The sequence below is a fragment of the Microcebus murinus genome, chromosome 10, assembly GCF_040939455.1.
Source record: "Microcebus murinus isolate Inina chromosome 10, M.murinus_Inina_mat1.0, whole genome shotgun sequence".
NCBI classification, from domain to species: domain Eukaryota; kingdom Metazoa; phylum Chordata; class Mammalia; order Primates; family Cheirogaleidae; genus Microcebus; species Microcebus murinus.
Window position 1 is genome coordinate 35,357,762 of NC_134113.1, and position 1,000,682 is coordinate 36,358,443.

Genomic DNA, 1,000,682 nt, shown 5'->3' on the forward strand with positions numbered 1-1,000,682 from the left:
TAGATTAAAGACATAAGTATAAGACCTGAAACCATGAAACTACTATAAGAAAACATTGGGGAAACGCTTCAGGACATTGGTTCAAACAAGGACTTCTTGAGTAATATCCTGAAAGCACAAGCAACCAAAGCAAAATTGGATATTTTGTCTAGAATGCAATTTAAATCTGATGTTTCTCTATTGATTTTCTGTGTGGATGATTTGTTAATTAATGAAAGTAGGGTATAGAAGTCTCCAGCTACTTTTGTATGGCAATCTATTTCTCCTTTCAGATGTATTAACATTTGCTTTGTCTATTTAGGTGCTTCGATATTAGGTGTATGTATATTTGTAATTGTTATATCTTCTTGCTGAATCAACTCCTTTATCATATATAATTATCTTCTTTGTCTAATTTTATAGTTTTTGACTCAAAGTTTATTTTTGCTTTGTGGTTATCATGAAGCTTATTCAATTATTATATAGTTATAATAATTAATTTTAAGCTGATGACAGTTATGATTGCAAAAAACCAAAAACCTCTACATTTTACTCTCTCCATATTTTTAATCTTTGAGATCACAATTTACATCTTTCTATAATGTGTATCTCTTAACAAATTATTGCAGCTAGTATTATTTTGAATAGTTTTGTCTTTTAACCTTCATACTAGCGATATAAGTGTTTACAAATAACCATTATTATATTAAACTATTCTAAATTTGACTGTATTTACTTTTACCAGTAAGATATTTTTCTTTCAGATGTTTTCTTTTTACTCAATAGCATACTTTTCTTTCAGCCTGAAGCACTCTATTTAACATTTCTTTTAAGACAAGTCTGGTTATACTGAATAGCCTTAGCTATTATTTTGTCTGGAAAAGTATCTCTCCTTCATTTCTGAAAGACATTTTTTTCTGAGAGTCTTTTTCCTTCATAACTTTATATGTATCATCTTCTTTTCTCCTGGCCTATAAGGTTTCTGCTGAGAAATCTGATACTAGTTGTATTGGAACTCCCATATATGTTACACTTTATATTTTCTCTCATTGCTTTCAGAATTCTTTTTAACTTTGATTTTTGATAAATTGATTATAATATGTCTTGGGATAGTCTTATTTGTATTGATTCTGATTAGAGACCTGTGCTCTTCCTAAATCTGAATATTTATACCTTTTTCCTGGTTTGGAAAATTTTATGCCATTATTTCTTTAAAGAAGCCTCTTATCCTTTTATCTTTTTTTCTCCTTCTAAAACACCTATGATTAGTACAGTTGCTCTTTTTTTTTATATCTCATAAATCCTGTAAGATTTCTTAAATTCCTTTTCATTCCTTTTTGTTTTTTCTCCTCTGACTCTATATTTTCAAATAACCTGTCATCAAGTTCACAGATTTTTTATCTGCTTGATCTATTCTGCTATTGAATCAATACTCTTCCATTTTTTATTTTTCTTATTGCATTTTTTACCTCCAGATTTTCTATTTATTATTATTTCAATATCTCTCTTAAATTTCTTCTTCTAGTCATTTATTGTTTCTCTCCTTTCATTGAATTGTTCTATGTATTTTCTTGAAGTTCACTGAGCTTCCTTAAAACAGTTATTTTGAATTCGTTGTCAGGCATTTCAGACCAGTCACTGGCACTTTATTTTGTCCCTTTGGTGATGTTTCCCCGTTTGTTCTTGATCCTTGTGTCTGTGTGTTGGTGTCCACACATTTGAAGAAGTAGGTACCTTGTAAGAAGATCAGCTTTGATGATTGCATACCTTGCAGAATGGCTTTGTCTAGAAAAGCCCTTAAACAGTCAGCCCATCAAGAGATTCTGAGCAGGCTGTCTGTCTTGCTGCTGCAATTCCTGGGCTGGCTGGTCTGGTGCAGGTGGATTAGGTTTTTTATTTTCCCCACAAATTCAGTAACAATCAAAGATGTGATCTTGACTAAATTATCCCTATGGCATAACTCAATTTTATTGTATGATTTCATCCCTATTCAGAAGTAGTTAACTGCTAGGTAGGGGACTATAAACTGAAGACATTATTAAATAGATTGATGATTAGATCTAATAAAGAATAAGATTTTTGATTTGCATAGTAAGTGTTTGTAAGGTCTGAAAATGTGAGACAGATAAAATATAAGCCATATATTTCCTGTTATTTATTTATTTTTTGTCTGAGCCTTAATGCTGTGAAAGTTTGTTTATGAAGTCTATTTACTATTAATTCAAATGGATCTCAGCTGCTATTTTGGTGGAGCACTTTCCTTTGTAGCTATTATAATAGGGGATTTTACATTTTTGGTTACCTGAACTTTTATGCCAGATAAAAGTCTTATCATGATTGAGTATACTCACTAGTGAAAAGAAATGTGTTTTTAAAGAAACTGATTGAAACTCAAAGGTAAATGTGTACAAATCTAAGAGGTTGGCCCCTTTAGCATTGTTGACAATTGCTGTTTGCTATTGGAATACATTTTTAAATAAATGTGGTTATGTTTACATCATTTTAATGCCATTTTCTCGCTTTGTTTTTTTTACTAATTACTAATTACTTGCTACTTATTTTAAACCATGGTAATGATGTTAGACAGAAAGCAAATTTCAGTGCTTTTCGTATTAGAGTTCAAAATGAGTTGCAAAACAGTAGAGCCAACTCGCAACATCAACAATGCATTTGGCCCAGGAACTACTGGTGAACATACAGTGCAGTGGTGATTTAAGAAGTTTTGCAAAGGAGACAAGAGCCTTGAAGATGAGGATTGCAGTGGCCTGGCCATTGGAAGCTGACAATGACCAATTGAGAGCAATCATCAAAGCTGATCTTCTTACAACTACAAGAGAAGTTGTCGTTTGAAGCAAACTGGAAAGGTGAAAAAGCTTGATAAGTGCTTTTCACGGGCTGACTGAAAATCAAAAATCGTTTTGAAGTGTTGTTTTCTCTCCTTGTATGCAACAAAAATGAACCATTTCTTGATTGGATTGTGACGTGGGATGAAAAGTGGATTGTATACAACTGGCAGTGACCAGCTCAGTGGTTGGACTGAGAATAACTTCGAAAGCACTTCCCTAAGCCAAACTTGCACCAGAAAAAGGTCAAGATCCCTGTTCGGTGGTCTGCTCCAGGTCTGATCCACTACAGTTTTCTGAATCCCAATGAAACTATTACATCTAAAAAGTGTGCTCAGCACATCCATACGACGCACTGAAAATTGCAATGCCTGAGGCCAGCACCGGTCAACAGAAAGGGCCCAGTTCTTCTCCACGACAATGCCTAACTGCACGTTGCACAACCGATGCTTCAAGAGTTGAATGAATTGGGCTACCAAGTTTTGCCTCATCTGCAGGATGCAAAAAGTGCTTTCCAAGAGTTCACCAAATCTCAAAGCATGGATTTTTACATTAAAGGAATAAGCAAACTTATTTTTCATTGGCAAAAATGTTTTGACTCTAATGGTTCCTATTTTGATTAATAATGATATATTTGAGCCTAGTTATAATGTTTTAAAATTCATGGTCCAAGGCTGCAGTTACTTTTGCACCAACCTTAATATAATTGAATAGTCAGTTCAATTATAAATTTGTCCAAATCATAAATAGTTTGCAACCAGGGGTTGGAGTTATAGCAAGGAGTCATTACAGATGCAGAAAGATATATTAAGTATAAAATTTTGTAAGTATTATATTTAAGAAAAATAAATGTTTGTTAAAAATCCAAAACTTTAATCCAGCAAAAAGGAAAGAAACTCCTAGGAAAATAAAGAACAAAGGCATACATGACAATCTATAGCCCCAATGAGCTGGATCATATTTTGTAGGTTTTAGGTGAATACTGTTTACATCATGCAGTCATCTTCTTGATCTGAAGCTCTTGGTTTGCAGATATTTTCTAACAATGATCTGCTCCTGAAGGATTCTTAAGAGTCCTTTAGTTTAAATCTTTCAGTGGAATGGCGTTATGGGTGTTGAAGTGTGAACCTTTGTGTTTTTTTTTAGCCAGGACATGAATCCAAAGGTTTACACCATGGAGTTACACTATTGTGCTAGTGGTTAGAAGTACATGACACAGTTGTTTCCAACATAGTTCCAGATATTTTCCATCTTATTTCTTTATCAGAAGATAAAGTCTCTGGGTTTTGTCATGTAGAATTTGTTTAGAAGATTGTGAAGAAAAGGCAACTTGTGCATGTGTTGATGAAGACTAAGTATATTGCAGGAGTTTTTAGAAGTGCTTTGCCATGTCTCAGTATCTGACTGAAGTAAGTTAGAATCCAAAATCAGGAAAGAAATACCCAGCCACCTTTGGCGATGTGATAATTTTATATGATGACAATTAATGGGTCTCAGACAGTGAGGATCTTATGGTATGAGGACCTTCTTAGCCAAAAAGCCAAAGAGTGATGGTTAGTTTTGCTCATTTAAATTTAAACATGATGTTGCCTCTTGTTGCTTTTCTGAGGATTGAAGATGATTTAGACAAAAAAAAAAAAAAAAGACAAACTTTTTTTAATTACATAGCAAAGATTTTAAAGTTATGTAACAACAGTCCCAGGAAAATGAATATATTTATCACTGGTGAGTTAGTTTGGAATTCCCTATGCTGGAAATATAAAAATCCCTGTGCTAGTGTCTGAGCTATAGCTCTTGGCAAAGAACAGCTTCATTTCATCCCAAGGATAATCATTAATCTGGACATATTAAAAACTTGTATCATGTATAAAATACGTCTGGAGATGATCAAAGGGGCTAGGAGACTAGGGTTCTTAACCTTGTCTCACTAAACCATGAGATAGACAGGTACCAGAGATACACCATAAATGCTAGTGAAATTCTCCTCCTGCCCTCCAACCAAGCACTGATGGGGAGTACAAAGGCCAATCTGTCTTTGATGTTGTAGATAGTTTTGTTTAAAATTTTCCAAGGTTCCACTTGAAAGTTTCTGGTACCACCAAGGAGTAATCTTTTTTTTTTTTTTTTTAATTTCAGCATAAGAAGGGGTACAAATGTTAAGGTTACAAACATTGCTATTACCTTCCCTTCCCCCTCGAGTCAGAGCTTCAAGCATGTCCATGCCCCTGACAATGCACAATGCACTTATAATGTATATATATATAAACCCATCCCCTCGCCTCCACCTGCCTGACACCTGATAAATGTTTTTTGGTTTTTTTTAAATAACATTTTCATTAGATTTTATAATTTTGCCTTTATTTAGCTAAGGTTAGAGATATGCCTTCCCCTCTACACTGTTCGCCGCCTCTTTCAGATGTAGGTCTATTCCCCACCCCCAAATCTCTGGTGAACACCACCACCCTTTGAGCACCATATTGAAAATCAGTCAGTATCAATGTGACAGCGAGTACATATGGAGCCCATTTTTCTGATCTTGTGTCATCTCACTTTGGATAATGGTCTTAAGCTCAATCTAGGATAATATAAGTGGTGTTAGCTCACTGTCACATCTTAGAATTGAGTAATATTCCATTGTAAACATATACCAAATTTTAATTATCCAGTCATGAATTGATGGACACTTGAGTCATTTCCACATCCTTGCAATAGTGAATTGTGCTGCCAAAAACATTCAGGTGCAGATGTCTTTATAATAGAATGTCTTATGCTCTTTGGTGTAGATGTCTAATAATGCTATTGCTGGGTCGAATGATATTTCTATTTTTAGCTGTTTGAGGTATCTCCAAACTCTTTTCCACAAAGGTTGCACCAATTTGCAGTCCCACAAGCAGTGTAAGAGTGTTCCTGTCTCTCTGCATCCTCGCCAACATTTATTGCTTTAGGATTTCTTGATACAGGTTAATCTCACTGGGGTTAGATGATATCTCATTGTGGTTTTGATTTGCATTTCTCTAATGATTATAGATGTTGAGCTTTTTTTTTTTTTTATATGTTTGCTGGCCATTATTCTGTCTTCTTTGGAAAAGTTTCTGTTCATTTCTTGTTCAACATATGCAAGTCTATAAATGCAATTCGCCTTATAAATAAGAACAAGAACAAAGACCATATGATTCTCTCAATAGATGCAGAAAAAGCATTTGACAAAGTCCAGCACACCTTTATGATAAAAACTATGAACAAAATAGGCATAGGCATTTCTTATCTTAATATTATCAAATCCATTTATGACAAACCCACGGCCAGTATCACACTGGATGGGGAAAAATTGAAACCATTCCCACTTTGAACCAGAACTGGACAAGGATGCTCACTATCTCCTCTTCTATTTAACATATTGCTTGAAGTCCTAGCTATAGCAATCAGGCAACAGAAGGATATTAATAACATCCAAGTGGGTGCAGATGAGATCAAACTCACTTTTCGCAGATGATATGATATTATACCTAGAAAACCCCATAGATTCCTCCAAGAGACTCCTAGATTTTATAAATGAATTCTGTAAAGTTTCAGGTTACAAAATCAATATACACAAATCAGAGTCATTTATATATGCCAAGAACCATCAAGCCGAAGCTCAAATCAAAAATGCAATTCCTTTTACTATGGCCCCAAAGAAAATTAAATATCTAGGAATATATCTAATGAAATATATGAAAGACTTATATAAGGAGAACTACGAAACGCTAAAAGAAATTGTAGAAGATGTAAACAGATGGAAAAATGTACCTTGTTCGTGGATTGGTAGAATCAATATCATTAAAATGTTAGTATTACCTAAAGTCATCTACAGAATTAATGCACTCCCCATCAAAATACCACCATCATTCTTCACAGATCTAGAAAAAATAATTCTTCGCATTGTATGGAACCAGAAAAAAATATGCGTATAGCCAAAGCAATCTTAAGTAAAAAGAACAAACTGGGAGGCATCGGTCTTCCTGACTTCAAGTTGTACTATAAAGCAATAATAATTAAATCAGCATGATACGGGCATACGAACGGAAGCATTGATGTTTGGAATTGGTCTGAGATTCTAGAGATGAAACCATCTGCATATGGTAACCTAATCTTTGATAAAGCAGACAAAAATACACATTGGGGAAAAGAATCTATCTTCAGTAAATGGTGCTGGGAAAACTGAATATCTACATGCAGAAGAATGAATCAGGATCCCTATTTTTCACCTCTCACAAAAATCCACTCAAGATGGATAGCAGACTTAAACCTAAGGCATGAAACCCTAAGAATCCTAGAAGAAGATATTGGGAAGACCCTCTTAGACATTGACCTAGGCAAAGAATTCTTGAAGAAGACCCCCAAAGCAGTCACCGCAGCAACAAATATAAACAAATGGGATCTGATCAAACTAGGAAGCTTCTGCTCAGCCAAAGAAACTATCATTAAGCAAATAGACAACCTACAGAATGGGAGAAAATATTTGCTCTCTACTCTTCCGATAAAGGTCTGATAACAAGAATCTAGAACTCAAAAGATTTAACAAGAAAAAATCAAACATCTCCATCAAGAAATGGGAAATGGAAATAAGGAGTAATCTTGAAAGCACTAGAGAGTATCCTCATGTACTTTGCAAACCGATTCGTTTCAATAACCCTTTGTCATTAAGCATATGATATATATATAATATATATAATATATATTATATATATAATATATATGACATATATAATTTTTTGTTTGGTGAGGAATTTTTACTTTGGAATAAATCTTGCAAGTAGCAATGAACTTTAAAAGTGCATGTATAATGAAAACTTATGATTTGATCATCTGTTTTTCAAAACAGTTGATAAAGAACATTTAAACTATATAAAATATTTGCTGACATTTTTCATGGAGGCTATACTTACATCTCTTACTACATGAAAACCAGAAAATCTAAATATGCTAAAAAACATAAATCATTACTTGTTTCAAATTTTATTAGATACCTGAAGCTGCAGAATTCAAATTTAGATGAAAAAATTGTTCTTTTCAATTAATTTTTTTTCAATTAATTTTTTTCATTTTTAATCCCAGGTTTTCTTTTTTGTGTATGGAAAAAGAAACTTTAGATGTGAATATATTGGATCTATTAGCAGAAGAATTTTACAAACAGTTAAATGATGCTAGTTTCACATAAACCTCATTAGATGCTTAAAATAGTAAGTTAAACTAATTTCCATAAAGATTCATTTTTAAAAAAACTTTATGGAATAAAAGTATATCATTTGGAAGCTCATTTTATCAAAATTGATGTTTAACATTATTATATTTCTATTGTAAATTTAGTTTAAAAGTTCAAAACTACATTTAAAATTGTTTTTGCAGTGATAATGTAACTAAAATCTTTTATTTAGAATACAGTATTGTTATAGTAAGACTTATAATCAAATTAAGAAATCAACAAAGTGTAATTGTACTTGGAATTCATTATGGTACACATTTATTGATCAAAATTTGATGAGTATTTTTATGTATACACAGTAAAAAATTAAAAATTTCTGTGACAAAATTGATGTTGAGTACAACTAGCTACTTTAGCATGACAATGAGTTATTTTTTCTCCTGGTTGCTTAGCATTGTTCAGACTTTAGAAATGTTTGAGTCTTTGAAAACCTACCTTGTCATTCAACTTAAGTATCCTACCATAGTATCAAATTTTATATAAGTGACATTCCTAAACCTTAGTTGCATGTCAGTGAAAAGACCTGAATCAAATATTCAACAAATGGAACGGCAAGGGTCTCCATCTTTTGGAGAATTACAGTTATTGAAAACAAAGCTTATAAGTAGAAAGGCTTGGAAATGTATCAATATAAAAGTAAAAGACATTAGAAACTAAGAAGGGGAAAGAAGGAGGGGAGGGAAGAATAAAAAATTACCTATTTGGTAAAATGTACACTATTCTGGTGACAGAAACACTAAAAACCTTGACTTAAGCATTGTACAATTCATCCATGTAACAAAAAATGCTTGTATCCCATAAATCTATTGAAATGAAAAAATTTTTAAAGAAAATAAAAAGCAAAAGAATAAGTGAACAAGTTATTTGCGAGAAGTTCAAACAGTATATAAAAATTAGTTTGAAATTCTAGAATTGCTTTTGCAATAAATTGATTTTGATGGAACTCCCATTTTTCATTTATGAATTTAGATTCTGTACAAGAATAGAATGAAGGTTGAGAAGGCCTATAATTTTGCAAGATCTAAATTTTGCAAAACATCTAAAATAATTATAAATAGAGAAGACTTGATCAGTTTTTCATGTGAAATATTTGTCAAAGACAAATTCTCTGAAGGTAAAAAGGTATTCTTCTGAGAATATTTATGATGAACTATGTACTAATTTAAATACAAAATATTAGAACAAAGAATACCCTCTATTTTGCAGAATTTTCTCTGAGCTTATTAGTTGCCCCAGCCCTGTAGAAGGAATATTTTCTTAATGAAAAGTATTGTGATTACAGAAAAGATTCTATTGAAAATATCAATAATTTCAAATGTATTCATATTATATTTGGTTTTGAAGAAGACTGAAGATAATTTAATGAAAACAATTAAATAAGATAATTAAAATGCAGTATTGAGAAAACACCAGTGACTTGGTTTGGGGATAGATACAACTAAGAAATTGATTAAAAGTACATGTATATGTACCAATACTATTTACACTACCTGTGTTATTTAATATTCTGATAGTCAAGATAAAGACGTTTTCCCCTGTATTACACACATGTATATGTTATCTTTACTGTCTAAATAGCATTTTAGTTTGAAAGTAGTTTTTAAAGAGAATATTTTGTAGGTCTACTAGTATAATAAAGCCAGACTTTTAGCACATAAATATTATTTCAAGTATTTATATTAGTTTAATTATTTTAGAGACCTATGTTTACTCTTAGACTTCAGTTTGGATAATAAATGATGTTATCTCTCCAACAAATGGTGGCTAATAAAAGGGAAAACAAGTTAAAGAGAGAGGCAGGAGCCAAATTATGAAGGTCAATGAAGGTATGGGTAAGGAGTTTGGATTATATGGAAGAGACAGACAAGAGAAGGGTTTCTTCTCTCATAATTTGAGGTGTAGAAAATTGAGCCACAACTGAGTTTACTTTATGCCCTAAATATTCTATTAACATAATAAGGTTCTATTTTGAATGTGAAAATAACAACAATAATCCCAATCTTCTAAATTCTTCTAATACTTTTAATGAATGAGATTTTTATTAAGAATAAGCTTTATCTAAAAGCTTACTGTGTATTATAAGCTTAGTGTATCACAATGTTGAACTGCCAGTACCTCATCCGTGGAATAATTATAATCTCATACAATGGCTTTGCAGTCTGGCAAAAGAACTTTCAATATGCTTACCCAAAGCAAATGAATTCAGTTCATCATTCTCCCTTCTTCCAGTATTTGTTTCATTGGACTTAAGGTGTTTTGAAAATTCTTTTCCCTTGTACTTTCTTAGCATAACCCTTCTTATTCATGTATTTATCTCTTCATCTCTATTCAGTTTTGGAATGTCCTGAACATAAATGTGATGCTCATTCTTATCCAGTAATCATTCAGCCAGACTTCTGGCTTAATTTTGGCTTTATTGATTCATAAGAAATTATCCATTTTTGAGCTGCAAAACAGCAATTTAAAATAGGTGAATTTCAGCCTATTGCTTCTGGTCCCACTTCTTACCTTCCTTGCCACTGATATCTACACTGCCAATCTCTTTTTCCCTTTCTTATTCACCCAAATATAGGCAGTCCTATAGTATCCTTTAATACAAACAATTCTTATGACTTTAATATACTAGATTTTTCTTAATTGGCTTCATGTTATATTAAATTATTAATTCATAATATTATTGAGCACCCTGTATATGCCAGATTATTTTTTATGAGCTTTGCAGTTGTTAACTCATTTACTCCTGTAAATAACCCTATGAAGTAGATGCTATTACTATCCTTATTTTACAGATAAGGAAACAATTACCAATTGTTTAAGTGATTTCCCCATAGCCACAAAGATAGTAAAGGTCCAAGTCAGAATTTGAGCCCATTCACTGATATACCATACTACTTTTTTTAATTTAACAAAGGTAAAGAAACGCTGAGACAAAAGGGAATGGGAAATTAACAGGATATGGGATAAAATAGGGCAGAAGCATCAATCCTAATAAAGGGGCTAATAATCAGTTATTTGATTTACAGAAGGATGTGTTCAACTTTCTGGCAAATACAGATGTCCTAAGAAGGTTTCAAAATGGTGTAGAACTTTGAGGACCAAGTTTCTGAAGTACACTGTGCAGGTTTTAGAAGTATAATATTGGAAAGAACTCCAACCTGAGATAGATATTTTGAAAGCTAGGAGTGGATGATTGGGACAGGTCCAGTCCCTAAGCAATAGAACTAAGAGAAAGAAGGAAAGAAAATATGTACCATTCAGTAATTTGACCTGCCTGTCAGGGTGTTCCTTGCTCAAGGTACCCATGATCTGGAGGATAAGGGTTGGGGAAGCTCTGAAATAACAAGGGCTCATGTAGAAGGAGCTCATATAGATGGCCTGACTTCTTCACAGAGACATTCTGAAAAAACTACTACTTATTACCTATGTTCAATATTTGATGGTAGAGCAGGCGATTTCTAGATCATTGTTGCTGATTGTATGTTCATTATAATCAACTGGGATAAGGTTGTGATTGTGATAATTATGACAATACTAAGAAAATTTTATCACACATCCAAAATAATCATATTCCAGGCATCTCAAATTTATGTTATATTTTGTTAATATAAGATTGTAAAAATCTAAGAAAAAGCAAACGTCTCTAGTAGATAATTGTGTATACTTATATATGTATACACATATGTATATACACAATTATCTACGCTAGAAAACAGATTTGATATAAATACTGACTCTTTGAATATAGAGTTTTCAGTAGGGTAAATTGAATATGTATGGTAACTAAGTGTGTAAAAATTTCATTCCTGGCCTTACAAAATATAAATCAATTATAATCTCTTTGAATATATTTTCAGCTCATATATAATAGAATAAATGAAAGAAAAGTAAGATTAAAGGAGCCTCAAAATAAAAAAAATTCCTTATAATCCAATTACATAAAAAGGATTTGCTTTACAATAAGAAATTCCACTTTTAGCCTGTTAAGAGCTTAAAATCTTGGCAATAATAGTTGTGGTGCATCAAATAATACTAACCAAGGCATTTTTGCTATTTGAGCAAGATCAAGAGAAGGGGAATCATCAAGTTATGTAGGCTTCTAAGTTCTTTGGAAATTTTGGGTGCTTTTATAGGCAAAGTTTATATTCATGGATTTTAAGTTACATATTTTTTCATTGTCTAAGACAAGTAATATTCACAATATGTGTGTTAAAATGGGCTTATTTGGTACTTTTATATATATTGCACATATGTATATATTATCTATTACAAAAAAGGTAGATATATAATAGGAAGAATGCATATTATTAGATTATAAACATTATTAGTATCATTACAGCTTATAAATACATAGCATTATAAATTAAGATCTTTCCAAAAACATTTTTTACTAGTGATATGTCCTGGCCAGCTTTGGAACACAGTATATGTAGACAGGAACATTTTCCTTCAGGTGAAATGAGCTAATAAAAAGATAAATCTTCTGTCCTTGCAGAGTAAAAGAATGTGAGATACCATTTTTCACCTATCTGATTGCAGAGACTAAAACTTTTAGTGATGTCCAGTATTGGCAAGGATACCTGGGTGAAAATACACTCATCTAGTCTTGTGGACAAAATTGGATCGGTGCAATTTGTTGAAGAGGCATTTGGCAATGGATTAAGCATGTAGGAATATTTTGACTGCAAGTAACAGTAAATTTGACTTAGAGTGGCTTGAACAAATAAAGTTTATTTTACTTACATTTCAAGCAACATGAAGTTAATTGCTGGCTCAACAGATTGATAATAATCACCACCAGATCTTCTGTGATTCCATTAGCAGACTGCTCACGCATGTCACCTTGTGGGCCCCAAATGACTGTTGTTGATTCAGACACCTTCTCTGTTGCCAAAGAAGATAAAAGGATAAAGAGAGAGGGCTATGTCAGCCTTGATGAAAACAAAGGTATCTCTGGGCATTTCCCCCAGAAGACTTTTGCTTATGTTTCAAGGGCCTGGTTAGGGTTCTATGGCCATTCCTAAATCCAAGAGAGCTTGTGAAAGCATTTGATTTCCAGTTGCTTTAGTGGGAGGTGACTAAGAAGAAGTAGGTTGAGGATAGCTTTGCAATGGCCAATTAACAATGTCTATCAAATTATAAAGACTATTTTAAGACGTATATTCCCTTTGATGCAGCAACTTCATATTCATGAATGTATCCTTCAGATATATATTCCAACGTATATAGTACAAAATGTTCAATGAATATTTTTCTCATAGTTTGGAATTTTATAAAGTTACAAATACGAAGACAATAAGCAATAACTACTTGAAGGAATACCATTCTTTGTCCAACAGACATACTCAACAGTGCTTAAAATGTTGTTCCTCTGACTCTTGCTGTAGATGGATTTTCCTTCCCGTCCGAGGGAAGAGAACTCAAAAAGATCCGCTTGTAGTGATAGATGTGACAGTCAAATTATAGCCAAACAAGATCATACTTCATAGCAGGATGCTTGATGAATTGCAGAATTTGTAGACCTATGCTAGTTCTTATAGAAAAAAAAAAACTAGGGGATTAGTAACTATTGACTTGTAATGTTTGGGGCTAAGGATGGTGGTGAATGGTGTCATAATAGAAACAACAGTCTCCTTTATGCATAGAATTCTGAAACCTGGAATTTGGCAGAGTATATATGGAGAGATTATTATCCTTTCTTCTTATATTTCAATGTAGAAAGCATTAATCTAAATCTTCACTGTCCAATATAGTAGCCAGTAGCCACATACCTCTAGTGAGTATTGGAAAAGTGGCTAGTTCTAACTGAAATGTGCTACACACATTTATGATGTATATGTGATATTTTTATATAGGCACACAATGTGTAATGACCACATCAGGACAATTGGGATATCCATCACCTCAAGCATTTGTTATTCCTTTGTATTTGGAACCTTTGGATCTCTCTTCCTTCTCTGAAATGCTAATACCTAGAAGAGGAGTTGGGAAAAAGGAAAAACCATCTTTTAGGTGATTTTTGCTATTGTAATCCAGCCATCAAGATCCTTTATGAGGTAAGCACCCATATGTGGATTGTTTGGAAGACCTCCACAGGCATCTCTAATGTGCATAGTTCTGTGACGGGGTAGTTCACTCTCTGGCTGATCTTTTATGACTTCTCCCTCCCAACAGCCACCATCTCCTGGCTGTATACCCTCTGCCCTTGGCAGTCTATTGCAAAGCTTCTTGTTGCTGGAATTCTCTTGCCCCCAAAATTTATCCTTTTGATCAATATTAGGTTGAAATGGCTTAAACTGAGTTACCTTCCACAGCAATAAATTGGCAGTAAACTCATATATCTGTGACATGCTGATCGTGGAGAGTACAGACTGTTTCTCTGCTTTTTTTCTTTGCCAGCTGTTAGGGTTTAAGAGGCCCTGATTTCCTTATCTGAAATCAAATCAAACTGAGATAGATATAGGAGTCAAAAAGATAAAGATGGAGATTAAGCATTAGTATTAGTATTATTGAGAAAAGCTTGTGTTCAGGAAATAGCTTAGATCTGTGCCAGTAGCACTTGCTAATACAAGTGTATCACCTGCAAATTAGAATTACCTACCTACTCCTAGGCATAGCTGGAAAACTGTAGTACAACCATTGTGTAGCCATTAAAGTAAAGTAAAATAAATAAAATAAAATAAAAACAAGGCATTGAATAGATTGCGAAATTTCATTTTCTTTTTTTTCTTTTTTATGTGGAAATTGAATTTTCTATGTAAACTCTATGGGATGTTTAAATGCCAGAAAGCAAGTAGTGAAATTGGATACGACAAGAAAGCTAAGGGATTTTCCTGAGGTATTCTTGAGGAATAGGAATGAGAGGGGTGTTAGACCAATGATTATTAAACATAAGTATGCAGCAGAAGCATTTGGAGGGCTTGTTAAAACAGAGATTGCTGGTCCCACTCCCAGCGTTTCTGATTCATTAGGGCTTGGGGAAGGGTTTTGGGGGTGTAATAATTTGCATTTCTAAGTTTCAAGGTGATATGGATATTGATGTTGCTAGTCCAGGGACCACACTTTGGGAACCATTGTGAAAGGCAGTACTAAAACAATGACAAAACAATCTTTCTGTTTGCATCCATTAAGTTCAGTCCATTCAGTAAATCAGTTTGAAAGACAAAGATATGTGTATAAGAAATGTTTATTGTAGCTTTTTTTTTTATAAAAGCAAAACATACCCACAAATATGGGATTGGATGAATTATGGTATACTCATAAAATGGAATACTATACAGTTATTATAATGATATAGAAATATATCTAATACATATTTTCAATTTATAAGAAGAAAGTAGCTAAGCAATGTGCATAGTATGATCATATCTTTGTAAAAAGCACACTTGTATGTGAATTAAAATAGGAGAATACATAAAATTGGTTAATGGTGGTTACATCTTGATCTAAAGTCAGATGATAGACAGTAGACAGAGTTTGACTTTGAGATTTATATTATTCTGAATATTTGATCAAATATTTATATCAAAGAAAGAGGAGTAGTTTTAATAAGTCTGTGTCTTTGCATATGCTAGTCCTTCCAAGCTTGATGTTCTTCTACCTCTTCTTTGTTTGAAAAATAATACCTGCTTCAGTATCTCATCTCCTTTTTGAAATGTTCTCCAAGTTATTCCTTACTCAGTAACCTCACAGTTACGAGGTGAACTGTGTCCTCTCCAATTCTTACACCGAAGTCCTAGCTCCCAGTAACTCAGAGTGTTACTGTTTTGAAAGAGGCAAGTAAGGTAGAATGAGATTATGTCGGTGGGCCCTAATCCTACATGACTGGTGTCCTTTTAAGAAGAGACCATTAGGACACCGACATGTGCATGCTCAGAAGAAAGACCGTGTGAGGACATTAAAAGGTGGCCATCTGAAAGCCAAAAAGAGTGGCCTCAGAAGAAATCAAGCCTGCTCACACTTTGATCTTGGACTTTGGACTTCTTGGACTTTATTATGTGGAAATAAATTTCTATTATTTAAGCCATCCAATTTGTGGTATTTTGTTATTGCAGCCCTAAGAAACTAAACACCCATAGTATTTTGCTCATATCACTCTTAAGCACTTGACACATTACATTTTAATGTGTTTATTGTTAACAACTAGATGATAGCCCCATTGTATTAGTTTTCTATTGCTATAACGACAAGTTACTACAAAGTCGGTGGCTTAAAGCAACACTAACATATTATCCTGGAGGTGTTCTGTAGATCAGAAGTCTGGTACTGATCTCACTGAGCTGAAATCAGGGTGTGGGTATATATCTGGAGGCCCTAGAGGAGAAGCCATTTCCTTGCTCATTCAGGTGCTGGCAGAATTCAGTTCTGTGTGGCTATAGGACTTCAGTCTCTCTTTCTTTCCTGACTGTCAGCCGGAAACTGCCTTTAGCACCTAGAGACTCCTACATCTCAGAAAGAACAACAGAGCAGTGACTCCTTATGCTGCCATTTTTTGGATTCTTTGCTATAACGTTTCTCTCTAACTGCAGCCCCAAGGTTTTCCACCAGTGAGAATTCACAGGATTAGATTGGGTCCACCAGATAACCTGGGGTAATATCTCTCTCTCCTGGTTTATTTTTTTAAATCACATTTGCCAAGTCTCTTTTCCCATGTATAGTAACATATTTACAGGCTACAAGTATTGGGACATGGGAACCCCTAAATTTAAGAACAAATTTTATTCATTTTTTTGTGTCCTTAACATTTATTAGGGCCTGATGAATAGATTTTTAACCACATTTTTAAACTGAAACATGGGGCTATCTTTGAATAAAATGCAAAAGTCATACTCAGTGGCAGATAATTACCAGAGTGGGTTGGTTCACAGAACATCTAAGAAAACATCATATCTTTGATGAAAACACTGCAAGATTTCTCAGCATGTCAGGGATTATGGTCATAAAGTGGTTTTCTTGGCAGTTTTAGATTTTCTTCAACTATCTTAATGGTTGTAGATCTCCTTAGCAGGGTTGTTGTAATTGCATAGGTTTTTCTGTCAATTGTTTTTTTTATGACAGACAATCTAAAAACTTTCACTTAAAACTCAGCTCTGTAGCTACATATTTATTGGTAAGCTCTTTTTTTTTAAATCTAAGAGAAACAGGTTCTTTCAGTTAATATTTCAATTCCAAACACACTACATCAGTACACCTGAAGTGCTTTGCTGCTATGGTAACTCACAATTCTGAAGTGCATAGATGATATTTATCATGCTCTATTTCTCACTTTGTGTACAGAAGTGTGCTCTGTGCAGCCTCCTAAGAGCAAAGGCAGTGGGGTTGGACCAGAGGTGGGAATAGAAGGACTTGGGATACATTGTCTGATTTTCCATTTCTTTAGTTCTCACCCCTCCTCCAAATTGTCTAATGTCTGATTGGAAGTGTTTTTCTTAATACTATGAAGATGAATCTCAATTATCTATGATAATTGATTTCAGTGTAAGAAAAAATGAAATCCACTACTAATCAAAAATACTAATTTAATTACAAGTTCCAATTTCCTCTCCTAACAATATTTAACAAATTGGTTGCAAAGAAACTAAATGGAATTTTCATTTTAATCTCACTGTCACCCCTTCCCTTTTTCTGGTTTCTGATAAATGTGCCAAAAAATAATAAGAAAAAGGGAGGAGCTTTTAGGATAATTTCCAAATTGGATAATCACTTCTGAACTGCCTAGATTGAAAGCAAGATAAATAAATTCTCTATAACAAAAGAAATATGCATCATATGGTAATTTATTTTAGTATTATACCTTCCTGTCATAAACATTGTTTTTTGTATTATACATTATGTTCTCATCAGTTTGGGTGGGAGGCAGGTGTGTGAGTCAGTGGGGTATAAATGGTGATTAGTACATAATATGACATGACACAGTGTGACTCTTCATGACTTAACACTCATATCATTTCTTTGCTCTTAAATTTTTTATGTGGATGAAATATCCTTGATATTTTTATAGTAACAAAGAATGAAAAGAATTGTGATTTTCCATTGCAGTTTTGTTGCTGATTTCATGTGTCATGTTCTGTTATGACTCCAATATTTAGTCTGGTTTCTCTGTGATTTGTGGGCCTACCATTAAATTATTATCTTTTGTATCTTTCTGATTTTATATTTAATACAAGATATAAGAAACAGGCAATAAACTCCATGTCATAAGTGTTGGCTGAGAAAAATTATTTTATTATTTTGTTCAATTCTTTTTAAAACTATATTTATTTAAAACTATATTATTTTTTAAAACTATATTTATTATCATTCCTAGAAGTGTCATTTTTATAATTGCAAAATAAAACCACATATATAAACTCTATATTTCTTATAGAATTCTTGATAACATGTTTTTCAAAACATCTCTGGAGAGTTAAATTGTTACTTTAGAACTTATTTGTCCCTGGGAAGTAGAATTTCATTTTTAAAACTTTCCCTTATAACAATGGTTTTGGTACTTCGAAGAGAGTGCCACATGGCACTCCTTCAATGCAGGCACTCCTTCCTGCAGTAAGGAAAATTTTCCTTATTGCAGTGTTTCCATTATGTACCAGAATTTGCAAACAAAACAAAAATTTGCTCATATTTTTTATATGCTCATTCTTTTAAAAAAATATTTGTTTATTGATTGATGTGAGAAAATTAATCATACATAAATCCTGTTCTGAAATAAATGATACATGAGGGCCATATGCAATGCACGTAAATAACTAATGTATTATCACGTAGAAAGTAATAGAAACAGAGGATGTAGACAAAATGCCATGAAAATTTAAAGAAAGAAGAACTTATTTGAACATAGAGATTAGAAGATATTTTTAGGAAGGAGATTCATTAATCAAAGCACCTACTACATATCATAGAAGACAGATACAATTCTTTTTCTTGCAATTTGATGGAAATTAGCAGTTGAGTTAGGCTTTGAATATAAAGTGGAATCTAGAAGTGTGAAGACAAAGAAAATGGTAGTTGCTTGACCTGTGGTTCACTCTCATCTATCTCTCACTTCTAAATTTGGACTGCCTCCACTTGGAATTGCAATTTAATTTTTTGAATATTTTAAAAAATAGCAACTCAAAATGATGAGTACAAAAGTCCCTCATCTCTCTTCTTACACTTATGGATTTGTGATCCATCTTTGCCAGAGTCACAGTGATTTCAAGAAATCCTTTTCCCACCAAGCATTTGTTGTTTAATTTCTAACTCCTGGTGGAAGGCTTGATCTGTAAGGTTTCCTTCTGTCCTGCATTTGTGGAGAAGTCATATATCGTGGAGCCCAGGACCAACTGCTTGCCACCTTGTCTTCCCCGACATTAACTACCGCTAGTATTTTAGTAGGGGAAAATATGTTTCTTTCACCTGACCCTTAACCTGAATGTATGCTAACATAAAACAAAATATAAATGGGTGCTTCATGAAGAAGCAATGCTATCAGTGTTGCTTTAGTCACATTGTGATGAAATTGACTTTTGTCAAGTAGACGCAAACTTAAAGCATTACTTCTCTGGGCAAAGAAATAAAGGGCATCCAAATTGGAAAGGATGAAGTTAAATTGTCCTTGTTTGCAGATGATATGATTTTATATTTAGAAAAACCTAATGATTTGGCAAAAAAAAAACCCCAAAATTTTACAATTGATAAATGAATTCAGTAAATTTGCAAGATATAAAATCAACATACAAAATCAGTAGCAAACCATGAACAATCTGAAAAAGAAATCAAGAAATTAATCCTATTCACAATAGCTATAAAATTAGATACCTAGAAATAAACTTAACCAAATAAGTGAAATCTCTACAGTGAAAACTATAAAACACTGATAAAAGAAATTGAAGAGGACATAAACAAATGGAAAGATATCTCATGTTCCTGGATTGGAAGAATTAATATTGTTCAAATACCATACTAACCAAAACAATCTACAGATTCAATGTAGTCCCTACCAAAATGCCAATGACATACTTCACAGAAATGAAAAAAAAAATCCGAAAATTTGTATGGAACCATAAAAGACCCCAAATTAACAGCAATACTGAGCAAAAAGAACAAAGCTGGAAGCATCATATTACCTGACTTCAAAATATACTACAAACTGTGGTAACCAAAACAACATGGTCCTGAAAAAACAAACAAACAAACAAACAACCCAGATAGAGCAATGGATCTGAATAGAGAACCCAGATATAAATCCATACACAGATATAAATCCATCCATAAATCCATACATCATTTTTGTCAAGACATCAAGAACATACAATGGGGAAAGACAGTCTCTTCAAAAAATAGTTCTGGGAATGTTCACATGCAGAAGAATGAAACTAGACCCCTATGTCTTACTATAAAATCAAATTCAAAATGGATTTAAGACTTAAATGTAAAAACTGAAACCATGAAAGTGCTAGAAGAAAACACTGGAGAAATGCTTTAGGTCATTGGTTTGGGCAAAGATTGCTTGAGTAAGACCTCAAAAGTACAAGTAACTAAAGCAAAAATTGACAAATGGGATTTTATCAAATTAAAATGTTTCTGCTGAGCATAGGAAACAAACAAAAGTGAAGAGATAGCCTAGAGAATAGGACAAAATATTTGCAAACTATTTATTCCACAAGGGATTAAGATCTGCAATCTATAAGGAAGACAAAAATCTAATCTGTTTATAAAATGGGCAAATATCTGACTAGACTTTACTCAAAAGAAGGCATACAAATGGCTGATATATTATGAAAAAAATGCTCAACATCATTAATCATCAGGGAAGTCTAAATTAAAATCACAATGAAATATGATGTTACCCCAATTAAGGGGTAAGCTATTACAAAAAAACAAAAAAACAAAAAAGCAACAACAAAAAAACCCAACCTGACAAACAATAAAAAATGCTGGCAAGGATGTGGAGAAAAGGGAACATGCATACATTCTTTGTAGGTCTGTAATTAGTATGGCCACTGTGGAAAACAATATGAAGCTTTCTCACAAGACTAAAAATAAAACCAGCATACAACCCAGCAATCCCACTGCTGCTTATATATCTAAAAGAAAGGAAATTGGTATATTAAATAGATATCTGTATTCTCATGTTATTGCAGCACTATTCACAATAGCTCAAATATGGAATTAACCTAAGTGTCCATCATTGGATAAATGGATATAGAAAATTTGGTATATATACATAATAGAATATTATTCAGCCATAAAAGAGAATGAAATCCTCTCATTGGCAGCAATGAGGACATTATGTTAAGTGAAATAAGCCAGGCACAAAAAGATAAATATAACATGTTCTCATTCATATGTGGGAGGTAAAAAAAATCGGCCTCATGGAGATAGTGTAGTGAATGGTGGTTACCAGCATTTAGGAAGGGTTTTGAGGTAGGATGAAGGGAGGTTGGTTAATGGGTACAAAATACAGTTAGATAGAAGAAATAACATCTAGTGTTAATAGCACAATACAGTGACTGTAGTTAACAGTAATTTACTGTATATTTCAAAATAGCTAAAAAAGAAGATTTGGAATCCCAACACAGAGTAATGAGAAATGTTTGAGGTGATGGATGTCTCAATTACTCAAATTTGATCATCATACATTTTATGTTTTATCAAAATATCATGTGTACCTCATAAATATATACAATTATTATATATTCATAAATCAAAATACATTTTAAAAAATAAAATTTCAAATAATTATGTTATGTACAAACTTCTAGAAAATAGTTATAGTAATAAATGGAGGGCTGCACATATTTATCAAGAAAATATTATGCTTTGGTAAACTTACTTGGACGGTATTTTGCTTAGAATAAACCTTGAACAACAGTAAAATGTCTAAATATAAACCATGAGCATCTTCGTTTAGCCTTGCAAAAAACTTATATTCAATAGGTAAGGAAGACAATGTCAGTTTTTTGTTGTTGTAGTTGTTTTAGCAGCATTAAGGTTGTTGTAGCAGTTTTTAAAATTTCTGCTATGTATAATTCAATATATTTCTATTTATTGAGGCTCACACAAACTATAAAGAATGCATAATATGTGCAGAATGTGTTTATAATTTCTTCCTTTAGGATGATTATTTTCATCAATTATTAAAAGCTTATAATCAATGTTGGTTATCTAAAAATGGAAATAAGAAACCTAGGAACTTGGTAGATACATATGCATTTCATGTACTGAGGGAGATTATTATAAATTAAGGAGGAATTTAAAAGATTTTAAAAAGTCTTTGAGGCTTATCTATAATTTTAGTAAGCCTTTGATGTTTGGGATGGAGATGTGGTCAGAACACGCTGTGGATAGAAATGGGGAGTCATGTGAGCTGGACTATTAGTGAGTGGCAAATTAATATTTGAGCTAGTATAGCCAGATTTATTAGTGAGACCAGAAAGAATAAAATGACCAAAATCACCATGAACCATGTGGGGATATGGCTAAGCGTGGGGTTCTAGAAGACGCAGATGATTAAGACTGATTTAGCCTTGAGGATGTTTGTGGAAACAAAGCTGGAGCATAAGAGTATGAGGGAAACTATATCAAATATAAGGTAGTGTCAAATATGAATGTGGAGTGAGCAAAACGAGGCAGTGTTGCAAGAGCAACACAACAGCAACAGCAATAGTAGAAATCAAAAGAGCTGCAATTGAAAAAAGAATACTAGTAGGGGCTAGGAACAAAAAATTGGCTGCCTAAAGCTAAAAGAAAAAGTTATCAAACACAGTGTAAGATATATCATAAACATTCAACAAATAATATATGAAGGTGAATCTGAAGCTCGGAGGGATTCTAGCAATTTGTAGCCTCCAACTTGTGAGGACTGCTGTCATAGTAAATAAAGAGAAAATATGTGATACTACTAAAGGAACAGGAAGGAGACTTCCCAGTTTCTAGTGACAACTACCTGTAAGGTCTAGAGTTTTATGAGAATAGCAACATGTTAAATGGCATTTGGTGTACCTTTAATACACAAAAATTTACCATTTGCCACCAAAATTTACACTATTTACACCTGTAAATTAAGATTTTTGTGATGAATTACTATGTAATATTGCATATAAAATATTTGATCCTGTATCTCTATTGTTTTTCTTTTGAAACAATTATTACTTGACAACAAAGGCTACCTTTTTGAATTTATAATAATTATATATATTTATGGGGTACATATAATAATTTGATACATGCATACAATGTGTAATGATCAAATTAGGGTATCCATGACCTCAAACATTTATTATTTCTTTGTGTTGGGAAGATTCCAACTCTTCTAGCCATTTTGAAACATACAATAAATTATTGTTAAATATGATAATCCCACTGTGCTGTTGAACACTAGAACTTATTCGTTTTTATCTAACTCTATGTTTACTAACCATGAACCAACCTCTCTTCATACTCCCCATCTCTTCTCATTCCAACCTCTGGTAACAATCATTCTACTCTCTACCTTCCTGAGACCAACTTTTTTAGTTTCCACATATGAATGAGAACATGTGATATTTGTCTTTCTATGCCTGGCTTATTTCACTTAACATAATGTCCTCCAGTTACATCCATGTTGCTGCAAATAATAGGGCTTCATTCTTTTTAGTGTCTGTATAGTATTTCATTGTGTGTGTGTATATATATATACACACAGAAGAAAAAGAAAATATATATATATATATACATATATATATATATATATATATATCACATTTTCTTTTTCTATTTATCCACTGATAGATATTAGGTTGATTCCATCTCTGGGCCATCTTGAACAGTGCTGCAATAAACACAGGGGTGCAGGTATCCCTTTGACATGTTGATTTCCTTTCCTTGGGATAAATACCCAGGAGTGGGATTGTTGAATCATATGGTAGTTCTATTTTTGTTTTTTTGAGAAATCTCCTTACTGTTTTCCATAATGGCTGTACTAATTTATTATCTCATGAACAGAGTATAAGAATTCCCTTTTCTCTGCATCTGTGTCAGCATTTGTTTTTTGTCTTTTTGCCATTCTAACTAAGATGAAGTAATATTTAATTGTGGTTTTAATTTGCATTTCCTTAATGATTAGTAATGTTGAGCATTTTTTTAATACATACCGGCCATTTGTATGTCCTCGTTTAAGAAATGTCTATTCATATCCTTTGACTACTTTTTAATGGAATTATTTATTTTCTGTTAAATTGTTTGAGTTCCTTGCATATTTTGAATTTTAGTCTCTTACTGGATGAATAGTTTGCAAATATGTTCTTCAGTTCTATAGGTTGTCTCTTCACTCTGTTGTTTTTTTTCCTATGCTTTTTAGTTTGGTATAGTCCCATTTGTCTATTTTTGTTTTGTTGCCCATGCTTTTGACTTCTTAGCTATAAAATATTTGCCTAGACCAATGTTCTAAAGTATTTACACAATATTTTCTTCAGGTAGCTTTTTTATAGTTTTGGGACTTAGAGTTAGGCCTTTAATCCATTGTGAGCTAATTTTTGTATATGATTAGAAATAGGGGTCTAGTTTCATTCTTTTATATATGGCTATCTAGTATTCCCAGCATCATTTTCTGAAGAGACTGTCTTTTCCCCAATGTATAGTCTTGGCACTTTTGTTGAAAATTTGACAGTTATAAATATGTGAGCATATTAGATGCTGGGTTCTGTATTCTGTATAATTAATCTATATATCTCTTTTTATACCAGTAAAATGTTGTTTTGGTTACTATATAATTGTAGTATATTTTGAAGTCAGGTAGATTATGTTTCCAGCTTTGTTCTTTTTTGCCCAATATTGCTTTGGCTATTTGGGGTCTTTTGTGGTCTCATACAAATTTTAGGATTGTTTTGTCTATTTAAGTGAAGCAGGCATTCTCAAAGTACGGCCCGCAGGCCACATGTGGGTGTTTTTGCAAGTTTGTTTTTTTACTGCAAAATAAGATATGTGCAGTGTACATAGGAATTTGTTCATAGTTTTATTTAAACTATAGTCTGGCCCTCCAACAGTCTGAGGGACAGTGAACTGGTCCCCTGTTTAAAGTTTGAGGACCCCTGAAGTGAAGAATGGCATTGATATTTTGATAGAGATTACATTGAATCTGTAGATTGCTTTGGGTACTATGATCATTTTAACATATTACTTTACAGATGAAAATTATTTTAATAATTAATTTTACCCAATATATCAAAAATGTTTTTCAAGATGTAATTAATATAAAAATATTAGTGATGTTTTACATTCTTCTTTTTGGTGTACTGAGTATTTGAAGTCTGGTATGTATTTTAAATGTAGAATATATGTCAACTTGGACTAGCCATATTTTAAGTCCTCAGTAGCCATGTGTGGCTAGTGACCATGGTATTGGAAAACACAGGTCTATCTATTGTCTAACACATTAGATCTATCTATTGTTAATTGTTCATCAGCATCTATGTTAACACTCATTTTTGTCTGTGGCTTCTGCAATTGCTGAAATAAAGTTAACGTGTATTTTGAAAAAAATATTAATTTTTCTGATCCATGAGCAATTTTTAAAGAATATCTTAAGGAAGGAAGTTGCAGATGATATAAATGAATGAAAAAACATATGATGTTCATGGATTGGCAGAATCAACATTGTTAAATGTCCATACTACCCAAAGCTATTTAAAGATTCAGTGCAATCTCCATCAAAATACCACCATCATTATTCACAGATCTAGAAAAATAATTCTATGCTTTGTCTGGAACTAAAAAAAGAGTCTTAATAGACAAAGCAACCTTAAGGAAAAGGAAAAAAATCTGGAGACATCACTTTACCAGACTTTAAGGTATACTACAAGGCTATAGTAAATAAGACAGCATGCCAATTGTGCAAAAATAGAGAGATAAATCAAGGGAACAGAATGGAAAACCCAGATATAAAACCATCCACATATTGCCATCTGATTTTTGACAAAGCAGACAGCAATATATACTGGGAAAATATCTATTCAATAAATGGTGCTGGGAAAATTGGATAGCAACATGTAGAAGATTGAAACAGGATCCATATATCTCACCACTTGCAAAAATTAATTCAAGATGGATAAAAGACTTAAACCTAAGACATGAAACCATAAGAATCTAGAAGAAAATGTTGAAATAACACTTCTAGATATTGGCGTAGGCAAAGACTTTATGGAGAAGACCCCAAAGGCAATCATAGCAACAACAAAAATAAGTAAATAAATAAATAAATGAGACTTGATTAAATTAAAGTTTTTGCACAGCCAAGTAAACAATCAACAGAGCATATAGACAACCTACAGAATAGGAGCAAATATTCACATGGTATACATCTGATAAATGGCTAATAACCAGAATCTACAAAAAACTCAAGAATATCAGCAACAAAAAAAATCAATCCAATTAAAAAAGGGGCAACAAACATGAACAGAAGGTTTTTAAAAGAAGATAGACTAATGGCCAATAAATGTAATTTTTTTTCTTTTTTTCCCCAATAAATGTATTAAAAAAAGTTCGATGTCACTAGTCATCAGGGAAATGCAAATCAAAACCATAATGAGATATCACATAATCTTAATAAGAATGGCTTTTATCAAAAAGTCTCCAAACAATAGATACTAGGAGTGGATATGGAGAGAAAGGAATACTTCCAAGCTGTTGGTGGGATTGTAAACTAGTATAACCTCTATGGAAAATAGTATGGGGATTCCTCAAAGAACTAACAGTTCACTTACCATTTGATCCAGCAATTCCACTACTGAGATTTACCCAAATGAAAAAAGAGTCATTTTATCAAAAAGACATTTGTACCAGAATATTTATTGCAGTACGATTCACAATCACAAAGATGTGGAATCAACCCAAGTGCTGATCAATTCACGAGTGGATTAATGAAACTAGATATATGTACACCATGAAGTACTATTCAGCCATAAAAAATGAAATAATATCTTTTGTAACAACCTGGATGGAACTGGAGATCATTCTCCTAAGTGAAATATGGTAAGAATAGAAAAACAAACATTACATGTACTCATTATTAAATTGAAACTAACTGATTAGTAATCATGTGCATAGATAGAAATAAAATGCAGTGGAAATCAAGCAGGTGGGAGGAGGGAGGATTGGATGGGTGAAATCCTACATAACAGATACAATGTGATGGGTATACTTATAACTTTGACTGAAGCAGTACAACAGCAATCCATGTAACTAAAACATTTGTACCCCTGCATTATTCTGAAAATTTTAAAAAGACAATATTTTGAAAAGAATTAATGTTATTTCATAATTATAAGTTTAGTAGAATACAACAGTAAAGCCATCCAGTTTTCAATTATTCTTCATTGGGAATGAATAGTCTTTAAATAGTCTTTAATGATCCTTAGTATTTCTGTGGTATCAGTTGTAATGTTCTTTTTTGTTTCTACTTTTGTTTCTCTTCTTTTATTCTTGGTTGATCTAGCAAGTGGGTTATCAATTTTTTATCTTTTCATAAAAACTTAGTTTTACTTATTCTTTGCATTTTTTAGTCTCAATTTAATTTGGTTTTGCTCTCTTGTTTACTATTTCTTTCCTCATACTAGTTTTTTTCCTTGCATTTTTAGTTCCTTGAGGTGCATAGTTAGATTGTTTATTTGAAGTCTTTCTACATTTTTTTGATGTAGACATTTATTACTATAAACTTCTCTTTTAGTACTGCTTTTTCTCTATTTCATAGGTTTTGATATATTGTGTTTCTATGTTCATTTGTGTCAAGAAATTGTCTTTATTTCCTTCTTAATTTCTTCATTGACACATGGTTTTTCAGAAGTATGTTGTTTAATTCCCATTGCTTTTTGGTTTTATTCCAATGAGGTCAGAAAAGATACTTGATATAATTTTTAATTTTTTGAATTTATTCAGACTTGTTCTGTGGCCTTAGATATGGTTTATCATGGATGTTTCATGTTCTGAGGAGAAGAATGTCAATTCTGTAGTTGTTGGACAAAATGTTCTATAAATATTTGGTAGGTCCATTTGGTCTGAAATGTAGTTTAGATCCTATATTTCTTTGTTGATTTTCTATGTAGATGATCTATCCAAAACTGAGAATTGAGTATTGAAGTCCCCAATATTACTGTATTGGAGTCTAACTCTCCTTTAGATATAATAATATTTTCTTTATATACCTGGGTGCTCTGGTGTTGGGTGCATATGTATTTATAATTGTTATATCCTCTGGCTGAATTGATCCATTTCTCATTATACAATGACCTTCATTATCTAATTTTATAGTTTTTGACTTAAAATCTGTTTTATATTATATATGTATAGCTAATCCTGCTTGGTTTCAGTTTCCATTTGTGTGTTATATCTTATTCCATCTCTTTACCTTTAGTCCATATGTGTCTTTACAGATGAAGTGAATTTCTTCTAGGCAGTAGTTGGGTCATGTTTTCTATCCATTCAAACAATTGATACCTTTTTAGTGGGGATTTTAATTTATTTGCTTTCTAGGTTATTATTGATAGATATGAAGTTATCCTTGTCATTTTGTTAATTGTTTTGCAGTTGTTTTGCATATCCTTTGCTCTTTTCCTCTCTTATCATTGATCATTGTGGTTTGGTAGTTTTCTGTAGTGTTGTCATTTGCCTTTCATCTTTCTTTGTGTATCTTCTTTACTAGTGAGTTTTATAATTTTGTGTGTCTTTATGATGGTATATATTGTCTTTTCACTTTCAGATTGATGAGTCCCTAAAGCATTTCTTGTAGGGCTAAGTTAGTGGTGATGAATTACATCAACTTTTGCTTATCTGGGAAATATTTAACTTCATTTTTGAAGGATAGCTTTGCAGGCTATCACATTCTTCACTGAAATTTTTTTGCTTTCAGTACTTTGAACACAACATCCCATCCTCTCCTGTCTTGTAAGATTTGCTGAGAAATTTGCTATTCATCTAATGGAGATCCTCTTATATGTGATTTGATTTTTTTCTCTTGATGTTTTTAAAATTACCTCTTTGTCTTTGACTTTTGATAGTTTGACTGTAATGTGCCTTGGAGGAGAACTTTTTTAGGTTGCATCTATGTAGCAATCCTCAACCTTCCTGTATGTGGATGTCTTTGTTTCTTGTAAGACTTGTGAAGTTTTTAGCTATTATTTTCTTATATAAGGTTTTGAATAACTTTATGCATCTCTTCTTCTGAAACTTCCAGAATTCAAAAATTTGATCACTTTATGGTGTCCCATATGTCACACAAGATTTAATTCTTTTTTTATTCTTTTTCCTTTTTTATCTGACTAGCTTATCTCAAAATCATGTCTTCAAGTTTATAAATTCTTGTTTCTGCTTTATTTAGTCTATTATTGAAGCTCTCACTTGTATTTGGTATCTTGCTCATTGAATTCTTCATTTCTAGAATTTCAGTTTGGTTTCCTTTTATGATATTTTTGTCTTTGTTAAATTTATCATTCAGATAATTGTTTTCCTGATTTCTTTACATTTTTATATGTATTCTCTACTATTTCACTGAGTTTCTTTAAATAATTGTTTTGAATTATTTTTCAAGTATTTAATAAATTTTCTTTTTTATCATCTGTTATTGGAGAATTACTGTTTTGATTTAAAGGTATAATGTTTTTTCCTTTATCATGTGCCATGTGTCCTTACTTTGATATTAATATTTGCACATTTGGTATAATAGTCACTTCTTCCAATTTTATGGATTGGCTTTTGTAGGGAAGGATTTTTTTCTATAGATGTATCTGTAGTATTGGTTGTATGGGGTACTTTAGTTTTGATTCCATGTGGGCACAGTAGTGTAGTCTCCATATGATTTTTTCAGCTGTAATCAGTGTTAGTGGTATCATTGAAGTTCCTCAGTGGCTTAGACTGCACTTGTTAGTGGAGGCTGTGGTGAGACTTTGGTGGAGGTGGGGATACCACATGGGATGGTCCTCAGGCACCAATGGTGACAATGCCCCAAATGGTGTGTGCAGGCAGTGGTGGGCAGTGAAGATTGATCCCCAGGCCCCTGGTGGCACTCAGGTATTGGTAGTAGTGGGTGGGGCATCTGTTGCTTTCTTCTTAAACCAATTCTTTCTATAGTTTCCAAAGTCTACTTTAAATAATGCTATATGTGTTGAGAATCACATTCTCTTAAAAAAGATGTATTGAACTATTGATTGATTGATTGATTAATTCACTTATTCAGTGTTTATTTACTAAGTGCCTTTTAAGTGTCATCATAAAACTTGTCTCTGTCTGGACTTGTTTACAGAGAGAGTGACTCAGAAACAAATAACTGACAGTATACTCTGAAAGCTATGGAAGCATGGAAGAAGCAACTAACCATCCTTTGAGGAGATGTTTCACACATATGTTGGAATTTGCAAGGTAAAGATCCTGGAGGAAGAACATTCCAGAACACAAGAGGATTACTTTACAAGAGAAGTGGAGATATAAAAGAGTCTGATGTGCTTGAGGAAAAGGTAAGAAAAAAAAATGGTGTGTTGGGAGGCTAGTTGCTGTGAAAACAAGATTCATCAGTATCAGATGATGAAGCCTCTGAGTGGTTATGCTAAGAAGTTTGGGTCTAATTCTTTAGACCCAAACCAACAGATGTTTTGAAAGACAAAGTGACTTGATCTGAATTGTGCTCGAAAATGTTAACTTTAGCAGCAACCAGAAGATGGATTGGTAGGAGGAAAGACTAGATATATAAGTGGGAGAAAACAGTGGCAGTTACTGCAATTTTCCAAGAATAAGTGTTTGAATGTAAGGGCAATGAAGATGGAAAAGATAAGTTAGATTCAAAGGTATTTCTTAAGTAAAATTGATGAAATTTTTTTGTCTGATCAGACATGGGAGGTGAGGGAGAAGAGGTAATTTAGAATGGTTTGGAAATAGCTACTCTGAGAAACTAATTCAATGGTGATATAAACAAAGATTAAGCATAGAAGAGTTTGCTCAAGGTGGGAGGGAAATAACACTCTGGATTGGCCATGTTAGGCCCCTAATTAAGTAGAAAACCATTTTAATGCAACTAGCATCCAAATGGGGACCAACATTCACAGGGTATTGCTTGGTAACCCAGACTTAAGCATAAAATAAAAATCACACATAAGAGATATGTTAAACTGCTTATGCTTTGGCACCGGTGGCAAGCAATTTTCTTATGCAGTGGTATGAGCAATGGCAGCATTTCTTGTTTCTACATTTTTTTCTTTAATGTTTTCCCATGCATGGCAAGTTTTCCATATGCTATGCTGGTTAGATTCTTGTTGCCATATGGCAGCATATGAGACAAAAATCATGAAGAAAATGTTTATAATTGTCTAAAGGAATTGCTCCTGGAAAATCATTATTCCATGCTGAATTGCAGAACTATTTATATTAGGCAGAATGTCTGGATTAAGAAGTTGGCCAATGCAGGAGCCACTAAGGTAAGGATGCTGAGAATCTGGCAAGTTTCCTATTTTTCTTGAAAACAAACAAATTGAACACAAAATCCAAGCAAAATTGAGCACGTTGATGCTCTTTGAGGGAATAATTTTACTCTTACCATAGGGGAAAGGTAGTAAAAGAGGTAAAGTAGCTACTTTTACTAACTTATCTCCTGGAAAATCAAGTATCTGTCTACTCTAAATTCAACTCAGCAAACATTTTAATGACTATGTGGGCAAAGAGGAATGGCCTTAGAACACTGTGTGAGTGGCACTGTAGTTATTGTGTCAGACAAGTCATTTTATTGAAACCCTGGCTTAGTGGCTTTGTATTATCAGGGAGATATCACTTCATACTTCCTCCAGCTTTAGTATCTTAAATTCTAAAATGGAAATAATGTCTACTCTGCAAAGCTTGTGAGAATATTAGAAATATACACAAAAAAGTATGAAGATATCTCAAAGAACTAAAAGTAGAACTACCATTTAATCCAGCGATGCCACTACTGAGTATTTGAGTATTTACCCAAGGGGAAAAAAGACATTCTATAAAAAAGACACCTGTACTCGAATGTTTATAGCAGCATAATTCACAATTGCAAAGATGTGGAAACAACCCAAGTGCCCATCAATACATGAATAAATTGATAGAATGTGGTACATGTATACCATAGAGTGCTACTCAGCCATAAAAAATTGGTGAGCTAATATCTATTGTATTAACCTGGATGGAAATGGAGAGCATTCTTCTAAGTGAAGTATCAGAGGAATGGAAAAACAAACACCACATGTACTCACCATTAAACTGGAACTAATTGATCAACACTTATGTGAACATATGGAAATAACATTAATTGGAAATCAAGCAGGTGGGAGGGGAGGAAATGGGATAGGTAAATTCACACTGAAAGAGTACAATGCACACTAACTGGGGGATAGGCACACATACAACTTTGACTCAAACAAAAAGAATTTATGTAACCAAAACGTTTATACCCCCCAAGATTCTGAAATTAAAAAAATAAATTCCAATGTTATAATATCTTTCATACTAAATAAAAAAAACTCAACATCAAAAAGGAAATCTATATACAATGCCTGTGGAGCTACCTGTCACAGAAAATGGAAGCCACTGTTATTTAGCTTATATTCTATACATACACCAAACCTGATAATTAACTTATATGCTAAACAACTCCCATATTTTGATTTTATTCTTTTGTTTTCTATGTATTTAACAAGTACATTTAATGTAAATTAAGAAAGTTCCAAGGTGTTATATTTATTATGTGATATTTATTTACTTACTGATGTTTACTATAAACTAAGTAGTTTACAACATGAACATTCTGTGATCATTCAAAATATATTTCTTATCTTTCAAAATGATATGATTTGGAATAATTGTATGGTGGTAAATGAGTTTTATTTTATTAAAGGTAGAACAAATGAAGGGCTTATAAAGGAGATACTCACTTGCTTTTAAAAATGAATATTCAGATTCCAAAAAAATATAAACACACCAAACAATTGTCATTCCTCATTTTTTCTTTCATTGAGATAATGCTAGTAATAAACCACCACAAGCATTTCTTTTTTTTTTTTTTAATTTTTTTTTTTTTATTATGGGGGTACAGATTTTAAGGTTTCAATAAATGCCCATTTCCCCCTCTCCCCCCAAAAGTCTGAGTCTCCATCATGACCATCCCCCAGATGGTGCACATCTCACTCATTATGTATGTATATACCCACCCCCCTCCCCCCTCCCCCCTCCCACCTGCCCAATACCCTATTACTGTAGTACCTATGTGTCCACTTAGGTGCTAGTCAGTTAATACCAGTTTGCTGGAGAATATATCTGGTGCTTGTTTTTCCATTCTTGGGATACTTCACTTAGTAGTATGGGTTCCAGCTCTAACCAGGAAAATATAAGATGTGCTATATCACCATTGTTTCTTAGAGCTGAATAGTACTCCATGGTGTACATATACCACATTTTATTAATCCATTCTTGGATTGATGGGCACTTGGGCTGTTTCCACAGCCTTGCAATTATGAATTGTGCTGCTATAAACATTCGAGTGCAGGTGTCTTTTTTGTAGAGTGTCACTGGATCATTTGGGTAGATGCCCAGCAATGGGATTGCAGGATCAAATGGTAGATTCAGTTGTATCGCTTTAAGGTATCTCCATATTGCTTTCCACAGAGGTTGAACTAGTTTGCAGTCCCACCAGCAGTGTAGGAGTGTTCCTCTCTCTCCGCAACCACGCCAGCATTTATTCTTTGGAGATTTTTTGATAAAGGCCATTCTCACTGGGGTTAAGTGATATCTCATTGTGGTTTTGATTTGCATTTCCCTGATGATTAGAGATGTTGAGCATTTCTTCATATGTTTGTTGGCCATTCTTCTGTCTTCTTTAGAAAAATTTCTGTTCAAGTCTTTTGCCCACTTTTTAATGGGGTTATTTGATTTTTTCTTCCTAATTTTCGTGAGTTCTAAGTATATTCTAGTTATCAGTCCCTTATCGGATGCATAGAATGCAAAAATTTTCTCCCATTCTGTAGGTTGTCTGTTTACTTTCATGACTATTTCTTTGGCTGTGCAGAAGCTTTGTAGCTTGATCATGTCCCATTTATTTATTTTTGTTGCTGCTGTGATTGCCTTTGGGGACTTCTTCATAAACTCTTTGCCCAGGCCGATGTCTAGGAGAGTGTTTCCAACTTTTTCCTCTAGAGTTCTAATAGTTTCATATCTTAGGTTTAAGTCTGTTATCCAGCGTGAGTTGGTTTTTGTGAGAGGTGAAAGGTGTGGGTCCTGTTTTAGCCTTCTACAGGTGGCTATCCAGTTTTCCCAGCACCATTTATTGAAGAGGGATTCTTTTCCCCAGCGTATGTTTTTGTCTGCTTTGTCAAAGATGAGATGGCTATATGAGGATGGTTTTATATCAGGATTCTCACATCTGTTCCACTGGTCAATATTCCTGTTTTTGTGCCAATACCATATTGTTTTAATTACTACAGCTTTGTAGTATAGTTTAATATCTGGCATATTAATGCCTCCCATTTTGTTTTTGTTGCCTAGAATTGCTCTTGATATTCGGGGTCTTCTTTGGTTCCATACGAAGCGTAAAATTATTTTTTCTATATCTGTGAAGAATGCTGATGGGATTTTAATAGGTATTGCATTGAATCTGTAGATCAGTTTGGGTAGTATAGACATTTTGATGATATTGAGTCTGCCGATCCACGAGCATGGTATGGATTTCCATCTGTTTACATCCTCTGCTATTTCCTTCCTCAGTGTTTCATAGTTCTCCCTGTAGAGGTCTTTTACCTCTTTGGTTAAATATATTCCTAGGTACTTTAATTTCTTTGTTGCTACTGTGAAGGGAATTGAGTCTTTGATTTGGTTCTCAATTAGATTGTTGTTGGCGTATATGAATGCTTCTGATTTCTGTGTATTGATTTTGTATCCTGAGACTTTACTAAATTCATTAATCAGTTCCAGGAGTTTCTTGGTTGAATTCTTGGGGTTTTCTAGATACAATATCATATCATCAGCAAACAGTGAAAGTTTGATCTCTTCTGCCCCTATTTGGATACCTTTGATTCCATTTTCCTGTCTGATTGCTGTAGCCAAGACTTCCAGCACTATGTTGAACAGAAGTGGAGATAGTGGGCAGCCTTGTCTGGTTCCAGTTCTAAGTGGGAATGATTTCAATCTTTCCCCATTCAGTATGATGTTGGCTATGGGTCTGTCATATATGGCTTGTATCATTTTTAGGTATGTCCCTTCTATGCCTATTTTCTTAAGTGTTCGTATCATGAAAGGGTGTTGAATTTTGTCAAAAGCTTTTTCTGCATCTATTGAAAGAATCATGTGGTCTTTGTTTTTGCTTCTGTTTATGTGGTGAATTGCATTTATAGATTTACGTATGTTGAACCATCCCTGCATCCCTGGGATGAAGCCCACTTGGTCGTGGTGGATTATTTTTTTGATAAGTGTCTGGATTCGGTTAGCTAAGATTTTGTTGAAAATTTTTGCATCTATATTCATTAGGGATATTGGTCTGTAGTTTTCTTTTTTTATTGCATCCTTTCCTGGTTTTGGTATCAGAGTAATATTCGCTTCATAAAAGGTGTCGGGGAGGTTTCCGTCCTTCTCGATGTTGTGGAATAGTTTCTGCAAGATAGGTACTAGTTCTTCTTTGTAAGTATGGTAAAATTCAGGTGTGAAGCCATCTGGACCGGGACTTTTCTTTTTAGGGAGATTTTTAATTGCTGTTTCTATTTCAGCTGTTGAGATTGGTCTGTTCAGGGAATCTATTTCTTCCTGGTTGAGCCTAGGGAGGCTGTGTGTTTCTAGAAATTTGTCCATTTCCTCCACATTTTCCAGTTTGTGTGCATAAAGATTTTTGTAGTATTCGTAAATTGTGTCTTGTATCTCTTTGGGATCAGTTGTGATATCTCCTTTTTTATTCCTGATGGAGCTTATTAGAGATTTCTCTTTTCTGCTTTTCGTTAGCTTAGCCAATGGTGTGTCAATTTTGTTTATTTTTTCAAAGAACCAACTTTTTGTTTTATTAATCTCCTGAATAGCTTTCCTGTTTTCAATTTCGTTTAGTTCTGATTTGATCTTGTTGATTTCACTTCTTCTGCTGGGTTTGGGGTTGGTCTGTTCTTCTTTTTCCAGCTCTTTGAGTCGTTTCATTAAATTGTCTATTTGTGATCTTCTTGTCTTTTGGTTATAGGCATTTATGGAGATAAACTTTCCTCTCAGAACTGCTTTAGCTGTGTCCCAGAGGAGTTGATACCTTGTCTCTCCATTGTCGTTTTCTTCATAGAAGTTTTTTATTTCTGTCTTGATTTCTTCATTTACGAAGTAATCATTTAGTAGGAGGTTGTTTAATTTCCACATTTTTGTGTAGAAATGTGAGTTTCTGTTAGGGTTGATTTCTAGTTTTATTCCACTGTGATCTGAGAAGGTACATGGTATGATTTCTATTTTTTTAAATTTCTTGAGATTTTCTTTGTGTCCTAGGATATGGTCAATCTTAGAGAATGTCCCGTGAGCTGATGAGAAGAACGTATATTCAGTGGATTTTGGGTAGAATGTTCTGTAGATGTCTGTCAGACCCAATTGTTCTAGAGTTTTGTTTAAGTCCAATATTTCTTTATTAATTTTCTGTTTGGAGGATCTGTCTCGTGCCGTCAGTGGGGTGTTGAAATCTCCGGCGATTATGGAGTTGCTATTAATCCATTTGCTTAGCTCCAGTAAGGTTTGCTTTATGAATCTGGGTGCACCTAAGTTGGGTGCATATATATTTAAAATTGTTATCTCTTCTTGTTGGACTGTGCCCTTCACCATTATATAATGACCCTCTTTGTCTTTTACTACTTTTGTTGGTTTAAAAACTAAATCGTCTGAAATTAGAACTGCCACACCAGCCTTCTTTTGGCTTCTATTTGCTTGGAATATTGATCTCCACCCTTTCATTTTTAGTCTATATGCATCCTTGCAGGTTAGATGTGTTTCCTGAAGACAGCATATACTTGGCCTGTATTTTCTTATCCATTCAGCCAGCCTATGTCTCTTGAGTGGAGAGTTTAAGCCATTCACATTTATTGAGAGAACTGATAGGTAAGGTAGATTACTGATCATTCTGTTGGGTTGGATGTTGTTGCTATGATTTCTGTCTTGAGCCATTGTAATATCTGGCCTTTAATATCTTTGGGTTTTGGTTGTTTTTATATTCGTGGGTTATTTTTATGATGTTCCGTGCATAACGCTGTTTTAAGTACTTCTTGTAGGGCTGGTCTTGTCTTGGTGAATTCTCTGAGCCTTTGCTTGTCTGAGAATGTTTTTATTTCTCCTTCATATACGAAGCTTAGTTTTGCAGGGAATAATATTCTAGGCTGGGCATTGTTTTGTTTCAAAAGAGTGAGAATGGGGCCCCAGTCTCTCCTTGCTTGTAAAGTCTCATTAGAGAAGTCTGATGTTATTCGAATTGGCTTTCCCTTGTATGTTACTTGCTTCTTTTGTCTTACAGCTTTTAGAAGGGCCTCTTTAGTTGATACTTTGGTTAGTCTGATGACTGCATGTCGTGACGTCTTCCTGTTTGCGTTGAATCTCCCAGGGGTCCTCTGAGCTTCTTGAACTTGTATATCAAGATTTTGAGCAAGGCCTGGGAAATTTTCCTCTATTATATCTTCAAACAGCTTGTCCAACCCTTGAGTGTTGTCTTCTTCCCCTTCCTGTAACCCTATGACCCTCACATTAGGTTTCTTCACATAATCCCACAGCTCTTGTAGGCTTTGCTCTTTTCTCTTGTTTCTCTGCTCTATTTCTGTGACTGATTTATTTAATTGGAGGGTGTTATCTTCAAGCTCTGAGATTCTTTCTTCTGCTTCATCTACCCTGTTCTTGAGACTTTCCACTGTATTTTGTAGTTCCTTGAATTGATTCTTCATTTCCAGGAGTTCGGTTACACTTTTCTTCAATGTGTCTATTTCTTTTCTCATATCCTGGAGATTTTTTGTGGTTTCTTGGTGCTGGTTGTTGAGTTGTTGTTGCAGCTGGGTGAGTGTTCTTATGTTCCACATACGAAATTCCTCTTCTGTCATATTGGTTGCCTGGTTTTGGTCGGTGTCCGTTTCTAGGGGGCTGGTGCTCCTCTTTGGGGGTGTGTTTTCCGTTTGGTTCTTCATATTTCCTGAGTTCTTTCGCTGATTTCTTCCCATGTCGATCAGTTGTTGTTTCTTTCCTTAGGTTATTGTTTGGGTATTCACACACCTTGTTTAGTTTCTGAGGCGTTAGGTGGTGCCTGTGGGTGAAATTGGACCACTCCCTGTATATTGAGTCAGTGGGTGCCGTGGAAAGGCTGTGCAAGATGCCGTCCCTGTCAGTAGGTGGCGTTTGCTTGGAGGAACAGGCTATGGTGTTGATTTTGAGTCCTGTTATCAGCTCTTGTTCTGGGCGGAGCTGGGTTGGGTAAGCCTGCCCTCAGGCCGTTAGCAGGGGTCAAAGTTCTGTTCTCTGCTGTCAGGGCGGGGCTGGAATGGTCCGGCTCAGCCAGAAAGTCTGGGTGTGGGGGTGGGGCTGTCTGAGACCCGCAGTCTGTAGCAGGCCTCGCTTCTTTCCACCCTCCCCAACTCCACAGCTACTCCTGGGCCTCTGCCAGCAGGCCAGACCACAAGCTACCAGGCCTCCCCGGACTGTGATGCCGGCGGGGAGGTTCCCTGCACAGGAACGCCACCTGGGTTGGGCGCACAGCCTCCTCCTGGGAGGAGGGTTGCCCTCTAGGACACCGATCAGCCCCTGGAGGCACACAGACCTCAGTAGGCTGTTCACGTATAACCCTTCTGTGCCCTGGGCACTGCTAGCCCTCGGTGCAGGGGATCTGGTCTGCAGGTCCGACCTCTGGGTCCCAGAGTTCAAACTGTATTCCCACCAGGGAGAGGATTTCCGGTCCTAATTCACCCACAGGGAGCCCAAGCTTGGTCTATGTCTCTCAGCCTCTGAGTCGGCACCATTTTCCTGGGATCACGGTGCCAGCAGCACCTGCGAGGGCGGGCGGGGTCCCAAACGGGAAGGTCCCGTTCCCTGGAGGTGCCTCCGGCTGGTGGCTGTATTGTCTCTCTGGGCAGCCCCGGGTAGGGTCGGCGGAGGGGGGGGAGGAGGCAATATGGCGCCTGCCGCGCGGCTCGGGTCTGTGTACACGGAGGTGCCCGGAGGAAGTTGGGAACCTGGTGCCACGTCTGCTACAGGCTCACCGTTGGCAGGCGGCGGCAGTCTCTGGGCTGGTGTCCGCAGGTCTCTCCACCCGCTGGGGAGCCCACCAGCAGTCCCGAATGCAGGGGAGGGGAAACAGCGAATCCACCTACCCTTGCCGCTGGTCTCCGGGCTGCTCCGGTGGTCTCAGCCTCCAGTTCTCCGCAGCCTCCTCCCGTGGAGTCTCCCGGGGTCTCAGGTACCCCTCTTTCCGGCTCTTGTCCGCTGTATGCTCGTCTTCTTGCTTCTTTCCTCTAGTTTCTGCTAGAATCTGTCTTTTTTGCAGAGACCCTCTGTCTGGCGGTGTTATTCGTCCGCCATCTTGCTCCGCCCCCCCACAAGCATTTCTATAGCTTCCAACAGTAAACATTTATTTTTCTCATTCATAGGTCTCTGGGTCAACTGTTTTTGACTCATCTTGGCTGGGTTTTTCTGTGCTTAGGCTAGCCTAGGCTGTACTCCTGGCTTCGGTTTGGATTTAGGTCTTCTCCACATGCTCCATATCTGCATTCAGGCTGAAGGGGATATGGCTACAGGGGGCACATTTTTCTCATGGGAAAGGTTGAAAATGCTGGGAGGCTAAGACAAATTACACAATCACCTTTGTAGTCAATCTTTCATAGCATGTGATGTGTCTATTTACAATTGTATCCCATTTGCCCAGGCAGGTCAAACAGCTGAGCCAAACTTCAGTGGGATAGGGAATATATGTACCACATCAAAGGGAGGTACTGCAAAATCATATTCTCAAAAATATGAACGTAATTCTATTAATACTACAAGGCAATACTGAAGAATTGGGAACGATGACCCAATATGCCACAAGATTATACTGATTGAAAAGAAATAATGTTGACTTAAATATCTATTAAATCAAGTAAGCTTTAAAGTATTCTGTTTAGAAAAAAAGGTAGCATAAAAATTTTAATAATTTCTGCCATTTTGTGTGATGATCATGTTGTTTTTATTTAATTTAATAGATATTTACTGAAGACATACTCTTAGAACTCCTTCATAAGTGGGTGCAAGTTGTGCTCTAGGTTGCTATGTGAATGGAAGCCCCTGAAGTTATGCCACACAAATGCTCTGACTTGTGATGTTAGATAGAATACAAAGAACTGAGAAAGACACAACCTAGCATACTACAGATGCTATTCCTGGTCCACATGGAACTAGCATTAGAATTCAGGTGTCACAGATCAAATGTCTGGAGGAGATAGTAATGTCTGCCTGATAGTAACTTAAATGGAAAAGCAGATTGGGTATTGTACAATAGGTATAGTAGCTGTTTATATTAATATTAAGAACATTTACATCTGCCTAGTATTTGCCTTTTAAAACATTGAATTGAACCAAACATTCCTATCAAAGACCAGTTCATCAAATTTGTCTAAGAGAATAGACAGGCATTAAAATAATTATGTGAATTATCATGTAATTAATTATGATGTCTACTACCAAGTGAAAGTGAATAATGGATTCTCATCTAGCCTGGAAAAACTTATTCAGGTAGAAGCAAAACCGAAGCAAACTCATAAGGTGCAAAGGGATGTGGAGCTCTGATAGAACTAAAGTAAGAATGGTAGCAAGAGTATTGTTGTTTTCTCATGGTGAACCATGATTTCAATGTTAAAAGCAGCACGTATAGATGTTGGCTAATTGTCATTACAAATTTTAATGTAGTGATAGTATATAAAGCATTCTGTAAATGCAGTGTCTATAGGGAAATGAACTAGGTAGTAGGGACACAAAGTAGGAGGAAAAGTTATTATTTTTTAAATTAATAAACTTTCTTTTATGGAGCAGTTTTGGTTTACAGAAAAATAGATTAGATAGTATACCTAAATCCAAGATGCCACTCATTGCCCAGCAGTTTCCCCTATTACTAACATCTTGCATTAGTATGGTACATTTGTTACGACTGATGAGCCAATATTGGTAAATTATTATTAGCTACATTCTATAATTTACACAGTGTTCACTCTTAGTTTTGTATATTCTATGGGTTTTGACAGATATATAATGACATGTATCTATTATTATTGTATCATACAGAATAATTATACTACTCTAAATATTCCCTGTGTTCTACCTTTTAATCTCTCCCTCCTTGCCCCCCAATAGGAAGTTACTTTTTATCATATATTTTTTGTCCATTTTAAACTTTGTAGCCTGGGCATATAAAATTTAATTCAAACAATAATTAAAATTTTTATTCCTAAGGCTTCTGATAATAATAGTATGGAAACTTCATAAATGGGTAACAGAGAATTATACCTCAGATCAAGACAGGTGCTGGAAAGGGTAAAGGGTCAGATATATGATATCATAAAAGAGCACATATAGGCCATTGATCAGACTTAGAGATGGTAGGTGAAAAGTCAGAATGCAAAAGCAGTGTATCAATTTTACAAAAGGATGGAAACTGGAGAATTAAAAGTATGGGCCCAGAGTGTAGACATCAGCTAGTTAGGGCAATGACAAAGGTTGTTGAACACTGTATGTCAGAGAAGCTGCATCTCATCTTATAGGATCCATGATTACTGCACTCAAGGAAGATGAATTAAACCAATACTATCATGCCCTGTGCAAGTGTGTGTTATGTGTTAGAGTTGTATCTGGGGTGCTACAGGACCACAGAAGAGGACGTATGGTTAGATAAAGTACGTCCCTGTGACAGAACATCATGAAGCATTGGACTCTGTTGACAATTACAAATACCCAGTAAACCAGGAGATGTTGAGTTCTGCAGTATTATAAATAGAAAACAATGAAAGAGCTTTCAACTATTAGAATATTTTACTCATTTTTACTTGATAGTATGAATAAGTAATTTCTTTTTTTTATTTCATCATATTATGGGGATACAAATGTTGTTAAGGTTACATATATTGCCCTTGCCTCCCTTCCCCCCTTGAGTCAGAGCTTCAAGTGTGTCCATCCCCCAGTTGGTGTGCATTACACTCATTATGTAAGTATATACCTATCCCTAATCTTCTATTGCTAATAATTGAATTTTATTTTGTTTAGAGACACAAGTACCGGTATCAACCAAACTGATTCTCAACCCTTATATTTTATAGCATGTCTATATTTTTTGGTATATTTGTAGCAAAATTAATGTTTTAGTTATTTTCCAAATGCATGGAAAAAAGGACTAAGTTATAACGAGATGACATAATGTTATAAATTATCAAAGAAAGATGACATGAAATGAAGAGAAACTTAATCTATTCATTTTGGGCTAATAGACCAGTAGAAATATCAGCCTGTGTCTAACTATGTGATTCCCCTCACTTTATTTGGTAGAACATATGCAAATCATATCAGCCAAAAAATGCATGTAGATTGAAATTACTCCATCTGTCATCCACTTTTGTGGAACAAGTAACAAGTTGTCGTGCAAGTAAAATGTTCTACTCTTACACATCTGACCCCTTGCCAAAGATAATTTATTTTAGTTCACAGCATTTTGAAAATCCAGCTTTTGATCTCCATTTCTACAGTTTATTCTTTGTCTAACTCTAGTAATTTCAAGCATAAAGTCTCCTACCATTGAGTGACCTTTAAAAATGCATATATTTTTGAGACGTTTATGTTCTTGTCTTTTGCCCATTTTTTAATAGTTTGTTTGATTTTTTCTTGTTGATTTTCCTGAGTTCCATATAGATTCTAGTTATCAGCCCTTTATCAGATATATAGCGTGTAAATATTTTCTCCCATTCTGTAGGTTGTCTATTTGCTCTAGTGATAGTGTCTTTGGCTATGTAGAAGTTTTTTAATTTGATTAGATCCAATTAATTTATTTTTGTTGATGCTGTGATTGCTTCTGGGGTCTTCCTCATAAATTCTCTGCCTAGGCCAATGCCTATAAGAGTTTTTCCAACACTTTCTTTTAGAATTCTTATGGTTTCATACCTTAGGTCTGTTACCCATCATGAGTTGATTTTTGTGAGAGGTGAGAGGTGCGGATCCTGTTTCAGTCTTCTACATGTGGTTATCCAATTTTCCCAGCACCATTTATTGGATAAGGATTCTTTTGCACAGTGTATGTTTTTGTCTGCTATGTCAAAGATTAGATGGCTATATGAGGATGGTTTTATATCTGTGTTCTCAGTTCTGTTCCATTGGTCTATGTCTCTGTTCTTGTGCCAGTACCACACTATTTTGATTACTATAACCTAGTAGTATAGCTTGATGTCTGGTAAATTGATGACTCCCAGTTTGTTCTTTTTGATTAAGGTTGCTTTAGCTAAGTGGGATCTTCTCTGGTTCTATACAAAGCATACAATTGTTTTTTGGTTTTTTTTCAGATTTGCAAAAAATTATGTTGGCATTTTAATAGGTATTGCACTGAATCTGTACTACCACTTTGGGTAGTATAGACATTTTAACAATGTTGATTCTACCGAGCCCTGAGCATGGTATGGTTTCCATCTGTTTACGTCCTCTGCAATTTCCTTCCTCAGTGTTTCATAGTTCTCCCTGTAGAGGTCATTCACCTCCTTAGTTAAGTATATTCCTAAATATTTTATTTTCTTTGTTGCTATTGTGAAACATATTGAGTCATTGATTTGATTCTCAGTTTGGCTGTTGTTGGCGTATACAAATGCTAATGATTTTTGTACATTGATTTTGAAACCTGAGACTTTACTGAATTTATTTATCAATTTCAGTAGCCTCTTGGCAGAATCTTTGAGGTTTTTTAGATATACAATTATATCGTCAGGAAAGAGTAGTAGTTTGACCTCTTCTGTCCCCCTTTGGATGCTCTTGATTTCCTTCTCTTGTCTGATTGCTCTGGCTAGGACTTCCAGCACTGTGTTGAGTAGAAGCAGTGATAGATGGCACCCTTGTCTTCTCTCAGTTCTAAGCGAGAATGCTTTCAATTTTTCCCTGTTCAGCATGATGTTGGCTGTAAGTTCCTCCAATATGCCTTTTATTACTTTGAGATAAGTCCTATCTATGCCTATTTTGTTACACATTCTTATCATAAAAGTGTGCTGAGTTTTGTCAAATGCTTTTTCTGCACCTGCTGGTGGGACTACAAACTAGTACAACCTCTATGGAAAAGTAGTATGATGATACCTCAAAGAACTAAAAGTAGAACTGCCATTTGATCCAGAAATCCCACTACTGGATATCTCCCCAAAGGAAAAAAATACATTCTATAAAAAAAGACATCTACACTAGAATGTTTTTTAGCAGCACAATTCACAATTGCAAAGATGTGGAAATAACCCAAGTGCCCATCAATACATTAGTGGATTAATAAAATTTGGTAAATGTATACTAGGAAGTACTGCTTAGCCATAGAAAATGAGGAACTACCTATTGTGTCATCTTGATGGAGTTGGAGCCCGTTCTTCTGGGTGAAGTATCACAAGAATAGAAAAACAAACACCATGTGTACTCACCATTAAATTGATACTAATTGATCAACACTAATGTGCACATATGGGAAACAACATTCATAGGGTGTTGGGCAGGTAAGAGATAGGAGGAAGGCATGGATAAATCCACTCCTAAATGGATGTGGTGCTTGCTGTCTGGGAATTGGGTGATACAATGGCAATTTATATAAAGCAATGCGTTTATACTCCCATAATACTCTGAAATTTAAAAAATGCAAATGTTATCACGTCTTCTGCTTGGTTAAAATCCCTTAATGACTTCTCATTGCTCTTGTAATAAAGTAAAGAATCCTCTCCATAGTCTCAAGGACCCTTATTCTCTGACCCCGGTCCACCTCACTTACCCCATCTGCCCTACTTGTTCTCTCACCTGCCCAGGCTGCTCAAGCTGCAGTGTACACTTTTATGCCCACCAGAAATCTCTTGTTTACTCTTTCCACTTTTTTACTTGGTTGTAAACAACAAAATTTGACTCTGACTAAGTTAAGGAGAAAAAACTATTAAAAGATTTTAGGAGGCTCATAGAATTATTAGGAGATCTCTACAGAACAAAGCTTGTGGCCATAAGTCCAGGAACCATGTCCCTACTCACTCCAGACTTGGAGCAGTACAGACAACATTGTCCTCAACACTGAGCCCTATAGGTGACTGTTTATCCTGCTCAGTCTGTTGCTCAAGGAACTCATTATTGCTGTGTCAGCTAATGCTTATAGAAAACATCTCATCCAGTCCCTATTCATTTTGTGGCATTTCCTCCGAATTCATTCTTTTATGGTTATGCCTTCATGGCAGAGCCTCTGTAAATATGGCCACATTCTAACCATAAGAAATATTGGGGGAATGAGTATCTAGCATTTTTAGCGTCTGTTGGCTGGGGTAGACTGTGACCGCTATAAAAAACTTATCAAATAAATAAAATGATTTAAATGCTGTCTGGCCAAATGACAATAGTAATTAATTCCTACTCACTCTTCAGGAGGGTGACTTAGCTGAAATATAACTCTGTCAAAGATAACTCTATGAATCACCTTCTCCTTTCAGTTCAGGTCAGGTCTCTTTGTCATACACTTTCACAATACTCTCTACTTATCTTCCATAGCATTAACACTCTTGTTGTGAAATGACAAATTTTGTAATTATTTGTTTAATATCTGCCTCTCACTGCTATAATATAAAATTTATGAAGACAATAACTATGTCTATCTTAGTCAAACCTTTATAGCTGTACATTAGGTGCATAATAGATGCCTAATAAATACATTGTCAATTAATAAATGATGTTTTAAATGCCACATCCTTCTATGTAATGCTTTCCAAACAATATTTTCTTCAATTTAAGGGAATATCCTACTTGATGGCAATTTACAAGGTGCCGATTTCTCTTGGTGAAAAGTTAAAGATGTGAGGAAAAATGCTGAATGTATTAAATTTGCACTGACAATGAAGGGTAAGAAGATTCTAACTCAGTATGAGTATAAAGGAACTTAATACTTTGTTCTGGCTAGTTTCTTCTACTTTTATTATTCTAAAGTTTTCAATCTAGACCTAATTTATACAGATTTCCCACATTTTCAAGCTATGTTTCCCAAGTTTCATATCTCTTCCTTATGTTCCCAAATTACCTACTGTATCTATCCTTTTCTTGGTCATCCCTTTGTCTAGGCTTCTGAAGAGTTTTACACTACTTTATGATTGATAACTTGTATTCATATCCATAGGCAGGTCTTGCTATTCTTCTCAGAAAATACATGGTCGGACTGTGTTTTAATATAAATTATAGTTATCTGGATCACAGGTCATGATTTTTATAGAAGCAATGCCGTAATTGTGGGTTTAATTTGTGACCAAGGACTAAATAACATATATGATAGGTAATCCTAATAATATATGGCAACTATAAACTTTTGTAATCATACAAGTAGGAAAATTATGCCCCAAGTCCTATAAAAATAATTTGAATTAAATAAGGGGCTCCAATATATAGTAAAAATGGTAAAGAGTTTACTATTGAACTTTTTGAAATTTAAAACTATCTACTAGCTATTGGATTGGATTGACAGTTTTATAAGTATGAATAGGTCAATGAATGTGGTTTTCTTGTTCATCCTGTTTGCCCTTATTTCTCTTCCATGCCTCCACTCCTTTCTCAACTAGAGAATTATCCTTGGAGAAGGCTGGATTATTCAACAAGTATTTATTGATCCACTCTGTACAAGGTGCTGAAATACAGTGTTAGGCAAACTGTATCCTTCATTTTCCCCCGTGGAGTTTATGGTCCAAAAAACTCAGGACTATTAAACTTTTGGCAGATCTTTATTAAAAAATAACACTGGCATACAATTATTATCTCCAGTCATACACTTATGTAATGACTATTATGTAATGACTATATGGAAGACAAATATGTAGATGATGAAAGCATTTATCAGTGTTTTTATATCTAGTCTGGGGAGTTTAGGGAAGGCTCCCTTGGACAGTGTTTAAGTAGGCAAAAATGGATACAGCAATTGGGGTTGATGGGGTACAGTGAATGTGACAAGATGGAGTTATTGGCACTTACTGATGTTGAAAGGCATCTGTGAACTGAATGAATATGGCCTGGGATGTGTGGGTATTTGCATGCGTGAATGTGTTTAACTACTTCCTTTTTCACCACTTCTCCAATTGTCTACCTTTTTTTTTGGTTCATTGCCAATAGCTTATAATTGTGAGGCAAAAATTGCCAAACAGTGAGTAAAGTTGGCACTGTGTAAAAGATAGGCATGTCATAGAATAAGATGAATAAGTGGAAAAGTGAAATACAAAGTAGCTAACTGTACTCCAGAGCTGTACATCAGTGTTGTGATGTCTCCCATTTGCCTAGTCATTATTTATGTTTCTCTTAACAAGATAAGTGCAGATTTTTAGTAAACTAAACTCCTTGATCCATTAATCACACATCTGCCTCTAATCCATTTTTCACACCATGTTCTGTGCCTAGAATGCTCTCCTGGCCTGATTATCAAGCTTTTTCCTTCCTATCAAATAGTATTTGAAATCTATCAAATTCAGGTCTTTTTGCTTCAAAGATCATGATTTTTCAACCCTAGCACGAGGTTGAGTCTCCTGATTATTGTCTGTTGTACTATAAACTCTAAACTGCTTGTGTTCCTTTGCATAAATTATAACCACTTATATTTCTGTTTAAATTGTTTGGGGTCCACAATCCCTTTGTCACTGGTACTGTAAGCTATTAGAGAAAACTACTGTTAACGATTTAATTTGCTTGTGTGGGTTTGCATGCCTCAGGCTGCTGCCAAATGTGACCAGGAACATTAGCAATTTGCATTGAAATTAGAACAATCAATAGACTTAGTGCTTCCCTCCATATTACACATTACATATAAAATAGCATGTTAGTGCACAACTTTGTATTTCTATTCTTTATTTTTTGTTGACATAATCATGAGTTATGACAAAGTATGGTGAAAAGAGAATTGAGTAATAAATCTAGTCCTGTTTCTATATAAGTCCAGTCTTCTGACCTGGATCAAAATACCCACTTACTATGAATATCAGCTTTCCCAGATGTAAAACAGGATAATCATACCTGTCCTGATAGGGTTATTAAGCAGATGTGAAAATTCTTTAGAAATGCAAAATTTAAGGTGTGATAATGGTTACTGATATCAATAAAATAGCCACAGATGTGCATAGAATATGTTTAAAATGGTTTTGTTGTTGCATACATTTCCAGCAAGTGGATGAAATCATCTTTACAAGAGGGAAAAAACTGAAGCTGGCTTGGCTGTGTAGTTTTCTTTTTGGCAGGTGTTGCTATGTGATATGCATTGTTCCACTGGGAAAGCCTCAGAAAATTACACGTTCATTTTAGTTTTAGTTGTGTGAGACACAAGGGAAAAGATTAGCCTTATGCAGGAAATATGGTGAACATTATATCAAACCTGTGAATGTACTGAATCTATCATATCTAATTTCCAGAACCTTTGATTTATAGTTGCTAAAATTTACATGATATTGTAACAAAAATAAACATTCAAGTAAATATAGTTTGTGGAAATTAGCATTGATTTCATTACATTGCATTCAAGATTTCCCTTAAGAAGTTTTCTTTACCAATGAAAAAATAAACTAAACAATTGTTTTACAACTATTTAAAAAACAACAACTGATTTTCAAAGATGGAAAATCTGGTTGGCAAAATTTCAAAGTAATTTTTACAAAAGGTATTAATATGGATGAATAAATTAATTTATCCTCTTACCACTAGTGAACTCAAAGTTATAAAATATATAATCCCAATTTTCTCCATAAGAATATTAAAGTGGAAAGGTTATTATATGCTGCAGGCCATTCTGAAAATCAATGTCTGAACAGGAAAAAAAAATCGCTTAGGCATTTTGGCTCCTGAAAATTAAATAAAGTCACTTATACTTATTTTTCTTTCTACTTAGGGTGTCTAGTGGTCTATCTTAGATTGACTTCAGGTGTTATCTGCATTCTCACCTGCTCAAACTACTTAATTTCCTCCAAAATAATATTTAACATAGGAATAACACCTTCATCTACATGTGGCATCATGCATATAGGTTACTTAATACATAGTATTTGATTGAGTTATGAATAGTATAATACAAGAGAATAGGTGGATTCTTTCCTCCTAAATGAGGATGTTTTGAATTTGCTATTTCTCTTTACTTGGTAGGCCATAGGGATACTGACTTCCTAAAAGATATCTGGTGACCGTTTGTGTTTTGCTTGTTTAATACTATTTTCCTCACACAGGCTGCTGTTTCATTCGATTTTAGGCAATGATGTCTGTGTTTTAGTGCAGTGAGTAGGTGGAGCTCGTGTTGCATCTGTTAGATTATCACCTGGTGTGCCTGGTTTCAGAGTTGGCTTTATTCCCAAAAGGCAGTTGGGAAGTTGATCACACAGCTGCTCTACATGGATAACAATAGAGTCTGCTACATTCTATGTCATCTTGCTCAGCTTTTTCAGGATTATTACATGTTTTATATGCTGTTGTATGTATCCATCAGAAAATGTGCTTCAGTGAATTATGAAAATCTATTTATTCCATTTTATATGATAATTGGTTCTTAATTGAACATAGTTTATAATAGTGTTGCCCATCCTTACCCTGAATATGTATGTATTTTATTATTCAAACATTTAATTTTATAAATTGGGCAATAACACATAACATTGGGTAAATGTTCCTTACTGGTTTAATTATCTGAAAACATAGGTGATAAGAGGGAATGGTTTATTTTCTTAACAGGATTGGACATACCAGCTAGTCTCTAGATTTATATTATTACAAGCAAGACAAAAAAGGCAATAAAAATAAATGAAAGCTGAAAATGAAAGCTTACTTGTAGGTCAAATGAGGTGAGAAGAAAAATTTTTATTATGTTTCAGTCCATTAAGTAAACAATCTCTCTATTAGTGCATGGTGAGCGGAATCTGGGCCATCAAAACTGGCTTTAGAGAGAAACAGATTGATTCATAAAGGAAGGAAATAAGGAAATTTTCATGACCACACTAACCAGTTCATTTAAATCTCAAGAGACGGCATTTCATATACGAGAAGGGATGTGGAAAGAATAAAGAGGAGCAAGGAACTATTAAAAGGACTGAAAATGAAAGCTTAGAGCAAATGGATTTAGATTTGAAAAAGAAAATGGAATGTGAACAGGAAATAATTTCGAGTTCTTCAGGAACTATTGGGAAAGAATATTGTCAATAGCTTTGTGACCCTTTACCCCAAACAATACATAATGGTACTAACTTCAGTAGATGATTTTGATCATATAAAAGAATTAACTTCTACTTTGGACCCTTGAACATGTCTTAAGAAGACTCATTAAATAGAGCTTAATCCTTTGATTTGGTGATTATTGGTTATTATAGCTACTTAAGTAATAATGCTATGATACTGAGGCCGTGATGGTGTTACATTTAGTCCTGAGGCGGACTAAACATGTCTGTAGCATGTATTTTTTTAAAACAGTTTACAAAATGTTATTATGCTTATTATACAAATTATGTTTATTGTCAAAAATTAGAATAAGCAGAGAAATAAAGAGAAAAATGTTTCTGGTCTCCATTCTTAGATATTCAATATTAATATTTTATATTATATATTCCTAAACTTTCATCTTTCATATGCAAATACATATTCACACATACACACACTTTTGACAATATTATACATGATTTAATAGCAATTATTTTCAGTTATATTAAACATCTTTCAGCATCTGAACATATTTCTGTTCTAAGTACTAATCTTAAGGAATTAATTTAACCTCTCTCTAACTTAATTTTGTCAACCTTATTCATTGTTTGTGCAAAATTTACTGAGCACCTACTATGCTCCAGGTAATAAGTAACACAAACTAAGTCTCTGTTTCATAAAGCTTACATTGTAGACAGATAGCGAGCAAGTAAAAACCATTTCCAACAAAAACAAGATTATATCAACTCAGAGATTTTGCTAAGAAGGAAATAAAAGAAGATAATGTGGTAAAAAGTAATGTGGTCACTAGTATAAGAGGGGTGTTGAAATAGTATTTATTAATATCTAGAGCTGTTGTGGGAATTATATGTACGCAATAATTAGTAGGATGCTTGGTATGTGGCAAGTACTCAATAAATATTTAAAATATTAATAATGATAGTGAGAGTGATATACTATGGTAGTACCTACAATGGAATATTATGTAGTTATTATACTCATGCTTCAGCAACTTGCTGTGCCTGCTCCAGTTAGCCATATGCCAATAGATTCTTTCCCTTTTTATAGCCACTGTAGAGGCATCAGCAGGCAGCAGCAGTAGAGATTCCTACAGTTTTGACAGTGACAGGAGACATCACCACAGTATGTCAGAGCAGAAAGGGAGAAATATATAAAATGCCTCAGGCTTGCTAAGAAGAGTAGTCCATAAAGCATAGACAAGCTATCCTGTGGGGATTCCAAAATCTATTTGGGAAGCATATTAATGCTGGTGGTAGTAGCAGTGTTGGTAGACATGGTAGGAGAGTCATTAAGATTCCAGAAGGTAGGTTTGGAAACACTGTGTTTTTTTGTAACTATTATTGTGATCTATTCTTATTTTACTGCTAGGATGAGGTGATTTGGTTATAAGGATTGTAATTAAAATAGATAATTGCCCTTATCCAAAGTTAGCTTGAAGCAAATGAGTTCTTCTTACTATCAAGTACTCCACAGCTCTGAAGTCCTTGCCCTTTTGGTGTGAACTGGTTTATTTTCAAGTACCTCAGATATCCATGTCTATGTGCATTTGTTTTGTAGGTCTTTGGAGTTTGTTATGAGGTCTATACTGAGATTTCAATGTTGAATATTAAATATATTTAAGGCAGGATCTGGAAGATATTTTTCATTTTGGTGTTCAACACTATAATGGATCATACTTGCTTTTTTTTGGCCTAATCACTAGAAAGAGAAACCTCAGGTGACATTTTACTTGTATAATTTCTCTAAAGCATCGTTAATATTTGAAGTCCCTTGGGGTAAGATTCTTTTACTTCATTTGTCTGATTATGATTTGAAAATCACCCCACGGTAGAGGGGTGCAGGATAGTGCAGAGGTGCAAAATAACTTGTGTTATTTTGTCTAAGGGGTCCCTGACCTTGATTTCTGGCCCAGTGGTTTGATAGTCTAAGCCTGAACTTGGGGATAGTCTACCTTCCGGTAAATTGCTCAATTTGTATTAATGCAGTCTTGCTGGCTGAAAAATAGTTGCATAGTCAGCAACCATTTTCTTTTTTTTCTTTAGTGAAATTGAATAGAACTATTTCATAAGAGAATTTTGATGATATAAAACTGTCACAAAATCTAGGAATCATCTTCAGTTCTAACTTTTCCATCTCCTTCCATCTCACCACTTACTACCACTCACTATTAATTAGTTATCTATTACTACTCATTCTAATTTTGTAATGGAGTTCAATTTTCTTCCTGCTACCAGTCTCTGCTATATAGAACAGTCTCTCGTCATCTCTTATTTGTGTTATTGCAATAAACTCCTAAACTATGTCTTCACTTCCAATGTCTCCTCTCTTCAGTTTATAACAGAGAGTCATCAAATTGTATTCCTAAGAAAAATATTCAGTATTTAATATTTATAATTTCATGAAGGATATAGTCCAAATTCCTCAGTGTGAAATTTAAAGCCTTTAATAATTGGACCCAATTAAAATTTTTAATATTATTTTTCACACTCTCCTTCCTTTCATTACCCTTTAAACACTACAACTTTTTATAGTTACCTTTGTCTTCCCCAAATACAGTGAAAATAATCTTCTCTTTTGAATCACAGGACCTTTGATACGTATGTTAATGACCTATGTATCTTTTAAGGGCCAGCAGAAATAATCTGCCACATAAGAATTGCTCCTCTGGTAGCTATTATTTAGCTATTATTATCTTCTTTTATACCACAGGACTCCTTGTTTTAGATGCTAAGGGCTAGAGTTACGCAGGCTGCTTCCTCTGTCTGTCCCATTAGATGGTGAATCCTTAGAGGTAGAAACAATATCTTATGTGTTTCGTATATACCCACCATGCCTAACACGGTTCTCAGTAAATACTTATGGAGTAAAGTAATTGTTTTGATTTAAATCACATTTCCATTTGAAGTTTATCAAAAGACATGGTAATAGTTTAAGTCTTTAAGTATTGTAATCTGTAAAGGCATTTCTTCACCCTTGTTTAAATTTCCACAGAGGAAACTGCAAAGCAAGATGCAATTCTAAAGTCATGGATTAACAACTTAATAGGTTTAATTTTCTCTCTCTCTATATATATATGTATATATATGTGTGTGTGTATATATATGTATATATATGTGTGTGTATATATATATATGTGTATGTATATATATATATTTTTTTAACTCTGTCTCTGAGCTAGAGTACAGTGGCATCATCATAGCTCACTGCAACTTCAAACTCCTGGGCTCAAGTGATCCTCCTGCCTCATTCTTCTAAGTAGCTGGGACTATAGGCATGTGCCACCACACCTAATTCAATAATTTTGCAATTTAAAAATTTGAAATGCTATAGACTTAATTATGCAACAAACATGTATTGAGAACCTAGTATGTATCAGACATTGGGACAGATAACAGAGATTTGATAATGAATAATCTAATTTCTTTGCTCAATAGCTCACAATATAGTAGATGAGAGAGTTAATTAAGTTCAGTCTAACAAAAATGTGTTGAGCACCCGCTGTTAGGTGACATAAAAATAGAAAAGTTTTTCTGCTCTCAAAAAAACAAAAACATATAATGAGAAGAAGACAAATGCACAAATAAATGGTTACAATACAGTACCTAAGTGTTAGGAGGAAAGAATCCACAAAGGGGCTTTGAGAGACAGAAGAGGATTGATGGCTCAACCCAATTTGCAGTGTTATTGATGGCTTCTTATATAGATGTGTAAACTCATACATTATTTAAATACGGTCTCATTTATGGAAGATTTGTGTACAATATGCTATGCACAGAGTCAGGCTAAGTTTCAAAGAGTCAAGGTGGACGTCAAGCTGGGAGCTCAAAATGAGTAGTATTCAGCAAGAGAAGGGAAAATGACATCTAAGAAGAGAGAACAGAAAGTACAAATGCGTGGAGGTATGAAAGTATATGATTTGTTTTAGAGAATAGTACTTAAAATTCTGTGATGGTAGGGAGAGAGAAATGACAGAATGTGAGGCTAGGAATACAAAATGGTGTGGAGCATTGCCCTGTGTGTCAAGCTAAATAATTTACATAATGTTTGTGGGGGGAACAGGAAGCTCTTGAACAATTTTTTTTCACGTTTCACTTTTAATTAAAGTATGATATACTACAGTAAATAGCATATATAGTAAGTGCATGGCATGATGAATTTTTACAAACTCAATGTAAAACCAGCAACCAGATCAAAAGAGCATTCCAGAAACTCAGAAACTCCCCACTTCCCTCCTTCCTATTAGTACTCCAAGGAGAGCCATTATCATGATAGCATTGATTAATTTGATTTCTAATAGCATTGATTAATTTGATTTGATTATATATTCTAGATATGGAATCATATAGTATTTTTTGTGTATCTGGCTTCTTTTGGTATGTTTGTAATATCATTTATATTTGTGTAGGTGGTTGCAGATTATTTTAATCTCTGTAGAATATTCCATTGTTTGAAAATACCACATTTTATTAATTCTTTTGGTGATGGACATTTGGAATGTTTGCAGTTTGGGGCTGTTTTGAATAGTGTTGCTCTGAGCATTCTGGTACATGTATTTTTGGTGAACATATGTGTGCATTTCTGTTGGGTACGTGCCTCTGAGTGGAATGGTTGATGTTTGCAAATACTGTCACACAGTTTTTCAAAGTGGTTGTACTAATTTAGACTTGATGAGTGTTCTGAGTGTTCTTGTTGCTCCACTCCCTCAACAACACACAATAAAGATGTTTAAGGCAGGAAAAAAATATTTACTAATCAATGATTATAATCTTTTTACACCATTATTGGGATGGTGGAGTAGGTATCATTACATCTTTATTTTCATGTTATTAACAAGGAAACTAATGAAAATTAAGAAAGTAGGCCAAAGTCTCATAATGTAAATAATAACTGACATTTATTGGAACTTATTATGAGCTAGGGTTCTGTGGTAGACTGAATAATGCACCCCCCCCCAGATGTTCATGCCTAATCCCTAGAACCTGTGACTATTATGTTATATGGAAAATAATTTGGTAATGTAGTTAATTTAAGGATCTTGAGATGGGTAGATTATCTTGGATTATTTAGAGAGAGAGGCATTAAATGCAGTCAATCACAAACATTCTTGTAAGAAAGAGGCAGAGGAAGATTTCAGAAGAAAAAAAGGCTATGTGACCACACAGAGAAAAATTGGAATGATGCAGGCACAAACCAAGGAATGAAAGCAGCCACCAGAAGCTGGAAGAAGGAAGGAATGCGTTCTCTCCTGGAGCCTCCAGAGGGAACATGGTCTACCTGACAACTTGATTTTGGCCCAGAGTTTGGATTTCTGGCCTCCAGATTTGTAAGATAATAAAATTCTATTGTTTTAAGACACCAAGTCTGTGATAATTTGTTACAGAAACCAAAGGTAACTCCAATAGGTGCTTAGCAATGAGCCCAGAACTTTTCATACTTTATGATACGGAATACCATGAGGTAGGTATGATTAGTGTCATTTTACAGAGAAGGAAAGTAAGCTTTAAATAACTTTCTTAAGGACACAGAGCTAGCAAGAATCAGGGACAGGATTTGGAAAACAGTGACTATATGACTCCAAAGATAGCACTGATGACCAATGCACTAATTAGAAGAATCAGCCCCTCTGATCTAGGTTTCCCTGACCTCCAAAGTCATAATTTTTCTATAACATGTCATGTAATAGATTTATGCTTTAAAAAAATCATCAGGGAACACAATAAAGGATATATTAGAAAGAGAGGGGAGACAGGGGGAACAGTCAGGACACCAATTGAATTATTTAGGCCAGAAATGTTGAAAAACTGGACCAAGTATATATGAAAACCTGAACCAGTGATTTAATTGAATAGTTTTTCAGCCATAGAATCACCCCTGTTGAGGACTGAAGGTAGATTATTTTAAGTCCATAAATCAATAACTGAATAAGTCAATGAATGAATGCTTTCTCAGAAACATTGCTCTTTAAATTACATCAAACCATGTAGGAGAAGTTTTCTAGCCTGAGAGTAGAATTGTATAAAAAATAGATTCAAGGCTTTGGAATTCAAATGTGTTTTTAGTATCAGTTCAGAACTATGGATGAAGGAGAAATTTGGATGCAAAATAGGTGGTTTAGCCCATCCTATAAAATCTAATGGTTTCAATATATATGCATATGTGAAATGATACTGCAATCAAGCTAATTAACTTATCTGTCAGCTCTACATAGTTACCACTGTGTGCGTGTTAGGTATATATGTTGAGAAGATTAAATTTAAGATCTGTCCTCTAAGCAAATTTCAGGTATATAACACAGTACTGATAACTATTTTCACCATACTGTATATTAGGTTTCCATTTTCAGAAATTATTCATCTTACATGATTGAAACTTTGTACCCTTTACCAACATCACCACATTTTCCCTATCCTTAACCCTGGCAACTATCATACTATGCTCTGAATATACATATATCAAAATATCAGTTGTATACATTATATACACACACATACACACAATTTTTGCATGTCAATAATATCTCAAAGCTTCTCTTTCAAAAATAGAGTGGTCCCCAATTGCTTATGCAGAAAATGTGCTAGAAATCACTTTAGAAAGGAAAATCTAAAATTCATAATATAAGTGATTCTGAGGAAACGACATATGTTTCTTGTGAGGTAATTGCTTTTTAACCCATATGGCTTGAAAAATTCTGGTCATAATTATGCTCATTTTCAAGATTTTGGAAATCAAAGTATAAAAGAGATAATACATAATATTCACCAACCTACCACTCAGAAATATTACAGCCAACATTTTGAGTTTTTCCTGCTAGTCTCTTCGGTATGTATGTGTGTTAACATATTTGGGATCATAGTGTATCTCAGTCCTGATTTTTTTTCACCTGTTATTTTCCTGAAAAGAATTTTCAATGTCTTTAAATATTTTTCAAATGTTTAAAAACCAATTAATTACTTTATGTATTCAATGAACATTAATTGACCATCTATTACATGCCAAGTATTGCATGTTTAATGCTCAGGATCTGCTGGCAAATAGCACATGAGATCACCCTCTCAAAGATTATTCATCTAGTGGAAGAGATGGGAATTTAACAGGCAATTTTTTCATGCTAAGTCTCTCAGAGTTTTTGTGTATAGACACCTGGATCATAGGCTGCCTGAATTTTACAAATTAACATCTGGGAACCATTTTATAATTTTCTCCTATAGCTCATTCTTGGGGATTTTCTTTGAGTAGCTGAGAGGGCCATGCCTCAGGAATTATTCTGTTCTTCAAATAGTGTCTTTCACCTAAGGGCTCTAACTTCAAGAGAGATAAATTGGGAGATGGGGGGCAGGGAAGAGAGAGATCTCTGCTTTATCATTATTCATCATATTTATTTAAAAAACCTTTAATATGCCAGTATGTAGTTGATTTTCAATAGATGTGACTGCTTCAAATACAAAAATGTTACTTCATCACAGTGGTTGTACACCAGTAATAAACAGGATTACATTTCACTTTCTCTGTCTTATCTATGAGTAATCTTTAATTCACTGTGGATATGTATGGCCACAGGCCAGGCTGCTGCAATGCTGCTGCTGCTTTTAGTTATCTGAGGACTTCTGTGATCTAGATTTGTGTTATGTGTGCATGTACCTATATGCTTTGAATTGGCAATATTGTGAAATGTAATGTTTGTCTAAGGCCCATAAAATGTATGCTTTAAAATTACAGAATGTCAACTACTACCCCTAATGAAAAATTAAAATGTCACACCAAACCCTAGTTGACCATATTTAACTTAAAGAAAAGAAAAACATCTGCTTTATTCTTTTACTACTGCAAACATTTTCCGCTGTTGGGCTCTAATATCTTGCCATACTTTGCCATTATCGCTAGAAAAATGACACCAAAAAAATAAAAAAGGAAATATGATTTTTTAAGTCTTCTGGCTCTGGCTTCAGCTCCCTTGCTTGTTCTTAAATGTCTAACAATCCAACAAGGACTTTTTTTTTTTTTTTTTTTTTTTTGAGACAGAGTCTCGCTTTGTTGCCCAGGCTAGTGTGAGTGCCGTGGCGTCAGCCTAGCTCACAGCAACCTCAAACTCCTGGGCTCGAGCGATCCTTCTGCCTCAGCCTCCCGAGTAGCTGGGACTACAGGCATGCGCCACTATGCCCAGCTAATTTTATATATATATATCAGTTGGCCAATTAATTTCTTTCTATTTATAGTAGAGACGGGGTCTCGCTCTTGCTCAGGCTGGTTTTGAACTCCTGACCTTGAGCAATCCGCCCGCCTCGGCCTCCCAAGAGCTAGGATTACAGGCGTGAGCCACAGCGCCCGGCCCAACAAGGACTTTTATAAGACAGTTTTGATATTTTGAAGACCAGGAAGAGGAACATTTGAAAATCCCCGATCTTTATTGTATTCTTTTCAATAAAGATCTTGGGTAAAGATCTTCAATAAAAATCTTTTTTGCCCCAGGCTAAGATCTCCTCTTTGGGCTCCTTTGGTGTTATATGAAGTTCCTCTGTTGCAGCATTTTTTCATTGATATATTAGTTTCTCATTGCTGCTCTAACAAATCACCACGCATTTAGTGGCTTGAACAATCTAAATTTATTGTCTTACAGTTGTGTAGGATAGAAGGCCAACCCTGATCTCAATGGGCTAAAATCAAGTTGTCAGCAGCACTGTGTGGGATTCTGGAGGCTCTAAGGGAAAAAATCTGTTTCCATGTCCTTTTCAGCTTCTAGAGGTCATCCAACTCTTGGATTCAGGCCCCTTTCCACCATCTTTGCATCTTTCCATGCCTCACATCTTCCTCTGACCGATTCTTGTCTACAGCCTCCTTCTCCCACTTTTAAGGGCCCTTGTGATTACATTGGGCCCACCGGTATAATCTAGGCTAATCTTCCTATTTTAAAGTCAGTTTATTAGCAAACTTAGTCCCATTTGCAACTTTAATTTTTATTTGGCATGTAAGTTAATATATTCACACATTCCAGATATTAGGATGTAGATGTCTTTGGGGAGCCTTTATTCTGCTTGCCACAGTTAGGTATTATACTCGTCTATTAACTTAACTTTATCTTCCATGACAATATGAAGTCTTTGGAAGCAGGGCCTGTGTTCTCCTCATTTTCTCATCTCAGCCCCAAGCGTTGTACCAGTATTTGTCAGTGAATGTTGTTGAGTAACATGAATTGTTATCTTCTAAAGAAAAAAAATGTGAATATGTAAAGGGCAGCACAGGATTTGACAATGGAGGTGTTAGATATATGTAATCTTGTAATAAGTGTGACATTATTCTAGTTTCATGTTAGCTTTTTTTAAAGTTTAGATTTATAAAATAGATGAGTGTAAATTAAATGTTACAAACTCTGGGAAGTATTCCATAATATATCATTTCAGAAAGAAAATCAATATATGCTTAGCTTATTATAACTACTAAATAGGTAATCCAACAAAAGCAATTTCCTAACCTTTAATGAGGAGAAAAAGTGATTAAGGAAATAGATTTTATATTTAAAAGTTACTTGCCGTGTGTGGCCTTTAAGGTTATTCTCCTTTGTCACTCTGCCAGGTTCAGAAATCTTATCCTTGCAGATTTCAGGGAATGGGAAAAGATTTCTGCATGTTTATATTAAGATTTCAAAATGTTCGAGGTGGGGGAAATTAAAACAATGACTGTAGCTCTTAGAATAGTTAAATCTTGAGTTTGTCAAATATATGAATGTACTCTAGAATATTCAAAGAGGAAAGATGAAAAGGGAAAAACAAAAACTCTAGGAAATTCAAACAATGTGAACCTGGCTACACTTAAAATTATTTACAAGAAAGAGAAGGAGATATTTTACATTTCAATGTTTGCTTCCCCCATAATAGTAGTATTTATGGTATCCAAAAATTTTAACATTTGTCTTCCCATTATAAATGGAGGAGTCAGCCATATTTGGACACCCAAGATGGGTTTCATCAAGTGCTATCCTCTAGGTTAGACCCTGTTTGCTCAGGCAGAGAATGTGGCTGTAGAGGCAGACTGCCTGTGATCTACTTTTTATTATGTCATTTTTAATTTGTGTGACCTTTGGCAAGCCTATTTTCATTTGTTTTTCTGAACTTTTTTATCTTTATAGTGAGAATAATAGCATCTTCCTGATGGCGTTGTTTTGAGGACTAAATGTGCTAATACATGTAAAGTGTAGAAGAATACCTCATTCAAGACATGCTGTCTATTATTATCTGAAAGACTGGCTAGTAGAGTCAAGAGACAAATATGAATATGTCAACTCTGTACCCTGCACTCAGGCAAAATATCACCATACCTAAATACTATAGCTTAGGTTGCTTGGTAACACTCTGTAATGCAATATGACACCATAGTAAGATCACTCAATCACTTATATTCTTCATGTAAAGGAGTTTAACAGCCTAATATATTATTTACCTTAAAAATATTCATTTTAAGGATACAATTGATTTATACCAAATAATTATATGAATGCACAATCTAAATTCACTAATGTCAAATATGAACCTAAATTAAAATCCAATATGCTTGCCTTATTAAAAAATTTCCCTTAACATTAAAAGAAATGCAAAAAGACTTGCAATTTATATGACATTTGAAATTGCAGTTGGCTATAAGCTCCTAATGCCACTTCTTCCTTCTTAATAAAAACCTATGAAGACAGAAATAAAAAATGAAAATCTATAATACTATAAACAAAATAACTATAGCCAAGTGACAATCTACAGATATCCCGAGGTAGATGAAATTGGTTTACCAAAAGCTATTAGTTTTACTACTAGGCACACATAGGAAAAAGGGGGAAAGAATAATATGTACTTTGAATAAATATGTATGAGTAAATATTTCATGTATATATTTACTACACAGTACACAAATACACATATACAGTACGATGTATACAAGAGGTAGTTTTTTAAACATTTGAAAAGCCAGTACAATTGATTTTACCCTATTCCAAATAACATTGGAAAAATTCAGTAGTGTGTTTGCCATTCATAGTTTTTCACTTGTGACTTTTTTAGTTGCACTGGATTGCAGTGGCATCATCATAGTTCACTGTAACCTCAAACTCCTGGGGGCAAGAGATCCTCCTACCTCAGCCTTCCGAGTAGCTCAGACTATAGGTGTGCACCATCACACCCTGCCAATTTTTCTATCTTTTTGTAGAGAAGTCTTGCTATGTTGCTCAGGCTGGTTTCTATTTAAGGTGAGGTTATGTCCTGATAGACCTACTATAAGTTGAAGATATCTTAAGTTGAAAATGTATTTAATGCACCTAACTTACCAAACATCATAGGTTAGTCTAGCCTGCCTTAAAAATGCTCAGAACATTTAATATTAGCTTACAGTTAGGCAAAACCATTGAACGCAAAGCCTATTTTATAATAAAGTGTTGACAATTATACACAGATAAGTATTTTGTAGACATCATGGGATGCAAAAACATAAAACACAATATCCAAAAAATACTGGAAACACCACACACTATAGATTATACTTTAATCATCCTCATGATTGTTTGGCTAACTGTAAGCTGTAAGTGCCTCACTGCCACTGCCCATTCCAGAAAAAGATCAACATTCAAAATTTGGAGTAAAGTTCCTCTGAAGATATCACTTTTGAACTATTGTAAAGTTGAAAAATCTTAAGTCCGGGACCATTTGTAGTTAGTCAGTGTGCTTGAATGTTTAACAACAAGCTCTCCAATAAATAAATATTAATAGCCCTGATTTGTGGGGTTTGCTGATTTCCATACTCCCACCATGGTAAATTTCAAATCACCAAAGTGACATTGCTGAACTTCAACCTCCATGATTTGAAGGATGAAGTCTTCAGATGTTTCAGCTTCCAATCTTTGAACCACCCCAGCTGATGTCAAGTGGAGCCAGACTTTAGCAAATTCTGCCAAGTTTGCAAATTTGTAATTCAAGTAAATATCATTGTTTTGAGACAGTAAGTTTTGCAGTACATTTGTTTTATAGCTTCAGGTAACCAGAATATTTGCTATCACCCTGCTTTTAAGTCTAAATGGTCACTGTGGAACCATTTCTTACTCATATTTGTAACCCCCCAGTACTTGGCACAAAGCTTGTCCCAAGGTTGATATTTAATTAATATTTCTTAATATAACAGAAAGGAAAGACAAAGTTCCCCTAATTTATAAAGAAATAAATATAAAAAGTTTTATAATCTTATATAAGAATTTTAAGATATTTTGACTAAAAATGTGAGACACATCTCAGGAGTCAATAGTAGGAATATATATATTCAACACACATAGGAAGAAATATATATAGAAAATTATTTTAAGAACAACTTTGTTAATCATGTCATTATTGTGTTTTATCAGAGTTATGTACTTAGAATTAATAACATCCCAATGATGTGGTGATAGAAAACCTGTTTTGGCTTTTTGTCTTTGGTGGCTGAGAAAGAAATTGATATAGCATTCCTTGTTAGAATTTTTTAGTTGGTTGAGTTTGATGGTAATTTTTGCCCTCAATGCAAGGGTTTAAAGAAAAATGGGTAAATTAGGGTGAAAAGTATGGTTTTGTTAGTTCCAAAAGGGAGGGTAAAGCATGAGTTACTTTTAGGATCTTCTTACTTACTGACACTCTGTTAAAGTAGCTCATCAAATTTCTTTCACCAGCCCTCTGATATGGGTGTTCTCATTTCCTGGCTGCTCATTTCCCAGCTTACAATGTGTTGAGCATTAGTTTTAGAGTCTTAGTCCTGTTACCTCAAGTCATCTGATGACAAATTACTCCCTTCTGGATTACAAATGTATGGAATCTATAAAACTGTCTTTTGACCCTTGGCTTCTCCACCTAGAACTGATTCAGTTTCAGTTCAATGGGAAATTTTGCATGTTGCCCAGACTTGTCATCTTTAACGATGCCTCTGTACCCTGTGTGCTGTCTTTAAGTGCCTTCTGGGATCCATGGCACTTCCTCTGCCACTCTCTTGTACTGTCATTTGGTGAAAACATTTGGGTGTCAGATTCTGTTTTTTAGTTTTTGGCAAAAATTTATGTTAACAAAGATTCATAAAAACCCCACACTTCAAATTTTTGAAATGATATCAGAATCAGTTTGTACAAATTTGGTAAAATTTCTAAAAAATGTCAAAGGTAAATGTTAAGTTGAAATTTAGGAGTAATTTAAGAAAGTGCAATTGCCATGACCTACTGATGTGAATTCTGGCAACCTTGGGCTCCTCCTTCTTTCCTGTTCTTTGTGTACATAATCCGTTATGTCTTATGTACCTTTTTGTTGTTTTCCACCACCCCAATCCAGGCTCCTCAAGCCTGAATTATAATATCATTTGATCAGCATTTCAAGATCACAATATTCCATCTTTTCCTACTTATAGATGACAAATTAATCTTTATGTTATACTGTTTCTTCATATTATTCTTGTTAAAAAATATTCTAGTGTTCTCCATTGTTTGCAGAAGAAAGTCCAAAGTCTTCAGTGAAACTTAAGAGCCCTGTGATATGGAAAAATGGATCTTTAAATCTCATTTCTCACAGTCCTCCACTCTTTTGGGTTTGGTTTTCTCTCTGATAAACTAAATATGTCTTGCTTGTGGTATGTCTCTTGTTTTCTTCTTCTTTCCATTTTTTTCCATCTTCATTTTTCAATGAGACTCAAGTCAAATAGCTAACTTCAACTTCAACTTTTAACTCCTTCATTTTAGGATTAACATTTTTAGTAAATGTTTAGTAAGCCATTGATGCCTTATCCATATCTCCTTTGCACTTATTATTCCAGTATATGCCTACTGCATTTTAGTTCAAGTGCCTTTGTCTGAGGCCTCTCTGTCAGTCCTGGGTCAGGAAAGGAGTCCTGGGAGAGGTGGTGGTTAATATTCTCAGCACCCTTAGCCAATGACAGATGGAAGTTGGAGGGTAGACATTTAATCTCTCTTACCTTTCAGATGGAATAATTCCGAGTTATACTGTAGCCTCTCTCAGAGCTCCCCAATTGCTCACAGTGGTAACCTGCTATGGGAACATAGTAGACAACATACCCATGTTGGCTTCCCTCTTTTCCCATCTCATTTTTCTGCCACCTTAGCAGCACTTCTTGTGATCATTGCCCAAAGAAACTTGTACTCAAATCTTAGTCTATATTAGGAGAATATAGGAGAATGTTAGAAGAAAGCATAGAAGGATCTCCTTTTCTTCCAAACTGCTACATAATTTATTCTTTGTATCAATCCTTTAATATGTAATTGTTTCCATGAATATTTGTCAACAATGTGTCTGGTGCTGTTCTAGGTGCTAGGGATACTTGCTCACTAGGTGAGCAAATACTCTCCTTACATTTCTAGCAGTGGAAGATGGGGATATAAACTAATAAACTACAATAAATATCAATATGCACTGTCATACAGCTTGCATCATGTGCTGCCTGGTATTGAGATGATTTGTTATAACTCTAATCAAAGTACCATATGGCAGAGTAAACACTAGTCTTTCTGTTTTCTTCCTCATTGAGAGCCAATGTCTCATGTTATGCTTGCCACAGTTTGATTGTCTCTTCTAATCCATTTGGTTTGTTTATTCTACTATGTTCTTTCAAACAAGCTTTTAATTCAATACACATTTATTAAGCTAGTGTTCTAGGCCTAACTGGCTCTATTATTAGAACAATTCTAAAACATACTGAAAAGATAAAGATACAAGTCAGTAAAACCATTATCTGTTGATTGTAGGATCAGTTACACTGCCAGGCATATATCTCGATGGGGACGAGATAATAATCACTCTATAGAGAGCTGAATTAATGCTGTCATTCCTGGAACACCCTGAACCTTTTGCTGACAGTTGTATACCTCTGGTGTTCCTTAAATTTTAGATTGCTATCTGTCCAACTAGATTTTAGTTTAAGGGATTACATAGTATCTTTATACTTTATTTTTCCACCACAATATCTGGCATAGTCTTTCTCACATAGGCCTGATGTAGGTACTCATTAAATATTTTAGAAAAAATCGATAGATACGTAATATTTATATAATAAGTATCTGAGTTGTATAGTTGAATTACATTAGGGTAATTTTAATTGATAGATCACATTCCCTCTATGTTTATGGAATGATACAATGCTTAATATAGTTCCTTAAAAATGTATATTATTTTTTATTTCAACTCATCTACTTTCAATTGATTTAGACGTGGAAAGCACAGTTTTAAATTATGTTAAGTTCGATAACAGAATAACAAAAAGAAGAGACAAGCTTTGAGAAACATAAGGAGTTTATGTCACCAGATTTCTTATATGACCTCATTACTACTGCTGGGCATACACTTTGATTTAGTTTTCTGGAAGCTAAGGTAAAAAAAAAAAAAAAAAAAAAAGAAACATAATGAGCTAAGTAATATTCCCGTCTAATATAAGATGCATAAAAATTCCCCCTGCAAGGGCAAATTATTTCTTAAAAATAAATCTCATAAGACATATGTTATGGAGATCTATGTATAAAGGGACAGCCTGTACAATTGATAATGTTTTCATTTTTGTTTGTACAAAGGAAAAAACACTGTTCAAATTTAGAATTTTTTTTGACCTCTTATGAAAGTTGATGGCAGAGCATTGAATCGTATCATTAAATTGTACTCAAAGCATCTCTCTGGGGCCTTGAATAATATGGCTGTTCTTATGAATAACTTCCCATGACCCATGTTTAATTTATTATAAAAATAGAATTTACCAAATATGGATGAGTGGATACTTACTACCTCATGAAACTGTAATTTTTATATATCCATATTTAAGGTAGTCTTTGACAAGTGCCCTCAACAACTTTAGCCATCAGATGTGACAAGATGATGTTGTCATTCTTCTATAACTCTAAAACCTGACTTCTTACTCCTATTTGAACAAAGGGCCAACTTGCTTTGACATGGATGTGATGTGCATTGCAGGCATATCTATAAAGCCAATTTTCCTCTACAAAACAACTTTGCACATTCTTATTGACTCTCAAGAGCTCTGACTCTTATCACATGAAAGAAAGAATGTGGATTGGAAATATGTTGAGAGAGTATATCATTGACTGACTTCAATAGTTCCAAGAACTTAAGGGTGACCCCTATAGAACAATTTGGTTTTCAAATGAATTGCCTCTAGACTCAAATCTGCCAACTTTCTAGTAGGCAAATAATAATAATGTACCTTTGGGTTACTGAATAAATTAATTTTTCCTTTGTTCATTTAATCCTACACTGGTTTAAAATGAGCAAAGGAAAAATTAATTTATTCAATAACCCAAAGGTACATTATTATCCCTAATTTTTCATTTCAATTTTTTTATCTGGATATATCTGACCAATAAAATAAATCCAACTAATTTGACAACTGTTTATTCAACAAATATTTACTGAGCTTCCAGTTTCTAGTGCTGAGTATGTAGCAGTGAACTAGAGAGCCCATTGCTGTGCTCATGGAGCTACAACCAAACAAGGAAAGTACAGACTCAACAGTAATTATACTTTCATTTCCAGCAAAATGGTGCATCAAATGCTTAGAGAAATCATCTTCATGTATAAGCTAAAATTTATGAATAAAATATTTTTAAAAATGTAAACCAGAGGGTGATTTACACTAAAGTTAATTAAAGCTTAAGTTTCAAGGCCCCTTCTAAAGCCCTAGCAAAATTTTATTTATCATTTTGTATTTTTTTCTTAAAGAGCCTCCCCCAAAGTACATAGATTTAGATCCTACAAAAATGATTCTTGGCCGGGCGCGGTGGCTCACGCCTGTAATCCTAGCTCTTGGGAGGCCGAGGCGGGCGGATTGCTCAAGGTCAGGAGTTCAAAACCAGCCTGAGGAAGGGTGAGACCCCGTCTCTACTATAAATAGAAAGAAATTAATTGGCCAACTGATATATATATGTAAAAAATTAGCTGGGCATGGTGGCGCATGCCTGTAGTCCCAGCTACTCGGGAGGCTGAGGCAGAAGGATCGCTGGAGCCCAGGAGTTTGAGGTTGCTGTGAGCTAGGCTGACGCCATGGCACTCACTCTAGCCTGGGCAACAAAGCGAGACTCTGTCTCAAAAAAAAAAAAAAAAAAAAAAAAAATGATTCTTCCCTGAATAAATTCATAAACAATGAAGGAGAAAGTAAGAGGAAAAATTGCAGAGATTATATATAAGAATAAGATGTGAAATTGGAAAGTAAGGTATCACTTAAATATAATTCATTCTGGAAACGTCTGTTTATCCTCTGTAACCTGGGTGTGGAGAGAAACACAGGCATACCTTTGGAAGGGGTTAGACAGGTAAAACCTTTCCTAAAGCCAGGATATCCAAAGGTGATACCTTCCTTGGGTGAACCACAAAAAACAAAAACACGTCACAAAAAGGTGCACTTACAATAGTTGCCTGTCTTGAATTTGTTCTGGTGGAGTATAAAAAACTGCGTCTTAAGAATTCTTAACCACAAGTGTGGCATGAGGAGGATGTGGGGCCAGAATTCGTTCTATTTGTGCAGCTTTCAAAATCCCTTGCCCAAACTGTAGTTAAAATAGTACACTACATTCTGCTTGTACAATCAAGCTAAATCCTCAAGTTTATTAGGACCATTTTATATATTAGAGTTATTGTAGGCAATGGTTTTGCCAATAGTTATGCTTGCTATTGCAGAATGCTTTCAGTCTCTAGCATTGGTTCCTTTTGGCTCTTTCAGCTACCACAGTCGTCTTCTTGTCTTTGCAGTGTCTGCCCACTGCCCAGTCTCAAAACTAATGTCACATGTTCTGTTTTGTCCCCATATCCAGTACTGAATTTTATACCAGTAATCTATTGCTTCATACAAAAAAGTTCAAAACCTGGTAGTTTAAAATAGTAATTTATTATTTTTGATGATCCTGTGGTTTATTTGAATGGTTCTTCTACTGGTTTCTTGTTGACTCAGTCATGTAGGTATGTTCACCTTGAGGATTGATTCAAGGCTACTCCTCTCTATATGGTAGAGGCAGCATTCCAAGACGAGAAGCTCCAGGCACAAGCACTTAGTAAGCCTCTGCTTGTTCCACATTTGCCAATATCCCATAGGCCAGAGCAAGTTATATGTCCATAGCCAGAGTCAATGTGGGAGGGGACAAAAGTAGGTCATGAATTTTGGAAAGTGTAACACATTTGGTGTTGGCTGGTATAAAAATCTACCACAATGAAAAAGAAGCTGAGCTGCTGCTTTTGTATGGACACATAGCCAAATAGTTTCAACTTCTTCTTAAAACTATTCCTACCCAGAGAATATAAGGTTAATCAAAATAAATAATTAAGTGAATAGTTGGATCTATCATATATAATAAATGATGAACATTTTGATAGCAATTAATACTCTTTGAAAAAATTTATCAATAGTGACTGGTAATATATTCTACCATAGCTGACTTTGAAAAATAAAAGCTCTTGAATTTAAAATATGATTCCGCAGTGGATATAGCTGATTTTTTGGTAGCTAGTAGCTATGTGAGCTTCATTCCATTTACTACATTTTCAAACTAGAATGTAAAATGTTTGTTATTATTTCTCTTGCAGTGGCCATGCTGAGAAAGTGTCTCCTCCAAATGGAGTTCATTTTCCCAACGACAAATCCACAATACCTTATTGTAATATATTCTGACCCCATTGTGCCTTTGATGTCTTTATTTGATTTTTCCCCTCCCTCCCTCCCTCCCTCCCTCCCTCCCTTCTTTCCCTCCTTCCTTCCCTCCTTCCTTCCTTCCTTCCTTCCTTCCTTCCTTCCTTCCTTCCTTCCTTCCTTCCTTCCTTCCTTCCTTCCTTCCTTCCTTCCTTCCTTCCTTCCTTCCTTTTCATGATAGCAGAATATACATATAAGAACATTGTTTATTAAAACAATAGTTATCAGATTGGCCAATTCTGTTGTTTGCCAGGCAAAGGACAGTCATTGATGGCTTCAAAATTTATACTAATAATAGTACGTAAATAGAGGAAAACATTTCAGATAAAATATGAAAAGTGTAATCTCAAAGTTCTTAGATTTTCAAACTCTTTTTTTAGAAACTTCACTACTCAATTATTTTTGGGATGGGTTAAAATAAATAATGCTGATTATCAAAATAATATAAAGACCAAAATGCTTAATTTCTAAGATGAAAATCTAATATATAATATTTATTGACAGGTTACCATATATCTGACACTATGTTTAGTTCTTTATATGAATATTTTTTTGATTCTTAAAAACAAACCTAAAATTACCACTTACAGGTGTTTTTTAAAGAATATGCAAACAGGCTTAGGTTAAATAAAATACTGAAGGATACATAGCTGGTAAGAGGTAATAACTCAAATCACTCATTACATCTAAATTTAAGCCTATTAACTTCACCTTATTTTCATGGAGCGATCACATAACTTTCCAAAGGTCATGCAACTTATCTGTGGCAAAGCTAGGATTTTAATTTTTCTGATTCTCTATAAGGCCAGGCTTGACAGAATTGTACTCTTTCATTAATTCTACTTTTTCTTCCTTTTTCCTGAAAAAATGCTGACTGATCTTTCATTAATTATAAGATGCACATTGTTTCCACATTTTAATATCTAAAAGTTGTATGGTGTCTTACAATTTATAATTTATAGCCATTTTTTATTTCGTTGTGGAATATAAAGTTGATGGTGCTGTAGAAATCAATGGTATTTTCAACTCAATAAAATGCAGTAGCAGGTAGCCTTATGCAAATATTCTCATGCTAATAGTAAATAATCTGCCATACTCCATGCCTGGTTTGCCGCTCTTTACTTTCTAATCATAATCCATTTTCTTCAGTACATTTAACTCACTTTCATGATATTTTCACAAACATTTTGATACAAGCTTAATGTTCCTTGTTGTAGACCCCAGCATTGGTATGAGGGATTGTTGATTACCATCCATTTACAGATATTATTTAAAGTGATTTTATTATAAAAGGAGCTCTATTTTTTTATGAGCCTATTACAACATGCTCACTTTCCAGATAGAGAAATTTAAAGTTGGAGAAATTATTTGTTCAAAGTCATGTAGCTAAAATAAGTGACAAAACTAGGTCTTAATCTTTAGTTGATTGATTCTTTGAGCCCTTTCTAATTTTTAATCCTTTCTGCATCAAAATGCTGAAACTTATATGTATGTTAGTCTCTGCAGAAAGAGTCTTTAAGAAAAAAATCTTCTTAAAATTGTCACTATTGGCTGGGTGTGGTGGCTCACGCCTGTAATCCTAGCACTCTGGGAGGCCGAGGTAGGTAGATTGCTCAAGGTCAGGAGTTCGAAAACAGCCTGAGCGAGACCCTGTCTCTACTAAAAATAGAAAGAAATTAATTGACCAACTAAAAATATATATACAAAAAATTAGCTGGGCATAGTGGCGCATGCCTGTAGTCCCAGCTACTCGGGAGGCTGAGGCAGTAGGATTGCTTGAGCCCAGGAGATTGAGGTTGCTGTGAGCTAGGCTGATGTCATGGCACTCACTCTAGCCTGGGCAACAGAGTGAGACTCTGTCTCAAAAAAAAAAGTATTATTATTTGTAGATATAGAAAAGCTTGTTAAAATTTTATGAAATGCAAAGAACTAGAATAGTTAATACTATTTTGAGAAACAAGAATAAAGTTGGTAGAATTTCACTACCTGATTTGAAGACTTACTATGAAGCTATACTAATTAAGACAATGTAGTATTGGTGTAGGAATAAACATATAAAGTAATGAAACAGAATAGAAATTTGAGAAATATAATCATGCATGTACAACTTCTTTTTGATTAAGGAGCCAAATCAATTCAAGAAAAGCATAGTCTTTCACCAAGAGATGCTGGAATAATGGGACATCAACAGCAAAATATTAACTTCAACTTAGACCTTATCCTTTGTAAAAAAAATGAACTCTAATTGAATCAAGGTAAATGAATAATTATAAGACTTTTAGAAGAGAACACATCTAAGAAATCATCATATTTTTTTCTAAGTAGAAAATTATTAGTTTCCAATTTTAATTCCCATGTTTCTGTTTACCATATATTTTAAAATTATTTTCTTAATGATTTCCCTGAACATTATGATTAGCATCTTAACTTAAAACAATTCAATCAACATTAATACCAACTTAATTTTAATTAAATAGTATATACAAATTTTGCTCTAAAATAGTGCTTTACCTCATCTCACTTCTTTGTGCTATTCTTGTCATACAAATTACTTTATATACACTATAATTCAATCAACACAATTTTATAATTATGGCTTTTTGCAGTTAGCTTTTAAATCAAATAGCATAACAAAAGAGTTGCAAACAATAATACATTTGTACTATATTTTGTATTTACCACTGTAGTTATTTTTACTGGTGCTCTTTATTTCTTTGTATGGATTTGAGTTACTGTCTATTGTCCTTTTATTTTAGCCTACAGTACTCTCTTTAGTTCTTCTTATAGGGCATTTCTGCTAGTGATGAATTCTCTCAGTTTTTGTTTATCTAGGAATATCTTAATTTTGTCTTTATTTTGAAGGATATTTTTGTTACAGATTTCTGGGTTGACAATTCTTTTTCTTTTAATGCTTTGAGTATGTCATCTCATTGCATTCTGACCTCCATGGTTTTTGATTAGAAGTCAGCTGTTCATCTTATCGAGAATCCCTTTTATCTTGGGAGAGATCTTGCTGCTGTTAAGATTCTCCTTCTATATTTAACAGTTTGATTGTGATAAGTCTAGGTGTGGATGTCATTTAATTTTTCCTACTTGGAGTTTGTTGAGCTTATTGTATGTTTGTCATAAAATTTGAAAAGTTTTAACCATTTTTTACAATTACTTTCTGCCGTTGCTCTCTCCTCTCCTTCTGAGACTCTCATTATATGTATTATTGTAGTACCCTTAACTGTATTCTAGAGGTCTGAAGCTCTGTTCATTTTGTTCATTATTTTAAAATTTCTGTTCTGTAGCCTCAATTATGTCAAATGATCTTCTTCAAATGTTCTCATTATTTTTTTCTCCCAATTCCAACCTGCTGTTGAGTCCTCTAGTGAATTTCCATTTCATTTATTGAGCTTTTAAACTCTAGATTATCCATTTGGTTCTTTTTTATGATTACTACCTTTTTGCTGACACTCTATTTGGTGAGATAGCACTCTCCTGTTTTCCTTTAATTCTTAGACATTGTTTCTTTGAGTCCTTTGACTATGTTTATAACAGCTGATTTAAAGCTCGTGCCCAGTACATTCAACATTTGGGTTTCCTCAGGGACAATCTCTATTAATTTTGCTTTTAGTATATGGTTTATACATTTCTGTTTCTTTGCATGTCTAATTGTTTTTATGAAAATTAGACATTTTAAATAATATAATGTGGCAACTCTGGAAATCAGATGTCTTGCTCCATGGTTTGTTGTTGTTTATTTAGTGACTTTACTGCATTAATTCTGTAAATAAAAATATAAAATTCTATAAAGTCTGTGTTCTTTATTGATTGCGGCACTGAAGTCTGTGCTTGGATAGCTTAGTGGTCAGCTAATGATGAAATAGAGATTTCCTTAAGTGCCTTGAATTAATAAACCTCCACACTTTAGCAAGTGGCTCTATACATGTGTTGGCACTTTCAATGCTATGTTAGTTTCTAACTGTACATTTTATCTCTGGCATGTGTAGACCTCAAGGACAGCCAGAACAGAGAGATTAGGTTTTTCTTAGATCTTTTTTAAGCCAATGTATGTGGTCTTCTAGATTCCCAGAAATGTGTTGGAGCTTTTCAAAGCACAAAACAGACAACTAATTTCTAAGATTTTTCTTTTAAAATATTTATTGCCAAATATGGGTGGTGGCTAGTATTTTATCACTGCTCCTGCTCAATTCACTTATTCTAATTTGGACTTCAAAAGTAAAAATAAAAAATAAAACCCCAAAACAAAACAATTAGTTTTGAACATCCAAAAGAAAAAATATATCTTCAACTGGACATCTCATATTATGCGTCACTCAGTAACTCCATTTTTATTTAGAAATGGGTCTATTATTCTGGTTTCTCAAATGATGAATTACTCCTACCTATCCTTGAAATGTATGTAATTGTAATTGTTGTAAACATATACATTGTACAGTTACATTGTACAAGAACAGAGAATATTATATATACTATATAATACGTATGTAATTAGATAATATTTTAAATTCAATCATATAATATTATAAAGCATATTTCATTGCTTTTAAATTCTTTTAAAATTCTTTGAAATAAATTTCTTCTCTTAGCTTAATTTTATTGCTCTCTAGTATTCCATTGGCTACATTTATTAAAATTTATCCTTTCTACTGTTGATGAATATTTACATTGTTTTAAAATTGGTGCTCTTAAAAATAGTCCTGTCATTAACATACTTATACATGTCTCTGGATATACATAAATGTGAATTTCTTTTGAGTATATATTTAGCAGTGGAATAGCAGCATCATAGAGTATGCCTATGTTCAACTTTAGTACATACTGCCAAATAGTTTTCCAAAATGATTGTATCAAAATACACTCTTACCAGCAGTGTGCAAAAGTTCCTCTTGCTTTATCACTTTGCCAATATATGTTATTGTTGGGCTTTACCATTTTACTCATACCAGCATTTGTGTAGTTGTATCTCATTTAATTTTTTATTTGCATTGACCTGATGACTACTTTAATAGTTTGTAGAAGTTCATTATATATTGTAGATGCAAAACCTTTAGTCATTTGTGACACAAAACTTTTTTGTCATAGTTAATGCCCTGCCCATTTAAAAAGACTTTTCCTACCTCTGTCTTTAAAAGTATTCACTTTTATTTTTTTCTAGAGAATTTATTGTTTGATCTTTCACAAGTATACTTTACTTGAAATTAATTTTTGTGTATCTGACAGGTAAGGAAAGATTAAGTATTATCTTTTATTTATTCAATTGGACTGGCATGATTTTATAAATTAAATTTTTCAGTAGAATTTATTTTATAGAGCAGTTTTAGGTTCATAGAAACATGGAGCAGAAAGTACAGAGAGTGCTCTTGTACCTCTTATCCCTACACAGGCAAAGCCTCTCCCACTATTAAAATGTTTCACCAGAGTGATACATTTGTTATAATCAATAAATCTACACTGACACATCATCACCAAAAGTCCATAATTTAATTCAAGGTTCAATCTTGGTGTTTTACATTCTATGGGTATATTTGATTTTTGATGCTGATGTAAGTAGTATTATTAAAAAATTATTTTGTAAAGTTTGATGATGGCACAAAGAAACACAATTACTTTTTTAATGATCTTGTGTCCTGCATCTTGCTAAATTTACCTACTAATTTTAAAAATCTTCTGTAGATTCTGATGGAATTTCCAAAACCACAATCACGTTATCTGTACATGTTAAGTTCCTTTTTCACTTTTTGGGTTTCTTTTTTTCTTTTTTTTCTTTTTTCATATTCTTTATATCTTGTGTTTACTTTTCTTACCTTAGTGCACTGGCTACGTCTACTCATATAATGTTGAATAAAAATCATCATATATTTTGTTTTTACAAAAATTATTTGTGAGTAAGCTTTAATTTCTAAAAATTATTTTTTGAAGGGTGAAGGGAGAGGTCACTAAATGGTACTTTCTTCCTCCAGCAATTTGATTTATTTAAGCAACAGTTTGTTTTGTCTCTCTGGATCGAGAGTCATTTTCTAGTTTCTTGGTCTTAGGTCAAATAATCTCAGTGATTTCAACTTCACTGATTGTTTTAATGAGAGGCATAGGGGTTTCTGCCATCATGAGCTAGTGGTTCACTAGCAAGCAATTTGTTTTCTGTCTGTTCTCTCATTTTCTCAAAAGTTAGTACTCTTCCAGCTTCAATAATAAAGAGAACTCAACTTGTCTATCTGGCTTATCCTCAGTTCTTTGGGAAAATGAGTTTGCCCTCCAAGGAACAAACATTGCCATGACTAGGTGAAGCCCTCTTTAGTCCAGGCTCTCTTTAGATTCACGTGTTGGCTTTGACTCTCAGTTCATTCTCTACTGCTCTGAACTTGGCTCTTGTCCTCGCTTTTTCCTTCAGGATCCCATCAGTGTGCAAGGCTTTACTCACCTTCTCCAGGCCCTAGAACATGCTGGGTCGAAGTACAGAGTTGATAGTTGGTGGACAGGGCCTATAAAGATTCTAACAGACATCTTGTCTTTCATTTAGAAAGAACCATGCCTAATTTCAATTTCTTTGTGTAAATGGATAGTGAATACTCTCTATTAAGTTGTCTACCTGCTTTATCTTACTTTCAGATGTTCTGAAAGAAAGGAAATTTTACACATTGTAATAGGAGAGGAGAAAAAAACTAATTTAAGTAATGTCCTTTTCAGAAAGTTAAGTATTGCAATTCTTTGAAAGAGGATATTAAAAACATCTCATTAGAATGCTGAATAGTGGACATGAATGATTATTTATAATGAAGGCCATGTCTAGTTACTTCCTTGAATTTTTTTGAAAGGCAATGTTGCTAGAATTCTTATTAGGAATGTGCTTTCTGTGAGAATTTAATAGACATTCTATTTTTATCTGGAAAGAAATGAATCTCACAATACTGATTTTCTTGGTTTGTGGGGTTTCTTCTCCTAAATAAGCCCAATTCTCTAATTTGGGATGGGTAGCAGCTTGCTTTAGCCTATGTAGGAAAGTGTACTTGCATTATATATAGGAAAAAATTAAAGTAAGATATGATTTTAACCTCTCTTTAGGAATGGAGAAAATCTATTGCTAATTTTTTTCAATGCCTCATTTTGAATGTTGTCTTTGCAAAATCAAGACTTTTAAATTATGCATGAAGTATTTTCTAGGATCTGTAACTTGATGGGAAAGAACATAGATTTTAAAAAGCACATTAGAAAACACAAACAAGGGATATGTTTTCGTTGATTCAATAAGTACTTCCTCATACGCTTACTGTGTGCTAGACACTTGTCTAATCACTAGAAAAACTGTCGTGAGCAAGACAGATGAAGTACCAGCCTTCAGTCAGCTTAAATTTGCATATATGGGAAAACAATGAATAAATTAATATATACATATATAATATGAGATAATGACAAATATAATGAAGGAAAAAAATGCAGGGAAAAGGATAGAAGTAAGTCCCATTTTAGACAGGATCTTGTCAACTTGGGTAAAGATTTTATATATGTAGATATTTTTTTCAAGGAAATCATCAATTTTAATTTGAAATTTATTGTCATATATTTACATAAAATATTGAGTCATAATTTTATCTTTTTATCTGTGATTGTGTGTTTCCTCTGTTATTCCTGTACTTATATATTTTTGCTCTCTCTCATTTTTAACAATTGATTGATCTATTTTATTGAACTTCTCAAAAACAGGACACTCTTCATTTTAATTTATCCTCTCTCTATTTTTTGTTTTCTATTTTCTTAATTCCAACCTTTATCCTCATTATCTCTTATATCTCTTTCCATTTCTTCAAATTTTTCAAAATAAATATTAAGTTTTCTGCTCTAGAATTTATTCTTGATAATTACTTCACTGAAGTCTATAGATTTCCCTTTGAATAGTATGATGGACATACTCTCCTAAATCCATTTCAGAAGTGGCTGTGGAAGATAATAAACAAGGAAGAACCCCAGGGTACTAGGCAGACAGCCATGGAGAACAATGTTAAGGAATTTTTTTTCAAAGAGTAGAACCAAGGAATGCCAGATTACCTTTCCAAGAAATTATTCCATAGCTATGTGTGAAGTGTGCAATTTTTGAAGAGCAGGAATTGATAACTACCATGGACCAAAAACTGTTGGCATTTTCCATGCTCTCTTTTCCAAATGGGAGCTTGCATTATTGTTATCTTGTTCCAACTTCACTATTGTATATTAATTATCTAGATGGGAGAGTAGGTAGATAACCTTGACAATATAGTTCATTGGACCATGAGATGGGGTGGAGAAAACTAAGCATGAAACAGACAGTCTGGACTTTGTGATAGGTCCACTAAATGTATTTAATTTTAGGAGTTACCTGCTTGGAATGAGGCAAGTATGTTGTGTGCTGAAATCAGGATTCACAGACATTTTGCTTACCAAAGGAGTGGACTGTTAAAAAGAGTACTCATTGACTCTTGATATTCTTTTATCACATAACTGCATAGTAGTAGAATTTTCAGATAGATAAATCCTTCATCATCACATGAAGATTTTATTTGTTGACATTTTTGTGGGTAAGTGTGGCATTGACAAAGGGCTAGTCAATGATTAGATATCAATAGAAATAGTCTAATCATATCATATGCTAAAATGGAAGTGTGTCTTCCCCATGTTCTTCTTTCCTTTCTGTTAGTAGAAGCATATATAATGGTTTGATCTAGAGCCCCACTTTGGACAGGTAGATGGAAACTAAGAACAGCAGAGCAATACAAGAAAAGGCGCATAGTTCCCTGTTGATATTGGAGATATATACTGACCATGGACTCTCTACCTGAACATTTATGTGAAAGAGAATTTAAATACCTATTTTGCTTAAGACATTGTTAATTTGAGGTCTTTATTGCAGTAGTTGAAACTGCATCCTAAGTAAAACATTACTTGGGGGAAGCATTTCTAGGGACAGAAACAAAAGTATTAAGGCCTTGGGACAGAAATATGCTTTGTGTTTTGAGGAAGAGTTATAAATACTGTTTGGTTGGAGCACATTGTTCCAGACCTCTGCCTAGAAAATAACACCCTGGCCTTTTCAAGAACTGACTGAATTCAAACCACCAATGTTACCCTTAGCACTGATGTTGCCATTCTCAGGTTGCATCTCAGACAATTTAGAAAGCTTTCAAGTTAGTACAGCTAGTAAATGGCAAAGTCTGAATCCCATCTTAAGAAGTCTGGATCTAAAGTCTTATCACTAGGATATAACTGATGCTATGGCCAGAACCAAGGGAGATAAGGTACAGTCATTATCTCAATACTAGGAACATCTTCTCTGATTGCCATCATTCAGTCCAGTGAATTTTAAACTTGACTTCACAGTGGAATCAACCAGAAAACTTCCTAAACCCCAGCCTTTCAGATTGTGATTTAGTATATCTGGAGTAGGTCTTTTGTCTGAATTTTAATTAAAATTTCCATTTTATTCTTTTAAAGCAAGTTAGTATCAGGACTGTACCTAGGCCTCTGGGAACCAGTAATCTAAATATCTACCTTTAGAGGTGAGAAAATTGAGACCTCAAGAGTTAAATGACCATTGGGCATTTTGACTATGACAGTTATGCTGCCTTTTTAAAAATTTTAGGATTCTCCAAAATAATAAGATGTTTTGATGTAGTGTAGCCTAAAATAGCTAATGCCCATGCAATATCTTACATTTTAATAGAAAATAGTAAAAAGATAGCTTGAAATTATAAGTATTATCTTTCATATTTTCACCCTGGAAAATGAAAGAAAAGTAGATTTCTAACAATATTAATAATATTACTCTGTAGCTTAATAGGATTTTAATGTATAACATTTTTTGATTTTTAAAATTAGTGAAGAAAATTAAGACAACTAGTATTGAGTACTTTATATGTACTAGACATTATTATGAACATTTAAATCTGTTATCTCATCTCATGACCATAGCAATTCTGTGAAGGAAGTACTATGATTCTTCTCATTTTATAGATGACATAAATGAATCTCAGAGAAGGAAATAGCTCACCTTAGGCCCCATGGCTAATAGATGGCAGATCTGGGATTGGAATTCCATGTCTTTCCTTCTAGTCTTTCTATTGTAGTTTACTTCCATGAAGGTGAGTCATAAAAATATGTAAAAACATTATAAAGGCTTATTCTACCACCAAGTTTAACTTTTATGCATTTTTCCATAAATTCTGAGAGACTTGCATTATACACAGGTAAACCTATGTTTGTACTCTATATAGAATTTACCTGGAGGTTAATTATATCTAGTTAGCAAATATTTACTGAGCAGCCATCATTAAGTTGCTAGATTATTGTGCTAATGCTAAGTTAATAAGCTAAGGCGGGGGATAGAGAGAAATAATAAAAACTGCTAGATTTCTAGCCTTCCTTTAAACCCTAAACTCATTGCTTGTGTGAATTCAATCTTTTCTAAAATAATTGAGCTTGGTCACAACATATTGTATATATGGGGATAGACTAAATTTTTACCTTACAGTAAATGTGCAAACTAATTTGGACATGATATTCTCTAAGATAGAGACTTAGAGTTAGTGAGTGGTAGAGCTGTGAGAGAAGCCTTAAAACTCATTTAGTCCAGTAATTTTCAAACTTGACTGCACAACAGAATCAACCAGAAAACTCCTAAACCTTAGCCTTAGAGGAGGTCTTTGAGTTTGAATTTGTAGTCAAAATTTCCAATTGATTCTTTTAAAGCAAGTCAGTAACAAGAATGCATCTAACCCTTTGGCAACCATCAACCTAAACATTTATATTTAAGGGTGAAAAAATTGAGACCCCGAGAGAAGTGACTCAGCTAGGTGCTGCATATATTAATATTTCAGGTAGTTGGAAGTAACTTAATGTTTTGTCAAATATTCTGTGATGAGACCATCTCAAGTAACTGCATATAACTGTCAACTCTATGGAATTTAAATGAAAGATGTAGCAATTTGTTTGATTTTTGCATCATTATAATGAGAATAATATAAAAACATTTCAAAACATTAGGTTCAAAGCTTGATAGTTCTTAGCTAAGGGAAAGGTTATTTAATGTTCACATTTTATCATATAGCACTGATCAATTTCAGATATATGCAAAGTTCATAGAGAAAAGGGTGTCATTTTGCAGGAGATCTGAATTTATCTTGTAATAGAAACTTTTAAATGGTTGATAATTGTATTACTTTGATTAATTTCTATGCAAGCCATTGCATGTGATAAATCAGATATACTGATTCTAATATTTTATCACTAAATTTAAGGGCAATGAGATTAAAAAGTGTTAATATTATTATCTTCAAAGTACACTGTCTCCCCTCAACCATTTCCTATTCTAAGATAAAAATATTATGTCATATTTAGTATTTTGATGTGCTTGTGTTTGTAGTGAATATTTACAGGGTTAAAAATCAATATTGATAGATAATTACATACATATTCTAATGAGTATTATTTTTATTTTTTAACTATTATGATCCCTTACTGAAGTGTGTGGTTTGTTTTATGGTAGAGGCTTGTGCCTTTAGATTTAGTAAGGGGTAAGCAGGTTATTCTGAAAATGAATATCCCCAGAGAATACTGTTACAGTTATTGCAATTCATATGAACACACATACACATTTCGAACCACTTGTTATCCTTTTGGTCAGTAATGCTTATCAGCTACAATTATCACTGTTGGTTCTTCAGTATCTATCATTCAGTTACTCATACATTCACTCATTTCACAAATGTGTATTGAGTATATACTACGCGTGGGGCATCAAAGGTGTTCACTGGAGCTTTTAGCAGCTTTACAGAGATATTGATACATATATTAAAGTCCCAGACATACTTACACACACATTAGAAATTCTTAAGGCTGCACTGTAGATGTTAGGATCAAGTAGAAGCAGAGAGGTCCTTTCAGGGAAATTGAGCTTAGCTTTTAATTATGTTAATCTCTGAAGTTAGGTTAAAGTGCTGCTTCTATGCCAGTGTCCTGGAAGAGTAGAAGTAGTGCACTTAAATCCTCACTGAAGAAAGATGACATAATTTTAGGATCCAAATTATAATGGCAATTTTCAAAATACAATGTCTAGCACAATAAAACCTAAATAAGAGGAACCAATGTGTAAAAATAATACAGTAAAAACAATTGTATTAGTCAGGCTGTGTAATATTAAGAGGATAAATATTGGGAAAAAGTGTTCTGTTGAATCTATGGGAAGCCCCAGTTGGAGAATCCCAATACGGGTTCCTAGAGTTATGTAAATCTGCATTTGATAATTGTGTGCCTTTGAAAGATAATTTCTGGAATATGTTTTAGCCCTGATAAGAGTAGAATATCTGACCATAAGACATCAAGTAATCATTTATCTAGAACTGTCCAAGAGACATATGAGATATACTAAGTCACAAAGTCAGGCAAGACAAGTCCAAAGATAGCAGAAGATGGAAAGGCTATATCCAGATTGAGCATGAGCAGGACCAGATGACATAAGCAGGCTGCATGAGCAGGTAGTCCAGACCCCCACATCATCCACCACTGTTGTCCAATCCTCTTTCTCAGCTCACATCTATCGTTTTTGGGGGATATGTTACAAGCTGCTACTAGAAAAGAATAATTCCTGAGCATGATTTAAATATGGTTTTGCTTAATATCTGGGGCCGAGTAAAAATTAGATGGATGTACAGTAGTCTCATTCAGGGGTACCTTTGATAGGCAGTGACAAGGGAAAATCCTCCCAACTGGTCGAGCTTTGCACGGCACACATGTATGTGGCCCAGGACAAAAATATCTACAGACTCATTAGAAATAGCTAATGACCTGGACAGGAGATCAGGGGCCTGAAAGGAGTCAGATAAGATCAGAGACACAAAAGGACTGGATTAGAAGCACAACCATGGATATATGGGAGTTGTGGGGAAAAGTAAGAAAACATTTCTATCACATGTTATCCCTGTAAGAGACCATCTGCTGCTGATGAGACACTAAACAAGTAGGCCAAACCAAAGTAGACAAAATGACTTGGCCAGTTGGTATAAGCAAACCTCGGTTACTGGTTAACTCCAGTGTTGTACCATAGACACATAAATATAAAAGTATGAATGAGTAGAATTTGCAGAGCCTTAACCAATATCTGAGGGTTTATGAAGCATTTGAATTCCGACATGGGATCCCACATAACATTGCATCAGACAACAGGCCATACTTCATTGCAAAAGAGGACCATAACCATGGGACCCACTAGTTGTTTCACATACTGCACAAATAAGAACCTTTCAGAGCATGTGAATGGACTGAGGGAAGTATACCTGAAGCATCAGGTCAGAGTTGATACCTTTTGAGGATAGGATAGTATCCTCTAGGGATGTACATACCATGAATCAAAGATCTTTATGTGCCAATAACTTTACTTAACCCTAACTACCAGTGGCATATTTGGAAAATGTGTGCTGCTTATACACACTACTATGAGCTCTGCATGAGTCCTGGTCTCTAAGGAGGGGACAGTTTCATCAGGGGCCACAGCAAGGGAGGCATTGAACTCTAAGCTAAGGCTGCCATTTGACACTGTAGCATTTTTGTGTCCAAGGACCAGGAAGCAAGAAGAGAAGCTATTAATATAATCTTTCGTGGGTTATTGACTCTGACTACCAAAAAGAGGTAGGCTGCTGTTAGTAGTGGCAGAGAAGAACATGTTTGGCACCCAGGTAATCCAGTTAGGTGCCTCTTGTTACTCTCTTGCCTCTTATGATGGTAAATGAACAAGTTCAGCATCCCCAACCAGAGAAAGGCTTGATGACTAGGGGCTCAGACCTCTTACTATGACAGTCAGGTTTGGATTGTGTCATCATGTAAACCAATCAGACCTGCAGAGGTAGTAAATAAAGGTAAAGGGAATCTAGAATGGTTATGGAGGCAAGTAGGTAGCAGGTGGTGTCATGAGACCAGCTTTAGTGGTGTAATCTGTAGTTCCTCTTACTACCTTCCCCTTCTGTATTCCCTCAGGAAGAGAGCCTCCCCAGAATCCTGGAGCATTTGCTCCCAAACATTTGTGAGTTGATACAAGAACACAAGAGTTCACTGTGTTTAGGGTTTACAGATAAAATACAGAAAAGCAAGTTGAATTTGAGTTTCAGATGAGCAAGAAGTTTTAGTATAAGTACTTCCTATGCAATATTTATATCAAAAATTATTTTTTGTTTATCTGAAATTAAAATTTAACTAGGTGTCCTGAATTAATTTGCTAAAAATAATAACCTAACTGTGGCAGACATGAGATATGCCTAGATGTGCCTCCAAGATCTCTTTTCAAGAAAGTACCCAGTGCTGAGAATGCTGTCAGCAGACACTGTCAGCTGTTCGCCCTTTCAGGGATTGCCTCAGCTGTAGAGTCGACCCATCTAAGGTCACACTCTTCAGGGGATACCCAAATCCCATGCCTTATTGGAGCAGAAATATAAAAATCTGGCCACTTGGACCCACTAGGAGACAACTCTGATGATATTTGAGCTTGAGAGGTCCCTGTGGAGTAAGTGATGCTGTCAGGCCAGCACTGCATTCAAATTCTCCAGATGCTCAATCCTCCTCCCTCCTTTTCTCTCAGGTGTAGATTTCAAAGGCACTCCTCAGTAAATACCTGGCACACCAAACTCTGTCTCAGAGTCTGCTTTGTGAAGAAATCAAACTGCTACATTCTATTACCTTGGACTCTCTTATATAAGAGAGAGAGGGAAAAAATATCTTTCCTTAAAAACAATTTTGTATACATTAAGACATGATGTACATGCAGTGAAATTAAGATATCCCAGATGCGTATAATTCAATGTCTTGACAAATTCATACACTCTTGTAACCCACACCAGTATCAAGACACAGAACTTTTCCCAGCAAACACAAAAGTTTCCTCTTGATCTTTCCTGGCCAATTCCCCCACCTCCACAGAAGAAACCACCGATTTGATATTTAACACCAGAGATCAATTTTACCCATTCTAGGTCTTAGTGTGAATATAGTCATGTACAATGTATTCTTTTGTGTCTGACATCTTTCACTTACCATAATGCTTTTGAGATCTATCCATGCTGTTAAATGTATCAACATTAGGCTTCTTACCATTGCTGAGTTATTATTGCAGGAAACCAGAACTAGTTAGCTAGTTTCCTATTAATGGACACTTTCCAGGTTTGGGCTCTTCTAAGTTATTATGGATATTTTGTCCAAAGATTTATGTAGATGCATGCTTTTGTTTCTGTTAGGTAAATATGTAGGAGTGAAAAGTACTGGCTCATAGGGTAAACACATCTTTAATTTTTAAAGAACTCACTGAATAGTTTTCCAAGTTGGTTGTACCATTTTGCATTTTCATCAGCAATATTGGGGATTCTAGTGGTTTTCCAACTTTTGGTACTGCTAATATTTTTTATTTTAACTACGCTAATGGAAGTATATTGATATTTTTTGTGGTTTTGAGTTGCATATACCTGATATATAATAATGTTGAACACTTTTCATGTGGTTATTGACCATTTGTGTATGGTCCTTTTCGAAATTTCTTCTCAAATCTTTTGCTCATTTTAAAAATTAGAATTTTGTTCTTAATATTTTTAAAGAAAAACAATCTAATTTTTAAAAGGGTCAAAGATCTATATCTCTATCCACATCTATATCTATGTCTGTATATCTATATTCTGGAAACAAATCATTTGTTAGCTATAGGTGTTATAAATATTCCTCCCAGTGATTCATCTGTTTATTTTCTTAATGATAAAGTTTGATGAGCAGAAGTTTTAAAGTTTTGTTGGTGTCCAATTTACCATTTTTTTCTTTTATGGTTATGCTTTCTGTGTTTTTTAAACAGCACTTTTATTTTGTATTTTCTGTCATAAGCAACTAAAATTAATTCTAGCTGATATACTTTTTTATGGTAAGAAAATTTTCTAAAAGTCTGTCAATTTTCAGTTTAAAATAAATACAGTTGTTATTTAAATGTGAATTTCTTTGATTTTCTTAACTTTTTAAAGGAATCTATTAATAAATGATAGATGTAAATTTTAATTTTAATCATATTTCATACCTTCAAAAAAACCCAGATTTTTAAGTCTCATAAAATTTGTCCAGCATGTTTAATTAACTGAACAATGTACTCTACTGCTAGTATAAATATTTAAATGTTGTCTACATAGTTAATGTTCTGGAAATTTTTATGTATTATATACTCTATTATATTAATAATCTTTCCCTATAATATAAATGCTATAAATAGATTTTCAACATTATACTTCTGTCATAGTGGGGGAGGGTGTTTGTGTGTATGATGTGGATAAATCCACTGTAGAGGAACTTTTCAAGTAATGAATATATTTTTTTACACAATGGAAGAAAAGAAATGACTGTCTAAAAATATGTTCTTTAAACAAGAAAAGTAAGAAACTTGTGTTCAGTTTAACATTATGCAGAACAAGGTTGTTTATATACTAAAAATAGAAGCCATGATATTTAGCAGGATAATATTTCCATTGATTTAATATTCAACACTTATGTTGGTGCTGAAATGGGAGGCACTTACTTATAACAGCACTAAGATGCCTCTAATAAAGCACCAAAGTATGTTAGTAATAAACTAGTAAATATATTTCAAAAGGAAACACTTAAAATTATATTCTTTAATAATTTATCTAACCACAAATTTTATAATTTTCAGTTAATATACAATGTGACATCAATGGCTGATTTTGAGAACATACATAAAATACCTTCTCCCTATGTTTCAATTTTTACAATGCATTTTTTTCAGAGTTTTAAAAATATATTTTTATAGTGGATAGTTTATGTAATTTCTTTTCTGCTTTTTTTTGGTCATTATTAGTTAATCTTAAACTTATTTGTTATCTGTCTTTTGTGGCTTTACTACATATCAGCTATGTGCATATAGACACTTACTATATGATAGTGATATAATAATACTATATAGCTTATAAAATTATTGGGAAAATATAATTATGTATGTAACTAGCTTAAAATAAAACCTAGGACATTTAGTGAACATTAAATAAGTGTTTTAGCATTGTTACTAGTATTACATGTATGCATAAACATCTTTATAACATATTTGTAAGTTATATTTATTTTAAGGAAGGGGTCCATATGTACAAATATGTATATATGTATGTAGATATGTAAATACAAGCAGAATTCAGAAATATTGTGGGTTTGGTTCCAGACTACCACAATAAAGCCAATAGTAGAATAAAGTACATGTAAAAGTTATGTTTACACTATACTATAGTCTATTAAGTGTGTAATACACTATGTCCAAAAAAGTATATACCTTAGTTAAAAAATACATTATTGCTGAAAAATACTGGTGATCATCTGAGCCTTCAGGTGAGTTGTGATCGTTCTGCTCATGGAAGGTGATGCCTTGATGTTGATGGCTGCCGACTGGTAAGGATGGTAGTAGCTGAAGATTGGGGTGACTGTGGCAATTTCTTAAAATTAGGTAACAGTGAAATTTGCCACATTGATTGACTCTTTTATTCATGAAAGGTTTCTCAGTAGCATATGATACTGTTTCATAACATTTTACCCACAGTACAACTTCTCTCAAAATTAGAATCAATCCCCTCAAACCCTACTGCTGCCTTATCAACTAAGTATGTAATATTCTAAATACTTTGTGGTCATTTCAACAATGTTCATAACATCTTCACTAGAATTAGATTCCATCTCAAGAAACCACTTTCTTTGCTTATCCATAAGAAGCAATTCTTCATCCATTCAAGTTTTATCATGAGTTTTTGCAGTAATTAAGTCACATCTTCAGTCTCCACTTCTAATTCTAGTTCTCTTGTTATTTCTAACACATCTTCAGGTACTTCCTCCACCAAAATCTTGAATCCCCTCAAAGTCAACCATGGGGGTTGGAATCAACTTCTTCCAAACTTCTGTTAATATTGATATTTTGACCTCCTCCCATGAATCACAAATGTTCTTAACGGCATCTAAAATAGTGAATCCTTTCCAAAAGGTTTTCAATTTATTTTTCCCAGACTCATCAAAGAAATCAATATTTATGGCACCTACAGCTTTATGAAATATATTTCTTAAGTAAGAAAGTTAAAAAGATTTAAAAGTTGAAATGACTCTTTGATCCATGGGCTACAGAAGTGATGTTGTGTTAGCAGGCTTGGAAACAACATTAATATATGTGTACATCTCCATCAGAGTGCTCAGGTGACCAGGAGATCTGGTCAGTGGGCAGTAAGATTTTGAAAGGAATCTTTTTTTCTGACCAGTAGGTCTCAATAGTGGGCATAAAATATTTAGTAAACCATTGCTGTAAATCATTTGCTGTCATGTAGGTTTTGTTGCTCCATTTATAGAAAACAGGTGGACATAATTCTTGAGGGCCCTAGGATTTTTTGATGGTAAATGAGCATTGGCTTCTACCTAAAGCCATTCTCTATCAAGTATGGAGAGAAAATGGCTGACTAAATGTGTCCAACTACTTTTCACAGGTTCATAGAGAGATGCAATGATAGTGGAGCTGCCACATATAAATAAGCATTAAGAATGTAAAGAAGAGTCCTAACATTTGAGCTATTCTTGTTCTCACTAGTTTATGTAATGAACCCATGGATTACTGATGTTGTGGTTGTACCTCATGAGGGAAAACAAGCAGCTACCAAGACAGTCCTGCTTCTACCTTCCTGAGGCCATTACCCCTATACAAATCACTGTTCCCTTGGATATTTTTGTGGGACCACCAATGAACAGTATAATCTTATTGCCATAAGTCTCTGAAATTGGGCAAAAAAAGGTCTAATATTAAATTAACATTTAGGTCACATTTGTACAAACACTGAAAATTCATTTCCATGTCTATTTACCTTCTCAGATTGTTTCCAGACATGTTGTTACAACATAGATTATTGGCAGCTCATGATAACATCAAATGACAAAACTAAACTATGCAAATAATGGAGTGTCAACATAGAGATGTCCCAAATTTCAACATGAACTCCTCTCACATTATCAATCACTGGGGAGTAATTGACATTCAAAGAAGTTAAATCCTCTTGCGGATTAAAGTGCCAAACATAAAAGTGCAAAGAAATTGTAGTCTAATATCAAATACTCTTGTTTCTGGTTGTTCAATTTCAAAGAATTAAAATCCAAAATATAATCTTCTCTCTTTCTCTTTTGCATCTCAGCTAGTGGGATTTTCTGTGCTTGAAGTGATTTAGGATTTCTTCAAGAGCTGCGCCCTGGGGGAACTGAGAAGTTGAACTAATTGAATGCCAAGCCTCTAATGTGACTACTTTTCAAAAAAGTCCAAATGTCTTTTGTAACATATGTACATGTAGCTGTGCTCCCAAGCCCACTGAATTTAGAAAACCAGCCATTTCCCATTAAACAGAAATTATTCCAGTAAAATTACATTGCCAAAAACATTAGGAACAACTCAGTTATTTGAGTGAAAGGGGGTAGAATAGAGAAACTTCTACCCCCAAGGCCTCGTCTGACTAGAATGCTAGTTAGTTTATACCCTTGGTCTGGAATTTATGACTGAATCTGAACACAATAAGGAGAACCCACACATTAGAAAGTAAATTTTGATGTCATATGATTATCATACCTGGGGAAATATACTCATACAGGATGAGAGATGTGTCAGATGGGGTGCCTACGCTGTATAAAACTATCCCACCATCTCAGTGGCTTGAAAAATTCTTTCCTTCCTTCCTTCCTTCCTTCCTTCCTTCCTTCCTTCCTTCCTTCCTTCCTTCCTTCCTTCCTTCCTTCCTTCCTTCCTTCCTTCCTTCCTTCCTTCCTTTCTTTCTTTCGAAAGCTACTGGTCACTTTAGATCACTGATGGGTCTGTTCTACACCTCTTTATTCTAGGATCCAAGCTGAAGAATCTTTTCTTACTCATAATGATTCCTTTCATAATAAGCAGAAATAAGTTAAAGACTCAATTTTGAGGCTGTGACTAGAGATCAGTTAGTTCTCTTTCTTGAACAATCAACCAAGTCCACACCCTCAACTGCTTTCCTTGTTGGGTCTTCACACTCTAGACCATTATACACCTACCCTAATCACCCGAGGGCCAGGTACCAGAGAACCAGGGAGAGCCCTGATGCCTCAGACATCAATAACATTACTCAAATTACCCAATTCCAACCTTAATCCTTCCTCTCAAAAACCATAACGGAGGAACTTACCCATAGTTCTCCTTTCTTCCTCCACCTCATGACTGACCCTGGTGATGCTTCTTCTGAGTGGCCCTGTATGGTATAAAATTGTAAAATTCTTTTCAGTTTGTCTCCTTTGTTCTATGTCTAGCTTCACCATACCTCATCCAAAGGAATATAGTTAAAACTGTTATATACTCTATTTTTATGCTTTTAGTTGTTGCACTTTGAAATTTTATCATGCATATATTACAGACTTTCAAGTGAGTCAATATATTAAGCCATCCACTCTCCTGGCCACAGAACCCCACCTCTACCAATATTTCATGGGACTTAGAAAACATTAACACACTAATCTTTCCTCCTGGTATACATACTAATATCTAGTAATTAAATTCTATTAATTTTTAGACTCCTAAATAAAGCTAAAGAAAAAAAAAAAGCCCAAAACTATTTTTTTATTGTTCAGGATTCCTTCTTACATCTCAGAGCTTTATTCTGAAATCATTTTCTTTCTCCCCAAACGATGTATGTCTTTAGAAGTTATTTTAGGGGAAATTTGTTGGTGGTAAGCTATCTCAAATTTATTTATGTGAAAATGTTTTAATTTTATTGTCATTCTAGGGAGATAATTTTACTGGATACAAATTTTCTGATTGGCATTTCTTCTTAAAACTTTAAAGCTACTTGTGTATAGCAATCTCTGTAAGTTAGTCATGTCTATCTTCCAGTATACTAATTTCCCATTTAGCTGTGTTTAATCTGCTATTCAGTCTATCCATTAAAGATTTAAAAAAATTTAATTGTTATCATTTTTATTTCTGGAAGTTCTGGTTCTTTTTGATAGTATTACTTCATTCATTTTTTATAATTCTATATTTTATTTTATTAATCTTTTCTTGCATATTTATTTTTATTCTTGTGGTAGACTATATTTTCCAAAGATGGCTACCACAATCAATATAGCCCATTCTACATGCCCTTTGCAGTATACTTTACCACTTACTCCTCAGGAAGTGTCAGTCTCTCCATTCCTTAAATCTTGGTGGACTGTGGCTGCTTGACTGATATTCTACAGTAGAAATGACACTATTTCAATCAATGACCTTACCTGGCCCAAAAGTCTTCAACATGCTACATTTTCAAAGTAGTGCTGCTAATAATTTTTTAGTGTACGTCAGTCCTGGGCAATATTTGAAACATTTTATACTAAAAAAAAAATCTTTATTTTCTGAAATTCAAATTTAAGTTAGTGTCCTGTATTTTTATTTGCTGAATCTAGCAACCCTACTTGGAAGCCAACTGCTGTAATAGAAGTGTGATTTCCTTGAAACGGCCATGCTATCAGAAGCTCATGCTGAGTGGGATGGCCTTAGAGGGTGAGGCACCATGTGAAGAAAGAGAAAAGCCAAGGAATACTGAGGCACCAGCCACAGGGGTGAAAAAGTCATCTTATAAGTAGCTCCTCCAGCCCAGCAGTACCATTGGTCTCAAGTGGATCAGAGAGGAGCAAATTAGCTGACATTTTCCCAAATTCCTAAGCCACAAAAGTTCTGAACAAATTAAAATGATTTATTAATATTTTTAAACCACAAATTGTAGGGTGGTTTGTTATATAACAATTGATAATTCAAATAAATCTATATTTGAAAAAACAAAACACCACTGATGTCTTATTAGGTCTAAATTTGCTTTCATCGTTCTTTTGTTGGTATTCCTGCTGATTTCTTCTGATTTTGGTCATTTTGGTTATAAACTCATATCTGATTGATTTTAATGTTTGGGAATCTCAATTACCAGAACTGAAGATACTCTCCTGAGGAGAAAGAGAAATTGCATTTTGTTCTGCTGGAACCAGGTCACAGACTTAATGCAGGAATCTCAATTTCAGCTCCCTTATCTCACCAGAGACTCAAAGTTGCTCTGGCCTGGGTAATTATATAGGCAATCTCACCTTTCACCTTCACTTTCCATCATCATTCGCTAGTCAGGTTTCAGCTCATGAGTTGCTTTCATTCTGCACAGAGGAATGGTGACTTGGAGATTTTCTCAGTTTCTACAAATTTAATAATGTATTAAAAAGTATGTTTTATATAAAAGTGTTTGTTTTTTAATGGAGAGTCTGCAAGCTATCTATCAGCCAAACTGTATAATTTTCTTGTTATTTCTTTGGAAATTTTGAAGTGAGAGATATGAGAGTTAAAAATTCTTGCTCTGAGGTCCTAAAGGAGCTACCCTATTTCCTTTGAAGACCCCCAATCTGTGGCTGTGGAGGAACCCCAATTCCATAGAACTAAAATAATCTTCTCTAAAACCAAATATAAGATGTTTGGAAAAAATTATATTTCTTTAGAACTTTTACTTACAAAAAGGATGAGAAAGTTTAATTTGAAGCATGAACTCATTTGGATTTTGAGGTCTTCAATTTGTAACAGGATTTAATCTTTGTATTTTAATTCTTTCCATGTAATGTAAAAATGAGAAGAAATTTATTTCATATTTGAAAATCCTGTGCTGACATGTTATGATTGGACTATCCTAATTTGATGTTTGATTTTACTTGCAGAATCTTAGATAGCTTATGTTGGACAATGTTAGTGGATATAATTTGAGATGGGAAGTAGAAGTAAGAATGCCCTGTTGTCTTTAGGGACAGAGTGGCCTTGGAATCATTTCCTATTGGACCAGGAAAGATCAACACATTCATGGTAATTAGTTTGTAAATATAGAGAAAATAATCAGATGCAACTTGTGATGGTCCTTTGCCTTTAGTTTGGACAGTACACAGTTTTATACAGTTATGTAAATAACTCAAAGTTTTACAATTTCATTTGTCACATGAATTATTGGACTGTTAAAAGTATTTTCCAACATAAATCATTTCTCTCTGATTAAGTTTAAAAAAGAGTAGTTGTTTAGCTAAATAGCTCATGAACTGAAATTCTGCAAGTACATTTTTCAAACTCTAACTTGATTTGCATGTTTTCCTGTGGGATGCTTAGACAAATCCTCTGAGTTAAGTTTAAACAAATTCTGGCACTAAGAATAAAGATTTTTTGTCATGAAAAGCAATCTGTAAATAGCCCTGTACATTTTATAATTATTAATGTTAGCCCTAAACTTTTCCTTTTGGAAAGATCAGTCATAATTCTGAAAATTTTCTCAACCAATTTAATTACTTGGCAATCTAAATCTTTTTAGAAACTTAAAAACCCAAAATCCACACTGTCCACCAATGGTCTGAGGAAGGTACTAAAACAAGGAAAGGTTGGTAAGAGGGGCGGTGGCCTCATGAAAGAGGGAACCAAACTGTTATGATTCTCTTGTAATTTACATCAAAGGGGACAGATGAACCCTATTTAACCATAGGCTTAATGTTTAAAGTCAATGAATTAATAGAACCAATAGTTAAAAAGATTACTAGGGAGATACTTCTTCTCTGTTGTTAATATTTCCTTTAATCCGGAGGGAGTTCCAATTGTGTAACCCTCCTAATTTCTCTCCTATTCCCCCTCACTCACCTCTCCTCACAAATGGGGAGTGAGTTATTTTATTGAGGAGTTTGAAAAGAGAAAATGTGCATGCATAGTTTAGCTCCCTTCTCTCTCTCTCTCTTTCTCTCTCTCTCTGCACCTAAGAATGCAGGTGATTTTTAACCGTCAGTGTCAGTCCAAATTCCCTTGAGTTGCTCTTAAAATAGATCGCTGGGACCCCTCCCCAGAGATTGGATTCAGTAAATCTAGAGTAGGCCCATAAATTTGCATTTTTAACACATTCTTAAGTGATGCTGATGCTGCTGGTCAGATGTCACACTCGGAGAACCACTGTTGCAGTCCAATTCTGCCCAAAGAGAACACTTTCTGCTCTGCTTCCCCATACTCATAGCGCTGCAGTGGCAGCTTCTAGCCCTGTGGCGAGGCCAGCATGAAGGCTACCTTTAATGAGGTTCATAAGTCTGTCTAATTCCAGGTCAACATAAGGATGCCTACTTGCTCACAAATAGCTTTTGTCTGAGCAAAACAAAATTTTTTGTTTTGGTTTTCTATCTGCCTTACATCTTACATGTGTTTTAATGGGTCAGAATTTGAGTGGGGAAGAGGGGTGCTAAAAATCCTTAAAACCTGTCTTTAAAACCTCAAAATGAACATATATGCTCTCATATTGTCAATTAACATATATGTCACCTTACCTGCCTCGACTGTAGGGAATTTAGAGAGAAGGACCGTATGTTCACTAACACTGTGAAGTCAGTATGCAGTCTAGTGCTGCCTTTTGTGCCCTTAAACCCATTGCTGATTAAATTAAATATAGCTTATTGGTACCGCCTAGCCAATACAATATTTCATTGTTAGCCATAATTTAAGAAGTTACTTCAAATAAACAAAATTCCTGCTCTGTAGGGTGGAGTATCAGCAGTCTGTCTTAAAGGGGCGATGCTGCTGAAATCATTATGGGATTCTCAGGAATGATGTCGAGTGCTCAGTGAGTAAGCCATCCTGATATATGCTATCTCAGGAAGTTAATGTTTCAAGTTTGATTAATCATCCACTTTATTTCTTCAAGGTTTTATATCTCATGCTGGGTGGATTACAGTCTGGTGACTACTACTAGCAGCTCGCCAGCTGGTGATAATTGCTGTTAATTTCCTGATATTTGGCAACCAATTGTTCCTTGACAACTGGAGGGGATAACATAAAAAAGTGTCAGAAGGGAATTGCAAAAAGAACATTTATTGTTTTTGCTTGATTATAAAAAGTGATACATGTTTATTTTTGAAAGATTCAAAAATATAAAAAATACAAAGTTAAAAGTAAGAATTTAAGCATAATCCTTTTATTCAGAGAAATCACTGCATAATCTTAGTGAATTTCAGATCATCTATCTATCCTTGTCTTAGTCCGTTTGTGGTGCTGTAACAAACGACTTGGGATTGGGAAATTTATAAAGAAAAGAATTAATTTTCTCACCGTTCTGGAGACTGGAAGTTCAAGATCAAGGTGCCAGCAGGTTTGATGTTTGGTGAGATCCTGGTCTCCTGTTTCCAAGATGGCGCCTCGTTGCTGTGTCCTCCCAAGGTAGAAGGTGGAAGCTAAAAGGGCACTTAGCTTGTTTCTTCTTGCCCTTTTATGAAAGCACCAATCCATTCATGAGAGCTGCATCCTCATGACCTAATCACAACCCAAAGGCCACACCTCTCAATAATGTTGTATTGTGATTAAATTTTAATATTTACATTTGAGGGGACATAAGGCATAGCAATCCTTATATATTCTATATCCTGATACACACACACACACACACACACACACACACACACACACACACACCCCATCACCACCACTACCACCACTTCCATTAACAAACACTTGGTATCATTCTATTTATCTAGTTTTGTATTTTAATTTTTCTATTTAAAAATCTATTTTTGGCATTTCCCATCTTCAGAGAGTTTCCAAAACGATTATTTTTCATGACACTACAGTATTCTGTCACATGGCTGTGGAGTGTATTGGTTTAATAATTAAACAGGAACAAGAAGTCCACCAAATCAGAAATTTATCCTGGAATTCATTGTAGAATCTAGGAGGAGTGATTCTCAAAAACAGTTATGATGTAATTTTACTTGATAACCCTAGCTCAGTGAAGGCCTAGGTAGCCAAAAACAAGTCTAGTGTTGTAGGACGTATGCTATGTTTGTATCATATATATTAATGAGCCAAAAACTAAGAAATGAGGAAATGAAGATTTCTATATTTTTTATTTTTTTTAATAACCAAATCTAAGTCTTACTCCTATCTTTCTGGGCTATGAATAAACTCTTTCCCAATCATTACTGGGGCACCCTCTTTTCCCAGGTATACAGTGTTTTCATAGTCCACTGCAACATCAAGCTTTGTCTACCTATACATGCTGACTGAGATACAATGTTCATTGTTCCAGCTATAAGGGCTCCTCTAATGCTTAAAAAGTAATCTTAAAGATTGGAATTCCTTGGTAATACTGAAAGTTCATTGGTGCCAAAGTTTTGTAGATTGTTAAGAATGAAATGTCCCATTTCCTTAAGTACTAAGTTTGACACTTGATGTCTTTAACACTTCACTTTGACATTTCATTTGTTTTTATTGCGAAGGTACATCCTCAGTCTTTCAAACACATGTTGTGGCTTGTGATTTTCTTTCGAATTTTATTTTTAGAACAATTTTTGTGAAACCATGGATAAGTAAAAAATGTGTGTTATTTTCAAATATGAGTTCTGTCATGGAACCAGTGCAGGGAAGACAGCTTGAAATATCAACACAGTGTTTGGGAAGGATGTAGCTAATGAATGCACAGTATGTCAATGGTTTGAGAAGTTTGGTTCTGGCGATTTTAGTCTTGAAAATGAGCCATGTGGGTGTCTCAGGCAAGACCCAGGTGTATAATGATGAGGTGAAAACTCTAGTGGAAGTGAGTCCATCTCAACCTACATGTGAATTAGCAGCAAGTTCGACATTACAATTCCAACAATATTGAACCATTTCAAACAAATCAGCAAGGTAAAGAAGCTGGATAGATGGGTTCCGCATGAATTAAATGATTGTCAGAAGTGATATCATCTGGAAGCCTGCCTCTTTTTGGTGTCATGACATAAAGGCAAACGTTTTTTTCTTACCATATTGTTATGTGTGATGAAAAATCAATTCTTTATGACAATCTCAAGCATTCAGCTAAATGGTTGGATAAAGATGAAGTGAAGAAACAACACAGACTAAAACTGAATTCATCAAAAAAAAACCTAATGGTGTCTGTTGGTGGTCCATCACTGGCATTATCCACTACAGCTTCATGAAACCTGGTCAGTTGATTACAGCAGGTGTGTACTGCAACCAATTGGGCAAAATGATGAGGATGCTTGCAATTAAGTAACCCAGACTGGTCAATACAGACAGGCCAATCGTCTTGCAAGACAATGCTAGACCCCCACATGTCGCACAAGAAAAGCTGCTCAAACCACAGAAGCTGAACTTGGAAACTCTCTGTCATCCACCATATTCACCAGACCTTGCACCAATAGACTACCACTTCTCCCAGGCTTTGGACCACTCCTTACAAGGAAAATATTCAATTCTCAACAAGCTGTGGAAAACACCTTTCATGATTTCATCACCACTTGCTCTCCAGGCTTCTTCACTGCTGGCATAAACGAGCTACCATTAACATGGCAAAACTGTATTGATAGTTTAGTACATACTTTGATTAATCTTGATGCTTCTTGTTTGAGATAGAATAAACTATACTTTTGATTTGAAATTGGACATTTCCTATTTAATGACCTCTAAGTATTTCCTCAGAGTTTTACCAACCTCCCCAGCCTCTTGATCTAAGATACATAGGGTTGGAATTCACCCTCTGGTCTCCAATTTTATTTTAATTTGTGGGAAATGTATTCTGTTATTTTTATCCTATTTGAGAACACAATAGTTTTAATGGAATGGGCTATTAATTAAAATAAGAAAAACACTGTTTTCCAATAGTTTATGTTTCAATGTACAAAAATTTCTAAGAGAAGAAGGTATCAAGATCCCGAATACCTGCTTAGACTGGAGTGAAAAAAATTGTATAAGTTTTATATATATTTTCGAATACATGAATGTATGAATGAATGAAATACCAAGGATTTCTGTAGTATCACATGCATTGTCATATTCCACCTCACAAAACCTCTGACATACAGCATTCATTATTCCCATTTTATAGAGGAGAAATATATGCACACAAATCACTGTGACTTGCCCAGGGCTACATTTGTAGAAAATATCAGGTCTATGTAGTTTTGATCCTAGGGTGTTTTCTACCAAACATGACTGCTCTCATACAATGGGGTAACCACTAGAGAAAAAGGAGATAGTGTAAAAGTCTAAGGGTATTTAATATATAAAAATCTGTATCAAGCATTCAGAGAATGGAGATGGATGACTCAGGAATGAAAATGAGAAACACTGTAGCTTTTGCATATGAGGCTCGTTGCATCAATGGTGTCATGCAAGGGAAAATGATCAATGAAATAAGGATAAGAAATATTTGGAATTCAAAACAAGCACAGAGAGAGTTTAAAAAAGTGATATGAGTAGAAAGTAAAGGGATAAACTGCTCTACTGAAGCTCTGAAATCAATAAGCATGTCTTATTATAGACAATCTCGATTTCTAGGGACAACAATGACATAGTGTAATAAATCCCCTGAATTCTAAAGCTTCTAGGAATCTAGTATTGGTCCTGAAAAGAAATGAATATTGGTTGCTGACTCCCTACTGAGGGCTATAGGCCTAATGTGATCCACTGGAAGACATAGTCATTTAATATGGATGTAATGACCTGCTGCTATTCAATCTAATCTGCTGGATGCTATTTGTTGCTGCCAATTTGTAAATAAGTAACTGATATTTCTAGAAGAAGGCTTCCCAAAATCTTAGAGAACTGTGCAATGTAGCTTTGAACAGAAAACTGAAGTGCTGCAAGGGAACAGCAAGAGATCAAGTAAATTCAAATATTACAGGTGGCACTCAAAAGGGTCATTTGGATCTGAGTCATACTATCATGAGCTCAAATATTTGACTAAGAACTTAGCCCACCTTACAAGAACCAAGAAGAATGTGTTTGACATTTCCCTGAAGACTTCATGACTTGTCCAAGAATACATTAAAATGAATATGGAGATATCCAAATTCTGACAAAAAATAACAAAATTGAATACTTGAGAAATTCCATGAAGAATAGAAGTACTGGCTATTAATAAACATTATTTAGGAGTGGCTAACAAATAAAACTTAGGATCTCAGATGTCTATCATATGCCAATTTTTCAGCATATGGATAATAAATAAACATGAGATTATTGCATAAGAAAGTAAAACAATATCATTTCTGTGTTGCTGGAATGAATTCAAAAATGGAAATAAGCAATTAGAACTAGTGAAAAAGTAGTAATTAACATCAGGAAAACATATGTTAGCATATGCTGGATTCCTGAATAGACAGTAGCTGTAATTGATACGTAGAGGTGAGTATGCCCTCCTCCTAATATCAGTATATTTTTTATATCCATTAATCTTCCATTAATCTTCATGGCATTAGCAGCTTCTTATGGAAAACAATGTTAATAAAACAAAGACAAAACAAATTATAACAAAATAAGTCCTGACTTTCTTAGTACTTAGTCTATAGATTTGGCTAGATAGATATCATAGGTAAATTGAGCCAGTGGGAAGGATCAGAGGCCAAATTGTAATGGGGGAGGGGGTGGATGGGGTAGACTGGCACTGGAGAACAAAACCTTTTATAAGAAAATATTCTGAGCTTCCAAGGAAAGCTTTGATTATAATTGGAAGCTGGAAGAAGAGTGAGTACATAACTCAGTTTCTCCTATCTCCCGCAGGGCAGGCAATTTTGACTAGCACACGCCTCCTTGTGACAATACTGATAGAATTTACCAGCTGGAAAGTAAATGAACATCTTCCCCAAGCTACTCTATACTGACAAGGTATTATTTTATCAGAGAAATTCTGTTTTGCTAGGACTTATAAATAAACCTAAATTTTATGGATTTATGAGACATAGCTGTACTATAGAGAATAGAAGTAGCTACATGATTAGTAAAGTATAAAATCTGATACAACCCCAGACTAAGTAGCTACCCTATAAAATTTGTAACAGACATAGTTAGTTAGTGCTAGTCTCTTTAACTCAAAATGCATTCAAGAGTGAAAGAGCTTTCAGAAAGCTGAATGTGATCAGGTCAGTACATCCCAGATTTTGATTTTGTATTGATTGTGGTTCTTTTGTGGTGTTCTTTGTGAGTCAGTAGTAAAGCTTGGTGCTGAGTAAGACTTGCTTTATGTGAGTCTGATTGAAAATTAAGGACCTTGGAAGAAAGCAGTTGCTATTACTTGGACTAAACTGACCTGTGCACTCTGGCTGGACAGACAATGTGTAGAAGTAATGGCATTATGTCTCTATATTAATTTTTCTGTTGCTGTGCAACAAATTACCACAAACTTAGTAGTTTAAAGCAACATCAATTTATTAATTCACAGTTCTATGGGTCAGAAGTGCAGCATGTCATGACCGGGTTTGCTCTTCTGGGTTTTACAGACTGAAATCAGGTTGAGTTCTTGTCTGAAGGCTCCGGAAAAAAATATACTTTTAAGCTCATTCTTTTCTAAAGTCTTTGTTTTCATTTTTTTTTGTGTGGTTTAAAGAACTGAGGTTCCTATTTCTTGCTAGCTGTCAGCCAGGGGCCACTCTCAGCTCCATGAGACCTGCCCTTCCAACTTCTTTGGCATGTTGCCAAGGAACAAAATTTCTCATGCATTGAATCTTTGTCTCTTGAAATTTCTTTGACTTTCCCTTCTCCAGTGAGCTAAAGGAAACTCTCTGCCTTTATAGGGTTCATGCAATTAGGCCAGGCCCACCTAGACCTAATCTGCTTCTTTTAAGATTAGAGTGCTTAATTATTTCTACAAAATCCCTTCATTGTAGTACCTAAATTACTCCCCGAAGCAGTATGTCTTCTGTGGGTTAATGTCAATATCTTGAAGTCTATATTACCAACTCATGTACTTTACTGAACTAGATGAAGCATTTTCAAGTAGACAAAACTTAAACAACCATTTTGGAAAAGTGTGGACAAATAGAACGGGCAGAGATGACACCAACAACCCAGCTTCCCATTCCTCACCCTTGCTTCTTAGGTAGATGGGAGGTTATCACAAATCCAGGCGTACTTCTCCTTTGGAATAACTGTAGCTCCAAGAACCCAATGTAAATGACTCCTTCTAAATTGTAGCTCAGCTGATTGAATCCCCATTTTTTCTATTGTGGGGAGAGCTAGAGAAATATGGTTTGCTTTTGAGAAGGCATTTGAGTAGGATGGATACAATGCAGGATGTATTTTCCCTATTCCATAACAAAGGCTTAGTCCTTTTTTGCATGTTTCTTTACTCTTCCTCAGCAAAATGGATCCAGCTTTTACCTGCCATATTCCCTGAAGCTGTTATATCAGGAGAGATATGGGAAGGGGTGTGGTGTTGATAGGCAGTACCATATATTTTTTTTAATAACTAGGCAGAGGAAAGATCTCACTGCTGTTGTCCAGCAATTATATTTTACTTAGTTTAACCAGTAAACAATTATATTTTACTTATTTTACTTAGTTTCATTAAACTTTTGTTTAATGAAAAAGAATATTCTGGGCCAGATGCTAATGAGAGTTGACTTTTGATTCATGATATATTTTGAGCTGGTGTATACTCACACTGTGAACACTGGTAATTAGTATGATTTGATTTTTATATTTTCAGCAAGGATAAAGAACTATATAGGAAAATTCCTCCACATAGGCTAAAATCTTATTCCCTTTTTTAGTTGCAGTACTCAAGGTTAGCAATCATAAGCAACTATAAAAGTCCTTCTATACTCCCTAAGCCATGTAATCACTTTTTTTGTGGATTCCTATAATGGAGCAGAATACAGAGGAGGAGGATATTTCTCTGTAGACTAATAGTAGACTAATACTGTCCAATAGAACTCACTGCAATTAAGTGGAAGTGCTCCTCTGTCCAATACAGTAACCACTGGCCATGTGAAAGTTGAGTAATTGAAATGTGGTTAGTACAACTGAGGAAGTGAATTTTTAATTTTAATTTATCTTAATTTAAAATTAATACTACAAGTGTCCATTGGCTACTATATTAGACTATAGACTATTCTATGCTATATACTACTACATTATCTATAGGTTTTGCAGAAAAGGTGGTCAAGCTGAGGAGAGCCTTGTGAAGTGCTCTGGGAAAAGTAACTGAGCAGAATGACAGAGAATCAGGCAGTCTGAATGGAGAGTCAATAGTGGTAGTTGAAAGTAAAGTCAAAGCATCGTGATCAGTTGTAATTAGGACAGATTCCTGAATGAGTTAGAGAGATGCTTGAGTCATCTTAGAAATATTAGGGAAAACAAAGTTAGTCCTACACAAGGAACTGAGGTTGTACAGCCATGCATGTGGGCTTAGCAAATACTAAGTCTCTATAACAAAATTAAAATGACTTCAGATTCTCAAAATACTAGCAAACTGAATTTAACAGCACATTAAAAGGATCGTTCATCATCTTCCAGTAGGATTTATCCTTGGGGTACAAGGATGGTTCAACATACACAAATCAATAAATGTGATACGTCACAAAAACAGAATGAAGGGCAAACACCATATAATTTCAATAAATGCAAAAAAAATCATGTAATAAAATTCAACATCCTTCCATGATAAAATATTTCAAAAAATTAGGCATGGAGGGAATGTATCTTAAGATAATAAAGGCCATATATGAAAGTCCCATAGCTAACGTAATACTCAAGGATGGAAAGTTTAAGAAAAATTAAAAAGAAAGGAAGAAAGAAAGAAAAATACCAGACTTACAGAGACTGGGTAATTTATAAATAAGAGAAATTTATTTTTCACAGTTCTGGAGACTATAAAGTCCAAGGTCAAGGGACCAGCAGGTTTGGTGTCTGGCAAGGACCTGGTCTGTTCTTCCAAGACAGTGCTTTGGCAGCAGAAAGACAAAAGAGGCTTTGGGGGTGAGGGGGCATGGGCAATATACATAACCTTAACATTTGTACCCCCATAATATGCTGAAATTAAAAAAAAAGAGGCCTTTCTAGTTACCCCAAGTCCTTTTATAAGGTACTAATCCCATTTAAAAGGATAGAGCCCTCATGCCCTAATCACTGCCCAAAGGTCTAACCTCTTAATACTGTTGTATTAGGGACATATGTTTCAACATGAATTTTAGAGGGGATACAAACATTCAGACCATAGCAAGGTACACATAAATATGAGTAGGGAATTTAAATGATGCATGGATCTCTAGAACTCCAGTGATTAAAATAGAGTCAAGAAGTTCCTGATACAAAAAAGTCCTATATGGGGTTTTTTTTTAGGCCCACCAACCATAGGAAATTATAAAGGCATGGCCTGGCAGTCCTCATGAAAGAATCTGCCCTCCCCACCCTAAACAATGCACAGCCAATGCATTGAAGTCTCCGAAGGAAGTTGCAGTCAAGGACTCCGGCCCCATGTCACCTAGGCTTTTATGCATATCTACATTCCTAGCCTAGGAGGCTTCATTCAGAGTTTTCTTTATCTGGAGCTTTCTGCTGGCTGAGGCCTTCCTCAGGAGACTCAATAGAGACCTCCTTATTTGAAGAAAAGTGTAATCTTGAAGACACTTTCCTCTGCACTAACTAGAAGCATGCCTTGTTTTTTTTTATTGTACTTCACTTTATTGCATTTTGCAGATAATCATGTTTTTCACAAATTAAAGCTTTATGACAGCCCTGCATGCTATTTTTTTAAATTTCAGCATAATATGGGGGTACAAATGTCTTTTTGTCAGCATTTTTTAACAATAAAGTATTTTTTAATTACAGTATGTACATTTTTAAACATAATGCTATTGCACACTTAATATTTGGCTACAATATTGTGTAAATATAACTTTTACATACACTGGGAAATCAAAAAAAGAAAAAGAAAGAAAAGTTTAAGGCTTTTTCTCTAAGATCAAAAACAAGACAAAGATGTCCATTCTAGCCACTTCTATTTAACATATTACTGAAAGTCCTAGTAGAGCAATTAGGCAAGAGAAAGAAATAAAAGATATCCACATCAGAAAGGAAGTTAAATTGTCTGTGTTTGCAGACATAATCTTACATATAGAAAGCTCTAAAGACTCCACTAAAAAATTATTAGAATTAACAAATTCAGTAATATTACAGGATACAAAATCAACATACACAAATCAGTAGCATTTATATACAACAAAAATAAACTATCTGAAGAAGAAATCAAGAAAACAATCTCATTTTCAATTGCCACAAAAAAATACTTGGGAATGAATTTAACCAAGGAAGTGAAAATCTGTATGTTAAAAACTACAAAACTTTGATAAAAGAAATTGAAGAAAGTACAATGTTCAAGGAATAGAAGAATTAATATTTTTAAAATGTCCATACTACCCCAAGCAATCTGCAGATTCAATGCAATTCCTATGGAAATTCTAATGACGTTTTTTAGAAATAGAAAAAGTAATCCTAAAATTCATATACAACAACAACAACAAAAAAAAAAACAACCCTGAATAACATAGAAATCTTGAGCAAAAAGAACAAAGCTGAAGGTATCATACTACCTGATTTCAAAATCTACTGCAGAGCTATATAATCAAAACAAACACATTGGCCAATGGAACAAGCTATAGAAATAAATTCACACATTTAGTGTAAATTGACTTTTGAAGTAGGGGCCAAGGACATACAATGGGAAAAGGATGATTCCTTCAATAAAGAGTGTTGGGAAAACTGGAGAGCTACACACTAAAGAATGAAATTAGATCTTAATCTCACACCACATATAAAAATCAACTCAAAATGGATTAAAGATTTAAATGTTAGACATGAAATTGTAAAATTACTATAAGAAAACACATGGTAAAAAATTATTGATAATTTTTTTGAATATGACTTCAAAAGCACAGCTAACAAAAGCAAAAATAGACATATGAAAATATATCAAAATATAAAGCTTCTGCATAGCAAAGGAAATAACAGAGTAAATAGACAACATATGGAATGAGAAAATGTTTACAAGCCATATATCTGATAAGGGGTTAATATCCAAAATTTATGAAGAACTTGATTAAATCAATAGCAAGATAAGAAATGAAATAAATCTAACAAAATAGAACCTGATTTAAAAATGGGCAAAGGACCTGAATAGATATTTCTCAAAAGAAGACATACAAATGACCAATAGGTTTATGAAAAAACACCCAATATTCCTAATCATCAGGGAAATATGAATTAAACCATAATGAGATATTACTACATACCTGTTAGAATATCTATTATCAAAAAAATAATAATAAGTGTTGGGAAGGATGTAGAGAAAAGGAAACCCTTGTACACTGTTGATTGGAATGTAAATTAGTACAGCCGTTATGGAAAACAGTATAAAGGTTCCTCAAACAACTAAAAATAGAAGTACAATATGATCCAGCAAACCCATTTCTGGATATAGAGCCTAAAGGAAATAAAAAGTATCTTAAAGAGATACCTTCACTCTGATGTCCAATGCAATGTTATTTGTAATAACCAAGATATGGAATCAAACTAAGTGTCCATCAACAGATGAATAAAGAAAATGTGTTCTATATACATAATAGAATACTATTATATTTATCATTAAAGAAGAAGGAATCCTGTCATTTGCAACAACATGGATGAACCTAGAGGGCTTTATGTTAAGTGAAATAAGCCAGACACAGAAAGACAAATACCACATGATGACACTTATATATGAAATCTAAAAAAATTGAACTCATAAAAGCAGAGAGTAGAATGGTGGTTACGCCAGCAGCTGGAGAGTGGAGGGACTGGGGAGATGTTGGTCAATGGTTGCAAAACTTTATTTAGACAGGAAGAATAATTTCAAGAGATCTATTATTCATTACAATGATTATAGTTAATAACAATGTCTTGTATATAGTACTGAAAAATTGCTGAGAGCAGATTTTAAGTGTTCTTACCACACACAAAAAATGATAACTTTGTCAGGTGATACATATGTTAATTAGCTTGATTTAACCACTCCACAATGCATACTTACATCAAAACATTATGTTGTACACCATAAATAAATATATGTATTTAAACATGACTTCAAAGGGAACATTTATGAGAGTGTAAAAAGAGGCACTGAAGTAACATTACTACCAACTCAAAGACAAATACATAAATGCTGCTTATTTATAATTTTTAAATTTGAAGGTGACAGACTAACAGATGGAGGGAATGGATGATGTGTTCCTGACACAAACTACAGAACTGGCACGGAGGCAAAATGAGAGGCTTTCTGGACATCTGCTGGAAGTCTCGGTTGGCTAAAATCAGAGTATCCGACAAGTTCTGGACTTGCCTTGCTGATTACTTCATCCCACAAGAGACAGAAAGAACAAATACAGAAACTGCTGTTCTAATTTTGACCCTCTCTTCAAAAGAATTTGTACATAGAAGAGATGGAAAGCTTTGAGGAAAGGAAACTATGCCATTTTGGAAGCCACAGTAGCTATGAAGGTAGGCTGGCCAGGATGGACATACAATTTAGGTATTGTGAAGGCCAACTTCATAAAAATAAGGGGAAAGATAGACTCACTTTCATGAGATAGGGCTCTAAAAAGGGAAGAGAGTTGTGAGTGTATTAATTTTATATTGCTGCTATAACAAATTACTACATAATTAGTGGCTTAAAACAATACCCACTTATTATCTCATAATTTTGTGGATCAGAAGTCTGGGCACAGTGTGGTTAAGCTAGATTCTCTGCTCAAGGCCTCACAAGGCCAAAATTAATGTTTTAGCTGGGCTGAGATATTATCTGGTTCTTATTCAAGTTGTTGACCAAATTCATTTCCTTGAGGTTGTAGAACTAAGGTCCTGATTTTCTTTGCCAGCTGTCTGCCGGGCAGGTCTTTGTTCCTGGATTTTGCATTTGTTCCTTCGCATGCTTTCCATATGGCTCCCTTGAGTAACAGCAGATCGAGTCCCTTTCCTCATTTGAAATCTGACTTCTCTTTTTGCTGCTTCTCTGTCCAGGGGAAAATCTTCTTCTTTTAAGTGCTCCTGAGATTAGATTTAGCACACATGGATCACCCAGGGTAATTGCCTATTTAAGGTCTGTAACTTTAATTGTATCTGTCAATTCCCTTTTGCCATGTAAAAGGGCAGGGATTAGTTAGTGCATGAACATCTTCAGGGGGGCATTCTGCAACCACAGTGAGGATTTTCTTGATAAGATTTGAACTATACAAAAAACCCAAGTAAGTCATGAAAGGACAGATGAAATTTCTCTTGAGCTCAAATTTTTAAAGATATGTATAAAAAGTTTTAACAACTTAAATTTTAAGAACAGCATCAGGAAGACTAACACCTTAAATGAGCTGATGCTTCTAAAAATGTTCAGAAAAACTGAAAGGACCATTATATTTATATTTGCAGTAAGAAGATAAAGGGAGATTTAGGCCTGGGGATGGCTGAGAAAAAGAGTATGAATGAATATCACAGAGATAAGGGAAGTTTTCTCTTAGGATAACTGATCTTCAAGCTGGAAAAATATCCTCCCAGAAAATGTGAGAACTGATTATTTCAGCTGCTCAAATGAATTGTGTCTTGGCCTTCCCTCGCTGAATTTTATGTTAGGGCAATAAGAAGATTTAAGGAAGAAGGCACCAGATATGATCTTTGAGGAATCATGTTGAATTGGAAAGATTGAAGAAATACAAAGCATAAAAGTATCAACTCTATGGTTTTTTTATTTTTTTTATTTTTTGGTAATTTAGACAATGAATTTGATAAAAAGTAGAAATTCATGCCCTAAACTTGTATGATAGCAGGTCTTTGAGAGGTTTTAGTGGGAGCTTTTATGTTGCTTTTATTAAGATTCTAGCCTAGACACCTGTTTTGTTAGGAATCTAGGAATCTTTCAATTGTAAATGTAAGAATACAAGCTAGCTTATTCAGGAAAGCGGGATTTAGAGATAGGATACAACATTGTTTCATTGAAAACAAGAAATACAGGTTACAGAAAAGCCATAGAATCAGATACTGGCAGATAGTTATTTATTACTCAGGCCATCTCTCTCTATCTTCCCCCACCCCCTCTTTTTCATCCATTAAAAATTATTGGAAAAGAGTCATATTGGATCAATTTATTTAATCTAGGGTATATTTACATTATACAAAACGGATTCTAAAAGATCTTCTGTTTAAGTAGGAAAAAATTAAGGGAGAGTTAATTATAATTTTGAGAGATTTAGAATTAATTTTAGGTGCCATCTAAGCTGCCTAACCAGTCCCAATTCCCAAGTACTGGGCTTATGTAACAAGTCATATTTGGTGATAGATGTTGACAGAAAGTATACAGACCTACCCAGAGAACATAAAAGTTAGAAGGTAGAAACACATTTTAAATTATGAGGCATGAAAACTAAGAGAAGAATGGCTAATCTGTGATCATAAATTTCATTGTAAAAACCAGACTATAAATCAGTAATGCTATTTCATCCTACAAGTTGTGGTGGAGTGGTACCCTTATTTTCTATATTTAAAAAAATTACCTTGATGTTCAGGTAACATCAAGGTTCCCAAAGGCTCTACCTCCTAATACCATCACATTGGGGAGTTAGGATTTTAATATATAAATTTGAGGGAGACACAAACATTCAGTCCATAAGAATGATTAAAGGGATTAAATGATTAATTTTATACTGGATGGGATCTTAGAGGAGAAAAAGGAAATTAGGTAATAACTAAGAATATCTGAATAAAGTGTAGATTTAATTAATAATAATGTATCATTATTGGTTCATTAATTATAACAATTGTACCATACTGAATTCAGAGTGTATGAGAGCTTGCTGGACCACCTTTATAATTTTTTTGTAAATCTAAAACTATTCTAGGAAAAAGCACCATCTTCTTTAAATGGTGGATTCTGGAATACATTTTTTATACATACATATGCATACAAAGCTAGATTATACTCTATTATATAGATTATATTACATATTATAATATAAAGTTGGATAATGGAGAGTTTATTAATATAAGGGAATTATCCTATTACTTAGGATTCAACTTCTTAGGAAAAGTACCTGTATTCTATTTTATTATGCTGCTAGGGTGGATCTTGGAAGCTTGGGGAAAATTATGGTGCATATGAGATAGAAATGTTATATCTACCTTATTAGAGGATTAAGGAAATAGAAGTAGGTACTATAAGATCTCAGTACTCACCAAATGATACGCTTTTTAGGACAGCTCAGCAGACACTTCCTTAATGATTGATTAAGTAATGAATGTGTCATAGAAGAGAACACCAGCAACATTGAGGAGCTCTGAGGAGGCTGTCCTGTGTTGCACAGGGTTGATTGTAGGAAATACTGTTGAAAAGCAGATTTCTCATGTCAGTAATATGGTATCATTCCAGAAGAGCAGGAACCAGGGACAACACCTAAACATTAGGGACAAGGTGGATAATATTATCATAATGGGCAGTAGACCAAATTCGCTCCAAGGAGACACAGATATGCAGGGATCTATGGGAATGGCTGAACAACCTGGTGTGTCTAGGGTCCAGATAGATTAAAAGCAGATGAGCAGGAGGCTAACATCACCCAATGCAATGGGAAATTACAATTGTTCATTCCATTTCCAAATGTGAGCCATTTATTACCCTTAGAACCCATCAGCTAAAGAACATGCCAAGTCCTCCTAAAGAAGGACTTCACCACAAGACAAATGTGTGTGGTTGTTATTCCCTCAGTAGTTCTCCCCCACTCCAAATTCTACTGTCATTTACCAGAGTAACTGCACACTAGAGAAAGGTAATTTCCAAACCTTTTGGAAGCTAAAGGGTTCCAATTTACATTGATATCAGAAGTTCAAAATTGCCATCATGAAGCCTTGTTTGATTGGGGGCTTATGGCAGCCAGATGATAGCTTGAATATCTATCTGTCTCTCTGGGGCTTTAAGTGGTCCCAGGCTCACTTGTGGTAGTTATTTCAAAATTTCCTGAGTGTATAATAAGAATATATTTAGCATCTGGAAGCACACTGTTTCTGTATGAAGGAGAGCTGGGTGCCCTTAAAACTATACCACCCTGACAATGTAATAAATCAGAAGCTATACTGCATCTGAGATCCAATAATGGCAGAGTTTAGTTCCACCCTCAAAGATCAATGAATGAGTATAGGAGGAGTGATCCTCATTATAAGTTTTTATAATTTATTAAGCTGGCCCCTTCACGGTTGGTAGATTGTGGGGAATACTGCAAACTTGCTCAAATGGCAATGCCAATAGCAGCTGCTGTGCCAGATGTGATATCTTTGCTAGAATATATCAACAAAGACTTTGGTGCTTGATTTTGAAATATTACTTTGGCAAATCCATACTTTTCAATACCCTTTCATAAGAATAATTAAAAATAATTTGCTTTTACTTGATCTGGACAACCCTACAGGTTCTCAATTAACCTAGTTCAGAGTTAACTCTCCTTCCCTCTTTTACAATGTAGTTTGAAAAGACCTTGGTCATCTAGATATTCCACAGTATATGATAAGCCCACTTGTCTACTATATTGCTAACTTCTAGTTAATTGGACCCGTGAACAGGATGCCCTGTAAGACATATGCCTTCCAGAGGTTGAGATATAAATGTTATTAAAACTCAGGGACCTACCATGTGGGTAAAGTTTTTAGGAGTTCAGTGATTTGGGGAATGCACAGACATCCCCTTCAAAGATAATTGCCCCTTGCAACCTTGCATTTTTCACTACTAAAAAAAAAGAGTCTTTGAAAGATTGTTTTTAGATTTTAAGCACAGTATATGCCACACTTGGAAATACTGTTCTAATCCTGTTACTAAGTGACTCAGAAAGCCTACAATTTTGAATGGGGCCTAGAGCTAGAGAAGCCTCTGCAGTCAGCCTAGACTGTGGTACAAGTGTCCCTGCCATTTAGTTTATATGACTCTGGCATGAATGTGGAACCATTCAATGGCTCTGGTGGTATATGTAGCACAGAAAGACACTGATTAGAGTCTCTGGCAAGTCTTATGGGAGAGTAGAAGCACAGACCACTAGGAGTGAGACAGGAAGTAGAGAATGATACACCATCCAGACACCAGCTCGTTGTATGTGTTTAGGCCCTGGTATTTACTGCAGATAATATCCTCCTGCAGATATTTGAAGAACTTGTGTGCTCATTTTCTTTAAGTCTTTTTTGATGCTACTTTCTTAGATCTTAACCTTGAGTCATTCACTAAATCCTATATCCCTTTTCTGTTTTTTTAATTCTCCTTATCACTTGACACTCTCTAACATGTTATATATTTAACTTATCACATGTATCTGATCCCCCCATCTTAGTCTATGTTCTTTTGAAAAAGTTCTGTTTATATCTTTTGCCCACTTTTTAATGAGGCTGTTTGATTTTTCTTGCTAATTTGAGTTCTTTATAGATCCTGGTTATTGGCTGTTTATCAGATGTATGGCATGCAAATATTTTCTCCCATTCTGTAGGTTATCTAGAGAACCCAGATATAGAACCATGCTCATATCACTATCTACTCTTTGACAAAGCAGACAAAAACACACACCAGGGAAAACAATCACTCTTCAGTAAATGGGGGGCTGGGAAAATGGGATAGCCACATACAGAAGACTCAAACAGGATCTGTATCTCTCACTAGTCATAAAAATTAATTCACTATGGAAAACAGACTTAAATCCAACACATGAAATTATAAGAATTCTAGAAGAAAATGTTGGAAAAACTCTTCTAGATATTGGCCTCCACAAAGAATTTATGAAGAAGACCCTAAAGGCAATCATAGCAACAATAAAAATTAACAAATGGGACTTGATTCACCTAAAAAGCTTCTGTATAGCCAATGAAACACTTTAAATATATTTCCAAAATGGCATTTAAAATGGCCAAAAAACACATGAAAAAATCCTCAATATCACTAATCATCAGGTAAATGCAAATTAAAACCACAGTGGGATAGCACCTTACCCCTGTTAGAGTGGATTTTATTAAAAAGTCCAAAAATAATAGATGCTGCTGTAGATGCAGAGAGAAAAGGAACACTTAAACATTGTTTGTGGGACTGTAAATTATATTAGTACAACCTCTATAAAAAATGGTATGGAGGCTCCTTAAATAAATAAATGTAGTCCTACCATTCAATCCAGCAATCCCACTACTGGGTATTTTTACCCAAAGGAAAAAAAGTCATTTCATCCAAAAGCCATCTGCACTCCAATGTTCACTGTAGCATAATTTACAACTGCAAAGATGTGGAATCAACCCCAATAACCATCAATTCATAAGTGGATTAACAAAATGTGATATATATATATAGTACTCCATGGTGTGTGTGTGTATATATATATACACACACACCATGGAGTACTATTCAGCCATAAAAAATGATGAATTAGTGCTTCTTGCAGCAATTTGGATGGGACTGAAGGGTATTATCTATCCTAAGTGAAGTATCACAAGAATGGAAAAACAAACACCACATGTACTCTCTAATACATTGGAAGTAACCGAGAGACACACAATTGTACAGAGAGAAATAAAAGTCATTGGAAATCAAGTAGGGGAAATGGGGGTTAAGGGAAGGTGCAAAAACCTACCTAACAGGTACAGTGAACACTATTTGGGTAATGGGCACACTTATAGCCCTGACTCAAGAATTACAAAAGCTATACAAGTAACAAAAATATTTGTACCCCCTTAATATTTTGAAATAAAAGACAATTAAAAAATAAAATTTTTTAGAACATTGGTTGGTTAATATGTCTATTCCCCCATTAATTGTGAAATTGTTAAGGGTAAGATTTGTCTCCTGCACATAGATGTGTAGTTTAGCGAAAGATAATTTATTTTCAAGCCAGATATGCTGGGGTTTGGAATCTTACAGGGCCATATATACCACTGCCTTTTTGATGTCTTCATTTAGATATCTGAAAGCTGCTCAAATTTAAACTACATCATACTGAACTGATGATGTCTTCCTGAAAACTGATCCTCCTCCTGTGTTCATATCTAAATGAATAATATCACAGTCCAACCAAATATGCAAACCATAAATCTAGGAATTTCCCCAACACATTCCTTTCATCCCCATCTCCCATGTAGTACATTAACAAATCTTGCCCAAATATATCTCAATTCTATTCTTTTTCTCTCCATATCTATTATGACAGCTGTACTCTAGCATCATTCATCTGTTACCTGATTTACTGCCAATAGCCTTTTAATCATCCTCCCTGAGCATGCTCTTTTCTGAGTGTAGTCTGTTTTGTAATCTGAAGACACAGTCATCTTTTAAAAACACAAATCTGATCATGTCACTTTCTTGCTTAAGCACCTCCAATGGCCTCCCATTGATCTTTGGATATAGTCTCAACTATTTAATATGACCCCAAGTCCTTGTCTGCCCTCACCACTGTTCATCTGCCAAAGTCACTCTCCCTCTCACCCCTTGCCTTTCAAGTACACTGGCCTTTCCACTGCTGTTTCTTGGACATTACATATATGGTTCCCTTTTTTCTCCTCTTTCCTGAGTAAAATCCAACTCACTTGTTATCTCTCAGCTTAAATATCATTCAGGGACCTGTACTCCAGCAGATATCAGAAAATTCTAATGCCCACAATTGTTTTCCTTCTTATCACATGTAGCAGGTTATAATTCTACTTTGAAGAGAATATCTGTCTCCATCCAGAACACACCTGGATGTACAGAACTCTGGAGAAATATTTTAGTTTTGGAAAATGTTTTAGTTCGTAAGTCCTGTATCTATATAAGGAATTTGGTTAAAAATATATTACAAGATTCTTGGGCATATTTGAGACATAAAGATTTATCAGTGAAGACTAAGATTGATGGGTAGAAAAAAAAAGGTACTTATTTATTATCATCAAATCTCAGTACAAGTGGGGATCTTCTGTGGTAGTCAGGCACTGTCTTTTCCTGTTCTTAATTTTTGCCATGTGAATAAGGTAGCAACACTGTCATTACTCACAATGCAATGGCTGGTCAGAATCTGAAACAACATAGATCTCCTTACCTCTGCAATTTCCTAATGCCATTTATTTAATGCTAGATATATCATTACTTAATACTTTGTATATATTGTACTCCCATGAATATTGGCTTTCAATGACCCCTTCAGGAGTTGTCATAGCAGCACTCTGTTAATGACAGAAGTCTTACCTAGAGTGTGTACAAAATGTAAATGATAATTTGTTTTCTGATAACATTAAATTAGGAATCTTAGACCATAAAGGTATGACAACACATCTTCTAACCATGTCTTTTCAAACTCTTTAGGCTAATTTAAGCCTGGAATGTGATTTTCTTCCAGTGTTGAGTATAGTCCTGCCTTTCATACATTGCCAACAACAGGAAGACTAGAAGAGGGGCCAGAGATAGAATGAGAAGAGTGGTTCCATTTGAGCAAAGTCCTCTCTTCAGCATGGTTAAGACTGACCTGGGAAAACATGACATCACACATCATCACATCTGTGAGAGGCAAAAGAGGGCATTGATCAGAAGGGCTCTAAGGTTTTGTGGAGCAACAGTCTAAAAATCCTTTGGATGATACAGGTACAATACCCTACAGTGCTCCCTCACATATGCCATTGAGCCTACGTGGGGTGCTGGTACTAGGGGACTCATAGAGGAAAACATGTCTGTCACCACCCTCAGATGCTAAAGACTAGAGGCAGCACTGTGTTGAGAACATGGATATAGGAAATCTGACATGATTTCAATATGAGAGCCAATACATGAGCTCAAGCCAGATGGTAAGCAGTGCACCAGTGGTAGCCCAGAATCCTGAACTCACCTTGTACCTGATCAGAGTGAGCATCTCATACGATCAGCTTATCCTGGATATTTTGGAGGCCTGATTTCATGTAATTGTGAAAGAGATAAGACACTGGCTTAAAGGGAGCAATTTTCTCTCCAGGTCAGCCTTCAAGAAGCAAGGCCCAGCCCAGAGGCCAGGGGATGACATCAGAGTCATGAATCTTGGATTTTTGTGGAGCCTCTGGACTCATGCCTATTACTGAAATTTGGAAAGTGCCTGGAAAAGAGACATAGAGAACAGGGGCCACAGGGTCCTAGTCTGGGCCTGAGACTTGTCCCCGTACAGTACTACTGGCTTCAGTTAAGCCCATGCACAGGAGGGAGACTTGGATAATTTTGAGGAAGATCCTTCAATGCCTAGGGCACTTTGAAGAGCAGAGACTGCATGAATCCAAGCGAGTTACTGTTCTCCAGTATGAGCTCCGAGAGGGCAGGAATGACTCTGTTTTCCTCATTGTTTTCTCACTACCAAATAATAAATACCTGAAGCATGAACGGATTGGAACTTGACTGCCATGTATATGGACAATTAGTTAATATGACCAAAATTTAAGTTTCGGGGTTCCCTAATCCTTAAATATAAAGTACATTGATGGTCTACAACTTACAATGGTTCCACTTAAGGTTTTTAGACTTTACAAGGGTGCGAGAGGGATACACATTCAGTAGAAACCATACTTCGCATTTTGAATTTTGATCTTTTCCTGGGCTAGCGATATGTAGTACAATCTCTCACAATGTTGGGCAGCAGGAAGCTGCAGGTCCCAGTCAGCCATGCAACCCTGAGGGCTAGCAAACTATATCCTACAGAGGTGTGATTTTGCCCAACTGTAGGCTAAGGTAAGTGTTCTGAGTATGTTTAAGGCAGGCAAGGCTAAGCTATGACATTCCACAGGTTAGATGTATTAAATGCATTTTTAACCTACAATATTTTCAACTAATTCCTAATTATGATATTTTTATCATAAGTCAAGGAGCATCTGTATACCATATTTTTCTCATAAGATTTTTTAAAAGCATTAATGTGATGAATTATATTAAGTGCTTAGAAGAGTGTCTGGCACAGACATGCACTGAATATGTATTTATTGAGGAAATGAATTAATTACTTAATGGACCCATGAATAAAAAATATTTTTTAGTTTTTCCACTTGTACAATTTCAGTTTATTATTTAATTCCATGGTTTCTGACACTATCATTACTTAAAAAGTTAGTTTTAGAAATGGTAGATCCTAGCCCTGATTTACCCTACTTGGTCTGCTGGAGAATATATAGATTTTATCTCTTGCACTTTTTTCTTTTTGTCTTTCTTTCTTCCCTGTAGAATGGTACCTCTGGGATTCCAGGCACCAGTACTTAGCTTAGTGTCTATATACAGTAGGTACTTAATAAACTTGTATAGAACTTGATTGATTTTACTGAAATAGTCAAACTGACTGTATTGGTGGTAGCCTGGCCTTGGAGCTTGCCAAGGTCTGGATAGGAGTTTTTAGGATTTTCTATCTTCTCTAACTATGTAGAGGCCTTGAATTCTGACAAAAATCTGGGTTCTCACTAAAATACCTAAACAGTTAATTTAGAGGGGTTAATTTCTTTGTAGTTGTTTCTATTTCTTTCATTTGCTTAAAAAAAGCACTTTCTCAGGCTCAAAGATTAGAGAAAGCATAACGAATGTTTTGAAACATGTAGATAAATGGCCTTTTTTCTTTTATTCTGAAGTTATGTACATTGTATAACAAGCAGAAAAATGTTAGATATTTAATTCATTTGTAGGACTCTCTAATTCATATTAATAAAAAATATACTGAGACTTATTCATACCATAGCTTCCCTTGGAAAACCTTTGAGGGCTAAGATTATGCTTTTCTACATACATAAAATCCTCAGTCTCTGGCATATTTTATCTTATAATAACAACTACTATTTGAGGGAAAAATATATAATTCCCTGTTAGCTAAAAGGTAGAAATATCTCTACAGAGATTTGACATATTCCAAAGGAGAATAAAATCAAGCCCATATAGTCTTATTTGAACTGGAGGTTAAAATGATCAATATGTGTACTTTTAAATTTTCTTTTACATTTTTTTGGTATTTAAAATGTCATGCATATGTAAAAGAACACCACTGAGATCTCAAAACTCTGGATACATGCTCTCATCTTGCATATTACTGCATTAGGATGGCAGCTGTCCGTATGATCTGAGATAAATTCAGGAATCTCATTATCTCCACTGTAGTCCCAGCTACCCATGAAGATGGTGTTAACTTCAATAACAAGTACAAAACTTCCTCCTTCCAGCTGAATGTCTCCTCCAGAGGAGGTCATTATTTCCTTTAATGTATCACCATGATTCAACCTGAAAATTCACATCATGCTAACTGACATAGTATGGTGGTTATTAGAACATCTATTTTGTTTCCTTCTCTAAGGAAAAAGGCAAAATAAATAAATGTGTTGCAACATGAAGGATGCATAGGTGGATGACAGCTATAATTTCCTTGATTGCTGAAGACTAGTAGTATAGCAATTCCTGGTCTACTAATTTAAAACCACTATTTAAACAATAAAGTTTTTTAAAAAGAGATATCTCCTAAAGCTTTCATTACTTAGAAATCTTGAAGCAGTGACAATGCCCTGTATTGGCTGTTTGATCTTGGGCAAGCAACTAACCTCATTACAATTCAGTTTTTTCATCTGTGCAAGTGGGGATAATAATACTACCTGTGGAGTTGTCCATGATGATTTGGGGGTTTGTTGGATAAATGGTCAGCACAGTGAAACATTGGTATAACGGACACTGCAATAGTGTAAATTTGGAAAGAATGTGATTAGCAATTGGCTCCCATCCTCTGCAGCAGCCTTACCCCCGTCCTTTAGGTAATGTCATATATCGTAACTTCACATACTACAGGTTAGTCATCTATTTATTTTGGATCTAATATAGCATTATGGTGGAGTTTCACTGTACTTGCTGTATTTGAACTCTTGCTACTATTTTATTTCTCCTGCCACTAGGCTTCCAGCTTTTGTTTCTATACTTGCCTTTGAGGACATCTGTTCTTACCTCTTATGTAGGCATCACCTGCCTGAATTGCCACCAAATTGTTACTGTTTGACTACTATACCAGCCGGACTATGCTTCCGACTGCTACTTGTAATAGGTTTGCCCTGTTTCACTGAATATTTCTAATTCCTTTCCTGGTTTATTCCATACCTGGAATAAAACATGAGTCCTTAAGATTCACCATCTGCTGCAAAGAATTTTAGATCATTATGTTTACTGGAGTGATAAAATTAGTTTACTCCAGTTACTCAGCAATGTATGTCTTCAAAGTCTGTATGTCATTCAATGTCTAATGCAATACTTAACTGTCAATAAAACTCTTTGTTGCCATGTGCAAGAAATTATAGGCACGGGTATAGTAAATATGGAAAGTGTTATAGTACATTAGTTAAGTCTGTTGCCTCTGGAGTCATATTGATGAGCCTGAATATCAACATCACTATTTACTAGGTCTGTGCTTTTTACCTCACTTCTTTCATCTGTAAAATTGGAATAAGTAAACCTATGGGGAAAATTCAGTGAAATCATTTATTGAATAATTATGTGTACAAATGCTCTACAAATTTTCTTCTTTAATACCTACAACAACCATCTATGTTAGGTATTATTATTATTATTTCCATTTTATAGAGATGTTATGTTTCAACCAGAATAGTCTCTGCCATTCTTTCTATACTTGCTTTCTATTTTCTTTTAAAATATTTTGTATTACATGGACGTTCAGATGTTATTTATGAATCTTTTTGACAGGGAGAGTGTGTTATGTATGCTTTGGCCCATGCTTAAAACCAGTTCTTACTCTTACTAATTTAATAAAATAATACATGTTTTCTGAATAAGTAAATTAATATAGCTCCCCAAAGTGATTTTATAATAAAGCTATATCATATGGAAACCTGTCATGGCAATTAGATATAATTACATTTTCTCACTTTTCTAATAGAGCACTGAAATTTGGGAAAGTGTAAGAATCCTATAAATGAGAAATATGACAGCAAAAGACACTGCCAAAGATCATTGTTTTCAATAGGTAATTTGGGGCTTTTTTTTTTCTAGAAAGAAATTTGCATAGTTTTTTTAAAAAGGTCATTAGTGGGTTGACACATCTAATATTGAATTTTGTCTTATTTTTAAAAAATGACTTAATAGAAGTCCTTTATAAAAACACAACCATAATACAAATGCTACATGTTAGAAAAAAGCAACAATCTAATTGGCATCAGAACGATATGCTATTTGGGCTGAGAAAAAACTTGAGCAGTCATTCCATCAAAACCCCTCAATGAATAGGCAAGGAAATCGAGTTCTGGCTATATCATATGTCTTGCTCAAAACATAGAGCTTCAGAGCTAGGGTTAGAATCTTGGGCCTATGTCCTTAAAAAATATGTACTATTGGTAGATGTTGAAAATAATACCTCTTAAAATTTATATATTTTGTATAGAAATATTCTACTGTAACAATGATATCAGGATTGCTTTATCTAACTTTCCCCACCATAAATGTAACTAAATACATCTACTATCTCTGTCACAGTCTCTCAGGTCAGTTCTACACTGAACCTGCTTCATTGAAATACTCATGCTATGAAAAGACTTTGTTTGCTATCAGTTGTATTCATTGAATGCATGAATGAATAATGTTATGTAAAGATAATTTCACTTTGAATTTGTTTAGAATAAAACCTAATCCCAAGAGAACCTGTCATGACAAGTAGAACCTGTAACTTCTATCTTTTCTCTTGAGACGATGGTGTTACTCTAAGAATTGGTAGTCAGGTTACGTGTAGGGAAGACCATACTTTCTATTAATGCTCACTTTCTTCCTTCCTTCCTTCCTTCCTTCCTTCCTTCCTTCCTTCCTTCCTTCCTTCCTTCCTTCCTTCCTTCCTTCCTTCCTTCCTTCCTTCCTTCCTTCCTTCCTTCCTTCCTTCCTTCCTTCCTTCCTTTCTTTCCTTTCTTTCCTTTCTTTCCTTTCTTTCCTTTCCCAGGCTTAGTGAGTACCGTGGCATCAGCCTAGCTCACAGCAACCTCAAACTCCTGGGCTCAAGCAATCCTGCTGCCTCAGCCTCCCGAGTAGCTGGGACTACAGGCATGCGCCACCATGCCCGGCTAATTTTTTTAGATATATTAGTTGGCCAATTAATTTCTTTCTATTTATAGTAGAGACGGGGTCTCGCTCTTGCTCAGGCTGGTTTCGAACTCCTGACCTTGAGCAATCCGCCCGCCTCAGCCTCCCAGAGTGCTAGGATTACAGGCGTGAGCCACCGCGCCCAGCTTCACTTTCTTTATTAATTTCAAAATATTAACAGGGTATGTGTGTTTTTGTTACATGGAAACCTTGTATAATGCTTAAGTCAGCCTTTTTTGGTGTGCCTGTTACCAGAATAGTGTTCATTGTATCCAATAGACAAGTTTTTATCCCTCACTTCCCTCCCACCTTCCCCCCTTCTTGATGTCTCACATCCTGTATATCACTTTGTGCCTGTGTGTACCCGTTGTTTAGCTCCCACTTGTTAGTGAGAACATGTGGTGTTTGATTTTCCATTTTTGAGATACCACATATAGGATAATAGTCTCCAGTTCTATCCAAGTTGCTGAAAATGACATTATTTCATTACTTTGTATGGCTGAGTAGTACTCCTTGATGTATGTGTATTTTTTTTTCTTTATCTACTCGAGAATTGAGGGGCACTTAGGTTGATTCCACATCTTTGTGATTGTGAATTGTTCTGTGATAAACATTTGAGTGTAGCTGTCATTTTGATAAAATGACTTCTTTTCCTTTGGTAGATACCCTAAAGTGGTATTGTTGGATTAAATGATAGCTCTACTTTAATTTCTTCGAGAAATCTCCATACTGTTTTCCATAGAGGTTGTATTAATTTGCAGTCCCACCCACAGTGTGTAAGTGTGTTCCTTTCTCTCTGCATTCACCCCTACTACTGTTTTTTGAATTTTTTATTATTAAAAATAATAAAATGGCCATTCTGATAGGTGTAGGGTGTTATCTCATTGTAGTTTTAATTTGCATTTCCCTGATGATTAGTGGCATTGAGCATTTTTTCATGTTTTTTGACCATTTGTCTGTCTTCTTTGGAAAAACACTTCTGTTCATGTCTTTTCCCCACTTTTTGACAAAGTTGTTTTTTTTCTTGCTGATTTGTTTGAGTTCTTTGTAGATTCTGGATATTAGTCCTTTTTCAATATATAGTTTGTGAATATTTTATCCCCTTCTGCCTGCTGGCAGAGGCCTGGGAGAAACTGCAAAATAAGGGAGGATGGAAAGTAGAGGCTCACTGCAGACTGCAGGTCTCAGACAGCCCCAGTCCCACACACAGACCTTTCAGCTGAGTGGGGCCATTTCAGCCCCTCCCTGACAGCTTTGCCCAGAAGCAGAGAACAGACCTGTGACCCCTGCTAACAGCATTTGTGGTGCTTGAGGGCAGGCTCACCCAACCCAGCTCTGCCCAGACTCACTGCCCTACCTAGCTCCACTGAGGTGGAGAATAAGGACATACCTGGAAGTCCCAGGGCCCCACCCATCACCTGAGGCACTACAGTGCCTCTCCAGAGGAACAAGAGCTGGCTACAGGACCCTAAAACAACACTGTAGCCTGCTCCTCCCAGTAAGTGCCACCTACTGACAGAGAGGTCATTCTCCACACCATTTTAGTGCATCTACTGACTCATAATACAGGATGTGGTTGAATCTCACCCACAAACACCACCTACTGGCTCAGAGACTAAACAGGGTGTGCCATTATTCAAATGAAAATCTAAAGGTAAGAAGCAATAGCCCATCCAGATGGGAGGGAATCAGTGAAAGAACTCTGAAAGTATGAAGAATCAAACAAAAAACACACCGGCTCTCTAGCAGTGGACATCAACCAAATTCAGAACACTAATGTGACAGAAGAATTTCAAACATGGATTGTAAGAAAACCTCAATGATATTCAAGAAAAAATGGATAACCAACACAAAGAAACCACAAAAGAAATCCAGGACTTGGCAGAAAAATTCACTAAAGAAATTGAAATATTAAATAAAAATCAAACAGAACTTCTGGAAATGTAGATTGGCTATTCACTCTCTTGATTACTTCCTTTGCTATGAAGAAGATTTTTAATTTAATTAAATTCCATTTATTTTTGTTGTTGCTGTATTTGCCTTTGGGGTCTTACTCATAAATTCTTTGCCAAGGCTGATATCTAGAAGAGTTCTTCTTAAGTTTTCTTCTAGAATATATTTTATGGTTTCATGCCTTATATTTAAGTCTATCTTGAATTAATTTTAATAATTTCCTCATATAGGTTTGCCATGCATTTTGCTTCTCCTTTTTCCTCCAGGATAGCTATGATTCATATAATAGCTTATTTCCCATAGTCCCATATTTCTCTGAGTCTTTATTCATTTTTCTTCTTTTTTTTTTGTCTGGATCTTTAACTGACTGGTTAGTTGAAGCCTTGTCCTAAAGCTATGAGATTCTTTTTTCTGCTAGGTCTAGACTGTTTTTGAAGCTTTGTGCTATATTTTGTAGATTTCTAAACAGCTATATCAATTCTTTAAGTTTTGTTTATCTTATGTTGTCAATTTCTTTAGCAAGTTTTGCATATTTTTCATTCATGTTCTGAAATATTTTTTTGGTTTCTGTGTGTTGGTTTTCAATTTTCTCTTTCATTCCATTAATCTTGGATCTTCCATCTATAATCTACATCCATTTCTGACATTTTGAAAACTTCCTTTTGGTTGGTATCTATTGCTGCAGATCTATTATGACCCTTTGGGGTCAAACTAGCTTGTTTTTTCATGTTGCCAGAATTTTTTTGCTGATTTCTTCTCATCTGTAACTTCTCTCAGCTCAGAGCTGATAGGTTTGCAGTACACCTGTTCTTCTTTGCTGGGAACTCTCCTACTTAGTGAGAAGGAGGAGAGGTTCCTAGATAATACTTATGTGTCCTACTCCAGAGGATTGACCTGGTGAGGTGGATGCCCTAATAGCCTATAACTCAGCTGTTCTCCTGCATCATCTCAATCCCATGTGGTTGTCACAGTCTAAGCCAGTGCTGGGTAATATTCATTTGGATTGGTGGGTTGGTTCCCAGGCCACTGTTGGATGCTTGGGCAGGGGCTGGCTGCACAATTCTTTCTCCAAGAAGGTGAGTGACATGACCTTGGTTGGTCCCTGGGTGGGTCATGAGAGCTTCTTGGGCACCTGGACATATCATGGGACTGCAGTTGGCGCAGTGTGACTTGCAGGACTTTGACTAGTGCCTGAGTGTGTCATGGGACCTTGACCAATGCTAGGGGACCTTTGTATGGATTTTTGGTCCTGAGGCTGTTGTTGGAAGCTTGGGTAGGGAGTAGATGAGTCCCTCTCCACTGAGTCGGACATTTCAGGAGATTGCTATGTCCAAGTCATGCACTGGTGGTAGTAGCTGTTTGGTGAGGCTTTCTAGGCAGTGGGCACCGGTGCCAGGGCTTCAGGCATTAGCACCATTCAGGCTTAGGTGTAATGGCAGTATGCAGTGGGGGATGGCTTGGGGCTAGCAGGTTCATTGTGGAGAGCTGAACTACAGGCATGGCATTGCTCATTGACATGGGTGCATGTCCCATTCTTTGACATGCAAAGGCAAGGGGTGTGGCCTGCCATCTAGCACACAAGTCCAGGAGCATTGGCCTGCTACACAGTGTGTGAGTCTATAGGGTGCTGCCTGACATGTGGCACACAGGCAGAAGGTGTGGCCTGCTAGCTGGTGTATAGTGCCAGGGAATGTGATCTGCCACAGGGCCTGTGGCTCTATGGGTTTGTAGACCTTTGCTCACCGCCAGGGTCCATGGGCCCATGGGCCTCGGAATGGTGGCACATGGGGCTAGGAGGCTTTGTTCCACTGGTTGGTGCATGGTGCCATGGGTGCCGGGATGCTGAATGGCTGTGGTTCACTGCTAACACTAGTTCCCCTGAGGCTTCTACTGTGGACCTCTTGAGCTCTACTTGGGTTCCCTGGTAGGGGGTGGGTCACTTGGCTCCTAGTCATGGGCATGCAAGAGCATCTTCTCTCCCTGCTCTATCCCCAGTCTGGCAAGGAGAGATGTTGGGGCAATTGCAGCAAAGCTGATCCCTTCTAGACCAGGTATTCTGGACCTGAGAGCTCAGAGTAGTGTTAGCTGCAGCAATCTGGGTCCCTGCTGCATCTTCTATCCAGAGCAACTTCATAATACAATCTCCAAGCAGTTCCCCGATTAGCACAGTGGCCCCTCACAGTTCAAGTTGCAGTGTCCACATACAGAATGTGGGGCCCTGGGACCCTCTCCTTTGTCATTTCCCAACATGTAGTAGTCTCTACCAGGTACCTTCCAATCGTGGCAAGTGGAACCCTCGTCCCCATCTCCTTCATTCTGAGTGTCTCCCATTAGTTCTCTGATTATTTATGCTCTTTTCCAAGAGGATCCATCTGTAAATGGACATCTACTTGCAGTTTTCAGTCGTCTCCTAGAGAGCGGTATGTGCAGGCTGCTTCTAGTACACCATCTTGCCCTCCCCCTCTACTGCTCATTTTCTTATTATCCTTAAGACCACCACACAAAGACATTTCAGTATATCAGATTTTCCTGAAAATGTGGGGAGACAATAGGGGTTTAATATTATACCAGTGAAAATAGCTTGGAATTAATTATTAAACACTCCCTGTTCTAAAACATTTTCTTTAGGCAGTAGGCCACAGGACATTTCTCAACTGGTTACCTTGTTGACATGTTCTTTCTATCTCTATCTCTCTTTCTTTGTCTCTCTCTCTTCTTTTATCCCCTCTCCCTACCCTCTCCCCTCCTTTTTCCCCCCTTCTTCTTCTTCTCCCCCTTCTGCTCTGCTCTTCCACCATGAAATTTTCATTGATTTATTATGCAGTACAGTTTTGCTATGCCTTTTGTTTGCTTCATTATTGTATAACCAAGATTCAGCTTCCTTGTTAATAAAGTTCCATTCCTTTAGCAAATTTGGAAACAAGGAATTTTTCCTTATGTCTGCTGCTGAATCAGTTCCATACTGCAGTTGCTAATCTTACCATCTAGCCCTCTTCTTCTAAGTGATGTATCAGGTAGATATTGTCCTACACTAAAATGCTTCCTTTTTTATAAGCTTCTAGGGTGACTGTGTTATAATAATATTTTTTCTCTTGATAGACTTCATTTATAATCCTACCTGTGTCACTATTTGACTTTGATATTATACCATTCAATGCTTTCTCGTTTATATACTGAAGCAGGAAGTGTCTGATTCTTATTCTATTGTATTTCCATACCATCATAGTAGGTGGTATTTAATATGCATTTATATTTCTTTTTAAAGAAAAGGACAGATGATTTGTTATATGCTCCTGTTAATTTTTCCTCCTAAACTTTGGTGTTTGGCAAAAGGCTTCAGCATTTACCAATTATGAAAAAAAAAATTAACCATAAAAAGAAAATGGGTCCTTTGCTAATAATTACTAAAAGTATGTCTAATTTTACATTTTTACTTCAATTATAAAATTACATTACATCTGTAACATTTTTTGAAAGGGAAAGACTGAGATCTGAAACAACTTTGAGGTTATAACCTACAGATTTGTCAAACTCATATCCAGAAACCAAATCATCATTTCCCATCACAGATTGTTTTCGTCCTTGCCATATCTGTCCACTTGACTAATCATAGCACATGGGAATCATCATTAACTGCTCTTTGTTTCACTTCATAAATCTTAATCTTTGCTAATGTCTGTCTATGGTAACTGTAACCATTAAATATCACTCAAATCTTTCCTTTTCAGTCTACCTCTACTGCTAGCACCTTGCAACAGCCTTCTAACTATTTTTTCTGTTTCTAATCTTGATTCTGTTCACTCTATTCTTATTGCAGAAGTACTGATATTCCTAACATGAAGATCTGAGTGAGTTCTTCCTTTGCTCAATTCAGTGGCTCCTCATTACTGTTATGCTACAATCTAAAGTTATATACCAAATACACCTGTCCTGTTGCCACACATTCGTTTTCCTTTTCCATTACCAGGAGTCCCTGGTTTCTATTGGCTCCCATGGTTTTAAGGAAGCTGATTCCACCTGGGCTGCAGGGGTTGAGCAGGAGACCAATCCATTTCCTGGTTTTCATGTGTTCTAAGTTGAGCCAATCAAAATAAATCTCAGGCCGGGCGCTGTGGCTCACGCCTGTAATCCTAGCTCTTGGGAGGCCGAGGCGGGCGGATTGCTCAAGGTCAGGAGTTCAAAACCAGCCTGAGCAAGAGCGAGACCCTGTCTCTACTATAAATAGAAAGAAATTAATTGGCCAACTGATATATATATAAAAAATTAGCCGGGCATGGTGGCGCATGCCTGTAGTCCCAGCTACCCGGGAGGCTGAGGCAGAAGGATCACTCGAGCCCAGGAGTTTGAGGTTGCTGTGAGCTAGGCTGATGCCACGGCACTCACTCTAGCCTGGGCAACAAAGCGAGACTCTGTCTCCAAAAAAAAAAAAAAAAAAAAAAAAAAAAAAAAAAAAAAATATATATATATATATATATATCTCAGTATTTTTTCTATAAATAGAAATCATCTTCCATTTTTTTATGCTGAATATGAAGGTAAAGGAAGTAAGTCTAAAAGCTTTTGACAGTTACTTTGAAACTGCCACTGTGGAGATTGGGGGACCAAATATGAAATCAGGAGCAAGGAATCAGATCTGAGAAAAGGAAAAAATATACTGGGTCTTTCCTTGTCTGATGTTTACACAGCCAGATCAGGATTTAGAGGTGATTTTTCTCTTGCTTGGTGCTGAAAGCATCTTCTGAAAACATCTTCACTGATACCCCTCCCCTCATTTTTAACTCTACAGTAAAATTATATAGAATTTCTTTCACGCCATTCTTTCTCTCATCCTTGGGCCTTTGCACATAAAGTTTCCCTGATGTTGAACAATTTCCACCCCTTTCTGCCCACCTCTTAAAAACTTGGTTAATTTCCAAAAATCTTTCAGGTCTGAGTTTCAATTTCAGAAAACTGTCCTTCAATTCCAGAATTAGTCGCAGATGCTTTTTTCTTCTCTCTCACAGTACTTAAGATATTGGTCTTGTAATTTTTTGTTTACCTGTCCATACCTTCAGTAGCAATAGGCTCTGTCATGATAGAGACTCATTCTATATTGTTCATACTGTATCTTTAGCACTTAGTTCATGGCACATGAACACCATTCATTTATTCATTCAGGAAATGTTTATAGCACCTAGTATGGAACTGAGAGTCTTCTAAGATCTGGGTATAAAACAGTGTATACTACAGAGAGAGAGAGAGAGAGTCCTGTTGTGGAGTTCATATTCTAGTGGGTGGATATAGACAATACATCAACAAAACATAAAATATGTAATAGGTTAGGTACTGGTAACTGCTATGAAGATAAGTAAATTAGGGGAAAGCAGAGTAAATGAATGAATCAACTTCAAGAACTTGGGCTTTTGTTTTGGGTTTATACTATCACAAATGAGTCTTAATTGTGCTGGTGATTTAAACTGTTTCTAGCAAATTATTTTGTAAAGACATTGCTTTCGTTTTTTAAAATAAATTGTTGCAAGGCTTTGTTTATCACCTATGAATGTTTCTCTTAAATCTCCCTCTACTCTGCTGTTTTTAATACAATAAGATCGCAAAGTACTATTTCTGAAAATCAGTTAACTATTCTCTTAGCTTTCTATTCATTGTGTTTGAATAGTTCAGATTATTATTAAAGTGTAGGTTATTATAATTTAAAATAATAAAGCATAGAGAAAATTTATGAATATTTAAATTCCTCAATCATATCTTTGAACAATTGTCAGTTTAAAATTGCCTTTAAAATGATTTCTAAAAGTCACTTTCTCATTTTCTTGCCAGAATCATGAATTATAAATTATAGTATAGAAATACCTATGAGACAAGACTGAAAAAGAGGTAGCTCATGACATATTTGAAGTGGTTTTGAATTACTCTAATTTCAGTTTTTGAGTCCTGATATAATTTTCATTGAAACTAGATACATATACTATAATAAAAGCAATAGGTTTTTGTTGTTATACTTACTAACTGACCTTTAAAAAAGATGCAAAAAACTCTCATTTCTTCTTCAAATTATAGTTATTTGGAAATCCAAGTTTCCAGTCTGGCAGAAACATTTTGCTTCTCTTGTATGTGCTTATTTTAAAATTATGTATATACTTATGGATTTTTAGTTTTCTTTAACATCTGCTGACCTTTGCAATATTAACACAATATTTAATATATCACAGTATTTTCTTTTCTCCTTTTATATACAAAGTAGTAGAAAAAAGTATATTTAATCAGTAAATATTTATAATACTTCCTATGTACCAATCACTGTATAAATATTACTTTCAATTATTTGAACCAGAATATAATATGATATTATGTAAAAACATGAACTAGAGTTACATCAAATTGTCATTGAAATGAAATTCCATGAATTGTTTTGGAAATCTCTCTATACAACTGAAATTAATTCTGTAGCTCAGAGACATTAAGAGGTAGTGATGGGAAAGATGTTTCTTCTAGAGGATAATTTTGACTAAACTGGAAAGTCCTCAAGAGTATTTAGACTTAAAAAGACATAAGACAATATAAGAAGTTTGCCTATTTCAGATTATTAGGAGCCATGTTGGAGGCTGGCTACCAAACAAATACAGCCATTTCACACCTGGTGAAACTGAACCCTGCTGGTCCCAGTGGCTCAGACAAGGTGTGCTGAGCAAGAAGGAAATTTTAGAGGCATAGATTTTATGCTAACCTAAGATTATAAAGCAAGAGATATTTGAAACCTTCACTGTTGCAAGGTTGAAAAAGTGGAACACCACAAAATGGCAATTTAGCACCAAGCTCCTCACATGTTACCAACTGAGTAAATATTTAAGCTAAATGCTTATACTGTATCATGCCTGTTTAAGTCTAGATACTCTTGGGGTTCTCCAGTTTAGTCATATTCATACCCTGTTGTAGTCCCATCTCATGTTGTGCCAGGGTTGCCTGCGTGATCAATACCAAATGGCAGAAGTGATGGTATGTCACTTCCAAGAGTAGGTTGTAAAAGACTGCAGCTTCTGTGTTGGATCCCTCTGTCTCTCCTGAATCACTTGCTTTAGTGAAAGTCATCATGGTGTGTGGGTAGCCCTTCAGAGAGGCCCAGGTAGTGAAGAATTGAAGCTTCCATCAGCAGTCAGTGAACTTGGAAGTGTCTTCTCAGCCTTTTCAGACTACTACAGCCCTGAGGGCTTGACTGTAACTCATGTGAGATCCTGAGCTAGAATCACACAGCTAAGCCCCTCCTGAATGCCTGACCCTCATAAATTGTGTTGTGAGATAATGAATGTTTGTCAATTTAAGGTGCTAAATTTGAGGTTATTTGGCTATAAGCCACAGATAATTAAGACACCTGCAAATGATTCAATTTTGTCTTTTGGCTTTATAGACTAGGCCAAGGATTCAGCACAATGAATTATCAATAACTGACATCTATTCTTAGGGTGAACTCAGGCAAGCTAACATTGAATTGCCATTTTTCTGTGAAGTAGACAATACTTGTCATCGTGTTTCTTCTGCCTTGCCTTCTATTAAACCCATAGATATGTCTTTAAGGAAGAAAGGGAAGAAGAGAGGAAATGAAAGAAGGATTGTGAGAGAATGTATTGGGTGTTTGCTATATTCCAGGCCTTGAGATAGATAGTTTAAATATAGTGACTCATTTAATCTTGTTTACAATGTCAACAAATCTTGGCAAACCCTTTTTTGCTTACAGAACATTAGGTGACATTAATGCAATTAAAACATTTTGCAACCAGCATTCAAATTTGGGTCTGCTAGACTCCAATAACTATGATATAATCTACAAAGGGGCTAAATGAAAACATCAGACTTAAGTCCATAATGTAGGGATACTAGTTTTTTCCAGTTCAATTGGAGCCTCTGATAAAATGTTTGTGGAATCCATTCTAAATCGATAAAAATATCTGTATTGACAGATTTGATGTGAGGATAAAATGAGAAAGCAAGAGAAAACAAAGCTTTCAAACTGTAAAGCACCATGTAAATACAATACTTGATCTGATTTTTATAGATCTTGCGGTGGATGCTCAATACATATTTGCTCAAAAATAAGGCTGCTGAACAGCAGTGGAGTTTATCCTTGTGTATGCAAAATGAGTTTTAATACACATTTGTTTAATAGTTTGCATGCTTCTACAAGATAACATGGATTTAAAAATAATTCTATACAGTATATCTGATCATTGTGGACTACATGTTTGTGTTCCTCTCAAATTCATATGTTGAAGCCCTAATTCCCAATGGGGTGATATTAGGAGATGAGACCTTTGGAAGATAATATGATACTACTGTGTGTTGAGCTCCCTTAATGAAATCAGTGTCCATGTAAAAGGAAGAGAGCTACCTCTTGATCTCCTCTCCTCATGTAGGTGTACAAGGAGAAGACAGCCATTTGCTGTATCTGCTGGCACTGCCACATTAGGCTTCTCAGCCTCTAGAGCTATGAGAAATACATGTTTGTTGTTTAATCCATTCAGGGTATGGTGTATTTGTTACATCATCCCAAACTGACAAAGACACTGAGACATACTCATTTCTTGTGTTGAGAATCTATTTTTGAAAAAATTTCTATATAAATTTTGTGAAAGAAAAATAACCAAATCATATTGTATTTCCACTGTGCATCATTTGAAGTACAAGAATGTGGGTGAAGCAGTTATTTTAAAATGCTGAAAACATGTGTTAATGTTAATTTTGGTTATTTTATTTTATCTTATATATCAATTTATTTTTAAATGTGAATATCATTCTCTGAATGCTCAATGTTAGCTGAGGCATTACCAATATGCATTTCTGTTAATGGTTTGCTTCAATTAATATTATAATTATTTTGCTTCAATTGATATCAGAGTGGATTTGTAATTGTTTCTTTTAACTGATTATATTACTGGTGGCATGTTTACACTTTTGTCCTACTGCTCTAAAACGTCAGCTCTCAAAGCAGCTAAATTTACTGACAAAATTTAATAACTTATGTTTATAGCTAAGTGAGTGAACTATTAAATAATTCTACTTCCAACCTATTGGTTACTCACAAGGAAATGGAGTCAAGTAAAAAGCCTGAGAGTAGAGGTTTGGTGACTGGCCCTCAATACTCACATGTGAAATATTAATGAGCCACAGATTAAATCTCAGTAACCTTATATGTAATAGAAATATTTACAAAATAAGAATAAATATTTTTGAAATTATTTTGAGTTACATGATATAGCAGATAAGAAACATATTTATTTTTGTTGTTTTCTATGCATAATTCAAAAAATATTTTTATTTCAGCATATTATGGGGGTACAAATGTTTAGGTTACATATATTGCCTTTGTCCCACTCTAGTCAGAGCTTCAAGCACGTCCATCCCCCAGATGGTGCACACCGCACCTATTAGGTGTGTATATGCCCATCCCCTCCCCCTCCCATCTACCCAACACCTGATGAATGTTATTACTACTATATTTTCACTTAAGTGTTGACCAGTTAATATCAATTTGATGGAGAGTAAATGTGGTGCTTGTTTTTCCATTCTTGTGATACTTCACTTAGTAAAATGGGCACCAGCTCTATCCAGGATAATACAAGAGGTGCTGGATCACCATTGTTTTTTGTGGCTGAGTATAAATCCATGGTATACATATACCACATTTAATTAATCCACTTATGGATTGATAGGCACTTGGGTGGTTTCTACATCCTTGCAATTGTGAATTGTGTTGCTATAAACATTTTAGTGCAGATGTCTTTTTTATAGAATGTCTTTTGTTCTTTTGGGTAGATGCCCAGTAATGGGATTGTTGGATCAAATGTGTAGTCCTACTTGTAGCTCTTTGAAATATCTCCATATTACTTTCCACAGAGGTTGTATTAGTTGCAGTCACACCAGCAGTGTATGAGTGTTCCTATCTCTCTGCATTCACGTAAGTGGGTTAGGATTAGAGCCTGATCAGGTGACTGCTGGAGGTTTCTAACATGAGATCAAGAGCAAGGTTCATACTTGTGGCCATTCAAAGAGTGGAAAATTTTAATAAAAAGAAAACTACACAGAGGCAAAATTATGGTGGCCCATATTTACCAGATCCTTAATAAATGGATAATGAATGAATAGATCATCTTTAAAATAATACATGAATTAATGAGATAATCACTGTGCTCATTGTTCAGGTTATAATAAAACTTTTGAACTTGATCATAACAGAATTGGAGAGCCACTAAGAGATTTTAAAGAGGAAATGAATTGATGAGCTCCAAAGTATAGAAAGACAGTCTGATGGCAAATGGATTAAACTGGAGGCAGTAAGTGATCAGAAAGCCAATGCAGGCAAGAGATGCTGGTTTGTTAACATGAACAGTTGACATATTAATTAGGAAGGCATTTGGCTATGAGTAGTAGAAAATCCAACTTGCAGTGGTAAATTAATAGAGTTTTTTGCTTTTTCACATAACAAAAATTCTGGAAGTAGATGGTAGCTGAAGTTGGTTCTACCAAGTTGTAAGGACTAGTAGTGCCTTTGTAGTCCTTTGGGAAGTCTCTTGCTTATTCCCTCTTGAATAAATGGCTGAAAGCAAAAGGATCCCCAGGTACTTATATACTTTTTTATTAGGAAAGCAAAATCTTTAACAGAAATGCCTTCAGCATACTTCCCCTTAAGTCTCGTTGGCCAGAGCCAGTTCCCATGGACACTGCAGCTGCAAGGGAATTTGGGATATTAGAGAAAGGAATGGTCATGATTGATTATCACAATCTATCAATAGGATGTCACATTGTTTCCCTAATTAAAATCCTGGTTCTGTTTGCATAGAACAAGTAGAGAGTGGATATTGGAAGGGAATTAGCAGTATCTTCCACAGTTGGCCATTTTAGCCCAAATAACACAATGTAATAGGTTGCTATAATTCTCTGTACTTAAGTATAAATATGCTGTTTCATTGCTTACTCATGTCCACGATTGTTTCTGATAATCTTAATTAATGAATATGTAACCTAAAGGGATATGAAAGTTAAATTAAAAAATGAAGTGGTTCAAGCAATTTAATTTTCCTTATCTTTAATTTTTATTTAGTAATATCCACAAACACAACCTGCAGCAACCAAATCATGTCTCCCCTTCAGCCTGGCTGCTGCAGTTTTTTTGTTCCATGCCAATAAAATGCATGGGAAGGAATTGAAATAGAGGCTTTAGACTAGAATGTCAAGAAATATCATACCATGATATGAATTTAAAATTTGTCATTCTCTAGATATTCTATTATAATATATATATATTTTTTAAATCAAGGCAGTTGATTGTTATTGTAGCAGCAGTTCCTCGATAGGAGTGAAATCATATGATTATGCAGTCTTGCACAATCTGCTTCAGCTCTTTGGCAACAACTGCTGAAAGGACATTAACTCCAGGGAGCCTTCATCAGGTTTGAAGAGCTCTGGCATCTGGCACGCTAATCAGGGATTTTTATAAAGTCAGTGAAAACAAAATATCTCCTATGTGGTTTTAATTAGTTTAAGAAAATTGAATACCATGGACTTTTAAATGTTATCAATTTAGCAATTTAATGACAGTAGTTAAGCTCTTTGTCTATAGAAATGAGCTTATTATTTATCCAATTCCCTAAGATCTATAGAAAAGATCTTGATTCCTGCTACTATGCAATAAATGCCACTTAATTCATCTTTAAGGTAAAATTGAATACCTTGAGCAGTTTTGTTATGGAGCAGTATTTTAGATAGAAACTGTAGAATATACACCTAAAAGATATAATCAGAAAAAAAAGGAAAATTATGTTCGTTGATGCAACTCAATTTATGGCATGTTCTACTATTTTCTACTATTGTATGTTCTACTTTTTATATTAACATTTTATATTTTATTGTTATATGCCATAAATAAAACTAAAGTACAAATAAATATGTCCTATTTCATAGAGTGCTTATATGTTGATTATAGGATAAATGAAAATATACTACTCTTCTGAAAAAAAAATTCACATTCTAATTCTTAGAGTCATTGAAGTTTAGTTTACAGAGATGGTCTGAGAGATCAACTTCCTAAACCTACTTATTTTGGAGATGAAGAAATACAATACCCAGCTCATTAAGTTACCTGCTTAAGATCTCACAGCTTACTAGGGATAGTCAGTACTAGGATCATAATTCTCTACTATTCGGTGTTTTTTTTTGTTTTTTTTTTTTATCAATCCCAGATTCATTTTCCTTAAAATCTAGATATAGTCATTACTCAAACCGGGAAGTCCTTCAACTGTATCTAACATCATATAGATGAGATTGGTCTAATAAGCACTAAAGAGCACCTTAAAGAGTTACTCTTTGAACCTCAATTTGTAGAAGGGTGAGATCTATGGAAAAGCGGGAGGTAGTTGACTAGACACCACTAGGGTTCTATTTCATTCATTCATTTATATGATAGATATTTATGGAGTATTTGCCAAGTACAGGGTACTACTTGAATACTGAAGGTTTAGTAGTGAACACGGTTTAAAATTCTTGTTCTCATGACACTTATATTTAGAGAAGACGTGTAGAGAGTAAGCAGACAACGGAATAAAGAAGAAATGTGTTTACTTGAAAATGTTCATTCTAAACACCTTGCTACAGTACAATTTTTCCACTTGGAGAGAATCTAAACATTATCTGAAGTAGATGAAAATTCTGTTATACTTTAGAATGTTTTAAAGGCTTGTAGAAATTTTTTCAGCAAGGAAATTATTGAATTTTCTTCTACTATTGCATACTAGGAAAGTCATGAGCTTTGGAATAATACACACATGAACTACAATCTACATTCAAGCATATATTATCTCTGTTACTTAAACTTCCATGAGCCTGTTTCCTCACCTGTAACATAGGCATAACACTATGCCTAGCACATATTAGATACTCAATAAATGCTAGTTTCCATTACTCTCATTATTCTTAATATTAGAACTAAACTGAGGAATATAAATTTTATATCTCAGATAGGCTTGAATAAGTCTCCTATCTAAGGAGTCTCTATCCAGAATCTAATTCTGTTAAAAGTATAGAGTGAGTAGTCACTAAAAGTTGGTAAGAATAGCAGTGTCTTGACATATTGTCTTCTAGTTAGGGACATAATTGAGTCTTTATTTGGTCTTCCACTGTTTTATGGGTAGTAAGACCAATAAATCTCATGGGCTTTAGCCCTTTGACTATGTCTTTTGTCATTTGTTTTATAGAAGTAGTATTGTATGGGATAAAATATTGGTGAATTAGTAGTAGCATTTGGTAGTCCACAGATGGTGGTTCTGATAGAAGCAGGATAAGTAAGGAAAGAAAATTTAAAAGCACAGTGAGTGTCTATTTCCCTGAGAATGTTTTATTGCCTTCTTCCTGATGAAAGGTGTCTAATGTAGTCAATCCGCTATTGTCTATCTGACTGACTTAATTGAAGAACGATAACATTGTGGAACTACAGCTACTGCTTCTGAAAAATTGGGTGACAGAGGTGGTAGGCAAATCAGCCTTAATGAAGGAAATTCCATGGCATTATGCCCATGCATATTATCTGTCCATGCCACCACAGCTGCTCACCTCGCTTATGTACCCAGTGAACAAACACTAGATTTCTGGGGAAAAGGCTAATCTACATTGAGAGTGGGTGCATGTATCCATCAGATTATTAGCGATCCATTCCACAGTGGAAGTATTTTGTTGAGTAGTTCTTCCCCAGTGTTCTTAGTTATAAGCCTTTAATCTTACTTCTAAGTCCCTTCTCATTAACCATAGCCCAATCATTGGTATAGCTCCTTACCTCAGGCTGTCTATCTTTCCAGGCAAAGTACACAATGAGATACAGAACTAATATGCTGCCTGGTGAAAGAATTTTCTTTAGTCCCTGACCTTCAGAGTCTTCCATAATAGCACTAAAATGTCCACTTTTAAATTTGTGTCTGTGTTTTAGACTATTACATTTGTCTATATCATACTGTTTTGATTATATTTACTTGATGGCAAATTTAAATATCTGATTGTATATACTTCCTCTCAGCATTTTTCTTTAAAAAAGTTACTGGAATTCCTTGCATATTTCTTCTTCCATGTGATCTTTAAAGTAATTTTCCTATTTCATGCAGAAATCTTGTTAGGTTCTGTTTAGAATTTCTTTAAATTCATATATTAAGTTGGGAATATTTAATATTTTTATTCTGTAAATCACCAGTACCTCAGGACCTTTAGATTTTTAATAAAACTGAGTATAAATACTTTGATCAGTTTTGAAGGCTTTCCATAGTAAAACCTCACCCAAACTATGTAACTATTCCTCAATTATTAGTCAGACTCTTTTCTTTAAAGTTACTCACACAGCTATTTAAATCTAATACCAACAAAATATTATGGGCCTACTATGTGCTAGTTGCCAAGTAATTAGCAGATTTGCTCAAAATATGGTTCTTTTCTCCTAGAAGTGTGTAAAATAGTAGAGGGAATTTTAATTCTCAAATAACAATGTTGTAAGATAGTCTGTAATAAATAGTCCATAATAAATGTGTGAATGAAGTATAAATTCAACCTGCCCATCCCATCTCTATCACTTTTCCAATGTTTATCCACCTTCAAAGCCCAGATACAATACTACTTTCTACATGAGATCTTTTCTCATGACCATAATTGAGAGTGATCCTGTCCATTCCACTATCTCATAATATTAACTACCATTCAATGAAATTTCGATTTTGTGCCGGATATTATATTATATGCTTAAAAATTATTCCTCAAATTCTTCATAAAAGAATGTATTGTTATCACTTCCCTTTCTTGATGAAAGAACAGAGGGTCAAAGAACTTCCTTCCTCCAAAGTAATGTAGTCAATAACTGATAGAATTTTAATTTTATTCTAGATTTGTTTGGCTTCAATGTGCAAGCTTTTTGGAATATATTACTTCTTCACTCAGATATACACTAATTTATATGCCACATTTTTTAGTATCCCATTGAACCTTGTACATTATTTTATTTCCTCAATGTCCATTTGACACTAACATTCTGTTGACACATTGGCTGTATTAACTCAGCGTCATAAACAGTTGTTTCTATATTTAACAAATGTTGTGACCCATTTTTCCTAAAAAATAAAGCCTCCCCTTTAACCTTAAGAAGTTTTCAACATATATCTTTTCATTTTATTATTGGGAAGTTATTCATACATTTTATAGTTTAAAATCTAATGAGGATCACGTTTTCACTAGCTATACACATCCTTTAATCTTGGCTAAAATATTTATTTCTTCATTTCTTTGTGTGTGGGAGTCTTTGTCTAATTGTTAACTATCTATTTTGCTATCTCTCCACTAGGCTAGGGATAAAGTGGTAGGTAGGACCAAGTGGGGATGGGATGAGAGCTTATAGGCATCTGTTCTAGTTTTCAGTATACCTGAAGAGTGTGACACTTAAGCTGAGATCTGATGGATAAAGGAGTTAGCTAGACAAAATAGAGAAAGAGCATTTTAAACAATGGAAAAAGTATATGTAGAAGCTCAGGAGTTTGAAGAGCATGAATTACTGAAGAATAGAATATATGTGTTGGTGTGGAGTGGGACTTTCTGAGTGTGAGAGGAAATGGAGGAAGAAAAGAGGAATGGGTACTCAGCTTTAGAAAAAGTCTAGAGTCTGTTTTAAAGTCAGTGGACATTTTTTCTTGCTGATTTTACTGAGTTCTATATAGATTCTAGTTATCAGCCCTTTGTCAGATGTATAGCATGCAAATATTTCCTCCCATTCTATAGGTTGTCTGTTCACTCTAATGATAGTTTCTTTGGCTGTGCAGAAGCTTCTTAATTTGATCAAGTCCCACTTATTTATTTTTATTGATGCTGTGATTGCTTTTGGGGTCTTCTTCATCAATTCTTTGCCTAGGCCAAAGTCTATAAGAGTGTTTCCACCATTTAATTCTAGTATTTTTATGGTTTCATGCCTTAGGTTTAAGTCTGTTATTCATCATGAGTTGATTTTTGTGAGAAGTAAGAGGTGTGGATCCTGTTTCAGTCTTCTACATGTGCCTATCCAATTTTCCCAGCAGAATTTATTAAATAAGGATTCCTTTCCTCAGTGTATGTTTTTGAGTGCTTTGTCAAAGATCAGATGGCTATATGAAGATGGCTTTTTATGTCTGGATTCTCAGTCCTGTTCCACTGATCTATGTCCCTATTCTTGTGCCATTCCCGTGGTGTTTTGGTTATTATACCCTTATAGTATAGCTTGAAGTCTGGTAAAGTGATGCCTCCCAATTTTTTTTTTTGCTTAAGATTGTTTTGGCTATATGGGGTCTTCTCTGGTTCCACACAGAGCACAGAATTGTTTTTTCTAGATCTGTGAAAAATGATGATGGTATTTTAATAGTGATTGCATTGAATATATAGGTCATTTGGGGTAGCATAGATATTTTAACAATGTTGATTCTGCCAATCCATAAGTGAGAATGGCTTTTATCAAAAAGTCCCAAAACAACAAATATTGGTATGGATCTGGAGAGATAGGAACATTTATACACTGCTTGTGGGACTGCAAACTAGTACAATTTTTGTGGAAAGTAATATGTAGATATCTCAAAGAACTAAAAGTAGAACTGCCATTGGATCCAGCAATCCCATTACTGGGCACCTACCCAAAGGAAAAAAGACATTCTATAATAAAGACATCTGCACTCAGATGTTTGTAGCAGCACAATTCACAATTGCAAAGATGTGGAAACAACCCAAGTGCCCAGCAATAGATGAGTGGATTAATAAAACATGGTATATGAACACCATGGAGTATACTCAGCCACAAGAAACACAGGTGAACTAGCACCTCCTTTATTATCCTGGATGGTGCTGGAGCCCATTCTTCTAAGTGAAATAACACAAGAATGGGAAAACAAGTACCTATACTCGCCATCAAATTGGTACTAATTCATCAATACTTAGGTACACATGTCATTCACTGGGTGTTGGGCAGGTAGGAGGGGGAAGGAAGGAATGGGTATGTTCACACTTAATGGGTGTGGTGTGCACTCTCTGGAGGATGAGAATGCTCTGACTCAGGTGATGCAAAGGCAATATATGCAACCTAAACATTTGTACCCCCGTAATGTTCTGAGAAAAAAAATATAAAACAAAGTCATTGGGCAACTGCTAGGAAACTGTAATGTGGAATGAGATACTCAGATGTGGGTAGTTGAAAGATTATTTTGCTCTAGCCATACTTTTGAGGAGGCATTGGTGTTGGGGGAGGTGATAAAAGTAAAAGCAGAGAGCCAGTTAAGTGGATGGACAGAAACATACTGGAGGTGAAACTAGCAAGACCTTATGACTGAATGAATGCAGAGGTTCAGGAGTGCAGCATACTAAAAACAGGGGATCAGTCCATGGAATCTGAAGCTACAATTTTTTGAGGAAAATATTGAAGCATAATAAATGCAAAGATGATTATAATTATAGTTATTTCCCAATGCTATATAGTAGAAATGAAATATTTTATAAACAGTATTTAAGGATAATTTCTAGACAACCACATCAAACATTAAGGTAGCCTTCAAATATAATCAACATGTAAAGGCTGTTTGAGAATTTTGAAGTGCCATAATTTGCTTCATGCCTGGTTTTATTTACTAGTAATATTTACTTAGGCAAAGATTCTCAGGAAAACAGCAGTCTTCCATTCCACACAGTGGGCTAGGCTAGTTCAAGCCTAATTAACTGCTTATATTAATATTTACCTGAGTAGAATGTGATGCAATATTTTTAAAGATATGTATTTCATCACTATTATGTGTTCTTATTGATATAAGACATTAGTACCACCCATAATCCCTTTATCTTATTTTTTGCTTCTTCATTGCTACCAAACCTTGGCTTTTACTAAATTGTTGCACTAACATTTTCTTTTCCTTTCAGAATCTTCTGCCATCCTCATAGGTAAAATGTATAAGAGCAACACAAAAATAAATTACACATAACATAATCAAAACATGATTTCACTGTAATGCCATACATATTCACTAATGAATGGAAATCTCTTGTCTTGTATACACTAATTCCTAACAAATGAAAGTAAAGATAGAAGCATCACTAATACGAAAAATGGGAAATGAATGAACTAATTGCAATGAGTGGATGAATGACTAATTTAGGGATATTTTTATGTTATTTAATTATAGTACACTCTTGTGGTAATAATATTCCTCAGTTATTTAAACTGTTTGGTTATTTGAAGTAATACTTATTCAAGGGGACAATAGAAGGTAAATATTAGTGATACAGTAATATTAATTAGAATTTTTACATCATCTTGGTGGGTTAATATTTTGATGTTTTATTTCTATTTTACGTAGCTCTAAGAGTATCTGGGTGTTGTATTTTACCAAACACTTTTATATTCTTTATCTTTTCTAATTCTCCCAAAATTTTTCTTAGAAATTCATTTTTATATTCCTTTTATATGAGAGAAAATTGATACTTAGGTTAAGTGACTTTTCTGACACTATCACACTGATAAATATCAGATCTTGCACTGAAACTTGGACGTTCTGACTCTAAATCTCATCCTTTTTCCTATATCATGATCTTCCTTAAAAAGGGTAATGAGATGAGCTGTAATTGATCAATTTCACTAACATTCATTGAAAGCTACTTATGTGCAGCACTGCACAGGGTGCTGAGGCTAACAGAAGAAGCTCATTGTCTCAGATATGGATAACTTCAATATATTATGAAATATGCTATCTAATACATATTTTTGGAATTAGTATATCCTTCTTTAAAAATGTTTCTCTTTATATTAAGTTTATAAAAGCAAAAAAAAAATATCATTTATTGTGAAAAGTGGGCAGAAGCAAATTCCAATCCAGATTATTTCTCTACAATTCAGATTATTTCTCTACATACTTCTGGTAGGATAGGAGATAACAGTCTAAATTGGTAAGGAGTCTATACACACATGTTCTCCACCCCCTACCCTTGGTACTGAAGGAAAGAGTGCAATTAATTTAATAAGCATTAATACTCAGCATAGCTTGCTATCATTTTTCTGATTTAGCCCAGCTTTCTTTAGCCAAACAACATGGTACATCTCATTGTCATATATCACATGAACTAATGGGATATTACTACTATAGTAGTAACCTCTATTTAAATGATGGAAACCTATCTTTTTGGCTGGTTTGAGAGATGAAATGCTAGTAGCTTTTGGCAAATAAGGAAAAACAGATATATATATTTGTAACTGATTTCTGTATAGTTTGGGGATGAAGTGATTTCTGAACTAAGAGTGGCACTTTTTCTGTTCTCCAACAGTAGTCCTAAAAGAAACAATGACTTTAAAACTACCTTTTGGATTTTTTTAATAGGGGATTAGCTTTGAATTTAAATTTCTTACACATAAAAAAATGTTAAGGCTGGGCATGGTGGCTACACCTCTAGTCCTAACACTTTGGGAGGCCAATGCAGGAGGATCGCTTGAACCCAGGAGTTCAAGACAAGTGTGGGCAACATAGTGAGACAGCCTCTGCATAAAAAAATTAAAAATTGGCTAGGCATGGTGATACATGCCTGTAGCCCTAGCTGCACAGGAAGCTGAGGCAGAAAGATTGCTTAAACCCGGGAGTTCAAGGCTGCAGTGAGCTATGATCTTGTCACTGCAGTCCAGCCTGGGCAACAAAGCAAGATTCTGTAAATAAATAAATAAGTAACAAAGCAAGAGTCTATAATAAATAAGTAAGTAAATAAGTAGGATTGGCACTAATTCTTTTTTTTTTTAGCATATTATGGGGGTACAAGTGTTAAGGTTACATATATTGCCCATGCCCCCCTCCCCCCTTGAGTAAGAGCTTCAAGCATGTCCATCCTCCAAACGTTGCACATCTTACTCTTTGTGGTTGTATATACACTAATTCTTCTTTAAGTGTGTTTGGTAGAATTCACCACCTAAGTTATCTGGTTATCTGGTTCTGGGCTTTTTATTACTGGGAGGTTTTTGATTACTGATTTAATCAGTTTAGTCATTATTTGTCTATTCATATTTCTGTTTCTTCATGGTACTGTCTTGATAATTGATATGTTTCTAGAATTTATCCATTTCTCCTAGATTATCAAATTTGTTGATGAATAAATGTTTATAGTATTTTTTGTAATCTTTGTATTTCTCTGTTATCAGTTGTAATGCCTCCTCTTTCATTTCTAATTTCATTTATGTGAGTCTTCTTTCTTTTTTCTAAAAAAAGGATTGTCAATTTTGTTTATCTTTTCAAAGAATCCACTTAGTTTTGTTGATCTTTTCTGTTGCTTTTTTAGTCTCTATTTCATTTATTTCTGCTCTAATCTTTATCATTTCCTTCTCCTTTTTTTTTTTTTTTACCAACTTGGGACTTAGTTTGTTGTTCTTTTTCTATTTCCTTAAAGAATATAGTTAAGTTGTTTATTTGAGATATTTTCTTCTTTATTAATATAAGCATTTATGGCTATAAACTTCCCTACTAGTAAGCATCCTATCAATTTTGTTATTTTGTGTTTTCATTTTAATTTGTCTCAAGATTTTTTTAAATTTTCCTTTTGATTTCTTCTTTACTCCTTGGTTACTCATAAGTGTGTTAATTTCCACATATGTGTGAATTCTTAAATTTTCCTCCTGTTACTGATTTCTAGTTTGATACAATGTGGCTAGACCCAAAAAATTGAAATCAGGATATTAAAGAGATATCTGCACTCCCTTGTTCATTGGAGGAATAATATTCACAGTAGCCACAATATCCATTTACGAATGTCCATTTATAGATGAATGGATAAAGATGTGTTATATACTGACAATGGGATATTATTCAGCTTTATACAAGAAAGAAATTCTGTCATTTGTGACAACGTGAATGAATCTGGAGGATATTGTACTAAGTAAAATAGGCCAGTCAAAGAAGAACCAATACTGCATAACTCCACTTATAGGAGGTATCTAACATAGTCAAATTCATAGAAGTAGAGACTAGAATGGTGGTTGCTGTGGGGAAGGAGGAGGAGAAAGAGATAATTTTTTTCAATGAGTATACAGTTTCTGTTATGCAAATGAATAAGTTCTAGAGATCTGGTATACAGCATTGTATATTTTTAAATATTTTAAGAGTGTATCATCTCATGTTGTGTTATTACCAAAAACAAAAACAAAAATGAAACACAGAAAAGAACACAAGAAAATTTTTGGATGTGATGGATATTATGGTTTCATGTCTGTATGCATAGGTCCAAATTCATCAAGATGTATACTTTAAATGTGTGCAATATTTATATATCAATTATACCTCAATAGATAAAAGAAATATGAAACATTTTCCAATTATATAAGCTTAAGCTGTGAGTTTAGATAATGTTTTCAATTACAGAAAATGATTTGTTAGGGATTTGTTAGGAATTAAATGATTGCCAATACCCTCAGCTTGCTGCAAGTTGATTATTAGATTAATAAGCTATAAATAGAAATCCTCAGAGGTAGGTGGTCAAATACAAATTATAATTTCTAATGAAATTATCTTGGGGAAAATGCGAATAATTTTATAAAGCTTATTATTTTTATTTATAGCATTTTTTAAGGCTGCTTTTGTTCATAGTCAGAGAAAGAGAAAAAAAAAAACGTGATTGTTGATCTTTGGACCTTAGCTATCACTGTCCTTTGCTGAGGTTCTGCTAGAAAAAATTTAAAGCTTAAAGAATACTGAAGACCTTTATTTTCTGTATGAGCATGAGTTTTTGAAGCATAAACAACCTTCAAAAAATGAATACATAAAATCCAAATTATTGTTCTAAGGCAGGAAACTCCAATTATTATATCTTGAGTATATTTTCTGTATTTTTATAAGGAATTTTTAAAGAATTGAATCCTGCTAAATTCCAGTGTGTTTACTTTTCTTTTAGATATCTACAAATGCCCTGTATTAGGCTGATGGAAGATTTGGAAGCTTTAACAAGTTGGGAACAACTTGCTATATGCTTGTAATTTTTATTCATAGCATTTTTTTAGCCTATTTTGTTCATAGCCAGAGGGAGAGAAAACATGTGCTTGTTGATCTTTGGACCTTAGTTATTGCTGTCCTTTGTTGAGATTCTCGTAGAACCAATTCAAAGCTTAAAGAATACTGAAGACCTTTACTTCAATGAAAGAGATCTTGTGTTCTTGGTGATAGCTGAGTGGAATGTGGTTACAAAGGAGACTATGACTGAGAAAATACAAATAAATGAATCTTAATCATATTTATTTTTTTGGTAAAAAAATCCAAAAATAGAGTGACCATTGATCCAAGATTGATAGAGCAATTCTGTTATGACTATTGTACAATCGTATAGTTCTGTAAAAGTTAGAGGCCTCATGGAAGTACTTCATGAAATTGGCCAAAAAGTCTTTTCTTTTATAATTTATTAGTCATCTAATGCCCAAGTGACTGCAAGGAAAACTAAAGACTAACAAAATTTTCCATGGAAATATGGTTTTTAATTTGCATGGAAGATATATTTTAGAAAAGTTTTGTGTTCCACTGTTTCTTGACTCTGATGAACTAAATTTTTCTGTTGTCTTTGCATTTTGATATAAATAATAGGAAGTTATTATTCTTATCATTGGATCTGAAAATAAATTATCAATATATTTTATTTTTATTCTTCTGATAGGTGAAAGGATATCATTTGTACTGATTATGCTTTTGTTCTATAATAGTGTTCAAATGCAACGATTTTATCATGAATTCTTTGAAGCTAGAAAAGTATACCTACAATAATATAAAAGCATGTTTTTCAAATGAATAAAATTTGTAAGATTATCAGAAGATTTAAGCATACCTAAAATTGACTTTAAATGGTTTATGGTGAGACAGGCATGGGTTTTAGGATTAGAAAATTCTGTGTTTGAATCATAAATCCCTTGCTTATAAATGGTGTTACATTTTATAGGTAACACCTTTCATTTCATTTTCCTTCCACATAACATTGGGTGATAGCAGCAACTCCAAGGCAAGTCATGTCAGAGGGTGAGAGAGGCCAGAGTAACTTTGATTTTCTGAGGGTTCTAAGATATTATAATGTGAACCAAACAACCAATATATAATTACTAAAATTATAATGTATTTTAAATATTTATTTTTAAACCATGGATACTGGGGACCTTTTTGTGTAAGCATGAGTTCTTTGGAGTATAAACAAACTGCAAGAAATGACATATGAGAGGTATGATTCTATTTATAATCTCATATGGTGGTACTATCAAAATTTAAATTTTGAGACTCTTCATCAAAGCAAGTTCCTGGCTAAAGATGTGTCCTGGTTCCTTCTGGCCATTCTAGAAGCTTAAATGCCCAAGTGATAGTAGAGTATTTGTGAGGACTAAATAAATACCTCACAAAGTATTTTGAAAAGTGCCCAGGAAATGTTTATTATATCCTTTCTTGTCCTTTCCCTGCCTCTGAGGAAAAATACATGTAACTTTTGGATAAAATGCATTATGATATCATAGAATGAAATTTGGATTAGTCCTTCTCCTCTCTTTCAGAGCCTTCATTGTTCACATGTTAATATAATACCTCTTCTGTTGATGCTTGATTAAAGATCACATTAGCAGTTTCTAAACTTCTTTGACAGTGATCTACACAATCAAATATATACACACAAACATACACAGAGGCATCTGTTATTACTTGGATCTAGTCCATTCTTTAAACATGCTTAAGATAAAAATTTTAATATAGCAGGGAGCTTAATTTTAGATATATTAAAATATTATAGTGATTTCTCAGTCAGAAAAATCCCCTCAAATTTTTCCAAATGTTATTAAAAAAACTCAAATATGTAAAATCTACTGAGTTTATATATAATATAAAGCATTTAAGACATCAATTAAATCATTATTTAACATTTAATGAAGTCATATGCAGGTATATTTCGGGGAAAAAAATCAATGATACTATATCGTAGTAGGTACAAATTACATTATCTTCTTTCATGCAAGGGATATATAATGTGATGTAAATAAAAATTAATGAAATAATACTTTAAAGATTCATAGTGAAGACAAATCCATTTAGCAAAATAAGATTTTTTTTCTTTTTTTTTTTTTTATTTCGGCATATTATGGGGGTACAGATTTTAAGGTTTCAATAAATGCCCATTTCCCCCCCTCCTCCCACAAGTCTGAGTCTCCATCATGACCATCTCCCAGATGGTGCACATCTCACTCATAATGTATGTATATACCCGCCCCCCTCCCCCTTTCCACCTGCCCAATATCCTATTACTGTAGTACCTATGTGACCACTTAGGTGCTGTTCAGTTAATACCAATTTGCTGGTGAGTATATGTGGTGCTTGTTTTTCCATTCTTGGGATACTTCGCTTAGTAGTATGGGTTCCAGCTCTAACCAGGAAAATATAAGATGTGCTATGTCACCATTGTTACTTAGAGCTGAATAGTACTCCATGGTATACATATACCACATTTTATTAATCCATTCTTGGATTGATGGACACTTGGGCTGTTTCCACAGCCTTGCAATTATGAATTGTGCTGCTATAAACATTCGAGTGCAGGTGTCTTTTTTGTAGAGTGTCATTGGATCTTTTGTGTAGATGCCCAGCAATGGGATTGCTGGATCAAATGGTAGATTCACTTGTATCGCTTTAAGGTATCTCCATATTGCTTTCCACAGAGGTTGAACTAGTTTGCAGTCCCACCAGCAGTGTAGGAGTGTTCCTCTCTCTCCAAACCACGCCAGCATTTATTGTTCGGAGATTTTTTGATAAAGGCCATTCTCACTGGGGTTAAGTGATATCTCATTGTGGTTTTGATTTGCATTTCCCTGATGATTAGAGATGTTGAGCATTTTTTCATATGTTTGTTGGCCATTCTTCTTCTGTCTTCTTTAGAAAAGTTTCTGTTCAAGTCCTTTGCCCACTTTTTAATGGGGTTATTTGATTTTTTCTTCCTGATTTTCGTGAGTTCTAAGTATATTCTAGTTATCAGTCCCTTATTGGATGCATAGGATGCAAAAATATTCTCCCATTCTGTAGGTTGTCTGTTTACTTTCATGACTATTTTTTTGACTGTGCAGAAGCTTTGTAGTTTCATCATGTCCCATTTATTTATTTTTGTTGCTGCTGTGATTGCCTTTGGGGCCTTCTTCATAAACTCTTTGCCCAGGCCGATGTCTAGGAGAGTGTTTCCAACTTTTTCCTCTAGAGTTCTAATAGTTTCATACCTTAGGTTTAAGTCTGTTATCCAGCGTGAGTTGGTTTTTGTGAGAGGTGAAAGATATGGGTCCTGTTTTAGCCTTCTACAGGTGGCTATCCAGTTTTCCCAGCACCATTTATTGAAAAGGGATTCTTTTCCTCAGCGTATGTTTTTGTCTGCTTTGTCAAAGATTAGATGGCTATATGAGGATGGTTTTATATCAGGATTCTCACATCTGTTCCACTGGTCAATATTCCTGTTTTTGTGCCAATACCATATTGTTTTAATTACTACAGCTTTGTAGTATAGTTTGATATCTGGCATATTAATGCCTGCCATTTTGTTTTTGTTGCCTAGAATTGCTCTTGATATTCGGGGTCTTCTTTGGTTCCATACGAAGCGTAAAATTATTTTTTCTATATCTGTGAAGACTGCTGATAGGATTTTAATAGGTATTGCATTGAATCTGTAGATCAGTTTGGGTAGTATAGACATTTTGATGATATTGAGTCTGCCGATCCACGAGCATGGTATGGATTTCCATCTGTTTACATCCTCTGCTATTTCCTTCCTCAGTGTTTCATAGTTCTCCCTGTAGAGGTCTTTTACGTCCTTGGTTAAGTATATGCCTAGGTACTTTAATTTCTTTGTTGCTATTGTGAAGGGAATTGAGTCTTTGATTTGGTTCTCAATTAGATTGTTGTTGGCGTATATGAATGCCTCTGATTTCTATGTATTGATTTTGTATCCTGAGACTTTACTAAATTCATTAATCAGTTCCAGGAGTTTCTTGGTTGAATCCTTGGGGTTTTCTAGATACAATATCATATCATCAGCAAACAGTGAAAGTTTGATCTCTTCTGCCCCTATTTGGATACCTTTGATTCCATTTTCCTGTCTGATTGCTGTAGCCAAGACTTCCAGCACTATGTTGAACAAAAGTGGAGATAGTGGGCAGCCTTGTCTGGTTCCAGTTTTAAGTGGGAATGATTTCAATTTTTCCCCATTCAGTATGATGTTGGCTATGGGTCTGTCATATATGGCTTGTATCATTTTGAGGTGTGTCCCTTCTATGCCTATTTTCTTAAGTGTTCATATCAAGAAAGGGTGTTGAATTTTGTCAAAAGCTTTTTCTGCATCTATTGAAAGAATCATGTGGTCTTTGTTTTTGCTTCTGTTTATGTGGTGAATTGCTTTTATAGATTTACGTATGTTGAACCATCCCTGCATCCCTGGGATGAAGCCCACTTGGTCGTGGTGGATTATTTTTTCGATAAGTGTCTGGATTTGGGTAGCTAAGATTTTGTTGAAAATTTTTGCATCTATATTCATTAGGGATATTGGTCTGTAGTTTTCTTTTTTTTGTTGCATCCTTTCCTGGTTTTGATATCAAAGTAATATTCACTTCATAAAAGGTGTCGGGGTGGTTTCCGTTCTTCTCGATGTTGTGGAATAGTTTCTGCAAGATAGGTACTAGTTCTTCTTTGTAAGCATGGTAAAATTCAGGTGTGAAGCCATCTGGACCAGAACTTTTCTTTTTAGGGAGATTTTTAATTGCTGTTTCTATTTCAGCTGTTGAAATTGGTCTGTTCAGGGAATCTATTTCTTCCTGGTTGAGCCTAGGGAGGCTGTGTGTTTCTAGAAATTTGTCCGTTTCCTCCACATTTTCTAGTTTGTGTGCATAAAGATTTTTGTAGTATTCATAAATTGTATCTTGTATCTCTTTGGGATCAGTTGTGATATCTCCTTTTTTTTTCCTGATGGAGCTTATTAGAGATTTCTCTTTTCTGCTTTTCGTTAGCTTAGCCAATGGTGTGTCAATTTTGTTTATTTTTTCAAAGAACCAACTTTTTGTTTTATTAATCTCCTGAATAGCTTCCCTGTTTTCAATTTCATTTAGTTCTGATTTGATCTTGTTGATTTCACTTCTTCTGCTGGGTTTGGGGTTGGTCTGTTCTTCTTTTTCCAGCTCTTTGAGTCGTTTCATTAGATTGTCTATTTGTGATCTTCTTGTCTTTTGGTTATGGGCATTTATGGAGATAAACTTTCCTCTCAGAACTGCTTTAGCTGTGTCCCAGAGGAGTTGATAACTTGTCTCTCCATTGTCGTTTTCTTCGTAGAACTTTTTTATTTCCGTCTTGATTTCTTCATTTACGAAGTAATCATTTAGTAGGAGGTTATTTAATTTCCACGTTTTTGTGTAGAAATGTGAGTTTCTGTTAGGGTTGATTTCTACTTTTATTCCACTGTGATCTGAGAAGGTACATGGTATGATTTCTATTTTTTTAAATTTCTTGAGATTTTCTTTGTATCCTAGGATATGGTCAATCTTAGAGAATGTCCCGTGAGCTGATGAGAAGAACGTATATTCAGTGGATTTTGGGTAGAATGTTCTGTAGATGTCTGTCAGACCCAATTGTTCTAGAGTTTTGTTTAAGTCCAATATTTCTTTATTAATTTTCTGTTTGGAGGATCTGTCTCGTGCCGTCAGTGGGGTGTTGAAATCTCCGGTGATTATGGAGTTGCTATTAATCCATTTGCTTAGCTCCAGTAAGGTTTGCTTTATGAATCTGGGTGCACCTAAGTTGGGTGCATATATATTTAAAATTGTTATCTCTTCTTGTTGGACTGTGCCCTTCACCATTATATAATGACCTTCTTTGTCTTTCACTACTTTTGTTGATTTAAAAACTAAATTGTCTGAAATTAGAACTGCCACAGCAGCCTTCTTTTGGCTTCTATTTGCTTGGAATATTGATCTCCACCCTTTTATTTTTAGTCTATATGCATCCTTGCAGGTTAGATGTGTTTCCTGAAGACAGCATATACTTGGCCTGTATTTTCTTATCCATTCAGCCAGCCTATGTCTCTTGAGTGGGGAGTTTAAGCCATTCACATTTATTGAGAGAACTGATAGGTAAGGTAGATTACTGATCATCCTGTTGGGTTGGATGTTGTTGCTATGATTTCTGTCTTGAGCCATTGTAATATCTGGCCTTTAATATCTTTGGGTTTTGGTTGTTTTTATATTCGTGGGTTATTATTATGATGTTCCGTGCAGAACGCTGTTTTAAGTACTTCTTGTAGGGCTGGTCTTGTGTTGGTGAATTCTCTGAGCCTTTGCTTGTCTGAGAATGTTTTTATTTCTCCTTCATATACGAAGCTTAGTTTTGCAGGGAAGAATATTCTAGGCTGGGCATTGTTTTGTTTCAAAAGAGTGAGAATGGGGCCCCAGTCTCTCCTTGCTTGTAAAGTCTCCTTAGAGAAGTCTGATGTTATTCAAATTGGCTTTCCCTTGTATGTTACTTGCTTCTTTTGTCTTACAGCTCTTAGAAGGGCCTCTTTAGTTGATACTTTGGTCAGTCTGATGACTGCATGTCGTGACGTCTTCCTGTTTGCGTTGAATCTCCAAGGGGTCCTCTGAGCTTCTTGAACTTGTATATCAAGATTTTGAGCATGGCCTGGGAAATTTTCCTCTATTATATCTTCAAACAGCTTGTCCAACCCTTGAGTGTTGTCTTCTTCCTTTTCTTGTAACCCTATGACCCTCACATTAGGTTTCTTCACATAATCCGACAGCTCTTGTAGGCTTTGCTCTTTTCTCTTGTTTCTCTGCTCTATTTCTTTGACTGATTTATTTAATTGGAAGGTGTTATCTTCAAGCTCTGAGATTGTTTCTTCAGTTTGATCTACCCTGTTCTTGAGACTTTCCACTGTATTTTGTAGTTCCTTGAATTGATTCTTCATTTCCAGGAGTTCGGTTACACTTTTCTTCATTGTGTCTATTTCGTTTCCCATATCCTCAGGCTTTTTGTGGTTTCTTTGTGTTGGTCATTGAGTTGTTGTTGCAGCTGGGTGAGTGTTCTTATGATCCACATACGAAATTCCTCTTTTGTCATATTGGTTGCCTGATTTTGGTTGGTGTCCGTTTCTAGGGGGCTGGTGCTCCTCTTTGGGGGTGTGTTTTCCGTTTGGTTCTTCATATTTCCTGAGTTCTTTCGCTGATTTCTTCCCATGTCGATCAGTTGTTGTTTCTTTCCTTAAGTTATTGTTTGGGTATTCACACACCTTGTTTAGTTTCTGAGGCGTTAGGTGGTGTCTGTGGGTGAAATTGGACCACTCCCTGTATATTGAGTCAGTGGGTGCCATGGAAAGGCTGTGCAAGATGCTGTCCCTGTCAGTAGGTGGCGTTTGCTTGGAGGGACAGGCTATACTGATGATTTTGTGTCCTGTTAACAGCTCTTGTTCTGGGCGGAGCTGGGTTGGGTAAGCCTGCCCTCAGGCCATTAGCAGGGGTCAAAGTTCTGTACCCTGCTTCCAGGGAAAGCTGTCAGATGGGGCTGGAATGGTCCCACTCAGCCAGAAAGTCTGTGTGTGGGGGTGGGGCTGTCTGAGACCCGCAGTCTGGAGCGGGCCTCCCTTCTTTGCACCCTCTCCAACTCCGCAGCTACTCCTGTGCCTCTGCCAGCAGACCAGACCACAAGCCACTAGGCCTCCCCGGACTGTGATGCCGGCGGGGATGTTCCCTGCACAGGAACACCACCTGGGTTGGGTGCACGGCCTCCTCCTGGGAGGAGGGTTGCCCTCTAGGACGCCGATCTGCCCCTGGAGGCACACACACCTCAGTAGGCTGTTCACGTATAACCCTTCTGTGCCCCGGGCAATGCTAGCCCTCGGTGCAGGGGATCTGGTCTGCAGGTCCGACCTCTGGGTCACAGAGTTTAAACTGTATCCCCACCAGGGAGAGGATTTCCGGTCCCAATTCACCCACAGGGAGCCCAAGCTGGGTCCATGTTTCTCAGCCTCTGAGTCGGCACCGTTCTCCTGGGAACACTGTGCCAGCAGCACCTGGGAGAGCTGGCGGGTAGGGAGCTCACAGTCTGAGTTCCCCTGAGTCAGCTGTAGGGTCCGAAAAGGGATGGTCCCGTTCCCTGGAGGTGCCTCTGGCTGGTGGCTGTATTGTCTATCTGGGCAGCCTGGGTAGGGTCGGTGGAGGGGAAGAGGAGGCAATATGGCGCCTGCCGCGCTGCTGGGGTCTGTGCACACGGAGGTGCCCGGAGGAAGTTGGGAACCTGGTGCCACCTCTGCTACAGGCTCACCACTAGCTGGCGGCGGCCGTCTCTGGGCTGGTGTCTGCAGGTCTCTCCACCCGCTGGGGAGCCCACCAGCAGTCCCAAATGCAGGGGAGGGGAAACAGCAAATCCACCTACCCTTACCGCTGTTCTCCGGGCTGCTCCAGTGGTCTCATCCTCCAGTTCTCCTCCGCAGCCTCCTCCCGTGGAGTCTCCCGGGGTCTCAGGTACCCCTCCTTCCGGCCCTTGTCCGCTGTATGCTCGTATTCTTGCTTCTTTCCTCTAATTTCTGCTAGAATCTGTCTTTTCTGCAGAGACACTCTTTCTGGCAGTGTTTCTCGTCCGCCATCTTGCTCCGAATCCTGCAAAATAAGATTTTTAGAAGACTAATTAAAATTATAGCTAATTAATTGAGGAGAGGTATTAACTGATGGTGAGAGGATGGACATAGAATTATAGTCACTGCTGCTGATGAGTGGTGAGCAAGAATGAGCCAGTAAAGGAGCAAGTAGATAGTAAATGCCTAAGTTTTACTCATGTCTAAATTTAGAGATCTGGTGGACAGTTTTTTCTTCCTGGACCTAAAGATTCTTTTAAGAGAATGTTTATGAATCAGCCATCATCTTAAGCCTTAGACAAAACAGTTGTGATGAAAAACAGTTTAAGTGAAGTATCACAAGAATAGAAAAACAAGTGCCACATCTACTCACCATCAAATTGGTATTAATTGATCACCACTTATGTGCACATATGGTAGTAACATTCATCAGGTGTCAGGCAGGTGGCAGGGGGGAGGAGGGGGTGCTATATTCACACCTAATGGGTGTGGTGCACACTGCCTGGGAGATGGAAATTCTTGTAGCTCAGACTCAGGCAGAGCAAAGGCAATATATGTAACCTAAACATTTGTACCCACATAATATTCTGAAAGAAAAATAAATAAATAAAATGAAATAAATGTCTTTTTAAGACCCATTGGATGCAGGTCCTGGTAAACCAAATATATTTGTAATTGCATTTTCGAAAATAAACTTTCAGCTTATGTCATGATCATTGAATTTTTTTTTGTTTTCTTTAGAGACAGAGTCTTGCTCTGTTACTGGGCTAGAGTGCCAGGGCATCAGCCTGGCTCAGGGCAACTTCAAACTCCTGGGCTATGCAATCCTTATGCATTAGCCTTCCAAGTAGCTGGGACTACAGACATGTGCCACCGTGCCTGGCTAATTTTTTCTGTATATTTTTAGTTATCCAGCTAATTTCTTTCTATTTTTTTTAGTAGAGACAGAGTCTTACTCTTGCTTAGGCTGGTCTCAAACTCCTATCCTCTAGCGATCCTTCTGCCTCAGCTTCCCAGAGTGTTACGATTACAGGTGTGAGCCACTCCACCTGGCCAGATCATTGCATTTTAAATGATTTCATCTTTATAATTTTTTTCCTTTAAGGTTTGATGTCAAATATTCCTGAGTCTTCTTTAGATCAACAGTGAAAATTAAGATGACTGCATATCTTAGTAACATTAAAATTTGCTTTACACTGTAATTAATTTATCAAAGGATTACTGCAATCCGTTGGGAAAATTCCTCCTGCCTCACTGTCTGTGGAAGACACTTCACCTGTGATATTCAAATTAAACAGATTTGCACATTTCTTAGGTCATTTGATCACTCCAGATCCAGTATTTCCTTTGAAACCTAACTCCTTCATCAATTCAACTCCCTTCCTCATTTTCTTATTCCTGAGATTTTTAAAACATGTTCCACATATTCTGTTGTATCAAAATGATGCTTCCTGGCATTCTGTGTTAATTGTAGCCATTAATCTATGGCACAAAGTATTCTCCAGTTATTTTAAAAAAGATTATCTTGTACTCTGGTAAAATGGCAAAGCTTTTCAGAATCAGATGCACTTCCATTATTTTTGTTTATTTTCTTACACGTGTATGTCCAGGCTTACACTTTCATGTGCTCATGTGCTTATCTCTCTCTATATGTTTATAATTTCTAAAACTTTTCTTCTAACACAAAAGCTTTTTTGGAGCTTTTAGGTTCAATTACCTTCTTCAAAACATTTTACCCTTTTTTGAAGTCATTTTTTACTTAATATTGTGGGGAAGATAATAACCATACATACAATATACTTAAATGGTATGAGCAGAAAACATGACACTGTTGAGAGAATGGCTGATATATGATGACAAGTTAATTTTACATTTTCTTCCCAGAATCACAGCAATTTAAATGGTTTCGTTTCCACATACGTATAAATTCATTGTCATGCTTTTTGATTGGGATGCAATCTTTTGAGTACACAATTACACTCAAATGAAGCGCATCTTCAGATAGAAAGACTTTAGCTGTGGGAGATGTGGCAGACCACATTCTTGTTGCAACTATTCGCTCCCTCCCCAGTAATGGAATTACACGTCCACACTCACTGCCAGGTATCTTTGCAGTGCCCTCTGCTATTGGAAAGACTTTACTCCTCCCATCCCTTGGCTCTTGGTTTAAGTAGCACCTTACTTTGGCTAGATATTAGCAAGTGTAATATAAACAGAGGTTTGAAAAGCAATTGTGTGATTGGGCCTTCTTTCTTGTGTCTCTACATTGACATGAGAAGAACATACCAGGCCAGCACTTTGGTCTGGTCCCAGGAGGAGGATACCAGATGTGTGGAATAGAGCCAACCTAGCTGGGTTTACTACAGATCAGCCAACCCTCCAACTGGTAAATAAGCCCAGTTGAGATCAGCAGAGGAAAAGAGCCTAGTTGAGACTCAGCTAAGTGTAGAATACACAAATGCTAGCCTGTTCATGAGCAAATTAAAATCTTATCGTCGATGTTGCTGAGATTCAGTGTTTCATTGTTTTCTCTCTCTCTCTTTTTTTTTAAAGCAGCATTATTTTGGCTATACATGCATATAAATACATGCTGTGGCCATACATATAAATATCCCTCTGATAACTGAAATAATAATATGTTTCACAAAATATCTATTTTTGTGTTAGGTTTATTAAATATTATGCACTCTGATTTTTTTCTGTAATTATACTAGTCTATTCTAATTTTCCCTCTTTTTTGGTTTCCATTTCATTATTTAAAGGTGAGGATGGTAAGCAATTGACAGAGAGTATGTAACCACTAAAGGATCTCCATACAACCCATCTTAATTTTTTTGTTTTTTTAGTTTTCCTGGACTCCTCCATGTGTTCCATGATATCTCAAGTAGCATACTCAATGTGCAGACCCTGTTACTGTCAAGCAAACATATAAGATAGACAAGCTCAAAGCCCAGGCCTGATTTATTTGGTAAAGATACAAGGAGCCATTTTCAAATTTAAATGGTTTGTTATTTATATAATCAGTGAAAAGAAGATTAAGACAATGGAACTAGTTCCTTGTCCCACACATTGAAGAGGATAATATGAAAACAACAGGAGCCACATGACTACAATGCAATCCGTGAGATATACCACTGCAGAGGAATCAAATATAGACTGCACCTAAGTGGTTTTATACTCTGATACTCTAAGGGGGAGTGGAGCAGAAAGCTTCATAATTCATCAAAACACAGAAATGGTGAGAAACTGCCTCCTAAGAGCCTCCCAGGAGAGAAAGGAGATAAGTAGGAGACAGCCTCATATTAGCTCTTTGTGGGCATCCCATGCCCTCCCATTGTAAGGTTATCATAAGATGTTCTGCCAAGACTCAAATAAGTTGTGGTTCAAGTCATTGCCTACAGGGATATGTGCGAGATAATCAGGGCATCTTGAAGGAACTATTCTCCTACAGTTAGCACCTTCTCTGTGTTTGCTGCAGCAAATACTCAAAGTTCACAGACTTTATAGAAGTGTGACATGCCTCCAATAGTCTGTGCAAAAATAGTAATTGCTTTACTTATCTCAAATGGCTGAGCAATACATTAGCATCTTTCTTATAAGAGCACTTAGTAACTATTTTTCCACCTCTGACATAATTATTTTCTCCCCAGTGGTCAGCATTATGCAGTCACTGATGATTAAAGGGTTATTTAAACCTTTTTTGGTAGGAAGAGTAATTTTCTGCTTACATTTGGAGCTAAATATGAACATATATTGCACAGTGCCATGAGATTTCTTATGTAACACTAATAATTTTCATCTAGAAGCAATTGCTCAGAAACCTTAATATATAATCATTTTATGCTTCAAATCTTCCAGACTATAAAACAGCATATAACCTGGAAAATGCTATTATGATTTTAAAGATGCTTAATTCCTTTCTTAGAAATAATGCATTATAATAAATAATACAAATTCCATAACTGGTATAGAGAAAATTTTGGTTTTGCTTTGGATTTTTTTTTTAATTAGTGATTTCTAGTAGATTCTAGTTATCAGCTCTTTATCAGATGTGTAGGATGCAAAAATTTTCTTCCATTCTGTAGGTTGTATGTTTACTTTCATGACTATTTCTTTGGCTGTGCAGAAGCTTTTTAGTTTGATCAGGTCCCATTTATTTATTTTGTTGCTGCTGTGCTTGCCTTTGGGGTTTTCTTCATAAATTCTTTGCCTAGTCCAATGTCTAGGAGAGTGTTTCCAACATTTTCTTCTAGAATTCTAGTAGTTTCATACCTTAGGTTTAAGTCTGTTACCCAGCGTGAGTTGATTTTTGTGAAAGGTGAAAGGCGTGGATCCTGCTTCAGCCTTCTACAAGTGGCTATCAGTTTTCCCAGCACCACTTATTGAATAGGGATTCTTTTCCCCAGTGTATGTTTTTGTCTGTTTTGTTGAAGATTAGATGGCTATATGAGGATGGTTTTATATCAGGGTTCTCAGAGCTGTTCCACTGGTCACTGGTCAATATTCCTATTTTTGTGCCAATACCAAATTGATTTAATTACTACAGCTTTGTAGTATAGTTTGAAATCTGGCATATTGATAAATCTCTCATTTTATTTTTATTGCCTAGAATTGCTTTTGATATAAGGGGTCTTCTCTGGTTCCAAATGAAGTGTAAAATTATTTTTTCTATATCTGTGAAAAATGATGTTGGGATTTTAATAGTGATTGCATTGAATCTTTAGATCAGTTTGGGTAGTATAGACATTTTAACAATGTTGAGTCTGCTGACCCATGAGCATGGTATGGATTTCTATCTGTTTACATCCTCTGCTATTTCCTTCCTCAGCATTTCATAGTTCTCCCTGTAGAGGTCTTTTACCTCCTTAGTTAAGCATATTCCTAGGTACTTTATTTTCTTTGTTACTATTGTGAAGGGTATTGAGTCTTTGATTTGGTTCTCAATTTGATTGTTGTTGGCGTATATGAATGCCTTTGATTTGTGTGTATTGATTTTGTATCCTGAGACTTTACTAAATTGATTTATCAATTCCAGGAGTCTCTTGGATGAATTCTTGGGATTTTCTAAATATAATATCATATCATCAGCAAACAGTGAAACTCACGAAAATCAGCAAGAAAAAATCAAACAATCGCATTAAAAAGTGGGCAAAGGACATGAACAGAAACTTTACAAAAGAAGACAGAATAATGGCTAACAAACATATGACAAAATGCTCAACATCTCTAATCATCAGGGAAATATAAATTGAAACCACAATGAGGTATCACTATCTCCAGTAAGAATGGCCTTTATCAAAACGTCCCCAAACAATAGATGTTGGTGTTTATGCAGAGAGAGAGGAACACTCCTACACTGCTGGTGGGACTGCAAACTAGTTCAACCTCTGTGGAAAGCAATATGGAGATACCTTAAAGCGATACAAGTAGATCTACCATTTGATCCAGCAGTCCCATTACTGGACATCTATCCAAAAGAACAAAGGACAATCTGCAAAAAAGACACCTGCACGCGAATGTTTATAGCAGCACAATCCACAATTGCAAAGCTGTGGAAACAACCCAAGTTCCCATCAATTCATGAGTGGATTAAAAAAATATGGTATATATATACCATGGAGTACTATTCAGCTCTAAGAAACAATGGTGATATAGCAAATCTTGTATTTTCCTGGATAGAGCTGGAACCCATACTACTAAGTGAAGTATCCCAAGAATGGAAAAACAAGCACCAGATATACTCACCAGCAAATTGGCATTAACTGATCAACACCTAAGTGGACACATAGGAATTACATTTATTGGGTATTGGGCAGGTGGGAGGGGGGAGGGGGCAGGTATATACATACATAATGAGTGAGATGTGCACTGTCTGGGGGATGGTCACACTTGAAGCTCAGACTTGTGGGGGGGCAAGGACATTATTCAAAACCTTAAAATTTGTACCCCCATAATATGGTGAAATAAAAAAATAGTGATATTTACAGTCTTATGTTATATATTATAATTTTTAAACAATAATCAATATTTTTTCATTTGTAAGTACTATTGAAAAGTTAATACAATTCAAGTCCAAGAAGTTATGCTGAGCAACGTATTTAATGATTTTTTAAAGTAGAAATAAGTCGACACCAACTTTCTCAGTGAAATTAGAAATTCTAGACAAAAATAAAGAAGGAAATCTACTTTACTGATATGGAAACAGAGACACAGACAAATACACAGATTTAAAGACATTGGAGAGGAACTGATGCATTTGACAATTCAAAATCAGAGGCTGAGATGCTTATCCCTAAGCAGCAGCTAGGAGAATGAGAAACTATTAGCAAGTGCAATATAGGGTTAGGTTATTAAGTATGAAATGTTCAATTTCCTTAAGTACTATGTTTGACATTTGATATCTCTTACACTTCACTTTGACACTTCTTGTTTTATTTTTATTGTGACAGTACATCCTTAATCTTTCAAACACATGTTGTAGCTTGTGATTATCTTTCACATTTTTTAGAGCAATTTTGTGAAACCATGGATAAGTAAAAATTCATGTTATTTTTTAAAATGTGTTCTGTCATGGAACAAATGCAGTGCATACATCTTGAAATATCAACGAAGTTTTTGGGAAGGATGTGGCTAATAAAGGCACCATACGCTGATGGTTTGAGAAGTTCCCTTCTGGTGATTTTAATATTGGAAATGAGCCATGTAGGTAACCTGAGACCAAGGTGCATAATGATGAGCTGAAGGCTCTAGTGGAAGTGAATCCATTTCGATCTACACAACAAGGTTTGATGTTACTATTTCAACAATATTGGGCCATTTGAAATAAATCAGCCAGGTAAAAAAGCTGGATAGATGGGTACCACATGAATTAAAGGAGTGTCAGGAGAGAAATAGTCTCGAAGCTTGCCTTTCTTTGCTGTCACGACATAAATGCGAAGCATTTCTACATCGTATTGTTACATGTGATGAAAAATGAATTCTTTTTGGCAATTGCAAGTATTGAGCATAATTGTTAGATAAAGATGAAGTGCAAAAACACAGTCCAAAACTGAATATTCATAAAAAAAAAACTAATGGTGTCTGTTTGGTGGTCCAATGGTCGTATTATTCACTACAGCCTCATGAAACCTGGTTGGTGGACTACAACGGATGTCTACAGCAACCAATTGGATTAAATGATAAGTATGCTTGCAATTAAGCAGCCAAGATTGGTCATTAGAGACAGGCCAGTCCTCTAGCAAGACAACGCTAGACGACATGTTGCTCAAACAACGCTGCTCAAACTACAACAGCTGGACTTCGAAACTCTCTGTCAGCCACCATATTCACCAGACCTTACACCAACTGACTACTACTTCTTCCAGGCTTTGGACCACTCTTTGCAAAGAAAAATATTCAATTCTCAACAAGCTGTGGAAAACGCCTTTCATGATTTCATTGCCACTCACTCTTCAGTCTTCTTAACTAGTGGCATAAACAAGCTACTATTAATTAAGGTGGCAAAACTGTGTTGATAGTTGAGGTGCATACTTTGATTAACTATACTGCTTCTTGTTTGAGATATAATCTACACTTTTGATTCAAAATCAGACATTTCATATTTAATGACCTACAATTTAGATTTTTCTTTTTTTCTTCCAAAGGCCTTCAGTCTAGGGGAAAACATGAACTGGAAATTAACAAGCCCTGCAAAGATTAAAGTCTAATTTCAAATTGACTCAATTCATGATTGGTTTAGGATGATCCACCTTATCTTAGTTTAATTATAAAAGCAGAGATTGATACAAAAACTTAGATGCAAATAGTTTATTTGGGACATTATTCTGGAAGCAGAAAGAGAGAGAATGGGGATAAAATATCAGAGGAGGATGGAAAAATAAATGATCTGATTACTACTAAAGGCAATTGGGTCTCAAACCAACAGGGTGTCTTCTGAGGAACCATTAATAATTTACTTTAGAATTATCCCCAGCTATTGTTTTTTGTGCTAAGTAGTACTCCATGGTATACATATACCACATTTCATTAATCCCTCATGTATTGATGGGGACTTGGATTGTTTCCACATCTTTGCAATTGTGAATTGTGCTGCTATAAACATTCTAGTGCAGATATCTTTTTCATAAAATGTGTTTTTTTGGTTTGGGTAGATGCCCATTAATGGGATTGCTGGATCCAATGGTAGTTCTACTTGTATCTCTTTGAGGTATCTCTATATTACTTTCCACAGAAGTTGTACTAGTTTGCAGTCCCATCAATAGTGTATGAGTATTCTGATCTCTCCGCATCTATACCAACATTTATTGTTTTGGGACTTTTGGGATAAAAGCCATTCCCACTAGAGTTAAGTGATAATCTCATTGTGGTTTCAATTTGCATTTCCCTGATGATTACTGATGTTGAGCATTTTTTTCATGTTTGTTGGCCATTAGTCTGTCTTCTTTTAAAAAGTTTCTGTTCATATCCTTTGCCCACTTTTTAATGGGGTTAATTTTTTATTGCTGATTTTCCTGAGTTCTGTATGATCTAGCACCTCTTATATTATCCTGGATAGAATTGGAGTCCATTCTAAGTGAAGTAATCACAAGAATGGAAAAACAAGCATCATATATATTCACCATCAAATTGGTATTATTGATCAACACTTATGTGCACATATGGTAGTAACTTTCATTGGGTGTTGGGCAGGTGGAGGGGGAGGAGAGTATGGGTATAGTCATACCTAATGGGTATGGTTTGCACTGTATGGGAGATGGACATGCTTGAAGCTCTGACTCAGGTGGGGCAAGAGCAATATATGTAAGCTAAACATTTGTACCCCAATAATATACTTAAATAAAAATAAAAATAATTATCCCCAACTGAAGGATGAGCAGGCTGAGGATTTATTTACTGACTCCTATCCATTGTTGGCTGAATATTGTTCCCAAAAGCATTTGCCTCCCCTCCAATTCAAGAGTAGGCCTCAGAATTGTTCTGGAGCAGGTATCTAGATAATTAGAGAAATATTTTAGACAAAGAGGCACTGAAGTGCTGATGTTCACACTTGACGTGAATGCTGGCATCATATATGTAATTGCACACCTCAGCTGTGCTGAAGTGGTCCAAGGGAATGTGGCACAAGGCATCTCAAATATCTGCTATGCTAAGTGCCCGCCAAAAGCAAAGATAAAACTTCTCTGGAAGATGATAACATCATTGAAAATTTGAAACTATTTCTACAATTTTAATGTTAGAATTTAGTGAAATATAACTTATTATAAGACAATAAAATTTGAATGAAAATCAAGAGAATAGGTAAAAAACAGATACAGAGAAGAATTAGATATTAGTATTAACCAACATAGAGTTTAAAATAACTGTGTATAGATGACAACATGCCAATTTAATCCAATGAAGGAAAATGAAAATATAAAACTTTTAGAAATAAAAATATAATAATTGAAATTTAGAAGTTAATGGATAGATTTCACAGAAGTTCAGACATAGCCGAAGAGTAAGTTAATGAACTAAAATGTATAAGAATATATTTAAACTAAAGCACTGACACAAAAAAGATGTAAGTACAGAAGAGAAGTTAAGATATATAACAAATACATTAGAAAATGCTTGAATGTAGACTACCAGAATGAGAGAAGAGACAGAATGGAAGTAGATATATCATTTAAAGTGGGAATTAAAAATGTTTAATGGAATACTACTCAATTCTAAGAAATGACAGTGAGCTAGCATCCTTTATGCTATCCTGCATTAAACTTAAGCCCATTATCCAAAGTGAGGTGACACAAGATCAAGAAAATGGGCTCCACATCTATTCGTCATCAAATTGGTACTGACTGATTAAAACTATGGTGCTCAAATGGGGATAGTGCCCACCAGGGTTTGGGGGAGGGGGAGATACACATCTTAGGGTTGTGGCGAGCATTGTGGGGGGTAGGGAGGGAATACCTCTAACCCTTTGTAGGGAAAGGCAAAGATATATACAATGTAACCCAAAGGTCAAAAAAAGTAAAAACAAACAAACTTTTATCGGGTGGTGGGCAGATGGGAGGGGGGAGGAAGGGAAGAATTTATACTTACAAAATAGGTGTGATGCGCACCACCTGGGGTTAGGTGTTTTGGTAAGGCAGGGGGCGGGGAGAGGAATGGCAGGGGCAATATATGTAACCCTAATAATATTTGTACCCCCATAATATGATAAAATAAAATAAAATAAATTAAAAAAATGTTTCCAAACATTTGGGATCATTTGCTATCTTGATGAATATTAAGCCATAGATTCAAAAAGCAGTATTAACCAACCAGAAACACAGTATATAAAAATAAAACCACAACCAGCCATATTGTGGTAAAATTTCTGAAAAACATATACAAAGAAATAATTTTAAAAGGAGCCAATGAAAAAGATTGCTTTTAACACATTGACTGCCATGTAAGTTTTATTTAACTCAGGCTATTTTTGAGCCTTGTGAAACAAAACCCTGCAGTTTGTTTGTGAAAATCTTACTTAATGTTCTTGTTACAATTAATATTGACAATTTAATTTTAAAAACATGGATTGCATTGCATATAGTTCACAGACAGAAAAGAATAAAAAATAACAAATTAGAAAAAATTGTTTTGCTTTAATAAAACACCATGGCACCAGGAGAAAAAAATGTTTTTCTAGTGTGGCAGTCAATGTGTTAAATGAGAAACAAATAGAAATTTAGCTGATTTCTCAGCAGTAACACTGGAGGCCAAATGAGACTGGGATCATATTTTTAAAGTGCTTAAAGCAAATAACCATCAACTTAGAATATTATAAAGTGAGAATATCCTTACAAAAAAAGATGAAATAAAGATGTTACAAATAAATAAATACTGAAGAAATTTGTCAGTAACTTTCAAGTAATATCTTTGAGATTAAAAACATGTAGAGAATTAAAATATATGACAGGAAAAAAAGTCAGAAGAGGTAAGTAGAGTTAAGAACTTCTAAGTTTCTAATATTTCTTACCCATCTTCCCTATATCTGATTGATTATAACTTAGGCCACGTGTTGAGAATTGTAGTCTGTATTCTGAGTGATTATGTGAAGAAGAAGAAAAGCTCTTGTTGCTATTGCAATTGTATTTACTTGAGTTTTAAAACTATGTACCTGTATTAATTAGTTTTTAAATTCTTTATTAAAATAAAAAGAATAAGCAGCTGTTCTTTGATTCCTTGAAAAGAGAATACTTTAAAAATCTAGCTAAAAATGAAATGATATGAACTTTTCTCATTTTATATTAATAATTATTCTACCATTACTATGCTAGAGAAAGATACTATTTAAATAAATAAGAGTTTGGAAATTGTATTTCAAATAGTACTGTTAGATGTGAGTTATTCATGACCAAACTTTTTAGAAGATGTAAAAAATATTACAGCTAAACCATTATGTTCTACCTATTAGGAAGCAGTTTATTTCAAAGTAAATTTCATTTCCTTACTAGTTTAGAAAAATATGAATTATATCATTCCATTTTCTGTACAATCAGAAGATAATATATTTTTTCAACATTGGCATAATTATAAAATTATTATTAATAAAATGATTTCATCAAGTTTTTCATGAGCATACATAGTTTGAATGTTCTGAGAGAGATGAAGCAATTAATTTTGCACACAGCTTTTGCAAAATACTTATGCTATTTATGAAAATAGCAATTTATATCTAAGTTGCTTTTTATAGAACATAGGTGAAAGTGAAAATATCCCTCAATATTAGCGCTAACTGTAATGATTTAAAATAGCTATCCTTGAAGAAACTTTGCATGACAAGGTTAAAATTAGGTTAATGGTTGATGCAAATATGTTAAAAATAAAAGACAAGAAAAAGTGTGTTCCTTTTAATATACATATTCAACGGTTTTCACACTTTATAAAAAGAAGGTTATTTCACAACTTTCCTGGAAATTGCACTGGAAACCACTGTTATTTTTTTGTTTTCTTTCTCCTCTAAATAAAATTGTGTTCTGCATTCTGAGATCCCCGGCTGCCTTGAACCACAAACTTCCATTATAACCTTGTGATATGTCACTTGCATTTATACTTAACATACTTTGACTCATTCATGTCAGATTAAAAAAATTGGTATTGGGATCCTAATATAGCTTTCTGCTTTGGAAAACTATATACTGTAAAATAATCTAGAATGGAGAATACTCATTTTGGCAAAGGGCACTAGTGCTAATCTTGTTCTGGCAGGTCATCAATGAACAGGGTGTTTTCCAACCCTACCTCAGTACAAAGTGCTGCTAATGCCAAAATCAAAAATGCTCCCTTAACATTCATACATAATTCAACACATGTCTTCTGATTCCTGATTGTGCCTTCTGTAGCTAAAGAAAAAAATTTCATTGAAACAGAAAATACCTGTGATGAGGCAAAACAAATAGCTCTGTATAGGAAAGGAAATATTTTTATAACCATCACTTTACTGAATTGCTACTAGAAGTTCAAATAAGAAACTCTAACATAAAGGATGATACAATAAAAATTAAGCCATTGCATAACCACAATGTCCCCTTTCTCAGGTAATTATGATGAACAGATTTTTGTATCTTTCCTGAAATGTTCTATGTGTTTACAAGTGTGTGTGTGTGTATATATACACATATCTCTAAAGGAATATATTTTAAAGCAAAATATGGGTCTACTTTGAGGTTAACTTATTTATTTTAGAGACAAGTTCTCGCTCTGTTGCCCAGGCTGAAGTGCAGTGTAGCTCACTGTAGCTTTGAACTCCTGGGCTCAAGCAATTCTCCCACCTCAGCCTCCCGAGTAGCTGGGGCTACAGGCACGTGCCAATGCACCCAGCTCTTTCCCCAGAGATGGAGCCTCACTATATTGCCCAGACTGGTCTCGAACTCCTGGTCTCAAGCGATCCTCCCACTTTGGCCTCTGAAAGTGCTGTGATTATGGGCATGAGTCACAGCACCTAACTGAGAATTATTTTAAAAATAATATGCTATATATAGATGTTGTACTAGTTGACATATTTCCTATGGATACATTTAAAATATTTTACTATTATTAGCTAGTTTCTCCCTATAATCAATTTACTAAGAATAGTTTAACATTTAACTGTAGTTTATTTTAATATTTTACTAGATTCCTACAGGGGACATATTATTCAAATAAAATATTCTTAACATGAGTCATAACAATAATGAATAAAGTTAATTGAGTTCTTACTGTGTACTATAAGCCCTCTTCTAAATGAATTGTATATATTAACATATTTAATAATTACAAAAATTATAAAAGTTATAACCTAATTTTATCCCGTTTTATAAAGAAACTAAAATTGCAGAAAGATAAGTAGCCTGTGAAAGTTCACACAGCATATTACTAGCAAAAGCTGGGTTTGATTCCAGATAATATGACTTTATAGTTCATGCTCTCCATATTCTGCTATAATGGCTATCAAGATTTAATAAAGACTACTTTTATGCTATTAGTTTGAAAATGTTATCTTTAAATACATCATATAGTTCTAAAGAAGGTTCATGTTATGACATAATATTCCCTTTACTTTTTGTGTATGTTCCAATCACTAATGACAGAGAAGTCTCTTTTTTCCCCTCCTTATAATATACCCTATCAATCACTCTCCACATTCTACATTGCAGCCATTCCTAACTCTTCCAATAGAGCTCTCAGAAAAGTAGTTTCTATGGATCCATCTTGACAGCTGCACCGAGTACAGGATTCATCTTACATATCTGAGGTTATGGCATCAAGCTTCCTGCCTCATGCAGATCCTTATGGAAATTGACTTCATGTCTCTCTTGGCATTATGTGTCTCAGCTGTGTGACAGATAGTTATTGGGTTCTTCTTCTTGGCTTCTCTCCTACCCTGCCTGTCACTTCCATCAAAACAAAAATCCTTTAGTAATACATTAACTCTTCTTGGACTAAACCTTCTTTTAAAGAAGTAATTATGTTTTTACAAAAATGTCTTCATAAATGTTGTGGAAGTGTTGACCCACATTATCTTCCTCAATAACAACATTCTTCTAACCTTGTCTGAGTGCAGCTGTGCATGACTGAAATAATTCCATATACAGTTTTCATTTGTCCTTACATAGCAAAAGCTAAGCAGCATTGCTGAAAGAAAAAATAACTAAGATTTTGAAAGTTTTGCAGGAAGATCTCAGCTTCTTCCTGAAATCAGTTCTTATCACTGTGACTAAACATTTCTTTTTAAATCCTATATCTAAAATTATGAAACCATTATATTATTTCTAATGAGGAATTTTAAGAATCATCTGAGAGCAAAAGAAAAAAATAGGGGTGCAGGGTAAGGGAGAATGTTTCTAAAAATTTTCAAAGAAAAGTATTTGCCTGGATACCGAATTTAGTCTTTCTCACCTGACTGGGAAGTCCCTGTATATTGCATTTTGCATTTAGCCTTATATAAGGAACAATATTCATTCTTTGAGAATCATGAGCTCTGGGGTAGGCCTATATGGTGCTAACTTCCAGATTTTTCAGAGATTGCAAGCCATGAGATGGTGTTATAGATTTTTAACTGCTTAGCTGAATTAAGCCTTTTCCATTCTTAAAGAGTTATATATGTATATTTATTTTTGAAGATTTTTTTTCTTATTTAATTGGCTTATTTTATTATCATTTTGTTGTGGTCATTAGGACTATTCACAAACATTCTCCTTCTCCTTCATTGCTTTGGCTGACAAACTGAGAACAGATGTGGTTTGTATTATATAAGTTCCAAGTGTTATCATGCAGGATGGAGAATCTACCAGCCTGGGTCCTTGAGTGATTTCAATGAACACCCACTCTGAAGACTTGCAATGGACATCTATTGTGAAGGAGAAATAAACCTTTATTGTGTTATGTACTGAAATTTGAAGACTGTTACCACAGCATAATCTAGATAATCTTGCCTATCCTAACACATATTATTTCTCTCTTCATAATGTATTCCTATAGACCTTGTCTCAGTCTGTTTAGGTTGTTATAATAGAGTGCCATAGACTGGGTGATTTATACACAACAGATATGTATTTCTCATGGTTCTGGAGGCTGGGAAATTCAAAATCAAACCACCAACAGATTCAGTGTCTGGTGAGGGCCTGCTTCCTTATAGCAATCCTTTCACTGTAAGCTCACATGGTGAAGCAATACAGGATCTCTCTGGGTTCCCTTTTATAAAGGAATTAATTCTATTTATGAGGTTTCTGTCCTAATGACCTCATTACCTCACACAGGCCCCAACTCCTAATATCATAATACTATCACCTTTGGTGTTAGGGTTTCAACATATGGATATTGGGAGGACACAGACATTCAAATCGGGCAATGCTGAATGATTTATAATTTGTTAAAATTTCTATCAATATATATTATTGGAGCACATTAATTTTGTTATTACAATTGTTATATGTTGTTATATCAGTATATTATCAGTAAATTACATCCCTATAATTCTCATACCTTCTACTACTCTTAGGAGAAATCTTACCTATACCTAATTCTTAATGCCACCACTTTCCTCTTTCAGATAACATTCATGTCTTCTCTGACTTTATTTATTGTGTTAGCTGTAATGCTTTCATACAACCTTATGAATTAACATTGAAGGGAACCTCCATATTTTGAAGACTTAAAATAATAAGCTTCTTGCATATATCGGTGGATCTGATACCCAGTTATATCCCTGCCTGTGATACATGGTCTTTTGAGAAGCTACTCTGATCTCACATTCTGGGAAAAAGAGCTTTTCCCTCTTAGTCTTTTTTGTGCTGTTATAACAAGACTGGGTAATTTGTAAAGAATATAACATTTTTTCTTATAGTTCTAGAGACTGTGAAGTCCAAGATCAAGGTGGTGATATCTAGCAAGGAACAAAGGCATCACATGGCAGAAGGACAGAGAGAGAGAGAGCTAGCACAAGAGAGCAGGAAGCCACTGCCACAATAATGAACACAATCTCTTGATAACAGCATTAGTTCATTCATGAAGGTAGAGCCTTCATGACTTAAACACCTCTTAAAGGTCTCACTTTTTAATGCTGTTACAATGGCAATTAAATTTCAACATGAGTTTTGGAGTGGGTAAACACTGAAACCACATCACCCTCCCTCCATGTATATGGAAGAAGACTTTCTATTTCGTTTCAGTTGGCAACACTGGCTAGATATTTAATATATTCTTTGGGGGTAGGTGTTAATCTACAGAGTCATATAGAGTTTTAATACCACTTAAAAATAATATCCAGAAATAATCTAACTATAAGTCAGTTTTTAATTCAACAGCAAAGATTTAAATTAAGATAAAATTGGGGAACACAATTTTTATATCAATCATCTTCTTCATTAGAATCTATAATATTATTGATGGCATTCATTTCTTGAGAATTTTAACTCCCCTTTTAACTCCCTCTGTTGTGACTTAATATTGAGCATTTTAAATACACATGTAGAAAATGTTTCCAACCCCCTAGTGTCTCTATCTTTGACTTCCTCTCCTCCATTGATCTTGCCCTCCATCCTACCTCAGCCATTCAATTCCATGGGAATACCCTGGGGATTGTCATTACCGTGATTACAGCCCCTCCAAATTCTAATGCAACATGTCTCACTTTAAATTCATTTTGAATACTTCATTGGCAAATGTAATCATTAGCAAACTTTCATAGAAAACCACTACATCTACCATCTACCAAATAGTAGCACATTTATACCAAAATGCTCACTACCATTTATGAATTATTAATGTTTCTTTTTAAAGTCAGCCCATCTACTCAAGAACTAAATTCCATCTCCTGTCACCTATTCCATTTCATTTTCCTAGGAACCTCCCCTCTCCAACTTCATTCTTTCTTTTTTTATACTTGCTACTGAATCAGTATACAAATATTGTGTTATTTATTCCATCAGAAAACATTTCTTTCCCATTAGTTCCCATGCCATGTTTTTCCTCCTTTGCAGGAAAACTCATAAAAAATTTGTCTATATTTGCTGTCTCCAATTTACTTGTTCTCCTTAAATCACTCCAATCAAGTTACTCCTAAACATTCTACTCTTTTCTAGTTGACTAATGACCACATTGAAAGTCCAGTAGTCTGTTCTCATTCCTCATTTGTTTGACCTATTATCAGCATTTAACACAATTTATTACTCTCTTCTCATTATACTTTCTTCTGTTAGCTTGCCAACAGCACACTTTATTGGTTTTCCTCTAATTCCACTAATCTCCTTCTTATCCCCTTTGCCATTTCTTACTCTGCTTCAACTCTTCATATTGCACAGTTCAGTTCTAATTTTCTTCCCTCTTCTATCTGCACACATTGCATTGGATATCACAGTCAGTCCCATGGCTTTAAATACCATCTTTCATTCAGGTTTTTCTCTTCATTTTCCTTTTATTGACTTTGATGTATTCATTCTTTTTCCCCCTTTTAAAAAATTAAATAGATTTAGGGCATTATAAGTATTGTGTGTGTTTGTGTATTTTGTTGTTGTTATATGGCTGGGTTGCATAGTGAAGTCTAGGCTTTTAATATACCCATCAGCTAAATAGAGTACATTGTACCCAATAAGGTAATTTTTCACCCTGTACCTCCATCCCACCTTCCCACTTCTGAGTCTCTAATGTCCATCAAGTCACTTTATATGACCATGCATACCCACTGCTTAGCTCCCACTTTTAAGTGAGACTATGTGGTATTTGATTCTTTGTTTCTGGGTTCTTTACTTAGAATAATGACCTCCAGTTCCATCCAAGTTGCTGCAAAGGACATTATTTCATTCTTTTGGATGGCTGAATGATATTCTATGATATATATGCCACATTTTCTTTATCTACTCGTTGGTTGGTGGGCACTTAGTTTGGTTCCATGTCTTTGCAGTTGGGAATTGTGCTGTGATAAACGTGGGTGCAGGTGTGTTTTTTATACAATGGTTTTCTTTCTTTGGGTAGATCCTCAATAGTAGAATTGCTGGACTGAATGGTAGGTCTACTTTTAGTTTGTTGAGAAATCTCTGTACTGTTTTCCATAGAGGTTGTACTCATGTACATTCCCAGCAACAGTATACAAGCATTCCTTCTTCACCCCATCCCATCTGCACCAGGATCTCTTATTTTTTGGCTTCATAGCAATGCTCATTCTAAAAGGGATAAGGTGGTATTTCATTGTGTTTTAATTTGCCTGATAATGAGTTATGATGAGCAATTTTTCATATTGTTTTTGGAAATTTGTTTCTTTTTTTTTGAAAAATATCTGTTCATGTCTTTAGTCTACTTTTTAGTGGAGTTATTTGTTTTTTACATGTTGACTTGTTTGAGTTCCTTATAGACTCTGAATATTAGGCATTTGTCACATATATAGTTTGAGAATTTTTTCTCCCATTCTGTAAGTTGTCTATTTAGTCTGTTGATTATATCTTTTGCTGTGCAGAAGCTTTTTGGTTTAATTAAGTCCCATTTATTTATTTTTCTTGTTGCTGCATTTGTTTTTGGGGTCTTAGTCATGAATTCTTTACTAGGTCAATGTTGAGGATAATTTTTTTTAGGTTTTATTCTAATATTTTTATCTTTTAAGGTCTAAAATTTAAGTGTTTAATCCATCCTGAGTTAATTTTTATATATGAGGAGGGATAAGGATTGATTTTCATTCTTCTGTGTGAGGCTAACCAGTTTCCCCAGCACAATTTATTGAATAGAGTGTCCTTTCCCCAGTGCATGTTTTTGCCTGCTTTTAAAAAGATCATTTGGTTGTAGGTATTTGGCTTTGTTTCTGGGCTCTCTATTTTGTTCCTTTAGTCTACGTGTCTGCTTTTATATCAATACCATGCTATTTTGGTTACTATTGCATTGCAGTATAATTTCAAGTTGGATAGTGTAATGTCTCCAGATTTGTTCTTTTGCTTATGATTGATTTGGCTATTTAAGCTCTTTTTTTGGTTCCATATGTATTTCAGGGTTGTTTTTTTCTAAATTTGTGAAAAATGACTGCGATTGCATTGACTTTGTAGATTACTTTGGGCAATATGGACATTTTAGCAATACTGATTCTTCCAATCCATGAGCATGGGATACTTTTCCATTTGTGTGTCACATCTAATTTTTTTCATCATCATTTTATAGTTCTCTTTGTAGAGGCCTTTCATCTCCTTGGTTAAGTACATTATGAGGGTTTTTATTGGGTTTGGGTGGGGGTTTTTTGCTGCTAGTGTAAATAAGATTGAGTTTTTGATTTGATTCATAAGTTGGTTGTTATTCATATATATAGAAACATTACTAACTTTTATATGTTAATTTTATAACTTGAGACTTTACTGAATGTATTTATCAATTCTAGGAGTCTTTTGGAAGAGTCTTTACAGTTTGTTAGATATATGATAATATCATTGGCAAACAGAGATAGTTTGACCTTCTCTTTCTTGATTTGGATATCCTTTATTTCTTTCTCTTGCCTGATTGCTCTAGCTAGTACTTCCAGTATGATAGTGAATAGAAGTGATGAAAGTGGGCATCTTTGTTTAGTTTCAGTTTTTAGGGAGAATGCTTTATGCTTTACCCCATTCAGTATGATGTTGGCTGTGTATATTAGAAGTATTCATTGTATCTTTATTTTTTAGAAGTTAACTAGAATTTTTAATAGGCACATTTGTCTTAAAATATTTTAATTTAATCAACATTGTTATCCTCTTCCCAAACAAGAAAGTGATTTTAGAGTGCTTTAACTCTGACATGTCATTCCAAACTTATTATGCTATTTTTTATTTAATTTCATTTTAACTCTTAAAGTTAGATATTATGATGATTATTTTTCGCAGAATGTCCAAATCGTACCTACCACTATAATTTATGAATGCTACTTATTCAGACTTTTTCCTTTCTTTCTGAAGTTTATCCTCTGCAAATTACTTAAGTTAAAGATTATTGGTCGTGATTTCTCTCAGTTTTGTTTGTTTGCTTGTCTGGAAGTATCTTTTGTTTTTTATATTATTTTATCTTGAAAAATATGACATTAATATCAGAAGTGATATTTAGATCAATTTAAGTCTAACAAAATATCATATACTCTACAGAATATTAGGTATGTGAGTAAAACAGACCTGGTGCCTGCTCTCATTATGTTTAAAATAGCTTTATATTTACTATTTCAAATTAATTACTTTTATAATATTATATAATATTTCCCAGGTTTGGCCATACATTTATATATTTTTAATATCTAGTTATTTTTTTTTAAAAAAATTACATATAGTTTTCTTATAAACACCCTATTTTATACTTTAATTTCATATTGAAAAACTAATTACTATTCCATGAGGTTTGGTACACTTGATGTTGCCAATGTACCTGGTAAAAAAAAATTTACTCTTCAAGGAGTACCTTTGTTAAGACACCATAAATGTATTTTATTCTGATTGTTATTTCTGTCCTCACATGTCCTTTTTTATATGCTATAATGTGCTCTAGATTCATCTGTATATTTATTCAAGAATTTTGTTAAATACAAAAAAGTTGATCTTAAGAAGTACTATAAATGGTACAGATTATTCTATAGGGAGGAAATATCTCATTTAAGTCATGTGCCTGCTTATTCTATATATAATTCAAAGATATCTTTGCGCAGCTCAAAAATAGAGTCTTGCTAACTCACAAACTAAAAGTGGAAATGGTAAGAAAATAACAGAATGGGCAATTCCTGCAAAATGATAATGGTAGGTTATGGAAAAGTTTATTTGAAATTTTTGTCTGATTTTCTCTATGGATTATATTAGATGTGCTTTTTGCAGCATTTAGTTTATAAAATTGGCACCATGATTATAGTTACATTTGCTTCTAATTATTAGAAATATATATATATTCACCCAGAAAATGCACTAAGATGCTTTGGTTTTATTCAGTTATAATTTATAAAATTATAAATTATTTTCTATATATTTATGTAAGTGATGACAATTTAAAATATATTTGAGCACATTTTTGACATTGTTTTTAGATTCTAGTTTATAAGCCATAATGTAATTAGCCTGATAAAACTGAACTCTAATTCATTCCATTTCACTGGATTTTACATATCATATGTATTAAGAAGATCATGAATATCATATACATATATTTTAAATATATATATTCAGTCTTCTAGTAAATGTTTGTAACACCCAATTGTAAGCATCATCAGACTTCTTCTGCAATTACATATGATTTTATTATCCTGATATTTTTCCATTCCTGGGGAGGCAATTAGATGCAAAGATGAGATCCTAAGACTTTTTACTATTTTTCTTTCTTTCTTTCTTTTTTTTTTTGAGACAGAGTCTCAACTTTGTTCCCCAGGCTAGAGTGAGTGCAGTGCATCAGCCTAGCTCACAGGGCTCAAGCAGACTCCTGAGCTCAAGCAATCCTACTGCCTCAGCCTCCTGAGTAGCTGGGACTACAGGCATGCACCACCATGCCCAACTAATTTTTTCTCTCTCTATATATATTAGTTGGCCAATTAATTTCTTTTTATTTATAGTAGAGACGGGGTCTTGCTCCTGCTCAGGCTGATTTCGAACTCCTGACTTTGAGCAATCCTCCCACCTCAGCCTCCCAGAGTGCTAGGATTACAGGCGTGAGCCACTGTGCCCGGCCCTAAGACTTGTTAAATGGAAATAAAATAGCTATATTAAATGAGTTTTGTCTTTAAAAATAAACACTATTGATAATATGAATATGTAAATGATGGTGTAATTTAAAATATTTTACAATGTTGTGTTTTTCCTTGGTGTGCAGAAACTTTTTAATTTAATTAAGTCCCATTTATTTATTTTTGTTTTTGCTGTATTTGCCATTTGGGTCTTAGTCATAAATTCTTTGCCTATGCTGGTGTGTAGGAGAAGTTTTCCTAAGTTTTCTTCTAGAATTTTTATAGTTTCAGGTCTTACATTTATGTCTTTAAACCATCTTGAGTTAATTTTTGTATATGGTGAAAGATAGGAATCCTGTTTCATTCTTCTGCATGTGGCTATCCAATTTTCCCAGCACCATTTATTGCATAGGGTGTTATTTGCCCATGTATGCTTTTATCTGCTTTATCATTTGTACTCCCTTAATATTTTGGAATAAAAAAATTAGAATACCTTTTTGAAACTGTTTTTGATGGCCAAATTTATGAGTGATTAAAGAATTATCTTGTTGTTAGACTTCATATATAATGAACATGTAATTAAAATGGTGACCACATTTTTAGCATCAAAATAGCACTATGAAATATTAGTCTGGTGACTTTAGGCTGCATATCAACTTAAACTGAAAAAAAACTTACAATATGAAAAATTTAAAAAGAAGAAAGAAAAAAGTTTCATTTCATATATTAAATTTCCCACAAATTTCTCCTAATTTGTGCTGTACATTGCTAGGGGAAAACTTATTAGGAAACACTGTCACACATGCATGAATTACCTGACATAATATAAATAAAACCCAGATCGGAATCCACCCATCATTTGTACCTTCGGTTTTTATAATCGACCATAGGTCTGAAAGACATAAATTAACTATAGGCATTATCTATTGATTTCCCTTGTCTAGAAAGAAAGTAGAACATTTCAATGGAGCCATATCACCGATCCTGAACCTATTTTTTGACAATTTAGAAAACCAATTAAAGTAAGATATGAAATCAGTTGGTGATCTCTTTCTGTTATAGTAAAGTCAATACCGTAACATGGCCCCTTTTGTTTTTTTCTGATATTTTTATTTTGTTTCTGTGACAGAATACTATAGAATATGCTGGGTTTTTTCTATATTTTATCTCCATCCTAGATTCATTGGATCTGGTAAGCAGGAAATAAGGAGTGACCAAATGATTAGTAAAACATATGAGTGCCAGAAAATGAGAGAGAAACTCCTTTATGAAATTTAGAAGATGGCCACATCTGTCTTGATCCCAGGGGCTGAGAAATCTAGGGCATGCCAGGGTACAGATTACTATGTTGTGTACAACTCATTCATGAACAAAGAGGCTCAACGCCTCTTTGGATTTTGGTGGTAATATAGGCCACATTTCTGGGTGCTGCTTTGACCCATTTGTTGAGTAATGCATAAGCTTTGAAGGGGCTCTGCAGGAGTGGGCTCTGTGGCAGGTGTATGCTGTGGTACCCACTGTCTTGCCCCTCAGGCCTTATGATCCAGAAGATCCAATCATATAATTGAATAGTTGTGGCAGATATTACCTCATTAATAAAATTTTTATATCTTGCATTTGCATAACTATGTGAGTTAAAATAAAAATAAACAACAAAAATATTGATTGAGAACAGAATATAAATAAGAAATTGGAACCCTTTTACACTGTTAATGGGAATGTAAAATGGTGCAACCACGAAATGAAATCAGGACCTTAAAGAAATATCTGCACTCCCATGTTTATTATAGCATTATTCACAATAACCAAGATATGAGGACAAACCCAAATGTTCATTCACAGATGAGTAAAGAAAATGTGATACACACACACACACAAAATGGAATATTGTTCAGCCTTAAAAAAGAAGGAAATCTTACCATTTGCAACAACATGAATGAATCTGGAGGACATTATACTAAGTTCAATAAGCCAGAGAAGGATAAATTCTGCATAATTCCACTTATAGAATGTATCTAAAATGTTCAAATTCAGAAGCAGAAAATAGACTGGTAGTTTCAGGAGCTGGGGGAACGGTGAAATAGATCTCATATTAAGTATTCCTAGTCCCCCAAAAAGACCACACACAAAAAACCTCACAAAAGAATGCAGGGATACTCTTGTAGGTGATGGATATGTTTAATACTTTGTGGTAGTGGTATCTCAGGTATATACATATGTCCAAATTCATGTGCAGTTTTTTTACATATCAGTTATGCCTCAATAAAATAAGTTTTTAGAAAATTAAAAAATAGACTAAAACTGGAAATGGATTTGCTTTTTTAAAATGAGGCTATCGATCAAATTGGTACTGATTGATTAAAGCTATGGTACTCAGATGGTGGTAGTGCTCACCAGGATTTGTGGGAGGGGGAGATACACATCTTAGGGTTGTGGTGAGCATTGTGGGGAGGGAGGGAATATCTCTAACCCTTCTAGGGAAAGGCAAAGATATACAATGTAACCCAAAGGTCAAAAAAAGGGAAAAAAAGTTTTATCGGGTGGTGGGCAGATGGGAGGGGGGAAGAGGGGAAGGATATATAGTTACAAAATAAGTGCTGTGAGCACCACCTGGGAGTAGGACACCCTTGATGTTTGGGTAAGGCGGGGGACAGGGGGAGGAATGGCAGGGGCAATATATGTAACCCTAACAATATTTGTACCCCCATAATATTATGAAATAAAAGGAAAAAAAAAGAATTCAAATGGGTGGGGGAGGGGGATCTGTTGACATGAGGATATCGCATTAATCCCAGGGACATTTATAACAGCAGAATTTGGAAACAAAAAATAAAATAAAATAAAATGAGGCTATCATCAGGCATAAGAGACAGATCCATGAAGAATAAAACTCAAAACTTCCAATTACAGTCATGCACTGCATAATGATTTCTCAGTCAATGATGGTGGTCCCATAAGATTATAAAGGAACTGAAAAATTTCTATTGCATAGTGATATCATAGCCATTTTAACATCATAGTGCAATTACTTTATTTTTTATAATTTAATGTAGTGTAAATGTACAATGTTTATGAAGTCTACTGTAGAGTACAGTGATGTCCTAGGCCTTCAAATTCACTCATAAATTACTCACTGTCTCACCCAGAGAAACTTCTTGTCCTGCAAGCTCCATTCATGACAAGCACCCTATACAGGTGTGCCAATTTTTAAATATTTTACAGCATATTTTCACTATATGTTTTCTCTGTTTAGATATACAAATAATTACCATTGTGCTACAATTACCTACAGTATTCAGTACAGTAACATGATGTACATGTTTGTAGCCTAGGAATAATAGGGTATATCACATACCCTAGGTGTGTAGTAACCATCTAGGTTTGTGTAAGTATACTCTACACTCTATGATGTTCTCACAGTGACAAAATCACCTAAAAGATGAATTTCTCAGAATATTTCCCTGTCATTAAGTGATGCATGACTGCAGTTTTTTAGTTCATAGGTCACTAAACAAATGGTTGAATGTTAGTCAATTTTAAGTTAAAACTCATTCACAAGTTGTTTAAGCAGTAAATGTTAATAAAGATGAAAAACTGTGTCAGAGATTTAAAATATTGACAGTTTTTACACTTTTTCTCATGCTAGTGAACTCTTTTTGTTGTAATTTTCATTATGAGCTTTGAGGTATGGTATAACAGTTAAGAATTTAGGCTTTTTAGTTAAACTGTGTAAATTCAAATGCTAACTGAATGTTAATGATAAAACTTGGCTAATGATAAGTTTTATGGCCTTCGGTATAAAGAAGGCCTTCGGCCTTCTTAAGTTCTCTGAACCTTAGTTTCCCTCTATGTAAAGTGGGGATAATAATGGCATTAGATCAGAAGTTGGTGTAAGGTTTAAATGAGATAGAACATGTTAAGTAGTAGCCACAGAGAAAGCCTTCAGTAAATATTAAGTATTAATATTCAGAAAATTATGTCAGTATTCTCAATTATAAAATCATAACTTCTTTCCATCTTAAAACAGTATATTTCTGTTATTGTAGGCCATATCTATATAAAGTAGAGATTTAATCAGTTATTTTGTTAACAGGAAAAGAACCACTATATAATCAAGGTTTATGAACAAATCATAAGAACTGATTGTATATTAATGGCCCAATAAGTAAATACTTTTTAAATGCTATCTTAAAAGCATTTAATCATGCCACAGTTCTAGTTATATTATGTTAAATTGTGCACAGTTGTGTCTTAGCTCCCAGCTACCTCATCCTTTTTTCCAAATTACATTTTTTATTTCATGTGTTTCCCTAACACTAATAATTTTGCAGTTTAAACAAATAATTTATGCAATTAACAACTTAATTTAGGTTGAAATATTTTCATCTGTGTTTGCTGAAAAGATACAACATTTTCTTTTTAAAAACACCTTAATTTTCTTCATATTAATTCTGTCAAAGTAAATATTTGTTAAATGTAGTAATACTAATAGAAGTATGGATTCACTTTCTCTTCCAACAGAACAGAACAAAGCAAAACAAAATAAAAACCCAAAAACGTTTTTGCCATTTGCAATTACAGATGATCTCACAGCAGAAAATAACTGGGTAATTGTTTTGTCAGTTTGGAGATCACACACAGAATTATAGCACTTGGTTCATTTCACTCTATGTCTTGAATTGATAGAATAAGCTGTTTGGGGAAGATTTTGGTTTCAAAATACACTGTAAAATTCCATCAGAATCAATATTTTCAAAAAACCAATATCTCCAAAAATATGTGTATGATGAATGGAATTCTGTGCCTTTAATGATAACCTCCACAGTTCTCAACTATTTCTCACTGTGAAAGACAAAGTAGTTATCATAAAATAAACTTGCATCAGGTTTTTCATTGTTTTCTTCAAATTGTGGATTGATTTCTCACATTTGGATTTCACTGACTGCTTGACCTGAAATTGGTTCATTGATTATGATATATCTTTTTGTGCTTCTTTTAGTAATTGTTTGACAGAGAATGTGACTTAAAAGTTAAGTGCTAAATAATTTGTTTGGGATCAGAAGACATCGGTAATAAGCCCAAGAATCAAATACATATTAATAGTATATAGTGAAATACTGATAATCTTCAAGAAATAAATAGCACTGTGACTAGAAATATCCATTAAAACCCTTATAGTTAAAAAGGGCCTTATTGTCCAGACATTCATAATTCTAATATTTTTAAAAAATTGTTATCCAAACTATGGAGAATATGAATGTGCTTATTAAGGATGAAAAAAGCATTATAAATACTCTGTTGTTGGAAGATCAGCTTTAAATGAGACAGCAAAAGGAAGACTTGTGATCTCTCCTCCCCAACTTTTCTGCCACTCCTAAATTTAAATCCAAAGCTCACAAACTTAAATGCCTGAAAAAAATTCTACTGTTATTACCATATATGGGTAAACAGAGAAGGATATTAGGCAGCAAATATGTTAATGAACGCCATGCATAGCATCTGCCTACTTTTACTGCTGTTTATAACAAACAACCCCAACAGATCGCACCTTGGCTTAAGAATAGTTTGCACAACTTAGTTTAGACCAGATCTTCTTTTTGTCTAACATGTAGCATATACAGTCTCTCCCTTCCATCACCAATAATGCCAGCACATCCTGCACACCTCTATGTTGATCTTTTAAATAATTAAGCTGATTACATTATTTTTCCTGTTTAAAATGTTCTTTCTCTCCTTTTTGTTACTTGATGAGAACACATCACTTCCAGCGCAGTCTTCTACCTCTTGCTTTGCTTCAACAGCCTGTGCTTTCTCCATACCGAATGTCTCACTGTGACTTTTCCATGTCTCCAAATTTCTCAAGACCAACATCTATCTTGTAAGTCTTCACTTCCCTCAATTTACATATTTGTGAGTTCTTCCTTTAAAATTAGCTATTTTTCATGCAGGATTTTTTCTCTGTATACCCATACCATTTCTCATATTGTACTGCAATTTGCAACGTATGTGTGTTTCTGCTAATTGACTTTCAGACCAAAGAAAATTGCATATTTATCTCTACATCAAACCTACTAAGAAATCTAGTACCCAAGAGGCTTTCAACTATTGTGCCTATGTGTGTGTGGTGTGTGTGTGTGTGTATGTTTAATTGTAGAAATGAATGAATAAACTAGCTATGTGGTAACATTATAATTCTTATATGTGCATTTTAAAGCATAATAAATGTTTCCTACAATTTTTCAGATAGTGAAAAGTTTTTCAACAAATGTAAAAATATAGATGAAAGTAACAAATGTACTGGAAATTTTCAAAAGAAATGCTTCCTCTAATTTTATACTTATTGAAATTATTCTGTGTACAATCCATATATTTACCATTGTTTCTTAGCCTTGACAGAAGTGCCTTCAATATCTGTGGTTCTCTTTTGATTTGCTGGCTTTCTGTAGAGCTTTCATTTGCTTTTCATTCAAGCAACAGAGTAACTGTCCTTGAAATTTGAATGTTTTTAAAGCAACTGAGAGCATTTAGTTGTCTGCTTCTGAGATAACATATTTTCTATGACATTGTGCACCTGGGTCTCAATTAGACCTCATAAGACAAAATGAAAAAAATCATACTATACTTCCATTTGGTGTGTGCACATTTGTGTGTGTGTGTGTGTGTATGTTTAAATAGCAGGGGATGCATCTAATGATTTGAAAATTAAAGATGTGTTCTATTCTAGAGCATATATTATTATCTGTGTCTCCATAAAAATTTCTATTTTCCTTTACTAGAATTAGAATATTGCTAGTGCCAGTGTATGTGATGATTCTGTTCTAGTCTATTAATATTCTTTTAATTAGCTTCCATTAAAATTGATTTCAAAAACTATTGACAAAGCATAGTCATTACCTACTTTTTTGAATAAAGGCAATTGTGGGTATGTAGGGTGTAGTTGAAGGCTTTATTTTTTATGAGTTTTGGTATGTGTTTCTGGTTTCTTTAAAAGCATTACTTTTGTTAAACCATACTTTTTTACTAAGAAATATTTGTAATTCTTATTATTTAAATAGTTCAATATTTCTCTGTCCTCTTCCTTTTTTTTTTTTTGTAGTTTACTATAAAGTTCTAAAACTGTTCTCTTACTTTAGTGTTCATCTGAGAGTTCAGGTTATAAATTCAGGCTTTGATGTCAGATATAGTTTAAATAAGACTTCTGCCAATTATATCTATCTTAATTAAGATACTTAACCTTTCTGAGCCACAGAGAAAATAGGAATAATACTAAGATCTGTATTATAGAGTTGGAAGGTTTAAATAGGATAATGCATGTAAAACAAGTTATAAATTTTCCAGACTATAATAAGTATTCAATAAATGTTAGGTATTATGATGATGATGATGCTACTTCTTGGTGTCCACTTACACTGTAATATTTTCAATCTAGCTTCCCTTTATGTTGTTTCACACTGTAACAATTGCTCTCTGCAATGATACTCATTCATTAATGCATTTGATAAGATCTTCTGGAACGTACCAGGCACTGTTCTAGTGGATGAAGATACAGTATTATATAAACAAAAATCCCAGTCCTTTTGAAGCCTACATTTGATTTGGGGTAAGGGGGAGATAATACACAAATAAATATGTAAATTATGTTGTATGTTAAGTGATCATGCGTACCGTGGAGAAAAAGCAGACACGAAGTACAGATAACTGGAAAGCAATGGTGTTTTAAATAGCATGGCCAGGGAAGCGCTTACTAAAAAGGTGATATCTTATTTCAGACAAGAAGAGGTGATAAGCACTTAAGCCAATGTCTTAGGAAAGAGATTTCAGGTATAGGACAAATGCTTACTAAGTGTGGCAATTAGAATAAAGACAGGTGTTAGAGAGTGGCTAGAGATCAGTTCCATTATAATAATATAGATCCTTATCATATTTTGCTTTTCTTAAAGTTAGTGGAGATCTTGAGCCTTTCTATAATCATATCTTTTCCATTTTAGAATTGCCGTATATATCTGTTCATAGTAACAATTGGGCAAATATGCAGCAGAAGGCACTCAAGTAGAACACCTGACTCACACACTTATTGCTCCTTGTCTTCATTCTGTAAAAGCAGCTCTGCCTCCTGCTGATTGCAGTCATCAGTCTTGTCAGGATAGTGAACTCCTCTGCTTCCTGGTTGGTCCCGTGTATGGTCTCCTAACAAGAGTGTTTTCCCTCTGGACATTGGAATCTCCAGCAATAAAGGGCCCAGAGGGATGGGGTCAGGAAGCACAAGATCATCCATTGGGCCTTTGGAAGGGTTGATAAGTGGGGTCACTCCTGCTTCCACCCTTTAATGGAAGGGCCTGTGTAACTTTCCTACTGTGGATACAGCACTATACCATGATCACTGATTTAATGAAGACATTATGTCCTGAAGGATAATGCTTGGTCTTTTCAGAGTGCTTCCTTCAGTTATACCTTTAAAAGACATACACATATGCTTTAAAAGACAGCACTGTATGAGGCTAGTTGCTTCTGGATGGTGTGGTGTAAGATTTGACCAGTGGATCCTATGGACATGGGTTCACCCTCGTGCCTCCTTCACTGTGAAGTGAGTCCCTGTTCAGATGTTATGCAGTGTAGGATTCTATGCCCATGCATTAGTTGCTTCATAAGTCCTTCTGTGGTGGTGTTGGTTGATGCTCTGCAAAGAGGAAAAGAAAACCCACCCCACAAGTTGTATCTTTCTCTGTGAGGACAAACTACTGGCCCTTTCAGGACTGAAGGAGGCTGATCTGGGGCTCAGTATTGCTTTGTTGTTCACAATTTGGACAATCAAATGTATAAGTAAATAGATATACCTTGATAAGTAGAGTCCATAATCTTGGTGTTCCCATGTACTCTTTGTGTCTGCCATTGTGGCCCAGCCTGGACTTGATCCCAGATGTGTTTTTTCCATCTTTTGATGGACAGCTGATAGGCGTGTCTAATAACTTTATGACCTGTCAGATCTGAAAATAGCCAACTTATAATGAGTAGTTCTGGACATATATTCACTTGGAGTCACATTGTTGAAACATTTCATTTCTATCATTTCCCAATAACATGCCATGAGTAGCTTCTCAATTTACCAAGACATATAATTATCTCCTTTAGATACTTGGCTTTGCTCCAGAATTCCAGTAACCTGCCTCTGATTCTTATGAGCTTGCCATAAGCTTCACATTGCATGTTTCCCCATCACTGACATCTCTGATACCATAATGTCTGCCAGAATGCATAATGCAAGCTGCAACACTAACTTCACCAAGACATGCACCTACTACAGCATTCTTTCCTGCTCCAGGCCCGACCCAATGTTGGCAGCCTTATTTTCACCCAGTATATGGGCAAAATTCCTAGCTGTGAATTACATTGGCTCCAGAACCTAAAGAAACTTACCAAACACTATGCCTCATTCTTTGTGGTAAGGAATGCAATGGTTTTATTATTTGTGGGGAAATTCAGCATTTCTCTAACCACTAGACTCCTGAAAATTTCACTGGAGTGAAGCTTCCCTGAAACTTCCTAGTTGTTTTTTTTTTTTCTTTCTTATACTCCGGGTACATGTGTCTTATGACAGCTTCTATCATACTAGCCATCTCTTGCTCATCCAGTCCAATCAACATGATGTCCATCAATATAATAGTTTAGTGAAATGTTTGAAGAATATTCAAGTGATATAGGTCTCTTCACTCTATATTATGACAGAGAGTGGGAGAATTAACATAGCCCTGAGGCAAAAGCATAAATGAAAATTGTTTTCCCTTCTATATGAATGCCAACTATTTCTTATCCTTTTTCCTAATTGGAATGATAAGAACATGTTTTACCAAGTTAATGGCCACAAATCATATACCTGAGGCTTTAATAACTTGCTCTAGCAATGACACTGTGTCCAGAACAGCAGCTGCTATCAGTGCTATGACTTTATTAAATCTGATTTAGTCTACAGCCATTCTGTGATACCATCCTGTTCCTTCAGGGGCCAGACTGGCAAATTAAATAGAGATATAAGATATAACATGGAGCATCACCCTTGTATCCTTTGTCTTTAATAGTAACACTAATATCTGCCATAACCCCTGTGATATGATGTTGGTTTTTATTTACTATCTTAGTTTAAGGTGAATGAGTGGAGAATGAACAGTTTCAGAGGTTTCCATGTCATCTGTCCTGATATAATAGCTCTTACTCTACAAACTATAAAATCATATGGCCCAAGTATACCAAATATAAATATTCCCTCAGGGATCGGGGAAATGACCACTGGGTTGGGTTCTTGGTCCCAGTAGCCACACTGTGAGTAGGAATTTAGCCAGGAGTCTATTCTTTACTTGCTTACCATAGATTCCTACTCTAACAAGGGGGCTGTGATAAAACTTTGGGCCTCCAGATAGCAATATAAGTTCAGAACTTTTATCTAATAGTCATCAAAAAGTTTGGATATTTCCTTTAATAAGGATACCTGTGCAAATGATCATAGATTGGTCCTTTTGGAGAGTTATTAATTTATATCTTTACTTTGGTATTGCAGTTCATTCTCCCTAGAGACTTGAACATTTTTTCAACCATTGGACTCCAGATCTGAAAATGGGTTCAGATCTGAGAACTGAACAGTGATAGTAATTTTTATTGTGACAACTGCTGCTTCTTTCAGCCTTCCCATTGTTTCTTCATTCTTGCTCCATTTGTTTTTTTTTTTTTTTCCACTTTTTTTGGTTTCCATTGTCTATTTTGCTTCTAGGGACATCATAGTCTGTTAATGATCTTCACAATTTCCTGCAGGTCAAGTTCCCTCCTCTGCTCCTCCAACCTTAGTGGTAGTGTGTTATAGTAAGTGCTGCCTTTTGGTTTCTTGCAATTAAAGACTGCCTCTGACATCTATTATTCTAAACCCCATCATCCTAAGAATGTGAAGGACAGCAGGTCTCTGACCTTCTCTACTATCAGCTTCCCTAGACTGCAAAGGAGATCCACCAAGGAATTTGTTAGTGATGTTGGTGCCCCTCTCAGTAGCAAATTCCTTAAGGACTTGAATGGCATATTTTCTGGGCTTTCTTGTAGGTCTTCTGACCTTACATAATATATCCATTCCAACATGCCCACTTTTTTCAGCCTCTTAATTCCTTCCTTTACTCTCTTCCAGAGTAACTCAGGCATTTCTACTTCACTAAGAGTTGACTATCATTTATCAACTCCACCACCAAGCTTCTAATAGCCACTCCAGCAATAATTTTGGTCCATCCAATGGTATCCTTAGTTGAGTGTTAAATCTGATGTCCAAAGAAAATGCCCTACCTCAGCAAATCAATGGATTCTTGCTTATTTGGGCCTCAATTCTGACACTAATGATCAAACACTCTTAAAATCCAGTCTCAGGAGAGCTCCCCTGGCTCCTGTTCATAAATGTCAACTAGTTCTTGGAATTCCTTCTTGTATGCAGTCTTTATTCTCCCTTAATAGACTCAGCGCATCTTCACGTGGGTTATGTTGAGATTTGACACGAGTCAACAACTTGGCAGCCAGGAGAGGAGGTAGAAGGTCACGTGATGCTTCAGGAGAGCATCGGGAGCTCCTATGGCATATTCCAGCATAGTGAAGTGATAGCTCTTACCAAGGAAGAGTGGGTCCCTCCTTTGCTAGCCTAGAGAGTTTGAGCATCTCAGGAATCTCCATCCAGATGTACCCAACTCCTATTTAGTGTTTCCAGTTTTTTCTACCAGGGCACTGATCTTTATATAACAAACACATTGATTTAGCATTCAAACACCTCTGAAGCTCTGTGACTTCAGCAATTAGATCTTCAGCTAGATAATCCACTGTGTCTGTTCTTCCACTGCAGGTCATAAGGACCTCTATCACAAAGGTTCAGTCTCTCTCACTTACCCATTAACTGGTTATTAATAGTCCTCCTCAATATCTCATTATCTCTCTGCAGGGCATCAATACAATTTGGCAGTATCTAGCCAACACCACTATTTTTAAGGTCTTTCCCCCAATATTTTTCAAATGCCTACATAATTTCATCTGCCAAGGCACACCTCTTCATTGGGACTATCTTTCTTTATTTTTTCCTTCCCTTTTCCCTTTTCCTTTTCCCCTTTACCTTTCCTTTCCTGTCATTACAGGTAAAATTTTTAGCAGTTATGCTACCATTCTGTGGCAGGGACTATCCATTTCCCATTTATCAAGCAGCATGAAATGTTCTTCACCTGATGAGTGGTGAGTCAGTCCCAATCCCCATTTTTCTGCCTGTTTTCTCAGATCACCCTATTTCTTGTACCACTTATATTAGTCGAGGTGAGGTTTAACAACTGGTAGATGTTAAGATGGGCTTAGCCAAGGCTTTTATTATGCAAAATGCCTTTGTGACAGAAATGGAGAGGAGCTGGGGAGAGCTGAGGCATGTAAAGGAAGTTTGGAAGAAAGCATACACAGTTTGCCCTGCAATCTCAGAGGGCTCAGCAAGATCATCAGGGAGTCCCAGAACCAAAGCTGGCCACCAGAATAGTCTTACATCCTTCAGGCATAAGCCCATTTCAGGATCCCTGTGTGCTCAGTCATGGGCTAAGAGCAGCCAACGAGCATGATCTTGGTGAAGACATGGTAGATTCAGAGTGCAGCAACTGATACCTTTGGCCAGTTAAGTTCCCTAGAGTTGGAGGTCTCTTAGGTGCATCCCCATGTATGCCACATTAGGCAAATAAAAATTAGTACGTTGGTTCCAGGGTTGGAGAAAGCCAGGATATAAACTCAAATAACTATAAGAGGTGAGGCAGGTAATATCAACCATCAGAGGAGGAAGCCTGGCTGATGGAAAGAAGAACTGCTCAAGCTTGAAAATAACTTAGCCTCAGTGTTGGAAAAAAGACAGGGGTTGGTGCTATTGAGGGAATGATTTTACATAAAAAATCAGAGTCTAGCATTGCCACATCTTCTGATTTTTTTTTAAGAAGCCAGAAATGTAGATGTTTATATAATGTATAAATTTTAAATAATGAGCTAATTTTTAAAAACCTATTGAACTACAACACAATAGGATGCACAAGTCACTTTGGGCCTAAATAATTGAGTTTGTGCATCTCCATTTAACTGTCTTAGTAGAAGATCCACTCTTCTCAGCTTCCTCTTTGCCTACATATCACATGGAAAATGCTAGGACCCATCTAATTCACTCTGTACTTCTGAATGTGAGATCTGACAACTCCATCCCCTATACTTTCTTGTCTGTGCCTCCTAGTAGTTGAATTCTTAGCATTGCTGCGCAAAGGCAAAGGATTAAGATAACCAGTCGAGGAAAATTGTCATGGCCATTGCTAAGGATGCCTCAAACCCTTCTCTACTAGATGCCTTTGATACACTTGCCAACATCCTTACCAGACCTACTGCTGCCACTGCCTTTCAATCACCATTTCAACTCTAAAACTAATAGTGTCACTATACTATTTTCTTTAGACAGAATATCTTCCACAAATGGGCACCTGCCACTTGCCAGCTCTCTTTTTATTTTGTAGGGTGGCAAACTAAGAAAATTAAAGTTCCTGAAATTATTTTTTTCTTGCTATAGAACCTCAGCATCAGCATTTTTCTAAAACCAGAGTGGGCTGAAAGCTGAGGTTTGCTGCACTTTCCCAGTGAAAGGGTTCATAGTTTTCATCTAAATCTGAAAAGAGTCCTTGACCCAGATAACATATATTCAAATTTGTGTTCTTTGTTATTTGTGTTTTTTTTTTCTGATTCAGAACCTCTTCTATGAAGGGAGTGTAGTTGGCTCCAAGCACCCATAGAGCACTTTTCTATGCTATTTCAGAGCTGAGACTTTCCCATGCACTAATAATAGAGACTTAAGGAAGTACATCTTCTCTCCCACACACCCCTCCACACTGTGACCATTCCTCCCTTAGAATTAGTCCAGCTAAATATGTTATTACATCATCCTACCACTTTGCTAAAGTGTTCATCCTAGTAAAAAGCATTTCAAGAGATTGGGGCCTATTCATGGACATTATTTTCAACCTCTTACAACCCCCAATCTACACTACTTATTCATTCTCAATGCTAAAAGCAGTTTAAAGTAAGAAGAAAAGTTATTTTTGTAGCATGTGTAGATATGGAAGACTTATTCATCCATTTCCTTTTAAAAATAATACCATGAAGCCTACACTTACCCTAAGAATGTTACTGAGGATGTCATTCAGCACATTAAAGAGGGTCTTTTATGAAGGTCACAAGATAAATTTTGTTCTGGTTTCAGATGTAGGAAGAGTTATTGCTCCCTTTGAGAAAGTAATTATTTTTTACCATAAGATACCAAGAATTATGTAACTGAATAAATGCCATTCTTCTGGAAAGCTTGGAGTCGATCTTTGAACCCTCCACAAAGGTTAATGGTATTTATTTTAAATACCATTTAAAATATTAAATACCATTAAAATACCATTAAAATATTTAAAAATTTGTGTTAAGCTCATACTGGCTCTATTTTACTTCCCCATCTTTATTTTCTCTTTACCTTTTTTTTCTTCATCTTTTTAAGAAATTTAGTCTTACCTTGCATATGTCTTTTACTGCATACCTTCTTAAAAGTCCTTTCTGGACGAAAGCAACACATAAACAAATTGTACAAAAAAGTCAGCACTCTTCCAACCAGCAAGTTACAAATTTCATGGAATGGCCACATCTGAGACTTAAATATTGTATAAGATTTCATGGGCACCTTTAGTCTGTTCAACTCAAAGACATATTATCACAGGTAGGATTAATTTCAGAGCTGTTTCCTGAGTGTAGGGTGACATTTATTGAAAGCACATTGCAGAATGGAGGTATGATTGTGTCTATCAGCTGAAAACTTGATAAGTGTGGCTGCAGACATTGATATTCTCAAATCTCTGTGTCTCAACCCCACCAACATAGTTCTGTGGTATTTGACTTCCTAAAAAAAATAATTTGACATTTTTCCAAATCTAGACATTTCTAAAGTAGACAATAATTTGCTGCTCTTCCATCAAGTAGAGGTAAAGAGAAGAATGTCATGAGCAGGGAAAGGCTTCATTTTACTATGAGGCTTACAGCCTTTTTCAGATAAATAATTTCTCAAAAGAAAATCCAAAAATCCTACTCTAGTTGATATTGTCTTTAACATTTTTTTGCATACAATAAAATGATTATTGAATTCTTCATTATATCTTCTGCAAACTCTATGCTACTTTATTTCAATAATGTAGAAATTTATTCTTGTTGTTTGTGCACTGTAATTTAAAATATTGTTCATGTAACTTAAGTTTAGTCAGACTGCTAAAGGGTTAGACTGCCATGGGGAAATTCCCTATTTCAAAATGGTGACTATATCATCTCCATTGCCTAGAACCTCCAATAGCTTCCCACTGAACTTAGAATAAACTCAAACTCTGTATCATGGCTTGTAATTCTCTCTTCGTTTGATGCCTGCTTTTTCCTCTGACCTCACCTCTAACCACTCTCCCCAGGATTATCAGGGTCCAATAATATGGTTCTTCTTTCCATTGTTCTAATAATCAATATAGTTAGACATTTGCTCTTACACCTCCCTTTCATGAAACATTGCCCCTGAGTCCTCCAATGACTAGTTTCTTCTCTTTATTCAAGTTTGGCTCAAATACACCTCTTAAGAGGCTTCCTCTGAATATTCAGTCTATACCAGACTACTTTCCTGTGCCCCTACCAATCACTCCCCATCATGGCATTCTTTTATTTATTTGATACAGCTGATTACACTAACTAGTTTGTTTATTTCTTACTTTACTTATTGACTGTTTCCTCTGATTGAATGTAAGCTCCTTGAAGGAATGAACTAATTTGTCTTGCTAATTACCTTGTCCTATTTCTATGACAGAGCTGGTACAGCGTAGGCTCTTAATCAACACATTTTATTTTAATGAATGGCATAAAAAAACAAAGTGCACTGACTTATAGAAACAATGTCCGGTATTAACCTCAGTGGTGCTTTACCACATTGGTGAGTGGCCATCCAAGAGGTCTTCTTCCTCTGCTCTCCAGTGGCTGGCATGAGAAGGCCTGAGAGCACCACAACTTCTTTCCTCAGTGAGGTATTTTCTTCCTTGGAAAATTTGGATCCTGGAAATATCTCTATTAGCTTAAGAAAGCTCAAATGTATAGCACAATAGAGAATTCTGTAAGATATATATTTTTCAATTTTCCAAATCTCAGTGGTTACACTTGAAAATCCTCTGTACTTTCTACTTTAGTCTCTTACTTGAAAATTATATAGATTTTGCTTGTCTGCATTATTTTAATGTTAGTCTCAAAACCATGAAACCCTGAAGGTTGGACTACATGATGTTATTTTATAAACCAGAAAATTATTAGAACAAAATTGCCTTCCAAACTCAATGTTATTCAGTCTTTTTTCTTGTTTTGCCACATATTCCACATATTTTATTGTTAAAACTACCTCATGATTTAATCTCATATTTTATTCAAAATCTATGAGATATAATTTGTGAAAAACCACAATGAGAAAAATAATAATGTGAGTTGAGTACATATCATGTGTCAGGCACTTTTCTAAGCACATGCATGCATTACCTGACTTAATCCTAAAACAAACTACTCCGTCAGTACTGTTATAGGTTTATTTTACAAATGAGGGGACTAATGCAAAGAGCTCAGAGACAGTATGAAAGGAGGATTTGGGTCCAGGTAATATGATGAATGGCCTTTGTGGATTTTAGAAGAGGGAAAGAAGAATGTTTTCTAACCTTTCAGCAGAGGAACCATGTGGACACTGCTGTACCTGCTGTTTGCCTGGATCACAGTCAGGAGTATGACCTCTTTTGCTCTGTGGGTGTCCTCTAAGATCTTCCTTCCCTTCACCTAAAATTCTCTTGCTCTTACTGTCTTTGGACATGCCATTTAATCTTTCTCAAAACATTTCCATTTTGCTTGAATAATTGTTTCTTTTCATCCAGTTTCTTATATCTTTCTTTTATAATTAGATACTTTGTGTTGACACCTCCCTATGTGTTTTTTCAGGTTTTCCTAGAAGCAGATGCCAAAATGGGATGAGATATTCAGGAGATTTATTGATGGTAATGTCTGTGCTGGGAGAGACAGAGGAGAAAGTTTGAGGAAATAGGGAAAATCTGGAGATCATGTGCAGGTCTGATTCCAGTAAAGGAGAGCAGGAAGGAAAAAAAGATTGGATAGGAAGAATCTCAAGCTGTAAGGTAGTTCTGAAAGAATCAGTGCAGTGAGGGATCAAGACACAGAAGCTGGGTCTGGACATCAATTTTGCTCTGTGTGGTTTATTATCAAGGTCGCCAAGATCCACTCATTGTGTAATACACATCTCTATTTCTACACGCACATCGAGGAGCAGCTCCTCCATGGTTCTTGTGGGCCTTTCATTCTGAGGAGAAATAGAGGGAAATTGGTAGTATGAACTACAAAAGCCTGTGTTCTTGCTGTTGATATAGAGGGAATAACTGGTCATCTTCTCCCTTTTCACTATTCATTCTTAATTCCCTTCATCCTCAGCTATCACCTGTTCAGGCCTTAGTGGTTTACTAGATTGTTTGACTCAAACTTTCATTTTGGAGGGCTCTGAATCCTAGATAATTATACCCTCCCCAGGATGGGGTTGCTTTACATGTTGGTTCACAGTTTCATTGGGGTTAGGGAATATCAGAGACATTCAAATGGATAATCTGGGTTCCATATGTATTCCTCTCTGTCTTGATTGTGTAATAGCATCCCTACCTCCTCCTGCTGAACACAGTAAATGATCCTTGCTGTAGTGATGACTTTTCTTATTTGCTTGTTTCCGGACCAAGAAATTCATAGTTCCTTGGTAGCAGACATAAATTATAGTTCAATAAAACTTTTGTTGTGTCCTTTGGCAAGAATATTCCCTTTTGTGGACTAGAAAAGCCAACACAACAGATTTTAGAGTTGACTTGGACAGGAATAAAAATTCTCCAATGGGTCATTGGGAGTAATGATTAAGAGTGATAGTAAGATGGGCCACTCATCTTTTTACCCCTTGGTTCCCAGACCCATGCAATCTTCCTATTAGGGATGCAGCATTATATAGAGTTCTCTGATTTTATACATATACTACATTATGAAGGATGGTCCCCTGTCTTCTTTAAGTGTTGCCTCCAAGCTAGAACTTCAGTCTTCCCATTGTTCTATGAGGCTGGTGATTGCCAGATGATGAGGTATGTGGTGTTATGACTAGTAAATCCCATGGGCATGGTCCTACTTCCATATATTTTTCCTGTGAAGTGAGTCTGCTGGTTGGATGCTGTATTGTAGGAATTGCATGTCTGTGGACCAGGCATTCTGGAGGCCTCAGGATTGTGGTAGCCACTGAGCCTCAGCAATCAGGAAAGGCAAACCCACATCCTGAGTAGGTTTCTATCCCTATGAGGATGAACCACTACACCTCTCAGGATAGAAGAGACCCAATGTAATTGATTTCTACCAAGTAGTCAGTTGGTCTCTCAAGGAATAGTGCCACAATGGGGGTTTCTGGAGCTGTTATAGACTAAATTTTTCCTTTTCAAAATTCATATATTGAAGCCCTAACCCTCGATGTGATCACATTTGGAGCCTTTAAGAAGGTAATTAAAAAGTTCATAAGGGTGAGGCCCTAATATCAAAAGACTAGTGTCTTTATAAGCCAAGGAGGAGACACCAGAGTTCTCCTTCTTCCTCTTTTCCCTCCCCCCACCACCCCACATGTGCCAAAGAGAAAGGGCCATGTGAGGACATAGTAAGAAAGTTCTGTCTACAAATGGATGAGAGAGGCCTCACCAGAAACAGACCCAGCTGACACCTTGATTCTGAACTTTCAGGTTCTAGAATTGTGAGATAAATTTCTGCTGTTTAAACTACCCAGTCTCCTGTATGTTGTTATGGCAGCACAAGCAGACTAATATAGTTACTGAAAGGGTAGAAATTCAGAGACGCAGCAGCTAGGTGTGCACATTAATCATACTCTCTGCAGCAGAGGATTTGAATAAATGATACATTTTCAAGGCCACACCTTACTTTATTCAATTGGTAGGCAATTTTGAAGAGTTGGAATTGTTTTAAATATAAGAATTAACTATAAAATTTTAATAAAACACATTCTCCATTCAAATTGTTATTGAGCACCTGAATATTTAAGTTAAGGCTGCTAGGGAAGAGATGACTAATACAGTATTTCAGCCCTTAGAGCTTCCAGTAAAGTGTGATAAATGCAAATAATATGGTATTTTTGCAAGAAGATATCTTTTGCCTTACAAAGAGCATTTTATTGAGATTTCCAAAGATAGAAAATAGACTTGTCTTGAATATCCTTTTATGTTCCATTCATTAAATCATTAGTATGAATAAATGTGAATCTGCTGTTTTTTAAATCTCAAAATAAATACATAAAAAATATTTTCTACTTATTTGGAGTTGACATCTCTGAACCAGTACATATATTACATATGCTGCATTATTTAGCAATGTAGGTACTGGCTCAGAGATGTCAAATAAGTAGAAAATAATTTTTTATGTATCAGAGCTTCACTTAAGACGTTAAGATCAAAATTTTGTTACCTCTTTTTTTTTTTTTTTTTTTTTTTTTTTTTTTTTTTTTTTTTTTGGATTCTTTTTTTTTTTTTTTTTTTTTTTTTATTTTGGCATATTATGGGGGTACAGATTTTAAGGTTTCAATAAATGCCCATTTCCCCCCCCCCCAAAAGTCTGAGTCTCCATCATGACCATCCCCCAGATGGTGCACATCTCACTCACTATGTATGTATATACCCGCCCCCCTCCCCCCTCCCACCTGCCCAATACCCTATCACTGTAGCACCTATGTGTCTACTTAGGTGCTACTCAGTTAATACCAGTTTGCTGGAGAATATATCTGGTGCTTGTTTTTCCATTCTTGGGATACTTCACTTAGTAGTATGGGTTCCAGCTCTAACCAGGAAAATATAAGGTGTGCTATATCACCATTGTTTCTTAGAGCTGAATAGTACTCCATGGTGTACATATACCACATTTTATTAATCCATTCTTTGATTGATGGGCACTTGGGCTGTTTCCACAGCCTTGCAATTATGAATTGTGCTGCTATAAACATTCGAGTGCAGGTGTCTTTTTTGTAGAGTGTCACTGGATCATTTGGGTAGATGCCCAGCAATGGGATTGCTGGATCAAATGGTAGATTCAGTTGTATCGCTTTAAGGTATCTCCATATTGCTTTCCACAGAGGTTGAACTAGTTTGCAGTCCCACCAGCAGTGTAAGAGTGTTCCTCTCTCTCCGCAACCACGCCAGCATTTATTGTTTGGAGATTTTTTGATAAAGGCCATTCTCACTGGGGTTAAGTGATATCTCATTGTGGTTTTGATTTGCATTTCCCTGATGATTAGAGATGTTGAGCATTTCTTCATATGTTTGTTGGCCATTCTTCTGTCTTCTTTAGAAAAATTTCTGTTCAAGTCCTTTGCCCACTTTTTAATGGGGTTATTTGATTTTTTCTTCCTAATTTTCGTGAGTTCTAAGTATATTCTAGTTATCAGTCCCTTATCGGATGCATAGGATGCAAAAATTTTCTCCCATTCTGTAGGCTGTCTGTTTACTTTCATGACTATTTCTTTGGCTGTGCAGAAGCTTTGTAGTTTGATCATGTCCCATTTATTTATTTTTGTTGCTGCTGTGATTGCCTTTGGGGACTTCTTCATAAACTCTTTGCCCAGGCCGATGTCTAGGAGAGTGTTTCCAACTTTTTCCTCTAGAGTTCTAATAGTTTCATATCTTAGGTTTAAGTCTGTTATCCAGCGTGAGTTGGTTTTTGTGAGAGGTGAAAGGTGTGGGTCCTGTTTTAGCCTTCTACAGGTGGCTATCCAGTTTTCCCAGCACCATTTATTGAAGAGGGATTCTTTTCCCCAGCGTATGTTTTTGTCTGCTTTGTCAAAGATGAGATGGCTATATGAGGATGGTTTTATATCAGGATTCTCACATCTGTTCCACTGGTCAATATTCCTGTTTTTGTGCCAATACCATATTGTTTTAATTACTACAGCTTTGTAGTATAGTTTGATATCTGGCATATTAATGCCTCCCATTTTGTTTTTGTTGCCTAGAATTGCTCTTGATATTCGGGGTCTTCTTTGGTTCCATACGAAGCGCAAAATTATTTTTTCTATATCTGTGAAGAATGCTGATGGGATTTTAATAGGTATTGCATTGAATCTGTAGATCAGTTTGGGTAGTATAGACATTTTGATGATATTGAGTCTGCCGATCCACGAGCATGGTATGGATTTCCATCTGTTTACATCCTCTGCTATTTCCTTCCTCAGTGTTTCATAGTTCTCCCTGTAGAGGTCTTTTACCTCTTTGGTTAAATATATTCCTAGGTACTTTAATTTCTTTGTTGCTTTTGTGAAGGGAATTGAGTCTTTGATTTGGTTCTCAATTAGATTGTTGTTGGCGTATATGAATGCCTCTGATTTCTGTGTATTAATTTTGTATCCTGAGACTTTACTAAATTCATTGATCAGTTCCAGGAGTTTCTTGGTTGAATCCTTGGGGTTTTCTAGATACAATATCATATCATCAGCAAACAGTGAAAGTTTGATCTCTTCTGCCCCTATTTGGATACCTTTGATTCCATTTTCCTGTCTGATTGCTGTAGCCAAGACTTCCAGCACTATGTTGAACAGAAGTGGAGATAGTGGGCAGCCTTGTCTGGTTCCAGTTCTAAGTGGGAATGATTTCAATCTTTCCCCATTCAGTATGATGTTGGCTATGGGTCTGTCATATATGGCTTGTATCATTTTTAGGTATGTCCCTTCTATGCCTATTTTCTTAAGTGTTCGTATCATGAAAGGGTGTTGAATTTTGTCAAAAGCTTTTTCTGCATCTATTGAAAGGATCATGTGGTCTTTGTTTTTGCTTCTGTTTATGTGGTGAATTGCATTTATAGATTTACGTATGTTGAACCATCCCTGCATCCCTGGGATGAAGCCCACTTGGTCGTGGTGGATTATTTTTTTGATAAGTGTCTGTATTCGGTTAGCTAAGATTTTGTTGAAAATTTTTGCATCTATATTCATTAGGGATATTGGTCTGTAGTTTTCTTTTTTTGTTGCATCCTTTCCTGGTTTTGGTATCAGAGTAATATTCGCTTCATAAAAGGTGTCGGGGAGGTTTCCGTTCTTCTCGATGTTGTGGAATAGTTTCTGCAAGATAGGTACTAGTTCTTCTTTGTAAGTATGGTAAAATTCAGGTGTGAAGCCATCTGGACCGGGACTTTTCTTTTTAGGGAGATTTTTAATTGCTGTTTCTATTTCAGCTGTTGAGATTGGTCTGTTCAGGGAATCTATTTCTTCCTGGTTGAGCCTAGGGAGGCTGTGTGTTTCTAGAAATTTGTCCATTTCCTCCACATTTTCCAGTTTGTGTGCATAAAGATTTTTGTAGTATTCATAAATTGTATCTTGTATCTCTTTGGGATCAGTTGTGATATCTCCTTTTTTATTCCTGATGGAGCTTATTAGAGATTTCTCTTTTCTGCTTTTCGTTAGCTTAGCCAACGGCGTGTCAATCTTGTTTATTTTTTCAAAGAACCAACTTTTTGTTTTATTAATCTCCTGAATAGCTTTCCTGTTTTCAATTTCGTTTAGTTCTGATTTGATCTTGTTGATTTCACTTCTTCTGCTGGGTTTGGGGTTGGTCTGTTCTTCTTTTTCCAGCTCTTTGAGTCGTTTCATTAGATTGTCTATTTGTGATCTTCTTGCCTTTTGGTTATAGGCATTTATGGAGATAAACTTTCCTCTCAGAACTGCTTTAGCTGTGTCCCAGAGGAGTTGATAACTTGTCTCTCCATTGTCGTTTTCTTCATAGAAGTTTTTTATTTCCGTCTTGATTTCTTCATTTACGAAGTAATCATTTAGTAGGAGGTTGTTTAATTTCCACGTTTTTGTGTAGAAATGTGAGTTTCTGTTAGGGTTGATTTCTAGTTTTATTCCACTGTGATCTGAGAAGGTACATGGTATGATTTCTATTTTTTTAAATTTCTTGAGATTTTCTTTGTGTCCTAGGATATGGTCAATCTTAGAGAATGTCCCATGAGCTGATGAGAAGAACGTATATTCAGTGGATTTTGGGTAGAATGTTCTGTAGATGTCTGTCAGACCCAATTGTTCTAGAGTTTTGTTTAAGTCCATTATTTCTTTATTAATTTTCTGTTTGGAGGATCTGTCTCGTGCCGTCAGTGGGGTGTTGAAATCCCCGGCAATTATGGAGTTGCTATTAATCCATTTGCTTAGCTCCAGTAAGGTTTGCTTTATGAATCTGGGTGCACCTAAGTTGGGTGCATATATATTTAAAATTGTTATCTCTTCTTGTTGGACTGTGCCCTTCACCATTATATAATGACCCTCTTTGTCTTTTACTACTTTTGTTGGCTTAAAAACTAAATCGTCTGAAATTAGAACTGCCACACCAGCCTTCTTTTGGCTTCTGTTTGCTTGGAATATTGATCTCCACCCTTTTATTTTTAGTCTATGTGCATCCTTGCAGGTTAAATGTGTTTCCTGAAGACAGCATATACTTGGCCTGTATTTTCTTATCCATTCAGCCAGCCTATGTCTCTTGAGTGGAGAGTTTAAGCCATTCACATTTATTGAGAGAACTGATAGGTAAGGTAGATTACTGATCATTCTGTTGGGTTGGATGTTGTTGCTATGATTTGTGTCTTGAGCCATTGTAATATCTGGCCTTTAATATCTTTGGGTTTTGGTTGTTTTTATATCCGTGGATTATTATTATGATGTTCCGTGCATAACGCTGTTTTAAGTACTTCTTGTAGGGCTGGTCTTGTTTTGGTGAATTCTCTGAGCCTTTGCTTGTCTGCGAATGTTTTTATTTCTCCTTCATATATGAAGCTTAGTTTTGCAGGGAATAATATTCTAGGCTGGGCATTGTTTTGTTTCAAAAGAGTGAGAATGGGGCCCCAGTCTCTCCTTGCTTGTAAAGTCTCATTAGAGAAGTCTGATGTTATTCGAATTGGCTTTCCCTTGTATGTCACTTGCTTCTTTTGTCTTACAGCTCTTAGAAGGGCCTCTTTAGTTGATACTTTGGTCAGTCTGATGACTGCATGACGTGACGTCTTCCTGTTTGCATTGAATCTCCCAGGGGTCCTCTGGGCTTCTTGAACTTGTATATCGAGATTTTGAGCAAGACCTGGGAAATTTTCCTCTATTATATCTTCAAAAAGCTTGTCCAGCCCTTGAGTGTTGTCTTCCTCCCCTTCGGCTAAACCTATGACCCTCACGTTAGGTTTTTTCACATAATCCCACAGCTCTTGTAGACTTTGGTCTTTTCTCTTGTTTCTCTGCTGTATTTCTGTGACTGATTTATTTAATTGGAAGGTGTTATCTTCAAGCTCTGAGATTCTTTCTTCTGCTTGATCTACCCTGTTCTTGAGACTTTCCACAGTATTTTGTAGTTCTCTGAGTTGATTCTTCATCTCCAGGACTTCGGTTAAAGTTTTCTTCACTGTGTCAATCTCTTTGTTGAACCTTTGTTCCATTTCTTGGAGGTTTTTTGTGTTTTCTTGGTGTTGGTTATTGAGTTGTTGTTGCAGCTGGGTGAGTGTTCTTATGATCCACATACGAAATTCCTTTTCTGTCATATTGGTTGCCTGATTTTGGTCGGTGTCCGTTTCTAGGGGGCTGGTGCTCCTCCTTGGGGGTGTGTTTTCCGTTTGGTTCTTCATATTTCCTGAGTTCTTTCGCTGATTTCTTCCCATGTCGATCAGTTGTTGTTTCTTTCCTTAGGTTATTGTTTGGGTATTCACACACCTTGTTTAGTTTCTGAGGCGTTAGGTGGTGCCTGTGGGTGAAATTGGACCACTCCCTGTATATTGAGTCAGTGGGTGCCGTGGAAAGGCTGTGCAAGATGCTGTCCCTGTCAGTAGGTGGCGTTTGCTTGGAGGAACAGTGTTGATTTTGAGTCCTGTTATCAGCTCTCGTTCTGGGCGGAGCTGGGTTGGGTAAGCCTGCCCTCAGGCCGTTAGCAGGGGTCAAAGTTCTGTTCTCTGCTGTCAGGGCGGGGCTGGAATGGTCCCGCTCAGCCAGAAAGTCTGGGTGTGGGGGTGGGGCTGTCTGAGACCCACAGTCTGCAGCAGGCCTCGCTTCTTTCCACCCTCCCCAACTCCGCAGCTACTCCTGAGCCTCTGCCAGCAGGCCAGACCACAAGCCACCAGGCCTCCCCGGACTGTGATGCCGGCGGGGAGGTTCCCTGCACAGGAACGCCACCTGGGTTGGGCGCACAGCCTCCTCCTGGGACGCCGTTCTGCCCGATCCGCCCCTGGAGGCACACAGACCTCAGTAGGCTGTTCACGTATAATCCTTCTGTGCCCCGGGCAATGCTAGCCCTGGGTGCAGGGGATCTGGTCTGCAGGTCCGACCTCTGGGTCCCAGAGTTCAAACTGTATTCCCACCAGGGAGAGCGTTTCCGGTCCTAATTCACCCACAGGGAGCCCAAGCTGGGTCTATGTCTCTCAGCCTCTGAGTCGGCACCGTTTTCCTGGGAACACGGTGCCAGCAGCACCTGGGAGGGCGGGCGGGGTCCCAAACGGGAAGGTCCCGTTCCCTGGAGGTGCCTCCGGCTGGTGGCTGTATTGTCTCTCTGGGCAGCCGCGGGTAGGGTCGGCGGAGGGGGGGAGGAGGCAATATGGTGCCTGCCGCGCGGCTCTCCGTGCACACGGAGGTACCCGGAGGAAGTTGGGAACGTGGTGCCACGTCTGCTACAGGCTCACCGTTGGCAGGCGGCGGCAGTCTCTGGGCTGATGTCCGCAGGTCTCTCCACCCGCTGGGGAGCCCACCAGCAGTCCCGAATGCAGGGGAGGGGAAACAGCGAATCCACCTACCCTTGCCGCTGGTCTCCGGGCTGCTCCGGTGGTCTCAGCCTCCAGTTCTCCTCCGCAGCCTCCTCCCGTGGAGTCTCCCGGGGTCTCAGGTACCCCTCCTTCCGGCCCTTGTCCGCTGTATGCTCGTCTTCTTGCTTCTTTCCTCTAGTTTCTGCTAGAATCGGTCTTTTCTGCAGAGACCCTCTGTCTGGCGGTGTTATTCGTCCGCCATCTTGCTCCGCCCTTCCTGTTACCTCTTTTGATGCAGTTTTTAAGGCCTATGCATCTCCCTTAACTCCATTACCATCTGTATGTTGAAGAAGTATAGCATAGAGAGAGGAAAAACTGGGCAGAATATCTGTCATTTTATACAGCTGATACACACTGTGAAGATAAATGTTTCTAATACAGTAAACAAGAATGAGCATTGTCATGCAGTGTATAGCAAGCTGGAAGCAAAATTGTAAAAGCAAACAAAGGAAACCCAGTCCACATAACAAACCTGGTGCAAACCAAATTCATGATCTGCAGAAATGGGACCTGGATAATCTTTCTAATTATTTGATATTATTATTGCTATTTTTTTAAGTTATATGTTACGGACCATTTTTATGATGTGTTCTGATGTTACATGTAATCTATAAAATAATAAATAATTTCCAGTGATGAAATTATTTTCTTCATTAGTTATCAAAGTTTTGTTTGTTTTGTTTTGTTTTGTTTTGTTTTAGAGGTGGGATCTCACTCCCAGGTTGCAGTGCAGTGGCACAATGATAGCTCACTGCAGCCTTGAACTCCTGCCCTCAAATAATCCTCCCACCTCACTTTCTGAGTAGTTGAGACTACAAGATGTGACATCATGCCCAGCTGATTTTTTCATTTATTTAGAGATAGGAGTCTCATTGTGTTGCCTGGGTTGGTTTTGAACTCCTGGTCTCAAGCTATCCTCCATCTCAGCCTCAGATTTTTTTTTTAATATTTTAAGTCATTGCTATTATTTTTGCACTGACCAAAATTCTTTTGTGGAAAACTACTGGTGTATTGTGCATGTGTCTTTCTGTGTATGTGTATGAATCTATGTATGCACTGTTGGGTATAACTCTTATATTTCTCCCTATATAATTTAGTTCCTATTTTAACATTATACACATTCTGGGGTTTATGCTAAATTATTGTTCTATATTAAATGATTAACCCTTATGAGAAAATGTCTTTACATTCCCTAAATAAATTTAATATAGTCATATTAATGTTTATTCTCAAGACTTTTAGCTAAATATAATAAATATGTCCAAGTAAGAGCATGTATTATTTTTCATAACATCAAAGTCAAGGACAATATCACGGGACAACTTTACAGCACTCTATAAAATTAAATGCATATAACTCTTTTGTTGCAGTTACCTAGGAACACATTGTGTTTGAAAATGTTTCCAAGAAACACAGTAAGTTTGTAAGAGTAGAATTGAGCCAAGCAGCAGATTTTGCTTTATGAATATAATTTATACTAGACTTATTTCAAGAAATATACCCTGAGATGTGGTGGTAAATTTGTGTCTGAGTTAAATAGGAAAAAGACTATCTCATAATTACTCATATTTGCTAAAAATACTGAAAATTGTTACATTTTTCTCACATGATTTGGTTGTTAGGCTCTATAGTTAATGCTGTGTAATTTATAAGGTGTAACTACTCCTTTAGTAACTTGATGAGAACTTTCAGTTTACTTATTCCTCCTTACAATTTAGGTTCAATTTTGAATGTGATTCCAGTGGCTAAAGGTTTATGAATAAAAATAGTCTTTTCTGTATCACTTTGTTTTCTGAGTGAGGAAATATTTGGGTCTAGTAGCAGCAAAAGCCAAAGAATACCCAATGTTAGAGGATCCTATTAAGTATTCAGATTACTGGTGTAAAAAGCAATCTGCATATGACTTTAACATAATTAAAGCATTACATAATTATATAATTAGAGTTCTGATTGGTTCTATTTGATTTGAACAGGCAGTGATCCACATCTCAAAGACGCAGGAAGCAAAACTCATTCCTGCACCAAACATATTATTGCCTGACTTTTATGTCTATAATAGATAATACATGATGGCTTATATTTGTTCTACATAACTATCTAAAGAGGCAGTTAAGAAATTCTGCAGACGAAATAACCTGAAACATCAATCTCATTTATATTACAAATTGAGCATTCTTAATCCACAAATCCAAAATCTGAAATGCTCCAAAATCCAAAACTATTTGAATGCCAACATGATGCCATAAGTGAAAATTCCACACCTGACCTCATGTGATAGGTCGCAGTCAGAACTTTGTTTCATGCACAAAATGATTTAACATAATGCATAATATTACTTTCAGGCTATGTGTTATATATAAGATGTATATAAAATATAAATGAATTTTAAGTTTAGAGTTGGGTGCCATCATCAATGGCATCTCATTATGATATCTCATAATGATATGTCATTATGTATATACAAATATTCCAAATCTCAAAAAAAATATATGAAATCCTAAACACTTCTGGTCTCCAGCATTTCATCAAGATAAGGCATATTCAACCTACATGTCAATAAACCAGACATTTTCTTTTTTTAGGTAGAGATTCTTGCTCCTTCGAAATTAGTGAAGATAGGTATAAACCTCCAATGCCATGACCTGTGGAAACCTAAGTACTTTCTCCAAGTGTTACAGGAATATACTGGGGCATCTGTGGTTGTAATTACTCCATACCTTTGGACTCATGCTTTTGTACATGCTGTGTTTCACCCCATACAACTCAGAAGTAAAACGTATCCTCATTCATGAGATTTAGGGGGAAATATCCTATAAGAAAACACTCACAATTGAGGTAGTTCCATGTAAGACTGATTGGTAAGGACATTATAAAAGGTGCTGGAGCTGGGAAAGATGACGCTTTACACTGAAACAAATAACTAGAAAGGAAATGATTTCTACTGGATGCCTCCTACACGCATTCCTGTCGCACACCATCATTCTGGTTCTTCTGACTCTCACTATTCTTTCTTTGTGTCCATACACTTCTCTCTCAAGAGCAGAACAAATTCCCGTTCTTGTTTCTCTGAGAAAAGTTTCGTCACAATTCTTTGTACCTTGACTTTTCCTGATTCTAATGTCCATAAGACTCAACTTCTCCAGGAAGTATCTTAGCAGAATAATTACCCCAAGACATTTTCTTTCCTAAGATAAGTGCTCATTCTGTCTTGTCCATATGACTTTTGTGAAGGAAATCATCTCATGTGAATGAAGCAGAAACACAATCTTTTAATTTAACATTCTCAGTTTAGAACTGCAGGGGTGTCTTGAGGTTGATAGGTTGTCCTGGCTCCTCACAGAGTGATGGTCACATCTGTTGCCAGGTTCACCTTGTGATACAGCTACCTCTGCAAACGCAGAGCAGCATTGTCATAGGCAAAACGTAAAGAGCCTCTTCCTCTGGTTTCAAAGGGCCAGACTTACTACTTACAACTTTATATGGAAAGTGAATCTTCTCCTTTGATTTAAGAAGTGATAAATACATTCCTGCCCTTTGCAGTATTAACAAAAGCCTACATTTATTATGTAATAAATTACTAGATTTTTAATGCTGTACCTTCATAACAAATTACATTAATGATGCAATAATTCCTAAATTGGAATATATGTTATCAAGCCCATTGATAGCTCCTTGTAATATTTTTTCAGAAATATTATCTGTAAAATAGCCTATTTCCAGAGCACAGTTATTGACCAGAACATCTGAATTGTTATCTATTTAGAAGTGCTTCAAGAGTTATAGCAAAGAAACCAAAAATATTCAGAAAAAATGTTATGTCTTGGCACACTAACAGGGCTAAAGCAGAACTGAAAAAATTAAAATTAACCCAATGCTGGTTGAGATTTTGCTTTCTATTAAATATTCAATCATCCACTTTCTCTGAATATACTGGCTAGCATACATATATAATCATTTTTGAAAGAGAATATAGAAAATAATTATTTTGTAATATGGACTGAATCAACAAAAATGTCAAACATATTACCATAGGCTTATACTTTAGACATGTCTCTATATTTAAGAATTGTTTTACAGTGTTGCTTAGCAACAATCTGGTCATTTTATTCAAAAGCTATTTTTGAACTACAAAGCCGTTTGTGAAAAATAAATCAAATAATATGATATTTTTTCATGACAGGAAAAAAGGCAGAGGTATTCTGTTTTGCATAAAGGAACTATAGTATTAAAATCTGGAAAAACAACATTCTCATTAAATTATTTGCTGTACTATTTATTTTAAGTCTTTTTATTTAAGACAATAATAATGAAGTCAATTATTCTTTACTCTGTTTATTCAGTTATTCAGTTATTGGTTAATGTGGCATCCAATTTACATCCAAGAGCTTAAGTACCTATGGAAAATGAATCTTTTAAGAAAAGCCAGATACAAATGTCATCCTTTGGTTTTGTTTTTGTATTGCCTGAAGAAGAAAGGATTAAGTAGGGAGTTAATATTTAAAAGGCAAAAACATATATTATAACTATAGTACTTATATTTCTGTTATAAAAACTTGCTACATTCTACCTGGTATTAGAGTTTTATACGTATTTCATCCCTCATACTATCCATTCTTCTTTTAATCAAATGGTTTTTCTTTTTCACCTTTTAGTTTTCTGTAACCTGGTAGTGACTTATATATAACAGATTCTTCATAAATATGTTTCAGGTTGAATATATTAATAATAGTAATAATAATGACATTTTTGAGTAGTTGTTTATATGTCATGTATTTTACCAAATAATCTATTTTAATAGTAGGAACCATTAAATCATAATTATGATCATTTTTTGTGTGTTTCTATCAGGGAGAGAGTAGAAGGAAATCTTAAATTATAGCAACTGTAAGGATTGAGAAACACTAGAATAGGCGACCAAGAATTTGCAGTCTTCTACATTGTTATAAGCTAAAACTAAATGCTTAGCCAGAAAATAAACCTCCTCTTGTGTGATTGCAAAAAACAAAACAAAAAAAAACCCAAAAAACTAAATGCTTATATTTTTAAGTATTGATGGGTTTGACAACTGTTTTTTCCACAAACTTAGATATCAGGCTATAGCAAAAATAATTGGTTATATCTGTTGACTTGTGCAGCATCTATTGTCTATTCTGATAGCAACACACTGTTTTTAGTGTGTGTGTATGTGTGTGTCTGTGTGTGTATGTTTACCTTGGAAATTTCCTCTCCTCCATTTTCAGTTCATGTGACGATAGTGGCACATCCCTTAATTTTAGGATGGGAACATAATCAAGGCCTGGTCTGTGACACTGGCCTTCCCATTGACTATGGTAATCAATATAGCAATAAATACGTTACCCAAGAATAGGAAACGATTGGTAGCACAAAGTGCTTTACTGCAACTAGGGAAAGAGGTATGCTCTTTTTATTGAGATTACTGAGCTGGTTGAACTTAATTCTAGAGATACTTGTAGTCAGTGTTTCTTCAGCAGTGTTTTTTGAAAATTAATCTAATGCAGAAAAAACTGTTGCCAAGGCAAACATCTCAGAATAATTGTTGCAGTCAATATCCACCAACAGATGCTAAAATCACTGGGAGAAACTTTGAAGAGAAAAATGATATTAGCATAGTCTCAAAGTGTCTCCCCCAAGTTATTTGTCAATTACAAAGGGGAAAATTAACTTTATAATGGAGAACCCTAATAGAAAAACCTCAACCAAGTAATAAAGATTAACATCATGAGAAATAAGATATATTGACATTGTGTTCTCTCAATATTATGTCCTTAGAAGGGGGAAAAAAATCATTACATCTGTTATTCCTGCCAAAAGTGCAAAACTTCAATATAACTGTGAAGAAACTTGAAATTCCAGTAGAGACACATCTACAAAATAAAAAAATCAGTAGTTATCAAAACCATCAAGATAATGGAAAGACTGGACAAGGAAAGACTGTGGAATTGTTGCAAATGAAAAGTGACTGAAGAGACAAAATAACTGAATGTAAGGTGGCAGCCTGACTCAATATTAGAAAAGAAAAAAACTGGAGAAAAACAAACCCCTGGTGAAATGCTAATAAAATCTATAGTTTAATAGTAGTATCATACCAATGTTAATTTCCTAGTTTATAAAATTTTATTTTGGCTACCAACTGTTAACGTTAGAGAAAATAGATATAAAGGATATATGTGAACTGTTTGTAATATTTTCCCAACATTTTTGTAAGTTTAAAATTATTTCAAAATAAAAAAAGTTAAAAAAAAAAAAAAACTAAGAAAGAAAGAAACTGAGGTTAACAAAAACAGAGTCCTGGCAATTCTGTGTACTTCTGTCCAGCCATTTTGAACACAAACCTACTACTGGACTTTTCAGGTCCCTGAGTCAAAAAAATTCTTTAATGATTTTGGTTGGGTATCTCCTCTTTACAATAAGCAAAAGAGTTATGGAAAATATATGTTTTTTCCCAATGAGTTTATTGTGGCCTGTCTAGAAAATGCCTCATTATCATTATCAGTGAGGTGTTTCACCTATGAGAATTTTTCAGATAACTTCTATACTCAAGGCAATACTTTTTCATTTTAATAATTTTGCATGGAGGCTTTTCTATAATGTACTGTAAACTTTCCTGTCTTTGCTGTGAAGTATATGGACGATGATTTTTTCATTCAGTCAATGACTTTAGTCATCACTCTGAACATAAACCATCTTATATAACAGCATGTGATGGCATCATGATCATATGAAGTATATAAAGGTATGTTTTTATATTAATTGGCCTCTGATTGATAAGATTTATTTTAATTATTCTTACAGTTTTTATGAATCCCTCTTAGCTTGTATGGTTTTATATATATTTTCTGCTGTTAGACTATTTATAGCAGCTCCTCCCTATAGAACTTGCTGCTATCTATATATCTGCTATTGGAGAACACAGTCTTATTGAAATCACATCTAAAATAAAAGCCATACTCTGAATTAAGATCTCTCATATCATGAAAATTCCTGAATTTTATGATATTTATTTTGGCCAAATAGTGTTCATTTTATTTTCTTCATTCCCGTAAGTATGAACTATGACCTATATAGGTGAATTTATTGAATGTAATAAATTGGGATATGATAGTTTGACTCTATTAGAAATTAAAGTTTACAGCTTACAATTTTATTGATATTTTCCAACATTTGTTTTCTTAATAAGTTAGCAGCATCCTGTTCACTATGATACCTTTCCCAAAATGTCCTATGAAAAATGAACATCACATATGACAAGAACTAAGGCTAACTCCCTTGGGCAGATTAAATGTTTCTCCATGTGCCAGGGCCTGTGATTACTTTGATGACTTCTTCCTGCTTACATAACTATTCATGACATTTCTCTCATGACAGGTCTTTTGTCCTTGTGTTGTGAATGTAGAGGCTTTTCTTTGGTCTTCTTCTTCTTTTTTTCTTTTGCTTAAATGTGCTGTCAATTCCCTCCAGCCACCTTAAATGCCAATCCCCTTTTATCTTGGTCTCCTTCAAAATTTGTTGCTTGCACACGTATTGGACTTATAATTAATCTGAGCTGATTGCACATTTCTTCACTGCCTATATGCATCTATTATTATCCATTCCTTTTTTTTTTTCTTTCTTCAAGTCAGTAGCAGCTATACTGTGCTGTCATTTCCTTGGCTTGGAATCAATTCTCTTTTCCTGCCAAGTGCCACAGATCCTATAAAGTGTTTCTGTTGCAGTAGTAATTTTGTTACCTAATATAAATGAACAGCACAGCTTCAAAGTCTTTACTATAAATAGCATGGAGCTTCTCAAAAGTCTCCCACTGATGGTTCAGCAGACTGATTTAATCTCTACTAATAGTCTTAATTCATAAATTGACATTTTAGCAGTCCTTTCTGAATTTTTTCCCACCACAGTGACAATTAATTTTTCTCATTGTATATATAGTATTAGCTCTTCATTTTTTGTTCATTTTAGAACACGTATATGTAAATATGTCTAATCTTAGAGAAAAGGGGAAAAGAAATTAATAAGAAGATTCAGAATTTTCCATTATTTCTTTCCATTAATTCTTATAAACTATTTTCCCCTCAACCCTCTGAACAGAATATAATTTGGAGGGCCTCTTTTGGTACATTTTGTCAATTAGGATCATCAGTTGGTAAGCAAATTTATCATTCCCTGACTGTGCTCAGAATATAATATTCAGTGAAAGGGAAATGATGTAATGATGTAATGGAGAAAAGCCTGGGCAGAGAGCCAGAAGAGGTGGGTTTTAGTCCCAACTATGTCAATATACTTCTGTGTGCTATTGTGAGTTTGCTGTGACCTGTCTAGAAAATTCCATCTTCTGAAAATAATTACGTATGACCACATAAACTTAAATTGCTTTCATCTCTAACAGTTTGAGTCTAGAGTACTGTGTTCCTTTAGGAATTCACAATTTAATTGAGATGGAGAGTAACAGTGTCATTGTCTACATTCCTATGAGAGTTTTAAAGCACAGGAACCATGTCTTATCCTCTCAATTGTCCCAATTCCACACATAGTCTGAAACAGAGGTTCTAGTTTTCTTCCACTAACACACAAATGACAGATGGCATTCATATTCACAACATATGCTCATAGGTCTATGTCATATTATGAGCTGTTCCATGACCAAATGGTATTATAAGTTTCACCCTTTTTCTGTCATATTAAAATCCAACCATATTATTAAATCTGCTTTTATTTGTTCATGTATTTAAAAATCTTTTTCTAGGTATAATGGATACACAATAAACTACATACATTTAAAGTATAGAATTTAATAAGTGTTGGCTTATATATATATATATACAACATATATATATATACACATATATATACACTTATATATACAAAATTATCACCACAATCAAGATAATTAATACATCTATCATTTCCTCCTGCTTCTTCATAATCCCTCTTGTCTGCTCCTCCATCATCTTTCTCCATCCATACGTAACTACTTATCTTATTTCTGTCACTAGAGATTATTTTGTGTTTTCTAGAATTTTAAACAAATTGAATCAAGGAACAAGATACTATTGGAAGGGAAGTCTTGCTTTTGTACTGCATAATTGTTTTGATTTTCACTTACCTTTGGGCAAATACCAAGGAGTGTAATTGCTGGATTATATGTTAAGACTACATTTTGTAGAAAATCACCAAACTCTCTTTTATGAGTGTATAAATAGTTCATTACGTTTTTTAAAAACTTTTCCTTCAATATTGTGTGGGCTATTCTGGGATTTTTGTTTTTCCATATAAACTTTAGAATCAGTTTGTTATTATCCACAAAATAACTTTCTGAGGATTTATCGGAATGGTGTTGAATCTATGTACCAAATTGGGAAAAACAGACATCTTGAAAATATCAAGTCTCTTAATCCATGAATATGGAATATCTCTCCATTTATATAGTTCTCTGATTTCTTTCATCAGAGTTTTGTGAATTTCCTCAAATAGATCTTAAATATATTTTGTCAGATTTATACCTAAGTATTACACTTTTGGGGGGTGCTAATGTAAATTATATTGTATTTTTAATTTCAAGTTCCACTTGTTCATTGCTAGTACAGTTGTCCCCACAGTATGCCTGGGGAATTTGCCCCACTACCCCTCACAGACAACAAAAACTTCAAATGCTCAAGTCCCTCATAAAAAATACTATGCTATTTACATGTAATCTCCATATACCCTCTTGTATACTTCAAATCATCTCTAGTTTACTTATAATACTTAATACAATGAAATGTTATATAAATAGTTGTTATATTATTTAGGAAATAAGGATAAGAAATAAAATTCTGTACATATTCAGCACAGACACAACCATCCATTTTTTCCCACATATTTTTGATCTACAATTGGTTAAACCCATGGATGTGAAATCCATGGATAGGAAACCCACAAATATGAAAGGCCAACTATATATAAGAAAGTGATTGACTTTTATTTAGTAACATTAACATTGCACCTTCAACCTTGCTATAATCTATTATTTGTTCCAGTAGGTTTTTTTTTTTAATTCTCTTTGGGTTTCTACATGTACTATCATGTCATCTGCAAACAAAGACAGTTTTATTTCTTCCTTCCCAATACATACACATTTTATTTCCTTTTCTTGTCTTATTGTATTAGGTAGGACTTACAGTACAATGTTGAAAAGCAATGGCAAGAGGGAATATCCTTGTCTTGTTCCTGATCTTAGTGGGAAAGCTTTGAGTTTCTTAACATTAGATATGATGTAGGTCTTTTGTTGATATTCTTTATCAAGTTGACAAATAAAAATTGTGTATATTTATATTGTACAAGGTGATATTTTGACATATAATATATACATACATTGTGAAGTAATTAAATCAAGCCAATTAATATATCCATCACCTCACCTACTTATCAGTTTTTTTTGTGACAAGAATATTTAAGATCTACTCTCTTAGCAAACTTCAAGTTTACAATACATTATTATTAACCATGATCACTATGATGTGTTATAGATCTCTAGAATTTATTCACCATTTCACTGATACTTTATGCACTTTTATTGACATCTCTGTATTCCCCTCTAATCCTTAGCTCTTGACAACCACCGAAATCATTTATCTTTCTGTGCCTAGCTTATTTCACTTAGCGTAATGTCCTCTATCCATGTGTCACACCAACAAGATTTCCTCCTTTTCAAGGCTGAATGGTATTCCATCACATGTGTGTGTGTGTGTGTGTGTGTGTGTGTAAGTGTATACCACATTTTCTTCATCCATTCATCCATCGATGGACACTTAGCTTGAATCTATATATTGTCTATTGTGAACAATGCTGCAGTTAACATGGGAGTGCAGATAACTCTTTGACATACTCATTTCATTTCCTTTGAATATATTTCCAGAAATGGAATGGCTAGATCATGTGGCTATTCTATTTTTAATTGTTTGAGGATCATACTGTTTTCCATAATGGCTGTACTAATTTATATTTTTGGATTTCTTTGTTATAGTATTTTAGCTTGTGCTCTAATTAATAAAGTCAAGATTATTAAGGAAGAGAAGACATCATGAATCTCTAAAGAGATATGAAAGACAAGTGTAAATGTTTCATATATTTTAATTTTTTCTGAGTTTGATATTGTATGGACAACTTTTTACTATACAAATTTGGACCATTTCCTCAAAACAAACTACATATATTTTGACATTACAGGAGTATTCAAAGGACTCATCCACCAAATGACTTTCTATATATAAACTGTGTAAAGTTGGGTGTACCTGATCTGCCTTTGGACAGCAATTGACATGGTAACCCATCAAAAATAGATACATTAATTCCAAAAGCTTTAGGAAGTTAATTAAATCTTTATTTGTTTGTATAGAAACAGAGTCAAAGTAGTCACTATAATAAACACCAGGAAAAAAATTTCTAATAACTGTCTCACCCAACTAATCTACCAAGTATCCCTTTTATGAGCACACTCAGACAACATACCACTTCTCTCTTTTCTTGTCTATTGCCTTCAAAAGCTTTCATTTCTTAACTGAGTTAATCTGCAACCCTTAAAATTTATACTATCTTACTGCTTTCTCTCAGTTACTTGGTTTCTACAAGTCTATCCATTGTCCCAATCAGCACAACAAAAGCCTAAGTTTAAGTTTTGGAGTTTACAAAATAGGCAAATAAAAAGAAATTCCAGATAAAGGGACTAGTATGTGAAAGGTACAAAAGTGAGAAATGTCATAAAACATTTGGGGTAATTCCGTGTTTTTGCCTTGAACTGGAAAGTGGAATATAGAGATGAGAGACTGGCAGGAGATAAAGGCAGAAAAAGGTATGGTAAAATTATTCAGGACTCTAGATGGAGAAATAAATGAAGGAAGGAGTTACTTAACATGGAGTTTCACAGTGTATAATATATTAAGGAGAATACTGAAAGGTTATTAACAAGGAGGGTAAGAAATCATATTTTCATATTGGAAAAATAATTCATATTAAAGTATACAGGTTGGATAAAAAAGTGAAGGCTGGAGTTTAGAAGAATAATTGGGATCCATTTGCAATAACTAAAGGGGTGAGGTAGTAAAGGTTTTAAGTAACTAAGCAGCTGAGAAGGAGAAAAAAATGGGATATATTCAAGAAATATAGTGTGAAGATAAAATTAATAGAGTTTGATGATCAGTTAAGGAGAATGAGAGAGAAAGAAAATAAAGGATGATATTTTCTTTCTAACATGGATGAATGAAATTGTGGATATCAAAGAAAAGGTGATTTGATAAAATTGACTGATTTTTTTTCATTCTTTTTTTAAATTCAGCATTTTATGGAGGTACAAATTTTAAGGTTTCATATAATGCCCTTGCCCCCTTTTTTAAAATTGTAATTTCAATTTGGATATAGTCAGTCCTAAGGTTACAGATGACCTGACTTGTGACCTTCTTTACTTACGAATGGGCTCCCAAGGCTCCCCATAAAGATAAGGATAATTTATAATTAGATAATTAAATTAATAATTTGGGAACTACTTTCTTTTGCATATGTAAACAAATCTGCATGGCATAAGCAGTTAATTGGTGCAGCATCTTTACACTAGCAGCTGGTCTCCTTGTTTATGGGGTTGCTTATGCACAGTATCACCTTCATCTTAACTTTTTTTCATTCAATTTTGTGGGTCTATGTTTACCCTCATGACCTTTCACCTCCAAAGCAAAAGTCCACTGCAAGTCCAGGTGAGCCTGCATGGAAGAGAAAAGTGATTACAATGGAAACAAAAGTAGAAATAATTAAGCATTTGGAGAAAGGCCAGGTGCCATCATTCATTGAGAAAGCATTAAGTTTCAGTAGCTCAACTATTGGAAAAATTATAAAGAATAAAGTGAGAATAATGGATCATGCGAAAGGCAGTGCTCCAATGAAAGCATCAATTATTACTAAGCAATATAGTGGGTTAATTATTGAAATGGAAAGATTATTATTGATTTAGTTAGAAGATCAAAATAAGCATAACATTCCTACTAGCCTATCAATATTAGGTGAGTGTTAGTTAACCTTTAATATAATTTTTTGAAATTTCTCCTACCTAAAGTTTTTGTATGCAATTGTTTTTAATGTTCTATTTGTTTAAATTAAAAGAAAGAACACAATAGTTTCTGTAACTTGTATAGGAGTATTATTATTATTATAGTATTTCATTATATTATTATTATTGTTATTAGCACATATGAGCCATTATAGCATTGCTATTATTATTATTACTATATATCCACTGTTTGTAAGGGATCCAAATTACATACAAATCCCACCCTAAAGACATCCTCAGAAGTGTATTTTCATCTATAACATGGGGACTGCCTGTACTCTTATAAGAAAATGACATTTCTTAGTGTAAGCAGACAAATAAAAGAGTGTCTTAATTTAAACCACATTAATAGCTCCCTCCCTCCCTCCCTCTCTTTCTTTCTCTCTCTGTCCCTAAATATGGGGCATATGGTTCAAAATGGTATATGATTATTATTTTGGTAATAAGTGATTAAATTTTATTGAGTGATTATAATTTTTCTATCACCAATCTTATTATTTAATCCTTAAAGCAAACTGTTGAGCAAAATAATTATACTTATTTTATCAAAAAGAATATCAAGATAGAGAATTTAAGTAATGTAACTAAAAATACACAGCCAGTGTCTTAATCAGTTCAGGCTGATATAACAAATTACCATGGACTCAAACAACAGAAATTTATTTCTCATAGTTCTGGAGGCTGGAAAATCCAAGATCAAGGCACTAGCATATTTGGCCAACTGCAAACTACATGTGTTTGATTTGCAGGTGCCCAACTTCTTTTGTAGCCTCACATGGTGAAGGGCAGAAAGAGGAAGCAAACTGTGTCTCTTCTCATAAAGGCACCACCCTCATGACCTATTATCTCCCAATGTCCCCACCTCCTGATACCATCACATTATGGATTAGAATTTCAACATACAAATTTTAGGAGGACACAAGCATTCAGTGCATAGCAGCCATAATTGTAAGAGCTTGGAAGTAATCATATAATATATGAATGCCTAAAATTACTATTCCTGAGCCCACCTTCCTCTTTAATTAATTTAGCAAACATTTAGTAATTATCTAATTCATTCTGCATACCTACTCAAGTCACAAATTCATGGATGGAAATGTTTATAGTTCTAGTGGAAAGAGCAGATGAAGGATGTTTGAATATAAAAGGGGATTTAGCTTTGTTCCAGCTGCAAAGGTAACATCTCTGGATTTTTTTTTTTTTTTTTTAATCTGTGATGAGAAGACATTGTAGAACTTGAGGAAGGAAATGTCATGGTCTGATTCATGTTTTTTAGAAATGGTTCAGAATGCCATGTAGAATAGATTCTAGAGGGGAGTAAGAGTAGAAGCATGAGAAACTATTAAAAGGCTATTGTAATAGGGCTGTTCAGAGATCATGGTGGCTACATCTGGGTGGTAAAAGTGGAGGTAGACAGAAGTGGTAAGATTTGTGATATATTTTAAGCAGAGTTTGGTAAAACCTCCTAATGGATTGAATTTAGGGTTTAATCAAAAGAGAAAACTGAGTATTACTCCTAGGTTTTTGACCCAACCAATTTAGTGAATGATACCATCATTTACTGCGATGGGAAACACTGGGGCAGGTGTAGGATTCTACGGGGAATCAAGAAAGCTGTTTGAGATATGTTAAATTTGACATGCCTTGTGGGCACCCAAATGAGATTCTTCAGTAGGTATATAGATTTGTGCAAGAGATTGGGGCTAGAGATTTAAATTTTGAAGTCATCAGCATTATAGATAGTATTTATTCCAATTCATGTACTTTCTCACCTCTGACCATTGTTAAATATTTTCCTTTTTTGAGTAGATGAGCCCTAAGCTTGCTTTGTGCAATCCAACTGTGGTTGTCTATGTTGCTCTTATTAAGTGGTCTATTTTGTTAACATACTTTGGTACGTCAGTCTTGCAATGTTGTGGTAACCTCCGCTGGGGTTCATGAGTTTGCAGTACTATGGTGTGTCACATAGTTCAAATACATTGTGTATAAAGTAGAAGAGAATTTGTTGTGGAATCCTTTTAGAAATACTGCACACAAGGTATATGGTTAGGCACTAGTTGGTTAATAAGTAGAGTATGCACCCCTTTTATACTGGCTGACTGTAAGGACCATGAATTGAGAAATAATGAAGTTCATATCCTGGTTGCTCTGAAATTATTGCAGTTGTAGCAGCCTGCTTCTTAGATAGCTTTTGCTGATCTTGAAGTCCAATTGTGGCCAACAGGAGAAGGTAGTGGGAATAGAATTAGAAGTCAATACCCTTTAATTCCAGCACTCTTGCTTCCTCATTTTTAGCCCTTCAATTATTCCTCTGTTTCTTCTCAAAGTATTTTGGTTACATCTACCTTTAGCACCTAATATTTTTTGGTCTACATTATAGCTTTGTCGGATATACTTTGTTTTTACTAGATTTTAAACTCTTTGTATGAGTTGGGTCATAATTTTATTTTTTTCTTTCAAATGTGGTTCTTTCCCAACATTATCAGCAATGAGCTTTGATACAGAGATGGGGGAGGGAGGAAGGCACATGGGAAAAAAGAAAAAAACCCAGCCAATTGCACAAAGCCTTTTCCTGGAAAAGCCTAGGTTCTAGTGTGGTCAGAGTACATGGCTGCCTGCCTCCCACCCTGGAGCTCTGGCTTTGACTACTGAGGCACAGATAGGGAGATGTGAAAGAGTATCTGGGAGAGGAAGAATGGCTGTATGTGTGTGTGTATATATATGCATATATATATACATATATATGTAATATAGCCTATATATGTATATATAGGCTATATTAGAAAATTCTCTCCATGTATAAATATAAAACACTGGTATCCAAACATGACACCAATGGCTAACTAAACTGCTTGACAGTAGTTGGGCATGTGTGTGCACAGGTAAAATTATTCATCCTGAGTGTCCAAGATGGAAAGGGGCTCTGGGTAAACAAAACAATAGTATGGTGGGCCTCCTTGGGAGCAGTGGAAGAAAGTGTACACTGGCCAACCTGGTCCACCAAGGATAGTCAAGCCACTCAGGTTTCTTTGGCCCATGGCTGTCTGGAATGTGAGGTCCTACTGACATTTAGCATTTTTTTCATATGTTTATTGTCCATTTGTCTATCTTCTTTTTATAAGCTGCTGTTGATGTCTTTTGCCCCCCTTTATGGGGTTGTTTGATTTTTTTTCTTGCTGATTGTCTCTAGTTCTTTGTAGATTCTCATTAAAACATCCAAAAACAATTGATGCTGGCATTGATGCAAAAAAGAAAGGAATGCTTATATACTGTTCGTGGGACTGTAAATTAGTGCAACCTCTATGGAAAACAGTGTGGAGATTCCTCAAAGATCTAAAAGTTAACCTACTATTTGATCCAGCAATGTCACTACTGGGTATTTACCCAAAAGAAAAGAAGTCATTTTATCAAAAAGGCACCTGTTGGCCGGGCGCGGTGGCTCACGCCTGTAATCCTAGCACTTTGGGAGGCCGAGGCGGGCGGATTGCTCAAGGTCAGGAGTTCAAAACCAGCCTGAGCGAGACTCCGTCTCTACCAAAAATAGAAAGAAATTAATTGACCAACTAAAAATATATATACAAAAAAAAAATTAGCCGGGCATGGTGGTGCATGCCTGTAGTCCCAGCTACTCGGGAGGCTGAGGCAGGAGGATGACTTGAGCCCAGGAGTTTGAGGTTGCTGTGAGCCAGGCTGACGCCACGGCACTCACTCTAGCCTGGGCAACAAAGTGAGACTCTGTCTCAAAAAAAAAAAAAAAAAAAAAGGCACCTGTATTTGTATGTTTACTGTGGCACACTGAACAATTGCAAGGATGTGGAATCAACCAAAATGCTCATCAATTTATGAGTGGATTTATAAACTGTGGTATATGTATACCATGGAATACTACTCAGCCATGAAGAAGCATGACCTAATGCCTTTTACAACAATCTTGAAGGACTGGAGACTGTACTAAGTGAAGCATCCAAAGAATGGAAAAACAAACACCACATGTACTCACTATTTGGACATAGTTGATAAACACACATGTGCATAGAGAGTAAAACTCAATGGAAATCAGGTGTTGGTTGGGGGAGAAGGGAAGACAGGATGGGCAAAAAAACTACCTGATGGGTATAGTGAACACTATCATGGTGACAGGCACACTTATATCCATGACTCAAGCATTATAAAAGTGATCCATGTAACCAGACAGATTTGTATCACCATAATGCTGTTAAATTCTTAAAAAATGAACAAAAAAAAGAACATTTTCAGTCAGTTTTCAGCTATTATAAATAAAACTGCTGTGAATATTTTAAAAATAGATAAATTTTGGGGAGCATACAACCTTCCAAGTTTGAATCAGCAAGAAACAGAAATTCTGAACAGATCAACAATGAGTAGTGAGATTGAAACAGTAATGTCAAATCACTCAAAAAAAAAAAAGCCAGGGAACAAAGGGATTCATAGCAGAATGTACAAAGAAGAACTAACTGGCACCTATCCCAATGAAACTATTTCTTAATATTGAGAAGGAGGAAATCCTCCCTAACTCATTCGATAAAGCCAGTATCACCCTGACACCAAAGCCAGGAAAAGATACAACAAAATAGAAAACTACAGTCCTTCATGAACATAGATATAAAAATCGTCAACAAAATGCTAGGAAACCGAATCCAACAGCACATCAGAATGATAATACACCACAGTCAAGTGGGTTTCATCCAGGGATGTAAGGATGGGTCAACATATGCAAATCAATGTATGTGATTTATCACATAAACCAAATTAAAACCAAAAACCATATGAAAATCTTAACAAATTCAGGAAAAGCATTCAATATCCCTGTACCCCTGTATGATAAAGCACTCAACAAACTAGGTATAGAAGGAACATACCAAAAAATCATAAAAGCTATATATGATGAACCCACAGCCAACATCATACTGAATGGGGGAAAATAGATAGCATTTACTCTAAGAACTGAACAAGACAAGGATGCTAACTATCACCACTTCTATTCAACATATATGAAAAGTCCTATCCAAAGCAATGAGGCAAGAGAAATTAATAAAGGGCATCCAAATTAGGAAAGAAGAGGTCAAACTATTCCTATTTGCCAATGGTATGATCTTATATCTAAGAAACTGTAAACATGCTTCCAATAGATTCCTAGAATTGATAAATGAATTCAGTAAAGTCTTAGGTTTCAAAATTAATGTACATGAATCAGTAGCATTTTTATACACTAATAACAGTCAAGTTGAGAGTCAAATCAAGAACTCAATACCATTTACAATAGCTGTAAAGAAAAAATACCTAGGAGTGTGAGGTGCAGCATCTGGAGGATGGTCAGGCTTGAAGCTCTCAAGGGGGCCGCAGCAAGAGCAATATACATAACCTTAACATTTGTACCCCCATAATATGCTGAAATAATAATAAAAAAAGGAAAAAGTATCTAGGAATACACCTAACTAAGGAGGTGAAAGATCTCTATAAGAATAACTACAAAACAATGCTTAAAGAAATCATAGATGACACAAACAAATGGAAAACCCTCCCATGCTCATGGATTGAAAGAATCAATATCTTAAATGTCCATACTACCTGAAGTGATTTACATATTCAGTGCAATTCCCATCAAAGTATCCATGTTCTTTTTACAAAAAGTAGAAAAAAGAATCCTAAATTTCACATGGAATCAAAAAGAGCCCAAATATCCTAAGCAATCTTAATCAAAAACAACAAATCTGGAGGCATCATGTTGACTGACTTCAAATTACACTACAAGGATATAGTAACCTAAATAGCATAAAAACAGACACATAGATCAATGGAACAGAAGAAAAAATTCATATACCTACAGCCAACAGATCTTTGACAAAACAGACCAAGACATACACAAGGGCATGAACAGAAGTTGTTCAAAAGAAGCTAGGGAAATGGCCTACAAACATATTAGAAAATGATCAATATCACTAAATATCAGAGAAATGCAAATTAAATTCATAATCAGATACCACCTCACCCCTATCTGAATGGCCATTATTAAAAAGTCTAAAAACAATAGATACCGATTTGGATGCAGTCAAAAGTAAACATTTATACACTGTTGAAGGGAATGTAAATTAGTACAACCTCTATGTTGTCCTAAACGTATAAAGATTCCTCAAAGAAGTAAAAGTAGACCTACCATTTGATTCAACAATCCCACTACTGGGTATCTACTCAAAGTCAAAGAAGTCATTATATTAAAAAAGACACCTGTACCTGAATGTTATTGAATTGTAGCATAATTTACAATTGCAAAGATAGGGAATCAACCTAAGTGTCCATCATCTGATGAGTGGATTACAGAAAATATGGCATAAATATACCATGGAATACTACTCATCCATAAAAAGGAATGAAATAATATCTTTTAGCAACTTGGATGGAATTAGAGACCATAATCCAAAATGAATTATCTCAAGAATGCAAAAACAAATACCATATGCTCTCCCTTGTAAGTGGTAGCTAAACAGTGGGTATATATGGTTATCAAGGGTGATATAATGGACACTGGAAGCTAAGAAGAGGAGAGGGTGGGAGGGGAGTGAGGGATCAAAATTACCTATTGGGTACAATGTATGCTATTCAGGTGACAGATACACTGAGGGCTCTGACTTTACCACTGTATAATTCATCTATGTAACACCTGTATCCACTAAATCTATTGAAATACAATTTCAAAAATAAAAAATAAAAGATCCATCATAAAAAAGTTCAAGTATAGTTTAACTAAAGTAAGAAACATAAATTGAAGGTAACATGCAGCAGAAACCATATTTGGCAGTGGAAGAAATAATGTTATTTAGCCTAACAACGATTTTTTTTCTCTTTTATTTTAGAATATTATGGGGGTACAATCGTTAAGGTTACATACATTGCCCTTGTTTCCCCTCCCTCCTCGAGGCAGAGCTTCAAACGTGTCCGTCCCCTAGATGGTGTGTATCACACTCACTATGTATGTATATACCCAACCCCTCCTCCCCCTCCCACCTACCCTACACCCAACAAATGTTGTTTTTCTTTTTTCTTAACATTTTGGTTACATTTTATATCATTGCCTCTCCCTAGCAAGGGTTAGAGGTATGTCCTTTCCTGCTACAATGTTCACCCCATCCCACAGATGTGGGACTATCACTCCAACCCCTAAATCCCTGGCGAACACCACCATCCTTTGAGCACCATAGTGTTAATCAGTCAGTACCAATTTGATGGTGAGTAAACAATGATTTTTTTTAGAAGTCAATTTAAAATCTAGTGGATACTCTGCTAGAATGGTAAATAAGATATTTGGTCTTATGATTACAAACTATTGCCTAATTACATATATTGTGGTTACTACCTTCCTAAAGAATTTGCTGACACATCCTAATACACATATATGCATGGACACACACACACAAACACGCACACCACACATGTAAATGAAAATAATCATGGTTAAAACTGAAACCTCAATATTTAGGAATTTTATAAATCTCTCTTCTGATTATATTAATAGACCCAGGACTTTGTACCTTTTCCAAAGTCTGGAATCTTCTGGTTGGGCTTTGATGGCAAATTTAAGCCTTAAGGTATTAATAGCAAGTGGGAGCTGTGGGAGCTTTTGACATTGATGGTTTTCAGCAGCCTATGTATTTCCTGAAGTTAGAATTTCCTGTTTTCCAGTCCACCTTTTACCATAAAGCCTGGGGAGATCATTTCAAACTTTGACTTTTATAAGGGCTAGCCAAATAGGCTATGAATTTGCCAGGTTACCACACTTTATGAAGACTTTAATTACAGGCTTGTGGCAATTTTTATTTAGGTGAGTGACTTTTATGCAAGAAAGTGGCTATTTTTATTTGTGTAGAACTATAACAGCCGCCTTAGCAAATGCAGGTGGACAGTACTGCCCTTAGCAATCTGGCATCATGGAAGCCAGGAATCAATTATAGAGAAGAAGAGAGTATATCAGTTTTATATTTCTGTGTAACACATTTCCACAACCTTAGTAGCTTAAAACAATATAAATTTACTGTCTTACAGTTTCCATGGGTCAATAGTCTGGGCATGGATTGGCTGGATTTTCTGCTCAGTTTTCACAAAGCTGAAATCAAAGTGTTAGCAATAAAAGTGTTAGCTGGGGCTGCATTCTAAACGAAATGAACCTCTTCCAATTCATTTAGTTTGTTGGCAGAATTCATTTCTTTTTAGCTTTACAACTCAGGACAGCTTCAATTTTCTTCTAGACTAGCAGGAGAACATGTCTCTCAGACTTTACCTTATTTGTTTTTAAATAAATTTCATTATGTATATTTGAGGTTAACAACATGAGATTATACAATACATATAGGTAGTAAGATGGTTACTATAGTGAAATAGATTATCATATCTGTCATCTCATATAGCTACATTTTAATGACAAGAGCAGCTAAAAGTATATTTATTTGATAAAAATACCTAATGTAATATAATTTTATTAATTTTAGTCTTCAGATTGTAAGTTAGACCTCTAGATTTGTTCATCTTGCATGTCTTCTATTTTGTATCCTTTGATCTACATCTCCCCATTTCCTTCTCGATGGCCTGCCCATGGTAGTCCCTACTTCATTCTCTGCCTCTGTATCTGTGTATTTGAGCTCTTTTGAAAAAATATTCCACATTTAAGTGAGATCATGCAATATTTTTCTTTCTGAACCTGGCTTATTTCATTTAGTGTAGTATCCTCAAGTAGGCTCTCCTTCTGTTTTAAGGCTGAGTAATATCCACTCTGCGTGCATGTTTGTGTGTGTGTGTGTGTGTGTGTGTGTGTGTGTATGTGTGTGTGTGTGCCACATTTTCTTTATCCATTCATCCATCAATGGGCATTTAGGTTATTTCCCTATCTAGGTTATTGTGAATAATGCTGCAATGAACATGGGAGTATAGATATCTTTTCAAGGTAGTAATTTCATCTCTTTTCGGGATATACCTGCAAAGAAGGGGGGGATTGCTGGATCATATAGCAGTTCTATTTTTAATTTCTTTAGGAATATCCATACTGTTATACATAATGACTGTACTTCACCTTATCTTATTTTTTATGTATTTATTTACTTAGTTGTGGCATTGAACATGAGATCTACCCACACAACAAATATTTAAGTGTACAATATAATATTATTAATTATAGGTATGATGTTTAATGGCAGATTTCCATAACTTATTTATCTTTTATATCTTAACTATATATTCACTGAATGGCAATTCCCTATTTCCCCCTTCCTTATCCTCTGGAAATTACCATTCTACTCTTTGTCTCTATGAGTTTGACTATGTTAGGTACTTCATATAAGTGGAAACATGTAGTATTTTTCATTCTGTGACTGACTTATTTCACTTAGCATGTTCTCTAAGTTCATCTGTGTTGTCACATGGTGTTGGGAAAAGTAGATATACACATGCAAAAGAATGAAATTGGACCCTTACCTTACATTATACCCCCAAATGAATTCAAAGTAGGTTAAAGACTTAAATGTAAGACTTGAAACTATGAAACCCCTAAAAAAACACACAGACAGAGGAAATTTTCATGATGTTGACCTTGGCAATGATTTCTTGGATATGAACCCAAAATCACAACCAACAAAAGTAAATCAGACAAGTGGAAATACAATGGACTAAGAACTTTCTGTACAATAAAGGAAACAATCAATAGAGTAAGAAGGGAACCTATGGAATTGGTAAATTATTTGCGAACCACATGTCTGGAAAGGGGTTAATATCCAAAATAGATAAGAAACTCCTATAATGCAATTTCAAGAACAAAACAACCAACCAAATGAACAAACAGGCAAAAACCCCACTTAATTAAAAAAATAAACAAAGGACTTGAATAGAGAGTTTTTCAAAGAAGACATACAAATGGCAAACAGCTATATGACAAGATGCTCAACATAACTAATTATCAGGAACATGCAAATAAAACCACAATGAAATATGACTTCACTTGTTAGAGTGGTTATTAGCAAAAAATAAAAGATAAGTGTTGGGAAGGATATGGTGAAATTGGAAGCCTTATATACAGTGTTTGTAAGAATGAACACTTTCTCCCCAAGGTCAGGAACCAAAGATGTCCCACCTCATCTCTTTGATTTAACACTGTATTAGAGGTTCCAGCCCAGACAATTAGGCAAGAAAAAGGATTAAAAGGCATTTAACTTGGAAAGGAAGAAGTAAAACTATATCTATTTGCAAATTACATGATCCTGTATATAGAAACGCCTAAGGATTATACTAAAAATTTATTAAAACTAATAAACCAGTTGAGCAAAGTTGCAAGATATAAGATCAATTTATAAAATTCAATTATTTCTGTAAGTTAGCAATGAAAATATGCATATAAAATTAAAAGAAACATTTTCAATGATGATGGCATAAAAATAACAAAATAATTAAGTATAATTTAACAAAAAGGAATATAAGACTTGTACCCTAAAAATTCCAAAGTGTTGTTGAAAGACATTTAAAAGTGCTTAAGTAAATAGAAAGGCATCTCATTTTCATGATTGGATGACCATATTTTGAGGTGACAATACTTCATATATTGATCTAAAGATTCAGTGCAATCCCTATCAAAATCCTTGCTGGCTTTTTGGAAGAAATTGACAAGTTGAAGTTAAAATTCATGAGGAAATGCAAAGGACTCAGAATAGCCAAATGCGGCTCATACCACATTTGAATCATTCCTGATTTCAACCCTTACTGCGAATCTACAGTAATCAAGACTGTGTGGTACTGGCATAATTACAAACATATGGTCAATTTATTTTTGACAAATGTACCAAGAAAATTTAATGGTGAAAAAATAGTCATTTCAACAAATGCTGCTGGGGAAACTGAATGACCACATGCAAACGAATAAAGTTGGAACCTTACCTCAAATCATATGCAAATCATAAAACAAACAAATAAAAACAAAGAAACAAATAAAAAATCAAAACCCCCCACAGTTATCCAAAATGTATCATAGACCTAAATGTAAAGTCTAAAACTCTAATATTCATGGAAGAAAATATAGAAGTAAATCTTAATGGTCGTCGTTAGGAAATAGTATCTTAGGTACTACATCAAAAGCATAAAAGAAAGGAAAAAAGAAATAAACTGGACTACAACATTTAAAAACTTTTGTGCTGCAAATCATATCATCAAGACAACAAAAACACAGAATGAGAGAGAAAATATTTGTAAATCATGTATCTGAAAAAGAACTTGTATCCAGATATTGAAATAAGTCTAATCATTAAATAATAAAAAGATAATAACTGAATTTTAAAATGGTCAAAGGATTTGGATGGGAATTTTGTTTAAGATAAACGTGACCAATCAGCACATGAAAAGTTGCTCAACATTATTTGTGGAAATCAAAATCACAATGAGATGTCACTATGCACTTACTTTGATGGTTGTAATGAAAAAGGCAAGCAATAATAAATTTAACAAAGATATGGAGAAATTGGAAATTTCATACATTGCTGAGAGGAATATAAAATGGTGCATCACTTTGAAAAACAGCTTGGCAGTTCCTCAAAAGTTAAACATAGTGTTACCATATGACCCACAATTTCATTCCAATGTATATATCCAAATGAAAAGAAATTATACGTCCATACAAAAACTTATTTATGAACATTCATAACAGCATTATTCATAATAGCCCAACAATAGAAATAACTCAAATGTCTGTCAAATGATGACTGCATAAATAAAATTTAGTATATCCATACAATGGAATATTACTTGACAATAAAAAGAAATGAAGTATTGATTCATGCTATTACACCGATGACCTCTGAAAACATTATGCTAAGTTAAAGAGGCCAGTCATAAAAGAACACATATGAGATGATTTCATCTATAGTAAATGGCCAGAATAATAAAATGTAATGAGACAGAAAGTATTTTAATAGTTGCCTAGTACCAGAGTAAAATGGGGGCAAATAGAGATTGTTAACAAGAGAGTTCTTTTAGGGGAGCTGAAAACTTGATTGTGGTAATGCTTATACAATTCAACAAATAGAAAAATGTTGAAATGTACACTTTAACTGGATGCATTGTATGGTATGTGAATTATATCTTAACAAAACTATTTGAAACAAACAAAAATAACAACAAAAAGCGAAGACCTGGAACTTTTAAAAGCTAAGCAAGACAATGTACTGAGATATGTATTGATAAAAGTTGCTCTATTTTAGGCTTCCAGGGTCACAAACTACAGGAAACAACCAAAGCAATTTTACCTTAGAAATATGTTGAAAGTGATTCTCCAGTTGAAATAAATGAGAGAACTAGGGAAAATCTTTCCTATGCCACAGATTTAAACAATTTCTAAGCTTACCCTTACTAAATGACTAAACTAAAGCAAGAACTAAAATGCTTGCTCACAAGAAAGTGTGAAAGCTCAGAGCTCAAAAGATAAATAAAATGAGGAAGGATTAAATTAAATTTAGAGGCTAAGTAGAGAGGGAGTAAAATAGCATATGGTGACTAGAGCTGCTAACAGTGTAAATTTCTAGACTTTGCAAGAAGGCAGCAGTAGCTCAAATGGCAGCATGAGACAACAGTGACTAGGTGGATTTCCCCCCAAAATTAAAAGCACTTATTGAAAAATGTTAAACCCTCCATGAGCACTTTCTCCCAATTGTGTTTCACATAAGCGTTTAAATACACACTGTCACTGAATCCCTGACAAACCACTATGGCTAAATTAAAGATTTTCCCCAATTCTTCTTCCTTTAAATACCATTGAATTTCTGCTATGGCCTATGGTAGAGATTTTTAACTCTGCCTGGACATTAAAATACCCTGGGCCAAGATGCTCCTAAATAGGTGAAAGGATAAACAAACTATGGTTCTTTCATACATTGGAATATTATTTAGTAGTAAAAAAAAAATGAGCTCTCAAGCTATGAAAATACATGGAGGAACCTGAAATGCATAGTGCTAAGTGAAAGAGCCAATCTGAAAAGGATACACACTGTGTGATTCCAACTAGGGAATTCATCTGGAAAAGGCAAAACTATGGACACACATACACACACACACAAATCACAAAATTAGTGGTTGCCAGGAGTTCTAGTGGAGGGGAAAAAGGGTGAATACTTGGAGCACAGAGGATTTTACATCAGTGAAACTCTTCTGTATAATACTATAATAGTGGATATATGTCATTATATATTTAATGACCCATAGAATAGGCCATTAAAACCCATAGAATGTACAATACAAAGAGTGAACTCTAATGTAAACTATGAATTATACTTAATAATTATGTATATCATATCATAAAAATCATGTCATCGTTGTAGCAAATGTACCACACCAATGTATGATGTTAATAATAGGGAGAAATGATGCATGTGGAAGGGGAGCGATGAGAAAGTACAGGGGAACTCCCAGTACTTTCCAGTCAATTGTTCTGTAAACTTAAAACATTCAAAAACAAAGTCTATATAAAAACAAAACAACAAAACTCTTAGGAGCTTTTAAAAATGCATCTGCACAAATTCCTCATTCAGAGATGCTAATTTATATTCTGGTGTGAGATATATTTTTTAAAAAGTATACATGATAATTATAATATATATCTAGGAATGAGAAATACTGGTTAATGCCAACATTAAGCATGTTATTGTAACAAAATTTTATCAGGAAATGTCTAGATGTTGGTGTTTGGCTGATTATCTAAATTTGTCAGGAATGGTCCAGAGCTGTGATAATATAGTATGTCCTGTTAATTTTTTTTCCATTAAAGCCTTTGGCTGAGATAAATTCAACTTTATTGGTAATATGGGATTTATAACTTTTACAACAGACTAAAACTGACACTACAGCTGCAAGTATTAAGACTTCTTGCATGTGGTGGCTCACACCTGTAATCCCAGCACTATGGGGAGGCTGAGGTGGAATGATCACAGGAGGTCAGGAGTTTGAGCATATCCTGAGCAACATAGCAATATCCCATCTCTACAAAAATTGTTTTCAAAATTGGTATTAACTGAGCAGCACCTAAGTGGACACATAGGTACTACAGTAATAGGGTATTGGGCAGGGGGGAGGGGGGCGGGTATATACATACATAATGAGTGAGATGTGCACCATCTGGGGGATGATCATGCTGGAAACTCAGACTTGTGGGGGGAGGGGGAAAGGGCATTTATTGAAACCTTAAAATCTGTACCCCCATAATATGCCGAAATAAAAAAAAAAAAAAAAGAAAAACAATTGGCCGAGTGTGGTAGTGGATGACTGTAATCCACCACTATAGTTCTGGTTATTCAGGAGGCTCAGGCAGGAAGATCATAGCTCACTTGATCCTAGCCTAAGAGTTCTAGGTTACAGTGAGCTATGATCATGCAACTGCATTGAAGTGCCCAGGTGACAGAGTGAAATTGTCTCTCTTAAAAAAAAAAAATACTTCTTGCACAGATTGAATGAAATAATAAATTGGGAAGAACTTTAAGTTTGTTAGGCTTTAAATTCTTTTACTTGAGTAAAATATTTTTATTTTAAATATAAAATTTCTTTGATAATTTTTATTATATCTTCTCATAAAATTCATAAAGAAGGGATTTGTATTAAAACATAGAGCATATCTTAAATGTTAGTTTATCATGGGTATATCTTAAAGTTATTTAATCTTATTGTAGAAACTTTGATGAGCTGTAATGAATATAGGTTGACATAATTTTAGTTGGAAAATAGTAAAAAGTATAATTTGGATTGAGGAAACCTTGGAATTAATTTGTTTGTTTTGATGAGTTACAGAGCTTTCTGTGGGGTATACCTAACCAATCATGGGATCACGGTAGTCCAAAAGAAGCTGTTGATATTTTGGTTGGGGCTTTTTGGGTATGAAAGCAAAATAGTCCTGACAAAAATGCTGATATGCTTACCTGAGAGGGACAATCACAACCCAGGGTGACCAGAAGTGAAATGATCAAGTCCATTAGGCAACTGTGCACAAGGCTTGGAAGGTTGATGATGGCCACTCCTTTCTCTAGCAAGTTTTCCCTAGGAGGGAGATTCTCATGATTGACTGCACATTAGAAGTACTTTGGGAACTTTCAAAAGTCCCAATGTCCAGGTGACACTCCAACTGAATAAATAAGAATGTCTGGGATCACAAAGGAGGGATAACTTATTGTTTGCTGATTTGGAAGAAGGCACTTGCATGTGTGTAGATCACCCATTCCTTTCTGTCCTCACTTTGAAACTTACCTAACTGCAGAGAGATATATTATCTTTGCCTTTATGCTGTGATTTTTATGGGGATGGGCCCTCATGGGTGAGAACTGAAATATTCCTTCTGGGTTTGTGACTGGTAGTTAAATCTGACAAAGTTAAGGTGAGTTATTAGCAGCTTGCCCTTCTCTAACTTAGCTTTCATCAGGAATTAAAGCTGACAATTTTGTCTCTTTCATGCTTCTGAATATGTCTCTCAGTTCGTTCCAAAACAAGGACCTAATTTACTAGCCATGTACAATCCTTAACAGATATTATGTCTGTGCAATACTTACAAAGCCGAGAAATCTCAAGGAAGCCAAGTGTTGGAAATATAGCTGAATTCATGTATATTGGAAGGTTAACAAGCAGCCTCTGTACTGTCCTCTTATCCTCGCTCTTTCTTACACTCTAGTTCTCTCTAACTCTAGCTCTTTCTCTAGGGTTGTATGTTGTACATTCAGCTTCATTCTCTTTTCCTTCAGATAGCCCTATCTTGAGTCTCTTGATGATTCATGGTGACTCTAGGTTTCTATCACACTGGTTCTAAGAACAATTGAACAATACCTTATAACTCTAAGAATCAATGCCAACAAGCTTAGTCCCTCAATCTCAATACATACATTTCCAAGAGAGGAAAATAAGATTATCTTATCCTGAATAAGATTATCTTATCCTGAAATATATGTGCTCACTTCTATTTTCATCAACTTTGCTTCCAGGGAAGTCACAAGTTGCACGAGAGGGCTGCCCACCCCCTCTTCAGAGTGTGGGTATGAAGATGTTTCTCAGAGAGGTGTTGGCTGGAAGGGCATCCCACAATATATCTACTAAATCACTAGCTTTCTTCTGTTTTTATATGTATTCCGTGTCTTCTAAGTAACCATCAAAAGTCCCTTGAAATCTTTTATCCCTTAATTGTAAAATCACCAAAACTACGATTGTAAGAATATATGAAGTAATTGTATGTACCATTCCAAGAATTTCAGAAAAAGTTGAATTCATGGTATTTTTAGGTAGTTCAAATATATTTATTAAAATTCAGGTGAAAGAAAAGTAGTTTACACTTCAAAAGTTGTTACTATATTTTTAAGCATAAAATGATTACTAGAGTTTATACTACCTTGGGAAAGAGAAGAATTGCATTCGTTTTATTTCTATAATGTTTCTCTTTTAGACACTAATTATGGGTCTACAACATTTGTTTAAAAAAAAAACTCTTTAAAGTATTTTAACCCTACTCTTGAATATTTAATTTTGTTTAAAAATGGTCTCAATTGAATTTTACCTCTCTCGTGAACTATCTAAAATTTGATTTTTGCTTTTCAAGAAAGCATTGAAAATGTAGCTTATTAAGGAAATATTCTGTTTCATTTTGCTTTTTGCTTTATGTTCTCTTGTATTTTAGTTGTTTAGATTCCTTTCATTTATTTTTACTTTAATGTTGTAGGATTTGGAAATTTCCTAGGGAGACAGAAGTGCTCATTTTTGTTTCCCCTTCTATTAATCAATTATTCATTGTAGGTAACACTATTTTTAAGATGCAATAACATGAGTCAGAGTTTTAGAAGACATGTATTTGATTCTATCTCTCTAATGAATTGTATCATCTTGGGCTGGTGGCAATATTTCTGAACTTCAGTTTTCTTTTCAGTGACAGAAGGAAAATAGAATATTATTTCAAAAATTCCCATTCTAGCTCTGATGTATTATTCTATGATTGGCTTTGTGGCATGATTCTTGGTTCATGGTCATTATGGTAAACTATTACATCACCACAGAATTATATTTAAAAATTTCTATAAAACACTATCAGATGTTCACTTCTTGTACCACAAGAACAAGGAATCCTAAAAAAGGTGCTGATATAACTTGATTTGTTCACATTCTTAGCATTTTCTCCTGTCCAAATGGTCACTCAGTTTGCCTGAAGAATGAGGGTGCTGTGACAATAAAGGCAGGGAGTGATGTCTACTCAGAAATAAAGGATACGAGATTTGAAACTTGTGCAAACAGTAGGGTCTTTTCTGAGGATCCTGAAAATAAGTCCCACAAAATTTATGAAAGCTTCATGCTTGAAGATCATTCCAGGCTTGTTTCTTGGTCTTGTTATCTCTTACACTTGCTTTGAGTGGTGGGGATATGGGAGAAGGAAGGCACACAAGACGGTGGCCTGGAGCATTCCTCGCATTGGTCAAAGTAAGCCACAAGACAAAGCCTGTGAGGAAATAGCTTCCTTTTCTTGATAGGAGAGCTGCAAAGTATTGAGGTCATTTTTGAAATCTATCACATCCTCACTTGACAAATAATATACACATTACAGAGTTTTCATGAATATTGTGTAAAATTCAGTGTCTGTTTCAGCACCTGGTATAGAGTAGCCACTCAATAGGTGATATCTGCTTATCACCTACATAGTTGTTACAAAATCATACCTGGGTTTAGGTCACCAGGTTGACTAAATATTTTTGCTTCTGTTCCTATTTTTAAAAATGTATTCCTTCTTCTCTACTTCTGCTGCTACTGCTTTGATTGTGACCCTCACACACTTCATGCCATGATTATTGAAATAGACTCCTGATTGGTTTCCTTGATTAAATAAGCAATCGACAATCTGTCTTTTTTGAGAAACTATAAACTCCATGAGGGCAAGGACCCTGGTTTTATTATTTACTGTTGCATTTTCATTTCCTGCACATTTCTTAAAGTAGAAGCTCCTTAAATATTTGTTCAATGTATATAAATAGATTAAACTCTGCATATAAAGAAAATTTTAGAAAATGCAAATCTTTTTACTCTACTTCCTTACATTCCTCCAGTGGCTTCCCATAGTGTGAAAATCAAATGTGAGCTTCTTACTTTAACCTACAAGGCTCTCCAGGATCTGACCCCTGCCTCTGTATCTTCCTCATGCACTCCTCTTGTACATGTAACCTATTTTCCGTCAGTTTCCTGAATGTATCATGCCTTACTTGAAGGTGTCCTTTTCTCTATAATGTCCTGAGCTCCCTTCTTTATCTGGCCTAACTCCTACATGTTTTAAGACTTCAATCAATAATTTCCTCCTCTGAGATTATTATCATTATTATTCGTAGATTTTGCTAGATGGTTTTTTGTTTTTTTTTTTTGTTTGTTTGTTTTTTGAGGCAGAGTCTCACTCTGTTGCCTGGACTAGAGTGCCGTGGCGTCAGCCTAGCTCACAGCAACCTCAGACTCCTGGGCTCAAGCGATCTTTCTGCCTCAGCCTCCCAGGTAGCTGAGACTATAGGCACGCACCACCGTGTCTGGCTAATTTTTTCTATTTTTAGTTGTTTGGCTAATTTCTTTCTTTTTATAGTAGAGTCAGAGTCTCACTCTTGCTCAGAGCTTGTCTCGAACTCCTGAGCTCAAACAGTCCTCCTGCCTTGGCCTCCCAGAGTGCTAGGATTACAGGTGTAATCCTGGCCTTGGCTAGATGTTATTCATCTTGTCTCTTTGTACTTCATACATAACTTTACCACAACAATTTTCAGACTTACAGAGCAGGTGCTACATGTTTCATCTCCACATGACCAGCAAGCACCTGGCACGTGGTAGATGCTTATTAATTATGTGAATGAATGGAGGCAGGATAGCTGGAGTGGAAAAAGGTAGCTTTAAAATTCATTGCCTGGTATTTGATGGAGTACCCCACTTAAGCCTAAGGACATTTATTTCTTCCATTATTAAAGGCTCATTAGAATGTTCTTACACTAAATGGTCTAAATTGCATTTCATTGTTCTTAAAATAATTCTCAGTAGTGAGCTTGGTGTTGCTCTATTACCAAATGACTATTGTCCTAACCTTTATTTGCACTGAAGCTTGACTTCATTTCTCTTTGATTGCTTTTGTTGATTGAGCAGGGGGCTTATATTTTATTTCAGAACAATCCTGAAAGACTCAAACTAGTCCTAGTAAAAGCTATGTTTTTAAAATGCTAAACTGTTCTTTTGGTGGTGACTGAATTATTTTGGCATCTTGAGCACAGAGCCAGTCTTAGCTCCTTCCACAATAATAATGATATTGTGCTAGTATAATTGCCTTCAGGAAAGAAGAGAAATCCAGCATCGATTTGACAAGAGTAATGTTAAAGTAGATCCTGCCGCATCTGCTTTTGAGTAGAAAAAGAAAAGTGATAGCGATACAAAGCACCCTGTGAATCCTGGGTATGCCATTGATGCATAAGTTAAAGTAGCCCCAGGTAACTTTTTTAGTTACTCTTCTTTGATTTACTATCTTTCCTAAAATAGAACACAAATGCATTCTAAACAATTTTAGGTCACCGAATGCTTTTCTTTATTTCCCAACTATAGCCCAATTCTCTAAATTCTTAACTATTTAGAGAAAAAGTAACCAAAAGACACATAATTTGGTAAAGGAAAATACAGCAGAAAGAACATCACAAGCTATAATCTATGAATAACCACAATTTCCTGTTTGTTAAGAATAAACTGGAGTAACCCTTCCATAAATATATCGGATAATTTTGGAGAATGAATAGACTTCTTTTTGGAAATAAATGAATCCTTCATTTTTCATCATAATATTGCCTAAGGTTAGGCCTGTACTTTCATTATGTATCAAGTAATTCCTCTCTTGACTGCACTAAATAATAACTAACACTCTTAAAATGCAATTTAGCTTGAATTGGGGATTGCTTAATGAAAGTCAACATACTTTTTATACAAGTGAGAAAACTGAGGCCCAGGGAAGGCGGGTTATTAGGACAAGGTTATACAGCTATCTAATACAAAAACTAAACCAGAGATTAAGACTTTAGTTTCTTCCCTTTATATGACTTCTACTGCATTTCTATTATTTTCATACTATTTGTTCTTTTGATGTTATCCTTCTGAATGAACACTTATTTGTAATAAATTGTTTTAAAGGTAGTTATATAAAATGACAGGTTCTCAAATAACATTGATTCACTGAATTTTTTTTTTATAACATTGATGAGAAAAAAAAATTATGGCAGGGGGAGCCACTCTCCGTGTGGGGTTTGCATGTTCTCCCCAGGTCTGTGTGGATTTCCTCCAGTTACTCCTGTTTCCTCCAACGTCCCAAAGAGGTGCACATTCAGTTAATTGGTGTGTCTAAATTGTCCCAGTCTGAGTAGGTGTGAGTGTGTGTGTGGTTGTGCCCTGCAATGGAACGGCATCCTGTCCATGGTGGGTTCCTGCCTTGTGCCCTGAGCTTCAGGGATAGGCTCCGTGACTAGAACTATGCCATAGGAATCTAACTCTTGCTTACATCAATAACCTATGAAAAAATTGGTTTTGTTATATGGCCTTTCACTTAAGTTGTGGTTTCCAAGAACCTATCCGCAATGTTAAGTGAGGACTTACTATACATTTAAAAAGGATTAGCTTAATGAAATTGGTTTTAAGAAGAATTTATTTGCAGATGGCAAGACAATTATTATCCTGTTCTAATTTCATAATGCTGTCTTTTTTCTAAAGTATTTTGCATAAACAAAAAAGAAATTCATATTTAATTAATATTGCTGTGAAGATTGCAAGTCTTATCTAGGTTATTTTGGGCTGCATGCTATAGGCAAGATATATGTAGAGGTAAAATGTATTGTATATATTTAATCTGTATTGAATTTTAATTTTTAATTGATGCCCTAGGACTTGCTTGTGGGTATTCTAAAACATTGTTTTGGACCTGCTTATATCTTATTAAGTTACACTCAGTGTTTAATATAAATCTATATACAGAAATATGGGTATATTTATGACCAGTCCAACTTTGTATTTCAGGCTAGATTAATACTTATGCACTCAAAATACAAATAATATCTGGATAGTATTGAAGAATTGGCTAGGTTCATTTTTTTCTTTAAACTAAATTGTTTGTACACATGTCAAGGTGCTATAATGTATATGAATTCCATATAGTTCGCTGTGTTGATAAACATACAAAAAATTTGCAGTTTTATTTACAAATTTATGGTCTATATGAATAAGAATACAAGTATTTCTGTCTGTATATGCCAAGATAAAAATGACATATATGCATTGAAGATATTTCAGATCTTGTTCATTTAATAATGTCTAATTTTCCTTCACTTTATAACATGTATCTATCTCTTCTAAGATCTTACTGTCAAAGAACAGTTTCTCATTTTCAAAGCATTTCACAGCTCTTACAACACTATGAGGGACATATATCATAATTTTTATTAAGAAAGAAATATAAAGACATATATATATTTTAATGGGTTTTTCCAGCTAATTTTTTTTCAGGTTTTTTTGGAGTTCTTGTTTTACTAGAGGTCATGCTGAAAGTTATCTTTCTCTAGAGAAAACAGAGGTCTGTGTTTGGATTAACTCTGTTAACTACACACTCTAAAGTTAATAGTTTATTAAGATTGACATGATTATTAAAACTTTGCACTCATTTTGGATGGGATGTGTGTGTGTCGATTTTGGAAAGGAGGAGGATGACAATGGGGACGCTGAGAATTTTTTTGAAGGAGGATAAGAGTGTTTTGTGAGGTTAATATTAGACTAACTTTGGGAGAAAAGGAGAGAGGTGACCAAGAAAAGACTGGTGAACAAATGGAAAGAGCAAACATTGTGGAAGAAACCCACTGGAAAAAAAATCCCTTTATCAATAGAACATGCTTTTGGTTGCAAGTCATAGAAATCCAGCTCAACCTGGCTTAAGCCAGAATTCTTATTATAGATCATCCTACAGCAGACTTAGTTTCAGGCCAGGTAAACCCAGGGCTTTGACACTTTTGATATTATCAAGATTTTTTTCTCTCTTCATCTCTCAGCTCTCTTTTCTGTAGTATTTTACAAGCCTACAACTTAGGAGTGAAATATGTAAGAGAGTTATAGATTTAGGAGTCATCATCAGATAGCTGTTAACTGTATATCTTAGGAAAGGGTGGATTCACCCAGGGAGGGTCCAAGAGTGAGAAGAGAACAGGACCTTTAGGAGAATCTTGACAAACATTAGCAGTTAAGGTAAAGGAAGAAGAGCCCAAAAGAGACTGAGAAGGAACCACCTGAAAATGAAGACTACCAGAAACACAGAGCAAGTGAGAAAGGCTGAGTATACCAAAGATATACATTTGTCTGGCTAGCTGATTTATAACAAATGCCTCTTTTCCAGAAATGGCCTCTATACTCAGGAATGGCCATCTGGATCATAGGACTCCTGGTCATAGCCATATGTTTCAGGTGGATCCAATTAAGCCAAGCTGCCCACCCACCCCCATCAGATTTTCATTTCTAAAAAATTTAAAATTTAGAGCAGAGAGACACAGAAACCATATCTGACAGTCAAAGAAAACAAATAAAATATGCTAAATAAAAAATAGAGCCATGGACAAGTCAGGAAGTAGGGAAGTTTAAATATTCTCAGCAACAGAAGGAAGGGAAAGACAGTATCTGTAGGGGAGTGGGAACAAGAGGGACTGGGAATAATTTTACTTTGTTTTGTTTTGTTTTTAAGGTCTCAAAGATTTGAGTATTTGCCTCCCCATTGTCATCGGATGAGCTTGCTTTCTAATTTACACAGAAAATAGAACTCATTAGAGAGAAAATTTCTCAATTCCTTGCCACTAAAGCTACAAATTAGCAGCATGTATGTTCATTCCTTTTCCTTCTTTGCATTGTGTCACAATAGAGAAAGATGCCTCTCTGGTAAAATACCCCACTGTATTGTTATAAATAGGATGCAAAAATTAAATAACCTAATATGTGGGGTTACTTTATTGCAATACCGATGAAATGAGGTCTGATCCTGCACAGGTACCCATCTTAAATTCCAGGGGTCTGTCTGCTGTGTTTGACTCCAGCTCATTCTGGCTGCATTTTGGTACCATCTAACAGTGGCTCTCAATTTTGGTGTAAACATGTGTAGAGATGATTCCATGATTCTGGCTGTGACTTCCAGGACAGTATTTGTAATTCCAGGGCTATTCCTGGTTATTTTGCCCTTCTGATATTGGGACTGGAACATACCCATAACACAGAAATCTCTTCCAGTGCCTGCAGTTTTCCTGCCTGACTCCAGCTCCCTTTTATATACTCCATCATTCCAGAAAACAAAAGCTTTAATCTGTTCCAGTTCAAGAATGGGAGCTAAAATAGAGGCCAGGGGCCCATTGCCCTGTATGTTATACTGTATGCCAAGTTTCTCCTGTCATCTCAAACATGTTTTCTCAGCAATGCCTAGCATGTTGCTGAGTACATAGTAGGATATCAATACAATTTTATAGACTGTGTAAATGGATAGATAAATAAATGAACAGATGGATAATTTGTACAACTTGGAAGAGGCCAGAATCCAGAGTACAAGAGGAAGGACAAATTTTAGGAAGGAGGAATTTATTTTTCTATCGACACCTCTCTATTCTTCAGGGAAGGGAACAATATGGATTAACATGGATCGGAGTATACCTCACATGCAACCATGAAAAGAGAAAATCAGATAATAGATATTTACTGTTCTGTTTTAAAAGTAGATTTTATTTTTATGGCAGTTTTAGGTACACAACAATATTGAATATAAGGTACAGAGATTTCCCACACACCCCTGCCCCACACGTGCATCGTCTCCATTAATAACATCCTCCAGCAGTGTGATGTCTTTGTTATAGTTGATCAACCTACATTGTTGATGTTCTTTTGAATTTTCATAATGGTATCCTGTGTGAATAAAGAATTATAATAATTGAAAATATGTTTAATTGTTTGCTTCCAGTTTTCATTTCCATGTGAATTAATTGAAGTAGTTTAATACAATTTTCTTATTTTGGAACAACCAGCATTATTAAAGTAAGTTATCATGGATTGAACAGCTGCAAGTTTTAAACTAAGCATGACTATTAAAGCAATGTATCTTGGGCTTAAAAACATAGTGCTATATTTACAGTGTTATTATTAAAATATGTGGCTCTGTTTGATTAAAATCTTTAGTTTTTCATTTTTTTTGTTTATTTGTTTGTTTGTTTTAGAGAAGGCATATATATAAATGCTTTTAAAATGTCAGTCTTTGACTTTCTGCATCTTTCTTTTTTAAAAGAGGCAGCAAACAATTCATATTCCCCAGTTCTTTTGGAAACCCAGAAGCAGCTATCTGGAATGGTCTTTTATTATATTGCATTTTATTATATTGCATAGGTCACCTTGGTCCTAAATTATTTTATGCTGTCTGGTTTGCTTCCTTATTATTTAAAAAATATCCTGGAAGTCTGTTACTGTTTCATAGGTCCTTTATGATGAATGAAAAATATCATATCTCCTTGAAATTTCTTTTCAGATTATAAAGGGTTGGAGATACATTAATATATGGGCAAGTTGATAAATATAAGTATAGCTTTGTTACTTTAATTGTACTAGACTTCCATACTTCAAGCCCAAGCCAAAATTTTCCTAGCTTTTGTGGGGCATCTGTCAGGAGTAGTTTATCTTTATCTTTCTTAGAGAAAAAAGATGGAGATAAGGAAAGAAGTTTGCAATAAAAAATATTGATAGTATTTCATATGTTTTTGTGGGTCTTTATTGTTCTAAAATTGGGTTAGGATACTATGATGACATTTACCAATATTTCTGGTTCTCTTGTTTCTTTATATAGCATAGGGTTACATCTCTCAGCCTTTTTGAAGATAGGCATGGCCATGTACATTCTTTGGCAAATAAAGTCTGAGCAGAAATGACATGTGTCATCTGAGAGTGAAAGCCTTTGGGGCTGATACATAACTTTTCATGTTTTTTTATTCCTATGGTGGCAAACCATACCATTTCAGGAGATGGAATCTCCAACAGCCTACAACTGTAAAAGAGAATAGAGAAAAATGCCCTTTTGACCCAACATGGATGTGTAATGCATGTTAAAAATAAACTTTTGCTTTAAATTACTCTGATTGAGCTTTAAAAAAAATCTCATTTTTACAAATAGAGGAATTGGTAAGCAGAAGGATGGCGCTTCTATACAAACTAAAAAAGTAATATACGGCATTCACTTAGGAGCTGGTGGGTGGATAGAAGGCAATCCACATTATGTGGTAACAGTCCATGTTATACTGAAGCAAAATATTTGGCAAATTTGTCTCCTGTGGTAACAAGAGACTCATCACATACATGATGATCTCTTAGCTTTAGGGGAAGAAGTTGGAAAATAGATTGCTAAGGTGTATATTGTTTGTTGTTCATTGCATTTGTCCAGGAATTATAGAAAGCAATGAAATCCAAAAAGAACTTGCTAGGTTTGCAAGCAAGAATTAATAGAACTAGATACTCCAGAAACTTGGGGCTGTGAAATGTTGGCAGAGACAACTAATTTTAGAACCTAAGGGGTGGAGATAACATTGAGAAATGCTGAGTAATAAAGACTAATTAAGACTCAGTCTTACCACTACACATCTATTAGAATGGCAAAAATCCAAAACATTGACAACACCAAATGCTGGTGAGGTTGTGGAGCAATAGAAGCTCTTATTCATTGCTAGTAGAAATGCAAAATGTATAGCCACTTTGGAATAGAGTTTAGCAGTTTTTTACAAAGCTAAATATAGTCTTACCAGCAATCCTGCTTCTATGTATTTCCTCAAATGAGTTGAAAATTTATGTCCACATAAAAACCTGCACATGAATGTTTATGGCAATTTTATTCATAATTGCCAAAGATTGGAAGCAATGAAGATACTCTTCACTAGATAACTGGATAAACAAACTGTGGTGCATCCACACTATGCAATATTATTCAGTCATGAAAATAAATGAATTATCAAGCTATGAAAAGACATGGAGAAACACTTAAATGTATTAATATCTTGTTAAGTGAAAGAAGCCAAGCTAAAATGACTAAAACATAGTGTATTTCAGTTACATGACATACTGGAAAATACAAAACTATAGAGACAGTAAAAAGATCAGTGGTGGCTGGGATTCAGCAAATACACACACACCTAAAAACATCTAGATACTAAGATTTTAAACCAGTATAAGCAATAATTTCAGTTTTGACTGGAATTTTCTCTTGCTATTTGAGTAGCCTTACAGAAAGGTAAGGCTCAGAAATTAGCTTGTTCCTTATTCTCAGCAAGGTCAAGGGAAAACTAGTTGAAATAAGAATGAGAATGTAAGACTGTTGCACAAATAATTTGCATAATTATGATTACTGATTCCATATAAACTTTGGGGATCTTTAGGTAAATATTTCCCTTCTTATTACTGTATTATTTTTGAAAAAATATTTACCCTTTGGAGCATCTGTGTGAGTATGTGAGTGTATGTGTTGGGAGGTGTATATTTATGCATATTTGGTTCAGAGTGCACAATTGTAAAAACAAAGAGAAATCTGTGCAAATCACACTGGAGGGAGACCTGGAAGAAAACCAGGCTTTGATTGCCTAAGTATAAGTAGATTTTGTACTATGGTGGGAAAAACCTGGGCTTTGAAGTCAGGTAGATTTGGGTCTAATTCAAGCTTTGCTACTATGAGCCCCTGAAGAAATTTTGTTAACCCCTACGAATCTTGATTTACTCAACTGCAAAGTGAGATCAATAATTTATAATATGTAGGATTACTGTGATGATTAAATGAGATGATGTAGGCAAGGGTCTTGCCTTCTAGAAAAGCTCAATAAATGTTAGCTAGTTTGATTCTATTATTTAGCAACCATTGAATTGCTGGAATAAACAGTGGGGCAAGTAAGAAACTAGACCGAGAGAAACACTACTTTGCTCAGGGTACCATGCAGATATTTGTCCAAGCGCCATATGAATTCTTAGGTATAAATAAATACCATTTTCTTTATATTTAGTCTTCATTGGTATATATTTACTAAACAGCTTTTTGATGTTCAAACTAGACTAAGGCATACACATTCAAAACTTACAATTCTTTTCCTTAAGATGTTTAGAAGAGAATTAGAGTGATTATTCATATATCTAACAGATATATGATATGTAACAAACAGTGCCAAAAAAGAGTGCTAATTGGCAAGTAAAGCCAGATTGCTATGATGTGGGGATGTTGGCAAAATCCAAGTGGGGAATGAAAGATTTTATCTGGGTTTGAAAAGAGGAAAGTTGCTTAGATAAATGAGAATGTGGAATCAGGACACAGCAGAGGAGTAGGTGACTGATATTTGTTGAGTGACTGCCATGTTTCAGGCACTATCTGCAAATATCAACATATATAAATAAGTCCTGATATGGTGTTTGCATCCAAACAGATGGATGGGTGGATTGTATTGCTTTATCAAAAATAGAATCTGGAAATTTTTCATTTTAACAAGTTTAAATTTGTTTAGATTATGAGGATTTTCTTTTTTCTCTGGATGTCATGTGTTATATAACATTTACAATACAATTTTATCACTGTATACTGTATAATGTTGAGGAACACCAGTTTGCACAGGAATCATTAAAATGAGAAATTTCCGTTTTTTCTGTCATATATCTATTGGAATATTACCAAGGTTAGGAAAAATATTCTTACAGTGCTTTATGTCACTGTAAAATATTCTGTGTAAAATATTCTTACACGCTTAATGTCACTCCTTTCTGTATTCTTTAATGAGACATCTTCAAAAAGTGAGTATATACAGATAGAGAAATGAAGTTTTTCACGTTCTACATCATGAGTGAGTTATTTTGTCAATTTTATATACAGAGTTTGCTTCTACACAGTTGTTTAACACTGGCTATCAACACCATCATAAAAAATACTGTTGGTATATCTTTCATTCTCTTGAAGGAAGCTTTTTGCAATAGTCAAATTAATTTTCTACAAGATGTTGTGTGACATAGTCATTGTCTTTCACACAAGGCTGACATGAAAGTTTCTTAGATCATCAGTGGAGTTTTCTTTAATTAGCTTAGCATATTATTTTTTATGTGATCTTATTTGGTTAAGTTTGTAGTTAAAAAATGTATCTGTCTATTATTAGATTTTCCTAGCAGTTGGCCAGCAGTCTGATGTCATATGTATTAAAATTTTAAACTAGTCACAATATTTACTGTCTGTTGGTGTTTTATGTGAAAATTATAAAACATCTCCACTGTATATGTTTATAATATGGGAACATATTAAGAAGAAATGAGTCACTCACAATTGTGTGACTCAGGGATAACTACCATTAATTTTTAGATGCATTTTAAGAAATAGAAAGAGAGAGAAAAAAGAGATATATAGATGCAAACATTATACTAAGAAGTTTAATTTTCTTGGCAAAATTACATTCAGGAACTCTTACTGGGGTAGACATTAAAAGTTTAGCCTTACAGCTGGATATACCATTGTCAACTGAAAAATGACATAACAGGCACTAGAAGAATCCAAATTGAAAAAAAAAAAAACTATTTAAATCTCAGTTAGTTTATCTCTAATACGGGAATAATGACAAAAACTCCTATCATAGAGGTTATATATATATATATATACATATATATACATACATACATACACTGGGTGAAGAGATTTTTTCAGGGTTTCTTTTATTATTTTTTTAATTTTTATGTTTTTAATTTCAGAAGATTATGAGGGTACAATTGTTTAAGTTACATATATTGCCTTTGTCTCACCCGAGTCAGAGCTTCAAGCATGTCCATTCCCCAGATAGTGCACTAGGTACCCATTAGGTGTGAATATACCCATCACCTCCCCTGCTACCTGCCTGACACCTGAAGAATGTTATTGCTGTATGTGCACATAAGTGTTGTTCAATTAGTACCAATTTGAGAGGGAGTACATGTGGTGCTTGTTTTTCCATTCTTGTGATACTTCACTTAATAGAATGGGCTCCAGCTCCATTCAGGATAATATAAGAGGTGCTAGTTCACCATTGTTTATTTGTGGCTGAATATTCCATGTTATACATATACCATATTTTATTAATCCATTCATGTATTGATGGACACTTCGGTTGTTTCCACATCTTTGCAATTGTGAATTGTACCTAGGGACAGGGACAACTAGGCCTGATTGGCTTTGGCTGTGGGCCAGTTTGGTGGCGAGTGAGCAAGGATTTCCTGGACCACGCTGGGGGATTGCTCCATTTAACTCAGATTGTGCTTTTGGTATTATAACTAAAATCTTCCTGGGAGGCAAGGTGGCAGATGAGAAATGTTCCATAGAGTTAGGAGTGTAGAATGAGATAGTATAATCAAATCACTTAGAAAAATCTCAGACGTTTTAAAGTATACTCTAATTATTGATTATAGTTAGACAAATCATAAGTAATTTATAAATATTGATCTCTATTCTTTTTGTACTATAATGATTTTGATAAAGTATTGCTTATAATTTTTTATCTCTACATCTCAATCTATCTTAATATATAATAATTTCACTAAGCTTTTCCCCTAGGATGGCCCATAAAATGGTTACAATTTCCAGATATTGAAAGACCAGTTCTTCTTTGGAACACATTCATTGGATAACTCAATTCCCTAGGTAGGCTGAACACACTAAGTCTTTGAAATTATTATGTAACTGTGATTGTTATCTAGATAATGTCCAAAAAAATCTATAATCAAGGAAGAAAACAATAAGGTACTCATATCCTCCCCCAATAAACTTTTGGTCATTTTAGTCAAAATTTTGGTTTATTGACCAAAAATATTTAATGAACACCTATTGTGTTTCAGGAACTGTTTTACAGGCTGGTTAGCAGTAAGGAAAATGAATAAAATCCCTATTTTTCATAGAGGCTGCATTCAATAAGATTTTACAGGCCATTGTAAGGACTTTGGCTTCTCCACAGGAAGAGAGATGTGTGTGGAAGCAGAATTGACAGCATGCCCTGCTTCCATAATGAATAAATGTGCACATCATGTATCTCTGTTATAAATAAAATAAACTCTTTGCACTCTGGGATAAACAGACAAACAATGAAACAAAAATTAGGTCACGCTTTCTGGTTCTGATCCTCCAAATAAATGAAATATTGTGTTTTCCCATAAGTTACAAAATCCTTAGGAAAAAGAATTTTATCCCTGACTTGCATTGCTAATGTCCAAACATATGTGATCGTTTTGTTGTATAATCCCTGCATGTTTGAAAACTGTTTTACTACCTTGAACAGATTAATATAAACTTGGTAAACTTAGTTAACTTTCATTTTTCATTAAATCCTTTTTGTTTGTTTGTTTGTATTTAATTAAAATTGGATGATGAAGAGAAAGAAAAATTGATGTAACAACGTCCTTGAGTAAGTGGGAAAGTATTAGGATATGTGCTGGTACGTAAGAACAACCAGCTCTCTGAGGAAAATCCTTGATTTGTAGCACTTGCCAATTTTTGTGGTGTAAATACTCCCTCCAACTTGGTATTGTTTTGTTCAATTTAACAGTGATCACAGATGGGAGGTGTAAATACATCTACATAAAAGTTGTCATTTATCCAGAATTAATTCTTTCCCAGCATTTTTAGGAACATATAAACATGTCTATCATCAAATTCCTGGAACAATACCAATGGAAGAAATACCCATGCTCTGATTCATTTTACGTTACAGTAACTTTCTTCTTTTTCCATTCAAGTATGAATAAGAGAAATATAATAACAAAGCCATTTTATTCATAATAAAGGCACTAAGAGAATTGAATGAAATAGTGTCATTAAATTCAGAGTCATTTCCACTGTAGCAGACCAGAATCTAAATTGATTGAAACAAAGCATCACAAGCTAATTTGGGAAATCTTGTCTATAAGATATTGGTCATTTCTAATGTGGGCAAAAATTCATTCAATTGTCTTCCCTCAGAATGAAATGAACATTATGCTTTATGTTTTATAAAGCAATAATATAATTGTAATGAATTTAGATGCTGATCAAAACATTTCTGATTTCTATTTTTATAGAGATTTTAACTATTGGCGGTAACCAACTCTATTGCCTTACATTCATTTACTTATATTAATTTATTGAACACATTATATTCTTGATGCTTATGTGTCCTTGAGATAAAATTGTAAACCACATAGAGTTTCAGCATTAGAATACACTGGGGAGTTAAAATATTACTGTTTCATAATAGGTTTTAAAATAATACACATAAAATATTATTCATGTGTGCTTTAGGAAGATAAGTAAAGAGAATGTTGAGGCACATCACAGCTCCCCAAAAGGGAGATTTGAGGAGGAGGGATCTGCATTCAAAGTTTATTAAGGAGTATTTCCATACCTGTAGAAGGAAGACAAGAAAGGGGGATTGGCCAAAATAAGATTTGCAGTCTCAAGAAAGGCCTCAGCAAACCCCAGAAGCAATACTAAAGGTGATATAATCCTTCAGGATTTTCCTGAGTTGGAACAAGACTGTCAGGCTTGAATAGACCCTCATGAACATTAAATGCGCAGTGCTCTGAGAAGGGGCTGTGACCACAGGTTAGAGGATTCTCTTCATCTGTGGCAATTCTCAAAGAAGACTATGTGATAGTCAGTTTTATGTAGCAACTTGATTATGTTACAGTCCCCAGTTATGTAAACACTAATAAAAAGGTTGCTGTGAAGGTAAATTCAGTTGTATTTAAGTGAGAGTGATTATCCTGGATAATCTGTTTGAGCCTAATTCAGTAAACTGAAAGGCCTTGAGAACAGAGCTGAGGCTTCCCAGAGGAATAAGAAATTCCACCTGTGGATAGCAGCTTTAGCTTTTGCCCAGAATGTCAGGGCCCTTCTTGGTGGCCTGTCCTACAGATTTCAGACTTTCCATGACATTCAACACCTTGTAGTAAATCTCTTCATATATATCTCCTACTGATTCTGTTTCTCTGGTTGAATCCTGACTGCTACTGAAAATTGTCAATAGCAGACAGCTGAGAATTGTCTACTAACAGAATTCCCAGTAGCTGATTGATTAACCCTCAGTCCACAAGGAGTACCTGAGTTGGACATCACAGTGCTTACTACAGGGGAGTTAAATTTTGTCTTGTTTTCTACCTTTCGCATTCAAATTTATACTTCCTACCACTTGCCATACAAAGATGAAGGAAGACTGGGAATAGCTACTATGCTATTATTCTAGGTATGACTCTTATATTGAAGTTGCAGAAACTCAATTCAAGCAGACTTCAACTCACATAAATTGAAAATCTAACCGCAATTCAGGTGCTGCTGAACCTAGGGACTCAAATAAAATGATGGATTTTTAGATTCCCATCCTTCATCTTTCTTCTCTGCTTCACTCTGGGTTAACAACACTCTCACCATGTGTTGGCTCCTCCACCACTCAGACCTTCAGCAGCCTCACACTAGCAAGTCCAATGCAAACAACAGAAAAAAATTAGTGTATCAGGTATCCTGATTTTGGAACTAGAATTAGATTTTATTCCTCATGTTTAGAGGACAAGATTACTCTAAACCAATCACTCTGAGCAAAGAAGACAGAATACACTGATTGGCTATCAAAGTCTGGGTCATTTGCCTGCCATTGATGACAGAAATTTAAAATTTCATATAAGGGACATAGCTGGAACCTTGATGGGCAGGAGATAGTAAGATACCTGTCTACAACTGGGAACAGTCATTAGAAACTACAACATCCACTCCAACAGAAGAAGCTGTCAGAGAAATTTGTCTGTCTCAGTCTGGATTATGGGAAGAAAAATTCTCTCTCCTGAGGTCCTCTATTTACAATAAATATTATTCAAATTAAGCCTATTCAAATCCTGGGTGAAGCCAGGAAATTAATATTAAGAGTGATCTCAGGGCACCCAGGCAAAGCAAAAATAAGATTTATCAATGGCGTATTTCAAGTTGCTCAGGATTTCAAATATGAAACCCAAATGAATCAGAATTCACTATTCGAAATTATAAAACCTAAGAAAAAACAATTACATATGAGTGAAAGTCAACCTAACAAATAACAGAATTACATATAGTTTCAGATAACAGAATTATCAGATATTTATTATTAAATAAGTATGTTTAAAATAAAGACAAAATTAAAAACCAAATGATAAGTAGTGATAATTCTATGAAAAATAGGTGGATTTTAAAAAGAACAAAATAAAACTTGTAGAATTAAACTATATAGTCATTGAAATTAAAAGCCCGGTAGATGGGTTAAATACTCATTTTTGCACAAAAAAAGGTAGAATTAGTAAAATGAAAAAGAGCTAGGAGGAAATTACATAAAATAAGACACTGAGAATTAATGAGATTATCTAAGAAATTAATGTAGAGGGAGGTTTCAACATATATTGAGTAGAAATTACATAAATAGAAACTAAAAAGAATGAGAAGCAATAATATTTGGAAGAATAAAGGCAAATATTTCCTAGTATTCATAAAGGACATAGTCAAGAATCAACATGGATTCCTGAGGAGAAAAATTAAAAAAAATAAGTTGCATCTAGATACATTGTAGTAAAAATGAAGAACACCAAAAAAGAGAAGATCTTAAAATCAGAGGGAAGTCAGATCACTTATAAATTAATAGTAATTTCTGGATAGTAGACTTTTCTTTTCAAAATCAAAAATCAAAAGAATGTTTAAAAATTAGCATTAATGTTCAGAAAAATGTCGACTATTCAGTGGTGTGCTGGAGCCAGCTCCTACTGGCTTAAAAAAATTGTTAAATATATAAGATTTTTACAAGTTAATTGGAAAACCAGCTTCAAATTTGAGCCACAAAATAGCAAAGGAAATTCCCAGAGGCAAAAAAACAAATTTATTCCCAGTAGCATTATCTAAGAATTTTCCTGAATTGACAAAAGACTATTTCAGATTCCAGAAACTCAACATAAATTAAATAGGAAAAACAAAAAGAAACATACTTTCAGATATGCTTGAGTGAAAATTCAGAACACCAAAAGCAAAGACAAGATCATAAATTCAGCTAAAGAAAAAAAAAATAGAAAAAGTAATTTTACTCAGTTTAACAGACTTTTTAGCATCACTAATGGAAGCCATGCGACAGTGAAATATCTTCAAATTGATACAATTTAGAACTGTATGGAAGTTATATATTTGTATTTTAGATAATTGAGAAATACTATGTTTTAATTTGAAGTAAGAGCTAAGCATTGGGCTGGGTGTGGTGGCTCACACCTGTAATCTAGCACTCTGGGAGGCTGAGACGGGACGAGCCATCGCTTGTGGTGAGTTGGAGACCAGCCTGATCAAGAAGAAAGCCCCGTTTCTACTAAAAATAGAAAAAAATAGAAGTTGAGCGACTAAAAATGGAAAAAAAAAAATAGCCAGAGATGGTGGCACGTGCCTGTGGTCCCAGCTACTCAAGAGGCTAAGGCAAGAGTATCGTTTCAGCCCAGGAGTTGAGGTTGCAATGAGCTAGGCTGATGCCAGGGCACTCTGCCTACCCTGGGTGACAAAGCAAGACTCTGTCTTAGAAACAAAAACAAAAACAAAAACAAAAAACAGTTAAGCGTTTTATGCTTTTCTCTAAAAATAGGGATATGTAATATATGATTATCTTTTGATGTTACACTAAGCCTAGGGTGGAAGTTGCATTGCAAAAATAATTTCTCCCTTTATAAAATATATTGTGGCTTATTTTGTTTCATTTACCTTCTAATTTAATTATATAAAATATATAAAAGTATATGTGGCATATATAAGTATATATCATATTAATATAATATATAAGCATATATTATATGTGTATAATATATATATTTAAGAGTTTTACCTCTAAAAGATCATTGAGTAAGAAACCTATAGTTATGTTCTCAGTTTTCTCTGATGTCTTATAAATGACCACTACATAATTAGACTTTCAATAGAGGGAAGTAAAGGAGGTGCAAAGGGAATGATAAAAAGCTCAGTTTATCTTTCTTGTCAAATCTTTGGATCATGGGGAAAGGCAAAAGCAGTCTGAGGTTGCTGGTAAGAAAACATATTTATTGTTTGAAGGAATTTGGCCTATTTGAATTCCTCACTCTTTCTGGAAGTTTTTGTATTTATACAGTCTTTAATCAAAATTGGTCAACCTGGTAATTGGACTCATTCATTCCATAGAGTAAATTCTGATGGGTATTAAAAACAACTCTGAGCTGTCTTCTCTCCATATCCTATTTCTTTCTTTAGTTCCAAACTTCACTTTTCATTATAAACTCCTTTTGTAAAGAGATTACTCATGTGTATTTTATGATTGGCTTTGACCAATCCTTTGGGTAAATTTTTAAATAAAAGGAATTCCATGAGCATAAGACCATTGTACTCCATTCATATTTCTATTCCTCTTACCTTGTAAAATCTAGAATATGAGATCTATCTTCAGTGTTTATCTAACCTTAGTTATTTAAACATTTCAAAATCAATTTTTGGAAGGATAGGTAAGATGAATTCCAGCTATTAAAACTTGAAGTAGGATTTTTGTCCCATCCTAGGCTTAGCATAACATGAAAAATAATAATACCATATAATTTATTGATATCTTTTAAGAAAATTACAAAATGCCTAATTTTTAATTAAATTTAAAACACTATTTCTTAAATAGGCTCAGCTGAAATACAAACTTACATTAGAAGCATTGACAAATGTCAATGAATATATAAAAGTGGTATTAGGATAAGGAACATTTCAGAGGCTTTATTTTACATGAAAAATGTTCAAAAAGAAGTGAAGATATTTAGTGTAGAGGAGAAATAATGAAAAATAGACATAATAGCTATCTTCAAAGATTTGAGAACTTTCATATGAAAAAGAAATTAGTATGTATTACGAGAAGACAAATTTTAAATTACTTTATGGAAGAATCTTTTTAATAACCAGTCCATTCAACATTGGAATCAGCTACCTTAAAATGAATAGTTTACATGATGGCTAGATATTGAAGGCTCAATATAAAAAGATTATATGAGGTCTAGAATTAGAGTGTAGCAAGTATAGCAAGTGTTTACAGTTTTTGCTCTACCTGAAAAAAATAGAAATGATGAAGAAAGATAATGTGGGGAAAAAGAAATTTGTTTTTTAGTATCTAAGAAAACAGCATGATTGTATGTTAAGAAAGAAGATAATCTAGGAAAAAAGGGAAATAAATATGATAGAGAGTGTGTGATAGAGAGAGAGAGACTATGAAAAAGCAGATGAGATGATGCAGGACACAGGTGGCAGAAAAATCTTTAATAGAAGTGCAAGTAGTTCATTTTTGTAATAGAAGGTAAGGCAGAGAATATGAGTTAATGTAGTAGATAGGAGAAGGCATACTATGGTGAGAGAAGAAGGATTTCTAATGGTACCTGTATATGTTCTATCTACTTCCTCTTCCCTGAAAATTCTGAAAAAGTCTGATATTTGAACTTTCCTTGTTTTATGAGAGAGGAATAAAAAAATACCAGAAAGGATGTCAGTATTTACAGAATGTATTATTTTCCAGGTACTCATAGGAAACTTTACTTACATTATCACATTTATCCTCATAGAACTTCTGAAATAAAGGCAATACTGTATTGTTTATATACTAAACTAAGAATCGTAGAGATTAAACTCTTTGCCTAAAATAATACACTGCCAGAAGTGACAACGTAAGGATTTAAAACAAAGGTCTAGCTGACTTTAGCTTAGATGTTCTTTCCACAACTCATCACTGCCCAAATAATTGAAAACCACACGCAAGTGATATCAAATTCATTTTAATAAAAACCTAATACTAATATGTTTTAAAATTTTTTCATAGAGTATAAGTTTTATGATAATGGCTTGAAGAAATTATTATGAGTTCTCCTTATTTTTAGTTTTCAAGAATTTTAGACCACATTGGCATTCTGGTAGTATGGAAGAGAAAATTCCTAAGAGAAGGAATGTAGACGTTAATGTGCAGTCCACAATCTTCTTGGCACAAGGGACCGTTTTCATGGAAGACATTTCAACGGACTGGGATGGAGGGCGGATGGTTTGGGGATGATTTAAGCACATTACATTTATTGTGCACTTTATTTCTATTATTATTACATTGTAATATATAATGAAATAATTATGCAACTCACCATAGGTTGGGGACCCCTGAGCTAATGTGTATTTTTATAGTTCAAAATTTGTCTTAATTTACTAACTTCATCGTTTTGTCATATAATTGTGATGCCTAGTATTTAATAGTTATTTATGATCTTTGAAATTGCCAATATAATTTATGTTTAATGTCAAATACTCAGCACTAACTCCACAACGTTTTTTAAAAAAATTATTATGGGTACATAATAGTTGTATGTCTTTATAGGATATATGCGATGTTTTGATATAAAGTTTTGAATTTCAGGTAAAATATCTTGCATTCTAAAACAGTGAAGTGTGAAGCCATTCCATCCTGAGCTTTTCTTTAGTGGGAATATTTTTATTATTAATTCAATCTCTTTACTGCTTATTGGTGTGTTCAAATTTTCCATCTCTTCATGATTCAGTATTTTAAAGCTAACTTATTTCTTTCATCAATGGCAAGAGTTAAGATTGTTATAATATCCATACTACCCAAAGCAATCCACAGATTCAACACAATCCCTGTCAAAATTTCAATGTCATTTTTCACAAAAATAGAAAAAAAAACTCTTAAAATTCGTATGGAACCAAAAAGCTCTCTGAACAGCCAAGGCAATCAAACAAAAAGAAGAAAGCTGTAGGCATTACACTACCTGCCTTTAAACTATATTACAAAGGTATAGTAATTAAAACAGCATAGGATTGGCATATAAATAGACACATAGGCCAATGGAACAGAATAGACAATCTAGAAAAAAAATCCCATCATTTGAAGCCAACTGATTTTTGACAAAGATACCATGAACACCCAACAGGGAAAGGTCAGTCTCTTAAATAAATGGTGTTGGAGCAATTGACTATCCACATGAAAAAGGATAAAATTGGAGCCTTATCTCATACCACATAGAAAATGTTGACAAGGATATGGAGAAAAGTGAGCCCTTGTATATTGTTGGTGGAGATATAAATTAGTACAGCCATTATGGCAGATATGAAGCATCCTCAAAAAACTAAAAATAGAGCTATTATATGATCTGGAAATTCCACTTCTGGGTATATATCCAAAGGAAAGGTAATTAGTGTGTGGAAGAGATGTCTGTATGCCCATGTTTACTGCAACATTATTCACAGTAGCCTGTGGAATCAACCTAAGTGATCATCAACTGATAAATAAGAAAAATGTTGTGTATATACACAATGAAATACTATGTAGCCTTACAAAAGAGGGAAATCCTGTCATTTGTGACAACATGGATGAATCTGGAGGCCATCATGCTAAGTGAAATAAACCAGGCACAGAAAGACAAATATTGCATGTTCTCACTTATACATGAAATCTAAAACAATCAAACTCATAGAAGCAGAAAGCAGAATGGTGTTTACCAGAGGCCAGGGGTTAGAGGAAGATCTTGGTCAAAGGGCATAATGTTTCAGTTAGACAGGAAGAAAAAATGACTAGTATATGAGGTGACAGATATGTTAATCAAATTGATTCAATCATTCCACACTGTACACATATATTATAGCATCACTTTGTACCTTATAAATATATACAATTTATAATTTGTCAATATCCAATACAAAATTTAAAAAAAAATACTTCACATCCTTCTTACCTCTACCACCATTATTTTTAAGTCAAGGAAAATAGATCGAAACAAGCGATCAAGGTCATGGAATTTATCGTGTATGTTTGGAAATTTTATCCATGCAAATTTATGAAAAGACAATGAAGATACTGGTGAAGCTATACTTCACAATCTTTGAAGAGAAAAGATTAAAACAGGCCTTATTTAAAAATGTAATGTAAATTCCCTCAGTTGTCCAAGACAGGAACTTGAACTCAGTTCATATGTAACGTGATATGATACATACTGTGCCAGGCAGGAAACAGATAGCATGCTTAAAGCAATTATCTGATGAAAGTTTAATGACAGGACTATGTATAGGTGTGAGTGAAGAGTGAAGAAAACCAAACAATGGTAAAGCCTAAGGAGCTTGTGGGGGCCATTATCACCCCACCTAAAGGGACAAGGGCAGGAAATGGAACAGTGTTACTGGAACCTATGACAGCTAGAGCCCTGGGAATGGGCCACTGGTGAGGAGCCAGGGCTGTGGAGACAATGCACATGCAGGAGAGACATCATCTTTTCATCACCAGCTGGGTCCTCCATTAGTGCGGCCCACCTGGAAGTTAGAGTCAAAAGAGTCTGCAATCTACAGACTCCAGGCTGCAGGAACATAAAACTGAGCAAAGGCAGTCAGAGAGCAAAGAAATCAGGGGTGAAGAGATGCGCAATAGAGAAAATTATTAACCTAAATGTTTATTCCACTAAAAAATCTGGTTCTGATTTGGAAAAAATTCAGGTAATATAAATGGAAATTTTATAAGGTTCCCAGGGGGTTCGTAGTATGGACAATATCTGTAAAATTTCTGTTTCGTAACTTAGAAATTGTCTATTGCCTCAAGTGAAATTACTCATGTTATAACAATATCCAATCACTATCTTTGTATTTTAGAGCATATTAATATATGTCTTTATGTCGTGCTTTCACTTCTATTTATAAAAATTTTAATAGCATTTTTACATCCATTTTTCATAGTTATAGTCACTTGAAAGACAAATTGCCTGAAGTTAAAATCATTTTTAATTCAGAGGATAATGTATAGAATTCTATGATTAAGGTATCCATAAAAGATGTACCTAATTTTTAAAAAAATATCATGGATGTAGCAGGAATTTAAAGAAAGAAGATTGGAAACTATATCTGGAAATCTATATGAACCCAAATCATACTTGTTCATTTAATTTCAAAACTATAGTGAGATGGTAAGAGACCAATGAATTTGGTCAGGAACTTGTTGAGCATCACAGTCTCATTAAATTTTGTGTCTACATTGCTTACCTGAGTGAATAAAAGCTACATTACAAGTGAGGGTTGAATCTCTGTCCAACTCAACCAAGTATTTGTATAGTTTTTACTGTGTTAAAGAAAAATTGCACCAGACCAGTTAAACAGGCAACAAAGACTTTATACAAGACTTTACAATAGGGGAGAGAGACTACTGCAATACAAGAGAAAGACTGAACTAAACTCCACTGAAACAAAAGGTAGAAGAGTGGAAAATTACCCAAGGACTTGGAAGAGAGGGGGTTGGTCAGTGTGATAAGGCCATCTGTATATGCTAATTAGTACTTAGGCTTCTGCCCTCCCTGGGAGACTGGGAAATGGGGGCCCTATCTTTCTTGCAGATTACCTTTCAAAAGGATGATCCCCAGGTGCTTGAGAAAGACATTCCTGGGTTGTAAAGATTTACATCTCAAAGGGACAGATAAGTGCAAGTTTTCCTAAAGCAAACATTCTAAAGAAGGGAGGTCAGAGGCCTATAGCCATGAAGAAAACAGTCTAAAACAGGCAAAAACTATGGCTTGCGGGCCACATAGGGGTGTTTTTGTCCATTTGTTTTTTTACTTAAAAATAAGATATGTGCAGTGTGCATAGGAATTTGTTCACAGTCTTCTTTAAACTATAGTCTGGCCCTCCAATGGTCTGAGGGACAGTGAACTGGCCCCCTGTTAAAAAAGTTTGAGGACCCCTGGTAAAGTTTAGTGGAGCTGAGGGGAATGGTAAGGAAAGGCCATTTTATCAACTATGTGTCCGTATTCTAAGTATTATGCCTGAAATGAAGATTTCACAGAATAATGCTATACTTTGTAATGGATGCTCTTAAGATTTTTAGGGACAAGTTTCGTGTTATTATCTCAAAGTTAACCTTCTGTTTAATCTCTAGAGAATTTGGTCCATTTTATATTTTGTTTTACTTCAAAAATTATGCTCCCATACAACCAAGGCTTCCATATAACTGGAAAAATGCTTTGAGGGCTCTGTCTCAAGGTGATTAAACAGCCAATCTGTTGTCACAGTTAATGATGTACAATGAGCAGCCTAAATGTTGAAAAAAGTAATACACTTGTCTATGGACTAGAAAGGGACTCTATATATTAGGTAATTTTTTTGTGGGAGGGTTGGGATAGCCATAAATTATTGTAAACTAAGGCATAAGTACCCATTGCATGACAAAAACTTCTTTCAGGCAATTTAGTAAAGAAAATCTACCAACAAATTTTTCTCTTTCTTCATTTCTGATTGATATTCAATTTACATTCCAAAAGACTAACCTTTTTTTTTCCCTTTGGCTTAAAACTTTATTCCTGCTGCTTCTTGAACTGACTAGTTTTTCATGCTGGGTGGGATACATGGGGGAATTTCTAGGTAGAGCACTTAAAGGAGAATTAGGTCTGTAAAATCTCTTGGAAAAGATAAGCAGAGAAAAATGAGTGATATTTTTGAACAACAAAAGGACAAAATTATCTTTTCTCGGATATGACCAAAATACTGGAATTGAAGACATTTGGAATAAATATGCTTTTATAAAACAAAAAAATATGGGCTATTTAGATACAGAAAGAATGTCTGCAAATGTCTGAGAGGAAAAAAAGAAGAAAATCAACAAAGGATTATCATGAAAAGTTGTGGAAATGGAGGCAAAGCTATTTTCTGTAAATACTGAAAACATATTTACTGAAAATCCACATATCATGACTAGCCTTAACTTTTCACTTGATAAAATTAAAGAGCAAAATCTGACCTAAAATACCCATCTCAATGAGGAGAAATGGGATATTAATACCAGAACTAGTCTATAGGTATAGCCTCATATTATTTAGAGTTTTTGTAGCAATTTATGCTTAAGATATTTAGAACATTATTTATAGTTTATTCTAGTATGAGGTCACAAATTTTAAAAAGTGTGTGTGTGCACATGTGCACGCTCTCATACATATGAACCTTTTCAAGTTCATTCTTCTCTATCTGCTACTAAATTTGAAGCTATTTAAAGCCAAGACATCTTCAAAGCTTGATCCAATTCCACTCCTCTCTTCTCACTCTATCCACACTCTCAACCCTATGACTGTGGTCTATTTATTGCAGGAAGGAACATTACTACATGATCCACAGATTTATATATATGATCCAGGCCTGCTTTCTAAGCACCAATGCAAATATTCACAGTTTAGCTGGTTTCTTCTCCTGGGAAGTACCTCAACACATCAGAAGCTGAATTAAAGACAAACATGACCCTTTCCCAGTGCCACCTATCTTGTGACAGGCAGCCTCCATATCCAGTGCTTTACCAAAATATTCCTGTTACTTCTTGCTACAGCTAGAATGATCTTTCTGGTATGCAGATCTAATAATCATATCAACCTCCTCTTTCAACTTTTCAATGGTTTCCCTTTGCCTTTGGAATAAAACAGAATTCCTCCACAAGACCTGCAAGGCCCTGCTTTGTCTGGCTCCCACCTGTCTCATCCCATTCCAGGCTCCCCCTTATTCTATCTCAACAGTTCTATTAGTTTTCTTTACTCCTTCACCGCCTCACTAACATCCTATCAATCATGTTCCCACCTGGAGATTTATGATTGCTAGTTCTTCAGCTTAAAATATTTTTCTCCCCAGATTGTCATATAGCCTCCTCCTTCAGTTCTTTGCTCAAATATCACTGCTTGAGGGAGACCTTTCCTGATCACTCTATTTAAAACTATAGTCCCCCTTCTGTATTCCCTAGTCTCTTCTCTATTCTTTTGGCTTCCTAGTTTTTCTCCATAACCCTTAACATCTTGTTGCATACTGTGTATCTTACTTATTTTGTTTATTTTCTTCATTGCCCTGTTAGAATGTAAACTTCCCGCCTGCAGGAATTTTTCCCTGTTTACTGGTAATATTGCAGAGCCCCCAAACAAACAAGGAACATAGTGCTAGATATTCTCTCCTTGGTGTGCCTGCTCTGCTCCAAGCTCTCTCCCTGCCTGCCCTGTGCTTGGGCAGCCTCTGCGGATGGCACATCTGAACTCTCCTGCACTCTGGCTTTCCACGTTCTGAAGTTTGCCAGCAGGAGGCACTTTCAGAGGATTAAGGAGAAAGGAAATTTAAGTTGGGTATTGTTTTCCTTTGTACACCTCTGTAGTGGCTGTGTTTGTCTAATGAGGGCCATAGCTGTCACATGACACGTTTTCAAAAGTTGTGGGATCTCCAGGCTCTGGTAACTGTTCCCTTGCTTTCTGCTCTGGTCCTTTAGGAGTAAGTCTTTCATTTTGATGCCTAGGCTCTCATCCTCTTGCTTTGATTCTTTCAATCCTTCCTATGCCCTTTATTTTGTTCTTCACAAAAATCTCCTCATTTACTCATCTGAGTACGCGATCTATTTCCTGTTGGGACTGCTATATAGTCAGAAATCAATAGTAAAACAAAAAAGTAGTGTTTATAATACTTCCTTCTAGGAAAATGAAGTATGTAAAACTCAGTATATTTTTGAACACTTAGTAAGTGCTTGATAAATGCTACTAATTATTATTTAGCCAATATTTATTCTCAATATTGACATCTTAATAGAATTCCATATGACATTTTATATATAGTATATAGCATTTTGCCAAATAACCATAGCACATAATATGGCAGTTTACTATATCCATCTGCTCTTTTTCAGGTTTAACTATTTCATCAACTAGGAAGTAGTGTAGTAATAACTTTGTTAAGATGTGGTTCTTTATGATTAATTTATTGTCATTTCATAAAAATTCAAGTGCATCCTCAAAAACTGCTGCAGTAGCAAAAATACCTTTACTTCGTTTTATGTTAACTGGGTGACTCCTCTGTGTGCAATAGTGTAGTTCAAATACAGCTTAATTTATGATGCAAGCAAGAAGATGATAAATCATAGAACAAGGATTCTAAAAATAGCCAATGATTACTTGTCAGCTCCTTGAGTTTCAGACTGCTAGAGTAAATGGCTCGCTTCTACTTAATGCCGACAATGGCCACAAAATCCAAGTGGCCAAAGAAAGCTGTGGGGTGTTCAACAACTAATTTAAAGGTAGGCTTTAAATTCTGTGTTGTTCTAATTAATGCTTTTGCATATAGTTTTAAGAGGGTAAATAATGATGCTACTAATGACTTTTAAAAAATTCTCTGCTAGTAAAAACCAGCATTGCAGCCTTCTGTTTGGGATTCCTCTTAAACTCACACCTGAGCATATTGCAGTCTTTATGATGACCACATGGGATCCCAGCAGATCATTAATGAGCTGAAGCAAAATTATTGGGAAAAGAATTATGCTAATGTCTAGAGGGAGTCTTGCAAGCTCTTCATTGCCAAGAAGATAAAATTCAAAAGAGTAAAGAACATAGCCTTTGTTCAAGATGTAAACTTGAAAAGAAAACTAAGAATTATTATTTTTATAGGCACATTATATAATTTACCTCATACCATAATTATAATTTTACTACTATTTTTATTATTGCATGATTAGTAATTTTAGCTTAGTAGCTTAGTATAGTGATTTACTTTATTATCAGTACAAAACAAATGAGACCAAATAAACCTGATGGTGTTAAAGGCCAAATGTCATTTGGGACATATCAAATAAATTCATATGGAATCTATTTTTCTGTCATTCTTATCCACCATGACTATGAAAGTTGAAAAAGCTTACATCTTCCATGAATTCCCTTAATTCAAAATTTTCTGTGTCAACTACCTATGATATCTGTCTTCCAGATTTACATTTAAGTATTTTCTCATGCATCTCTGCACTCCTGGCATATTGTATCTAATCAGCTATTTTCAGTTTTTATGCCTTCCAAGCTTTCTGACTCAGTGACAATATCTCACTTAGAAAGATCCATAGATCCATATCTACATTGCACAATAGCAGGACCTGTTTAGTGTTCCCCTAGAATTGTGCAATGCAGAAGTGGGATGTCCCTGTGGATAGGAAAAAAACATAACTTTAAAACCCTACATAAAAGGTTTGCTAAGAACACCTCTAATGCCAATGTGAAATTAATATATCTTACAACTATAAAGAAGACCAAATGGATACCCATAATATCACACCACAAAAGAACACTTCTGAGAATGAAAAGCTATTGTAGTCCCCCAGTCCAATGATAAAAATGACCAAAAGTACAATTTCTTTGCAGATCATTTAGGATAAGGAAATGCTTCATTATGTGTCAGTGAGTCCAATTAAGAGAACATTTTCCACTCTAAAGTAAAATAATGAATGCTATACTGTTATATGTGTTCATATTAATTTGTCTAATCTACATTTTTAAAGACCTAAATATTAGGTCTTAAATCTAAGTTCAATGAAAATCTATGGAAGATTTTACATTGAGGTTATTTAAAATTGTTGATATTTAAAATAGCGGTTGTAAAAATGTAGCAAGCATTTCAAAAGAAAATATAACTTGTTTATTAATTCAGTAACACTTTATTAATCAGATCATTTGTGGGTTTTTTTGTTTCTTTTTTTCCCCCTTACAGAACTAAGATTCCCTACTTTGGCTATCCTAACTGGCAAATGATAGATGAGTTCATGAGATGGCAGTTAGGCATCTCCCTTCTGTTGTGCTGTAACATCTTCATGCCTCTGAATCTTTGTGTTAGAAAGGGAATGATAGAGGGATTGGAAAGAGCAAAGAAAAATGAGCAGACGATCTTTATGGTGCTTTCCAGCTCCAAGAGTCCAGGTCCTGAGATTACAAACTAAATTACTAATTTAAACCCATTTCTATCTGGGCTGTACTCTTTACATATATATCCAGCCATCACAATAAAATTAAGTGTTGGGATGATTGCTGCATCAGGCATATTGTAACATTTCATTCCAGATATTTTTACTGGATTCATAGACTGTTGCATTTTTCTCTCCAGTAATTAGTCTATTTCCCTCATTTTTGCTTTTATATAAAAATATTTATCAAGGTCATATGGACGGACAGTTAAAAAATACATATTGAATATCCTACTCTTTGCTGCTAATCCCCATGTCAACCACTTCTTGCTCTTTTAGTTGTCTGTTATGATATTTACTTACATATTTTATGTAATATGCTAATGCCATTATTTAATTTACAACTGTATAATATGTATTAACAGATAAGGACATTCCTGTTCTTTTATTCAATATGGAAATCATAATTTTTGTTTACTAATTAGTGTTTAGATTATCATGGCTATGTAAATGTTATTTGTTATTGAGTACAATATGATTTATATTTCTTTTTAAAAATATGTTTTCAAGAAGCTAACAGATTTTTCCCTTTTGCTTACAAAATTTTTTGTTAACCTTGCTGGCAAAGTTTATACTTGCCAAGATGATAGGGGACTAGGAAGACAATCACTGAAGAAGACACATTAATGGAAAATTTAAAATGTGGAGAGTCCATGATTTTATAAGTTACTAGTATTAGATTTAATTACACATCCCCACTCAATCAGATATTCTCCCAATATACATAGCCTAGGAAAGTTTTGAGAAGAAAAATTGTCTATCATCTATATTATTACTTATTTGAAATAGCAATTCATTTTACAAACAAAGGTTTCTCTAAGTTAAATATTATTTTTTTATATAAAGGGATACAAGAGGTCAAATATAAAGAGAGCATGAACTTTCAATGACTGGAATGGAAGCAGAGGGAAAGAAATTAATTGTAAATTTTTTATCCTTATCCTGCTGCCTCTTACTCATCAGAGTTCACTTTGTAAAAATTTTTCTACCTTATACATCCCTAGACCTGTGCTGTACCATGTGGGTGCCACTAGCTACTTATGGCTCTTTAAATTTAAATTAGTTAAAATAATATACAATTAAAAATTCAATTTCTTGGTTACACTAGCTATTCTAGTACTCATTGAGCACATGTAGTTATTCTTTTGTACTGTACAAATATAGAACATTTTTATTGTTACAGAATGTTCAATGGAACAGCACTGCCCTAGACAAATAATATAGAATTATTAGTCATGAACAAATATATTGCTCCTGTCTTGTGAGAAGATTAAAGCATGAGTTTGATTTACAAAGGCTGCCTGATTCTTTTCCATTAATAAAAGCTGTTTGAGCTCTAAAACAAAACTTGAAAGAAATCTTGCCTTTAAAACACTTTATTTGGACTTTCTGGTTTTTATAACTTAACCTATGATTTAACCTATAATAAAGGCCAAGACATGAGAGAAACATAGAACATTAGAGAAAGAGCAATGTGTTTCATATTTGGGAATATGGCACATGAATGGAGAATTTTAACATATCAGGGGCAAGTGAAGGATTAGGATCTGAAGGCATATGTAAAATATGTTTAGAAATTAATATTAATCCCAAGGATAGTAGAAAAGACATTCAAATATTTTAAACAGGGAGAGAGCATAAACATTATATTAGAAGCAGCTCTTGGTTTTATAAAGAAGGAAACCTAGAAAGATGAGTCACTCTTACCTATATTCATGTTATTTTTCCATCTGTCACAATCTGCATGGCATCATGCAAGTCCCTTTAGTTCTGTGTATCTCAGATTTTATTTACAAAATGGAATTAATAATACTTCATAAAGTTGTTAAGATAAATGAATGGATGCTTGGAATTTAATAGGAATTTTATAATTTGCTAGCCCATAATCTTTTCCTTACTCATATATGTTTATATTGAAACTATGAAGAGACAAAAAACAGAAATTGTTCAAGTTTATGTTGTATTTGATCCCCTTGTTCAAGATAATTTTTACATGATTTAATTGCTGGGAAGAACAAGGAGTTTGAGATCTGGAAATAGCTTGTCAATCACCCAGTGACAGCTCTGAGTACAGCAATATCAGAATGGAAATGAAAACCTAGTAATCAACTGGGAGCAGACATAGCACAGACATATTGACCACCTAACTTACCAGCTACTCTGACACCCATCAATACAGCATTAGGTGTGACCATAATAAATGCAATGGAGAAGTTAGTTTTCATCATATTGAAAACATTTTTCAATTAGTGTCATGGGTCAATGGGATACTACACATGTTCACAGTGGTGCTGCCAGTCTTTAAGAGATGTGTATAATTTATATGTTCTACGACTGAGCATAGCTATTATGAAGACACTTATTTGAACACTTGTATGGCTGGAAAGCTTTCCTCTCAGAGAGTCAGATAACTTACTTTTTTACTTTATTCAGGTATCTCCTTATCTGTCACCTCTTGCAACAGGGCCTCCTTGACCATGCCATTTAAATAGCCATTTTCCAAAGTTCTCAGTTTTACTTGAAGAATGAAATTTAATCTTTGGCAGCAAATGCTGTCAGATGTTTTCTTGAAGTGACAGGCTCACTCCATTCATTTTCAAATAAATGTTTGCCAAGTACCTAAGTCTGTGTAATGGTAGTTTACCTGCCAGTTGTTCCTTCAAGTGAAAATGTTGTTTTATGAAAAGGGCAACTAGTTCAGTTCTCAACTCAAATTAATTGTACAAGTTCTTTTCCTTGACACAACCATTGCACTTTAGGTATGCAGCAAACATACTTTATACATACTCCCCATTACATCATGTAGAATATTAGGAAGATGCACATTCAAAGGTTGAGATTTAATAAAACAAATCATTTTTACTGCTTCATTACAGATAGTCTTAAATGAAACTGATTTTTTTTTCTGCAAGTACATGGCAGTAAAAAATTCAGAGATTAGTAGTACAGTTTGGTGCCACTGCCTTGATTTCATACTAAGGTGTGGTCCCCAACGTTTCTGGCACCAGGGACTGTTTTCGTGGAAGACAATTTATCCACGGACCAGGGTAGGGGGATGGTTTCGGGATGATTCAGGCACATTACATTTATTGTGCACTTTATTTTTATTATTATTACATTATAATATATGATGAAATAATTATACAACTTGCCATAATGCAGAGTCAGTGGGAGCCCTGAGTTTGTTTTCCTGCAAATAGATGGTCCCATATAGGCTGATGGGTGACGGTGATTGATCTAACAGGAGGCAGAACTCAGGTGGGGATGCAAGCAATGGGGAGTGGCTATAAATACAGATGGAGGTTTGCTCACCAGCACGCTGCTCACCTCCTCTGTGCGGCCTGGTTCTTAACAGGCCACAGACAGGTACCAGTCCACATCCCCGGGGGTTGGGGACGATAGTACTAAGGCACCAATAATTTTACCTATTGTTTCTTTCTCACTATTTAAATTTCCCACAATAGTTAATTAGCATACAAAATAATGTTAAAATAAATTATAAAATGAATAGTTTTACTTATAAATTATAAAAGATGCCAGCGTAGATGCAGAGAGAAAGGAATGCCTATGCATTTAGTACAACCTATATGGAAAACAATATGGAGATTCCTCAAAGAAATAAATGCAGACTTCCTATTCAACGCAGCAATCCCCCTACTGGGTATCTTCTCAATGGAAAAGAAGTTATTTTATCAAAAAGACAGCTGCACTTGAATGTTTATTGTAGCACAATTCCTAATCACAAAGGTCTAATCAACCTAAGTGCCCATCAATTCATGAATGGATTAAGAAAACATGATATATATTTTATTTATACACACACACACACACACACACACACACACACACACACACACACACACAATAATGCCTTTCGCATCAACTTGGAATGAACTGGAGACCATTATCCTAAGTGAAATATCTCAGGAATGGATGAACAAACGTCACATGCACTCACCATTAAATAGGAACTAATTGATCAATACTTATGTGCACATATGGAAATAACATTCATTGGAAATTAAGCAGGAGGGAGGGAGGAGGAGGGGATAGGTAAACTCCCACCTGACGGGTACAATGCACACTATCTGGGGGATGGGCACACTTATAACTTTGACTCAAACTGTACAAAAGTAATTTATGGAACTAAAATGTTTGTACCCCCATAATATTCTGAAATAAAAATATAAATAAGTAAATAAATAAAATTAAAACAGTAAAAAGAGGAGTCAGGAACTAAAGCAAAACAAGCGAAAGTAATGTCAAAATGGGGAAATAAGTACTTCTAGTATACTGCTGTTGGGGAATTTAAATTGAGAGAAATTTCCCAAAGAAAATGTTTTGTGTATCAAAAAGTTTTCAATATGCCCATACAAATGCCCAGAAATTCAGTTTACCATATTTTATCCTGAAGCAATGATGAAACACATTGTATAATACATACAAGTTTATATGTATTGAAGTACTTCATGATAGTAGAAATTCAGAATGTCAATGTATATAAATTAGGAGCTTTGTTTAAAATTGTTACATTTGGATATTCTGCACTTTGAAAAAATAATGTATATTCTTATTTACTGACCTAAAGCAATGTCAATATATGTATGTATATCTCTAAAGATTAATCTGAAAGTTTCTACATATGAGGTATTCATCTTTACCTTTAAAATTTTCTTCATTAACTTATTTCCATATTTTTATCAAGAGATTTTATTTATTTTTATACAGAAAAAATTAAATGGTATTTTAAAACACTGAAAGAGAAAGGTTAATTTGTGAGGATTACACCTACGTTTATTACTGACAAGAGACATTGTCACTGATAATTAAACTGGTATAGACTCATAAGAATATTACATAACACTGATTAAACATTTTTCATTTCCAATTAAAATATAGATATATAATTTGAGAAAGGTGAACATAACCTATAACCATTCAAGCAGACGCTGGGAGAATTGATAATTCAGATCATTGTCAAATGTGCCTCTGTAAGCTTTTTTTTTTAATGTTACTTACCTACTGTTTTAAAATTTCTGTAGCAAAAGCCTCTTTTTCTTAGTTTTTTCCATTTCAAACAAACTTCGAACATTTCCATTCTCCTTTAATTTCTTATAACAACTCAAATTTCTTATCCTTAAATAGCTAAAAATAATTGGGTATGGTGAGAATCAGATTCTTAACTTGAAGCCTTCACCTGGCAGTATTTTGAACCCCAAGGACACATTGGATTAGGACTTAGAGCATGTCCTCTCAGAAGATATGTTTGACACAATTTATGCCATAGAAGCTGTAAAATGGATGCCCACTTGTCACATCCTGCCTGGAAACATGTTTTCTTTGGCTCACACAAAGCTCCAAAAGTACTGAATTATTTAAGAACAATTTAGAAATGTCTGAATTTGTACAAAACTCTGAAAGTTGGGATTCTAGGATTTATTTTTGCCATCCCGCATGGCAGAGTATTCAGGGATAGAGTAGCTGCAGGGTCCCCAAAATGAGGCTTTCACACTCAAGTTTGCAACACAAGATCTGCATTGCTCACATAGATTACTTGCCCAACTCCTTTAAAAAATTTACTTGCCACTAAATTGATACTAACTGATCAACACTAAAGTAATCATATGGAGGTAATACTAATCAGGTGTCAGACAGGTGTGAGGAGCATGATGGGGGTGGGTAAACTCACAACTAATGGGAGTGGAGCACACTTTATGGAGGAAGGGCATGCTTATAGCTCTGGCTTGGGTGAGACAAAGGCTTATATGTAACCAAAATGTTTGTATCCCCATAATATTCTGAAATTTAAAAAAATACAATAAAAAACAAAATTAAAAAAATTAGAAACAAAAAACTACAAATAGAGGTACCATATGATATATTAATACCATTACTGAAAATTTTTCTGAAGGAAAAGAAGTCAGTATATAGAAGAGACATCTAGATGTCTGCATCCCCATGTTTATTGTAGCACTATTCACAGTAGCCAAAATATAAAATCGACCTAGGTGTCTAATGACAGATGAATGGATAAAAAAATGTGGTATAAATACACAATGGAATACTAGTCAGCCATAAAGAATAACAAAATCCTGTCATTTACAGCAATATGGATGGAATTGGAGGATATTATGTTACATGAAATAAGCCAGCCACAACAAGTTACTGCATTGCATGTTCTCATTGATATGTAGAAATCAAAAAAATGTTGATCTCATTGAAAAGTACAACAGAGGATACTAGAGGCTGGGAATGGTAAGGAGAAGGGAGGGATAGGCAGAGATTTGTTGAAGGATACAAAATTACAGCTAGACCAGAGGGATAAATTCTAGTGTTCTATATTAATGTAGGATGACTATTGGTAACAATAATGTATATAATAACTTCAAATAGCTAGAAGGAGAATATTGAATGTTTCCAACACAAAGAAATGATAAATGTTTGAGATGATAGGTATACTAATTATATTATATGTATCACTGTATATGTATCAAAACATGGCTATGCATTTCATGAATATGTACATTTATTATTTGTCAATTTAAAAAATAAATTAAAAATATTCTGGTGATTCACTGATTCACCTTAAAACATAAAAAAACTATTTGAATTTAGAATCACTTTTTAAGGCTATGTCCGAAGTCTTACCTGACACAAAATGATTTCTCAATTTGCCTGCTATGCTATGAAATTCCTATAAATAAAAACTTTTTTTGGTTGATAAAACCCTACAATATTTGTAGGCAGAGAGCAGATGTGTATCATGGGAGAAATTAATGATTTCATTATATTAACAAAGATTGGGTATAGAATAGGGTTCTGAGTAAAGGTGATACATAGGATATATAAGTGTTCATGGAAGATGCAATCAGAAGCAATAGGTACCAAACTTTTATGAAATGATGACGTTGTGAAGAGGAAAGTCAAAATGGACAGTCCATAGAAAGCAATAGTTAATTTACTTTGGAAGTTAATGTGTAAAATTTTACCTACCTGAAACAAACACATAATAGCAGTTTAAAGAGCTGCTCACATTGGGTTTTGAACAATTCTGAGTCTGTTATAGACTTTTCAATATATACTCACATATGCATCTTCTTTTAAAGAAAGAGATAAACATGTACTATGTATAATATTGTATCATAGCTTAATCTCAGAAATGCTTTATAATTCTCATGCTTTTCTTGCTTTTCATTAAAAATAATTTTGAAATTTGTTGTTATCTCTTCAAGACACATGTAATTAGTCTATTTTTGGCATTGTACCAAGGACAAACATGACTAAACTTGTAATGGAATCATTCATTCAACCCTTAATATAATGTGAATTAAATCCGTATTTTAAAACTCCACACAATCCTTTCTATAAATCTATTCAACTTGTTGAATTTTGTCTCAATTTTGGAGTTGAGTTTTACCACACTCAGCACTTATCTGAATGGTTTACTGCCCACAGGGATGACATTAAATAAAAACTGGGTCAGAGAATTTAGGTCTCTTTTGGAGAAAGAAAATATGTCTCCTTTTAGTCATTCAAAAACATTTATGTTATTTACACTAGTCGTTGCTGGGGATATACATTGGAGGAGACTTGGTTAATCCTATAGGGAGCTGGCAGCTTAGGCAGGCAGAAGGCAGCTAACAGGTACAACATGATATCTGCACAAGTGATCTGAGGCAACTGCAAAGGAAGCACAGTGGAAGGATCGATAAATATTGCTGTGAAAATCAGACAAGTTTCAAAGAAAAAAAAAAAAGAAAAGAGGTAACAGTGAACTGGACTTTGAAAGAGGAAAATAACTGTCATGTAGCAAACGGATATATGAAAGCACATGGCAGGTTCAGGGGGCTATAAGGAAACTCACAATATTGGAAAATAACTTTGATGAGAGATAAAGCTGCCAAAAGGTCTTGGGACCAGATGTGAAGCGTTTACATGGAGACATTGTTCAGGGAAAGTCAAAGGCAGTTGAGCAATGTATATCAAGAGTCCTGGAAGTTATATACATTGAATAATCTCATGTATAGGCCCCTCTTCTAAGAAAATAATGTGTAACATGCAATACACTATGGTAGCAAGGATGTTCCTCACTGCATCATCGAGAATACAAAAAATTGGAAACATCTGAAATGAGTAAGGATAAGAGACTAAAATAAAAGTACACAGACCTTTAGAATTACCTATGTTTTGATCTGTAAGGATAAGCTTTTATGGTTATAAAAAAGTGATTTAGATAAAGATCAACTTCTAATATCTCGAATTCTCTCAAGACTAATGCTATTTTCATATCCTCAGCCATAATCTTCCTACCAACTTTAATGACTTGAGAAGAAACTAGTAGATTCTCGGGGGCCAGGGGCGGGGGGAGAGATAACAATAAATAGTTGGCAAAGTGAGCCTTCCAGAGAGCCAGGTTTCAGCATTTGAATATATCTCTTCACCCTCATCCCTGGTACCCACTGTTCACATGCTTTGTTTATACTTCTAAAAGCCAAATTTATCACTTTTTTTCTAAAGTGGAAGTAATCTTATGGTGTCTAGTGCACCCTGAGTAAGACAACCTCCTATGAAAGGCAGTTCTTTTATTCACCTAATCTCAAAATAACTGATGACTTTCTAAATCACAGCATATGAAGTTGGACTGCCTGAATGCAAATTTTGACTCCATCACTTTCTATCTATGTGAACTTGGGCAATTGATTTAGCCCTTTTATTCCTTAGTTTATTCACAGATACAAATTGGGATTAAAAATTATACTTACCTATGTGGGTTGAATTGTGTCCACTAAATATTTAAATATTGAAGTACTGACTCCCATTACCTAAGAATGCTCCCTTAATTGGAAATAGAGTCATTACAGATGATGCAATTAGTTAAGGTAGGTCATACTGGAGTAGGATGAACCCTTATCTAATATGACTGGTGGCCTCATAAAAAGGATAAATTGGGGCACAGGCATGAATACCCAGAGAATGTTGTGGGAAGTTAAGGCAGAGATCCAGAAGAAAAGGAACATAAAAGATTGACAATAAACAAGATGTTAGTGGAGGCAGCATTGGACAGATTCTTCCTCACAGCCATGAGAAGGAATGAACTGTACCAACATCTTGATCTCAGACTTACAGCCTCAAGAACTGTGAGACAATAAAATTCTGTTGTTTAAGGTGATATTATTTTCAACTATTCTTTCAAAAATTCTTTTAAAAGTTTGTGTTCTAACCAATGACAAAGTAAGAATTCCTTACCATCCTTGTACTTAGATAATTATGACAAATGTGCTAGCGGTGTATGGATCTATACATCTTCCATTTACAACTTCTCATTTATTTCATTTATACTCATATTTTTCCTAACTCTTATATTAAAATTTTACATTGGCTTCTAAGCTTAAACAACAGCCAATTCTTGGTTGCCAAGATATAAATGAGCAAGAAATGCAAGCATGCAAACATGTATTATGTTGTATTTTTCTACATGCTTGTTTAATCATGGAACTGGACATGCTTGTATGATGCTGAAGTTAACTTATCTTACCTAAGAAGAAAAAAAAATAGAATGAAGGGTAGCTGGGTATTTTAACTGAGCCTAAACTAGGATTTTAAATGCTATAATATGAGAAACGTGTTCTTATTCTCTGCCTCCCTTCTAATCAATTTGTAATAAGTGATATGCAGAAATGTTTAGTTCCCAAGGACTGTTTATGTCCATTTGTACACACACACACACACTCACACACTCACACAGGCATCTCAATATTTATGATTTTGCCTTTGTAACAAGAGACATAGTTTTTAGTCCAAAGACATCTGAGAAAATTGTTTTAGCAAAATATAAATGACATGGATGTATTATCATTCTTCTACCATCTTCTCTTTTGGGTGACATTTGAATCTTAAATGCATACTTCCCACAACTACTTGTAACACCACTCAATGTGACAATGGCAATAGCTCATGTCAGAGTTTTCATACCAGCTGATGCCAAGACAATATACAACTTTATCACTCTCCATGATTGTCAGTAATTGAAAAGTTACTTTATTGTACATTGGACTGACAATAAGAGACCAGTGACCCTTTTGAGTGTTGGCCTTTTGTTTCTGCAAAAAGCATAAAATTATCAATTTGACCTAATTATAAGATGCTTCCACTTCTGAAGATGCTATAAAACTGTAACTTTTTTTTACTAGGATTATAAATCACTTTATCATCAAGGTATCAAAAAGTTCTGAGTTCTCATTTTTGATAGCACACTGGAGAATTGAACTATCAACAATGGCAAGAAGAAAACTATGCAGAAGACATTGAGATGTGATCTAGCCACCATAAAATGAAACCTAACTTTGTTAATACTGATAGTATTGCAGTTTATGACTCAGCTGGTATATACCAGTATAGCTTACCACCTGGGTTTCCTGATTATTCAGACATTTATTCTGATTGGTCAGTTCTCATGACACACTGGTTACAAAAATATTAAACATTATTATTTAAAACTATTGACAATTTTTTTTGTTTGTTTTTCAGTGATATGCGCTTAAGAACCAGATATGTGATGTGGGAGAAGTGGAGATTTGTGAGAAGTGTGTGGAGGTAGTGACAAATTGATGGAGAGAAGGAACACATGACAGTTTATGTTCAGACTGGCTTCCATTTACTAGTTTGGAAATCTCTAGAAAGAATATCACAATTAAAAAGTGAAGGTATAAACATTTGAGTGCAGATGTCTTTTTTGTAGAATGTCTTTTGTTCTTTTGGGTAGATGCCCAGTAATGGGATTGCTGGATCAGATGGAAGATCTATTTGTATCTCTTTGAGGTATCTCCATATTGCTTTCCATAAAGGTTGCACTAGTTTTCAGTTTCACCAGCAGTGGATGAATGTTTCTATCTCTTCGCATCCATGCCAACATTTATTGTTTTGTGACTTTTTGATAAAGGCCATTCTCACTGGAGATAAGTGATACCTCATTGTAGTTTTGATTTGCATTTCCCTGATGATTAAAATGTTGAGCATCTTTTCATATGTTTGTTGGCCATTATTCTGTCTTGTTTTGAAAAGTTTCTGTTCATATCATTTGCTCACTTTTTTGATAGTGTTGTTTGATTTTTTCTTGCTGATTTTCCTGACTTCTAAATAGATTCTAGTTATCAGCCCTTTATCGGATGTGTAGCATGCGAAAATTTTCTCCCATTCTGTAGGTTGTCTGTTTGTTCTTGTGACAGTTTCTTTGGTGGTGCAGAAGCTTTTTAATTTGATCAGGTCCCATTTATTTATTTCTGTTGCTGCTGTGATTGCCTTTGGGGTCTTCTTCATAAATTCTTTGCCTTCTAGGCCAATGTCTGCGAGAGTATTTCTACTGTTTTCCTCTAGAATTCTAATGGTTTCACACCTTAGATTTAAGTCTGTTATCCACCGTGAGTTGATTTTTGTGAGAGGTGAAAGGTGTGCATCCTGTTTCAGTCTCCTACATGTGGCTATCCAGTTTTCCCAGCACCATTTATTGAATAAGGATTCTTTCCCCCACCATCTGGGGGATGGACACATTTGAAGCTCTGACTCCAGACATAGAGAAGGGCAACATATGTCACCTAAACATCTGTACGCCCATAATATGCTGAAATAAAAAAAATGTGAAGGTAAATGTTTTCAAAGGGACTTAGGAAATACAGAGAATAGATGGTACTGCTTCAGCACTGAGAAGCCAAAGTGTGATCTTAAGTGATCAAAAGTCTTATTTCAATTTCTGTGAGGAACATATTGCAACCCTGACATCCTGTGTATTAAAGTATCTTTAGTGTTCAAGAGAGCTTCACATCAATATAGAAATGAGCAAAACTTTCAAGGATGCTTTGAGGTCATATAAATACACACTGGTGACCTCCAGAAATAATTGAAGATTGCGAGGATAGAGTGGTTGCTGTGGTCCTGAAGCCATTTTCCTAAGTCTAGAAGACAACAAAATTTAGGTAATAATGGTAACTTAATTTTCATAAATATCAGTTACATAAATATGAAAGGATGATACCTTATGATTTAGTCTTAATAGCAGATAATGTAGAAGGAAAGAATATTTTACATATTGCATCAGGTTAAGAAATTATCTCATATTTATAATTCATTGAGTACTAAAACAAAACAGCAAAAACTACAGATAAAACCTAATCTCTTAATAGGGAATCTAACCAAGTTATATTTATCATAATAGGTAAAGTTTTTGTCTCTGGTCAAGTTATTTATTTTATGCTTAATACATTTTCTCATTTTCTATTTTTAACTTTTTTATTTCAGCATATTATGGTAGTACAAATGTTCAGGTTACATATATTGCTGTTGTTCCCCAGCCCCAGTTAGAGTGTCAAGTGTGTCCATCCCCCAGATGGTGAGCATGCCCTCCTCCCCACTCCCATCTGCCTGACATCGATGGATGTTATTACTGTATGTGCACTTATGTGTTGATCAGTGAAACCAATTTGTGGTGAGTACATGTGGTGCCTATTTTTCCATTCTTGGGATACTTCCCTTGTGGGGAACCCACAGAGCTGGGTTCCAGCTCTATCCAGGATAATACAAGAGGTGCTATATTACCATTGTTTCTTGTAGCTGAATAGTACTCCATGGTATACATATACCACATTTTATTAATCCACTCATGTACTGATGGGCACTTGGGTTGTTTCCACATCTTTGCAATTGTGAATTGTGCTGCTATAAACATTCTAATGCAGATATCTTTTTAATAGAATGTCTTTTGTTCTTTTGGGTAGATGCCCAGTAATGGGATTGCTAAATCCAATGGTAGTTCTACGTTTAGTTCTTTGAGGTATCTCCATATTACTTTCCACAGGGTTGTACTAGTTTGTAGTCCCATCAGCAGTGTATGAATGTTCCTATCTCTCCACATTCACACCAGCATTTGTTGTTTTGGTATTTTTTGATAAAGGCCATTCTCACTGGGGATAAGTGGTATCTCATTGTTTTGATTTGCGTTTCCCTGATGATTAAAAATGTTGAGCATTTTTTCATGTTTGTTGTCCATTATTCTGTCTTCTTTTGAAAAGTTTCTGTTCATACCCTTTGCCCACCTTTTGATAGGGCAGTTTGACTTTTTTCTTGCTGATTTTCCTGAGTTCTAAATGTTTAAAATCACCCCAAACTTCATACTTTTAAAGGTAGGATTGCTGGTTATATATTCTATGTCAATAATATTTTACTGTGTATAGTTGGAAATTTCTTTTTTTCTCTGCCTTCTGGTTTTTATTCTTAATTTTGTTGACAAAAATGATTTAATTTGAGCTGTTATTTCTTTGTAAGTCATATTTTTTTGGTTTTGGGTAACGTGCTTCCTGGATATGTATTTGTTACATTTTTAATCATTTCAGGAAACTCACAACCATTATCTCCTGAAATATTGCCTTCTGATTAGTTTGTCTTGGAAATATTTTTGGAATTTGTTTTACTTTCCCTACTCCATTTTTTAATTTTATGCTTCTGAGATGCCAATTAGAAGCTCACTAGATCTCTCATTCTGCCTTTCATATTTGTTAATGGCTTTTCAACACACCCATCTCTTTATATGCATGATATATTTTAGTCATTTCATGGGATATATTTTCCAGTTTATTAATTCTCTTTTTGGCTTTTTCTAATCTACTATTTAAACTATCCAATTGCTCTTTTTATTCTGAAAAATTATATATGGTTATTTCTAGAAGTTAATTCCTTATTGTTATATTGCAGACTAAATTTTTAAAAATTTCATATGCATTATAGCTGTTCTAATATATGCAATTTCATATCTTCAAATTTTGGTATCTAAATCTTTTTGTTCATTATTTCATCAGACTATGACTTATCAGTCATTTTATGTCTTTTGTTGATCTTTGATATATTTTATTTTTTCATCTTATCCATTGAGAATCTAGCAAACACACACTGGAAAATCTTTGTCCAAAGAAGATTTACTTTTTCATTTGCTGGTATCCAAACTGAGGTCATTTCAGCCTCCTGAGGATCATTGTCAGCAGGAAAATAACAGACTCTGTTATTCCATCTTCTATTTCTTTCTACCTATTTCTTTCTATCTTCTTTCTACTGAATATCCAGACAGCAGTGTTATCACTGGCAAATGTCCTCAGAGAAACCCATTTCATTGGGTCTACAGTTCTCCTCCAGCACCAGATCACACTCTTTGTTTTCACTGTGAGGAGAATAATTAGAGAAGTCATGACCTTTTTTTGAAATCCAAGGGGACTCATGGAAAGATTCTATTTAGTATATGCTATAGTTGAATTGTAGAGAGAGTAACATCCACACACTTAGTCACTCATAATTGAGAAACAGAAGCCCACATTAACAGTATATAGATGTTTGTCATTATTTTCTACTGGAATATTTACTAGTAGAATCTATAAAATCATTGGGAATACTAGTATGCTATCTTCCTCCTTTACCAGACGCTGAGCTTTGCACTTTTTAAAAATCTTAGAAGTAACCAGTTAGAGAATTTTTAAATATGGTAAGGAATTTTATTTCCAGAGTATTTTTGTTAATTTTAAAGATAATATTTTTCTCATTGTGAAAGGATTTGATGCTTGAGTAACTCTTTGAAAATATATAAAAAAGAAAATATAATAACTTATAATCCTTGAAGTTATATAGGAAAATACTATTATCATTTTAATTATTTAATCCCACTAATCATATGAATTCATGAATATAATTCCATTTTTTTTCAAACTAACAATGTATCAGATACAATACTTGAGTAATGGAGAAACATTTTTGAACCATTAATTTATTTTTATATATATAAAATATTTTTTGTTTTATTTCAGCATATTGTGGGGGTACAAATATTTAAGTTACATATATTACCTTTGCCACATCCAAGTGAGAACTTCAAGTGTGGTCATCCTTCAGATTGTGCACACCACACCCATTAGGTGGGAATATACCCATCCCCTCTACCTGCCTCCCACATGCCCAAAAACTGATAAATGTTACTACTATATGTGCACATAAGTGTTGATCAGTTAATACTAATTTGATGGTGAGTATATGTGATGCTTGTTTTTCCATTCTTGTGATACTCCATTTAGTAGAATGGGCTCCGACTCTATCCACAATAATACAAGAGGTGATACATCCTCATTGATTTTTGTGGCTGAGTAGAACTCCATGGTATACATATATCACCTTTTATTAATCCACTCATGAATATTTATATTTGCTAATATATTTTATTTAGGAAATATATTTTAAAAACAAATTTATATGGTCAACCTAGAAATTAAAATAAATTTAAAAATTAGAAATAAAAATGGAAGAAACAGATGACATAAAATTTTAATACACCATAATCAAGTGGATTTTATTCCTATGATGCAAAGATGGTCCAACATACACAAATCAATAAATGTTATTCATAGCATACACAGAATTAAGAACTAAAAGGATATGATCATCTGATCATCTCAATAGGTGCAGAAAAAGCATTTCATATAACTCAGCATCCTTTCATAAAAACTCTTAACAAACTAGTGAGAGAAGGAACATACCTCAAAATAATAAAGGCTATATATGCCAAACCCATAGCCCACATCATACTGAATGGGGAAAAGTTGAAAGTATTCCCCGTAAGAACTGCAATAGGACAAGAATGCCCACATTCACTACTTGTATTCAACATAGTACTGGAAGTTCTATCCAGAGCTATCAGGTAAGAGGAAGATATAAATGGTATCCAAATTAAACAAGTGGAAGTCAAATTATCTCTCTTCGCCAATGATATATTCCTTTACCTAGAAACCCCTAAAGACTCCTCAAAAAAACTCTCACACTGGATAAATAAATTTAGTAAAGTTTCAGGATATAAAATTAACATACAAAAATCAGCAGTATTTCTTTACACCTATAATGATCAAACTGATAACCAAATCAAGAAGTCAGTCCCATTTACAATAGTTACAACAAAATAAAATAAAATACCAAAGAATATATGTAACCAAGGAGTTGAAAGATCACTACAAGAAAAGCTACAAAATGCTGATGTAAGAAATTGTAGATGACACAAATAAATGGAAAAATACCCCATGCTCACGGATTGGAAGAATTAATATCATTAAAATGACCATACTTCCCAAAGTTATCTAAAGATTCAATTTAAACCCTATCAAAACTCCAACATCATTTTTCACAAAATTAGAAAAAAATCCTACAATTCGTAACGAATAAAAAAATAGCCCAAAAGCCAAAGCAATCCTAAGCAAAAGAACAAAGCTGGAAGTATCAAATTACTTGACCTCAAATTATACTACATGGCTTTGGTAACCAAAGCAACATGGTACTAGTATAAAAATAGACACACAGATCAAGGGAACAGAATAGAGAACTCCGAAATAAAGACAAATATCTACAGATAACTGATCTTTGCTAAAGTTGATAAAAAACAATGCATACACCAGGGAAAGTATACCTTTTTCAATAAATGGTGCTGGGAAAATTAGATAGTAATATGCAGAAGATTGAAACTGGATCCCTCTCTCTCATCACATACAAAAATCAAACTAAGATGGACTAAAGGCTTAAATGCAGTAATTACAGAGATAAGGGAACAGTTTTTTACACTATTGGTGAGAATGTAAATTAGTACAATCACTGTGGAATACAGTATGGAGATTTCTCCAATAACTAAAAATTGAACTCCCATTCCCTCTAGCAGTCCTTCTACTGTTCCACTGGGTATTTACCCAAAGAACAAGAAATCATTATATCAAAAAGATACCTACATCTGCATGTTTATCATAGCACTATTCACAATAGCAAAGATATGGAATCAACCTAAGTATCCATCAACAGATAATTTGATTAAAAATGTGATAGATACACACACACAGGAATGCTGTTCATCAATAAAAAGAATGAAATCATGTCTTTTTTAGCAACATGAGTGGAACTGGGGGTCATTATCATAAGTGAAATTTCAGAGGCAGTCAAATACTGCATATTCTCACTTATGAGTGGGAGCTAAGTAACATTTGTACATAGACATCGAGTGTGGAATAATACACATTGGAAACTTGGAGTGATGAAAGGTTGGGAGATGTGAGGGATGAGAAATTACTTAATGGATGCAATGTACATGATGGCTACTCCAAAAACCAGAGCTATGCAATATATTCATGGAACAGATCCTCACATGTACCCCTTAAATTTATTGCAAATAAAGAAAAAATATGTAACACCCTGGTGTATCCACTACTAATACTTTGATGTACTTTAAGATCTCTAAGTATATACAAATAGACACACAATATATCAAATAGACACACAAATAGACACACAATATATCTTGTTTTCACATAGTGTATGTTAAGTAATATCATGTTATAATGTTGTTCTATAACTACCTTTTTCCACTTCAAAGTGGAAACTACAAAGCAAATAAACTTTTTAAATAGTAATTTAAAAATTGAAATACAGATAAAGCTCAAGAGAACAGGTAAGACAAAATGATAACATAGATATACAAATAGAGAATGAATGTTCTCATCTTTTCATGAGCTCTTTCAAGTTTATGCCTTTATAAATTATTACTTTTCATTATTTGGTTCATTCTCATTTATTCTTGCATACATGTATACATTAGGTATTAGCTCTGCTATTGAGAATCTGTTATTTTGTGTGTTAGAACTAGATGCTGGCAAATAACTGCAGCCTTGCCCTTGAGACATATCAATGCAGTTAAGGGGAAACAGAATTAAACATATCAGTGACCTATATAAAAAACATCAGGGCTACAAAGAGGAGTAGGCAATTCTTCCTGAGAGGAAAATAGTCAAACTTCTTAAAGAAGAATATCTGAGTTGATAGTCAAATAATAAGTTCTGTAAATTCAATAACTGAAGGATAGAAGAGTATTAAATCAGAGATAATGGTGGTAGAACTAAGTTAACCTAATTACTGAACAGTTAAGCAGCTAAAAAAGACATTTTTCTAAATTTAAGTCATTTTCAGTGATATGTACTCCTTATATTATCAGACACAGCTATATCATATGCCCTCCTGCTATGATGGTTAGATTAGGTATTCATTTCAGTAAACACAAGTATGTTGTAATTAAAATGCCTTCTGAGAAAATGGAATGTCACATTTTTAAATAGAATTTCAGGTTGCTATAGTAACTAATAAAACTGTCACTATTTATTTTAAATAACATAAGCATCTTTAAAGATGGTAAATCATTTTCAAAATAGCCTGATATCATTTAATATTATTAGTTACTGATAATAAATTGAATTACATTAACAATTAGATGGATGTTTCATGTGTGAGAAACTGCAGAAAATATATTGGAAAAGAGAAAATAGTGGTATCTTTTAAAAAAGCTTGATGGGTTAGTTGGAGATTTATGTTCAATGCACCTTCTACAAAACAGGAGACAATTTCTCTTCACTGATAAGATCATCTGTTAAATTGAAATTTTCAATAAAAATATCTCTTTTTTTTTGTGCAAACCACTCAACCATAAGGATGGCTAAGTGAGGAGAGCAGTGAGTACCAGAAGGGAGTAACACATCCTAGAACTATGGAGCTGTTGGGGTCAAATCCCTACAGCAATTCTTGTCTCTTTGTTGCAGACCTTGTGCCCTTGAAAACAAAAGTCCAAGTGTAAAAAAGTGTAAATATTTTTTAAATGTTGTATACAACATAATTAATGCAATGTAGAATCTCAAAGGCTTCCTGATATCTTTTGAAACCTAGTATAGTAAAAGCTGAAAAATATGTAATCATGTCCTACTTACCTGGTAGAGGTAAAGACCCCTAAAACATTAAAAGAAGCAATCAGGAGTTTATGGTAAAGAACTAAAGTTTATTTTCTTTTTCTTAATTTCAGAATATTATAGGAGTATAAACATTTTGGTTACATATAATGCCTTTGCCTCTCCAAAACCAGGGCTACAAGCTTGCCTTTCCCACACTGTGTGCTCTGCATCCATTACCTGTGAGTTTATCCACCCCCACCACACCCTCCCACCTGAACGGCACCCAGTAAATATTACTTCCATTTGAGCACCGTAGTGTTGATCAGTTAGTGCCAATTTGATGGTAAGTGTGATGCTTGTTTTTCCATTCTTGTGATACCTCACTTCAAAGGATGGACTCAAGCTCTATCCAGGATAATATAAGAGGTGCTAGTTCACTATTGTTTTAGGGGGTTGAGTAGTATTCCATAGTATACATATACCACATTTTATTAATCCACTTATGGACTGATGGGCATTTGGGTTGCTTCCACATCTTTGCAATTGTGAATTATGCTGCCCTAAACATTTGAGTGTAGGTGTCTTTATTATAGAATGGTTTTTTTTCTCCTTTGAATAGATGCCTAGGAGTGCTATTGCTGGATCAAATGGTATTTCTATTTTTACCTCTTTGAGATATCTCCAAATTACTTTCCACAGGGGTTGTATTAATTTGCAGTTCCACCAGCAGTGTAAGAATGTTCCCATCTCTCCACATCCAGGCCAGTATTTGTTGTTTTGGAACTTTTTGATAAAAGCCATTCTCATTGGAGTTAGGTGATATATCATTGTAGTTTTGATTTGCATTACCCTAATGATTAGAGATGTTGATCACCTTTTTATATGTTCGCTGGTCATTATTCTGTCTTCTTTTGAAAAGCTTCTGTTCAAGTTCTTTGCCCACTTTTTGATGGGTTGTTTGATTTTTTCTTGTTAATTTTCTTAAGTTCTATATAGACTCTTATTATCAGCCATTTATCAGATGTGTAGCATGCAAGTGTTTTCTCCCATTCTGTAGGTTGTCTATTCACTCAAATGATACTTTCTTTGGTTGTGCAGAAACTTTTTAATTTGATCAAGTCCCATTTATTTATTTTTGTTGCTACTGTAATTGCTTTGGGGATCTTCCTCATAAATTCTTTGTCTAGGCCAATGTGTATGAGTTTTCCGAACAATTTCTTCTAGAATTCTTAAGATTTCATGTCTTAGATTTAAGTCTGTTATCTATTTTTTTTTATTTCGGCATATTATGGGGGTACAAATTTTAAGGTTTCAAAAAGTGCCCCTCCATCCCCAAAAGTCTGAGCTTCCAGCGTGACCATCTTCCTGATGGTGCACATGTCACTCATTATGTATGTATATACCCGCCCCCCTCCCCCTTCCCACCTGCTCGATACCCAATTACTGTAGTTCCTATGTGTCCATTTAGGTGCTGCTCAGTTAATACCAGTTTGTTGGTGAGTATATGTGGTGTTTGTTTTTCCATTCTTGGGATACTTCACTTAGTAGTATGGGTTCCAACTCTAACCAGGAAAATATAAGATGTGCTATATCACCGTTGTTTCTCAGAGCTGAATAGTACTCCATGGTATACATATACCACATTCTATTAATCCATTCTTGGATTGATGGGTACTTGGGCTGTTTCAACAGCCCTGCAATTATGAATTGTGCTGCTATAAACATTCGAGTGAAGGTGTCTTTTTTGTAGAGTGTCATTGGATCTTTTGGGTAGATGCCCAGTAATGGGATTGCTGGATCAAATGGTAGATCCACTTGTATTGCCTTAAGGTATCTCCATATTGCTTTCCACAGAGGTTGAACTAGTTTGCAGTCCCACCAGCAGTGTAGGAGTGTTCCTATCTCTCCGCATCCATGCCAACATTTATTGTTTGGAGACTTTTTGATAAAGGCCATTCTCACTGGAGTTAAGTGATATCTCATTGTGGTTTTGATTTGCATTTCCCTGATGATTAGAGATGTTGAGCATTTTTTCATATGTTTGTTGGTCATTCTTCTGTCTTCTTTAGAAAAGTTTCTGTTCAAGTCTTTTGCCCACTTTTCAATAGGGTTATTTGATTTTTTTCTTGCTGATTTTCGTGAGTTCTAAGTAGATTCTAGTTATCAACCCCTTATCAGATGCGAAGGATGCAAAAATTTTCTCCCATTCTGTAGGTTGTCTGTTTACTTTCATGACTATTTCTTTGGCTGTGCAGAAACTTTGTAGTTTGATCATGTCCCATTTATTTATTTTTGTTGCTGCTGTGATTGCCTTTGGGGACTTCTTCATAAACTCTTTGCCTAGGCCAATGTCTAGGAGAGTGTTTCCAACTTTTTCCTCTAGAGTTCTAATAGTTTCATACCTTAGGTTTAAGTCTGTTATCCAGCGTGAGTTGATTTTTGTGAGAGGTGAAAGGTGTGGGTCTTCAGCCTTCTACAAGTGGCTATCCAGTTTTCTCAGCACCATTTATTGAAAAGCGATTCTTTTCCCCAGCGTATGTTTTTGTCTGCTTGTCAAAGATTAGATGGCTATATAAGGATGGTTTTATATCAGGATTCTCAGATCTGTTCCATTGGTCAATATTCCTATTTTTGTGCCAATACCAGATTGTTTTAATCACTGCAGCTTTATAGTATAGTTTGATATCTGGCATATTAATACCTCCCATTTTGTTTTTGTTGCCTAGGATTGCTTTTGATATTCGAGGTCTTCTCTGATTCCATACATAGTGTAAAATTATTTTTTCTATATCTGTGAAGAATGCTGATGGCATTTTAATAGGTATTGCATTGAATCTGTAGATCAGTTTGGGTAGTATAGACATGTTGATGATGTTGAGTCTGCTGACCCACGAGCATGTAATGGATCTCCATCTGTTTACATCCTCTGCTATTTCCTTCCTCAGTGTTTCATAGTTCTCCCTGTAGAGGTCTTTTACCATCTTGGTCAAGTATATTCCTAGGTACTTTAATTTCTTTGTTGCTATTGTGAAGGGAATTGAGTCTTTGATTTGGTTCTCAATTTGATTGTTGTTGGCGAATTCGAATGCCTCTGATTTCTGTGTGTTGATTTTGTATCCTGAGACTTTACTAAATTCATTTATCAGTTCTAGGAGTTTCTTGGTTGAATCTTTGGGGTTTTCTAAATATAATATCATATCATCAGCAAACAGTGAAAGTTTGATCTCTTCTCCTCCTATTTGGATACTTTTAATTCCACTTTCCTGTCTGATTGCTGTAGCCAGGACTTCCAGCACTATGTTGAATAGAAGTGGAGATAGGGGGCAGCCTTGTCTGGTTCTAGTTCTAAGTGGGAATGCTTTCAATTTTTCCCCATTCAGTATGATGTTGGCTATGGGTCTGTCATATATGGCTTGAATCATTTTTAGATATGTTCCTTCTATGCCTATTTTACTAAGTGTTCGTATCATGAAGGGGTGTTGAATTTTGTTGAAAGCTTTTTCTGCATCTATTGAAAGAATCATGTGGAAAATAAAGCTGAAAATACTCCCCCCAGGCAATACACCAGCTCTCAAGAAATGGAGCCTGAACAAACCCAAAACACTAAAATGACAGAAGAAGAATTCCAAAATTGGATTGTTAAAAAGCTCAATCAAATGTAAGAAAAAAATGGATAATCAACACAAAGAAACCACAAAGAAGATACAAGAATTGGAAGAAAGATTCACTAAGGAGATCGACATCTTGAAGAAGAATCAATCAGACATCCTCGATATGAAGAATTTACTCAGGGAAATTCAAAACACAGTGAAAAGCCTCAAAAATAGGGTAGACTAAACAGAAGAAAGAATCTCAGAGCTGGAAGACAACTTATTCAAATCAAATAAGTTAATCACAGAGCTAGAGCAGAAAAATAAGGACAGGAGCAAAACTTACAAGAATTGTGGGATTATACGAAGAAAAATAACCTGCAGGTCTGTTATCCATTGTGAGTTGATTTTTGTGAAAGGTGAGACGTGAGTGGTGGGGATCCAGCTTCAATATTCTGCATGTGGTTATCCAGTTTTCCCAGCACCATTTGTTGAATAGGGATTCTTTTCCCCAGTGTATATTTTTTGTCTTCTTTGTCAAAGATAAGATTACAATATGAGGATGGATAAACACACAACCTCCCTAGGCTCAATAAGGAAGAAATAGAATTCCTGAACCAGCCAATATCAAGCAGAGAAATTGGAGCACCAATTAAAAATCTTCCAACAAAAAAAAGTCCTGGAACAGATGGGGTCAGGACTGAATTTCACCAAATGGACAAAGAACTCATACCTATACTGCATAAATTATTCCACAACATTGGAAAGGATGTTGGTCCTCCCCAACTCATTCTATGAAGCCAATATCACCTTGATACCAAAGCCAGGAAAGGACTCAACAAAAAAAGAAGACTACAGACCAATATCCTTCATGAATATAGATGCAAAAATCCTCAACAAAATCTTAGCAAACTGAATCCAGTAGCACATAAAAAAATAAATAAATAATTCACCATGACCAGGAGGGCTTTATCCCAGAGATGCAAGGATGGTTCAACATACACAAATCTATAAATGCAATTCACCACGTAAATAAAAGCAAGACCAAAGACTATATGATTCTCTCAATAGATGCAGAAAAAGCATTTGACAAAATCCAGCACACTTTTATGATAAAAACTTTTAGCAAAAGATGGGACATTCCTTAAAATTATTAAAGCCATAGATGATAAACCCACAGCCAATATCACACTGAATGGGGATAAATTGAAAGCATTCCCACTTAGAATTGGAACCAGACAAGGTTGATCATTATCTCTACTTTTATTCAACATAGTGCTGAAAGTCCTTGACAGAGCAATCAGACAAAAGAGAAAAATTAAGTGTGTCCAAATGGGGGCAGAAGAGGTCAAACGCTCACTTTTTGCTGATGATATGATATTATATCTATAAAACCCTAAGGATTCATCCAAGAGACTCCTGGAATTGATAAATGAATTCGGTAAAGTCTTAGGATAAAAAAATCAAAGCACACAAATCCATGGCATTCATGTATGCCAGTAACAGGCCAAAAATCCAATCAAAGTCACAACACCTTTCACAATAGCATCAAAGAAAATTAAATATTTATAAATGTATTTAATGAAGGCAGTGAGAGACCTATATAGGGAGAACTATGAAACACTGAGAAAAGATATTGTAGAAGATGTAAACAGATAGAAAATCCTACCATGCTCATGAATTGGTAGAATCAATATTGTTAAAATGTCCATACTATCTAAAGTGATCTACAGAATTAATGCAATCTGTATCAAAATGCCATCATCATTCTTTATAGATCTAGGAAAAATAATTCTATGCTTCATATGGAACCAGAGAAGACCTCCTATAGCCAAAGCAATCTTAAGCAAAAACAAACAAACAAACAAATAAAAACAAAACAACAACAACAAAACAAATTGCGAGGCATCAATCTACCAGACTTCAAGCTTTATTACAAGGATATAGTAACCAAAACAGCATATTACAGGCACAAGAACAGAGATATAGACCTTGAGAACAGGATTGGGAACCCAGATATAAGAATCCAAGTTTAAAGATTAAGAAGAATGACAGCTAAAGACTTTCAGGACAAATTGAAGGCCTAAAAGCACATGCTAAAATTTAGAAGTATGCATGTCACTTAATGATGCTCTTTCTTCTTTTGAGGCATATCATACTTGCTATATTATTCTGGTTAATCTTTCTTTGGCCTCATTTTCCTCACCTTTAGAATAGGAAAATAACATCTGCTGCAAAGATTTTAAGGATTCTACCACAGTGCCTAATAAATCTTGGTTCTCTTCTTTTCCAACTCTTTTCAAGCTTAATAATTTAGCTAGTCCTACCCTGCCATAGAAATGTACAGAAGAGTATTTTCACTTAAGGTTAAAGTTCTGGAATAAAGGAAGAGTTAAAAAGTTCTGCTCTGGTTGGGCACAGTGGCTCATTCTTATAAATCCTGGAAGTCCTAGGTGGGAGGATTGCTTGAGGCCAGGTGTTCAAGACTAGCCTGGATAATTTAGCAAAAACCCATCTCCACAAAAAATAATAAAAAATAAAAGTGTACCTGGATATCATGTCACTCACCTATAGTCTAACTACTGGGGAGGCTAAGGTTGGAAGGTGGCTTGAGCCCAGGAGTTCAAGGTTACAGTGAGCTATGATAACGCAATTGCACTTTAGTTTGGGCAACAGAGCAAGACCATGTCTCTAAAATAAATTAAATAAATAAATGCCTCACTTTTTTTTTTTCCCAAAGGAAAAGACCATGCATGGCAAAGCAAAATAATTGGTTTCATCGATAACACAATGCAAAAAAGATTCTATAAGATCCTTTGTCCTATTAGTTTTTGAATGATTCAATATGTATATTTAAGAATTACCATCCATATAGTTTTATTTTATCTATTTTATATTTCTTAGAATAATAAAAAATTGATAATTTTCTTTCTTTACAATGTTTTATTTTAATGCTTAAAGGATTTGAAAAATTTAGCTGAAAATTTTTCTTACATCCTAATGTCTTTCAGGGTTAGTTATTTACCTATGAAGATTCCTAGAATCTTTACAGCAAAATGTCCTAGAGATATTTATTTCTTGTTAAATATATCTCTGAAAAATATTTTATATGATAATTTGGAATGAGAGGAGCTCAAGTTTTAAATATAAATTTCCTGAATGAATTATTTTTCTCATTAATTCTGGAAATACATGCTGGATAACAAGTGTTTTCTTAAAGAAGATAAAGTTGGAAAGACAACCAAACTTAAATCCAGTGACCAAAAGACAACCTTAACTTAAGGTTAAGGTGACCAAAAGACAACCTTAACTTAAATCCAGCCAGACATTGGAAAGAATTGTTATGAATTAATATTAAAATTGTATTTTTAAACTAGGACTGGACATTTTATTAATATTATTTCATACTTCTACCTCCTTTGTAGGGTTAACTGCTACTGATAGAGATAGAGACAGAGATGAAGCTTCTGGATAAACAAATGTTTTTTAATCTCCATTTCTATATTTCCCTAAATGAGTATATATTAATTTTTAATAACATTAGAAAAGGACAAAATATGTGTTCATGCTCTTACCAAGGAATATTACAATATACTAAATAATTAGCTTCTCCCCTAGTATTACCTTTAAGTGATTTGGGGGGTGGAGAGGAGGGAACAAAATGATTACAATTTCCTTGAGAGTCTTAGTTTTAAAAATATTTGTACATCCTGAGTGCACATATATTGAAGACAAGGTACTTTATATTTTTGTCGTTGATGCCTCTAAGAGCATAATAACTGATATTCAAAGCTTTAAATATTAATATCAAAGGAAATTTCACCACACTATAGAGATATTTCTAAATACTATGTACAGATGGGTCCCAGCTTACAATGGTTAGACTTACACTTTTTCCACTTTACAGTGGTGCAAAGCAATAGGCATTCAGTACACTCCTAGACTTAAGAGGGGGTTATGTCCAGATATACCAATGTATGTTAAAAAAATTGCAAGTTATAAATGCACTTTCAATATAGGATATTTTCCATTTACGATGGGTTTATCAGTTCTTAGCCACATCGTAAGTTAAGTCACATCTATAATTTGCAATTAAATACTAACACCAAGTGAAATGAATAATTATATGCTTCTTCTCTAGATTCATATAATAACCATTTTCTTCTATTCATTTATATGACCTAGCATATCAGAGGAAGTGCTTACAAGTAGTGTTTTAATCCCTGTTTTATAAATTATTTGGGAAAGGCTTGATTAGAAATCAGAGAAAACTTTTTTAGAAATGGTTTACAACATGTTGTTTACTACATGTGATCTCTATTCATCATAGTGGTCTACCTTTGTTTCTGTGCAGTGCTGTATATTTTTAAAACATTTTCAAGTCTCATAAGGAGTTTATGAGTTATCTTATTTAATTTGTAGATTTCCTTTCTCAAACCACATTATAAATTCTCAAAGGATAAAATTTATTTTCACCTAACTTTGAAAATTAGTACCTGATATTCATGGCTACTTGATTGGATTAAACTGAATTGCATAAAAGACTCCTGGAGTCTGATTTCAGGAGGCTTAGATTAGCTCTATTATTAATGGTCTCTGGGACACTGAACCAGTTGCAAATGCCCTAAGTCTCTGATTCTCAGTTGTAAAGTAGGGATCAGAATATGCTCTGTCCTGCTGACCTCAATGGTCTATTTAGTGCAGTAATATGAATTAAAGCATGTTGGCTGCCATATATGCATTGATTCCTTTCTAGTCACATATTCTCCACTTTAGGAGTTTTCTTTACCACTTAGTACTAAATGATAGGGTCCAGATTTTACAAGGCCAATCTTTGGTACCAAAATAAAGTCATTTTCCTATTACTTTTCTCACTAAAAAAAAAACAAACTTATGTCCACAAATAACTTATATTCTTTTATATAAAACTAATTATCTAGAAAAATAAGAGAGAAAAATGGTTTCCAAGGACAGGAGTATGTCCATTAGTGTTTTGAGCATAATTTATAGATATGAGTAATTTTATTAATCTTATTTTTCATTTTATATTCCATTGAGCTTTATCAGGCCTGATCTCTTGCATTTGAATTGGATATTTATGCCTTGCCCTGAATTGGATTTGTGTCTCAACTGGGCAGTTTGTGTGCATGTGTATATGTGTGTGTACATGTGTTTAACATAAGAAATCTCATAAATGAACCACAAAGTTTTATTACTGTTTTTATGATACTGTTTTGAGTAATTATTACCCTGAATTATTTTTGTTGTACTATGATACCTAAAGAGCATTTGACACTTAAATGCTCTTTATTTAACTCTCCACAATTAAACTCCCTACAATTACCCAGTGTGAGTGTACTGTTTGTTTCCTGATGGACCCTGGCCAACACAGACTTTTAGGGATAGTAGCTAAAAAGGAAGACAAGCTACTGATTGTGAAGGATTTCCATTTTACCAAAGAAGTAGTGACTTTATTCTATAATCATGGAGGCCACCAAAGGCTTTTAAATAGGAAAGCAGCCTTTTCAAATTTTCATGCTTATCCTGGTAGTAATATCCCCAAGTATTGTGGCAACTTAATACAATAAGATATTCTGAAATTTCAGAATTGAGCTTATTTGGGCCCAGTGGTTTAATTTAAAAAAATAGCTTGCCTACATTAGTTTATTGACTTCTTTCAACCTATATTAATCTAGATGGGGCAAAATATATAAAAGAAACCTTATAAATCTTAGTCTTCTCTCAAAAACACCTTCAGATTTCTCACACAAAGATTGATGAACCTCCATTCTTAGATCACTTTGTCATTATTATTATCCTTTCCTTGTCCTGCTATCTCAAAAGTATTATCTGTCATGGCTTTGACATCTTACCTTTGCCAGATGTGTAAAATTGTTCTTTTTTCTGAGAAGTCTCAGGAAGCTTTCTATTCTTTCTAACGTGTTATGCAAATTTTCTCACTCCCATTTGTCAATATCAGAGACTTCTAGAACTTATTCTTAGAAAAGCTCTTGCTATCTATTTTTTTCAAGGCTGCTGGCAACTTTCCACAGAACCTAAATCACTCAATTATAAGCAAATTCAATGAAAGGAGATGAAAAGGAGAGAAGATTTCCATTTAAAATTGTCTATCTATGGTATGTGGAGGCTGAAGAATCTATTAAAAAATCAGATTTGTTTTAGAAAAAGCATAGCAGGTAAGTGGTGGAAAGGTAAGAAAAAGGAAGTCTATAGAGGAGAATATTTCAATAGCATAAATAAGAAAAGTAAGTGAGGATGGTGTTCAGGAAAAAGATTTAAAATTGGCCACAAAGGAGAACTTGGATAGATACACAAGATGGCATTAATAGAAGAGTTGAAGATAGTCTAGTTTGAGTCAATGTGTGAGTGGTAATATTAACTAAGAGGAAATGCTGAAGGTGGCATAAATTTTGGAAAAATTGGTTTAAGTTTTCATTTTCAGTTTTCTTAATTTGATGTGACTGATAAATATCCATGTAGATTTGTTCAATAGACAGTTGGGAGTAATATAAATCCTAGCGTTATGAATCAGGTAGTTAGAGCCATTTGAATAGATGACATTCACCAGAAAGAAGATATTTAATGAAAACAGTGCTGAGAACAGAGCACTGGGCATCAAAGTGGTTCTTTGCCTAATTAATTTCAGTGAAGACTGAAAAGAGCAGTCAAAGAAATAAGAGAGGAGCCAGAAGAATGTGCTGTAGTAGACAGAGACATTCTGTATGAGATAGGTATGCCACCACACAGAGGTCAAGAAGAATGAGTTGCTTTGCAGGGTGAGTTCTTAGGAGGCAGACATTGAGATGGAGTTTAGTATGTACCGTATTTATTAAGGATTTCCTTTAGATAAATAACCTATGGCATTGTCCTGAATTGGATGAAATGGCCAGGTCTTATTCTTCCACACTGATCAGCCATAGCACATGGACAATCTTGGACTTATGGCTGATGAGATAGTCACTAAACAGGCTGATCACTGATGGCTGTGTACAACCACACTCATAGAATTGGAGTAGCAAGTCAAATCCTTCATTGAAGTGAGATTGGTATTGTACAGTGTTATCACAGAGGTAAAAATGAAGCCACTGAAGTTGGTGATTATCCTTTGAATCATGACATAAGAACTGAAGCTGCTGTTTGTCAACTTCTAAGATAAATGCAGAGAAAAAGTGAAGAGAACAATTGGGAGGATATATTTGAAGGAGTGAATAGTCATGGACATTAAGGATGGAAGTAGAGAACTAAGCCTTAGAGAAAAGGAGGAATTTCTATTTCTCTGCAAACTAAGATGATTTTAGGAATGTATAACATTGTATTCATCTTAAAAGGCAAAGGTAGAGGAAAATGAAGATCAGAGACTAAATGAACCTGAGATCATAGAGTTAGTTAAGAGAAATAACTGGGGTTTAAAATTTGGTTGTCTGTCTACTGCTGGCTTGCCAAAAACATTGTTCCTACCATGATTTTTTTAGGACTTGCATCTCTCCTGGTTCTCTCTCAATACTTTCAAATTTCAATGACATATGTTGCAACTCCAAGAATCCTTTTGCCCATTTATACATTTTTAATCCCAGTCCCCATTGCTCTAGCCAGTATTTCTACATGGTTCTGAACAATTATCCTGCTCATCTAGTTCCACATTCACAATTTCAGTTTGAACATCAGCTCCCAGGCTTTCTCTTGTTTCACTCACACTTGCACCCATCCCCTTTCCCACAGTACCATACGATATGGTTGGGGCTCTTGTATTTGTTCCTTGGGAAGGAAGAAAGAAAACAAATATTTATCAAACATCTACTTTGTGCCTAGTAGAGTAGTGGAGGTTCTATATTAGTTTTGCCTTGCTATTTTTCTTTTTTATAATTCATAGAAACCATAAGAATTATGCATTATTCCCTATTTTACAGGTGAGAAACATGAGATACAAAATACCTAGTAACTTGGCCCATACTATATACTTCTTGTAACTGTCATATCTCAGATTAAAATAATAAATGGCATGACTATTTCCATTATAATCAGCGCTGTATCCCATATCTTCTTGGTAAAATTATAAATTGGTATTTCTTTGCTCCCATTCTCACTAATATCATTCCAATTAGGACTTCATTTTCACTACTCAAGTGAAAGTGCTGTTGTCAAGGTCTCCAATGACTTATATATTGCAAAACGCTAATGGTAAAATCTCTGTCTGCAGCATTTGACAAAGTTAATAGTTATGCACTCCTTAATATACATTTATTATTAATCTTCTGAATAATACACTCAATTTTTTTTCTTATCTCTTTAATCATTCTTTCTTTTTATTTGTTACTGGCTCTCTTCTACTCCCTGATATTTTAATCTTTGAATGCCCCAAATCTTTGATTCTATTTTCTTCTCTACCTACAATCACTGCCTTATGGTCTTATCCTAGATACTCCAACTTCTTCCAGATTTATATTTCCAGCCAAGACCTCTCTCTTTCTTAAACTCAAGACGTGAGTATAAAATTATATACTTAACATTTTTACTTGGATTCCAAATAGATATTTTAAACTTGGATAAACACATCCAAAACTGTGCTCTTCATCTTATTTCAACAGATTGTCCTTCTAGACTTGTCATTTCAGGTGATGGCAACTCAAATTTCAGTTGATCAGGCCAGAAATCTTGGAGTTATCTTTGATTTTTTTTATCTTTGCAAACCATATACATTCCCTTAGAAAATCCTTTTGTATCTATCTTTCAGATGTTCCAAAATCTTACCATTTCCTACCAAGTCCAATGTTAAAACCTTGACCCAAACCACCATTAACTCTCACCTGAATTATTGCAAAAGCATCCTTACATGTCTCCCTGCCTCTATCCTTGCCCCTCCATGGTATATTACCAATATTAACATCAGGAGTGTTTTTTTTTTTTTTAAACATTAGTTGTGTCATGTTTCTTATCTGCTCCAAACCTTATTTCATTTGCAGTAAGAACTCAAAGTCCTTATGATGACCTAAAATTCATATGTGATCTGTGCCACTACAAACTTCATTATTTTTCTGATTTCATCTCCTACATAATCAACCCCTCAGCTATAGTGGCATTTTTTGCACAACACACTTTGCACTGACTGTTCCTTCTACTCAAAAAGTTCTTTCACTAAATATCTACATGAACAAGTCTTTTATCTCCTTCAATCCTTGCTCAAATAAATTCTCAAAGAAATTTTAATTATACCCTGCTCTGCTTAGTAGTCCTCACAGTCATTCTAAACTTATTATACCTTTCCTTTCTCCTGTAGTGATTTTCACCTTCTAACACTATGCAATTTACCTATTATGTGAGTGTCTGTGTTCTTCACTAAAATGCAAACTCCAAGAAGGTAGTACTGTGTTCATTCATTGATGTATTACAAGGATCAAAAATAATACTTGGTACAATATTTTAATACATAAATTCTGAATGAATAAATCATTTCACAAATCAATTTGGCCTTGTGTTGTGACATTGCACATTTACATACTCCCCAGTAATTCCACTTCAAGGTACATATATCTAAAAGAAACATTAACATACTTGTACCAGGATACATGTACAATTAATGATATCTAAGGAACTACCACAATTCAATAGCAAAAACATCCAAAAAACCCAAATAAGCTAATTAAAAAATGGGTAAAGGAATCCAATAGACATTTCTCTAAGGAAAAAAAAATACAAATGGCCAACAGATGCTCAACATCACACAAAGATGCTCAACATCATTAATCATCAGGGAAATGTAAATCCAAATCACAATGAGATATCACCTCACACCTGTTAGGATGCCTATTATCTAAAAACAAAAGATGACAATTATTAGTAAGGATGTTGAGAAATTGGAACTCATGTACACTGTTGGTGAGAATATAAAATGGTGCAGCTGCTATGGAAAATAGTATGGAGATTCCTCAAAAAATTAAAAATAGAACTACCATATGAGCCAGCAATCCCACAATAATTTTTATATCACTTTCAAATAAGCTCAGTTTATTCTCAGAGAATATTGTAAAAATAACACCAGATTCTCTGCTCTGAAATAATTTTGAAAAAGAAGAAACATGAGTAATCAACTACATGGATAAATTAAAATAAAAATAGCTAGTAACATGGTTGAATAATGCTTAAATCAATTTCTTTGAAATATGATCAAATTTCAGTTGGCATATTTTGGCCACTAAGAACTCTCATTTGGCTCTCCAAATGGAAATGTTCAGTTTCCTGCTTTTAAAATATTCATGTGAATTTTACATACCAGCAGTACCTTGGTTTATGAATTTTATTTTGCCTTGTAGACATAATAAAATAAATGTAATGGTGTTGATAATTTACTATTTTAGTTATGATATTTTCTGAAAATAAGAATTTTTTTAAATGTTATGAAAGTGAGCACTAGAACACCAATGAAAAATAAAATCTGAATCAAATAATTGGCAGGGTCTAAAGTTAGGGTCTAGAGAATAGGAAAGAGTCTACAGTTTATTATGTCATATTTTTCTTACTGGAAGAGCCTTAGTAAATATACATCTAATATTCAAAATAGTCTCAGGAGAGTGGTAGGAATTTTGCATTTACAAACATGTTAAGCAATACATGAATAATATGCTGTAAATTGTATAATAGTAATTATAATTATTTTGTAATCAAAGGCTAGATGATGAATGTGAAAAATCAAGTTTTTTGGCTAGTAAATATTTATTATTTCCATAATGACATAGAAAGTTTATCTTACCACTTTCCTGGTTCTTTACCTTGTAAAAGGACTAGATAAAATGAAAAACAAAGAACAATTGTCTCTAATGGTAATGATATAAATGGCATTATTATAGACTTAGTAAAATTCAAATAAGGATGTGGTAGAATTTTACTAAGTATGTTAATTTTTTATGTGACAATTTCCATATTGATTTTAGACCATTGGTTAAGTAAAAATGGGTTCATATTTAACATTAAAAATAAAATTAACAGTCTTACATTTCACATAAAAGCCAATGCCAAAAATAAAATATATTCATTTGTTCATTGTTCTTTCCTAGAGATGTTAGGCACAAGTGACCTTGATGTTTATTATAATGTAATTAATTTAGATGACAGAAGTAAGCAAATCAGCATTAAAATCATTAATCATGTAAGAAAAGTATTGTACTGTGTTTAAGTTAAATGTACCAAACTCAAGTTGTTGTAATATGCTATGAGTTCTTATTTTATTAGCTCAAAATAATCCATATCATTTTCCAGAGCATAATCCACTTGTTATTGATAAACAATCTGCTGATTTTTCCCCATAGGCCATTTTAGATCAGTAAGAAGGCTATAGTTCACTTGAAAAGAGAGAAGAAAACCTAATCATACTGGGTTAACTGATTTGCATGCTCTGAGATGTTACCAGCTGCTGCTCTTAATAATAAATGAAGTCATCACTTTCAGCAATCTGGAAAATAAACTAAAATAGTTATATTTTCAATTTTGATTTAACTGAAATACAGTTAATGGGAGGGGGACAAACATTTTTCCAACTGAAATAAGCTATAATTCACTGACAACCAGGTCAAGTGTGTGTATTTCACAGTGGCCCAATTTATTATATGTATGTCCACTGAAGTGAAGAAGACCTCAGAGGGCTTTAACACAGAGGGACAAGAATAAAACTTAAAAAGCTCTATATTCAAAGCAACTAGACATCACTTAAAGGCACTGTTTTGAGATTACTACTGATTTATGACCATATTTTATGTTAATAACATCTATTAAGCATTAATCTATAGCTTGCTTTCTTATTACATTAACTCACATTTAATCTTCAAAATATACCTAAGAGAAGGTTGATGCTATTATTATCCTTATTTTAAACATAAGAAAATTGAAATGTGTTCATTTGCCCAAGGCCACACAGTTAGTAAGCGACAGATCATTCATTTCTATGGTCTTTCTAATTCAAAACCCTAGTTATTTTTCAATCTCTGTGATACCAACTTCCTATGTGTTTATTATTAAGTTCACTATTTATATAGAGGAATTAATATTTATATTGCACATTTACTTTAAGAAATATTATTTAAGAGAAAGCATTTTTTATATCTTCATATAGTGTATCTTCATATAGTATAGCAGCTACATTTCAGGACTGTGCATATTTAAGATCTCAATATTTCACAAGACATCACTAAAAGTACATCACAGATAAGGTAAAACATTTATTTTATCTGATCTTATAAGGTAGTGGTTGGATACAAAATTACAGTGACTCAAGGCCACAATTCAAAAACTGTGATATTGGACATGCCAAACCCTAGTTGGGCATGATTCATGTTGCAGACTATGTAACTAATATGACACACCATTAAATGATAATTAACTTCTGCTTGCATGCTTTCAGAAATTTGTAGAGTTTAGATATCAAAGAGCTATAATTAGAACATATTTCTATTCTATATATTTTACAAAACAGAAAAGGATGAGAAAGTAGTAGTTTCCCTTTTCTAATCAAGAGACAGAAATGCAAACTAAGCACAACGGAATTCTGCATGTCAGAGCATAAAATATCTACATTCAAAGATAGACCAAGAGCAATATATCAATTTTGAGATGTTAGATCCAGGAATGCCAGTACTATGGATCTTATTGAATGGCATAGCCCCAGTATGAAAACCTATACACAAATAGGCTTTAATAAGGAAATTCTTGCATAAATAATAGTTTATTTACATAAGGATATTGCATACCATTAAAGGTAAACACTGAAGAATTTACATCAAAAGGAAAATTCTGTTGAGAATTTTTGCATCTATATTCACAAGGAATATTGGTCTGTAGTTTTCTTGTTTTTTTGCATCCTTTCTTGGTTTTGGTATCAGGGTTATGTTCACTTCATAAAATGAGTTGGGGAGGTTCCCATCCTTCTCAGTGTTGTGGAATAATTTTTGCAGGATAGGCACCAGTTCTTTGTAGGTGTGGTAAAATTCGGGTGTGAAACCATCTGATCCAGGACTTTTCTTTTTAGGAAGGTTTTTTTTATTGCTGTTTCAATTTCAGTACTTGATATTGGTCTGTTCAGGAATTCTATTTCTTCCTGGTTGAACCTAGGGAGGCTGTGTGTGTCTAAGAAATTGTCCATTTCCTCCACATTTTCCAGTTTATGTGCATAGAGGTTTTAGTAGTATTCTTAAATTATATCTTGTATCTCTGTGGCATCCATTGTAATTTCTCCTTTATTGTTCCTGATGGAGCTTATTAGAGATTTTTTTTTCTGTTCTTCGTTAGTCTAGCCAAAGGTGTGTCAATTTTGTTTATTTTTTAAAAGAACCAACTTTTTGTTTTATTAATTTTCTGTATGGTTTCCCTGTTGTTAATTTCATTTAGTTCTGATTTCATCTTAATGATTTCACTTCTTCTGCTGGGTTTGGGGTTGCTCTGTTCTTCTTTTTCCAGCTCTTTGAGATGATGCATTAGGTTGTCTATTAGTGATCTTTTCGACTTTTGGTTCTAGGCATTTATGGAAATAAACTTTCCTTTCAGGACTGATTTAGCTGTGTCCCACAGGTGTTGGTAACTTGTGTCTCCTTTTTCATTTAGCTCAAATAATCTTCTAATTTCCATCTTGATTTCCTCATTTATGAAGTGATCATTCAGCAGAAGGTTGTTTAGTTTCCATGACTTTGTGTAGAAATGAGAGCTCCTGTTAGGATTGATTTCTATATTTATTCCATTGTGATATAAAAAGATACATGGCATAATTTCTAAAAAGCATTTGACAAAATTCAACACCCTTTTATGATAAGAATGCTCAACAAAATAGGCTTAGATGGGGCTTACCTAAAAATGATACAAGCCATATATGACAAACCCACAGCCAATATCATACTGAATGGGGAAAAATTGAAAGCATTCCAACTTAGAACTGGAACAAGACAAGGTTGCCCACTGTCTCCACTTCTATTCAACATAGTGCTGGAAGCCCTTGCTACAGCAATCCGACAAGAGAGCGGAATTAAGGGCGTCCAAATGGGAGCAGAAGAGATCAAACTCTCACTCTTTGCTGATGACATGATATTATACCTAGAAAACCCCAAGGATTCAACCAAGAGACTCCTGGAATTGATATATGAATTTGGTAAAGTGTCAGGATACAAACTCAATACACAGAAGTCAGAACCATTCATATATGGCAACAACAGTAAAAGTGAGAATCAAATCAAAGACTCAATTCCCTTCAGAATAGCAACAAAGAAAATAAAGTACCTAGGAATATATTTAATGAAGGAGGTGAAAGACCTCTATAGGGAGAACTATGAAACACTGAAGACAGAAATAGCAGAGGATGTAAACCAGTGGACGAATATACCATGCTCATAGGTCGGCAGAATCAACATTGTTAAAATGACCATATCCTAGGACACAAAGTAAATCTCAAGAAATTTTAAAAAATAGAAATCATACCATGTACCTTCTCAGATCACAGTGGAATAAAAGTAGAAATCAACCCTAACAGAAACTCACATTTCTACACAAAAACGTGGAAATTAAACAACCTCCTACTAAATGATTACTTCATAAATGAAGAAATCAAGATGGAAATAAAAAAATTCTATACTCCTACACTGCTGGTGGGACTGCAAATTAGTTCAACCTCTGTGGAAAGCAATATGGAGATATCTTAAAGCTTTACAAGTGAATCTACCATTTGATCCAGCAATCCCATTGCTGGGCATTTACCCAAAAGATCCAGTGACACTCTACAAAAATGACACCTGCACTCGAATGTTTATAGCAGCACAATTCATAATTGCAAGGCTGTGCAAACAGCCCAAGTGCCCATCAATCCAAGAATGGATTAATAAAATGTGGTATATGTATACCATGGAGAACTATTCAGCTCTAAGAAACAATGGTGATATAGGACATCTTATATTTTCCTGGTTAGAGCTGGAACCCATACTATTAAGTGAAGTCTCCCAAGAATGGAAAAACAAGCACCACATATACTCACCAGCAAATTGGTATTAACTGAACAGCACCTAAGTGGTCACACAGGTATTGCAGTAATAGGGCATTGGGCAGGGGGGAGGTGGGCGGGTATATACGTATATAATGAGTGAGATGTGCACCATCTGGGAGATGGTCATGCTGGAGACTCAAACTTGGGGGGGAAGGGGGGGAAATGGGCATTTATTGAAACATTAAAATCTGTACCCCCATAATATGCCAAAAAAAAGTCTATACTACCAAAAGTGATCTATAGAGTCAATGCAATCCCTACTAAAATGCCATCATCATTTTTCATAGATATAGAAAAAATAATTTTATGATTCATATGGAACCAGAGAAGATCCTGTACAGCAAAACCAATCCTAGGCAATAAAAACAAAATAGGAGGTATGACTTTACCAGACTTCAAATTATACTAGAAGGCTATCGTAATTAAAACACTTTGGGACTGGCACAAGAATAGGGACATTGACCAGTGGAACAGAACCAAGAACCTAGATATAAAAAACCATCCTCATATAGCCAACTAATCTTTGACAAAGCAGACAAAAACATACACTGGGGAAAAGAATCCTTATTCAATAAATGGTGCTGGGAAAACTGGATAGCCACATGCAAAAGACTGAAACAAGACCCACACCTTTCACGTCTCACAAAAATCAACTCATGCTGGGTAACAGACTTGAACCTTAGGTGTGAAACTACTAGAATTATAGGGGAAAACGTTGGAAACTCTTGCAGACATTGGCCTAGAAGGCAAAGAATTTATGAAGAAGATCCCAAAGGCAATCACAGCATCAACAAAAATAAATAAATGAGACCTGATCAAATTAAAAAGCTTCTGCACAGCCAAAGAAACTGTCAGGAGAGCAAACAGACAACCCACAGAATGGGAGAAAATTTTTACAAGCTAGACATCTGATAAAGGGCTGATAACTAGAATCTATTTAGACGTCAGGAAAATCAGCAAGGAAAAATCAAAAAACCCTATCAAAAAGTGGGCAAAGGACATGAACAGAAACTTTTCAAAAGAAGACAGAATAATGGCCAACAAACATATGAAAAAATACTCAACGTCTCTAATCATCAGAGAAATACAAATCAAAACTTCAATGAGATACCACTTATCTCCAGTAAGAATGGCCTTTATCAAAAAGTCCCCAAACAATAAATGTTGGCGTGGATGCAGAGAAATAGGAACACTCCTACACTGCTGGTGGGACTGCAAACTGGTTCAGCCTCTGTAGAAAGCAATATGGAGATATCTTAACGTGATAAAAGTAGATCTACCATTTGATCCAGCAATTTCACTACTGGGCATCTACCCAAGAGATCAAATGACACTCTACAAAAGGGACACCTACACTCAAATGTTTATAGCAGCACAGTTCACAATTGCAAAGTTGTAGAAACAACTGAGGTGCCTATCAATTCATGAGTGGATTAATAAAATGTAGTATATATATACCATGGAGTACTATTCAGCTTTAAGAAATAATGGTGATATAGCACCTCTTGTATTTTCCTGGATAGAGCTGGAACCCATTCTACTAAGTGAAGTATCTCAAGAATGGAAAAACAAGCACCACATGTACTCACCAGCAAATTGGTATTAACAGATCAACACCTAAGTGAACATATGGGAATAACATTTATCAGGTGTCGGGCAGGTGGGAGGGGGGCGGAGGGGATGGGTACAAACTTAATGCGTGAGATATGCAACGTTTGGAGGATGGTCACGCTTGAAGCTCTGACTTGAGGGGTGAGGGAGGGCATGGGCAATATATATAACCTTAACATTTGTACCCCCATAATATGCTGAAATAAATAAAGGAAAATTTATTATATTACACAGTAAAAAATTATAGTTATGTGCATGAGCTTACATTAGAAAGTTATATTGAGAAACCACTATGGCAGATCAAAGAGGAAGTACAATCAGAATTGTCTGAGAATTAATTCAAGGCTCAAAAACAACCACAAATTAAAAGCAGAGTTCTTGTTCCATAGTAGGTATAAATAGTTATAAACTAAAATTATTAAAAAGAAATACAGCATCTTCACATGAGCTGAAAACAGAAATATTACACAAGAACAACAAGGCATATATATTAAGCATTTCATAGATGAACAATAAATAATGCAAAATAAGATTTTATTTTTTGGGATCTTTGTAAATAAAAACAATAGCTACCTTCATCTAGAGTACAACACAAATCAGATATTATGTTCCATGAAGGAGACAAATTTAAAAGGTTTAAAACCTTTCAATAAGCTTTGGGGACATATAGTGGACTGTGGTGCTCTGGCCAAAGTCAACTCCCCCAGCCTCACCTGGGACCATACTTTTCGGCTGTGTCTATGGTCTCATTGGATTCTTCCTCCCCTCCACTTGCCCAAATTTGATTCCAAACTCAGGCTTTTACATCTGCTCTTTCCTCTGCATCAAATATTTCCCCCATTGTTCTCACTATTGATTCCTCCTTACCATTAAAATATCAGCTCAAATGTTTACTTCTGTAATAGGAATTCCTTGACAACCCATTCAAAACCCTGCTACCCTCCACTCACCATTGCAATCATTACAATTATAAATAGCTGATATGTAGTGATTATTTGATTATTTACATTGTTATTATTTTACTCTCTCCCTACACACACACCTCTAAGTAGTATTTGACTATTCTCAACATTTTTAAATGCCCAGTACATAGTAGGTAGTCAATAAATGTCAGATAAGTCAATTTCTCTGAATAATTGATATTATATATTATGCAGTATTTAGACTTAAGTCTAAAATATTAGATTGCATAAGTGTCCTGAACAAATGTGTCAAATGATGAATATTTTTTAATAATCGCTTTCTATTGACATTTGTGAGAACAATAAAATTTTGCAAATGGATGTAGGCTAATACACAGACAAGCAATTTTACCTCAAAACTTACCATTTCTGTAAATCTAAAAGGAACTTAAAATTCTGTGTATTTTTCCCATATAGCTTATCTGCCAAGTTGTTTTCCTGCTTATTTTTAAAAGTATAAAACAAATATTGCTGAAAATTGTATCAACACTACTACTTAGGGCCCATTCAGTAAGTCCAAAGTATTAGAAACTAGTCAAATAGAAATTCAAAATTGCACTAATTTTAAGTGTCAGATGAACAATGATAATTATGTAGCATGAATTCTCTTTTCTTAAAACCATGATGTAATATGGTTAGGATGACCATATGTTTTGGGTTGCATAGGACAGTACTGGTTTATGTCTACTGTCCCAGCTTAATTATTCCTATTTCCACTCTCAATGTGTTCTAAAATAGACAACAAATTTTTTGATCACTATAAATATGGGCAGTATTAACTTTGGTAACATTATTTGCTAAGTGGTGAAAAAGGATAATAATATAGTAGTATTTGCTTCTACAGATCGATGCAATGGTTAAATAAATTAGTGTATGTAATGTGCTTGGAAAGTTACCTGGCATATGATGCATGTGAAACAAATGTTAGCTATCATTATCTAGTTCAGATGGAAAGAACAGACTAGCAAAAACATCCCAGTGAAGACATGCTTGAAGCTCTGACTTGGGAGGGGGGAAGGGCAACATACGTTACCTAAACATTGGCACCCGCATAATATGCTGAAATAAAAAAAAAAAAAAGAAGAGCAAGCATTTAATGGACCTAGAATCACTGACCCATCAAAGGTATCTTTTCCTATTTAGTTGTATTTTATTTTCACCTGATATTTTCATGTTTCCTGGTTTTCATCTGTACATGGAAGTCAAATGGTGGGCCAGAACACCTGTAGTCCTTTACAATGATTGCTGCTTTGTATGTATACCTTTCCTGCATTTGACTTCCCTAGGAACAGATTATGCAGAATAAAAAAATATGACAACATATACAGACATTATTTGGTGAGGAACACAATTTTTTTTCATATTGACAAGACATTGGATTTTGGATTATGTAAGAACTGGACAACTGAGATGATCTGATTGGTTAGAAGTATTATACTTTACCCCAAATCTTCTAGGCCTCTAGTTTTATAATAGAATTTATCTTAGATAAGTTAGTTGCAGATGTAATAGATTAACAATGAAACACCAAAAGGCTGAACTATTCTTGCATTCATGAACATTGTCTTGTCTTTTATGATAAGGAGTGTTTTGGGATTCCTTTCTTTGTAATCTTCAAGATATTAAGCAATATTCCAGGAATACAACTCTTTTGCTGTTGTTTAACGGAAACATGATTTTATATCTTTGCAACTTATATATAAAAATTTAAATCATATTAAATTTTAAGCTGTTTACTTAAATTTCACAGAAAATATCTGTAGTAAACACATAATTGGTCAGGAAATCCTTAGTCATAAATATGTTTGTGTGGAAGTTCATATTTTATTTTGAATGCTAAAATACCAAGGTATTTATAATCCTCTTTGACTTATAAATTAATTACAAAAGAAATTTGGAAACTATTGATGATTCATATTTTGCCTTTTTATTAAGTTACCCTAATATTCATTAACTTTGGTTTATGTAGTCATCTATGTCTAAATATATTCTTAGATGAATATCATTTTGAGAAATCTACAGAACCATTTTAATCATTGATAGAGAGCACAGTAAGCTCCTCTACTCCCAAATTTTGACTCAGGAAAAAGTATTTTAAGTGCTTATTTTTAGTCCACATTCTTCAGACTATTGTCTTCCATGAGTGTATTTGTGAGAAATGTTATAATATTAATATTTAACTGTTATAAAGTGCCAAGGTGGAAAATATGGTGCACTTACATTTTTCAACATTGTGCAAAAATAGATTCTTATTTAAGTTGCATTCACCATCAGTTTCACTTTCTTGGATTTATAATACCTCCTGTAGAAAACAAAAAGTAAAGATCACTTGCCATTTAATGGGTTGTGAAATATTCTAAACCAGTGGAAAGATATCTGGTTTGTGGATGACAGAGATTCTATATGATTGGAAGGATTGGAGGATGATGGCTTGTGATAGGAGGGTGCTACTGTGTAAAACAAGAATCTGATGACCAATATTGTGGAAATAACTAAGAAAATGCTAGCCAAGGCAAAAAAGAATTCCCAAGAAATAACATTTCTGATACAGTCTGTCAAATAGTAGTTTCTACATGAGATTGAATTTATACATCCAACAAAATTGAGAGCTTGTTTATTATTGAATGGATTACTAAAGATTTGGTTAGACTCCATTAAAAAGACAGCCAGAACAAATGTAGTACTACCACTCTATCAAATTCACCATTAGGTTATTTTAGATATTGACCCTCTTGAACATAAAGGAGGCTGAAAAACAATTGCTGAGTCTCTATCCAGTCATTTTTAGTGCATATTTTGCAGCCAATATATAGAGTTTCTATATTTATTTTCTGTAAGTTGGTTTTAAAGAGGGTTACTATTTTGGATCATTCATTTATTTATGTTTCAAATAAATGCTATTATAAATATTTTATAAAAGAAGCAGGTATTTATTATACAAAACTCTGGAAGTTCATTTTTAACAAAATAACTTTTTTAGACAATATAAAATATTTCATGAATCAAATGGCATACTAATACTATGGGTTTTAAAACTGGATTGTTTACACTCTTTCAAGTTAAAGTTGATTGATATTCCTTTTTGCTATCTTACAGAAATAACTGATTGTTAAAACTAAGCCAATATCAATAAATAGTTCACAGAAAGAGCATTACTGATAAATTTTTGACATACACATAACTTTTACTATGAGTGAGGCTATATGATAAATAATTTCTCACAACAATCCTAGGTCAATTGTATTAGATTAGGGTAAACTGCTGTAACAAATGGCTCAAGAACAACTCAGTTAAATAGTCAAAGGGGTTTTAGTCCTGCTAGGTGCACAGCTGTCCTTAATATAGCACTTCATCTGCCTCTGACCAGTGGAATGAAAGGCATAGAGGGAAAACACCCTCTTCTTAACAATCTTGGCTTAAAAGAGACAAACATTACTTCAGTTCAGATTCTATCAACATAAACTAGGACTACACCTGGCTGTACAGTGGGAGCTCTGAAAAGGAATCCATTGGTGGAAAAACACTTCCCAACAAAACTTGAGTAACATAGAAGGGAAGAGCAGATTTTGTCAAACGGCTAACTTGCCCTGTCTAATATGTGTTTACGTTATCCACATTTTACTGATGAGGAAACTGAAATATAGAATTGTTATGAAATTTGCTCAAGTTTACACAGCTAATAAGCGGCATCTTTGGGATTTTCACTGAGAATATATTTCCTTTTAATTTCCCCTCACTTAGTTCTCAATTGGTATTTTAATTGATTTATATTACATGGCAAGTTGCTTGCTAAATTCCCTAAAGGTTTTTGCGTGTCTATATTTTGTGTTTCTTTTTTTTTTTTTTTTTTTGAGACAGAGTCTCACTTTGTTGCCCAGGCTAGAGTGAGTGCCGTAGCGTCAGCCTAGCTCACAGCAACCTCAATCTCCTGGGCTCAGCAATCCTTCTGCCTCAGCCTCCCAAGTAGCTGGGACTACAGGCATGCGCCACCATGCTCGGCTAATTTTTGTATATATATTTTTAGTTGGCCAATTAATTTCTTTCTATTTTTGAGACGAGGTCTTGCTCAGGCTGGTTTCGAACTCCTGACCTTGAGCAATCCGCCCGCCTCGGCCTCCCAAAGTGCTAGGATTACAGGCGTGAGCCACCGCGCCCGGCCAATATATATATTTTGTGTTTCTTTAATTAGCATTTAAACACTTACTGACACTCTGCCTCTCTCTGTTTTTGTAATATTTTTGTATTTTTTGTGTGACTCTGAGACCACTTCAACTCATGATTAATGTTCAATAAATTTTATCTAAATGTCTGGTTACAGGTTAATGCCCAACCCAATTTAGAAGCATAAGGTATGATGTAGGAATTGATATATGAAAGGAATTAACTCAGTCTTTGGCAAGTTTTCATAAATAAATTACAATGTACTGTACCAAGTATTAACTCTTTGCACTCGGATGTCAAGTCTGGATAATGTCGAGTGGATGATGAGAAAAAAGTAAGCGTGTACAGAGGGTTAAACTGTTAGCACAATCACCATTCTAATCAGCCAGATGATGTACATGACATAAAATATAACTGAGCTTTTTTAAAAGTGTAATTGGAAAACATCGTTTATATATAAGCCTTTAGTATCATATGAAAAAGGGAAACTGTTGCTGCAGAATGCTTAAGCTTATTTTTGAATGCTCCAAGGTCTGAAGTACATGAATAATAGCAGTAAATTTGTGTCTTTTTTTCACAAAACAATAGAAAATATTTTTCCAACTCAAAGCAATCAAATTTATCATGGCATATATTAATAAAAACACACCATGTTTAAAAGTGCTCTAATAGCTGGATATAGTTGTTCATTTACTGATTGTTCTCTAAAAGTATTTTATATACATTTCTCTCTAATTTCTGTAGCGTATTTTAACAGTAAATCCAAATAGGAAAATGTGTAGAATATGTTTAACACCTTCGGATGTATCAAGAAAATACGTGGAAGATTTGTTATGTTATGAAAAGCATCAGTGTTCCTTGGGGCATTTGGCTATATCTTGAGGTTTTTTTGTATTACTGTTACAGAGAGCATGAAAATTGGTTTATTGTTGACAGTAATATGGATTGTGAATTTTGCCAACAGCCTTTCTCTCTGTTTGAAGTGTCTTCACTCACATTTCTTCCTGTTGAACACCTGTTATTCTCTTAAGTCCACCCATCCACCCATAATACTTAAAAATTAATTAAAAGGTGGAAGGTCAAAATGTAGTGCTCCCTCTTCTAAGAATTCATGATCTCAGTCAGCAAAACACACCTCTTCTTGATTTACAATTGCTGTCCTTGAATCTCATCTGATTTAGTGTTATTATCTTAGAATTTTCTCTTTTTAATAAAGTTTTATTACTAATAATTGTATTAGAATAAGCTGGAATGCAATTGATTAACTGCACTCTTTCCATTTTTACCATATTTTCTAGTAGTGTCTGAAATGCGCATAAAGTACACACAGCTCTCACTTTAAAATTTGTATAAAACCGAAAGACCAGCAATTATCTGCATTTTTCTTCTACCCTTTCCAGGAGCAAGATAACAAATGCCTTCCTTCTATGGGCGTCATGGAATATGACAACTAAGAAATACTGTGAGACCTTTGGGGCCCCTGGGAGGCACTGAGGTGACAGTTGTGCCATGACCTATTCACAGCCCATGAGATACTATAAGCTGCATGGAAGCAGTTAGCAGCATCAATGAGAAATTACAGGTTAGCTATACAAAATAGAGCAAAAAATAGAGTTCAATCTCTGTTTTAGAGAGCATAGAGGTTCTGAATGTTCTGCTACAGTGATTTTGCCATTTTTTGTTTGATGTAAGCACATAACTATTAAAATATGCACTTATTTTATGTTTGTTAACATCTTAAAATTTTGTAATTATGAACATGGGTCAAAAGTAGAATGGATTATTTAATAATATACTAAATGCTGAGAACCCATTTCTTAAGGAAATTGATGATGACTATGTAACTTGGCCAAAATGTTTATTTACATTTAACTTCTACTATGGGGCTTATGGTGATATCAATGGCCTAAGAAAATCAAAAGTTTCAAGTTTGCTGAAAAGGCATTAGCATATATTTTAAATGTTAGTATTAATTTTAAGAAGATGGTGTCCCAGAAAGTGAATAATTAACTCATGTTTATGGATCACTTTCTGAAGCATAACTTTTTAATTAGAGTAATAAACTCATCTAAATTAATTACACTCATTTTTTTATTCCATGTTTCTTTTACATGTGTAAAAAAATGAAATCCTCACTGTTAATGTGTTGGTTCATTAGTAGAACAATAATTTTGAAAATGGATAAGGTACAATTGTTTCATATCAATGATGACTGCTTGATGTCAGTGTTACCAGATGCTTCAGAGAGAACATTTGTTTTCATCCATGTCATGAAATCAAAGTAAAGGCTTTGGAAGTTCATCCTGCACAAGGTGAGATAACTATTAATATTTAATATGAATGCTACTGTAATTTCAGTTTGAAAATCCAGTGTTAAACATACAATTAGCTGTTTTGTGGTGAAAATTTAAATACAAATTTTAGTACAGTACAATATCATGAAAAACCTGTTTTATCAAATTTAGGAACTTTTATAACAGTAATGTATTTGGTTGGATATGATTGGAGTGCACATTGTGATACACATTGTGATATAATTGTGTACACATTGTGATATTCTACCAAGCAAAATAGAAAAATAATTGTCATTATTTGGAAATAATTTTAATTATACACGGTTAACTAATTCAACTAAAACATTTTACAATAAAGCTAATATTAAATACAAAAAAAACCCCCACCTCTTTAGCATGACATTATGTCCTTTCTTTGGTGCCCATTATCAGTTGGATTTTAAGTCTTGGAGCCTTTGATGAATTACTTCATAAATTAATTTGTGTCCCACAGTAATACTGAATTTTGCGAGTATGAATTAGTGTTCTAAATGAGGTTACCTTTAGCTAAAATCAGTTGAAAACCTATCGCCAATAAATGTAATACTAATAATCTTTGGCTTTTTGAGCTTGTAGCAAGTTTCAATGATTGACAATGACACTTGCAAACAGAAAATCATTTGCTTCCTACCAAAGCAGCAAAAGTGACCTGATAGGCCGGGCGCGGTGGCTCACGCCTGTAATCCTAGCACTCTGGGAGGCCGAGGCGGGCGGATTGCTCAAGGTCAGGAGTTCAAAACCAGCCTGAGCGAGACCCCGTCTCTACCATAAAAATAGAAAGAAATTAATTGGCCAACTAATATATATAATATAAAAATCAGCCGGGCATGGTGGCGCATGCCTGTAGTCCCAGCTACTCGGGAGGCTGAGGCAGGAGGATCGCTTGAGCCCAGGAGTTTGAGGTTGCTGTGAGCTAAGCTGACGCCACGGCACTCACTCTAGCCTAGGCAAGAAAGCGAGACTCTGTCTCAAAAAAAAAAAAAAAAAAAAAAAAAAAAAAAAAAAAAAAAGTGACCTGATTAAATGATGGGGAAACAAATAGTATATAAGATGTAGTTTTGAAATAGAGTAATTATATTTATATACTGCTTAATTTTAAGACACTTTTGAAGGAGCTAACATATTTAATTAAATATACTAATAATCTATACCAAAATTGAATTAACTCGAGAAACCCTATGATTTTGCTGTATCTAAATTTATTGAAATTTTTGAAAATGTAGAGAATTTATTTTGTCATATAAAATACATAAAATATTATCTGAATGAAGGCAAGACTATAGGTACATTTCAAAATATTTTCTCAAATAATAAGAATATTATGGTTGCTAGTAGAGGTTCAATTAAATATGTGAATCTTTTCAAATTTATTAACTATAAATTGCAATTTTGAAGGTGATTATATACTTTATAGAAATTAAAATAATGAGATCAGTTCTTTTAGAAAAAAGCAAATATGACATGAGAATGATATGTCTATGAAACTCATTAAAATTTATGAATATATACTAAGAAGAATTATTTTGCTTATTGAACTTGTTATTAGCAATTTTTAAAAACTATTAATTGAATTAAGTGTATAAAAGTGCACAAATAATATGTGTACAACTTGATAGAATTTTGGTAATTGAACTCACTGATGTACCGGGAACCACATCAAAAAAACATAATATTGCCAGGACAATATAAGCTTTCCTTATGACACCTTCTATTCAATATTCCCATATTGTTTCATTTTACCAATTTTTTTTGTATTTGGAATCACTTATTTTTTAGAACCATTTATATATGCAGCTGTGATTAATTTATTCTACTTACTCTATAATATTCCATTGTGTGAATATACCAACATTTATTTACCCATTTTAATTTTGACGGGCATCTTTACAGATTTTAGCTTGTGCTATTAGAAATAGTGCTGTTATGAATATTTTAGTGTTTTTTGAGAACATATGCATGCATTTTTGTTAGATATATTAAATTATCTGACATGTTGAACCGATCATATGTTTCTTAATCTTCTTTAGTCTATTAAATTTTGTTGATTTAGGCCTTTTCTGAGGTCCAAATCTCTGAATTTAATATGAAGGCCATCAAATTAAAAAGGAGAAATGTCCTAGGATTCAGAGTGGAATTTGTTCATAGTGATGTGTATCTACAGATCCCTTATACATGTGAGTGTGTGTGTGTTTATTGAACCAAGCAGTGAACAATTTCTATTCATTTACAATGTCTACGAAATTCTGGTTTATACGAAGTATCCATCTCATGATTTTATTGTCCATAAATCAGAAAGAGTCATTATTTAGAATTCAAGTAAAAGGAAGTTTCCAAAATTAACAAATAAAGCAGTCATCTAACAAATAGTATTTAATTCCTTTATTTTGATTTTAATGAATTTTAATAAGTATCATATAGAAAAAAATAAAACTCTAAACCATGTGTTTTAAAAACTTTCATTCAAATACTTGAGATAAAGGTGACCATTGGCCTGGTTTCCTCAAGGCGGCCTGAGCACACTTGGCGCTCCATTTCCTCGGGTTCCAAGTCCAAAAACTTACTCACCTGCGGATTCACCCAACCACAGATTGAAAATATTGGGAGAAAAATCAATAAAAAATAGCAGCACAACAATAAAATTAAGACAAATAAAAAATAATACTGTGGAATAACCATTTAATATAGCATTTATATTGTATTAGGTATTTAATAATCTAGAAATGATTTAAAATATATAGGAGGATGTGTGTAGGTCATATGTAAATATTACAACATCTTACATTAGTAACTTGAGCATGTGGATTTTGCTATTTGTGGGGGGTCCTGAAACCAATCCCCTGTGTATACCAAGGGATGACTGAATATGCCTGCCATCCTGACCTAATTAATAGATGCTCCTTTTATTATCAAAGATAGCCTTATTAGGACAATAACGTATATGTGCACCCTAGAGATAATGGAAATAAACCAATACCTAAAATAGAAATTGGCAAGTAATTATCATCAGAAAATAAGTACAACTCAAGTACTATTGGAATTCATAACTGGATAAGTTCAAATTTCCCTGGTGATCATGACAAAAGTTTCTCCAGTATTGAGGCAATAATTCTTAGTCAAAATCACAATAAGCAGAGAATGTTTTCAATTATAATATAAAGCTATAGTGTGCATTTATTAATTGTTCCCTAGAAAACAATTTAATGTATTATCCTATATCTGATTATGTACTATACATTGCAGGATGAGGAGTTTGATGATGCAGGTCAGTGTGCATTATACTGAATTTTTGTTAAACAGTTTGCAATGAAGGATGCCTGGTAAGTATTTAGTAAATGAGGAAACAAATTTATGAAACTTGGGATTATATGCAATTCATATAATTTCTATGGCAGAAAATGTTTGAATGAAATATATCTTTTTGAGAAAATAAATATCTCAAGCTAAGAATCATTATGGACAGTTTTGAGAAATTTTTTCTAAATATACAGAAATTATTCATTCAGGAAATATTTATAGAACATCTACTTTGTGTACAGTTCTAGGTGATGAGAATATGGTAGTAAACAAGAGAGATGTTAAGATGTTGACCATATTCTAAATAGTTCAGTCTAGAGAAGATGATATTATTATGCACAGTTTAGTATAAGGGCCAATAACTAGGGGCCATTAGCTACCATAATCAAGAATGCATGGCCTGGAGTGGTCAGTTCATATTATTTAAGAAGGCCTATAAACTAGCAGTAGCTACAATTAGGGTTCAGATGTCTGTGCTTTGATCAACTAATGCTTTCCTAATTGGCATAGTGGACATCAGAAATAGGTTTATATTAATGAAAGGTACTGGTGATTGACTATTATGATGAATGTTACATTTGGACTCTCAGTGGAGAACCTAATGCTAATCAAAAATATCCACTGGTTTAAAGGTTTTAAAGATACTCCCTGCCTTTGCATAATGGGGGATAAAAGTCTAGCAAATCCTGTGTCTTGTAACCTACAATAAGCCTCTGGCAGAGCGATGACTAGTTGTCTGAAGAGAACCATGATGGATAACAGAGTTTAACTACGGTTAGAAACCATAAGAATTCTAGAAGAAAATGTTGGAAAACTCTTATAGACATTGGCCTAAGCAAAGAATTTATGAAGAAGACACCCCAAAAATCACAGCAACAACAAAAAATAAATAAATAGAACCTGATTAAATTAAAAAGCTTCTACACATCCAAGGATATAGTCATTAGAGCGAATAGACAATTGACAGGATAGGAGAAAATATTTGCATGCTATACATCCAATAAAGGGCTGATAACTAGAATCTATAAAGAACTGAAGCAAATCAGCAAGAAAAAAATCAAACAACCCCATTAAGATGTGGGCAAAAAGACATGAATAGAAACTTTTCAAAAGAAGATAGACTAATGGGCAAGAAACATGTGAAAAAAACAAAACAAAACAAAAACAGCTCAGTGTCTCTTATCATCAGGGAAATGCAAATCAAAATGACAATGAGATATCACTTAACACCAGTGAGAGTGAGATGTGCACCATCTGGGGGATGGTCACACTTGAAGCTCAAACTTGTGGGGGGAGGGGGGACAAGGGCATTATTTGAAACCTTAAATTTTGTACCCCCATAATATGCTGAAATAAAAGTAAATAAATAAAATAAATTTTAAAAGTCCCAAAACAACAAATGTTGCTAACAATGGAGAGAGATAGGAGCACTCGTACACTGCTGTTAGGATGGCAAACTAGTATAACCTCTATGGAAAATAGTATGGAGATACCTCAAAAAACTAAAATTAGAACTACCATTTTATCCAGCAAACACACTACTCAGTATTTACCCAAAGGAAAGAAAAAGACTTTCTATTAAAAAGACACCTGCACTTGATTGTTTACAGCAGCACAATTCACAGTAGTGAAGATATGGAAACAACCCAAATGCCCATCAATATATGAGTGGATTAATTACCTATGGTTTATATATACCATGGAGTAATACTTAGCCATAAGAAGAGAAAAACATGAACTAATACCTCTTGTATTATCCTGAATGGAGCTGGAGCCCATTCTTCTAAGCAAGGTATCACAAGAATAGAAAAGCAAACACCACATGTACGCACCATTAAATTGGTGCTAATCAATCAACAACTATGTACGCATATGGAAATAACATTCATAGGAAATCAAACAGGTGGGAGGGGGGAGGAGATGATGGGTAAACTCACACACAACCTAACGGGTACAATGCATACTATGTAGGGGATGGACACACTTATAATTTTAACTCAAATGGTCCAAAAGCAATTTATGTAACCAAATGTTTGTACCCCTGTAATATTCTGAAATAATAAATAAATAAAAGATAACCATAACAGAACATTGTTTTATCTGTCATTTGGACAAGGCATTGTTGGAGCTAAGGACAGACAGCTGGGTTGTTTTGATTTAAAGAATAGCTTGTGTGAACTCCTTTGTGCCTACTTGCTAATGACTGTGTATTTAATGATACCTGGCAGGGAACAAAATTGGTCTGAACTAACTTTAATTCAGATCTAGCAGTAAAACAATGGAAGCAAAGGCAGACTGTGGAGGAAAGTCATACTACTTCAGACCTCTTTGGGAGCTGCTCTAATCTACAAATATAAAAATTTAAAAAGAATAAAAGCTTAAAAATGGTCCATGACCATATTAACTTAAGTCAGATTACAGCAAAAAATTCCCTACCCTACTGGAGCTTGCATTTTGGTAAGAGAGATGGACAATACACAAATAAATAATACTATATATGAAATTACATTATTGGTTATTTAGGGAATGGCCCTCATTATATGATAGTGCAGCCAACACTTGAATAAAATGAACTGAAGCTAGTTAAAAAAAAAAAAAAAGATCATATCAATGTAGGGTTTGTCAGGTATAATTAGGGTTTGAGAGTCCCTACATCCTAAAGTGCATGTAAACCAAGCTTGTGAAAACTAAATGGCTGCTAACAATGGGATATGAGTATATAGTGAGAAGGAATAATCCTAGATTGTAAAGAACAGTTTTATCAACATGTTGTGTGACCTGGTGAGAAATAGTGACCTTTTAGTTCTTTATGATGTATAAGCCAAGGTTGAAAAGAAAATATCTAATGTCCCTTTCAACTCTAAAATTTAAGTGGTTCTTACTGTATGTACCTCTAGGAATAGTTGTCCTTGTAGGCTTTGATGTGAATGAAAGTTAAGGTAAATATTTTTTATATGAGCTTTATTGAGATATAATTCACATACCTTACAATTCACCCATTTATAAGTGTACAATTCAATAATTTTTAGTGTATTTACAAAGTTGTGCAACTATCACCACAATCAACTTTATAACATTTTATTCACCCCTAAAAGAAACCCTATACCTATTATCAGTCTCTTCCTACTTCTTCCCAACCCCTCCTCTACCAGCCCTAGGCAACCACTAATTAATATTCTGTTTTTTTATAAGTTTGTCTATTCCAGACATTTATAAGAAATGGAAACATACAATATGTGATACTTTGTGACTGGCTCCTTTCACTTGGCATAACGCTTTCAAGGTTTATCCATGTTGTAGCATTTACCAGTACTTCATTTAATTTTAACGCCACTTAATATTCCATTATATGGATATATAACATTTTATTTAACTGTTCATCAATTGATTGACATTTAGCTTATTTTAACTTTTGTTTATTGTAAATCAGATGCTGCTATTAGTATTCGTGTACAAGTTTTTGGTTTTTTATTTTATTTTTTATTTCAAAATATTAATTAAGGGCTACATGTATTTTTATTACATCGATATCTTGTATAATGCTTAAGTAAAGGCTTTTGGTGTGCTCATCACCAGAATAATGTTCATTGTACCAAGAGATAAGTTTTTTTCCTACTTCCATCCTCCCATCCTCCCCCCTTCTTGATTTCTCATGTCTTTTATATCATTTTGTATACCCATCTATTAGCCCCCACTTATTAGTGAGAATATATGTTTGGTTTTCCAACCCTGAGATGCTTCACTTAGCCTCCATTTTCATCCACATTACTGCAAATGACATTATTTCATTCATTTTTATGGCTGAGTAGTACTCCATGGTATATGTGTACCACATTTTCTCTATCCACCCATGAATTGAAGGGTACTTAGGTTGATTTCACATCTTGCAATTGTGAATTGTGTTGCAATAAACATTTAAGTGTGTCTTTTTAAATTCATATATTTTTATTTCAGCATATTACAGGGGTACATATATTGCCTCTGCCCCACCCGAGTCAGAGCTTCAAGCGTGTCCATCCCCCCAGACAGTACACACCATGGGAATATACCCATACCCTCCTCTGCCTTCCACCTGTCCAACAATTGATGAATGTTACTACTGTATGTCTTTTTGATTTTTTTTTTAAGGCAAGCATGAGGTGAAATTTATTGAGGGGGAACAAGATAGGATTATAGACCACTTGTCCTAGCAAAAGAGACATTGGTTATGGTCTGGGTCTTGTTTTATAGTGTCCAGATAGGGATCTCTCCATGGTTCAGATGCACCATGGAACCACTTTGATGGACAGTTGGGAATTATATGACTTGAGTCTTATTGCACATGTGGGTCTCCCATGAGCCTCTCTAAAACCCTATTTGTGGGGGTGAACTGAAACATAGATTTAAGCTAATGACATGATAATTAGCCTTATGTACCTATGCCTCTTGGCCCCTGGGCTAGAGAGTTCTATGCATTCTTTTGCAGTTGGCCTGCTAAGTTCTGGTTGGTAGATTGTTGGGCTTCCATCCTTCCCAAGGTATGGCAATTGCTGGTCATTTTGATAAAATTCTTTCATTTCCTTTGGGTAAACACCCAGGAGTGAGATTGCAGGATCAAATGTTAGGTCTAAATTTATTTCTTGGAGGAATTCCTTACTGTTTTCCATAGAGGTTGTACTAATTTACAGTCCCACCAACAGTGTGTAAGTGTTCCTTTCTTCCTGCATCCATGCCAACATCTAATGTTTTTTGACTTTTTAATAATGGTCATTCTGATAGTGTTAGGATGGTATCTCATTATACATTTAATTTGCATTTCCCAATAATGTTGAGAATATTTTTTGTGGTTTTTGGCAAAACTTCTGTTCATGTCTTTTGCCCACTTTTTGACAGGGTTGTTTTTTTTCTTGCTAATTTGTTTGAGTTCTTTGTAGATTCTGGGATCAGTCCTTGTGTAGTTTGAGAACTCTTGCCTGTTGTAAATCAGGTGCTACAGTGAGTTTTTATGTATATGTTTTTGTGTGGACATGTGTTTTCGTTTAGTTTCTCCTGGGCATATATCTTAGAAGAAGAAGTACTGGGTCACATGGTAACTCTATGTTTAATCATTTAAGGAAATGTCAAGCTGCTTTTTAAAGCCGCTGTAACATTTTATAATCTACAAGCAGAGTCTGAGGTTCATATTTTCCATAAAGTAAACATTTAAAGTTAAGCTTTTCAAATTCAGAAAGTAATCTTAAGGACAGTATAGCAGGTCATAGCTTTCAAAACTTCTACTTAACTTTAAAACTCTGTTGTTTGTGACACTCTGAACTGACCTAAGCAGTTTTATCACCCATTATAACTCTAAATAGTGTGGATTATTTTGTCTCACATATTCTTAGGCATTTATTTTATTCACTATCTGCTATTACAAAAATAATCACATTTCTGAGATTTGGTTGGTGGAATAATGGTCCAAAGATAACCAAATAATAATTCCTGGGAACTTTGTAACTTCATGTGGCAAGATGGACTTTGCAGATATAATTAAATCAAGGATCTCAAGGGGGGGAGATTATCTTGGATTATCCAGATGGACTCTACATAAAATACCAAATGGGATGCAGAGGGAGATGTGACACAGAAGGCAAAGTGAACACTGAAGGAAGATGGTATAGTTTTAAAAATGGAGGAAGGGGCCATGGGTCAAGAAATACAAAGAATACAGCTCTTAATGTTGGAAAAGTCAAAGAAAAGTATTGTTCTCTGTAGCCTCTGAAGGGAGCATGGCAATGGCAACACCTTGATTTTGATCCAGTGCGACTGATTTTAGACTTCTGACCTCCAGAACTGTCAGAGAATAAGTGTGTGCAGTGTTAGGCCACTATATGTGTGGCAATTTTTTACAGCATCCAAGGAAACCACTATATCAGATAATATAGTTGAATTTTAATAAGATTCTTAGGGCAACTGTATTGCCTTACCTCATAGGAATAATCCCAATGATAATATCATATATGATATAGGTAATTGAAGGAGATATTTGGGAGCAAACATACTTTTTTATTAAATCACGCATTCTACTTAGCCGTTCATTCTTAAAATTCTGTAATTAGGAAAGTACACAAAGATCTTTAACCTTTGTATGAATGATAGGAATTCAGGGGAAAAAACCCTGCATTCCATGAACTCAAAGTGTAGGTAAGTATGCTTAATTTATCCTCAGTTTTTTTCTATACCAAAGGGTCTACAGTCACTGGGGATATGCTCTTGATCTTCTTTGTTCCAGTGACAATATAGCCAAATGGTTTGTAAATTCAGGTTTGATATCAGGTAGTCATCCAATTAAGCTAGAAAGTACAAGTTGAACATTCCTAATTTGAAAAATCTAAAATCTGAAATGCTCCAAAATCTGATAGTTTTTGAGTGTTGCCATGATGCCACAAGTGGGAAATTCCACATCTGACCTAATGTGATGGGTTGCTGTCAAAATACAGTTGTACAACATGCAGTTTATTCAGCATGCCCAAGGGCAAAAGACCTTTTAGTTATATCTTTTCCAAGCACGCTAAGATCTCCCCCACTAAAGCACACCCACAAGGGGAAATAAAATGGCACATATGCAGGTCAGATGCACCAATGGAAGTTTCTTCATGATTCCCATTATAAGACCAGGACCTACATGTATTACTCACAGTGTGGGTTTTCTTTGTTTTTACTTATTCTCTGTTCTGTGATATAAAGATATTATTAAAAACATAAAAAAGGCCTGCACACAGCATGTGGATGACAGGAATAAGAAAAAGAGGAAACATTTATGTGTACACAGTACAGAAAGTTAAGCTCTTGGAGAAACTGGATAGCAATCCAAGTGCAAAACGTCTTACAAAAGAGCATGATGTTGGAATGACCACCATATATGACTTGAAGTAAGAAAAAAATAAGCATTTGAGGTCCTATGCTGAGAGTGATGAACAGAAGTTAATGAAAAATAGAAAAACACTTCATAAAGCTAAAAATTAAGATTTCAATTGTGTATTAAAATATAGTGTATCAGCATTACAGAGAAAAGATGCATTTAACTATATACTGATCATGAAACAAATAAAGATCTATCACAATGAACTGAAAATTGAAGAAAACTTCAGAAATTCAGAAGCCTGGTTGCAGAAATTTAGAAAAAGCATAAAATTAAATTTTTAAATATTTGTGGTGATGAAGGATCTGGTATTAGCAAAGCAGAGAAATTCATTGATGAGTTTGCCAAGGTTGTTGCAGATGAAAACCTGACACCAAAACCAGTTTATGATGCTGATAAAACATCATGGATTTGGCATTAGAGCTCCAGAAAGACAGTGACGGAGGCTAATGAAATAGCCTCTACAGGAATTAAGGATGCCAACGACAGAATAACTGAGAAAAGATGCCAAAGTGTAAATTTGCTATGATAGGAAAATGTTTGGATTCTCACTGGTTTCAGGATTGAATTTATTATCAGTTTATTATTATGCTAACAAAATGTCGTGAATCACCAGGGATATCTTTTCTGATTAGTTTCACAAATACATTGTAGCAGAAGCTCATGCCCACTGTGGGGAAGCTGGACCAGATGAAGACTACAAGATTCTGTCATTCCTTAGCTGTTTAACTATATAACTGTTAACTTTAACTGTTCTACTTATCCTTCAGTTAAAATTATCACCCCAAATAGTATTTATTCCATGTATTTTGCCCCAAATATGACTTCATTAATTCAATCATGTTACCTGGGTATCCTTATATCAATGAATAGTAAATATAAAAACACTTTCTTGAACAGCATAGTAGCAACAGTGAACAGAGGTCTGGGTGTGGAAGGTTTTCAAAAGGAGTTTAGTGTGAAGGATGTCATATATACTGTTGCCAGTGTTTGGAACACAGTGACAAAAGACACAGCTGTCCATGCCTGACAATCTCTGGCCTGTGCCTATGTTCAGTGATGATGATGAATAAAGTGGTGAGTTTGAAAGATGATGTCTGACATTTTTATGTATGCAAAAAAGACACCTTCAGAGCGTATCAGTAAGCTTGAAGGAGTGGATATTGAAGAAGTTTTTAACATCAATAATTAGGCTCCAGTTGTTCATTCATTGACCAGTGGTGAAATAGCCAAAATAGTTCTGCATCAGGATAGCTATGATAATAGTGATGATGAAGATGACGTTAACACAGCAGAAAAAGTGTCTATAGACATGGTGAGAATGTATGATAGTTATTGAAGGATTAGAGCAGTGTGCATTCATAACAGAAGAAGAAACCATGGCAGTTTATTAAATCAAAGACGGAATTCTAAGATAAAAATCTGTTGTTAATGAGCAGATGAATTTGAAGGAAATATTTTAAAAGCCATCCAGCAGAACAATGACATCTGATCCCTAGAAGACCCAATTTCTGGTCCCTCACCTGCTTCTGATGTTTCTTCTCACCTCAAAGAAACAAAACACAGTAAGTACAGTAGTACTTACTACAGTACTTACAGTAAGTACCTTTTTAATCAAAACACCACATCATACTTGTAGCTGAAAGCCTGCTATTTGTTGTTGCTGTTGTTTAACACCAGGGTACCCTGGTGATGCTACTGTGCTGCTTAGTTACCCTGAACATATTATTTTTTTCGCTGTGTTAATAGTATGTTATATTCTTTTTGTTAAGTGCTTATGTGTGAACAAATATTAAAAAAGTTATTGCTTGTCAATAGCAGAAAAGTTCAGAGTCAGGAATCATGGTGATGCCAAACAACCACAGATTGTCCACATGGGTGGCTGAGATGGTGATACTTTTGCATTCTGGTGGTTCAATGTACACAAACTTTGTTTCATGCACAAAATTATTAAAATATTGCATATAATTACCTTCAGGCTATGTGTAGAAGGTGTATATGAAACGTACATGAATATTGTGTTTAAATATGGTTCCCATCCCCAAGATCTCTCACTATGCATAAGCCAATAATTCCAAATCCACCCCCCCCAAAAAATCTAAATCCAAAGGACTTCCAGTCTTGATTATTTTGGTTAAGGGATACTCAATCTGTACAGTGTACATGTATCAGAGTTTGGTATGTGAGGATTGAAGAAGATAAGCTTTATAAAGTAATCAGTATAGGGCCTAGTGCATAGTAAATAGTCAAAAGTGGCTAATAGTTATAGTTATTATTATTATTATTATTCATGAGGCCTTGATTCATCCAAATATTAGGTGTATGACCCTGGATAAGTCATTTATCATCTCTTTGTCTCAGTTTCCTCCTTTATAAAATGGTGTTAATGATAGAAGCAACTCATAGGAATGTTGTGACTGCTCCGTAAGTTATGAATGAAAGCTTGAAGAGTCATGCCTTGCACCTACAGGCTCCATAAACATTAAATTCTTTATATTACTTATTGAAGAATTTCTTCCAATAGCCTACTTCACCACATTTGAGAGTCTCACGCTTTCAGTTTGTAGAGTCTTGTTTGTTTATATGTGGGTAGAGAGAACCTGACTAAGTTGATGTGTTTCTGTGTCTTCCAGCTTGTCACATCCCTTTTATGACAATACTATTCATACCAAACTGTGATGCCTAGCTTCCATAAACCAAGGGAAAAATTCCCAATTAGGTGGCCCATTCACTCACCCCCCCCCTCAAATAGTGCTTAGTAATAAAGAGGCTTCTGTCATTTTCCATGCTTCCCTGGAGGCAAGGTACCCACTGCCACTTGTGTGCAAGTTTGTTTCTACATTTCAGAAAGTCACTTTGTTTGTGATGACAACTCACAGGCAAACAGCTAATGGGGCTCAGCTTAGAGAATTCAGCCTCCAAATTCAGGTTGGATACAGGGAAGGAAAAAGCATCCTGTAAAATCATGCAGAATCAAGACCAGAAGGGAACAAATAAAATATTCTGAATTTTATGTACAAATTTGTGTTGGAAATGTTCAGACCAATTCATATAATTTGATTCGCACAAACATTATTTTGATAACTTTTCTTAAACACAATTCAGTGTCCCACAGGGCACTTTAAAAGTACCATCATATTTACACTTGACAAAAATACCCTGGGATGAATGTTATTAACCTCATTGTGCATTTGAGAAAACAAAAACTAAGATAAGTTAAATAATTTTTTAGAAAAAGTCAGAGACAAAAGAGGAGAGAATTAGAACTTAAATCTATGCCTAATATCATCTCCCAAATAGCAGGTTTGCATTTAATCACTTTCCAAATGTTATACATGTAAGTTTTTTTCTAATATTTTCTTATTAAAAGTAATGCCACAATGAATGTATCTGTGCATTAATCTCTGTCAGAACTTTTATTGCCTCTAGATAGAATAGTAGGAAGGAATACACTGGGTCAAAAGGGCAGGAAATATTTTTAAAGATTTCTTTTTAATATATGAGATGAAATTGCTTCCCAGAAAGGTAGTTCTTCTGGATGCTATTCCCAGCAAGAGCAAGAGTACCAAATTTGTGCATTTCATTCACATGTTCTCTCTAATTTTTGAGAATTTGATAGGTAATATAATATATTAATTTATACAATAAATATAATAAAGCTGAAAATTATTGTTTTAGCCATTCATATTTCCTCCATGAATTATCTACTAATATCTTTTTTTAAAAAACTGGAGCTATTATTGGGCTTTTAGAAATTGATTTATGAGAACTCTTCATATATTAAAATGCTCTTTTGATTCTGCAGTATCATAATATTTCCCCTGGTTAATTTTTACTTTTAATTTGGTTAATGGTGGTTGTGTGGTTTTTTTACAGGTAATTATGTCTAATAATAATAATCTAAAATTTATTTTTCTATCTCAAATTATTTCATGATTTTCAGCTTGTCTGCTTCTCCTGATCACACACATACATGTTCACCTTTATGCCATCCAGTGTTTTGGCAGTTATGTGCTTCACCTCTAATTCTTTAAGCTGCTTGGCATTATTATAGAATATGGTGTAAGGTTAGGATGCAACTTTAAATTTGTAATAGTTCCACATATTGATCTTCTCTTCATAGTTTTTAGAGCTTTAAACCTATAATAGGTATAATTCTGTCTTTTTCTTTTTGTATTTTTGTACACTTTTTGTAAATTTTATCATCCTTTTAGTTTTCTTGTATTATCTATGAGGACAGTGATGATTCTATAAAGCTAAACAATGAACTGAAATCATGGAGCTGATTATGTAGTTAGTGGAGCTTGGAACCCAAGTTTTCAAGCTGTAAATGCCATTTAGTTATCATCACGCTGGTCTATCTCCATTTTATTTCTCCTTTTTTCGTTCCCTCTTTTTTCAAATTGGATTTTTTTCTTATGTTAGTGATAGCAGATAGTAAATGCTGTCTAACATTTCTTCACATTTCTTGTGGTACATTTCAAGAGTAAACTTTTTGCTATATTTTTAAGGCAATGTTCTCATTATGTTTGTGCAGATTTTCATTAGCCCAAGGCCACTTCCACTCCTCAATACTCCTGCCAGTTTTCTTATTCTGGAATAATGAACACTCTATTCCAGTAGTTTGCTGTTCAGAACAGATAAGATATTTGTTTTCCTCCTGGAATCTCTCACAATATACCTGGATGCTGCCAGCACAATCCTCTCAGATCTTCAGCTTGAGGACAGTTCAATGTGCAAAGCCATTGCCAAATTTCCACTCTCTGGCAGCCTTTAGCCAGTGTGGTTCTGCAAGATTAAGGAATGATCTTGTCCTTCTCATTTTTCCTATTCTCTAACTCTGAAAGGGGGAATGCTTTTCTCCTGAACACTTATAAATAAACAGTAGTTAATTTATCAGCCACAGAATGACTACTCCTAACTTATAGTGGCATTTACATCCCAGGGCCAGCTTTCCCATTTGGAAATGTTCTCACCTGGGCAAGCTGTGTTACGGGCTGCTTGGTCTCCAGGTCAAATGCTAAAAGTGTAGAGGGAGACTAGTAATGACCTGAAACTGAAGAAAATGTGTTCACAGTTTTGATGGGCATCCTCTTTATCTGAGGCAGTTGTATATTGTGACTGTCCCTGAAACTCATACTCATGACTTTCCTATGTGCTCATATTTGTTCCACTCATCAAAATATGGGGCAGCTCTTAGTATTTGTAGAATCTGGTACATAAGTTGCGTAGCAGAGAGAATCACTCCCATAATGTGTCAAACAGAATCAGTACTCTCTCTTCTAAGCATGGAGACTCAGGCACTTGTGATTTCATGGGTAATTTGAGGAGAAAGCACTGGAGGTGGATGAGGGGATCATTGAGAAGTGTTAGTCATCACCGTAAGACAAAAGCCATATACTTGTTTAAGAATTCTAATATCACAAAAACTTTGAAGATTTGCACAGTTGTGACACATCATATCCACCCATCTTCCTGAGAATGCCTGTCTTTTGTAGTACATGATTTCAGGCATGCGAATGCAAAAGGCCTTTCCATTTCCTTGTCCTCCTGCTTTGTACCTTGTGAGACACATTGTAAGTAGATTCTAACTAGGTTTTCTTTTCTTACTGTTTTGCTCCATAGTTACCATCCACTCCTACTTTATTGCTATGCCTTTTTTCATGAAAATGCAGATAAAAAGTACACTACCTTGGGAAAACTTCTGAATCATTTTCCATTTCTTCTTCTACTTCACTTATCTTTAAGAACTGCACATAATGAATTCCTGTTCCTCTTATCTTGGATCAACAGCGTTCTATTTGACAGTATCTTCTTCTACTTGTTTCTTCCTTCTCACTCAGATATTATTTTGTAATTACTATTTAAGATAATTTCTCAAAATTTACAGGACAAATTGTTATAGGGTGTTTCAAAATCCTGCCCTTAGCTATATACTTGATAAATCTGTGGTAGAGCCCAAAGTAAATATAAGGACACAAATCTTATGGGTTTACAGTTTAAAATTCTTTCTAATATGCTTACTGCCTCATTGAGAGGTTATTATTCATTATAGATAATATTTACAAACTAATATGAAGTACATTTTTAATGAACTGTAACCCAGTATGAATCTTTCATAAAGCTAATAAAATGTTACTGCGATTACATTCACTTTTATAACAATTGATTAAAAGGAGTAAATGAGACAATAAATATAAAGTGGTTAGCAGTGTCTGGAACATAATAAGTGCTCAATAAGACTTCACTGCCATTATTTATTGATTCATAGATACCAAGTGAGTGGCTCTTCAATTTATAGCTAAGGAAGCCTTTACTTCAAATCATTTATCTAAGTTTATTTTTCAGCTTTGATATGTTCTTTGGGTCTATTATATCTATCCACCATCATTTCATTTCTGATATAGTTTAAATTTGAGTATATCATTAAGGAATTTAGAATTTACATTGTTCAGGTCCAAAACATAAGTCTGTCTGTGACTATTTTCCACAGTTTCTTCTTGAAAAACAAAACAAAACAAAACAAAAACAAACAAAAATACTTTAAAAATGTTTTATGTTCTAATATTTCTTACATAGTGAGTATATGAAAAGTAATCCTGTGATTAAAAATAAGCAATTACAACTTCATAAACATGGTTTCAGTTAACATTATATACACATTAAAGCCATGTTGGCTAGGAGGACCTTCTAAATCTTCTAATGTTCATTTAATTATTTTTATATTTTTATTTTTCACAGTAAGAACAGGTTTATTTAATGACATAGATGCATTTGCTTACAAACATCAGAAACTATTAATATAATAGGAAACAGGCAGTTATGCAGATGATTGTAGGATGATGGGACAGGAGGGGGCAGAAACAGTAGCCACAGGAGCAAAATATCTTTAAGTTCAATACATGTGACCAAGGGACACACATGGGTGGTTTCTAATGTTTAAAATGAAAGACAGTAATGATCCATTTCATAGATGCAGAAAGGCTTTTTAATTATGAAGGATGCCTAACAATTTTTCTGTAGAAAACTCTATTGGGCTGTCCCCCCGTTAGCAGCCTAGGGTGAAACTGATCACTGTAGTGATGTCTTTTATACTTTGTGTTCACAGGAGTCATATTTATGGTTATGATTGGGATTACCAGACACAGATCATTCTCTTTTCATTCTCTTTAAAAACAATATTTTATTCTGCTTCTTGCTTATAGAAGGCAGCAGTAGCTAGTCCTCTCGTTTGTGTAAAGTTAGCCCTCTGCTCCTTCTGAGTAATAGTCACATTGGTCCCTGTTCTTCCTCTGTTCCATGTGAATGATCAGGAAACAAACAAACAAAAAAATTAAACATATATGTGTATTACTTATCATCATTCAAGGCTTTCTGCCTACTCGTTATCCTCTTCTACCTCAATACAAAGCAAACCCCAAGTCAGAAAAGGTATCATACATGCATAAGAAGTGAGAGAAATCAGAGCAGTGTAACATGTAGGGTATGACATATCCCATGAGGGGAAGCAGAGCCCCATTTTCTTTGAGAAGGAAAGGCTTCACTGGCCAGGAACACACACATTTCTGCATTGTTTGATTGCCTGCACTGTGAAATGCAGATGGAGAAGCTTAATTATGTTTAGAAAGAGGCAACTCTTCCCCAGGTACTGAAGCTTCACTGTGGTAAATTAATCTCTCTTCAGTACTTCATGTTTCCATTTTTCTGCTGCATCCTATGTCCCACTGTAAAAAGATTCTCAGTTATCTGTAGGTCAATTCCCACTAAAGTGAGATCTCAGTTTTCCTAAGGGAAAGGTTTTCAGAGTATGTGTGTGTGTGTGACAAGAGGTAAAGAGAGAACTTGAAGCCCTATATAAACATAGTTTTATATATTAGTTTGGAGTGCAATCAATTGCTTGTTAAAGAAACTTGCCTACCTTAAAGCGATACTAGTGAATTTACCATTTGATCCAGCAATCCCATTGCTGGGCATCTACTCAAAAGATCCAATGACACTCTACAAAAAAGACACCTGCACTCGAATGTTTATAGCAGCACAATTCATCATTGCAAGGCTGTGGAAACAGCCCAAGTGCCCATCAATCCAAGAATGGATTAATAAAATGTGGTATATGTACTATGGAGTACTATTCAGCTCTAAGAAACAATGGTGATATAGCATATCTTATATTTTCCTGGTTAGAGCTGGAACCCATACTACTAAGTGAAGTATCCCCAGAATGGAAAAACAAGCACCACATATACTCACCAGCAAACTGGTATTAACTGAGCAGCACCTAAGTGAACACATAGGTACTACAGTAATAGGGTATAGAGCAGGTGGGAGGGGGTAAACGGGTGGGCATATACATACATAATAAGTGAGATGCGCACCATCTGGGGGATGGTCATGCTGGAAACTCAGACTTGGGGGGGGAAGGGCATTTATTGAAACATTAAAATCTGTACCCCCATAATATGCCGAAATAAAAAAAAAGAAACTTGCCTATATAGTTTAACCAAATATGGTATAAGTCTACTTGTGCTATCCAATATCGTGGCTGTTTAAATTTAAATTTTAAAATACATTAAATTAAAAATGTATTTCTCCACCCCAGTAGCTGCATTTTAAGTGCTCTATGTGGCTAGTGGCAACTGTATTGGGCAGCACAGAACATTGCAGGAAGTGGTATTGAACAGCACTGAAGAAGTAGACAGTCACAGTGCTGGTGACAATCATGCTGTTTCTAGATTCTTACCAGGCTGTTCATTATGCACAGCTATCCATGTGTCCTCAGCTCAAAGTGACTGTTCCACCTCCAGATCTTCCATCAGTGCTTCAGGGAAGAAAGAGGAAAAGAACAAGAATGAGCTTATTGCAGCTCAGTCTATTCTCACTTTTTGTTTTTCAGGAAAATAACAGCTTTTTCAGAATTCCCAACTGTAAGATTCCTTTTCATAGTGCATAAAACTGAAATTGGTTGCATGGACTCCCCTGATTGGGTAGTGAATATTTTAAGTTGGAACATTGCTACTACAAACAAAATCAGAGTTGTGTTGTAAGACAGAAGGGGAAGAATCAAAATTGAGTACACAACATTAGAGTCTGAAACACATGGGGTAACTTTTTTATAGCATCAATTTTACTCAATTTAAAATATGTGCTTTGAATTTTGGGTAAGTAAATTTTAAGTAATTTAAAACATTAAAGTGCATATATAAAGAAACATGGCTATGTCATGCTGTGCAGTATAATATAAAAATATCACAAATTTTTATATAAACCATGATAATACAAAGAAATTTTGTCCTTTGGCAGGACTACTTTAATATATACCTCCGCATTCTGTTGGGATACTTAATTGTCCTTTTCTGCCATTAGAGGGATTTTTGTTTTGTAGTTTAAAAAAAAAATATTAGGTGTTTCTTTTATTAGTATAATTTTTATTTTCACAAGAGACTTTGGACAACCTATAAGTCTTCAATATCTCGAGAAATGAGATATCCACCACAACAAAAATCAATTCAAGATGGATAAAAGCCTTAAAGGTAAGTCATGAAACACTAAAAATTCCAGAAGAAAACATAGGAAAAACTCTTCTAGACATTAGCCGAGGCAAAGAATTTGTGACTAAGACCCCAAAGGTAAATACAACAACAACAAAAATAAATAAATGAGACTTGATTAAATTAAAAAGCTTCTTCACAGCAAAGGAAATAGTCAAGATGGTAATAAACAGCCTACAGAATGGAAGAAAATATTAAAACACTATACATCTCACAAAGAAAAAATATTCAGAATCTGTAAAAATTCATAAGAAATCAGCAAGGAAAAAAAAACAACAAAAAGTGGACAAAAGACATCAACAGAAGTTTTTTAAAAGAAGATAGAGAAATGGCCTACAAACATGAAAAAATGCTCACCATCACTAATTATCAGTGAAATGCAAATTAAAACTACAACAACTGCCCCTATCAGAATTACTATTACTAAAATGTCAATAAACAATAGATGTTGGCATTGATGCAGATAGGAATGCTTATATACTGCTGGTGAGACTGCAAATTAGTACAACCTCTATGGAAATCAGTATGGAGATTCCTCAAAGAAATAAATATAGACCTACCATTCAATCCGGCAATCCCACTGCTGGATAGCTACCCAAAGTTAAATAAGTTGTTTTATCAAAAAGACACTTACAGCTAAATGTTTATTGAAACACAATTCATAATAGCAAAGATGTGGAACAAACCTAAGTGCCTATCAATTCATGTTTGAATAAAGAAAATGTGTCATAGAAATACTCTGAAGTACTTCTCAGACATAAAAAGCAATCAAATAATGTCATTTGCAGCAACATGGATGAAACTGGAGAACATTACCCTAAGTGAAGTACCTCGGGAATTGAAAACCAAGCACCATATGTTCTCACTAATAAGTGGGAGCTAAACTATGGATACACATGGACACGAAGAAATATGAAAGGCAATAGAAACTAAGAAAGGGAGGATGGGAAGGGAGGTGTGTGATACCTATTGGGTACAATGAACACTGTACTGGTGATGGACACACCAGAAGCCCTGACTTCAACATTATACAATATATCTGTATATCAAAAACATTTGTACCCCCTTAATATTTTGAAATAGAAAAGAAGTGTTTTGACAGAGAAGAACTATGATTTTGTATAAGTGACCAATAATAGTTCATCAATTTTCCATAGTTTTCCTGACCCTCTCTCCCGCATGCCAATATTTTCAATAAAATAAAATAGGAGTGTGATACGTCTTCATCCTTGTTGCCTGAATCCTAAAAGTTGCATATTAGCCATAAATATTGACAACAAAAGTGGCCCCTCACTTAGGGGTACATCATTTTTCATCTTTAATGTAGTTTAAAATATAAAATATCTAATGTTTCTCAAGAATAACTGGAATATATTCCTACATGTTGTTATGCGTGGTACTCATGTAAGCACAAAAATAATTCTGGTCTTTCTCTTACAATTACATACAATGTCAAATGAATACCAGTGCTCAGATAAACACAGTCAATAAATTTTCACATAGTACCAATAGCAACAAGCGAGTAAATTGGTGTATCTGTATCTGTAACATAGAAAAATAAGGCGGAGAGTTTGTCTGCTTTTGTTGAAATGACAAGATTGGAAAGAAATTCTAAAGATTATTAAATTCATTTTTAAACTTCTTAAACTAAATAATATTATATATAAATACAAGTCATAACTGTACTTCCTGATTAACTATTAAAAAGCAAATACCCTTACATAACCACTACCTTTTCAAAATATAATAAAGATTCAGCAACTTACTACCTTGAGGAGTCTCCCTCATCCTTCCTCCTTGTATTGCCTCCAGAGACAATCACTATGCTTAACTGTGTGTTCTTAAACTAGGTTTATCAATTTTTTTGCATTGTATAAGAATGGATTCATATAGTATGTGTTGTGTGTGTGTGTGTGTGTGTGTGTGTGCGCGCGCGCGCACACACGCCTGAATTCTTTTGATCAACATAGTGCATCTGAGGTTTATCCAGGTTGTGGTGTGTAGCAGTGATTTGTTCCTTTTCATTGGTGCACAATATTCCATTTTAATAATACAATACTAGTTGGTTGTCATTTGGTTGGTTATTTGGGTTGTTTCCAGTCTGGAGTTATAAAGAATGCTGCCATGAATATGAAGCATTAGGCTTATATTACATATTTCTGGTCACTTTTCTATTTTATATATACTGGGGAGTGGAACCAAAGAGACACAGGGTATGAGTATAGTCAGCTTTGTTAGATTCTGTCAAACAGTTTTTCAAGTAGATTGCACCAATTTAAGCCCCACTATCAGTGTTTGAAAGTTCAAGTTCCTCCTTGTTCTCACCAATACTTTGTATCATTGGCTATTTTTTAACTCATTCTTTTGGTTGTAAAATAGTATCTCATTGTTAGTCTTCAATTTGCTTTTCCCTGATGACTCATAATGTGCAACAGGTCTTCATATGTTTATAGACCATTTGGAATTTACTCTTTTGTAGAGAGCTTATTTAAGTCACTTGCCTGTTTTTAAGGGTGACCTATCATTTTCCTATTGGAATTTTTTAAATTTTAAAATATTCTGACTGAAAGTTCTCTTTTACATATAAGGATTACAAATATCATCTCTCTGAAGCTTGGCTTTGCACTCTTTTTTTAAGAAATAAATTGTTTTAAACTTTTATTGAAAATTAGGACATTGCTACTATGCATCAGAACTTAATAAAAATTTCTATAAGAGCTTTTTTAGGTCTCATTTGTCAGTATTTCAAGATTTTTGTTCTGCTTTTGTTTTTGCTTTTTTTTTTTTTGTGTTCTATTTAACCAATCTCTGCTCATAAATTTCTATAAATTCTTTTTACTTTCCTGTTCAAATCCTCAACCAGCTTTTGTTTTCAGATAATTATTTCATTTGTAAATAAAAGCACTTTATTTGTAACAAGAAAAAATATTTACTAGTTCAAGCCCCTACACTTTATAAAGAATATGCTTCGCTTGCTGAGCTGGGTGATGGCAATGAGGAAATTTGCAAGACTCAGAAGGTTGAGGGATAACTACATTATCCTGTATAAGAAACCATGAAATAAGGAGACCTTGAGGGCAGATTTCAGAGGTAGAAAAGTTATTGCTTTGGATGCTGGAGATGCCTGTGTGAAAAGAGAAACTTCGGGGAGAAGGATGAAACAGAAGATGCTTAGAAAGGCTTTTATTGATTTATGCTGTATGGTTGCAATAAATATCCATTTTCAGTAAAGTCTACGTTATATGCTATTAATTTCTAGAACTGTATCTACTTTAGGGAAGAATGTGCAAAAAGTTCTGGGGATGATTCATAATGGGCACAAAAGTGAGTTATTGATCATGAGTACCCCATCACACCTGTGTTATCTACAGTTCTAATTTATACCTGTACAGTCTAATTTATACAGTCTATTTTTAGTTGCATCTTTAGTTAATGATAGAAAAATCATTTATTATTCTTTGTGTTACTGTACTTAAGAAAGAAAAGTTATCTTAGTCCTTTTAACTGTTTCTTCTTTGATAAAATGTTATCTGAATTTTCTATGTGCCTTTTAATTCAGAAGTTGACATAGTTTTACAGCAATATATTTATTAGAATAAATAAAATTATATCATGTTTTCAATATACTAGTTCTCTAAATTGTGGGCATGTAAGAATTATACGAGAATATCCAAATTGGGCTAGTCTTATTTTTTCTTTTTGCTGCAACATATTCATGTTGTTATTTAAATTTACATTGATAATATAGATGGTCACTTGCCATCTCACATTTACAAAGTAGGGTTTTTTTTTGTTTGTTTTGGTTTTTTTTTGTTTATACAATTCAAGATTTATGTAAGTTTAAGTTACTTAAGTTACTTATTTTTAGATTGCACAATACTGAAGCCAGTCTAAAAAAGAATCAAACACACCACTGCAAGATAATTCAATGAGTTAGTTTTTTTTTTCCTTTTGAACAAATTTATACAGCAAAAAACCCCCCAGATCACAGTCTAGACCATATGTGACATATTTTTTGCCATGCCCTTAGTTTTTCTTCTTAGTAACATAATTTTTGTGTGTGTGGGGGGAGGGGAGAATGTGGTTTTTATTGTTTCCAGCAAAATAAATACTGGTAAGAATTAGTACTAATGATGGTAATTGCCTGTCATTAATATTGACATTCTTTTTTTTTTTTTTAAAAAAAAGGGGGGGAATACTTCACTCTTAGAGAGGTGCTACTAGTGCTATGACTCATATTCGACAACTGTATTTTATTACAGTCTACCACTAGGCTTTCTTCTCCTGAATGATTCTCTAATGTTCTCTTCTGTAGTATCAGAAATTAATAAAATTCACTGAACTACATACCCAACAGAACAATTCTGCCTTTACAAAAGAACAAGCTTAACATACATTTCTATTAAAAGATTTGCCAGACTTATACAACTTTGTGTGCATGCAAAATTCATGTAACATGTACATTCACAAAGGCCGTCCATGATGTGCAAATTATCATAGGTGAGAACTGATCTAATTAGGAGGAATTTCAATATCCCTGCAGTTAGAAATAGAATAAGATGATTTCTGCACAGAGCTTGAGTATCTGAACTAGAGTCCTCATAGAATACTTTGTTTAGACTTTCAACAAAGGTTTTCAAAGTCAAGAACTTTAGATGTTGTTAATCAGATATTTTATAAAATGACCGATAACTCATTTTGTGTGGGATCTTCTACCAAAAAAAAAATTAGTTTTTGTCTTTGGCTGGCTGTCAAGTTCTGATTGGTAGCACAGAAGCTGAATACTAAAAGAGTCCTTCTTAAACTAAAGGAATTTATGTCTTCCACCTTCCAGAATGAAAAAAAAAAAAACAAACTTCTACTCTGTCACTAGTGAGATAAAGGAATTTTCTTCTAATGGATCACACAAGAAATCAGGCAAAATGCTCAATAAACATATAAGAAATATTTACTGAGTGTTTTCATTGTATAGTACGGACCTAAAACTTCATGAAAATTCTTTATACATGCTGCCTTATGCCTGTCTATGAAAAAAAGGCTACCTAAAGTTCCCAGCAGAAAGTGGCACCTCTTATTGGAAAAGCTATTCTGCATGAGTTTCAATACTGAAGGAAAGTGGCCTGAAGATTTCATTCCTTCTTTCATTTGCCTACAGAGAATGTTAATGATAAAGTTAGAATACTCTTTGTTCTTTTTTCTCCTCAATTACCTTATAAATTGGTGTCTAAATTCTGTGGGCTTTATTATTATTATTTCTGTATATTTTACTGAATCAAGGATAAATGTGTCAGATAATAGCAATGGACAGTGTGTTCAGTTCTCCTGAATGTTTTTACTGCTACTTAGTTTACAATTCTTCTTTTTGCTTCTCCTACCTGGCTCTAACAATCAAACAAATCAAACACAGAAAGCAGCAGCAAACATAGTAGTTTTTCTTTCATCCTCTTGTTGATAATTTTGTTTTCTGAGGCCAAATATCATCAAAATTAGTACCAGTTACTAGGAGACAGTTTGATGTGGTGTCAGGAGAGAGGGCTTTGGTCTCCAATTTGAATCCTGGCTTTGTCACTTAGGGGTGTGGACTTAGACAAGTCATACATCTCTCTCTGACTTACTTTTCCTTACATAAGATGGTGCTAATGATGTCTAGCATGAGGTGCTGTGTAATTAGGGGAAGGAAATATATAACTGTTCTTAGAACATAGCAGGCATGATTTAAATGATAGCTAGAAATGAAACAAAAATCCAAGGTCTCTGCCTTTAAGCAGCTTGGAATATAATTGGAGATTCATGGAGCAAAGAAAAACATGTACTAACACAATGCAAAAAATGATTTTGCCAAAAATGTGATTGGTATAATCCATGCTAGAGAATTTTAGAAGACCTAAATGAAACCGAGAACAAAAGAACTATACAGAACATTAATGAAACAAAAATTTCCTTGGAAAGATAAACAAAATTGACAGGCCTATTTCTAGATTGACCAGAAGCAGAAAGGAAAGGACTTTAATAAGCTCAATTAGAAATGAAAAAGGAAAAGTCACAACTGATATCATGCAAATACAAAACATCATCTTTGAATACTATAAAAATCTCTATGCTCAAAAACTTGAATGTAGAGGAAATGGACAAATTCTTAGAAACACACAACCTCCCTAGGCTCAATCAGAAAGAAATAGAGTTCCTGAACAGACCAATATCAAGCACCAAAATTGAAGATGCAATAAAAAATATTCCACTAAAAAAAGTCCTGGACCAGATAGGTTCACCCCCAAATTTTACCAAACCTACAAAGAAGAACTGGTACCTATACTGCAGAATTTATTCTACAATATTGAGAAGCATGGAAATCCTCCCCTACTCATTCTACAAGGCCAATATAACCTTGATACCAAAGCCAGGAAAGGACACAACAAAAAAAGAAAACTACAGACCAATATCCTTCATGAATATAGATGCAAAAATTCTCAATAAAATCTTAGCAAACCTAATTCAACTGCACATTGAAAAAATAATTCATTATCACCAGGTGGGCTTCATCCTAGAGAGGCAAAGATGGTTCAACATGCACCAATATATGAAAGTAATTTACCATATAAATAAAAGCAAAAACAAAGACCATATGATACTCTCAATAGATGCAGAAAAGGCATTTGACAAAATTCAGCACCTTCTAATGACAATAACTCTTAACAAAATAGGCATAGATTAGACTGAGAACCCAGATATAAAAACATCTTCATATAGCCATCTGATCTTTGACAAAGCAGACAAAAACATATACTTGGGAAAAAACCCTTATTCAATAAATAGTGCTGGGAAAATTAGATAGCCACATGTAGAAGACTGAAACAGGATTCACACTTTTCACCTCTCACAAAAATCAATTCACGGTGGATAACAGACTTAAACCTAAGGCATGAAACCATAAGAATTCTGAAAGAAAATGTTGTAAAAACTCTAATAGGCATTAGCCTAGGCAGAGAATTTATGAAGAAGACACCAAGGCCAATCACAGCAACAACAAAAATAAATAAATGGGACCTGATCAAATTAGAAAGTTTTTGCACAGCCAAGGAAACTATCACTAGAGCAAGCAGACAACCAGCAGAATGGGAGAAAATATTTCCATGCTATGCATTCAATAAAGGGCTGATAACTAGAATCTATATAGAACTCAGGAAAATTAACAAGAAAATTATCAAACAACCTAATTAAAAAGTGGGCAAAGAACATGAACAGAAACTTTCAAAAGAAGACAGACTAATGGCCAACAAACAGGAAAAATTGGTCAACATCTCTAATCATCAAGGAAATGCAAATCCAAACCACAATGAGATATCACTTAACACCAGTGAGATTGGCTTCTATGAAAAAGTCCCAAACAACAAATGTTGGCATGTGGGACTGCAAATTAGTACAACCTCTATGGAAATTAATTATGGAGATACCTCAAAAAATAAAAGTAGAATTATCATTTAATCCAACAATCCCACTACTGGGTATTTACCCAAAGGAAAAAAAAGACATTCTATAATAAAGACATCTGCACTAGAATGCTTATAGCAGCACAATTCACAATTGCAAAGATGTGGAAACAACCCAAGTGTCCATCAATACATAAGTGGATTAATAAAATGTGATATATGTATACCATGGAGGTCTACTCAGCCATAAAAACAATGGTGATCTAATACCTCTTGTATAACCCTGGATGGAGCTGGAGCCCATTCTTCAAAGTAAAGTAGCACAAGAACAGAAAAAACGAGCACCACATGTACTCACTATTACATTGGCACTAATTGATCAACACTTATATGTACATATGGAAGTAATGTTCATCAGATGTCAGGCAGGTGGGAGGGGGAGAAAGGGGTGGGTATTCATGCCTAATGGGTGTGGTGTGGTGCACACTTTCTAGGGGAAGGGCATGCTTGTAGCTCTGACTCAGGTGGTGCAAAGGCAAGGTATGTAACCAAAGTGTTTGTGCTCCTGGAATATTCTGAAATAATAAAAAAAAAGCTCAAGTGAAAGATTCAATAACATTCATAAGCTGGTGACCTTTTCTGAGCACCACAGTGAAATCATTTTCTTAGGCAGGTCTTCACAACAGCAGTTACTGCAATACACTGGGAGTGGCTACTGGAGGTTAGAAAGCTACTGCGAAAATTTAACATGTTAAAGGCTAGAATTGTACAGATAGATAATGCTGTTCACTTTGGAATTAAAAGCATTTAAGGACTGAAGGGAGCAAGTAGCACAAATAAGGTAATTCGCTCACCAAATGTTAAACAGAGATAAGCATAATTTTCTTCCATAGATAAATTGGTAGCATAATTGATTTGAAATGAATTAAACTGCATTGAGTTACTTATTAATCCAGAGAAAACCAGTTGGGGGTATGAATAAGTATCTTTCCAAATTATTTCTCTAGCAACTATACACCCTGGTGCTACTGTTGAATTTAATAAAACAAAACCAAGGAAGCTGTGGCAATTGAAGCGTGTAGCTCAGCTGCCGAGCTGAGGGAGGGAACACATGGCTTTATCCAGGCTGTTTCACAAGGATATGTAATAACCACAGAAAGCACCTCAGGATTTGCTCCTTTCCAAAACCCTTGTGCTACCCCCAATTTTGGCACATTCACAGATAGAAAAGATATAAATTCTAATGCCCAATAAAATAAAAAATAACTGTATTATTCTATATTTGCTTAGTACTTTATAGTTGCCAAGTACAATTATATATATATTTTTTTATTGGCAATATTTTATTAATTTCTAAATATATATCTTAAATATGTATTTGATTTTCATTTTCTCAAAAAATGTATAATACATTATTGAGGAATACTGTATATTAAATTTTAAAAATATTTTAAAATTTCCCTATTGTCAGATCCTTTTAGAGACATTAGATGAATGGAAATACAAAGAGTTTGGTCAGAATAATTATGTGTCTCGGTGATAGAAAAATGAAGGTGTTAAAAATCTGGATTTTGTTTATAGAACCAAAATGAAGTGTTTGAGATAGAGCCTTAAAGAATCTGGGCAATAAAATAAAACAGATACGTTTTCCTCCACATCCTAACCCAAACTTTTGAATACATTGATTTAGTACTACTATATTTACGTCTTTAAAGAAAGGGATTGGAGCTTCCAGAACTATAGACTCAGACATTGAGAATTGCAAGTATTCTCTGAGTATTAAAAGGAACTATTACACATTGCTCAAAGACATATGCCCAAGTTGGCAAACTTGTATTGCTTATCATCAACTTTAATAAATATGAGCCCTGCAAGTCACAATCTATCCATCATTGGTTCTGGCAAGGAAATGAATATTTGTAAAAAGCATGTGTGTAGGAAATCAGTGGTAAAGCATAATAAGCCAAAAACAAGTTAAATAGTGGGAGAGCCCTGTGTTTGTGTGTGTGTATGTGTGTGTGTGTGTGTGTAAGAGAAAGAACAGCGTCAAGCATCTAGTATAGATAGAAAACTCAGATTAAAAAGAACTTTGGAAATGATTTTATTAGTCCTCTAGAAGTATGTATATGCCAAAGCAATGCTTCTGAATATTCATTTAATACTATGTTTGCTGAGAGTTTAAACATCCTATTTGGGGAGGACACTGGAATAATAACAATTAGAGGTTAATCATACCATCTCCATCTTTTGCTCTGCTCAAATATGTAGTGAGCATAAATTTAATCCAAAGTCTCTATGAGACTATGTATAGGGATTTATTAATATGACAATATCATAATGATTAATGTATTATAAAAATGAGCATTCTGCATATTGTAGATTTTTTCACATGCCGGGCAAGATCATAGAAGAATCTAGAAACTTTAAAGTAGCAATTTACTAAATAAATCTTTCCATATTTAATGCAAGAGTTAAATAGTTAAATTTTATTTAAAAAAAATGAAAAATCAGGGACAAATATAAAACTGATATGACACCATAATGGTAAGCGTAATTCAAGACTCTCCTGAGCAAACCAAGAAGTATAGTTATTCTGGTTGGGTGAAGTCAGAGAATATGGTTTAAGGAAAGCCACAGGAAGCGAGAGTTCTGAGAAACAGGTTTGTCAATAGTGGAAAATGTGTCTGGGATCTCAGGAAGACTGTTAAGTGCCCATTTGGTTTAGCAACATGAAGTTTAAAGGTGACCTTAATGACAGAATGTTGGTGTGAGTTACAGAATGAATGGGAGCTAATGAAGTGAAGATAATACAGATAATACTTCAAGAAGGTTGGCTGTAAATGGCATATGGGAAGAGATATAAAGTAGTAACTGGGCAAGTATATGGATGCTAGAAGGGGTTTGAAAAGATGGATGAGACTTTAGTGGGTTTACACATTTGTAATAATGAGTCAAACGAAAGGGAGAGGTTGATAAAGAGGGAGAGAAATTCAACAGAACAAAACATGGAGGGAGATCCAGAGCACAAGCATGTATTTGAAACCAATGTAATGCTCAGTTTTGAATGCTCTATAAAGAGTTCGTTGATACTTCTGTGAAGCAAACTAAAGTGAATTAGAAATAACAGAAAATAAACCTTAAATTTATTAAAAGGGGATGCAATAATAGGTTATGAAGATAAGCCTTCAGTAATTTGAAATGAATTTCATTATAAAATGCTTTAAATAAATGAAATAATATTAAGAAGGTTGATCATGACAGCATGGATTTTAAGTTTTATGAAATGCTGCATTATAGCAGCATTTTTAAGTAGAAATTGAATGATCATCCTTGGAGATCCAAATTCATGAACTCTATTACCAAGATTTTATTAAAGTGTTCAGATAAATACAATTCTGGCACAAAATAATAAGCTTTCATTTATAATTCTGAATCTCTATAAAATTTGTACCCAAATGTTTTTTGTAGAAACTAAGAATCTTTATAATAATTTTTATGATTTCTGGATGAGAACTTCCAGAGGTGGGCTAGGCGTAATTTTTTTTTTTCATGTTTGAAAACACATGAAACTGCAGTCTAGATTATAGATTTAATTAAATAATTCATCTGTTTAAAAAGTTTGGTTCCCTTCTGTCATTACTTCATCTTTTACATAATAATCTAACTGTGTAAAGGCTTAGTTTATTGCCTACATTTGGCTGTATCATTCCATCCGTCCCTTATATAAACCACTACTGGAAGGAAATTGGTACCTGTTCATATGCCGTAGCTGATAATAATGTTCCTTCATTATTAAGGTACATGATATAGTGACTCAGTAAAAACCTAAAACTGATAAACTTTATATTCTATTATAATAATGTGACTTTCTTATTGTATAACAAAGCAAACATCATGTCTTTTTATAGTCATTACTTCAAGTGAAACTGAATGAGATACTACTTTCAGCACACTCACAGGAGAATAAATTTCATAGACCTAGCCATTCCATTCTCTATAGCACTTTGGCAATACTATTACTATTGATGATATATTTTAGTTAACTTTACTATTTATCCAATATGTCCAAACATTTTTTATGAAACAGTTCACTTCCCATAGATTGAGTAAAAATAATTTATTTTTATAGTTATACAGATATAACTATAGTGAAAAACTTCCAATGTAGCTCATTTTGTTGTGAAAAACTTATAAACTGGAACAGAAACTAATATTTTTCTCAGGGAGTGAAAGAATGGACCTGAAAAATACCATATCTGCATATATATTATTAATAAGAATAAGGAGAGTTTCCAGAATTATGCATTTCTTTTAATTAAACTCAAATACTTTTTATGTGTGATTTCAGTTTAATTACTAAAAATAACTTCAAGGAAATATAGAATAATATAAACTAAAGGACCATAATTTTTCCTTGGTTTAGTCTTTCTTTTGTTAAATACTAATTATCCATATGTTTAAGCTCTTGTAAACTTTAAAGCCCTATACAATTTTTTTATATTTTCTCATTCTAGTAATTAGAGTGATTTATTTATCAAAATTTGTGATAATTAAGAAAGAAAACATATGAAATGTGTTTTACAAAACTGTAAAATTTTAATTTGATTTGTCTTATAAAGTTTGATAATGATGCACCTACATATCCTGGCCCCAAATCTTTTTTGTGACTAAATATTTCTTTAAAATTGATGTAGCATGTTATAATAAAAAATTGTTAATGAACTAACTTGATGCTTTTATTATCCTTATTATAGACTAAGTGCTATATAAAATATGAATTGTAGCTCATCTCTTTTTAGTTCACATGGATTTAGTTTGGTTTTGAAAACCCTAATTAAAGATTGACTCTTTCAGTGACTTAGATAGAATTAAATCAATTTTTGGTAATTTAGTGAAACAAATTTTCTTATTAAAGTATCTCGTTTATCATTGTTGACTTGTCATACCATGTGATGGTAAAAGCAAACAAAATAACTTGAAAGACATTTCAGAATGACATTTGATATAGAATAATTAATTCTGCCATTCATATTAAGAGAAATGTTCCTGTCTCAGGTGAATTTGAGCATGAAGAATGTAGAGAAATTAATTGGTATAGAGAGGAGTCATCTATCCTACAGTGAGGATGTGGAGTGAGAGTGATTATGAACAGGAAGTGACTGGGAATAGTGATGACATCCAGAGGGCATAAGCTTGTGGACCAGAACTCCTGGTCCATAGCAGTGTGACATACCAGGCAAGGATCATTTTGTAGCTCCTAGAACCATCTAATTCCCTGTAGCACAAGAAGAGCAGCTGATGTCAGGGAGTAGGATACTCCTGGAGAGTAGAAACTGAAAATATTAGACAGTGTCTGGGCACCAGCCATGTGGATAGAGTTTCAAGGGAGAATTCCATTCTATAAAAGCGACTTGAGGGTGAACCAAAGAACTAGAGTAGAAACTTTCACACTATGCCAATATGACAGGATTGAGAAAGAAGGATGCAGCTCAAGAGGCTCCATGGTATTCAGAAATCTCTTCAAAGCAGTAGCTCCAAAACATGTCTTGATAAGGCTGATTTCAGAGTCCACACTGCTGATTTCCACACATTTCACTGGAATAAGTAAAACATATAGTGCCTATAGCTCAGTTATGAAAAGTTATCAAAAAAGTTCAAAAAACTAGAAATAATTGTACCAAGCCAATTTTGTGACTAGATTGTGTGGTTTCATACATATTGTGCATATATATATATACATATATATATGATTAATATAAATGTAATCCTGTAAAGTAAGATATAAAAAATAACCAGCAACATGGGGAGTTGAGATTTGTTAGTTCACAGAGGAAATCAGCATCAAAATTGCTGAATCTATAGGAAATAATAACAACCACAGTCAGAACCTATGCATAGATTTCTGTTTCTGGTCAAGATGCAGTTACCACATTAACCACTAAATAATAAATGTACAGAATCTATAAAACAATGGCATTCCAAACATTGGACACCAAGCAAAGAAGGACAATGATTCCTAAGAGACGTGAAATAAATGACATGAGTCCTTCTCCCCTTATTGCCTTGAGAGTGTTTTCATGCTGTGTGGTACAGGGAAGGCGGTACCAAGGTGGGGGTGGACATGTTTCCTGAGTTGAATAATCAGAGTTGAGTTCTGGGGAAACTAATGTGGATGCAGTCTTACAAGTCAGAGTATTAAAAAAGAGAGAGCTGTACAGAGAAAGTTCTACATGGGGATTTTTCTTGAGTATTCAAGAGGATACTTGTCAGTGAGTATCTATGAGAAAACTACCCAAAGCTCGGGAGAGAACCACGCTAAAGGATGAGTATGCTCTTAAAAAGCACAGCATAAAATACAGGAACCCTAAAGTAATATCTACTTAGTTCTTCTCTCTGATCTCTGTATTCTGGTAATGTCCCAGGTCTGGGGAGAAGATAAGGAGTTACTGGCTTTGTGATACAGTACTATTCTTTGTGGTTTTTCCATCACCTTAACCATAACTTCATAAAGAATCACTATCCTAGATTTCCAGCTAGCACACTCGTTGATAAATATTACTTTGTTGCTTGGTATGATAAAAGCAAGCTGATAAATGCTAAGTTGAGTATGGGAAGAAGTAATCATAGTGGCTGAACTTACAGACTAGCCTGGACTTGAGTCCCAGCTATACCACTGACTAGAGAGGACTTAGGAAAATTATTTGATTTCTTAAAACCTCAATTTTCTCCTTTCTAAATAAGGAGGATAATATTTGCTCCATTGGGCTATCATGAGAATTAAATGGGATGAATGTGATATACCAACCAAAGACTTGGATCATTTTTAATGCTAGGCAATGTGTCCTCAGTGCACCGTGTAGCTAATAGTCTAAGCCCTCTACATGAATTGACTACCTTATTCTTTACAATTACTCTATGAATAGGGACCACTAAATAAATTGATATATGTAAATTATTTAAGATAGTATCTAGAGAGGGAGGATCAAGATGGCGGACAAGAAACACTGCCAGGCAGAGTGTCTCTGCAGAAAAGACAGATTCTAGCAGAAATTAGAAGAAAGAAGCAAGAAGACAAGCATACAGCTGACGAGGGCAAGAAGGAGGGGTACCTGAGACCCCGGGAGACTCCACGGGAGAAGGCTGCAGAGGAGAACTGGAAGCTGAGACCGCCGGAGCATCCCGGAGACCAGCTGAAAGGGTAGGTGGATTTGCTGTTTCCCCTCCCCTGCATTTGGGACTGCTGGTGGGCTCCCCAGCGGGTGGGGAGACCTGCACACACCAGCCCAGAGACGGCTGCCACCAGCTAGCGGCAAGCCTATAGCGGAAGCGGCACCAGACTCCCAACTCCCTCCAGGCACCTCAGTGTGCACAGACTCGAGCCGCGCAGCAGGCACCATATTGCCTCCTTCTCCCCTCCACCGGCCCTACCCGTGGCTGCCCAAATAGACAATATAGCCACCAGCCAGAGGCACCTCCAGGGAATGGGACCTTCCCTTTTGGGACCCTACAGCTGACTAAGGGGAACTCAGACTGTGAGCTCCCTACCCGCCAGCCCTCCCAGGTACTGCTGGCACGGTGTTCCCAGGAGAACGGTGCAGACTCAGAGACTGAGAGACAGAGACCCAATTTGGGCTCCCTGTGGGTGAATTGGGACCGGAACTCCTCTCCCTGGTGGGGATACAGTTTGAACTCTGGGACCCAGAGGTCGGACCTGCAGACGACATCCCATGTACCGAGGTCTAGCATTGTCCAAGGCAAAGAAGGGATATATGTGAACAGCCTACTGAGGTGTGTGTGCCTTCAGGGGCAGATCAGCGTCCTAGAGGGCAACTCTCCTCCCAAAAGGAAGCCATACGCCCAGCCCAGGTGGCGTTCCTGTGCAGGGAACCTCCCCACCAGCATCACAGTCTGGGGAGGCCTGGTGGCGTTTGGTTTGGCCTGCTGGCAGAGGCCCAGGAATAGCTGCAGAGTTGGGGAGGGTGGAAAGAAGTGAGGCCCGCTCCAGATTGCCAGTCTCAGACAGCCCCACCCCCACAAGCAGACTATCTGGCTGAGCGGGACCATTCCAGCCCCGCCCTGACAGCTCTTCCTGGAAGTAGAGAACAGAACTTTGACCCCTGCTAACGGCATTGGTGGTGCCTGAGGGCAGGCTTACCAAACCCAGCTCTGCCCAGAACAAGAGCTGATAATAGGACACAAAAACAACAGCATAGCCTGTTCCTCCAAGCAAGCACCACCTACTGACAGGAACGGCATCCTGCATAGCCTTTTCATGGCACCCACTGACTCATTATACAGGGAGTGGTCGAATATCACAGATACCACCTAACAGCTCAGAAACTAAACAAGGCGTGTGAACCCAAACAAAAACCTAAAGAAAAGAAACAACAACTTATCGACATGGGAAGAAATCAGCGAAAGAACTCAGGAAATATGAAGAACCAAACGGAAAACACACCCCCAAAGAGGAGCACCAGCCCCCTAGAAACGGACACCGACCAAAATCAGGCAACCAATATGACAGAAGAGGAATTTCGTATGTGAAACATAAGAACACTCACCCAGCTGCAACAACAACTCAATAACCAACACCAATAAACCACAAAAAGTCTCCAGGATATGAGAAAAGAAATAGACACATTGAAGAAAAGTTTAACCGAACTCCTAGAAATGAAGAATCAATTCAGGGAACTACAAAATACAGTGGAAAGTCTCAAGAACAGGGTAGATCAAACAGAAGAAAGAATCTCAGAGATTGAAGATAACATCCTCCAACAAAATAAAACCGTCACAGAGATAGAGCAGAGAAACAAGAGAAAAGAGCAAAGCCTACAAGAGATGCGAGATTATGTGAAGAAACCTAATGTGAGGCTCATAGGGTTACAAGAAGGGGAAGAAGACAACACTCAAGGGTTGGACAAGCTGTTTGAAGATATAATAGAGGAAAATTTCCCAGGCCTTGCTCAAAATCTTGATATACAAGTTCAAGAAGCTCAGAGGACCCCTGGGAGATTCAACGCAAACAGGAAGACGTCACGACATGCAGTCATCAGACTGACCAAAGTATCAACTAAAGAGGCCCTTCTAAGAGCTGTAAGACAAAAGAAGCAAGTAACATACAAGGGAAAGCCAATTCGAATAACATCAGACTTCTCTAATGAGACTTTACAAGCAAGGAGAGACTGGGGCCCCATTCTCACTCTTCTGAAACAAAACAATGCCCAGCCTAGAATCTTATTCCCTGCAAAACTAAGCTTCATATATGAAGGAGAAATAAAGACATTGTCAGACAAGCAAAGTCTCAGAGAATTCACCAGGACAAGACCAGCCCTACAAGAAGTACTCAAAACAGCGTTATGCACAGAACACCATAATAAAAACTCACGAATAGGCCAGGTGCGGTGGCTCACGCCTGTAATCCTAGCACTCTGGGAGGCCGAGGCAGGCGGATTGCTTGAGGTCAGGAGTTCGAAACCAGCCTGAGCAAGAGCGAGACCCCGTCTCTACTATAAATAGAAAGAAATCAATTGGCCAACTAATATATATATATAAAAATTAGCCGGGCATGGTGGCACATGCCTGTAGTCCCAGCTACTTGGGAGGCTGAGGCAGAAGGATTACTTGAGCCCAGGAGTTTGAGGTTGCTGTGAGCTAGGCTGACGCCACGGCACTCACTATAGCCTGGGCAACAAGCGAGACTCTGTCTCAAAAAAAAAAAAAACAAAAAAAACAAAAAACAAAAAAAAACTCACGAATATAAAAACAACCAAAACCCAAAGATTAAAGGCCAGATAATACAATGGCTCAAGAGAGAAATCAAAGCAACAACATCCAACCCAATAGAATGGACAGTAATCTACCTTACCTATCAGTTCTCTCAATAAATGTGAATGGCTTAAACTCTCCACTCAAGAGACATAGGCTGGCTAAATGGATAAGAAAATACAGGCCAAGTATATGCTGTCTTCAGGAAAAAAATCTAACCTGCAAGGATGCATATAGACTAAAAGTAAAAGGGTGGAGATCAGTATTCCAGGCAAGTAGAAGCCAAAAGAAAGCTGGCATGGCAGTTCTAATTTCAGATGATTTAGTTTTTAAACCATCAAAAGTAGTGAAAGACAAAGAGAGTCATTATATAATGGTGAAGGGCACACTTAAACAAGAAGAGATAACAATTTTAAATATATATGCACCCAACTTAGATGTACCCAGTGTCATAAAGCAAACCTTACTGGAGCGAAGCAAATGGATTAATAGCAATTCCATAATCACCAGAGATTTCAACACCCCACTGACGGGGTGTTGAAGGGCACAAGACAGATCCTTCAAACAGAAAATTAATAAAGAAATAATGGACTTAAACAAAACCCTGGAACAACTGGGTCTGACTGACATCTACAGGACATTCTACCCAAAATCCACTGAGTATACATTCTTCTCATCAGCTCACGGGACATTCTCTAAGATTGGCCATAACCTAGGACACAAAGTAAATCCCAAGAAATTTAAAAAAATAGGAATTATACCATGTACCTTTTCAGATCACAGTGGAATAAAACTAGAAATAAACCCTAACAGAAACTCACATTTCTACACTAAAACTTGGAAATTAAACAACCTACTACTAAATGATTATGTCATAAATGAAGAAATCAAGATGGAAATAAAAAAATTCTATGAAGAAAATGACAATGGAGAGACAAGTTATCAAATCCTCTGGGACACAGCTAAAGCAGTTCTGAGAGGAAAGTTTATCTCCATAAATGCCTATAACCAAAAGACAAAAAGATCAAAAATAGACAATCTAACAAAACGACTCAAAGAGCTGGAAAAAGAAGAACAGACCAACCCCAAACCCAGCAGATGAAGCGAAATCAACAAGATCAAATCAGAACTAAATGAAATTGAAAACAAGGAAGGTATTCAGGAGATTAATAAAACAAAAAGTTGGTTCTTTGAAAAAATAAACAAAATTGACACACCATTGGCTAAGCTAACTAAAAGCAGAAAAGAGAAATCTCTAATAAGCTGCATCAGGAAAAAAAAAAGGTGATATCGCAACAGATCCCAAAGAGAAACAAGATATAATTTATGAGTACTACAAAAATCTTTATGCACACAAATGAAAATGTGGAGGAAATGAACAAATTTCTAGAAACACATAGCCTCCCTAGGCTCAACCAGGAAGAAATAGATTCCCTGAACAGACCAATCTCAACAGCTGAAATAGAAACAGCAATTAAAAATCTCCCTAAAAAGAAAAGTTCTGGTCCAGATGGTTTCACACCCGAATTTTACCACACTTACAAAGAAGAACTAGTACCTATATTGCAGAAACTATTCCACAACGTCGAGAAGAACGGAAACCTCCCCAACACCTTTTATGAAGCGAATATTACTCTGATACCAAAACCAGGAAAGGATGCAACAAAAAAAGAAAACTACAGACCAATATCCCTAATGAATACAGATGCAAAAATTTTCAACAAAATCTTAGCTAACCGAATCCAGACACTTATCAAAAAAATAATCCATCACGACCAAGTGGGCTTCATCCTGGGGATCCAGGGATGGTTCAACATATGTAAATCTATAAATGCAATTCACCACATAAACAGAAGCAAAAACAAAGACCACATGATTCTTTCAATAGATGCAGAAAAAGCTTTTGACAAAATTCAACACCCTTTCATGATACGAACACTTAAGAAAATAGGCATAGAAGGGACATACCTAAAAATGATACAAGCCATATATGACAGACCCACAGCCAACATCATAATGAATGGGGAAAAATTGAAAGCATTCCCACTTAGAACTGGAACCAGACAAGGCTGCCCACTATCTCCACTTCTGTTCAACATAGTGCTGGAAGTCTTCGCTACAGCAATCAGACAGGAAAATGGAATTAAATGTATCCAAATAGGGGCAGAAGAGATCAAACTTTCACTGTTTGCTGATGATATGATATTATATTTAGAAAACCCCAAAGATTCAACCAAGAAACTCCTGGAACTGATCCATGAATTTAGTGAAATCTCAGGATACAAAATCAATACACAGAAATAGAGGCATTCGTATACACCAACAACAATCTAATTGAGAACCAAATCAAAGACTCATTTCCCTTCACAATAGCAACAAAGAAATTAAAGTACCTAGGAATATACTTAACCAAGGAGGTAAAAGACCTCTACAGGGAGAACTATGAAACACTGAGGAAGGAAATAGCAGAGGATGTAAACAGATGGAAATCCATACCATGCTCATGGATCGGCAGACTCAACATCATCAACATGTCTATACTACCCAAACTGATCTACAGATTCAATGCAATACCTATTAAAATTCCATCAGCATTCTTCACAGATATAGAAAAAATAATTTTACGCTTCGTATGGAACCAAAGAAGACCCCGAATATCAAAAGCAATTCTAGGCAAACAAAAACAAAATGGGAGGCATTAATATCCCAGATATCAAACTATACTACAAAGCTGTAGTGATAAATAGGAATATTAACCAGTGGAACAGATCTGAGAATCCTGATATAAAACCATCCTCATATAGCCATCTAATCTTTGACAAAGCAGACAAAAACATACGCTGGGGAAAAGAATCGCTTTTCAATAAATGGTGCTGTGAAAACTGGATAGCCACGTATAGAAGGCTAAAACAGGACTCACACCTTTCACCTCTCACAAAAATTAACTCACGCTGGATAACAGACTTAAACCTAAGGTATGAAACTATTAGAATTCTAGAGGAAAATGTTGGAAACACTCTCTCAGACATTGGCCTAGGCAAAGAGTTTATGAAGAAGTCCCCAAAGGCAATCACAGCAGCAACAAAAATAAATAAATGGGACATGATCAAACTACAAAGCTTCTGTACAGCCAAAGAAATAGTCATGAAAGTAAACAGACAACCTATAGAATGGGAGAAAATTTTTGCATCCTATGCATCTGATAAGGGACTGATAACTAAAATATATTTAGAACTCATGAAAATTAGGGAGAAAAACTCAAATAACCCTATTAAAAAGTGGGCAAAGGACTTGAACGGAAACTTTTCTAAAGAAGACAGAAGAATGGCCAACAAACATATGAAAAAATGTTCAACATCTCTAATCAGGGAAATGCAAATCAAAACCACAATGAGATACCACTTAACTCCAGTGAGAATGGCCTTTTTCAAAAAGTCCGCAAACAATAAATGCTGGCATGGACGTGAAGAGAGAGGAACACTCCTACACTGCTGGTGGGACTGCAAACTAGTTCAACCTTTGTGGAAAGCAATATGGAGATACCTTAAAGCGATACAAGTGAATCTACCATTTGATCCAGCAATCCCATTGCTGGGCATCTACCCAAAAGATCCAATGACACTCTACAAAAAAGACACCTGCACTCGAATGTTTATAGCAGCACAATTCATAATTGCAAGGCTGTGGAAGCAGCCCAAGTGCCCATCAATCCAAGAATGGATTAATAAAATGTGGTATATGTATACCATGGAGTACTATTCAGCTCTAAGAAACAATGGTGATATAGGACATCTTATATTTTCCTGGTTAGAGCTGGAACCCATACTATTAAGTGAAGTTTCCCAAGAATGGAAAAACAAGCACCACATATACTCACCAGCAAATTGGTATTAACTGAGTAGCACCTAAGTGGTCACATAGGTACTACAGTAATAGGGTATTGGACAGGTGGGGGGGGGCGGGTATATACATATATAATGAGTGAGATGTGCACCATCTGGGGGATGGTCATGCTGGAGACTCAGACTTGTGGGGGGAGGGGGAAAATGGGGCATTTATTGAAACCTTAATATCTGTACCCCCATAATATGCCGAAATAAAAAAATAGTATCTAAAACATAGAAAATTCTATATAAATGTTTTTATTATTATCATCATTATTCCATTTTTAAAGATGTTAAAATTCCAGAATATGCTTTCAATGAAGGACATAACACAAATTAATAGAATCTCTGACTAATGCATAAAGAACTTCTTCTAATGTAACCATGGTTTCATCATTGAACATTTCTATTGTTAGTTCCCTATTCTAGTGGGGAAAGGCAAAACAGCAGGACTTTTTGATACCAGAATAATTTGAATGTAAAATGATAGAATATAATACAAAGGAAGATAGCTGAACTTTATGTGAGTATGGATTTAAATACAAATCAAAGGCAATATAGATTCCTTTGCCAAAGCAATGTTTCTAATTCAAACTATGATTTATTATGAGGAATGAAGTGCTTGATCAAACATTAAGACAAACTGTCAGTACTGATGCTTAAATGTTGTGATTACAACTATAATTGCTATTTTAAGGGCAGAGATCGTTTTGCTTGAATTCCTTGCTGGTAATTTATTATCCAAATAAGATGGTCTCTCAAATGTGGTATAAAATAGATACCTGGAATTGATAGACTTGTGATTTATAAATATGTTGTAGATATTTTCATTGTTAGGTTGCTGTGTACAAAGAAAATAAAGAAGCCAAACCAGTGGAGAAAATGTCAAAGATGCAAATTCACTCACTAGCAGAGAAATTTTAAGGCATTTACCAGCTTCATATGCATTACCTTTCTTGCAGTTGGAAGAAAGTAAATGTTCTAAAAAGGCATAAAATAACAAGAAACACTGCCTTCATTGGTAAAAACAAAACAAAACAATTAAACAATATTATATGATGATGAAGTTAAATTATACATTATTTATATTGATGAATATAAGTGTGACATAATTGATTAAGTTAATAGTTGTAATATGAAGTCTAGATTTAAAATCTCCTGGTGCAAAACCTTCAAAGATAGTAAATTAATCTGCCTTTAACCTGTCAACCAAACAGTGATGCACACAGCAGAAGATATTCTTTGTTTCAATAATTTTACCCTTAATCTCAAAATTATGTTCAAATAAACAACAACAAAAATCTCACCCCATCCTCAAGACTGCTACATCAGGGTTCCCAGTTAGGTTTTATTAGATTTTTAAATATAAATATAAATATATATATATATATATATATACGCACACATATATATATATTCTATAAGCTGAAATATCATAATGACTATCTAATAATCCACCACAATAAATAAATTCTTTAAATAGATCCCAGAATGACATTTTTCAATTTCCATAATGTATTTTTGGGGGGTTTTTTTTTGGTTTTTTGAGACAGAGTCTTGCTCTGTTGTCTAGGCTAGAGTGTCATGGCATCAGCCTACCTCCCAGCAACCTTAAACTCCTGGGCTCAAGTCATCCTCCTGCCTCAGCCTCCTGAGTAGCTGGGACTACAGGAGCACGCCACCATGCCTGGTTAATTTTTTCTATTTTTAGTAGAGACAAAGTCTCTACTTGCTCAGGCTGGTCTACAACTCCTGACCTCAAGCTATCCTCATGCCTTGGCCTCCCACTTAAGCCACCATATGAAATGAAAAAAGTAATTTAGTAGTATGGCCTTATTATTGATAAGGATTGACTTTTTGTTTTTAATATCATAATGGCATTTTTGAATGTTGTCATATATCATGGCCAGCAAGAATAGGTCTTACTATGGTAATCACATATTATTCCCTCATTCTTTACATGAGTAATTATTTACCTGTGAAAAAATTAGAAACTTACAGAAGTATTTCTACCTCCACCCATACCTTCCGTTACCATTTATCTGATCATACTTCAAAATTCTTTGAAGAAAGACAATATATTTAGTTTTATTTTCTTCCACAAAAATAGATGTGAATATCTATATAAATATATGTATAACATTTTTTTTCAACTTAAGATATAAAGATAAGCAAATGATTTTTAAACTTCTGTGGGGTTTTTGCATTTTTAATATTTTTTTAAAAGTCACTTTATTCTTTAGTTCTGAAGCTCTAAATGTAAGAATGTAGTGCTAGCTCTCAGTTTAAAGGTGTCATTTAATATGATGATATTTTAATGCATTTTCCTTTTATGATAATTAAATTGTGAGGTGCATGTCCAGAATGGCTTCTGATGTGAAAAATTTGCACTTCAGTGATATCATTTAAGAATTGATTTATCTTAGAAAACTGACAGCATAATGGATATAACTTCATTAACCTTGAAACCAAGACGAACAAACAGACACAGTTGACTGTGGAACAAAGGTCACCATCTGAAGGTTAACCTCAATATCTTGATCTAATTTCTAAAAGACAAACTACTTCACCCAACACTCACTTTCTCATTATTACAAAATAATAATTGTAAATTAGTGCAAACTAAATCACCTTGTCCATCTGTAGAGCACTCTTGTCTTTTTTTAGGTAAGTGACAAAGAACAAGAATATTGGATTGCTCTTGCTGATACATATCCACATGGTGTCTGACCCATAAGTATTTGCAGTGTATTAACCTAGTGATATTTTGTTAATCATAGCCAAATTGGCCAATGAGTTTAGTTCTTCCTAAAGTGTGCCCTTCCTTCACTAAATATAGGTTTTTATTAAAGTTTCTCAGGTAGATAACACCATTGCAACCCTGCAGCCTTGAAATAGTTTTCCCACTTGAATAACTTAGTGTCTCCTGGTGACAGCAAAGTAATTAATTGAGTTCTTTGAAGGACTTTTAGGCAGAGGTACAGACTCCAATTTACATGACAAATACCTTATTCAGTAAAAGACAAGAAAATAAATAAGTACAAATATTACTTGAGAAACTTTTCTGGTAATATGAGTTTGTAAGATAATATATAGCAAGATTTAAACTTACCAAACATAAATGTACAGATAGGAAATAACAACTCTTACTCAGATAAATATAAGATAGAAGGATAGGTAGGAAGATATTATTATATTAAAACATCAATTGTTTAAATATCAACTGATTGAGTGTGAAACACTTTATGGAGATAGTAACTGATAAATGAGAGCTATCATTTGTAAGCTATAATTTTACAGTGTTATGACAGTGCCCATTTTTTTAGTTATGTCTTCAATTATTTGGCCAATTTTTAAATTTGAATTTATATTTAAAGTGTATTCATATGGAATATTATAATTTATTTGATAAAATTAGAATATTTTATTTGATTTATTATGTTCTAATTGGTGAAAAAATTAGAAACCAATTAGAACATATGACAGAATGTTTGATATATGACATTTGCATTTTCTGAAATGAATCTGAACATAAATTACACTTTTAAATGTTTTAAATACCCATAAACATTATAGGACAGGCCGGGCGCGGTGGCTCACGCCTGTAATCCTAGCTCTCTGGGAGGCCGAGGCGGGCGGATTGCTCGAGGTCGGGAGTTCAAAACCAGCCTGAGCAAGAGCGAGACCCCGTCTCTACTATAAATAGAAAGAAACTAATTGGCCAACTAATATATATAGAAAAAATTAGCCGGGCATGGTGGCGCATGCCTGTAGTCCCAGCTACTTGGAAGGCTGAGACAGAAGGATCGCTTGAGCCCAGGAGTCTGAGGTTGCTGTGAGCTAGGCTGACGCCACGGCACTCACTCTAGCCTAGGCAACAAAGTGAGACTCTGTCTCAAAAAAAAAAAAAAAAAAAAAAAAAAAAAAAAAAAAAAAAAAACATTATAGGACATAATGATACTCTTAAATACTGTCTGACAGGAATATTGAGTTTATGCTTGAGGTAAGAAGGCTAAGTTAAGTTTTATTTTCCCATTAGAAAAAGAAACTTCTAGTTTGAATCCTAGTACAGTTTGCAATATGCAAGTTTTGATTATATGAGCCCTAATGTTCAAATTATCTTAGAGAACTTAGCTTCTTTTCCTGTAATATGTCTTCTATATAAAAATTTTGTTCACAGTTAATATAAAAATAGTACTTTGTGAGGTAATTGTTTTTAGTAGCCATTTTTTTTATTTAAGATTTTGAAAATGGTCCTTCTGTTGGTTTTGTTTTTGTTTTTGTTTTGAGACAAAGTCTCACTCTGTTGGGCACCCTGGCTAGAGTGCAGTAGCATCATCATAGCTCACTGCAAGATAAAAGAGTAGCTAGGATTATAGGCATGTGCCACTTATGTCCAGTTAATTTTTCTTTTCTTTTTTCTTTCTTGTTTTTTTTAAGTAGAGATGGAGTCTCACTCTTGCTCAGGCTGGTCTCAAACTCCTGAGCTCATGTTATCCTCGTGCCTTGGCTTCCCAGAGTACTAGCATTACAGGTGAGAGCCACCATGCCCAGCTGAAAATGGGCCTTCTAAAGAAATTCAAAATCTCAGTACCTGGAGATGAAACTATTTTCTCGTAACTGCTATCCTTGATGATCTCAGAAGTTGGCCTAAGGCTATTACAGTACTCATCAAATACATGACAGCTTGGCAAGGTAAGATAAACAAATAGTGCTTAGTTTGATGTAGACAAAAGTAGTCATGAAAAGTTATTCAAATGTACAATTTTTCTTTCCATATATCTCTTTAATATCATAAATGTTAGTCTTTTTTTCTTTCCTTGAGTAAATCTGTTTTGTCACTCTGTATTGCACTATTAGAGTGCTACTCCAGCACCTACATCTTCTTCCTTTGTAAAGTAAAAATACTTTAGAACATTTTAAGTAGATATTGCTTGTTTTGATAAATTGCTCATCTTAATTAGACAATTATTATAGTAACTGCTCAAAAAGAATATATGATACTCAGTGCTACATCTGCTATGGCTGGCACAATAATTTTTGTTGAATGAATTAATGTTTAAATAGGATATTTTCCATAGATCTAATATATACATATTCCTAAAATAATTATATTAGTAACATTTTGCCATGTGTTTTATACTTTTTAAAAGCACTTTCATATAGCTTTGTGTGAGAATCAATATCTATTATTTGAGGAAATGATTTAAGCTAGTGCTGCCTTCTTACAAGTTGTTTTAGCTTCATGCCATGGGATTTAGGAATCCAACCTGAAGTTCAAAATGGATGGTTCTAATGTATTTTTCCCTAAATAAACATATAAAGCATTATCATGCTTTCTTTAATAATCTGCTCTAACCAAACATTTACACCCTGATAAAGAAGCAATGAAGAAATTAGAAAGCATTTTTATAAATTTGTTAATAAACTAAATATGTTGGAAGCTTAAATGCTAACATAAATTCTATATAATTTAGTTATGTATTTTCTATTTAAAACTTCAGAATTGAGAGGATAGAGCAAGATATGTTTATCTAGCAAGACCATCCCTGCCTTTCATCTGCTAATACAAATTAGCATTACAGTGACCTCTAATTTTTATCTCAGCTGCAAATATGAGTTTTTGCCTGGTTTCTCAGGTCTGGAATTACTGATGCTAATAATAGTTGGCATTTATTGAGCCTTGTACATGAATGATCTCTTTTAATCCAATGATGTAGATATTATTTTAGCCTTATTTTACACATAACGGAATGGGAGACACAGAAAGGTTAAATTATTTGCCTATAGTCAGCTATCTTGTGGCAGAGATAGAGTTTGAAACCAGGTAGTCTGCTTTAATGATGTTTTCCATACTACAGTTTATTCTTTCAAGACCCTATCCAGGACTAATTAAGGTAGGGATCCTGCCTTGCTCTTGTCCTCTCTCATGGGATGTAATCCTGTTTCTGTCTATGTGTGAGTAACCTCACATACTACCAAGAAACCCTACCCACCTGCCTGCCTTTACTTGCCTGCTGGATTCTCACTTATTATGTGTGATTATAAAGATTCAAATGCTCTTGTTGCAGACATATTTATGTACAATTTACCATTACAACTCACTGGTGCATCTTTCTACTGTTTCCTGTCCCAGGTACCTCTTTATATCCTTTCTCCTGCATTTACTATGCTCTTCAAGATTATTAAAGAAGGTTAAATGACGTTTACATTATGCCATGAGGTATTGAATCACAATAGAATAAAAAGGAAGATGAAAATTGAGAAATATTTTTGAGTTAAAACTCAGCAAATCTTACTATCACATTAGTTACAGTGTCAAAATTTAGAATTAATTAAATGGGATTCTAAAATTATGAACCATAGTTACTGGGAGGATGGATTTGTCATACTGAAGGGACACCTGAGAAGAGTTAGGGATAAAAAGAAAAGACAGTGACCTTGAGGCAAAGGAGAAACATGCAAAGAGCGATATGGTGATAGCACTATGTCTACATGTTTATTTGTTCATTATACATGATATTATATATTTTTTTGTTTTTGAACATCTCATAGTGAGACAGTAGGAGTTCAGTAAATTACATTAAGAGGTAGATAATAGGTGTTCAGGAAGCTCATTGTAAATTGAATTGTAGTGATCAGACTAAGGCATAGATTCGTATCCAATTTTGCTAATTTCAAGGCCAATTCATTTTGACTTGAACATTCTATACTCAATTGTTAATAAATTAAAAAAACTTATCAACTGTTGTCGCTAAGGCAAAAGCTGCTTTACAGATATATTCAATTAATCTCAAAACACGTTCAGTACTAATTGAAAAAAGACTCTTAACAATTTTTATTTGTGTCCTTAATAACTTTGAAGTGAAATTAAAAATCAGCCCAAAAGTTTCTGATTAATAATGCTAAAGTTTTAATTGCAAGTCATTTTTAAGGTGTTTTAATAATGTTTCTTATCACAGAATTCTATTGTACAAGGAAACAGATTTGAGGAAAGAGATTAAGAGATTTATTCCTGATAATTTGCTTAGGAAAATTTATATAATTAATACTTATAGCATTTAAAATATTTTATGAATTAATGCATTTATGCTTTTGGAAAGCAAAGGATATTTTCTCCTCTTCCTGTATTTTTTGTCTCTTTTTAAAGTTATTTAATCAGAAGACTGAGATCCAATTGGACAGACATTAATCTTTAAAATTGACTGCCTTCAGGTTCTGAAGAGATTTAGAAGTGACTGATAAAATTTTATGTGTTTTTAATTTCAAAGTAATTATTCCAAATTATTTTTTTGTCAACCATTAAAATGTAGAAGCATCTTAATGTAAAAACTCTCCATGGTAATAAACAAATGCAATGAAAGCATAAAGAACAGTTTTGTAAAGAACATTTTGTATTTAACCTTCTCTGTGATTTAATCTGAACCGAGACAGAAGTGAAGTGAGTTTTAAAAGTAAAATATTTGTAATATGCTTCAAGAGTCAAAATTCTCCTCTCTCTCTCTCTCTCTCTCTCCCCCTCCACACACACACACACACATACACACACACACACACACACACACACACACATACAGAGAGAGAGAGAGAGAAAGAGAGTCTGGGCCCATGGTTTTTAAATTATTATGTAATAACTGATACTTATTATATAAATGGTGACCCTTAATACTTATTATGGATTATCTGATGAAAAGAAGGTCTATAATAAATATTTTGGAGTTAATGAACAATAGGATGTAAGCTTCATGAGGACAGGAGTTTATTTTTAGTCTGTTATTCATCACTGCATCTTAAGCATCTATTATATTTCCTGGAACATCATAGATGCTTCATTGAAGTATATAGAGTGAAAGAAATGAAATTCATAGATAAGAAACTAGTAAGATGAGGGAAGAAATGATCTGAGCAAAGAAATATATTTCCAATTACTTGGATATGACACTCTTCCTTAAAGCTCCATATGTCCAAATCCCAAGTATCATCTTGAATTTCTAATTTAATTCCTTATCTATCCTCCACTTATTATTTATTTTCATATATAATTAACATAACCTTTTTTTTCTTAACTCCAAATGTGCTTTGATTTCTTTATTTCACTGAAGCTCACCTAAGGGCCACTTAGCACTCTATGGACCCCCAAGACAAAAACCTTATTATCTCTTTTCAGCTTGCCTCCATCACTTTTGTATCATAATCAGCCACATTTATGGGACAGCCACTAATTCCACTTGGATATTTACTATAATCTCCTCAAGCCATGATGATTTGTCTTCTGCAATCATCATTTCACTGAAACTTCCCTTGCTAAATGTAATATGTTGTTACTAAATCCAAAGGATGATTCCAAATTTTTATTTTATTTTATTTCTTGGAAACATCTGACACAGGTTACTATTCCCTTGTTCTTGCAATGATAACTCCCTTTCCTTGCTTCCTTCCTTTATGTCTGCTTATTTTGTGTTAGAACCATTTCCTAAATATTACTGTTCATTGAGGTTCTGTCATTCTGCCCTCCTCTTGTCTAATACTACATTCTTTTCATTGTCAATGTTACTTCTATTGTTTTAAATGCCACTAATGATTTCCAAATGTTTATCATCAGCCTAGATTTCTCTTTGATAGATTGGCATTTTCAATTCCTTTGGAATATCTCTAATTGGATGGCCATTTTTTTTTCAGTCAGTAATAAAATTCAACATGATCAAAGCTAAATTCATTTTGCTTTAACTCAAATATACTTCTCCCTGTTTCATATCCCATTGAAGTGTAGTTCAATATTCATATCACCTACAGTTTTTTCTTATCTCTCAAATTGCCTCTTCCAAAATATACTCTACATACCCTTGATTTAAAACTTTAATAGGCTCCCTATTGCCCACAGGATAAAATTTAAAACTCTTTAACCATATTTGCATGGTCTTTCATGTATGATCCCTGCTTTTGTTTTTATTTTCTTCTCTCCGTCTAAGCCTCCCTCACTTATGTGCTATAGCCACCTTGGCATAGATGTTCCCTATGCAAGCTGCAGTTTGCCTGCCTCTGATAATTTGTCCTTGTTGTTACTCTTTCATGCCATTCATCCACAGATTGATGTGGTAACCCCTTTTCATGCTCATCTCTGATTTCCCACGAATAGATTAAATGGTTCTTTTCTATGTTTGCCTTTATCACAATGTATAACTCCTGACTTTTTACATAACTGTTTCCCACATTAGGCATGGAAACCAAGAATTATGAATGAAAACCTTATTTATAAATGCATGATATTAAAAAATAAGTTTAAATGCCCAAGATCCATTTTATAACCCCAAAGCTCTAAAAATTTATTGGGATGGTAAATGAAAAGAAAATAAAACATAAATGTAAGCTGTAACAAATATTTACTAACTATAATAAAATGATTACTAAAATCAATTTAATTAGATAAAATGTAGATTTGCATAATTTCAAGATTTCCAAAAGACCATAATGAGCTCTTATTGCCAGCTTACCAGGAATTCCAAGTTTTGGTTCCTCTGTCCAAAACTCTCCTGGACCCAGTTCCAGTTTGGTACTATTTTGTGTCAGTTGTCTGCCACAACTTACATCTCTATGAGATGATTTGGGGTTCTTTGGCTGAATGGGTCTTCAGAGATTACAGGAAACATTCATTTGGCTGGCACTTAGTTGATTAGTACTTATCTTCCTTTTTTATGTTTATTTGTTTAATTTTGGTTTTGGACCAATCAAGGGAGATGACACTGAGAAAATATTTGGGATTATAAGAAACCAAGCTTTGCCTTCCTGCTTCCCAAGATAAACTGTCATGTGGAACATTTCTTTGATACAGTGAAAGCCTCCAAGTATATTATTAGCAAGTATGTTCCAGAGGTCACAGAATACAAAAGTTCACAGAACAAGTTAAAATGATCAAATCACATGTTTTGTTGAGTCTATTAGAAAACATAGAAGCAATGGAAAAGAGATGGGGTAGACAGGTTATCACACAGAGGATAAGGTACTAACAGTGTGAAAGAATCACACTATCTGAATCCTGGGATCCACAATGTGCATACTATCCCTCTCTCTGTCATGTTAACCTTCCACATCAGTGGGATGGTTACAAGGGCCAAAGTTAAGGTTTAAGCCAAGATCAAAAGGCAGAAGACACCCTGGGTCAATGACACACACTCTACTGGAGAGACAGGGACAAATACACCTGGCAATAGAGAGCTCTCCAATCAGCCTAATGAACAGTCATGGGTTTTATTTGTGTTGACTGAGCAGAGGATACATAGAGTCATAATTGTTGTCACCAATAGGTGGCCAAATAAAGACCTCATGAATATTAATTTTTGTAGACCTATTATATCATGAATACTTAGAGCTTCTTATGTATTTGTTTCCAGGTATATTTATATATTATAAATATGTAGTACCCAGGTATCTCAGGAACATTACATATCTCTCTTCTTTTCATCCCACAATGCTCTGTTACTATTTATCTTATACTTAACAATTCCTGTGAATTCTGCCTATGTCTAATAAACATTTTGCTTACTAGCTACACTTTTGAAATATTTTCAAAGACTTAGCCATATTTTACAAACTATAAACCTATTCATCTAATATAGTTGAATATTTCAACAGCAAATGCCCATTTCACAAAGGTAGCCAGCCTGCTGTGACTGATTGTATTTTCTAAAAATGGCAGAAATAATACTCATTTTACAATGTGATTTGATACTCTCCTCTCATTGAGAGAAGGGGATCTATGTATCTCTCCCTTGAAACCAGGTGAGGTGTGGCTGTTATCAGTGTAGAACATGGCAAAAGTGACATTATGTGACTTCTTAAGCTAAATCATAAAAAGTGAATCAGTTTCTGCCTTGTTCACTACTTGATCTTGAAGACTTCTGCCATTCTGACTGACTTTAGTTGACCATACTACAAGAAAGCTCAAACTATCCAATTTAACAATGCCACATGGAGAAACCATAAAACCACATACACACAGAGAAAGAGAGAGATCCCTGGGCAGCCCCAGCTGCTTTAACTTCCTCCTACCCCACTCTTCCAAATCCACACACTCTCTGACTACAACTGCATGACAGATTCCAAGCCAAAACTGCCCAGGTGAACCCTGCCCCACTTATATATACCATGACAAATAAAAAAAAATAACTTTTAAATTACTACATTTTGACATTATTTTTTACTCAGTAATAGGTACTAGAATGCCTGCCATTTTGCCACTTAATCTTGACCTACCTTCTATATATCACTCTTCTATATTCATGATATATTAACTTAAAACCACCCCATTTATGATTGACCTGAAGACAAGAGCCAATTGCTCAATGAATTATATATAACTGTTACTTTCAAGAAATCTTTCTACATTTTTTCAACTATCTAGGACCTCTCAAAATGAGTCTTACTAATTTGGGATTGAGGATGCTGACTTTTCATCACAGTCTTACTAAAGCATGTGCTTGCATCCTTCATTGCTCTATGAGTCTTTAAATAATAACTAAAATGAGGATTACTCACATCAGTTATTTCCATAGTTTAATTTACTATCCATGTGTGCTTGCACATGTCTTTGACTGGTTAACACTAAGGAAAATGTCATTTTCATGTTAGTGATTTTCTTTCCAATGACTTCTCATCTATAGATCAGTAGTAGTCACTGATCTCCACTTCATACAGTTTGTGTTCTTAATAATTAATTAAATGTTCAATAAACTCAATGACCAAAGTAACTTGGTAATCATAAATAAGTCTGAATCATATTCCGGGTGATTTGTATTTGATAGGAGAACTTTAAAAGTAGGGTTTACAAGTCAGGGGGTACTTGCCTAGCTTCTTCAGGTACTCAAGCTGGAAAACCGATGAATTAATACTAATGAGTTTTATTAATCTTTAAAACTAAAGTTAGACTAGAACTCTCAGCATAAAATTTTATTATTCTTCAATTAAAAAGTGCGGGTCTGTAAATTGGAGCAGAGTGAAAAATGAAAATCCTTCTTATGAGACTTCCTGTTAGAATAAATATCCTTTCTCGTTAAAAACAACTAGTTAAAACTATATATATATATATATATATATATATAGTTAAAACTATATATAGTTTTTCTTCTCTTAATATCAGACCCCTTAGTGGTCTAGAGTGGAACATGAAAGATGGTTTTCTATGAAATATTATTTTTCATTAAAAGCAAGAAAAATATTTTAGAAGGCATCACTGTTCTTATTTATTTGTTTTAACTTCCCTCTTATTGCTCTTATATTTGATATCAGATAGTATTAAATGATGCAAAATAAAACTCTATGAAACTTGTCTTCTTTTATCATACTTTGACTTCAAAAAAATAACTGTTTTTGCTCTTTGAAAACTCTAAGATATCCTTAGTTATGAGTTGAAATGTCAGTAAATAATTGTCAAATTGCTATATATATTTTACAGTAATCCCATATAAATGCAAAGATAAAAGCTGATTAATTAGCCTTTCACAACAATTTGTCTTGGGAGAACTGATGTATATAAATTTGTATGGAGGCACAAGAGTCAGCAATCATGTGCTTAGAATAGCTTTAATATTCTGCAGTTTGCTTTTTCAGATATGTAAGAAGAGTAATGCGTAGCATGAACATAACAAGAAACATATTAAACCTACATAATAAACAATGCCTACTCTTTGTGATAAATAGAATTGGGTATTTATTTTATTATCATTGGTTTTAGTTAATTGTATTTAATGTATTTTTTCAATTTATGCATCACAGAAAGTTCAAATGTAAAATTTTCTAACATACCTTTTATTTTCATTATCATTTTCACAAACAATATATGGGAGAAATTGGTTAAGATTTTACTAAAAACCTACTTAATTTTTTTCTGGCCTTAAGCCTATTTTCCCAGCCTTTCTTGTAATTAGATAGTGCCACGTGAGTTGTTCTTACCAGTGGAATGTGAGAAAAGTGTGGGTAGCTTCTGCACCAAGGATTTTTAGAAAGTGAGCACACTTCTTCCATCATCTCTTTCCCCTTCCACTATCAGGATGCAAAACCCAAGGGGATGGCAAGGGATAGACTAGAATGGAGCTTGAATTACTATGTGGAAGAAAGTAGCCTGCTGATCAATTATCACTTTGGGATATTCAGAAAATGAATATCAGAAAATGAACATCTGAGCCAGTACTTGATAAATGTTGATTGCCAAAGATGTTAGAACTAAGGTTTAACAAGGCAGGGATTCTTATACAGATAGGAATACTTGCTGTCTTTATAAGTAATAATGTCTCTCATGTACAAGGAATATTTTAAGACTTCTATGGAATTCCAGAGAGTGAAAGTTATGAGTACTGATACCTGATTAACATGATGAAGGTATTACAATATCAGGTCTGCCTAAAAATAGACTGGGCTGCCCTGTGAAATAAAGTTTCCTGTAGTTAAGGGTGTGTAAGCCACGTCAAATGGTGGTTTGATTGGGTGGTCTAGACTTTTGCTATTCACAGTGTGGTACCATCTGGGAGTTGTTAGAAGGGCAGAATCTCAAGGTTCATCCCAGTCCTATTAAATCACCATCTACAATTTAAGACTCATGGGCGATCCATATGCACATTATGTTTGATAAATAATACTCCACTTAACATCTAATGAATCTTCATATTTTTATACTTAATTCTTTTAGGATTATGTTGTGATGGAGAATTTGAATAAAAGTCTAGAAAAGAAAGGAGTAAACACATGACCTTGACCTCACATTCTAGTGTAAGGTCACTAACTGTGTTAAATACTACCTTCAGAAAGATTCTGTTGCTCAAATATTGTACTTAATTTAAGTGAAACTGACATTTAAGTACTATTTCTTTGTTAACTTTGAACTCTTTGCTTTACACAAAAGTAAATTATACTTTTTGGATTTCTTGCACTACACTAAGAATACCTGCACTAACCCCTAAATTGTACTCAATATTTAATCCTTCTTCAATTCCCTCATGCATAGCCTCTTCATTCTTACTAAGCCCAGGATTGGTGACTCTCCTTAGCTGAGACGTTCACTTTATGCTTAGAGTAGGTACTGGTTTTGTGTCCTGCTTCCTCCTTAATCCCTGATGGGTCTGCATGAATGGACAGCAGCATCAGAAAGAAAAGAGACTAGGTAAAGGGGTGTATAAGCATAGGGGGGAACCAGAATGCGATGGAGAGACCAGACTCTGCTCAAAGCTAAAATTTATTCGGGCATGGGTAGGGAATACCTGACATACCATCCTTATCACCGAAACGGTATGAATGGAGAAGAGCTGGAGAGGTAATGAGAAGTGCCAGATGCCGCCACACCCTAGGTTGGCTCAGGTCCCTACAACCATGACTACCGTGCCCTCGCCCAGTGGGAGGAAAGATGCTTAAAGAAAAGGCAAGCACAGAAAACCAGGAAGCCAAAAGGTGTTCAAGTCCGTCCCCGTGCTAAACAGCACGGGCTGACACAAGCAAAAGCTGTAGAGACCCTTGTACGGAGGAAGCCCGGGCAGGGGAGCGTGTACCCCTTCCCACCTCTGCCCACCCCTGGCCCTCGCCTCCGCAGGGGGCACTGGGACCGGCGAGCGACTCGGCAGCCCCGGACGGCTTTGGGGGAGACAAGTGTATCCGCGAGCGTGTGTGCGTGAGGAGGAGAGCAAAGACGTGATTACTTCAGAATTTATTTAAGGGCCGGTGGAAACCACTGCAGCAGCTTCCAGGGGAAGCCCTTGTTCCAGAGGAAGAGGAGGTGGCAGCTGCCTAGGAGGAGGAGGGGTGGAGGAGACGGAGGAGGAGTGGGAGCAGCAACCGCACGAGGCGAGTGAGGAGAGAAGATGCTGTAGCATCCTCGCCGGCTCCCAGCAGGTTGGTGCTCCCGGCCAACTGGAGCAAGCAAAGAGGCTTGCAAACAGGCTGGGAGGAGAAAATGGGTGCGGGTTGGGGGGCTTCGGGGTGGGGGCTGACTCCTCGCCTTTCCGGAGCAGAAGCTCCTCCTTTAAGTGAAATGAGACGCCCGAGCGCGGAAATAATCGGGGGGCCAGGAGGAGACCTGTCCTGCTTATTGCGTCCCTGGGGACTCTTTTCCCTTTAGCTTCCCAACTCCCGGCGTCGCCTTAAACTCCAGAGGGGCTCCGGGCGGGGGCCTGGGTGGAGAACTTCCCTTCCAGATACTTCTCTCTCACGCCTTTCCCCAAAGCTCTGGTTTAAAAGGACACCCCGCATACCCCAGGTGGCCCGGGCGCGGAGGGGGAGCGGTGCCGCTTGGTTAAGTTTCTGAAAGTCAAACCTGGTCCCCTGTCCCTGGTTCCCCGCCCCGGGGGCTCCGGCGGCACGCGGGGAGCTGTGGCTGCTCTGGCAATGGGGTTGCTGCTGCTTTAAGAGCCGCCTCCCCCTCTCCTCCTTTGACAATGGTCTGAGCCGAGCTCTGCTTCCCAAAGCAAAATTTGCAATATGCCATTTTTCCGATGGACGCTTCTCCTTTTGGCTGCTGACGGAGCCGTGGGAAGATGCCGAGTAGCTGCCTCGCCACCCAGCCGGGGCACGTTCCGGGAGGGCGCCGGGGCTCGCGGGTGTCTAAGCTGCCTTTCTCCTCCCGTTGCTAGGGAAATGGTCCAGGAGTGCTGGGTGTGAGCCTCCCTTCTCGTCAAGCCGGAGACTGCGGTTGTCATTGATCAATTGAAGAAGCAGGACCCGAAATTACAGACATTAGGTACAGAAACTGTATTTGAGTTACACGGTTTCCTTTCCGCTTTTTTTTTTTATTATTTTTATTTTTTAAACCACCTCCTCGGCCCCACCCCGCCCCCAGGGAAGAAGGGATGCAAATTCCTCCTTGTTGATTACTGTTAGGTACCTTTTGCTTTCCACCTCTTCCTCTGCGTCTCCTATTTCTTTGCCGCCTGCCTACTTGGCTGTCTCCTGTTGGGCAGGTGGAACAATTTCAGCGTGGAGATTATGAAGTCAACTTCTTCAGGGTGGTGGGGGGTGTGGCTGAGAGATATCTGTCCAGCACTGTAGGGTGAGCTTTGGCCATCTGTAAATGCACTAGGGTAAAGAAAGTGTAAATTACTTCCCTGAAAGGTTATAGTAATGTTTCCTGAAGACGGGGTATTTCAAAGAGTTAAATAGGAGGAGGAATATTCGTGTAATGTAGTCAGACAATGGCTAGGATTTCTCTCACCGAATTACTCCTTGTGGGTTAGCTGAGGTGGGACTGCGATGGTTAAGATTCAATCTTTTCAGAAGAAACTCACTGTACAGAATAACTGCATTCTAGCTTCTAGTAGGGCCTAAATCCTAGTAATATTATTAAATAAAGTTGTTCATTGACAGGAAAAAAAGAGCCTATTATAGCACTCTCATATCTAAATAGGTACTACTTCTGTGGCATACATTGCGAAGGAACACATTGCATCTTAGAAGCCCTTGAGTCATGACTCCAATGAGCATTCAAAACTTTTATTTTGAAATCTGAGAGATTTAAAAGACAGTCAAGGTTATGTGCTAAGAATATGGGAGTTGGTTTTACTGGTGTAAAATTCTTCGAGCTAAATTTAAGCACTGGGATAATTAAACCAATTAGGTTTATTATTTTTTTTCCATTCTCATCAAAATTAACAATGTCTCTAACAAGATCCTGAAACCTTCAATAATTTAATGAGCAAGGCATTAACATCTAGGTGAGGATAATAATTTATATATCCACTTGACTTTAAGGAGAGAGTGATTTTTGAAAAGGCAAACATCAAAGTAAATTGTTAGTATGCTCTTTCTGATTTTTCAGAAATTATGTGAGGAATGGAGTTTTTAATATTAAAAATGACTTTAAAAGTTAAAAGTGGTATATCTGGGTGAAATATACTAGACATTGAATTACCATAGTCCTCTGGACCATGCAAGTTGCTTCAGATGTCATCCATTCTAAAAAAGGATGTTTAACTCTTACACTGAATACAGACCTTTAATTGTTTTCAATTCTTAAAATGTGTATTTAAGAAACTTTTTACTGTATTTTAAGGATTATTCATATATTTTGTAATTTATGTAGACAGAACCTGAATTCTAACAAAAGAAACTAAGCCAACTCATAAAAGTGGCTTTTATATAGACATGTTTTTCCTCCTAATTTGGATGAGAAGACTTTGGATTTACTCATTTGAGTTGACTGTGAAAAAAAAGCAGCATGTTTTATTCACTCTTATTTCCTAAGAACTTTTACATAGTCTGATTTTTATAAATTGGATTTATAGAGTTCAAAGCATCTACTAGAATTAAACCTTTAGGCATAGAAGAGAATGAGTCATAAGGGTAAAATATTGTTTCTGCAAAGATGAATGTTGGTCGCTTTATAATAGAAATAAATACTTGGATTAGCAATAGCCTTATATATTTTTTTACTGTGTATTCTCAGTCAGGTAACCTATTGGATCCTTATAATGGGCTTTTAGATTATTATCCCTAATTCACAGAAAAGAAAACTAAAGTTTTGACAGGTGAAGTCACTTGCCCTGGTTCATATGCCTCAGGAGTGGAATAGAATCAAGTTCTTTTGAGTGTAGATTTAATAGACTCTAAGTCCCTAAGCTACTTCTCATTATAGCATCTTTTACCTGATTAAATCAAAGACCCACCTTTTATACCGATTTAAGAGACTAAAGTTTGTGAATGTCTAACGTCCCATGGTGATAACAAGTGGAAATTGTACGTGGGGTAATTGCTACAGTTGTGCTTTTCCTTGGTATTTAAAGTTCTTCTAAGTAATTCAGAGCAGAGAGGAACTGATAGCTTTCTTTCAAGAAGAATATGATTTAAAATACAGACTTAAGAATATTTTAGGTAACACTAAAATTTAAACATTGTGAGTGTTTTGGCACAAATTGACACAGTGCTATTACTTCCTTTGTTGACAAAACTTTGTTTTATCCTTCAATGTCAAAAATAAACACATTGGCTTCTGTTAGTGATTTCTCAGAATGACACAGCTGTTCAATTTGTGGATCTCATTCATAGCACACAAACTAATAGTTTTAAATAATCAAATGTGTTGGAACTTTTTTGTTGTTTTCCAATTCTTTGTCAATTGATGTAAAGAAAATTTGTAGCAGGTAAGAAGGAGTCTGTTATTTTTTACCTATGTGATAGTCTTTTAATGAAAAACAAATTGAGAAAAATGCAAAATATATGTGTTTGTCCATAATAGTAGTAGCAAGTGGTGTGTGTGTGTGTATGTGTGTGTGTGTGTCAGTGTGTGTGTGTGTTTCAATACAGTCTATATGTCTACTCCATTATTTATTTTAGGGTGAATACAAAATTGAACAATTTCCTGCCTTCAGGTAGCTCCATGTTTTGAGTGATAGCAAAAATTCAAAGCAGTTTGAATTATCCTAAAATTCACTGATCTCTTATTTTTTTTTACAAAGGTTATCAGTCACAAATACTTTCTTAAAGTTTTTTTTTAAATCTCTTCTAGTTTCCAGTGGGCCTTGACCAAATCATTCATGGATAATTGAATTTCTCTCCTCAATAACCCAATTTATATGAAGAATCACATAAAAAGTAATTAACTATTGAGCTGTTAAGTCTTGACATTTTATTTGAAAATATCATCAGAAATATTTTCCCCAAGGACAAGAATATGTAGGCAGACAAATTAATTGACCTTGCATTATAAAACCAAAGAATGCTCCAGGATCAACAGCCAAACCAGCCTTTCTTCACATCAGCCTTTTGCAAAATCAAGCCCTCTAATTAATAGCTCCTGGCCATAGTACAACAACTGAAATTGATATGAGTTTGGTTTCAAACATAAGATAGAGAATGAAATAGAAAATAGATAATTTCTGATTTTTAAGATGCCACATAATAGGTCAATCTTGCATCTCAGTATCTGTGTTGTCTATTTTAAATCAAATTAATAAATGATTTAAAAATATTCTGAACAGTTCATTTATTTCATGACTGGAAGCTTGAGATTAGCCCCTGAGATGTGAAGTTACAACATTAGCTAATGTAATTTATGGCATCTGTTTTGTGGAATATTTGAAAGAGTGTTAGTTTGTATCGTTTGGAGGAAAACCAGACAATGCAGCTAACAGGAAACAAAGGAATATTATGTATAATTAGGAGTATAATAACCTAAACAAATTGATGTACCTTAGTCTATTTCATAAAGTTTATGTCTAATTCAGTCAGAATCACTTATCTACTCTGTGTAGACCACTGCAGGAATTCAGGAAGAGAGCATGTTAAAGTAATAAAGTATAATTTGTAATGTCAAAAAGCTTTAAACTAGTTGGTGTGAAAAAAAAATCTGTTGATAAAATAAGAAAGAAAAAGCTAATTATTATATAAAATGAATATTCAATTATTTTCTAAATGAAAGTGTAAATATCAATTCATTCAATTCCCTAAATCATTAAAAAAAAAGAAAGATACTTTCTACCCATTAAGTGCCAGACACTGTACTTGCTGTTAATAGTGCAGTTATAATAAATGAGGGTGACATAGAAGTATGAGCTGTAAGAGATTTGTAAACTTTCAGGGAAGAAAGGTTATGAAATAATAATTGAAATTACATGTGAAATGAATTAGATGGGACTTAAAAAAACTTTGAGAAGCAGGTGAAACCAAGTTGCATTCCTTTTGTAGGTGGGAGAAATGTGGATCATCATGACAAGAGAAAGCCTATAGGTTGGAGGAAGTGAATGGATCATATTTCATTGAGGTCAAAATAGTTTCATAGGAGTTGGGGCAGTTGGCAGGGAAAATAGGGACAATTAGGCTAATGAGCTGTGCAACGTTTAGTGATTTGATGCCCAGGTGGCATTATTGGATATCATTTCTTTACTAAGACTCCTCCTCCCCATGTTTTCTATTTAAGCAATGATGTGTGAAGTGATGCCCACGATTAACGAGGACACCCCGATGAGCCAAAGGGGGTCCCAAAGCAGTGGCTCGGACTCAGACTCCCATTTTGAGCAGCTGATGGTGAATATGCTAGATGAAAGGGATCGTCTTCTAGACACCCTTCGAGAGACCCAGGAAAGCCTCTCGCTTGCTCAGCAAAGACTTCAGGATGTCATCTATGACAGAGATTCACTCCAGAGACAGCTCAATTCAGCCCTGCCACAGGTATGCTTTTGGGTAGCATTTGTCTTTCCTATTGTAATTTAAAATGTGATAATATTTAAATAAGACTCACAATATTTCCATTCTGAAAGTTGCTTTTCCAGTTAACATATATGATAGGCATGTTTTGGTGAGAAAAACTGAAGAATAGAAAATTAGTTCACATGAAACCTTGCCCAAACAAAAGCATATATTAATATATTGCTGGTGGGCAGGATTGTGTGTGTGTGAAGCATGAGTTCCTATCTGGTCTCTTTCTTAAAAGTTTATCTGTATGTTTTGGTGGGAGTAGAAAAACACTTGTTGATCAGCTTTTAATCACCAGAATGTAGGGATAGATAATCTTTCTTGCTTTTAAACACAATTATGACAGTTAGAAATATGTATTTTCTATTTTCAGTTGTTTGGTCTGTCTTTGGAAATGATAGAAGTTTAGAAGTCTACTATAAGCCTACTGCCTAATATCTGCTTTAAAATTCTTGGAATTATTTCTATATCACCCTCTTCTTTCAAAAAATACTTCAACTAGTTCTTTTTTTAAATTTTTTAAGTATTTTGGAAATTTAAGAAGACACAAAAGTTCAGCCTTATCCTCTCAAACTTAAAATTGTTAGTTATTTTAAAATATGTTTCTGTCAATCTTCTCATTTCATAGAAAAAACTGGAAAATTCTAAGGATTGCCAGCCTATTTATATACAAAGTAATCTTAGAGTCAGTTTACTTAAGAATAGCATAATTGTGCTTCTTTTAGGTATGAGAAAAACCATAATATATGAATAAGATTTTTAATAATCACCCCCAATAAACCACAGTTTTCTTTTAAATAGGTTGATTGGCCCTCTACTTAAAAGATAGTATAGCAGGTGTTTAAGAGTTGAATTCTGTCCATAAAGTCATTGCTTGTAGCAAATATATTTTCATAAATATTAAAAACTATATAATCAAAGTTGATACAATTCTAAACCTAGCTATAATATTAACTCACAGAGACATTTATGACTCTCAGAATGGAAAGAATCACTGAGAACCCTCTGTTACATCCTCATTAGGTATTCTCATAACACTATATGAATAACTTCTGTACCAGTCCATTGCATTTTCAGTCAGTTTGTCTGGTGTTGAGATGAAATAATGTTTCCAATAACTCCCACTTGTTGCTACACTGGTATGTTTAATCACACAAAATGTGTTGACTCATTTCAAAAGGTATCTATCATATATTCACCAAAAATTGCATGTTTTAAGGTAGATATTTCAGTCTTTGCAATTGCTCTCCATAAAGTAATCTCTAGAACTATCACCATATGCTCAATCTCCTCTAGGATTATTTAAATTGGTTAATTCTGTTCAAGCAGGGTCCCAGAGCTAATCACACTATTCTTCATCTCCTGTGACAAGTATAAGATATGGCAGTAATTTTTTTTTTCTGGATACAGTGTTACATTAAAGAAGACTGAGATTGTATTGTATTTGAGGACAAGTTCAACATACTTTCAATATATCCTGGACCAGCAGTAAACTGAAGTTTCTAATTGAGTTGCATAAATGCTACATTGTGTTCTCATTTTCCCCACACTCTTTTTGGGAAGTTGACTCTTTGATCATACCTATTAAGATTCTGCATGTATCCCTCCTAAATTTGTGCTTCTATATTTATTCAAGTCTGGTATTTTTAATTTAAATCCTAACCTTATCAAAATTATTCTGAAAATAATTTGAGTTTTAAATGTTTTCTTCTTCATTAAAAAACTAGGTTACTATTTCATAAGGATGTTGTGAAAATAAAGTACTAGAATAAGATACTTTGGGGAAAAAGGGGGAACGCTAGAAAATATTTTCAGAAATTACTATACTGTGCAGATAAATCTCAAGTGTACAAAAGTGAATATGTTTTAATTCTAGCAACTCAATTGTATTGAGAATTTAGATTATGATGTCATAGAAAATTTTAAATTTTAAACTTTTAATTATACTGCATAAGCTCTTATTTAAATACCCTGGTTATATTTTAGCCAGTTGTGTTTTAGAGTTCAGAATTTTCCTCATTTTCTGTACATATATAATGCATATTATGGAACACTCCTCCCAAAGGATTATGAGCAGCATCCCATAATTGCATGTACATATTTAGAAGAGGTTCCTATGCATATTTATGCTGTAGGGAAAAATAGACTATAAATAGTTTCATGATAGTACAGGTCTTATTTTGGACCCATCATGTTTGATACCCATTTACAAATAAAATAAAATTTTCAGAGTGAATGAGTTTTGGAATTATAGATTAGACATCATGAGCCTGTACATTTAGATCACTATAGTTCCAATCTGTTTTACAAATGTTTTGACATCTTTTTATATTAACTTGTATATTACTATTATAAATATGTGAGTACCCATAGACATCCAAAAGTCCTTCAAGACAGTGGTGATCCTGTCATTTTTTAAAAGCAAGTATTTAATAACCTAATCTGTAACTTTAGGACTATGTGTTTTCTGCAAGTAATAGTGGAGTATTCTTCATTAAGTGGTATCTTTGAATCTTTTTGAATATTTTATAAGCAATGTACCTGCACTGTATGATGGCATCACATTTGACACTTAGCTGAAAGGAGAAGATTACTACCATAAATGTGAGTTTTAAAGCAGAAATAAATCATGTAAAATTGAAAACCACTACACTAACATAAAAATAAAAATTATGTTAACAAACATAGGATTGAATTGGAAGCATAGACAAACTTTATGAGATAGATGTTTTAAATTGCCTATAAAATGCTTTTCGATGTTGGTTATTGGAGCTTTACTTTAGTCACTTTCTCTCCTGTTATTCCAGAAGAGATGGAAACATCCCCAAGCCTGATGTTTTTAAGGTATACACTCAGTTATCTACCTTTTTAATGCACAGATCCATTTTTGTGTTCCACAGAACCTCAGATTCAGCCTATTCCAAACTCAATCATCATCAGCCTCCAACTCACCACCAAAGTCTGCTCTGCCTTCTTAGCTACACACCTGAGAGTCTTTATAGATGATACTTTCTCCCTCACCTTTGGATTCAGTTTTCAGTGGGCCATAATGTTTTTACCTCTTAAATAATTATCAAATCTACTTACCTTTCTGTTCCTTTGTCACCCAACCACTGAACTTCTCCTTTGCTCCATCTCCTAACATTTCTATTTTTGTAAATATGTCACATTGTGTGTTTGAATAATACTGCACTGTTTCTAGTATCCCAACAAACTTCTTGTCATTCCAGTCTTTTTCCTTTATGAGTATTCATCTTTCTGCTTATACTGTTCTTCTCTAATGTTTTTGTCTAGCTAATTTCTCATCCGAGCCAAGAATGTTTCTCTTCCAGGAAGCATATTCTGGACCTCAAATACATTTCTTCTGTGATTTTTTACCCTTATTATTTATCATATTATAATTAAATTATCTGTTTATGCTTCTGTTTCCCATCCTAAAGTAAAGTATAAACTTCTTGAGAACAGGAGGCTATCTCAATCATCCAAAACCCTCTGGACAACCAGATTACCAGGCCACCGTGATGGTTTTTGAAGTAAAAATAGAAATATATATTTTTATGTAGAAAAAGCAATGAACTTGAAATAGGATTATCTGGGTGGGGGTGAAATTCAGCCTATGCTCTACTTCCCAGGCTAGGCTTAGGGTCCCTACTTTGCACAAGGGAGACAGATGAGCTAGCAGCAGCCCTGGTTTTTGTTTCTTTGTTTTGTTTTGTTTTTAAAGAATAAGTAGGAAGTAAATAATTAGTATAGCCAAACAATATGTAAAGATTATTGTAAAGATGAAAGATTTTAGGGTAAGAATGAAGTTTTGTATAGTGGCAGTGGAGTGTGAGCTTAGCAAAAGCTAAGAACAGGGGTTTGTATATAGGGTGATCTGTAGGATTTGAGTGAACTGTTGACTAGATAAGGTAACTATGAATCAAAATTATTCTGCTATTTTGATTTTAAATGGATTACGTAATATTCGTGCACCAGTTGACTATTGCTTAAATAATGCTATGTAACAAATAACACAAAATTTCAGTGGCATACAAAAACATGGGTTTGTGGGATTCAGCTGATCTTGACTTGGATTGGCTGATCTTGGCTGGGATAACTTATGCTGCTGGTTAGCTGAAGGTTGTCTCAATTGGCTATATGTCAGCTGGCTATTGTCTGATCCAGAATGAAATTGGTTAGGCCAACTGGGCCCACTCAGCTCTCCGCCATGTGTCTAATCCTGCAATACACTGGCTCTGGCAGGTTCTCATGATCGTGACAGAGGAGTAGGAGAAAAGCAGACATAATCAAGTGCTTTTTAAGTTTCTGCTTGCGTCATTTTTTGGCAATGTCCTTTGGCCAAACCGAGTTAGAGTGGAAAGAAATACAAAATTACATGGCAAGGGGTGTAGGTGCAAGGAGGCGTGAAGCATTGGGACTATCAGTGCAATTGATTTACCACAAATGTAACTAAGAGTCATTTGGGCCATTGCCATGTTAAGGAAAGTTTACAGTGATGGTGATAGTGAAGTTTGGGGATTTGTAATAGGAATATGAACCAGAAAACTAGAAAAGAAAATAGAAATATTAAATACTTACAAGTATTTTTCTTAAATTGGGATAGGTTTAATTCCTTGATGAGAAATTAAGTAATAGAGGCTGCTTGAGAAAGAGAGAAATATGTTTATCTTTTGACATTCTAAAATGCAAACTATTTAGGTGAAACTTACTGAGAGTGACAGATTCTGCACGGAAGGCACTTTTATTCAGCAGGCAGACTGCCTAGGTATAATTGGATTTGCTACTTAACTAGCTCAATAACCTCGGTCAAAGTACTTCATTCAAGTAATGATAGAAACTGCCTCACAGGATCATTATGAGAAACAAATGAGTTGGAACATGTCAAATGATCAAGTCAATGCCTCACAGATAGTACATGCTCAATAAATGTTAAATGTGGCTATTGTTGCTGTTATTATTACTGTAGATATTATCATCATTATCTTTAGCCAACCTTAACTGCACAATTTTACTGAGTAATAATGAACACTAGCACAAATTGAGAGCACTAAAAATTTTTACTCTCTTCAGTCTTTACCAAATTTTAAAAGTTGTTTGATCTACCTTTTTTAAAAAAGAAAAAATTAACTCCACTTTCCTAAATAATTTTCCGAAATTCTCCACTTCTACTATGGCTATTCTCACATGTCCCTTGATTATATCAAACAACATTCTTTCCTATTGTGCTGAGATTTTAATGTCTGGATTGAGCTCCTTCGTTTTCAGTGAAACCTAATGCCAACACACAAAGTGTTTTTTCCCTTGCTCTGTCAAAAGGAAAGAGGCTGTATCTTTTACCTCCTATTGTTGCCATACTGTTTTCTTAATGTATTTTTCTTTCTTCCAGTTATTGTTTTTTCCGCTGGCCAAATGAAATGGCATGTGCTTGCAGCTTTTATTTCTCATTACTTCTTTTTCTTTTTTAACCCTTACAATCAGGCTTCTGTCATCACTGTTTTCCTAAAAATACAGTACACTCACATATGCCACCAATGTATATGTGTTTTGCAAATCTATTCTTCATCTTTCATTCTCCATGCCCCTTGATTTCTCTGTATCAAGCAATGCTTTCAATTATTTCAACTTGAAATTCCCATCCCCTTAATTCTCCATAACCATTCCTTTTCTAGGTCAGTATGTATGTTGTCCTTAAATGTTGATTATTTTCCTATGTACCCCCACACACTTATCTATACCCATACTTGTTTTTATTTACTTACATTATTCAATATTAAGCATTGAGCTTCCTGTTCAATACTTCCCTCTAAATCCTGAATCCTCATTTTCACCTCCTCTTTTGATTATTTTTTTTCCCTCTGTCTCTGGTTATCTTCAATTACTCTACCTCTCAACTTGTTACTATGTAAGATATTGAAATACACTCCTTAAAATTAAAATGATTGCACATACAATAAGAACAAAAAAAGCCCCTTGACTCTGTTTCCCCTTAACTTCTAATCTTTCCTTCCTTTTTCTGTAAACTTATTTCCCAACTTATCTGTTTTCACTGTCTAAATTTCTTCATCTTCTGTATGAAAGTCTGTTTTTTTCCTTTAATTCCCTATTCAAAATATTTCCTGTCACCAATAACCAATTGATCATTGCAGTAAGTTTGTTTTATTTGATACTACGATTACTCTCTTCTCAAAAAAAAAATCCTACACTCATAACTTTGATGATACCATAAAATCTTGGTTCTTAAATCTTTTTGGTTTTTTTCATTTTTTTTCCTGTGGGCAACTCCTCATCTAGGTACTCCTTCAATGTTAAATAATAAAGATAAGATCCATTGTAATAGCTAACATTTCTGAATGCTCTCACTATGCCAATCAATATTTTATTTAGATAAACATCCAGATATTAAAATAGTAGCATTTCTCTCTCTCTCTCTCTCTCTCTCTCTCTCTCTCTCTCTCTCTCTCTCTCTAGTAAAACTAAATAAGTGAGAGCCAAGATTTTATTTGCAGGAGATACTAAGATATAACCCAATCAGTAAACTTAGCATTAGCTCAAATTCCATGTTCAGACTATACAAAGACTGAAGTAGAAAAGCTAGAAGAGAGACAGAATTGTTTTGGAGAGCTGTTGGTTTGCTGTACATAATCCACCACTCCCTGTGCAAGGGATGGAGAGATTCTTGTTCAACTTAGCCAAATGAGAGGGACTTCAGGGAAAACCTTCAGAAAATTTAATGTGTTTCCTCCAGAGACTAAAGGACATAGAGTTTGAAGTCTTAAAAGCAGCATGGTGACTGGAGATGTCCTGTCTTTATAGCAGATGGAAAAGTCACATGGCAGACAAACTTCAAGTCCTCCAAAGTCAAGACAAAGTTTGATGATTTTTGAAAAGCACTAGGGAAGCTTACTTAGGGTTAGCCTACACCCATAGAATGTCAGAAGCCTAGGTTCCTAAGTGGTGAATCATGAGTGACAAATTGGAGGATTCCAAAGAAGAGATAGAAAAAGTAAAAAAAAAACAACTGTGAAAGAACAGAAAGAGGGATTCTTTGAGATTGCCACAAAGGCACTACAAGAGAAAAAGAGTCATTAATTGTATATTTGCCATCACAAAAAGCTCAGGTTATGGGTGACAGGTGGGTCAGCTCATGTCCCTGTGGCCTTTCCCCCAAGTTTCCCCTTCTCGGGGCGCCTACTCTGGAGCGATCAGAAACAGCTGCTGTGAATGGGGAGGTATCAGGGTAGAGGAGACCACCCTGCCCCCATCCTCCAATGCAGACTTCAAAGCTTGAAGCAAACCTGTGCTGCTTGTAGGGGGAAACTTTAGGTTGGATAGGCGCTCAGAGCTTTGCATATTTTACAATTCTATATTGAACTAGAACTATGAAATCATTACTCTAGAGTCTAGACTAAACAAATTAGTTCCAAAACAAAAGATAATAATGTATTGTCCCTATCATAGCAGAAAGCAAAGACATGTGCCTGGAATTCCATTTGGTATTTATTTCTTCACCTGAGGTAATCAGAGGAGATATAATGATGGTTACTGAATCCAGCTCATTCATTACACTGGCTAGATGTATTATTTCAATTAACACTCAAGACATTCCAATGAAGTCATTTTTATTATTATTCCCATTTTAAAGATAATAAAACCAAGACACAGAGAGGTTAAATAATTTGTTCAACATCATCCAGTTTGTAAGTGATATTCACTAGTATTCCATTAATGGCATACTTTTGTTTTTACTCTGAGCCACCTCTTTCATTTCATTTTATCCATTTAGATTTAAATAAGTACTAAAGTTCTCTGGAAACCTTCTTTAAGAGACATGGGCTATTGAAAAAATTTCTTATGATTATTCCTAAGTTTTAATAAGGCAAGCAAAATTATTAATAATAAAATGTGAAATGATTATTAGAGTTAGTCTAATACATTGAATATAATTATTCACGGATCCCAAATCCTGATATTTATGACACGAATTTGCCTTTTTATGTACTGAGCATATTTTATAGCCCATTAGGTCCTTTATATAAGAAAGAGAGTGTGGGTTGCATGAAAAAGTATTTAACTAAAAAGTAGAATATATGGATTTTGTTTCAACTTTGTTAAACCTTGTGGCTCTGGAAAACCATTGAACTTCTGAGGTTTCTGTTTACTTCCAATAAAAGAGGGAATTTTAGTTCCCTCTAATCTGTTGCTTATTTTAAATGATTATAAAGGGCATACATTTTAGCTTTATTAATTTATCATAACCCTTTAAGAAATAATTACTATTTATTTATTCAACAAATATTTTAGGGCCTACTTTGTGGCAGGTTCTATGCTTGTGTCATAGTGTTGCTGATATCTATATTTTATTTTATCTTAAGGCTTTGGACAATCATGGTTCCTAGGAGTACATAGTGGCAATAAGAAAGCATTGCCTAAATTCTGCTGAATATCACATTTATTTGTAAATTCTTTGAAACTTGTATCATTTTGGGTAATTTCATTGCCTTTTATCTTTTACTGTGATAAACTGTCCATGTTTCTAGATAAGGTCAACTTCTTCCCTTGTGTTCTAGATCCCATCCACTCTTGCTATTCCAGGACAAAAACTTTTGCCTTCTTTTTCCTATACTATATATGTTTCCATATCAAATGAATTATAACCAACAGCATTAAAATATGTACTTATATTTCTCCTATCTTTCTATAAACCAAGCGGATTCACGAGAAAATGAAGGTAGATCAACTTCATCTAAACTGCTCTTGAGAACACTAGCAATTAACCTTCACACTGCTAAGTGCAACGGTCAATTCTCAGCCTTCATTCCTCCTTAATTATCAGCAGCATTAGGCACAGTGGATCTCTCTCTCATTTTTGAAAGTCTCTTTTCATTTGGCTCTAGGATAGCTCACTTGCCTGGTTTTCATCTTACTTTATTGGTCACTCCTTAGTCCTTATTATTGTTCACTCTTCATCTTCCTGACCCATTAGTGCTTGAGCACTCCAGGGCCAAGTTGCTATACCTTTTTTGTTTCTATCTCTACTGATACTATTGATAATCTCATCCATCTACTAGCTTTAAATATCATCTCCATATTGATGACTCCAGAATTTCCATCTGCAATCCATACATTTTCTTTGAACTTCAGACTTTTATTGTCAAATGTGGAAACTTAACATGTTCAAAACTGAGTTCATGATTATCACTTGGTCTTCTACATCTCAATTAATATCAACGTTAATCTTCTATTGGGTTAGGTCAAAAACCTCAGTGTTTTATTTCTTTCACATTCTGTATTCAACCTAGCAGCAAAATCTCTGTTTTATCTTCAAAATATATATAGTATTAAACTTCTGTAAGCATTTCTACATCTCCATCCTAGTCATAGTTGCCATCTTTTACCTGAATTAGATGGCATCTTCCTGTCTGTTCTGCTTGCTTGTGTTTTTGTACCCTATCAGTATAATTCAGGGCGATAAGAAATACTCTGATTCTGGTAAAAAGTAAGTCAGACTTTGCTTCCTACCTGCTCAAATCTCTGAAATGACTTTCCACTTCAATGCAAAATCCCAGGTCTTTAAACAGGCCTACAACGATATTTGCCCACTCCCCTTTACCTATTTGATACCGTATTCTGTTGTTTTCCAAGTCACTCACTCTGTCCTACCATCCTCGTGTCCTCGCTCTTCAACATGTCAAACCTTCAACCACCTTAGAGGCGTCGTACTGGCTCTTCCCTAAGCTTGGAAAAGTTGTCCCCTAAATAACCATATGGCTTCATATCTTAGCTCCTTCAGATCTTCACTCAAATATCAACTTCCCATTGAGGCCATGCCTGATGACCCTATTTAAAATTATAAAAATTATAACAGCCCCCTTCCTAATCCTGCTTCTTTACTTTTTCTCCAGAGCACTGATAACCATCTAGTGCAGTGTGTATTGTATTTCTTTGTCTTACTTGTCTCTTTCTCTCTCCACTGGACTCTATGTTCTGTGAAGTCAGGGAATTATTTTCGATTTGGTTCACAGCTGTATATTTTGCCCACAATATCTAGCATTCAGTTGATGTTTATAAAGTATTAAATAAATGAAAAGAAAAATCATTCTTTTGCTTGTTGAACACAATCTCTGTGATACCTACCCTATGCTTATTTAGCAAGTCATAAAATCACAAAATAATTAGACAGCACATATTGAAGATCTTGATAAAATGAGAAAACAAATACAATTCATGGAGCTTTATGGTGTCTACAACACAACATACATACACACACACACATATATACACATATGAGATTGGCCTTGACATTCTACCTCAAATCCCTTTCTAGAAGGAAGTGGGTTTATATCAAGAGGTGGTGGTGACATTTTGAATATTTTACAATCACAGCACTGAGGATCAGAATGTAAATGACTTTCTTTAAAAGTATTGGGAAGTAATATTAACTCAATCTATTTTTACTTGAAATTCTATTTCTTTTCACATTTTTCCTGCTTGTTCCCAAATTCAGCCAGTTTTCATAAAAGAAATGGTATGCATAGTTACATGACATTATATTTCTACTACCACTATTTACCATCTTTATCTGACTTTCATTTTATGGAAGGACAAAAAGAAAGGTAGAATGTTTTGATTCATTTTTTCTTTAAAACAGTTTATGTCTTAATTATTCATTTTGTTTTTTGCTGCCCTAATTTTCATTCATTCAGAGGGAATGGTATCAATAGAAACACAGTCATCGGTGTTATCAAGATGAATTTCTAACCTGAGTTTTTCCTCTAACATTCATAGTTTGGTGTGGTGCACTTAATATCAGCATGTGTATGATTCACTTATTTTTGTTAATCTTTGAAGAGAAATTCTATATAACATAGCATAAACATTGAAATTCACACTATTTGCTTCCCCTGTATTGTTTTTTTCAGAGCTTTTTGGCTTAAGGCTGGGCAGCAACCATTTATGATGCCCCAGTTTGTGGAGAATAGAGAAAGTTTAGAACTATGATTATAGAATTCTTCTCTTAAAATATGACTGTCACATTCTAATTAATTATATCACACATATTTGGATTAATCTTGAAAATTTAATTAGTTTACAAAATAGCAGCCCCCTCTACTAGCTTATGCTGCGTGGCCCTTTGTAGACCCTTAATATCTGTTGTCTGATTACTTAATGGTCATTAAAATTAAGTTTTTTAAGCCAAGATAAGCAGGCCAAAGGTTCATAGGGCTTGAATTCTAAATTACAATTTGTATTGCAATCAGAGTTTTATTTGCGACACTGATGATTTTTATTTTTAATAAGGATCTATTCTTTTCCCTCAAATGTGATGGAATTTATTGAGTAAGATTCTGAACAACTGGTAATTTCTTCTTTGGGCCTTGAATTAGGATGGATTTCCCCAATAATGAGCATTTTAAATCCTTTTGCCTGTCAAAAAGTGAGATTCTTGACCTTGGAACTTGGAAGGGGTGCTGTGGCAAGAAGGTAAATCGTATTGTTCTTGGCTGCTTGCTCCACGCACCCTCCCAGCTCAGGAAGCTTCAGGTTGCCTTAAAAAGCAGGTATAAAGATGGGAAGTTAGTTATTTCAAAGTATTCAAAACAGAAAATTTCTGTTTTGAAGAGTTTCTTTGCCTTATAAGCCCAGGTTAATCTTGTTGTTAATTAGAGAAGTGTCCAGAATGAATGTGATTAGAATTTAACACTACACTGTTCTACAGTAAACTAATTTTCATGGATTATTCTTACCTATCATTCTCTCTTTTTATGTCCACTTTTAGGGTAATCTGGTTCAATTAAAATATGCAATATTGTGGCTTAAAGTTTTTTATCTATATTTGTGAGAGTTTATAAGATGTATTTATATTTTGACAACTTACAATATATTACTAACTGAATATACTTTAAAAAATATATTGGTAATTAATTTGAAACTTTGTCATGATAAAAATTTTAACTAATGATCTGTTTCTAAGATAAAGGAGATAAAATAAATTCTGAATAATAGCAAGTTTATTTCATCTTTGATAATTTTGTATATGGAAAACATTACTTAACAATACTTTAAAAAATACCATTTAAAAACTATGTTAGCTAATTATCTGATCCATCATGCCATCAGAATAGAGTCCCATGAGCTATATTCAATCTGGAAAAATAATCCATGGAGTTGATGTAGCTTGAGTTAGAAAAACCTCTATTATCTTCTTATAGAAAGATGTGACTTCTGAAATCACATATTTAGTAACCTTGTTAAATAAATTTAATTATTTTAAATGTAACTTCATTTTGAAGTTCCATGTCTAAATTTCTATGTTGGAATAATCACAGGTTTTAGTGTCTCCCATTATGATTATAGATTTTCTATTTCTTCTTGTAATTATTTTATTTTTTACATATATTTCAAGACTGTTTAGTTTTATTCAATTATATTGTTATAACTTCCTGGCCAATTGAAACTTTTATCATCATGAAGTATCCATGTTTATTTTTAGACAGGTATTATTCCTTAAATTCTACTTTGTCTGATTTTATTATATTTTATTAGTAGTAATATTAGTAATAGCATTATAATAGAGTTCTTCTTTGTTAGTATTTGCATTTTATACCATTTCTATACTTTTACTCTCAATGTATCTGTATCTTTATATATATTTTTTTTCTCTCTTTTTTTTTTATTTCGGCATATTATGGGGGTACAGATTTTAAGGTTTCAATAAATGCCCATTTCCCCCTCTCCCCCCAAAAGTCTGAGTCTCCATCATGACCATCCCCTAGATGGTGTGCATCTCACTCATTATATATGTATATACCCGCCCCCCTCCCCCCTCCCACCTGCCCAATACCCTATTACTGTAGTACCTATGTGTCCACTTAGGTGCTACTCAGTTAATACCAGTTTGCTGGAGAATATATCTGGTGCTTGTTTTTCCATTCTTGGGAAACTTCACTTAGTAGTATGGGTTCCAGCTCTAACCAGGAAAATATAAGATGTGCTATATCACCATTGTTTCTTAGAGCTGAATAGTACTCCATGGTATACATATACCACATTTTATTAATCCATTCTTGGATTGATGGGCACTTGGGCTGTTTCCACAGCCTTGCAATTATGAATTGTGCTGCTATAAACATTCAAGTGCAGGTGTCTTTTTTGTAGAGTGTCATTGGATCATTTGGGTAGATGCCCAGCAATGGGATTGCTGGATCAAATGGTAGATTCACTTGTATCGCTTTAAGGTATCTCCATATTGCTTTCCACAGAGGTTAAACTAGTTTGCAGTCCCACCAGCAGTGTAGGAGTGTTCCTCTCTCTTTATATATTTTTTTTCACAAATAGCAAATAGTTTCTGGATTTTTTATTTATTTTTATGCAGAATGACAATCTTTCTCTTTTAATTATGTATATTTACTTTAATCATTTGCATATTTGTGTTTAATCTACTGTCTTACTAAGGATTTTTATTTTTCCTATTTGTTTCCTATTTGTTTTTTGTTCTATTTATTAAACTTTCATGCCTTATTTTGAATTGTTTTTTTATTATTCAATTTTTTCTATCTGTTACTCTAAAGCTTTATACTCTTGCCATTCTATTAATAATTAACCTATGAATTGCAATGTGTATCCTCAACGAAGTATGATGTTAATGTTCCTGCCTTATATTTGCATGTGTGTAATGTGAAACTATTATTGTAGTTTTATACATGCAATATTCCTTTAGATTCATTCACACATTTAAATTTGTGTTACTATTCATTCTTTCTGGCTCTCAAATCTTCCATCTGGGATCACTTTTTCTTCAACTTGAATAACAACCTTCAATAATTCCTTTAGTGTAGGTTTGTAGATGAGTAATTTTCTCAGCTTAAGAGTTTTGAAGGATATTCTACCTTTATTCCTAAGGAATATTTGTACTGGATATAGAATTTTAGATTAGCAGTTATTTTCTCTTGATATTCAGCATATCTTTTAAATGTAACTTTCACTGTTGCTATTAAGAAGACAGTTACCAATTTAATTGTTGCTTCATCAGGAGTAAACTGTCTTTTTGTTTTCTTTTTTGTTGCTCTAAAAAATATTTTTGGAAGTTTTACTATGATGTGCTTAAAATGTTTTCTTTTCATTTTCCCCACTTACTATTCAGAGGGATTATTGATTTTGTGACTTAATGCCTTTTATTGGTTGGGGAAAATGTTTACTCATTTCTTTAAGTATTGCTTCTGCCACATTCTCTCTCTCCCCTCATTCTGGAATTTCACTTCCCATCTGCTAGTTCTTCTCATTTTATTTTCTATGCCTCATACCCTTTCTTCTGCATTTTCTATCCTTTCATCTATCTGTATTTCATTTGGAATTTTATATTTATACCTACCTTTTGGTTCACTAATTTTCTATGTTTTATCTAATTTGTTGTTAAACCCATTTATTTGGTTATTTGTTGTGATCATTGCCCTTTTACATTCTGTGATTTCCAGTTGTTTTGTTTTATAATTTTGTTGAACATAGCAGGCATAGTTATTTTAAGTCTTTCAGCTCCAATATCTGGAGCTCCTATAATCTGATTTTTTTCTTTTTGTTTGTTTGCTTGTTTTTTTGTCTTTTGGAATTATTGTTCATTCTTACTAACTTGTCTTTTCATGTGCATGGTTATGTTTGACTATGTGGAAGTCATCTTATCTGCACAATTGTTAGTAGACATAATTTTAGTTCTAGGACAATAAAATCTTTCTCCAGAGGGAATATTTATTTGTTTTGGCTAGGTGTCTTGAAAAATAGTGACACTATTCACTTCAATCTGAATAATCCCTGCAAATATCTATCATCTAGGGATTATTTTTTCTAGGGTACGGACTTTAGGAGTCTCAACTCTACATGAGGAGGATTTACCAGGGCCACTGCGTCTTATCAGAACTTGACTTCAATTCCTGTCCTTTTAGGCCCATGAAGCCATGCTGAGCTAGCCCCTCAAAACTAGGGAAAAAGCAGGCCTAAATGTTTGAGGGCTTACTTTTCCCTAGACCCCAAACTCTCAGATCTTCATCTTTATTGCTATCTCAGTTCACAATTGAATTAAAAATTTTAAAACAAAATTCCAACCTTTCTATTTGTCTTTTTCAACAGAGTTGGTCAAGTTGCATAGACTGCCATCACTTGAAGCAGAAGTCCACAGCTTTAATACATACAACAAATGTAATTAATCAAAAAGACAACTTAATTGTAAACATTTCCATTTCTATGAAAAATATTAGTGATTGTTTTCTTAATTTTTTTTTTCTGATTCACTCCTCCTAGTTTATACAGACCTGCTAGGATTCTGGATGTCAGAAACTGTTCCAACAGTGTAGAAAAGTAATCTTTCCTCCAGCATTTCCTCTTTGAAATACATCCTTCTCACAGCTGCAGGATTGTCTATTTAAAATGCAAATCTGATGATGCTACTTCCTTTTTTAAGATGCTTCTATGTCCACAAAGAAACTCCACCAGAATTAATAAACAAATACAGCGAGGTCACAGGATAAAATATAAATATGCAAAACTTTATTATATATGTCTATACAGTATCTAAGAATAATAAGAATGAAATTAAAGCAATTTCTGCCACAATAGCATCAAAATAGTAAAATACTTAAGAATAAATTTAATAAGATACAAACAAGGGTTGTATACTGAAAACTACAAAACAGTATTAAAAGAAATTAAAGAAGATCTAAACAAATGGAGAGACAGTCCGTATTCATATTTTGAAAGACTCAATATTATTAAGATGGCACATATGCCAAAATTGATCTCTAACTACAACAAAATTCCATCAAAATATCAGCAGGCTTTTTTGCAGGATGGGATAAGTTTATTCTAAAATTTGTATAAAAAATGCAAAAGACCTAGGATAACCCAAACAATCTTGAAAAAGATTAACAAAGTTGAAGAATTTACACTTTCTGATTCCACACTTTCTGATTCCACAACTTACTCTAAAGTGCAGTAATCATGATAGCTTAAGGATAGACATATAGTTCAATGGAAAATAATAGAGAACACAAAAAATAAACTCTTAGATTTGTGGTCAACTAATTTTCAACAAATATACCAAGACAGTTCATTGTGGAAAAGAGAGTTTTCAACAAATTATGCTGGGATGATTGGATATTCACATGCAAAAAGATCCTTACCACATACCTTAAATAAAAATGAACTTGAAATGATCCATGGGCCTAAATCTAAGAGCAAAACTCTATATACATTAGAAGAGAAAAAGAGAAAAAATACTTGAAACCTTGGACAAAGATTTTTTAGACATGGACTGCATCAAAATTAAACATTTTATACTTCAAAAGATATTATTAAGAATATGAAAATGCAAGGACAACTAGGATAAAATATTTTCAAATGATATATTTGATACAGGACTTATATTCAGACTATATTAATATAAAGAATTCTCACAAGTAAGAAGACAACCCAATTAAAAAATGGGCAAACAATTTAAATAGATATTTCACCAACAATGGTAACTGGATGTCAAGAAACGTGAAAATATGCTCAACATATGTAGTCATTAGGAATTTCAAATTAAAACCACACTTCACAACCACTATAATGTTTATAAGCAAAAGACAATACCAAGCATTAGTGACATTGTGGAGAATCTACAACTTTCATACCATTGCTAATTGGTATGTAATATGATACAATCACGATCAAAAACAATTTGGCAGTTTATGTTTTAAAAGACATAAATTCCACTTTCAGAAATCTAACCAAGAGAGATAAAAACATATGTTCACATACAACCTGTTTACAAATGTTCGTAGCAGCATTATTCATAATAGCCAACATATAGAAGCAGCACAAATATTCCTCAAGTGGTAAATGAATAGAGAAAATATTGTGTATCCATGTAATTAAATGCTATTCAGTGATAACAATTAACAAACTACTAATGCTAGAACAGCAATGAAACTTAAAAGCATCATACTAAATGGATCACATATCAATGATTCCATGTTCACGGAATACCTGGAAAAAACAGAGCTATAAGGCAGAAAGTAGATTAATGGCTGTCTGGGGCTGGAGGTGGGCATATGAAGTGACTGCAAATGGGCATGAGGAATCTTTTGGGTAGTGATAGAAATGTTTTAAAATTAGATCATGGTGATGATTACACAAGTCTATAAATTTACTAAAATCATGACACTGTATACTTGCAGCAGATTAATTTTATGGCATGCAAATGATTTCTCAAGCTATTAAAAATGGCTTTTCCATGGTTCCTAATCACCTAGAGCAGTTTTTACAAACTTGACTGAAAATGAGAATCACTCACAGTGCTTGTTGACAATGACATTATCTTCTCTGGAAATTATGATTGCATATTTTTAACAATCACCTTGGATAACCATGTAATTATATTTGTAAAACACTAATAAGAAAAATAAATTATGAAGCTTCCTTTTATGTCTTAAAGCTTGATCTCTAATCTGCCTCTCTTCCCCTTCATATTCTTCTACTCTGTGCCTCATAACTGAAATACAAATCTAAACTTCTTATTAATGCTGTCCTGTTCAGTGTCATGATATGTATGGTTTTTCTCTCCAAATGCAATGTAATTTCTCAGAGCATAGACATTTTATCTTATATGTTCATATATCCCCAAACTATAAATACTAATGCAGTCCAGAGCTAACACTTGTTAGCTGTGTGAAGAGGTTCACATGAGGTTAAATAGAAAATCAAATCTTGAGTTTCACAGGCATAGGGAGAGCACCTATCACTTTCACCACAACATTCTCAGTGTATCGTGTGGTCAGAATACACCCTGAAATGGGAAACAGTGTCATGAGACTGTGATTATTTGGAATATATGCTGATCTTCTACCTAGCAGACAATGTGTTCCTGCCCTCAATGATCTTACATATTTCTGGAAGACACTGAGCTCTAATCAGAATATTTTAATATATGCTCATTAACATGCACATTTTATCTAATTTATGGGAACACAAATGATGGACGTGTAGGTTATCTTGGTAGAAATGTACTCTGCTTGCAGAAATGAAAAAGACAAATGAAAAATGCCTCTTCCTTCAAAGAATGCTTAGCTTATTTGAAGTGATGGATGATTAAACCAATATTTACACTAATATGTGATGGAAACATGACAATGATAGAATATGACAAATAATGATTAAGAGAAAAAGCTCAATGTAGTAGAATAGGAAGAAGCATCTATTGATTAATGCATTAGTTGCCATGTTCAAATATTTTATTTTATCTTAGAAGTAGCAAAAGCAATCCCTTGAATTCCATTTTTTAAAATATATGCATATAACCTCTTTTATTAATATTATTTGTTGATTTTATTTCTTTTAACTTTTTTCTGGTATTTTAGAGTTTATTTATTTTTTTAAATTCAGAATATTATAGGGGTACAAACACTTAGCAAGCAAATGCATTTAATTTCATTTTATGCATAGTGAGATGAAATCTCAGAAAATTATGTTTCCTATTCTCACATTACTGGTAAGTGTCAGAGACAGAATTTATATACAGGTTTCCCTCATTTTTTATTTTATTTTATTTTTATTGTGGTAAGAAAACATAACAAGAGATCTACCCTCGACAAAATTTTGACTACACAGTACAGTGTTAACTATAGGCGCAAAGTTGTACAGCAGATATCTAGAACTTATTCATATTACAGAACTGAAAATTTATATTCATGCACTTTTAAAATGCACCCTTTCTTAAAGTATTTGTAATTTTAGAGGCAAAGATAGTCAAGAATAAGTATTAAACACTTGATCCTTCCTAGTGTTTTAAATTTCTCGAGGAATTATTTAACCTGAAAGTTTATTAAAGTAAGAAAAAAGATATATTTAACAATGAGGAATCAGACTTTAGAACCAGAATTTTATGGACTTTTTCAACATCCCAAACTTAAACATAATACATAAAATTTTACTAATATATAGAGATCACAAGGGATTGCCACATTAATTTATAAAATCTTCTCAGTAAAAATTTCATCAAAAACAAAAGACCAGATATAACCAGAGTTTTTTGTTCTTTCATCTGCTCAGAGTTGATTTTTGCCACAATTTATGACATATATTTTGCTGATTTTCTACTTTGAGTCAAATACTGACCTTGCTCAATTTTGGATTTGTTCTTGTTGGTTTTTTGTATTGCTTGTTTTGGAGTTTGCAGAAAATGTTCACCTTTGTACATCTGCAAATACTTTAAGTCCAAGTTAAGTATGTGGTCGTTATCCTTTTTTACAGTAGGGGGGAAAAATATTTTTCTCAAGATTAGAATCATACTATATATAATTTTATATGCTCCTTTACTTATTAAATATATCACAAGAAATACTTATGCCATTAAATTTTTCTTTCTTCTTTTTCCTTCCTTAATGTTGCTTTACTTTTTTTTGCTTAGGATGTTTATCTGGATTTCACTGGCTTTTCTCTTCTGCAGTGTATAGAATAAATATACATTTTTATAAATAAACTAGTGGATTCTATTGTATTTTTTTAAAATTATTGTCCATATTTCTTTATTTAGTACAAAAAGGAAAGTAATTGTACCATTTTTTGTCCAATCTATACAGAGGAATAATTCAACATTTTTCTCTCCTTGATACTTACCCTACACTGAAATTCCATATTTGCATTAACTTCCTTGGTATTTATTATTAGAAATTTTTATACAGTATTTTTAATATAAAAGATATATTTTCTCTATTTGCAAGTATTTTCTATACTTGCAATTTAAATAATTCAGCAATTATTTAAATGCCACTTGGTATTCAATTTATTTGAATGGTTGTATCATTCCTGTAAATCACGTTTGCCCCTATTTATGTTTTTACTTTTGATTTCATTGCTTCATCTTATGGAATATAATTTTAAGTAAGTTTTTAAAGAAAGCTGTTTGAATAGTGTTATATTTTCTGAGCCCTTATATATATGGCAGTTTCTATTGAATTTACATATGGTCAAATTCCATGTTATATTCATGTATGTTTCTCATATCATGTTGTGACATTGGTTTTAATAGTTGACTTTCATCTTTTCATTATATTTTCTTTACTACAATTTTGTTAGACCTACTCCCCACCCGACCTGCATCACTAAATTCAGAATGGTGACTAGGCTGAGAACTAGAAATGATGGCTCATGTTTGAGACTTTTTGGATTCCAGGAGGCACAGCTCTAAGGACTTCAGATATATAACAAACTTAATCTGAACCGTCATCCTGTAGAGGCACTATTATTATTCCCTTTTACAGGTAAGGAAACTGACATGAAGAGGGATTAACTTGCCTCTTCTTTCAAAGATAGTATATGGCAGAGTTCCAAATCCAACTAGGGTAGTCTGATTTCTGAACTCTCACCACTGTAAATCGATATACTCATATACTGATATGCAATTTTTAATACTATTTCAAACTTACCTATTTTGAATTAAATGCTTTTAATGAAATGTCTTTAAAAGCAAAGATTACAGGTGTTTTTTTCTGATAAGACATAAGCAAAATAAAACCCTTTTGTTAAACTAGAGACATTGAAGTCTATAGACTAGACCTCATGGTACAAAGGAAAAGCAATCCCTGTGATGTTTGAAGTTTAAATATCAAGTTATGTCAACTTACTGAACTGTGCCTCAGATCTTCATTTTTGAAGAGTAAATGCTATCCACATGCATAGCCAAGAAAAAATCAGCAAAAAGCACCGAACCTTCAGATTTCAGTATTTCACATTGTCATGTGGAGAAATGGAAAGACTTCCTAGAAAGTTACAGTTTCTGTCTCAGTCCTCCCAGATAGACCAGAGGTAGCTTTCCTCAAACAGCTGGGTACAGACAAGAAAAAAAGAAAATGGAATGAAAGAGAAGAAAGCATATTTCAGCTGCCAGGATTAGGCCATCAGAGCAGCAATACCATGATGGCAGCAGCTACAGAGAGGCAGTGGTTTGAGGCAAATGTTGTGGACTCTTGGTTCATAATAGAGTATCAGTAATGTGCCCATCAATTTCACTTGTGAAGACTCAGAAATGTCTGGGTTGTTTAATCACTAAAGGGAATCATTTATACTTCCCTTTTATACTCTCTACACTAATTCCCCTGGAAAGAACTGTTTTCTGGTAGTTAGATTAACTCAGGCTTTGTGATAATAACATTTACTTGAAACATTGTGACATTTACATAAAATATTGTTTACAAATCTCCTAATTTACTATCTACCATATCGTGGACATATAAAGTTTAGTTGCTTTTCCATCTGAGGACATAGAATAAATTCTGGTCCAAGGGCATGCTTTGTGAAACCAGAAATAATAGCCTTGCTTGCATTTGAATAAATCTTAATATTTGTTTAATTATCCAGATTCAATTTAAAGTGGAGAATGAGTATATTCAAAATAGAAGCATAATAGATAAAACAAGTTTTCTATGCAAAGGAGGAAAGAAACATGTTGTTCCCTTTAGTTGCTGTAACAAATGATCATAAATTTAGTGACTTGAAACAATACTTATTATCTCACAATTCTGTGGGTCAGAAGTCCAGGTACAGCTTGATTCAACTGCATCCTCTGATCAGAGTCTCACAGAGCTTAAATCAAGGTGCCATCAGGGCTACATTCTTTCCTGACAATTCTGGGGATGTATCCCCTTCCAAGCTCATTCAGGTTGGCTGAATTCAATCCTTGTAGCTTTAGGGCTGAGATCCCTGTTTCCTTGTGGAATATGGGGGTTAGGACCTGTCTCAGCTCCTTAAGTGGCCTGCATCCTTTCACACGTTGCTCCATCTGTCTTCGACCAGCAGTGGTCTGTCGAGTCCTTCCCTTGTTTCTAATCTCCATGACTTTTCTTTCTGCTGCAGCTTTCTGACTCCAGCTGGAGAAATGTTGCTACTTTTATTGGCTCATGTGATTAGATCCATAATCCAGGATACTTTTCATATTTTAAGGTCCATAAAACTTAATTATAAAAACTTAATTATACCTGCAAAGTCCCATTTGTCATGTATGTAGCATATTCACAGGTTACATAGATTTAGGTGTAGATATCTTTGGGGGCTGTTCTATCTACCACATATGGGGATGTTTTTTAAAAAATAAAAAATAAACTATGTGATGCATATCTGAAACTAATCACAATATCAATTCATTACAAAGTATAATACAGGATACAGAAAGATAATTTTTTATGATATATCACCCATGTCACTAGTAGTTCACAGCTCCTCATGAAGCATGGCTTGATGCATTTAAAAATATCCACAGATCTTGTTTTAAAAATAAATCTGAATTTCTTGACTGTTTTATAATTTGTGACATAAGACCTGTAAGACCACAGATAGCATGCCTTCTACATGCTAATTATGTTAAATGAGCCCATTTATTCAAGTTCAGTGATGGAACTGCTAATGTAGTCATTCTAAAAATGTGGATATGACACTATTTGGACTATGTGGTAAATAATTGATTCTGTAAAAGGTTATATTTTCTTTGTTTCTGTTTCTAATTATTTTGTTATAATACATATTTAAATCAATATTATTATTATTAGACAGGGTCTTGCTTTGTCACCCTTAATCAAATTTATTTATAGAATGTTTTTACTTGAGTCAATTCATTCATTTCTAAAATAATTTTGACATCCTAACTAAGGTGTCTTTTGATGTTTAAATATATACAGTCCATATTTGTGTGTTCTTTTGGTGTAAATACAATGTGGCTTTATTAACTTGTCAGAGTTGGATAGCGATAGATGCAGTTGAGAATCTAAAAAATGTCCTTTATTCCTCCCTCCCATCTGTCCATCTGTCCACTTATTCTCTATATCATCTATCTCTATCACACTGCCGATTTCTGTTAAATAGGTCAGAATGTTTTGAAATAAGTTTACTCTTGTTTTGATAATTACCTTAGGATTCTTTTGGGTTATCAAACCCAACTGTTGTATTAAAAATCAGATTTAATGGCAAGGAAATTTGTGCTCTATGTTTGTTCAAACATTTCTTTTTTATTTTTTTAGTTCTACAAAAGTAGTAATTATATAGCACTTTAAATGTTCTCTTTTTTAATGTTAAATTTAATCTATAGAAAATGCAATAGAAGTTGAGATAAGGAGAGGTGGAGGACAGGTAGACAGAAGTATAGTTGCACTAATTTTCTCATCTTGCATTGTTTAAAGTTATACTGTAGTGGAAAAATAACAGAAGACCTGAAAACAAAAATGATTAAAACTGGGGAGTGGTACTGAGCCTATAGATGCTTAGAGTAGGAAGATTTTTACTTTTGATTTATGCGGTAGTCTTTTGTACCATTGAACTTTCTCATGTTTATCATGATTGAAAGCCATGATTATTTTAAATACCCTATAAGAAAATATAATCTTAATTCACTCTTAGCCTTTTTGTTCTTGGACTTGTAGGGGGAAGGGAGGAAGAAATGCCAAAATATAAAATATACACACCTAAAGTTAAGGCAGCAGTCCAATCCAACAGAGAACTATGTTAGCCTTTAGCAGTTTTTCCATTACCTGAAGTGATCCTTTTGTGTTATTTCTCCCTATTGCATTAGATTTGAATGGTATTCATTCACACTTTCATCATATTAATTAAACAACAAAGTTTTATTGAGCTTTTAATGTGTTTCAGGCTTTGTATTTTTTGTCTGCTTTCCAATTAACAGTGAGATATTTTGTATACTCTCATACAATCCCATAAACCTGTCAAATAGGTTGTATCCTTATTGTGGATGGAGAAATTGAGGTTTGAAGTAGTTTTCACAGGGCCACACAACTAGGACTAAGTGGCAGAACTAGAGATTCAGATACCATCAGCTAAACCTAAATTGATTTTTCTCAAAGTGTGTTCTATAAATCTCTTATAACAGAGTCACTTAAAAGGCTCATTGTAAAGAAAAAAAAAAGGATCCTGGCTCGAATTCTCCCAGCCAAATCTATCAAACAGAATGTATAGTAAAAAACCACAGCCTCTAAAGCTTCAATGTGCATATGAATCATCTGGAGACCTTACTAAAATGCAGATTCTGATTCAGTCTGGGATGAAGCCTCAGTCTCCATGTCTGAAGCTCCCAGGTGCTTCCAATGAACTGTTCTTTGAGTAGCAAAGGTAGAGATCACCAAAGAAACAGCATAGAAACAAGGAGGGGAGGGAATGCTTGTTATATGTTTATAGGACTGAACTGCAATGAAATTAGATTGCTTTTCTTTCATTCTAAGATTTCTTCTTTCTTGATCAGTAAAAAACTTTTGTACATTAAGTTTCAATATATCCAAGAGGTAGAACATAGAAGAGCTAAATAAGCTTCCAGAAAGTTAAATTGAGAAGATTTTGACTCCAGTACCATTAATTCAATAGGTGCTCATGGGCCTTTGGTTATATAAACAAGGCTGTGACAAGGAAAAATAACATTGCTTTTACTCGACATAACATAGTCTAAAATGCATGAAAGAAACCCAGAACTCTTTGGCCTAATACTTTTCAGCTCCATCAAATTGGACTGCATTAATTAACTTTTTTTAGCTTATGTGGCCATCACAACAACAAAAGCCAAATCTCAGTGGTTTGCAACAACAAAGATATGTTTCTCTTTTTTGTACCATATTGGCCACCTTGGCTGTTTCTCTACTCCACATGCCTTCTTTATTCTAAGATTGAGCTAAAAAAGACCTCCTATCAGAGACACACTATTCTGGAAGCAGTGGGAAGAAAAAAGAACAATTGGCAATCATACAATGGTTCTGAAAGATTCTGTTGGATCACAGCAGTACTTTTACATTGTGTTGGCCAAAGCTAAGCTTAAAGGCAATTGTGTGGGAAGTTCACTGTACCCACAAACAGATATTACAATTCATACAATAAGAGGCAGGCTATAAAATTCTTTTTTGAGGAATAGCAATTTGTGGGCCATCTGTGGGTTGGTTTTTGTTGTTGGTATTGTTTTTGTTTGTTGGTTGGTTGGTAGTTAGTGGTGATGTCTCTATTTCTTGGAATTTTTTGTAATCCTAGAGAAAGTGATGACTTTTACATTAGAAATTTCTCAGAAGCAAAGCTTGTATCTAATTCAACTTTGAGTATTCTCAACACTTGTACAGTATCTAGCATATCATAACTTTCCTGCAAATTTTCAGTGAAGCAGCATGGGAAAAATCTAAGTTTCAGTGGGCTCAGACTTGTGGGGGGAGGAGGGAAAAGGGCATTTATTGAAACCTTAAAATCTGTAACCCCATAATATGCTGAAATTAAAAAATTAAAAAATTAAAAAAAAAAGAAGAAAATGAAATGAGTAGAAGTAGAGATTTCAAGTACAAAAATTTGTTCCAAGGAATTCTGCTAAAAGTGGGAAGAGATAAACAGGTCGAGTAAAGTGGAGTCAAGAAAAAGTTTTTTGTTTTCCTCCAGGCAGAATAACAGGATGTTTTTAAAGTTGACAGATGGCTGATGGAAATGATCTATCAGAGAACCATAAATTTGTAATATATGAGAGAGGAATAAGACTTCCTGGAGTAATGTCTTCAAGTAGGTTGAGAGGGAAGGTATGGGAATGGCTTTTAGTAGGAGAATGTATTGTTTTTTTTCTATGACAGTTAATGAATTGTTAAAGGATATCAGTAGAGGTGCTAGTATGTGGGCAGAAGTGATTGGGGAGTTTGTGGAAGTTATCTTCTGGTTGCTTCCGTTTCTTCAGTAAAGTAGGTAGCAAGGGCATCAGTTGAGAGTGAATATGGAGGACAATTTTGAGGTTTGAAGATAGAAGAGAAGATGTGAAATAGTTTTCTAAGAGAGTGAAAAATGATTATGGTATAGAATATGACTGCTGGAAAGCACTATGAGTCCTGTTAAGTTTTAGTATCTACTATTTAGAGTATAGTATAGTACTATAGTATAGTAGTATACTATATAGTATAGTATCTACTACTACTGTTATAATAATCTACTATTATCCTATTATCATTTTTTATTTTTTGCTTTGTGCTCTCTTGCTTTCTCCTGCTCCCCCTTTTTTTTAGATTAGAATACTCAAAAGATTATCTGTGTTTGCTGTTCTCAACTTTTATTTGGCTTATCAGCTCTATAATGCATGTGTTTTCTTATTTACCACTTTATGTTTTTGTCATTTTACAATGCTTTATTCTGCTTTCTCTGGGTCTATTTTTTTATAACTTTATGAGTTAGATGTTTAGTTCATTTATTTCAATTTTTTTCTCTTCATTAATAGGGGTTTTAAGTCTATTTTTTATTCTGAGAACTATTTGATTTCTCTGCAGTAGAATCTGATTTGTAGTGTTTTAAATAGTCTGCAGTCTTTAAAAAAGTAAACAATAAATTGTTTTTAATTTTCAGGTGATTGAAATGTTTATGGTTTCTTTTCTAACTTTATTAGTATTTCCATCTTTAATGCCCTGTAATCACACAATGTGGTCTTTACTAGTTCCAATTTTAAAATTATTGGGTTTTGGTATGTGTTCTAGTAGGGTAAAATTTTCTAAGGGAGTTTGGGAAAAAAATACTCAGGGTACAGAAGTTTCAGGATATAGAAATTAATGTATAGTTCATGTAGACCTATCTTGTTAAGTTTTTCTAAATTGTTGTTTCATTTTTGTTCCCTTGATCTGACTCATACTGAGAAAAAGCTGAATTAATTATATAGGAAATTTAATAACATTTTGTCATTGCTTATAATCATAGAGCTTTCAAGTTATCAATCAAGCATAACACAATGTTATTTTGAAAATTATAATATATATTATAGAACAATTAATAATCACTATTAACAATGTCAAATACAACCTTTTTAAAGAAGATAGCCTATAAACCTTTTAATATTGTTTTTAAGATTATTCAAATTTAGAGTTAAAGAGTTGTAGCCAAGCCAAAACATGATTGAGAATACTCTGATATGAAGCAATGCTATTTTCCCTGCTTTATTTTTCTTATATTTATAGAGAGCTCCATTATTTAAATTGAGAAAATTAATATAGTTTGAAATATCTCAAAATGTGCTTCAATCTTAGACATTTTAGTTGATAATTTAGATAAGATTCACAGAAAATATCATTTATAATTTTTTTTATGATCTTGAAGGAGAAATGTCTCCTAATTTTAATAATTTATGCTTTCAGATATAAAGCACCTTAAGTGAGGGAAATTATCCCATGGTAATATGCAGAATTTTCTCAATGAGTTTGCTTTGCAGACAGAAGTTCTGGAGTATCTTTATATTTCATAATCTGCATTACAATAGATTTATTTGCAATAATTTAAAAAGCTCAACTGGAAGCCTTTCAGTGTATATGGAAAATTGTGTTCTATAAAGTGATGACATGGCTTTTTATGAAAGAAGAGTAATTATTTTCTTGGACACCTGAGGATCATGTTAGAATTAAAATACCAATGACAACTGCTATGATAGTTAGGATTGTATTTCATTAATTTCCCCAATACCTCAACATGGATAGCTTTCTATGGAGCAATACATTTGGTTATTGTTTTCATGAAACTTAGGAAAGTCTATTAACTTTCAATTCATTAGCATTCTTTTAACTTTCTATCTCTGAACTAATTGTATACGTGTCATATATCATTTCATTTAGTCCTCACCAGAAATTATATGGCAGCATGTGTAGACTTGGCTATGCATTTTCTGGAGATTGGCAAAGCATGCCCTCTTTATCTTTATATTCAAATACAGGCAGAAAGAGTGCAGTGAACTAGACAATATTTCAAGATGTTAATTATAGGTTTGAAAGAGTTTGCAAAGAGTTGGTAGAGCAGTGAAATAGGAAGCAGCAAAGTAAACGGACAGCCTTTTCATAACACTAGGTTTCTGAACATGTTTGCCTATAAGCTTTAACAGGTGCACATGTGGCTCTAAACTTTTAATTGAATTTAGGTACAGATAATAGAAGGTTATGCCCTCAGGCTAGGTCCTGTTGTTTGATGTGTAATTCATGTATTTGGGGAACCTGACAAGTTGAAGAGGCAATTAGGATCTTTTATGCTTTGCACAATGTGCCCTCATAGACCCTCAGAAGATAAGTTTTGAAAATAAATCATATTGTGGAAAGGCAGTACAACCAGTTTAGATAAGCAAATTTTTCAGAAAAAGAATCTTCCTTAGGAGGGTTAAAATGAGGTGATCTGGAAAGTAAACATTAAGACCTGAATTTTGATAATAAATAACTTCTTTTGTAGGAGCTGGAATTTGCCTGAGGTAGTGCCTTGATCTGCATTTGGAAAGGAAAGGGGTAGAAAATTGAGGAACTACTCCTCAAGGGATTTTGCTATGGGAAGCTGAAGCTTAATATAGATTGAGATAGGTTCCCTATCTCTCCTGGAGTTCTACGACATTAGATAAACCTTTGTGGATTCATAAGAAATCATTTTGTAATTTTTAGAAAGAAAGTACAAAGGCATAACTACCGTTTATTTTAATAATAGAAAGGTCAGTGTCAGATCTAGTGAATGTAGATTTGGAGATAAGATAGGAGTGAAATGTGCATTAAAATAATTCTCATAAATATTTGACTTGATGGACAGTGAATCTTGTTTGGAGATACGTCTATGTCAAAAACAACTTGATATATTGACATCAAGTTCTTAATGATGATTGTCATGTACTGTCTTCCAATATGGCAAGGTTCGAGACTACTTGATTTTTTGTTAAGATTCATTTTGGCTGCTCAGAGCATATGACTTGAAAGAAAGAGTGAGGAATGAGTCACAGTGCAGAATCTAGTCTAAGTTGTACCTATTTTATATGTTGTATCATCTATATGAAGTTTTGCAGGAAAAAATATTGTTTGAGATAGGGAATACTGTGGAAAAATTTTCTCTGAAACACTAATGTGTTTTTTCTTCCGGATACTAGGAACAATTAGAAGTCAGAGATCTAAACTAGTGGCTTACACTATCACTGCAGATATATTTTGGTTTTGCAGCACATTGTCCTATATGGTAATAATAATTAATATTTACTATGTGCTTTTAATAGAGCAGACACTGTTACATCTCATTGAAATCCTCACAAAACTTCTGTGAGGTTGATATATTATCATCTTGTTTTTCAGATGAGGCATAAAGAGAATGCTTATCATGTCCAAGGTTATGTTAAATGGTAAAGCCAAGATGTAAGCTAAGGTAGTTTGATCTCAGACCTAATTACTTTTAATCTCCCAACTATGAATTAATTTCCAAGTTTCAAATTTGGAAGATGTCCAAAAAATATGAAATTCTCTTATCTTTTAAAATTTCGGTAATCTGATGACTGAGGTTTATATTTCTTCATGGAAACAATGAGTTTGAGCTGAGCAGTGTATGGCCTTTCAGACACAATCTGTCAAGACTATGCCAATTGTTTGTGGTCATGGGAGTTGAGACTTTAAAGGTCAAAGTGATCATGTTCTCATCTTTATTTTGATCACTAGGCTACTCAGGATGACCTTTGTCACTGAGTAGTAATTTGTGAAAAACAGAGGCTCAGTGGGCACCTGTGACCTAAATATCTTTTTCCCTTCTGTTAGTGATTTTTAATCTTCATAGTTCACTATTTTATTGTGTGCTTTTCATTACAGGCATGTTAAAGCCTTTGTAGGATCCTTTATCTAACTATTGTACTAAGCCCTCTTTTATAATTGTAAAGAAACATCAGATTTTAAATGGACGTAAATTTTGTTATAAAGAATTTAAATAGCTTGCCATGAAAGAATATTACATATTCTATAGTTCAGTTGTTATCAACCTATGAAGTTTATGTAACTAAAAAATGTGTGGATGCTCTATCATGAAGTTATGAAGAAAGGGGTAGGGTGGCTTCTATAAAAGGCTTGCAATAAAATAATATTTTCCTAATCATAAAACTGTACTCACTATCATGTTGGATTGGGATGTCTGTAAGGTGGACCAGCTATCAGGGGTAATATGCTTTGTGAGATTCCCTAATTCTTTTGAAATCATTTCTCAATATTAGCCACCTAATCAGTAGGAGCAGCCTTAGAGATGAAATTGCCACTAGATGTGTGCACGTACGTGCATCTATGTATGTGTGTGTGTGTGTATTAAATGGAATGATATCAACAAGTGTTAATATAATACAAATTCTGAACAATCACTCATCCAGATACAGAAAACATAGGGACCACAAGCTCTGCTCGATTGGAGCTTACAAATGCATTGAAGAATGCAATCGAGCTTAGAACACATGAAAAGCAAAATATGAAGTCTTAGAGAGCAGAACCACCATTGAACAGAGTTGATCAGGGAAATTTTTCTAGGAGAATCTCTGGGATCAAAATGAAACACTCCAAGCTCACCTCCACCCCTAAACCTCTTTCTCCATGTCACTAGAGGCTTTTTATATTTTTCCCCTTTATTGTAATTTTAATGTAATTTCTGATAGCTACAGTTGGGCAATAAAAACTGTCAATTTTTTGTATTGCTGGGGTGTTAGAGTTGATCTATTTCATAATCACCTGCCTATCTGTTGCACTTTCCAAATTAAGATTTATGGTACATCTTCTGTGCCAATTCTAATGTGTCTGGTATGAGAACCATTTCAATTTATATGTTTTTGAATATGGAATATTTTATCATTTTTATTATTTTATTTTAAGGTTGGTCAGGGAACTTTGGTTGTAAGTAACACCAGTTGATTCTGGCTAACTAAAGCCAAAAAAAAAAAAAAAAAGGAATTTATTAGATGTATATAAAGCTCAGTTTTAAAAAGGAAACTCAATGGTTAGATGTGAGAAAAAATGGGAATCCAGGAAAATCCAGGGATGTGAGCAGGAACTAAGGGAAAATTGATGAGGTGTTAGCACATAAGATGAGTCACCTCTAATTACTTTACACCTTCATGGCACTCTCTTAAAAAAAATTAACATTCCCAGATCATAGACATGAGTCAGCCTAGATTTAGTCACAGGCCCACACCTCGGCCAGAGGGGCACAGTTCTTTCATTGGTGGTCCTACTGTAATGTAATGGAGAAGAGTAGTGTTCCAAAGAAGCTGAAGTCTCTTTAACAGAAAGGGTGGATAAAGGCTGTGCAGGGAAGCCAACAGATGACACTCCTGTTGCAGTTTTATATTTTATCCATTTTAGGTCCACTTATGTGTGTGTAGCTCTTGGCCATGGAAGAATGAAGTTAGTGTATGCATTTGACATGCAGATCCAAATATATTTAGTGCTAGTAATTTTAAGCAACTCCCCCTCCCAAAATCATTTTACTGTATAATCAGTAAGAACCTATTCCAGAACCATTTCTTTTCCTAATTAAAAAATCCTGTGGAGAGCAAGTGTTTCTGCACCAAAGAGAGTAACAATTACGGATTTGATTCTATTTGAAATTTAAGACTTGGGCAGATGTAGGCCATGCTTCCTCACTAGTTATATCACACGTTATTTCACAAGAATCATACTTGACCCCTTAAGGTAGGGAATGCCAGAGTATGTTTAAGTTATATTGCTTTTTTTCCTGAAATTTACTAACTATAAATATACTTAGAGAGGATACAATTTATTAATAGAACAAACATCACTCTTTAACTGTAAACAAATGAAATAAATTTTCTTTCACACCCAGATATTCTGTATATTGAAAACAAGCATATTGAAATAAATTAAGTGAAGGATACTGTGATGTTATTTATCAGAACTATTCTATTTTAAAGGTTAGTGAACACAACAGTCTTTTGAAATATCTTTGTCCCACCTATATATTAGGATATGTAATTTCAGGAAAGAACTAAATTTTTATTCTGTGATCTTTTTAAGATATAAGATTGAATGATGTTTTAAATATATAAAGATGTTCAGTTAAAAACTTTTTAATTCTTCCAAATGCATCACTTTGGTTTAAATTTGTCTTTAATGTCATTGGTAGCTCAATATATTAAAGAAGAGGAAAAAGAAAAAGTAGGTGAAAATTAGGCTATTATTTTAAGGACATCTCTTCCATAGGGGATGAGAAGTACACCAAGAAGGTTTTAATGGCAAGGAATAAGAAAGCAGAATTAGGATCAGAAGCTTACATATGGGAGAACTGACATTAGAATAAGATAAAGGCTATTTAAGGTCAAGCTGGAAATGTAAGAAATTCTCTTTTAAGAAAACAATCAAAGAATGGCTTTGCATTAGAAAATATAAAAGGATTTTGAATTAATGGAAACATTTGGTATAGTTATTACACATTCAATAACAGAGAGCTGAAAACACTAATAAATATTTCTATGAAGTCCAATACTAATATGAAACGGAATATTTCTTTTAAATTAACAGAAGTCACAGATATCAGTATTGTTATTGCGCATTCACGTGCCATGTTATTTTCAAATTACTTTTTAACTACTTACTGATTATCCCTCAAAGATAGTCTGCTGTTCTTCAGTTGTCAATTTAAACATAAAATATTTTGCATTGGACTTAGTGTAAGTGATGATTTATAGAGCTATAGTTATCTTGGCAGTAGCTGACCATGGCGTGTAAGGAAAATGTGGCTCACTTGCTTGAAACTATTATCACTATTTCCCTTCCCCAACATGCTGAAATTACAGCCAGAATAAATGCCAAGCTAGCGTTAGACTGTGAGCATGGATCCTCTGTGCATCAGCCAGCTATCTCCCATCCTCTCACAGTTTTGCAATTGATGGAATGACATTACAATTCAGGGCTTAAACAAATGAACATAATATGTAGAAACTGTTCAAACATTTATAGCAGCATTTGCTTCAACTGTATTAAATGGGATGTCACTTTCCCTTCATTGTAGAATGCTACCCTTGTCTTTTATCTTCAATGAGATTTTCCACTGTACAAATCTCTAAAATTTTGAAGTTAGACCAGATGGTTTTTGAGAGCCCGTCTGGTTCTAAACGGATGATGCAGATACTTGTGGCACTCGGCACTTTTGTTTCCTGGTGTAAGCACTGAGCACACTACTATGATCTATAAGGCCGTACGTAATCTGTCACCACCCCTTTCATCTCCAGAGTCAGTTCCTACCTCTCTACCCATCCTTAACACTGCAGCCACATCCACCCATTTACTCTTCCTAGGACATTGCAAGGCTAGCTCTGTCTTGATTTAAAGGCTCTCTTTCCTCAGATATCTGTGTGACTGAGACTTAGCTTCCTCAGGTCTGTTCTCAAATTTCACATTATCATAGAGGCCTTCTTCGACCACTCTCATCAAAAAAAGCAATCAATCCCTCTATTCATATCTTTGTCTTCCTCTAGGAACATAGCTATGCCACTACCTGACATTAAATTTTTTAAATATGTGTGCTTGTTATTTGTCTCTGTCTTGTAGTAGATGACATAAGTTGCATGCCCAGATCTCTCTAATGACAGTGACGATTCTCTTGCCTCCTTGTCTTGGGAGAACTATCCTCAGGAAAAACAGGAGTTGCCTGTCCATTAAATCCCTGCAAGACAGGGGTACAAAGGAGTCCCTCTCTTGCTTCAAGGTGCAGCCAATTGTGGTATAATTTCTACTTCAAATTTTCCCCATAGGATCAATTTGAAGCCAGTCTCCACCTAAAACCATATTCTTGCTTAGTTTTTTCCTCTTATACCTTATTCTGTTTCCCCATTCACCTCCTCCTGAGAGCTCTTTGCCATTGAATCACTTGCTCAAGAATCCACATCTCTGTCTGTGCTTCCATGGAACTTGCCTCAAGACACCAGTCTGGAAGGTAAGCTCCCTGAGGTTAGATCATTTATGTCCTTCATTTGCTGCCTTACTCCCAGCACCCAGGACAGTGCCTGGCAGATGCAGGTGCCAAGTTGAGTAATTTTGAATGACTGTCTTATTATTGAAGGCCCTCATTATTTTAGGTAGAGCAGCACACTAGTTTATTTTAGCTCTCAATATGCATTTGGGTAAATACAGGCATACAAACAAATAAATAAAAGTGAGTTCATCCACCAGTTTTATCCTCTTCACTTGCAAACATCTTACAATTCAATTAAAAAGAGGCTTATTAACATAAGTATACTATTATTATCCACCAATATTGGATTTCCTGCACCTCTATAATGATTTAGGTCAGAGATTGGTAAACTATGATCTGTGGGCCACATTTGGCCCTATTTTATATTATCTGTAAGATAAGAGTGATTTCTTACATTTTTAAATGGTTGAAAAAGATCAAAAGAAGAATACTATTTCATGACACATGAAAATTTTATGAAATGAAAATTTCAGTGTCCATAAAGTTTTATTGGAACTCAGCCTTAACCATTCATTTATGTATTGTCTATGATTGCTTTCATGTTACAAAAGCAGAGTTGAGTAGTTGCAACAGAGACTAGATAGCCCACAAGGCCTAAAATATTTGTTATCTGGCCCACTACAGAAAATGTTTCTTGTTTCCAGACTTAGACTCCCATGTTATCCCACTATCTCTTGGATTCTCATAATAGCATCTTTTTTTTTTTTTTTTTTTTTTTTGAGACAGAGTCTCGCTTTGTTGCCCAGGCTAGAGTGAGTGCCGTGGCGTCAGCCTAGCTCACAGCAACCTCAAACTCCTGGGCTCGAGTGATCCTTCTGCCTCAGCCTCCCGAGTAGCTGGGACTACAGGCATGCGCCACCATGCCCGGCTAATTTTTTATATATATATCAGTTGGCCAATTAATTTCTTTCTATTTATAGTAGAGATGGGGTCTCGCTCTTGCTCAGGCTGGTTTCGAACTCCTGACCTTGAGCAATCCGCCCGCCTCGGCCTCCCAAGAGCTAGGATTACAGGCGTGAGCCACAGCGCCCGGCCATCATAATAGCATCTTTAGATGATGAAATGTCTGTAGTCCCATAAGACCTATGACACCATGCTTTGCCATGTCACCATTTGCTGACCTTTTCCATTCAGGACACACTTTATTCTTTCTTGGTAAAATCTTCATTCTTTTCCTGGTTACCAGCTGCTGTTTGTCTAATCTATAACCTTTGTTATTTATCCAAAGCATTCACACCTCTTTCTGAGCAGATTTGCTTTTTTGCCCTGCAAAACATTTCTAGCACAGATCTTGCTAACTGTAACAATAACAAAAAAATGGAATACATCAAAACATAACAAAAGCATCCAACTTGTGGCAATTTTCTTCTAAGAAGTCTTTTTTATGTAAGAGATATAAGTCCTATAATGAAACTACTTTTGGAACCTCCCTTCTAACTTGTATATTTAGATATTAGTTTTTGTTTTTCCATGGACAGTAAAGAGAGAAGAGAAAGCTGTGTGTGTTTGTGTGTGTGTGTTGGTGCTTTTCAACTAAGAGCTAGTTTAGCTTTTAGTTGAATAACTTTTAGGTGAGAAATAGAATCTCAAATAATCACCATGGATTATGCTTGACATTAAAAATGGATGTCATGGTAATTTTATGGACTGCTTTGTGATTTAACTATCTCAGTTAGTAGTTATAGCATGGTTCTAATGAGTTGAAAAGCATGAGCTTGTTTCTTACATAGGCTAATTAGCTTTATGCTCTTCTTTGACAACACAGATTCCAATTCGTCCAAATGTTTTGCTTTTCCAGCTTCTTGTTCACATAGGAGATAAGGAGATATAGTGAGTAAAATCAGTAAAATTAATTTTATAGCTTTTGTTCACATTCTAGAACAAACTTTATTTTATGTAATAAAATATTTAGATTACATTTCAACATTTATAAAAAGTGTTATTCTAGACTAGATAGATAAGATAAATATCAACTCAATGGTAAAAAAATAAACAATGTGACATTATTACTAGTTAAGTCATGCCTATTAATATTAGAACCAAGCATTTTTGGAATTATTTCAATGTTACATTTTATTACTTTATTTACTCAATAAATCAATTAAAGATTTATGAAATAAAATTTATTAAGGGAATTTACTCAAGCTCTACTTAATTTTTTTTTTTATTTCAGCATATTAGGAGGATAAAAATGTTTAGGTTACGTATATTGCCCTGCCCCCCACCCCCAAGTCAGAGATTCAAGCATGGCCATCCCCTAGATGGTGCACACTGCACCCATTAGGGTATAATGTCTATATATCCATTCCCCCCTCTCCCCTTCCCATTGACCGACACCCAGTGAATGTCTATAGTATTTTCATTTTGACTCTATCATAACTTCAGAATATGGGAGCTGTAGGAAAGTATTAGTTATATGAAAGATGTTATGTTATAGCATTTTTGTCCCATGTGGAAACAATATTATTTGCAAGCTTCTCTTTGAGAGCTATCAGTAGGAAGTATTAAACACTTTGTATCAAACTAAAAAGCCTACTCTTCAAGAATGGACAGTAAAAGCAATCTGCCTAGCTTTGTGTTCCAACTCTGTTACTCCTACCTGTGTGGCCTTGGGCAAGTCTCCTAATTTTCTGGTGTGTCAGTTTTCTCAACCAACAAATAGGAATAAAAATAGTACCAACCTCATAAGTGAAGCTGAAGTGAATTAATGCATTTAAAGCTCTTACATTCAGTTAGTTGTCAAAGAAGCTTTATTACTTATGATATTTTCTAATAAATTTGTACTAAAATACTAAAAGGAATCATAGAAGTTATTTTAAAAATACTAATCATGGCCATGTATCACACAGGTAAAAATTTGGCTTAATATTTAATTCAATTATGGGCAAAGAAAACCAAGAAAATGAAAAAGCTAATCATGACATTTCAGACTTTGAGAAGTTAGCTCTAGCCCTTGCCTTTAGAATAATGAACTTAATAAAAGAAAGCAAGCTTTACTTATTCAGGGTGACTCCAGCCACACAATCGCTTTTCTTGGAGATGTGGTTGAAAATATCAGAACATTTGAAGAGGGCTAGAGCACTGACAGGATGGCAGCTCCGTGATCCAAGTTAAAGACAGCACAATTGGAAGCATAACAGTCTTTTTTTGTAGTTGATGTTAAAAAAGAGAGGCAAAAAAGTCATTTCCCACTAAAAAAAATCCCTTTATGTTATTGTTAGAGCCAGAATGAAGGAGCTGAGTCATCCACCTGTTAAATCACGATGTTTTAAACTTTATCTACTTTCAGAATATATTTGAGAGTGGGCTTTTCATTAGTCATATCTGAAGACACTATGTGGTTCTGAAATGCGGCCTATAGACACATAGTCTCTATAACTGATACTTATTATGAAACATTTTCTCCAATTTCCAAGTCTATTTAGGAGTTTAGGTGGCCCTACATTTCCTGTAACCCTTATAAACCTAAACTAAAGTCAGTTGGGAAAGGCACGTTTGCAATTAAAGGATTTTAGTGGTTTTGTCCCATACAAAAACATTATTTGTGAGATTCTGTTTGAAATCTATCTGAAAGTATTAAATACTTTATATCAAACTATTATAATGGCACATTGATAAAAGCTTCAACACATTCAAATTTACAAAGTGGTTTCTCTGATATTATTTGTAGATTTTTGTTGAATATTAAGGATGAGAGTGAAACCAACAAAATTATGTGATACTCAGATTTTGCTTTTCCCCTTACCAATGTACTGCTTATTGAATTTATGCTTTATTTGAAAACAGTGGTAAATTTTTTACCCTAATCATATTAGTAAAATATAATTGATACTAATTGTTGTTTAAAATAATAAAGCTTTAAAAATAAGTATAAAATATATGAGAATGACTTCAGAAAATATCCTAATACAGCCCCCCTTTTCTTTTGCAAAGTATTAAATGGATTATTAAAGAATTTGATTTGTTTTTCATTGTATGAGAAGTACAGGAAATGGTTATTTGAATACTCTTAGTAAGTTTTTCCTTTGTTTGAGTTGGAACTTGCACTGGGACACTGAGAAGGGACTCTATTGGCTTACTGGAGGAGATTTTAAAGTTTTCTCCTAATTAAAAAATAAATAAATAGAGCCAACCCAAGACTGAGGCTTCAACACAGAGATGGGTGGATATACTTGTGTGCCTTTTAATGTAGTCAAACTAACATTAAGTACTAGTAGGCAAGTCTCGAAGCAGAAAATGATTTGCAGCAGTCCCCAACCTTTTTGGCACCAGGAACTGGTTTCATGGAAGATAATTTTTCCATAGACAGGGGATCGGGGTGGTGGGGAGTGGCATGCAGGCAGTGATGCACGGGCCTGGTTATTAACAGGCCACAGATCTAACAGGCCTGAAGGTTGGGGCCCCCTGCTTATATTCTTTCAGGGGTTGGAGGGCAGAGGGAAACTATGTGGAAAGGGGAAAACTCTGATTTGTTGTAATGGTATAATTGACCACCAGATATAAAAGTGTTATTATAACAACACAATAGTAATGCTGGAATAAACAGACAAAACATTAGAAGACAATAGAGAACCTAGAAATGATGGAATGAATATGAGAATTTATAATACATGAAAAAGTTGGCATTTCTTTTCTGTAGGAAAAGAATGGATTAGTATCTGTGTGCCTGTGTTCATGATAATCATCAGCCATTTGAGGGAGAAAATGTTTTTTTATCTACAGCTCCCATAAAAATTAATTATATATTTGTTGAAGATTTTAATTATAAGTAATAAAAATGTAATAGTACAAGAAGAAAATTTAAGTGGATATATGTACAGATTGTGCATCTCTAATCCAAAAGCCCTAAACCAAAAATGCTCCAAAATCCAAAACTTTTTGAGCGCTACATGATAGACACCACAAGTGGAAAATTCCATATCTGACCCCATGAGATAGGTCATAGTTTAAAATACGTTTCATGTAAAAAGTTATTAAAAATATTGTTTAACATTACCTTTTATGTGTATATGTGTATGTGTATATATATATGGTATATGTGAAGCATAAAGGAATTGTATGTTTAGACTTGGATCCTCTCCCCTAGATATCTCATTATATATGTGGAAGTATTCCAAAATCCAAAAAAATCCATAATCAAAAACACTTCTGTTTCAAACATTTCAGATAAGGTATAATAAAAATAAATAAAAATATGTGTATTTTTATTTACTTATTGATTTTACTTATAGAGATTTATCTTGAGGAAATAATCAGACAAGTGATTAAATAACTATGTACAAAAATAGGAGTCACAGTGCTGTTCATATTAATAATAGTAAAAAAAATACTAATAATCCAAGCATCCAACAATTACGGAATTTGATTTGCAAAAATTTTGTGTTGTCAAATAATAGAACACTCTATGTCCATTAAAGATTTGCTGCAGAGATATACTATGGACTTTGAAAGATCTCATAATAGATTTTTCCTAGGAAAAATAAATGGCTATAAAATGGCAGAAAATATGATATTAATTTTATTAAATATATCATATTTAAACTTATATGTGTGCACCTATTTGTATGTGTAAGTGTGTGGTATGTGTGTGTGTGCGTATGTGTGTACCATCAACTTGTTAATGGTAGTTTGTTAATGGCAGTGGTTAAACTAAATAAGGTTTCTGCTCTCATAGAGCATATCTTCCACAGAGGAAAGTCCAACAGTATATAACTAAACACACAAATCTAAGATAAATTCAAATCTGATTATGAATCTCATAAAAAGAAAGGAAAATGCCTGCATTAGAGGAAGCAGTGAGCATTTATAAAGGGAACTCTGGAAGGCTGCTTTTGAACTGATACTTAAAGGAAAAAAAGGAACCAGTCATGAAAGAACCAAAGAACAAAACCTTCCAGGAAGAGGATTCAAAGGCTTGAACAAGCTTTCAGGGCCGGAGCAGAAGGTCTGTGTTGGTGGCACCTGAGCAGCAAGAAGGGTGAGAAAGGAAGTCTGAGACATTGGCAGTCTGATGGCTCTGTTGGGTCATGAGTATACAAAATAAAATAAAGGGGCAATTTCTAATCCAAGTGCAAATTATGAATGTAGCAGGATTTCATTTTATAGTTACCAAAAAAGAGAGGAACAAATTTATAGTTAAAATTGCCTTGTTTTGAAAAATAAAAATTCAGATAGAATCCTTAGCATAGCCTTCCCCAAACAATACTGTTTTGCCTTCCCTAACAGTTTAATTTAACAGGGATTTGGGTTCATTGAATCACAGCTAATTGTAAAGCCTTCAAAATTAGCAGAATTCTTCCATTAAGGGCCCAGTGATTATGTTTATTACTATTTGTGGCCTGATTTGTTATTAGGTAAAGAATGCTATTACAGTGTAATCTCATGCATTTTAACAGCTGTGTTATTCCCAATCATTTGAAGAAGGCTGTAAACTGAGTCTCTTGTGTTAAGAGAGTTTGTTTAAACACAGTAGATAGTAATAATCAATTTTATTCTAAGTCGCTTTGCATAGCTAGTGAAACTACATAATTATTTTAATGCAATTGCATGTCACTATTGTTTCATGTTAACTACTTAAACTTAGTTATAACTTTTCTATAAGCAATATTTTTAAAAATAATTTTAGAAAACTTTTCTTATGAGGTTCATGTACTTACAAGTAAACTCTACTTTCATTTGTCTTAATTTTACAGCAATTGGTAGATGGGTTTTACAAATAGATGTTGAGCAGCTTAAGCCATTTTCAATTTGATTTTATATCACATTGCCATCGTCTATATTTTAATATTGCTCAAAATTGAAAAACCTAAAGATAATCATAATGAATATAATTGCTATATATTTCCAGCTGATGTTTATTTTGATTTTGTTTTGAGCTTTAACATATACATAAGTGCTATTAGAAATCAACAGATTCAAAGGAAGGCTATTATACATAAATCAGAAAAATATAAGTATTTTTGTTTGATGATTTTCTGGGGTTACAGAAACAATAAAAATAACACAATACATGCCTCATAAAAATAAAAATGATTATGAAATTCTCCACTAGAGCAGCACAATACTGTAGAGGCCTTCCAGATTTAATTAAAATTATGAAATATACTTTCCTTTGGTGAAACCACATTTCAAAAAGTGCTCAATGCCTTCCCACATGTGTGAGACAATAGTTATGAGCTACACAATGGCAAACTTTTATGATTTTTATTTACACCATCTATTGTTTTAGAGAGGATTTTATGGACTCACTGTTGGACAATCTCTAATATTCTAAGTTGGTGCTGTCCCATTCCTGGAAAATAGTATTAACTTGTTTAAAAACTTTTTAGAGCAGCAATGTTTAATAGAAATGCAATATGAGCTACACATGTAGTTTTACATTTTCTAGAGGTCACATTTAAAAACAAAAATATGTGAAGAGGTAAAATTAATTTTAATATTTTAACTTAAATCACTATATCCAAACTATCAATTCAATATGTGGCAGTAGCCACATTTCCATGCTCAGTTACCATCTGTGCCTAGCAGCTGCTGAATTGGACAGTGTAGTTTTAGGAAGTTCATTGGTCTATGACTATAGAGAATCTCTACAGACTTTAGTTTCTTCAAAAGAAAACTTTTCAGTTAGTAAAAATGGCTAATGCAGTGGAAAAAAGTCAATTGGCTGCTAAGACAGTTTTGCATCTTATATATAAAAAAACTGAATCCCTTTGTCTAGTTTGAATTTTTACATTTTTACCTTTCAGCAGGATTCTTTGGCTCTGTGTGGACCAAGTCTTCTATGCTCCAAGAACTTAATTACATTAATTCACTGAGATATTTCCAACCCGTAACTTGGACTACTTCCCATTCCATATTCCATAGATACCCTATTTTTTCTGTATGACTGTTCAAAAACATAGGCCTGAGAGAATATCCTCCTATCTGTTATATGCTTCTCTCTTTTTATTGGCAGCCAAAACTCTACATATTGAGGCCTGTCTGAAATGGCATATCCTCTGTAAATCCATCTCAGGCTCCACCAGACAAAATTAGTTGACTCCACAATAGTGGAGTTTTCACAGCATTCCTTTTATGTCTTTTATATACCATTTGTTGCAGTGTATATTGATTTGGGGTTTATATGATTATATTCTTTCCCTCTTCCTCCAACTGTACTGTAGACACTCTACGAGGAAGTAGTATATCTTATACATTTTGCCAGCCTGACACCAGGTAGATGCTAGACGTGAGGTGTGTTTTTAATAAATATTTATATATTATATTTAAATTGCTACCCCAAAGTATTATGTCCCTTGAATTTTTTTACACAACTTATAGGAAAAATTCAGAATTGAGGTTATCTGTGGCTATTCATATTCCCAAGGCACATGACCCTTGAATATGCACACGAATACATAATTTGATTTTGCTATTAGTGAGGTCTACTCTGGTACTTTATTTCATCTGATATCATTGGTTCTCACTTTTTGGAGGGCCATGGATGGTCCAAGTCACTCTCATCAAAGAGACTCATTTGCCATCATTAAGATTTGTTAAATATTTTACAGCTATTTTTCTCATCTTGAAGTCATTTTATGTATCATTTTCATGCTGTTTTGTATATTTACCCCTTACCTTTTGAAAACTATTGTAATCTTTTAAAAGCAATGGACATTTTATTTTCGCTCAATCTTTTCTATAACACCAAACAGTATTCTGGTCATAGAATAGGTAGTGTGTTCCATAAATACTTGTTGATTAGCCCATAATATTTCTGCATAACAATTATGTTTAATATTGAAAGTTTACTAAATAGAATACAGTTAAATCTTTTTATATTTATAATTTATGTAACCTACTTAATTATTTAAATGTATGTTGAATATCTCTTTCATTCTTCAGTCGACCCATTCAGCATATTGAGTGCCACAAAATCCAGGATATGTGCTAGATACTGAGCATGTGTTAGTAAATACAAGAGATAATATCCTATCCTTATGTATTTTATAATGTAATGAGAAATACATAAACAAACAAATAAGCAAGAAATAGATATAAAACAATTTTGTTCTTATCCATTTAGGAACAAATATTAATAGTTTAGAAACAGAATAAAAAGGGTAATCAACATAGTTAAAGTGGACAAGGCCTCTGTGAGTAGGTTACACTTAAACTAAGATCTGAGAGATTCAGAAAGAAGTGCCAGAGAAGAGCAGGAGAAAGGGCCATCCAGACAGAGGGAATACCATGTGTAACACAGAGCTTGGTGCGCAGTGGAATTTAAAAGATGGTCAGTGTTTCTAGGACTCAATTGAGCCAATGGTGGGAGGGGTGTGAAATGAAGGGGGAGGTGTAGGCAATGCACAGGATTATGCTGGCATTTTTATGCCACAGTAAGGAATTTGTATTTATTTAAAAGGTATTAAGTAATGAAGAGCATGAGCTATACTTAACAGAGAAGGCTACAGAAGCAAGTGGAGGAGGAGAGCAAGACAGCACATGGAATAATAAATAGAGACATATTTCAGGAGTTTCTGTGATAGAAAATAGTGGTTTGGTCCAGAGTTGCAGCACTGATGCTGAAGAAGAGATGCCATACTTTGTAGTGATTTGGGGAAGACATGGGGATGAGATGTGGGGATTGTGGAAGAATGAAGAATCAGAATGACTGGCAGTTTTTCTGCTTTCGCAACTTGGCAAATGTTGGAGGTTTTTTTCAGATTGGCAAGACTAAGAGAAAAACAAGATTAGGGGTTGTATAAAAGAGAGTTAATATTTAAACTTATGAAGTCTGAGGTGTCTGTGAGATCCCAGGGAGATGTCAAATAAAGAGAAAATTATAAAAATACGGAGCTCAGAGGAAAATTTGTAAAAGTTCAAATATGAAACTTATTGGCAGTAAATAGCCTTTAATGTTATGGAACTGGATGAAAGCCCTTAGAGAAAAAGCATAAAGGAAGAAGAGATGAGGCCAGGCACAGTGGCTCATGGCCGTAATTGTAGCACTATGGGAGGCCAAGGCAGGTGGATCATTTGAGCTCAGGAGTTTGAGACCAGCTTGAGCAAGAATGAGACCCCATCACTACTAAAAATAGAAAGAAATTAACTAGACAACTAAAAATATATATTGAAAAACATTAACTGTGCATGGAAGCACATGCCTGTAGTCCTAGCTACTCAGGAGGCTGAGGCAGAAGGATTGCTTGAGCACAGGAGTTTGAGGTTGCTGTAAGCTAGGCTGATACCACGGTATTCTAGATCGAGCAACAGAGTAAGACTCTGTCAGGCAGGTGGGAGGGGGGAGGGGGGGATGGGTATATATAAACACAGTGAGATGTGCAACTTTTGGGGGATGGTCACACTTGAGGCTCTGTCTCGAGGTGGGGGGCATGTGCAATATATGTAACCTTAACACTTGTACCCCCATAATATGCTAAAATAAAATAAAAAAAGAAAGAAAAAGAAAAAAGAAGAGATGATGTCTTTGGGCTGAACACTTAAGAAGTGGAAGTATCAGTCTGCTTGTGCTTCCACAACAAAATACCACAGAGTGGGTGGCTTAAGCAACACACATTTATTTCTCAAAGTTCTAGATGCTGAGAAGTCCAAGATCAAGGTGCTGGCAGATTTTGTTTTTGGTGAGGGTCCTCTTCCTAGCTTGCAGATGGCTGCCTTCTTGCTGTTTCTTTACATAACAGAAAGAAAAACTATGGTCTCTCTTCCTTTTCTTAGAAGGGCACTAATCTCATCATACCAGTTGGCCCCACTCTCATGAGGTCACCTAAACCTATTTGTCTCCCAAAGACCCCCACCTCCTAATACCATCACATTGGGATTTAGGGCTTCAACATATGAATTTGGGGGAAACACAAGCATTCAGTCTATAATAACCAGCATTTAGAGTTTAGTTTGAGGAGGAGAAACCAGAGAAGTGGCAGTTAAGCCCAGGAAGGGCTTAACTTATTATCGGATCCTTCCAATAATAACGTATTATTGGATCCTTCCCCTCCCTAAAACCTTCCAGTGGCTTCCTATAGCATTTTTAATAAAACCTGGTATCCTTAGTGTGATCATAAATCTCAGTGTTTTGAAAAAAAGAATGTGGACAACTTTAGGAAAAACTACTAACATCTAGTAAAGTGGATTTACATAATTTGGTGATGTCAACAAGATTGATTTCCCTGGTGTTGTGGGATTTGAAGCTAGATCAGAGTGGACTGGTGAATACGGTGTTGGGAAGTGGTAAAGCCATTCAAAATTTGGTTGTCAATGACAATAGAAAAACTTAGTAACTAGAGAAAGCAAATCACTAAGAAATGATACGTTTACACTGGGAAATCTAAGGCGCATTTGCATGTTGATGGGGCATATGTACAGGACTGCATCAGCTTGCAAAATTTCAGTTAAAATATAGCACTAGACAAGAAGAGCAGTCACAATGGCAGCGGTGGATCAAAGAAAAGAACTTATGCCCCGGGTGTTTGCCAGCTGCTCTACTTTTCTTACTCCTACCCAGCAGCCAGATGCTAGAAGCAAGTGATAGGAAATGCCTGCTTACATCCCACATTTTCTCTCACTTTCTCTCATTACCAGTCTGCTCTTGTTTCTCCTTCTCTTTCCTCACTTACCCAACACTTGTAAATCTAAATTTCCAGCCACTTTCCTTTTTACTCTCTCTCTCTCTCTTTTTTACCTTCCCATGAAGTGTATAGTTTACTCTTATGGAGTTAATTGAAATGAGAAAAAGAGACCATCAGGGTTTATCATAACAGTTATGTGACTGATGAAATGAAGCATAGGTCATAGCCTCCGTTTGGATAGTTTTAATAGAGAACCACATTACTGTTTTTACAACACATTGAAGGAGAGAATGGTAGAATTAGGCAATGATTGATATTTATTTATTGAACACTGACTATATTTCATAAACTATTCTGAGTGCTTTATATTAAATGTGACATTTGAATCTCTCAATAATTCATTTAGATGTTATTTTTATTTTATAATTGAATAAGTAGGTTAACTTTTAATGCATTTAGAAAGTGTCAGAACGAGGATTTGAACCCAAGTAGCCACACGTAAAGCCCAAGTTCTACCCGCTAAATTCTACTGTTTTCAGGGACCAGAAAATGGTGCGTGGATGGACGTACTAATAGAGTTTCAGCATTGTGTGGTTCCTTCAAGATACTGCTCTCCTAACTCCCTCCAAATGCATGAATCAGTCGGGCCCCAGCCCTGGTAAGAGGGCACCAGATCTGTACCTAACACCTATACAAAGTAGTAATAGCAGCAGTTGTAGCAGCCATACTTAGTAATAGATTACATCTGTACAATGGTGACAAAATGTCAGGCACGGTATCATTTCCTTTGATTTTCCCAACAACCCTGTGTAGTGGGTACCATGATGGCCCTCATCTCACAAACAAGAGAAATATGATTCACAGTGGCTGACTAACTTGCTACCTAGCCTGTATGTGAAGACAGAAGCAAATTCACTCTGAAGCCCAAGTTTTCTGTGAGTCTCAAAATCTTGGGCACCTTTACTAGTTTAAAGTTCTTATACAGTTTAGTCACTTCACCATAGTCTCTGTTTACTTTATCTTCTAAATCCTTTTATCCCAATTTGGGAAGAACTTGTCAGTAACATTTTATTGACTTTATAGTCTATAAATATAAGAAGTTTGAATGTTTTTGGTAAAGTTTATTTCCACACAGAAATAACACAAAAGAAAAAATGTTTCTTTTCACTCAATTTTTATATCCAACTAATCTATTTAGGTTGTAGTTAGCTTGTTTTTTTTTATTATTATTATTCTTACTCCATTGCCTTTTTTTTGATAATTGTTCTCTGGAGTATTTCTGTGGTAATTTTCGGTTATCATTTTACTTGCTGTATCCTTCTAAACACTGTGTACAGTTGATGTATTAAATCACACGTGATGCACAATGTCAGAAGTGGAGTTACTAATCTTTAAATAATGTTAGACATTTGTTTTGAAACATATATTCCAGAACCATATGCTTTGGAATTTGCCAGAGTTAATAAAAAAAATAAAACCTACTCTAGGTAGAGAGGGTTTCCAAGTTCTATGTTGTTGTTGCATTTTTTTTTCTAATTCATCATTTAGTTTTCCACATGCTATGAAAAGTTTTATATTAGTAGAAGAAAACATCTTTGTAAAGCATGAGAACAGGAATTTTAAGATTTTTTTTAAAAAATTGAAAGTGATAGACATACAGTGTGTCTACCTTTGACTTCTTTATCTTTATCTTTAATTTAAAAATATTTTCATTTTCATATTCAATGTCATCTTTGTTGTTACTTACAATTAGATAGGTTATCTTTGCTTTAAAAATGAGGAAACTGTAGTTCTCAGAGGCTAGCCTCAGAAAGCCAAATAACTTTACGTTGCAATTTTGTGTAGCCAGAATCAGCATAGATGGCAAAGAAATAACCTCCAATTTTTTTTGTCATTCAGCCTTTACTTAGTCCACACTGCTAACAATAATATCGCACTGTATGTCATTGCCTCTCTGTGGGTCAGTTTTCTCATATATAAAACAATAATAGAAATAATAATAATACCTATTTTATAGGGCTATTGTGAAGTTTAAATAATAACTAAGTAATTATAGACTTATTATAAAAATTAAATTTGTTAATATCATCTTAGAATAGTGGCTGACAGTAAGCGCAAATAAATGTTATATGGAAATGTTCGTTATTTTTATTTTCATTTGCAGAAATTAGCAAATCATCCAGTGTTTGTCTTAAGTGGGTGAGCTTCTAAAGGAAACAGAGTTCTAAACTGTATCTTATCATCTTACTTCCTAGAGATAGAATTCATTAAATTGAGTTAAGGGTAAAGTATTATTCTTTTCTACAGCAGTATAAAACATTAAAACTTGAAAAAAAGAGGAAAACAAAGACCCATAAGTAATGGGTGTGGAGTGCACTCTATGAGGGATGGGGAAGCTTGTAGCTCTGGCTTGGGTGATGCAAAGGCATTATATGTAACCAAAATGATTGTACCCCTATAATATTCTGAATTTTTTTTAAAAAAAGCAAATAAATCGGAACAAAAATATATTAAAAGCTTGAGGAATTTGGTAACATACAAATTCCCAGGCCTAATCATAGAGATACTAATTTAGCTGATTTGGGGTAGATCCCAGTAATCTGCATTTTTAATAATTAGCCCAGGTATTTATGAAATAGATGAGTCATGAATCAAGCTTTGGGAAATAAAAATGTACTACTTTATTTAATAAATGAAGAATTTAAACCTAAAAAAAAAACAAAAACAACTTTTTCTGACTCATATAAGAAAGAACCAGAAAAGTACTAGGTAGGGTGAAAATGATGGGATCCTTAACCTTGCGTATTTCTCCTTCTGCTCCTTCCAAAGCACAGTGAATTACCAAAAGTTACAGGACCATTTTCACAACCAAGCAGATGCCTAAATACCTAAGGATATTTCCCCATCTTCTTCTTTAGTGACTACCTACATCCTATTATACATCCTTAGAAACATGCTTAGATCTTGTCCATTATACAAAAACAACCTCTTTTGCTAGAAATGGAGATTTTTATCCACAGATCCACTGAGTCAGAAACTTTTGAATGAGATGTGGCATCTAAATTTTTATTAGCTTCCTGGGTTACTCTTATATGCAGAGAAATTTAAAACTTATTTGAGAGCTAAAATTAGCAGGCCTAGGTGATTGATTAAATGTGATAAGGAAAGAAATCATTCAGAGATTCCCCAAAATCTAGTCTGAGTAAGTAATAGTAGTAATATCAGTGAAGGTATGATGGGCAGTTGAGAAGACAGATGAGGACTTCAGTTTAAAGACATAATATTTAAGATGTTTCAATGATAATAAGCAGTACAACAGATACATATTTGGAAATCACCAGTATATGTTATTGCTTGTGATTCGCACCTGATGGGTCAAGGAATAAACTCTGAGGGATACCAACATTTCAGGGGAGCTCAGGGGGAGGAGGCATCCACGAAGTAGTATGAAAATGAGTTGTCACAGGAGTGGAAAAAATCCAATATTTTCATGAATGATGAAGACGAGTTTCATGAATTAAAATTTCAGAGTAAAGAGTCAACAATGTTATAGTTGTAAAAACATCTGATAAGGATTTTATTTACCAATATATTGAGGTAATTATACTCTTGGGAGGATAAGATTCACTAGAGTGGTGGAAACAGAAACAGATTAGGAATTGAATGGTAAGTAAAGATATGGAGAAAGAGAAATGTGTATCATCACTCCTTTAGTCCTAGATGAACTAAAGAGGTATGGAGAGAAAAGGAGATACCTGAAGGATGATTCAGGGTTAAGAAATGTATATTTAGAGACAAAATTGTTACTATTTAATGTTATTAAAGAAAAAGCATGGTGATGCAATCCACTAAAGGCAAACTTTTAGGTTCATGGAATAATCTTAGAATCTGATAATTAGTTTGTTTTTTCTTTTATTTGATTACACTTAACTAATCTATGTCTAATTCTAATAAGGAAGAAGTTAATTTTTGTTTTAGAAAGTATATCATGATTTTGAAGTTTTCATTTCCTCAAGAATAGCTTAACATATTACTATTACTATGAATAAAGTAATTTTACTACTACACAATTTTGGTTATGAAAAATGTTCATGATGGATAGAGAAAGAAATCTTTAAATCAAGAAGAAAATATCTCTGTAAAAGATCATATTTACACAATCTTAAAATCATTAAAATAAAATGTTAAAATAATTTTGATGTGTTGACATGTTTATTAAAATAATTTTATATAATTTATACCAGAGTCAATTCTTTACTCAACCTTATCAAAATTTTAAACTGCTGTTGAAACAAGTCAATTTTAAGTCAGTATTCAAATCGTCCCATTTTATCTTTCACTAATGTTTGAGGACATGGTTAGATCATTCGCTCATTTAAAAAGGTTTATACTCTATATATCACATTTAGTAAGTTCTCACAATTTCTTTAACACTATAGTATTTAATTTCTAAAGTTTTTCTGTGGTTTTATAATAGATTTATGGCCTGATTCTGCATATTCATTGATAGTGGCATACCTGATCTAAGGCTTTTCTGAGTTAGAAGAAATAAGTCTGCTTTCAAAGCTACTCATGGATAGTAAATATTTATAATAAATTCCTCTGTGCTTAAATACATTTTATTATAATATATGGTAATTGTCATGAAACATGCAATGGGTAACTCACATTCAGTCTACTCAAAATCGCCATTTTAAAGAAGAAAAGGAATTAAATGTTTTGTATCCACTAAGTGTGTGTGTGTGTGTGTTATATATGCGGATACGTGTGTGTATAGGTACACAATACGTAGGTCAAAATGAACAGCACTTCTAAATTGCACATCTTATACCCACCTTCTACAGGCATAAGAAATGATGTAAATTTATGCAAACTAATTTGCAACAAAGGATTTGCTTCAGGTGATAAACAAAATGTTCATTTCCTCAAGCTTAATATTCATTTTTTTCAAATTCTTTCCTCTGACCCTTTATTCACAGTGATCCTTGTCTTAGTCTGTTTTGTGCTGCTATAACAGAATATCACAGCTAGGCTAATTTATGAAGAAAAGAAATTTATTTTTTACAATTCTGGAGGCTAGGAAATTTAATGTCAAAGGGTCCTCATCTGCCAATGATTTTCTTGCTGTGTCATCCCATTGTGGAAATCAGAAGGGCAAGAGAAGGAAGTGGGAGCAAAAGTTGCTTTCATAGGGAACCCACTCCTGCAAATTGCATTATTCTATTCAGGAGGATAGAACTCTTACTCTCATGGTCTAATCACCTCATAAGTGTCCACCTCTTAATAGCATTAAAATGACAATTAAATTTCAGTATGAGTGTTGTAGGGGACATGTAAACAATAACAATCCTACATAAATTAATCTTCTTTCTTAGAGATTTTCAATTCCTGGCCTATTAAGTCACGAACTCTGAGAGTAAGGCTTGCAATCTTAATATTTCTCTTCTGAAATAGTTGTATCCATGGTGACACTCATATACCTATATTTTAAGTGGATTCTTTAAAAGTATTGCTCAACAAATGTATCTGATAGTATTATTTTTATCACATTGGTTATAGTATTTCTGTATTCAGGTCCCAAAGAGCATATTTACTTTCTTTAAAAAAGTAATGTTGGATATTTTCTTGATTGATCATTCCAGCCTGACTTGAATTGAGAGAGAATTTCATACAGGCATTCAATTGTATTTATTGAGTGCCTATCATATGCAGGCACTCATCGATCCAGGTGCCTGGAAATAGAGCAGAGAACAAAACAAAGTCTTGGCCTAAGGGACATATGCTGAATAGTGAGGGAGACAGACATGTGAGAGCATTTGTAACATTTTGGGAAAGTTTTTTGACTGCCTGATTTTTAATTTACTGAGGAAAACTATGCTGTCTTATAGTTTATAGGCTATGTTATTATTAAAAAGTATAAATGGCTATATTCTGAATAACATAATCTAAATCCAATAGTTTGATATATTCATGTATAGATTTTTTTCAGCTGAAGTGTGTTATAAATGTCTTTTATAATTTTAAATATGACTTAATTAATTTTTTTGGCTTTTCCTTGCCTTTCCTCCTCCAAACTAATCGGATATATCTTTCCAATCTGAGCTGAGAGTTTGTACGAGAGAAAAGAATCTTAAATAGAATAAATATTTTTATTTTCTAAATCAGTTTTAAAATAATTTAGCATAATTTTCTGTAACTTACAGTACTCTATAATATTTAATAAATCAGGGTAGCCTTAAGAACTTAAAAATATCTACTGAGAAATATGTCACTTGAAATATGTACACTTTCTGATGAGACCTCCCAATTGAAAGAGGGGGTAAAGATGTTTTGCTTTTTATATTTAATTCATTATGCAACTAAAACATATTCAATAAATGAAATTTAGAAATTCAGGGGGAATCTACATTTTTTAGTAAGCCTGCTACTTCTCTCAGTAGGCATTGTCTATCTATGATTCATTTCAACCATGCCAAAAAAGTTTCTAGATTCATAATAAACCTGAACTTAAGATTTAAATCTTTTACTTCTACATGCAAAAAAGAAAAAAACAAAAACAAAAAAAATCTTGTTTCTCAAGAGAAAAAATAAAGGTAAAATTATAGAATTTTATTTCTTTTCAAGTACATGAGGTTTAAAGATAAAAGAATATCTTTTCATCTATTGGAGAAAAAAACATAGCAGGAGATCATATAGGTCAGGACTAATTGGATTGCATTTAAATATGTTAACTTTTTTTTCTATCTCCAAAAAAATTACTAAAAATATTTTATTTCTTTATTGAGTAAAGAATTTATGGCATGGCTGAAGCAACTGCTTAATCAAAAAAACAAATTTTAAACAAATGAAAACACAGTAATATGCTTTTAAAGAAAAAAATTTGCTGAGGCCATTATATACAGGGAGATTTCAAGAGACCCTATTCACAAAAAAAGCCAAAATAAACAAAGTGATCCTAGCAAAAAGAACAAAACTTGGGGCATCATATTACTTGACTTCAAATTATACTACAAGGCTATAGCAACCAAAACTGCATGGTACTGGCATAAAAATAGACAGATTAATGTAACAGCATAGAGAACCCAAAATAAAACCATATAGCTATGACTAACTGATTTTTGAGAAAGCAGACAAAAACATATGCTGGGGAAATGACACCCTATTCAATAAATGATAATAAGCAAATTGGATAGCCACATGCAGAAGATTAAAAATGGATCCCTATTTCTCACCATGTACAAAAATTAACTCAAGATGGATTAAGGACTTAAATGTAAACCTGAAACCATAACAATTCTAGAGGAAAACTTAGGTAAAACTCTTCTGGACATTGGCCTAGGCAAAGAATTTATAACTAAGACCTCAAAAGCAAATGCAACAAAACCAAAAATAAATAAGTCAGAATTAATTAAACTAAAAAGCTTGTGCACAGCAAAGGAATACTCAGCAAAGTAAACACACAACCTACAGAACAGAAGAAAATATTTGCAAACAATTCATCTGACAAAGGACTAATATCCAGAATTTATAATAAACTCAAACAACTCAGCAGGAAAAATAAATAACCCCATTAAAAAGTGGACAAATGACATAAACAGGCATTTTTCAAAAGAAGATATACAAATGACCAACAAACATGAAAAAACATTCACCATCACTAAGCATCAGAGAAACGCAAACTAAAACCATAACAAGATATCATCTTGCTCCAGTCAGAATTGCCATTATCAAAAATTAAAGAAACAATAGATGTTGGCACAGATGTGGTGAAAAGGGAATGCTCATAAATGTTTGTACCTCCATAATATCCTGAAATCAATAAATAAGGGAATGCTTATACACTGTTGGTAGTAATGTAAAGTAGTTCAACTTCTATGAAAAACAGTATGGAGATTTCTCACACAACTAAAAATAGATCTACCATTAAATCCAACAATCCCATTACTGGGTATCTACTCAAAGGAAAAGAAGTCATTATATCAAAAATATATCTGTAGTCATATGTTTATCACAGCACTATTCACAATAGCAAAGATAGGGAATCAATCTAAGTGTCCATCGACCAATGAGTGGATAAAGAAAATGGAATGAGTATACATATGTAATACCCTCACACATACATACACACACACATCATGAAATGCTACTCAGCAATAAGAAAAAATGAAATAATCTTTTCTGCAGCAACTTGGATGGAACTGACAGCCTTTGTCCTAAGCAAAGTAACTTAGGAGCAAAAAGTCAGATATCACATGTTCTCATTTATATGTGGGAGCTAAGTAATGGGTATACATGGTCATAGAGAGTGGAATAATAGACATTGGAGACTCTAAAGTTGGGAAGGTGGGAGAGGGGTGAGAGATGAAAAATTACCTATTGGGTACAATGTGCCCTATTTGAGTGATGAGTATACTAAAACCCCAGACAGATTTCACTGCTATATAATATATTGATGTAACAAAACTCCACTTGTGCCACCTAAATCTATTGAAATTTTGACAAAAAAAAAAAAAAGAAAATAGTTATGATACATTTTAAGGAAAGCATACTAACATTGGCCTTTTATTGCTGGATTTCTCTAGTTGGTCTATTAGGCTCAATTGAGAAATAAATATGTCTTAATAACATTAAAAAAAAGATACCTTGCTTATTTAGGTCCCCATTAAACCTAAAAAAATATTATGAGATCTGTTAAATTTTGTTTATGTTCTGCTTCATAAACAAGACCAGTTTGCTTCATGATTTTGTAAATCAAGAATGTAAGATTTAAATATGCACTGTTAGTCTTTTTCTTTACCATTCACTTAGTCCCACTGTCTCCTGATGAAATTATGCCACTACATCCTTCATAATTAGATGATGAGAAATGAAGAGCATGTAACCATAGACCTGATAAAGGAATTGACAGGCCCAGATTTTTCCTCCTACCAGTACATAAATTAAAATTTAAACAAAACACATCAAAACAATATTGCAATGGCTATTACTGCTGCAGCTATTGTTACTAATGCTACTACTAGCTAACCCTTATTTGCATTTGCTATGTGCACACATTCACCCTCTCAACAACCATCAGAGGCAAGTACTATTAACATATGTTTTGTATGTGGGAAATTACAGAACTCTTAAGTAGCCCAAAGTTAAACATCTGGACAGTGGCAGATCCAATATTCAAACATTCTGGCTCCAAAGGTTTAACTAAGTTCCACATATTAATACCAACTTTGAACTACACAACACAAAATCACAGTGTGTTGATATTAAATTACCTTCTTTGTTGATTTTCTGATTGCAAAATTTTGGATGTTTGTCTCATTTTGAGAAACCCTGCTTGTTCAGTTATATATCATAGCACTGGGAATTAAAGAATGAGGTCAAGAAGCTGCCAAAGGAAACTAGAGTTGGGAAATAGAAAATGCAAAACCATTCAGGAGAAGCAGAAACCAATCAGTGTGTAGTGGTGATCATTTGAGCAGAAAGATAAGTTTGCTAAGAAAAATATATTTTCATTTTTTGACTGGTACTTTTGCATGCAGAGTAAGGCTGGATCATTTACAAATGTTTATAAAGAGGAAAATCCTTCATTTAGAGTTTTAAAAATATATACTTTATAGTGCTTCCTGAAGAGGAGACTTAACCTGCCTTGTTTATTCTAAAATACTAAGTAGAACTAAATTGAATAGATATTTTTATTATGTGGTCAGAAACAATGACTGATGAATGTTTTTAATATATGTTGTAAGGTATCTCAGGTTTTAAAAAAGCATGAGTCACCTGATGGGTGGTATATTCAGTAGCTAAAAATTGCAGTGCTTTTTAAGCATTCTTGTCATTTTGACCAAGCTATTTATAAATATTTGAAAAGTAATTGCTTTTGCTTTATAAAAATCTATATTCTAACTGATAGTTATATGGTGTTGAAGTTTCAAAACTCAGCCTGGAAATTATTACCCCAAAAATGATTTTCTTAGAAATGTAATAATCCTTACATGTTCGAACTTGGCCAATACAACGGAAATATGTGTGGAAGGAGATGTAAGTTATGCATACTAGTTTTTATGATTCATATTGATAATTATTAACAATAATGAAGATAATTGATTGATCAGTGTTCTTTTCTCCCAACATTGCTTTGCTTTTAGAGGTATAATTAAAATTATAATACCAGAGCATAAAAACCAGAAAAAGAAAAATATTTATCCCTTTTATAGATTCATTGGCCCAAAAAGATTAATCTTATGAAATGTTTATATTTTATAATGAGCACTTAAATGGTTAATATACAAAACTCAATGACAGATTAGAAATTTATGAATGTTGACATTAATATATTAGTTATCCATTTTTGTGTAAACAATTACCTCAATACTTACTGGCTTAAAACAACAACATTTATTATCTCAAAAGATTTGTGGGTAGGAATTTGGCACAGTTTAGCTGGATTCTCAGACTCAAGGTCTCTCACAAGGCTGTAATCATACAGGGCTGAAGTCATCTCAGGCTCACTTGGGGGAGGAGCAGTTTCTAAATTCACTTAACTTGAGCTTGGCAAGCTTTAGTTGCTGGCTTGTTGTTGGCATGAGACATTAGTTTCTTGCCACATGGACTTCCCCCTAGGAAATACAATGTAGCATATACTTCCAGAGGGGTGTGTGCATGTGTGTGAGAGAGAAAAAGACACACATACACACATATTTTATAACCTAATCTTGGAAGAGACACCCATCACTTTTGCCATATTTTCACCAGATCCATTCTACACTGGGGGATTACCTGAGGGCATGAATATCAGGAGGCAAGGATCATTGGGAACCATGTTAGAGTCTTCCTACTACACTTTCCAAAGAAATTCTAAATGACAGTATAAGATGTGTCTTTTTCTTCTCTCTCCCTTTTTAGTAACTTCTTCCTTATGGAATGTTCTTTCTGGGTGTTACCCTGGGTCTGTTACTCATCTCCTTTCCAAAGCTGATGAAAGTGTACTTTTAGCTAATTATTATCCATCAATAGGACTTTGTTGAATGAATCTTATGTGCAAGACATTTAGGAAATGCAATCTGGACAGTGAAAGAGTAATTTAATATAGTTCCTCCCTTTGAGCTTTCAGTGGAGTTGCTTAATATCAGACAGAGTCTTTTGAAATGATTCACTTAATATTGGTGACTAATTCTAATAATGTGTTATATTGTCATTGCGCCTAAGGTTTCAATGCCTAAGAACAACAACAACAACAAAAGAAAAAAAAAAAACACAATGTATAATGAGAGAATTTTAGGTCTTGAAAAGGGAATCTTTCTGGAAGAGACCTCAGGAAGTCCTTGCATCCCACAAACAGGAAACTGCCTACTGTAACATCCTCTCATGGTCTGAGGCTTTTTGTTTTTGGTTTTGTTTTGTTGTTGTTGTTGTTTGAATCACCATATTTATTGAGAGTTTACAGAATACAGAGATGTGTGGCTAAATCTCTACTAAGAGAGTTAGAATTTATATGGAAAGAAAATACATAGAATGATAATATAAGGCAGTATACACATGAAAAGAAATATAATGCAAGTTCAGTGGATGGAGAGGTTACTCCTGGCTGGGCTGGTCAACATTTTGTTTTAAATCTGAGATATTCCTATAGTTCCTGTGATTCAAGCCAAGCCTACACTGGCTTACCTTTGTAATTTCCCTTTATAATAGGCTGAATAATGATCTCCCATAGATTTCCCTGTCTTAATTTCCAAAACCTGTGACTATGTTACCTTACATGGTATAAGGGCCTTGTAGAGATGGAGACATTATTCTGAATTACCTGGGTGGGTCCAATATAATCATTAAGGTCCTTATAAGAAGAATGCAAGAGTGTTAGAGTTAGATAAAGGAGATGTGAAGAGAGAACTAAGGTTGAAGTGATGGTCTTTGAAGATAGCAGAAGGGGCCATGAGCTAAGAAATATAGGTGGACTTATTAATAGAAGCTGGATGAGGCTGGAGTCTGAAGTCTCCAGAAGGAAAACAGCCCTGCCAACATCCTGATTTTCAGATTCTGACCTCCAGAACTATAAAAGAATAAATTTGTGTTGTTCTTAGTAACTACTTTGTAGTAATTTGTTATATCAGTAATCGGAAATTAATATAGTCTTCACTCCCCTGGAATTCTAGTAATTTATCTGTGAGCTAGGTCGCTTAACACTTCCAGACAGTCCTCTTGAGTCAGTTACTTTTCAGGATGCGCTTCCTTCTGTGTAGCCCAAATCTGGCTCTCAGGAATATACACCTGTTTTGAGGGAAGTGAGAAAGGGGAACAGGCTTTGATGTCCATGTGTGGTGATGCCAAACATCCTGAAAGGCAAAGGTAGTGTACTGTACATTAAGAAGTTTCCCACCCACTATGCCAATAATTTTCCCATTTAAAAAAATGCTTATCAATTCTGGCAGAACCTGTTTTACAGTATTTTTACATGGCTTAGCATAGTTCCTACCTTAAGGATGTGTGATACTTGTGATCACACATCATTCTTGGCCTTTGGATCAAAGGTAAAATTGAGAAAGATTTCAATTTTAACATTGTATTACATATCTACTGCATTATGGGTTCAGATTCACAATCCCATTTAGGGGATGCTGGAGGAAAGGAATGTGACTACAGAGAGTTTTTACTTTGAATGGTACTAGATTTCCTGAAACCGGTACTTGTCATAACCAGAGGAGCCATGTCCTTGCCTCACACAGTAATTGAGTTACCAGGGAGACATACAAAGTGAAGACATAGCTTCCATATATACCAGTTTCATTTAACACCATACTGTGCAAAGGGAGAACTATCTCCATTTTCTGTCTGGTTTATTTCAAGCAAAAGAAAGAGCTAAACTTCTTTTGCCATTGAACCAACCCCAAGGAACTTAGCATTCTGTAAACTTTGGAATTCTTACCTGGCTCTGTGGTTCAGTTGAATGCTGTCAGTTACATTTGGGAGGAAGACTAAATAATGAAAAATACATTCCAGAAATATGAAGTAAAAGAGATATGAATATAAAATATTCTAAATTGAGCTCAGTAAATTAAAGAATATTATAAACTTTAAAGCTTGGTCTTGGTTATTTTGTTGAGAACTTGATTAGATGAATGAAGATGGTCTGTAGAATATATACTAACTATAGAATGTTTTATCATTGACTCTAAATCTCCAGCATTATACTGTAAGATTCCTGCATTTTGCTTTAGTCTCAGTTACTTTAACAGCATACCATCAGTGCATTTTATGCTCTGATTTCAGTCAGTTACATTTCCATTCGTTTAATAGGATTTTGAGAGTGTTATATTCATATTGCAAGCATTGATTCAGATTAGATTCCTAGTAGCATCAGTTAACAGAGTTTCCCAGAAGAAAAATAAAGAAATCATATGTTCTATTGCTATTTCTTGTTGCCATTTATAATCATCATTTACCATTTCAAAAACTGAGCTAAAAATTAGAAAATGAAATTAAAATTTACTTGTGATTTAGAACTTGATGGATTTTTTCCCAAAGAAAATAGCAATGCAAAGGGAATTTTTCTGCATATCCCTTAATTCAAATTAGACTTCCTTCTGAAAAGTTTGCATATCTGATTTTGGATAGTGTTGCTAATTGCTTTTTTTTCAAGCTTCCATCTTTTCCCCTAGCGATCTCATTCCTCCATGGTTATTATTTCCAAAATTAAGTTATGAGCATGAAATACTTCATATTCAGCTGAAAATCCTATACCAAGTTTTTCCAAAAATGTGAACTTAATGAATTTGAAATTATATCATCTACTTTTTTTGCAAGCTTCTCATAATTAACTTAAAAAGTATTTATGTTAATTGGCCTGATATCTAAAATCTAATAAAGGAGAGATATAGTTAAATACATATTTTTTAAGAAATATCTATTATTAGAAATATTATGTTATAAATAGATAAGTATGGATATTTCATAAACTACTTGCCCTATTTTTGCTTTAGGTCACAAAAACATTCAGGATTGTGGTTATTTATTTATATATCAAAATGATAAATTGCTTTGAGGTACCAGAGTCAGTAGAATTGCAGTTATTAACAATTGGAAAAGGCAGAAGTATTTTATTCTTTTCTCTTATAAAATTCTCCCCAGATTGGCTTAATCTCTAGGTTTCATTTTTTTTTTTAAACCTAGTAAACATTTTAGGCTATTATTTCCTAAGTTGAAAATAAAATGTGATTTTTAAATAAAGTGTAGGGTATTGTATTTTTCCAAGTTATTTACTTGTATTTTATGTCAGATGTGGAAGATCCAACTATCATGTAATTGGAAATTTAATTGGAAATTAAGATCACAGTAATTGAATCTCTGACTCAACCAACAAAGGGTGCTAGATAAATCTCCCACAAATTATGAGTACTTAGGACTGTAACATTGATATCCTCTTTTACATGTTGATTCCTTCTCCTCTGGCTATAGCACATTTCTAACATGCTATCCACAATGGCATATAAATATGTGATGTCAAATAATATACATCAAAATTGGAATAAATTTGTATGGGTTCATGATATGCATTTTACTCAATAAATAATCCTTACTCTACAGCAAAAACATTGCTCTATTTTTAGCAGGAAGAATGAAAATAATATATTTCAAAATGACATTGGTGAAAAATTTATAATAACCAAAGCCATAAAATTCATAAAAGTTATAAGGCTATCTGGGGAGATAAAATGAATCTTAGGATCTCTTCCCTTTCAGGGATAATGCACTCTAGAAATCTAATGGAGATTCATACTTGAAATTAATCTATATCTGGGTCTTATTTACATGTATTCCAATGTATATCTGTTTCAACATATAATTGTATGTAATCTGTATCTATAGTCTAATTTTATTTTACATATGTGTAGTCTAGTCTATCCCTATGTATTACTCCATATATAATGATAGCTAATATTAATTGATTGGTATAAGTTAATGTATTAGTATGTTATTATACTATGCTAATGTATTAGTATAAGTTAATTAGTATAAGTTAATAGCTTTCCATGAATTATCAAAATTAATATTAATATTAATATTCTAAGACTTTCCTAAGGTAGGTGCTATGACATAGATTGATTTTTTTTTTTAATATAAGGAACAGAAAGCAATTTGCCCAAGGTCACATAGCTGGTAAATAGTAAAGCCAGACCTAAATCTGTTCTGTTGATCACTAAGCTATTTGTTCTTATATGTGCGTTGCATTTTGTGGGCTTGAAGTAGAATTGGAGGGCTGTTGGCTACCTCTCAGGCCAGGTCTCTTAGGACAGTACCTCTGTTGTGTTAGCAAAAATATCTGCTCGTAATTTTTTCTGTCCAGAAGTTCAGTTTTTTCAGTAAGCTCAAAGATAATCAGCTTCTCAGTGGCTGGTTCACACTAAGCAAACCAACATAGAACCAGAATGCAAATCTATTAATAGGTGACAATGCACATTTCAAAGTGGTTCCAAGTACTCATGTCAGCCAGTTAGCTCATTCTCTCCCTCTAGAAGTTCATGGGATGCTAGATTGAACATTTAGCATGGATCAAATTCCTTTAACATTTATTGGTTGTGCTTTGTGTCTCTAATGATGCAGAGACATGAAGTACATCACTGAGGTGATTTAGCCCTCAATTGACAAGTGAGTAAAATGATAATTAAAAAATGATGTCGTAAGAGGTGTGATACAATTCAAAGCAATGTGCTGTAGAAGCAACAGTAGAACCATTCCTTTAGCATGACAGACTTAGGAAAGCCTCCTGAGAGGAGGTGATGCCTACATTTAGGTGCAAAGGATAAATAACATTTATCCAGGGTGTGGGAGTGGCTTTCTAGGCAGAAGAATCTTTGGTGCAGAAGCATAGAAAAAAACACTTGTCACAATAAGGAAGTGCCAGGTTCATTATGATAAGAATGCAAAGTTTCTTTTGGAAAAGTGATGAAAAGTGAAGTGAGAAAAGTAGTTCAGAAATGTATGATGATGATGCAAAACCTTATATACATAGAGGTCTGATATGCTTTCTTCCTAGGAATGAAGACTTAAGAAATTTGAGTACAGAAGTAACCTATACATATTTGTATTCAAAATACATCACTCTGGAGCAGTGGTTCTCAAACCTTAGCCTGCATGAGACTTCCTTGGAAGGCTTGCTGAACACAGTGTTTCTACTTTAGTAGAACTGGGGTAGAGCCAAAAAAATTACATTTAGAACAAGTTCCTAGGTGATGCTGGTGCTACTTGTTCCCAGGCTGCACTTCGGGAATAGTGCTCTGGAGAAGAGACTGACCTCCATAAATCTAGAGTGGATGACTTAATGTTTATTGAAAATATCAACAGGAATTATATATTGGATGGGAGGCAGTTGGCGATAGTAATGTCAGAAGAAAAGATATGATGTCTCATTTGGACATACCAAGTTTGAGATAACAAGGATGCCTCAGTGTGTAAAAAAGCTGGCAAAGAGAATTTGACTGAGACTGAGTTAGGAATTAGCAAAAAGTTTCCTTTATCATCTCAACCATATAGAAGAGAATAGACAAGAAAGAGCCACACAAAAAAACTATAAAGAAAGTGCCTTTAGAAAGAATGCACTCTGTAGGAAAGGTAGACGTAAATCTCTGGCACTTTTTCTTCAGAAAACCCTGTTCAGTGCCCTGCTGACATGACAATTGTGTCTTTGGTACATATTATATTTCCTATTTAGGTTTGAGTTCAGAGAGAATACTTTTAAATTGGAAATATACAGCCAAAATCTTGAGAAGTTTTCACTAATTCTAATGTTAATTCTTATATCTGTAGGTCAATCAAGGATATTCTTTCTTTCATCAGAGCATCTACTTTACCTCAGAAATATTCTGCTTGCAATTTGTTTCATTCTTTCTTGAAATACTTTTTTTCTTTCTTCAAATACTGAATAAGTATTTATATTTTCTTCCAAGTCACTATGTGGCATGCCAAGAAACCCTTCCCATTTTTTTCTTGTACATCAATTTATTCAAGAGAGCCTTGTTGTTAAAAAATCATTGCTTCTGGAGTAAGCCTGTTTGGTTTTAATACTTACTAGCTGTGTGACCTTTGTCAAGTCATTTAAACTCTTAAAGACCCACTTTCATCATCTTGAAAATGGTAGAAATAATGACAGCTAAAAGATCTAGGATTCTATTTAATGAGGCAATAGAACTTAGTGTGGTGTCTTGTATAGAAAATGCTTAATAAATGTTAATTATTATGTTACTCAAATAAGTTTCTGGAAAAACTTACCCAGCATGCATTCAAAAACAAAATACAATTCTGATAACATGAAGTATTCAAAACTTATTATCACTCTATAAAACTACTGCCATACCCTCTGTCTGTTAAAATTTTAACATTTTATTTATCACAATTTTTCCTCATGTTGTTCTGCAGATTTACATGGTCTTAGACAGAAAAACCCTTGAAGTCAAAGAGCATGTCCTGACTCTGAATGCTATGAAATCCATGACCTTGACTTATTCATCATCATGTCCTCCTGTTAACAGCACATGCCATGGTCACAATGTATGATCAAGCACTCTTTGAAGGAATTAACTGTATGGCTCAAGGAAAATTTGGATTTGGGTTGGACTATACTCAAAGAAAAAGAACAGATATTTTCCATTATTTTTTTTTATTTTAAAGAGTAATTAAATAGGGCACCTTTTAGCTTCCTTAGGAACAATTTATAAAATTGATCTGTGTATTTCCTACTTATTCTTTGCCTCCCAGGAAATTTACCCTGTAAAGTTGTCAAGGAAACACTAACTGCTTAAGTCTGGTAGAGAAGGAAGATACCTCATTAATAAACTGAGCTTCCTTATTTGGATGCTTGCCTCAAGGAGCTAGTATTTTGTGATGAAATATTGCTTCCAACAAGCATTATGTGGAAACCTGAATGATTTTTTTAAAGAAAGTTTGTCTTCTATTACTCATTCCTATTGCTATGAACCTACACACTGAGATGTTACATAAAAATAAACATTACTGATATTTAGCTTAATGTATTTGAGCCATTTATTAATATCAGGCACACATGGTAGGTAAATTTTTCAAGCTTGATTTATTGATTATACAATATGATTAAGGTATCAGGCCTTTAAGCTGAAGTATTGGCCATATTCATCAGAAGATAAACATAATGTATTTTTATTATCTATTAAATAATTTCATATGTTTTCATTCCTATGAACTAGAAATCATGAAATATATAGAAATGTAGAAATTTGGTGTGTCAAGATGAGATAATATAGAGTAGAGGGCTTATTCCTTTAGGAGGATGTCTCATTAGTGATGTATGATGGAATAGAAAGTACTAGGCTTGGGGTTATAACACATGGGATTGCAAAGCTTCCTTCCAGCATTCACCAGCTGTATGATTTGGGGCAAGTCATTCACTAGTTTGTTCATTTAGGCATTTTATAAAGATCTATGGTGCAAACATTATTGCTTTGAGCCCTGCTTTCAAAGTGATACATTTATACAAAAATAAGAAATATTGCATCATATATACTCTGAGCCTCAGCTTTTTTATGTATAAAAATGGTATGATATGCTTTATTCATTCAGTCAGTCATTTATTTATCCAATCAACAAGTAAATAGGAGGATATCTAGTGCTATGGCTTGGAGGTTTGTCCCCTCCAAATGTGTTGTTCAAATTTGATTCCCAGTGTTGGAGGTGCGGACTAGTGGGAGGTGTTTAGGTCATGGGGGCAGATCCCTCATGAATAGATTCATGCCCTCCCTCAGTAGTGCATTCTCATTCTATTAGTTCCCAAGAGCACCTCTGCCCTCTGCTCTCTTGTCTTTCACCACATAATCTCTGCACATATCAGCTCCCATTTGTCTTCACCATGAGTGGAAACAGCCTGAGATTCCACCAGACACAGATGCTAGATCTTGAACTTTTCAGCCATCAGATTTGTGAGCCACATAAACTTTTTTTCTTTATAAATTACCCTACCTCAGGTGTCCCTTTATAGTAAGAGATCTAGGACTAAATATACTAAGCAGCAAGAAAAGCATATACAAAGACCATAAAATAGGAGCCATATTTGGACTATTTTTTCTAATGGTAATGAAGCCACTGTAACTAGCAGCATAGGAGAAAGGAGAAGATAGTTGAAGATGGGATCAGAGAGACAGACAAGGGCTGGATCACACAGGGCATGGCAAGGCATAGTAAGTAATAAGTTTGTGTTGTTTTTCTTTATTTCATGAAAATACGGGGGTACACACATTTTGGTTACATGTTATGACTTTTCCATACCCTAGCCATGATTTAAGGCATTCCCTTTCCCCCCCTACAATGCTTACCACATACATTAGTTGTGAGTTTACCCACCCTCAACCCCCAAACCCCCAAAGAATGCTACTACCATGTGAGCACCTTAGTGTCGATCAGTTAGTGCCAATTTGATGGAGAGTACATGTGGTGCTTATTCTTTCATTCTTGTGATACCTCCCTTCGGAGGATGGGCTCAAGCTCTATCCAGGAAAATATAAGAGGTGCTAGTTCACCATTGTTTTTTGTAGTTGAGTAGTATTCCATGGTATACATATATCACATTTTATTAATTCACTTATGTATTGATGGGCATTTGGGTTGTTTCCACATCTTTGCAGTTGTGAATTATGCTGCCCTAAACATTTGAGTGCAGATGTCTTTATTATAAAATGTCTTTTTTCCCTTTGGGTAGATGCTTAGTAGAGGTATTGCTGGATGAAATTGTATTTCTATTTTTAGCTCTTTGAAGTATCCCTCAATTCTTTTCCACAGAGGTTGCACTAATTTGCAGTCCCACCAGCAGTGTAAGAGTGTTCCTGTCTCTCCACATCCTTGCCAGCATTTGTTGTTTTGGGAATTTTTGATAGAGGCCAGTCTCACTGGGGTTAAGTGATATCTCGTTGTGGTTTTGATTTGCATTTCTCTAATGATTAGAGATGTTGAGTATCTTATTATATGTTTGCTGACCATTATTCTGTATTCCTTTGAAACGTTTCTGTTCATGTCCTTTGCCCATTTATAGATGGGGTTGTTTTATTTTTTTCTTGTAGATTTTTTTGAGTTCTAGATAGATTCTTGTTATCAGCCCTTTATTGGATGTGTAGAGAGAAAATATTTTCTCCTATTCTGTAGGCTGTCTATTCACTCTAATGATAGTTTCCTTGGCTATGCAATAGCTTTTTAATTCGATCAGGTCCCATTTATTTATTTTTGTTGCTGTTGTGATTGCCTTATGGGTCTTCTTAATAAATTCTTTACATTGGCCGATGTCTGAAAGCATCTTCCCTACATTTTTGTCTAGGATTCTTAAGGTTTCATGCCTTAGATATAAGTCTGTTATCCATCATGAATTGATTTTTGTAAGAGGTGAGAGGTGGAAATCCAGTTTCAATCTTCTGCATGTAGCTATCCAGTTTCCCCAGCACCATTTATTGAAAAGAGATTCTTTCCCTCAGTGTATATTTTGTCTGCTTTGTCAGAGATGAGATGAGAAAATGGGGATTATTTCATCTCTGGATTCTCAGTCCTGTTCCAAAGGTCTGTATCTCTGTTCTTGTGCTTGTATCATGATGTTTAGTTACTAGAGCCTTTTAGTACAGCTTGAAGTCTGATTGACTGATATCTCCCAGTTTTTTTCTTTTTGCTTAAGATTGCTTTGGCTATATGAAGTCTTCTCTGGTTCCATACAAAGCATAGAATTATTTTTTATGGATCTCTAAAGAATGATGATGATACTTTGATAGGGATTGCATTAATTCTGTAGATAACTTTAGGTAGTATAGACATTTTAACAATGTTGATTCTGCCAATCCATGAGTAAGGTAGATTTTTCCATCTGTTTACATCTTCTACAATTTCTTTTCTTAGTGTTTCATAATTCTCCCTGTATAGGTCTCTTACATCTTTCATTAAATATATTCCTAGATATTTAATTTTCTTTGAGGCTATTGTAAAAGGTACTGCATTTTTTATTTGATTTTCAGCTTGACTGTTATTGGCATATATGAATGCCTCTGATTTGTGTGTATTGATTTTGTATCCTGAGACTTTACTTAATTCATTATCAATTCCAGGAATCTCTTGGTTGAATCCTTGGGGTTTTCTAGATATAATATCATATCATCAGGAAAGAATGAGATTTCGATCTCTTCTGGCCCCCTTGGACTCCATTAATTCCCCTCCCTTGTCTAAGTGCTCTAGCAAGGACTTCCAGCACTATGTTGAATATAAGTGGAGATAGTGGGCAACCTTGTCTGGTTCCAGTTCTAAGTGGGAATGGTTTCAATTTTTCCCCATTCAGTATGATATTGGCTGTTGATTTATCATATATGGCCTTGATAATTTAAAGATATGTCCCATCTATGCCTATTTTGTTAAGAGTTTTTATCATAAAGAAGTGCTGGACTTTGTCAAATGCCTTTTCTGTATCTATTGAGAGAATCATATGGTCTCTGTTCTTGCTTTTATTTGAGGTGAATTGCATTTGTAGATATGCATGTGTTGAACTAGACTTGTATCTCTAGTATACAAGCCCACCTGGTCATGGTGAATTATTTTTTTGACATGCTGTTGGGTTTGATTTGCTAAAATTTTGTTGAGGATTTTTGCATCTATATTCATGAGGGATATTGGTCTGTTGTTTTCTTTTTTTGTTGTGTTCTTTCCTGGCTTTGGTATCAAGGTGATACTGGCTTCATAGAATAAGTTAGGGAGGATACCATCTTTCTAAATGTTGTGAAATAATTTCTGTAGTATAAGTATGAGTTCTTTTTGTATATTTGGTAAAACTCAGAAGTGAATCCATCTGGTCCAAGACTTTTCCTTTTTGGAAGATTTTTAATTACTGCTCCAGTTTCTGTGCTTGATATTGGTCTGTTCAGGAATTATATTTCCTCTTGGGTAAACTTAGGGAGGTTGTATGTTTCCAGGAATTTGTCCATTTCTTCCTCATTATGTAGTTTTTGGGCATACAGGTTTTTATAATATTCAAAGATACTGTTTTGTATTTCCGTGGTGTCTGTTGTGACCTCGCCTTTTTCATTTCTAGTTTAGTTTATTAGAGTCCTTTCCCTTTGAGTTCTTGTCAATCTGCAAGAGGGCTATCAATTTTGTTTATCTTTTCAAAACACAAACTTTTGGTTTTGTTGATCCACTGTATAGTTCTTTTGTTCTCAATTTCATTGAGTTCTGCTCTGATCTTCATTATTTCTTTTCTTCTGCTAAGTTTGGAATTGATTTGCTCTTCCTTTCCAATTCCTTGATACTGTTTATTAATTTGTTGATTTTTTGAGGTCTCTGTTTATTGGATGTGAGCATTTAATACTATTAGTTTTCCTCAATTATTTTGCTGTAGATTTTGATAACTTGTGTCCCTGTTATCATTTAGTTCAAAGAATCTTTTTATTTCCCTCTGTATTTCCTCCTTTACTCAATAGTTATTCAACAATAGATTGTTTCATTTTTATGACTTTTTGAAGTGGTATTTCTGTTGGAATTGAGTTCTGATTTTATACCATTGTTATCTGAGAAGATACATAGTATAATTTGTATTTTTAAAAAATTTGTTGATGGGTGATTTGGGAGCTAGTATGTGATCAATTTTGGAGTAAGTTCAATGAGCTGATAAGAAGAATGTACATTCAGCTTTATTTGGATGGAATGTTCTGTAGAGATTTGTCAGAATCTTTTGTTCTGGAGTTCTGTTTAAGTCCATTATTTCTTTCCTTATTTTCTGTTTGAAAGATCTGTCCAGTTAATTGAGTGGGGTATTGAAGTCCCCAACTACTATGGCATTATTGTTTATCATGCTATTTAGATAAAACAGGGTTTGCTTTATGTATCTGGGTGCTCCTGAGTTGGGTGTATAAATATTAAGAATTGTTGAGTCTTCTTATTGGATCTTCCCTTTCACCATTATATAGTAGCCATCTTTGTCCTTTCTTACTTTGCTATTTTAAAGCTTATGTTATCTGAAATATGTATACTATCCTTGCTTTCTTTTGGCTTCCACTTATCTGGAAGATTGTTTTCCATCCCTTGACCTTGAGCCTGAAGAAACTTTGTGGGTTAGATGTGTTTCCTGTATACATCAGATACTAGGCTTGTGGATTTTTTATCCACTCTTCCAGACTATGTCTCTTCAGAGGACAATTTAAGCCATTCACATTTATTGAGAGGATTGATGTTTGGGGTAGATTTCTATTCATAATTTGTTGGGGGAATCCCTATTGTTTTGTTTTACTCCTTGAGCCATTGTGGAATCCAGATTCTAGACTTTAACTCTTGAGTGATTTTACTTTGGAGAGTGTCTATTATGCTGTTCAGTGTGTAATGCAGGTCTGAGTACTTCCCGTAGGGCTGGGCTGGTCTTTGCAAATTCCATCAGTGATTTCTTGTCTGTGAAGGTCTTTATTTCTTCTTCATAGATGAAGCTTAATTTTTCCAGAATTTCCTAGAATTCTAGGTTGACCATTATTCTGTTTTAGAATATTAAGGGTAAGCACCCAATCCCTTCTGGCTTGTAAAGTTCCAATTGAGAAGTCTGCAGTTAGTCTGATAGATTTTCCTTTATAGGCTATCTGTAGTTTTTGCTTCACTGCTTGAAATATTGTTCTTTTTGTGTTTACTTTGGTCAGCCTAGCAAGTACATGATGTGATGATTGCCTTTTCACATTGAGTTTCTCAGGAGTTCTGAGTGCTTCTTGTATATGGATATCTAGATTTCTGGCCAGGCCAGGCATATTTTCCTGCAGTATTCCATGAAATAAGTTTTCCAGCCCTGATGTATTTGCTTCTTCTCCTTTTGAGATGCCTAGCATCCTTATATTTGGCTTCTTTTCATAATCTGAAATTTCTTGTATGTTTTTGTCTTGTCTCTTGTTTCTGTGCTCTTTTCCTTCATCTGATTTGTTTAGCACATAGCATTATCTTCAAGCTCTGAGATTCTTTCCTCTGCATGATTCATTCTGTTCTTGAGGCTTCCCACCGTTTTGAAGTTCCTTAAATGTCTCCTTCATTTCTAAGATTTCTATTTGGTTTTTCCCTACTATTTTAATTTCTTTAAAGAATTTTTATTCATTTCCTATATTGTTCTTGTGGCTTCTTTATGTCAAGTTTCTATTTTCTCCTCAATTCCATTGAGTTTATTCACAGTCCATATTCAGAATTCTTCCTCTGTCAATTTAATCATATCATGGTATCTGTTGATGGAGACCATATATTTTCTTTTGGGAATGACTTTTCTCTCTGATCATTCACATTTCCTGTGTTCTTTTGCTGATTCTGTCTCATCATGCTACTTTGTCAAGAACTGGGGGTGCCGGGGCTGGTTTATGGCCTTATTTCCAAATCCTCGAAGGGATATTCCTTGACAGTGCTAAAAGATGCGCTCTGGTCCTATATTGCCTTAGAGGTGTTTTAGCCTTTTGGGTTATCTCTGACCTGTTGTCTTCACCTCTTGCCAAAGGAGATTTGTAAGATTGGACTCCTGGCTTAATCTCCCAGGTGGTAATCACTCTTGTATGTTTGACTCCACTGTCCTCCACTAGTTTGAGAGAGAAGGCACTGTGTTGGGCTATGGGGTTACCCTCTCTTTTGTTGCTTGTAGTTTACATGGAGGAGTCAATTATCAAGGTATTCCAATGCCTTTGTATTGGGCTCTAAACTCCCGAATGTGGTATATAAGTACCCCGGTCTTTGGGAAATGTCTTGTCACTCCCAAGTGTTACTTGAGCTCTGTCACCACTTTAGGTGGGATAAGAAGAGCAACAGGTACCTGTGAGCCTGAAAGTGTATATTTCTATGGTTGCTTGATCTGCTGCTAGGAGAGAGTTGCTAGTATGTTATTCAGAGCTATTTCACCACACTTGTGAGGCAGCTCCAGGTGGGGAGGTGTGAATTCATGTAATTGCTTAGGACTCTGGCCAGGATTTTCCTTTCCAGACCACAAACTCCAAAGCTGGCAGCAGCCTGGGCACCAAAAGCGAGCCCTAGTGTTATGTTCTTATCAGATGATCAAAACCAACCTGCTGGACAGTATCAGCAGTCTTTCCCCTTTTGCTTAGTTCTAAGGTCCCGCAGATTCATGCCAGTTTCACAGAGAAAGTGACTTTTCTCCCTTCTCCATGCCTCAAAGGGCGGAGGTTGCCCTGCTGGGCTGGGGAAGGGACATTGCCTGAAGAGGCTGCACTTCTTAGTCCAGAAAGCAGCTTTTCTCCTTACCACACCCCTCCAAGGGTGGGATCTGTCCCATTGATGCAAAACACAAGCAGCCGGGCAGGGGGAGGCCCTGTGACTCAACCCAGAAAGCACCCTCTCTCTTATCATTCAAGTTCAAGGAGAAAGCAGCTTTCTCCTTACAAGTTCAAGGAGAAAGCAACCCAGAAATCACCCTCTCTCTTATCATGCAAATTCAAGGAGAAAGCAGCTTTTCTCCTTACTACACCCCTCCAAGGGCGGGATCTGTCCCATTGGTGCAAAACACAAGCAGCTGGGCTGGGGGCCGCCCTGTGACTCAACCCAGAAAGCATCCTCTCTCTTATCATGCAAGTTCAAAGTTAGCTCTTGTATGATCCTTAGAATGAGTGGCTCCTTAAATTTTGCACCTCATTTCCTCACTCTAATTCTGGCCCTCGTCCCCAGTCCTACTGGCCAACACTGAACTGGATGGGCCAGATGGCAAACAAAAAGACCAGGGACTTCTCTATAAGTGAGGACCCAATTCTGCCACTCCAGGGGTGGCATTTATCCTGTGGCACAAAAGGCAAGCTACTGGGTTGGGGGGGAAATGTTCAGAAAGCAGCTTCTCTCATTATTCCTCTGCTCCAAGGGCAGGGCCTGCACTGCAGGGCAGGGAAGAAGTAGATAAGAACAGATTCGTGGACAATAGTAAGGAAGTTATTTCTTTAGTTTAGGGAAGAGATATTATTGATGTGATCCAAGGCATTAGGATGGTAGTAATAGAGGTGCTGAAAATTAGTCAAATTTAAGCCATATTTTTAAGACAGACTTGTTAGGATTTTCTGATGAATTTGGATATGAGCAACTAAGTAAATGGTGGGGTTGTTTAATAATGTGGGACAGGTTCCTAAATTGGGAGAAGAGTTGAGGTGGAAATCAAGAGTTTAATTTTGTATTATGATGTTTTAAATAACTATAAGACAGCCAAGTGGAGATTGGAGTGGACAGTGTCAATCACCTGGGATAAGTTGAAGCTAAAATTACAAATTCAGAATTCATCAGCATACATCCTATTTAGGGCCATAGTACTAAATAAAGTCATAGATAGAGTTACAGTAAATGAAAACCAACAGAAAAAATTATTTCAAGGAGGATAATGTGTCACATGGGGCTTAGCAATTATGAAATGACAGAACATTGACAATTAAATTTGAACAGTAGAACATCATTGGTAGGAAATAGGATGTTATGCCCTAGATAAGAAAGGTTGCAGTGATGTAGTGAGGACAACAGGCCACATCAAAAAACAATGGGGGAGATGAGGGAAATTTTGAGAAATTTTCCTCTAAAGGGAATGAAAGACAGTTTTAATTTTGATATTGTCAACATAATGAACTTTGTAAACATCTCTACAAATATAAAGTACCTCATAAAATATTTTAAAGGCTTTGAAACAAATTTTTAATTTAGCCATTCAATAAAAATGGATATTTTGCTATTTCATATTGATCTCACTGAAACTAATAAAATTTTTGATAGATTTCTTAATGAACTCTTATGTACTCTAAATTAAAATATGATAACTTTTCCCAAAGAATTTCTAAACTAGTCCCAAATTACAAATATGCATACATTAATTTGCTAGGGCTGCTAATTAATTATCACATATGAGGTGGCCTAAGCAACACAAATATATTTATTTTATCACAGTCCTGGTATCTAGAATTCCAAAATCAAGGTGTTGGCAGATATTATGTCTTCTGAGGCCTTTCTCCTTGGCTTGCAGATGGCTGCCTTCTTACTGTGTCCTCATATGGTCTTTCCTCAGTGTGCCCACATCCCTGATGTTTCCTCCTTTTCTTATAAGGACATGAGTCATATTAGATGAGTCAGTATAATCATCTCATTAAAGACCTTATCTCTAAATATAGTTATATTCTGAGGTATAGGGGATTGAGATTTAAACATATGAATTTGGGGGAAACATAATTCAATCCATAACAATGCATAAGTCTTAAATTTTAAAATACTCATAACCAGCAACTATTATTATAGTGTTTTAAGTATTTTCATATTAAGTGACCTTTTAACAAATAAAACTTGGAAACTTGGTATTAACTTTAAATGTAACTATTGGGTTTGAAGATGTTCTGCATCTTGTGGTCTATGCAATGTTACATTCAACAGACTACTTAGAATTTTATTTTCTTCTTTCTTACTGTAGTTGATACCCAGACTTTTTTTTTATCACCTTTTTCTTGACCATAACTGATTGATCCTGCTCTTTAGGGATAAAAGTTAGAATCTAGTGATAGCCCTGAGAGCAACCCCAAACCCTAATATTCTTTTTAATACCTCTATGTAGAGGAAACAGTACTTACAACATCTGAACTTGGTGGCTCACACTGAAAACCACATGATTAATCCCTATATCTATCTATATCATCAAAAGTGTCTGTCAAGGGATAAAATGTCAATTATTGGAGTGGGGTGCCAGAGGGAAAAGGTGTAGCTGGATGACCAATAGCATCAGTGCTGTCCAACTTGGAGTTTATTCTAAACTGGCACCGAGGTGATACCTGTGCTTCCTGCTGTCCCAAGTCTCATTCCAGTTAGTATTCTAACACTGATTGCCTCACTTCTCCTGGAGTTCAACATTCCCAAGCTCCATGACTTGTGATTCATGGGCCAGCTTTGCCTTACCAGGTTTCCATGCCAGAAGCAGAGCTTTCCAATGTTAAAAGAGACCATCTTTATAAAGCTTGTGTTAAGGACTGGCTAACAACCTCACTTAGGTATTTCACACCTTGGAGAGAAAAGTGAAACTTTAATTACTTGAATTTTTTATAAGAAATAAGGTTGATTCATATAGTAATGATTTATGATTAATGACTAATAATTTATAGATCCTGTTTATCTTGTTGTGTATAGATGGTAGGAATTCATAGAATGAAGAGTATGCAATACTGGTGTTAAGCAGCGAGCAGTCCCAGAGCAACAACATGGAGTAGGTGCTAGGTTGGCTTGCCACACTTCTATAGATTCAAGTATAAGGAGACAATCCAAATGGATTTTTAGTTTATTACTTACACAGTCAGCATAAGGAAGGCCACCATGGCTTAAACTCCCCAGGTTGCTAGAAGGGCCAGGATTTGGATGAGACAAGTGATGTGCTTAGGGCACAAAATTTAAGAAGGTACTCACTCTCAGAATCATGCAAGTTCAAAGTTAGCTCTTGTATGATCCTTAGAATGAGTGGCTCCTTAAATTTTGCACCTCATTTCCTCATTCTAATTCTGGCCCTGGTCCCCATTCCCACTGGCTAACACTGAACTGGATGGGCCAATGGCAAACAAAAAGACCAATGGACTACTCTGTAAGTGAGGACCCAATTCCATACTGCACCTGAGTGGTTTTGTAGCCTGCAGCTGGACCTGAGCTGGGAGGTGTGAAATTGAAAGTCATATACCTCATTAGTGCCAGGGGGGTCAAATAGGAAACAGCCATGTGAAAGCCACTCCTAAGGCTGCCTATCTGGCCATGTTCTGGGGGGCTCACAGGATATTCCACCAAGACAGCCTAGCCATGGTTTAGCTTTGCCTATATGGCCAATGTGAACATGTGCATGGTCACCAGTGTATCAGGGTAAAGCTCTTCTAGTACTGGTATTAAAGAAACACAGGTTTGGATTCCTACTGTTTTCTAACTCCACTTCTTAATAGCTGTATGATATTGTGTAAGTTATATAAACTGTCCAAACTCTTAAGAGGAAAAAAACAAGCTAACATAAAAGGTTGTTATAGGGTTAATGTATATAAAGCATTTAAAGAGGGTCTGGCATATAGTAAATGTTTGGTAAGTAATAGCTATTTTATTAGCTATTAGATCTAAATGATGATCTTTACATGGTTACAATATAGTTAAATAAATACCGTAGCCTAAAAGTTTGCTTTGAATGTTTTAATCAAACAAATAACATTAGTACAATAGTAAGTTTAAAAACATTCTAAGAAATCAATGTTTTTACTATTTGATGTCCCCTTTTGGAAGAATCTATATAAAAGATATTTAAGTAACAAAATAGACACATTTGTCAAAGATTTCACTTATATTTTGTAGATAAAATATTGAAACAACCACCAGAAAGATTGACCCACTTTTAGTTATCCTTTAAGAGCTACATAATGCATATTTTCAGAGTTCCTCAAAGTATTTATTTATTTTACTTATTAATATTACAACATAAATGCATTCATGCACACTTATGTTCATTATTCACACCTGAAAAATTCTTTTTGTGTCAAGTGATAAGCCATGTTTAAATTGGACCTCTGTCCAAGTAGGGCACTCGTTTTCAACTTATACTCAAAATAGAACATGAGCTCTAAATGTTTTACAATTGAATGAATAAAGGGGATAAGGATGTACATCTGTACACTCTTGAGAGCCATGAATTCATAATTCACTTTTATTCAACATGTTCAAAACCACAAATATTACTGCCTTTTCTCATTCATCTTCTAAATTATACTTTTGCATCATTTTTCTCAAGACCATGACAGTCATGAAAAGCTTAAAATTTAAAAAATCTGAAAATTGGCACAACTTATATATGTTAGGTAAATCTTTTTAAAATATGATGAAATACATGTACTAAATTGCTAAAATGTTTTTCATCCAAATCAATTTCTCTATTATCTCTCTGATAGATCCATTAAAAATTCTATTATTAAAATTATTTATATGCCTTTCTATAAAGAAAAGCATGTATAAACTCAAAATGTACTTAACAGCATTTTCTTTCATTACAAATGTACTTGGAAATAACATTTCATATGAGTAGAATGTTGTTTTTGTTGTGGTCATAACAAAAGTATTATCAAACAAGGTAACGGGCTGTGTATTTTATTTTATGTTAATCTATTTTAATAATTTTACTACCTGATATTTTCATTTCATTCCATGAAATTCTAAAACAAGTTTTTATAATTATATTTTATTTTTGGATTCAATAGGGATATTAATTTTGTTTGCCAATTTACAAATATGTTTCATGCTTTGCTCTTATTATACAGGGACATCATTTACTTAGGTGACCTAACAGAAATGTTAAAGAACATGTAAGATAAAATACTTTAGGTGATTTTCTTCTTTATGGTATGCATGGTGTTAGAATAAAGAATTTCAACAGGATGGAGAGGAAAGCCTTTTTACAGATAACAATTCACATATATTGCTCAGGATATTTTGGCTTTTGAGAGCCAGAAACCTATCTTAAACTGAATTGTAGGCAGAGAGAACATCTGGTTCAAAGATTCCTCAAATGATAGCATCAAGGGCTTAAACTCTGCTATTATATCTCCCAATTTTTATATTGCCTTAATTCTCTGGTAGGCTCCTACAACTTTTTTTTTTTTTTTGGCATATTATGGGGGTACAGATTTTAAGGTTTCAATAAATGCCCATTTCCCCCCCTCCCCCCAAAAGTCTGAGTCTCCATCATGACCATCCCCCAGATGGTGCACATCTCACTCATTATGTATGTATATACCCGCCCCCCTCCCCCCTCCCACCTGCCCAATACCCTATTACTGTAGCACCTATGTGTCCACTTAGGTGCTACTCAGTTAATACCAGTTTGCTGGAGAATATATCTGGTGCTTGTTTTTCCATTCTTGGGATACTTCACTTAGTAGTATGGGTTCCAGCTCTAACCAGCTCCTACAACTTTTGAAGAAATTTTTATAAGCCTTTTTTGGAGCTAGAATGGTAGAGGGGAAGAGGTAGTTTTCTCAAAAGAATGCTGAATAGGGAAAAATTATATATATAAAATATATACATATATACATAAAATATCCATTACAAAGTAGCTAACTTAATACTTTACTTGGCAAGTATTTCTTGTGGTTGCCTTATTATTTAGAATCTTTAATAGAATATGCATGAGGAAATTCATCACCCATTGAGTTGCTGTTCAAAGTCAGCTTCTTCAGATGGAAACATTTATAATATCATCTCTTCTGCTCTCCTTCCTTTAATGTTTCCATCACATATTTATCTCAGCACCATATTGCATAACGAAGATTACCCATTTTTGAAATACCAGAGTAAAATGATGTGATTAAATCCGAAGTCAATTAGTAGATCTCCTTAAATGATATAATTTATATTTATAATAAATATATTAAATCTCCTTAATGATATAAAGTTATTGGCTTCCCTAATCATAGACATTTAATTTCCTTTTATGTAAATCTTGATTCAATTATCTTTCTTTTTTGCTTTCTTACTGCAACTATATATCTTGATTCCTCATCCTTATTCCTTCAAGTATATGCAAACAGATAAGAAGTTATCAGAGTCATAAGAAAGAGCCTTTGTAGCAAAAAAGTGTAATTCTTTCATGTAGCCCCAAACTTCTATCCAGCAGCCTTTTAACAGTTTTTTTTTTCTATTTGGGAAGGATGGATAATGGTTCAAAAATTAAATTGGTTGTAAACTTTAAAGACGTGGGTTGTTTTATTGTAAAACCTGAAATTCCAGCTTCTTTTGCAAAAGTCATATGATTGGCAATCCTGGAACCAAAGCCCTAGAAATGATATGGCTGAGTTGTAGTCGTGGGTATAAACAGGTCACAGCCTCTGCAGTTTATCAGAGCACCACCCATTTCTCCATTTATGATAATCATTACTCTGACATGGCCTTCTTTAGTTAGTATTTCAAAATTAGAAATTGATCTTTGTAAAAGAACAGCTAATATATCCATAACTCTTTTATGTTTTTATCATCTATATATAGGAATAGAATGGACCATAGATAATTTTTTTAAATGGCAACTACATAGATGGAACTGGAGGACATTATATTAAGTGAAATAAGCCAGACACAGAAAGACAAATATCACATGTTCTCACTCATATGTGGAAGCTAAAAATCATTGGTTATATGGCGGTAGTGAATAAAATGGTGGTTACCAGAGGCTGGGAAGAGTGGTAGGGAGGGAGAATAAACAAGGGTTGGTTAAAGGACACAATAATACAGTTAGAACGAGTAAGATCTAGGCTGGGCACAGTAGTTCATGCCTGTAACCCAGCACTCTGGGAGGCTGAGACAGGAGGATTGCTTGAGCTCAGGAGTTGGAGACCAGCCTGAACAACAACAAGACCCCTTCTGTAACAAAAATAGAAAAAAAAATTAGTCACACATGGTGGCACACTCTTTTATAGTCCCAACTACTTGGGAGGCTGAAGCAGGAGGATCACTTGAGCCTAGGAGTTTGAGGTTTCAGTGAGCTATGATAATGCCTGTTACCCAGAACAGCAGAGTGAGACTCTGTCTCCAAAAAAAAAAAAAAAAAAAAAAGATTAAGTGTTCAGTAGCACCATAGGGTGACTATAGTTAACAATCGTATGTTTTGTATATTTCAAAATAGCTAGAAGAGTGGATTTGGGATGTTCTCAACACAAATGATACATTTTTGAGGTGATAGATATCCTAATTACCCTGATTTGATTATTACACATTGTATGCTTGCATCAAAATATCACATGTACCCCATAAATATATATAACTATTATATATTCATAAACATTTAAATAATTTTTAATAATAAAAGCTTTTTCTTGGGATTAATATTCTTGAAAATGATGTGTTAAATTGCAGTTTTCTTACATTTTCTTTTTTCTGTTCTGCCCTCACTTCAGCTCTTTAAAGATGAAACATCTGCTTTCCTGTCTAGAACTATTTTTTTGCATAGTTCAAGAATAATTGGTCTCTTTATATTTTTTTTCTTTTTATAGACTGTACACAGTTAGAGAGAATATCTAGCTCTCTAGTTATGGGGCTATTTGTATAGTATTATAGTGTGCAAGGCTGTAACAAAAAATAATGTAGGTAGTATGCCCTAACTTTGCAGCTGAAAACGTCACTACACTGTGGGACTTGGGGATTCTCCACGCTGTTGAGTAGCATTTTACAATCAACACCTCTCCCCTTTTCAGGATATCGAATCCCTAACAGGAGGACTGACTGGTTCTAAGGGGGCTGATCCACCGGTAAGTTAGAGTCTTCATTAAATTTTACTGTTGATGAATTGAATTGTGTACACACCAGGTCATCAGACAGTTGCTTGTATATTATTTGTCATATACAGGTAGGTACTGTTTAGATTGCAGTAACTCATACCAAAGTGTGAAAGTGCTTTGAGGTGTGGTCTGGTGTTTATAAAGGTTTTAATAACTCATAAAATTCATCTCCATTTACTGGCACTAAAATAGGAATAAAAGCTTCATTAGAATATGTCCATAATTTATGTTCTTCTAATGGGCTACACTAACTTGAGAGTTTTTCATTCTAATATGAATGTAGAATTCAGGTTGCAAAATATTTTCTAGTTACTGTGAAAAATTATATCAATGTTATAGATAGTATTGATTCTTGATAGTATTGTTTCTTTCCTATATAACCTAGGAAGCTTCTAGAAAATTAGAGACAGAGTTCTAAAGTTTTTGAGGATTATCATTTTAGACAGAAGAGCTAGATGGTCTATTATTGGACCATCTTAGTCCCTTCTGTGATGTCCAACTTCAGAAAACATTGACAAAGATGATATTCCTATGATTTTATGCTTGACATACAAACATGAATTCAAAGAATATATATTAACTTAAGTAATAAGACAGATTCAATTTATATAAACAAATAGTGTATACATTTTATCATTACTTGCTTTTTGTTTAGCACAATGAAATTTAATGAGGAACAGAAAGAACCCAATGTTATCAAGTTTAGCTACATTTCATGTAGGCATCTAGGTAAAGAACATAATTCCATTAAAATGCTAGTGAGGTGTTAAAAAGATAACTTTCAATTGTAGCTCTTTTTCTCCTGTCTCACTCTCATGTGTCTCATGATGCTGTCTAATCTTCACCAACTTTCTCCTAAAGTAGGCTAAACAACATATTGTAGTCCTTTCCTTTTACCTTTATCATATGAATTTATGTGGGAAAAAATATATTGACTTCAGGAAGCTGCTTATATTTATCCCCTGAGCCTATTATATTACCACATAAGGCAAGATAGAATGTAAGTTAACCCAGAAAGTATATCGACAGGATTTATGGCTAGTATTGGCTTAAGTATTGTAGGTGACTGCTTATGTGATGTTGTTTTACCCTGCTGCAGTATACAGTACTTATACATAACATTCAACTTCTATCAAAACAGTAAATACATTTCCTTCAAAATACTTCCCTCACCTGTTCATTGATTTCTGAAAGAATTCCACAGTTAGAGATTAGTTGGTTTTAAAAGGATTCGTCCCTTATTTAAAGCAAAATGAAACCTTCTCTTGTACAGGTAATAAATATCTTATCCATTATTTACGTGTTGAAATAAATTAGTTTATCATATCCTTTAAGAAAGCACGTTTCCAAACATGAAAGATTGAGTTGGCATGTGGTCTAGTTGTTGACAAAAGCTTTTTGTGGGGCAGGGGGTGGAGGGGAGGGAGGGAAGGTCACACAAAGGAAAAATGGTGAAGGCAAACTTCATCAATGTCATTTTCAATAAACAAAAGTGAATAGGCAGTTAGGTGTACAACTTCATGTGTGTGTATGTGTGTAGATAGGTAGATAGATACCTCTATAAAGCTTCTATAATGCAATGTAAGTACGAAGATGAAATGACAATAGTATCTAGGATTACTTCAGTCATTTAAGAATAAAGCTTTGAATGAAACTATTATTTTTGCCTCCAAGTTAGAAAACTGAAAGTCAGATTAAATTATACATAATCTAAATCTATTTGATGTTTTGTACTATTTTTTCTTTCTTTAAAACATGCCATTATAATAGATCATAAAAAGACTAATATCCAAATCTAAAGTTATATTTTTTGTAGAAATGTTTACAAGGTACTGCAAACCCATTTTACAATGAAATTTTCCTTAGTAAGAAATTCAAAGTCCTATAATTTTTCATTCATTAAACATTATAAAGAAAGTGCTGAATAAATGATTTCTCACTAGGATTAATTGTGGAGTAATTTCTTTACCAGTGTAATAATAATCTCAGAGATATCTTCAAACATTAATGGTATGTTTAAAATTGCAAATTTTGCTGTGGATACACATAAATGTTATTTGTGAAGCATTAGAAAAAAAGTGGTGTTTGTTATTTCAAATAGTAAGGCATATATAAAAGGTTGTGTCAAATTGCAAATGTCATTTTAAACAGATTTGCATATCTGGTAAGAATAAATTTGAGGAACTCTAGGAATATTTTGCATTAAGATTTTTAACAATAGATGTTGAGTAGTTTTTTTAAAAATTCAAATCTCAGTTTCAGGGTTAATAATGAAAGAAAATCGCTCATTCATGATTTTCAAGGACAATTCAAAAAGATTCACAATGGCTTTCTTCTGAAAAGGATTGTAATTCAGAAACTGGAAATTAATTGCTGTAGCAAATAGAATTTGCAGATTTTTCTAAGTCATAGTTAATCTTGCAAAATAAACTCTTTCATTGAGAAAAAATAGTATCTGTTAAATATTAAAGTTGTCTTTGAAAAATTATATGAAAAGATATTCTACATTTGGCATATATTTCCAATTCATAAAAATTGGATCACAGATTAACCTACACTGTAAACACTAGTGTATTATATATATGTATATATATATATATGTTTATATATATATAGAGAGAGAGAGAGAGAAAGAGAGAAATAAAGGGAAAGAAAATAGAGAATTAAAATCTAAAAGGTAAAATATCATTATTAAAGTAAATAAATAGTGCTTTGTAAATACCCCATTGTTCCATTTAATATTAATTAATATTAGAATGTGAAAAACTTGGAAACTGTCAGGAATCAAGGTGTCCCAAGTGATCAAATTGTCAGCCAACCCCTCAGTAGGACAGGATAAAATATATGCATCTCTGCTTCAGAGGACTTTGGATACTACGCATGAACCCTGTTATACATCTGTAAAGCATGAACTTGGTGTCTGGAGAGCTGTGGATGTGCCAGTCAGTGTAGAACCAGCAGTGCGAACGATCACTGCCTCTGCTGAATGCATGAGCCAGTGGCAGAGAGGTATATTGGTCAACGCCTGCCAGGATTCCTCCTAAGCTGTGGGCAGGTCTAAGATAACAGGTAAGATTTAGTAAATCAGCTTAACCACAAAAGTTAAGTTTAGTGACATAGCCTCAAAAGACTAACATACACAATGAGAGATGTTTCACTTTGTAATTTGGCATAAGAAGACATTTTGATTATTAACTAGCTGTTTACTTTCTTATCATTTGTGATGTTTTTTAAAGGTCAACATGGACAAGAAAGCTAATAAGTAATGTGAACCAAACCTTAGACTACATGGAACACATTCCTGAGCATATTTCATTGTAACATACATGGGCCAAATGTGGAAAAGTTTTATTCTATTTCACAGAGTGCTAATATCAGGGTTTAAATTACATCTACCTTACTGCTTTACTTGGAAGTTATAGCAAGAGTGCCATAGAGGCTATTCAGTTTCTTCTTTGGTTTTCTTACTCTTTGTTACCTTGGAGCTATGTACTCCATAAATTTGCTCCTGATAGAACTTAGTACTTTTAATTGCCCTGTTTATTTGTTCCAAATGCTAATGGTTCTCTTTACTTCCAGAGTGTGGTAGGTAAATACCCATATAATTCATATTCTTAAGATTGATATGCACACTGTCTTAAATGTTCTTCAGCTCTACTAATATTTTTCCCCATTAAGGAACCAAAATTGTACTTTCTGTTCTCATTTTAATGGTCTTCCTAATGCTCCTTAGTAATGTGAATAGACACACTAGAGAATTTGAAACAAATTCAACATTTGGAGTGTGCTATTTATACAAAGTTATATATTTTCCAAATTGTAAATGGTCTTAAAATTTAACAATTTCCAAAACTAATTTTAATTTGATTATTCAAAAGATACCAATGTTCTACTCACTTATTTCAACAAATAAGGGAATAAAATAATGTGAATTTAAATTGTGATCTAATTTGAACCTTATAATTCTATATCATTTTCTTTCATTCTCCTATTTGTTTATTTCAAAGTCAATCTATATTTGAATGTACACTATGTACATTTAGTGAAGTTTTGGGATACCATGGTAAAGGATATACAGTTCCCTCATTTTGAAGTCTTACAATATAATTATGTAGGCAGTTTGGTAAAAGACAATGTAAACACAGGATGAGATGAAAGCAAGTGAGAGGATCACATAATCCAATTGAGGGGAATGGAAAGGGGCTGGAACATCAAGGAAGACAAATAGAAAGAAGTAAAGTCTAACTTTATAATTGCAGGATGAGTTGAAGTTTGCCGAGTGAGGGCGTGGAGCATAGTATTTTAAGCAGAGGAAAGAGCATCTGCATAGGTCAAAAATGAGAAAATAACATCATGTTGCTAGAATTTGAAATGAGTAGAGGGATAGGAGAAAATGGTGAAGGCTATAAGATTGAGCCTGGATGAAAGAAATTTCGTGGAAGGAATTCATACTCTATACTAAGGACCATAAGGAAGCATTAAAGTCTTCAAACAGGAGAGTCAATTAGATCTTTCCTTCAGAAACATTTCTTGGTACTAGTTGTAAAGTGAACTGCATAAAAGGCTAAAGCAAAGAGACCAGTGAAAAGGCTCTTGTAGCCATCCAAAGGATGATAATGAAAATGACAATGTGACTCTTTTTGTGTTTATCTCACCATATTACAAGACTAACTGAGGGCAATATCTCAGCAGAAACTCAATTTAAAAAAATACAACACCAAATGATTAATATGAACCTGCAGAGTAACAATGAAAAAGGAGAGAAGTGGATTGGTTCATGAGATAATGAGGACTAGTGACTTTACAAGAGTTGGCAGCTGTTTGTAAGGAGAGAAGTCAAGGCTGACATTTGAACTTCCTGGTTTGGCAATTGAGTGGACAAAGGTATCATTAATAGTAACAAGAAACCTATGAGGTAGAGCATTTTTGAAGGGAAAATGAGGAATTCAGTTTTGCGCACATTAAATTGAACTGACATGGTTGGAAGTATATAAATGCTTTTGGAATTTAAAGGTGAGATCTCATTTAAAACTTTGATTTGAACATGTAGAAGAGTTTCTTAAAACTGTTGGAGTTGGTGAAAATACCTCCCAAAATGTATACAGAGTGAGAAGATAAAAGAGTTCAGAATAAAGCCTTGAAGAAAAGAAGTATTTAAGTAAATGAAGAATATGCTCCAAAAAAGACAAACAGGACATGGGTACAAGGAAGGAATACCAGGAAGGTGAGAAATCATAAATGCCAAGGTTGAGAAAGGATGGCAAAAAGATTAGCAGTTTTGTAATGTGGCAAATTAAAAAAGAACTGTGTCTATTTTATTTAGCAACAAAATGATAAAGGGTGATTTAGGTGAGAATAATTGTAGTGGCATAATTTGCATAAAATCAAGTTTCTAGTGGCCTGAAAGATTAGATGGAAGACAAAGAATTGGCTGCAATGGCTATATAAAGAGCTTGGTTATGCAGGAAGTAGGAGGAGGCAATAGTCAATATAGGAGAGGCAATGATTTTAAGGAAAGAAGATTTGAGTGTGTGATGTCGTCGCCTGGGTGCTTGATTTAAGCATGTCACCACCAAAACATTCCCAAGTGCTAAAAAGATTGTTGTCATGGATATGAGTGATGAAGTAAAGAGGGAATGAAGCTTGTTGGAATTGATGGCATCAAGGAAGTAGGAGGCCGGAGTGTTGGATGAATCATTTATACAATCTTTTCTACCTACATTCACCCCCTTGATGTTCCCAACCTATTTCACAGCTTAAGTGCAATTTAGGCAATGGTAACTGAAAAATTTACATCTCTAGACTAACTCCCCTGAGCTTCAGGCTTGTATATAAAACTAAATATTGGACATATCCACTTGTATATCCAACAGGACTTTAAAACAACCAGTTAAAAACTGAGCCTTTGATCTTCCTTAGCATTCCCTACAAATCTCCTTCTGCAGTTTTCCCTGTATTAGTTAATAGCTATTTCACGCTATTCTTTGCAAAAGTCTAAGCCTTAGAGTCAAACTGTGGGCTCTGTTCTCATAATTTGTCTATAATCCAACCACTTCTCAACACTGCTCAAAAACTACCACCCTGTCAAAGCCACCATCTTTCTCACCTGTCCAGTCTCAGTGAACCAAGAAGGATAGGTTCTATAAAACATTAAATCAGGTCATGTCACATTTAGGCTTAAATCTTTGTTAGTTTCCCATCAGAATAAGATCCCCAAAGGCCGTGAAGTGACCCTTTGTGACTTCTTTCCTTTACAGTGGTTTTAGGAACTCACCTCTCACCTTTTTCTTCATAGCTCAGTCTACCTTAGGCTGTATTAGCCATTTTGCCATTCCTTTATGCAGGCAAGCTTATTACTTGTAAGGGACCTTACACTTGCTATTATTTCTTCTTCTTTCCATGCTTACTGTTCATATGTGCTCATGGCTTACTACCTTATTTTCTTTTTAGATCTTTGTTCAAATGTCACTTTAACTGAGAGCTCCTCCATTAATACTCGGTATTCTTTTTCCTGACCCTATGTGTTTACTATTTGTTTTCTTCTACTAGGATATAAACTTCATGGTTAGGGGCTTTGCCTCTTTTGTTCACTATTATATTTCAAAGATCTACAATACTTGAGATATGAATTTGTCAATAAATAATGTTGAATGAGTGAATGAGAACAAATATTCATGAGCATATAATTTTTAAGAATGTATTTGTGCTTAAAATGATACCTGTAAGAACATACTTCATGGGAACAGAGATTGAGTTGTTATAATGATTCTGGAATAATATTACAAGGGCTAACTTCAAACTATGGTATTTGTAGTAACAATGAAAATAGCAAAGGAATAAAACCTTATGAAACCATTACTAATCGAATTTTATGATAGGGAATGAAATCAGACTCAACTTTGAAAGTTGTCCACTAGAAGAAATAACAGTAAAGAAAAACAAAAGGATATTTTTAGAATACTGTATATCTTCTCTATGTTATTTAACATCACTAGAATACAAACCCTTTGAGATCAGGAATTTCTGTCTGTTTGGCTTACTGTTGTATCCCCATTGCTTTAAACAATGCCTGACACATAGTATACCTTCAGTAAGTATTTAATAAATGAATGAGTTAACTAAGAATGATGATTATAATAGGTCTTCAGGAGTTAATGTTGTAAACCAGGTATTGAAAACTTCAAAAAATGAGGGATTAAAAAAATATGAAATGGAATTTCCATTCTTGACTTAAAATTTTACTTAAAGCCCCAAAGTGTAGTACTATGGGGGATAAGTGTTCCTACAGTCTAGGGAGAAGTGTGAGACATATCCACCACAGACGTACTAAGTAATAATAGCAGCATCAGTTCTGCCACTGTGAATCACCACCATTAGCTTCTCTAAGAGAAGACCAGAAATGACTCATTAGCAGAGAGTTGTCAGCTGGTAGGGAGTTCTGCAGGGTTTTCACTCACTGAAGGAGAGAAGTGTGTGCTTCTCCCTAGCCAAATGAGGGTGGACCCAAAGCAATGACTCATAGGAGGAGGCAGTGGTATTTTTGTATTTAGATATTTATGCAGCGGTAAGTCATCAGGTAATTTCATGGGATAGATATAAAATAAGGGAAGAAATAAATTATTATGTATTCATCAGAGTTTAGTTACATGCATGACCACTGAATCAGATGTTTTCTTCCTATTCAGTAAATTTGGAAGGCGGAAGTCTGGTTGGAGCTATCCTAAATAGGGCAATGAAAAGGGTTAGCAGTAAGAGTGACCTTTACAACCAGAATTTGGTATGGCAGTGGTGTGTGAGCTTTTCTGGTCTATGAGCTTCCCAGGCTGATGAAATAGAAGGAAAATAGAAGCCTTTGTAAGATGAATACTTGCTAGGGTAATGGGATCCAGTATTAAGAATTAAGAGGATGACAGATACTCTACCAATGATAGAAGCTGAGATGTGAGGGAAGCAAGTAGTTAGCCAGAGAGCAAATCCAAATTGAATATGTCAAAATGATCTGTGTAGCATGGGACATCCCCATTGGAGGACCTCCAAAAAAGTCCTCTAATGAGTTCCAATTTGGAAATCAAGTATTTAGGCACCTGATACATAGAAGTCACAAGTCTTGTAAAATTTTGCCTTTTTCCTGTGATTCCCTCTCATATCCCTGCCTCAACCTAGAAGAAAGACACATCTAGCAGACAGAAGACAGGTGAAAAAATGAATCATTTTCCTCTTCCCCAGTAGAAGTCCCTCAGTCCTGAGTTGGAGTAATCAAAGTACTTCTTTGTTGAGTAAGAGATTAAAATTTTGATAGTGGGATGCTCGGAACTTTCCTAACCTGAAAATGGTCTTAATATTCAAAATGAGATGTGTTCTTATAATTCTAAATGGCCAGAAAGTTAAGCATCTGCTCAAGATGAAATATATACATGGGGAGGGAATATATGACAAAGCATGTTTAATGATAAGATGGATAAAAAATGAATATTACTTATTTGAGATCTGCTACTTGTTTGTAGTTGCTTGTTTGAACTGAATCCATCTCATTCAATAAACTCATTTACATGGCGAAAAAAGACCATGCTATTTTCATTTCTAATGATGAGGAGGGGTAAAAGGAGGAGTAACTAGATGGTGTGAGCATCAGAGTAGAGATGGTTTTATTTTAGAGTGGAAGAGTAATGGACTTGGATTTGAATGGCTTGCAAGAAAGATGCCAACATTATCTTCCAAAGTCAGGGTAAGTGAGTTGATAAATTAGGAGAATCATCTTGGTGCTACCCATGAAGCTATTTAAATTCATTTTGGTTAAAGTAAAGTGATGGTGAGCTCCTTTAACAAAGTGATAAAATACACAGGAAAGACTGTTTACCATAAAATAGGACTTTCAAGGGCACAGTGGAAAGATTGATAGGAAGATATAGTAGAAAGTAGGATAGAGGAGAGCAAACACAGATTATGTGTTAACATGCTAGAGAAGCTTGGCAATTTAGAAGGGTTAATATTTTGTATGTTTCCAAAAGATGATAAAGGGTAATGGCTAGGAAAGCTTCCAAATGATCTGTGCCAAGTGTACACATAGAGTCATCTCAGACTACTATTTTAAAAACTAAATAAAATCATAGAAATGTATATAATTTTATATGTAAATTACATTTTATATAAATCTTTTATTTATATAAGATTACATAAATTATAAATTTATAAATTACACAAAACATTTAATTATCTTATAATTAATGGGAAATAGCATAAGATGTAGTAGATAAGTGGGGTCTGGAAAGTTTGTCTCAATGTTATTTTTGACTACCTCGTGATAGCTGTTGTAACCTTTGACAAATTAGGTTTCTTCTTTGTGCCTCCATTTCATAAATTGTGTGATAAGGGTAAAAATAAAATCTCTTTCACAAGGTGGTTAGATTTAACGAGTTATATGTAAAGTGCTCCAAACATGGCTGGCACATTCAAGTCCTTTGTAAGCATTCGCCATTGTAATTGTTATGATTTAGAACTGGTTAAGCATCTATATTTCAACACAATCAATCTACTTAGTTAGAAGGCATGTTAGAATGTGGTTTCCTGTAATCCAAAGTTTAAATTATGTTAAATATAGAAGTGAGCAAAAAGAGATGAATTATAGGCTAACATCTGAAAGTTGCATTTAGGATAACACTGAATGTGGGAAGCATTTTTGAGATCTCTTAAAATATTGTTTCACTGATGATTAATGTGATAGGAAACATTTTAGAAACGATTAGCGGTATCTGTCAAATTATTTGAGAATCTTAATAATGAAACAACTCTTGCTTAGAAATAGAATTTTCCTTTTAATTTACTGTTAATGTCTAACTAATTTAAAAGAAAAAAGGTGTTTAAAGAACAGTTTTTGGAGGAAAACCAATGTTAATAGGGCACAATAAGCAAAATAGACTAGGAATTTCATTATTGCAAGGATACATTATTTTTATTAATACTAATAATAACATTGAAATAAATATTAATGCATATCAGTTTCCTGATTATATTATTTAAAGTACAATATGAATTATTTTAATTCAACTAGGCTTGCTCCACAAAATAACAATCAGAGTTTTGTCTGAAATAGAAATATCATTTTAACTATGGAAATCGTAAATATTTGTATTTTCTTTTTTTGTTCCTCCATTCCTTTCTTTTTTATTTTTACGTTTATTATACATACATTTATTTATTTGCATATAAGTTTTATGAATTTATATATAACATAAACATATATGAAACGTATGTAGCATTTTATATATCTCGTGTGTATATGTGTCCTTCTACAAAAAATAGAACAGATTTCTTAGTCTTTTGAATTCTTCACTAAACAATCGGCTGGTTTCTAATTAGACTGTTCTCATCTAACACAATGAAGTGAAACTATTTTTACTGTTTTATCAAAGATGCTTATAATTAAGAATGTTTTTCTGAAAAAAACAGATGGATGAATTCAGCTTTATACATATAATTACTCATTAAAATGCGAAAAATATGAAGTAAAAATAAAAGCTATTGAGAAAGTGTATTTGTAATACCTATAATGTACTTATTACTATTCTAGGCAGTTTAGAAAAAAACATAAGACATCAACTCAGTGCTATAGATTTTTGCACTCTAATTGGTTAGCAGTTGTTTCTTCTTATAACATGATCGATAAGTGTAAAAAAGAGTATATAAATGATTAGTTTCATGTAATATGCAAATAATCATGGTAAGGTTGTTTTGGAGGTTTTGGTTTTTTTTATTATTTTCAGAAAGCTTATTTTGAGAGATAAATGTTGAACTAGGCCTTAAAGAGCCAATTAGCATTAAATTAAAATCTTTATTCTAGATGGAAGTAAATTAAGGATCTTTCCTTGAGCTCTAAAAATGTTTCAATTCTGTAGACGGTAGCAACTAATAAAGCTAGCTGCTATAACTTATTTACAGTCAGTTTGAATTTAATTGCCAAAGTTTTTTGAACATAAAATTGGTTTTTATATATCATTTTTAAAATTATTTATGAATTACTTTTTCTAGGGAACCCCAGACATCCACCATGTGACTGTGTAGCCTAAGAATTAAATACTTGTTCAGCTTCAATGAGATTAGGCTACTGGCCTATGCTTGCCTGGCCATTCCAGAAATAATCAAGATTGTATCCTGGAGGGTCTGAAGGCCATCTTCAAGATAGCCTGGGGCAATAAGACCTGTGTAGACCCAGGGCTGCTGCTATTGCTTCTCCAGGGCTTCTAATAAGGTGATAACTATATTCTCTCTCTTTTGGCAAAATGAGAAAGGAGCTAGTTTTCTGAAGATTTTCACCTTTTCTGCCATTAGTATTGATTAAAATTTGACTTAATAGGAAACTGCAAACCTCTTTGGCTTGGGATTCTTCCCTTTCCCTTCCCTGGATCTCCAAATGCTAGGAGACAGCATACCATACCCCTGGGAGTTGTGTCTCTGTGTTAAGTAATACTTATCTGAAAGGAAAAGAACTTGTTCTAGTTACTCCTCTGTAACTAGAGATAGCCTTTTTCAAATGCTTACAGTCAGGGAAATATGAATCAGCAAAACATAAGTGCTTGAAATTACATGCATATTCTTTTTTTTTTTTTCACTTGACATTAATTATAACCACTACAGACACTTTAAAAAGGGATCTGATTATATATTCATAATAAATTAAAGTTGAGATTCTGCAGAATTCTTACTTACAATTAAAATCTATATTGATTCAAGAACACTGCATAATAGGAATATGCCCTAAAGATTTTATGATAGGCTATTAAATTATTTTTCAAAGAGATATTTGAAGCTATTGAAGTATGTTTAGAAAATTATAAGTGTTATAGGAAGAGTGAAAGAGTTAAAATATTAAAAACTTAGTATTTTACCAAAAGAGTTCACCAAGGTTCTCTGAAAGTCACTAAATCATCTGCATAACAAATTTCTCAGCTATTTTTGTATTTTACTCATAGGAAAGATTTATATTTTGATTGGAACATGGTAAGAAATTTTGTGGAAAATCCTATTTATTATTGCTATTTTTTCTTTTCCTTTATCACAGATTATAATGGGTAATCCACATGAGTGACTATTTTTCTTCTACTGAGAATTCCTTTTACAAAAATTCTTTAAAAATGTCCCTATCCAGAAATACTGGATTTTATTTAATTTAAATCACCATTCTTAAAACGGCCAAGAATTTTAAATAAAAGTTGGTATTATACCCAACATCATTATTCTAACTTTTAAATAAAAGCATTTAAGTAATTGCATTAAATAAAAGTAGGAAAATAGTCCATTCAAGATTAAGTTTATTGGAGTAAAGTTTTAAAAACTATGTTCTCATAAAAGAAATTTAAAATATGAGAAAAAAGAAAGTTTAAAACTAAAATGCTATTAATAAAAAAGATATACCATAAAAATACCAAAAAATACTTGTGTAATTACAGTATCAATAAACATAGTTTTCCAAAAATTACTAAATATAAAAAGAGACATACTTCAATATCAAAGTTGTAAATGTTTATGCATCTAATAACATATATTTAAAAATACAAAAACAAAAATTAACAAATGTAAAAGAAGAGTGGATAAGCCTCAATCATGGTACATTTTATCATACTTCTCTCTGTACCTGATTGAACCAGAAGATTAAATATGTGAAGATAATGATAATGTGAACCATGTAATAAACAAGCCTGATCTTAGTGATATACATGGAGCCGTGTATGGAGCCCTGTATTTTATTTCCGAAAATTGATCAAATGTGGGCCATACAGGATGACTCAACAATTTACAAAGAATTGAAATCATGCAGAATTAGTTTTCTTTCAACAGCAGAGTTCAGTTAGAAGTTTATACTAAAAGAAAAAAAAATACTAACATTAAAAAAAATAATAACCAGAAAAGTACTGAAATTTTTGGAAAGTAAGACAGGCACTTCTATTTAACCCACTGATCAAAGAATAATTCAAAATACAAACAAATAACAATTTTCTAAATTCAATCTTGAGATACTACATATTGACATATATGGAAGGTGGTTAAAGCCCCACTTAATAGCCTTAAAGTATATATTGGAAAAAATAAAGGCTAAAAATCAATGATATAAGCATTTTTAATCTCAAGAACCTAGGGAAACAAGAGCAAATAAAACCTAAAGCATATAGGAAAAAAGGAAATAATGAAATTAGTTGCAGAAATTAATAAAATATAGTAGAAATATTTCATACAGAGAATAACCAAAGCCGAAATTATTTTCTTTTTTGGAAATTATTAACATTGACATTGATAACTCTGGAGTGGATTGGTCAAAAGAATAAGTGAGAAGGTGTATATAAACAAATAGCAGAATTGAACAAGGATATATTACTACAGATTCTATAGATAATCAAAAATAATAAGAGCATATTTGAACACAATTTGTCCTGATGGATTTTAAATTATGGATTAAATGGACAAATTCCTAGAAAACACACTTCAACCGTTAACATAAAAAACTTAAAAAATACAAATAATACTTTACATGAAAGAAGTGAAATCTTCAATTAAAAATTTTCTCACAGAGAATACTTCAGAAACACATCACATGGCTTTTCCAGTGAATCCTACAATCATTTACGGAAGGAATTATATCACCTATTAAAAGTTCTAAAAGACAATTTTAAAAAGGAAGCACTTCCCAGATTGTTTTATGAGATGTATTCATTTTCTGTGGCTGTGTTACAAATGACCACAATCTTAATGGCTTAAAGCAACAATCTCAGTTTCTGTGAGTCAGGAGGCTAGGAACAGTTTAGCTGAGTACTCTGCATAGTGTTTAACTAACTGCAATTAAACTGTGGGCTGGACTGCTTTCTCATCTGGAGCTTGAGGTTCTCTTATGACCTCGTGTTTATTTTATAATTAGTTAATTAGATGATGCAATACATAAGGACATGCCCCCAGGACCTAGTTGGGTTTGTTCTAGAAATGCAAGATCTATATAGTCATTACATAGACAGATAAACATGTTAGGATGAAGATTTAAAAATTAAAATTCTTTTTGTTTTGCTATTCTGTGCAGAACTTTAATTCTATAAACACATCAACAAAATATATACATCATTAATTATAATTAGAGTTTTGTATTAGTATTGTATTGTATTTGTATTTGTATTAGCTTTTAGAATATTGGTGAGTATCTCAAACTGGTTACTTGTAATTATGATTTGTCTATTTTACATTTGTTAATGTTAGGACTTAATATCTCTCAGTTTAAAATACATTTTCAGTATGACATAGACTTTGCCTGGTATTCTTTTTAGAGGAATTAACTGGTATTAAACTAACGAAGACAATTAATATCCTGGATTATATAGCAAAATTCCCTTCCTTCCTTCCTTCCTTCCTTCCTTCCTTCCTTCCTTCCTTCCTTCCTTCCTTCCTTCCTTCCTTCCTTCCTTCCTTCCTTCCTCGTTCCCTCCCTTCCTTCCTTCCTTCCTTCCTTCCTTCCTTCCTTCCTTCCTTCCTTCCTTCCTTCCTTCCTTCCTTCCTTCCTTCCTTCCTTCCTTTTAACTACCTTTAAATTTTTTACTTATGGATCAATTTGTTTGGGGGCAATAACTTTTTAAATTGGATTATATGGCAATCTTGAATTGTTTATCTAAACCAGATGATGTTGGATGCCATAAGGAACATATGAAGAATGCCATGTCCTTTCCCTTAAGAAGTTTAAATCTAAAATCCTCAAGACATTAACTTAAACTCAGATATTTTAATGTTATTCAAATAATTTTAAACATTTATTTGAATAGGAAGGACTTTCATGTTCAAGATATTATAGTAAAAAATATTGCTATATGTATACCCAATAGGAAGTTTTGCTTATATTAATGTTGAAGATTTGTCAAGAATTCAAATGTATTTCCAAATTATAACTATAAAAATGCAAGTTTTCTAAAGTGTATGAAGGTTTTCTGCACAAATCAATACAAATCACATCAAGCAGGGTATCCATAGACACATATTTAGCCCTCATATAATTTCCTGTCAAGGTTGGATTTTATAGGAATAACTCAGAAAAGTACTTTCCTTCATTTTCCCTTTGTAAGATGCTGTTGTCTTTGGTATGCTAGTTTTTTTGGAAGTCATCAAAATGGTCCTGTTTTGTGATTCTATCAGAAGATTCTATAATCCTTACACTGAGATTAATAAATTGATAACTTTTATATGTAATATTTGAGAACTTAAATGTTTTTCTCTCAACATCTTATATAATACAAAGTGTTATTACTTTGGATATTCACTTTACCTTTCCATTATTTTCTTATATTTTATCACTGATGCTGTTTTTAGGTTACAGAGTATGTGTACTTACACATTAATATATTCATATGTCTACTTTTATATTTAGTATGCATTTATATATACATATAACATTATATACTAAATATGCCACCGAAATTATACATGTCTGGCTTGTATTGTGAAGGAAACACAGAGAGCTATGATTAAGAATGGAAAGCAAGGTCAGAGAATTCGAGATTGCTAACCAGAGACACCAGCTTCCATAATGTCTCAGTAAGAAGATATATACATACATAATGAGTGAGATGTCCACCATCTGGAGGATGGTCACACTGGAAACTCAGACTTGTGGGGGGAGGGGAGGAAAGGGCATTTTTTGAAACCTTAATATTTGTACCCCCATAATATGCTAAAAAAAAAAACAATAAAAATTGCTATAAGAAAAAAAAAAAGTTTTAGGTGAAAGAGAAGGAGCAAACAAACAAACAAGCATAGATCTGGTGTAGTTCTGGGGGAAGGGTGCCAGAGCATGCAGGAGACTCCATGGGAAGAGGTTGCAGAACAGAATGGGAAGGAGCAAAATATCAGCAGAGATTAACCCCCTGAGAGGCTTGGAGTCCAGCAAGGAGGACAGGTGGAGTGGTTTGTTTCTCCCTTTCTTTTATCTCTGATAGTCTGCAAATTTCCTGGCTGCTGGAAAGACTTTCTGCCACCACAGGCCCAAGGGCTGCTGCTGGCAGTGACCTAGGAGCTTCTTGGGGACAAAGTGTCAATTTGGAAGAAACTGGACACCATTATCCTAAGTGAAGTATCTAAAGAATGGAAAAACAAGCACCACATGTACTCACTATTAAATTGGAACTAACCTATGAGGACACATGTGCATAGAGGGAAGTAAATCTTAGTGGAAATGAATCAGGGGGGAGGAGAGAGGAAGTGATGGAAGAAAACCTACCTAACAGGTACAATGAACACTATCTGGGTGATGGGCACACTTTTAACCCTGACTCAAGCATTTCCAAAGTGCTCCATGTCAACAAAAACATTTGTACCCCATTAGTATTTTGGGGAGGAAAAAAAAGCAAGGTTCATGAAAGTCTCTATGAGGAAGTGACTTTTGAAAAATGAACTCTCTGAAGAGTGGGTGAAAAGTGATTGGGCAGATATAATAACATGAGGAATGTGGTGAGTTGAATAGTGTACCCCCCAAATTTACATCTACCCAGAACTTCAGAATGTGACTTTATTTGGTAATATGGTCATTGTAGATGTAATTAGTTAAGGATTTTGAATCATCCTGGATTTAGGATGCAATGACTGGTGTTCTTAAAAGAAGAGGAGAAGACATAGACACAGAGGAGAATGCCATGTGAAAATAGAGACAGAGGTTGAAGTGATGTAGCTACACACTAAGGAATGCCCAGGATTGCTAATAACTACCATAAGGTGGTAGAGAGGAATGGAGAGATTCTCTGTTGGAGCTTCCAGAAGGAAACAAGCCCACTGACAATTTGATTTTGTACTTCTAGTATCCCAGAACTGGCATTTGGAGTAATTTATTATAGCACATCTAAGATGCTAAGACAAGGAGTGAGGGATCTATATGCAACTGATTTAGTGAGCTAAGAGCAAAGCAGCATTCAATATGATTGGTGTTAGGAGTTTGGATTTTAAGTAATCTGGAAAGGGATAGGAGAGTTTTATGTGAGGTTATTACATAACAAGATTTACATTTTACAAATATAATGCTGGTTGCTCTTAAAAATTAGCAAAATAGGACAAAAACTGAAGGAAGTACCTTGGTGGTAGCAAAAGAGAGTGAACCAGGTTGAAAACCAGGTTGAATTAGAATTGATGTCGTGCGTATGGATTGGATTTTCATGTTGAAGAAAAATTAAAGATGCTTCATAAGTTTTAGGCTGAACTACTAGATAAATGTTCATGATGTTTGCCAAAATAGGGAGCACAAGAAAGAAAGAGATTTTGGTGGGGGTGTGGTGGGGAGAGAAGAGAAATGTTATTTAGTTTGACACAGGTGAGTTCTTTATGTGGATTGAGATTTCAATTTCAGATATGACAGCAGGTAAATAATATTTAAAAGTATGGAAATAGTGAGACCATCTAAGGAGAGAGTATAGATAGAGAGAAGTCCAAAACCAAGCCAACACTGAAGCAAATTAGAGGAAAAATGTGCAATAAAGAATATTAAATAATTATGCTATCAGAGGAAATGTTTCATTATAGAAGGAAAGAAAGGGAAATATATACAAATGTTTCATTATAGAAGGAAAGAAATGGAAATGGAGAACCAAAGATGGTTACCACACAGCAATGGATGTAACTGACTTATTTTGATATAAATGAGGATTCATAAATCAAATGATTGAGTTCAGGAATTTTCATTTAATATCTTGAAAAAAACTTTTCCCCAGGAGCACATACAGAGTAATGCTGGCATTTCTGTGTCTTTATGCTGTTTTTTTTTTTTAAATTAAATTAAATTTTTTTATTTCTATTTTTTATTTTTTTGCTATGTAAGTTGATCTAGAAATGGAATCCTGAAGTAAATTACCAATGATGTTTTTGTAAGGCCACAAATCTAGCACATTGCTTTCAATAGCTTAATGAGCAGAAAGCCTCAATGACATTGTTTTAAATGTTATAGCAAGTTCATATGGTATAAGTTTTTAAAAATATTTATATGTACAATCCAAGTGGAGAGTGAAGAATATAAGTTCATAGGCAACCCCAGATTCGGCTCATCTACAAGGTGGGACTGGTCTTTCACAGTCATCCTATTTTTAGACTCATAGAAATATAGAACTGAAAGAGACCGTGCAAACTGTATAACTGTATCCCTTTCTTTACAAATAAAGAAATCAAGATTCAGAAGGCAAATAACCTGCTTATGGTCATATCCTGTTAATGACAGAAATGTCATTAACTAAGGACATTAACTAATGGAACTAAGATCACTAGTTTTCTTTTGGGTGACCAAAATTGGAATTAATCACAAGGGGATGCTATCTTCAAAAGACAATAATAGGCTCTAGTTTCATTGAAGGAAAAAACAAAACAGAATTTTATGGGAAAGGAATGAAGTCCTAAGAAATGACCCTAGGGTTTCATTTCAATTTCATCACTTATTAGCTCTTTGGTCTTAGACAAGCCACTTATTCTCACAGAGCATCAGTTTTCTCATCTATAAAATTAAACCTACATTTTCCAGTTATGTGAGGATTTGTGATAAACCTTTGGTAACTATAATTAAGACTCTGAGCCTTTTGTAGACTTCAGTCATAACATCATTGATGTAACACAATTTTCAATCAGCTCAGAATCTGGCCTTGAGAAGAGTATAGATCAAGAAGAAACAGGGAGAGAAATGAGAAAAGAAAGGAAAGAAAGTGTTTCCAAATTCTGGTCATTTCAGTACAATACAGATGCATTGACCTTCAACTATTTACTTTAATAAAGTTTTTTGGGAAAAAGATCATTTTCAATGTTTCTTCCTGCAGCAAAAATAAATCTTCTCTGCTTTCCATCTTAATAGATTATGTATTTTTTTCCCATCTCTCTTGGTTTTTTACTCATGTTATTGTTCTAATTTCTCTCCCAGCTCCTCAGGGACCTTTAACCTTCAGAAATTCCTTTACCTTCCAGCAATCTCTTCCTTTCCGTTAACTCCCTTTTTGTCTGGTTTCAAATGTCCCCTGCACTTAAAATCCTTTTATGAAACTGTTACTATATTATCCTTCTAGTTGGGGTCTACAGTTTTTCTACATAACCAGATTTCTCAAACTAGTAAATTATATCTCCTGCTAAAATTTTTCAGTTGTGATTCTATCCTTCATTTTTTTTTTTTTTTTTTTAATTATTTTGTTTTATTTTGGCATATTATGGGGGTACAGATTTTAAGGTTTCAATAAATGCCCATTTCCCCCCCTCCCCCCAAAAGTCTGAGTCTCCATCATGACCATCCCCCAGATGGTGCACATCTCACTCATTATGTATGTATATACCCGCCCCCCTCCCCCCTCCCACCTGCCCAATACCCTATTACTGTAGCACCTATGTGTCCACTTAGGTGCTACTCAGTTAATACCAGTTTGCTGGAGAATATATCTGGTGCTTGTTTTTCCATTCTTGGGATACTTCACTTAGTAGTATGGGTTCCAGCTCTAACCAGGAAAATATAAGGTGTGCTACACTGCTGGTGGGACTGCAAACTAGTTCAACCTCTGTGGAAAGCAATATGGAGATACCTTAAAGCGATACAAGTGAATCTACCATTTGATCTATCCTTCATTTTATGTGAAAGGATTTTCACACACACACACACACACACACACACACACATCTAAAAGAGTATGCTTGAAAATTATATTTGGATCTGTAGTAATTGAATCCAATGACCTAATTTCTTTCTTTATTTCTCTTGCCCTCTCAGTAGCATTTAGTACTGTTCTGCTTCTGCCTCAAAACTCCTCTTCTTTTTCCCACTGTGTTCAGTAAGCATGTACTAAAATTCAGTCCCTGGTTATATGCTTCTCTCTGTATATATGTCCATTTTTATAGTAAAGAAGTATAATAGCTTCTGTCCCATGTAACTAAATGTAAAATCTCTGGCTTTAGACCTGAAGTCTTTTTTGATCTTTAAGCTTCCACTTGCAATTAAAAAGAGAAAAAATTGATCATTTAAGGAATATTGCAGAGATTTCTAAATTTGTAACCCTGCCCACCCCCCAACCTTAGCTACAAAAATTTATCTGTACTTTAGCATTTAAAAAAATAAAAATGTAAGGAAAATAAATTTTAAGTAATAAATGCATTTTCACTGCTCATTTGGTCACTTATAATATGCTGAAGCTGTATCATGTCATTGAGCCCTATGCAAATATAGAACAAAACTGCTTCCTGATGGAATTTTTAAATAAAGAGCACCACCTTGTGGGAATATATGCTCAACCACATTACATAAAATGGAATACAGAACTACTAAAGAAATAATAAATTAAAAAATACTTATAATTTATACTACATAAAATTGGGTGTAGAAAAATGAATTGTACATTTTCCTAAGAAAGAAATGAAAAGATAGAAAGACAGAACTTGAAAATTTTGTCAATTTTTATACTTTGTGTTCAGTAAAAGTTATCTGCAAAATTGTACTTGCTAGCAATTACTTTTACATAAATATTAATTTTCTTAGAAATAATATTTATTTTAAAATAACAAATAGTTATAAGAAACTATTAATATGCCCAAATCCAGAAAAGTTTTACTTTATAAATAAAGGGTCCAAAATTGAAGTAGCATATTTAGTGTGTTCATTGACTTACATATAACCAGTGGTAGGCTAGGTATAGTCATGTAAATATCATTTTTGTTTGCCTGAGTGACTGTTTTTTTATCAATTTTCTGGCTGTAGAATCTAGTAATGTTTCATTGATCTGTACTAAGGAATAGATTATTTAACAAAAGTAAATTTTATTATAACAAAAATTATAACACATTGTCTACTTAAAAATAATATTTTTCTATAATCTTTCTATGGTGTATTATCCTTATTTTTTTTAACAGCAGATGTTTTATGCATCTAATGTTTGATGGAATTTAATTTGAAAAAAAACCTTTGACATATTTGTTTGTCAAAGCATTGATTCTTTTAAATGTTTCACAATTGACATTGTTTCATCTCAGTTTTGCTTTCAAAGGTTGGAATAAAGTTTGTTGATATTCCTCTTAAACTGGGGAGCCCAGAGCTGGAAAGCAGTCCTCTGCCCAAATGTAAAAAGTGCACAAATTTCATCATCTTTCAAAATCAATCACTGTAATTTTACTCTGGAATGTCCAATCATTTTACCACTTTTGATGCCATGTCATACCACTATTATATATTGAAATTTCAGAAGGATAAAATGCTTTTGTTTTTGTTATTTTTGTTAAGTAATTTGTTGTTTTAAATATGGGATTTTGTTGAGCCAGGTTTTTCCCACCCTGTTCTAACATGGTTGAGTTATTAAATCTTTGGGAAATTGTTTCTATTGAGGTTGAGCAGTTTGACTGAGATCCTTTCAGTTTGTTGGAATATTTATAAATTCTGATTCTGTTCTTTGTTTCTTATTTCTCTAACTTTGAGTGATTCATATAATTTATAAATCTGCTTTTGTTTCTTCATATACAGTAATAGCAGTGAACTTTTAAGGATCAGTTATAAAAATTGGGTCTTACTCTTGGTAACCTACCTTCAGGTGATTCCAAATTCAGTTACCCAATCTGATAAGAAACCATCTTGCTGTCATATCATCCAACCTGCTCATTCTTATTTTTTTCCAAGGGCCTTAATTCTGGTAATCATAGCCAATGGGATTGTAGGGTTGTAGCAATATTTATCTCTCTATTCTTATTACTGAATGTAATTCAAATAAATCTTCTACTTCTAGCTACTTTCATTCATAATTTATTGCATCTAACAAAACTATTCCAGAGTCTGAAGAACTAGAAACTGTAGACATGTTGGATTTTGATAATTTCCAGAAATCATGATACAGAGTAATTAATAGAAGCTTTAGGGAATGTATATGTAAAGGTATTTTAGTGATTGAGGGGTCTTTGGTGTTTATTTTCAAATTTTTTGAAAGTTCATTGGAAACCTATTTTTTAGAGGGATGATATTTAACAAGTTATTCTGAATACATTTCAAATCATAATGCTTTTGTTTTTATAACCAACTGAACTGAGGGTTGAATCATAGTAAATTGTGTTTTATAATGATATTTTAAAGAATTTGGACATGGATGTTGTGAGAATGAAATGAATATATATAAGTATATATATCCCTTAGCTTAGTGTTTGGCACATGGAACATATTTTAGTTTTTATTAATGTTATCATTGTAATATCCGCAGAAAAGTCTTGATGCAAATAGAATGATCAGAGGATGGTAAATACTGTGCAAATGTGAAAAGTGAGACCAGAAAGATAAAATAACTACATAAAATCTTATATAATTCTTTATAAAAATAATTCTGTAACTAGATGTAATCTATTTTTATACCTTTTTTGTTGTACCTCTGTAACTTTTAGTTATATAAACTTTTGTGTGTGTGTCTTATTATATCAAGATTTATTAAAAAAATATATCATTGAAGTCACATATATAGATCACTGAAATAGCAATATATTTATCAATATGTATATCAATGATATATATCATGGAAATCATCTCTAATATTTGATATTGCAAACCTGGCGTAACTGCAATAGTGTCATATTAGAGGATAAAATATTTCAGTGAGTGTAATCAATAAGTCATCACTACAAGAAGATAATATAAAAGTGTGAAATACAGTATGCAAGTATAAAAGTGGGACAATAATAAGTAGGAGAGTTTGACCCGAGCAGAGCTTTCATGAGTAAATGAGCTACATTTTGATGCATAACAAGACATCCCTGACACTTAGTGGTTTAAAACCATAAATATTTATTTAGCCAATGATTCTATGTGATGGCAACTTGGGGCGGGCTCTACAGGGCAATTCTGCTGTTCTGGGCTAGGCTCAGGTGAGCTCGATTGGGCTTGTTCACATGATTGTGGTTAGTTATCAGGTCAAGCGAGCTGGCTATTCTAATATTGTTCTGCTGAGACAACTGTCTCTTGGCTCTCGTCCACCAGCAGGCTGAGCCAGGTGTGTTCAAATAGGCAGCAGCAGCAGGTGTGTTACACTAAGAAAAGCATGAAAGTCTCCTGAAGCTCAGATTCAGAACTCACACAACCTCATTTCCGGAGCATTCTTTGGGTCACAGTAAATCACAAGGCAGCCCAGATTCAAGGTGTGGGTAACTTGATAGTAGGCGGATCTGCAAAGAATTGTTGTTCATTTTTGTAATCTAGCTCAACCAGTATTGTGGCCATGGAAATAGAAATGGTACACAATGTGAGATAATAACCAATGGGACTTGAGATCCATAAAATAAGTGAAGAGGGAGAAAAGTGAAGTTAAATTATTTGAACTAGGTGACTGAGTAAATGAGAAACAACATAATTTATGTGGTTAAAGATTTGCAGTGAAGCAGAACTGAATTAAAATCCACTTCAGACTATAGTTAACAATAACTTATTGTCTATCTCAAAATAGCTTGAGGAGATTTGAAATGTTCCCAACACAAAGAGATGATAAATAAGTATGATAAATAAGATGATAACTAAGTACCCTGATTGGATCATTATGCATTATATGCATGTATCAAAATATCACACGTACCTCATAATATGTACAATAATTATGTATCAATAAAAAATCTGCTCCATTTACCACCAATTCCCTTCCTTAAAAGCTGGCCTTAAGCAAGCCATTTAATTTCCTTAAGCTCCCATGAATTTCTTCATTTGCAAAAATACTGAAAATGACAATGGCTACCTCACTGAGTGATTGAGATGCTTAAATGAAATAATGCAAGCAAAGTGAATAACTGTATACTTGATATAGTTAAGAGCTCAAAAAATGGCATGAGCTTATTATCTGTGGTATTTATATTTTTCTTAGTAATATTATCAATAGCATCTTGGTTACAACAAAAACACTTCTCAGAAGAAAAAGCCATTTGAAATTAATTCTGTTTTGGACAAGCTTTAATTACATTGTCAATGGAAATGGTTGCTGGGGCACTAGAAATTTAAAACTGGCATTTTAGATGAAGATCAGAGGTAAAAATTCCCATATCAAGATGATAATTGAAACCTTGGGAATAAAGGATACCTAGAGCAACAATACGTACAAGAAAAAGCACAGGCAGCCAAAACTAAACATTTAGGAATTAGAAGTTTAGATTATGATTAATTGGCAACTTTGATCAGATATGTAGGATAAAAGGGTGTTTTTGTCGTTTGCTTTTCTGCCTCCAACCATTTCTAGTCATTCCCCTCATCACAACCGTTAGAATCATATTCCTATGCAAGGACCTATTTCACATATCTTCCACTTGCTAATCCTTATTCCAAGTATAGTATAGGTAAATAAGAACAACTCAACAGATATTTCAATTGAATAAAAAGATGCAAGATTCATAGTTTAAATCACTTCAAAATTTTGATAGCTCTTCACATAATACATGGACATTAAATTTATAAACACATGCACATATATATTTATATATAATCATATTCATATATGAGGGTGAACAATCACAGCTAAGCTTCCCCTAAACTCAAATATTTCAAAATCTAATACTTCTGACTCATATGTGAGTATAAACTTAGCACTACTAAGTACAAATGATAATGATTATTTGCAGTTGATATAGGAAATATTGGCATCATCTGGTTTCTTCAAAAGCAAACTTGACATTTATTTTACTAAGGTGATGCATCTTGTGTCTTAAAAGGAGATACTTTCTCAGATGGTTCACCAGGGTAAGAGGGTTGTCCAGATTATCAACAACTTTTGCCTCATTTATATAATTTAATATTATAATATCAGTGTGAATTCTTCAGTGAAATATTATATCATTTTTCAGTTCTATTAAACAGATATTTAGTTGGCACATAGTATGTGAGAGATGCTCTTGTTTATCAATGAAAAAAATTTATAACCTTTATGTTAAACACATATAACTTTATTAATTTAAATCCAAAAAACTACTTCACCTGTTGTAATGGTATAATATATTTTACTTTGAATTTAGGAATACTAATTATTTTTTTCACTGAGTAAACATTCTTTATAAGTGTGGTTAAATGGAATGTGTGTGTTTGAGTCATGCTGGAGGTGGGAAGGAATGTGGGTGGTTGTATTTTATTTTTCTAGGCTGTGGGTGGTATTTTGATATGTTGGGGATATTTCTAGGCATGGGAGTGAATGTTCTATTGTAGTTTCTGTTTTCTTTTGTCAGAGATGTGCTGAATGTTGTTTTTCTTACAGATGGTGTTTGGAAATTTGATCCAGAGCAACATGTTTTAAGAGAAAAAAAAGTGGGGGGAAATTGATACTAGTCAAACATACTCCTACACTACTCATCTGGTAGTTGTTATTGCTTTTCTAGTCTCATTTTGTTTCTTCATGAGAAAGATACCAAGTGATGAACAAGACTGCTAGCTTTCCTACTTTACACACTAAGAACTTTGACAATTCCGTCAGTAACAAGTACTTTGCTCAAAGGAGGAAAGAGAAAAGTGACAGGACAATAGAGAAGAAATATGAGGGGAAAGTTCCAAAATATGTTAAAATGGGAAGGCAAATTAATGACAAAATCAGAAAAATACTGAAATTGCAGTCTCCATTTTACCATACATGGTATGGAGCTCTAAGAAATCCTTGTATAGAAAAACCAAATGTATAAAATGATCATCTTTCATACATCTTGTATAGATGAAATCAAATAAACATTTCTCCAAGATCTATCCTCAGCTCTCTACTTGTCTCTCTTCATAAAAATCATCCAACTCATGGCTCCAAGTAAAGCTATAAAAATTATCTACAACTATAAAGATAAATTTATCTCCTAGTATATAGATATTTCTCTTATTCATTATTTAGGTTTTTTCTGAGCTCTAGATCTCCTTGGATGTCACATAAGACCTCAAAGTAAAAATTCATTACTGCCCTCATTTCTTCTCCTATATTCTATATTTTAGTAAATAGTTTTACTATCTAGTAAGATGGTACAGTTCAAAATTTGGATATCATTCTTGAATCTTCCTGTTTCCTGAACACCCTCCCATGACCAACTTCCATCAGTTTAATCTTAGAAATGCATCTCAAACTCAAATATTTCTTTCTTTTCACTTCCACAACCCTGAGCCTAGTCACTGCTGTGTCTCAACTGGACCTCTGCAACAGCTTCTTCATTAGATTCCTTACACATAGCATTCACCCCTCAAATCAGTCTCCAAAATTCTTTACTAAGTGTCCTTTTAACACGTATATCTGACCACAGCAGAGATGTAATGGCATTCTAGAGGAAGTTAGTTGGAATCACAGGAGGTGGTAGCCAAAGGGTGGGGTTCCTGAAGCTAAGTCTTAGAAGATGAGACTGTCACTTGTGTTGACAAGGTCAAGGTGTGGCCATGGGCATGGATATTAAAGATAAATTAATGGAGGTGAGGAGATTATAAAACTGAAAAAGCAGGTTGTTGATGAATTACCTGAGGAGATTTTCAAATCATAAAGAGTAATGATAGAAATTGGTATTGAAATAAAGTTATCCAGGAATTAAAGTCAATAACATATGAGGATAAGTGACTAGAGAGGAAAAGAAAAAGGGTGGAAGGATAACAAGAAGGAATAATAGTGATGAATAAATACGAATGATATAGAATTCAAAGGAGAGAATATTTGAATCAAGAACTAGAAAAATAGTTTGGCAATGGGGAAAAAGGGGGATATAACTTCTTTTATCAGTGAGCAAGGCAGTATGTCTCATAGACAGCAAGCATTGTATTAATATCTTTTATATATATATTTATATATTTTAAAGATGTGCATGTCCTTTTTCTTTGTGTATCATAGAAATTAGATAATTTGGCCTCATTTATATAATTTGGTATTATAATATCAGTATGAATTCTTCAGTGAAATATTATCTGTGTTTCAGTGAAACTATCTGTGCCTTTTTGTGGGAGAGTAATCCATGGCATATGGCACATGGTACATGTGCAGGACAAAGAAGAAATATGTCTACTACTGTTGTCTTTTTTCCCCCATTAGCTTTTAAGCTTTGAAACAAATGGAACCAAGCTTGTCTCAGTTGGCATTGCTAAAAATCTTTTGCACTAAATACGCAATATAAATTGATGAACAAATATTATCACTTAAGATTAATACTTGATTCCTAGTCTCAGAAGGCTCGCAATCTAATAGAGGAATCAGGCATGTAATCAAAGGTCGAAGTTACAATGCAGTAAATTCCAAAAGGCTATTTGTATAATATAAAGTGATTCCATGTGATGGGAGCTGGAAATAGGCATGCCCATACCTTGAGCTAGATATGGAAGAATCCAAATATGTGCCAAGTAGAGAAAGGGAAGTAAAGCTTAGGGAAAGGAAAATCAATCTAGAAGAAAGAAATATCATGAGTAAAGGCATAGAATAATTAAATTATAAGATGGGCTCCTTAAAAGTAATTTCATCTGCCAGTGAATGTTTAGAGAGAGAGTGCTTGAGAAAATAGAACAAAGTTAGGTTGGCAATTCTGAGGTGTCTTATTAAATCTCATTATAAGAATTTGGAACATTATCTTGTAAGCTGCCTCTTCTTTGCTGTTTTTTCTTTCTTTCTTTCTTTCTTTTTTTTTTGAAATACCAGAAAGTTATGATTGGTACAATCAGATCTATGTTTGAGGACTATTAACTGGTGACAGTATAGAGATTAATTTTCTAGAGAATTCTAGATTAATTTTCTAGAGAGAATAAAAGCATAAAATGAGGTCAGAAGCATCATAACATACCAGGCAAAATATTATTTCATAATATTTGTAGATTTGTAGATTCTATTCACATTTTATATCACATATTTGTAGATTCTATTCACATTTAATAGTAAGTATCACTTTTGGCAGAAACAGGAATGAAGAGTAAAGGACACAGAAATCTGAGAAGCTGTCGAGACTAAACGTAAAATGTTTTGCATAAGTACTAATACAAGATATCTTTATTTCTAAAATTCAAACATTTTGTGTGTGTGTGTGTGTGTGTGTGTGTGTGTGCGCGCGTGCGAGAGAGAGAGGGAGAGAGACAGAGACAGAGACAGAGACAGAGAGAGATTGCATTTTCCAAAAAATGACCATGATAGTTTCTCCTGTTCCACATGTCATTCTTAAAGAGTGATGTTGGTATTCCTCCCAATTAGAGGTGAAGTCTATTTTTCTTCTTGAATCTAAGAGGGCTTGTGACTTTGGCAGAAATGATGCTATAATTCCTCCAAGGCTAGGTCATAGGCAATATAACTTGCACTCGGCTCTTTTCTGTGAGGGAACTCAAACTAGCGCATACAAAGAAGCCGCACGGACAAGTCAGATTTGGCTCTTCCAGCTGATGACAAGCACTAACCATCAGACATATGAATAAAGACAACTCCACATGATTGCAGCTGCCAACTCTAAGATTGTTTAACATCTTCCTAGCTGAGGGTATAGACATCATTGAACAGACATAAACCATCTCCACTGTGACATTTCAAAATTTCCTGACTGAAAGAATCCATGAGCCTAATAAAATCATTTTTTCTGCCACTAAAATTTTATACAATAATATTAACAGGAAGAGTGAATATGTATATATATTCCTTTATAGAATATTTTAAGTAGTGGTGATTGGCAGCTCTTTCTCATTTATTTTTGAAATCAAAGCAAGGAATTTAATAAGTATACTGCATATAATGCAAAGAGATTTTATAAACAAAGTGAGAAAGATATAGGATCATCTCACCTTCAAGTGTGCCTGTCTTGGCTCACATTTGGAGGATGAGCAGTAGAGATTCTAGAAGAAAAGGCACATTTAAAGATATTTTCCATTCAAAATCTATTAGAATAAAATTCAAACATTTTGATAGTCACTCCCACTCTCTGGCACCAGATAATCTGATATAATCATGCAATGAAATCCAAATGTATCACAGTCTGAGAATGTAAGCAAGACATTTTAAAATAATGTCTCATAGTACCTATTTTTTATTTATTTTTATTTCAGAATATTACAAGGGTATAAATGTTTTGGTTACATGGATTGCTTTTGTACTGCTTGAGGCAAAGTTATAAGTGTCCCCACCCAGATAGTGTACATTGTACCCATTAGGTATGATTTCACCCATCCCATCTTCCCCATTCCCACCTGCATGATTTCCATTGAGTTTTACTTCCCGCTGTGCACATCAATGCTGATCACTTAGTTCCAATTTAATAGTGAGTATATGTGGTGTTTGTTTTTCCATTATTATGATATTCAGTTAGGAGGATGCATCCAGATTGTTGCAAAAGGTGTTAATTCATTTTTATGGCTAAGCATTAATAGTATTCCATGATATACATATGCCACATATTATTAATCCACTCATGAATTGATAGGCACTTGGGTTTACTCCACATCTTTGTGATTGTGAATTGTGCTGTGATAAACATTTGAAACAAGTGTCGTTTTGAGAAAAATGACTTTTTTTCCTTTGGGTAAATACCCAGCAGTCTGATTGCTGGGTCAAATGGTAGGTCTACTTTTAGTTCATTGAGGAATCTCCATACTATTTTACATAGAGTTTGTACTAGTTTGCAGCCCCACCAACACTGTGTAAGTTGTTCCTTTCTCTCTATATCCGTGCCAGAATATATTTTTCTGGTACTTTTTGATAAAAGCCATTCTCGCTGGGATTAGGTGATATCTCATTGTGGTTTTCATTTGCATTTCTCTGATGATTAGTGACATTGAGCATTTTTTCCTATGTTTATTGGCCATTAGTCTATCTTCTTTTGGAAAGTTCCTGTTCATGTCTTTTGCTCACTTTTTAGTAGGGGTTTTGATGTTTTCTTGTTGATTTGCTTGAGTTCTTTGCAGATTCTGGTTATGAGTCCTTTATCGGATATATAGCATGCAAATATTTTCTCTTATTCTGTAGGTTGTCTGTTCACTCTATTGATTGTTTCCTTGGCTGTGCAGATGCTTTTTAATTTAATCAAGTCCCATTTATTTATTTTTATTGTTGCTGTGATTGCCCTTGGGGTTTTCTTCATAAATTCTTTGCCTCAGCCAATATCTAGAAGAGTTTTTCCAACATTTTCTTCTAAAATTCTTATGGTTTCTTGTTTTTTTAAGTCTGTTATCCATCTTGAACTAATTTTTCTGAGTGGTGAGAGACATAGATTCTGTTTCAGTCTTCCACATGTGGCTTTCCAATTTTCCCAGCATGATTTATTGAATAGGGATTCTTTTCCCCAGTGTATATTGCTGTCTACTTTGTCAGAGATCATAGGGAAATATGTGGATGATTTTATATTTGGGTTCTTTGTTCTGTTCCATTGACCTATGTCTCTATTTTTTGGCCAGTACCATGCTGTTTTGTATACTGTAACCTTGTAATATAGGTTAAAGACTGGTAAAGTGATGGCTTTAGACTGATTCCTTTTGCTTAAGGTTGCTTTGACTATTCAGGCTCTTTTCTGGTTCCAAATGAAGCATAGAATTATTTTTTGCAGATCTGCAAAAAATGATGTTAGTATTTTGATGGGGATTGCATTGAATCTGTAAATAAATCACTTTGGGTAGTATGGAGATTTTAACAATGTTGATTCTGCAGATCCATGAGAATGATGTTTTTCCATTTGTTTACATCCTCTGTGATTTCCTTCCTCAGTGATTCATTGTTTTCTTTACAGAGATCTTTCCCGTCCTTGGTTAAATATGTTCCTAGGTATTTTATTTTCTTTGTAGCCATTATGAATGATATTGAGTCTTTGATTTGATTCTCAGCTTGACTGTTATTGGTGTATAGGAATGCTACTGATGTGTGTACATTGATTTTGTACCTTGAGACTTTGCTGAATTTATGTATCAATAATATGACAAAGAAGATGTGTTGGAGGTTAAAGCTTTTATGTATTGTTCTTTGGTAAAGATAAAATTTAGAACAAATTGTAAAGGATACTTTACCCATAATACAGGGAATAATTTGGGAAATAACAAAAGAAGGAAACTTGGAATATCAAAAGGAAGAAGAATGTGAGGAAATATTGGTTAATACCATAGACTTTTCTTCTCCTCTGGAGTTTTTTAAATTACATTTAACAATTGAAGCAAAAAATATTACACTGTCCAATGTGGTTCTCAAAGCTAATTATTATAACTCATGTAATGTCTCTCTGAAAATTGTATTATAACTAGCAGCATTGTTCTTTCAAGGAAAAATATTCCACTTTTCACCACAAGAGGTCAATACAGAAGCCTCTGGAGTAAGGAATTGATTTTAACCAGAGAGAGTCATAATAATATTTAAGACATGAAAACAGCTTAATTGTGGAAAGTTATTGACAAACTTCCCAGCTCTGCAGGATAGCAAAGTAACAACTGGATTGGGCTACTTCTTCAGTTTAACCAAAGGCCAGGGATGTGCTCTTTGCTCTAAAGAATACAAAATCAAAAAGCTTAAGCCTCTTTTTCATTCCTTAAAATAAGCTTACAGAAATCATTCTGGTTTTATGAAAAATGGGATTAGTCACTTGCAGCAGGAACATTCAAATAAAGAATGTAGGATATTTCTTGCCCTGTCCATAATTTTAAACACTTAGCTCCAGAATTTATATTGCAAACTACAAAATGATGTGAATCTTCAAACTAACCAATTATACAGAGCAGCCTGTAAGAATAAAATCTGCTATTGCTAATGTTACAGACATTTCTGGAAATGAAAGAAGCTCCAAGTTTATTTGGATCTATATTTGTGGTGGCAGGGAACAAAAACTGCATTATTGAAAAAGCTAAATGTAACATTTTATTTATATTCCAAGCCATTGCAAAGTGAACACCAGTTTAAGTCAAGAGAGGGACCTTAAATAGATGTTCATCTCCAAGCATTGACAAAGTGTCTGGCTGAGTTTTAAGTACCTGGTACTTTAATTTTTAGCATATATTTTCCTGAGCTCAAAATAAAAATATAAATAACCTCCTATTACACAAAACCTCCCCACTCACAAAACAAAAACAAAATTACCTCAGATGCCACCCTAACAAGGAGTTGTGACTAGTTTTATACTCTCCTATCTTGTCTAATATTCTCCATTTCATTTCATTATCTTCTTATATTTAAGTATACAATTTTTATCTATATAAATGTGATCCTTAGTTTATTAAGATTTCTTTCCTTTGCTCCAAAATTCCTCCTGCCTGAAATGTGTGCATTCCTATATCTACTATCCCTTCTCTGCCTGGAAAGCTCCTCTTTAGCTTTCAAAAACCAATTTAATAGTCATCTCTTTGGGTATTTTTCCTGTCCGGCCTAACCTAACCATGATTATAGTGTCATTGTCTTGCCTGAATTCCCATGTGATATCCAGAATATGCTGTATCACAGTGTACTAGGGTTGTTTGGGTGTCTGCTTCCCCACCACATTGTCAGCAAATAACATGTCAAGACAATAAGACATTTATCACCAAATCTACAGTACCTAACCCAGTGCTTAGCACATGACTCTATTATCTGGTTCACTAAATATTTCCTAAGGGAAAATAAACATTTATTTTTTCTGTCTAAACGCCCCTAAACCTTTCTAGAGGCTACTCTTGGATCTTTTGGATAAGAAAGAGAGATTCCAGATGTATTGTAAGTGTGTGAGATCAGAAAGTGTTTCCTCTTCCTATAGCTCCATTAAGGTGTCAGGACATTGTAATAAAAATAGCAACAGTTCCAGTTTTAGGAGTCAGACATCAACATGAGCACAGACACTATATTCATCACTTTCTAGATATGTGATCATAATCCAGATTAACTCTGTAAGGCTCAATTGTTCTCATTAATGCAATAATACCTCACAAGCGTGAGCATGAATATTAAATGTGATAAACCAAGTAAATATAACACAGTAATTCACACAGTGTAAATAATCATTATTTTTCCTAGTCAGGCAGAAACTAAGCTGATATTCCAGTTTGGGCTCCAGTGCCACTGAAAACCAGAGTAACAAGCACTGCGCTAAAGCCTTCTCAGTTTGCCAGGGTCCACATGGCTGAAAACAGAAGAGTAAAGCAGCTCAGAGCATCCATAACCATGTAAATCCCTAGGGTACAGAAGATTGCCTTTGTCAGTAACAATAGGTCCCCTCACACATATCCTGCTTTGGGTCTCTTTGCCTCAGAGACTAAAAGGGATTGCATTTGTAGCTTGCAGATTTCCTGTCTTCTCCCTGGCACCGGTGAGAATTGAAATGCATTGTGCTTGTGGTGAGCTCTTGTTCCCCAAGTGGGGCACCCAGATGCCCAAGCTTTAGGAGAGACCTTGTATCTCCCAGGGGCTTGCTTGATCTCTACTACCAGGGAGATGGGCGGAAGAGCAAGACAGACACACCGTGGCAGGATTGCTAGAGCCTGAAAGGCTTGGCAGTCTTCGCGGGGCTCAGACGTTGCTTTTCTGGCCGCTAGGTGGAGCCTCTAGGGGGAGCCGCTAGTATGAGGTTGAGGGCAAGCTCTCCAATTTGGAAAGGCTACACCTGCGGGAGGGGCCAAAACACTTTAGTGCTAAGGCTCTGTGCTTGGCTCTTTCCCCCTTTGTCCCCTAGGGCAGTTTCTCTGTGGGGAGGGGGTTAACGCCCTGCCAAATTGTCACTCCCTGGAACCCCACAGCACACTCCCTTCAGATCACTCCACATGAGATGCCTCAGGCCAGAAACTAGCTCTCGAATTTTACGTGTTTATGTGTGTGACCCACTAGCATGGGTCTCCATGAAAGGGAACTGGAAGTAGACAAGGTTGCCCACTGTCACTGTGTTTATTCAATATAGTGCTGGAAGTTCTAGCCAGAGCAATCAAGCAAGAGAAAGAAATCAAGGCTATCCAAATGGGGAAAGAAGAGCTCAAACTATCACTCTGTGCTGACAATATGATTTTATATCTAGAAAACCCCAAAGACTCTGCCAAGAGACTCCTGGAAGTGATAAATAAATTCGGCAAAGTCTAAGGTTACAAAATCAATGTACACAAATCAATAGCATTTCTATATACCAACAAAAGTCAAGCTGGAAATCAAACTAAAATCTCAATACCTTTCATAATAGCTACAAAGAAAATGAAGTACCTAGGAATATACTTAACCAGGAAGGTGAAAGACCTCTACAAGGAGAAAAAGCAGAGGACATGAACAGGTGGAAAACCATACCATGCTCACGGATCATCAGAATTAACATTTTTAAAATGTCTTTATTACCCAAAGTGATTTACAGATCCAGTGCAATCCTCTTCAAAAAACAAACATCATTTTTTGCTGACCTAGAAAAAATAATTCTAAATACTTCGAATAGCCAAATGAACACATCTGGAGGCATCACTTTACCAAACTTCAAGCTATACTGCAAGGCTATATAGTAACCAAAACAGAATGGTACTGGCACAAGAACACAGACATAGACCAATGGTTTGGAACAGAGAACCCAGATGTGAAATCATCCTCATATTGCCATTTGATCTTTGACAGAGCAGACACCAAAGTACACTGGGGAAAAGAATCTTTATTCAATAAATGGTGTTGGGAAAACTGGATGGCCATATGTAGAAGATTGAAACAGGATTCATATCTCTCACCAGTCATGCAAATTAATTCAATATGAATAACAGACTTAAGACATGAAACCATAAGAATTCTAGAAGAAAATATTGGAAAAATTCTTCTACATCTTGGCCTAAGCAGAGAATTTATGAAGAAGATCCCAAGGGCAATCATAGCAACAACAAAAATAAATAAACATGACTTCATTAAATTAAAAAAGCTTTTGCATATGCTGAAATAAAAATTAAAGCTTTCACACAGCCAAGGAAACAAATAATCAAAAGAATGAACAACTTACAGAATGGGAGAAAATATTTGAATAATATACATCTGATAAAGGGCTAATAGCCAGCATCTACAAAGAACTCAAGCAAATCAGCAAGAAAACATCAAAAAACCATTAAAATGTAGGCAAAAGACATGAACAGAAGCTTTTCAAAAGAAAGTAGACTAATGGCCAATAAGCATAAGAAAAAAATGCTCAAGGTCTCTATTCATTGGGGAAATGCAAATGAAAACTGCAATGAGATATCACCTAACCCCAGTGAGAATGCTTTTATCAAAAAGTCCTAAAACAACAGATACTGGCATAGATATGGAGAGGAGAGAAAGGAACACTTACACACTGTTGGTGGGACTGTAAACTAATACAACCTCTATGTTAGTATGGAGATTCCTCAACAAACTAAAAGTATACCTACCACTTGATCCAGCAATCCCAGTACTGGGTATTTACGGAAAGAAAAAGAAAGAAAGAAAAAGGAAGGAAGGAAGGAAGGAAGGAAGGAAGGAAGGAAGGAAGGAAGGAAGGAAGGAAGGAAGGAAGGAAGGAAGGAAGGAAGGAAGGGAGCCATTTTATAAAAAAGACACTTGCTCTTAAGTGTTTATCACGGCACAATTCACAATTGTAAAGATGCAAAGATGTGGAATCAACCCAAGTGCCCATAAGTTTCATGAGTGGATTAATAAAATGTGGTATATGTTTACCATGGAGTATACTCAACTATAAAAATATAAATTAATACCTTTTGTAACAACCTGGATGGAACTAGAGACCATTCTGCTAAGTGAAGTATCACAAAAATGGAAGAAGAAACACCACATATACTCACTATTAAATTGGAACTAAGAGATCAGCACTCATGTGTACAGTTGGAAGTAAAACTCAACAGAAATCAAGCAGGTTGTGGGGGAGGAATGTACACTATCTGGGTGATGGGCACACTTACAAATTTGACTCAGACTGCACAAAAGCAATTCAGGTAGCCAAAACATTTGTACCTCCATAATATTCTGAAATAAACAATAATGAATATATAAATAAATGTATAATGTAATTCCTATCATCTGTTAAAGTTAATGATAGAACAAAGGAACTGGAAATGCACAGACAGCAAGAATACACTAGCAAAGAATTTCCCCTCAGCATAGAGTTTTTCTTTGCATTGAACTATTACACTTTTTATTGCCTTTATCTCTTTAATTATTTTTGCATTTTAAGAATTTTAATGCAATGTACACTTGAATATTTCTGGATAGGAGGTAATAATATATTTTGTGTGTACATATATATATATATATAACCTCATATATATTTATACATATACATATATAGTGGGATCCATTATATGTTTTCAAAATATATAAGAATGATTTTTAAGAGAAAAAATGAGTAATTTCATCTGGTAGGATAACAAAGTTAGCATTGCCAAATATTTATAGAATAATCTTGGGTGATATGTGTGATTACTATAATGAAAAAAATAGACAACTACAGTTTATAGACAGTTTATAGACAACTACAGCAATTGATTTCTTTTACATTGAGAACATTTTATGGTCTTCAAATTACTTGAAATTAGAAAACACAAACCAATTTCTCACTTCTGAATTTTCTATTAATGATTATTTTCCAGAGTTGTATTTTGATAGGAAATATATTTTAAAATGCCTGCCCTTTGTATATTTTAGTAGTTTATAATAATAGAAACATATAGAATATGTGAACATAGTATATAGCCCTAAGAATTGACACAAGTGCTGTACACTTAATATATATTGGACTTGTCCTCCACTTAACATTGCTGATGTTAACAACTAAGATGTACTGAATAGGTATTGTATGCCAGATGCTGTGCCAAGTCACTTAAGGCATTATGCCACTATGTCACATTATTAACCTATGAGGTAAAAATACCGTGATTACTGAAACTATGTACATGAGGCAGGGTGTTTTAGCCTCTGATCTATCTATAATACATCAGAGCCAAAACTGGAAATTAGATTTGTTGGGAACAAAGGTCTTGCTCTCAGACACAATTCTATACTGCTTAAATGTTTCAGCGCTGTTGTAAAGCAATAGTTTGATGACTGTGTTTACAGAAGCATGAACACTGAGTAGTAGACATTGTGGAAATTATGTTGCAACTTGGTGGAGATGTTATCTTCCAATTTTAAGTTTCTACAATTTGTTAGATCTTTTATTTAAAAAAAATTTATCATCAGAAAATGTTAGAATAGGATAAAAACTTATATTTTGAATTCTTCCTCTTCCTCTGAATTTTTACATGACAATTTATTGTTTTATACAACTTGTACATTTTTTTCCCTTCATTTTAGCAATCATCAGACCTTTGTGTTAAGTAAGGCAGAGGATTAAAAAAAGAACTAGGCTCAGAAGAAAATCATTTTCACGAAGCCATTTATCTATTCAATGGTCCAGAATTTAGATCCTGACTCTTAAGCAGCATTTTTCCACCAGACAACACTAACAAAATCAACTTCATAATACAAATTTTATATTTGCTACAATAACTGGACACTTGTTCTTAGTGTAATATTGCTAGAGGCATTAACATTAATATCTAATGATAGGAATCAGGTTTAAAAGTTCTACAGCCTTTGCCGAGAAATGTTTATATAAGAATGTGACAGGGCCTAGCAGTATGACTTTAAAAAAAAAAATTGCACAATTATATAGAAAAGATTTAGTTTTCTATCTCATGATATGTTTACAATAGCAACAGGTAGGGCTAAAGTAGGGATTTTCTTTTATCTATGAGAGCTAAATCAGAAGTCTTAGTTTTTTAAGTTTCATGATTTTCTTTGAGCTATTGAAGGTATTGATCTAGGAAGGAATGAAAATAATAGATCAGAAAGTCATCATGCTTAGAATATCAGGCTTCTGAAAGCTGCTCCAAAAGATGACAGAGTCTTATGAATAATAATATTTAAGTATGATAATAGGAGATATTGTCTACGGCCACACCACCCTGAACATGCCCAATCTCATCCAATAATAGGAGGTATTTAGCCTTTTATAGGGCTTCCCAGCACCTTAAACCCTTAGGGAACTCTTCATCATATACAATGAAGCATTTAAGCTATTAAAAATTAATTGATCCTAAGCTACCTATTTAAGCTTCCTACACCACAGTTTCCTCATTTGTGAAATGAGAAATTTGAGCCGGTGATCTTCTTTAGCATACATTTTCGATGTGTCCTTCTGATTAGCAAGAACTAGCAATCAACAGCTCCTTTCTTATTACTATACAAAAATACTAGCTTTTTCAGGCTCACATGTTGTTGGAGAGTAGCTGCATTCCCTGGACCTGGCAAGTCTGATGTACCCGACCGGTATTAGAATTAATAGCTAGTGATCAGAGAAGTGTCTGCATGGGTGACTGTACTAGTTTCTTACTGCAACTGTAACAAATTACTGTAATTTAGTAAGTTAAAAAGTGCACAACTTTATTATCTTACTTTTCTAGAGGTCAGAAGTCCGTAATTGGTCTTACTGGGCTAAAATCATGGTATCAGCCAGGCTAATTTCCTTCTGGAGACTGATTATAAAAGAAAGTCTTTTTCTTTGCCTTTTCCAGTTGCTAGAATTCACCTGTGCTCCTCAGTTTGTGGCCCCATTCTGCATCTCCCAGCCAGCAGTGTAGCATCTTCAAATCACTTTCACTCTTGTACTTAAGCCTCTGTCTTATAAGGACCTTTGTACTTGCTTGAGGGCACTGAACAATTCAAAATAATCTTCCCATCTCAAAATTCTTAATCACGTCTATAAACCTTTTTTGCCATATAAAGTAACACATTCAAATGTTTCGGGGATTACGTTGTGGACCTCTTTGGGAAGCCTACTGCAAAGGATTCTACTTACTGAAAAAATCCTTCCTGGTGGCTCACCAGCAGCAGCAGCATCTATTTCTTTGGGGCAGCATGACCTAGGCCCTAGTGGGGCCATATAGAGCACAATAGAAGCTGGAAATTCAGTGGCATTAGTGTTTTGTAACAAGTGTCCTCACCTGATAAATAAAAGTTCAGTGTTTATTGTGGTCCCAGTTACTCCTAAGCCTCCCTTGTTCTTTGTATTTTGCAAGCCAGTTTTCTCCGAGTTTTTGGGTGGTTCTATAAGCTATTGAGTGCTTTTTATATAAGCTATTGAGTTCCTTTTCTGATTTAGTTAATCAGAACTCTGATTTAGGGGACAGAGGGCATTGAGGATAGAAAGTAGTAGATGAAAGAGACGATGTTTGATGATGGAAGATCCCACACCCCCTCAAAAAAAATTAAGAGTTTCCAGCTGTTGAAAACACTAATGATTGATTTAATGAATAAATGTAGTGGTGATTAATTAGTTATTTTTTATCTTAAAGGCTTTTCATCTCAAAAAATGTATTTTAAATGAGTCTGAGATTTTATGTTGCTATCAAGTTAAATCATATCATTGATGCTTATTCATTGGAATGTATATATTATTAAGGTAATTCATTATATTATAATTCATATGTATAATTTATGTACACACACACACACACACACACTGAGATCTATGTTCCATAAACATTTACAAAGCTTGTATGGTCTAATTTATGTTCACTTCTTATTGTGATGGTGACCACAGAGCTTGTTTTACCTTTTCTTTTTGGCATCTATCCTTCTGGAAGAGGTAGAAAGGTCAACTAATTTAGTTTACCCAGGGGAGTCTGCTGACATCTCCATTGGCTCTGGGCCACTCTTTGCTATTGGAATACTGAAAATAGCAGGAGACTGTAGACATTATGTGCCACTGAATCCCTTTGCTGTAAAAAGAACTGCTTCTGAAGCCTGCAAATGTGACAAGAAGGCAGCAGCTTCAAAAAAAGGAGGACTCAATAGATATTTTGGCTTATGTTCTAGAAATCAGGTGGAGAAAGTAAAAAAAAAAAAAAAAACAATAAAAAAGGAGCTGTTGATTGCTAGTTTTTGCTAATCAGAAGGACACATTGGAAATGAATTTGCTAATCAAAATCACCTTGGCTCAAGCTTCTCATTTTACAAATGAGGAAAGTGGGGCCAAGAAAGCTTAAATAGGTAGCTTGGGATCCATTAAATTTTAATAGCTTAAGTGCCTGATGGTGTTGGTTTTATTTATTAAACCATCTCTGACAATAGAGGTGCTCAGTTGATTAAATATGTTAGATCACCAAAAATAAATTCTTTAAATAATAGTGTTATGTAAAGTTTATCTTTTTTCTGAAAATTGTATTAAATATATTGTTCCTTTTTTATGAAATTAAAGAATGAATTAAATTTATGAATTAATGAATCTTCATGGTTGAAAACTGATAAATAACCACAGCAAATTCCCATTTACTTATTTGTTATTTATTGAATAATTTTATTGTAGCTAATACTGATTTTTCGGAAATCAAGATTTTGCTTATAATTCACATTGAATAATATTCATGTAAATTTTATCTTGACATATTATAAAGTGAATTTTAAGATAGTATGCGTTAATAAACCATCAAAGCATTTCCTAGATGGGAAAATATGACACATTTTCATTTTGCTGTTAGTTGCATCACATGTGGCCACAAGAGGGCAACCTATGAAAATAATTGAAATTCCAAGGAAAACAGCAGCATTTAATATGTGGGTTTTGTTAGGTATTTTTGATCATGAATTTAGCATTCTCGTCAGAATATTATATATAAAAAGATTCCATTTTAACTATTAGTATTTAATTTTTTTAAAAAATCTATAAAATCAACCAAGACAAATTAATGTCTGCATTTTCCTTTAGGTCACAGTATTGACAGATATACAATGGATGCATGCTATGTGTGACACCAGAATCAGGTGACATCTTTCTAGCAAATCTAGAAAAACAGTTGTAATGGACTTTCAATACTGTCCTAGGAGAGTTACAATTTTTCTTTTTTTTTATTTTTAATTTTATGGGTATATTATCTGCACATATTTATGGCGCACATGTGATATTTTGATACAAGCTTACAATATGTAATAATCAAATCAGGATAATTGGCATATCCATTACCTCAAACATTTGTCTTTTTGTTGTATTGGCAACATTCTAAATACACTCATCAAGTTATTTTGAAATATGCAGTAAATTACTAATTATAGTTGCTCTGTTGTGCTACTGAACACTAGATTTTATTCCTACTTGTATTTTTGTACCCATTAACGAACCCCTCTTTATCCTCCCCACCCTACTACCTTTCCCAGCCTCTAGTAACCATCATTCTTCTTTCAACTATCAAAATGACTCTAGTTTTTTAAAGATTGTCATGGATTTGATGACCCTTGATTAGTTACTAATAATGCTCTTACTTGCTTTTAAGCACATTAATAAGATCTAAGACAAAAAGGATCCCTTATGGATTAAAATATTTTTGATAGGCCAGGTGTGGTGGCTCATGCCTGTAATCCCAGTGCTTTGGGAGGTCAAGATGGGAGGATCACTTGAGGCCAGGTGTTCAAAACCAGCCTGGTCAACATAGCAAGACCCTCTCTCTACGAAAAATTAAAATTTAAAAATATACTTTTTATATGTAAAAGTAGATTAATTACTCATTTCTGTATTTTTCTATGACTCAAGGTAATGTAGAATAAAATGATACATCAAAGAGAAAAAAAAATGTTTAAAGGATAAAGAATGATTTGGCATACTGAGTACTTCAAAAATCCCTGCTCATACTAACCTCCCACCCCAATAATCCCCAAAATAATGCACATCATATAAAATGTACTTTAACTTTTGTTCTTAGGGAAATAATGTGGTAGAGTCCTCAAATTGAATTTCTGGAAGCAGGTGTCCTTTATAATAGCATCACCTTAATTCCTGCCAAGAACATAATGTGCAGCACACAATTCCAGTTTTATTAATTTCATTATTGTTAGCAGTACTTTGCCCATCCTACCAGACATACTGCAGAGTGACTCAAACAGCTCGAGAGAGAAATTCTATTTATATCCCAACATTGTGTTTTATTTGGTTACATGCCTTAATTTTCAAGATATGCCATTTTTAAATTTAATAATGATTTGATAATAATATTGAAACAGATATTTCATAAAATTTTATTTTGGATAGTGCCTCAGATCATATAATATGGTCTTAAAATCTGAGATTTTATAAGTCAGAATAAGCCACATTAATAGAAAATGCCCCTTTGATGTATGACAGAAAAAGCTTGAAAATAGTTTCTTTTTCAACTCACGGAGAAGAATTCTTTCAGGTAGCTTTAAAGTCTTTTTTTTTTTTAACCTAGGATGAGCCCTCTATTTTAATTAATGTTCCTATAATTACAAAATATGTGTAAAGTGAACTTACAATCTTGTTGTAAATAACAGCATCAGTTGATAACCTGAACACTTACAAATCAAACTCAGAAAAGGAATGAAAAATACTAGCTTTGTATATTTTGCTTTAGAAACTAGATGTTTATGTCAACTAAGTAGCACCCTGTGGTTGGGTTTTTTAAGGAAAACTACCAGTGATGGTCATTAAGAGTTGTCCTTCCCTCTTTCTGTGACCTATGTATGCATCATTTTTCTCTCTATCACAGACACTGAAGGCACAAAATAATTATGAGTAGTAAAAATAGAAGAGAGGGGGGGAAAAAACAAGAAATGGTAATAATACTCAGACAAATGTTGGAGAATAGTAGAAATAATATATAAATGAAATCAACAAATATTTTACTACCTCTAATGATAGTTATCCTCAAATAAGATGTTCAAGTATAATCTTCTCAAGAACCCTCTCAGGTATGTTCTTATAGCTAGTTAATAGCCTCAGAAACCATGACTTTAAAGGTTACTTATCTTGCCCAGGACACATAATAGACATTACACAAAGTAGCAGAGCCAGTATTCAACTTATGCCATCTGATTCCAAGTCAGGTGATGACATGTATATTATCCTATATATTATATATTTTACTTATAATATATTTATTTGTTCTTGTGAAAATTCCTAATGGAAATCACTAAACGACTGGAACACTAGAGATCAATATGATTCCTGAATATTCAAAATGCCTAATATAAAAAAGAGGTAGAGGGAGAAAAGAAAGTAAAAGCAAGAAAGGTACATAATTTGCCAGGATTGGAGGTGGAAAATTTGGGTTCCATTTCTGAGAGGCACTAGAGCACAATCAAGAAGTAGAAGACACTTCCCTACACATATGTACTCACTCACCTTTCTTCTACCCTAAACCCAGTTTTACATATAGATGCTGTCAACTTTTGTTGTCTGTGCATAATCTGTCCCTGATCTTATCCAGTCACCAAATATATTAAAGCTTTTTTTCAGATGTTAGAGCTATGCCAGTCAATTTTGGTCCAATTTCTAAAGCTCTTTTAAGCTTCTTTGCAGGTTTTTTGTTTGTTTGTTTGTTTTTCATTTTTTTAACTGAGAGATTTACACCAATCCTTGTTACAGAACCAAAGAAAATCATGTTATGGCAACACTGTATTGGAATTTGATGACACCAGCCTCTGGTTTGACACAGTCTTCAATTCTTTCCTATCACAATGAGTTTTCCCATCTTCTTGAGGTGCCATCCAAAGGGAGTTTAGATTTCAGTCATTCTGAACACTGTATTTGAAGTCAAGCTTGATTTTTCTAGCTCAATTTTCTAGTTTTTAGGCATCAAAACAGGCTTTGAATTCATTCACAGCTCTTTCCAAGTTCTTAGTACATGTCCATGCAAAGTGCACATATTATAGACAACCTTGACATGTCAGAGTTACTGAGATTGATACATTTAACTCCTGCCAATGACTCCAAGGTGTGTATGTCCACAATTTTAGTGATGAGGCACCTATTTGGGTCTAATTCTCTCTATAGGTTATATACAATTCTCATGAGCTGAGGGGATACATTTCTGATATCTCACAAGTCTTCTGTTCTTTATAGAGAGCATAATTTTATGTGGTCATACAGATATACATTCAGATACATATATATATTTTAGATGTAGTCATACAAACATTTATATAAGCAACATCATTACCACAGTTTTAACTGAGTTGGTGTCATTCTACATGAAATTTGCCCAATTATTCACATTTAACAGACTAAGCTAGTCTTTAATTTTGTATTATATTGTTAATAGCAGTATTACCTAACCTCCTTCACTTTTGCCAATTGGTATCATATTTAACATATTGAGTTTTTAATTTATATAACTTATAGCTTAGAAATAGTTACTTCTATTATCAAAATTCTGAAAAAGACCAAAACTGGTAAAGGAGTATATCCTTATCTGTATTCTAGTTGCTGTCTGCAGTAAAATTTGGAGGGTATACATCTTTAAGACATTTTCTTATCATTATTAGAAAAATATAAAATTGTGACCTTGGGCAAATGCTAAAATAATTTACAGATTATAGGATTGGACTGGCCCAGAACCTAAGAAGTTGATAATTAAAGAATGGGGTAAGTAGAAATTAACAAGCACAAATCTACTCTATATTTTTCTGGATTTGCAAGTCGGCATCTGGGTAATGTAAAGCAAGCACCTGAATTATATATACAAAGTTATATATGGTTGTCCACAACTCTAAGAAGAACATATTTTGCTGCTAAGTGCTTGTAGATATGAAGATTTGCTTTCCAAACCACCTGTTCCTTTCATTGCACCTGTGCTTTCCTATTCACCATTTCACAGGGAATCTATTTCCTTGGTAAGAGAAAGATTAAGTGCAACAATCAATTAGTACAAAATAATATTATAGGTGATTCTCTATAAAGGATTGTTGACATAATTTTCTGATCAAGAAAATAGTTAAAAAAATATTTTTTATTGTAGGTTGTTTGAATTATTTGTAGCTATTTGAGTAGTGCCAAAATGTAGCTGCCTTGTTTGTAGGAGATAAAAGAATACCAAGTAAAATTTACCTTCTTTAACCTCAATATCACAGTCTTACTTTCATCACATCTTAGGTGGAAAATGATGTGGTTAACACTTCTCTATTCGAAATAGACTGCAAACTCAAAAGCATGATATTTTTAGCTAACACATAATAATTTTCATTTAAAAAATGTTCTGGTGTCCTGATTTATCTAAGTTGAAATCTGTTTAAGTGTCCTTCTATAAGTTCCTAGAACCAATGTGCATCACTAAATCATACTCTATATAGCCTGATGTCTATGGTTCTTAATAACAATACAAAAATTAAAAATATGTATATTAACTTCAATAAATATTGTTTCAACTCCTTCTAGGCATAGAAGATATACTCATGAAGAAGAGTCCTTACTCTTGTGAAGCTTAGGGTCTCGGTTTATAAACATAGAGGCTAAAATATAGACTTGTCTGCCACATCTTATGATTCAACTATCTATTTCTTAGTGCTAAAGGTTAATAAGGCGTTATCTGTGCTCTTTAAGAGAACTGACAGAGAATTGAGGGAGATGAATATACAAATAATTTTAATATAAGAAATACAATTATAAGCCTTCTAATAAAATTATAACCAGGATGATCTGGGAGTATGAGAGTGAGATATTTCACTGTGTCTGAATGTTTCAATAAAAGAATTAATTATTGTATGAACATTTATATTTTATACCAAATGATAATTACAACATATTAATTACATAAGGATTGATTGTAAGTAAGATAAATTGACTTATCCTTTTCTCTCACTCATTTTATGTACATATACACACACAGGCATTTTAAGAATTTGAAGTTGATATTAAAAAAAGAATTTCAAGTTGAGTATTCATTTCTCTTTGGGGCCACCTCCAAATTGAATATTTATTTATTTATTTATTTATTTTAGTGTATTATGGGGGTACAAGTGTTAAGGTTACTTATATTGCCCATGCCCCCCTCCCCCCTCGAGTCAGAGCTTCAAGCATGCCCATCCCCCAAACGTTTCACATCTTACTCATTGTGGTTGTATATACTCCTCCCCTCCGCCCCCCTCCCACCCTCCCAACACCCGATAAATGTTACTCTTATATGTCCACTTAGGTGTTGATACGTTAATACCAGTTTGCTGGTGAGTACATGCGATGTTGGTTTTTCCATTCTTGAGATACTTCACTTAGAATGGGTTCCAGCTGTATCCAGGAATATACAAGAGGTGCTATATCACCATTGTTTCTTAAAGCTGAGTAGTATTCCATGGTATACATATACCACATTTTATTAATCCACTCATGAATTGATTGGCACTTGGGTTGTTTCCATAGCTTTGCAATTGTGAATTGTGCTGCTATAAACATTCGAGTGCAGGTGTCTTTTTCATAAAGTGACTTTTGATCTTTTGGGTAGATACCCAGTAGTGGAATTGCTGGATCTATTCCTATCACTTTGAGGTATCTCCATATTGCTTTCCACAGAGGTTGAACTAGTTTGCAGTCCCACTCAGCAGTGTAGGAGTGTTCCTCTCAATTTTAACTACCCCATGGTTCTTATTGCTTATACTTATTTTTTAAAGTTGCTTTGGACTACTTTTAATTTGAGTGGAAAAACCTAATGCTGCCCAAATATGTTTTAAGGGCTCCCCCTTCCCTAATCACCCCTACTGATTAATTACAAAAATCAATTCCTTAACTTTTATAGTTTGTTTTGATCACCATATATTGTTATGTTTCTATTTTCTAAAAACTAAAGTGTGTTATTTATTGGAAGATAACTAATGTTTTCTTCTAAAAAGTAAACATCCATTTCAGGGCAAGTCTATATTTCAACCATGCAAAAATAGCTTATTTAAGGTGGACATCTTACTGACTAGTCAGGTAATAGTGTTGCTGTTTTGGGTTGTGTATGCTAACTGGCATTTATTCATTCAACACATACTTATCGAGCTGCTACTGTATATGAGGAATCGTTCTAAGCCCTGAAGTTATAATGATTAGCAAAACAAAATTCTTCTATGTATAGAGCCTCTATAATTCTAATAGGAAGACAAAATGAGTTAATTCCGTTCTATATCAGGTTTTTTTTTTTTTTTGCCTTGAATTTATGTAGGAAAAGATCCAGACATCTATCTAGATCGTTAGAATAGTTGTTCATCTTTTATATGTCTGGTTTTAGGTACTGTACCCACGCACCTGTAAGTTACAATCATTGATATACTACAGAGCACTGTGAAGACATGATGTGGTGGGAGTCTTATACTATGTATGTAAGTTACTCTGACATACTTTGGAAATCATTTAACTGCTTACATTTGTAAGCATTTGTAAACTAATGATTGATATTAGTGAACATTTATTAATACCAGTTTGTATTTCTCATAACATGTATTCCTTTCTATCTACTTTATTTTATACATTTTGAGCATTTCTATTTTCAATATTTTGAATGCCTCTTGACAATCTCACATCTCTAAATAAACTGAACTATTCCTCTTGAGGGACCCCACAAGATTGCTTTCCTATTCACACTTCCACTTAGAGCTGGCTGGAAGGAAGGCTAATCTCCTATTTGATTTAAATAGATAGATATATTGGATGCAATGGTATGTTTATTATCGTGCCTGCTCTTTGTTGCAATTTCTTTTTTTCCCAAAAATAGTTATGGAAGAGTATAGTCACAGTCTTGTTTTTCCTTCTTAAAAACAAAAACAGAAACTTCCAACTGCATTTTCTCTCTTACCTTACTGTTATTGTTTTCCTAAAATGAGTAAACCTTGCTATATATGTGTATTCTTATTTCATCAGCTTAATTTTCTTAAATCAGTTTAATTTTCTTCTAAATTATAACTTGTCTATCTTTTTTTTTATTTCAGCATATTATGGGGGTACAAACATTAAGGTTACATGCATTGTCCTTGTCTCCCCTCCCCACTCGAGTCAGAGCTTCAAGTGTGTCCATCCCCCAGAGGGGTTCTCAAACTTTTTAAACAGGGGTCCAGTTCACTGTCCCTCAGACCCTTGGAGGGCCGGACTATAGTTTAAAAAAAAAAACTATCAACAAATTCCTATGCACACTGTACATATCTTATTTTGAAGTAAAAAAACAAACGGGCAAAAACACTCACATGTGGCCTATGGGCTGTAGTTTCAGGATGCCTACCGCAGACAGTACATCACACTCACTACCTTTCTTTAAATTTTTGCTAGGTGTCCCTGGTTATCTTTAATATGCTAATATCTATAGTTTAAAAGGTTTTGCAGCCAAACTGTTGTAATCTGGGGGCGGGGGGTGGGGGGTGAGGAGGTGCGGGGAATCAAAGCTTTGAAATGAAAGGCAGGGCACATTCTATTCTATGAGGCCCATTTTCCCCTGACTACTACATAGACCTTTCCTGACTACTTCAAATGCCAGTTATTTTCACCTCTGAACAGCTTTCTTTTTAGATTTCTGCCAGCGTTTTAAATCATGTTTATAGGGATTACCCAGACTCTGGGGATATGTCAAGATGCCTCAGGCATAGCTCCAGCAGGGACTCCAAGCAGTCAGTCTTCTGATTTTTTTTTTTTTTTTTTTTTTTTTTTTACCTCTGCCTCAAACAAAGAAATTCCACTCTTATACATCTTATATCTTGGGCTTCCACATATAATTTTATTTAAAATTTATTCTTCACCTTAGAAAAAATTTTGAAAATTTCTGAGCACAGAATTATGTTGATATTTTACTCTAAGAAGCTACACTATATCCCTTAACTCTGACATCTAGCATTCTCAAATTATTTTGGGTATTGGTGTTGAGCCCTGTATCAAATTGCAAGCACATGTTTATCATTATGTTCTCATTCTGACCTTCCCTTAAAGTCAGAATATGAAAATTATCATGTGGTAATTTATTACTTTCTTGGTCATCACTATCTGGCTGATGTTTCTGGCCTGAAAAATATCACCTCCTTTCTCAGTCCACCTGGCTTGCTGTCCAACTTATCCAGGTGGACGAGAAATGTGTTTCAGCTGGGAGCTTAAAAGTGGGCTGCTTTGCAGTTAAAACACCCAATCCTAGTATAACGTTTACTGGCCTTTCGTTTTAGCCTCATTTCTAGTATTTCCTCATTTCTCTGGATCCTTTAATATTGAAGTGCTCAATAGGTCTTCACTGTGTCCATTGACATTATGTTTTCGGAACTGCAAGGAGACCAGTGTTGCCCGTGGATAGTGTGTTGGGCTATAATGGAATAAAATTGAGGACACAGAAAAGGTCAGGATCAAATATTATATGGCTTATAGCATATGGAGAGGAGTTTGGATTTTCTCTGAAATATAATAGGAAACTATTGCAGGGTTGAAACTAGAAGAATATAATGGTCTGATTTACCTGTTTACAGATCTCATAGGCTACTGTGAAGAATAAGCAGAAACAGAAAAGACACAATCCAAATTCTCCATGAGCTCCAAATTGAGAGAGCAGGAACAACAACATGCTGATAACATGACTAATACAGATCTTGATAAGTGATATGACTGACATACAAACTAATGGTGGGAAAATAAAAAGATTCATAACTGTGGATTGGGGAGATGGCCTAAAAGACGAGACAGTGGAGCTGGATCTTGAATAAGAGTGAAAAAAGAATCTGGGGGCTACAGAAAAACAATTGAGAAATGGATAATAAATTCAATGCTATATACTGGGGGAAAAATCAGAAAGTTGAAGGTTTGATTCTGAGTGACTGGGAGGATAACAATGATCTTAAGTGCTGGTACCTCACTTAATTTTCACAACACCCAAGTAAGTTAAAACCTATTTTAATCCACACTCTTCTGAGGCTCAGAGAAGCTAAGTCAAAACTTTATTTATATAGAAAGTATAAGAATGAGAATTTGACCTAGAGTCTATTTGACACTATAGCCCATATTTATAACCATTGTACTAGGATGATGATTTAATAATAATACAATCAAAATTCAAAGAAATATCCAATTCTTTGTACTTAATCAGTTTGATCAAATTAATATTTATTTTGCATGACTGTGACTACCATTGTATATAATGCCATCCAAAGCACTGTAATCATGTTACTGATTATGTGCCTTTTTGAAATTAAAGAAGGCATTTGTAATAAGAATTTCTGCATTTATTATGAAATGTTAATATTTATGTTTCTTTCAAGTATTTATGTGTGATGACTGTCAAGTACAAGGAAGATAAATTAAAGAAATTAATGTATGCCCATAATTTATCATGAAATAATAACCACTTAATTCTGTTTGCCTGGCCTCTTAATCAGTAAGCTGCAAAACTGTGACTTGATCATAGTATTTTAGCTGTCTACATATCTAGTTAAGAGGTTGTGATCCTAGATATTTCCAGATATTTTTAATAGTTCAATGTCAATGTGTAAAAAATGAAGTTTTGCTAAGATCATACCCTCTCCAAGTGATGTTTAACCTTTTAATTCCTTATCTATTTATTGGACTTGCTAAAATATGCATTAAACTTCACTAATAACACAAAACTGTTCACATAGCCTGGACTTAGAAGAGAGTATCAGCATTAAAAAAACGTATAATTTGATGGGAAAAATGTGAAAAGATAGACTTCTCAAAAAGGATAGAGGCCGGGCACAGTGGCTCATGCCTGTAATCCTAGCTCTCTGGGAGGCCGAGGTGGGTGGATTGCTCAAGGTCATGAGTTTGAAACTAGCCTGACCAAGAGCGAGACCCTGTCTCTACTATACATAGAAAGAAATTAATTGGCCAACTAATATATATAGAAAAAATTAGCTAGGCATGGTGGCGCATGCTTGTAGTCCCAGCTACTCGGGAGGCTGAGGCAGACAGATTGCTTGAGCCCAGGAGTTTGAGGTTGCTATGAGCTGGGCTGACGCCACGGCACTCACTCTAGCCTAGGCAACAAAGCGAGACTCTGTCTCAAAAAAAAAAAGGATATAATAGCTAGCAGATTTTGAGCATAAGGTTATATGGATTACTGTTTCTCAATCTTGTTCACTTCATGACATGAATAGAAAATCCTGGTATTTCTACACCACACTGATCCAAAACTATCTCTCCCAACCTCACTCTCAGATGATGTCCTTGCTTCCTAAGTTCCTAAGAACTTGCATAGATTTCCACCACCACAATTACTGGCATAGTGACCAACAAGTTCTGCCTTCCCACCTGTTATTAAAGGTGGCGTCTTCTTTCACTCTAAAGTCGGTCTCTACTCTTATAGATCCTTTCTCCTCTCATCTACTCAATGACATTGCTCTGGAAATGCCCCTCATTCCATCCTAAACCATCAATTTTTCATCTTCTACTGGAACCTCTCCATCAGCACATGTTCTTATTCTTCTCCCTTCTTTCCTAGCCAGATGCTGTCTCATTTCTTTGCTTCCCTTTGAAACAATATGCTAAAAATGTGTTGTAGAAACACACTGTTCCTAATTTCTTTCCTCTCATTTCTTTTTAAACTTAGTTCAATCAGGCTTTTCTCTCAAAGTTTCACTGAAGCCAAACTCTACATGGTTGAATCCAATGGCTGGTTCTCAGTCCTCATTTTGATTGATTTCTCGGCAACATTCATGTTAATCACTGGACTTTTAGGACACGCCCTTCCCTTGGTCTTCCTCCAATGTTATCAGTTGCTCCTATGCATTCTTCTTTGCTTATCCCCAGGACTCTTATTGTTGGAATACACCAGGGCTCTGGCATGGACCTATTTTTTATTTGCATTCATTTCCTTGCTGACCTTATTCCAGTCTTCTGGATTTCAGTCTATATGTTAATGTGGTCCCCAGATTTGTTTATCCACCTGCTTATGTGACATCTCTATTTAGATGACTAATAGAAACCTCAAACTCAATAAGTGCAGAATTGAACACCTGAATTTTTCCCAAACTTGTTTCTCTTATAGCCTTCTATATCTCATTTGGTGGCAATTTATTACATCCTTTCATTGCTTAGGCCAAAAACTTGAGCAACTGCTGGTGTCTTTGATACCTTTCTGTCTTTCTCAACCTGCATCTGATTCATCAAGAAAATTTGAACAATTCCATAAAATTAAAATAAATAATCACATAGCCACACACCTAAAAATTATTTCGTTTATGAAATCAAGTCATTAATCAGGTATTTATTAATCCTTTTTTCCATATTATACATTGAATTAAATAAAGCAGTTCCAAGATGTAATTTTGATTTATACTATGGCTTTGTAATCAGGTAGACCTGATTTCAAATGATGTGACTATCTCACTTACTAGCTATGTGATCAAAGACAAGTTGCATAATTTCTCTAAGACTCCTTATACATAACTGAGGAATATATAGAAGGTTTATTATTATTGAGGGTTTATTAGAGGGTTTTATAAAGAGCAACACTATGTTTGGCATATAATATCATTTAATAAAAGGTAACTGTCGAGTCATTATTATTGCTCTTAATAGAAAATAAAACAAGATAGTGATTGGCTTTGTCTTTTAAACAAAATTCTTGGAAAAAGTAAAATTTAGAGAAAATTAATGTACTTGCTTCCATAGCAACTATGGCAATAGAGAACTTGAAGAGTAAGAAATAAGGTGGCCTAAAGATTCCTTTAGGCTACTCCATGGTTTTGCCTAATATTGCCCTTGTTCCTGTAATTTAATCTTTATAATCTTAAACATGGGATTCTGAATGTGATATCCATTGTTCCAAATTACTGGTGACTTTTTTTAAAAAATTGTTCTATTAGTCCATGCTACCCATGTTAATATTATCCTAAAAGTCCTTATTGCATGGAATTGGTTACTATCTTGATTCTTCTCTTTCTCTTATCCTATCATTTACATTATCACTTTGTGTAAACAAAGTGTTTAGAATACAGTAAGAGCATTAGAACATATGCTTTGTCTTTTTGGAATGTATATCTTTTTTTCTTTAATGTAATATTTCTCCCGGTGCTTTTTGAACGTGTGCAGGGACATGAACATATATCTGCATGTGCATTTGGGTGGGCGGATGCATATGATTTTGCAAAAGATGTCTCTATACTTAAAAACAATCTATGAAAATATTTTATAAAATAATCTAAACTACAAAGAAGTATTATTTAATAAAAGGATATGGATTGGTAGTTAGAATATTTGGATTTGGTCATTATTTTGTTTATTTGTTCACTAAAATCTTTCCCATTATGTACCAAGTAGTGCTTTAAGCCCAAGGTTTAAATGTTAGATGTCCTTCATTCTAACTATAAAAACTCTGAGAATAAGTATTTGCTAACTCTCAGAACTATTCACAGATTCAATTGGGTAATTCATATTAAAAGGCACCTCACAAAAAGAGCCAGAGGAAAGCAAAACTGCCAGAGGGAGATGTTTCAAACATTTCCTAAGTGTTCTTTTTAATACTTGCTCTATGTCATGCATTGCAGTGGTCCTTGATGGTAATATACTAGAGGCTTCATATAATACGTAACTGTTGCATACCTGGGAAGCTTATTACATCTCAAACTTTAGCTAAGAATTATGCTTTTTGATTTAAAAAATTACAAATTCTGTTTAAGAGACTGAGAATTTTTTGTACCTTGATTTAGTAATTTCGATACAAATATCATAAAGCATATATGGACACTGGAAAGTAAATAAAGTGCAGAATATAAACTTATCCAGAGAAAAAATTTTTGTTTAGTCACAAACAAAAATTTTTACCACTGAACAAAAAGTGGTTGAAATTTATCATTAAAACTGTACTATAGATAGAGCATGCAAGGAACATCCAAATGTAAATTCAGTGTATAATAATCTATATGTGGTTCTCAAATCATAGAGTGGACCAAATATTGCTCAACTAACTCTTTTTATGTTTATAAAATCACAGTTTAGAAACTCAGTCAGATTTTATTATAAAATCTTGAACTATGTAGGTATTGGGTAGAGAGTGGTAGATGAAGAAATAACATCCTGTCCTGGAGCTTTAATGTGATTTCTTTAAAACCTGGTTGAATACATATATTTCAAAACATGAGATAAAGTTAACAGAATATAAAATAAATTATTTATAAAATTATAGAGTTCTAATCAACTAATGTTTGTCTGTTAAAGGACTAAAGAAAACCTCCACAGAGCTCTTAATCCTGAATTTTTTAAGATTTAATATTTAGAATATAAGCATAAAGGGCATAATGGGCTATTATTCTAATACATGCAAACATTTGTGAAAAATGTTCAACTAAAGAGAAAACAAAGTTAAAAATAAGAAGGAATAAAAAATGAAGATACCATATAAAAATGTATAATATGTATGCATGCATATGTGCATATATGTATACATATGTATATATACATGTATCACATACACACTTAGACACACACATATATGAACATGTCAACATACATTCATATGTATATACTTACGAAATTATGTAAGAAATAAAACACATTGTCATCAAAATGTGAATTAAAGCCAGATTTAATATTTTTGTCTTGTTATAAATAGAAGATTGTAAATTTCAATTTCAATGTGCTTTGTTTTTTTTTTCTCACTTGGCTACAAATCTTGAGTTATCCCACTGGATTCTAAAAAAAAATATCTTGATTTGTTTGGAACACCCTCAATGAATGGTTATTTTGGTAAAAAAAATTATCTTTGAAGAAAGTCTCTAATATATTAAAAGTTTCTTTTTGGGGGATCCTCCTAATCCAAGATCTCACTGATAACATTGACCACATTTGTTGGATGGAGTTTCTCATTTGTGTGACATAAAATGCAGAGTTTGTCCCCGAGTTCACTTGCCTAATCATTTCTGTTCTATCTGTGGCTGTTATCTGGCACATCGTAGCTCCTCAGTAAGGATTTCTTGAATAAATTAGTGAGTGAACAAATGAACCCTACAACCCTGTGCTCAGCAGCTGTGGTTGTTAGGAAGTAAAAGACCCAGAAGAGCAGGGTGGAAGAGTAAACTCAGGGTTTTAGCAATCTGTACAGGGTCATCTTTGCTGAATATTTTAGAACTCATGATGTCAAATAAGTATGCAGAAACAGCTAGAAGTGGATAAATATGAAGATAGATAGATGATAATCTAGCTAGTGATACTTAACTAGCTTGAATATGCCATCCACATGAATTCACTAGGATATATAGTCCATCTGGGCTGCAAATTTCATTCCATATGGCATGACATAACTGAACACTTGCCTAGAAAATCTTTGTTATCTTTGTTATAGTGCTACAGTGCAAATTGTAGTGTGTCTCTCTTCTCCCCTTCTTTCCCCTCCCCTCTCTATTCCTTTTTCTCTCTTCTCTCTCTTTTCTTTCTTTTTCTTCCACCTCCTCTTCTCTCTCCCTCTCTCTCTCCCCCACCCCCTGCCCACTTTTCTTCTTCTAGTATGGCCTCTTCCCCCTAAGCATTTATCAGAAATGAACAGAAAATAAGCAGCCTTTTCAGTGTATTCCTTTAACTCCCCAAACACTTATCACTGTAGCAATTTTTTTTAGCTTTTTACCAAATACTTATAAATAAATGAAAGAAAGGCTATAAAATTGTTTGTCTTAAAACAATGTATCTCACAACTATTTATTGAAACAAAATTATTTTGAAACAATGTAAAAATATTTGAGCTGAATCTTAATATGGGATATAAAAGCATAGGCCTCTGAAGTATTTTTTGAAACCTCAAGCTGATAACATGCATTTCAGGAGGCTTAGGAGCAATTATTCCCAGGGGCAGAAGGGTTTATTAGATGACTTCTGGGAGTCTTCTCTTTAAGTCTCTTAAAAACAAGTGTCTGAATTCAGGATTTTTATTTTACCCATTTTTAAGAAAGTGTAATTTAGTAATCCTTTCACTGTTTCATTTTTAATTCCTTTCTGTAAAAATTCAAGTGGCTGAAATAGCAAATATTAAGTTTTCTAGAGCTCAAATTCTTAATTTGCCTCTCTTAAAAAGGTACATTTTGAGAGATTTTGGACAGTGGTCTGTCTGTAACAATTGAAATGGACATGTTATTTATCCTCATGTGGTAAACATTTCCTGGAAACCAATGATTGCTACAATGAGCACATTAAATTTTATTTCACATGTAATATTATATTATGTATATGTATGTGTATTTAAAAACTTTCAAGTTAATACTTAAAATAGCATTATGATAAATTGCAAGCAATCAAACTAAGAATTAAGTTTCTTGACAACTCAAAATAATCTTGGAAAGCTTTGTGGCAAACTAAAGAAAGTTGTTAAAATATACTAACCAAATTATGAAAATATGACTCTACATTTCATATCTTTTATATTCCAAATAAGAATGCTTTAATTTTACTTGTTTTTATAGGAATGAGGTATTGACCACTTAAGTGTCTTTACCAATTTCAGTTGAGAAATTATTTATGTGTCTAAACACATACCTGGCACAGTTACCCTTTATTGTCCTCAAATACTTTTAGCCATATTTTTCCAGCCATTTTATGCCATCTCATACCTTTTCCAACATTGATTCTTTCTCTTTGGAAAGCCTTCAACCTCCTGCTTTTTGCCAGTGTCCCTCTGACATATGACTGAAGTTCAGTGCTTTCCAAATTAACTCACTTTGTATGGTTAGGTCAAGTCAATCACTAGCATTTATCATACTGCATCATGGTTGTCTTGCTAGTTAACTGCCTCTTGTTCGTTGATGTCTCTTCAAAGTTCCAGAAGGACTGGTATTGTATCTTTTATAATCCTGTTCCCAGGGTCTGGAAAATTTAGGGCATTTCATAATTAGTTTTTGATCAATGAATAATTGGATGAATAAATAAATGAACTAGAAAATGGTAGGGGAGAAAGGAAGACAGAGGGGCAGATGTTCCCTATGGTAGTGAGCTAAAGAAAACAAAAAAAAGGGGCAGGTGTACTGGGAAGGACACCTTGTTTTAGTCAGAAGAGTGATTCTGTCCTTGGGAATATTATTCTACTTTCTTGACTGTCAATTTTCTCATATATAAAATTAATATATTACCCAGGACCAATGAGGGTGTGTATATCAAATTAAATATCATGTGTGCATATCTGGCATATAAATGCTTAATGTTAGCTTTCCCTTCCTTTCTAGATTTTCAGATAATTTACTTCCATGAAGTCTACCCTAAGCAATAAGCCCAGGTGAATTTCCTCATATGCTTAATTCATTTATAACTAATTTGACCTATGTAATTTTCAGAGTAATTTTTCAAAATGTTGATTGTGTTTTCCCTTCAATAGATTAAAAGGTCCTCAAAGGTAACATACTTTTGTCTTTACCATGGGTAGGAGGGCCACAAGTTCTGGTTTTCTGAGGATATTCTTTGTTACATATATTGTCTGGCAAAAAGATTGATTTTTCTCCTTTTCCCCTCAAATATGCACCAGATGAATTATGAATTTTCTAATATATATTATTACTAACCATAATACTTTAGGGCTAAGTGTACTGTTTTATTAATAAATATGTATTAACAAAACTTACTTTGAATCAATTTTGCTAAGTTTAAAAATCAAAATCTTTCCATTTTTATTTATGAATGAATGAAACAGTGCATCTGTAAATTACATTTTTAAATAAACTATTTCATTGTATGGTTTGAGTAAATCACAGTATCACAACATTTTTGGTCCTATTGATTAGAAATAATGTTTAAGTCAATTGCTTCAACCATATTGTATAAGCAGCATATTCATTCAGTTCACATTTATCAAACACCTAAAATGTGTTTGATTGCAAGAATAGCTCTTTGATAATTATTTAAAATTAAGGAATGAAGAATCTCCAATAAATATTAGGACATGGATATTGTAGGGAGTTCATTTTCTTCTTCTGGTGTGTATGTACCCTTTCCTAATATGTGTTACCCTGCAACAGTATTGCAGTTAAGAAGGCCTGTCTGCATTTAAATCAATCTTCCCTTTCAGAGAGGCACATTGCTCATGAATCTTACCGTGTTTCATTACCCTGGGGTCTCAAAATTTCAAGGGCCAAAATAAGAACTCACTCAGAATATAGATTTAGGTGTTGAGAAAGTGAATGACTTTAATAGCTAGGTAACAAATCCTTTTTGCAAACCAGAAGTTTTTTGGTTGTTTACTCCCCCCCCAAAAAAAAAAAAAACTGGAGGGTGACTTAAGGTATCTGATAATTGATTATAAAATATATTTTTGTTTTCAGTATATATGCAGAAGAAATTCAAAGACAAGTAACATTGCTAGTAAAAATATAACAATAATACAACCTTCTTCCTTTTCCATCTACTTATTTCTGTGAATGGAGTTTCTCAACAAATACATCTATGAAACTTAAAATTAGGACCCTGTCTCATTATAATAATATTTTTGAATTAATACATAAGCTAGTTTTAAAAACATAAAATATTTATAGAAAAAAGGTTCTGAAAAGATTGTATACTTTGGAAATTTCAGTATCATTTAGAATAAAGCACTATACTTAAAATAATCATATATTAATACTTTTTCTCCATCCTGCCTGTTTCAATATTAACCCATACAACTCTCCTCTCCTATCCACAAAAGTAATATGAAAAAGAAAGAAGTGTATTCTTATTGGCCAGTAAGCTTCAGAATCCCTAGCTAAAATAAAATAGTTTGCTGGCTGATACAGCTGTAGCAAATATATGAGACTATACTAAGAATATGAAATTTTACCCAAAATATTTGATATATCAGCTCCTCTATAACAATAAGAAATCTGGTGGATTTTCTGATTTAAGCAATGCCAGAACCAATTTACATGTAAGCATAAAATACATGGAGATTACATTTAGATAGTAAAAATCTATACAGTAAACAATTTTTTTCCTTAAAACATGAGTTCTCAAGAAACTTCAGATTTGTATTTGAAACATTATTTCTACTCATAACTCTTTGAGGAACATGAGTTATGTGGCCTCACCAAAATCAGAGGACGTATGATCCTAACTTGTATCTGGAAGTATAAGAACCAAATATTTTGCATAAATCACTGATTTCCACAGCTAGTAGGTGTATGTAGTCATTTTTAAAATTTGACAATCATTTGAATGAATCCCGTGTGGACTAAGGAATCAGAAGGGAAAAATAGAATAAATTTTTAAAATTTATTTGAAAAAATAGAATAATCTGGCTGCTTAAGTAATTATGAAAAAAGAAAACATAATTTTCTAAGTTTACCTGCAATGAAAATTAGAGTATAGTTAAGGAGATTAACAGTTTTAATATACCATAGATGATTTGTGCAAGGGAAAAACATTGTAAAAAAATAATCATTTGCTCTAAAAACAAAAGGATGGGGGCCTGTCAAAGGGACACAAAAGCCAATCTGAAATGAAGGCACTCCCAGTAGCCAAAGTTGTGATAATTTGGACAACAAAATAAACTATGTAATATTGAATTATACCCCAAAGTATAAAATATACATTAATATAATACTTATTTAAATAAATAATTGAAGAAATCCATTTACTATATCTACATATTCTCTCCTTTGGGTGGCAGAGTTTAATTTCGCCCACCCTTATTAACCCTGTTGAGAGTGTACTAGACTTAGTGACTAACTTCCAAAGAATCGAGTATGGAAGGGGAAAAATAGTAACTTTTAGTAGAGAAATGTGACCAACTCTTCCATAGCCGAATGAAGAAGGTTGAAATCATTATTAAATAGCAATGTTAGGGGGGCAGGGGCAATATGTGTAACTTTAACATTTGTACCCTCACAATATGCTGGAAAAAAATAAATAAAAAAATAGTAATGTTATGTGGATGTTGTGTACCACCAATATGATGTCATGAGGACACTGCATCCCTGTGGTATTCTTCCCCAAAACCCATAGCCCTAGCCTAATCATGAGGAAAACATCAGACAAGCATGATTGATACCACAAGATCACGGGATATCCATTCTCCAGGATACTTGGCCAGTGCTTCTTAAGACCATTAAGGTCAAGAAAAACAAGGAAAAGCTTAGAAACTGTCACAGACCAGAGGAAACTGGAGAGACATGACAACTAAATAAATGTGGTATCCTGGATTGGAACCTAGAACAGAAAGAGGACATTAATGGAAAAACTAGTGACATCCAAGTAAAGTCTAGAGTTTAGTTAATAATAATGTACCAACATTAGTTTCTTAGTTTTGAAAAGTGTAACATATAAGATGTTAGCAATTGGGAAGTGAGTGAGGAGCATATGGGAACTCTCTCTACTATCCTTGCAAATTTTCTATAAATTTACAATTATTCTAAGTTTAAAATTTTATTAAAAATTATCTTGTGATTTATTTATTTTAGCAGTTTGATAATTAAATAATTACCTACACACATAAGTTTTCAGAATGTAGAAATACCTCTAAGGAGTTGAGAATCACTTTTTCTGCCTCCTTCCCATTTGTATTATAAATTTCATTCATAATTGGAGAATCAAAAGCACAAGTGAATAATAATTTAAGTTTCAAGAGCCTATCACTATCCTTTATAGCCTGCAGGTTCAAAGCAAGTGGTTCCTGGTTCTTGAGAATGTATAACTATGCCATTTTAAATACATTCACAAACATACCGCTTTGGACTCATTCTGTTTTCTATCCTTGCGAAGTCTCCACCTTTGAACCATGTGTAAATGGAACATTTATTTTTATCTCTAAAAGTTGTCAAGTCATCTGAATATGATTTTTTATACAGATTGAATAATTTGTTAAAGACATAAGAAATATTTTTCAACACAACCTACATGTTTGTAATCAATATTTTTGGATCTTGAGTCAAAAATCCTTATATATAAAAGATATTTTATTAATTATTTTGTATATATAAAATAGGTTGTGATTATTTAAAACTAATGTGTGGTACTTTTAAAGGCATTGGTTGTCAGACATAGTGATTTTTGAGTTAAGACAGGGGAAATGAAAGAATAAGTTTCCTTAGGAGTTCAGAAATGTGGAAAATATTTGGTGCATTTTATTCAATAATAGTGTTAGTATTATAGAGCCTTTCTGAATGGTATGCATTGCTTCTCAATGTCCTAGTCAGCTGTAATATACTTTGATCTATAAATTATTTTTACAAGCTATCTACTTTAAAAAAGGCTTTGTAAAAAATAAATCTCATTGAAAAGACTGGGAGTGACTAAGAGATTTAGAGACATGCAGAAATAAGAGTGATAAAACAACAATTTGTTACTAAATAGAGATTTAAACAGTATGTGAAACATGCTTCAAGTTAGTCAGAAGAGGTCCTCTGAATTACACTGTGCATGCTTCCCTGAAATGAAACTGTATGTTATTGGTTAACCAGGATATTTAGCATAATCACTCTGCTAGACTGTGGTGGAGGGAGGTGATTATCACTGAGAACAGATGGGCAGGTCCACAGCACTGCCAGATTCTGCACAAGCTCCATTTAACGTTGGTTCTTGCTTTTTTCCTTCTGTGTTTTTAATTTTTTTTTTTTTTTATGCATTGTGTGTTCTAAAGAACTAGCTGCACAAAAAGTCAGTGGCTGATGACCTTTCAGCTTAGCTTTCCAATGTAGAAGAAAGATTGAAAATGCTATCAGTGTGTATCTAAGAAGGATGGGGCAGATTTCATTTTACCCTCTAGTCTCCCTCAATGCATGCACGGATTTATCTGTACGCTAAGCTCTCTGCTCTGCATCTGTAGCTCCTTGCGGATTATATTGTCTCTGTGATCAGAAATGATTTTCTCGGATATGAACACCGTTTCTGGCTCCCCTAAAGTGCATCCTCCTAATGGGACCCGGTTTTACACTTTTCAAGTAAGTGTGCTTTAAATGGCTTCACTACTTAGGGAGTTAATATATAGTCAAACTTTTAATAAAGGGTAATATAAAGAAAGGAAACCTGAAAAGTGTGAAAGTATTGAAGAGAATGTATGGAATTGGATAATGTGCATGTCAGTTTAATCTGCTTTAAAATATGGAAATAGAATAGCATTAGGATTCTCTGTGAATTCAAGCAAAATAAATAATAGTGAACACAATTTTCCACAGGAATTTTTTAATCTGCTATAGTATCATCCTTGAGGGTTTATAAGATGTGTTATCTTCTGATATTATTTGTGGCTATAATGTGGTGAATATTATAGAGTTACTTCCATTATACATCACAGAGAGAGCAGAATTAAAAGACATTTTATGAAACTTTGCAAACTAAGTCCTCTGAGCTTAGAAAAATGTTTTGTATTTCATATACATAGCTTAACATAATCCCTATTATTTAATTTTCTTATGTGTGTAAGATATAAGCAATAATACAGGGGGCTTAAGTATCATGTTTACTATGCTTTCCAATTTGAGATAGAGTAGAAACTCATTAAGATGGAAGATTTTCTGTGTTATCAAAAAGTCAAAATGATTTATAATATAAATATAAATGTGAGTTATAAAGCTGTTACCTACTAAATGTATTTCAATTGCCTGTGAATAAATCAGTCATCAATCTAGAAAATGGTTAAGTCTGAACTAAATCAGGTTCTACTTCATTTTTATCCTCAAATTGTACCTTTCAGTGCTAAGGTTTACTTTGTCATTCAGTCATATCCTCATTTCATGAAAAAAGTAAAATAAACCTCTTCTCTCTGTATATTTTACATTATGGAAATATAAACAGTCTGACATTTAATTATTTTAGCTATATATAGTATATTAGAAAAAATAAAAATAAAGACCTGGAGATTAATATAGCAAAGGTAGTTAGAATTTTTTTAAAAGTGGCTCTGAATAACTGCATGTTTGATTTATAAAAGTCTCTTGCCTTTGCAAACTGTAGGCAGTAGATATAATTACTCTTTCTCTCTCCCCTATCTATACTTCTATTTTTAATCCTGTCGCCTCTCCTGTTTTACACTGATTTCTACTGATAGTGCAAGTCTGTGTTGTTACAGAATATAGTCTCTTCCCAGTGGTGATCTGCTTATTGTGGCAGTGATTCAAAATGCAAGTACCCTGGGGCTGTTCTACAGAATTATTACTTTTTTTTTTTCTTTGTACACTGAGATATAAACAACTTTTACAATATCCTGTAGCTGGCTCTTTGGGGTAGCTTTTGACATTAGGTATTCTACTTCAGTCTCTTAAAGTTTAAGGGTCAGTAAATTCCATATGCTCGGTCATGACACAGGCTTTTTACAATTCTTTCAATAGAGATCTTACTGACACCTTTCTTGGCAGCTGACTTTCTTTGAAAGCACACTGGAATAATTTTTAACCACTCCCTTTTTTGTTGGTGTAATAACATATTTGTATAAATACCCTAGGATTTTGAATAAAATGTAAATGTTACCAAATATAAGCTCTATTCTCCTACATTTTCAATTTTATAAAATGATATTTGACCCTGAGGCTTATAACAGGCCATATGTGTTTAAGTTTGGATGTTTATCTCTTTATTGTTGTTGCTGTTGTTTTTGATTTTAGTAGAGAAAAGGAAAGAGAGAAATGCAGTTTTTAAAGCATGAAGACAAAGGTATATATTAGTTGACTCTATGCTTTTATTTTCAAAGGAAAGAATAAATGATTATTATTTTTCCTTATATACATTAACCTATCTTAAGGCAGTATATTTTCTTTGGCTGAAATACCGTAAAAAGAAATGAGATGCTGTAAAAGTAACAGACCATTTGTCAAAAAAATGTATCTTGTTTGTGAAAATGATTAGCTAAATTTTCAAAAATGGTTCTCATTATGGAATGGCATAATATACTTCTGAAATGATTCTGCATTAAAGAGTTGAGATTTTAATGTGTATTTTCTTAAAATTATTCTAGTATAGGAGTTAACATATGGAAAAACATTTAAGATAGCTTAACATGAATAATACTGAGTTTTAGTTCCATTTTGTCATTAACCATCTAAACTGTCCTGCCATTTTTTCTGACACTGTATGTTATCAAATTTTAAGAGTAAGATTTAGAATGTATTTGACCCAAGTAGTTCAAAGGTGAAAAAGGAACAAATGAGAAGCCGGAGGGCTTCTAGAGACTTTCTTTTTCATTGCATTTTAATTTCAAATACATTCATACTTTTACACACACACACACACTCACTTTTTAAAATAGCATATCTAACATTTAATTTAAATTAATTCCCTTATGTGTGAATTCTCACTTCTGTGTTACTATGAATAGACTTATGCTTTCATTTTTCTATTCAGAGGTGCCTGGACCCTTGATGATGCCAATGCCCAATTTGCACTGTATCTTTAATAAGTTACTTATCATCAAAAATCAAGTTCTAAAATATAATTGCCTAGAATGCCCTTTAACAAAAATTAAGATTAAATGCTATTAGAGGAAAAGCACAATTGCAATATTTAAGTGCATTATAATTGCCAATTTATGGGGCTCAAATATGTACAAAGGAACAATCTACTTTAAAATGAAATTAAACATACATATATGTTTCCATATATTTGAATTTGGTGAATGCTGCTTAGTTCCATGTCCATTAAAAATGGTGTCTCAACATGATTCCACATTTGTATTGCATAGTTCCATTTTTGCAAATAAACCATCTATCTGCTCACTAAACCTTCATATTGGCTAATCATGATTTGATGTGTTTGTCCTCCCAGAGGTATTGGTGACCAGAATGGCTTCCCTCATTTCCTAGAAATTAAATATTAATACTTTCATTCAGTGGTTTTCAAACTGAGTCTACACAGCCCCAAGCTTTTATGGGAGTTTGTCATTAGTTGCTACAGACAGTAGGCAAGAGAAACATTCCTTTGAAGCTCTTAATGTTTCCTTGATCTACATTTACTTTTTTGTATTCATTGAAGCTCTATGCAAGTTTTCATGAACAACAGAGTGCTGCTATCAAATGCAAAACAAAACAAAGTTTGCGAACAATATTTTTCAAACCAAGGAATTAATTTCTTATAGGAGAAGTTTTATCTATTGAGCATACAGAGGAATGATTTCTGTTTAAAATACATTTCTTTGCCATGTAATCCTAGAATGAATAGCATTATCTGTCAGGCCTGTGTATAAAGTGACTAACTCTTGCCTCCTAATACTCACCGAAAACAAGAGAAAGACACTTTACCATAAAGTATTGAAACATAATAATCTGCCATTTTCATGCTTAAAATACTTCATGTATCTCTTCTCCTTAAAGGATAAATGGTATCTCCCCAGCTTGTCATAAAAAAGCCCTTTGTGATCTGGGACATATGCAAAATACTGCTGCACTTGCTTTCCCAGAAAGTTGTTTGAGTGCTGCTATGTGATTATCCTTGCCTTTTCACTGAACCTGCCCTTTAGATTTTTTCCCTTAAAGACTCACCTCAAATGCTACCTTCTCCTTGAAGCTTTCATTCATTCCTGCATGCCATATTAAGTGCCTTTCCTTTGATCCCCTTTGCCTGTTCCTACCAGTGTTGAAGCAATTTGTATGCTTTGTTATAATTCCCGAGAACATTTTATTAAGCTGTGTCCCTAACATATGGATCCCACCAATATCTCTGTTTAATAAGCTGGGGGTGTATATTTAAAAGGTAAACAATTGAAACATGAAATTTTAACACAATAGGCACTAAATAATTTTTCTTTTAACTCTCTAGGCAGTTAGTAAGATATAACTATATATTAATAGGGACAATATCTTAAGGTATATAAAGGTAAGTTTGTTTAATACTAGGTCTATGTGTACCATACAAAGTTAGGTTCTTCAAAATATGTAACAGTTTATGGGTGATCAATAAAATGCTTTAATTTTATTATTTTTAATATACTCCTATAGAAGGAGCCAAAACATATTTTGAGGATTTTTTAATTTATATCTCTTTACTATTCTTTATTAAAGATAATTTTTTTATTTTATCAAGTGAACTTTAAAATGTGATGGATATATTTTCACATGTGGCAGATAGGATTAGCACTTGAAATATGTAGAATAGTTATAGATAAACTGGAAATCTCAATTGCATGAAGAATTTCACTTACAATTAGTATGGAGCACACCTTATCTTTGTAATCAAATGAAGTTGAGGTAATTTTGGCTTTTCAGCAAAGAACTGGATTTTCCATATTCTATCATTTTGATGCTACCTAGGAGTTCACCATTATTTTTCTATTATTTGGAGCACATTATAACTTCTTATTGTTGATAAATTTAAAATGAATCCAGATATATTTATCAGAATGCTTGGTACATATCGTATGTTCAAAAAAAAAATAATGAAAGCAAAGTAGCCCTATACAAATCAAAAGCAAGCTAGACCTCTTGGCTTCAGGATTACTTAGTAATATAGTCAGAGGCCCCAGGCTAAGTCTGAGAATCAGGGTTTTTCTCGATCACCCAAATGTGTGTGTTTATGATTATGAAGGCCAGAGATAACACAAGAGCTGTTTAATACAACTGGAGTATAACCTGGAGATAGGAAATGGCTAAAAGTAAAGTGCACCAACTCCAAAATATAAAGATAGATTTGACTGTTGTCCTCAGGATCTTGGATGCGGAATTTGAGGATTTTCACTGAGGAACGGCAGGCTTGGATTTGCTTTTTAGTTAGAACACTGAATGTTGCTTTGGCTGGGAATTGGACTGGAGCAGAGAGAACATTTCAGTAGCTTTCAAAAAACAATCCAGATGAGTTGTCATGATTCCCTACTTTACAGATGAAAAAGCAGATGTTCACAAAAGATACCCAAATAACCTTTAATAATGCAGACAGTAAGTAATGTAGTTTCTGTTCAAATCCAGAAATACAAAAGTCCATGCTATTTCTCCTATATTCTGCTGCCTAAAGTGTAGATTATTGAATACAGTGGCAAAAGTATTCTAAGATACGTAGTTTCTAATTCTGTTGATCTATTAGGACAGACATTTGTAGAAATTTGGCTACATGACTTGAAAGTATTGCACTACCACCTTATTGAATTTTTAAACTTAAAGCTTTTATTTGGTTACATCTCCTCATTTAATTTTTATGTACACAGTTTTCTCCTAGTTGGAAATTCATTTTTATTATAATCAAAGTGCCAATAAATTTATATCCTTGAATATTGCACTGAAAGACATGAAGGGAAATTCAAGGGAAAATCCATCCTAAATATACACCTTTGTTAATTTAGGAATTCTCTGTATATCAGTGAGACCAACCATAGAGATCCCAGATAGGAAATCGTAACTCTTCCCTTTGCAGAAGTTCCTGCTTAATAGAAGTATACTAGGCTGTATGTTCCATGAGGACAGGCACTGTGTTCTTTTCTTTGTTAATTCACTAGCACCAAGCAAAGTGCCCAGCACAAAACTGTGATTAGTAGATAGGTGAGGAATTGAATTACAAATTGAAAAGAAGAATGTCTTGCTTGGTGTCATATAGGCATTGCTGATACCCTGATTTAGAATGACCTCTTCTTTAAAACCACATAAATGATTTTAAGTTTGTCAGGCTGGATTGTACAAATGTATTTCATTTATACCTAGCTAAAATAGCTCTATGTTTCAGGTAACATCTGAAGGGGAAAGAAATTGGAAGTAGGGAAATGATTTAAGAGGCCATAGATAACACTAGAGGTGGCAAGAATGTGAGCTAAGAAAAGTTAAGGACAAGGGAAAAGTCTTTGAAGGACACTTTAAAAATAATTTATTACATTGCTGAATATCAAAGACAAAAGATGAAAAAGCAAGATTACTTTCAGTTTCTAGTGAAAGAGAGGACACAAATACTTACCATTGTATTACAGTTGCCTACAGTACTAAGTATAGTAATATGCTGTACAGGCTTGTAGCCTAGGAGAAATAGGCTATACTATACAGTCTAGGTGTGTTGTAGGCTATTTAGCTTTGTGTAAATACATTCTATGATGTTCACACAACAAAATCACTAATGACACATTTCTCAAAACATGTCCCTAGCCCTAAACGATGCATGACTGTATATACTTACTATTTCTTTTTATCCTGAATTTTTGTTCATTTTATTTAGCACTTCCTTAATCTTTTCTAAGATGATCCAGTTTTGAAGTTACAATAGGAAGCCATGGGTGTGTTTTCATTGATATTACAAAAAAAGAAGCCACCTTTAAAATCCTAAAAGATATATACTATCATAAAGGAAATATAAACTGAATATTTTTCAAGAATTATACTTTATCATTGTCTACATTATTTGTTTTGATACCATTTTGTTTAATGTTAAAATATTTAATGCAAAAAAATCACATTTTAACAATGATATAATATAGTTCACATATTTACATACACTTTTATTCAGGAAACTTATCAAAACCTTCCTTTATATGTGTTCTATATTTTCAGGGAGCAACTGTTGTAATACATAATAGGTTAAAATAAATATTATAATAGACAATCATGCAAAATTCAGTGACATCACACTAAAAGAATAAGTTAATTCCAAATGTGTTAATTGGGAAAGATTTTTAAGAAGAATATTACTCTTTTAAAACATAGTATGGAATTTCAAAATAACTCTATCACATAAACATAAGTGAAAAATGTTTTTTCAACACACATATGCCAGCCATGGTCTATGACTAGCCGTAAGGCCATGATCTGAGGGGCCATTCTAGACAGAGCTTCTCCATGGCAGGCTTTCCCTAGATTGTTAGTGTCCTATATATTCTTGCAGCTCCAAAATATGCTATGGACCCCAGGCCTTAGGATATTTAGGTATGCTGTTTCCTGTGCCCATGTTGGATTATGTACAAGTAGATATGGAATTAATTAATATTAATTAATTAATATGGAATTCTGCCAACATAATTGATTAAGTTAAATATAGATCATAAGAAGAAAGAATAGATAAAATAATGTACATTATGTAGCATGAAGAAAAAAAACTGGAAAAGAGTCCCAATCTTTTCCACTCAAAAGGATTCTTTTGATTTGAATACATTATGATTGTTCATCATGTTTAGTGCGAAACCTGCAAAAATCCTTAAGTATGAAAGGAAACAAGAGAGGTTTTTATTGGATATAGAAAATGAATCAATGACTACTGGAGTGATAAAACACTACTTTGTAATCATTAAAGATGGAATCTATATTGGGAATTTTCAAGATAAGGCAAGATACAAAATACAAAGATCAGAACATGTAGATTTGGGTGTCATATCCGTAACTTGAAACATGTGAATATGCAAATATTAAATTTCACAGAGTTTCAGTTTTTTGTTTTTTTTTTTTACTTTTAAAGTAATAAGAATAGTAAAGACACTGCTCAGTGTTATTGAGACGATACACTTAAAAGAATTTTATACATTTAAAAACACTTCAGTTAAGGATCTTGATTGGAAGTGACAGAAACTTATTATGGATATGTTAAGCAAAAGAAAAAATATATTGGGATGGTATGGGAAACACTGAAGAAAAACAAAGAAATTCAGGATTTCATTGACTCGGGTAGCTACGATGTACAAGGGTCTTTCTGTTCTAGTCACTGGATAAATTGCAATGAGCAAGTGAAACATGGAGCTTATGTTCTAATAGGCTGAATCATATAATAAGCAACATAAATATGATAATATATAGCATGTTAGGCAGTGATAAATGCTAAGGAGTAATATAGAGTATGGTAAGTGGAAAGGGGATGCTGAAGTGTGCAGTTTAAACCAAGTAGGAAGGGATGGTCTCGCAGAGAAGAGGACGTGTCAGTAAAGACCTGGAGGCATCAGAGTGGCTTCTGATATCTCTGCACTAAAATGGACTGCAGGGCAGTCTCTGCACAATGCCATGATGAGATAGTTTACTTACATCCCTCTACTCAATATTTAAATTCAAGGCAGAGAAAGTCTGTTTGGCCCCACCTGGACTTCATTTGATCATGTATGTGCTATCATCTGCTGGCCTCTGCCTGGCTTGCCCAACCCCTGACTCAACACTTGCCCATCTGTTATAATGAAGGATGCCACAGACTGTGCTTGACCAGGTTTGTGCTTATGTTAAGACAAAAGAAAGTGTCCATTTATGTACTTCTCACTTCTTCCAAAACTTTCTTTTGTTTCATGCCATCCTTTCTTCATTTCCTACTTCCTTGCCTCCAACTTTCATTCATTCCTTAGAGTCCAGTGCAATGTATGTGTATCATAGATACATCACCAGTTTAGGTTTAGCCCTGCCCTTGCTGAGATCTCATATAATATTTGCTTATCTCTATCACAATAATTATCACAAATCTGTTTAAAGTATGCATATCAGTTTTCTCATTATTCTGTGAATTCCTTAAAAACACAAAATATATTTGTTAGGTGAACAAATTATAGGTGTTCAATAAATGTTTAAATATTAATATATAAGGGATATGTGTGATTATCCCAAAAGTCACAAAGTATATTTTGTATCAAACTCTATGTTAGGAATGTATCAATTAAACTTGACACTGTATCTATAAAATATGAATTATCCATCAGAAGACATTAGATTAAAATCATTATCTTGTGTGTATCTGTGGTTGTTGTTGATGTTTTCTCTGCTTATTTGGGGGAAGGAAGTTATGAATGAATTTATTTTTGTAGCGATGTCAATATAAAAATTATAAAAATATTTTAAAATTTCAAATAAATATATTCATTCACATGTAATATCCACTTAATGATACCAGGGTCTCTGCACTTCATGTGAATTCTATATAAAACTTAGATTTTCATATAGAATTTCAGTCAATTTGATGCTCTACAGTAAGTACCATGTTGTTCAAATAAGCTTTAATTTTCTTCCAACATCCAACATTTTTCCTAAAGTTATTAGTGTTGAGTACTAAATCCTTTTTAATCTATAATGATATAGTATGGCATTTAAATTCAGACCTGAGTATTAATCATTCTCTGCCTTCTGGACAGGTGACATAATCTGTCAAACTTATCTTTTTATATCTGTAAAATGGGGTAGATTTTAATACTACCTTGAAGTTTAATACAACTTCAAGGAATTGTCATAAAGGTCAAATGAAATAATAAACATCAGTGCTCACCATAGGGCTCACCATGCACATATGAAAAACAGGTGTACTTACAGCACTATTTTTATTAACATTAGGATTAGAGTATTTGAATGAAAGACCTTGTTTCTCAAGAATATAATTACTTCCTATTAACTGTCAGTGCAAATTCTCTCTGGAAATTACAGTTGAGCTTCAGATTTTATGCTTTGGCAGAATTTATTTTATCCCTTCTCTCTCCTGGTCAGAGTAAAAGACCCTTGAAATTCTCACTATAATTTTCATACTTTAGAATACATAAATTTCCAAAATGTAGTCTACCAAGTGCTACCTCCAGAAATGATTCAGAAAATATGTAAGGACCAAGTAATTTGCATTTTTAATCTGAATCCCAGGTGATGCCCATACGGAAATATCACAAATTGGAAAATAACATACGGGCAATGGAGTACTTTTAGCACTATAAAAAATACTTTATATATGAAGGATAACTGGTGAGTAGAAGGTTAAATACTGACAAGGCCTTCCTCCATTTATAAATAATTATTGTATTTTAGAAAGATGCACTTTTATTTGTGTGAGAAAGTCATTTAGTTTTTTCTTTCATGGACCAACTTGCAACTCCTATTGATGTATGAATTGTGAGGGTTCCAAACTAATTTTATGCAATAAAATAAACTAATTAAATTGTGGACCAGCCTTCTGTAATGATGACCTTTAGCTTATATCTCCTTTAGGGCATATGTTTGTCAAGGAATTTCCAAACTCAGACTTAATATATTGCCATGTCAAGAATGATATTCATCTCTTCTTAATTAATGATTTATTTGTCATCCAGAAACTGTATAAAATGAAACAACAGTTTTAAATTATCCACTACATTAAATGTGACCAGTTTCTATTTTAAATTCTGATTTCAAATTAGAGCTTGATTAAAATAATAAGTATGCATTTGAAGAGGGGTGTTACGTGAATGGTAATCATGGACTATACAATTCTCAAATATCAACAAAATCCCTCCTTGAGGGTTTGATCATTGTCTTTATGCCTTCAGATAAATCACAATAAAAAGACCTATGGAGTGTCACTTTTGCTTCCATAAAAGTTAAACATCACGAGACTACAAAAAATGTGATATTAAAACAGTCATGAAGAAAGCACTCATTTATGATTACCTGAAGATTAAATAATAATTAATCAACAAAACAGAAACTATTAATCATATACCAGACTCAAGAAAAACAGTAAAATATTAATAAAAGAAGTAGGCCTTATCTAAAAGGTTAGTAAATGCTGTTCTATTAGATAGATTGTATATTTTAAAAATCACACAGTAGCATTGACTGAAGGAGAGAAGTTAATTTCTCTCCCACATAAAGGACTCTGGATACAAGCCATCCACATCCACCTGCAAGGGAGGCTGGTGCAGCCGTGTCGATTATGCCTCTGCCCATACTGCTCTTCACTCTTTCCCTTCTCCTTCCAAATGGCTACCATCTCTCCATCCTTTAAACCTCAGATCCAAAGTCATTTTTCTCAGGACAATTATGACAGTACTGCTACTTACTTCCAAACATCCAATCTTTTCTTCTTCATTGAAGGACTCCCAATTCTTAATTAGGCACATTTCTTATGACCACAGCAACTTCTCTTACAGCTAGATATGGTTATATGACTAAGTGTTCACCTGCTAATGTAGTGTTTCACACAACCTAATGTAATAGGTTGTGTAAAACTTTCCTTCTTCCTGTTAGCTGGAATGCAAACTTGATTGCTGGAACTCAAGCAGACATCTTTGAGGATGAAGTATTAGTACATACACAAAATAGCAGAAACAAACGAAAAGGAATATAGACTTTGTCAGCTTGGAGCTTCCATGTATAACCTTGGACCACCTACATCCAGTAGACTTTTTTTTATGAAAGAACAATAAACTTCCTCATTTGTGTCACTCTTATGTTGTAATGTTTTCATAAGCCACTGAGCCTAATCCTAACCAATATAATAGTATTTGCTGACCAAGTAGACAAAGTCAATTTCCTCTGCCTTATAGGTTTATGGCAATATATTTTTCTTTATATAAGTTATCTAAGTATATAATCATACATTTATATGTATTGGCTTTTCTCTTTTCTAATGGAAACCTCCAGAGAGCAGGGCCCATATATGTTTTCATTCATCTTCATATCACTGATGCCTGTCATAGTGTTAATCACAAAATAAATGTTTCATAAATATCTGTTCAATAAGAAATTATCACATAGTCAGTATTATCACATAGTATAAGCTGAGACCGATAAGCTTAAGTAGAACTTAAATTTCTCATGAAACACTTTGAACAAAGATGATTATCTGGGTGTTTGCTTGCACTGGTTGGCTGTGCAGTAGTAGTAATGGATTTGTACCTTTGTCGTAATACCTAATTGGTGAGAGGAGAGGTGTGAGAAATACTCTGTTTTGGTAGAATGATAAAATGCACTCACTACAGTTTCCAGGTATCTTAAGTACATTTACCTTCACTTTCAGGAACTATTTCAATTATAGAGAAGGGGACACTGAAAGTAATTATTAAGTGTATGTTTAAAAATATATAGTAAGATATTTAATAATCCTTTAATAATCATAGGTGATTTAAAAATCCTTGGTCTCACAAATATTTCATTTTTAATTTTAGAGAACATACTTTTAAGTGATTATTTTTCAATCACACACATAATTTGAAAAAAATAAATATATATACACGTTGGCTTTATATAGAGTATTCTGTATAAACAGAATACTCTATATAAACCAAAGGAAGTATCACTTTATTTAGCATTCAAATTATTCAAAGTAGTTTGAATGCAATTCCATGAAAAGAAGGTAAACACCAAATCCTTTCAGTTACATGTCATCTAACCTTTGGTAACACAAAGGCATACCCAGCAAACAATTAAACTTGACATCTGTAAAAGCAGTGTGAACCACAGAAGTATCAATTAAATTAGGGCTTAGTTTCTATAAATGGACATGTGACTCATGAATGCAAGCCCTGTCAGGGGAGTGGAAGCTTTTTCCAAGAAAAACAAAACATCTATAGGGACACCATGGTAATGACAGGTAGAAATTTATTCACACATATTTTATTCATGGGAACTGGAAAGTCAAAGGATACTCTGGAGGTCATATTACTAAAAAGGCAGTTGGTGCATTGTGAAACTTATTATTGCATTCATTTAGTCTTAATAGAAGGATGCAATCTTTTACACCTGAGAAAGTGAACACAGTGGCATAGAAATAAAGATTGCCTTTTCTAATTCTGATCATTTCCTATTGAATGGGATTTTTATAAGCTATTTTTAAAAATATACAAGGAATTTCAAAACTCTGATGGACCCTCTGAAACATCAAGATAATCAGTAATGTTTCATGTCATTTTAGTCTTTAAGTATAATCTAATTCTTTAAAAACTGAACATGTCTTGCTATTAAATATTATATATTATCTAGAATTCTCCATTAATTTTCTGATTAAAGTAAAAATATATTAGCAAGCAATACATCAACAGATGGTTAGGAGTGGCATGCAACCTTCTGGCTACACAGAAGTAGATGATAAAAGAGGAAGTGTGAAAGTTATTTTTCCTGAGTATCAACAAAAAATGAATATACAGTTAATAATAACTATTTTTATATTGTGATATTAGAAAAGGTAACATTAAATGGGCAACTGAGTACTATCTGTCTAGTTGTAAGCCAAAATTATGATCACAAATTTGGACATATTAAGTAAAACTTTAATAAGAGGGTAAAACTCAGTGGTACAATTCCTAATTTGAATGTTTCTAACCTAAAACAATTTATGGATTGGATATTTCTTCTTTCAGTTAAAATAATTAGGCTGACTTTAAGTTAGAAAGAAATATCGATCACTGTAGGACCTTAGAGTCAATGAAGGCTTCTTTAACAGCAATAATTATTTTAAACATAATTTAATATCATTAAGGACTATAACAAATTGCTGTTCCACAAGAACATTTTAATTAAAAATGTTGAAGCTTCTGGCATCAATGATTAAAGCCATGTTGCTTTTTTTTTTTTTTTTTTTGTATTCATTAAGAGGATTATACATTCTTGGAGAGGTAGAAGAAGACTTCCTGATTGTGATGATTAGACCAAACACAGTATCAGAATCACCAGGTGAAAACACTAAAATCAGAGTGTGGAGATCCACCTCTACCAGAAAGAACCAAGAAATAAAGTCCACCCAAGGAATCTAGTTATTGATTCTCCAGTTTCTACATTGAGGATGCAGTTTTGCTAATGCCAAATGTGGTTTGAGAGCAAAAGAATGGGTGTCTGTAAACATTTTTTAAATGGATGTACAGAGATTGTTAGTGTTGGAATGGTGCTATTAGCTCTAAGTATAAGACACTTCTATGTTGTTATTAGTGAGGAATTGGCTAATTTCCCACCACTGCAGAGAATGTGAATGGCAGTTGTATACCCACTCTTCAGGGTATCTATAGATAACAAAAAGGGAGGACAAGAAATGCTACTGCTTTGGGTGGTGCTCCCTTAAGGTCTGCGGTCTCCACCATATACATTGAGACTCACAGCAAGTACACGTGATCGTTTCTTCCTATCAATCTGTGACACATTCTGAAACTTAAAAGACAGCCTTATTTGGGGCATGTCATTTAAATAAACTTTGTATCATTTTCTTATGATACCAATGAAGCTATTATAGCTACCATTATTTATCATTATTTAGGTTATGAATTTTTACTGATTTTTCCTTATACATTTTCATTGCTTATGATATGTGAATAATTCACTCTTGTTATTTAACAAAAAAAAGGATTTTCTATAAAAAGAAATCTATTGTTTTCCTTTCTTACATCATTATAAGTAGAATTTTAAGAAAAATTTTATATTGATTCTATTTTCTAAATTAACATACATTAAAATTGACTTTGTTGGTATATAGTCCTATGAATTTTTACATTTAGGGATATAAATTTAGGCGTATAAATACCATGTATATAGATCTATAGATTTATGGATTAATCACCATCACAATCCAGATACAGAATGGTTCCATCACCCCCAAAATTCTCTTCTGCTATTGTTTTGTCATCATATACTCCCCCACCTCTATACCTAACAACTTGAGCTGTTTTTCATCACTATAGTTTTATGTATTCAAGAATGTCATTTAAATGGAATCACACAGAATTTAAACTCTTGAGAATACCTATATTCACTCAACCTAAAACATTTTGAGATTCATCCAAGTTGCTGCATGTATTAATATTAGGAATACTTTTAAAGGCTTCTTAAACACAGTTCTGGTGGAACTTTTCTTGCTCCAAATGAATGCATCTTTTTCCTATGTAAATATATCATAGATAAAATTGCAATTTTTACATCTCTTATTAAAACAGCAAACCCTAAGCTACCAGTCAAATATAAAATTAATCTGTTAACAATACTAATGTATAAAAAGATGATTTTATTTAAAAATATTTCATAGAGCCTATATCAGAAAAGCATTTCTTAATTAAATTTTTAAAAATCCTTTATTATTGATCCTTTCAGACAATTTTGTTCCTAAGTATCAGAATATAGACACATACTTCTATGTAGGTAGTATGGGATGAGTTGGAGTTTAACAAATGTCATTTATAATTAATTTTTATTCTCTAAATATCTGAAAAATAGCAATTTGGGGGACTGGCAAAAGAAATCAACATGAAAGGAAGTGCTTCTCAAACAGAGGAGATTTTGCCCCCCTGCCCCCAGAGGACATTTGACAATGTTTGTAGACAGTTTTGTTTGAAGGGAGCAATACTGCTGACAGCTAGAGAGTAGACAGATGCAAGGGATATTGCTAAACGGTCTATGGTGCACAGGATTGTGGCCCACAACAAGAAATTACCCAAAATGTCAATAGTGCTGACATTGAGAAACCTTGAGTAAAGTGTTGTATTCCATAATTGTTACTAATTTTCATCAGCATTTTCAAATTCATATACAAAGATAATAATAATTATTATTATACCAATTTCAGATTATCTAGTTTTCATCACTGCTACTTCAACATATTATTATGAAAAATTTCAAAAATGCAGTAAAATTTTAAAAATAGTACAATGAAGACTCGAATCACTACACTTTGATTCAACAATTGTTAATATTTTACAATGTTTGTTTATGTTATCACTATTTTTTGAAACAATTTCAAAGTTACACATCATAGCTTTCCAGAGTGAACACCAAAGAGTTAAAACATTCTCTTCTATAACTATAATCATATAACACATAAGAAAATTAACAATGATTCCCCAGCATCTTCTAGTAAACAGTCCATATTCACATTTTTACAGTTGTTTTGGAAAAATATTTTATGGCTTTATTTTTTATTTTGAGCAAGTATCCAATCTAAGTTTACACATTGCATTTATGTCTTCCCTCTTTAGTCTCTTTTTTTTTCCTAAAACAGTGCCCCAACTTCTTTTTAGCATCCATTGATGATGCTGGACTGAATCACTTTTCTTTGGAGGTTGCAAAATAATAACATAATGATAATCCCTTCTATTCATAAGCTGGCATATTGCTGGAAAGAAGAGCTTTCTCTATCAGTTGTGTGCAAGCTACAGCTCTACCAAAATGAGAATTACTCTGGATTGCCAATAGTCATAATAAAGAACTGATATGATAGAAATTTACAATGTGGCAAATGACTCTCTCTCTCTCTCTCTCTCTTTTTCTCTTTCTCTTTCTCATTATTATGGACTCATGTATTTTTCTTTCTTCATTGCAGTAAAATAAACTGTAGTCATTTCTTTTCAATAGTCAATTTGCCCCAAATTTTGTCAGTAGGAGCTCCTTCAAGTTTGCCTTTATGTCTTTTAACATGCCTCCATTAATCATTGAGTGCTTACTTATTTGCTGGCGCGCAAGCACACACACACACACACACACACACACACACACACACACACACACACACACACACACAGATACACATCTCAGACTCACCATCTCTTCCCTTCTCTAGACCTGAAATCAACCAGTTCTTCAAAGGACCTCAGTTCCTATAAATGGGAAAAGGTCTTTAAAAAACCAGGATCTGAGCACCAGGATGGCTCACAGCTACTAGATGACTACCTCTAAGTTTTAGTGTTTATTGGGCACAACTCCAAATTGTTGCAATGATCTATTTAGTTTGCACTCAAGAAAGCAAATAGTTTAAGATGTATACAAATAGAGAAAGTAACTTCTGTTTATTAAATACTTGGACATGTGCTATGTGGTAGGCACTGTTTTTAGCACTGAGGATAGAAATGGAGTGACTGTTCTAGTGGAGCTTACACTCTATGGGAAGGAGAATGAAAATAATACATAAGCAAAGAAATATTTATTAGATTATATGATGATAAGTGATATAGATGGGGAAAAAGGCAAAACAAGGAAGCTGAGTAAATGGGAGGGATTGTTATTTTATAAAGTGTGGTCCAAGGAGGACTTGCTGAAAAGTTGACTTTTCTGAGTGATAGGGGAAGGGTCTTGCTCTGTCATGTGAGCTAGAGTGCAATGGAAAAATCATACCCCACTGCAGTCTCAAACTCCTGGGGTCAAGCAATCCTCCTGGCTCAGCCTCCCAAGAAGCTAGGACTACAGACATGCACCACTGTGCCTGGACTAATGTTTTTTTTTTTTTAATGGAGATGGGGTCTTGCTATGTTGGCCAGGCTGGTCTCAAACTCCTGACCTAAAGCAATCCTCCCACATCCCAAAGGATTACAGAGGGGAGCCACTGCTCCTGGCTAGAAATTGACTTTTGAGTTGAGACCTGAAGGAGATGAAGGTATGTTCGAGCAGGCTGTGTGTTGGGGGTAAGGGTAGGGTACTGGGGAAAAGAGAGTGCCTTTGACAAAAGAAACATCAAATATAAATCTCCTGAGGTGGAAGATTTCTTGATATGTCTAACAAAGCAAGAAGACCAGTTTGACTGTAACAGAGTGATCAAGGATGACGAGACAGAGCTACATATCTGGCATACCCTAGGGGCTATCCTAAAACAGGTTCTTTCTTTTGCTCTCCCTGGATGTTAAGACTACATATTCCAGTACTGGATTTGCCATTTTAGCTGAGGTACAGAATGAGATGACATTTTATCTGGAATGCCATTTCTATAAATGAAAGAGTAGATGGAACACATTAGATTTCTTTTTTATTAATTTCTTAATACCTACAATGTATCAGCAAGTATTGTTTCTCATCACCTTAGACAAAATTTTGTATGTCCAAAAAAGTGAGAAACAGCTATAATACTCTGTAAATATTTTTGGAATAAGTGAATGAGTAAGTTATTAAATGGGTACAATTATTACAAGCATAGGAAATGAGAATATTTTATTTTAGAAACACACATATAGAAAGAATACGCACTACGGGTTTTATCTTAAGTATTTTATCCACACATATTATCTAGTTGATCTTTATAATAACCAACGTGGTAGGTAGTGTAATTAAGCTATTTTCAGATGAGTAACTTGCTTAAGGTCACACACCTGGTAAGTGAAGAGCCAGGATTTCAATCCAAGGGTCTGCTTCCAAGTCCAGAAACAAATATAATAAACTTCCTCAAGTAAACCGTGCTCCTATGTCACTGAGTAGCAAGGTAAAACAGGGGAGCAGGGAAAGAGAGTTGGTAGCATATATGAATTTTTTCCTAATATTCTTCCTTTATGTGTTTACTAAATTACTGGGACTTTTTTTCCTCCTTCTTTCTCCACTCCCAACCCAAGTTTAATGCTCAGAGTGCAGTTTAGAAATGTTAAAAACAGTATCTAATCACCACGTAAAATTCCAAATCTGGAGTAATTTGGAAGAATATTTTATAGCTCTTTACTGAAGGAATTTTCAATCCTGGAATCATTTGCCACATAGGCATGCTCTAATTAAGTTCTGCATATGCCAGTATCACAGCTACTTCATGTAATCATAACACAGTAAAGTGGGAAAAAATAATCTCAATGTGGAAAAAAAAAAAAAAAACATCAAATGAATGTTAGTACTCCATGTTGAATAGAAAAAATGTTCTAAAAGAACTTTTTTTACCAGGGGATGCAATTTAAACTTGGCTATATAATGAAAATATTTTGTGAATCTAGATTTGCAGAGCAGTCAAAATTTTAGAAGAATATAAACCAGTTAGAGAATTAACCTTTAGTAAATTTCTGTCTTCCTATGATGGAATATCTCCTGGTAGACATTGTGGAGCTATTTTTATAACCCACAGTACAGTTACCATATTGCAATTAATGTATAATTTGTACCTATAAATTACATTAACAGATATAAACTTTTTAAATGAATGAGACCAAAATTTCTCCCCTTTTTAAACAGAAGTGTCTATAATTGATGAATGTTAAAGAATGCATCAATTTTTAAAAACAAGGTAGCATAAAAGAGACGCAAGAGATTATTTTTACTGAGTCATGTATATTAAACTTGTCTTCTCAGAAATAGCAGCAGCTCTCATTGCTCATAAACCAACTCCCATCACCTCGCCCAAACGCATTTCACGATTTGGCAACACAGCAGTTGTCTTTCGCTAAATTTAAGTTGGCTATAAGTGAAAGGGAGAATAAAAAAAAAAAACTTTAGTATGGATTTTGCAAAGGAATAAATGGGGCCTGTGATTTTTTGAAAAATTGCATCAACATTTGGGGAAAACATACAAATATACAAATGCATTAATGTAAAGTTAAAAATAGCATTTGTCATCCTATTTTTACTGGGTTTGGTAAAAATAAACCTTTAGTCTTGTCTTTTAATAAGTTATTTTTGGTTCTGGAGCTAATGTAAGAGGTAAACCCTATGCAAAGTCATCATGTATCTGAGAAATAGGAAACGGTAGTGGGCATAGTATGGAAAATAAGGTGAGGGGGAAGAACGAACATTTACTTTGTTGAGTTTTGAAATAATTTGGAATAATTGGCTAACCTGTATCTGGATTTGGAAACTTGTAGAAAAAGCAGGTAAATATGGCTCATTCTCTCAGGCATTAAATGTGGAGTTTAAAGTGCAGATTGTCTGAAGTTCAAATACCCTGTCTATTACCAGATACATAACCTTGGGTAGTTGACTTAACCACTTTTAACCTATCTATACAAAAATTAATAAAAGGAATAATATGGTGCCCACTTCATATGTTTTGTGTATTAAATAAAATAGCATATATAAATCTCTTTGTACAATTCTTGTATTTATTAAGTGCCAGTAAATGGAAGCTATTGGTATTATTATTTAATTTCTCCCTAATTCCCCTAAGAATATGTTCCAAACTTGTTAATACCCTAATTTTGTTTATTATTTAGTGTTAAAATATAATAGAATATTCCATGTATAGTGTGATATTATTGTTATGTTTTTGAATGAATGCATTTTTAAAGATCTGCAAGTATACCCTGAAAGATACTACACCCAGTTTTTATTCCTGAAGAGTAGGCTTAAGTGATTTTACATATTGCAAAATATGAAAGGCTTTTTTTTTGTTGGAGTAGTAGAATTTTAGGTGATTTTATTTTGTTTTTGCTTATTTGTACATTCAAATTGTTGTAGAGTAAATGCACATTACTTTTTTGGTAAGGAAGAAAATTTACATGCAATTATTATCTTAAAATAGCATTTTCATTTCTTGCTTATATAGTAGAGATAATATGATACAAAATTCTTTCAAATTGTGAGAAATCTAATGCTAGGTATTTATCATATATTTTATTTGTTAAAAATAAAAGGGTATGGCAACTCTATTATCCAGTACATTCCATTGGTCTAAATAAAATTATTGTGAGCTTGTTTATCATTTGGCTCAAGCTCAAATAAATCTGAAATACTGAAGCATAGAAAGATGATATGATTTACACAATGTTACAATGTTGGGAAATTTTCAGCAATATCATTAAAAATCATGATATAATGAGTATGATGCAGACCACCTGGGGGATGGACATGCTTGAAGCTCTGACTCGAGGGTGGAGGGGAGCCAAGGGCAATATATGTAACCTTAACAACATTTGTACCCCCATAATATGATGAAATAAAAAAAAGTTAATATAAAAAAGCATGATTCAAAATGAATGTATATTAATGACTACATTAAGTAGTTTAAATATTAATCTGTCTTCAGCAATCCTATTTGAATACCATTATGAAGAAAAGTAGATAAATTCCTAATTCAGTTTTAACAAAATGGTGGTTTTCTATTTTGACCACATACACATATTTTATTACTTTAAATAAATAAATATAAATCAATATCATCATTTAACAAAAGGTAATGTTTTGAAGAAAATTAAACTGATTTTTTAATTTCAGAACATTAGAAGGGTATGAATGTTTTGGTTAGATGATTTGCTTTTGTGTGGTTTGAGTCAAAGTTATAAGGAGATAGACTAATGGCCAATAAACATACAAAAAATGCTCAAAGTCTTTAATCATCAGGGAAATGCAAATCAAAACCACAATGAGATATCGCCTCACTCCAGTGAGAATGGCTTTTATCAAAAAGTCCCAAAACAACAGATGGTGGCATGGATGTGGAGAGAAAAGAACATTTATACACTGTTAGTGGGAGTACAAACTAGTACAATCTCTACAGAAAATAGTATGGAAAAATCTCAAAGAATTAGAAGTAGACCTACCATTTGATCCAGCAATCCCATTAGTGGGTATTTACCCACAGGAAAAACTGATTTGTTTTAATTTCCTCATTAAATCATGGTTTCACATGTAGCTTCAGACCTCTGACACTGAATAATAATGTGAAGAATGGGGTAGAGAACTTTCCTCTCTCTAGCAAGAGGGGAAATGGAAGAGAGGAGGGACAGGAATTTAGCTGGTTGAAGACATATTAGATTTTTTTCTAGAGTAACATAATTATTTATTGTTCTATTGGTACCATACTTTACATTCTTTTTGTTTGTTTGTTTCAGCATATTATGGGGGTACAAATGTTAAGGTTACACATATTGCCCATGCCCCCCCTCAAGTCAGAGCTTTAAGCATGACCATCCTCCAAACATTGCACATCTCACTCATTATGTTTGTATATACCCATCCCCTCCTCCCCCCTCCCACCTTCCTAACACCCGATAAATGTTATTCCTGTATGTCCACTTAGGTGTTGATCCGTTAATACCAATTTGCTGGTGAGTAGATGTGGTGCTTGTTTTTCCATTCTTGAGATACTTCACTTAGTAGAATGGATTCCAGCTCTATCCAGGAAAATACAGGAGGTGCTATATCACCATTGTTTCTTAAAGCTGAATAGTACTCCGTGGTATACATATACCACATTTTATTAATCTACTCATGTATTGATAGGCACTTGGGTTGTTTCCACAACTTTGCAATTGCGAATTGTGCTGCTATAAACATTCATGTGCAGGTGTTTTTTTCGTACAGTGTAACATTGGCCTAGGCCAGGGGTCCTCAAAAACTTTTTAAACAGCGGGCCAGTTCACTGTCCCTCAGACCATTGGAGGGCTATTGGAGAATGTGGGTGCACTGTGGGCACGGAACAAGTCAGCTGCTAAGCAGGACAGGCAGTGGCAGCAAAAACACCTGGCGGGCCTAATAAATGTCCTCCTCAGCCTGCTGGTGGTAGTTTGAGGATGCCTGGCCTAGGCAAAGAATTTATGAAGACCCCAAAGGCAATCACAGCAGCAACAAAAATAAATAAATGAGACCTGATCAAATTAAAAAGCTTCTGCACAGCCAAAGAAACTGTCAAGAGAGCAAACAGACAACCCATAGAATGGGAGAAAATTTTCACAAGCTACACATCCAATAAAGGGCTGATAACTAGAATTTATTTAGAACTCACGAAAATCAGCAATGAAAAATCAAACAACCCTATCAAAAAGTGGGCAAAGGACACGAACAGAAATTTTTCAAAAGAAGACAGAATAATGGCCAACAAACATATGAAAAAATGCTCAACATCTCTCATCATTAGGGAAATGCAAATCAAAACTGCAATGAGATATCACTTAACTCCAGTAAGAATGGCTTTATCAAAAAGTCCTCAAACAATAAATGTTGGTGTGGATGTGGAGAGAGAGGAACACTCCTACACTGCTGGTGGGACTGCAAACTAGTTCAACCTCTGTGGAAAGCAATATGGAGATACCTTAAAGTGATACAAGTAGATCTGCCATTTGATGCAGCAATTCCACTACTGGGAATCTACCCAAAAGACATATTAGATATTTTAAAAGACATATATCAAGGTAGAGGGAGTATTTGATCATAATGGGTTCCTGTTCAGTAGTTTTGAGATGACACTACCTCAATTAGGGACAGAGGGAGTTTGGCTTCCTTGTATACCATGTAGGATGGAAAGACCCATGAGTTCTCTGATCAAATTTCCCTGAGAGGACATGTGGAAAGCAGCTTTGAGTGCCTTTGGGGCTGCAATTGGGCCAGCCATGGAAAAAAGCAACTTAACCCAGCAGTAAAGGTGGAGGGTGGACTACACATCTTGGAAACTCTATTGAGCTAGGGGCTTTAGGAAAGGAAGATCTAACCGGCAGTGGTGATCAGGCTTCCACAGAGATCCCAAGTTACATTAACCACAAACAAAAGGAGACCCACTTCCAGACAGACAAGAGACAGTGGAGACAGTGCCTTGGTGACAGAGGAGGCAGAGGAAAGCATACTCAAGACCCCTGACTTATGTCCTTTTTCACGAGTTTGTATCTGACCCACCCCCTGAGTTCTTGTCTCAAAGAATAGCCAGGACTACATGGAAGTCCTGGCGAATTGTATCTTTAATAAAGGAACTATTGAAATTATCAGACTGGATTAAATTAATTTCCTATCCATCACATAGTAGATACAGCTTCTTGAGGAATATTAGTTGAACTGCATAGTAAACAAACGACACATTCTCTGTTCATTCAAACAAAGCGTTAGTCAGGTTTGTGACATGATTACTGCAATGCAATCCCAACACTACCCAGAGTCAGTGCAGACTTCACAGGCTGAGGGCACAGGCATCCACATGACACTTTTCACTTGAGACACCAGTTGAAAGCTCTGGCGTTGCCAGACTACCCACGCTTCTGATCAACTGGCAACAAATTTGAGAGCTCAGTTCAATAATTTACTAGAACAACTGATAGAACTCAGGAAGTGCTATGTTTATGATTACAGTTTTATTAGAAAGGACACCAAAAAAAGGACCAGTCAAATGAAGAGACATATACAGTGCAGTCTGGGAGGCTTCCAAATTTGAAGCTATGGCTACATTACATTCCCAGCACATCAATGTGTATCACCAACCAGAAAGTTCACCACACTTCAGGTGTCTGGAGTTTTTATGGGGGTTATTATGCAGATATGATTAATTGAATCATCAGCCAAATGATTGGAAGCAATCTTTAAGCCCTCTACTCCCTGGAGGTCAGAAAGTGAGGCTGTTGTTACATACTTCAAAGCCCTAGCCTACTGATCACATAGTTGGTCTTTTTGACATGACTGTCCTCTATTCTGATACTATCTCAAACCCACCATTAGTCATCTCATAAGCATAAACTCAGGTATAATCCTTGGGGCCCACCATGAATAATGACGCTCCTATTAAGCTCTCTCCCAGGATCCCAGGACACAAATCAGACAAATTAATTTCACAACACTTACATATTTTAGAAATTGTATTACTATTAGAATTTTATTTTAACAAAATTCAATAGTTTCCTGAAAGAAACTTATACCATCAGAACATTTCTTACATGACATATATATGTGTATAGTTGAGCATTGATATACATCTAGGTCTAGATAAAGATATAGAAATATGAGAATATGGATGAAGTGGAATAGCATCATTTGCAAATGTATCTTATGGAAATTCAATTATACATGCTCTACAACAACAAAAATAGGGGAGACGATAACCATTTATAAATGACAGGTGATTCTTTGCCATGAGTATATCCCCCCAAGTGATTGTGAGGTGGGAGACCGCAACAATTTCTGAAGTTGCTCCTGTGCATCTCATGATGTGAGCACTTCATAATTCTGAATGTAATCCCAGGTTTTAAAGACTCTTTTCATACATTAAAAATACGAATTGTATTTTTCACACCAAAAAGCTCTTGAGGCAGGGTGGGTCATTCATCTGGTGCTCTTGCCTGGTAGGAGTGATATGTTTCTAACTCAGGAGGAAAACTGCCTGGAGTGAATTTAGTGGGACTTAGTATTTGATCTCCAACATGGTGCCCCTCTGAGGGATTGTCCATGGTGGTGTTGAGTAAATTAACTTTTTTGCCTTATGTGCTGCCTTTAATACCTAACCTTTCCCACAGAGAAGATGTTATTTCCCTGTAAACATACACATGTGACAGGTTTGAGGACATCAAATTCTCATCTGCCGTTGGCAAGTAATTTTTTCAATGGGAAGTAAAGAGTTGTAGATTTTTCCTAAAATGAAGTGATCAGATGACAGATAAAGGAAATATGTGTTGCATTATCCATGACATTTTAGGGGGAACAGCTTATAATTTTTTTTAAGATATGAAAGCTGTTTCTAGGACATTTATACCCTTATTGTCGTTTCTTAGGGCAATACAATCTCAATTATGTTAAGTAACATCTATTTGAGAATTGCTGGGAGTTTAACACTGTGTTTAGGAGTTGGTTTATAATTTTATAAGTGGAGAAAATCAGAGGGTGAAAAAACATATAGTCCTCATGAAAATATTTTTCTCTGGGCTATTATAAATAATTTCAGAAAGAGGTGTGTGCCTTTCACTGTATAGACATAATTGTGCTTTGTTTGCACGTTTATAGAAAAATCATTTGCAGCAGAGCATCCTGGATTCTAATTCATCAGTGCCCGGAGAAACTGTGTGATTTGGAACATGTCTTTAAGAGCATCAATTCCTTCTTTGCATAGTAATATAACGAGTTTGGATCCAGTGGTCTCTAAGTTCCCTTCAGCTTTAAAAGCCTATAGTTCTATGTTTCCTCATTTCAAATCCACTGCCTTTGAAGAGCTATTTAAATGATTAATTTCATGAATGTTCAAAGAAGATAAATGATTTCTATTTACAATGTTAATCAGAATTAACAATAAAATTCAAAATAATTGCTTTTACACATATCTATTTTATAAACTGAGTATATAATGTCTTTTTCTTTTTTTCATAATGTTTTATTGTCATTCATACAGAAATCTTTAGAAGCTATATTTGTTTATTCTCATTAAAGAATAGAATTGTGCAGAATAATTTTTTATTTTATATACTTGAATAGAAACATTGATGTGTATCAAGATTTTTTAAAATGAGCCCAATTCTTTGATACCATACTGCAATGCAAATATCTCTTTTATAGCATTTATCACATTTTTTACATTTGTGTACTTTCTTCCCCTCACAAATTCAGGGACCATGTGTTCCTCAGCTTTATACCTTAGAATCTATAAGGGTGTCTGCTACTTGATAATGCCTTAGTATCTCTTAAGAGAATAAATTAGTGAATTTATTCATTAATAAATTAATGAATAGTGGCTGAATATCATCACTGTAACCAAAGTTGGAGATATTCATGTTTATAATAAAGGAATTAGATTGATTGATTTTAGTAGCTTGTCTTGCTTTCTTCTGGTGAGGTGTAGTCTGTTTTCTCAACAGACCTCCATGCTGAGTAGAGAGTTGTTCTTGGGACATATTATGTCATATATTAGACTGAGTAGATGTGAACTAAGAACTCTGAATTCACCTCATTAGAAAGGAAGATAGACTGCAGTGGATAAAAGGTTAACAAATGAAAAACCAAGTGGAAACAGTGAAGTTAGACTACTTGTTCAAAAAGTGTTGTTATGAAAGGGAGAAACCTAAGGCAGTAGAGTAGAGGTTGTAACTATTAAAGGCATTTGTTTTAAAATTCTTAAATATGTCAGCAGTATATGTTCGAAGGTCACATTGATGGACCCAGTGGACATGAGGGGAAGAAGGGTACCTAGGAAGTAGTGGAATAACACATAAGAGGAGATAGAAGCTAAAATTGTCATGGGCAAATTAATATCCTTGGAAGGGAATAAGGAGTGAAGTTTTTTTATCAAAAATAATTTAAAAACAAAATGAACGTATGTATAGAAAAGAGAGAAAGATGAAGAAGTTCACTCCTAAACAAGAAAGACTAAAAATGGGGGTCATGACTTCTTTGTGTAGACAATGTTCATTGTCTATTGCCATTGGGAATGACTTGCAAGAATGACTCCTTGCCTAATACCCTGAAGGAATGTTCATATTATAATAGTATATCGGAACTATCCAGAGCAAGTAGTTATTTTACAGCCCACATACCTCTCTTAAAAAATGGCTACAGGTTCTTGAAATATTCCTTAGTAAACCTTATTCACCTATCACCTTCAGTACTACCTACAGAAGAGTCTTCAATGTTTTTCCCAATACTATTTTCCCTGTAATTATCTATAGAACAAAACCAATTATCACTTGGTAATAAAAAACAATGGACTAACATTCTCCAAATTATCATTTTATGTTCTGGCTTAATTATTTTTTACTTAAATTATAATTTTATAATCAAAGACTATCTAGGCAATTAACCCTTGGTTTAAGGTAGCATAACTTATTCTTCTGATAACTTCTTACTTTTAGATTCATTTATTTTTTTGTGTTTCTCTCAGTGGATTTTTATAAATTTCTCTTTGCACCCCCTAAGTTACATTTGTTTTTTTGCAATGCTTAGCAACAGACAATCTGCTATAAAACTAGGTCTGAAAAACATGCAAGCCTGTACTCTTAAGAGATAATAAAACTTTAGAATGAAAGAAATCCAGTCAATATGAACTTATTAAATGATTTTTATCTTTGATATCCGTTTTCAGACACTAGCAAAAAATATGAACACGGAGTATTTGTTAAACTCAAAAGAAAGTCTAGCCAGAATTTTCTTCGGCATATCGTCATAAGAAAATACTGCAGATAGATAAGTAAATAGATAAAGATATTATAACAAGCTAGTCAGTGCAAACAACCCAAATCAACTCTTAACTGAGGCAGATAATTTTTTTGGAAGAACTGATGGGAAGGTTGGAATCAGACTTAGAAAACAAGAACAAAGTAAGCCTAGAAAGAATGTGGACCTTGGAAAATGATGGCTTTTACATAGAAGACAGAAGTGGTGGCTTGCATCTGTTACTAATTCCATCAGAAGTCTGTTGTAATTAAGAAAAAGTGATTTGTGAAATTGCCCAAGGGAACACTCCAGAGAATACAAAATTTACTCATCAAAGGGTGGGGCAGGGAACTGGATGGTGGGTATATAAGCCCCCTGGACAGGAGATTTTCTAATATAACAACAGATTTGCTCAAGTGTTTTTCTTGATACTCCTATATTAGTCTATACACATCTCAATATCTACACTTATCTCATTAGTTTTTCTTTATTTCTATTTGTTCCACCTGAGAGATTGTAGATTTTTTGAAAAATGAAGTGTGTCTAATTCGTACTTACATTAATACTATTGTAGTTACCTATCACATAAAAGGCCCCCAAAGATTTTTTTTTAATTATTAGCTATATGCTTATTGAAATGTTAGGACTCAAACTGTTAAGATTAAATTAACTGCAATATCATAAAGGAAAAATGGGACATATGAGATAGCATATTCTGTTAATGCATTTTGCTATTTGCTATCTCATATAATATGCACAGTCTGGGTCTAGCTTTCTTTTTGTGTAAGCCACAATAGAAACACATGCTGCTATCTTAAATGAATCATAGGAATAATTTGGGGATGTTATTACACTTTTAAACTTAGTAAATTATTTAAATCATTGCATTAAAATAGCTAAGATATATACTGTATATATATGCATTTTATATATATGTAATTAGTTTTTCATTTAGGAACAAAGCTCATTTGTTTGAAATTTGTGCAGAAAGTCTTTTACATAAAGGTGATTTGTTGGTGTCCATTTTCTGATCAGAAGTCTCAATAGATAAATTTATCAGCTGTTTTCAGATAGATTTATTTTTCTAAATTTTGTAAATTTAAGCTTATGCTTTCGCTGAGAACTCATTCCCATATTAATAGCATCTGAGGCACCTGTACTAGAGCTGAGACTCAGGTCTCTGTGATTCTAAATATAGCCTTTTCCTTCTATCCCATGTTTTTCTCTTCTTATAAGGTTACATGACATTGAAAAGTTGTACATGTTAAGCTCAATTAAAATATTTATAGCTATAAATTTAAGATCTGAAGAAGTCTTCTGTGAGAAAGAACTCACTTTTCTGCCTAACATATAGTAGACTCTTACTGGACGTTTGTTAAATAAGTCAGCACAGTTTTTATATATGAAAGAAGGAAGTCATCCTGCTAAATCATCCTATACTCTGCTAATATTTTATAAATAATATCAAATGGCAAGGACAAACTAATGTTGTATGATTACATGCTACCTTTCACATATAGTTCTTCATCCAATGCTAAATTAGGATTCACTCTTGTTCTCTGTCTCTCTCTCTCTCTTTCTTTCTCACATGCACACATACAGAGGTTTTTTTTTAAGAGATATCTATACTTTTGATAATATTTTAAATAACTTTACCACACTAACTCTAGTTTCTATACCACATTACCTCCCTTACATTCCAGTCTGTGGTATCTGTATGACTCAGGATCACAAGTATAGGTCAATTAAAACGTCAGTTAAAAAGACAAGAACAAGAAAGAAGGCTCACAGCTCTTCAGTGTCTGTTAGTGCAAAGCCTGATAATGTGTTATATTTTGAATGGAGGAGGTCACATGGGTTAGCCCACAAATTAGCATTCGAACTTCTTATTTAGGCCAAATGAGTCTACTGAGATAGGATGTTAATTTATTTGAGCAGATGAATGTCAAATTATTCTAGGGGGAAGAATAAGCCAGAAGACTACAAAAAAAACTGCTTCATATAAAAAAAGCACTCGGTAAGAAAAATAACTAAAATGTAAAATCATTTAATAAGTATCTTGACTATGCAATTTTAAAGAGATTTACAACATTCCACCAAAATATAAGATGTTTTTCTTTTGATGTTTTTCTGAAATCCTTGATACAGTAGCATTGAACTCATTCTTAAGTCTAGAATGGCCAATCCCTAAAGAAAAAGTCTTCTAATGGTATGTTGGGTATAATTTTTAATATGTTTATAAAACCCCTTAGGTTGAAGTCATAATTTTGATCATGCAACATGCAAACATACAATTAGGTTTGGAACAAAAAGTATTTTCCTCCCAAAAGAATACAATAAAATAAAATAAGGGTCCTTTGAAGAACCCATAACACACAATTCTTTGGAATTACAATCTTGCATCATCTTTTCTTACTGCCCAATATCCTTACAAACTAATATGTGTGTGTGTGTGTGTGTGTGTGTATGAACATGCACACACTCATGCATACACACACACACATACTGCTGTCACCATACCCATATTGCTTTTTAATAACAAGTAGCAAGAGTCTTTAACCCTTATTTTTGAAATGTGGTTAGTTGATTTTACCCATATTTTATATCATTTAGAGTACCCTGAAGCAATTCTTAACTCCTTTGGAAAAGTGAAAGATGGTGTTTTCTCTATCTGTTTTAAAATTATTTCAACTGTAACACAAAATATGTCCTTTTAAAAAGGTTCAAAGATTTCTTAATTTTCAGGGCTATTAACTCTGAGATAAATTTGAGAAAAGAGATTAAGCTAGCTAAATAGCCCTACATTGTAATTTAAGAAGTTATCAAAACTAGTTTTATGCTTTTCTAGTGCAGAAAGGACCCCTATTTTGGCCTTCTTCATACACAGCACAGTCCTATAGAAATGGTACTAGCATCACTGTGTGATTTAGAATGGAAACACAAGCATATTCATAATGTATTATTATGCGTGTGTCCCCAGGCCACTTCAGCAAGAATGTAAATTGGAAAGCAGTAATTCATTTTTTACTAATTCTGCCCACATTTGCTCTTACAGGACCACAAATTCCTAGCAAACTCTTTAAGTGTTTTACAAGTCCCCAAAGATCTTAGAACTCCTTCTAAACAAATCCTTTGAGCCACTGTTATCTTCTTTTTCTGTCCTGGCTTCTTTGATATGCATTTTTCGATAGCTCTATGATCACACTGGGATGGGCTATGTCTCCACTACTACCAATATTCCAGGGCCATCCTATATTCCATACAGAAGTGTGGGGATGCTCTCTCTGGATAGTGCAGTTATCAATGATTAATTTTTATTTTGATTATCTGAATTTTCTAATTATATTATATCAAATTATAATGTTTATGAAAATGTATTTGCCTTAGGATAAAGAAATATAGATCATAGTGACTACACATCAGTGTTCTTTTCATTTTAAATAGTGGTGTATGGTCCAAGCTCCACAACTTGAGAAGTATAGAAAAATTTGGAAAACCATGAATATGATTCTCTGTATATTTCTACTTAGTTGCTAGAAGATTTAAGCATTACATAATAAAATTATTTAGAGACAAGGCAGAATGAGTTATCTGCATCTCCTTAGAGAAGTGAGGAATCCCAGAAAGTTATATTTGATGAACCTGTTTTCTTTTTAGGGTGATTTGTGTATAAATGGGCTATATTAGGATAATAAGATAATGACTCAAAAACTTTTTAAAAGTATTATCTCTATTATAATGGCAGATTTCAGACAGGACCATCAATTTCAGGGAGAAACCCCAATAGTTGTGCTACCCTGTGGCTCTAATATCAGAAGTTTTTTAGTTTACTAAGATATACCCTTTTTATCCAGCAAAAGTAAATTAACTTCAATAACTTTTTGTCCATTTTACAGTGTATATCTATGACATATACACATTTAAACTTTATAAAACATTCTGTTCTGATATTTTCAAAAATACAGTGTGGATTTTATATTAAAATGTTATTTATTTGCTTAATATTTAATATATCAATAGTGTTAATAAAATGTGCAACATGATTTTTATTATAATACTGATATTTTCAAATCTAGATAAATGTATGTGTCAGATCTAAATAGAGATATTTTTACTCCAATATATAGATAATATATTTTATTATTCATCAAAATAAATAAAACATGTTATAATATACTTCTACATATTAGTATTTTTAACAAAATCAAATATAAACGCATCAATATAACAATTTATTTACCTAAAGGATAGCTATGTTAATGGCTGCCATGAAATTTGACTGAGATACAATTCCATATTCCTATCTTGCAGGTTTTAGAGAACTAAAGTAGAAACATTTATACCATCTGTTGGCTAGTAAGAAAGTAAAACAAGACATACATTATATTTTGTTTCTATTAACTATATAGAATTCTTAAAAACACCCATAAAACATTTGAACATATTTTGAAGAATATCACTTCAAAATGTTTCATCTCTGATGAAGTAAAAGAAAATATCATATCAGACACCAGACCATATCAAAAAAAAACCCCAAAATAATTGAAATTTTAAAGTAGCTATGATATAATTAAAAAATTATCAACCAGGGCCACTGATTAGCAATCACATGACTTATACCTGGAAACCCACCACATCTTCCAGGAGCTTATTGATCCCTTTTCCTGGGATAATACATTTGACTCTTGAGAAACATAATACTCTAGTCAAGTCTCTGTTAGACATGGTGCATTTATAAATTTTTCATAGAAACATTCATACAAATTAGGCCATGACATTCCTTGAGACACCTTTCCTGAGTCTCAGATGATATTAGAGAAATAATTTATAGCTAGAGAATTTGTAATTACATTTGAGCATAAGCATTAATTCTCTCAAGACCATTAATACTTTTAAGTAAATTATACTTTTAGTGAGCTAAATGCTATTTAATTCGAGAGGGCTCAGTTATCATCTGAAAGTATTTAACTCTGAGTAATGGCCTAGCTTAGTGTATTTTCATGAATTAGCTTAAATCATAGAGAAAGGAAATTACTATGCTATTCACCTGTGCAAAGACTAGCTTTAATGATAGCTGGTGATAATTGCTAAAATAATGCTGCTTCCCAGAATAATTGATAGGCTTTATGGTGAGATCTTTGAATAAAAAAGCATCAACTCTAATAATTAAATAACTTCCTAGGGTTGAACAATTTTAAAGATCCTTTTCTACTTTGGCCAGCAGAAAAGAAAATATGCAGGGATTCTAACCAAAGTGAGTTTGACATTATATGCCCCTAGTAGAAAGGATCTTAAATGTTCCTGTGGGTTTGGGGATTTGGGGAGTTTGTACTGTGTCAGAAACTGTGATCTGGGGATATCATGATGAATGTAAGGATATCTTATCTCTTCACCCATGGAGCTCAGTCCAGTGGACAAACATATTAATCCAGAAATCACTCTCTCTGTATATAATGTATATATGTACATATATAATGTACACATTATTTGTGTACATTAATTGATCTATAGCTATATTATAGATCTATAGCTATACTCTAATGTAAAGTTGATCTATAGCTATACTCTCTAATGTAAAACTGTAGGTCAGAGAGAGAAATACAGTTCTGTAACAGCATATAAGAATGATTTCCTTCAAATCGGGGGTGGGGTGGGGAACAGAGAGGGCTTTCTTCATGGATGAACATAATTATATTCCTCTTGATCAGTATTCCAGTATCCTATAATTCTGTAGCTGTCTGTGTGGTGACAATTTAGTAGTAAATTGAGTTAATTTTACCAATAATTCAAGTCTAAATGTGAACAGGGGTGGAAACTTTGTCAATGAAAGTAACCAGATTGCATGGATGCTTGGCAGCATTTAAATTGAGTTGGTTAGATAATTTTCACTTCATTTGTGAAAAATTGCTATCTTGTGTGTGTGTTTGTGTGTGTGTGTAGTTTTGCAAAGAGACCTAATAAACCACTTTTTGTTTAATTCATCCTTTCTATTCAGATGGGTTTGCTGAGAGAAAAAAAGGCCGGGGGTTTATCAAGATAGGTTATTTATACAAATATTTTTAAATGTTTTCAGCAATTAAAAAAATTAAGAGCTGAGCTTATATTGAAACCAAACTTACACTGAAACATATTGAACTTTTATTGAAACCAAAAATTAAATAATCTGCCATATTCTTGCTAATAAATAAAAATGCAGATAAATGCAGTAAGTGACAGATGTACAGTCCTGATGTACCACTTACATTATAGCTTCTCTTAGATCTATCGTGAATTTCAGTAACAAGGATCCCAACAATGGGTAGCCACCAGGTTTTATGCTATATGTGAAATGTCTGTCTTAAATTAGTTGTGGTCATTGATAAGGTCTCGCTTGATTTCTTTCACTCCACCAGCCATAGACATGAGTATAGAGGGTAAATAAATTGAAATGAAACAACCTTACAAAGCATTGATCAAAAACTTGTACACATTTTTTCACTCCTGTTTGATGTCCAATGTCACTTTACAACCTACTTAATCTCAGTTTCGGCAACCTGCTTTAACTTTTAGGACAACCTATTAAGTCCTATCAATACATTTTACATTTGGTCAGTGGAAAACAATTGAGAATTTTGCATACATGAAAAAATATAAGAAATAATCTGAAAAATTCCTGAGAATGAAGCCACCCAAGAGCAGGTTATAGAAAGAGACCTAATCTAGAGGATAATATTGTTGGAAACCCTTGGATCTTAGATTCAGCTATTCCTGAAACTATTAGTAGAAGTAACCTGCCTAGGACAAATAAATTCTGTCCCCTGCCCACATTACTTTTTTCCTTTAAAAAAAAAAAAAAGGAATAGTTAGCAAGTGATCAAGGAATACCCAAGTTAGCGCTTCCCACATGTCATAGCTAATCACAGATCAGTGCTGCCCAAATCACCAAGGATGCTTTTAAAACAAACATTTCTTGATTCTATCTCAACTAATTCCTATTACTTAGGGTTAAACCCCAGAGATCTCCATTTTTAAAAATTCTGAATTATCCTGATCAGCAGCAAGGTTCAGAGCCACTGAAAGTTTTGTCAGAGCCATATTTAAATACCCAGAAAAAAACATAATTATAATATATACAAAGACTATACGTTTTGATTGATCTTCAGACATAAGCTGGGATTCTGAATATTTTCTTCTCTTCATTTTCAATTAAAATGTTAGAATTTTTTTGAAAAACATCTCAATTCTATCAATTTACTTGCTTACCTATTTGTGCTCCAGTCTTATTCTTATCCATTATGAAATTAATTATAATGTTTTATGTTTTGTCACCCAAAATGGTGAACAAATTAAATAACACAAACTCTTGACTAAATATTTATTTGCTCCTAATGAAAGTCACCATTTGAAAAGTATGCCTATTAAGATTTAATGATATTTCAATGTGGATATGGAGAACTTCAGAATTTCATTTGTCATTAATTTCATCATTCAGTTATCTATAAACTTTTGTTGAACATCTGTTACATGCTAAGTGAGTCCTGTTTTCTGGCCTTGATGTATTGACATCGCCACCAAATTCTGGGTTTTTATTTCTAGTCTGATCATTTCCTACTCATGGTAATCTGTGTTTATCCTAGTCATGCCAATAAAGTTGCTTTCTCTATATTTTCTGTCCTTCTACTTGTCAAATCCAATGAATATTTTTCAATCTGTTTCTTATTTGATCTGACTGCATCATCATTTATCACTGTTAATAACTCCCTTTTTCTTGAATTCTTTTATTATGATTCTAAGACAACTCTATCACCTAATTCTTCTAATTTTCTTCTGAGACTTCTTCCTACCTCAGACTCTTCTTCTCCTTAGCCATTAGAAGTAGATTTTCCCAGGGTTCAAAACTTAGTCTACTGGTCTTCTCTTATATTTTTCCTTTCTATTTTTGTTGACATAATTGCCTTCACTCCCTCTCATGTACTAATGACGCAGCAAAAGCACTTTGAATTTATTTCTGTTAGTTCTACTAAAGAACTAACCCTTATGTCCCATTATGCACATCAAAATCAGCACAACTCAAATGCAAAGCTAAAAACCACCATTAGATACTTTAATACTGTTATGCATAGATACCTCAACCAGAAACCTTAGAAATGATTGAAACAAAATTCTCTTCTTTCCTGAAACAGGTCTGAAATCCTCTACTATTTACTTCCACAGCCTGCCTTACTTAGACCTTAAAATACATCACTTTAATTCCCTACCTTCTGTCTAATTGGATCATATCACTCTGTATATATCCTGTCAAAGCTGTCCCATTACCATCTTCCCAAATAAATTACCTCCATGCTTTTATAAATGCTCTTGCCTATGTCTGAAATGCTTTAATCTCCAGAGAATGCCTAGCAAATTCTTATGCATCCTCAAAGACTTAGCTTAGATATTTTCTTCTATGTGAATTTTCCCCCAATCCCTGAGAGCTATAATTCCTGGATTTTTCCGATTCCTTAAATACTCCATATATATCTATTATAACATTTAGTGCACTATCTCTAACCTTTTCACTTTTCTATCATCCTAGCTAGTCTGAATTTTGGAAGGGTAGAGATTTTGTTCTTTAGATCTCCAGTGTCTAATGCTAAGTGGTTGGTCTATTTACTTGAGATTAAAAATAATTTTTAGACTAAATTATTTTAATACCAGTAAGTTAAAGAATATTTTTCAAGAAGAAAACCACATTTGCTTTGGAATATGCCTTAATAATATTAGTTTTTATTAAGATAAAATCATCTGGGGATGGTTTAGACAAACTAAGAGAGACATAGTTAAGTAAATAGTTTTATATAGTAAGTTAATAGGGATATCTGGGTGTGAAGAAAGAACAGAGACCCCAGCAGGAAAATTGTCAGCTGGACAGCAATAAATTGCCAGTATATAGAAAGAGTGACTAAAAACATTTCAGAATAAAAACACCTAATACTCAGATTACTATTATCTATTCTACTGTTATCTATGTGCACTATTTATACTAAGATTACTATTATTTAATATCTATTGAACACACAAATGCCTTAAGTGAATGATGTTGTAGAATATCTAAGTGAAAGGGCCATATTCAAGAATCCAGCAAGATAAGAACATTGGTGTGAACATGTTGTTGTGAAGATGAAAATTCATATATATTTGAAAATATCAAGGAGGAATGCATTAGACTTGACATTGGACATGATATGGGGATAGCAGTCAATATTATTTAATTCTCAAAATGAAAAAGAACCCAGTTGACATATAGGTCATATTTTTATAGGGACTAGAAGTTCTGTCAGTTCCTGTATTTTCCTAATGTGAACCACTAGATATCTCTAATGCAGATTTTTTTTGGCATATACATGAATAATTCACTAGTCAATTCAAAGATTTTGTTCCCAACTATGAATGATAGTGACTTGTATCTTCCCAATAAAGCATATAACTCTTACTCAACATGATAGAAGGACAGAAGGCAGCCCTAGGAAGATAGAGGCAAAGCTAGAACTGTATGTAAATGAAAGCAATAACAAATATATGTGCCAGTGCTCTTCCCAGAGATGCAGATATCTCTAAAGGATATATTCAGTTGTGACAGATGGGAGAATATGATTCACCACTTGTGCGGAGGCAAGCTATGGCTCAAAGACATTAATTTCTAGTATTTCTCTTGTGGGAAACTAAGCTTTCTTGTTTTCGCTAATAAAAAGCTTACCAAATAAAGCTTTAAAATAACACAAATATTTTCTTTGCAAATTTGGTAGTATACCTCCCTAATAATTCCTTGCAGTTTCTCTTTGTAAAATCAGAGAATCTATTCCAATTGGGCAAACATATACTTTTTTTAAAGGACAAAATAAAGTGCATTCAACATTTATTCAATATATTTATTTTGTTGCATTCTTTTGGGCTTTTTTATCATCTGGCGTTACATTGAATTTGGGCAATATGTCAAATTTTAAATGCCATATACATTTTAACATACACATTTTAAGTATTACAAATGAAGTTTTTGAAAAATCCATTGATTAACATTAGTACATTACAGTTCATTATTCTCCAGCTTTGGACAAACTTAAAAATCAGAATCTTTATGTGAAAATCCAGAAATTCAGATAGGCAGACTTCTTAATGGTCAGTTTTGAAATAGTAGTTCAAACAGGAAAAAAACTCACTCTTGCTTTCTGTTAAAAAAAAAAAAAAAAGGCTATAGGAAGGCCTAAGATGATCCAACTCTTCCTATATATTTCCCTATATATATTCCGATGCTATTGCCAACCACCTCTTACTGTAGGCTATAGATAGAACTTAGAGCCTTAAAAGAGAGCTTTGGAATTAGCCAAAACCGAGTTCTATGTCCTGCTCTGCCATTTCTTCAATGTATATACTTTGGAAAAATTATTTAACTTTTCCAGGTTTTGGTTTAGAAATGAGGATAAATAATAATAATAACTTCATATTATAATTTGGAAAGTTAAGTCAAATAACATAAAGTACTTGGCATAGTACCTGGCATATGTTCAATGAATGTTAGTTTAATGACTACACTCCTATGTCCTAATGTAACTATAGAAGTCATAAATTAATATTGTCATTGCTTAAAGGAAAGTAAATATTCTAATACTTTTCTCATTATTTTTAAGTAAAAATAGCTTTTTTGTCAGAAAACTGGTCTATTTCCTTATTTATTATATTTTTTCTAGGTACTAGTTATGGCAGATATAATTAGAGATCAATTATTACTCCTATATTCCTTATTAAAATATTAGTCATGCAGAATTTTTGGAGATTGTCAAAGAACCATATAACAAATCATGGTGGAATTAAGCTCAACTCCATTATCTTTGTTCTTTCTCTAATTCTCTGTTGCCTCTTCAATTAAATACAACACTGATCCATTTAAAAGTTAGTCAATAAGTTAATAGTTACCCTACAGTGAAGAGTGTAAGATTTTTTTTAGACTGAGGTCCAGAGGTGGACTTTAGATGACTGAATTTGATATCATTTAAAATATATAATTAATATGGTTTTCTGGAAGTAAGAATGCAAATGAAACTTACACAGTATAACGGGTTTCTAGTTAATTCAAAGTGAGTATTATTCTATAAAGTGAGCACAATTTTCATAAAAGGTAAATGCAATTTGTCATGGACAGATAATTTCCCTGCTGACACCAAAATCTAGGTGCTGGAAAATATTATTTCTTGTTCTCTTCCAACACACCAGCATCTGCCATGCTTCCCACTGCCAGGCTTAGGGCATGATTAGGTGCTGGAAAGTCACAGCCTGCTAGCTCCTTCTATACTAGAGAAAATAATCAGATAATCAGAAGCTCCCTGGAAAAGTAGTCCTCATACTTTCCAGACCCAATGACCCTGACTTATCATAAATCCAGTGCTTTCTAAGGCAATGCGCTTTCACTTCCTAAAGCTAATTGCATACAAAACATAATCCATGTAAGTGTATAATTTTTTAAAGTCATTATAATGCTCTAAATGAAATATAAAATAAGTGTAAAAGAAAGTCAACACATAACAAATAACACGTATTTTAATATGTGAATATTCAGGCATGACCATACATAATAAATTCATTAGACATTTTGACATGTACATAGGATCTCTGTGAATGGGATAGATGAGGTATGTTATATTGATGACTTGAGCGATTGGTAGTGGGGCTTTCCAGAATGTTTTCAAATAAAAGAGTCTCTCCCAGATATACATGATTGTTCTCTTCCTAGGACATTTACTATATGTTAAAACAGGACAGAAGTGACCTTCCCTTCACCGGAGCTCCTGGAGCAGTGCACACTTCTGTACCCTACTTTTGCCTGAGCTGACTGCAAGCCCTGCACTGGGCTCAACCAACCAGTGGACGCATAAGATGGGGTCGAGGTATTCTCAAAGCAAAATTGCACCTAGCAAAGTTAAGCAGTAAAGAAAGACTTATTCAAGGCAATTGCAATAGAGAAGAGAGGCCAGGAATCCATCTGAGCTTGGCTCTCCTAAAAACAAAGGGAGCTTGAGCCCATTCTCTGAAGTGAGGTATCACAAGAATGGAAGAATAGGCATCACATGTACTCGCCATCACATTGGCACTAACTGATCAACACTAAGGTACTCACACAGTAGTAATATTTTGGGGGAGTTGGGGGGTTGGGGTGGGTAAACTCACAACTAATGGATACAATGAGCGTTGTAGGAGGGAAGGGCACGCCTCAAATCATGTTTTTTTTTGTGGCAAAGTCACAAGTAACCAAAATGTACCCCCATAATATCCTGAAATAAAAAACAAAAAACAAAGGGCTGAAGAGGTTTTAAGCACTGAGATGGGGGGAATCCTAGGCCACCTTTGTTTGCTAACTGTCCTTACTTGAGAGAAAAGTAAACTTTCCCTGACAGGAGGTAGTTTTACAACTTGGATCACACCTAGGTGCCCCAGGAAGTTAAGGGCTTATCCTCCCACTGAGCCTGGGAGAAGGACTCTATCTTCCTTGACGGTTCAAATGCAAAGGGCTGGCTCTCAAATGCTTAAGGATATTCCTGGGTGTGAAACTGGCTAGAGGCTTTTGAAAAGATTTACATCTCAAAGAAACAGACAAAGAATTTAGCTTCACAAGTTTTCTAAAGTAAAAGCTTTAGAAAAGGGAGGTCAGAGACCTAAAGTCAGGAAAAAGCCTGCTTACAGTTTAGTCAAGCTGAACAAAACTTTAAGACCTTTTTAGTCAGCATCTTCTTTGTTACTGGGTCCCATACTTCCAGGCTCACTCAATAGACAGAGCAAGTAAATATATATGAATTCTAACCCCTGTATTTAGGCATATCTATAAATATTTTTATGTATACATGTATTAGTTTCCTGTGTATGCTCTAACAAATTACCATAAGCTCCATAGGTTAAAACAACAGAAATTTCTTATCTGACAGTCTGGAGCCAGAAGTTCTAAGCTCAAGTTTTAGCAGAGCCATGCTCCCTCCCCAAGGCCCTAGGAAAGAATGCAACCGCTGCCTCTTCCAGCCTCTAGTGGCTCCAAGTGTTCCTTGCCTTCTGGCCACATCACTCCAGTCTCTACTTGCCTGGTCACACTGGCCCCTCTTCTATTTCAATACTTTCTCTACCCCTCTCTTAAAGGATGCATGAGATTGCACTTCAGGCCCATCCAAGAAAATCAAAATTTCCTCAATCAAAACACCTCTCAAGATTCTTAATTTAATCACATCTTTTGCCATATCAGTTCCAGGGATTAGAACAGGTAATATTCCTAGGTTCTAGGAATTAGAACAGATACATTTTTCTGTAGGTCACCAATCAGCCTACCACACTATCCATCTATATCTATATTAAACTTAACATGAGTTGATACTGATCTCTCTAACCTTAATCCAAAAACACATTGATCATTCTAGTCTTCAACCCTTGCTTGTCTGCAACTTCCAACTCCAACAGTGAGAAACCAGGCTCCCAAGATCAGCTACCATTACTTAATTGTTCAATTCCATGTATAGAGGTTTCGGAATTGTTAACTTGTAGCCTAGAGCAAGTAAACTCCTGAGCAAGTCAACTCAAGAAAACTAGTCTTTTTAACAGCCTGATCACAAACATGCTAAATAGTCAAGAAACTATTATCAATTTTGTTTACTGATTGCTTTAAAGACATAATCTATCTGATTAACACAAAGAAAGAGAAGTATCTGTTGAGTAGTAACAATATCTTTTTACAAGTCTGTTAAAAAAAAGCCTTTTCCAAATTGGCCTAGATACTATAAAGATCACATGAGAAGTCACCAAAACTGATTTACTTTGTTACATATTTCTTCTTGGAGCTCATGGTTTTCCTTTGGTGCTTGATTTCCCACCACAGAAGACAACAACTCCTCTCATGAGACCTTACGGAAACACATTAATTTTACATAAAATTGTCTTGCATTAGTACGGACAGCTGTTGAGGAGGGGCTCATGAACAGAATTGTCAGATTTGAATGTTCCATGAACAACTTCCCACAGCTGAATTCATTTGAATAGCACTCATTAGAAAAAGAAAATGCCTGCCAATGAACTATTTGTAATACGAGGAAAAAAAGTGGAAATAACCTAACTGATTTTGTGTGAGAGCATAAACAGTTTTATTCTCAGAAAACTAAGCAACATGGATCAACACTGATACATTTCAAAACTGTGTTAAGTTAAAAATATTATTTATGCAGATTTTAAAACACAGAATGATACTATGTGTTGTATATGAGTACATATATATGTGCATAATGTGCAAGAATCTGTATTGGAATAATACACTCCAACCTTAAGAAATTGGGTATCCCTTTGAAAAAGACATAAAGGGAGATGACATAAGGAAGCCCAAACTAGAATTGTTTTTATGGTATTTGTTTGTTTTCCTAAAGAGAGATCTAAATATAATATAGCAATATGAAAATATCTCTTAAATCTTAATAATAGGTACAGGATGCATTTCATTTTATTTCTGTAATCTTCTATATGTTATTTTCACTCAAAATACCTTATATTTCAAAACTATAATAATATTTGAGTATGTGAATGTTTGTTTTGAATATGCCCTGTATTATCAATAATAACACAAAGGAATATATAGAATATATAGACATATGCAATTAGCCCTTAAAATATTTTTAAAATCCTAGTTGATGAGCTGTATTTATCTAAAAGTTAGTGATTGATACATTCTTCCTGTTCTAAAGTTCTTTCCTGTAATGAGTGGTACATTTTTTATATTTATTTTAGCATCAATTTAACTTTGCTTAATTCTTGGTTTGACAAAGCATTTGTATATATAAGAGACCAATACCAAATCCTCATGGTGAGTTTGCAGGAAAGGTTTACTAGTGGTACACATTTTATTGTTAAACATGCAGAAATTCTGAGAAGTTAAATCACTTTCCCCAAATTAGTTGTTGAGCTGATATCATTCTTAATTGCTAAATCTTACAATAAATCTTTCTACTTAAATACTTAAAAAGTCTTCAAAAGGTTGATCTATTGATTCCATGGTTTGATATTTTTATTTCCATGTTAACTCTCATTTTATTTGTTTTCTTTGCTTCGATAAAGCAGAAGTGGCAAGAGTGGTGTTGGTGAGAAGTGTAGAATCTGCCTGGGCAATTAACACAAACGTTTATTGATTCTCCCTCTCTCTCTCCCTCCTCCCTACACACACACATCTTCCCGGACTTTGTGGTAGTTCATTTGGGTAAACAAGCTCCTCTTCTGGAATGCTAATTATCCCTGGATGCTTAAAACCTTAGTTAAATTTGGGTTATTTCAATCAGATTTAAGCAAGAGGGATTGCAGTTAGTGGAATCAAACTTGGGGAAATAAAACTTATTTTAAGCAATCATGTCTAACAGCAATAGAAAATGAGAAAATAAGAAATATAAAAGCATATGGACTAGGCATGGTGGCTCACACCTGTATTCCTAACACTCTGGGAGGCTGAGGTGGAAGGATTGCTTGAGGCCAGGAGTTGGTGACCAGCCTGAGCAAGAGCGAGACCCAACTCTACAAAAATAGAAAAATTAGCTGGGCATGATGGCATACGCCTATACTCCCAGCTTCTCAGGAGGCTGAGGCAGGAAAATCACTGAAGCCCCAGAGTTTAAGGTTGCAGTGAGCTGTGATGACATCACTGCACTCTAGCCTGGGTAACAGAGTAAGACTCTGTCTCAAAAATAAATAAATAAATAAAAAGCATAAGAAGGCATTAATCTAAGTGTGACAGCATCTTAAAGTGCTAGAGCATGAGCTCCCTGAGTGACTACTTAGTTCTGTATCTAGTACAGTGGTTCTTAAAAGAGGCTCAATGACAGTTTAGTAACATTTAGGAGGATTATTGCAAGCTTTACATTTTTACCCCAAATTCTACCATCCCTCTACAGCAGTGGTTCTTAAACTTTAAAATGCATAATAGTCTTCAAAGAGTTTTTAAAACACAAATTGGTGGGCCCCACCATGTAGCCACTGATTCACTAGGGCATGGGTAGAATAAAAGAATTGCATTTCTAACAAGGTCCCTTGTGATACTGTTGATGCTAGTTGTGGGAAAGCCACAGCAATTGTTACTCCTGCCTCACTGGCTGCTCCTTCTCAATTTTCTTTGCTTTTTCCTTTTCTTCTCCAGACTTCCTAATACTGGAATACCACAAAACCAGGCCTTGGTCACTTGGTGGATGTGATCAGATGTCACTCAGTCTCATGGCTTTAAATAGCATGTTAGGCCAAGGCCCTCAAATGTATATTTCCTGCCCAGATTTCTTCCCTGAACTTCAGATCCATGCACCCAAATGTCTACCCAACCACTCCATTTCTATTTCTCATAGGAATCTCATGCTCATTATGTCTTAAATTAGAACTCTTTGACTTCCCTTATAAACTGCTCCCCCCAGAGTCTTCCCCTTCATAGCTGATAACAATTCAATTCTAATAGATTAATGTAAAAATCTTAAAATCATCCTTGATTTCTCTCTTTCACACAATACAACCCATCCAGAAATCTGATCACATCTCGCCACTGCAGTTGCTACCCCTCAGTCTGAGCATTGCCTCTCATCTGGATTGTTCTCATTCCTAGCTACATACACCTGTCCTAACCCTGCTTCTCCCCTGGCCCCTGAGTGGTCTGTTCTCAACACAGTAGTGAAAGCAATGCTAAAACTGTTACCTTTTGTTACTTTTGTCCTCAAAACCTTTGAAGACTTCCCATTTCACTCTCAATAAAAGCCAACATTATTAAAATGACGTATGGACACAATGTGTGCTCTGACGTCACTTCTCACTATCTTCTCCCTAGTTTACTCCACTTCGAGGCCACACTGGCCTCCATCCTGTTCCATGAAAAAAAAGCAGTATTTTATACCTTAGGGCCCTTGCACTTGCTGTTTCATATACCAGGATGCTTTTACTCCTGACATCCACATGCTTACTTTCTTCAAGTCTTTGTTCCAATAGCATCTTCTCTATGATACCTACTGGGACTTACCAATTTAAAATTGCAATCCCTCTACCCCTTCCTCACCTCAGCATTTCTAATTTTCTTGAAGATCCTCTATTATTTTTCTGAAAAAAGTTTTCATCTTCTCTCTCATTATATACAATACATATTTATTGGGTATTTTGTTTATCTACAAATACCCTAGAACATAAACTCCATAATACTTTTTACACAGATATATCCATGCATCTCGAATAGTGCCTAGCATTCAATAAGCATGTATTTGATGAAGGAATTAATCATCAAGAGCCATAGCTTTATCTTGTCTTTGTTATTGTCTTGATAATATCAACATTTATTGCCTGTTGTAAATGTGCGGTGATTGTTCTATGTATTTACCATACCTTATTTTTTTTTTTTAGCATTCACAACGAAATTTTGAGGTAACCATTATTATACTTAATTTGCAAGTGAGGTAACAGGCTTATTGGTATATAATAACTTCTCAACACTACAAGCTAGTGGGGATAGCAACATTTGATTCAAGAAAATTCAAGAGTTGTACTTTTAAACACTATACTATAAAGCCTGCTCTTCACTCTTCAGGACTTCTTTTTATCATCAGATTATAAACACGGGTAATATGAGTCTAAGGTTAAGAACCACTCTCAATGTGCTGACCAAATCAAATTTTTAACTCTACAAGATTGTGGGGAAGGCATTGATATAGGGAAGAATCAGTAAGGAAATGTTACACTTTTGAGATCCCTCACAGCCACTCTTCTCTCTTTGAGCTCAAGTCCTTTGTTTTGACAGATTTATCTGCACAGGCCAGGCAGGTTGCCAGTCTCTGGGGGGGAAAAAAAATGGTAAAACAGAATTCACAGCTTAACGGAAAGAAGGAGTTCTTAAAATTCATTGTGATCTATGCTGCAGTAGAGGTGTGTTGACAGTAGAATAAATGGTCTACCAAGAACATCTAAGTTTACCAGTTGGTGTAGGGAGGCATCTCCAGGATCTGGGGCAGGTGAACAGATAATCCATAAAACATTGGCATAAGGGGTGAGAGGTAATCCAAGCATAGGGCATTACATGGGCAAAGACACAGAAGTGATAAAGAACTGATTTTTCAGCTCTGCATTTTTGGATATCTTTGGTTGTGATTAGAGCCACACTGTTGTTTTCTCTCTCTCCCTCCCTTACCTCTTTCACTTCCTTTATTTCTCTCTTTCTTTCTTATAAGTTTTGGAATAAGGGATTATGTCTCTATTGCCATTGGAAGAGATTGTGAAAAAATGGGAAAAGTAAGTCAAATGCTTAAATACTGGAATTCATATACCGCATAATTGTCTCAGCAGAAAATTTTTTTTTAACCTTACATCACATAAAAATTATCTTGATTGTTGCCTGGTTTCCCTACAACCTTTTTAGTTTAAATTTTTTGTTTTTCCTGTAAAATGCCTGAGTGCTTTATTGGAAGATACTTATTTCTTTTGAAAGTCATTTTCTTTCTGCTTCCCACTTAGATACCATGGCTTGTGCTCTACAAATAGTATGTGTTTAACAATATTTACTGATATAAAACCATAAACCTGTTAGGCACTGAAAGGGAACTTAACCATAGACTTTTAAAGATGCTAATTTTCATATCAGTTTTGTTTTATCTTTTTATATCAATTTTAAATGGTATATTTGAAAATATAGCCTCTTTTTCTAGCTATGTTAACCTAAAAAACCATTACTTCGTCTCCTCTCCCACTCCACTATAGCCCAGGGGAAATTTTCTAAAGGTGAATTATTTTTGTTTTCATTCAATACATACATACATAAATATAATATATGTGAGATACATACATATATAAATAATAGTTGGTAAATCTGCAGTAAACTCAATGCATGCATTTATTATTAATTGGCTAATCTACAGTAGCCAATTTGTCATTTGTATCTTTTTGTTAGTCCTTAGGAAAATTGAATAAATCAGGTTTTTTTAACATAAAATTTAAAATTTTGGAACTTTAAGAGAAAGTTTATATATTTTTATTTTTTCTCTAAAAGGAACTGGAGGGAATAAGACTTTATCTAAAGTAAGGAACTTTTTAATATGGCACTTGAATCACTTGGAAAGTATAATTTAAAGCTATTTTGTAAAGCATGATAAGAGTTTTAGATAAAAAATACAGGTTATATGTAATATTATGTATTCATGAATATGTTAGAGCAAAATTTGTAAGTTATGCTGAGCCGAAGAGGATTACTTTGTGGATAGTTCAGAAGTGATGATACATTTATCTTGTTTCATGTTCATCTTCAACTAATTGGATATGAAAGTAAATAATATGTGTCAGCTTTGTTGTGATTGTTGATGAATTATAAGTGCTATGATAATTAATTCTTATGGTGTATACTTTGCATGCTGAGATGCTGACTATATTTATAACACTCATATATTCACCGAAGACTTAAATTTGATGATGTGTGAAAATAAATTTGAGGAACAAATTTGAAAACTGGCTTTACTTGTCTTTTATGATTTAATAAAGTGGACTACAGCACACTTTACTGTTGCTTTTTCCCTACATATTCCCATGTATTGAATTCCACTTTTTAGAAAAGGTAGATTTATACACAATTACAATAAAGGGAGCATGACTGAAGGAGTTTTTAAAATTATAATTCTTTTTTTCTCTTTTTAATTTTTAATGATTATGGGTACATAGTTGTATATCTTAACAGGGTACATGTGATGTTTTGATACAGGCATACAATGTGAATTGATCATATCAGAGTAATTGGGGTATCCGACTCCTCAGGCATTTATCATTTCTTTGTATTAGGAACATTCCAATTCCACTCTTTTAGTTATTTTAAAGCATATTTTAACTTATTATTGATTATAGTCACTTTGTTGTGCTATCAAATATTGTTCATCCTATCTAACTATATTTTTGCGTACATTAACTATACCCACTTTATCCGCCCTTTCCCACTACCTTTCCCAGCCTCTGGTAAACATCATTCTAACTCTCTGTCCCCATGAGATCAGTTGTTTTTAATATTTAGCTTCCACATATGAGTGAGAACATATGAAATATGTCTTTCTGTGCTTGGCTTATTTCACTTAATGTAATGTTCTCCAGTCTATCCATGGTGTTGCAAATAGCAAGATTTCATTCTTTTCTGTGGCTATATAATATTTCATTGTGTATATGTACCACTATTCCTTTGTCCATTCATCCATTAATCCATAAAGAATTAACTTAGGTTGATTCTAAATCTTGGCTGTTGTGAATAATGCTGCAGTAAAGACGTAAGTGCAGATATCTTTTTGATATACTGAATTCCCCCTTTGGATATATACCCAGCAGTGGGATTGCTGGGTCATATGGTAGTTCTATTTTTAATTTTTAAGGAACCTCCATACTGTTCTCCATAGTAGTTGCACTAATTTACATTCCCACAGGTAATTTAGGAGGGTCCCCCTTTCTCCACACCCGCCTCAGTGTTCATTATTGCCTGTCTTTTTGATAAAAGCCATTTTAACTAGGGTGAGATAATATCTCTTCATGGTTTTGACTTGCATTTCTCTAATGACTAATGTTGAGCATTTTTCCATATACCTGTTGGCTAAATATATGTCTTCTTTTGAGAAATATCTATTCAGATCTTTTCCTTTTTTAAAATCAGATTATTTGATTTTTTCATATTGAATTGTTGGAGCTCCTTATATATTCTAGTTATTAATACTTTGCCAGATGGGTAGTTTATAAATATTTTCTCTCATTCCATGGATTGTATCTTCACTTTGTTTGTTGTTTGCTTTGCTATGTAGAAGCTTTTTATCTTGATATGATCCCATTTGTCCAATTTTTCTTTGGTTGCCTGTGCTTTACAGATATTATTTAAGATGTCCTTCCCCAGACCAACACCCTGAGGCATTTCCCCAAAAGTTTTCTTTTAATGGTTTCATAGTTTCTCTGTGTTGTCTTGAAATTCTTTGATCTTCTTCAGGAGAGCTGTTTTAAATACTCTGTCAGAAAGGTCATGTATCTCCATCACGCCAGGATTGGTCGCTGATACCTTATTTAGTTCATGTGGTGATGTCATATTTTCTTGGATGGTCTTGATGGGATGTTGGTCAATGTCTGGGCATTGAAGAGTTAGGTATTCATTTTAATCTTCACAGTCTGGACTTGTTTGAACCCATCCTTTTTGAGAAAGCTTTCCAGATATTCAAAGATAATTGAATGCTATGATCTAAGTCTTTGGTCGCTGCTGCCATATCAGCACTGAAAGTGTCCCAAGCCCAGTAATGATGTGACTCTTTCCGACTCTTGGTAATATTACCTTGGTGGACTTGGGTAAGATACAGGAGAATTCCTTGTATTACCAGGCAAAGTCTCTCATTCTTTCTTCCATCACTGTCGGTGTTAGACTGCTGGAGTTGGGGGAGGAGTGATGTGGGTACTCCTTTGTGGCCACCAGTGCCAGATCACACCTGAAGGCAGTCCACTCTCACCCAAAGCCCGTGGTGATTGCTGCCTGGCAACCTCTGATGTTTATTCAAAGTCCAAGGGCTCTTTATTCATTAGGTGGTGAATCCTGCCAGGACTGAGCCCTTCCCTTCAGGATAGCATGTTTCTTTCTGGCCCAGGGTGAGTCCAGAAATATCATACAAGAACTAAGTACCTGCTTGGTACTTTATTTTACTGTGACACAGACTTGGCTGCAGCTGCTAGTGTCTCACTTGGGTCATGTTTATCCCTAGTCCACTGGCTTTGGGCCAGCACAGCCCCAGGAGTTGCCCAAGGACTACAGCCTTTGCAGCCCAAATGCCTTATGGATTTAGTCCAGGTCCCAGGCTGGGGCTTGGGGGAGCTGGGGGAGGAGTGGTGTAGGCAATGCAAGATTGTCTTTTTGGCCTCTCCAGTGCCTCTTTCCTTGATGTAATGTTAAAACCTCGTAGTATGATCAATGACCTGATTTTTGGTTCTTCTGAACATACTTTCTTGTGTGGGAGTTGAATTTGGTGTTTATGAAGAGAGACAATCATGGGAGGTTTCTATTTGGACAACTTGCTTCACTCTTCAAATTCATATAACATAATTGAAATTTTCACACAATTCCTAAATATAAAGGAAAATAAAATCCTGTAAATTTCCTTTTTTTCTGCAATAGATCTATTCTTGCTCCTGAATCTTCATTTCCTTATATAAAGCAATATGTAAGTGTCATAAAGGGGACCTAAGTCTCTTTTGGTTTGAAATAGCCTAACTAGTTGTGGCTTTTTGGCAGGGAGGTTATTGGTAAGGTGGAGTGCTATCTTACTTAACGTTTTTCCTTCCCTCTTTTCCAACATAGTTTCTGGAAGGAAAGGGAAATTTATGTATTTTTGTGGCATTGAGTTAGATGTTCTTCATTTTAGAGGTCTCACCTTGATCTCATGGCATCTGCTACAGTGAAATTTTACCTTTCAGGATAGTGAGAATCATGACCTGGTGTTCAGTGAGGTATGGCAGGTACCATCTGGTCTTTCAAGTGTTGTTCTAGCATGAAGTGCTAGACCTGGGCTTTGCCAATAATCAAGAGTTCCCAAACTCTAGGATCCTCTTTTCCTGAATCCAGTCCTAAAATTCAACAGCATCCTTAGGACTTCTTCCACATACTCTTTGCTATCCATAGCCCTGAGAATTTCAACTATATATTTCATACTCCAGGCTGGAATGTGCCAGACCCCCTCAGGTTACTCTTATGTCCACTCACCTAGACAATTTCTTCAGCCATTACCTTCCTATATCATGGTGGTCATAGTACTTAGAAAAAAATTTTTTTAAAACCTCCAAGTCCTAACTCTCATCTTCATGGCACTCCTCTACTCTCTCCCACCTGCCCAGAGTACTTTGACTCCAGACCTTTACATCACTGATTAAATGTCGCCTCCTACTGAAGTTCTCCTGACCAACATTTCAATTCATGTTTCTTTACCATACATGATCCACTTTCCATATATATATATATATATATATATGTATATATATATATACATATATATATATATATCTCCACACATATATGTAAAATTACTATGTGTATTCATATGTTTACTTTTTTTTTGGTCTCCATTTCTACTCTTCATGTACACCCATGAGATGTATTTTAACATATACAACATATTTAATAGATCATTATTTTCATTTTAAAAATGAACATTCAATGGTTTAAAGTTATAAATCTAAAACTTGCAATAAGCACAATAAGAGGTAGTTATTTTGGTAGTATTTTCTTTAATTATCTTATTTATAAACTTTAAATTTCAAATTACAATTCATATTTTCTAGTCATAATTCTAGCAAATGTTAACAGAGCTTTTGTTAAAGGTATATGTTTCCAATTAAAAACTAACATGTTTTTATGCTTTGGTGTGTATTTATATACTTAATACATTTGATTTCCTTTTTAATGTTCTAGAATATTTGACAGACAGCATCATACTAAGTTCTTTAATTTACCCTTAAACTTTCATAAATCTAATATATTGAAGTCTAAGTTTTCTTAAATATTTAAATACTGCATACAAACATAGTAGGTGTTCTACTTAAAATCACAATTCTAAATCAATTACTCAATTATACATTCTAAATTAGAATCATAAGTCTGATTTTTATCTCTAATAAGGGCACAATGCCTAAAACATTATAAGTACATAATATTCCATATCTACAGGGATTCCTTTTAAAGAAATATATTAATAGGATCCAGTTCTTTTTTGATCTGTTCTGTCCTTAATTCTCATTTTTCCCTGGGTTTATTATTCAGGCTTACTATTTTAGGGTTTACCACTAAGGAGACTGTATCCTTTTCAGCTGACTGAGCTGGCTTATCAATCAGAGATTGTGGCTTGCAAGAGATGAGCTGCCAACATTCCATTCCTAGTGTTTTTTCTGCACATTCCAGTTGCCATACTTAGTGTCCTTTTAAAATTACAAATTTGGGGAGGTAGTGAGGAAGATGAAGACAAATGGCTTAAAGTATACAAACATACAGTCAGATAGAAAGAATAAATTCATGTTTGATAGCAGTATAGAGTGACTATAGTGACTATAGGTAACAAAAATGTATTGTGCTTGGGTGATGGACACCCTAAATACACCGACTTGATCACTACATATCATACACAGGTAGCAAAATTTCATATGTACCCTATAATTTTGTACAAATAAAAATCAAATCAAATCTCAAATGCTAACAATTATTAAAAACTTGATCTTCTAGCTCTCACAGCCCACAAGTTCCATACTCCTGATCTATCCACAAAGCCTATATCCCTCACCTAGGCTGTTATCTCACTTGATTGCATTTCACATTTCTTAGGCTCTTAAGATACTGCATTTAGATTCTATTCACTTTCTCTCTTTTTTTTTTTTGTTTTGAGATAGAGTCTCATTCTGTTGCCCAGGCTAGAGTGCCATGGCATCAGCCTAGCTCACAACAACTTCAAACTCCTGGGCTTAAGCAATCCTTCTGCCTCAGCCTCCCGAGTAGCTGGAACTACAGGCATGCACCACCATGCCCGGCTAATTTTATATATATATATATATATATATATATATATATATATATATATTATATATATTAGTTGTCCAGCTAATTTCTTTCTATTTTTTTAGTAGAGACAGAGTCTCTTTCTTGCTCAGGCTGGTCTCGATCTCCTGAGCTCAAACCATCCACCTGCCTCGGCCTCCCAGAGTGCTAGGATTACACACTCTATTCACCTTCTGATGTGACAGATTTCTACCTTCTTTTTTTAATTTTCTTTTTACCTTGAAGCATCAAATCTTCAGGATACCAAAATTGCATTCATTTGAATTCCGAATATCTGTCTATCAAAGCTTTGCTTAACTGTATAGTGGTTAGCAATATTTTCTGTAAAGAGCAGGATAGTTAATATTTGGTGCTTTGGAAGATTATAGGGTCCACATTACAACTGCTCACCTTTGCTTTTGTGGCTCAAAGGCAGCCACAGACAACGCATGAAGGAATGTATGGCCATTACTGTGCTCCAATAAACTGTGTTTATGGACACTGGAAGTTGAATTTTATATAATTTTCACAAGTCATGAAATATTCTTTTTAAATTATTTTTTTTTACACACTGTAATCAAAATGTCAAAAATATTTTGTTAATGGGAGGTGAACAGGTGGAAGGGGGGAGAAGGGGAGGGGTACGCACTTTCATGGTGGGTGCAGGGCACACCACTTGAAGACTGGACACGCTTGAAGCTCTGGCAGAGCAGGGTGGGGACAGGAGCAGGGGCAAGATATGTAACCCTAACAATATTTGTACCCACAGCATTTGGGGAAAAATAAATAAATAAAAAAATTTTTAAAAAATTTAATAAATTAAAATTCTTTTTTAAGTGTAAAAGCTGTTTTTAGTACTTGTACCATGAACAAACAAGTGGTCTGCTGAATTTGACCAAGGGGGCTGTAGTTGGCCAACCCCCTACTGGAGAGTCACAGTTTCTAGGGGCATTCAACTGACATAGAACAGGAAATAGTTTTGCTCAGCATTGTATTCTTAGTACCTAGAGCAATCCTGATATATTAAATATAGTTTCTCGCTTGCTTGCTCTCTCTCTTTCTGGGATGAATATAAAGCTTATATTCTCCCTTGAAGATTATTTCTTCATGAAAGACAATTGGATTGGGTTTTACTTCTTTAATATTAGGTTGAAAATAGCAGGTAAATATAAATTCAAGAAAACTTAGATATTGCTTCATCACTTGATGGAAAAGTAAATGAAACATTAGCAAATAGTCTTAGATATCTTTTTGATTAGCTAGAGGAATCTATTATGATTTCATTTTTATATATTGTGACTTAAATCTTTATTTAACATTGAGAAGTTCTTATTTGGGTAATATTTTCTTTGTTTAATGTAGTCTACAAAAATAAAGATAATTCTCATTTGGGTTGTCAATTTGATCTTTTCTTCTGACACATTGACTCTGGTAGTCTGTGTTCTTCATTTCAGATGAGTTCTTTTACTAGTGTTGAGATGAAAATAGATTCATTAATGAGATACAAACTAAGATGTTTGATTTGGGCTTGCATTTTTTCTTCTAAAATTGAGACTCTAGCTGCAGTGTGTTAATTTTAGAAAAATAATCCCAAATTAGCATAGGATATATTTTACTAACACTGAAAAATATCACAATTGTCTCTTTTCATAACTGTTAATATAAAATATATTTTTGTACTTATTGGTTTATGTATAATTGTAGAGAGCTCAATGACTGTTCTATACATAAAATATAATTTTCTGCTGTTCATGCTGCTGATTCTGTTGTGTGGGTGAGCACTGCATCCCATGATTCTGAGAAAAATAAAGCTTAGCTTTAGCACATTTCCTGTACTGCTGTTTATAGTGATAATTATTCTGATGTTGCTATGGAAATGCTTTAATGACAACTTTTGCAGATTGTTTCTATTACTGGTGCTATTTTTCTGTTTATTTATTTACTTATTTATAAATTGGTGAACTTAAATTATATTTTGTGGTCATAGACGATTATATAGCACTGTTGCTTAGGGCTGAACACATGTACTCAGTAATTGAATGGAATGCAGATTCCCTCCCATTGTCTAGAACTCTTTTTTTTAGAGATAGAGACAGACAGGGTATTGCTATGTTGCCCAGGGTGGTGGCTGGTCTTGAATTCCTAGCCTCAAGTGATCCTCCCACCTCAGTCTACTGAGTAGCTAGATTACAGGCACAAGCCATTGTGCCCAGCCAGGAATTCCTTTTATTTCACCTCTTTGCTAGTAGCTGTGTTTGCCTGATTCCACTTACAAATCAGACGAGTTCAAAATAAATTTTGTCCGTAGGATATATAAAGTATTTATGGTTATTATCTTTATTAGAAAGCTGATACTTTGTTTAATTCTTTCTGGAAGGTGGAATCCTATTCTTTTACCTACTCATTTTCTTGAACCTCTGAATTCCTGTTACTCATATCACTCTCTGGGTTCTTGATTTATTTCAATTGAGCTGCCTGCTTCAAGATGTACCTTAATATACTCTGTCTACTGATGGTGATTACCCTAATTTTTGCTCACTCAATCAATGGTGCTCTCTCATTGATTCAATAAAATTTACTGAATATCTACTAAGGGCCAGGTAGTACTCAAGAAACTAGGATAATGAAGTGAATAAAATAAATAAAAGACCCTCTTTTATGGGACTTATGTTCTAATAGGAGAGATTGATGATGATAAATATTCTTAGTCTTTTCTGGATGCTACAAAATAATGTCATAAACTAGATAGATTATAGACAACAGAAATTTATTTTTCACAGTTCTGGAGGCTGGGAAGTCCAAAATCAAAGTGCTAGATTTTCTTGGAATTTGAGATATTTCTCCTTGACTTATGCTCAATTTTTGTAGCTATTTCATGAGTGTTGGGAAATAATGTGCATGCTCTTTTCTTAAGGTGAGTAAATATATATTAGATCCAAAAATAATAAGTGCCAGGTTTAATGTCTGATAAAGGCCCAGCAGAATCTCATTCACAAACGGTGTGCTCACATGGTAGAAGCAGGAGGCAAGCTCTCTCAGACTCTTATAAGGACACTAATCCTATTCATAAGGACTCCACCCTCATGACCTCATCTAATTCAAACTACCTCCCAAAGACCTCACCTCCTAATACCATCACATTTAGGGCTAGGCTTCCAAAATATGAATTTAGGGGGAATACAAGCATTTAGTCCAAGAGAAATATATAATAAACATGTAGTATATCAAATGATTATTAAGCACTAAAGGGAAAAATAAAGGAGAGAACAGGAGGTTTGAGAAAAGGCTTACTTTATAAGGTTCGATTTGAACAAAAACTCAAAAGGAGGAAGTGAAGAAGAAACTATGCATATATTTGAGTTAGGGGATGGATTTGTTCATTGTGAACCTTGCCAAAATGAGTTTTAGTTAGAATGGTTTGAAAGAGACTAGGAAGAGTGGGAGTAAATACAATGATTAGAGAACTTTTTCAAATATTATTCTAATGCGAAGCAGAAAAATGGCTGGTAGCAAATGGGAGATAAGAAGATTAATACTATGTTTTTTGGAATAGTTGAAATTGCAGCATGATGGGAAGGTCCATTTGAAAGAGAAAAGTAATGATCCATCAGATATTCAATGCTGGTTTTTTTGGTCTGTTCCCATGCCTTACTTACAAAGTGTTGACATCTATTAAAATAAGATATTGATTAGCCTAATTCTTACAGACAAAGAAAATGGCATATTTCAAAAAATAAATTAAGACACAAATATTTTGATCATATAATTGACAGGAACTTTCTAAAATTAATCTTCCTTTCCATTACTAATTTTCAGAATTGACTTAATTTCCCACCAGTTTTGTATTATGCCATAGCCTTGGTTCTGATCAAAGGCTAATTTAAATTCTTGAGAATAGGTCCTTATTTCAACCTTTGGATTATACCCTCATCTGGAAGCATAGGTACAAATCTGTTAGGGGAAGTCTAAAATATGAGTAGATTTAGAAATTAAAATAGATATCAGCAATATGTAGATTAAACCCACTTATGAGGAGCTAGAGCAGAGGTCCTGTCTTCTGAACACACTGAGGTAGAGGTCCTATTTCCTCAGCTTTTCTGGGCAATGGTTTCATCCCCAAAGCTCTAAACATCCCCACTCACATGGTTTTGCAGGGTGCAGCCACATCACAGCTCTCCAGGGCTGGAATCATACTATACCAGTCTGAGGTCTTAGGGGTAGCACCACCCGAAGGATCCCCTGGGCATTGACCCAGTGGGGATACTCTGCAATGGCCCCACTCTCTGGGCACCTCTCTCTCTCTCTCTCTCTCTCTCTCTCTCTCTCTCTCTCTCTCTCTCTCTCTCTTTGAGACAGTCTCACTCTGTTGCCTGGGGCTAGAGTGCTGTAGCATCAGCCTAGCTCACAGCAATCTCAAACTCCTGGGTTCAAGCCATCTTTCTGCCTCAGCCTCCTGAGTAGCTGGGACTATAGGTATGTGCCACCATGCTCAGTTAATTTTTTCATATATTTTTAGTTGTCCAATTAATTTCTTTCTATATTTTAATAGAGACAGGGTCCTGCTCTTGCTCAGAGCTGGTTTCGAACTCCTGACCTTGAGTGATCCACCCGCCTCGGCCTCCCAGAGTGCTAGGATTACAGGCGTTAGCCACCACGCATGGCCTCCCTGGGCATTTCTCCACTGGGCATTGAAGCTTTCCAGGGCTTTCTTTGAAATCAAGGCAGAGGCATTCACACTGTCACAGCTTTACTGCAGACAGCATAAGACTTCACACAATGAGTAAATGTGAGTGTGGTAATAAAAAATGAGTTTTGTTTTGTTTTTTAAGGGAGATAAAGGAGAGAAGTACATCTAGGTAACTAGATGGTTCAAAGTTCTTAAGGCCTGCCAATGTTCAGTTTTGTTGTGAGAATTGTCCATTTTTCACATTTTTGAAAGGTGTGGGGAAACTGATACTATGTTAATCATGGGATAGAGAGAGAGAGGAGAGAGAGAGCTCATCATAGAGAGAGAGCAGGACCATGGCCAAGGTTTAGCACAATTGATGGGTTAGTGAGTTTGGCAAGAGATACGGTGTAGAAGAATTCAAACTAAGGTCTTGCTCAAGTTAGTGGAAAATTTTCACTTTTTTAGCAGCCTTCACATTATAGAGTTAAATTCTTGGTTCCCTGGCAACACAGATTATAGATACCACCCCCAGTCTTGGGAAAAGAAGGCCAGAAAAGACTTTATTATATAGTTCCACTCAAGAAAGTAGCATTTTTTAAAGGCACGCAGATGAGAGAAAGAATGCAGTATCAAAAATGTAAAATAATTCAAATGACAATAACATGTAGAGCATGTGTCCATGAATATGAGTAGCAGAAGTAAATGGTAAAGAGCATTTATGTTGAAACAAATATTTTTTAAAAATCTAGAACCTAAAAACAGGTTTTGGAGTGAGCCAACCATATAAAGACAATGACTTCTCACATGGATGATGATATAGAAGGTTGTCAATTCTAAGAAAAGTATGGTTTCTCTAACAGTGCTAAGGAATAAGGAACTATTCCCTAACCAGGATAATGTTAATGAATTCTTATGCCTATCGTACATGAAGCATGTGGGACTCTGAGAAACTGGTTAGTTATTTGGCAAAATTGTTTTTCCTTCCTATAGGGTATATGGCTATAATATGTGTCTCATCCTCCCTTTCTGTTAGGATCAGCCATGTGACCGATTTATTGTTAATGAAACAGTGGCAAAAATTGCATACACCAGTTTTGGGCCGGGCCTAAAAAAAAGTCTCATGTAATCCTCTGACACATGAATATTGACTCTCTGAGCAAATGATAAGCAATGTGCTGAAGATAACAGAACCTCCATTAGCCTGGGTCCTTGAATGAGTGCGTAGAGCAAATTCCCCAAGCCCACTGATTAGAAAAACCACTATTGAGATTTCAAGATGTATCTGTTACAGTAGCTACCATTACCTTAACTAATACAGAATATTGTCTCCATGACTGAGGGCTATAGGAAAGTGATGGATTCTAAATAAGGCTTGGTTTCAGTTAAAGCAAGCAGGTGGAAAAGCATTCTGTGAAGAATCAAAGTAGATACGAAAGCTATTTGAGTAGTCTTGGATGTAAGTTAGTTTCATAATATAAGAAAATTGATTTTTACATTAAAATGTATGATAATTTTAACAAAAGTCTATAAACATTTCAAAGTCCACTTGTCAAAATTATTTCTCAATTAAAAAATAACAATATTAAGCACTTACTGCATATATACACTGCACTTACCACTGAGGATGATACATTGCAGATGCCTGTGATATACTGGGTATTTTACAAACAATTAGTGTTTAGTAAAGATCAGAATAAACCTCTATTCACTCAATCAGAAGATACATAAGTCAAGTTACCCCTCACCACAGTTATTCTACTAAGCTGCATTTATGAGGTGCTGTTATCTGGGATATGGAGAAGGCTTGAAACTGACTTTGCTCTCTTGTTAATGATCATTAGAGCACACTTTCTTTCTTGTGACTCCTTAAAAATGTCTAAGTGTCAAGAATTCATTGTTTTGTATTAACTGTAATCATTACTATGTAATCTAGTAATTCTTTTTTGAATATTTAGTACCTCCCTTTTTAAAAAACATACTGTAATTTTTGGCTTTATGTGATTCTCTAGTATTATATACAAAACAGGGCAAAATATGGATAGAAAGAAGTTTCTGCTATTATCTTTTACAATACTTAGATCATGTGACACTCCTCACCTCCCTTCTTCCCGCCCCCCAAAACCCAATAGAATGGCATCCCATTGCAGTTCCAGTAGAATCCAAGCTCCCCCCTGGGGTACCAAGCACTGCATGATATGAACTTGCCTATCTACTCTCTGTCTTCTGTTGACACATGTACCGTCCCCCATTCTGTGCCCAGCACACCAGCTCCTAGATTATACCATGCTTTTCCCACTAGAAGAAATGTGTGTGGGTGCTCTCTGGAAAGCTGGTCCCACCTCCTGACCCCATTCTTTTCAGCTATTCTACTGACTGCTGCCTATTCTTCAGATCTCAGTCACTTTGCCTGTCTTGTTATTTACTATCCTGCCAAACCTGTCAAAGTGCCTTGCACATAGTAGGTGACAAATAAGTATTTGTTGAAGGACAGAAGGAAAAAAGGAAGGAGGAATAAAAAAAAGAGAAAGAAAAAACAATTATCTTTTGCCTTGTTTATTGCATGCCTTGTAGACTTATAGTATACTGTAGCCCCACCCCCCCATCCACAGTTTCACTCTCTACAGTATTAGTTGCCTGAGGTTAACTGAGTTCAAAAATATTAAATCAAAGTTCCAGAAATAAACAGTTCATAATTTTTAAATTGCTGCTGTTCAGAGTAGCATCATGAAATCTTACATCGACCCACTCTGTCCTGCCTGGGCCGTGAATCACTCCTTTGTCCAGAGTATCCACTACCTGCCCATTAGTCATTGACATCATCTACTCCCAACATCCAACCATCAACATTGTCATGGCATGGTGATCCAGGATCGCCTAAAGCAGATGACATACAATCAGAAGGTCAATTGTAGCCCAACGCTATTTCACAATTCCTGTATCCTTCACCTCACTTTATCTTATCATATAGGCATTTTATCATCTCATATCATCACAAGAAAGGTGAGTACAGTATAATAAGATATTTTTTGAGAGAGAGACCATATTTACATTATTTTAATTTTAATATGTTGTTGTAATTGTTCTATTTATTAGTTATTGTTAATTTCTTACTGTACATAATTTATAAATTAAATTTCATTATAGGTATGTACATATAGGAAAAAACATAGTTTATGTAGGGTTTGGTACTATCTGTGGTTTCAGGAATCCACTGAGGGTCTTGAAATGTACCCCCATGAATAAGGCAAACTACGATATATAAACTAAAAAAATTATATTTTAAGACTAATCCATCATCAATATCATTATGCTAAGTTCTAAATAGCATTTTTTGATGATATATATGCCTGTATTGCTAAAGACTCCGCAGGTTTTAGGAGCATGTTAGGTAATACAAGGATTTTAGACTTTTCTTTAAGTATACAATTTCATGCCATTTGATATATCATAGATCCCTAGATGATTCATTATAGTAATGAAAGCAACATCACTGTAAACAATCAAGTTACATGCATGTATGTGTACCTCTATAGACTCTCCTATTGCATGCTTATGTAATGTGGGTCTCTCTATAATTAGCTAATCAGTTAAAATAGATTTTACTAATTTAATTTTCTTTTCCATTTCCTATTAATAGATTGTCATGGTTGATTTGCCTGATGCAATTAATAATTTGGGAACTACATTGTTATTGCTGAAAGAGACCATTAAAATGAATCAAGTATTTTTGAGTCATTTAATATCCTTCTTTAAAGACAGATTGAAGAAAATAGAATTAATTTGAAGGTAATAGGTTTCAGCACAACATTAATATAACCTATAGTTATTTTAATTGACCAATGTAAGAATTTATTCAATTAGTTATCTCATATATTCCTAATCCTTGAGAATTATATTGCCACTTTAATTAAAGTAATTTCCATTTAAAAAGTAGGAATTTTTGTCAGGAAAAGTTAAAAAAGAGAAGAAAATTTTCAAAGCATGATATGTATAAAAAAGAATAGAATACCTTTGTACTTCTTATATATCATTGACTTTACAAAATTGATTTTTCCATTTACCATTAATGGGTAGATCAAGTAGAGTTTTAGGTGTTTTCTTATTTTAGGATTGCTTATTTAATATGACTCATTTATTCAGTAAAATATTGGAGCAGCTCAAATGTGACAGCAGTGTTCTAGTTAAACTAAAGAATTTTACAAGATATTTATGTCTTTAATTTACTCAGTAAATATTTACTGGGCTCTTACTACTGCTACTAGACACTATTTCACAGTCTGAAGTAACAGCAGTGAACAAAAGCATCTTTGTTCTTGTGGAAATTATAGAGAAGTAGGAAAAGAGGCAACTAGATAGATGATATATAAATATATAATAGATGATAGATATTATTATAAATTATAAGGCAGGGAAAGTGGTTTAGTGAATGCTAGGGAAGAGGAGATGCTTAGAAAGGTAAAGGTATCTGCAAGAAAGGGATTATGATGATTGATCCTATTATCTAACACGATAGCTAGGCATGTAAGGATGTGAGAAAGAATGAAGGGATGGTCCGCAGTGAATGTGGGTACTTCTAGATTTGGCATATTACTGAATGCTGGCTATTTGAGGAAATAGTTATAAATATAGAAGCTGGCAGAATAAGAATGACATATTTAGAATTGAGATTATGGGAATTGGGGTGTACTTACTGTTAATAGCAGAACCTTGAAAGTAGACAGCTGAGACATGATTGAGGATCAAATCATTGAAAAAGAAATGGTCAAGATGCTTCTGCGTTGATGCTGAATCATCGAGAATTTTGACTAGAAAAGTGAAGTTGGTGATTATCCAAGTGTTAAAATATTTAAGGAAGTAAATTTGGAGCATCTGTAAATTACTGCAACAAGGAGAGTTATCAGGCAGTGTACTCTGAGAGTAGGAGCTTCAAAACTGGAGATTTTCATGAAGGAAGAAGGCTTATAGTCCGGGCGTGGCAATGAAGACTAAGGATTCCTAAACTAGAGGCTGCATCATGTACCTAAGGTATTTGTATAATAAGCCAACATTACCAGGTTATCTAGTGAGTATGATGGCTTGGTGCTCAACACCGTTCCACCCCCTTCTAATGGGCCCTGATGAATAGCGGAGTATGGAAAGCTACAACTCCCATTTTCAAGATTCTCCTGTAGCCAGGGTTCTCAATGTGATTTCGGTTCAGTCTCATGCCTTCTCAGAAAGCTGTCTTTCTGTGGCTTCTGCTTTATCTGCCAACAAACACAAAGATGTGTGGCAGTGTTACCAGAGGTCTCAGCATCTCATTAGCAGCTTTGTGGATGCTGAGAGCCAAAGGGGTGGCACAGATTTCACCGGTGCAGCTGTAGCAGGTATTCTGCAGTTCTGGAGCTGCCGTTCTTTTCCTCATCAATGGTAAGGGTGACGGGGAACTGGAGCTGGTAACTCCCTAATTAGAGCAGGACCAGCAATTCTCCTAGATCCTCATACTGTGGGATAGTTTTATCTAAGATTTTTTATTAAGTGTTTGACATAAAGTGTATTTCTTCAGCCCTACCAATGTTTCAGTAAGCCATTTAATATGCTGTGACAAATCCCTTATTGGCTTGAATGGATTCTGCTAGGGCTCTGACCAGTTCAGAACAGTCATAAAAAGCTACATTGGGTTGTATGGTACATGTGGAGTATAGGAGCAAGGAAAAATGATGCATGAAATATTTCATTTCTTTTATTTGTTTGGGATTTTTTTAATTGTATAATTCCATTTAGATGAAATATCCAGAATAGGTAAATTCATACAGGCAGAAAGTAGGTTAGTAGTTGTCAGGAGCTTGGGGGAAAAGGAGAGGAAAATGAGACTGCTTAATGGGTATGAGGTTTCCTTTTAGGGTGATGAAAATGTTTTGGAACTAGATAAAGGTGATAGTTTCACAGCATTGTGAATATACTAAGTGCCCTGGATTGTGTACTTTAAAGTGGTTAATTTTATGTTGCATGAATTTATTTATTTTTATTTCAAAGTATTATGAGGGTACTAATGTTTTTGGTCACAAGGATCATTCTCGCAATGCTTGAGTCCATACCATAAGTGTGCCCATCACCCAGATAGTGTTCACCATACCTGCTAGGTAGGCCTTTGACCATCCCCTCCTCCCACCCCCCAATCTATCTCCACTGAGTTATACTTCCTTCTATGTACATGTGTGCCCTTTGGCCAGCTCTGATTTTGCTTCTCTTTTCATCATGAGCCTTCCCTTTGGTTTTGTAGAATGTAAGGGTATCTCATTTAACATGTTTTCCTCTGGATTTGATAAGATTTCACGCCTGGCATTATTAATAGCTTTCATTAATTATTTAGTTACTTATGGCACTTTACTAAGTGATATGACAAGTTATTATATATTCCAGGTTCATATTGTTCCTTAATTAACCTAAAACAGTTAACATAAGAAGGACACATTTATATAAAACACAATAAAACAGTTTGCAGAGGTTGCTGTAAGAAATTACCATAAACTGGGTGGTTTAAACAATAGAAATTTGTAATTTCACAATTCTGGTTGTTCAAAGTCTGAAATCAAGGTGTTTGCAGAGCTAGTTCCTTCCAAAAGCTGTGAGGGAGAATCTGTTCCATTCCTTTCTCCCAACTTTTGGTTGCCTTGAGGATTCCTTGACTTGTAGATGAAATCTTCCTGTGTCTTCACATTGTCTTCCTGTGTATGTGTCTGTCCCTTTTCAAATTCCACCTGTTTGTAAGGACATAGTCATATTGGATTAGGACCCAACTAAATGATTTCATCAACTTGATCATTTAGAAAGACCCTATTTCCAAATAAGCTCACATTAATAATTACTGGGGTTAGGACTTAAATATATTTGGACTGTGTGGAGGGCACAATTCAACCCATAGCAACAACAAAATCAAATCATATTTTACATACCAAATTATAATTATAAATGTCTGGTAACTGAAAGCTGAGTGTCTACTGGAGTTGATAAGTAGAGACAAGGAAATTGTATATTGCATCTGATTTAATCTCAAGAACTTTATCAGGAAGTATTATCTTCCTTTTACAAATAAGTAGACTGTGTCTTTTGGTAGCTATATAACTTGGCCAAGTTTTCTTTTTTTTTTCTTTAACATTTAAGATAATGCTCCTATTGGCCAAGTTTAAACTAGCATAAAGATAGTATTTGAATGTTGAAAATTCTAAAACTAATCTATCTGAAACAAATCCAATATACTTTTCTGCTTGTCTACACTATTTTCCCAAAATAGAAAAGCTATATGAGAATTACAACTCTGATGTAAAAGTCAGGGCCTTCATTCTAAATGTTGCATATCACTTAAATTAGTTTTCTACTGGAGTAAGAGAAAGGTAAAGTATTTTAAATGATAGCATCATTTAAATGATAGTAGGTTTGTATGTGCAGGTAGGATTAACAGGAGGGAAGAAATTTTCTGAGCAGTTTTGCTCACTGCACTGCCCCTATGTGCTGGGTTTGTTCAGAGGAGGGATCTGGGTTGGGATGGAAAAGGACTAAACCAATTAAATAAAATTTTTACTTAAATTCTTCTAGTTCTATCGAGGTAGACTTAAAATATTTTCTAGCATCACAATTCTAAATTAACATATTCATGTAGTATTGACTCAAGATGTCTTTAAGAAATAATCATATGAATAAATAAGAAGAAAAATAAATACTTGAATATCACTTTGTTATTTACTTGTTTGTATTTGTAGAGCACAATTCTTAATTGTGGGGCTTAATTCTGACACTGAGAGAAAAATAAAATATAAAGTGGCTAATTGATTGCCACTTAAATGTCACAGATGACAAGTAAATCTAGATTCATTTGATAATTTGCTAATGGCAAATATATTGAAAACATTCTTACAACACTGAATTTAAGAGACAAGTCACTTGCCTGGTTAGTTTACATTTATTATATGTTATTGATCTAATTGATCTAATTCAAATGGCATATATTTTTTAAAAATGCATAATAATTTTAAAACTAAAAGTAAACTGCTGTACAAATGTTAATTTCTTAATTTGGTAAACATACCATAAGATGGTATGTCAACATGAGAGGAAACAATGAAAGGTATATGGGAAGCTTCTGGGCTATCTTTAGAGCTCTTCTATAAAATATAAAATGATTTCAAAATAAAAAGTTAAGAAAGTAAACATCTTTTTTTATTTCTTAGTATTATGGGGGTACAAACACTTTGATTACATAAATTGCCTTTGCTCCACCCAACCATCCCCCAGACAGCACACATGGCGTCTATTAGATGTGGATTTACCCATCCTCTCCTCCCTATTCCCACCTGCCCAACACATAATGAATATTACTTCCCACATGCGCACATTAGTGTTGATCAATTAATACCAATTTAATGGTGAGCACATGTGGTGTTTGTTTTTCTATTCTTGTGCTGCTTCATTTAGAACAATGGGCTCAGTTTTAAAGAAAGCTAAAATTATATTATAAAAAGAAATTCAATAAAAACTAATAGGTCGGAGATTAGAAGTTAGATCAAAGGAAAATTGTATTCCAAGCTGGGGCATAGCATCACAAAGTCTAGAAGGTAGAGAGTTCAGAGACTATAAATATTATTTTTGGGCTAAGGGTACATAAGAGAGCAGTGGAAGATGAGAAGGGAGGGATCGAGACGGGCCAGGCCACGAAGTATCTTCTGTGCCTGTATGAGGTAAAGACACTGGGGAATCAAGAAAGGCTTCTAAGTGAGGGATGCTAAGACAGCGTCTTTTAAGTATTAGACACATTGTTAGACAACATACTGACATTGATGGACACTATAGAAAAAAATTAAAAGCATGCAGAAAAGAAATTACAACTACATCTCAATAGGCCTTGAGGGATTCAGTTTACTATAGCAGCTATAGCTCTTATTTATTTAGTGATGTATGTTTATATGCTAAATACTTTTCATGCCTTGTGTCATCCAAGCTGCTCAAGAACCCTACGAAGTTGCTATTGTCTTTGCTTCTTTCAAATGAACAAATAGAAATACTTTACTACCTAATATTACAAAACTAAGAGGAGGAACAAACACCTCTTCCTTTGAATAGAAACTGCTTCCTGTAGTAGTGCTTGGTCTATTCAATTAAACAATCAGCTCAGGACTTAGAAATGTTGGGTACTAAGGGACTGATTACCAGGCATCCTGCTATATATATTTATTCATTTTTTAGTTTTCTTTTTTACATTGAGCATTGATTATGTTCCTGATATTGAACTATGTGCTGGAGATATGAAAGTAAACAGTACAGTTTTTTTTTCCCTCAAAGAACCTACAGTGGAGAGAGCTTTATGTAGCTTTGAGCATATTTTTATGCATTTAAAATCAAATGGTATATATAATTTTTTACAGTTCTTTATAAAACTTAGTGTTATTCAGGAATACTTTCCTGTGTTATGCAAATTTGCATGATTATAAATTGTATTTTAATCAATTTTAACTATGGATATCATTGTATATAAATCTTGATCTTTATTTATGATTATTTTCTTATGTTTTCCTGGAAGACGAATTTCTTGCTCAACAAATAACTTTGAATGATTTTGTACCAGTTGACACTCCTGCCACAAAATGCCTGGTAGCAGTGGTGAGAGGGTTTGTTTTAAATGCTTTTTCAATTGCAATTGATATCTCTACACATATTGTTGAAAAATATTCCGATATGGATCAAAAATGGTACAAAGTTAACCCAACATTTTCTGAATCTTCTCTGTATGCCAGGTGTTTGCAACTTTCATAGTTTTGTTTGAAAATTATCAGAAATTTTTATATGTCATATATTTTGCAATAAAAATCTTACTGAATGTGGCTTTTCCTTTTCCTAGCAAAGTATTGTGTGGATGTAACAACACATCTATCCTACTACCATTTGAAGATTAAGGAAGGGGTGAAGATAAAAAACAAGGAAAACAATAAAAGACAGCTTCTCTGATTTAATATGAATTTAATATTTTGTGTGGGTGAACATATTTTCAAACATGACCTTCTTTTTATTCTTTCTAGTCATGAATATTTTGTTTGTAATAGCAATTTCTTTGAAGGTTTTTTCTTTTATGTTGACTATACAAAATTAGTACATTATAATATTAATTTTAAAAGAACAAAAATAGTCAAGAGTAACAATTCTTATCTTCTGTGTCTAAATCCCTATTATGCCACACATATTTATGACTTTTTGTACCTTCTTTTTTTATATCTGAAGAAACCAAAATATAAGGCATAGACAATTAAGTGATTAGAGTAGTCAGGTTGCTTTTATCCTTAATATGTGTGCTTTTCTTTTCTCCTTTTCTGACTGCCTGTCTCCCTTAACATCTAACAGATAGCAGATAATGGTTCTGAACTTTTAAAAATGTTCACTTTTTACTTCTGATAAAGAAAGACAAGATTGAGTTCTCACAGAAATGATGTTGAGTCCTTTGTAATCAGGGAAGAGGGTAAATATTTTCTTTAAAGATGGCTTCTGACTTCCTCTCTTGTTAAAGCTAGGTTCCCAGAATTCCACCCTGTCCTGGGTCTGCAGAAGCCATATCTGATTGTAGATATGAGTAGAGGTGACTCACAGCTTTGAGCTTGGGACAGAGAGAAACCAAAGACAGAATCTCACATAATTTCTAGTCTGAGGGGAAGTCAGGGATCAAGAGCTAAAACTAAAATTAAGGATTTTCAAAAAAGGGTAAGTGAAGTAAGCACATTCAGAAAGCAAGTACTCCTGCTCTCTGAAGCAAGAAGCTATGCATGAAGAGGACAGATCTATATCAAGGGCACCCAGGCCCCTAAGCTCCTTAGGACAGAGAGAAGACTTTATATAAATCTTTGCAACTAAAATCTTGTTCACTTGGGCTCTACACCTGGTATTTGTTCCTGACATATGTTCTCAGACTCTTAAACCAAAAGCTGGAGAAAAGGAAGAGCAAATAGGCACTCTTCGATAATGTAATTTGAAGGTCTTCCCTCATCAGGAAGAAGACTAGAGAGGAAAACCTCCTTTCTCTTACCGATTTCTAATTTCTGTGAAATATCTGAAGTCTATGAGACACTGAGGAGGGGCACACCCCAGCTTTGCACCATCTACACATCAAACATCTCACTGAGAATTAATGGACAGAAAATTCTGCTTTGGTTTGGACCCCAATGAGGTTGTCTTTTTTTTCTTTTTTTCTATTGTTTAAAATGCCTATAAAAATATGCTCCTACTATTTGTAATATTTGTAATTCTTTAAGTTTAAAAATGCTCCTGCCATAAACATTTCTCATTTGATCCTTTGCAGATAATACATGAGGCACATAGGATTTGAATTATCAACTTTATTTCAGAGATGAATATATATATATATATATATATATATATACACACACACATATATGATAAAGTTAATGCCATACCCTGAAGTTTAATACAATGTGACTGCTAGAATCCAGATGGAAGGGACTTGGAACTTACTCATAGCAGAAGTAGGAGTAGAGGCTCATTGATACTATTTTTTTAAATCTCTAACACTAGGAAAACAATCGGCATATAAATATAAATTTAGGAACCTCTGGTTGTGTGATTGGGATTCAGATTCAATGCCAGGTGTTCTGTGCTCTAGACCCCAGGCCTTCCATAGTCTACATGATGTTTTTCCAATTTCCCCTAGATTGTCGTTTAACTAAAACTGATTACACTTGGGTTTTGATCAAAGGAAGGACATATGTGTCTTATGTTTTAAAATGGCCTCTCTAGCCACTCTGCTGAGAATAAACTGCAGTAACTCAGAGGAAAGATAAGGAAGACATGGACCAGCAAGGTTGCTGGAAAGGAGGTGAGGAGTGGTTATATTCTGAATACGTTTGAAAAGTAGAGCCAACATAATGTCCTAGTAAACTGGAAATGAAATAGAGGAGTCAAGAGGGATTTCAAGGTATTTGGCCTTATAATATCTATAGAACTTGGATGGAATATTGAATACCAAAAAGTCACTTCAGAGGTACATGTAAAATTCAATTAAAAACTATCTCCAGACATTTAAATAAGAATTTTAGTTTGGGTTTTAGCTATATTTATTTAGTTTCAAGTTTATAAGATATAGAGTGAGGGAAATACTTTCTAACAATCTGTATTTAAAAGTGAGAGTTTTTCTGATAAAACCTGTAAGAAAGTAATTAAAAATGTGCAATTTTTAGTTTCGATATAGTAAAATAAACTGAAGTGGAAAAGACCTATAGGGATTTATTTGTAAAGAAAATCAATATAAACTAATGACAATATGTGCTAAAAATATAATATAGTCTTAGGCTTATCCATGGAGGGAAGTTTAGTGTCTAGATAACCTCTTCTGTCAGCCAGAATTACTCATCTGAGCCACAGATAAAAAGAAGACTTTTGGATAACTATTTTCTCAATTCTCCTAAGATGGTGACATAACTATCACCATTCTAGATGTGCATGAGAGAAGTTAATTCAGGATATAATTGGATGCCTTAAGGCATGAGGATTTATTCTTTTGTGTAACCATATTTAAGAAAGGCTGGCATAGATCAGGGCCACACCTGGCCTGTCACCTGTTTTTGTTAGTAAACTTTTACTGGAGTACAGCCATGCCCATTTGTTCCCACATAATCTGTGTTACTTTTGTGCTACAACAGCAGAATTGAGTGGTGGGAAAGAGACTATATAGCCAGAAAAACCTAAGTTATTTGCTATCTGGCCCTTTAACAGAAAAAAGGTTGCCAAATGATGGTCTGGATCAATAAAGATAATATAATATAATATAACATAATATAAAAGTCTGGTTATATAATACCTAGAATATTATGTCACATTTTCTACAAAAAACTTGGTAAAATTAATTTCAAGAAAGAGAATTACAAAACAATATAAGGATAGAAAACCTAATATGTGTTCAATTCATCAAAAATTGGTTGTAGCCTTAGTGTATACTAAATACTGTATTTGGTGAAGTAAAGAAAGAAAGAGCTGTAGTCCATGTGCCCAATGAATTAATATTTTAAAAGAGAAAATACACATTAATAAGTGTTATGTGGTGATGTTAAGTTAGAATTATGTGCCAAGTGCTCTCTAAATGTCAGTTAACTCTGACAATGGTGGACTGGAGAAAGTTTCATGCAGAGTAGATGTTTGACCAAGGCTTTTGAAGAAACTTTGGAAAAATTTTAGGAAGACAAGAAAGAAAAAAAAAGTATTCTAAGAGAAGGATATGCATAAGGAAAGAATAAAAGTTATATATGAAGTCTTTGTTGAAAAGTGAGTACAAAGAATATTTTATAAGCCCAATGTAACTGTACATATAACTTCAGGCATCCTTGACCTGGTTTCTTCCACCAGCCTGGCAAAATTTTCATTATACTAGCAGCTGCTGAATGTCTTATTGGTACTGCATCCTTATTCTACATCAGGAACCTAAGAACATGGAGACAGCATTGTCCTGCACTCTGTGCTTTAGCAAGCTCTGCCCTGGTCCTACATTGATCTCACTTCTGCCCACAGAACAGATTTTCCTGAGGCTAAGAGGCTATCCGCAGTTAGGTACTCCATTACACTTTCTACACCATCTTCATGTACCAGGAACCTGAAAATCTCTTACACAATGGTCTGAGCCATTCCAACGACTGAATGGGCCTCTTCCTTTGTCTGCAGACTTCCTTTCTGACATGCACACCCCTAGGATCATGGAGCCAAAGGGAGGCTGCTTATAGTAGAGCACTTGTGCATGTGGGGCAGTATGTACATGTGTATACATGTACCTGGGGGGCCTACTGTGTGGAATAGAGCTGCTAGGGGTGGGAAAGAAGGAGGACAGCACAGAACCTCCATTTACTTTCTTACCAAAGGCCCTCCAAATGTCATGGGCAAGCCTATAGCCAGGGGGCAGAAAATAAAGCTGCTGGACATCACTGCAGATCAGGGCCACTTGCAGAGGGAGCAAGAGCTAAATAAAGCACCAAATGGAAACCCCTGTGAAGAAAAGATTTGGCTAAAGGAAATAAATAAATAGAATGCCGGATCCTACCCTTCGATTACTCACCAAGACTTCCTATCTCTTTACAAAGATAAGGTGTAACAGCCACTCCATGATTACTCTCAACACATTCAGGTAAAGCTCTTCTTTTGAGCATTCTTTTGAGTAGTATGGCTCTTCCTTCCCTTTTCTTTCCATAGTCTGCTGCTCTCTGAGCTTCAGGAATTTATGGGAAAGAGGATGCTGCATTGGTTAAGACTTTTAAATACTTGGGAGATACCTAATTTATTTATAATTACTTTATAATTGAATTATTTCTTACGAACTACACATAAAAGTATCTCACAACACATAATAATATGCCTCCAAGGTAATCAATAACTTTAATCATCTTACTTTTAATATATTATTTTGCTCAAATTCCTTTCTGAATATCTTTTTCATACCCCATAACAACCCAAAAGATTTTGTTTTTAATGAGTTTTGAGACTAATGATTTCTTAGCATTAATAGTTTGCCCCAGTTTCCTATACATTGTGGATTCTGCCTAAAATAACTATGTCTTGTTTATGCACAGACATTTGCATGACTATATAGGCTTTGAGGTCAATCAAAAAATGTAAGGTTTATAAGTAGGAAAAAATTAACAATTTACCCAACTTATCAGGGACTCAGAAAAATTAATTTCAGTACAGACTGTAGATTTGAATTCATATTTTAATTATAATGTTATCAAAAATTACATAAATGACTAAAAATGTCCCCATTTTTTTGCTTAACTTCTTTAGTCAATAAAACTTATTTTTATTAGCAAAATAATAAAAGAGTTAGTAGTCCTATTTATCTAGACTGGGCTAACTAGAGCTGTTAGCCCAGTGCACCAGAGAATTTGACCTGAGTCAGGTTCTGGAAAACTGTGTGTGCCATGGTAAACCACTTGGTCTTCACTATGTGGACAATGGGAATTTGGTTCTTTGTTGCTGTTTTGTTTTGTTTTGTTTTGTTTTGACAGTATGATGAGCAGTTCTAGGTTTAAGAGGTATTTCTGGGAACTGTGAAAGACTATTTGGGGAGTGTAGATTCTAAAAGACAAGAAACTAGTTAGAAGGTTGTTACCACAGTCCTCATCAAAGAAATTGGCCTGGACCAGGGCAGTGGCAGTGGGTGGCAGAGAAAGACAGAAAAGGACTAATCAGAGAGAAGTGTTGGTCATGGGAAACAGGAATGTTTAGTCTGGAGAATAGAAACCACATGCTGGGTTTCAAGATAATTGAAAAACTCCTATCTAGTCTTGAAGTAAAATTGAATTCTCTCTCTCTCCCTCCCTCTCTCTCTTTGTATCTCTCTGTCTCTCCTGCTTAAAATGTCCATAGACATAAGGCTCTTGAGAGAGGCTGTGCTTTCTCTCATAGGAGGTAGAGAGAACAGTGTAGTGGTATAAGTTGCATTAGGTTATAGACCGCAGTCCAGATTTACTAGACCTTAGATGTTATTTAGATAAATGATGAAAAATAAATTTAGATTAACTTGAGCTCAGATGCTCTAAGAGTCAAAGTGAAAAGGAAAGAAATTAGCAACAATGTTACTGAGATGAATATAGCAGTGGTGTAAACACAGTATTAACATTTGAGTAACACTTTATGGTTTTATGTCTAATATTTATTTTTTCTCAACTAAAGTGTAAATAAAGCTCATGAAGGTGTTCTTTTAGCACAGTTCTTAGCACACAGTGGGTACTTGATAAAATTTAGAATAAATGAATCAATCAGTCAATCAATGAAAAGTATTAGGCAGAAAGATCTATACGTATTTTTCTTCCACTATACATGTTTCTCTTAAAATTAATTGCACATTAAATCATTTGGGGAAGCTTGCCAAAAATATAGATTACTAGGATTCACCAAGACCAAATAAATCAGAATCTCTTTGGACGTGGGAAAAGTGTGGACATAAAATATCAGACGTTAGTATTTTCAAACGTTCCCAGGTGATTCTAATGTATAGAAAGAATTGAAAACTGCTCCTCCATTGCACAAATATTTTCTTTCCTAATCTATTACCAACTGCTACTTACCCTTGTTTTAGGGAAAAGGCTCTCTCCTAAAGAGTGAGTTAGCAGTTCCACATCATTTTTATACAATCAACAGCTGCTAGTAAATTTTCTTGCAGGTTCTCTCAGGATCAATATTAAAATTGTCAGTGATGAAATGCATGTAGTGGCAGTAGCGTGATCTTCTCATAATGAGAAAAGGTCATTTGATCTACTCTCTTAAAATTGTAAGTCAGATCAGGCCATGGTTTCCATGAAAATATGGTATTCCACTGGAAAACAAAGAAGTGCTCCCAAAATGCACATCCCTTTTTCTGAGAGAAAATGTTCCTAATTATGTAACTTCCTGTCAGTGCCAGGGCTCAGATACATTCCTCTTCAAAGCCACATTAATGTCTCTAGCTGTATGCATCCTTTGCTTTCAGTTTCTTCTTTGATCTTCTTTAGCAGCAAATTGACAATAGCAGTGTTAGGACCATTGCATATACCTAAGAGCCAATCTTCACCTTGAAAAGAACACTGCCTTTAGCGTATTCTTTTTTCTTTAATTTTTATTTTTTAAATTTTTTAAAAATTATTTTTTAAGTTTTTTTTTAACATTTCAGAATATTACAGAGGTATACATGTTTTGGTTGTATAAATTGCTTTTGTATAGTATATTCTTTTTTAAATTTTATTTAAAAATAAAAACATTCATAAGTTTCTACAAAAAATGTAAACATTTACTAACATGTGATCACATAATATTAGCTTTCATAAGCTGGCTAGTATTAGTAATAATAATCCATGCCTCAAATATTTGTAAAAGTCAATAATCATGTGTCTATTCATTTACTTATTCAGTCATTTGATAAGTATGTTTAAAACCTAGTAGGTGCCAGGTACTTTTTAGGCATTATAGTATAACAGTTTTTAAAGTAGGGAGGGAAAAGTCCCTGTATCTTCGAGCTTATACAGTATTTAGGGGAAATAAACAATAAACAAAACAGTTTAAGCAAATATATAATATGCTACATAGTGATAAATGTTCTGGTTGAAAATAAAGCAAAGAAAGGGTATAATAAATTTAAATAAGGAGATTAGAAAATGCTTTGATGAGAAGGGAATGTTTGAGGGGAGGGAGTAATTATCTGTGAAAAGGCAAGAGGAATATCAAATAAAAGTCCTGAAGTAAAAATATTCCTGGAATGTTTAAACATAGGGGACAATTCTGCTACAAGGAAATAGATTAAGACAAAAATAATCAGTGGAGGGGAGTGTCAATAGTGTAAGACACTGTAGGAAATAGGGTAACTTTGGCTTTTGCTGTGAGTTAGGTTAGACTCACTGGATTGTGAGCAGGGGCAGCGGTGGGCTGACTGGACTTCCGTGTGAGCGGGGATCTCCTGGCTACTGTGTTGAAAATAGACTGAAGTAGGGCAACTACTATTATTGGCAATGATTTTGACCTCTTCCCTGAAGCAGCTTTATCTGCGTTAATCTGATTATGAGGAGCAGAGGTCAGAAGCAGAAGAGTCAAGTCTATTTACAAACAGAAGCTGCAGTTGAGAAATCAGGGTCAAATAGACACATAAAATTCAGAAAAGCCCATAGTTCAAATTTATGGGGTTACATAGCAGGTCAGGATAGGAAAATCATTAGCACAAATGAATGAATGAATTTTTGACCTCAAAACTCTGTGTCCCTGGGATAAATGTGTTTTAACATACTATAGCACCCAAGTAAGACAAAACTCTGATTGTATTGATTTAAATTGCATTTTAAAAACAAATAATTTGTTTTAGTTTTTAGAATTAGAAACTCAACAGTTCCTATTATCTATCAGTGGAAGCACGTTGTTGTTTTTACATTGACAAGACATCGGATGCTGTTTACCCAAAGCAGTGTTATACATGGAATGTGTGTTCCTTGCTTCAGAAGCTCCCAAAATAAAGTGGCAAAAATTTAAGGTCCAATGTGCAAATGAACTCAAAGTCAATAAAAAAAAAAAAACTCATGGAAATTATTTAATTCAACACAATTTATGAAATGTTTCTCGTGTTCCATGCACTTTAGTATATGTGGAGGCTGAAGAGGGGAGTAGTGTGTCACAAGGGGTCCACAGGATAGGGAGGGTGTATATGGCAGAGTTTACAAGGCCAGGGTTTGGGCCAGAGACTAGAATTCTAGCCCAGATACTTACTAGGTTTCTAACCTTGAATAAGTTATTTAACCTTTCTAAGCCTCAGCTGCCTCACGTATAAGTAGTGATTGCAATATCTGTTTCATAGGACTGATGAAGAGTAAATGAAATAGTTCTATAAAGTATTAGCAGAGAGTCAAATACATGACAACGATCCAATTAATGCTGGTAATTAACAACCATCCAATTAATGGCTGCTTTTGCAGTCTGAATTTAAGAGTTGAGAGCTTAAGATAGCATACTCTAAATTCTACAATGTTAGGTGTTATAAAATAGAGATCAATGGATGACAGATAGGTAGGTAGATAAGTCTGGTTGGTAATCTTGTCTGTTCTTGTATTAACAGGAAGAATGGCCTGAAAAAGGGTAAAAATGTTTTTTCACTCTTCAAAATTCCCTCACCCTTTTTGAGAACTAAAACCTACCTCTCTGCCTCAGGCCAGTGGGCAGGAGAGTGTCCTTTGTTCTTTGTGCCACAGGAGGTGGCTCAAAGGAATTGTCTGGGTGGAGGTCATGAGATTGTCTTAGCTGAAAATGGGATTATGGGATTAATCAGAACCTTTAAAAGCTCTGTACTTCTGCTGAGAGGCAGGACATTGATATTTTGATATGGGAGTCTGCCAACCTCCTATGTCAGCAAATTAATAAACTCTTTTCTTCTCAAACCACTTGTCCTCATTCTTCTGATATGGCTTTGGGGACAAGTGTCAAAATTTTGGTAACATTCTTGGAACTTGGTGTGCTGTTGGCCAAAGAATGACTACACACACCAAAAGCAAAGTGAGCATGAAACAAAATTAATTGAAGAACAAGATAGGTTTACAGAGCAAGAGCAAGATACAGGTTTACAGAGTAAGACCAAGATACATTCACCACAGAATGGTGAATGGAGGAGTTGTTGTAAAGCTTTTGGTTCAACTAAAAAAAAAGAATGATGAATGGAACCCCTGTCATAACAAAAGGGCTCTGATTATGGTCTGGGGTCTCGTTTTATAGTGTCTGGATTGGGACTTCCTTAGGGTTCAGACTTAACCACTGAACCAAATTTGATAGACATTTAATGGCATGATAATTAGCCTTAGGTTACTCTAGGTCACTTTCTAAATCCTATTGTGCCTGGGCTGCCTGGCCTGCAGGCGGGGGATTCCCTTCATTATTTAGCAGGGGTTTCTCCTTCCCCCAGGTGTGGCAGTTGCTTATGGCAGAATTAATTTAAGGTAGGGTAGCACTAAAATGGGGTGCCCACATTTGTCCTTCTTCCCAGGTGGGGCAATTTCTCCAGGCAGCACCAAGGCAAGACACCTACATTTGTCCCTACAAGAGCTGAATCCCTCACTGTCTACCTACAGGTAATTAGGTAGATAGAAGATAGATAGCTCAATGTAATTGAAGAAAGAAAGTTCTAAAGGTGTCGGGGGCAATCAAGAAAGATATCACCGGTGAGGGAGCAATTTTGAACAGGGTGGATCTTGAAGAATGCATACAAGTTTCCAGATGGAGATCATCATTCATTGTCAGTCATTTAACACATATTTATTATATATATACTATGTCTTAGAGCTGTACTAAAAACTGAAAATGCATACCTTTATGAAAAATAGTCTTTGCTAACTCTTTTCCACTATGGTGAGAAAGAGCAACTTGCAAGAATTAACTGTTACAGTCTGTGAATATGTGTTCACTAAAGCTTCCTGCAATATGCCATGAGAGTGGAAAGGAAAGCCTGATTCTGTTTGCAGTAATGAGAGAATCAAGGTTTTTTTTTTATTTATTTCTGCAAATATCTATTCTAGGTGCTTTTACACATTCACTTTACCCTTATAACAACCCTCTGAAATCAATGTTTTCCTTATTCAATAGACGAGGAAACTTAGGTTACTAGTTAGGTTAAATAGTTAATAGAAAAGAGGAATTTATAAACTTAACTATCTTGTCCGGGTCATACAACTATCAAGGGCAGGATTAGGAATTGAATATGGCCATGTTTAATTTCAAAGGAGGGAGGGAAATGCATGTTGCCAATGTAACTGACAGGAAAGGAGACTTGGAATATTTGTTAGTGGCGCTAATAACAACAGATGGCTCCCTGCTCTGAGGGACTGATCAGGGTTGAGTTGGCTGAAGTAGTCAGTGCATGAGAATGTCCTTTGGGTTAAGGGTTCCTGGAAAGAACTGAAAATAGCAATGCAGAGTGTTGGAAGAGGGATGTTCTGGAGAAATTATCAAGTAGAGACTTAAACATGAGAATCTCACATAAAAAAAAAAAGTTCTTAGGAAGTGAAGGAAAATGCCTTTTAACTACAGACTCAGGGAGTATGTATGATTTATACCTTCAGGTAAGGAAGAGAGAAAAGTGCTATGAACTATGGCCTTTCCCCCTTACTATCTGGCTGACCTTGAAGAAATTTTTAATCCAACTGAATTCTATTCTCCTCATATGTCAAATAGAGAAAATAATACTTACCTAATTGGCTTCAAGATTTAAATAGGATCTGATGGAAAGTGTTCCACACAGTATAGATCTATCACAGTAGGCCATCATAAGTGGCGACTCGTCTCCCCTTTGCCCTCTTTCTCTGTTCCTCAACAATATAATTGTTATTAATTGAACCTCCACCTTCATGGTGAGAATTAATTTAGGAAAGAGTATGGACGTCCCTAAGGCATTGCTTTTGACTGTGTCTCTCTGCTCAGATGTAGGTTAAAAGAGAGGAGAAAGAGAAAATGAAAGAAAATTAGAGTTAATAGCCCTTTTTTGAGCTTATCAGCAATTTTCTTAACTGGAACAAAAGAAAAAAAATCAGTCAGGGACTCCCTCTAGTTTTTATTGAATGGTGCACCCTTCGAAGTGGCAATGCAGGGGCATGATGCAGAGGCAGGATGTACGTCCTGGCAGAGGATGCTCTGAGTCAACTGCAGGGATGGCAGAGCCTGCAAAGATTAATGTGGAAGAAGTGCTGATGTTCTTGCAGCACCCTACCTGTTAGTTTATAGTATTGGGTTATGGCCAGAGGGCCAAAAGTGCCAGCAGAGACAGAACATTATAGCAACATTGTTCTTCTTCCATTGCTTGATGCATGGTGCCTTCCTTTACTTCACTTTCCCAAAAAGAAACATGAACTTTTAAATCCCTATGACTGTACTCCCTGAGAAGATATGGTAACAAGGTCAAATCACCTCTGTGTTCTCTTCCAAAAAAAATTCATAATGTCAGTATAAACATGAGAAAATATCAGAAAAAAACTAATTCTATAAAATATGTGACTCTTCAAAAATATCAAGATCACGAAAGACACAGAAAGATTTAGAAATTGTCACTGATGGGATGAGACTGAGAAGATGTGATGAAATACAATATGGACTGGATCCTGGGACAGAATAAAAATATTAGTAGGAAACTTAAGAAATCCGAAGATAGGCTGTAGTTTAGTTTACTGTTTTCCAACAATGTGCATTTCTTTGATAAATTCATCATGATTATGTAAGATGCTAGCAGTAAGTGAAGGTGAGCAAAGGGTATGTGAGAACTCTCTGTACTACTTTTGCAACTCTTTTATAAATCTAAAATTGTTTCAAACAAAATTTTAGAGAAAAACTCTATGACACTTACTACACATACCACAGCTCTTAAGCCATGCCAACTCTGTAAATTTGTAGAACATTGGCCATTAGGGTTTTGGCCTTTTGTAAAATCAACATTTGGGAGTAGTGGCCTCTTTCTTATCTGTATCTTTTCCAAACCAGTTTGACTGAAGAGCCTGGGAAAGGGAAAATTTTAGAAAAGATAATTGAGCACTATCCATGGGAGGTGAAGGAAACCTTTTTATAACTAGAACTTTAGATCCTGTTCAGAGCATTAGAAAAAGGCCTAACTATGAGATGTGGGAACTTATGTAGATGGACTAACATGAGTCAAGGAGTGAGATCCTTTTTATAGTTCATCCCTATTATGTTTTCTTATGTAACTCACATGCCAAGAGCATATAAAAAAACTTGCACAAGGGGTATTAGTTCATCATTATTTTTTTATGGCTGAGCCCATTCTTCTAAATGAGGTATCACAAGAATGAAAAAACAAGCACCACATGTACTCACCATCAAATTGGTAGTAATTGATCAACACTTACATGCATATATGGAAGTAACATTCTTAGGGTGTCAGGCAGAGCTGAGTGGGGAGGAGGTGATGGGTAAATTCACACCTGATGCTCATGGTGCATGTCTGGGGTTTGGGTACACTTGTAGCTCTGACTTGGGCAATGCAAAGGCAATATATGTAACCAAAGCATTTGTAGCCCCATAATATTCTGAAATAAAAAATAAATAAGAATATAAAAAACTTGTCCCCTAATGAAGAGAAAATTAATACAAAGAAGATTAATTTACAAATAATCTTGAGAAGAAATGAAAGAAAGACACTAGCCTCTTTTTAAAATTTAAAAGCATCTCATTATTTTAATCCTTAATTTTCAATATTGTTGAGACAAAAGCAATCATGAGATGACCTGAAAATGTGGTCTTGGTGCAATTGCTTCTGTTGTCATTTTTATTTATCACAAAGAACAATCTGTAAGAGGATTATTTCTGTAGTCGCAACTGTCATTGGTGAATAAAGCATTTGGTTGTCTCTAGGGAAGTGGAACTGCTGCCAAATAGTTCATATGCATGAAGAACTAAGCATGGGTTAGGACATATATTTTGACCTTTATGATTTGGGCCTTTAATTATGGCAAATTTTTATTACTGATTGTTGACTTTTTTTAAATTCTTTTTATTCTGCTGTTGGACTGATTGTTAACTTAAAAAAAATGTAACCCCATTCTCCAGGTAGATGGAATGTCAGTTGGGCTAAAGCCCTTCTAAAGTCTATCAAGTTTGTTTTATTTTCCCCCAGGCACGTCATAGTTACGTGCAAGGGCAAGGTGTATGCCATAAGATACCCAACTCCTCGGATTTATTTTTATGCCTCAATGCTAGCTCCTTTTTAAAATTATGTTGAACAGATCCTTCTGGGCTTGCTCATATAAACATAACATCATGAACTTCCCCTGATACACTTTAAGTCAGCATTAATAAGGGTCTGTTTTAGTCCTACATATTGAATTTTCTCATTCTGTCCCAGAGGGTTGTAGGCTAGAGACACTGAGTTCTGATCATGTGTATTAAAGGTAACAAAGTCTAGAGTCTTTATTGTTATCAATTTCTTTTTTTTCTTTTTTCTTTTTATTTTTTGAGACAGAGTCTCACTTTGTTGCCTGGGCTAGAGTGCCATGGCGTCAGCCTAGCTCACAGCAACCTCAAACTCCTTAGTTCAAGCAATCCTTCTGCCTCAACCTCCTGAGTATCTGGGACTACAGGCATGTGCCACCATACCCGGCTAATTTTTTCTATATATTTTTAGTTAGCCAATTAATTTCTTTCTATTTTTAGTAGAGACAGGAGTCTTAACTGTTGCTCAGGCTGGTTTCAAACTCCTGACCTTGAGTGATATGCCCGCCTCCGCTTCCCAGAGTGCTAGGATTACGGGCGTGAGCCACCACACCTGGCCTGTCATCAATTTCTTACATTCACTTATATTATTGATTGTTTTGCCACATTTACTTCATCTATTTCTTCCTTTGCCACATTTTTCTGAAACATTGGAAAGTAAATTGCAGATAGCATGATGCATCACCCCTAAAGACTTCAGCATGTCTCTTGTAACAATGAAGACTTTCTCTTACATTAACTACAATATAATTATCATACCCAGGAAATTTCATATAATAGTATTATCAAGCATACAATCAATTTTCTCCAATTCTCTACAAAAATACTTACTTTTTATAGTTATTTTTTTAGTCAGACCATAATTCAATCAAGGATCACATTTTGCACGTGGATAATTTAAAACTTCCACGAGCTTCCTTTCTAAAATTGACTTGCCTATTGAAGATTCAAGCTATTTCTCCTTTTGGATATTTCATTTTAATATGTCTGCCTTCTATATGGGAGAGGGAGAGAGAGAGAGAGAGAGAGACCTACCCACTACTATCCTTGCAAGGATATAAGCTCCCTAAGGGCAAGAATTTTTGTCTATTTTGGCTAAATATGGTCTGTTACTATAATCCCATTTCCTGTCAGAATGCCTGACCTTCTTAAAGGAAGCCTATAAATGTCTTAGAGTAAATAAATTCATGAATGAATATGATGAACTTTTGGGAAAAAAAGATAATTGAGAGAGTTTGTGAATTTTTTGTGCATATTTTATTATATCAAACATAAGCAGCAAAGCACTTACATGCTTTTTAAATTAAAACAATTGGTAAAACTATTTTAAAGAAGTTTACAGAGTTAGAAAAAAAACCCCCTCTGTTTAGATATTAGCAATTATGAAAAAAATTTGAAAGGTCATTAAATTCTGGGATAGTGGGAGAAGTATTCATTGAAGCGCTGGGACTTGAACCAGACCTTAAATAAAAGACATACAAAGATTTAGAAATGTAGAAGAGTGAAAAAGAGAATGATCAAGGCAAGGGAAATGATGTGAAAGTGAACAGCAGGAATATTGTCAACATGCTTTTTGATGTAGAGTGATCCTTTTAAGGAAATAGTAGAAGTTAGGGCTGTAGATAGAGGCAAGTATATGGTGAACTTGACAAAGGACTAAAGGGTTGTCTTAGTCAGTTTGGGATGTTAGAACAAAAATACTATGGACTGGTTTGCTTAAATAGCAAGCATTTATTTCTCACAGTTCTGGAGGCTGAGATGTCCAAGATCAAGGAATTGGGACAGAGGGAGGGAAAAAGAGACTGGGAGGGATGGAAGGAGGGAAAGAGATATAGCTCCTATCAGTCTCCTCTTTTAATAAGGACATTAATCCCATATGAGGGCCCTACCTTCATGGCTTAATCTAACTGTAATTGCCTTCCAAATGCCCTTTCTCAAAATCCCATGAAGTGGGTGCTTCGACACATGAATTGTTGGGGGACATATTTATTCCATAGCTAGGACTAAGGACTTTACATTTTATCCTCTAGGCATGAAGGATTTATTAAATGTTGGGATGCCTTATTTTTGTGGGATGATGGCAGGATGAAATGGCCAAAGAAGGTTTCAACATGAGTGGTGTTTTAGCTGTAAAATAAATTAAATATAAGAAAGGTTAAATGTAAGAAACTTGGATCAGCAATTATTTCACTACAGCAGGGATGAAGTAGAAAAAGTAAGGCTGAATGCAGGGAAAATATCAGAAGGTAATTTTCCTAAAGCATGAGAGATTATAGAGCAATAGTAACTAGTAAGAAGGAGTTGCAGAAAGCTATTTTACACTGGTTGAAAAGGGAGGCCCTTTCTCAGAAGATGACAGGGAAAATGGGAGAGAGCTTTGCAGGCAGAATGTAAAAAATTGCAAAATCTTCTGGGGGAGAGTCTGGTGTAGTAAAGTAGCATTATGCTCAAGAGGGAAATGGCAGAAGTTGAGGCCAGATAAAGTCAGAAGCCTTGAAGAAATGAAGTACGATAATGCCTTAGAAATTAGGATGCCATTTCCTTTCATCAAAAGATAATTAGAGGAATTATGCTTCCAAAAAAGTTGAGTCAATTGCAAATGTTAAACGTGAGGAAAATCTAAGGAACAGTCTAAGTGAATGCCTAAGTAGCACTATCAGTAGTAAAAAAATGGGAACAAAGCAGGAAAGACTGACAACACCAAGGGGAAAATGGCGTATTGGAAAAGTAGAAGGGAACCCTATAAGAAGAGGATCAGACTGTTTGGAAGTCTGAAAAAAATTTTGTTGTTGCTTTTCCCTCTGTGCAAACCTTAAAAACATTTACTTAGACCTGATGAATGTGAATCTGACATCCACAATGCCTATAGGATCTAAATATACAAACTTCAGCAAATCTCATTGCATTTAGTGCTCTTACTTTTGCATTTTTACAGTCATAAAAATACAATTGAGAAGCAATAGTATGTTGATCATTTAGAAACATTAGCAAAATGGTGAGAGAGACATCCATGGAAAAGAATGATGCTGATAGCCCAAATGCATTTCTCTCTATCTGGCAATTATGGGATTCCATTGAGGCAAATCTTTATGTTTATGCTGAGTTTCTAATGCTTAGATTTGCAATTTTCGATGATTTGCATTTATGGAAATATCCTACAAAGCAATATGTCGAGGATAAAATTAACGAAAAAACTAACTCAGAATTTTCTGAAGGATGACCTTGTAGCTCCTAAAATTCCATGAGTAGATCTATGTGTGGATTAGCAGACATAGTAAGTTTGAGTTGTGTATTTCAAACTATGTAATTAGTTTAATTTAATATGAATTTATTACGCACCTACCACATGCCATTACTGTTGTGGTATTTATTCTTGATAAGAAGATGAATATTAGGTCTTATAATGGGGAATTATACTTCCAAAAAGGTTGCATCAATTGTAAATGTTAAATATGTTAAATACACGGTGGCTCACACCTGTAATCCTAGCATTCTGGGAGGCTGAGGCAGGCGGATTCCTTGAGGTCGGGAGTTCGAAACCAACCTGAGCACGAGCGAGACCCCATCTCTATTATAAATGGAAAGAAATTAATTGGCCAACTAATATATAGAAAAAACGAGCCGGGCATGGTGGTGCATGTCTGTAGTCCCAGCTACTCAGGAGGCTGAGGCAGCAGCAGGATTGCTTGAGCCCAGGAGTTTGAGGTTGCTGTGAGCTAGGCTGATGCCACGGCACTCACTCCAGCCTGGACAACAAAGTGAGACTCTGTCTCAAAAAAAAAAAAAAAAAGAAGAAGATGAATACTAGGTCTTATATACTTCCAAAAAAGTTGCATCAATTGCAAATGTTAAATATGAAGAAAATCTAAGGAACACTGTTAGTGAATGCCTAAGTGGCATAATCAGCAGTAAAAAAATGGAGACAAAGCCGGAAGACTGCTCAAAATGGGAAAACTGGACACATACAAAAGAAAGATTGTAATAATAATTTAGAACACGTGACATAAAAGATAGACAAATAGATAAGCATTTATTTCTAACTGGGGGAATATCTAAGTAGCATTCTCTATAGTGTTGGAATACAAAATAGATCTTGAAATATAAGTGGTATATTATTAATAATAGGAAGTTATACAGTAAGAGTTAGAAGGACTTTCTTATCAACCTCCACTCATAAATGTTTTGAAATTTTCAAATGTGACACATAGACAAGTTTTAAATATCAAATACAGTACTTTTACTGTTCATATATGGCTTACACACTATAAGATTTATTTATTTATTTATTTATTTATTTTGAGACAGAGTCTCATTCTGTTGTCCTTGCTAGAGTGCAGTGTCATCAGCCCAGTTCACAGCAACCTCAAACTCCGGTGCTCAAGCGATCCTTCTACCTCAGCCTCCCAAGTAGCTGGGACTACAGGCATGTACCACCATGCCCGGCTAATTTTTTCTATATATTTTTAGTTGTCTGGCTAATTTCTTTCTATTTTTAGTAGAGACGGGGTCTCGCTCTTGGTCAGGCTAGTCTGGAACTCCTGAGCTCAAACGATCCATCCACCTCGGCTTCCCAGAGTGCTAGGATTACAGGCATGAGCCACTGTGCCTGGTTTATAAGGTCTTTTGAGTAAGATTATACTTGATAGAAATTTTTCACACAAAATTCTATATATGGAGTAATAACTAATAGTTGCATTATTTTAGGTGAAAATGAATTATTTATCAAAGATAGGTTTGGGGTTAGTTTTTCAGGATTGTGTGGTAACATAATAACTGTTTAAGAGAAAATTAGAAAAAGGCTGCTACCTTTAAAACTGTTTTTCCTCCCTATCTACAATCAAAGCTGTCTGATAATTTTTATCTGTGTTTTTTTAGTTGTCTTAAACTGGTTAATTGACACATGTACACATGCAAACATTCAAAAAGCAGAAAACTAAAAATAATGTCCTTGATCATGGGGAATGTATCTTAAACTTTCCTGTCCTTCTCAGAATACTTTGTAAAATACTTTCAAAAAATAATGACATATTATGAATATTTTTGATAATTGATAATTTCTACATATATTATTATATATTAGGATACTGAGCAACTAGAGAAGCAATTTTTAAACTCTCTCCAATGTTTTATGGACACTTTGCCTGAAAATTCATGAACTATCTGAGTAATTAATAATACTAATTTACTATAGTTTATTACTTTTTAAACTCTCAATATTATCAAATTATTAATAAAATATATTGAGAATATGGGAAATAATATATCCAATCCAAGGAAATTTGGGCATTGGTGTTACCAGTAATTTATCCACATAGAATAGGAACTTTTTTATGTGGCTGACCTCTGCAATCATAAAATCATGGTACTGTAAACAACTGTATACCTTTATTCCATTAGGTAGCTTGTTCATTCAAACACATTGCAATCTTGCAATGCTCAGACACCTTGTTGTGAGAAGGATACAAAATTAAAAGACCACAATTCCTGCCCTGCAGGATAATGTGGTCTTGTGTAGGAGCTTGACAAGTGCACAGTTAATTACAGCACCATGAATAGATATTCTCACCAATGGGAAATCTGAGGAAAGTTTTCCAAATCTCTCCTGCAAGATGGTAGACTTCCTAAAATAGGGGATATTTCATTAAAGACTTAAAGAATGTAGAGGAGTTTTCTAGATAGACAAGACAAGCAAAGGCAACTCAAGAAAGGTGTGAAATCAGTAAAATCATAGTGTTTAGGTGTGGGCTGTATGGCCATGGGCTTTTGAGTGAGTGACAGAATTCACTCAAATGCTATCAGGAGCCATGATAATGATTTGCATATTGTGGCAGAAAGACAGGGGGAAATTTTTGTATTTTTTCTATCTTTCTTTCTCTGTAATTTGTGTGTGTGTGTGTTAGTGGTAACTTCAGTAACTTCCCTATTACGATGGAGCAGGGAAGCATGGGACAGCATCTTCAAGATCCAGTTCAAAAATGGCAAAATGACCGGTAATCAAAACTGTAATGGTAGGGGGAGGAAACAGATGAGAAAGTAGCGCATTTCACTCATTTGCCAATAAAAATTGGAGTGGATTCCAGATGTATTGCGTCATACTCTGTATGTGACAAATGCTTCACATTTGTCTGATCTCCAAATGCAAACATAAAAAAGAAACTGGAATAATATGATAACAGGAAAAGACAGTAAAAGGTAGACCATCAAACCTCTCTAACTAATTTGTTCTGGATAGTAATGTTGCATAAGAAAACTTTACTTTCTTTTTTTTTTTTTTTTTTTTTTTGAGACAGAGTCTCGCTTTGTTGCCCAGGCTAGAGTGAGTGCCGTGGCGTCAGCCTAGCTCACAGCAACCTCAAACTCCTGGGCTCCAGTGATCCTTCTGCCTCAGCCTCCCGGGTAGCTGGGACTACAGGCATGCGCCACCGTGCCCGGCTAATTTTTTATATATATATCAGTTGGCCAATTAATTTCTTTCTATTTATAGTAGAGACGGGGTCTCGCTCTTGCTCAGGCTGGTTTTGAACTCCTGACCTTGAGCAATCCGCCCGCCTCGGCCTCCCAAGAGCTAGGATTACAGGCGTGAGCCACAGCGCCCGGCCTAAAACTTTACTTTCTTTGGTGTAAATGGAGGAATTTTTAACAATGACTAATGTATTCAGTAAGTAACATATTACATGTCTTTTAAGACAATAATTTAAAAGTGATACTGAATAAAAAATTACATGGAAATGGATATGTTTATCATATGTTGGATAAACTTGGAATTTGGATAAACTTGGAGTATAAGACTCATTGTCCTCATATACATTTCTAATAATTTATGAGTATGATATATTTCTTTTGCCTTCTATGGCTATTTATATTAATTACTCTTTCTTTCTCATCTGTCCAGCTTTTTCAAACATTAGACTGACCATTAAACATCTGTCATTATGATGACATTAGGCCCAAATGCCACTGTTTTTTTCTTGCCATACAGAAATAACTGGAATTGACTATGATAGAATTCTAAGGGTGAGCCTGAGAGCATGGGGGTGAGATGCCAGCCATGGAAGCTCATGATTAATGCTAATGTATAGTATCTGTACCTATGGATTGGTGGGGCTTGGGGACATACAGCTTACTCTCAGAATCACCATTGACAAGATACTTCCATCCATAAAAATGTAAGCTTTGAGTTTGTTCCTATAATAATGCATAGTTAATACTTTGCAAGTGCTTGCACTTGTCTGAGGACTTTACATAAATAATTAGTTAAGTCTTATGACAACCGAATGAGACTGTGTTTGGTTCTGTGGATCATACCTATTTTTTAGATGAATAAGGTGAAACACAATTACATACATTTCCCAAGGACACACAGCTACTAAAGGATGCAGCTGGATTCAAATACAAGCAGTTGCCTCCAGAGCTAAAGATTTGAACCACCTTACTGCTTTGCCGTCCCAGCAGACCCTTTCTCCTTCATGTTAATAGACCAATGACAAGACTCACCTTAGTGGACTTTCTAGATCAGCCCAGTCATAGGCAGTTGAGGTCCCAGATGCTCCAAAGCTTACCACACTTGTGCTGTGCATGATTACACATTTGTTTTCCCTAAGGGAAACTCCCTAAGAACAAACAACATACCATGTTTTGCAAAATATAAATATGCATTGAATTAAACAAAGGAATTCATTAATGTGTGTATATTTTTTAAGAGAAATCTGGTTCCAGGGTTTTACATAGTTAATTACTTGACTATAAGAAGGGGATGAAGTTGACTGACATATGTTTTTAGGTTTATTTAAAAATAAAAATTAATATTTAGATAAAAGATATTATTTTTCTCTTTTAGTTTTATTTGCATTTCTTCATCAACAAATTGGAGTTGACAGTTATGTAAAAATAATTTATTGAGGTGGACTAAAAAATGTTTCTATTATTATTATAATGATTACTATTAGCCAAGAGTAGATATGAGTGCTACTCTTATAAGCTAAAGTTATGTAGCTAATTTCCTATTGTTGCTAGTATGAGTTATTTGAGTAAAGCATGGCATACCTATTAGTTTTAGGGTGTAATAACAAGCTGATTTAAATATCTAGCATCCAAATAGAAAATATTTGGGCAAATTTATTGAATAGAGTTATTACTATATGCAGTTGGCATATATTTGTAGTAAATTTTTTTCCTAAGGCAGTTTGCACTTGAAAATTATATTGGTAATGTATTTTCTAGAAATATCATGTTTTTAATTCTTTATATTAGCTTATATCCTGAGGGTTCTCGGCTTCATATATTAGTTTATGTTGCAATGCTCATGATGCAATAATTAAGAGTGGCAGTATAGTGTTAGTGCTTAAACTGAATTTTGGCACTAGATGACTGGGTTTAAGTACTAATTCTGCAACATAAGACATTAAGACATATAAGACATTGAGCAAATTACTTAAACTCTCTGTACCTCCATTTGTCACATGTGAAATGAGGTAATCATTGTAGCAAAAATCATATTATTATTATGAATATTCAATAAATTGATGCATATAAAGTACCTAGAACAGTGTTTGAAGTATAGTGAAAATTTTATATATTATTATTGATCCTTTGAGTTGTGTCACATTTAAAAACTAATTTTTATCTTCCACTGCTCACAGAAAAAGTAAGGAAGAAAAAAAAGTTTTAAAAACTAATTTATTTTCCAACACTGAAAATCTATGATTTTATAGAAGAGATTATATACAATGAACTAAATTGTAAAAGCTAAAATAAGAATTTTCTATATATGAGAAATATATGAGAACACCCTCATATATGCAAGAATTTATGTTACAATTTAGTGAATTTAACTGCAGAGGATAGTCTATTTTATTAAAACTGCCAAGTTATTTAGTCTAAATAATTATAATATGGAATTTTTATTAATATTATACACTTAGCAATTAGTGTTCCTTAGATCACAGGTATCAAATTCTTTGCAGTCTTAGGCTTTCATATTTTGACATTAATAATGATAAGTAAAAATTTACATTTTATGATATCATAGTGCCTTGTATTTTAAGTGACCTGTTCAATATTTTGTGACTTGTGTTACACATTTCTTACATAAAATTTGAAAAATTTTCTCAGGGGTTGTGATTCATTTGTATTCTAGCACATAGGCATTTAGATCTAGCCATGGCATTTATAAAGCACAGAGTTTTAAAATAAATATTTTCATTCATAAGAAAGGTAATTCATTTCAGACAAGAGTTATATATCTGAATTATTTGGGAGAGATATTCTTTGTCGTAGCATTAGAGGGAAAAATGTTGGAAGTGACACAGATCGAACCAGCTTAAATTAAATAAATGATTTTCTTAAAAAATATTTATTGAATATGTTATATGTGAAAAGAACCATGTAAAGTATATGAAGGAGTAAAACAAATAAATAAGACTAAATATGATCAAAAGAAATACATAAACTGTGCAAAAACAATTGATATAAATAGGAGATTAACGAAAATATAATATGGTATCTTTTTGGAAGTAAAAATACATATATTGACTAGATAGTGTATTGGGTTCAAATTTATAGAAGTCTCACTTTGTATTCAAAGACAACTAAAAACTTTATATTCCCTAAAATCTTTTACTTGGTTGGCTTTTTGAAATATAGTTTGAAATATTTCTCTCTGGCCTTAAAAATAACTGAGATAATCTGTTTTTAAGGTAGCTTTTTAGCCTATAATTTTCACCTGTCTTATAAAATGAGCATTTTCTTATGTCTCTAAAGAGCTTTAAAAACATAATATTGTAGCTTTACAATATTGTATATTGTTAATAGTTTTATCATATCACTTACTAAACATTTCTTAAAACATTTTTAGGTTAAATCTATAATAAAATTACTGATTCAAAGAAAGTAAGCATTTTTAAACATTTTGATACATGTAGCTAAATTTCACCCCCAAAATTAGTTATATGAAAATTGATTATTAAAGCTTTCCCTTTAATTGAAATAATGGCATTTTAAATTAGAAATTTTATTTTTATTTTAATTGAAGATATTTAACAGAAGAAAACATTAAATTATGCCAAAATGAACACAAAGTGGAGATTTAAAAGCTGAGAGATTAAATATTATCAAACGCTTTTCTTTCTATTAATAGAATGTGAGTGTGGCCTATTATATGTAATCTCAATTCTAACATTTATTTTCATGGTACTGTAATGAATATTGTTATTATTTGAATTTGTGTGCCTATACTTAAATTGTAGAATGTGAATTTTAATAATATGGTAGGATAGCAAATAAAGCCTAGCAAATTTTTGAATATTGTTGAACAACATGAAAATATTAATATCTTGAAGAACAGATTATTTGGCTCCCACTGTCATCATTAATCTCATTTCCTCCAGAGCGTTCCAATAGTACCTTGCATGTTTTTATCACTAGGCCCTATCCCATTGTACATAACTATTCATCTTCTTTTTTCCTACTAGTTAATCAACACCACTGTGGTTGAAACAACCTCTTATTAGAAAGTATGTGGTGTAGTGCCGGCCTCAACACAGTGTGGACTAATTTTTAAAATTTTTCCATTAATATCTCTACCTCAAGAGCTTTTGACTTTTTACTCTAATGACATTTAGGCTTTTTATTTGTTCTTATGTAGGGCAATGAAATGAAACTCTAAAATTACTAGTTTATTGTGAAATCATTAATAAGGAAATGACCTTCACCCAAGCAATACCACATTACTTTTTTTCTCAGTGTCCTTTAAGAATAAAACACCATGAATGAAATAGTAGGGCATTTTAAAAGTGTTTCCTGCCCCCAGGGACACTTAAAATTTCTGCACAAGGGCAAGAACTAATTTACTTTTATATGTCACCAAACCAAGAATGGGGGGGGCACAGAAGGTGATTCCATAAAGTGCTTTGAAATGATTACATTTATAATGTTATAAGTTCCCAAGTGTGCAAAAGGAATTTAATTAAATTTGAAATATATATTCTATAGAATTGAAAATATTAGACTTAAGAAATAGAACTGTTTCCTTATGAAAGCTCTTTTCCATTTTGATTTTTAAATATTTATGTGGTTTTTTCCTAATAGTTCTTTTAAAACAGCTGTATTAAGAAATAATTTACATACTATAAAATTTGTCCATTTAAAGTAAACACTTCAGTGTGGTTTTTAGCATATTCACAGAGTTGTACAACTTTCACCACTATCTAATTTTAGAACATTTTCAACATTCTCTTCCCCCCCAAAACAAGTACCCATTAGCAATCATTCCCTCTTCCCCCATCTCTAAGCCCCTGGCAACTACTGGTCTATTTTTTTGCTCTATTGATTTGTCTATTCAGGACATTTCATATACTGTAAATGAAATCATACAATACGTGGTCTTTTGTTACTGGCTTCTTTCACTTAGCATATTCTTTTCAACATGCTCCTATATTTTAGTATATCAATACTTTATTTCTGGCTGGGCTTGGTGGTTCACGCCTGTAATCCTAGCACTCTGAGAGTTCGGAACCAGTCTGAGCAAAATCGAGACCCCCGTCTCTACTAAAAATAAAAAGAAATTAATTGGCCAACTAAAAATATATAGAAAAAATTAGCTGGGCATGGTGGCACATGCCTGTAGTCCCAGCTACTCGGAAGGCTGAGGCAGTAGGATCACTTGGGCCCAGGAGTTTGAGGCCGCTGTGAGCTAGGCTGATGCCACGACACTCTGGCCTGGGCAACAGAGTGAGAGTCTGTCTCAAAAAAAAAAATATATATATATATATATTGATTCTCCCAATACTTTATTTCTTCTTATTGCCAAATAATATTCTATTATATGGATGTGCCAATTTTGTTTATGCATTCATCAGTTGATAGATATTTGGGTCATTTCTATTTATTGGCTATTATGAATAATGCTGCTATGAAAATGTGTAATCAAGTTTTTCTATAGACATGTGTTTCAATTTCTCTTGGGAGTATAACTAGGAGTGGAATTGCTAGGTTATATGGTACCTCTATATTTAATATTTTGAGGAAATTACAAACTGTTTTCCAAAGTGACTACACAATTTCACAATCCCACCAACAAAAATGATAACTTTTTAAGATGCATAGTCAAGTTGCAGAAGTATTTCTATCTCCGCTTTTACAAAATAAATTTCAATTTTTTATCACAATATAATATATGTCACAGTGTATGTGGAACATGTCTTTCTTCTTAGACTGTAAGCACAACTTCAGAGCTGGAACCCATTTTATTCATCTTTGTGATCCCAGCACAATTTTTGACACGTGACACTTTCAAAATGTTCTATAATAATGGTGGTATGACTTTATCATTTAGTAAAAATGTGTTTTCATGACGTTATCATAATCATTTTCTGTGAATTAATTCTTTCTAGCTGAAAGCTTTTCAAATAATTGAAGGTAGCTCTCATCCCCTTCTTTCTTCTCAATTCTGAAGTTTTGTTTTTCTTCTTTAGATCCAATTTCTTAACAAAGAGTCCTTTCACTATTAAAACGTGAATTTTTTTTAGTTGACTGAATTATTTTAAATGAAGTTTATATTTATGTGATTTATAAATGTAGATTTCTTGTTGTTTTCTTTATGAATGCATTAATGTTTTTATGTCACATTTAATCATGTGTCTGACAAACTAGGTAACTGGCAGAGGAAAAAAAATTTCTGGGATAATTCTCCAACAGCTTGAATTGTGTTTGATGTTAATTCAATATAGAAATTCAACATCTATAAATATTTCATCATATTCAACTTCTGCTTTTGTCAACGTGGAAATCAGAAAGTCCAAAAGACCTTCCCACAACAAAAACTTAAGATAAAGTGCAACACAAATGCTTTGATATGAGTAACATAGCTTTCATAAAAATAAACTGTTAAATAACCAGAACAGTATATTCTGAAAGCTGGAGCACTCTAAAGAAATTGGCAGATCCCATAGACTAAAAACTTGGAGTTTAATGGCCAAAGGTATGTTGGGAGCAAGGTAGCAGATAAGGCCTTGAACCTAGTTTCACCTTGAGAGACAGTACCGTAGAAGAAACCTGTTATAAGACATCAGGAAGACCATCGTATATGTCTGAGCTAAAGTGGAAGAAAAAAAAAAAAGGTTACCACCATGCTGCCCTTAAAAAGGGTTGAGGTTCAAATTTTTTAGCCATTTCAACTTAAGGTTGTCTTTGATTCACAGTGCCTAGCAGAAGGAAAATATATAATACTCTGAAGAAAGTGCCTTCAGCCGGACTATACACAATTCTCAACAGATTAAGATAACCAAATACGAGTTTACAATCCAATATTTTGAATCACAGGAAGACCTAGTTGCCTTGTGCTGGAATCAAAAGAAACCATAAATAGCAAATTATAGTCTCAAAAATATTTAATATTAAAGTTATAATATATGTTTATGTAATGAATTTAAAAGTTATAGATTTATGGAATAACTCTTTTAAAAGAATGAAACAGTTTTAAGACTCATTCCTCAATAGCTTTAAAAGGAACAAACTTATAGTTCTGTTCTTCTTAAATAAAAATGTTTCCTAATCTGCATAAAACTTTAATTAGTAAATGTGAACATTTTAATTTTGTGCTATTTAACAAATGTAGAGTCGCTGTAACAGTCTCAGTGGGAGGAGCTGGCAATACCACAAATGCAAGAAAGCCTTAGTTCTGGCCCTCACAGAGTTTATCATCTAGATACAAAAGTTTATGATAAAATAGAATTAAAGCTTTTAGTCTTCTGTCTTCATAGGATCTGAAGATTGACTATCCAAGATTATTAATAAAAATCAAAGAAAATTTTGATTTTTAAATCAAAATGAATATTTAAAATTAGAGATAACTCACCTTAAAAAATCTCATTAATTTTGAAAGATTATTTTATTTTTATGTTGTATATATCATTTTAATCTAAAAATTTCACAGTTTCAATATCTATCTAGAGTCTTTAATCAACCAGAGTCCCCCATTTGTATCTACCATTGACTTTATTACCTAAATGATTCTGAGTGTGATCTATGCAAAGCAATAAGCAAAATTAGCAAACATGATTAATTAGAAGAAGTCTAAACCTTCTCTAATACATTGAAAGCAGAGATTTGGAAATACTAATTTGATTTTTGCTTACTTACAAAGTGTATATATAAAGTTTTTAAAGAATACAATGAATCAAGAGGCAATAATTATATTTCAGAGTAAGCTATAACAAAATGGTACTGGTTGCTAATCTATATTTACAAATTTGAGGTTGCTTAAAAGAATTTAAAAACTCGACATGGAGGAATGTTGAAAATGTTTTCTTTCTTTGGTGTTATAACCTCTTTGTGGGTTTTTTTTTTCCTGATTTGAGTTCTTATTGATAGAATATGTTCTTCCTCTTGAAAGATATCATTAAGAAAACTATTTTATCACAAAAAGAAACTTCTTAGGAAGTGGTTTTTGCTGTTCCCTTGGTCTGGAAGTATTTTCATTGAACACATACTAGGTTTGTGCAAAAGTAATTGTGGTTTTGGATGGTAAATTTTAAATCATTATAACTAGGCTCAACACATTTTATTAATCAAAATAGGAACCACTACAATCAACACATTGTTGCCAAAGAGAAATAAGTTTGTTTATTCCTGTAGCATAAAAATCCATGCTTCAGGATTCAGTGAACTCTTGAAAAGCATTTTCTGCATCCTGCTGGTTGTGGAAGCCTTTTCCCTGCAAAAAGTTGCAAGATGCTTGAAGTGGTAGTCAGTTGGCGAGAGGTCAGGTAATACAGCGGATGAGGCAAAACTTCGTAGCCCAATTTGCTCAACTTTTGAAGCCTTGGTTGTGCAACATGCAGTAGGGCGTTGTTTGTGGAGAAGAATTGGACTCTTTCTGTTGAACAAAGGGTGGTTGCAGGCGATAGAGTTTTCAGTGCATCTCATCGATTTGCTGAGCATACATCTCAGATGGAATGGTTTCACCAGGATTCAGAAAGCTGTAGGATGTAGCTTCCTCACAGTACTTATCACATTCTATTGTAATTATTGTTTAGTTACATTTATTTGTGTCTTCTTCACCATTGCACACGTTATAATGTCTGAAAAATTTACAGAATCTCTTACATATTAGGCATTTGATAATATTTAGTGAGTCAATAAAGGAGTAATCAAATGTTAATTTTTAAATTTATAGTGAGTAATAGAATTATCAAGCAAAGCTAGTATCTGACCTGGACAAGTCCCTTCTCTGCAGTAAACCACAGAAAATTCAATTATTATATGAATATTTCTTGGTATCCATGGAATCAGAATGTGTTATATTATTTGAACCTTTGATGGTCCCATGTCATGTTAATGTGACCTAACAATTCCAGAACATGTATACACTCTTATCTACCCCTAATCCCAAGCAATTATAATCCTTGTGCTGGGATGCCCTTTCAGAGAGTGAATGTTTAGAGGAGCCCTGCCAGCTTTCCTTTCTATGGTTTGTTTTTCTCTATTTGGTGCCATCACCTCCCCCTTTAGCTGACGAATCCTCCTTTAGCTTTATATTAATACAACATATTAGAACACAAATTGTTATTCACTGAGCCATGTTTCTCTTCTAAATGCTCCACACAGTAACATTCTCCAAGGCAGGACAGTATTTTTTAATGTATTTTTATAACTTCGTCTAGTACTCACTACAGCATCTTAGCTCAGTGAATAGCAAACAATGTCGTAGCCCAAATATTTTGGTTATATAATTATAACTGTTGATTACTATAGAGTTATGATTTTGTTTTGTTTTGCTTAGAGTGAGAGCTTTGTTGGGCTGTGTTGGGAAATTTAAATATTCAACTTGAATGCTATTTTTTGTGCCTGGGAGTATTTGCCACAGCAGGTGTTGCCTAACCAGATGCTAAAGCCTTTTAAATTAATACGCAGCATCTTGTCAAACATGCCTCCTGCTTTACACTGTCAGAGCTGTTGAAAATTGGCTTTTTCTGCCAAGAGTTTTTGGTTGGCTCTGACTCAGCCCTGACATGCTTTAGCTACAATGCTTACTGGGCCAGGTGATTTTACTAATGTACTGAGAATGCAGAGTTTTAATAAATGTTCAAATTCTTCAAGCATCAAATAAGCAAAAATATATATATTGGACATTGGTCGAGACAAAAGATTCTTTTCCTCTCCTTCCATAAAGATAAGTCAGGATGAAGGACAAGATCACTCATTGGGCTACAGAACTAAAAGGCTTGGTCCCTCTGGTTAGATTTTCTTCCTGATGATCTCCCTTTCTCTTCTTTCATATACTGATACAACAAGACTAGGCCTGTTTTTTGTTTGTTTGGTTTTCCCTATTTGGGGAAAAGAAAAGGGAAGATGGGGCAGGTCAAAGGGAAAGGAAACTTGGCATGGGTAACCTCAGTCTTGGTGCTAAGCCATTTGGTTTGTCTCTGTTTCCTATTCTCGTAATACTATACAGAAAGACAGGATTTGGAAGTAAGGTAGCTGCTTAACCACTTTGGTAAGGCGCTTACCATTGGCGAAACCTTGCCCATAGCCAGCATCCTTAGTCTGCAGATAGTTTGTGCTATGCATTGACAACAAATCCATTTTGCTCTTGTGTGATGAGGAAAACCTTGTTTTACTTTACAGGCAGCTTTATTTGTAATGTAAATCAGAATAGGTAACATATACATATATGTTTTCATTATGTTATTTTTAAATGTTCACAATTTTATTTTGATAAATGAAAAATTAGAAAAGTCATATCACGGCTATCAGCTAAAGTCAACGCTGGGCTGTGCTCCTTCATATCATGGCTGTCAGCTAAAGTCATTGTGTGTGTTCATCTGTGGCTATCGACTATAGTTGATGCTCGTACCAAAGTAGTTAAACATAGATCCAGAGCCCAAAGAGGGTCTTCATTCAGTAAGGTCCATCCTACTCACCTGAGTTAGGGAGTATATGCCTATATAAGGCATTAGACTGTAACCCTGGATTCTGGCTAGAATTGTAGGTAGCTGGACCCCTCACAAACAACATCTCATAGCAACCGACACAAGGGTTCACTGAAACTCCTCCAATATGTTTTATGCTATCATTTTATTTCAGACACCAGACAACACCTTGAGAATTGTATGAGCCCTAGGGTAGTGGTAATGGTTGCAATCAGGGAGGTGCAGAGGAAATAATAGGAGATAAATCAGAGATATGTTCAAGGGGGGGTTAAGAATAGTTTTATGACATCCAAAGAATTTCCTCAGTTTCTATCTTTGTAGACATTAATATCATAGAGTGTTATTTAATATGTCTTAGGTAACAATAACTTAATTCTTTGATCAGCAAGAATTTACTAAGTGCCACGGAACAAAAAGGTACAATAAGATATTTTATCTTATAACAATATGCCAAGTATTTTACTGTTAAATGTCAATCATTTTACATTAATGTCAATCACTTCTACCATGCTTGTCCACTAATGATTCAGTAGAACTCTCTCTTTATTATTACTCTTAAGGTTAATCCTGCTGTGCCTGATTTATAATTAGGATCAATATTAGGGTCTTCCAAAGAAAAAAGGCAATGAGTGTCACTGGGATTTATATAAGTGGGCCTTAGGTAGGCAATAACTGAGTTATATTTCAGTTGCTATTAATGAAAAACTGCATGTTTCTTGTATGCCATGAAGGAGCTAATGAAGTATAATATCTTCTATGGAAAATTGGGTCCTAAAAGAAATAAAAATTATATGTGGAATAACCATGTATGGCTTAAAAATAGCTGAGTATATATCATTTATTGGACATCAACTATATCAACTATAGCCAGGAACTGTGCTACTCGTGATTATACTAAGGATTTCATTTTATCCACACTGATTCTGTAAAAAGGTGTTGCTACTGACATTACCCAGATAAACAACTGAGGCTTTAAAAGTTCACTGCTATTGGCCAAGATATAAACCTAGCTCTGTTTCACTCTGAAATCTCATGCCACACATGACTTCCACAAATATTCAGAGCATAAGGCCAATTTACCCATTAGTCATAGAGAGTGCAAGGCCTAGGGTTCATAATACTTTTTAAATTTATTTATATATATTAATATATATATATTAATATATATATTTATAATTATATATAATTATATATAATTATAAATATATATATTAATATATATATATTAATATATATATATTATAATTGTTTTTATAGGCAAGTAGGCCCATGAAGGCAAAAGTGCCTAGGGCCCACGGAAGACATGGTGCAGTGCCCGCAGAGAAGCTGATATAGGGGTACTGAAAACTCTGCCTTGCCTCCAGATTGGTTCCCAACCAATCTATGGTGACACTGCCTGCCCTCCAGGATTCAATAACAAGCTGAATCATCTCCAGCAGGCTGCTGCTAAAGAGCACCTAATACCTGGGGCAGCTCTATATACATATTGACAAATTGGAGTCCGCAAAGCAGAGTAGGGACAATATACAATACAGGCTCATTTCACTGGGAGCATAGTGAGTGATTCATGGTAGGAACATGGCTTGATTGTCAGGCAACTTGTGGCTACTTGACAGTACCTATGTTTGATTTCAACAAACATCCACTTTTTGGAAGATTCTAGTTATTTTGATTGGAAGATTTTGAAAAGGAAAGTTACCAAGTACCCATGTACACATCTACCATAGGAGTGGCTTTTGTAGCATGTTGGATTTTAAACAGACTTGCATTCCCCAAATCACCATGATACATTAACATAATCTTCTATTATGCAGTTTTAGGAAAAAAGACAAAAAAGTTCTCTAATTAAAAAATGCCTACAAAAAAAAAATCAAGGGGGCACAAAATATAATTTGCATAGAGTTTAAATCTCATTTTTCTTTTAACTTGGGTAGCTTTACTCAACGATTTCTGTGAGGATTCTGAGTCCAGTTGTGCTTGTCAAATCATATTAGTTATGCAAGCGATTCTACCTTCAAGCTGTCTAGCCCAGGGCTGACCATGAGACATGGCTGTTTTACACAGTAATTTTGGATGACAGCTTTCCCTGGGCTCATGTGAGACCGGAAGGCAATTATAAGAGCAGAGGTCATTAACACTGCATTTGATTACATAATAAAGCAAAAAACTTATATATGTATAATGATATAATGAAGTGTTAGTTTCTATGAAACAGAACTTTAATTTCAAACTAAATGATTTCCAAACTAAATTTCTAAAGACTGTTGTGAATTTTTAACAGCTAATATACTGAGATATGTATGGATATAAAATTTGAGAAATAAATTGCCTTTTTGTTGCTTTGTTTTTATCTCTCAGATTCAAACTTCTATTATTAATCTGTTGTGGAAAGTATGTTCTGCTGTTTGGGAAAGGAGATACGTATATTTATACATGTAAATTTATGTGCAATTGTGTCCAAAGAAATATGGATTTAAAATCTAATGCTTTCCACTGAATAATACAGATAGAATTGCTAGAAGAATTTTCAAAGTTCAAAAGAGAAAATACCAAAATACAGTAAATGGAGAGCATAGCCTAAGGAAGTCATTATAAAAAAACATTTTGAAGTAGCTAATTTTGTCTAATTTAAATGCTAGATGGTCAAATCAGCACGCTTCCATGCCATATGCTTTCCTGAGAGCTATTTTTAATTTGCACAAATGTTTGGAGAATAAACTTAAAAGATGCTTTTTTGTGGTTGGTGAGGGTGTTGGCGGTGTTCAGTGAATCCGAGTTCCAACTCACCCTTTCTTTTTTCTCTTCTCTCTCAGACTGGTTTGCACTCATGATTCTTCAGTCAGTACTTATTCAGATACATGGCTGCAGAAAGAAGCCACTGTCAGTTCATTAAGTTAGTGGCCTACAAGATTAGAGAATGCAGGTTTAACTGAAAGGTAAAGAGTGAAATTGTAATAATCAAAATGAATAGATTGTCAGAGATTTCTCTGGAGGCTGCCTGGTGTCATTGACTTGAAATTGAAAAGTTGAATTTTCCTCTTATCATGCAGCTTCTCTTGACTTGCTTCCCTTAGGTGAGAACTTAGCTATTAAATCAAAGCCCTTCAAACATTTAGTAAATGAGAAAATATGTTCCCCCTACCGCCGATTAAAACCCCTCACGTAAACATACCATCTGAGTCAGGGAAGTCAGCAGGGTTTTTTCAGTTCTTCTATGTTTAATATTAAATATCAGAAAATGAATTTGGAGATGAACGTGTTTAAAAATAGAATGTTCTGCATCTATCTGAGGATGGGCAGCCTGATAGGCATTGGTGATTTATCAGGTAGAAAAAGGAATGAATAAAAGAGAGAAGGAAAGATGCCAGAGGAAGTTCTGAATCTGTATTCTGTTTCATCTCCTGCCCAGGTCACTCCTATAGAATGTAAGTAGGCACAAGAATTGAATGAATCAATTATTTTGCCCCTGTAGTTTTCACTTTGGAGTTAACACATGCAGGAATCAAAACATGAGAAGCTTCGTTGCATTAAACTGTTTGAGAAAAACCCATTGACTTAAGGCCTATCGTTAGAAATACTAGCAGCTCAGATACCCGAATTACTCAAGCTCATTCTTAGCTCAGATGCCAGCATACAAGAGTGAAACCACATTCAGGATACAAAGGCAGCTTACCTTTGCTCAGGCATCTGACAGGTGTATGGGATGTTGGTACCAGCACTGATAGTGCCACGTACTGGAATGGGCCTTGCTAGAGTTACTTAAGCCCTGTTATCCAAGTTTTCTCATTTGTGTTCTGGCAAGAATAAGGCTGCCATGATGAATAAATGATATAATAGATGTAAAGTTCCTAACAATTGTCCCTAGCATATTATTATTACTCAAGAAAGGTTAGTTTAAGAAAAGGATTGGGGCAAGTTGGGGGTGGGGGAGGCAGAAAGAAAAGTAACAACTGGGAACTTAGCTAAAATTGAGGAACTTTAAATTTTATTTCATTTAAGAGACCTGTAACTTAAAAAAATTAGAAGTGCACGGAAATTAGATGACTTATATTAGTGTATAAGAAATGATAACTTCAAAATGCTAGCAGACAAAGAGTTATTTTATTTCCTTCTTTTTTAAAAAACAAACTAATTGCTCTATATCATGAGTTGAACTAGTATTGTTGAGAGGGATTGAAATGGTGAGAAAAGATTGATTTCAGAGCAAAAGTAGTTTGAGTGGTAAATGCTTGAATGCATATAAACATATCAAGAGCAGGGATTTTAACTTGCTTCTTTATGGTCATTTTCCCAGCACTTAGGACAGTGTCCCCTAAATAGTAAGTATTCATATGAATTTGTGTGTGATGTGCATGAAGACAAGCTAAGAAAGAACAAGGAACCACTCCCTTTGGTCTGAGGGTACTTTTATGGCACTGTGTGTTCTAGATCCTGACCACTCTTTAAAATTCCAAGAAAAAGAATACAGAGTGGGGAAAGTCATTTTGCTTCTTGGGAAAAGTAAGAATTGGCAGACTATGTTTCGGGAACAAAATAACTAGTCTTAAAAGTTGTTAAATGTGACTGGTGGTTGGAAGCTGATCTGCTCCTCCTGTCTCAGTGATTTGAAGCAAACTTAGCTTTTTCTATAGACTCCTTTTAATTTGGACATGGTGAAGTGTGAATGAAGTTTCCTTCTAACATTCATCTTTCACTGCCTTCAGTGTCTGATAATACTCTGTTATACATTGTGTTCTATTTCTTACTTTTTTCAGTCAAAATTATATTTTTAAATCTTTGCCTGTTGTATGTACTAAGATCTAACATGTTTATTCTTCCCTTTGCATTATATTCCATCATATGCATTTACTATATTTATTTCATCCATCTTCCTATAGATGGGAATGCAGATTGTTCCCAGTGGATTTTTTTTCTGGGAATCTTGTAGAAAAACTTTTGTAAGAACATAGTTTGAGCAATGATATACTAGAGAACTAACATATTGGTTAAATATGTATTTTAACTTTAAGAATGAATAAGACCAATTTGATGCATACAATGAGCAATGGATAAATCTGAATGCATGAATTATTCACAGCAATAGGCCCTAAGCACTAAGGAATAGAAAATATTTTCACTATTGCTTCCTCTTCATTTGCTTTTTCTCAGGTACACATGCTCTCATTCATTCTACCATCTTTGCATCCAGCACAAATATTTATATCGCAGCATTATGCTTTCATGATAATGAGCGTTAGTGCTAGAGCTGGCCTATTCCTAACTTGGAGACATTCTGCAAACCTCTTTGCAGAAACTACCAAGATCACAGAAGCTTTGCTGAATACTTTGTTGAATTTAGCAGTTTTCAGGTAATCATTGTATCACTTTATATACATGCAATAAAACATGGCAGACAGTAATGCCATTATTATATAGAATATAGACAGTATATTTCAAACAAAGACAAAAATACCAGCCACAAAGTAAAAAGAATATTATATCTGTTATATATTAAGCAAGTTATAATGATCTCACTCAAGGAGAAAAAGAACTCTGATAATATCTTTTCAAAACCATTTTGTTATTAAAGTCAAAAATATAGAGAAAGCAAGTGATTTATTTAGTTTCACAACAAGGATTTATTGAGTGTTTACTCAATTTTCCAGGAACTGAGCTAAGACCTGAGGATATAAAAATAAATAAGGTGACAACCTTTCCTTAAATGATCATATTGTTTATTTGAAAGAGATAAACATATAATTCAATTATACAATACAATTAGGTATCCCAGAGCATTAACAAGGCAAACTGGTACTTTAGAAAAGGAACTAGGCAGGGAAGATGGGCTGGAATATTCCAGGCATAAGGGATAGTACATGAAAGAAATAGAAAAAATAGAAATGAGAAAATAGAAAGGTGGAAATGGAAACAGAAAAGAGAAATATGTGGTAGTAGGTGCAGACGATAGATCTTCTAAGAAGGAGGATACAAAAGAGCAGAGTCACCTCTAAATTGACAGTATTTCCAAGGCTGGAAACTAGTATTACTGTGGGTGTGGCACTTCAGTGATGGGTTTTGAGTGTTTGTTAATGAAGAAAATTTCTGATGGGCCTCAAATGTGAATTCTGAAAGTTCTGAGTCAAGTGCAACAACTATGTCTAAGCTATCTTTATACCTCCAGCACCTAGCGCAGGGTCTGATATACTGTAGGTGCTCAGTAAATGTTGTGTGGATGGATAGATAGGTAGAGGAACGATAAATTTAGTATGGTTCAGAAATTTTCTGAGAGATTTTCCATTTTCATCCAGAAGAAAGTAATGTTGCAGAAATTCAGAAGTTTTAGAATCAGATAGGATGAGTCATTTTTTAAATAATAATTTGCCCAGTTGAGCAAATTATTCAAACTGGTAAGTTTCAGTATCCCCATCTAAAAAATAGGGAACAGATGAAATAATTCATGTAAAATGCTTAAAAAACAAAGGGCATAGAAAAACAAAGTACCACCAGCTCAATGTGGTAGCTGCTAATATTCTGTAAGAAAGCTAAATAATAGTGAAAGGGTCATGTTTTGGATGGTATGAATTTTAAAAGTTAAAGTTGGTTTAAATTTGACATGTTTGGAAGTAGGAATCTCTGAAAGTTTCATTAGCTTGGGAAAGATGTAATTTTTATGAAGATTGATGGACAAATTAGAAGGAGAAAGCCTATGGTCAGGAGGAAAAGAACAACCCGTTGTAATCCTCCCATATGAGATTGATTGCCTGGATTCTCAAAGCCCAGCTCTGCCATTGACTAAGTGTGTAACTTTGGGCAAATTAATTAACTTCTCTAGGCCTCCAGTGAGGTTTTAGTAGTTTCTTACAGTGTGTTTACTAGAATTATTGATATAATCAATATGTATTGCTTGGCAGAGTACCCGGCATGTTGTAAGGGCTCAATGTTAACTAACTTTGCTGTTATTGTTATAAGATGATGGAAGACTCAGTTCATGATGACAGTAAGAATGGAGCCATAGGTACAAAAATAACTGTCAGAGGAAAAGTGTAATAATGTTTGGTGAATAATTCCATGTGGAGTATCTGCATCTATTGCAGTCCTAGATGCGTAGGACATACTTGTCTAACACTTGTTGACTTGTATGAAAGGAATACCCTTGGGCCTCCTAATTCCCCACACTCTCATTGGACTATTCAAGGGGGATTGTGCAAGATGATTTTAGTAATAGTTATTTAATGCTTCAGAAAAGAGGGCACTGCAAAGTGCACACCAAATCTAAAGCACATAAACCCAATGAACAACTAGGTCCAAAATGATATGATAGAAAGCATTAGACTTATAGTCTAGAGAATGATGCTCAGAATAACTCATGCCCAATGACTTGTGAGCTTTGTGAACTTAAACCCATAGTTTATCAGTTTCCTCAGCCATAAGATAGGAAGGGCATTCCCTCCTTAGGTATTTAAAGAGGAAAGTGAAATAATGAATGTAAAAATAGCGCCTTATATCTGTTAGAAAGTTGACAAATGTAAGACTAATCCTAACACATGGAGCCACTAAATAGCCTGCTCAGAATCAATGCCATGATGACAAAAAAGGCCAAGCCATCTGTCACCAGTAGCATCTTGACTAATTTCTGTCTTCTCTTTTAAATATGTGATTGTTTCAAAGCACTTATTGATTTATATTTTCTTTAATTCTCTAAGCACAAAAGCACATTCTCCCTTATAGACAGTTTTGTTGATAAAAATACATTGAAGGAAACCACAAACCAAAAATAAATCATAATTTCACCATGTGGAGATATCTAATGTTAAAATTCTGAAATATTTCTTTCCAATTTTTTTTCTTTCTATAGATAGCAAGCTAAGTCCCTAGAAAGATAGATACAGATAAATGTTTTTTATAATTGGTATGACATTAAATGTACAGATTTGATTTATGCTTTGTTATAGTCAATAATATAATATATATGAGTATAAGATTATTTTTAAATGCCTGTATGTTAATAATACATAATACAGAAACTTTATGTCACTTCTTTTCTCCATCAAAACTATGCAGTCAGTATATGAAGAAAGTTTCACTTTTCAGAGAAAAAAATTATTGTTTTCTACTTGTTGCTTATTTCCATTCTCCAACTAAATAATATACTCAGAATATCAACAACATTTAAGAAGGCAGCAATCAGGGGAGAAAACATTTATCTGTAATGTTGGACAAAATGTAACAATGAACTCTTTCATCTAGAGTCTAAGTCCTAAAGTCTGCTCTGAGATCTTTGAAATACCCACTTGGGCTGAAGCCATTTAAAGAAACTAAGCAAAATAAATGGCTTGAAGCACTCAAAAGTATAAACCCCAAACCTTTCCCAGCTTTGCATAATCATCATATTTATGTACTTTCCACTAAATTTGTCTTTGTGGAGATTAGGTTAACCTAATCTAACCTAAACCTGTCTCCCCCATTCTTTTTTCTTTTTGATCTGAGTGCCCTCTCAGCCTGGAACCAAGTTTTCCCAAATACTTAAATATTTGGTGAGCATCAATTTTACTACTAAGAATTGCTATAAAGAGTTTAATGATAATATGCATCTATTTACTGTTTTTTAAAAATTAAATATTTGTAAGTTAGAGTAGCAGAATGGTTCCATTTGTTTTCATTTTTTTGTCACTTCATTCAACATTTTTAAAATTTTGATCTTCTTATTAAATAATCTTTTCTTCGTCTAAACTTTTCACCTATTGGTTAAAAAAAAACACATATCCTATGATCTCTGATCTCATTTTGGAGATGAAAACCACTGAAGATTCCTCCAGTGTCATTAACCAATTGAGGACAGGTTTACTCCAAGACCCTCAATTTTTTGTTAACAATATGACCCATTTTCATTTATTAAAAATAAATACTATTTGAGCAGACTCTATGTCTTAGACATTGAACATATCAAAGTCCCTACCCACATTGAGCTTACCTTTCCGAAAGACTAATACATAAATTAGTAAGAAAATCTTAGGTAATGTTATCAAATTTTAGACACGTTTATTATCTTGTAAAAGACAGGTAGATTCTCTTTCTTCATCTTGTTAACAAATAAATAAACTTCTTAATCTCTAAATGGCACCTTTAGCAGTGTTTTGTGTTATTTTTTTGATGATCTATACTTTGAACATTGCTGTATATGAATTAAAGTATAAGATTTTTGGAGTTGTTCACAAATTAGCCAAACTTAAATCATTCTAGCAATAATTTATCATACTAATGTTAAGTTCAGGGTGATGTATCTGATATATCTTGAAATGTATTTTATACACCCATCTAATCAGCATATTATAATAAAATACATATGGTAAATATTATGGATTAGCATTTGTTCACAATGGAATCAAGATCCTTAAACACAGCAATATATATTAACCAACCAACTAGGCCATTTTTTTTCCTATTTTCATTCAGAAATTCATATTTTGATTTTTTTCTGTTTTTATATATTATATAGATCTTCAAATATTTTTATTACTTTTCCAGGAATTTGCTGCCTTGACAAAAGAATTAAATGCCTGCAGGGAACAACTTCTAGAAAAGGAAGAAGAAATATCTGAACTTAAAGCTGAAAGAAATAACACAAGAGTAAGTACAAAGCAGCATCCTTTTGGAATTAATTCCATATGTAGTTCAGTGCCTTATATCTACTATATATAAAAAAAGAAAATATAAGCATTTTCAAATTTTCAGAACTTTAAGCAGATATGAACTCATAGTCAGTTACTTAAAATAAGGAGGATATACTACAAAACTCAAAACAAAAAGACAGGAAACCTAAATTATAGTCTACTAAATGACTATGTTGCTTTAGAGAATGTTCTTATTTCTTCTGGCCTTTACTTTATGTGACTTTAAAAAGGAGGGCTGGATTTCAATAATGGGTTTCAAACTTTCAAAAGGTTGTATTGGGGGGGTAGGAATTCCTCAGAGGCTGGAAACAGGCAAAGGAAGAGAGGTGAGAGAGGGGAGGAACAGTTTAAATTATGGGGTGCTATGATGGAGTGGCCTGGGTTTGATCCTCATCTCATCCCAGCAAAAGATTTATTTAAAAACGAAAAAAAAGTGTTAAAAATGGAAAACTGCTGAAGCAGATCGCTGCCAACTAAAGGAGGCGTACCATTATATTTTAGAAAATCTCCCAGGGAACTTCTAGTTCTGATATTTTAATTTCATGAAACTCATAAAGTTTGCTGCATTCTCCTCTTGGAAACCCATGCATTTTATCAATCACATGATGTGCCATGTAACACTAAAGTTCAGAATTTGATTGGAGATGCTATGTTTTCTAGTTCAAAAACAAAATCACTAAATTTCACAAAATATGTAAATTGCCATGTTACCCAAATGAATGTAGTTTCTCTATTAAAAGAAAGTAGAGAAAAACCACTTTTGTGTGGGTGTAAGTCCAATTTAATTATTAAGTAGGTGAAAAATATTCTAAGTGTTATAGCTTTAACAGATTAAGGCTGGAAAAATAAGGTATAGTGACTGGCCTTTTCACTTTATGCTTGGTCTTAGGGAGTAATACAGAAATAATAGCTCCACAAACTGTGAGCTTGTGACACTAATGAGAAATAGAATTGCATGCATAATGCTTATATGATCAAACTCAGTTTATGTCCTCATTCATCAGGGTCTTATTTTATGTAAAGAGAATTCATATATGTGCATACAATAAATTGGTTTTCTTTGAGATTTTGATGATCCAGCCACATGGATTGCCTCAAATAGGGCATAACAAGGGCAGTTCAGATCACATTATTTGGTGTCAGACGAATTTTTTTTCTGTTTCTCTCTCCCTCTATATATTTTTACCACCCTTGATTTTTAACTTAACACTGTGTTTCCTAGCAAATTTAAAGTTTATTTCTGCTATGAGATTTATTCTTCTCTATTTCACTATTTTATATTTTGCTACTTTAGACTATATTCCCTGATGTAATGCCATATAGCCAAATGCAAAGTAGGATCAGAAAGCTGAGAATGGAGGGAAATAAACAATTTTGGATAGATTTCCAAGTAATCCTCACATTTAAAATACACTGGAGGCCGGGCGCTGTGGCTCACGCCTGTAATCCTAGCTCTTGGGAGGCCGAGGCGGGCGGATTGCTCGAGGTCAGGAGTTCAAAACCAGCCTGAGCAAGAGCGAGACCCCGTCTCTACTATAAATAGAAAGAAATTAATTGGCCAACTGATATATACATAAAAAATTAGCCGGGCATGGTGGCTCATGCCTGTAGTCCCAGCTACCCGGGAGGCTGAGGCAGAAGGATCACTCGAGCCCAGGAGTTTGAGGTTGCTGTGAGCTAGGCTGACGCCACGGCACTCACTCTAGCCTGGGCAACAAAGCGAGACTCTGTCTCAAAAATAAAATAAAATAAAATAAAATACACTGGAGACTCCTTTATTAGTTGTGTATGTATTTCTCCTTTACATAGCCTTTTTTTTTCCCTACAGCCTTTGCTCCTTTCTATATCCCTATGAAAGAGATATTGTAGTTATATCCATTTTACAGACAAGGCAGGTATTTTTACAAGATATTTTACAAGACAAGGCTCAGAAAAGGTCAGATAAGTTTCCTAAGGTTGGACAGTAAATAGCAGGGAAGGTGTTTGAAAGACAAGATAATGTAGTGTGAATCTATAGCCCGTGTCCTCAGCCATGAGGCTATCAGCATGCTTACTCAAGTCACACCCATGAAGGAACTCAAACATTTACTAGAGCTTAGTGGAAACTTTGCTTAAGAATCAGATCAGACCCTGTGTTGCTCCTTCTTAATTGTGACTAATTTTGGAAAACTAGATTTGGCGACAGCATCCATACCAGATATACCTGTGGATAATGCACCTGTAAGGGAACCTTGGGTTGTAAAAGAAGCAAGACAAACTAGACTCGAAATACCTACTCAGGATTTCAAAGTGAGAATGATAAACAATTTCTCTGGGATAAGAGAAATTGAAGCCATGAACTTTAAACATGAATAATGGTTACTTTTTGAAAAGATGAATAAGCCTGAAAAATATTTTTCTACCTTCCTTCAAGTAGTGATGTGGAGGATTTTTGTTATTGATCACATCAAGAAAAACAAATTTATGAAACTCTTTTGTGCAAAATATTGATTATGTAACAATTACATAATCACCTTTCACCCTCCTCCACCCACTACCCCCCCCCAAATATCTAGGGTTGAATCAGACATATCTTCTCTCTTCCCCCCAAATGCCTCAATAAATGTTGCTAACCCTAATAGTTTTCATAAATTTATATAGCTGTTTTTCTTTCTACATGTTATTTTCTTCTTGCTATAAACAGCTACTTACTGGTCATGGAGAGGAAACAACAAACTAGTATTTCTTTCTCACACCTAAAGAAAGTTTGACTGGTATTAGATTGTGAGCAAGTTTAAAATAGAATTGAGAGTCTAATTTCCAGTGTTGTGATAAACTTGTGGCTCTCTCTACATTGAGTAGTTAGCATATGGGCATGAATTGAGATAAATGACACAAAAAGACAGTTCACAAAGAGAAATCATGATGGATGGGTAGGGTCACTTGTGTTAATTTTGAGTAACATCAAAAACAATAGAGCAGAAAGGATTTTTCTACATAATGATATTTGAAAGAATTGTATCTTCACCCAGAACAGAAAATAGAAGATTTGGTGGGACTTGCATGAAGTTTATCTAATACATAGAGTAATAATAATGGTAATAAATAGCTAACATTATTTACGTACTGTTTTTCTAAATGTTTTAGATGTTTAACTCACTTTATCCTCACAGCAATCTCATTATCCCCACTTAATTCATAGGGAACCTAAGGAAGGAAGTAACTTCCCACAGGCCACATGGCTTATAGTGACACCCAGAAAGTCTGCTTTTCAGCTTCACCACAGGATATGTATTTAGGAAATTGTGTTTCTAGATCACCCACAGAACACAAGTGATAAGAGGGTTATATTTAAGAAAGAGCAGAGTATATCCAAATTTTGTAATTCACTCTATTTATGTTATTTCTAGTGTGTGGAGAGTAATGTGCTAGGTATGTATTCTGATGTGAGAGCTGACAGCCAGGTATCACTTTATCACTACAGAAAAACCTGATCCCCAGCCCCAAAATATGAGTTAATGAAAGAAACGGAGTCATCACTAGAGTTGCTCTTAAGTCCAGCCGCCTTGAGTCATTGGATTGAGGGCATCCAAATAAATTCATCTTTATATTATTAAATATTTATGACTGTATGAAAATAAAAATTTCAAAAATTACAGTATACAAACAAGATTTCTGTTTAATATTTTCATACTTGTAAAAGTATCAGAAAAATGTTGAAACAAAATTTGTTATTCCTGAAACAACTCTGACTATACTTAGCCAAGTTATATTTGTAGAAAATAACTTATTCTTGATGCTTATCCATTCAAATTGATCAATAGAACTCACATTTTGGAAAAATTATCTGAATTAATGAAAAGGTAAAGAAAAGCTGGTAATTTTAATTTACCTGTTCATGTCAGAGTGGAGGATGTTGTTGTTAGAACTGTTTCAACTGTTTTTACTGCAGAGGATCTCAGAGTAGTTTATATTGTTGATTAATATTTTAGAATGTAACTACTATATGACTTTGAAAAAGAAGTTATGGTTTTGAGAGCCAGTCTTAAAACAGCTATAAATAATAATGCTGAAATTTAATCTCATGGGTCATAAACTAAAAGAGAAAGACTTAATTGCATTTGAAACATTCCTTATCATGCCCTTACTTTTGATTTGTGCCAAAGGAATTTTCTTAATAGATGTTGAAGTACCATCAGATACCTGCTATTACTAAAGAAAAATTTCCCATTCTTGACAAATCTCTGTCTACACAAGTTAATAACATCCTTCAAACATATTTCCTCAATGAGTAGAAAATACTATTCAGTTGAGAAAAGACTCTAGAAGTTGAAAACAGATGAAGATATTGTATGTATGTGCATGTGTACTTATTTATGAAAGTGCTATGATAGGACATGATAAATGCAATGCAAGAGTGAATAAGATAGGAATGTGCCCTCCCAAAAGCTATTTCAATGTGATAATCAAACATGTACATAAGAAACATAGGGGATTTAAACTACATTTGAAAGTAAAGGATGTTGAGTGGTCTGAGCATGAAAGCAACCAATTTGCAGGTTTTCATTTCCAGATGTCAATGTTGTGCTATGTGACTATATTATAACAGCTAAATTAGTCTATGGGGCAGAATGTATTTCTACTTGAATGCCACTTCTAATTGAAAATAATAGCACACAAGATTATATTGAATTCAATTCTAATAGGAAGGTAAATAGTTTTAGAAACCCTTGCAGTATCATAGTAAAATAAAAGATTTAGATTACATAAGCCATCTTGTTTTCCAAGGCAAAAGTTTAGTCCAAAAAATTCCCAATGATTCACGCTGTGTGTGTGTGTTTTTATGTATGTATGTTATATATGTGTATATACCTGTATAGGCTGTGGTCTTTTAAAGTAAATTCTAATACAGGATTCATGGCTGTTCACATAGTCCCTGTAATCCTTTGAGTATACCAAAGACAGTGCACCTTCTGCAATAATCATTAAATATTAAAGTTATAGCTTTGTATATGTATAACCAGTGGATTATTAGTGGTATCTTAGATAAGTTCCTGTTTTTGTATTTCTAATTTATTTACCTTCATTTGTAACCTTACATTAGGCCATAGATATATGCTAGATGAGAACAGTTTGGCCACATTCTCCATTCTAAATAATTTATATTTATCATTAATTCAATACAAGTATTAAATATATATTATGTAGAATATTTTCCTAGGTTTTGAGGATATGCTAATAAACACACATTTGGTTTTTATTATTATGTAGATGACAGTTCGTAATTGCACAAAAATATCAAGAAGACATTGAGACATATAAGAAATCTCTGAATTGAGTTTCCAGGCAGTTTCTAGGACCACATTTCTTAGCTTTCTAAGTTTTACTCACACCCCCAGTCCCCAAAACATGCAGCCTCTGCACCTACATGGGTCAGAATGGAACCCCTGCCCAGCTTGTTTCCTCCTCCAGCCTCCCTGAACTCAATCCCATGTGGGTGGGTCTGGTTGACAGATTCTTAAGTCACCTGTCTGCCACCTAGTGGTAAATATGCCCAAGAAATGTTCCTTGGATCCTATACTGGGAGGGCAGGATTCAGAATGTGGGGAACTGTCAAATAAGGGAGGGTATGTTCAAAAGATTTTGAACAGCCACAAATGGCAAATCTCCACTGCAATACAACTTAAAATACGGTAAGAGTTTTAAAAAAACCATAAAATGGGTAATAATTTATTAATATTCATATATATGAATGAATATGACACAATAAGAAAAAGAAAAATATTCTTTTCTCCACTAGTCATAAGGTCCTACCTGGCAATTATTCTGGTGTTAAACCTTAATTCCTGGACTTAGATATATGGACCCCTATGAATTATAGGGAAAAAACTGTACCTTACTTCCTTTACTAATTCTGAGCATATGCTAATTCTAGGAAATAGCATCCCAAACTAGCAATGTGTGATCTCACAGCTTAAATTAAAGCAGAGTCTTTCTTGAGTCATTTACCCATTCTATAGAATCAGCTGTTTCTGAATAATGTGATAGTGTGATAAAGCCAAGGATTCCTAGAAGCATCTATCAATTGCATTACTCTTTCACTGCTAAATGAGTTTTTGGTGAGAAGTAATACTGTGTATGGTAACATTACTATAAGCAAATAAGATAGTGTGGGTAGTAGAAGTATAACCATTAGAGAAGGAAAATTCACATCCAGAAAAGGTGTTTATTAAAGTGAGAAAAAGACAGCTACCTTCTCCTTGATAAAAGGGATTTGATGTCACATGCTCATTTCAAAATGAATGTAGCCGATTTCCACGTGTTCTGTGTCACGTCAAGGGCTGAAGTTTGATGGCTGTAGCTAGCAACTTGGCTGTTAAGTAGTAGTGTCAACCCTATCAACCTTAATCATGAGAAGTTCATTTTGTCAGGCCAATGAATAACTCCTACCCCTAAAACCATGATCACTCTTTTATGCCCATTGAGCAAATGTAGTGGTGACCAGGGAAATAGGCAGATACTGACAAGGTAAATAATTTTGTCCACCAGATTATTGAAAGCCTCTTCTATAGTGGGTGCCAAAGACTTAGTCCTAGCTCAGAGCTAATATTCAAGAAGTTTTCCTCAGTATCATTCTCTTTTCCTCAGTATCGTTACCCTGCTAAATAGTTGCAGGTCCTTTTAAGGAAGGTTTTCTGATTATCTATTGTATTGTAACAAACCATTCCAAAATTTAATGGCACAACACAGCATTTTGCTATGCTTATAGACTCCTGTGGGCCAGGGATTAAGAAAGGGAACAAGGGGGTGGACATTCTCTGCTCCTAATACTTGGGGTCTCAGCTGGGATGACTTGATGGCTAGCAACAATGATGTCTTGGTAAATGATTTCTTTTATCAGAAAAATAAAATAAAAAGCACCAATCCATAATGCGTTTTACTTGCTAATTTCCCAGTGTAAATACTATACTTCCATCATGGCTGATTTCAAGCTACCAATATGACATCACTGAATGCAGAGTTGGGAAAAGATTCACAGTAATGAACCATTATATGATATTTCTGCCTTTCAGATACAATAAAAGTAAACAAATTGAGGAGCATAAATGATAGATACAGTAAAAAAAGTTAACGCATTTTGAATGCTTATTAGCTTTTAAAAATATTTTATTTAATTATAATCTTATATAGTTTTAGTTTTAATGACTATGTTTAATAGCCAGATCAGAAAATTCTTGAAAATTAACGATCAGCTCTCAAATCATGAATAGACCAGCTCTAGTACACCATTTGCAGGGGGTAACTTCAGTATCTGGGGGCAGAAAGATTTGCCTGGCACCTGGGTTGGAATAGCTGAAGGACAGACAGGCTCAATTGGGATTTTCCACAAGAGAACCTATTTATGGCTTCTGCAGCACAGTGTTCTCAGAGTAGTCAGACTTCTTAGATGATAGCTCAGGGATCTAAGAACAAATGTTCCAGTCACCCAGGTGAAGGCTGCCCAGCCTGTTAGGACCTCGGCTCAGAAGTCACAAAATGTGACTTCTATAACATGTTGATCAAAATAGTCACAGTCCACCCAAATTCAAGGGGAAAGAGCATAGACGCCCCTACCTCTCGATGGCAGGAGAATCAAAACATTTGAGGTATTTATTAAAATCACCACAGATGGGTGGAATACAGCAGCTACTTGTGGTATTAGCACAAGAATGTTATTTTTTTTTCTCAAGAATACCCAACTTCACCTTAATTTAAAGAAATCTCTTAACTGTAAAGTGACTCAGGTACAGGATTTGGAGAAGGCCAAGACACTTTACCAGGTGCCTTGAGTCAGGATTTAGTCCTTCAGATACAGAAATTTTATTATTATTATTAATATTAATATTTTATTAATACAATATAATTCTTATTGTCTTGTTAAGGACTCTATAATCAATTAGCTATCAACAAAGCTCCCAGTGGATCAAATCATTCTACCTGTTACAGTAAGCACACATTCCTTAGTGTAGGTGGTTAAGTGCTATTACTTAGCCTCTGCCACTGCAGGATTCCATCATACCCAAGAAAATCAAAGAGTCCATTTCAGGACCAGCATCTCTCGATTCTCATCCTTTGTCTATAGAGAACTGCTGTTATGGGGATTTTACAGATTCTGGGTTCTCTTCCTACCAATATATTTCTTAATACCTTAGTAAAGACAATGCCATTTTGATCATCTCAAAGGAAAGAGCTAGTGGGTAAATTAAGCTCACCATTTTTAACTTCATAAATTATTGGTTTCCTTATTCTACCTTATACCCAAAGAATTTCTGGCATTTATTTACTTATTCTAGTCCACTACTGAGTTTATGTTTTGTTTAACCAGTGGAGGAAACAATTATAACCACTCCCTGCTGCTTGATATCAAGATCAAATCCACATTATTTGATAGTCACATTGGTTAATTTAATCATATCAAAAGTTTTATTCCTCTCTTTCTGTTCCAGCACTATTAAAATTTACATATATTCCTGGATTTCAGAGGTTACAAATTAGAAAAAATCATACTACTCTTTTGATTTTAAAGCCTTCTCTTTTAGGTTAGACTTTGTTATTTATCACTTCATGTTTTCATTAGAAGTATGGAGGCAAGGAGAGGTGTCTGGGGTGGGACACAAAGAGCAGAAGCTTCCTCTTATTAGAGGAACCTTTAATTCAAGTCATTACCAGGTCATTAAGGAATTGGCAGTCATCAGAGAAGCAGGAGACTCATTGGGATTTGGTCTATCAGAGTGACACAGATACACCTGAATCTTTCCAAATGTCCCCTTTAAAGTTCTTAAGGTGCCTCTTTTTTGCCAGAGTGACATCAAGATTTCCACATAAGATTCCTGGTAAGGTTTGTAATTCAGTGACCTCCCTTACTGCAGGATTTCAATCTTCTTTCTGATTGCCTGCATCCCGAGAGGTCATTGCTTTAGATCTGATATCATGAAGTTAGCTTTAGTTTTTCTCTTCATTCCTGTGACTTTGTTTGGGTATGGAGCACCAGCAGCATTTGAGGTGTACTGTACTTTCAACTGGTTTCATGTCAAAATTAGAGCACCGGCAGTTGACAATTTTTATGTGCTTCCTGATGAGGTATTTCTGGGACATGGATCCCGTAACCAATGTGTGGCGAGACTTCTACATGTTTTTGTACTCTACAAGTGACTGTGGCATCCAATCTCAGGTGTTAAAAGGGACGGTTATTTTTAGAACTATGCCAACATTTGTCTCAAGAACCTTACCAAGGCGAGGATTCATGCTTATCTCATGTGCTGTTGAGTGAGACAAACCTTCATCAAAACCTGCAACTTCATATATCAATTCAAGGAAGTCTAGAAGGCTGGCTTCCCCAGTTTACAAAGAGTACTGCCTAAACACTGTCAAGTGCTTAGAATCTTATTCCAAATCTTAAAACACACTTTTCTTCTCTATTCATCAAGATTGATGAAGTCAAGGAAGTGCCTAACATTAGATCACTGTACATTCTATGCCTCATTTTCTCTTTGGTGGACTAGAAGTGGGCTATATAATGTGATATATGGAGCAACTACAGCTGTCTAAGGACTGAGAAACAATATGCCCTAAGCTATAACTACATTCTGAAGATTTCAGAGTTCTTATCGATACCATGTGTTTTTAAATGTTTTTATTAATCTGTAACTTCAATAAACTAGACATTTCCCTTACGACTCCTATTGGGAATTTTTAATTATACTAGAATCAAATTCAACACTTTCTCCTCAGCTAAAAAAAAAGTCTTCTTTCTGTTATGCATTGAGCCCTCACTAAGAGGCTATAATGAGCAGGCATAGCAACCCTTGGGTTCTCTGACTGAGCCTTGACCTAGAATTTAAAACCGTAAGCTTGTCATTTTCTCTCTTTAAACTCTTCAGTGCAGTTCAAAGTATCCAGCTCACTTCATTGTCCTTATGTTCCTCATGCCCTTCAGAATGGTCTGTTGTAGCTATGACTCAGTCCATCGAAGTCTTCGTTTCACAGACATCCCATTTCAAGAGAGCTCGGCTAATTATTTAAGTAACCACCTTAACTGCACTTACCATAGAAGACAATCTTCTTTCCTTTGATATTAATCTAATCATTACTTCTGTCAAAATATCTAGGTCAGATATCCCTGATGCCCATTTCTGTGAAGAATTTTTTCTTATAAACTCTTGCTTTAATCAGGGTTCACTTATTTATTCAACAAATATATCTGAGCATCTACTATGTGCAATCTTCTAGGCACTGAAGACACGGCAACAAGCAAAATAGATAAAATCTTCCTTCCTCATGGACCTTACATTAATTTTTCAGAGATAGACACTAAACAAGATAAATATATAAAAGAAGCAGTACTTTAGATAGGGATAAAGGCTAAGGAGAAAAATTAAGCTAGGAAGGGGATATTGAGTACTAGAGGTAAACAGGGAAAGCCTTATTGAAAGGTAGCATTTAAATAAAAATGGTAGAGTGATATGGTCATTCAGATAGATAAAAAAGAATGTTTTAGGTAGAGAAAACAATTACAAAGACCCTGATTTGGGGACACAGATATTAAAAGCAAAACTAGGGCCGGGCGCGGTGGCTCACACCTGTAATCCTAGCTCTCTGGGAAGCCGAGGCAGGCGGATCGTTTGAGCTCAGGAGTTCGAAACCAACCTGAGCAAGAGTGAGACTCTGTCTCTACTATAAATAGAAAGAAATTAATTGGCCAACTAATATATATAGAAAAAATTAGCCAGGCATGGTGGCGCATGTCTGTAGTCCCAGCTACTTGGGAGGCTGAGTCAGGAGGATCACTTGAGCCCAGGAGTTTGGGGTTACTGTGAGCTAGGCTGGTGCCATGGAACTCACTCTAGTCTGGGCAACAAAGTGAGACTCTGTATCAAAAAAAAAAAAAAAAGAAAAACTAAATAAAGCTAAACAAACAAAAAACTGCAAGGAAGCCAATGTAGCTATACTGAAATGACTAAGAGGAAGAAGAATAGGAAATGAGTTCAGAGAATTAAGATAGCTTTGGGGCATATAAGGACTTTGGCTTTTACCTGATCAAGATGAGAAGACATTAAAGACTTGAGATATGAACGACCTAATTTACATTTTAACTTAAATAGTGTTTTGAGAACAGCCTGACAGATGAAAGGATGAAAGCAGGAGGACCAGTTAAAGAGCTATGATAATAATTCAAGGGGAAATTAAGGATCTTGGACCCAAGCAGTAGCAGTGGATGTAATGGCAATTGATCCATTCTAGAAGCTTGATGAAACATGAAAAAGAACGCTATTATAATAAAGACTGAATGTTATTTTTAAGCTGGATAAGGAGACAGTATGGGAATGAGTGTGGTGAGAGGCAATAACAAATTTCTATATAAAAAGATTGTGAGTGAAAGCCTTTTGAGAGTTTGAGAACTTAAATAGGTGAGCTAAAATGTAGTGATTTGTGAGTTAGATGATAAAATTGAAATTATAAAAAATTCACACTTATTGATAATTTAGAGGCTGTAGTGAAACCCTGGGTGTGGGTTACTGAAATATAAGGTAGAAATTAAAACTGTTGGAGTACCTGAAGTCTTAAAATTTAGAGACCAATATGTTTGAGGAGTCATCTAAATGAATAATAAAGATAACCAAGACTTATGACTGGAGTAGTGTTGGAAAAAAGTGACAATGATTGGAAAGCTAACATATTTAACGAAGAAGAAGAAATGACCCAGGCTGTGGCAGATGACTAGCATAAGGAAAAGTAGCAGTAGGTAAAACCTGATGACTGAAGTGTCACACATTATTAGTTACAGACAATACAATTCACTCTAGTTATTTTAAGCAAGCAATTATTATTAATAGATACTAAGAAATTCTTAGCAAAATCAGTCCACAGCTTGAGCTTTTAGGACCAAACTTCCAGAACCTCACTGCAAAGCTGCTAACAGGATTATTTTTCTTTTTCTGTATAAAATCATGATTCCTTTGCCACTGCCATCGAGCAAAATGAATACCTTCACCCAAGTTATCCCCTCATAAGGCTCACTTCTTACATGGGTGTGTAATTAGTAGAAATTGTGTAGCACAGACAACTGAGACTTGTAGTTTTCTGTACTCTATGTTGGGAAGGTAGAGTTCACAATGGGAACTTGCCAAATGTAAAGAGTATGACCAAAAGATTAGTCTCTAATAACAGATGTCCTTCATAGCTTTATTATAATACTCATTGTGTTTCTTTTCCTAGAGGGTACTATTTATTATGTATTTCTATATCCTATGCTGTGCCATGCAACATAAGATCCTCAAATATTTGTTGAATTACTATATAAACTAGGATACCTCTAAATTATGGTTAAGGAAACCAGTTTTCCTTGTATTATAAAGCTTGTGTGTCATATAACTGAAGCATATATATAGATAACAATAATGTTTATTAGCCTAAGCTTTTAGGAAATGATGCCAATTAACTCTGTCCACAGGTTTAGCTTGATATTAGCTGAACCTAAATGAGGTATATAAATTTACCTCATTTATTAATATTTAAAATTAATTCAACAAATATTTATCACATACCTATAAATGTCAGGAATTGAGACAACACCCAAATACAGAGAGGATTCAAAGGATCAAGGAAGATATTAATACTATGTCTACCTTCATGGAGCTTATAGTCCAATGAAAGAATAAAGTAAATTTAGTAAAATTATTTTTTAATTGCAACTAATGAAGTATTATGAAAAAAAGAAGCAGAAGATTGATATAGAGAATTATAGAGGCAGGGATGAAGAGAGACCTACTTTACAAAGTAGTGAGCAAAGGCCTTATTGAAAAGGTGATTTTTAAGCTGAGACTTAAAGAACAAGAAGGAGCAGGCAATGAGAAGCCAAAAGAAGAGTACTCCAGGCAGAGGGCGCAGCATAAGCAAAGGCTTGGCATATAAAGGAACAGAAAGGAGGCTAGTGTATGGAGGAAATGTAGTTGTCAGGGAAAGACTGACATCAGATGATGTTGGAAACATAGGCCGGGTTAAGTTCAGGCAAATCCCTGTCATCCATGTAAAACAGCTTGGTACACATGTATCTGGAGAATTCAAGAGAATAGAATACCATAAATATAATCAGAGATTGGTAAATGAAAAGAAAGCTCCTTGAAAACATTATGTCACCTTCATACTGAAAAACTATTAATATTATTTTAGTCCTTAAATTTGACTTTTATCTACTGATCTATATATGTCTAGGGTCTCAGATATTGGTGTTATTTGTGCCAATAACAGCAAAGTTTTCTGACACTTTGAAGCATAATTAGTGGCAGTGAGTGTAAAGAAATTAACTTGTGACACGCTAAGAAATGTGATATTAATATTTGACACTGAATCTAACAGTGGCATAGTGAAAACCAAAATTTTTCATTATGGTGTAAGGTTTAGAAAAAAATCTTGAGACAAACAAAATTGTTTCTTTACTTCTTTTCACCTCCACTATCATATCTGCTATTTTTTTTTCTTTTGCTTGGATAATTTATATTTTATTTTCTCCTTTATTTTGCATAAATAGACACTACTTGTTAGTTTATGCTTTTCACTGTTCTCCTGAAGATCTCCCCTATAAAACTTACCAGTTGTGTCTGGTTCTTCACTAGTCACTGGTGAAATTGTAGTAACTGATAATACACCAGTAGTTTCTGTTTGTCTTCTCATGTATCTTTGTTTTTTAGCAGCAAAATTAATGTTTACAGTGAAAACAAGTGTGAAATCCCAATTTGGAAAACATTTAAAATCAGAACATTACTGGCAAAAGTTAGAGTGTAAAGACTGGAACAGCCTGGAGACTATTCACAGGGCTTTTGCCTCATCTTCATCATGGACTCAGAGGCTATCCTGGGGGAATATAGGTTCCAATATACATAGTTTAAATATTATGCCCTTAACTTCCTTTCTCAAATGACTATTGGGAATTGAGATACTGAGTTACTATGTTTCAATTTGCATTTATTTTTCTATAATGTAAGCTGAAGATTAATTGCAAATAAAATCATGTGATTATTTAATTTATAACAACATTATGATGATTATGCTCATTTTCTTCAATTCAAAAAAATGTTTTACAAATAAATAGGAATTTATTGAAATAATTGTTTCCAACAATACAAAAACTAAGTATTAAGGCATCTTTTACTCCCTTCCTGGTGTATCCCCCAAAGAGAAATTTAAATAAGAGCCAGCACTCCTTAAACACATGCTTTCTAAAGTATTTGGTAGATTTGTCTTTATATTCTCTTATTCCACATACCAATGAAAGCTCTTATGATCAAATACCTTGACCCAAATCAAGAGAAAAGTATAAATAGATATTAATTTCTCAAAGGGAAGCAGTTCACTCTTGAAAAATAAAAAGGAACTATAAAAAGTATCATGTATAAAGTTCAAATGCTGGTATTTAAATTTCTGAAGCAATATATGTGTCAGTAATTAAGAAAAAAAAGAGATGAAGACTTTATTTAAGATGAGAGGCCTATTAAAATAGATCATGCTATGTAATAACTGTTCAGTCAACATTCTACTCCATTGGGATGACATTTTGAAAAGGGCTTCATATTCCTTTAAAAAATATCACGTCCACTAGAATAACATCATATAAGTTAACACTGATTATTTTTCCCCATATTTGTCCATTTATGAAGCTCAACAGGTTTCATAAAGTATACTAAACAGTAACATTTTCACCTTTTACTAAGGAAAGTTTGTGAAAATAATTTAATACAACCAGATCTCTTCGTGAACTTTCAGCTCACATTTTTAATGTAAGAAACATGCAAAAAATGTTTTGTAAGAAACCACCTTAATACCATAAAACAGTAATGAAAAATTGTAAGCCCAATTTACTTTTTAAAGAATCTTCTTTTCTTGTCTCAAATTCCAAGCATTATTCATTGTCTTTAGAGCCAGTTTTGCTTAAATAGTCATGCTATCCCATAGTTATAACTTCTGCAGATTTTCCATTATTTAACAAAAAAGAATCCTTCAGAGCATCAACCCAATTACCACCTCTCAACGACGTTCCCCTTTGTGATCTATTTTATCTGCCAACTTACATTTCTGGGCTTTTGAAAGTTGTTTCTTTTTGTCTTTTTTCTTATTCGATGAGGCTGTAGTAGGAGTTCCAGCTGAGATTATATTGCTCATCGATGTTGCAGAATTAATGGGATGGTGATAGTCCATGAACTGCTCTTTATTGTCCTTGGCATCGTCAAACAATGTATAGGTCATGGCGGTTCGAAGATTAATTTTACACTTACTGTAACTTGGCTAATATACTCTATTTTACAGCTGATGATATGGTATTGTTTACAAAAAAAAGCATTTATGGATATAACTGGAGGTGTTTGGGGATATGTTTCTGTCCAGGAAATGTCTATTAAGAAGGCTTTGGGATCACCATTGTCACCTATCCTATATTGAAAGGAAACTGGACTTAATTCCCGGAAATTTTCGTTTCCTTCATAAGTAGAACGTAATGCTTCTTGTTCCATCTCCTGGTCCTCGTTGGCACTCAGCGCACTGGTCGCAGGGCGCCTCCCAGGCGGACCGTGTTCCCTTCCCGACAATGCAGTGAAAGCTAGGGCAGTGGCTGGAGGCCTACGAGCCCTCCTTCCTGCACCTCGTTTGGGACGGCACCCACAGACACCAGTCCCGGGTCCCCAGGCCCTCTCCCAGCCGTCAGTGGTGGGTTGTGAGCCCACAACCAGAGGCCAAGGACCAGTTCAAAAAATTTTAACGGCCAAATGTAAAGGAAATAAATTTTGACTTTCAATATCATTCTCTTAAAAATAATCATGCATCATGCAATGTGCTATAATAATTATCAATTTGGATCATGCATATTTTGTCAAGTGTTCTATTTCTGAATCCATACTGAAATTATTAAACTTGCTAAAGCAATGCATAAAATTTGCATTTTTAAAATTTAGCAACTTGTTATATGATTGAAATGCAATTTATCTTTAATGTATTTTATGAACCCTGGTTTAAGCAGGTTTGTGCTTCTTCGACGCTACCTATAGTATAACCTGAGGTTATCATTAAATACGATGTAAACCTATAATATTTTAAGGGAGAAATCATTTATAAATATTGGTGACTTGTATCCATAAGATAATTGCACTCTCTCTTAAACCCAACAGCTATTATTGGAGCATTTGGAGTGCCTCGTGTCACGGCATGAAAGATCACTAAGAATGACGGTGGTAAAACGGCAAGCCCAGTCTCCCTCAGGAGTATCCAGTGAAGTTGAAGTTCTCAAGGCACTGAAATCTTTGTTTGAGCACCACAAGGCCTTGGATGAAAAGGTATAGTCTGGACAAAAGATTTCAAGCTTCACCATGCTTTTGTCATCAGCATCGAGTTCTTTGTCTTCATCCATTGATTCATCTGACTCCTGAAGTAAGGCAGTTCAGAGGAACACATTTGAGTTGTATGAAAAATCATTTTAAAAAAATGAAAATGGATTACTGCATGTATATTAATAATATTCATAATCATCTTCTTTTTCTATACCGCTGAATCTATGGCATATCAGAACTAGACTTCTATTATAGCACATTGTAGCCCTAGTTCAGATGGCCATTTGAAATTTGATATTGTTTAATATTGTCATTCAGTCTCTCTCTCTCTCTTCCTCCTTCTCTCTCCTCTCTCTCCCTCCCTGAAATGCATGTCTATAGATGCCACATTAAGAGACCACTAACTAAAAGTTACACATATTTGTAAGTGCAAATTGGGTGTACCTTTACTTTTACACATTTATGTTAGAAGCATCCAATTCTTTTAGGTCTCTAATATAGTTTTAAATATATATTTGAAGAGTCCCTGCATGAAGCAGCATAAGGTATTAATAGAAAAACCTGCTCATTAGATCTTTTTAAAAGTAGCTGTAAGCTTCTCTTAGCTATTACTCAAATTAGTCTACTCCCATATATAAACTAATACTATGATAATATCCTTTGGAGATTAGGAAGACTTATGACATGATTTCAATTTTGTGAAATTTCAAAGACTGAATTTTTGAAAATTAATAAAGCTTTAGGACTTAGTGAGTGGAAACTAGGCCACTTCATTGTAAAGTATCTGACAAGTTCTGAGCATTAAAATCCAAACTAGGAATTATGGCTCAGTTATATCTATTTCTTGAGCATGCAGACATTTTTGTTCTATTTAATATTTATATACATATATAATTTTATCATCAGTTTTTCAGATGTTCTTCAGACAGGGGATTATGTGGAGAGTGTACATAGGATAACTAAAATTCTATCTTCTAGATTATTACAAAGAAATTATATCCACTTTAGCACTGAGAATCAACTAATTTATAAATAATTTTGAATAAAACAGAAATGAATATTATATAAACATCCATGCTAAATACAATATCAAATAATCATTTTAATATATATATAACATTTAGTTTCATATTATATTCCCTCTCTTATTACAAACTGCATAGTTAAGAATTTGCAAGGCTTTGTATTCCTAGGATATTGCCAAACTCCTTGGCAGATATTTGAAACGCAAAGATAAATAAGACATTCTCCTTATGATTGAGGAGTTCATAGTTAGTGCTCAAGATTCACATATCAATAATAGGCAATGCTAAAAAGAAATGCATACAACATAATATGTAGCCACAGCTGTGATTGAGTCATGAGAAATTCAAGAATTACTTCAAGAGGGGGTGGCACTTGATCTTTGATCTGGGTACTAAAAAATGAGTAAGGGTTTGTTGAGCAGAGAAAGAACACTCCAAACAGTAGGGCCAACACGTAAAATAACCCAGAACTATAAGAAGAGAATAGCCCATTCAACAAAGATGTAGCAGTTTTGAATGATTTAAATAAAGATACTAGAGAATGTGAGAATGTATGGTCTGAGATATTCACTGCACATCACTTAAGTGATGGATACTTTTGTAAAAGAATGATTCTTTATCAGAATAGAAGGTAATAAAACAGTATTTGATAAATAACCTGACAGAGAGAGTACAGTTAAGAAGAAAATGGTTGTTACACAATTTAATTTAGAAATAATTTATTATGTAGAGGTTTAGTGAGCTTAGCATACCTAAGTGAAGTATTCTATAATGTGACCCTAAGAGCTATAAAAATATTTATTAACTCACCAGAAGTGCCCTGGACATTGGCGAGTTTAGGGTCAACTGAACTGATTATCAATCAAGTAACATTCAACAGTCTAAAGGAAAAATGTTATGAACTTTAGCTGTGGAGTTGGACAGATGTGGACAAGTGACCTAACTTCTCTAAGCATCTATTTCCTCTTCCTTTGAATTAGGATAATAATTCTAACTCTACCTTAGAGTTGTCATGAGAATTAGATATGATCTGACATACAAAGCTTTCAGCCAGTGCTTAGCATATGACAAGTCCTCAGGGAATATTTATGAATATTATTATTAACATGAGTAAATTTCAACATTTGATAAAATTTTCGAACCAAGTAAAGATGTTGGTATCACTGTTGAGATGTTTGTTTCAAACACTATTTAATTTAGTTATTGAGGAACTAATATGTGTATATGTGCCTTCATAGATAACTTCCCTAACTAAAAATAACACAGCTTCTCATGGTGATGGGGAGGGATGTGGACACAAACATATAAAACAGGAATTTACAATATATTTAGAAGGTCAGAAAAAGATGCAATTAATCAGATCTTGGGATCAAGAAACTACCAACTTTACCATAGAGAGTTTAGAATACATGAAGAACTAAATAAACCATAAATGATTGAGTATACTGTAGTCAGTTGCAATGATTGGAGATCTCCATTATAGATATCTACTTATTTATACAGCCATTGAATTGTAAGGTAGAATTTTTATAATTAGTTAAGACCAATAGTAATTTTGACATCACCCTACAGTATGTTTACCAATTCCAAGAACTGGAGAAAATGGGAAATATCTATGCATTTTTCAATTACTCAGAAATCATTGACTATTGAAAAAAATATATTGGACATGCATAGAAAATATAAACCAAAACAAATTAAATATATATGCCTCCCATATATATTTCCATGATCAGCTATCACAGTGTCAAAACTGGACTAAAACTTCTGATCTAAGGAATTTTCTTCACAAATATCTTCTGTTACAGGATTGAAATTCCCAAAATGAAGTCCTACTACACCTTAATTTCAGTGTGGAATGTGTGCTTCTTCCATCAAAGTCTCTTCATCCTACAACTTGTTTGTCTTTTTTAGGAGGTTGTTTTATTTTATTCCTCAGGGATAAAATTTCGGTGGCCTTGAAACATCTTTTGGGAAAATAACATTCTTTAAGTACTTTTCATACCATTATGAAGAAAATAGATGTTAACAGATGAAATCAGAAATAGAAAATTCTACATGTGTATAGACAATATATCTGTCAATTACACTGTATCTCCATAAATAAGCACTTAATATATCTTAGCTTAAAGGCTACACAGACAATAGAGTAATTGAAACTGGTTCAATCATAATAAGTCAGAAACAGTTAAGTACAGAAATAATTCTATCAACTGTGTACTTATAGTTAGGGAAAAAATTAAAACTATAACTTTTTCATGGCATATCAATCATGTCTAGGTAGCTTCACTTGAACATAAAATCCAACAAGAAAAATAATTATGGCATTCTGCTGGTGCAATGCTCAGAGCAGAGCAAAAAGCTAAAAGGCTTGTCAGACACGCTATTTCTTTCGTTATCAGTGTAGTTCAAATCAAGTAGACAAGTTAAAATGTTAAGATTCTTTTACCCTGGAAAGGTTACGCCTTGGAATCCCCCCACCTTTCTTTCTTACTAAATTTAGCAGAGATAAGTGCAAGATGAAGTTAACATGTTTCATTTATCTGAGTCTTAGCCCCCAAAATTAAAAAACACAGAGAATAATTTATCATCATATACTTGTGGGTAAAGCATTCACATCACAATGTATTGATATTTCCAGCATCAACTTTTTACATTTATAACATTTAGTTAAAATATATTCAAATTGTCTTTATTTCCTTATAAAGAGTTTTAGAGTCATTATTTTGTGGGTAATATAATCTCAATCTGTAAAACACTATTCTAAATGTATTGAGGGGTAAGTACTTTTCATATTGTTTGATAAACTTGTTAATATTTAATCCCTGAAGTCTCAATACAATGAGAATATAAATCCTTAACTTCTGTCAAATAGAAAACAATTTGGAACAGTTTCTAAGATTTTCAGTTTAGAAAAAGAAGGTTAGGAAGGTATTTTAACTGATACGATAGCCTACATTCAGCCATTTCTTACATGACTTGAATAACTCTTTTAGAAACATCCCGAAGTATCAATATGTGTTTTGAAATCTGTTACCTTAACTTCTTCATAGGACTCTAATTGTGATCTGATCACAATTTCTGTGTATGGCGAGATCATTAACTTATACTGAGATCACTTTACATTGCTGTTCTCATTAGCCAGGTTTCCTAGACCTTTTTCAGCACAACCATCCTTTACAATTGGTATTTTAGAAAATGGAAATAAAACTTTACAATCATCCCTGTTAAATCTCACACATATAGTAAGACCTTTGTTGATATCTGCATCCCACATATTAACTATCCTATTCATTTTGATGGTTTCAGGATATTTGCTTCTTTTTCATCTGTCTAAGCCATTCATACAAAAGTATCACCAAGTCAAATCATCAGAGTTCCTTCTATGTAGCTACTGCTTATTAATCATAATTTTATGCATTTTTATAAACAACTGGATATTTATCTAACAGGACTGGTACTTGGCAGTTGATCTGGTACCACTAGGTCTCTTGAAAGATCCTATCCAACTGTTTTTGATATTAAATGTTAAATGTCCATTTATGCATATACTACTACTTTTCAGAGAATTTGAACATAATTAAATATGATTATTGTTAAAACCCCTCTTGGATATTTTTCTTGCTTATTCAAAGGGTATTTCAGAAGTTAAATCACCTGAATATACATGTTATCATAATACAGTACTAAAATCTGATTGAGATTTTTAAAAATTCATAATCATATTCTAGGTTAATGGAACATTACTGACTTTTTGTTTGTTTGCTAATTAGAAAATAATATTATAACTTCAACTTAAATTTTGTATGTGTCTGGGCTTTGATGTATTTCATATATTTAACCTATATTCCCAGTTAAATCTTATTCAAAGAGAAAAATACCATTAATTTAAATATACTGTCAATGAATTAAATTAAAGTTTATGAATTAAATAAATTAAAGTTTATAGGAATATAATTATATATTAAAATACATAATCACTGCCCAAATACTATGGCAATTCCATGGAAAATCTTTTAATTTACAAATAATCAAAAACTCACCATCAATTGCATCTTAAGTTTAAGCTATAACGTTTGTTGAACTTTTTAAGTACAATTAAACTGCCATAGTCATTCACTTTAATTCAGCAAAATTTCTTTTTTTTTTTCAAATTTTGATAAATGTATTATAGAGCTGTAGTCCCCAACTCCCTGTTCACTGTCTGTGACCTGTTAGAAACGGGGCTGCACAGCAGGAGGTGAGCAGCAGGCTAGGGAGTGAAGCTTCATCTGTATTTACAGCTGCTCCCCATCCTGGCATCACCACATGAGATTCACCTCCCCTCAGATTAGCAGAGGCATTAGATTCTCATAGGAGCAGGAATCCTACTGTAAATTGCGCATGCAAGGCATTTAGGTTGTGCACTCCTTCTGAGAATCTAATGCCTGATGATCTGAGGTGGAGCTGAGGCGGTGTTGCTAGCGCTAGGGAGTGGCTACAAATACAGGTTATCAATAGCAGAGAGGTTTGACTATATAGAAGATGTAATGCACTTTAATTATCCCCAAATCATCCTCTCAGCCTCCCTCACCCCCTATCTATGTAAAATTTATCTCCATGAAGCCAGTCCCTGGTGCCAAAAGGGCTGGGAACCGCTGATATAGGACATAGATATAGTTCTAAACATATAAGAACTAAAACAAATTTAGAAACTCTAAAAGAACAAGAATCAAAGAAACACTTCATTGAGTTTCACTTGTGTATGAAACGTGTAAGTCATAATTACTTTTCAACTAAAATGTGTAGTTCTTAGTTCTACATAATAAAATGATTTAACCTTTGGTATTGGGAAGGTAGTTGGGAATTCCAAAGTAATTAAATACTTTGCAATCCCTCAAAAAACAACACAGATCTCCAATATAACACAGGAGCAATGAAAATTTTTCAGGTTCTAAGAATCCTTTGGTTTTGGATAAATCACTTTTGAAGTTAGGTACTAAATGCCAGCTGAAAATTCACTTTTTATTTTAAAGAAATAGAGAGAAAGGGTTTTTTCCTTACCTATTTTTCATATTTAACCAGTAACTATTTTCCAGATGAGTTCATAATATATTTTTGAAGTTTGTCTCCGTTTACTATGAATCAGAATTCAGAACAAGACAAATCAATCCTCAACCCCATCCAAAGTTGTATCAGTGAGCCGCCGAAAGAATTTGCTTACGAGGAAATCCCTTGATACAGTGATAATATGAGGTGACAATGAATTCATAGTATTCCTGCCACATTTGTTATTCTGAGCACTTAGGGCTATAAATAACTTAATCATTTGCCAAGTTAACTGTCTCTGATGATGTTAATGATGGACTCAGCACAGTTTAATATGTATGGGATGAATATTACTGCACATATTTTGATTTTTCTTCTAGGTAAGGGAGCGACTGAGGGTTTCTTTAGAAAGAGTCTCTGCACTGGAAGAAGAACTAGCTGCTGCTAATCAGGAGGTAACATACCACACTTTCTCCTCTTTTGAGGTGCAACATTGCTAACATTATATCCCTCGTGTTTCACATCACCTTTATTAAAACTGTCACAAAAAATAAATCACACTCTGTATATGCCACTGAAAAAGGCCTGTTGAAACTAGATGTCAGAGTCTTGTTTTCTGATTTTTGGTTATTCATATCTGATACTAGGAGACCAAAGGAAAATAATCAAGAGCTAGTGACAGGTGAGCTAGTGCGATGGGGATTTAGAAAGACTACAGTCAGAATGCCAGTCCTTTCAAGAATGAAAATTCAGCTCCAAAAATTGGAAAACATGTCAAATATCTGCTAAACTTAGAAAATGTTACAAATAAAAGTTAACTCCTTAGAGATAAATATGTGCATGTATACGTGCAGAACCCCTCAGGTTCTACCTGGTCTTATCTCCTAAAAACATTGTGCCCATGATTAATGGCATCATTGAATCCACTTCTTTTGCTGTCATTCACGACTCTGAGAAAGTATTTTAAATCACCTCTTTAAGATTTAAAAAGTTATTTTGTCTTTAGAAGATTTTACTTTTATTAGTTTTTAATGCACAAAATGACCTTGGATATAGTTAGACCTGATTCATACATACAAACACAAACACATGAAAGAAATTAAATCTGTGTTAGCCACTAAAGTATCTCTAGCTCCATCTTCTCTCTCTTTCTGACATTTACAGGGCTATTTTTCCCCAGAAGTTTATTCCAGTACTGTATTATTGGTATTATTATTAATAATACTGCATATACTAAAATAATTCAGAAAAATCTTTCTACTTTTAAGTAATCAAGGGAGGCAAAAGAGGGAATGCCAAGAGGTTGATTAATGGATATAAATAAACAGTTAGATAGAAGAAATAAGACCTAATGTTCAATAGATCAGTAGAGTGGCTATGGTTAACATTAATCTATTGTACATTTCAAAATAGCTAGAAATGAATAATTCTAATGATCTTGGCCTAAATTAAAGATAAATATTTAAGGTGATGGCTATCCCAATTACCCTGATTTGATCTTTATATATGAATGTATAAATTACCACATATACCCTAAACTATGTATATTATGCATCAATAAACATAAATAAATAACTAAATGAAAATTTTTTAGGGATGTAGGAGGCTAACGTAAATAATGATAAGTCTTATAAAGGGATTTCTAACAAGATAATATTTACATACACATTATGCATACAAATACACATTTTCAAACCACTCAAATAGTCTTGTCAGTACAAACTCCTTTGTTCTTTTAAAATAAACTAAGTTAATTAAATGAGTTTATATATGCTTTTGTTTGTTCCAGCCTTAACAATTTAAACTTTAGAAATAATGGATTTTCAATTACAGCATGGCTAAGTTTCATGTGAATTAAAAGCTAGCAGTGTTAAAAGCATAAATGGTGACATAGCCATTTCAAAAAAATAAAAAAGAAAGAAAGCTTTTTGGTGACTACATTTAGTGTAGCAAACCGGATGATTTTTTTTTTTTTTTTTCTTTTTGAGACAGAGTCTCACTCTGTTTCCTGGCTAGAGGGCTAGAGTACTGTGGCATCAGCCAAGCTCACAGCAACCTCAAACTCCTGGGCTCATGAGATCCTCCTGCGTCAGCCTTCCGAGTGCCTGAGACTACAGATGCACACCACCATGCCCAGGCTAATTTTTTCTATTTTTAGACAGCCAGATAGTTTTTTTCTGTTTTTTTTTAGTAGAGATGGAGTCTCACTCTTGCTCAGGCTGGGCTCAAACTCTTGACCTCAAGCAGTCCTCCTGCTTCAGCTTCCCAGAGTGCTAGGATTACAGGCATAAGCCACTATGGCTGGCCACAACTGGGTGCTTTGAAAAAAAATAAGAAAGAAAGAAGAGATTGATGATACCTCTCAGTCATCATAGAAGAAAAGAACCTTCGAGATAATGGATAATAATAAGAAGAAGTAGATAAGTTATCATCTACAGGCTGAGGTTTACTCATTCCTGGAATGATCAGAAAGAAAATGTTAAATGACTATTCATTTCATATTTTATCATTGTTAATTTTGATTTTAATGTGTGTCAAAATGTATATTTATTTTGGATGAATCCTTTAAAATATTGATAAGAGTAAACACATAAAAGGTTTGGTGACTACTAATATAAAAGCATTATTTTATATGCTAGTGATAGAATTTCTATTTGTCATCAAAAAAAGGTGTGATGAGACCACTTTGCTAAAATATTTATGCTGAAATAAAAATGTCCAATAAGTTCAAGTGAGGCTCTAAAATTTTGCTCCAGAGATAGCAACTAAATGGTTCCATTGTACATAATATAAGACAACACTGAAAAATAAAAGTAGGAGAAAGATTTGTGATAGCTTTCTGGAATATGATTTCAGCCCTCAAATATTATTATAGTTTTGTATAGGCAGTATGGTGAATTTGATTAATTTTACATAAATAAAATAAATTTTAAATCATTAACATTCCTGTATATCTACTGCAGGCTTTCTCAATATTTTTGGGTTTTGTTTAAATCATTTATATAAGCAAAAAATCATTGTATAAGTAATTGTTGTGCTCATTGTTAACTTTAATATATTTTATTTTTGTGGTTGATTATAATTTATGTCCATATGGCTTAACCAGAATCCCTATATAGAAATTCACAAGCCCAGAAAAAATAGTTACCTTCATAGTCTAATAATTATTTGTAAATAATTAGTGATCCTTTTAAGAGGGTAAGTAGAAAAAAGGTCAACGTTGACGACTTTAACTTTATAACAAAATCGATATTTCAAAGTAAAATGCAAAAAAAAAATCAGAAGAAAAATTTTGTTTGAGTTCTTGATTCTCTGTTGTAATAGCAATTGGTACGAGAAATCTCTATAAGTAAAGCATCACATACTGATAACAAGATACATCTAGAAACCTCACAAAAAAGTTTAGAAAAGTTCATACTGTTGGCAGGTTTAGAAAGAAGAGCTAGCTGAAGGTTTAATATTAAAGTAGATATTTGAAGAAAGTATTTTATAAAAGAAAAAAACCAACTGGTTGTTTAGATTGTGAGTGATAGCTTGATATATTCATGCATATACATGCATATGTAGAATCTGAAAAGATGATAGAGTTTATTCTATCATCACTATATCATTTTAATAGAGTTTACTCTATGATCTATATATCATTATTCTCTTTCGGTCTCTCTCTCTGTCTCTCCTTGGTCCCATTCTCACTGATGTGTTTGGAGTTATCACTCTTTAATCTTTTCTTTATATAATCTCTTCCATGAAGCTCTCATTCATTCCTTATCTAATCTTAGTTATCCAAGACTTCAACCATGACATCTGTGGAAAAGAAACCAAAATCTATAGCTTGAGGTTTATACTCTCTTCTGAGCCCCATAAAAGCTTTCAAATGTCCCTTTAGCGTCTCTACAGGGCTTTGCTAATGATTGTATATAGATTATTCTTTACAAGTATCCAGCAGGGGGCAAAGTGGCAGGGGAGGGTGTGTGTGCAGAAATTGAAATTCAGCTCAGGGTTTGCTAAATAAACATCAGCGGCTTATAACCACCTATAAGGGAGAACATTTTCTTATTTACACAAAGGTACCATATGCTGTGGTGGGCGTGAATGTCCACCTAGTTTCTTTTTTGTCCGCTTAGATTTCATATGGCACATTAATATAATAAAGTAAGTAGCCTCACTAAAAAATAACATGAAACTACTGTAACATATCTTCTTTTCTAGAAAAAGCTCCAAAATATTTCTTCTATATAAAAAAGGATAAAGTTGCATAGAATGATCTCCATTTTTTACAAATATAAATAATAATACATTATTGCATGAATGGAAAAAAGGTCTTACATAAAAGCACTGAAGTTGTTATTATCTCTGCTGTTTGCCAGTGTATATACTATATATTTCTGTAATGTTTGAATTTTTTACAACTTTTCATTATTCTTATAAACAAGTAAAATAGTAAAGATATTTTAGAATCAAATGTCATCTTCCATAATGATATTAACACTAGTGGTCATTTTATTGATCACTTAATAAGAATAACAGTTAATATTTACTGATTGCTTTAAATCTCTAGACACTGTGTTAAATGTATATATGTCAGCATAATAGTACTGGAAGTTAAGTACTACTATTATTTTACAGATGAAACCAGGGAGATAATTTCTCCTAATATACCGCTATTCTCTGCTACTTGAATACATGGTTATCTTTCAACTTGTCTTAACACTTTGCTTTCAGGCAGTTTCAACTCATACATTTAACTGTGTCTACAATATTCCCCACATCTGTTTGCTCTCATCTTTTCCTATATGTATTAAATTTTCAATAGTTCAGATCTTCATTAATTATCACCTAGAATATTACAATAGGCTTTTATCTGTTGTTATTTCCTATCCCATTCTGTTCTATAATTCTGCAAGGTTAAACTTGCCAAGCAAAGCCTCAATTATATTGATTATTTTTGTAATATTTCATATTTAGGTCATTAAATATGAATTGTCAAATTTCAAATCAAAAGTGTAATTTATTATATCTCAAACAAGAAGCAGTACAATTAATCAAAGTATGCGCCTCAACTATCAACACAGTTTTGCCATCTTAATAGTAGCTTATTTATGCCAGAGTAAAGAAGCCTAGAGAGTGAGTGACAATGAAATCATGAAAGGCGTTTTCCACAGCTTGTTGAGAATTGAATATTTTTCCTTGCAAGAAGTGGTCCAAAGCCTAGAAGAAGTGGTAGTCAGTTGGTGCAAGGTCTGGTGAATATTGTAAATGACAGAGAGTTTCCATGTCCAGCTGCTGTAGTTTGAGCAATGTTGTCTGTGTGACATGTGATTCAGCATTGTCTTTCAAAAGGATTGGCCTGTCTCTATTGACCAATCTTGGATGCTTCATCGCAGGCATCCTCATCATTTCATCCAATTGGTTGCAGTGCACATCTGCTGTAATTGATTGACCAGCTGTAGTGGGTAATTCCAGCTCTGGACCACCAAACAGACACCATTAGCTTTTTTTGGTGGATATTCAGTTTTGGACTGTCTTTTGGCATTTTGTCTTTATCCAACCATTGTGCCCAACACTTGCAATTGTCACAAATAATCCATTTTTGATCACATGTAACAATACAGTGTAGAAATGGTTTGCTTTTCTGTAGTGACAGCAAAGAAAGGCAAGCTTTGAGATGATTTCTCTTCTGATGTTTGTTTCATTTATGCAGAACCCATCTATCCAGCTTCTTTACCTTCCTGATTTGTTTCAAATGGTCCAATATTGCTGGAATAGTAACATCAAACCTTGCTGCTAATTTATGCATAGGTTGAGATGGATTCATTTCCACTACAGCTTCAGCTCATCATTATCCACCATGGGCTTGAGTCGCCCTCGTGGCTCATTTTCAAGATTAAAATCACCAGAACGGAACTTCTCAAACCATTCATGTACTGTGCATTCATTAGTCACATCCTTCCCAAACACTTCGTTGGTATTTCAAGATGTATGTGCTACATTGGTTGCACAACGGAACTCATATTCAAAAATAACACAAATTTTTTACTTATCCATGGTTGCATAAAAATTGCTCTAAAAAAAATTTGAAAGATAATCCCAAGCCAAAATGTGTGTTGGAAAGACTGAGGATGTACCTTCACAATAAACCTAAAACAACAGGTGTCAAAGTGAAATGTCAGAGGTATCAACTGTCAATACTTAAGGAAACTGGACATTTCATACTTAGCCTAATATTCTACTCTGAAATATATACTTATATGTGATATATATCATATTAATATATAAATAACACAATGTAATATTTTTTATTAATGTGTTTTAATAATATAATCACATATATTACACAGACCTGTAACATACCATCAAAAACTTCTTCAATGGCCCTAACCTACAAATTCAACTTTAACTCCCAATACTCCTATGGCCCTGACTGAGCCATTCTAAGGTCTTGTTATAATAATAATATTATAGCATGCATTGTTTTTTAAAGTAGCTAAAGTTTTTCCTGACTCTAAATCTTATGGTAAAAATTCTCCTGTAATGCCTCCACAACACCAGCCCACCCGTTGAAGTCATACTTCTCCATTTTTAAACTCAAGCTCAGACGTCACCTATTTAATGAAATTGTTTATGATTCTTTGCCAATAGTCATTGCTCCTCCGTTTAAATTGCTAAAACTCTTTGCTTCAGCATGTGAGGACTATTTAACAAGTATTAGGATTAATTATATACTTGTCTAAGCCTAGGTCATTAGTTAGACCCGAGAAAATAGACTATATATTTCTCATTTGTATATATTTCACTTAGTACAATGATACTTGTGATCAGTATATATTTGTCAAACTGCGTTATATACAGTTCATTCTAACCAGTGTTTTCACATCATTCCTTGACTTAATGGATATTTTGCACAATCTTAAGAATGCTCAGTAAACAGCAATATGTTGATCATATGTATTAAATGAACAAGGTGTTTGTCCTTTCAATGTGTAATTATTGAGCACCTACCATGTGTAGGAAATTTTGAAAGTCTTTGAAAAGAAAAAATGGAAATAAATAAAAAAACTGAGGCTAGTAGAGACAGACATGTAAACATATAACTAAGACATAGTTTAGTTAAAAACTAAACAAATGCAAAATAGAGGCACAAAATGCAGAAGGGAAGAGAGAAGAAAGGTGTTTATTCTCAGCCAAAAGATCAGAAAATGCTTTACCTTAAAAAGAGACAGCATTGGAGCATATCCTTGAAAAAAGACTATGATTTTTAAAAAAATATAAGTCAGTGGAAAAAAAGAAAAAAAAAGACTATAATTTGACTTCAGAACTGTGGGAAAACATTTCAGGCTGAACAGAGAGTATGATAAAGAAAACCTGAAGCTGCTTGTTTCGAGAATAATGAATGATGTTGTGTTGGTAAGAGTCAGGATGTGAAAAGCTAAAAAAGAGAAAAATGAAGAGGTTGCTAGGACTCAGATGCTGGAGGGCTCTGAATGCCATGCTAAAATTTTGGATTTTATAATTATGAGATGAGAAAGCACTAACAGTAATATTTTGGTTTTGTGCCTATTTTTTTGATTTTTGGTTTTTGGTAAAGTGAAAACCACTGAAAGTATGCTTTTAGTAATTTTGTTTTGTTATGTTTTATTTTTGGTAAAGTATAGGGTCGAGGTGGCATAGAGCTAGAAAGTTGACATAATTTGATTTGGCTAACATAATGATCTGATATGTGATTTTGGTCATGATACTTCAACAAACATTTATTAGGCATCTTCTGTTTGCCAGGCATTGCTTTAAGTATTGTGTGTAAAGGTATTAATATAACTCATATAATAAAGATATAGTTCTGCTCTCAATCTAGTATGGGAGATAGACATGTTAAAGAGTAATAAAAAGGTGAGCACACTGCTGCGCCCCTTAAAGTCCCAGCTACTTGGGAGGCTAAGGTGGGAGGGATCACTTGAACTCAAAAGTTTAAGAACAGCTTGGGCAAGAAGTCAACCCTGTCTCAAAAAAATAAAATAATAAAAGCAATTATAGTGTTTAATGTGCACAGAATTTCAGTTTGGGAAAATGAATAAAGTTCTAAAGATGGATAGGAATAATAGTGGCATAATAATGTGAATGTACATAATGCCACTTAATGGTGCTTGAATAGTACACTTAAAAAATGCTTAAAATGATAAATTTTATGTTATATATGTTTTACTACAATAAATGTATTTTCACATTAGTTACATTGTATTATATTTACAATTCCAGTAGGTATAAGATTTAGTGATATTACAAAAGGGAGTAATTAATTGTTTGGGTATGAACTAGAAAGAACAAATGGTATTACAAAAGTCTCCCTAGAGAAAACAAAAACCTAGAATTTGAAGGGTGACTATAAAGAGCTTAGTAAATGGATCTGGAGGAAGAAAAGGGAAGAGGCAGAGTTAGGGAAAGAGACAAGGCTATAGAGGCAGATCTGAGTGAGGGGTGGCTAGAGCTTGGGCCTCATCTTATAGACACTGTGAGCCCACAAAGAGTTTTTATGGAGGAAAGATATGAAGACATTTTTAATTTTGTGGACCACTTGTACCTATAAAATTTAAAGGTAAAATATATATATAATTTGGGCTGGAAATGGTGGCTCATCACTGTAATCCCGGCTGCTCAGGAGGCTGAGTCAGGAAGATTGAACCCAGGAGTTTGAGGTTGCTGTGAGCTATAATGACAGCAGTGTGCATTCTCACCCAGGCAACAGCGCCAGACCCTGTCTCAATAAAGGAAAAAAAAAGTGTATATTATAGTAAAGGTAATGTGCTTAAAGCTTAGATTTAAAAGAATCATTATGATTCCTTGAAAGAATCAAGGGCCAGTGTCAGAAAAAAATATAACTGTGTAGACCACAGGTTATTACCCAGTCTAGCATTTCGTATGTTCTTGTAGTAGTGGTGAATACAAATAAACATGAAAGAACCAAACAAAATATTGTAAATAAATATATACATAATGAACATTTATTGAAATTTTAGGGCTCTTTGAATGGCCCCACATAGGCAGATTGTATTGTTAACACTGAATACATTTTCTAAGCTATTGTCCTAAAAAATTGAGGCCAGATTATGTAGACACAGAAAACACGATAAAGTCTTTATTTCTTGCAGGGTATTTTTATTATTGCTTAAAATTGGAAAACCACAAAAAATGTACATTAAAGGAAAGTACAAAGAGGAATAAATAGATTACATCCTAACAATGTGTTCTTTAGCCTGTATACTTTTAAAATTATTTAATTAAAGGAGACAGAATAGATTATTCAGAAGCTCCTGTAAAAATTCAAGTGACGGACTAATTTGCAGTGAACATACAGGTGTGCCTATTTTAAAAGTTTTTCTACATGATTGCATTATACATAAAAAGAACTGGCAAGTTTAGTTGTAGGCTGAACTATACCTTTTATATTGCTTTTATTCTACGTATGCTTATTACAACCACTGAATTTACCAACTTTCAATTAGAATTTTCTTAAGGAAATAAACATTTCATTTTATTTCATCTACCTTATCTCTGAAGTCTATTTTTCTAGGGAAAAATCAAGTACCATTCACATTCAGAAGAATATTGAATTAAGATGGTGAGCAGAGCTGGTGGCAGAACTCACATCTTAGGAGTTTATAGACGCAGAGATCATGGCCGTTGCTTCTCCTACATTATTCTATGTAATCATAACAATCCTTTGAGTTGGGTTAAGAACCAATACTGTGTTGAATGCATGAGAATGAAAGTAAAAGTACAAAAAGTGAATAGATACAGGCAAAGGTGGAAGCTACCTTAAAAAAAGCAAAGAAGGAAGAAGAGATGTGAGACCCTGAGATTTAAGTAAGTCAAGAGTTGATGAACCAAAAGAAAGATAGAGATATCAACATAGCAAGAGAACAAAAAGGGGAGAGGAAGAAGGGGAGAGGAAGAAGGGGAGAGAGAGAGAGAGAGAGAGAGAGAGAGAGAGAGAGAGAGAGAGAGAGAAGTGTGTTTTAAACACAGAGATTGAAGTTGGTCAACAGTGTCAAATGTTTTATGAAGGCACAGAGGATTATGTCTACTATGAGATGATGAAATTTACAATTAATAAAATGTCACTGGAAATGTTTTCAAAGACAGTTTCAATAAACTGTAATGGAAAGAGAATAGCTATGATGAAAAGAATGTATGAGTCAATTATATATTTAAAAATGAGAGAAAGTGAGTAATACTTTTCTGAGAGGTTTGGTGACAAAGGAGAGGGGAGGGTATAAGCTGAATAAGTCAAAGCAATTTTAAGAAATAACCTTTTTAGAATAGGAGAGAATTGAAAACGCTTATAGCCAATGGAAAGAAAGGAAGAAGCAAAGGAAAAAAGATTATTGACAGCAACCGAGTGAAGGATAAGCATAGTTTTGAGATCAATTGCAAGTAGTAGTACTCCTTTCTCTGAGAAACAGAAGGAGAATAGAACATATAGTGATGAATGGAGATTTTGATTTGGAGAGAAAGGAAGACTTGGAATTTTATTAGATTGATTCTACCTAAAGAAACACGGTTATCTGCTAAGAGAAGTGAGAACAGTAATTTTTTATGAGCTAAGGAGACTATGAACAAGACGATGTGGAATATAGCAAGAAGCCAATAAGAGTAAGCAAAAAAAATTAAGTATGAAATGGTAGACCCAAATGAGGTTCTCATTAAGTTGCCCCAGCATATTAAATAAAAGCCAATTTTCCACAGCTTTTACCTACTGAAACAACATGTATTCTCCCATGATGTTTTCTTTTCTAAATCTATGAAGTTATTTTATTCATCATAATTCAAAAGGAAGAGATACAATTATGAAACTAAAGTTGTCTCTGATGACTTTGGCCACATAGAATAAAATCAGAGGCAAAATGTTTCCCTAAAACTTGACAGGGGTAAAGATCAGGAAACTTCCGATATCCATGAGCAACACAGCTATATTTGAGTAGTTTAAATGAAATTTAAATAGTTGAAAATGATCCAGAAAAACATGGAGAAAAGTAGGAGATTTGTTGAGCAATACTTATTAAGAAATTTATCTTAAGCCAAATAATAGAAATACTTATCTGAATGTATAGGATCATTTAGTTGCAAAATTAAAGAAATGACTAAGTCAGTTTTCTCTTCAAATTAAAACTTACGTATCTGTGAGTAGAAAACTCCAGAGGTAGAAAAAGAGACCACTGTAAAAGTTCTTGAGTTAAATTATTTCAGACTCCTAAAACTAAGAATCATTTCTCTTGATAGACCCTTTGCAAATTATTTGCCTCTGTATCTTTTAATTCTATCTTTTTCCCATTTCTGTGAGATAAAAAGCAGATTTAATTATGCAAGTCTCTCACTGCTTTATACAAATGATAAGTCTCATAATGACTTTCCAATTTCCTGCATGTTCATGCATACAATGTAACCTAATTCAACTGATTAGCTAATTTTCACCATTAGTAGTAAGTTCCGTGACCAACTCTGAATTAACATTCAAACAGAAAGTCAGATAAAAAGGTTTTGTTTCATGAACAAATGAAGCAAGTCATCATGGCTAAACTTGCCTGAAAATAGTATTTGTGTAATGACAACAATGTTTGCATAGGGCAATGACATTCTTGCAGCTATGAACTTAAATCCCTTGAAGATGAAGTAAAACTCCGATACTATGTTTTGAGCTTGCCTGCACATTGTTATAAGTTTCCAATAGACCCACTTATTGGGAACCTATTCTTTCTATTAGAATTGTGCCATTTAGGGTTAAAAAATTATATAGTTCTTCATTGACTTTATTTCATAGAAAAGTTTAATGATGGTTGAACAATGTCCTTCTTAAATTTATATTGTTAAATTCAAAGTTTCAGCATTGTCAAAGCAATGGTTATTTACAAAGACCTATGATTTCTTATTATGCTTCTACATTATCCCTAATGATGATATTGCATTGTAAAGGTAAGTGTAGAAACTGCAAATTACCCAAGTTATTATCGTCAATAGAAAATGTCTCCCTTGCTGTTGATAATTGTGCTGTTACAGTACAGAGAATCTTTCCCAAATAAAAGGAAGTCAAGGTGTCTTATGACAACATATATTAAAACCCAACAAGGAAAAGAGAGATAACAAAATTTCTTTTTGCTACTTCCACTATTTTTACTATTCCCAAGACATGTGTGAAGCAATTATCTAAAACAGAAGTTAAAAGTGCCGCCTGTTATATATGAGACATTTGAATTCTGTTTGCAAATCTTTTCAGACTCTCTCCTGTTCCGATTAAAATCTTTTCTTTGATCAAAGTGTAAGATTTGTTTTTCTTGTGGTAGCAGACATGGTTGTTTTATCTTTGCATAGGGAGATTTTGAACTGCATATTTTTTTCTCTTACTACTAGTAGCAATATCATGTTTAATATTGATTCTTTGATCATAAGCATACTAAGTTGACCCATTTTATTTTACCTGTTTGTATTCTTGGTAATTTTACAGGTAATAATTTGAGAAAGATTACTGATTTTTTAAAGGAATTTAAATGAAATATTGAAGAGACAAGGTACAAAGTGAAGAAAAAAAAAAAAAGAAAAAGAAAAACCTCAAGTCAGAAGATTCGAGTTTCAGTCCTAGATCTATCATTTACTAATTCTGCAACATCTGGCAATTTATTTAACTTTTCTGTGCCCTAGCTTTCTCATCTGTGAAATAGAATATGTATTAGTAAATTTTGGACTTGCCTATCTTTCCAAGAAGTCATCATACTGGATGAGATAAGCACTTTCTAAACTTGACTGAAGTCAGATTGCTATCATTGGGCTCAAAAGGTCAATATAGTTAGTTATTAGTTAAGCAGATGAAAACACTTTTCTGTAGATACTTTAAATGTGGTAATAAAAAAATAATAGTACTTTATATTATACTCAACTAAATTTTCTTTTGTTGAATAAAGAAATACCTTATTTGTTCATAGGATCATTCTATAGCACTACATGCATTTTATAAATGACCTTGCAATTCACTTATTTCACTTATACATGCATTTGGTAAAAATAATAACATCTACAATTTTGGAAAAGATTAAGGTGTGTTTGGCGCTATGGTAAGCACTATGCAACCCACACTTACACACACACACACGTATACACACATGCACATTTTTAGTTAATCATTACTATTAAGAAAAATTGTCATGGCCCGTTTGTAGGACAGAGGATGAACACAGAACATAAAACACAAGCGTGCAGAATACAAAGAAAAACACAGACACACATACAAACGGTTGACTGGAGTCATAATACACCGGGTCAGTTTTATTTTTATACTCTAAAAAATTAAAGTTAGTTCCTCGTACATAACCGTCCAGGTGTGGCAGCGATAGCCATAAATTCCAGAATAGCCTTAGGGAAGCAGATGTCCCCTGACTCAGAATCTCTAGGTGGTTGCTCTAGGCACTAGACATAGATAAAGGACCCAGATTAGCAAGGATGGGCAAGGTGAGCCACAGGGGGCATTTCTCATCCCAGGCTTCTCTTAGGGTGACCCCCTAAGATCTTTGGCTGAACCCCGGCAACTGTGCATGGCTTAGGTCGCCCCTCCCTTGAGGGGTCTTACCTGTCATTGACTAACCAGCCATCTTATGGGGTGTATGCAGCAATCACAGAAACAATATGTTATCGTGTGGCCTCCAGATCCCCAATGCCGTGGGGTGGGGCTGCTCTTGCTAGTTGCTGCTCAGGTCCTTTATTATGCCTCTAGGCGACACCTTTGTTTATCACAGAGAGCCTGTCCAGAACAGATTACTTTCAAATGCTCTGGGCAGAACAGGTACATTACTCACTAACTTTAATTCTTAAACTAAGAAAATATATGTCAGTCCCCTACAATTGTTACTAGCGTTATGAAAATTAGGAAACTGAGGCTTATAGAAGCTCACTAGTGATAACACTCACTAGAGATTGTTCTGAGTATTGTCACTAGTCAGAAGGAATCCAAATGCAAGATGTCTGACTCTGAATTTGAGTGTTTAACAGTAGCCACTATGCTGCCTGGTCTTCCAACAACAAAATTTCCTTTTATATGAAAACTTGTTTAAGTTTCTAAATCACTGGCTTATCTTCTACAAGTTATTTAAATTCATGGTGATAATCTTCATATTTATTGTATTTATATGGATTATTTCAAAGTTTATAACTTCCTTGTATTGAAAGAAAGATAAATTGGTATTAACTAAATTAATGTAACATATATTGAATCAATTTATTAAATTAACCTACCTTTCAAAAGTGCCAAATATTGAGTTAAGATTAACCATTTAATTGTATAAAAAAGATTAATTAAAGCATCCAGATATTTAGTCATTAATAAAAATTAGATTACTAGATTTTATATTTTCATCCAAATGTTTTCCCTCAGTGTAGGCATCAGTATGAGTAACTCTGATTTAGTGTCCTGAAGTAAATAGCATGAGAGCATTATAGTGGCTCCTATGTTTTAGAAGTAGAAATTGTGACACCTCAAGTCATATTAAACATGATGAGAGGATTTCTGTAGTACTCTTTTTTCTCATTTCATTTTTAGCAAGAAAGTACAGTGGGTCTCAAATGTTGAAAAATTTGAAAGTCCAAAGCACATGAACTCTTTGAACAAAAAAGGAAATGGATGGAGTAAAAGATGCATTAATTGCTTTAATTTTTTAATTAATAATTTGACTGCTAATGATTTTACTTTTTAAAAACATGGCAGCTAAAAAAAAAATCTCAATTTGATCAGCTGGTATTTAGCATAAGCTACGACCAGAGCTTAGCCAGACTGCAAAGCCTGAGAGCACAGTCCTCTACAAGACACCCCCTCACTTTTATTACCAACTCCAAGTTCAGGAGAGTCCCACATTCACCCTCAGGTTCAAAAAGTCACTAGAAGACGCTCAGAACTCAAACTATTCTATTCACAGTTATGATTTATCACAGGTAAAGGATACAGGTCAAAATCAGCCAAAGGAAGAAACACGTAGGGCAGAGTCTAGGAGGGTTCCAAACACAAACCTTACATTATCCTCAGGACACATTACTTCTAACATCTTCAGGTTGATGGATCCCCACATCATGAGATCACGGTTATTGTTAACAGTGAATATTTATTGCCATCTGTCTGCTGCCTCTTCACCTTAAAAAGCAGGAAGCACTATCACCATTCTAAAGACGCAGAAAATATGGTTCTAAAGCCCAAAGTAACTCACCTGAATCACACAGCTTGTCAGTGACTGGGTCACTTCTCTTTTCTTGGATTTATTCACTTCTAATCTTCCATTTTTAAGCCTCTTGCCAAGGTTTGGTTATTCGCCACTTATTCCCAGAAGCATAATTATTATGGGATTGGATGGATTCACACCCTCAGTGATGTGACGGTTGTATCCAGAACAAAGGGGCTGAGGGATACATAAACACACTGGCTTCTTTCTATCTCTGGCTTAAAGTGCCTGCCACAGTTGGCACCACTTCCAGCCAGCAGGGTATTGGAGGGGACCAAGAAGGGACATGATCAGGAAGTTTGCAGATTCTTTCTTCTGCTTGATCAAATCTGCTTGAAACTCATTATTGCATTTTTCATATTATTCATTTTATTCTTCAACTCCATAATTTCTGTTGGACTCTTTTCTATGATTTTGTACTTCTTTGTTGAACTTTTGGTTTTGTTTATGTATTGTTTTTCTTATTTTTTAAAGTTGTTTATCACTTGTAGCTTGCTGAGCTTCTTTAAAACAATTAGTTTGAATTCTTTGCCAGGCAATTTACAGGTCTTCATTTCTTTGTGGTCAGTTACTGGAAAATTATTGTGTTCCTTTGCTGGTGCCATGATTTTTAGATGTTTTATATTCTTGTAGAGTTGCATTGATGTCTGCACATTTGAAGGAGCTGTCACCTCTTCTAAATTTTATGGACTGTCTTCAGTGGGAAAAAACCTCATCTATGTATGGGTGTGAAGCCACCAGCTGTGTGGGGTATGGTAGTTTCATTTTGGAAGGGCATAGTGGCTATTCCAGCTTCAGAGGAGGGCAGAAATTACTCTCCACACAGTTCCTTCAGCTGAGGTCAACAATGGTGAAGATTCTAGGTCTTTTGGTGAATAAAGCTGAGGGTATCTGCAAAGCCAGCAAGGGATTTTGGGGTCCTCAGTTGTGAAAGCTGATGAAGTCCTTTAGTTCTCCTTTTCCCCCACAGGGAAAGTTGTGACTGAGGGGATCCTTTATCGTACCTGTGTCTGGGGCATAAACATGCATGAAGGAGTAGTGACACTGGGGTCTCAGGTGCAGATGCATGTGGAGTGGCCAGGGAATTGGAGTCCAGAACACAGGTGTACTCAGAGCAAACCACTTTATTTTTAAAGCTAATTTATATCCAGAAGTTATCCATTTACTTCTCTTCTCTCTCCAACCCAAATATCCAAAATAAATCCAGTGAACAAATGAGTTAAATATAAAAAGTGATATTATAACTAGGAAATTAAATGTTTACAGTTTGTATTGAAATAATACACTTACATCTATCAAACAATACCAGGTATAGCAAAAGCAAAAATTAAGATTTTGATTATGAAAGTTAAAAATTTCAATACAATGAAAATGACAAAACAAAAATAAGAAAATTTAAAAACCATGAAAAATGATTGAATTAGAAATGTATGCAAGGGTGGTAATTTGTGATATATTTATTACACATATAAGTAAATATTTTAAGTCCCTATCACAGGAAGGTAAGAGACCAATTTATATTTATTAAAAGAGCATTCATTCAACAAACATTTATTATAACAACAACACTTGTAGAGTACTATCCACATGTGAGGCCCTCTTCTAAGTGCTTTATATATTTTACTGAAGATTGAATTTCTTATAATTGTTATGTGTCAAAAAATATTATCCTATTTTAATGTTTTCAACTATTTAAAATGTAAGGATCATTTTTAACTTGCAGGCTTGACAAAAACAGAAATAAGAAAGAGAAAAAATAGGATACATTCTATATTGGATAGTTAGGTGTAGTTAGAAATTAGCGTGGACAAGTAGGAGGAAAGTGTCAAGTTATAAAACCCTTATTCTACATAGAATATTTAATTGGATGAATATTAATATATTCTCCTCTGGAAAAAGAAGGCTGAAGACAAGGAAAGAAAGAGGCAAACATACACCAAAGAGGTGCTAAAACCTCACCCAGTGGAATTTACTTTCTCCCTAAGTGGTTCTGCTATTTGCTAGTGTGGGGGTGAGGGGGAAAGTTTGCTGAAAGATCAACTTAACAATTAAGGCATATTAATAAGAGAGAGAGGTTTATTTACCCTGCTCATGGAGAGAATCACAGAGTTATTAGTCGACATCCCAGTAGGTTCCAGATATTTTTATACCTGTCTTTTAGATGGGTCAGGGAGATGAGGAGTACAGCTAATTCTGTTTAGGGACAATAATAGTTGCTAGGGAGGATGAATTGGTACTGGAGAGAATGAATGGATGGGGGGAACGGATTGACTTGTAGATTAACCTGAGAGATAGGTTATTATATTTAAAATTATTTGGGCCATGTTTGGTTGCATTCTTGATTTTCTTTCCTACAATATAGTGAGATAACAGGAAGGGGAAAGGAAGTCATTTGTTCTTTTGACAGGTCCATCTGGTTATTTGCAGATAGAGGAAAAGCCTCTTCCCAAAAGCCTGTTAATCTCTAAGGGCCTTTAATTCAAAATACCAAGGAGTCATATTTTGGGGTGAAATTGTCTTGAGCTCCTTCACTAGCTTTGTAGCTTTAGGCAATTTCTTAATCCTCTTAGCCTCAATTAGGTCACCCATGATAATAATATCTCATAAGGTTGTTGTGAGGTTTAAATGAGTTAATACATGCAAAGAACTTAAAACTGTGCCTGGCATAAATAATTTTTCAATAAATATTATTATTGATATTGATAATGTCCATGCTGTCTTTTTAGACATGACATAGTCCAATTCCTTTCAAAGAAAGTGAACTGAGATCCAGAGAGGTGGAGTGTTTTTCCCACAGTGGGGGTGGCTAGGTAGCAATTTGTTAGGGATAGGAAGGATTTTATGACAATCTCTGTAAACTTCATTTTCTTTACCCATAAAAATAAAAGTATAAAGACCACAGAAGTTTTGCTTTCTTCTCATACTGACATATTTTAATATGTATACATTTAAAAATCACATAAAAATAAAATTGAAACACGTACAGATGAATATAACACATGCTAATTACCATTAGAATTCAAGTCAATGGATTACTTTAAAAGGAATTGTTCAGAACAATAGGTTTAGTATACTGCTGTTATTTCTAAGGAAGAAACTAAATGGATAAATTCTTTTTTATTGCCCTGGCTTGCTTTTTTATGTGCAAGAAGAACTAATGGATATTGTTTCTGCCTTCTACATTTTCTCAAGTACTTATCAAGTACTTAGAAATGCTTTTCTTTTCCATAAGACTCTTTCCCTTACCATAATAGAACTAGAAGAATAGTTCCAATTTTGTTACTTCTGCCCTGATAGGGAAAAAACAAAACAAAAAACCAGAAAACAAAAAACACATGTGTACTTAACAGGGGTAACACTACCTGTCTGATGAGGTCAAATTTCATGCTTCTAGAAGAGGAATATAGAAATCAATAAATCCATCTTTAGAGAGATTAATTTTAATGTGACATTTTAAAAGATTGAAATACTTGTTGATGGAATTATAGTGTGTTTAGATTAAAGCAAAATATTCATTCTAAGCCATTCAAATATTCCTGACAGCAAATGGCACACACTTGAATCAACAGGAAACAAAGACATGATTGGGTTTGTGTATATCTGTCTTTTTAAATTTGATATTGTAACCAGTATTTGCTCACAGTATTTTAATACTTCTTAGCATACATAAAGTATAAACTTTTATTCATATCTTAACAAATTTCATCTATTAATAAAAATCAATTTACTGAGACTTTTAAAGACAGAGGCTGTTATTTACAAAGCAAACCTCCTGCTTTATAAACTGATCATGTATGGACCCATTGCATTAGTTAGTTTGACTCTCTTCTCAGCATAATTCTGTGTCTTCGTTTTTGCTTTCCTTTTTGACTGTAGTAAGGGAGAGTTAATTATTGCAATTGGTAGTCCTTTCTGCCTTTTGTTGATAGCCAAGCCAAATTAGCCTATTTTGATACCTGTGACTTTGGATGGCAGGTCACCTAGTAGGATAGATTGTGGGGAGTGAGTATTATTATGAGTAAGGTACAGAAAGCCTCTATTCTATACCAAGAAGTCCTTTATAATAATTAATAATTTCAATAAATTCTATTTGCTATTTTCATTGTAAGATACCTATTTCCTTTTAAAAATAGAATTCTGCTGTCTTCTTCAGGAAGATGAGAAATTATTAGCAGTGGCATCTTCCTGGGTGATGGAGAGCACAGCATATTTTCTTGATGTAATTCAAAACTTTCAACTAATTTACTGCCAGTATTCTCAGCACTCAACACTGAATTATTGCAGTTGTTTTGCACTTGGTGTTGCAATTCTTGGTGTCATGTGTTTATCTTAATGAATACTCTTCACCCTTCCTCATTGATTTGCTTGTGTGTATTTTAAATTGAGGGTTGCTTTACTGCAGTGATAAATATAAGTTGTTAAGACTGTGTTTTCCTACCACTGACACTTTTGAAAACTGTTTAGGACTTTGTTTTACCTTTATTATTTGAATTATTTCTTGTACTTTGCCACATTAACAGCTTCCTTGGTCATTTTTATTTATTGTTCCATCTGATGGCACTCTTAGCTGGTAACCTACTACGATAGTAGTCTTGCACCTTAAAAATGTCCACTAATTCTTCTGACCACTTTCAATTTTTTTATATTTTCTGTAGCCTTTTACGTGACTTTAAGAAAATACTAGCATTTTATATTATAATCTTTTTAAATATTAGGGAACTGTTAGGTCCGGAGCTGAGAGAGAGGGACACATGAAGCATCATGTGTAGCAAAATGCTGTTTATTTTGAGCATCTGCATGGAGGCCTAAAAAGGTGTCCACGAGAGAAAAGAGGAGAGCCCTGGGTTTTATAGAGGGGTTTTTCTGGGGGAAGTAAATAAATTCTTTTCAAACAACCAGAAGGGATAAAGAAAGTAAGTTCCCCTTTTGGATTTCACTCTTTTATCTCCCTAGGGGTGTGGCAAAGGCTATGTGCTCAATATATCCCTAGGAAGGGGAGAAGGGTGGGTTTTATAGATTTGGATGGAAGTTTGGGGGTGAATTCTTTGAACCTAACAGTAACTATATGAATGGTGAAAATGAAGGAATATAAGGAGTAATCAAGTATCAGAAAAGGTAATGACTAAAATACTTATTAGTAGAATAGGATAGAGACAGCTTGGTAGAAAGTTGTAATTTTTATTAGAATTACATATCAATAACAGTGCTAAACATATAGCTATCGTTGAAATTACTATAGAGTACTACATAACAAGAAAATTATAGTTCTAAGTTAAAATGGGTATCATAAGCATCCTCTGCACCAAAAAGAAGTTCTACCTAAGAATACATTTGATATTTTATTGCTATTGGAACCATTTTGTCTTATACATAAAACTAAAAATAACAGTTTTGCATTTCAGATCTTGTTTTAGGAATTTTTTTAAATCTGTAATATTATTTTTGAAAGATTTTTTTATACCATTAGAAACTTACCTTGAATTCCATGATCACACAAAGTAGCCCTGTGTATTTAGATATAAGCAAAACCAGTTCAGGTATAAAATTTGGAAATAGCCAAATTCATGTACTTTTCATATAATGTATCTCCCATCAAAGGGTCACCAGAAACTTACTGATGATTTGCACTTAGGCAATTCATTCACATAGAAATCAAGAGGACGAGTACATCAAAATTGGAGTGGGAGATTTAAAAATAAAGGAATGTAGAATGTTCTCATTCATTCACTAAATATTTATTGACTAAGTTGAAGTAGTTTAAATGGTTTTTTTATTCTTTTTTTACAAATAAAATAGTTGGAAAAAATGGTAAAAATTCTAAACAATCACCAAATGAAACTGTTCTTACCTCAAAGCTATTTGTTCATTCATTAGGATAAATGAATTTATTCATTAAGTTGTTAACTAAATAACTATTTTTAACCTGTCTCAAGGTAAATTCTCATAATGCAAACCTCTGATTCTCATGTCAAAGCAATTTGATCATTCACGTGAACAGTTCAGTTTCACAAGTTTTCAAAATCTGTCAGTGCTCAATGAAAAACATTTGAAATAAATGTTACATGCAAGCTGATCAAACTACACAGACTACATGGAGTTGCATTACATTGGTTTTGATGTCTTTCAGTGATGCTTATAAATCTTATTTCCAAAGGCAGAAATAGAACATGAGATAGTTACTGGCTTAAAGTCCTTAACTCAGTTTGACTAAGTGTCTCAAACTTATGGTTTCCCAATTAACACAGAACAAACACAAATTCAAACTGTTGTGGCTAGAGAGTTGCTCAAGTGTAAATTAAAATTTCTACTGTTCTCAGTTACTCTATTGTTGTTGCTGTTGTTTGTGTGTGTGTGTTGCAAACTCAGTATAATGTAAGCATAGAATTCAACTAGAATTAGAGTAAGCATCTGTGTAGAGGCAAATTATGTGTTGGTGTAGTGAGACTTCTGTAAGCTCACTCTTAGAATTGCTAATTGAATTTGAGATAAAAATAGATGAAAAGAATCTTTGTTAATTAGATGTGGGCACTGACTGGGAGTTGTTGTTAAACAGGTAAAGGCAAATATTAATTTTAAAACATAAGAATAAAATGAAAATCCCAGTAGAATTAGCATGAGAGATTTTATGTGGATATAATTTGTTTTAAAAGTTAGTCAGGAAAATTTCACAGTAAGTTTAAATGCCTATGCCACATAAAAGTTATAAATAAAAATAGTAAACAATGTAAACTGCGTGATTTTTATTCCTGGGAATAATTGAAGATACCTTCTATTTTTGAAAACATCTTGTAAACGGTTTGCCAAGATGGGCAGGTAAATCCCCTTGCTATCAGAACACAGACTTATAGTCCCGACTTAGATAGATGTTTGGATCATGTATACAGTGAATCGTTTCATTGATTATAAAAGACATTATAGTATAATACTTAAAAAACATAAATTTGAAAGGAATCAGACCTGGATTGGAAACATGTCTCTGTCATATTTTTTTCTGTGTGATCTCAAGTATGTTATTTATTCCCTCTATGCTAGTTTTCTTATTTATTAAATAAAAATAATAATACCCAATTTAAAAGGTTATTGGAAAGATTCAATGAGATAATACATATAAATTCCTGCATACCATATGGGGCATATAATACATGTTCAACATACAACAGCTATGATTATTGCTAGTAGATCTTATTTAGGAATTTAATTTCTAAATTCTTATTTCTAATTTGTCTTTATTCAACTTCATGGAAATGTCTTATATATTTTTAAAAATATGAAAAAGAGGAAAATCAAGTGAAAATTAAATTAATTTATATTGGTTTTCTTTTTCTACCTTAGAATTCTATTGGCAGAAATTAATTCTTAGATACTCTTAGAATTCCATTTTTCCATCTAACACCAATTCATTCTAAGTCTAAAGCATATAAACACAGTGTGATTCAATGCATGAGAAACATATTGCCTAAGCTGCAATATACTTGCAAATATTTGTAATATTACATTTTTAAGACACAATGAAATTGCCTATAACTTTATATAAATATAAAGTTATAGGCAATTATATAAATATAAAGTTTATATAAATATAAAGTTATAGGCAATTTTATTGTGTTATATTTATATAACATCTCTTAATGACTTTCATTAAACTGCCTTTCCATGATCCTGCTGTTACCCTCCTTTATAGTTGCCTATGCCTTCTACTCTATGTGCCTCCTTACTTCATGGCTATGACTATCCTACAAAGCAATGTCAGTATTTCCTGTTCTTTATTTCCCCAGTGACCTTCTCCAGGGTTCCTTTTAAACATTGAAGCATGTAATATGAACATCTGAAAAGCCTTTACATTCATATAGTCTTCTATGTGGATAACTAATTTTCTTCTCTATGTAAAAATTCTTTATACTTTTCCATCCAATAGTTGCAACATCCTGTAGATTTTTCCACTCACATAGTCTTCCATCATTTGGCATTCCACAAATACTTCTGGAGCACCTCCTGTTTGTCAGCTAGTGTCCTAAGATCTGGGAATAAATAATGAATGAGATATCATTTCTGGTCTCAAGGTACTCAGTGTCAAGATGAGCACTCAGAAAACAAACAATTGTAATAGAAATGGTATGGCATGAGTTATTGCAGAATGCTAAGGAATTACATAACTTAAGTCCCTGGTAGGATATGGTCTCTAGAATTCATCCCAAAGACCTAAAAGATGACTAAGAGACAGTCAAAGAGAAAGGAAGGCAACCCAGGTGATTATAAAAGCTTACAGCCAACTGGCACTTTGTGTGTGATGCAACCCCTTCAGTAAGCTAGAGCACAAAATATAAACAGGAAGATAAAATTGAAGAGGTCAGTAGAGGTAAATTCATTATGGTCATTGTCATTACATAATGAATATTTAATGCAACTTGTATTTGAGTAAATATTTTAAAGAACAAGTACACTATAAGGTAAATATTACTATCCTTCCATTTAATAGAAGAAGAACAGGAACTTGAGATTAAATAGCATGTACAAAACCATATAACCAGCAACAAATTCAGGACTCATCCTCAGCCTTTTAAGCATATGTAAAGAATGCTATGCTTCTAGGAATCACCTCCTAAATAAACTATTTGTCCCAAATTACTTGTCTCTATGATATAGATGAACAGTTGATGAAAACAAGTACATTTATATAATGTGCTTAGCACAGTTTCTGGCATATTGTAAGAGCTCAATATATTATTGTTATTTTGTTATTTTGTTGTAGTCTTGTGCTTCCTTTTTTATTTTTTTGTCTTTTATTAGAATGTAATCTCCATGAGAAAAGGAACTTGTCTGCATTTTCCCCGGCAGTGTCTGATATTTAGTAACAGTGATCAATGAATATTTATTGAATAAATGAATTAATATGTCTTAAACCCTTGAGAAATCCTAAAACAAAGGAATATAAAGATATTAAAAAGTCTTTGTTATTTTCTCCTAAATAACATTTTTTCTCAATGATCACATGCTTTTTTTAAGTTTCCAGGGCATCAACTTGCACTGATTTTTTAGCTCTCTTTTAGGGAAGACATTTTATATCATTTGAAGAACTCACTGGAACATTTTCATTCATCTCAAATATTTGTTTTTAATAATTTTTTACATTTTCTGCACCCTCTCCCTGGAAAGTTTTCCCAGATATTGTTTCTGCCCAGCCAGGTTCCTTTGCCTGCTGCCCAGGAAGAAGGCAATATGCTGAGTCACCAGGGTTTACAGTGGAGAAAGTTTCTTCTGCATAGGGCTAGGCAGAGAGAGGGGGAAAATTTCTCAAATCAGCCTCCCTGAGAATTTGGAAGACAGGGTTTTTAAGAATAGTTTGGCAGGCAAGGTATCAGGCAATTAGGTTTGTTAACTGGAGCAAAATTATAGGGATGCAAAAATCATCCTCTTGTATTGCTCCAGTCCCTAGGCCATAATTCCAGTTGTGTCGGTTTGTTGGTATGGGCTACCAGTCTGGGTGGGACAGTCTAGCCACTAGAATGTGGGGCCTGGAAGATATTTTAAAAACTACCTTTGAGTTTCAAAAAGGTGATGGTATCTATGGAGAAAGTTAAGAACCTTTATGGACACCAGCTATGGGGAAAAAGTTAAGAATCTTTGAGGACATCAGTTAATGTGGCTCTGGAGTGGCAATTATAGAGCAGTAAACAGGGGGACAGCAACTAATTATTAATCATTATTTTTAGCTAGGCCTTTGCCATAGTTCTCACCTTATACCCCGTTATTGAAGTGTGGTTTCCATATCCACATTGCTTGTTCCTTCTTGTCTTCAGGTCCATACACAGAAATCACCCAATTCATAATTAAATTATACTTCACAGCATCCCTCCATTGCTTTATTTTTCCCATTGCAATTATCGCTCTTTAAAAATGTGCTCTATTTATCTTTTTAATGATTTTTCCCCATGAGAATGAAATTTTCACTAAGGCAAAAATTTCTGCCTTTTCCCCCTGATGCATTTCCCTAATGCCTGGTAAGTCATCTGTGCTCAACAAATATTTGTGAAAAGAATGAATCTCTCCAATATGTCAAAGGAAAACAGTGGTTGAAAGTAAAGGACCTAGGAGGCAGTCTATTACAAAACACAGTAGCATTCCAGATAGAGTCTGGCAGAAAAAGGAATTAAGACTAGGAATTTTGCTAACTGGAAGAGGGCCACGAAGACCATTAGTAGTCCACTGTTTGGGGTCAGAACTTGTCAGAGACTTATGAGAGCCAAAAAAACAACCTGATAGAGGCCAGGGCAAGAATGAAATATGGAAGATTGGATTGGAAATAGAATGGGTTTGAGAGTGCCTAAAAGCGGTGGGTCAGCCTGTCAGAAACTTGGTGAGCAATCAGGAAACACAAATAAGAATCAAAGCAAAGCAATAAGCCAGAAAGAAAGAAGCACACAGATGTCTGATTTTTAGTTGAAGAATTTTAGCTTTTCTAGTCCTATCATTTCTTCACTTTCTTCCAGAAGCTCTTGGCCATAGGAATATTAAACTACCTATAGTACTAGGAACACAAAGTACTCAAAAACAAAATGCCTATGATCTTCTATCCACCTAAAAGGTCTTCTGCCATTATCTCCCTGGTAAATTCTTGTCATTCTTCAAAATGGCACTTAGACATTGCATGCTTTGTATTGCCTTCTGTGGCCTTTGCTGCATTTGCAAGCACACTTTTGGTTGCAAGTGACAGAAAACCAACCTAAACTACTTTGGGCACAAAAGGAAAATTTTAGGCTCATATAACTAAAATGCCAGGGCTATGAATGATTTAAGAATGACTAGAATTGGGACCAGAAGCAATGCATGAGGGTTCTCTCTCTTCTACATGTTTTTCCCCATGAAGGAGAGCTAAAGGCAAACAGCATCCCGATCATATCCTACCAGCCCATCTTTCATAGTAGAAGAGAATCTTTCCCCATAGCTCAGCCTGAAACATCTCAAGGAATATTCTGACTGTCTTGGCTTGGATCATGAGCCCACCCATTTTTCATGGGAACCTTGGCTCCTTGATTGACATCCCTCTGGTAGGAGAAAAAGAAAGAAAACCTCCCCAATGAAAATGTAAATATTACCACAGGAAATGTGAAGGGATTCTGGATACCTAAAAACAAATGTCGACAAACACTTGACAAATGATGGTTGATCACTTAAAATGGTTGTGAAAACTTTCTCTTGTCCACAGTTTCATGGGCCTTCCATGGGTTGATAACCCCCTAAAAATATACGCAAAATTTTGTCTATATGCAACTTTGTCCAGGGAGGGGTCCAGCCTTAATAATCCTTACAAAGGATTCCAGAGGTATGAGGATATCAGTACTTGGGGAAAAAAAATGCTTCTGCTTTCTATCTCAACCACCTGTTTACTTCTCCTAATTTAACAGAGCTCAAATATAAATGCAATGCCATATGAGGCAATGTTACAGGGTAGAAAGTGTAAGGGTATGGAATCAGCTTTTATTTGATTTCTACTTAGCTTTATTTGATTTCTACTTAGTCTATTTATGCTATGATAAAATACTTGAGACTCTGAGACCAAGTAACTTACAAACAGTATAAATTTATTTCTCATAGCTTTAGAGGCAAGGAGGTCCAAGATCAAACTGCCAGCCAATTTTTTGGTGTCTGATGAGGACTGCTCTCTACTTCCAAGATGGCACTTTGAACATTGTGTCTTGACATGGCAGAAGGGGAAAGGGCAAAAGGACCTAGATAGTTCCCTCAAGGCCTTTCATGTGGCTACCAATTCCATTCATTAGGACAGAGTCCTCATAATTTGGTCACCCTCAAAAACCCACCTCTCAATACTATTGCATTGGATATTAGGTTCCAATATAAATTTATTTATAGGTATAAATTTATAGGTATAAATTTTGGGGTAACACATATATTCAAACCATAGCAGTTCTCCTCATTAATCTATCTTTATCTCAGTTTAATCATGTGTTAAACATGAATCATATTTCTTTCACAGATAAAAATAGTTTAGCACAGTGCTTGTATGTAGTGGGTTTTTTAGTACAGTTATGTAAGAACTGCTTAAACATCAGGGCTAGTATATAAGTGGTTCCTCCCACTTGTAATGATATCATATTTGGAGTAGTATCTTAGTCTGTTTTGTTTTGCTATAACAGAATATCACAGAGCAGGTAATTGTTAAAGAAAAGAAATTTATTTCTCACAGTTTTGTAGACTGAGAAATCCCAGAGCATGGTGCTGGCATCTGGCATGGGCCTTCTTGCTGCCATATCCCATAGCAGAAGGGCAGAAGAGCACAAAAGCATGTGAGACAGAGAGAATGGGGCCAAACTTCCTTCTTTTATCAAGAACTGACTCCAGTGATAGATAACTAGCCACTCCCATGATAATGGCATTAATCCATTCATGAGGGCCATTAATCACCTCTTGAAGATGCCTCTTCTTAATGCCATCACAATGGCAATTATATATCAACATGAGTTTTGGAGGGGACATTCAAACCATAGTAAGTAAGCCATATTGTTTAGCAGTGAGGAATACAGACATACCATATTCTTCTAGAGAGGTTGCTTGGACCCTCCCTCTGACAGCATTCCCTGTCTGCAAAAGCCATGAGAATATTTTGAGATCATCAGCTGCTTTTCATGCTGCCTGCTTTCCGAAGCTGGTTCTCCAGCCATCTCCTGTGTTCACTTCTTAAGCCAGCTGGGAGACTTTCCTAAAGAGGTCTGTGCTACCTTGAGCTCTAGTGATTCCTAGGTGACCCTCTCATCCTTAGAACACATTGAACAAAGGGCTCATCCCCCAATGGTGAATTTTTAAAAGAGAACCCCTCACTTTCCCATTTGTCCCAGTTAAAAAAAGAATCAGCTTATTAACTAGCACTTACAGTTAAATCAGGTGCTGAAGTTTACTTTCATGACTACCCAGGATAATTGGGTAAAGATAGAACATAATGAGAGCATATTAGACTGTTAGAAAATATAAAGTATTGTACATCCATCTTCCTGTTTTTGAAGACTAATTTTTTGGACTTGATTTATGTAAAAAAAAAAAAAAAACAACAGGTTAGTGGTTGAAAATTATATCTTTCTTGGGACTAATTGTCATTATATACTTTGTGACAAAGTTGGCAGTTTGTAATTTTTTTAACATTGTGGCACAATCATATTTGTGCATGGTGTTTTCTGAATAAATCTGATTTTTTCTTAATAAGGACATTAATGTATCCTTTCATTGATTCTTCCAGTAAACTTTTATATATAGCCTGTTTTATTTTAAGCACTAGGACATATTTAAAATGTATGTAATTTACTAAACAAATAGAAGTTAATCTGTAAGATGAGAGTTAAACTTAATGTTTAAATATTTTTAAATGTCTCCCTTCACTTCTAAGTAGATCAAATAATAGAAGAAAATGCATAGAATTTTTAATGTTTTGGTACCTTCGTCTTAGCATATATGTTAAGTCATGGATATTTTCTTAGCTGAATGTCAGCATATAGTACTTGAATTTTTAAAAATTCATAATAAATTTAAAATAAAATCTCATTATGTATCAATTTTAATGTAATACTATTTTGTGCCCCAAAAAACCGCTTTAAGGATATAATTTAAAAATGATATTTCCAGGAGCTATTTCATTCTTTTTGTCATTCCTTTGAGGTAATCCATTTCTGTGTTAACTAATATGAATGGAATGTCTCTGAAGTTTCTCATGCACTCCAAATCCTTATCTTTTGTTATTTCTGAATTAATTGGGTTTACATTCTTCATTTTTCCATATCCATTCATTATTTAATTCAACACATTTTTATTGAATACCCTGCACATAATAATTTGATGCACTGCTTCATAAGAAAATGTTGTTTTCAATAAAGCATTCCTTTGAAAATTATTTTCCCATGATATATTGTTAGCACTTCTGTTAGCAAGCAAAGTGAGGAAGTAGAGGAATGAAATACTAGATTTTAATGAATGCCGCACACACAAAAACAGATATTGTAAGAAGTGCTTGATGACAAGGTACGTTCTCTCTGAGGAGTGATATTTCAGCTGAGTTTTCAAAACTGAGATGTGTCAGCTGTGGTAGCTGGGAAGGAGTGTTTCAGGCAAGAAGATCATCAAATACCTCAGTTCTGGGTAAGAAAGAGCCAAGTGTGTTTGAAGGATGCAAAGGAAATCAGTGTGGACAAAGCCAAAAGATTATGTAGGACACAACAGACCTGGTTAAGAAGTTTACATTTATGCTAAATACGTTGGGAAAACAAAGGTTTTTAGAAAGCTGAGGGGTAACATAATATGATTTAAGTTAAAGGCATGAATCTGGCAGCTTTTTGAATAATAGATCATATATGGGCAAGAGTGGGAGTGAGGGAATTAATTATTTGGTGATTGCAGTTCCATAAGAGAGAGAAGAACATTTACATAGTTATTCTTATGTGGTGATCTGCCCTTTCTAAAGGATATGCCATATGTTCAAATGCCAGAGATTATATATGCAATATCACCTGATCTTATGAACACATGGTGATAGATCTGGCTTTGAACTAGTGGCAGGATGCAGGACAAACACCCAATCTCCTGATTTTTTTTTTTTTTTTTTGAGACAGAGTCTCACTGTGTTGCTTGGGCTAGAGTGCCCTGGCATCAGCTTAGCTCACAACAACCTCAAACTCCTGGGCTCAAGCAATCCTTCTGCCTCAGCCTCCCAAGTAGCTGGGACTACAGGCATGCACTGCCATGCCCAGCTAATTTTTTCTATATATTTTTAGGTGGTCAATTAATTTCTTTCTATTTTCAGTAGAGACAGGGTCTGGCTCTTGTTCAGGCTGGTTTGGAACTCCTGACAATTGAGCAATCTGCCCACCTCAGCTTCCCAGAGTGCTAGGATTTCAGGCGTGAGCCGCCATACCTGGCCCTGTTTTTTTTTTTTTTTAATTTAATGATTGATTATTGGTCTGTGTGACACATTGGCCTCATAATTTCAACATGTTAAGTTTTATATGATTCAAATCTTGCTGTGTATTAAGTACTTTGGACATCGATTTCTCCTAGAACAAATATGGACTAATATCCAAGTTGATAATTTAATAAAATTTGCCATGAAATAAGATATGACATTAATATGATGTAAAATATTTTTAAATTTATATGGCAAATATAGTTTAAAACACCTTTTTAAAACATCTGTAATGCTATTTTCTACTCTACATATTATTTAGATCACTTGTTCTATTATATAACTATCTGAGAATCTGTTTCTTAGTTGAAATAATCATGTCTATAAAGTTAAGCTGAAAATTTGTAAGAATTTATTGCTTTCTGAATAATTTTTTGCAGATTAACTAAATTTGGACTATAAATGTTAAATAATGGCCATTAAAATTATGGCAATGAGATAAATTTAAGTCTAAGTGCTCATGATAGCATTAAAAATTTATTGAGTCCAGCATAATAATCTGTTTTAAAATTGCAAATGTGCTATCACTATAAGGTTAAATGATTGAGCTCATAATTATTCCTTAATCTTCAATCTCTTCAGTTACATTACTTGTATACTTTAAAAATACAGACCAATAATAATTTTATTATATTTCACAAATTAATTTAAAAATAATTTCTGAATTAAGAACATGTATATACATATATATATGGGTGTGTATGTATATGAATATCTATGTCTCATTGATTTAGGTACATTTCCAACTATATACATTTTCCAACTAAAAATATTTTTTTTGGTGAATTCACAGTGCTTTAACCTCTTCTTAGGAGACATATTATGAATTCTTATAAATATTATTCAAAATGCTGGCCTAAATTTTAAAAATATCTTTGAAATAATAATTGGGTAAAATTTAATGTTTATTTTCTGAAAATTTGTTAGCATTCATTAGTTCTTAACTACACCCAAGTAAATTCAATTTTTTTTTTTTACTTTATGCTCTATTTAGACTTTAAAGGCATAGTGCTTTTATTTTGCAGATTGTTGCCTTGCGTGAACAAAATGTTCATATACAAAGAAAAATGGCATCAAGTGAGGGATCCACAGAGTCAGAACATCTTGAAGGGATGGAACCGGGTCAGAAAGTCCATGAAAAGGTATGACACACACAACATGTTCTTCCATGGAAATAGAAATGTTTGCTTGCTATATATCATTTGACAGGAATAGGAAATATAAAACCATGTAATGAACATTCTTTAATATTTGTTGATTTGTTGGTCAAACGTTCCTGATGATTTTCCCTCTCATTTATTGCTCTTAATTTGATTCTCTTACAAATGAGAGTATGTGTTGTGTGTATTTATGCATATAAGCATATTTGAATTTTTCATTATTTGCTCTTAATTGACTCTTAAAAATAATTTAATTTTATATAATTAAATTTGCATATATTATGTATATAAAGCATATAATTTAAAGGATATATAAAGTACATAGAGTGTATATATATATATATATGTATATATATATGTATATATAACGTTTATGTATCCAGGACTATTTTAAGTACACAAACAATACTTTTGAATTACAAGTAATATCATATACAATTGGTAACTAATTTGTTGTTTACCACCACAAAATATTTTTGGTAATCTCATTTTGACTTAGTATTTTTCTTGTGTTCAAGAAGTCCTTAGCAGTACTCTCGTTAATGAGAGATTACAGAAACTATCTGAAGTCATGGGACTTTTACTGTGTTTTAGAAGATAATGATTCTGCTTTTGGGTGGGGTTTAGACTCAGGCAAAAAACAAAAAACACTAGTCTGGCCTCTAGCAAAAGATTTTTTTGTGTGTGCTGAACCACTTCTTTCCAGTACAGGAGGAAGAAGATAAGTTACCAGTAGGCTCAGAATCAGATGAAAATTACATAGGCATTCACACATCCTGCTCTTGAAATTCAGCAGAAGCTCCCGGGTATTTACATATAAGGAGTTATATCTTTGGATGGTAAGCTCCTTAATTGTCAAGACCACATGAATCATGTAGCTAAACTGGTGTAATTGAGGTCAAGAATTTCCAAAACCAGGAGAATAAGACGATGACAAAACAAATAGTCCTAGAATCCTCACCAGAAAATAAACACCTCCTCATGCAGTTGAAACAAATTGAGGGGGTTCAAGTATAAAAGCAAAGGAAACCAAGTGACCAGACTAATATTCAGAGACAAGTTTCGATTCTGGGGGCTGGGAAACAAACAGATCTTCATTTAAGATCACTATTTTAGTTTTGATCCACGTATTTTTTAGAAATCCTAGAATAAGTATTAAACACAAACTACATCTTGACAGATTTCATGAGCTGTATCTGAGATTAGAATAAAGTTATTTCTTTCCATCAGCTAAATAAACTGATATCACTTCAGTACACCACCAAGCTCTTTAACAAGACATTTACACTCAGAACTCAGTTTAGAAAACCAAAATGTAATTTTCTATGGCTGTTTTATTTTAATTATGTCATCTGTAGTAGATTGCTGTACCTCTCCTCAGAGAATTATAGAATCACATGGGATTGGGTATGAAAATGGATTGCATGGTTATCTAGTCTTTTTCACAGAAGTCTATAAGGTATTGTTTTCTATGATAATGCTATATTTATGCTAATCCAGTCAGAATTGAAGAAACATGCCTTTCTCAAACACGAAGAGCTTGATATCTTGTCTATCCTCCAAAAAACTGTTTCATACTCAAAACATTCTTCTGGTGGTCGGGAGGGCTGCTCATACATATTTTTTCAAATATTATTTCTTTAAGATATAAACCCCAAATGTCCTAATATCCAGGCATTACATATATAAGACAGCTAGCTCATGCCAGATTATTTTTCAGAAACTGGTTACAGAATTAGGATGAGGGTTTATGCATAATTGATATTTGTCTTCTTTGGACTTCACAGATATAAGTGTACATGTAAAGATTTTGAGTCATTGGTAACCTAAAGTATTTGTCTTTAACTTTCTTTGCCTTCTAAGTCTTGGTAAAGGCATTTCAGCCAGTGTAGAAGAGAAATTCTGTGCCATTGCTAACTTAAGCCTTGTGTGAGTATAAATAAAGATTTCTAAACACTGTGATTATTGGTATCCTTTTTTACAACTTCCTAGAATTACAGGAAAAGTGATTTCCAAATGCTTGAAATAATAATAAATTATAATTATTTAAAATATCATGCCCATCTCATTCAGTGTGAACCTAAAATATACATAAAATATGTCATATATATTTACTTTAAATTTAAAGGTAAGTAAACTGTGTTTCAATTTATATTACTCCTGTGATTGATTTCTCAGGTTAATTCAATAAACTGTTATAAAAGTTTTATTTATACCACATTTCATTACCTGACATATCTTGATAAATATAAAATAATTATCTTGATTTTTATTTTAATTGTAATTTTATGGCTATTCCTAAATTACACACATATAACATTGTAAAACATCTTTTATTTCCAAATTATCCTCTATAAAATTATTATTTGAGATGTATTAATACTATTGAATAATAAATTGTCACAGGACTATAATTTAAAGCCTAACAGTTAATTTTTATTAAGAACTTTAAAAAAGATATTTTCAAAGAAAAGAAAAGAAAATATTTTTGGAAGTGTCTATGTAATAAAGGTGATCAGTTCAGGATAACTATAGTATTAGTGTGTAATTGAAAAGTGGTTGTTCAGGTTAAAAAACATAAAAATATTTCTAGATAACAGAACCATCAGAAAGTGACTTGTAAATAGTAGTTTCAAGGATTACCCTTTGTTTAGAGAAGTTAAGTTACTTATATCACATAGTCAGAGTAGGTTATTAGCCAACACAAGATGTTTTATATCAGTGGTTTGAGAACTCTGTTGACAAAATGGTCTCATAAAAATACATTCTGAAACAGTCTTTATTACTCATGGAAAAGTCCTATAATTATTATCAACATTTTTAAAAGAAAAAAGTTTAACTGAAACAAATTTAAACGTTTCTGTGTGACCTTAAATTTAATTGATTGTTTTAGAAAAACATAAATATTCACAGATATCAAAATTTTTCAGAACACACAATTTTACCTTGTTCAGAACTAGATTCAATAACTTTTCTCCTGCTGCTTCCTAGATGGGAGTTAATTTGTGAATTTTTAAAAGTAAACATGTTGCTCTCATAAAGGAGATAATAATGCTCTTGGCTTGTATAATATATTCTGTACTTCCAATTACTTTTTCCAGCTGCAAATATTTGCTAAGTGATATGGATCAGTAGCATGTTAGTGGTGGAGATTCAGAAGACATGGGCCCTGTAGTAAATTTGGTAAGAATCTATAGTGAGAAATAAACATGCCCAAATTAATATCGCAAAACACAATAAATAGCATAGTGTTCAAAATAATATTAGGGTTTAAAGAAAAGGTAAATTAATTCTCATTGAGGGGTGTCAGAGAGGCAGTATGGAATCGTGATTTGTTTGAAGTTAATAGACATGGATTCAAATCTCATCTCTACCAATTACTAGCTATGTGACCTTACCCTTTAATCCCCTTGGGTCTTAGTTCCACATATGCCATTATTTTAATGACCTTGCTGAGTTCTAACTAAAAGCCATCAACCATATGCATGTCTGCAGGGTATTGACTATATTTTGTCAATTTTTATCAGTGTTCCTCAGTACATGTCAACTCTCAAATACTACCAACAACTGTTCTTTCAAAGATTCAGTCTTGTCAACTGTAGCTCATTCTATGCATTATTGCTTCCCTCTCTCAAAAATAGTTATTATTTGGGTTTATTTACATCCGGATAGCACTAACAGAATATTTTCCTTTATGCATTAATTCTATATGTTGTACTCTAATTCCAAATAAAACATGGTAATGAAATATATGTTTCTTTTTTATCCTCCAATTGAATTTTCAGGCAATAAAACCAAACAGGAAAGTGGGGTTTATGAATTTGTCATCTTGGAAAGAGAAAGTCCAATTATAGCCCCAGATAGATGGACTGGACTGGCCCAGAGGTCAATAATTGGCTAGAAAAAGACTCAGAAAAGGAAAGATCAGGCTGTTCCATTGTTTATTCCAATGGTCATGAAGTTTTCTTATATCAATTTTCTAGAAGCTGAGTTGGAGAGGAAGGCCATGACCAAAAGTCAGGTGTCTCCTATGTGCAAGGGCAAAAGTAAAATATAATCTTCTAATGTTACGAAGAAAATCATTACATTCAAAACAAATCTCTCTGAGTGCAATTACTAGGTTATTGCATGTTGACTATGACCTTATTAGATGGAAAGTTAAAGTGGAATTGACTCCTGTCTTTAATAATAGATTAAATATCATTTATATTAGCCCAGATTTGAGGGATGCAGAGTAAATACATCTTTGCTGAAGTAGGATATTTTCAAAGACTTTAAAAAACTGGTTCAGAAGAGTTTGACAGTAATTTGTGCATTTATCTTTATTCTGTTGGCATAATTTGTGGATGAATTTTGTGCCACAGAATCTTCCCTTTTCTGGGCATATAGAGAAAAAGTTATTTTCCCTCTGTATCGTTTTGTCTGATCTATTAAACCAGTCAGGGAAAATTTTTATGTTTGTCATTCAGAAGTTCCTCAATTATCTTAATTTTATTTTTCACTTTGGTTGAATTTATCTGTCTCAACATTTTTCATGAAACATGAGTTTCCCAAGAATTTAATGTTTTATAGGACCTATTTCCCCTAAAAAGAGAATTCCCAGGACAAGTGAATTAGGAAATATCATTTTATACCATTTTAAACTGGTATAATTACTATAATAGTTCTATTTTAATTTTTTATATCATCCAGTTCTAAGAAATAAACACAGTATGCAGTGTTTCCAGGTGTTTCTAGAGATGCTCCTTATCCACAGGGAAATAGCACCTACCATGATGAGTATTTTTCAGGATATGCCTTAATGTGGAATTAAGGAATGCTGGCTCTCACCCTTTAAAGACAGGCAAATCAGTCTTCAAACTTATCTTGAAACCTCATTAACAAAGGGACTACAAGTCAATAAAGGCAAGGTAAACAACCAGTATAAAGTCCTTTACAGTTTGTGCAAAAGTGCTTTGTGCAAGTTGCTTTATTTATCCCTGTAACAACCCTGTGAGGTTTGTAGAACAAGGATTACTGGCTCAAATTTATATTGCTTGTGATCCGGAGAAGGAGCTGAGATAAATACCTAACAAGTGTACAAAAATTTAAAAGTGAACTGTGCTTGAAGAAAGGCCTCATAAGAACTACCTGATTTAATGAATTTTAAAATATGAGTATTTACTTTAAGTGGAGTCTTAAACTTGTCCATATGTCTAAGAGAATGAAAGAGTTTATTCACCTGGGCATGAGACTGAAAAATAAATAAATAAATAAACCTAGACAAAGAGAACTTTGTTATACCTGTGTGGATGCCTTCAGTAATCCATTAGTCAAGTATTTCTCTAGCAATTTGTATGGCTATCTCCTTTCTCATCAATTTTTTCTTTATCTACTTTGTTCCTATAACAAAGTTTTTCCGATTTAAAAACATTATCCCTTGGTAGTATCTCATTGTAGTTTTAACTGGCATTTTGCTGATGGTTAATGATGTTGAGCATTATTTCATATGTCAATAATATGAAATATGTCAGCATCTATTTCATTAATAATATGAAATAATATGAATGTCAGTATCTATTTCTTATGTTTGTTGGACATTTCTCTATCTTCTTTTAAAAAACTTCTGTTAATATCTTTGCTGACTTTTGATGGGGTTGTTTGTTTCTTGCTGATTTGTTTGAGTTCATTGTAGATTCTGAATATTAGTGCTTAGTTGGATGTAGAATTTATGAGTATTTTCTCCCATTCTATAGGTTGAAACATTTGAAATAATTAAAAATAGTTGATAGTAGGATTAAAAATACTAATTCCTTGGGTCTATTTTATATATTTTATTACATTAATTTTACCAATAATTTATTATTTTATTACTTTAAACTCTTTCCCTTTTGATGCCAGTTTTTCAGATTCAATGACAAAATTGGATATAGTAATCAATAAAGTACCTGTATAATATCGATCACTGGTTCTTAACTCCAACTGAATTAAAAACAATTACATACCTGGACTCCACCCTTGATATAGTCAGGAATGTGATGCATTCAATAATTTTTTATTCAACTCTCCCAATGATTCTAATGGTAGTCATGGTTGAATATATTACTTCTACTTTGTCTAGGCTCTAGTTTTACAGGAATTGTAAATAGATGGTTTATGTGATATAAAACAGATTTAGGAGCCAATGTAGAATTAAAAATAACAGCTGTGAATTCTATGCCAAAAAATTTTGAATCAAAAACAAAATGTGGTTATTTGTAGGACAAGATTTGAAATTGAAAGTCAGGTCTGATTTCTTTTTATTTCAAAATATTACAGGTGTATGAATGTTTTGGTTACATAAATTGCTTTGCACCATTTGAATTAAAGTTATAAGTGTACCCATCCCGCAGATAGTGTGCATTGTACCCATTTGTTGTGAATTTACCCATCCTCTCCTACGCCCCCCACCTGCCTGAATCACCAGGATTATGATGAGGGATAAACTCCTAGGAATCTATCTAAGAGAATTGAAGACCTTTGCTCACACAAAGACTGACATACAGATGTTCATGGCAGTGTTATGTGTAGTAGTCAAAAGGTATAAACAGCCTTAATATCTATCAACTGAAGAATATATAAATAACATGTGTTATATCCACATGATGGAATTTATTTAGCAAAACAGAAATGAAGTATTGATAATATGCTATGACATGTATGAAACTCAACATTATGCTCAGTGAATAAAATCTTTAAGAGCACATATTTTGTGATTCCATTTATGTGAAAGGTGCAGAATAGGGAATATATATGACAAAAAGTAGTTAGTGGCTGTCTAGAACTAGGGATGGGGATCAGCTGTTAGTAAGTACGAGGATTCTATTTGGGGTAATATAAACATTGTCAGATTCGATCATGTTAATAGTTGCACCACTCTGTAAGCATACTAAACACTATTGAAGTTTACACTTTAAGAGGGTGAATTTTACAGTATATAAATTATATATCAGGAAAACAACTTAAAATAAGCATTGACTTTTTTTAATTCAGCCATTTACCATTTAAGTGCCACAGTTTATTTTAAAGGTAAGTCAAGATAACAATGATTTGAAACAAAAGCAAGATATTGTTTTTTCTTGTATATAAATCACATTGTTAATAGGACCTTTCTGCTCTGAAATTCTGAAAACGTGATGAGATCATCATAAAATACATTTAAGGTGATTTGAATAGACAAAAGATTATACATTTTTTGTATACATACAAGGTTCATAAATGAGAGAAAAATTGAGACTTTGAAAATGTTCCCATGGATAGTCCCAAAAAGTAGCATAAAGACTATGCAAGGCATATCTGCTGCTTAAACAAATTAAAGAGGTTAACATTATAAAAGTGTTTTATTTTACCTGCCTGATTACTATTTATATTTAGGTAAATTTCTCTTACCTTGAGCCCATTTAATCATATGTAATTTTTAAACAAGATTTTAATGGACCTCAGGTGCACAGAATTAGAAAAATCATTTTTCTAATTAGGAAATAAATATAATTTAATTGCACCAGAAATATTTTTCAAATATATATTCACACATATATATGGTGTGTGCATGTAGTATATATATTTATATATATATACATGCACACCTAATTTATATTTGTGTATATATACATACACATGCGTGCATACACACATATGAGTGGCTTATATACTTGCCTTATACATACAGCATGTGTAATTTTCTGCTGTTGATTTATAGGTTCTGATTAGAGGCAATAAGGTAAAGGATACATGAACTGAACTATGAATTAAAAATTATGCATTTTAATTCACATCATTTCTATGTGATTACCTGACTCTCAATTTCTCCAAAATTCATTAGTGCTCTGGAATCCTAAATGTAATTTTTCAATTATCTAAAACACTTTTCAAAACAAAAAATTTATTTTTGTGGTTTTTATAGGTTTTTTTCAAAGCCAATTTATTAATGTATAATTTACATATAATTTAAGTGTATAATTCCATGATTTTTATAAATATGTATGTACCTATGTAAACACCACCACAATCAAGATAGAGAACATTTTCAACACTCTTAAAAGTGCTCCTGTGCCCCTTTGCAGACAATACCATTCCCCACAGTCAGGCCCAGAAAACAGCCAATCTGCTTTTCTGCCACTGTAGCTTATAATGGTCTTTTCTAAAATTTAATTAAAATGGAATCACATAGTATGTACTTTTTTCCATAGCTTTCTCAGCATGTTTTTGAGATTCATTCTTGTTATTGGAGATCCCAGTAGTTTGTTCTTTTTCGTTGTTTGAATATATTAAGTTACATTTGTTTACCTCAAGAACACAGATATTTTCTCCTATTTTTAAGAAGTGTTCTTTTAATTTAATTATTTAGTAAAATTGTATTATAGTTTTAGTTACAGTTTGTAAATTTTATTCACAAGAAGTCCCTGCTGGTTACTGACTTAAGATAAAATTTGGATCCACAGACCTAATCTTTTAAAGATATTACTCATTATTTGATCACAGAACTGTTGTAATATAAGTACAGAGCTTTGTGCAATAAAAGGAGTGAGCAATGTTACAAATATATAGGAATGTTGGAGCGGATGCTGTAGTCCATTGGCAACATCCCCCTTAGATGAGAGTCTCTATTACCCTTGCTGCTAAGAGAGTTGCTTGCTGAAAAATCAGAGCTGAGCAAGTCTTTATAAATTGCCCTCAGAGGAAGGGAACTGTGAACTTTCACAATGCACCACTATCTGTACATTGAAGTCAGAAAAGCCAGTTTATATAATCATTATGCAGCAATTGAGAACTGAACTCGAGAAGAAGGCTAAAATCAATTGCAACCCAGTTATGTCCAAATTTGGCACAACTGAGTTGTGATTTTGGAGAGCTTTTAATACGATTTCAAATATTTTCAAACTCTGTATGCAATATGCAAGTAATCTGGAAAGTTTAAGATTTAATAGAACTTCTACCTCCTCATGATGAGAAATTGTTCCAGTCAACTGAAAAAAAGACAATTGAGTCTGTCTCCATTTATCCCTGCCCTTTTAATTTTGATTTGTCCTTGTTTTTCCATACTCTCACATTATATTAGGTTATTGGACTTAGCAGTATTTTAGGCATTTGTCTGCCTTCCCTTTCGCTGTGTTTTATCTTTTTCACTGCGTTGTGATGCTTCCTCCTATAGTCAGTTCTCCTATAGTCAGTTCTGCTGACTTTCTCCTATAGTCAGTTCTGCTCTGTGTGACATTTGCATTCCTGAAAATCATGAGAATGCAAAATTTTACAATAAAAAACACAGGGCTTACGGGGTAAATGGGGTTTGTGACATAACAGTAAAAATTTTATTGATATCACATTAAAATAAAGATAGAAAGCTAATAAAAATGGTAGCATAGTTTTGCACATGTTAAAAGGTTAACAATTGTGTAAATGCAATGATCAATGAGGCTCTTTACCCTGAATATAACCTAAAGTTTGCTTGTGGATATGGGTGTTAGAAGGGTTAGAAGCTTTCATTTATTGTAAAGTTGTGGAAGAAGAGGTATCTGAAATTAGACAGAAAATTCTAACACAGGTAGGTGTAAGGGAAATTTTGTGACACACATGCAGAACTGAGGTCAGTATTAGATATTTGAGTAATGTGCATGTGTATATATCATGTATTCCTATATGGCCCGGTTCAGCTAGATATGGTTTTCTATGTTTAGCCAGTGTTTCTCAGGAACAAAATTGCACATAAGAAAACAAAAAAATTACTTTATGTTCAAAATTGTTTTCTAATATATCTATCATCTTGGAACAAGCTCATGTTGTTAAATAGGCATTATGGCAGAACTGACTGTACTTTCTTTGCTTTTTCCATACTTTTTTCTTTCTACTTGGATGCGCTCTTTTTCTCTTAGTAGTTATTTCTCCCAAATTACTGTACTGTTCTCATCACAAAGCTTCTCCAACACAGCTAGGTTGTGGAACATAGCTTCTTTTATACATTTTTAATTGACAAATAATAATTACACATATTTATGGGGTACAATGTGATGTTTTGATATATGCATACATTGTGGAGTTATTAAATCAAGCTAATTAATGTATCCATAACCTAACCTCATTATCATTTTTGTGATGGGAACATTTAAAATCTACTCTTTTAGTGATTTTGAAACATATAATACATTATTACTGGAGTCACAATGCTATGCAATAGATCACTAAGATTTATTTTTCCTGTCCAATTGAAACTTTTTATTTTTTATTTATTTTTTTTTTTTGAGACAGAGTCTCGCTTTGTTGTCCAGGCTAGAGTGAGTGCCGTGGCGTCAGCCTAGCTCACAGCAACCTCAAACTCCTGGGCTCGAGTGATCCTCCTGCCTCAGCCTCCCGAGTAGCTGGGACTACAGGCATGCGCCACCATGCCCAGCTAATTTTTTATATATATATCAGTTGGCCAATTAATTTCTTTCTATTTATAGTAGAGACGGGGTCTCGCTCTTGCTCAGGCTGGTTTTGAACTCCTGACCTTGAGCAATCCGCCCGCCTCGGCCTCCCAAGAGCTAGGATTACAGGCGTGAGCCACAGCGCCCGGCCTGAAACTTTTTATTTTTTGATCAACAACTCCCCTTTCCTCATTATCATCACCTCATTCTACCCTCCAATTCTATGAGTTTGACTTTTTTAGATTCCACATAGAAGCGAGATCATGTAGTACTTGTCTATCTGTGCCTTGCTTATTCCACTTCACATAATGTCCTCCAGATTTATCCATGTCGTTGCAAATTACAGTATTCCTTTTGCTTTTAAGTCCAAATAATATTCCATTGTGTATATATATCACATTTTCTTTATCCATTCATCCATTGATGGACATTTAGGTTGATTCCATATCTTAGCTAATGTGAATAATGCTGCATTGAAAATGAGAATGTAGATATCTCTTCGACATACTGGTTTCAATTCCTTTGGTTTTATATCCAGTATTGAAATTGCTGGATCATATGTTGCTCCTATTTTAAATTTTTTGAGGAACTTCCATACTGTTTTCCATCATGAATGTACTAATTTACCTTCCCACCAACAATATACAAGGCTTCCCTCTTTTCCCCACATTCTTAGCAATACTTGTTCTCTTTCAACTTTTAATAATAACTATTCTAACAGGTATGAGGTGATATCTCATTATGGTTTTAATTTGTATTTCCTTGATGATTGTGATATTGAGCTTTTTTTTTCATGTGTCTGCTAGACATTTGTCTGTTTTCTTTTGAGAAGTGTCTGCTCAGATCATTTGCCCATTTCTAATCTAGTTATTTGTTTTCTTTCTATTAAGTTGTTTGAGTTCCTTGTATATTTTGGATTTTAGCTACTAAAAACTCCTGGTTTCTAGGCATTTCTTTCATAAAGTGGAAAAATAAATCTCAAAATATTTAACTCCTTTCAACTTACTTCTTGTGGGTTGTGTGCACATGTGATTTTTTTTTTTTTTTTTTTTGAGACAGAGTCTCGCTCTGTTGCCCAGACTAGTGCCGTGGCATCAGCCTAGCTCACAGCAACCTCAAACTTCTGAACTCATGAGATCCTCCTGCTTCAGCCTCCTGAGTAGCTGGGACTACAAGCATGTGCCACCAAGCCTAGCTAATTTTTTATATTTTTGGTAGAGATGGGGTCTCACTCTTGCTCAGGCTGGTCTCAAACTCCTTAGCTCAAACAATCTGCCTGCCTTGGCCTCCCCAAGTGCTAGGATTACAGGCACGAGCCACTGCGCCTAGCCCTACATGTTATTTTTATGTTGACAGCAATATAGAAATCAATATTTTTCTATGCTACACCTTTGTTCCAGCTAGATCAGATTATAGCGGGAATAATCTTTAATCAAAAATATTGTGTAAATTCTTTTTCAAAGTATTATTGAAAATAGAGCTTGCAAATTCAAAAAGTATCTTGAATAAAAAATTTAAAATATTACAGTTTGTATTTCCTTACCTATTAATTAAAAATAAAATACTATGATAAACCAATATACTATTGTATATTAATAATAAATGCATCTGTTAACCTGTTTGAATATTACTGATCTACCTTCATATTTTAATGACAATTTAGAGTCTTCCTAGTAACTTAGTTTTCCTGCCAAACTACTTCTTTTCAGAAGTTCTTATTTCTCTGTGTGAAAGCTATATCAGTTTCATTTCTTTAAGTTCATGAATTTTAAATTAAAGATGAAGAGAATTCTAAGTGCCTTTTCTTTTTCTATTCCTGCAGCGTTTGTCCAATGGTTCCATAGACTCAACTGATGAAACTAGTCAAATAGTTGAACTACAAGAATTGCTTGAAAAGCAAAATTATGAAATGGCCCAAATGAAAGAACGTTTAGCAGCCCTTTCTTCCCGAGTGGGAGAGGTGGAACAGGAAGCAGAGACAGCAAGAAAGGACCTCATTAAAACAGAAGAAATGAACACCAAATATCAAAGGGACATTAGGGAGGTAAGTGATTCATACCACTTTTAGTCTCTGATTACTGAATGCTGCTTTTAAGATGCTCATTCCATAATTTCCCCTAATGGTATATACTTTTTACTTCTTCCCAAAAGATCATAGTTTGAGATGCATTATATTGGTTATGAAACTTGTTCAGTAAGGCAAAATGGTTTACTTCATGAACTCTTTAAAAGTGTATGAAAAGAAATTTGTGGCATCAAGTCTCAGATATAACAAAGACATTCTGATGCTTTTAATAATTTTTTAAAAATTTAAGTATTTAATTTAAAATAACCCTGGATATAGGTATGAATCATGAATTGCTATACTGTTAGCATATGAGAATGCTCAGAAACTTATTTTAAATTGTCCCATCTCTTATTTTGGTTTTTTATCAATGAATGTAAATATACACATGTGAATATACCTACACACACATATATAACATAACCTTTTTTTCTACATATTTAATTCTTGTTGGACTTAACATTGTTTCATCTATGTAAGAGACAGTACTTTAAAGTTACTAAAAGAGATACAAGGGGATATTTATTTGTAACATTGCCAAATCATCTTACTTGCTAAGGTGAAAGTTTAGAATCTTCTTACTTTCTCACTCCTAATTAAAAGGAAAATTATTTATATTTATAAAATTTTATTTTATGACTTTTTGAGTTTTCCATTTTTACATAATTCTTTTAAATCATGTATTTTTGTCTTTGTATATCTTTTTATTTTCTTCGCATTCTCCCTTGAGCCCATTTTATCATATTTTTCCCCCACTGTCCCATCAAAACTGTTCTCATTAAAGTCATTATTGACCTCCATGTTACTGAATCCAGGGGCCAGTTCTCAGTCCTTGGAAGCACTTGATCCACTTACCACTCTTCCCTTCCTGGAACATTTCTTCACTGGGTTAACAGCACTCTACTCTTCCAGGATGTTCTTCCATATTTACTTGTTGACTTCATCCCAGGCTCCTTTACTAGGTCTACTCTCCCTCCCCAACCTTGGCATGTGTTCTCTTCTCAAGTTACCATTATCTCCATAATGAGGCCATGCAGTATTATGGCTTCAAAAGCCACTTATGGCCTTATGACTCCCAACTTATATCTCTAGCTTGCCTTTCTTTTCTGATTTCCAGGTGCCTACATCTAAATTGCTAAGGGGTATCTCAAAATTAGCAGTTTCAAAACACATTTTTTAATGTTTCCTCAACAAGCCAGTATCTCCTGCAGCCTTCCATAACCATTATTATTGGAGCTCAGGCCGTTGGTATCTCTCTTTCACTCACACACTACATTTGATTCAGCAGTAAATCCTGTTATCGTCCAACAAATATGTCCATAATGGGACCTCTTCTCACAATCTTCATGGCTTTTCCTTGATCTATACAACTACTATCTCTCACTGGACTATTATAATAGCGTCCTAACTGGTCTTTCTGCTTTTGCCTTCAGCTCGCCTTAGTTTATACTCAATACAGCAGCCTGAGTAGCCTGCCTGAGTCAGCTCATGTCACTTTTCTGCTTAAAATTTTTAGTGGATAACTATTCTACTTACAGTAATATCAAAGTCCTTGCAGTGGTCTATAAGCCACAGATAATCTCTACTACCATCCTCCTCATTTTTTGGAGATGATCTCCTACTCTCCCATCCTAGCCCACTCTATTCAGTTGCCATTTAAGTAACGTGGGCTTATTTTGTTGCATTTTCTTTTCCCTCTGCCTTTTCCTCACATACACTCTCCTTCTTCTTTCATTTATTTATCCCATAGCACTTAGTGTCATCTGACACAACATATATTTTACTGATTTACTTGTTTCTATTTTTATTTTTTTTTCTTGCCATCAAATTGGTACTGATTTACTTGTTTATTATATGCTTCCATCCCTAATTGTACACAAAGATTCATAAGGACTGGGATTTTTTATTTTGTTTTGTTTTGTTCACTGTTCTCTTCTAATCACCTACACAGCTATTAAGTGTATAATAGGCACTCGAAAAAAATCTTTTTTGAAAGAATGGATATTTGTGTTTACAATAAGCACATATCAGAAGGCATTAATGTTATCAGAAAATGTCCTAAAACAAGGTCTACTATCTCAAAAAAAATAATAATAGATGATCCATGAAATGGTGGACTATTCCACTTCAGCACAGATAATGAAACAATGGTGTATGAATTAATAGTTCATGGATACATCTCTTCACTCGTCCTCACAACCCAAACTCAGAGAATTTATAAAGCAAATGACGTTTAACCCCTCTTCTATATCACTATTAAGGAATCACTAGGATTTCTGGCTATCAAATCACTAGGTCCACTTCTTGATCTTTTGTTCATTCTGAATTTCATCATTCTTTTAGTTCAGGAGAGTCAGCTGTTAATTTTAGCACTCACCTACTCTATCCATGCTTATCTAAACCATTGTTAAAGACAGAGACCAGTATCTCCAGCTCCCCCTTCCTTGTTTCCCATTTAAAAATAACTCCTTGATACTAACAGTGTCTGGATGTAGGTGACAAAAAGCTCAGTCAGATGGAAAATGCCAGTCCTCTGATGCCAGTGCTCTTTATTAGGAATCCATTCTAATGGGTAAGGCATTCTCCTTTCACAAAGAAGTCTTTCAAAATACAGCTTTTCTTATCAGCTCCATAATTTCTATGTAATTATATTTTAGAAGAGTTTCATGAGAAAGGAATATGCCTTATCATCCACCTTTGAAGGGAAGTTGCAAACACAAATGTTTTCAGAGCCAGGCAGGCAATATAAATGTGTGAAGTGCCAGGTGCAAGACAGTAGGAAGTGACAGAGATGATAAGACCTGTGAAAGGAGCCTATACTCAGACTGCCTTTCTGGATGCATCACGTTTTTTATATATATACACACACACACATGCACACACAACACTGGGAGGTGTGAATAAAATATTACTGAAAGACTCAGATCTCAAGCTACAGGCCCCTGGTTTGCTAAGGATTTTTAAAGGAACAATAACATGTGAAAACTATTATAGGTGCATTATATTTAATTTCTCTAATTCCTGCCCTAGAGAGAAAGTACTTATTATTATTATCCCCATTTTTCTCAAATGAGAACCCCAAGGCTTAGTGAGGTGAAGTGACTTGCCCAAAGACTATTATACACTGTCCTGTCCCCAAGCACCAACAAGAAACAAGATTGGTCTTCCATAAAACCTATGCTTCTTACAGTATGAACTGCTTCCCAAATCAGCACAATATAATGGTGACTATCATAAAAATTCAGCTTCAATATAACTGCCCCTTAAATAATCAATCTTTTGGTTATTCTTTCCAATAAGCAAGAAGATGTGAAAAATCATCTTATAAAAGAAGAACTTATAAAAGATATTACTTACTCATACTCAAAGCCCCATATTCTGCTTTTATTTTCCTGAATAATATGTTACTGGGTTGTGGTCACACAAATTCTACTTTAAAGTTTCCAAGTAGAAAAAAAAGTCAATTTTTCTTGGTACTCCTTTAGCATTGCTAGCTCAGTATGATTTATATATTGGGCAGGTGGTAAGTGTTGAATTAATTAAGGAAAAAAATAGGGAATAGGAAAAAACAAGTCTATAATTAAAGAAACAAAATGTATTTTTCTTTGTATTTGAGGATAATCTAATAGATCTAACAAGATTTTTATAATTATATTCCATTAGTGGTTTCAGAATATATTATTATAATTTTTCTTTGTCAAAAAAGAAATCTATCCAAAATTTACTTTCATTTGAAGTTTCATCTTGAAAAAAATTTTCTTAAATTGATTTTGACCTGTTAGAGTAGGTAAGCTGGACTAAAGCTAGACAAAATAAACAAAAATAAGCAATCTAATAAAAGTAGCTTAGCATTCTACTTATTTTTATTATATATATATATATATATATATATATATATATATTTTTATTTTAGCATATGGGTGGGTACAAATATTTAGGTTACATATATTGCCTTTGCCCCACCTGAGTTAGAGCTTTAATGTCTAACCCCTATACGGTGCACGCCACACCCATTAGTTGTGAATATTCCCATCCCCTCCGCCCCCCTCCCACCTGCCTGAGACCTGATAAATGTTACTACCATATGTGCACATAAATGTTAATCAGTTAATACTAATTTGATGGTGAGTAAATGTGGTGGTTTTTTTCCCACTCTTATGATACTTCCCTTAGTAGAATAGGTGCCAGCTCTCTACTTTTTTTTTTAGCATATTATGGGGGTACAAGTGTTAAAGTTATGTATATTGCCCATGCCCCACTCCCCCCTCGAGTAAGAGCTTCAAGCATGTCTATCCACCAAATGTTGCATATCTTACTGGTTGTGTTTGTACATACCCATCCCATCCTCTCCCCTCCCACCTGCCTGACACCTGATAAATGTTATTCCTATATGTCCACTTAGGTGTTGATCTGTTAATACCAATTTTCTGGTGAGTACATGTGGTGCTTGTTTTTCCATTCTTGAGATATTTCACTTAGTAGAATGGGTTCCAGCTCTATCCAGGAATATACAAGAGGTGCCATATCACTATTGTTTCTTAAAGCTGAGTAGTACTCCATGGTATAAAACCCGCTTATCTTTCCAACTTCCTATTAAAAGATCTTCAAAATTTCAGTGTGTGATTAAATGAATTAATACTATCAATTTTGTCTCTTCTATTATTTGAAACATGTAGTTATATTTTTTACTCCCTTAGATGTCAGCTACTATAGAGTTATGTGTATTAGATATAATAAAATTCAATTTATGCATAAACTTTAGGTCAACAGATCATTAAATCTTTATTTTTTCCCTCATATTTTTAGTTTGCAGTTTTTAGGGACTTGAAAAAGCTTCCTTTTTTAGAATTAAATAACACAGAAGGAAAAGCTATTTCTCTGACTTGTAAATTCAAAATTTATTTCTGGCAACACAGCCTGCAGTTAAAAATTGAATCTCCCACATAAATCCCTAAATCAAAAATGCATAAAAATTGTGTATGATGATTCCTGCATGTAATGTATGCCATAGAATTAGATGAGCTAAATGTGGACATAATAGTAATTAATAATTTTAGAAAAACAGCTATTATTTATTGAGGATATGTTCTACATGAGGCACCATACAAAGCACTTATGTTACCTAATTCTTAACAACATTATATGGCAGGTATTATTAATAGTATCCTAACCAAACAAAATATATGAAGAAGGTGAAGCATAGTAAAGGTAAACAACATTTATCTGTGACAACAGTTAATAATTGTCATAAACTAGGATTTGGAGAAAGTATGTACTATGCTAATGCTCGTGTTTTTGAAGAGTTTCATGGTAGATATGTTACTTTTTAATTAATTTTAGTTTTTATATATACATAATTTTTCAAAGTCAAATAATGTCAAGAAAGTACATATGTAAACACAAAAACACACACATCCCTTGCCTAATTCTCACCTCGTGTTTTCACCCCATTTCCCTGAGATTGTTAATTTCAACCCTTTTATCCATTAGTTTTGATATTGTTTCTCTTATTGTTTCTCTTATTTAAACCTAATCTCTGTCTTGCTAGTATATTAGATGAAGACTACCTATTTTATTCCTTCCCTTACTTTCTCTTCCTCTCATCCTTCTATTATAGTTATCTCAAAATCACATTCAGTGTTACCATTTTAATGGTTTCTGTTTTTCCAGGATCTTATTAATTACCTGAGATTTTAACTTGCTTATTTATTTTTTAAGTTATTGTAAATCTACTCATATTCTCTAAGAGTTTGTTAAAATTTCTTTCAAGTCAATTATAGTCAAAGGTCAGGCAAAAAGATAACTTACCATTCTCATTTTTATGTTCTTAGAATCCCCCTTTTTTTCTTTTGCCTTCCCTCCTGTGATCTGTACCAGTTTCTTTGTAGGCCAATTTCACTTTTTCAGTTGTTCTTATGGAATTTACCCCTATCATCACCTTGAAAATCCAGGAGAAAAAAAGTGATTGATGTCCCTAAAGAAGAAAAAGCATAGAACCCTGAGGAAAGATAATGACTAACCTCTGGGAGAAGGTAGAACATTTGTTATAAATTGAAAGCTAGAAGTTATGGATTTGTGTGCATGTGGTTAAAATTCCAGGTGGTGGTGAGAGAAGGACTATCCATTGAAAGGCTTCTATTTATTTTGGAAGATTGGAAGAAAGGTTATCTGCATTGTAACTAAAGAAGGACTGGCTCCAGACCCAGGAGGAGAATGATGAAAGGATTGAGTAGAAGTAAATGATCAAATGAATCTGGATATTAATATATGGAAGCTACCATGATTTCCTTGATTCTAGGCTCCTTATATAAAGACACTACCCACATTCTCAGGAGACCATTCCAGACCCATGAGGCTTACTTCTACAGCTAATTTCCTCCCATCTTGTCAGTAAAGTAGGTTATCAATCTAGCAATAAATTTTCATGCAAGCTGTTAGTAAGGTAAAATCATCTCCATATTATTATCTATAAATTAGAGTGTTTACAATATCAATGCCTTTGGGGACTTGTTCATAAATTCTTTCCCTCGGCCAATGTCCATAAGAGTTTTCCAACATTTTCTTCTAGAATTCTTATAGTTTCATGCCTTGGGCTTAATTCTTTTATCCACCATGAGTTAATTTTTTTGAGAGGTGAGAGGTGCAGATCATGTTTCAGTCTTCTACACGTGGCTACCTAATTTTCCCAGCACCATTTACTGAATAAGGATTCTTTTCTCCAGTGTATGTTTTTGTCTGCTTTGCCAAAGATGAGATGGCTATATGAGGATGGTTTTATATCTGGGTTCTCAGTTCTGTTCCATTAGTCTATGTGTCTGTTCTTATGCCAGTAATATGCTGTTTTAGTTACTATAACCTTGTAGTATAGTTTGAAGTCTGGTAAATTGATGCCTCCAAATTTGTTCTTTTTGCTTAAGAATGCTTTTGCTATATGGCATCTTTTCTGGTTTCATACGAAGCATAGATTATTTTTTCTAAATCTGTAAAAAAGGATGTTAGTATTTTAATAGGGATTGTATTGAATCTGTAGATCATTTTGGGTAGTATAGACAGTTTAACAATGTTGATTCTACTGAGCCATGAGCATGATATAGTTTTCCAACCCCAAAGGCAATCACAGCAATCATAAAAATAAATAAATGGGACCTGATCAAATTTAAAAACTTCTGCATGGCCAAAGAAACTATCAACAGAGAGCAAAAAGACAACCTACAGAGTGGGAGAAAATATTTGCATGCTACATATCTGATAAAGGGCTGATAACTAGAATTTATACAAAGCTCAGAAAAATCAGCAAGAAAAAACATCAAACAAAAGTGGGCAAAGGACATGAACAGAAACTTTTTAAAAGAAGACAGAATAATGGCCAATAAACATGAAAAATGCTCAACATCTCTAATCATTAGGGAAATGCAAATCAAAACCACAACGAGATATCACTTAACTACAGTGAGAATGGCTTTTATCAAAAAGTCCCAAAACAATAAATGTTGGCATGGATGCAGAGAGATAAGAACACTCATACACTCCTGGTGGGACGGCAAACTACTACAACCTCTGTTGAAAGTAATATGGAGATAACTCAAAGAACTAAAAATAAAACTACCATTTGATCCAGCAACCCCATTACTGGGCACCTAACCAAAAGAACAAAAGACATTCTATGAAAAAGACATCTACATTCAAATGTTTACAGCAGCACAATTCACAATTGCAAAGATGTGAAAACAACCCAAGTGCTCATCAATACATGAGCGGATTAAGAAAATGTGATATATGTATATCATAAAGTTCTACTCAGTTACAAAAAACAATGGTGATCTAGTACCTCTTGTATTATCCTGGATAGAGCTGGAGCCCATTCTACTAAGTGAAGTATCACAAGAATGGAAAAACAAGCACCACATGCACTAACCGTCAAGTTGGTATTAACTGATGGACGCTTCTGTGTGCATATGGGAGTAGCATTCATCAGGTGTCAGGCCGGTGGTGGGGGGAAGAGGGGATGGGTATATTCACACCTAATGGGTGTGGTGCACACCCTCTGGGGGATGGACATTCTTGAAGCTCTGACTCAGGTGGGGTAAAGGCAATATATGTAACCTAAACATTTGTACCCCTGTTATATGCTGAAATAAAAAGAAAAAAATAAAATAAAATACCAATTCCATGATTCTCTTCATTTGCACTAATAGGTATTTCTTTCCTATAGTTATGTATTCATTGACTTCTCTAAAATCATATTTAATCAAAAGTATACAGCAGAGGAAATGGTTAAGTTCTTAAGTCAATTAGTAAATTCATTATTAATATGATTCAAATATATCATTTTTTAGCCTACTCTTTTAACTGCTGAGTCACTCTTTCTTATGTGGGAAAGTGAGAATAAGGATGGTATTTGTTGCCTATTATTTGAAAATTGATTTGCACTTTAGAACTGTAGCCACCATTTTAACAATAACGATTTGCAACTCTACCTGCAATTGTACTTGTTTTTACTGCTCGTTAAGCGCTTCTTTTCTAAAGATGCCAATTCTACAGAAGAGAGTTTCAAAATATACTCCATTGCATTTTCAGGGAGCAGAATGTTTTTGGTAAACCCATGATGCAAGAAGAGTTTAGACTGATAAATCAGGAAAACTTATATGAAATCTTGCATTCCTTCCATGAAAAGAAAGGAATAGTTTTTATATCTTCCTATTTTACTTAAATAGCAAGACAATACATTAAATTATCTAAGAATCTAATTTGACTTTTTATTTTAATTGTAGGCCATGGCACAGAAGGAAGATATGGAAGAAAGAATCACGACCCTTGAGAAACGTTACCTCAGTGCTCAGAGAGAATCTACCTCCATACATGACATGAATGATAAACTAGAAAATGAGCTGGCAAATAAAGAGGCCATCTTACGGCAGGTTTAGTATCACTGTCTTGCTTTTGTTCTGGTCCGTATATGCGTTCTCACCATTCTCATAAAACATGGGTAAATAAAATAGAGTGTTTCTTGGCGAATGAGTGATTAATCATTCTCTAAAGTTTAGAATTCTCTAAACAAATATGCTTTTCAGTATGAAATTTACTTTCTAGAAAATTAATGAAATTAATTATCTCAATAGTAATAAAAATGGCTATTTACTTTTGATCTAGACATAAATCAGAAATTGTACTAAACAGTTTACATGTATTACCTCACTTAGTTCTAACCACCGCCTAGGAAGTAGGTACAGTAATTATACTGAGAACACTAAGGTTAAGACACATTAACACTTTCCCCAGGTCACACATCTGGTGAATGACAGAGCCAATAATGTAAAGCTAAGTTTATGGGGCTCTATAGCACGAGTGGAAAAACTATGGACCATGGTTGGCTACCTGCTCTTGTAAATAAATTCTCATTGGAGCATAGCCATGTCCAGTCACTTCGCCATTGTCTATGGCTGCTTTTGAGCTACCACAACAGAGTTGAATAATTTGGACAGAGGCCGTATGATACACAAGGCCTAAAATATTTACTGTCCGTCCCTTACAGAAAAAGTTTTCCAAACTTATCTCTAGAGACTGGACTCTTAATCATCATGCTACATTCCTTCTCCTACTCCTGTATAATTCTATGATTTTCAATATTTTGCTGTTATGGTACATCTGAAGTCTTAGTACTGAGCTATATTCCATTTATTCAAGTTTATACTCATGAGTAATTTCTTTTCTGCTTTGCTGCCAATGGTAAGAGCTTTTCTAATTTTTAATGTGTTGAATTTTACTAAGGAAAATGGATGAGTAATATATGAAACATGACGACAATCATTACTTTGCACATTTAGGTGTGGCAGTGGCTGCTTTTAAATCTAGATTAATGGCTGAGTGCAAAGCCCCAATTGATTGGTGTTTACTATCCTAAATCTGACCCTTTAAGCGTCTCTGCTATCATTCCTATTTCAGATGGAAGAGAAAAACAGACAGTTACAAGAACGTCTTGAGCTAGCTGAGCAAAAGTTGCAGCAGACTATGAGAAAAGCTGAAACCCTACCTGAAGTGGAGGCTGAACTGGCTCAGAGAATTGCTGCCCTAACAAAGGTACTGCACTAAAACAACTAGTCTACCTAAATATACTTGTAGAAACAGTGGCAATCAAAATGGAATTTATAAAGATTTTTTTAGGCTTTGTGAAAATTAAGTTTATTTAATATTTACTATTTAGTCTGTTAATGAATTTTTCTTATTACATACATTTATGCTAACATGAATAATTGATATACAAATGTGATGATCACTTCACCTATTTAAACATTAACGAAACAACCAAAATTTCATGTCATTGTTATAGTTAGTTTTTTATGGTAATAGTTGCACATAATAATCATGGAGATAAACACACAATGATAATGTTATATGTATATAGAGAACATAACAATTTAACAGGTTTCAAACCAATTGTTTGTTATGAGAAGTGTAGGAGATGTCCTACCTTGTTGATTCCATTCTTAGTATGATAAAACTTGTTAGAGGTTTGAAGTTAGAATTACAAAAGTCTGAAATTTAAAGTCATTAGTCAGAAAGGGGTTTTTATAGTTGTAATTTCTTCTGAAAAATTAAAATCAATAATACTCTGAAGAATGTTCAAAATTTTCTGCTGCAATATGATCTTTAGCTTCCACAACTATCTGCATATTTTAGAATATTGCAACCATTATAATGTTAAAAAGGATGGTTCTGACTTCTTATAGTCAAATGGAAATTAGATTGATTTAAAGTGTATATACATGTCAGTAGTATATATTAAAGTCCATTTTGTTACTGAAAGCATTATTGACATTTGATATCAGTTCAAAAATAATCACACATTTTAGATATTACACAATCATTGCTATTTGCTAAGTTTTCTAGGCCACTACAATAGATGAGTATGATAGATATATGGACTTCAAGTTAAAAATTTTAGCATAAAGGATTAGTCCAATCAATTGATGCAGCAATAGAGAAGTCTGCACATACACATCTGCTTTCCTGAAAAAATAAGTAATTAAACATGAACAATAGACTTATCTGCTTATTGGTTAAAATAGGGGAGTTAATCAAGTAATGAAAAGACAAACATTGGACAAAGTAGAACAGGATTAGAAAGCATTGGAATAGTTGGTTGTCTATTAAACAGTGTTGGAGTAACTAGTTAAATAAAATTTTAGTCTGAGCAGGGTAAGATTACAATGTGGGGCCAGGCTCAGTGGCTCATACCTATAATCCCAGCACTTTTGAAGGCCAAGGAAATAAGATCACTTGAGGCATGGAATTTGAGACCAACCTGGGCAACATAGCAAGACCTTCATTTCTACAATTTTTTTAAAAAAAAATTAGCTATGGGTGGGGGCACACACCTGTAGTTCCCGCCACTCGGGAGGCTGAGGTGGGAGGATCACATGAGCCTAGGAGTTTGAGGTTATAATGAGCTATGATTGCACTCCAGCCTGGACAACAGAGTCCATCTCTAACAAATAAAATAAAATAGAAAAGTAAAACATTATAATTTAGATCCTTCTATAGTCACAGACCATGCTAGTAAATCTCTCTGGTAATTTCAGAAATGTTGGTTTCCAATATAAAGGTAAATATGTCATTTAATTTGAAAAATATTCCCTAAATTATATAAAAGTATTTAAACATATTAGTATTATTCATTTTATTTTGCAAACAGATTTTAAATGATTATAACATAAACTAAGATATCCATGTTTAGGCTTTTCTTCTGAGGAATATAAAGAACTTTTATAAGCATATATCTTATTGCATTGCATTATTTTTAGGGAAATTAGATGAGTGACTAAACAAGAAAAATAACTTTAGTAAAATTTTAGCATAAAATAATCATCAGTATTATCCTGACTAAAATACCAGAAAGAAACACAATTTAAAGTTCAGTGAATCATTGCCCCAGATTAATCTTTGGTAAAATGAGAATAAGTTGATATAAAATATAATATTTGACTTATAAGGCTTTAATTTAATACTCTTAAGAATTTTTCACTTAGAATATAAAAAATAACTAGAAATAGGTGTCTTATCTTTTTTGTTCTTCTATTTATTGTCTTGAACTTTATTTATTTATTTTTTTGGCTATATTATCTTTGGCATACAAAATAATTTCCATAGTGGACTCCTACCTAATATCTTGCCAAACTTCCACTGTTTCTGGACCTTTTTGATTTCCTCATTTTCAGAAAATTTTTATTCTTCTTAAATAATAAATGAGAAGAATAATGATGTGGTTTTAGTGTTGGGTGTGTTTTCAATAGGTAAAAGAGAAAAAGCTAGAACTTTTAAAGACCTTTAAAAACTTGTATTTTCAGGCCAGGTACAGTGGCTCATGCATTTAATCCTTTAGTCCCAGCTACTAGGGAGGCTGAGACAGGAGGATTGCTTGAGCCCAGGAGATTGAGGTTGCCATGAGCTAGGCTGACACCATAGCTCTCTAGCCTGGGCAACAGGGTTAGACTCTGTTTCAATAATAATAATAATAACAATAAATGAATAAATACTTGTATTTTTGAAAAATTCATATATTGACTAGAATCAGTCACTTAAGTCTTCAAATGCTATAATTTACTCTTTCTTTTTACCATTTTCTCTCCTCACTGGTTCTATATCAACAATATATATTAGATATACATAACATTTGAGGATCGCTTTCTCACTTGTTCTCCCAAGTTTTTTGTTTTCAACAATTTTGAACTTTTTGTCTTCTGTTCTTAAGACCTTCAGTGACTGTTTTTATAACCTGCTTTTTTTTTTCAATTTCAACTTGTTTTCAAGACTTTACTATTATTGGTCATCATAGTATTTTTCTACTTCTTAACATTTTTGACTATTCACTAAAATAAAAAGATTTCTGCTTAGCTTAGGCCTCCCTCCTATATTTTGAGTGCTATTTTTAACCCTTTGAATACTTTATTTGGTCTATATATACTTTTTTCTACTTTTACTATCTGCTGCTTTTATTTTTCTTCTTTTTATGCCCATCTTTTTAACTTTAATTTTTTCTCCATTTCTGAGCAACTTCATGCTCTTCTCAAAACCATTTATGCTTATAGTTTATTCTAAAATTTTAGCTCATTTGAAATTTTCCTGTATCACATCAAAGAGCAAAATCAAGATAAACTCAGTTTCTCATTTAGTAGTATAAAAACTGCAAACTGTTTCTGTGTGGTTTTTGTATTTACACCATTGCTGAAACTGTAGTCTTCATATAGATTATATAAACATAAATAAGTAGTTTGTTGAAAATTGGTCCCAATATTTATTGTTTAGAAATGATGTCTCAATTTACTCTTTGATTGACAAGGCTTTCTTTTCTTCTTCTTGTGTTTGTGTGTGGGGGGGCATGTGGGTGTAGGTGAAGCTTATTTAAAGCTTTTAGAAAGTCAGAATTATTGATTATTGATTAATGGCTATGGATAAAATTACAAATTTGCTTTGGCAAGTTTGTAATAATTAACCAATAAAGAGTATTTTGGGATCCTAATCTTATGATTTAGTATGTCTACTTCTTTAATTAAAATGCATATTCCCTCATCAAGGACATAATTCATCTTGAATTTCATGGAGTATTTTATTCACTTTTAGTACCAATAAGATGTATCGGCAATAGTAATTTAGACAGAACAGAATTCTTATCTTATTGTCACAGTTTTGGTGTATTTTGTATGTTTTTGGTGTTGGGTGTGTTTTTAATCAGTAAGACAGAAAGGGGTAGACGTTATAAAGATATTTAAAAACTTGTATTTTTGAAATATTCGTGTCTTGACTATCTTGTGTCATTAATTTTGATATCACTAACTGCCTGTGAAAATGTACTTTGAAGAATTACAGATACATTTATGAATTTATATAATTTCAACAACATTTTGACCTATTTACTGCATTCTTAATAGAAATCTAAATTGTAGATGATATTATAAAACCATTTCATGGCATTTGGGGACCATGTTCACTTTCTGTGATGTATGCTTTGGAAATTTCAGGAAGACATGGGGGAAAGAAGTTGGTTATTTGTTATTTCTTTATTATTTTACACATTCATGAAATAAGACTATCAGAGGGAAAGCCTTGCAAAATGTATAAATATTGAGTATAATTTGCATAAGCATACAAGATTTGAAATGTTAAATGTTTATTTCATAGAATAGATTGGAATTTGTTGCATAAAATAGTACATATGCTTCTGAATTGATACATGAATAGGTTACTATTTCTTTTCAGTTACTGCATGACATATTTATATATAATTCTATATTATAATAAAGTAAGTTTCACTGTTTTAGAATGAACCTATATAAAATGTGATAGAATATGCTCTGGAGTTAAAATTTGTAGTCCTGTAGGGTTGTTTTGATGTTATAATTATGTAACTTGCCATTATAATTTAAATGTTGATGTAACTTTATATGTAATCCTTGCATAACATACTAATACAAGTCAGCTATCAGCAATGTCACATGTGTTGAACACTCTGCACTTGTGGTAAACTGACAGTCACCTCCAAGACATGTAACTAACCTTGGCACTGGGCAAACATAAGCTCACAAAGGCACTGTGCTGCCTATTCACTTTTGGGCACTATTTTGTTTCCACAGCAACAAATCAATGCAGAAACGGTTTTGGAGTGGTACTTAGTATCATTTAGGAGAGTTCACAGACAAGTTTTCTTGCCTTCACGGTATTATGGTCACCTTGATAATCTGAGGACTTTTAACCATTTTCATTTAAAATTTCGAATTAAACCTATATCTGAGACTAGGCCATTTGGTTCTAGACCAATGACCATAAATGGGCATTCAGAGACCAGATGTCCTTTCATAAGTTTTCCAGTGTTGCTGAGGAAACTCAATCTTGCTGAAATTGGGGAACACCCATAATAATTAACCCTGTGTCTTTGTTCGTTCTCTGATTTCTATAGAGTAGGGCTTTTAATAAATTTTGTTCCAAATTTATGATACCTGAGTCATTGCCTAGCACACTCCTCAACATTAAGATACATTGTTTCCATTATTTTAAGTAACATAAACAAACAAACCAAAATACAAACTTTTAACAATCTATCAGAGACATATTCTAGTGTTTGGTTTCCCATAATTCCAATTATCACATGACTCTTTCAGAATTGCTTTAATTCATTCTGTAGTAGTCTTTCATTGGCAACCATCACTAACCTTTCATACCTTAGGTTGATAGCTTTTTATTTTAGCATAATATTGTTTTTCATTTATAACCATCCACTGCATCATGTTCACCAGATATCGGTGTAGTTCTTTCCACATAAAATTCTGTCTATTAAAATATTAAATTTGCTGTCACATTTTTCTTTTAAGCATTCTGTGCTATGTTCTGTTCAGTGTCGGTGTCTTTAGTTCTGATTTTTCAATTTGTCCCTCTCCTTTTCCTTGACTCGTTAGTCTGATCCAACCTCTTCTACCTCATCTGATGATTATCAATATGTTATGGAAGCTAAACTACAAGAAATGATCTCCATACGTAGGAAGGTAGTCCTACTGGACTTTACTTTCTATTGCTAAATAGAATCCATCTAAGTTTTTCTTTTCATTTATAAAAATTATGTTACTTTTATTTATTGATAATCGACCATCTGTGCAGTTCAGTGCTTCAGGAGCTTAAGATTGGACAATGGCAGGTTTGTGTTCAAACCATGCACAGTCTGCATGTTACATTTGGCTGAATTCATTGCTCATAAATAACTCCAATGTTTTGCTGATGCTTGGATGTAACAGGCCTTTGTAGCTGACACATTTCAAGCAATGCTGTTCAGCTGCCTGTTTAAAGAAAGTTTATTTTTTGAAAACTATGTTTGCAGTTGGTAGTAGCTTGCTTTACATTTTATTTCAATTTATTTAGAGGAAAAGAGTTAGCCAAATCTTACATTTCAGGTGCATTCTTCATATTTCTTAACAGGCTGAAGAGAGACATGGAAATATTGAAGAACGTATGAGACATCTAGAAGGTCAACTTGAAGAGAAGAATCAGGAACTTCAAAGAGTATGTATATTAAGAATCACTTCCCCCAATCATCACTTTATGAATCTATGTTCTATGTATAAGAAGAAACTCTTCATTGATTAGGGGCTATATTTAAAATCTATAGGTATGGATTTCAAAGAAAAAAGTTTCCACCAATTTAAGCAAAACAAACATAAAATTAAATCATATTTATTAATAAAGCTAGGAAAACTGTAAAAACAATATCAGTTTTTAAATGGTTTTCCATGTCAAATTTATTTTGTTTTCTCGCATGTAAGGCTAGGCAAAGAGAGAAAATGAATGAGGAGCATAACAAGAGATTATCCGATACTGTTGATAGACTTCTGACTGAATCTAATGAACGCCTACAGCTACACTTAAAGGAAAGAATGGCTGCTCTAGAAGAGAAGGTAAAATGATACAAGGATAAAATCGCATGAATGTTTAGCAATGTTCTTACCATCATGTTTGTTTTATATACTGCTGCAGTCATTGTATTGGTCAGATGATCCATAGTTTTTAAAAATGCATTATATATTTTTAGAAGGGAATGAATAATTTCTATAAAAAGTATGCGATCCATTTTTAAATGAAAAAAAATTGTGTATGATATATAAATCTTTCATATTAGCATGTTCATATGAGGCAAACATATTAAAGTGAACTTTGCTTTTATGATGGAAATATTTTATTTATCCTTCACCTGGTATGCAAAAGAGAGGAGTGATAAGATAAAAATAAATATTTGGGGGAGGTGGGAGCTTGATTTGAACTATTCCTATGTCTCAAGTGACTGAGACATAGAAATTACTATGAGTCTAAAACTCAAAATGTGTGTCAGTTTATAACATCAGTAGAATAAGTATCAATCCCATTAGAGGAGTTAGGAACCCAGTATTTTCAGCTGCATTATTTCAGAAATGGTTCTTCTGTACCGTCTGCAATTTGATTCACAATTACATATGTCTCATTGATAGTTGAAAACTACCAGACCAGCAAGAGTTATGTGAGCTGGTTGCCAATTCGTGAGCATAATCAAAGGTAGGGGCAAAAACTCAGGTGGACATATATGAGTTTTGGAAATTTAAATTGAATGCCAATCACTACTTTAGCTAGACATTTTCTACTATTACATAAAATAAATCAAAATAAGGAAAATATTTCAATGAAATGTTAAAGTAATTATATTAATTTACCCATTAGAAAGTCATAAGGCATTCCTTCTTCCCATACAAATCCAAATGCATGGCCAATAAGAAATTACTACATTCTTTGTTTAATTTTACTTTATAAATTTTAAAATAGCATGCAATTTTATATCATGCTTTGTAATACTATAAGAAAAGTAAAAAAGTTTCAATAACAATACTTTTATGGTAAGGATTTTTTTTTAATTATCTATGATTCAACTTATTTCTATATGCCTTTGTGACACATAACTATTTTTTGAATAGCTAGAATATAATTTTTATTTTTCCAATAATGTAACCATGATTAGAAATTGTTAACTCTATATTTGAAATAGATATATAAAAATAAAATTTTTAAAAATATGATTTTATGATTTCTTCTTTCTTTATGTAATAAAAATGAATTCATCTGAATTCTATATAATGCCTATGACTAAGATTTAGCTTGTTACTCACTTTTTCTTATGTGAAGAATAACCTAATTTTTTCAAATATAAAAAGTAGTCTGAGAAGAGGCAAACAGAAATGGCTTGAAAGATGCTATTTATTTCATTTGTTCACCCAAGTGCCACAAAACAACATTTTCCATTTAAATTGTGTATTTCTTTAAATGTTAAGGTGTCATGTTTAAAGATTCAATTAAAACTTGGTTTCTACGGAAACCACAAAAGGAATCAAAGAAGATTCTTAAGTGATAGAATATCAACGTAAATATTTAAATGTTTTCTGTTTAATTTATTAATTATTTCTTTTATTTTATTTTCTGTAGAATGTTTTAATTCAAGAATCAGAAACTTTCAGAAAGAATCTTGAAGAATCTTTACATGATAAGGTATTATGGAAACTTACATTTTTGCTCATTTTTCTATTTCACACTGATAAATGTTTTGTTGTAAAATAAATTTGATAAAATAGTTTTAGTATGTTATCTTTTTAAAACAATGTTAACTTTTTTATTATACCTACAGAAAAATATACCTACAAACATATGTGTGTGTGTGTGTATATATATATATCTCAACATAAACACACTAAAAATCAGCATTCTGGAAGCTCTTCACACTGAGTTTACAGTCACTACTCTTCCTTTAAAGTGCAATCACTATCTTGACTTGTAATATTTTTAAAAAATACTTTCTCTTTCTTTGTGCTTTATATAAATGGAGTAAAAACATATGCACTAATTTTTGTCTAGTTTGAGATTATTTCAGCAGAAATACATCAAATACCTATTATATGTGAGAATTGTGCTAAGTTTTATATTTGCAAACATGAGCTTAAGTTCCAAAGTAGCTAAAAAATCTAACTGAGAAAAGAGAACACACCTTTGGCAAATCAATAGGATGCAAATAGCAGATGCCTAGTGCCAAATGAGTGATATAAACAAAAAGAGCTACAGGTAGGAAAGATCACTGCTGTGAAGAAGGCTTGAGGGAGGTGGGACTTAGACTAAAGACTTAAGGTAAAGTAGGACACTGCTGCAAGCCTATCAAACACAGTGCATGCAGTATGATCACAGGTGCTTGGTGGAGTGAGGGGGTGACTAGTGAGTGTGATATTTTAATTAACAGACACAATAGTTTGGCTGGAATCAATTATTCTTGTTGTAGGATTATGAGGTAGAAGAGGCAGCTAAGGACCAGATTGTGAAATCTTAAAGTTGTGATTGCTAATATGTGTTTTCCTTCTTCATTAGTCTGTAAAATTCTTGTTAGCAACTTTATCTTATTCAATTAAATAAGATAGCATTGCTAACTTAAGAAGTGATCTATAATTGTATGTTGACAAAAGATAGAAGGCATGGAGAGAGAGAAGGGGAGGAGAGAGAGAATGAAGGAAAGAAAGAGAGAAGGATAGGGAGGGAGGAAGGAAGGGAGGAACGATCTTGCAACAGTATGGCACATAGAAGCTACTAGAGACCAAACATAAAGGAAAGACAGAAAAATTATACATTTAACCTTACTGGATGCTATGTATTATGATGCTTTATATTATGATGTAGCATCCAGTACAATGTATAATTGTATTGTATAATTTACTCTATATAGAGAGTAATTCTCCCAAAGTCAGGGTGTCAACAATCTCTTGACAGATCTATTAGAACAATATAATATGGTGCCTAGAGATAATAGCTGATTCTTTCCAAGGTAATTCACAAAGACTACACAGAGGAAATGACATTTTAATAGGCTCATAAAGACAAATGTGATCTTAACAAATAGAGAAAGGCAGGGAGCCCTAGGTAGAGAATGAATCCTATGCAATAGCACAGAGAAAGCAAAGATGGTTGACTTGATAAATCATCAGAAGTTTGCTGTGACTGGTATGTATTTAAAGAACTAGGTTTTGAGCAGATTGTGAATTTTGGACTTGGTCTTGTTATGCAGTATTATGTTATCCAAAGCTCTGTGTGCTCCTGGCAAGCTCCCCAGAACCCACTCCCCCACCACCTACCCCAACCTTGTAGCTGTCAACAATCTGCCTAAGCAACCAAGAATTCTAATCATTTCATGCTTTGTATCCCTGTTTATGTCAGTCCCTAGAGAAAGTAAATCCCAGGTCATGCTTCATTTCTAAGCTATCATCCTTTATAGCTGAGTACATTCACTAATCTGATTAAATCTACTGTAACTCCTTAAATTTCCATTCAACTAATTATACTTACAGTCAATTATCAGCTAAATTCTCTGTATGCTAAACCTCTTCTCTCATTGTTTCTTCTTAGTGTCTTTATCTCTAAAATTTTAAGTTTCTAGAGCTATCCTTGGATGTATTCTCTCTGTTCAGTCCTGGTGACCTCATCTGATTTCATGTATCTAAACACCATCTATAAATTGAGCAATTCCATCTTTAGATTACCTACTGATCTCTCTTCCCTCCGAGTGCATATATTTTAGCACCAACTCAATATCTTCATTTGGACACCTAGGTATCTGAAATTTAACATGTTAATCTCCCCCATCCCACAGGCAAACACCAAACACCACCACCACCTAATCTAACCACTGCTAGAAGTCTTCTCAGTAAACCACAATTTCAATTACTCTGGTTGAAAAACTTGGAATTTTTCTCAACCATTGTATTTATCTCATACCCAATGTCTGGTCTAATAGCAAATCCTGTTAGTTCTACTATCAAAATCTCACTAAAATCTATCCATTCTCTCCCTAACATTATTCTTGTCCAAGTCATTACTCTTTTGCCTACAGATTTGAAAGGCCTGGAATAATTTTCTTTCTTTGCTGCCTCCTAATCTCCCAATCCCAGTTGACAGTCCATTTCACAGCCATCAGAATAATCATGTCACTTCTCTGCTCATAAGTCCTCCAGTTACTTCCTCCCTCACCAAGAGTAAAAGTCAGAGAGTTTAAAATGGTTTATAGCACTTTCCAGGAATACCTTTCCTGATTTCTGCAATCATACTTTTTAAAATCTATCCTCTACCTGTCTTTCTTACTAACCTCTCCAGTTCAGCTACACCAAATACACCTCCACTAAGAGGCATTTGCACATGCTATTTTTCTATCTGCCATGCCTTTTCCTAAGATATTCCCACTTTTATTCACTCTCTTTATTTAGTTCTTTCCTTGAATATCACTTTATTAGAGAGCCCTTTCATGACTACTCTATTTTATCCTTCCTAATAACATTCTACACTCCCATGCCCCTATTTGGTTATTGTTTGTCATTTCTACAAGATTCTAAATTACATAGGGGCAAAAAATGTGTCTGTTCACTATTGTTTCTTAGGTACCTGCCACTCAAGTGGTACCTAATGGATGTTTGTGGAAATAATGAACAAATGAATTAATAAATTCAATCAGAAACTATTTTTAAGCAAAGAATTTATCTGACCATACTGTATATTTAAATGATATATTTAGCAGAGGAATGTGGGACTGAAGCTGGTAAAAATCATTCAGGAAAAAGGTAAAAAGGGCTCAGAGTAGAATGGTGGTAATGGAAATGAAAACAGCTGATATGAGAAACATCACAAAGTCCACAGGGACAAAAAAGTGTGGTGAAAAAAAAACTATGAGTCAAGTAAAATATTAAGCCCTGGCCACTAAGAAGAGGAAAAACAGCAATAGAAAATTTATAAGGACACTTTTAGACATTTATAACAGTATAAAGTTACAATCCTTAAAAAAAAGTTAAATGCTTACATAAGCATTTATTTAAAAACTATAAATTTGTAAGGAAAAACTTATAATGCTAATCTGAGAAAATTATCAGAAGTACAACTAATTGTGCCAATATCAAGCTGATAATTAGGTTTTTAACTTTTCTAGGTTTTTAACTTTTCTTTAATTAGGTTTTTAACTTTTCTTCTTTATCTTTCAACCCTCTCAGAACAATGGAACTTCTTTACTTGCTTCATAAATAAGACATTTTCTTATTTTTAAAATAAGATATAACTTCTACTCTGCATTTTAAAGTGATGTGTACATAGCTAGTATGATTTTAATATTCTCATAAATTTTCAAAGATTGAGGATTAGTGAATACAAGGAATGCAGATTAATTTTTATTGACTTCTGCTGTTCACATTTTCATTACAAGGGAAAAATTTAGGCATATTTTCTTATAATGTCTTATTATCTTTTGTAAGAATATATCCACCAATTTTTCCTTTTATAAAAGCCATTAAGCTTGATTTGTCATAATTGTATCTTGGAATTATTGGCATATGCCTATCATCTGAGTAATACTTTTTTGATTTTTAGGAAAGATTAGCAGAAGAAATTGAAAAGCTGAGATCTGAACTTGACCAATTGAAAATGAGAACTGGCTCTTTAATTGAACCCACAATATCAAGGTAACATTAAATTCAAATTTATCTATAGTTCAGTAGAAATCAGTATGAATTCCCTTATGCTTTCATATATGAACTATAGTCAATCAGTATCTCTTATTGCTGAGTAGTCATTACTGTATTTTCACTCTTTATTGACTTATAGTTCCTACATTCAAAAATAGCTTCCTAATTTAGAAATAGTTTCTGAAGATGTTCTATAAAAATTTAAATCACTACCTTTTTACCCTGCATTTAATTATGCAGATAGAAGTATGTAAGATTCTTAAATGAAGAAATTGAATTATATATAAGAAGATTGCATCTCATTCCAAGAAGAGGCATCAGACCTTTTCTCTACCTGTGTTCAATGCAGAAATTGAACTCTACATAAAATTTTCTTTATATGTGGTCAATTCGGAAGCATGCAGAAATATTTCCAATGCTTAATGTGACTGTAAAACTATTGTTAATTAAAGTCACTTAGCATCTACCCATTAAAGTAGTTGCAAGTAAAAATGGAAAGAGAAATTAAATATGAAAAAAAATTCAAATAAATTTAGGTATAGTCACATATTTTGGCTCACTACCTCTTCTTAAAATAAAGAAGCAAAGGATGGCTGTTTATTTGGCAGATAGATAGATCTGTATGTTAATAATTTACATAATTTTCTTTTGTGCTTAAGGCCTTTTATCTAAAGTTTTTTAGAAACTCTAGAGGAATTCACTAATTTAATCATGTATTAACTACACAACCCAGAATCATAGCAGCTGTTTGAAAATTTTGAACACCACAGGCTTTTAGAAGTCTATCTTTCTTGGTCTTTATGTTCATCTTAAAAATGTTAACTCCACAAGAACAAAAGCATGTGTTCGTTTTGATAACTACTATAATCTCAGCACCTAAAAAACTACCTGGCATATAGTATGTTCTCAATAAATATTATTAAATGAAATAATGAGTATATGATAAAGCATTTTTCAGATGCTTGTGCAAAAATTCAAATAAAAATTTTGAAGTATTTTATACTCTTTAATATAAATATAAGTAAAAACAATATTCCATATTTTGAGTATTTTTGTACTCAATTCAGTGTGAGAAACAGTTCTGTAGGCATAAAAACACTCAAAGAATTTTTAAATATATATGTCATTAATTCAGAAAATCATGTTTATTTTTCACATTTTAAAAATTCTGATTTATATGTTCGAACTGAAAATATTATTTCAGTGATATGTACTCACATGGTGATGATGATGATGATGATGATGATGATGATGATGATGATGATGATGGAGAAGGAGAAGATTTAATGAAATATCAGAGGAGTAAATACATAGAATAAGCATTATCCAAGAACCAAATTATATATATCCTAATAAAACCAAATGGTCATTTCTTTGTCTTTTTGACCTTTGGTACCAAAATAGAATTATAGAAGTGTTGTCTGAAAATCCATGACTTCAGTAAGTTCTCATGGACAGCCTCCTAATGTGACATTTAATCACATGGAGGGTCTTTGGACTCATACAGAACAATTATTCATGGACACAGCAGTGGAAATAACACTAGATCAAGAATAACACAACCAATATTCCTAAGTCTCAGACAGATAATTACTAGCTGTTTGATTTTGGAAAATCCATTTTTCATTAATAAGATTCTAATTTTATGTGTAATTTATATGAATATATAAAAACAATATTTTTCTGATTATCTCTTTACAGATAAAATGAGACAAATAAGCAAAGAGGATTTTGTAAACAGTAAATCATGTTACAAGTACAAAATATTGTAGAAGTTATTAAGATAACTAAACTGATGGAATTTATAAGTTACAGGATAACTGAATGTTAATTAAATAACACATTTTATTGAACATCCATGCTTCTGAGGGCACACAATTTTAAAAAAAGGAAAACAAAAGGTGCATGAGAACTCAATCTACTAATTTTTGATCTAACAGGTGGGGAGGTGAGAAGAGATAAGCTAAGGTTAGTGATTACCAGTAACTAACATTCTCTCCTAATACTGCATCTGAGAAGAAAATAAAATGAGTTCCAGAAGGACTAGAGAAGGCTTCTTTTTTGGCTCAACTCTGAAGAAAGGTAGGATCTGAGTAATTGGAAAGGACAATAGAGAACATTTTAGGAAGCAGAGGGATGTGCAGCTAGGCTTTTTCTAAAAAAATTTATACCTGATTTATCTATAAAAGTTCTTTAATACAACTATATGCAGGAATCACAAGAGATTCGAGAGGAAAACTGCATGGTTCATTGTTTAAAGTGACCAATGATTGTTTTTTTGTCTTTTTTAACCTACTTAGATCTTCCAAAAGCCTCTTAAAAATATATTGTATGCCTAAAATAATTTTCTGTTAGAGAACTAGCTCAGAGAACTGAACAAAAAGGAGAGAGGTGAGCAGTAAACTTCTTTGGGTGAAGTTTAAGTGATGGGCTCTTCTAGGATTGGTATTGGCTCAGCCGTTTTAAGCACTTTCTATTTGCCAGACCTGTGTTATGTTGGAGATTAAGAGTACATGTTCCAGATGGAAAAATACAGAAATACTAGTTTGAGGACAGTTATAATAGAGGAAATACTTGGAGGATAGTGGATGTCAATAGCACTTTAAAGCTTAGAGCTTAAAATTGTTACCCATGTAAATGTATTAAGAGGCTGTTTTCAGCAAAAAGAACAGCATATTCAAAGGCTTAAAAGTAACAGTAATTGTAAGTTATTGAAGAACTGACACAAAGTCAGTATAGTTGGATGGAAAGTCAGGCAGAAGTTAGCTAAAAGTAAAGCTAGAAAGTAGGAAACGCTCAAATTATAGAGGACCTTTTAAGGACATCAAAGAGTTCTAAGCAGTGCACTGATATGGTCATATCTGTGTTTTGTTTCATATATTCATAAATGATCTGGAGTTGATAGATGAAACAGCCAGAAAACAATACTCCTAGGATGATGAGTTATGGTGTTAGAAACTCCATTCTGATGCCCAAAGGGATATTAATGTAAGCAGCCTCATGTAAAAGGGACCTAGATTGTTCTGAGCTAGATAGTTTGGGACTGTATTATACTCGATTTCATTCATTGACTATCTTACCAGATATTTATGAAGTGCTTACTATGTGCCTGACACACTTCCTTGGGCATAAAATGGTGACTAAAAATCTGATCTTTGTCTTCAGGAAACTTAGAACTTCTTCCCAATAGATAAAGACTGAGAGTTGTGCCATTTATGAGTATGGCCAGGTTGGTTAATTTTTATATATGATTTATCCACAGTAAAACCAGTTTACTTGATTAAGTCTCAAGTTTATCGCTATAAAAGCAATAGCTGTCATCCATTTGGAGGATGATTTCTTAGTTCATTTGTTCTAATGTTCCACTTGGCAAAACGGGGTCCTTCCTAAGTTAAGTCAGTGTCTTCCACTGTTGCAAACACTGTCACCTAACCTTTTTAGTCTTGCCAAATATTTGGAAATGCTTGTCTTTATGCACAAAGAGAACTAAAGGAGGGAATACAGTCAATCAGCAGGAGCACCAACTTCAACAGAAAACACAGCTTCAAGTATATCTCCTACTGATGATGGATCTGTTATTTCATTTTATATGACAGCATGATGTCGCCGTTATTATCATCATCATTATTGTAGCAATAAAATGAATTTGCTGCCAATCCATATATAAATAATATGCCTGGAGAAACCTTTTCTGCACTTTGATTATAGTGTACTTTATTACCATGTTTATTGAAAACTTGTATAATAATATTTTCCAATTGGAATTTTCTAACTGTTTTGTCTTTTTTTTCTTCTTGAGACAGAGTCTCACTCTGTTGCCCAGGCTAGAGTGCCATGGCATCAGCCTAGCTCACAGCAACCTCAAACTCCTGGGCTCAAGCAATCCTCTTGCCTCAGCCTCCCAAGTAGCTGGGATTACAGGCATGTGCCACCATGCCCAGCTAATTTTTTCTATATATTTTTAGTTGGCCAATCAATTTCTTTCTATTTTTAGTAGAGACAAGGTCTCACTCTTGCTCAGGCTGGTCTCAAACTCCTGAACTTGAGCCATCCTCCTGCCTCGGCCTCCCAGAGTTCTAGGATTATAGACATGAGCCACTGCGTCTGGCCTGTTTTGTCCTTAAACAGATTTCAAAATCAAATGTCCTTTTCAAAAGATTTTTCTTCATCCTTTTAGAGCAATGTCTTATCAATCTGATTTTAAGCATGATTCTCTAAATGGAAATATAGAATGTTAAAAATATATGATATGTGCATAAATTTCCCCCGAAACTTTAAAATTAAAAAGTTCTGGGATCCCAAAATTTCACACAATTAGATTTATAAGAAATATTTAAAATAAATGCAGCAGTAAATAACAAATATTGAGATATCCACTAAACTTTTTAGTGGATATCCACTAAACTTTTTAGTGGATATCCACTAAACTTTTTAGTGGATATCTGAATAGAATTGTCAGAAGTTAATCCAAATGTCAATCTTAACATATTTTATTGTAAAAGTGCATTTGAAAATGATGATAATGAACAGAAAGGTTGAAAGTACTGCATTTTCTAAAGGAGAAAATGCACTTTACTTTCGGGAATGTACCTAAGACTGTAACTTATGACATAAATCTCTGAAGAGGCCTCAAAGAATCATGACACTTCATCAGTTTTCTTCCACGAGGTTTATTTCCTTGAGGATTTATGCTTTATTGCCAATTAAGCTGTAGATGGTGATTTGCTGGTAAGTTTAATTTTTGAGATTGGATGTATTTCATATTTTTCCTTTTTTCCAGAACTCATCTAGACACCTCAGCTGAGTTACGGTATTCAGTTGGGTCCCTGGTGGACAGCCAGTCTGATTACAGAACAACTAAAGTAATAAGAAGGCCAAGGAGAGGCCGCATGGGTGTGCGAAGAGACGAGCCAAAGGTTGATCTTCTAATTTCAACTTTTCTAGTTTTATTTAAATACATCATTCCATTTTGGATAGAATGCTAACACTGAGAGAATTCGAAGTGCTAGCATTTTTATTAGTTTGAAGCATGGACTATGGTGTTTTAAAAATTATAACTAATACAAAGCCACTACTACGTGCCAGAAGTTGAATAAACACTTCCCATGTATTTATCCACATAACATTATGAAGCGGGTACTATTTTTATACTTATTTCAGACTTAAAAACCTTGAAGCTCAGAAAGATTCAGTGTTCAACATCACATAGCTAGCAAAGTGTTGGAGTCAAAACTTGGGCTTATATTTGTATGGTTTCAAATACTATGCCTTAATCATTATGCTATATTGCCAAGCACATGGACTTTTGGGTTGCTTGGGCATTTAAGCAATGATATAATTCAAATTAATTCAATATTTTAATTAAATTTGCTGTTTCAAAAACACTGAGCAAAACATACATTCCATCAATAACTTAAAATTTGTAATCTATGCTTGTTGACTATGTATTAATAGTTGTATTTTATAGAGAAATAATATAGTTCCTTTGTACCCTAAGTATAGTTTTTTTTTTCTCCCCAACCACTTTTACTTACCCAAAATACTATATAACCCATTTGGCCTTATTTGTACAAAGGCACTTGACACCTTTTGGGTTTTAACAGGCACTAGTATGTCATGTATAAATTAATCCCTCATAGTAGGCATTTAATCTCTTGAATGTATGAATAAATAAATGAACAAATGAAGACTAAATTAAATTAACCTCTTTTCTCATTATTATGGAACAAATAATATAGTGCTAATCAGTACTAAAACATAACACAAATGCTAATTCAGGTATTCAATTTTTAAGTCACTGCTCAAAAATACATCATGTAATCCACCATATAAATCACTTTACAAGATCACAAAAATGAAAACCAGTTCTTTAAAAAGCAGAAAACTCTAGGACATCTTTTTTATGTTCAACCCCTTCATTCCGCCAGGTCACAGCATAAAAAACACTAGTCTGTTGGTTACTTAAAATTGTCATTCAAATGGAGGATTTCTTATATCAATTTAAAAAACAAAGCCATGTAAATTAGCATACCTTAGGCTTAAAAAAATCAATGAACTATTCAATTTACCAGAGCAGTGGAGATGAAATTACAGGCATATCTCATTTTATTGTGCTTTGCTTTATTGTGCTTCACCGATAACTGCGATTTTTGCAAATTGAAGGTTAGGACAACTCTGCACCTGAGCAAGTCTATGGGTGCCATTTTTCAACAATATGTGCTCAGTTTGTGTCTCTGTGTCACATTTTAGCAATTCTCACAGTGTTTCAAACTTTTTCTTCATTATTATATCTGTTATGGTGACCTGCAATCAGTGATCTTTGGTGTTCCTATTGTAATCATTTTGGGGCACAGTGAACTGCACTCATATACGATGGTGAACTTAATCCATAAATGTTGTGTATGTTGTTATTGCTCCTCTGATAGCCATTTTCCTTCTCTCTCCCTTTCCTTTGACCTCCCTATTGCCAGAGACATACTCTTGAAATTAGGTCAATTAATAATCCTACAAAGGTCTCTAGGTGTTCAAGTGAAAAGGAAGAGTTGTATGTCTCTCACTTTAAATCAAAAGCCAGAAATGATTACGCTTAGTAAAGGAAGGTATTTTGAAAGCCGAAAGAGGCCAAAAGCTAGGCCTCTGCCATCAGTTAGCCGAGTTGTGATAGAATGGAAAAGTTCTTGGAGGAAATTAAAAGTGCTACTCCACTGAACACACAAATGATAAGAAAGCAAAATAGCCTTCTTGCTGATATGGAGAATGTTTCAGTGGTCTGGATAGAAGATCAAACCAGCCACAACATTCCCTTAAGCCAAAGATGAATGCAAAGCAAGGCCCTAATACTCTTCAATTCTATCAAAGGTTGAGAGAGGAGAGAAAGCTGCAGAAGAAAAGTTTGAAGCTAGCAGAGGTTAGTTCATGAGGTTTAACAAAAGAAGGTGTCTCCATAACATTAAAATGCAAGGTGAAACAGCAAATGCTTAGGTAGAAGTTGCCACAAGTTATCCAGAAGATCTAGCTAATCGATGAAGGTGACTATACTAAATAACAGATTTTCAATGTAAACAAAACAGCTTTATATTGGAAGAATATACCATCTAGGACTTTTACACCTAGAGAGGAGTCAATGCCTGGCTGCAAAGCTCCAATGGACAGTCTAAATCTCTTGTTAGGGGCTAAAGCAGCTGATGACTTTAAGTAGAATCCAATACTCTTTACTATTCTGAAAATCTTAGGGCCCTTAATAATTATGCTAAATTTACACTGTGCTCTATAAATGGAATAACAAAGCTTAGATGAAAGCACATTTGTTTACAGCATGGCTTACTGAATATTTAAAACCCATCATTGAGACTTAATGCTCAGAAAAAGATTTCTTTCAAAATATTACTGCTCATTGACAGTGCACTTGGTAACCCAAGAGCTCTGATGGAAATGGGAAATATACAAGGAGATTAATGTTGTTTACATGCCTGATAATACAACATCCATTCTGTAGCCCATGGATCAAGGAGTAGTTTTGACTTTCAAGTCTTATTATTTTTATAATGCTATAATGACATAGATTATAAGTCCTTTAATGGATCTGGCAAAGTAAATCGAAAACCTTCTGGAAAGGAGGAGCAAAGAAAGTGGTTTCTTGAGATGGAATCTACTCCTGATGAAGATGTTGCGAACATTGTTGAAATGACAAAAAGGATGTAGAATATTACATAAACTTAGTTGATAAAGCAGTGGCAGATTTTGAGAGGATTCCAATTTTGAATGAATACTGTGAGTAAAATGCTATCAAATGGCATTGCATATTACAGACAAATCTTTCATGAAAGAAAGAGTAAATCAGTGCAGCAAACTTCACAGTTGTCTTATTTTAAGAAATTCTCACAGTCACCACCATCTTCATCAATTGCCACCCATATCAGGTTGCATCCATCAACTTCAAGGCAAGATCCTCCACCAGCAAAAAGAACAAACTCAATGAAAACTCAGAGGGCCCTTGACACTTTCCTTTTTTAGCAATAAAGTATGTTTTAATTAAGGTACATTCATTATTTTAGAGATAACGCTATTGCACACTTAATAGACTGCAGTATACTGTAAACACAACTTTTATATGCATTGGCAAACCAATAAACTCATGTGACTCAGTTTATTCTGATATTCACTTTGTTGTGGTAGTCTAGAACCAAACCTGCAATATCTCTGAGGTATGCTTATAAATCACTTTGCAATATTTTTAATAATATTTTGTTAGAATCTATGTGAATGAATGTTGGGAAGATAATTTTTATGTATCTTTGTGTGTGATAATATTTGTGGTCTGAGCTTATAATAAGAAAAATATCAGTAAGACTGGCATAAGAAATGTGAATGCTTAAATACAGGTAAAGAGAGTCTGTTATATTTGGAAAAAATGTGTTGCAAATGTAGATGCTTTAAAGTAATTGTTACCTTGAAATGTGATCAAACTATAAATCACATAGAAGTTTATCATCTTTATTTCTATTAAAATCTTGATGTTTATGTTGACAATACCTGACATTACTTAAGATGTCAAGGAACTATTTTATTGAACCAATAAATTAAAATGTTAATAACTGGTTCTACTTTTACAAGGTCATCTATGAAAAATGCATGATGTTTTTGTTGTTGTCTTTAAGATAGGTGTTTTGAAAATGAACAATATGATAAATATTCCACATTCATTTACCATTCAGGTGAAATCACTTGGGGATCATGAGTGGAACAGAACTCAACAAATTGGAGTACTAAGCAGCCACCCTTTTGAAAGTGACACTGAAATGTCTGATATTGATGATGATGACAGAGAAACAATTTTTAGCTCAATGGATCTTCTCTCTCCAAGTGGTCATTCTGATGCCCAGACTCTAGCCATGATGCTTCAGGAACAATTGGATGCCATCAACAAAGAAATCAGGTGACTTCAATTAGTACTGATGGTTTCAAGGGATTAGAAGGCCTTGATATTATATGAAAAATGTAATTATCAGATCAGAAGCATTATTTGTAACCCAGGAACTTGTTTGACCTGCAGAATCTCAGACCTCACCACATGCCCACAGCATCAAAACATGCATTTTCACAAGGTTCCTAGGATATCTGTATATCTCCTGTATAAAATTAGGGCAGCCTTTGTAAGGAGCATGCATGAAGCATATACAGACCAGTAACATTAGGGGCAATAGAAAAGAATGAATTAAGACTACATTTTTCTGCAATGAAGTTTATAACATTTTTTAAATTAAAATTTACTATTTAAAGGGAAAGAATGTAATAGGGCACATTATTCAGATACATTTCGTTTCATATGGCAGTAAAGGTGCCAAATAGCATGCAAAATAATGTGCATTCAGCTCCCTTAAAAGTATTTAAACACTGGAGTGAAATTAATTTAATGTTCTTTTTGTCCATTTTAAGGCCATTATATCAGGGACAGGGCATTTCATTGAACACCTATGGAGTATGTCTTAGTCTCCTTGGGCTGCTATAACAAAATATCATAGACTGGTGGCTTAAACACAAAATTCATTTCTCACAGTTTTGTAGGCTGGAAAGTTTAAGATCAAGGTTGCAGCAGGGTTGTTTCTGGCAAAGCCTCTCTTCCTGGCTCTAGGGAAAGGGAGGGACGTTAATTCCATGAGATTAAAGCTCCACTCTTATCGCCTCATTTAGCCTCAGTTATCTCCTAATAGTCCTACCTCCAAATACAGTCACACTGGGAGTTAGGGCTTCAACATATGATTTGAAGATAAGGGACACAATTCAATTCATAGCAGAGCATAATGTGAAAGCAGGAAAGGGTGCTCTTCTCTGCCAGTAATAGATTAAAATAAAAAAGTAATGCCTTTAAATAATGGGATAAACTAAAGGTACTACTGCTATTCATAATAAAAGTTAAATTTATATAGTAATATAGTGCCTGAAAAATGCAGATTGCTAATCTTAACGCTTTTGGTTGGTTAACTGTATTCATTACTAGCCTCCAAGTGGAGGTATTTTCAGGCTCTTGGTACACTTGGGAAAAAAGAATTTCAGGACCCAACACTTAAACCAAACAGAAGCAGCTATTATTGAAAGCAAAAGTGAAAGTATGCTCTCTCAAGAGAGAGGGAGTGAGCAGGCTAATAAAGAGCAGTTGTACCAAAAGGAAGTGGTTTTTGGTCTTATGAAGTTTCACTAATGGAAAGGAGGAATATTCAAAGCCAAGGGGTTGGTTTTCACTAAGAATTTGGGTAGTAATTACAAGAATTGAGTTCTCTGCTATTTTCATACTTTCTATATTAGTAATTGTTTCAGAACTGACATGATGATTTCAAGGGCAGAAAAATTTAAAACCACAATGCAAATGATGTTTTAATTAGCCAAAGTTCATGTAAGCTGACCTAGATACTTGACAAGCTCGTTGAAGCTGGTTCTTGTCTGTGGCTATCAAGCTCCTCCTAGTTAGATTTTAACAACTGCACTCACTCTGCAAGCCCCTGCATCCAGGCTCAGCCCCATCTCCTAGTCTCCTACTGTAACTCTTCACTGGTGCCTAAAACTTCCTTTTCAAGTTTGGCTGCTACAGTATTTTAAACTGAGACCTAATTCTTATATAGATTTATTTTCATGATTAATTAATATTCTTATATCAGTGAAGATACATTTTTCACACATTAGTTTTGAAGTTTATGGCAAATCAGACTGATCAATAAAAATCCTCTGCCATTTGGGGGAAATATGTGTGCAAATTTTCTAAGTAAGCAAGGAGGACCAAATTCATTTTCATTCTTCAAACGTAAAAGGCTTAATACATCTGCAAGATATAATTTAATATTATAGCCTAATAAGTCTCTTTATTATATTTTCATTTCAAAGGCAATAAAATGTGGGTGATGCATTTGATGAATTATTTCATACTTGATATAAAAAATGTATTATCACCACATAGTATACTGATAATGGATGGTTTACATTATACAATTGAAATCATATAAGTTGACATTTCAAATAGGGAGAAATGTTGGCATTATGATTATTTGAATATTAATTTAATATATAATTTCTTGAATCTCAATGACATCCAGTTTTTCTGTCATTACCTTGACTAACCCCAGTGAAGAACCCACTGTGTCAGGTGGATTTGTTTTTTTCTAATATCAGGAACTTTTCAATTGATGAACAGGACTGCACTATTTTAAACAATGCCTTTATCTCGCTCTATCTAAATATGTTGGCCTTCTAATATGATTCAAATCTACCTAATTTTCTACTCTCATTATCCTACTGCACATTAAAATAGTTACTCACCTGAATGACAATAACAGTTTCAATTTGGTTTCTTTGTAGTATTTGAGCTGTCAATATGATCCTATCTAATACTGCACCCAGAGCAGACTTTTGTAAGGAAAAATGTGCTTATGTATTCTCCCTTTTTTAAATCCTTCAATCGCTCTTATGACAAAGACCAAAATTCTTAATATAATCTATAATATCCCACCTATTTCACTATTTTGTGACCATTCACCTCTCCTACACTTTGACTCATTACACATGACTTCCAGTTCTTTGAACATTCTTTGTTCTTTCCCTTGTTGTTGCTCTTACTTTCTTCTGGAACATTCTCCCCATTCCACACTCTACTAACATTTCACCCATTTTACCCTTACTCACCAGGAACAGCTCCACCATCACTTCCCCCAGGAAAGTTGTTCTGTCCTCCTGTTCTTTACTGTTACTAGATTGTAATTTATATAAAAGCAAGAAATGTATCTGGTTTTGCTCACTTTTATTTCTAGGTCTTAGCACTTGCTTGATATGTAGACAGTGTTCCATAGATATTTGATTACTATACATAGGAAAAAATAAGCTGGAACATAAATTCTAACTGAATAGCACATTCTGGTGCTATTTTGGCTAATGGTTGAATTCACTGAATAGGTTTGAAATCAAGTCTATATTCTTATGATATTTATTTTTACCACAGATATGAACACACCCTCCATAACAATCTGTTTCTCTTCTGAGACTCTTAGCTCTGTTACATTAGGGTAGTAATTCCTAGTAACAATCTTAACCTAGATTAATTAAGAATGTAGGTTAATATAGTAGCTGATTTGTGAAATTTTGAAAATAAATAAAATTTGATTCCCTAGCAACATTTAAAAGAAATAATCACCTTCATATAAGCTGTGGCAATCTGCTAACACCAACCAGAATTTATCTCTTAATATTTTTCTTTTTTCACAAACTAATTTAATCACTAAAAAAAAAATCATCTCTTATGGCTTATTCACAGCTCACTCCTTCCCTTAAAGGGAGGAATCAAATTATCTCAGACTCATTTACCACAACAATGTTCATTGAATTGTTCTTACATAGTTAGCTACTATTTTACCTACCTTACTTTTGTAGTATTTCTCCTTTCATCTTTTTGTATGATTCCTGTGGGAGTCCTTCCTCAACACACTGGGAGATTCTAAAGGGAATCAGTTTTGGGTTTTTTTTTTCCTCTTGCTTTCCATATTTATATTCTAAAGATCAAAGGATTTTCATTTATTCTTCCAAATAAACCTGACTTCTAGGTAGCATTTAATTTTCTGTTAGTCTAAACTTCAATCTACCTCCTACCTAACTTGTTCCTTTATGTTTGGCTCTCTTTTATAATTAGTACAGTACCTAGAGTTAATAACTAAAACGTGTGTACAACAGAACTATTTTGTCTCTTACCAGAAGATTTTTCTGGAGGAGTCATTTTTTTTCATCAAGTATTTTAAAAGTTAAAAAAAAAAATGCTTTTTTTTTAAGGGAAGGTAGTTTTTCCTTTCAAATGTGTTTTAAGCATTAGTGATGTTGTGCTATGTTATTGATTGAGCCTTCCTTTGGGATTCTGGCCTTGAGGTAAAGTTAAAATGCATCCATGAAAATAAAGAATCCTTAATCTTTCTGTAACTGAAAGATTATAATTAAATGTGAATGTGCCACATAATGCTTCAACCAAAATGAATCTTTGTGAACACATATTGTATTAGATTTTAAGGGCATACTTTGTGGTTTTTTAACTGGGTCCATTAGAATCTCGACTATCGTTTATTCTAAGGACCTATAAGGAGACTAGCAAAATACTTTTTATCAGGCAAGTGAATAAATATATGCTACTTGAAAACTGAGAGTTACAGAATAAAGATAGTAAAGATGCAAGCAGTGAGTTAATCATCAAAAAGCTGGTGAACATATAGGTGAGAAAATGTAGCTCAACTTTCCACAGCAAAGACCAAACAACTATCTCCTATTGCATAAATATAGAAAATAAATGACATTCAATATAGTAAATATGTTAAAAAAAATAAACTTCATATACCATAGGAGATCACAATAAATCTACTTAAAAACAAAATAGCTCAGAAGTTTATGACTCCCTTATCAAACAAGCTGTACCGATAAACAGTTTGATTGTAACAACATACAAAATGTATACAGATTCAACTTAATAGGATCTTTATGCAACCTAGTTAAAGCTCTTTATTCTTTGTGCCTTTGTAATAATTGTTATATATATTCACAAAGCTACTTTCTTATTTAAAGGAAAAGGATAACAGCTAGTGCTTTGCCTTCTCAAAAGTATCGATATCAACAGTTTTATTTTAATATTGTTTCATTGTCTGTCATCTCTCTAGGTAGCTAAACCTCCATGTTACTAAGTTGTCTGATACTTATTTAAAGGAGGCTTAGCTAAGTATGTATTAATATTAATAAAAAGAAAAAGAAAAACTCAGGGTTTTATTTGGCTTCATGAAAAGTATGAATGACCATTTATTGAGGATCCTATCATTTAAACATTTTCATTAGGTGGGAGGGAAGATTCAATGAGTTTCTTGAGGTCTGGGTTTCTAAATGTCTCTTTTATTGGTACCTTAGTTCAAATGTAACATTAACATTAGTAGCAGAAATTAACTAAACTGCAAGGTTTTAAAAGAATTTTAGCAAATGGCAGTGTAAGAAGAGGGTCAGACTAAAAGTGGGCAGCAATTACATATCCTTTGCAAAAAATAATTTTCTAAATTGCAACCAGAAAAATCCCTAGAATTTGCTGAAAATTATATTGCCTAGAGAAACAAAAACCATGAAGATATTGACATAAAATGTTCACAGCTAATTTTTTATTGATTTATGTCCCATTTTAATTACCTTTACAACAGTATATAATGGATCCATATTAAATTAAACGTAATGGATGAAAATTTAACTGTATATTTCAGGCTGATACAAGAAGAAAAAGAATCTACAGAGTTGCGCGCTGAAGAAATTGAGAATAGAGTGGCTAGTGTGAGCTTGGAAGGCCTGAATTTGGCCAGGGTCCACCCAGGTACCTCCATCACTGCCTCTGTTACAGCCTCTTCACTGGCCAGTTCATCTCCCCCCAGTGGACACTCGACGCCAAAGCTCACGCCTCGAAGCCCTGCCCGGGAAATGGATAGGATGGGAGTCATGACGCTGGTATGGTGATGTGTCCAAGAATCTTTGCCCCCATTAAGGTTAATGATACATTAGCTAAACTCGCTGGATGTTTGTTGTAGTCTAAGTCCTTTCCGTGGATTGCATTGTTTCTTTCTTTCTTTTCACAACAATCCTATGGGGTAGATACAATTATGAATCCAATTAGGAGATAGGAAATCTGTAGCCCATACAGGTGTTGTAACTTTCTCAAGGTCACATAGTAAGTCAATGGATGAGCATGGAATCTAACGATGACATTAGAAATTTGATTCCAATATTGAGGAAATAAATTTGGACTCTTTGGGATTTTTTTAAACATAATAAATAACAAAATTATGTATTATCTTTGTTTCAATACACCAAGGCATAAATTTATAATTTTACAATATTATATATAAATTTTTCATAAGAGCTATAAAAAGCAACAGCAGCTAATTCCTAATTTTGTTTTAAACTTTATGTCAACATTTTCATATTTATTCTTTATTTATGAGATTAAAAGTTGGAAGCCTAAATTAGGAAGTCCCTTGAACACAACTGAGAGAAAATCAAAGTGCCTCATGTAAAAAATAATATAATAAACACTCTGAAAAATATGATTGGGATGACTACTGAATGCCACAATGTTAATTCATTTAATTCCCATGACAAAACTGAAGGTAGGAGGGCTTTATATCAATGGAGAAAGGAGGCTTTGAGAGTGCCCATGTTCAATGCAGCTAATAAGTGGAGCTGGATTTTTCCTCAAATTTGCCTAACTGAAAAGCATCTACTGTCTTTTTTTCCTGTAATTACCTGGAAAAATGTTCAAATGACAGCAATTATGAAGAATAAAATATTCTGAACTGTTTATGGAGGTAAAATTCTATGTTTTTGTAATGAATATACACTGTATATTTACAATTATGGGACTTCCAAGCAATTAAGCTTATATAAAAGGAAAATGGTGAAATTTTTTAAAAAAGGAAATAGGTTAAGCCAGAGTCTACTATTCTGCACTCATTTCCAACACTTCATATTAAAAATATTTTTTAAATAGACAGAACAGACAATGTCCAATTAGAACAATGGCCAGCAATTCAGAAGTGACCCCACCTGGATACAACACAAAGTTTTACCCAAAGTATTAGCATATATTAACCAATTATACTGAGCTACATTGTGATTTGCTTATTTTAGAAATGTAGGAACCATCCATCTGATTTTATTAACTAAAAATATTATTGTCTCTGGCTTAGTTTCTGCATATATAATATATGCTACATAATATTGATGACCAACTTATTACCAAAGCTATAGTAAGAACCTTGGACCATAGAAAACAATTTAGTCAACATTCCAGGCAGATACTTTATTTCTGTACTCCTTTTATTTCTTATGTTTTTATAACATAGTATTTTGCTCTTTTAAGTATTTTTATAGACATTAGCATCATAACCTTTGATAGTACTATTATTTTTATAATAATAAAGTAATATACTTAAAATTATTTAGGTGTGATTTTGTGTGTGTGAAAAAGATGTCAGTGCTTTCATGCATTTTCTTGAGTGGAAATAAATCCATGGTAAATGAACATTAATATTATTATAGTATAATTAGAGTAATGACAAATATTTAAAGAATTTTTGAAGGGTAAAAAATATTTAAATTGTTCAATATCTAAGTCAGAAAAGCAAGAAATGAAATTCAGGACGTCTTTACTACCTAATATAACTCTGTCACCAAATTCATTATTTTTATGATGAAATGGCTAGATTTTTTTTTAGCTATTGAAAATACTGAAGGAAAAGTAATTTTGTTGGATATAATTTATATTTGATATTCAGAGGAAGATTAAAATTTTTAGGCACAGAAAATTAGAGATCAAAAAGACATTGTATTAGCTGAATTGTTTAATAATTCACAAACATTATTTTTTGTCCTGATAATAAAGCCTACTTGTATTTACTTTTGCCTCACAGCAAATCCATAAACATAAATAACATGCTATTAATAGCAACACCTAATTATTAACAGAATATTGAATGGGGTAACATCAATACACTTCCCTATTAAAAAATATAAAGCATAATGGAATAGCTTAACAAAAATTGTTTTACTTACATAAGGAAAATGAACAAAGATATTAAGTGAACTAGATTCATCTGGAATCATTAAAAAATTGACTATTTTGAAAACTTCTGTAAAAGAGCATTGACAAGAAAGCAGCAGCCCCAGAAACATGCTATGCTGAGGCAAAAGCGTTGGGCATTTGTGGGGTTTGGGAGGGATGTTAGGATAGCAGGAGGTTAGAGATCTCTCAGGAACAGCATACTTGCCCAAAGAGGGCTGAAGGCTCTGTATGGATGGGGCAAAGGGGAGAGTTTATAAACTCTACGTATGTGTATTGGATCTTCATTCCCATCTATATTTTCTTGGGAGGATATAGTCCCATATTTATTTCTGTCTAACTCGGGCTTCTGGCTTTGCTCACTCACTCCATCTGCGCTTTCTATTCCCCAGGGTCCATGCCTCATAGCCAAGGTGTAGACACATGGCTCCATCAAGGAGACATACCGCTGAGAGGTTCCCTTTCTGAAGTAACTACCAGGAGGAGTGTTTCTATTATGATTAAAAGACATTTGTTTAGAACAGGATAGAATGAGGGGAAATATTGATGGCTGATTTGTAGATACTATTTCAACTTGTAACATGGTCCAATGGTAATCATTAATTAGTTCTGTTTTATGTTGTTTTTGTTACTGCCAATCACAGCCAAGTGATCTAAGGAAACATCGGAGAAAGGTACTGTAAATAACTTTTACATGATTACTAGTTGAATATTGTTTTATTCTATGAAAGCTTTAAAATAATATTCCCTCTAGTTGAAGTATTTTATTAACATAAAAAGAAATATTGAAAGTATGTAAATGTTATTAAATTGTTTAAATAAGATCAAAAGAACAAATACTTAAAAAATGAAATTATTTATGCTTTCTAGGGCAATGATTTGATCATGTGAACTAAAAATCCTGATTTTCCACTGAATATTTAAGCCACAGATGGTAGAAGTAGATATTTCAATATAAATACTTATATTTACTAATACAAATACAAATATTATGATATTTAATGTAACTCTAAAATAAATAGAACAATGCTGATTGTTTTTAAATGTTTGCATTATTATTATTATTATTTAGATATGGTGAGGCCAGCAAATCAGGAGACAACTCAACAAAAGATACTTTCTTACTCACAGTTCCCTAGAGGAGGGGGTACTCCATGCCTCAAGAAAGCACCAGGATCAGTCAGAAACAGAAAGAACAAAGAGAAAGCATGGGCAGAAGCCTTAGGAGGTCTCTTTAGGAAGAGCAAGGCAAGATAGGGTAATTATTAATAGTTTAGGATTGATTGAATAATTTCAGCTGGCTCTGGAGTATAGGGACTGTCTCTAGCTGTTTCAGCCTGGCCCTGAGATGACTGGGGCAGGGGAATATTGCCTTTTGAAGTACAAGAGCCAGTTAGAGAAGGTGATTCAGAATTTGGGCTCTTAAGTGGTTGGTTTGCATATGAAAGGTGTGTTTACAGAGGATTACTTTGCTATCTCCAGGAATTAACTATCCCTATAACAAGTCTCTCCAGATGCCAGAGCATCAAGAATACGGAATGAAATCTAGAGAATAGGATATAGGAAACAAAATGGACTCCCATTCTGATTCACAAAATGACATTTTATTAGATAATTGAGAACAGCAGAGCTTGCACTCATAGGATCTCAGACGGGAAAGATTTCAAATATTCGACCTACTATACAGTGCATAAATCAGGATCTTTGAGATGTGGTAGTCACCCTGTATGTATATGGCTTAGATTGATAGGATTTTCTTTTTCCTTTCCTGAGCTATTATCTATCTTCCTATAGTATCTTTTCCTTCATACTACCAGTTGGTTCTCAACTACCAAATCTACCAAGTATAATGTTCTGATTTTCTTTGACTTCCTCCACTACCAGGACTATACTGGGAATCTAGAATGTAATCTGAGTGGGTGGTGTAAAAGAAGTTTAGTGGGTGAAAGAAATAAAAAGGCAAAGCAGTGCACAGCAGCTCACTCCTGTGTTCCCAGCTACTCTGCAGGCTGAGGTGGGAGGATGGTTAGAGTCCTGGAGTTCAAGGGTAGCCTGGGCAACATAGCAAGACTCACACATCTCTAAAAAAATAAAATAAAATAAAAAGAAACAAAAAGGTAGGATGGTAGGTCCTTTACAGAAATTTAGCTTTAAAGACTTCAGAGACTGAAGAGGTAACTTGTACTAAAGGTCATGGAAAGAACTACAAACTAAAATTGTGTATTAGGGTAAGGAGTTACATACATAATTTTTATTTACACTTCAAAAGAACACATTAAAATTAAGTGTTACCACTTATATTTTATTGGTGTGGAGACTGGGTAATTTATAAAGAAAAGAGGTTTATTTGGCCCACTGTTCTGTAAACTTCAGAAACATGGCCTCAGCATCTTTGCTGGTGAGGACTTCAGGGGGACTTGCAATCAAGGCAGAAGGCAAAGGGGAAGTGGTCATGCCACATCGTGAGAGAGAAAGAGCAAGAGAGAGAAGAATAGGAACCACTCTCTTTTAAACAAGCAGCTCTACAGTGAACTAATAGGGAGAACTTACTTATTACAGCCTGGGGATTGGGGTGGGGGTAACACATCCATTCATAGGGTATCTGACCCCATGATCCAAATACCTCCCACTCTCCCACTAGGCCCCACATCCAATGCTGGGGATCAAATTTCAACATGAGATTCAGAGGGGCCAAACATCCAAACCATATCAGTGAGGAAATTTAATATTAGAGCAGGTAGGTAGCCAGCCTACTCATTCAACATTCAAGAGAAACCAGGATTCAAATCCACTTCCTTTCTTCCTTTTGGTGTTTTATTGTTTTTGTTTTCTTTGTATTTTTCTTTTGAGGGGGGGGATTGTTTGTTTATTTGTTTTAGTTTTGGGACAGGGTCTCCTTTATTGCCTGGTCTAGAATGCAATGGTATCATCATAGCTGACTGCAACTTCAAACTCCTGGCCTCAAGCAATCCTTCTTCTTCAGCCTCTGGAGTATCTAGGACTGCAGGCTTCTGTCACTATGCCTGGCTAGTTTTTTATTTTTATTTGTATTTTTTGCAGAGATGAGGTCTTGCTTTTGCCCAGGCTTTCCATTCTGTTAATGTAGTGTGTCATTCAGAGGAAACTTTTGTATATGATGTTTTTAAGAATTGTTATTGGCAAAAAGTATAGGTTGGTTGTAGGGAGAACAGAAAGTGTTTCGGGAGCAAAATTCTGGAAGCAAAAATGGCCATATTTAGCATAATCGTGGTTAGATTACAAAACTGTGAAAACACCAACATATATTAGAAGAGTTCAAAAATGCTTAAGAGTGAAATGTGGGTTTAGGAAGGTTTTCCCATAGCATTGGAATCAATATGAAAGCAGTTCTTAGAAGTGATTCTCCTGGAAGTAGTATACTAGTTAATGGAGAAAAGGAATCATATTACAATGCCTATCTAAACTATTAAAAGTAATCTAGGCTTGGGTAACAAAAGCCCTGACAAGCAATTTCATTAACTTTCCTCCAATGTATGAGATCTTTTTCATAGATAAGCACATTTATGCATGATAGCTTTACATAGAAACAAATATTTCCCCAGAACACAGCTTTAACATTTTTGCTGCTTTAGCCATACTAAGAACTTTTTTTATCAGAACTTTCTAAACCATGTCTTTTAGCTTTGCTTTCCATGGTCTTGATCTCTCTATATATTGTAATACACAATGATGCCATTAAAATTATCCAATGCTGTTGTAAAGATTTTTTTTTTCTTACAGCTCTGTGTGTCTTTCTATCTCTGACAAAATTTATGGCACCCTGAGTTGTTCAGGATTCTGAACTAAATTATTCATTAAAGAAATCCCTCCCATTCCATCATCTTTTGCTTTTCTGTATGTCTTTGCCAATTTTTCCATCACAGTAGTGAAATGAAACAATTTGCAAAAAATTTGTTCTTACCTTTTATTATTCTCACTTAAAAGAAAGTTTTTTTCTTATAAAATGCAACTCATTTTTAAACACCTTGTGATATATTTCATTAGGCTGAGTGTTTTACAACACTTTATCTAATAAAATTATATTTTGTCAACTTCTCTTCTTATTTTCAAAAATCCTGACTTAACAGATGTCTTTGTCCTATAACCTGACTAGGCATAATGCTTTATATTTTAGTGAGTTTGCTGAAATATGCATTCAACACCTTTTAGTAAAGTATTTACATTCTGATTCAATGAAATGTATTCCAGAATAGCTTTCTCATAGTTACTGAATATTGATATATGGCATTTATTATTCAAGCAATATTTTTATGTAGTGGATCCATGATTTTTTAATTGCAGTGTCTTCACTTTTAAATAGCTGTGATAATCACACTCCTTAGTAATGACAATTTATATATGTAAGACTTATATGCCTCCAGTTTTGTTGCTTTTGTTCTATTTTGTACTAAAATTACTCAAATAGCCTTGCTTTAATGATGCTTCATTTGTATTGATTTCAGTTGAAATCCTGAAACAGTTCATTTGAATGTATTGTTTTTGCTTCTAGATTGCAGTGGTGGAAGAAGATGGTCGAGAGGATAAAGCAACAATTAAATGTGAAACTTCTCCTCCTCCTACCCCTAGAGCTGTCAGAATGACGCATACCCTCCCTTCTTCCTACCACAATGATGCCAGAAGGTGAGACTTTCAGGGCATACTGCACATTGGATTCTCTCCTTCCCAAAATTTTCCACTTCCTTCAATGTTGTCAAATAGAGTACTTAAAAATGTATATGAAAAATTTGATTTGCACCATAACCCTCTATCAGGATATTGTCCTGCTCCCTCTCCCCTCATATCACTTGTGAAAACACCCAATTTCCATTTGAGATCAAATTTTTCACTTTTCTTTTTTTATTTGAGACAGAGTCTTGCTCTGTCACCCCAGGTGGAATGCAGTGGTTTCGCTATAGCTTACTGCAACCACAAACTCCTGGGCCCAAGCAATCCTCCTGCCTCAGCCTCCCCAGTAGCTGGGACTACAGGCACAGACCACCACCACACCCAGATAATTTTTCTATTTTTAGTAGAGACAGGGTCTCACTATTGCTCAGGCTGGTCTCAAAGTCATCCTCCCACCTCAGCTTCCCAGAGTGCTAGAATTACAGGCGTGAGCCACCATGCCCAGCCCAAATTGTTAATTTTAAAATTAAGCATCTTTGTGGTCTTGTTATTAGTCAATATATTTGACTAATATATAGGATAGCTCTTTTAATTTTAGTAGATATTTTCCTACTTAAATGAGATCAGGCTAGCAGAAAGACTTATTAGGCATGGTAACAAAAAACTAAAGGAATTCTAGGACAAGATTACAAATTTGGATTGTAGTGTAAGAGTAATTAAGGTCTACAAAGCCCACAATTGTGCCTCATTTATCTTTAGCAGCCAGGTATGTGCACCCTGTGGGTGCTGCTGCTGCCAGCAATAATAACTCTTCAGGAAGAAAGTTCTTACAAAGGAAAAAAAAAAAACATAGCACATTGGCCAAAACATTAAAGTAAAAGATAAATCCATATGGAGAAATATGTCATTTGTCATAGCAACTCTTTTATCCACATGCCTAAAAGAATTGTAAACAGATTTTCATAATAATTAATGATATAAATAAGTCTCATCATACAGCTTACATCATAAACTTATGTTCTCCTCCTGTCTTATCAATTGCAACATTTCTAGACACATAATTGATATAACCAAATGTAATGACTTAAGAATTAATACTGTGTTTAAGAAAGAATATTTCATCTAAATAGTATATTTTATAATAAATGATTTTGAAAACGGGACTTTCTTTGTTGGCAGGCATTTTTTCTTTTTGATTATTTTTAATTGTCAATGTGGAAAAAAAGGTTACTCTAACTTTAGAATATGCTTTTTCACTCTCCAAGAAAAGAGTGAATTATATTTTTAACATATAAAACACTATTGCTTTGAAGTTTAGGGTGTGTGAGCTCAGATTAATTAGGATAAGTAAAGTTAAGTAATTCATCATAGTATTATCAATTTAATTACTATAAAAGTGTTAGCAATATCTATTGAACCTCTCCTATGAATACAGTGTCAAATATATTAACCAGAAATTGAAGCCACACCAACTGCTTAGAAATCATTTTGGCTTATCATGTATCTAAAAGAATACTTGAGAATTATAATTAAGAAAAAGTATATAGTGATCATTAGGGTAGATGATTTATTTTGCTCCTAGATCCCACTTAGATGATTTTAAATTAAATGAATTAGACTCCAAAATTAAGAGAAGAAAGGATGACTAGAAGAAAATCAAGTACAACTATAGGTTAGAATAGCAGCTTCAATTCATAGTCAGTTATATTTAAATTGTTTTACCATAGGTCGTTATGTTTAAGATTAGAGTGGGACTGCAATGTTCCTAACATAAAGAAATGATACATGCCTGAGGTAATGCATGCCCCAGTTACCCTGATTTGATTAATTCACATTGTATATCTGTATCAAAATATCACATGTACCTTAAAAAGATATACAATATATGTACCATAATAATTAAAAAGAAAAAGAAAAAATATTAGAAAAATAAACCCTGAGGAAGAAAGAAATAATGGGTCAAGTGCACAATAACAGAAGATCATTTAACATGCAGTTAATAAACCAGTCTCTATTCATTGATTAGTTTGAGATTTTACTGAAAATAAAAGGACAAAAGCCACTTGGAACAAAAGTAAATTTTTCTAGTGAAAATTTGGAGGTTCAGGGGCCTGAGGCTGAAGAAACTACACTTCAATATCTTAAGAGGCAAAGTGGGAAGGAAATAAAAAGTAAAGTCTACTTGTTCCTCCTTTAGTACTTTCATAAAGAAAAAAGTCTTGTGTATCTTGTGGATGGTGCATCAAAATGAACAGTCTGCCTTCTTTTGTGTTTTGCAGTAGTTTATCTGCCTCTCTTGAGCCAGAAAGCCTTGGGCTTGGCAGTGCCAACAGTAGCCAAGACTCTCTTCATAAAGCCCCCAAGAAGAAAGGAATCAAGTCTTCAATAGGACGTTTGTTTGGTAAAAAAGAAAAAGCTCGACTTGGGCAGCTCCGTAAGTATGCATATGTTAGACTTTCCCCCGCTACTCATTTTAGTCACTTTGAAGTGTCCGTCTATCCTTCATTTCATTCCATTTCTCTTTTATTTTTTTCTCTTTTCTACCTGACAAGCTTTCTATCTTCATCAGATTTATAAATCCAATTTAGCTGAATAATTCTTAATAAAAGCTACAGTAAAAGAATATTATAAAATTTCAGTCCTTTTATTTCTCTGTTAATAACAATAGCTAGAATTTATTTAATGCTAACTCTTGTGATAGGCACAATTTCCCTATGGGGCAAATGTTATTACTGTCCTTCTTATTTTATTGATGAGTAAACAATGCCTTAGTAATGTCACAGAACTGGGATCTTCATCCTGGTGCCAATATTTCAAAGTCAGCTTAAAACCACTGAGTATGTCACCACTTAGAGCATGGATGGGTATAAAAGCTTAGCTACATAACTTTAAAAGCTTTTCTGTTGAAAATATGAAAGCCTACAAAAAAACCCAAAAGAATTTTTTTTAAGTTAGAATATTTATAAAACTTTTTAATATGTATGGCATAAAATGTAAAGTACTGATTTTCTTTGTTTAAAGCTATTACAGCTTCCCCCCAATAATCTCTATGGCGTGTAGGTGAGATGGGGGAGAACAGGACAATAGGGATTGTACTAGAATTAGTTATTGTTAGTGACTAATTGAATAAAAATATAAAACAGAACATTTGAAATGAACTATAACATTAATATATAAATATTAATATTTATAAATAGATGGAGAATAGATACATACATACTTATATAATTGAAACAAAAGAGTATATGATATTTCTGAATGATATATACACTTGGCTTTTAGGAAGGTATCTTTCTATTAATATATATTTATTTTTAGAGTTAAATTATTAGGAGAGGATTAAACTCTTACCTCCAATGTTAAAGTGCTAAACAGAGTGATACAAACTTCTTAGTACATTCTTTAGTTTCTCAAATAAAGGAATAATTATTTGCAAGGAAAGCTTAACTCCAAGACTTAGTTTCTTGCCCTACCACCAAAAGAATTTCTGAATATGATATTCATGTTTGCCAATTTATTACTACAGTATTAAAAAATGCCTTTCCTGCCCAGGCTGCAGTACAGTAGCTCCATTATACTTCACTGCAGCCTCAAACTCCTAGACTCAAGTGATCCTCCCACCTTAGCCTCACAATACGCTGGGATTACAGGGGTGAGTCACTATGCCTGGCCATGCAATTCATTTTCTTTAGGTCATCTGCCAGATGGTATTATCATCATCTGAACTCATGACCTGCTATAATAAGCATAATAAAAAACAATTTCATAGTGACAAAATCAGCATCAACATTGCACCAGCATTATTTAGCAAGTACAGTCCTATATTGCTGAATGATGAGGATATGTTCTGAAAAATGCATCCATTTGGTAATTTTGTTGTTGAGCGAACATCATAGAGCATACCCATACAGACCTGTATAGCCTACTACACACCTAGACTATATAGTACAGTCTATACTGTGTCACTGTACTGAATACTATAGGCAACTGTAACATAATGGTAAGTATTTGTGTATCTAAACATATCTAACCATATAAAAGGTACAGTAAAAATACGGTATTATAATTTCATGGGACCACTGTCATATATGCAGTTCATCATTGATCGAAACATTGTTATACAGCACATGACTGTACATTTCTACTCACCAAATTTGGGTGGCTTTGCTGGCCTTCACCCCAAACTTTAGATTGTTCCTTGATGCTCTGGAACCAACAGATACAATATAAATTCCACAAAGTATCAATTAGAAATGACTAATCCTCTGCATGGTGAGAGGGTTTTGCTTTGAGTAAAGTAGTAGTTAACATCAATTAGGGATATAATTATTACATACCATTTACGAGCCAGGCACTATGCCTAGATGCATTCTCCAGATAGCTAGCAGACTAACAGACATGGAACAATTTAGTAACAATTTATGAATTCAAGTGTATTTAAATACAAACGAAGTGGTAGTGATTGATGCTGAAGTTTGAATGAAAGAAAGATGAAGCTACTGATTAAGAGTACAGATTGTAGTCTTAATTTCTCTAAAGTTAAAGCTCTCTTTTTCGTACAATGAATGACAGAGACCTTGCTGAACAAACAGAGTGACAGAGGCCTTGCCATGTGGGTTTTGGCAAGAAATTCCTACAAACTTGTATCTCAAAGGCCAGTATAAAACAAATTATTTTGAGTGGAATGTAAGGCCTGGGCAAAGTGGAGATATTTGCCTTTTTCAACCTAAATAACAGAGAGAGGTTACCTGAAAGAAAATATGTTTATTTGAGAATAGACATTTTAATGAGAATATGCATAAAATATGTGCATATTCAGGGAGGTAAAAGAAGGTTTTTAAAGGAAAAAAATGAGAATTAGATAATTGTTTTGAAATAATTATCCTTGGCTATAAAGATCAGTAACAAGGGTGATATGAATCTGAGCTTGGACAGTTACCAGGCAGATGTCCCTGCAGAAATATTTTTTTGTGTAAGGTTGTGATGGCCCTAGTACCAGGTCATGGCTTTTGTGGAAATGTTTGTTTGTTTGTTTGTTTGTTATCAGGCATACAAGTGTGAGAACCCTCTCTTTGTGATCTTTGCCGACTCTATTTGCCATGGTTTTCATAATAATAGGGACTCTATTTTGTTTCTGACAACTTTAACACCTTAACAATCCAAATGGATACCTCCAACTAGTGCCATCCATAAATCTGGGCATGTGAGAATCTTTTCTTGAGTCCTGCAGCCTTGGGCCTTAGGAGGCCCCACACTTTGCAACACCTTTCTTAGAAAATTCTGAGACCACCTCTGCTGTCTGGGAAAGGCTGTGCCTGGCTGTGCCATCTGCACAAGGCATCCCTAGCCAAGACCTGGACCTGGAGTCCAATCACTGTAAGCATTAAAATTTTCTTGGTTCTGGTTCAGACACTGGGACCAGCCAGGGAGGCAATGCTATCTGGGAAAAGTGCCTGATTCAACCAAACCAAACCATGTGGGCCTGGGGGCCTGTTTCTCCCCTTCGAGGTTTTGCCTGACACTCTACCCTATGCGTGCAACTTGACCAGATGCCCCAGAGAATCTGGCGACTTTCATCTGTGGGGTCATTCTGGGCCAGTTGCCTGACCCTGGTTCCAAGAGGGTTGTCTGACAAGCGGATCACTCACTCCCACTGGCTGGAATGGTATTGTATGAAATTGGATCATTAGATTGTTGTCCCATTGATTTGGGGTGACTCAAACTGTTTATACAAAAAGGAGGCTGGCAAAAAATATTTAACTGGGCCCCTCACGCCTGGGAGTTATCCTATCCCTACACTTCCAAGTCCTCAAAGACATTGTAGAAGTGAGTATGCCTGAGTGATAGCCCAGAAAACTCCATGAAGGGCAAGGAAGCTGGCTTGCACATGCGTAACCACTGACAAGGTGATCACTTATTATGAAAGTAGTCTACTGAATCCTGGAACTAACTCAAGCTATACAAGCCTGAGCACCTCAGGGCATGAGAAAAGTGGAGTTAACTATGCTCTTTCTACATGGTTTCTTAATGGACCTCCTGAAGAATGAGTGACCTCTAGCTCCCAGTGGTTCTCATCTGGGCACTCTTGCCATTTTGAGAAACACAAGCTACAGGATTCTCTACTTATTGAAGGATGTTTAGAATCCTTGTCCCTGTCCAATATATACTAGTTGTACCTTGCAGTCATTATAATATCCCCCCAAAATGCACCCTCCCTCAACATATACAAATATTTACATTCTCCCTGGAGAATGATACTATCTCCCATTAACATCACTTGTATATAGCACTGTCCCACATTAATATAATGCAGGCCACAAATATCAGCCACATATGTAGATTTTCTAGTAGCTCGGAAAAGTAAGGAAAGTAAAAAGGGACAGGTGGGGTTAATTTTAATAATATATTTTATTCAATCCAATATATGAATAATATTGTCATTTCAACAGATAATATAATATTAGTAAACATTATTGATATTGTATAATTATTAATTATATAATTAATAATAAGGTATTACATATCTTACTTTTTGTCCTAAATTTTCAAAATCTGGTGTGCACTCCACACTTACAGCACATACATTAGACACGCCATATTTCAAATGCTTAATAGTCACATGTAGCTGGTGAATAAAACATTGGTATAGGCAAGTAGATATTCCTGAAGTCCACACAGCCATATTAGCCCACTAACACCTGGATAAGAATGAGAAAAACTCTCACCAGATTTGTATAATCATCATACAGTAAAAGATAGAGTCCATAAGCTGGTTTGGCTGAGGTCACCCTTGCCAGTTAGTTGGTCAGGGATGTGAAAAAATGAATCTGAGATAAATGAGGCAGGTGAGTCAATTCTATGAAAAAGTGTCCTCCCTCAGAAATGTTTTAATTAGACAAAAAAATGCACTTGCTGGGACTTTTGCTCCTGTTTAAGGGTTCTGTCCTACATGCGGTGCTTAAAAATAATTTTGCCTACTATGGCCTTAAATGCCATTTTATATTTGGAATTTTCAAACAGGATGTGTTTCTAATTATCCATTAAACACTTTGAGAACAAAAGATTAGATTTTTAAAGCACTCAAAGTATTTCTAAGCTCTTCATGCTTTTTAATTTTATTTATGAGAAAAAATTCAAATTTCTAGTTTTATTTAACTCACAAAATACTCCTAGAGTTTTCTTTATTTTTATTCCAAGCTTTCATTACTTAAAAATGTTCTTTTTCTATTAAAATGGTGGGTTCTTTAAAAAATTTAAAGCATAATTTAAATGATCTTCTTTTATTGCTCAGAAGAATAAAAAGCCTGATTCATCCAACCACCTGGTGGTTGAAAATGTTTCACTGTTTATTGAATAGGTCTGCCTCATCAATCTCTATGTCCCCATATGGACTGTTCAAAGAATTTTCTGACTTTTAAGGAATCATTCATTTCCATTTTTAAGAGAACATTTTTATTGTTAATTGCGGATCATGAATAATTATTTATGGATATACAGAAATGCAAATATACAGATAAGAGAAATAAAATGAAAATATTCAGTGTACATAATGGAAAAATTCCACATTTAAAAATGTTTCCCAAGAGTACTTAAGTTGGACAGTGGATGGCTTTCCTAATAATATAAACAATGAAAATATTTCATAATAAAAATTATCTAAGTACCTAATAAACATGTACCTAATGAATAAAATACATTTTTATCCTCAAACTCCACACCCCTGAATTAGATCTAGATAGCAATCAACGTGTTTCAATGAAAAGGGTCCTTCTTATAATTATGCAGTTCAGTAATAGGATTTTCAGCTATGAGATTAATTTATTTGTATCAATGTTCCAGAGTCAGTAGTGTACAGTGGTATAAATTATTTGTTAAAACAAATTATGAAAAATAGTAACCCTAAACTTTGTCTCTAGTGCTTTGGTAAGATATTTTATTCTGCTAAAAAGAAACCATACCCTGGTCACATCCTGCAGACGTTAAGAAAATGTCTGCTGCTATGGGAGAAGAGTGAAAGTTGTCTTTAACAGCCTTCCTGATAAACGTGAAGTTTTTTGTGTGGTCTTTGTAAAAGTTTGTATTATCTTAAATCTTCTATCTAATCTTGAACTTAACAGGGGTTTAAATTCTTTTCATTTTGTGTATATATATATATATATATATACATATAGATAGATAGATTGACTTTATGTTTTTTACATATAGTAAATACCAAAGAGAACGCAGAACACAGGATTAAGTCCTTATTTTCAATTACAATAGGTAATTTATGAGTTAATTATGTGTTTAGGAATCCTGAATGAAATAATTACATTGTGAAATATGTTTGATATACATCATACTTTTCCAAGTTTATATAAGATATACATATTCTATATTCTAAAACCAATAATACTGACACTAAAGCAAGTAATTTGTGACTTGTTGCATCGAAAGTATTTTAATCAGTGTTTTTGTTTGTTTGTTTGTTTGAGACAGAGTCTTGCTTTGTTGCCCAGGCTAGAGTGAGTGCTGTGGCATCAGCCTAGCTCACAGCAACCTCACTCAAACTCTTGGGCTCAAGCAATCCTGCTGCCTCAGCCTCCTGAGTAGCTGGGACTATAGGCATGTGCCACCATGCCTGGCTAATTTTTTCCTACATATATATTAGTTGGCCAATTAATTTCTTTCTATTTTATAGTAAAGACGGGGGTCTCACTCTTGCTCAGGCTGGTTTCGAACTCCTGACCTTCAGCAATCTGCCCGCCTCGTCCTCCCAGAATGCTAGGATTACAGGCGTGAGCCACTGCTCCCGGCCTTAATCAGTGCTTTTTAAAGAAAGATGTAGAGGTTTACAGTGAAGAAACAGGAGTCAGCCAGTTAAGCAGAACAAGGTTCCAGGAGCAGGATGCAAAGAGGTCTTAGAAGTCAGCAATGCTCTCAACTTGGAATAGAAAACATACACCTGAGTTTCTACTCATTAGGCTATAATTTATCCCATACATGAGATAATGCAAATTGTTCAAGTGTTGAACACATAAATCTCACATACCACATAGATATTCACTCTCATTTTCCATAAAAAAAAAAAGTAGGAAAATGGAATTTGAGGCTTGGGAACTACATATTCAAGTGTTTTCCAATGTACAGGCCACATGTTGTATTATGTTCCTAAAGTCCACTAGATACAACTAAATGGTATCCCAATGGGTACTTTTTCCTTTTTGTTTTCTCAGTTTATGCTTATGTATGTACCCATGCAATTTTAGGCATGTTGGGTTACAAATATAAGGACATTAAGAGAAAATTTGATACTAAACAGTCGCTCACAATTTTAAGAAGCTCCTTTCAGAATTGTCATATGCAACATAATCTGAATAGTTACTTCTTCACAGGAGGCTTTATGGAGACTGAAGCTGCAGCTCAAGAGTCCCTGGGATTGGGCAAACTCGGAACTCAAGCTGAAAAGGACAGAAGACTAAAGAAAAAGTAGGTTTGGAGATTTTTTTCCCGTTCTATTCTAATATGCATTTAGTCTTTATCATTGTTGTAGGGAATTAAAAAGAGAGCAGTTGGAAACAAAACAATTATGCTGAAGCCAGTATTTTCCTGGTATTACCTAAAGCAAGGTAGTGTTCATGTTTCCTAGTTTTAATGAGTTCGAAAGTATATAAAAATATTTAGCCTGTAGTGGAAATAAGAAGTTTCTTCTAACTGATCTAAGCATTTACTTAAAATCTCAAGTATATTTAAAATACTTAAATGTAGCCTTAAAAAATGTAATCCCCTATTTGATGTTAAAATCAGTACTGAATTGGAATGATAAAATGAGAGAGGATACCATCTCACCTTGTGTTTCCTCTCATGACAATTATAAGTATCTACTCTTTCAAATGGAGTAAAAGAGAAACATTTCCCTGACTGATTGAATATAAGCTTATTTTAGACTCCCAACAGATTGTTTTGCATCTGTCAGGAAAATGATAGTGTATCCTTTCATTCACATATAATACAGAACATTTAAATGACTTGCAAAATTGGCAAATTTTGAATCTAAGCAGCTGTTGGAAAGCAAGTAGGTACATAAATAACATATTTTAAAAATACATGGTAACATTTTCATTGACAAAATAGCACCTTTAGAACATGTTCTTCAAAAGCAAAATACTTTTTTGAGAATTTATTGGTTGGTTATTCCTTTTCTTCCCTCTTAAATTACATTATGTTTATGAGTATTCACATTTTCCTTCTTTTCTATGAAAGAATATTCATTGTTCTAATCATCATTTTGTAACAGATATACTCTTGCAGTGATAGTACACAGGCTAATCAATTTACTTCGTATTTGCCTTCTCACTTGCTTTACAGATGTTTACTAATAATGAAATATGTAAATTTTGTTGCAGAACAGCTCACTAACCTAATTGTTCATTAGTTTGCTAGTTATTAAAATTAGGTATATACCCAAATTCAGTAGAAATACTGCCCAGAAAAATAACCTGGAGAATATTATCTTAAATATAATTAAATTCTCAGTCATATTCAGTAACAAATATTTTTTCTTTAGTTACTGATCACTCAAAAATATGTTCAAATATTATCAGAATCTATTTGAAATATCTTAATTTTGTTTGTCTCTACCAAGGTATTCAGTGTTCAAATTTGTGACTATTGAAAAAACATTCTTCTAAAAACATTCTCCTTTGATACATTGTCTAAAAATTCGTTTTGTCTATTTCAACTGTAAAGAAATATGAACCCAACCTGGCTAATGGACATAGTTTATTTCCCTTAAAACTTAATTCTCATTTCTCCTACAAAAAATGGCAATCTGACCAGCTTTTGCAATTGTATATAAGGCTGGTCAGGCAGAACACCACATAGTTCATTAAGTTGTTTGTGGGACCAAGTTAAATATACTTAACAGCTACTAAATTTAAACATTCCAATTATAAAATGATTTAAAATAATATATTTAAAGATAAGCTATTAACTTTATACACTGTTGGATTGACTTGATAATAATTTAAAGAATTATTTCTCAACTTCTAAGTACCCTCACAGTGAAAAACAGATTTTAATTCTGTACTTAGTTTGACATCTTACCATACTTGACTTTGTGTTTTATTTTGCAATGTTTTGGCAAGATATAATTGTATAATGTATTAAATGGAATCTTTTATTTAATATTAAGAAGAATATTAAGAATACCCTATAAGGTAATAATGACTAACATTTCTCAAGAAAATTATTTCCTGGAGAATAATATTATTTGAGTTTAAATGGATCCAACAAGACAAGTCAGAGTTAATTAATGAAAGTACAAAAGTGTTTCTCATATTATTAGTTATCCCACCGCAAGAACCCTTTGAGCATAAATATGCAAACAGTGTTCATGACACTTTTATGAATAATTACTAACATTTTTTCAGTATTTGCATGACAATCTCACCAGAGTGTCTCCATGCAATGAGTTTTATTAGATAGACAAGATAAATTACTTTTAAATTGCATGATTTCACAATTTATTTTTATCAAATTTTATGTTACTGCTAATTATCTTTAAACATTGTCAGCTTGTTCTTGAATTTTCTCAAGTGTTTTAAAATTTCTTTTAAACAATACCAATTTTCTTTTTTAAAAAGACACCATATACTCTTTAGTGCACTTCAATGAATTATACTCTTCTGTGTTCAAATTTCATCTTTACCAGTCTTCTTTTCAATATTAAAAAAAAGTTTTAAGTACATTTTATTTAAAAAACCAAAAATGGAACAGCCTCTTTAAAAATATTGAATACTATATGTTATACATGCAAAGTTGTAATCATTGTGATTTACTATTGGTTGTTTCTACATTCTATCCACTGACCTAGCAACATGATATTTCCAGGACATAGTATTTAACTTAGACTTATGTTCACCATCCCAAAGTGCATAGCAGAGATTTATTAGTCTCTGCGGGAATAAGCAGAGCTAGAGGAAATCTTATTTTCAATTTTGCTAGTATAGCAGCAATTTAGAATTGACAGTCTATGACTTTAAATTTAATTGGGAGAAATCTCTAGAGAAGTTAATTATGGCACATTTTTAAAAAGCCATATGGGGGAGAATTTTCAGAGAGCTGCATTTGAGAAATTCCAAATTCTTGCAAAGTTCAGAAATTTGTAATGTTGGCAGTCCCAAACAAAGGTCTAAATTGAGGTATATTATCATCCAACAAACTTAACATTTATAGGTTGGAACAGCTCATAGGATCTGTGTCCCTACCTTAATTCTACTTTTTTCTGCTTCTTGGTGCAGTCATTTGTTTTGCTTATATTTCTAACTATTGTTCCATGAGGAGAAATAAAAAAATCAACAATAGTGGATCTGCTAAAGCACTCACTAGTCAAGAAAATCTTGCCCATCTTTACATTGGGGGACATTAACACACAGGAGCTATTCTTTCATCAGAACCACATCTAACATAGGCCTAACGTCAATCTGTTATTGTTCTACCTGGTTGCCTTTACTATGCCTCATCTTTGCTTTCCTTTCCTTTAAAGCATCAATTCCATATATTTCTCTAGCACGTTTATATAGAGAACAGTTAATACCTCAAGTAATTGTGTTAAACTAAAGCTTACCTACTAATTCTGTGAATACTTCACATTAATTTCCTTGCTCTTCCTCTTTAAAATTTAACCAGTTTTTCTGTACCATCCTGGCATAGCTCTCCTAATCTTTAAAAGTTGAATCACGTATTCTCAAACTAAAGATTCCATGTCATTATTGTATTTCTTCATAGTTTTCTCAATCTGGGCTCCCTCTGGGGGTGCCATGACTTCCTGAGGTTTTATTCATCATCATCATCTGTTTGATTTCACTGGACTCCAGGCACCTTTTCTTATTTAACAAAATAAACATCTTCCCCTTTTCTAATACTCACATTAAGAGCAACTAGATCTGAGAATTTCACCTCTTTTCTTGCATATCTGCCACACTTATCTTTAAAAACATATTTCCCATTCTTAGCCTTCCAGCCTATGTTTTAAACTAAGACCTAAAAGCTACTTGCCCAGGATGGCCAGTTAAAAGCAACCTCACAAATATACGATTTAAAAAACCCTGCATGGAATAACAGAAGTTACTGCAAGACCAAAATCCTACATGGGCTGGACCAACAAAAACTTCATTTTCAAATGAGGTTCAACTCCCCAAATTTTACTTAGAGTCTATATTTGATTATTTGAGTCCCAATAAATAGAACCTCTCTGCTCTCTTCCTTGCCTAAGTTCAGACTTTATTTGTTTACAAAGGAGTCAGACAATTAGAAATCCAAATGTTATCCTTAATGCCAAGAAAGCTAGTAAAACATGGCTTAAGTGTATGAGGGGGACCTGGAACCTGCAAATAGTTAAGTTTACCTGCCACAGGAAGAGTTAGATAGTCACAGACTTTCAAGATGTGTAGGTATAAGCCCCACATCACCTGAAAAATAGCATTTACAACATTATAATTTGATGTAATACCGTGTTTCCCCGAAAATAAGACAGGATCTTATATTTATTTTTCCTTAAGAAGACACCCTAGCGCTTATTTTCAGGGGATGTGTTATTTTTTAAGTATGGTACAACAATCTACATTTATTCAAATATAGTTAAGTCGTCTTCTGGAACATTATCATAACTCTCCAAACCCTGAATTCCATCCTGAATTTCTTGCGACTCTATTTCCTTTAGAACCATTGGCCCCAAACACTCATGTTGAGCAATAGAGCTCTCATTAAATGAGCAGGGCTGGTTTATTTACCAGAGATCCAGTGAGCTCTGGGTCCAATCTGCACAGTGGAACAGAAATGATCTCTAGTAAGAGATCATTTAGTAGGAGATCATTATCTAGTAGGAGACTGCTTGCTGAAGCTTTCCCCCTATCCCCTGTTGTTTGTGGGGGGTAAGAGAAGCCCACAGTGCTGAGTAAAATGGCAGCCACAGCTTTCCTTCTTCCCCCTGGGAACACACAATACCTAAAGTGGAGCGTCCTGCTCCTCACTTCACTGAGGAGAATTTCCCCTCAAAGCCTCAGCTTGCAGCATGCACAGGATGGCGGGGACCTGACAGGGGAGCTGACCTTGTTGGTGGGGCTGCCTGCACCTTTCCGGTCACCTCTAGGATAGTAGCTGTCACGATGGGGCAGATGAGAAGGGCTTGCTCATTTTCTTTACTGTTCAGTGACGAAATGCATGTGTTGTGCAGATATGCTGCGTAGCCATGCACATCACTGGGTCTTATTTTCAGGGTAGGGCTTATATTGTGCAAATGCTTAGAAATCCTGCTAGGGCTTATTTTATGGGTAGGTCTTATTTTCAGTGAAACACAGTATGTTACTGTACAGTTAAGAACTATGAACTCACAAGAAAAGAAATAAAATTTTATATCATTAAAATTCTCACCTGAAGAAGAGTGTTTGACATATCAAGGTTACTAGTATTTTTATTAATATCTCATTAGATTTCTTACTTTTTTCCCTCTGTAATATATTTACCTTCTAGTTTTTCATATCTCTAGAAATGTGATGATAGGGTAAGCAGCAAACTCACTGAGTCATTAGAGATCAGAAAATACATTGTAAACCTAAAATTAGTTGATAAATGCCCAAAGAATAGAACTATTGGTTTAAAATAAATTTCCCTCAGCACTTTTAAGTTATTTCTCTTCTTGTTTCTAATTACATCTAATATCAAGTGATTGTTATTCTTTTGTATATAACATGTAGGATTTATTTTTCCTCAATATTTCAGAAAGTTTTAAATTTTTTTTGCTTTATCTTTGGGGTTCAGAAATGCCATAGTATGAGTCCATTAAAATTTTTTATGTTTAATTTTTTTACTGTATTCTTTTAATCTGAAGACTTGTTAGAATGAACTAACATGTGTTGCCCTAAAGGATTCACTTTCTAGACTCAACTTTGATTCCAAGAAGCCTTTTTTTACAGAGATTTCTAGGATTAAAGATGAGGCTGCCTGTTTCATTAGCAATTCAACTGTATAACTCTCAAGACAGTCCTGAATAGGCAATGAACATATCAAAACTGATAACATAACCATTGAATGGTTACTTACCTCCAGAAATATAAATGATGAAATCTTTAGCTAAATTTTTTATCTGGTAATGTTTTTCTCCTGCCTTTTTAACACTGTATAATCTTTAAATAAAACATATATACATACTGAAATCTTCTATATCTCATAATTTAAATTGAAAGATATACAAATATGAATACACTGACAAATTTATCATTTTCAACTGTTAGTTACAGTATAGATAACATATTATTATATAGTAGAATTTTCTACGTATCCTGAATAGATAACACTGCTAAATGAACATGGATTTCATATTTGAATTAATTTTTCAATATCATTAAAATGAAATTAATATCCCAACTCAGCAACATCCTCTCCAGAGAAGCAGTTTTATCCTTGGAGCATGGCAGTCACAGTTAATCACTACCAATAAATCTTTATGTTAGAACTTCAAAGACATAGAAGTGAAGCTCTATAGATTTAGTTAATTTATTTCTGTTACAATCCTAAGGTTCTCCTTTAGTGCATAATCTTTAATGTGTTTTGAGACTCTTCACTTTTAATCTTTGGCATTTGGAAGGTTCAGGGTGTATATATCTCTAAGAGAGATAAATGTCATGAAAAATACTCACATTTAAAAGTATCACAAACATTCTTTACTTAATACATATTTATTAAGTGCATATATGCCAAGTTAAGCTTATAAATGAGTTGCATTTCAAAAGTTAATTTGCAAGATGTGTTAGAAGCTCTGAATACATTTTCCCATCTAAGTATTCTATACACATTGAAAGCAAACATCTGTGCTTCCCTGCAAAAATCTATATTGTAGGCATGCTATAGGAACTATTTCTGGGTAGATAAAGCAAAAAGAGGGATTCACTAGTAGGATATTGGATCATCTTACAAATTCCATAAAAAAATTACATTTTACAAATGTAATTTGTAAAATTACAAATTAAATTTTAACAATAAAAGCTAATGAAAGATTTCTCCAGAGTGTCATCAAGAACATATATACATATCAAGTAACTAAATCAGGCCAGGTGTGGTGACTCACACCTGTAATTCTAGCACTCTGGGAGGCCGAGGTGGTCGGATTGCTCAAGGTCAGGAGTTCAAAACCAGCCTGAGCAAGACCCCATCTCTACTAAAAAATTAGAAAGAAATGAATTGGCCAACCAAAAATATAAAGAAAAAATTAACCAGGCATGGTGGCGCATGCCTGTAGTCCCAGCTACTTGGGAGGCTGAGGCAGCAGGATTGCTTGAGCCCAGGATTTTGAGGTTGGTGTGAGCTAGGCTGATGCCACGGCACTCTAACCCAGGCAACACAGTGAGACTCTGTCTCAAAAAAAAAAAATTAAAAAAATTAAAAAAAGAAACACATATATTCTCCTTCATCCGATTCCAAAATTGAAGTTCTTAGGTGAAATCATCTGATTGGCCTAATGTGAAACACATATTTGTATTGGATCAATTTTTTCTAGTTAAAAATTTATTTAGTATAGACACAGCAACTGGAGAACACTCTTGGGCAACTAACACAAGGAATATAATAAAGTAGAATATTTTAGAAACTAACCCCAATGCTCTCAATATCTTTTTGGGAAAATGTGCACCAGTTTTTTACTTGGAACCCCAGAAGCATGCCTTCTCTACTTGTGATAAAACAGAGTTATTGTTGCTTTGCCAACTGATCATGCATAGTCCTGCGTAGCTTCAACCAATGACAATTGTAAAGAATTCCCTGAATCTAAATAATAATAATATCCAAAGGCAAAAGGCCAAAATGCACTGTAATTCCTTGGGAAAAATAAAGCTAAAACACCCCTAAATGCTTTTTAAATTTATATTTAGATATATTTGGAGCAAGGAAAAGAACATGGAAAGATTAGTGTTGCTATTTAGTTAATTGCACTGTTTTAGCCAACAGTGCAGTGTTAACACATTACAGGGTAAGTAGAGGAGAAATTCTATGTTGTCTCCATAATTTATACCCAGGAGAAATATTTTTGACCTGAAAAGATTAAAATAAGAATTAGTAAATGGAAATTAAACTCAAGGTAGTTACATATACTAGGATAATAACCTCGTTTTTAAAAATAAATCCATGCCATTTATCTTGATTGAAGTAAATCCTGAATTAACGAAACATGAAAATGATAATTTTTCACACATTTGCTCAGTATCTGTTATATCCCCAGAATTAATTTTAAACTACTGATATTTGAATTATACAGTTCTATTCTTCAAAGAACTTATAGAGAGACAGACATGAAAACATGATTGCACTTAAGTATTTCATAGTTCATGATCACTTCTCTAAGTTATTGGTCTTTGAAGAGAATGAGACAAGTGCCACAAGCATAAAAGCAACCTAATGTTCTTATTAAAAGATATTCTCAAGCTAAAGACAAATAACCACTGGGGTTTAACAAATGAATTGATGACGACTGATCAAAACAGAAGGTGGCATACCCAGCCTCTTCACAAATGATTTAAATAAGACATTTGATTTTGTCAAAGTATGGAGCTAGAAGCCATAGTTAAGTTTTTAAATAAAATTTTGTTTAAGCAAGACCTTTATAAAGACATCCAAATCTAACAAGATGAAATTTAATAGGAGCATTTATATAATCCTACAGCCAATTTCAGTACTACACTTATTAATTGTGTACATGTGTACATATGAAATTTAACTGAAGCGCCTAAGAAATATGTTTCTGCAAGGTAGGGAAATGAACAATGCCTGACAAATAATTTAATGTTTTTAATATCCATAAAAGTATTAATAGGGTTGAGATTTTATATGCTGACCAGATCATAGCTGGCTATTTTATTCAGTTCTGGGAAATATACTTGAAGTGAACGGATTAAAAGCAGCACACATTTAGAGGAACACTACCAGAATAATGAGATGACACAAAGCCACATCTCCAACGACTGTTAGAAATAGTTAGAAATATGTGCATTGTATAGAACAAAGGTATAGAATAATATGATATAAGAAATATGTGGAGTGTGGCTGCCAAAAGAAAGAACAATCAAACATATTCTTTATGGCCTCCTGATAAGATGTTAGGGAAAACGTCCAAATTTATTACAGATAAATTTAAGTTAATCCTAAGTGAGAACTACGAGCAATAACAGATGTGGGAAGAAAGAACTGACCACCTGGAAAGGGAGTTGTTCCTCATGTTCATGTCCAATGTAGACCTGACAAGCACATATACATGACAGGATTACTATCTGGGGAATTCAGCTTTCAGCTGAGAGATTAAACTACATGCTCTTTAAATTGTCCCTGCTCTGAGATTTTGTGATTCTCTGTATAATTCAGAAGAGAACTGGACTAAGGAGAATCTTTGAATTCTGACACACTGACTTTGGCATATTGTAAGTATTCAAAATACATTTTCTGAATAATTGAATGCATGAAGTTGGGTATAGAAAGAACTATAATGAAGAAGAAACCCTGAAAAAATGGAATAGGAATTAGGGCAGTGATTTTTATCTCAATGATCGAACCTGAAACCTGGGCTTCCTCTTTTCCCTGTTTTTCCTTCTCCTAATTCTTCCTCTATACACACCTATGTACTATCACCAAGTCCAATTACGTCTTTTTTAAAATCTCTCAAATATGTTGATTTTCTTCTTTCTAGCTCAGGCCATTATACTACAATAATCTCTCTACTTCTAGTCTTGCCTTCCTATATATAATTCATTCTTCGTGCTTTATCTAAAGAGAGCTATCTAAATCTTATTTCTGAACCTGCCTAAAACCCCTCAATCATTTTCTAGCAGCTGTAGGATAAATTTAAAGTGCCTTTATATAGCCCACAAATCCCTTTATTATCTGGTTCCCATTTATCTCACCAGCTTTATCTCTCTCTACTTTCCATCTTGCACTTCATGGTCTTAATGTAACCAGTATCTATTTCACGTTTACGATTACTCCTATCTCCTTATCTGCATATATGCTGTTCCATTTTCCTCATCTTTTGTGTAGCAATGATAATAGTATCTGTTTTATGTGTAATACCTATATAATAATAATATTGATCAGTTGTAGTGTGCTAGGCAAGACACAGTTCTATGCATTATACATACATTATCTCTCTTATTTTCCATAAAGCCTTTGCAGTAGAAACTATTTCCTTCCATACATGAGGAAGCATAGATTTCCAGGCACTGTGCTATACAAAATGTATACCAAAATGTAGATCTCCAGAGCACAGTTTTCCAATGAATTATTTAGGGTCTCAGAGTAGGGCCATGATTTAAAGAGTATGTAGTCCATTCTCAACCAGACCTTGAATACTGTGTATAATTTTTAATGGTCTGTATAGGGAGTAAATAATCTCTCACTCTCTTTATAGGGTAGCATATTTCCCCTAGAGAGTAATTAGTTTCTTACCTGCTCCTACCCTAACTTCAAAATGAGCAACAAGTATATTCAAGTCAAGCATCTTTTTAAAGAGTGGGTCAGGGTGGGAGTGGACAGGTAATTTCAAAATATAAGATATAGCTGTGTTATAAAATTGCCTTTTTCTGATATAATTAGTTACACATAATATTCCAAAGTTTGATACAACAGTAGTAATGTTCATTAATAGATAAGCCATATAAGAAATTTAAATATGTGCTTGAACCAATATAAATTATTAATTTCAGTAAAACTTAGAAGATAGTGTCTAATAGAAAGAATAGTTAAGTTTCTTCTTAAAAGAAAAAAATCATGAATTAAGATATATTTCAAAATAATGCTGGCATCTTAATCTAGAAAAATTCTACATATTTGTTCCCAAAATATAGAAACTTATATAACCTCTGTCTAATATTTTTCATAAGGTCTTTGAATATATGGTTTCATTCTATAATTACTTCAAATTAGCCTTTTGTGAAGCCAATTTCTTTTCCCTGTTTCCACATTTCTAAGAAGGGCAATAATTATCTATATCACCTTACTAGGATTTTACAGAAAAAAAAAGAAAAAGTTTGATACAAAAAGACTTTTTATTTAAGAAGTATGTGTGTGTGTGTGTGTATCATATGTATATTTTGTGCACACAGACACACAAACATAAAATTAAATGTCTTTAGTTCAAATTCTATGTAATCAAATTTTTAATTTGAGACTTGACTGTGTTAGGTTTGCTAGGCAAATTAATAACCAAATTCTTAGAGCAATAAAGATTTCTTAACCACTCTTAAGGAGTCTCAAGCACTTTAGTTATTAGAAGTTAATATTAACTTAAAGAAAATTATTTGTAGTGTGATAATGAATCACACTTAAAACTTAGAACCATTTTCTTTCATTTATAAGGATCACTAAAAATGTGCTTGGCTATTTATTTTTATATATCTCATCATCTGTCTTTTAGCAGAAATTTTAAGCAATTCCTGCCATCACCCTGTCATACCCACACAGATCACTCATTCACAAACTAACCTTTTAATGTTGTGGCTTCATCACTTCCTGTGTTATTCTTTACCCCAAGTTAGACACTCCCATAGTTGTATTCTATGTGTATGTCTTCACTCAAAACCATTCTTCTTCCAAATTTACTAACTCAAGCATCTCATACCTTCCTAACCACAGTATTCTCTCCTTTTAACTTGTATTATTGACTTTTCCCTCTATCATCTTCTTTTTTTAACCACTATCCTTTTGCAGTGCACTATCCCCTTTCTGTCCTCTCTTCTTTATTTACCTTAGATTCTATGTCTATAATTTCAACACATTAAAAAACTCCTAAACTTCTTTATTCCACTTGTATTTGGTCACATCTACATGTTATAACCACAGCCACCAGTGAATTTTCTTTTCCATGTGTACACTTAGGCATATCTGTGTTGATGGCAAAAATTATAGCAGGGAAATTTGAACTGATTTCATTCAGACATTCAGCACTGCCCAGTAATCCCAATATATTTCCCTCACCAGTGTTCTTTCTACTCTCTAGAACTCTTGTTAGAGCCCTCCACTACCCTCAAACCTGTATCTTCTGCTGATGAGTTTATATCCTTCCTTGGATGGAGAAGAAAGAAACTATCCAAGTGCCCTTAACTATTTGATACCAAAACCACACTAACACTTGTCCATCCTCTCTTATTACAGAAAACCAGACTACTCTATTTTTAGTCAAGATCACCCTTTCTCATTTCCTTAGTCATTTTGCACTGATATCTCCTTGATTTTATATTTTTCAACTTCTATTCTGATCTTTTTATTCCCAACAGCATTTAAATATTCTCAACTTTCATCTATTAAAAGAAATCCTTTCTTTATTTCACCTTTTTATTCTAGTTACCACGCGTTCAATACTCAACATGGTGTTAATATTTGATTTAAAAATATTTTTGAGTCACCAACTTGAACCGTAAGAAGCAAAAGGCAATTGTAGTCTACATAGGAAACTCATTTAGTGAATTGTTTCTCATTTGAAGTTTTAAACCCAAAATTGACTACTTTATAAACAGGAGAAGGTCCGTTCATTTGTCAGGGGATCTGGCAGAATAAAAGGAGACAACTGAAAAGTTTAAGGCCTTTATTTTGAGCTATAAGATGTATATTAGCTGGTAATTTCTTCTTTTCATTTCTGGATGTATGCTGATGTTCCCAAGGAGAGCATTATGCCAATAGTTGGATTTGATTTTATTCATTACATGGTAACAAAACCTGTTATTTTCTATGTTGATTAAAACTTGTTTGATTCTTATTTACAGTGGTCTTTAACTGAAGAGCATTTATTCTTAACAGAATCTATTATCATAGCCTTGACACTCTGGGATGGAGAGAAAAAGAATAATGAGGTTATGTTACTATAAATTAATATTTGTAAAAAAGAATGTATATGTTTTTAAAAAAGAAAAATTAAATACTTTATCCAGGAAAAACACCTTCTCTACAAACATATATATGGTATTACTTCCTATATGAAGTTTATAGTATATTACCACAAAATCTGTCATTTTTGACTATAGATTTTTGTCCTTTAAAGAACATATTTGTTTGAAAGTCATGAACTGACATTCTTAATATTCTGAAGTGAAATAGCTGCTCAATATTGCTCTTAAATTTGTTGACTATGGGAGATAAGAAATTTCATAAAAACTATGAGAAAACAGACAACTTACACAAATTGATAATACAAAGTTATTAGAATGTTAAAATGTGCTTTTTGAGCAATATGTTTTAAACGTGTTCTTATTTATTTTTATAATTTCTCTTACATTTTATATTTTATGATATTTTTGTTGGTTTAAGTTTTGATTTTAAAAAATTATGAATGAAAATCTGAGGAATGTTAATATTTTATTTACTGTGTGCAAATTTAATCAAATTGTTTTATAGAAAAATGATTCCTAAATAGCTGGTAGGCTAAGAAAGATTACTTTGCCTTTGGCAATAACTGGTCCCAAAAGCTTTTGAATATTTTCCTGGAAAGCTCAGAAATTGCCCTTTTACTCAGATCTCTCATAGATTTCACAGGTATGTTGATAAGAAAACCATTTTAAACAGCTAAAAATGATCTATTTTGCTTTTAATTTTATTTCTGTTGCATGTATAATGTGAAAAATATGCCTTAAATTTCTTAGAACATTGTGATGCCAATTTTTATGAACATTTATGTTTTTGTTTACATGAAAATTTAAAGAGCATGTCACAGCTGTTCTGGAGTAAAGGCCAAAAAATATGCGTCTTTCCAGAGTGCCAATTTAATAAAAAATAACACAGTTTCTCTGAATGAATGCCTGTAGAGGAGGCACGTGCAGAGTGTTCCATTACATGTCAATCTTTTCTTTATAATAATTGTGCAATAAAAAAACATACTCTAACTTGCCTAATTTCTGAAATAGGAATTTCTGCTTCATATTTTATGTTGAATATGTTTTATTAGTTGTTTTAATAACAGTTTTATTTTTCTAATAATTAGTCTATTATGCTTATATAGAAATTTAAAAACAATATTCCCATAAATTTTTGTTGAATTATTTAACTTCCATGTTTTTCCAATGCCTCTACTATATCCAGGGAGCAAGTGGGCACTTATAAAGCTACATCTGATTCAATGTTTTTGTGATGACATCTGTAATATTGGTGAACCAATGCAGTTTTTTTCCCTAAAGTCAACATTTATAAACACCTGTTCAAACAAATGTTTCCATCAACAAAGATACAATTTGCACAAACTTAACATTTATTTTGCCAGTTCAAATGGAGGAGAAAGTAATGTGGCAAAGGGAGAAGAATAATAGAATTCTTTTACACTTTCTCATGTTCTGATTACTGGCACATTCATATTTATGAAAATTGTTATTAATATTATACCATGTGTTAGAATAATATGATTATGAACCTAGAACAGACTTTACAAATTTCTTCTTGCCAGGGATTATGTTGAGGAATTTGAAGATCAGAACCTGCTAGTAATTTTGACCAAATATTTTATGAAAACTAGAATCCAGGTTTTCTGAGCCTCAAACTAGTACTTTCCCCACTTCAAGTTGCTGCCTCTGCAGAGGTCTGTTCATTTTATGGAGCCCTAGCAGGAGGGTTATAAGGCTATAAGAAAATCTGACTGTCATTTAATAAGTACTGTTTCTATTTGTAAAATAACACAGAAGTGTCCTAAGGTAAAGAATGTTCTTTACCAAGGTGCCTTAATTTCTTCCTGGAATGTACTAGAGGCTGGGAAAATGTGGCCATGCATGTTTCAGAGTGGCTCAAACTCAAGACACAGACTTATTGGTCAACTATTAGAACTGCCCTCAGCCTGACTATGCTTTTGGACGCAGTGAGTATGTGTGGCATGGTGAAATTTTTTTTTAAAAAAAGGCACCATGTCTTTCTCCTATCTGAGCTTTCTCACATCTGAAATAATGCTCTTGTTTTATTCCACGGCTTTCTTTAGATTGAAATGTATCCATTAACATTTGTGTGCTTTTCTTTTCCATCCGTCCTTCTCCATCTCATGAAAAGCACATCTGGGTAAGTTGAATCACAATGGCTGCTGAACGTGTTTATTTTCAGCACCATCCTCTTTTTTTGTTTGTTTGTTTTTTATCCTTAGTATTTCTCTTTTCAGTTATAACACAAGCTGCACTGCCTCTGACCTGAAGTGAAAATTGTAAAGTATATTCATTTCCACACAGTAAATGGAATCATTGGTTCAGAGAAATGTTCCCATTCAAATTAATTATGTCAGCCTTTCAGGCACTTCAGTTTCGTTGGTTCTATTAGACACATGTCAAAAGATATTCTGAACTTCATTTCCTCTCGTTCTCAAGTCACTCCTTAGGGGTTGATGTGGCACTCAGTGAGGCTCAACTAATACTTTCAGGCCACTTGGGTACTACTGATTGTGCTGCATGTCTGAATCTGCTTGTGCATTCCCTAGTGCTTGTGATTTTCCACATGCATTTTATTCAAGAGAAAAACATTTTTGTTGACTACTAGAACTGCACTTAGCTGGCAAGGGTTAAGTGCTGGGTCTTCCCATCAGAACTTATTCATAGACAGTCCAAAGTAATCCTTGGTTTTGATTGAATGTGTGTAGTTTCCATTGTTTCCTGTACTACTGGTTGATTTTTAAAGCTTTAAAAATCACTGTTACTCAGATAACAGTTCCAAATTTTAAATTCTGTTCTTTGACCTAAAATTAGAGTATTTCTCTATTCCTAAAACAAATTGGGCTTCAAAGTAAAAAAATAAAACAAAATATGCATAATATCTACAAAATATTTACATTGATAAAATGGCTAGCTTATTAAAACACTTTGAGTTGAGGGGGAGGTATTGCTTTCAAATTTATAGCAACTTTTCTTTTTCATAAATAAAATGACTCCAGTGAGATGCAATTATCCAGGAAGCAATGGAATGTATTACTAGTTTGCTATATAAATATTTTGTATACCAATACAAGGTCATATATTTTATGATATTAAATTGCTCATTAGTATGTTTATATTATTTTTACTATTCTAATTTTAAGTTATAGTTTCCATTACCAAGATTATTTAATAATACAATATTTACTTCATTGAGCATAATTTATTATATTAAGGAAATCTCTAGTAAGATGTTCTTAAAAATACAAGGCAAGCTATGGTTAAAGTACTAGGTCAACAATGGTGGCTCAATGAATGTAGTTAACTCTTACTATTTTAAAATAATAAGTATTCTGGACATTGGATTTTAAAGCATAGTTTTTACTTAACCATTTAAACTTAGTCTTCTGTTTTCTAATGATTTTTAAGTTTTATAAGGAAAATAATTCTAAGAAACAAAACTTAATATACCCATCTGTTGTTGAATGAAATATTGAAAGATAATGAATTAATTCTGCATTCTCATTAATGGACTTTAAGAAACTGATACAATTGCCTTCATTCTAAAACTCAATTTCTTATCTTACTCATGCTCCAGGAATTTAAATATTTTAGGACCTCAAAATAATTTCCCTACTATAATTACTAAAAGCTTAGGAGGATATAATGTCAGGGGAAGATAATCCAAACATAGTGAAGATGACTTGGGAAGATTTAGGGAGCAAAGAACACAGAATTAGGAATCAGAAGACAGAGGTTAAGTCACATCTTCACTTGTTTGCTGCATATTGATAGATGACTGATATAGTATCTGAATTTACTAATATTATTAATACTATAAACCTCCTGCCCCCACAAAAATATGAAAGAATATGTATAATCTCAGAAGCATGAAAATTATGAACTTCCAAACTAAGTAAAAGAGGACTCAATATTAGATAAAGCACTAAAGCAATCCAGTCTAAATGGTATCCACATAACCTGAACAATTACCATTGTTCTGCATTAAGTCCCCAGTTAATCTCAGGAAGTGACTGGAGAGTATAAAGTTTCGTGCAGAAGTGAAATTGTTTAACGGAAAGTAATACAAGCCCCTCTAGTTTTCAATAACAATGTGAGTAATTGAATTGCTCAATCACATTTGTATGTATGTGTTTGTATGTGTGTGTGTTTATACCTTTTTAATGGTTTTGAAAACTATTAAATTCGAAATAAAGTGAGAAAGGAAATTATGTAAATACTAGCTCAAATTCACATATAAATTAAATTTCTTTCCTGAGACTACACCCTATATTTCAGAGCAGCTGAAAGGAAAAAAGGTTCAAATATGAATGAATTTTTGTTTTAATGCAATCAAATTGTTTTAAATATAAACAACCCAGCATGTGTTAGTGGAATTTAAATAAAACACTACTTGAATGTGTTGTGGATTTTTATACATTTTCACTGAATGTGAAAATATGCAGTAATAGGATACACATAGACACACACTTGCATTTGCACAGTCACTGAATCACAGTATGCTGTGCTTTCAAAATCAAGACAACCTTAATGTTGAATTTGAAAGTCTTAATTTTATGAAGCTAAATACATATATTAAGCTAATCAGTGTTCTGAAGCAGCTGATTGGAATTTGTGACATATTTCTCTTTAGAATAATTATGTTAACTAAGAAATAAATTTTCAGCTTGCAGATGTTAACAGAAAACTGGGTGGCACCATACTTTGTTCACATTTGCTGACCAGAATTTTGACTAGTCTTTCAAATATGTAATTTTGATTTTCACAGAATTTATCAATAAGTATGAATTTCTGAATGGTAGAGTTATAATAAGACATTGCTTAGTTTAAATTTGAGGAGATTGCATCCTATTTACCCTCTTGAATGTTGAATTTTAGTGGAACAAGATACATTTTACAATTAATAATAGCATGAAGATTTCTATGTACATTTCCTGCTAGTATTGTGTAAGGAAGATTTATTCTCTGTGCTACAATGTTAAGAAGTATATTAAATTGTCACATTATTTGACTTATATTTTATTCTTCATTCTTATCAAGCCACATATTTATGTCTTCTTGTTTTATCAATAACTAAGTACTTGTCATGTGCCATAGTAAATCAGTTAGCCCTAAAGATACATTTTTCAACCATAGAATTACTTTGTATATCAATTGCACAAAATCAATTGAAGTGAAACAAAATGCAACAAATTCAACTTTTTGATCTCAATTATATAAATGAGGCTAACCTTCCTCTGGGCAAGATGTAGAACCTGATATTAGTATAGAGTAACAAGAAAAGAAAAACCATGCCTCCTTCGTTCTCTCAATGCTGAGGGTTGAAATGTGTGACAGTAAGGGGGTTAAGACCTTGTATATTAACCAGCAAGTCAAATAAATGTATGTCACTTCTAAAAGTAAATGAATTATACAACAAGAAAGAAAGATGGGCGATTATCATTTTATTTTGTACTCCCAATGAGGAAATTATCCTCCTTATTCAGTTCTGAAAATTTTCAGAGCGGTTAATTAGCTAAAGTATAGACGGAGAGTTAAGGGAGCTGACTCTGTGGCCCAATTTGGGGGAGTTCAAATTCTGGCTCTGCCATTCGATGGCTCCTTGACTCCAAGTGGCCTCTATTCTTCAGTGTCATCACCTGCTAATATGTGTCAATATGTATTTTACTGAATTATTATAAAGATTAAATCAGTTAAGACATATAAAGAAATTAGGATAGTGCTTCACACATAGTAAGTGATAAATGCACACTAGCTATTATTTTGTGGAATCCAAGGCCTAATTTTGCTACATCTAGAAACTTTACTCTTTCAAACCTCTATATTCTTTGTCATAAGAATATGAAGCGGTTCATATGAACAAAAGAGCACATTAGAGAAATCTCTATTATAGCACTGTATTAAAGTGTAATACAGGCCGGGCGCGGTGGCTCACGCCTGTAATCCTAGCTCTCTGGGAGGCCGAGGTGGGCAGATTGCTCAAGGTCAGGAGTTCAAAACCAGCCTGAGCAAGAGCGAGACCCCGTCTCTACTATAAATAGAAAGAAATTAATTGGCCAACTGATATGTATATAAAAAAAATTAGCCGGGCATGGTGGCGCATGCCTGTAGTCCCAGCTACTCGGGAGGCTGAGGCAGAAGGATCGCTGGAGCCCAGGAGTGTGAGGTTGCTGTGAGCTAGGCTGACGCCACGGCACTCACTCTAGCCTGGACAACAAAGCGAGACTCTGTCTCAAAAAATAAAAATAAAAAAATAAAGTGTAATACAATTCATTTAAGTATATTTAAATGAAATTTTAAATTTTAAATGAATAACCAGAGTATATATGATTGTGGTATTTGCACAGAAGAGAAAATTAATTCTGCCTAGGAGATGTCTTGGAATCTTTATCAAAAGAATAAAGCATGAATTATGTCTGAAGGATAAGTTCAAGTTGTTATGATTATAATGCCAAAAAAAAAAAATTGTTCCTGGCAGGAGAAAAAGGCATACAGAAAGTAATGGAGGGATAAAATAGAATAAGATATTTGAGGAATGGCAAATATTTCAGTGTTGATTGAGCAGAAGATTCTGGGAGACAGGTAGGAGCCTGATCACTAAGGGTATTTTTAGAAGATATTTGACCTTTATTTTGAAGATAATGGGGAGGCTTTTAAAAAGCAGGGAAATCTGGGACAAAGATCTGTGAGGAAAGTCTCACTGGAGGTTGGATAGAAGATGGGAAGTGAGAAGGTGCCAAACAAGAGACAGAGTGACTATGGTAGCTCGTCAGCATTAACTACAAATGGTGAGAGTTTGGACAAAAGCTTTGGCAATACTCAATCAGTTTGCACAATGTATTTCTGCATGTTAGAAATGGCATTTTATCTCTGGCAGATATCTGATATGCAGAATTCTTGTTCCTTTTTAAGATGCAATAAGCAATTGGGGGTCAACAAAAACAGAATACTTAATAATCACCCTATAATCAAGGGTCCTACATGGTTGTCAACACTGTGAAACTTTGGATTAGGGTATAGCAATAATTCAAAAAATATTCTTGGCTAGAACATCTGAAGAAAAAATTTCATGGTATGGTGGAAGAGCAAACTCTGGGTAAAATCTGCAGGACTTTACTGTCATGGATAGAGATGAGGCCCCAGGTACATGGCACCAACCACTGATTTCTATGAGTGATGCTGACAGTATAGTCTTCCAGATTTTAAAGGAGAAAAGAATTATCGAGGACTAGGATGATCACAAAATATTTCATATAAAAGGGAACTCAGAATTTAAGCAAACAGTAAGATTTTGATAGCCGAAAAAGAAGGGAAAAAACTTACCAGCTTTGGAAAATGGTATTTGCAAAGGTGGAATTTATATTAAATAATACACAAACTATTTATGGAAGTACATTTTCAATTCCAGTTAGAAGTAAGGGAAGATAATTAGATAGGTAAATCAATGCCATACCAACAAATCTTTGTAATGCAACTTGAGGATGATTCTTAAGGCATTTGAGGAACCCTTGAAAGGGTGTTAGAGGACAGTGCTAGGATTATTGATAGTAAAAGCTCACATTTATTAACTGTCTCCTTTGTACAGGGCACAGTTATAATCACATTACCTATATTTTTCTTATAAACCCTCTTAAAACCCCATGAGGAAGATACTGTTATCAGCTTCATTTTACACATGAGGAACCTGAAGCACAGCAAGATAAAGTAACTTGTCTATGGATACACAGCTTAAAAGGAAAAGCAAAATCAAGCCCAAGCAATTTGACTTTAGGAGCCACTCTCTCACCTGCTCTGCCATGAATTCTATCTTCCCAGCAAATTTTTTTTGGGGGGGATGGCAGTGTAAGAAACCTGGAGAGATGGACCAATTAAAGGTTGAGGTTGAGAAAACCATTTAGTGGAAGTGAAAATAGAAAGTAAAGGAAGATGCATTGGCAAGTATGAAGGGGAAAATTGACAGGCATTGAATGGAAGGTGGGTGAAATGACCATTTTGAGTGACAGAGGGAATAGTGCTATATGGTATTTAGACAGACATATCACAAATTGGCAGTCCCAAAATAGCATCCTGGGCTAACTGGTCTGAGAATGAAGTGTCTTTTCACTGACAGCAATACACCACCCACATTGGTAAGAATATGGGAAAGAGACATACTGTTCCCCATTGTGACTTTTTAAAGTAACTAATGGATTTCCATTTCTCAGAGTTTCAAATACAAACACTAACAAATTTAAGTTTTTCTGTTCTAATATAGTTACCAAAAGGATAGCTACTTCTGGGAAGGATTATATAATAAATAATTTAATATAATATTAAAATCATGATAGTGTTGAATCCTTTAATTGAATCCTTTATCTGTTGGGTAACCAAAGTAAGTGAAGAATGATAGAATTGAGCAAGTATTTTCTCAAAAAAAATATTATGACATAAAAAAAGGAGATAACTGTAGAAGAAAATTCCTCCCCCCACCCCCTTAGGAAGAGGTATTCAAGCTGCTCTGCTGTGCAAATTTCACATAAAATTCAGGGAGAAAGAGCTCCTCAAAATGCAAATAAACTCATGCCAATTAAATACTTTCTGTAAGAGAATGCTTAGTCTGTTGTTAGGTTGTAGCTGATTTTGTCTTTCATTTATTCAAAATTTTAGGTAAAGTTACTAAGTCACTATATACTTAGCACAACGGGAAATATAAAATCCAGTGAGACATCACTCATGCCATAAGGAGATTATAGTGTAAAGGAAACAAGGCTTGTTTACATACAATGAACTGCCTAACAGAGTTTTGTACATAATATGGGTGGTAACATTCAAGAGATAGAGAAGGTTTGGATGGTAAGAATTGAGGACCATTCCCAATGGAAATGAAGGCCATAGACCAGAGTAAAGGAAGTGTAAAAAATGAGTATCTAATTCAGCTAGACAGAAGAGAGCTAACAAGGTAATCTGGAAATATAATTTAGGAATCAGGAATGACCTTCAAGGCCATTCTTTCAGTAGTTAATAAAAAGCTGTTACAGATATTTGAGCTGAGTGGTAACTTAAATGTTTACTTTAAAGGGAATAATCTGATGGTGGCATATAAAATGAATTGCTTTGGGAAAACAAGCAAAAAAGGAGAAGGGAAAGTAGTGTCTATTGAACATCTATTGGCTGCTAAGTGCTTTTATAAGAATTATCTTATTCAATTCTTATAGCTTGTGCTGAGATCAATTTATAATCATCTTCAAATATGAAGAAGTTGAACCTTAAAGAGACTGAGTATCCAAAGGACAGATAGCTGATAAAAAGCGTATTTGGGATGCATTTCAGTCAATCAGTTAAAATTTATTGAATATATTCTATATGCCTGTATCCCTCTTCTAACTACCTCTCACCATTTCTACTGTCACAACCCAAGGCCAAGCAACCATCATCTTTTATTTGAAAACTGTATCCTTAACTCACAACTCTGGCCTGTCTCAAGTCCATTCTACACTCAACAGTTAGAATGATCTTGCTAATGTGCAAATTATATTATGTTCCTTTGCTGAAAACCTCTGATGGTTACTCATTGCATTTAGAATAAATTCTTTGCTTCAGCTTCAAGACCCAACATGATCTTGCTTTACTCTTGCCTATCTCTCCAATTTCATCTCCCTCCACCCCCCAGATCCCCCAGCCTTTAATTCATTCCAGCCATACTGGCCTTTCTTTCTTTCTTTTACTCAAACATCCAATTCCACTCCTTTCACAGAAAATTGATATTACGTTTCTTCTGCTTGAAACGTTTTTCTACCGGCCCCCACTGCCTGCCACTTTTCAACAACACATGTCAACTCAAGGATTGCCTCTTCCAAGAGACCTCAGTGAAACACTATAGGCAAGGTAGTACCCAGTCACTCCTGCCTTACTGCCTTACTCTATTTTACCTTCTGCAGAGCACATATCAAGGCCTCAAATTCGTTTATTTATTTATATATGTTTATACAAATCTTTCTTCCTCGTGGAATGTACGATCTTTGAGGTCAGAGATTCAGTTAGCTTTATTCTTCTTTGCTGAAGAAAAAAGGTGGCACATAGTAGGTCTATAAAAAATCAGATGACTGACTCCCTAATTAACTTGGTTAGCCACAGGGTCATACATAGTCCCTGTTCTCAAGCCCACAGTATAGGGGAGAACAATTTGTAAGCCAAAAAATTCAATAAAATGTTAATGATACCGTAAGAAATATAGCTCAAAAACTATGGACCTATAAATGGAAGGAGTCAATATCTCCTCAGGGACAAGGTTAAGATGGCTTTAGAAAGGAAGCACTTTTGTTGAGTCTTGGAAATCAAGACAGAGTGTGGAGACAAGGCAAGGAGGCATGTGGACACTGTTTAGTGTGGCAGAGACAGCCTGAAAATGCAAGAGAGGAGGCTATAGGTCCTTTCCAATACCACCAATTAGATCACAACTTTAATCGTTAAGGAGAGACTTAAAATTTTAAAACGAGAAACCAGACATTTCTCATTGTATTTATTCATTTAGGCAAAGTCATACTTGCGTAATTAGTCTGTATTAGGAGTTAGAAACCACAGGTCTGGCAGGGACTCTTGATTTATTTACATTTTTGGAACACTCTTGATTGTTTATCTAAAAATTTTTTATTATAGTCATTTCTAGAATGCTCACCCTTTGTTCCTGTTCTCAGATCGGGCATAGCAAGCATGGGCTTCCCTCTGCACATATTATTGACTTGCAGATAGATGTTCACAGACCTGAGTGCTCAACATGTGTTGGGCTTTCCTAACATGTCACTTTCTAGTCACAGTAACTGGTTGCCACCTGTAACAAGAGTTTGAAGCCTTTTGAGGATATTAACATTCTTTCTTGCAGATAAGAATCTTAAATTTTGAATCTTAAAACTAAAATGCATAACTATAGTTATGTGTAAGTGATCCTTTGGGAAAGATAATCAAATATTGTATTGTCTGAAAATGAAAAAGAAAGAAAAACAAACATGTTTCTCTAGGCCTAAATAGAAAGAAAGTAATTTTCAGAGTCAAATTTGTACTGGAGTAAGTGGCCACAGTCTTATTCTGGAAATGTCACTTGACCTTTAAGAGGCTGAATTTCAGCTAGAGAGAGAATACATTCCAGACCAAATCCCTTTCCACACATGGACTGGTTGAACAGAGAACACCAGTATATCCAAAGTGCTTGGTGGTTGTGTCAAATCAGTTTTTCATTTATTAATAGTATTTTCTGTACAGTCCAAATCACTCTTTTCTGATAGTTACTCCAAAATTTCTGATGAGAACAAGCATGCTACCCCTAATAATATGTTAACAAATCATCATGTATTAAACTTGGTGATTTCCAATTATTTCAGAATTACTCACATTGCTTTATTTTTTTACATTGCTTCTCTCCCAAGAGAACATACTCAGATATATGCCTCTTATAGATTTTTTATGGTGTAGACTATTTTATTACTGAGAATAATTAAATGCAGTATTGCTGTGGGAATTCCAATGCTTTTTTAAAAACATAATTGATAATTCCCTCGGGTTAAGGAAAAGCAGGTCTGGAGTTACTGTCATGTAGCACATGGTCCTGGTATAAAACTCAGCCATCCACCTCCAGTCTCACCTGTTTCTCCACGGTTTCAAGCTGTCATCCCTAAAGTGGTTACTTGAGATTCAGTCCTAGCAGTTGGGGACTAAAGGGCAGAATCCATTGCACCTGGGTTTCCTTATTTCATTTTCTTAGAGTACTATCACTAACATAATTATATTATGAGAATTTGTGATTTAAACAAAACAAAACACAAATAAAATAAAACTTTCTCAGGTGCCAGATAGCTCAATAATTTCTCAAAGAATCATATGATTGATTTTTTTTTTTTGTTCAAAGAGAGTAGAACTATTTGAGCATATTGGATTTCCTCATAACCAGATTCCCATCAGGAATAACAAACCAGATCAGACTCTTGAAATCAGCTAGCATCAGTACTATTCTGAGAAAGTGGGAAATAAAAAGCTCAAAGAGAGATAGGATATAAGCAAAAAAATTGGCCTTTAAAACTTAAAAATTTGAACATGATCAAAAGGTAAAATAAAGAAAGGTATTTGTACTACAAAAAATAACTCCACTAAAACATAACATTATGGTGCACAATTTACTAAAACAAGAAGCAACTAAATAGAACACTGATTGCCGTGTTATTCAACATTCACAACTATTTATGAGTAACCTCTTCTGAGCCTAACCTTGTTCTAGACTTCAATTCATATATGAACCGAATATATGAAAACACAGATCCTCCTTGAGCTTTTATTCTAAAGCCAGATGATAGACAGAAAAGTAAATAATATACTATGTTAGAAGATGAATTCTATGCAGAAAAGTAAAGTATGGGGCTAAGAAATTCCTGGTGGGAGTTGGAGGAAGAAGAGGGGGGAGACATCCAGAGAGAAGGTAACATTTGAGTAAAGAATTAAAGTAGATGAGGTAGTGAGCCACATTCAGGACGTGCATCACCCAGTTTTATCAGCTGTTTGTGTATTGTATCGTATTGTATTTTTGGAAGTTTCATTTGTTTTGTCTATCTAACAAGGGATCTCCTGAGAATCTGGGTCCATGTCTATTTTCCACAGCAAGCCCAAGTCCCAGCTCACAATAAGTGTCCAATAAGTACTTGATAATTTATTTTTTGATCATTCAATCCATTTCTATAAATATATCTGTCACAGTGAGACTAAGCTATGCGAAACTTGTTTTCAGTGAAGAAACATCACTGGAAAGCCTTAGGGAATGGGTGACGGTAGAGCAAGTCATGTGAGGAAGTGCCTCTATTTCTCACTTTGGATTTAAGGCACCTGTGTCGCTGTCCCCCTCCCCAGGTGCTGAATAGCTTACATGTGGAACTCACTGTTGCCATCCCTCAAATGAAACAGCAGTTAGTTGATTCTTGTGTTTCTTCAGCCACTATAACTTCAATTTTTATTTTGCTCCCTTGCTTCCTGTTTTTGATGCACCTTGATAGCATCTTGAAAATACAGAAAACTGTGTTTAAAGTCATTCTTGATTATGTGTCTTAATGTATTAATGTAGTCTACCACAATAAATAATTGATTAATAGTAGGAAGTAATCACATGCTTCAATGGAGTTCATATATGATATTCAAGATATATTCCTAAGCATGAAACATACATATTCAAAATAAAGCAATTATTGTACCATGTTTTTATCATTTGTGTGTAAGATTGAGGTACAGAAAATGTATTTTTCAATATACTCCTGGCCAAGTATATAGCAATTTGAGTTTCAATGAAAACACATATCTGCTATCCCAATAATGAATGATCCTAAATTGGTTTTATAAGTGGATAGCAGTTCTAAAGACTTGTATTAGGAATAATAAAATCGTAGTTGCATTTATCAGGGCTCTCTATATCTTTTGTTTTCCAAAACAAACATTTATTGTTATTGAAGTAAATTGCTTTCATTCAAACACTAGTGATTATAAATGAAAATAAGTATATTGTTGAATTTCACACTATACATTGCTTTGTAGTGTTAGAAATCATTTTATCTTGGAGTTATATTCAATTGTGCAGTGGTTTTATAGTATAAACAATGAACTAACTCCTAAGATAGATTCCTGGACCTGTAGGGCATACTAAAACCAATCACTTCACTAGAATGGGACTAAAATGACCAAATTTATCTTCTGCTTCTATATTCAAACATTTTCTTCACCATTGATATAGTAAGAGGAAAAGAGCAGGACAGATAGAGGAAGTCACTTTTATATCCCATTGTGTATGCTTGAATATGAAAATGTAGGCCATTTTCTTGTTAAGAGGATAAAATATTTGGTGATAATATAATCCAGTTTTCTTAGTCCATTAGCACTTAACGTTCTAATTTCAGTGAGTAAATGTTGGGGAAAATTATTTTTAGATGTTAATGTTTCACTCCTAATAAAATCAATGAGTGATTTGTACAAATTAGTCAAAGGAAGAAGGGATTCTGTTATTCTGTATTTTCTCATATTGAGTATGTAAAGGATAATTGCTTCTTTTTAAAAGATTATCATAAAATATAATCATAGCCATATTTTTCCATATTATCGCACTAATAATCTTTGCTATATACTTCAGGCATGAACTTCTTGAAGAAGCTCGGAGAAAGGGATTACCTTTTGCCCAGTGGGATGGGCCCACTGTGGTCGCATGGCTAGAGGTAAGAGAATTAAACCAGAAGGCACTTAAGTCAGTCACTACTAATTTGATTGTTGTTAGAGGTAGGCAAAGACAGATCTCTGAAATTATAGCTTCCCTGCAGCCTGGAATTGCTTCTAAAGGTAATATTTGCTTTACTAGAGTCCAGTGAGCATTGTGATTTTACTCTGACATTTTTTGTGACTAGCAGAAGAAAACATACAGTGGTGTAAGAAGAAGTGTCTCTAAATTCCACCCTCTTTATGTCTAGAGCAGGAGGAGAAACAATGATTGAGCCACCTTTTGTTGTTGCAGGAAAACATCTGTTCCCATCTATTAGTCTAGGATCCTTCCTCATCAAAAGGTTACATAGAAAAGGCATCTCCCTATTTAACACTTCTGTTATCTAAGACATCAAGGTCTCTTAATTGTACAGAGAGCCATTCATTTGCTTGTAATTTAATTCCTCAACCGAATTCTCTAAGGCCTAGGGACCAGCTAGGTTTGGACCCTTGGGATAAAGTAGAAGACTTATCCCCTCATTCCCTTCTGTGTCCAAACTGCATGTTATAATGAAACAAGAACTACAATCAGTATTTCCTGCACAACATAATATTCTGGAAAAATAAGGCAATATCTGAACAGGATGGAGGTAGCACAAACAGACTTTGACAGTGAGAGATCTACATATTTGTCCACAAAGGGCTCTTTATTATGTGGCACTTATCAGTAGTATTCACTGCCACTTCTGTTCTTTTCTCCTATGTGGGCTGCTTAGTGGCTGTTAGGATATGTCCATGTCAGGGCAAAGAAGAATGTAGGCTTTTCTTGGCTGAGAAAGATAATTACACACATTGCTTTAAATTGCCTGGGGTTATAAAATCACTTAACTTAATTATCATATCATATCCAGAGCTACGTAATCAATAAAGAAAAATTAAAGCCCATCTTAGTTTAAAAATAGACTGATATAAATAGGTGTAAAAACATGCTTTGCATTTTTCTTGAACTTATTGAAGAAAACCTGCGTCTTGCTTTTATTTTATTCTTTCATATCAATCAGGGAAATTTAAGCATATAAGAGATCAGAGCTGTTTCTTCCAACCATGTCTTTAAAATTACTATATTTTAAAAATCAATCACAAGACAAAATGCTTAAGAAATTACACCTCAGAAATCATAGCAGTTCTTTGTTCAGTTTTCACTCCAATAAAATGAGCTGCAGCTTGACAGAGAGTTAGCTGCTATTTTGGCAAATGATGAACAAATCCTTCAGATAAAAATACAGATTTACTGACATTAAGGTGCTAGAAAATGACAGGCAGTGAAGTCTGTGCTAATTAAACCTATCCTGAGCACACAGAAATTGCTCATAATGTGATTCCAATGTGACTCAAGCTATAAAATGCAAGAAACAAAATGAATGAGGCTGGTGGTACAATAAGTGAAAGCTTTAACTCCACCGTCTTTAGTACCTCCTTGAATGTAGAGCCTATTAAGAATGTTGTGTGGGAGGGAGTCTGATGCTTCACACACCATTTATCCACATCAAAAACTCTTTAAAGTCTAATCATGGATGACATTGATAACAATGTGTTGGCAGGCATTTGGGTAATGTTAACCCATGTGGAAATCCAAATATGTTAGAAGACAGAGATGGAAAATCATTAGGGTCCATTGAAGATATATTTAGATGTTTAGTTATTTTGAACAGTTTGAGTTTATAAACTAAAAAGTCATGGCCCATCTTCTGTCATATCTAATGTGCCTGTCAAGGTAGGGTCAACTCTTAGTGTCTAACCTGCTGGAAGAAAGCATAAACTGTACAGTCACACACTGTACTTGGATTTCCTCTCTGCTTCCTCCTATCTCAGTCACAGCCCAGGCCACATTGACTCAAAGATGTGCTTTTTGTTTGTTTGCATTTTTCTTCTATAAAAGACAAGTAGTCTTTTAGTATTGCAAAATTTAAACTAAAAGGATGTCTGTATTAGTTATCTATTGTTGTATAACAAATCACCTCTAAACTTGGCATTTATTACATCATAGCTTCTAGGGGTCAGGAATCTGGGCACAGGTTAGCAATGGCTTCTTCTGCTCGGGGTCTCTCACAGCGCTATCATCAAGGTGTTAGGTAGGGAAACAATCATCTCAAAGCTTGACTTGGGGAGAATCCACCTCTGTGCTCATTTATGTGATCACAGTCACGATTCAGTTTATTTTTCCTAGTGTTGGCAGGAAACATTAATTCCTTGTCATATGGGACTCTCCATGGAGCTACTCACAATATGGTAGCTGGCTTCCCTCAGAGTGAGAGCTCCGAGAGAAGGAGAGAGTAGGAGAGGACTGGCAAGAATGAAGCTACAGTCTTTTTGTAGCCTACTCTGGAAAGTGACATCCTATACGTTTAACATCAGCTATTCATTAGAAATAAGTCACTGGGTCCAGTCTACCCTCAGAGAAAGGAGATTATGCAAAGGGCTGGATGTTGGGAGGTGAGGATCACTGCAAGTCATCTCAGCGGCTGTCTAACATGATGTCTTAGAAATAATAAAGCTTGATGCCTCCACTATATAAATGAGGAAAATAAAGCTGAGGTTTAGATGAATAACATGACTCACCAATGACAGGGAAGAAATTAGAGCCCAGGGCTTCTGATTCATGGTTCAAAGCTAGTGGCTTTATATTTTGCTGATTTATAGTTTTTCATCTTTATCTCACTTACTTTTTCTCATTCTCACACACTCTCTCCTTTGCTCAATCTGTTTGTTTTAACAAATAAAATAGCAAAAAAGAAATCAATATTTTGGATATTTAAAAATAAAAATTTAAATTGCTAATTTTTATGTTGCTTCTTACCCATAGCTAATGATGGGGCAAAATGGAGAGAATATTTCTCTTTTAGGTTTATGTAACTCGGATGCGACAATATAAGGCATGTGAGCTGGCAGTTACTCAGGGCTTAAGATGAGCACCAGACACCATGTCACGTGCATAGCACCACTGATTCAGTTGTCTTTCAAGAGTCTAACAGCAAAGTTGAAATATCAGAATCTTCAATTTATGGTGCATTAATTTATCTATAGCTAGTTTTCTAGATGACTCTAACTTTAGTCTCTTTCATTATTACACCATTCATGTTCCAAAAAGTATTTTCATATACAGTATCTAGTTAAGTTCACACAAGAAGGTAGGTGGAAACGCGGCTTAGCTACACTGTATGCTTTGATCAAAATCACCATTGGAAATGGCATAGCCATCTCTTTCTGTGACAGAATTTCTCTGCATTCAGAATTCCAAAGGAGAATTATGAATTGAAGGCATTCAATAAACAAATATTGATTGGACCTCTTACTAAATATTGCTTGTAGCTGTTCTTCTCCTTATATACAAGGGGGAGCTTGGCACTGTGCCGCTATTACTTTTATCTCGTATTAATATAAATTAGTGCTAAAATGAAGTCTCTAGAGCCAGAATGTTTCAATTTCAGATCTTGATTCCATCATTGCCTACCTGATGTTTTTGAACATATTACTTAATGCCTTTGTGCACCTACCACCTCTGGGGAAAATAATAATAACATTTATCTTATGGGGTTGTGAGCAATATATGAAGTCATGGAAATAAGGTACTTACAATAATTCACAGCATGTGAGGCACTAAAATGTTAACTTTTATTATAATCCATGAATGTATTTTTTTCTTGTCCAACAGCTCTGGTTGGGAATGCCTGCTTGGTACGTGGCAGCCTGCCGAGCCAACGTGAAGAGTGGTGCCATCATGTCTGCTTTATCTGACACTGAGATCCAGAGAGAAATTGGAATCAGCAATCCACTGCATCGCTTAAAACTCCGATTAGCAATCCAGGAGATGGTTTCCCTGACAAGTCCTTCAGCTCCTCCGACATCCCGAACTGTGAGTCAATTTGTGCTCCTTCCCTTCCCCAATGCTGGGCAAGTAGCAGCATGTCTAAGTCCACAGAGCAACATTGTGGCAGTGCACATTTCAACGTCAGCATGAATTATTCTGAAGAGATTTAGATTGCTCTTCATTAACCTTGCTGCTACTTTTAATAGGTTTTCAGTTGAGGAGCTGTGATTCATATCAACTGTAAGGCTGGCATAGCAGACTTTAGAGCTAGCATCTGGACTAGAAGTTAGGTTTTTCTCCCAAGCAGCAAGAATCCAAGTTTATTATTTTCTAGCATATTCTTTTCTTTCTTTCTTTCTAAAATGCAATCCAGTAATTTCTCAGGAGATGATCTGTAAACATTAGTACTTTCTAAAGATGCAGGGCATAACTGGCTACTTTTTAAAAGTTTTTGTACTCATGAAATTACATGAATTTTGATGTTCATAAATACCAAGTGGAATATCTGGAGTATCTTCCCTTCAAAATCTGTTTGCTTTTCATTTATAAATACCTAATCCTCTCATAATTTTACCCTATCCTAATTTTAAGAATGAATAAAATGAGAAGAAAAAGGCATTCATGATGACAAATTTAAATACAAAAATACCTCTCAAATAATATTTCATTCTTTCTTTATTCCATTCACGAATTATACATTTTGCTGATAAAGGATATTATTTCTGATGTTAACTGGATTTTCCTGATCTCATGTCTTATACAGCATAATAAGATGTGGGAGAATGAGATAAATTTGAGTAGTGTGTAAAAGATTAAGAAGTGATATTTCTTTATTGTAGTTTTCAGGCATAAAACTAATGTGAACATATCGTTTTATATATGACCTTAAACAGTTTTAAAGAATTTGCTTCATTTCTATTTACACTTATTTTCCTTCCCAATATACTAGATTCTAATGCCAGAAATACACAGTCAAATTTAAAAGGCTTCTTTCTTGCACAATTCCATTTTACCTTCCCCCTAAATAACATGTAGAAAAATATATAACTTTAACAACTCTTACCTATAAAATTATTTTTAGGTAGATATAAACGTTCTTCACTATTCCTGGAGCAATACTCTAGCTAAAAGACAATTCAAAATACAGTGGACCCTTGAACAACATGGGAATTAGGGGCACTGGCCCTTGTACAGTCAAAAATATGACTATAACTTTTTCCTCCAAAACTTTACTAATGGCCTACTGTTGACCCATAAGCCTTACCAATAACATAAACAGTCGATGAATACAAATTTTGTATGTTATATATTATATACTTCTTATAATAAAGTAAGCTAGAGAAAAGAAAATGTTGAGAAAATCAAAAGGAAGGGAAAATATATTTCCTATTTATTAAATAGAAGTGGATCATTATTAAGGTTTTCACTCTCATCCTCTTTGTATTAAATAGGCTAACAAGGAGAAAGAAGAGGGATTGGAGTTGCTGTTTTAGGGTTGGCACAGGCAAAAGAAAATCTGTGTATAAGTGTGTACATGCAATTCAAGCCAGTGTTGTCAAAGGGTCAGCTTTAAAATAAAAACTGAGCAGGCCATTAAAATAGTTATTGTAAATTGAATTCAGATATGATGAAGAGTTTCCTAAATAATTTCTAGCAGAAAGATAAGCATCCCAATTGGTTTATATCAACATTTTCCTCCCAAGAGCAAATGCAAACAAAAACATTAAAGATTCTGAACCTTGCAAAATAAGAGTACTTGAGGTCCCAACTTCCAGATAAAAAAATAGGTTATACTTTCATTTTTATTTAGTACTATAGTCCATTTCTTAATGGAAAATCAAAAAATTGAGCACTATTTTTCTAAAAATGTTTGACCAAACTGAAGGAATTTATTTTTTATTTTTTTTTTTTTTTGAGACAGAGTCTCGCTCTGTTGTCCAGGCTAGAGTGAGTGCCGTGGCGTCAGCCTAGCTCACAGCAACCTCAAACTCCTGGGCTTGAGTGATCCTTCTGCCTCAGCCTCCCGAGTAGCTGGGACTACAGGCATGCGCCACCATGCCCGGCTAATTTTTTATATATATATCAGTTGGCCAATTAATTTCTTTCTATTTATAGTAGAGACAGGGTCTCGCTCTTGCTCAGGCTGGTTTTGAACTCCTGACCTTGAGCAATCCGCCTGCCTCGGCCTCCCAAGAGCTAGGATTACAGGCGTGAGCCACAGCGCCCGGCCTGAAGGAATTTAAATTACAGAATACTAAGGGTAAGAGTCCACTCAGTTGTTTAAAGAACAGGCGTAAGTAAAAAGAACTTACTGGACACTTTATGATATAGCCTCAGTTTAGCTCAGAGGCTTTATCTCCCCAAGTCAGGATCCAAACAATATAGAACTACTTTTAATTTTCTAAACTTCTTTGCCCTTGGTTGATTATGAACTTTTGTAATTGCTCTTTCTTTTGCCTGGAACATTCTTCCCTCTCTAGGTTCACCATATATTTCCAACTCATCCTTTGTTTATTGATTCCTTCATCTCTGTCCTCTGAAAAGCTCTTGTTAACCCCCCAAAGTCTGGGTCTGTTTCCCTTCCTGAGTTACCACTCCATGTACTTGCAAAAAACATTTTATAATTCTCTCTTTTCTTAACTTATCTCACACTAGACCAGATAAGGATAGAATCAAGATTCCATAGGACTCAGGCCTTAACTCAATGCCTGGCAATTTGTAGATAATCTGTGAATATTCCTCTTAAAAATAATCATTAAGTCACTCTACCCACCTTGCACAGGTCATGAAATTTGTATGGCGCTAAGTTCAGTGAGAAAAATTTTACTAAGGGCAGTAAGGCATGTTGACCAGATGATATAACTTAACTCCTAACTGTGAAATACAATCAAAATGCTGTGGAGTTTCAAGAAAAAAGAAACTAGCTAACAAAACAAAACAAAAAAGCCCATATACCTTGTCTTTTTCTCCTGCATACATCAGTCATTGATCAAGATACACCTGGCTGAGGAACCCAAATCTAAAATTTAATGTATAAAAAAGGTTTGTATGATCAGAACAAATTGCAGTGTTCTACAAAACATAGCATTTCTTGAAAGAAAAAAAGCATAAAAATGTGTTTCTGTATTTTATAAGTATGTATCCTAATATATATAATATTGGGTTATGACTAACATATGGTTGGATAAGGCATCAAAAAGAAATTAATATTTGAAGGACAGAATATATATTGGTTATAGCATGTAATTTTTATATTTGTTTACTAAATTAATACATGATCCTGTATAATATTTGTTAAATAGAGAAAAATACAAAGATAATAATAAAAAAATTTAAAATAATAAAAATTACTCACAGAAATAATCAATGTTAATTTTTTTTTACTATTGACCTTTTGATAGAGATTTTTCCAGTCTTTTGTCTTTACCTTTTTATAAAGATGGATTATTTAATATAATATATTATTGTGTACATTTTTTTGAAATGTATTCATATAGCATGAGCATTCTCCTCATTTTATTAAACATGTGATTACAGCATCACTTTTAATTGATGCACATCTCATTTCAGGAAGTGTATTTAACCAAATCCCTACTATTGGACATATTGCTTATTTAACAATTTTTATTGTGTGTTAAATATGTGTGTGTAGTTATATTGTTGCATAAACTCTGGTTATTTCCATTGTAATATTTGTATATAGGGCATTCATATTCTTAATACTTTTAAACCTTAGTTGCCAAATTGTATTGTGTTACCTCTCTCTGTAACAGTGATTATCTCATTGCTTAAATTTTTAAAATTACTAGTAATATTAAAAATTTTTTATGTTCTTATTGATCTAGTATTTATATTAATTACCTATTCATAACCTTTTCAGTTTTTCTGTAGGATTATGGAAATATTTACCTTTTTACGAATGTGTAAAAGCTCTTTATTTGCAGAGAATATATACCTTTTGCAAAATACTGATGTAAGTTACATAAAAGAGAAGTTAAGTTGTATCTCTAGTGCTTTAAAAGTGATCTACTAAATGTTTCTTTTTCCTTTTACTCCACCTACATGGAAACATTTAGTCATTTCTGATATATTTCTATTATGGATTTGCTTTGCAAAACAAATATTTCATAAAAAATTATATTAATGAATCTACTACATAAAGTGAAAATTAACAGGTCTTAAATTCATAGCCTAACATTATACATTAGGGTTTTTTTGGAAAATATGGCCTCCCTCTCTCACCTGGAGAAGAGCACAGTGGTGTCATCATAGCTCACTGCAACCTCAAACTCCTGGTACTCAAGTGATCCTCCTACCTCAGCCTCCTGAGTAGCTGGGACTGCAGGCTTATACCACCATGCCTAACTAATTTTTCTATTTTTTGTAGAGACTGGGTGGAAACTCACTCTTGCTCAAGTTGGTCTTGAACTACTGGCTTCAAGCAATCCTCTTCCCTTGGCCTCCCAAAGTGCTAGGATTACAGGAGTGAGCCACCATGCATGGCTCAAAGGCAAATTTTTTATGCCCTTTAAAAAAAATGTTATGTCTCCTAGAACACTGCAATTTGTTCTGATCATATAAATATTATGTACATTAAGGTTTGGGTTTGGGTTCCTCAGCCAGGTATATTTTTTCATTGACTCAAGTACTCAGGAGAAAAAGACAGGGTACCTACTTTTTTTTTTTTTTTTCCTTTTTAAACTACTAGAACTTCTGTCTGATTCTACCTCCTTTCCTGTGTAAATAAAATATACTGGATCAGCAAAAGGAAAATCTAAAGATCACATTTATTTTTTCTTTGGGCAAGTCCTAACCTTCCAGCTTTCTGTTTCTTTTTTCCAAAATACTATTACTATAGAAAGCCTCTTATGTACTAGGGTAGAAATGGAAATGTCCATTAATTGGTATTTGGTTGAAGAAGGATGTCATTAAAATTAAGTACATTCTTAAAATACTTTACCCTAAGTAAAATTGTGTAAATATTCAGGCATTTGCAAAAGTTAGATGAGGCACTTAGAGCTTTTCTTTAAGTATGTTTCCAACATCTGGAGTTCCACATTATCTTTCTTTGGAAACATCATCCATAAAACATCTTTAATTTTTCTAGTTTGGATTTCTTTTTAAAGTGATGACTTCAAGATCTATTCAAAAGCTATTTGAGTAAAGATTATTTCTGGACATTTACAATTTCTTCTCCAGATTGACAAAATTATGTTTCATTGACAGAATGTTTTATGATTTGCTTTTACCTGGTCTTTCCAGATAATTCAATTTAGTGTTCATACATGAGCCAAATTTCTTTTATTTTTTGCTTTATGTAATATTTATTTAAATTGCCTAATCAAATTTTAACAAAGCTAGTACAATGGAAATAAGTAGGTTTGAAACAAAATCTTGAGTAACTATATAATTCAACAAGTTTGAGCAGAAATGTAAGACATAAGATAGGCATTCATCAGCATGGTGTACAGAGGAAATTAAGAGTATTTATTAAATTAAAGATTTTCTTGGGTGGAGGTGACTTAACAGAATGTCTAATAAAATAACAGTAGTAGCTAACTTTGGTGAGTGCTTACTGTCAGGCACCATTCTAACTGCTTTACATGTGATAAAACATGTAAGCTTCACAACCATGCTATTAGGTATTTTTATTCTATCTGTTTCACAGATGGAGAAAACCAGTGTAGAGAAGTAAAGTGATATATTTAAGGTCACATCCCATGTGGTTTTAACCAGAGTCTCAACAAGGACATTCTCCTGTTTCTGCTTCCTGCACTCTATCAGTTTCCCTTCTTTTTTCAAGCATTTTTTTAGTCTGTTTTGGATCCTCTTTTCATTATTACTTACCTCATAAGCCTCAACATTTAGTGGAAATTGGGTGAGGTATAATTGTATAAATACCAGTCTTATTATAATGGGAATTATTTCTCTTATAATGAGAAACAAAAATTCAGATGGGGAAAAATATGGATCCAGACCATTTGAATGTAAAAGTAAATTTCAAGTTACTATTTTGTATTAATAATTTAATTATAAAGAAAAAAATGCTTCAAAATGATCTAGGTAGGTAGTAACAAAAGTTACTTTGACCTAGGTAAAATTTAGGATTATTCTGGCTGCTTTAGGTATCCCTGCCTCTCTGATAGCAAGAGAACTAATTATTTTCCCCTGATTAATTTTCATATATTATTTATTATGTTCATTTTAATATTTATTTTTCTGACATAACTCTTTCTAAAGTGACTTAATTAGGTAAGTGCTTTAATTATTAACATCCTTCATAAATTTTCTTCTCAGTTCTCAGCTGATTATACTTTTTAAATATTCTATTCCATCTAAATCAAGAGGAGGCTAGCAAGGCATCATAAGCACAAAATTTAAGGAGGTGCTCATTGTCAGGTATTGACCTGCACTTGCATGACCCTGAAAGCCAGTGCTTCCTTAAATGCAGCCTTCTGGGACTTGCCTGGTCCTGGTCCCAGCCATGTCTTAGAACATATTATATAATATAAACTTTTCAGTATTTTTTTCTAATACGAAGCATGTGCTTTTATTCCCACTTAAGAGGTGTAGAATTTGAAATTTAAGAGAGGTTGAGGAAATATCTTAAGGTAGTTGCTGGAAAGTGGCACTGCTATAATTCAAGCCTCCTGATTATAATTTGGTAATTATTAATATAATTGAAATTTTATAAGTCACCTATTAGACTCAGACAATATTAGCCACAAATAATGACTATCAGTTTGCGTTTTCCAGCTCAGACATTGTGAAGAGGTTGCAACACAGACTGCCAAGGGCATTGAGGAGATTTTAAGGGGCTCTTAGAGGACCACGACCAGGTTATGTGATGTTTATCCATTATCCTTTTCCAACCTACTTTTTGCACTCTCTTTATCCTTGGTCCCAAGGCACTAGTGTCCTTGTGTCCTTTGATTGATTGCTCAAAGCCTCCCACCCCTAGTGATTCTCCTAGGGTTGCCCTTCTTCAAAACACTTTCAAGTCTTCCTTCATGACTCACCCAGATGAAAGTTCCATCCCCTAAACTGACAGTGGAAAGAAAACAGTCTAATTGAATAATTGACTTACTACATATGGGCTTGCTTATAAAATAAACTTGTTAAAATCTCAACCAATGTCTACTTGTTTGGGTTGTGTGGAAGCTATTTTGTGGGTTACTTTACAAGATTATAGGGCCAGCAATGCTCTTCACAACTAAAACTGCACATCAAACATAAGCAACCAACATACAACTTCTGAAAGTTTGCCAACCATAGTATGGAAAATTGTCCTGGATATATACTCATTTTGCAAGTAAAAATACAGATAAAACCATAGCTTACAGTATCTTCTGTGTCACAGAACCTGCTGACAGATCAGCAAACATGGATTTAAAAATAACCTGTGAAAGATATATTGCATGTATCTATTCCCATATGAGATAATACTGGTGGTTTCTTATGGATGGAGTTAGATATTCATTATTTGGATTCAGAGTCAAAGTAAAAGCTACAGACATTATTGTAAAATTGATTTTTCACTGTCTTGCAATCTTAAGTCATTTAAGTCATTCATGGCTTAGATGAATTTCCCCTCAGGTAATCATTATGGAAACTGACTTTGAACAAATAGTACAGCTGCTTAGTCAAAGCACTGTGATCATTGGATGTAAAGGAAATGTGACGGATGAGCATAAGGTGCTTTTTAGCATAGTACATTCTTCCCAAAGTCAATAAAAACAATTTCCTCCAAGTGATTTAATGTTTTATCTATTCATTTGCAACTTTCTGTTTATCATGAGCTCCATTCTTAGAAGCCAGGAGTAGAGGGCAGGGGCTTTCAATGACACAGAGGGCTTTTGCATTCTAAATTAATTTAAGGGTGTGCACAGATTTATCATATAGGAAAAAACTTGGCTATACTCTGAGTTCCAAAGTAGTAGACATATGAGCATTGTACACAAACATTTGATTCCTAACCTTTGGAACTTTTATGCCTATGTAATTTATTTGTAATTATTAATCTTTACTACCCAACTTCCTTTGTTACTCAAATATATATACATGTGTTGCTTAACAATGGGGATATGTCCTGAGAAATGAGCTGTGAAAGATGTGTTGTGAGAATGTGATAGAGTGTACTTACACAAACCTTCATGCTATATCCTACTACACAATTAGGTTATATGGTAGAGCCTATTGCTCCTACACTACAAACCTGTACAGGATGTTACTGCACTGAATACTGTAGAAAATTGTAACCCAATGGTATTTGTGTATCTGAACATATCTAAACATAGAAAAGGTGCAGTAAAAAATATAGTATAAAAATAAAAATAGCATACCTGCATGAATGGAGCTTTCAGGACTGGAAGTTGCTCTGGGTGAGTCAGTGAGTGTGTGCTAACTGAATGTGAAGAAGGCCTAGAACACTATCATATACCAAGGTATAAACACTATACATTTAGACTACACTAAATTTATAAAAATTATTTTTTCTTCAAAATTAAATTAGCGTTACCTTACTGTAACTATTTTACTGCATGAACTTTCAATTTTTTAAATTTTGACTCTTTCCTAATAACACTTAGCTTAAAACACAAATCCATTATATAGCTGCACAAAAATATTTTCTTTATTTATATTCTTCTATATCTTTATATCTTATTCTTTTTTTCCTGTTGTTTTTGAATTTTTCAACTTTTTTGTTAAAAACTAATACACAAACTTGTACATTAGCCTAGGCCTACACAGGATCAGGATCATTAATATCACTGTCTTCTACTTCCACACCTTGTCCCGCTGAAAGGTCTTCAGGGGAAACAACACACATGGAGCTGTAGTCTCCAATGATAACAATGCCTTCTTCTGGAATATCTCCTGAAGGACTTGCCTGAGGCTATTTTACAGTTAACTTTTTTTATAGGTAGAAGGAGTACACTATAAAATAATAAGAAAAAGGTATAGTATAATATAGTGTGTATATATATATATACCAGTAGCATAGTCATTTATTATCATTATTGTTATGGCTGCACATAATTGTATGTGCTATACTTTGATATGATTTGTAGCGCAGTAGGTTTGTTTACACCAGCATCACCACAAACAAGTGAGTAATATGTTGCACTGCACTGGTATGATAGCTAACTACATCAGTAGGTGATAGAAATTTTTCAGCATCATTATAATCTTATGGGACCATTGTTGTATATGTAGCCTATCATTGACCAAAAACAACATAATATGGTACATGACTGTTTGTATACACACACACACATACATATACACACACACAATTTCATTTATATAAAATTATAAGCACCAATTTAGTTTATATGCAGTTACATTTTAAATTATGTTGAATTACATTACCTATAACACAGGGAAAGTCAATCATGATACTAAGTGAATGGTAGACAAATTTCAAAGTGAATTATGGTGATGTTTTATGATGTTTGGGTAATAATTTTGCTGCTTTCAAGTTTTTAAAACTAAACGCTTCCCCAAACAAGTAACAAGTAATACATTGGATGTAAATTACATTGATGTGCCTGGAAAAACTTATATAGGTTTCGTAATTTGACAGTATTTAATGAGGATGAAGAATGCCTTTAATAAATAAAAAATAGCATTTCACTTCTTTTTAATTTGTAAGAATATAGGAACACAACATATTTACTAAATTGCAAAAGGAAGAAATTATTTGGGAAAAGCTGATGCTGGTTTCCAGACAGGTTGTGATAGTGCTTACAGCTTTGTATTGATAACTGATTTTCTCCATCCAAGGACATTGAAGAATCAAAATTATATGAAAGAAATTTTGGTAATAATGCAACAAAATACATGTGTCATCATTTTCTGAAGTAAACAGTAACATTACATTCTTCTACTGATCAACTTTAATCAATTCTCCATTTTTACAAAAATGGATCTGATAGCCATATACCTTTGAAATGCAAATTTCAATCATGCCCTTTTTCTGATTAATAATCACAGAAGTGTCATTTTAAAGTGTCATCTACCCCCCCATGAGCTTCACAGAATGCCTCTTTCTATATAACCTTTTGAGTAGAAGGTAAAAATGAAATTCTGAGCAAACCAGCCATGCTCTCTGTCTCATGCACACTGTAGAGGCAGGGCACTGTGGTGTGGCCGTGATGCTGGTAACTAACTTACAGAGGTGCTGCCTTTCTTCTTTACCACTGCTTACCTCCCACGGATCCACTGCTTCCCTCTGCGCCTCCTCACTAGCCTTCAGGCAACGTTTGGGTGACCCACGAAGAAATGGAAAATCTTGCAGCTCCAGCAAAAACGGTTAGTCTTTATGGCTTTGTTGAACTTGAAGAAAAGTTACTTTGCTGGTTTGGATGAAGCAATTAATTTGTTTATTATAGACCAGAGTAATAAGGTATGCTCATATAGTTACATGCAAAAATAACTAACTTTTTATTCAGTTTTAATTTACTGTCCTCACTTGACATTTTTAAATGAAGCAGTGCTAGATTGTCACAATGTAGTTAATATCATAAGAGTTTATGATATGCAAACATTAAGCAAGAATTCAATGAAACTTATCCATTTTGCAACATTGGAAATCTTTTGTAACACATATTACTTGGTGTTGGGCATAAGCTACACGGGTTTCTAAGCCAAATTAAAGCAGCATTAGAAAAGCTTAGATTGAATGCTCATTTTTAATATAATCATGTAATTTCTTGTGTTTTACCCTCTGAAATACAGAGCTTGACCAAAAAAAAAAAAAAAAAAAAAAAAGAAAAGAAAGAAAAAGAAATGCTATGTTTTTTGGTATTCTAAAGCATTGTGCTCAAGAACTTCTAATTGTCAGCTTTTAAAAATATAGTGTTATATCTAGACGTTTTTCATGTAAAGTGACAAAATTGAGAATATACATTTTATCTTTAGCAACTTCTTTCTAATTTAATGTCCTTTCAGTTTTATCCCTATTAGAAAAATTGATTATCTACAAGTTTATGATGGATAAAAATGCCCATGTCATGTACTAATTTCATTTTTAGTTTAGGTTTCTTATACTTGGTTGCTGTCTTGTTTTGTTTGTTGGCTGTTGTTGAAATCTATTTGATTATGACAAGTTTCTTGGAGGGATTTCACTGAATTAATTTAATTTATATAAGATTTTCATAGTATATATATTTACATATATAATCAGAATTTTTTATTATAACACATTACATTTGGAAAATTACACACTTTTAAGAATTAAAAAGTTTTGGAGTGACCGGACCAAATGTTCACAAAAATCATGAATTTAAAATTTACAGTAGAATTAATTTAAAACTATGTAGTTATCTTGTAGTTGTCCTTGAGTTCAAAATTGATCACTGTGGATCTGAATAAGAATCTGTGTATTTATCTGCTTATACCATAATAATTAACATTTTGTATAATAATTTTGCTTCTGCTAGAAAATTTTTACTGTAATCGTTTGAAATGAATTTGTATTTACCTGCTTTATTAATCATTTCCTGCTGCTAACACAGAAAGAATCTGAGGAAGGAAGCTGGGCTCAGGTAGGAAATTCAATGCTTTAAGACAATATCATTTAGTAGGCTATGCTATAAATTAAGAAGCTATTATAAATCATAATATAAATCTTCACTTAGCTCAAATATTAGCCTGATATGTATTTGTAAATCTATATTATATTTAATACTGTATGTCATTTTAATTGTTATATTTTGCAAATAAGATGATTATCATTTCATACTTGGCCTCTTTTAAAATGATAATTTTCTTTCTTCCCACAAAAGAATGATCTGTAACTTAAATTTCTCTGAATATATTTAATCAGGAATCATTCAAGTTGGATCTAAGGGGGAATAAAAAGAAAGAAAAGACTTATTTGGAGTTCCATGTGCTTTAAAGGTATAATGAAAAGTGTAAGAGGAGGGGGTTGAAGCAGCAGTGTCACTGTTACAGAACACCAGTTACAGTTGTTCCCATTTATTAAGATGACCGTATGAGACAAGCGTCTCTACTTTGAAGAAACAAATGTTTTCAAGGAAGCTGTGCATTTTTTCAACATTTCCACATGTTGGAGAACTTAAAAAATAAACACATGGTATATTCAATGTGCTTCAAACCTTTCACTATAAGAAAATCTTTGATAGTTATATTAGGACCTGTTTTCAAATTTGCAGTAACACAGAGTTGCATTAGAATGTGATTTTGGTAAAAATTTCATCATTCTTAAGAATACACACAAAAAAGGGGAGCACCTAGATTTTCACTAGAAAAGTATGTTAGAATTGTCAATTTAGGGTATGATAAGGAACTATGTAGGAAACTAAAATTAGTAGAGAGTAATAATTTTTTTAAAAACTGGTTTCCTGTTGATGGTTGATTTAGATCTTCATTTTAGCTATTTTGAACAGTAGGTAGAAAGATCAGTTCATATTGCTATATTAAATAATTAGATTATCTGTTAGTTTTTGATCATGCCCTGCTTCTTTAAGGATAGAGTTTATATTGATTAATTTCTAGAAAAGATTTTGATTCCTTCCAATGTTCTTTATGGAATGCTGACTGCATGCTTTGCTAGATAACAACAATGTCCATATAGATGTTCTGTACTTGAACCTCATTGCTTCCTTCTTTATTTGTTTACTGAGGTTTCTATTTCACATCAAATCTTTTCATTCATTATACTGTAGCAATGGCAATAGTGGCTTTGCTAAGATGGAAATGGAGTATTAGCTGACAGCTATAAATAAATAATTAAAATAAACCTATCAATATAAAAAATCTTAAATCTCAGAATTTTTAATATAACTTTAATTCTAATTTCTTTATTAACAAAATACATAGTTGGACAAAATATAATTCCTTTGGATAATACAAAGTGAACAGTCAATCATTTTCAATAGGCAAGTACTTGGATAAGTATATACAAATTTTGTACCAAAGCAAATTATATACAGGCTAAATATTATTTCCGCTTTTTTTCCATACATCCTAGTAATTAAATACAAGTTTATATTTATATTTATATAATATATATAGCTAAATACATATATGTTTATATATATTTAGTTTATATAATAATAGATAATATTCTTCAATTACCATCTTATTTTATTGGTTAAAAAACTTGACTGCTATAAAACAATTCTAGTGTCCGGTTTTTCTACAGACCCTGGCTTATGGAGATATGAACCACGAGTGGATTGGAAATGAATGGCTTCCCAGCCTGGGGTTACCTCAATACAGAAGTTACTTTATGGAATGCTTGGTAGATGCAAGAATGTTAGATCACCTAACAAAAAAAGATCTCCGTGTCCATTTAAAAATGGTGGATAGCTTCCATCGGTAGGTTTTTGCCAAAGAATAATTAAAATAAAACAATACATAGCATATATTTTATTAAAACAAAAATTGATGTTCATGTGATAGAAGATATGTGCTATTTGAAACATCTGTGTACATTTACCTGGAAAAAATATTTTAATGCAGCAAATTGCAAGAACTATCTAATGCAGAGCTATGTGAATATGCAAATTATGTGCCCAATGTCTATGAAAATATATGTGCACAAAAATTGCAATAAAATGCAATCTCCTTTTCCAAGTTTTTTTACCATCTAACACTTTAAAAAGGGTTTGTTTTAATACCATATCATAAATGCTATGTTTATATTTGATAAAAAAATGTCAGCTGAATTTTGATTGTTTCATATATAGTTGATTATGATAATAAATTAAATAATAATAAACCTAAATCTAGATAATTTGGGCTTAGAAGATTGTTTGGTGCTATGCAGTCCACCATTTAATCAGTGACTAAAATAAAAATAGTATAAAAATTATATATGTTGCTGACATAAAATTAGGATAAATAGATAATAATTTTGGCTTTTCATTCCAATTTATGGAGATATCTTGAATTTTAATGCAGCTGTTGACATTGTTGGATTAAATTTAGCAGAGATGAATACAATAGTTTTAGAAAACTATTAAAATGCTGGATGCAAATTCATGATTTAATATAATATTAGCTTATGTGGAAAAGATGTGGGATTTATAGTTGACACAAAAATCTCAGTATTGGTTAATACATTGACAAGGCATAATTAGGTTGTGTTTATTGACAGGGACAACAAAAGTGTCATGGGGTGAAATAACTAAAAAATTGTATTCATTTATTGACCCTAAATTATTATTGATAAAGTGGTAAAAATCTGGTGGAAAGCTTGAGGAAATTATAGAGATTTGACTCAGATGAAGGAAAATTTAGATAAGTTTTCTTGTTTTAAGATCATTACTATATGGTAAAATAATATTTTCTTTGTTGAGCATGTACTTTTCTAGTTCATATAGATGTGGATACTAGGGTGAGTAATTTCTGTTCACTAGAGAAAGCACCTTTGTACCAATCTCAATTGTTGTGTATCGTATACATTGTGAGGTAGTGAGTGAGGTCTCTATAACTGAAAGTGTAGGCCTTCAAATTTTATGTGGTTGCATTAGACTTGTATTTAGTGTATTTTGACAGCACACCATTTTTCTCATTCTTCACTAGACTGACTTTTAGTGCTGCTTTATTATTTTTGTAAAAATAAGTTTTATAATGATCAAATTAAAAAAAAAATAAAAATGACTCAAATATCAAGGTTCTTATTTGTTCTGGGGAATACACAAGCTTCATTTTTATGTTATGCTAATCTCTGATTTGAAACAGGCAATACCTGACTGCACATTACATTTTCAACTAGTTTTCCATCTGAAAGATACTGTCACAATATTATCCTCTTTTTGTATGATTTTGTATTACATATAAAAACTTGGCAGAAACTAGCCAAGAACCATTAGTTTAATCTCAAGCTGCCTACTAATATCTCTGATGGTTGTTATACAAGTATTATTTAGTATTTTATCAAGTTCGTTTGTACAAATGTCATAACAAAATGCCACAGACTGAGTGGCTTAAATAACAGAAATTTATTTCCTCATAGTTCTGGAGGCTGGATGTTAGAGATCAAGGCATGACAGGTCTGCTTTCTTCTGAGGCCTCTCTCCTTGGCTTGCCCAACACCTCCCTCTCTTCATGTCCTCACATGATCTTTCCTCTGTGAGGGCACATTCTTGGTGTCTCATGGGTCCAAATTTGCTCTTCTTACAAGGATATCAGTCAGTTTATGTCAGGGCCTAGCCTAATGGCCTCATTTAACTTAATTACCTCTTTAAAGGCCCTATCTCCAAAACAGTCACAATTTGAGGCACCAAGAGTAAGAGCTTCAACATATGAATTTTAGGAAAACACAATTCAGCCCACGACACCTACCTAATGCAGTTTTGTTTCCATTTTTCTCTGATTCTGAAAAATTTGACTCAACATTATTTTTATTAAAATATAGGGCTTAGAAATGCATCTATCACCTAAGTGTAGCCTGGTCACTGTGTATAGCTAAATATGTGTATATTCCTAAACACTTGAGATATTACATAATATCTACACCCTATGTGATATCAGTGATGATATCAGTAACTATCATCACTGATAGTCATTGGTTTTTATTCTTAAAACCTAGAGATTATCAATATTTTTTCCTATCATACTCTTCCACATCCTTGATGTCTAATATCACTAAATCTTTTCATTTCCTCTCTTGAATATCTCTGTTCTCTGGATTTTCTTTTTTTTTTCTTTTATTTCATCATATTATGGAGGTACAAATATTGTTAGGGTTACAAATATTGCCCCTGCCCCCTCCCTCCTCCCGATATGTCCAATCCCCTGGTGGTGTGCATCACACACATTATGGAAGCATACGGCCCTTTCCTCCTCCCCACTCCCGCCTGTCCACCACCTGCTAAAAAGTTTTGTTTTTTTTTTAACATTTTGGTTACATTGTATTTCTTTGCCTCTCCCTAAGAAGGGTTAGAGTTATGCCCTCCCACTCCCTAAGATTGGGCCCTCCCCCCCCCACCACCGAATCTCTGGTGAGCATTGCCACCATTTGAAAACCGAAGTTTAAATCAGTCAGTACCAATTTGATGGCGAGTAGATGTGGAGCCCATTTTCCATGTCTTGTGTCGCTTCACTTTGGATAACGGGCTTAAGCTTAATCCAGGATAGCATAAATGGTGCTAGCTCACTGTCATTTCTTAGGATTGAGTAATATTCCATTGTGAGCATATACCACATTTTAATTATCCACTCATGAATTGATGGGCACTTGGGTTGTTTCCATGACCGTGCAATAGTGAATTGTGCTGCTATAAACATTCGGGTGCTGATGTCTTTATAATAGAATGTCTTATGCTCTTTTGGGTAGATGCCTAACAATGCTATTGCAGGGTTGAATAGTATTTCTATTTCTAGCTGTTTGAGGTATCTCCAAATTCTTTTCCACAAAGGTTGCACTAATTTGCAGTCCCACCAGAAGTGTAGGAGTGTTCCTGTCTCTCTGCATCCTCGGCAGCATTTGTTGTTTTGGGATTTCTTGATATAGGCCATTCTTACTGGGGTTAGGTGGTATCTCATTGTGGTTTTTATTTGCATTTCTCTAATAATTAGAAAAGTTGAGCATTTCTTTATATGTTTGCATGCCATTATTCTGTCTTCTTTGGAGAATTTCTTTTCATTTTCATTGCCCATTTCTTGATGGGATTGTTTGATTTTTTCTTGTTAATTTTTTTAAGTTCTAGATAGGTTCTTGTTATTAGGCCTTCATCAGAGGTGTAGAGAGCAAATATTTTCTCCCACTCTGTGGGTTGTCTATTTGCTCTACTGATGGTTTCCTTGGCTGTGCAGAAACTTTTTAATTTGATCATATCCCATTTGTTTATTTTTGATGCTGCGGTGATTGCCTTGGGGGTCTTCCTCAAAAATTCTTTGCCTAGGCCAATGTCTGATAGGGTTTTCCCAACATCTTCTAGGATTCTTAAGGTTTCATGTCTTAAGTTTAAGTCTGTTATCCATCTAGAGTGAATTTTTGTGAGAAGTGAGAGGTAGGGATCCTGATTTGCTCTTCTGCATGTAGCTAACCAGTTTTCCCAGCACCATTTATTGAAGAGAGATTCTAAATTGCAGAAGATTTAAACAGATGGAAAAATCTACCTTGTTCATGGATTGGTAGAATCAATATAGTTAAAATGTCAATATTACCTAAGTGATCTACAGAATCAATGCAATCCCCATGAAAATACCATCAGCATTCTTTACAGATCTAGAAAAAATAATTCTTCACTTCGTATGGAACCAGAAAAAAACCTCGTATAGCCAAAGCAATCTTAAATAAAAAGAACAAACTGGGAGGCATCAGTCTTCCTGACTTCAAGCAGTACTATAAAGCAATAATAGTTAAATCAGCCTGGTACTGGCATAAGAACAGAAGCATAGATATCTGGAATAGATCTGAGATATCAGAGATGAAACCATCAGTATACAGCAATCTAATCTTTGATAAAGCTGACAAAAATATACATTGGGGAAAAGAATCTCTCTTCAATAAATGGATTTTCTTTTCGTGCTCATAGCTGCTGTCATTATTTTGGTGGCATTGACCCCTTAAATGGTTTCTCTGTCTCCTGGGATTACTTATTTTCCATCTCCTATTTTGCTACCCAATTATTCTTTCTTAAACAAAAAAAAGTTTATTGTCATGTCTTCCCCCTCTGAAAATTGTCCAATAATTCTCTATCACCTGGATGTATTTCACAGTTACATAAAATACCAGGCTTTCCTTAATATACTCCTACTTTCCAAATGTAGCTGTATTCCTCCTTTCTTCTTAGCATGGCTTTTCAATGTTGGACAGCGTGTCTCACTGTCACCACATCTTTAAAATTTCATCTGCAATCCTATTCATGATGCTTCATTTTATTTCATAGTCCTTTCTCTGATACCTGCTTCCTTACAGAGCAATTTTCTGCTCTTCCACAGTATCCTTTTCATGCACAATTGCAGTATCTGCTGACTTGTTCTTTTTAGATACTTCTGTATCATTTAGAGTTGTGAGCTATTCGTTTTAATATTCAGTTCTCTATTTTATTACTTAACTAATTCATTTTTTATGTTATTTTTCTTAACAGCTTAAGAAGAGGTATCCATTTCTTATAAATTTGTTGCTGTCTCCATAATGGGAATTTTAAATTCTTTTCAAATGAATAAAATATTAATTTGTTTGCACATAATATAGGAATAGCTACATGGAAGACAAAGACATACAAAGTAACAAGATAAATGATTATTTTAAAAACTATGTTTTATTTTGAAGATTTTTTTATGATTTTGGAAATATTGTGTGATTAACATAATTATAAATTTGTTTCCTTCCAATACTGAAGGATTTAATTGTAAATGTAATTTATTAACCTGTTGCTCTAAAAAGCAGTGCTTAGTGTTGACTATGGCTAATCAAAGAACTTTCTTTACCTCCTGAGTAATTCAGTGTGTTTTCTTTTTTAAAAAAAATAATAGAACAAGTTTGCAGTATGGAATTATGTGCTTAAAGAGGTTAAATTATGACAGAAAAGAACTAGAAAGAAGACGGGAAGCAAGCCAACACGAAATAAAAGGTAATGTGCCTTTCTTTTATACGAAATGCCTTTTCTCTAGGGTTTTGAGCTTCCACTTTTATGAACCTGAAATGCTGTATGTGTTACAATGGTCATTAAGTAGCATACGTATTTAGCTTATCATGATTTTTTCATTACTTTTCTAATTAAAATACAGAAATTATAATATCACATTTTAGGGTAAATATCCCATTTGAGGCATATTATTGATTTTTTGAATTGAGATTTATCCTTTGGAACCTATTAATTATGCATTTTGCTTATACTAAAAATGTCTCCATGTAGATATTTTTATCAAACTTTTAATGGAATATTCTCATCATAATTCAGAGGAACATGGTATATCATTTTTTATGGTAGTTCATTTTTTGGTTTATATCATTTGAATTTTATTTCAGTGCCCAGATATTTTATTTTTGTGATACTGTAAAATTAAAGAAATTATATAGAAATTTTATGCAGAAATTATATAAAGATTGTCTTCTGTAAACTAGTCTTTTAATAATTTTAGCTGGGGATTATTTTAGAAGCGTTATTAATTGCTGTAACTTCTATGTGTACAAAAATGTTTGATTGGACTAACAAGAAAATATACTATATTGCAGGTTTAATGGAAAAGTATTGCATTCAGTAATTAACCATCTAAATGTTAAGGTGTACCTTAATATGTAGGGGGAAAAATGGTTTCAAAAAGGAATAGAGGTGCGATACTTGTTAAAGACCATTGTATTTTTATTACTGCTGTTGTTGAAAAAGAAAATTAATTGTTGGATATAAGATATAAATATCTGTAAGCCTTTTTAATAAAAATAGTCAATTCACTTTTGTTGTTTAAAGAAGAAAAGAGTCCTAGTAAGGAAAATATAACCACAAATTTTAAGGAAAAAAATTAGATATTGAATTACTTACCAGTTATATTTCCAGTTCCTGTTACCCATGGAATGGGTATGTGCAAACACTTTGTCATATTCAATGGATTCATTACATTGATTGTTCAAAGTTAGGTGTGAGTCTCTGTTTTCATCTTCACTTCTTTTAGTACTTACTTTATTTATTTTTTTTTATTTTAACGTATTATTGGGGTACAAGTATTAAGGTTACATATATTGCCCATAGGACTTACTTTAGGTAAGAAAAGAGTACATATTACATGTTACCTCCCTCTTCCTCAATATTAAAATTTAGCACTGTTTTATTCTTTATTTAAGATTTCCTATCTTAGGCTTTTATAATTCTCATTTGTGATAATGTCATAAATTACTTTTGGCAGTTCTTGGACAGTGCATTAGTTCTAATAGAATGGGCTTAAATGCATGTGAAATTGATTGGTTAAAATATTTTTCTATATATGGTTCACTGGGAAGCAGACAGACACACAATGGATTTCTTGTAACACTTCATTTGACTCATTCCTTAGGAGCAAGAAAGTGTTTTTCCATTATCAAAATCAAGTTGTTTGATTTCACTTTATTTTGAGGTTCCAGGAAATTGCAGGTTGTTTTCAGTTCATTGCTATTCAGTTGAATTGAAATTTGGGAACTAATGGATCCAAGACAGGCCCCAGAAGGAAGTTTGCATTTGACCAAACAAAGGATGTTTTAGTACACAAATAGATTTTACCCATGGGATACCACTTTGTAGTTTTCTTTCTCAAGTACTTTTTCCAATTAGATTTTATTATGCTGTGGCTCACCACGTGAAAACCTTCACACACTGATAGATCTAAAGGGGAGAAATTACTCATTTGGCCCTACCCCAAATGCTATATTAGTATTTGGCAATTGCTGGTTAGAGTGTGGCCGTGAGAAAAAATTGCTGTGATTCACTATGATTATACACAAACAACTCCATATGATAAGTAGCTGTGAGTGAGATCATAAACAGCCTGTTTCCTATAACTGATCTGATGACATTTACAGGAATAGTTATCAACTATGACTAGGGGTCTCTGTTATTATCTGAAGTGTTAATTACCCTTGACCTTAATGAACAGTTTTCTGAGGTGAGAAGACCATGTGACTATCAAGACTATGCTAATATTTAATTTGTTGCTAGGAAACAGTCAGTACTGATTTCTAGGCATTTATTGCTAGGTCAAGAGGATCCTACAAAGCTTTAAAGTCAGGGCATCCATTTTGCTTGGAAATAGATTTATAGAAAGGGATATAATTTACAAAATTTAAAGAAGGGTGTGATGTTCTAAAGAGGAAAATTTTGGATTTGTGCTTCATTTTCTTTCACCTCATAAATGGAGTATTCAAATGGATTGCTTTATATATTTGATCACTCTTAACTACAGGTGACACAATGGAATTTTTGATGGGCATATATTTGGATGACTAAATAATATGCCTTAGACTATCAAAATATAAACCCATCTGTAGAAAAAACAAATACTTCCTATTCAAAAATCCATCTAGTGTAAAGAAAACTGGACAATTTTGTTGTTTATTTTTTTTGATGTCCCATTGATTTAAAAAAATGTTGTTTCTTAAAAAAAATGTTGTTTTTAGTAAAATCAAATGGAGAACTGTTGCTGTCACCCATACATACCTCCCCAGCTTTTAAAGTTCAAGTATATGGTTACTAGTGGTTATAAAGAGTCAGGTACTATCCACTGCATCTCATAATATAGGCAAAATATAGTACCAACCAACTCACATCTCATTTTCTGAGGTCAAAAACCTCAATGGATCAAGCTAATGAAAACACAGAGGAAAATCTATCTATACTTCAATACTGCCCCAGAGTGACAGTGAATATGTCTAATATAAAATTTCCATATATAGTAAAGATCATTAAGGAAGTCCTTTGTTCTGCAGAAGACATGGGGAGAGAAAGAGGCAAAACCTTGAGGGGATAATAAATGTCCTACTTCCTGCAGAAATTCACCCTGCTTTGGATGGAGCAGGTAATAGTAATAAGACTGTGGGAAGTGGGTATTCCTCACATGTTCCTCATTACCTAAATCCAAAGAAAGCCTCAGGATGTCTTTTTCAAAACGAGATTGTTCAAGCCACAGTGGGAGTTAAGTAGCGAGATGTGAGGCAAATATACCTACAGATTCCAGATTCATATACAAATGGTTTATCAGTGCTATAGATTGGAAGAATCACAAAGAACAAAAACCAATTTGAAGAGCTTCTACTTCTGACTATAATGGAGCACATTGAATCAGACCAGTCTTCAACCAAGAGCAGATAGAAAAGCTGGATAAATCAATAAATAGCCCTTTGAAGATAATAGAAATGAACTAAGATAAGCCAAAGCTTGAGAGACTATGATCTTGAAAAAGAAAGAAATGCATTGAGGTAAATGGTAAACCTGCCGTGCTCTACTCCTTTTCCCTGTCTCACAGAGCAGTAGGGGATGGGGCGTGGAGGGAATTGGAATTTAGAGATCCCAAAGCTGCCATGCCTTGAGTAGCCAAGATCCTGGGGAAACGGAAAACAAGTAAGCCTGACATTTTATACAACTTTCCTCTTGAGAGGTTTGTGAACTCCGAAGAAGGATTGACATAGAGGCTAAAAACTGAACAGAAAGCGGAAGCCAAAGGTTAAGATATCTAGAAAGAGAGCTTTTGGCAATCTCATGATGATAGAGTCAAAAATCAGAGATCAAAACTACCAAATATACTTTAATTTGAGATCTCTGAAGAAAAACACCATAGGACTAAGGACAAACTGAAATAGATCAGGCTTTATTTTTATTTATTTTTTAAAATAGATATTGTGTTAATATCTGAAGTTTACAACATGATGTTATAAGATACATATAGATAGTAAAATGATTACTATGGTGAAGGAGATTACCAGGCTTTATTTTGAAAGGTTAACATTGAAATCCAGCATGGACTTATCTAAATCCTTAATTAGATTCAGTTGACCTGCCCTTATTGTAACTGCCTAACAACATAAAAGTAAAATGCCCTCAAGAACCGACATCATCTAGAGCCTCTACAAGTTTTCAATCATATTGTCTGAAATTCATTTAAAAAATCAGATATGCAGACAATGTACAAAATGAAGAAAATTGAGATAATAAAATCAGAATATAGAAACATAGTCACAGTTGACTCTGACACTGATTTTTTTGTGTAGGTATTATGAAAATAAGTGACAAAATGGAAAAATTTAATATAGCTGGAATCAATATGTTAAGAAAATAAATGGAAATTTGAAAATGTGGAAAGTATAAAAACTTAAATTAAGAACTCAATAGGTGGTTTAATCATAGAAGATAGATCACTTGGAAATATCTGGCCTGTAATATGAAAATAAACACAGGGATGAAGGATATTAAATAGATCATTAGGGACATATTGAACATGATAAGGTAAGCAAAAATGAATAAGAAGCAGTATTTGAAAAGATACTGGTGGAGACTTAATAATTAAAAAAAAAAAAAACTAAAGGAAATAATAAGCCACAGAATCAAGATACTCAATGAACCCCAGAAGAGATTAAAAAAGAAAAAGGAGAAAACAAAACAAAACAAATCAGATACATTGTAGTAAGACTGCTGAAAAATATGACCCGCACTCCCTAAAAATCTAAGAATCTGCCAGACTAAATTCCACAATACTTTTAAAAGAGCAATATAAGAAACCTGATGTCATTCAACTAAAATAATGTTAGAAGAAAATTGAAATGATATCCTAAAAATTCTAAATCAAACTAACTTCTAAATTAGAAGTATGTCCATTGATATTAAAGACACAATTAATCCACTTTCAGACAAACAAAATCTGAGAGAATGCTTCCCCAGAAAAGCTAAATAGAAAGGAAATATTAGGATGAGTTATTAGGCAAAAGGTAAGTGATCATAAAGACAATAAAAAAAAACAGGATGGAGGGGGAACTGGAAAAATGTATGGGTAAATTTCATAATAATAAAAATGATAATAATGTTTACAGGCCTTACATTTTATGTAGAATTAAAATACATAAAAACTATAATGCAAAAGGCAGGAAGGGAGTTAATGAAATTAAATTGAAGCTCTTTGCATTACCTAGGAAATGATAAAAAGACTAATTTATAGTAGACTCTAATAGTTAAGGATACATATTATAAGCTTAAAGTCTACTAAAATAAGAATGTAAAGTAAAAATAAAAATCTAATATAGTGGTAGAATAAAATAAGAAAACATATAATAAAAAGACAAGAGAAAAAAGGAACAAAGGACAAACAGGCAGAACAAATATAAAGATGGTAGATTTAAACTAAAAAATATGAGTAATAATATTAAGTGGGAGTGGACTAATACAATTAAAAGATATGAGAAAAATACAAATAATGATATAGCAAATACAATGGACACACTTTAAATATAAGAACATAGAAAAAGTAGAAGTAAAGGAGATACACATGCAAATACTAAACAAAGCTGCCGTGATTCTTCTAATAGCATCTAGACTTTAAGGCAAGAAATGTACAAGAAATAAGTTGGGTATTGTATGATAATAAAATAGGAGATATAGCAAATTTGTATGCATCTAATACATAGACTTAAAATATGAAAAGCAAAAACTGACAGCAATCCCATTACTAGGCATCCACCCAAAGGACAAAAAGACATTCTATAAAATAGACATCTACACTAGAATGTTTATAGCAGCACAATTCACAATTGCAAAGATGTGGAAACAATCCAAGTGCCCATTAACGCATGAATGGATTAATAAAATGTGGTATATGTATACCATGGAGTTCTATTCAGCCACAAAACACAATGGTGATCTAGCACCTCTTATATTATCCTGGATAGAGCTGGAGCTCATTATCACAAGAATGGAAAAACAAGTACCACATGTACTTAGTATCAAATTGGTATTAATTGATCAACATTTATGTACACATATAGTAATAATATTCATCGGATGTTGGGCAGGTGGGAGGAGAGAGGAGGGGATGGGTATGTTCACACCTAATGGGTGCAATGCACATCATCTGGGGGATGGACACACTTGTAGCTCTGACTCGGGTGGGGCAAAGGCAATATATGTAACCCAAACATTTGTGCCCTTGTAATATGCTGAAATAAAAAACAACCTGACAGATCTAAAAGTAGTAGATATTTTCATAATCATAATGGGGGTTACTGATCAAACTACAATGAAATGCCAATTGTATTAGTTTGGGCTGCTGTAACAGAGTACCACAAACTGTGTGGCTTGAACAACAGAAAATCACTGTCTCACAGTTCTAGAGGCTAGAAGTTTGAGATCAAGGTGTTAGCAGGGTTGGTTTTTTGTGAGGGCTGTGAGGAAGAATCTGTTTCTTGCCTCTCCCCTAGCTTCTGGTGGTTTGCTGGCACTCTTTGGTGTTCTTTGGCTTATAAGCACATCACCCTGATCACTGCCTTCATCTTCACATAGTGTTTTCTATGTGTACATATCTGTTTCCAAATTTCTCCTTTTAAGAAGGACACCAGTTATATTGAATTAGGGCCCACCCCAATAATATCATTTAAATTGATCATTTCTATAAAAAAAACCCTTATATCCAAATAAGGTTACATTCTGAGGTTCTGGGAGTTAAGGCTTCACCATGAATTTAGGGGGAATGCAATTTAACCCATCACACATTTCCCATAATAGCTGAAAAAAAACTAAAAAACAAAACTCAAAGTGAAAAATGCAAAGCATTGGTGAAGGTGTGGCTTTTCATACATTACTGGTACAGAGTTAAATTGTGAGAATGGAATTTGTTTAGCAATATCTGCTAACATTGGATATATGTATACTACATAACGATTCTATTCCTTGTTATTTACTCGACTGAAGTATGTAAATATATGTAACAAAATGCATGTATAACAATAATCAAAGCAGCACTATTTTTAATAACCCAAAGTGGAATCCACCCGAATATTCATCATTGTGGCATAACCTTATAATGGAATACTAAATAAATAGCAATGAAAATATATAAGCCACTGCTACTTGCCAAATCACAGATAAATCCCATATTAAGTGAAATACAAACACAATAGTACATATTATATGATTTCATTTATAAACAGCTAAAAAAAGTCAGGCAAAACTAATCTATAATGAAAGTAGTCAGAATATTGGTTACTGCTGGGATGAGGGCAATGACTAAGGAGGTACATGAGGGGTCTTCTGTTGGACTGTATCACTTTATTGCTTTATTGTTCTGCACAAGAAAACCTAAGTTGGTTATAAATGAATACAACAGGAAAAATTATTACGCTTTTGAAAAACTTAAACAATATAAAATTACATTGCTCCCCAACCCCAAATACTTCTCTGATTTTGCAGATAATTTAAATAAGAGAAAATAAACCTTTGAAGTTGAAGAATATTTCACAAAATACTTTTTATGCTTTTTCTGAATAAAGGTATAATTTTCATTCAGAAAGAAAAAGATTAACAGGAAAACTTACTTTTACCTTAATAGTGATTATATTTTTCTTTCTCTTTCTATAAGTAGGAAAAAATGTTTTAAATTTTTTTCTTATGTCCCTTTAAGTTCCTTAAAATTATTTCTTTTCTATGGAATATGTTGGCCCTTCTGATTATTTTCCTGGTTTTTATATAGTGTTCTTCCAGCTCATAATGGAAAGAAATGGAAGAAAATAAATGATAAAATGTGTTTTGATATGTTTTTGACTAAAAAAGGGACAGGAAAAACCTGTCTCTAATGGTTTTATTTTTAGAAAATAAAAATCAAAGTGTTCTGTAACTCAATAAAAAACTACTTTCAACAAAGCAAAAACAACTTTTGACTTTTGACTGAGTGCCTGAATTGTGTGTTAGTATATGATTGGAAAATAATGAATTGATAATAGTAAGGTATCAATTTATTGGATTTCTTTATTATCTTACTGTTCTGTTTTTATATATTAATTCAAGTGAAAAAAAGCATCTTCTAGTCTATATGCAATATTTAAGTAGAAGTTAATAAACACTCTGATGAAGGACAATATTAGTATTTTATTAGAATCTTATTTTGCTGTTTACAAGTATGTTTATGAAGACACAAGTAGGAAATGTCTCCATCTGGTGGTAAAAACATTAAACTTCAGATGACCTATAGGGCTCAAGTATGAAAACAAGAAACACATTGAGACATTGTGTTCCCTGTGATGGAAGTGCTGTCATTTTAATTATAACAAACACTCTGAGAATGTCAACTTTTTTCTAGACTTAGAGTAGAAAAGGTTAGTAGTTATTACGGCAGTAATCACATGCAACAGAATGGACCCAGGTGCATTAGAGAGTGGATCGATAAGCATAAATGCAGCCTGGCCAGATACCTACAGTTCATTTCGGCCAGTGGTTCTATTATGCAAAATACTGCAGCCTAAAATGATACAACTCTTTTTCTAGATGTGTTGGTGTGGAGCAATGATCGAGTTATTCGCTGGATACAGGCAATTGGACTTCGAGAATATGCAAATAATATTCTCGAGAGTGGTGTGCATGGCTCACTTATAGCCCTCGATGAGAACTTTGACTACAGCAGCTTAGCTTTATTATTACAGATTCCAACACAGAACACCCAGGCAAGTTTCTTTTTTTGCTGTAGTCTCGTTGTGTCCTGGTTTATATAATGACAAACTAAACTTTCAGGAAAAAAAAATGTTGTGTATTCATGATTACTAATGAAATTAGCTCAACCTTTGGAATTTGTCACTGGGGTTTTAATTTCAAGCTACTGGATTTCTAGCCAAAACAAAATCATAAAATTAAACAGAAAAAAAAATTAGAGGTTATGTGGCCCAACCTCCCAAAACAAATTTTGCCAGATTCCCCGAAACAAAATCCCTGACAGATGGCCTTCAGTCTCTACCTCACTGAGGGGCAGTCAATTTCAATTTACTTGTCTGAATTATACAGGCACTTGCATGTGCATGCCAATAATTCCTAAATCTGGATAATTATTTGAATCAATACAGTTCCTTACAAATTAAAAATAACACTTTCAACCTACATCATAGTCCTAGGATATCAGACATTAAGAGATAGGGCACAGAAGTTTCCCCAAATGATGATCATTGTCAGGTTTGAGAGATACCTAGACAGTGGATAAAATTTTGGCAGTCCAACTTCACTTTTTATTTTTTTTTTTGATATATTTCAAATTTTATATGAAATACTGAATTGGAATAAAGTAACAAAGTGAGGTCAAAGTCTCTTGGCCTCAGACATTTATGTAAGGCTATCCTGCTACTGTCTACAGACAAAAGAAAATTACCCTACATAGTCTTTGTAGCTAAAATTTACAATGACTTGTAGATATAGAGGATTAAAAATCCTAACCCACAAATACAGCATACTTTTTAATGCATTCCCAGATAAATATAATCTGCATGACTTTTTAAAATAAAATGTGATTTCAGTGATGGTAACGATAATTTGATGTCAACAGGCAAGGCAGATTCTCGAAAGGGAATACAATAACCTCTTGGCCCTGGGAACTGAACGGAGACTAGATGAAGTAAGTCCTTAACTATCATTCAAAAGGGATCTAAGAGAGTATAAGAAAAATGCGTAACCTTCTTGTTTTTAAGAAACAGTGCTTGGAAATTAATCGCATGTTTGTTCTATGTGTAGAGCTTAGAATTTTTCTCAGAATAGTTCTTAAACATCAAATTATGTTACTAACAACTTTGGAAAGAACTTTATGAGTTCATAAATATTATTTCAGCAATTAGAAATAATAAAAGTAATTCAAAAAGAAACTTTTTAAAGTTCCGTTACTGAAAAATATTAAACAACATATCTTTAAAAATCATAAGCAATTAATACACAAATACTGATAAATTCAGCATTTTACTAAGGAATGTGCTTATTTCTTAAATTTCAGTATATCTTCCCAGGAAATTTTAGTATATTAAAATGAAAAGGCAACTTACTTTCAATAAGTGGAAAGCTTTTCATTATTTTAGACATTAATACTAAGTTTTCCTTGAAAACAGATGTATAACATTTTAATAGTCATAGGATTTGAAAGTTATATTAAGTATAAGAATCCTTAGACATAATATATGCATGTTTAAATTATTTGCAAAATAATAAATATATAAGTAGCCTCCTAAGATGAATGAATATAAAGGATATCTGCAAACCTTGTGGACTGATTGACAATTTGCTAGTCCTTCTGAGTTTATTACAAGGTCTTTCTGGAAGAAGTGGGAAGGAAATATGAAGTGGAAAATACAGCAATACATAATTCTATTTTGCAAAGTACAGATGTTTCTTGGCTGTAAAGACAAGCTGATTAAAATAATTTCGTGAGTGAATTTAGCAAATCCTAAAATGAGTCAATAATTCCATGTTCCAATGGGCAGGGTAGATAATCTTGGTATTATAAAAACCCATGCTGTCTTTTATGGAGGAGATTATAGAGAAATAAGCTCTACAGTCTTGACCTTAGCTAACTTCCAATAAATTCATATTCTTGTCCAATTAGGATAATGATTAATGTTTTAAAAATTCTAGTTAATCTTAACTGATTTTCATCTTATAAGTTGTTTGACAATCTCTTAAATTATTATTCTGAGTTGTTGATTCTAAAAGGTGGTCTTATAAACTCATACATGGTAAAATACAATTATTATTAAAAGTTAAAATTTTAGTAAAAATTATTAAATATCTGTCATATTGTTACATTCTAAAATGTAGATTGACCATAAAGAGTTCTCCAGTGGCCTATGTGGGTTATAGTGTTGATTCCTGATAGTAAAGAAAGTGGCCTATGTGGGTTATAGTGTTGATTCCTGATAGTAATGAACAAGTAGAAAGGTCTATTGAGCCAATTAAATGGCATGTGGCTATCTGCCTTCAAAATATGCTTTTTTCATTTTTAAAAGCATAACACATAATTTTGTTATTCAGCCTTCTATATTCTTTTGTTCTTTCTTTCTCCCCTTCCCTTCCCTTCCCTTCCCTTCCCTTCCCTTCCCTTCCCTTCCCTTCCCTTCCCTTCCCTTCCCTTCCCTTCCCTTCCCTTCCCTTCCCTTCCCTTCCCTTTCCTTCCCTTCTTTCTTTCTTTCTTTCTTTTCTTTTCTTTTCTTTTCTTTTCTTTTCTTTTCTTTTCTTTTCTTTTCTTTTCTTTCTTTTCTTTTCTTTTCTTTTCTTTTTTCTTTTCTTTTCTTTTCTTTTTTTTTTCTGTGTGAGCAGCAAAAACAGCCAAACAACTTTCCTAGACCCATAGTTGACTTATTTCTGAGGCTTTGCTGATCACATTCCATTGAGATAATGTGAGAAGGTTGATGTGCTTCCTTTTCACTTCAACTAAAATGGTATCTTTTAACCCTATCTCATGAAAAAATTTCCCCCATGATGTTGTTGCTTATAGTTCCTATTCAAGTTTCTGCAATAACAATTTGTGGAAAGAGTAGAAGTAAAGAATCATAATTCAAATTCTTGACTTCCTGGCTTGTTTTTAAGCCCTTGATTCATATATTATAGGAGTGGTATAACTCCATTAACGTAATGCAGTGTTTTGTAGAACTAAAGAATATTTATGCTTAATACAATCACTTTTCTAAGAATCAAGAAGTCAGATAGTCCACAGCTGTGAAATTCTGTTTCTTTTCCACCTGTACAAACCTCCCTTAATTTGGAGGTTTAGGGTAATGTACAGCACAGCGGTTGAGAAGAAGAGTAGCAGACATCTCTTAACCTATAAAATCAGCACCAAATCTAAGCAAAATTTAGATATTGATGATAGGGATTCCAACAGTGGGTGTACCATGTTTCCCCGAAAATAAGACAGGGTCTTATATTTATTTTTCCTCAAGAAGACACCCTAGGGCTTCTTTTCAGGGGATGTGTTAATTTTTTTAAGTACGGTACAACAATCTACATTTATTCAAATATAGTTAAGTCGTCTTCTTCTGGAACATCATCATAACTCTCCAACCCCCGAATACCATCCTGAATTTCTTGCGACTCTATTTCCTTTAGAACCATTGGCCCCAATCTCTCATGTCAAGCAATAGAGCTCTCATGGGGCAGATGAGAAGGGCTGCTCATCTTCTTTACCACTCCACGACAAAATGCATGGGTTGTGCAGATATGCTGCATAGCCACACCCATCACTAGGTCTTATTTTCAGAGTAGGGCTTATATTGCACAAATGCTTAGAAATCCTGCTAGGGCTTATTTTATGGGTAGGTCTTATTTTGGGGGGAAACATGGTATATAATTATATATGTGATTTTATTTTTCCCTGATTGACTTTAAATGTCACTTAATTAATTTTAGCAGATAAAGCCACCTTATAGTGTTATTCATTTACAACAATGATAATGTGAGCTGAATATAGACCTATTATTCTCTATGCCAAAATGAAGTCAAATGAGGTAGTAGTGTAAACACCACATACTTGGAATTAACTTCAGAGAGTAGTCCTTCCCTAGGTGGGAAATTAGTGATATAAGAAGACAAGTTCTATTTAGAATGATTAATATTTTCCTTACAATTAGACACAAAGAATAATATTAGTTAACTGCTAAATTACATATTATTATTTACCAATTTAGAGGAAAATAATTGTGTCTGTACAAGTCCTTTGTGAATACACAGAAAAGGAAAAGATTATTTTGTTAGGATATAATAGCATCAGCAACCAGAATTACATTATTAAAATGTAATTAGAGTTACATTATGCTTGTAGAGGCACACAAAGAGTACATGTATTTATTAAAAGGATGGTGTCCAAGCTGCACAGGTTTTTCAACAAATTACAAGTTAAATCTGTGTCACCTGAAATCTCACAAATCACAAATGTAGAGTTTCTTATATAGATTATGAAGGGGTCCTCAAACTTTTTAAACAGGGGTTCAGTTCACTGTCCCTCAGACCATTGGAGAGTGTGCACTGTGGGCCTGGGATGAGTTGGCTGCTAAGCAGGACAGGCAGCCGCTGCAAAAACACCCAGAAGGGTGGATAAATGTCCTAGGTGGGCAGCATGTGGCCCATGGGCCATAGTTTGAGGACACCTGGATTATAGGCTATAGTATCAAATGAATGTTAGCCAGACATTCTCAAATATAGGTTTCTCCACAACATGTATCTCTTGTGTACATAAAAGTGGTATCATTCAGGAGTCTGAGTCAAATGTGATCTACTTGACAACTGATTCAATTAAGTACATCATCTCATACTATAAAACCAGTCAGTGGAAAGCATAACAAAGCATATGCCATATTCCTTTTGGAAAGACTTTGGGGTTTTATTTTAGGTTTTCAAAGATGTTCACTGTAGAGGTGTCAAAACTTAGATCTGAAATAATTGGAAAAAATTTATAAAACCTCCTCTGTATCAAATATCTTACATTCTCATTTTGGAATCATAGGACTCTCAAGATAAAGCATAAGTTTCCATTATGTATACTTGACAGACTGAATATAAATCATCTATGATATGTTTCTAAGCTTTAAACACCTGGACTAGTATACTTGTTTTCATTATATCAAATTATAACTCTGTACTGGCAGAGTGATGACAAGAATTTCCGACGTGGATCGACTTGGAGAAGGCAGTTTCCTCCTCGTGAAGTACACGGAATCAGCATGATGCCCGGGTCTTCAGAAACGTTGCCAGCTGGATTTAGGTTAACCACAACATCTGGGCAGTCAAGGAAAATGACATCGGACGGTACAGTAGTTTTGCATTGCTGCTTATAAAGTAAAAAGCTTATTTAGCAAAAGCTAGTATAAGTCTCTGACCTTACCTAACTTTCTGGAATTATTTTCTTGAGTTGGTTTGCTCTGCTTGAAATTTACTTTGCTTTATCAAAAATCGAACTTTTTTTTTTAAACTGCTAATGCATGTACTCATGGCACTTTATTCATATTTTCAAAATAATTTATTACATTCTAAAAAGAGCAATTTTGGCTAATGTCCACATTGAGGAAGAACAGTAAACATTTGCATGATTTGTGTTTCTTTAGTCTACTATTCTCAAAATAAATAAATTGTTTAAGTTAGAGGTTGGATTTGGACTAAAGGTCCACAGTAAATGGAAAGTACATCCACTGTCACTCTATGTGTTTAAATACTGCAAGTTTTATATGTCATCTAAGAAATTCAAACTCATAGATATCTTTACCTCTGACCAAGGCAGAAGGCCTTAAATAAACAAGCACAACCATGAGAAGAGACACAAACACAAAACCTACAATAATTTCACAATTAGTATTTCCTTCTGTGGACATTAGACTTGTGTTATATACTTTGTCAAAAGAAAGCAGTCATTCTGGAGGACAGCCAGCTTTGGAATAGTAGTCACAAAATTATTTCTGTTTGGGTGGCGGTAAAGAAAGATAGTCCCACTCTCTTTATTAAGGTAAAGAGAATCATGATTTCTTTTCAAAGTCATAGCTATTATGGCTCTTAAAATCAGTTCCAACGTAAACTGTGATCTTTTGATCTACATTTCTTATAACTTGTTAATATTATGGAACATGTAAGAATAATTCATGGAAAATTTAACATAATTAAAATTAGTGTAGAAGTTCTTCAATACTTGGAGGGAAAAAAAGTCCATCATACTGAGTTCTCTAAGAGCTATCTTCCCATCAAAAACAAAAGCACCCTGGGGAGCTGCTCCTGTTACAGACTTCATCTGAGGAGGAATACATAACAACTCTAAAGCTCAGCTGAATTACATTGGGATAAATTTTCATTAGTAACTTGATCTAGAGAAGAGGATTATGAGTGGCTTATATCTGAGAGAAAGAAGGTCTAATAATATGTTCAGGATCCCTTTTTATAGGGAAAATAAATCTTTCTCATCTGAACTCTTGTACTCAATTATCCAAGTCCCTCTAAAGCCCTTTTCTCCATTTGCAGTTGCTTCATCAAGATTGCAGAGGTTAGACAACTCCACTGTTCGTACATACTCATGTTGACAAGCCACTCAAAGGAGGCAGCACTGACCTGCTGTGAGTAGTTTTCCTTTGGCTGACAAAAAACAAGGACACACACACATAGTAAAAACAAAACAAAACAAAACAAATTATTGGCTAGTAAATACACACTATACTCTTTGGTATGGCCTAGCAGTATGGAGGTGATAAAACCCTTTTGAATGGCTACAGGGGGCGGAGGAAGGAATCTTTATATTATAACTCTTAATCTAATATTTACTATCACCATCTGTCTACTGTCTGTTGGAAACCTATTGCTGTATGAGTGCACATTAATGGGTTGCTACCACACTGTTCTCTACTTTTAGTGGCATTTCATTTGATTCTCATAGCATTTTATTGATAAGAATTTGGCACCTAAAAATCATCTATTTTTAAGTGAATATTGTATATAAGGAAGCTGAAATCAGCAGATAGTGACTTAAGCGAGTTCACAGAGTCGAATAGTGGCAGAAATAGGAAAATGATTTAGATGTGGTTTCATATTAAAAACAAAAGTAGAAACTGAAAGTTTTGAACTTTTGGCATATTGTTTTTCAGCAACGTGATTTGTTAACAAACATGGATTTTATGTATCTGGAGCTTATCACATAGGAACCAAGTAAACTTACTTATAAGAATGGAAGATAGGACAAGCACAAAACCTTATGCAACCATTTATATTTAGAGAAATATTAATGAAAGCTACTTCCAAATCCATATAAAATGGGATTATTGAAAGAGTCTTATTAGTAAAACTGTGGTTTCCTAGATTTATAAATATTAAATGTTTGTAAATTTTTTTTACCAAAATATTTTACCATTTTAGATGAATTAATATTTTGGAAAAATACTTTAAGGAGTGATATTTAGAACCAAATATGTGCACAGGGATGGAAAGAGGAAGCAGTTAAAGACAGAGGAACGGCTCACCTTGTGCTGTTTATTCACTGCCTTGAACTAAAAGCTCCATGCAATTTATTGTTGGTCTTTTGGGCCTAATACAGGAGCTGATATGCTGCCTTATTTGGGTCACTATCTGAAGCTGATAAAACAAAAAGTAGCAGAAAAGAGATCTGATTTCAGAATGTATAAGATTAAAAATTTAATTATGGTATATACAATTTGGCATCTAATTAGGTATGATTTAAAGTTTTTAATAATTTGACAAAATAAGAGGCTTTCCAAAATACTGTTTATGATAGATCCTACATATAGTATGATAATTTCCCCAGGAACTGAACACTTCACTAATTTACAAATGACTACTTAATATATGTTCAGTAGTGCTTGCTTCTGGATTGATGGGTTGGGTTACTTTAACTATTTGCAATCTGTTTTTTGTGCATGGCATTCTAGTTTATACTTCCTAGTTTTTTTTTGTTGTTTTTTTTTTGTTTTTTTGTTTTTTTGTTTTTTTGAGACAGAGTCTCGCTTTGTTGCCCAGGCTAGAGTGAGTGCCGTGGCGTCCTAGCTCACAGCAACCTCAAACTCCTGGGCTCGAGTGATCCTTCTGCCTCAGCCTCCCGGGTAGCTGGGACTACAGGCATGCGCCACCATGCCCGGCTAATTTTTTATATATATATCAGTTGGCCAATTAATTTCTTTCTATTTATAGTAGAGACGGGGTCTCGCTCTGGCTCAGGCTGGTTTTGAACTCCTGACCTTGAGCAATCCGCCCGCCTCGGTCTCCCAAGAGCTAGGATTACAGGCGTGAGCCACAGTGCCCGGCCACTTCCTAGTTTTTATCATTAAATGAGATAATATTTATTTTGAATAAATAATCTAGGACAACCAATTTATGTTTTGGTGGGTCATCGACACTTTTGTCATTGAAATAATTTGGAGCATACTATTTATTGTTTCATTGTTTCAGTAATAGTAATTGTGAGCTTTTTCTAAGTATAGTATGGCTTAAAAGAATCATTGATGCCATACCACTGACATAGATCCTTTAAAAATATGTTGTTTATTATGTTTTTATCACAATTAAACAAAGGTATCTTTTTAAGAGCTGTAGAATATATGAATTGGAATGTCAATCTAGTCCATGAAATAGGTCAACTCAACCCACATTATTAATTAGCACATTGTAAATTTTTCAGAAGGCAGGCCAACATTATGTGTGACTACCTTTGTTTATATTACCGCCATACTTTCCACAAAGTTGAGCAAATTCTATTATTTATTAAGCTCCTCTGCACAAAATTGAAGAGCAAATGTTAATTACATCCAGCTATTGGTTAGATCCTAAGTGATATCCTTTTCATTATTATTTAGGACAGGAGTAGGCAGGCTGGATAGAGGTACACCACAGAATAGTGGAAAGGGATTTATCATTCAGGGACCTTTCAGTGAAATAATGCTGTCCATTATATATTTTAGATGTCGTCTTTTCAGTCTACTCTACCTAAAGTGCACTACCATCTATGAAGAAGAGCAGTGAAAATCTTTGTGAAGACTGAATTCTAAGAAAATAACAACAAAGTGGCGATTTATTAAAAGCTGAAAAATGTGATTTTGGGGGAGTCAGATATTAAGTTTGATTAGTTTACTACAATTGTAATAAAATGCTTAAGTCATTTGAATAATAAACATTACCCACATCATAAATTCTGTACAACAGATGCTTTTATGAAATGAAGCCACTTGTTTTTTCATGTTTTATTGTAATATACTAGACATTTATGTATTACTGTGTATTTCTTTTTAAATGTGTCTTATGTAAATGGATATAAATATGATTTTTTAAAAAATAAAATATATGGTTCATGGAGTCTCAAGTGCAAACATTTGACAATTCCAAGTACTGTTTGTATTTTACCATTCCACCATTTTTACAGTTTTTGAATTGTAACAGTCAAATCAATATGTTTCCTTGAAGCATGGGTCATGCTTCAACATGTTTCTCCTTCAATCTGTCAATACTTAAAGCTGAACACCTGCCTCTGATTATGTAAAAAAGAATGATTTAACCTGGAACTGGAGCCAAAAATAGACCTTTAAAGGCAATCAGGGATGTCCTATATCTTTAGAAATAGCACTGTGATGGCTCGATCTCCTTTTCAATACAAAACAAAGCCAAACTGTTTACAAGAGTCAAAAGCAATTATTTAAAAATTTATATAAAAAAAAAACCATTATCTTCTCTTGTTACCTGTGGACCAAGGGGGGAAAAACTTCTTTACTAAGAACCATGTGTTCATTCAAATATCTTGAACCGCCAGCCAGCACTGGACAGTGAATGTCAACCACTTCAGAGTCTGAGGCTTATTTCCAATGGAAAAAAACAAAACCCCAGAAACCCTTTCCTTCTGTCATTATAACAGGGCATTAGCAAGACTCATGTCTAATGTTATAAGCTTTTAGCCGAGATGGCCTTGTTGCGACTTCCCTGAAGTCAGTTTTATCAGAGGAAATAAATGAAAGACAGAATGATTAACATATATAGTGTATAAAAGTATAGAAGAGTAATCTCTTCCCTGTGGCTTTATTTGGTGGTGTTACTGTTGTTTATTCCTTGTTTATATGGGAGATTTCAAAGTAAAACCTATTTAATAATACCATTTATCTAACTGCTGATTTTCTTCTGCTGCTTGATCTTACTAAGCGCAAGACCTGTCATTAGTAATTTCTCTTTTGTATTTTAATTTGCTATGTTTGCACGTACATTACATTTGTTTTGATGTCTATTTTTGTTTAACAGATTCAGTCAAAAGGTATGGTAACAGAAACCCTCTCCATTGTCAATAAAAAAAATACTTCCAGTTCTCTGTTGAAGCTTTGTTTTCTAGTCACATAAGGTTTGGCAATTTACATGAACCATAAGGAAACATTTCTCTCTTTCTAATAGTGTCAAAATTGAGTCTGCCACAAGAGGGAGCACTAAACTTGCTTATGGGAGTGACTAATTTTCTAAAAATGTGTCCTGAGCAGAAACAATGGAAAAGAGCTTTCTACACTCATCTGAACATGGAATCTTTATTCATAGAAATTAAATGTAATATAGGAACTACGATATTATAATTCCATGACTAAAATTGTATTTATTCTTATACACCACTCAATCACAAAAGTCACTTTCTTTCCTTTTAAAGATCAAGAAATAAATCATCTATTATAGACCCTAACATATATTGATACAAAAGATCCAGCTACTTCCCTCAAAAAGGCATAAAATATGCACTAATTTGTAAGGTAATTACTACTAAATTCTAAAATTCACTTAAGAGATTAAGAATCTCAATGTTCTTCCTTTTGACCATCAACATTTTCAAAGAGCAGGGCCTTTCAAATACAATTTTATATAAACTGCTTTTTAAATGAAAGGCTGATCTCATTTGAATACATGTAATATATTTTAATGAGTAAAATAATAGGAAAACACTTATCTATAAATTTTGAAAGTACTTTATATTTTCATTTTCCCAATATCTTACAGTAAAAAAAAATCCATAAGAATACCAAAAGAAGATAACACAGAATTTATTTTAGTAAATGTAAGTATATTGCATTTTCTAGTACCATTATATTTTTGTTTTTAAAGACATATTTAATTCAGAATATTTTAGGTACTATATAGGGAAGGTGATTCATAGTATTAAAATAGAAAATTCCTTTTTTTCTCCCAAATTTTAAGCAGTCTGATGACTCAAGTGTATCCTTCTTGCCCCATTTTTAGTTACATGAAAATAACAGTACTTTTCTGACACCACAAAGGAGATAAATTTCTCAATGAGACACAAGAAACAGCCAGTTCCCTAGTCACATGCACTGTTTTCCAGTTCTGTTCAATTTGGAAATAACCTACTTGCTGAAGTGTCCCTTTGGATTTAATCACCAGGAAAAATGTACAAGAGGACCAAAGATGTAACCTTTACACAATTCTTGGATCTACCTGAGATTATACTTTGTGAATGAACAATGATACACACAGTCAGCTGAAGAACATGCCATTTCAAATTAACTAAATCTTTTGTGGAAGAAATAAAGAAATACATTTTTACTGCTAAGACATTAAAAATGGATTATTAGTAAAGACTACAGTTGTGATAATGCATAAAATGTACCCAACAGGAGACACAGTTCAAAGAACTCAATAGCTTCAAATTGTAGAGTATCTATCTAGTTGGCTTAATTCAGGCTACTAAAATAATTAAAGGGAACAAGTAGATGAATATGTTTTTCAGGTATAACAATTAAAAAGGCAACTTAAGCAAATAGAAATTTACTTTGAGAAGCCATTTATTTTGTGATCTTCGGTCCAAAAAAATGTTCACATTTTCAGAACGTTTTTATACAGATTGTAAGTTATTTTTATGAAACAAACAAGTATTCTATTATCTCTTACATATACTTTTGTGTACCCAGAATATTATGTCAAGACAACCTGCTCTTGAAAATAATGCTCCTGATGGACTAAAAGACTTAGAAATACTTTGAGAATCATCTAAGATTCAATGAGCATGATATGCTTTTGTGTTAAAATGCATTCTTGTATAACTGATGACATGTAGAACACTAAGTAAACCAAATATTTAATTACCTACATCTATCTACTCTAGTTAACTGGCACATTACTATTAACAAAGATTCACTTTTCAATTATTTTTAAACAATACATGAATTTTATAGACGTTAAACAGAAAGACATGTTTGGACATTACAAAATTTTTAAAAGAGTTATTATTTAAACATTAGAGATTTTACATAAAAATCTGAACTTTTGGTTTCTATAAAAAACCAGAGGCTCTTGAAGCAGGAGACTCGTCTCGCTCCTGGGCCATATTGTGCTGGGACTGAGTAGAGGCTGCCCCCTTAGGTGGAGCAGGCATCCTCCAGTGTTCACCATTCCCCACTATTGATACTCAGACCAAGGGGCTCAAACTTAGTTGAAAAAGCTCCTTGACATCACACCACCCGCTTGGAAGCCCCCTTGGTCTTTAGTCTAATGTAAAAACCTTTACATTTTTTCTTTAAGAGTTTTCCTTGCCATCCTACCTCATTTGTGCATCATTTTTTGTTTGTTTGTTTTCCAAAGGAAGCTGGAATTATTAGGGAGTACAATCAGCTAAGAACCCAAGACAAGTGGAGGGGTTCTCAAGAGTCCTCATGTCTTTGAAGAGATTGGACTAAATGACCTCTAGGTTCTCAGCCAGGCATAGGATTTCCCTTGCCTAAGTCACAAGTGGTCAGAAGGCAGAGCTTTAACCCTGGTGCCCAGCCCTCCCTCCAAAAACAAATGGCTAGACAGGCCCTCCTACCTAGATAACAATTTCATCTGTTTAGATGATTACCTAAACTTCCCATTTTCATCTATTTTATGTAGAATAGTGTAAGCAGATAAAGAATATTAGAACATATTTAAAATTTATATAAGAAAAATTTTAATTATTATCTGACTTGGACTTTGAGTTTTAGGTTTGGGATCAAAGCTGCAGATTTTTAATTTCAGGAAGTGGCTCTATATTAGCGTCATTTTAAATTAAAATGTTTTTGAAGGAGTACCAATTTTAAAATTCATACACTAGATACCTTTGTCTTAAGTTAAAGCAGTAGACAACATATACTGAACCACGTTACAGGCAACTGACAACAATGCTAACAGCGTCAAGTGAAACAGAAGGCAGAGGTCTTTCACTAGTTTTCATTAGATTTGCTTAGACCAAGTTTTGCAATTCACATTTCTGTTTGCAAGTAATTTATATTTAAATATTTAACTCAAATAATTTAATTTAAATTTAGAAATTAACCCAAATTGACTCAAAATAGAAAAAAAGAAGTCATGGGGCCTGCTTCAGCACTTCTTCTATGTGGCCAAAAATGCTGGGGTCTTCAATCGTAGAAGTTATCTGGAAAGAAATTTAGTGTCCAATGAATGCTCTTCCTTAAACCTCTTCTACTCTCCCTATACTCAAACAATTATATGCAATGTTGTTTTCCCCATCATCTTATAATATTCATATGGAATTTTTCAAAAATAGGGAATTTTGAACCTAATATTTTAAAATTCATCTGTAGTCAATCTTCCAGAGTAATGCAATAAATTATTCAATTAGCAAAACTATTGGTCCTGGGGGATATGTTCTCTAGAGTTCCTCTTGGGAGGAACTATTTGTTTCTATAGAAAGAAATTTGGGTAGGCATTTGTTTATACAACTACTCCTGACTATTGCATTGCCTTTTATTATATCTCAATGATAAAAATATGTACATCTATGCATACATAATGTGCACACAAATTAAAAGAATACATATGCTTGATTCAGCCTAACATTTCCTAAAATAATTACAAAAATAATTAAACAGAACAGGATAAATAATTAGCATGTATCAATTAGAATATTTCAAATATCTATTGCTAGTTTCAATTGTTTTACTTTCTCATTCACTAATAGCCATTAATGACTATAATGAAGGAAAATGTACTTTTAATTCAATTGGATTGAGTTTACACAAATAAGTTTAAATTTAACTGACAATTACTGATAGTAAAAATATTTTCCCCACCCTGGTTCTTATAATCAAAACATATGTTCTTAACTAATCTGAATTTCTTTCTAAAACCCTCATTGCTACAGAGACAAAGGCTATGAAATTTTCCCTTAAAAGATAGTACATTATGTGTTTTCCAGGGAAGTAACTAATGTTTATCAATTTTAAGAACTTTGTTAATGCTAAAAAAGTAGAAAATAAAAGCAATTCAGAACCCAGCATTAAATATTCTTGATAATTTACCTTGTATGGCTTGCCATTGACAAGGGCAGATAGAGCTGATCGGGGAATTTTGCCAGATCTGGTTTTAGGTAACTGTTTGACGAACACAGCATTTCGAAAAGCAGCTACAGGGCCAATGTTCTGTCTCACGTGTTTCACAATTTCTTCCAAAACTTTTTCCTCTGTCACATTTATATCTAGGAAGAAAGTCCAGAAGGTAAGCACTATATTAACCTTAGTTAATCATTCAGGGCCCAAACAATTGGAGGATACAAAGATCTCTCACCTTTTCTCAATACACAGAGTGCTAAGGGGACGTGACCTTTCAAAGGATCTTCCTTGCCAACAACAGCACAGTCTGCCACAGTGCCATGGGAAAGGACTGACTGTAATAAGAAAAGGCATCATTTAGAATATATATTTGTATATGTATTATAATTTCAATTGGGAAAAAGTACATGTCAGAGAACCCAAAAATCCATAGGTGCCTGCCTGAAAATTTACCAGTAATTCACATCATTACTACTGAGGTGAATGGTTAGAAACTCTACTGCAGTCGCTAAAGGTTAACAGTAATTAAGACAAATTGCTCAGCTTTACCTAGAAAATAAGGAAGTTATTTCTTTATCTCAATTGTTTATTAATGAAGTCAGAGAAACTGTGTAGTAGATACCATAAGGAAACAAAGTGGAACAGGTCTTTGCAATCAAGTAGCTTCAAGATGACTTACCCTTAATGCTAGCTACTAAGCACACTTTCCAGAGGAATCCAAGGCTAAGCAGCGATTTTATTGTTGAGTCTGTTAGTAAACAATGAACAGACCATTCCATTCCTTTAGTGGCTAGCCACCCAGAGATGATTTTCCAGGACTTGAAAGAAGCAGCTGGGCATAGAGAGAAGCCCCAAATCAGAAAATCACCAGTGTTGAGGAACCATTTCCAATTGCTCACCCTAAATGCCTTAAAGAGCAAAGCAGATATCTAGTGGAGTCACAAGAACCCACAAAGTTGAGTAACCCCATGAAATATAGATACTTTGAGTTAAAAAAATTCTGCTTGATGGAACTTTTAAAAATTCATGTTCAAAAAGTCCTTTTCTGAGAGATCAATATTAATTTCAGTGACTCCAAACTTCTAATGGCCAAAGAAAACAGTGAGCAAACTGGTAACCGATATCACATTTGGCAGTGTTTATTCTTTCTTTTATTCATTGATGCACTCAACAAATATTTGCTAAATGCCTCCCCTGTTGCAAACACTGCTTTAGGTTCAGTGATAATCAAAAATAGGCAGAGTATTGTCTCAAGATACTTACAACCTAGCAAGGGAAACAAATACTAACAAACAATGGTGAATATTTAATTATTACAAATGTCTAAATCCAAGAGTGGTAAGGGAGGAAATAATATGGACTATTTATAGGACAGATATAGCCAAAGCAACCAACTTGGCAGAAGGTTATGGTCCTCAGAGAAATGTTTCCTTAGGAAATGACAATGAGCAGATTTGAAGAATAAGTAGACATTGATCAGGCAAGGAAGAGGGGATGAGGTAAAAGCTCTGTGTAGGAACTGCACACGTAGCATTCATACCTGAAAGAAACCAGAATGGCTGGAAAATGGAGAGTAGAAAAGAGTCAGAATGGTGCAAGTGGGAATGGAGCTACAGGGGTAGATGGAGGATGTGCTACAGGGGTAGATGGAGGATGAAGCTTCAACTATGATTTTAGCATCACTGGGAAAACAATAAAGCATTCTCAGGAGTTGAGAAGGAGATGCATGATCAGAGTGGATTTTTTAATAGACTTTTTTTTTAAGTAGTTTTAGATGCACAGTAAAATTGAGTAGAAAGTAGAGTTTCCACATACCTGCCTTCACAGACATACAGCCTCCCCCATTATCAAAATCTTGCACCAGAGTGGTACACTTGCTGTAATTGATGAACCAACATTAACACATGATTGCCACCCTAGTCTATAGTTTACATGACAGTGCACATGTTTTGTATATTCTATGGGCTTTGACAAATGCACAAGATATGTATCACCCTTCAGTATCACACAGAACAGTTTCACTGCCCTAAATACCCACTGTGCTCAGCTCATTCATCCCTCCCTTTCTCCTAACCCATGGCAACCACTGATCTTTATACTATCTACAAAGTCCTTTCCCAGAATGTCATATAATTGGAAGCATTCTGCATGTAGCCTTTTCAGATTGGCTTCTTTCATTTCAGAGTGGATTCTGAAAATCACAACCTTACTTTTTAGTTTCATTGTGGAGAATAATTAAAGGATTGTTGAAGGTGGGTGGCACTTTATGCAAGGAAAGGCTGAAAGGCTATTATTATAACAGACTAAGGTCATAGTAGTGAGTATAAAGATTTAGAGTTTCTTTAGAGGTAAAACAGACAAAATTTGATGATAAATGGGATATAGGGCAGGAATAAGGCAGAGGGATCAAGGATAATTCTGGAGTTTTTGGCTTAAGCATCTCGTTGTTGGTGATGCCATTTTGTAACTTAGAAAATGCTAATGAGGACCAGGCTTAAGAGGAAAGATCACATACTAAGTTTTGGAATTGTTTCATCGAGGTGCCTTTGAGACAACTGAGTAGAGGCAGTTGGATCCGAGGAGTGGCTTAATCTGCAGATGCACATTTGGATATCACTAATGTATAGATAGTAATGGAAGCTATAGACTTTGATGAAGTTATTTAGGGAGAAAATAGGGAGAAGAAAAGAATGGAAGCATAAAGGAACTTTAACATCTAATGACCAAATGAAAAAGGAGAAGCTGGCAAGCTAGAATAAGAAGGCATAGCCAGAGATGTAGGAAACACAAACACACATACTCAAAAATAATCTGGTACATGCCACTTTCAAGTCTCAAACTTTCCATGAAGATTTTTTTTTTTAATTAAGTCAAGTTGAAAATGAGCTTTCTCTTCTCTGAAGTCCTGAATGACTCAATGAACTTCTAGAATGTTTGGTACAAATGTAGTATTGCCCTTAATTAAACATACAAACCAACATTTTTCCTAATGATAAGCATCCAGATTAAAGTATCAGGTTGCTGGGGTGCAAAATCCATTTAGCTTTTTACTCCTGCATTGCTGAAGATAGCAGATGTTAAATAAATGATTTTTGTATTCTATGTTTTATCAAATTATTTGCTGAGGTAAAGGTGTTCACTCCCTTTTTTCCACTAGTTGAGCCTTACTAAAAAGCTAAATACATACTGTGCATACTATACAACACCATCGTCTCCCACTGCTTCTATTTGAACTCTCAAAATGTTCCCAGCAGCTTTCTCATTTTTGACAGCCTTGTTTACTTTTAAAGCCCATATGTTGAGAGTAGAGAGACAAATTTTATTGCCAGATATTTGTTTTGGCAGTTACTATAGTCAGTCACCAGTCAGAAAAGAATACTTTGTCTGTAGGAGAGGAGATAACATATACACTTGGAAGGCTAGAACCTATAATTCTGACTTGGCATTTCCTTTATGATTAAACAGCAATTCTTTTACCTGGCTAATCAGAGTTTTAATTATTAAAAAAAGTATTAAACTATTCATTTATGTCATGAGTTTCTATACCTGCGTTTCTACAATACCAAGTTATCTGCTCAAACCACTGTTATAAAAGATCATAATCCATATGTTTGGTCATCAAATCAATATGACCATAATTTTAACTAAATTTAATGTCAAAACTCTAGTTTTTCCAATCTTTCATTTTGCTATTTTAATTTTACCATGTTTCTACCCTTAGTTTTAGTGCTTTTAGAAGTAAATGGGCACTTTGGCTTCTTGGGCAAAAGGTATGATTCTCACTTTGAGAGCCAGAAGTGGATGGGAAAATGTTGATTCTTTTTCTACAAGGGCAAGGAGTATCTTAAAATCAGAAGTAATATATAACACAATTCCCTGTAAAATAATATCAAAGTTTCCCACTTGTTTTCCTACCACAGATATATTTTTAAAAATCTGTGAGAAACTAAAAGCATTTTCAAGACTTTTGTGTCATCTCTAAATGAGGTTCATTATTACAGTGGATTAAATATATTATTCTATCAGTTAAAAAGATGCCATAGATTAGGGGAGGTAGCTTTTTATGTTGATCCCACAAATAATATTTGCATGCCAAATGATGATTTCAAGAACTGAATCATTAAAAGGAAAGCATTAAAATATATCTTGGCAACATTTAAGGGACAGAAGCCAACCAAATGTCCTGTGGGGGAAAAAATATCAAAAGCCACATTCATGCATTCTCTCCAAATAAAATCTATGAAACATCTGTGATTAACTGGCATTTAGGTACCTTAAAAAGTCATACAACGTGAAAGGCAATTGTCTCACCACAAGAGAGTATATATTAATAAATGTTATGATGATATGCCTGGTTACTGCCTGACATTTGTTGTTTCTAGGGTACTGCCATTTTTGTATAGATTTTAATGAATTTAAAAGGTTTCAAGGCTTCAGTGGGCTAACCTACACAGATTTCTCAATTATGTTTTTAAGAATTTTAATTTAAGAGACATTAGTTTAAATCAAACACTCTCATAATATAGGAGGAGCCAGTGTGCCGTGGGAGATTGTCTCTTCGTGGGAGAAGAGGGATGTTTTTCATTTCCTCTGACACTGGAGTAGTCTAGGAAACTGTCAGAGAGATTCCACATCCTCATCAATATTCATATCAGTACTCAGGAAATATTCAGCAATTGTGCAATTATTGAAATTCAGTAGTCATTTAATGCTGGATAAAATTGAAATTGTAAGGCGTGTTAGTTGGGTATACAGTCACCTAATGGAAATATATTCAATCTTGAAGAAATCATTCCTAAAATAGCAAACAAAACAGCTAACTTGGGAGACAGAGACACTTTTGTCAGGATAACCTTTAACAGGGCAAATTATAAGAATAACACTGCCCTACTCTTTAAATGCAATAGTTTTAACATTAGATTTCCAAGTCCCCAAGGACATTATTAGTGGGTTTATTTAACAAACTGAAACTTAAATTACAAGTGAAATAAATAATGAAATCAAGGAGCCCAACTTGTTTCCTATAGACGTCTTTGCATGAAAAGCCTTTTCTCATCATAAGAAAATAGATCCCTAGAATAACTTTTATAAATTTAAGAGGACATGATCCTTGCAGATCCCAAAAACAAATGAGGGCCTTCTGTAACTATTAAGTAATAATCAAGTCTATTTTAACAGTTGATTAATCTTTGAAAGCCTAACATCCAGCTAGAAATTAAGGAAATTTCAGTAGAAGTTCAAGGAGTTCATAAGAAAATTGTGTCTGAAATCTGCTAGTTTAAGATTTGTGAGTCAAAATTAGAAGGCACTAAAGTGGTTCTTGCTCAGTGCCAAATACTGAAACTTATTCCTCCTGTCTAACAGTATGTTTTTACCCATTACCCAAACTCTTGGTCTCTACCTCCCTAATCCTTTCCAGCCTCTGGTCACTGTCATTCTACTGTATGAGATCAAACTTTTTAGGTCCCACATATTAGTAAGAACATGAAATATTTGTCTTTCTCTGCCTCACTTATTTCACTTAATATAATGACCTTCCTTTCAATCCATATTGCTACAAATGATAGGATTTCATTGCCATGTAGTATTCCATTGTGTATATATACCACACTTTCTTTATTGATTCTTCTTTATTAATGAACACTTAGGTTGATTCCATAACCTTTGCTATTGTGGATAGTGCTGCAATAAACATAGAGGTGCAGGTATTCCTTTGATGTACTGACCTCCTTTCCTTTGGATAAATACCCAGGAGTGGGATTGCTGGATCTTCTGTAGTTCTATTTTTTAGTTTTTTGAGAAATGTCCATACTGTCTTCTACAATGGCTGTACTAATTTACATTCCCAACAATATAGTTTGTATGAGTTTCCTATTCTCTGCATCCTTGCCAGCATCTGTTATTTCTTGTCCTTTTCATAGCCACTCATAAAATTTTTACTTGATGAAACTAGAAGAATATAAGTATTTTCATTCCATATAAAAACAACATTCAGTCTATTTTTTTCTGCAAATAAAACTTTCAATAGACTAAGACCTCAATTCCTAGTTTAAAAAGTCACAATGGAATTTACAAAACTTACAAAAATATTCACCATTGAGAACCCTGGAGAAGTATTTAAGTGGTAAGTTTAGGCACTTTAATAGAAGCTGCTTATATTATCAGCATAAAAATTTCAGGCACATATTAAATATCAATTTGCTAAGCAATTTTTCTAGAAGTTAGTAAAAGCCAGTAAAGTATGTCAGTTCACAACTCTCAAAAAGATTGCAAATACATAGAAGACAAACTTGATATGAATTGATATTTTTCTTATTAAAAACATTCAATAAAAATTAATCATTTAATTCATATAAATGGAGATGCTAACTTACAGAGTTAAGGCCTGAGAAGTGTCCTATTATATACCATAAATACTCCGAGATTCAGTAACAAAATTTCTGTTACATACCAATAATTCTAAAATATTTTTTTCTATTTTTCCATTGTAATTGCCTATCTTTTGTCAACATATGAAAACCATAATTACTTGCAACGAACTAAAGTCTTGATTTCAGGAATGTAGCACTGGTTCAACAGTTGAATTAATTAATGTAATTTACATAAAGGCTTTAAAAACCACATGATCTAATCAATAGAGGCAGAAAAAACACTTGACAAATTCAACATTTATTCCTAATAAAAAAAAAAACACCTCAGCAAATTAGTAATGGAAGGAAACTTCCTCAATTTGATAAAGGGTAGCTACAGAAATTCTTATAGTTACATCATTTTAATCATAAGATACTGAATGCTTTTACCCTAAGATCAGGAACAAGACAAGGGTGTCTACTCTCACCAGTCTTATTCAATATCTTACCCAAAGTTCTAGCCTGTTCAAAAGGCAAGACAAAGACATAAAAGACATTCAGATTAAAAGGAAGTAATAAAACTGTCATTATTCACAGACAATATGATTGTTTACACAGAAAATCTAAAAAAACTACCAAAAAACTGCTAGAACTAATAAGCAAGTTTAACAAGATCACACATTGCATAACAGTATGCAACAGTCAATAGTATTCCTATCCACTAGCAATGAATATTTGGAAAACCAAATTTCAAAAAATGCTATTTATAATAGCTAAAAATTAAATACTTAGCTGTAAATCTAACAAAAGTTATTCATAATCTGTATACTAAAGCACAAAATATTGATAAAATGTATCAAACAAGACTTACATCATAAATGGAGAAATACACAAAATTCATTAATTAGAAGACTCAATGTGCTTGAAATATCAATTTTTTCCTAATCTCTAAATATAACACAATCTCACTCAAAATTTAGGTATGGATTTATTGTAGCTATAGGAAATCATATTCTAAAATATATATGGAACTAATAAAGAAAACTATAGCCAAAACAATACTGAAAAAGAAAAGCAGATATGGAAGACTCGCACTATTTGACTAAGATCTACTAAAAAGTACAGTATCAAAACAGCATAGTATTGGTGAAAAGATGATCATATAGATCAATGAAACAGACAGCATACTCTAATAACAGACCCACTTCAAAATTATCAGCTGATTTTTGGCAAAGATGAAAGCCAATTCAATGGAGGAAGCGCAATCTTTTCAACAAATGATGTTGGAAAAATATGAATCCATTTTTAAAAAACAATTCCTCATTCTTTGAAAAAATAAACAAAATTGACATGCCTTTCACTAGACTAATGAAATGCAGAAAAGAAAAACATCTAATAAGCTCCATCAAGAACAATAAAGGAGAAATGACAACTGATGCCACAGAGATACAAGATATAATTTATGAATACTACAAAAACCTTTATGCACACAAACTGAAAAATGTGGAGGAAAAGGACAAATTCTTAGAAACACACAGCCTCCCTAGTCTCAACCAGGAAGATAGAATTTCTGAATAGAGCAATATCAAGTACTGAAATTAAAACAGCAATAAAAATCCTTCCTAAAAAGAAAAGTCCTGGACCAGATAGTTTCACACCCGAATTTTACCACACCTACAAAGAAGAACTGGTGCTTATACTGGAGAAATTATTCCACAACATTGAGAAGGATGGAAACCTCCCCAACACATTTTATGAAGTGAACATAACCCTGACACCAAAACCAGGAAAGGATGCCACAAAAAAAGAAAACTACAGACCAATATCCCTTATGAATATAGATGCAAAAATTCTTAACAAAATCCTAGCTAGCTGAATCCAGGTACTTATCAAGAAAATAATCCATCACAACCAAGTGGGCTTCATCCCAGAGATGCAGGGATGGTTCAACATACACAAATCTGTAAATGTAATTACATTCACCACATAAACAGAAGCAAAAACAAAGACCATATAATCCTCTCAATAGATGCAGAAAAAGCATTTGACAAAATTCAACACCCTTTTCTGATAAGAATGCTTAACAAAATAGGCATAGATGGGGTTTACCTAAAAATGATACAAGCCATATATGATAAACCCACAGCCAACATCATACTGAATGGGGAAAAATTGAAAGCATTCCCACTTAGTACTGGAACAAGGCAAGGTTGCCCACTATCTCCACTTCTTTTCAACATAGTGCTGGAAGCTTTTACTATAGCAATCAGAAAAGAGAGCAGAATTAAGGGTATCCAAATGAGAGCAGAATAGATCAAACTTTCACTCTTTGCTGATGATATGATATTATAGCTAGAAAACCCCAAGGATTCAACCAAGAGACTCCTTGAACTGATAAATGAATTTGGTAAAGCCTCAGGATACAAAATCAATACACACAAATCAGAGGCATTCATATACGCCAATAACAGTAAAAGTGAGAACCAAATCAAAGACTCAATTCCCTTCAAAATAACAACAAAGAAAATAAAGTACCTTGGAATATATTTAACTAAGGAGGTAAAAGACCTCTACAGGGAGAACTATGAAACACTGAGGAAGGAAATAGCAGAGGATATAAACAAGTGGAAGAGGATGAAACACTGAGGAAGGAAATAGCAGAGGATATAAACAGGTGGAAGACCATACCATATAAACAGGTGGAAGAGGTCGGTAGAATCAATATTGTTAAAATGTCAATACTACCCAAAGTGATCTACAGAGTCAATGCCATCCCTATTAAAATGCCATCATCATTTTTCACAGATATAGAAAAAATAATTTTACGCTTTGTATGGAACAGAGAAGATCCTGTATAGCAAAAGCAATCCTAGGTAATAAAAACAAAATAGGAGGTATCAAATTATCAGACTTCAAACTATCCTACAAGGCTATAGTAATTAAAAGATCTTGGGACTGGCACAAGAGCAGGGACATTGATCAGTGGAACAGAACAGAGAACCTAGATATAAAACCATCCTCATATAGCCATCTAATCTTTGACAAAGCAGACAAAAACATACACTGGGAAAAAGAATCCTTATTCAATAAATGGTGCTGGGAAAATTGGATGGCCACATCTAGAAAACTGAAACAGGATCCACACCTTTCACCTCTCACAAAAATCAACTCATGCAGGGTAACAGACTTAAACCTAAGGTGTGAAACTATTAGAATTATAGAGGAAAACACTGGAAATAATCTTTTAGACATTTGCCTAGGCAAAGAATTTATGACGAAGACCCCAAAGGCAATCACAGCAGCAACAAAAATAAATAGGACCTGATCAAAGTAAAAAGCTTCTGCACAGCCAAAGAAATTGTCACAAGAACAGACAGACAACCTACAGGATGGGAAAAAATTTTCACAAGCTACACATCCAATATAGGGCTGATAACTAGAATCTATTTAGAACTCAGGAAAATCAGCAAGGAAAAATCAAACAACCCTATCAAAAAGTGGGCAAGGGACATGAACAGAAACTTTCCAAAAGAAGACAGAATAATGGCCAACAAACATATGGAAAAATGCTCAACATCTGTAATCATAAGAGAAATGCAAATCAAAACCACAATGAGATATCACTTATCTCCAGTGAGAATGGCCTTTATTAAAATGTCCCAAAACAATAAATGTTGGCATGGATGCGCAGAGATAGGCACACTCCTACATTGCTGGTGGGACTGCAAACTAGTTCAACCTCTATGGAAAGCAATATGGAGATACCTTAAAGTGATACAAGTAGATCTACCATTTGATCCAGCAATCCCACTACTGGGCATCTACCCAAAAACAAAAGACACTCTATAAAAAAAGACACCTGCACTCGAATGCTTATAGCAGCACAATGCACAATTGCAAAGATGTGGAAACAACCCAAGTGCCCATCAATACATGAGTGGATTAATAAAATGTGGTATTTATGTATACCATGGAGTGCAATTCAGCTATAAGAAACAATAGTGATATAGCACCTCTTGTATTTTCCTGGGTAGAGCTGGAACCCATTTTACTAAGTGAATTATCCCAAGAATGGAAAAATAAGCACCACATGTACTCACCAGCAAATTCATATTAACTGATCAACACCTAAGTGGACATATAGGAATAACATTTATCGAGGGGATGGGTATATACATACATAATGAGTAGGATGCACACTATCTGGGGGATGGACACGCTTGAAGCTCTGACTCCGGGGGGGGGAAAGGGGGGCGAAGGCAACACACATAACCTAAACATTTGTACCCCTATAATATGCTGAAATAAAAAAAAATAATTCTTCAACCTAAATCTTGCACTATATGAAAAAAAATTAATCCAAATGTAAATTTTAAATTATATAAGCTATAAAACAATAAAACTAAATGTAAACATAAAACTATAAAACTCTTAGATGAAAACAAAAGAAAAAGTCTTTGTGACCTTGGGTTAAGAAAGAGTTCTTAGATACAACACCAAAATCATGATCTGTAAAAGAAAAACTTCGTGAATTAGAATTCAACAAAATGAAAAACTTTTTTGCTCTGTTAAGGGCAATTTTAACCAAATAAAAAGACCAGCCACAATCTAGAAGAAAATATTTGCAAATTGCACATCAAATAAAGGACTTGTATCCAGAAAATATAAAGAACTCTTAAAACTTAGAAACAAAAAAACCAAACAACACAATTTTTTAAAAATGGACAAAAAATTTTAACAGATATATCACCAAAGAAGATGTATGGATGGTAAATAAACATTTAAAAAGTTGCTCAACATCATTTATTATAGAAATCCAAATTAAAAGCACAATGAGATGCAACTACACACCTATTAGAATGGCTTAAATAAAGAATAAATACACTACCAAGTTCTGGAAAGGATGGGACAAATAGGAACCCTCAAGCATTGTTGGTAGGTATATAAAATAGCATAGTCACACTCTAAAAGATTTGGTAGATTTTTACAACCTTAAACATACACTTGCCATATAACCCAGTAACTCCACTATAAATATTTATCCTAGAGAAATGAGAACAATGTTTTACACAAAAACTTGCACTTGAATGTATACAATATCATTTTTTGTAATTGCCCAAAACTAGAAACAATACATAAGTCCTTCAATGGTACATAATAGGTACATAAATTTATTAGTACATCCTCACAATGGAATACTCCACAGCAATATAAAATTTACAAACTATTTATACATGCTATAACTTAGATGGATCTCAAATGCATTTTCCTAAATGAAGTAACTCAGTCTCAAAGGTTACATATGGTATAATGCATTTATATAAAATTTTTGGAAAGACAAAAATATGGGAACAAAGGATAAACAGTGATTACCAGGGTCAGAATACAAAGGTGACATTATGAGAAAATTCTTTGACAGTGTTGAAATCATTCTGTATATTTTGTGTGATGATGGTTACAATAATCTATACAAGCATAAAACTCATGATATTGTACAACAAAGTATTTTTTCTCTGTAAATTTGAAACATTAAAAAAAATTTCTGGGGACTTTATGTGATTTACATTGGAAGAAAAATTCTCAGGATTTAAGGGTATAGTGAAATGTTTAATTCTCACAACACTTAAAGACCATATGCAAATCTGATTATCAAGCAGGAGTAGATCAAGAAGCTAGAAGCAATCAAGTAACAAGTAGGAAGTAGGAAATGTATGTAGGCTCTCCCATACAAACATATATATGTAAGTGGTTAAAACTCCTTACTATGACCCAAACAGGAATAGAGAGAATGTGGAGAATATGAAAATCTACACAAGAGGAAGTGAGGCAAGAGAGCTATAAGAGTAACTTAATCTCTGCTACAAATGAAGGGTGAGGTAATTTTCCAGGTGGAATAACTTAACCTCAATATTGTCTTCACTTTATCTCTATTTCTAAAGAGTACTTGGAATAAAATGCCAATATTTATCAATACCTCTTCAATGGCACCTGCAGAAATCCTGTGACCTGCAACATTTATTACATCATCAACTCGAGACATAACATATAAATAGCCTTCTTCATCCATGTAACCAGCATCCATGGTATCATAGTATCCCTGAAAACAAGAATAAATAATGGTTGGTCAGCATTTTGGGTTATGTAATTATTTTTAAACTTGGTAAAGTACAAAGTGCCATAGAAATAGATTTACTGTGTACATTTGACATTTTTCATAATTAGAACTATGAAATTAAATTACTTTTTATTTTGCAGATTTACTAGAATCTCTTCATTCCTCCAACAGGCAAAAATAAGTTAAAGCATTTTTATGTATGTTCAAGTTAAGTGTTTGAACTTAGAGTTGTAAAGTTTATGAACCCAATTCCTTTTTTTAAATGGAGAAGTAATAGCTCAATATTTTTAATATACTTTGGTATTGCAAAGTAATTCTTTGATAGATTTCTTCTTTAATTGTATTAATTTTTAAAGGCTTTAAAGCGCCCTGTGAATAATTACCAAATAGAGCACTAGTTTAGTAACACGGATTAGCATTGGATTCAATCTTCAGTGAAATTTAATAGTAAGCATGAAATTTAATTTTTACTCAACTCAAAGTAGCACATTCTTGCTGGTCCAGAAATCACAATAGAATGAAGAATCAATAAGAGTAAGAAATAGAAACAAAGAATTATTACTTTCTTTAGTGCTTCTGAATTATCTTGATACCTATGCTTAGTAAAAATCCTGGCAAGTCACTCTTTGTATTTCTTAAACTTTCTGAGATCCATGATGTGCATCTGTTAAATAGGGTAATGAGCTCTGCCCTATAGGGCTTCTGTGAATTAGACACGAAACAGTGCATATAAAGTCTAGAGGACAGAATCTGGCACATCATGAGCCCTTAATAATTGGCAGCTTTTACTACACTGACTACTGCTACTCCTATTAGACAGGCAACCTAGAGTAATTAGTACTTAAGAGCATGAACTTCAGAGCCTTACCATTTCCATTCAAATCTAAGCTCCGTCAATTCTATGTGAACTCTGGGCAAATTACTCAGTTCTTCTATTGTATTAAACTCTCGAAAAAGAGGTTTCAGATAAGGTAACAAGACAGAGTATACAGTCACTTCATATAGTTTAACCATAAACTGGGGTTTTCAGGGAGCTTTCCATGTTAAAGGCGATCATGTTAAAACCACATGCAAATCATTTGCTATTGTAAGGTTATAGTTAATCATAGCAGTACCTATCCTCTAATGTTTTAACCGTGGCCCATCAGGAGGATAGATTGGGCTAACTGGAGTCAGCCATACTGACAAATCTCCCCTGCCACAGTCTATCAGGGGCATGCTTAATCTTGGCTGCTGAGGTCATTCACCTCTGGGATCTCTTTCTAAAGAAAGCTATTTTAATTCTTATCATTTGTCTAGTTGATTAGTTGTGTCCTTCACTCACAAATAATAAAGACGGAATGCTAAATACTTGGACAAACTTTTCGTATAAAATTCTGGTCATTCCTTTTTACTGAGTACATAATGAGGACCAGGTATCACTCTTGGGGAAAGAAGTAGCAGTGAAAGGACAATACAAAGATGATGGTGGGACCCTGCCATGTATCATCAATGTGCTGCTGTTATGAACACAACCCACACCACCCTGGCATGGAGCAACAAGCTAAGGACGAAACATGGAACAGGAAGACTTTGTTATCCAGGGCCCTGGAGATTGGGCTTCGAAAGCACTGTTTCTATCCTGTATCTATATATTTAAAATGGAATTTTAAATTAAGAGTTCAGAGAATATTCAGGAAAAAAAATGTCAAAAATAAAGACATGGAAAAATACAACTTCTGGGAAGGCTGAATGAATTTTGGTCACATAGCCAGGTAAAGAGGAGGTTAAGGGGTCTTCATGACATTGTATAATTCTGATTAGTTGCTATCTGTTGGCACAGAGGAAACCAATGAAGGAAATAATATAGCAAATCCTGCCCCTCAAATTTCTTTAACAAAAAATGTCCTGGTACTGAGGACTGTTAAATTTTAGGAAAGCTGCTAAGAAAAACTAAGAAATTTCTATGTCCAGAGGCTGATTATAAATATAAAAATGATTTATTTAGACAATTGTGATTTAGGTAGGCATTCTTATCTCTGAGAGCTGGGAACTGGTCCAGACAACTTTTAAAAGTTTCTTTTCCATCTATGATTCTAGAAACAAGTTTCTCAATTTAATAGGCAAGAATTATAGAAAAATACATATGAAGATGAAAAGGCATACTAAAGTTCTTACTGGAAATTTTTCAAAGTATAAATGCTTGAATGCTTCCTGATTCTTCCAGAGTCCTGAAAAAGCCCCAGGTGGTAACGGCAACCTTATGTAAAAACAGAGAAGTTAAAAATGTGATGAAATAAAAACAGATTGATTAGAACTATTATTGTTCCAGTGTGATGGATAATTACAATTCAAATCTCACATTGAAATGTAACCCCTACATCTGCTGGACAGATCATGTCTAATTGAAGACTAAACAGTTGACCATTGCACAGCAGAATTATTAAAGAACGAAGTTTCTGGAAAGTGCACAAAAGGCACACACATTTGATATTCAAATAGTTACTAGTAATAAGCATTTCAATAAGAAGCAAAGAAAGAGCAAAAATGCATCATTGAATTATTTTTTAAGAAAAATATCCTTTCACCATAGAAAAATAAATTCATTTTTCTGAAGTACCAAGGTAACAACCATCCCATTTGCCTATCTCTTCCTGGAATGAAATGTTTTAATTAAACATCCAGTGTACAATCTTATCATCACAATCAATGACTATTCCCTCTTCTATTGTTTCTTTTCATGACCATCCAGACTTATGTGATTTCTCACTCTTATGAACACACAGAAATACTTGAGCATATAAAATATAAGAAATAATACATCTACTCTTTCCTGCCAACTTCCTCTTATACTTTCTTCTTTCCTTCCTAGTATCAAGTAGGTGCTACACACATGGCAAGGCCTTAATGTTTATTGCTTTGTTTACTACCATCCACCTATGTATATTTACATTAATAAATGAATTTCTCATTTTGGTTCCTTACAGAAAGTGCCTACTAGCAAAGATAACCATTCAAATTGTTTTCTGGGCACAGAAACCTTTTAGATACTTTATAGTTTGGAAATTTAGATAGTAAAACTTGAGGATGTTTAAAAACCAACCCTCTGTACTTACTTAGTAGTCTTCTCAGTTATATATTTCACACTTGTTCTGTTTCTCTGGAGAACCCTGACTAGTACAATAGGCATGTGGTAATGCTGAGCTATCAAATTTTTGTTTTATTTCTTTTGTTTTGTTTTTAAGAAGAAAGAATTTACTCATCTTTGTTCTAGGAACAATGCAGAGGCTGGTGTGATGAACTGGGTAAATAGAAGCCACAGTAAGAGGATGGAATTTAAATGTTAGGGATGAAGAAGAAACAAGAATCAAAGCTGACTCAAAAGTCTCTATTCTAGATCAATAGTGATGCCAACACAAAGAGCAGAATGTCATAAAAGCAATATTTCCAGGACAAGTGGCATATTGGGGATTATTGAAGTAAAGAGGAGACAGAAAAATTTCACTTAGATATTGAATTGTAGGAACCGGTGTTATAGGCTGAGCTATCAAATACGATGTCAATAAATACATGCCTGAAAATCAGAAGGGAGATGAGGCTGGGTGGATATAGCTGAGAAGCCTGCCATGTATAGCTAGGTAATTATAGAAATCTTAGAAATTGATGAGATGATTCAGGGAGAGAGCATAAAAGACGAAGGAGAAATATAAAGCCAAACATCAGTGTTAAAGAAGTATCACAGGAAAAAGTCCACTGAACTAAAAGAAAAAGAAAGTCAAAACTGTGAGAACCAGAAGAAAGTAGTATCTTGGGAGCCACTGCAGCACAGTTCTAATAATGACCAAGTGTTCAGCAAGGTCAAATGAAGTGCGAATTTTGTTTGAAAGTGGATTTGACACTGGTCCTGGAGCTTAGTAATCAAGATGTTTTGAGTATTCTCAGGATTGTCATTTCAACGAGGTGATGCAAGCAATAGCTGGAGTGATTAAGGAATAGACAGAAAGTAAGTGGAGGCGGTAAGGTTTGACTACACTTTTTAAAATTTTGTGGGTTACTGAAAGGAGGGATATTTGTCAATGGGTTATATGCAAAAATGTAGGCTAATTTAGGATGGCAAAGATTTGAGTGGAAGTAGCCAGTGAAGAAAGGATGTAGGTGTGAAAGAGAAGAAAACATCAGAATTATTTGATAGCTGTATTTATTCATTTATTGATTGATTTATTTATGTATTAACACTACATTAATTTTCTTCATTCAATCAATATTTCTTGGGTGTTTGGTAATCCTCAGTCACTGTGCTAGGTATTTATGGTACAAAGAAAGATATACACTATGGTCACAGACACACAGAGATCCTGGTACATTGTGATCTACATGACATTGAGTATTTTTAGAATACAGATAGTGAGGAAGACTGTAGTGAATGATGTCTACTCCATTAAGTTAATGAAATGACGTCAAGTGTAATCATTCAAGATGTTCATTGGACAAATTTTATAGCAGGTGGTTAAATTCTACAGTGCTAGGAGCTCTTGGAAGAGAAGTTTATCACTACTCAAGGTGTGGACCTATTAGAAATGGCATGTGTGTTTATCCTACGTTATTTTTGAGATGCTGTCAGAAAACTACTCCAATATTCACAGATCTAACTGAGGAAAACAAGATATGAAATTGCAATTAGTAATGACAGGATAAAGCAAGGGAATACTTTTTGTTTGTCATTAACAAGGTGTGGGATCTTTAAAAATTCAAATGCTGTAATTTGAATATTGAAAAGGGTCTTTAAAGAGGGACCTGTAGAAGAAGCCATACAAGGTTCCTACAGAAAAGCAGAAAAGAGAAAAGGAATTTCAGAATTGGGAGCATTTATGATTAGACACACACACACACACACACACACACACACTACACACACACACACACACACATACACATGCAGAAGTTCCCTTTTGTTCATGGGGAATATGTTTCAAGGCCCCCCAATTCCAGGATGCCTGAAACCATGAATGGTATTGAACCCTACATATATCATGTTTTTTTCTTATACATCCATAGCTACATTAAAGTTTAATTTATAAATTAAGCACAGTAAAAGTTTAACAGTAATAACTAATAAAATAGAACAATTATAATTATATGCTAGAATTACTACTCTTGTACTTTGGGGCCATTATTAAGTAACATAAGGGCTACTTGAACAGAAGCACTACAATACCACGATAGTCAATCTGATAACCAAGAAGGCTACTAAGTGACTAAGGGATGGATAGTGTCTAGGAGTGGATATACTGGATGAAGGGATGATTCACGTTCTGGGAGAAACAGTGCAAGATTTTCTCACACTACTCAGAATGGAGAGCAATTTAAAGCTTGTGAATTGTGTATTTCTGGATTTTTCTATTTAATAATTTTGGACTATGATTGACCACGTGCAACTGAAACTGAAAGTAAAACTAGAGATAACAAGGGACTACTCTGTGTGTGGTTTTGTGTGTGTGTGTGTGTGTGTGTGTGTGTGTGTGTATGTGTATGTGAAAAGAAAAAGTGATCAATGTAAGAAAACATTATAAGAGAAGGAATAAGATACAGATAGAAGTTAGGTATATATGAACTATAGCAGAGGTTTTTTTTTGCAACAGGCCAAATTAACACCTTTCTCCTTATTGTTACGCTAAGGATTATTCCACATTAAGTGCAGGTCTTCCTTCTGGAATAGTGGGTGCACTGGGGCCCATTTTCTGAAGTTATAGAAAAAGAATACTTTTTTCTGTAGTTATAATAATATAAAAATGTATTGGACTGGCAGAAAGAATGAAAAGGTACAAAAATACTAAGAAATGTACTGGTTAATGCCTATACTCATCCTTCACGTTTGAAATAAAATGCTACCACCCTGTTATACCTTCTCCCACTCTTCCAAGAAGAGTAAAAACTGTGGTTTTGGTATAACTTCTCTAGTGTGAATCAGGAGCTCCCTCTAGAGAATATCCTTTCCAAAGAGACCATTATGAAGGGGGAAGAGGAATAACTGAGGCAGCAGTGACACCTAAGTGGGAGGGAAGCTTCAGAGTGCTGAGAAATCCTTAAATATCTAAGGCAGGAAGAGAATGTCCATCATCCTAGAAGGTAACATATTCCTGACCAATCTGAAATACAAAATTCTTAGATGCCTTCTATTCCTACTCTATCAGGAAATTTCACAACAGAAATAAACTAAGACATAACTCCTGTTTCCTAGAGTATACTGGAGTTAATCCCCAACCTTGCACCTCCTATCGGGTCCTTTCCTATGGGGTCCTTAGGCTTTACTTGAGATTTTCATATGAAGTTACTTTTTATCTCCCAGAAGATACTAGCCAGGCCATAATTTCTTTATTCTGAGGCAGACAAAAAAACTGAGTAATAATGTGAGTTCTAACTATGTAACTAAGTACTAATGATGTTTAGTTTCTCATGTCTAAAATGAGGATAATATCTCTCTCATCCCTACCTGATACTGTTGTAATAAGGCTAATAAGAGGTCATACTAAAATCTGTATATGAGATTTATAAAGGAACAGATGATATTAAAATTATGGGACATCTTGGTTTTACTCAAAGCATACCCCAGTGAAAATAAAGCTGCCCTGGTCCTTCCCAAAGATGATAGCACAGTGACTGAATCACTTCTGTGAAACTATAAAGATGTGAACAAACATCATTAAGGGCCAAGAGTTCTATATCTGAAAAATGAGAAATTGGCAGGCACTAAAGAAAAAGCCACTCGGACAATTACATAGAGTTCTCTTGTACCCCACCATGGCCTGCGGGGGACAGGTCAGGAAACACAGCGCAGGGTAGACAAGCCACATTTGCAGTAGCAACAAAGGATCTGGTCAGAGAAAAATGCATGCCCATCAGAGGGAAAGAGCCAGAGAACTATGGCTTTAATAACAGAGAGCACTGTGGTATGGAGGAAAGCAATTGCAGTTAAAATTTTCTTTCATGCCCTGCTCTCTGTTGCCTGGAAATTACTGACTCATAGTTTTATTTCTGCACTTTGGAGCTCTGGATGCAATTATAGGAGCACTTTCTAAAATTCATGAGCATTTTGAATTCATAGCAATTCAGATACCATAACTTTCTCACTAAATTAACTGCCTTGGAGTAGGTTTCAAAATCAAAAGAATTTTCTAACATCCATACGAATGTGAAGTCATTTCTTCTACTGGAAAAGTAAATTCTATGAATGCAAGTTAATCTAGTAAAACACTAAAACTGCAGGGCTCCTTTTTATTATATCCTAGGGCCTATAGTAGTTTAGAAACTACTAAAATGTGTACCTTCTAGTAACAGGATTCCCAGGTGAGCAAAGCAGTGATTTCCAGAATGCAGTAACAAACAGGCTGGAAAAATCAGGAGGATTTGGAGGTTTTTGTTTGTTTGTTTGTTTCCACATATCATCACTCTTTCTAAATATGGACCTACACAAACAAGTCTTGCTGATAGATGTTAAATATGAAAACATCCTACACATACTCCAGGCAGCAATTGGGATGCATGAATACTGTTCAGGCTGATGAGTTAGAGTGGAATGGCTGCTGGCAATGTGGCCTTCAGAATGCAATTCTTGCTCACATAGATAAAAATGAGTTCCCCAAAAAAGGTTGAGAGAGAGAGAGAGAGAGAGAGAGAACTTGGTGGTCACCTTTTTTCATTCTGATTATTTCTACCTCACGTTTCTACTAATAATACAATAATGTATATAATATTTTCAAATATCTAGTTTCACCATTAACCTAAGGGAGAAATCACATTCCACTGTTTGTCATCACATATTGACTCCTCCAGTAATTTATAATGAAATCTCAGAACCCTGGAGATCTGTATCATAAAATTCCCTGCTTAGGAATACAGAGGGGAAAAAAATTATTCTGAATTGATTACAATCTAAACCATGGAATGCTTAAGGCAATAGTTGTGTTACTTTCAACTACTTGACCTAACACTAATGGCTACAAGAAAAAATTATAGTTTATGTGGGGCACTGCTATATCTTATTATCTCTGAATAGATGTGGGGCAAAGCCACCTATAATTAGAGTGACAGAACCTATGAGGGATTTAAAATTGGGCTGGCATCAAATGTCACCTCTGGGGTATTACAGGAGTTGTTTTATGAAATGGATGACTCACATAGTTAGGAAGTTATATGAAAATATATGCTGCTGCAGTGCTTTGAAAATCTCTTGAAAACCATGCGATTCCCTAAGCAAGCTAAACATTCACCCACAATCATGTTCATACTGTTAATTTCTTTAGCAAGCCCTCCCCTCTCCCCTACTGTTTTTACCCCAAACAGGTCAAATTTGAATCAGCTCTATGTTAATATGGATTATGATTCAGAGAAATATAAATGCAACCTGTATATTCAATATTTAATTTCCCCTTCTTGTTGGATATATTGTCTTAAAATTGAAACTTTAAAAAAAGTAATACAGTACTTACATGTTTACTGATAACATAGGGACATGAGAAGAATTATATCATAACGTGTATCTCTTCTATTACCTTTTTGTAAAGTTAAAATATCTCTACCTGAAGAAATATGTTCTTTTCTAACTACTGCTTTTCATATAATTTTCATAGACTTTAAAGTATTTTATTAAGAGGGGGAAATCTTATACCAATCTAAGAATGCCAAGTAATATGCATTCTTTTGACTTTTAAGAGAAATAAATGAAAAAAATCTTTTAAAAAATCTGACATAAAATATTTTTTATTCTTAGCAGCTCATTCTGGCAAATCTACTACTTAAACCCTATCAAGAAAGATGCCGATATCATTCTAATCAGAGGCACTAAATCAAGGTCTATCAATTATTCAAATGTCACATATTTGTGTCCCCAACTAAATCAACTTCCATTTCGGCTTCTACTAGCATAACAATTTTAAAGTACATGTATTGATTTAATCCAAGTAAATTTAAATATTTTCACTTCAAATTTTAGCACTCTTGCCTACAAAATGAACAATGATAAAAAATGATAACAAGGAATGGTGGTATTTGGTGAGTCAGTAGCTATCTAATAAGCTACTGTTTGACCCAGTAATTACGGTTTTAGAAATATATTTAATACTATAGTAATTTTCAGAAAAGAAGAACAACTAAAACCCAAATGATGTTCAATACAGTATTATTTATAATCATAAAAATTCAAAAAAAACTAAGAAGCCTACAATGGAGGATAAAATTTTTTAAGGGACAGAGGAAAAAGTAAACATGCTCCTGAGACAGGGTTAAGGGAAACCCACAATACCGAAAAATAACTAAACTGATTTAACAATGTAAAATGCTTGTCAAAAAGTGGAAAGTCATATATATTACAATATTAACAGTATATTGCTGAGGGGTGGCAATACAATAACTTTATTTACTTGTTTAGATTTTTTTGTGTACAATTTACTTTTACCATCTATGCATTACTTGTATAATCAGAAAAAAGTTATTTAAAAAAATGCAAGCTTTATCTTTTTAAAAATTGTGTCTAAATTTTTTGTATTTCATGAGGCCTTCATGTTTAAATGACCATAGAGTTGACACAATTCTTAACACACAAGCTCATTCTTCAGCCTCCTCACAAGTAATAACACAGCAATCATTCTATTTTTCTAAATATTATGCACTAAATATTACCCATTTAAATAGTAGTATTGAATATTTTGCTTACTTTACCACAATATTTCCTAAGCACCGAGCCTTCAGTTTTTGCATGTTGTCATCCAAAATCATAACTATAGAGTAAAACACAAATAAATAAATAGTTGAATAAAAATGCATAGCCTTAAAGCTTAAACATTTTTTCATATTTTCTATATTCAACTCCAAAAAATCTAGTTTAAAAAGGTAATCTTTTAATTGTTGTGAGACTATGAACCTAAGATATTTTAACAATACAAAAAATATAAAGGGCACATGCATTTGAGTCCTGACACAATCATAAATTTTCCTTCAAAATCTCCCTTAAGTGAAGACATTACATTTCAAACATGCTGGTAATTTCATAATCTATGTTTATGTCCTTTAGGTTTATCCTTGTATTCTATTAGAAACATTTAAAATATGTTCAGCTTTTCAAAAATTGAAGAAGACAATGTTTTAAAATAGACCAAAAATATTGTAATCAATAAAAATAAAGCATTTAAAACCATGAAAAACCCCTTATTCTGATTTAAAGCTTAATATTCATGTAGGAGCTTTAAATTAAGTCCATTTACTCTTTCCAAATATTATCCCAATACATTCTGTGCTATCCTGATAAAATCCTGAAAGAGTTTAGAAGATCAAAGCTTGTATCCACATTCAGTATTAAGTCCATTTACTCTTTCCAAATATTATCCCAATACATTCTGTGCTATCCTGATAAAATCCTGAAAGAGTTTAGAAGATCAAAGCTTGTATCCACATTCAGTAACCCTTAGTGCAAACTGAATCTGAAAATAAATCATCATCTTACAGCCTTTAATAGATTCTTTGTGTGGCTTCATTCATCCAGGTAATTCTAATTTAAGCAGTTATGAGAAGAGAAGGACACTGTCCTCCCCCAAAATTAATCATTCCCTTCTTTGTGTCCCTGGAACACTTAGTTTTAAAACTATTTTGACACAATTATAACTGTAACTGTAATAATTGTAACTGTATCTCACTATATTGTGATTTTACTAAGAGTGGAGGCCATGCCTAATTTTTCTGTGTTTCCCAAGTCCTAGTACGCTGGCCAAATTACTACATGTCCCTGGGCACATTCAATAACTTTTTCAGTTTTTTAATCTCTAAAATGGGAGATATTTCTTTTTCATAAAAAAATATTTAATATATAAAGTGATAAGCTTGCATAAGGTACTCAATGCGTGTGAAATTGTTATGCTAGATATTTTTTTATACAAGGAGGATTATTTTTCTTTTCTCAAAAGGATTCTGCTTTTTTCTTATAATATTAAATATCACATTATGCTTTTAATTCTCTAAATAACCACAAAACATGAGAAACATCAGTCAAAAAGTCACTGGTTTCTTGGTTATAACTGTTTCACCTATGTGGTCTGCAAGCCAAGGGCTTTCAGACAATGAGAAACTTCTGTATTGAAGTTCCATGAGGCATCAAAACCTAACTCTTTCTTACAACTCGATATAAGAATGATACTGAAATACTAAAAGAGAAATGTGTTTCACATTTCCCACAATCAGTAACCCCTAAAAATGTCTCAACACAGAAGAGATTTTTCTCATAAAAGGAACAGGGAAGGCAGAACTGTTCAAATGGAGGATTTCACTAAATCTAGGTTTGCCTTTCCATGGCTACTGAAGTCACTGACTTAATTTCACAGAGTATCTATTTCTGACCCAATTATAAAAATCTAAAGCATCTTTTATAAATATATCTGTTAGGTTACACCAAATGATCCATGTTTTCTTAACTAGTTGTTGTCCTAGAAGGAAAAAACAATATTTTTTATGTTGGAGAAGCAAAAGACAAATCTCCAAATTTTGTAATTTATATGCAAATAGGAAACATATGTTAAGAATCATATTCTTTCCCCCACAGCTAGGTTTGCTTCATAAATCTATTAAGCCAAATTGTGTGACCTTATGCAAATTATATAACCTCTCTGCCTCATTTTCCTTGTCTGTAAAATGAATGTGTGAGTCTAAATCAAGTCAGTCCCTCTGGCTTCTCTGAAATATTGGTAGCACTACTAGCTAAGACTTAATTCAGTCTTTCTATTGGCAGGCACTGTGTTAGTGCTTTGTTGTGTAACATCATAAAACAGTAGCTTTATATAGTGTATACAATTATTACTATTTAGAAATAATAAAATTTAGTGTTTGAAAATTTAGATATTTGTATAGATTATATCACCAGGGAGTGGAGTCCAAAGAAAATTATTTGACTATTATGATCACTACCATAAATTTAAAAACAATATTGAAAGGTTATTGTATCTCTTTGTCACATAAGGCCAGCATTGAGGAGTTGTTTTCTTTTAGAACCTTTACTCTTTGTAAATATTTTTAAACAACAAAGGTTCAAATGGCTTTTCTTCACTCCTAAATTAAACGGTAGCATATGTAACAGAAGACACTATAGCTTTTGTAATGAAAGCGAGCAAATAAAACACAATGGTTTGCATTGTCCTCAGGATCTAAGCAGCTGCATACTGTAGGAAAATTATTAATATTCAGTCTCTTTGTTAATTCATCAGTTAACTTATCTCTAAAATAGCAATAATATCTCTGAATCAAATATATTTCAGCATTAAATGAAAGGGTGCACATAAAGTGCTGGGCATCTAGAAGGGTGTTCCACATGTAGTAATTTGACACCCATATTCTTAACGTGCCTCATAACTAATATTATATTCTTGGTTATGACAGCCATTTAGAACATATCCATGTAAATATACAATTTTACTTTTGATTGCAAAAATTAAGGGATTCATTTTTAATACAAGGCATTTATTCAACCAAATACTTACTTAACACCCTAATACATTTCATGTAATATAATATACACTAGAAACAAGAAAATACCAAATTTATTAAAATTAGATATTTCAAATGATCAGGGTCATTTCTTACCATTATATCCTGGAACACTTTTTCCTGCTTGCCCTGGTGGAGGTGTTTTAGAATTACCTAATCCAATGCATGACGCTGTGATTGGGGATCCAGTCTCTGGAGAAAGAAATGTCATTTATCACTTAATGTTTCAACTTGGGATCATGATGCTTCTTCAGTGCATGTACACCCTACCCCACCCTAGTTTGTCACATAATTTAATTGCATTAGGGATAGATGAATAGTGCAAATGTACTACTTAAATATTTTTTAAAAATCTACTAATTTATAGCATATTCCAAATTTTAAAATTTAAGAATACATATTAGTGTTTCTTCTAAAGAAAAGAAAAGCTGCTCTAGTGCTCTCAATTGTGGATCATCAGGAATGAAGAATGGAGAATTACGTGACCATGAAGGTTTTACAACACACATTCAAAGCTGATCACTAAAAAAGATGCTTTCTCTTGACTTACTTAAAGTTAATCATTGTAAATTACAACTGTGTCAAAATATTGCTGTTATACCTAGCTTATTCTGTGGAATAAGTCATCCAAAGACTTTTATAAACACATGAATAATATCATGCTCTAATTTTCTAAGAACTATACTTGCCTAGAGACCCTGCACCTGAAGGCTGAATTGAGCAATGTCTTATTAAGTTCTTCCCAGTCTGTTGCCGCTGGACTTCTAGAAATCCCAAAACATAGGAAGAAAGATGTTTATGCTCTGCTGACTATTTCATCAAGACCATAAACTTGCTCACAATTGGCCTTCATTGTGTAACAAAAATATTAACTTTGTCCTCTCTGTCTCAAGTTGTAACAATCATAATAATAGCAGCTATTATCTGATAGCTATAAGTTCTGAAGATGATTACTTTTATGTGGAGGAATGTAGTTGTTATTATTAATAAATACAAGTTTGGAGTTAACAGAATCTTTTACATATGAGATGTATATGAGTGAAGGGGCAGGATAAGAGGATATTAATAGTGGAAAGTTTGGGACTTACTGGTTTAATATTACACACATAACACACACATACATATATCCAAGGAATTTATTGCCAGGCCAATCATATCAAAAGTAATCCCCAAATCAAAGACATCCATCTTCTAAAGTACTCACTATGTATTCCTTCCATTGTGGTCTGTACCATAATTTATCATACATTTATATCACTTTAGAATGATGGGAAGAATTTATTGCTGTTCTTTACCTTCCAGAGTAGTTCATTTTATTATTCACATTTTATGGATGGTGGCTCAGCTGGCATCAATACAGAAGATGGACTCTTGAACATTAAAACATAGTTCCTAAGTCACAGTCTGGTGCTTAAGATGCCGAGCCATATGGTCACTGCTGAGGGTGATCATCAAGTAACTGGAGCAGACACTTCTGATAGTTAACAAAGAGTTCCCAAGCATTTTGCCAGCAAGACAAAAGATGGGAGGGCATTTTATGAAATGACATTGCATAGCCATGCAGTACTCTTGCCTATTTCCCCCACAGCATGATCAAAGCAGGGGAGAGAATCCACATAGTTAGAAGGGTTAACAGCAGTTTCCCTTTTGCCTTTTTAAAAACGTCCAGGCGCTCACTTCTGCTATCCTTCAACACTGATGTGAGAGACAAGAGCATGGGTGATGGAAAGAAGCAACCTTGGTAGAGTGAAGTACTTAAAGAAAGGTACACAGAATGAATAAGATGGTAACAGGAACATAAGTTACTAGGACACAGTAGGAAAGGAGATACCCTTTTCATCATACTTCTATTACCCCTTCAACTCTGGTGGAAGGAAGCTGCTAAAGTCAATCTATTTTAAAGTATTTCTTATCAAGCTTAGTTTATCAATAGGGGCACTTCAGTCCTCTGGAGTTGAAATGCTCAATAATTCTTAACATCATAAGGCTTCCACAACTTGTCAACAGATAGCTCTAGAACCTACAAATGTACCTAACCAACAGTTTTAGTACCTCCTGCCTAAAAAGAAACTCAAACAAACGAACAAAAAGCCACCACAACAAAATTCTAACTGCACCATACTTTGTCCCATCTCAGTGTGAGTTCCTGAAAGATGCTGGCACTCTGTACTTCCTTTCCCACCGGGAGAAGGGCAGTGTAGGAAGAGGAAGCGAGAATAAATCCTATCTTGTATAAAGGTGCAATCTTGTCTTGTATAGAAGGATTAGCAAAGCACTGACAGTGTTCACTGCCTAAGTCAGCTGACATACATACTTCTTGAGATTCTTAAGCATCTTTGTATGATGATTATTTATTTATAATCTTTTAACCTTTGTCTGTTTTGTTATAGATTATAATTATAAAGACAACTACGTAAACCACATTTTTCTATTTTTTAAACTTTCTTTTAGTCCCCTAAATATTCTCCAGGATGAAAACCATATTTTTCTATATGATTAATTTGACTTTGAATTTTAAGGGCATTGAAAGGATTATCCATTAAGGTTACTTATAATAGATAGCATAAATTTATGCTTTGAACATTTGGAATTAGAGTATCCTGTTGATCTTATTTTGATATTAATTTAGGGGACTAGAAAAAGAACTATTTCTAGTGACATGCAGAAGATACAATCAGATAAAATGGTAAGTCCTCAAACTCTGAGCATAATAACAAGTCATAGTGTGTACAAAAGTGGGCTGAAAAGGACCATAATATTACTAGTTGTTATAGAGGATAGACACATTAGTTCTCTTTCTTTGTTTCTCAGAAGGTCCCGGGACCCAAGGACTGATCCATCTGCAATGCAATTATATACACCTATCGTCACACATTTGTGCACACAGACCAGGGAAACAGTCTGGTTCTCAAGCTGGTCCCTGTGCAGAATAGGCTTCTGGTTAGTGAAAGGCCCTAGGCATGCTGCAGTCTTTAACTAAATTCCTGAGGACTTTCAAAGGTGTACTAAAAACATCTGCTTCATACTACTCAGGCTATAATTAAATGGCCAGCAGTTATCTAGACGGATAGGAAATCTAGATGTCATGTTGTGATTGGGAAATAGCTACAATAAACAAACCAGGACATTCTCTTCAAATTGGATCCTTCATCTGGAGAAATCTTCACAAAGGTACTAACCTTAGAAACACAAAATGCTCAGCAAATCACCAGTACAATTTCCTTAGTTAAGAGACAACCAGGAAGAAGATGGCAGAGAACCGAAGGGTGTGAAAAACGTTACTGAGGCACATTAATACTCACACTGCATTAGAAGCTGATAGAGAAATTTCACCTTTTTCTAAAGAACAAACCTCATAGTATCTTTACTGCCTCACTCCACTTTATTGCATAATAAGTTGTTACCTGAATGCATTTTCTTTAAAACAATGTTTACATACCTCACCTGAAGAACCTTTGGGAGTGTATATATGAAATTTAAAGATATGTTAAGTTGCTTTAAAACAGTAATGTATAGCTATAAAAGTTGGAGTTATTTTAACTTTGAATAGGTAGCAAGTCTCTTAAATAGTGAAATCCTGTAGACTTTCTGTGCTTCTGTGTTTTACTTTCCTATTGGTCCATGTAGGAAACTGTGTTATTGTTATTGGTAAAAGGGCCCTCGCTGAAATCCAAGCTTGGAAGGATTTCCTGTGTCGTTTCAGATTCTCTTGTTTGGTTTTGAGGGATGGGATGTGGAGCCAGAGGAGGTGTGGGAGGGGATTCTCTAACGTTGACATCTATTCCATGAGCTTTTCCAAGGCACTATTTTATTGCAGCATATTAAGCTTCTTTGATAAAAAAACAAAACAAAACAAAACTTCTAACTCTAAAGGGAAATAAAGGAGGAGAGCTAATATACATAATTTTTCAAATATGAATTATGCTTTGTACAGCACTAAGTGCTTTTTATTTATAATATTGCATTTAATCCAACTATAAGACTATAGGGAGAAAAGGGAATATTCTTTTTACAGATGAAAAATCCTGAGGTCTATAGCCAAGAAAATGCAAACAATTTGTCCTAGTTTGCATAGTTCTTTCAAAGAAGAAGAATGGAACATGCAAGTTTATCACTCCTGAGGTTCTCTTGCAGAAGACAAAGGATAAGAAGGGGGAAAAAATCACCCATACTGTGTCTCAGGAGAGGGAAAAACAATCTTTGTGACAGAGAGTGACAGTCTATCATGCTTCTAAATGGCAGTAGTGGTGGTACAAATCACTTATTAGCAAACAGTTACTGAGCAGCTATTGTGTGCTAGGTGCTTAGAACTAGGGCTACAGCAATAAACAAAAGTGACCCAAATTTCAACGCTCACGGGGCTCACATTCTCATTAGGGAAAAAAACAACAACAACATACAAAAGTAAAGTATATGGCATGCTCAAGTGGCATAAGAGCTGAAGAAGAAAAGAAAGCACAGACAGGGAATGAAATTTCATAGGGAAGGATTGCAAATTTGTATTTTTTGAGCAGGAAAAACCTCCCCAAGAAGGTGACATTTCAGTAAACACCAGAGGGAAGTGAGAACATATGACACACAGCTGTTTAGGAGAAAAGAATCTAAGAGACCTCAAATGCAAAGGTCCTGAAGTAGCTTTATTTCTAAAGTGCTTGAGAACAGGCAGGCAGCCAATGTGACTGAGACAGAATGAATGAGGAAAGTATTAATAGGAAATAAGGTCAGAGAGAGAGTGAGGAGGCAGATCATGTAAGACTACTTCAAAGTCATCATAAGATCTTACTCTGAATGATGTTGTAAGCTAAGGAAAGCTTTTGAACAAAAAGTTAATGAATCAGGAAATGTTTGCTGACTAGTAAATACATACTGCTGACATGATTTTAGGCTCCAGCTCCCATTATTAAGATCAGGGCTCTTAAAAACTAAATAATAGCAAATTGCAGGATGCACTCCCAAAATGAACCAGAGAGAAGGAGAAATAGAAGACTCGGGGAAGAGAAAAACCTGTATGTTACAGCTATAATTCCTTTACAATCTTTTCTTAGTCCAAGAATGATATTCAAAGGTCAGCCCTTCAATAAGTATTGAATATGTTCTACTCACTGAAAGGTATTTCTTTTTTGCGAGAAGGGAGTGTCAAGGGTGGAAAGACATGCCAAATAGAAATAGCAGCATGTATAAAGGTTCAGAAGTTAGATCATCAAAAGACTGCAAGTTATTGGGCAGAGCAAAGCTTGGGGGTGGCAGGTGTTCTGAGAGAGATGATGAAAGGCAAAGTGAAAGAGGTGAGCAGAGGCACATCATGAAGTGCCTTTCTTGCCATGTTAAGAAATTTGGATATTATTCCAGGAACACTGGGAGACACAGGGGATTTAGCAGAGGCGATTTGCTCAGAATTGCATTACAGAAAATTCTCTTCAGTTAAGAACTGAAGCACTAAATTGATGATCCCAACCCAGAGCAATAAATCAGTTAGATGTTGGTGGCCTGGTGCAGGTGAGCAGCAGTGGGAGATAAGACCAAACTGGAGTTGTCCTCAGAATCAAAAGGTCTTGGTGATTGTTTGAATATGGGAAACGTGCAAGAGGGAGAAGTCCAAGTTAACCCCCTAGGGTTTTGGTGCACAAATGAAAGATAACACAGAAAAATTAGATGTGAGAGAAGGTTAAGAGGAAGAACACGGTAGCAAATCCCCAAGTCCAGCTCTGTAAATGAAAGTTCCTGCTGCATCTGGCAATCTGTCATTCTGCTCCTACTGTGGTTCTAGAAACACTACATTTAAGAAATATAGATTTAGAAGTTGGTGGCCCCTGCTGAGAGCAGAAGTCCTGGAAATAAATCAATTCAGCAGCCTACTACTGCTGAGTCATATTAATCACAGCATCATCATAGGCATAGAGGCAATTTGTAAAGAAACCATTCTCTCCACCTCTGAATCTATACAGTGAGCTATAAATAACTTGAATGGTGGTAGCACAAAGAAAGCAGAAACAGTGAGACTACCCCAGTGAAAGAAAATCAATTTAATCTTTGTGTTCAGGAGATGGTATGATTTCAGTTTAAAATGTGTAATTCAAAGTAACCTAATTTTTTGCACTAGAAGCAGACCATTAATTCAAGCTATGAGACACTGGTTTTATCCTATTCTATTACCAGTACAATGCCTTTAACTGTGGATGATTAAATGGAGAAGCCAATAAATGACCTGTAGTTCAGTTAGACAAGAAATGCTGTTAATGAAGGCATGACATAAACGTTTGGAAGAGAGGAAGGACTCTGGACAGCACAGAACAATGAGAGTTCTGGTGCTAATGTTAACTAGCAAGTTGACTCTAGGTAATTGAGCTCTTCTATGGTCACTTTTTCTCATGTATAAATTGAGCTCTTATGTTCTAAGTTTTCTGTAATCTGAGTTATCTATAGGCCAGAATGTTAAATATGGCCTTTGCACTCATGAAGGGTTATTCATGGGAAAGAAAAAGGAAAATAATATATTCTGAGTGCTGATGGTAGACCAGGAACTCTGATAAGGTGTTTGTACATATTTCAATCCTTTTAAAGCTTTCAATAAGCCCACAAGGAAACTTGAGATGAAGGACTTGCTCACAGTTATACAGTAAGTGGCTGAACTAGGATTTAAAGGCAGTCCTATTGGATTCAGCATCACTTTTCATTACCCACATTCTATTTTCAAGGAAAATAATCACCTGCTGTTTTCCAAATTAAAACTCACAATGAAAGGGGAAATGGGAATTGGGAATTGTATTGTGGGGCCAATGGGCCACAGGTTTACATGAAATGGGGAATCAAATTTCCACACAGTAAAGTTTATCAAGGGAAAGTTTAGAAACTTGTTTTTAGGAAGATCTATAAAAGCTTGAGATAGTTTCACCTTTCTAAAGTGAATTATTTGTGATCCTTGCTGAGGGCAAAAGAATTATAATATATGATCTATCAAAGTCTAAAACCAACTTTATATTATTAATCAATTTCCCAGATTTTAGTCTCTTGTCAAAACATCACTAATACAATAATGAGCACAAACAGTAATTCTATATCTCTAAACTAGTTCATATAATAATATTCGGAAAGAACTTGATGTTCTTTCTACATTATAATGCTATAAAGATGAAAATATCTGATTCAAAGACTGTTGTTTGGTTTGGGAATTCATTTTCAGATGGATTAACAATTTGTAAACAGTTACTCACTTTCAAAAGGAGAAAACCTTATCAAGCATGCCTTACATTTGACACAAGATTAGTCTTTCCACAAACCAAATTCATGTAGCTTACCTCTAAGCTCCTGCTTTTCATATTATCAGTAAAAATCACTTACTTTAAACTAATGAAGACTGCTCTAAATGAGAAAAAAAGTGCTGTTGCTAGGCAACGATGATGACATAGGGCTCTTTTTTCTCTCTCACCAGATGGATACTGTCACAGCATCTCTCTCTAGCTGCACATTGCTGAGATAACACTGTGTCTATATAGCTGTTTTCCCCCCAATCACAACTTCTCATGATAAACTTATCTAAAATATCTTTTCTATGAATGAAAGAAAGACACAGATTTATTTCTGTCCATTAAATTGTGAAAAACAAAAATATACCAGATAGTAGTAATTCACTCATATGACTGAAAGGCTCTTTGCACTCTACTCTTTGAGAGTAGCAGGGGGTATCTCCTGGACAATCCAATGGCATCTCCAGTCCAGTCAAACCCAACCCTTTGAATTACACAGTGTGCATTTCATACTATTCAATTCATTGTCTCTGAAAATAAATATAGGCATATACTTTAAAGAAATCCTACTATCATTGTCCAAATTTGATAGACTCAGAAATGATTGAGTAAAACCCAGAAGCAGGAATAACAAAGAGTAAAAGAGCAAAACCTAGAAGGAGCATTTGATTGTACATGGAAATATTTTGCCCTCAGATCTTCAGTCAAAACAATATTTACTAATGGCTATTGGGATCCAAAACCACAGAGAACAGGTTTTTAAAGAATTAAAAATAGAGTCCTGAAGGTAAAGTCGCCAAAAGTTACTTTTCTCGCTGTCACATCAGCCATATGGACCCTTTTATGCCTTAGCCCTAGGAAGGCATTTTTGCAGTAAAATATATATGATTTTGCATGGGGCATAAGCTAAGTATGTTTAAATTGGAAGAAAGTCACACATCTAACACATAGTTGTAAAATGTTTTTTTAAAAAAAAAGAAATGAAAGAAATAAGTAATAAAGTTTCCAATGCTGATTCCAAGGATGAAAAATATTTCCTATTGCAGACTAAATTTAGAAGTGCAGCCTAACAGATTAAAATCCCTCTACAATAAGTGTATCAACACAGACACGTGAAAGCAGAATGTCTGAGAATCCAAGGGTAACAAAAGAAGTTGATGATCCAGGAAAACAAAGTGGCTTAGACTTCGATACTCTACCTGTTTCAAATCTTCAAATGCTGGTTAAGAATTTTATAATTAGTTTACTTAGGAGGATTGAGACTGTGCTATAACTATGCCTTTAACATTCCCCATAGAGATCTCTGCCTAGGATAATTTTTACCAAACTGTTATTATAATAATTATTTTATTTTGCGGTTTTGATTTTTGTAAATAAAATGTATTGCTGTCTTAAAACAAATCTTGGGCTAATGAATCTTCTCCAGATATTCCTAAGAATAAGGACTAAATTTGGTTAGCCTAACCAGTATCTGGGGTTAAAAGTCTTGTTCCAGTTGTCCACTCTCAGGAAGTATACCAAATTGAGCAAAAATAAGGATTCTCATGTCAGGTAACCTTGATACACTTTAATAATAGGGTATTAGGATACATGTACCCATGGGATTGATGGTTTTGATTTAAGAGCTGATGATTGAAGTTTGCTGGAGCCTTTGGGTCCACTTTAATAAAATCCAGAATTATCAGATTCTTCCCTAAAGGGGGAAGATTTAGGCTGTAAATAGACTATAGTTACTTCAGAACTTCAATTGCAATTAAAACTGCAGCAGTTCAATAAAATAGGAAGAGAAATACTCTAATTACTCAAATATAAGAACTGAACAAAGATGGCTCAAAGCAGATAAAGTAAGATCAATAACTTCAGTCATCACCAATGTCATTAGATAACTACTGTTTTTTCATTGAAATCCCTTCTTAGGATTTTCAAAATTCTGTGAATTTTCTAAGAATTTTATTCCTCCTTTAAAGTAATAGAAACAAAACAAACAAACAATAAAATCACTTACCATTGATCAAGTTGGTGGTCATTACCTCATTTCAATTATGTCATCACTACCTGGACATAAGGACACTTGAAACACTTTCAAAATAAATTCTATAACTTCTGGTGGGAACTACACAGATAATATCCTATCAGTTGGAAAGAATCATGAATTCTGTTGAACTGAACAATATTGTTCCTTATAAAACCATTGTGGAACTTGAGTAGTCTAGCATTGCAGTCATCTTGAATTAACTTACTAATAGTAAGTGAAAGAATAAAGTGTTTCTACCTAGGCTTAAAAAACATTAAAAACTGGGGCTCCACAATGAGTTATTACAATAATTTCCAAATCAATACCATATCTTAAAACAAATAGGAAGGAAGGAAGATAGCCTCAAAAAGAAATAGGTACTACTGCCTATGGGTTTTAATAGTCTCTGAAATATAAGGAATCCTCTTTCTGGTAGTAGATTATTTACTTACAAGAAAAAGAATGCCCTTATAGCCATCTTAAGTTAGGGGGAAAAAAGATCCTTCAAAGGCCTAAAATTGTGCTTTCTGTCTGATTTCCAGGAAATATCCTCTATAACAATACAGTGTTTTATTCAGGGATTATACAACTAAGAATAATGAAGTTCTGGCTGTTCATTTTTTTGCACAGAAGTTACTATATTTTAATGGAACAATTATCTATCCTCTTAATTTTTTCCTTTTTAAATAACAATTATAGCACCTTTGTCTCCCATGTAAAAAAGAAAACATAAAATTCAGTCAATACTCCAGATGTTTCCAGCCTTCTTACGGATGAGTTACTGTGAGGATAAAACATCTGGGTGAATAACAATTCAGCCGTTAAACAGATTTATAAATCAAATAGATAGAGTCCTCCTCTCTAAACTTAGCAAGACCAATTTCCTTCATGAGAGCATTAAATGTTTACATTACTGCAATCCAAAGCAAGAGATTAATGCTTCAGTAGTGTTGAACAGCAACAATTCTTTATTAAAATGCTCCTATGAGGAGTGGAAGATGCTACTTTGTTCTTTAATTTTCCACAGATTAGTTCTCACTTTGCAATATTAGATGTTATTTAAATCAGGTGTCAAAGAGTATGGATCATAATGAAACAAAAGAGGATGTTGCCAATGCAAATTATACTTGAGTAACAAAAATGATGGGTGATGGATCATTTTGGGTGTCAACTTGACTGGATTAAAAAACCTGGTAAAGCATTATTTTTGGGTGCATCTGTGAGGTTTCCAGAGGAACTTAGCATGTGAGTTTGAGTGGACTAGGTGGTGAAAATCTGCCCTCAATGTGGGCAGGCACCATTCAATCAGTCAGGCCCAGAGAGAACAGAAGCAGAGGAAAGGCTAAGTATGGATCTATCTGCCAAAGCTTGAATACACCCTTCCTCTTCTCTCCTTGGATGACAACTTCAGGTTCCCTGGCCTTTGCACTCTGGACTCTCAACCCTTTGGCTTCAGTCTGAGAGTTCCACCATTGTCATCCTTGCTTCTGAGGCCTTCAGACTTGGACTGAGCCATGCTCTCAGCATCCCAGGGTCCCCAGCTTGCAGATGGCCTGTCGCAAGACTTCTCAGCCTCCCTCATCATGTGAGCCAATCCCCCTAATAAATCCTCTCTCATTTATCTGTCTCTCTGTATATATTAATAATATATCTTATTGATTCTATCTCGTGAGAGAACCTTGGCTAATAAAATGTAGTAATATAAATAGATTGGCTGCAGAGTATCTTCTTACAAGTCAAGTCACATGAGCTAATTCATTTTTATTCATACATTTAAGTTACTTAACATATCCCTTGCTAATTTCAAATTACACATCACAGTTTCTAAACAGTTCATTTATACATATATATCAATGTAATCAGAGGGCCAAATTCATGAATTATTCCTATCTATGAAAAGCTCATAAGAGTGTAAAAAATATCAATTTCTAAGTTAATAACAAGAAAAAGGGACCCTGTAGGAAACTTGAAATTTGAAATAAAGAAAAATATTCTTTGATCCAAGCTAACCTTCCCTTAAACATTATCACGTTTATTAGCATTACCTCTCAAGGAAGTGCACCATCATCTGTTTGATATGTAAAATATTAGGGAATTTATGAATGCACTAGAACTATCAGATGTTTTTCTGTTTTCTAAGAATTAAGAATAACGCATAAAGCACTTGTCCTTTTTGCTTGACAATTTAACATTACTTTGATAACCCTTTAAGAAAGGAGAATGGTTGTAAATGCTGAACTTCAGTATTATTTTATAATTACTTACCACAACATATAACTTTGAAGATGATAAATTAATTTCTTACATGCAATGCAAAGGAATAGAGATTCTAACTAGATTTCCCATTAGTAGCTGACATATGCATCACCTAGGAGGAAACTTTTTTATAAAGTATAAAACTATCTATCTGTCCATCTATCATCTATTTACCTACCTACCTATTCTGATGTATGTATGTGTATAGTTTAATTGGACAGAATACTAAGTGCTATAAAATCAAATGGTTAAAGGGAAAGAAAAAAAATTGGTCATTATATTAGTAAAAATCCACTGTCCTCCACAGTAATGAGCAGCCATTTCAACCTGATTACACTGACAGTATACTGACACAATGTGGCTATTAATTCCCTCTGAACAATACATTAAAGAAAAATGGCAAATTCACCTGAAACCTAGTACCTCCTACCAGGGACCTCATATGCTTGTTTCACAGGCTTCAGTGAGCTTTTTTGGTAAACCTAAACGTATGAACTACATATATCCACATAAGCTAATATGTAAAAAGATATCTATAAGAAAAAGTAAAACAATTATAATTTTATTTTTGAATGTGTTGGTTTTTTTCAATAAGCATTGGCATAGTCAGTCATCTTTAAGGGGAGAGACAAAACCCTTCTGCAAGCATTTGTGTAAGGTCATTTGTGTGTAAGAAGCAACCTCTCTATTTTGACCACGCAAGGAAAATTATCTTAAAGATGACAAGATATTTTCCAGATCATGCCCAGGAAAATAACTTCTAAAACTTTCCTGGCTAATAATAGGGGTTACATCAATACTATAAACAGTCTTCTTGTGGAGGTAATAATTCTTCACTTGTTTTTATATATTTATACACGTAACACTGGTTTTTCTCTAAATTCAGTCTTATATTTTATATTTTCTAAATAAGTTACAAATCTGAGTTTAGATGAGTAATAAACAATTTTTACCTTAGTAACTAAAACTCTGATTTTCATCTTACATAAGGAACATGTCTTCTGCTCTGATCATTCATTTTATGTGTCATATTACAAAGTATACAGAAAACATTGTTTAAAGAATAATATCCAAGGAGATAATATAAAATATAATTTCTCAATCAAAGCAGTTCTAAAATATCAAACAAGTTTTAAAATATCAAACACTGAATCTCAGGTTCAGTCATTCACTTGATCTCCTAGATGAAAATCATTTTCCAAGTCAGCCCTAATTTATGCAAAGTGACTTTATTAATTTTTAATCCTAATTTGATACTCTGCCCTAGATGCTCAGAAGGTGGAACTACTGAAAACATTTATATAAAAGGGTTGATACAATTCATTGAAGTTGGGGGGATTGAACTGAAATATGTACATATAAAGGCTATAAGGATCCCATAGCTCATAGCTACTTTCAGTTGGTCAAATGAAAAAAAAAAAATCTCTACATTTTGTGAGAAGGAAAATGCATTCCAGATAATCTTCCCACTCTCACATATGTACACAGATATCCCTCAAAAGAAAAAGCAGAAAGGGTTTTTTTCTTTCTGTTTGCTTCTTCCAAAATTTATATTCTATCCACTTAATAGAAAAATTTGTTTTCCAAGGATCACTCAGCGGGAGGAAAATAAAGAATAAACAAAATAAGTAAATAAATAAATTACATATATAATGGTAGTCATTTTGGAGAAAAATAAATTTCTCTGATTCAAATGCTAGTCAGAAGAGATTAGATTTTATAAACACAAGAAGATTGCCAGAGAATTCTATGAGAGGAGCAGTGTTTTATAAAAAGGACTCTGGATGCAGTGTGCAGGGTATATAAAAAAGCAGAGAGAACAGAGGCAAGTGATGAGGGTACTTCAAATTCGGTCAGATGATAATGCTGCTGCCACAGCTCAAAGGCAATGTGAGTACTGAAGGTGGGATGAATCCAACAGACAATGCAAAGGAAAGTCTGAGATTTAGTAACTTACCGGATATAGGAAACAGAGAAGAGAAGATAAAGAGGTCTTTAGTATTTTACACCTAGGGACCAAGAGAATGGTAGCATCAATGTCACTTATGAAGACATTATTAATAATACAACAGTCAAAGAATTACTTATTTTCACTGAAATCTGAAGCAGCTGAATCTTGAGTTTGTGTCTGATGGTCATAGCTCAGGATTTCCTCCAATCTCTGCAGTGGTTTTTTTTTGTGTGTGTGGTTTTGTGTGTGTGTGTGTGTGTGTGTGTGTGTGTGTGTGTGTGTGTTTAGCATTTCTGCATTATTTATGTACATGCTTGGACAATGCTCACCAGTTTGCCACCAATGGTCTAGGACAGGTACTCTGAAGACCTTTTTGGACCATTCCAGGGTCTCCACATCACATCGTTCTCCAGCCACAAATAATGTTTTGAATCTGAATATAAGAGAGACCGTAAATTCAAGTTATTGCTTGAAAATATATCAAAATAATTTCATCTTCATTTTTAAACCTTGTTGAATCTAATCATATCAATCATATCAGAGGAAAACAGGCATGTTACCAGTATATCATACTGTAGAATGATGAGAGGCAGTTCTTGTTTTGGCCCAAACGTAACCAAATATACATCACAGTATTTGAATTAGTTGGCCTCAAAAATAGAATTCACTGCTACAGCTTCTCAGTTTTGAAAAGAAAAATTGAGTTGATCTTTACAATATAGTTGTCATATTTGTCTAATAATCAAAGATAAAAAACCTTTTGCCCCTTGATATTATCACTGCTAATTTTATCTCCAAGTTTGATTGCTGTATTCTACCTAAGGATATACACAAAAATGCACTCACTAAGTATATCAGCTAAGGCAGCAAATATACTTGTAAATATGAAACACTTCTTCCTTCTAGTGAGTTCTTCTGATAAAAAGTACTCTAATTTCAAGTATTTTCTCTAGTCCAAGGACATATATAGGAAAGATAGCTAATGAAAAAGTAAGGCAAATGTGGCCTTCTATGTCAAAATGGTTCTTATCAAATGGAATACAAGGTTACTAAGAGATGAAGAGAATTAGCATCTTTGGCAGGAGTACCATGCCATAGAATGAAAAAATGAAATAGAACAAAATAAATTTAGGTTGACCCTAACTAGAAGCTCATTGAGAACATGGTTATTACTGCTCCATTTTTAATGCCTTCTTGGCCTGTCTGTTGTAAAATAAATAAATAAAGAGTACGTATGAGGAATTAATTCATTATCATCAAAGTGAAACACAAACAATCAACCAAAAAGAAACTTTCTTACTCATCCTGAACAATGTAATATATTTTACCAGTTCCTTAATTCCTTAATTCATCATATCATTTCATAAAGATTCATGGAGATTCAAATAGTTCCACCTCTATGCTGAAAATGATGTTGAGTTACTGTCTCTGCTATAAACATGTATCTCATTCTATAATTATTTTGTTTCTTGTGCATTTACTACTCTGAACTATGAGCTCCTTAGGAGTATTTGTCTTTATGATCCTAACACTGATTAAAACACAGAATTTTTAGCTATTTAAAAGTTTCCAGGTGCTCAGAATGATGAAGTACAGAAGTGGTGATTTGGCAAAATTTGTGGCAGTCTGACTCATTCTTTTAAGTGAAAGAGGGGACATGTTGGTTTCTACGAGAGTGGAAATGGACAAAGGAACAGTGACTTGAGGAGAGAAACGTTCTGGAATAACTATTTTAGGACATTTTAAGTACACAACATAAAAGTGAAAGAACCGAAGAACACTCAGTTGGCTTTTATGAACTCAATCTGTAGCCTAGGAGGGTAAACAGGGATAGCCTAGGTTAGGGTGTGATACAGAAATCTGGCAAATCGATCCCAGAAAGGCTGCCTGGGGGCCCTAGGCCAGGCAAGAGGTGTGTGGAGGTAGGAATAACTAGACTGGAAGGAAAATACCAGGAAAAATAGTAAGGTAAGAAACTAGAAGTGACAGAAGACATTTTAAAAATGGTAAAAATGAAGGCAGTCAGTAAAACAAGGTGCAGTTGTGAAAGAGGGGAATTTCAGACTTAGAGATCTTGCAAATGTGTCTGTTCTGAGGGGTGACAATGTTTATGGGGTGACAGTGATTATGGGGTGAAAGTGTTTATGGTAGCTGAGAGAATCCAACATTGAAGGACACTGGTGTGACAAAGAAGAGTGTGTTATAGAAAGATTGTCATCAAAATAGTATTAAAAATCACTCAAGGACAACAGCAGTGCAGAGTAAAGGGAAAGACCAAAAGGGAACTCTGTAGAGGAGAAAAACTGTTACAAACAGATAGCATGAAATTCAGTAGAGGATGGGCCATTAGATGTACAAAATGTTCATGTTCTCGTTACTCCAACTTTAATTAAACATCCTTCTTAACTTTTATATGTAATCTTGGCCCAAAAGGTGCATTTGGTCTCAATAGTGGGGAAATATTTGAGTTTAATTATTATATTCTACAGAAGATCGGGGTTGCAAACAAGCTATTGAAAACACATTAATTGATTTTTAAGTATAAATGATGTCTACACCTGACATGCAACCACCTGAAATTATTCATGGTAAAATTTTCATCTGTAGCTGAGGCTATCTGTACAAAAGTGTATCAAAAGAGGTTTTAGTTAAATTGTGTAAAACAATATGCTGTTACTGCTCCCAAGTTTTCTGAGAACAAAGAATCTCCATTGGCTAATATATTCAGGAAATAAAATTATCATAACATAATATCTTATTTTTTTGGAATTTAATCCACTTATATTAGACGTTATTTTTGATAGGTAAAGACTTACTACTGACATTTTGATATTTCTGCCATGGATTTTTGTTTGTTTGTTTGCTTGCTTGCTTGTTTATTTATTTCCACCTGCTTAGCCTTTGTAATCCGCTGGATGTTTTGCAGCTGTTTTTTCCTTTCTTCCTCTCTTGTTGTCTATCTTTGTTATTTGATAATTTCATGTAATGCTAAGCTTTGATTCTCTTTTTTTTTTATCAATCTGCTGCAGATTTTTGTTTTGTGGTTTCTATGAAGTTTACATAAAATATCTTTTAAATATAATCCACTATTTTGAGCTCATAAAAAATTTATGTTGCATACAAAAACTTTAGACTTTTACCCTCTCTTCCACATACAATTTATGTTTTTGATGTTACAATTTGTACCTTTTTATATTGTACATTCCTTAATACTTATTGTGGCATTAGTTACTTTTGATTGTTTTGACTTTTAACCTCCATAGTAGAGATATGTATCATTTAGACATCACCATTACAGTATTGGGGTATTCTGAATTTGAGTGTGTAAATACCTCCACAAGAGAATTTTCTAATTTCCTGTGTATTCCTGATCATAATTATCATCCTTTGTTTCTACTTGAGTTACTCCTTTAAGCATTTCTTATAAGGCAAGTATAATGGCAATGGATTCCACCAGCTTTTGTTTGTCTGTGAAAGACTTTATTTCTCTTTCATTTCTGAAGGACAGATTTGCTGGGCATAGGATTGCTGTTTAAAGGGTTTTGTTTTTTGTTTTCCTTCAGCACCATCACATTCTCTCCTGAGCTGCATGGTTTCACATGGGAAATCCACTAATAGTCTAATGGACATTCTCATATCTGTGACTTGATGATTTTCTCTTGCTGCTTTTAATTTTTTCTCTGTCTTTGACTTTTGACAATTTGATTATAATGTGCTTCAGAATGGACATATTTGGATTAAATATATTGAGGAACTTTTGAGCTTTTGGATCTGGATGTCTATATCTCTTCCAAAACTTAGAAAGTTTTCCACAATTATTTCATTAAATAAGCCTTTGGTACTTTTCTTTGTCTCTTCTCCACCTTATATAACATAATATGAATATTTGCTCATTAATGGCATCCCATATGTCCCATAGGCTGTCTTCACCCTGCTGTTTTTTTCTTTTTTTCCTCTGAACTGCATCATTTCAAAAGACCTATTTTCAAGTTCAGAGATTCTTTCTTCTGCTTTAATTAGTCTGCAGTTGAAGCTCTCAATTGTATTTTATTATTTAATTGGTTGAATTATTCAGCCCCAAAATTTCTGTATGGTTCTTTTCATGATATCTATTTCTTTGTTAAATTTCTCGTTCAGATCATACTTTTTTTTATTTCATTAAATCATCTATCTGTATATCTCTGCACTTCCTTACAATCATTATTTTAAAGTCCTTTTTAGGCAATTCATAAATGTCTGTTTCTTTGTGGCCAGGTATAAGATAAGTATTGTGTTCCTTTGGTGGTGTTATGTTTTCTGGCTTTTTTGTGTTCCCTGTGTTCCTATGTTGGTGTCTGTGTGTCTGGTTGTACAGTCACCTCTCGCAAACTATACAGAATGACTTTCATAGGAGAAAACTTTCACCTGCTGATGGGTCTGAGGGTATCATTTGGAAAGGGTGCAGTGTCTCTGGTTCTGCGTGAGTGCAGTAGTGTAGTCTCTATGTAGCTTCTTCAGTTGTGATCAATCTTAATGATGACTGCAGGTGGCTCAGTGATCTAGGCTGCAGAAATTTGTGACAGTGACAGTGGCTGTGTAGGTCATTAGGCATGGGCTTTAGTGATCATACTGTCCTTATCTCAGGGAGTCTTAGATATATACGTCTCTTTGGTGTTGGGTCTGACACAGCTCACAGGTAGCGAAAGTAACACTAGGTCCCAGGACATGATATCTATTTTAATTTCTTTGGAACATAGGAACATAAAATTCAAGTAGTCTTGCATTTAACTTAAAAAAATTAGACCACTTTAATTGAAGCCCACTTTTTGACTTGAAGAAACTACAAAATCTTTTATTTTAGTTTATGATAGCAGTGACCTATTTCAAAGAGTTTCAATGAGAATTGATGTTGGAAACTGTCTTGAAGATGCAAATTGATATAATTATCTTTGAATATGCACAGCATTAAACAAAAATGGATATCAATAAACCATCATAAAAGTATCTAAACTACCCAAAACTCATTATTATAAATAAGAGTAAAGGATTTCCCTTTACTTTTTCAACAAATCTCATTTGGACTATAATTTTCATATTTTATCTATATATATATATATTCAAATAATATTTTCCCTCCCTTTAAGCCATTTTTTATTTACAAAAGACAATAAGATGCTAATATCTATGTCTATGTAACCATATGCATTATAAGTCAAAATCAGCATTTTACTTTTTAAGAAAAATATAAGCAAGTAATTTTGAAAAGAAGAATATTTTAGTACTGAATATTTGAACTGAAATATAGTATTTAAAAAATTTTCAGTAAAATTAAAATTTTAACTATTTCTAGGTCATATGTAGAAGAGCCATTCTTAATAATATTCAGAGTCTTTTGGCTCTTCCCATAGAGATATCACAGTACCAGAAAAAAATATAATGTTCAGTTATTCATTCTGATTGCAGTTTCTAATGTAATTTGCACTGTGCATCCCAACTTCACCTTGTCAGAGAGTACTGTTTCCCCAAGGCTGCCCCAGGGTCCTGTTGACGAATTGCTCTAATTGCAGTTGGCGCTGTAAACAAGGCAGCTACTCCATGCTCCGCAAGCACACGGAAATAAGCGCCAGCATCTGGTGTTCCCACCGGCTTCCCCTACAATGAGATTCATTTAAAATGTCACTGGGTAAAATGTCTCCTATTTCAATGACAGTTCAATACATATACATTTTACATCACAATCTTAATAAAATGAGGTTCTCAATAAATCTTAGTTTTAAAATATTTTCATGTTCTGTCATAAATAAAACAAACCAAATGCCCAGGCATCAGAGAAGCCATTTACTCCATCTCAAAAGCATGAAGTTACAGCATCTTAAAAGCTTTCAAATTCCAAATTTTTCTTCCTCAAGTTTTTAAAGACAAAGGACTCAAAATATATAATATTCAAATTAACACAAAACAGTCTTGTATTTGCCAAAATATTAAATATATTGTTTTGTGTCATGGGCTAAATGTGAAATATGGGGTTGTTATGAATTCCAAACATAACACATTTTTTTCATGATCCCTATTAAAAGTGATGATAGCAATTCTAAAACATTTGAGAAAAGGAAAAAATCTGAAACCATAGTGATTCCTGAGCAATGACCTTTTCAGTTAAATGTCTCTCTCCAAGTAAAGTAACTTGCATAAATTAAAAATAGTCCGATAAGATATCCCCAAATGCATGTTTTCCACAGGCTCAAAATGACATTATACATGTTTAGTTGAAAAATCATGCATAAAAATCTAACAATCTTGACAAACTATACAATTCAAAAAAACAAACAGAATTTTTTAATTGATGTTTCTGCAAAGTGGAAAATGAGAAAGTCATTGAAATAAATCAGTAACTCTGCAAAAATTCTCAATGAAACATAACATTTATCTTGGCCCAGCCATATCCCCTCACTCCATTTTCTATCCATTCTCATCCCTGCAACTTCTTCTTGAGTTTCTAAAGCAAATCACTAGCATGTTAACATTTGCAATGTGAAACTATATATATTTCACAGTCAAACTCTTTTAGTAGAAGTTGGAATAAACAAAAGAAAGCAGGTTTCTTATCTTAGACCATTTCTTGAAGCCTTAAAAGTATTAGAGTGCATTAGGAATTTCCAAGAGATGGGTAACTGTAGATAATATTTCCTAGACTTCTCTGACCAAATTCTCTATCTGAGCTTCCCAAGGATTTTACACTCTGGAAAATACACATGGGAACTACTAGACTAAAAAAAAGAGGAAAAGATTTGCTATGAGCAAACTCAGAGAACTTCCCAAACAGAGAATAATAAAATAATGGAAGATAAATATGAGGTAGCCCAAAGATGTCCAATAATTTTGATTCAATATCCCCTAATTTGATCTTTGATAGGGCACTGTTTAGTTTTTATTTTAAAATGATTATCTTTAATATCCTTTAGTGTAATTATATTGTTCTTTTAAAAAATAACCTCTATAGATTTTTTTATATTGCTTTCTCTCTTGCTCTTATAATACCAAAAAACATATTTGTTCCACCTAGAAATTCATTTTTATTATCACAACTCTCCCAATTCACTTGACTTCAGCTTATTTCATTACTGCTTCAAACAGGTCAACACATTCAAATAATATAAAAATCTGCCACATACAATGTGGCAGCACATGTATGTAATTTGACACACAAATTTTAAAGCCTTGAACACATCCATACAAAATGAATCTGCAACTTTATTCTTTCTAACAAAGCAAGGTAAACATTTGAATTGTATTTCTTCGATATGTCTTAGGCACTTACTGATCAGTCCCTTGAGTATAATTGTGGCTTGAGAAACTTGATCTCACACACATAAAAATGATCTGTGTACCGACCTTATGCAATTGACTTGCCCTGTCTGTGGTTCCATTATCTTGCCTGCTAAATAAGAATAAATCATTTTGCCAATATTTCCTCAATAAGCTAAAAGCATTGAGATAATATTGTAAGACTGACCTTCACTGAAGAAAGATATTTTATAGCCAATTGAAATTAAATTCCACTATAGTGCCAGTGTCATGGGATAATGATAATATACTCACTAAAGGGTGATATTAGTGTCAATGAAAATGCTATACTGTGTATGACTACCTACATAAAGGATACAACTTGATGTATTTTACAATGCCTCTAATCATTTATGTTTAATGATAACACTTATTGTTATCATTAAGTAGATTAAGTGTTAGAAATACAGTCATGCACCACACAACATTTTGGACAACAATGAACTATACGACGATGGTCCTATAAGATTATAATACTGTATTTTTATTGTGCTTTTTATATGTTTAGATATATTTATAAACATTTACCATTGTGTTACAATTGCCTGCAGTATTCAGTACAGTAACATGCTGTACAGGTTTGTAGCCTAGGAGCAATAGGCTATACCATATAACCTTGGTGTATAGTAGACTACACCATCTAGGTTTGTATAAGTGTACTCTATGATGTTCACACATAATGAAACTGCCTAAGGAAACATTTCTCAGAACATATCCTCATTGTTAAACATTGTTAAGCAATGCATAACTGTGTTAATAAAAAACAATAATATACTATTTAAATAAGATTGTAACTACTGTTGCAATTTGGGCCCTGTGCCAAACAAATTTCCATCAATATTATAATTATTGAGCATAAAATCATGATACATTACTATTAGAACACTAAGGATGCAACACATAAAATCTTGCAATGTTCCTTTGTTTTAGTTGAACTCAGAAAGGTTCCATTGTTTTGCATTTTATTGTACATTCCCCAGAAGATAATTCAATATTATAAATAAAATGTTTCCAAATTTTAAAATTACTTTAGTATTTATATATTTTACTGTTTTATTTTCTTAAGAACTTCTATTTGTTCTGAAATTTAATTGAAATAAAATTACATCAAAGAAATTAAGTTTTCCAAAGAGAATCTGTTAACATAAATTTTAAGTCCTGAATGATGTAAACACTTGAGGTAATATAATCCAGCACAGAACAAGATTTTTCATCAAAAACTACAGTTCATATGCAAATAAATAATAAGCTAGGTAGTGCTAGTATATTTATTCATTTAATATTCTGGGAACAATTTTGTGACTAAGCCAGGTAAGGTCCTACTCTAATGGAACTTATATTCTCTTAAGTATGAATGTGTATGTGTGTTTATGTGATAGTATTATTAAAAATTACACAGTGCATGCTGTAAGCCATTTGTGTCTAATTAAGGGAAGGAATACAGTAATAAACATAGGACTTGTATGTTCTCAGACCTATCAACTGAGTATAGTTACAGTCTAGTTCTCAGCTGAAGGAGGAGGTTCAGAAAACTGAAGGAAAGCCTGTAAGCATCTTTCATTATTAACAACATTAAATAAAAGTGACTCAATAGCTTATTGATTTTATTTAAAATTCTTCTCTCCCACCCTTATGCACATGCACACACACAGACAAGCAAGCACACATAAGTAGTATAAGTAGCCAGTAACACACTACCCATGCTGAGCTGCCTAATGAAAATGACACTGATTCAGAACTTGCATTTTCAGTAAGGGGCAATAGCCCAAACAATATTTAATTCAAAAATAAGATTCTAAGATTGTGGGGATTTTAAACAAACAAATGCACACCAAATGCAGTGATGCAGCTAAAAGTTGTCAACTCAACTCCTCAAACTCAAATTAATGCTGTTACCATTATTTTAATTCCCTTACCCCAAGTTAAAGTCTATATTATTGGTTGCTGCCAAGATAACACAGGCAGAAAGTGATACTACAATGGTAATGCAGAGATTCTCAGCTTTTAGCTGTTATAAATCAAGAATTCTAACATCATAGATTTATAAAATATCAACTGCTATTAATAATAGCTATATTTCTAATGTGGCTAGCAATAATACAAAGCACAGCAATGAAAACAATTACCCAAATACCCTAAAATTAACTTCCATATACAATTTTCAACCAGTAATGATTCAATGTGTTAGTATTCCTGGACTGCAGATAATAAGTCCCTAGTTAGAAAACCAGGTAACATTTCAACATCTCATGTATTTCCTACTGAGGTTAAATTTCTAACACAGGAAAGTACAATCACCTGGCAAACAAAGATATACTTAAAACAGTAGGGTTAAGTTTTGATCAAAAAATTATTTAATTCCTTGACTATTGATCCTACAATTCAGGTTATCCAAGGCTTGAGGTCAAGGATACCTGTGATTTCACATTTTAACATAAACATTTTTGAGTCAAAAATTTTTGAGTTTTTTCCTCCTTTGTGTGGCAGGATTAGAAATACATCTGATCCCTTCTCAGATACTACTTTTGAGAAATGTTCCCCCCAGGCATGTTTCCACTGCAGTTCTGAGGTGAGGACAACAGCATCCCTTATTGACTAGTACCAAATTTCATTTCAGCAGACAGGTGCTGCAGAGCATTGTTTTGTTTATTTCAGGAGAGTGATGAAACTGGCAATAGCATTTGTTGAGTTTTTGTTATATGTCATGTGCCTTTATCAAGACATGAGTGTTTGGGACTGTAACATTTAAACTTGAGACTTGTTAAAACATGAGCAATTCTCCAAGATATGCTATTTAGTGGGGGAAAATGCAGAATAGTATGCATAACATTTGTACAATTTCATTTGCTTTAAAAAGAGTAAAAGATATTGCTTATACATGAATTAACTACTATACATATAAGATTGACTTCAAGGGAGAGAAACTTGAAAGCTGGAAACAGAAGACATTGAGATTTTCACTGTTTATCCTTTTGTAAGTGTTAAAATATGAACCAAGAGAGTGTATAACCTCTTAAAAAAAATAGGCTTTTTTTCCCCACAAAGTCCATCTCTTTATAACTTACATTATTTTGTTCTAATATCCAAAACATTACTGCTGCTTTAAAGCCAGATGGCATAATTGCCCTATGTCTCAAGAACCTCAGACCTAGGACTTTGTGTTGTTATAGCAGACTCTTTTTTAAGAAATGAAAACTCATAATCTGATTCAGATAGGACTTCCTTGATTGCTTACTCGCTAGAGATTTTTTCACCTTCCATTGGCCTCACCTGTAAGGACTGATGCCATCGTAACTTCCTTCATCTTATTCATGCCTCCAATCTAATATTGCTCTAACTCAGTGGCTGCTAACCCTAAATGCACAGTATAACTTTTTGGGATGCTTTTGAATGAGCCAAACGTCTGGTCCCACTCCCACAGATTCTGATTCAATTGGCCTTGATTTGGGCTGAACATGGTTATGTTTTATGTGTTCCTTAAGTGATTCTAATCTACCTCATTGTCCCAAGTTCTTTATGTGTTGCCCTATAAACTAGATTCTAAGAAACAGTCCATAAACAAAAGTTTTTGAATTATATGAAAGCCTTCCCAAACATAGAAGTCTCTTCAAATATTTTCTGTTTGACTCTGAGAAACAGCTTGAATGAAGCAAGAATGCAGATGGACATGTAGAAATCTTAACATTTGAGTCCTTCTCTTTCTTTGGTTAAGGACATACCTTAGCTTCCAGGACTGAGAAGGTAAGACTTCTGCATGGCTACAGCTCCAGATCCTTTCCCATATCTCTCTCTCTCTCTCTCTCTCTCTCTCTATATATATATATATATATATATATATATATATATATATATATATATATTTCAAGATATGTGTGGGCTATGGTCTGAATGTGTCTCCCAAAATTCCTATGTTGAAAATGTAATCTCCACTGCAACAATGTTACAAGATGGTGCCTTCGGAGATGATTAGATTATAAGGGCTTCACTCTCATGGATAGATAAATGCTGCTATATACAGGGCTTGTGGGAGTTGAATTTTTCTCTCTTGCTCTTCTTCTATTCTGCCATGTGAGAACACAGTGTCCTTCCTCTCTGGAGTATGCAGCAATAAGCAGACATCTTGCAACCAGAGATAGAACCTGCTAGCACCTTGAATGCCCCAGCCTCCACAACTGTGAGAAATAAATTTCTGTTCTATATGAATTACCTAATCTGTGGTATTTTGTCATAGCAGCCCAAATGAATTAAGACACTGTGTATCTGTCTAGATCTATCCCTTTAGTTTTTCTTTTCCCCTTTCCTAGCTCTGAGAGTAGACCATTTGGGGCCTTGTGATGAAGTCAACCCATAAAGAAGAAGCCACTGCTTCCATCTAGCTGATATGAGTATCTTATCAGAACATATCAGTTCCACTGAAAATAAACTTACCTTTGTAAATATTAATGTCAATTAATTGAAGTAGAACACTGAAACTGCTAATTCTGCAAACCCAGTGCTGAACTAATTAGGGATTCTGACATATTCCACAATCTCAGTAGTCACAGAGAGCATTTATCCCTAGTACAGCTGTAATTTTATGGCTTCTATCAGGATTGTTTTCACCTCTGAGTTCTTTCATGCTAATGCACAGTCTCCCTGGTATCTTGTACTAGACGGAACAAATTAAGGTTTTCCTTATTCATAAGGATTAGTAAGATTTTGCTATGAGAAAATAAATGGCTTCTTGCTTAATGACAACACTAGACTTCTGCTCAGGAAGTAAAATGTGACTATTCCATATGTATACTGCAATTCAACCTAAGATTATACAAAGCCTGGTTCCTCCATCTCATCCAATACTTTGCCCAAAACAACCTTCAAACATGCTAATATTCACCCATGTCAAAAATTAAAAAAAATACAATCTTCCTAAGAAATTGTCCTCATAGAGGTAACTAATGACACCCTAATCACCAAAGCACTCTTCAGTTGTCCTGTTAAACTTTTCTCTGTGTCACTTAGCACTATTGACCCCCCCCCATCTTCTGGACAACCTCCTCTCTACTCTTCTTCAGTACATTTTGCTTTTCTGATTTTCCTATTGCCTCTTCAATTTCTCTCAGTTTATAGAACTTCTCTTTCTCAGCCTTAAGGATCTCCCAAATTTCTGTTCTTAATCTTCACCTCTCTGAGTACCTTGATCTCCTTCAAGACTTACATTATTAACTCTTCTAAAGCTCTAATTCTGAAAGTTTTTCTAGCTTCAAACCAGACTTTCCAATATCTTACAAATGTCTGGGTAGTACCCTTAAATTCAACATTACCAAAACTAAAAGTACTGGTTCCCTCTTTACCAGTTGTTCCTCCTACTTATTAATTCAGTTGGTAACTGTCATTATATTGGTTGTCCCATCTGAAGACATCAGAGCTATTTTCAAACTCACTTCCATTTCTCTTACAACATCCACCTGACACCCAGACATCCTGCATTCTCCTTAATGTTCTCATCACTCATATCCTGGTCCTGGCCATGTATCTTGGACTACTCAACAGCTTTCTAATTGTCCTCTAGATTATGACAAGCAAACCATGCCTTTAAAGACAGAGAACTTTTTTTCCAATATCAGTGTTCCATCACTCTTGTGCCACTGGCAAATTTATTTGATGTTCCTGATTCTTAGTTTCTACAGCTGTAAACAGGGAATGAAAATACCTACCTCATGGGCTTCTAGGTAAAATTAAGACCATGTATATAAAGTGCTTAGAAGAGTTCTAATCATCCAACACTCAATCAACATAGCTATTATTATTAATTTACTGTCTAATCCACAAAGTTTTCTCTATCTGCTAGTCCTAAACTTCCCTTGAAGAACTAGTGAACAGATTTTTGAGCCAGGATGCAAGTATTAAATGTAGAGTATTTATCATAGGTAATGATTCCTTATAGTTTATAAAGAAACTATCATATCTTTTACACAGTGTAAGAAGTTTCATACTTAGGTATACCTTGATTTGTTTGCTTTCTGTTCTTTGTATTAATCTTAATCCTTTGACTATATTGTCAGCTTCTTTGGTGTTAATGGCTGTATCTGATACTACTCTGTTTCCCCATCAGCCTCTAGCATGATGTTGAGTTGACAATAGACATTTAAAAAATTTTGTTGATGAGGCTATGACAATAGCTGCACTTACTTGCTTCAACATAAAACACAGGCACACACAGAGAAAAATAAACTGAAAAATAAATATCTTTGAAATCCGAGAAATCTAACAGATGCTGGCCTCAGCTTTATAATCTTTTCCAATTGAGAAGATCAAATTCTATATCCTGAATCAGAGTAATAACTGAGTCATCATTTTCCTCACTCCACTCACACAGAAAAGCAGATTTCTGTATACACATTAAAATGTAAAAAGAAGTCATTTTCCATTATATGAGACAAAAAAGTGATGTGCCTGTTGAGTATACTAGTTGGCAACATCATGACTTTCTTTTAAAAGGAAGTAACCTATCCCTGTCCTTGAAAGAAGCAAATCTCTATCCTTAAAAAAGGACAGTTCTAAACAAATTAAGAAAAACTGGTTAACATAAGTACAAATGCACCATTCTTGCAAAGAGAAGATGACAACATGCATGCAGGTAACACACCACTAAAATGAGGTCTGGGAGGAGCTAAGAATTCAAAAGGTCCACACATAGAAAATACAGCACAGGATGACTTAATGAAGATTATAAATCCAAGGAAACAGAAGTGGATGGCATGTTCATTTACAATACTTTGGGGATGGTTTAGCAAGTGTTCAATGCAAAAAATAACTTGGAAGTAGTTCTCATCCTCAATATTCTCAAACATGACACTTTAATACTTGGAAATGGCTTAAAATTTTAGTTCCAGGAACATAAAGTAGCATTAATTACACTTATTTATATATGTGTAAATATACAGTTATGTGTCACTTAATGATAGGGATACATTGTGAGAAATGTGTTATTAGGTGATTTTAGCATTATGTAAACTTCACAAACCTAGATCATATAGCCTACTACACACCCAGGCTATATGGCATAGGCTGTTGCTCCTCATCTATAGACCTGTACAGCATGTTACTATACTGAACACTGTAGGCAACTGCAACACAAAGATAAGTATTTTGTGTATCTTAACAAATCTAAACATAGAAAAGGTACTGTAAAAATAGGGTACAAAATATTTTTAAAAAATGGTATACCTGCATAGGGCACTTACCATGAATGGAGCAGGACTGCAAGTTGCTCTGGATAAGTCAGTGAGTGAGTGATGAGTGAATGTGAAGGCCTAAGACATTACTATGAACTACTGTAAATTTTATAAATATTATACACTTAGGCTACATTAAATTTATAAGGAAACAATTTTCTTTCTTAAATAATAAATTAACATTAGCTTACTTTTTTCTCCTCATTTTTATTTTTATTTTTTTACTTTTTGACTCTTTTGTAATAACACTTAGCTTAAAACACAAACACGATGTACATCTGGACAAAAATATTTTCTTTCTTTATATCCTTATTCTATAAGCTTTTTTCTATTTTTAAAATTTTTGATTTTTTGGTTAACTTTTTAAACTTTCTGGTTAAAAACTAATTCACAAACACACTCATTAGCCTAGGCCTACACGGGATAGGATCATCAGTGGGAGTCTTCCACTCTCACATCCTGTCCTGATGGAAAGTCTTCAGGGGCAACAACATGCACGGACCTGTTATCTCCCATGACAACAATGTCTTCTTCTGGAACACTTTCTGAAGGACCTGCCTGAGGCTGTTTCACAGTTAACTTTTTTTAATAAGTAGAAGGAGGATAATCTAAAATAATAATAAAAGTATGGTGTAGCAAATACATAAACCAGTAGCAGTCATTTATTATCAATAACAAGTATTATGTACTGCACATAATTGTGTATTACTATACTTTTACACTACTGGCAGTGTGTTAGGGTTGTTTACACCAGCATTATCACAAACATGTGAGTAATGTGTTGCACTATGCTGTGATGATGACTACATCATCATTAGGTGGTAGGAATTTTTCATGTCCATTATAATTTTATGAGACCACTGTTGTATACTCAGTCCATTGTCAACCAAAATGTCATTATGAAATGCATAACTGTATATAAAATGGTATTTCTTTGAAGCTTTCAGACTTCTTTTCCATACACTATCCCATTTGATTCCTATAAATATAGGAGAGTACAGAGCTCACCTTCAGACTAATCATTCTATAAAGAACAAAAAGGTAGAGATATAAACTCTCTCTTCTATGAATTCAGGAAAGGAACATTCAGTAAGACATTACTAAACTGAGTATTCTGAAATTTTCAAAGATATATGTGCAGTTTAAAACCTAGCAATGATAAAGCCCAACCAAAAATAGAAGTGAAATGTTAAAAATGTTTGGATAATGGTGAACCATGACATGTGCTATATTATTCACAGACAAAAGCCTTCAAGGTCACTCTTATTTCACTCACAAGTTCTACTCTTAAAAGACAGATCCATAAGGGAAGAGACCACTGGATAATTTTCTACATCTCCTGCTCATTCTTCACAGCTGGTAGTAGTAGAATCAACACATTCCTGTGTTCTAATTTTTTTTGTCTGGTGCTTAGAAGAGAATTAATGGGCTCCAAAAGAAGCTGCCTCCAGTGCTCTGATGACTGCTTCAGTGTTGTGAGGACAGACTTTGAAAGAAGAAATGTGGGACATCTAAAAATTCAAGCATTATAATGGCTGGATTGCAGGGGAATAAATGGTTAGTGTTTATATGTTAGAATTCTATTCTGGGAAAGATTAAATTTCTATTTTGAAATAATAATTCTAGCTTATAATATCCATAATTGATTGTACTATTATATCCTGGGAACCATTCTAAAGATTTTTCATGGCTTAATCATTTGAATGCCATATAAGAAAGATATTAATACTACAGATATTTATAGACGAAGAAACAAAGGCAGAAAGTCATGAAGTAGCTTGTTTGAGGCTGAATAGCTAATATGTAAAAGTGTCAGAAATCATACCACGTCAGCCTTACCTGCTATACTGCCTCTCAAAAATTAAAAGTTTTCGCTAATTTAAAATGACAATTTTCATCAGTAAATGCATTTGAAAATAATAGTCACCAGAGACTTGGAAGGGTGAGAGGAGGTTGAGGTATAAGAAATTACTTAATGGGTACAATGTACACTATGCAGGTGATGGTTACACTAGAAGCCTAGACTTCACCACTAGGCAATATATCCATGTAACAAAACTGCACTTGTACTCCTGACACTTATATAAATGAAAATAAAAAATAAATGAATAAATACATGAAAAATCATCATCACTATGAAAAGAAATTAGAATGAATTCCAGAGTCAAAAATCGAAACAGGTTATCAAATAATATATTTATTCTAGAAAAAGAAAACTGATTAAAGTGGCAAACATTCACAGAAGTGAAAATTGAAAGCATGTGTGTCAACCTACTTATTTTGATGATTAAAAGAAATGGATTCCCAAGGAGGTTGAATTAATTTGCTTAAGGTCATATAGGTAGATAATGACAAAACAAGTTAAAGAACACAGATGTTAATATTTGCAGTCCAGTGACCACGCTCCCATACCACAGTTCAGAATTTTATATCCTCTACAATACATTCTCTAACGAATTGATTGCCTGAGAAGGCAGATTATAGTATATACCTTTAAAGTTAATTGTTGAATTATTAACAAATGGCCATCTCCTCCAGTTAATCTAATGAGCATGCCAAAGATTTATTGAAATGTCTTATTGCTATGATGTATACAATTTGTAAAATGCAAAAAAAAAAAAAGTGAAATGAGCAAGCTTTCATTCTTTGACTTTAAAAAAGACTGTTATTGCATAAAAACAACTGCTATATCAAGGCCAAGTATACCAATCAGTTTAAGTAAAACAGTAACTACTAACATTCCATTCTAGAATATACTGTGTACATTGGTACACAGTAAAGATAAGGAAAAAAGAAGGCTCCAAGAGGATTTGTTTGCCCTTCAGAAGCGGTGTTGGGTTTTTATTCTGCAGATGAGAGACTGGTAAAGGAGACAGACACTGAATAGAAAAGAGAAGCCAGGAATCATATCTGTGTGTCACACCATTTACTAACACACACACATACATGCATGCATATACACAGATGGTCACTAACTTTGTTTATACATTAAAGTTCCTATATGAAAAGATTACTTGTGTTTCATGTTTCTTCCTTGGCAAAACCATTGTGCCAGAGATCTCTTCTTGTCCATATGTTGTTGGGGTAGGCTTGTTGGGATTAGCGCTCCATTAATAAAGCAGATTTCTGAAGATACACCAGTCATTTTTTTCCTCTCAAAAGCAAGAACTAAATTATTCAGAATTAGTTTCTATATTTTAACTGGTCAATCTGATTTGGCTTCTAGAATTGCATACTTTAAGAGTGTCAAACTCTGCTGACTGAGCTAGCCAGATGCTCTGTACTTTAAATGTGTCCAATTCCATTAGTAAAAGTAAATCTTTGTCTATAAAAAATATAGCCTGTCTTACATAAGTTGTTCATGAAGTTCTCTGGTAAAAGAGAAAATTAAGAGTACTTTTAGTCACTGAGGGAAAAAAATCTTTAGAAATCAAGTTGTTGTTGTTTTTCTGATATCTTCATGCAGACATCTATTTAACAAATATTTATTGAGAAACAAATATATGTCAACAAGGCTAGGAGCTGAGAATTGATGGTAAGAGAAACCTAAGATGATTCCTCTCCTAGCAGAGTTTAGAGGACAAAGGAGCACACAAACATATCCATGGAGCCTACAAACTAATATGAAACTGCAACAGTTGTTACACAAACCAACAAGGAAACATGCAAGATGCTGAGAGACTGTGAGAAGGGGATTTGACCACGTCAGAGAGGTCAAGGAGAGCTTCCCTGAGGAAGTGACATTTAAGCTAAAACATAAAGGCTAAGAGGCATATATTTCAGGTTAAAGAGAAAAATGGGCAAAGCTCCTGTGGCAGGAATGAGCATAAGATTAACTGCAGGGAAACAGGAACTTTTTGTGTCTTAGAAAGAAAAAGAGTGTAATAAATATGGAACAAATTTTCAACACTTTTAAAACGTTGAGAAGCTAAGTACAATGAGGACTGAAAATATCCATTGGCTTTGGGAAAATGGAGATAACTGGAGATATTAGGAAACGATGTTATTATGAAATGATGGAGATAGAGGCCAACTGGAGAAGATTGTAGAGTATGTTTCAGACTAGAAGATGGAGATATTGAGTACAGACAAGCCTTTAAAGATGAAGAGAGAATGTTGTAGCTGCAAGGGGATAAGGGCTCAAGGATTTTTGTTGTTGTTGTTAGTTTTAATGAAAAAAAAATGAATAAGAATTTGTTTTAAAATGTGTTAAAGGAAGATAAGGAAAACAAAGAAAGATAAGTCAAAGCAAAAAAAAAAAAAAAAAAAAAAAAAACCACCCCCAAACCAGCTGTTCTGGTATGTTTTCACCTTGTAGATAAAGAGCTATATGTCTTCTTAGGGCAGAAAAAAAAGTCTTGTTTAAACATCCATTGTATATTGTCATGTTAAAACATAAATTGATTTGGCAGGGTAACCCTTACGTATCTACAAATTAAACTGAACATCCAACTTAGTTATAACCATTTTTGAGGGTTTTTTTTTTCCAGCTGATATAGTTGTAAATTTCCATTAAATTCCAGGATATAAAAAAATTGTCTCTGCTGAGAAAAAAAGGATTCATTATTTATTTATAAAATATCACGAGCCATTTGCATTCAATAAAAGGGATTTGGTTTACGAACTGGCTGCTGTACTCTACTTGATTTAGCACATAATTAGCTGCAAATCTCCTATCCCTTCAGGACATGGATTTTTTATTTAAATCAGAATTCATCATTAAGGGAAAATGTTGTTCCAGGTACCAATTTACTATCTACTTTATCTTACAACTTTAAAATGCTATAATTCATTAAAAATGAAAATAAAAATTTGATCATACTCAGCTGTATACAATTTTATGTCTCCTTAGAAAAGGCAATGCTATGAGAATAGCATAAATAATATGTTAAATTATTTTGTTCCCCAATAAGAAATGTATTTTTTACTATTTTGATTGAAGAATTTGGCTTCCTAAATAAAATATTAGTAATAATACTAAAATAAAATAAAGCTAATTTGGCAATTAGCCTAAAATATGAGCAGAAGTGAAATAATTATTTTGTGGAGGTTAATAAGTATTTTTTTTTTTTTTTTGCACTAGCTGGCCTAGAGACAAGTCAGGACTCTTTTAATTTGGTGTTGTTTTGTTTTAATTAATCAATCAGGCAAAATGTTTTTCCTGCATTTTACATGCTCAAATTGTCAATTAATCCTCTTAAAAATGGTTCATTCACTCGAAAAAGTTAACGTACTTCCTGAAAGGCACTGCGCCAGGTAGTGGGGATACAGAAATGACAAACATCCCCTGCCCTCAAAGAGTTCACAGTATCACAACACTGTATTTGCAACATTGTAAGATCAAAGAAATCTAGATAGTATAATGGAAGTACAGAGTATAAAAACACTTCAATCAGTCTGAGGAAAGCAATATATATACACACATACACACACACATATATACACGCATATAAAATACATGTGTATACGCAAACATATATATCAGAGAAGAGGTGATATTTAACTTTAATATTTGATATCTAATACTTAAGATTTAATTCCTCGAAAATAGGGCCACTATACTATACGCTGATAATAAAGTGGAGTTTTAATAGAGGGAACAACTTAATTATTAGCAGAATTGTGTTGATGTAATTGCCAGTTTGATAGGAGTGCTGGGCGGGAAGGACGGTCAGAGGCCCAGAACCAGAGAGAAGACTGTAAATTACAGGCAGGGGGCAGATGACTATGAGTCATTTGTATCATGCAAAGGTGTTTGAATTATACTCTTCAAGAAATAGTAGTTCTTTGAAGGCTTATGTTTATTTATTTTTAATTAAACTTTTTATGAAGTTTAATTTCTTATGAAGTTTAAACTTCTTATGAAGAAATTATAGATTCACATGCAGTTATCAGACATAATGCAGAGATTTACACCATGTATCCTTTGCCTAGTTTTTCCCCGTGGTAACATCTTACAAACCTATAGTATGATATCACAATCAGGATATTGATACAGTCAAAATATGAAACAGTTCATCTAGTCAGGAATACCTCATGTTGTCCTTTCTAGGCCACATGTGTTCCTTGGTAATATATATAGAAATGCAGTGGATATTTGTGTGTTTATATTGTATACTGAGACTGGATTGATCTCACTTATTAGGTATGAGATTTTTTTCTTTGTGTCTTCTATACTTTTCTACCTACATAATCATGCCATTTACAAATAAAGACAATTTTATTTCTTCTTTTTTTAGTATGTATGCATTTTGTTTCCCTATGAGGCCTTAATTAACTAGCTAGAACTTCCACAACTATTTTGAATAGAGTGGTGACTGTAGACATCCTTGCCTTGTTCCTGAACATAGCTGGAAAATATTGAGGCTTTTATTATTAAATGTGATGGTAGCAGTAGGTTCTTAGATATAAATGGATGTTAAATTTATCAGATAATTTTCTGCGATTAATATCATTATATAATTTTTCTTCTTTAGCCTGTTAATATGTTACTTTGAATGATTTTCAAATATTGAACCAGCCTTGCATTTCTGAAATAAATTCCACTTGCTCAAGGTATAATTGTTTTTATATATTGGTTAATTCTACTTGGTAATATTTTGTCAAAGATTTTTGTATCTCTATTTATGAAGGATACTGCCTGTAGTATTTTATGTTTTGTGTCTTTGTCTGATTTTGTTGTTAGAGAAATACTAACTTCATAAAATGAATAGGAAAGGGTCCCCCGTCTTCTACTTTCTAGAAGAGACTGTGCAAAAATGGTGTTGATTCTTCTTTAAACATTTGGTAGAATTTTCTAGTAAAGACATCTGTATCTACAGATGTCTTATTGTGAGTCTTTAATTACAGATTTGATTTCCTTAAATGTAATAAGACTATTCAAGTAATCTATTTCTTATTTGTTGAGTTGTGGTAGTTTGTGTTTTTTGACAATTTCATCAAATTGTCAAATTTATGTGTGTTGAGTTGTTCATAGTATTTATTATTCTTTTCATGTTTGCAGGGTCTTTAGTGATATCTCATGTTCTATATCTGGTATTGGTAATTTGTGGCTTCATTCTCTTTTTCTTTATTAGACTTGTAGATATTTGTTGATTTTGTTTATCTTTTCAAAGAACCAGCTCTTTGTTTTATTAATTTTTTCTATGTTTTCTTGTTTGTAAATATCATTGATTTCTGCTCTTACCTTTATTATTTTCTTCCTTCTGGTTGTTTTGGGTTTATTTTGTTCCTCTTTTCTTAGGTCCTTGAGATGGGAGCCTAGACTCTTTCTTAATGTATCTATTTAGTACTATAAATTTTCTTGAGATGTGAGACTTTTCCGATTTCCTAATGTATCCATTTAGTGCTATAAATTTATCTCTCAACATGCTTTGGCTGTGTCCCACAAATTTTGATATGATATACTTTCTTTTTCATTCAGTTTGATACATGTGTGCATGCATTTGAATGTGTGTGTATATACATATATAGAGATATATAAATAAAATATATATAAAATTTTCCTAGAGACTTCCTCTTTGATCTATAGGTTATTTAGAAATATGTTGATTGTATTCCAACAGTTTGGATATTTTCCTGTTATCTTTCTGATATTGATTTCTAGTTTGAATCCAGCATGATCAAAGAATAAACTATGATTTCTATTATTTAAATTGGTTTAGATTTGTTGTGTGATCTAGGATTTGGTCTATCTTGGTATTTATTCCATGGGTACTTAAAAAGAATGTGTAGTTTGCTGTCATTGGGGATAGTGTTCTATAAATATCAATTAAATCTTTTCGGTTGATGATGTTAAATTTTTCTACCTGTGTTGATTTTCTGTCTGATTGTCCATCAATTATTGAGAGAGAGGTGTTAAATTGGGGAGAGCTCAGAAATTGGAAATAGAGATAGCTTGGAAGGGAGGAGCATCAGTTGGAAAGTTCTCTGTACTATCTAATGATAATCTGAAATATGCAACTGGAATGCACAGGCACAAATCAGATCCAAAGCCCAAACATATACTGTTCATTACTCAACAAGACATATTTGTGCATATGAGTTAAATTATCAGCCTCGAACTTATGGCAGGAGATATGGAAAAGAGGGGATACTTTTGATAGGTAATAGGAAAATAGATTCCATAGAACGTAATGACCAATAGAGTGTGAGATGTAAAAATAATGAAATCAGAATCATCCACAGATTTTTAGTTTGGATTACTTATGTGGATGGAAGTTAACTTTAACAGAAATGTAGAGTGCACAGGAGGAAATATGTTTTGCAAGGAGGAGTGGCGATAATGAGCTCAGTTGATGTCATGTTGAGCATAAGTTGTGTATGGACCATCTAAAGATGTCTAATAATAGTGGATGCTCAGCAGGAAGGTCAGATATATAAAAGGGATTTAAAAGCCTTAATTCAATTAGTAAGCCTAAATATAACTGCATGGAGATTATCTAGGAAATATAAACAGAGTAAGAAAAGAGGGTTAAGAACATGATCCCACTAAATCTCAATTTTTAAAAGAGAAATAAAGAGAGGAAAAGGAGAATAAGCTGTCAGAGAGGAAGGAAAAGAATGGAAAATAGAGTTTAATTTAGTTCCATGAGTATTTATTGAGTTATTAGTATGCGTTATGCACTGTGTTGGGAGACTGGCTATTGAGGCTCCTACATTCTTCTAGATGTAAACAGATCATTTCAGTACAGTGCGGGCCAGCTATGCTCTGGGGTCAATGTGCCCACAGAAAGGGGCACTGAACACAGCCTAAAACTGTGAGAGGAAACTTTTGAGAGATGATAACTCTAAGCAGAGTCTTCAAAGATAGTAGGTATTAACCAAGTAAGGAAAGACAGAGGGAAAGTCACACCAGACAAAAGAAACAGCGTGAACAATAGCAAAAGAGCCTGGAGCTAAAGAAAGAAGAGATAATTATCTAAAAGAAATAGCCAGCAAGGCTGAATGCCACTAAGAGAGAAAATGAAAACAGATTGAAAAAGACCCTTTGACTCTTTTACTTATGAAGCCTCTGGTTACCTCTGCTACAACAGCTTTTATGAAGTGATGTGAACAGAAATCAGACTGCAATGAGATGAAGAATAACTGAGAGAATATGAAGTTCAGACAATGTGTTGGGGGGAGTGTTTTTTCAAGCAGCTTAGTAGAGAAGAAAATAAAGATGAGATAGCTAAAAATGAGCAAAGGTCTAAAAGATTTTGTTTTTTGATCAGAAAGAATTAAGGACACTTACCAGTTATAGAAAAGAAACCAGAGTGCAGAGAAAAGATTTGAAAATGCAGCTTACTTCATTCAGTCATTTACACAACAAATATTTATAGAGCATCTACACTATCCTTAAACATATTCTATAAAGACAAACAACCAAGCACCCTTCATAGGGTTAACATGATGTTTTAAATAAAATTGAGAAACAATAAAAGGTCAATGGTAAATAGCACAAAATAGTATTTATCTCAATTAGAAAGGCAGCTTAACACGTATAAATATCAGTACTTAAAATTATACAGCCATCTTTGGCTTTTTAGCATTTATGTAAGCCATGCCATAATTCAATATAAATATTCAGTGTTGAAGTTTATTTTGTTTACTTCAAGAGAAATGATCATTTTAATAAAAACATTTATTCAATTGTAAGGATTTTGGTAAGGAACAGATTTGCCAAGATTATTTCGTTTTAATGATTAAAAACAACCAAATACATATCAAATCTGCAAAGTAAAAAAGCACAACACAAAAGATGTAGAATAGTATATGATGGTTTAATTTTTGTGTCAAAGTCTGCCTTAATATCTCTCAGTATTCAGAGACAGAAAAACAGCCAGTTAATAATGAAGGAACACAAATGGCTTTTAAATAGTCATGAAGACTGGAGAATTTCAGAAAGACAGAGAATAGTCTCATATTTTTTCAGAATCATTGAGGTGCAGCATTTTAAGATTGTAAAAACTTTGACATCATTTAATTCTGTTCTCCACATCCCATATATAAAATTATTTTCCTCACATTCCTTATCTGATATTAAGAGACAACTTTATGTGAAAGAGAACCTTACATTTGAAAAGTTGTCTATTCTACTATGAGACATTTAAATGTGTCTATGATTATTCTCAAAATATAACTTTCTATAACTGTATTATAAGACTACTTTCATTTTATGTAGCAGATCACTCAATATCAAAAGACACTTATATGCACATTAAGTATATTATTTCTCAGACTAACCATTCCCAGTTCCTTCATTTCTTTCCTGTATGACATGATTTTCATCTAAGCCCCCTTTTTTTGAAATGATTTCTAGAAAGTTAATGGTTTTTTATCCTCTCCATTAAACTGAACACAAATTTTCAAATGTGGAAGAGTAAAGTAAGATTATACCATTGCATATGGTGAGTATTTTTTTTAAAAGCAATCTTACCAACTGCTTATTTTTGAGCTATGAACAATTATAACATCCAGAGATTTAACCACACAATTTGTGATCAATCCAAGTTTCACCTATTTTATTTCTACCTTATTTTTATTTTTATTTTGGCATATTATGGGGGTACAGATTTTAAGGTTTCAATAAATGCCCTTTATCTCCCTCCCCCCACAAGTCTGAGTTTCCAGCATGACCATCGCCCAGATGGTGTACATCTCACTCATTATGTATGTACATAACCGTCCCCCTCCCCCCTCCCACCTGTCTACCTTATTTTTAATCTACGTGTAAGACTGTAAAGATTTATATATTTTTTTCTCTTGTTGGTTTTGTCCCAAATGTCCAAGATAATTTTGGATGACAATTTAGCAAACTATCATATTTGCTATCCCTATAAGAATTGGATCTCCTACAAGTCTCATAGGTATGTTTTCTAAGTCTTCATATAAGACATTGATAAAATTAAATAGAATAGGCATGAGGGAAATTTTCTAGTATACATACAGAAACCTTATTCCTAGGTGACATTAATCCATGTGTTAGAATTTTCAAGCTGTTACTTATTTAGCTATGAATCTGGTCAGTCTGTATTTCTCTCCCTTATACACAAAGCTATTATCAGAGACCATGGAAAATATTTAGCTAAACTTGAGACACCATACCTTTGTAAATTCATTAATACTATAAAAGCACAAAAAGGTGAATCTATGTTGCTTGTTTTATGATAACTATTTTCTTTTCTAGGACTCTAAAATCAATATCAGTTTGATAATATTTTCTAGAAATCTTCTAGGGATAGACATAAAGTTTGTTATTTTAATGTTCTTCAGAATATAATTTCTACTGACTTTGTTCTTCAATACAATGGAAATAGCTGGCTATTGTTTTCTACATGTCCCTTTTTTTTTTTTAAATCATCCTTTTAACTGGAAGAAGATATAAAAATATCCCCTGTCCCCATCCAAATTTTTCTGTTCCTACTCAGGACTGATTATCTCGATGTGGTATTAATTTTATTACCTCATATAAAACTGTTGTGTTTCCATGTATAAGAGGTCCATAACAGATATAGGAATGTCCAACAACCCAGCCCAAGTCAGAAGCTGCCCACCACACCTAAAAAATAAAAAGATAATAAAAATGAATATATCTTAATCAGAGAAATGTCATGCAATATAAATTGAAAGTCATGATTACCTCTCCAGGTTTAAGTCCATATATAGAGGACATTGTCCAGTTTAGCATCACAGCATACCCCCCAGTGGGCCTAACCACACCCTAAAGGAGAGAAAAAGTGAAGTTAAAAGCAGTAAACAATGTATGGAAAGATTCTCTATCTTCATACTATCTACTTTAAAAGTTCCTTGTTTAATGAATTTTATATTCTGAAAGCTACAAATTACTTTGACTTTTATACAGTTATCTTTGAATCATTATTTCATTGGCTCCTCCAATAGTCAACACAAAAGAATTTGTCCCTATCACTACCATGTGTAGAATCCATTCTCACATAAAATTCTTGACCTTCTACAGAAAACATGATTTCACAAAATCACATGCAATAAAAATTTTTCCAGTCAGAACACACATTGTCAACCCCACATTTTCAGATGGATTTCCGGGAAAAAAAATAGAAACTGTCAAAATTAAGTGCACAGAAGGGTAGAATGTAGTTATGTACCTAAAATACATACTCACCTAAGGACATATATCCTTTAATATGATTAAATAATAACAGGCTATTTAGTGGAAAGAAAATCATATTCTAAGTAGAGTCTGATTGTAATGCAATACAATGCAATGTAATGTAATGTTCACTTGGTATCATGCAAGCACAATATTAGAGCTGAGCAATTCTTTAATGATGAATTCAGGAACACTTTGGATGAATATCAGCAAGTTAAATCTAAGGCTAACAGATTTGGCCTGTATTGCATTTGGACAAAAGTGGGTATTGTTACATCATTGTAGTACAGCTTTTTACAAATCAGTTTCAAGTAGCTATTTTCAACATTGGAAACATATGTAACTTCAATACAAGATTAATATTTAAACACATGAGTCACCATCATTAAGAACTGATGTTAAATTTAAGTTCATTTATCGCTTCATTATAAACATTAATCATTATTGGCTCAATATGACATAATCATGTGAATATTCAGAATAAGCGGGTGAATGCATGCTAAGAAATACAAGGTATATTCCACTCCTATGTATTTTGAAGCATCTTTTAGTATAGCAGTTATAACTGTTCTATGTGAAAAATAATTGTTTTACATAAAAGGGCAAACATGGATCTAATTAATAACTGTGCTATTAGTTGTACTTTTTCAGCATAGCTCTGCAGCTTTAACACACATACATGAACCAGGGGAATGAAAAAGAAATTGACTTCCTGTTAGTTACTAAAATTACTGCTCTCCTCAGGTACCACTAATAAAACCTAGGTATCAAGCTGTGGAACATATTTTATCTACCAGCGGCAACACCATGTCTCTTAGCAAATATCAGAGGCAGCTTTGTTGGCATTTGAGAGCTGTTTTCCAGGTTGCATGACATGGTTAGCATGCAGCTGGCTCTCTTGATCACCTTGGGAATATTAGCAATCCTAAGCAACCTGCCAGTAGGCTTCACACATGCACTTTTCTGCATGAACTGAGCAGATATTTTCCCACTATTTTATATCCTATCTGCCATGCACTTTGTCCTATCATTTCCTATTGCTCAGTAGCTTGATGAATTTGATGTTAATCAATTTGCAAGCACTCTTTTAAAAAAATTTGTACTCGTTTTTGCAAAGTAGAAAAAATACATTTTTTAATAGACAATGTGCTGTCTATGTGTTATAGTGGACAGTGATGCTTAATGTCAGTAATGATTTTATTTAAGATATTTTAAAATTTTCTCTTCAGCCTACATGTCCCTGCATTTGGACATTTTTATCCATAACTCTAAATATTATTATAACTGAGTAAATTTATAGATTAGATGATACAGAGGGTAAGAAACATCGACTGGAAATGATGGCAAGAAATAAAAGGCTAAGGGAGACATAACTGAGTAGTACTCCAATTGTAAAACCTAGAAGATAAATTCAAAGGATACATTATCAAATTTCTAAGTATCACTCAGATGAACACTTCTTCAAAGGACATTTAGCAATGTGACTTTGTCTGATAAATTAGAGGATAGTTAAACCCATCTGACCAAAAAACGTAAAACTTAAAAATGAGACTCTGCATGAAAAAGCATTTAAGATTATGAAGGTTAAAATTTAATATCATATTAACACTATTATTTCCTTAGCTCTCACAATTATTGCCTTTTATTTTACCCTCTGCTGATATTGTCCAAAAAGCATAAATGTCAAAATAATTAGAGGTTACCATCAAAGATTCTCATTAAAACAATTAAAATGAAGCTGAAAGAGAGTGAAAAGCCATAATTTCTGTCTTTTATTGGTCTTTGATATCAACTTTTATTTACTAAAGATGAGTATAAAAATTTTAGTCAAATGTCATTTTATCATTTATTAATCTAGACTCTATGTCTACAATTTGGTCTTCTCTCTGAGAATGTTCAGATGATACAATTTTCAAATTTATAAGTATTTGATATAGTGTAGAAAAAAGAACTGCAGTTTCACATACTCCACATACATCTTTTATAAGAAGTTTGAAAGTTAAAACAAAAAGAAAGATTTTCTTTTATGAATATTAATTTGTGACAAAAGTAAGATGATAAAGCAGTTATTTTTCTTGTTTATAATCATATTTTCCAGGTAATAATAATTAAAATGCAAAAGAGAAACAGTGTTCAGCCTCTGAAAACAAATAAATTATGCTCCAAAAAACAAATCAATATATTCTAAGTAAGCAAAATTAATCAGAAACCAAAAGTATCATTTTTATAATATATCTCAAATACTGAGTATAAAGTAAAAAATTCTTATTCAATACCAATGCTTGTCTCTAAAATAGAAGCATAGTACACTTTCATATTTTAGATCTCTATTATTACTTTCTATGTGTACTTTACCTACTTTAAAAGTAAGACATTAGGACCGGGCACAGTGGCTCACGCCTGTAATCCTAGCACTCTGGGAGGCCGAGGTGGGCAGATCGCTCAAGGTTAGGAGTTTGAAACCAGCTTGAGCAAGAGCAAGACCCCATCTCTACTAAAAATAGAAAGAAATTAATTGGCCAACTAAAAATATACAGAAAAAATTAGCCAGTCATGGTGGCGCATGTCTGTAGTCCCAGCTACTTGGGAGGCTGAGGCAGAAGGATCGCTTGAGCCCAGGAGTTTGAGGTTGCTGTCAGCTAGGCTGACGCCACAGCACTCTAGCCTGGGCAACAGAGTGAGACTCTGACTCAAAAAAAAAAAAAAAAAAAGTAAAAAAGTAAAGACATTAGGTGATCTAATATATTCACTGAAAATCCCTGCCACTTGCCAATATATGTACTGGGTTTTGTGTAGGATCAGTAATAATACTTATAGTCTTCTGAAGACCTTGAAAAACTTCTAGGTGGGAATAGCACTCTGTGCCCCAAATAAAGACATGAAAGTGAATCTTATCTCACAAATTGGAAAATAGATCATCTGAAAGTGCTTTTATTTTTGACCACATATACTGCATATGGTATTTTTAAAATTCAATTTGTACAAGTAAAAGAAAGGCTGTTTATTAGTTACTCAGGAATATGGCCACAAAGTTATCTCAGTGCTTCTTTATGATTTTCACCTTAATGCTCTGCTTTTGAAGACAAGGAATGTCATAAATTGCCATGAATGGGGCCATTAAAATAAAACAGAAAACATGTTGGTATCAAGTGTTGTGTGCAGTTTTGGCTGCCACAACTTATAAAAGAAAAATACAATTGCGCGATAGGTGTTGGAGAGGAAGAGGAGGGAAGACTGAAGTGTGTGGTAAGATTAAGAGCTTGGGATTCTTCATTGTAAAAATGTGTTTTAGTTATGTTTAAATTTGTCTATAAAAATCTGACAGAAAAATCTCAACACACTGTGGCAAGAGAAGTTTGGAGTAAATGACAATACTTCATACTTCCTAAGTTGAGCCCCTCTATGATTTACTTTGTAATAAAAGCTTATATAAAGCAAATATACATATTTATATACATTAAATATATATTTATTCACATATACATATGTAAATACATGGGTGTATATATATACATGCGTATGCATATACGTATATGCATATGTTTATATAATATGTATGTGTGTGCTCATATGTATATGTGTGCACATATGTATATGTGTGCACATGTATTTCATTTCAGCCTGACAAGTTAAGAAAAAAAAAGGGAAAAATAAATATTACACTTGAAGAAAAGAAGAGAAATCTATCACCAAATGTTTGGCATTAGAGTTGAGAAATACAAGTAATAATTCTGATTATTTGAAAAATTCAACACATCAGCAATAACCTTGTTTTGGTACTGGCTTTAGAGACAGCATACCTTATTTCAAGAATAAACCTCCACCCCTTTTCTAAAATTAATTAATTCCAACTTCTTCTCAGGAGTACTTAAAGACCTTGCAAAAGTGTCACCTCCTCTGGGAAGCTGTCCTCCATCCTATGGTTTGTGTTCAGTGTCTCTCAGGTCCTCTTTCATAGCCCTCAAGTCCTACTAACCTCATCAGAACACTGACACCCACATCGTGCTACTCCACCACCTTGACTGGGTATGAGCAGAATGTCTTTGTGTCTTCAGCACAGTGAATGGCATGGAATAGGCATTTAATACATTTGCTGAATGACTAAACGAGTGAACAGATGGGTGAAAAAGCATACATGTGAACAATGCAATTCTTTTAAAAAATACTCTTCTGTCTTCAGAAGAAACTCTTGAAACTTGTAGAACTTAGTGACTCTTCTTAGAAGACATAGAATGTTTCCATTTGGAATATTTCATCAAACATAAAATCTCTTGCTACAGGCTTTTGGATAATTGCTGACACTACATCTACGGAGAATACTTTAGCAGCTGTATAATTTGTATTGATCTGAACAACTATGAGATAAGGGGCAAAGGTGTAGAAAGTTCAGCATTTTAACTGCAAGAATTGTATCACAGAATAAAAAAAATAGTTCACTGCTTTTTTTTTTTTTTTCCATTTGAATTTCTCTCATTTATCCACCTTGGGCAGGGCATATGAATAAGTCACCTACCAAGTAGGAATAAAAGTTACACAAGTTATTTAAATGCACATCAGGACAAAAACCCTATCTACCACCTTCTTGTCATGCTTTTCTTTCAATCCTTTCCTTTTTTTTTTTTCCTTTCACCCTGTTCTCCTTTGACACTGAACTTTTTTGTTTGCTTTTCTGTCTTTGTTGTTGTTATTGTTGTTGTTGTCACTGGCCCTCCATGGTATCAAACTGGAGAAGATAAATATTATCATCACTAAATCTCCCACTCCCAAAAAGACACCTTATCCAGAGGAAGGATTCTTTCTGGCGCTTTAAACTATCTTAAATGCAGACACCCAAACTAAATAAGGTAGAAGCTCACAACAAAACAGAAATGTATGCACAGCAGCTCAGCTGTGGTTGCTGGCATATTTGCAGCAGCTAACAGATTAACCTGTCATACAGCAGCCTGACAACTCCAGGGCTGGCAAATGCAGAGACAAAAATATGCCTGAAATATATCTGTAAATTCTAACCAAACCAAAGAACAGACTGCCTTATGTGTCTCTTATATTTGCTTCCGAGAGACAAGCATTTTTAAGTAGAATATTTTTATGAGCTTCCAACATTATTTTTCTTTATGAAGATCAAAAACCAAGAAAGCAAACTATATAATGACAAGAAATTTATATCTAAATGATTCATTAATGCATGTGTCTCATATTTCCTGTGCTTCTATTCTGGGGATCCCAACATTAAGATTTCAGATGCTATTAATCCTGATTATACCTACTGAAAATGAAACGAGAATGTATGAAGAAAGAGGAGTCTAAGGAGCTGACTAATGGGAGAAGTAAGAGATCATTCAACAAATATTCTGATGATCTACTATGCTCAGATTTTAAGATTTAGTGCCATAGTAGATTCAAGGAAGTATGAGATATATTCTAAGAATATTTAATATTATAAACACAAGTAAATAAAAACTAATATGTATAAAGTAGGTTTAAATAAGCAGCATGAAGGTTTGATAGCAATGTGTAATTTCAAAGCAATTGAAATTCTATAGCCCACTGCAAGGAAGAGGAACCTCGAGAGACGATGACCTCATTTTGGCATTCTGCATGTTGTACTTTGCAAAACCCACTCACTCCCATGATTTAATCACCAGCCCTCCAAGCAAATGATCTACAAGGGTCTATCTCCAACCCCATATGTTCTTCTTGGGCTCACACTCTCACTTCCAACTATTGACTGGGTATCTTCATATAAATGTCCAAAAGATATACCATACTCAGTATGTTCAAAAATGTCCACCTTCCCTAGTCTCAAATCGTCCTCCAGTATTTCTATTTCAGTGAGTATACAAAACCACCCTCCTGTGTTCTCAGGTTCAAAGTCTTAGATATCTCCTCTATCTCACTCCTAACCTCGAACCAAATATGACTCCTTCATATTAAGTGTGCTGTCCTAAGTAAAGTCCTAAACTAATTAAACAGCTCAAAAACTAACTTCCTTGCCTCCATTGTGTGTAATCACCAATCTTTCCAATAAAAGGATCACAGTCTATCTTGCATTACCTGTGTTCATACATATTTTAACCTCATTAGACTAGAAGGACTGAGGTTTACTCACAGATTTATCTGTCCTAGCTCAAAATGAACAATCAATACACATGCCTTGAATTGAGTCAAATTCAATGTAAATACAAAAATTTACAATTAAAGCCCTCTCCAATTTATTGACATATTAAATTGTCTTCAGGATGGTACATTAGGAGAAAAATGAGGATGGCAGAAACATGAAATGATCTTACATTTGGACACTGAAAGGAATCTACAAAAGAAATTTTTGGATCCAGGGAAAATCTGGAGTAGCTAGAATCCTTCCTTATTTGGAACCACCATTTTTCAAATTTAATGCTCTGTATATTACTTTTATTTCATTTCTCCTAGACTGGCTGAGTCAGCTTTGAATTTCCAACAAAGTTTTCTTCTGCCCCTCCCATGCAGATGCTAATCCAGGCCATAGTGAATTTCAAAGTGATTTAAACATTTGAGATGGCAAAAATACTTTTATAAGATTCCTCAGGCTTTTCAGAAGCTAAAGTGGTTTTGGGGTTTTTTATTAGGTTATACAATGTTTTCAGGGTCAGAAGTTTTATCTCATGTTGATACTTTTATATTAGATTATAACTTTGCTGAGTCCCCTTATTTTTACAGCCAAATGTTCAGCTGGACTTCACATGGCTGCAGTATGATGCAGAATTGTAAAACGTGGAAGGTGAGACTTTTGTTCAGCAGATCATTTGGAATGCTTATATAAAGAATCTTAAAGTCTTCAATATGAAGGACTATTTATTTTTTTAAATGAGTAGTATTGTAAAAAATCATAAGGCTTTAATTCTACAATGACATAAATATCTTCATCTATATGCATCTATGTAGGTATTTAATAAAAACTTATTGAGCACCAACTATACAAAGCGTACTGGTAAACCAAAATGTAATAATAAATGATACCTAACCTCAGAGATAATATATTCCCCTATCAAAGGTTTTCCTTTTCATAAGAGAGTTTTATATAGACTGTCTTAATTTTTTTTTAAATATAATCTAATAGATTAGATTTGGAGATTATTAAGAGATTATGTTTTCAGAGCCCCAATGCTATAGAGAATGCTTATATTAATAAAAAGACTGTGGTCCTCAAGGGTAAGAGTGATTAGGAAAGTGCCTTTTCCTATGAAAATTCTGATCCAATGAATACTGAACCCCCTAACAAAGAGGAGTAAGGAATATCATACTGTAAGCCTTTATGAAGTTGTATGAAGAAATAGCATTATTTGGAGATCACAGGCAAAAGTTGTGTTTGTTGATAATAAATGATAAAAATTTGAATTTAAAAATCAATTCCTTACTGTATGGAAGCTATAACTCATTTTTTATTTTTAATTATTATATACATAATAATTGTATATCTTTATAAGGTACAAGTGAGGTTTTGATACAGGCATACAATGTGATTAAGCAAATCAGGATAATTGAGGTATCCATCACCTCAGGCATTTATCATTTCTTTATGTTAGGAACATACCAATTCCATTCTTTTAGTTATTTTAGAGTATACCCTAACTTATTATCAATTATGGTCATTTTGATATGTTATCAAATATTGTTTATTCTACCTAATGATATTTTTGTACCAATTAACCATCCCCACTTTATCTCTCTCCTCCCCACAATTTAAAAAAATAACAATATTTCATTTAAAATATATTTTTATAATATTTTATTAAACCAACCAAACATCTATTAATTTTAGGAGCTTACTAAAGCAACTGTATATTGCTGGCATTTGAGAAAAGTTTGGAAGGAATAGAGGCAAAGCATTTGACATTAAACAAAATGTATTTTTTATATTTAGAGTTAAGCTCAAAATTTCTGTAAGATAAAAAGTAACTATGTCTAAACCTGAAAGTACTATCTGTAAACATTTTCAGTCAGTGATTAAATATTCTTAGTGCGAAAGAAATCTGCTGCTATAAATAGTTATCCCTAAGAGAGCAAATACCTTAGGCAGGCCCGTAGTTCCAGATGTGTAAAGAATATACAGTGGATGTTCCGAAAGAACAGGAACACAGTCATGTGATTGGGCTTTTGCCATCTCTTCATCCCAATCAAGATCACGATCTGGAGCCAAAGGAACCGTCTCCTACACAGCAAAAATACAGCAATATACACTGTAAAAGGATGATTAATCAAAAGAACATAAAGTAGCTAAGTTTAAATAAGTGAGCATCTGTCTGAAAATCTAGGCTATGTGACAGTAAAACATCATCAGATTTATGTCAAAAAAATCTCGAGGTCATGAGTTAAGATAAATTTTTATAAGAAACAAGCAGCTTGATGTTGGTTTCATCTAAATTGACAAAATGAACATGTTTTATTCAAATCTAAGGAGACCCTTAAAATTTCAGAGTTTGACTAACAGAGGTTTATGTTACCATAGATGTATGTACACTAATAACTTTATAAAGTAATTTCTATTTTTCATAATCTATTTCTTTTACTTTAGAAGTGTCATCTTTACAATGAAATGTCAAATACCCATTAAAATTTACCTTCATACAAGGCCATTTATGAGTAATACCATAGCTACCTTTCCAAATGAGGAAATATTACATCTTCTTTAGAGATAGGAGTGAATTTTATTTTTGTTTTTCGAAAACCAAAAGCCAGTTTTGAAATTTAGTCAGAATATGTGATATATCTAAAATGCTATCCAACTTTTCCTCCTAGGTCATTGATTAACGTGGTAGAAATGTTCCATTTGTTTTCTATATTTTTGTTCTCAGAACCAGGCTCTGTGTTGTAAACTTTGTGATAATAGAGTCATTATTTAAACAGACACACCTTTAAAGAAATTAAGCAGACCTCTTTAAAAACAATAGCAATGAAATGGCCAGGCTGGTGAAGAGTAGGCAAGTGGTTTATAGAAAAGTTATTCTATTATGGAGTTAAAGCTACTTAAGTAGAGTTGATATCCATTAAATGTTTAGTTATTTTCTGAAATGTTAAGCAAGCTCAAGATTACATATCAGGAAGTTCATAATTGGTGAACACATTAGGCACAAGCAAGTCTATGAGTTCCCCAGTGAAAGTTAATGAGCTCCATCATCTAGAGAGGTATGTAGCCATTCATTTCACCAAAGTGATCATTGAGCAAAACCCAAAGACCCTGAGAGGTTTAGAAAAGATAAAGCCACTTCCATTTTCCAGGTTGTTAATAAGGGTTGTATAAACTGGTCATATATTTAAATAGGTACATTTAAAAATTAATCCTTCGATATAATATTATAAATATGATGCCTGTATGAATAAACGCATTTATAGATAACAATCAGAATCAAAGACCCTTTATAAAGGTAAAGTTTCAGGCCCAACTAACTTCTCCAGCCTTATTCTGATAGGTACTGGCTGTGTTATTTAGATAAATAAAATAGTTAACAATGACAAATCATATGTTCCATTTAGTTTTATGCATCAGATAAAAGCAACTAATTTTAAATTATCAACTTTTGACATCACAATTAGAGACCTACAAAAACTAATCACACTGCATAATGAAAAATGTCCATTGAATGATCACAAAAATAATTATAGATTGATAATTTTTATTGGCCTCCAGTGAAATCAGGACTTGAATAAATAGTTTATTCTGCAAGCTAAGAAATATAGGAGATTTGACAAAATGAAGAGAGAAAAAAATAAACATGTAGCTTATGAATATATGCATTTACTTCTATAGACATGTATTTCCTAGTTGTTATAATTCTTAAAAGGCTGTATTGAAAGAGCACCAGGGATGACTGATGCGATATTCCTTTGATTCTGTCAATGCATGCCTGAGGCTTAGGAGTGGTGACCAAGTTTGTACCTCCCCTGGCAAAAGTGCAATCCTGGTTAATGAGACACACTGAGCATCATAATTTGTATCTCTCTAAACACATAGTAAAGCCAGTCCACCGGGCTTAATTACTGCCTAAACAGCAGGTCTAATGTAAAGGACAAGAGACTTCTAAAGCCCTCATCTGTGTCACTGCAGAGGAAAGGGACAGGAGAAGAAGGGAGAGGTTGAGAAATTGAGCTAGTCATTGAGAGATCAAGGAAGTGGATCTTTATTAAGGGGAAAGAGCAGAGAACTGCATTAGAAAAATCTAAATAGGGAACATTAACATCCATATCCAATGTGTTTATTTATAGTGAAAGGAATAGCGTACGTATTGTTGGCTGAAAGTCCTTAGACCAGAGTTCAAATCCTGACTCCACTATTTATTAGCTATGACTTTGGGCTATGATCTCTCCATTACTCAGTTTCTTTATCTATAAAATAAGGCCAGTAATAGCATCTATCTATTTCAAAAACCAAAAATCTATTGGTTTTTGAGGATAAGAATTAAATAAGAAAAAATTTTTTTGTTGTTGGATTCTTTCCTGGTTTTGGTATCAGAGTAATATTCGCTTCATAAAAGGTGTCAGGGAGGTTTCCATTCTTCTCGATGTTGTGGAATAGTTTCTGCAAGATAGGTATTAGTTCTTCTTTGTAAGTGTGGTAAAATTCGGGTGTGAAGCCATCTGGACCGGGACTTTTCTTTTTAGGGAGATTTTTAATTGCTGTTTCTATTTCAGCTGTTGAGATTGGTCTGTTCAGGGAATCTATTTCTTCCTGGTTGAGCCTAGGGAGGCTGTGTGTTTCTAGAAATTTGTCCATTTCCTCCACATTTTCCAGTTTGTGTGAATAAATATCTTTGTAGTACTCATAAATTATATCTTGTATCTCTTTGGGATCGGTTGTGATATCTCCTTTTTTATTCCTGATGGAGCTTATTAGAGATTTCTCTTTTCTGCTTTTCGTTAGCTTAGCCAGTGGCGTGTCAATTTTGTTTATTTTTTCAAAGAACCAACTTTTTGTTTTGTTAATCTCCTGAATAGCTTTCCTGTTTTCAATTTCATTTAGTTCTGATTTGATCTTGTTGATTTCACTCCTTCTGCTGGGTTTGGGGCTGGTCTGTTCTTCTTTTTCCAGCTCTTTGAGTCGTTTCATTAGATTGTCTATTTGTGATCTTTTTGACTTTTGATTATAGGCATTTATGGAGATAAACTTTCCTCTCAGAACAGCTTTAGCTGTGTCCCAGAGGAGTTGATAACTTGTCTCTCCATTGTCGTTTTCTTCATAGAAGTTTTTTATTTCCGTCTTGATTTCTTCATTTACGAAGTAATCATTTAGTAGGAGGTTGTTTAATTTCCACGTTTTTGTGTAGAAATGTGAGTTTCTGTTAGGGTTGATTTCTAGTTTTATTCCATTGTGATCTGAGAAGATACATGGTATGATTTCTATTTTTTTAAATTTCTTGAGATTTACTTTGTGTCCTAGGATATGGTCAATCTTAGAGAATGTCCCGTGAGCTGATGAGAAGAACGTGTATTCAGTGGATTTGGGGTAGAATGTCCTGTAGATGTCAGTCAGACCCAATTGTTCTAGAGTTTTGTTTAAGTCCATTATTTCTTTATTAATTTATTTGGAAGTAGTTAGGATTGGGTGTAGTACATCATAAATTCTCTACAAATTCTATATGAATTCACATATGTGTGAATAGCACACATATACTCCCACAAACACATTTTGTGTGTGTGTGTGTTCCTGCTCTTCCACTAACAATCCCCTACCCAAAGCCTTCTTTATTGCTGACTTTGCATTTCCTGATTTGAACAGCAACATATCCTTTTTCAGAGATATGATTGAGGTCATATGAAAGAAACTTGAAATTCTTCTTCAAGACAGTAAGAACATTAAAATCATTGAGTACTGCAGAACCACAGACTACTAAACTACTAACACTTTACACAGGAATTTAATGTGGTAATGGAATTGCTAGGTGGTAATCAAAATGACATACTTTTAACACTGTCTGTTCTCATATCTTGTCATTTAAGTATTTTCTGAAAATAATCTCAAGAGTTTTTGTACATGATTCTTTGCACTCTTACAATTTCTCTTCTGCAAAAAAAATTTCTGTCTATGAGAAATCCAAGTTGGTCTCATCATAAATAGCTGGAGACTTGCATGGGTATAGAAATCAGGTCAAAGTTACTAGGAAAAGTATTTTAAAATGTATTTGTTGATAGATTATACTGCTTTTTCTTCCTTCAGGGATCATAGAATAATTTACCTGTTTAGAATTTTTATGTTTTGCTTTCCTAAACATAGTTTTATTTTTGGCCTAAATAATAAAATTTTAAAAAGACTTTTTGAATGCAAATTAATCACACCTCTCCAAGAGGCAAGATAGCCAAGGGATTAAGTATGCATGCAGTCAGAGTACATGTGTTCAAATCACTCCTGTCACTTACCAACTGGGTAAGTTACTTTATCTCTATGTTCATTGACTTTCTATTTTTAAAAAAATAGGAATAATAGTATCATCTACTTCATAGAATTACTGGGAAGTTTTAAGAAAATGTTCTTTAGTAGAGTGTCTTAAAAATCATATGGTAAGCAATCAATTAGTGTTTGTTAGTGCTATTATTCTTGTCATAATCTAAACCAAGGGTGGAAAACTGTGGCCTTCTAAGTCCTGAAGTGCAGCCTTTTGACTGAATCCAAATTTTACAGAACAAATCCTTTTATTTTTATTAATACATTTTTTTCATCCTTTATATTTTTAGTTTTAAAATGAAGGTATTTAAAATACCCAGAGAATAAAACATGTTTCAATGAAATAATTCTCCCAGATTGACTGGCACAATTAGAATATTAGGAAGCCATAAGGGCTAAATTTATGGCTCCTACACTCATAGGAGCCATAGTTCTAACTTCCCCCACCCACCATTTAGTTGTAACTTCCCCCACCCAACTAGCACCACTACTGCACGAGGCTGGTTGGTGAGAATTTATGGGGGTCAACTATATCAGTCTGTTATCAGCTTTTGACAATGGTGCACTTTGTTTATGTTCAAAGTGGGATTTCTGAATATTTGCACAGCTTGACAGTATTTTTTAATTCTGCCTGCTTAATAGCCCATCAAGTCCAAGACTAAGAGAATGTGAAGCAAGAAAACAGATTTTTTAATGAGGGTTGAAAATTGCCATATTATCTTGTTTCTGCTAAAGAAAAGATGATTTGTTTGCTTTGTGATACTGTAATATCAACATTAAAGAAATTCAGTGCTCATTAGAATTATAACACTCATAAGGATCACAAAGATTTTAAATTAGAGGGAAAGACAGGAAAGGTTGTAGTGTAGGAATTAAAAAATAAAAAGCAAAAGACAATTCTTTCAAGCAGCAATAATACCTGAGAATAATGCCAGTAAAGCAACATATAAAGTAGCTTATATACTCAGGAGAAAAGCAAAGCCATTCAGTGATGCAGAAATTGTGAAAGAATGCACTGTGGAAGTTGTAGGATGCTTAGACTCCAATAATGTTTCAAAGTGTGAACAACTGCCTATTTCAAAGAGAACCATAGTTGATTGGCAGCATGAATTAGCCTTCAACTTAACAGAACACCTTCATGATACTTCAAAAGGAAAATATGTATTATTCAACCTCTTTGGATTAATTAACTGATACCATTGACTTGGCACAGATTTTATACTTCATTCGGGTCATAACAGAAGATTTTCTTGGCTATGAATGTTACTCACTTTGGGCACTCTTGTGAACAGAACACCAGGGATAGATATCTTCAACAACTTTCAAGATAAATTTATTGAGTGTATGTACAGACAGTGTACTTTCCGTGGCCGGAAAACAAGAAAAGTTTATCACACAGATACAAAAAGTACTAACAGATCCAGATGCTCTCATTCCTTTTCCTTGTATCTTGCATCAGCAAAATCTCTGTGCTAAAGCTACTATTTTAAGTGACACTTCCCAACAAGTTATAAGTATTGTTAACAATATTTATGCAAATGCAACACGGCATGGTCAGTTTAGTAACATGCTAAAGTTGAATGATGAGGTATGCAGTGTGGATTTGCTGTATCATTCTAAAATGCGTTGGCTACCACAGGGACAGGTGTTAGCCAAACTTTTATCTCTGCAAGAACAGATAGTTAAATTTTATGAAGAACAGAGTGAGAATGGGAATTATTGAAGGAAGATTTCTATACAAATGCAGCATTTCTGTGTGATATAATGTCAAATCAAAATGACTGGAATATTTCTTTGCAAGGCTAAACCAAGTCTAAATAGGAAATGTGGTGAAACATCCAAGCATTTTGAAAAAAACTATCTTTTTCAAATCAGTTTTTTTTCAAAAGGAAATTTTAGATGAAAGTTTTCCCCAGTTAGCAAAGGTCATTGAAAAGCAGGATGATATATGTAAATCATTTGTAGAACACCCAGATATTATAGACTTATTAATTGGAGAATACAATGAAAGATTGGTTCATTGACTTGAGAATCATGACATCACACTCAAATTAGCATTTCAGCCTCCCCTAGTTGATATCATCAAGAAATTGATTGAGCTCTCAGTAGATGACCTTTTAAAGTCATTAACTGTCTGATTCTAAGAAAGATCCAACTGAAATATGCAAAAATGTAGTAGAATACTCATGCCTTTAGCAACATGCCCTAAAAATGCTTTCTTGCTTTTCAACCACTTTTTGCTACATTCTGATTCCTAATCCAAATCAAGATGCCCTTAATGTCACAAATGACTACTACCCGTCGAGAGAATCAACTGAAACTACAGACCCCTATACTGCAACCAAATATTCAAATTCTTTCCAACAAATAGGAGACACAACAGTCATTAAAAAGTTAGTTAACTTTAAAAATACATAGTGTTCATTTTTGAAATTACTAAGTACATAGTAGCTAGGTTTTTACAAAAGAGTGTACATTTTGAAGTGTATCTAATTGAAGTTTCTTGAATGCAGCCTTATTTGACTGCAGCTAAATTAATGCAGCCTGCCAACATGAAAAGGTTTCCAACCCCTGAAAACTAACAAATAACACCACAGTAGCACTATACATGGAAACAAATTAATTAATATAAAATGTGTTTCTGTATTTCATTCTTTTGATTTTATGCTAGTTTTTTTATAAAGTCAGTAAGTATTATTCATAACTTTTTTGTAGAAATAGCATGACATTCAGCAGTATATTTAATAGTTTACAAATCAAGTGCCTCTTTTAAATGGTCAAAACTAAAATCATCCTTAGCACACTATCATATGCAAGAATCAAAGTCAATATTCATCTTACCATATTTGGACGATTATAAATGATAACTTTGTGAGGTTTGTGCTGTCCTATTCTTAGTGCTTCTTCTATAAGTGGTACATATTCTACCTTCCTTCCAGGTTCAATGCCAAATGATGCTGTAACAACCACCTTGGGCTACAATTTAAAAAAATTGAGAAAGCTTTAACAATCCTAATTAAGGTAATAATAATATTTCAGGTGCAGACTGGCAATTTAACATTTCTAAGGAAATGCTTTAATGATTCTGTTCTCTATTGAATTTGTGGCCTAAAAACCAATAAACCTTTTAAAATTGTAATAGACCTAACAGCCTTCACGTAAATCTCACTTACCTGTTCAAAACTGCAGTCAATGAGGCTTTGGGCTCATGAGTATGAGTTGTACAAAATACCACCAAAAGAATTCATTAAGCCAAGTGGATTTGCCATGAACCAGTAAAAAGCAAACCTGGGACCCCACTACCACCACCACCACATGCAGAGGCTCCCATAAGCTGCTGAGCTTATATTAATAGCATATCTTAGGTGGAGAGGGTTAGCCCAGTTGCAGTCAGGAAGTATTTCTAATGTTTTCTATGTAAGCATCTCTTCTGTATGCCTAAAGAAACTGCAGGAGGAAAAGACCAAATTGTCTAACATTTTTTTATGATTTTATTTTCATTATATATATTCATGTTGACCAAATATTATATTATAATTTTGGGTTATTTTTCTTAAAAGGAACCCCAAATGATTTAAGTATCAAGCCCCAAAAAACCTGAACCTGCCCCTGTCATTAAGATACCCGTGGCACTCTTTCCCTGATAGCTTGCTAGTCATTCTTCAAGACATACACAGGTGCAGCCAAAATGTATCCCTAGAAGGAAATCACAGTTCGGGCTAATCCTCAGTACATCTGGCCATGCCTCCAATGGCCAACTACAGTCAAAGTGTTTGTTAATCTCCACCACTGCACAGTAAGTTGTCTAAGGCCAAGTGTGGATGCCATTTATCTTTGTGTTTCCTATACCTGGTTCAGTGCTTACCATGTTATCAGCTCTCAATAAACATTTGTGGAATGGAGCCAAAATTATCATTAATTTTCAAAAAAAGTCTTCATTTTATAAAGTACATTGCTTTTTCACCAAGAAATACAATGCAAAAGGAAACCAATAATTACTGAGAAGGCAGATAATCAATCCAAGGTATTGCATGCATTCCTGAATTTTGATTTCTAGTTACAATACCTTTCATCCAGGGAAGGATTATACAATGTTAAACATATGCATACAGTTCTGTCTGCTTGTCGAATAATCATTTATTATTCATCGAGCTGAGGCTCAGTGCAGTTACATAGCTTGCCCCAGGTTGCAAGTGTTGGGGACAGAAAGATGGATGGGTGTGTCTGACTACAGAACCTTCCTCTTTCCACTATACTAAGCTGCCCTTAAAAAAGGGGCAAAGATAAAGAAAAAAAGCCTTGTTTTCTTTTATTATATTTTTAAAGGTCAGACATTTGAATATAATTCACATTTTAATATTGGTAACACTTGCAAAAGTAGCTCCAGATGATAGTCCCGAAAATTAGAATTCTGAATAAATGGAAGTAAGCTACATTTCAAATAAGAATGTATATAGAATATATCAGAACTTGAATAATTTAATAAAGTCAAAATTAGACTCTTCCTCAGGAAAAATAGTCTCCTTCACATTTCTATTAACAGCCTTTTATCGAAGACTGTATTGGTTCTAGACTGACTTGTTAGTATACGTCTTTTCCATTTTCATCTGTTAAAATAAAACTTTTCGTTTAGCCGATTGATTTGAAAATCATGACATCAAAGTCATTCCTTATGTCAACTATGTATTAACTTTATCCAAAATCTTAGATCTATATCTTTATCTCCATCTTCACTCCTTAAATTTAACCTGCCCAATGGCTTTGTCCATCTATTGCCTAAATTTCTTAACAAGATCATGTGTTTGTATGTATGTGTGTGTGTGTTACTAATGAAAATTCCTTAAGTGATATATAGCATAAATTTGTAAATTCTTATTTTTACATATATATATATATATTTCCCCATATCTAATGAAAATTTTAAAAAGGAAATAATAGATCCAATATCTTTGTTTAAATGGTATTTTTCTGTAGCTAAGAAACTTGAGTTCATTGCTTCCTCAGAGAAGTCTCCCACTTTTCACTCATATGCAGTTTAGTGACTGATATTTTCCCTAGATTTTCTTCACAAGCACTACCTCAACATGTTTAAAAATTTAAAAAAAGGGGGGGGGGAGAATCCAGGCAGTTAGTATACAAATCAGCTACTTAGTTCTAAGAACTGATCTATTACAAGATGAAATAAGATATACAAAGCCTCACTCTATGCCTAGCACTCAGGGAGCCCTCAATATATATTAGTTTTCTTCTCTGTTAAGAATGTCTCATCTTGGACTTGTAAAACTAAAGGTCAACCATCTCTTACTCACATAATGATCTTCCTTCACTAATCTTCCCACTGTCATTATTCTCCTTCATATTAAGCATTACTTTACAAACAGACCAGCTACCTAAGGTTTTTATTACAGCTTTTAGCTTCTCCTCTACTCACATCATATTGCAAGATTTGTTCCCTTTTAACATTACTTAAAACATAATAGTTACCTGTACACAAACTTTTACTGGCCAAGGTCTACAGAATCCAGTTTGGACAAAACCTGCCTTCGCACACTCATCTTCTCTCCCTCCTTAGTCACATCAGTCTACTTACTGTTCTCCCAAATGAATTATACCCTTTCATTGACATAATACTTGACTCAAATTCTTTTTCTCCCTCTTTGGATCCCTCTACCTCAATTTCTTCAACTAGCTGAATCCTATCCCAGCTCTAATTCAAATCTTATCTTCTTCAGGAAGCTTTCTTTGACCACCCAGATAAAAGAAAATACTCCTTCCTCTAAATCAGGGGTGTGCAAACTATGGTTGTGAGTCAAACCCAGTCCACAGCCTTGTTCTATAAAGTTTTATTGAAAAACAAATATGCCAGTTTGTTTATGTACTGTCTAAGGGTGCTTTTGTGTTATAACAGCAGAGCTGAGTAGTTGCAATAAAGATCATGTAATCTGTAACGACTAAAATATTTACTATGTTTGAAAGGAAGATCTAACAAGTACAGATCATTCTCAGACAATTCATCCACAGATAAAAAGGTAGTAGTACCTACCTATAGATTTCCCCAAATAAAAGCACATACCTTTGCATGGTCAATGCGACTACTTAGTTCTTTGGATGCAAATCCCCCAAATATGAGACTATGGATGGCCCCTATCCTTGCACATGCCAGCATGGTATACAATGCCTGGGGGATCATGGGCATGTAGATGACCACAGTGTCACCTTTCTTGATGCCGTGCTTGACCAAAACACCAGCCAGCTTAGAGACCTGTAACAAAACCATTAGATCAGCAGAGTGTTTTCTGTACTGTTTCACTAAACTTCTAAGTTAAGGCAGTAATGCTAGAAGATGATCACCCTCTTGGTAGTAGATTAAAGAAGACTGAGTAACCCATATTTGATGATGATAATAATGTTTAAATGGTGACAATAATAACAGGAAACTCTATTACAATCATTGGTTGCAAACCAACTTACTATTATTATGTCATGTAAACTTTATGACTTAAATTTGCTTATACATTTATTCTATTATACAACATATTTATGAAGCAACTATTATGTGCCAGACATGATAGAGTTAGGGACACAACACTGAAAAAGAAAGACACAGGCTTGCCCTTGTGGAGCATATATTGTAACAGGTGAATCTGTCAAGTAAACAGAAAAATAAAATGTTTACGAATTTAGATATATGTTGGGTTAACAGTTGAAGGAAACAAGTATGGATTATGAAATAAAATATATTGTTTTACACTTACAAGACACATAAGATAGATTCTACTGTATTACTGTTCACATTTTAAAGATAAGCTTAACTAAAGCTCAGAGCCAATAAATAGCTAACCAAGTCAAGAGAACCAGTAAATAATGCAGCAGGATACTATCAAAGGTCTTCTGCCTTCATATACTTTGCTCTTTCTACTGTCTCAAGCCAATTATTTTTTCTTTATTTTTTAATACCATTACACAAAGTGATTTCCCTCTATATTTGGATCAAACATATAAAATTCTTTTACCTTAATCGTGTTTTGGGGATAAAACCTACAAATGTCTTTTTCCTCTTAACATGTGTTTTTGTAATTTCTCATAATAAAGGCAAAATAGATCATAAGTCCACACATGATATAATTTGTTGTAAGAAACCTTTCCATGGGCAATTATAGCAGGCTATGGGAAGTATGCCCAGATCTAAGTAAACAAGTAGTTCAACATTTTTTCACTTAAAAAATATATATTGAGTATTATCTGCCGGGCACTGTTTTCTGGTACATCAGGTAAGTAAACAAAACAAATAATAATCTATACCCTCTGGGTACTTATATTTTAGTAGAAGGAATACTTATAATAAGCAATAAACAAAAAAACTAAATAAATATGTATCATAGTAAGCAGTCATCCATCCAAGGGGGGAGGGCAGTAGAGCAGAGTAAATCAGATTGGGAGTGGAGGAGAAGGCGTGGATGTGATTCTCAATGGGACAGTCAGGGTAGACCTCACAAAGAAAGAAAAATTTTATCAAATACATGCAGAAGGTTGAGAATAAGTGAATATTTGCGAATATACTCTTTTAGACAGAGAGAACAGCAAGACAAACAAGTAAGGGATAAAGGTAGTCTATATGATACAATTAAAGAACAGCAAGGAGACCAGAGGGTTGGAGCAGAAACCAGTAAACAAGGCAATGGTAGGTCAGGTCAGGAGCTAAAGAGACTTTCGGGGCCTGGTGGGCAACTGGAGGGACAATGGCTTCCCTTTGAATGTTACTGTTAAGCATAACAAACAGAGGATGCTCGAGAGAAGAAATGAGGACACATGGTTATTTGTGGTTCCTTTCTTTACAATCTGTCTCTCCTACTTTTTGAACAAGTTCAAAGAATCTGAATCCTCACCATTTTTTTCTGTTTTCTCTTTATTCACTTCCTTTGTGCAGATGGGGAAATATGTGGTCAAGGTTAAGGGCTCTGGTATAAGAGAAAAAGTAAAAAACTATCTCAGTGTTTTTATTCTCCCTTATGTTGCAAAGTCTATAACTGAGTGCTATGTTTTAAGAACTCCAAAGCTGCCCAGCAGGAAGTTATAAGAAAGATACACTAAAGTAACATGAATCATGAATTTAAATTCTATATGGGACACAAGAAGTAAGACAGAAACTGAAAAGTTTATCCGAACATCTCCGTGTGCACTCCCTGACCAAAGTGAAAATGCTCCATGATCGTGTTACTGGGTACCTCATTTAAGGAACAGCATTGAGAGAGACCAAGGAGAAGAGTTTGTCTTGTTCACAGCTGTAACCTCAGCATCTTTAATAGTGCCTGTTGTTATATAAAAATAATCTTCAACCAAGACTCACACTAGCAATGATTCTGAACTTTACATTCCAGTGTCATTTCACAATGCTGCTGGAAGATGCCCACACTTTTCTATCCTCCTCTGAAACAATGAGATCAAAAAATTCAAGACATTTTTGCAACAAAGATCTCAAAATGTTAGAACATAGGCCAAATGTGTCTCCAGGATGTATTTAAATTGGGGCCATAGCACATCTTAAGAAAATGAGCCAACACACTAAATTTAGTAGGTTTCATATACAAAGCTAGATTTCCAGGTTCTCTAGAACAATTGGAAGATCTGATAACAGCGAGCCTGTGTTCTTGAATGACAGCATTCAGTTGCACCTGGTGGTCAGTTGAGCAGGGGCCATTTATCATAAAGCTTGCATCTTTCTTTTCATTCTGAGTTTAAACCATATTCGTCTACAAACTGTTAATTTTGTTATCTGCTTACACCATAGTTCCATAACCATAGACAAAATGTAATGTATACCAACTATTGATTTTCTCACATCAACCCACTTCTCTCATTTATATAATCTATTTGGCTTTTGGAGCCATCTCAGTTGTCAACCATTGTCCTGAAAACAACTTTCATGTCTAATTAGGCTGCACCGTGCCTGTGTAACCACTAGAGGGAGACCATTTGGTCTTGATTGTTGCAGCTACTCTTGAAACAGTGATAACCACAACCATGTTGGTCCAAAGACAAAAGTTTTACATAATCGATAATGCAAATTTCTTTTTCAGTAGTTTCCAGTCACTCTGGCAAAATTTCTCTTTGAAACCTATAAATTCAAATATATATGTATGAGAAAATTTATGGGAAAATATATGAAGTCATAATCACTCAACATGCTACTGAAACTTCAACACAAAGTATATTTGGTACTACTATTTCAGGGTTCGTCTCGTTATCAACTTCAGATGGAAAATAATCAGAGAGAAAAAAGATATTTTTATTCAATGACATATTCTTAACCTACCACAGATGTCTGAGTGTAGATTTATATTAATAATTTCTATTATTATCAAAAGGGAAAATATTTTAACATATAGTTTGTAATCTTTAGTTGTTTAACTGAAGAAAAAGTTAAATAATGTGCCATTAACCCAATTTATGTCTATCTTTGTACATTATTAATTTTTTTTAAAATTTACCAAAAATTTGATGATTTTATACAGGCACAGGCCACTAAAATTGATTTTCAATTTGAAATCAAGGGCAATACAAATCTCACATAATCATGGGCAGCTAGCATGAGAATACTACTCTGGTAACATGAGGATAACTGAGCTATAAAGGAAGCCTACATAAACAAAATCAATGTATATATTAATTTAGGTTTCACAATCTTTGATTCTTCCCACTAGAACTTCTATGAATTATTTTGGTGCTAACTTAAATCCATTTTAATATATAAGTATCCTGTAATTGATTCAATTTATGTAGCATACTAAGATCAAGTGCACAGATATAAAAATAAGAACATGGTTGGTCCTTAAGCCCAAGAAATTTGGGGTCTCAGAAAACAAAATCATATTTATGAATAATAATGTTAAAATAAGAAAATGCAACAACAGAAATTTATATAATGTAAAATGATCTACAAATATATTTGGCTTATATACAACATATATATTATATATTGTATTAGATAGAAGTAAAGACTTTAAATTTCAGAGTTATAAAATGAAAACATATTGGTATTATATAAATAATGAAAAATAAAATAATAAAAATTTTCTGTATTGATTCTATAAAATCATCATTCAACAGCAATCTTTGGTTTAGTATAATTTTATGACCAGATGCCCATGGAACAAATATAAAAATCAGTCAAAATTGACCAAAGGCTGTGTTCTATGGAGCAAATTAGCACTTGCTTCACAAATAGCAAGTGTTCCCACTAACAGAAAAACATGCTTGTATGAAAAAGATAGTGTTGATATCCAAATTGTAATAAAAAGACAACAATCATGAGTAACCTAAGGGCCATTTCAAAGAAAACTGTATGAAAGCGAAGACAAGAGAAGGCATGTTTTAGGTGCAAACATGCTACATTGCAAACCCTGATCTAATTAAGAACAGAAAATAAAACCAATTTAAAAGGTAGTTATAATATTGGAGGAAATACATTATTAAAATTGTGAATAAATGACCTATTCTTGAGAATATGTAGAATTTTCCATAGAGACAGATATCTATAATACCTGTGAATTTTACTTTTAACATATTAACACAATTAACATATTAATATACATTAACATGTTAACATATTTAACACAATTTTACTTTTAAATATATTAAGTGAATCATGCATCCATGTACACACAGACAAACACACACACACATTTTTGTTTGTTTTAGTTGTACACACACAGACAGCCACTGAAAATATTAAAACTTTAATAAATAACTTATTCGTTTAGCCATTCATTAACTGTGCATCCAAGTAAATCTATGAAAAGAATCAGTTATTCTAAAACTGCATAAGATCTGATACTAAAACTATGTTTTCTGAAAGAGAATCTTTCAGGAATGTAAATATTTTCATAAAACATAAACTTCTAGGACATAACTTAATACAGTTATAATTTAGTAGATACAGCATGGAAATACTTTTTATTTAAGTATGCTACTATACTAAGTAAATTTAATTGTGAGATAAGCCTCTTAAAAGCAGGAAAATAGAGGAGATGTAATTAAAAGAAAAAATAATCTTTCCTCAAAACATAAAAACATATAATTTATGTTCACTGGTAAAATTTATTATTATTTATCTAAAACACAGAGGAATATTTATTTTATATCTAAGAATGGCATTCTATTAAGTTTGGAAGAAGAATTATAAAATGTTACCTTGTGTTCAATATATTTATCTGACAGTGGTGTAGAAAACAATTACTGGCATATTTCTTCTCAAATTATTTTCACCAAATGAAGGCATAAATACCATTACTCAGAATAATCATTTTTCTCATTACCAGTTTCTTCACATGTGGGTTTCAATCAATATTTTGTCATTTTCAGACCATGTATTCACAAGCAAAGTGGAACGGAGAATTATTTAATCCCTTTAGTTCAAGCTCAAAATAACCACAATTTCAATAATCATCTTGCTTTCGAGACTAATGTGATTTTCAGACTATATTTCACAGAAAATTAGTTCAATCCTATATTTCTCTATTTATATGTGCTCACAGTATTGATAAGGAATATTCTCTTCCATTTTCCTAATATTCATATATTGAGATTTACAAGTCAATCATCAGAATTTATTACATGGTGTAAGGAATATCTTGTTAATTTTCAAACAGTACTTCTATATAGCAGTCAGGTAATGTTTGATAGAGAAAATAATCCTATGTCAAGAAGAAGTCCAAAGTCTTTTCCAAAGAATGGAAAAGGTAATTGGTGTCTATCATTAACACATGACATGACTATAGTGCAGTAATGAAAAGGAAAGAAAGTACATAGACAAATAATAATTGATGGATTGCCTCCACTTTTTACCATTTTAACAGCTTTCCACTCTAGGCATTTATAATCAGGTAATTATGACTTCCTTCTGGTTCTCCTTACTTGACAGTTTCTGACAAGATCTCTAATCTTCATTACGTGTACATTTGGCTGAGAAAGTAAAGGCAGTTCAGAATGAAAAGAGCAAAAATTCAATGTGAAGAGCATTGTGAGATGGGCCATGTATGTATGAAGAGACTCAATATCAGATATTATGCAGAGCCTTGTTAAACCCTATAAATTTAGGCTTATCCAAAAACAAAGTGTAATAATTGAAAAGTGTTAAGTCTTCCTTAGAAGTAGGCACTTTCCATATTCTTAAAATGTAACAATTATTGCATGAACTAGGGTTGTGACAATTGGGGTAAAAATAATGAATTGATTTGAGAAATATTTATTGTGGAATGCATAGAGATTATTGATTGATGGATGCAGAAAAGTAGGAGGAAGGGGAATTTAAGAATGGGTCCACTTTTTTCGTTTTAGCAACTAGTTTGAACATGATGCCATTCACAAAGTTGGAAAACAAAGGAGGAAAAGTAGCTTTGGACATGTTTAACACATTAATTGCCATTAATGTGAATATTTAACTCACACCAGTTTTGAGCCTGGGGCCTTGTGAAGCGTATGTAAGTCACATGTCTCTTTACCTTGGGAGCCACGTGGTTGCAATGAGCTATGATGATGCCAGTGCACTCTAGCTAGACCAGGCAACATGGCAAGACCCTGTCTCTCAGAAACATCAACAAAAACAATAACAGTTGGCTGTTATATACACTGCATTAAAGGGATAATGGAGAATATTTTAAAAGTTATATTAATTTACCCTGTCAATTAAGGCCATATTTTTTTCTCTTGATCTAATAAATTGTTTAATGTGGTGTTTCTCAAACTGGAGTCTGGAGATATTCTCAGGGCTCATGAGTTCTCTATGAGAATTTTCAAATTTTATGCTTTCATTTTGATGTCAATTTTTGAAAATTCTGCATTATCTGAGCATTCATTCAATTTTACTATGTTCACTTGTGTTTATTTTTATAATCTCATGCATGTTAAGCAAAGGCCAGATAATATCGTGGTACATTGTGTAATCAAAGGCTTTATGGAGGTTTAATTACTAATGTGTGATAACAGAATTGAGGCATCACAGGGAGCATGTCACCAAGCTCAAAGTGTCAGGGTCACACCACCATACACATTTTGTTATTCACAGACATCAGTCATTCAGTTAACATCATTCAATATATTAAATTAATATTGTCAAGTTGAGCTTGCTTTGCTTTGTGGATTTGATTTTATCCTGTTATAACTTAGATTTGATCTTATATATGTGCTGACCTTTAAAGAGGATATTAAGACCTAGATTGAATTATATATTAAAATAAAAACAATTTAAGTCAATATCAAAAGTATGTAAGAATGTTTCTTCTTTATAAAGTGTTTGCCCCACAATTTTGAGAAAAACATAGTAAGTTGTTTTCTTAGATTTTTTTTTTGCTCTTAAAGAAAATATAAAAGAAGCAAAAGATGTCCACAGAAACCCTGCATCATTTCGATCAATTCTACATTGATTATTTAATCACAGCTCTAATTAAACAAACACCCCTAGCATTTCTACAGACAGTACATAAAACGTGACAACTACCCTGGGTACACCAACCACTCCCCAGCATTGGGCTATGTTTCTGTTAACCTTTATGGTTTTGTTGGTCAATACATCCTGAAAGCCAATCAGTATATGTGAAGATCTCACAGAGAACTTGCTAAATATCCCAAGAATGGAATAATGACATGAGATCATTGCAGTTGTTGGGTATTTTCCAATAATATCTACATCAGTCAAGCAAAGAAGCTGTACACATTTAAAAAGAAGAAAAAAATCACAGATATAATGCATATACTATTAACTAATAAAGCAAACATAGATGATTACACATACCAGGAATTTATCATAATTATTTATAAATATATCAAATTTCTCATAAAAACTACATATGATAAACATTATTCAGCTTTTTAATGGAAATGAAATGCTTTTAAATCAAGTATGGCATGAAAAAATAAATAATCAATTTCCCTAAGATCTTTAATCTTGACAATAATTCTACCAAATGCAGCTTTCATTGATTTATTCAAGTTTATTCTACTTAACTCTTACATATCTCAGTGCACAAATGTGGGCATAAAACTTCCAAATGAATTAAAATAGTTTAATAGCATGATTATCCATGGCTACATATTTATCTATTTCAAAACGCTTTATATCGGCCGGGCGCTGTGGCTCACACCTGTAATCCTGGCACTCTGGGAGGTCAAGGTGGGAGAATCGCTCAAGGTCAGGAGTTCAAGACCAGCCTGAGCAAGAGCAAGACCCTGTCTCTACTAAAAATAGAAAGAAATTAATTGGCCAACTAAAAATATATATAAAAAATTAGCCAGGCGTGGTGGCACCTGCCTGTAGTCCCAGCTACTCTGGAGGCTGAGGCAGGAGGATTGCTTGAGCCTAGGAGTTTGAAGTTGCTGTGAGCTAGGCTGACATGACAGCACTCTAGCCTGGGCAACAGAGTGAGACTCTCTCTCTCTAAAAAAAAAAAAAAAGCTTTATATGAAAAGTATTTTGTTTCATATACTCAAATTATGATTCTATCCTTATATCTTTATTTGTATCACTTTAGCCACTCAATGTCCTTCAATTTATGTTAATTAGCTTTAGCCTCTAATTGCTATGAAAATTATGCTAGGTCAAATGATTTTATAGATTCATATGTTAATTACTAAGAGTCAGAAACTGAAAGTTGTTGATGCATTCAGCTGTCCTTACATTGCTGACTAGGTAAGAGCTGCAGGTGCTAATCAACAGATAAACGAATAATTGCTGCCAACTCTCCTCACTGCCTCTTGTAGGGACATTTTTTTTTCATTTTCTATTCTGTTCCTCTTTAACTTTGACTCCCTGCCTTCCTCCTTTATTCTTGAACAATCTTTCTATTTTGTTTCCCACTTAATTCATCCTGTTAGCCTAGAACTTAGCCCTAGAACAAAGGCAGTCAGTTTTGTCCTCAGGATGAATAGCTTAGGTCCTCCACCTTCCCAAGAGTTGGGACTTAAGTGCCTTTGCCCCAGCTTCAGTGATGCAGATGGGGGCAATTAACTAGAGGATAAAGGTAAAATAATATTTAATGAACCTGGGTCATGCCAAATTGAACCTCATCATCTTTGGATTATTGTATAAGAGAAATGCATTTTAAAATTTTAAGCCACTATATTATTGTATATCTTTATTTCATATTAGCTTTAGACCTAACATTTTAAGAGATGGGGAGGTAATAGCGATCAATTATTAGGTAAACTTTGAATGATGAAAATCATCCAAATAGTTTATATATAACTATATATAAAAATATATACTATATATGTATATAATATAACTGAAAGAAAGAGAACTAAAGTACTTACAACAAATATCTAATTTTTCCTAGGATTCTGCTTGAAAGTTATATAGAAATAATTCTTAGAGTACTATACCAAAAGACCTGGAAAGATGGGGAACAAGCAGGGCATTTACAGGGGGCTGCTTTAAACAGGCTCTGTCAGATGTTTTTCAAACCCACTGGGTGTAGGCAAAGATACAGGATAAGACATACATGTGGAGTAGCTTTTATTAATAGAATTCCATGGCACAGATTTATCTATCCTATCTCTTCCTTACCAGCAGGCAAACAAATGCTGTTATTCTAAGGGGACTTAAGCTAAGTAGCACTTATTCATTTATCATCTCTGTGTTTTCAATCATGCCCACTACAGTCTCTTCTTCAGAAAAGCCAAAGTGATTTCATTAACAACATGGAGCTTCCCATTATATTTAGAATACAATACAGTCTTGACTGTGGCCTGCACAGTCCTACATGATCTGATTCCTGGGTACTCCCCTAATCTTACCTTCTATGGCTCTCCTCTCATCATTAACTTCCTGCCTCTCCCAGTGATGCACAATTACTCTTGCTTCAGGGCCTGTTCCTAATATAATTTTCTCTTAAATATTCATATAGTTCTGTCCCATTCTTTATTTGGGTCTATGCTCAAATGCCATTTCTTCAGTGACTACTGTTTTCCCTAACAAACCTGTCTAAAATGATTGCCCAAGTCCCTCTCTAGTTTTTAATTTTTCTTCACTTATTATGAAATTAAATTGCACTATCTTTTTACTCATAATATATCTTCCCAACCAGAATACAAGTTTCCTGTGGGCAAAGTCTGTATCATTCAGTATCAGAACCATAGTCTCTCCAGTAGTGCCAAATATTAGGTGTCCTGTAAGTATGTTTTAAATAAATAAATAAATTTGACTTTATCATCATTTCAGTTCAAGAAAATAAATTAAAAGCAGATGGCCTACTGCTTTTGTTGTCTTAGCTTTCTAAAAGGTCCCAGTTTAGCCACCCTGAAGATAATGCAAATTTAGTAAGGACCTATCAATGAATAATACAAATAATTTCATTAAGCAAATGTAAAACTAAAAGCCTCACACCAGATTTCCAGATTTCCAAGATGGCAAAGTAAGAAAAATGCTTTAAGCAGGGCTTTAAATGAGACAGAATATAGACCTTCAAATTCAGAAAATGCACTAAAACAAAGAAGATTCTCACCTTATTAAAAAATAAAAATTCCTAATATAAAAAAGAAAAATCACAATGTGGACAGGACAAGTGATATTTTTGGAAATAATTATTTCTCTTTGACAAGGATTAGATTTTACTTTTTTATAAATGAATTATTGAATGTTCTATTCATGAACTCATTCAGTACATAATATAATTCTATGCTCTATAAGTTCCATATTAGCTATTATGTAAGTAAAAAAGCGAATAAAATATTCACTCAAGGAGCTTTTCCTCTGGTAAGATCACATAAGTACACTAATAAGTAGATTAAAAAGGAAAAATGAACCAGTATATTAGGAAAAGGTATGAACAAGTGCTTTGGACTTCAAAGCACAGTGAAATAGCTTCTGGCATGGGGAGAAGTGAAAAGAAGTGAGTTGACATTTCCAACAGTAATCTTGATTTCATGGACAATATCTGGCTGAGAAAATTCAAAGGGGTTAGCTGTGTTGTTGCTATTTTGGACTGATGTAAAATAATCTTTAGGCGGTTTTAATTTTGAATAAATGGCTCTTAACCTAGAAAAGGGAGAGCTAGGAAATACTAAATTCCTATTTCCTCATTTAATTAATTTCTTCCTATATTATCTATTAAAATTTGTCGGCCGGGCGTGGTGGCTCACGCTCGTAATCCTAGCACTCTGGGAGGCCGAGGCAGGCGGATTGCTCAAGGTTAGGAGTTCAAAACCAGCCTGAGCGAGACCCTGTCTCTACTATAAAAATAGAAAGAAATTAATTGGCCAACTAATATATATATATAAAATTAGCCGGGCATGGTGGCGCGTGCCTGTAGTCCCAGCTACTCAGGAGGCTGAGGCAGGAGGATTGCTTGAGCCCAGGAGTTTGAGGTTGCTGTGAGCTAGGCTGACGCCACGGCACTCACTCTAGCCTGGGCAACAAAAGCGAGACTCTGTCTCAAAAAAAAAAAAAAAAAAAAAAAAAAATTTGTCTAGTATTTATTTTGTTCCTCTAAGAATTTAACCTAAATTTTAGTAATTGTAAACTTGTTCAAAACAAAGTTCCATTTACGATTTCACAATTTTGATAAAAATTTAAGCCAGTATTTATTGTACACTCATCTATTTAAAATGAAATACAAGCATTTCTGCTAAAATACCTTATACAACTTTGCATTATTAAAAATAGTTCACAAAAATAATGAGGCATATGGAAAAATATGGTTGGGTTAGACCATTCTAAATCGATATAACTAGAGCCTTTTAACATTAATAAAAGCTCTAACACAGCATCATCTTCCATAGATGCTTTATAGCCTTAAACACCAGGCCCCGTGCTTTCTGTTTTATCATATTTTAGAGGAGAGCTTTCACTTCAAAATTTACTTTCAAAAGTGACTAGTAGAGTGCAGACTTTATTATGAGTTCTTTTTATAACAGGGAAGAATGTCTTCACAGCTTTAGATTCTTAAAACCCTTTAACTTGGGATCAAGACGGCCAAAGAGTAACCTGCAGCAATTGTCCCACCTTGTGAACACCAAATTGAACAATTATCCATGTTGGCATGCACCTTCAGAAGAACCAGAAATCAGGTGAACCATCATACTACCTGATTTTAACATTATATCAAGGAAAGAAGCACTAAAAAGCGCAGAAAAGACAGTCTTGCATTACCTACGCCACTCCTCCCCCATTCCCAGCAGTGCCTTGCCACCACACAGAGTGGAGAAAAAATCTGTGTGTCCTGGGGAGGGAGAGTGATGTGGGACTTTGCATTGAAATTCAGGGCTGTCCTGGCACATGGGAACACAGCACAGGGCAGAATCCTGCAGGTCACCCAGGAGGGAGCATTTAGACCAGCACTCCTCCCCAATAACCTGAGTTCTGGCTAGCCGGACCACCCATTGACCAAAAGCAGTCTGAGCCCTGAATTAAATTCATAAGGCATTCAGGCCAAAAGGCTGCAGTCCTTGTGTTAGGTCTGGCTGGCTGGCAAACAGGTGGCAAGGCAGGTAGAGGAAGTGGCTAAAGATGGAAAGCGGGAACCAATCAGAATGCAGAAAAGAAACCATAATATCAGATATTCGTAGCCAGAGGCTTTTCACTGGACCAAGTGTTAGCAGTGAGGAGCTCCTAGTGACCTTAACTGACCGGGGGCAAATTACCATCTAATTAGCACTATGGTTTTAACACTTCCCACTCCCTGCCCACTCCCACCCCCATAGTTTTTTCATGAGGGACTCTGGAAAGATAGAAAGGAAACTCTTATGTAACCCCAACCTACTATGTAACCTGTTATACAATCTCAACCTGTCAATCACCCAAAGGCAGGAAATGGCTACCAATCCCACTCATGAGAGAGGCAGGACAAACTAGTGAGCATTTAAAAGACAGTGTGTGCTAAGACTCTGGGGTCTTTTCCACTTACAGAGAAGGACCCTCCCTGTGAGACATACTTTTGCTTTGCAATAAACACTGTATGCGTGGGATTGCTTTGTATTTGTGATCACTCCATCAATGGCTCAACTCGGTACTAGTACTCATTCCTGACACTAGAAACAGAAGACTAGGGACCATGGAGGCAGACCTAACACCTGGGTAATTCCTGTGTCTGTGCTGTGCTGGAGCCAGTGGACATGAAATGCACCTGGCCCAGTGAAACACCAGCAGGGGCAGCCCAGCCAGTGCCTGTGTCACCTCTCCCATAACTACAGGCAGTGCAGTTCAGGGAGTCTTCTCCCATTTGGGGAAACGAAAAGAGAGAGCTCAGAGGACTTTGTTTTGCAATTTGTGCATCAGCTCAGCCACACTAAAATAAAGTACCAAGCAGACTCCTGAAGCCCCTGAGTCCAAACTAGGAGAATTCAGTATATCAAAAAGATATCTGCACTCTCATGTTTAATGCAGCACTATGCACAATAGCCCAGATTTGGAATAATGTTAAGTGTCCATCTAAGGATGAACGGATAAAGAAATTGTGGTACAAAATGGAATATTATATAGCCACAAAAAAGAATGAATTTTTGCCTCTTGCAACAACATGGATAGAACTGGAGAACATTATGTTAAGTGAAATAAGCCAAGCATGGAAAGACAAATTTTGCATATACTCACTCACATGTGGAAGCCAAATATTAAAAACAATTGACCTCCTAGAGACAGAGAGTAGAATGATGTTTACCAGAGGCTGAGAAGGGTAGTGAGGAAGAGGATGATAAAGTGGGTTTGGTTAATGAGTGCAAAAATATAGTTAGTAGAATGAACAATATTTGATTGCACAACAAAATGACTATAATCAACAATAAGTTAGGGTCTACTTTAAAATAACTAAAAGAGTGTAATTGGAACGTTCCTAACACAAAGAAATGATAAATGCCTGAGGTGATGGACACCCTAGTTACCCTTTTTGATTGATACACATTGCATGCCTATATCAAAATATCACATGTACCCTATAAAGATATACAACTATGTACTCATAGTAATTTAAAAATAAAAAAATTGTAAAAACATAAAGCAAACAAAAAATCATTTAACTCACCAACACTTGCACTAAAGGATATTTATCAATTTTTTCTTAAGGTTTTCAGATATTGATAAAGTCTTCTCTTTAAATGCAAAATTATCTCTCTCCAAAACTTCCAAACACGGCACACTAATAATCCAACACAAAAATGAATGGGCAAAAGTTGCAATTGGGCACTTCAGAAAAGTGGATCAACATTATCATTATCATTTCTTTGTGTTAGGAACGTTCCAATTACACTCTTTTAGTTATTTTAAAGTAGACCCTAACTTATTGTTGATTATAGTCATTTTGTTGTGCAATCAAATATTGTTCATTCTACTAACTATATTTTTGCACTCATTAACCAAACCCACTTGTTGACCCAGTGGATCAACAAATGACCAATAAACACAGGATAAGGAGCTCAATTTCATTGGTCATTAGGGAAAGGAAAATTAAAACCACAATACCATATCACTACACATTCACCAGAAAGACCAAAATTAAAAAGACTGGGAATTGTCACCACCAAGCGCTAACAACTGGCATTCTTATACACTACAAGTGGCAGTATAAATCGGTGCAATTACTGTAGAAAATTGTTTGGCACTATCTACTGAAACCCAATATATGCATACCCTATGAACCATACATACCATCCATTTCATTCCTACACACATCCTCAACACAAATGCTTAAATATCATCAGCAAAATTTACGCACAAGCTTATTCATAGGAGCATTATTTGTAATAGCATAAAACTAGATGTTACCCAAATAACCAAATTACATCCTCCTGCAATGAAATAAATGACTCTCGTCAATAGAATGTTGAATGAAAAATCCAGACACAAAAATAGTACATTGGCTTAGTCAATTTATATAATGCTCAAAAGCACGTAAACTGTTAGATATCCAAATAGCAATCATGTGGGGGCTGAGTGACTTAACAGAGGCATAAAACGGCTTCTAGGGGGCTGGAAATATTCTATTTTCTTATCTGGGTACATGGGTGTATTCTGTCGGTGAAAACATAACAAAATCTATACTTATAATCTGTTCCCTTATCTGAATGTATACCATATTTCAATAAAAGTTCAAAAAATTGCATCCCTGAAAAAAAAAATGCATGAATTACTATTACTTCAATCTCATACTAACATCATTCACCTATTCACCAAGCATGGAAAAGGTAATTTACCTTACAGAGATATGCTTCTTAGTGGAGCTGACTATAATATGAATGAAATTTTTACTTTTTATTTAGGAAATTTTAGGAAAGAAAACAGACAAGATACACTGCTATATTTTTTTCCCCTTAACAAGAGAACCAGTGACTGGGCTGAATTTCTGCATGTTCTGGTTTTTATGTTGCTTAGGGAAAGATCTCTTTGCTTAGGGAAAGATATCTAATTGATATGACAGATAAAGAGATCTCAGATTATCTTACCCCTGACTTGTTTCTGAGTAGATAGAATGCATACTTTAAAGAGAGTATCTTCAATGGCAAGGATTGCAAGGAGGAGTTCTCATGGGGCATAGCCCTTGATTTCAGAGTAATTTTTTCTTCTAAACTATTCAACCTTCATAATTGTCATCATAATTATATTTCAAAAAAATTACCTTTAGGAGAGATAATAGACAACTTTGGTTTGAATGAAATCAGGAAAATTTAGCACACACTGGGTTTTATCAATTTTTCCAGTATGCATATAGTCATGAAAATTTCTCTAATACTCTTCAGGGGTCACAATTTAATTTAGTGAATAAATGGATAAAATTAATAATTGCTGAAGTACTAAAAAGATCACACTTGTCACACATAGAGGTAAATTCAAAATAAAACTAGGGATGCAGAAAATAAATTTAATATAGGAATAATTAAAATGAGTAATATTGTAAATAATGTACAAATACATATACAAACACAATCTCTTATACGTGCATCCCCCTTTTATTTTACATAGGTTTAATATAACTACTAACTGGAAAAGAGCTAACAAGGGGAGGGATACAATAAACACACACATGTCCTAGAATGCAGATTTAAGTGTGGAAAATTCAAGAAGGAAATCTTGAACTACCAAGCTGAATGTAAATAAGTTAAAATTCTTCACAAAAGTTGGAATTTACTTGGAATGATGATCCAGTTCTATTACTGATAAAATTCAGAGATAACAACTTCCTGCAATAAAGGAAGCTAGAGTCAATTAGAAATTTCAAAAGGTATTTCATTCATTCACTCCTCATTCAACAAATAGTTACTAATTGCCAGGCACTGTTCTGTGAACAAATCAAAAATCCTTGCCCTCATGGAACTTACATTCCAGAAGAGGAAACAACATTAAAGAATAGAGATAAATAAAATATAAGGAATGATCCTGGGAAATAAATACTAAGTTCTACAGGACATATAAAATGGTATGGACAGGAACATTTTTATTTAGTATGGTCAGGAAAGATCTCACTGAGAACATAATACTCGGGTAACATGAACCATGAGATATCTTGAAAAAATGTATCAAAAGTTTCGCAATTAGGCTAATTTTATTAATAGGCATTGGCTCTTCCAGAAACCTCCCTAGATTCTATTTACTCCGAGTTGAGTTGGGTGCCTCACATGTGCTTCCACAGAATACAACACTAACCCCTTTCATGATCTTTATTTTGTTACATTGAAATTGACTGTTCACATGTTTTCTTTGCTCCTTGAAGACAGGGGATGAGTCCATTTACCTTGAATCCCTTGTTCCTATCAGGGTTTGGCATACAAAATGAATATCTGTTGAGTGAATGATAAATCTTGAACTAGGTTCAAATCTCTATAGAAAATCTTTAATAAAAGGTTATTTAAAATACTCAGATCTACAGAAAAGATGACAGTTTTGGAAAGACTATGCTCTTGAATCATTCTGTAAAATTTTCAGATCTTTCATGTCATTAAGACAATTTAGCCTAAAAATTTGGGGGCCCACTAATTAAATAAGAAATACTAACTAAGTTAATAAAGTTTTTACCCAACCAGGAACTCCCAGTAGAAATGAAACATTGGAGACTGAAATAAGTAAGGTACAAAGGCACTTCTTTATGTTTGTTCTCAATGGCATTACCCATTAAATCTTTCTTTCTCTGTCTTCTCTACTTAATAAAATAAAGGCCACAGGGAACCAGGAGCAGGTAATCAAAGTAGCACACAGTGCTTCTCTCTCTTTCCTAACAATTCTTCTTTTAATACTTTAGAGAAGAAAAGCCTGGGGAATCAGAGGCTGTCAGCAGGTGAGAGAAACAATCCTTTTAAGTACTTTGATGTCAGGCTAAACTGAAATGGATGAACCAGTACAAATGTTAAAAGGGTCTAAGAGTCTAGAATCAATATTAGAAAATCAAGATGAGTTAGCAGAAAAACTTCTAAGTAAAACATATGTGTATAAGTATTGTATAAATTTACGTAATTAATAAATTTAAAAAGAAAGCAATAGAAACTGAAAATGGTAACAATTCTTATTTTAGGTTTCTCTAAAGCTTTTCTTTAACTCTAATGTTTGGTTATGTATCAAATTCCATATGTTGACACAGATAACATTTTTATAATATTTAGATAAACTTCCTAATTTATATACCAGTATCTTAGGCTTTCACATTCATAAAATGAGACTGTGGCAATATGCCTAAATCATAGGAATAAGATTTTCATCACAGACTAAAAGCTGAAAATTCTAAAAGCTGAAACTCTTCTAAAAGCTGAAAATTCAAACCTAAAATAAAACATGAAGTATAGTAGGTTTTCAGGAAATTTACATTATCTCCTACAATAAAACACAGCCTCATATGAATGAAAAGCTCATTTGGTAATGAAGTACCTTCCCTACTCAGCTCCAATGTAAGCTCCGTCTCTATATTTCATTCTCAAAATGCACAGTTCCCACCTACAGACCAATAAAAGATAACAAACAATATATCTACAGCGTTCTTTTCTTTTGTTTTTTTTTCTGTCTTGGGCTGCCTAACATTTGAACTCCACCCTTATTAGATTGGAATGCTTCTTGAATGTATCCTATAGGGAGGCAGGGCCCTAATTCCTACTATAAAATCAAAAGAGGACAAGATATTTCCTCCTCACTGCCTGGCATTTTAGGCAAGTGACCTAAGTTTGGCCAACTAGATGACCCTACTCTGTCTTTCAACCTAGAAAAAGATTGACTCAAGGCAGCAAGTCTAGTTACTATTAACAATTTGTGGGTTTTTCTTAATTCTTTCTGCTTACCCTTTCTCCCTCAGTGTGGGCCACTTTTCTGAGTCTGGCTCTTAAGTCTTCTCTTTTCATACATTCTATGTTTAAATCAGTGTAAGTTGAACTTTGTTGCTATAACTAGGCTGATAGCCAGCCTGAGCAAGCTGACTTATCTTTTCTCTCCTGTTTGCAACAACTCAGGATTGGGAAGCTAATTGTTTTGTCTGAGTTGGCTTTCTTGAAATATAAGGCTAATCAAGAATTTGCTGATGCAAAAAGTATATAACTTCCAAAAATCAGGGAGAGTTGACCAAACTTTCTAAAACTCAAGCAGAACTCTTAAATGGGTTCAAAAAGCAAAAGAAGAGAATGCAATTCAAAAAGCCTTCATTTAAAAGAAAACACTTAGGGGCAGCATGGGCAATATACGTAACCTTAACATTTGTACCCCCATAATATGCTGAAATAAATAATAAAATAAATAAAAGCAAACACTTCTAAACCCTAGATTCTGCTCAACTACTGCTTGTCAACCAGTAGAAATTTTGCTACCAAGAGGACATTTGCAGTGTTTGGAGAAATCACAACTCAGGGAGAGGTGCTATGGGCCACCACTAGTAGGTAGAAGTCAGCGGTGTTGCTAAACATTCTGCAATGTACATGACATCCCCTACAACACAGTATTATCCGATCCAAAACGTCAATAGTGTCAAGGCTGAGAAACCCTGCCCTGCACCATTATCTCCCTTGAAATCATATATAATGTTCCACAGAGTTTAAATAACTTTCCCATAGTCCACAACACTCACATACTTTTACAATTACTTTTGAAAGAAAAATCTTATAACTCATCTATTAATATCACGATTTACCTAAGAACTACACAGGTAGGAAAAAACTAAAAAGAAAAAATAAGGCAAAAGAATGAGCATATGCAAAGAGCTGCCAAGGGCCAGGAGCGTCTGAGGGAATGACAGGACATCCAGGGTGAAAAAGGGTTGTGTGCACAGCCAAGACTGTTGGGAAATGCAGCTTAGAAGGAATGCTGTGACCAGAATCCAAAGTGTCTTATACACCAAAGTATATTTTACTCCCTGAATAATAGAATTTTTTAAGAAAAAGATTTTTAAATGGGGTAGAGAAGTACATTGTTTCTTAGGAAGAAAACTCCGGAGGCACTTGAAGTGCTAATCCATAATAACGTGAGCGTAGACTGGTAATAGGAAAGCAGAGATGAGACTGCTTCAAAAGTAAAAGAGCTGAGGAGCAGATGGACTAAAGTGATGGCAGCGTGGATAGAGAACGAAGGCCAGAGAAGATTTAAACATATCGTTAAGATTTGTTCTCTTCTCCCTATAAAATGAGCATCTTTCAGTAGTACTATGACAAGTAAATTAAATGGATAGAAACAGTCTAAGTGAGTTAACACACCTATATCCATTACCAACATACATAGAAAGAAAAACATGGTAACATATGTCAATGTGCTAAGAGAATTAAAGGCTACCCAACAAGGATGTATGCTATTTAAATAATTTTTAAATGACTTCCAATGTACATAAATAATAGCTTATGATATTACCTGCTCCAGAACTTCTTTATAGGTAATAGTTGCTTTAGTATTTGTAACAGGGCTGTCATAGATGATAGCAATCTTATCCCCTTTACCATTTTCAATATGACGATCGATGGCATTGTAACAAATGTTAAGCACTCCTTCCACAAACCTGAAAAACAATTGAAAAGTGAAAGTGAATGATTCTTTTCAAAATATATTATTGATTCACTAAGTTACTATATTTCTGTTTATACTTTGGCAGAGCTAGCCTTAAAACACTGTTTCCTAATGCATGTTATGCCAGGTAATGACAGCTGTAAACTAGATATTTAAGATGGTAGAGAATATACATTTTTATTTTAATAAATATGCATTTATTTTGATGTGCCCTAGAATAAGTATACCTCACACTTCAAACTGACAACTTCATGGGTTTTATTGCTTAGGATAAAACTAGAGTACAGAACACCAAAGTAACCTATTTTACATGGATGAAATAAATCATATAGAAGTGCAGTGCAGAGGCCCCGGAGATTGTGAAAAGGAAAATGGCAGATGTATGACTAAAGAGTTGGTACCTACTGCAAATAGTTAAACTCACTGGAAAATTGTGTTTTTTGTTTCAATGAAATGTGATGCCTTCAATTGCATAAAGAATAGAAAAGTTCTGTTCTGTATGTTCGGGATATTTCATAATTGAATCAAGAATGGATATACATATAAAATATTAACTTTTAAAAATCTCTGCAATTCAGTGCTCTTCATCTCTCAATTGAGCAATGTTGCCCTTTGAAAATACAAATTATGTGGATACATGGAGAAATTTTTGAAGGAACTAAAACTCATTTTTCCAAAAGAAAATGCTTTATATTTGCCACTTTTTTAAGAGAAGGGGATTCAAACAAAATATGCAAGTATAGTAATGATCCCTTTCTTCCAATGTCAGACTGCCAAATATTATGGCAATGCAAAATAAAAGGAAAATGTATTAAAGCAAGAAGAAAAAGTGCTGCTAACAAGCTGAGTATCACCTTCAGGTCTTTACCCAGAGAGCCCCGTGTGCAATGAAGCAGTGGCTTAAAAGCAGTCATATAGACAGTGGCAGCATTAACAAATTATAACTACAGAAAGCAGCAGGAGGAGGAATCATTTAACCAGGGACAGATTACTGTATATACTTCAATTATAGTGACTATGACTACCTAAAGCATAGCACAAGAAGTAATTAATATAATGATCCTGAATTTCAAAGTGTGATAGATCTAATGTTTGCTCAGAAATATTACCTATTTCCCTTGCCCTAATTCCATAAAAATATTTTGTCTCTTCCCCTTGGCCTTTCGTCCATGAGTAGAAGATACATCTCTTGATTTGGGGCTCATCCATTTACCTCCTTTGGCTACTGCAATGTCGGCAGACATGATATAAGTAGTGACTTGCTCTCCCACATATCTTACTTCTCCAGGAGAAGAGTCTCCCAGGTATAACTGCTCCCTCCTCGGCATGGCACTCAGAATAAATATTTGCAGGTAGGAACAGAGCCCAAAAGCAGCAGAAAGCCCACCCAGACAGATAGATGTCCCTGAGCAGTGCTCCTAGCCACACCCAACCAATATCAGCTGACACCATGACAACCTGCAGATAACATGAAAATAAATGCTGAATGTTTTATGTTGCAGAGATTTTTTTGGTGACTGGTTATGCAGTATAATCATGGCATAAAAAATCTAATATACCAAGAAAAGGGTAAAGTTTGCTCAGCATTCTGTGGCAGAAATAAAGAAACATGTTTTGTAGAATTTCCCACAAAAATCTTTATTTATTTATATTTTTGTTTCTGAAAAGAACACATTTCAAACACAGGGATTATTTACTTGCTAGAACACTTCTTGACAATATCATTATTCTCTTTCACTTTTTCTATGACTCCTACTCTACCACTCTTTGTGCTCATATTTAATTATGTTAATTATGTTTTTTACCAAGACAAAAGGGCTCCCTCAATTCCAAAGATTCATGGAGAATTCACTTTGCCATTTGCCTTACTGTTCTCCTACCTCTTATCTTGCTCCTTCTCAATAACTTCTGTGGAATCTTCTTTCTCTGCTTCATTGTTAATTGGCTCTGATACCATCCATTCCATATACAGCCCTATACTTACGCTACATTTTCTCCCTAGGTAATCTCTATGTTCCTATGGATTCAACTTCCATCTTTACCTCCAGCCCTGATCTCCTTTTGAGCTCCATACCTTTGCAGCCAACAGTCTGCTGAACATCTCTTCTTGGAAAGAATAACACGTCTAAAACTATAATCACTGTATCCCACCTCCACCCCACAGCCCCCCCCCAACTGCAAACGTGCTTCTCCTCCTGCTTTCTGTATTTCAAGGAGCCATGTTTCACCCAGTGGCCTGAATTAGAAATCCAAAGTCAGTTGTGGACTTTCATCCTCTAAATCCAATCAGTTATATGTAATGCCACATCTGCTTTTATTGTTTCTGTAATTGTTTGGTTCTCCCATTCATCATCTAATTTACAGTGACTGCTTCCTAATTAAATCTCCTTGCCTCAGAACTGACTCCATCCTCTCAAGCCATCTCCCTAAGCTATTAGAATGTCTTTTCTCAATGTAAATATTATATAAATATGTCAATTGTTTTGCAATCATTTGCAACTTTCAGGTAGTTTAGTATTGAAGTTATTAACACCCTAGGGTTTTCTTTTCTAATAGTACCATTAAATAAATTTTTAAAAAATTTAAGAGTACACTTTGAGGCCAGCAGGAAGGAGATCTAAACAGAGGGAAGGTTTTGCAAGCAATGTTATGCACCGCTGCTGTAGGAGATAACATACTGGCATGGTCCAGAGGTGGTTACATGCAATGAATATACCAAAATAAATTGTCTAAACTTAGAGATTGGTTTATTGTGGATGACCAGACCAAGTGACCTACAAGGGGCCTCCCAACTCAAAGATTTGATTATTCTACTATGACAAGATTCTTATTTCATTTTAAACCAAATCATTTCAGCAAAGGTCACTTGAATGTCTTCTATGTGCTATCTCTCCACTGTTCCTTCTAAATTCGTGGGCAGGTTTTAAATGGTTTGTCTCCCTAGATTACAAAAATAACTAATGCTAACTGTAGAAAACTGAGAAAATATACTTTGGTGTATTTTCATTTATTCTTTCTATATTTAAATATTACTTATTATACAGATAGTTTAATATTTTACCCCTACATATAGGATTGCATTATGAGCTTTTTCCAAGGGTCTGAGAAATTCTCAAAAACCATGTTTAATGATTGAATAATTATTCATTTCAATGGCTGTTCAATAATAAAATTAATCCTGTGTTGCTAAAAATTGCCTTTCACATTTGTCAATATTTTAAATGATCCCTTTCAAATGATGTGTTTTGCAGAGAAATATTGGTCACATTGTTTTTTTTATTACATTTACAGGCTAGATTCCTACAATCAAACACACACACGCAGAAATCAAATAATCAAATTGCTTCCTGGAAATATCGAATCAATTCATGTCATCACCAGTACTACTTGAATCTAACATCAGCATCAAATTGCTCTAAACACAGATTATTCTCAATCTTCTTCAATTTGAAATGTGAAAAATAATTTTAATTTTGATTTCTTTGGTTACCAATATTGATTAATTACAATGTCTTACCAATTTTTAAAAGCTCGTTATATAAGATATTAAACTTATGTATGACATTGTTACAAATTATTTTCTCAGTTTATTCACAAATTTTAGTTCATGACATTTCCCAACATTAAAATATTTATTAATAAAATTTGTATACAGTCAAATTCATCTTCTTCTGCAATTTTTCCCCTAAGATAATTTACATTCGTCTCTCTTGGTTTCTTTTTTTATATTGATTGCAATATTGCAATATTGCAATAATTTATTGATATTTATATGCATGTAATCTGTATAGAATATGTTATTTATCTGTTATTATGTATTATATATAAACATTATATTATATATATCTGTGTGTATATATATTATGATGTGCAAGTATAATTATATTCACTTATTTAACAATAGTCAATTTTCCAAGTATCATTTTTTAACTAATCCTTACTGTCCTCATTTGTGATACTTCATTTTTCCCATAAATATTAGGGTTTGTGATACTTCATTTTTCCCATAAATATTAGCAGGTAACATATACCAGAGTCTTTTTCAGGGCTATAAGGTTTCTACATGTAACTACTGGAATGTTCTGTCAGTAGAGTTTTACAAATAGTACTCTTTTTAAGCTCAGTCAGCTTTTAGTCTGTGGAAGAAAGGAAGGAAAAGTCTTCATGTTCTTTATCTTACCCATCTCCCCCAAAAATTCCCTCCATAGAAAATTGCAAGCCATCTGAATATACCCCATAGCCCATATGAATAACAAAAAAATGTAAAACAAACTATATTGATAACAATAGTTATCAACTGGAAATGGTGCCAACACCAGTTTAGAACAATGGAGAATTTCTGGATATATAAAGCAGGCAGGAGCAGAATGATTGCTAAATCCAGATGTCATGAGAGACATGGTAGATTCAAGTGTACTGATATGGAAAAGATTTTCATAATATTTTATATATTATTGAGTTTTAAAAAAGAAAGGTGTTTAAAAATCTGTACAACCATAACATTGAATTATCTACATTCATGAGGAAACTATAAACTTTAAGCAGGTAATAAAAAGACTTACAAAAAAGTGCTTTCTCTCAAGAAAACTCTGAAGTAATTCCAACAGAGGCAAGTAGCAATAAAGAATGAGCCACAGTATTTGGGAGCATAGCTGTGACATTAACTAACATATAAGCCATACACACAACTCCCCCATATCTATCCACACACACACACATACACAAATATATACATCACACAAACTTTTACCTGCCTATAGTATAACTTTCTGAGATAGGAGAAGTTTCTGTATAGAGGATCCTGTAGAAGATTTAAGACTTGCAAAATAGGAACAGGACTCTATATGACTTCTAGCAGGCCTAGAAACCCTACATATCATTGCCTCTTCTCCCTCAAACAACCATAGGAAGAAGGACTCTAGTTAACACAATCTGCATTCATTGACAAGTGAAGAAGGGTCCTTATTGAGATTCTGAAGTGTACTCTACTTAGTTTCCTGTATTTTGACAGTCCTATGTGTGTGTATATATGTATATATGTTTGCATGTGTGTGTATAAAATAGAGGACAGCATAAAATTGGGATATAAGGAGAGCATATTTTAAACATATATATCCAGGTGAAAAATACATTTGCAACTTTAATATTTAAAGTGTTTTTATGAATCAATAAGAAAAAAATTAAAAATCCAATAGGCAAAGGATTTCAGCATGATACTCATTGAGGAAAAATAATGAAAATGACCAATGAATATCAAAAACGATCCTCAACCTTGCAATTAGGAAAATGAATATTAAAATAATAATAAGATGCCATTTATCCCTCTGGACTGATATAAAGATATTATACACAATGTTGGTGAGAGTAAAGAGAAACCAGTATTCTTATATAATTTTGGTGAGCAAACAAATAAGTTCAGTAAGTTAGGAGGGCTCATAATCAATATCTATTAAAATTTTGAATACAATCATAGTCTTAAAAGCAATACAATGTATATGTGACATATAAGTATGTTAATATGAAACAATGTGAAAAATTAACTTTTAACTTAGCCAAAGTAAGTTATTTGTGTTTATCTATATATTGTATAAACGTACAAAAAAGAGTATGGAAAACTACACAAGAAAGTGTTAATAGTTGTAAATTCTCGGAAAAAAATGGGAGGCAATAATAGAGAAGCGATAGTCTATATTTTTAAACAAAAATCTTCTGTGTTATTTGAGTTTTATGAGAATGTATTTATATATAGAATAAGTGATTTAAATATTTTTAAGTAAAAAATATAAATTTTAAAGCTTGCTTGGCTTTTGGTCCAACTAAATCATCAATTCTATCGCCAGTATAAATATCATCAAATAAAAATATTTAATTAATTGAAAACATCATTTGGGGATTTTTCTTCTGGTAAAACTAAGCATTTCTTCTACTTATAACAACATCTAAACTCAGTCTTAGGAAACTAAAATTCAGGCGATAAAAATTTTGCTGCTTCTTTTTCTTTAGTTTTCACACCAGACTCAACCTCAAGCACTTCGAGCAACTGAAGAGTCAATAACAAATGACTACATAGAAACTCTGAATCACAAAGAAAGATATACTATAAATCATCATTCCTGCTGTCCACCATGATTTTGGTTGCCCTTGTTTTAGGCATTTGTAAGATTGCACTTTCATACTCACTTCAAATGAGGCACGACCATGTGGCTTGCTGTGGCCCATGGCATGACAACACAAGTAATGCAATCAAAGCAGTCTCCAAGAGCCAGTGGACACTTACCCCATTTTCTTCTCCCACTGCAAGGACCAGAGACATTCCAAATGTTGACTGCTCTGTCAGCCTATATCCCTGAGTGAGGAGGAATGACATGGAGCAAATCTTCCTAATAACCCAAATTAAACTTGTAGGATAAGTGAAAAATACCTGGGCTATTCTGAACTAGAAGTATTTGGGGGTTGTTTCTTTCTATAGCATAACCTACTCTATTCTGACTAATATAAAATGCTTAAGATGTAGGAAATCTGTCAAATTCAAATGAACTTTAAAATTGTCACATTTCATAATTTAAGAGGCAGAGGGATACATTCTAAGGAGGAATCTCAGCTACCATAAATATACTGTCACTACAGTAATGTTAGATGTCCTTGAAAGGAATCAGAGAGGCTCTGTCATCAATGTTAGAGCTCTCAGCGGAGGGGATAAAGGCCCTCCAAAAGGGCTCTGTAGAAGAAAGCTCTTAAAATTCCTTCTGGACATCTTATACATAATTCCCTATTTTCCCTTACCTTTTCCCCATTAACCCCTGCTTGCTTACATCCACTCTAAAAGGTTGGACTGAGCGCTTTGGAGAGAATCTTGTTTGAATTTGATTTCTTCTGTTCTTCACCTTAGCTCACCCTGTATCTTCTTTATATTTCATAATATTGACTTCGGCCCATTCTGTATTTGACTTTGGCCTTGTTCATCAAATAAGTTATACTGGACTGTGTATATGGCCCCATGCTGGGCTAAGTCAGTGAATATGGGTGGGTGTCTGAAGGGTTGTTAATAGACAGGGAGACTGACCTCCGTGGTTTTGATCTCTGGGTGCCAGATGAAACGAATATAGCAAATGTTCACATGATTCTTCTGTTTCCATCAATTTCCCATCACCACTAATTTTCAACCTTCCCTTTTCCGAGAGCTAAACTTTTGTTATGTAAGTATGTATTTATTATTCAAACATAATAAAAAGCAAGAAACTCTGACACTAAAAACATGCCTTTTTTTCAGAGGGGGGAATTGACAGCGTTTAATCTATACATCTGACTACCCAGCTAAAGAAAGTTGAATTGATAAACTCTAAAATATTTCTCTCAATTCCATCGCTCTCTCCCCTTTCAAGAACAAAATTTAATATATAATACTTTTAACAGTGTGGCCTATAACGTGAAACTATCAAAAACTGCCATATTTCACTGTCCATGAAATAACTGTGGAAAGCTTCCACCAACACACCATATTTAGTAGTTATAATGTTGCAGCCTCTGTGTGCACCCAGTTACTGATTTCTGTACTTTGCATACATTAATTATCAAATAACTGGAAATTCCAAGTTTATAATTTACCTTCTGATATGAGCTTCCTTCCTAGAATAACATCACAACACCTTTCCTTGATAACCCTATTTAGGTTTTTATTTCATCACAATTTAAGAACAAATAAACAAAAATAAGAACCACAACAACAAAAAACCCTTTAGGCTCTTTTTTCAAAAGTTAAATAAACTGAAGGCCAACATAATGGAAACAATTCAAAGATGAAAGCTACATTTGATTATCTACATATTAAAATAGTGACAAATATACAACCTTTTTGTGAAATAACTCATTATCTCATGAGAAAACTTCAACAGATTACAACCCCAATATTAACTATCAATAATGGATTTTTCTTTTCAAAAGTGTTTCCATTCAAAAAATTCAATAACAACTTGTTGTTGATTAAATCTGGGGTCATGAAGTGAGGAGGAAAACATAACTGGAAAAATGTTTTCCACTATCACAAGAAAGACTGGTTTGGAATAACTATCATAAGAAGAAAAATGTGGCAAATTTCCTGACACAGGTATAAACTAAGCATGATAAAAGAACAGAATTAAAAAGAAATTAGCTTAAATTAGGGAATGTGTTAAAGAGCTGGTGGATGTTAAAAGGAATGTAGTATAGTGTAAAGGTCTGGGTTTTAAGGCCAAAAGACCTAGAGTACAAATCTCAGCCATGTCTTTTGCTAGCATTTATATGAGTGGAGGCAAATTAACATGTGTAAGCATTTCTTCTTTTATCTGTAAAAACCAGGCGAAAAAATAAAAACTGTACAAAACAATGCTATGAATATTTAAACACAAATTAATTCATTTAATCTTCATAAGGACTCTGTGAAGTAAGTACATTAAGTCCTCTTTAATGTTGTGGATAAGGTTCCTGGAAATTGCAACTTTAAGCAAACTACATGTAACAAAGCCAATTTTGTCACAGACTAATCAATCTAAATTAGAGTTAAATACCTACAGCATATTCCAATCACAAAAATGTCACCAAACTTCTAAATAAAGACCCCAAACACTTCTAATATTAAATACTGAAATAAAAGTGAGTTATACACACAGTTGAGAAAGATTAATAAAAACAAGTAAGGTAATTATTTACCCATTATTCCAGTTCAGGGTTGTGGACGACCACAACTTGGTGATCCCACCAGCTCAGGGCACAAGACAGGACCCCACTCTGGACAGGATGCTGTTCCATCACTGGGTACACTCACCCATACACACTCACTCACACTAGGACCATTCAAACATGCCAGTTCCCCTAATACGCACATCTTTGGGATGTGGGAAGAAACCGGAGTACCCAGAGACAACCCATGCAGACATGAGGAGAATATGCAAACTCCACATAAACAGTGGTCCTAGCCAGGAATCAGTTGTTTTGTTTGTTTGTTTTTGTTTTTTTCTCATTAAGGTTATAGTGAAAAGAAGTTGAACAAAACGATGTTATTAGAAAACCTGCTGTATACTGATATCATTTTCATTTACAGGTGAGGAAACTGAGGCAGAGACAAGTGAAGTGGGCTAGCTGAGGTCTACATATGGTGAATGGCAAGCTGGGATTGGATGCCAAGCAGTCAGTCTTTGAGTTTCAACTACTTTTCCATGCTGATGGGCTAATGTGAGATTACTCTATGCCTTCCATGAGTATGATTTTATACACATTTATTTGACTCCTTTCAATAACTCCATCAGGAACCACTATTATTACACACATTTAATGATGAGTAAACTGTCTAAGGTAAGTTATGAAGGCAAAGCGGTGTGGTAACAGGCAGGATGGGTGGGAGCAGGATCTAAGTGAAGGATGAATGCTTAGAGAGTTGTGGTGATAACAAGGGTAGAAAGAGGGAGGGATTTGAGAAATGTGAAACACTGAAAAAAGAAAATTCTAAAGGCAAACAAAGAGTGAAATGAACACATATCAAAGAAACCAAGGTTTTAGAGCTGGGGTTAGCAAACTACAGTCCACATGCCAAATCCGGTCCATTATCTGTCCGTGCAAATAAAATATTATTGGCACATAACAAGACTCAATTGTGTGTGTGTGTGTGTGTGTGTGTGTGTGTGTGTGTGTGTGTATTTTTCCTCTGTGGCTGTTTTTGTTCTACAATAGCAGAATTGAGTGATTGCAATGGAACTGGTCTAGCTTAAAAAGCCAAAAATATTTACTATCTGTCCTTTAAAGAAAAGCTTTCCTGACCCTTTCTCTGGAGCAGCCATATCCAATAGAAATTTCTATGACAATGGAAATATTCTGTATCTGCAGCTCACGAGGGTAACCACTAGCAATATGTGGCTAGATAAATTTAAATTTAAAACTAAATAAAATTTAAAATTTAGCTCTTCAGGCACATTGTCACCTTGCAAGTGCTCAATTTGGCTAATGCGACTGAAGAAATGAATTTTAAATTTTATTTAATTTTAATTAAATTAAACAAGTTAAAATAGCCACGTGCAGCTGCTGGTTACCATATTAGATAGCATAGTTGTAAAGAATTTCAAGAAGGTAGAGGAGGTCCCCAGAGTCAATTACTGAAGAGAGATCAAATATAGTAAGGACTTAAAACAACCCATGGAATTAAGCAACAAATAGGTACTGCTGATCTTTGGGAGAACAATTCAGGTAGAGTGATGAAGGCTGATGCCAGTTTGCAGTGGATTGAGGAGTAGAAGGGAAGGGAGGCACTGGAGTGTAGACACATGGCTGAGAAGTCAGGATACAAAGGGGGGTATACTGTGCAAATCTTTCCATTGGCTTTTATTAAAAGAGAAGGCTGAAAAGTGGAGGTAGCTGAGAGAAGAGAGATTGAAAATTAATGGAAGGAGTTTTTTGTTTGTTCTTAATAGCATAGGCAAGTGGGCCAAGTTCATGTTCTATTTTGGCAGTGCAAGTGCATTAGTGCTCCTGAAACAAGAGATATGAGTTTGGAGTGGGAACATAACATGAGCTAAGGCAAGAAAGACAAGTGCGAGCCTTGTCTTAAAAAACCTGAAAGCCCAGCTAAGGAAGAGGAGACCATTAAATGGTTTGGAGCAGGGTAATGACCTGCTCTGAAAAGGAATTCAGGAAGCAGCTCTGGAGAGCAGTGTGAAAGTGAGACTTGAGAGATAAACAAGGAAACAGAATCAGTTAGGATCTTTTGACCAGCTTAGGAAGTTATGCTGAGGAATAAAAACATGGGAAAGGAAGGACTACTACAGAAACAAATCAAAAGGAAAGAATGATAAATTCTTGAGGTGATGGATACTGAATTACCCTTATTTAATTACTACACATTGTGTGCCTGTACCAAAACATCACATGCACTCCATAAGTGTATACAACTATTATATATGTTCCCATAATAATTAAAAATTTTTAAAAAATTAAAAAGGAATGAAAAATAGGAGGAAGGGTAGCATCAGAGAAAACTGAGTTTTTTATGATCTGTGGATGTCAAGTCAATATTCGCTTTAAGGGAAACCTGGGCCAGGAATAAAAAGAAACAGTTTTAAAGTAGAGAAGGTAACGCTTTGGTAACCACCAATATTGTGTCGGGTTCTGAGTTCGCCTGTTTATATACATGAAATCATTTAATCCACCCAATATCCATTAAAGAAGACAATGTTATCACCATTGTAAAGATGAGAAATGAGGCCCAGTGAGGTCAAATAACTTCTCAGATTTATAAAACTAATGTGGCAGACTGGAACTCAGTGCTTTCTGACTCTGAGGAAAGTGTATTCCAGTGTTAAGTATCTGTGTTCTTACTTGAGTAATTCTTGTGCCCCTCCCAGACTGTCTGCTTCCTGTAGGCAGAGACCTCATGTTAGCTTATTAATGGCACGCAGCAAATGCTCAATAATTATTGTTAAATAAAAGCCGGTAAGCGTGAATGAATGTGAATTGGAGTAGTACTCTTCTGACATGTTAAGAAAAATAAGAGTCTCATGAAATAAATGGTCAACTTTCAGCAAAAACAATGACTAGCTTAAAAGACTACCATTGCACAGAAATAAAGAAGGCTTTAAGCATTTTTAAGAGGGCATCATTTCACTTTATTCACATAGTGACATTCCATCCAAATTACAGATACTCGGCCTTGGGAAAGTATCAACTGACTGTTCCAGGAAACCCTCCAAATTGGGTAATTGCTTACTTGGAGCAGCATAATAGCTGTATGTTAATTTAACCACTAGGGGTATTGTTCTTATAAAAGTACTTGGAAAGCGCATCTCTCTGTAGGAGAGATAATTATTTTAACAGAGCACCCTAATGCAAAGAGAGAGCCATTCTTTAGTCCTACAATCCTTCCTACGTGAGCATGTATACTCATAATATGGGTGCATAACACCATCTCTAGCCACAGATTGCCCAGTCTCGCTATAAAAGGACAACACGGACATCTGTAGCCATGCCAGATCATCTCGAATTAAAACTAAATGAATTGCCAATGGTGAGAAATTCAGCCAACAGGAAAAAGAATAGAAAGAAAGGCTTTCAGGAAATCAATACCTGTTATCTGAACTGAATCCACTGTCAATGAAAAGAAACGGCAAGAATGAATGATCTTAAAGATTCTCAGGTTGTGAGTCATGCCTGACAGTAAATTCAAAAAAGGCAAGGACACCATTTTATCTTGTTTTATTCGTATTCTAGAAGAAAATGCAGGAAAAACTGAGAACTGAAGTGAAAGGAAATAGGAGAAGGAAAATAAAAAATTATAATTAATCAAATTAATATTAAGAATAAAAAGTGAAAGATAAGATCAAAACACATTTAGAATGTGTTTTAAGAATAATTTTATTAAAATTGAATACAATGCTAAATAAACATAAACTTAAAAGCACATTTTTTTAAAGAAAAGCAAACTTTATCCAGTGGCCTTTTTCATAATAGTTAGGAGACCCTTAGGAAAAGTGGGCCCCAATCAACCAATATAAAAATAAGTCATGATGAGCTCATAAAGAATCAAACTCCAAACCACCACAGGTTCCTAGAAAACCAGACTTAAAACATAGGATGGCCCCAAGAGACACAAGCAGGTAACTTTGAAGAAACCTCAGAATTATCCAGAGAAACAGAATGGGGTACGAGGGAGGGTGTGCTCTCCTCTCTGATGTCAACTATTAATAGTATTTGTTGGAAAAAGCAGAAGCAGCCTCTCAGCATTTAATCCTGATGATAAGAATGATAAAATGATGAAGGAAGAAGGAAAGTGGGAGGTGTAGAAAGGAGCAGAAGCAGCATGACACAGCGGAGGAGGAACCCAACTTGTTTACGTGGTGTTATTTTACTCTGGTTAAGGAACAAAAGGAGAGGAAGAAAGGGGAGTATACCTAAGAATTGAAACGCATGTTCTCTAATCCTGAGAACTGCAGGACTGTGTATTTTTTCCTTTTCTCATATTCCATCTTCGTCTTAGCTATCCATTTCTTTCTCTTTCTGGTGATAACTCATGCAGAATGGCACAGTGCAATGTTCTGATGAAACGCTCCTCTACGGCTGAGGCTCCCAGAAGGCAGACAGCATATTCATTAACTCATTCTGCCCAACACGTAGCTCATGCCCACAGAGAGATGAGGATACAAGCTCTCATTAAAGAGGAACACAATCAATCATTTTGAATGTCCAAGAAGAACTTTTTCTTTCCATTGAGCCTTATAAATTATTCCAAGATTATTTCTATAAAGACTTGTCATTGGGAGATATACTCAGGGAGCACGGATTGTGTCTGTAATGTTTTATTGTTTACAATAAAAAAAATCTGAAGCAAATGTGACAGTATGTTGAGATTTCACAAAGCTCAGTGTTGAGTGGCCTCGACGTTATTATCTTTATTTATTCTTTAAATATTTCATAAGTAAAAGGACTGTGGCACCTTATTCACAATATTTATTAGTTTTTTTGGAGAACAACTTGACAATATATGTCAAAAAGTACACAATTACCTTTTGATTCAGAAATCTTCTAAGAATTTATCAGAAAGAAAGGAAGAAACAGAAAGAGACAGAGAGAGAAATTTTTGAATGCTGTGTCCAAAGACGCAAATATATCTGCCTGTTTAAATAGCAAATAAAGAGAAACCATCTAAATGCCAATATGAAGGGATTGTGAAATAAAACTTTTATATTCCCCCAATATGTTAACATATTCTGTAGACCTTAAAAATCATGGACTAAAACAATAGAAAAGTGGAAAAAAAATCACAACTTTTTACAAATGGAAAAATGAGCTATCAAATAATGACCGTATAAATTACATTTTTCTGTAAGGATGAAAATAGAGACCTAGAGAGTCAAACAGACTGACAAACAGACATAGATTCCAGATTTTCAAATGGAATAACACCTACACATGCTAAAAGTTTATGAATGCAAAACCTGGTGATTCTGAATAAGGTCAATAGTTTATTTATTGTGCCAATGTCAGTTTTGGTTTTAATAATATACCATAGTTATGTAAGATGTTACCATTGGGTGATCAGTACACGTGAAATCTCTGTACTATTTTTGCAATTTCTTGTAAGTCTATAATTATTTCAAAATAAAAAGTTAGAAAGAAAAAAATGACTGAAGAGAATGATACCAAATATACTAAGATAATTTGGTTTCCATGTGTTTACCTAATTAAAATTTAAAGTCATACTACTTTTATAGTAGGAACAAAGGCATAAACCTACATTTTAACCAGAATTGTTTCTAAATAAAAAAGTTACAATTAAAAATAATTTAAATGTAAGTGTCAAACCTAGGCTTTATGCTTATAAAGACTCTCTTCTTTTAATTAAATCACACTACATCTCCATCTAATGCCCCACCTATATCTCTTATCAGAAAAAAACTTTACGCAGAGACACAAACATAAAATAGACATATTCACAAAGACAATTCCAACTAGACTAAATAGACACCATTGGACATAACTTAAAATGCTAAGCAAAACAGATAGAATTTTTGTTATGTCTTTTTCCCCTAGCTTTATCCTCAAAATAATGAGAACAATGTTACAGACTGCATCTTTGGTGCATCTTTGTCAATTCTCCCACTACCTACACACACAATCATAGATGAAACATTTTCCCTTAATGTTACAATAATTTGAAGCTGGAATACAGTACATCCCGTTCAATTATCCAAGAGTTGATTGTCTAGCTGGTGCTAACCAAGCCCTTTATTTCTCTTTATTCTCTTTTGTTGCTTGTCTTTTTCTTGCCTTCCTGCTTATTAGCACCTCTAGGAGAAAATGAGAGGCTGCATAGAGGGATAAAATTAAAATTAGTTGATTTTTTTAATCTATTAAAGGATTCATTAGTTAAAAAATGGCTGCTGTGCATCAAAACAGGAGGCTGCGTGCCCTAGTTATTCACACCTCAACAGTCAAGGCAATTCAGAGTAGAATTGATTGTAAAATAAAATGGATTTTATTGCCCATGTTTCCAGAACATAATAACCAGAAAGTCCATATCACTTGCGGTTACTCTTCCTTTATTGAACAGGAAAATGAAGGCTGTCTTATTATAAGCAAAAACATCACTTTCCCTCGTGTTATATGACATTGTTTTTCAAAGTTAATACTCTATCTGTACTGTTATCCAGCACCTGGAATAGTGCCTAGCTCATAGAAGTAATTCTCTGAATGTTTGATGAATGAACAAGATTAAGAGAAGGAACAAATGCATTAATGAATAAATAATACCAGATCCAAAAAAAATTAAAACACATACTTTTGTATAACATACTAATAAAGACACAGGTGTGTGCGTGTATGCATGTACCTGGCTTGTTTTTAAATCTGTAACACCAAAATTATGAGGAAAAAATAGGATTAATTGGAGAGGAAATATGACACAAACAGAAACTAATACACGCTAAAGCCTGCTTTTTAATCCTAAATCTGCTATCTGTATACCAAGTAAACATTAGCAAGTTACTTAACTTTCAGTTCTTCTTTGAGAAAGTATGCTTTTAAAAAGTTAAATAACTATGTTAAGAGGTATTGTTATTATTGCTGTAATAATATGTTTTGTATTCTATAAATGCTTTAACACACACAAACACACATGTACACACACACATGCCACACACATACACACAAATACATACTTATAGAGTAAAATCATCTTTTAGGATTTAAGAGATTTTGATTTTAGAGTAGTACTATTTCCAGCAAATATAGTCTTTGAAATAACTAGATATTTAATAAAAAGAAAATCTTCCTTATTAAACATATCTGTGTTAATTATAAATTTGAAAATTAATCCTTTTATGAATTAGTAAGCCAAGATCAGAGAAACTTTCATCAAATTAGGTTTATTAAACCTGTAACTACAAATTATATTTCAGACAGCTCTTGAAATATTCATGTAAGACAGTAAGATGTTTATAGTAGACACATGTAGGAGATACTGTTAGGATCCAATATTTTAAATAATAATGAAAATTATAAAATCAATTGTATATTTTTCTAAAATTCAAGCTTTTAACAGACTAATACAAAGCTGTTACTCTAAGTATCATAACATTAAAATTTTATCATAATTTGTGATAACATTAATGTATTCTAAGAGTAAATAACTTTTTATGTTACCTGATTGCCATCACTTTTAAGCTGTGATTTTTATTTGTTTAACATATGTACTTAAAAATAACAATCTGATAACGTGATACCAATCCAACTCTTAAAAGCTGAAATCCTTGGAACCTGATTTGTGCCAGGGAGGCAACTTTTCCAGTTCATACATGTGTTATTACAGTCAGTCCTCCATATCCACAGGTTCCACATGCATAGATTCAACCAACTTTGGATCAAAAATATTCAAGAAAAAAATAACAATATAAACATAAAAGATAATACAAATTTTAAAAATGCAATATAACAACTATATAGCTCTGACATTGTATTAGGTATTAAAAGTAATCTACAAATGACTTAAAGTATATAGAAGTATATGCATAGGTTCTTTACAAAAATGGCACTATTTAATAAAAGGGACTTCAGCAGCTGCAGATTTGGGTATCTACAGGGAGGCGGTGGTGTCCTGGAACCAATCAATACACAGATACCAAGGGATGACTGTACTTGGTCTGTACCACATAAACGAGGTGTTTTCCTACTTGCATAATGTATGTCTTTATCTGGATGAATAGAAACCCATAGATTGCAAAATACCCACTACTACAGATTAAAAGTCAATGAAAGAGCTAAGAGGAACAACGAAAGCCAACTGCCTCAAAATAAAGCTTACACCCACGGAGACAAGAAAACTTCAAACTTTTTGATGCCTTGATACAAGATTCATGGATCATTTGGGGTTCTGATTGAATGGATGATTCAGGTGATATCTACCTGCAATTTATATAGGAACCCGGATTTAAGAGATGGATTAAGAAGGTTAATCTGCACATCTGAAGTTTTAAAATCAGTTCAACTGATATAAACAAGGCCCTGTGTATTCCACTGGAGTGATAATAACTATGATTTATACTTGAACCAGGCTTTCCTATTATTAAGTGGGGATTTATTAAATTACTGGTAAGAGAAAAGTATCAATGCCATGTGAGCTTATATACTGGATGTGTAGATGGAGATGAGTAGTAAGTATTCTTTGCCAAACTAGTAGGTTGGTGCAAAAGTAATTGCAGTTTGGGACCATGAATTTTAAATCATTATAACTAGACTCAAACACATCTTTATTAATCAAAATAGGAACCATTACAATCAACACATTTTTGCCAATGAGAAATAAATTTGTTTATTCCTATAGCATAGAAATCCATGCTTCAAGATTTGAGAAACTCTTGGAAAGCATTTTCTGCATCCTGCTGGTTGTGGAAGCGTTTTCCCTGCAAAAAGTTGTTCAGATGCTTGAAGAAGTAAGTGGTAGTCGGTTGGCAAGAGGACAGGTGAATATGGAGGATGAGGCAAAACTTCATAGCCCTATTCATTCAACTTGTGAAGCGTTAGTTGTGTGGCTGGGCATGGTCATGGAGAATTGGTTCTATTGACTGATGCTGGCTGCAGGCGTTGCAATTTTCTGTGCATCTCATCAACTTACTGAATATACTTCTCAGATGTAATGGTTTCACTGGGATTCAGAAAGCTGTAGTGGATCAGCCCAGCAACAGACCACCAGTGACCAAGACCTGTTTTTAGTGCAAGTTTGGCTTTGGGAAGTGCTTTGGAGATACTTCTGGGTCCAACCACTGAGCTGATTATTCCAGGTTGTCATATAAAATCTACTTTTCATCACACATCATAATCTGATCAAGAAATGGTTCACTGTTGCGTACAGTAAGAGAAGACTATACTTCAAAACAATGATTTTTTTTGATTTTTGGTCAGCTCATGAGGCACCCACTTATGGAGCTTTTTCACCTTTGCAATTTGCTTCAAATACCAAACGACGTGTAGAATGGTCGACATTGAGTTCTTCAGCAACTTCTCATGCAGTTGCAAGAGGATCAGCTTTGATGATCGCTCAGTTGGTCATTGTCAACTTCTGATGGCCAGCCACTGCACTCCTCATCTTAAAGGCTCTCGTCTCCTTTGCAAAACTTCTTGAACCACCCTGAACTGTACATTCATTAGCAGTTCCTGGGCCAAATGCGTTGTTGATGTTGTGAGTCGTCTCCAATGCTTTATGACCCATTTTGAATGCAAATAAGAAAACCGCTTGAATTTGCTTTTTATCTAACAACATTTCCATAGTCTAAAATAAATATAAAATAAACATCAAATAACAAGTCAATAGCAAAAAAAGAAAACATAAAGCGAGAAATGTACATTAAAATGATGTATAACATAACCACATTCATTTAAGAATGTATTCCAATATCAAATGGCAAATTTCAATAATGCTAAAACCGCAATTACTTTTGTACCAATCTAATAGTTTAAAGGGAAACAAAATTAATGTGCTTTTTAGGAAAGAACCACTGAAGACTTGAAGGTAAAATCCATAGAGGCACTGGAAGGAGATGAGATCAAGAAGACATGTGCAAGTTGGCTCTGGTAAAACAGGGAAGGCTTACATCCCTTTAAGATGAAGACAGTGAAAGACACATAGGAACACAGAGCACAAGTAAAGAAAACAGAAGTTAAAAATCCATGGTTAAAATTTTTTAGAGCTCTACATTGCTGTCATTCATTTTCACTCTTTCTAGGTCCTGTCATCTAAACAGTCATGTAACAACCAGACAGAAGTTAAAAAGTATAGTTACATTTCATAACTGAAATTAGGCTCTACAGTGTGACCCAAGTGGGTTGAAAAGGTTAAGTCCACCACTGTGTGACTTTGGACAAGCCACTTACCACTCCACACGTGCGTTTACACAGTTATAAAAATGCATCATAACCATACCTATTTCATAAGGTTTGGGGAGGATTCAAAGAGACAATGCATAGATACTGCTTAGTGTAAGGCCCACCTCAAGAGTTAGTGTTCAATAATTAGTAGTGCTGTTATTGTTGCTATTGTTGTTGTTTTGTTATTATTACTGTCTTTATTATCATTATTGAAAGATAGTATATCAGGGTTAAAGAAAGTAATGGCTTATTCACAAGTTAGAGAATAATCACAGGTGAGTTTCCTTCTCATTGTAATACAAACTCTCCAAATATCCCACGTTTTATTTTGGGTCACTCCCTAAACACTTGAAGGAAGCATTTAATCTTTTTAGATCATTTGTTCTCCAAAGTTTGCCAGCATCTATGGAATAACACAGATAAGTGAGAGAAACAGCTCATTGACTTTGTATCATATTCCCCAAAATGAGATATTCTTATTAGAACTAAGAGAGTTGGATGCAATATGAATTCTAAGAAATACATCTCTGCATTTAACATATGCCATTTACCAAGGTTTGCCCACCTGAGTATCTCCCTTTTGAATGTGCAGAAGGAAACTAAGATCAAGATGATGGGCATTGAAGGAAAAATAAGAAGGAATAATAGACATGAATATATTAAAGAGTAAATAAAATCAACAACTTTCATAATTACAAACATACAGTGAATCCTAGTATTTTCTTTTACTGGGAGGTTAGAGAAAAGAAAAATTTTCAAGTATTCATAATTGGATAAATTAATTAGGCTATTTATCATCATGCTCTTGTAAAAATAACATTAAAACATACTGCAAGCAATGAATAATGTGGTCATTAAAGGTTTTCCTTAAGCCAGAAAACCAGCAGAGCATTCTTAAGGAAGAGATTAATATTGCTTCCTACTGTCCAGAAAACATGTCTAAAGTAGTTTTCCACTAATTTAAAGCTCTCCTCCTCCCACCTTTGTGACTGTGGTACACAATTTGAAAAAAATTTTTAATTTTCAAAAATCACTTATTATTCCATATCTTAAATGTTTCTGAAATATAGATCCACATTTTAAAACTCTTCTTATACTACTATTTTTTGAAATGTAAATTGCTTTAAATGCCTGAAACTATTTATGCACATCGGCACACTTAATCATTCCAACAGTCCTATAAAGTTATTATTTCCCTCTCAATAAGAATAGGCTGGATTATGCTATGCAGTAACAACTGCAAAATCTCAGTAATGTGCAAAAATAAATGTTTATTTCTCACTCATGCCACTCTGCCATGGGTCCAGATGTACTCCTCAAAGCATTGTTACCTGTGCATTTTTGCTCAGCAATCCAAACTGCTTCTATTCTACATGTGCTTCCACAGTGGCTACGGCTGATGAGAGAGGACCAAGGATTCAAGCTCTAGCAATTAACTGCTTCACCCTGAGGTGACAAGCCTTCCTCCTCTTACTGCATTAGCCAAAGCTAATCACAAATGTGGGGAAGACCAATCCTCCTGAGTTGTCTGTGGTAGAACAGAACAGACGAGAGGAAAGTGAAAGACACAGAGAACAGTAATACCCACCACAGTCTGCATTTTATAAATCCCCCATTTTATAATTATTTGGAGCAAGGTATTGTTCAAAAAATAGAGCCAAGATTCTAAGCCAGAAATCAGTTGTTTTCTCCACTAACTAATCCTCAACTTTTCTTTCCTCTTACCCACCAAAATTAGGGTATCCAACAAATTCCCATTGCTAGCAGTGGCAACTTCATTTGGATTTAAGGAGGAAGAGTCGGGAGGGAGGCATAGTCAGAGCATTTGTTGTTTACACACATACTTAGCTCTCAACTGAGAATCAATGATTGTCTATGAAAATAAGTAAAAGAGTATGGAGAGAAAGCAAAGTGAGATTAGTGCAAAAGTAGACTTTTCTAAGCTCCTATGCATTCATTAGCTTAAAGTTATTTAGCAAATGGTAAATAATACTGATTTTATGTTCCTTCAGTTACTAAAATTTTTCATCATTTTATCTTACTAATTTTTTTTATAACTATCTATATTGGTCAGGTTTACAGTAGAGACTCGGGATTCTTTTTATTTTTCTTCCTCTTCCTCTTTTTCTTCCTGTCCCTCTCCTTCTTCTTCCTCTACTACCACCTACCTCCTCTTTCTTCTCCACTTTTTCTTCTTCTATTTCAGCTTGTTCTTCATCTTTGCAAATTTCTTTTATTAATACTTAACCGATGCATTTACTTAGGAGAGACCTCCTAAAAGATTATACTTGGGAAGTGTTGTTATTCTAACATCAAAACCTTAGAAGAAGGTATTCCTGTTGCCCAAAGACGGCTCATAAGTCAAAGCCCAAAAAACTTCAGTTGCTTTTCTTCTATTAATACTTTGAGCAATTAATGTTTTAAATCAGTAAAGTCATATAATTAAACTCTGTCCCTCTCTAACTTAGTATCTGAAAGAGCCTCTGCTTTTTATTATTCTAACACTTCCGACAGGACTCTTTCAAACTCGAAATTCTTAAGCTTTCATTTTCCTAGATATTATAAGAATAGTACTTCTCTCCATGCAATGTCTTTTACCTCATTTAGCCATAATACTGGCAAAAACAAATATAATTAATATCTTTAATGTAATCTGTTCTTTATTAATATAGTTTAGATAAAGGATTTGAGTTTCACATTTACATATACTTCTTAAGACTGTAATTTAGGGAGGTTATTACATTCACATATGTAATTGCGAAGATTCATTAGCCTCCCACACATTTCTCCTGCAAATGTCACACCACAATGGAGAGCGATGATCTCCCTCATGGAGCTGCTGCTTGTTGCTTATGAAAGTAGAAATTCTTTTTTAAAGAGAGCAAATAACTTCAACAACTGGATTTTTTTTTCTTAACTAACAGTATATGACATGAATAAAGGAAAAGCAAGCCGCCTACCAGGTGCTAAGAGTTTGGATTTTCCCCCAATTCCTGGTAGTTGATCAGTCACAGCTGATTGAATTTCCATTGTTCATTGATTGTGCTATTTGCCAGGCAATCCATCCTTGCTTATGTAATTGCAGCATTCCTGTAGTTCATTCTGTTCTGTCCTGAAGGTTCAGCAGCATGACAGGCTGAGAAAATTAGATACCGCACAGCACAAAGCTGCTGACCTTCAGAATATAAAATAAGGCCCATCTTTTAAAATTGTTCCTTCTTGATAAGGTTATTTTGAGGGATCTTACATTTCTAACAGGCAATTTTTCATGCCAACCACATGGCTTTTTAAAATATATTTATATTTTTTAAATAATGATCATTTTATTTTTAAACATAAATGTACTATGTACAATGCTATGAATAAATTGAATTAATTTGCACAATTTGTCCAAAGGGCCCAAATTGACCATCTTTAGATAAAACTCTCACCTTCAAACCAAAATCAAATATAACTTTAAAAATATTCAATAAATATGAAGAAAGGTGCACAGAATCTTAGTAATAATAAAAATGACTGAATCTTTCAGTGTAATGTGGCTGAGTATTTGTTTGCCAAAGAACCAACCAATCAGTAGGGGGATTAAATTGCTTTCTGGTTACATAAAATCTACATTATATTTTTCTTATTTCTTTTCCTTTGAGACAATCTCTAATAGAAAAGTTGTAATTACAAGATAAAGTATTTTCCCTCTGAATCATTTACTGACATAAAACCCAATAACCCCACGATAATTTAATAGGTAATTGCTGCATATAAGGACATTCTTCCAGAGAACCACATTATAACCATCAAATTCAGAAAATGAACACTGACACATTACTTCCATCCAATCCACAAACACCTTTCTGGTTCCTTATCTGTCCCCAAAATGTCAATTACAGCAAAAGTATCCAATTCAGAATTACCTGTTACATTTAGTTCACATCTCTTTGGTCTCCTTCAATTTAGAACAGTTTCTCAGTCAAAAATCTACCAAGATTTGGCAACTGGGTTTCTGGAATAGTTCTAGATATTTGTGGGAAAGTATTATAAGCTTAGAACCAGCATCCCTGGAGTTATTACTACTAGCTCTGGTCTACCCTCTAATAACTAGCTTTGTAGACTTAAGCTTCAATTACATATTAGAAAGGGCATGATGATACTAACTTTGCAGCATTTAGGGGAGGACTAAATGGAAATACATGAGAAACTTTGTTATACACTTCATGGCTTAGAGAAAGCACTCAACAAATATTAATTCTCTCATCCCTTTTCAACTGTTTTCTTACCTTCCCTGCCAGACTCAATCAAATGTTAAGCTATATAGCTCACAAGAATCATTATGGTATATGAAAAGAACCATTGTGGCATATGACATATATCTACTGAGTCCTCTTTATTTCATTTTTTACTTTTCCATCCTGTTTTTTCCAACTTCTAGAATCTAAAGGAAATAAAAACAAAAAACTAAGAAACCACACATAGTTCAACTTTCAAAAACAGGGAATACTGTTAAGCGATAGGTTTAAAACTAAGCAAAATTCCCTTCATTCCTATTTCACAGATTTCTTCACTCTTGCATTTAAATATAAATTTTTTCTAAAGGGGACGATGGGGACAGGAGGGATGAGGAGGAAACTAACTTTTACGTGTCCCAGGTACCTGAATACACTTATCCTACCTCTTCTATGTTTTTGCCGACCAACGAGTTCACTCTGTGATGCACTCCCTATTCTGGCTTTGATCCTCATCTCACCACTGGTATCACATTATTAAAATTCACCAAGAATCTCTGAGTCACAGCTGATTTCTTTCAATTCTCAGTAGCCTCAAAACATCTCTAAAGCCCTTGGTCATTATTGACTTTTCCTATTTTCATCTTTCCTTTATACTCATGACACTAAAACATATTGCTCTCCCTTCTCCTACTTCTTTGAATAAATCTCATCCATTTACATAGTCTTTTTCTCTCCAAAGTTCAGTCCTTACTATTCTTCTCTTCCCTTTCCTCTCTCTCTCTCCTCAACATTCATAAGCTTTTAACTCTCACCTCTTTACAATGTATACTCAAATCTAGAATTCTATTAATACATCCCACTTTCTCCCAGTTTTTTAAATTTCAGAATATTATGGGGGTACACAGGTTCTGGTTACATAATATTTGCTTTTATACAGTTTGAGCCAAAGTTATAAGTATTCCTTTCACCCAGATAGTGTCCATTGTACCCATTAGCTGTAAATTTACCCATCCCTTCATCCCCGCCACCTGTTTGATTTCCACTATTACTTCCATATGTGCACGTAAGTGTTGATCTGTTCATTCCAATTTAGTATTGAGTACATGTGGTGTTTGTTTTTCCATAGTCCCCAGTTCATTCCAGGTTATTACAAAAGGTTCTTGATCTCCCAGTTTTAAACCCAGTATCTTTAATTGCCCAATAAATTCCTCCACTTGGACATTTGACTCAATTTTTTGCAGTTACCATAACTTCCTTCCTTCCCAGTACACCATTGCTACTTAGTGACTATATCTAATTTAATCTTGATTCCTAAAGTTCTTTTCTTTGTCTTTCTTTTTCTTTTTTCAAAGACAGGGTCATGCTATGTTGCTCATGCTGGATTTGAACTCCTAGGCTCAAATAATCCTCCTGCCTCAGCCTTCCTAGTAGCTAGAACTACAAGCATATACCACAGTGTCTGGCTCTTGAAGTTCCTCTCTTTCTATTCTTCCTGCTCTTACCTTAGACACCTTAGACATCTTATTTCATGTTAGCATTACTCTGATCTTTTTAATCTCTCATCCCCCAATCTCCCAAGAATCTTGAAATCTTGGGAGATTTCAAACTTGGTCAAACTTGGTATCTAAAACTACTTATAACTCATCACCTTCCCTACAAAAAGCTTCCACAAATCATCACTGCCTTAGTAGGCACTGCAAACAAGTGCTCACAATGGCAAAGTTAATGACTGAGACAGGCAGGGTATATACAATAGTGGAAGGAACAGTGGATAACAAATAAGTATATATACCAGTTAAAGGGCTAGTAACTGCTAAATTCCAGCCAAGTGTCACTGTGCTGGAATACCAACCCATTACTGATAGATATTGTTTGTTTTGTTTTCATGAGAAGTCCAAAGGCTGAATTTTTACAGGAAATTTATATTTTAGATAAAATCTCCCATATATAAATACTGACAACTAATTAAAGAAACAAACACAAAGATCTGAGTCAAACAAAGCCAAACTGCAGGCTTTCTGCCAGTTTGTGATCTGTGGCCGAAGAAGTTAAGGCAAATAGTTTTGCTATTTGCTAATAGTTTTGCTATCTTGCTATTCCAAGCCCTTACAACCATCCTGAAATAGTCTTCTGAAATCAAGTCCCAGTAACTTAGAAAAACCACTACAAGCCATCTGGTCTATCATAACTATCTTCCAATGACACTTAGCTCTTACCTCTTTACTTTTATCTCCTTGTACTGCTCATAAAAATGCTTTTCCTCCTCTCTAAGTCCTAAGATCCAGTTTAAATGCTACCATTTCACCAAAAACCTTCTCAGACCACACTAGCTCATTGGACTGTCTCTTTTATATTCCAGAGATATGCATACCTAGTTCTAAGAATCAGGCCCAGTCCTAGATATTTTATAAGCTTCATTCACCTAATTTAATCCTTAGAAACTGATATTGTCCTTGTTCTCATTTTATTATGAAGTTATTGAAGCTTTCTCAAAGTAAGTGGCAGAGCTGAGATTGAATTCAAGCCTGTCTTGCTCCAGTACAGAGGGAAGAATAGGAAATTCATATTTTTTCATCCATTATATGACAGGTGTTATGTGCCAAGAAAAAATAAAAAAATCTTTAACATAATTCACAAGACCATTCACAATATGGCTCTCTCCTTCCATATCTTGATAATTTCTCTGTCATTTCTTAAACTCCAACAACATTAGCCTTCTTTTAGTTTCTAGAACTTACTGAACATATCACACTTCATGGCCTCTGCATATACTATTTTCTTTGCCTGGAAGGGTTCCTCCACCATTCTCACATGTCTAACTCTTACTTATTCTGATCTTGGTTTAAACATCATTTCCTCAAGAACCTTTTTATGCTCCTTCTAGACACTATGTTATAGCCCCCATTAACTGCTGTATTCTTAGTATCTACTGCAACTCTAAGTAAATTTTGCAATAATTTTTTAATGTATGTCTCCCCTGGTGCTGTGTGGTGAGTTTCTTTATTGTCTCTGTCATCATTTTCTCTGTACTATACATACCATGAGTGAATGATTGATGTCCTTCAATTCTTATGAGCTATTTTTTTTTTTTTTTTTTGAGACAGAGTCTCACTTTGTTGCCCAGGCTAGAGTGAGTGCCATGGCGTCAGCCTAGCTCACAGCAACCTCAAACTCCTGGGCTCAAGCAATCCTCATGCCTCAGCCTCCCAAGTAGCTGGGACTACAGGTACATGCCACCATGCCCGGCTAATTTTTTTCTATATATATTAGTTGGCCAATTAATTTCTTTTTATTTATAGTAAAGACGGGGTCTCACTCTTGCTCAGGCTGGTTTCGAACTCCTGACCTCGAGCAATCCACCCACCTCGGCCTCCCAGAGTGCTAGGATTACAGGCGTGAGCCACTGCACCCGCACCCGGCCCTTATGAGCTATTTTAAGACTTGGCAAGATTACACAATCTTAATGTCATAACTAGTAAGTAACTGAGACCTTGCATGTTGAAAAATCTACACTATTTCCACTATAGAACTATTAAACAAAATTAAATTATTTTCTAATAAACTATGCTTAGAGTCTCTTCCTTTTCCATTTATAGTCACTGTTAATAAATATTAAATTCAAAATGAAATGGTACGTAAAGATCCTATCACTGAATGTTGTTGAAATAAAAATAAACTAAAATTGGATTGCAATGATTCCACAGAAAGAGATAAACTGATGAAACAGAGAGTCAACCACAATGCATGATGAAAAAGTGAATTGCCTAATCCTTCAGAGGGTGGGGGCTGTATTTCAATTTTAGGATAGATTGCAGGACATCTATGAGGAAAAAATAACCAAAAACATTCACTCTGTTGTTCCAGAATTAAAGAAATTGCTAAGATTTCTAACTGCTTTGCCTTTGATTATAGTTCTTTACTGAAGACTATCTAATAGAGACTTTACTACCTAAAAAGCTAGGTGTCAGCAATATGAAATAGACACAAAACTGTGTGGAGAGGCAATTCTTTGCAAGTTCCCAAAGCACCTATATACAATTGGGATTTGCTTTTTGAGGATCTCAGAGATTACAGTATGGGAAATGTATTTTATAGGATCATTCACTACAATCTAAAGTCCTTTCCATATACCACCCTTAAAGATTTCTATTCCATGTTCATATTACTATATGTGTAAAATATTGGGCGGCTTATTCCATTGTGAAAGCTAATATGCAATACCATTTACCTGGCAAGGCTTTTGATAAGCCTGTGCATTCTGAAGGGAGTTTACTTTCATGAGCAACAAACAGCAAAGCTTACAAAAAAGGAGAATCCCTCTTGCCTCTGGCTAGCCAAAGGGCATCAGAGACCAGGACTACATGTATGCCAGCTCCGTTTAGGAGAGAACAATTAGATGCAACAATCCCTCCTTATTTTGCTTAAGGACCTAACTGCCAATATCTCCTCTCCCCAGATTCCAGCTTCAAAGAAAATAAGCTAAGTTCCTTCACACCAAATTGTGCCTGTACTCACTTATCACCTCCCAAAGACACGTAGCAACAAAAATAATCAAATCTATGTATCCTGTTATTTGGCTATCATTTTTATTTATTTATTTATTTATTTATTTATTTATTTATTTATTTATTTATTTATTTTTTGAGACAAGAGTCTCGCTTTGTTGTCCAGGCTAGAGTGAGTGCCGTGGCGTCAACCTAGCTCACAGCAACCTCAAACTCCTGGGCTCAAGCGATCCTTCTGCCTCAGCCTCCCGAGTAGCTGGGACTACAGGCATGTGCCACCATGCCCGGCTAATTTTTTTATATATATATATCAGTTGGCCAATTAATTTCTTTCTATTTATAGTAGAGACGGGTCTCGCTCTTGCTCAGGCTGGTTTTTAAACTCCTGACCTTGAGCAATCCGCCCGCCTCAGCCTCCCAGAGAGCTAGGATTACAGGCGTGAGCCACCACGCCCGGCTCATTTTTAAAACTTATATGTCAGCTCTGCCCTCAATCTTGGGAATATATAAATAAATAAAAGTACATTAATTCTGCCTTTGAGGTTGGCTTTGTAGAAAATTGTTAACCAGGAATGTCTGCAATTAGGTATTCAACATAGTAATAGGTTCACATTGAAAACCCTGACTAAATGAAGTTGAAGATAGGTCTCCTACCTCTACTTCCCTCTCCAACTCTACTCTGCCAACCAAAATTCTTAGTAAGAACGTCCTACACTGCTAAAATAAACAGAGTCAAAGTTTTATTACTCATTCACTTTGATCATCTGGGCTATTATAATACAAGTGTGGCTGCCTGATTCCAAGATTGCAAAGATTAACAATTCAGATACAGTGTCATAAAATGTTGGTGATCTATAATGTGCTGAATTTTTTTTTTTTACCAGTCATACTGGATAATGTGCTGAATTTTTAAAAATACAATGATCCTTTCATGAACATTCTCAGTAAAGACAACATTTTATGCACAATTTTAGAAAATTTAAGCAATTGGAGATTACTAAGAAAAAGCAAGTTATTATTATAGAAAGGAAATTTTCAGGCCTTGGGTGTTTATTTGCTGGATACTTTGACTCTCACTTACTGCAGCCTTCTGGGCCTTTGCTGACCCTTATTAACCCTCTTAAATCACTCCAATCTGTCCTTTTTTCTCTATTGCCACTGTTACTGCCTTAGGTCTGGCTCTCACTGGTTTTTATTTAGAATGTTCCAGTGGCTTCTTAAGTGAATTATCTGCACATTAGTTTTATGGTACAGATGGCCACATAAAATAATTCTAGTCCCATTTTTTATGATAGATATTTGTACACAGAGCCTTAAGGAGAAAATGTCACACATTCTTAGGAGAGGCAATAATCTCTGTGTTTTGATTTGAGGATTGCTAGGAGAGTTTCTTATTCCTAAAATAATTGCAGTATAAGAGAACAAACAAAGATAACACTTCTTCCTCTAATATTGATAGGGCCTACTGTATACAGGATATAGCCTTAATCCTTTACTCAATTATCCTCAAACTATTTCCATATTTGCAGTTGAGGAAAGTAAAGCACAGAGAGATTAAGTAACTTGCCTGTGAACACACAGTCAATAACTGAGGAGCAGAACTCAAACCCAGGGAGTGTGACTCCAGAGACCAAGTTCTTAATCTTTCTGACTTCCAGAAAGCAGGGGCTATGTTTTACTCACTGTTGTATACCTAAAGCCAGGTTCACTGTCGGGCTCATAAAAGAGAACCCATCTAATAATATTGGAAAAAAAACTGAAATGGAGGTGCAAGATGGTCAGATTCTAAAGGGAACACTGTGTTCTGTCCTCAAACACTTATGAGAAGATAGGCCATGGTGAGGACAGGTGAGGACACAGGGCAAGCTCTTGCCAAGTCTGTGCCACGTTTCCTACTCTGCCCATGCAGGCATTGGTCAAATGCAAACCTGACCATAATGTCAATTCCCTTGACCTCATTGCTGAGCAGTATTTTTCAAACTTTTACAGGAAACGTCCCTCTTTAATGGCTGGCAGATGACAGCAACCTTACCTTTAGGGACAAGGCACATAGGAGCCACATGCTGAGTTTCTCATGGACTGTGTGCCTCACCTTCAATATCCTAGCAAGTTTGGCATTTATTCTATAATGTAACTCTGTTGTAAAATAATGCTCATAACTACTTATCACTGCAACTCCAGGAAGAAAACTTTCCTACCATTGTGACTACTAACACCACCTGGCCTACATATCTATCTGTATTCTTTCGGGGTTCTCCGAAGTGCAGCTTCATATACACAACAGGCCTATCCATCTAGCCCGAGCTACCTGGCCCATTACATAAATCCTTTCCCACGGGAGCTCCCAACTCACCAACCCCTTATCCCACCCGTCCAGCCGATACAATTATTTGCAACCACGGCCTCAGTTAGATTTCAAGCTGTTTTCCACCTCCTGGACTTTGCTAACTAGGCACTTGTAGACTTTGAGAAGACATAGCCATCCTCCCAAACCCTATTTGGGTGTGATTTTATTGACGTTGTTTCTCAACCCTCTTTCTCCCTACAGTGTGTGGATACATAGTAATACTTTCCTGATTTACTCTACTGTTTTCATTTGTTTCCGTGGTGTCTCTCCTACCAGACTGTCCCTGGAGATAGGCTGTTGTTTTAGCTCCCTTAAAATCCCAAGTGCCAAGCAGAGCCCCTTGCCATTCAGGTAAACCTCTGATTTATGGGAAACTGGGCTCACAATAAGTAACGGAGTTCCTCAATAGGAGAAGGCAAGAGAGCTAACTATGAAATTAACAGTAAACCCGCGCTGAAAAGTCTGAGCACGTCTCCGATTTCGATTTTTCTTTTGTGATACAAGAACTCCAGATTCCAGGTCCCAGGGACTTCCTGGCGCCCAAGAAGTTAGGAGGGATCTGGGCTGGCGAAGAAGTCACTCACCAACTGGTGGAAGGAGGGTGTCTGTTCTCTAGCGTTTTGGTCCAGGGCTTGTACCAGCTGATCTGCTCGGCAGCTTTGCCCCAGAACCTCTCGGGGTCGGCCAGCGAGGCCGCGAAGTGCGTCTTGTACTCGCCCACGCTGCCCGAGGCCAGCGCCCTGCAGCCCCGGCCCCCGACAGCGCCCCACGGGCCCGGGGCCACCAAAGCCCTGCGGGCCGCACCGGCTCCCCGGGCTGGAGGGGACCCGGGCAGGGGCCCCCCGAGGCCCCCGGCGCCGGTGACTTTGCGACATTGTAGCCAAGACGGTTTCATGGCCCCGGCCGCCCTCCGCGCAGGCCGCTCCGCCCGCGGTCCCCGGGCGCGCGTGGCAGGGGAGCTCGCGACTTCCCGGGGTCCGAGGGGAGCAAGCGGGAGGCGGGGGCGAATTCCGAAGTGAGCCTGGAGCCCAGAAGTTTGGAAATCACACCAAGAGTTGCCGGGAAAAACCGACCTGGAGTGCACGGGGAAACAACAAGCTGGAGTGGTGGCCCCAGGGCAGGGGGTGTCACAAGAGTCCTTGCGGGAGATGAGTTGCGCAGCTGCAAGAAATCCAACCCCTGCGAGCAATTCCAACCGCGCGGCTGTCCCAGAAAAGTCGCCCTGATACTACACGACGTCCTCCCGATTTCGACACACAAATACTCGTACGAGGAGGCCAAAGGACCCAACTCACTCTCAATTTTCAAACAAGCAAGTTGCCTGTGGTTTTTCTGGTTTAATCTTTCGCGAGGGCGTTAGCGAAGGCAGCATTGCCTTTGGCCTACAGTGGAAACCAGCAACCCTGGGCATTGCCACAAAGCGTTTGAATTATTATTATCTCTATTTATTCATTAATTTATTTAACTCAGCTCAATCCCTGGTTATTAAAAACACAAGCAGTTCCAGGTTAGGGATTGTTCCAGGATTTCCTGACAGCTGAAGGGTAGGAGGAGTGGGAGGAGGTTGTGCCGGCCAAATTGGGAAGTGCTTCTTGGGCTGATTGACAGGCCAGGAGGGAAGGTAACCCAACTGGGATGAAGATTCACCTGCTCACTGGACTCTGCACAGGATCTAGAGGCAGGGAACAGAAAGGACTTGTTGCATTTCCTCCCTTCCAATTTGCTTCTTTGGAGTTTATGTGACCTTTTCTCTCTGTCTTTCTTTCTTTTTTTTTTTCCTCTCTGATGAGTAAACAAAGCAAAGCAGGAAGAGCTAAGTAAAGATGAAATGAATCAAAAGAAAAAAGGAAGCTGGGAAAATTAAAAGAGAAAGGTAGTGTAAATTACTAGCTAGGATTAACATCCTTCAAGCTCTGCTGTTTTTCACGCCTTAGTGAAATTCAGATACAATCTTTTGCTTTAATATTATGCCAAACACATTCTGTCTTGGTCTGACAGTATTTGCAGTTTTAAATGTAAAGATGTATATTCCCAAATGAGGTGAGAAATAGTGGAATGCCCCTGACCTGGGAAGGATCATAACTTGAGAAGCTGTAAACAAATGATTCTACAGGAAGAGAGTAATGTAGAGACAAAGGTTAAACCGAATAGAGGTAAATCTAATGCAAAATAGAGAAAATTTCCTTAAACAATCACCTTAGATATCCCCTTTTAACTGAGAAACAAGACTTTCCCCTGACACCTGCAGTCTACATTATTCCTTCCAAAAGTGTCAAATCAAACGATGTCTCATGGCAAAAGACAGTGTCAGCACTTGAATTCAGAGAAAGTTACCAGGCGATTTAGCCTCTTGGTCCCCACCAAACCCAGGCAGTTAATTATTGGTATTTATTATGCATTCACACTGTGCTGGGCGCTTAAAAAAATGTTAGCTCCTGTGTTCCTCATAAGAATACTAAGAAGTGGGAACCATAATTCCCATGTTTACAAATGGAACTAGTTTAGAGACAGGTTAACTTGCCCATGGCCATGAAGCTACCAAGTAAAAGAGTCAGGATTCAAACTTTGTTGGTGCTCAAAGCTTCAGAACCAGGATACCTTGAATTGCAGGTGTGCCATGATACTGAATACTTCTACCTCAAGGTGGGGGGCTGAGGGACAGTCCACTCCAACACTGTCACTTACCCTAGCATACTATACAAATATGATCTTTTTATTTCTGTGCCATGGCTTGAATATGGTGGGGAATCTGACTCCAAAGTTCACAGTTTTCACACTGGGCTTATTATCTTCCTATTTAAAATAAAAGATCTTAGACTTCCAGTAAAACCTGACACATTGAATACCCAGATCCATTCTTCTCCGCTGAGAAACTCCACTGAAAGACAATCAAAGAGGGCAGTGGTGTAGGTAAAAACCTACAAGGACAAACAGAACAGGAGAGGAGAAGAAACCAAATAAGAGAATGAGAGGAAGATGGATCCATGGTATATGACTTAAAAGGGGAGTGTGGGTGAGCTGAATTCAACTGTCTGTGGAAGATAAAATAGATTTCTTTCTTAGAAAGCTAAAATATCTCAGGATTTGGAAGCTCTGGATTCTTCAGAAGGTTCAGAATAAGGATTAGGGTTTTAAAAACAAAAGACAGGATTAAAAGATTGTATGATTCCAAGTTAGACCCCCACCTTGCAAGATGAAAGCACTTTCTCTGGATCCATCAGTACATGATCTTGTCTTTTTAAAGTAATTGTATAAAACAGATTGTTAAATTAAGCTCCATTTCATGCCAAGGGAGAGCATGAGTGTGAAGGCACAGTCTGAGTTGGAAAGAGTTTAATGTGTAAGTAGACAAGAGAGAGCAGTAGGACTAGAAAATTTTGTCAGGGCCAGCCAGATGGGAGGTGTAAAACAGTGTCAAATGCAGGTCAGGGCCTAAGGGTAAACCTCTGGCCTTTCAATTAAGACACAAAAGGCCTGTTGATTGCTCATTAAACATATAAAAGCTTAAAATCATTAGCTATTGAGTGTCAGTTTTAATCTCAATATTGCTACTTATGAAGTGAGAAAACATAGAAAGTTTACTAACTTTTCCACATTGCAATTTCTGCATCTGTCATCTAAGGCTGATAATCTTACTTCACAGGATTGTTACAAGGTTTGAATATGTGTCAACTGTTTATCATCAGGGTAGTAGCAAGCAAAGCTAATAAAGAACATCAGCCAAGCCTTGAGAACTGCCAAAAAATTCAACTGATAAAAACCTTCATCTCTATTAACATACCTAAAATTTTATAATCAGAGCATCTTCCCCCAAATAAACTATTTTAAGAAGGTAAGTTTCATGCTATTTTTAAAAATTAAATTATATTTTTAATTAATTTGAGGGATTCAGTAATCACAATCTTTTCAATGTTTAAGGCCTCTAAAACACCAGCTTTTAATGTGTAATATTGATTTCATACTGTGTCAATAATGGTATAATTAATATGCTATTCAAGCTGATATTTTAAACACTTTAAACAAAGATGCCTTAATGAGATTATCTAAGAGAAGCTTTCTAGTAAATAAAAAGTAAAATGATAGAAAGGGTGCAGAGAAAGGAGAGCAAAGGAAATAAAAAGGTGTGAAAAACTACTCAAGAATGCATTATGGGAGGGGAAGAAATGAGTCAGAATACTTCCTGCCTAAGGAAAAGATGGTGACAATTGAGAGAGCAGAATGGAATTCTAATTAAAAGAGCAAAAAGATATTGGGATGCTAGAACTCAATTGTTCTTACTTTACAATTTTTGCCTAGGATCAGTCATCATTAATACAGGCCTGAGGGAGAATAAAAATAATTAGCACACATTTTATAATAATTATAGATTACCCTGGTAATATATTCTGCTGACTACTCAATTCATGTTTTCACCTAAATTTGTTAAGACCCAAATATCTAACTATGAGTAAGGATTACTATTAGAGCTACTGAAATTTTTCTTTTGACTTCCATACTTCTAGTTTCGTGGATATTATGAAAACTTGGCAAGTATACATGGAAGTGTTTGCATAAAGCATTTCATCTCTGCAATAGGTACATGTGAGCTGAAATTTGACTTCACAGAAAAACTACACATTTGTTCTGATTTAGCAGAACAAATTTCTGGGAAATATACTGATTTTCTGAGCTTAAAAATAGTTTTAAAACTTCTAAAATGAAATTGAACATAGTACTGAAATTATAAATTCCTATTTTAAATGTTTCTTCTTTTTCCCAAATAGTAATTGTAATAATGACAAGGAGAAAAAGTCAGATAAAAGAATTATTTTAGAAAAAAATAAATTCCAATAGATGGGAAGACAACTACAACTCCAGTTTATTCTAGCAGCCAAATAAAATGACATGAGATTCATCCACCAACCTTATTTTTATTTCTGAAAAAAAATTCTAAAAATTATTTCTAGTTAAGAAAAATATTTAATTGCCTGTATTTGAGAAAAACTTGAAGAAAAACACCTAGGTAAATATTTCCAATTATTTTTTCCAGTTCTTGTTTTGTTTTTGTTTTTTTCCCCCCTTTACATAAAATTTACCATTGAGAAAAAAAAATCTCATCAATATAACTGTTATGGGCCGGGCGCGGTGGCTCACGCCTGTAATCCTAGCACTTTGGGAGGCCGAGGCGGGCGGATTGCTCGAGGTCAGGAGTTCGAAACCAGCCTGAGCGAGACCCTGTCTCTACCAAAAATAGAAATAAATTAATTGACCAACTAAAAATATATATACAAAAAAATTAGCCTGGCATGGTGGCGCATGCCTGTAGTCCCAGCTACTCGGGAGGCTGAGGCAGTAGGATCGCTGAGCCCCGGAGATTGAGGTTGCTGTGAGCCAGGCTGACGCCACGGCACTCACTCTAGCCTGGGCAATAAAGTGAGACTCTGTCTCAAAAACAAACAAAAAAAAAAATATATATATAACTGTTATGAAAAGTCAATAAAAATTACTAGTATATTAATTAAATCAGCAAAATTCTTGAGAGGTGATTTTAATTCTTCTCCAGAGATCATTCCTAAAGAATTATCCTGCTTCTATTTTATATTCCTAAACTAAAACCACTGTATAGTACTCAAATATTATTAATAATACTTTAAATATATAAGAAAAATTTCATTATGATGGTGATAAGTAATGAAAAGGAAAAGAAATATCCTTTGTCATAACATTTTTCAGAAAATGTAGTTGATTGCCTAACATTAATTTAGGTTGTCAAATTTTATGGCTTTGTCTGTGTATGTTGTGGGCAGGATGGGTGGGCATGAAATTAAACTAGAAAAAGAAACTTAAGGCCAGTTTATCAAAACAACAGCTGCTCTTATGTAACAAGGAAGTGGGCAATAATTTGAGAGTTTCAAAGGCAATGCAAATTTCATCTGAAGTATTGTTTTCAAACTGGAAAAAATATAGGGAGAAAGAAATTACTTCATTTAGATAGATCATGAAACCAGATGTTTTATTTATTAATTGGAAGCACTGTTGAAAATAAAATAAAAATATGAATACATGGTAGGTATTGGGATTGTTTTAATACAATCTGGCCAATATTTAGCTGTGTAGAATCTCTCTTGTCCTATTTTCATACCTACAAACTGACTACTACACCACATCCTGGGTCAGTAGAGAGTGGCATGATGAAAACAATTAAAAAGTACAGCGAGCTTTGTGGACACATTTTTTCAACCCTTATTCTGAATGATGATCCACTTAGATGAGTCTTGTGGTAGCTTTATATTTTGCCTGTTGATACAATTTCCCACCGTTCTTAGAGTTTGACAACTAAATATTTACAGTTTACTTAGGATATTAGTTTTATTATGAGATGTTTATAAATTTTATCAAGAGATCTAAGGTCTCTTCAGAATGTCTGGTAAAGATATTTTGTGTAAAAATAAATTTTAATTGACATCCCTTTGTTATTTGCTTGCACGTGCCTTTTTTCAAATACAGATACCCCTAAACCTTGGTGTGAACATAACGTTTCTTCTTTCTTTATATCTATATACTTATAATTCTTTGTGGATATAGAGTTTGTCTATAGCATTATGCTGTTTACTCCCATCAAAACTAATATCAGCCTATTGTAAACTAACTCATCACATCTGAAAGGGCAAGAAAATTATGTTTTTTCTTTGTCATTTTTTGTATTATTGTTTTATAACTATAAACTTCAAGCACTATTACGGGGCTCTGCTAGAATATTTCAGCTACTAGAGTATCTTCCTTATATCTCTGTCACAACACAAAGAGGAAGTGCAAAGGTTTAGGTTTTTTGATAGATGTTTGTCATATTACATCTTCAAAACTAACTGTAAATGTTTGTGTTTGTGTGTGTGTAAAATGACTAAATTCTACTTTTATCCTTCTTTAATATCTCTAAAGGTTGTTCTTGCCTCTCCAGTGAAGTTATGTAACAGCCTGCTAACCTGGCTCCTCCTCATCTGCAGGCTAACTTACATGCCATCACTGGACTAATCAGCAGGTATTTACTAAGTGCAGGTATTTACTGAACACAAGTATTTACTGAGTGCTTTCCATTATACTCAGCAGAATTCCAAGAACACAAAGAATTATTTTAAAATGACCAAAACTCCATCTTTGTTAGGTAGATCACATTATAATCATGAGGAAAATAGGTACGCAAGTGACATACAGTTTGGTAAGCCTTTTAGAGGTAGATGAAGAAACAATAGCCAGATACCAAAGAAGGGAATGGAAAAATCTGTGTTCAGGGCAAATGCAATCATCAATTGTATCACTTTCTTGCCTACAATCTGGCTCCCCACTGCCTATGGTGAAAAGTCCAAAGCCTTTAGCACAGACCTGTGGTTTTCATTTGGTATCTATATTCCTCCCCTAGAAGGCATTTGGAAATGAGTAGTGTATTCTTTCCTATTGCTGTCTAATAAATTATCCCATAATTTAGCAGCTTAAAACAACAAATGTTTATTAACTCATATTAGCTTCTGTGGATCAGAAATCTGGGATTGCTTAGTTGAGTGGCTCTGGTTCTGATGAGATGGCAGTCAGGCTGTTGGTGACATGGCTGGCTTTCCCCAGAGTGATGATGCATAAGCATGGTGTGTGTGTGTGTGTGTTTGTGTTTGTGTGTGTGTGTGTGTATGCATGAGAAAGAGAGAGAGAGAGAGAAAGAAAGAGAGGGAGAGAGAGAGAGAGAGGAGAGAAAGAGAGAAAACTACCAAGAAAGCCTTCACTATCTCTTATAACCTCTGCTTTATTCTATTGGTCACACAAACCAACCTGGATACAATGTGGGAGGAGACTATACAAGAATATGAATAGCAAGAGTCTGGATAATGGGGAACCATCTTGGAGCCTAGCTACCAAAAGTGAAGACACTTTTGGTTTGTCATAATAACTGGCAATTGCTACAGGCATGAGCAATGTTACAAGAAAGAATCATAGCCCTTCGTTAAAATGTTAACAAATAGCTTGTTCATTATGTCCTCTTTGCACTTTGTGTACATTACCTTTTCCCACATCCATATACTTATGCTCAATCTCTGCCTAGCTTCTTGTAATTCCATGTAAAATCCCATTCCTTCTAATCTCCACAAATATTCCTTCTGGCTGTAGTGCCTTCTTCACCTTGGCAATCTTTCAAACTCACCCCTCAGGATTTAGTTCAAATATCTTCTCCTGGATTCATTCCCTGAACTTATTAAGCAAAATGAGCCTTTGCTTTTCTCTGCTCTATGCACATCTTTGTTATAGCGTTTATTACACTGATAGAATTACTCTTTTACCAATCCATCTCAGAAGACTGTGAGCCCCTGCAGGCTACATTGTAGAATCTTAGCTTAATCTCAGGATCTCAATCTTTACACAGTATCAGCCCATAGGAAACAGTTAAATGAATGACCAGATTAGTAGTGTATTATCTGCATATTTGTATGTACAGGAATGGTGCCATTTCAAAGGAAATTACAGAATATAAAAGCTTGAGAAAACTGGCCTGATCTGTTTCAATCCAGATTAGGTTTTATTGTTTGTTTTCTGTTGAAGTCCAAATTTGCCTTCATATCCCATAATAAGTTTTTTTAAAGTAGATATTTCATGTATTTTCCTCAAGAATAACCAAAAGCTGTATTTTCATAGATCGTAGATTTTAGAAGGCACTACCTGACTAGTATATTTCAGAAAATGTCCATGTTAACACTCAAGTTTCTATGTGAGTGAAGAAAGAATAATATTGCTTCAGTGCACTTAATGTTTAACTGTTGAATTTTAAAAAATGTGTTATGCTATAGCTAATAGCACTTATTAAACTGAATGTGCAGTAATAGCATAAAAGGTTACTATTCTAAAAGAGTTAATACTAGTACCAAATAGGCTAAGTTATGAGCAACAGTAATCTGAAAAGGGTTTGGATCAAAATCTAGGAAGACAAGATCTCAAGCACCATAATTCCAAGAGATCCAAATCCCTTATCTGAAATCTGGAAAATCATAACCCCAAAAGATTAAAATTCTGAATGTTGAAATCCTAAAATCCAAATTCTGGGGAAGGAATTAATGCAATTTTGCTTGTTCAGGATAGTTGCATCATGTTATTTGCATTATATTAGGCAGCACTTGTTATTACCTTGTTATTGCCTTTATTTGAATTTGGCAGAAAATTCATGTGAGTGGATTGTCTATGCAATAAGCACACAATGAAAACTTCAGTTTAAAAATGCATAATTTGTCTACATTGGCATTCCTTCCCAACTGATGAAATTTTAGAAGTGTTTAATAAATCAATGCTATGTTTGCCTAAAGAAGCCAGGGGGGTTATTGACTGGGTCAAAAATTATTATGTGCATGGTAAGATAAGAAGACATTTATGCAACAGTGTTGCTGTTTGAACACCAGTATTGTTTCTGCCAAATCTGTGGTCTGGGGAATGGATCCCCAAGTACTCAAAACAACATATAACCATGGCACATAAGATGGGAAAATTTAATAGGAAAATGCTTATGTCTGTGTATATATTAATAGAATTATAAAAGAATCTCAGAGGAGGCAGTAGCACACAGAAAATGATTATGAACATACTCTCCCATAAGAGTCATGCCCTACAAGGAAAAGAAGCACTTATTCATCATGACGCAAAACTTCAAAAACTAGTTAATGGTGATGAAAGTGGGCCAGCTCTTGTGGACTACCTCCGTGCAATTGCCCACAGTCTATTCCTGTAATACACTTTTTATATGATGAATTTTCTTTTTGTTTTTTTTTCTCTCTCTCTTTTCTTAGTTTTTTCCCACTATTTTAAATCATCAGCATTACCTTTTACAATTCACTATGCTATGTATTTCATCTTTGCATCAATTCCAACAAATTATGTAAAGACTTTTAGAGAGTTCTAATTTGTTTCATGCATTTTTGTAAATTTAGCTCCATAAAAATGCATTATCACGATGCTGACTTTGAGTGAAGTATCATGTGTGTACATAAAAACATTAAAAATTCCTCAACAACTCAATAATGAAGCAATATTCTCTTTGTACATCTGCATTTGTGAAAGATAAAACTGTTATACCTCTGTGACTGTCATTAGTATTACTGAGTGCTTATCCTTACCAAGAAATATATGTTATTTTGCCTGTTTTATTGTGTAATATAAGCCTATGGAGTGTTTGTGTAGTGTTTTTATATGTTTCTCAAATAAATCCCCATTTAAAATGTAAATATATTTTAGATAATTTTAAAAATCATTTTCCCAAAATTATATTTTCCAGATTTTCATCTTTCAAGATTTTAACATTCAAGATTATGACATTCAGGATTATAACTTTCAGGATTATGATCGGCTCGGACACTTTTTTTTTTTTTGCCAGCTATTATTATGTATACCTTCTAATGGGCAGATATAGAAAAAAAAAATACTAGCATACCATAACACCATAAATAAATATTATTTCAGATAAGGATATAAACTGCGATAAAAAAAAAAGTGACAAATAAAATAAATGACTTCCCTAAGGAGGTAATATTTAAACTAAGATATGAGTTACAGGAAGGAATCAGCCATGTGAATATCTGGGGGAAGAAAACTTCAGATACAGGGATAGCAGAACCAATAAGTGCAAGGTCTCTGTGGTTGGAACAAGCTTAGCATATATGGGAGTTAGAAAGTAAACAAGTGACATTGGAACACATTAAAAGGTTGAGGGATGGAGTTTGAGAAATAGGAGTAGTTAGATTATGAAGGACCTTATATACTGTGGAAAAAAAAGGTTAGATTTAACAATAGATGCGGTTATGATCTATTACATAGATTTCAAAAAAAAGGAGTGATATTATCATTTTATGCTGTAAAGTTTGAGCATTTTGACCCTCCTTATTCTAATCCTTACCATAACCATTTGCTACTAATTCTGACATCTGTGACCAACATATACAAAACAGAGATACTTGGATTTGCTAATAGTGCACTGCCTCTCATCTCCATTTTAATTTCATAGGTTTCAGTACTGGGTTCCACGTTGACTCAAGTTCAGGGAGCCTTTTCTCCTAGAATCTATATTCTAGTTTTACCTGTTGGCTAGACAGTTACTTAATTCTTCAGCCATTCTTAGTCTTTGCTCATTTCCTTTTCAAGTCTACTTTAGGGAGCTATAAGGAATCTACCGACAATGACAACAAGACTTTAACATCTCAAAGTCCATTTTGAACTTTTTAAGATTCAAGAATAATTGAGTGGGTTGGGTCCAATACAAACCAAAACAACTTTAACATGGCCAAATAATACTAAATATCCCTTCTCATTCACCATACAGAATCCACCACTACTTGTGTCAAATGCGAAGTGGGTGAGAAATAAGTCTCTATTCTGTTAAAACATTGATATTTGGGAATAGTTTGTTAGAATGGACAGTCTAAGCTGAAAAATACACAGGATATAAGAAAAACTCCAAACGTGTCTATACTTTCATCTCTTAACTACCACTCAACATGCTTAACATTGCTGAATCTTATTATCACTAATTATGTATCAATTGATTTAAATAAAGGTGAATTTGGTCTGGATGTTGCTAGAAAATATATTTGTCAATTGCTTCTAACATTTTTAAAACACAAAATGTTAGTTTAAGTTAGAAGTATACACTGCTTAACATAGAGCCAAAATATTCTCCCATTGTCCGACAAAACAATAAAAACACTTTTGTTATTAATAATTCTTCTCTCACAAATTCCATATTCTCTGCTTAGATATTCCTACTGGACAATTTCCTATCAGAAGACAAAGAACAACTTGGACTTTTAGGGAGTCTGATTTAATGAAAAGTTATGTTGGTAATTAAAATCCATTTTATCAAACCATATCATAAAATGCTCATTCCAATTAGAATTAATCCTCCATCTAATTTCACCTTATAAAATGAATATATTTCCTACTTTCTATTAAAAAACAAAATTATTTGCTAGCTGCTCAACTGATTAATTTTTAGCAATATAAACTTTCTCATTCTTTAAGTACATAGGAAAAATCTTATCATGATGACTAACAAAATTAGTAAAATTAATTCTGAAGCATTATATATTATTTTTACTTAATTATACCCATAATTCAAACATTAGAATAACAAAAAAAATCTCTGTTATTCTGAAATAACATTTGTGGCTTACTGATTTTATGGGTGAATGAAATGTTCCTCTTAAATAATTCAACCTAAGAGGAAGTGAGCATTTTACATCACATTATATTTTCTCATTTTACAGATGAGAAATCTGAGAGTCCGATAGGGAAAGACTTTCCTGAGTATCCACAAGTAATAAGTGGAGGAAGTATGATTTGTCCCATGTGACACTGGCTCTGATGGCCTGAGATCTTAATGACCAAGTCCATTAGTCAGGATTTCTCAGATCTAAGAACTTGCAGACTGTTGAGAATGTATCTGTGGATCACTGAGGGTCTGTGGACCCTAGATTGGGAAATACTACATTTAACTACTAGACATTCTCTTCCTATATTATATCGCGGTCTAATAAAACCATAAACACAAACTTATATTAAAATTACAAGGCAGTTACATGATTATAAAAGAATATATCAGATGATCTACAATAGTTTAGATATATTAATGCATGCATATCTATCTAATTATCTATCTATTAATCCAGTTATCGACGAATCTGAACTTGGTAGAATACAAATAGAGTGTTTTAGTTTTCTCCACTTCCTCCCATTTATAATATTTTTTGGTCAGTCTTCAGAGTGAGGTATGCAAATCTTTATCTTACCTAGACTTTAAAAGAAATAAAGGAGAAAGGGTTTAAGAATATGAATTTTCATATGCCCAATTTCCTATGTATTCTATCCTAAGACTGATCTATCTGAGAATGAATCCATGGAAGGAACTTATGGCAGTTTCCCCACCTCCTTCTTCCTGTCTCTTCTATCCTGCTTCACAGAAGAAAGCCACATACCCCAAATCCTTCCTGGACATAAAACAAACTGACTATGAAATATTGTTCTAAGAAAATAATTCACTTTTAATGGATAACCAAGGAAACATAAACCATTTCAGGACTCGTCTTTCCCTACCTTACAGATATTTCTATTAAAGGGGAAATACTAGCATTTAAAACAGATTGGTATTGATAATTAATGTTTAAAGACCTCTTCCCTTCCATCTTCCCACTATTGTCAAAAATGTGTTAATTGTGAGGAGTTCCAGAAGAGCAAACCAAATAGCATAAGGTTTAAAATTTCTGAGCACTGAAAAGAGCTTTTTAAAATGTATTTAAATGTAAATAGTTCTTTCCAGCTATTCTCAATACTCATTCTTGGGATATGTCATTAGCTGAAAAGAAAAGCTTTGAAAAGTTGATGCAATGTAGGTTAATAAAGTAGATTTTAAAAATATATTTGGGATGACCAAAATTTTCAAGATATACTGGATAAAGCCCATAGATGAAATTTTTATGTTTTCTTTCTGATTTATGTGTGTTATTCAACAAGGTAGTTAAAATCTATTTTATCAAGTCATATCATGAAATATTTATTCCAATTAGCTAATCCTCTTATTTCATCTTATAAAATCACTGTGTTCTCTACTTTTTATTAACAAAATAAAAGTATATGCTAGCTGCCAGACTGGTTAGTTTTTGATAACAGAGAAGGTTCTCTTCTCTTTCTTTAAATATACAAGAAAAGTTTATTTTTGATAGCTAATAAAATTATTGTTTTCTAATTTCATAGATTATTTTATTATAATTATTCCCAATTGACCAAACATGAGTTTAAAATATGTATATATACACATTTAATAAGAAAATGATGTTGAGTTCATAAATGATTTATGAGTTATATATTACACTGCATATTGAAAAGTAAAGAGACATAGATACTAATTTATAATTTTTGAAATTATGCAATTAGATGAATTAATCTTTTCAATTAAGACAATTAAGAGTACTCTGTCTTACAAGATGTTTCATACTATGTTTCTGAGAGTGGTTTTCATAATACTTTTTGGGATGAGTATTAATTGTTTATATGAATAGAAAATGAAGTTGGACTTTCCTTGTCAGAAAGTATTTTTGATAATGGCTTTTTGGTTTGGCAATGAGAACTGGCTTCACCAATTAAATTTTATGGTAGCCAAACTTACTTAGCTAAATCTGAAGCTCTGAAGTTTTTATAAAGTCTACTTAAGTATCTGGCAATATAAAATATATTATTTAAGATATATTGGCAAATGTGTTTTGAAATTAAGAATATTTTTACTTTCCAAACTGATCTAAGTACATTGAGGAGCAATTTTAATTTAGTAGATAAGAGTACAAGCCAAAACCATACTTCCTGGACTCAAATCCTTGGCTTCACCACTTTCTAGCCAAGAGATCTTAGGCAGTGATTTAACCTTTCCATGCTTCAGTCTTCATCTTTAAAATGGGATATCAATAGTACCTATTTATAAGGTCATAGTGAGATTAAATGGTTAATATTTGGGTTATACCATATGAAATTTCTCTGTTCAACCATTTTGACCAATTAAGATAGTAATTTCATATGGTTCAACTTAATAAAGAAATTTCTCACAAAAATGCCTATTATATGGTGAAGACTATACTGTACAACTCTTAGCTCATTTTGAGTTAAATTAGATGACATGAGTGAAAGAATAATAGTGGCAGATAATTGTCATTAAGTCTTGGTAATACCTGTTCAGAATATTTCCCAGATTTGAAGAAAATAAAGGACTTTGATTGCTATATAACAAATACTTTCAAAAGTTATTGGTTTTCAAATTCTTAGCTTTTGGCAAAATTGAAGAATGTAATTCAGTTATTAATTAATTGATTAATAATTTTTATTATAAATTACTATGCTATTTTTAACTTATAACATAGGAGGAATTAAAATAATTGAGTGATATTTATATTTAAAAATGTTCTCAATTCTATCAACATATTTATGAAAGCATATTTTTTGGTTTGTGTAAGTATAAATATTAAAAATAAAAATGGAACTGATGCTAAACTTCTTGCATAGTAGCATTTAATTAATGTGTATCTCTGCATACCTGAACTAATTGTTTTGAGTATCTTAATCCCATTAAGTTATTTCTAATAAATTATTATTTATCTATTTCTAAGAAAATTATACATTTATAGTTACTTTTAATAACATTTGCAAAACATTACATTGTTTTTATGAATTGTACTATCTGTGAAATGAAAACTAGGTTCAGAAAAAGTAAATATTAAACCTATAATTATGGAAAAACTTTAAAATATCAAATTCAATTTACATTCATAATTTCTCTAATTCTCTTACCTCTGCACAAATAGACACAAATCAACAAGTTTACTGGACATAAAATATTAAACTGGGGAATAAGATACAGTGGTGGCTTCTTCTAATTTCTGGGAGTGCTACTTCTTGAGGCCTTCTCTCTCGGATTTGGTAAGCACCATGTCTCCTCTCTTAAAGCAAGAAGTGAAAAGCCACATTGGCTTTGGAGACTAGGGTAATCATGGAGAGTGGTTGAACTGTTCGTCCACTTTGTAGCCAATCATTGTGAAGATCATAGCCTCTCAGGCATTCTTTAGAATGTAAAGAATTGATGACTCTTTTCTCAGTCTTGAATTTTTAATTGTTGTTGAATTTAAGACTATTAATAAGAAAATTACTACTCACAGATATAGAATAAAGTAGATTCTAAAAATTGTATAGGAAGTTATTGTAAAACCTCCAAACAGATCCTCAGATCCAGGAGGTTGCAGACCCTAACATGGGTTTCTATGAGTACTAAGCTTTCCAGTTTTTAGACAGGTACCATCTAAATCCAAGGTAGTTTGTGAACTGGAGATTTCCTCAGTACCGCTAAATAAGTCTATACTGTTCTTCATAAAACAAACTTCACTGGCATCCATTTAAGAATCAAAAAAGATATACCTATTTCTAAATTATCTGTCATTTCAAAATTTCAGGGAAGAAATAAATTTAAGATTATTACAACCAGAATTATAGATTAAAATTAAGAACATCTTTTAGTACTTTAATAATAATAAATACTTTGAACTTTATTGTAGAAAAATATACTAAAACTAGAAGGAAAAAAATCACAAAAAGAAATATAATAATCATCTTATTGTAATTATATTTGTATAAGTATTCAACAGTCTGTATGAAAAGATCATCATCACAGAATACACATATTTTCTAAACACATATAGTATATATAGACAAATATATACACACATACACGTGTGTGTGTGTATAAAGTATCAATATATTCAGCTCAAGAAATGTCAAGAAATACAAAATTGGCTGGGTGCAGTGGTTCACTCCTGTAATCCTAGCACTTGGCGAGGCTGAGTTAAGAGGATTGCTGGAGGTCAGGAGTTTGAAACCAGCCTGAACAACAGCAAGACCCCATCTCTACTAAAAATAGCAAAAAGTAGCTGGGCATGGTGGTGCACACCTATAGTCCCAGCTATTCGGGAGGCTGAAGCAGGAGAACTTCATGAGCCCAGGAATTTGAAGTTGCAGTGAGTTAGACTGATGCCACTGCACTCTAGCCAGGGCAACAGAGTGAGACTCTCTGTCTCAAAAAATAATAAATACATAAACAAACAAACAACAACAACAACAAGAAAAAAAAAAAAGAAAAGAAGAACAAAATCATAGAAAACAGTTGGTAATATATAAAGAAACCTAGAGAGTTCCTGACAGAGTGCTCACTAATCTTGCAGTTTTTAGCATACATGACATTACCCTTTCAGGGTCTTATTATTTAGAATTGGTTCTAGCCTCACATGTAGAAAGACAGCAGATCTTCATGTTTATATGTGACTTTTTGTCTATATCTAACAATGACTAAACATAGTAACCATTCAAAGCAATGCATGTACAGGTTGGGCATCCTTAATCCGATAATCTGAGATCCAAAATGCTTCAAAATCTTAAATGTTTTGAGTGCAAAGATGGCACCATAAGTGGAAAATTTCAGACCTTACCTCATGTGATTGGTCTCAGTCAAAACACAAGTGCAAACACACAGTTTATTCAGCAACCCTATGTGAAAATCCCTCCTATCCCTCCTCAGCTGCCATAAATCTTTTCCATACATACACAGTCTCCCCCACACAAGCACACCCACAAAGAGTAATAAAATGGCACTGTGCAGGACAGATATGGCAATGGTACATTCTCCATGATGACCCAGATGGTGCTATGACCTATGGATGCATTACTCACTATTTTTTTTTTTTTTTTTATCATTCTCTGACTCCGGGGTGTAAAGATATTGTTGAAAATGTCAAAAAGGCCTCAGATGCCCCTGTGGACAACTGTAAATAAGATAAAAATATAGCACAGAATGTCAAGCTGTTGGAGAAATTGAACAGTGGTGTGTGAAACATTTTACAAAAGAGCATAGTATTGGAATGAACTCCATATATGACCTGGAGAAATAGAAGAACAAACTGTTGAAGTTCGGTGATTAAAAAAATGAACAGAAGTTCATGAAAAATAGACAAACACTGCATAAAACTAAAAATGAAGATCTCAATTGTATACTAAAAAAGTGGATCCCTCAGAATCACAGTGAACACATGCCACTTAGTGGTACACTGATCATAAAACAAGCGAAGATCTATCATAATGGACTGAAAATCGAAAGGAACTGTGAATAGTCAACAGGCTGGCTGCCAAAATTTAAGAAAAAATGCAGCATTAAATTTTTAAAGATTTGTGATTATAAAGCATCTACTGATTATGAAACAGCAGAGAAATTCATTGACAAGTTTGCCACAGTCATTGCTGATGAAAATCGGACCTAGGAACAAGTCTATAATGCTGATGAAGTGCCTTTACTTGGGCCTTCCTGTCCCATAAAGACACTGACTTTAGCTGATGAGACAACCCCTACAGGAAGTAAGGATGCCAAGGAAAGAATAACTGTGCTGGCATGTGCTACTGCAGCAGACACTCATAAACTTGCTGCGATATCCAAAAGTTTGTGTTTTATTGGTTTTCAAGGAGTGAATTTCTTACCAGTCCATTATTATGCTAACAAAAAGGTATGGATCACTAGGGACATCTTTTCCCATTGATTTCACATTTTGAACCAGCAGCTCATGCTCACTGAAGGGAAGGTAGACTGGATGATGACTGTAAAATTCTGTTAGTCTTTGACAACTGTCCCACTCATCCTCCAGCTGAAATTCTCACCAAAAAATGATATTTATGCCATGTAATTCCCCAAAATATGACATCATTAATTCAGCCATATGACCAAGGTATCCTTAGATTAATGAAGGGTAAATATGAAAACACTTTCTTGAATGGCATGGTAGCAGCAGTGAACAGAGGTGTGGATGTAGAAGGTTTTCAGAAGGAGTTTAGCATGAAGATTGCTGTATGTGTTGTTGCCAATGCTTAGAACACAGTGACTAAAGATACACTTGTGCATGCCTGGAACAACCTCTGGCCTGTGACTATGTTCAGTGGTGATGATGAATAAGGTGGTGACTGGATGATTCTATACGCCAAGTGAGAAAAAAATGATGGCTAACCTTTTTACACATGAAAAAAAAATACCTTCAAAGACCATGAGAAAGAGGAAAGGAGGGGATACTGAAGATGTTTTTAACATCAGTAGTGAAGCTTCAGTTATTCATTCATTGACCAACGGTGAAATAGCTGAAATCATTCTGAATCAAGGTGTTTGGGATAATAATGACAATGAAAATGACATTGTTAACACTGCAGAAAAAGTGCTTATAGACGACATAGTGAAAATATGTGATGGGCTTATTGAAGCACTAGAGCAGCATGCATTCATACCAGTACAAGAAATAATGTCAGTTTGTAAAATCAAAGAGAAACTTCCAAGACAAAAAACATTGTTAGTAAGGCAGATGACTCTGGAGGAAACATTTTAAAAAGCCATCTAGTAAGGTTGGTGCAGTGGCTCACGCCTGTAATCTAGCACTCTGGGAGGCTGAGGCAGAAGGATCGCTTGAGCTCAGGAGTTCAAGACCAGCCTGAGCAAGAGTGAGACCTCGTCTTTACTAAAAGTAGAAAAATTAGCCAGGCATTGTGGTATGTGCCTGTAGTCCCAGCCACTCAGAGGCTGAGGCAGAGATTGCTTTAGCCCAGGAGTTTAAGGTTGCTGTGAGCTAGGCTGATGCCATGGCACTCTACTCAGGGCAACAGAGTAAGACTTTGTCTCTCAAAAAAAAAAAAAAAAAAGCCATCTAGCAGAATTCCTTTATATCCCTAGAGAATCTGTTTCATGGTTCATCAACTGCTTCTGATATTTCTTCTCACCTACAAACATAAAATAGTGTATACAGTAACCTTTTAATCAAAAACACAGCATTTTAAGTAAAAACTCTGCCACTTAGTTACCTTGAACATATTATTTTTTCACTGTATTAATGATACATCACATTTTTACTGCTAAGTACTTATGTTTGAATAAGTGTAAGAAATGATTGTTCATATCAGTAGCATATGAATTCTGAGTTAGGAATGAAGGTGATGCCAAACAACCACAGATTGTCCACATGAATGATGAGATAGTGTCACCTCTGCTTTCTGATGGTGCAATGTACACAGATTTTGTTTCATGCACAAAATTGTTTAAAAAAATACTGTGTAGAATTACCTTAAGGTTATGTACCTAAGGTGTATATGAAACATAAATGAATTTAATGTTTTGGCTTTGGTCTCTTCCCAAAGATATCTCATTATGTATATGCAAATATTCCAAATCTGAAAAAAATCTGAAATTTAAAACACTTCTAGTTCTAAGCATTTTGAATAAGGGATATTCAACCTGCATTTGTTAACATATTAATTAGTATTTCTCAGGAGAACAATGCATTATTTTTCACATGTCATTTTCTCATTGATAATACTAATAAAATGTAATTTATTCAGTAATCAACCTTTTGGCAACTTCAATATTTGTAACAAGTCTAAGAACCTGATAGCAAGTGGGAAAAGTTCTGACCTACTAAAATACTTGGTATTTCAAGATTTGAGCAAGCTTGGTTGTCTTATTTTGCTGACCACATCAATTTAAAAAGAACAATTGAAAGCGTCATTTGACAATTCATGCATTTTATTCCATAAAATTTGTTTTAAAAATTCCTATGTGCTCACCATTGTACTGACAAACTAAAATGTCATATAACTCAATAACAGTAAAAGAAGAGATAAAACACAATGATATTAACACAAAGCCTAAAATTGATGGTCATGAAAATGCCTCTAAGTTATTAAGAACTAAATTATACTTGATATTTTATGAAAGCAAGTAGGTAACTGTTTATTTTAGTAAAATGTTTATGTTATTTTCATTTCATTAGAATTGTAATTTAAAATACATATTATTAAAAATGTTATCTTATATACTTAAAGAAACAACTAGTTACCTGGGAAATTCTCTTGTTAAAAACAATGTATTTCACAATAGCAGGTGTATGACAATAATAATAGGCAGTACCTCATTGTTTCCTTAAAAACTGAGGTTTTTTTTTTCCATAAAAAAACAGTTATCTGTAAAGGCCAGAACAACAATTTAATAAGCCCAAGATTAATTATGATTACATTAGGTCTCAGAAAATGGACATTATGTAATAAGGTACAGCTAGATGCCCCGGGGAAACCATAGTGGTTCTTTTCAATCGGCTATTTCTATTAGATACAGGAATAGCACTGAGAAGCTTTTAAAATTTAATAGTCTCTGTCCTCCCTAGAGGACTAAGTCAGTAGATTGAAATAAAATTTTATGCTGCATTTCAAAATAGAATATTCTGAACTACATACACAAATTAATATTATTGGTCATTCAGAAAAATAATCAAATGTTGTGCATATTAAACCAGCCATGTAGAATGGCATGGGTTCATAAGTTCAAGGTCTTCATGAAATACTGCTCTGGGCAAGTAAACATTTGAATCAAACTGAAATATAACCCTCAGGTCTATAGCTGAATCTATTTTCCAGCCTGAGTTACATATGCATTGTCACATTTTGTAATCATATAAAATGTGCAGGTTCCAAAAATAAACACAAATGTTCACCTCCTAGTCAAGTTATTAACAACCCAGTGGAATTCAATTTGGCTAAAAGCCAAAATTAGAAGTCTCTGTCTGATCTCCTACAGATGTTCTATCTTCTCTGTTCTATCTTCTCTGTATCAATATATCCAGTGTTATAACCTATCATCATACGTCAATACTAATCATTTCCAAACACATCCATGCATGATCATGCATATATTTTGAAACATGAAGTTGACCGATTGTTTCTAAGCAAATGTTTCATATTTTACTTGCCATTTACTGATTTCTGGGCCTTCACTAGGAATAGCAGTTTTCAATCAATAATCGTACATTGTTATTGTTATGTTTCTATAAAGGTATTCTGGTAAATGTTCTTAGCACTCTATTATATGTAATTAGAGTTACAAATGCAAATTAAATAAAAACAAAAATTTTACCGGATGTTTGATTCACTCATTTGTATAGCAACTGACTAAAATGAAAACCTACCATCTGTTCTGTGTATTCAAAATCCGCGTGCTTATAATATGGTCCTTTGCAAGTTTTTGATAGTTATGATTTCAGAAGAAAAATATTAATGTTAATTTTAATTAACATTAATATGCTTCTCAAAATATTTTGGACTCTCAGCAACTTCATGTATTTATGATTCTTAATATGTACCAGTTTTTTTTCTTTCTATTCCTTACTTTTGTATCACAAATTTGTGGGAGTGTTTTAAATAATGAAAATTGCCTTTAGACTATTTTTCTTAAATGCTAAAAAGGAAATTAAAGAAAAATCTGTTTTACTGGATACAATCACAGAAATGTCAAAAGAATGAGTCTTTAAATACATTACAATTGGGAAAAATAGATCCTTTTTTATAGTAATAGTATATAAAACCACCAGATGGCATCTCCTAATCCCTGTAGAAAATTTCTGTTTTCTTAGCAGGTAAAACATTTCAAAGAACAAATAAATTATGCTGTACCAAAAACAGGTGTTTCCAACCACTAACTGCTTAATTTTTGTATTCTATTGTACTTTTTTTTTCCCATGTTAGTTTCTTGCTTCTATTTTTACTTATATAACAAAATAAATATTGTATTGCCTAAGTAACACTGTAAGGATTATGGCCAAAATAAAATAAAATAAAATAAAATTCTCTTCTTAAAATTTCTCTCCACAGGCTTAAAGTCCATGGCCTATGTCAAATGTCTGAATGATGCTTATAATACGATAATGGTACTTCTGAATTAAAACTGAGCTTGGCCACCAATATGCATAACCCAAAAGGCAAAATCAAATGTGTGATATCTAAATGCACTCACTGATCATTCTTGTTTTCCTATGCAAACTTCAAGCTGTGGCTTATAAACAGTTTTCTTGTAGAATGTGCTGTGAAATAGCAAACTGGTTTTAACTTATCTGTTACCTTGGGGCTTTGTTTACTTTCTAAATGGAGAAGCAGCATGATATAAAGAAAGAATTCTGGAAAAATATACCATCTAGAATGTTTCCCAAGCCCTCTTCTGATAAAAAATATTGTTATGATCAAACTTGTTGGAGAAATAACTGATTAAACAAAGATAAATGTTTTTATTTATGTTTGTTTTGTTTCTTATTCTAATGTGTTTGATGAATCTGTCAGAGGAAAATGCAGATAAAAGTTAACTTGATTGAATCATTCCACAATGTATAAATATATCAAAATATCACATGGTACCCCACAAATATATATAATTATTATGTTTCAACTTTAAAAAGGTAGTATGAGCAATTCTTTTACCTCAGTATGCATATTTTGTTCATTTCTTATCAAGATTTGTATTGAAATAAACACACTTTGGGAATTGTTAACCTGATGGATATTAATATTAACCATCAGTCTTAAAGATCAATTATAAAAATTTCAACACCATCAGTAATGATTTAATTTTTTATTTTAAGTGTGACATTAATGAATGAATAGAATGAGAATATTTTTCTAGTCTAATTTCTACTAAAATATATTCCATTTTAAGTTTAATGAATATCACATATTTTCTCAAAGAGAAATATTTATTTGAAAGTACCTGAATAAATGACCAAATTTTCACATTTTATATAATATGTATTGATGCAATCTGTGACATGGCACAATTATTCAAATATATTGTTAATATATATTTTAAAAATTCTCTGCTGAAACATTTAGGATGCTGAAGTACAAAGCTATTATTTGAACTATCTAAATACATTTGCCTCACTCATTTTAAGGATATTCCAGCTCAAGGAGGTAAATTAATCTGTGAACATATTACTGAAGGTCAAGTAATAGGAAAAAAAAAAGAAAAATTAAAGAGACAACAATAAGAATAAACACACAGAATATCTGTGGCATAAACAAGAGAAAGTTTGCTTCTCTCTCCTACCCAGGTGATATACAAAGGTTTCCAGCCCAAGCTCCTCAGTCTTGTTGCTATGCTATAAAGGGTTTCCACTCCAAAGGCCTCCTCATGGTCCCCGAGGTTTCAAAATCTAGGTGCACATTCTAACCAGCAAGGAGAGAGAGATGGACATGGCTCTATTTAAGAGCATTTCCTGGAAGTTGGATACCCACACTCTCTTTACATCCATTAGCTAGAATTTTGACACATGGTCAAACTTAAAGGCAAGGAAATCATGTGCCCAGCTAAAAACTAAAAAAATGAGAGTAGTGATTGGGAGATAATTAGCAGCTTCTGACACTCAGCTTCTGACACTTACTAGCTAGTAAAGGCAGAACTTGAGAGTTAATTTGAGCTCTTTAGGATTCCTGTCCTTTTTTCACTACCACATTTACAGTTTTTATGTGAATATACTCAGGTTCTCCATTATTAAATTCTTCAAGCCCTACTTTAAGTCTCCTCTACCTCACAAAGCCTTTCCTAACTACCACATCTCAAAACAATAACTTATCTTTGGGGGTTTTCCAGTATTCAATCTATACCACAAATTCTGGGCTGTATACTCTTGAAGGCACTTCTGTTTGTATGCAGCCTTTCTCCAACTGCATTGTAAATTTCAAGAGAACAGGGAGCATTACTTTACTACAGGTTGTGGCTGGTCTCAGCTTTTGATTTGTGGTGTCTAATGGCATTTGAGTTCTCATTCTAGTTTACTGGCTGTGACCTTGTTGACCACTGCTGTATACAAAATCTCACCCCATCCTTTGGCTCCTGTGGCACCACTTGCCAACTCTTCTTATGAGTAACAACTAGATGTTAGTGCTAGAAAGCTGTATACTGGAAGCATACAAGAGAAGAGATCTTGAACTTTGTAACCCCTCAGTGTTCACTGTTAGGATATTTGTAATACAGTCAATATTTGCAGACTATTGGCATACAGACTCAATCTAGTATATAGGCATATTTTGTTTGGCTCATATAAGGTATTAAAAGAGTGACTTAGTTGTCAACATTTAAAAATCAAGACGTCACATTAAAGAAGAAAACCAAATTTTACTATCCCTTGAAAATTCAAAGATCTGGGACACTGGGCCAACATTCCCACATGCTACTAATAGTTTTGAGCTGGGTAGCTGCCATCCTCTGTAGCAGAGGCAATGCTATGCGTTCACTAAATCTCATTTCTTTTTCTTTCTGAACCCACAAATATTAGTTTATTAAGTGTGAAATGTCTGATTTCCTTAAATACTAAGTTTCATGGTTGATACCTCTGACATTTCACTTTGACACTTCTTGTTTTATATTTATTGTAAAGGTACATCCTCAGTCTTTCAAGTGCATATTTTGGCTTGTGATTATATTTCATATTTTTTAGAGCAATTTTTGTGAAACCATGGATAAGTCAAAAATTTGTGTTACTTTCAAATATGAGTTCTATCATGGCACCAATGCAGCCCACACAACTGGAAATATCAACAAAGTGTTTGGGAAGGATGGAACTAATGAACACACAGTACACTGATGGTTTGAGAAGTTCCACTGTGATGATTTTAATCTTGAAAATGGGCCATGGAGGTGACCTGAGACCAAGGTAGATAATGATGAAAGTCAAAATGAAGGAGAAAATTTTACAGGCTGCAAGATGAAAGCAACAACTACCTTACAAAGGAAAGCCCACCAGGCTAACAGCAGACTTCTCAGCAAAGACCTTACAATCCAGAAGGGATGGGAGCCCCATTTTTCATCTTCTTAAACAGAACAACTGTCAGCCAAGAATTTTCTATCCTGCAAAATTAAGTTTCATAAATGATGGATAAATAAAGACTTCCAGAGAGCCAAACACCAAGGGAATTTGTTACCACTTGATCTGCCCTACAGGAAATGCTCAAAAGTGTACATAACATGGAATAGCACAATAGATACCCACAGTGTAAAAACACCTGGAAGTTAAAGTTCACAGCTTCAATAAAACAATAATACAAGAGGGAAAATAAAACAACAATAGATCATTCAACCTGATGAAGAGCATAGTGTCCTATATATCAATTCTAACACCGAACATGAATGGTCTTAATCCTCCACTTAAAAGACATAAACTGGCTGAATGGATGAAAAATTACAACCCATGTATATGCTGTCTATAAGGAACCCAGCTAACTCACAAAAACCCTCAGAGATTCAAGGTAAAAGGATGGAAAAAAATCTTCCACATGACAACCAAAAGCAAGCAAGTGTAGCCATTCTCATATCAGATAAAATAAACTTTAAACCAACAATGGTAATAAAAAGACAAAGATGGTCATTATATAATGGTAAAGGGAGAAATTCAGCAAGAAGATGTAACAATTCCAAATGTTGATGCATCTAACACAAGAACTCCCAGATTCATAAAACAAATTCTACTAGATCTAAGCAAAGGAATAAATAGCAGCATCATAATTGCCAGCCACTTCAACACTCCACTGACAGAACTGGAAAGATCATTGAAGCAGAAAATCAACAAAGAAACACTATACTTAAATGGGACTTTAGAACAAATGGACCTAATAGATGTTTACAGAACATTCTACCCAAACACTACAGAATATACATTCTTCTCATGTGTCTCATCAGCACATGGGACATTTTCCAAGATTGATAATATCTTAGGCCACAAAACAAGCCTCAGCAAATTCAGAAAAATTGAAGTCATATCATGTATCTTTTTGGACCACAGTGGAATAAAACCAGAAATCAATAAGAAAAACTGTCAAATCTACACAAAGTCATGAAAATGAAACAACCTGCTGCTGAATAATCCTTCAATGATGAAATTAAAATGAAATCCAAAGAATCTTCAAACTGAACAACAGAGGGAACACATGCTTTCAAAATCCATGGGTTACAGTAAAAGCAGTGCAAAGGGGAAAGTTCATAGCCTTTAATGCTTACATCAAAAAGACAGAAAGATCATAAATTAACAATCTAATATCACAACCCAAGGAACAAGGAAAAGAAGCAAAAAACAAATCCAAAACCAGAAGGATTTTGAAAAGACATAACAAAGCTCAGAGCAAAACTAAACAAAACAGAAACAAATAAAAAAAATACAAAGGTAGCGGGGTGGCGGGGCAGGGGCAAGATATGTAACCCTAACAATATTTGTACCCCCATAAGATGAAGTAATAAAAAAAATGAATTCAGCTAGAATTAGTTTTCTCTCCATGCAGCATCTGAATACATTTTTAAAATAAAAGAACAATTATGTTTTATACAATAAAGAAACACAAAGGATCAAAAAAACATAAAGTTGGTTCTTTGAAAAGATAAAAAAAATTGATAGACCACTAGCCAGTTTAAACAGAAATAGAAGAAAAAGAACTCAAATAAGCTCATTCAGAAATGAAAAAGGAGATATTACAACTGATGCCACAGAAATACAAAATACCATCCACGAATACTATGAAGACATCTACACCCACAAACTTAGAAACCTAGAAGAAATGGATAAATTCCTGGATACATACAACTTCCCAAGCCTGAATCATGAAGAAATAAAAATCCTGAGCAGACCAATAGTGAGCAGTGAGATTAGACAGTAATAAAAAAATCTCCCAACTCCCCACAAAATCCCTGGACCAGACAGATTCACAGCTGAATTCTACCAGCCCTACAAAGAAAAACTGGTACCTTTAATAAAACAGTATCTTTAATAAAAATTTCCCTCCTTTAATAAAAGAGGGAAACTTATTCCTTAACATTGAGAAGGAGGGAATCCTCCCTAACTCATTCTATGAAGCCAGTGTCACATTGAGAAATGTTCTATAATATTGAGAAAGAGGAAAATATTTTCTGTGGACTACCTGCTCATATGCTTTATTTTCCTTTTGCTTGGTTTTATTTTTATTATTGATTTCTAATAATTTTTTATATATTCTAGAAAAATGCTTATATGCATTTTAGTGTCTTTTTCAAGTTTAAGATATGCCTTTTTAGTTTATAATATCTCTTTTTGAAACAAAACTTGTAATTTAAATGTGGTATATTTCAAGAAGTTTTCATCTGTTTTGTGTTATTGTGGTGCTTTTTGTCTGCCCTATAAAAAAATAAATGTCCTATACATTCTTTAACATTTTATAAAGCTTTTCTTTTACATTTGAGTATATAAGTCATGAGGAATAAATCTTAAGTATAATGGGAGTTGTGGTTCTAATTTATTTTTCCATATCAATAACCACATTAAAACCAATTTTTCACTAATACAAACAATGTTGCAACTGGCATTCTTGTACACATGAGCACATGTTTCCCAAAGGTAAAGCCCAGGAATGAAGATGCTGGGGTGAAGAGTATGCTCGTTTCGAATTCACTAGCTACTGCCAAATTGTTCTAAGGAATTTTTCAAATTGACACTATCTCTGGTAAAGTATGAGTTTTACATCCCTATTAGTGTCATCAAACACTTATTTGTGCCAGTCTGATGAGTGTTAATTATTGTGCCAATAGTTATTTTACAAATTCAATTTTTTTCAATTTGTTTGCTTTAAGTAGATGTTATAATTACTTGTTCAAAGCGAACAGTCCATTCTCTGAGTTTGCATAAATTTGGGAATCCTAGCTTCTTTTTTTCAGATTGATGTCCAAATATCCCTAAAAAAGGTATTAAATAATGATTTCTTCCCCCACTGTTACCTTGTATGTAAAACAATTTTTTGAAGGTGATCAAGAAAAGGTAATTTACAATTATTTATTTGAATTTCTTTATCCTCATGCTCTAAATATTCATAATATTAATAATATCTTACATCTGTATGAGCACTTTACACTTTTAAAGAATTCTAACATGCATTTCAACAAGCATTTCAAACTCATATTAGAATTTCCCATAACTATACGTAATAAGATAATGCAATGTTCTTTTTTGTGCCTATGAGTCTCTCAGTTTCTTAGTTACCTATTATGTTATGTTTCATCAAAAACACTTGCATATTTATATCAACATTCTGTTTACCCCTTAGATTATTCATGCCTGAGTGGAGTGTCAGCTGCAGAAATAGGAGGTTTAATGAGTTTCATGGGGATACCTCATTCCAAGAACAAAAACTGGAAAAGGAATAAACACAAATGCCTGCATACTAATATGGTCCCTTGTTAGAACAGATCTCAGAAGCACAAGATGATAGATAGTCCCTACACAATATACATCTCCTTTAAGGGAGCCTTTACTTCCAATTCGGTTTTCTTTGTACAAGTCAATCTCCACAGACACTGCACTAATGCTAAATATATAAACCACAAAAGCCCAAAGGGAAAGGTTACCATTACTCTACCCTGAATATTGCATTGCTCTGCACCTGCTCAGGTTTTCTTTTAGATTATTGCTTTGTTCTGTTGATCTTTTTTTTTTAAGTATTATTGTTGCTTGTAATAGAAATAGGGCACCTTAAAAATAAACACTTATTAGCATTCTAAACATACTTTCTTTTTCTTTAAAAAAGAAATTTAATTTACTTTGGTTAAGATAATGCATTATAAAGTGCCCTTTTTAGCATATTTAATATATGCTACATAGTGCTAGTCTATTGGGACAGAAAGCAAAGTTAATTTAAAAGATTGAAAGTTAAGGTTGATTGAAGCACATGAAAAATGGAGAACTAAGGAAATTATTCATGCTTTTAAGATTAAAAATTTCAATGTATGTATAAATAAAAAGAGATTTTGAATCTGTATAATTTAGATATATTATCTTTTTTTTTCCCTGAGACAAAGTCTCACTCTCTTGTCCATGCTACAGTGCTGTGGTGTCAGCCCAGCTTTCAACAACCTCAAATTCCTGGGTTCAAGTGCTCCTCCTGCCTCAGCCTCCCAAGTAGCTGGGACTAGCGGCATGGACCATGACTCCAGTTATCTTTTTCCTATTTCTAGTAGTGATGAGGTCTCACTCTTGCTCAGGCTGGTCTTGAACTCCTGACCTCAAGCATTCTTCCTGCCTCGGCCTCCCAGAGTACAAGGATTACAGGTGTGAGCCACTACACCCAGCCCAGATACATTATTTTGTGTATGGTTTCTGTGTGTGTGTGTGTGTGTGTGTGCAAGCATGAATGTGCAGCAAAATGACATGGAATTATAATCTTTATTTCTAATGTTCATAAAAAGTTTGGTTTTAAATTTTACAGAAAAAATTAAGTAATGACTTCCAAAGGGCCCTGAATTTCTTAAGCCAGTTGAGGTTTTTGAAGCAATGTGTTCCAATAGTATTTAAGGAATTTTATTAATTTATCTGAAACATAGGAGGAAAAATTGTTTGATTCCGTTTTAAACTTTACTTTGAAGTATATTCAGTATTTTCTGATGGACATTCTCTAAATTTTCCAATTTTCTCAGATTTCAAAGAGAATAAATTTTAGTCATTAAAAGGTGCTGATTTTCCACACATAAAAGAATACTCTGATGTGATATTCCTGTGGCAATGAGAAAGCAGATAGCCAAGAGGGACACATGGAAATGAGCATCAAAGTAACAACTAACTTATATAAAGCACTGTACATATATTATTTATGTTATTATTGTGGTTGAAGTTATCTCCTGAAATTCTTTCATTTATTCCACCCACAAAAAATTCTTCTTCCTTGTTGGCAAATGATGTAAAGGAAGGTAGCAACTTGCCCAATCTGTATGGTTAGTAAGTGCCAGAGACAAGATTTAAACTTTTTAGGTTTTATGACTACAAACTCAATATCCTTTTTCATACACCATGAAACAAGGAGAAATAAACAGGGAATTTTAATTAAGGGTATTAAAATGTACAAATGTTTCTAATAAAACCATCAGCTTGCTCTTAGTGCTTTTATATATTATTGAGAAGGAATGAATATATTGCCAACATCATTTATCTAAGAAACACAAGTGCTTAGAGAAGTTAAAAATATTAGGCACTATTGATAGCCCTAAATGTATAGAACTTACAAATATTTTATGTGATTTAAATATCATTTATTGAAGGATTATTTTATGCCAGTCATAGTTCTATTGTCCCATTTAATCTGTTCAACAAGCAAGTGAGAAGGGTATTATTAAATAATTTTTATAGAAGAAGATACTGAGGTTCAAAATTGATAAATATCACAGAGACCTTCAGGGATTTATCAGAATTCAGTGAAAGGTCTCCAAACGTCTAATCTTCTATATTTATATTCTTCTGACTCTTCTTCAAGCAGACTGGTCAATACATCAAAGATAGAGGACATTCAAGAGATCAAAAATTATTCCAAGTTAGAGAAATGGAATAATTATGATTATTCATGCTTTCAAAATTCCTTTTTTCACAGAGTAACTCAAGTATTTGGATTTCAAAATATCCAAATAATAATCTCAATCCTTTCTTTTCACTTTACCCAATGAAATTAATTTTTTTAAAAAAACTTTACCATCAAAATATTTTCAACCACATAAAGAAATAATAAGGAAAACTTCTTTAGAATTTCTCAAACATTCTGATAGTAAATGTTATAATGTTTCCAATCATCATTCAGGAATGCCATCTATCTCATCAGTTAAACACTGTGGTTCTGCAGTTCAGATTTCCAGGATCCAAATCCTAGTTCCAGAATTTATTTTCTTAGGTGATGACATAACATTTCTGAATCTCACTATCTCCATGGTGGAGATGATTATATGCCTATGACTCATCTAGGACACTTGGTTGTAAGTTTCACAAAATTCTACTCAATCCAAACTCAACCAAAATGCATTGGCTTGTGCAAATAGAGTTTTGAAGTTTCAAGAGTGCTTCGATCATGACTCTGGCTCCATTTTTTTAAAGGTTTTGTGCCAATGCTGGCTCATTTCAGGGTAGCCAAATGGCTATAGTAGTGTGAGCCTCACATTTCACACTATTGCTTCCAGTGTAAAAGAGACTTACTCTTCCCACAACCATCAAATACAGGCTGTCAGGTTTCATCCAGATTTAAATACATGGAAGCTCACGCTTCTGTTTACAAAACATTTCTATAGCAGAAAGAATGGGAGGGAGTATTTTTAATGGTTCTTTGGACCAAAGTATGGATCTGGGAGTAGGTTCAGACTTAAGCCACACAGTGAGGAAAGGGACAAGAACAGTAGCTAGGGATGCCAAAATCAATGTCCTCTGCAGGCTGCCTGATAGAGCGGTTGTAGAATTGAAAGAAATAATAGATGTAATGTACCTAGCAGAAGACTCTGACATAACAAAAGATACACAAATATTAGATAATATTTTCCTAATACTTTTACTTTATCTGCATTTCATTTGATGATTTTATCAGCAATCTAAAACATAGAAGGCAAGATTATATGCTGTATCTTAGAAATTATTTTTCTAGGATATTTGTTCTACATAACTGTATTAGACTATTGTTATTTTATGTCCTGAATGTGGCTTATACAGAAAGCCAAATCATATATCTTGGTTCAAACAACTTTGGTCTCATCCTCCTTTATTTTTGTCATGAAAAATACTTATAAATTGAATCAATTATTCAGCAAAAGTTGATTTGGCAATGTAAATTGCCACAGAGTAATTTCATGAACTAATCAGTTGAATGAACTGAATGAACACATGTAATACTGAAGCTTCATGTGTTCATGATACACTTTCAAATGTAACATTTTTGACCGAATACTTAAAAATATTAAAAGAAAATAGGTGATTTTTTTAAAAGGCACATTTGAGAAAATTGAAGGGAAGAAATCGTCCTTTTTCACAGTTATTCAACTATGCACTTAAAATCTGAGCCCCTATATAGTTTTATTTTCTACTCTAATGACACTCATGAATTGACAAAACAAAATTTTCACATGTTCTGATGAATAACATGTCATTTCTCTTCTTTTCACCTTCCCTTTTCACCTTCTCTCTTTCATTATTACAAGAGGTTCTGTATCACTGCACCCAACCCAGCTTGCCATAATGATAATAATAGCTAATATTTATTGAGTGTTTATTATTTGTCAGAAACTGCTTTAAGTCTTTTATATGTATTAACTTTTTTATTCCTCAAAATGATGACATTTCTTGTAAAGTATTTTTATGGTCCTTTATGTAGTAGCATATATTATTGTGAACATTTAAGCAAGCTGATCTTTCATAGCATTCTTCAACGAGTTATTTTTATAGTTTAAATAAATCACTACAAGAAGGAATGTTTATGTTATCATCTCCCAACACACACACACCTGCTATGCTGTATATCTAGACGTATAGCTCTTCGACTAGCATGAATCTCCATGCACAAGAGCTTCACAGTTACTGAGCTTAGAGCTTTGGATTCATTTACATACAAATACTGCCTACCTGTCTCTGAATAATAGTTTCAAGTTCCTGGAAAACAGGATTTAATTGTAACATCTAAGTTTAAATGTCCATGAATGATTAATTTAGCTATATCCAACAGGAAGGATCTTATATAATAGTTTAAAAAAGAAAAAAAGATAAGATATATCATAGACTGATCAATCTTGCCATTAGCAATAAGATCCCTGATAAAAAGGAAACAATATCACATCTGAGCTTAATGGGATTAGAAGGAAATGGAACATAAGAGATAAGTAGAGGTTGGACAAGAGAAAATATAGATACTTTACAGACACAGTTTCCTAGGTTTATATCTAAGAACCTGAGCAAGTGCTTTAGTAATGAACATGGCAAATCAATGAATTATCTATAATTGGTTATTTAATTATGCTTAACTGAATAGCAAACTTTTTTTTCTGTAGTGTCAGTTGACTTATTGTCTTTATTTTTTCATAATTTGAATACAAGAAAACTTCCTAGTGTTATCATAAAGTTATATCAGGATAGGGAATTCCACCAGAAATTCTAGTTAATTTGCATTTCTCTGATCATCGAAGAAATACAAATCAAAACCACAATGAGATATCACCTAATCTCAGTAAAAATAGCTTTTATGAAAAAGTCCCAAACAATAGATGCTGGTGTGGATGTGGAGAGAAAGGAACACTTATACACTGTTAGTGGGACGGCAAACTAACCCAATCTCTATGGAAAACAGTATGGAGATTCCTCAAGAACAAAAAGTAGACCTACCATTTGATCTAGCAATCTCACTACTGGGTATTTACCCAAAGGAAAAAAACTCATTTTATCAAAAAGACACTTATACTTGAATGTTTATTGCAGAACAATTCACAATCACAAAGATGTGGAATCAACCCAAGTGCCCACAAATTCATGACTGGATTAAGACAATGTGGTATATGTATATCATGGAATACTACTCAGCCATGAGGAAAGATGACTTAATGCTTTTTGCAACAATATGGTTGGAAATGGAGACTATTATCCTAAGTGAAGTATCTAAAGAATGGAAAAACAAACACCACATATACTCACTATTAAATTGGAACTAACCAATGAGCACACATAGAGGAAAGTATAACTCAGTGGAAATCAATTAGGAGATGAGGTGATGGGCAAAAACCTACCTAACAGGTACAATGAACACTATCTGGGTGACAAGCACACTTATAATCCTGACTCAATCAATAAAAAAGTGATTTTTTTGTAACCAAAAATATTTGTACCCCTATAACACTTTGAAATAAAAATATCTACTGGCACCTTTTTTTATTAATTTATTTCAGCATATTACGGGAGTGCAAGTGTGTAGGTTATATATATTGCCTTTGCCCCGCCTGAATAAGAGCTTCAAGCATGTCCATCCCCCAGACAGTGCGCACTGCACCCATTAAGTGTGTATATACCCATGCTCTACTCCTCCACTCTCATCTGCCCATCACCAAATGAATGTTACTACTATATGTGCACTTAAGTGTTGATCAGTTAATACCAATTTGATGGTAAGTACATGTGGTGCTTGTTTTTCCATTCTTGTGATACTTCACTTAGTAGAATGGACTCCAGCTCTATCCAGGATAACGTAAGAGGTGCTTGATCACCATTGTTTTTTGTGGCTGAGTAGAACTCCATGGTTTACATATATCACATATTATTAATCCACGTATGTATTGATAGGCACTAGAGTTGTTTCCACATCTTTGCAATTATGAACTGTTCATACTATAAACTATAATGCAACTATAAACATTCTAGTGCAGATGTCTTTTTATAGAATGTATATAGTATAGAGTCATTGCCTACTATGTACTACACATTATAATAGGTATGAGAGAGACAAAAATCATATCAAATATTTATTGAGTTTTTATACTCCAAGCACCATTCTAAATGCTTTACTTATTTTAAATCATTTTATCTTCACAACAAATCTATGAAATATTACCCACAGTTAGCAAGTGGTGAAAATGAAACAGAGAATTTAAGTAACTTTCTCAAGGATACACACTTCATAAATGGTAGAGAGAGACTTCAAACAAGGCAATCTAGTTCCACAGTCCATTCCCATAACCATTACCTAGTACTGCTTCTCAAGTAAAGATCCGCATACAACACACACTAGATCAGAAATTATTTTTATTGTTTTCATCACTGCATCCTGAACACCCACACCAGTGCCTGGCACATGGTACATAAACAGTAGTTGTTGTTGCATTAATAAATTAATGCTCAAGAATAATTCTTCTAAAGAAGTGAAATGGTGAGATAAAATCTATAATAGTGACATAAAAATATTGTGGAAGGTCTCAGGGTACAAGATTTTACTCCGATAGAATTGAGACAGGTTAAGAGCTGTTTCTTTTATGAAGGAGTAACATCTGGGCAGTGTTTAAAAGATACTAGTTAAAAAGCATCCCTAGGTATAGAAAATAGCATTTGTAATGAGTTAGGTTCTACTGTTGCGTGTTAATAGAAAATAATAGGGATGAGAAAACTGTAAAGTTTCTCTGGGATGGGATATGAGGGGTGATGTATTTCAGTCTCATGGGATTATCTTTAATTCTATGTACAATTGAAAGACAGCAGGCTTTCTTTCTTCCTTTCTTTCTTTCTAAGGATGAATGTACATTTTTTAAGTGCTTCAATTCATGTGTTTTTTTCTTGTAGGTGCTCCCGACTGTATCTCATCTAGATCCAGTAAAATATCAGTAATTAAAACAATTCATTTCAGTTGTTTAAACCATATAATAAATTATTAAACCAAACCTCCACAAGGTCAAAGAGTATAACTAGTAATTTAACTGTCTATTAGGACAAAAATAAATAAATACTTTCAGAAGAAGATAATCCACAATTTCTACAACTTTCTCCCACAATGTCTAACACGTAATCAAAAGTACTAGACTTCCAAGATGCAATGAAATGTGAACTATTGTTAATAAATTTTAAAGCTCAATAGAAAAGCACCTGAGATGGCAAATATATTGAAAATAGCAGACAAGGGCTTTACAATAGCTCTTATAAATATATTCAGTGAGCTTAACAGTGGATTAGAGGCAACTGAAGAAGCAGTGAACTTAAACATAGACCAATTGTAATTATCTAATCTGAAGATAGAGAAAAACATTATAAAAGTGTGAAATGTGAACACAGCTTCATAAAGTGTCATAAATACTAATTGGTCTGGTATATATGTGAATAGGGTTCTGCAAAGGGAAAAGGAAAAATAGGGCAGAAAAAATATTTTGAGAATTTTTTCACAAATTTGGCAAAATTCAGCTAACCCAACACAGGGTAAATACAAAGACACTATACCTAGTGACATCATAATCAAATTGCCAATGAATATCAGAGATAAAGGAGCATCTTACATAGCAAGAGGGAAAAATACATATTACATTCAGGGAACAGAAATATGAATTGTGTGGGCTTGTTTCTTATCAGAACAAAAATGAATGAGAAAATGGAATGACATCTTTAATATGTTAAAAGAAATCATAATTCTATGCCCAGAAAAAAATAGTCTTTAACAATAAAGATAACATAAAGTCACTTTCTTAGATAAATCAAAGTGAGATGATTCATCCCAGAGATCCATACTACAAGAAATGCAGAAACTATAAAATGTGATTGAGTATACTGTGCTTACTCCTTTATGTATTTCTCCTATATCATGTCACAGGACCCTACACTAGGTACTCAATAACTATATTTTTTAAAAAATCCATGTCTGTAATTAATTGACAAATAAAAAGTAGTTTTGTACCAATTATGTGAACTATTAATACTTCATTCTCCAACTTTACTTTTGCAATTTTTATTTTCTTAGCCCAGTTCCATTTTCTGAAGAAATTGATTTTGATTTACTAGTACTCTCTAAAAATTTTGCTAAAATTACAACAATATTTAGAGAAGGAGTAATACTTGTAACATCCAAATAGAAATCCTGAATAACCTATAATTTTCCTTAAAAGATTTACAGTTTCATTTTACTACTGCTTGAAGCACTTAAATAATTGCCTTTTGTTTAGAGACATTATACATTATCATGGTATAACATATTTTAATATCCCTACCTTTATTTTCTAGATACAATACAATTTAAAAAGCATTAGTGTGCATTTCTCTGAAATAAGCTTTAAACTATGGTCTACAAGAAAGAATTATGGGAAATATTCTGCTCTTGTGTGTTTTTTTAGCCAAAACAAAAAAATATTACAGCCCTAAACCCTAATTCTGTATTTTAGTTACCTTAATTTCTAAAACTAGAATACAAACTCTTCAAAAATATAATGGAATTTAGGTTTTTTTGGAATTTTTTGATATGATGCCTTCTACCTAGCAGCTGGTCAGTAAATGAAAGAAAGAATGAGTAAATTTTATAAATGATAGACTAGTTAGGTATACAATATTTTAAATTCTAGTTATTCCATAGTGGATATTAAAGAAATTGAATTATGTGCCATGCAATATAATTATTTATATGGTTTTGACCTTGTAGTCAAACACCATAAGATTATCTCCACTTTGAGTTCTTACTCCCTATTCTCTCTCTCTCTCTCTCTCTCTCTCTCTCTCTCTCTCTCTCTCTCTCCTCCCCATATTCCATTGAAACTCCATTCATCAAAGTCACAATGACATCGATCCTGTGAAATACAGTGGCTTTCTATTTTCATATTCCTACTCGTAGTTCCAACAATACTCAACTTGATATTGAAACTCTTTTTTAGGTTTCTATGATACCACATTTGCCTCATTTTTCCAAGTTCAAGAGGTTCTAGGAATTCAATTTCATTAATATACTTTTTGTGTTTTTTCTTGAAATGGCTTTATTTTTCTATAATAAATTGATAATATGATATCAATATATTTTCTAATATCAACATATTCTTTAATTACTATAAATAACTTTCAGTACCTATATGATTCTGGAGACTTATTAGTTAGTTGAGATTTTCAATCAATTTCATAGGCTTGTTTATTCTATGTATTCATAAGCAGGTTTGCATAAATGACAAAAATATTTATTATGCTTTGATCTCAGAAGTATTTTAACTTTGAAAGTAATGGAAAATAACTACATTTTTCAGTTCTATGGTAGTTTAAATAACATCAGATCTATATACAACAAACCATTAAGTGAAGACATTTTTAATAAATTTAATAAATTGTTTAATATATTTAATAACATATTTTCATTTTTTCCATGGTTATTAGCTTATTCCAAATTTATTACCTTTACTCCTGGAGTCAATATTGGTAATTTTTCAGAAAATTATTTATTTCAATAATATTCTCAAATTTATTAGTAGATCTATAAAAAGTAGCCTTTTAAATAAAGTCTCTTATTTGTATCTTCTGTTTATATCTCTAAAGTTAAACCTATATTTTGTTTGTTTGTTTATTTTATTGAGATAGGGTAATGGTCTGTTGCCCAGGATAGAGTGGAGTAATATCATCATACCTCACTGTAACCTCAAACTCCTGAGCACAAGCTATCCTCCTGCCTCAGTCTCCCAAGTAGCTAGCTGGGACTACAGGCATATGCCACCATGCCTGGCTATATTTTTTTCGTTTATTACAATTGTTAGAGAGTTTATACTCTATTTTACTATACTTCTTCCCAATGCCTATCCTCCACACACATGCAAAAACAAAAACAAACAAAAGGAAATTTTTGGAATTCTTTGTAAATTATGTTTCTCTACTAAAATTTTATATATGATCAATTTTCCACTTTGATCCTATTTATTTCCATTCTCATACTTTCTGTAAACAGTTTTTATCTTTCTGTCTTCTTTTTATGAATGATTTATTAATTTCTTATTTTTCTGTCCTTTTACGATAATGCCTTCTTTGAATTATATTTACTTCTGGTGTACATTTGATCACTTCATAGCCTTTTGGCTAAGACTGTATGTACATCTCACTATATCCTACAAGTTCTGAATTATCTTTATATCTAAGAATTTTATTGATGCAGAATCTATCTCCTATTTTAACAAATGGTTACTTTGGAATATTTTTTGGAAATTAAGTTTTTGAATTTCTACTCTGTGTAGGGCTCTTTCCTTCTGAGAGAGATGATTTCCTATTAATATCTGATATTTGTAGTCAGAACTCCCCATTCTCCACTGACACACTTCACCAAGAAACTTCTTCCTCAGGTACCACAGGTATCATGTGCTTTTGTTGTATGTACATATAGTTTCCAGAATTTCCATGCTTCCTAGTTTTGTGGAGGATATAGTTTATGAACTCTCTGTTCTCCTCCCCCATTTTCCTTGATGCTTTTGATGCTTTATATGGTTTTTAGGAGAACAATGAGAAGATAGGTAATTACGCTATTGCTACTTTTTGGAAGCTGAAATTGTAAAATATTTATATGACTTAAATCTGCTATGGCAGAAAGGATATTTTCTCTTTGCTAAAGTCTCTGCTCATTGAAATACATGAATATACTTTTTATAGCATCTCCTCACACTAAAGTTAATGTTAAATTAAACTTTTTAATCAACTAATCTATTTTTAAGTTAATTAAGTTTCAGGCATCCTGTGTCTATTCAATGTGTGATTAAAATTTTAAAAGTCAAATTGAGTTTATGCCTAGGGAATTGTACCAACAGTGATAACTGGATTACAAGACATTTTGTAGGATAACGATTAAACTAAAATAAATCCAAAGAAAAACACAGTAAGTTGTCTATTTGAATGTCTTCAATATTTAGAAAAGTAAGTAAATCACTAGAATAATCTTTTTTAAAGCCAAGGACTCATTAGTTATTTAAATGGCCTCCTGAAGTCACTATTCTGTGACTTATTTTACAAATTTGAGTAAATTAATTTGTATCTATGATGTGATCAAATCAAAAGTTGAAGCTTGGACTCTTTAGCTTTCAAATATAAATTAAAAGACTTCTGAATCTAAAAAAGTGAGAAAGAAAATCTATATTAACATCTAAACCTATATTAATATTTATTAATATAAGTTTTTTTTTTTTTTTTTTTTTTGAGACAGAGTCTTGCTTTGTTGCCCAGGCTAGAGTGAGTGCCGTGGCGTCAGTCACTCACAGCAACCTCAAACTAACTCCTGGGCTCAAGCAATCCTTCTGCCTCAGCCTCCCGAGTAGCTGTGACTACAGGCATGTGGCACCATGCACGGCTAATTTTTTTTTTCTATATATATGTTAGTTGGCCAATTAATATGTTTCTATTTATAGTAGAGACGGGGTCTCGCTCTTCCTTGAGCAATCCGCCCGCCTCGGCCTCCCAGAGTGCTAGGATTACAGGCGTGAGCCACCGTGCCCGGCTTTAATATAAGTTTTTAAATATCTTAATAAAAAAGTATTATCAAGTTCCTAATTTTCATGTTTGTGGTAATAGGCTCTACCTAAATGATCATAAGTATACATGATCTACTCTTTCCCAATCTGTACCTTTCTATATATCACCTTACTATTCATCATAGTTACATAGTCTCTCCTCCAGCTAACAAAATCATCTCTAAAAGTTCAAATGCTATATTTATATTAATGATAAACAACCTGTCTCTTAAAATTATACTGCATGCATATTTCAAACAATTATATTTTATTACCTTTAAGAGTTGCTACTTTCTTCTTGGTTAAGTTCCAATGCTATATTTTGGTTACAATTTTGAACATACCATATTGTGTGTTCATTTACACTCTTATTTCGCAGTTTTTATTCTACCCTCCCATTGTTATTTGATCAATAGTTTACAGGCACTATGTGGAATCTGTTTCTAAGAGTATACTGAGTATTTCTGTCAAAAGTACTACAATAGTATTGTGGTTATTGTATTAATAATTTCTATGATGCCTATATTAATGCATTTTTATGTAGTTCACTTTCAGCTACATAAACGCAGCCATCCATTTTCTTATTAATAACTTAATTGTGTATCTACAAAGTTTGATCTTCTCTTCTTTCAGGTCTTCACTAAAATGTCATTTCTTGTCAAGGACTTCCTTGACCATCCTGTTTAGAAGTATATCTCCAATGTCCCCTATCCCCTAATATGATTTATGTTGCTCTATAGCACTTATCACTCTCTGATATTTTTTATTTTATTTATTTATTTGTGGTCTACTTTTCCTCACTAGAATGTAAGCTTTGTATTAGTGATATTACGTGTCTTTGTGCTCTAGAAGAGTTCTTGGAATGCAGTAGGTTCTCAGGCAATATTTGCTGAATAAATAAAAAAATAAATCCCAGCATGATATGGGCATTGTGGAGAAGGCATGTAAAAAGATTCAGGAGGGTTTCAAGAAGCACTTAACATGATTTGCCAATGAAAGGTGTATATGAGTTTCTATACACCCTCCTAATATGCATACAGTTGTTTACAGCCATATTATGTGGCAGAATCTTGAAACAGAAAAGAATATAGTTCTTAGTATTCAGGATTCATGTTCACAATGCAGATATTAAATTATTAGTGAAATGAGCAGGTGAGCATGTGCTATGAGGAGTGGGAATAAGAGCTAGAAAATAGATTCAGATTTGCTAATGTCTGTTTTTATGTTGTTTCTCTATTTTCCGTCAGCTCTGTGTCTCATTCAGTCATCCTCATTGTGACTTTTCACTGCTCAGAATCCTCTGTATGAAAAATATAAGACAGTTCCATCTCTATTGATTTTTTCCCCTATTTTCTGGCATGCACAGTATTCTGGGAAATAAAGACCTCAAATACAGTTGGTTGCTCTACTATTTAAGGTGCTCCTTGGTGTCTAATGAAGCAAAGTGTTCTATAACTGAGTAGGTAGGGGTATCATTACTAAAGCAGCTGGACTCATAGCTCATTTTGGCACTAGTGACTGATGCAGGGTGAAGAAAGTAGCAATATGCCAGGTGGAGATAAGTCACTTAGCTGGTTGATTACATCAAATTGCTTCCAATATAATCATCCGGGACACATTTACCAAATTGGCATTTCAAATCATTATACGGAAGTTGAATTAATCACCTAGGTATATGGCTTAATATTATGTGTTCAGTATGTGATCATAGTAGGCACTTAATAAAAATGTTAATTATAATATATGAAAGAGAAAAATAGAACAAATAAAATCATAGCTGATTTTTTTCTAAAGTTAGACTTATCTTCGCATTATGACTCTGTATGTTGTACTAATCAGAGACTCTGTCAGTTATCAATAAGTGTTTTTGATTAGCCTAAAATCTTTACTGAGGCATCAGATGGAAACTTGGAAAAATCTCTGTTGCTATGTGTCTGCCTGCTCCCAGATCAAAATTCAGCTGTGTTGTGTCCTGCATACATTCCTCTTGATTAAGAGGCTCAATTGGCTGGCTGTGATGAGGTTTTACACAGTCCCTTGATCCCACAGCGTTCATTTAAACTGTCTTGCCATTTTCGCATTTCATTACATAGAGAAAATGAAACATAGGAAAGATTGAAGCACAGTAGACATCATTTTTCTAACCTTTGAAGCTGATGACAAGACAAATGGCAACAAAAATGTGTTTTAAATCCTCGTAGGGTAACATTGAAATGAGTGTAAATGTTAACTTACGGTTCTGAAACTGTCTTCCTCTTCTATTTAAAAAATAATGCTAAATACCACTGCCTTGACACTATAAGATTTTATGTGCTGTTTGTTTAAGCTGTTCTAAGAACTAAATTATTCCCTTTCTTAGGGACTTTCAGACTCTGACAAGTCAAAATTAGACAGTTTCTGTACATCATTGTATCTGTAGTTAATACCATATTGCACACTTAAAAATTTGTTACAATGGTAGATTTTATGCTAAGTGTTCTTATCACAATAAAAAAACAGACAAAAAATGTTGAATTCTTTATCTCAGTCACTGTCATTAAATGTATAGTATCACTATATTTCTATAGACACTTCTAAAATAAAAAATATTATCAATTAAAAAATAATTGATAGAGGTTTTCCTTTACCATTTCAAAATAATTTGGCTGGAAAAGCTTCTAAAATATCGCTCCTGGCACAGGAAAAGAGAGGGGAAAAAACCCATATCAAACTATTGACTCTGGCTACCTTAGGAAGGATTATGATTATATTTTTATTTATTTGACTTATTAAAATCATAAATGCTATTTTTTGAAAATTTTTAACAATATAAATTTAATCACAAAAGGGATCAACTCTCACTTCAAAGAAATTAATAAGCCTTTAGTTTTTATTAAGTACACCAATGACAGTTCATAAATTCCTTTGCCTTAAACAATAAAGTGAACTTCACTATATTTATTTCTTGAGTGTTTTGTAGTGGAAAGTTGGCTTATTTTTCTATCCTGTATCTGACGACCCATCTTATTTTGGAAGAATTCTCCTCATCTAAGTAATGAGAGACTTCTATCTCCTACTGTAGAAACTGAAGCATCCAAATATCTCCACTCTCTGACTCCCTAGAGAGCCAGGTCATGATACTTGACCAGCTTGACGTTGGCTATGTTCTTTGATGCCAAACCTTTTGGTGCATGCTTATTTTCTGAGACTAATTCTCCAGCTTTCCTATGAATTTTTGAACTAATCATTCATCCAGAAAAATAAGTTTGACTTAACTTTTCAAGAGTCAGTGTTGTTACCACAAAAACTGTAGTGAAGAAATTTGTATTTGGGAATACATTGTAAGCAGTAGATACTTAGAGAGATGAGGGTTCTGGCCTAAAGAATACTGAAAAAAATAAAAATAAAAATCTCCTGCAATTATCAATAGGTGGAAATATGGCAACTAAGGTATGCAAGGCACAAGAAATTCAAGACTACAAGATGGAGGGCTACTGAAAATCATACTGCAAAGCTTAGAGAGAAAGAGAATGAAAACTATGTTGTCCATTACAGTAGCCACTAGTCCCATATAGCTAAATACACCTGAAATAGTGAACACTTAGTGCTTAAGAAAATGAGGTAAAATATATCACTAATAATTTTATATTGCTCATATGTTGAAATAATATTTTTGGTACATTAGGCTAAATAAAATATAAAAATTAACTATATCTGTTTATTTTTACCTTTTAAAATGTGTCTACTAGAAAATTTTAAATTATGCATGATGGTCATATTTTCAGTTCACATTGTATTTATATTTCTATTAACAGCACTTCCCTAAACCATCAATATGTGGTCCAGTCTAAAGCTCTGGTATTTTCTAATACTGTACTTAAAAAAATTAAATATTTAAAAAATAACCCATAAAAATGCCTCTCATACAGCATTGATTCTGAAATAGCAAAATACAAAAATCTCATTGTCAAATTATAATGTCATTGAAATCATGGTCTTGCTAACTCTCTTATATGAAATTTTTGGCACTGGCTGAGAAGAGTGAGGTCAATAGGGATAGGTATATGGGGCACTTTCTGGAGGACGTGAAATGCCCATAGTCCTTATTCCCACTAACTTTCTCTTGCTAAAGAAACCCCTTTCCATTTCCTTAAAATATTTTAACTTCCTTCCATGAGTGTTAATCTAGAAAAGTAAGCTAATGGCCTTCATATCCAATGGTGGGGCATCCTTCATTGTCCACAGACTTACAACTGAAGCCAATATCAACATGGTTCACAAAATTAAAGGTCTACAGCAGGCGTCCTCAAACTACGGCCCAGGGCCACATGGAGCCTGCAGAGGACATTTATCCGGCCCGACAGGTGTTTTTGCCACCGCTGCCTGTCCAGCTTAGCAGCCCACTCATCCCGGGCCCACAGTGCGCATGTGTGGAATGTGCGTCACACTCTCCAACAGCCCTCCAACGGTCTGAGGGACAGTGAACTGGCCCCCTGTTTAAAAAGTTTGAGGACTCCCCTATAGGCTCAAAGAATTTCAAAACTTTGATATTTATGCCTGCAAATGTGTGGGCATAGGAATGAAAACAGATTCTAAGGGCACTTAACAAAGAAGGGAGTAATATGCTTTGAAATTGGGCTGAAGATATCAATATGAACATACCTTCCAGAGACTCATGATTCAGTGTGTTAACTCAAATACTGGGTCTAATTTTTTGCTCCCCTAAAGTGACTCGTGGCTGGTTACCTACATAATTTGTGCCTTGAAGAAAGGGATTTGCTTAGACCTTTCAAGGAATTGGTACACTGAGCCAAGGTTAATTCCCAGTATCCTACACAGCCATTGCAATCAGCCAATAAGAGCGATAACTTATTGTAATTGGGAGGTTGCTGGAATTTTGACCCAAGTCTTTTGGTTGACCCAACTAAAGCCTAATTCATAGTGATTTTATTTCACTAGTTCCCAAAATGTTTCTTTGAATTTTATTTCTGCTAAAGGAAAGCTAGGCCCATTTTTATTCCTTGTGACAGAGGGCACTTGGCCAATATGAATTTATGAAACTAAGTAATGTCTTCCATTTATTGGAAAGGGTGTTGATGTTGATAATATGTCTATCTTTAATTTTAGCATTGAAGTAAATGTGTAACTCTGAGCACCTATCTTCTTCACCTGTAAAATTAGGATATTTGACTATCATTTAAGTTGCTTCCCAAGCTTAAAATCCTGACTCTTTATACTATAACTGAATATGCATCTAGCAAGTGACTCTAAACTAAATTTGTGTTTTAACCCAGTGGTTTGAGAGATCCCACCACAAATATTCATGCATCCACAGAATTAGAATTATTGACAAAGCCTTCTATAAACCTGATGCTTTCTTGACTTTTCTGCTCATAAATGTAACCAGCAAATTTCTAAAATATAAATCTTCATTCACTAGTTTTTCTCCTGAAAAGAATAATCTCCCCTTCCCTTTTTTTTTTAACTATGTAGCCTATAGATTTGATTATTAATTTACAACAATTATAGCTAAGCCAACCTCTCTAGTCTACAATATAACATTATCTCCAGGCCAAAGAGGAAGGCAAATATAAAATGAATAATTTTACAAATATATAACAATGATTGTGGTAAGTGCTATAAAGTTTAATAGGGTATTATGAGAACACATAATGGAGCACCTGGCAGATAACTGCCTCAGAAACAAGCAATGGGTTTTTCAGAGGTATATTAAAGATGGAATCTTGTTTACATTAAGACTGGCAGCTGAAGGGTGCAGTGCTGTTCTCCAGCCGATGTGTTTAACGTAGATCAAATCAAAGCACAGGATAGAAGGTGGTGTCAATCTGCTGACACAAGGATGCTACATTAATCCTCTTTTCCTCTTAGAGTTCTGGAGCCTGAATCCTCAAAGAGTTTGGATGCAGGTTTTCTCCCTTCATCAGCCCCAGATGGGTGCTCACATCACTTGAGAAAGATAGTAACGAAAAGGCAAATAAATGCCTTCAGATTACTTCAAACATCAAGATTCCTGCAAAACTCTGTCTTACATGCATGTAGTTCTCCTTCTCCTGGGTAGTTCCATCTCCTTTTCAACTAAGAGAATAAAAGTTTCCACCTTCAGGAAATAAATCCAGCTCCTTAAGAAGAACATAAAAATCCACTATGCACAAAGCAGAATATAGATTTTCTTTAGGCTACTGTCCTCGTTTCATTTGCCACTTTAGTTTAATTTAGGTCCTGAGCATGAGCTTATTTTCACAGAGGTATTTATAGAGAGAAGAAAAGAGAGAAAAGCTTAAATTTGAATTTCTCCAATGCCTTCGAGAGATCAGAGCTTTTTCCAAGGAACATTTCTAAGAATACATTTTCTTCACAGTTGTTAGCTTCCTAAACACAATAACCTGGTGAGTAAGTGTCAGGCCTCTACTAAGTAGGTTGGGTTATTCTTTTTTACTGTCACCAGCATGGGAAAAATCACTTAATCACATAGGCCTCAATTTTCCAGTCTGCAAAATGTGGGCAAGAATAAGATTATAATGAAGATTGGATGAAATAGATATGGGGAGTGTTTGGTACAGTGCCTGGTTAATATCTGCTCAATAAATTTTAGTTACTAACATAGTCATCATCCTTATTTTTAACAGACAAAACCAGAATAGTAATTGAAGTAAGGGGGGAGCACAAAAAGAAAAAAAAAGGAGCATATTCATGTCACACGGGCAGCTGCTGAAAACATTTTAATTTATACAAAACCTATCCTGATCTGCATTGTTCATTTTAATCACTTTCATTGATTGTGCATCTATGGATTGACCTTTTAAAAATTGTACTACAAGCAGCACTTAGTGTTTAATGTTTAAGAATAAAAGTCTCTGGAGGCAGAATGCCTGGATATGAATGTAGTCTCCACCATTTTCAAGTTGTGCTATGTCAGACAAGTTACCTCTCTAAATATGTTTTAACCTCCTAAACATAGGAGTAATAATAGTGCCTCCCTCATAGGTTTGGTGTGAAGATTAAATGGGATAATGCATGCAAAGTTGTAGAACAGAATCTAGCACAAGATAAGCACTCAACAAATGCTATTTCAATATACTTTAATGCTATTTCAATATACTTCATATGTCCTTTAAAAATGGGTCAGTCAGAGGTGGGGTGGGGGGGGGCATAAAGCCACAACTAATGGAAGCAGAATGCACTGTATGGAGGAGAGACAGGCTTGTAGTCCTGGCTTGGGTGGGGCAAACAGCACTACATGCAAGCAAAATGTTTGTACCTCCATATTATCCTGAATAATAATAATAAATAAAAAGAATGAGGATACATCTGAGAAATGTGTCCTTATGTGATTTTGTTATTGTGCAAACATCATTGATTATACTTACACAAACCTAGGTGGTACTGCATCACCCACTACATCACCTAGGCTATAAGGCATAGCCTATTGCTCCTTGACTATAAACCTATAAAGCACGTGATTGTACTGAATACTGCAAGCAATTGTAACACAGTAGTATTTATGTATCTAAACACATGTAAACATAGAAAAAATGCCTTGTGCTATAACATTGCCAAGGTTACAGCATCACTAGACAATAGGAATATTTTAGCTCCATTATAATCTTACGAGACCACCATCATATATATGGGGTCTGTCAGTGACTGAAATGCAGTTATGTGGTGCATGACTATAATTATGTTATAGAGTGTCATAGGTTTTTCATCCTCTTCCCCAAGAATCAATCATGTTCTCTCCTTTTTCATCCCGTAAAGTCTATTAAATGATTGTGTTCAATGTGGTAAGTGTTGACCTATCAAATTTTCATTGAAAAAGTTTAAGCTAAATCAAATAATATTGCCAAATCTCAAAATTTCAGGACTTCCTTAAGCAATGGCAGGGTATCAGTCAGGGTTTGATCAGGAAAAAAATCCTCTGGTATTTCAAGAAGCAAGAAGAAATTTAATATAGTGAACTTGGTGATTTATAGGAAGGGCTGGAGGAACAGCAATCATAAAGAACACTCCTCATCACCAGCCATGAGAGGATTAGGAAGTTTCAGGAATCCACCAATGATCTCAGCTCACCATAGCATCAAATGAGCAATTTCCAGGGGATCTGGAGGAGCTATAAAGCATCACATCTGTTGAAGCCCATGAGGTCTCCTGGCTGCATGAAGAATAATTGTTTCTGCTTCTCTCTCACTTTTTATTGTTGTTGTTGTTTTGTTTTGTTTTGTTTTTTAACACAGTGTCTTGCTCTGTGGCTCAGGCTGGAGTGCAGCAGTGGGGTGATCATAGCTCACTGTCACCGTGAACCCTTGAACTCTTGGGCTCAAGTGTTCCTCCCACTTCAGCCTCCCAAGTAGCTGCGTCTACAGGTGCCCACCACCATGCTCAGCTGATTTTTTAAATTTTTTTTGTATAGCCAGGGTCTCCTTATGTTGCCCAGGTTGGTCACAAACTCCTGGCCTCAAGCAGTCTTCTCACCTTTGCCTCTCAAAGTGCTAGGATTACAGGCGTGAGTCACCAATGTTCCTGGCCTCCTCTGCTTCTCTTTCACCTTTCAAACTATGTAGCCTCTGCTTGGCAGACTCTAACCCAGAAACCTGCTGACCAGGGATTCTGGGAAATGTATTTCCTAGGCTTCCAGTCAATGTGATTTGAGGACAGCCGGAAAAAGAAATAAGGGTGCATGCTCTTTGCTCTCAAAAAAATAATATGCAGCAAGTCACTTGTTTGGCCATTCAGCATCTATATATTACACATCTATCTATAGTTAAATGTATAAACACCAATACAAATAAAATTCTCAAATTTAACATTTTACAATTATTCCTTATTTAAATAAATGTGTTTATTTTCTCCCTACAAAGATCCCAAATTTCATCAATTACTTTACTCAAATCAGTATGATAGTATTTATCCTTCCAGTTTAGTATAATAACAATTCTTTTTTGAGAAACTAACCTAAACACTAAAATATGAGGTTGTCTACCACTAAAATATTTTATATAAAAATTACATAAATATGCACAAATATACTCATAGCAAATCAAGCAAGAAAGTATGCCTGAGTGTTATAGTGATTTCTGTACCTGGATATAAAGCAATAGTTGATATTAGTAACTTGCTTTTCTGGAACCTGTTCTACATCCTCAGCTTGCACCTAAGACCCTTATGTTTCATTACTCAGTGGGGTGCCCTATTCTTTATTGATCCCACCTGAATTTAGTTGCTAGCATTGTTCCTTAACTTCTCCCACTGTTGATGAAAGCAGTAAGAGTTTCCCAGAGAATCCCTTCTATTTTACAGTCTACCCCATTGTGTAGCAGTGATCTTATTTTCCCTTAATAATCAGTCATTTACACAAAACTGTCCAATAAACCTCTTATTTGCCTGTTACTTCATTTATATGAATCATTAAGGTGGCAATCTCTACTTCTAATTTCATAGAAATTTTATTTTATTCCGTGGTAGAAGCATTCCTTCCTTAGGAACCAGGGAGCCCAAAGATATTAGGACAGGAGTTGGGATATTAATAACAAGATGGGCCATTCTCATTTATTCCTTTGGGTCCAGACCCATGTGTTCTCACCATATTTCCAGGTGATGGGGCACCTGGTAAGATTAGTGAATCTCATGGGTATTAGTTTACCCTCTCACATATCTTACAGTAAATGAATTCCTTGGTCAGAAACAATATTTGGGATCCTATGACAGTGAATAAGGCATTCAGTGAGTCTATGAATGCTGCTGCTAGCAGAAGATCATAAGACTGGGAAGAAAAATCCATATCCACAGTGTCTATTCCAAGAATATCAAATTGATACCCTTAATATGATGTAAAAATCCAATGTAATCAATTTGCCACCAGGTGACAGGCTGGTGCTAGGGAACTGTGCCATCTTAGAGACTCAGCTTTTATCTCAGCTCTTTGCAAACCCATTAGTCAGCAACTTCCCTGGCCAGATTAACCTTAGAGAGGGTTATATTCACATGACTTAACTCTTGCATAACTTTCATTTGAACTGCCTTGGACACTTTGTTCTTGAATTTATTGACAAATGTTGCATTGGCTATTGATAGAGACCGACATCCACAGAGCAGGTCACCTTGTTTATCTGAGACTCCTCTGCAGTGTGTGCCCTTTGGTGAGGTATTGTATAAATGGGTCACAAATGTGCTCACACTAAGTAATGACCTAAGAAGTCCTCTTCTGCTGATCTCCCATTAACCTCTTCCTCTGACTTCCTTGTCACCAGTCTCCCAGTCATGTTCCCTCCATGTTCATGACTATTCAGGAAATCTATTAAGACCATCCACCAGTTGGCATACTTCCATATATCTAGTCATCCCCCCTACCATCAAAGTGAAACACTAAATGCACTGCTCAAGGTCTGCCCACTAGGAAGATTTCCCTAGGGTTTTCCAAGACCTCAATGGGAGAAGTTGCTATTTTGTAGTTGTGTGGTTCTCACGTGTTGCAAATCTATTTTCAATGTGTAAACCAGCCCTAAAATGTTTTCCTTCTCATACGGTTGGTTATAGAAGACTCCCCATGAGATCACAGGTACAGGCTGAGGTAGAGGTGGGAATGAATGCATGTTGCCTGCAGAATCTAAAGGAGGCTTTTTCTCAATACTAGAAGGGGTACAAAGTTTAGGAACTTATCTTTCACTTTGGAAGGGAATACGTTAATATGCCACAGACTGCTGGCACGATGGAAACTTCACCAAGACAGCAGGTTTCTGAGTTTTCATGGGAAGTACCTCCCACCATCTGGCACCTTGTGTGTCCTACCAAGGACTCTAAGATATTTGTTGATTCTTGCCAACCCGATTCAAAGAGGATGTATTGGTGTAGTGAACTCAAAAACCTTATGGGTTGGAGAGATAATTTACAGAATTCCTGTGGATAGGTAGAAAATTAAAAAACCCTGGTAGATGAAAGAAAACTGCTACAATTGATCTTTTCTAATTGGTTTAACTTGAAACACAGGCTGTAGGCTTTGCATTTGTATGAATTGGTGTTTTAGTTAAGATTTAAAATCTGGTAAGAAAGAAAAATAATTTTCAGATCTAATAAGCAGATTTATGAAACAAAGAAGATTAATAAAAAATATAAAATAGTATTATGGAAAAAGAATAAATAATCATATGAAATGCTAAAAAGTAGCAAGATGAAATCATAGGAAAGAAGTAAGATGAATTACTATAAATAAAGATGAATTTTAGAGAGATATAATGAAAACAAGGCATATGTACTGCTAAAGCAAAGAAAAATAATTGGCATTATATAGAATGCTATAGTGATCCTTTCACAAGTTATTCTATACCATTACTTTTCTTTGTAAATTAACAACTAGGAAAGAGAAAATATCAACAGTATTTAAAGAATTTATTACTGGTTATAATAAAAATAACATTTTGCTATAGTGCTAATGCCAATAAAATCATAGATTTTATTTGAAATTTAAATGTTCCCAAAGTTCATCTTTATCTAGGTATTTAAAGCTCAAATATGCTGATTCTTTATTCTTACGTTTTCTTAGTACCATTGTTCTGAAAAAAATTGAAGTATTGTTTGGAATTGCCATCATTCCTGACTCTAAATTTATATACTACATACCAATAAGCAATCATTTTCTTGCACTTATTCACACTTAAGTAGTTAAGAGTAAAAAAATGACGTACAGTGAAAAAATAATATGTTCAGGGTAAGTAAGCAGTACAGTAGCATCACCAGGGTACTTGCATCAGTTGTTAAACAACAGCAGCAACAAACAACAGCAGGCTTTCAGTGTCCACCTATGATGCTGTGTTTTGATGAAAAGGTTACTGTACACTGAGAAGACACATCAGAAGCAGTTGAGGGACCGGAAGGTGAGTCCTCTAGGGATCAGATGGCATTCTGCTGGGTGGCTTTTTAAATCTTTCCTCCAAAATCATCTGCCTTAATAACAACAGTGTTTGCCTTAGAACTTTCTCTTTGATTTTATAAGCTGACATTATGTTTTGTTGTATTATATAAATACATGCTGCTCTAGTCCTTCAATAAGCCCATCACACATTGTCACTGTCATCTATAGACACTTTTTTTTTTGCAGTGTTAACAGTGTCATTTTCATGATCACTAATATCACAATCACCTTGATTCAGAATGATTTTAGCTATTTCACCATCAGTCAATAGATGAGCAACTGGAGCCTCTTTATCAATGTTAAAAACTTCTTCAGTATCCACTTGTTCTTCCTTACTGATAGACTCTGAAGGTCTATTTTTGCATATGTAAAAAGATAAGACATCATTTTTTTCTCACTTGATTTATGGAATCTTTCAAAGTCGCCACCTTGTTTATCATCATCACTGAACAGAGTCACAGGTCAGAGGTTGTGTCAGGCATGCACAGCTCTGTCTGTAGTCACCGTGCTCTAAGCATTGGCAACAGCATATACAACATCCTTCATGTTAAACTCCTTTTAAGAGCCTTCTACACCTGTACCTCTATTTACTGTTGCTAGCATGCTGTTCAATAAGGTGTTTTCATATTTAACTCTTTATTTATCTAAGAGTACCCTGGTCACATGGCTGATTTAATGAAATCAGATTTGGGGGAGTACATGGCATAAACATTACTTTTGATGAGAATTTCAGCTGGAGGATCAGCAGGACAGTTGTCAAGGAATAACAAAATTTTGCAGTCATTATCCAGTTGCCTTTCCTGCAGTGAGCAGAAACTATTTGTGAAACCAATGAGAAAAGATGTCTCCAGTTACCCATATCTTTTTGTTAGCATAATAATGAACTGGTAAGAAATTCACTGCTTTAAAAAAATGAGAATCCAAGCTTTTTGTCTATCAGAACAAGTTTATACTTATACATGCCTGTTGCATTGGCATATCCCAGCACAGTTACTCTGTCCTTGGCATCCTTAATTCCTGTAGGGACTATCTCATCAGCTGTAGTCAGTGTCTTTCTGAGGCAAGAAGGCTCAAGCAGTGACGTTTCATCTGCATTGTAGACTGTTCTCTATCAGCAATGACCTTGGCAAACTTGTCAATGAATTTCTCTGCTGCTTTGTGATCAGCAGATGCTTCATCACCATGAATATTTAAAAATGGAATGCTAGTCTTTTCTTACATTTCTGCAACCAGCCTGTTGAATATTCATTGTTCCCTTCAATTTTCAGTGTATCATGACAGATCTTTGCTTGTTTCGTGATCAGTGTACCTGAAGTGGCATGTATTCACTGTGACACCGATAGATCAACTCTTTCAACAATACACGATGAAGATCTTCACTTTCAGCTTTATGCAGTGTTTTTCTATTTTTCATTAACTTTTGTTCTTTACTTTCAGCACAGAACTTCAACTTTTTATCCTTCTGTTTCTGTAGGTCATATACTGTGGCCTTCCAATACCACACTCTTCTATAAAACGTTTCACATTTAAACCACTGTTTAATTTCTCCAACAGCTTGACTTTCTGTGCTATAGCTAAACATAAATGTTTCCCACCACCCTTTTTTTATCACATTACCCATAAGGCTATATGAAGGCCTTTTTGACAGTTTTACCAAAATCTTTACACCACAAAGTAGAGAATAAGCCAAAAAACAAAAAAACAAAAAAAAAAAACCACAGTGAATAATACATGTAGGTTTTGCCCCTACATGGGACATTCTGGGGAACCTGCCAATGGAGAGTTTGACCTGCACATGTTCTATTTTATTATCCTTTGTGGGTGTGCATGGGAAGGAACCTAGACATGCATGGAAAAGACACATAACAGCTTAAAGGGGCTGAAAGGGTATTTTATTTCCCCCCCTTGGGGATATTGAATAACCTGTGTGTTGTGTACCTGTGTTTTGACTGAGCCCTGTCAGATGAGATCAGGTGGGGAATTTTCCACTTGCCATGTCACGTTGCTATTCAAAAAGATTGGAACTTTGGAGCATTTTGGATTTCACATTTTAAGATTAGGGATGCTAAGCCTTATATGTCTGTCTTTATTGGTTTTAGCCATCCTAGTGTGTGTCAAGTAGTATCTCATTGTGGTTTTGATCTCCATTTCTTCCCTGATGATGAATGATATTGAGCTTCTTTTCATGTGTACAACTTTTCATTTGTTTATCATTTTTGTGCAGATATGTGTGCTTAAATCTTTTGCCCGTGTTTTGTTTTTTATTTTTAATTTTTTCATATTATGGGGGTACAAATATTGTTAGGGTTACATATATTGCCCCTGCCATTCCTCCCCACACCCTCCCCCCCCACCTTACCAAAACATCAAGCATGCCCATGTTTTAATTAGGTCAATTATTGTTGAGTTGTAAGTGTTCTTTATATATTCTGGCTACAAGTTCTTTATCAGATATATGATTTGTAAATATTTTCTCCTACGCTTTGGGTGATCTTCTTACTTTATCAGTGCTATATATTAAACCCAAAAGTTTTTTCATTTTGATGAAGATGAATTTTTCTACTTTTGCTTTTGCTTTTTGTGCTTTCAGTGTCATAGTTAAGAAACTATTGCCTAATTCAAAGCCATGAGATTTACTCTTTTGTTTCTTCTAAGAGTTTTTATAGTTTTAACTATTACACTTCTGTATTTTATTCATTTTGAATTAATTTTGTATGTAGTGTGAAGTTAGTGTTTAACTTCATTCTTCTGCATGTGGGTATCCGGTTATTCCAGCACCACTTGTTAAAAAGACTATTGTAGTTGTTGATGTCTATAAGTAGCACTTCTATTTGTGTGTTAACTGTCTATGAAGTAGACATATATTTAATGTAATGTATAAATACATATGCTGAAAGTACACATATCATTATAAATAAATTCCATAAGTTTTTGACAAAATCAAATTATGTTCATACAAAAAAGAGATTTTTCATGTTAATTATTATTATTATAAGAAGTTATCAAAATCCATTTTCCCTTCTCATGCTGCCATCTCCTTTTCTTTGGTATTGCTATAGCTTCATCTGGTATATCCAAAAAAGAAAAAACATTATTCACTCCTGCCCTAAGATTAGGGCCTATGTCATAATGAGCTCTACTTTTTTTTTTTTTAATTTTTCTATTTTTAGTTCCTTTTTATTTTTTATTTATTAATCTACTTTTTAATTTCAGCATATTGTGGGAGGACAAATATTTAGATTACATATATTACCTTTGTCCCACCCGAGTCAGAGCTTCAAGTTTGTGCATCCCCAGATGGTGCTCACCACACCCATTAGGTGTGGATATACCCATCCCCTCCTCCCCTCTCCCACCTGCCCGACACTCAATGAATGTTACTACTTTATGTGCACATAAGTATTGATCAGTTAGTACCAATTTGATGGTGACTACATGTGGTGCTTGTTTTTCCATTCTTGGGATACTTCACTTAGAATGGGCTCCAGCTCTATCCAGGATAATACAAGAGGTGCTAGATCACCATTGTTTTTTGTGGTTGAGTAGAACTCCATGGTATACATATACCACATTTTATTAATCCACTCATGTATGGATGGGCACTTGGGTTGTTTCCACATCTTTGCAATTGTAAGTTGTGCTGCTATAAACAGTCTAGTGCAGATGTCTTTCTATTTCCTGAGAAGCCACAACCCACACCATTTTCTTCTCGCTTTCACTAGATGTCTATAATCTCAGGGACAATATGTGGGATCTTCTCTGATTTCTTATGGGAGGCCTGTCTCTTTGTGGAAGTGCACAGAGGGAGAAAGTCCTAGTGTCTATTTTATACCTTGTAAAAAGAGTTCTTAGAGGATTATTTTATGCTCATTTTGTTTCTGGTTGGTTGTCTAATTTCTTCTCTTCTCTACAATACATTCTGGTACTGCAATTGAGGTATGTAGATTAGTAGGTTGATAAAGATGATAATATCTGTACAGACAAAGGCCACAGTGTCCTGAGAATAAACTCTGTGGAAGACACTGTAGGAGCCATTTTCATAATAATGATGGCTGGTCATTTTGAGTGTATAGTAAGCTTAAGGCACTATGCTAAGGGAGTTATCATCATTATAATATAAAATCATTGAACAATTCTATGAGGTAGGTGCTGTTATCATTTCCATTTACTGATGAAAAAAAAACAGACTTAGAAAAGGTTTAAAACATTCTCACAGTCACAGAGTTACTATGTAGTAACTATGTACTACATAGTAGTACTATGTAGTTACTATGTAGTAACTCTGTGTGGTTTCAAACCCAGGTCTGTGTGGCCCTAAAGCCGATATTTTTTATATCAGTTGATTCTGTAACCTATATTTGTGTAAAATATTTTAAAAGTTTTTAGTTCCCTTCTGTATTATTCCAATCCACCTTCCACTGCTACAGGGTGTTGTTTTGTTTTTCCATAAGGAAATATTACAAAACCACCTCTTGTGCATAATTTTTCAATGGTTCCCTATAAACTACACTATGCAATCTACATACTTCTAAGCTTGACTCAAAAGGCACTTTGTTTTAAATAATTTAAACATATTGAGTCTTAGTTTCCTTTACTTCCTCTACACTTTATATTATTCTAGCATGTTTTTCTCTCTGTCTGGAAGGCTATAGCACAGGCAGATTTTTAATGGTTCTCAAGTTTTGCCTCAAAATATTACCTCCCCTGTGAAGGTTGATTTCTTCAAGAAGACTTGGGAAAAACATCACCTCTATTCTCATTGTTTCTTATTCATTCATATTAACAAAAGTATTGTGATGAAGATCAAAGAGTATTGTCCTATCTCCAACGCTGAGTAAAACGATACTTAATTTCTTGGTTCCTCACTTGTCACTTTGGGAATAATAACAGAACTTCTATCATAGGTTTGTCGTGAAGATTAAATAAGACTGCTTCTGTAAAAGAGTCAACAGAATGCCTAGCACACAGGAAATGCTCACAGATATATTAGTTATTACTTTTATATTTTATTACTAAGCATTACCCAAGTATATAAAATTAGCACATTGTAATTTTATTTATTTTGTATAACCTTTCTTTTTTATCATTCTACCTTTTTCACTGTAAATTCTTTTAGATAGGGTTTGTGCTTATGATCAGAGAAAATTCTGGGAATATTCTAAGGATGGCTTATGGATGAATATTTGCCTTCTGTTTAGATTTTTAGATGGTCACCAAACCAAACTTGAAAAAGCTTCTAGGCTCCCTAATTAAAACAATTTATTAAGATAATATACATTTGAGTTAATATTTAAATAAGTCTGATTGATTGAGAAGAAGTGAAGTGAACCAGCTGAGTCTCTCCGGTGATAATAGACAATATTTTCAATTACCCTGTTGCTTAAGAGGTGAAGGCATTAGAGCCCCTTTTGGGGATGGCTTGATGAAGCCACACAAGCTCTTTGCCTAATCTGTTGGCTGTTGCAATGTGTGGCTTTATCCATCACTTCATACCATCACTTCACTGACAGAAATAAGATGATACAATGGGGACTCACAGGCTGTGAGATAAACTTCTAATTCCTGTTCCCTCTGTTAGGAGAGCTCACACTCCATGCCCTCATGACTCAGTTCCTGCCAAACTCCTAAAATCTAATGCAGTCCAGAGTTCATTTGGCTTGTGCTTCATGGTAGTAAAGATTAGCTGGATATGCTCCTATTTTTTAGGAGGCTGGGTTGTTCTGTTTTCCCTTTTCTTGTTTCAAGGGAATCAAGGGTGTGATAGGAGCAGGGCTGTTTCATTATTTTCCAGGGATGTGTCTATAGTTCAAAACTAAATTAAACATGCCAACCTGACAGCAGTAATTACTTTCCTAAAGAGAAAACCATTAGCATTCTTCATTTATTTATTCATTCAACTAATATGTATTTTATATTATTTTATGGCTATACCAGCTCATAGTTTTCTATGTGTTGAGGGCCCTGTCCTCATGGGGTTGGGGGGAGGAGGACACACAATAACAGGAAACCAAATGAACTAGAAAATGCCAGAAAGTAATGAGGGCAAAAAACAAAATCAAAGAGAGTGGTGGGCTATGTCATGCATGGGGGTGGGAGGTGGTGTCACTTTAGATTGAGTTCAGAGGAGACTCCTTGCCTTATTAGTGTGATTTAGAAATATTAGTAGACTCCTTCAGGTGAACTCATACTGTAATAGGTGTCATACAAAACAAAAACAAAAGTAACAAAAGACAGAAAACTGCCTTCGAACATGTCACTGAATTTGTGAAGGACCAAATAGTAAACCAAATAGATTCCAGGAAGAAAACCTGATCAGCTGCCTCCATTTTGCCAACTACCCCAATCTTCCACCTCCAATATTCAGGTCTGGTCCTAATCCAATCTAAACAGTCTACATCAGAACAAGATGAGTTTAGGAACATGGTTAATCACAGGACCATCTGATTCTCTGCTTTGGGCTCTGAGTGACACTCCAGGCATGGAGACATGTAAAGCCTATTCACTTCAGATCTGAAAATGTCAACAGAATCATATTCACTAAACATCCTCATTTTTATCACAGTGCTTTTACTGACAGATATGAAAAGGAGAATTATTCTTATCAAAACCAGATTTTAAAAAGAGTCAACGAAAAGAAGCTCAAGTACCTTGTAGTGCCAAAGATACTTTGTTCTGTGTTGACAGAAAATGAAATTGCCATTTAGAAAAACTAACACTGTGCAGTTTAAATGGTCAACAAGCCTTAACACACAGTGGGTTTGAAGTTCTCATTGTCATCTGGGAGGCCAAATACTGAGCCTCAGTGCACAGGAAGCTAAAAATTCTGCCTCTATGCTTCTCACACATGCTAATATAGACCACGACACTCCACACGCTGGACAGTGACTCAGCTGAGACCTATAATCTGAAGGAGGGACATAAAAGGTAACCAGGTTTTATTCAGTGTCACTCAGGAAAGGTGCTAGATATTTTATATGTATTTCCTCATTCCAGGTGCCCTTCGATTTCCAGTTGGAATATCAGGGCATCAAACTCTGCCCTTGATATACAATCTTCAGTTGTGTTAAAGTAATTCTGCAGCATTTACTGAGATAAAGACTTGATGGCTCCATGACTGCAGATATAGTTCATCAGTATAATAACGCAGTGTGAATATTCTCGTAAGCAAAGTAAATAAACACTCCTCAAAGGCTAAAGGTAGATATTTACAGAATCCCCTCATAGAAACTATATTCAGGAAATGAAGAACCCTATATTTTCATTATATTTGAATTTTATATATATATATATATATATATATATATAACCTCTTTCTTTAAAAACAAAAGAAAGAACACAAAGGATTCTATTATCTCGCCTCTGATTTATTTTAAAAATCTTTTTAAATGTTAAGATCAGCAAAGAAAAGCTAATGTCAATGTTGAGAAGAGATGAAGGGAAGGTCCAAATATTGAAACATAGGTGAGAGTCTCCATGGTGTACCCCCTTAGGCTAGGACATAAATTAAACCGTCCCCCAAGGCTTGCCTACAAGAGCAGACAGTCTATCAAGGCAAGGTTTAGAGCCTGTTTTATTTACTGTCTAGGTTTTTATTGTTTCTTTTGGTAACTAAAACATATTAGACTTTCCCCCCATATATTTTCATTTGAACCAAGGTTATAAAAGTAATCTGAATTGTATATTAGCCATTTTACATCCTCATGAAATCTCTCAATATGACACATTTGAAAGTGAATGATTTTGTGAGGTATGTTTAGAATAGTAAAGCTGTACCAGGAGATGTGAATTGCATTTTTGATATTTATCCATAAATTAATTACTCAAGGATTCATGCATATGTAGAAATTGTTGAATTTTCTCTATCAGTTAATTATTGACTGAAATTCTATTAACATTTACATACACATTATTCAGGCATTATTTTCTTATGCGGATTATATCTCCAGAAATAAAATATGAGCCTCCAGGGAAATTGAAAAACCACTACCTTTCACAATTATCAGATAAAGTCTAAGATGATAAATATTGCCTTTAAAACACTGAGAAACCATTATTTCTAAAAATAAATTGTAAACTAAGCATGATTTCATTTAATAGAACTTCAAAGCTATAAATCAATTTATGGTTGCCTCTATTGAATTAACCTACTATTCTCTCACATTCCCTGTTTCCAAGGAGGTGATAATAATAACCCCTTTGTATCTCATAGGGAATATTAAGAAGATAAATGGGATAATATATGTGAACATCCTCTGAGCTACTTGAGAGTGTGTGTACATGTGTATATGTATACAAAAATTAGGCCAACATTGCTTTTTGAAGAACTATAAAATGAACATTTAATTAGATTTTTAATCTCATGACAAATAATATTTCATAAATATTTTCAATAAATGAAACCACAATTTACCATACCTTCTGATTTTGGCGATTCAGAATAAATACTATTGATATTTTTCTCTTGACTTTCCTCTTTTTGTGTTTATTTTTATTTTTCAGAATATTAAAGGGGTAAAAATGTTTGGGTTACATATATTGTCTTTGCCCCACAGGAGTCAAAGCTTCAAGTGTGTCCATCCCCCAGACAGTGCACACTGCACCCATTAGGCATGAATATACCAATCCCCTCCTCACCCTATACCCGCCTGACACCCGATGCTTGTTACTATTATATGTGCACATAAGTGTTGATCAATTAGTACCAATTTGATGGTGCTTGTTTTTCCATTGACTTTCCTCTTAATTTTTTTTTTTTTTTTGAGACAGAGTCTTGCTCTGTTGCCCAGGCTAGAGTGAGTGCCATGTCGTCAGCCTAGCTCACAGCAACCTCAAACTCCTGGGCTCAAGCAATCCTGCTGCCTCAGCCTCCCAAGTAACTGGGACTACAGGCATGCACCACCATGCCCGGCTAATTTTTTCTATATATATTAGTTAGCCAATTAATTTCTTTCTATTTATAGTAGAGACGGGGTCTCGCTCTTGCTCAGGCTAGTTTCAAACACCTGATCTTGAGCAATCCGCCCGCCTCGGCCTCCCAGAGTGCTAGGATTACAGGCGTGAGCCACCGCGCCCGGCCATTCTCTTAATTATTTTTGATCATTCTAGTAAGTCCTCATGGGCCAGGATTCACTGGCATATTTTCTAAGCTGTTAAGCCCCAATTCAGAAACATAACCACATCTTCCTTCCATATACTACAATTATAAGCAGTTAAGTCAATGTCTTTCTGGAGTTAAAAAAATGTATTCTTAATATTGATTTCTAAAAGCCATTATATTATTATCTTCAATGTTAATTGTGTTGCTTTCAATCTACCATGTTACCCATAAAGGGGCAAAAGTGATGATGAAAGTTATCAGAAACAACAGACAACCCATTGATCCCTCCATCAGAACATGCAATTGTATGCAGTGGAGACAGTTGGGAGGATTATAAAAACGTGGATATAATTGGGTTGAATTTATTTATTTTTCCTATGGCTTTGGCATATTACTGGAGGAGAGTCCCAGCTGGGTCCAACCACTTAGTTGAATTGTGGCTATTCATGGTTTCAAGTTCATCAATAGTCAGAAAATGAATGCAGATTAATATGAGGAATTGAATTTAACTCTCATTACCCTGGAGAAATGGCAATGGGGATAGATGTTGTGCCTACTTGCCTAACGGATCCTTCTTCTGTTAGGTAGAAGAAGGCACCTTGTCTACAGAAATATTTTCACTTGGACAAATGACCAAACCAAATAATCACATGTATCCTTTTAAACAACTAAAAATATGGATTGTGCACTTTTCCCTCCAACAACTAGAATAGTGGCTGAAATGAACAGATGTAGTATAAAATATGCTTATATGAATGAATGAATGAATGAATGAATGAATGATTTTGAAAAATATTCATCATTTTAGATCTCAATTCTGAACAATATCAGTCTTCTTATATTCTGAGATAAAATTAGAAAAGGAGGCTTGGAAAGGAACTTGGAAGAAAATGGTAGAATTCAAATAACCCTTTAAGGTGTAGAATTTTTGCTGTGGAGAAAGGAGCACCTTATTAGGCTATTTACTTACACATTAACAAAGTAGGTGCTCTACCTTCTGTTCTTTGTTCTTGAGGAAAACTGGAATAATTATTTGGTTCTTTTAAATCAGCTCTCTATTTCTGAATACTTGTTGTTTTCTTTATCAAATCTCTCTCTCTGAAAATAGATACAACAAGATACTCTGCAATAGCAAAGTATTTGCTTCTATAAAGATTGTGTATTCTTCTCTAGACAATAATATAACCAGCTCCATAAGCAAGAAAACCTTTTTATATGGTTTTTCTGTAGTTCTCTTATGTTTCAAATCCCCAAGATTTGCTGATCAAAACTTTGTAGATTCTGTTGCACTAATACACTCCCTTTTGGGTTTCTTTCCCAGAAACAGTGGAGCCTCCTTGTAGCCACAAGGTAACTGCAAAGCCTTACACCACCTGTTTGTCTGGAGAAGACAAGATAAGCAACACCCCACCATAGACTGTGCCCAAGGACCTGCTGAGCAACCCACTCCCCACATCCTGCCTGTGCACAAGGCTAAAAGAATGATCAATATTAACACCTAGCTCATTATACTACTAAAATCCCCACCCTGGGAATGACTTAGGCACCATTTTTTGATCATGAGATGTATGTACTAGCATGATTTCTCACTGTGCTTACATGCCCTGCACTCCACCCCAAACATGTAATGATGCTCACTCCCTTCATACATTATTCATTTCATCTCCAAAAAGTCTCCTGACTCTGTTGGTCAGAGAAACAGATTTGACGCAGTCCATTCCTCCCACCTTCTGGTGGAAGCATCCTCCATAATAAATCCTTTCTTCCTTGACAATCCTCATCTTCTCAGCAATTATGTTTCTGTGTTGCAAACAACCCAGAGTACCCCTCTTGCCAGTTTGTTAACAGTTACTCATAAAATAAAAAGAGCTGAGTCTTAGACACTGAGGGTCATGATTATCTGAACTTTAACCAGAAGTAAATGGTGGGCACAGAATTTTAGAGGGCTCTGCATATTACAAGCCCTGGTCAAGCTCCAAGAAGGGCTTCTTCATCGTACCTCTTGACAAAACAGAAGCAACTGCTCTTAGTAAGTGTGGAGGTGTATGTATTATGCTGTTGTTGAAGTTTGACACAGACCCTATTTCCAATGGTAGAGATGATTTAGTGGTCAGGCGTGTGAAAGGTAAGGGAAAAGACAAATTAACTAACTTGCCACATCTCTTTTCTTAGGTATACATGCAACAATCCTGCCCAGCCAGGTACCATTTCCCAGTAGTGTTGATTATCCATACTTTTGCTTCCTATTCCAATATGCAGCATCAGTGGCATTTTAAAAATGTGCAACATTTGTAAGAGTCATTAATGAAAGCTGACAAACATTTTATAATATAAAAAAATTATATTTCTCTCAATTTTCAAGATAGGTTGGTCTATATTTATACTCTCCAATATGGTAACAGCTAGTCAGTATAGCCATTGAACACTTAAAGTGAGGCTGGTTCAAAGTGCTATCTGTGCAAAATAAACACTGAATGCTAAATATTTAGTATGAGAAAAGCAGAATGCACTATATTTTAATAATGTTTATATCAGCAGCCCCCAACCTTTTTGGCAACAGGGACAGGTTTCATGGAAGACAATTTTTCCATGAACTGGGGCCTGGTGGGTAGATGGTTTGGGGATGATTTAAGCACATTACATTTATTGTGTACTTTATTTCTATTATTATTGCATTGTAACATATTAAAAAATAATTATACAACTTGCTATAATGCAGAAGCAGTACGAGCCCTGAACTTGTTTTCCTGCAACCAGATGGTCCCATCTGGGGGTGATGGGAGACAGTGACACCTAAAGTGTGTTGCTTATGTCCCATCTACTGCATAATCTCATTTTGGTTGCCGTCACTGCAGAAAGCCCTGCTTCACAAAGATAGGATGTTGGAAATGGAATCCAGCTTTTCAATGCTTTTGTGGCAATCTCAGGATATTTTGCCTTGACTTTAATCCAGAACATATGGAGATTTGAAGTTATCTCAAACATACTTTTAAGGCCACTGTCATTTGCCATCTCAAGCAGTTGATCCTCTTCTAGCATGGACAAAGTCGATTCACCTGGCTTATTCACAAATGGGTAGCAGATCCATTACTTCCCAGTTTGGGGGTCTTTCATGTTTGGCAAGTAATGCTGAAACTCTTTTGAAAGCTGAGATGAATGACCATGCACCACCTGGAAGAAAGAAGGCCCTGGTTCAATCTTTTTCAAAATCTCTGCTGATGCTTGAAACATGTCAAAAATACCAATGTTCTCTCAGCGTCCCCATAATTTCAGTTTGGTTTTGAATATAGCCACTTTATCTGCTGACTTAATCACTATTGTCATTTATTTTCCCCTAAGTGACAGACTGAGTTCTTTGAGCAGGTTGAATATGTCACACAAGTTAGCAGGTTTTGTGACCCATTCTGTGTCACTGAAATGTGCTGCCAATGGTGACTGTTTTTCTAAAAGAAATCCCTAGAGCAGCTTTCATAACTCCAAAACTCTGGCCAGTGATCTACCTTCTGTATATAAGAGAAGATGTATGTGCTCTGTGCCCATCTCCTCACAGGGCTGCATGAGCAGACATGAGTTAAGTGCATGTACTTTAATGTGGTTGATAATTTTAATCATATCCTGCAAAACATTGTTGAATTCAGGTGACATTTTTCACCTAGCCAGCATTTCTCTATGGATGACACAGTACATAGACACACATTCAGAAGTGACCTCCTTGACCCAAGTAGTGAAACCAGAAAGTGGTCCAGTC

At 34.2% G+C, this 1,000,682-nt stretch overlaps 2 protein-coding genes and 1 pseudogene across 14 annotated transcripts; 1 reads left to right on the forward strand and 2 right to left on the reverse strand.

Annotated features, from left to right (window-relative positions):
* The first annotated feature begins 359,780 nt into the window (after positions 1–359,780).
* On the forward strand, positions 359,781–800,885 carry PPFIA2 (PPFI scaffold protein A2). Of its 13 annotated transcripts, XM_020287953.2 has the most exons (33): positions 359,781–360,241; positions 360,979–361,085; positions 365,256–365,506; positions 444,048–444,101; positions 611,577–611,678; positions 627,895–628,059; positions 634,487–634,561; positions 665,333–665,449; positions 677,708–677,929; positions 686,722–686,868; positions 687,893–688,027; positions 693,911–693,994; positions 694,255–694,386; positions 695,936–695,998; positions 699,893–699,984; positions 704,768–704,903; positions 708,702–708,922; positions 714,243–714,480; positions 717,235–717,264; positions 721,119–721,249; positions 723,514–723,668; positions 730,609–730,702; positions 757,268–757,349; positions 761,042–761,242; positions 771,449–771,511; positions 772,717–772,746; positions 774,351–774,544; positions 779,657–779,754; positions 788,110–788,285; positions 789,152–789,220; positions 793,230–793,389; positions 794,587–794,678; positions 797,028–800,885. In XM_020287953.2, exons 3-32 carry the CDS (start codon positions 365,258–365,260, stop codon positions 794,643–794,645), a joined length of 3,774 nt encoding a protein of 1,257 aa, XP_020143542.1. In that variant the 5' UTR covers positions 359,781–360,241; positions 360,979–361,085; positions 365,256–365,257; the 3' UTR covers positions 794,646–794,678; positions 797,028–800,885. The 13 variants fall into 13 exon arrangements, with proteins under 13 accessions (XP_020143542.1, XP_075863247.1, XP_020143544.1 ...); XM_076007132.1 differs by lacking the exon at positions 359,781–360,241 and having other exon boundaries at positions 360,822–361,085; XM_020287955.2 differs by lacking the exon at positions 359,781–360,241 and having other exon boundaries at positions 360,822–361,085; positions 774,369–774,544.
* LOC142873306 (RWD domain-containing protein 4 pseudogene) lies at positions 626,679–627,793 on the reverse strand (annotated as a pseudogene).
* On the reverse strand, positions 799,869–936,964 carry ACSS3 (acyl-CoA synthetase short chain family member 3). Its single transcript, XM_012759752.3, has 16 exons — positions 936,379–936,964; positions 905,694–905,838; positions 885,978–886,166; positions 882,746–882,880; positions 875,540–875,680; positions 867,004–867,084; positions 866,827–866,922; positions 846,320–846,471; positions 841,170–841,273; positions 827,472–827,567; positions 824,563–824,626; positions 817,032–817,113; positions 814,734–814,856; positions 802,645–802,744; positions 802,380–802,555; positions 799,869–801,493 (listed from the first exon to the last, which is right to left on the reverse strand). The coding sequence occupies exons 1-16, from the start codon at positions 936,687–936,689 to the stop codon at positions 801,425–801,427; spliced, it is 2,064 nt and encodes a 687-aa protein (XP_012615206.1). The 5' UTR covers positions 936,690–936,964; the 3' UTR covers positions 799,869–801,424.
* Between the last annotated feature and the right edge of the window lie 63,718 nt (positions 936,965–1,000,682).

Excerpts from the sequence above, each read along its gene's own strand:
- ACSS3 (XM_012759752.3), bottom strand. The coding sequence starts at position 936,689 with ATGAAACCGTCTTGGCTACAATGTCGCAAAGTCACCGGCGCCGGGGGC. Across the intron at positions 817,114-824,562 it reads TTAGGAAATATTGTGGTAAA|GTTGCCGTTACCACCTGGGG; the intron begins GTAAGCAAAATA and ends TTTTTACATAAG. Across the intron at positions 801,494-802,379 it reads TCAATGGCAAGCCATACAAG|ATAACTTCTACGATTGAAGA; the intron begins GTAAATTATCAA and ends ATTTCTTTCCAG.
- PPFIA2 (XM_020287953.2), top strand. The coding sequence starts at position 365,258 with ATGATGTGTGAAGTGATGCCCACGATTAACGAGGACACCCCGATGAGC. Across the intron at positions 444,102-611,576 it reads CTAAGGGGGCTGATCCACCG|GAATTTGCTGCCTTGACAAA; the intron begins GTAAGTTAGAGT and ends TTACTTTTCCAG. Across the intron at positions 761,243-771,448 it reads CTCCTCCGACATCCCGAACT|CCTTCAGGCAACGTTTGGGT; the intron begins GTGAGTCAATTT and ends CCTCCTCACTAG.